This window comes from Schistocerca nitens, chromosome 9 (genome assembly GCF_023898315.1).
Source record: "Schistocerca nitens isolate TAMUIC-IGC-003100 chromosome 9, iqSchNite1.1, whole genome shotgun sequence".
NCBI classification, from domain to species: domain Eukaryota; kingdom Metazoa; phylum Arthropoda; class Insecta; order Orthoptera; family Acrididae; genus Schistocerca; species Schistocerca nitens.
In genome coordinates, this window is record NC_064622.1 from 514,277,589 (window position 1) to 515,216,543 (window position 938,955).

The window sequence follows — 938,955 nt, forward strand, 5'->3', positions numbered from 1 at the left end:
ACACACACACACACACACACTCTGTTCTTTTCCCCCTGCTCTTTAAATGTGTCCTTGATAAGGTGAAGGGGAAATTGTGATGGTAAATGAAAGGTGTGGGTGGAATACAACTGAGGTGTAAAGAAAAAAGAGTACAGGTAGACTGTCTGCCACTGACATACCCGCGTGCGTGTGGGTAGTTCTGACGATGGCCCTGTTGGCCAAAAGCTCACTTTCTGACAGTCTTTTTGTTGTGCTTATCTGCGACTCAGAATCTCCACTATATGGTGAGTAGCAACTATCCTTTTCACAATGCTCTTACAGTCCATTCTGCATTTTCCATTGTTGAACAAGATGAATGTAGTATACAGATCTACTATGATTATTGATAATGAAAAGACACTTTCAACTGATACAAAAGTGAGACATTTTTCAGATAGTGATCTGTCTTGAAGCCTTATACAGAGCAGAAAGCCTGATATTTGTAAGGACAAGATTACTTAGGAGACTAGAACTCGCAAAATGGGTTCTCGGGTGGATATTGAGATTTGAAGATGGTCAATATAGAAGCAGACTAAAAGTTTTATACTGAGGTAGAGGGGATCCAGGACATCTGCTATGTATATGATTCCAAATGAAGTGCCAACATGGCCTTTTGTGATAAATGAGGATATACATATGTGCTGCAGAATTCCACTAGAGGCATTCATTTAAATTATTCTTCCAACACCAAAGCATATGTCAGTTCAAATTCTTCTGCTGAGATGGTTGAAGGTCGTGCATTGCCAATAAGTAATTTTTAATTCACAATTCATTTTCATATTTAAATTAGGACTATGGTCTGTCCACATTCTTAGAATGGATAAGGGGATGTTGACACATTAGATAATGCAGTTTCTTGTGAGCATCAGAAACAAAGTACACTGTTCAAGAGGTACAAAGGAATATCGAAGAAATGGAAAAGACAGGTAAACAGACAACTAGAACAGAGTAATGTTCAAATTAAAAAGATGAGGCTGCCATAGGTTTTTGAGACACAGACCCAACAAGATAGTCAGAAGAGTGAAGAAGGTTGCAAAGTAGGAGAATCAAAGAGTGCTGAATGAGGATGAAGATCAGACCAAAAGAAAAAGAAATGAAAATTGTATTAGTTGTTTGAATTTGCTTTAGTTTCTGTATAAAAATTGAAAACCACTATTTATGTGGTTACATGTTTTCTTCCCTATGCATCTGTTATCAAGACATTTTAAAGAAATGATAGTGCTACAAGAATGATTCTTCTACACCTTAAACTCTCACTTTACATCTTCAAACCACTCACAGAGTTGAAGTTTACAAGTTTTTTCATTTTGTTTACATGCTAATTAACGATGGACTATTGGGTATCGAGAGATGTATCTATCTGTAATGTGAATCACCTGATTCACAAGATACAAAGCATTTCTTAATCAGACTGATATAATAAATGAGTTTTTGTGAAGTAACAGTATGTAAACGTTTTTCTATCTGCGTGGATGGAGCAACTTATCCATGATGAATTACTGGGATTTGAGAGTTCATAAACAGAGCATTACAATGATACATCAGCTGTCATCATTAACTGTATAACTTTCCACTTTTTTACTGGCACCAAGCCACTGATTCTTGTCCCTGTATCTACACTGCAGAAGTTATGAAAAATATTATGTAGTTCAAACAGACAAATCTTGTCACCTCTCAAGAAGAAATGAGTGGAAAGTTGTGGTTTCGATAGTGGCAGCACATAAATGCCATTTTAGTTGTAAAGTCTCAGACTAAGATATGAGGAAAAGAAAAATAGAAAATGTAGGCTTGCATAAACAGAAGAATTGAAAAGGAATATTGCAAACCAAACTTCGTTATTAGAATGGCATAATGCTGTGAAACAGACAAGAAATAGTAATGAAAGTGTGGGAGAATGAATGTGTTTGTGGAAAAATTCTGACAGCCATTTTAGTGAACACACAACTGAATGTGAAAGTGATTCATTCACAAGTGAAGTGCATCTATTGATGGTATAGCACTATCTACCAGTAACTGGTTTTGATGTACAATTTTTTCTACTGTGTTACGGTAGTTGTTAGTTCGTGATGAATGCTGTCTAAGGATGAACACTCATCTTATGAGAGTTATCTACCTTTAAATATGTAACTACAATACCAGTATGAACCGTTCATTGTCTATGTGGTTTCCTCAATGGTTAGACTGAACTACAGCTTTGATGTGAAAATGGTCAGTAACAGCCAAAACCAGCAACTTCACACTGAAATTGTTGTAAATGTGCCAGAAAATAAATTGTATTCCAAGGAAGCTGTTGTAATGGCGACCGGAACAGTCATGGGGACAGAAAACGCAGTGGGACCTGTGGAGCAGCCCATGAACAACAACACAACGCGAGAGGACGGACACGACCAACAAAGGACCTTACGACGACAACAAGAAGAACAAAACAACAGAGTCAAGAAAATCTTAACTAGACAACCACGTCCACTCGTAAACAAAACACAAAAGTAAACACGCTGTCTAAGGCGAAGTGATATGTCCAGAGACGTACGCAAGGGTAGACTGGCTGGCTGAGCAAGAGGCAGGCGCTTAAATACTCTATCGGGAATGCCACTATTGGCCGCTGCAACCACGTGTTCCACTGTGGCGCCCTCTCACTGAATGCAGGCCAGGAGGCGCGCGTCGCCACAGCTTACAGCGCGATGGTGCGGAGACCTCTAGTGGTCTTCGACATCCATGATGTCTGGTGGGGATTCAAATTCCGCGGCGCGCGGTACCAGATCCCTCCCCCCTTAAACTTGCACGTAGGGGCGGAAACACCCCAGACGGCAGTGGGAAGAGGAACCGGGCTCGGAAAAAGTGAGGCTGTGCATCTGGCCGAAGGGTGATGTGCACCTGAAAGTTGGAAGCACATCCGAGATCCAGTGCAAACAATGACGCAAAAGCGGAGGACAGATTGTCCAAGTGCTGAAAGGGAACAGTCATGGAAACGACCTTAACTGCGTCGGAAATTGAAAAGCCAAACAGTTGAAACGCATCCAGGCCAAAAATATTCGAAGCTGACGGTCGGTCGACGACAAAGAGGGTAAGGAGCCAGGGAACACACTTGTACATCGCCTGGACAGTGAACTGCCCACAAAGGGGAATGGAACCGTCTCCGTAGACGACCAAATGGTGAGAGGGAGGCTACAATGCACGAGAACCCAACCGGGTATATGTCGCCTTATTAATCAGGGAGACGGTGGCCCCATTGTCGACCTGAAAACTGACATCCTAAGTGAAAATGCAGAGCATGAGGAAAAGCTTCCGCACTGACGGGTCATCCTGTGGGACGACTGACTGCAGAGCATGGACTGTATCTTGAGGCCCAGGAGGGGGCAGGACTGGAGCGAGTCGAGTGACTACGACATACCGATTGGATGTGGCCCTCCTTGTCACACAGCGTGCACATTTTCCAGCGGTGGGGACATTCAGCCCGTGAATGTGCAGGAAAGCCCTGTGAGCCAGATGGAAGTGGACCGCGTGACCGGTGACGAGAGCGACCAAAGGCGCCGATGCCACAGAGACTTCGGACAACGAGGAGTCCTGATGCGCTTGCCTCTGTCGGCAGGGCCACATTGATGTTGCGAGGGCGGAACCCGCTGTGACGCTGTGATCGCCGCCACCTGCGGTCGCGCCATAAGACGCTCGTTAGCTGCTTGAGCAATTTCAAAGGAGTGGGCAATGCGAAGACTCTCTTCCGAGGAGGGGTTGACGAGTTTCAACAACACAGTACGGACCTCAGGATCGGGAGCCAGCTGAACCACCACATCCCAGATCAGGAAGTCCGCATACGAAGCCTTACACTGCTGATTGGTGCATATAAAATCGCATCGACGGCTGAGGCCCTGCAAGTCTGTGACCCAGGAATGATACGATTGACCAGGCTGTTTATGGTACTGATGGAACTCCAGCCGAGAGGCGACCACATGGTAGCATTGGGAATAACAGTTTGTCAGCAAAAGGCAGATCTTCTGGAAAGAGAGAGCCACAGGATCGGACAACAGTGCCAACTTGCGGAGAAAGAACGTGTCCAGGGAGGCCCAAGACAAGAACAGCAACAGCTGCAAGGCGATGTCCGCGACTTGAAAAGCTGTGAAATGTTGTTTCAGCTGATGTAAGTAGGTTTCCCAGTCCTCCTTAACATCATTAAAGGGTGGAAACGACGACGGACGTGGGAAAGCATCAGACTCCTGCGGACTCTGAAGCTGTTGTGGTAAAGCGCCCTGGGCATCAACTTTGTCCGTTAGTAACTGCAGCGACTTTTGTAAGATGTCTGTTGCTGCTGCATTAGCTGCTGCTGTTGCTCCAGCAGACAGACCAACTTCGCCTCCGTACCAACAATGATCACCGTTTACCTCGTCGCCAAAATGTTGCAATGGCGACCGGAACAGTTGCAGGGTTGATGTGACGGAAAATGCGGCGGGACCCGCGGAGTGGCCCACGAACAACAACATAGCAGGAGAGGACAGACACGACCAATGAAGGACCTTACGACGACAACAAGAAGAACGAAACAACAGAGTCAAGAAAACCTAACTAGACAACCATGTCCACTTGTAAACAAAACATGAAAGTAAACATGCTGTCTAAGGCAGGGCGATATGTCCAGAGATGTACGCAAGTTTAGACTGGCTGGCTGAGCGAGAGGCAGGCGCTTAAGCACTCTATTCGGGACGCCGCTATTGGCCGCTACAACCATGTGTTCCACTGTGGCGCCCTCTCACCAAATGCGGGCCAGGAGGCGTGCACCACCACAGTCAGATGGTGCAGAGACCTCTAGGGGTCTTCGACGTCCATGACTTCTGGCGGGGATTCAAATTCCGCAGCACGCAGTACCAGAGAAGCGATAACTGGTGTCTTCACTACAACTGTTATGGAACGTTATTGTGAATTAAAATCTATTTTACAATTTTGCTCTCCATAATTGATATGCTCAACTAAGAGAGACATAAACTGAAAGTAGTCAGATGATTGAATACATAGGTACTTTCCTCTGTTTGTACAAATGTGTACCTTGCAATAAAGAGCTGTTATAAAGAGTACAGTCTGGTTTCTTTCTTACTAGTCTGTTTGGATGACAATCGGTGTTGAAGTGACTGTCCAGTCAACAGAGTTCTTGCTGCTGCCTGCGTTCACTGTAATATGCACAGCCGATGTGAGGAAATGTGGCTATGCTTCACAAAGGCAACTGCTCCATCAGTATCCCATGCTGTAAAGCTTCCAACAATCCACTCTGGAAACATGCCCTTGTTTCCTGAGTACCTTGCACTCAGTAATGTTTATAAATAAAAGTGCAATCACATGGGGTTTTGAATAAATTGTACAGGAGCAGTTCAAGAACATTTTACCCCATAAATGACACAGTATTCACGTCCGACACCCCCCCCCCTCCCCCCGCCTCCCTCAGACACATGTTGCCTTTCCTTGGCCTTTTGATACCTTTAAAAGTAAATGTAAATCTAGGAGAAGAAACTATTTGTTTCCATGTAAAGTAATTCCTGAGAATCTTTCAAAAACTGTTAAGTGAAAAAAATTGTTAACCTATATAGGTTGGATTATAATGGCAGAAACTGACTCTATGAAAGTATACAGTAACAAGCAAAACCATTCAAATTAATTTGGGTTTACAGGTGAGCCATTTGTGAGATAAATGCAGATGTGTGGTTACAAGTGGCCACCGACTTCTGTAGAAAATATAGGAAATTTCTGGTAAGGTCTTATGGGACCAAACTGCTGAGGTCATCGGTCCCTAAGCCTACACACACCTCCGATGGGGAGAGCAACATGGACCTTGACAAGGCGCCTCAGACAGCATGGCTACTATGAAATGTTGTTGTAGTTTGTGCAAAAGCATTTGAAGTGTAAACTTTTCCTTTAAATCCCCTTGTAATTGCGTTGGAATTTCACCCATAGCCCCACATTGCATGATGTTGGAGAATCTAGTACATGCATGATAAGGCAGAGACATTTTGCTGCAGATATATCTATCATGCCTATATGGTCCTAGTTAAATAGGTCAAGAACATCTGTACCTTGGCCTCTAAAGCCACATGACCTCAATCCCCTGGAGTTTCCTGCTTGAGGACATCTGAGAATTGAACTGTACAGCAGTCCGATTAATATTACAGAGAAGTCATCATAATGGAAAAATGATGCATTCAGAGCTTGCACAGAAAGATTTAAGTGCTTATTTTCCCCATGTGCCGTATGAGAATGGAAAGGCAGAGAAATGGCTTGATGGTCATTCGATGAACTCTTTACTAGGCTCTTAATTATGAATTGCAGAGTAATCATATAGATACAGAATGTCGCTGAAGAACTGGAGCAGCAAATTGTTTGATCTTGTCAAGATTTACGAGATGATAAGAGGGTACCAGACATAATATCTGGATATAAAACTTTTATTCACATGACAAAATTCAATGCTTACATCTCGTAACACGTTCTAGAATGAAACGCCAGTCACAGTTACAGATATTCTGCTCCTCCATGTGAGAACACAGGACAGCTATACTATACAACCCCCTCTGCACGGAGTGTGGAGTACCGAAGAGTGTACTGTAAGGTCAATATCGTCAAGTGACAAGCCCTGCTTGTACTTGTTGATGGCTGTCGCCTGAATATCGAATACAGATGGTAAGACACAAGCCACGGCAGGAGTTGATGAGGCAGGCTGTAGCACAAGGTACTGGGCTCAAGGCAATTATGCACCTGCAATTGATGATAGTGGACCACATGTGGGCATGTCAATAGAGGTGCCTTAGCCACGGGTGGCACAAGGAGTGGGGAGTCAACTGGAAGACTGACAGTAAGGTCGTCTGCTGAAGAAAACATGGAGGGCGCAACAGCAAAATCCCCAGTTGGCAGCAGTCACAAATACGGCTGATATGGGTAGTGATTGGTGTGGGCAGGGAGTCCAGTGGCAGCAGCACCTGACACCTGGCCAACCTAAGCATGCGGTGGCAAGCCACAGCATTAGTCAAACTCCTGGATGAGTGAGATTGTAGATAATCGGCCTTTGCGTCGATGTGGTGAGGAGTGGTCAAATTGGGAATTAACAGGCAGTATGTATTGAGATTTGAAGAATTGTCATTGAGTGAGGCATTCTGTATTGGGGTTTGAGGAATTGTCATTGAGTGGGGCAGAAATTGACGAGTCCAGTCTGCTGTAATCGAGTGAAAGGGAGATCATGTCTACAAGTGAGATGTAATCGGCAACGGTGTTGTCCGCTCTGTGCGTATGATGGATGCTGATGAAGCAATGGGCAATGAGACTGAGATGGGAAAACTGTTGTGGGTTGACGGTTGTTGATGGGTGATATATGGCATCTGCCAGTTGTTCAAAGTCAGTGTAGATTATGACATGGCAACCTTAGAATGTCTTCCCAAAAGTAGCATACAACCTCGTACATATCAAACAACTTAACTTGAAAGCAGACCATTTTGTTTGAGTGGCTGAGAGATTTCTGAGAAGAAACATGGGCTGTGTGTCATCTGCCACCTCTTGAGAGGTTGCATGTCACCTGCCAACCCTTGTCGGAGGATTCTCCGACGATCGAATCACTCACATCCGTGGTTATGGTAAGCTGGGCGTCTGGTATGGGGAGTGCCAGGGAAATAGCCATCACGAGACACTTCTTGGAGTGGTCTAACGTCATTTTCATCTCCTTAGACCAGACAAATTTTCATATCCCCTGTGTGTATGGGCTCGCAAGGATGCAGTCGGCAGTGCTAGAATATCTGTGGTGTGTGGTAAGCGTTGGCAGTAGAAACTGAGGATGCCCAGTAACCAATAAAGTTCATGATAGTTTCAAGGTGGTGGCAGCTGACGAACGAGTTCAGCATGTTCTGGTGTTGGTTTGATCTCATTAGCATTGATGGTGTGTGCAGGAAATGTTTCCTTCGGCTTTCACAATTGTTTTTTCTCATTGGTGGTCACCCTTGCATCACAGAGGGCAGCAAGAACGAGTCTGAGATGCCATTCTTGGCTTTGAGAGTTGATGGAGGAGATTAAGAATTCATCCAGATGCATGTAACAGCACTCTGTCAATAAATTGTGGCCACCTTTGAGCTGCATTCTTCAGTCCATAGGGCATGACAAGGAACTCGAACAGGCCAAAAGGCATCTCAGCAACATTGAATGGTTGCATGGGGATTTGATAATAGACCTTCTGGCAATTGATCACACGTTAAACAGTAGCACCTGTGGGTAAGGGCATGGCGTTTTGTATGTCCGGCATGGGATAGCTGTCATGAACAGTGTGGGAGAAATGTTGCTGGCAGCAGGCGTGGACAACAAGTCAGGAGGGCTGTGCCCAAGTCCATTGAAGGACTTAGTGTTGGTATCAAGTGCAGCCTAGTCTTGAACCCAGGGCTGTTGCTGGCAATGCCCAGCCGTCTTGCTCTCCAGCATAGCTTTGACGTCATAGAGGTGATACTGGTCTCTGGCAACGAGAAGTGCCTCTGCCTTTAAATTCAGACTTCTTTATATGCCCCTGACACATATTTATTTTACTAACACCCAGCACCTAGTCAAGTTGCCTATAATGAGAGAGGCCTCCTGGTGTGGTGACATCAACCCACTTGTGACACTGTTACTGCTGTATATTGTGCTCGGCTGTACTCATCTCACAAATCCCTCGTGTGTCTGTTATTGGGACCCACATGTTGGGACACTGGTGCCTACTGGCCCACACTTGCTAAAGCAACACTCTGTCGCAGCTGTATCTCTGCTTCTGATTACTTTTGCTAAAGACCTATTACTTTGGCTCAAAGACTGCCCCGCTCTATGCAGAAGACCTGGTCCTTCAACTGTTACTTCAACCTAAACCTTTATTGCAGTTACCAGACTTTTAGCCTTAATCTGTGAAAAAAATACATACTATTTGACATGTTACTGTTAGACGCTACATTAATCCTGAACTCCATAAACGTCTTTCTTGTTTCTTGCTCACACTGCTGAATCTCACATCATTTGTCAAGGGTCCCTCACTCTGCTCATTTACTCATACCATGAAACATTTTCTCTGATAGGTCTTGTGCAGGATTCTCAAAATAGTGAATATGGAGGACGTGGACAGGGACTGCAGATAGATGGTGCTGGAGCGGCCGGGAGATGGGCAAAGATAGTCCACGCAATTGCGATAAAGGCTGTGTCCAAATGGCATTGTGGCTAATGCAACTACCTACTAGCAGGAGATCCTGGGTTCAAATCACTAGCCTGGCACCCATTGTCGCTCATTGCCACTGATTCCGCATAAAGTTCCAATGCAGCTGACATCAATAGTGCCTTCCCTTTCTTTTCTTATCTCCCCCTCCACCTTCAGTTTACATATATTTACTTCTCCTCCCATTACTGTCTGCATTCACTTACTGTCCACTGAACTTACAAACACAACTCAATTCTGGCAAAACCTAGTGTCTTGCCCTGCTCTCGCTGTCCACAAAAATAAAACAAAACAACTTCATTCACTCCACAATGAAGAGATTATAGGTGTTGTTGCACCTTGTGTTGTCACCAAACAATGTGATGACCAGCTTGAAGATCCCCTTCTGACACCACTGAAGAGTCAGAGGGCTCAAGGGCCCAGTAGAAACACTGCTAATATTAAAGAATGACTTTACTTACATCCAAGACATGAGATGTCATGGCATAGCAACGCAAATATACCTCCCTCTGTTGACCCTGGCCAGCGCTGACCTGTGGGTGAGAGCTTCCACCCTGGATAATGAGCTGGCACCTTGCAATGCTCTCGGTAGGCCTGTGGTAGGCTGGTGGCCTTTGGAAACTGTGGCCATTGACATCAGCACGTCCCTTCCCTTAGCATTGTGGACAACCAGAGACCCCTCACTGTAGGTTATGACTTGTTGCCTTCTGGCAGGAGTTGGATGGTGCTTGGTGCTGATGCACTAAGGTCCACTAGGGTTGGTGGTAGCAGGCGTGGACTGCAGGTTAGTGGAGCTGTAGCACCAAGTCCTGTCAAGAACTTAGTGCTGGTGGCACATGCAGTGTGGTCTTAACTACGTCTGCTGCTGGTGATGCCCAGTCATCTGGCTGTCCAGCATAGCTCTGACGTCAAGGTGGTCCTGGTTTCTGGCATCAAGAAGTCCCACTGCCTTCGAATTCAGAATTATACGCCTCTGGGGCGCATTTGTTTCATTACAACTTGACATCTAATCGTGCTACCCATAACAAGAGACTTGCTGAGGTATGGTGACGCTGACCTGCTTTCAGTGCAGTTACCACTGTTCAGTGCAGTTTACTGCTGTGCTGGGCTATCCTCAGTGCCTACTAGCCCACGGCTGCTGATGCGAGGCTCCACGCTGGATTTCTCACGGTTGGCGACACTACATACTGTCCCTGATATCTCACCAATAGATCTTAATGCGCATATGTAATGTGAGAGATTAGAATGTATTTGCCGAAATGGGAGGACAATGCGGAAAGTGCTCTGACCTGTTGCGGGTGTCGCTGTGGTGGGTCCTGTGGGATAACTTCAACAGGTCACGGTAAGGGGGCATGCCCAGACATTAAGGCTGTGATCTTGTTGTCTGAGGTAACCACAGGATATGATAGGCATCTGAGCTGCTTGTATGCACGTATGAGTCTGAGAGACTTTTCATGTATCTATCAGTGTAGGTCGTTTTGGCAGAGCATAGGAGCCACGAGTCATTGTAGGTTGCAAGGAGACATTCCTGGACTGTGGTGATAGCTTCAAACATCACATTGCTCTCTTGAACAATTGAAGAATGGTCAGTGTAGCAACAATATAAGTCTTGGGTGGGTGTGGGCACTGACTTATAATCTGTGGTGGAGTCAGGGCAAAAAATACTGGAACGGACTGATGCATTGTCAGATGGAATAAGCTACCGTAGTCGAGATTGGGAGAGTGACAAAATCTGTGGAGGAAGTCGATTTCCAGCACAGTTCAGCAACATCAGTGATTTAGAAAGTCCTGGGGCATACCTCATCCTATTGTGGGGCACTCTTTACGTATGGGAAATAGTAGGCCTGCCGGCAGTTGTGGTTGGTGGCATCAAACTGCAGGTGGTACCAATATCAGTGTGACTGTGAAGCGATGCAATCAGCTGACACAGAGTTTCCTGCTAGCGGTGTGGTGCCATGTGCATCTGCAGTCTGGCACTCGGGAGAGGATCTATGATAGAAGATCTTTGCAGGACTGAGTTTGTTCGAGGTGTGTGCTGGCTAAGAGAGCAGCGGGCGTGGGGGAAGGGCACTCACATTAATGTGTTGCCTGTGCTGCAGAATTGTAAATAATCTTTCAACTAAGGCGAGTGTGTTGTTCAGTATTTGCATTTCATGTGTGATCATGGCTAGCTGTTGCTGAGATAGAGCTTTAATGATCTACGGCATCCATAGTGACGCGTCCAGCATCAAAGCAGGATACACCAATGAACATAATCAGCACCACAGTCGAGGAGAGTATTGGAGCAAGAGTGGCTTGGGTGCATATTGTTTGTGCACGTTGCCTACATTGGAATCAAGTATACATTAAGGGGCAAACATGACTGATTTATGACCCCTCCCCCTCCTCTTAACCTATTTTTATGCCAGTTGATTTATGACCCCCTGGGGATAATCTGTCCTTATGAGAAACCTCCCAAGCCCTTCCCATCTGGGAAATCCCCGACCTCTCGCCCCTCCCCCCTTGCCAAAACATGCACACTTTTGATATCAAATTAGTTGACTAATTAATCAAATTGGTCAATTAATTATCCCTCTCCCCTGGGGAATCCCCCAGCCATCTCCTCCCCTCCTCCCACTTTGCCCCTCCCTACTCAGAAAAAACTGACAGGAAAATCACTCAGTACGTGCAGAGTTGTTGGTGTGGAAGGTGCAAGTATTACCATGTCCGGTAACTACATACCTGAATCATGCAATTATACGGCTGTAGATTGGAGGTGTCATCTTGTTGGAAAATTTTTGTGTGTGCACTCACTTTGACGTGCAGGGCTCAATTGAACTAGAGCACAATGCCACCACCAGAGGACATCCCATCATTGCCTCCTCCCTCCATACACATCCCAGAAAAAATTGCCTGGAAAAATCAGAGCTGATGGACTGGAAGGATCCCACATCAGGAAATTCTACTACACTATGAAGGATATAATAATATATTGTTAATTTACAAAATTCAGTTTCCAGGGGTTGCATTCCTCTTGGCGGGGAAAGATCATGATTCTCTGCTGTTTTGGAAGATGCAGGTCTTGTAGAATACATTGAAAAGAAGTAATTAAATCAGGAAATGCTCAGTCTGTGCTGGAAGGTGCAAATACTATCTTGTTCAGCAACTACATGTCCCAGTTATGTAATTACACCGCTGCAGATTGGAGATATCTTGTTGGAAGATTTTCATGTGTGTGCTCACCTTGATGTGCAGGGATTGAGTGAGCTACTGTACACTGCCACCACAAGAGGACATCCCACACCCTCCTCCCCAATTCTTACCCCCTCACTTCCCAGCTCCTAAAAAAATTCGCGGGAAAAAGACTCAGTCTGTGCTGGAGATCTCACGACACATAATTCAAAGCAATGTCAATAATATATTGATGCATATTCTTAATTTAATCAGTTTGTGGGAGACAAGGCTGCCCCACTTGGGTGGAGCTCATGTCTGTACCCTCCATCCCCACTTCCGGTGAAATAATAACTGTAAGCACCGAGGAATGGAATTGAAGTGCGGTAAAGTAGCTGTGGTTTGAGGTCTCCAACGTGAGTGTCTGACGTCCAGGCTCCGCCAATGTCCAAATTACAGATCACGATAGTAAATACCATAGACCGGATATCAGCAGCCTTTCATCTCGTCCTCCAAACAGAGCACCAAGTGGTGGCATTCTGTTTATCGGGAAATTCCAGGCTCACTTCCTGTCCTCTCTCAAGAGGCTGCTTCCTGTTTGTGAGTGAATAATCGTCTCCAAACATGCAGACAGAGGTTTTCATCTTTCCTCAGAATAACGTGTTCCCATTGGATAATTCTAGGGACAAAGGGAGAGCTGATGCAATTTTGATATCAAAACTAGAGGGAAAAAGGCGATTTGCACTATCCCATCAAATTAATTGTTTAAAATTTACGGGAGTCAAATAGGTCACTTAAAACACTCACCCTCGACCTTATGGCGATACTTCTTCGTAATAAAAACATAGTTTTAACGTTTGAGAATCACACGCAAACATTCTGCAAATCAAGTAATTAAATTTCCGCCACAAATACAGTAGAGTCTCGATAGTTCGAGGTGAACGGGACCGGAACCACCAAGACCTATCGAAAACTCGGACTATCGAAATTTAAATGGGAAAAACAAATATTGTGATATTGTAAGTAATACAAGTCAAAATATGAACTTTATTAAAATAAAAGTATTTACACATTCATTTGCATTGGCAGAATAACAATAATTATTTATTTAGACAAGTAATAGTGAAGTGTCTTTTGTTTGGCGAGGCTGCAACGTTTCCTCGCGGCAATGTCACGCCACCGTCTCATGAGCAGCAGGTCAGTTGGTGTCGCCTCAGGCTGTTGGTGGCCTCGAGAGCAGCGTAGCCATCGGTGTGACTCATCATCGGTGCAGCCTCTGCCTCGTCACTCTCGCACTGCGATAGAATGTTAACCGTGTCAATTATAGAAGAGTCTGTCACTTCCAACTGTTCGCCCGAATTTAACCACTCGCCTACTTCCACCTCTTCTGCCTCTTCACACACTGGCAATCTTCTGATTAAATTACACAATGGTTGATCGTCTTCATCTGCTAAATCTTCAGTTTCTGTGTCTGGCATACTTTCCTGTAGAATTTCCCTCCATGACTTTATTTCGCCCCAAGATTCGCTAATCCAGTAGACGACGTCCTTCAAAGTAACTTTCTTCAAAGCTCCTACAATGCTTTCGTTGTTTCGGAATGCAGGATTGACTGTAGCAGTCGTCGATACTTTTTTTTTTAGACATTCCAGAACGCCCTGATCCATGGGCTGAATGAGACAGGTAACGTTTGGTGGGAAAAACAAGGCGCGTATACCGTCGCACTGCAGTTCTCCTGCACTTGGATGTGAGGACGCATTATCCAAGGCAGTCCCCTTTCTTTTAAAAAATTCTTGCAGTCAGGTACAAATGAGTTAAAAAACCAGTTCTTGAAGATTTCCTGATTCATCCAGGCGTTATTCTGATGTGTAGAGACAACCGGAAGAGCTGAGGTGGATAAATTCTTGAATGCTCTTGGCTTGGCCGACTTCCCAATAACAACTAGTTTTAGTTTTTGGTTTTCAGTTGCATTTGAAGCTGCCATAACTATGACCCGCTGTTTGCTATTTTTATGCTCAGGAGCACTTTTTTCTTCACAAGAAGCAAGTGTTCTTGCTGGTAACATTTTAAAATTTAGCCCAGTTTCGTCACAATTATATATTTGTACATTAGACAAAATTTCGTCAGTTATTATTTTTTTAAATTCGACGATAAATTTTGAAACAGCCTGAGCGTCACCACATAGTTTTTCTCCACATACGTCTAGTTGACGCACTCCATACCTCTTCTTCCACTTGTCGAGCCAGCCCACACTAGCAGCGAAATTGTCATCTCCTTCCTGCAGCTGGTTTCTGAAAAACAAAGCTTTTTCTTGCAAGATTGGGCCAGAAATCGGAGCACCCTTCTGTCTCTGTTGGGTAAACCACATTAACAATGCCTCACTTGTTTTTTCGAAGTCTGACTTCTTTATACTTCTTCGATTGAGCATTTCTGTGACGAAAACTGTCCCAATTTACGTCGATATCTTCATTAGTCACCAACAGTAACTTCACCGACACCGTATTCGAGAGCAAGTTTTTTTATTGTTTCTTCTTTGTCAAGTCGTCTTAGTGCTTCTAATTTTAGATGCAAAGGCACAAATTTCCTCTTTTTTGGTACAGCACTCATCTTTGTCAGGTGTACAACGGAACACACACTCAACAAACAAAACGACACACAACACTGTACAGTACAGGTATTGGGAACTACAGCAGCGTATGAACTCCCCAGTTGTGATTGGTGGCAGCCGGTAGCAGTCGGGGTATTTCGTGCCGTACTGACAAAAATGTTCGTGCAACAGGGCAGCGAGCTAATCGTCGGTGTTCATTGCATTGTTGTCTTCTTTGTCACTGAGCTGTACTCTCCCTATCTATCTTTTGCAATGATGTTTTCATTATTTATCATGTCAGTAAAAGTTTTTTTCATTAAGAGGCTCGGATTATTGGAAACTGGAACTATCGAGACTCTACTGTAGGTAGATCGTAGTGCTAAATACACTCCTGGAAATTGAAATAAGAACACCGTGAATTCATTGTCCCAGGAAGGGGAAACTTTATTGACACATTCCTGGGGTCAGATACATCACATGATCACACTGACAGAACCACAGGCACATAGACACAGGCAACAGAGCATGCACAATGTCAGCACTAGTACAGTGTATATACACCTTTCGCAGCAATGCAGGCTGCTATTCTCCCATGGAGACGATCGTAGAGATACTGGATGTAGTCCTGTGGAACGGCTTGCCATGCCATTTCCACCTGGCGCCTCAGTTGGACCAGCGTTCGTGCTGGACGTGCAGACCGCGTGAGACGACGCTTCATCCAGTCCCAAACATGCTCAATGGGGGACAGATCCGGAGATCTTGCTGGCCAGGGTAGTTGACTTACACCTTCTAGAGCACGTTGGGTGGCACGGGACACATGCGGACGTGCATTGTCCTGTTGGAACAGCAAGTTCCCTTGCCGGTCTAGGAATGGTAGAACGATGGGTTCGATGACGGTTTGGATGTACCGTGCACTATTCAGTGTCCCCTCGACGATCACCAGTGGTGTACGGCCAGTGTAGGAGATCGCTCCCCACACCATGATGCCGGGTGTTGGCCCTGTGTGCCTCGGTCGTATGCAGTCCTGATTGTGGCGCTCACCTGCACGGCGCCAAACACGCATACGACCATCATTGGCACCAAGGCAGAAGCGACTCTCATCGCTGAAGACGACACGTCTCCATTCGTCCCTCCATTCACGCCTGTCGCGACACCACTGGAGGCGGGCTGCACGATGTTGGGGCGTGAGCGGAAGACGGCCTAACGGTGTGCGGGACCGTAGCCCAGCTTCATGGAGACGGTTGCGAATGGTCCTCGCCGATACCCCAGGAGCAACAGTGTCCCTAATTTGCTGGGAAGTGGCGGTGCGGTCCCCTACGGCACTGCGTAGGATCCTACGGTCTTGGCGTGCATCCGTGCGTCGCTGCGGTCCGGTCCCAGGTCGACGGGCACGTGCACCTTCCGCCGACCACTGGCGACAACATCGATGTACTGTGGAGACCTCACGCCCCACGTGTTGAGCAATTCGGCGGTACGTCCACCCGGCCTCCCGCATGCCCACTATACGCCCTCGCTCAAAGTCCGTCAACTGCACATACGGTTCACGTCCACGCTGTCGCGGCATGCTACCAGTGTTAAAGACTGCGATGGAGCTCCGTATGCCACGGCAAACTGGCTGACACTGACGGCGGCGGTGCACAAATGCTGCGCAGCTAGCGCCATTCGACGGCCAACACCGCGGTTCCTGGTGTGTCCGCTGTGCCGTGCGTGTGATCATTGCTTGTACAGCCCTCTCGCAGTGTCCGGAGCAAGTATGGTGGGTCTGACACACCGGTGTCAATGTGTTCTTTTTTCCATTTCCAGGAGTGTATATCCAAGGTCTTGTGTGCACCGATCTTTGACAACACAAGCACCCTGCTCCACAACATCGTTTCCACTAAACATATCTGGTGAAAAAATCCTACTAAACACTCAGACTCGCGATTGCGAGGAGTGCACTGTCCACCGACTGCTGAGAGCGGCAGCTGCATTCCCACATCACTGAAATATTGTTACTTGTTGCGAAATTGCTGTAGCAGTATGGCATGGGCTATATTTCTTCTAAGTTTACTTCCAGCATCACAAGACTGGAATATTGAGCTCATTATTGGCCCATGACAGTGTGCTAAGATCTACAACTGTCACAGGATGCTTGTTCACTTTCGAACTGTCTTAAAGAAGCAAATGCTCTGTCACAAGGAATGTCTCTTGAGGTAACAGCATAGAGAAGTTGTCAATACGACGGTTGGAACTTAAACAGTGGCAACTATTTATTCATAACCGATACGAAAGAGTTAAATGTTTGCGCTTGTTATTGTCCTTCAAAGTTGTCACCAGCGTTGTGTAGAACCCGTTGCCAGCCATGTGGAAGGCGTAGTTTACCGTTAGCAGAGCCTGTTCTGTTGATGGTGCGAATGGAGCGGTATACTGCCTGTCGAATCTCTGGAACAGTTCTGAAGCGAATGCCACGAAGTGGTTCCTTCATCTTCGGAATCAAATCGAAGTTTCAAGGACTTTAAGTCCGGGGAGTACGGTGGATGGTACAGTACTTCTCAGTCCCATCGACCGAACAGAGCAGCCACAGCTTGCGCTGTAGGCGCCCGCGCATTGTCGTGCGAAATGACGGCTGGGTTGCGCAGAAAGTGTCGCCACTTCTTTAGCAAAGCTGGTCCCAGGTGATGCTCCAAAAACGAACAGTAATACGAATTACTTTTATTTGATTCCGAAGATGAAGGAACCACTTCGTGGCATTCGCTTCAGAACTGTTCCAGAGATTCGAGAGGCAGTGGACCGCTCCATTCGCACCATCAACAGAACAGGCTCTTATAACGGTGTACTACGCTTTCCACATCGCTGGCAACGGATTATACACAACGCTGTGACTACTTTGAAGGACAGTAACAGGTGCAAACACGTAATTTTTTTTGTATCGGTTGTGAATAAATAGTTGCCACTATTTAAGTTCCAATCCTTGTATTAGATTTATACTATGTATTACTTTATAAATTCGGTAATATATCTGATTTTATTACAATATTCATCTCTCCCTCTGTAGGCGGGAGATTAAATTTCGTTAAAAGATATCGCCACAGCAGAAAAACGCCTGATTACAGCTCCAGCTCCCAAATCATATCTGTGGTCCCCTAACCCTCACTTCCACTCTCCCAGTGACACGTCGCTGATATCAACGCTAATTAATTAAATTGATCATGAGAGCCATTTTACATGGGGAGTATTCTTTTTTCCAGCATTCAGATTACACTCAGTAGGTAATTCAAAATGGAATCCCTGGAAGGAAGAGGATGTTCTTTACGAGGAATACTATTGAGAAATGACATTTGAAGCTGACCACAGAAGGATTCTACCACTGCCAATGTACATTCCGCATGAGGACCACCAAGATAAGATACAAGAAATTACTGCTGATAAGGAGGCATATGAGGCAATCTTTTTCCCTCGCTGTAATTGTGATGACTGCTCTGTGCCTATCATCAGTGAACCCTCCTTCAGACACTGCCCCAGACATACAGCGAGTGGACTGATATCCGAACCCTGTTCCGTCTGTAACGTGTGGTGGAACCACCTCCGAACCATATCCCAGCCATAACGCATATCCCAGCCTTGACCTATGGTGGAAAAGCCTCCGAACCCCATCCTCGACCGTAACATATGGTGGTTCGACCTTCGAGCTGTATCTCGACCACTATGCATATCCCAAACCACCCTGCTGTGTCATTGGGGGGGGGGGGGGGGGCGGCTCCACATGAAACCGAACCGATACAGTCGCATAAACACATAAAGATGAATAGCGCTGTTGTGCCAGGTGTTGATAACTGTACTACATTTACAAGCAATTCTAGAATACGTGGCGAGAGAAGTGATGTCATCATCACATGAGCAGAAGTGACATAAAAATGGCAAAATTACGAAAATTGATTGAAAAAACATATAAATTTATGGAAAATACGCCAAAATGCAGGGAAATTGAGAGAGAATGAGGGAGAACTTACATGTCTGCTTGGTGCAGGAAAATTCTTGAACTTGGGAATGAGCGTGTGATAGGAAGAGGAATATGAGAAAAAGTTGACATGAAAGCACCGGGAACCAGGGAAACAGTCATTTTTCGGAGACAGCTGTAAGACGACTAGAATAGACTGTGTAACTTGGACAACCACCAAACGTGGTTTACATATTCAGGATCACGAATCCACTTGTGATCCCAAAGTTATCGGCAACCACCTTATAGATTTTTATAAAGTGTCCTTAGCTTAAGAGCATCGTATTACCAGCTTGAGAGTTGCAATATAGAGCAGCAGAATGAATCACAATGTTTGACCTTGTGCAAGACTGTTTTCCTGTTTTAAACCCTAACAAACAATATTTGCAATGTGTTTCTCTATAGTCCCTTCCAACCACAACCGTTCTGTGTCAGCTAACAAATACTTTACAGAACAGTTGCTGCATGGTTTTGGACAATATTCTGCTGTTTGTCGATTGAGGTAATAGAGATAAAAACAAATTGTGTGCTGTCTTTGATGCTTTCCTGGGAAAGAGAACCATCTTTTCTAAATTGACATGGATTCGAGTTAAAGGATGATAGAAAGTAGATGGAGTAATCGGTTAAGAGGAGTTGTAATGAGGTATGATTTAATGATGCATTCTGGAGAGAGGGAGATGTTGCAGCAGGTCATTTATCACATATTTAATCATTTTTTTCCGTTGTTCTCTCAGGGTGTATGAATTGCGTGATATAACCTGTGTTCGACATATACAATTGTGTGTTCTGTGTGACAGAGTGCTATGTACCTGCGATCATTAACAGAAAACCACTGCATAGCGCAGACATCAGAGAACTTCCAGTGCATGTGTGATGAATCTTGTCCACAAAACCTATGGAAAACCTGTTTTGGCACCCTCCTCTAGATGAACAAAGTTGTATGCAACACTATGTGATCAAAAGTATCCGGACACCTGGCTGAAAATGACTTACAACTTCGTGGCGCCCTCCATCGGTAATGCTGATATTCAATATGGTGTTGGCTCACCCTTAGCCCTGATGACAGCTTCCACTCTCGCAGACATACGCTCAATCAGTTGCTGGATGGTTTCTTGGAGAACGGCAGCCCGTTCTTCACGGAGTGCTGCACTGAGGAGAGCTATCGATGTTGGTCGGCTACGCTTGGCACGAAGTCGACGTTCCAAAACATCGCAAAGATGTTCTATAGGATTCAGGTCAGCACTCTGTGCAGGCCAGTCCATTACGGGGATTTCATTGTCGTGTAACTACGCCGCCACAGGCCGTGCGTTATGAACAGGTGCTCGATCGTGTTGAAAGATGCAGTCTCCATCCCCGAATTGCTCTTCAACAGTGGGAAGCAAGAAGGTGCTTAGCACATCAATGTAGGTCTGTGCTGTGATAGTTCCACGCAAAACAACAAGGGGTGCAAACCCCCCTCCATGAAAAACACTACCACATCATATCACCACCGCCTCCGAATTTTACTGTTTGCACTAGACTCGCTGGCAGATGACGTTCACCGGGCATTCGCCATACCCACACCCTGCCATCGGATTGCTACATCGTATACCGTGTTTCAGCACTCCACACAACGTTTTTCCACTGTTCAATCGTCCAATGTTTACGCTCCTTACACCAAGCGAGGCGTCGTTTGGCATTTATCGGCCTGATGTGTGGCTTATGAGTAGCCGCTCGACCATGAAATCCAAGTTTTCTCACCTCTTGCCTAACTGTCATAGTACTTGCAGTGGATCCTGATGCAGTTTGGAATTCGTGTGTGATGGCCTGGATAGATGTCTGCCTTGTAGACATTACGACTCTCTTCAGCTGCCGGCGGTCTCTGTCAGTCAACAGATGAGATAGGCCTGTACACTTTTGTGCTCTCCGTGTCCCTTCACATTTCCACTTCACTATCACAATGAAACAGTGGACCCTGGGATGTTTAGGAGTGTGAAAGTCCCGCGTACAGACGTATGAAGCAAGTGACACCCAATCACCTGACTACGTTCGAAGTCCTTGAGTTCCATAGAGCGCCCCATTCTGTTCTTTCACGATCTTTAATCACTACTGAGGTCGCTGATATGGAGTAAATGTCAGTAGGTGGCAGCACAATTCACCTAATACGAAAAACATATGTTTTTGTGGGTGTCCGGACTCTTTTTATCACATATTGTAAGTACTCCGTTCCTCTACCACATCTTGGACATAAATCGAGTCTTCAGTTTCATAACTGCAGTAATTCTAAGTTAGTGATGGGTGTCTGTGACGTACTGCAATCGCTGTCTATACATTTTCTTGATAGATGATGTGTGTGGAAGAGACTGTTTTGTTCATGGAATTAGAGCAGCGTGTAATTTCACATGTCAGAGACTGCTGCTATGCATTTGTCTATTTCCTCTTAAGATGTCGTTGTTTCGTGTTTGCAGAACAGCAGTTACAGTAGTGGAAGGAGAATTGTGGTCTACATCATTAGTGTTGCTCGATACAAGTTTGATACACGTGTTATACTCTTTGCAAAATGTACACGATGAAACGTTTTGTTGACTTGACAACTCGTTGAGAGTGGTGCTTTGGACCTTGATTAATTGAGTAAAACGAGTTGAAATTACGGAAAACCTGGTAAAATTATGAAAATTGATGAAAAATACGTAAAACTAATGGAAACACAACAAAAAATGTGGAGAGATGAGGGTACTTACATGCTCGCGTGGTGTATGATAATGATTCCATCCCTCCAATGGTGGGATTGACAACTCATGGTGCACACTATCCATGTTCTATGGGTTTAAGTCCTGCACAATACCCCTTGTTTCACATGCGGTTATGCACTGTAAGTCATAAAGCTGCAAGACGCAGTGCTCAAAGATTTGAGGGTCGGGGTGGCTGCCACTTAGAACAACAAAACAGCCATCACACACCTGGGTACAATTTATACCATTAATATGAGGAATCAATGCTCTGGGTCTCTTGAAAAATGGAGCACCGAGACATGCACTACCCCATCATTGTAGAAGATGAGATTAAATGTAGAGGTCATCACCTTCGGACAGCTGTTTGGAAACGCACTACAATGCCGCAAACTCTTCCAGTTTTCATATGTTGCGATTTTTTCCATATTTTTGTAAATAAGAAACACCGCATCTGTCTTTTATTTCAACCATTCTGTGTGTTGTGGAAGCAGCTTAGTTTATCTAGTACCTTCCGCCGCGGAAGTCGAACACGCGGCAGAACAAAAGGACGTGGTCAGCCCATAGAGGGCTCCGCCTCCGGGGCGGCTATTCCGCGCAGCGAGGGCGCCACCGCTACGCCACGTGCAGACAGCGGCCAATAGCCGCTCCCTCCGGTTTCGTATATAGGGACCCGCTCTGCCCTAGTCCAATCCTCTCCCGCCCCCACGTGTCTCCTGCCTCTTCGTGAACCCACGGTTGCCCCTCCTCTCATCATCCCGCCGCTTCCTCAGCTGCCCCATGCTCTCCTCTCCTTTTCCATCCTGTCTGACCTTTCCCTCGGCAGGTCCCACCTGGTAGTTTTACTCTTCCTCGTGTGTGCTCCAAGTGGGTTTTAAGTGTGTTGTTTCGGAGTGTTTTTAATACTGTGGCCAACTTTTAACCTGTGCATTCACATTCAGTGTCTTCTCTGTGTTTCAAGAATCGCCAACTGTGTTTTTTAACTTTCTGGTGACTTTTTTTTAACTGTCCCCCGTGAACGTCTACATGTCCATGTCTTTTTACCTCCATTTTCTCCCCTTACTCTGTTTTATGTTCCCATTTTTTATCTCCTTATGTATGTATCATTTTATTCTTGTTTTAGTTGTCGTGTCTCTCGGCTGAAGAGCGGCGGATTGTGCCGCTGACAGCCCTCCCCTGCCCATATGGGGCAGGGGAATGAAATCACAATAAAGAAAAAAAAACCTAGTCCAGCCAGTCTGGTACTCGCTCTGGATTTCGTTTCTATCTGGGCGGTACTGCGTTCTGGTCGTTGCTCGTTGTTGACATTTGCCTGGCTCTGGTTCCGAGTGGATTTACGTTTGGTGTTTGGTGTCGTGGTTTCCACAAGCCTCCGTTGTTTATCGCTTCCTCGTTGTGTCGCTCATAGTCGGTCGTGGTCGGTTGTTGTCAGTTGTCGTTGGTCTGTCGTCCGACTCGTCCTGTGTTTACCCGGTGGTGCGTGCTCCGCCGCCGGCGGCTTCCCCGCCTGGCGGCTCCGATCCGCAGCCCAAGGCGTTCCCGCAGCTGGTTGTGGTTACTACAGTTTACACCATGCAATGTTCAGCTTTCTTTGAGAGTCAATTGATCGAAATGTGTTAATGTCGGTTTAGCATCTGAGACAGACCTCGATGTCATGTTAGAGAAAGAAAATGTATGACTGCGTACATAGCTGTAGTCATACACTGCTTCAACGCATTACACCCCCAAAAAATAGCAATGTATCAAATTGATTGTGAAACAACCACACAAGGGTCCTAGATTGTGACTGACAGTCTGTGGGGTATGGTCTTCCTACAATACATATATATTTAATCTGCTAGATATCACTGTGCAGACGGTACTTGTTTCTTAAATATCAGAACATAGAGATGTGGTAATATCTTATCGAGTTCTGTACCAGGGGATGTTAGCGAAGTTTTGGTTTGTAGTTTTCTGTCAGAAGTTATAAAAATGACGAGGGGTGAGTGAGACAGAGAGAGAGAGAGAGAGACTTGACTGTGCTGTCAGTGAAGCCTCTGACACGATTACACTGTTGTATTTCTAACGTAGTAATCATTGAAATACGATAAAGGACATTGGGACCTGTAGAGGGTGATGTTTATAGACTCTTATTCAATATCAATGAATTATATGTTATGCTTCTGAATTTCTTTGTGCAGTCCTCATATACTCTGCATGGTGTAGAATTTCCTCCTGTTGGCAGTGTGCTGTTTTTCTCATTGTGATAACCCTCTGACTAGTCTGTGATAGGTGGAGGACTAGAGAGTCTTCTAAGTATTGGAGCAATGCTGTCGGAACGTGATGGGATTTCGAGAGAATTAGCAGAGGTCTGTGACTTGTCAAGGGGACGTCTCTTACTCACGGATATCATGTGGCTTCAAATGCTATACAAGTATAACGAAGACTGAAAGCTTCATGAGAAAATGGCAGGTAAGTGATACTCTGACGAAAGAGGAGTTGAGAGGTAAACTCTATACTCCTGATTCTGTTGTGTACAGACATACACTATATGATCAAGTCTCCGTACACCCCCAAAAGCGTGCGTTTTCCGTATTAGTTGCATTGTACTGCCACCTACTGCCAGGTAGTCCATATCAGCGACCTCAGTGGTCATTAACGTCGTGAGAGATCAGATTGGGGTGTTCCGTAGAACTCATGGTCTTCGAACGTCGTCAGGTGACTGGATGTCACTTGCGTCATACGTCTGCACGCGAAATTTCTACACTCCTAAACACCCTGTTTCCGCTGTGATAGTGAAGTGGAAACGTGAAGGGACACGTACAGCATAAAAGCGTGCAGACCAACCTCGTCTGTTGACTGACAGAGAGTGCCAACAGTTGAAGAGGGTCGTAACTTCAAACTGTATCCGGATCCACTGCAAGTACTACGACAGATAGGCGGGTGGTGAGAAAACTTGGATTTCATGGTCGAGCGGCTGCTCATATGCCACGAATCACGCCGGTAAATACCAAACGACTCTTCGCTTGTTGTAAGGAGCGTAAACATCGAACGATTGAACAGTGGAAAAACGTTGTGTGGAATGACGAATCACGGTACACAGTGTAGTAATCCGATGGCAGGCTGTGGGTATGGCGAATGCCCGGTGAACGTCATCTGTCAGCGTGTGTAGTGCCAACCAGTAAAATTATGAGGCGGTGGTGTTATGGCGTGGTCGTGTTTTTCATGGAGGGGGCTTGCACCCCTTTTCGGTTCGCGTGCCACTATCACAGCACAGGCCGATATTGATGTTTTAAGCACTGTTGAAGAGGAATTCGGGGATGGCGACTGCATCTTTCAACATAATCGAGCACCTGTTCATAGTGCACGGCCAGTGGCGGAGTGGTTACACGACAACAACATCCGTGTAATGGACTGGCCTAGACAGAGTGCTGACCTGAATCCTATAAAACACCTCTGGGATGTTTTGGAACGGCGATTTGGTGCTAGGCCTCAGCGACTAACATCGATACCTCTCCTCAGTGCAGCACTCCGTAAAGAATGGGCTGCTGTTTGCCAAGAAACCTGCCAGCAACTTATTGAGCGTATGCCTGCGAGAGTGGAAGCTGTCGTCAAGGCTAAGGGTGGACTAACACCATACTGAATTCCAGCATTACCGATGGAGGGCGGCACGAAGTTGTAAGTCATTTTCAGCCAGGTGTTCAGACAGGTTTAATCACATAGTGTATTACATACTTTCACATTTGTCTTGTAAACTGACAGTAATGACAAGATTAGGAGCTAATATCAAGATTTTTTACCGAGAGACAATGAGCAGCAGTAGTTTCATCTTTCGTTTTCTTGATAAATAAGAGACAACATTCTTCCGTGAGTATTGCGTGCCTATAAATTGACGGAGTGACATTAATAGGTAGACTAAGTTTACATTTACATCTGTATGGTTATTTCACAAGCCATCGTATGATGTGGAGGATACCTTGTACCTCTTCTAGTCATACCCTCTCCATTCCACTCGCGTGTAGAGCATGGGAAAAAGGTGATCCATATGTCTCCTTATGAGCGCTAATTTTATTTGTGGACCCTATGTGGAATGTGTGTTGGCGGTGGTAGAATCTTTCTGCAGTCAGCTTCAAATGTCGGTTCTCAGTAGTGTTCCTTGAAAAGATCATCGTCTTCGCCCCAGGGATTCCTATAAGGGCTACCTGGAGAGTGTAATCCTACTGCTGGAAAAAAAAAATACTCGCTATGCAAAGTGAGTGTCATTTTAATTTAATCTCCCATCTACACATCGTAATAATATCAGCTATATTAACGAATTTATAAAGTGATACATGGTATGAACCTAATATTTACAACTTCTCTGTGCTGTTACGTGAAGAGACTTTGTATGTGACGAAGCATTCGGTTGCTTTAAGGGAGTTTGAAAGCGAGGAAGCATGCTGTGACAGAGGTAGACCTTAGCACCCCATCACAAACCAAAAATGAGTTTAATGTTCTAGTTCTGTGATGTAGGGTATAACAGATATTAATCTGATTAGAAGAGATTTTTTTTACTTCATGAGTTATTACTTAGAGGACATATAGCCTTTGCCAAACTGTTACAGGATTTTCACAATAAGTAACGATACTTTAATGATGTGAAAATGCGTGTACACCCTGATTTCTTCTGTCTTCGAAAATAACTCGTGTAAAATGGAGAAATCAACATTTTGCGTAAGAAATTCGAGGTGTGTGATCAACAACATCCCTGTCTCAGGTGGGGTAAAGCGAATTTTTTTAAATCAGGAAAACACTACGTCGGGGTGCGTTTAGAACTACAAGTCCAAGCTGTTCCTGCTTGTCTAGCAGTGCGTCGCAGTGGCACAAGTGGGCACGAGGCTTCGATCAACTGGAAATCGTGGATTAGCTCAGTCCGTGACGAGTGGTTATTTACAAAGAATGTTCAGAACAGTCGGCCCCTGTCCGCGGCCGCAGGGACAATTCCCGGCAGTGGCACTCTCTGGACGACTGACCAGCGAAGTGAGTGGCGATAGGGGTGGACGTGAGAAGATTCAATATGATGGCTGTTTGCACTGGACAATTATCCCCCCTTGTAAACTGATCGGTTGACGGCTGGGTGAGAGTCTCTGAGCGTGTGGATGCAGGGGGATGGGCGCGCAGTGAGGGTCTCTGCTGACGGTGTCCACGCGACGATGTGGTGTCATGGCCGGCAGCACAGTTGCAGTTTTCTGCAGCCTGCGGACAGAGCACTCTTTGTGATCGCGAGAGTGTGTGCTCGGTAGGATTTTTTCACGAGACATGTTTAGTGGAAACGATGTGGCACAGGAGGGTGTTTGTGTTGTCAAACGTTGGTGCATACGAGACCCTGGTTGTATTTAGCACTGTGATCTAATCTATTTGCGGTGACAATTTAATTGCTTGATTCGCAGGATGATTATGTATGATTCTCAAATGTTGAAAACTGTTTTCATTATGAAAATAGTAAGGTGGTCGTGAGTGTTCTAAGTGATCTCTTTTACTCCTGTAAATTGTTAAACAATTAATTTGATAGGATACTCCAAATGGACTGTTTCCCTCTTTGATATCTAAATTGCGTCAGCTTTCCAGTTGTCCCTGGTTTCTAGTATTGTGCTCTCTAATTAGGACACTGATAAGGTATTGACCTCTGTGGCGGCGCCTGGACGAAAACGCATGTGCAGGAGACCCTAAAGCACGGCTACTGTACTCTACTGCATTCCATTCCTCGGTGCTTACAGCTATTACATAATGGAAGCGGGGTTGGGGGTGCAGACACGGGCGTTACCAAACGGTGGACAGGGGGAGCTCTGTCTCCCGCTTACTAATCAAATAAAGAATATTCATCAGTATATTATCGACATTGATTTGAATTTCGTGTTGTGAAATCCTTCCGCTCCAGCACAGACTGAGTCTTTTCCGCCAATTTTTTCTGGGATGTCTGGGCAGTGAGAGAGCGAGGGGCAGCAGGGAGGGAGAGTGGGTGGGGTGGCAGTGTGCACTAGCTCAGTCGATCCCCGCACATCGAGGTGAGCACACACACGAAAATCTTCCAATAGGGCAACACCTCCAATCTGCAGCAGTGTAATTACATAATTAGGACATGTAGTTGTTGGACAAGATAAAGAGTAATCCAGTCCAACAGCTCAGTGCAGGCTGAGCGTTTCCCCATTTTATTACTTGTTTTCGATGTATTTCACAAGACAAAACAGCAGAGAATCTTGATGTTTTCCCACCGTAGAAAAGAGAGACCCAAGCCCTGTAAACTGAGTTATATAAATAAACAAAAAAAATGTATTACTGTTCCCTCTGCAATGGCCGGCCGGAGTGGCCGAGCGGTTCTAGGCGCTACAGTCCGGAACCGCGCGACTGCTACGGTCGCAGGTTCGAATCCTGCCTAGGGCACGGTTGTGTGATGTGCTTAGGTTAGTTAGGTTTAAGTAGTTCTAAGTTCTAGGGGACTGATGACCTCAGCAGTTAAGACTCATAGTTCTCAGAGCCATTTGAAGCATTCTAACCTCTGCAATGTAGTTGAATATCCTGTTGTGATCCCTGCAGTCGACCAGCTCGGCGACTTTTCCCGCCAATTTTTGTTATATAGTGGCCGAACTTCGTGTCTGTCCATGGGTGGCACACAAGAAAAGTCCTCCTGAAAATTGTTTAAATAAAGAATATTCCCATAAATTGTTTAAATAAACATTGTTATTAGGAGCATGCAAAGACTTTACAACAATACTTGGTGGTGAGTGTGAAATCCATCCCTCAAATTGTTTAAATGAATAAACAGCATAAAATAGTTCCTAATTGTTTAACTAAATAAGTAAATAGTGTGAAATTGTTTCAGTATACACTATATTGATCTACCCAGTCCGGCAGCTCAACACAGACTGAGCGAGTTTTCTAAGTATGGTGTGGGAGAGGGAAGGGGCAGGCTAGGAGTCAGGATTTCGCATAGAGATGGGTGAAGGGAGATACATACCAGGTGGGGAAAATCCACAATGATATTAGGGGATGGGGGGGATTAATTAATTTTATATCAAAAGTGCACTTGTAACGCCGTTTCCCCCACCCCCCCCCCCACCCCCCACCCCCCTCCCCTCCCGGCAAGTTGTTCTTCATAGATCACTTGTCACACACGTCGCTCCAGGGTTCGAGCGGCCTGTTGTAGTTCGGCTGCCTTCTCATTATCATACTTACATGTGTGAAGTCACTAATTAGTTCAGCATTTTTGGAAAGATGGCGGCTCAGCACAACATAGTTCGAAATGTCATCCACTAACGCCAGCAAAAAAGGAGACTCACTATGCTGCCGCAAACCGTAATATCGTTTGGTCAGGACAGAAAGCCAGGAGTTTAGGTTGAGGTGTAGATCAGCGCTGTGTTGTACAGTCCGATGTGCAGGGGGACTGAATAGTAAAGTGCGACAAGAGGCACCGACGGCATCAGCGTCGCGGTGTTAGCACTAAGCGTGGCGCCGGCTGTGCATGGGAAGTGGTTGTGTCGAATGCGCAAGATGCGGCTGCCGCCAAATCCCTCCGCACAAACACCGATCGCAGAGTATCACTGAAACTAGCCGGAGTAGCTTCAGACTGTGAGTTCATTAATAACGGCTCCGTTGTTGCGTGTCACTCACTGTGTCTTGCGAAGCAATATTTGCACTGGAATCCTGGTTAGTTTTCCACACTGTCTGCTGCTGAAGACAATGAAGAGACTGAGCGGCGGCAGACCAGTAGAGCCGCCTGGGATGGCTAACAAAACTGGCTTTTTGTACAATGGCTCATTGTTAATACGCAGTAAGGCGACTCGGGACGAAATTACGCTGTTATAGCGGCGTTCACAGTAGTAGGGGTCGCCAGTGTAGGTAGTTCCCTCGTATAGGATAGGTGAACATACCAGTAATATACTGGACGGGATACACTGACAAAAAGCTTGTGTTGGCACTCGACACAATACAGTGCCTGCACCTCATAACACAGTCTAGGGCGAACTGCCACTCGCAGTCACACACTCCTCTGTGTGAGAGTACTGGTCAGTGATCCTATTTGTGACGATCTCCCCACAAACACTGTCTTTAACAGGTACGAGTGTACAGTAATTTTTAACGTGTTGAAGTTGTATTATATTTCTTGTTAAAGTTGGCCTTAGGTTAAATTTGAGTCCCATTAGATGAGGACTCAATCAAAAAGTTTATACTTCAAATACATTTGTATTAATCGCGACACTATTTGACACTGAAGTCAGTGGTGGATCATAACCACACATTCCGAGTTACCTCACAAATGGCTCATTTGCCGACCCATGTTTGCTGGAATATTTTTGCCAGTGGGGGCGGGTGGTGATATGATAATGTGATACAGCACACTGTATATTTTGCACTAAAACTATGCCACTTCTCTTCGAATGCGAGTCAGAAAGCGCACTAAAATTATACTAACTCACTTTGAACGTGTGCTGGCAGGCAAATAAAACAGACGTAAATATGTTTGGTAGCGTTCTCTTCGTGATAACTAGAAACCAGTGTCGAGTGCTGAAAAGCACCAAGTAGGTATTTTTCTTTGACCAATGCTTGTAAAGTATTGTGCAAGCGTAGAGTATGAGGGATTTAGAGGACCAGCTGGCATATCGGTACCATAACTCAGAATGGAAGTGCTGTTACTTGTGCTCAAGTACACTAAGTGGCAGTTTCTCAACTCAGGTTCTATTCCCGTTGCTACTATCATTTTTTCATGTTATTTTATTTTATTTCTCACAGTGTTAAAGAATTCATTATAAAATTTAAATATACTTAAACAGTTCAGTTTATATAAGTAAAATGAATATATTGGCTACCTCATTTTAGCACGTAGGTAAAATTCTGGACGAGCCACCACTTGTTTTTATCTCCATTATCATATGCAGGGTGGTTCTGTGATAGTGTCACAAATTTCCAGGGATGATGGGGAAAGGTAAATGAATCAGTGTGGGGTATGGGACCCTGTATGGAACGACAAAGACGGAAGCTATAACAAAAATTATCCTGATACTCCTGACCGTGGAATACATGTACCAATGCTGCTGTTGCTAAGATGGTAGTGTAGACAACTTTTAGAGATGGTAGTATGGTCCAAAGCAAGAAGAAACGTCTAATAAACATCAGCTCTAAAATGTATAACTCAAGAGCTACGAGTGCTTATTCATCTTCGATAGTGTGATACACATCTCTTCTTCTGCAAGCTCTTTGGCATCCTTATTTTTGAAGGAGATAGTGTGGACCAAAACAAGAAAAAAAGTCCGGTAAATATGAGCTCTAAAATGCATACCTGAAGAGCTATGGGTACTTGGCAGTAGAAGACATGTGTCTCACCATAGCTCACGAGTATGCTCTGAGCATACTAGTGGGTTACGGTTTCACAGTAGTGAAGATGAATAAGTGCTCAGAGCTATTAAGGTATGCATTTTAATGCCCATGCTTACGAGACATTTTTTGCGTGTTGTGCCGGCCGGTATGGCCGTGTTTCTAGGCGCTTCAGTCTGGAACCGCGCGACCGCTGCGGTCGCAGGTTCGAATCCTGGCTCGGGCATGGATGTGTCTGATGTCCTTACGTTAGTTAGGTTTAAGTAGTTCTAAGTTCTAGGGGACTGATTACCTCAGATGTTAAGTCCCATAGTGCTCAGAGCCATTTGAACCATTTTGCGTGCTGTGGTCCATATAAGCACGTCTGAAAGTTGCCTACCCTACAGTCTTACCAACAACAATACCGGTACATGTATTCTACTGACAGAGTAATTAGAATGATTTTTGCAGATATTATTAATAGTAACCACATACTTTTTCAGGTGACGCAGCTATCTGTTATGAAGTACTCTCTGGAAAAAACTGCGAAAATGTTCAATAAAGTGGCAGCAGGAGAAAACACTTAAAAGTTCAGGAACTGGGTAAGCTTTCGGAGCGAGTGGCTCCTTCTTCTGGCAAAAGGCTTGAGGGGAAAGGGGAAAGGAAGAGGGATGAAGGAAAAGAAGTGGTGTGGTTTAGGAAGTGCGGGGAATTATGCAAAAGTCGCTCAGAACGTTGGGTCAGCGGAGACTTTCCGAATGGGGTGAGAAGGAATGACTGATTGTCTGTCTGTTAAGGACTCAACTGGTCGAGATTTGAAAACCTGAGAGCTCGGAGACAGAAGTTACAGTAATAAGCACTATATAGTACTGACAAAACGTCGGGCAAAAGTTAATAAGAACAAAAAGCTAAGTATGTTATACATAGTAGACAGGCGGAGATGGGGGATGAGGAAAAACAAACAGCTCAGAAAATAAAATACATGGAAGACTTTAGAGAGTGAAGAAAGGAATAGCTGAGAATGAGATTTTCACTCTGCAGCGGCGTGTGCGTTGACATGAATAGCTGCTGACAAGAAGTGCTGAGACCAGAGAAATTAACATAAATTAAGGCCAGGCGAGTGACGAGAACCGAGGACGTGTCGTAATGCCAGTTCTCACCTGCAGAGTTCTGAGAAACTGGTGTTGGGGGTAGAATTCAGATGGCATACGTGGTGAAACAGGCACCAAGTTGACGACTGTCATGTTCTAGGGCGTGCCCTGCTACAGAATACTTTGTATTGCCAGTGTACAGAGTCTACGTCAGCTTTCTGACACTTCTTTGTACTGCATCTGCCATCAGGATCTCATCCCTGTCATACGAAGTGATCTTCATTCCCTTCTTAAAACCACAGGCCACTCACAAAAACTAACACATCGACCTATAAAATTTCTTGCCTGACCCAATCCACGCACTTCCAACTATCACCTTCTTCCTGTGCACCACAAATAGAATCACCCTGACTGTTCCATAGCTGGTGGCTTCAAAGCACCCATTAAATGTATATCTGCCTTAGTTGATCAACACCTGCAATCTATAGTAAAGATTCCTCTTCCTTACCAAAGACGACAGCCACTTCATAGATCATCTGAATGCTGCGCTGGTCCCACTCTCACCATACCCTTTGCTTATCATCACTGATGCCACCTGTCTCTATATCAAAATTTCTCATGTACAGTCTTAGACAATAAAAACTGACGGTCGGCCGGCCGCCACATAGACTAAGTCCGAGTCGTTCACTTTTGGTGGCCAATAAAACTGAACGCCCCTGACAACTCTCTGGCAAACTGCACAATCTGGCAACACTGTTCGATGCGGAAGTGTCAGGAGGAAGTGTTGTCTACTTCCGAGACGTTCTTCGATTGTGTTAGCCCGTGGTCTAGTGCTGCCGGCACGGTAGCTCAGCGTGTTCGGCCAGAGAGCAGGGTGGCCTCTGTAATAAAAAACTGAGTGAAAGGATCAACGACGAACTTGAATGGATGTCATGTGACGTGCGCAACGACCAAACACACGATCAAAAACGAACAAAATACAAAAAAAGTGGTAATCGTCGTGCATTCTAAACTTAGAGGCGCCTGTTCGCGTCCAACGGTATTATTATTATTATTATTTTTTAACCACATTTCGGCCCTCGGCTAAAGTTATGAGTCTGATTGAACATCGAAGACAATTCGCTTCACATTCTACCCACCAGCAATAATAAGTACTTCCAGAAACAATTCTGCAGGACAGCTCGTGGCTGCGTCGCGATCAGAACAGCTTACGCTCGAGCGTTTCCTCGCGCTGCAGCGGCTACCGGCCACCGGCCAGACGCCACCCGCCGCCTGAAATTCGGCGCCGCCCAGGTGAACGCGGCTCGACGCTGACAGTGTATGTTATCAACTGTCATTTTCGAATTTGAAGTTCTAGTTATCATCTTACAGTTAAGCATTGGATTTTGCATACCCGAAAATCGTGAACTACGGTCGAGCATTGTAAAATTGAGTCGCAAGTGGAAAAAACGTGTAACATCTGCAATACAATATTTACTTTTGGTATACCAGAGGGGTGAATGCAGAGGAGGCAGCTAGAAAAATTTGAACTGTGTGTGGAGCGAGTGCTTTTGAGAAAAATACGCCAGAAAAAGATATTCTTGTTTCAACAAAGAACGGTCTGGCATGAATGATTTTCCACATTAAGGAACTCTCGACTGCTGATATATGTGATGGTTTACCATTTAACCATCATGCGACATTTGCATTCAACAGGCAAAGTTCAGAAGTCTGGTGTAGGAGTACTGCCACCAAAAGACGTAAACTCGAGCAAAGGGTAGTGTGAACATTATATTTTACATCTGATACCTCCAAAAATGTGTTTTGGGCTACGAATTCTACCCCAAGGGGTGTGTGCATCACAGCTGGAATTTGTTGCCAACTACTGAGACACCTTTCGGTCGCAGCGTAAGAAAATCGACCGACAAAACTACATCACCTGCGCTACTGCATGATAACGCACTCTGTTGATTTGAGAAACAAAACTATCCAGGAGATTAAGAGGAAAGTCGTCTCTCAGGCACTTGTATTGATAGGGAATTACTCTCTCAAGCACTTGTCCCTCTTGTCATATACTAGTAAAATTTTACCTTTCCCGCTCTTCATCAATCAACCGTCAAGGCAATTCATTTCTAGACGCAAATACTCTTCAAACTACACTGGTTTAATGACATCGTTAGAGCCAGTAGGTTTCTGCAGGCGTAGAATTTGTAAACTACTTTAGCACTGTCAGATTGTTTTAGATAGAAACACCACGGCGGCAATCTTAATAAAGCATTAAGTATCTGTAAGACGATTGAGCCTATTTTAACACGAATTAGTAGGATATTACCGGTTTTTGACTTCGGAAAGGTCTGTATTCACTTCATTTCCTGTACCATTCGCAAGTATTAAGAAAATGTGGCAGTTTGTAGATAAAATTATGTATTCGCAACAACAAAAACTATGTCGGCAGAAAACAAAAGTGGCATTATGAGTTTGGCAGTACCGTAAGGTTTTCGCTCTGACGCTGAGGGTTACTAAAAGTAGCGAGACGAATTTTGCTAGAGCGTTATCTTACGATTCCCTTATTGAGTTTGTATCTGCCTGCTTGTGCTCTGTTACAAAAGAATTAAAAATATGGAGTTCAGTGAGTCTCGAAAGGCGAACAAACGCAGCGTATACCAGGCAGGCAAGCACGTTACCTAGGAGCTAGCGAACAGATGCGGTGTCTTTGATTTGCTTATTGGCCCATTAGCCGCTATGGCAGATAAATCGCAACATAGGAGACGAGAGTAGTTGTATTTCCCGTGTGGAACGACTTTTGTTGACTCAAAAGCATTAACTGATATCCTTATGTCACATTTCAAGAGAAAATTACTCACATTATTCAATTGAAATGATATGATAATATCGAGTGAATTTAACAGGGATAGTTCTGTGCCATCAAGGAGGGAGTAACTCGTCGGTCACATAGTTGCCAAACATATTCTGCAGTTATACTGCCAGGAAGGTTACCAGCTGATGTGTTTCCGAGTGACCTCGGAAGCGACTATAACTTCGTCTCAAAGTTGCGGGTGGCAATGGCCGCAATATCATCATTATATGTCAATGAGTCTTATTCGCATTTCTGTAACGAGGTTTAGGGGCTAGAGTGTAATTACTTGTAATAAATCGATGCACTGAGTCAAACTAAATGTCATAAATTAATAACTGGGACAATTATTTGTGTTTTACTGTCTTAATCGGACCGGAACCTTGAAAGCGTATTCACCAGGCGCGATTTACAATTTTGGAGCTTCTCCAGTGGTTGAGTTGGCAACGTATCTTTGCTGTCAATATTGTTATTGAGATCACTGTCATTGGCACATCCGCCAGAAGACAGGCATGGACTGGCTTTTTGTTGTCCGCTTTTCTGACGGATATTCTGCCTTTGCTCGAAACGTGAAGACTTAAGATGAATTCGAATATTCCATGTGGCGAAAATGTGATTTTTCTACTCTTCCAGCTCTGGCATTCAAAAAACAGTTACAATAATCGGCAGAAAAGCGCCTGTGAACCAACATTTAATAATGCAGTCGTAATAAGTGGAACCTGACAAATTCCATCTGTCATCTGATAATCGTGAAAAACTACTTTTTTTTTCATCTGCACAGGACCGCAGTATGGACTTAAGGGTTTCATAGGATTCCTATACTTAATTTCATTGTGATCGTTTTCAGTGACGGAAGGGGAGGAGCAAAACCATCTGACTTGAAACGTACTTTTCCATTGGGTTTTTAATCTTTGGCTACAGTTGCAGTAGCACGTCTAGTGAGGTATCAAGAATGTGAGCATTCACTCATTGCTGTGGTATAGGCTAGGACAGAAAGAAGCAGGTTTCCGACAAAGTAAGCGATGAGAGACACTGTCGCTGTCACTTATTATAGAGGGATTGTTCAGAAAATTACAACTATATATAATGAAATGAGAAGTTGATGCAGTTCCAGTCCGGCACTATCACTGAGTTGCCAAACATTTTCCGAACAGCACTTAAGATAAAAATGTGTGTTTGTGTGTGTGTCTGTTCTTTCGGACATTTCCGAAAGAACAGACACTACGAATCAAAATAGACAGCCTCGTTAATCAATTAAATATCGAAGGACAGATGTAGAGGCTGTCATGGGCGTTAAAATAGAACAACGGCGTCAGATGAAAATTTGTGCTTGACCAGGTTCGAACCTGGATTCGTAGTGTCTTTTCTTTCGGACATATCCGAAAGAACAGACACCACACATATATCCACATTCAGGGTGTTTCAGGAGGAATAGTAGATATTTTAGCAGGTGGTAGTACAGACGAATTGCATAAAAAAATCCAAATAAATGCGGCCACTTTTTATTGAGTACAGAGATACAGCTCTCAGTACGTAAACCTAACAAACTCGAAGGAAAGGCAAATGAGAACGTTCAAAGTTGATTTTAAAAAATTCCCCCACCAACTTCAATGCACATTTGACTTCTCTTGATAACACCACGTGTAGCTCTTATGAGGTCGTCTTTGCATTCTTTCATGAGGGCTGCACTATTCATAATCCGAACTATCAAATCGGCTCTAGGGTTTACTTTTTCTTTGTAGACTTCACCTTTAACCATCCCTGCAGGCAAAAATCCAAAGAGATAAGGTCCGGGGACCTTGGTGGCCAAGAAAAGTGCCCATATCTACTGATCCATCCCATATCTACTGATCCATCTTATGGGAAATGTTAGGCTTGGATAATGTGTCACCTGACGACTAGAATGTGCAGGAGTCCTGTCATGCTGGAGGAACATACGCATTCTTGTAGCCAAAGGAACCTCTTCCAATAACGCTGGAAGCTCATTTTCAAGAAAGTATAGACAACTGGGTCCTGTAAGGACCAACATACGAAACGAAAATGCATTGAACCCAGCTATATGTACTCAATAAAAATTGGACACATGTTATATGGCAATTTGTCTATACTACCACCTCCTACAATATTTACTATTGCTCCTGAAACATCCTGTATAATTATTCAGGTCTCGACGGGTCATCGAAAGTTTTCAGTGTTAGACGCAAGTCATCGTCCGAACCCTCGCGGGAGTACAGTGTGGCCGCGAGTGAGTGGAATAATGTATGAGGGGGGTGGGGGCGGGGGGGGGGGGGGGAGGGCTGGAGGTATAGTGTGTCGGTAAACTGAAGAGCGAGCTAGCGAGTCCCCACTCTGCCAACCCAGCTACGTCACAAGGCGCTTCTACAGGCCGTTTCACAACGATGTACCGGCCCTGCCGCGGCGAGCGATTTAAATCTTTGGCGACGCCGTGCACAGACACGTCTCGGCTGCGTTCATTTTTAGACAAATTTATTAAGACCATAAGGAATACAAAAAACGATACCTTCTTCCGAAACACAATATTATAGAGTAAATAATATTAATATAAGATTGGAAGTCAGGATTATACTACAAACATAGAACCAAATGCCTGTTCATGTGAATGTATTGTATGTTCCTCTATTGCTATTCGTAAAACGAACCCCATATAATGCAATCAATCTGTAGAATTTGAGGCTTGTCCTTACTTTGTGTTTCTACTAATAGGTAGATATTTTCTTTGAAGGACTGCATTGAAACTTAACAATTTTTGTAACACGAAGAGTGTTTAAAAAGTAAGCACAAATTTATGATTTTGCGTGTTGTATTAGTCAGATTTGCACTACTTTTTGTCACTGTCTTTGTAAACATGTCTCAAAAGTATGTGTACAATGTTATGCATATTGGGTATTTACTCTGTTGTCAGCTGTCAAAAAGGTTCATGTGTTTTGGTAGCAACAACGATTATTTGTTTTGTATAAAAATAGATTAGAGATTCTGTATTAAATTTTGTTATAGTAATGGAATTAAGTGTATGAAATTTTTAGAAATGTTAAATATTGCTTTTGGTGAGCCTGTTATAAGTGAACCAAGGGCATACAAGTGATATAAACATTTCAAAGCAGGCCTTAAAGGACAGCTGTTTTACAAACATGGATGAGATTAAAAATGCACAGTTAAGAGACCTATAAACTACCCCGAAGAAACAGTTCCTAAAGAATTTCGGAAATTGGAAAAAGCACTGGCAAAAGTGTATAGCATGTAATGGGGAATATGTTGAAGAGGATAACATTGCTGTAGATTAACAAATAAAATTCTTACCAAAAAATAAAAATTAATACGTGAACGCACCTCGTATGTCAAGCTTTTTGAATTCCAGAATCCATGTACATGTTTCGAAGAAAATTTCAGCACTGTTTAGAATAGCTATTGCGCACAAATTTCAAGCAATATATCTCAGAATCAGGTGAAGAGTGACCGAGACAGAGATTTAGTGTTCCATAAGCATCAAAGGTTTTATGTGATTTAGAAACTGTGTATAAGGATCGGTTTCCTCCCAAGATTATTGGTATTCCTCCATGGCAATTCCACTAAACCATGCGGCTTATTTTCGTGTTTCTTTCTTATGCGTCCTATTGGATGCGGCTGACGTTTGCATAAATTGCAGCCCTTTGATTGGGACTGGTAATAGTAGCCAACTGTTCTTTTTGGGTCGCCTCTTTAACACACGCTGTAATAACATTAGAGACGATCGAACGCTCTTTACTCCGCAAGTACCTTCTCTTCCTCGTATTCTGCACATTTTCATGCAATGCTAGACGATTATCCATCACTTCCGGAAAGCGAAGTACATCAGTAAGTATACAAAGTTAACTGACTGACACTGGCAACTAAGATCCCACGACGTATATCACTGCACGCCGATCTACACCTCTAGACCGATAACGGGCAACAGATTTTGGGTACCCCTGTAGGCCGGTGGGAGCGTTCTTCCGGGAAAGGCCACTTCCCCCGCCAAAAGCCCTGCTCGCTCTTGAGTTTACAGACAGACTATACCGCGCATGTTGTTGTTGTTGTGGTCTTCAGTCCTGAGACTGGTTTGATGCAGCTCTCCATGCTACTCTATCCTGTGCAAGCTTCTTCATCTCCCAGTACCTACTGCAACCTACATCCTTCTGAATCTGCTTAGTGTATTCATCTCTTGGTCTCCCTCTACGATTTTTACCCTCCACCCTGCCCTCCAATGCTAAATTTGTGATCCCTTGATGCCTCAAAACATGTCCTACCAACCGATCCCTTCTAGTCAAGTTGTGCCACAAACATCTCTTATCCCAAATCCTATTCAATACCTCCTCATTAGTTACGTGATCTATCCACCTTATCTTCAGCATTCTTCTGTAGCACCACATTTCGAAAGCTTCTATTCTCTTCTTGTCCATACTAGTTATCGTCCATGTTTCACTTCCATACATGGCTACACTCCATACAAATACTTTCAGAAACGACTTCCTGACACATAAATCTATACAAGATGTTAACAAATTTCTCTTCTTCAGAAACGCTTTCCTTGCCATTGCCAGTCTACATTTTATATCCTCTCTACTTCGACCATCATCAGTTATTTTACTCCATAAATAGCAAAACTCCTTTACTACTTTAAGGGTCTAATTTTCTAATCTAATTCCCTCAGCATCACCCGATTTAATTTGACTACATTCCATTATCCTCGTTTTGCTTTTGTTGATGTTCATCTTATATCCCCCTTTCAAGACACTGTCCATTCCGTTCAACTGCTCTTCCAAGTCCTTTGCTGTCTCTGACAGAACTACAATGTCATCGGCGAACCTCAAAGTTTTTACTTCTTCTCCATGAATTTTAATACCTACTCCGAATTTTTCTTTTGTTTCCTTTACTCCTTGCTCAATATACAGATTGAATGTCATCGGGGAGAGGCTACAACCCTGTCTCACTCCTTTCCCAACCACTGCTTCCCTTTCATGCCCCTCGACTCTTATAACTGCCATCTGGTTTCTGTACAAATTGTAAATAGCCTTTCGCTACCTGTATTTTACCACAGCCACCTTTAGAATCTGAAAGAGAGTATTCCAGTCAACGTTGTTAAAAGCTTTCTATAAGTCTACAAATGCTAGAAACGTAGGTTTTCCTTTTCTTAATCTTTCTTCTAAGATAAGTCGTAAGGTTAGTATTGCCTCACGTGTTCCCATATTTCTACGGAATCCAAACTGATCTTCCCCGAGGTCGGCTTCTACCAGTTTTTCCATTCGTCTGTAAAGAATTCGTGTTAGTATTTTGCAGCTGTGACTTATTAAACTGATAGTTCGGTAATTTTCACATCTGTCAACACCTGCTTTTTTGGGATCGGAATTATTATATTCTTCTTGAAGTCTGAGGGTATTTCACCTGTCTCATACATCTTGCTCACCAGATAGTAGAGTTTTGTAGTGACTGGCTCTCCCAAGGCCATCATTAGTTCTAATGGAATGTTGTCTACTCCTGGGGCTTTGTTTCGACTCAGGTCTTTCAGTGCTCTGTCAAACTCTTCACGCAGTATCTTATCTCCCATTTCATCTTCATCTACATCCTCTTCCATTTCCATAATATTGTCCTCAAGTACATCGCCCTTGTATAAACTCTCTATATACTCCTCCCACCTTTCTGCCTTCCCTTCTTTGCTTAGAACTGGGTTTCCATCTGAGCTCTTGATATTCATACAAGTGGTTCTCTTCTCTCCCAAGGTCTCATTAATTTTCCTGTAGGCAGTATCTATCTCAGACAAGCCTCTACATCCTTACATTTGTCCTCTAGCCATCCCTGCTTAGCCATTTTGCACTTCCTGTTGATCTCATTTTTGAGACGTTTGTATTCCTTTTTGCCTGCTTCATTTACTGCATTTTTATATTTTCTCCTTTCATCAATTAAATTCAGTATTTCATCTGTCACCCAAGGATTTCTACTAGCCCTCGTCTTTTTACCTACTTGATCGTCTGCTGCCTTCACTACTTCATCCCTCAGAGCTACCCATTCTTCTTCTACTGTATTTCTTTCCCCCATTCCTGTCAATTGTTCCCTTATGCTCCCCCTGAAACTCTCTACAACTTCTCGTTCTTTCAGTTTATCCAGGTCCCATCTCCTTAAATTCCCACCTTTTTGCAGTTTCTTCAGTTTCAATCTGCAGTTCATAACCAAGAGATTGTGGTCAGAATCCATATCTGCCCCTGGAAATGTCTTACAATTTAAAACCTGGTTCCTAAATCTCTGTCTTACCATTATATAATCTATCTGATACCTTTTAGTATCTCCAGGATTCTTCCTGGTATACAACCTTCTTTTATGATTCTTGAACCAAGTGTTAGCTATGATTAAGTTATGCTCTGTTCAAAATTCTACAAGGCGGCTTCCTCTTTCATTTCTTCCCCCCAATCCATATTCACCTACTATGTTTCCTTCTCTCCCTTTTCCTACTGACGAATTCCAGTCACCCATGACTATTAAATTTTTGTCTCCCTTCACTACCTGAATAATTTCTTTTATCTCGTCATACATTTCATCAATTTCTTCATCATCTGCAGAGCTAGTTGGCAGATAAACTTGTACTACTGTAGTAGGCATGGGATTTGTGTCTATCTTGGCCACTATAATGCGTTCACTATGCTGTTTGTAGTAGCTAACCGGCACTCCTATTTTTTTAATCATTATTAAACCTACTCCTGCATTACCCCTATTTGATTTTGAATTTATAACCCTGTAATCACCTGACCAAAAGTCTTGTTCCTCCTGCCACCGAACGTCACTAATTCCCACTATATCTGACTTTAACCTATCCATTTCCCTTTTTAAATTTTCTAACCTACCTGCCCGATTAAGGGATCTGACATTCCACGCTCCGATCCGTAGAACGCCAGTTTTCTTTCTCCTGATAACGACGTCCTCTTGAGTAGTCCCCTTCCGGAGATCCGAATGGGGGACTATTTTACCTCCGGAATATTTTACCCAAGAGGACGCCATCATTATTTAATCATACAGTAAAGCTGCATGTCCTCGGGAAAAATTACGGCTGTAGTTTCCCCTTGCTTTCGGCCGTTCGCAGTACCAGCACAGCAAGGCCGTTTTGGTTAATGTTACAAGGCCAGATCAGTCAATCATCCAGACTGTTGCTCCTGCAACTACTGAAAAGGCTGCTGCCCCTCTTCAGGAACCACATGTTTGTCTGGCCTCTCAACAGATACCCCTCCGTTGTGGTTGCACCTACGGTACGGCCATCTGTATCGCTGAGGCACGCAAGCCTCCCCACCAATGGCAAGGTCCATGGTTCATGGTATGCGGCAAAGATGGGAATTCGCGTCTGACGAGGAGCGTGTGTAGATAGGTGCTGCAGAGAGGTTGGCTGCTGTGTCCCGATAGTGCCCACCGTCGGAGGTTCGAGTCCTACCTCCAGCATGGGTATGTGTGTTATCCATAGCGTAAGTTAGTCTAAGTAGTGAGTAAGCTTAGGGACCGTTGACCTAAGCAGCTTGGTCCCATAAGAGCTTACCACAAATTTACAAAATTTTTAATCCGAAATACTGAATCTCGGTTCTTACAATAGTGCAATAGGTGCACACTGGTTAGATGTAATTGAAGAGAGACTGCAACTCGGATTGTGGTTAATGGCGAATCCCAAGCGCATGGCTGCGAACAGTTGAGAGCGGAAACTTAATGTCATCGGAGCCTTGTTGAAGAACCATGATATGCGAGCGTTAGACCGACTGCAGAAAGTTCAGTTTATAAATACATACATACTTAGCGAAATATATCGTGTCACAGCAGTCTTACCGATACCGCAGGTCACCGCACATAAAATACTATCCGCAGCGTGTTGGTATGTGTGGAAACAAAATATCTTCAAAGTACTCTTCCACACTGCTACTTTGCACAGGCAAAACGGAGGACTTGGAATTAAAGACGTTAAATCTAGATGTGACGCGCTGTTTCTAACTCGTGCTTTTATGGTAATACATGCCACTAAGACAGGCAACACGAAACTTCTGTTCCTCTCATTAGATCCTGGGGATAGGAACGCTCCTGTTAATGTAGCACATGTAGATGTCAGCCTAGATTACGTCCGAAAGTACTATGTCGATTGCGGTTGTATAAGACTTCCACCAGCACAAACTAACACTAGAACCGTCTATGATTATATTACCAGACATCGTCTTCACAACCCAATTCAGGAAAATTAACCTACTAAAAACTGGATGAACGTCTGCAAAAATATCAACTTAAAATTCTACCAACTAGAGTAAGTGCCGTATGGTACGACGTTATAAACGAAACCATACCCACAGCGGATCGATGATGGAAAATCAAATTGAGACCATCTCCATACTGCGACAAATGTCGGTTTGTAGAAACTGTAGCGCACATGTTCTTATGTGAAAATAGAATCAGAATTTGGAACTGGAATAGGAAGAAATTAGCACTATCAACAGAACCGCAGAAAGTGATATACCGATAACTGAAGCTTTACAACCCAACTGGAAATGTTACCAGTCCGCAAAGAATAACTGTTTTCGTGGCTTCTGGGACAGTTTGTGTTTTACGTGTTAACAAACAAAACTTCTAACTTAGAAAAGTGCATGTTTTGTATTGCAGAAGAACGTTTTAAGCTGAAGAAGAATAACAAATATAAGGAATGGTTTCAATTTTTTTTGTTTATTGCTTTATGTGGGCCACAGAGAGGTTTTATTGATTAGAAGCAGAATACTATTCTTTCACTTTTTTTTATTCCTGGAATTTTCTTTTACGCTGGTTCTAAAGTTAGAACTGTTCTAATTTGGCAAAACTGCCGGCCGCGGTGACCAAGCGGTTCTAGGCGCTTCAGTCCGGAACCGCGCGACTGCTACGATCGCAGGTTCGAATCCTGCCTCGGGCATGGATGTGTGTGATTTCCTTAGGTTAGTTAGGTTTAAGTAGTTCTAAGTTCTAGGCGACTGATGACCTCAGATGTTAAGTCCCATAGTTCTCAGAGCCATTTGAACCATTTTTTTTTTTGGCAAAACTCCTCCGGCTCCGAAATTTGTTTCGTTTGTTGAAAAATATATGGCTTCCTTACAGACCTCATATGCATCCAGTGCATAATAACTTAAATTGTGAATATGTTTCTGAATGAATGTTTGTTATGTATTTTTCCGTCATCCTTTTGACTGTTATAAGTTATGTTCTACAAGGAACGCACGCCATTGGAGGCGAAAACCTGTAATTTATTTTACCTTAATTACTACTTCAATTGTGCTCTGCAATTTAAGGCATATATGGGAACAAACATGGAATACATGTGAATAATGCAGCTACTCAGTGACAGGTATGGGGGAGGCATTGTGGCCAGGCCTCTTTGCCTCCGCCTACCTGGTGCTGAGAGTCTTCTCAAACTTAAAAAATAAAAAAATAGTGCAGTGGTCAGCACGTCTGCCTAGTAAGCAGGAGGTCCAGGTTCGAAGCCCAGTTGGTCACAAATTTTCATCTGCCGTATTTCAACGCGTTGTGACAGTGTGGACGTTAGTCCTTCGATATTTAAGATGAAATTGATTTTTGAGGCTATAGAGGTGATTTCTGAACATTTATCTTGCCATCAATAACGGGACTTCAACGGCATCCAACCCTTAGTGATTGCTTTGTGACGGCGCTAACCCATGTCATATACATGCGAATCAGATTGTAGCGTATATTTAATCAAATAACGAATGGTCAGTATACAAGTATTTACGAACAGTAGAAGCAAGATTGCAGCGAACTGATCACTTAACCAAGTGCAACGTAGAGTACCTGTGTAATGAATCATTCCAGCTGAATAACTGAGGGTAATATTTGTTAAGCAGAATTAATGTAATACCGGCACGATGATCTTTGTAGTCATACTGTATTATTAGCAGCTCGCGAATGGAGTACTATGTTCGTTGAATCGGATTACTTAAGCTGATGCCAAATAAAGAGAAGCGACGTCGCCACCACACTATCTTTACTTAAGTAGGTAGTCAGCGCTAAATTATGTGCGCCACCATTAAAATTACTGTAAGCAGTTTGACAGCATAACACCACCACAACTACTGACAACCTGAACCATTATCATCACGCAGTTGTGACTCGCTGTGATTGCAAGTTGCTGATGTTTGTCAAGAATAGTAGAACGCGCCTCTGAAGTTCCATTTGCATTACGCCCAGGACGGAGAGAATCCTAAATAACAGTAATAGGTCACCCAGCGAAGAGAAGAGTCCGCGTATTGTCTCAAGTTCTTGCAGTTTGATATTAATGCAGTTCCCGATGGTTTCACACTAACGGGTTCTTTTCGCTGTCGGAATACTCATATGGGAATTATCAAAGTGTAATTGCTAGAACGCTCAACTACCTTAATAACACCTAATTCTGTATTGAATATGACTCGGAAAGTGACGTTATTTTAACGTTTCCGTCCATCTCCTGACGTCTTACTGAATGAAGTCTGAAGTGCACGCATAATTATGTTGCCTCCCGCATGGATTCTGTGAAGTGTTGTGGCAGCTGGCAGTCATTGCTGAATACAGAAATGCGCAAATATCCTCACTGCTCTAAGGGAACTCGTCTTTGTTGCATTTTTCCCATATCCTAATTAGGCTTATTACGCTGAAGAACTTGATGCCCGTAAGTCCTTAAATAAGAATCTCCGAGCGGTAGTAATGCACGAAAGGAAACAGACTGTTGGACGAAAGAATGGACAGCTCCCTGGTTTTTGCTTTTCCTATAGCGCCTACGATAAGAATCTGGTGTCACATTATGCTTCAGAACCCTAAACTGTTCATTTTTTTGCTTCATACTAAAACAAAAGCTATGATATGAGAAGAGGAAATGACTGATATGCTTATCAGGAACTTAAGTTTTTTGTGTTTATTTTCTCACTTCATACTAAAACAAGGGCGTTGATATGAGAAGAGGAAATGAAATATACGCTTCCAAGACATAATATTTCCTTGTGTGCTACTACTGCATGCATGAAAGGTCTGCAGTTAATTTTTGCGTCTTAGATAAATTTTGGTATCATCTCACATTACTTTGTGAGAAAGCTCCCTTTTCTTGGGGGGGGGGGGGGGCGGATTCAAACAGAGTGGACTTTTCATCACTGGTAAATATTCTGATGACTAATGACATGATGTTGTTGTTGTTGTTGTGGTCCTCAGTCCTGAGACTGGTTTGATGCAGCTCTCCATGCTACTCTATCCTGTGCAAGCTTCTTCATCTCCCAGTACCTACTGCAGCCTACATCCTTCTGAATCTGCTTAGTGTATTCATCTCTAGGTCTCCCTCTATGATTTTTACCCTCCACGCTGCCCTCCAATAGTAAATTGGTGATCCCTTGATGCCTCAGAACATGTCCTACCAACCGATCCCTTCTTCTGGTCAAGTTGTGCCACAAACTTCTCTTCTCCCCAATCCTATTCAGTACTTCCTCATTAGTTATTTGATCTATCCGTCTAATCTTCAGCATTCTTCTGTAGCACCACATTTCGAAAGCTTCTATTCTCTTCTTGTCCAAACTATTTATCGTCCATGTCTCACTTCCATACATGGCTACACTCCATACAAATACTTTCAGAAATGACATCCTGACACTTAAATCTATACTCGATGTTAACAAATTTCTCTTCTTCAGAAACGCTTTCCTTGCCATTGCCAGTCTACATTTTATATCCTCTCTACTTCGACCATCATCAGTTATTTTACTCCCTAAATAGCAAAACTCCTTTACTACTTTAAGGGTCTAATTTCCTAATCTAATTCCCTCAGCATCACCCGATTTAATTTGACTACATTCCATTATCCTCGTTTTGCTTTTGTTGATGTTCATCTTATATCCTCCTTTGAAGACGCTATCCATTCCATTCAACTGCTCTTCCAAGTCCTTTGCTGTCTCTGACAGAATTACAATGTCATCGGCGAACCTCAAAGTTTTTATTTCTTCTCCATGAATTTTAATACCTACTCCGAATTTTTCTTTTGTTTCCTTTACTGCTTGCTCAATATACAGATTGAATAACATCGGGGAGAGGCTACAACCCTGTCTTACTCCCTTCCCAACAACTGCTTCCCTTTCATGTCCCTCGACTCTTATAACTGCCATCTGGTTTCTGTAAAAATTGTAAATAGCCTTTCGCTCCCTGTATTTTACCCCTGCCACCTGCAGAATCTGAAAGAGAGTATTCCAGTCAACATTGTCAAAAGCTTTCTCTAAGTCTACAAATGCTAGAAACGTAGGTTTGCCTTTCCTTAATCTTTCTTCTAAGATAAGTCGTAAGGTTAGTATTGCCTCACGTGTTCCAGTATTTCTACGGAATCCAAACTGATCTTCCCCGAGATCAGCTTCTACCAGTTTTTCCATTCGTCTGTAAAGAATTCGCGTTAGTATTTTGCAGCTGTGACTTATTAAACTGATAGTTCGGTAATTTTCACATCTGTCAACACCTGCTTTCTTTGGGATTGGAATTATTATATTCTTCTTGAAGTCTGTGGGTATTTCGCCTGTCTCATACATCTTGCTCACCAGATGGTAGAGTTTTGTCATGACTGGCTCTCCCAAGGCCATCAGTAGTTCTAATGGAATGTTGTCTACTCCCGGGGCTTTGTTTCGACTCAGGTCTTTCAGTGCTCTGTCAAACTCTTCACGCAGTATCTTATCTCCCATTTCATCTTCATCTACATCCTCTTCCATTTCCATAATATTGTCCTCAAGTACATCGCCCTTGTATAAACTCTCTATATACTCCTTCCACCTTTCTGCCTTCCCTTCTTTGCTTAGAACTGGGTTGCCATCTGAGCTCTTGATATTCATACAAGTGGTTCTCTTCTCTCCAAAGGTCTCTTTAATTTTCCTGTAGGCAGTATCTATCTTACCCCTAGTGAGACAAGCCTCTACATCCTTACATTTGTCCTCTAGCCATCCCTGCTTAGCCATTTTGCACTTCCTGTTGATCTCATTTTTGAGACGTTTGTATTCCTTTTTGCCTGCTTCATTTACTGCATTTTTATATTTTCTCCTTTCATCAATTAAATTCAATATTTCTTCTGTTACCCAAGGATTTCTATTAGCCCTCGTCTTTTTACCTACTTGATCGTCTGCTGCCTTCACTACTTCATCCCTCAGAGCTACCCATTCTTCTTCTACTGTATTTCTTTCCCCCATTCCTGTCAATTGTTCCCTTATGCTCTCCCAGAAACTCTCTACAACCTCTGGTTCTTTCAGTTTATCCAGGTCCCATCTCCTTAAATTCCCACCTTTTCGCAGTTTCTTCAGTTTCAATCTGCAGTTCCTAAATCTCTGTCTTGCCATTATATAATCTATCTGATACCTTTTAGTATCTCCAGGATTCTTCCAGGTATACAACCTTCTTTTATGATTCTTGAACCAAGTGTTAGCTATGATTAAGTTGTGCTCTGTGCAAAATTCTACCAGGCGGTTTCCTCTTTCATTTCTTCCCCCCAATCCATATTCACCTCCTACGTTTCCTTCTCTTCCTTTTCCTACTATCGAATTCCAGTCACCCATAACTATTAAATTTTCGTCTCCTTTCACCATCTGAATAATTTCTTTTATCTCATCATACATTTCTTCAATTTCTTCGTCATCTGCAGAGCTAGTTGGGATATAGAATTGTACTACTGTCGTAGACGTGGGCTTTGTGTCTATCTTGGCCACAATAATGCGTTCACTATGTTGATTGTAGTAGCTTACCCGAACTCCTGTTTTTTTATTCATTATTAAACCTACTCATGTATTACCCCTATTTGATTTTGAATTTATAACCCTGTATTCACCTGACCAAAATTCTTGTTCCTCCTGCCACCGAACTTCGCTAAGTAAATTAAGTAAGTAAGATATATTAACTGCATAACATTGTTAGGAGAGACAGTGAGCTCTTGTTGTCGCGGCTCGCAATAAGTGCAGCGATTAGCAGTGCCCAATGCCGCCGTGATTTGTGACAAACGTCTCAAAAATGAGATCGACAAGAAGTGCAAAATGGCTAAGCAGGGATGGCTAAATGTAAGGATGTAGAGGCTTGTCTCACTAGGGGTAAGATAGATACTGCCTACAGGAAAATAAAAGAGACCTTTGGAGAAAAGAGAACCACTTGTATGAATATCCTCAGATGGAAACCCAGTTCTAAGCAAAGAAGGGAAAGCAGAAAGGAGGAAGGAGTATATAGACGGACTATACAATGGCGATGTACTTGAGGGCAATGTTATAGAAAGGGAAGAGGATGAAGATGAAATGGGAGATATGATACTGCGTGAAGAATTTGATAGAGCACTGAAAGACCTAAGTCGAAACAAGGCCCCAGGAGTAGACAACATTCCATTAGAACTACTGACAGCCTTGGGAGAGTCAGTCCTGACAAAACTCTACTATCTGGTGAGCAAAATGTATGAGACAGGCGAAATAACCTCAGACTTCAAGAAGAATATAATAATTCCAATACCGAAGAAAGCAGGCGTTGACAGATGTGAAAATTACCGAACTATCAGGTTAATAAGTCACGGCTGCAAAATACTAACGCGAATTCTTTGCAGACGAATGGAAAAACTGGTAGAAGCCGACCTCGGGGAAGATCAGTTTAGATTCCGTAGAAACATGGGAACACGTGAGGCAATACTGACCCTACGACTTATCTTAGAAGCTAGATTAAGAAAAGGCAAACCTACGCTTCTAGCATTTGTAGACTTAGAGAAAGCTTTTGACAATGTTGACTGGAATACTCTCTTTCAAATTCTACAGGTGGCAGGGGTAAAGTACAGGGAGCGAAAGGCTATTTACAATTTGTACAGAAACCAGACGGCAGTTATAAGAGTCGAAGGGCATGAAAGGGAAGCAGCGGTTGGTAAGGGAGTGAGACAAGTTTGTAGCCTCTCCCCGATGTTATTCAATCTGTATATTGAGCAAGGAGTAAAGGACACAAAAGAAAAATTCGGAGGAGGTATTAAAATCCATGGAGAAAAATAAAAACTTTGAGGTTCGCCGATGACATTGTAATTCTGTCAGAGACAGCAAAGGACTTGGAAGAGCAGTTGAACGGAATGGACAGTGTCTTGAAAGGAAGATATAAGACGAACATCAACAAAAGCAAAACGAGGATAATGGAATGTAGTCGAATTAAGTCGGTTGATGCTGAGGGAATTAGATTAGGAAATGAGACACTTAAAGTAGTAAAGGAGTTTTGCTATTTGGGGAGCAAAATAACTGATGATGGTCGAATTAGAGAGGATGTAAAATGTAAACTGGCAATGGCAAGGAAAGCGTTTCTAAAGAAGAGAAATTTGTTAACATCGAATATAGGTTTAAGTGTCAGGAAGTCGTTTCTGAAAGTATTTGTATGGAGTGTAGCCATGTATGGAAGTGAGACGTGGACGATAAATAGTTTGGACAAGAAGAGAATAGAAGCTTTCGAAATGTGGTGCTACAGAAGAATGCTGAAGATTAAATGGGTAGATCGCATAACTAATGAGGAGGTATTGAATAGGATTGGGGAGAGGAGAAGTGTTGGCACAACATGACTAGAAGGAGGGATCGGTTGGTAGGACATGTTCTGAGGCATCAAGGGATCACCAATTTAGTATTGGAGGGCAGCGTGGAGGGTAAATATCATAGAGGGAGACCAAGAGATGAATACACTAAACAGATTCAGAAGGATGTAGGCTGCAGTACGTATTGGGAGATGAAGAAGCTTGCACAGGATAGAGTAGCATGGAGAGCTGCATCAAACCAGTCTCAGGACTGAAGACCACAACAACAACAATAACTTACTTAACGTAATACGCAGGACGTTGGTTGGGTAAAAATTCAGTTTGTAACTTCCCATCGCATTAAAATACTTTACAGTCATATTTGATGCAATATTTATTGTGGTTGTCTCTCTGATGTTAATAGTATTGATTCAGATTGTGCGTGAATACGTCAAACACACAAACGCGCGCGCACACACACACGCACACACACTCACACACACACACACACACACACACACACACACTAACAAACAGTCATTGATTCCAGTGAAGATGACGACTACTATGTGTTGAACAACACATGCAGCAATCAATTCCTCAGTTGGCGTCGAGTGGACGGAATTTTTCAATTACCTTCCATTGCAAGAATTGTAAGGAGGAGACTGAAAGTAAATGGACTTGTATGCTAAAGAGCTGCGACAAAGGAAAGCATAATCGATTATCAGATAATTGTCCACATGGGTTTTTTCTTACGCTGCGACCGAAAGGTGTCTCAGTAGTTGGCAACAAATTCCAGCTGTGATGCACACACCCTTTGGGGTAGAATTCGTAGCCCAAAACACATTTTTGGAGGTATCAGATGTAAAATATTATGTTCACACTACCCTTTGCTCGAGTTTACGTCTTTTGGTGGCAGTACTCCTACACCAGACTTCTGAACTTTGCCTGTTGAATGCAAATGTCGCATGATGGTTACATGGTAATCCATCACATATATCAGCAGTCGAGAGTTCCTTAACGTGGAAAATCATTCATGCCAGAACGTTCTTTGTTGAAACAAGAATATCTTTTTCTGGCGTATTTTTCTCAAAAGCACTCGCTCCACACACAGTTCAAATTTTTTTAGCTGCCTCCTCTGCATTCACCCCTCTGGTATACCAAAAGTAAATATTGTATTGCAGATGTTACACGTTTTTTCCACTTGCGACTCAATTTTACAATGCTCGACCGTAGTTCACGATTTTCGGGTATGCAAAATCCAATGCTTAACTGTAAGATGATAACTAGAACTTCAAATTCGAAAATGACAGTTGATAACATACACTGTCAGCGTCGAGCCGCGTTCACCTGGGCGGCGCCGAATTTCAGGCGGCGGGTGGCGTCTGGCCGGTGGCCGGTAGCCGCTGCAGCGCGAGGAAACGCTCGAGCGTAAGCTGTTCTGATCGCGACGCAGCCACGAGCTGTCCTGCAGAATTGTTTCTGGAAGTACTTATTATTGCTGGTGGGTAGAATGTGAAGCGAATTGTCTTCGATGTTCAATCAGACTCATAACTTTAGACGAGGGCCAAAATGTGGTTAAAAAATAATAATAATAATACCGTTGGACGCGAACAGGTGCCTCTAAGTTTAGAATGCACGACGATTACCACTTTTCTGTTTGTTATTTTATTATTATTATTTTTTCTTTTACCAGGAACAGGGTAAATGAACAAATGATCTTTATTGGTACAAACTTAAATACAACAGAAATGCCCACCTTCTGGCGAAAATAACACAAGACAGTATACTCGTACAAGGCGAGCAATTTTTTTTATGAACAAGGTGTAGGAAAAAATAGAATAATAATACTGATGTAAGCTAAGAGGTGTGAAGCGATGTACAGTGGAGTGAGGGAAAAACCAGTGTGTTCTGGTATAGTGCATAAAAGAAAGGAGGCGCGTGTCCAAGCGCCAACTCCACTGTGGGATACAATATAGAAAGTAGCTCGGGGAGTCTCAGATGTCAGCAGGGGGGGGGGGGGAGTGCTGTCGGCGTTTGGCACCATCCAACTGAGCGGGGGTGACGTAAAGATCGCATGTAGGTAATTGGCGAAGAAGGCGCGGTAGCGCGGTCGGAGTTCGATTTCACTGTGGGCGGTTTGTAAGAACTGCCAAAAGTCAAGGCGTGATTTGTCGCCATCATTGTACATGTAGGTGATCGTCCATCCCGTGACCCATACAATCACATGATTTTTGGTGGCGGGGAAATAAGTATTCTCAGGATGGATAAAAGTCCATGGGTCAATCGAGCCCGGCGGAAAGCGGAGGTAACAGGCAACGAACTGTCGGGCAAGTTTCCAGACGTCACTGGTGGCAGCACAAGTCAGTTGATGGACATAGTCATCCACGGGTGGCAAATGGAACAAAGTGGAGAGTCCTTTAGTCCGATGGCGTGAAGACGATGATTTGTGGCGAATTTTTCATTTGCGACTTGGTACCATGTTGCCCGGACGCTGGAGGGAAGAAAAGGCTGGTGGATATGACGCCAAACCGTGGGCCACCGCTTGGACGGGTGTCTCAGTTCGATATTGTTGCTGGATATTGAACGAGGCAGTGGGGTGTAAAAGTCTTTAGGTCGAGGAGAACGCGTGGTCGGTAAGTGTGTGTGAGCATAACTGAAGTTAACGATGAAATGTGCGTCTGTTGGTGCTTGATGTGTCCGACTGGTACTGGTGGTGTAATGGTCGCGGGCACAAGAATTTCCAGCAAGCTGCACGTAAGGGAGGTGCCCCCGTGCCACTGCTTGTGCATGGTGGACATGAACAAGGACGCCGCTCGGAGTCGCACATTGACGAGGCCGAGGCCTCCCGCTCGCGGGGGAAGGGTGAGCGTGTCGTAGAGGACCTTAAAGAGCGTACCGGCCTGGAGGCTGCGTCCAATAGTTGATGGCAGCTGGAGGACCTGTGCGATGTGGACCATTCTGGATGCCACATGTTGATTGAGGTATTGGACACGTTGGAAAGAATCGAGTCGTCGGAGAAGATTATGTCGCACCGTCGTGCGAATAGTTTGGAGTGCACGCCGAAAATTGATGGCAGCGGAGCGGTGCACGGTGGAGGTGAAAAGGACACCAAGGTATCGTAGTTTTTGTACACACGGGAGAGGTGCTAAGTCGTCGTGTGAGAGGCCGCGTCCAATGGGCATCGCCGCGGATTTAGCCACATTCATGTTACTGCCCGCTGAAGTGCCGTACGTTGATATCAAATCAAGTACCGTGTGTGTTTCACTCCGTGAGCGGATCAAGAGGATTTAATATTTTTTTTGTGTGGGGTCTAAAATTTAAAAACCTCTCTCACACTGGCCTGATTTAGCTTCACTGATCAGGATAGTAAAAACATGCGTATGTTAAGGGAATTTTCATTCACAAAGCAGGCTTATCACATTCACACAGTTCAATACTGTTCTATCCTGATTAAATTGAGCTTAACTTAAATTCCATAAGGCAGTGAAGCAATTTCGAAGTCTCGGTGCGACGAAAATTGTCAGTCGATCCCCTGGAAACATTTGTAATAATTATTAACTTTCGGTGATCACATGGGGAAGACCGGAGATCTGCTGGTAAGACCGTGTTAGCCTATTTATTTGAAGTAACTGGATATCTTGAGCATACAAAACGGCAGGTTCGTCCAGTGTAAATCAGACGTTCCCCACTGATCCCGTGCAACACAGCGTAGTAAGCAGACACTGTCAATAATAATCAGTTAAATAATACGCGAACACACTTACTTTAGTTTAGTTCATGTATTAAATTCCTTCTCATACAGAATCTCATCAAGATGGCGACTAGCTCAACAATACATACATATACCTCCTCCTTCTTTCACGACTAATCGGCAAGCATTCCTTCATTCCTTTCATAAGAGAAAACATAGATAGCAGAGAAGCTATCCCATGGAGTAAATGGACGCTCCAAGGAGTAATTGGGCTTGAAACTACTTTGAATTGATAATCGGTAAGATAAGAAGAGATATTTCGAGATATGTACTGAGTTATATAATTTATAAAATTTCTGAAAATATCGCGGAGAGACCGCTGCAAGAGACATTACATCGCCCCTCGCAGCGAGCAAGGTTGATATGTATCCTCTTTGCGAGCTAACTATTGGCTTAGCTAACTCGTTAGAATTTGTGGAACATACGTTCCTATAAATTTTAAGAAGTTAGTAAGATTTTTTTGATTACAAGAATTGAAAGAGATTTGGTATCTTCGTTACCTAGATCCCTAGTTGTTGCTTTCACGTGTACTGGGGCATACCCGCATCCCACGTACACAACCAGGGAAGATGGACTTATATAGTTGTTAATCAGGTCTACCTATTCAGGAACTGGCCTTCACAGGAAAACCCCGGAAAACCTGGAGGCTTAGACCCCAACTAGGTATCACAGATGATAGGAAAGACAGAATAATTTAGAAATTTGAGAGATATTCTAGGATTCATAGGAAAGATAAAATCTGCCTCATAGCCAAAAAAAAGTCTTTACACGTGCAAACTTTTTACAATCTTCTGAAAAATTTTCTTCATCGATGTCTTGCTGAACTGCGGTGAAACTGATCGAACAGGAACATGGGACACGGCACGGAGGACAGGCGTCGCATTGGCGTACCGGACAGGAGACGTAACGGATTTGAGAGACCAGAAGGAAACTCAGGAACAGGTACTCAGGATTGTGGCATGAAACAATCGAAATTCGTCTAAGGAATAGTCAACTATTAAAGATTCCTGGAAGAGAAGGGTTAGTCGAATTTCTCCAGATTCATTTTGAACTCAAATATGGACCTGATCCATCCAATCTTCCATCTGAGGAATGGGAAAATCCATTCGTCTTATACTTTCCACACCTAGGTGTCTTAACCGATACTGTAGTTGCACAATATCACAACTCCAGATCGGAAAACAATTTTGAAAATATGGATAATTTCATCCATCTTCTTGAGTAAGCCGAAAGGTTCTAATCCTGGTTTTAATTAATTATTTATTTATATATATATATATATATATTTTTCGTTGGCTTTTCCAGGTGGAAGTAGATCTGAATCTTTCCTAATTTGGTTTCAAGTACGAATGTGGATAGCATGTCAGAATGTTAAAAACTTTATTATTTGAGAGAATTTGCAAAAAAAAAAAAAAATACATCTTACTCATACATGATTTAAAATGAAATTTTACTGAAAGAGAACGTTTAATTAAGTCTTGCTGCATGACCTCTCCACCTGCAATTAATCTTTTTAGTATTGATTTACGATCAAAATGTTCTCATTTATACTCCGATTGCCGCATTTTCTTATGAACATATATGAATGCAATATAACAATAAACAAATCCAACTGGAAAATGACACATTATTGAAAATTAAATGAAGAACTTTCTTATTAACTCTAATTTTATAAACACACACTAAGATAGTTAATTAAATTCTCTTGAATAGAATTTAGCTCGCGCCAAAAAAAAAAAAAAAAAAAAAAAAAACAACCAGCGAGTCTTTATATCTGTGGATAGTAGCAATCGATTCTAATTTCCTAACGCGGTTCATTTGTTCTGCTGTGAACTGTCAGTTTACAAACACTAACTTCACACGCAAGCGCCGTATTCGATCATATAGTTTCAGTAAACTTATTCTCACTGGAGATTAACACTTCCTGAATGTATATTATTTCACACGCACAAGCTTCTTTGGTGATCATCGTGTAGACAGATAATCCGTAAGTCTTCACAGCAGCAATAGCTACAGTTCCACTTACTTTTCTAAATATTCCTGTACTATCACAGAAGCAATCGCTTACTGTGCATTAAACTATCACAGATGCTTGGCATGCTGTCATTTAACCTATCACAGTAGCTGAGGCATACTGTCCTTCGCACTTCAATTTTTTTTTAACACCCAAATACTTCGTACAGACTTTTCATTTAATTTGAAACACTTTCCTTAAAAGTACCTCTTTAGGTCTACATGGGGAAATAATCCTTTTATTCTTCCAGAATCCGGATATGCTAATAAATACGCACCAGGATTCGGTATATCAACTATTATATATCGACCTGTATAAATTAGATTCCATTTTCTGATGGTCTTCTTCAATCTTGATGACTTGATGTGTCTTCTTAAAAGAATTTTCTGTCCGATATTGCAAGTCTGAATCCGTTTGATGTTTCTATCATGAATTTCCTTTCGCTGTCTTGCTTTCTCCGTAATATTAATGAGAGCATTGCGAATTTTTTCTTCCCATGACATTTTGGTGTCCTCGAGTTTAGGCAAGTTATCTACCCAAAAGTTTCTTTCGTTATCTCTGAACATCAGTTCATTCGGGGTAAAGTTTGTAGAACTATGAGGTAAATTATTATAAATCTGCTCAAACTCGGTCAAATAGTTTATCCAGGTAGTTTGTTTATCATGACAGTACGTTCTCATGAATCTGTTTAGTTCTCGAAAAACCCGTTCAATTAAATTCCCTTGTGGATGATAGCAAGATGTAAATATCTGTTTTATTCCCAGTTGTGATACTAATTTTCTCCATAAATATCCAGTAAATATCTTCGCATTGTCAGAGATTATAGATTTTGGAATCCCTGCATGAGAAATGTAGTCATTTACAAACTTTACTGCGGCAGCTCTTGCAGTTACTGATTTTATAGAATATAGTTTAACATATTTTGTAAACACATCACAGAATCCAATAATATACTTAACACCACCTCTGGCTCTAGGAAGTGGTCCACAAATATCACATAATATAAGTGATCTTGGTGCTTCAGGTATTATTGAGTGAAGCGCAATTTTATTTCCCTTGTTGTCCGGCTTAGCCTTTTGACAGAGAACACATTTCTGTATGAATTTGTGCACTTTTCGCCTTATATTTGGGAAGTAACAATAATATCTAATCTTATTAGCACACTTTACAACACCAACATGACCCCAGGTCAAATGTGTAAACCAAATTAATCGTTCTTCATATTCTTCGGGTATGCAGACACACCACTTTGGATTCTCAGCCTTCCCAGATTTAAAAAATAAAATATTATTCACAAGCCGGTAGTATTCCAAATTGACCATAGGATTTTGTTGATTGAATTGTCGTATTATAGCATTCCATCGTCGATCCTTCTTCTGAAGCTGAGCCATTGTCTTACATAAATGAGTATAATATAACTTGTAATTATTTTCTTGAAGAAGCACTGGAAATTCTGCCTTATTATTTACATCCAGTTCAGGTGTTATTCCTTCTGGAGATCTTGACAACGCGTCAGCTATAATATTTTCTTTTCCGGCTACATGAATAATTTGAAACTGATATTCTTGCAGCGCCAGCGTCCACCTTGACAAGCGAGGATGCAGCAACTTACAAGTTTGTAAAAAGGCTAGTGATTGGTGGTCACAATAAACAGCTATCCTTGAGCCATATATATAATAATTAAACCTTTTCAAAGACCAAATAACTGCTAAAGCTTCCAATTCCGTAGTGGTATATGCTCTTTCACAGGTGGATAAAACTCTGCTAGCAAATGCAATTGGTCAAAAGGTTTTTACACCATCGATGTACTTCATTTGAAATAAACAAGATCCTAATCCGACATCTGATGAATCAGTGGCTAAACAGAATCCGACATTCATATCAGGGTGGTATAATAACGGAGGATTTATCAGTTGATCCTTAATTTCACGAAAAGTCTTTTCACAATCATTAGACCATTACCATGGTACATCTTTCCTCAGGAACCGGTTTAGGGCTTCAGAGTTCATTGCTTGAGTTTTAATAAATCGACGAAAAAATGAAGCCAAGCCTATAAAGCCTTTCAGTTGTCTTCTGTTTCTTGGAGTTGGAAAATTTTTTATCGCACTAATCTTCGCTTCTGTTGGAAGAATGCCTTTTGCATTAATCATATGTACTAAGAATTTAATTCTCTGTAGAGAAAATTGGGATTTTTTTAGATTTGCAGTTATACCAGTTTGTTTGAACACAGCAAAAATCCTCCTAATAAGTTGTACATGTTCCTCCCAAGTTTTAGAGGCAATTAATAGATCGTCCACAAAAATTGTTATTCGACTACGTAGTTCTGGTCCTAGGGCATAGTCCAACGCAGAAATAAAAACTCCAGAGCTGATATTGAGACCAAACGGAACGACCTTGAACTGATAGCTTCTCCCTCCATATATATAAGCAGTATATTTTCTTGGGTCCTTGTCTAACTGGACTTGCCAGAACGAACTTCTCAAATCAATACTGGTTAAATAGGATACATCTTGAAATTTCTGTATTAATTCATCGATGTTCTCCGGATGTGTGCGCACAGGTACTATAATTTTGTTAATTTCTCTTGCATCTAATACCAATCGAACTTTTCCTCCTGGTTTTGGTACAACAAGCAACGGAGAACAATATGGGCTGTTCGACGGTTCAATAAGATTCCAGTTTAACATTTTGTCTATTTCTTCTTGAACTGGTTGTTTTAATCGCCAGGGAATGGGATAGTGTGTGCGGCAAAATGTGTTATGGGGCTTAATCTGTAATGTACAAACATATCCTCTAATAATTCCGCGCTTTTCATCGAAAACTGACTCATATTCTGTTAACATATTGAATAATTGTTCCCTCTGACTATCCGTTAGGCAATCTGACTCAGCAATCTTCTGTTCGACTGTTTGTCTGAAATCCTCTACTTGAATTGACTTGATCGGTAGTCGGTACATATTATTATTTTCAGCACAAATCAACTGCACAGCAGCACCACAGAAATATCGCTCATCCACTGCCTCCTTTCTCAGTAAGATCAGTGTAACAAATTGATCTTCGATTTTAAAATGCACCTTTCCTTCTACCAAGTACAACTTACAATTGCAGGCTTGCAAAGTTCCAATGCCAAGAATACAATCTACTAACAACTTTTCCACTACAAGAAATGGGCATTGTTTAGCTACATTTCCCAATTTTGTCTCTATAAGCGTTTGTATCTTGACGTTCCGGGATTTTGCTCCCACTGCACCTATAACTCGGCAATTTTGTACTGGTAGGACAGGGATTTTCTTAATTTTACTAATTCTGCGGAACAAAGTTCCGGATACTACGTCTGTAGATGAAGCTGTGTCCAATACAACATTGGTTATAATTCCTCCCACTTCTGTGATGATCTCAGACACAGGAACCCTTCGACTACACAGGCCTCTAAGTCTCTCGTCAATTCATCTGTCATTAATTCGCCTTCCTTATATCTCAACATTGCCACGGAATTAATTTCGTTTAAAACAGGTTTGCCCCTTTTGTATTCCCCGGCTGACTTTACGGAGCATAAAGCGGCCCTCTTCAGCTTAAATGTCGATTATTATTTCCTCTTGAATCATCTACAACTTATGTTATGACTGGTTGTTGTTGATGACTGGAGACCGCTGCAAGAGACATTACAAGGAGGACGTCGTCCGCATACGCACGACGTCGAAAACTGTGCTGTCGCAGAGTGAGACCAGAAAGGTGGCTCGTCAGACTCCCGATGAGTGGCTCCAAGCTTAAGGCATAGAGTAGGGTCGAAAGTGGGCAGCCTTGCCGTACGGAACGCCGGATCGCCACTGGTCCCGCCACACGGCCGTTAACCTGAATCAGCAATTCGGCGGTGCCGTACAGGCTGGTGGAAAAGGCTGGTGGAAAACTCATGCGGTTCATCACTGAGAACAGAAAAAGATGCCGCACTTTGTCGAATGCACTGTCAAAATCAATGGCAAACACTGCGGCGCGAAGTCTGCACGCCGCTGCCAGTGCAATTAAATCGCGACATTCTCCTGTGGCCGTTTGTATATTAACTGAGCCTCCCAGAGCTGTCTATTCCGGGAATAGAATGCTAGGCAGGACCTTGCGGCATCGCGGCACCAGTAAGCGTGTAAAAATTTTATAGTCTGCGTTAAATAGAGTCAGGGGACGGTAATGTGCTGTCGTCACACCCGGTGTCCGTTTGTGGATGGGAATCATAATTCCCGTGACAAAGGACGGCGGTACGGCGTTCCCCATCGTCATCAGGTCATGAAACATCGTCGTCCACCGTGACGCCATTAGTGTGAGAAGAGCGCGATAAAAGTCTATCGGCAATCCGTCGACACCAGGTGACTTATTCAGAGCACCTTTTTTGATTGCATCGTGGACTTCGTCACGCGTAATGGGCTCCATCAGCTCGTCCGCTTCGTCACTGGTGATGGTGCGAGTTACGTGTGGTAACACAGACTCCTCAGCGTGGTTGTCGGTAGTCTCCTCCTGGTACATTGTGCGGTAGTGGTTGACAAAGGCACTGACGATTTCGGCCTGGCAAGTGACGTGCTGGCCGCGACAGGTGTTGATCTCGGTGATGAGTTGTTGTCGTCGATGTTTCCTATCGGAGGCGATATGATGCCTGGTGGGATGTTCTTGTTCCGCCGAATCTTGACATCGGGTTCGCACTATAGCCCCTGCAGTCTATGGAGTGTCAACGTTACAATTTGCGCCTTAATCCTGCTGCGTTCCCTCTGGGTGTCTGGGGTGGGCGGCTGGGCGTCCAGGCCGCAGAGAACGGTTTAGAAACAGTCGGTAGTGTGCCGGCGCCACGTAGCAACTTCCTTTCCATACTGAATCAAAGTACGTCGAATGGCAGGTTTGGCACATTCCAGCCACCAGGTCAAGGTCGTGCAGTATTTAGGTAAGCGACGTTCACAGGTGGCCCATGTCTCGGTAAGACGTTGAAGACATTCGGGATCATGAAGATGGGAGGTGTTTAGCTAGCACGGTGCACGACTACGCCAGACCACTTGCTTGGGGAAGAGAATGTTGCAGATGTAGGCACAGTGGTCCGAAAAGGCCAGGGGCCAAAGTTCTGCACCTTGGACTGCAGGTGTGAGTTCCCGAGAGACGTAAATTCTATCAAGGCGGCTCGCGGAGTGACTCGTCTGGTAAGTATGTCCAGGCGCGTCGCCGTGCTGAACTTCCCAAGTGTCGCGGAGCAACAGATCTCGGACGGCAAGACGCAGTTCTTGACAGGTGTTGTAGTGGGGCACTTGATCTTTAGGGTGCAAGACACAATTAAAATCACCCCCAAGCAACTAATGGTCGCAGCGTCCAACAAACAAAGGAGTGATTTCTTCGGAATAGAAGAGTGCCCTGTCGCGTCTGCGGGTGGACCCTGACGGAGCGTAAATGTTGACGATACGCGTCCCCATGACGGTGACGGCGATGCCTCTGGTAGATGGAAGGTATGTGATATCGGCCACTGGAATGCCTTTTCTGGTGTAGATGGTAGCCGCGTCCCAGGTGGTCACCAGGAGAAGGATAAGTGTTATATCCCGCGACGTCTGGAAGAGTGGCCAAGTATACTTCCTGTAGTAGTGCGATATCGACGTCCGACGCCCATATCAACTCTCGCAGCAGTTGAAGTTTCACGGGCGAGCTAATGGTGTTAGTGTCGATCGTCGCTATTCGGTAGGTTTGGAGCCGTGCCCCGCCGTGGAGGGGAACTCCACCGGCGGAGGACGGAGAGGGGCGAGGCAACGGCGAGTCGTGCCGTACGCCACCTGACGGCGTTATCAGCGGCGTAACGATGCTCCCGTCTGGGGTAACCATGTCCCCAGCGTGTGGTCCGGGTCCTCATCGACGTCCTCACTCCACACCATTGAAGGCGCTGTCGTTGTGATGGTCGTACGTTGCACTTCGGTCGTAGGGGCGGAGGACGTCTCGGCGGCAGTCCATTGGTTCAATGCACCTGGGCGAGCCAGCAGAGTAGGCATCGACACAGCCACAGTTGGCGTCATGTTGTCGTCATTCGTATCGTCGTGCAGGTTCTCCGAGGCCTCGTCGAGTCGGACGGCCTCTGGAACATCAGGGGAGGTGATCCGTCTCGTTCCGAGATTGTACGGCGCCTCCTCTTGCGCCACTTAGGTGAACGTTGTTAGCGGGTTCGTCTCTCCGTGTCGGAAGACGGAAGGGAGTCGCGGCGCTCTGAGAGGAAAGCCGTCGCGGGAACGTCAAATGAAGGGGCGTCCATATGGTCGGGCGGGTGGGGTCGGAAGTCGTCGCTGTTGGTAGTGGCGCCGGAGTGGCGCCAGGCTTTGAGCGCGACGTGTCGGCCCCGGCGGTATCCGTAGCAGCTGGAAGAGTCACCGGTACGTGGTCCGACAGGCGGCGGCCGGTGGGAGGAGAAGAGAGCGCCGATGCGTAGGTGATCGGTAAAACCGTCGTCGGAGCCTGAGGTGCCACGGTAGCGGCTGGCAATTCGGTGATTTGTCGCTGAAGACACTCCCACCTGAGGCGGCCTTCTTTGTCGCACCCGGAACAGGTCTTGGGTTGGCCGTCGTATATGACAACCGCGCGGCACCCGCTAATTTGCAGGTAAGATGGCACGTGGCGATGGAGATCGATGGTGATCTGCAGTACACCGTTAATAACGGGGTACGTTTGGAATTGCGCCCAGTGTTCGGCAGTGTGGCCATGTACAGTGCCATAGGGGCGGAAAGCCGCGATAACGTCTTCCGCCGGGAGCTCGAAAGGGAGTTCGAAAACTCGTATGGTGCGCGTTCCTAAGCCGGCATGGTCGACAGTGACCGCTCCGACATTGCCGTCGGCGTGGCAAAAGCGTAAACCATGGTCGGTGTCACGAAGTATTCTTTCACATACCGCGTCATTGACAACTTTGACGTACACCGTACTACTTAATATGGACAAATGGATGCCCAAGATGTCGGAAGCTGGGATCTTAGCAACGTCGCGTAGGGAGCGTTCCAGTTCCAAGGCCTTTGGTCGTGCGTAGTCGTTGCAGAAGTTGAATCGTAATGTTGATTTTCTAAAACGGTTGGCCATGGTTCTAGTGCACGTAAGTGACGGCCGCTGAAATGTAAACAACAGCGAGCGCGCGCGCTCCGCAGGCGGAAACAACAACGCGTCCGCACTGCACGGCGGCGAAAGCCGGACTGTATGACGCCTCTAGTTTTACCACTAGACCACAGGCTCACACAATCGGACAACATCTAGGAAGTAGACAGAACTTCCTTCTGACACTTCCGCATCGTACAGTGTTGCCAGAATGTGCAGATTGCCGGAGAGTTGTCAGGGGCGTTCAGTTTTATTGGCCACCAAAAGTGAACGACTCGGACTTAGTCTCTGTGGCGGCCGGCCGGCGGTCAGTTTTTATGTCTAAGACTGTACGTGACTGGCTACATGTGGAAATCGCATTTAATTAATCAGACTTTAATGACATTATTTTCCTTATATGTAGTTTAATAAAATCCTTAAAATCCACACAGACTACGTCACTGAAGACATCCGCCACTATGAAGCGAGGGCATGCGATGCTGTTGATGGCGACCCATCCATCGGATGAGGACTTAAAGCTCGGCGGCCACCTTGGTGCTCTTTGAGAGGAGTAGGGTGTGTGCTGGCACCCTCTGCCTTCTCTCAACATCATCACACAACGCAAATATTACACTACACTACGCACACACACACACACACACACACACACACGCACACACACACACACACACACACACACACACACACACACACACACAAATATTGTAATGGAGCATGCTTTAAAAAAATAAATAAATAAATCAGACACTGTGCAGTATGTAGCAGCTATTGAAATCCGAAAAAAATCACTAACATCAGTGACTCCAATTGCTAATAATCAGACTGTGATGGTCGTCAGTAATTAGTGTTCAGCTCTTAAATTTCCTCCTCAGTTATACTGAGAGGACAGAGAAGAGTGTCAGCCGACATACGTGCGCAGTTTTAGACTAATGCTGAGGAACTAGAGCTGGTGTTAAGTGAACTACTGTACCTGCACACATTTCATGTTTGCGTACGAGGAGACTTCACAATGTGAGATGTACACGTCCTCCCACGCTACGACTATTATGCAGCGAGGGTAGCGAGTCGTCAGAAGAGAGAGCACATGTTCTGGGTTTGCTGCTGCAGTGCGGATAACAGGTGTGTCACTCATAGAACCTAGCTGTCTATGAAGTGAGCATTCGGATGCCTAGAGCAACATCTCTTGCACTAAAGTCACGCGATTTTGGGGCGACGCATGTTAGGCCGTATAGCGCTTAGCGTACTTTTTAATGTTATTGCTTCGCTGCTGCAGACCGATCGCAAGTACCGTGAAACTTTGTATTCGCAGTTTACATGGTATCTTAACAAATTGATACCAACACCTGAAACTGGCTTAAAGCTGTAAAGGGGAATGGTACTGTGCATTTTCGCCACAGATTCACAGCTTAGATTCCTCTTTATTTACGTTTTTTCGATAACAGGATAAGAAGCGACAGCCAACAATACTTTTTTGTTTTCTGTTGCACTTATTCATATTGTGGAATCTCTGTTCAAATTAATTATGTTGCAATGACACTGTAGCCGTTGCCGAACTGTTACGCAGAAACAACACACCTGAAAGTATGAAATTGTTACAGTAAATACGGTAAACTATTTATACCAACTGCTTATCCTTTATTATTTTAAGTTTTTCGTTATTTAGCCTTCTGATTTTTGTAGACAAGTAAAATATCTATAACAGTTTTTCGCTATAAAAAAAAATAAATGGTTCAAATGGCTCTGAGCACTATGCGACTCAACTTCTGAGGTCATTAGTCGCCTAGAGCTTAGAACTAATTAAACCTAACTAACCTAAGGACATCACACACACCCATGCCCGAGGCAGGATTCGAACCTGCGACCGTAGCGGTCGCTCGGTTCCAGACTGTAGCGCCCAGAACCGCACGGCCACTCCGGCCGGCTTTTCGCTATCCCACCATAAAAGTAAAACCATACCCTACACACAAAAAAAAGTAGAAGGTCAATGTTCGAATTTTGGAGCAATAAATGAAGTGACAGCCAACAAATTTTTTTTTACGTTTTACGTTGCACTGATTCACATCGTCGAATCCCTTCTAATTAATTACGTTACAATGACACTATATAGGAAACTACACTCCTGGAAATTGAAATAAGAACACCGTGAATTCATTGTCCCAGGAAGGGGAAACTTTATTGACACATTCCTGGGGTCAGATACATCACATGATCACACTGACACAACCACAGGCACATAGACACAGGCAACAGAGCATGCACAATGTCGGCACTAGTACAGTGTATATCCACCTTTCGCAGCAATGCAGGCTGCTATTCTCCCATGGAGACGATCGTAGAGATGCTGGATGTAGTCCTGTGGAACGGCTTGCCATGCCATTTCCACCTGGCGCCTCAGCTGGACCAGCGTTCGTGCTGGACGTGCAGACCGCGTGAGACGACGCTTCATCCAGTCCCAAACATGCTCAATGGGGGACAGATCCGGAGATCTTGCTGGCCAGGGTAGTTGACTTACACCTTCTAGAGCACGTTGGGTGGCACGGGATACATGCGGACGTGCATTGTCCTGTTGGAACAGCAAGTTCCCTTGCCGGTCTTGGAATGGTAGAACGATTGGTTTGATGACGGTTTGGATGTACCGTGCACTATTCAGTGTCCCCTCGACGATCACCAGTGGTGTACGGCCAGTGTAGGAGATCGCTCCCCACACCATGATGCCGGGTGTTGGCCCTGTGTGCCTCGGTCGTATGCAGTCCTGATTGTGGCGCTCACCTGCACGGCGCCAAACACGCATACGACCATCATTGGCACCAAGGCAGAAGCGACTCTCATCGCTGAAGACGACACGTCTCCATTCGTCCCTCCATTCACGCCTGTCGCGACACCACTGGAGGCGGGCTGCACGATGTTGGGGCGTGAGCGGAAGACGGCCTAACGGTGTGCGGGACCGTAGCCCAGCTTCATGGAGACGGTTGCGAATGGTCCTCGCCGATACACCAGGAGCAACAGTGTCCCTAATTTGCTGGGAAGTGGCGGTGCGGTCCCCTACGGCACTGCGTAGGATCCTACGGTCTTGGCGTGCATCCGTGCGTCGCTGCGGTCCGGTCCCAGGTCGACGGGCACGTGCACCTTCCGCCGACCACTGGCGACAACATCGATGTACTGTGGAGACCTCACGCCCCACGTGTTGAGCAATTCGGCGGTACGTCCACCCGGCCTCCCGCATGCCCACTATACGCCCTCGCTCAAAGTCCGTCAACTGCACATACGGTTCACGTCCACGCTGTCGCGGCATGCTACCAGTGTTAAAGACTGCGATGGAGCTCCGTATGCCACGGCAAACTGGCTGACACTGACGGCGGCGGTGCACAAATGCTGCGCAGCTAGCGCCATTCGACGGCCAACACCGCGGTTCCTGGTGTGTCCGCTGTGCCGTGCGTGTGATCATTGCTTGTACAGCCCTCTCGCAGTGTCCGGAGCAAGTATGGTGGGTCTGACACACCGGTGTCAATGTGTTCTTTTTTCCATTTCCAGGAGTGTATTTTATGCAGAAATACTTACACACAAGGATTTTGAGGTCCTCCATAAAATAGTTTATCTGCATATTGACGTGCTGCTGGCAGTTTACTCAAAAACAAGTGCAGATTTATATAGTACTTGTCTCGTAAACACAGGGCCATAAAACTGGAGACATTGTCTGTACAATACAAGACTTTATAATATCGTTTCTCGACATTTTTCAACATATAAAGTTCCTCATATCGGTTTGACGAGTACAATTATACAGTTGCTGTACACACCTACGAAAAGTAACTGGTCTCAATTCACATACTTCTCGTTACAACCAAAGAAATGATAATACTTGTCACGGTGTGAGGTTGAAATGACGTGGTAAGTCCAAACGTACTCCATAGATGCAGTACGCAGGACAACACGACTGTTATGGGTAAACTGTCTAACTGCACACAGGATCCAGTGACATTTGGGCCTTCGAACTCTGTGGACTAAACGTAGTGTCGCTTCCAGCCCTAGTGAAGCAGTGCCAACAGTTCAACTGAGGACGCACAGACGTGGGTGTGATCTTAAGCGGGAAGGAAGGCCCCCGACATCCGCCACTAACGACAGTGTCCGGGAAGTCGACGAACCGATTTGCAGCAGTTACAGGTTGTCCGACGATTAGAACATTCACACAGCGGTTCTCGAATGGCTCCGCGATCGAGGAGCTGATTTCTGTCGCCGAGGAACTGAAGTGTTGCTAGGACGTTGCGACCGTCATTTGCAGAGACCTGGTGTCTTAAGTCTCCTGTATCTGTATCACTCTGAAAACAGTGCAGCATTCACTAAAATGTGCCAGGCCTGCCATAATAATATGTAGCTTACTCCTTAAAGCCCCTTGTAGGGAAGCAGCATACTCACGCCTTATAAAATTCACATCAGTCTTTCCATTGTGTGCCAGCCTAGTCCGCTGTAACTAGCTCTGACGTCATAAATATTGCGCAATACTTTAAAATGAAGTAAATAACCTGAAACGTTTCTAGCATGTCAGGAGTAATACAAAATCAATATGTGTTGGATATCAGTCCAATAACTTTAACCATTTTCGAACTTTGGATGTTTTTCTGTAAAAATCATTGGCGCAAAAGAAAAGAGCTAGAAACTTAAAAATTTATATTTAGATTCCTTTTGCACAATGATTTAGTAGAAACAGTATTCTGGATCTCACAAATTAAAATTTTAGTTGAAATTCATGATTTTCTGGTTTTTGTCTTAGAAATTAAGGAAGCAAGATAGATTAAGTAGGCGAATAAATAAAGCTAGGATGTTTAAATTTAAGTAGAAGGGAGATCCGCTATAATCATAAAAATGTGAGAAGTTTCAACAGGATAACTATAAAACTAAAGCTATAGCGTATCTCCAAAGAACAAGTTCAGAGCTCGTCTACTGCGTGTAATGTAATTAAATTAATTCTCTCGCCCAAAATATTTGACTTAGCCACGTCAGACTTTTATTATCATTACTTACTTGTGTGCTGATTGCACAATTAAATTGAAAGCTTCATCGGCCATCAGCAAAGGAAGCAATGATTTATTCGATAACTTAAAGTGGTGCATTACTAGCCCAGCGGCTAGTCGGGAGAGCAGATTTGATCAGGTGATCCCTTAGCCGTCGGCACCGCGTCTATATGTGTAAGAACGCTGCTCGAGAAAAGGAAAGCCCCAGTTCTCTCCAGACGCTGATTAGCGTACCACCTGTGCCGAGAGTTGCGTCGCGTCGGTATTTTGGGATGATGTTAATGATCTATCTTTAGTTTGTGTATGTCGTATTTTCACATGCCGCCACAGGACAGACATTATATTAGCGTCGCGTTTGATGCACATTATAATCAAATTATGGCGAGCATTCACTTAAACATTTAATTTGAACAGTTATAGTGGCATCAGCGCATTAGACTCTGAACTGCTCTGGTAGTTGGATTGTGTGGTTTCTTTTTGGTCTGTGACTTTCAGAATATAGTGAACATTTTAGAGAGAATGGTTTTTGATTATGAATCCCAGACAATCTCCTAATTCCTCAGAGCTATAAGCTGTAGCTATAAATGTATTTCTCAGATGAAGTGGGCACTAGGAATTCTAATTACAGGCTTCACGTTTTGCTAATCACTTTCTGGTTGCCAATATTGTAGTTAGAGAGGCAGTGTTGACAACGGCAAACAGCATAAATACAAAACATTTATTCTATTATTCCACCCACCGCCCCACATATGTTGCTAATCGGTGATAGACAGTGTTACGTGTGCATGTGGACGACGCAATTGGATTAAAAACGCATCTGGTTTGGCGGAGCTGGCACTGAGTCTAGCTGCACTGCTGGCATCACGAGAAGTCAGTCTCGCTGCACCGCAGTCATCTGTCTGAGCGACCGGAGCCGCGTATGCTATTGCGGGCTATGCCCACAACACAGCAGTTGTCGAGGTGCCGTCTGCATTTCAACCCGCCGCGTCACATCAGTAATCCTGGTACTGGTACACCGTGCCGGCAACGCCATACGTCGTGCAGAAGGAAGTAAGTAAAAGTGAAAGTGATTCTTAAATATTCGGATTCGGGAGTGAAATGAGACACACAACTGAGTAATAGAACAGTGACAGTGTTACGTGTGCATGTGGACGACGCAATTGGATTAACAACGCATCAGGATTGACGGAGCTGGCACTGAGTCTAGCGGCTCTGCCGGCATCGCGAGAAGCCAGGTTTGCCTCACCGCAGTCGTCCGCCGGAGCAACTGGAGCCGCGCCTGCAGTTGCGGGCCACGCAAACACACAGCAGCTGTCGAAGTGCCGTCTGCAGTTCAATGCGCCTTGTCGCATCAGTAATCCTGGAACGCCGCACCGGCAACGCCATACGTCGTGCAGAAGGAACTAAGTTAAGTGAAAAGCTGTTAAAATTTTTACTAACCTGCACTAAAAGACTATCAGCGATGGAACCGCCAGAAGAAACTGAGGTTAAACTTAAATCAGAACCTATGTCTGTTAAGAGAACTGTAAATCCAAACAACGGTTCAAGTGTAAATATGCATGAAAATAGTAATGTTAAAGTGAAATCCGAACTAGTGTCTGCTGACAGTAGTGTGAAAAAGGGCAACGATTCAATAGTAGAGACCCCTGTAGTAAAGCAGAAATCAGAAAGTGTTAAGTTATTGGATGATAGTTTCTGTGATGAATTAAAAATGAAACAGTCATCAGAGATGGTAGAGTTTTAAAAAGGAGAAGTTAGATATGACTGATCAATCAAAAGTTTCATTTAGTTTTGATGATTCTGGTGTTGGAGCTAGTTTTTCGTCACCTGAGTGTGATAAAAAGCCAGCTAGTGAGCAACCCAAAGATACTGGGGCTATTGATTTAAATGTATTATTACAAGCAATAGCTGCCAGTGATGCAAAAATGTCAGACAGTAATGCTAGAATGACAGCTGAGTTAAAATCTGATATAATTGAGGTAAATAACAGGATTGTGGCCAGCCAAACCAATTTTAATAAATGGTTTGAGGCAATGGACAATAAATTAGAAACCAATAAAGCTGAATTATAAACTTCCTTCAAGACTGGCTGCAATAAGTTGAAAGTATAAAACAGTAAAATCCAAAGTTGCTGATGTTCGCAAAGTCTTCCAAATGGAAGATGCGAAGCTGGAGCACAAGTTAACAGAAAAGATCGAGGCGGAATCTGAACTGTGCTCAGATAGGTTTAAAGATGTTAATATAAAAGTAAACATATGTCAAGCAGAAGTAGACGCAAACAAAACTGATACTACTCATATTTTGCAAAGAGTAGATAATGTTGAAATGAGAGTAGAAAATATTAGTACTAACATTGCTAACATTGAGAGTAAAGTAGCTTCAGTAACTTCTGGTAATGGTAGTATGCAACAAGTTGTAGCTGCAAACGCCGCTTTTATCGGGTGTCGGCAGTTCGTGCGGTTCGATCCAGATAAAAATATCCACCCACTAGATTTCTGGAACGATTTTGAAGATGTGATTCCACCAACTTGGTCTGAGCGAGATAAAATCTCATTTATTAGAAGCCATTTAGCGGGTGACGCCATGCGTTGGTCAGCTGATGTTATGTTGAAGTGTAAACTTTAGCGGAATTTAAAACAGCTTTCATTAATGAGTATTGGTCTAGCAATAAGCAAAATGAAGTGTTGAGAGAATTTTGGAGTGGAAAACGCTTCAATGCAGGCAAGGAATCTATTAAAGAGTTTGCCAGGCCATGGATCTCACGTTTGTCACATTTGGCCGAAAAGCTAAAACCTGAAATGATAATACTAGGTGTTGAAGCCAAACTGCCATGGTATTGGCAAACTAGAATTATATCTGCCCCTAGAGACAATCTGGATCATTTCAATGAATATTTGGAACGTGTAGAGCGTGTGGCTGCCAATGAGGAGCAAGCACTTAATAACAGAAATGCCAATAACACTAGTAGTAATTTTAAGAATGGCAATGTAAACATCAGAACAGTAGGTGTTCGCCATCCTAAGAAAGGTAGGAATTGGAGAAATAATTACCAGAACCAACAATGGCATCCAAATGATAGTAATTTTGTTCCTAACAAAAATGTGCAAGTAAACAACAGTGTTGAAAGCAATGCTTTGCCAGTTAACTATAACGCAAATAAAGGTAACAGTAGTAGGCAGAGGCCGGAAAACTAGTTCCCGTTGAGAGGCAACCACATGCCTTACTCATACTGTGGCATCAAGCAGTCAGGCCTGCAAGATGAGTGGTCTGCCAAGCAAGTGGATTCATTTTTTATTTATCAAGTAACATGAACTCTAGTACTCACAATTAAGTTACAAATTATTCTCCTGTTTGAATATTAACCAATGGCTCTCCCATGGTTACCTGGACAAAAGTCTTTAAGTCACTCAAATCGGCATTTTGAACACATTAAACACAAATGTCATAGTCACTCTCAGAGTACTATCCACACGAATCTGGTCGTCCAGAAATGGCCCTACAACTACTATTACCCACGGTTCTGTCCTTTCAGTTCATGGTGTAATTAAAAGTCGTAAGTTCCAACAAACAGCACTTATTCCCGCACCTATTAAAGAAATGTCTCCTACTACAAATGCAAATGTCAATGTCCCACTTTAGTTTCTTGCGTTCAGACAATAATTAGTCACCAAACGACAACTGTCCTCTTTAAGTATAACAAGCATCCCGCATGCAATTTACAAAGCACACTCAAAAAGTCACTGCCAAAAGTTTATGGATCCCACCGTTAGTGGTCAAGACAAAACAAAACAATCGTCCTGTCTGCTAAAGACAAAATCTTTCCCACCACTCACAATGTGGAAACACCAGTCCTTCACTTTCCACCTTATGGAGACATAACGAGCAGTCATCTTGTTTCACGGCTCCACAGTCCAATACTAGTTAATAGTTGCTGTTAAAAAATGCCCCCGGACTCTGCCGCGCGTCGTTCATTCTGCCGTCGCTCCGCCGCCGCGCGAGCCGTTGAGCAGAAAAAAACCACCCGCTGTTGCCTCCGCAGGATAGTGTCTCCAGTCGTAAGGGTGGTGCAACTTATGAATGGCAGCCAGTGGTAGGTGCGTGTCGCCCCAGGCCGTTGACCTGTTGTAGCGGGCGCATGGAGTGTACCCCGACCGACAGTGGAGTGGGGAGCACAGCGGCTTTGTCACCTCTCCCATGGCGACGTCAGCTTGGCCTCCCGCTAATGGTATGGACGCGTTCTGCGTAGCACCTCAGACCCTTCCGTGCATCTCGCAACATTACAAACAAAAGGATATTCTTACAGTATTTAAATACTCATTGATTACATGTATGATCTATTAGATACATTGGTAATAAAAGAATCTTTGTTCTAAAAAACATAAAATCATACACCCTAGTTTTCTACACATACAACATTAACATTTATCCCTTTTCTATATACAGCCCACACTTGTGCTATTGATTGTACCTGTCGTCCCTCATACAAAACATGAAAGTGTAAAAAAAAAAAAATGGAATAAGAAGCAATCTATAAAGCTCATAATTACAATATCAAATAGTAGACTACTCTAACATCCTATCACAGTGAAAATATTAGAAACTGTTGATTCTAAAACTATAATATACAATGAACCTTTGTGCTTGTGACAGACTGAAATTAATACCCCTTGAAAGTGTCCTAACAAAAAAATAAGAAATAATCTACACAGCTCACAATTACCTACCACATGATGTTAAATAGTAAACTACTTTAACATCCTAACACAATAAACATTTTAGAAACTGATGACTCTAAATCTACAACATACAATGCACCTTTGTGCTTGTGACAGACTGACATTAGTATCTCTTTATATATTTTACCTTTTATTTTATATAACAACATTTCTAGGACATGTATGTACCATCGACAAGATGTCAGATCCTGACCTGCCATCGAGGTTCATCCAAATCAAACTATAAAGCACAATAATGTTTTAGTTATGGATCGGTAGCATCCCCTTTACAGGAGTGTGCGCATTGATTTCACTACTCTATGACTCTCACTCAACTGATACGACATTTTCCTTCTCATTCAGTCCATTAATACACCAACAGAATCGGTCTAGATGTCAGCTAACCTTAACACCACCACACTCACGTCAACATACCATACCTTTGCTCCCTTATACTCAACCACATAACACATGGAGTTGTTTTGGAGATAGCATTCCAGTCTCTGATTACGTCCTTTCACTCTGGTACCTCTCTCCATTGGCTTACCTCTGCATTCACTTTACCGATTATTGATCCTGTTAAATATCACTTTAGAATTGCGACATTTCATCTAAGAACAAAAAATACACAAATTATTCATCCTGCAAAATAACTGTACACATTCTTGGTACCGTTTTGGTTAGTTATACTGGTACCAGGCTTCAACAACAACAAAAATAATTTTTTTTTCATATTGCAAATGTTATGGTAAGAATTAGATTTACACTTATATTGCATCTTACGTCAGTATTCCACAACGTTCACCATCTGGATCTCATACTCCCTTTATGTCCTTTCACGTTGTGCAGTTGTCCTCATCTCTTCATTCGTATTTCGGCTCTCCGTCCGTCCATTACTCCATCATTTCCTGGTCTTCCTTCGCCATTCGTATCAATCTCGATTGCAGCATACACAGGCCTCTCTGTAACATACATCTAAGACACCTCCACATTATTAATTCTACTCACCTTCATTTACCACTGTTTCATCACGTCGAATCTCTCTTTATTAATCACACTGCTTCACGTCGCTTCTCTCCTTAAATATCACCTTTATCCACTACTATTTATCACGTCGCTTCTCTCTCTATATACCATCTTTATCCACTCATTAATCATCACGTCGTTTCTGCTTCATCCTTATTCATATGACAAAAAATAGGTACATACACCACTCTGTCGACTCGTGTTCATGACTCATTCGACCAGTCTATTCCGTCATACTTCCTGACATCCCGCCTGAAAATTCTTATGTTCGATTTGACCCTGCACAACGTTACACACCACAAATAAATACACTGACTATCTACCATAACTTGCCTACTTTCGATCTATCCTTAACTTTTCCATAATTTGATGTTAGAAGCGTGATGAAGCCCACATGATTGTTTTCCCTTGATTGTCTCAATCAGTACGCCATTTTCATGGACAATCCGCCTCACTCTGAATGGTCCACTATACCCAGCAAAGAATTTGCTAGTTAGGCACCTGTGCTTACATGAAAATTAAATGTGTGCAGAGAATATACAAGCTGGGAGAAAGATACAGCACAAGTGTTAGAAACTTTGGTGCTAGTGGCCTCTTTCCCTAACACCAGATTCCGAACAACCATACACAGTACTTCATTATAACTGTCACCACGACAATGACATACTATAGATCAGATGGCATCTAATCTAAAACGTTCGATCACATTGCTGATGTTACGTGTAACAGCAGTGTAAACGTACCCTATGCCATACAGATCACAATGTTGACTTTTTACATTACGTGTTAATTACCTGCAATAGTCAAACCGCACTAATTAAACTGGACCCATTGGCGTTATTACATAACAGTTTTGGCAACTGGTTTTTGAGGAAACAGTCCTTTTATTATAGTGTTCCAAATCAAAATTTGCAAAATTTTGTTAGCCTTAATGTCTTTTTTCTCCGAGAGACCAGCCTAACAGATGCCATTACTGGTGTTTTATTCTCTGATCAGAAGTATGGTATTTGCATTCCTACATATCAGTAGAGTTTGTCTGCTACATAGACAATTTTCAGTGCCAGCGGTATGTGTTTTAAGGCAAGATGCCAAGGGCTGATATGTTGGATTAGTTTCTCCTATCCTTCAATCCATTATGACAAGAATGAAATGCCAGGATTCCATGCTCTCCTGTCATTCTGATAGTTTCTGCCGTTCCTATCCTCGACCCTGTCTGACCTATGAGTCGTATCTCTGTTTACGACGTTGCTCCCATTACCAAGTTCCTGTAACAAATGCTGAAATGACGAAGAATCGTCTAAGCCTCTGCCTGCTATCACTATATCTCTGCGCAATTTCACTGGCAACTTCGTTATACAGATCCTAATGAGCTCCCCAGGTTCGTATGTCACATCCAAATACCTATTTTGATTCAGCATTTCCTGATAGCACGCAACTGGATCTCTTATACCACCTTCGTTACAATTTGGCATCATCAATATGCTTTGCTTAACCTGGCCTTGCTTACTTTTCGACCAGAATTCATTTAAAAACTTGTCACAAAATATCTTGTAGCTACTACAGTCTTTAATTACTTCCTGTATTTTCGCTCTAGCCTCGTCCCTCAAATGGTTACACACAAACTTCATTTTGAGGAGCGGTCCCCACGATGAAGGTAATGAATCTTGAAATTGAGACAGCATGGATGTTGGTAGTTATCAGGATCCGGAAAACAAGTGTACGTTTGTACCGACACGAAGTGCCTCCTACATTCTTCTTCTGCATTTATGTTTTCCGACTTTGGACTACACCCAGTTGGGTTTGCCACCTGTTTTATCCGACACAACCGTTCTTCTAACTCTCTGAGTTCGTCTTCCTCTTTCTGCCTATTTTCGTTTTTTGAATTTATCTCACTCTCCCTCTGCAATCTACCTGGTGGTGTGTCACCTTCACTACTGCACGCTAATTGCAAATGTGCTAGTTCTTCCCTATGTTTCCTATTTATTTCTAATTGTGCCTCTTTAAACTGTAATAATGATTGTATCTCCTCCTGGTCAGCATAAACCTCTCACTGCGTACTGTCAGAGCCTGTTTCGCCTCTTATACTGATCTTTTCTACATCTGCGCTAATCGTATTCATTCTGACCACTACCTCTGCAACCTCGTCCCTGTGTTTATTTAGCGCCACTTCCTGCCGGGTGACTTGAGCTTCCACGCTGTCTAATGCCCCTTGTTTATCTGTAAGTAAATCCTCCACTATCTCTTTGATTTGCTCATCCGGCAACACGTCCCTACATTCTGTAATATCACTCTCTATTGCAATTATTCGTACCTACAAATTATTGGCTTTTTCTTTCACGGCGTCACATACTTGCTTCAACGCACCCAGATTCTTCTCCCCCTCATCTAACCGATTATTAACTGCGGACAGACGCTCATCGATAACTGTGTGTAGCTTCCTCATTGCCTCTTTATTTCCCTTATCCATTGCTTCCAATCTTTCCTTATTATTTTTATCCATCGCTTCCAATCTTTCCTTATTATCTTTATCCATCGCTTCCAATCTTTCCTTATTATCTCTATCCATCCTCTGTAAAAACTGCAGTAGCACATTGTCATTTGCTACTTTTGATGCGCTCACCTCGCTCGCCTAAGAAACCGTAGCTTCGCTAAGGGTAGCTGCACTTTCACTGCATACCGGACCTAGTCCCGGCTCGCCCGCGTCGCCCGGAAAAGCCCCTGTTGTGGACAAAGCCCGCCGCCTATAGGATCACCTAGCCGCGGTCCGCTGACCAATTCAGCCCCTTCCGAGTGTTTGCCGTTCTCGCTCATTAACCCAATGTCGACATCTACTTCCTGTTCCACTGCTATGTTCACCCCAGAATCACTCTCCTCCATGGTGACTACACTTTTCGACTGCGACCTAGTTACTACGGACATTACGCAAGAAAAAAATTATACAACGATCTTCCAGCCTTAGACGATATAGCAATTAATTACATACAAAAATAAAAGAATCTCACCAATCCAGAAATAAATTGCAAACAAAAAATTTTTCTTCTTAGCGCTATCACAATATATCCCATCAAAAAAAATCTTAACAGCAAACCCAAACAGCAAAATCCTGGCAGGATCGCATTATGAGAGGCACCCACATGCCTTGCTCATACTGTGGCATCAAGCAGTCAGGCCTGCAAGATGAGTGGTCTGCCAAGCGAGTGGATTCATTTTTTATTTATCAAGTAACATGAGCTCTAGTACTCACAATTAAGTTACAAATTATTCTCCCGTTTGACTATTAACCAACGGAAACGGATAACGCACATCTGACTATTAAAAATTTATACAACTCCGATTGTTCTCTACGCACTGGCAATACCACATTTTCTTTCTTATTCAACGGCTTTGATCAACACGTGGCCATCGCACTGAATATGAATGGCGCACACATTATAAATTCTGGGTATCATGACAACATACTATTCGAAGGAAAAGGCCACCAATCTTTTTCTTTTCACTATCTTATTTATTCCGATAAATTCTATAACCTAAACACACAAATTCTATAACCTAAAACAATAACACATGAGAAATTCCGCCCAGTGGGCATGGCTTTACATTGGTGATTCTCTATCTTATGGTCTCGTAATTATTTAACGCTGCAGTGAACTTTCTGGATAGGATGGTGGGTCTTTTGCTATATCTCACACTTCGACTCTCACACCCATCATCACGAAACTTTCCTCCAGACCGAGTGGTACAAAAAGGAACATGAATAACCCACTGCTTCTGAAACTACCTTGCCATGCCAACCACACATACTTAAATTTCATGAAATACATCACACTGGCAACCTACAATACAAAACAAGGAATAGTCACCGCGTTATAATCACATCACTTTCAGCTTTCCTACTTCAATTAGTATGTAACCCAGTTTCACACGACACTGCCCCACTTCGTAATTTTTCTTACCTACTATGAACTCTGGAGGATATATGCATGTCTTCCTGTGCAATGCAAGCCAAGTGGCGTTGCTGGATAGACGGCTGACTCACCTTGCTTCTCTCTCAGAGTATTATAGTTTGAATCAAGCGTCACACGGAAACATAACACGCAAAGTAATATTAAGAACATATTCATCACACACGCGAGTCCTCAATTGATACCATCCTTTGTCTCATACACAGATTGAGACTCGCACAGTACTCACCACGTGGAAGTACTCGTCTCTAATTTCAAGTCCTGCACACACCATTTCTTAAATATTTCCAACTTATAGTACACACGCTAGTAATTCAGCTTAACTTAAGCACGCAGAAGTATTTCAACTTATTGCTACACGTGGTTTCATTGTGACCGTTGGTCACTTCCAAAGATTACTACAACCTCCTTAATATTACCTGCCTGACATTTAATTCTCGCCACAAAAGTTCCTGAAATAGAGAAATTATTAATCCAAACTACACTTAAGTATTTCACATGCATACCATGTCTCCACTCTTTTTCCTTTACGGAGCACACATAAGACAGGTCTTACCAACACAAGATCCAGCGGCAGAGTGCTGAAACATGGCCGTTCTTCAGGTCCTCTCGCACCTCTGCCGAAGTGGAGAAGCACCTTGCTACCGTATTGGTCAACCACATTTCAGGTGCTCAAAGCTCCGGTAAATTTCATCTCTTTGGTTCCACCAAAGGTGGCCAAAGGATCGTTTCAAAGATGATCATGTATTCACATTCACTATCTGCGGTTAGCAGACGACCATACATTCATTCATTTCACAGATCTCACCAAACTGGATGTAGGGATTTATTTTGTGGGAGTCTACATGTGATCAATTAAATAAATAAATTGTCATTCTTTCCCACACTGGTATCCGGCTTCGCTGTATTAATTGAAATTGAGTTATTTTTACAAAAAATATGTTGTTCTGACAAGAATAATGAAGTATGTTGTACCTATTTTCAATGTCGGGCCGTACTGTACCCTTTCACCGTCTATGAGGATACTGGCGCTCACCAGGTGGTTGCTTTTCCTAAGCCAGTAATTACTGTAATTAGTATGACAGATCAGAATACTCAAACTGAGGATTCGGATGATGGGTCGGTAGCATCCAATGATACTGCAGAGATATTAAACCACTCACGGTATTTGATAGATACCATGTTAGCGACGCTTTCTAAGTGGGAAGAGAAAGAGAAGGCGCAGCAGTGTAACGGTAGGGAAGAGCTACAAAATACTTAATTGTCACGTGAAGAAGCAGAAGAAATTCATGCTTATATTTACGATGAGAATGATGTGCTCTTATCTAAAGTGCCTGTGCAGGATGTTGATACTGTACTAATAGATTTAGGACACGAGGTGAGTGAGAATGTAGAGGATAGCCTGATGGGGGTCGATGGACCCAGTAGCTGTGACCAGTTGTCACTGGAGAAAGAACCCGACGATAATAGTGAAAGTGGTTTAGCTGTAACTAGTGTTATGCCCGGTCTGGAGGCGAAGAATCGCTCAGACTACAGTAATTTGGGTCATGTTCAGCAAACTAAATGTAATGAAGTCGTGCGGTGTTTCGATTTGAAATTAATAGACCGACTGGAAAAGGCAGCTGAAAATGTAGTTCAGGAAACCCCTACACACTTTGACCTAAATGTAATGAAGACAGATGTCGATCACTTTAGTTGGAGACAAATCCAAAAGGAACTATTGGATGAGTTTGAGGAACCACCTGTACAACCTAGAATAAGCCACCCTATAATAATAGTGAATATGTTGGGTATCGATGTACGTTGTCTCTTAGACAGTGGAAGTGAGGTGAGTGCGATATCTCAGTCCTTCTTTGATGCATTACCTGGTAAAGACAAGCTTACCGTAATGAGGGTATCAGGACTAAGAATAATTGGTGCTACTGGCAAGGTGTCAAAACCGGCCCTTTGATATTAATGGTAATTTAATTGATCATCCATGCTTAATTGTAAACAATCTCAGTGCTGAGGTTTTAATTGGCATAGATTTCTTGTCGAAATATCAGTGTTGTTGACTTTGAAAGAAGCCAGTTACAATTGGTCTTGCCGATAACAGGAGTAATTACGGTACCTTTTATTGATAAACATGTAGTAACTAATGATGAAACTTGGGAGCTGCCTATACGAGTTCTGAAAAATAGGAGATATTATTGGGACGAAGGTGTTAATCTTAGTAAAAGTAAGCTAAACACAGAAGAAGAAGAAGCAATTATTTTGGACAAAATAGAAGCTAAATTTCAGGAAATCGATAAAATTTCAGCTAATCAGAAGGAAGAACTGAGACAGGTTTTAAAAAGGCATCATAAGGTATTTTCAAATCGACCTGGCGTGGTCAAAGGTTATGAATGTCAATTAAAGGTGAAACCTGGCCAAGTGTTTTTCAGGAAGCTATACCAAATACATGTAGCTAGGAAGGAGGCGGTTCGAAAGGAGATACAGAGAATGCTAGAGTGGGGTGTGATTGAAAAAGCGGTCAGTGAGTACAATAATCCTCTTGTTGTTGTACCAAAAAGAGACGGGAGTGTCAGATTGGTCTTGGACGCTCGTTGGTTGAATGAAATAGTGGTTAGGGAAAGTGATAGACCGCAGAACATGGACGAGTTATTGAAAAAATTCCGGGGAGTAAAATTCTTAACCTCTATGGACATCACGTGTGGATATCGGAATTTGCCACTGGCGGAAAGTTCAAGGGAGTACACAGCTTTCTTGTACGAAGGAGTTTGTTACCAATACCGTGTGGTACCTTTCGGACTTAATATCTCTGTTTGTGCCTTCGTACGTGTGATGTGCCATGTTTTAGGACCAGCCTTAATTAATAAAATCACAGTCTACGTAGATGATCTGTTAATAGCAACTCCTATCTGGGAAGAACACACAGTTTTATTAGAGGAAGTGTTAGAGGCTATTGAGAGAGGTGGCATCAAACTAAAGATTGAAAAGACAGAGTGCGTTAAAGAGGAAATAGGTTTCTTGGGATATATGATAAGTGGAAAAGGTATTCTGCCTGACCCAGGCAAGCTAGCCGTCATTGAAAAATTTGAGGCTTCCAGAAACAAGAAGCAGTTGAGATCGATGTTCGGTCTTTTCGGCTTCTATAGGCGTTTTGTTAGTGATCAGGCTTTTAATGCGCCCTGTCTTCACCTCCTGCTGAAAAAGAATACCCCTTGGGTTTGGACAGCAGAATGCCAACAGGCGTTCGAGGTGCTTAAACAATCTTTAATTAATAGTCCTATTTTACATCATCCCTATTTTGAAAAACCGTTCTGTATGTCTATTGATGCTAGTGGCTATGGTATAGCTGTGGAGATATTCCAAGTAGAAATAGAGAGCGAACAAGAAGTGCACGAGACTATAGCTTTCGCAAGTCGATCTTTACAGGCAGCAGGGAGAAATTATGGCATCTCAGAACTGGAAGCATTGGCAATTGTATTTGGGGTACATAAATTTGAGCAGTATCTATTAGGTCACAAGATAATTGTTTACAATGACCACAAGGCGTTGACCTTTTTAAAGACCTGTAATTTGAGGAATGCTCGTTTGGTAAGATGGTCATTGTATCTCCAGCAGTTTGACCTTGAGGTTAGATATATTCAAGGGAAAGATAATTTGGTAGCTGATGGGTTATCTAGAAGTGCGGAGCTCTGTGATGACGTGGGAATTACAGCAACAGACCTAAGTACGAATGTTTGCGTTGCACGAAGTAAAGGAAGAAAGTGCATTAAAGAGGGTGATTAAGAACTTGAGACGTGAGCAGAATGCATATGACCAGCTGAAATTAGTAAAAAGCTATTTGGGAGATGCGAACTATCATAAGGTTTCGCAATACTACTGTCTGCATAAAGGTATTCTGTTTAGAAGGAAAAATGTAGGAGCTTCAGAGTGGAAGCTGTGCTTTCCATCACAACATGTAGACTTACTAATCGACTATGTACACCTGAGGTGTGGGCACTATAGTGCAAAGAAGTGCATTGCAAAATTAAAAGAAAAAGTTGTGTTTGACAACATGTACTGCCGTGTTGCCGAGCGTCTAGCATCTTGTGCAGTGTGCCAGAAAGTCCGTGCTGCTAACACCAGAATACAAGGGGACATGCATTCAGTAGAGCCAACTGAAACCCTAGAATTACTGGCTTGTGATTTGTTTGGCCCTCTTTCTGCTTCGAGAGGTAGGTGCACCCATGTTTTTGTTGTTGTGGATGGATTTAGTAAATATGTTAAGCTATACCCAATTAAAAGAGCAAATGCAAAAACGTTGGTAGAAAAGTTGGAAAAAGATTTCTTCGTGAACGATGGCGTTCCGAAGAATTTGCTGTCAGACAATGGGCCTCAATTTACTTCTGATAGATTGTCTGGATAAGGCCGGAGTGAAACATCTGAAAATATCTGCGTATTTCTCCCAAGGAAATATGAGTGAACGTATTACGAGCGAATTGAATAGGCTTTGCAGGACTTATTGTGCTCGGAAACACTCAAGTTGGGCAGAGCACATGAAGTGTTTTGAGAATGTAATTAACAACTTAAGGCATGATGCAACTGTTTTTGCGCCTTGCGAATTGATGTTTGGCCAAGAACCACACAATGTGATTGCAGATATGGTAGAATTCCCTATTCTAACGCAGGTATCCACAGACGAAAAGAAGTTAAGGGCTAGGACAAATAAGAGGAAAAGAATATTAGAAAGAAAGAAGCGTCATGATGCAAAAGCTGTACCCACCAGTTTAGAAATAGGTCAGTTAGTCCTTATCAAAACCGAGGATAAATCAAAGAAAATAAATGCAGAAACAAAGAAATTCATGAAACTTCCTGGCAGATTAAAACTGAGTGCCCGACCGAGACTCGAACTCGAGACCTTTCCTTTCGCGGGCAAGTGCTCTACCAACTGAGCTACCGAAGCACGACTCAGGTCCTGTCCTCACAGCTTTACTTCTGCCAGTATCTCGTCTCCTACCTTCCAAACTTCGAGTCTCGGTCGGGCACACAGTTTTAATCTGCCATGAAGTTTCATATCAGCGCACACTCCGCTGCAGAGTGAAAATCTCATTCTGGAAAGAAATTCATGTTCGTGTACCAAGGACCTTTCAGGATCATAGGAAAACCACATGCCAATGCATACAGGCTAGAGTACCCTAAGAGTAAAAAGCTATTAGGTCTCAGGAACGTGATCGACCTAAAGAAGTTCATAGGTAGTAAATGCTTTCTGTAGGGAGTAGGTTGTTCTGTAACCTCTACACAGTGTGGCAGCTGTGCAGTCCCAGCTGTGTGAGATCTTCTTTCCCATTTCAGGTCTCACTCTATCTTCATCTTTCCTATCCACCAAAGTTTGACTCCTTCTTTGCAATACAAAAATTTTCCGTCATGGCTATCAAGCAATGAGTTCTGTAACCATTCTATCCACCGATTAGTGAAGAAAATACCTAATGTGACAAACCTAACAGTGACATAAACAACAGAGAAGTATGATGTAATTAAGATAGAAAGGTATTTGAGTAACAAGTATGTATAGAACCCTGGTAATATTATAAGTACAAAGTTGTTGTTTTATTGGAAATGGTCCACCAACAATAATTTTTAAAAAAGATATACAAGTTCGTTTATAAGCTGGATCTGAAGTGGCAATGTGACCTAGTGTATGCATTAGAGCTAACTAATAAATAGTAAGAGAGAGTGCTTAGTGTTATGCAAAATAGACAGATAAGTTGTAAAAATGAACTCACTTTGTGTAGCAAGGAATGGCAGTGTAATGGAATTGAGTAGTGTTTGTGGTTGAGACGTGAAGGACACATCCTTGAAATACACTCCTGGAAATTGAAATAAGAACACCGTGAATTCATTGTCCCAGGAAGGGGAAACTTTATTGACACATTCCTGGGGTCAGATACATCACATGATCACACTGACACAACCACAGGCACATAGACACAGGCAACAGAGCATGCACAATGTCGGCACTAGTACAGTGTATATCCACCTTTCGCAGCAATGCAGGCTGCTATTCTCCCATGGAGACGATCGTAGAGATGCTGGATGTAGTCCTGTGGAACGGCTTGCCATGCCATTTCCACCTGGCGCCTCAGCTGGACCAGCGTTCGTGCTGGACGTGCAGACCGCGTGAGACGACGCTTCATCCAGTCCCAAACATGCTCAATGGGGGACAGATCCGGAGATCTTGCTGGCCAGGGTAGTTGACTTACACCTTCTAGAGCACGTTGGGTAGCACGGGATACATGCGGACGTGCATTGTCCTGTTGGAACAGCAAGTTCCCTTGCCGGTCTAGGAATGGTAGAACGATGGGTTCGATGACGGTTTGGATGTACCGTGCACTATTCAGTGTGCCCTCGACGATCACCAGTGGTGTACGGCCAGTGTAGGAGATCGCTCCCCACACCATGATGCCGGGTGTTGGCCCTGTGTGCCTCGGTCGTATGCAGTCCTGATTGTGGCGCTCACCTGCACGGCGCCAAACACGCATACGACCATCATTGGCACCAAGGCAGAAGCGACTCTCATCGCTGAAGACGACACGTCTCCATTCGTCCCTCCATTCACGCCTGTCGCGACACCACTGGAGGCGGGCTGCACGATGTTGGGGCGTGAGCGGAAGACGGCCTAACGGTGTGCGGGACCGTAGCCCAGCTTCATGGAGACGGTTGCGAATGGTCCTCGCCGATACCCCAGGAGCAACAGTGTCCCTAATTTGCTGGGAAGTGGCGGTGCGGTCCCCTACGGCACTGCGTAGGATCCTACGATCTTGGCGTGCATCCGTGCGTCGCTGCGGTCCGGTCCCAGGTCGACGGGCACGTGCACCTTCCGCCGACCACTGGCGACAACATCGATGTACTGTGGAGACCTCACGCCCCACGTGTTGAGCAATTCGGCGGTACGTCCACCCGGCCTCCCGCATGCCCACTATACGCCCTCGCTCAAAGTCCGTCAACTGCACATACGGTTCACGTCCACGCTGTCGCGGCATGCTACCAGTGTTAAAGACTGCGATGGAGCTCCGTATGCCACGGCAAACTGGCTGACACTGACGGCGGCGGTGCACAAATGCTGCGCAGCTAGCGCCATTCGACGGCCAACACCGCGGTTCCTGGTGTGTCCGCTGTGCCGTGCGTGTGATCATTGCTTGTACAGCCCTCTCGCAGTGTCCGGAGCAAGTATGGTGGGTCTGACACACCGGTGTCAATGTGTTCTTTTTTCCATTTGCAGGAGTGTATTGATAAGGTTGGAGCTGGTCGTTATTTGGTGTAGTGTGTGACAGGACACACCTACACGTATTGAGTTGGAGGCGTGAATGCGACCATAGGTACCCTTATGTTAGATGAGACAGAGCAGCTCATGGTGTCCTATATGTTTAAGGAATTTAGCATTACGCTCGGCCATAATTAATTAATGCACTTTAGTGGTAGGTCGAGAGAGACTACCTGTGGTTTCAGCATCCAATCAAGTGGAAATGGATTGCAACGTGAGCAAACTGATCAGCTGCAATACACTATAGATATGAAATAAATGTGCTATCCTATGTGTTAAATGTTAATAGAGTGAGTGTTAAATAAGTACGTACACTGGCAACATAATTGAGTAACATAATGGCAGACGTGAAACATTATTTATAGCTCAGCATAAATACACTTCGATGAAGTAAGTACATAATTGCAGATGTGGAACTGACACAGCAGCAGAGGACCAATAAGTGAATTTAGTAGTCAACTAAACGTAGTGTGTTTTGAACACTCAGAACTGTACTATTACCACAAGTTACTCACATGTACAAAGAGGCTGAGAAGACAACTGCTAATCAAATATACTCATACTATCTCTAAGAATAAGGTAATCGAAGATGAGTCAGTTAAGTAAATAAAATACAGATTTGTCAGGAATGTACCGAGCAAGGGTTCAGTGTTCCGGCCCAGAAATAATAAATTGAGATTAAATAGGATTTATGATTGTATACCTTGAGCATAAATTTTCTCTAGTACGTGACTAACGGCGTTTTGAGCCATTTGTTTACTGATTTTATGACAGTTAAGTAACTGCGAGAGTTAAATTGAAAAAGTTCTGTTAACTTTGTTCCAGTAACATATTGAAGGATAAAATGTATATATCCCCATTTCATTGTGACCCACCCTTAGATATTAAGTGAACAGAGTCTGAGGCACTCTTTTTGTTTGTTCTACAGGACAAACCAGATAATGGCAGCCTGGTAGCTGCGTGAAAGCGTGGAGTGACTTGGACACAACTCACAGTGACCCCTCCCCTTTCCCCATGTAATTTAGCGTGAACGTGAAGGACGCACACCATAGCAACTTCCCCTCCTCTAACCTTGTGAATGGAAGTGTAGAACGCCAGCCAAAGCGGCTACAACCACGTGTGTAAAAATGAAATTTTCATGATTTGTAAAATTTTCTTTCAGGTTTAGAAAAGACTGCTAAGATATAATTATCTGTTTATGTATGCCCAAAATATTTGACTTAGCCACGTCAGACTTTTATTATGATTACATACTTGTGTGCTGATTGCACAATTAAATTGAAAGCTCCATCAGCCATCAGCAAAGGAAGCAATGATTTATTCGATAACTTAAAGTGGTGCATTACTAGCCTAGCGGCTAGTCGGGAGAGCAGATTTGATCAGGCGTTCCCTTAGCCGTCGGCACCGCGTCTATATGTGTAAGAACGCTGCTCGAGAAAAGGAAGGCCCCAGTTCTCTCCAGACGCTGATTAGCGCACCACCTGTGCCGGGAGTCGCGTCGCGTCGGTATCGTTGATACAAACAGCCTCGGATGCCGTAATAAGTTACTCGGGATACGCGTAACCATGAAATCGTTTTCGAGTGAAGTGTTAATTTTGGGATGACGTTAATGATCTATCTTCAGTTTGCGTATGTCGTATTTACACGTGCCGCCGCAGGACAGACATTCTACCGTTATTAGCGTGGCGTTTGATGAACATTATCATCAAATTATGGCGAGCATTCACTTAAACATTTAATTTGAACAGTTATAGTGGCATCAGCGCATTAGACTCTGAACTGCTCTGGTAGTTGGATTGTGTGGTTTCTTTTTGGTCTGTGACTTCCAGAATATAGTGAACATTTTAGAGAGAATCGTTTTTGATTATGAATCCCAGACAATCTCCTAATTCCTCAGAGCTATAAGCTGTAGCTATAAATGTATTTCTCAGATGAAGTGGGCACTAGGAATTCTAATTACAGGCTTCACGTTTTGCTAATCACTTTCTGGTTGCCAATATTGTAGTTAGAGAGCCAGTGTTGACAACGGCAAACAGCATAAATACAAAACATTTATTCTATTATTCCACCCGCCGCCCCACACCCTCTGTACAAATTCAGACACCTAAATTCTTCTCCTTCTCTGTTCTGCTTACTTCATCAAAAGCAGTGCTCCCTCCATGCAAAATAATCCGAAGCTTTGCATCATGGCTGCAACTATGTAGTGTTGTATCCTGCGTGCCAAACGCAGCGATCGTAGCCTGTGTTCGTTATGTCGTGTTCGTTTCCGTTCCCTCGGGCACTCCTCTAAGCCTCCTGCAGTCAGAAAAATGGCACACATGCCTCCCAGACCCTCAAAGGTCCGCCTGGGTCACGGAACCAAGCATCCCGCTGTCAGAGATGGGACCCAATCCGCCAGTTGAACGTAGGAGGTAAGTAACGTACATACTTTTAGTCGAAGCAATGAAATATTTTTCTGTCATAAGTAGCAAGGGAATACGACTCTGATTATCTTCCTGTTGCTCAAACACGAATCAGTGGTTTTTGTGCCAGTTCGTTAAGTGTAGCCGAGGGTGCGTCACGAGGAGACGAACGATCTCAGGTTTCGCATTGTAACAAACTAATTTCACGTATTGCATTCTCCTACTTTGTTGACGGCAATGGCATTTGGTGAAGATGAATGTGCTTCATGAAATAACGAATATGCAGCAGGATTGAGCTAAGTTACATTTCACAACTCATGCTGATAAATGCGTGTGCTGTAACTGTATTTCATTCGATAAAAGTCAGTGAATTTTCTGAAGTGCAAGAGGCAAGACGTTCACCCCAGAGTCTCCACAGCCCACTGGAAGAGAGGCAATGCACCGGGCCCCCTCCCCAAGAGTCTTCGCGTCAGCTCATGGCGCGGCCATGGGTTGGATGCAGGGCCGCGTGCTTAGCGCTTCCCGTCATGTTAGAAATACCCACAGCCCTCATTCCCATCCCCTGCGCTCAGATACCCTTTGTTGTTGAACAAGAACTGCTTCAGGAGTTATTACATGTAGTGTTGCGAAATACTGTCACATGCGTAACTTGAGGATGTCACAGGGACTAAATCTACCACTGCACAAAGAGAGAGAGAGAGAGAGAGACGTTTTCAGATGATGCAAGAATATTTAAATAATTACACATTTTATTCTGAGGAATACCACCACTGCCACACTTGTACACTGCCACACACTTGTGAAACCATCCATGAGATACTCCGTGCGCTTTTGTGGGAAATACTCTTGTCTTTGAGCACAAGCTGCATCAGGAGTTATTAAATCCCAATGAATGTCTCTAAATGCTCTTCCAAAAAGGTCGATACACAGTAGTTTGCTTCAGTTTTGCGATGTATACGTCCAGAGTTAGACACAGACTCTAAATAAAAGATCGCTGCACACTTGTGAAATCTCCATGAGGCACTTCACACACTTTTGTGAGAAACAGATACCAAAACCGATATTGGCTGTAATATCTGATTTTACACACTAAAACGACGATATTCGGAAGTCGAAATAAATATCTCTGTAACTCTACCCAGGACGCTCATCGCTTCTGAAGTTTTAGATGCTTGTTTGAAGGCACTGCCAGAGAGAGAGAAAAATTTAGGATCCTTCCTTCTGCTGTAGTGTTCATCAATTTCCTGAAATGGTGAGTCGGCTTCGCTTTATATATTTGCTGCTGCTGGAGCTAGGGACATTATTTTCCTCACTTAAAAAATGGCTCTGAGCACTATGGGACTCAACTGCTGTGGTCATAGGTCCCCTAGAACTTAGAACTACTTAAACCTAACTAACCTAAGGACATCACACACATCCACGCCCGAGGTAGGATTCGAACCTGCGACCGTAGCAGTCGCACGGTTCCGGACTGCGCGCCTAGAACCGCAAGACCACCGCGGCCGGCTTTCCTCACTTCCCGAAGCACACACCAGTGTTCAAGCACACATGTGAAACATATAAAAACATCACTAACGTCATCTGCTACAGAACTCAATAAGATTTTACTGCAGCCCCCTCTTCCAATATATATATATATATATATATATATATATATATATATATATATATATATATATATATATAAAACCAACACCGTCTGCTGGCATCGAGCATATGCGCTGATCCCTAATAAATGCACAGATATTGATCCTCTCAATCACCAAAGTCGCCTACACAGACCAGTGTGAAGAATCATCGCCTGCACTGTAGGGGGGTCATATCCCACGGACTATCAGTCGCCGGCCGACCGGTTCTAGGCGCTTCAGTCTGGAACCGCGCGACCGCTACGATCGCAGGTTCGAATCCTGTCTCGGGCATCGATGTGTGCGATGTCCTTAGGTTAGTTAGGTTTAAGTAGTCCTAAGTTCTAGGGGACTGATGGCCTGTGATGTTAAGTCCCATAGTGCTCAGAGCCATTTGAACCATCATCCTGCACCAGGCAGAAGACATGCACGTGTTCCTCCTACACTACAGGCGGTGACACTTCACGCTGGTCTCCGTAGCTGATTTCTATCATTGAGAGGATCAATACCTGTATGTGGCTGGCTCTGAGCACTATGGGACTCAACTGCTGAGGTCATTAGTCCCCTAGAACTTCGAACTAGTTAAACCTAACTAACCTAAGGACATCACACACATCCATGCCCGAAGCAGGATTCGAACCTGCGACCGTAGCGGTCTCGCGGTTCCAGACTGCAGCGCCAGAACCGCGCGGCCACTTCGGCCGGCACCTGTATGTGTAATGGAGGTCAGCGCACATGCTCGATGCAAGCAAGCAGACGGTAGTTGTTTTTTATATATGTATTGTAAGCGGTGAAATGTTATCGAGCTCTCTAACGGACGACGTTAGCAAAGTTTTTATAGTTCGTAGTTTTTTATTCTCTGTAGATTGTACAAAATAACGACGATAGAGAGGATGTTTGGGTGACAGATGTGAATGCCCCCAGAGGGACGCAGATCTCCTTCGGACTGCAGTACCTGCATGTGGTTTTGTGATGCACCGCAATGCTGTAATAAAATCCTCGTCCTTCTTTCAGTTTCTGCACTGTCTTTTTCTATTACTGCGTCGTGTTGTAGGAGAAAGCTTTGTTTGGCATTGGCCTTATATGTCGGAGCTACGACAGCATGTTCCCATTTCCACCGAGTGGCAAAACATGGTCCTGTCACACTGACTCAACTCACTCTGTTTCTACACAAAGCTGCAGGCAGGGCGGCGCAGAGACCGAGGAACAGTTACAACATGTATAGGGATTGCCTAAAATACAACGTTCGAGTTTTACTGTAGCAGATAGGTTCGAAGAAAGTGACTCGTTTCGAGATATGAGAGTGCCACGAAGATGATTTACTAGTGGCTGTAATCATTATAAGACATCTCCATAGGATCCGTTACATGTATGTGGTTGAATGGTAAGACTTGATTCCAAATTTCAGATATCATTTCTAACAGAAAGCGAGACACTATAGATCTGAAACGCTAGTGTATGGGCCGTAGGATTTTGTACATTTCTTTCTACCACAATCTAGCGTTGCATTTTTTAAAGTGATTCGTCGCATAGCACACCAGCTACCGTATGTGATCATTCTCAGTCAACCACCATCGCCTATAACCCAGTGGATATATCGCAGAACCTGTGACATGGCACTGAGACAGAATGCATTACAAATGCTGGAGAAATATCTAGCAGCATCATGAGAGATTTGGAAATACCGGCTTTACTCTACATTCCTTAACTGAATCACTTTCTAGATTCGGTAATTTTAATATGAGTTTACTTCACTGGCGACGTGCAGCCCGCACTTTTGGTCTGTTAATACACACCCCGGGGATCACTGTCTATATTAAAAGTTGCAGTATTTGTGTGGATGGCCACTTCATTTGGAAGCAATACCATACATCGATTTATAAAGCCTGTATAGTTTTTAATGTGGATATCGTTAACGATACTTGTCTGCGCCGGTAGAATCAAGACCGCTCTTGACAGTAACATAGCCAGTGCAATGAGAAGCATGATTTTGTTTCGTGTATCTTAGTTCGTTTCGAAGATATGAACAGCAGTACATATTTTTTAAATAGAACCTACATTTTTTATTGGATAATCAACTTCGTCCCCTCAAGACCTGTTCAAAAAAGCATCACCACTCACATACCCATGCAATTGTAACTCGTCCACTTGCTGGATTTGACAGTGCACAAATGGAAACAAAAGGAAACTGCGCGTCGACCATTCAGTCAATCGCCTTCAGTTGAATGTTTGTGTGAGTACAATGTATACAAACAAAGAGGAGGCAGGAGTCTGTGGAGAATGTAGCGTAGCGGAACAATAGCTGCAGTAACGTGTTCTTGTTTACAATCAGGTCACATGTGGTAAAGCACTATAGTACTTTTAAACGTAATGTTTTAACTTATACAGCAAAGGCAGTGCTTGAATAAAAAGTGTGTCAATATCATTTTTCTTTCATTGTGGTTGAAGATGAGCGTAATGCTACTTACAAGGAGGGCCGCGAAGTTGGTATCACGCATTTACTTCAAACTTTGTACACCCTTAGTGAGCCATAAAACAATATAATGTGCAAATAGTACGGTGTACTACTCTGACAATTCCGACAAAATCACAAGAGAAGCTTTACGAGTTTATTGTGTAACTGATGTATCTGTTTGAAGGTGCGAGTTGTAAATTGTCATCGCGCTCAATCGGTTAGCGTTGGCCAGTTGCAAGCGACCCCTGGACGAGGCGAATCTCCGAACCACTCAATTTTATAATCTATATTTCTTCATTACTGCTGAGATTGTTTAATTTGTGTGACGTTTGAGAGGTAACATAATGAAAAACAACCCACGTACATTGTCATAAAGTAGTGAATTTCATATGTTCTTTGACTATTTACTACTTGTAATTAAATTTTCAAGGAAGAGGGACAGGCTTGGAAAGCCCAAGTCAAACTTCGATAAATAATGATGCGAATGACGTTATTCACAATCAGTAATATAGTAAGTAACGGTGTGCCAGACCACAGGAGTAATGGAGAATTACTTGTCGGAAGTCCTCCCGACATCACACGCTGTAGGATATTTGTCTTGCTAACACGGAAAACGCACATTCTTTTTCCCATTATATTACCTCTCAAATGTCATAAATTAAATAATGAGACCAGTGATGAAAGAAGGTCGACGGCCTTGCTGCAGTGGTAACACCGGTTCCCGCCAGATTACCGAAGTTAAGCGCTGTCTGGCTGGACTAGCACTTGGATGGGTGACCATCAGGTCTGCCGAGCGCTGTTGGTAAGAGGGGTGCACGCCACCCTTGTGCGGCAAACTGAGGAGCTACTTGGTTGGGAAGTAGAGGCTCCGGTCTCGTAAAGCGACATACAGCCGGGAGAGCGGTGTGCTGACAACATGCCCCTCCGAATCCGCATCCAGTGACGCCTGTGGGCTGAGGATGACACGGCAGCTGGTCGGTACTGTTGGGCCCCCAAAGGAGTTTAGTTTACTGATAAAAAAAATATAGATTAAAAAGTAAGTGTTAGCCGGATTCCAAACGTCGACTCATCCCTGACACTCTTGCCATGCGCGAACGCTAACCGTACGACCGCAACGAACTGTTACGGCCGGCCTCTGCGCAGATACACGAGTTACATAACAGACGCGTAAAACTTCCCTTGCGATCTTCTCGGAATTGCCAGAGTAGCGCACCTTACTGCTTGCACGTTATGTTGTTTTAATCACTTAGTAAATGTGTACACAATCTGAAGCAAATCCGTGATCCCGGCGTCGTGGCCTTACCTAGCCAGTCAGAGGAGCTCTAGAGACAGCACTACTCTGACAATTAGTGTTTTGCTGAAGTATCACAAGGAGACGAGGAAAACATCCATTGGGAAGATGGGTTTTCTTCAAGGGATACGGCAGTAAGTTGCTACATGCATATTATTACAAAATACGGCTGAGAATCACAGGCCGTACGAATACCCGATTCCGGCCGCATGCGGCCTCCGGGCCCCAGTTTCTCGATCACTGACGTAAAGTGAAATGGATACCTCTCTCTACACTGAGATGAAAAAAGTCATGGGTTTCCTCCCAGTATCGTGTTGGACCCACTTTTGACCCGCGTAGTGCAGCAACTCAACGTGCCATGGACTCAGTGGTTCTAGGCGATACAGTCTAGAACCGCGCGACCGCTACAGTCGCAGGTTCGAATCCTGCCTCGGGCATGGATGTGTGTGATGTCCTTAGGTTAGTTAGGTTTAAGTAGTTCTAAGTTCTAGGGGACTGATGACCTGAGAAGTTGAGTCCCATAGTGCTCAGAGCCATTTGAACCATTTTTTTTTTTTTTTTCCTCCATGGACTCGTTGAAAGTCGTTTGGAGAAGTACTGAGCCATGTTGCCTGTACGACTGCCCATAAATGCAAAACTGGTTCCGGCGCAAGATTTTGTGCACGAACTGACCTCTCGGATGCGTCCGGTAAATGTTTTTTGTCGGGCGATGTGGGTGGCCTAATCATCCCCTCGAACCGTCCAGCATGTTTTTCAAACCAGTCGCAAACAATGTGCCTCGGTGACACAACGCATTATCATTCATAAAAATTCCATCGTTGTTTGGGAACATGAAGTTCATGGATGGCTGCAAATGGTCTCTAAGTAGCCAAAAATGATCATTCACAGCCATTGACCAGTTCAGTTGGACCACGCGCTCCAGTCCACTGGAGATAAACACAGCTTACACCATTAGGAGCCACCTACAGCTTGCACAGTGTCTTGTTGACGGATCCATGGCTTCGTGGTGCCTACGCCACACTCGAACCCTACATCAGCTCTTACCAACTGAAATCGGGATCCATCTGACCAGACCGCGGTTTTCCTTTCGTCTAATGTCCAACCGATATGGTCACCAGTGCAAGAGAGGCGCTGCAGACGATGTGGTGCTGTTAGCAAACGCAGAGAGTTAGGTCATAGAAAGGGGAGATCAGGTAGGCGGTTGCCCTAGTGTGGTGGCGGGGGGCGCCATACTCCCCCACCTTCCCATCCAGCCCTTCAGTTCAAACCTTTTCGCCGCAGTGAATGGATACCAATGTGTTGTGAGCCAGTTGTTGTGTTTTTGTTTCAGCATGAGTGGAAACGTTGTTTCATCTGTCAAGCTGGTGTTGATGGAGGTGGATCGACAGTTGTGAAAGGGAGAGGAGAGCGATAGAAAAAGGAAGAATGCTGACCACACTCGTTTGCTGGTGAGAGTTCGAGAGCTAACTGTTCACATCACATGTCAAAAACATTACAGTAACGCTAAATAGATTGACGCTTACGTTCGCTGTGACTATAAGGAGGCTGCGCAATCAAATGGCTCTGAGCACTATGAGACTTAACATCTGACGTCATCAGTCCCCTAGAACTTAGAACTACATAAACCTAACTAACCTAAGGACATCACACACATCCATGCCCCAGGTAGGATTCGAACCTGTGGCCGTAGCAGTCGCGCGGTTCCGGACTGAAGCGCCTAGAACCGCTCGGCCACAGCGGCCTGTAAGCTGCGCAATCAACTGTAGCAGGACGAGTTCGTGGTGAAAGTCCTTCGTTCAGTTTTCGAGAACACTGTCTTTTGTGACTCATAGAAGAATTCAAAGATTGCCAGAAACGGAGACCAAATGACAAGAAATACTAAACTCACAACGTCATGAAACCTGAAGTCAGACCATGCTTGATGAACAGAGCTACTGCTCGTGGGGATCAAGACATAGCACACAGTCTGAATTACGAGCAGTTAGACTTCGTTGCAATTGTAGAAATAAACTTTACTGGAAGCCTTCATCAGAGGCTCAGCAGCGAGCAGGCCGTAAACCTTCGGCCAATGGCAATGGACAAAATAATCTCGTTCCTTGAAGAACACTCGGATGAGTGCTCTTGACGAGTTAATGAACCACGTGGAGGAATAAAATCGCCCATATACAGGGTGTTACAGAAAGGTACGGCCAAACTTTCAGGAAACATTCCTCACACACAAAGAAAGAAAATATGTTATGTGGACATGTGTCCGGAAACGCTTACTTTCCCTGTTAGAGCTCATTTTATTACTTCTCTTCAAATCACATTAATCATGGAATGGAAACACACAGCAACAGAACGTACCAGTGTGACTTCAAACACTTTGTTACAGGAAATGTTCAAAATGTCCTCCGTTAGCGGGGATACATGCATCCACCCTCCGTCGCATGGAATCCATGATGCGCTGATGCAGCGCTGGAGAATGGCGTATTGTATCACAGCCGTCCACAATACGAGCACATTTGGTACCGGGGTTGCGTAGACAAGAGGTCTCAAATGCCCCCATAAATGAAAGTCCAGAGGGTTGAGGTCAGGAGAGCGTGGAGGCCATGGAATTGGTGCGCCTCTAACAATCCTTCGGTTACCGAATCTGTTGTTGAGAAGCGTACGAACACTTCGACTGCAATGTGCAGGAGCTCCATTGTGCATGAACCACATGTTGTGTCGTACTTGTAAAGGCACATGTTCTAGCAGCACAGGTAGAGTATCCCGTGTGAAAGCATGATAACGTGCTCCATTGAGCGTAGGTGGAAGAACATGGGGCCCAATCAAGACATCACCAACAATGCCTGCCCAAACGTTCACAGAAAATCTGTGTTGATGACATGATTGCACAATTGCGTGCGGATTCCCGTCAGCCCACACATGTTGATTGTGAAAATTTACAATTTGATCACGTTGGAATGAAGCCTCATCCGTAAAGAGAACATTTGCACTGAAATGAGGATTGACACATTGCCGGATGAACCATTCGCAGAAGTGTAACCGTGGAGGCCAATCAGCTGCTGATAGTGCCTGCACACGCTGTACATGGTACGGAAACAACTGGTTCTCCCGTAGCACTCTCCATACAGTGACGTGGTCAATGTTACCTTGTACAGCAGCAGCTTCTCTGACGCTGACATTAGGGTTATCGTCAACTGCACGAAGAATTGCCTCGTCAATTGCAGGTGTCCTCATCGTTGTAGGTCTTCCTCAGTCGCGAGTCATAGGCTGGAATGTTCCGTGCTCCATAAGACGCCGATCAATTGCTTCGAACGTCTTCCTGTCGGGACACCTTCGTTCCGGAAATCTGTCTCGATACAAACGTACCACGCCACGGCTATTGCCCGTGCTAATCCATACATCAAATGGGCATCTGCCAACTCCCCATTTGTAAACATAGCACTGACTGCAAAACCACGTTAGTGATGAACACTAACCTGTTGATGCTACGTACAGATGTGCTTGATGCTAGTACTGTAGAGCAATGAGCCGCATGTCAACACAAGCACCGAAGTCAACATTACCTTCCTTCAATTGGGCCAACTGGCGGTGAATCGAGGAAGTACAGTACATACTGACGAAACTAAAATGAGCTCTAACATGGAAATTAAGCGTTTCCGGACACATGTCCATATAACATATTTTCTTTATTTGTGTGTGAGGAATGTTTCCTGAAAGTTTGGCCATACCTTTTTGTAACACCCTGTATAAGGACAGTGAAAGCTCGTCTGTTCAAACGGTTTGGTGACAATTTGCTGTATGTTGAACGAGCACAAAAGTCACCAGTCACTTGTTTCCGAAATGTTGGACACAACATCCTTTCTGACGTCTTTTACGGAAACAAAAACAAAAACGTTGAAGAAGAACGAAGCAGAATTGTGAAAGAAGCATCAGAAGTAGTTCTGGAAGACATCCACATTCTTCCGTATGACTGAGAGCAATATCCAGCTTCTGGCAACAATTTACTGTCGAAGGCTGTGTCTGCAATACGGGGAACTTTGAAACTGTTCCTTGAAACAGTGGTCGTAAAACACAAAAAAGGCGAGAAAATGGAGAAAGAAAGTTATTATTCTGTCGCAAACAATTATTGCAACAGCCAGACCCAGTTCGTTTTTATCTCCAGTCTTGATCGGAATAAGTCCTTATCTGTACAAAAGATTTGGCTCCAGGCTACTCAATGATTTGTTGTCATCCCTGGGACTTTCTGGGAAGCAATTCGTTATGGGACACTTTCCATGCTCAGTTCTCAGTCGAATTCAGTGCTGCAGCCCTCTTAATCTCAATTCGTCTTTGACAACGCTGACTGTAACGTTAGCACTCATGATGGATCGATTACGCTCCATTCAGTGGGAGGCATGGTGTGTATCACTCCTTATTCTACAATGACTCCTGTTGGAACAATGAAGAGACTACCCATTCGCTCCTCTGCAGAGATTGTTAAAGGTTCAAGTACCTTTCAACTCTTGTCATGTAGAATGAAGTATGGCTTCAAAAATATCATTACTTGCGACATAAATATTGCTGACGACATCCTACCGTTATTTACTGACATTATATGGCTGCATGGAAAGTGGGAGAACTTCCCAGAACACCCAGGATGGAATGGATTCGTGGACGAACCAACAACATTGTCATCAATGCACCACCTTCTGACTTCCACACTGTCTACACTTCGCTTCGGGAAGCGACAAAAAAGTTAGGAATTTCGGCAAAAGAGTTGTGCGGTGTCCTTCGTCCAACCATTGTACACGAAGGCAATGGATATAGTTCATAGTGGGGATACTGATTTTAAAAAAATGTGAAGGTGAGGCTCGGAGGCTTTCATCTTATTATGTCTTTTATGGGATGTATTGGACGATTATGGCAGAGAGTGGCTTGAAGGAGTTGATGTCAAATGGTTCAAATGGCTCTGAGCACTGTGGGACTTCTGAGGTCATCAGTCCCCTAGAACTACGTAAACCTGACTAACCTAAGGACATCACACACATGCATGACCGAGGCAGGATTCGAACCTGCGACCGTAGCGGTCGCGCGGTTCCAGACTGTAGCGCCTAGAACCGCTCGGCCAATCCGGCCGGCCGAGTTGGTGTCAGTCACCTATGCTACAAACAGTGTTGACAAAATGCTATCTAGCCATGCCTATGGGCGAGCAGTCGGAGCACATCCTCGTCCACAATACACTGGCATCACTAACGTGGGATATGGTTATGCTGAGTAAGGAGGAGAGAGCTGAAATGGAAAGGCTGTTGAGAGGAGATCAATCGTGGATCCTTGATGAGAAAGATGTAGTGCTGTCAGTCAGTGACAAATTTGGAAGCAACTAGGAATCTCTTCAGCAAAGAGGGCCTACTTCAACATTTTGTGTTTCACCCTGGAAAAACAGTTCATAGAGGCAGAACGAAAGGGTAAATGGAATTACACCTTCTTTCATGCAACATTTGCCATATGCCAAAAGTGCTCATCATGATGACCTTGGAAGAAAGGATGGACACAACTGAGTTCTACTATTTCATCTAAGGAGGATATTTCACCATAAGGCGAAGTGAAAAATTTTGGTGCAGTATTTGGTTGACGATAGAGCATTGTCCAGCAAAGTTAAGAGGGGCCTCACTGGTGGTATAAGCTTCATTGAAAGTGGTCTTGCCAAGTGGACGCAACGGAATATCAACCTACAACGTGTGTCGTCAAGGAAAGCTACTGCCAAGTGGCTGCTGTTTCGTCTGAGCAGCACACCAATGCAAGTCCCACCAGAGTGGGTCAGACGACATTGAATTTCGCAAACTGAAGGCATGGTTTCTACAGCATTTCCAGAGACTGACGTGATCATGTCAGTATGCAGTGGAATAGTTGATGCAGAGCAGGTGAATTGTCATTCAGGCCAAGAAATAGGCAAGGAACGTATGATAAAGATGATTGGTCAAAACTTCCACAGCCTTAAGCTGAAACACACGAATAAAGTTGTTAAACTCGGCCAGATCACACATGCCTTGAAAGCTGGCCCCAAAATGCTGACTGCTGTTGATCCTACGACGTTGTTTCAACGAATCTTGCAAAGCGGAACAATCTGACGAAGACGTGAAGCAGTTTTTCACCGTACTGGCACCATATCCATTATCATTGTTCAACGGAGATGGATCACGAAATGGAACCAAATCTCTGTTGTACAAGTCCCCACAAAATGAAATGTTTTTTGTGGATGGAGGATTCCGTCTTCACAAAGTTATGTGGGACAAGGATGAAGCTTTTTCTGTCATCTGCAAATACTGCATCAGTTTTGTTAACTGGCACTACGGATCTACAGTGATTGTTGTGTTCAAAGAGTACCCTAGTTAGGGAAATCAGTGAGGCACTAAAATCTCAGAAGGAGTTCGGCGTTCGCAAGTGAAGACTTCAACTGATATAATGTTTGCTGAGAGTATACCATCGGCTGTTCCCCAGGAGAAGTTTTTGGGAAATGAAACGAGTAAGAGCTGCTTCATGCAAATGTTGAGAAAACATCTGGAAGAATGTTCCATTCGAGTACTGGATGCAGCAGAGGGCGTCGATTTACCGATTATGACAACAGCTGGTTCTCAGTCACCCAGATTCGACACTGTGCTTGTGGTCAGTGCGGATACTGACGTCCTAGTCATCCTATGTGGGGCTCCCAACAATGCCACCTACAACAACATGTACCTCTCGAAGCCAGGAAAAAAGGGGCAAGCTGGCATGTAGTACGCCACCTCATCGTGCCATTTCGAGAAGAAACACCTCCTGCTCTCGCATGCCTTTTCTGGGTGACAACCTCCACGCTGTGTAGTCTCATCGACATAGGGAGAAGCTGCTACAGTGTTCTATAAGGCATCTGCAACTCCAGCAGACAGCAGCAGAGGTGGGGAGAAGATCCTGAGGGCAATGTATGGCACAGGAAGGACGACCACCTGCAGCATTAGTCAACTGAGCCCTCACTTCCACCAAGACTCGACACTGCGGACTTGCACAGTTACAGAGCATTCCTCCAGGTTCAGTTGGTGCATGGAAACACGCCAGACCCACTTGAATGGGGTTGGAGAGGGGACAGCCTCCAACTCACTCTCATTCCTATAATGAAAGAACCTGCTTCCCAAGAGCTTCTGAGACTGGCGTTCTACAGCTGCAAAGAGGGATGTACCTGTGCAGCACTATGTGCAAGGACTGTATGGCGAGCTTTTGCACAAACACTAGACTGTACACACCTCGCATTAAGATAAAACATTGCTCCACGAATTTCTTACATCCACATGACTGTTATCCACATGGTTAGCAGGAACTGTGTGGCGAGCTTCTGCACAAAAACTAGATACATTGAACTCGATTTTACACACCTCACATTAAGATAAAACATAACTCCACAAATTTCTTACAACCATATGGTTTATCATGTAGTTGTAAGAAATTTGTTGAGTAATGTTTTATCTTAATGTGCGGTGTGTAAAGTGTTATTTATACATGGCGAGCTATGTTGACAATGTAGTGCTTTTCCATGTTGGTTTTACAGGTGCTTGACCATGATACATAGTCGAAATTAGCTAATCGCACGATTAAATAAAAAAATCGCATTACAGCCTACTACGGTCCGTGTTTACGCTTATGAAATGAAATTTATTCGGCCAATTTGGATCTCATAAAACTCATTTGATAAAATTAATGAAATAATTGAACTTCAGTATGATACACAGCTTATAGCTAAAATTATGGAATACGGTGAAAAGCAGGAGTACGTCGAATTTTGGAGATGTATGCCTAGGAGTCAAAACATTTATGATACTGCACATAGTTTATTTTATTTCTATTCACTGACCTTTCTGAAGCTTCGTTTTTAGAAATGAAGTACTTGAAAAATAAATTTCTTAATCGGTTTTCTGAGAAGCAGCAAACCTTTTCGCATGCCCCATTTCGTCTAATATGAGAATAACGCTTAGAAGGTAGTGACAGAGCAGAATATGACGATAAGGTTTTGTTAAAGTGAACTGGGTTACAGTGGCTGCACATACTGACTTCTGAATAACTTCGCGTCAAATACATTTAACATGGCACGCGTCTCCCTTGTTTTTCTCTACGCTTTCTGCGAGTGCGTGGGAATGCGGAAGCAGAAAAGATGTGGGACAAGCAAGCCAGTGAGCGACGTACCGAAGAAAGCGGCGCTCCGGCATCGCCACAGGTGGTCAGCCTCTGTTGGCGACGTCGTGGAAGTCGCCACGGCGCCGAACCCTGCCCTGTGCTCGAGATGAGGCCAGGGAACGTGAAGCGTTACTATTAGTTCCGTTCCATTTACCATGTTCACACGATTCTAATTTGGTATCTTTGGATGGTATGTGAATGACTATCTTCTCTTTAAATTGCATACAATGCCTCTTCAACAGAAAAATGGACCCATTTGTGTTTATTTTATAGGGCAAACTCATTTTCCCTCCCTCCACTTCCGTTCCCGTGTATTTGAATGACATGAAAATAGGTAAGTTTAGGTCTGCCAATAGATGTGGCCATAGAATTAGGTTGCACCATCTTAACCTGTTGTTCATCTTGTCGTCTTCAGTCTAGAGACTGGTTTGGCTGGTTCAAATGGCTCTGAGCACTATGGCAATCAACTTCTGAGGTCATTAGTCCCCTAGAACTTAGAACTAGTTAAACCTAACTAACCTAAGGACATCACACACATCCATGCAAGAGGCAGGATTCGAACCTGCGACCGTAGCGGTCTCGCGGTTCCAGACTGCAGCGCCTAGAACCACACGGCCACTTCGGCCAGCAGACTGGTTTGATGCAGCTCTCCATGCTACTCTATCCTGTGCAAGATTCTTCATCTCCCAGTACCTACTGCAACCTACATCCTTCTGTATCTGCTTAGTGTATTCATCTCTTGGTCTCCCTCTACGATTTTTATCCTCCACGCTGCCCTGCAATACTAAATTGGTGATCCCCTGATGCCTCATAACTTGCCCTACCAAATGGTCTCTTCTTCTTTTCAAGTTGTGCCATAAACTCCTCTACTCCCAAATTCTATTCAATACCTCCTCATTAGTTATGCGATATACCCATCTAATCTTCAGAATTCTTCTGTAGCACCACATTTCGAAAGCTTCTATTCTCTTCTTGTCTAAACTATTTATCGTCCACGTTTCACTTCCATACATGGCTACACTCCACACAAATACTTTCAGAAACGACTTCCTGACACTTAAATCTATACTCGATGTTAACAAATTTCTCTTCTTCAGAAACGATTTCCTTGCCATTGCCAGTCTACATTTTATATCATCTCTACTTCGACCATCATCAGTTATTTTGCTCCCCAAACAGCAGAACTCAGCTACTACTTTAAGTGTCTCATTTCCTAATCTAATTCCCACAACATCACCCGATTTAATTCGACTACATTCCATTATCCGCGTTTTGCTTTTGTTGATGTTCATCTTATATCCTCCTTTCAAGACACTGTCTATTCCGTTCAACTGCTGTTCCAGGTCCTTTGCTGTCTCTGACAGAATTACAATGTCATCGGCAAACCTTAAAGTTTTTATTTCTTCACCATGGATTTTAATCCCTGCTCCGAATTTTTCTTTTGTTTCCTTTACTGCTTGCTCAATATACAGATTGAATAATAACGGGGAGAGGCTACAAACCTGTCTCACTCCCTTCCCAACCACTGCTTCCTTTTCATGCCCCTCGACTCTTATAACTGCCATCTTGTTTCTGTACAAATTGTAAATAGCCTTTCGCTCCCTGTAGTTTCCCCCTGCCACCTTCAGAATTTGAAAGAGAGTATTCCAGTCAATATTGTCAAAAGCTTTCTCTAAGTCCACGAATGCTAGAAATGTAGGTTTGCCTTTCCTTGATCTATTCTTTAAGATAAGTCGTAGGGTCAGTATTGCCTCACGTGTTCCATTTCTACGGAATCCAAACTGATCTTCCCCGAGGTCGGCTTCTACCGGTTTTTCCATTCGTCTGTAAAGAATTCGCGTTAGTATTTTGCAGCCGTGGCTTTTTAAACTTATAGTTCGGTAATTTTCACATCTGTCAACGCCTGCTTTCTTCGGGATTGGAATTATTATATTCTTCTTGAAGTCTGAGGGTATTTCGCCTGTCTCATACATTTTGCTCACCAGATAGTAGAGTTTTGTCAGGACTGGCTCTCCCAAGGCTGTCAGTAGTTCTAATGGAATGTTGTCTACTCCGGGGGCCTTGTTTCGACTTACGTCTTTCAGTGCTCTGTCAAACTCTTCACGCAGTATCATATCTCCCATCTCATCTTCATCTACATTCTCTTCCATTTCTATAATATTGCCCTTAAGAACATCGCCCTTGTATAGACCCTCTGTATACTCCTTCCACCTTTCTGCCTTCTCTTCTTTGCTTAGGACTGAGTTTCCATCTGAGCTCTTGATATTCATGCAGGTGGTTCCTTTTTCTCCAAAGGTCTCTTAATTTTCTTGTAGTGATACATGCTTCTACATCCTTACATTTGTCCTCTAGCCAACCTTGCTTAGCCATTTTGCGCTTACTGTCGATCTCATTCTTGAGACGTTTGTATTCCTTTTTGCCTGCTTCATTTACTGCATTTTTGTATTTTCTCCTTTCATCAATTAAATTCAATATTTCTTCTGTTACCCAAAGATTTCTATTAGCCCTCGTCTTTTTACCTACTTGATCCTCTGCTGCTCTCACTATTCCATCTCTTAAAGCTACCCATTCTTCTTCTACCGTATTTCTTTCCTCCATTCTGGTCAATCGTTCCCTAATGCTCTCCCTGAAACTCTGTACAACCTCTGGTTTAGTCATTTTATCCAGGTCCCATCTACTTAATTTCACATCTTTGTGCAGTTTCTTCAGTTTTAATCTACAGTTCATAACCAATAGATTGTGGTCAGAGTCCACATCTGCCCCTGGAAATGTCTTACAATTTAAAACCTGGTTCCTAAGTCTCTGTCTTACCATTATATAATCTATCAGACACCTTCTAGTATCTCCAGGATTCTTCCAGGTATACAACCTTCTTTCATGATTCTTGAACCAAGTGTCAGCTGTGATTAAGTTATGCTCTGTGCAAAACTCTACCAGTCGACTTCCTCTTTCATTCCTTAACCCCATTCCATATTCACCTACTACATTTCCTTCTCTTCCTTTTCCTACTATCGAATTACAGTCACCAATGACTATTAAATTTTCGTCTCCCTTCACTATCTAAATAATTTCTTTTATCTCATCATACATTTCATCAATCTCTTCGTCATCTGCGTAGCTAGTTGGCATATAAACTTGTACTACTGTGGTAAGCATGGGCTTCGTATCTATCTTGTCCATAATAATGCGTTCACAATGCTGTTTGTAGTAGCTTACCCGCATTCCTACTTCTTTATTCATTATTAAACCTACTCCTGCATTACCCCTATTGATTTTGTATTTATAACCCTGTATTCACCAGACCATAAGTCTTGTTCATCCTGCCACCGAACTTCAACATATCCACTTCCCTTTTTAAATTTTCTAACCTACCTGCCCGATTAAGGTATCTGACATTCCACGCTCCGACACGTAGAACGCCAGTTTTCTTTCTCCTGATTACAACGTCCTCCTGAGTAGTCCCCGCCCGGAGATCCGAATGGGGGACTATTTTACCTCCGGAATATTTTACCCAAGAGGACGCCATCGTCATTTAACCATACAGTAAAGCTGCATGCCTTCGGGAAAAATTACGGCTGTAGTTTCCCCTTGCTTTCAGCCGTTCACTGTACCAGCACAGCAAGGCCGTTTTGGTTAGTGTTACAAGGCCAGATCAGTCAATCATCCAGACTGTTGCCCCTGCAACTACTGAAAAGGCTACTGCCCCTCTTCAGGAACCACACGTTTGTCTGGCCTCTCAACAGATAGGTATCCCTCCGTTGTGGTTGCACCTTCGGTACGGCTATCTGTATCGCTGAGGCACGCAAGCCTCCCCACCAACTTCAAGGTCCATGGTTCATGGGGGGGATATATTCAGTACCTCCTCATTAGTTACGTGGCCTATCCATCTAATCTTCTGCATTCTTCTGTAGCACCGCATATCGAAAGCTTCTATTCTCTTTTTGTCTAAACTATTTATCGTCCATGTTTCAATTCCATACGCTCCATACAAATACTTTCAAAAAAGACTTCCTTACTCTCAATTCTATACTCGATGTTACCAAATTTATCTTCCTTCAGAAACGATTTTCTTGTCATTTCCAGTCTACATTTTATATCCTCTCTACTTTTACCATCATCAGTTATTTTGCTCCGCAGACAGCAAAACTCATCTACTATTTTAAGCGTCTCATTTCCTAATCTACTCGTAATTCCCTGAGCATCACGTGATTTATTTGGACTACATTCAAGCATTCTCGTTTTGCTTTTGCTTATGTAGGTACCAAAGATAAATGGAGTTACCAGATTAAGAGATGTCAGGTTGGTTACAGCCAATGAGAAATCTACCACCTCCATTGAGCTCGAATGAGGAACCGTTTGTCCCTCCGGTTCCACCATACTGCAGTTGTTTGGCTGGTTGTAGAGGCGTGCGGGTTCCTCAGCTAAAAGTAAAAAGGAAGGTGTTGGAATGTGCGGGGTCTTCAGCATCACCGTAGAGAAACACCAAGCAATGTATTAATTATTATTACCTCGGTGTAAAAAGCGGACTCAGTTGTGGCCAGCTAGGTCGAGTGTGAACCATTAGTTTACGCTCTAATTTCATTTTCAGCGTGGTGGTGAAGTGTTGGAACATCTATAAAAATCTCGTGATGTTGTTCAGGTAGTCTCATTTTCTTTGATCTATGTTAAAATTTAGGTATTTGTTTGTCAGTGTGACTTGTCCTCCTGTTCCCACCTTTAATCGAGTTTTAGCTTAACTATATCCAAATTGCATTTTTGGGTTGTTTTTCTTACATTGTAAGTTTGTGGGGGAATTTTGCTGATTTTATAGTGGTTTCTTTATAAATAGTGTTCAACTTTATGTTCCCACCATTTTTAATATACTGTCTTAACTGAGTCTAAATTGCATTTTCGCGTGATTTTCTTATAGTTAACGTTCGTTCAATTGAATATCAATGGCGGCGTATCAATGTTTTGTAACAGATTTATTGAATTGTGTTAGTTTCTTGGTGACTAATGTTCAACCACATGTGCCCAACAATAATGATGTGTTAGGTTGACTGTGTCCAAATTACGATGTTGTGTGAGCTTTCTCACATGGTTAGGTTGATTAAGTGAATATTTGAGAGGCTATAATAGTTTTGTGGGGGAATTTCACCGATTTCACGATGATTTCTTTATAAGTACTGTCCACCCACATGTGCCTGCTGTTTGGTGTGTGATGGGCTTGCTCATTACCATGTCGCCCCTGTGTGTGTGGGTTATCAGAGGCTGTGATCAGTGAAACAGTTAGTCCGTGTTTGTTTTATCAGTTTCTTACAGTTGCCTAAAGGTCATAACTGTTTAATTTGCAAATGATATTACGTAGCTCTGGGGTGCATGCTCGGTGTTGCAGTAATTGCATGAGAGTATTTGTGAGGTGGCATGCTTGTGGTATTGATGAATGTGATAACTGATAAACCGCATGTGACAGTATCCTTTATTCGGTAAGGGACCAAAATTTAACTTCGTAGAATTCTTTCGTGCTAATGTTCGATTCTGTGAACTTGAACATTCATCCCATTTGTCGGTTACATGTAAATCTGTTCTAGCTGCTAATATCAAAATAAACGTGAATTTTATAAAGAAAGTCCTCTTTCATTGCCCCTCTTCCAATAAGTATTAATCCTGCGAGGATAATGGAAATGAAATGGAAATGAAGTCCCATGCTTCTTGACAGAGCGTAGGGGAGACTCCCACCGCCGTACTAGGCAAGGTCCTAATGTGTATTAGCCGGCCGAAGTGGCCGAGCAGTTCTAGGCGCTTCAGTCCGGAATCGTGCTGCTGCTACGGTCGCAGTTTCGAATCCTGCCTCGGGCATGGATGTGTGTCATGTCCTTAGGTTAGTTAGGTTTAAGTAGTTCTAAGTTCTAGGGGACTGATGACCTCAGATGTTAGGTACAATAGTGCTCAGAGCCATTTGAACCATTCTTGTAGGTGGATTTCCATTGCCTTCCTCCGACCGTAATGGGGATGAATGATGACGATGAAGACGACACAACTACACCCAGTCATCTCGGGGTAGGTGAAAATCCCTGACCCCGCCGGGAATCAAAACCGGGACCCCGTGATCGGTAAGCGAGAACGCTACCGCGAGACCACGAGCGGTGGAGTGCGAGAATAGAGCCCCATAATGGTTACTGTTTTAACAAGGAAGTCAAAGAGTGTAGGAAGCTAAAAGAATTAATTGATGATTATAAAAGAAAGAGGTTGTTGTTGTTGTTGTGGTCTTCAGTCCTGAGACTGGTTTGATGCAGCTCTCCATGCTACCCTATCCTGTGCAAGCTTCTTCATCTCCCAGTACCTACTGCAGCCTACATCCATCTGAATCCGCTTAGTGTATTCATCTCTTGGTGTCCCTCTACGATTTTTACCCCCCACGCTGCCCTCCAGTACTAAATTGGTGATCCCTCGATGTCTCAGAACATGTCCTACCAACCGATCCCTTCTTCTAGTCAAGTTGTGCCACCTCTTCTCCCCAATTCTATTTAATACCTCCTCATTACTTATGTGATCTACCCATCTAATCTTCAGCATTCTTCTGTAGCACCACATTTCAAAAGCTTCTATTCTCTTCTTGTCTAAACTATTTGTCGTCCATGTTTTACTTCCATACATGGCTACACTCCACACAAATACTTTCAGAAACGACTTCCTGACATTTAAATCTATACTCGATGTTAACAAATTTTTCTTCTCCAGAAACGCTTTCCTCGCCATTGCCAGTATACATTTTATATCCTCTCTACTTCGACCATCATCAGTTATTTTGCTCCCCAAATAGCAAAACTCCTTTACTACTTTAAGTGTCTCATTTCCTAATCTAATTCCCTCAGCATCACCCGACTTAATTCGACTACATTCCATTATCCTCGTTTTGCTTTTGTTGATGTTCATCTTATGTCCTCCTTTCAAGACACTGTCCATTCCATTCAGCTGCTCTTACAAGTCCTTTGCTGTCTCTGACAGATTTACAATCTCATCGGTAAACCTCAAAGTTTTTATTTCTTCTCCACGGATTTTAATATCTACTCCGAACTTTTCTTTTGTTTCCTTTATTGCTTGCTCAATATACAGATTGAATAACATCGGGGAGAGGTTACAAACCTGTCTCACTCCTTTCCCAACCACTGCTTCCCTTTCATGCCCCTCGACTCTTATAACTGCCATATGATTTCTGTACAAATTGTAAATAGCCTTTCGCTCCCTGTATTTTACCCCAGCCACCTTCAGAAAGAGGTACATGCTCCATTTACTGGACGTGGTATTTCTTGGCGGTTGTCATTCTTGCGCTATCCATTGCGTTCTTAATTAATTTCAATATCAGTTGGCAAGCGTTATATTGTGAGATAACTTAATGGGACTTTTCATAAGATGAAGTTCAGTCAGGCTCAATCATGGTACATAATGAGGAGTGTGACATGGAGCACGTCTGCCATTAAATAAAAGTCGAGCGTAAGATTATAAGAAGCAGACGACACACTTTCAAAGCGAGTCTGTCACCAGGAGGTTGGCGTTTCCTCGTGTTCTGAAGAGAGCATTCAGGAGATAACAGTCTTACGCATTCCTAAAGAAATACGGCTTGCAGAAAAATAAGAGCCTATCCTCGGGCACAGATTTTACTTTTGGATGACCTTCGATGCTCGGCTAGCTACTGGGTGCGAAAATACACCAGTGGTAGAAATGTTTGTGACGCCACGGAGGCAGAACAGAAGCAGCAACTTTCTAGAAGAAGAAGGTGGAACTGAAAAGCCATTGGCGTTTTATCATAGCGTTTTTCTTGGCGGAATATCTCTGCCTAAAGGAACGTCGTCATTGGACAACTGAGTGTTCCTATTCTGTGAATGGTGGGCACATTCTGCTTAGCGGAAAGCAATATCAGGCTGTACGGTTCAGCTAAAATTCTAAGAGCAGACTGAGAAATAGGAAGATGTGCTAATTTTGTGCTCATCAGTAGTTTTCATTTGGACAGGGAGAGCGCATTTGGGGCACATCTTAGCGAATGAGTGGGACTGAGAACCCATGCTCATGGAATTTCAATCCAGTTGTGTACCGCAGAGGCACTCCCACGACGGTGGCATTCTGCTTGTCTCATGCTGATTAATTGTGGTGAACATAATTAGCAGCACTGGCAGAACAGCCCTTGGTCTGCATTTGCTCAAATCATTACGATCACTTGTCTCAAGTCCAGCATTGCTTTAGTAGATGCATAAGTTTGCCAATATAACTACCTGGCCAACAGTCACTATATTCGTTCATATCAGTTCACGACCAACTCTGAGAACGTCTGCTGCGTGCAAGGGACAAGTAATGCTAAAACCCAGTAGGTAATTGGTATAATTCACATAGCGGACATTTATAAAGTCAACTATTATTCTTTCTCAGTCAGATCAGTTTAATGCGTGTTTTAACCGAATAAAGTAAGGTGTTAATCGAAAGCTTGTTTCTATTAACACCTTCCATTCATATAAAATGTATTACTTTGTAATTCTCCACTCTCCATAACTAGAGCCATGAATTAATTCTTCATGTTATCTATTTCATTGTGCACAATAACCGTATCTTGGATGTTAAAGTTACGTCCAGCTCTTAATTAATTTTCTGGGTCAGAGGAAACATTGTTACACACTGAGAGTTTTGCATGTCAAATTATGTAGAAGATGCATTGAGGATTACACGAAGTCCAAACGATGCAAACATAGATGACATAGTCAAAATAGGACACCACAAGACACACCACAAGACGTATTATTTAGCATTATTATTTTTGTTCTTAATTTTGCAATTTTTGTACTTAAATTTGATTTTCCATTAGAATCAATAAAAATTCCATACGCAAAAACAAACCAGTAGCTTATCTTACATAGCGTTTAGCATCTGAAGGCTGTGAGCGTGAGGTTGATCTGCTATTCTGTTATTCTGCGCAACGGATTAATCTGAGATGTACCCTTTACCCTGTGGCTCCTGCAAGATGCAATTTCCACCCCCACACTACTACAGAAGTCAGACAGACGCTCCTAACGTTCTAAAGAGAAATGCCTGAAAAACTTTCAGCAATAAATATCTTCTGGAGTCGTCCGCTGTAGGGAAATGACACAAAAATTCACAAAATTTCTTATGTAACTAGTGGGATACTAGGGTACTGGAGCAGTGCTAGTTAGTGTAAGAAAAACATGAAACTAACGAAAATTATTATTTATTTTGCAAAAATTCTGAGAAATCACAGTGGCACTTTTAGTTATGAATTGAACAAGTTATAACCTGGTTCAATTCGGAATGTGAAGTTACCTCTCAAGGATAGGATTCGCTAATGAAATTTCTATACAAAGTTTAAGATTGTTATTGACTTGGCAGAATGGCTGAGAGGCGCGCCCACTCAACTTGAATAATTATCCTTTAGAATGTTGCTAGGTACGGTCGAGGCTGTTGCATGTGAAATGCAGTGAAGTGTACTGTTGGGGAGGAAATATGGGGCTCACAATAGCTGTAGCACGCAATACCGTAAGCTGCGATGACTGCTGTGTGCGCCGCTCGCTGCTGACAAATAAGATAACTCTCGTTCTATCTGGAATGACCTTCGCCAATCAAACTCTTCCTAGGCCTTGATGAAGTCAAGGATTCCTATTCGCCCCTAGTCTAACTATTGGTGTGGTCCACCGGTCAGATAGCCAGTCCACCACGATGCCACTCAAAACTTCGCTCACAGGCGTTTAACTATAACTCTGTCCGTTCACACCGCACAATAAGTGTGTCGGCCAACACAGTGAACAATGCTTAATCGCAAGGACTCAATATAGAGTCGCACTTCGATTCGCTCTCGACAGAGGTGCTCTCCCAGTGAAGTACTGAGGAGAGACTTGTTCCACGCTCCAAGAGCGACAACGGAACGGTGCCTCTCCATGCCAGACATGAAGGGGTATATCTTTCGGTCTCTTGCATTATTCCTTCAGGTCAAGGCGTCAGAAATACCGCCTGCCAATCAGCATTGCTCTTCTAAAACGGGAGAATGACGTTTCGTTTAAGGCGGCCAATCTGGAAAACTGTAGTATCAGCGTTTGGTGTTTGCTGTCTCCCTGTAAAAATCTCTGAAACTGCGTGCTATGTGTAAAGAATGTGTAGGCTGGACGCTCCCACACAATGTGTCCTAGCCGCCGTCTGCTTCACGTCTGCTGTGCAGCGAGCTACCTTAATTTAAGTATTAACTGTATTTTTCTTACTTGTCACTTCTTCTTCCGTGTGTTTTTGCTTTTAGGAAGCTTTATTTGTCGAGTGCTATTAATAGTGTTCCACAGATTTCGTGTTTGTTTTGAATATAGTCAGAGAGAGACCCTTTACTCAATCATAGTGCCAGTAGTGCTAGTGTTTGTTTCCAATACAGTCCAGAGACAGGTAGTGCTATTTTCTTTGTTTTCTACAACAAGTGACTAGCAATCACAGTTTAGTCAATAGTCAGCCGCCTTTAGTGAATAAGCAGTCTAGTTAAAAGTTGATTAACTCTCTTCAGTAAATTGATTCCTTAGGATGGATAGGATGTGTGACTGCTGTGTACGGACGCAGGAGGAGCTGGCCACTGTTCGTGAACAGCTGAACGTGTTGATGGCCGCGGTCAGCCGTCTTCAGGCTGCTGCCTCGGAGTGTAGCGGCAGTGGGGAGTCTGGTGCGTCGCAAGGTACACCCCAGGTGTTACATGCTTCACCCACTGTCCCTGCTGTCGAGACATCTTCGCGGGTACCAGGCGCGGTTGGGCCACCCTCTCCCCAAGGGGAGTGGCCGGTTCAGCGGCGTTCGCGGCGCACGAGGTGGAGGGTAAATGTGGAGGCTGGCCGTGTGGCATCGCCCGCTCTGCCTGTGAGTGGACATGTGGCTGCTCCTTCAGCAAGGTCCGAGCAGGCACACGGGGGGAGGGGTTTATTAGTTATTGGGAGCTCCAACGTTAGGCGGGTGATGGAGCCCCTTAGGGAAATAGCGAAAAGGTCGGGTAAGAAGGCCAGTGTTCACTCTATCTGCTTGCCTGGGGGTCTCATCCGAGATGTGGAGGAGGCCCTGCCGGCGGCGATAGAGAGAACTGGGTGCACCCGACTGCAAATTGTTGCTCATGTCGGCACCAATGGCTCCTGCCGTCTGGGTTCAGAGGTCATCCTCAGTTCGTACAGGCGGTTGGCGGAATTGGTGAAGGCGGAAAGCCTCGCTCGCGGGGTGGAATCAGAGCTAACTATTTGTAGTATCGTTCCCAGAACCGATCACGGTCCTCTGGTTTAAACCAGAGGCTCAGAAGATTCTGCGGAGATCTGGGGTGCAAATTTCTCGACCTCCGCCCGAGAAGACGCCTCCTGAGACGCGGCAAGTTAGGAGTAGGCAAAATGCAACAGGGATTAACAATATTAATGTGCTAATAGTAAACTGCAGGAGCGTCTATAGAAAGGTCCCAGAACTGCTCTCATTAATAAACGGTCACAACGCCCATATAGTACTAGGGACAAAAAGTTGGCTGAAACCAGACGTAAACAGTAATGAAATCCTAAACTCAGATTGGAATGTATACCGCAGAGACAGGCTGGACAGTGAAGGGGGAGGCGTGTTTATAGCGATAAGAAGTGCAATAGTATCGAAGGAAATTGACGGAGATCCGAAATGTGAAATGATTTGGGTGAAGGTCACGGTTAAAGCAGGCTCAGACATGGTAATTGGATGTCTTTATAGGCCCCCTGGCTCAGCAGCTGTTGTGGCTGAGCACCTGAAGGATAATTTGGAAAATATTTCGAGTAGATTTCCCCACCATGTTATAGTTCTGGGTGGAGATTTTAATTTGCCGGATATAGAATGGGAGACCCAAACGTTCATAACGGGTGGCAGGGACAAAGAATCCAGTGAAATTTTTTTAAGTGCTTTATCTCAAAACTACCTTGAGCAGTTAAACAGAGAACCGACTCGTGGCGATATTAGACCTTCTGGTGACAAACAGAACAGGACTATTTGAAACAGTTAACGCAGAACAGGGAATCAGCAATCATAAAGCGGTTACGGCATCGATGATTTCAGCCGTAAATAGAAATATTAAAAAAGGTAGGAAGATTTTTCTGTTTAGCAAAAGTGACAAAAAGCAGATTACAGAGTACCTGACGGCTCAACTCAAAAGTTTTGTCTCGAGTACAGATAGTGTTGAGGATCAGTGGACAAAGTTCAAAACCATCGTACAATATGCGTTAGATGAGTATGTGTCAAGCAAGATCGTAAGAGATGGAAAAGAGCCACCGTGGTACAACAACCGAGTTAGAAAACTGCTGCGGAAGCAAAGGGAACTTCACAGCGAACATAAACATAGCCAAAGCCTTGCAGACAAACAAAAATTACGCGAAGCGAAATGTAGTGTGAAGAGGGCTATGCGAGAGGCGTTCAATGAATTCGAAAGTAAAGTTCTATGTACTGACTTGGCAGAAAATCCTAAGAAATTCTGGTCTTATGTCAAAGCGGTAGGTGGATCAAAACAAAATGTCCAGACACTCTGTGACCAAAATGGTACTGAAACAGAGGATGACAGACTAAAGGCCGAAATACTAAATGTCTTTTTCCAAAGCTGTTTCACAGAGAAAGACTGCACTGTAGTTCCTTCTCTAGATTGTCGCACAGATGACAAAATGGTAGATATCGAAATAGACGACAGAGGGATAGAGAAACAATTACAATCGATCAAAAGAGGAAAGGCCGCTGGACCTGATGGGATACCAGTTCTATTTTACACAGAGTACGCGAAGGAATTTGCCCCCCTTCTTCCAGCGGTGTACCGTAGGTCTCTAGAAGAGCGTAGAGTTACAAAGGATTGGAAAAGGGCACAGGTCATCCCCGTTTTCAAGAAGTGACGTCGAACAGATGTGCAGAACTATAGACCTATATCTCTAACGTCGATCAGTTGTAGAATTTTGATAGACCTCTATCTCTAACGTCGATCAGTTGTAGAATTTTGGAACACGTATTATGTTCGAGTATAATGACTTTCCTGGAGACTAGAAATCTACTCTGTAGGAATCAGCATGGGTTTCGAAAAAGACGGTCGTGTGAAACCCAGCTCGCGCTATTCGTCCACGAGACTCAGAGGGCCATAGACACGGGTTCACAGGCAGATGCCGTGTTTCTTGACTTCCGCAAGGCGTTCGATACAGTTCCCCACAGTCGTTTAATGAACAAAGTAAGAGCATATGGACTATCAGACCAATTGTGTGATTGGATTGAGGAGTTCCTAGATAACAGAACGCAGCATGTTATTCTCAATGGAGAGAAGTCTTCCGAAGTAAAAGTGATTTCAGGTGTGGCACAGGGGAGTGTCGTAGGACCGTTGCTGTTCACAATAAACGTAAATGACCTGGTGGATGACATCGGAAGTTCACTGAGGCTTTTTGCAGATGATGTTGTGGTGTATCGAGAGGTTGTAACAATGGAAAATTGTACTGAAATGCAGGAGAATCTGCAGCGAATTGACGCATGGTGCAGGGAATGGCAATTGAATCTCAATGTAGACAAGTGTAATGTGCTGCGAATACATAGAAAGATAGATCCCTTATCATTTAGCTACAAAATAGTAGGTCAGAAACTGGAAGCAGTTAATTCCATAAATTATCTGGGAGTACGCATTAGGATTGATTTAAAATGGAATGATCACATAAAGTTGATCGTCGGTAAAGCAGATGCCAGACTGAGATTCATTGGAAGAATCCTAAGGAAATGCAATCCGAAAACAAAGGAAGTAGGTTACAGTACGCTTGTTCGCCCACTGCTTGAATACTGCTCAGCGGTGTGGGATCAGTACCAGATAGGATTGATAGAAGAGATAGAGAAGATCCAACGGAGAGCAGCGCGCTTCGTTACAGGATCATTTAGTAATCACGAAAGCGTTACAGAGATGATAGATAAACTCCAGTGGAAGACTCTGCAGGAGAGACGCTCAGTAGCTCGGTACGGGCTTTTGTTAAAGTTTCGAGAACATACCTTCACCGAAGAGTCCAGCAGTATATTGCTCCCTCCTACGTATATCTCGCGAAGAGATCATGAGGATAAAATCAGAGAGATTAGAGCCCACACAGAAGCATACAGACAATGCTTCTTTCCACGAACTATACGAGACTGGAATGGAAGGGAGAACCGATAGAGGTACTTAGGGTACACTCCGCCACTCACCGTCAGGTGGCTTGCGGAGTATGGATGTAGATGTAGATGTAGAAATGTAGCGGAATTTGCTTTTAAGCCAAGCATGGGGTCGTTCCCCCTATCACTCGGGCACACACTGTCTGCTCCACGGGTGGCCGAGGTTGACTCGTCCTCTGAAGGGACCGGCCTCCCAGTCTGTGTTCTGCCTCTCTCGAACTGAAAGCTCCTGTGACCGTCGTGTCTGGAATGTATATGTGTGTACGCCAGCCTTGAGTATTTCAAGCCCGGTGTGCACTTGTTATTTGCATATCGTTTAGATGAATTCATACAACATTGACTGTATCTTATCAAGGTCGGGTTCGAATGAAGCGTCTTGATGTGCGGAATATGATTGTGAGGACGGAATATGTAAGCAATGAAGGTCAGGAGACCACGACGTCTTACGTACCTCCCTCCTTCTGACAAAATTTTTGTCTGGGGTTTGTCAATGCCGAGGAAAACATTGACAATGCCAGGCAAAAATTGTTCTTATAGATATTCCAATAAACTTTTCTCAGCCATTCTTAACAATTTTTTCTAATGATTTCTTTATAGCTATTGTTTCAATTTTTTGAATTCTACAATTTATGTTTTGTTGTTAGGCAAATATAGACTTGACAAAGGTTGTTATTCTTTGTCGTTGCCAGTACGTGTCTCTGTTTTTCTTTTTCATTTCCAAAAATTGTTTTTACAATATTAATTTTTCTAAACTCGTTAGTGTACTGTGTATCATGTTTTAGTGTGGTTATATCTTTTCTTTAGTTAAGCTTGCGTAATTGTTCACAAAAGCTCTGTTGTGTTACTTTGTTTTATTTATTTTGGCATTATCTTTTTCTTTATGTGTCACGGTTCTTTTTTTTTTTTTTTTTTTTTTTGAATGAAGGGGTATTTCCTCTTAATTCTATCTTCAGTATTAATATTATTACCCCTAAAAGGTGTTTTTGAATGTTACTTAAAGAAGAAAATTCCTGCATAAATGCTTTTCTAATTTTACATATAAAAGAAATGAATACGCTTTCCATGATAACTATACTAATTAAGTTTCTTTACAAAAGGTTTAAGGTATCTATAAATTGTGGACTTTACATATATAATAAGAAAGGAAAAAGTTACTTTTACAAATATATCATTTTTTAAACTCAATATTTGTGTTTTATGAGTGTTTTCCTTTTTTGCTGCGTCAGTTTCTGTGCTCGATAATCATTTGTATGGGTGTCACAAATCATGAGAGAAGCACTCTAGCATGCGATGCTGGGTCTTACTTGTTGACATTGTCGTCATGGAGTGGTACTTTTAACCGATGATGATGACTGTGGTTTACTGCATAAACAGTGATGTCTTGGTACTCCTTTACTGTCCACCTGGGACGGTATGGCAGTTCGATGATTGTAGTTGACTACCGACGATCGTCACCCATTATTGTGCTGTGACGTCTTGGTACTTCACACGTGGTTCGGTATGGCAATTTAATGATGTGGTAGGGAGAATACTGTTCATTTTGCTGAATCTATTTCTAGATAATGTTGGTTGGCACTAATTATATTCCGTTTGCCGTTCGCTTGTATTTGTTTGACGATTCAAGGTTTATTTTTGGAGAGGTGGTTGTAGGAGTTGCTATGCCTCAAAAGTTCATGGAAAGATGTTTGTAGTAATTTGCTTTGTAGGATAGGAAAGAAAGGTATCTTGCTGTCTTCTGCCCTTCTTCATCTTGCATCTTCTGTTCTTCTCTTCTTTCTTGCGTTCTTCTTCTTGGGCTAGGAATATGTGAATTTTAGTGTAGGAGTGATATAGGATTTGTAGGATCTGACTGCCTTTCCAACTGTTACTTGATGAGTTTGTAGATCTTAGTAATTTTTTGTACTTTCATTGTCGTCTCGTCATATTATGATTCTCCCCACGCTCTTCTGTTGTGTAGCAGTGTCGTGACATACGAAATGTCCGTGCTGCACGTTGTCCTCCTGAAGTCCAACCTGGTTGCAACCTGCATTTCCAGTGTGGCGTTGGTCTTCATGTTGTTGTTATTGCCCTAAGTGCTTTCTCAACATGTCTGTACCCTCCCCGTCGCTATCTCGAAGCATCTGGTGTTAAGGGAGCTGGTGATTGGTGTTGGTGGCGATGTCGCTGTGACGCGTAGAAATATTTACAATTTTTGTTTTACATATATTTGTTATTTACAAAAAAACTCTGATTTTATGTAATGCAAATATATATGATTTCTTTTCTTTATTCTAATTATGTCCTACCACTTCTGCATTCTTTTAATTGTTGTGAACCATTTATTGTTTGTGTGCATGTTGTAGTGTACTTGATACTACAAGAGATTGTTAGTGTGTATTGTGTCTCTTTTTCTTTTAATTAATGTGTTATTTTGTTGATTCTTGATTTATTTTTTGATTTAGTGGTTACTATAAGATAGGGTGGACGTTAGTTTGCCTAACCTCTTCCGCATTTTTCAATTCAATCTTTACGTTTTGCAGTATTTGGTGCCCTAATTTCTACATCAGGTTTCCCTTTGTTGTGTTTTCTCGTCTCTGTGGACCATAATTCCCCTGTAATTATTCGCGCCCTGGTTCGCCACTTGCTGTTTCTAACATCGTGACCTCTTTCAAAGTACCTTTGACCGTTGGCATTTTGATTCCTAAATCCATATTCGCCACTGTATGAGTGTCCATTACCGTTCCTACTTCGGTACCAATTATTCTGGTTATCGTTTCTATGCCAATTGTCTCCATTGTGCCTCTGTCTTTGTCTGTTAAATTGCCTGAAATTATTGGTGTTAGGATTACGATTATTATTATTATTATTATTGGAATATTCGTTCCTAGTCTTCTCCTTTTCCTGTTCCCTTTCCTTTCTTTTTTCTTTCACCTCGTCTTCTTTAAACATAAATTCAAGTTCCCTTAAAACCTCTTTGAATTCTTCGGTATTTTCATTTTTTCCTACTGTCGCCTGTTGATACTTTACCGGTAATTTCATTCTACACGGACGTATCAGCTCTCCGTTACTGTATGGTCTGTCTAGGCATTGATTCTTTTTGTCCATTGTATCAAAGAATTTTACCACGCTTTTCTCTCCTGAGTTTTCGTATGGTGTCATCTGAAGTAACTCGTACTTAATTTTGTTTTGCGCCTCCTTGGACCAATATCTTTCGAGAAATGCTGTTCTGAACTGTAGGTAAGATGTACAGGTAGCTGCGATCTTTTGCATCACCTCTGCTACTAACCCTGACATGTGTGCACAAATGAAGTCAAGTTTGTGAGCTACGCTCCAGTGGTTTGGTAAGCCTACTTGCAACTGACAGATGAATGTGCGTGGATGCAAGCTACCGCCTTCTTCCTTGAAATGTTGAAATTTTTTACCTGTAAGGAAGTGGTCTGTATCATATCTACTCATAAATCCGGTTTGTGGCTGATTCATGGACTCAAATAATCTGCCACTGCTTGTGTCGTCGTGTTTATTCTCTGGTAATCTACTGCCTATCTACCTATTCTCAATTTCCTGACTCATATCAGCGTCATATCGTATCATTGGTGAACAAAATTGTTGTTCGTGTGTTTCTACTCTCGTCGTTCGTGGTATAGTACCTGTGCTGCTATTATGTTGTGTCGTTGGATTTACTGGTTCAGTTGCCTGTCTTTCGATTGGTATCGGCTGAATGTATGTGTTCCGGTTTTCTAGGTACTGTGCCTGGTCCTGTGGCATGTCATGCGTTACTTTAATCGGGGTTTTCTGTTTCGATTTCTGCGCGAGTGTTACGTCTGGCCTTGGTTCTACTTGAACTTTCTTAGACGGCGCGTGTTCGCGTGTTGACGTATCAGTTGTTTCGCTAGAGGTGTAATCGGTCTCGATTTTTTCTTCGATAGTTTGTATCAACTCTGTTCGAAGCTTTTCAAACTGATCTTTGTTTTTAAGTTCTATTTTATTGATCCGCTGATCATAGTTTTTCAGTGCAACCTTTGCGACCTTGCTTTGAATTGCTTGTCCTTCCGAAATTTGTATTGCTGTTCGAGTGGCTTTTTTCGTAAAACATTCCACCTTTTTGTCAACATTTACAATGTCCAATTGGACCTTGTCCACGTCAGTGCGTAATTGCTGCTGACCTTGTATTAGTACCTGAATTCTTTCTCTAGATTCTTTCGCGTCTTTGTTTATCTAAGTGATCTGACTATCAATTCTAGCGATCCCGTCTTCCATCTGGATTTTAACCTGTTGGATCTGTGTCTTAATTGCCTGATTATCCTGTTTCAATTCCTGATACTGTTTTGTTATCTGTGTATTCTGTTTCGTCATACTAGCGTTCATTTTTTGTAACGTCTCCATGATCGTGTCCTGTCCTGCAACACTACCTTCTGCTGAACTATGTATTCTCGATCTATTATTTTCCACTCGGTCAGTTACGTCGTTTCCTGGGTTATGCTGTGGCGTTTCTAAGTTTGATAACTGCAATTACCCTTGCTGTCTGTGTTGAGGACTAGTTGCGTTTGTCATTGAATCATTACGGGGCGCAAACAACTCCGCATTCTGCCCTCTCTGTTGTGTATGTCTTGTGTTTGCAGGTACAGTTGCGTCTGTTACGGAATCTTTTCGTGGCGCTCGCAACTCCGCAAAATTCCGTGTCTGCTGTTGAGGCATATTTAGAATGTGTACGATAGGTTCGACGTATTCTAAATGTTCCCCCTATTCCTCACTGTCTACTTCTCTTTGAACGTTAGCTAACTGCCGGTCCATTGACTGTATTGACGCGTATTCTGTCCCTGAATATGCGGCAAACAAACGCGTTTCCTGTGCTCGTTTCGCTTCTAATCTTTGCCATTTCCTACGTGGGCTGTCTATTTCTGGCTCAGTATGTGCCCTACCTGGAATTTCATATTCTGGAAATTCGATGTTCTCATCCCTACGATTCCCATCTGTCTGATCTGTCTCAATTTTATCCCAGTCTAACTGAGCCTGCTGATTCTGCAGCTCCCCGACTGTCCTGTTCTCTGATTCACCGTCTGTCCTATTCTCAGGTTCACCTTCTGTCCTATTCTCAATAAGCTCGTTTACTTGCTGTCTATCTGGGTGATTCTCCCCCATCTTGTCTACTTGCTTTCTCTCACGTAACCTTTTGGCTTGTGCACTCGTTAACATGGAAATTCTTTCAACACACCACAACCCTATCTACAAAACTGAACGACCACTTACCAGTTGGTTAAATCAACAACAACAACAACGTCGTGACTTCTCGGCTAATGTTCTGTCTGCTCTGCTACAGTCTCCAATCTCCACCTGTGCGCTCGCAAAGGCAGAAAAATGTTATTTCTTAATTCTAACTTATATGATACTGCGTCACACTGCGTCTCTGCGTCTGTGCCTATCACCTGAAAATTCTATGCCCTAACAGCTACACAAAAATAGTTAAAAAGTACAAAATTTTCCAACACAATAACACTCGCCCTTATCCCTACAATTCTGCTTTCTTCACTACCTGTATCTATTCTGATCCCAATCTTTACAAATAGCTATTTAATACCTGAAAGAAAGTTCTTCAAAGTGCTACTACTGTGACCTGCCGACCTAACTATCCTGACACTTTCCTATCCTGGTAGCTTACCTATTTGACCTATCCTGGCAGGTTCGCCATTTTCTGTGAGTGGCGGAGTTGATTTGCTATTCTGTTATTCTGCGCAATGGATTAATCTGAGATGTACCCTTTACCCTGTGGCTCCTGCAAGATGCAATTTCCACCCCCACACTACTACAGAAGTCAGACAGACGCTCCTAACGTTCTAAAGAGAAATGCCTGAAAAACTTTCAGCAATAAATATCTTCTGGAGCCGTCCGCTGTAAGGAAATGACACAAAATTTCACAAAATTTCTTATGTAACTAGTGGGATACTTGGGTACTGGAGTAGTGCTAGTTAGTGTAAGAAAAACATGAAACTAACGAAAATTATTATTTATTTTGCAAAAATTCTGAGAAATCACAGTGGCACTTTTAGTTATGAATTGAACAAGTTATAACCTGGTTCAATTCGGAATGTGAAGTTACCTCTCAAGGATAGGATTCGCTAATGAAATTTCTATACAAAGTTTAAGATTGTTATTGACTTGGCAGAATGGCTGAGAGGCGCGCCCACTCAACTTGAATAATTATCCTTTAGAATGTTGCTAGGTACGGTCGAGGCTGTTGCATGTGAAATGCAGTGAAGTGTACTGTTGTGGAGGAAATATGGGGCTCACAATAGCTGTAGCGCACAATACCGTAAGTTGTGATGACTGCTGTGTGCGTCGCTCGCTGCTGACAAATAAGATAACTCTCGTCTATCTGGATTGACCGTTGCCAATCAAACTCTCCCTATGCCTTGATGAAGTCAAGGATTCCTATTCGCCCCTAGTCTAACTATTGGTGTGGTCCACCGGTCAGATAACCAGTCCACCACGATGCCACTCAAAACTTCGCTCGCAGGTGTTTAACTTTAAATCTGTTCGTTCACACCACACAATAAGTGTGTAGGCCAACACAGTGAACAACGCTTAATCGCAAGGACTCAATATAGAGTCGCACTTCGATTCGCTCTCAAGAGAGGTGCTCTCCCAGTGAAGTACTGAGGAGAGACTTGTTCCTCGCTCCAAGAGCGACAACGGAACGGCGCCTCTCCACACCAGACATGAAGGGGTATAGCTTTCGGTCTCTTATATTACTCCTTCAGCTCAAGGCGTCAGAAATATCGTCTGCTAATCAGCATTGCTCTTCTAAAACGGGAGAATGACGTTTCGTTTAAGGCGACCAATCCAGAAATCTGTAGTATAAGCGTTTGGTGTTTGCTGTTTCCCTGTGAAAATCTCTGAAACTGTGTGCTATGTGTAAAGAATGTGTAGGCTGGACGCTCCCACACAATGCAGCGGAATTTGCTTTTAAGCCAAACACGGGGTCGTTCCCCCTTTCACTCGGGCACACACTGTCTGCTCCACGGGTGGCCGAGGTTGACTCGTCCTCTGAAGGGACCGGCCTCCCAGTCTGTGTTCTGCCTCTCTCGAACTAAAAGCTCCTGTGACCGTCGTGTCTGGAATGTATGTGTGTACGCCAGCCTCGAGTATTTTAAGCCCGGTGTGCACTTGTTATTTGCATATCATTTAGATGAATTCATACAACACTGACTTTATCTTATCGAGTTCGGGTTCGAATGAAGCGTCTTGATGTGCAGAATATGATTGTGAGGGCGGAATATGTAAGCAATGAAGGTCAGCTGACCACGGCGTCTTACAAGGGTATCTGAAATGAATGAGCTAATTGCCTTTATGTCATTTTGGATGTCTGGGATACATGGACTAGATTAAAGTTTATGTAGCTAATTGAATAATGGAACATAACTTTTTAATGATACAAGCGTCTGATCTTGCATAAGGGTACATTGACATCAATTTAAAAATGAATATCTCGGTTTTAAGGCTTTGTAGACTTTAATTAGAATTATAGATAATACAGCAACTGAAAGAGCAACTCGAACAGTGTTTCTTACAAGTGTCCGAAGTGAGTACAGTTCGTCACACGGTACACGTCCACTCGAGAGGCGAGTTCTTCCCAAACCTTGATCAGTGTGTATGGAGTAATTGTTGCAGCAACTGCTTTGGTCCTAAGTGGGATAGGTCAGCTGGTAGCAGAGGCACGTACACGTCGTCCTTGGTGAACCTCCATGGGTGAAACACACGTGGCGTCAGATCGAGTGAACGTGGGGGCCGTATGAAGCAACCTCTGTTTCTGCGGCCTCTTGTCGACTATCCAGCAGTCGGATACAGCGCCATTTAACCAGAGTTATGCCAGTGAGACGGCGCACCGTCTTGCTGCAGCATAAAATTTTGTGGTTCAGCTTGTTCCAGGTGAAGAAAGTGCCACATCTCTAGAGCATCAAAACAAGAAATATCAGTTACAGTTGCTTTAGAGAGTCATAAACTGTCCTACAAGAGATGGCACAAAAAAAATTCGATTTAGGAGAATCTTCTTGCAACTGTACCATCTCGTGGGGATTCGCTGATCCCCAGATGCTTGCATTATGTGTCTTCACATTTCACTTAGGTCCAATGTAGATTCATCACTGAATATGAAACAATCCAGAAAATCTTCATCGTCATGTAGCAACACTTCGTTTGCAAAGTTGACACATAACTGTAGTCTGTAGGCTTTAGTGCTTGTAAAGGCTGCAAACGATAAGGATGTAGTTGAAGGCACCTCCACAGAGACGTCACTGGAACTGATAATTCACGCCTAACCTTCCGAACTGGTTTCTTGGGTTTACGCGTGAAGAATGTGACTCGTTCAACACATTCTTCAGTCATTCTTCGTCGCCCGTACTATCGCCTTTGCAAAGACGTTGGTGTCTTCAAGCTGATGAGACCACCTATGGATTTTATTATTACTTGAAGGCTTTCAGTGGAACTTAATTTGAACGTATATTGCACTGTAACAACAGAATCAGGTCTTGCAAACAGTATAACACAAAAAGCTTTCTGTTCACTGGCCGCCATCTTTGCTAGTAGCGCTTTCTGACGGAAGACACAGGAAAGAGTGCGTGTGCACAGCTATCAAACAAAGCAGTTTGAGTAGCTCTTTTATTTGATATATCGTTCACAATGGTAAGTTCCTTAAAACCACAATATTCATTCTGAAACATCCAGACTCGTGCTTGTGAGTGACACTACACGACATTACTGAAGAGTCCCTCCCTTTCCTGCACTCTTCACATGCAGCTGTTAAGGAACACGAAAATTAAAAGACTCCGACTGCTGTTATGTATAGGTCTCTTCATTTGAAGCACCACAGGGCTTTGCTTGTCCGACATATGTCATGGCTAAATGAGTGCGTGAAAATAGCTTTTATTTATTCGTCGAAATGATTGTTTGCATGCATGACTGTATGTCTGTATCTGTTATTCCATAAATTGTCTGGTTATTGTGGCTATTGGTGTATTATTTGAAGCGCTGGTGTATTGCGTACCTTTAAAAGACTGTTATTGACAGGTGACCTGAATTTAAGGTGGACTGGACTCAATCAGACAGGCGCACTCTATTCTTTCAAATGGTTCAAATGGCTCTGAGCACTATGGGACTTAACATCTATGGTCATCAGTCCCCTAGAACTTAGAACTACTTAAATCTAACTAACCTAAGGACATCACACAACACCCAGCCATCACAAGGCAGAGAAAATCCCTGACCCCGCCGGGAATCGAACCCGGGAACCCGGGCGTGGGAAGCGAGAACGCTACCGCGCGACCACGAAATGCGGGCCTCTATTCTTTCTTTTAGTTTATTAAAAAGTGATCAGCAACATTTCATATTCCCGAATGAGATTTTCACTCTGCAGCGGAGTGTGCGCTGATATGAAACTTCCTGGCAGATTAAAACTGTGTGCCCGACCGAGACTCGAACTCGGGACCTTTGCCTTTCGCGGGCAAGTGCTCTACCAACTGAGCTACCGAGGCACGACTCACGCCCGGCACTCACAGCTTTACTTCTGCCAGTACCTCGTCTCCTACCTTCCAAACTTTACAGAAGCTCTCCTGCGAACCTTGCAGAACTAGCACTCCTGAAAGAAAGGATATTGCGGAGACATGGCTTAGCCACAGCCTGGGGGATGTTTCCAGAATGAGATTTTCACTCTGCAGCGGAGTGTGCGCTGATATGAAACTTCCTGGCAGATTAAAACTGTGTGCCCGACCGAGACTCGAACTCGGGACGAGGTACTGGCAGAAGTAAAGCTGTGAGTGCCGGTCGTGAGTCGTGCCTCGGTAGCTCAGTTGGTAGAGCACTTGCCCGCGAAAGGCAAAGGTCCCGAGTTCGAGTCTCGGTCGGGCACACAGTTTTAATCTGCCAGGAAGTTTCATATCAACATTTCATATTATTTTATTCACTCGCAAACACGGTGGCAGTGTGGTGTGAAATTATGCTAGTGGCGAATCCCATCGTTGGCCCTTGCTACCACAACGATTATTCCAGTAAGCGCTTACACTCGGCTCCCGTGAATACATCCCTCGAAATCTAAGTGGTCTCAAACCGGCGCGCAGCAATTTAAAATTCTTCTTCCCTCTATCGGAGAATTTTAGTATCTTAAACATGGCTCATCGTTGTCAGTATCTGCATAGCAATTTTATTCGATTAAAAAGTCAGATACAGCCAACAGTGGCGAATAGTAAATGTTTATTCATCACCGGTTTCATGCAGTTCCATTTGTGACAGGTGTTAACAATTCATATAGTTTCTGAAGAAGAGTAACTTACGTACATCACAAACCGGCAAAGAATAAATACTTACCATTTGCAATTACAGGCTGTACCTGACTCCTTCGTGAAACCAAAAATATACTAGAGGAATTACAGTATGCACACGAAAAAATGGCCAGTCACCTAGGGTGAAACTGGGTGTAAACTCAAGTGTAGAGGGGACTTGATAAGGGGGAATATTCTCTGCTTTGTCTTCGAGTGCTGACAACGCACGGGCGGGTGTGCCTCGCCCCGATCACCTGCTGCGGTATAAATTTCAAACGAAAGTAACACGTAGTGGTGAATCGCATTATGGAGAAAGTCATCTTCAAATTGGGTACACAACTGTAGCAAGGAATATGACAGTAAATAAGACTGTCATAATACGTTCAATGAGTAGAACAAAAGTGACATTCAAAACATCTGCCGGCCGGTGTGGCCGTGCGGTTAAAGGCGCTTCAGTCTGGAACCGCGTGACCGCTACGGTCGCAGGTTCGAATCCTGCCTCGGGCATGGATGTGTGTGATGTTCTTAGGTTAGTTAGGTTTAATTAGTTCTAAGTTCTAGGCGACTGATGACCTCAGAAGTTAAGTCGCATAGTGCTCAGAGCCATTTTTTTCAAAACATCTAGTCAATATTTTCACCCCCTACAGCTCCCTAAAGTACCATGGGAGCTATTTCTTCGTGTCTTAATGCATACAGTGAGTAACATCTTTGACAGTGTGGTGGTAATGCAATGAAAAAGCAAAAAATTGAACAGGAAATAAAAAACTCTCTACTCAATTTTTATTTATTTACTGTGCACGTTTTTATTTTTTCGTTACATTAGCACCACACTGTCAAAGATGGTACTTACTGTATGTTTCTGCTTCAGTCTAGACGTGTTACTTCTCTTCCAAATTCGTTTGCAAACATTGTAACTTCTTTGGTGATAAGACTCAGTAAATGTCTGAAGATGGCCTTGTAAGCCGATAATCGGTTAACACAATTAAAGTACATCTACATCTACATCTACATTCATACTCCGCAAGCCACCCAACGGTGTGTGGCGGAGGGCACTTTACGTGCCACTGTCATTACCTCCCTTTCCTGTTCCAGTCGCTTATGGTTCGCGGGAAGAACGACTGTCTGAAAGCCTCCGTGCGCGCTCTAATCTCTCTAATTTTACATTCGTGATCTCCTCGGGAGGTATAAGTAGGGGGAAGCAATATACTCGATACCTCATCCAGAAACGCACCCTCTCGAAACCTGGCGAGCAAGCTACACCGCGATGCAGAGCGCCTCTCTCGCAGAGTCTGCCACTTGAGTTTATTAAACATCTCCGTAACGCTATCACGGTTACCAAATAACCCTGTGACGAAACGCGCCGCTCTTCTTTGGATCTTCTCTATCTCCTCCGTCAACCCGATCTGGTACGGATCCCACACTGATGAGCAATACTCAAGTATAGGTCGAACGAGTGTTTTGTAAGCCACCTCCTTTGTTGCTGGACTACATTTTCTAAGCACTCTCCTAATGAATCTCAACCTGGTACCCGCCTTACCAACAATTAATTTTATATGATCATTCCACTTCAAATCGTTCCGCACGCATACTCCCAGATATTTTACAGAAGTAACTGCTACCAGTGTTTGTTCCGCTATCATATAATCATACAATAAAGGATCCTTCTTTCTATGTATTCGCAATACATTACATTTGTCTATGTTAAGGGACAGTTGCCACTCCCTGCACCAAGTGCCTATCCGCTGCAGATCTTCCTGCATTTCGCTACAATTTTCTAATGCTGCAACTTCTCTGTATACTACAGCATCATCCGCGAAAAGCCGCATGGAACTTCCGACACTATCTACTAGGTCATTTATATATATTGTGAAAAGCAATGGTCCCATAACACTCCCCTGTGGCACGCCAGAGGTTACCTTAACGTCTGTAGACGTCTCTCCATTGATAACAACATGCTGTGTTCTGTTTGCTAAAAAATCTTCAATCCAGCCACACAGCTGGTCTGATATTCCGTAGGCTCTTACTTTGTTTATCAGGCGACAGTGCGGAACTGTATCGAACGCCTTCCGGAAGTCAAGAAAAATAGCATCTACCTGGGAGCCTGTATCTAATATTTTCTGGGTCTCATGAACAAATAACGCGAGTTGGGTCTCACACGATCGCTGTTTCCGGAATCCATGTTGATTCCTACATAGTAGATTCTGGGTTTCCAAAAACGACATGATACTCGAGCAAAAAACATGTTCTAAAATTCTACAACAGATCGACGTCAGAGATATAGGTCTATAGTTTTGCGCATCTGCTCGACGACCCTTCTTGAAGACTGGGACTACCTGTGCTCTTTTCCAATCATTTTGAACCCTCCGTTCCTCTAGAGACTTGCGGTACACGGCTGTTAGAAGGGGGGCAAGTTCTTTCGCGTACTCTGTGTAGAATCGAATTGCTATCCCGTCAGGTCCAGTGGACTTTCCTTTGTTGAGTGATTCCAGTTGCTTTTCTATTCCTTGGACACTTATTTCGATGTCAGCCATTTTTTCGTTTGTGCGAGGATTTAGAGAAGGAACTGCAGTGCGGTCTTCCTCTGTGAAACAGCTTTGGAAAAAGGTGTTTAGTATTTCAGCTTTACGCGTGTCATCCTCTGTTTCAATGCCATCATCATCCCGAAGTGTCTGGATATGCTGTTTCGAGCCACTTACTGATTTAACGTAAGACCAGAACTTCCTAGGATTTTCTGTCAAGTCTGTACATAGAATTTGACTTTCGAATTCACTGAACGCTTCTCGCATAGCCCTCCTTACGCTAACTTTGACATCGCTTAGCTTCTGTTTGTCTGAGAGGTTTTGGCTGCGTTTAAACTTGGAGTGAAGCTCTCTTTGCTTTCGCAGTAGTTTCCTAACTTTGTTGTTGTACCACGGTGGGTTTTTCCCGTCCCTCACAGTTTTACTCGGCACGTACCTGTCTAAAACGCATTTTACGATTGCCTTGAACTTTTTCCATAAACACTCAACATTGTCAGTGTCGGAACAGAAATTTTCGTTTTGATCTGTTAGGTGGTCTGAAATCTGCCTTCTATTACTCTTGCTAAACAGATAAACCTTCCTCCCTTTTTTTATATTCCTATTAACTTCCATATTCAGGGATGCTACAACGGCCTTATGATCACTGATTCCCTGTTCTGCACTTACAGAGTCGAAAAGTTCGGGTCTGTTTGTTATCAGTAGGTCCAAGATGTTATCTCCACGAGTCGGTTCTCTGTTTAATTTCTCGAGGTAATTTTCGGATAGTGCACTCAGTATAATGTCACTCGATGCTCTGTGGAACAGAATGGTGCTTTTCATTTATTATGATATCCTTTTATCCGCAATTGTAGTCCAGTTTCTGAAACTTACTTTTATTTCTCTCATCACTTGTTAAACACATGGATTGAACAGTAGGGGCAAAAGACTATATCCCAATCTTGCATAATTTTTAATACGAGCTTTGCGTTTTTGATCTTCAAATTTTATTATTCCTTCTTGGTTCTTTTATGTCTTGTATATCATCTGCCATTCCTTACGGCTTATGCCTATTTTTGTGAGAACTTCTAATGCTTTTTTTAGATTAACAGACCATTTGAACATGTCTCGATTTTTCGTAAGTTTTGCTTCGATTGTGAATGTCAGAATTGCCTCTCCGATGCCTTTACCCTTCTTAAAGCCAAACCGATCATCATGTAACTATCATCAATTTCTTTCACATTCTTCTGTATATTATTGTTATCAGCAACTTGGATGCACGAGTTGTTAAGCTTATTGTGTGATATTTCTCGCGTTTACCTGACTTTGCAATTTCTGGATCGTATTTTTCCAAAAGTCTTGTGGTACATCTCCAGTCTCATAGATTCTACATATAAACACAAAAAGTCGTCTGTTTGCCACTTCTGCCAATGATTTCAGAAATTCCAAAGGGATGTTATTTATGCCTTCATCTTATTTGACCTCAACTTTTCAAAAGTTCTTGTTGCCTGATAACCTACTCTGGTGTAATGAACTGTTCATAATCAGTTCAGCAGAATGACGTAGATGGAGAAGTAACCGTCAGCCTGAAGGTCAGTCACTATGGAGCAAGAAAACTTATTAGAGTGCAAGGGCATTCATTCACTACACTGATACTGTGGAGAAGGCCCATTCCACCTCTCAAAGCCAGATGCCTCACGGTGGTGGCAGCACATACTGAAAAGATGAGCAGATGAGAAAACCACGACAAATGAAATCACCATTCTCTAATGGTTATGAGGGGGCACCCAGCCTGTTCTGGTTTCTGGGTTGAGGTGCTGCCATGGAGGAAACACTAGCCAACCTGGCTCACGTATATATCACCTAATTTAGACCCTCACTCACACATATCCCTTGTACTCAGCAGTATCCAAGTGTGTACGGTATGCTGAGCGACGTACTGTATGGCAGCTGGCAATGGAGACCTCTTGCAATGCAAGATGGAGCAGTCAGCTACCATCCACAGACTCTGCCACCAGCAGCTGCAGGCTGCTGTGTGCCGCCAGCTTGGTGCCTTCCCACCACTGTCTCCTGCTGAAGGCAGCCTCCCTAGCGGGCCACGTGTTTCAGCATGGCCAGGTACATTTTTACTGTTCTTCGGCTTACAGGGGCCTTCTTTTTTGCTAACGATTGCCCAGGCGTGGCTCACATCATCTTTAGTCGTATTGAGCAGCAAATTTTAATCACCGTCTATCCCAAGAAGTCGTACGACGCAGTTAAGAAGCAGCTAAGCAGCGAGTGATTGCCTCTGTCATCCGACGGTGCACCGTCTCTCGTCGATACTCCGTAGCCAGTGTGCTGCCTGCTCGGTGGACGAACTGCTGACGCTGCGACCTTCCCTTCGTCTGTGATTCCGCCCTGTTACGGCGTCAATGAACGACTTCATTAACGAGGTCTGCCATACGATTGTATTCACCACCGTCTCGAGAGCGAATGTCTTGATGGGAAGATGGCAGCCCATCCTGACTTGCTGGCAACTGACACACACGTCTCCCTAGAGATGACGTCACACCCTCTACACTCCGTCGAACTCCGACTCTGTTACTGAATCCTCAGTGTTTCCCACATCGACTTCAATTTCTTTTTGCATTATTTCATCAGAGAGTTTCTCTCCCTCGTAACAGCCTTCAGTTTACTCATTCTACCTATCCGCTCTCCTCTCTCTAACAGTCGTATGTATTATTCCACTTGCACTACTGATGTTGACGGTTTGCATTCAGTTTCACGGAATGTTGTTTTGACTTTTCTATATGCTGAATTAGTCTTTCTGACGACCATTTCCTTTACGATTTCTTTGCATTTTTCCTGCAGCCATTTCGCCCTAACTTCACTGCATTTCCGAATATGTCATTCGTAATTGACTTATGTTCCTGTATTTATTTCTATTTTTTACTTCCTTCTTTCGCTGATCATCTACAGTATTTCTCGAGTTATTCAAGGTTTCCTCGTAGTTACCTTCCTTCTACCTATATTTGTCAGTCCGTCTTCTGTGATTACCCCGTTCAAGGATGACCATCTTCTTTCAACTCAATTGCTTATTATAGTATTCACTATCGCATCACCTACAGCCGTATTATATTTAGAAAGCAATGACTAATTCTCATGTCAATGTGAATACTGTGTATTCATGTAGCTTAGTGAGTTCTTAACAGTGACATAGGAAGCATGCGTCATGGCCCGAAGATAATAAACTCAATGTCAATTAGAAACTGTTTAATTCAAAGAGTTTTATCAATGATAGTGTGTTCTGTGAAACAGGCACACTGAAAAGTGGAAGTTTAAGCTGGAGTTTGAAAGAATACAGGAACATCAGAAAACCCATTATAGTGATATGTGTTGTATATCTCGAGAGTAAGTTTGTTCGGTAACGCTGTCCATATTTAGCATGAAGGCAATGCAGAATGACAGCAAACAATAGATCAAGCAAATCGACGAAACGACTGGGCAATTTACAGTCTCTTCATCTGCTGCTTGTGATGTCCGCACTCTCTCCTGAGTCGTTGTTGTTGGCATTGGTTTGGTATTGATTCTTATGAGAATAATTCTATCACTGAGCTCATCATAGCAAGATCGCCATACCCGGAGACAAGGGGGGGGGGGGGGGGGTCACAACACATTCCCGCTCCCCCTTCCCCCGCCCTAGCTCTCAGGTAAAGGGGTTAATATAGTGCAGTTAGGCGTTTTTATTTTAAGAAAATGACTGAAAAGTCAGTATTACGCAGGTTTTTAATAGCGTCTGAACTCGAACCTTTTTGAAGCAATTCGCAAGTCACCATTCGTCTTACAAAACATTAAAAATACTTCATCCCCCCCGGTCCAGACCAACCCCTTTCCTATAGCCTATCGTATGGGCGCCCTTAATTCACTGTAGCTAATTCACTGTAGCTAACTCACTGCCCTGTCTTCCTATTCATGGCAAGCCTACCCCACTGCACCATTTTCTAAAGATGTTATTTCCCAATATTCATCTGACCAGATATTCCTATCTTCTTTCCATTTCGGTTCAGTGACCACCGCAGAATCTAGACAGTCTTTGCATTCCCATTTTCGGATTTTCTAACTTCCCTGTCACTCTGTCTTCCGATATTCCATTCTCTGGCTTGCAAAATGTTATCCTTCCGTTGTTTATTCAGTCTTTTTTCCATAGTCACCCCTTCCGATGAGGGACTAATCCAGAAAATTTGTTAATAGATAGATCGCCATGATATTTTTCCAATCAAATCCTGCGGACACACATTGTCATCAGGGCAGTGGTTTCCACTGCCTTCTGCATTCTCGTGCCGTTGTTCACTGCCGACACTCCTACTTCCGCCTGTTGTAGAATGTTTCTCATCCCACGAGCTATATTGTGCCCCAAACCTCTGTCTGCTCCTCTGCCCTCATTGATAAGACCGTTGACAGGAAGAGGGTGACACATTATACCGGATGACTTCAGCTGCCACTGCTGACTTTTTATTCAAAATTTAAGCCGTGGCTGAGTTACGAGTAGAACCTGCTACCCAGGACGTTTTCATTACTAGTCAAAGACGATATCCCTGGTCACTAGAAAACAATATGCTGTCCACCAAGATGCAGATATAAAACTTGCTTTTTGAAATGAAATGTGCAGTTTTTTGGCTCGAGAATCGTGCGTGTATCACTATATAAACAATGCCTGACAATTTTGTTCTGAGAACATATTTATCCTTAGGAGTTACTATTTGACAATGTCAGTGATCGTTTCTTCTAAATGTACCGATCTTATTTTCTACATAGTCTCCATTATGCTCAATGGTCTCACACCAATATTTATGTAACAGCATCTGCTGATACCTGCGTTTAAAGTTCATGAAATATCCTCGAGACATCTTCAAACTGCGTCTGTTCCAAACAGATGGAAATCAAAGGGCACCGGCCCTGAGCCTTAGGACGGATCAGGTAGTGATGTCCAATTCAGTTTTTAGATGTATTCCAGGGCTCTGGGACGTGTGTGTGCACCGAATTGTCCTGTTGGAACAAGATTTCTTTTGGATTCTTGGGAGACCGAACAAGCCGGGAACGGTTTTTCAGTTAGTCCAGTCTTCATGTATACCATTGAGTTAATGGTTGACACTTCTGGTAACACACGACGAGAATGACGCCACTGCTGTCCAATAAGACTGTCATTACGATGGCATTGCTAGCAGAGGTTTTACTCCCATTACTTTTTTTGTGATTACAGGTGGTGCCCATACAATGACTACCTTTTTATTTCTGGCTCAAATTGTTGCACCCAAGTTTCATAAACTGTGAGGATCTATAACAGAAACGCCTCTCCATTGGCTTCAAACTGCTCCAACAGTTCAGATGAAATAGCTTTCTTTTGAATACTGTGATTTTTTTGTGAACATTCGTGGAACACATTTTGAGCACAGCTCTTATTAGCCGATAGTTTCATTCACTGCACACGCATTTCCAATACTCACAGATTCTACCAATACTAAGAATTGCTTCGCAACATCGGAGTGAAATGGCCCGGCAAGTGGAAGCATGCACCTACTCGAAAGATGAAGTACGCGAGGTGTTACGAATCTTGTGGCAAAAGGTCTGAATTGCGCACAGATTCAGCGTGAAATTCCGGCGGTATGCGGAGCGAACGCGATGTCTGGCCCAGCTACAGCGAAATGGCGCCGACCAAAGCCGCACAGACGTGGGTCGTGCCGATCGGGAACATCTTTCTCCACGCAACGTCCACCTTTCAGGCGATCTGAAAGAACTTCTGCAAGGACAGAGATTTTCCAGTGATGAGGACGTTCACAAAGCCGTTCGCGAATGACTCCGTGACGAAAGAGCAGATTTCTAACGTCGAGGGACCAAGCGACTGGTGGAACATTCCAACTGTTGTTTAGAGAGACTCGGTTGAAAAATAGTGTGGTGTACCTGTCTCACTCGAGAGTGTCGTGGAGCACTCACTAATGGTTATTTGGCCGGCCATAATAATGTGCAACTTACTTTTTGGAGACCCTTCGTATTTCCTATAGGAGACTACAACTATGTAGAATATTTTTGCCTTTTCATTTTTAACTTCTTATGTATGTACATAAAGATCATGTTGTGGCTAATGTAATAATGTAGTCTATTGACTGCTTACTAAGATTTGTACAGATGTCACTATGACCGCGAGACACGTGTTCTGTTGTGTATTTCCAGAGACAATATCGCGTAAAAGAATGTTACTTTGAGAACGACTTTTCAAATATCTATCTCTTCTGTGTTACCACAGTTTACGTGTCACTGTTTCCATTTATACTGAGAATGCAGTACACGCATGGTGCTTAGTCGTTTTTACTACTCTGAGTGAAATGCTTGGGCTTTCTGATAAAGTTCAGCAACCTGCAGTTCCCCGTTCAGAAAACGGCACGTAGGTCGTACATCCATTGTCTTGAAGCTGCAATGAGCTGTTAGCGAACAAGTGATACTACTTAAACGACGCAGCAGAACTGAAACGCCACACAATGCGTCTGTGCCTCGGGTCTATTCGTTGCCAAGTGATGAGGCAGCAGCGCAAGCCACTTCGCTTGGGCGCGCAGTCAAGGTTGTGGCCGAATACACTCGAAGTGTTTCGTGTGCTTTTTGCTTTTTTTGTTTAGTTTTACTTGTTGTGACTTTCGAAGTAACTGGACGATAGCCTGCTACTTATAGATCCTATATTTGAATATCAAAGAAATTAAAAAGCATAGTTTTCATAATATTAATGACAGAAAACTAGTGTTTTGGCGCACTGCCTCCATAAACAAGTCAGTCACAGTGACGGATACAATTCGGGCGGTTTTTTTTTCAAGAAAGTGGTGCTGGTCAGCATCTGTTACTGGTACCTCACACCACCAATTAAGTCATCCGCTTACTGCTGCAATCCCACCTGCCGTCAGGAACAAATCTTGGAGCCTACATAAGAAGGCTGCTGAAGCCAGAAACGTTACGCAGTACTTTCCTTCTCAGATTTCCTAAAATCTAGGTGTTTTCGAAGACAACATTCAATTTGGAAGTAAGTGAACTTAATCAGTCTTGGATAAAGTTGAAAGCAAGCATTTCTAAACAGCTGTGCCATCCCACTAATCAGATATTTTCATACTAATTTTTTAAAGATAAATTTATTTTACAGATTTCATTTTAATATTACGAAACTCTCAATAGCCCTTTGTTTACCATGAGTGGATAGTTACTATATTAATTATCTTCCAGTAAGAGAAACTATTTGTTACTTTCAGTCTATACCTGTAATGTTATACACTCCTGGAAATTGAAATAAGAACACCGTGAATTCATTGTCCCAGGAAGGGGAAACTTTATTGACACATTCCTGGGGTCAGATACATCACATGATCACACTGACAGAACCACAGGCACATAGACACAGGCAACAGAGCATGCACAATGTCGGCACTAGTACAGTGTATATCCACCTTTCGCAGCAATGCAGGCTGCTATTCTCCCATGGAGACGATCGTAGAGATGCTGGATGTAGTCCTGTGGAACGGCTTGCCATGCCATTTCCACCTGGCGCCTTAGTTGGACCAGCGTTCGTGCTGGACGTGCAGACCGCGTGAGACGACGCTTCATCCAGTCCCAAACATGCTCAATGGGGGACAGATCCGGAGATCTTGCTGGCCAGGGTAGTTGACTTACACCTTCTAGAGCACGTTGGGTGGCACGGGATACATGCGGACGTGCATTGTCCTGTTGGAACAGCAAGTTCCCTTGCCGGTCTAGGAATGGTAGAACGATGGGTTCGATGACGGTTTGGATGTACCGTGCACTATTCAGTGTCCCCTCGACGATCACCAGTGGTGTACGGCCAGTGTAGGAGATCGCTCCCCACACCATGATGCCGGGTGTTGGCCATGTGTGCCTCGGTCGTATGCAGTCCTGATTGTGGCGCTCACCTGCACGGCGCCAAACACGCATACGACCATCATTGGCACCAAGGCAGAAGCGACTCTCATCACTGAAGACGACACGTCTCCATTCGTCCCTCCATTCACGCCTGTCGCGACACCACTGGAGGCGGGCTGCACGATGTTGGGGCGTGAGCGGAAGACGGCCTAACGGTGTGCGGGACCGTAGCCCAGCTTCATGGAGACGGTTGCGAATGGTCCTCGCCGATACCCCAGGAGCAACAGTGTCCCTAATTTGCTGGGAAGTGGCGGTGCGGTCCCCTACGGCACTGCGTAGGATCCTACGGTCTTGGCGTGCATCCGTGCGTCGCTGCGGTCCGGTCCCAGGTCGACGAGCACGTGCACCTTCCGCCGACCACTGGCGAGAACATCGATGTACTGTGGAGACCTCACGCCCCACGTGTTGAGAAATTCGGCGGTACGTCCACCCGGCCTCCCGCATGCCCACTATACGCCCTCGCTCAAAGTCCGTCAACTGCACATACGGTTCACGTCCACGCTGTCGCGGCATGCTACCAGTGTTAAAGACTGCGATGGAGCTCCGTATGCCACGGCAAACTGGCTGACACTGACGGCGGCGGTGCACAAATGCTGCGCAGCTAGCGCCATTCGACGGCCAACACCGCGGTTCCTGGTGTGTCCGCTGTGCCGTGCGTGTGATCATTGCTTGTACAGCCCTCTCACAGTGTCCGGAGCAAGTATGGTGGGTCTGACACACCGGTGTCAATGTGTTCTTTTTTCCATTTCCAGGAGTGTATATCTGAATAATTAAAACTTAGTCCCATCTCCTAATACTAATAACGCCACATTATTTGACTCTTCACAAACCAATTAATAAAAGTTGTACAATTAGAATTATTCTGCTCTTACAAATTTCTAGCAATCTCTTGTTAACCTACCATTTTATTTAATTATTTATAGCTCCTCCCATAAATGTATTACCAGTTCATTCTATATCTCAAAAAAATTACAAAAGAACTTTTATAAATACACGTCTCCTATCCATACATTGCCATCCCCTGAGATTTTTTAAAAAGGCACAATGCATTTCTTTACACTTCTTAACCCTTTTCTGCTCCGCACAGACAGCCACTTAATCAAGTAAAAAGAAAGCTTCTATTCACCACTTCCCACGGACGTGGAGACGTTGAATCATTTTGTTCTCACACAGCTACAGGAAACAGGAGCAGGGAAATCACGACAGCAACACAGAGCATGATTCAGTAGTCTGAGCTGCGATCTTGCATTGCGTGACTTCAGATCTTGCCGACTGCTGCTTGGTTCTATAAAGGAGTCCATCCTCCCGTCTCCAACGTCGGCTCACAGGACGCCCCCTCCCCTTTCCCCATTTTAATGTAACAATAGAAAATAAATCTGAACAAACACCTGAAATACGCATATGATCATATTAGATAGTAATCTAAACACTTGGCTTTGGCTAAGCGGGGCTGTTTTAAATCCACACGCTACCACTGTTTTCTTTGTTTTTTTTTTAATTTTTTTTATTACGAGCACATTGCTCGTAACATTCTCAGAGCGTCGCCGCCAGCCGGCAACCGCCTGTTGCTAATGACCCGCTACGGTGATGACTCACGCCCTTGCCAGGAGTATCCTTTTTTGTGTCTGCGAGTCGCCATAGAACCTATTTTGTCATGCAGCATTACTTGCCCGCTTTGCCAACCATTTATAAAGTGTCTCTTAGCCCGTTTTAAAGTCACGTTTCGGAATATTCCGTCACATCTATTATCTCAAGTACTATTAACTTGTCTACAGTTTTGACCATAGTATGATACTTTACTTTTCTGAGACTTACTATGGCTATTCAAAGATACGTTGCTTTTCCGTTAGATATAATTCATACTCTGGCATGAAAACATTGCTTCACTCGAGTGTAATTGAAATTAAAAACATTGATAATGGAACTATATTCACGTGTATGTTGTGTACGTCTCTACCACCCTTTTTAGAACTTCGTAATGTCAGTTGCCATGTATTACTGTCAAATAAACCTTGTAATATTCTGGGAATGATTATATTTCTCGTAGTTAGACCTTTATTTTGCATTCCTATTATTTCAGCCAAGTGCATAACGATACCTTCTATACTTCACTTAACGTGGCCTCAGACTTAAATCTTATATTTACTGTGTTTATATCCCTTGTGAGATTTTCATGTTGTAGTGTTGTTAGCGTCTGTAATATGTCTACTTCATCATGCTTCATCAACAATTGGCGGAAACTACGTCACCTATAAATACAATTTCTCATAAATAATTAGCCTTATACTTCTCCTTCATCCCCCTTCATATTAGTCAACTTACCTGCTGCCTAATAACTTACCCCATATTCACTATAAACCTCGCTGGCAAGAACATCCCTTACCTAGCAAAGTAAAATAATTTATTTTGACACAAACCACATCGCCTTATCGATTCATTTGATAAAAACATAAAATATGTTATATCAAGTCTGACACAATCTCCACTTGTTACTTTGTTTCGCCACCTAATCTTTCACCCTATTGTAATTTATCATTTTCACTTACCTCGTTTTACCCAGTCCTCTTCTTCGGCTGCTGCTCGTTTATATTATACAACTAATTTTATTCTTATATTTCATTGTAATAATCATCTTATTTTCTGTATTAGCTGTGCTGCTTAAGATGTGCTCGAAAATGACTAATAGACCACACTAGTTTTAAAATTAGAAAAATTTTCCACTGTGCAATTTGAAGTAAATGCTTAGTATTTCACTTAAATGGAATATGGTTGTTTTTTATACAACGTTAAATTGTGTTTTCTTCCCTTTCTATCTATAATTCCATGTTTTCCTTGTATTATGGCCTCATTGTTATGTCCTAGCTATGATAGCGTAGAATATTAAATATGACAGATTTAATCCAGACTGATAGAAGGGGAAGAACTAACACCATGAAAGGAAACTGGGGTAATGCCATCACTTAACTTGGGCTCTTGGTAGTCGACAGTTACCTGCCAATGCATAGGACGCTATTGCTCTATACGGTTGTAACTAAATTGTAGTATTTTTTGATGTCACCTGTACTGCATAATCCATCGTTTGCTCCTGTTATTTCCATTGTATTCTAATTATTTTGTATCAGCCATCGTATGTTTAATAAAAATGGTTGACATCCGAGTCTTTCTAGTAAGACCTATGCCTTAACCTTACTATTACAATTTGATATGTGTTTTTCTTATTCTGCTCATTGTTTTTATCCGTTATCTTACCTGATTTTTCTTTGATTCTGCTTGATGCTAAATCCCTATTTTCATTGACTGACATCTCGTCTCTCATTGGGAAACTTCCCAGGTGTTCAATAACACTAGGTACACTTTCTGCTGTTAATAAATCTTGCGGCGTTATTGCCATTGTAGATTTAGGTAATTCACTCACGACTCTCTCAAATTCTTCCTGGCAATCTGCTTCTTACAATTTTAAACACTCTATTTAACTGCCTCACAATCCGCTCATACATATTTGATTGCGAAGGTATTTTCGTTTGTAAATAGGTTTTATATCTAGATTACACAACATACTTTTCCAGTACTATGAAGTAAATCGTGATCCATTTTCACTAATGATTCTATATGGTTTCTCTCTCTTTATTACATAATAGTTTTTGATTTTGTCTGAGAATGACTTTGTTGTAGCCTTTTTTAGTGCATACAGTTTTACATGCTTAGAACGTGTCCAGAACAACAAACAAATATTCATACCTTCTTTTTGATGTCAGATAGAGCTACAGAGGTCAACCCATATGCTTCAACTACTTTTGTTGGGATTATGCTATGCATTTTCATTTTATTGCTAGAATTCGCTGTTTTGGTTTCCTGACACACACCACAGGATTTTAGAATTCTCTGCACTCCCCTCTTTAAGTTATTAAATTAGCAACTTTCCTTAATTTTGTCTGCACATTTCTCAACGCCAAAATGAGCGTCTGTAAAATGTATAAACCATTTCAATGTTATGTCCAATAGGCCTTCCACTATTGCTTTTCAAGATTTGCCCTACGATATAATACGTCTTCCTGTATGACATAACATAGCATTTCCTTACTTTATCGTTCGTTTTCCTACTCCATTAAACTGTAAACATTTTTGTGGTGCCATCTCTGTTTTGTTCTCTTCTCACATTTTTTATTCTTGATCTTGCCTTGATATTTTATCTTTGTTAAGCATGTATGGAAAGTCCTTTCTGCATTGTCATTAAAATCTACCTCATCCACACCAAATGGCCATGTGGATAATGCATCTGCTACAGTGTTGCTTTACTTGGTAAATACTCTCGAAGAGATAAAGCCACTGTGAGTAGTAGGGCAACCTATGTATGACGACACGCTCCATTGTTGCCAAATTTATTCAAGATGGCGGCGATAACGTCATCCAAGATGGCGGCATGTAGACTTGGCAACAGTGCACGACGTCATCCAAGATGGCGGCTTTTGGCGGGAAAATAGGCCAATTCAGAAAAATGGCAGGAATTTTGAATTTTGGCGGGATAATAGACCAATTGGGCTACATCCACTAACCTAAGCCTCCAGAGGAAATTGGCGCCAAATTCAAAATCCAACAAGATAATGCATGCAACACCGTACTTGTCTTTATTATTATTCATTATTATTGATTATCATTTATTAACATTGATGATCACTTATAATCATTCATTATCATTTATTATCACTTATTATTGGCCTACCTCCACAAGAAAATTCACCCCAAATTCATGTTCCAAAATATAATGGCTGCAAAACTGTACTTGTCTTTATTATTATTGATTATCATTCATCATTTATTATCATTTATTTTTGTTATTATTTATTATCATTTATTATTATTTATTATTATTGGCCTACCTCCACTAACACAGAAAAATCGCGTCATGTTCAAATTCACACTCCATAATCTCTGGAACACCGTACTTCTATTTATTATTATTATCATTTACTATTATTTATTATCGTTTATTGTGATTTATTATTATTTAATCAAGATGGTCGATTTTTGCAGCAAGAGAGCAAATTCCCTTACTTCCATAACAAAAAATCTCTCAGAAATTGAAATTCAAACACGATAATCTGTCACCCCTACGAAAAAAAGAGACCAATTGGGTCATGTGCACTAACCTAAGTCCACCTTATCCTACGGAGTTAGAATTTTTCCCCCTCACTTATTGTTTCAATCCTAAGATATGAAAATCGCGTCAAATAGATGCAAAGTGCACTTTTGGTAACGTAAATCTCCTCCTGTGAATTCGTGGGACAAGGACTCAAGTCTTTATTTCAAACAGTGCCGTCATCACTTGTTCTCCAACAGAGTTAGTACACATCTTAGAGATCGCAGACCAGTCGCCTCGATGCCTCCAGTCCAACTGAATTAGTTCATAGGGTCGCCACCGACCCGCGCCGGACCGCGCGCCACCAGCAAGCGAGCGGTCGCCTCACGGGACGGCCGTCGGACTCGTCCAGCCCGCTGCCGGTCCAGGGGCCGCTCACGTCACACAGCCTACTGGCGCCGACTGGCGCCGCAGGCCCGCGCTGGTCCAGCGATGTAAACATGTTTTCGTGGACAGTGGAGTCCGCCCCCACCGACCAGTTGGCGCCAAAGTTGTTCGCTGGACAGGTCGGAACCTGCCGACTTCATAACGGTCGGTCGGTTGATCCAGCACCTGGTTGACGAAGAACGCCCTGCCGCACGTTTGACGCCGAAGTTTGCTCGAGAGTGAAATCCGCCATGACGTCACAACAGGTTGTCCAGCACACGTGCTCACCACGACGTCCCTCGCTAAGTTAATTGATCACCCGACTCTCATTATTCAGTCCGCATTCCGCGCTTACCTAATTGAAGATCGTCGCGAAAACACACGTTCATACACATAAGCCATCGTGCGCACCTAGCTTAGTACCTCCGCAAGTGAATGTAACAAAGTTCACATGACCACTTAATTAATTTGATCAATTAATTAACCTCTATGATGCAGAAAACTGCCACGTCCACCTAGACTTGCAATCAATTTTCGCCAATACCTCGCCCACCTGGACTTGAAATGAAATAGTTAAAGTCCCTACCGACCACCACGTCCCTTTACCGACCCATGTTCGTTGGCTAACATGTACTAATGTATATTTCCGTTTACTAACGTGTACTAACCTACATTAACTGATATCACATTTTGTCTATACGAATAAGCCAAGCTTGAATTCTGATGGTCAGTTCGTGTTTCGCTACCAACACAAAAAATTGTGGCAAACGAAGCCACTAACATCAGTCACCAGTGATTACTCAAAATCGTCAGCTTTGCCTCTCTCAAACACCACGAGCGCGAGACCGCTCACGTCACAGCCTGGACCTTTATACTCGCGTTGGACGTACTTCTCTGTAAAAATTCTAGCTAAACTATGACCCGAATACTGTTGTTCAATCCACATGGTCTAGCACATGGCCAGAGCACGCCCCCAGTACCTAAACTGAGTACGTCGCTCGCTCCACCTGTAGTTATCCGCTGAGAGACGGAGATATGCTGCAATCACATCCCTCGCGCTCTTGTAGATTAGATTAGATTAATACTTGTTCCACAGATCATGAATATGACACTTTGTAATGATGTGGAACGTGTCACGTTAATAAAAGATGTCTGTAAAAGATATTACATTACACAAAATATAGCATAACACTGTTTTTGTTGTTGTTGTTGTTGTTGTTTTTCCCTTAATTTATATCTATAAATTCAGCCAATGAGTAGAAGAAGTTGTCATCTAGAAATTCTTTTTATTTATTTTTAAATGTTAGTTGGCTATCTGTCAGGCTTTTGATGCTGTTTGGTAGGTGACCAAAGACTTTTGTGGCAGCATAATTTACCCCTTTCTGTGCCAAAGTCAGATTTAACCCTGCATAGTGAAGATCATCGTTTCTCCTGGTGTTATAGCTATGCACACTGCTATTACTTTTGAACTGGGTTGGATTATTAACAACAAATTTCATAAGTGAATATATATACTGTGAGGTTACTGTGAGGATCCCTAGATCCTTAAATAGATGTCTGCAGGATGACCGTGGGTGGGCTCCAGCAATTATTCTGATTACACGTTTTTGAGCAATGAATACTTTTCTACTCAACAATGAATTACCCCAGAATATGATGCCATACGAAAGAAGTGAATGAATGTAGGCATAGTAAGCTAATTTACTGAGATTCTTATCACCAAAATTTGCAATAATCCCAATAGCATACGTAGCTGAAATCAGACATTTCAGCAGACCATCAATATGTTGCTTCCAGTTTAACCTCTCATCAATGGACACACCTAAAAATTTTGAAAATTCTGCCTTAGCTATAGACTTCTGTTCAAAGTCTATATTTATTACTGGAGTTATGCCATTTGCTGTACGGAAACGTATATACTGTGTTTTATCAAAATTGAAAGGGAGTCCGTTTGCTGAGAACCACTTAATAATTTTGTGAAAAACATCATTTACAATTACAGCACTTAGTTTTTGGTTTTTGGATGTTATTACTATACTTGTATCATCAGCAGAAAAAACTAACTTTGCATCTTCATCAATGTGGAATGGTAAGTCATTAATGTATATCAAGAACAGTGAAGGACCTAAGACCGAATCCTGTGGGACCCCGTACTTGATAGCCCCCAGTTTAAGGAATCAGCTGTTGTTTTAACATTACATGAACCACTTATTTCAACTTTCTGCGTTCTTCCAGTTAAGTATGGATTAAACCATTTGTGCATTGCCCCCCTCAAACCATAATGATTTAGCTTATCTAAAAGAATTCCATGATTTACGCAATCAAAGGCTTTTGAGAAATCAGAAAAAATACCAATGGGTGATGTCCAGTTATTCAGAGCATTTAATATTTGATCAGTGAAAGCGTATATAGCATTTTCTGTTGAAGAGCCTTTCTGAAAACCAAACTGACATTTTGTTAGTACTTTATTTTTACAAATACGGGAGGCTACTCTTGAATACATTACTTTATCAAAAATGTTTGATAGAGCTGTCAGAAGAGAGGTTGGGCGGTAGTTGTTGACATCCGATGTATCCCCCTTTTTATGCAATGGTTTTGCAATGGCATATTTCAGTCTATCGGGGAAAACACCCTGCTCCAAAGAGCTATTATATACATGGCTGAGAATCCTACTTATCTGTGGGGAACAAGCTTTAAGTACCTTGCTGGAAATGCCATCAATTCCATAAGAGCTTTTACTTTTCAGTGAGTTTATTATTTCACTGATTTCAGAGGGAGAGGTTGGTGGAGTTACAGTTGTTTCAAACTGCACAGGTATGGCCTCTTCTATTAGTAGCCTTGCCTCTTCCAGTGAAGGTCTAGGTCCTATTTTCTCCACAACATTTAAAAAATGATTATTGAAAATATTTTCAATTTCTGATTGTTTGTTAGTACACATATGGAATGACGAATACCTTCACTTGTTAACGTATTTTCAGCCTCGACAACAGCCATTATTGCTCGGAAAATAACTCACATGTTACACTTGAATGTCGCTTTCATGCACGCTTTGGCATAAACCTGTGGGCTGGAATCGTGGAAGGATTGCTTTTTGGGCCTTTATCTCTTGCCGGACTAGTTGAATGCGTCCCTGTATCGTACGTTCTTTTGCAAATCTATGCCTGATGCATTAAAAAACGTTCCACTTAGTGTTCGGCGACAGCTATGGTTTTGGCATGATAGTGCACCGCCACACTTTGGAATGAACGTGCGTTTCCATAGAAATGGATTAGTTGCGGAGATCCAATGTTCTGCCCTTAATCCACTAGGTTCCTATTTGTGGGGACACTTACAGGAACAAGGTTATAGTACTTCACCCACAACTCGCGTGAATGTCAATTCGGCAATGTCCTATCCTGCGTTAGACACTGGACTCCCATTCGGGAGGACGACGGTTCAACCCCGCGTCCGGCCATCCTGATTTAGGTTTTCCGTGATTTCCCTAAATCGTTCCAGGCAAATGCCGGGATGGTTCCTTTGAAAGGGCACGGCCGATTTCCTTCCCCGTCCTTCCCTAATCCAATGAGACCGATGACCTCTCTCCTTCCCCAAAACAACCCAACGCATCCTATCCTGCGTAGGATCCAAGGAGCTGCGAAGTGTTTACAACTGCAAGGTGGTCGATTTGAACATAGTCTGTAAAGTTTACGTTGCCCGTACGTGTACTTATCACTCTGTGAAGATGAGCTTGGATGAAATTATTGTGCACAATGTGCAGTCTAGTATAGCCTACCTATTGTGTTGTTTGCACCTCATTGGATACAGACGATGTATCCACTAATGTTTTCTATTGGAATTATTAGTGTGATGGAAAAACAAAGTGTCAGAAGTTCATGTTATCTCATGGTCTTTAATCACATATAACAGTGATAGAATGAAGTACACGAGATACCGCATTGTGGAGAGACACGGTCAGTGAGAGCGCGATACGAATATCGGCGAACCTGCATGTCCGTTGCCTACGGCATTACCTCGTCTCACTTCAGCTATTAGGCCAGCTGCGGCCGAGCGCGGAGTTCGTGCTACCTTTTCTTGGCCACGCTGCACGCAGTCACAGCCTCCTTTTTTAAATCGGGTTGCTATCAAACCTATTGGTGGGACTAGGTTTCGCTAGATAGTCTTTTGTCGTGAACTGGGATGCGGAAACACATGCCGACCGCGAAGTGCGGCGTTTTCCCTTCACCCTATGTATACACACTGACATGACGAAGTCACGGATACCTCTCATTATCGTGTCGGACCTTTTCCCCACTGTAGTGCAGCAACTCGATGTGGCGCGGTCTCAACAAGTGTAAAGTCCGCTGCCGAAATACTGAGCCGTGCTACATCTACGGCCATCCGTAACTGCGAAAGTTTTGCTGGTGCGAAATCGTGATGACAACCTGAATGCATAACATCGTCGGATCTTCACCACAGTGGAACCCTACATTAAGCCCCTCCCACCTGAAATCGGCGTTGATCTGATCAGGCCAGGGTTTGCCAGCAGTCAACCACGATATTTCTGTTCCCGAGGCCAGGAGAGGCGCTGCAAGTCATGTCGTGCTGTTAGCGCAGGCACCCGCGTCGGTCGTCTGCTGCCGTGCCCCAGTAGCGCCAAAGTCCGCCGTGCTGATCTAATGGCTACGTTCGTCGCACGTCCGACATTGATTTCAGCTGTTACCTGACGCAGTGTTGCTCGTCTATTAGAGCTGACACCTCATCGCCAACGCTGCTGCTCTCGGCGTCGCTGAGTGAAGGCCGTCTGTTGTTCTCGGCACACTCTCTGTGGTGTCACCGCCAGACACCACACTTGCTAGGTGGTAGTTTAAATCGGCCGCGGTCCATTAGTACATGTCGGGCCCGCGTGTCGCCACTGTCAGTGATCGCAGACCGAGCGCCACCACACGGCAGGTCTCGAGAGACGTACTAGCACTCGCTCCAGTTGTACGGACGACGTAGCTAGCGATGCACACTGACGAAGCCTCGCTCATTTGCAGAGCAGATAGTTAGAATAGCCTTCATCTAAGTCAATGGCTACGACCTAGCAAGGCGCCATTAGCATTACATAGCTTGTATCTAAAGAGTCTCACTTGTATTGTCAAGAGCGATGTACCACAAGGATGGATTAAAGTTAAGTATTCCAGGAGCTACGTGCTTTTCTTTATAGCATTCATTACGTATCCTGTTTCAGACCTATCTGCTAGCCTGCGTGAGTTAACGCGTGCCTTTCGGCTACTTTCGAGTGGCGTGGCTGTCTTGTTACGCCACAACACTTTAATTTTATTATCAGAGTTACTGATCTCAGACATGATACACATGCTTTTGGACTTTTTAATAACTTTTCTTAGTACCGCACAATAGTTTTTATAATATTGAACAATTTTTGGGTCAGTACTCCATCTAGCTGTTAGATACAATCCTCTTTTACGGTTTCAAGATATTCTTATTCCTTTAGTTAGCCAAGGTTTTTATGTTTTCTTGGAATTATGTTTAACTATTTTCTTGGGAAAACAATTTTCAAATTCCCTTAAAAATGTATCGTGAAATAAGTTATATTTAAAGTTTGCATCGGGTTCCTTATACACTTCATCCCAGTCTAGCTGCTGAAGGCTTTCCCTAAATTTTGCAGTATTTATATTGTTAATTGAACGCACTGCTTCGAAAGACTGATTTGATATACTGCATGGAGCTATGTCATGTACTATCACTAGCTGTGTACCATGATCTGAAAGACCATTCTCAACAGGATAAGCATTTATGTCCTTAAACTTATCTTGGTCTATAAAAAGTTATCTATCAATGTATTGCTGTTCTTTGTTATCCGAGTAGGAAAATCAATGATGGAGCTCAAATTGAAAGAACTGAGTAATACTACAAGGTCATTCTTCCTATTACCCTCTTTCAGGGAATCAACATTGAAATCCCAACAAATGATAATTTGCTTCCCCCTGTCTGACAGATAGCACAACAAAGCATCCAAGTTTTCTAGAAATAACTGGAAATTCCCTGAGGGGGACCTATACACTGTTACAATTATGAAAGTGCCATCATTTAGTTTAAATTCAGTGGCACATGCTTCCATATGTTGCTCTACAAAAAATTTTTTAGTTTCTAAATTTTTTACACTGTGGAAGCTTTTGACATATATGGCAACCCCTCCTCTCATCATATTATCTCTACTTACATGTGCAGCTAATTTGTACCCATTGATGCTAGCCTTTTGCATATCAGTGACAATGTGATGCTCGGACAGGCATAGTACATCTATTAAATTCTCAGTTTCTATATCTTCTAAACAAAACAGAAGTTCATCAATTTTATTCTTCAATCCCGCAATATTTTGATGAAATATACTAACATTATTTTTCACTTTACTTTTGTGAGCAACTTTTTTAACATCTTTAGTACTTGCCTGGCTGAGTTTCCCACTGGAAACTGATCTTACACTAAAGAGTTTCCACCATGAGATGTAGTTCCTCCCCCCTTTAAATTTCTTCTATCAGCCCTGCCAGTTTACCCTTCCCTTTCTTGTTGAGGTGTTGGCCATGTCTAGTATAGTCCCACCTACAGAGTGAATCAACAGGAACCACACCAATGTGTGACCCTGCACCAGATCCAAGTAGCCGTTCCAACTCCAAATTAACTCTCCTGACAGAAGAGCTCAAATGAGGTCGGTCATGGCGCTCCAGAACACACACAAACCCAACACCGGTATGACTCGATGTTGATGCAATGTTTGCCAGGTCACACTCTATGCTGTACCCCGGATCTCTGTCAATACTGTTGCCCGGCCCACCCACAATAACCACGGTATCTTCCTTAGTAAAGCCTCTACATAGTGAACCTAAATCCTCTGTAACCTGCCCCAGTCCAGCACGTGGTTTGAAAAAACTTGTGACCTGGTATTCTGACCCTAATTCATCCTGCAGAAGTTGGCCCACACCCCTAGCATGCGAACTACCTAGCAACAAGACTTTCTTTCTCTTTGCAGACTTCCCTACATTCTTATTCAATTTGCTGCTGAAAGCTTGTTGAGCACTGTCTACATCTACTTCTGTGAGGGCTCATCAGTTTCTGACTGAGGCAACAGGTCAAACCTATTTTGTACATTAATAACAAAGCTGTCAGAAGAATTTCTTGGCCTGTTCCTTATGCCTGTGGCCACTTCCCACCCCTGTTTACCCTTCTCCCCCCTTAACCTGCCCAGTTCTCGCCTAGCCTCATCTAACTCAGCCTGAAGGGCAGCAATTTTCCCCTCCTGTTCCACAATCTTTCTATCTCTACTGCATAGCCTACAGAACCGCTGACGGGTCTCGCTCATTTTCCCAATTCCCACGCCACTACAATCGCCCCAATGAAAAAAGTTACATCCATCACACCAGACCCCGGAGCTAACGATTATACTGCACGTCAGGCAGTTAACACTCATGGTAAAAATCGATTTTAGTGACAGAAAGACAATTAAGTTACCAAAAAACAAATGAAAATACGTGTACGAAAAATTAGGCCTACTCGCGACAATGTAAACAGTGGTTCAGAAGTTTATTACTGGAAATTACTTAAGAGATGACGATACTCTACAGATATAAAGGGGTAGCAAACATGTTTAGCACACTAACCTATCAGTAAATGCACTTAAAATTGCGGTAAAAAGTTTAACCTGAAAGCTCAAAAGTTCGGCCTGGCCGCGATATGTAAACAAAACGAACTTTACGTGATTACTGTGAAAATACGCGAGTAAGACAAAAACCTTTAATGGTACGCTTGAAGAGCACTATAATTAACGTAATAAATTAGTTTAAAGTGTTAAAAACAGTTTATTACACTTAAATTACTTATCTTGTACGAGAGCTGTGACTCAGACGTCCGTATAGCAGGCGCAGGGCTACCAACCTCAGCAATTTGATCTAACAAAACCTCCAAGTAGAAAAAATAAGAACCAACTCGAACTCTCTCATATTCTATATCGTCCCACAAATACTTAACGCACATTTTATTTAGGCATCGAGTATATCTATCACTCTCATACAAAAAACACTCGCCCTGATTTACCTGGTGTCATGTTGCATGAATGAGAGTCGGGTGATCAATTAACTTAGCGAGGGACGTCGTGGTGAGCACGTGTGCTGGACAACCTGTTGTGACATCATGGCGGATTTCACTCTCGAGCAAACTTTGGCGCCAAACGTGCGGCAGGGCGTTCTTCGTCAACCAGGTGTTGGATCAACCGACCGACCGTTAAGAAGTCGGCAGGTTCCGACCTGTCCAGCGAACAGCTTTGGCGCCAACTGGTCGGTGGGGGCGGACTCCACTGTCCACGAAAACATGTTTACATTGCTGGTGGCGCGCGGGTCGGTGGCGACCCTATGAACTAATTCAGTTGGACTGGGGACCTCGTGGTGGCTGGTCTGCGATCTCTAAGATGTGTACTAACTCTGCTGGAGAACAAGTGATGATGGCACTGTTTGAAATAAAGACTTGAGTCCTTATCCCATGAATTCACAGGAGGTCACTTACGTTACTAAAAGTGCACTTTACTACTACAATCAGTGTTAATAAATGGTAATCAATAATAGTGAATAATAATAAAGACAAGTATGGTTTTGCATCCATTATCCTGTTGGACTTTGAATTTGGCGCCAATTTCCTCTGGAGACTTAGGTTAGTGGACGTAGCGCAATTGGTCTATTTTCCAGCCAAAATTCATAATTCCCATCATTTTTTATGAAGGTCAGGTTAGTGGCCTATTTTCCCACCAAAAGCCGCCATCTTGGATGATGTCATGTGCTGTTGCCAAGTCCACATACTGCCATTTTGGATGACGTCATCACCGCCATCTTGAATACATTTGGCAACAATGGAGTGTGTCGTCGTACATTGGTTGCCCTACTACTACTGTGTTATTCTGTTATGATTTAGCTACAGTCCATTAGAAATAACAGTGTCTTAAGGTCTGAAAACATCTTTAGTTCCCATGACACAGCATCTAAATTTCTTAAACGCCCATGCCACTGCCAGCGCTTCTTTTCCCATTAGAGAAGCTCAAACTTTTGGTCAAATCCGTGTGGCATTCTTCTTTGTCAGTTCCAGTAAAGCCTTCACATTAGCTGCTTGGCTATTCATGAATTTGTTATAGAATCCGGCAAGACGAAAGAAGCTTTGCTTTTTATTCTCTTATGTCTTGGAAAATTTCTAATTGCGCCTAACTTGTCTGGGACTTGTTTCATGCTCTTAGTTGATATGATTTATCCTAGAAATTCAATCTCTCCTTTCCCAAATTCAGATTTGTTTAGGTTTGCACTAATGTTATTTTTCTCAAATACAGTTAGAACTTGTTTCAGTGTGTCACTAGGGGTCTTTCAGTTACCAGCAGCAATCAAAATGTCATCAATGTACACCATAATTTTGTTTAATAGCCACTCTCCCAGAATATTGTCTAGAGTAGATACAAAATCAGATGTAGATATCTTTAAGCTAAATGGCAATACTTTCAACTGATAACTTCGTCCCCTATAAATGAATTCAGTGCACGTTTGACAACTTTCTCTTAGTGGAATCTGCCAGAAGTTGTCTGTCACGTATATGCTTGTTAATATTTTGACGCCATTGAACTTCTGTACAAGTTTCTCTAGTGTCGGAGGCCTATCCATTTGTCGTATAATGGCTGCTATATCTTTTGGGACAATGACAACAGTACTGCAATAATTACATTGAGAGCGCTCAGTGGTTCGCAACTCTATTTTTATCTCTCTGTCCACTGCTTCTTCTTTTGCTAGCGGAATAGAAAATGGTTTAAATCTAAATAGCTCATGTGGCTTAATCTGGAAACAATACTCATAATCTGTCATGTGCCTTGTTTCTTCATAAACGCTATATGTTGTTAAAGGAGTACTTCTTCTAGTTCACGTAACTTGTCCTCATATAACACTTCAATACATGCGATCTTTTCTCTTTCAGAAAATTACTAAGTGGTTCCTTGTAAATGAATTTTGATAAGACACAGTACATACAGTTCCGTACAGTAAATGGTATGACGCCATTAATAAATATAGACTTTAATCAGAAGCATATAGCTAAGGTAGAATATTCCAAATTTTTAGGTGTGTCCATTGATGAGAGATTCAATTGGAAGAAACACATTGATGATCTGCTGAAACGTTTGAGTTCCTCTACTTATGCAATAAGGGTCATTGCAAATTTTGGTGATAAACATCTTAGTAAATTAGCTTACTACGCCTATTTTCACTCATTGCTTTCATATGGCATCATATTTTGGGGTAATTCATCACTGAGGAATAAAGTATTTATTGCACAAAAGCGTGTAATCAGAATAATAGCTGGAGTCCACCCAAAATCATCCTGCAGACATTTAAGGATCTAGGGATATTCACAGTAGCTTCTCAGTATATATACTTTCTTATGAAATTTGTTATTAACAACCAAAACCAATTCAAAAGTAATAGCAGTGTGCATAACTACAATACTAGGAGAAAGGATGATCATCACTATTCAAGATTAAATCTACCTTTAGCACGGAAAGGGGTGAATTATACTGCCACTAAAGTCTTTGATCACTTTAAGAAGAAATTAAAAGAATTTCTGCATGACAACTCCTTCTACTCCATAGAGGAATTTTTAGATATAAATTAAGAAAAAAAATTTTAAAAAATGTTGTTATATTGACTTAATTATGTTGTTAAATTAACTTAATTATGTCATGTACTGGAAAATTTGACTCGTTCCACATCATTACGAAATATCGTATTCATGATCCATGGAACTAGTATTAATCTAGTCTAATCTAATCTCTGTTACCGACTTCTGTGTCGACCCCTTCAGATGATGTCGCCCTTACAAACACGTTTTCTTTTGGTCCAAGGTTCCTGTACACCCGTTCCCTCACAATATGTATCCTAGAGTCATCAAGTCACTTTGTGTGGCCTCATTTTCCTCAAACATAAATATTTTTTCTTCCTTGTCATCTTGAATAGCCTCATCAAAATCCATCATTGCCCTAATCATAATTAGCAATTATGTTCCCAAAACTAAATTGATACGTAATCCAGGGATTACTATGTCACTACTGAAAACTTTTTCTCTTGCATTTTAAACTCCAATGAAATCTGTTTCTTTATTAGCTTGCTTCTAGACCCATATCCTGTAACTACTTGAACACCTTCAACTGATAATTCTGAGAACATCTGCACCCGTCTGTATCAAATTATTCGAGGCAGCACTGATTTTGCTACCAGAATCTAGAACCACTGTTGTTTTCATGTTTTGTGCTTCATTTTCTTTTACTTCCTGCCTTTTCTTCTATGAGTGTAGCTTTTATCCCATTTCATTTATCATATCCGAAGAATCTAATGAACGGTCCATAATACTTGGCCAATTGCGACTGCATGAAATCCGAACTGTTCTCTAATATTCCAGCTCTGTATGATACCTGTATCTCTCAGGAGTATGTTTGCGATTCTGATTATTATATTTTCTGTTTGCTCCATAATACCCACCGCTGCTCTTGCCCTTCTGCAATGCGCCTCTCCTTCCATGGAACGTGCTGCAGCTGGGTGCTGGTGGTGGTGATCTGTTTTTCTCCCTGGTTCGATTCCCGGCGGGGTCAGGTGTTTTCTCTGCCTCGTGATGACTGGGTGTTGTGTGATGTCCTTCGGTTAGTTAGGTTTAAGTAGTTCTAAGTTCTATAGACCCGTGGTCTAGGGAAGCGTGTTCAGTCAGAGGGTTATCAGCCCTCTGTAATAAAAAAACTGAGTTAATCGATCAACAACGAACCTAAACGGCTGTCTTACGACGTCCGCCCCGAGCAGATGCAACGAACAAAATTATATTTAAAAAAAAAAGGGGGTAGCGTCTTTGATTCATAATCAAAACGTCTTCGGTCCCGGGTTCGATCCCCGCCACTGCCTAAATTTTGATAAATAATCAGCATTGGCGGCCGAAGACTTCCGGCATAAGAAGTCAGCCTCATTCTGCCAACGGCCTTTCCAAAGAGGGCGGAGGAGCGGATAGAGGTTCAGGGCACTCTCTTGTCCTAGGGGTGGGAAATTGCCCCTAAAGGCGGAAGAATCAGAAATGATCAACGACATGAGGATGCAGAAGGCAATGGAAACCACTGCATTAAAGACACGTAACGTGTATCCACAGGACATGTGGCCTGTAATTGAAGTGTCATGATGATCTCTCCATTGGCAAAAGATTGCGGAATAGTCCCCCATTCGGATCTCCGGGAGGGGACTGCCAAGGGGGAGGTTACCATGAGAAAAAGATTGAATAATCAAAGAAAGGATAACGTTCTAAGAGTCGGGGCGTGGAATGTCAGAAGCTTCAACGTGGTAGAGAAACTAGAAAATCTGAAAAGGGAAATGCAAAGGCTCAATCTAGATATAGTAGGGGTCAGTGAAGTGAAGTGAAGTGGAAGGAAGACAAGGATTTCTGGTCAGATGAGTATCGGGTAATATCAATAGCAACAGAAAATGGTATAACAGGTGTAGGATGCGTTATGAATAGGAAGGTAGGGCAGAGGGTGTGTTACTGTGAACAGTTCAATGACCGGGTTGTTCTAATCAGAATCGACAGCAGACCAACACCGACAACGATAGTTCAGGTATACATGCCGACGTCGCAAGCTGAAGATGAACAGATAGAGAAAGTGTATGAGGATATTGAAAGGGTAATGCAGTATGTAAAGGGGGACGAAAATCTAATAATCATGGGCGACTGGAATGCAGTTATAGGGGAAGGAGTAGAAGAAAAGGTTACAGGAGAATATGGGCTTGGGACAAGGAATGAAAGAGGAGAAAGACTAATTGAGTTCTGTAACGAGTTTCAGCTAGTAATAGCGAATACCCTGTTCAAGAATTACAAGAGGAGGAGGTATACTTGGAAAAGGCCCGGAGATACGGGAAGATTTCGATTAGATTACATCATGGTCAGACAGATTCCGAAATCAGATATGGATTGTAAGGCGTACCCAGGAGCAGATATAGACTCAGATCACAATATAGTAATGATGAAGAGTAGGCTGAAGACATTAGTCAGGAAGAATTAATACGCAAAGAAGTGGGATACGGAAGTACTAAGGAATGACGAGGTACGTTTGAAGTTCTCTAACGCTATAGATACAGCAATAAGGAATAGCGCAGTAGGCAGTACAGTTGAAGAGGAATGGACATCTCTAAAAAGGGCCATCACAGAAGTTGGGAAGGAAAACATAGGTACAAAGAAGGTAGCTGCGAAGAAACCATGGGTAACAGAAGAAATACTTCAGTTGATTGATGAAAGGAGGAAGTACAAACATGTTCCGGGAAAATCAGGAATACAGAAATAAAAGTCGCTGAGGAATGAAATAAATAGGAAGTGCAGGGAAGCTAAGACGAAATGGCTGCAGAAAAAATGTGAAGACATCGAAAAAGATATGATTGTCGGAAGAACAGACTCAGCATACAGGAAAGTCAAAACAACCTTTGGTGATATTAAAAGCAACGGTGGTAACATTAAGAGTGCAACGGGAATTCCACTGTTAAATGCAGAGGAGAGAGCAGATAGGTGGAAAGAATACATTGAAAGCCTCTATGAGGGTGAAGATTTGTCTGATGTGATAGAAGAAGAAACAGGAGTCGATTTAGAAGAGATAGGGGATCCAGTATTAGAATCGGGATTTAAAAGAGCTTTGGAGGACTTACGGTCAAATAAGACAGAAGGGATAGATAACATTCCATCAGAATTTCTAAAATCATTGGGAGAAGTGGCAACAAAACGACTATTCACGTTGGTGTGTAGAATATGAGTCTGGCGACATACCATCTGACTTTCGGAAAAGCATCATCCACACAATTCCGAAGACGGCAAGAGCTGACAAGTGCGAGAATTATCGCACAATCAGCTTAACAGCTCATGCATCGAAGCTGCTTACAAGAATAATATACAGAAGAATGGAAAAGAAAATTGAGAATGCGCTAGGTGACGATTAGTTTGGCTTTAGGAAAAGTAAAGGCACGAGAGAGGCAATTCTGACGTTACGGCTAATAAAGGAAGCAAGGCTAAAGAAAAATCAAGACACTTTCATAGGATTTGTCGACCTTGAAAAAGCGTTCGACAATATAAAATGGTGCAAGCTGTTCGAGATTCTGAAAAAAGTAGGGGTAAGCTATAGGGAGAGACGGGTCATATACTACATGTACAACAACCAAGAGGGAATAATAAGAGTGGGCGATCAAGAACGATGTGCTCGTATTAAGAAGGGTGTAAGACAAGGCTGTAGCCTTTCGCCCCTACTCTTCAATCTGTACATCGAGGAAGCAATAATGGAAATAAAAGAAAGGTTCAGGAGTGGAATTAAAATACAAGGTGAAAGGATATCAATGATACGATTCGCTGATGACATTGCTATCCTGAGTGAAAGTGAAGAAGAATTAAATGATCTGCTGAACGGAATGAACAGTCTAATGAGTACACAGTATGGTTTGAGAGTAAATCGGAGAAAGACGAAGGTAATGAGAAGTAGTAGAAATGAGAACAGCGAGAAACTTAACATCAGGATTGATGGTCACGAAGTCAATGAAGTTAAGGAATTCGGCTACCTAGTCAGTAAAATAACCAATGACGGACGGAGCAAGGAGGACATCAAAAGCAGACTCGCTATGGCAAAAAAGGCATTTCTGGCCAAGAGAAGTCTACTAATATCAAATACCGGCCTTAATTTGAGGAAGAAATTTCTGAGGATGTACGTCTGGAGTACAGCATTGTATGGTAGTGAAACATGGACTGTGGGAAAACCGGAACAGAAGAGAATCGAAGCATTTGAGATGTGGTGCTACAGACGAATGTTTGAAAATTAGGTGGACTGATAAGGTAAGGAATGAGGAGGTTCTATGCAGAATCGGAGAGGAAGGGAATATGTGGAAAACACTGATAAGGAGAAGGGACAGGATGATAGGACATCTGCTAATGCATGGGGGAATGACTTCCATGGTACTAGAGGGAGCTGTAGAGGGCAAAAACTGTAGAGGAAGACAGAGATTGGAATACGTCAAGCAAATAATTGAGGACGTAGGTTGCAGGTGCTACTCTGAGATGAAGAGGTTAGCACAGGAAAGGAATTCGTGGCGGGCCGCATGAAACCAGTCAGTAGACCGATGACAAAAAAAAAAAAGGTTCTAGGGACTGATGACCACAGATGTTAAGTCCCATAGTGCTCAGAGCCATTCGAACCAATTTTGTTTTTCTCCCAACCACAACGTGCATTGGTCTTGTCCCATACAACTACTCCTGGCTTGTCTCGCTGTCATTATGGCAGTCTATCTGCCACATGCTATATGCCCACCTACCCTGCCCTTGACTGTTGCCAGACAGTCAATCTAATTGCTCAGTTACGTGCATTAGGTTAGTAATGTCATTTTTCTTCACACTGCCGGCCGCTGGTGGCCGAGCGGTTCTGGCGCTACAGTTTGGAACCGCGCGACCGCTGCGGTCGCAGGTTCGAATCCTGCCTCGGGCATGGATGTGTGTGTTGTCCTTAGGTTAGTTAGGTTTAAGTAGTTCTAAGTTCTAGGGGACTGATGACCACAGTAGTTGAGTCCCATAGTGCTCAGAGCCATTTGAACCTTTTTTTTCTTCACACTGATAAGCTTGTGCTGCACTGACTCTGAAATTTAAGTAAAATTATCGATATAGGGTCTGACTCTTTTAATGGGTCCGTGAAGAATGTTCTTTTCCTTGTAGTGTTGGAAAAATTCTTTATAGCTACCATAGCTACTATTAGCAAAGTTTGTGCCCTCAAATATTTCACTTGTTATCCTGTTTTGTGTACTATAGTATTGATTCAACAGCGTTCATATGAACTCATTGCATGTTTTACATGCGTTAATGACTCCTGTTCCCAATGATGTTATCAGCAGTTGAGTCCCATAGTGCTCCGAGCCATTTGAACCATTTGAACCCAATGATGTTACGTCTTCTTCAAATCTACTAGCCACCCACTTTTTCTGTTGCTCTGGCCAGTATTCAGGGATGATGCTCTCAAACTATGAAATGAAAGCAATGGGAGGTAGGTTACCTTAAATAGAGAAATGCTGGAATTTACATATGTTAAGATAATTCAGTGAATCTTAACATGAAGACGACGTTTCATTCTTTATTGTTCATACCATATTTCTAATAGTCTTTTATTTTCACCTTGGAAAACAAGCAGTTTGTCTGTCTCCCACATACCTTCTATAAAAACCTTCTGAGACTCGTGAATATAAAATGCCCATGAACATTATTATTATTATCTTTTACCTTTGGTTTCTGCTTATAATGTTGAAGGACTGAACTGTAGACAAGAGTCAACAGAATGTTGAAGCATGTCTAATACAGAAAGAATGGATGGTCACGCCTACAGTGATATAAATAAAATTTTAAATAATGGCTGGATTGAAAATATTTTTAGTGCAGCTAACACAAAATAATTTGGCACTTCTGCAGAAATTCTTTGCCATAGTCAATGCCGTCGCCTGTACTCTGTTCATTAGAAGTTGCTGTCTCAGTTGTTTATGTGCCGACTTATTCAGCACTCTAGTCAGCGACTAGTGACTTTTATAATTATTGCCCATACTGGTCTCACCTGTTAATAAGATAGTTTAACTGTAGCTTACGAGTTCTGCTTCTGACCAGGCTTCTGATGTTCAACTGCACATCCTCTTCCGTGCCACATGTGCAAGTGTGTGCCAAGTAATTTTGTGTGCAGTCTACTCTCTGTGTTTAAATGTGACAGGTTATGAGATGTATAAGCAGACATGTGACACAAAACGAATTATTTTATCATCTTGATGTTGAAGCTGCTCTGTCTGTGCTTGCTTTATAAATAAATTTGTTTTTGGAAGCGGCCCACCTTGAGCAAAACACAACGTTATGTTTTCTTTTATTTCCCAGACATGTTTTGATGAAGTTTCAGCATCATCAGTGGCTTGTATTTTCTTTAAATTGAACAGAAAAAATGATTTTACTATTTGTTCACTTATAAATTTGAGTTTTTAAGACGTTATTTACAAATTTCTGTTTTTCCTGTTTTTTTTTTTTTGTATTTCACAGTGTCATTTGCAGCCATACAGAAATAAATGTAGAAAAATTATTTACTTAGAGGTTTTATGATTATGAATGCTGTGGTTAGGTCTGGCTTTACTAATTCTATGTGGAATACCGTGTGTGTAAGTGTGTATGTATGTTTTTGCAATATTTTTCAGTTAGTTTTTCAGGTTTCCCCATTTTCTTCACTGTGAAGACGTGCGCTACATATCTTTCTCTCTCACTGTTTACAGATTATGAAAACAAGAACAGGCAATACACTAAAAAAACAATGACTAGAAATAGGCCACGAACAGGCAACTAAACCACTAAAAGCACAGACAAACGCAGCACATTTGGTATTTACCAACTGATATGCCAGGACTGAAAATCAATGTATATAGAACAGACAAATAGGTACGCATATACAGGACCAGACAGGCCTAAACAGAATACAGAAGAGCATTAAAAAGTAACATCTGTTATTCTACCTCTGTTGAACACCTTATGGTCATGAAACACAGCCCAACGAACATTACCACTAACTTGAAAATCCTCAAATCCAGCAGCTACCCCCTAGAAAAACCTAAAAATTGGAGAAAAATATCAAATACAACAGCCGTAGTTAAGGAAAACATATAATAAATATTAATCTTCCGTCGGTTCTTGGTAGAGCAACATTATAATAAATGAAAAGCACCAGTTTGCTTTTGTTCTACAATATTACTTTTATTGTTAATCGGTTTTCGGCTTACTAAATGTCTGAAGATGACCTAGTAAGCCGAAAACCGGTTAACAATAAAAGTAATATTGTAGAACAAAAGCAAACTGGTGCTTTTCATTTATTATATAATAAATGAATACACAATTATCGGCAACGAAGAACTATCGGACAGTACCAACCCATAAACATCAACCAACCCCCCCCCCCCTCTCTCTCTCCACACACACACACACACACACACACACACACACACACACACACACACACACACACACCTGCACAATCTTCCACATAGAATTAGTTAATGTCAGACCTAACCATAACATTCTCAGCTCTAATATTTCGAGGTAAATAATTTTGCTATACGTTCTATATGATTGCAGATGACAAACTGTGAGATAAAACAAACAATAAAATACACAAAAACCCAGGAAAACCGCAGTGTGCGGTAACAAGGTAGGTGTATATATAGAAAACTTTGCTTTCCAAATTTGTAAATACTGTCTTAAAAATTCAAATTTGTATGTATACAAAAAGTAAACATCATTTTTTCTGTTTAACAGAAAGAAAATAAAAGCCCACTGATGTTGAAACTTCAGCAAAACGTGTCTGGGAAACAAAAGAAAAGGTGAAATTGTGTTTTGGTCAAGGTGGGTCTCCTGCAAAAACAAATCTACGAATTACTTTGCTTTTTCCGTGTCCTACTACAAAACCATAAGAATTTCAGTTTAAAGATGTTGTGGATTTCCTTTGGGTGTCGTGTGTGAGGCTGCGGAGCTGCGAACTATGGGTGATCATTTCAGTCAAGAAACTCTGTCTTGTCGACGAATTATTAGCCTATGCCGTTCAGTTGTTATACAGTTTTATACTGCTCTAAACATGCTGCCAGGGCATAGCATCTCAGGCATTGAAATTGTGCTCATGATTGAATTAGCAGGAAATGAATGAATTTGGAACTACAGAATCAGATTTCGTAATTTCTTTTAACATGTTGTAAAAAAATAATACAGGAAATTAACACACTGTTTACAGATTTTCTCTGAGTTGACATTACATGTAGAATTGAGCATTTTGCACTATAGTAGTACACTACTTGCAAAAATAGCGTAAGTCTTTCCGGTCACCCGATTCACACTTGTTTAGGACGATGGAGCATCTGGTCCAGGCGCTGAATCACCGGGTACAAGGAGATACATCACTGCATGTCGGAATCTTCGATACTCTGCTGTGTACATTGGATCACTTTCACTCCATGATTCCTGTTTCTGTTGAGCCCTTGTTCTCGCGTTTAATGATATCAAAATATTTCATCGTGTTCTTTCGTGTATGCTGCCACACATGAAGATAATAAACTCACATTATCTCTTCTTGAATATGGCCGCCTCTTCTCATCCCTTCCCCATAATATTGATGGATATTGATGACGAACTCAGGATCAAATGAGTTTGTGTAAAGCTACCACTGCAAACATGTGTTGATTAAAATCGAAGCAGCAGCCACCCAAACTTCCACACTTTTACTATACCATTATTGATACATATTTAGGTAAGATAGTAAAGCAGCAAAACGACTCCGTAACTAGTCACTGAAATTTCTATTTACTTGTCACTAGAACTCATTTCGGAGAACCTTCTGCATCTTGAGGTGACTATCGTGGATCCTATTTCATCAGCATAGTTCCCATGAACACAGTGCCTTTAAATCATCTGATTTCCCACTGGAAAAGATAGAATTTATGTCAATTTATAATGCGTATATGGTGGTTTGGAAAAATGCTGTACCAAGTCTGCAGTTCAGTTCCACTTGCGCTGTATGGTACCTCGGTCAACTCTGTATCTCAACTTTAGACAGAGCGACCGAAAATCAGTGTGATCAGTGGTTAAGATGACGGAATGTTCTCGTGTATCTTTCCTTACAGAAAAGGTGCGTAGGCAGATGGTCTGCGGGGTCGGCCCATGGAGCGAAGAAGTACGAGCAGGGTGTCGAAAACTTGGTGCCGAGTGTTTGTTCTGTTATTAATGTTGTGCAGTATATATTTCTCTAGGGCGGCCGAAAGGAATAAAAAAGAAACCGCAATGGATAACTCACTTGAAAACGTAAATAGTCTGCGTGTTTATGTACTGAGTGGACTCTCTAAGAACCTCTTCAGGAAATCAAGACGTAATAAATCCACTGTTAACCACAAACTTTATAATTTCGAGATCCCTTTTCATCAAAGTATTTTCATTGTGTCAATGAAGGGGGCAGTAACAGATTGAGAGGACATAAGCACATGGTTTGGGAAGCTGTTACAGTGATATGTGTTCCTAGTAGGGAATAACTTGTCAAGGAATGTTGTCTATAAATAGTCGAATGTCGAATAAATACTACAGGAAACAATAGGTCAGAAGTCTTAATGAGCCAATAAAACCGGACAAGCTACACACTTAGGCTGAATTTATAGTGCAACTTTTCATTGATAGTTCTGTGAAAAATCGAATTGAAACCATTACATAGCACAGACCTGTTATAGCATCTAGAAGAGCGGTTCCCAACGTTTCTGAACCATTACCCCTTAGTGCGTCTCGCTTCCCTCACCATCGTCAAAATTAGCGCCTAACTGAACTTCAGAATGAAAACAAATTTTATTCGAGTACTTTCATTTTTAAAATAACAAAGAAATAAATGAGAGTTCTTCTAAATCAGTGAGACAACCGGCACTGCTTATTTACAAGTCTTATTTTATAGAAAGATGAAGCGATTCTCAGTGCATTGCGGAGTGATACCTGCAGCTTGTGCTCAGAAAAGTAAGGCCAACTGTCCACGCTGCTGGGGGAGGCCACCCGTTACTAAACATACTTCGTGTGCACCACTCTTCTCCCTACCGACGCTTCCTTCAGACAAACGCTACATCCCTAGTTAAAATCAACCAAATGACAACGTGTGAAGTCTACATTTGTTTATTGTTTGCCGCGCGGTTTGAAGCGCCATGTCACGGATTGCGCGGCCCCTCCCGCCGGAGGTTCGAGTCCTCTCTCGGGCATGGGTGTGTGTGTGTTGTTCTTAGCGTAAGTTAGTTTAGTTAGTTTAAGTAGTTTGTAAGCCTAGTGATCGATGACCTCAGCAGTTTGGTCCCTTAGGAATTCACACACATTTGGACATTTTTTTCTATTGTTTATAAATCACTTAATAGCTGAACTCCTTATTTCTAAATTGGCAGAAATTTAAAGACCTCAGACTGTCAGCGCTTTCTGCCTCACAACTGCCACTAATACCAATAACACTGCGTAGGCCATACAAAAGTATGGTACATGGTTACTGCTGTGTGAGCTCTCAATTACTTCTTTGATTGTTGCGAAATGAATAATGAGGCATTTTCTGAACTGTTTCAGGAACTATTTACAATGCAGACAGGCATTTTCATGAGATATTTAAGTATATGCCAGTTTTTCTATCATATACGGATGTCACATAGTGTGTGTGTGTGTACTGGGTGGACCATATTAGGACGACGTTGTTCATACATTCGTAGCTTCCACCATGCTGTGTCACGAACTGAGGCTAGTACTTGAAAGAAAAGGTAGTTATTGATAACATATGTAATTACTATTGCAGTCTTATGAAATAATGGCAATAGTAATAACCTTTTAAAAATATTTTAATCTCGTGACTGAGACACAACGGAACGCTTTGGTTTTACTCCTTAGAAAATTAAATTTCACCCCTCAGGTATTTAGACCCGGGTTGCGAACCACTGATCTAGCTACTGAGAGCTGGACGAAAACGTATTACCGCCTTTGGTCGTGGTCACTGGAAAGCGTCAGGTCGAGATACCTAGCCCACCTGGATGACACGCACAACGGATGGAGCAGAACTACAGGCATCTACACAGCAGTTCTTTAAAATCACTCTGTGTTAGCCACCGTTGGCTACCACAGCTGTTATCCTCTCCAGGAGAACGGTTCTGGGTATGTGGAAACGTCATCATGTTGTCACACCAACCAATGGTCCAACCACTTTTGCCTTCCTGAAGCCCTGCTGCTTTTCTTCCACGCGGAAATGTCCTGAAAACCTGGAGGCCCTCTCACCACAGAGTGCAGGGGAAACTCCCCGCCTCCGATACATACCCCGCCCTCTCTCACGATTGTCGTTAGTAAAAGAATTCGGCCTCTCATCCTTAATCGGGAGGGCGCACTGGATCAGTGAAACAGAACGCTCGAAGACTGAACTGTAGATACTGCTATCTACTTTCAGCAGTGGCCTTGATGCACAACATTGGGACAGTACAATATGAAACCAAAAGTGAGGAGCAGAATGTGTAACAGGTCACCTCGCTCTTATTGTACGTACAGGATGTCGGAGAATATGTGGAAAAAGTTTCTTGTCGAGTGCGTATGAAGCTGTCCTACTGAAGCACAATCAAAATCAGTGATGCTCCGGCCTCCACGAAGGGTGCTATCGACAAGTTGCACACGTCTCAGATCTATGAAGTCAGTTGCGAGTGCGGAACTGTGTACCTCTGTGAGATGGGGTGACCTGTTAAGAGTGGGGCTGCACATAGCGAGGCGATGTACAGCAAGTAGCAAGGGGCGATCCAGCCAGGAGCGCTTCAGAGTGCGCATCGATATTCGTGGTGGTTTAGGCATGGTCAACATTTTGGTGCTCATTGTAGGTGATGTAAAGGAAACACAAGTGTTCCATAAACAAGCCACAGCCACAGCGCTTTATTATTAAGAGGTAGTTTCTGAGGCAAGACTCGTGACACAGGGTGCGCACCCCGGCGTTGTCAGTTACAGGACTGGCGATGCCTGTAGCGTGTGGCGTGGGAAAGGGACAGAGAGAACACGGGCGGCAACGCAAAGTATTCTCTCTCCCTCCGTCTGTGTGCACAGGACACATCACACACTCACCTTCCTATTTGCACATCATTTAAGCACGGGTCTGACGGGACATGAGATGCTCATACGGTTTGAACAACACAGCAACCGAGTGATGTAAGAACAGTGCAGTGAGTGCGGCAAAAACGTGCAGCTTAGAGCACATCGTGTGCCTGTTCGGAAACTTACTACCTTTAACAGTAAAACATAAGAGGCATTCTAAATTGTGAACCTGTCTGCCAGCACGAATCAGATGTGGTGCCCTATCGATTAGGTTGCTATCGATATGCAGGCTATGGCCCAACAGTAGTCGCGAGTCTGCCCCGTTGCACTCAGCAGTAACATGGCGCCTCACTTGGCACCACGCGCAGGGAAAACAGTACTACTTCCACATCAGCCAAAAGAAATTCAAATAAAACTTATTGCCGATAGAACGCCTGCCATTCAGTCAATATTCGAGTCGTGTCAAGTTCTTGAGGTGTATGAAACATCAGTACATAAGATCAGAATCTATCACTAAGCCAGTAGTAAATACACCACCCACTTGCCACAGTGACCGGAAAGCTGGTCTATAAAACATCACGATGTCGTCATATGTCTGGAAAGAGTTTATTACAGCTTGTGTCTGTAAAGTCACTTATTTTATGTTTTCCAACGGGAAATTCGATTATGGTTGAACATGCGACTGCGTTGCGTCATACCAGCCATGCGCTGAAATCTACGGTAATTACCTTAAGATAAAGTAATATTTCTGAAATACGTTGTAGTTACTGATTACGGAGTGTAGTTATTCTTTGAACTGTCTTACATACAGACACAAAAATGTGTAATTTATGTAACAATCTGCCAGGTTTTCCTTATCTGAACATATGCAGTTTTCTATGTTTTCTAGGCATCTCATTTCGCTTTTACATTGAGTGTATTTCCACTGACTGTCCCTCCTGTAAGAGAACTAGATCGCAGTGAGATGAGCACCAATAAACCACATGTCAGCGACATTGGCCTCAGCTCTAGTATTTTTCCAAGAGGGCATTCGTCGAACAAAAAAAGTTGGAACGCGTGGAACAGACATATTCTCGATTTCCAGTCATACAAATAGGACTAGCGTCTTGCAATGATCTACATACTCTACCGCTTTTGAAATAAACACCTCGATGCTATAGGTGGCAAATTCTTTGGGCTACAGCCTGGACTGCTGTCGAGTGATGCTCTAAACTTTGAGGTTGAAGCTGCTGGTGCTGGAGTTCGATCATCTTTGAGTAACCAGCCAGACTGCTCCGAAATGATGCTCTGCACTGTGTCGCTGAGGTGGTCCAGACGGAAGGTGGCTGCGTCTTTGGGGTATCGCCTGGAGAGTACTGGTGTCATGCTCTTCTAAGAATTTGAGGTAGTCGAAGTTCATCTTTGAACTGTTATGGAGTTGAGCTCTGCACTAGGAAGCTGAAATGAACCAGACAGAACGTGACTGCGTCTTTGTGCTATGTCCTGAACCATTCTGGACTGATGCTTTGCACTACGAAGTAGAGGTGGTCCAGATGGTAGGGGGCTATGCCTTTGGGCTATGGCCTGGACTGCCCTGGAGTTATTATGCTCTGCGTTATGAGGCTGAGATGGTCCAGACAGGAGATGATTGCATCTTTGACCTATGGCCTGGGCTGCTCTGGAGTGATGTTCTACATTATCAGGTTGATGTTCTCCAGGCTGGAGGTGGCCACGTCTTTGGGCTATGGCCTGGACTGCTCTGGAGTGATGCTCTGCACTATGAGACTGAGGCGATCCAGACTCGAGGCGGCTGCATCCTCCACACCTGCAACACAACCACATTTCATTCACACACTCATTGATTTTTCGTGCTCTGTACATCACAACGTGTAGAAGGACTCCCAGGGACAAGAGGACCCCAAGGTAAACATTAACAAAGAAAAGCACCCCTTACATACGACATAATTATGACATTGCATTAACAATAACTGTCACGGCAAAGCTCACACTAAAATCAAAAGAAAAAAAAAAAAAAAGAAACTGACAAGTTGCTGCTTTGAATAAATCTTCTTGTACGTGAGCTAGAGACTTCGCCAAATTAGAGGTAGGCCTACAAAGTAATCACCAATACGATCTTTACACTGAATTAGAAATGTGCCTGCACACTTCAGAGTCCCAGTATGCTGAAATGACGACCAGTCAGCTGTATGGAAGCAACCAGACAGAGCCTAGAAAAATACGTCTCATGCAATTTGCTTGCTGGAGGACCATGAATCACCACCTACACCCCACCTGCGTTGCATGAGTCACACATGTGATCATTGTACAGACAAGAAGAGCAATTTATCTATCATTATTCTAGGAAGCCTGGTACATTCTTCACCGCATGTCGGAGGGCAGGTCTGTAGGATTGCAAAACTGTATACGTGGCTAGGCAGTATCCTGCTGAAATGTGATCGGTGGTGGAGCTAGCTGGAGGGGGTCCCTCGAGTCATAAAGCTTTCTGTAGATCACACTCACCACATGGGCCATACAAGTCGAGGTCGAATGTCGTATCCACTGGGTCCAGTTGGTGTATGTATCAACAACGCAGGCTGCTATGAGCACAGTGACGTTTAACATGTATGCTGTTCAACCCGTGGAAACGCTACGTTTGGCTCCTCGCATTGACGCCTGAAGGATCTACATCTACACGTCTACTCTGCAAACCACGCGTTAGTGCCTGGCAAAGGGTTCATCGAACTACGTTCACACTAATTCTCTATTATTTCACTCTCGAACAGCGCCCGGACAAACGAACAACTATATTTTTCCGTGCGACGTCTATAAATGGTTCTGAGCACTATGGGACTTAACTTCTGAGGTCATCAGTCCCCTAGAACTTAGAACTACTTAAACCTAACTAAGGACATCACACACATCCATGCCCGAGGCAGGAGTCGAACTTCAAAAGATATCTGGAAGATCAAGAGAAGCTTTGAGAAAATGTCAGCTTTCAGAAATATACGAGAAATTCATTAAAAATAATATTAGAAATTTTTACCACTTGGAAATGATGAAGACTGAGTTCCAGCACACTTAGTGAAACGGGTACTGCTGCAGATTATAAGAGAAAAAGGAAAAGAGTGAAAACTAGCAGTAGTCTAGCCATTATTTAAAGAGGAGATAAAGAAAATATCATGTTCTATAGAGGACTAACAATTGTACCAGTGGTGTGATGTATAAAATATTACCAAAAATTCACCTCAGAGGAGCTGAAGAAAGTTGACGTAAACTACTGGGAAAATATCAGGGTAGATTTCTAAAGAAAAGATACTGCACAGAACATTTTTTAGCTTAAAATGTTAGCCAGTAATTCTATAATAGTATCATTTATTGATTTAAAGAAAGCATTTGATCTTCTAGTCAAAGTGATAATAGGCAAAATAATTAGAGAAATTAGTGTTAAGGCAAAATCAGAGAACATAATTTGTGGAAATGTAACATATATGTCACGTAAAATGAAATTTATGTGGGAAGTATCTAAGTCAATTGAATGAAAACACTTATGACTGTGGAATGGTTTAAGATCTTCAACTACGTTTTAGACAAAAATTGTAAGGATTTCGAATTTGGAGCTCCAAATCTGAAAATTAAACCAATAAATCTAATAGAGAAACTACAAGCAGTTAAACTACGTAGCTTTTGCAGACGGCTTGGCAATACTTTAATAAAATCACACAGGAGCAGTTACTCAAACAATTCTTCTGGGGGGGGAACTGCCTACAGAACTGATCTCAGAATTTCAGATGAAAAAACAGACCTCTTGGCAAACAGCAAAATCACTGCGAAGGAACACAAATATATGTGAAACAGAAATATCGTGGTTGACTTAAATATTTTGGGGAAACCATACATCTGTATGGACTAGGAAAATATGCAGTACATGTGAGAGCTAAAAAACACACACACACAAGGTGAAGAAAAAATGCCGCACTTGGAGGTCGGCATGCGATTCCTCATTTATCTGGAAATCTCAGATAGGGTGCAGTTTGAAGACACGTTTATACGTAAACCAAGAGCTGGCAACGCTGTCGCACGGTGCAGCCGGCACGGTAGCTCAGAGCTGGCTGGTCTCTGTAATCAAAGAACATCAACATCGACTTCAACGGATGTCACGTTTATAAGTGGGACATATTTTATCACCTGCCAATAGCCTATCACATAACATTGGCATCCATTAAACTTCATGCATGTATCTACTAAACGCCCAATGCAGAACGGTAACAGGTCATGTTGATGTAGGGTGGTTTCCCGATAGAGTACACAAACGATGAATACATGGAAATGGTTTTGGTGCTGGGTGCGTCAGATCAGAGAGCTGCCACTGCTGCTGCCCGTGCGCATGCTGCACGGTACTCTCAAAGGCGCCATCCCGATAAGAACGTTTCTGGTCGCCTGGATCAACACCTTCGGAAAACCGGTAATCTTCGTCCACACATAACGGCATGCGTTCTAGAAACCGTTCACCAATCACCTCGGCCAAGTACCCGTGATATTCCAAGGCAGTTCCACATATCTCAAAGACTGGTTGTTGAAGTGTTGCAGGACGAAGAACTGCGTCCGTATCATTCCACGTTAATACCAGCGGCGAGAAGATTGCATTCGACGAGTACAGTTTTGTGAACGGCTTTTGCACCAAGTGGAGGATAACGAACATTTTGTAAATAATGCAATATGGAATGACGAATACCTTCACTTGTTAACGTATTTTCAGCCTCGACAACAGCGATTATTGCTCGGAAAACAACTCACATGTCACACTTGAATGTCGCTTTCATGCACGCTTTGGCATAAACCTGTGGGCTGGAATCGTGGAAGGATTGCTTTTTGGGCCCTTATCTCTTGCCGGACTAGTTGAATACGCCCCTGTATCGTACGTTCTTTTGCAAATCTATGCATGATGCATTAAAAAACGTTCCACTCAGTGTTCGGCGACAGCTATGGTTTTGGCATGATAGTGCACCGCCACACTTTGGAATGAACGTGCGTTTCCATAGAAATGGATTAGTTGCGGAGATCCAGTGTTCTGCCCTTAATCCACTAGGTTCCTATTTGTGGGGACACTTACAGGAACAAGGTTATAGTACTTCACCCACAACTCGCGTGAATGTCAATTCGGCAATGTCCTATCCTGCGTTAGACACTGGACTCCCATTCGGGAGGACGACGGTTCAACCCCGCGTCCGGCCATCCTGATTTAGGTTTTCCGTGATTTCCCTAAATCGTTCCAGGCAAATGCCGGGATGGTTCCTTTGAAAGGGCACGGCCGATTTCCTTCCCAGTCCTTCCCTAATCCAATGAGACCGATGACCTCTCTCCTTCCCCAAAACAACCCAACGCATCCTATCCTGCGTAGGATCCAAGGAGCTGCGAAGTGTTTACAACTGCAAGGTGGACGATTTGAACATAGTCTGTAAAGTTTACGTTGCCCGTACGTGTACTTATCACTCTGTGAAGATGAGCTTGGATGAAATTATTGTGCATAATGTGCAGTCTAGTATAGCCTACCTATTGTGTTGTTTGCACCTCATTGGATACAGACGATGTATCCACTAATGTTTTCTATTGGAATTATTAGTGTGATGGAAAAACAAAGTGTCAGAAGTTCATGTTATCTCATGGTCTTTAATCACATATAACAGTGATAGAATGAAGTACACGAGATACCGCATTGTGGAGAGACACGGTCAGTGAGAGCGCGATACGAATATCGGCGAACCTGCATGTCCGTTGCCTACGGCATTACCTCGTCTCACTTCAGCTATTAGGCCAGCTGCGGCCGAGCGCGGAGTTCGTGCTACCTTTTCTTGGCCACGCTGCACGCAGTCACAGCCTCCTTTTTTAAATCGGGTTGCTATCAAACCTATTGGTGGGACTAGGTTTCGCTAGATACTCTTTAGTCGTGAACTGGGATGCGGAAACACATGCCGACGGCGAAGTGCGGCGTTTTCCCTTCACTCTGTGTGTACACACTGCCATGACGAAGTCACGGATACCTGCTATTATCGTGTCGGACCTCCTTTTCCCCACTGCAGTGCAGCAACTCGATGTGGCGCCGTCTCAACAAGTGTAAAGTCCGCTGCCGAAATACTGAGCCGTGCTACGTCTACGGCCATCCGTAACTGCGAAAGTTTTGCTGGTGCGAAATCGTGATGACAACCTGAATGCATAACATCGTCGGATATTCACCACAGTGGAACCCTACGTTAAGCCCCTCCCACCTGAAATCGGCGTTGATCTGATCAGGCCAGGGTTTGCCAGCAGCCGGCACGGTCCCGAGGCCAGGAGAGGCGCTGCAAGTCATGTCGTGCTGTTAGCGCAGGCACCCGCGTCGGTCGTCTGCTGCCGTGCCCCAGTAGCGCCAAAGTCCGCCGTGCTGATCTAATGGCTACGTTCGTCGCACGTCCGACATTGATTTCTGCTGTTACCTGACGCAGTGTTGGTTGTCTGTTAGAGCTGACACCTCATCGCCAACGCTGCTGCTCTCGGCGTCGCTGAGTGAAGGCCGTCCGGTGTTCTCGGCACACTCTTCACACTACGGACCTCGAAATATTGAATTCCCTAACGATTTCCGAAATGGAATGTGCCATGCGTCTAGCTGCAACTACCATTCCGCGTTCAGAGTCTGTTAATTCCCGTCGTGCGGCCATATGACTTCGGAAACCTTCTCACAGCTACGCCAGCACATTGCCTTTTCACATCCTGTGTGCGAGATACCACCGCCGTCTGTGTATATGCATATCGATATCCACCTCAGTGTATGTATAAAACAGGATGTAAAAGGCTATAATAGAGTTGGCAAAAGAAACTCCCTGGCCCTTGGCAAAAGTGCTTTGCACGTAACGTGTCTCTATGGCAACGCTCGAGCTCCGTAACGACGACTGATTTCTCCTGCGCCGCCGAAAGCTGACAACAGTATCGCCACTCCTCAAGCAGTGACGTGATGCGGACTACAGTGAGGAGTGCTGCGTTATCCTGCTGGAGTAGGCTATGTGGTACTCTGCCCATAAACAGTTTGGCAAGATGCATAATGCTGAGCATTCAGCCTCCCTTCAACCAATGGCAAGTATGTCCTGTTGTCACCTCCAGCAGTTTCCGACACCACGGAGGGGTATCGAGAGTCGTAGCTCTCTGTGACCTTCCACCACATGTCTACGGACACGTTGACTTCGATCTGACAGCAACGAATCGAAGCAAAGCTGATCACTGAATACTACAGGACGCTATTCAATGCCCCAGTCCACTCTACCCCTTTTGTATGGAGTAAGCGGTAAATGATGCAACCAAATCCGGGATTTCGGCATAACGTCCAGAAATCTGTTTCCGACCATTGGAGATGACACTCTGCCAGAATTTCTGCTGTTTTCAACGACCTGTTAGTCAGTGACAGTGGAACAGTCCTGTAATCTGCTCGTGGTGTGGTCATTCTGGGAGGACTCCTGCCTTTGTCAGGTTGTTGTCCGGAGTCCGCCTCGTCACCACAGAGTTTCTGCAGTCATCGTGCAACAGCCAAACGTATCACGCTCTCACGTCCCTCACGCCAATGATTCGACATAAGAATGGCGACAGGCAGCACACGCGCGTCCACGCGCGCCCACTCAGGCTGTGTTGCGGCGCCCACCTGAAAAGTTCCAGTGGCGTTCCACACACCCAGCATATTGATGAAACTGATCAACTTATGCTATGGTCATACTAATATTGGACGAGCACTTTACATCTACATCTACATCTACATAACTACATATATACTCCGCTAGCCACCAAGCGGTGTGTGGCGGAGGGCACAATTCGCGCCAAAGTCATATTTCCCCCCCTCTGTTCCACTCGCGGATCGCGCGAGGGAAAAACGACTGTCTAAACGCCTTAGTACGAGCTCTTATGTTCATTATCTTTGAATGGTGATCACTGCGCGATTTGAAAGTTGGTGGTAATAATATATGCTTTACATCTTCGGTGAAGATCGGATTAACAGCGTTCCGTGAAGGTGTATATCAACCCTGTGCACCAAAGCCTTCACATTCTGATGACGAGGCAGGAGGCGCCTATATAGAGTTACGGAAGTTCAAAGTTGAAGCAAATTCCACTAGAAGACGAGAACGGGAGATTTTAATGCGCCAGTATGACAAAAATTTAAGAACTACTCCTGTGCTCCACATTCTTCCAGAAGAAAACAGACGGAAAATGGAGTTGGAAATGATCAAATGTATATGGAAATTAAATTGACTTCGTTTTAACAAACTGTATAGAGCGTGACAGCGCTAAATTACTTTCGATTTTCAAGCGGCGTAAAATAAACATAGCTGAGCCGAGAAACAGCCTTGTTAGACAGGAGATAAGAAACGTCGCGTGCCGTAATTTAGCCAACATTTATCTAACACATGCAAAGTATGTTACCTTAAATTAACCGGCTTGAATCTAACTGAATACTTAAACCATCACAATCGATCAGCGTTAAATTCTCCACGAATTCATAGGTGGAGCTATGCTGTTCAGCATGCGCTGAAAGGTACTCACTCAGTTTATTGCATACCCCTTAACATAAGGAAACAAACAATGACAGTAAAATAAGTTACACAATACTCACTATGGCTTGACTAAAATATACGAATTATTGACACAATATTAGATGCAGAATCGCATCTAAAAGGAAAAGAAATGGGAATTAAATCATTAACAATAACATTAAACAACATAGTGAGCTACTTTATTTCGATCCCATTCTACAAATTTAATTTCGAGCTGTATTCATGTCTTGCATAATAGCGTAATATAATATCCATCATATTGAAATTGGCCGTTCGCCACCGTTGTTGTCGAGTGTGAAATGCAATCGTAGATTTTTTTGTGGAGCGTCACTCTACAACAGTGAAGCATTTTATACTCTCTAAAGCGAGGAGTGGCAGCAGGCGCGTTGTTCACAGGGCGAGAGGGCGTAGCTCCGACACAGCAGTCGCTGCCGGCTGCCGGAGAGCTCTGGCGCGTGTGCCATTCAGATGCAGACGGTCTGGCCACAAGCCTGTCGTAAGAAGGTCGCTGAACGGAACTGTTACTACCGATGTCTCACAAAGTGAAATACCTTGTAGCTGCGCTACCAGTTTACTCACAACTTCGTTCAGACGAAAGGCGCTATGAAAATTTTGGCGACGAATGGTCTCGACCGCCCAGTGTTGCATTAAGATGACGCGTGGTTTCCTGCTAGACGAGGGGTGTAGACGTTGTAGAACAGCTCACACAAAGACAAGACTGCCTCCAGCATCTACTGCAGCCTACAGTGTTGCCAGACTTAGAGCATTATCAAGGTGGTCATGTTATCAGTACCATGTCGCGACTGCCGCCGGCCAGGTTTTGTGTCAAAGAGTGTTCCTCGTGCCTGGGTTCACTGAATGCAATGAGAGAACTGCACGACGACGCTATGCTAATCTGTTTCTGGTGGCAACCATGTCACACTGCTTTTACATCTGAGGATGTTCCACTAATCTGTGCTTTGTGTTATACGTTTTGTGATTGCATATTAGAGGCTTTACCATTGTTATGGAAGTATTTTCACAGAAACAAACATAACTGTGATAACAAATTGAATAAATCGTAATTGTATTATTACTGTGCAATGAGCCACTCAAGACCACGAATCTTTTATTTCAAAATACTCAGAAAATATCTCTGAAGAGCTTAAATTTTGTTGGAAGGGGGCACGTTCACGATCCAAAACATTACGACCAGATATAACACTGCAACAGCGTATTTACGTAGCTTATTCAATCAAATACCAAGTCTGGCTTAGTACATAGTATGCCCCAACAGAACAAATAGTCCTGTCACGGAAAAGCCACGTATAACACTCCTGTCTGCTACTATTGTACCATAATCTTAAAGCTGGAAACAGGCTTTGAAATAAAACTATTTTGTTATAGCAATTATGGTATAAAACAACAGAGCAGTGTTACCCTCTGGGAGGAATTTTGTTAAGTTGACCGTGTTGTACCTAACGGAAATGGCTTACCGGAAATGAAAGTCAGAATTACGTAAATATTTGAACAGTACCAAACAAAATTTTGCCTATCTGCACTGTTCAACGGATAAAGAAAACGGCCGCCAGCCTAACTAGGCAAGAGAATGATTAACATTCTCGTTTAAGAAAGTAGGTATAAGTAACTATAACGGACAAACACAACCTAGACTTGGCCACACGCGAGTGCAATGAACTCTGACACACATATGTTTTAAGATTGAAGCTAACAACTGGAGCAGCACAAACTATTTGCTAAATTATAAGAGATACCGAAACACCCTATTACTTTCAGGCTTATATAAAGTGAATGGTCTTTATAATATTACTATTAACATGCACTTCTAATACACAAGATACACAAACACTTAGCAAACATGAATATATAAAGTTTCACAACTGCAGCTTTCTCACTTTTACTACAGCGAAACACAATACTGACCAAATTGCAAGAAACTGACTCATCTTTTATGATTTATTACAGACAATAATGTGATCATTTGCCTTATAAGTCTCAGTCTTAAGAACTTTTAATATTGAAGTTAGCAACAGCACTTTAAATAGCAGTTTTAATAGGAAAGTTATTTTGAGCAAATAATATTTACTTTAACTCACTCTATTGCCACATTAACTTTAACTTTCTTTTAACTAAGTTCAAGAGACATTAATTAGCAAAACTCTAGGCTTTAACTTCTTTTAGTAAGGACACTCGGATATCACTTCAGATCAAACGGAAAGGAACCTGAGAGGTGTTATGATGAGGAGAAAATCAAAGTTGTTACATAAATTCAGATATAAATTACCTTATATTTCAGCACAATAACACATCCATTAAGCTGATCCTTCACTGTACATCATTACCGTGTTACGTTGCGATGATTGCGCAATGTGGTGGCAACTGCATGTTGGTAGGTGGAATTGCAGGCAGAATTGCTGGAATCTGTCATTTCTTGGTGGCGATGATAGATACAAACTCCAGAATAGCCCAGCTATTTATCCATCCATCCGAGGCATTGGAAAATAACAGAAAAGCCTCTCTCGAAACCAGCACTATGCAACTTTTATACGGCAGTGCACGGACTCGTAGCTCATCTCTGACTGCTGGCTCGTCCTCGACTGACTCTTATTCCACCTAGGCCAACCACATTTTGCGCGCGCTACACAGTTCCGTTCCCGAGGGGAACCACTACACCTCTTATACACAGAATACTAAGAGCCCTAAGTGAGGATCAGCAGTTTACATAACAGCAATCAAATACATTAAATAAGACAGAACATTTTCACATATTGACACCTCTACAAAAAATTATTCATACAAAATTACAATTATATACAGTAAGTTTTGTTTCCTCCAAATGGGACAAAGAATTTTAAATTACAGATACACTACTTTGCATAGAATCAAATCACGACATCAAAGGCTTGACAAAGAAAAGAGTACACAATTTTATGTTATCGATTCAAACACATTTACAGATGATCAACAATGTAACATTAAATAAAGCAAAAAAAAAATAAATAAAATAAATAAATCCATACAGCATAAGAGCTGTGGTGTTACACAGACCACTTGGTTAACAGCATGTTGCCTCTTCTTTGAAACGCAACAAAGCAGCCATTTTGTGTGGCATGGATTCAGAAAGTCTTTGGTAACTTTCCGGTGGTATATGGCACTACATATCTAAAAAAAGGTCGCGTCGATGCTTCGTGTCAATGAATTAGGAACCCGAGAATGTTACATTGCGATCTTTTTTTGAGCCATCAGTCTTCTGACTGGTCTGATGCAGTTCGTCACGAATTCCTCTCCTGTGCCAACCTGTTCACCTCAAAGTAGCAAGTGCAACCTACATCCTCAGTTGTTTGCTGGATGTGTTCCACTGTCTGTCTTCCTCTACAGTTTCTACCCTTTACAGTTCCCTCTGATGTCATGTAACTGTTCTTCAATTTTCTTTTCTATTCTTCTGTACATTATTCTTGTCAGGAACTTGTGTGCATGAGCTGTTTACCTGATTTTGCGATAATTCTTGCGCTTGTCGGCTCTTACTGTGTTCGGAATTGTATGGATAATGTTTTTTCGAAAGTCTGATAGTATATCGCCAGTATCACACGTTCTGCACACCAACGTGAACAGTGTCTTGTTGTCACTTCCACAAATGATTTTAAAAATTCCGATGGAATGTGTTTCTCTTGATAAGGAGAGAAGATGGTACGTTTGAGAAAGTGGCGCCCTTTTATTGTCAAAAATCCATGATGGTTTGGCTGGAACCCTTAAATCTGGTAAACGGTTGCGCACAGGCATACAGCGACATTACAGCAAGTTAACAATCTTTTGAAGTTCAAAAATAGATTTTAAGTCTGAAATTCGGACCATACTTCGCCAACCATATGAGATGTTTCAAGTTCCAGAAGTTCGGGTGCATCACGCTTGGGTATAATGGACACGCTAAGCGTGCTAAGTGTGGCATAGCCACCCATTCTGACGGAGCTACGTGTCGCTCCCCTACTCTCTGTGTCAATTGTTCAGATCCACGTCCAGCTCGGAGCAGAAAGTGTATGACGTTCAACGAAGAAAAGAAAATTCAAGGACACCTGTGGCAGCGACAGATCAGATGGAACTATCGCTATCTCCGCACAAACTCCAAAGGTGACCACTGCTTCCACTCCTGTTGTTGATGCTACTTTGTTAGGGCAAGTGTTGCGTTTTGGGTTGCCGCAGCCTACCTCGGTGTCGTCGAAACTGAAGGAGAAGCCTGATATTACGCATACTGTCAAGAAGGCAGAATCAAAGCAGGTGGATCGTCAGGTCCAGAAACACTCAGAGGATGACGAATCGTCCGTGGACTTAGAACCTTGCTTAGATAAAGCCTAGAGTCCACTCAGTTCTCCTCCTTCTCTCTTACACGCAGAGGGGGCAGGAGAATACATAAACCTGCCAGACAAATGGCGTCTGTGCTTCAATAGAACAGAACACAAGTGGAGGAGCTGAAACTGTTCCCACAAGAGAGACACCTCTGTCTGTGTCTACAGGAATGCATTTTAAACGTAGTGATACCCCTGATATCAGGGGATACAGCTCCCTTTTGAAGTGTGACAGTGGAGAGGAGACAGAGCTAAAGAGCTGTCTTTATGGGTAACTCTTACCACTCCACGTCTGTCCCCAGCAGAACAGCTATTTCAGGCAGTTGCTATCGAGGTGCATATTCCATTCGCTGTTACCATCTGCAAAGTATATCTGCAGGCCAACGGAAATTTGGATACCTCAGGTTCTCGTGATCTGGTTTCACAACTCCCTCCACCCTTCCTATTTGCAGGAGATTTTAATTTACAGAGTGTGCCATGCGGATCTTCATGAATGTGCCCCAGCGGTTCGGTTTTCGAAAGCCTTATTGTGTCAGAGGAGTTATGCGTTCTTAATGCTGGTGGTAGCACACATTTGAACACTGCCATGGGGCCATTCTCGGCTATAGACCTCGTCGACGATGCTCACTGGGAAGTGGTCGATGACTTACATTCCTGTGACTACTTGGTGTCGGGAGCTGTCCCTGAAAGCGAAACTGTCACGGTCCATGCTTAGCAGAGCTAACTGGACACTGTACAGTCAATCAGCTTCCTCAACTTTTGTAGTTCTGTCTTCCTCAGTTGCGTGTAATATTACAGTATGCTGATAATTTTTACTTTGTGGACCGTCTGACTACAACCGAATGAAACACACTTTTTGTGCCATACATGTAACATTTTAAAACACATTTAACACGTAAAACACCAACCACCATCCTACAAACATGGAACAAGAAATGAAAATAATGAGAATAAGCAACCATGACAAACATCTTATACAAATGCAAGAAAACTTCCACATTCAGAAAGCCATCGCTGAAAACAAACGTGTGATAAATGAACAATCACACATCAGCACAGGCTACCTACTACACTTAATAAAAGAAATGATAAGATAAAAATCGTCCGTTACACAACCAGGAAAAAATATCTCCCCCCCCCCCCCCCTTCGCCTTCTGTACATACACACACACACACACACACACACACACACACACACAAGCGCGCGCGCGCGCGCGCACACACACACACACATAGCCACACATAGCCAATAAAAAAATATTAAAAATTTTATATCTCACCAGCACAAACACAGAACACACACATACACACACACACACAAAATGCATACACAAACAGATTACAGATAACTCAATAATTGCACTCGAAAGTTGGCAATAAGATTCGATCTTTGGCAATAACATCCGACAGTCGACGTTGCATCAAAGCAATACATGCATCAAAACAAGTGTTCAGTTCTTAGTGCTGTGAAATTTGGAAAAAAAACCGCATACTGGATTTATAAGAAGAGAAACAACACAAAAAATGCAACAGGGGCGTAATATGTAGAAAATCGTCCACGCATCCTCTAAGTACAGTTCAAAATCTTACTACATAATAGCAAAAACCAGCCACCAGAACTGTTTATAACCTAGAGGTACACTGACCAAAATGCAAAACCACATAGCAAAAATATGTACACATTCAAAGTCACTGAAGATACCTTGCGGAAAATAAAAGCGAAACGCGTATGGCACGAAAATTGTGTTACATTCAGTTGTGGTCAGACGGTCCATAAAGTAAAAGTTACCAGTATATCGTAATAGTCAATTAGCTGTTTTTGAACTTCGAGATAGTGTCCAGGTGTGGGTGGATCACAATACTAATATGATCCCCCAGGCCAATGATTTGTCTGTTCCCAAGCCTTCAGAGCGGCTTCGAAGGTGACATGTCCCATCGTGGAGTGACAAGTGTCGCTCCGCCATCAGAGACAGATGTATGGCCGTGCCATGAATGAAATATCTCCTGCTACGAACCTCGCAGCCTTTCGAATCGCGAGGACAAAACTAGATTAATCGTTACAACAGCTCTTCAGAGGTATGGGAAGCCGTAAGGGAGATATCTGACAAATATGCCAGACGACCTGTACTGCGGCAGGGGTGTCTACAATCAACACCTACGGACAAAGCGAATGCCACGGAAGATTACGTCAGTTCTATCGCTGCCACTGCAACTCAGATTCAGCTTTCTGTCGCCACAGGTCGTTGGTAGAGTGGGGTGGTTGAAACTTTGCTTCTAAAACACAACGAGGACTACAATTGCTCCTTTCCCATGTGAGACCTTGAGTGTGTCCTGCCTCGAGTCAATCAGACTGCCCCAGGTAAGGACCGAATGTCGTACAGTATGTTACAGTACCATAGACTGTCATAAGTAAACGTCGATTACGGTAATTTCCCTAATAGCCGCGGTCAGTTGAGATAGTAACCGAGTTACATGTGCGTTAGGTGTATTGCATGCCGATTGTGTATGATCTCATTCGATGGCCGTGTTTGCGTATGAAATCAGTGTCTTACAAGATACCCCTAGTAGCCGCAAATGGTGAAGCGTCTATAAACTGAATGAAAATATATGAAGGGCCGCGTAACCTACGGAAAACTTTTGTTCTGCATAACTATCCTCCTGCCTGTTGCTTAAAAATAAAATGTATGTATATTAAAATTGAAACGGTCAATGTTTAATTCAGGTTTTATACGAAAATTATTGATTTGTAACAGAAATAATAAAAAATTCAGATTTATCTTTTAGTGGTTGTTGTTGTTGTGGTCTTCAGTCCTGAGACTGGTTTGATCCAGCTCTCCATGCTACTCTATCCTGTGCAAGCTTCTTCATCTCCCAGTACCTACTGCAACCTACATCCTTCTGAATCTGCTTGGTATATTCATCTCTTGGTCTCCCTCTACGATTTTTGCCCTCCACGCTGCCCTCCAATGCTAAATTTGTGATCTCTTGATGCCTCAGAACATGTCCTACCAATCGGTCCCTTCTTCTCGTCAAGTTGTGCCACATACGTCTCTTCTCCCCAATCCTATTCAATACCTCCTCATTAGTTACGTGATCTACCCACCTTATCTTCACCATTCTTCTGTAGCACCACATTTCAAAAGCTTCTATTCTCTTCTTGTCCATACTAGTTATCGTCCATGTTTCACTTCCATATATGGCTACACTCCATATAAATACTTTCAGAAACGACTTCCTAACTCTTAAATGAATACTCGATGTTAACAAATTTCTCTTCTTCAGAAACGCTTTCCTTGCCATTGTCAGTCTACATTATATATCCTCTCTACTTCGACCATCATCAGTTATTTTGCTCCCCAAATAGCAAAACTCCTTTACTACTTTGTCTCATTTCCTAATCTAATTCCTTCAGCATCACCCGACTTAATTCGACTACATTCCATTATCCTCGTTTTGCTTTTGTTGATGTTCATCTTATATCCTCCTTTCAAGACACTGTCCATTCCATTCAACTGCTCTTCCAAGTCCTTTGCTGTTTCTGACAGAATTACAATGTCATCGGCGAACCTCAAAGTTTTTATTTTTTCTCCATGGAATTTAATACCTACTCCGAATTTTTCTTTTGTTTCCTTTACTGCTTGCTCAATATACAGATTGAATAACATCGGGGAGAGGCTACAACCCTGTCTCACTCCTTTCCCAACCAATGCTTCCCTTTCATGCCCCTCGACTCTTATAACTGCCATCTGGTTTCTGTACAAATTGTAAATAGCCTTTCGCTCCCTGTATTTTGCCCCTGCCGCCTTCAGAATTTGAAAGAGAGTATTCCAGTTAACATTGTCAAAAGCTTTCTCTAAGTCTACAAATGCTAGAAACGTAGGTTTGCCTTTTCTTAATCTTTCTTCTAAGATAAGTCGTAAGGTCAGTATTGCCTCACGTGTTCCAACATTTCTACGGAATCCAAACTGATCTTCCCCGAGGTCGGCTTCTACCAGTTTTTCCATTCGTCTGTAAAGAATTCGCGTTAGTATTTTGCAGCTGTGACTTATTAAACTGACAGTTCGGTAATTTTCACATCTGTCAACACCTGCTTTCTTTGGGATTGGAATTATTATATTCTTCTTGAAGTCTGAGGGTATTTCGCCTGTCTCATACATCGTGCTCACCAGATGGTAGAGTTTTGTCAGGACTGGCTCTTCCAAGGCCGTCAGTAGTTCTAATGGAATGTTGTCTACTCCAGGGGCCTTGTTTCGACTTAGGTCTTTCAGTGCTCTGTCAAACTCTTCACGCAGTATCTTATCTCCCATTTCGTCTTCATCTACATACTCTTCCATTTCCATAATATTGTCAAGTACATCGCCCTTGTATAAACCATCTATATACTCCTTCCACCTTTCTGCCTTCCCTTCTTTGCTTAGAACTGGGTTGCCATCTGAGCTCTTGATATTCATACAAGTGGTTCTTCTTTCTCCAAAGGTCTCTTTAATTTTGCTGTAGGCAGTATCTATCGTACCCCTCGGCAGATAAGCCTCTACATCCTTACTTTTGTCCTCTAGCCATTCCTACTTAGCCATTTTGCACTTCCTGTCGATCTCATTTTTGAGACGTTTGTATTCCTTTTTGCCTGCTTCATTTACTGCATTTTTATATTTTCTCCTTTCATCAACTAAATTCAATATTTCTTCTGTTACCCAAGGATTTCTATTAGCCCTCGTCTTTTTACCTACTTTATCGTCTGCTGCCTTCACTACTTCATCCCTCAGAGCTACTCATTCTTCTTCTACTGTATTTCTTTCCCCCATTCCTGTCAATTTTTCCCTTATGCTCTCTCTGAAACTCTGTACAACCTCTGGTTCTTTCAGGTTATCCAGGTCCCATCTCCTTAAATTCCCACTTTTTTGCAGTTTCTTCAGTTTCAATCTGCAGTTCATAACCAATAGATTGTGGTCAGAATCCACATCTGCCCCAGGAAATGTCTTACAATTTAAAACCTGGTTCCTAAATCTCTGTCTTACCATTATATAATCTATCTGATACCTTTTAGTATCTCCAGGATTCTTCCAGGTATACAACCTTCTTTTAAGGCGGCTTCCTCTCTCATTCCTTCCCCCCAATGAATATTCACCTACTAAATTTTCGTCTCCCTTCACTACCTGAATAATTTCTTTTATCTCGTCATACATTTCATCAATTTCATCATCATCTGCAGAGCTAGTTGGCATATAAACTTGTACTACTGTAGTGGGCGTGGGTTTCGTGTCTATCTTGGCCACAATAATGCGTTCACTATGCTGTTTGTAGTAGCTAACCCGCACTCCTATTTTGTTATTCATTATTAAACCTACTCCTGCATTACCCCTATTTGATTTTGTATTTATAACCCTGTAATCACCTGACCAAAAGTCTTGTTCCTCCTGCCACCGAACTTCACTAATTCCCACTATATCTAACTTTAACCTATACATTTTCCTTTTTAAATTTTCTAACCTACCTACCCGATTAAGGTATCTGACATTCCACGCTCCGATCCGTAGAACGCCAGTTTTCTTTCTCCTGATAACGACGTCCTCCTGAGTAGTCCCCGCCCGGAGATCCGAATGGGAGACTATTTTACCTCCTTAATATTTTACCCAAGAGAACGCCATCATCATTTAATCATACAGTGAAGCTGCATGTCCTCGGGAAAAATTACGGCTGTAGTTTCCCCTTGCTTTCAGCCGTTCGCAGTACCAACACAGCAAGGCAGTTTTGCTTAATGTTACAAGGCCAGATCAGTCAATCATCCAGACTGTTGCCCCTGCAACTACTGAAAAGGCTGCTGCCCCTCTTCAGGAACCACATGTTTGTCTGGCCTCTCAAAAGATACCCCTCCGTTGTGGTTGCACCTACGGTACGGCCATCTGTATCGCTGAGCCACGCAAGCCTCCCCACCAACGGCAAGGTCCATGGTTCATGGGGGGGCTTTTAGTGGTAGAAAACGCAAAACTATAAACAAAAACGCAAAACAAAAACATTAAATATCGTTGAGTTTACGTAAAACGTATTGATGTTATTCATGAACAACTTTCTCACTTACCAATAATAACAGGAAACTCTTGCCTTTTACCATGATGAATAACGTCATACAGAGTACAAAATTACAACAATACTTATACAGGTTTTTGTTATGTTTGTGGATAAAATTATACATGCATCAAAAGTAACTGCTCTGGTTACATAAAAGCGCAGAAGTTACGCAATCAATTAATTTCTATTACTTATAATTTTTAGGGATATAAAATATGCAGTGGACGAACGCTGGACGACACGTGGTTCTAATTATGTGCAAAAGAAACAAAAGAAAAAGATAAGCTGTCGGCTTCCAGTTTCACTTCCACACATTCATTTATGTTTCTTTCCCTGTCAATGCTACCAATACTACCGATAATCCTACTATTTACTAGGTCATTTATGTACTGTACCAAATCTATCGGACCATAGTTTTGGCGAGCACAACCCGTTCGTGCGTCTCCTTTACAAAATCCACTCACTCGCCACTCGTAGTCAGGTCGATGTATCGCTGACTAGACTTGGTCAGCTTGGATAACAAGTGTTGACCATAAAGTTTCGGTGGGCTTTAGGTACGCATTCACAGTACTATCGTGGAGAGTGCAACGCCCAATATCGATGGGTCTATAGTGCGGACAGGGGAGCAGCGTAGACCCTCATTAACGCCGGGCTTTATATTCACCCATGCCTCAACTAGGGCTGTACTGGGAAGGATGCGAGATACACCCTCCATCAGAGCAGCAGCCACAGAGGGGGCACAAAAACTGAGCAGGTAAAAGAAAAACGAGGAAGGTAGGACGTTTATTAGTTAACAGCGAGAGGTGTGTGAATTCTACTCTCGTCTTGTTGGCCAGTTGGGTCCATGGCCACACTCGAATCCTACCATCAGCTCGTGTGCCTACGTTCTGCTATGAGAGGAAGCCTTTCCCTCGCTCACGACAGTAAAACCACACTGTTGTAACAGCATGATTTCGCGAAGCAGCTTAACAAAGAAGTGGCAACTACTGGATGAATGTCTACCGCTAACATACTCGTAGTTTCAGTGAGTTACCAGCAACACCTTTACACCAATACTCTATAACCTAAACAATTAAGTTTGAATTAAAAGGAAGGTCAGCGTTGGCCGTAATACTGATGTTTTATTGATAGCAAAGTCGATTTTCAATCACACTTCTCCCTATCCAACATATGATATATTTTTTGCAATTTATAACAGTAGTTTTCACTCACGAATGCGCTAAACGATCTCTGCATCCACAATGTGCTTTTAAAACATTCTGCTTTCATAATTACGATGATTTTTTAATTTATATAGAGTATTCACATGTCTCAACGGGATGAATGAGATGTGTGTTTCATCACGTCGTTGAATACGATAAAATATTGTTAGTCTGCACCCTTCAAAAACTTTTTTATAGCACGTAATGAGTTTCATGGCATTTTGACCTGCCGTATTGTGACACACATTGTATAGTTACCACTATTTATGTTTTGACTTCTTGGTTTCAATGTAATTGTTGTAACTGCGACCGGGACGGTCGCGAGGTTGAATAGACGGAAAGCGCGGTGAGACCCGCGGAGAGGGCCGCGAACAACAACACAATAGGAGAGGACGGAAGGACAGAACGAACAACAACAAGATCGAACAACTAGTTCACAAGGAAACCTAACAAACATGTCCACTCGTACACAGAACAAGTAAGTAAGCGGTCTAACGAGAGGTGATGAGTCAACAACAACAGACGTACGCGAGATTAGACTGGCTGGCTGAGCTTTTTTTTTTTTTTTTTTTTTTTTTCCTTTATTGGATTTCGATTCCCCCCGAAGGGGGCGGGCTGGCAGCAGCTTATTACGCTGCTCTGCAGCCTACAGACTTTTTAAAACGTAAGAAGAAGTCAAGAAACAATAAAAGCAGGCGATAAAATGGGGACTTAAATTGTAAAACGGCGGAAAATTGGAGAAAGTTAAAACATAAAACAAAGGGTTGGCAAAGCGAATAAAAATACACAGGATGCAGACAGGTAACATAGTAGACAGACAATTTAAAAAAAAACATGGCGACAGTCTGGTTTCTGTTCGCAAGAGACATAAAATCACACCCAGCGACAGTATGATGGCCGTTCGCAACACTTCGGAAAAGACACAGAACACTGAACACTCACTGTAAACACTGCACTAAAATGTTGGAACAAAGAGGACACACCATAGCCTAGGGCAGATGTGGTGTGGCCCTGGACAGATGAGGGGAAAAACAAGGAGGGAGGAGAGGAAAAAAGAAAGGGGGGGGGAACCAAGGGGGCAGTGATAAGGGGGGGGGCAGCGCAGATGTGAGATGGAATGGGAAAAGGCAGAGGAGGGAAATGCAAAGGGACACGGGGGAGAGAAGGGGGGGGGCAGAGAGAGGGTAGGTGGGGAAAAAAGAGGATGGAAGGAGAGTGGAGAGGGAGCCCGGGAAAAGGACAGAGGAAATGAGGGGGAGTGAGGATCAGAGTTGATAGGAGGGATAAATGGAGGGAGAGAGGGCATCATCCGGGAGGGGGAGTTGATAGCAGCCACCTTGGGAAAGGAGATGAAGGGTGTAGAGATGGAGGGTAGGGGGGACACAACAGTGAAGATGTGGCAGGGGGCGGGGATGGGAGAGGAGAGGAGCAACCAGGGGGTGAGGGGCTTCAAGGCGGCGGGAGGTGTAGAGGATGTGGATATGATCGAGGAATAGGAGCAGATGGGGGAAAGGAAGGAGGTCATAGAGGATCCGCGTGGGGGAGCTGGCTGAGCGAGAGGCAGGGGCTTAAGTACTCTATCGGGGGCGCCGCTACTGGCCGCTGGAACTACGTGTTCCACTGTGGCGCTCTCAAGGGGTCTTAGACGTCCATGACGTCTGGCGCGGATTCAAATTCCGCGGCGCGCGGTACCAGAGTAATATTTTACGTAAATTAAGAGCTTTATATCTCTGACTCCCTGCGCCAGATGGCGGTTACTGTGTTATAACAAATTCTGTCCTGTAATCTGACACCATATAACTTCACCTATTGATTTTTATTAGGTTTTTATTAGGTTATGTTTTTTAAGTTGTTTGAAAATAACACGCCAGATGTGCATTCCCCCCCTCCCCCCCTGTCTTTTTTGCTATGCGTTTTTTAATGTACAATTTTAAAATTGAAATATTCAATTAATGATTTGCAAGTGCACTTTGGTATTTTTGTGGTAATCTCTTGGCACATAAAGAATTGTTAAGTGTTCACGTGACACACGCCACGTAGAGGGCGTTCCAAGACCTTGTCACACCGAGGTCTGCTGTATAGGTGAATGTAAACAGCGGATTGAGGTATTATGATCGCTTCTCAGCTTTGGTTACTGATAACTGGATACCAGTGTCTATGAGTTTAATTTGTACACCACAGGTATGTTCTTTCCAATTGTTGGTTTATACTCAGGTGTACTTGTGGTTTTTTGTTTTTATTCACTGATCCCTATGTGAAATTTTTAACTTCCAGCACTGAAGATGATCACTATGTGATTGAAAATCGATTTCGCTATCAATAAAACATCAACGCTGACCTTCCTTTTAATTTAACATATATGGTCGTTGTGCACACAGCACTCCATGGAGTCACCAATCAATTAAGTTTGAACACTCATCTAAACAAATGTATGCTCTGGTATTGGTGGGTGTTGGCTGCGTTACTCAACCATCTGCAGTCCCAAGACCAATGGAAGTAGTCCATACATAGACTGGATAATTTTTCTAAATGGCGCAAATTACGGGAAATCATCCCTGAGAGCAGAAAATTTTATATAGATATTTGGCTGGACGAACATCATGAGAGAGGTATACTCACTGGAATGTGGAGAAATAGTTCAAATTTGTGTGAAATCTTATGGGACTTATCTGCAAAGGTCATCAGTGCCTAAGTTTACACACTGTTGTTGTGGTCTTCAGTCCTGAGACTGGTTTGATGCAGCTCTCCATGCTACTCTATCCTGTGCAAGCTTCATCTCCCAGTACCTACTGCAGCCTACATCCTTCTGAATCTGCTTAGTGTACTCATCTCTTGGTCTCCCTCTACGATTTTTACCCTCCATGCTGCCCTCCAGTACTAAATTGGTGACCCCTTGATGCCTCAGAACATGTCCTATCAACCGATCCCTTCTTCTAGTCAAGTCGTGCCACAGACTCTTCTTCTCCCTAATTCTATTCAATACCTCCTCATTAGTTATGTGATCTACCCATCTAATCTTCAGCATTCTTCTGTAGCACCACATTTCGAAAGCTTCTATTCTCTTCTTGTCTCAACTATTTATCGTCCACGTTTCACTTCCATATATGGCTACACTCCATATAAATACTTTCAGAAACGACTTCCTAACTCTTAAATGAATACTCGATGTTAACAAATTTCTCTTCTTCAGAAACGCTTTCCTTGCCATTGTCAGTCTACATTATATATCCTCTCTACTTCGACCATCATCAGTTATTTTGCTCCCCAAATAGCAAAACTCCTTTACTACTTTGTCTCATTTCCTAATCTAATTCCTTCAGCATCACCCGACTTAATTCGACTACATTCCATTATCCTCGTTTTGCTTTTGTTGATGTTCATCTTATATCCTCCTTTCAAGACACTGTCCATTCCATTCAACTGCTCTTCCAAGTCCTTTGCTGTTTCTGACAGAATTACAATGTCATCGGCGAACCTCAAAGTTTTTATTTTTTCTCCATGGAATTTAATACCTACTCCGAATTTTTCTTTTGTTTCCTTTACTGCTTGCTCAATATACACATTGAATAACATCGGGGAGAGGCTACAACCCTGTCTCACTCCCTTCCCAACCACTGCTTCCCTTTCATGTCCCTCGACTCGTATAACCGCCATCTGGTTTCTGTACAAATTGTAAATAGCCTTTCGCTCCCTGTATTTTACCCCTGCCACCTTTAGAATTTGAAAGAGAGTATTCCAGTCAACATTGTCAAAAGTTTCTCTAAGTCTACAAATTCTAGAAACGTAGGTTTGCCTTTTCGTAATCTTTCTTCTAGGATAAGTCGTAAGGTCAGTATTGCCTCACGTGTTCCAACATTTCTACGGAATCCAAACTGATCTTCCCCGAGGTCCACTTCTACCAGTTTTTCCATTCGTCTGTAAAGAATTCGCGTTAGTATTTTGCAGCTGTGACTTATTAAACTGGTACTTCAGTAATTTTCACATCTGTCAACACCTGCTTTCTTTGGGATTGGAATTATTATATTCTTCTTGAAGTCTGAGGGAATTTCGCCTGTCTCATATATCTTGCTCACCAGATGGTAGAGTTTTGTCAGGACTGGCTCTCCCAAGGCCGTCAGTAGTTCTAATGGAATGTTGTCTATGCCTGGGGCCTTGTTTCGACTTAGGTCATTCAGTGCCCTGTCAAACTCTTCGCGCAGTATCGTATCTCCCATTTCATCTTCATCTATATCCTCTTCCATTTCCATGATATTGTCCTCAAGAACACCGCCCCTGTATAGACTATATACTCCTTCCACCTTTCTGCTTTCCCTTCTTTGCTTAGAACTGGGTTGCCATCTGAGCTCTTGATATTCATACAAGTGGTTCTTCTTTCTCCAAAGGTCTCTTTAATTTTGCTGTAGGCAGTATCTATCGTACCCCTCGGCAGATAAGCCTCTACATCCTTACTTTTGTCCTCTAGCCATTCCTACTTAGCCATTTTGCACTTCTGGTCGATCTCATTTTTGAGACGTTTGTATTCCTTTTTGCCTGCTTCATTTACTGCATTTTTGTATTTTCTCCTTTCAATTAAATTCAGTATCTCTTCTGTTACCCAAGGATTTCTACTAGCCCTCGTCTTTTTACCTATTTGATCTTCTGCTGCCTTCACTATTTCACTCCTCAAAGCTACCCATTCTTCTTCTACTGTATTTCTTTCCCCCATTCCTGTCAATTGTTCCCTTATGCTCTCCCTGAAACTCTGTACAACCTCTGGTTCTTTCAGTTTATCCAGGTCCCATCTTTTTAAATTCCCACCTTTTTGCAGTTTCTTCAGTTTCAATCTATAGTTTATAGCCAATAGATTGTGGTCAGAACACACATCTGCCCCTGGAAATGTCTTTCAATTTAAAACCTGGTTCCTAAATCTCTGTCTTACCATTATGTAACCTATCTGATTCCTTTCAGTATCTCCAGGCTTCTTCCATGTATACAACCTTCTTTCATGATTCTTGAACCAAGTGTTAGAATTTTGCACTGAGCATAACTTAATCATAGCTACCAGGCGCCTTCCTCTTCCATTTCTTAGCCCCAATCCATATTCACTTACTACGTTTCCTTCTCTTCCTTTTCCTACTGTGAATTCCTGTCACCCATTACTATTAAATTTTCGTCTCCCTTCACTACCTGAATAATGTCTTTTATCTCATCATACATTTACACACTACTTAACCTAAATTATCCTAAGGACAAACACACACACCCATGCCCGAGGGAGGACTCGAACCTCCGGCGGGACCAGCCGCACAGTCCATGATTGCAGCGCCCTAGACCGCTCGGGAATGTGGAGACAAAAAGTTTGACACTCGAGGTTCCAATGATCGAAAGCAGACACGAGAACCCTCCAGCCAAGTGGGAATGTTCTGTCTGTACAAAGGGTTTTGTACCTCAGTCAAAAGGGCAATGGGCAAGTGCACCATCAAATGGTAGCCATATTATTCTTCGTACACCAAAGGCACGTCTTCCAGCATGGGGGAGGGGCCACTTACAGGAAGTGAAGATATGCGTCGCTGTGAGGCGCTGTGGAAGGATGACAGATCCAATCAAGCAGTCGCCAATACCACCCGCCCACACACTGAGGCCGAAGCGATGTTGATAGTTCACTGCTGCCATACCCCAATTCACTTGTTTAATTTGTAATTAGTTGTTGCTGCTGTTTAAAAATCTACACTCATGTCCAGAAAAAACAGAGCTCCTTGAATAACTAGAGATAAGACGTTCATATTTACAGGAGTCGTACATTAATATGTTCTGCAGAAATGATTAGCACTTCAACCATCTCGGTTCAACCTGTGTCTTGTTGCCTACTATGCACAGGGGCCGACAAGGTCTCTGATAACTTGTTGCGTGTGTGACGGCATCAATGTGTATTAGGCGCGAATGGCGTCCTGTGGTGTAGCCATCAACGCTGCATTCACCTATTTCTAGAGTTCATCTGTGGTGTTTGCCGTTGGGTCACAGAGCTGCACCCATCATTTCACCATATCTCGAACATTTTCGATCGGCGACAAATCTGGTGGTATGTCTGGTCAGGGCAACGCTGACATATTTCGACGCCAAGAAGGCACGCGTTTATGCATCAAAGTGAGGTTGTGTACTCTCTTCTGGAAAACGGCAGCCCGGGGTGTTGTGCGGAGAGTGTACGGCTACCAGTGGCAGGACGTCATTCACGCAGGTCACACTGGCCACAATGACCTGGACACGCACCAGCTGTGATTTGTGGTTGGACCTAATAACACGCCACACCATAAGGCCTCGAATTGGTGCTGTATGTCTTGTGCGAATGCCACTCCCCCTGCCTGCGGCGAACCAAAACGCGGCTATCATTTTCAGACAAACATAACCCGGATTCGCCCAAAAACACTATCTGATGCCATTCCTGTCCTGAGCGATGTTCCTTACATCACTGCCGTCTAGCGTATTTCTGCATATTCGTTAAAGATGGGCAGAGAAGTGGACAAACGCCCACATAACCTACGCCGTAATAAACGGCGATGGACTGCCATCCCCGATAGTGTACGATGTGTTATACTGTTCCATTGCTGGGCTAGAGGGGGGGTGGGGGTGGGGGGAGGATCCATATCCGTCCTGCAATGCCATTCGGATGAGGTGTCGATCATCTTGGGGGGGGGGGGGGGTGGTTTGGGTAGTGCGACCTGATCCATCTTGTCGTGTTCTACGGCCTTCTGCGAACCATTCTACACACACCCGTTGCACTGCCGAAACACTTCCTCCCACACGAGCAGCAATTTTCCTGATGGATGCATCACATTCTCTCATGCCAATAACGTGCTCTCTTTAAACCACTATCTGACCGTACGGTTCGCATATACCTCTCCAAGGCATCCTGCACGTCTGCTCAAGTCACTCTGATCCATTATCTTTGGTTTACATCGATAACGATAGCTGCAGCCACATTTTACCGGTGGGCGGTGCTGCGCCGCGATATCGATGTTGACCTTGAACCAGCAGGCCAACATGGTTCAAGTGATAATCATTTCTTCAGAACATACTAATGTACATGTCCTGTGAATACGAACGTCGTCTCTCTAGTCACTGAAGGTGGACTGTTTTTTCTGGGTGTGAATGTATGTTCCGGTGAACGAGCTTCTGGTCCATTTAAATGTTTCTGGAAGCTTCCCTAACTTTTGTCCTTTCTGCATAATTTCTGCCTGTGTTCTGCAAGGCAAACAATCGCAATACGTACGAGTCGAACCCCTGTATATTCGCTATGAAGGCAGATTTCTAAATGACGCATCCTGGGCGTACATATTGTGCAATAATTTTGTGCCGTTCTTGGCCTCGCAGTCCTGTGCAATACACTGAGGTGACAAGTTACGGGACACCTCCTAATATCGTGTCGGATCTCCATTTTTCCGGCGTAGTGCACCAACTGGACGTGGCACGGAAAGTCGTTTGAAGTCCGCAGGAGAAGCATTGACCCGTGCTGCCTCTGTAGCTGTCCATAATTGTGAAAGAGTTGCCGGTGTAGGATGTTGAGCACGAACCGACCTCTCGATTACGTCCCTTAATTCTTTCCAATTGTGCACAATGTTCTTCAAACCAGTCACGAACGATTGTGGCCCAGTGGCAAGGCGAAATGCCATCCATAAAAATTCCATCATTGTTTGATAACATGAAGTCGGTGACTGGCTGCACATGGTCTCAAAGTACAGTCAATGATTAGTTCAGATGGACGAGACGACCCAGTCCATTCCATGTAAACACAGTTGTAAGAGGTCCGAGCAGATGTAATTCGATGTATTGCTCATGCGCCGCCTGCGATATGCAAGGTATAGGAGAATCTCTGACCAGAGAGCAGTGTTGACTGCAGTAGGAACTGTGTAGCTGTAGCAGTTGTTGCATTTCGTTTTGACAGTATGTCTTATGTCGCATGGTATACTGACTGAATGTTTTGGAAAGGACAGCTAGAGTACATACAAATTGAGTACACGTTTCATTACCTGTTAATTCGAAGTTCACTACTTTTCAGCATAATATGCGTTTCTTCTTTCAGCTCAATAATCCATTTTGTATTTTTTCCAGGAGAAGCTATTCATGAAATTAATGTGCTATAAGCAGTTAGTCATTAAACCTGTTCAAGTACTTGCATTTTTTTTTTACCCATTTGTGTGTGTCATTCATGAATGTGATCACATATACTGTACTTGTTGATAACCTTGCTACAGCTGACTCATGACAAATGACGTTATTAATCCTTATTTCCAGCAATAAGTCAAAAGCAAATATTTTCATGCCCCAACAATTAATTATCGATCCCAACGCAATGCATTGCTAGCACAAAAAATGTATTACCAGTCCCAAATAATGCTACCAGTTTAAAAGATATTTCTAGTTCTAAATATAATGCAAATTTCTCAGATGTATTGGATCCATTATATCTATGTATTATTGGACCACAGACCTTGAGTAATAGTTACAGTGTGTTACATTTTAAATATGTCCTATGTCACTTGAATGATGAGTTCTGAGTAATACAATGATGTTTTGTAATAATGCATAAATGCTATGCCAATAATTTCTGTAAATAATATTTTTGTTATACTCTATAAATGCTATGCCAATAATTAACTCTCATTTTGAATGATGACTTCTGAATAATACTGAATAATGTTTTATAAAACTATATGAATACTTTGTAACTGGCCAATGAGTGCCAATAATTACCGCAATCAGATGAGTTATGAAAAGTGTTTTGTAATATTCAATACTTGCTATATGTTTAGTTACTGGCCAATGAATGCCACTGTTTCTTATATTTTAAATTAGTCTTATGTCACTTACATGATATCATATATGAATACCAGTAGCTTGATGTTACACTCATTAACTCTTGTTTTGAATGATGACTTCTGAATAATGCATAAAAATGGTTTGTAACTGGCCAATGAGTGCCAATAATTACCGCAATCAGATGAGTTATGAATAGTGTTTTGTAATATTCAATACTTGCTACATGTTTAGTAACTGGCCAATGAATGCCAATGATTACTATAATTAGATGAATTATGTAAATGCTATGCCATTAATTAACTCTTGCTTTGAATGATCACTTCTGAATAATCCATAAAAATGGTTTGTAACTGGCCAATGAGTGCCAATATTTACTGTAATCAGATGACTTATGAATAATGTTCTGTAATACTCCATACATAGTACAGAAATGTTTAGTAACCAGGCAATGAGTGCCAACAATTACAAAATCGGTTGATAGACAAGTGTAATTCTCAATGATGACTAGCATAAGACTTAATGTCCTTCAGATTCCGACCTAATTACCAGCAATTACTGCAATATCCGTTTGTCCTGTCCATCCTCATGATCATGGAGCACTATATTTGGATTTTGCACTAATTCTAAGTTGGTGAAAGAGTATGGATTCTACAAGAATGTGGTGTTGACACATCATGCTGTCCACCACCTTGAACGATGGAGATGTTATTATGGTCCCACTGTTTGGTGTACCTAATGTACTACCAAAATGATAACATTGAATATTAATACAACATTTCAGTGTCTTGGCTACACTGATTAATACTTCAGGGAAGAGAACTTCAGATTGTCTCACTTGGTGTTGTGCTTCTGTAGAAAGATATGGACTTTCAGTCCAGCTACGTGCAACCTACTGTGCTACAACCATGATGCAATCCTTCCCATTCCTTTCCTAGTTCTTGTAAAATGGTAAAAATATATACAGTGCGTGTGCACTTTGTCATTTGTTAATATGTTTTGTACTCATTGCGTATACATTTTGTCATTTCTTGATATGTTCTGTACTCAGTGCATGTGCACTCTTTCATTTCATGTTCTGCACATATATATATATGTATATACTCTGTGACTGTAGACTTAGTTAATTAAGTAGATTATAGAAAAATTTGTTGCTTATGGCAAGTCCAATTGATTCATCATCGCTGCCAAATTTTTGCCCCCCCAGTGGAGGGTTATGTAAGAGGTCCGAGTAGATGTAATTTCGATGTATTGCTCATGCGCTGCCTGCGATATGCAAGGTATAAGAGAATCTCTGACCAGAGAGCAGTGTTGACTGCAGTAGGAACTGTGTAGCTGTAGCAGTAATTTGTTGCTTGTGAGCAGTCTGCTCTGGTCTGGTCTGGTGTATCGTGTTGGCTGGGCCGGTCGTGGTGCAGCCATGCCGGAGCCTGAGCATTATTGTATAAGGTAAAAAGCAGCCTCGCGCATATGTAGTAATGTTATCTCAAGTCCCATGTAAATGTTTTAGAAATGTCCTAATAATAATCTTTCTCATATAAAGTAACTTTTAACAACCATTCATTTCAATTTAAAGAATTTACTAATTTCTCCAATCCATGATCATCCCGATTATTGCAAAAGAAAAATCAGTTGTTTGCTTTCATAAATGACAAATCTATCGGCCAGCATTGCACAGGGCTGTGCCAAAAAAAATTTATTGTAAGAGCAGATATATATGCGTTATCCGGCGACTTCATTCAGGTAAGAATTTTTCTCTTTTTTATTCAGAATGATTTTTCAGGGCCATGACGCAGCACTGCTGACGTCCAAAATTTACCAGGTTAAATTCACAGTCAGTTATTGAGAAGTCATAAGTGAGCGACAATTTGAGAGGTTAGTTACATTGTATTATTACGAGGTTACTGAATTTATCTTTTGTTGGGACGTTACACTGAATGTGAACGACGTAAGTATAATTTTTTACTGTTGAGAAGTTAAGGAATTTTTCTGTTTTGAGGTTACACTAAATGTGAATGAATTTTGTGGGGAGATTACACAGTCCACACCATTATGGAGCCACCGCCAGCTTGCACAGCTTGTCTTGTTGACAAGTTGGGTCCATTGCCTCTGTGCTACACTCGAATTCTACCATCAGCTCTTGCCAACTGATTTATGAACACGGTTTTCAGTCGTCTAGGGTCCGACCGATGTGGTCACGAGCCGAGGAGAGGCGCTGCAGGCGATGTCGTGCTGTCAGCAAAGGCAGTCGCGTCGGTCGTCTGCTGCCGTAACGCCAAATTTCGCCGCACTGTCCTTAAGAATACGTTCGTCGTGCTTGCCACGTCGATTGCTGCGGTTATTTCACGCGGTGTTGTTTGTCTGTTAGCACCGACAGTTCTATGCAAACGCCACTTCTCCCGGACGTCAGGAGGAGGTCGTCTGCCACTGCGTTGTCCATCGTGCGAGGTAATGCCCGAAATTTGCTATTCTCGGCTCACTCTTCACACTGTGGATCTCAGGTTATTGAATTTCCTGACGATTTCCGCGATGGAATGACCATCCGTCTAGCTCCAACCACCGTTCGGCATACAAAGCCTGTCAATTCCCGTCTTGCGGCCATAATCACACCGGAAACCTTTTCACACGAATCACCTGAGTAGGAGCGACAGCACCGCCACTGCAGCGCGCTTTTAGACCTTGCATGCGCGATACTACCGCCATCAGTATATGTGCGTATTGTGTCCCATGCCTTTTGTCGCCTCAGTGTATGCTGACACGATATTATTGCGCAATAAATATTGGACGTGATAGTGGTCGTTTATCATCTAGTGAACAGTTTCCTCCTGTTTTTCCCCTAGTAGGAAAATCAACTTGGTTATTAGCCGTTTTGTGGTTACTGTGTCGCGAACGAAACTGTGGCACACGTTAAAACATCGAAAGGCCGATGATTTTTTGCTAACCATTGCGCTAAGAAATGTGTAATTTATTTAGAACAATGACACACTTAATTTATTGTTTTTTGGACAACATGGTTGTGGAGAGAAGCAGCGATTAGTATGATTAATCAATAATTCAAGAACAATCGCATTTATTATTGTAATAATACCCTCAACCGGTTTCAACCCGACATAGGCGTCATCTTCTGGGCGTTTACACTGTGAAATTATAGATATCCGTCAGAAAGGCTCTATTATACAACAGCTAAAATTACGTAAATTTAAAATATGTTACCCATTGGTCGACTGCTGGTGGTGTCACTCCTGTCTACATACCGGCAGGAAACTATGTGAGACTAACCCTTCGTATGGGCTTAAATAGCGTACTGAGATCATGTGAATAGACGTCAACACCCCCAGCGGCGATCAACGGCATTTAATGGTTCAAATGGCTCTGAGCACTATGGGACTCAACTTCTGAGGTCATCAGTCCCCTAGAACTTAGAATTACTTAAACCTAACTAACCTAAGGACATCACACACATCCATGCCCGAGGCAGGATTCGAACCTGCGACCGTAGCGATCTCGCGGTTCCAGACTGTAGCACCTAGAACCGCACGGCCACTCCGGCCGGCGACGGCATTTAATACAGTTTATTATATGTAATTACCAGTCACCTTGCTTTAACACAAATTTAAGTGACAGTAAATAACAGAAAACGGAACCATTCCATTTAAAAGGAGTTACAATTATAGTGTTAATTATAAAATAATAACAGATGTTCCATAATCAACTCGTAAAATTCGTAACAGTATATTACATTATGTGTCATAATATAAAGTAAAACAATCTGTGACACACAAAAAGTGGTGTCGTATTACAATGTACATTTATGTAGAAAACATTTGATTCACTTTACTAAAATGGTTAATAGGGAAGGACTACAGAGCCCTCTACTCCTTCTGGTGGGGACGCCGTTGCGATCGATTACAAAGCGTATATCAGGCGCCCTCTAGTCTGTGTAGCGAGGACGCCGTCGTCATGGTAGGAGCTGGTGTGTTCATATGGTGTTATCTTTGCCCTGGCCACGGCGTCCGTTGCCGTGGTAGCGGTATGTCATGGCTCTTCATCTACAGAAAAGTTGTCATCTATTTGAGGTTGCGGAAATATCGACAATCAAGAATAACCTAACCGGTTGCCGGTATTATGACAATAATAAATGCGATTAAGACTGTTCTTGAATTATTGATTAATTTACTGTGTTCGGTATTTTGTATTATTAGTGATCAATTAAGTAATATTTATCAGTAACGCTTCATTCTGGTTAAACCCACACAGAAAGATACAAAATCTGCATAAATCGGCGTAGAAATAATTTCAAAAACGGAGATTTACTGAAGTGTTTGGCGGAGAGGACGCAGTTGTCAGTTCTGCCAGCAGAGTGCGGCGCTGTCGCCAGCCAGCTGCAGACTGACCACCGGTGCTGCTCAGGCGTCACAACAATCCACGTGGTGCTTGCGCCACTATAAGTCGTCCGCCATCGAGTAATGGTTTTATACCCAGTCCCGGTATGTCGTCTGCGGAGGCGTCTGTCTTGCCTGACTAGAAATAGAGCAGAGATACGGCGTCATTTTCCGAGACGGACGGCGGCCGTTTCCGAAATTACAGGCGTGTGCTCGCGAGTATCGGTTGTTTACGACGGCCGCGCCGCCGCCTTCGCTGCGACACGTGTTGCGTCGCTGCTAACCGCCGCGCCGACAGACACGGGGCCGTAAGTCGCGCCAGCCGCGGACACGGCGGGAGATTCCCCTTCTCCTCCATCTCTGTGCTGCAGTCACAACTTTATCTTTTCGAGTCAACAGTTTTCTGGCTGGTTTGATGCGGCCCGTCTCGAATTCCCCTCTCATATCAGTGTCCTCATCTTACAAGGGAACCTCCCCATCGCACCCCCCTCAGATTTAGTTATAAGTTGGCACAGTGGATAGGTCTTGAAAAACTGAATGCAGATCAATCGAGAAAACAGGAAGAAGTTGTGTGGAACTATGAAAAAAATAAGCAAAATATACAAACTGAGTAGTCCATGAGCAAGATAGGCAGCATCAAGGAGTTCAGGAGCGCCGTGGTCCTGTGGTTAGCGTGAGCAGCTGCGGAATGAGAGGTCCTTGGCTCTAATCTTCCCTCGACTGAAAAGTTTAATTTTTTATTTTCAGACAATTATCAAAGTTCAGGCACTCACACATTATCAACTTCGCTCTCCAAAATTCTAGGACATGTTCAGATTTGCTTGGATACATGCAGGATATGACGGTCTACACACGGAAAAAACATATGTTTTGACAGAGCACAGGGAAAACTGTGCGACTGCGAAACTGTTGCATTCATTTTTTGAAGTTTATGTGTCAAACTCTTATGTTTTCAGCACTTTTTTGGGAGTGATTATCACATCCACAAGAAAACCTAAATCGGGCAAGGTAGAAGAATCTTTTTACCCATTCGCCAAGTGTACAAGTTAGGTGGGTCGACAACATATTCCTGTCATGTGATGCACATGCCGTCACCAGTGTCATATAGAATATATCAGACGTGTTTTCTTGTGGAGGAATCGGTTGACCTATCACCTTGCGATCAAATGTTTTCGGTTTCCATTGGAGAGGCACGTCCTTTCGGCTACTAATCGCACGGTTTTGCGGTGATGTCGCAAAACACACACACTAGATTTATTACAGTGAACAGAGACGTCAATGAACGAACGGACAGATCATAACTTTGCGAAAATAAAGAAAGTAAACTTTTCACTCGAGGGAAAACTTGAACCAATGACCTCTCGTTCCGCAGCTGCTCACGCTAACCACTGGACCACGGCGCTCCTGAGCTCATACTATCCTTGACGTTGCCCATCTTGCGCATGGACTACTCAGTTTGTATATTTTGCTTATTTTTTTCATAGTTCCACACAACTTCTTCCTATTTTCTCGATTGATATGTGTTCAGTTTTTCAAGGCCTATCCACTGTGCCAACTTATAACTAAATCTGAGGGGGATGCGATGGGGAGGTTCCCTTGTCAGAGTAACACTTGCACCATACGTTCTCTATTATGTAATGGATATACAGAGTTCGCCAGAAAAATATATACACACTTTAAGGAACGAGAAGTATTAGTTATTTATTTGACATTTAATAGTATTTGTATTATAATATATAATAGTAATATTGACATATTATTTGACATTTAATAATTGATCACACATGTCGTACAACCTTCAGTTTAGCACATGGTTACTTCAAATGTTCAAAATGGTCACCGTTGGCAGCTATACACATAACAGAACGACGAGCGGTCGCCGCAACTACTTCAGTGTTACAGTGCAGATCGTTGTAATCTCCTAGCGAAGTTCCTCCAGAGTGCGTCGCTTACGCCGATAGACGTTACCTTCCACAACTCCCTTCCACAGGTGCTAGATCTGGCGACCGTGGAGGGAATTAAGTGGGCCCTTTTCGTCCAATCCAGTGCCCTGGAAAAGTGACATCCAGGAAAGCTCGTACAGCTAGGTGGTAGTGTGGTGACGCCCCGTCCTGTTGGAAGAAGACCTCTTCATCAGTTCCATAAAGCGCACGTATACCTGGCAAAACTGATGTGCGTAACATTTTCAGCCACACTCCTCAGCATCAAAGAAAAAGGGTCCTATTAAGCCTCTAGATGATGGTCCACTCTGTGGTGTCACCGCCAGACACCACACTTGCTAGGTGGTAGCTTAAATCGGCCGCGGTCCATTAGTACATGTCGGACCCGCGTGTCGCCACTGTCAGGATTGCAGACCGAGCGCCACCACAAGGCAGGTCTCGAGAGACGTACTAGCACTCGCTCCAGTTGTACGACGACGTTGCTAGCGACTACACTGACGAAGCCTTTCTCTCATTTGCCGAGAGACAGTTAGAATAGCCTTCAGCTAAGTTAATGGCTACGACCTAGCAAGGCGCCATTAACCATTTGTAGCGTTGCATGTACCTCAAGATAGAGTCTCGTATCATCCAGAATGCTGTATACCAAAGGACAATATAAAAGTTAAGTGTTCTAGTAGCTACGTTCTTTTCTTTATCACATTCATTACGAATCCTGTTCCAGACTTAACGCCAGACGGCGTGAGTTGACGCGTGCCCTTTCGGCTACGTCACTGTGGACTGGCTGCCTTAACAGTCCACTACACACACCACACATGAACCCCTGGTAGATTGACCGCTTTATCCACATAAACATGTGGATTTTCCGGCGCCCAGAACACGCTGTTATGCCGATTCACGGTTCCATTAAGTTTAAATTGTGCCCCCTCACTCCACACTACTTTCGAAACAAATTGTTCGTCATCAGTTAGCATTTACTGATACCATTCGCAAAATTGCATTCGGCGATCAGCATCGTCATCATTAATCGCGTGCAGTAATTGTGGAATGTAAATTTTCCACTTTGCAGCTTTCAGAATTCTTCGCACACTTGTGCTGCTAGCCTCCACTTCACGTTCACATTGCGTAGTAGACTTCTGTGGAGAATTAACAAACGTTTCCAACGCGAGAGCCGACGAAGCAGGACTTGTAGCTGTACGCTGCCTTCCTGATCTTCCTTTGCGAATATCGCAAATCGTTCCATGCAATTCAAACTTGTCAATGATGCGTTTAATTGCTAGACGGGCTGGCGGTTCTGTTTCAAACTCCCGCCTGCAGTGACGTTGCACTTCAAAGGCAGTATCAAACTTCAAAGACCACTTCACAATACATTTTCTTTGCTCGAATGTCAAACGTGTTCCAGCCATCTTGTTTTCTCAATACCGAGATGAAAGTACTAACATCTGTTGAGCCAAAGACCATACTACAACACAGTCGTAATTCAGATAGAACTACAATATCGTTATCTCGATAGAAACTAACAAAGAGCGGATACATTTCTCTGGTGGACCTTATATTCCAGTCTCTGTCTTCCCCTACAATTTTTCCCTGTAGTACACTGACAGTTATTATCCCCAAATGTCATAACACATGTCAAATCATCATATCCCTTCTTTTTGCCAGTTTTTCATATGTTCTATTCTGTGGAGACCAAGATCATTCCTTCTCTTATTAGGCGACCTAATTTTCAGCATCCTTTTGTACCACCTCATCTCGCACCCTTCGATTCTCTCCTTTTCCGGCTTCCATGATTCGCTACCATGCAATTCTGTGCTCCAAATGTACATTCTCAGCAGTCTCTCGGCTTCTTTTTTTCAGGAATGTCCTTTTTGCCTGTGCTCATTTGCGTTTTACCTCCTCGTTGCTTCGTCCATAAATCTTTCCGCGCGAGCTCTGATTTCTCTTATTTTACTATGATGATATTTTTCCCTATGTGAGTGGGTGACGATAAAATATTTTCGCATTCAGGAGAAAAAGTTAGTGATTGAAATTCGGTGAAGAGAACTCTCCGCAACGAAAAATGCCTTTGTGTTAATGACTGCCACCTCAATCGTGTATCATATCCGTAACAGTCTGTCCCCTATTTCGCTATAATACAAAAGAACTTACCTTCTTTGAGTTTTCTCAACGACCTTCGTCAGTCCTATCCTGTAATGATCCCATACCGCAAGGCAGTACTCTAGGAAAGGACGTATAGTCTTTTTAGCAGACCTGTTGCATTTTATCAGGGTTCTGTTGCTTTCCCCACAACATTATCTATACGATCGTTCCAATTTAATTTTTTCGTAACTGTAATCGCTAAGTATTTGGTTGAATTAACAGCGTTTAGTTTTGTGTGATTTATTGTGTAACCGAAATTTAAGGGACTCTTTTTAGTACTATTGTGGATGACCTGACACTTAACATTATTTAGGGTCAGTTGCCACTTTTCGTAACAGCCAGCAGAAGCTTTTTATGTAACGTTGAGAATGTCAAGACGCAGTTCTGGAATAATCGATCTTCAGTTCGCGTAGTACAGTTGTATCTCGATCATTACTAAGTTTGTGTCTTTAGAGATGCAGTTGTCTTATGCAAATTAACATTTCCTTTAATTATCAAACATCTTGAGTCGTATTTTTACGTCTACACTAGAGTCAGGTGGACGTACTGATTCCGTAAAACCGACTGTCGCTGAGAACATCGGCGGGCTAATGCTTACATATTCGTAACTCGAATGATTTTTTCACTAAGTTGGGGGCTGTCGATCTAAGGGTTTCACCCCATTCAGTTAGCTTTGACGTACTACTTGTGTTTCGAAAGCATCCTGACAGCAAAACACTGGGCCGTTTGCTATCCAAGACTCTGTTCTTGTTGTAACTTGGCCTGCGCCTGATGTGAGAAGGGGGAAGGTATTGGCGTGTATGTGCCTAACACAGGGTATAAGTGATACCATTTGACTACGCTGCGTTGCGTCTTTAGTGCAGTTTGGCCTCTGTTAAAGTCACAGCCCTCTTACGTATAGCGACCAGCGACCACTAGACGGCAGAACGGGGGCAGCCGATGTGGCCACCGGTTTGTTTTATCGTCTATTTTTTTGTGGGCCGAGGCATATTGCCAGATGCGTTGGCTAATACTGCTAGGTGAAATCCGTCTCCACGTAGCTGAGATGTATGGATCTAGCGCCGAGTTGTGAAATTGTTTTTCCAGTGCCTGGACAAGGGCAGAGAGGCGCGCACTATTTTATCTGGCCGTCTGGAGTCTACTGCAGTCCTGGGGCACTGTGCGACGACGACGACGATGAGGAGGGAATGACGTTACGGTCTGGATGGCCGACGCAGCTGTACTTGAAGGATATGGAACACGTTGCTAAAACGTTAGAAATTGAATTCTCAGTCGGTTTATCCCAATTCAATAGCATTCACACACAACAGACAGACTCAAAACCGTTCGTGTAGTCTTTTTAACACAGTCATCCTTCGGCAAGCCGTCTAAGGCTGACGAAGACGTTTTCTTTCGTTATTGTTACCTCATCCCCCTCACGCCACTGTGCGGAAGGGGCGGGGCGGGGGAGGGGCTTCCAGCGGTACAATGCCCCTAGAGCATTTACAGAAACGAATGATGACAAAACATATTTATGGATGCAAAAATTTCAAAAGATCTTAAAATCCAATGTAGATATGATTACACATACAGAGAGTTGTTTTCTTTGTTGAAAGTTTAAATAGGCACTAAAGAGTTTTACAAGTCAATACAAAAAGACAAAAGAAGCACTGCACTTTCGCTAAATAGCTGAAGGATATGCGCTGAGTGAAGAACATGTGAGATGAGTAAACGTTTCTTTGATGGTGGTTTTAGATTTATAAGTCACTTGCCAGTGTGTGTAGAAAGAGCGTAGGCAGTAAGGTAGACACTGGAACAGGCAGAAAGAAAGGATGAGTCCATGAGTCCGGTGGGTGGGCAGGAGACGAAGGGAGGGTGTGGATTGGAGAGGCAGGGGGGGGGGGGGGAGGAAGCACTGCCAAGCAGTGGGAAAAGCCATAGCTGGTAGGATAGATAAACACCGGAGCTGATTTCATTGTGTGGGAGCCGGAATTGGTCGAAGTTGCGTTGGGTTAGGATATGGAGTGTGTGTAACTGTAGGGAAGGTGGGACATGTTGGTCAAGGCGCACCAGCATACCAGTGCTGGTGATCAGAGGGGAAACAGTGGGTGGCGTTATTGGAATTGGTGTGGAGAGGATGGGTGGGAGGCGCTGGGGATGCATGTGAAGGAACGTAAACGAATGCAGAAAGCGAATCAGATTGCATGCCTTTCGAGGATTTGGGGGGACTTACAAAATTTTGGTGGGGTAGAGACCTATGCAACATGTGCGTAGCAGACGACGCGTCGGTTCAGTGTTTTGGAGGTGTGGAGAGTGGAGGAGGGGTGTAATCCCAAAGTTCGGCCTATCAGTGCTTTAAGTAGCTTTATTGTGGCCTTTCTGTCGGATGATTAGTAGGCGAAGTTTACATGTCAGTTGCAGGTCGAGTTAGACCGGGATTTTTAGTCTATTAGTTAATAGGATAGGGCGGTCGTAAATGGTTAGGTAGAAGTTGTGGAGATGGAAGGTGTGGGTGGTTCGCCCTATAACTGTTGCTTGGGTTTTCGAGAGGTTGATCTTGTGGAGCCATTGGGTACACCAGGAAGTAAAAACATTGCGGTGGATTTGGAAGGATTGTTGGGATTTCTGGAGTTCGAGGTAGAGACTGAGGAAACTGGTGTCTTCAGCACACTGAAGGAGGTGGACTGGTGGTGCTAGTTTGGCATATCAACATTGTAGAAGAGATAAAGGAGAGGAGAGGGGACGGAGTCTTGGAGCACTGCTGCAATGGGATGGAAGGAACGCGAATTGGTATTGTTTATAGGAACAAGGGACGGGAGATTAAATAGGGAGGATGCAATAAGGCGGACCTAGTTAATTGGAAGTGCGAATGTCTGGAGTTTGAAAAGGAGACCGGAATGCCATACATGGTCGTGGGGTTTCTCTAGTCGAGGGAGACAAAAATACTGGATTCGACGAAGGCGATTCCTGTCCTGCAGTTTGTTAGCAAGCAGCCAACCAGCGGCGTCGCTGGAGGAGCTGCAGAACTCAGCTGCCCTCAAAGCCGCCGCTGCCAACGGCCATCCGCGTATTCCGTCGTTTTCTTTTAGAGCAAACGCTGGGAACTATAGGGTCCACGCATTATCCAACTGCTAGCCGCCGACAAGATTCATCACATTCTCCGCCGTGGCATTTCTACAGATTCCTTAATAATGGATTCCCAAAATGACGTTGCTGTCACCAAATTCGTTATTTTATGATACTCCGTTGCGTGTCCGACGAGCAAACAATGTCAGGAAATAGCGGACTTGTTTGGTCGCAGAAAGCATTGATTTTCGGTGCAGCATTCTTCTACGGTGCAAGTGGTTTGTTGTCATACTGGTAACGTATTTGGTAAATTTCCGGCTTCCCCAGTAGCAAAATGTCATTCACTGACCCCAGAAGATCTGCAATATAGATGGTGGGCAGAAAACCATTTTCACCCGAAATTCAATGAAGATTCTTGCCGTATTAAACGTGATATTGCAAATAAAGGCAAGAAAAGCTAGAGATTTTTCTGCCATGCTCTCCTCTTCATCCACTTCCTGATTCTCAGTTTGAACTGCTAGTGACGTGTTAATATGCTGGATAGAATATCTGAAGAATGTGAAGAAGTACTATTACATATTAATCGATATTTTTCATACTCAGTATACCAAACTCTATGGTTAACGCAACATACTGCTAAAATTTCAAATCAACAACTTCATTACTTTCGGAGATATAAATTTTTACGTGAAACAAATAATTGCCGTGCTGATATTGTGAAAGCGAGTTGGGTACTGTAATGTATTCATCTATAGTAGAACTGACGGCAGGTTCACATAAAGTAATTTTCTGGAATTTTACTTACAAGGGAACCTCCCCATCGCACCCCCCTCAGAATTAGTTATATGTTCGTACAGTGGATAGGCTTTGAAAAACTGAACACAGATCAATCGAGAAAGCAGGAAGAAGTTGTGTGGAACTATGAAAAAATAAGCAAAATATACAAACTGAGTAGTCCATGTGTAAGATAAGCAACATCCAGGTAGGTGTAAACCCATGAGCGCCGTGGTCCCGTGGTTAGCGTGTGCAGCTGCGGAACGATAGGTCATTGAGTCAAGTCTTCCCTCGGAAGAAAATTTTAATTTTTTATTTTCAGACAATTATCAAAGTTCAGGCACTCACATATACTCAACTTCGCTCTCCAAAATTCCAGGACATGTTCAGATTTGCTTGGACATACGCAGGATCTGACGGTCTACACACGGAAAAAACATATGTTTTGACAGAGCACAGACAAAACTGTGTGACTGTGAAACTGTTGCATTCATTTGTTGCAGATTATGTGACAAACTCTTATGTTTTCAGCACTTTTTTGGGAGTGATTATCACATCCACAAGAAAACCTAAATTGGGCAAGGTACAAGAATCTTTTTACCCATTCACCAAGTGTACAAGTTAGGTGGGTCGACAACATATTCCTGTCATGTGACGCACATGCCGTCACCAGTGTCGTATAGAATATATCAGACGTGTTTTCCTGTGGAGGGATCGGTTGACCTATGACCTTGCAATCAAATGTTTTCTGTTTCCATTGGACAGGCACGTCCTTTCAGCTACTAATCGCACGGTTTTGCGGTGCGGTCGCAAAACACAGACACTAAACTTATTATACTGAACAGAGACGTCAATGAATGAACGGACAGAACATAACTTTGCAAAAATAAAGAAAGCAAACTTTTCACTCTAGGGAAGATTTGAACCAAGAACCTCTCGTTCCGCAGTTGCTCACGCGAACCACGGGACCACGGCGCTCCGGAATTCGGACTCTCCTAGATGTTGCCTATCTTGCACATGGACTACTCAGTTTGTATATTTTGCTTATTTTTTCATAGTTCCACACAACTTCTTCCTGTTTTCTCGATTGATCTGTGTTCAGTTTTTCAAGGCCTATCCACTGTGCCAACTTATAACTAAATCTGAGGGGGGTGCGATGGGGAGGTTCCCTTGTTAGTTTCATTACCACAAATTTCTGACGTAATTAAAAATACTTTGGAAAAGTATTATTTCATCGTATTTTGGTTGTGTGAGTGTTTTGGAGAAACTGAGAGAATGAACGGAGAACACACGTAAATGAGCATGTGATATTTTATTGAAGCTATATAAATGTATGTGTGAGAAAGTTGTGCAATAGAGGAATCTATGACGTATGTCCGAGTGAGCTTCATTTTGTAAAAGGCAACCAGAAAGGTTGTGGAGAATTACATTTATTAGTGATTTGGTGGAAATGAATCGTATTTGGTCTCCATTAAATTTTATTTAGTTTTGGAGTTACGAAATCTTTAGTCTAAGTTACTAGTGGTAATCTGATTGTCTGACATTAGAAATACCGCGAATCTGAAAAGATACGATTGGCTGCTTAACACACTAGTCGTCAGGAATTCAACATTTTCCGCGCGTTTCAGTAGGGCTTTGAGTCTCAGCTCTATAGGCCGAGATAGTGGCGCGGGAGCCGTCTTCTGGTAAACACCTATGTTAAATTGCGCTGCTCAGATTTGTACCAAAATGAGGAAATTCGCGACTCAGATCAGTTCTCGTATCGCTCACGAAAAGCGACTGAAGTATTGAGTATTTTATAGAAGTTCGAACTTCGTTAGTAGTTTATTTTCAAGAGACATTTCAAGTCGTTCGTAAACTGTGCGTGGCATATTTCGACCAGATTACGAGACATTACGGCGAGCAGCTCTTTACAAGAAGTCCACTGAACGTCTGAATGCGTTAACTCGGAAGTGGTCGTGGGTCAGTGACAGTTTAGGCGTTTAAAGTATCGGGCCGGACTAAAAATATTCTAGATGCTTTTGGGTGTACACCTTTCACGGAGAAAGTCAGTAACATTGCATATTTGATGTTGGAACATTAAATACGGACTTGATAGCAATTTCCTTGTTTTAAAGACAATAAAACAATTTAAAGGAAATTTTAGACATTTTTTTCAAACGACTCACGCAAGAATCCCGAACGCTCGATTGTTTAACTAACTTTCCAATGCTACCCATGGACTGGAGTTATGTTGCCTTTGCGTGGTAAGTATTTAGCCAAATTTTGGTCAACGCTGCTTTTGTCGGCTAAAGCAGTACTACCATCGCAGAGTGAAGGGGCAGAGCCTATCGAACTAGGTGGACAGATTGTTTAATGGATAGTGAGACAGCAACCCGCCCCGTCGCAATATTACATAGAATTAACAAACGAGAATAAAAAAAGTTAATGAAGAGACCCGACTCCACATTGATGCTACAATATAAATGTAAGACGGTCGCGCTGCACTATGCGCCCCCTTCAAGTTCGCAAAGTGCCGATCAGTAGATGTATGTACACCGGCAGTACGGGGACAGCTGATATACGCACCGTCACTGAACGTCAGCGGTAGTGAAGAAAGCTGCCGAGAGTTGCGCATTTCATTAGTTTGTAGCGTGAAAGCCCAGCGTTATGGAATGTGTAGTTACTGTTACAGGAACTTAGGTAAGAACTAGTTTGTCGGCTGAAATGGCTACAGTTTTCAACATCTGCACAGAGGAAATTTACCAGCAATGCCATAGCTAAAACAATCAGACAATGTAGTTTGATGACACAGATCAATTGACATAGAAAAACAAGTGAAGTTATGTTTCAAAGTAAACGTTTTGGAACTCGGAAAATTGCCATTTAATTTCAAGTAATACAGTTGCATCTACACCTCTATATGACGTAGTACTTATTGATCATATTATTACACTGGGTGTTGAAGAACAGACCTTCATAAATTTACGAGTGGTTCCTTAATACAAAGAAAAACGTTCAAATGTGTATGCCCGAAATGCTTTATTCATTAGATACCCGCCCTGTTTGGATTTTGAATGTCCATGGGTATCGAGATGAAATTGGTGTAATGTTTTTCGATCGTAAATATTAAAGAGAGTAAACGCTGCTGCTGCCAGAAATATTAGCGTCACAAGCAGTCTTTAATGCTAATGCTATTATCTAGACTAGCAAAATGGTTCAAATGGCTATGAGCACTATGCGACTTAACTTCTGAGGTCATCAGTCGCCTAGATCTTGGAACTAATTAAACATAACTAGCCTAAGGACATCACACACATCCATGCCTGAGGCAGGATTCGAACCTGCGACCGTAGCGGTGGCTCGGCTCCAGACTGTAGCGCCTAGAACCGCACGGCCACTCCGGCCGACTCTAGACTAGCAACTTTGGGCCCAATAATAAAGTGCATTTGTTCCATTTCCACCGCTATCATTCTCGTACAATTTCCATATTGTTGCGTATTTTCCATCACAAGCTCTACACTGAGATTCTTGCATGCTCCAAAAGCATCCCGCCACCCAATCTGCTCTCTTATCCAACACGAACACGACCGTTTACGTTTTTTCCTTGTCACTAAAAGTATTGTAAGTGCAGCCGCAGCCCGATGCTCTTACGTCGCAACCTCTCCCTTTACGCACAGAACTGCGTCAGAAAAACCTCGCAGACAGTGATCTCTGATCTCTCACGGATTTTGTCACCCTGCTGTGTGTTAGTACTTTCCACATCTGTTCTCGCAAGACTCGCAGAGACTTACAGAAAGTACTCGCAGACAATAAGAATTAGCGAAAATTCGCTGAGTGTACTATCTCAGATTTCCAAACTGCCCTGATTTCAGATAGTACTCGCCGAATAGTTTACCGCGTTACTGCACAGCGATCGACGCCAAACGATTCGTAAGCTGGCCAGAGAGACAGGATTAGCGCATACGACCGTACTTTACATTCTGAAACAACATCTGGCCGTGAGAGAAATTAGATCACCGTGTGTTCCGCACGACTTGACGGAAATGCACAGATGGCAACGATACGACGCTGCTCGTACCCACTTAGCAGAGGCTTCGTTTTGTCGTATCAGCGTACTAGATAAGGCATGAGACAAATAGTAAGAGTCACATACTGTGTCCACAGAAGACACAGGACAAAGCTTACATAGAAGTGCGCCGGGCTGCCTAGTTATCAGGTGCGGGCGGGCAGTACCTTGCTGAAATGAAAGCCCAGCATAGCTTATCACGAAGGGCAAAAATCGGAGCGTAGAACATCATCGACGTAGCGCTGTGCTGTAAGGGCGCCGCGGATGACAATCGAAGGGGCCTTGCACACCGGACCGTCACTCCTGTTCAGACAACCGAAGGGGTCCTGTTATGAAATCAAATGGCACCCCACCCCACCGCATCAGCCCTGGTTGTCGGGCCGCATGGCGGACGACATCCAGGCTGGTATCCCATCGGTCTGGGGCGTCACCGGACACGTCTTCAGCCTGGAATCTCATTGGGGGGGGGGGGGGGGGGGGCGGTGCTATTGTCTCCAGTGATGAGTCCTGCTGACCAGCGAGGTCGCGTCCGGAGGCGGCCCAGACAGCGGCGGCAAGGTAATCTGACTGTCGCCTGCCGCACAACCCTATAGCCATGAGTGATGGGGTATGGTGCCATTTCATCTACATCTACATACATACTCCGCAATCCACCATACGGTGCGTGGCGGAGGGTACCTCGTACCACAACTAGCATCTTCTCTCCCTGTTCCACTCCCAAACAGAACGGGGAAAAAATGACTGCCTATATGCCTCTGCACGAGCCCTAATCTCTCTTATCTTATATTTGTGGTCTTTCCGCGAAATGTAAGTTGGCGGCAGTGAAATTGTACTGCAGTCAGCCTCAAATGCTGGTTCTCTAAATTTCCTCAGTAGCGATTCATTTCATAGCAGGAGCCCTACAGTTGTCCTCGTGGCACCCTTAGAGCACGGCCGTACGTGGACGAAATTCTACACCCCGTTTTGTTGCCCTTCATGGCAAGCCATCCTGGGCTTACATTTCAGCAAAATAATCTCCGCCTGCACACGACGAGATATTCTACTGCTTGTCTTCTTACTTGCCAAACCCTATCTTGGCCAATAAGATCACGGGGTCTCTTCTCAATTGCGATGGTCTGGAGCATTAAAGCCAAAGCCCTTGAACCACCTCGGGACTCTGACGATCTAACGTCACAGTTGGACAGAATTTGGCACGATATCGCTCATGAAAACATCAGACAAATCTGTCAATCAGTGCTAGTCCGAATAACTTCTCGCATAAGAGCCAGAGGTGTACCAACGCCTTATTGCCTTGCTCGATTTGTCAAGCTCTCTCTCATGAACAAATCATCCTGTTTTTCTGGAACTATAATTATTTGTTTGTCTGTACATGTACATCACATCTACCAATTGCCGAGTCATTCGGATAATTCTTTCGCGGTGCGTCCTATTTTTTTTCTTTATTTTCTTTTTTTTTTTCACTTAGAGTATATTATGAAGTTTCTTTTAATGAACTGTCGTCTAGCACTATTTGGTCCTGTGACGAAGTTGCGTAATTGCTGCTTGCAAGACAGCCACCTCATAACAGTGGTAGAGGCTTCTGTTCCTGATACATTTACATGTTTCATGCCTAGTGCATTTGGTGAGTACACCATTACACCTGAGACACCAGTTGAACATATGTCTTCTTGAGGCATCATGATGATCGAAAGAAATGTGAAACTTATGGTGGTTCTCATGTAGAGACAGAATTCGCAAGATCCCTCGCCTTATCATTATACTGATCTGCACAGCTTTACCGTCCCTGATACAGCATAACGTGCAAGGAGATGACGTGCTGCTAACATACTGTCTAAAAATGTGAAGTAGAAAAACTATCCTAGCATTCTCAGACTGTTTTATATAATGCAGATTAATGTAGCTTTATGTTTACCTGTTGTGTTCATAAATTAACGAAATTATATAGTATACACAGTACCAATACAAATGAATTACAGCATATCATAATAATAGTACAGAAAGAATCTTTATTAATAAAACACGGTATCCCGAATTGTCATGAATTAGTGGAATACTACGCACTTTCACCTTCGAAATAGTCTCTGCCTAGGTTCTATCTACAGACATACTGAAGTAACTTTACAGAAAAGCGGTTCATACCTAATGAAATCAAGTTAACAAATCATTCAATGCCACAATTAAGTCAACACAACTCCACAACTCAGAAGCAGAAAGAAACAGAGAACTCCAGGTACAAACTAGTAAAGCAGCAGTGAAAAAAATAAGACACGGTGGAACGAAGAGTGTGAGAAGCACTATAATAAAAAGCTCAAAAATTGAGAAAATGGAGATGTTCAAAAAAGAACAACATTTAGAAGAATTCAGACAAAACACAAAAGAAACATCAAAAATAATCTGAAAAATCAAAAGAACTTTCGAAAAATCTCAGCTTATCGATTACAAGATAATTTTACCAAAAATATTACTAGATATTTTTACCAAACTTTCAAACATGTCATTAAAGGCTGTCAAGCACCAGATATTTGTTTCAAAGATGAAACTCGCAAAATAGAAAATTGTGAAATGCTAGGAAATTTTTTCACACACTCATAAACAGTCAGGTTCCAACAGACAAACTGGAATTTGGAGCAATACCACAAAATCTGGAAGTAGATTTCCCACCAACAGAACAAGAAATTCATGAAGCCATCAAATCATTCAAAAACAACCAACCAAGCGGTGAAGACTCCATTACAGCAGAATCATTGAAACGATCAGAACAAAGATTTTAAATGATCTGCGATTGCTTCTTGACAACATCTGAAAAAGCTGAGAAGATTCCAGAAGAGTAGAAAATAGCGTTAATCCACCCGCTACGTAAAAAGGGAGGCAAATAAAATGTCAACAATTACAGCGGAATGTCACTTCTGCCAGTGGCATACAAAATATTATCACAACTTCTCGTGAACAGACTTTTAAAAACTTTAGACAAACAAGTAGCAGAATATCAGGGCGGTTATCGAAATGGAAGCTCCTGCACAGAACAGATTTTTAACTTAAACTCAATAACTCATCCAGAACGTTAACCAGCAAAGGAAAACAAACGGAATTAAGGTAAACTGCTTGGCTTTTGTAGACGATTTTTCAATACTTTCAAAAAATCTGACACAAGCAGTTATTCAAATAAATATCCTGGAAGAAATAGCAAATAGAAATCGTATTAAATTTTGAGCTGTAGAAACAAAATTCATGAATAAAAAATGCACCAAAATTCATAGAAACACAAATAGATAAAATAGAGAGAGTAAGTAAATTTTAATATCTTGGGGCCTGCCGGAGTGGCCGAGCGGTTCTAGGCGCTTCAGTCTGGAACCGCGCGACCGCTACGGTCGCAGGTTCGAATTCTGCCTCGGGCATGGATGTGTGTGATGTGCTTAGGTTAGTTAGGTTTAAGTAGTTCTAAGTTCTAGGGGACTGATGACCTCAGATGTCAAGTACCATAGTGCTCGGATCCATTTGAACCATTTTTTAATATCTTGGGGAAACTGTGCAACAGAATGCACTAGAAATATTTGCAGCAGATGTAAGAGTTAATAAAATGGAGAGAGGATTTGGACTGACAAAGAATATTTACAACAGGAAACGCATATCTAAAAAAGAAAAATTGGAAAGATGTGGAACTGAAGTTGTTAACGTGATACAAGTTGGTCGATGTGAAAATAAATTAATAACAGTAATAGTAATAATAATGAATTACATATTGTATAACGATAAACAAGAACGAGTGGAAAGACACGGAACATAAACTATGATACTGGGTAAAAAGATATACCTATGTCACTTAACCCCCATTCGTGGTGCGTTATTTTACCTGCAGCTAATAGCATTCCGTAAACATGGACAATTCTCACAAACATGTGGACGTACATACACAGAAATACGCTCAAAATGTTTGCAATGGAAGTGTTTATAAAGCTTCTGTATAAAAATATTATAAATCAAATGATCCAAATGCAGTATGCGACAGAAGAGCAATTGTCACGACTGCTATGACACGATGTGAACGGATTCTTCACATAACAAGTAAGTGCCTAAGCAAATGCCTCTTCATTTGTGGTGTAACAGTGTCGCCAGCACGATAACATACCCTTGTGCCATGAAGTGAGGTCTTCTGGCAGTAACAAGAAACACGAGGTATGCCATTTTAGTAGAATATACTCGTATCATTTTAGAACGTTTTCCCCTGCACTTGATGGTTCAAAGCAAGGGGACTCCCTTGGCCGTTCATAATTTCCTTGCTTATCTGTTCAGAATTCGCTTTCGCAATGAATACACTGTATATACTACACAGCTGCATACAGTGGAGCAGATGAGGCGTCTTCAAAACAAAAAGTTTCGCATCTCTTATGGTTTCATTACTGCGTTGCAGCAGATGTATCCAGTGGAGAAAATGATACACACTCCTCTTCCTGTAACACGAAGGGCAACATGTTTACACTGCACGTGGAAATCTGAGCCTTATTTCTTGAAGTGAGGTGTCACTCCTGAAATTCATGCTAGCTGTGGAGCACCACGATTCCAAAATAGTTCCCAGTTTACCTAGCTGAACGAAGTGGGTAGGGAACGAGAGCTGGTGCTCGGCTCGGCTGCTCATAATGTTTGCGAGCGTCACGCGGTCCACATACGTTTAGTGTTGCTACCACGGCGGCCTAAGACGTGACTCCTACCGTTCTGTAAATAGAGGCACCGCCGTCAAAACACGAGACTCAAAGAGAAGAATGCTGATGGTGCTTCTAGGCGGTCTGTCACTAAACAACGAAAGCCTCTGTTTGTGCTCTGACCCGGTTTCGTTGTCTTTTTGTGTTTATGTTTTTGTCGAAGATTTGGATTCGATAAACAGTGATATCTTAGATGGAATCCAAAACAAGAGGTTCTAAAATAATACGACCAGTGTAACAAACAACCACTTTAAATTTTCAAATAACTTCCGGGAATTCATCCAGGTAACACTTTCAGCGACCGCCGATATTTCGGCGGGAGAACACCCCTCCATTTTCAAGGCAAACTGCAACGGACAGGCGGCGTACATGCAAATTTAAAACCTCGGTTCTCGGACTGAAGCAGAAAAGATAACACACACACTGAACACTAGTGCCACCAAAGATGACCAAAGTCAGTGCTATCGATAGTGAGACTATGAATTCGCAGGTGAGGTAGCATTGATTCTGTCCCTCTGTTTTTTGACAAGGGAGAGAGCCGGATTCCAAACAGAGTTTAAACAGAAACTTACATCCCTGTTAACGAGGTTGCTCGCTAATTTAATCTCAACTGCCTCCCTAATAGCACTGTCCCAAAAGCTGGACGTGCATGCCAATATCTCGGTGTTACTATAAAACATGGGGTGACCAGTATCCAAGCAATGTTCGGCAATAGCAGACCTATTTGGCTGCTGTAATCGTGTGTGCCGTTTATGCTCAGTACATCGGTCCTACACGGTCCTGATAGTTTGACCAATATATGCCATGCCGCAGCTACAAGGAATACGATATACGCCCGCCTTACGCAGTCCAAGATCATCCTTAACGGAACTCAAAAGTGCTCTAATTTTAGATAGAGGTCGGAAAACACATGTCACATCGTATTTCCGTAAAATACGACTGATCTTGTTGGACGTGTTTCCTACGTAACGCAAAAAGGCTTTAGACTTAGGTGTTGACTCAGAATTATCATCAATCACCCGATGTACAGTTAGTCGATAGCGCAACGCACGTTCAATCTATCACTATAACCATTTTGACGAAATGTACAAGATGGGACAGCTCAGCTGGCAAAGTCTCAGCGTCAGAAACGACATGTGCCCTGTGTACCAAGTGCGAAGAACCCCTTCACGCTGAGCCTGATGGTGACAACTATTAGCTTGTAAGTACAAGTCTGTGAGAGTACGTTTACCTGTAGACTGCATGTCCCAATGATCCATCATCCTTCCTCCTAACCAACACGTCGAGAAAGGGAAGGCAACCATCCTCTTCCACCTCCATCGTAAAACGAATGTTCGGGTGGATCGAGTTCAGATGTTCTAGAAAGACATTCAAATTCTCCCTACCATGAGGCCAAACAACGAAGGTATCGTCAACGTATCTAAAGAAACAGGCGGGTTTCAAAGGCGCCGACTCCAATTTCCTCGAACTCTTCCATAAACAAATTTGCGATCACATGAGACAACGATTTACCCATCGCAACTCTATCTGTCTGCTCGTAATACTGGTCATTAAATAAAAAGTAAGTGGATGTCAACACATGCCGAAAGAGATTAGTAGCTGCGGCATGGCATATATTTCTCAAACTATCAGGACCGTGTAGGACCGACGTACTGAGCATAAACGGCACACACGATTACAGTAGCGAAATAGATCTGCTGTTGCCGAACATTGCTTGGATACTGGTCACCCCATGTTATATAATAACACCGAGATATTGGCATTTACGCCCAGCTATTGGGACAGTGTTATTAGGGAGGCAGTTGAGATTAAATTGGCGAGCAACCTGGTTAACACGGATGGAGGTTTCTGTTTAAACTCTGTTTGGAATCCGGCTCTCTCCCTTGTCAAAAAACAGAGGGACAGAATCAATGCTACCTCACCTGCGAATTCATAGTCTCACTATCGATAGCTCTGACTTTGGTCATCTTTGGCGGCACTAGTGTTCAGTGTGTGTGTTATCTTTCCTGTTTCAGTCCGAGAACCGAGGTTTTAAATTTGCATGTACGCCGCCTATCCGTTGCATTTTGCCTTGAAGATGGCGGGGTGTTCTCCTGCCGAAATATCGGCGGTCGCTGAAAGTGTTACCTGGCTGAATTCCCGAAAGTTATTTGAAAGTTGTATACGCCAGGAGAAACTCAGGTTTCACAAACCACTTTACATCTTGGACGCGTCAGAAAGAAGAATAAAGAGCTGAGGCTCGCCCTTTAAATAGGATGTTTTTACCAGGAAGGACGTACCACGTCAGGTGCTGCATCGTTCACTCCGTAATGCAACATGTCCTACCCGCGCAGATGTGCTATTCTGTCCGCGGAGTTGGTTTCCGGTGTCTGGAGATAATGGCCGGTCTCCCCTTTTAAGTAAGCTGTGGTCCATACCGGCTGCCGATTTGAACGGCGAGTGATATCCCCAGGGCTGGGTGTACAGTCAATTTGTGACGCTAGAAACTTACATCGAAATGCAGGAAGGCCTCTAGAGGACGGACGCTTAGAACAGGGATTGGTAGTTCACCGTTAACGTCGAGAAATGTAAAATATTGCGCATAAATAAGGGTATAAGGGTCAAAACTCGTTACTGTATAATTACACGATTACCGAACAATCACTACAAGAAGGCACATCGACTAAATACACTGATCAGCCACGACATTACGACAGCCGATCTACTATCGATATGAAGCCGTCCAGACGATAGTAGCGTCACCTGGCGAGGAATGACTCTAGTCAGACACACGCACGGTGCATGTAGTCTGTTCAAATGTTCAAATGTGTGTGAATTCCTGAGGGACTAAACTGCTCAGGTCATCGGTCCCTAGACTTACTCGCTACTTAAACTAACTTATGCTAAGAGCAACACACACACACCCATGCCTGAGGGAGGACTCGAACCTCCGGGGGGAGGGACCGCGCAGTCCGTGACATGCCTCAAACTGCGCGGCCACTCGGCGCGGCATGTAGTCTCAGTGAGCGTGCTGTCCGTTTGTGGAAATGAGAAAGACGCCAACTGTTTGAGTTTGGCCGAAGGCATATTGTGTTGGGCCGGTGAAACCAAGTCCAGACGTCAAGGGGTTAGGTGGCCACCCTCATTACAGATGTCAGACGTCGTAGGCTAGGCAGACTGGTAAAACAGGACAGGCGGCGAACTGTGTCGGAACTAACATCAGACGTTAATGCTGGGCAGACTACAAGTGTGTTTGAAAACATAGAGTACCGAACTCTCCCAGCGATGGGCCTCCGCAGCCGACGACCCTTGAATGTGCCAATGTTAACACCACGACGTGAGCGACTACGACTGAAATGGGCACGTGACCATCGGCAATGGACGTTGACAGAGTGACAGAGTCTTGCATCGTCTGATGAATCCTGATACCTTCTGCATCACGAAGCTGGGGGCGGACGTGAATCGATCGTCTTTCCGGGGAGCGGGACGGAGACAAGCTGACGGTAGCTCCGTTATGCCTCTGAGCATCCATGTGTACAGTGGATCCCGTGCAAGGCGTCTTGACGGTCAAGGAGTATCGTACACTGGTTGCAGACCACGTACACCCCTTCATGACGATCATGTTTTCCGACGCCAGTGGCATTCTTCAGCAAGATAATGCACCGTTCACAATGCCAGGAAAGTGATCCATTGGTCAGGAGAACACAGTGACGAGTTCCGGTTGATGTGCTCGCCGGCCAACTCGTCAGATCTGAACCCGATCGGACACATCTGGGATGTGATTGAACGTGGCGTCAGAGCTCATCATCTCTGTCTCCGGAATTTACAGGAATTATGTGGGTCGTGTGTGCAGATGTGGTGCGGACACCCTCCAGCGATCTACAGAGGTCCCATTGCTTGCATGCCACGACGCGTCGCTGCTGTTATCCGAGATAAAGGTAGAGTAACCGGTGATTAAGTAGCTGGTCATAATGTTCTGGCTGATCAATGGATATGGCGATATGCGTAAGGAGAGATTTAAGGTGAAGCGGCCACAGGAAACTATTGGGGGCTAAGGAAGACGCCTGACTGAGATTCATTGCAAGTATCGTCAGGAAGTGTAGCCCACCCGTGAGGAGCGAGCTCACAAAACTCTCATCCGACCAATACTCGAATATTATTCGACAGTCTGGGATCTGTAAATATATGATTGATAGAGAAGATCCAAGGAAGGGCAGCGCTTTTCATCACAGGTTTGTTTGGTAAGCAAGAAGGTGTCACGGATATGCTCAGCCAACTCTAGGGGCGGACGCTACAACAGAGGAGATGCCAGGAAGACTCGCAGAACCTATTGAATGAAATGAGCGGCCTGATGAACGTACAGCACGAATCGAGAATAAACCGAACAAAGACGAAAGTAATGAGGAACAGTAGAAATGAGAGCAGCGATAAACGTAGTACCAAAATTGGGGATTCTGAAGTAGACGTAGCGCATTTACTCTCCTACCTTGGAAGCAAAATAACTCTTGGCGGACGAAACAAGAAGGACCTCAATGGCAGACGTGAACGGGATAAAAAAATGGCTACTAGTATCAGTCATAGTCATTCATTTTGGGAAGAAATTTCAGAGAATGTACATTTAGAGTACATCTGTGTATAGAAGTCAATCGTGGACTTTTTCAAAACCAGAGAACAACAGAATCGAGATGTTCTCATGTGCTGCAACAGGAGAATATTGAAAATTAGGTGCACTGAGAAGCTAAGGAGTAAGGAGGTTTCCTATAGAATCGGCGAAGAAAGGAACATGCGGAAAACACTGACAGGAAAAATTCCTGTAGTAGTTGGTGTTAGAGCTGCTCCTTTTATAGACTGAAGTCAGGTGATAGGATCGCTGCTGAAAGGAAGTCCCTCTAACTTAGGAATCACTTTCATAGGAGGTCAGATATCCAAGTAGAGAAGGAATTAGCATATTTCATCAAAATATAAGAGGTATTACAGATATAGTTAGTGAAATGCTTACAGATGTTGACTCTGAAATTGTTGGTATGTCGGAACACCATTTAAATAATTTGACAATTCATAAGCTTCCTTTACCAGGATACAGATTAGGTGGCTGTTTTTCAAGGAGTTATTTGCGAAGTGGGGGAGTGCCCATGTACGTAAAAAAACAGTATTCCACTTGAGTCCGTAGACGTATCACGACACTGCACTGAACAGGTATTTGAATGTTGGGCAGCAGCAGTTCAATTTAGTGACGCTAAACTTCTAATTGCTGTTATTTATAGGTCCCCTAAGTCTGAGTTCAGAGCATTTCTGCTCAAGCTAGAGAGGGTTCTTGGCTCACTTAACAGGAAGTACCAAAATTAGTTATATGTGGTGAATTCAGTATTAACTTTGCATATGATTGTGCAGGAAAAAGGATGTTGGTAGATCTCCTAACCGCATATGATCTGATGCAGACTGTGTTTTTTCTAACCACGGTGCAGGGGAACAGTAGCACAGCCATAGACAATATTTTCATTCATTCTTCATTATTAGATGGGCATTCGGTTAGTAAAAGGGTGATTGGCCTTTCATACAATGATGAACAAATTTCAACGAAAAAGGGCTTTTGTATTCAAATAAATGTTACATATATTTACAAGCTATATAGGGAAGCTAATCCAACGACAATATAGGGTTAGTAAACCTCGTTAAAGAGCAAGAATGGTAGGATGTTTATAGTGCTGATAACACAGACGACAGGTACCATGCTTTCCTTAACATATTTTTCATGCTCTTTGCTTTCCATCAGAACGTTCTTAGCAGGGTACTAGCAGTAAAAGGCAGCCTGGGTGGCTAACTAGTAGGATAAGGATATCATGTAGAACAAAGCAGGAATTACATCAAAATGTTAGAAGTAGTCACAATCAAGCTGAAGTAGCCCATTACAAGCAGTATTGTAAGGCACTTAAAAATGTTACTAGGAAGGCAAAGAGTATGTGGTGCGCAAATAGAATAGCTAATTCACAGGATAAAATTAAAACCATATGGTCAGTTGTGAAGGAAGTGTCTGGTCAGCAGCACAAGGTCGACGATATAAAGTCAGTTCGTAGTAAAAATATTACTCTTACTGATAAGTCAGATATGTGTACAGAGTTTAACACTTATTTTCTGAGCATTTCTCGTAAATTAAATGAAATCTTATTTCTACAGGGAATCATATAACTCTCTTGGAAAATTCCTTTCCAACATCGATGTCTCAAATACTCCTTTGTGATACTGACAAGAGTGAGATTGAGTCAACAATTACATCACTGAAGACTGAGGTCACTCATGGATATGATGGAGTGCCTAGCAGAATATTAAAGTACTGTGTGCTGCACATGTTAGCCCTGTATTTAAACATATTTGTAATCTTTCCTTTAAGAATGGCCATTTTGCTGAATGATTAAAGCTCTCAGTAGTTGGTTGGTTGGTTTGGGGGATTAAAGGGACCAGACTGCTACGGTCATCGGTCCCTTTGTCCAAGTACTAAAAACACCCACAGAGAATAAAAAAACGAGTAACAGAATAGAGCACAGACGACACAGAACAAGAGAAACTGAGACAAAGACCAGACAAAACGAAGCACACAGAGTGTGACGGTGGTTGGCCGACCAGAGAAATAAAAACAGGAAAAGCCAACCACTTGAAACACATTAAAAAATCAGTTTAAAACCGGAGGCCAAAGGCCAGAATCAACACAAAACAATAAGATAAAACAGAAACACTCAGATTAAAGAATAAAAACCCCCTGCCCGAATAAAACGTAAAACTAAGTCAGCCACAGCCGAGTCATCTGTTAAAAGGGCAGGGAGCGAGTCAGGCAGTGCGAACGACTGCCTGAGCGCAGCTAAAAACGGACACTCCAATAAAATAACCACTGATAAAACGGAGCCGCAGCGACATAGAGGCGCGTCCTCACGGCGCAATAAGTGGCCGTGCGTAAGCCGAGTGTGCCCAATGCGCAGCCGGCAGAGGACAACAGACTCCTTGCGGGAGACCCGCATGGACGACCGCCACACAGTCGTCGTCGCCTTGATTGGACGGAGTTTGTTGGGCGTGGTCAGATTGCGCCATTCAGCGTCCCAAACCGAAAGAACTTCACGGCGTAAGGCTGCCCGCAAATCAGTCTCTGGGAGGCCTATCCCCAGAGACAATTTACTAGTGGCCTCTTTCGCCAGGCGGTCAACAGTCTCATTGCCAGGTATCCCAACATGGCCTGGGGTCCACACGAAGACCACAGAGCGGCCGCAACGCGCAAGAGCATGCAGGGACTCATGGATAGCCATCACCAGACGAGAACGAGGAAAACACTGGTCGAGAGCTCGTAAACCGCTCAGGGAATCGCTACAGATAACGAAGGACTCACCTGAGCAGGAGCGGATATACTCTAGGGCACGAAAGATGGCGACCAGCTCAGCAGTGTAAACGCTGCAGCCATCCGGCAAGGAACGTTGTTCGGAATGGTCCCCTAGAGTTAGCGCATACCCGACACGACCAGCAACCATCGAACCGTCGGTGTAAACAATGCCAGAGCCCTGATACGTGGCCAGGATGGAATAAAAGCGGCGGCGGAAGGCCTCAGGAGGGACTGAGTCCTTCGAGCCCTGTGCCAAGTCGAACCGAAGGCGAGGGCGAGGAACACACCATGGGGGTGTACGCAGAGGTGCCCGGAAAGGAGGTGGAACAGGGAAATACCCAAGCCCAGAGAGAAGCTCCTTGACACGTACGGCGATCGGACAACCCGATCGGGGCCGACGGTCCGGCAGATGGACGACTGACTGCGGGAACAGGACACGGTAATTTGGATTCCCGGGCAAGCTAAAAACATGGGCCGCATAAGCAGCCAGTAATTGTTGGCGTCTTATCCACAGTGGAGGGACACCTGCCTCCACTAGTATGCTGTTCACAGGGCTGGTGCGGAAAGCACCAGTGGCAAGGCGAATCCCGCTATGGAGGATTGGGTCCAGCACCCGCAATGCAGATGGGGAAGCTGAGCCATAAGCCAGGCTCCCATAATCGAGACGAGACTGGATTAACGCCTGGTAGAGCCGGAACAGGGTAGATCGGTCGGCGCCCCAGCGGGTGTGGCTCAAACATCGCAGAGCATTGAGATGCCGCCAACACGCCTGTTTGAGCTGCCGGATATGAGGCAGCCAAGTCAACCGGGCATCAAAAACCACCCCCAAAAACCTGTGTGATTCCACCACTGAAAGACGGTCGCCGTTAAGAGAAAGCTGCGGCTCCGGGTGGACAGTACGTCGCCGGCAGAAATGCATAACGCATGTCTTGGCTGCCGAAAACTGGAACCCATGAGCGACAGCCCAAGACTGCGCCTTGCGGATAGCGCCCTGTAGCTGACGTTCAACAGCTGCAATGCCAGGAGAGCTGTAGTAAAGGCAAAAGTCGTCAGCATACAGGGAAGCGGAGACAGAATTTCCCACGGCCGCAGCGACCCCGTTAATGGCTATTAAAAACAGGCAGACGCTTAAAACAGAACCCTGTGGCACACCGTTCTCCTGGACGTGGGAGGAACTAGACGAGGCCGCGACCTGCACGCGGAAGGTACGACACGACAGAAAGTTGCGGATAAAAATCGGCAGAGGACCCCGAAGACCCCATCCATGAAGCGTAGAAAGGATGTGATGACGCCATGTCGTATCGTACGCCTTCCGCATGTCGAAAAAGACAGCGACCAGGTGCTGACGGCGGGCAAAGGCAGTACGGATGGCCGACTCCAGGCTCACCAGATTGTCGGTGGCGGAGCGGCCTTTACGGAACCCACCCTGAGACGGAGCCAGAAGGCCCCGAGACTCCAGTACCCAATTCAAGCGCCGGCTCACCATCCGTTCAAGCAACTTGCAAAGAACGTTGGTGAGGCTAATGGGACGGTAGCTGTCCACCTCCAGAGGGGTCTTTCCAGGTTTCAAAACGGGGATGACAATGCCTTCCCTCCATTGCGACGGAAACTCCCCCTCGACCCAAAGACGGTTGTAAAGATCGAGAAGGCGCCGCTGGCAGTCCACTGAAAGGTGTTTCAGCATCTGACAGTGGATGCCATCTGGCCCAGGAGCGGTATCAGGGCAAGCAGTTAGGACACTGCGAAATTCCCACTCACTGAATGGAGCATTGTAAGATTCTGGGTGGTTGGTGCGAAACGAAAGGCTCCGACGTTCCATCCGCTCTTTAATGGAGCGGAAGGCCTGGGGGTAATTCGCAGAAGCGGAACTCGTAGCAAAATGCTCTGCTAAGCGATTTGCAATGACGTCGGAGTCAGTACAAACTGCTCCATTCAGTGAGAGCGCAGGGACGCTGGCAGGGGTCCGATAGCCGTAGGCGCGTCGGATCTTGGCCCAGACCTGCGATGGAGTGACATGGAGGCCAATGGTGGACACATACCGCTCCAAGCACTCCTACTTGCCTTGGCGGATAAGGAGGCGGGCTCGTGCACGCAGCCATTTGAAGGCGAGCAGGCGGTCTATGGATGGATGTCGCTTGTGACGCTGCAGCACCCGCCGACGATCTTTAATCGCTGCAGAGATCTCAGGCGACCACCAAGGCACAGTCCGCCGCCGAGGGGACCCAGAAGAATGGGGAATGGCATATTCGACAGCAGTAACGATGCCGGTAGTGACCGATTGAACCACCGCATCAATGTCATCATTAGATTGAGGCTCAATAGCGGCAGTGGAGGAAAACAAGTCCCAGTCAGCCTTATTCATAGCCCACCTGCAAGGGCGCAGAGAAGACTGACGCTGTGGCAGTGACAGATAGATCGGAAAGTGGTCACTACCACACAGGTCGTCATGCACACTCCATTGGCCAGACGGTAAGAGGCTAGGGCTACAGATTGAAAGGTCAATGGCGGAGTATGTGCCATGCGCTACACTGAAGTGTGTGAAGGCACCATCATTTAACAGCGAAAGATCGAGCTGTGCTAATAAATGCTCAATGGTGGCACCTCGACCTGTTGCCACTGAACCACCCCACAGAGGGTTATGGGCGTTGAAGTCGCCCAATAGCAAGAAAGGAGGCGGCAATTGGGCTACCAGTGCAGCCAGGACATGCTGCGAGACATCACCATCCGGTGGAAGGTAAAGACTGCAGACGGTAACAGCCTGTGGCGTCCACACCCGTACAGCGACAGCCTCTAAAGGTGTCTGGAGAGGGACAGACTCGCTGTGAAGAGAGTTAAGGACATAGATGCAGACGCCACCAGACACCCTTTCATAAGCTGCTCGGTTCTTATAATAACCCCGATAGCCACGGAGGGCGGGGGTTCGCATTGCTGGAAACCAAGTTTCCTGGAGAGCAATGCAGAAGAAAGGGTGAAGGCTGATAAGTTGGCGGAGCTCAGCTAGATGGTGGAAGAAACCGCTGCAGTTCCACTGGAGGATGGTATTGTCCATGGCTGAGAAAGGCGTGACGGGACTGGGAAGGCAGATTACGCCACTGGGTCACCTGCTGCCTCCGATTGGGCACCTGTGCTAGTGCTATCCATGGCGTCCGAGGGACTGGCGAGATCCAGGTCCTCAGCGGACGCCAGAATCTCCACCTCATCTTCAGACGCAGAGGGAGAAGGTTGCGGTGGAACAGGTGCCACCGCAATTTCTGGATGCTTGGGAGCCTTTTTCTTCGACTGCTTTGCGCGCTGCGCCTTAGGTGGTTCTGGCTGGGAGGGCCTCACTGGGTCAGTCTCAGGGACTGAAGACCGTGACGCCCTACGACCAGCGACCGGTGGGTGTTTGACAAACTTGCGGGTGTCCGCTTTGGCACTGGGCAAAGCCTGGGATGGGAGGACCCCAAGGGACCCCTTCTGGGCGAGAGGAGCCGAAGAAGGCCCACGCTTCTCCGGCTGTGAAGGGGGAACAGATGTCCCCGTTGGGTGGGGTGGTGTTGCTCCTGAAGCAGATGGAGCAGGAGCAACAGGGAGTGAAGTGCCCCCCACAACCAAGGGGGCCAGTGAATTCTGACAGAGCTGAGTCCGAACTGTTGGGGACGACACTGAAGAGGTTCGAACAGGTGTGGCAGCAGCAGCATAGGTGGACGGCATGGGCACAGGATGTAGCCGCTCAAACTTCCGCCTTGCCTCGGTGTAGGTCAGGCGGTCCAGGGTCTTATATTCCATTATCTTCCTTTCCTTCTGGAAGATCCGACAGTCCGGCGAGCAGGGAGAATGGTGTTCTCCGCAGTTAACACAGATAGGAGGCGGGGCACATGGAGTATCAGGATGCGTAGGACGTCCACAATCCCGACACGTGATGCTGGAAGTACAGCGAGATGACATGTGCCCGAACTTCCAGCATTTAAAAGACCGCATCGGAGGAGGGATATATGGCTTCACATCACAACGGTAAACCATCACCTTAACCTTTTCGGGTAAGACATCACCCTCAAAGGCCAAGATGAAGGCACCGGTGGCTACCTGATTATCCCTCGGACCCCGATGGACGCGCCGGACGAAGTGAACACCTCGTCGTTCGAAGTTGGCGCGTAATTCATCGTCGGACTGCAGAAGAAGATCCCTGTGGATACCCTGGACCATGTTGAGACTCTTATGCGGCGTGATGCTAACTGAAACATCCTCCAACTTGTCACAATTGAGCAACCTCCGTGACTGGGCAGAGGATGCCGTTTTGATGAGCACAGAACCAGAGCGCATCTTGGACAAGCCCTCCACCTCCCCGAACTTGTCCTCTAAATGCTCCACAAAAAACTGGGGCTTGGCCGACATAAACGATTCTCCATCAACCCGCGTACACACGAGGTACCGGGGTGAATATTCTCCACTGCCTGTTGTAGCAAGACGTTCCTCCCATGGAGTAGCTAGGGAGGGAAACGATCTCTGATCAAATTTCTTCCCGTTGAGGTTAGACCTCGATCGCTTAGAGACTGCTGGTGGAGGCCCACCAGCGAGAGACGATGTACCACGCTTCATTGCGGGTCATCCGCCCTGATGCCACCTACTCCGACCAAGGGCCCTCCCCACGGGCGCCACCCAGCCGCAGCAATAGCAACCTGGCAGGACGGCCATTGCCGGGAGTCCTGATGCCCCAAGGAGATGGGCATCTACTCCTTGGCATACGTGGGTAGTTAACGGCGCAGGCATCAGTAGAGCGATCCCTGTGTTGTCAGGGGGCTACAACCAAGAGGGTACATGGCGGCCCCACCACAACGGACTGGCTACCGTGCTGGATCTTAGGTGCAAAACTGTCCAAGGTCGTCGTCGCAGTTAAAAGGAACACTGCAGAGTGCAGCGTGGTAATCGCTCAAGAGATCGAAAACGAGCGGGACACCATGGCAACGACGAGAAAGCCGGCTAAAGGTCTAATTGCACGACGGATACAGTGCACCATGTAAGGCGCCCTTCCCCAATTGGCTCGCTCTTCGGAATAATTTAGAAAGATGGAGGTCAAACCCGAGAGGGGACCATCACATATGGCCGAAACATTTGAGACTCCTTTTAGTCGCCTCTCACGACAGGCAGGAATACCGCGGGCCTATTCTTATCCCCGAACCCGCAGGGGGACTCTCAGTAGTAAAGCCTCTTTATAAAAAGAGAGAAAGGAATAATGTAGACAATTTTAAACCTATTTCTATGCAGTCAATGTTTGCTAAAGTTACTGAAAAGACTGACCTCTAGTATTATAGGTAGTTCCAGAATATTTCTGTTTGCTGATGACACTAGCTTGGTATTAAAGGTTGTTGTGTGCAACATTGGCTCTGTTTCAAATGGTGTATGATACAAGTTTATGGTTTGTAGAAAATAAAACTAACACTAAATCACAGTAAGACTCGGTTTTTACAGTTTCTAACACAGAATTCGACGAAATCCGACGTTTTAATTTCACAGAATGGGCATATGTTTAGCGAAACTCGACAGTTCAAATTTCTAGGTGTTCAGATAGATAGTAAACTGTCGTGGAAAGCCCACATTCAAGGTCTTGTTCAAAGACTTAATACCGCCATTTTTAATATTCGAACGGTATCTAGAGAAAGTGAGCATTAGACATGAAAAATAGTCTACTTTGCTTACTTTCATTCGCTTTTGCCATATGGTCATTTTTCTGAACGATTGAAGTACTCAGTAGTAAAGCCGCTTTATAAAAAGAGAGAAAGGAATAGATCTCGTAACCAATGAGGAAGTACTGAATAGAATTGTGGATAAGAGGAATTTGTGGCACAGCTTGACTAGAAGAAGGGACCGGTTGGTAGGACATGTTCTGGGACATCGAGGGATCACCAATTTAGTATTGGAGGGCAGCGTGAAGGGTAAAAACCATAGAGGGAGACCAAGAGACGAATACACTAAGATTCAGAAGGATGTAGGTTGCACCAGATACTAGGAGATGAAGAAGCTTGCACAGGACAGAGTGGCATGGAGGGTTGCATCAAGCCAGTCCCTAGACTGAAGACCACACCAACAACTTGTCATATAGTATTATATTTTGGGGTAACTGTTCCCATTGTCAAACGATATTTTTGGCTGAGAAACGAGCAGTTCGGTCAATAAGTGGTGTAATTTCGCGATCCTCTTTTCGACCCCTTTTCACTAGTCTCGCTATTCTGACATTGGTCTCTATATGTATATATTCCTTACTGTCGTTTCTCGTTAACAATATCAGCTTATTCCCAAGAATTAGCAGCTTTCACTCAGTTAATAATATGCAGAAATTCAATCTGTATTTGGATCGCTCTTCCTTAACTCTTGTGCAGTATACTACTGCATCCATTTTCAATAAGCTACCACCAGAATTCAAATATATTAGCAGTAATACACGCACTTTCAAATCGAAATTGAAGAGCTTCCTCATAGACCACTCCTTCTATTCTGTCGAGGAGTTCCTTGAAAAATTAAGCTTATTCCTGTGTTATATTGTTGATTGCGTTTACTTAAACTTATGGTGTGACTTTTTGGGTTCATAAGAATTTTATTTTACCAGTTATTACTTTTATGCTGTAATTTCATGTACTGACAAGTTCCATGACCTTGGAGTTTTGCTCCTCAATTTGGTCCTACGGAGCTAGACGTGTAAATAAAAAAATAAAATAAAAAGAAGGGATATGTTTTATGACATCAGAGAATGTCTTCCATAGTACTAGAGGGAAGTGTAGAGGGTCAAACCTGTACAGGAAAACAGTCATGACTAATTCAGAAGTAGATATCTTCCGTGTAGTGAATCAGTTTAAATCACTTGATAAATGCAAAGCCTCACGTTCCTTTCAGAGTACGCTGACACAATAGCTCCGTACTTAGAAGTCTTATAAACCGCTCACTCGTCGAAAGATCCATATCTAAAGACTGGAAACTAGAACAAGCCACACCTGTACCCAAGAAAGAAACAGCACTGGTGCACTGAATTAGAGACCCACATCACTATCGGCGATTTGGATTTTGTAACACATACTTTGTTTGAACGTTATGAATTACCTCGGAGAGCGCGATTTATTGACAAATAGCCAACACTGATTCAGGAAAAGTAATGAGTGCTATCGATAGAGGAGGTCAAGTTGATACCATATTTATATGTTTACAGAAGGTTTCTGACACCATTCTTCATAATGACCTCTAATCAAATTACGTGCCTATGGACTATCGTCTCGGTTGAGCGAGTGGATTCGTGATTTCCTGTCTCTAGGGTCGCACAGTTCGAAGTAACTGACAGAAGGTCATTGAGTAAAACAGAAGTAACACGTGGCGTTCCGCACGGGTCGACAGATATTACTGACGCTCCTGATTTACACAAACTACATAGGAGAAAATCTGAGGAGCTATTTTAGATCGTTTGCAGATGATGCTATCGTTTACCGTCTTGTAAAGTCATCAGATGATCAAAACCAATTGCCAATTGCAAAACAGTTTAGACAAGATATCTGTATGGTGCTAAAAGTGGCAACTGGCTATAAAAAATGAAAAGTATGAGACCATCCACATGAGAATTTAAAGAAATCTATTAATTTTCGGCTACAAGATAAATCACGTAAAGTTAGAGGCTGTATGTTCAACTGAACACTTAGGGAAAAAGAAATTGAAATTTGTGGGAAGGTTCTATGGGACCAAACTGCTGAGGTGATCGGTCCTTAGTCTTACACACGAATTAATGTAATTTAAACTAACTTACACTAAGGGCAACACATACACCCATGCCCGAGGGAGGACTCGAACCTCCGACGGGGGGAGCCGCGCGAATCGTGACAAGGCGCCCAAGACCGCACGGCTACCCCGCGCGGCACTTGAGGATTACGAATAGCTTACAGTGGAACAATCACGTGGATAATGTTTTGAGGAAAACAGTCCAAAGACTGTGAGTTATTCACAGAACACATTGAAAATGTAACAGGTCTGCTAAGGAAACTGCTCTCACGACGCTTGTCCGCCCTCTTCTGGTGTGGGATCCGCATCACATAGGATTGACGTAGGACATCGGAAAGTTCAGTGTAGTGCAGCTCGCTTTGCATTATTGCAATCACGTACTTTCTCCTTAGCACCCAACTGCATAGGAAGAAATGCTCATCATAATAAAATAAGGGAAATCAGAGCTCCCACGGAAAGATTTAATTGTTCGTTTTTCTCGCGCTGTTAGAGAGTGAAACTGTAAACAGCTTTGTTTCGATGAACCCTCTGCTAGGCACTTAAGTGTGAATTACAGAGTGATTAGGTAGATGCAGATAGGAATAAATCCTACAAATATCTGAGGACGCTGGGTGGAACTGCTGCACTGAAGTGGAGAGGTTGGCGCACGACAGGATTCCATGCCGGGCCTCATCGGACTGGCCAGAAGACTGATAACGCAAAAAAGGAAGTCCTAACACAATACTAAACATCAAATCGCTCCGTTTAACGTTTGGCACTCAATCACATGCGATAAAGACTCTTTAAAATCAGATTGCAGAATTCTGTAGTGGTCCTCTCTCCGTCAGTACGAAATTCGTAGCAGTTGATCAAAGTTGGATGATGTCCAGAAAAACTTGGAAGCTGTCGGCCACTTTTCGAAGGGTGCTGACGTGCAACTACTGTGAGAAAGAGACATCGTCAAGAATGTCGAAAATTGCGATTCATTCGATTTTGCATCAACGTATAGGCTGTGATGCAGATTTGCTACCGACGTATTCCATCCAATTTGACGAAAGTGCAACAACAGGTTGGGCCAGTCGGTCTAAGGAGAAGTCAGACTGCGCCCCTCTGCCCATCCATCCTTCAATGCCATACAGTTTGTGCGCGATGGATAATTTGGCGGAGACCGTGGCCGTACACGTGGGCATTCCGGCTGTTCAGAAAATGTTACAACTCGAAACGCATCTCGACGTCGCTACTCAAACGCCTACCATGGAGTGGTGTCTTCATCCGAGGAACGAGAAATAAGTGGCTGTACATCCCAAAGAAACGGCCTTTGAGACTGTGCAGGATAAGCTGGGGCGTTGTCGTGGTAAAAAAAAGAAATGCCCCCTTGAACGGCTTCTGGCGATGGTACCTCTTGACAGGCTCCCCCAACTTCGTCAGAAATTTTTGTAGTATGCTCCTGTGGTGGTGTGCCCCTTTCGAGCGTAATCTGTTAGCACCACAAATTCGATGGTTGGATCCATCTTTTTCGGCGGTGGTGACTCCGCTTGTTCCCACTGCTGGTTTGGCCACTTTCTTTCGGGATGACGGCGATACAGCCAGTGGTATCGTACAGAGATCGCACTGCCACAGCAAAGTTGGCGAATCGATACCACAGGCGTTAGCGAGGGCTCGCTGCAACCCTCACCGACGCGTGGGAGGCGCGCCTGAAGATTGTCAGCACGGCAGCGCCCTCACGCTGAGGTCACCATAGTCTTGAACAAGTAAGTGCTCTGCACCAGTTCGAGATCTCAGCTATACCAGTAAACATCATCGTCTAGTACCAACTACCAGTTAAAATTTTCTGATGAAATTTGATTGAGCCGTGCTGCGGCTTGCGTTGGTGCTGTTTGCAGGTTTCCGCCCTCTCTTGGAGGCCAGACGGTATCGTTTAGTTGGCACGGTTGCGGTTGTTTGTCTTCTTCTCGAGTTGACAGGCACCACTCGGTTTCGCAAGCGTGTCCTGTCCGCTAGTGGCAGCAGCGGTGGTTATCGGTATGTAGTAACTGTTCACCTATCTTTGGGGCGACGTCGTCGTTTTTCCGGGTCGTGTGAGTGGGCCAGTTCGGTTGGGGACTCAGGTGGAGCCAGGTCCGCGCAGTGCCAGAACACGCCGGGACGCTGGCGGCACGCACGGACAGCCGGATGGAAGGGCTGTGGTCACCCAGCAAGCTTTAAGATGTGTACATTTCAGTCCAAGTAGAGAAACCTCCACCATTGTGATATCTCGCGATTCTCCAGTGACTTGGGTTTGTGTTGCTGCTTGTACTGTCTCCGAGGCGAAGAGCAGCGAGTGGAGTGCTTGGGGAAGGCGGATATGATTAGCTTTCCTCGACTTCTCATTACTATTTAGTGCGTTCAACTTGTTACAATTTGTTAAGTTCAACCAGCGGTAATTTTTCTTGTCCGGTGGCCGCTGACGCCCCAGTTACTTGCCCTGGGTGCCAGTTGGTGATTCTTCTACTCTGGTGGTAGTGATGCCTTTCTCGTTCCAGGCACTCTAAGCACAGTATTCTGGGGATGTAGTGCAGACCGCCGGTTCCGGCTTTGGCGTATTATTCCATCGTTGCATTTGGTTTATCGGATGTCAGGTAGCTTCAGCAAGATTATCATTACTCATTTGTTATACTGCCACTAGTCTGAGTCACCATCTTGTGAAGTGAATGCAACTCTTGGCTGCCTATCTCATCGCTCGCGAAAGTGTTTGTTGCCGGACCTTCTCAGAGGTCGATTCCTGGAGCACCGTATGTGGCCCCTTGGTTCTTGTAAGACATGTGTGTTCTAAAAGGAGGTCTGATGGCCAGTAGTTCAGTGTAACGCTCCTTCAGTCCACGCCTTCTGCGGGTATAATCTGCCTCACTACCGTTTAAGGAACTTATGTACTGGTCCTTGTGTTTTATTGTTGTATTATTTATTACAATCCCTTGTAATGTCTACATCAAACATTATATACGTCTAGTTAACAGTTCTGGTCGCCTTCTGGAATAAATCTAGCAGTGTAGTGTTCAGTGGATGTTAAGGGTTGTCTTACAAAGTTTACCATCATCTTATTTCACCCGTTTGGTGATCAGTTGCTTGTTTTTTAATTAAGCTTTGCTATTGTATTTGCTGTTTTACAGCATGTTTCTAAATTTTTATATTATTGCCATTCCTGGCGTCTGGTGCCTTCTGCTGTGTCTGTGGCGACTCACCTTTAATACGTCAATACCTGTAAGTTGTAAACTGCAGCGAGTTCTTAATTTACTGCCATTCTTGGCATGTAAGGCCTTCAGCAGTGATTGTGGTCACTTGACTTAAAATTCTTATTTGGTATTTGTATTTACGCAGTAAGGCTTTAAAACCTTATTTACTGCCATTCCTGGCGTCTGATGCCTTCTGCTGTGTTTGTGGCGACTTGCCTTTAATATTTCAATACTTAATTTGTAAGTTGCAGGGAGTTTTAAACAATGCTTAATTCATCGCCGTTCCTGGCGTGTAAGGCCTTCTGCCCAGATCACAGTGGCTTGCTTTTAAAACATTATCTGCTGTATCTGTATTTAATGGTGATTTGCTAAATTGTAACTCACTGAAAACACTATTATTTACACAGTTGTTTATTCCTTCTTTAATAACGTGTGGTATTTTTATTTATTGTTGAGTGTGGAATGACTGGTTTAAAATAATCTGTGTGTAACTGAAAAAGGCAACCAATAGTAACTGATGACGGCCCAGTCTACAATCGTAGCTGAATCCTGCCTTCTCTTGACTACGAGGTCTCAGTCATTCCCGACACTGAACTTGTACCTAAAGAGAACAGTTTGAAAATTTTGTACACTCATCCTTCTGACTGACGGTCTGCGTGACTTCGGCCGTTCGCTTATGTAATAAAATGAAACACTTGCATCAGTCGTTATGATGTTATTTTATTATATTGTAAGCAATCTGGGTGACTCAGAACACCATCTTCAAGCCCTGTCTGGCGCTGAGGGGGTGAACTCCAACCATATACACGATTCCATCAGTCGCCAACGTGTATGAACCGGCTTCAGCATTTTGCGGAAGCCAGTTCATAGGTGTTGGCCACTGATGTGATCGCGTATTCGGGGGTGAAATCCAATCGCATACACGATTCCATGAGCGGACAACGTCTACGTAAGTCAGTTTAAAGACGTTGGCAACTGATTGGATTGTCTATACAATTGTTCACCAGCGTCAGGTAAGGCCTGAAGGTTGTGTACCGAGTCAGCGAACCTGGTTGCAATATAATAAAATAACATCAAAACGAACGCTACAGGAGTTTCACATAAGTTCGTGAATTAGTGCATCAAGTGATGCTTTGCTAGTCCACGGTAGTTGTAAATTACCCACCACACCTGTGGCAAAGAAGTGTGTCAAACTTAAGTAAATCTTTTATTCATTTATGCAATATAGTGAACTAACCTTTCATGTGTTCTGGTATGATGAGCCTTCTCGCAGAGCAGTCAAAGAAACAACAGTTGTGGTTTGACGAAAATAGTTTCGCCTGGTAACAACACATCCAGTACGCTTCTGTGGTGATTATACGGCTAAAAATGTCGCCTGTACTGGCCTGACAGAACTGAGGCATTTGTGTTGTTCAAAATGTCGGGCAAAATGTAAACTGATGCGTGAGAGGTTTTAGCTTTTCCATTGACGTCCCTATGGCGACTCTCCGCTCTCAAACCGCCAGGGCCTCCATGATCTTGGAACTCCCGGTCCATCACGGAGAGATGGTCTGCCGCATCGTTCTTCGGTATTCGCCCTCAAAAGTCTGCGCCACCTAACCTCTGTTTCACGTGATTCCGCTTTGTTGTCGTACCCTTCCCTTCGACTCGGCGTGGAGTTTCGCAGCGTTGTCCCTTTAAAGTTCGCGAAAGAAATTCCCGCACGATGCTGCACTTCAGCTATGGGCAGCGTTGTTTCGTTTTGGTCCCTCTAGCGGCGTACAGCGGTACTGCGGCGCGGGATCTTCAGTGTGTACTGCGACTGAGAAACATTTATCTGCAAATTAACCAAAATTAATTATGTAACTTCATTTTTTCGAACTGTTAATTGAAACTTTAGTAGTAGCGCTTGGACCATAGTGAAGTGTTGATTAAGATCTACGGTACCCCCCTCCTCCCTTCCTACCTATTACCAAAGTGAGAAATTCTTGACGCCTGATGTTGTGCACTATTAACCGATCCTTTGTTTTAGTCATGTTGTGCAATTAATTTCTTTCCACCCCAGATAGAGTCAGTACCTCTTCATTATTTGCCCGATCTACACGTCCATTCTTCAGTACCCTACTGTAGCCATCCTCGTAAAGCTTCACTAACTGTTAATGAATTTTCTCTGGCGACAAATTGTCCTATCCAAAAATTTTACGTCTGAACGACGTCCCAGTCTGTCCACACAATTGATGCTTAAGCAATAGGACTCTTGAATAAACCACAGGCAAAGTTGATTCGCGTGTCACGTTATATTTAACATAACATTTATATATATTTCAACTTTTTTTGACTTCTCGCAGTAACTTCGTATAGAGTGTCATATAAACTTAACTGCAGTATATTATTGAGCCACTGCCACTTAAAATACAAGAGATTCGATAAAACGAGAATATACGTCTGCAGTTATAAGAGTCGAGGGGCATGAAAGGGAAGCAGTGGTTGGGAAGGAGTGAGACAGGGATGTAGCCTCTCCCCGATGTTATTCAATCTGTATATTGAGCAAGCAGTAAAGAAAACAAAAGAAAAATTTGGAGTAGGTATTAAAATCCATGGAGAAGAAATAAAAACTTTGAGGCTCGCCGATGACATTGTAATTCTGTCAGAGACAGCAAAGGACTTGGAAGAGCAGTTGAACGGAATGGACAGTGTCTTGAAAGGAGGGTATAAGATAAACATCAACAAAAGCGAAACAAGGATAATGGAAGTCGGGTGATGCTGAGGGAATTATATTAGGAAATGAGACACTTAAAGTAGTAAAGGAGTTTTGCTATTTGGGGAGCAAAATAACTGATGATGGTCGAAGTAGAGAGGATATAAAATGTATACTGGCAATGGCAAGGAAAGAGTTTCTGAAGAAGATAAATTTGTTAACATAGAGTATAGATTTAAATGTCAGGAAGTCGTTTCTGAAAGTATTTGTATGGAGTGTAGCCATGTATGGAAGTGAAACATGGACAATAAATAGTTTGGACAAGAAGAGAATAGAAGCTTTCGAAATGTGGTGCTAGAGAAGAATGTTGAAGATTAGGTGGGTAGATCACGTAATTAATGAGGAGGTATTGAATAGGATTGGGGAGAAGAGTTGTTTGTGGCACAACTTGACTAGAAGAAGGGATCGGTTGGTAGGACATGTCCTGAGGCATCAAGGGATCACAAATTTAGCATTGGAGGGCAGCGTGGAAGGTAAAAATCGTAGAGGGAGACCAAGAGATGAATACACTAAGCAGATTCAGAAGAATGTAGGTTGCAGTAGGTACTGGGAGATGGAGCTTGCACAGGATAGATTAGCATGGAGAGCTGCGTCAAACCAGTCTCAGGACTGAAGACCACAACAACAACAACCTAAGTGTCCGTCCATAGGTATATGGTTGAGATGGACTAGTGTACTGGAAGAGATGGACCTTATAAAACTGCTATACATGAAGAAAATGCTAAATTAAAGTTTCATATTTTTATTGGTAATATGTTGTAATGATTACAGAATTATACTGCTAAATATTTTAGTGGAAAACAATTTCATCAGTTTACTATAAATATTGACTGTCTCTCACCACAGCAGTCACACTTATTACCAAATACCGAATAACATCCTCGTGACCATCCTGAACACGAAACAAACTGAAAGTAATTTTTATTAGTTTCGTCACAGGTTTCACGACACTCAACATATTCGTCTTCATCGCATTGAACAAAGCTATTTTCGTAATCTTTTAGAATGTCTGCCTCTTATGATGACGGTGAGCTGTTTACAGTATTTTTCTTTATTAGTTTTTCTCTTTACGAGTATTTCCCCGTGGTGATTTTTGTGCCTTTTTTCTGTTTCCTTTGTTTCCTTATCCAACTTTTTCTTCACAGTTTCAATATTTTCAGCAGTCTTTAGCCCTTTGGATACAGCTGCTGACTTCCTCCTAAAACCTATGGTTTTATTAGATGGAACGGGTGATATTTCTTTCAAAATTTTTTTGTCTGTGTTGGCTTAGGAGTAGACAGTTTTGGGATGGTAACCTTGGAAATTTTAGGTTTAGTAGGAGTGGAGCCCGAAGTTGTTTAAGTGAAGGAATTTGCCTTGTGCAGATAACTGTGCTCTTTTGATGTGCTTGGGATCAGTAGGTCTTTTGACGAGTTTTGAAGCCATTGGTTGCCTTGTGTGTGGGATTCCGCTGTTCCATTTTTTGGTACAGACACATCTTTCGACAAATAAACATAGCTCGAGACAGCGATCCTCTTCAGTGGTGTTATTGCACATTCCAGGCAGAAAAATTTCATTATGCTCCATCTCCTTCACATTAAAATACGTGGTCCATCTCTCCCAAACAACACTGGTCCACATCTCCATATTGTCTCAGGAAGACGGACCACTCAACATCTATCTGCAGGTAGTGAAGTCGGTGGCCATTTTAGGTTCGTTTCGTGCCTACACATTTGTCAAGCTCGCATCAATTTTGTGTAAAGTAAGCCTGAATACTAAAATTGTGTAACTACACGGTAAAACTTTTCTTACCAGAACACAGAATTTGATTTTCCTCCAGAACTAACACGAAAATTGACAATTCTTCCGCGAGCAGCGGGAGCTGTTCTGCAGCGACTCATTTGTGAAATACGGGAGTGGTCCACCTCGCCCAGAGGTGCACCTGTCCCGGATTTAGCCTACGTACCGACACGAGCAGGGAATGTCCTGGCGCGGGCCTCAGCGGAGTGCCGGGCAGAGAGATGCGTGGGACGGCGGCTGGCGCGGCCACACCGCGGCCCTTGTTCCTCCCTCAGAAATAACGGCGGCAGCTGCCGCGGCTGCTCACCCCCTGCCACTGCCTCTGGCCGCACCGCCACCGTCGCCGTCTCACGCTCAAACAGGTCCCGTCACAGTTTGCGATCGACAGCAGTTCAGAGTAAACAGTCGTCGATGCAAATCGGCCGGATGAAAGCGTGACAACGTGCCGGCTATAGTAGTCGAGATTAACTTTTCGATAAGCAACAGGTTAGTTAATGTCGACTCAGTTGCAGCCATATTGTTTTTAAATACTTGGAATAACTGATTTCAAAGAAAATTCCTTGTTAGAAAGGTAACGAGGAAAAAAGAAAATTGTATAGCCCCACAAAGGATCACACTGGTGGCTTTGAACAGCTGCAGGTGGCGCATAACTGGAATCGTGCGGTCACATGAGACTCCACCGTTGACGTACTCGGGACACCGAAATGCTGTGTGTCTGCTAGTCGCTTGTACAGTATCAGCGCTGTTAGAAGAGTCGGCGTGCAAACGCGGCAGAATGGCAGAAAGCAGCTGTCGTGTTTGTGTGTGCCCACGAGCACAGCACTGAGAAAGACAGTCAGTATCTCACTCGACAGAAAGTGCTTCGATCAGTGTGGGCGGCACCATGCAAACCAAGTTCCGAGCGAACACTACGAGGTGAGCTACATGCAGTGCACATTTCGTGTCGGGTACCTCGCAAAAGGGGAACTTAAAATGAGGCGACAAAACTCATGGGATAACGATATGCCATTACAGAAATGTGAAAACGTGTCCGAAGTGCCGCAAAACGGGAATTAACAAACTTTGAACACGGAATGGTAATTGGAGTTAGACTCATGGGCCGTTCTGTTTCGGAAAACGGTAGAGAATTCAATATTCCGGGATGCACAGCGTCAGGAGTGTACCGAGGATACTATACTTCGGGCATTACCTCTCATCGTGGACAACGCCGTGGCCGACGCCCTTCAGTTAATGATGGGTGCAGCGGCGTCTGCATAGAGTTGTAGGTGCTAACAGGCAAGCAGCGCTGCGTGAAACAACCACAGAAATCAATGCGAGGCGTACTACGAACGTATCCGCCAAAATGTAGCGTTAATGGGCTGTGGCAATACGCGACAGACGCTAGCAGCAAACACCTGCAGCGCCTCTCCTGTTCTCGTGGCCACTTCGGTCGGACTCTAGACGAGTGGGAAACCGTGGCCTGATCACACGAGTCCCCATTTCAGTTGGGAAGAGCGTTTCGGACCCCACGAAGCAATAGACCCAAGATGTCAACAAGCGCTGTAAAAGCCGCTGGTGTCTCCACAATGGTGTGCGCTGTGTTTACATGGGATGGACTGGGGCCTCTGGTGCAACTGAACTGACAGTTTACTGTTCGGCTACTTGGAGACCATTCACAGTCATTCGTGGACTTGATGTTTCCAAACAGCGATGTCGTGTCACTGGGCCACAGTTGTCTGCGTTTGGTTTGAAGAACATTCTGGAACATTCGTGAGAATGATTAGGCCATCCAGATGGCCCGACGTGAATCTCGCCGAACATTTATGGAACATAATCGAGACGTCAGTTCGTGCTCAAAATCCTGCACCGACAGCACTTTCGAACTTACGACCATCTACAGATGATGATGATGATGCTGATTATTATGTTTGGTTTGTGGGGCGCTCAAGTGTACGGTCAACAGCGCCCGTACAAAGTTCCAGTTTTTACACAGTCCAATGGAGCCACAGTCACGAATGATGATGAAATGATGAGGACAACACGAACACCCAGTCCCCGGGTAGAGAAAATCCCCAACCCGGCCGGGAATCGTACCCGAGACCCCGTGATCCAGAGGCAGCAACGCTAGCTAGTAGACTACCGGCTGTAGAGGCAGCATTGTTCAATATTTGTGCAGGGGACCTGCAACGATTTGTTGCGTCCGTGCCACGTCGAGTTGCAGCACTACGCCGGGCACATGCAGGTCCGACACGATGTCAGGAGGCAGCCCGCGACTTTTGTCACCTCAGCGTAAAGCTGCACGTCTGCCTCCATCAGACAAGCGATACAGCTGACTGGAAGCGTAGTGTGCGAGGAGGAGCCGCGACTTTGCCTCTTCTCAGACGGTGCAAGGCGTTTGACCCGCAGTCTGTGGAAGGCGTAGTTCGTGCCGGAGGTGTTCCGCGGTGTTTTGGGTATAGTTTTAGTACCGTGATTGAAGCCCACTCATTCTCATTACTGCGGGCTCTTAGCACTATGGGACTTAACTTCTAAGGTCATCAGTCCCCTAGAACTTACAACTACTTAAACCTAACTAACTTAAGGACATCACACACATCCATGCCCGAGACAGGATTCGAACCTGCGACCGTAGCGGTCACGCGGTTCCACACTGTAGCGCCTAGAACCGCTCGGCCACTCCGGCCGGCTCATTACTGCGGACGTGAAGCAGTAAAATGCGTTACAGATTCTCGGTGACTAAAGGTGTACCAGTTTTTCTTCATCTGAATGATGAGTACGCCGCGGGTTCATCCGTCTTTCGTCCTGACAGCAGCAGTGTTCTCAGACTGTAGGGTGCCTGTCCATTACTGCGCGTTCATTGTCTTTTCCTCAGACTGGACATTAGTCATAATTTTAAACTGAGTTGAATCTAAGGCCTTATCCATGTATGAAAATATGAAGCTTTGACCGTACGAGCTTCCTCTCACCGATTTGATTCATATTGACGGGGTATGTTGAGCACGACAAGGACTTCAATATACTTATACAGAGAAACGCCATTCTCGACCGTTTTCGAGGAAATCGAGTTTAAAAATTTTAGGCATGCTTGTAACCTTTGTATGTTCGCTCGAAATCACCGAGTCCGCAGCGGAGGGAGTAACGGCTTAGTCTCGTATGAGCGAGGTATGGGGACAGAATATCGCTGGCGGTAATTGTGTTTTGTTTTTCCTTTATGCACACGTAGTTGTGACGATAGATTTATTACGACTGTGTCGCACTGTATGAACACTTTTTCCAGGTATTCTTACGTGTGGTTTTGGGCCGCTTCAAACAGCTGTATATACACAAACGACTTGCGGATGGTGGAAGGAGGAAGACAATAGCATTCAAAAATACAGATAACACTTCATTCCTATGTTAGCTCACGAGATACCTCTTTACAAACGCTCCAAGGTGTCTCATTTTACGAGTACATGGAGTGATGTGACTGGTATTTCTTCAATACGAGAAGGTGACCCTGACTGTGAAGCCGAATCGCTTTAGAGCGAAGTCTCAGATGTACCATCGTGTATAGTTTTGTTCAACACAATCTCATTACTTCCTTCTGCAGTAATAACAGAAGAACACACTGATGTTGAAGAAGAAATACTTTGCAACGCCTTTCAAGTGCTAAGGGAGAAATTGCTCGTTGTACAAGACAAACTAACTGCCCAGCAACAAACCGACGAAGGATATGTATCTGAAGAAGACGAGGAAGTCGCTTCACCTTCATGAGACCGTTACGAGCCAGAAGAGAAACAGACGAAAGTGGACGATGGCGTTTCGCACGATTACAGGATTAAAGTCGTCAGTCTAGCGAGAGAGCATCCACAATGGCGCAGTCATAATAAATCTACTGTTAGTATTACGTGGGACTGAAAAAAAAATACTACGAGAGAGAATCGATCCAGCGACCTCACGCTGATGAAACCAAGCGCTTACTCGCTGTGCTGTAGGCTCCTTGTATACTAACGACTATATATTTTCAAAGTGGGTTTCTGGAAAACGGTTGAGAGTTACGTGTTCCTATTTACGTACACTATGTCATCAAAAGTATCCGGGCACCCGCAAAAACATGTATTTTTCTTATTAGGTGCATTGTGCTGCCACCTACTGCCAGGTACTCCATATTAGAGACCTCAGTAGTCATTAGACATTGTGAGAGAGCAGAATGGGGCGCTCCGCAGAACTCACGAACTTCGAACGTGGTCCGGTGATTTGGGCGTCACTTACGTCATACGTCTGTAAGCGAATTTCCACACTCCTGAACATCCCTACGTCCACTGTTTCCGATGTGATAATGAAGTGGAAACGAGAAGGGACACGTACAGCACAAAAGCGTACAGGCCGACCTCGTCTGTTGGCTGACAGAGACCGCCGACAGTGCAAGAGGGCCGTAATGTGTAATAGGCAGTCATATATCCAGACCATTTCACAGGAATTCCAAACTGCACCAGGATCCACTACAAGTACTATGACAGTTAGGCAGGAGATGAGAAAACTTGGATTTCATGGTCGAGCGGCCGCTCATAAGCCACACATCACTCCGGTAAATGCCAAACGGCGCCTCGCTTGGTGTAAGGAGCGTAAGCATTGGATAATTGAACGGTGGAAAAACGTTGTGTGGAGTGACGACTCATGGTGCACAATGTGGCGATCCAGTGGCAAGGTTGGGTATGGCAAATGGCCAGTGAACGTCATCTGCCAGTGTGTCTAGTGCCAACAGTAAAATTTGGAGGCGGTCGTGTTATGTAGTGTTTATCAGGAAAGGGGCTTGTGCCCCTTGTTGTTTTGCGTGGCCCTATCACAGCACAAGCCTACACTGATGTTTTGGGAATTGGAAATTTGTGTTAAGGTGTTATGAGACCAAACTGCTGAGGTCATCGGTCCCTAAGCGTACGCACTAACTTACCCTTAGGGCAACACACACACACACACACACCCATCCCTGAGGGAGGACTCGAACCTCCGACGGGGGAGAGCCACGCGGACCGTGACAAGGCGCCCTAGACCAAGCGGCTACCTCGCGCGGCATTCATGTTTTAAGCACCTTCTTGCTTCCCACTGTTCAAGAGCAATTCGGGGATTGCATCTTTCAACACGATGGAGCACCTGCTCATAATGCACGGCCAGTGGCGGAGTGGTTGCACGACAATAACATCGCTGTAATGGACTGGCCTGCACAGAGTCCTGAACTGAACCCTATAGAATACCTTTGGGATGTTTTGGAATGCCGACTTCGTGCCAGACCTCAGCGACTGACATCAGCACTCCGCACTCCGCGAAGAATGGACTGCCATTCCCTAAGAAGTCTTCCAGCACCTGATTGAACGTATGCCTGCGAGAGTGGAAGCTGTCATCAAGGCTACGGGTGGGCCACCGTATTGAATTCTAGCATTACCGATGAAGGGCGCCACGAAATTGTAAGTCATTTTCAGCCAGGCGTCCGGATACTTTTGATCATATAGTGTATGCCGGAATCCTCAAACTGCCCTACATACCCTGTCAATATGAATCAAGTCGGTGAGGAGAAGTTCGTACAGTCCCTCTGTTAGCTGATTACCTCCATGTTGTCTCCTCTTGATATATGACAGGGCCTCGAACTACTAAATGGTCTGAACTTTTAAACATTTGCATTCCGTAACGTTTCACGTATTTCACGACACTGTTTGAACGAACTTGTACAGTGCCACAAAACGACTCAATTTCATTTACACGCACTTCCTGCTTAGTCACTACACAATAAAGAAGAACTGAGATACTAGATAAAATAAAGAGTTCGCATCTTTGTCAGAGACAATGTCCAATACGTTTTCTGCAGAATTAATACAACTGAATTTAATAAAATTTTATGTTAAAACTTCCACATTACTTTAAATAGTTTTAATGTAAGTATTGAAGCGTGCAATAGTTAATTTTTATGGTCACAGTTTTTATACGAATTTTTCTTTATGTAAATGAAGATATCGATACCCTCTGGTATCACAAGATTCCTAATGTATCATAGATTTTGTTTACGGCACAGTACCTTCATAGTCGAACGAACAGTTAGGGGTGATATCGCACCTCCGTTGGGACCGTCTGGAACAGCGGACAGAATAGGACAGATAAATTCCTCTGATTATAGTAGGTCTATGGGAGCTATCCATTAGCCGGGTATGGCTAATTGAGACCATTATCAGGTCTAGAGGCTGTGGCTAAGCCATGTCTCTGCGGTATCCTTTCTCCCAGGAGTGCTAGCATCCAGAAGAACTTCTGACATCTTTCCTAAGCAGGAGATGAAGTTCAGACGGAAGTAATAGGTTATGGCAGTTGTCGGCTGCAGAGAGGTGGCACGGACGGCTAGGTCTCCTACATAATAGGCTGAACCGTCCGCCATGTTTCCCCCAACTCTGAGGACTCGGCCATGTTTAGCTTCTGAGTGCTTAACTTACTCACGCAACTCTTTACAATATTTTTTATCAAATATGTGACATTGCACGTATGAAGTGTACCTAACAGTAATTAATGTGTAGAATGATATCAAGAATGCCCCATTCAAATAACAGAAAAATTAAAATGTAATGTTACACGGCTATAAAATTTAGGCTCGGAAATTGCGTAGTAGTTTCAAAATAGTAAAAAGCTGGCGTTTTTTAGGTCGTATTCATCATTTTGTCAACGAAAATGTTAACATTGTTCATAGTATAACGTGAATGAAAGCATACATTAGGAATATTATTTACCACTCTTTCATATTTGTATTCCAAAGATTTCACGGATTGTTGTTGTTGTGGTCTTCAGTCCTGAGACTGGTTTGATGCAGCTCTCCATGCTACTCTATCCTGTGCAAGCTTCTTCATCTCCCAGTACCTACTGCAACCTACATCCTCCTGAATCTGCTTAGTGTATTCATCTCTTGGTGTCCCTCTACGATTTTTACCCTCCACGCTGCCCTCCAATGCTAAATTTGTGATCCCTTGATGCCTCAAAACATGTCCTACCAACCGATCCCTTCTTCTAGTCAAGTTGTGCCACAAACTTCTCTTCTCCCCAATCCTATTCAATACCTCCTCATTAGTTACGTGATCTACCCACCTTATCTTCAGCATTCTTCTGTAGCACCACATTTCGAAAGCTTCTATTCTCTTCTTGTCCAAGCTGGTTATCGTCCATGTTTCACTTCCATACATGGCTACACTCCATACAAATACTTTCAGAAACGACTTCCTGACACTTAAATCTATACTCGATGTTAACAAATTTCTCTTCTTCAGAAACGATTTCCTTGCCATTGCTAGTCTACATTTTATATCTTCTCTACTTCGACCATCATCAGTTATTTTACTCCCTAAATAGCAAAACTCCTTTACTACTTTAAATGTCTCATTTCCTAATCTAATCCCCTCAGCATCACCCGATTTAATTTGACTACATTCCATTATCCTCGTTTTGGTTTTGTTGATGTTCATCTTATATCCTCCTTTCAAGATACTGTCCATTCCGTTCAACTGCTCTTCCAAGTCCTTTGCTGTCTCTGACAGAATTACAATGTCATCGGCGAACCTCAACGTTTTTACTTCTTCTCCATGAATTTTAATACCTACTCCGAATTTTTCTTTTGTTTCCTTTACTGCTTGCTCAATATACAGATTGAATAACATCGGGGAGAGGCTACAACCCTGTCTCACTCCTTTCCCAACCACTGCTTCCCTTTCATGCCCCTCGACTCTTATAACTGCCATCTGGTTTCTGTACAAATTGCAAATAGCCTTTCGCTCCCTGTATTTTACCCCTGCCACCTTCAGAATTTGGAAGAGAGTATTCCAGTTAACGTTGTCAAAAGCTTTCTCCAAGTCTACAAACGCTAGAAACGTAGGTTTGCCTTTTCTTAATCTTTCTTCTAAGATAAGTCGTAAGGTTAGTATTGCCTCACGTGTTCCGACATTTCTACGGAATCCAAACTGATCTTCCCCGAGGTCGGCTTCTACCAGTTTTTCCATTCGCCTGTAAAGAATTCGTGTTAGTATTTTGCAGCTGTGACTTATTAAACAGTTCGGTAATTTTCACATCTGTCAACACCTGCTTTCTTTGGTATTGGAATTATTATATTCTTCTTGAAGTCTGTGGGTATTTCGCCTGTCTCATACATCTTGCTCACCAGATGGTAGAGTTTTGTCATGACTGGCTCTATTTCATTATTTACTGTGCTATAGTGTATGTTTCTAACCAGAAAATGCCACAGTGCATGCAGATGCGTAACATTAAAATAAGCAGGTTAATTAGTGGTGTTATTGCTACGCTGTGGCAAGCTGATGCAGAATGCCAGTTTTCAGGAGAAATGAAGAGGGCTGCTCTGAACGACGACTTTTGTAGCTACATTCTGTTAGCAGTTCTCCGTATATCCTTACATTCAGCGTCACAGCTTGCAACTGCGCGCACGTCCCGTGACCGCTACCGTGAATTCTGGTAACTGTGTGTTGTGTACATAGTTCCGCGTAGTCAGCGCGTACACAACTTTCCCACTAGAGCGCGACCCGCTAAGCAGAACAGCGCAGGCGCAGCGCTCGTCCGTCTCCGCACTACGAGATGGCGCTGTCTTAGAGACGGACCAATTTCTGCTTCTGCCGATACACGTATTAATATGTAACGCAGCCAATGAGATTGCTGCTAACATAGAACCCTTTCTCCTCGCTGATCACACTCGGGCAGTGATACCTGAACGCGCGAGGTATTGTAACGAGTGTAGAGACCTCCGACTAGTCAGTCTGCCTTAGTCTGCATTAGTCTGCATTTGCCTATAGTCATATTCCTGTACATAGCCATGAAGAGAAATGTATAGACACTTTGTCAAGTTTCAGAGATGTGTGAAAATAAGATTAACGTACCAAGACCAAAGGAACTTCAGATTGTCATTTGTAAACAGCATCCAGAAACAAGTTAAGTAATTTCTATGATTTTTATTCTTTTAATAAATGTGTGTGAAAATTAATAAAGTTCTGTTTAAAGTTGGTCACCGTCAATCTGCTACTCTAAGCGTGCAAGTGGCATTTCTATCGTCTGGCGTAACGGCAGAAGATAAACACGCCACGATAAGACCACGAGACATATTGCTGAGACTCGCCGGCTGCGTTAGAGCGACAAGTCAAATAATCTGATGGTGTGTGTACCGAAGGTCTTACAGTACGCACACCACACCGTGGCTAGGGCAGTTCCTGCCGCCTGTGCAGACGCACGCTCTCTGTGCGGACGGCGTCGCACAGTGGCGCGAAGCGACGTGTTCCCAGCTGCGGGCACAGCGTCCTGGCAACGCCGACCGTCGCCAGAACGACAGCCGCGCGCTGGCCGCCACCTGGCAGCCCCAAGAGGCAACACCAGCTCACAGAGAGAGACAGCATTAGTGTCCGTTAAGACAAGTGACTGCGGCAAATCAATACGCTGCACAGGTGGACTCCAAGCTGGGTGGTTGTGGAGATCACCAGCGGCCCCCTACTTCCGAATCATTAAACAATCAAACTCCAACGTATAATCAGCTCTGTTTTCAGGTGAGATAATTTCTTACACAGTTCAGTGTTTCTGATGTCATACCTCCTCAACTATGTGTCATACAATGATATAATTTTGCAGACTTTTTTTTCCTTTGTTGTCATTTCATTTCCCTCGCCCCATATGTCAGCGGATACATATCGCCGCTCTTCAGCAATACGGGAGGAAAATTAACAAAAACGTACAATAGAAGGGGACACTACGATTGACAAAATGAATGTTTTACATAACAAAAAGACATAGATTCAGTTCCGTATGAAAGGTCTCTGTTGGATTCCTTTCATGTTAATTTCTTAAATCTGTTGTCATTTACGGCATAAATTCCTCTTCTAAATTTACTGTGGTGTTTCTGACTATCTGGGAGGAGACTGAGCAGTGAAACGTGTTACTTTTACACATAAAAAAGAACGAGCTGTCACACTACTACACTATGAACACAGTTTATATGTAATTCATGTTACACAGTCTCATACGGAACCTACATCCGCTTTCTTTTATATACTGTATATGATAAGATACTGTCATCCCCCTTCCCTTCTGTGCGAGAGGATGAATGAGCAAATGTATTTGTAGTTGCATGCTGGATGGTAGCAGACAAGCCTGTCTGCTAGAGAACAGTACGACCAACGTCGGAACAGGTAGCTACGCTTTCTAAAAGCAGAAAGGTTTCCATTCTTAGTATGTTCCTGTCCGTCCGTTGTCATGTTGGCATAGGAAGCTGCCTCTCTGGTCACTTCCGTTTGTATCTGTTAACCACGCTCGGTAGGAGACCAGGTCAGTCTGTCCGCGGCGAGCGTCTGAAGTGGTAAGATCTCCGGCTAAACCCGTGTCTGCTAAGTCCGTAGGACAATGGATTTCTTAAGATCAGCCTAGCTGAAAATTTAATCACCTTTATTTCAAGTTTAGCTCTAAGATATCTAATGTTATCTTAAATTTCAACGCAGTGTAATTCGAGTGTGAAGTTCAGAATATATTCCGGTAGTTGCTTTGTCACTACTTTGTGATTAAAGTGGAACCACGTGTTGATCAGTAACTCTAACTAAGATCATCAATCTTAAATGTGAATGTGCGTGAGATTATAACGTCTCGTCTTGACAATATTTTTCAATTAGCAACTTCTCTTTATGTTCAACCCACGTGGGGTGTACTTTGTGAGGCCAGTACCACTGAAAACGTACAGTACCGCACGACATTGAAAATAGGTACAACATACTTCATTATTCTTGTCTGAACAACATATTTTTTCTAATAATAACTCAATTTCAATTAATACAGCGAAGCCGGATACCAGTGTGGGAAAGAATGACAATTTATTTATTTAATTGAGCACATGTGCACTCCCTCAAAATAAATCCCTACATCCAGTTTGGTGAGATCTGTGAAATGAATGAATGTATGGTCGTCTGCTAACCGCAGATAGTGAATGTGAATATATGATCATCTTTGAGACGATCCTTTGGCCACCTTTGGTGGGACCAAAGAGATGAAATTTACCTGAGCTTTGAGCGCCTGAAATGTGGCTGACCAATACGGTAGCAAGGTGCTCCCCTACTTCGACAGAGGTGCGAGAGGACCTTAAGAACGGCCATTTTTCAGCACTCTGCCGCTGGATCTTGTGTTGTTAAGAGCTGTTTTAGTTGTGCTCCGTAAAGACAAAAGTGTGGAGACATGGTATGCATGTGGAATATTTAAGAGTAGTTTGAAATAATAATTTCTCTATTTCAGGAACTTTTGTGGGGAGAATTAAATGTCAGGCAGGTAATATTAATGGGATTGTAGTAATCTCTGGAAGTGACCAACGGTCACAATGAAACCACGTGTACCAATAAGTTGAAATACTTCCGTGTGCTTAAGTTAAGCTGAATTACTAGCGTGTGCTATAAGTTGAAATATTTAAGAAATAGCGTGTGCAGTATTTGAAATTAGAGGCGAGTACTTCCACGTGGTGAGTACTGTGTGAGTCTCAATCTGTGTATGAGACAAAGGATAAAGAGAAGTACTCGTCCATGGTATCAGTTGAGGACTTGCGTGTGTGATGAATATGTTCTTAATATTACTTTGCGTGATATGATTCCGTGTGACGCTAGATTCAAACTCAGAGAAGCAAGGTGAGTCGGCCACTTGGCTTGCATTGCACAGGAAGACGTGCATATATCTCCAGAGTTCATAGTAGGAAAGTAGAATTACAAAGTGGGGCAGTGTCGTGTGAAACTGGGATAAATACTAATTGAAGTGGGAAAGCTGAAAGTGATAGTGTTGTGACTATTTATTGTATTGTATTCCATGTTGTAGTGTGGTGTATGTCATGTAATTTGGGTATGTGTGGTTTGCATGGGAGAGTAGCAAGGTAGTTTCAAAAGATTAGTGGGTTATGCTTGTTCCTTCTGTACCGCTCGATCTGGAGGAAAGTTTCGTGATGATGATTGTGAGAGTCGAAGTGTGAGATATAATAAAAGATCCACCATCCTATCCAGAAAGTGCACTGTAGAGTTAAATAATTACGAGACCATAAGGTAGAGAATCACCAATGTAAAGCCATGCCCACTGGGCGGAATTTCTCATGTGTTATTGTTGTAGGTTACAGAATTTGTGTGTTTAGGTTATAGAATTTATCGGAATAAATAAGATAGTGAAAAGAAAAAGATTGGTGGACTTTTCCTTCGAATTGTATGTTGTCACGATGTCCCGAATTTATAATGTGCGCGCCATTCATATTCAGTGCGTTGGCCACGTGTTGATAAAAGCCGTTAAATAAAAGACAAAAAGAAAATGTGGTATTGCCAGTGCGTAGTGAACAGTCAGAGTTCTGTAAATCACTGATAGTCAGATGTGCGTTTCCGTTGCGTATTATTCATACAGGAGGATAAATTGTAACTTAATTGTGAGTACGAGAGTTCATGTTACTCGATAAATAAGAATGAATCCACTCGCTTGGCAGACCACTCATGTTGCAGGCCTGACTGCTTGATGCCACAGTATGAGCAAGGCATGTGGGTGCCTCTCATAATTTCGATCCTGCCAGGATTTTTTGCCAGGATTCTGCTGTTAGGGTTTGCTGTTAAGATTTTTTTTTATGGAATGTATTGTGATAGCGCTAAAAAGTAAAAATTTTTTTTGTTTGCAATTTCTTTCTGGATTGGTGAGGATCTTTTATTTTTTTTTATGTAATCGCTTGCTACGTCATCTAAGGTTGGAAGATCGTTGTATAATTTTTTTTTTGCGTAATGTCCGTAGTAACTACGTCGCAGTGCGGCAGGAAGTAGCTGTCGACCATGGGTTAATGAGCGAGAACGGCAAACACTCTGAAGGGGCCGAATTGTTCAGCGGACCGTGGCTAGGTGATCCTTTATGCGGCGGGACTTGTCTACAAACGGGGGCTTTTCCCGACGATGCTGGCGAGCTGGGACTAGGTCAGGTATGCAGTGAAAGTTAAGCTACCCTTGGCGAAGCTTCGGTTTCTCAGGCGAACGAGGTGAGCGCACCGAAAGAAGCAAATGACAATGTGCTACTGCAGTTTTTACAGAAGATGGATAAAGATAATAAGGAAAGATTAGAAGCGATGAATAGAGATAATAAGGAGAGAGATGGGGAAAATAAGGAAAGATTGGAAGCGATGGATAGGGAGACTAAGGAAAGATTGGAAGCAAATAAGGAAAGATTGGAGGCAATGGATAAGGGAAATAAAGAGGCAATGAGGAAGCTACACACAGTTATCGATGAGCGTCTGTCCGCAGTTAATAATCGGTTACATGAGGGGGAACAGAATCTGGGTGCGTTGAAGCAAGTATGTGATGCCGTGAAAGAAAATGCCAATAATTTGGAGGTACGAATAAGTGCAATAGAGAGCGATATTACAGAACATAGGAGCGTGTTGCCAGATGAGAGAATCAAAGAGATAGTGGAGGACTTACTTGCAGATAAACAAGGGGCATTAGCGTGGAAGCTCAAGTCACACGGCAGGAAGTGGCGCTAAATAACCACAGGGATGAAGTTGCGGAGGTAGTGGTCAGAATGAATACGATTAGTGCAGATGTAGAAAAGATCAGTATAAGAGGCGAAACAGGCTCTGACAGTACGCAGCGAGAGGTTTATGCCGACCAGGAGGAGATACAATCACTATTACAGTTTCAAGAGGCACAATTAGAAACAAATAGGAAACATAGGGAAGAACTAGCACAGTTGCAATTAGCGTGCAGAAGCGAAGGTCAAACACCACCAGGTAGACTGCAGAGGGAGAGTGAGATAAATTCAAAAAACGAAAATAGGCAGGAAGAGGAAGACGAACTCAGAGAGTTAGAAGAACGGTTGTGTCGGATAAAACAGGTGGCAAACCCAACTGGGTATAGTCCAAGATCAGAAAACATAAATGCGGAAGAAGAATGTAGGAGGCACTTTGTGTCGGTACAAACGTACACTTGTTTTCCGGATCCTGATAATTACCAACATCCATGCCTGTGGCTGTCTCAATTTCAAGATTCATTACCTTCATTGTGGGGACCGCTCCTCAAAATGAAGTTTGTGTGTAACCATTTGAGGGACGAGGCTAGAGCGAAAATGCAGGAAGTTATTAAAGACTGTAGCAGCTATTTAAATGAATTCTGGTCGAAAAGTAAGCAGGACCAGGTTACGCAAAGCATATTGATGATGCCAAATTGTAACGAAGGTGGTATAAGAGATCCAGTGGCGTGCTATCAGAAAATGCTGAGACGAAATAGGTATTTGGATGTGCCATACGAATCTGGGGAGCTCTTTAGGATCTGTATAACGAAGTTGCCAGTGAGATTGCGCAGAGACATAGTGATAGCAGGCAGAGGCTTAGACGATTCTTCGTCATTTGAGCACTTGTTACAGGAACTTGGTAATGTGAGCAACATCGTAAACGGAGACACGACTCATAGCTCAGACATAGTCGAGGATAGGAACGGCAGAAACTATCAGAATGACAGGAGAGCATGGAATCCTGGCATTTCATTCTTGTCATAATGGATTGAAGAATAGGAGAAAGTAATCCAACATATCAGCCCTTAGCATCTTGCCTTAAAACACATGCCGCTGGCACTGAAAATTGTCTATGTAACAGACATACTCTTCTGATAAGTAGGAATGCAAATAGCATACTTCTGATCAGAGAATAAAACACCAGTAATGGCATCTGTTAGGCTGGTCTCTCAGAGCAAAATTTGCAAATTTTTATTTCGAACACTAAAGTAAAAGGACTGTTTCCTCAAAACAAACCAGTTGCTAAAAAAAATGTTATGTAATAATGCCAATGAGTCCAGTTTAATTAGTGTGATTTGACTATTGCAGGTACTTAACACGTAATGTAAAAAGTAAACATTGTGATCTGTATGGAATAGGGTACGTTTATACTGCTGTTACAGGTAACATCAGTAATGTGATCGAAGTTTTTAAATTAGATGCCATCTGATCTATAGTATGTCATAGTCGTGGTGACAGTTATAATGAGGTGCTGTGTATGGTTGTTCGGAATCTGGTGTTAGTGAAAGAGGCCACTAGCACCAAAGTTTCTAACACTTGGGCTGTCCCATCTCTCCCAGCTTGTATATTCTCTGCACACATTTAATTTTCATGTAAGCTCAGATTCCTAACTAGCAAATTCTTTACTGTGTATAGTGGACCATTCAGAGTGAGGCAGATTGTCCATGAGAATGCTGTACTGATTGAGACGATGAAGGGAAAACAATCACGTGGGCTTCATCACATTTCTAATACCAAATTATGGAAAAGTGATGGATAGATCGAAAGTAGGCAAGTTATGGTAGATAGTGTATTTATTTGTGGTGTGTAACGTTGTGCAGGGTCAAATCGAACATAACAATTTTCAGGCGGGATGTCAGGAAGTAAGACGGAATAGACTGGTAGAATGAGTCATGAACAGGAGTCGACAGAGTGGTGTATGTACGTATTTTTTGTCGTATGAATAAGGATCAAGCAGAAACGACGTGATGATTAATGAGTGGATAAAGATGGTAGATAGAGAAGCGACGTGATAAATAGTAGTGGATAAAGGTGATATTTAAGGAGAGAAGCGACGTGAAGCAGTGTGATTAGTAAAGAGAGAAGCGACGTGAAGCAGTGTGATTAATAAAGAGAGATTCGACGTGATGAAACAGTGGTAAATAAAGGTGAGTAGAATTAATAATGTGGAGATGTCTTAGATGTATGTTACAGAGAGGCCTGTGTATGCTGCAATCGAGATTGATGGGAATGGCGAAGGAAGACCAGGAAATGATGGAGTAATGGACCGACGGAGAGCCGAAATACGAATGAAGAGATGAGGACAACTGCACGACGTGAAGGGACATGAAGGGAGTATGAGATCCAGATGGTGGAATACTGACTTAAGATGTAGTATAAGTGTAAATCTAATTCTTACCATAACATTTGCAATATGGGAAAAATAATATTTTGTTGTTGTTGTTGAAGCCTGGTACCAGTATAACTAATAAAAACGGTACCAAGATGGTGTACAGTTATTTTTCAGGATGAATAATTCGTGTATTTTTTGTTCTTAGATGAAATGTCGCAATTCTAAGTTGATATTTAGCAGGATGAATAATCGGTAAAGTGAATGCAGAGGTAAGCCGATGGAGAGAGGTGCCAGAGTGAAAGGACGAATTCAGAGACTGGAATGCTATCTCCGAAACAGCTTCATGTGTTATGTGGTTGAGTATAAGGGAGCAAAGGTATGGTATGTTGTCGTGACTTCTAGACCTATTCTGTTAGTGTATTAATGGATTGAATGAGAAGGAAAATGTGATGTCTGGTGAGTGAGACTCGTAGAGTAGTGTGATCAACGCGCACACTCCTGTAAAGGGGATGCTACCGACCCATAACTAAAACATTATTGTGCTTTATTGTTTGATTTGGATGAACCTCGATGGCAGGTCAGGATCTGACATCTTGTCGATGGTACATACAAGTCCTAGAAATGTTGTTATATATAATAAAAGGTAAAATATATAAAGAGATACTAATGTCAGTCTGTCACAAGCACAAAGGTGCATTGTATGTTGTAGATTTAGAGTCATCAGTTTCTAAAATGTTTATTGTGTTAGGATGTTAAAGTAGTTTACTAGTTAATAACATGTGGTAGGTAGTTGTGAGCAGTGTAGATTATTTCTTACTTTTTTGTTAGAACATTTTCAAGGGGTATTAATTTCAGTCTGTCACAAGCACAAAGGTTCACTGGATATTGTAGTTTTAGAATAAACAGTTTCTAACATTTTCACTGTGATAGGATGTTAGAGTAGTCTACTATTTGATGTAATTATGAGCTGTACAGATTGTTTCTTATTCTTTTTTTTTTTTTTTTGACACGTTCATGTTTTGTATGAGGGACGACAGGTACAATCAATAGCACAAGTGTAGGCTGTATATAGAAAAGGGATAAATGTTGATGATGTATGTGTAGAAAACTAGGGTGTATGATTGTATGTTTTTTAGAACAAAGATTCTTTTATTACAAATGTATCTAATAGATCATACATGTAATCAATGAGTATTTAAATACTGTAAGAATATCCTTTTGTCTGTAATGTTGCGTGATGTACGGAAGGGTCTGACTGATTGGGTGTCGTAGCGCTGAGGGGCTACATCGAACGCACCCGTACCACATAAGCCAAGCAGACGTCGGCAACAGAGCCGGTGTGCTCCCCACTCCACTGCTGGTCGGGGTACACTCCACGCGCCCGCTACAGCAGGTCAACGGCTTGGGGCGACACGCACGTACCACTGGCCATTCATAAGTTCCGCCACCCTTACGATTGGGGAAAGTATCCCGCGGAAGCAACAGCGGGTGGTTTCTTCTGCTCAACGGCTCACGCGGCGGCGAAGCGACAGCAGAATGAACGATGCGCGCCAGATCCCGGCGGGCATTTTTTACCAGCAGCTATTAACTAGTACTGGACTGTGGAGCCGTGAAACAAGATGACTGCTCGTATGTCTCCATAAGGTGGAAAGTAAAGGACTGGTGTTCCCACGTTGTGAGTGGTGGAAAAGATTTTGTCTTTAGCAGACAGGACGATCGTTTTGTTTTGTCTTGACCACTGAACGGTGCGATCCATAAACTTTTGGCAGTGACTTGTTAAGTGTGCTTTGTGAATTGCATGTGGGACGTTTGGTATACTTAAAGAGGACAGTTGTCGTTTGGTGACTAATTATTGTACGAATGCAAGAAACTCAAGTGGGACATTGACATTTGCATTTGTAGTAGGAGACATTTCTTTAATTGGTGTGGGAATAAGTGCTGTTTGTTGGAACTTACGACTTTTAATTACACCACGAACTGAAAGGACAGAACCCTGGGTAATAGTAGTTGTAGGGCCATTTTTGGATGACCAGATTCGTGGGGATGGTACTCTGAGAGTGACTATGACATTTGTGTTTAATGTGAGATACAGTTTACTGTTCAGTGCGTGTTCAAAATGCCGATTTGAGTGACTTAAAGACTTTCGTCTGGGTAACCATGGGAGAGCTTTGACACCGAGACAGTGTTTCTGGGGAACCTTTCAGCAACTTTTTTGACCCCAAGAAAATCACAGAATGAAATGATTCTGTGTGACTCGCAAGATAGGGAATAATGTATTTGTACTTGTAATTGTGTAATTTTTTTTCTATATGTTACATTCCTGAAGGGACAGCAAGTGTAATTGTATTTAATTAACATTTGTGTTTAGAATAGTTAGTGTTTTTTTGTTGTTTGTTCTGGGTTACCAAGTTCACGTAGCATGTTTATTAGAATATTTGGTACAATGATGCTTTAATTATTAGCCAGTGGCGTAATACCAACGTAACAGCTCTTGTTGCATTGGCCAGTAAGGTTGTCACAGGGGACAAAAGTTTGCATTGCACAACAAATATCGAAATTAACTGATGCATTTTGATGTCGTGGACAGTAATGATCTTGTTGGTGTGTTGACTGAAGCCACTTATTTGCATTATCACAGTGGTGGTATTTCACATTAAAGTGTAACGAAGGCTAGTCGAAATGCAAGTTCTTGTCGTCTAAATGTGTAACAACAGAGAAATGAGCAGTAGAGTAAGATACGAGAGCTACTGGTGGACTCAAGCACTTATTTCTAAACTATTTACTGTGTGCATTGATCAAAGTTGATGGACTGAGTAGCTCAGCAGCAGGTATTTGTACTGGTCGACAAGGATAAGGTTAAACTCACAGTCGAGTAGTTGTGGCAATTGCTTAAGTGATGATAGTTAATTAGGTATGACATGATGTCTTAGATGAACTATATTACGTAACCAGTATGTAACTTGTGGTATATTTCATTGTTTTTCTTCTCAGTTTTATTTCTCTGTAGGTTTGATGTATATTTTACAGTACTGATATGGAGCCTGACTTCTACGTGTAACTAGTGTACGCAATTTTTTTCTTTTGTTGATTTTGTTTTGTATTTAGACATTGCTGTGTAAAGATTTTTACAACGCAATTTATGAATGTCAGATTACTTGATCTGTGTTTGGACGGTGAGCTATTTAAAATTTCGTGAGTAAAATTAGTATTTTTCTTATTTGTCATAGAATTAGTGAAGTTTGGGTTACTCATAAAAATAACGAAGATCCCAGTAACTAAGCAAATTTTTATCTCAACATTATTTTTTATTTGTATGATGTAATGTTTTATTTGTCATGTGGATTGTTGTAAATTTGTATGTGTACGTTACTCCGGATTGTGGAGAGTACAATAATGGAACAACTGTGTCAATAATTTGGTAAAGTAACAGCATTTCGTCGTTTATTTGAGGTCACCAGGGGCTAAGGTCTCCTCCTGGTTATTTTGATGACTTTCTACGTTTGCTCTAATACAGTTTTCTTCAAAAATGTTCGGAACTACCCTCGCATTGCAAGGATAGTACCGTGCCATTTTTTTCTGCATGGGTAGCCGGTGGCGAAAGGGTACAGTACCGCACGACATTGAAAATAGGTACAACATACTTCATTATTCTTGTCTGAACAACATATTTTTTCTAATAATAACTCAATTTCAATTAATACAGCGAAGCCGATAACCAGTGTGGGAAAGAATGACAATTTATTTATTTAATTGATCACATGTGCACTCCCTCAAAATAAATCCCTACATCCAGTTTGGTGAGATCTGTGAAATGAATGAATGTATGGTCGTCTGCTATCCGCAGATAGTGAATGTGAATATATGATCATCTTTGAGACGATCCTTTGGCCACCTTTGGTGGGACCAAAGAAATGAAATTTACCTGAGCTTTGAGCACCTGAAATGTGGCTGACCAATACGGTAGCAAGGGTGCTCCCCCACTTCAGCAGAGATGCGAAAGGACCTTAAGAACGGCCATGTTTCAGCACTCTGCCCCTGGATCTTGTGCTGTTAAGAGCTGTTTTAGTTGTGCTCCGTAATGACAAAAGACTGGAGACATGGTATGCATGTGGAATATTTAAGAGTAGTTTGAAATAATAATTTCTCTATTTCAGGAACTTTTGTGGGGAGAATTAAATGTCAGGCAGGTAATATTAATGGGATTGTAGTAATCTTCGGAAGTCACCAACGGTCACAATGAAACCACGTGTAGCAATAAGTTGAAATACTTCTGTGTGCTTAAGTTAAGCTGAATTACTAGCGTGTGTACTATAAGTTGAAATATTTAAGAAATAGCGTGCGCAGAATTTGAAATTAGAGGCGAGTACTTCCACATGGTGAGTACTGTGCGAGTCTCAATCTGTGTATGAGACAAAGGATAAAGAGAAGTACTCGTCCATGATATCAGTTGAGGACTCGCGTGTGTGATGAATATGTTCTTAATATTACATTGCCTGATATGATTCCGTGTGACGCTAGATTCAAACTCTGAGAGAGAAGCAAGGTGAGTCGGCCACTTGGCTTGCATTGCACAGGAAGACGTGCATATATCTCCAGAGTTCATAGTAGGAAAGTAGAATTACAAAGTGGGGCAGTGTCGTGTGAAACTGGGATAAATACTAATTGAAGTGGGAAAGCTGAAAGTGATAGTGTTGTGACTATTTATTGTATTGTATTCCATGTTGTAGTGTGGTGTATGTCATGTAATTTGGGTATGTGTGGTTTGCATGGGAGAGTAGCAAGGTAGTTTCAAAAGATTAGTGGGTTATGCTTGTTCCTTCTGTACCGCTCGATCTGGAGGAAAGTTTCGTGATGATGATTGTGAGAGTCGAAGTGTGAGATATAATAAAAGATCCACCATCCTATCCAGAAAGTGCACTGTAGAGTTAAATAATTACGAGACCATAAGGTAGAGAATCACCAATGTAAAGCCATGCCCACTGGGCGGAATTTCTCATGTGTTATTGTTGTAGGTTATAGAATTTGTGTGTTCAGGTTATAGAATTTATCGGAATAAATAAGATAGTGAAAAGAAAAAGATTGGTGGACTTTTCCTTCGAATTGTATGTTGTCATGATGTCCCGAATTTATAATGTGTGCGCCATTCATATTCAGTGCGTTGGCCACGTGTTGATAAAAGCCGTTAAATAAAAGACAAAAAGAAAAAGTGCGTAGTGAACAGTCAGAGTTCTGTAAATCACTGATAGTCAGATGTGCGTTTCCGTTGCGTATTATTCGTACAGGAGGATAAATTGTAACTTAATTGTGAGTACGAGGGTTCGTGTTACTCGATAAATAAGAATGAATCCTCTCGCTTGGCAGACCACTCATCTTGCAGGCCTGACTGCTTGATGCCACAGTATGAGCAAGGCATGTGGGTGCCTCTCACCACGTGCTTATACAATTGTTTGACACATCACGTTAATAGTAAGACGATAGTAACCAGTTCGAGGTCTTTCTTTTGTAAATTGCTTTTCGATCTAATTTATTTTAATTATCAAAATTATTGTGGAGTTACACTCTTTGTGTAAACCAAGTTGACCACGTGAAGCATGTGGTGTAATCATCAAAGTAGCCCTCAGCTATTCTTTTCGGGAAGATTTCACAGAGAGCTAGTGTGAATTTAGTATACCAGTGTGTGGTAATTACATGACGGACAGAATTGCGCTACGAACGTAACTTCTTTGGTTGAAAATTGAATCGGTTGGTTGTGGTTAATTTCCTCTTGCATATGTTTCAACGTTCTTCGTGTGTTATTTTATGAATGCAGTGTTGTATGCAGTCTCCCAATCTTGGCTCCATATTTGATGTGTTCCGTAAGATTACAATCTCACATTTTCACAATCCTAAATAAGGCACCAGTTTAGTTATGAATCAAGTTTAATATGCTGAAATTTCAATGATCAATTTTAAAATAAATTTCCAAATATAAACTGATTTATTTCTTTTTATTTAAATTCTCTTTATATAATCACCGGTTGTCGTATGACAATAAAGATTATAATTAATGTTAGTCTGGTTGGGAATTTGGTAAGCTAGACTGGATACCTGGTGAAACAGTTGCGCAGTAATGCAAGGTTAACTTCCTCACATAGCTCACAGCTTTTAACCCGCTTTTATTGTCCATCAGCACCGCCTTCATAACAAATTAAAGCAACAACATTACACGTATTTCAAAACATAAAATTGGCATTCGTTGATTAAGTAAAAAATTGATACAGATAAAATGACAGATGAATGTTTCACAAAAGATAAAAGACAGAGGGGCAGTTACATAAGTTAAAAAGGTAAAAACCCGGTGCGTTGACTAATTAAGGTAGAGGCATACACGAGTTGAGTGATCAGTGGGCATCGACTACTAGGAGGAGGGATATCATGGGGACGTAGCAGCTAGGGTAGTGTCTGAGAAGGTGCCTGTGTGGGCGGATGTTCGGAGGAGAAATTCCGGAAGGTGAAGAGGTGTGCCGTTCCGGACGTGGCTTAAGGTGTGGGTGGAGAGGAGGGGAAGGGGCTTGGGGTGGGTTCTGCTCAGACCTGGTAGGACGGGTCAGGTAAGGGAAGGCGATTGAAGTTTCGACGGGAGAGGATGTGGAGAGAGTGGAGGTGTAGTGTTGAGAGAATGTGGTCGTAGATGCGTGACACAGTTCCAGGAGCCATGAGCAGGGGGGAAACTAGGGAGTGATAGTGTCGCGTTTACAGGTAAAGTATTCGAAGAGTGGGCAGGAGAATTTTATAAGTTGCTGCAGGATGCTGGGGCAGCGGGGGGAAGGGGGGACATAAGGGGATTCGATAGGCTAGGTGCAGTGTACGGTGTTCGAGGTTCCGTAGCGTGTGATAAAAGCGTAGCAGAGCATCTATCGGATCAGGGAGGATTGTGCGAGCGTGCAATCCCCAGTGAGGCCAGTTAGCAGTTTTAGTCTATTACGGGCTTTCGGTTGAGTGGTTAGTACGTGGGGCTTAAATGTTAGTCGGAAATCAAGTCTTAGAGATATTTGTGTGTTAGTTAACTGGATACGCCCATCACACATGGTAAGGTGAAAGTCGTGGCCAGGGACGCTGCACGTACTTCGACCTGTAATTATTTCCTGGGTTTTGGTAGGGCTGATCTTAAGGAGCCACTGCTTGCACCGCGCCGCGAGGGATTAGCCGAGCGGTCTCAGGCGCTGCAGTCTTGGGCTGTGCGGCTGGTCCCGGCGGAGGTTCGAGTCCTCACTCGGGCATGGGTGTGTGTGTTTGTCCTTAGGATAATTTAGGTTAGGTAGTGTGTAAGCTTAGGGACTGATGACCTTAGCAGTTAAGTCCCGCAAGATTTCACACACATTTGAACACTGCTTGCGTGAAGAGATGAACTGACAGATGGAGCTGGAAGGATCATTAGGATATCTGGAGGGTAGGGTAGAGGGCGAGGCGTACTGGAGGAAATGAACAGCGGGAGGTGTCCTTCGTATATCGGCGGTATGTAGGATATACAGCAGAGGAGAGATGACGGAACCTTGGGGCACACCTACGGTGGGACGGAGAATATGGGAGTCGGTCTTGTTGTCACATTTTGGCAGATACATTCGGTGATATATGTGGATACTGTATCTGCAAAATGTGTTGCGTGTAGAATTAGCAACAAAGAAGTAGTAAATTAAAACTGTTTGCCTGATGCTCAAGTTTCACTGATCAACGGTCAAAATGTACGATGTGCAGTCAAAAAGTAATGCAACACTTTTTTTCTCGGTCAATTTCTCTTGAAAAAATGCAGAATTTGTTGCGGGACATGGTGGAATATTTGCGGTTCATCCCACGGATCTTTCATGGAGTTCCGATAGGTGATGGCGCTACGCGCACCCATCGTCTGTAACGGATGTGGTTTCGAAGCAGAGAGCTGGAGAGCTGTCATTGAGTTTCTTTTGGCGGAAAACCAGAACATCGCACATGTCCGTAGGCGGCTGCAAATATCTACGGAGACCTGACAGTGAACAGAAGCACGACGAGTCGTTGGGGGAGCTGTCCGTCATCAGCGCAAAAACGTAGCGCCAACCTGTCTGCTCTCCGCGTCACGGCCGCCGACTCACAGCTGCGACTCCTGCAGTGTACAAGGTGGTGGAACGCGTGAGCGAGGTGCTCAAGTAGGGTTCATCGGTGGTATCCAATTTACAGCAGGAGGGAATGATTCTGAGTGGAATGGGATGAAAATACTAGAGGGAAACGATACGAAATAAATATCTCATTGACTGTAAGCATAAATGTGTTACTAGGCACCAATTGTTATGATGTTATTAACAGTACAATGAGATACCAATCAAACGAAAATGTCACAGCTTTTATTGTGTAACACCCCACCGGTCACTTATCTGGTTTTGGCGTGTGTTCACCCCAGGTAATTGACTAACAGATCAACAGAGAGTGCAAAAGTGCCGCAATATCGGATAACGCAAAGAAAGTAATAAGGCCCTGTGACTCCCGATTGCACTGCGGTGGCAGTGTTGACATTAATTGATTCAGAATTGATTCCTTTTAATTAAAAAGGGGTGCACATTGATATTATATTCAGCTATTGAACACCAGATGCAAATGTTGAACATAAAATGAATTAATAAAGTGACTTGGGATTTCAACTACTTGATCGAAAACAGATGCAGTCGATTACCACAAGTTTATTTTAACTCACGACCTTCAGTCATCACATTACATGACTCTCCTAACAGGCGGTGGTAATAAATTGCGTTTGCATGGAGTAAAGCGCGATAAACCAAAAGTAATTCCTATCGACTGACCCAGGCGTAATACAAAGTGCGAGAAGAATTCTACAATACACGACCCATGAAACCCTCGTGGAAACTTTGCCGATGTGATCCAACAAATTAATCAGTGGCCTAACTCAAGCCAGAGCAGGCGTAATATCACCGAATTCAGTGTGGCTGGGCGTCGTCGTTGTGCGGACGTCTGCCGACCTCGTGGTGCTGCAAGGCTGTGTTCATCTATTCACTCCTAGCTGTCTTGCTCAGTACATAGCTGAACGAAAACTTCCTATCTCCAAGCTCAATCGTTCCGTTTGCTAAGTCCTAAACTGCAGAGATGCTCACTCTCTCTCAGGCAAGCTGAGTAAAGAACGCCACGTTCGCACTCTCTAGGCAAGCTGGGAATGGAAGACCTCTATGGAGACTTCTGCCAATCTGCTCTTCGCCTCGGTTTCCCCTCCAGCAAAATCACTTACGCCAATTGCAGCGCAAGTCGCGTTAATTATGTGTCGGTTCCCAGCGCTGACCATTGCCTGCTCAGAGGAGTGAACAAATTCCCACAAAATTTCCCTTCCTCTCAACTTCTGCTATTTAGCTCCTCCCAGGCCACCCATCAGGGTTAGCGTCTGCACAAAACACCATTTTTTCCGGGATTCTGACTCCCAGGAGAGTACTTCAAATTCCTTGGTCCTATGTTCCCATCGGAGACCGGCGTATTTCGTTCTTCACCTGATTTACTTCACACTCTGTGGACCGTGAATTCAGCGTGAAGTTGCTACGGTCGCTAACACGCATATTTTGGCCTCTGTTGACCGCTCCACCATAGCTTTGTGCGGCTTTCTCGCATGTTTCACTGAAAACGGGACGACAGACATTTATCAACAGGCGTATAAGTTCTCTGTCTGCTTCCCGGTACACCAGTATAGGGTCAACCACCCACTCACTGTCACTCATCTTAAGGCAGCTGGAGGCCACTCCCCGTTACCGCTTTCTCAGAGTTTGAGCTGTCCTAAGCTGCCTATTGTCGTTTCCCTTCGCCACTCCCCAGCCTGGCCACGGTCAACTCTGAATACTTCCTTGGGCTAAACTAGCCTCTAGTAAATCGATGCGTTTCCGCAAAGTTTTCATGTCGCGTCAATTACTTTAAAACCATTACCCAACATTAATTATTCCAATACGTAAGTACTATACCCTCTACAAGATGCATTGTGCCTTGTCACTCATCTTTGTTCAGCCCTACTGTTCACTCAACGTGATTTCGGTGATCTTTAATGACTTCATATAAGGGGTATAGTTCTTACCATCTTACAATTGCACATAATTAGATTTCAGGGCTAGCTAGCAAGGTAAATACAGAAAAGATCAACTTTCTGTGGAACATAGTCTGAGTAAAGAAATGAGATGACATGGTTTGAAAATTAGGCATTCGATACATTTTTTTTTATGTTATCATGAAGTGTCAGTATTAAAGCGGGCAGAGATTTATTTTGACGAAATGTGGGATCATGCCAGCCGCTGTGGCCGAGCTGTTCTAGGCGTTTCAGTGCGGAACCGCACGCCTGCTGCGGTCGCAGGTTCGAATCCTGCCTCGGGTATGGATGTGTGTGATATCCTTAAGTTAGTTAGGTTTAAGTAGTTCTAAGTCTAGGGGACTGATGACCTCAAATGTTACGTTCAAAATGGTTCCAATGGCTCTAGGCACTATGGGGCTTAACATCTGAGGTCATGAGTCCACTACACTTAGACCTACTAAACCTAACTAACCTAAGGACATCACACACATCCATGCCTGAGGCAGGATTCGAACCTGCGACCGTAGCAGCCACGTGGTTCCGGACTGAAGCGCCTAGAACCACTCGACCACAGCGGCCAGCCAGCTGTTAAGTCCCATAGTGCCTAGAGCCATTTGAACCATTTTGTGAGATCATTCGCATTACATTGTGAATAAATGTTTCCCAAGTGTACATGCAGTATTTTCAAATTATCGGTCAGTGTTAAACTGTATTATGCACGTCACTGGCGTAGCCTCTTACAGCGGTGCGTTGGTAAGAATACAACAGAGTACGCTATTACTGCCCCATCTCCGTGTTTCTCGGGTGTAAACACAGCGGTGCTATCATCGTGGTCGGGCCTTCAGTTTCCTTTTCCGGGTAGTATAGAAACACGTTGTACTTATTGTAATTTCCCCTAGTAATACCAACGCATTTTGAATAACGCGTACTACGAAGGGGAAGCGGGAGGCAGGGAACATTTCTTTATGCCCACCACAAAAAAATAAAATAAAATAAAAAGAAACAAATTTGGTTAGTTGCTGTTAACTTTTATGAACAACAAGCTTTGACGACACTGATGTATAAGCAGTACCCACAACCTGAAAATATGCTTTAGCACAATCTTAGCTGTACCAACACATTTTCCATAACGCGTACACTGTGGGGAGGGGTACTTTATGACCACCACAAAAAATAAAAAACATTTTTTTCGTTAACAGTTATTGACTTTTATTCACAACATAATTTTTAAGATTATATAGATGTGTACGATGGGTCTTGATTCTGAAAATATGAATATGACATTTGTTGCGAAAAGGCACATTCGGTACTGAGACTTAATTGCGTTAAGTTTTACTACGAACAAGAAACCAGAAAATATAAAGCACCTGGTAGTTTACAATATTTTCATAAGGTGGGCATCAAGTACACTCCTGGAAATTGAAATAAGAACACCGTGAATGCATTGTCCCAGGAAGGGGAAACTTTATTGACACATTCCTGGGGTCAGATACATCACATGATCACACTGACAGAACCACAGGCACATAGACACAGGCAACAGAGCATGCACAATGTCGGCACTAGTACAGTGTATATCCATCTTTCGCAGCAATGCAGGCTGCTATTCTCCCATGGAGACGATCGTAGAGATGCTGGATGTAGTCCTGTGGAACGGCTTGCCATGCCATTTCCACCTGGCGCCTCAGTTGGACCAGCGTTCGTGCTGGACGTGCAGACCGCGTGAGACGACGCTTCATCCAGTCCCAAACATGCTCAATGGGGGACAGATCCGGAGATCTTGCTGGCCAGGGTAGTTGACTTACACCTTCTAGAGCACGTTGGGTGGCACGGGATACATGCGGACGTGCATTGTCCTGTTGGAACAGCAAGTTCCCTTGCCGGGCTAGGAATGGTAGAACGATGGGTTCGATGACGGTTTGGATGTACCGTGCACTATTCAGTGTCCCCTCGACGATCACCAGTGGTGTACGGCCAGTGTAGGAGATCGCTCCTCACACCATGATGCCGGGTGTTGGCCCTGTGTGCCTCGGTCGTATGCAGTCCTGATTGTGGCGCTCACCTGCACGGCGCCAAACACGCATACGACCATCATTGGCACCAAGGCAGAAGCGACTCTCATCGCTGAAGACGACACGTCTCCATTCGTCCCTCCATTCACGCCTGTCGCGACACCACTGGAGGCGGGCTGCACGATGTTGGGGCGTGAGCGGAAGACGGCCTAACGGTGTGCGGGACCGTAGCCCAGCTTCATGGAGACGGTTGCGAATGGTCCTCGCCGATACCCCAGGAGCAACAGTGTCCCTAATTTGCTGGGAAGTGGCGGTGCGGTCCCCTACGGCACTGCGTAGGATCCTACGGTCTTGGCGTGCATCCGTGCGTCGCTGCGGTCCGGTCCCAGGTCGACGGGCACGTGCACCTTCCGCCGACCACTGGCGACAACATCGATGTACTGTGGAGACCTCACGCCCCACGTGTTGAGCAATTCGGCGGTACGTCCACCCGGCCTCCCGCATGCCCACTATATGCCCTCGCTCAAAGTCCGTCAACTGCACATACGGTTCACGTCCACGCTGTCGCGGCATGCTACCAGTGTTAAAGACTGCGATGGAGCTCCGTATGCCACGGCAAACTGGCTGACACTGACGGCGGCGGTGCACAAATGCTGCGCAGCTAGCGCCATTCGACGGCCAACACCGCGGTTCCTGGTGTGTCCGCTGTGCCGTGCGTGTGATCATTGCTTGTACAGCCCTCTCGCAGTGTCCGGAGCAAGTATGGTGGGTCTGACACACCGGTGTCAATGTGTTCTTTTTTCCATTTCCAGGAGTGTATTTGCGAGGGTTAAACCGTCTACCATAATTATGGATTTTCCTGTCACTTCTTGGTATACAAAATTAAAATGTGAGACTGAAAACAAACGGTTTTTGTGCAACTTCTTTATTCTGAACTAGTTTTCGGCTTATTAGGACAATGTTGAGAATCAAATGACTAGTGTACAAAGACTCAGTAGTGTGTAGGAAACTAACCATTAGAAACACAGATACTGCCAACACACACACACACACACACACACACACACACACACACACACACACACGCATAATCCTTGGTCATGACATTAGCTGAGAGATGAAATGTCAAATTGATCACTTAACACTTATCATCCGTTATGTACTGTGTTTGACACAGTTACTTTTTTATAAGCTATTGATCTGCTTAGCCTCATTGTGTCGCAACTAAAACTGTATTAATGTTTTCGTTAGGTGATACTGTGTAATCTTCGTCTTGTTTCACCAGAAGGCGCAAATTTTTACATGGCAACAATAGAAATGTAGAAGTAACTCAAAATTCGCCACTAATGGCGCTTCTATGAAATTAGAAAAAAATGGTTAACAAGTTAGACGAAATAAATTTCTCCATGTGTTGCAGTTTCAGCGGAGTTCTCTAACCCAGTGTGTGTTTAGTAAATATTCCCTTTTTACATCTCAATGATCTGAGATACCGGAAAGGATTCACACCAAACAGCACACTATCTTTTTCATCCTACGAGTGAAGGACTAAACTTATTCGCCTCAGATACATTCCAGTTCGTCAAATATGTTGACTATCTAGTTTCCATTTGACGAGCTGTCGATAGGATTTTCCAGGTCGTCAAAGTGATCACAGTTTCAGATCTAAGAAATATACTGTCGCATCAAAAACTACTATCCGGAGCCAGAAAGGAGCGTAGCTCTGTTAGTTACTACACAATTCATTGTTATAAATGTAACATAAATTCATGCAGGAGGCAGGCGAACACTATTGTAATCAGCAGTTCTACATTCAGGCCGTCTGGATCGCAATGGCAAACGTCAAACTACAGGCAAGGAAAGACTTTATTGCTCGTATGACTCGTTTCGGGATTTATCCATCATCAGATAACCAGGAGTGATTCCTGCACGTTGATATGGTGTTTCAAGTTGCGTGTGAAACAAACATTTGCATACTATCAGATAGGTAGACAGAGAGTCTCCGAATGCTTGTTTCACATATGACTCGAAACGCCATATCTACGTGCAGAAATCACTGCTGGATATCTGATGATGGATAAATTCTATAACACGTTACATGAGCAGTAAAATCATTCCTTGCCTGATGATTGACTATTACCGTTGCCAACCAGTCAGCCTGAATGTAGAACAGCTGATTATAGTTATTTCTTTTTATTAGCCACTTGAAACTGCTCTTCAAGACGAAAATATATCGTATCTTTAATACATCAAAAGATATTTGAGGTGGAAGTTCAGGAATACACTTTGAATGGTTACGGCAACAAAATGACACTGTGAATTATTTTTGTATTCCCTGATCATTGAGGTGTAGAAATAAAATCCTTTGGAAAGTAGAACAAAAACCAGTCCAAGGTGCAAAGTGTGCAATAAACATTTACAGTGCATAAAGTGAGCCGGCCTGTGTGGCCGAGCGGTTCTAGGCGCTTCAGTCTGGAACCGCGCGACCGCCACGGTTGCAGGTTCGAATCCTGCCTCGGGCATGGATGTGTGTGATGTCCTTAGGTTAGTTAGGTTTAAGTAGTTCTAAGTTCTAGGGGACTGATGACCTCATATGTTAAGTCCCATAGTGCTCAGAGCCATTTTGCATAAAGTGAAACTGTTGTCGCATGTTGTTGACATCTTCCGACTTTGTTATGATGATTTGAAAATGAGTGTCGGCCCGAAATTAGTCATCGAATAAATAAAAACTAAAAATTTGCGTCTTGGATCGTATTTTGCGTTCTACCGATTAACAGATGTTGCTGACCCAACTACACCGACATGCTGGAAGTCCGTAAATTCTTTGGAATTTTCAGTTCATTATTAAAAGTACAGTGTGTTGCAGCATTTTGCCGAAATTACTGCAGAAGGAGTGATTTCTTTGACCCAGACTTGTTATTCTTTGCTCTCTTTAGAGGAACGTCATTAGTGGCGATTTTTGTGTAGCCTAATATCGACATTTCTCCTGTTGCCATGTTAAAATTTGCTTATTTTGCCAAAACATAGCGGAGTTTACGCACTGTCATCTCACTAACTTGCTAATGTACTTGCTAGTGCGATTGAATAATGGAACAGTGTTTTATTAAACATGTAACTGAAGCGAAGTAAAGTCAACAACTTATAAAAAAGCACATGCACTGTATGAAAAGCAAACTGTAATTTCTTCATTTCCGTTGTTGCGCAGTCACATTGTCATTTATGAACTATCGATAGCCCTTAAAAATTGCATTATTCTAGGGAAAAAGTTTGTAGTTACCTGTATATCGCGGTAGATAAGAAAGTTATGCCTGTTAATAATATGGGAAAATACTGTCCTCTTTGAGTCCTATCATTTGCAAATATCTCGTTTCGACCCCTGGAACCGTTTATGAGATATTAAGTATAGACGGATAGTTAGCCCATACAAGCAGAACTGAACGCGCCATATAGAATTCATTTTCGCCAGATTGAAGGCAGATATACAGGGTGCCAATAATTAAGGTTCCATTTGCAAAACGCTGAAGGAAACCTCTCGTCTTCAAATAATGTCATCGTCCCAGCACAGAGGTGGCACGTAGATTATATGTGCGTGGAGTTTGCTATGAGGAGTTACTGGAGTTACTAAGAAACCGGGCGAGGCTTTCTCTTACTTAATAATGATGTCCGTAGTTTAAAGGGATGCCAGCAATCTTTAGGATAAAGTTGCTAACTTTACAAAGATGCGTTGTGTTAATGGGTACCCCTTCAAGAATCACGAGCGAAGTTACCAATCATTCTTATCGGGCAACATAGAATTTGCTCATTTTCAGACAGAGTAGCAAATATTATTATTATATCACGAAGCAAATTAAACTACCCTGAATTCAGTTACAGTCTGCATTGCTCGCAGGGTCGAAATCTTCGACGAGCATTGCAATCCGTGGCACAAATATCGGTGGATTCCGACGACGACCGATATCAGCCAAACAAGGCCGATATTTTCAGATCAGTACGCCACTACGTAGACTTCGGACGACACATGATGAATTTGAAATTAGTTTGTTTCCTTCTGTCAAATCGACCGGCGTTCTTATATTAAGTATGGACTGTGAGAAGCTGGTAAGTTTAGTCTAAGAAAGAGTGAGTTTGTGGCATCCTGGCGATGAAAAATATCGTATTCCAGATATAGTTCGGAATCTATGGATTGAAATCGCAGGGTTGTTGGAAACCACACGTAGGCAAAATCTTTATCGGATGCTTTAGGCATAAATTACAACGTCAAAAAATAATTTATTCGACTGAGAAGGTTTGCGTATCCTATAGTAACTGCAGCGTATGTTTTTCGGTTTGTGGTAAGGGGTACAAATTATTACTACTGCTTCCTGACGTTCTTATGCCAGTAGGGTGGTGTTATACGATGTGGTTTGCAAATGTGGTTGCTGACAGGCACTCATTGAAGTCTGCACGACTTGAAAAAAATACAGCAAAACAGAGTTTGTAATTCTACTTTTCAAGGTCATCATGAATCATTCCGAGTATATAACCGAACGTTTCTCCCTTGATCTCATATACTCCAAAAGTTTGTCTGACTATCCTGATAACTGAGAAGATAGTATACATACACATTATTTCCGAGACAGACATAACTCACCAATATGCGCCACACGTCTTCAAGGACAGAGAGGTCATGGTATCCATCCACCGTAAGTTGAAGTAGCCTGATACGTACATAGATCAGAGTGTAACGTAGCCTAATCTCCTCACAAACTGACGCAGCGAATCGGACGTACTGCGACCAAGGTGTCAAAAAAATGGTTCAAATGGCTCTGAGCACTATGGGACTCAACTGCTGTGGTCATTAGTCCCCTAGAACTAAGAACTACTTAAACCTAACTAACCTAAGGACATCACACACAGCCATACCCGAGGCACGATTCGAACCTGCGACCGTAGCAGCAGCGCGGCTCCGGACTGGAGCGCCTAGAACCGCACGGCCACCGAGGCCGGCACCAAGCTGTCGGCCGATGTTGTCGCAGGACCTCTGGGGGCGGCATCTGGTGATTGTAGTCGGTGCCAGTGTCGAGGCAGCCTAAGCCCTCCATTGCCGACCCTGCTGTTTGGGGCGAACCGCCACGCTAGGCGGTCATTCGGAGCGAAACTGGTGACACACGAAGTGACTGTATTTTTTGAAGGTACTCAAATGTTTTCTAAAACTCGATAAGAAGTTGGTGATTGGAATATGTAGTGATAGTGCACTATTAAGCAATGTTAAACTAAAGCTCTGTCCGAACAGGCCTCGGAAGGCCCACCGTTATCATCCGGCCGCCGTATCATCCTCGGCCGGCAGGCGTCACTGGACGCAGACGTGGAGGGGCGTGTGGTCAGCTCACCAGTGTCGCGGCCGCTGTCAGTTTTCACAACCGGAGCCGCTACTTCTCAGTCAGGTAGCTCCTCAAATGGACACCCAAGGGCTGAGTGCACCGCAACTGCCAACAGCGCTCGGAAGACCCAGATGGTCGCCCACCGATTTGTTAGCCAAGCCCAATGGCGATTAATTTCGGTGGTCTGACGGAAAACAGTGTTACCACTGTGCCAAGGCCGTCCGTCGCAGTATTAAGAGCCTCCCCCATTACAATAAACAAAATTTGACTTTCTGTTAGTGTTAATTAATAAACGAAATTTTGCGTTTTGATGTGAAGGTCAGAGGCTGGTCGATTAGGTGGTTGTCGTACAAGTTTGAGTATTTCACACACAACTAATATCATTAAATAAATCATCCACTGCACAGGCAGTGTGGAACTGAAATCCTACTGGCAGCAGAGATTTGTCTCCTGTACTATGTTACTGACAGTGACCGTTCTTGCAACGATTTGGTAGCTCCTCGCTACTGCCGTTACTCAAAAGACTAACAATACCATAAACTGTCATTGACAAAACGTATCATAATATTATTGTGAAGTTTAACAAAAGAGTACATCGTTTGAATACCGGAACCATGTTCGATATTTTAAGTTAGCACATTGCTGTGGGTGAAGGATACCCTGAAAGTTACGAGGGGCGTTCAATAAGTAACGTAACACATTCTATTTATCGGCTATCTTCTGTTGAAAAATCTGGAACTTGTTGTGGAACATCGTGGAATATTCCCGCCTCATCCCCTATACTTTCATGAAATTTCAGCAGGTCGCGGCGCTGTATGTAGCCTTCAAAATGGCATCTGTAACGGAGGTGCGTTCCAAGAAGATATTCATAGGCGCTTGCAGAATATCTACGGAGACCTGGTAGTGAGCAAAAGCACGGTGAGTCGTTGGGCGAGGCGTCTATAGTCGTCGCAACAAGGTCGCGCAAACCTGTCCGATGTCCCGCGTGAGGGCAGGTCGCTCAAACCCGTGCCACCCTCAGGAAATTGAAGAAACGACTTTAACGTGCACATCGCCACGAAAATGCAATTGAACTTCCTTTTCTTTATGACAACGCACTCGAAAGCATCTCACAAAACTTCATGGGACTGCTCTTCCTCGTCCACCCCTCCATCCGGGATCTCGCCACCTGTTTGATGCAATGAAGGATTCACCCGTGGGAAGCAGTATGTAGATGTTGGGGAGGTTATTGATGCAGTGAGATGTGGGCTCCGACGTCGACTGGTAGTACGGTACCGTGCAAACATATATGCCCTGCCAGTAAGATGGCGTTAGGCCGTGGCATTGAACTGAGATCATGTTGAAAAGTAGAGTTTTGCAGCTGAAGAGTGCGGAGTGGTGTTATGGTGTATTGGAATCCTGAATGAAACAGCCTGTTTTCAGTATTAAAAAAAAAAGTTGCATCACTTACTCAACGCCCCTCACAAATGGTAAGTGAAATGAAACGAAGGAGAGCTCCCCATGCCCCCTCCAACCACCATCAGTGGGGTGGCGCAGTGGTTAGCACACAGGACTTGAAATCGGGAGGACGACAGTTCAAAGACGCGTCTGGCCATCCTGATGTAGGTTTTCCATGATTTCCCTATCGCTTTGGGGAAATACCGGGATGGTTCCTTTGAAAGGCAATAGCCGATTTTCTTCCCCATCCTTCCCTCATCCAACGGGTCTGATGACCTCGCACTTTGGTTCCCTCCTCCAAGTCAACCAACCAACCAATACATCGTAAAGGAAACACTTTATGCAGCACATTGCCCAGCTACAGCTAGGAATTAATTTAAGGAAGATCTAAACCGAGGAGAAGTGCTGCGGTGTGCCGCAAGGGAAAGTAATGATGGGGCGGGCAGTTCTTAGAAGCTGTTCACATATAGACGCACGGGAGGCGAGGACGAACTCAACAAAGGACCGAAAAGCTGAGGAAGAACTGTAGTATCGTAGCTTATCGACACTGCCGGATCTGGTGCCTCGAAGATTGGCGCTTCGAACATCGCCACCAATGAAGATCCTCCAGGCCACCGACCGATGAAGACGGTCGTTACAAGCGGCGGTCACCTGGGCACCAGTCTTGTAGGACCGTATTGCTGCCAGTTTAAGAGTGCTTCTAGTTCCAGATTACTTCTAGTTGCTAGTTAGTGCCGAAAGTTACACCGAGCTGTTGATAGCCCTAGCGACACACATTCGATGTACAAAGGCGCAAGCCGACGCCGAACCTCTGCACATACGGATGCCACAAAATGTCAACAGTGTAGCATTTCTTCACCCAGAAATTCAGAACAATATATTTAACGTGCACTTGTGCCAATCTTTTGCTTGCCTGTCCAGATTGCTTCGGCGACAGATCCCTTTGGCCACTTTCCACCCATTTATCATTAGCAGCGAGGTCCTAACATTTCGCTCCTCGGAACACGAAGGTTACTGACTCGCATCAGAACAATAACAATGAGTTGTTGAGGCTTTGAATTTTTCCACTGACCAAGGCTGTCACCATCTGGCTCCAGATATCAACCCACGTGGGGAAGGCCATCGCCGATATTTCCCTGTCCAAGCCAATGTGCAGCGTCCCGTAGAGGAAAAACATATATAGAGTGTTTCGGTAACAGTGTGGAAAAATTTAACAGGACATAGAGGATGGTCCGCTGAACAATTTGAGGCAGGGAACCTGGTGTCGGAGAAGCCAACTTAAGAAGATAACAGGAATAAAATGACAGTACTGTGTACTTTTCATTTATATTAGTTAAAGTTAACTGTAAGTACGGGCACTAACACAATGAACGTACCGTTTGCACTGTATCTTACAAAAATGTGCTGAAATTGACGGCCATCAGCCGCAATACAAGCACGACATCGGCGAACAAGATTCTAACGCACACTGACAAACATCCCTGGTGTGTTTCGAGTCACATCACAGGCAGCTACGATTCTGGCAACTAATTCCATCTCCGTATCCATTGGGGTGGACACAGCTCGCTTCCCGCGCACGGGGTCCCGGATTAGATTCCTGGCGGGATCAGGGATTTTCCCTGCCTCGAGATGACGATGTGTTGTGTCGTCTTCATCATTTATCCCCATTACGGTCGGAGGGAGGCAATGGCAAACCACCTCCGCTAGGACCTTAAAGTACGGCGGTGCGGCTCTCCTGCATCGTCCCCTACGTGCCTCGGAGTATGGGACCTCATCACCATCATTCATTGGGGTCTCATACGTAAGTGACTTTAGATATCACCATAGGAAATAACCAAGGGGATTCATTTCAGGTGACCTCGCAGGCCATGGAATAAGACCTGCCCTTCCATTACAGCAACCAGGAAATACTTCCTAGTAATCAGGCTTGACATGGCAGGAAATAAGGAATGTACATGTAAATAAACAGCAAAGTACGCGTAAACTTGTACTCATGTTAGTTATAAATAAGTCGGAAAATAGTAATGCTAGACAAAGTGGCAGACAAGTTTATTTCCACATCTCCTTGAACTGACTTCTCCTATCCCAGCTTCCCTAACTCAAATTATCCAGTGGAACATTCTCCATTTCCTTTTACACTTTTGTACGCTCTTACGGATGCACCATATATCCTTTCTGCAGGCCTAAGGCTTTCGAGACAGCTGTGCCGCCCTCATTTGTAACATCTCGCTTTACTCAATAAGCCGCTGTCGCATTTCAAACGACTATAATAGCCGCGGGTGACAATTCAGTAAGATGAGTATCTGCTCAGGTAATTTAAAATTAGCATACTGGGCGACATTTGAAAATGAACTAATTCGCAGAATAATGGTAGGGAGATAAAACTCCCCACATATGCCTGAAATGACAGGAGGTTTTACTGAAACCGAAAGCCAGACTGCAGCTATCGCGTAATGTTAACTCACCAGATGCGTGACTTACCACTGTTAGTGGAGTTTAACTATCAGAAGGGGGAATCCGCAACTGCAGCCTTATGACCCTGTCCCCATGAGAAGGGTATTAGAACGGATAAAGATCGTATGACACGTGGCGCTGTGAAGAAATGACCCGAACTTCGAGGGTAGGATCCACAGCGGGCGACCGGATACAAGTGCTACTGCTGCCCGAACCGTTCAGGAGGAAGTGGCAGACTAGCGGGTTCGCCTCCGAGCGATGGTCAAGCTCTCGTGAGGTCGCACGCCGTACATTCCACACGCTGTTGCCTGGAGAACATTAAGGCGTAGATTCCAATGCTATCCACACAAAAATCTAGCATCATCGTGAACTGTTAGCCACCGATTTTCTGACAAAAAAAAAAAAAAAATGGCTCTGAGCACTATGGGACTCAACTGCTGTGGTCATAAGTCCCCTAGAACTTAGAACTACTTAAACCTAACTAACCTAAGGACAGCACACAACACCCAGCCATCACGAGGCAGAGAAAATCCCTGACCCCGCCGGGAATCGAACCCGGGAACCCGGGCGTGGGAAGCGAGAACGCTACCGCACGACCACGAGATGCGGGCGATTTTCTGACACGGAGAGCATTTGCGGTGTAGGCACTTCAAGAAATGCCGTGGAAAGACGAAGTCTATTTCACACACCGAGGGTCCGTGAACACACGAAACTCCTGAATTTTGGCTACTGAAGATTCTAAAACTGTCGTGGGAGCCCCACTGCACGACGAGAAAATCACGCTGTGTTGTGGGTTCATCACATCAGACGTGACGGGATCCTCTTTCTTCGAATAAATGCGCGGTGCTGCTCTTAAAACTGTCAGCGTGTCCGTTCGAGGTTCGCCGACATGTTACAGCATTGCATCATCCCTAGCCTGGCTGGTAAACAGCTGCTGTAAGGTACGACTTTTATGCAAGACTGCGTTCCACGTGTGAAATGTCTCTTCCGTACATTGCTTGGTGAGGACCGCGTGCTGAGCGGCCACTTCCGTCACGCTTGGCCTCCCAGCTCCCCAGACCTCAGTCCGTGTGAGTACTGGTTGTGTGCTTACCTGAAGTTGCAAGGCTACCGCGATCGTCCGACCTCATTAGTAATGATAAAAGGCAACGTCCGGAGGCAGTTTTTCACCATACCTACTGATATGCTGTACAGTGCTGTTCACAACATCGTCTCTCGACGACAAGTGTTGTTCACGAACCTACATGTTGAGCATTTATTATACAGAGCATCATCTTTGCTAAAAAGTATTGTTATTCTAATTATTGCTTTTGTACCCGTTGATCATTTTCTGCACTTTTTTTTGGTTTGAATAAAACCCCATCTCATTTAAAGTATGTATGTCAATTTTTACCTGTCTACCTATATTATTCCCTGAAGTATTGGATTTTCAGATATTAACAGACTTGCGTCACACTGTATTTAATTGGCCGATTAATTTTGATACTTAAGCTGTAATTTCTCAAAGAGAGGAGGGATGTTCGTGTTTGTACCTGTTTTAGAGATAAAGTGCCGCAAGCGTCCAGCCACTACACAAGTCGATTCAGCTGCCGCCATTTCCCACGACTGCTAACACTGGTAGTAGCATTTGCCGTTCGTACCTCACTCCAATCTATGAGGTCATGCATAACCTACAGTGTCTTCGCTCAGCTGAGGTGTAATGTCCATACAAATTATAAAAAATGAGTGTACATAATTGGGTGTAAGCATATTCCAAATCTCCTCCTGAACTACTGGACCAATTTCAACCAAACTTGGTAGACATATCATTTACTGCCTGGAAACAATCAGTGTGGGGGTGAGAACCACCCACCTGTCGTAGGGGTGGTTGTGGGAGCGAAAGAGCAGTCCACGAAACTTTTCCTCGTTGTTGGCTCCCACAAAATGAAAGGAAAAAAGTTGATCGTTTACTACACTTTCGATGTTCATGGAATCAAGCATCACGCTTTCATTTTTACTTCTTTACTACCAACTGTATTCGTGACATTTTTCAGACAGTAGTCGCATATACCGTTGAATGTACTAGAGAAATTACATCATTGTACGATACTTAGTTTAGGGGATATGACGTCATAGACACTGAGCTGCGTGGAAACTACCGCATCATGAAAGACGTTTAAATGTATTACTTCGTTGTTACTAACTCTAGTTACAACACTTTTCGCAGGCAATATTCAGATCTGCCGCTGCATATAAATCATCGAGATGCGAGAAAAAATTGCCGCACCACGCATGACGTTTTATTACTTCTTTGGTACTAACTTCATTCGCAGCACATTTCGCATATAATATCCACCTGTGCTGCTGAATGTACCTACGAAAGTATATCATTGTACGACACAGAGTTCAAGATACATGACGTCATAAAGACTGAAAGAAACTGCCGTATCATTCATGACATTTTAATTTATTACTTCTTGACTACTAATTCTTTTCGCAACATTTTTTGCAGACGGTAAGCACATATAGGCACATGTGTGAAATATATCTGACATGTGCATATGCGTATAAAACCACGGGTAAAAAGCTGATACTAAACCGCTGGAACGATTTCTGTCTAATTTGGTACACATATTAGTTACAATCTCGAAAGAAATAGTGTGGGCGTAAGAAGCACTGGCCTCCTATTGTGGTGAGTGTGATAACATGGAGACAGAAGGAAAGATGAAGAGGTAGACAGTAAGAGGAAGAAAGACGAGATAGGCACAGATAGGAGGAGGAGGAGAATGGAGATAGGAGAGGGGGAAATGGACAGAGAGAGGGGAGAGGAGGAGGTGGACAGAGAAAGGGAGGAGAGAGAGGCAGGGTGAGGAAGAGACAGAGACATAAGCAGAAGGAGATGAACAAAGCAGAGGAAGAAACAGAGAAAGAGGAGGAGATGAACTGACAGTGGGAGGGGAGGAAATAGGCAGAGAAAGAGGAGGAGATGGGAGAGAGGGGGAGCAGGAAATGGATTAATAGGAGACTGAAATACATACATACCCAGGGGACGCCGCGCACCAAGCTATTGTGAGAATAAAGCTGCGGCTCCGAGGTCCAGAAATGTTGCACGGTGGCGGTAAGTTACACTTGGGGTGGGGAGCGGGGGAAGGGGAGACGGTAATAAACGGTAACCTTCTAACCCTGGATACGCCGCTATCACAGCGTACGTGGAGGTGCAGAACGAAAATAGGCGCCAGGAAAGAGAAGAGGGTCGTTGTGCTGTGCGTAGGCCGCGGATGGGCGTCGGCGAGGCGTCGCGACGCCGGAATGCGCCGCGGGTATAAATAAATAGTGGCCGGTGCGCCGTGCGCCGCTGCTTGATCAAAGTCGCGGGCATTAAAATACCCGCAGGTCGGTCGGCGGACAGGGAGCGCCGGTTATGAGCAGCGGGGGCGAGGGGTGGCAAAGGGGTGTGTGTGTGTGGGAGCTGCGGGTGCAAGGGGGGGGGGGCGAGAAGACGCCCTGGGGAAGCGCTGGCTGCGGGCTCCAGTAGCTCACCTCCACCTGCGCTGTTTACTGCACTCCTACTCTACGTAGCGTAAATGATTACAGGGGTAAATATCAAAATATCATCCCACAGAAAGCAAAAGTAAATAAGAATGACTTACAGCAGGTCCATTAAATAGCAGAGCTGCGACAGATTAATATCAAAGTAGAAGGTAAAGTCTGTGGCGCTCATCCGAGGTTGCTGGGAAAGAAGCCTGCGACAGCCGCTACGACGTCACAGCAGGCGCCAGCGGTTCACGGTGTGTTTTCCAGTATTACAATTTGGCGAAAATGTACCGCGCTTCTCACGTAGATTACATTTCCCTGTAGACGAACTGTGAAGCGGAAATAATTTATAGTACTATATAAAGACTAGACTTGTTTAATATCGTTACCCAAAAGTTCTTGACCGATTTACTTCAAATTTTACACGACACTCTAATAAACATTCAGACGGACATACGCTATGTTACAATTCCGTACCTCAATCGGTAAAAATGGAACTCTTATAAGATCACTATATTCTCTGTCTGACTGTTAAAAACCCTTCTTCTCAGGAACGGCTACACGGATGTCACGTATTAAGGTCTGTGGTGCCTTGGCGATGTAGAACTCTAAAGCTCCTAACACAATGCAGTCATATGGATCTTTATTTCACATATTTTGATGCAAAATTCCTCACCAAAACCTATAGGGTACTTCCCCTTGATCTTGAATCATGAATTCTGGCCCAGCTCATGTAAAAGAGAAATGCGAAAACTGTAAACTTTTAATTATAATATACGAAATATATTTTCTCCTGTCATTTGGTATCCGACCATCTGTCTGTCTTTCCTTCTATTACGGCCCTTTTCTTGAGGAACTGGTACACGTATCAAGTGTACTAGGCGTTGTAATAAGCTCCTAGGTCAACTTAATCTAAAGATATGGTCATCGTAATAATAGAGAACAACCCCCTTCAGCCACAAGTAGTGATTTTCGGGTCCTGTTGGCCCATCCTCAGGTACTTTGACTTATAGCAACTTTATATTTAGTTTAATTCTAGCCCTGGCAAGATCACATTGTTATACTACAAAACGCCATACCATGAAACATAAGTTTATAAAACTGTGATAAATCGAAAGGTAACGTACTGTTTCTAGTAGTATGTGTATGGTTCTCGAGAATGTTTACGTACAAATACACACTTTCCATTAAACAACACATTTGCAGAAGCATTTTGAAGTGCATTTTCGAATACAATACATAACAAGACAAAGAATTTCGATCGTGAAGATGTTGCATTTATACATATGCACAGATATTATTTACAAAGTATTACGTTATTATTTAAACAGATGTCATTAACAATACAAATATTTGTGAATGTGGTAATTGTGCCTATATTTTATAAACTGGATACATGGTGTTTTTTCTTTGGAAAAAAAAATTTAAAATTACTGAAAAAGTTGTGACTGCTAGAGGTTGTTTGTTCATTTTACTTAGCAATCACAATTCTTGTTGAATGAACGACGGTTCTGCTGTCACAATTTTTTAAGTAATTTTAAAAGTTTAGTCTTTCCTACAGAAAAAAATATTTAATAATGTAATCGCATTAACAAGTATTTGTATTATTAAGCACAGCTAGGTAAACAATAATCTAGCGCCTTGTAAATAATATTTGTGCATTGTCAAAATGCGCCATCTTCACGGTCGAAATTCTTTGATTTCTGCTGAACTGTGTTCGAAAATGCGCTGTGTCAAAAGTTTTCTACAGATGTGCTGTTTAATACAAAGTGTGTATTTGAACCTAAACATTCTCCACAACAATACACCTACTATTAGAAAGAGTCAGTTACTTTTCTATTTATGACAGTTTTACAAAGTTATATTTCATAACGTGGCATTGTTGCCATTCTCTGTGCCGTCCACGGGTACTTCCCCATGGTTTGCGTCATTATCTGTTACTCTGTATTGTTATTTCTGATATCGAAACTAGTTTTGCGCGCCTGAGTGTGCGTAGTCATCGTCACTGTAGCATCACCATATCACCATTACCGTTGACACGTCACCTGTCCATCAGCCGCTGTCTCGCCACCGCAGCAGGTCTCCTCGCCGCCTTCATCTGTCAGCGCCATCCCATCAGCCCTCACGAAGCAGCTCTCTCTCCCGCCACATCAGAGATATTTCACCGCCGACCGCTGTCTCGTCGTCCACGACTCCGCGACAACCCGTCGCCATCGTCTTCAGCGCCGCTTCGGGTGTCACTCAAATCAATCAATGTCACGATTTACCTACCTCTATTATGGATCATCCCACCACATTCACCATTTACGCCTGCCCATCTCCGTGACTACACGGAGCACTTCATCCATCCCCTGTACCTACCATACCCTCTCACATCACAATAGCAACAGATGAATCTATCTCCCTTCCCACATCCCCATACCTGTTTTCTTGCAGCTAAGACTCACGTGCCGCTTACCCCTGTTGCACCCGTTGCGCCAAGCAATAGTAGCAACGGTTGACTTCTCCAGCAATCCTTTCAGAAGCAAAACCACACCAGCCGAGCTCAGGCGCGCTGAAGGACCTGTGAAACTTCTAGGTAACCTATAACGACACCACATCGTTCCCAGGATAGCCGTTAAGAGACCGACAAAACACCAAAACACCAAAACACCGACATCTCACACACCAAAAAAACTGCAAACTGAACATGACGACGCTCAGCAAATGGAAACAACTCCTCCCCCTCCGACATCTTCCCCTGCCACTAACACGGTTATCCTCTCCAACTCAGACGGAAATTCCTAAACCAAAATCTCTCACCCCCGCAATCAAAAAAATCTTACCATACCTCCACAGCCAACAAATCATCCCCCAAAAGACTCCATCTTATTAAAGCTCCTGAACATCAGTTTTCCTGCTTACCTCCTCGCCAAAATTCCTTGCATAACCTTTGGTCCCAAAGCCTCCTAAACACATCTCATCACCACATCTGGGGCTCTGTCCTCCCACTTCACTGCAGAGAGCATCAAGGTCGTCCTTGAGATCACAGATGAGGAAGTGGCATCTGAACTGAAAAACCACCCGGTTGCAGAAGTCAAAATTTTCAGTTTGAGATCAATAATAACTGTGGTCACGCTGGCCTCATCTGTGTTTTCTCTGAAGGTGCCGCCGTTATAGACCACCTCCTTAAAGAGGGAGCCGAGCTATACCACCACTGCCACAAGGTCAGACCTTACAAATCCCATCCTCAGTCCTGCCGGTGCTAAAAATGTCTCTGTTACAGTGAGCACGTTACATCAGATCGTAGAAACCCATCTACCTGCCCACACTACAAAGCCATTTTCTTGAACTGTGCCCTAACGTAACCTCCACTGATGCCTGTAACACCTGCAACGACTCCCAACTCACCTGTTCTGTGAAATGAAAAGCTAAGCCACAACCTACCAAACCTAAACCTAAGTGAAGTGATTTCTCTATAAGCAAAGTGACGATTCTTTGCTTCTCTGTGGAGTCTGAGGCATACTTTAGCGATTTTGTATGAAAAAATACTTGAGTGGAGATTCTGTACCTGGCTTATGAGCAAACAGAAATCTTGACTCGTGTTTTGTGTATTACTGTCGTAGTTTCAGCTGTGGAAGTTTTCAGACAGTATAATACGTCCCCTGTGTAGATAGAATATACAGGTAGGTACGCAACATACATCCTCTGCACGGCGAACAACGGCACCGAGCAGATCGACGCTGCGGTACAGCTCCTCCCAGCACTATAATCGCTGATATACACACCACGGCTCAGCAGATAGGGGAAAAATCGCAGTAAAGTGTTGAGTTGCATTTGCTTGTTCTCTGAGTCCTTATTGTCAGTCAGTCTTCTGTTACATGGGGCTGTTTAGTATCAGCCAAGCGTCTAATTAACGGGAGTGCGATTTCGAGGAAAGTCACAGATGTTCTTCAAAAGCTAGAGTAAGAAAAAAATGGTTCAAATGGCTCTGAGCACTATGGGACTTAACATCTGAGGTCATCAGTCCCCTAGAACTTAGAACTACTTAAACCTAGCTAACCTAAGGACTTCATACACACCCATGCCCGAGGCAGGATTCGAACCTGCGACCGTAGCGGTCGCGCGGTTCCAGACTGTAGCGCCTAGAACCACTCGGCCACTCCATCCGGCCTAGAGTAAAAGTAAGATTTAATTTTATGTGCTGATGTTATACATTTGCGTTTTCCTTTTGTTCTAAAATATAGTATCTAGTTGAATTCATTCTGGTAGAATATCTGTTTAGTATTATAGACCTATTTAAGCAAGAGTGGAATATCATCACGGCTAGATACCTCACCTAATGGCAGGGCTGTTTTGAATTCATTTGTAGGCGTGATATTTCCGATGCGTACGCAACATTAGGCAATCGCATATGCACACGTCGTGTATAAACTACTACACCAGGAGGTATATGTAGGAAGAGGGCAAGCAGGAGATGAACAGAGAGATGTTCCCCCAGACCATGGAGACAGACGGAGAGAAGGCAGGAGAAGATGAACAGAAAAAGAGGGGAGAAGGAGATCGGGACGTGTGCCAGATTCCCGCGCATATTTAGTAATAGCGAGGCACTGCTGGGTGCGAGCCATACCGTTGAGCTGGGTTTCTCAGCTGAGGATCCATGGGGTAACAGCCTGATCGAGATGTTCGCATAGAGCCTGGGAGGCTGGTTACCACGGGAGTACAATTAACTCATTCGAAACACGCACGTACACAGTGAGCCGCGTGACACGTTGTATTGTCGTGCTGGTAGATGTCATCGTGACGAGAAAAAACCAACTACGTGTGGGGGTGGACTTGGTCCTCGGGGATGGAGGCATACTTGTCTTGACCCACTGTGCCTTCCTTCCAGAATGACGAGAGCGCCCTGTGAATGCTGCGGATCACAACGCTCCCTCTTGGTAGCAGAGTGTTTGCTTTCAGACGTTTCCCGCCGTACGCGCCAATTGCCGTCTCTCTGGTGGAATACAAAACGTGATTCAGCTGTCGCCACTCAGTGGAAATTTCAGTCTTCGTCACCGATGAACACCAATCACAATGGAGCTACTCTTCAAAAAGAGCTGAGAAATCGAACTGTTGAAGCTGTCGATTCGGTAAATTAGCGTGTGGAATGAACTTTACTACTGTTTCGATGTTTCTCGAGCAACGCATGGTGCCCATGTTGAGTGTATGATGTATTGTCTGTGCGGCCATAAAAGTCTGAACTGTCCTCCATCCAGTGAAAAGCTCAATGTGTTTGTATCTTTCGCAGTTTGTCCCTAATAGACAATTAAAATCTGTTCTTTCTTTTTGAATCATCCCGTATGACCCGGCCTTATAACTGCATCCCCTGTGGATTTCTTCTGCTACTTAGTTACATGATGGATGTACTGTATTAAGAGGTGTGAAAATTGCTACGGGTGCCATGACAGTGATGTTGGGAAGTTGATTGTAGAGCAGCACGTGGAAGCCATCTCGACGTAAAGCTAAACATATTTCAGGTGTTACTAAGTCAGTACTAAAATTATTAAAGCGTAAACGGCTGTGGCAATTCAGAGCTATTAATGTTTTGGTCACCATATGATCACTGTAGTTAAAAGTTTAATCTGTTGTTAAGTAAACTCTTACTGAAGGCATCAGTAGTGCTTTGTGGTTTACCTTTTTTCAGGTATCTGTCCTATTTAAAGTGTCAATATAGCCGAAATTTATTTTCAAATTGTAGAACGGTGCTACTAATGTGTTATATCTACTGCTGTTTTAGAGAGTGAAAATACGTTGGCTTATTAGGGATGGCACAGTATGAGCTTCTTGTTTCAAAACTGCATTCTGTGAACGTGAAAAGGCGTCAAAGTGATGTGAATGTACACCAGGGAACGAAAGCAGCAGTACTGTTTTTTTCGCTGATATTAAAAATTCTGATACATTTAGTTTCTGGGCTCTAATAGGAGTGAGGAAGTTCGCAAATTTGATAGCCAATTGACCACGAAGATGGTTCAAGGTGTCAATGCTTGATTTAATGGCTCTTTGAAGGATGGTAAGTGCTTGAAGTCTTTGAGAAAAAAACAATAAGGATCTTAGTTTTTGTTGCTTTGATTTCAAAGCGTGCATATTCTACGTGAGGAGGAGGCGGTTCAGTAGTAGCAATAGAATGAAGTGACACAGCAGGAAAAAGAGTGCCAAGCGAAATGTAATTATAGACGAAGTACATGCAAAACAAAGCCAGAACTGTAGTGTAAGTGGTCCTCGAAAGTTTTGGAAGGTTTAAAATACAAAAACGTAACGAATTGGCTTTTAAGTGTGTGGTGGTTCTGCTTTTCTTTTAGAATTTATTTCTGACGGGCGTGATCTTTACGGTGTCTTACAGAGCCTAGTAACTGCCGTCATATTTTACTGGATTATGTATACAATTTGGAACAGCGAGCCACGACAAAACTATTCCACCTGGTTTGCAAGAAATATGAGACAGGTGAATTACTCCCAGACTTCAAGAAGAATGTAATAATTCCAATTCTAAAAAAGACAGAGGCTGAATCCTCTGAATATTGTCGACCTATCTGTTTAATATGTGATGTTTGCAAAAACTGACACGAATTATTTACAGACAAATGGTATGTCCAACTCAACCAGAGATCAGTTTGCGTTCGTAAGAAATTCTGGAACATGCGAATCTCGATTCAGCTATCAGCGCAACTGTCTTCAGTGCTATAAACACGAAACAACACAGGCTTAAGATACTGAGGAAGCACACTAACCAGCAACTATGCCAAAGTTCTACAAAATTTACACTACACGATTACATACCGTTATAGGTACAATTCGAAAGAGTTATAACGACACACCTAACAATGTAACGTTGGCATGTACAACCATTACTAGATTGAGACTGCTGTTTATAGACCCATACAGCTAACCTCGGTTTACCCCATGATGGACGGCCAACGCCCTCAATTTCCAATACCCATAGATGAAAGTGGGCAATGAAGAAATTTATGCATACCAATAAAGTGAATTCACACAATAATTAGATAAAGGTACAATTTTGTCAGGAGGCATATAAATCAATTACTGCAATACATTGAGTCCATTATCGTGAGCAAGCCCGGATCTACGGGCGGAGGTTGGGGGGGGGGGGGGGGGGCAAACCGTTGGCAACTACAGGTGGCGCCGTATCCTTGAAGAAAAAAACATTGTTTTTCAAAGGGCCTAGCATCCAGCGCACGTTGGTCTATTGATTGTTCATATGATTTTGAAACGCGTCCTTGTTGGGTTTTGAACATGTTTGATCACATTCTATTTCTGAACGAATCGTAAGCTAATTTTTGAATGTGTGCGTAGTGTACATGATGTCTCTGCCTGGGGAATCCGCGTCGCATCTGGAATAAACCTTTCCCGAAGGCCAAAGGGGACGGGACCATACGAGTTGAGCCGAGTAAACCTGAACGATTCAATGAATGCCAATCGCTGTGTATGTGCCTGGGTGTGAGAATGATAAGCGTTGTTATAACTGTTAGCGAAATCCGTAATTTCAGACTAACACAGTGGAAATAAATGGCTAACAGGAATAACAGGTGAGGTAGATTACATAGTACCTTCTCAGTATATCCAAGAAGATGAAATGTTGGCAGAAAATGTTTGCCAGGTCGCTATACTGATGAAAGACCAGTTGTAGAGTTCCCGGTTAGCAACAGCTTAGTTTTATTCTAAGAATAGCGCGTAAGACGCGTTGAACCAACATGATTCAAATGGATCTGAGCACTATGGGACTTAACATCTGTGGTCATCAGTCCCCTAGAACTTGGAACTACTTAAACCTAACTAACCTAAGGACATCAAACACATCCATGCCCGAGGCAGGATTCGAACCTGCGACCGTAGCGGTCACGCGGTTCCAAACCGAAGCGCTTAGAACCGCACGGCCACAGCGGCCGGCTGAACCAACATGTAACAACGCCTAATCGGAAAATAAACACGGGATAACTGAACTGGTGATTCTGGCAGGGTAAGTGAAGGTAAACGGAGAATAAGTTTTGACAATGGCAGGAATAGTTACAGAATTTCTGATGACAAGATAGTTTGTTAGAACTGGAACAAATTTCTTTGCCTCTGTGATATGACTTGTTGGAAATATTTGCTTCTATAACTGTGATAGTTAAACGGAAAGGTCATTTGTTGTCTTTGAACATTGATAGTTTCATAACCATATACAACATTTATTTGGGGTTTCCTATGTTTTCTACAATACAATGTGGGCCAGTTCTCCCTCTCCTAGACAGCCATACACAGTACCTGTGTACCAGTGTTTGTCAGCAGATTTTTAAAAAAAAAAAGTAACATTGACTGATGTTGAAAGCTTCCTTACAGAGCGTAAAATCTGAAAATACTGGAAACACAACGTAGATATTTAGTTATACAGGCAGTACTCATATGGTATACTCTCATAACGTTACTACAAAGGGATGGACCAGCTAGATGATTGCAACATCGTTCCAGCACCAACCGACGAGGTCGGCTAGGCATCGTAAGTAGCATTAGTTCGCTTGTTGCCATTCTCCGTGCCGCACAGAGTGATATGCGTGCGCCCCTACGGGTTAGTTTGTATAGTTATTTTTTGCTTGTGTACGTGTATTCAGCGTCGCTGTCGCAGCCCCCATCTCGCCATTACCGTTGACGACGTCAGCTGTCCCTCAACCTCTGTCTCGCCAATGCTGTCTCGCCAATGCTGTCTCGCCAATGCTGTCTCGCCAATGCTGTCTCGCCACCGCAGCCTGTTTTCTGGCTGCCACCGTCTGTCGTCGCCGCCGCCTTCATCTGTTAGTCAGTCCTCACACAACAGCTGTCTTTTCCATCACATCAGAGACATTTCATCGCCGACGTCCGTCTCGTCGTCCACGACTCCACCACTCCGACTTCAGCGCCGCTTCGGCAGCCACTCAAATCAATCAACGCCACGATTTACCTAACCCATCATGGATCATCCCACAACGTCCCTCTACACCTGCCCATATACAGCTACCGCTGTGACCACATGGAGCATCTCATCTCATCCACTCCCCCCCCCCCCCCCACCATACCTACCACACACTCTGTGGTGTCACCGCCAGACACCACACTTGCTAGGTGGTAGCCTTTAAATCGGTCGCGGTCCGTTAGTAGACGTCTGACCCGCGTGTCGCACTATCAGTGATTGCAGACCGAGCGCCGCCACACCGCAGGTCTAGAGAGACTCCCTAGCACTCGGCCCAGTGGTACAGCCGACTTTGCTAGCGATGGTTCACTGTCTACATACGCTCTCATTTGCCGAGACGACAGTTTAGCATAGCCTTCAGCTACGTCATTTGCTACGACCTAGCAAGGCGCCATATTCGGTTACTTCAGGAATGTATTCTGAACAGATAATATTGTGAATCATGTACCGTCAAGAGCGACGTTCATCATTAATGGATTAAAGTTAAGTATCAAACTAATTACGTACGCTTTCTGAATTCTAATATCTTGTCATGTTCCAGACCTCACGTCAGTATTGTTCTTCCCTCCTCACGCCAGCCTGCGTGAGCTAAAACGCGTGCATTTCGGCCTCCTCTCGTAACACGGTGTTGGCTCTTCTGCCAACACAACAGCAACAGATGAATCTCTCTCCCTTCCCACATCCCCATACCTTTTCTCTTCCAGCTGTGACTCACATGTCGCCACATCTACCACTGCTGCACACGTCACAGTCCGCAGAGCATCAGTAGTAACAGATGACTTCACCATCAACCCTTTCGGGATCCACCCCACACTAACCGAGGTCAGCTCTGCTGAAGGGCCTGCGCAACTTCCAAATAATTTGCAACAATACTGTATCCCGTCACCCCCGTCCCCACCCAACAACCATCATTCCATCCAACAGTCATTAGAAAACGAGCAAAAGTCCAAAATACCGACGCCTTTCCCTCTCCAAAAAACACCGCAAGTCGGAAATGACGTCGTTCTCTTGCCATTCACATATTTATCCTCTCCAACCTGGATCCGAAGCTTCTCACACCCAAATCTCTCACCATCGAAATTCAAAAGTTCCTACCAAACATCCACATCCAACAAATCATCCCACAAAAAGACTCCATCTTACTGAGGCTACTGAACACCAAGTTTCACACTGATCTCTTCTCCAAAATTACTTGCATTACCTTGGGTCCCAAAGCCTCTTTAACACCTCTCACTATCACATCTATTGCCAAACAACCCGCACCTCACTAGCATCCTCCTACACTCACTGTACTGATCATCAAAGTTGCCCTTGAGATCACAGAGGTGCCATCTGAATAGAACAAGCAGCTGGATTTAGAACTCCAAAAAGCCCTACAGACCAGTAATGACTTTGGTCCCACTCGTCTCATCTGTTTTCCCTGATACTGCTCCCACCATAGACCTTCTCATTAAAGAGAGAGCCTTGATATATCACCATTGGCACAAGGTCAAACCTTCAAAATCCCATCCTCAGTCCTACTGCTGCTAAAAATGCGTCTGTTACAATGATCTCGTTACTGCAGGTCTTAAAAAACAATCTCTGTGAAATCGCCCAATCCATCGCATTTATACCCACTTTCATGCCAACGATTCCCTCTGCCAAACTCCCACTGCTGAAGATATTACAAAATTCATGACAATCAGCATCCAAAACATCCATCCATTATGTCCAAACACTGCCCAACAAGTCTCTCTTGCAGCTCCCACAATCAAGTCCATTGCGTCTTGATCCATCTTCATTTCTAGTTACACTTGCAACCCCTTATACCACTGTTCCCTGCCGGCCGCGGTGGTCTAGCGGTTCTGGCGCTGCAGTCCGGAACTGCGGGACTGCTACGGTCGCAAGTTCGAATCCTGCCTCGGGCATGGATGTGTGTGATGTCCTTAGGTTAGTTAGGTTTAAGTAGTTCTAAGTTCTAGGGGACTTATGACCTAAGATGTTGAGTCCCATAGTGCTCAGAGCCATTTGAACCACTGTTCCCTCCTCAAGTTACTATCCTGAGCTGTGGAAAACCTCCAGAGCACTACATTTCCTCAAACTGCACAAACTCCTTCCTCATACTTTCTCTTATTGCTCCATCTGTCTCTCATCATTGTTCAGCAAGAACTTTGAATCTATCCTCTCCCAACGCACTCATCAACACCTGTAGCAACACTATCTCCTTCCCATTCCCAGTGTGGCTTCTGTACTATTTTTCCTTCGATGATCAGCTACTGCACCTCACCCATCTCCTATCTCGCCAAATTAACTCCCACAAATCCGTTATTTTGGTCTCCCTCGTTTTAGAGAAAGCCTACGACCAAGTATGGCATTTCAGTCTCGTTTTCAAACTCCAGACATATGCACTTTTAATTAACTATGTCCACCTTATTGTATCCTTCCCATTTAATCGCCCACCCCTTGCCTCTATTAACAGTACCAATTCCAGTACCTTCCATCCCACTGCAGGAGTGCCCAAAGACAGTACGCTGATCTCACCGCTTTCCTCTCCCTCTGCCTTACACTCTAGAAATCCCAACGATCCCTCCAAATCCACCTGTCAGTTTATCTCCTAGTGTAAACATCCTAGTGTAACCAAAAGATCAATCCCTCTAAAAAACAGGCAATAATTATATGAGGAAAGACCCCCCACCTTCTGCTTCCATGACTTATATCTTATCTTTTACGACCTTCCTTCCCAGTTAGCTAACATTTAAGATATCAAACTTCCTGGAAGCTTAAAACTGTGTGCCGGACCGAGATTTGAACTGGAGACCTTGCCATTCACGGGCAAGTGCTCTACCATCTGAGCTACCCAAGCATGATTCACAATCCGTCCTCACAGCTTCAATTCGGCCAGTACCTCGCCTCCTACTTTCCAGACTTCACAGAAGCTCTCCTGCAGACCAGGAGACACTAAAATATCTTGGACTAAGCCTCAGCCAACAACTAAGGTGGATACCTCACCTACTAACCAACCAACGGGAAGTGCACAACAAAATTACTAAAATTACTAACAGGCGGAATTTGAGGATTACACCCCTTCACTATTCTCCACACCTACCCATCTTCTGCTATGCAAATGTTGGACGGATCTCTGCAGCACTGAAGTTCTATATGTCCTTTTGAAACCTCCACTTAGAAAAATTAATGAATTACTGTGCTGATAAACCCCTTACGTTATTTGATTTTCAGACAGTTGAGCAAACCTGAACGTGCACAGACATTCCTCTCTTTACTTATTCAGATCATCAATAAGCTGACACACAATATTTTTAGCACAACGCAATTTGACTTTCAATAATCCCTACAAAAGAATGCCCCTGACTAACAATAACCTATACCTTTCATGAATCACTTACCTCACAAAAATCTTCGTTACTCAAACTACTGCAATACAGCGAGCGCCACTACTGCCAGCTAAATAAAAGACTCAAACTACTGAAGCCACTAACTACTGATAGGCATAGTTAGGAAATGAAAGATTTTGATAGAGAACAAACAATGTATTTACCTTAATAGTGTTCCAAAGTCATAATATATATATATATATATATATATATATATATATATATATATATATATATATATATATATTAGTTCATGACATCCAGTCTTACAAATTTACTGCCTCTGATGGACACACGTCCAGATCATCCGCTCTCAAAACTCCGCGCCATCTCTCTCCCCACATCCACCACTGCTGGCGGCTCACCTCCAACTGCGCAACGCTACGTGCTGTTCACACCCAACTGCCCAACACTACAATAGCGAACATTCCAACAATGCCAACCAGCCACAGACTGCACACAGCAGAGGTAGTGATTTTCATACAGGGCGCTACGTGGGGGGTTTTCTTTTTTGGTCATCAGTCTACTGACTGGTTTGATGCGGCCCGCCACGAATTCCTTTCCTGTGCTAACCTCTTCATCTCAGAGTAGCACTTGCAACCTACGTCCTCAATTATTTGCTTGACGTATTCCAATCTCTGTCTTCCTCTACAGTTCTTGCCCTCTACAGCTCCCTCTAGTACCATGGAAGTCATTCCCTCCTGTCTTAGCAGGTGTCCTATCATCCTGTCCCTTCTCCTTATCAGTGTTTTCCACATATTCCTTTCCTCTCCGATTCTGCGTAGAACCTCCTCATTCCTTACCTTGTCAGTCCACCTAATTTTCAACATTCGTCTATAGCACCACATCTCAAATGCTTCGATTCTCTTCTGTTCCGGTTTTCCCAAAGTCCATGTTTCACTACCATACAATGCTGTACTCAAGACGTACATCCTCAGAAATTTCTTCCTCAAATTAAGGCCGGTATTTGATATTAGTGGACTTCTCTTGGCCAGAAATGCCTTTTTTGCCATAGCGAGTCTGCTTTTGATGTCCTCCTTGCTCCGTCCGTCATTGGTTATTTTACTGCTTAGGTAGCAGAATTCCTTAACTTCCTTGACTTCGTGACCATCAATCCTGATGTTAAGTTTCTCGCTGTTCTCATTTCTACTACTTCTCATTACCTTCGTCTTTCTCCGATTTACTCTCAAACCATACTGTGTACTCATTGGACTGTTCATTCCGTTCAGCAGATCATTTAATTCTTCTTCACTTTCACTCAGGATAGCAATGTCATCAGCGAATCGTATCATTGATATCCTTTCATCTTGTATTTTAATTCCACTCCTGAACCTTTCTTTTATTTCCATCATTGCTTCCTCGATGTACAGATTGAAGAGTAGGGGCGAAAGGCTACAGCCTTGTCTTACAGCCTTCTTAATACGAGCACTTCGTTCTTGATCGTCCACTCTTATTATTTCCTCTTGGTTGTTGTACCTATTGTATATGACCCGTCTCTCCCTATAGATTACCCCTACTTTTTTCAGAATCTCTAACAGCTTGCACCATTTTATATCGTCGAACGCTTTTTCCAGGTCGACAAATCCTATGAAAGTGTCCTGATTTTTCTTTAGCCTTGCTTCCATTACTAGCCGTAACATCAGAATTGTCTCTCTCGTCCCTTTACTTTTCCTAAAGCGAAACTGATCGTCACCTAGCGCATTCTCAATTTTCTTTTCCATTCTTCTGTATATTATTCTTGTAAGCAGCTTCGATGCATGAGCTGTTAAGCTGATTGTGCGATAATTCTTGCACTTGTCAGCTCTTGCCGTCTTCGGAATTGTGTGGATGATGCTTTCCCGAAAGTCAGATGGTATGTCGCCAGACTCATATTCTACACACCAACGTGAATAGTCGTTTTGTTGCCACTTCCCCCAACGATTTTAGAAATTCTGATGGAATGTTATCTATCCCTTCTGCCTTATTTGACCGTAAGTCCTCCAAACCTCTTTTAAATTCCGATTCTAATACTGGATCCCCTATCTCTTCTAAATCGACTCTTGTTTCTTCTTCTATCACATCAGACAAATCTTCACCCTCATAGAGGCTTTCAATGTATTCTTTCCACCTATCTGCTCTCTCCTCTGCATTTAACAGTGGAATTCCCGTTGCACTCATAATGTTACCACCGTTGCTTTTAATATCACCAAAGGTTGTTTTGACTTTCCTGTATGCTGAGTCTGTTCTTCCGACAATCTTATCTTTTTCGATGTCTTCACATTTTTTCTGCAGCCATTTCGTCTTAGCTTCCCTGCACTTCCTATTTATTTCATTCCTCAGCGACTTTTATTTCTGTATTCCTGATTTTCCCGGAACATGTTTGTACCTCCTCCTATCATCAATCAACTGAAGTATTTCTTCTGTTACCCATGGTTTCTTCACAGCTACCTTCTTTGTACTTATGTTTTCCTTACCAACTTCTGTGATGGCCCATTTTAGAGATGTCCATTCCTCTTCAACTGTACTGCCTACTGTACTATTCCTTATTGCTGTATCTATAGCGTTGGAGAACTTCAAACGTATCTCGACATTCCTTAGTACTTCCGTATCCCACTTCTTTGCGTATTGATTCTTCCTGACTAATGTCTTGAACTTCAGCCTACTCTTCATCACTACTATATTGTGATCTGAGACTATATCTGCTCCTGGGTACGCCTTACAATCCAGTATCTGATTTCGGAATCTCTGTCTGACCATGATGTAATCTAATTGAAATCTTCCCGTATCTCCGGGCCTTTTCCAAGTATACCTCCTCCTCTTGTGATTCTTGAACAGGGTATTCGCTATTACTAGCTGAAACTTGTTGCAGAACTCAATTAGTCTTTCTCCTCTTTCATTCCTTGTCCCAAGCCCATTTTCTCCTGTTACCATTTCTTCTACTCCTTCCCCTACAACTGCATTCCAGTCGCCCATGACTATTAGATTTTCGTCCCCCTTTACATACTGCATTACCCTATCAATATCCTCATACACTTTATCTGTTCATCTTCAGCTTGCGACGTCTGCATGTATACCTGAACTATCGTTGTCGGTGTTGGTCTGCTGTCGATTCTGATTAGAACAACCCGGTCACTGACTGTTCACAGTAACACACCCTCTGCCCTACCTTCCTATTCATAACGAATCCTACACCTGTTATACCATTTTCTGCTGCTGTTGATATTACCCGACACTCATCTGACCAGAAATCCTTGTCTTCCTTCCACTTCACTTCACTGACCCCTAGTATATCTAGGTTGAGCCGTTGCATTTCCCTTTTCAGATTTTCTAGTTTCCCTACCACGTTCAAGCTTCTGACATTCCACGCCCCGACTCGTAGAACGTTATCCTTTCGATGATTATTCAATCTTTTTCTCATGGTTACCTCCCGGAGATCCGAATGGGGGACTATTCCGGAATCTTTTGCCAATGGAGAGATCATCATGACACTTCTTCAAATACAAGGCACATGTCCTGTGGATTCACGTTACGTGTCTTTAATGCAGTGGTTTCCATTGCCTTCTGCATCCTCATGTCGTTGACCATTGCTGATTCTTCCGCCTTTAGGGGCAATTTCCCACCCCTAGGACAAGAGAGTGCCCTGAACCTCTATCCGCTCCTCCACCCTCTTTGACAAGGCTGTTGGCAGAATGAGGCTGACTTCTTATGCCGGAAGTCTTCGGCCGCCAATGCTAATCATCAAAATTTAGGCGGTGGCGGGGACAGAACCCGGGACCGAAGACGTTTTGATTATGAATCAAAGACGTTACCCCTACACCACGGGTAAAACCAACATAAAAACCTAAACAGCCTACTACTATACTATCTGCAAACCAGATTCCAATAACCTCATTGCGTCACCTCTGATCGCCAACCCTGGTACGCTGTCACACGGTTACAAACACGTCGCACTATCGCTACACCTACATACACTCCATATCGTATCACAATGCAACTTCAACTAACTTTCTCTCCCAGACAATGAAAAGTTGTTCTTATATTTATCCATCCTACCAGCTATAGCTCTTTATGCCTATTTGTACTCCACATCAGCACTCACCCTCGCTGCTCCCTCTTCATTTCACTCCCTTCCTTTCTCTCCTGATATCACTGCACTTTCCACCCACCACACACGTCCTTCCTTTCAATATTTCCCAGTACCCACCTTGTCACCGACCCTCTTTCTACTGATACCACCCAATGGCATATAAATTTATATCCCCATAGAAATGTTTAACCTCCACAGCTTCTTCATCCAGCGCATTTCCTTCAGCTCTTTAGTGGAAGTGCAATACTTTATTTCAATGAACTTTGCTGTTCCCTTTCCACTCTGAAGTTTTAAAAGACTTTTTATTTCCCCTTTTAAACTTTAAATGTTGAAAACCACTCTATATAACTGTAATAACATCTATGTTGTATTTTAAAATCTTTACATCCACATTCATATGTAGTCATCTCTTTAGTAAACGCTCTTGGCTGAAGAGCGGGATATTGTACCGCTAGCAGCTCACCGTCTCTCCATGCGGGGCGAGGAGGATGAAATAGCAATAAATGAAAAAAAAGCATGACTGCGCCCCTCCTCGGTCGCCACAAATGCCTACTTTCAAGAAGGCGGCTTTCAAAAAGCTCCCAAAAAGGCGTGCGCTCATGGCCACTTGCTCATTGAGCAAGATTGCAGGAAGCTCTCTGAAGGCGAAAAATCCCCATCTCCTCAATCAAATCTAAAAATCTGCCCTCCTCGTCTCTATGAAGCGATTTAAATTGCCAAGTCAGATCTGGAACACTGAATTCACTGTCAACCAAGGTGGAGGCGAAGGGGGAGGGGGCAAGGGGGCAAGGGGGACAAAATGAGATTTCTCAGCCACGTCCCATGTTTCCAGCGCCACGTGATCGTGCAGTCGGGACTCGAGCCGTCGTCCCGTTTGGCCCACATAACAACTGTTACAATCTGGACACCCCAGAATGTATACACCTGATTTTTGTATTGTAAGATAACAAGATCATCCACGGTCGAAAGGCCAACTGTAACTATGTATTTCTTAAAAACTGATGCCACTCTTGAACTAACAGTACTGTAGTAACTTATCTAACAAACTTACTATCCTTGTCTTTTTCTGTGTTTTTCGCATTAGATGTATTTTTCTCCACGTTAATCGCAGTTCTATAGTTAATATTAGTTACGTAATTCTGTGTACAATTATTAGTTTTTCGGTGTAATTGATAACATCTAACTCCTTTTTGCGTTCAGAGTGTGATAGTGGAAGTTTTAAAAAAATTACATAATAACGCTATTAAAGTATATTTCAGTTTTATATTATAAAATAAAGAATAGATAGTTACAGTTTTATGCCAATTTATTGCTCCAGTTTTAATAATTTGTAGAATAAGGTTTTTTGATACATTTTAATGTACCTCACGATAACGGACGCAATGTATTGGAATATTTGACGCAATGCTTATTTTAATTTATATGCTTCCTGCCAAAGTTTATTTTTCTAAAATTATTACACGAGTTAATTTTATTCGTATGTATGAATTTCATTATCTTGGATAACGGAAATAGAGTGCGTTTGGCTATCCAGCTTGGCGTAAAACGAGGTTAGTTGTATGGGTCTAAAAGCAGCGACTTCTGTTTTTACTTACGCGTGTACATGCCACAGTAATACTGTAATTTGTCTCGTTATAGTTATACTGGCTCTACATGACTACCTATAAAGGTACGTAACTGTTCAATTAGGGCTACGATTCTTGGTGGGTACGCTTTTACAGTGTCTGATTAGTGTGGTATATTGCCTTCATCGTACTGCTGATTGCTGTGCTGCTAGCTGAAATCTAGATCTGCAACAAAATAAAGATGATATTACGACCGTTGCTGACCTTTCTATCTTGGATACCATCACAGTCGTGGGATGCAATTATTCCCATGGAATCAAACATGGTGAGCTTTTTAAACTCTTCTAAGATAAAAGTCATTAAACGGGCGTTTTCCTTTAATTGTGATCGGCGTGCAATGTATCGGGAAAACGTGTAAAGGGGAAAAATGCTCCTGACAGAGCACGAAAAGGGCGGCTATGTTCCTCTTCAAAATACTTCGACAGAAAAGTGGGGAACCAGCTGCTCAATCCTCTTTCAGACTTCCTCACCAAAAATGTGGACTTGCGAAAGTATTCGCACTTCTTTGTGGTGTGGTGGAGAGACGGTGACGGTGGAGTAGAGAGGAGACAGTGGTGGTGTAACGTAGCAAATTATTACTAGCTGCAATCTTGCACTGAAAGCGTAGCTTGCCGTGGAGCCGTTCTCACGCCTGCACAGCTGGCGCTGGCTGTTGTCCCGAGCAGTCGTTACACGCACTCTCTGTCAATCTGAAGAAGTACTATAAAATATTAATCGCTTTTTTTCCTACTTAGTATACCAAATTGTATGGCTAAAATTTCAAATCAACAACTTCAATACTTTCATAGATATAAATTTTTACGTAAAATACATAATAACCGTGTTTGAAACTGCATTGTAAAACTGAATTAGGGACTGTAATGTATTGATCTATAGCATCAATTGAAACTATAGCAAGAGGATAGGTTCATATAATCTAATTTTCTGGAATTTTCTTTAGTTTCATTACCACATATTTCTGACCGAATTAAAAGTACTTTAGAAAATTATTTTTTTTATCGTGTTTTGGTTGTGTGTGTGTTTTGGAGAGACTGAAAGAGTGAACGGAGGACATACGTAAAATGAGAATGTGATATTTAATTAAAACTCTGTAAATGTCTGGTGTCACCGCCAGACACCACACTTGCTAGGTGGTAGCCTTTAAATCTGCCGCGGTCCGTCAGTATACGTCGGACCCGCGTGTCGCCACTATCAGTGATTGCAGACCGAGCGCCGTCACACGGCAGATCTAGTCTAGAGAGACTCCCTAGCACTCGCCCCAGTTGTACAGCCGATTTTGCTAGCGATGGTTAACTGTCTACATACGCTCTCATTTGCAGAGACGACGGTTTAGCGTAGCCTTCAGCTACGTCATTTATTACGACCTAGCAAGGCGCCATATTCAGTTACTATTACTATCTTCAAGAATGTATTCTGAACAGATAATGTTGTGAATCATGTATCGTCAAGAGGGACGTTCATCACTAATGGATTAAAGTTAAATATCAAATTAATTACGTCCGCTTTCTGAATTCTAATTCCTTGTCATGTTCCAGACCTCACGTCAGTATAGTCCTTCCCTCCTCACGCCAGCCTGCGTGAGCTAAGACGCGTGCATTTCGGCCTCCACTCGTAACACGGTGTTGGCTCTTCTGCTAACACAAAAAAATGTATGCTTGAGAATGTTGTTATGCAACAGCGGAATGTGTGACGTGTGTCCGAATGAGCTTGATTTTGTAAAAGGCAGCCAGAAGGAGCGTTGAGTATTAAATTTATTAGTAATTTATTTTGTGGAAAGGAATCTTATTCTGTTTTCATTAAATTTTATTTAGTTTTGCAATTACGAGATTTCTAATCAAAATTACTTGGGGTAATCTGACTGGCTGACACAAGTACAGCGAGTATAGAAGTGATGATCTGATTGGCTGCAATAGCAGTTCGGTATTTCCCGTGCGTTTGAGCAGGGCTTGGTGCCTCCGGTCAGTCGACATAGTCGCTCGGGAGCCGTCTTCTGGTAAAAACCAACGTTAAATCGCGCTGATCAAACTTGTACCAAATTCGCACTTGTGTTTGGTCTTCGTGTCGCGGACGAAAAACGACTACGGTATTGAGTATTTTGTGAAAGTTTGAGCCTTGTTGGTGATTTACTTTAGGAGAGGTATGCTCGCGAACATTTCATGTCGTCCATAAACTCCGCGTGGCGTGTTTCGTCCAGAAAACGAGACATTATGTCGAGCAGTTCTTTACGGGGGGCCTACTGAACGACTGAACGTGTCAACTAGCAAGTAGTTGTGGATCAGTGGCTGTTCACGACGCTCACATTATCGGATCACACTAAATAACTCCTGGCTGTTTTCGGATGTAATCTTGTAACAGAGATAGTCAGTACCAATGCACAGCTGATGTCGAAGTATTAAGTAAGAACAATCCGCCACGGGTAGTAGTGGGACACAGAGAAAGCGGCAACGAAAGAGAAAGAAAGATGAATGAAGGCAATAGCCGTGACAACTTAAAAGACAGAAAATATTGATGGTCGGTAAGAATAGCGGCAGTAAAAGAGAAAGACAGATGGAGATAGAAGCAGTGTGAGCAAAACAGAGAGCAGACACTGGAAATGAAAAATACAGATGAGTAGAGACCATACATAAGCATGGGGGCTCCGGTCGCCACAGACCGGCGAACGTTAACAAGTACGTATAAGGGAGGGAGCATTTTGGATCGAAAATTTAAGGACTTGGATATAGGGGAAGTAATAAGTACACCCTCCCCCAGAATTTCTCAACAGTTGACAAATAGTTGACACAGTGGGAAACAAAGGCAAAAGCAGACAGTGTAAGTGAGAGAGGACACCAGAGGAGTGCGATATACTGGAAATCTGTAAGAGGAACAGGAGACAGTGGAAAGAGACACATATAAACAAGTTAGAGGGAGACGCTGAGTATGAAGGCTTCACTACAAAGAGAGATTGGGTAAGAGGCTTTACACTTTAGACTGTTCTGAGTTAAAACAGCGGGAATACGTTCACATGCCGAAATTCCTGGTGAGGGAGGGGGAATGAGGTTGAGGTAGCTGGTTCCCCACCTTTCCGTCAGAGCCTTTTAAATGGTTCAAATGGCTCTGAGCACTATGGGACTTAACTGCTGTGGTCATCAGTCCCCTAGAACTTAGAACTACTTAAACCTAACTAACCTAAGGACATCACACACATCCATGCCCGAGGCAGGATTCGAACCTGCGACCGTAGCGGTCACGCGGTTCCAGACTGAAGCGCCTTTAACCGCACGGCCACACCGGCCGGCAGAGCCTTTTAAAGAGGAACGTTTTCGCCTTTTTTACGCTCCGACAGGGGCATTTTTCCGCTGCTAATTATTGACGGAATTCAAATATTTAAAATACTACCATAATCTACTCATTAATAGGTATAAGCTATTGTTAAAAGTTAAACGCAAGTAAGTCAAGTGGTGAATCGTACACGTTGTGTGCTCGTGGGGAATGAAACTTACTCGTTCAGAGCTGCTCTTGGTTCTGCTGAGCCTCGCTGACTGGCTGGTTGGGCGTCAGAGCGTGACGTAAATGCTGCCGAAAAGGAGCATGAGCAAGTTTACACGTGATCGCCAGAGATAATCGTTGTTTGAGATAAAATTTAGTTATGAAATGTTGTCTGTCAAAGATAAAACTTATCTATCGGTTATTAGAGCTACTGTCAAAGTATCACTAAGTTTGATGGTTTGATCTTTTCTGTTATAATTATCCCCATTTCGACGTCTTCTTTACACAGCCGAGGATAATAGTTCGTCATTGTAGTTCAAATTTTGTTTCGGGAACCTTCAAAAAATGGTTCAAATGGCTCTGAGCACTGTTTGAGTTAACTTCTAAGGTCATCAGCCCCTAAAACTTAGAACTACTTAAACCTAACTAACGTAAGGACATCACACATCCATGCCCGAGGCAGGATTCGAACCTGCGACCGTAGCGGTCGCGCGGTTCCATAGTGTAGCACCTAGAACCGCTCGGCCACCCCGACCGGCGGGGAAACTTCACTTCATGACTTCGTGACTAGAGGAAATGCTCTGCCACAGTTTATTTTTCTGATTTCCCTAGTCGGCAAAAACTCTTGTTGCCTTAGTCATGTGTTGACACCTCTCCTAGTAGCTCTAATGTACACCTTACCGTGGGTACACTCAGTTTTATATACCCCGCATGCTCAGACGAGGGTGTTCATCCTGTACAGATCTTGTTGGTCTAAAAACCGGTCTGATATTACGTGTCTGCAATATCTTCCAAGATTAAGTGGAGCCAGGAGCATGTCTGAAGATAATCATCGCAGCTCTGAACGAAACGTCAGCCGGCACGGTAGCTCAGCGTGTTCGGTCAGAGGGTTAGCTGCTCTCTGTAATAAAGTTTCATAATTTCATTAACCACAATCATACAAAGTGGAAGATTCACCAGCAGCAGAGACAATTAGTCACGACAGTTTTCACTGTACGATTCTCTCTTCTGTTCTAGTGATACCTGATTTTTGTTCTAATACAGCATGGCGGCCTCCTAAGGCTCGCACGCTCAGACAGCTGCAGTCGAAGTATGGGTCACTGTGCCGCGATCAAGAGCCGAACCACGAATCCCAGAACAGCTGCAGCCAAGCGCCGGGAAATGGAGTTATTGACGCGGGGCCCACGAGAATTGCGGGACACGAAAAGAACCTGTGACGTCACACTAGTTGCCTTTCCACCACATATCGCAAACGCTCGGCTCCGTACTGGGCCCACTGGAAATCAATATGTAACTGAGAACGTAGCCACTAAATGTGTTAACTGTGTCGTGTGGTGACTAGAGCTTGAATGCACTTAAATTATTAAACTCGTCTGAAATAGTTGCACCTCGCAGAGAGGTACAGACTGCGGTGCCACGTGCTGTGACGCACCCGCCACGATCTGCCTTTGTCGTGGGCTTCCGAGGCCTGGCGCCTACGTCACAGCACATGACTCTGCAGTCTGCCGCCTCTGTTTCAGACGAGTTTAATAATTTAAGCGCACGCAAGTTTTCGGTGGCACACTACATAATTAATAGGTATAGTGGGGCACGTTTTCAGTTAAATATTGGTTTCTCGTGGGCCCTGCACGGAGCCGAGCGTTCGCGAAGTACGGCGAACAAGCTGGCTAGTGTGACGTCACAAGTTCGCTGCGGGTCCCGCATACCTCGTTGGCCTCTGAGTGCCTCGTAATGCGCGTGACGTGGCAGTGATGTGTGAGGTGACGTGGGCGCCGCGCCCTGCCGCGCTGTCCGGACAAGCTGCACCAGCCTCGCCCGGCACGCGCCGGGAATGCCGGCTATTTCGCGCGGCCGCACTAAACGTCACGCGCAGCTGGCCGCGCTTGCAACTGCACCGCACGCTGACGTCATCAAGACAGGAGGTGGCGCCGCGTGACGGAAGCGTTGGGGGTGGGGGAGGGGGTCGCTGCTCAGCCGCCTGCTGGCTCACGGCTGCGCCGCCTTACAGCAGCTCCCGCTTCACGTGCCACTTCCTAGTTACAGTCAGCTGCTCGTGGCAGGTGACTAGGGCAACGTCCAGAGCGTTTCGTTCCTGAACTGCGTGTCTCCTGCCACGAGTATGGCAGTCGTTTTCGTTAAGCGTCGGCGCCATAATTACTTGTGTTTGTGAGAGCCGTCTGCCGTACAGTTTGCTATCTGAACGGTGAAAGTGAGGTTATGAGGGACCGTTCTTTACACGAAAAAATCGGAAAGTAGTAACAGAACGTATGAACAAGCAATGATAATAGGTTATTAACGACCAAATCAAAATTCGTGGCGGTTTTTCTTGGCAAACGTCATGTCGTCAACTCTCCGCTTTCCTAAGAACTAAAGAAGCAGGAAAAAATGTCATTTATTTCAAATCATCTAAATGTTTTACTAGAGAAAATATATTCTTACATCAAACAATATTTAAAAGGAACTAAATAGCGCTTTCGTCAATTTATTTCTCGTATCTCGGCTTAATGGCAGATAACACAGAACATTATTTTTCTTGTTCAACAGCTCTGACTTTTTGCAATGTTGAGACGACTGTCATTAAGAAGCGTTTATCTGTTTGTCCTTATTTCTGCATAGTTTAAGTTTTCTGCTTTCGCAGCTGTCGAAAACGAAAAAGCTTATTTTGCTTTCATATATTTCGTTTCTGTTGTAGAAGAACGCAAGCAGGAAAAATACTAGGTCCTCGTCCAACCTTTGCACTGTGTCACAGAACCAAAGCAAGCAACGCAACAAAGATTGAAGAAAATACAAAAACCATTACTAAAATAGGATTAAGATCAGCGAGACTGGTTAACTCCCGCGCCAGTGCCTGTTCTGCGCATGCCCTGTCTGCAGCATACGCAGCATTTTAGAACTCCTCACTCAGCACAGTCAACTGGTCATTGACGTCCTGGCCCACTTGTGACGTGGCTGCGGATACTTAAACGTAAGCAGTTGACGTGCACCCGGCACGAATAGACGTTTTTGAGCAGAAAGTCACTCGTGTAAAACAGGTTTTATTGTTCAAACACAAACGCGCATAGAAAAATTATTTGCCTAAGTTCATCTCTCATTTATACTACGGTATCGGTCATCGTCTGGCATGCCGTCGTCAAGCTCCCTCGCCTGTGTACGTGTGACATATGCCGTTCTCCACGTAAATGCGAAGAATGTTCAAGCAGTTTTCAAATATTTCAGATTTGTACCCGTGAGTCTAACCAAGAGAAACACCTAACATTTATAGACTTTCAGAAGCCTTCGGTATTTTTAAAAAATATTATTGAATATAATAAAGTATTCCTGGTAAAGAAATCAACAATAGTGTGGACTATGGCGAACGTATTAAACCTAACCTAAGGACATCACACACATCCATGCCCGAGGCAGGACTCGAACCTGCGACCGTAGCGGTCGCTCTGTTTCAGACTATAGCGCCTAGAACCGCACGGCCACTACGGCCGGCTGGAAATAACAGAGATAAACTATTTTAAGCATAAAATTCTAAATATAGAAGGCCTTCAGAGCAGAAAGAGAAGAAATTAGGAACATGGATTGGAGCAACGAAAGGACAACATGTGGAGACGATGAAGCAATAATAGAAGAATCGGAAACAACACAGAGAGAATAACAGTTGCAGTTGTTACCTGCTGTCAGTCGCCCAATGCAAAGATAGAAAGAAGTTAAGTAGGCCTATAGAGGTTACCCCTCATGTCCGATACCTCCAATTCTGAGCTTGTACGAAACTGGAGCGAGACGTCTCTAATATGTATATCAGCAAGAGTATTCAGATACGGAGTTTTAAAATAATCACTATGGTTCAGCTGAACGACATTTTAATATTAAATAGAATTTTTGTATCTATTGTGTTTGGTGCGACATGGTAAGTGTGGACGCTGCTTTTTTTTTTTTTTAATTTCAAATTATAGAGAAGACTTGTAAACGACTCCCCATAGGCGAGAAAAGGTTATAGACTTCTTACGCCCGTAAAAAAATATATTTCGATATGTTAGCTACATTTCATGGGTATCAGCGTATAACCGAAAGTGAACAAATTGAAAAGGAGCAGCACTGGTCACAAACGTTCGTGGATTTGTAAGCTTCAAGAGGCGGAAACAGTCACAGGAATGATCTTGACACCTTAAAAATAGACAATGGAATGGGATTCAGAAATTCCTTGCGGGTGACTTACAGAAGATATCGAAACACTTCTACAGATGGTTGGGGAACTCATTTAGGAAAAAGATGGCAATTTCAGACTGTCAGTTTATGTTCTCTCAGATTAATAGTTGTAATTCGTAGCCATAATTCAATGCACAGTCTTTGAACCATGGATAATGAGTTTATTGACTAGAAAGTACTGTGAGCAATCGTCCCAGAGGAATTGCATAGCAAAAAAGCGTGTGATTCCAAAACACGTAGCTTTTATTTTTCTGAAAAACTGTTTCAACAATGCTTTATATACAATAAAGTTTTTTCAGCAGTGCAGCAGGTGACAAAACTTTTTGCTTTCCTTCAATGAAACCTAAATTTAGATAGGATTCTGTGTGTTTAGTGGGAAACCTCTCTCTCTCTCTCTCTCTCTCTCTCTCACTCTCTCTCTCTCTCTCTCTCACACACACACACACACACACACACACGCCAATTTAAGTACGGAACAGAGAAAATTCATGCTGCTCAAAAACTTTGAACGAAGATTATTGTTAATGACGTAAAAGATCCACGCAGTGGACACCAAATGAAAAAGCTACTCCTTATGTATCTGATCTAGGCTGCCATAAAAATGCGAAGAAACTGTTAAACAGAACTCAGGGGGAAGTTGTAGTCTAATTCATAATTGATTTATTGATCTTAAACATGACAAGACAACAAAATTATTAAGGGAAGATCATACAAAAATTTATTTAACAAAAGCCTTACTAAAATGGGATCTATGGTGGACAAAGTGATCTGCTGGGGATCGACACACAACACTAACCAGAACACTACTCGCTCTATCTCACTTCATAGACGTGAATCCAGGTTATGACATCAAATTACGCCACAACCAAGCAACTATATTCTACCATACAAAAAAAAAAAAAAGGAAAAATATGGTTCGAAAGAACAGGGTGCTGAGAAATAGATATTATAGCCCCACATCACAGCAGTGAATACTTTACCATCCTACTGGTCAAGGCGGCACACCACGATGCATTCGGCGACTGAAGTCATGGACGGCGGCAATCTGTTGTTAAATGCGTGTTCCCGAAAAATGCAAGTACGCGGTCTCGTGTTCAGTTGATTCAGAATGTAGGTACTTCCCTAAGAGTCTCTGGAATCCCGATGGATTCCAGTGTGCAGGTGGACCCGTTTGCTGGTCTGCCAAACCAATTTGACTCCTTGCCACGACTGTGCGTGTCGGAATATGTCAAATGTTTAGACGACTGACTAAAGACAAATAAGTACACGCACGCGTCACTCGTTGTGACCGCGATGACATAAGCAGTACCTCTGACGGTTCAGAAGGTGACTGGCACAGGCTCTAAGTCGCAACCTAGCAAAGGACACAAGTCTCACCGTTTAGGTAGAGACCTGCAGTTCTTTACCGGCGAAGCGCCAGTACAAGAGACTTGTAGAAGAGTGCTAATCTCCCTTTCTCTGTGTTGCTTCCTCAGGTCAGTTCCAAAAGCTCATCTCTCTTTTTTGACTTCCCCCAATTTCGCACAAGCCAATCACGAGCTGGAGCCCGGCATTCTAAGCTCGGAGAATGGTCTTTGCACTGCAAACCGATTTGACCAATAAGAGACTTTAAAGTTAATTGGCAGAAAATGGAAAAAAATTCAGCTTCATGGCCTCTTTCTCACATGTTTGCCGTGTCTTTAAGCTAACACAATACAGGGTGGAAGCACAGCCCTCCATAAACAGCTTGTTGTCTCCCCTGTTGCGTCGATTTCAAAGTTTGCAAAGAACGGCCATAGGCTTGCATTGACAAAACATGTTTTGAAACAGAGTCTGCACGTCTGGGCGCCAGTTTCCCTGTCCCACGGACATTTGCAGAACGTTTACATTTCTTTTGGCGTCTTGCTCGCTAACAAGGCCTACAATGAGCTGTTGGCGACTGTTCGGCGCTAGGCCGCATACCTGGACGTCTGCCCTTGTCTGGCGCCAAGCTTAATGGGTTTCTGCAAAATGCGTCAGTGGCATGGGCTGCCTGGAAATGTCTCCTCACCGTTCTCCAGAAAAAAAAAACGCGGTTTGTTGGCCCACCAATGACGTGCTTTTACTGCAGTCGTTTAAGTTGGCACCCTGTTCCTTTGAACGAGGGTTAAAGCTTATCGTATTTCTTTCCCTAGAGCACGCAAACAAGACCATAAACTGCTGCCCACCATTCCATCACAATGTATGAAGTCAAATCACCGTAGTTCGTATTCCCTACACTGAATCAGAAGTGAGAGTGCCCTGCAGTCTCTCAACTTTCCTGGTGTGCGCTGCTCAAATCATTTAAATTACGTGAAAATGATAATATTCTGTTACGTGATGTTGTTCTTTGAATTTTAATCATAACCCTATGCATTGTCCCACTATGCCAAACAAGTAGTCCGGCTGTAGATATTTGGTGCTACCTGTGCAAAGCTGGGTCAGATAATTAGTATAGTATTTAGTAATATTTGTGTAGCAATCAGCAGTTACCTGAAAAAATTAATTTGTAAAATATATGAGATTAAAGTTTTATAAGACTGTTGCTGTATCAACGGTTTTAAATGGCAGCGAATTATTTTGGTAAACAATTTTCCAGAACAAATGTCCAGAGCAGACAGATGAGGTTTCTAAGGAGCGTCAAGAGATGTAATAGATTAGCAATGCTAATACGAAGTAAACGGCCGTGCAACATAGACGTATGGTGCGACATCATACGACAGTGCATTCTGGGACCTTACTTCATCTCAGGCGTTCAAAATCGACATTCGTACACACACTTTCTGACGAACATCTGTCAGTTCTTCTAGAAAAGGTACCACTGGGTATTCGTCAGTGTATGTGGCTGCAACACGACGGTTGTCCAGCTCATTCGTTCCGTACTGCAACGCAGATAATGAGAAATTTCCAGGACGTTGGATGCAACGAAAGTTTGTCGTCAAATGGCCGATTTGACTCTTCTTGATTTCGTTCTTACAAGAGAATCTCCCCATCGCAACCCCCTCAGATTTAGTTATAAGTTGGCACAGTGGATAGGCCTTGAAAAACTGAACACAGATCAATCGAGAAAACAGGAAGAAGTTGTGTGGAACTATGAAAAAATAAGCAAAATATACAAACTGAGTAGTCCATACGCAGCGTAGGCAACATCAAGGATAGTATGAGCTCAAGAGCGCCGTGGTCCCGTAGTTACCGCGAGCACCTGCGGAACGAGAGGTCCTTGGTTCAAGTCTACCCTCAAGTGAAAAGTTTAATTTTTTGTTTTCAGACAATTATCAAAGTTCAGGCACTCACACATAATCGCTCTCCAAAATTCCAGGACATGTTCAGATTTGCTTGGACATATACAGGATTTGACGGTCTACACACGGAAAAGTTTGAAAACGTTAAAAACAAATGTTTTGACAGAGCACAGGGAAGACTGTGCGACTGTGAAACTGTTGCATTCATTTGTTGCAGTTTGTGACAAACTCTTATGTTTTCATCACCTTTTTGGGAGTGATTATCACATCCACAAGAAAATCTAAATCGGGCAAGGTAGAAGAATCTTTTTACCCATTCGCCAAGTGTACAAGTTCGGTGGGTCGACAACATATTCCTGTCATGTGAAGCACATGCCGTCACCAGTGTCGTATAGAATATATCAGACGTTTTCCTGTGGAGGAATCGGTTGACCTATGACCTTGCGATTAAATGTTTTCTGTTCCCATTGGAGAGTCACGTCCTTTCGTCTACTAATCGCACGGTTTTGCGGTGCGGTCGCAAAACACAGACACTAAACGTATTACAGAGAACAGATACGTCAATGAAAGAAACGGACATATCATAACTTTGCGAAAATAAAGAAATTAAAATTTTCGCTCAAGGGAAGAATTGAACCAATGACCTCTCGTTCCGCAGGTGCTCGCGGTAACTACGGGACCACGGCGCTCTTGAGCTCATACTATCCTTGATGTTGCCTACGCTGCGCATGGACTACTCAGTTTGTATATTTTGCTTATTTTTTCATAGTTCCACACAACTTCTTCCTGTTTTCTCGATTGATCTGTGTTCAGTCTTTCGAGGCCTATCCACTGTGCCAACTTATAACTAAATCTGAGGGGGGGGGGGTGCGATGGGAAGGTTCCCTTGTTAGGGGAGCTCTCAAAGAAAGCAGTGTATGTCGAAGGCGCAGCTACGCCAGACGGCATGCCTCATCGAATCGTGAGTCCATGCTCTACCATATAATTATATCTGTTTATTGTTCTTTCGAACGACGACTGCAAATGTGCCTTTCAGTCCGTGGTCAACAGTTTGAAGACGAGCTTAAGTAAAGGATAAAGTTATTGTTTTCGAAGACGTTATTTATGATATCAGTTGTGTGGTTACCAAATCACTGTCGCTTATTTCATTTACGTGGGTACGAAATTGCATTACAATGTGAAGTAAGTGGACAGCATGTATTGCATGTGGCTGGTAACACTGTTTTAGCGCTTACGTTCGGCATAAAAGGATGTTTCATTAAGTGGAATATTTATTTTGCAGTGTACAAGTGGTCACATAAATATTTTTAGTAAAATGTTTAGTTCAACGAATATAATTTAGAGCATGTTGGTAGGAGACAGTTGTCCGACAGCATGCATTTTACCTCTAAGAAGCAGACAACCACGTACAGGAAAAGAGAGATTAAATCTTCGTTATAATATTTAGGTGTTTAACACAATTGTTGCTTTTTGTAGCGTATAAGACCACTTTATTTTTGGAGAATGAACAGTTAACTTGAAAGGGTACAGTACCGCCCGACATTGAATATAGGTACAACATACTTCATTATTTTTGTCAGAAAACATTTTTTTTTGTAAAATAACTCAATTTCAATTAATACAGCGAAGCCGGATACCAGTGTGGGAAAGAATGACAATTTATTTAATTGATCACATGTGCACTCCCACAAAGTAAATCCCTACATCCAGTTTGGTGAGATCTGTGAAATGAATGAATGTATGGTCGCCTGCTAACCGCAGATAGTGAATGTGAATATATGATCATCTTTGAGTCGATCCTTTGGCCACCTTTGGTGGGACCAAAGACATGAAATTTACCAGAGCTTTGAGCGCCTGAAATGTGGCTGACCAATACGATAGCAAGGTGCTTCCCCCACCTCGATAGAGATGGGAGATGACCTGGAGAACGGCCATATTTCAGCACTCTGCCGCTGGATCTTGTGCCGTTAAGACCTGTTTTAGTTGTGCTCCGTAATGACGAAAGAGTGGAGACATGGTATGCATGTGGAATATTTAAGAGTAGTTTGAAATAATAATTTCTCTATCTCAGGAACTTTTGTGGGGAGAATTAAATGTCAGGCAGCTAATATTAATGGGATTGTAGTAATCTTCGGAAGTGACCAACGGTCACATTGAAACCACGTGTAGCAATAAGTTGAAATACTTCCGTGTGCTTAAGTTAAGCTGAATTACTAGCGTGTGTACAATAAGTTGAAATATTTAAGAAATGGCGTGTGCAGGACTTGAAATTAGAGACGAGTACTTCCACGTGGTGAGTACTGTGTGAGTCTCGATCTGTGTATGAGACAAAGGATAAAGAGAAGTACTCGTCCATGGTATCAGTTGAGGACTCGCGTGTGTGATGAATATGTTCTTAATGTTATTCCGTGTGACGCTAGATTTAAACTCTGAGAAAGAATCAAGGTGAGTCGGCCGTCTATCCAGCAACGCCACTTGGCTTGCATTGCACAGGAAGACGTGCATATATCTCCAGAGTTCATAGTAGTTCATAGTATGAGCAAGGCATGTGGGTGCCTCTCATAATTTCGACCCTGCCAGGATATTCTGCCAGAATATTTTGCCAGGATATTTTTTTGCCAGGATATTTTGCTGTTAAGATTTTTTTTATTTTGATGGAATATATTGTGATAGCGCTAAGAAGTAAAATTTTTTCTGTTTGCAATTTCTTTCTGAATTGGTGAGAATCTTTTTTTTATGTAATTAATTGCTATATCGTCCAAGGCTGGAAGATCGTTGTATAATTTTTTTTGCGTAATGTCCGTAGTAACTAGGTCGCAGTCGAAAAGTATAGTCACCATGGAGAATAGCGATTCTGGGGTGAACGTAGCAGTGCAGCAGGAAGTATGTGTCGACCATGGGCTAATGAGTGGGAACGGCAAACACTCGGAAGGGGCTGAATTGTTCAGTGGACCGCTGCTAGGTGATCCTTTGAGCGGCGGGCTTTGTTCACAATCGGGGGCTTTTCCCGACGACGCGGGCGAGCCGGGACTAGGTCAGGTATGCAGTGAAAGTGCAGCTACCCTTAGCGAAGCTACGGTTTCTCAGGCGAACGAGGTGAGCGCACCGAAAGTAGCAAATGACAATATGCTACTGCAGTTTTTACAGAGGATGGACAGAGATAATAAGGAAAGATTGGAAGCGATGAATGGAGATAATAAGGAAAGAGATAGGGAGACTAAGGAGAGAGATAGGGAGACTAAGGAAAGATTGGAAGCAAATAAGGAAAGATTGGAAGCAAATAAGGAAAGATTGGAAGCAAATAAGGAAAGATTGGAGGCAATGGATAAGGGAAATGAAGAGGCAATGAGGAAGCTACACACAGTTATCGATGAGCGTCTGTCCGCAGTTAATAATCGGTTAGATGAGGGGGAGAAGAATCTGGGTGTGTTGAAGCAAGTATGTGATGCCATGAAAGAAAAAGCCAATAATTTGGAGATACCAATAAGTGCAATAGAGAGCGATATTACAGAACATAGGGGCGTGTGGCCGGATGAGCGAATCAAAGAGATAGTGGAGGACTTACTTGCAGATAAACAAAGGGCATTAGACAGCGTGGAAGCTCAAGTCACACGACAGGAAATGGCGCTAAATAAACAAATAAACACAGGGATGAAGTTGCGGAGGTAGTGGTCAGAATGAATACGATTAGTGCAGATGTAGAAAAGATCAGTATAAGAGGCGAAACAGGCTCTGACAGTACGCAGCGAGAGGTTTATGCCGACCAGGAGGAGATACAATCACTATTACAGTTTAAAGAGGCACAATTAGAAACAAATAGGAAACATAGGGAAGCACTAGCACAGTTGCAATTAGCGTGCAGAAGCGAAGGTGAAACACCACCAGGTAGACTGCAGAGGGAGAGTGAGAAATTCAAAAAACGAAAATAGGCAGAAAGAGGAAGACGAACTCAGAGAGTTAGAAGAACGGTTGTGTCGGATAAAACAGGTGGCAAACCCAACTGGGTATAGTCCAAGGTCGGAAAACATAAATGCGGAAGAAGAATGTAGGAGGCACTTCGTGTCGGTACAAACGTACACTTGTTTTCCGGATCCTGATAATTACCAACATCCATGCCTGTGGCTGTCTCAATTTCAAGATTCATTACCTTCATCGTGGGGACCGCTCCTCAAAATGAAGTTTGTTTGTAACCATTTGAGGGACGAGGCTAGAGCGAAAATGCAGGAAGTTATTAAAGACTGTAGCAGCTATTTAAATGAATTCTGGTCGAAAAGTAAGCAGGACCAGGTTAAGCAAAGTATATTGATGATGCCAAATTGTAACGAAGGTGGTATAAGAGATCCAGTGTCGTGCTATCAGGAAATGCTGAGCCGAAACAGGTATTTGGATGTGCCATACGAAACTGGGGAGCTCATTAGGATCTGTATAACGAAGTTGCCAGTGAGATTGCGCAGAGATATAGTGATAGCAGGCAGAGGCTTAGACGATTCTGCGTCATTTCAGCACTTGTTACAGGAACTGGGTAATGAGAGCAACATTGTGAACGGCGACATGACTCATAGTTGAGGATGGGAACGGTAGAAACTATCAGAATGACAGGAGAGCATGGAATCAGAGGAATGACGGAAATGGAAGATGGCGAGGAAATAGGGGGCAGAATTCATGGGGATATCGACCAACAAACCGGGAAAATAGAAGGTGGGACAGAGATGGAAGAAGAAGGGAAAATGAAAATGATGGGCGAAGAGAGGATATGCAGTCATTGGGTTCACGACAGGACAATCACTGTCACAATGACGGAGGGACAAGAAGGTGACTACATGATAGACGGGTACAAGCCAGGACTATTAATGACGTAAATATTAGGTATATCGATTACGGAAAACTAAGGGAGAATCTGTTAGAGGAGGTAGGAGATGTGGGGAGTGAAGTCCACCCAATAATTAGCGTAGAAATAAATAATATAATCGTACCTTGTGTCATCGACACAGGCAGTGTAATGAGTGTTTTGAGGGAAGATGTGTTTAAGTGTTGTAGTCTTACAAAACCATGGCCAACGTTGCCATTGCAAAGGACAACAGTGAGAGGGGCAGTTACAGGAAAGGAAATTGAGGTGAAGTTACAAGTGCAGGTAGACTTTGTGTGCCAGGCGAAGAGGTTTAGTATAGTGTTCATGATTGTGTCTAACTGTTGAAGGGATATTAGGCGTTAATTATTTGAACCAATATAAAGCAGTCGTTAACATGAGAAATGGTTCAATGGAGTTGAAACGAGATTCGGAGGAAATTACATTAAGATGCGACGATTGCTTATATGGTAAAGATAACGCACACTTAGCATTATGTCTGGCGGTAAAGTCCGGTAGACAGGCACAGAATACGGGGTTCGAACAAGAGAAATGTTTGGAGGAGGAGATCAGGGAGAAAATCTGGCATTTACGAGGGACCACGGTCTACGGGGAATTGCAGAAAATTTTATACGAGAATAGAAAGGTATTTAAACATGCTGCGGGTACAATAAGAAATTTTGTGTATAGATTCAAGGTCAAGCCACATAAACAGTTTAGGGCCCAAGTGTACCCGATACCTGTTGTGTACAAACAAAGAGTGGAAGCTGAGATCGAAAGCATGCTACAACAAGGGATTATCGAACCAGCATCCAGTCCGTACAACAGCCCTTTAGTTTGTGTTGAAAAAAAAGGATGGGTCAATTAGATTAGTTTTGGACGCAAGAAGGATTAATAAGATAATAGAGCCAGAGACAGATCGGCCGCTGACACTTGACGAATTGCTACAAAAGTTCCACGGGATCAGAGTTCTCAGCTCAGTCGATTTGAGAATGAGTTTCTGGCAGGTGTAGAAAATACACTGCTTTCTTGTGCTACGGGAAATCGTATCAATTCCGGAAACTACCATTTGGGTTAAATGTATCATCCGCGGCATTTATCAGAGCGCTAAATACTGTCATTCCTAATGAAATAAAAGATAAGGTAACACAGTACGTGGATGATGTCCTGATAGCCGAAAGAAACTGGGAAGACCACAATAGAACGTTAAGCATATTGCTCGGTGCATTGGAGAGACATGGGGTAACCGTGAATTTGGGAAAGTCAGAATTTGGACGAAAAGAAATCGAGTTTCTAGGTCACATTGTGACACCAGAGGGAATAAGACCAAATCCAGACAAACTCGAAGCAATCAGAGACTTTCCGGTGCCAAGAACAAAACGTCAGCTACGGGGTTATTTAGGATTAATCAATTTTTACAGGAGGTTCATTAAGATTGGAGGTGCAGCGACACCCAGACTATGTCAGCTGACTGGAAAGAAAACGGTATGGAATTGGGACCCTGTCGCACAGGAAGAATATGAGGCGTTAAAGAAGACACTGCTATCGGCACCTCTTCTCGGGCATCCAGACCTAGGGAAAGAGTTTTGTATGGCCACGGACAGTTCCCGTAGTGGACTTGGGGTAACATTGTTCAAAGAGCAAGAGCAAGGAGGAGAAGTAATACAACAACCTATTGCATTTGCGAGCCGAGTGCTTAGCAAAGCTGAGAGAAATTACACGGTAACTGAGCTTGAAGCTTTGACAATAGTATGGGGTTTTAGTAAGTTTAGATACTATTTGTATGGGAGGTATACTAAAATCCATACTGACCACAAGTCACTACAGTTTATGATGTCGGCCAAACTTAACCATAGACGACTCGCTAGGTGGGCACTCTATTTACAGGAGTTTCAGTTTTCGGTCATGTATATTCCTGGGCCACAGAATATAGTGGCAGATGCGTTGTCAGGGAACCCAATAGGTCATGGTCAATGCTTTGATGAGGAGGTAAACGAGAACAGATATGATATATTGTATATGCAGGGCGTGCCGTTCGAGTAATACATAGGGGCGGTACTCACAAATATCGCGAATGAGCAGGGTAAAGACGCGTCATGGAGAATGGTGAAGGACAGAGTTAGAGCGAACTTAGATGCCAATATAGCGCGCTATTATACAATTCAGAACGGGGTCCTTTTCTACCGTAAAAATCCGAACACACAGGACTGGGTGTTGTGTATACCAAATGAAATAGTCAACAAGTTGATCTGGTACACGCACCTAAGTTACGGGCATTACGGGGCAAGGAAATGCTGTAAGAAGTTAAGGGAATCAGTTTATTTCATTAGTATGGAGAGGAGGATCAAGAACGTGCTTGGTAGTTGCAAATTGTGCCAGAAGGCAATATCGTTAACTATCTCATGCAAAGCACCGCTTTTTCCGATAGTGCCAGGTAGTGGACGGACGGTGAGCCGAAATACGAATGACGAGATGGGGACAACTGCACAACGTGAAAGGACATAAAGGGAGTATGAGATCCAGATGGTGAACGTTGTGGAATACTGACGTAAGATGTAATATAAGTGTAAATCTAATTCTTACCATAACATTTGCAACATAAAAAAAAAGTAATTTTTGTTGTTGTTGAAGCCTGGTGCCAGTATAACTATTCAAAACGGTACCAAGAATGTGTACAGTTACTTTGCAGGATGAATAATTTGTGTATTTTTTGTTCTTAGATGAAATGTCGCAATTCTAAGTTGATATTTAGCAGGATGAATAATCGGTAAATTGAATGCAGAGGTAAGCCGATGGAGAGAGGTGCCAGAGTGAAAGGACGAATTCGGAGACTGGAATGCTATCTCCGAAACAGCTTCATGTGTTATGTGGTAGAGTATAAGGGAGCAAAGGTATGGTATGTTGTCGTGAGTGTGGTGGTGTTAAGGTTAGCTGACTTCTAGGCCTATTCTGTTAGTGTATTAATGGATTGAATGAGAAGGAAAATGTGATGTCTGGTGAGTGAGAGTCGTAGAGTAGTGTGATCAATGCGCACACTACTGTAAAGGGGATGCTACCGATCCATAACCAAAACATTATTGTGCTTTATTGTTTGATTTGGATGAACCTCGATGGCAGGTCAGGATCTGACATGTGGATGGTCCTAGAAATGTTATATATAATAAAAAAGGTAAAATATATAAAGAGATATTAATTTCAGTCTGCCACAAGCACAGAAGTGCATTGTATGTTGTAGATTTAGAGTCATCAGTTTCTAAAATGTTTATTGTGTTAGGATGTTAAAGTAGTTTACTAGTTAATAACATGTGGTAGGTAGTTGTGAGCTGTGTAGATTATTTCTTATTTTTTTATTAGAACACTTTCAAGGGGTATTCAGTCTGTCACAAGCACAAAGGTTCACTGTATATTGTAGTTTTAGAATAAACAGTTTCTAATATTTTCACTGTGATAGGATGTTAGAGTAGCCTACTATTTGATATTGTAATTATGAGCTGTATAGATTGCTTATTATTCCTTTTGTTTTTTTTTTACACTTTCATGTTTTGTATGAGAGACGACAGGTACAATCAATAGCACACGTGTGGGCTGTATATAGAAAAGGGATAAATGTTGATGTTGTATGTGTAGAAAACTAGGGTGTATGATTTTTTTTTTAGAACAAAGATTCTTTTATTACCAATGTATCTAATAGATCATACATGTAATCAATGAGTATTTAAATACTGTAAGAATATCCTTTTGTCTGTAATGTTGCGAGATGCACGGAAGGGGATAATGTATTTGTAATTGCGTAAATGTTTTTTTTATATGTTTCATTCCTGAAAGGACAGCAAGTGTAATTGTATTTCATCAACATTAGTGTTTAGAATAGTTAGTGTTTGTTTTTTGTTTGTTCTGGGTTATCAAGTTCACGTAGCATATTTATTAGAATATTTGGTACAATGATGCTTTAATTAATAGCCGGTGACGTAATACTAATGTAGCGGCTCTTGTTGCATTGGTCAGTAAGGTTGTCACAGGGGACAAGAGTTTGCATTGCACAACAAATATCGGAATTAATTGATGCATTTTGATGTCGTGGACAGTAATGATCTTGTTGGTGTGTTGACTGAAGCCACTTATTTTTCATTATCAAAGTGGTGATATTTCACATTAAAGTGTAACGAAGGCTAGTCAAAAAATGGCTCTGAGTACTATGGGACTTAACATCTGTGGTCATCAGTCCCCTAGAACTTAGAACTACTTAAACCTAACTAACCTAAGGACATCACACACATCCATGCCCGAGGCAGGATTCGAACCTGCGACCGGAGCGGTCACGCGGTTCCAGACTGAAGCGCCTTTAACCGGAAGGCTAGTCGAAATGCAAGTTCTTGTCGTCTAAATGTGTAACAATAGAGAAATGAGCAGTAGAGTAAGATACGAGAGCTACTGGTGGATTCAAGTACTTATTGCTAACTATTTACTGTGTGTATTGATCAAAGTTGATGGACTGACTAGCTCAGCAGCAGGTATTTGTACTGGTCGACAAGGATAAGGTTAAACTCACAGTCGAGTAGTTGTGGCAATTGCTTAAGTGACGATAGTTAATTAGGTATGACATGATGTCTTAGACGAACTATATTACGTAACCAGTATGTAACTTGTGGTATATTTCATTGTTTTTCTTCTCAGTTTTATTTCTCTGTAGGTTTGATGTATATTTTAGAGTAATGGTATGGAGCCTGACATTCTACATGTAACTAGTGTACGCAATGTTTTTCTTTTGTTGATTTTGTTTTGTATTGTATTTAGACTTTGCTGTGTAAAGGTTTTTACCCCGCAATTTATGAATGTCAGATTACTTGATCTGTGTTTGGACGGTGAGCTATTTAAAATTTCATGAGTACAATTAGTATTTTTTTTTATTTGTCATAGAATTAGTGAAGTTTGGATTACTCATAAAAATAACGAAGATCCCAGTAACTAAGCAAATTTTTATTTCAACATTATTTTTTTATTTGTATGATGTAATGTTTTATTTGTCATTTGGATTGATGTAAACTTGTATGTGTACGTTACTCCGGATTGTGGAGAGTACAATAATGGAACAACTGTGTCAATAATTTGGTAAAGTAACAGCATTTGGTCGTCTATTTGAGGTCACCAGGGGCTAAGGTCTCCTCCTGGTTATTTTGGTGACTTGCTACGTTTGTTCTAATACAGTTTTCTTAAAAAAATGTTCGGAACTACCCTCGCATTGCAAGGATAGTACCATGCCATTTTTTTCTGCACGGGTAGCCGGTGGTGAAAGGGTACAGTACCACCCGACATTGAAAATAGGTACAACATACTTCATTATTTTTGTCAGAACAACACATTTTTTTTTGTAAAATAACTCAATTTCAATTAATACAGCGAAGCCGGATACCAGTGTGGGAAAGAATGACAATTTATTTATTTAATTGATCACATGTGCACTCCCACAAAGTAAATCCCTACATCCAGTTTGGTGAGATCTGTGAAATGAATGAATGTATGGTCGTCTGCTAACCGCAGATAGAGAATGTGAATATATGATCATCTTTGAGACGATCCTTTGGCCACCTTTGGTGGGACCAAAGAAATGAAATTTACCTGAGCTCTGAGCGCCTGAAATGTGGCTGACCAATACGGTAGCATGGTCTTCCCCCACCTCGACAGAGGTGCGAGGTGACCTGGAGAACGGCCATATTTCAGCACTCTGCCGCTGGATCTTGTGCTGTTAAGACCTGTTTTAGTTGTGCTCCGTAATGACGAAAGAGTGGAGACATGGTATGCATGTGGAATATTTAAGAATAGTTTGAAATAATAATTTCTCTATTTCAGGAACTTTTGTGGGGAGAATTAAATGTCAGGCAGGTAATATTAATGGGATTGTAGTAATCTTCGGAAGTGACTAACGGTCACAATGAAACCACGTGTAGCAGTAAGTTGAATTACTTCCGTGTGCTTAAGTTAAGCTGAATTACTAGCGTGTGTACAATAAGTTGAAATATTTAAGAAATAGCGTGTGTACCGTAAGTTGAAATATTTAAGAAATGGCGTGTGCAGGACTTGAAATTAGAGACGAGTACTTCCACGTGGTGAGTACTGTGTGAGTCTCAAACTGTGTATGAGACGAAAGATAAAGAGAAGTACTCGTCCATGGTATCAGTTGAGGACTCGCGTGTGTGATGAATACGTTCTTAATATTACTTTGCGTGATATGATTCTGTGTGACGCTAGATTCGAACTCTGAGAGAGAAGCAAGGTGAGTCGGCCGTCTATCCAGCAACGCCACTTGGCTTGCATTGCACAGGAAGACGTGCATATATCTCCAGAGTTCATAGTAGGAAAGTAGGATTACGAAGTGGGGCAGTGTCGTGTGAAACTGGGAGAAATATTAATTGAAGTGGGAAAGCTGAAAGTGATAGTGTTGTGACTATTTAGTGTTCTATATTATTGCAGTGTGATGTATGTCATGTAATTTGGGTATGTGTGGTTTGCATGGGAGAGTAGCAAGGTAGTTTCAAAAGATTAGTGGGTTATGCTTGTTCCTTCTGTATCGCTCGATCTGGAGGAAAGTTTCGTGATGATGATTGTGAGAGTCGAAGTGTGAGATATAATAAAAGATCCACCATCCTATCCAGAAAGTGCACCGTAGCGTTAAATAATTACGAGACCATAATATAGAGATTCAGCAATGTAAGGCCATGCCCACTCGGCGGAATTTCTCATGTGTTATTGTTGTAGGTTATAGAATTTGTGTGTTTAGGTTAGAGAATTTATCGGAATAGATAATATAGTGAAAAGAAAAAGATTGGTGGACTTTTCCTTCGAATTGTATGTTGTCATAATGTCCCGAATTATAATGTGTGCGCCATTCATATTCAGTGCGGTGGCCACGTGTTGACAAAAGCCGTTAAATAAAAGACAAAAAGAAAATGTGGTATTGCCAGTGCGTAGTGTACAGTCAGAGATCTGTAAATTACTGATAGTCAGATGCGTGTTTCCGTTGCGAATTATTCATACAGGAAGATAATTTGTAACTAAATTGTGAGTACGAGAGTTCATGTTACTCGATAAATAAGAATGAATCCACTCGCTTGGCAGACCACTCATCTTGCAGGCCTGACTGCTTGATGCCACAGTATGAGCAAGGCATGTGGGTGAATCTCAAACTTACGTGTTGAAGCTCACGTGAATCTGGAAGGATACACAGATGTGAAATAGCTTTCCTAAGCCTCTGAGGTATTTTCATATACAACATTCGTAGGTGAACTTGCATGTAAATCGTTGGTTGGTTCAAGGGAAAATAAAGATTCATTTTCGTAGCCCAGTCCTACTTTACTGCCTGCTTGGCAGTGTTGGCACCGCAAGTGCCGTTTCGGCAACCGTGCTCTCATGTTCTACAATGTTTCTCAAACTTTTTAACGACCCGTTTCTACGTCAACATTTACAAACGGCTTGTCACTGTAATTGTCTTATCAAAAGGTATCGAATGCAGCTATGAAAAGTATACGGTTCCATTTCAAAAAAAGTACTTACTTCAATATCTCAGTTCTAGTAGCAAAAATATTACTAAATATTAACAATTGACGGAAACAGCGTTTCGATATGTATAACGGTTCGCGAAATGAAAGGTATGCTACGTCTTATGTGATTCACCCAATATAGCTATTGTCACAGTAAAATAAAAAAGGAATGGGTAAGGGAGCCATGAAATGCAATCGAATGGTGGAACCCATTCCAGCGGTAACCGGTACTGCATTGTGCGCCGGACTGGAAACAAAAACAACCAAGCATCTTTCTGAGTTAAGACGAAAACTAAAAAAGGGGGCATAGTAGTTGCAGGGGGCAACAGTCTCGATGATTGACTGATCTGGCCTTGTAACACTAACCAAAACGGCCTTTCTGTGCTGGTACTGCGAACGGCTGAAAGCAAGGGGGAAACTGCAGCCGTAATTATTCCCGAGGGTATGCAGCTTTACTGTATGGTTGCATGGAGAGCTGCATCAAACCAGTCTCAGGACTGAAGACCACAACAACAACAAACATACGAAAGCAGAGTGCAAAGGGTCGTAACAAAGCTTTCCCATAGCTGAATCATCCAGGTATGACTTGTCGTACTGACTAAGGTATATTCCACGGTGAATTCCACTGAGCCACCGAAGGAGTATCGTACAATAATTCACTTCCTGCGTTTAATGGGGAAAGGCGCTGTGCATTCCATGCTGAGTAGAAAGTGTGTGCCAGCAATGCTCGCTAATACGACACAGTAGCTGTGTGGCACAGACTGTCCCACTGTCGTCAAGCTAGTTTGAATTAGGGCAGTTGATAAAATATCGATGTAGTGAAATTTGCCCATAAGTATCGATATATCAGCCACATTACCTCACCGATATATCAGTATCGAAAGGGCAATATCGAAAGCGTTTATTTTTGTTATACATTATATTTTTTTTCACAATTACCGATAAATATTTAAAGTATTTATTTTGAAATCATAATAGAACATAATTTCACATTCGGTGTGTGAGGGATTCTTCCTACTTTGTGAGCTTTCATGGCATCCAATTTTCTTCCTCTTTGACTGTGTGAAGCAAGTATATGTGGCACAAATAAGAAGTCTGATTGCACTGGGCGTGGCGAGGGGGGGGGGGTGGGAGTGGTTGGCGCTGTAAATGGAATAACAAGATATCCGATGTGAAGAAACAGCACACCAATTGCGTTAAAAAACAATTTTTAACGCAACTGATGAAAAAAAATCTAAATGACAAGACTGGTCTTTGCGGTGGGCAGAGACGTGTGAGGGGAAATGGTGACGTAACTGGCGCTCGGTGCTACCAACAGAACCTACAACGCTCAAATTCATCATACAATTTTGACACGACAACTGCTAGATCGCTGACGTTTGCAGAATTGAAAATAAATAAACAGTGAAGTCGACATGAAGTGTTCCGGACAAATCCGATATGTGACGATACTAAACGACGGACCCATCGGACACCTTTTATTGTGCCACTTACTTGCAGTTACCATCGTTAGCAAAGTGGTTATCGTCAGGTGTGAACGTGCATCGTTTTCCTTCCAATTCTTGCTCCAAGGGGGGTAAGCAGGCAGCTAGCTTGTTGATGTACAGAATATCTAATAATAAATCAATACTTAAGTATACATCTCTAAAATTGACAGCCGGCCGGTGTGGCCGAGCGGTTCTAGGCGCTACAGTCTGGAACCGCGCGACTGCTACGGTCGCAGGTTCGAATCCTGCCTCGGGCATGGATGTGTGTGATGTCCTTAGGTTAGTTAGGTTTAAGTAGTTCTAAGTTCTAGGGGACTGATGACCTCAGATGTTAAGTCCCATAGTGCTCAGAGCCATTTGAACCATTTTCTTCTAAAATTGACAATATATTTGCAATGTGCAGCCGATATCTTTTTGGCCAGTACGACATATTTTCCGTAGGTGTATCGTTATTACGATAATTTCTGTCGATGTACCGCGTGCGGTCATTGATAGTTTGTTAAATATCGATGTAGCGAATTCCCGATATTTTTAAAAATATCAACATCCCTAGTCCGAATAGTGGAGAAGGAGGTTCCAGACCATGCCTTTGTGAAGGACTGAGAATAGCAAGAGGAGTGGACGCGCTGGGGCTCGAGGAATGCCCTGTAACAATCGAGGCGACAGTGGGAAAAACGAAAACAACCAGTCAGGAATGAGTTTTCAAAATTGGACATGAAAAGGGTCACCACTTGCTAGGTTACACGATTGTTCGCACCAATTCAAAAATAAATAAATAAAATAAAATAAAAAAATAAAATGAAGGAGCGGGGCGAACCGAGGCAGCAGCCGAAATGTTACATATATGCCAGGAAAATCCAGAAGGCTTGTTTAATCTGCGTGTCAAATGGATTAGTGTCTCACTATGACCCCACAACAAAGGGGAAAACCAAACAGCAGAAACGTGTCGGTTCCCCACTGCTGAAGTTGTCGAACGCCCAACAATCATCTGGTAAGATGATGGTAAATGCCACGGTGTGGTGCTACCACACTGTGCTAATATGGGGCAGACCATCACAGCAGCGTACTACCGAAATCTCGTGACGAACTTAGCTGGAGGTGTCGCGCCGAAGCACTGCGGGGAGCGGCCCGGCGTGTGTTAACGCCGCACCGCATTTTGCACAGGGCACAGTCTCACTAGGAGCTTCTTTCGGCTATCAGTTTCTGTTCCTCGCTTCGTGTTCTTCACGTATGACACCCAATGACTTCGTCCTCTTTTCTCGGATGAAGTAACTGTTGTGTGGAAGGCATTTCCAGAATGACGAATCGGTTATTCAAGGTGGGACGTTTCTTCAACAAAGGTCTGCGGCAAGTCTAGCGTTTAGAAATGTTTGTGGCGTTGAAAGGTTAATATGTAGAAAAGGACGGACGCCAGAACCAAATTTCGTGGTCTGAACTTGATGTTTTCGTGGTGATAAATCTAGGCGAGTTGGGGGTGGCTTTCGATGTTTGAGAACTCGTCGCGGCTTGGGCTGGTGTCCCAGTTAGCAGGTGCTCTCGAAGCGGGGCACAAACTGACACTGAAAGCTTACAAAGTAACAACAGGGCAGCAAGTGACCAATTTACATACCGTTGCTCGCCATCACTACCGCCGATGGCTACTGGAGTCCGTGCACAATCGTCAAGATGATTCCGAAGAAGCGTAGCTACAGTTATTGCGGTATGTAAATTCTGCTTCTCCTTCCAGTCACAGAGATAGATCGAAGTGTCTCCGTACAGGTCAGCGGTTTTCAAACGTTTTGCGCGCACTGCTTCCTTGACCTGAACACAAGCACGCGCGGCTCGTTTTGCACATAACATGTGACTCTAAGCGTGGGGTTAATAAATTTTAAAAGAAGGTAAGAGTAGTTATTTCTTTATTAACGGTTGATGTAATACATTTTAATCAACTTGTAAAAAGATTTTCCCGCAACGAAATCAATGGGAAGCATGAGCTTTCTCCATCATCAGTTCTTCAAATATTTACACAATATTGGGAACGCCGACTTGCATATCTTTCCCCAGATTCATTCGCCATCTATATTTCGTGTTGATGACTGACTGTTCTTGAAAACGTACTTCAGATAAGTAGAATGTAATAAGACGTAGCGAAACTCGTAGGGCCTTGTTACCTACTTGCGGATACACTTGCTTCACCAAGTTCCCAAATTCGAGGACTAATGAGGAAACTATCTTTGAATTTTATGTGAAATCTGAAGAAATGTCGATAACTTGCTCATGTTTTTCAGTGGGAAGTGTTGATGGAATTTCTGTACTGAAAGCAATTTTGATCCGGTTGTGTTGAGAACTTTGGAAGGTACTTCAGAAAGTAATCACTGAGTTGAACTCCAGATGTAAGTCCTAACAAATTTCGTCGTCAGATGAAACTGCTGTTTTCTACTAGCAGACGTCTTTTTGCCAGAAATGTCCCCCCCCCCTCCCCCCTCGCTTTTTTATGTCCTACTTATGCCTCACTTGTTGTTCTTTCACTTTGTGGTCACCAGTTTTCATACCCGTAACGCCTCATTACAATCGTCTTTCCTCGGATGACTTCACGCTGTATTCAATTACATCGCACTGGACACGTCCTGTAACTCTTCTTCACGCTCATTGCGGATAGCAATGTTATTAGCGAATATTTCGTCTTTAACTGTAGTCCACTTTGTGGACGTGTTTTTATTTCAGTCATTGCTTCTTCGATGTGTAGACTGAGCACTCCTGTTCATGGATTTTCAACGAATGGTTCAAATGCCGCTGAGCGCTGTGGGACTTAATTTCTGAGGTCATCAGTCCCCTAGAACACAGTACTACTTAAACCTGACTAACTTAAGGACATCACACACATCCATGCCCGAGGCAGGATTCCAACCTGCGACCATAGCTGTCGCACGATTCCGGACTGTAGTTCCTAGAACCGCTCGACCACTCCGGCCGGCCATGGATTCTCAACGAGTCATTTGGCTGCGCTGGAGCAAATGCAATGCAAAAGCTTTTCGGGTTTCGTTTCTCACAGAAACGTCACATACTATCAGATAAGGAAAAGGACGATGAGAGAGAAAGAGAAAGAGAGAGAGAGAGAGAGAGAGAGAGCGAGAGAGCGCTCAGGCGGCCCATCGCAGACGACGGACCGGCGCCGGAGTCGGCACAGGGAGATCTGGCAGCCGTCCACGGCGGCCGAACAGCTGTTCCGCGCGCGGCGAACGCATTTGTCTGTCTGTGGCCGGCTTTTTGTGTCTGGCGGCGCGGAAGAGTCGCAGCTCACCAATAAGCTGTGTTCCCGGTCCAGCACCGGCAAATGTTTCCCCCGAGAGCGCGCTGAGAGGGGCTCGCCGACTGGCGCTTTGCCGGTCTTGCAACTCACACACACTCAGCTGTCAAGTCTTACTGAAGGACATCACATGCGTATTTTGGAAAAGCCATTGTGTAGTTTTGTTCACTCACGTAATTTGGCAGGATGTGTAAGCATTCTTTCCCGTATTCACCTCTGAAGGTGAACATGACCGAAATTGATTTGACTGCCAAAATTTTGTGATGAGTAACTGTAAATTAAAAGATAATTATGTTTTATTGTGTTGGAAGACTGCAGAATACATGATTCGTCGTAAGATGTGGGTTCAAAAATGGTTCAAATGGCTCTGAGCACTATGGGACTTAACATCTGTGGTCATCAGTCCCCTAGAACTTAGAACTACTTAAACCTAACTAACCTAAGGACATCACACACATCCATGCCCGTAAGATGTGGGTCTACACGATAAACAAACACCAGAGAACCTAACATTCGCTACATTTAACAAAACAGTCTAATGTGAAAAACCTGAAACAAGAATGACATAAGATCATGAACACTATGCCTTGAAGAAAAAAAGGAATTATAATTATAAAACCGTAGTTAGAATACAAAATGAATCTGGGAGAATCAAATCAGTGATTTGATAAAACATAAAGTAAATAAAAATGTTTCTTGTACAGTCAGAAAGTCACAAATCCAACCAAGGAGATATTTTTTGTATTGCACTGCTGTGCCTTGACTTATTGAACCCTAGGAGTGAAAGTACTAAAAACAGAATAAAAAATTCTGGCTTTCTGACTGACCAGGAAGCGTATTAATTTATCTTTTTTCATGTTCTAGATTGGACTTCGGATGTACATTCATAAGTTTTACTTATGACAAAAACCACAGGAAAAAAACTGTACACCACCGAAAGAACGTTCCTTAGAAGTTTGACGAAGCGACGAAGCACTCAGTACCTAGTCACGGCACACGTCACCAGTAAACCGTAACAGATATACATCTGTCCTAACCGAACACTTCATTAAGATACTCGTCCCACCAAAACATACCGAGACCTCAACCCAAGAATGAAACTCTCAGCCAGAACATGGACACGCCTCAGCACTTGAGAGAAAGACAGCAAAAAACAAAAATTTAAATGTACACACGTCATACAGTAAAGAATGCTAGGAAGTGTAGATGAAGGTAAAACATAGGCACACAAATGTAGTAACTAGCCACTGCACACAGTAGGAGAAAATGTACAGATGTAGAACTTAAGATTCAAAAAATACAATAAATAAAACAAACGGTAATAACAAGACTCTGCACACAGCAGTCGGAAATATAATTACGCAGAACATAAGATGCAATACCAACAACAGGTAAAATAATCAATCACAGCAGATACATAAATAGATTAGGCAAAATAATTGCAGTAAACAGCGCCTGCACCCAGCGGAAGAAAATGTACACACATGGAAAATAGTAAATACTCTAGACATACATCAAGGAAAACTACAAAGAGCAGTTACCACCTACTTATTACAGACTGTAAGTAAACAAAAAGTAGAAAAGTATAAGAATACATATTAAATTGTAAAATTATGTAAAATAAAGAACAGTATGTCCAACCATAATGGCTGAATAGTCATAAGATGCTCTCCAGAAGCCCACTCTAACGCCATCAGGAAATAGAAATGAAGACTCTCTTCTGAACATAAGGAGTCGACTTCCCTTAATACCACTCCTTAGGGCGATGTCACCCGGCTGAAAACTCGAGAAATTTTCAAAGCATTGTCAAAAGTTCTCTCAGAATCTACAAATGAACTAGAAGATGCACAAAGGACGTACCTAACAATTTTTTCTGCGTCAACTGATAGCTCTCCATGTAACGTGCACAAGTGTCAGACATATTCCCACTGGAACATGGTTTTATCTTGAAAGATACATAATAGATATATCTAGCATAGTTGTTACATTTCTGCAAAGTATGGAACATCGGCCTTGTAACACTGTACGTTTATGATGAAGAAATTGCCAAGGATGCTCCTGTTGAAGTTTGTTGACCTCAATTCAAAAAAATATTTAACAGTAAAAGTACAACGTCTAGTACTGTTTAGTGACACACGTCATAGACGAAACAGAAATCATGCACAAGTTCTTTTTCTATTTAACGAGGCTGATAACGATATGCTGAAGACTGTAAGCCACTATTTCCCCGTACGAGGACATTCGTTTCTGCTCTGTGACAGGGAATTCGGGGCTATTAAAATATTAAAATAATACTGAGAGCCTATGAAAATGAGCAGTGTATCTGGACCTTACTCCTCAGAAGCGGTGAATTCAGATGATATTCTAGCTTTCAAGAGATGTCTCAAGAGGTGTCTCTATCACTCAGAGAGCAAGAAATGGTATACCTAAGGAACATAAAATTACGTTTCAGTTGTCCAAGTTGAAACACACCGAATACAAATCAGATACGGACTGGAAGATTGTTACTTATGAGTATATTGATGGACTAAACAAGCACACATATTCTTTTAAATGCTGTGATATCGAGTCTGGCTCACGAGAAAGCATACATCACTGGTAGTGTTTCAGTAGTGATAAAAAGGCGAAGGATCGACAAAACTTGCACATGTTCCTCGGCCAGACTTTTGCGACACACTTTTCGAACGGCCCGTAACATATACAGAAGAAGAGGACAATGAATGAGAAGAAAAACTGTGTATAATTACTCGGTACACCTTTTTTTCTGAAGTTTCTTATCAGGTTTGTCCGATTCCTAATAAAAAAACGTTAGTTCTGCTAGTATGTTGCTTATTTAATTTGTTTGTAAAATTCATTGGATTGTAAGAGTGATATTTCACAAAAGGACATAATATATGTAATTCATAGAAATTGCCTGATATGTCACATGTCATTTCATTTCAGTATTGTGACGAAACATGATTGCATAGTGGGAGAAAAATTTCATGCACAAATTTTGTGTTTCAAGCTACACACGAACTTTTTGTATCTACTGTATATCCTTTTTCCTTCTTGAAGTTCAAACGCCATAAACGTAGGTTTGCCTTTCTTTAAGCTGCGTTCTGAGAGAAGCCTTAGTGTCAGTATTGCCTAGTAATTCCCGATATTTCTGCGGAACCCAAACTCATGATCACCAGGAATGTCCTCTACCAGTTTTTCTACTGTTCTGCAAATAATTCGTGCCACTATTTTGCAGCTATGACTTCTTAAATTGATTGATTGGCGTCATTCACACGTGTCAGCTCGTGCCTTGTTTGGGTACTACTTATGCGATTTCGAGAAAGTGGCAAGAGAAGTTTCACGCGTCAACGGTATACCGGTGTGTTGCGACTCTGAGCACGAGCTGGCTACGGTTAAGCGTAACAGTATTTGGTTGTTTGGTAATTTTTATCACAACAAATATATTTATAACTATCGACAAGTAAACGACCAAATGCATCCAAGTTTTCCTGAAAACATTTGTCTGTCATGATTTCTGAAATGCCTTATACCTGCAATCGTGTAAGGTACAGCACTTGAATGCTTCGATCTGCAGACACACGTTTCAAAGACGAGAGACAGACTTGAAAAACCAAAGTGAAATATCGATAAATAAACGTGTGAATAAGTTTATTCAATAATATAAGGAGTTAGACTATGTCAGAATATGAGGGTAATGTACGAATCGTCGGATGTGCTTTGGACCTTACAATTTGCAGGATGATATTTTTCATAATACACGGAAAATATGAATTAAAACGGAATGCAGTGTATCAGATGAAAGTAGTTTTCCGCATGCACTACGAATTTTCAGAGTTCCTAAGCCGAAGTACAGCTCGTTGACTCTTTGAAACTGCAAAATAACATTGGAAAATCGATAAAAGTTCCATCAATCGACCCTTCAAATGTAATATTTATGGAACAATGTGACTAGCGTCGAGACAAAGTGTAAATAAAAGGAAGATGAGTGGGACTCGATCCAGCGATCCACCACGTACGGAGCTTGAACTCTGACCTCGTGACCATCACGCGCCACAAGGCTGTGTTCAATCAGGGTCGCAACGCACGGGCAGGTCACTGACGCGTAAAACCTGTCACGCGATTCTCACGAAGCCGACTAAGTAATACGCCTTACAACTTGCACATTACGTTGTTCTAATGGACTACTAAAAGTGGGCGGAGTAACATGAAGAGTCTGGCACTGGGGAACAAATCTAGCGGATTCCATCGGATCAGTCAGAAGTCTGTGACTAATTCGGCCACAGTAATACCGCACGCCGGACATTTGCCAAGTTTTTACCTGCTCCGAAGGCTTGGTCGCCCCCCCCCCCTCCTCCTCCTCCTCCACCGCCTCCGCCTCACCTGCTGCCCGACCCGAAGTAAAGGTACTTACTGAGCCTTTCCGCTGGTTTTCTTAACATAGGACCAGAATCTCTATGGATTTTCCGCCACATGTCTAGAGAAAGTTTCGTTGTGGAAACTATTAAATGCATCTCGCATTGAAATCCGCACCAAATTTCGAGCCTCAGTAAAACTTCGCCAATCTTGCGTTCTTCTAAATTATACTTGCCCTTTTCGATGCTCCTGCAGCAGCTTTCTGTCGTGTTTTGTGTGCTATGGGGGATCATTCCCGTCTCTTATTAATTTATTTGGTATGAATCTCTCGAGTGCGGCTGATACTATTTCTTTGAACTTAAGCCACATATGGTCTTCACTTACATAGTGAGGAGACTGTCTCCTAGAAAGACGTCAACCGAATTTTTAGTTGCTTTTATAAATAGATATATTTCGCCTTTAGTTTTGGTGAATTTCTTTGTTACGGAATTGAGCCTCGCTACGACTGTGTGTTCACTAATCCCTGTATCCGTCGTGATGCTCAGGATTATTTGTGACTAAGAGATCAAGTGTGTTTTCATAACCATTTACAATTTGGATGGCCTCGTAAAGTAATTCTTTAAAATAATTTTAAAGAAGCATTTAGAACAATTATGGTACTTCGACTTTAGGTGACATGTCAATCATAGATGTTCATATCTCTATTTAGTGAACGTATTTTCAGTCATGTTTTGAACATTGTCCCGCTACACTTTATTAACTAATGTTTCGCCGCAAGAGATATCGCACTTTAGAGAGTAAATTAACATGGAGTATGTCGTTCCTCTTTTCAAACATTCACATATCCATTTCTTCTTTCCTTGTTGTCTTTTGGGCATGCAGTTGTAGTAATTAAAGTAGGCACAAATGCAGTGATCAAAAAGAAATGATTAGCGTACATTCGCATTCTCTTTACATCGTTCCTTTCTTGTTGCTCCCATGGCGATGGACTGTTTCTATCGCAATCAGTTTCCCAAAAGTTATAAATATTTCGATTTCGGAAAAGAAGCTCTGTATTTCGCCAAGATGTCGAAGAAAAAGGTCCCTTACGTACTGGTTGTATCGAGTAACATGTGGAGACGGCGGTTTGAAAGCGGACAGAAGAAGTACGAGGAAGGGCGTCCCTTACCTGAGGGATCGCTACCTGGCGAAGGGGCAAGTGTGGCAAATGTCCGGCGCGACAAATGACCGGCGTGGCAAACGTTCAGCATTCATACCGCACGAGGCTCTATCTGCAAGGCGCAGCCCCACCACCGCCTGCCGCGCCGTGGCTGCCAGGCGGGCTGCATCCTGGAGCCCCCCTCCCCCCCCCCTCCCTCAAAGTGCCTCCTGTGGGTACGAATGCAGTAGTACTTGGGACACAGGTGCAGGAGACGCGCTTTCCCAAGTATGCACTGAGCAAGGAAGAGTCTTAAGACAAAAGAAAGGAGTAACCACTCACCAGGAAAGAATTATCCGAATGGTACGGAAATCGGTAGGTGTGATGTACATGCATAGACAAACAAATCATTACAATCTCAGAAAAAATGGATGATTTACTATAGAGAAAGGGCTTCACAAACTGAGCAAATCAATAATGCGTTGGTCCACCTCTGGCCTTCGTGCAAACAGTTATTGACGTGGCACTGATTGACAGAGTTGATGGATGTCCTCCTGAGGAACATAATGTCAAATTGTGTCCAATTGACGCGTCAGCCCGTCAAAATCCCGAGCTGGTTGCGGAGCCGTGCCCGTAATTTTGACGATATAAAGGGCCAATCGCAGAGAATTTGGCACGATATTCCTCAGGGGAACATCCAACAACTCTGTCCATCAACGCGAAGCCGAAAAACTGCTTGAGTATTGGCCAGAGGTGCAGCGATGTCTTATTGACGTGTTGAATTTGTGAAGGTTTTCCTCTTGAATAAATCACCCAATTTTTCTGAAATTGTAATCTGTCCCTTGTACATAGCATCTACCGACTTACGTCCCATTCGGACAATTCCTTCGTCGTGCGTGTTCTTTTTTCTTTTGTTTTTTGTTTCCTTAGAGTTGGTATGGGGTATGTATAAGGGAGACAAACTTGAACTCAATAGTATAGGAAGAGAATAGGAAGTAAATGACAGAGAGATGGCAGACGCTATTCTGCGAGAAGAATTTGACACAGCGCTGAAGGACGTTAAGTCGAAAGAAGATCCCCGTAGTAGACGCCATTTCCCCACAATCACTGACATTCTTGGCAACCACAGCCGTGACAAAACTATTTGTGGTGTCAGCGCCAGACACCACACTTGCTAGGTGGTAGCCTTTAAATCGGCCGCGGTCCGTTAGTATACGTCGGACCCGCGTGTCGCCACTATCAGTGATTGCAGACCGAGCGCCGCCACACGGCAGGTCTAGAGAGACTTCCTAGCACTCGCCCCAGTTGTACAACCGACTTTGCTAGCGATGGTTCACTGACAAAATACGCTCTCATTTGCCGAGACGATAGTTAGCATAGCCTTTAGCTACGTCAATTGCTACGACCTAGCAAGGCGCCCTTACCAGTTACTATTGATACTGTGAATAATGTAAAGTCAAGAGCGACGTTCACCATTTATGGATTAAAGTTAAGTATTCCACCAGCTACGTCCGTTTTTTTCTAAATTCTAATTTCCTTGTCCTGTTCCAGACCTCACGCCAGCCTGCGTGAGCTAAAACGCGTGTCTTTCGGTTTCCTCTTGTAACCCGGTGTTGGCTCTCCTGCCAACCCGCAACACTATTCCACCTGATGTGCAAGACATACGAGCCAGGCGAAATGTCCTCAGACTTCCTTGAAGAATGTAATACTTCCAATACCAAAGAAAACAAATGCCGTCAGGTACGAAAATTAACGAACTACCAGTTTAATAAACCATAGTTGCAAAATATGGACATGAATTATTTATATCTGAACGGAAAAAAACTGGTAGAAGTTGCGCACGGGGAAGTTCAGTTTGGGCAACAATCGTCGCTAGTTTTCTTTCGATCTTCAATGTGTCTTCTATCAACCCTATCTGATACAGATCCCAGACTGACGAGGCACATTCAAGCATTGGTCGAACAAAGGTACCCTTGGGAACTATCTACAGCGAACCTGAGTCTAATTCCTGCCTTACTAGCCATTAATGGTATGTACCCGTTTCATTTTAAATCGCTCCCCGATATTTAATCGACATGACTGCTTCTACTGTTTGTTTTAACATAATGTGTTTATTTACGCGCAGTTTCTTACGTTTATGTTGAGAGTGAACTGCCAATATCTCCTCCTTTCCTGCAATTCATTATAATTTTCTAGCGTATATAAGAGCACCATCCACGAAAAGCCTTACGGAAGTTCTGTCATTATCCACTAGGTCACTTATACACAGTTTGTAGATATTTTTTACTGCTCACCGAGAACAGTGTAGTGGACAACATTACATCAGTATTTACTTCGTTTACAGACTAATAGTTATAGCTATTAGAAGCAGCACGTCTGTAGTTTGGTTAGTGCTTCCAAGTACATGTGACACAGCAAGCCATTAATATTTATTTTCGCTTGGACAGCAGGTCGTGCGTTGAGATGCGGACATGTGGACGCAAAACGGTTAGCCTATACTGATAGGGGTACTCCACTTCCAAGGGAAACTCCCCGTCGCACTCCCTCAGGAGTTAGTGGTGAGAGGGCGCAATCGACAGCCCTTCAAAAACTGAACACATATCAAGCACGAAAAGCGGAAGAAACCTTACTGAACTGTGAAAAAAGCTAAATAGAATCAGTGAGCGGTACAAGCACAATAAGTGCAACGTAGAGCTGGCTCCAATAGCCGTGGCGTCGTGGTTAAGTGGTCGAGCCGTGTTAAAAGCTCCGTCGTCCAAATGTTTGATTTTTATTTTCCTTTTTCCGCTGCTCGCTGTATTCAGATTTGTGTCTGTGTCGTGGTGTAACGTTCGTTTGCAACAGCAAGGTGCAAGGAAAAAAGAAGTGGCTTTCGAATGGGAACCGCAAAAATTTGATGACAATTCAACCGAATTCTCCAGCGCAAAACACCTCTGGTGTGTCATACATGGCACTAGTGACAGCGCGTGTGTCATACTGCAGGAATCTCTTAAAGACGCCTGGAGGGTGAGATATGCCTCCTTGCCCAGTTTAGGTGTTCCTATGAATGTGAAAGTGGTCACTCCCAAGCAAATGATGAAAATATAATACTTTGTCAGGTAAGGTACAACAAATGAACGCGACACTTTCACAATCACACAGTTTTCCCTGTGCTCTGTCAAAACTTTTTTTTTTTTTTTGAAATCTTAGGTGATTTAACCGCTAAGGTCATCAGTCCCTTAACTTACACACTACTTAACCTAAATTATCCTAAGGACAAACACACACACCCGTTCCCGAGGAAGGACTCTAACCTCTGCCGGGACCAGCCGCACAGTCGTCAAAACATATGTTTTTAACGTTTTTGAAGTTGCGTTTCGGTTTGAACATTTTGACTCTTGAATTCCTCTGTTGTAACATAGTTCACACCCATTTATTTGTTGTTTCTGTGAGACGTCTATGTGGATTCTCGCCTACTTTGCCTATTCGTCACATTTACGTTCGACGACAATGTATTCTTACTACATGACTCATACTCTATAATCAATGCATAGTATAACTGCCAGAACTACATAAAGAGTACAAACAACATTTCAATGACCGGACGGACAGTTGATAATTTTGTGAAAAAATTAAATAAATGGTACAAAAGAGTTTTGAACCAGGGTCGTCCGCGTAGCAATCCCACGCCGTGACAATTTTTTTCTTTTGAAAAAACAAGGAGCGTTCCCGGCTCCGAAAGGGACGGTGGGGGCAGAGTGGGCAGGGGTCGCAACCCGAGGCCTGGCCACCACGTCCGGTTCACACCCTCCAGGAACCAAGGAAAGCGTACGGAACGTGGAGTAGAAGTACAGTGAACATAGTTTATTTATTTATTTTTGTTTTCGTTCTTTTTTATTTTTGTTTATTTATTTTTGTCATTAATGCCAACGAGAATATCAGGAAACCGGCGTCACGTGAGGAGGAGGGCTCAGTAAGACGTCAGACTACTTGAGACTATCAACGTATATTTTTTCCCAGAAGAACATTCCCAGGACTAGTGAATATATCGGTTCTAAGTGTGGAACAGGCGAGGATCAACTCCTTATGACAGGAACACCCCAGCTTTGCGGAGTGTTAAGGAAGACACTGTACAGGAAATTGGAGAAAAATTCTGTGTAATTTGGACTGCAGACAACTGCACAAAGGCGTTCATTAAGCAACTGCCAAAAGTCAAGGATACTTTTCTCGTCATCAGCAACAAGTAGTGTGCTGCGTGTCCACAAGTCGTCCACACAGGGTTCCTCTTTGCTTGCAGGATCTTACTCACGGGACATATTACGTATTAAGGTAGGCCAACTACATATAAAGATATCTGCACTTATATCTGTTACGCTGTGTATATTGTGAAAAGTAGAGATCCTCAGCACTGCCGGCCGTTGTGGCCGAGCGGTTCTAGGCGCTTCAGTCTGGAACCGCTCGACCGCTACGGTCGCAGGTTCGAATCCCGCCTCGGTCATGGATGTGTGTGATGTTCTTAGATTAGTTAGGTTCAAGTAGTTCTAAGTTTAGGGGACTGATGACCTCAGATGTTAAGTCCCATAGTGCTTAGAGCCGCATCCTCAGCACTCCCTTGGGGTGCACATGACCGTACTTTTACATCTGAGAAGTATTCAAGATATGGCATAACGCGTGAGTCTATTGTTTTTGAATTTTAACGTGACAGCAACTTGTGCCTCAGAACAGGCGTTGCAGCTCACTCGCTGCAGCGCCTCCTCTTCACACAGAATCGCCCACACAGTCATTCCGATGCTTTCATGTTAGACACGAACAGGTAAATAATTTTACTTAAAAAGTAAATACGCTGCGGTTAATAAACGAGCTCAGGTAGCTGACGCGGTGCATTTGCTTTCGGCCGCCTCACGTTCAGCAGATTCTACTGAACCACCTCTATCGCGGACAGAAGGTTTTAACTATCAGACACAGAGTCACAGAGCCTTCAGTACGACACTACAGAAGGACACGCTCTTTCTCGCCGCCTATTAACGGCACTCCAGTAGCCAGTTAACGCTAGAAAGGAATGTTGTGCACAGACTCTTCCCTGAGAGACGACCGAAATACTAAATTACTTTCTCACAATAGTTTCATTGAGTAAGACCGTACTGCAGCTACTCCTGTAAATCGACGCAAGAGCATCAAAACGGCACACATCCAGATAAGCGACTATGGGGTAGAAAAGCAGTTTAAATCTCTCAACACAGGAAAGGACACTGGATACCCACGCGATTCTACACAGAGTACGCAAAGAACTTGCTTCCAGCAGCAGAGCACCGTAGGTCGCTGGAGGAGCGAAGCGTTCCTGGTAAATGGAAGAATGTGCAGATCATTCCAGTTTTCAAGAAGGGTCGTCGAACAGCCGCCGCTATCGTAGACGTCGATCTGTTGTAGAATTTGAGCACACATTTTGGGGACAGAAAGTCTCCTCTATAAACGTCAACATGAGTTCCGAAACAATGACCACGTGGAACCGTTCTACCTTCTTCTTCTTCTTCTTCTTCTTCTGTTTTTCATTACATTTTTTTAAATTTATATATTGGCTTTGGGTTTTCGGTACGCTCCCATACAGCCATTTCGACACTGACCCTCCAGTTTGTTTTGACAGTGCAGAGTGTACATAAGTTTAAGTCGAACCGTGGTACGAAGTTACATGAGTTTAACAAAGGACAGATTCCGACATAAAAAAAATTACATCCATAGTATATTGACACTAGTACAGACGAAAATGTAACACAGCATAGATGCTGTGAAAATCCTACTGGGAAAACAGCAAAGAATGATAAAAGGCGATTGATACACATTTGCGATATTCCCAATTAAATCTATATTAATAACAATGTATCTACATTAACAATAAAAACTTCTTTTACACGTCCTGTAAGAACTATTTCAAAAGCTGTCGACAGATAATTACTTGAATATATGTGCAGGAGTACAAGTACCATCGAGATAGAACATGAGAACAGTGTACAAGAGTCAAATTTGGGTACTACAGCCATATGTGCAGATACAATAGTATTCAGACACATAGTGACATACATTTATAGACTAAGCGTTACACATCCTGCTGAGTAGAAAATGGGAAGAAGGTCAGTTAATTATGCTTTCGTCTTCTCCTGGCTTTCCAATTACCAATACCATTAGATTAGCAGAGAAGGGATGTTGGCACTACTAACGAACTGGTACTGTATTTTATACGTTGCTATATCGTTCGATCTAACAAGGTTCTGAGACTGCTTGGGAATTGTCTAAGTTCCTGAAGACTCCTTCCAAGGACGGTGGTATGATAAATGTTCCGAGGACACTGTAGAAACATACTGTTTGGTTCTTTTTCCTCTCTGCAAACACAGAGAGACAGAGCTTAACTTGAGCCGATAGAGGTGTTTTTTGAACATCCAGTGATTAAATTTCAATTAACTGTAGTGAAGCTCCTCTATGTTTGTGTCTTATTATACCACCGTACTCTTACAATCGTGGTATGAAATAGTGCTTAATGGCTGCCCTGATTTAAGATGTCCATTCCTCTTGTCACTCCTATGACAACCGCTTTCTGAGCATGGATATCTTATCTGTGAGAATTTATCATATTTAATAGGTCTATATAGAGATGGTTCAAATGGCTCTGAGCACTATGCGACTTCACTTCCGAGGTCATCAGTCGCCTAGAACTTAGAACTAATTAAACCTAACTAACCTAAGGACATCACACACATCCATGCCCGAGGCAGGATTCGAACCTGCGACAGTAGCGGTCGCTCGGCTCCAGACTGTAACGCCCAGAACCGCACGGCCGCTTCGGCCGGCCCATAGAGAGATGTTTGCTTTGCTACGAGATCTACTTGTTCATTTCCAGGTATCCCAGAGTGACCTTCAGCCAGAACATCACGATTTTGTGATAATTTCTTTGCATCCGAAACTCAGCGTCGGTAATTGCTGCAACTATAGGGTTGGTGCAACTACACTACTGGCCATTAAAATTGCTACACCAAGAAGAAATGCAGATGATAAACGGGTATTCATTGGACAAATATATTATACCAGAACTGGCATGTGATTACATTTTCACGCAATTTGGGTGCATAGATCATGAGAAATCAGTACCCAGAACAACCACCTCTGTACGTAATAACGGCCGTGATACGCCTGGGCATTGAGTCAAACAGAGCTTGGATGGCGTGTACAGCTGCCAATGCAGCTTCAACACGATACCACAGTTCATCAAGCGTGGTAACTGGCTTATTGTGACGAGCCAGTTGCTCGGCCACCATTGACCAGACGTTTTCAATTGATGAGAGATCTGGAGAATGTGCTGGCCAGGGCAGCAATCTAACATTTTCTGTATCCAGAAAGGCCCGTACAGGACCTGCAACATGCGGTCGTGCATTATCCTGCTGAAATGTAGGGTTTCGCAGGGATCGAATGAAGGGTAGAACCACGGATCGTAACACATCCGAAATGTAACGTCCACTCTTCAAAGTGCCGTCAATGCGAACAAGAGGTGACCGAGACGTGTAACCAATGGCACCCCATACCATCACGCCGGTTGATACGCCAGTATGGCGATGACGAATACACGCTTCCAATGTGCGTTCACCGCGATGTCACCAAACACGGATGTGACCATCGTGATGCTGTAAACAGATCCTGGATTCATCCGAAAAAATGACGTTTTGCCATTCGTGCACCCAGGTTCGTTGTTGAGTACACCATCGCAGGCGCTCCTGTCTGTGATGCAGCGTCAAGGGTAACCGCAGCTGTGGTCTCCGAGCTGATCGTCCATGCTGCGGCAAACGTCGCCGAACTGTTCGTGCAGATGGTTGTTGTCTTGCAAACGTCCCCATCTGTTGACTCAGGGATCGAGACGTGGCTGCACGATCCGTTACAGCCTTGAGGATAAGATGCCTGTCATCTCGACTGCTAGTGATACGAGGCCGTTGGGATCCAGCACGGCGTTCCGAATTACCCTGCTGAACCCACCGATTCCAAACTCTGCTGACAGTCGTTGGATCTCGACCAACGCGAGCAGCAGTGTCGCGATACGACAAACCGCAATCGCGATAGGCTGCAATCCGACCTTTATCAAAGTAAGAAACGTGATGGTACGCATTTCTCCTCCTTACACGAGGCATCACATCAACGTTTCACCAGGCAACGCCGGTCAACTGCTGTTTGTGTATGAGAAATCGCTTGGAATCTTTCCTCATGTCAGCACGTTGTAGGTGTCGCCACCGGAGCCAACCTTGTGTGAATGCTCTGAAAAGGTAATCATTTGCATATCACAGCATCTTCTTCCTGTCGGTTAAATTTCGCGTCTGTAGCACGTCATCTTCGTGGTGTAGCAATTTTAATGGCCAGTAGTGTATTATGATGGTTTCTGATCAGCTGGTTGGTTGGTTGGTTTGGGGAAGGAGACCAGACAGCGAGGTCATCGGTCTCATCGGATTAGGGAAGGATGGGGAAGGAAGTCGGCCGTGCCCTTTGAGAGGAACCATCCCGGCATTTGCCTGGAGCGATTTAGGGAAATCACGGAAAACCTAAATCAGGATGGCCGGACGCGGGATTGAACCGTCGTCCTCCCGAATGCGAGTCCAGTGTCTAACCACTGCGCCACCTCGCTCGGTCTGATCAGCTGTATGGCAGAAAAACTACAGGGCAAATAGAAGTAGCCCGGAGGATAAAGTACCAGGGTACAAAGAAACACAGCACAGGACAGGACAGGAAAGACAGTAGGCTACTAACCTGATCGTAGCAATTGTTGAAAGTGTCGACCATTCATGTCTTGGCACTTTGGGTCTTGGTCAGTAAGCTTATGAAGGCGGACGAAAGCTGGACTGGTGGAATTCCTGCAGTCCCACCCATTCTCTTCTCCTTCTAATATGTATTAGGTCTGTAACTTTGCTTCTGCCGTTTCGCAATAGACGGCAGTAGCGGCAAGTGGGGTTGAGGTGGCTGGTCATAAGTGTAATACAATATGCGTAGGCGTCTGTAAACATAATGCATTAAAAATATTAGTTGATCTGTGGTTGCATCATAAGGTTATTCTTGGTTAAGTACGTTAACTAACGTACCCATTTACGGGAAGTTTTAATTTTCTGCTTTAACATGAAGAAATCTGCGGTTGTGTCTCCTAAAATGCTGGGTAAGAATTATGGTGAGAGAACTATTAGTGCAAGAACGTGCAGAGAACGTTTTCAACGCCTTAAGAACAGTGATTTTGATGTCGAAGACTGGCATGGCGGTGGAAGACAGAACGTTTTCGTAGCTACTGAAACAGACGAAAACAGTCACTATCGAAAGAAATTGATGCGTTCGAGCGCAGCACTGAAACACAAACGGCCACAATACAGCGATAGACACGTAAAGGTAATTTTGCAGCAGGTCAGTGCTCCACCCCATGTCGCAAAATCCGTCAAAATATACATATAAACGTTTAAATCAGAAGTCCTATCCCTCCCGCCGTATTCTCCATACGTTGCTCTCGCTGAGTACCACCTTTTTCGATCAGTGGCATACAGTCTGGGTGACCAGCACTTCCGATCATATGAAGTGCAAAATTGAATCGATGCATGAATCCCCCCCCCCCCCAAAAAAAAAAAAAGCCCAGTTCTTCCACCATGGAATTCGTATACTATCCGAAAGATGGGAGAATGTAGTGGCCAGCGATGGGCAATACTATGAATCATAATTTTTTTTGTAAGTTTTTCACAATAAAACCCTGAACTTCGAGAAACAACGGCGGAAGCAAAGTTGTAGACTTAGTACATTTTATTCATCCTTGCTGTGTTTTACAGTCTTTTCTCACCTAACAGATACAATCACAATTCCACATAAATCTAGCAAACACGTCCATTACCTACCACGCTTCAACTAACAACGTATCAGACTGCGCAGAGGCAAAGATTGTGCTACGACAAGACCAAAAATTGTTTAACACATGTGCACATCGATGATACAATAAACCAAAATGACTTGACCACCTTAGAACTGGAGGTGACAGAGCATCTCCATGACGCTTTCGCCCTTATTAAATGAACGTGTGACGAAATGGATCTTCTCTACTTCCTCTATCAATTCTGTCTGCTCCGGATCGCAAACTGACGACAAATATTCAAGTACGTACCTGCTTTACAGATGGACTACAGTTCTTGAGGATTCTTCCAATGAATTTCATTCTGGTGTCTGCTTTACTTGTGGCTAGTTTTACGTTGTCGTTACGCTTTAAATCTCTCTGTATGCATACTCCTCGATATTTTATGGATGTGACTGCTTCCAGTAATTGTTCTGCGATCATAAAGTAATGGATCTCTACACCTATTTGTGCACAATATGTGTCATTTTTGTTGTGCTGAGGGTGAACTGGCACTCCTGCACCAAGCCGTTGGTTGCATTTTGGATTTACGACTTCCTGAATTTTGCTAAAATTTTCTAGCGTTGCGATTTCTTGGGGTACGCCCGAAATCACTTTTACGTCTGAAGATTTCTCTGTCTTAAAAATGACGTGATGTGCCCTGTTTGTTAGCAATTCTTGAATGCTGTCACAAAGCTGATCTGATATTCCGTACGTCGCTCGCTGGGCGACAATGCGGTAGAGTATCGAACGCTTTCAGGAAGACAAGAAATACAGCATTTAATGAACAAAGTAAGAGCATGTGGACTATCAGACCAATTGTGTGATTGGATTGAAGAGTTCCTAGATAACAGAACGCAGCATGTCATTCTCAATGGAGAGAACTTCCGAAGTAAGCTTGATTTCAGGTGTGCCGCAGGGGAGTGTCGTAGGACCGTTGCTATTCACAATATGCATAAATGACCTTGTGGATGACATCGGAAGTTCACCGAGGCTTTTTGCGGATGATGCTGTGGTATATCGAGAGGTTGTAACAATGGCAAATTGTACTGAAATGCAGGAGGATCTGCAGCGAATTGACGCATGGTGCAGAGAATGGCAATTGAATCTCAATGTAGACAAGTGTAATGTGCTGCGAATACATAGAAAGATAGATCCCTTATCGTTTAGCTACAATATAGCAGGTCAGCAACTGGAAGCAGTTAATTCCATAAATTATCTGGGAGTACACATTAGGAGTGATTTAAAATGGAATGATCATATAAAGTTGATCGTCGGTAAAGCAGATGCCAGACAGATTCATTGGAAGAATCCTAAGGAAATGCAATCCGAAAACAAAGGAGGTAGGTTACAGCACGCTTGTTCACCCACTGCTTGAATACTGCTCAGCAGTGTGGGATCCGTACCAAATAGGGTTGATAGAGAAGACCAACGGAGAGCAGCGCGCTTCGTTACAGGATCATTTAGTAATCGCGAAAGCGTTACGGAGATGATAGATAAACTCCAGTGGAAGACTCTGCAGGAGAGACACTCAGTAGCTCGGTACGGGCTTTTGTTGAAGTTTCGAGAACATACCTTCACCGAGAGTCAAGCAGTATATTGCTCCCTCCCACGTATATCTCGCGAAGAGACCATGAGGATAAAATCAGAGAGATCAGAGCCCACACAGAGGCATACCGACAATCCTTCCTTCCACGAACAATACGAGACTGGAATAGAAGGGAGAACTGATTCAGGTACTCAAGGTACCCTCCGCCACACACCGTCAGGTGGCTTGCGTAGTATGGATGTAGATGTAGATTCACCTCGGCGCCAGTATCTACTAATTTCTGGGTCTCGGAGACAAAGACATAGAACAATCCAGGAATTAGCATTCTCCTGTGTGAGAACGATACTGGATAAATCAGCAGCTTCCACCCTATGCGGTTGAGTATATGGAGATGCAGGCATTAACGTACGGCGTATGGAAAAGTCCTACAACAGTTCGTACGAAGCGCTGGCTCTGCAGGCTGATACCGAGACCAGTTTAACGTTTCAAAACCAGGGCCAGACTAACGCAACGGCAATGGATTTCCTGTCTCTCTATCACGATGTGTTCGTGGTGTAAACAGATGGGTACAAGTCTAGTCACGGAGCTGGTAGTGCCTGCTGGGTATCCAGAGACAAACAAGGCCTGTTCGAGCTGGATCCGCACTCCACTATTACGACAGCCGAGCGGATTGCCATTTTGAAAGCTCCGATATTCACACAGACGACCATAACAGACACATTAGTCATGATCTCTGATAGAGCGTGGGGCAAGTAAAAGTGGCCCGGACGAGTGGGTACTCTTCGACGTGAATGAAAGCGTATAAGCACAGTCCGTGACGCGCACACCACGTGTACCCTAGCCACGTGGTCCACAACTGGCTCAGAGTGTAGTGCGGGCTGTCAGTACGAGTGGAGCAGCGGAAAGGGGACGATGGTAGTCAGAATGGAGCAGCAGGTGTTCGTTGTTGGAAGTTGCGTGACAAGAAAGTCACGGACACGGTGTGGTCAGTTGTTTTCCGAGAAGTTTAATGGGTCAAAGTGCCAGCAAAGAGTACCATGCGGAAATGGCGAGTGACAGAATATGTTTTGAGCAAGTAAAAAAGACATTCCGACACGTGCTCGCATATCAGAAAATGCGGCTGCAGTTCACCAGAAAATGGTTCACAATCCTACCAAATAACACGATGCCTGTCGCAAGAGACGGCGCAACACGTCTATGATGCGGACGAATACTCCGCCTTACCTGCAGTCTGGTAGCGGCCCTATGTGGCCAGCCAGGTCACCTGATCTGTCAGTGTGCGATTGCTTTGTGTGTGGAGCCCTCACGTCTAAGGTGTGTCGCAACGACCCACATAGTCCTCAAGAACTGCAGCAGGACATTTTGAACAATGTTATTGTTTTTGAAGAGAAGACGTTTGAGGTAAGACTGCAACACTGTACACCTAATTTGTAAATGATTATTGAGATCTAGTTATCTTTGCTCACTTACTCAGAGCCGAGAGAAAGACCACCCCACTTCCCCGACTCATCCATTAACATATCAATTGATTAAGCTGTCTGACTTTTACAGAAATTCTCTGTTAACATTGTACTCTCTTGAAATCATTGTTCATTTTGTTGAGCGTAGTATTGTTCAGACCAAAGTTACGTGTGAAACTCACGGGAAGTCTTACTCCGTCTTTCTGAATACATACTTCATTCTAAAATCGTTGTCTTCGAATATCATTTCAGGGAAATAGTTACTCTGTGCTCCCCACTGTTTATAATAACGCATTATTACATGTGGAAATTTTATATAGAAATAGAAATGTACCTTAGCCGGTGCCTGCTTCCTCTGTACTGTTGCTCGTTGAAGAAACCTTCAATGGTGTCGTCAAAACGCGAGGTGAGTTGAAATTTTGATTAGGGACAGATAATTACTTTACTTCTGTTGCGCATTTAATATAAAGACAGGGTGCATTGAGATCAGTTACAGTTCAGTTCAAACTGCTTTTGTTTTTTCGAAGGTTAGCATACGAGCTTAAGTTGGATAACAGTCTGTGGGTACATAGTTTTGGTAATGCGCAGGTTTTATAGAGTGGGAGGTGAAGTTGGGCTAAATTTCAGACAGAGACTGATATGGTGGGCAGAAGCTACAACAAAGACGGAAGGCATCATGGTGTGCCATACTGTTAAATTCCGAGAGTGTACAGCCCTAGAAGCGCCTACTTCCTCTTACATACAGCTCGCGTAAAGACCATCAAAGGTAGAGTTAGAGGGATTAGAACTCTCGCAGAAGGTTACCAACAATCTACAACAATCTATTCTGTCTTTTCGCGGACTATTCGGTAGTCGAACAGGAGAGAGGGAAGTGTAATGTGTTTGCCACATACTGTAAGATGGCTTGCGAAGTGTAGATGTAGCCTGCGTTTCTACTGACAGCCTTGGGAGAGCCAGTCCTGACAAAACTCTACCATCTGGTGAGCAAGATGTATGAGACAGGCTAAATTCCCTCAGACTTCAAGAAGAATATAATAATTCCAATCCCAAAGAAAGCAGATGTTGACAGATGTGAAAATTGCCGAACTATCAGGTTAATAAGTCACAGCTGCAAAATACTAACGCGAATTCTTTACAGACGAATGGAAAAACTGGTAGAAACCGACCTCGGGGAAGATCAGTTTGGATTCCGTAGAAATGATGGAACACGTGAGGCAATACTGACCCTACGACTTATCTTAGAAGAAAGATTAAGGAAAGGCAAACCTACGTTTCTAGCATTTATAGACTTAGAGAAAGCTTTTGACAATGTTGACTGGAATACTCTCTTTCAAATTCTGAAGGTGGCAGGGGTAAAATACAGGGAGCGAAAGGCTGTTTACAATTTGTACAAAAAGCAGATGGCAGTTATAAGAGTCGAGGGACATGAAAGGGAAGCAGTGGTTGGGAAGGGAGTGAGACAGGGTTGTAGCCTCTCCCCGATGTTATTCAATGTGTATATTGAGCAAGCAGTAAAGGAAACAAAAGAAAAGTTCGGAGTAGGTATTAAAATCCACGGAGAAAAAATAAAAACTTTGAGGTTCGCCGATGACATTTTAATTCTGTCAGAGACAGCAAAGGACTTGGAAGAGCAGTTGAACGGAATGGACAGTGTCTTGAAAGGAGGATATAAGATGAACATCAACAAAAGCAAAACAAGGACAATGGAACGTAGTCGAATTAAGTCGGGTGATGCTGAAGGATTTAGATTAGGAAATGAGACACTTAAAGTAGTAAAGGAGTTTTGCTGTTTGGGGAGCAAAATAAATGATGGTCGAAGTAGAGAGGATATAAAATGTAGACTGGCAATGGCAAGGAAAGCGTTTCTGAAGAAGAGAAATTTGTTAACATCGAGTATAGGTTTAAGTGTCCGGAAGTCGTTTCTGAAAGTATTTGTATGGAGCGTAGCCATGTATGGAAGTGAAAAATGGATGATAAATAGTTTAGACAAGAAGAGAACAGAAGCTTTCGAAATGTGGTGCTACAGAAGAATGCTGAAGATTAGATGGGTAGATCACATAACTAATGAGGAGGTGTTGAATAGAATTGGGGAGAAGAGGAGTTTGTGGCACAAGTTGACTAGAAGAAGGGATCGGTTGGTAGGATATGTTCTGAGGCATCAAGGGATCACGAATTTAGTACTGGAGGGCAGCGTGGAGGGTAAAAATCGTAGAGGGAGACCAAGAGATGAATACACTAAGCAGATCCAGAAGGATGTAGGCTGCAGTAGGTACTGGGAGATGAAGGTTGCACAGGACAGAGTAGCATGGAGAGCTGCATCAAACCAGTGTCAGGACTGAAGACCAAAACAACAACAACAACAACAACAACACCCTCATTGCGAAACATATGCACGTGGCTAGTAAATAAATGAACAAGAGTCATTGGTAACATCAGGACATAAGATTCGTCAACTTCTGGCGGAAGGAAGACGACCTTTTGGAAACGAGTGCCAGCGAGCGTAGGTAAAACGTGCTGGCGGCGCTGTCTGGTGCACTGGACCACTGGAATCTACGAATGAAAACAGTTTGTTCTTGGGGCGTTCAGTAAGCAATGCAACACATTTTTTTCTCTGCCAGTTTCCGTCGAGAAAAGGCAGAATGTGTTGTGGGACATTGTGGGGCATTGCCGCTTCAGCCGCTGCAGCTTCATGAAGTTTCGATAGGCGCCAGCGCTACATGTAGCCTTCAAAACGGCGTCACTGAGTTTCTTCTGGCGGAAAACCACTGCATCGCAGATACTTGTAGGCGCTCGCAGAAAGTCTACGGAGCAAAAGCACGGTGAGTGGTTGGGCGAGGCCCTGTTGTCGTGCAACGTGCCAGCAGCACACAGCCGTGACTCGTGCAGACACTAACTGGAGGTGACCGACGGATCGCAATCAAACGCCTCGCTGCTGAAATAGACGTCCTTGTTAGTAGAGCTGACATACTCGTCCACCAGTTAGGTTCTCCAAAGGTGTGTGCGGGCTGGGTATTGCGTTGCCCTCAGGAAACTGAAGAAGCACACGAATTTCTATTTCTCCGTGACAACGCAAGGCCTCACACAAGTCTATGCACGAACTGTTCTTCCTCATCCACCCTACAGCCCGGATGTCGCACCTTCCGACTTCCATTTGTTTGGCTCGAAGGAGGACGCGCTCCGCGGGAAGCGGTACGTGCACTATGGGGAGGTTACCGATGCACCAAGATGTTGGCTCCGACGTCAAGCGGCAGAGTGCCACCGTGCTGAGGTACTGGCTCTGCTAGTAAGGTGACGGAAGGCCGTCGCACTGAACGGAGATTATATTGAGAAATAAGGCTTTGTAGCCAAAAGAGTGGGGAACAATGTGGTGTAGTAGAATCCTGAATGAAATCAACCTGCTCTCAGAAAAGAAATGTAGCATTACTTACTGAACGTCTCTCGTAAGCAAAGGCTGTGACGCTGTGCCAGCGGTGTCGCTCTGGAGAAGAAGAACGCTGCCACCAGACGAAATATTGTCCGATGTCTAAACTATCTGAAAACGGACTAGAAACAGAGGAAGTTTACGAAGATTCACAGATATCTGTACTCATAGCGACAGACGACGTGTGACATTAAAGAAGACGCGATATAAGCCGTATTCTCAAGAATAGAAACTGGTGTTTAGAGCGTTTCAGGTCGCGATTGATTGCTTCCTCTTTGAAACGATGTTTTCTCACGTCTCCTGCCCGCATTAAGAATCCGGTCGGTCTGTGGTGTAAAATAGTACTACACCATGTACACAGCCAGAAAAAAGAAATGCGGCAGCCTCAAGGACTGCGTTCAGGCCTGTCTACGCGCTTTCTGTTTTAAATCTGTACGTAGTAATTGTGCTGAGTTTAGAGCTGAACAGTGTTCGCAACATTCATTCTAGCGTACAATCATTTCCCGCTAATGAGTACTTATTTCTATCGTACAGCTTCATAAATCACTTACGAAGCGACTACGCATTATTAACAATTTAACTTCTGAAGAGAATGATGTACCATAGTATTAGGTGGATATTTAAATCATAATATTGAGCCAAATTGTGCAGCTACATTAACGTCCCTTTTCGCATGTAATCTCCCCGCATACAATTTATAACAAGTTACCGTAATTGAATACTGCTACTGAAATTTCTGTAGGCAGGTTGCAAAAAGAAATTGTGTAAATACATGAAGTATTAATAACTATTGTAAAACAAATTACAAAGTTGGAATCAAAAACGAGTTATAAGCACACTAAAAAGGCGTACAAAACTCACATGGTATATGCGTAAAATGCAATACATTCCGTAATGTAACAGTCAATTTCTAAGAAAAGCGTTTCGAAACAAGGTCAGAAATTAAAATCACTGTGTTTTAATTATGGTTGAAGTTGTTCGGCACATCGCTCATGTGTGTGTGAGTGGGTTAGGGTTGCCAGTTGCAAAGCAGGAAAGCCGGACTCGGCGCTGTATTAAGGCGGAGATTGTGCCCTAAAATACGGACTAACTATCTTAAATAGAAAGTCAGTTAGGTAATCTCAGTCTGCATTGTTTGACGCCAGATCAGCACCAAACATGCTTAATCCTGCACACGCTATTTAGACTGACTTCAGTAAAAAAAAAACCTCTGTTCCACTAATCTGTCGTTCGTGAATCACTAGAAAAAGGCCTCTGTTCGAGAAAACATTGTCTTAGCAACAGCTAATGCTCTCACATTAACAAAGGCATCTGAGTTTGTGCGTCGCACAGGCACATAATTTTTAGACCGTATTTTCCACGTTTTGATTCCAAATATACTCAATAGAAAAAACAGCTTCTGAAAGCTATAAACATTTCATCTATACTCGCATATTCAGAGTAAACGTACTTGGCTCTGCAGATTTGCTCAGTATTAGCAAACACGCAAGAAATGGGAGCTAGACCATGTTTCCCTTCGTGCTTCACATTACTCTATAAATCTCAAAGCGGAAAAAATAGTCAAAAATCTGTAACTCCTTACAGCTGTGAACACACAGCGTCCGGTTCCGTCAATAGACCATAAGGTTCGCATATCTTGAATATTGGGATTGAATACGCCAATAACAGATAACATCTCTACAAAAAGCCTTCATTTCAACTTGAGCAGGAAATAAAGAGCTCGTACTTTTCTAAAAGTGAGGTCGCACTCTTTTGTAAAAAAATTCCGTTGTTTCTTCGTTATGCGCTCATCTATATAGTCTATTATATCGTCGATAAAGAGCAGAGACCATGACTCAATAGGTAGAAACTCAGATTTTTTCGAGCAGGGCCTTTAATAACTGATATTGTTCTAGGCAAATACGTGAGAAACAGGTTAGAGAATTATCGGGCCCTTAACAAACATTTTATTAAGTTACTGGTAAGAGTGGTCTGGATACGTACTTGGCAAATCAGCGTTTGTGATTCGCCGTTCATCCGAAAATATCACCCCCCGAATTTCATTGTGCATAATCAGCGTTTGTGATTCGCCGTTCAACCGAAAATATCACCCCCTGAATTTCATTGTGCATCAACGGAAGTAAACGTGCGCCTTTGAGAATTTTAGGTCTCTACCACTGTCCTTTCCATAATCTAGGTGCAGTCTGTATCAAATCGGCGTTTGTGATTTAGATACCGTAGCAAATTTTCTAACATATTATTAGATCTACTCACTTAAAGAGGAGTAGCCCTACACAATACCCAGCCCCCACTATGAATGCTGTTATCAAACACGGTATGAGTTGGTTGAAGTTCTGAAGCAGCTGGAAATCGCCTTAACTAGCGTCAAACGATTGGCAGCTGCTGCGAATCGGTCTGCTGGAAGAGCTCCCGAGAGTCGTATCTCTGTGATACTTGTACCAGAGCCACCTCAACTACCATCCTCTGCAGAAAGAACTGGACCCATCATCTCCCTTCCACTTGACTGCGAGTGGTGTATAAGGGTGGACGGGGACCAGTGGGACATAGTTGTATCGATTCCACTAACCAGTAGTGTGAAGTGCATTCACTGAAACTGAGCCAGAGGTACTAACTTAACCCGTTTGAGAAACCTGTTTCGTCCGGTATTTGGAGGACGCAAATACAAAAGGGCTTCGTCGGCAGTTCAAACGTACGGTGAATGATGGCACCCATTAGGGAAATGTCAGCAAGGGACAGGAGAGGACACCAGGTGCACTCTTTGCCTGGGGGCCTCGTTCAACATGCTGAAGAGGCTATTCCAGCAGCCATTGAGGGAACGGGGGGCAGCCAACTGCAGATGGAGGCCCGTTGGAACAAATGATGCCTGCCGTCTGGACCCAGAGGTCATTCTTGAGTCAGTCCAGCGACTGTCAGAGGAGGTAGAGACGACCAGCCTTGTTTGTGGCGTTTCAACGAAGCTCACAATAATATGCAGCATTGTTCCTAAAACTGATTGTGATTCTCTGGTGCCGAGTCAAGTGGAAGGACTGAACCAGACACTCCGAACGTTCTGCGAAAAGCTGGGCTACGACTTCTTGGATTTGCGCCATCGTTGGGAACCGTTGGCTGGAAGAGCGCCTGTTCCGGATGGCGTCTGCCCTCAGGTCGCTGGTAGCTCCAGCTCCAGCGATAGAGCATTACTAAACGAGGCCCTCCGAATAGCTAGGATCCCGGTGATATGCAAAACGGCTAGAGCAGTAGTTATCAAAAAGGGAAGTGATAAAGACCCGGCATCACCGAAAGCTGTAAACGTCTTAGCGAAAGTTCAGCACGTCTGCTCTGTGATTGGTTGAAGGCGCACAGCGAGCTCTGGGATCTAAACCGAAGTCAATATTGCCACAGGAAAGAGAAATACATAGATGATGCGGTTAGTAGAACCCTTCAAATCGTAGAAAATTCGTCAATGAAGTATACAGTTGCGCTCATAATTGACATCGTAGATATCATTCGATGATCTTTGGTGACCTGCTGTGTTCGCACAGCTTCGAGATCTCAGGGTCCCTAAATGCGTATATCAGAGCTCTGTAGGTTACTGTAGTGGGCGTAGCGTCCAGTGGCATTCGGGGAAGAAAAGGTAAACAAAACGGTACCAAGGCTTCACAAGTGGTCCATTATTCTTAGAACTGAACCCGTATTACATCTGTTAGACGGGGCAGATGATATGGAAGGTGTTGTCGCATACGTCCTAGGACCTGCGGAAAAGGCGACCGATGTGCTTGTTCAGATGCAGCACTAGTGCAAGAGCAACAAAGTGACTGCAGCTGGGCCGTGCGGTTCTAAGCGCTTCAGTTTGGAACCGCGTGACCGCTACGGTCGCAGGTTCGAATCCTGCCTCGGGCGTGGATGTGTGTGATGTCCTTAGGTTAGTTAGGTTTAAGTAGTTCTAAGTTCTAGGGGACTGATGACCTCAGAAGTTAAGTCCCATAGTGCTCAGAGCCATTTGAACCATTTTTGACTACAACTGTTCTTAAAACCACATACATACTTCTCAAGGGAAGACTTTCTCTTGCCAGAAATCGTTCCCTGAGGCTTGACGGAATATCTGTAAAACGCAGCACTGTTTGTAGAGATTTAGACGTTCTTCTAGACGAGAAAAGGAACTTTCTAGAATATGTAAACTCTGTTACTCAGTAACCGGCTAAGTTTATCCATACGACTGCTCACTATAAATTATCATTGCATGCGATGTGGTCGTACGACGAAGCCATTGTGGGCTTCGCTGCCACCATCTGGGCGCATCGCCTTGGATTAGGCAGCTACAGAACAGCACTGCGACGAATTCAGTGGAGCGTGCTTCTGAGGCCCAGCGGTACCTTTTGCACTACACCTGTGGAGAGGGTTTACTGGTAACCCTCGCCATATGACCGAAGGATATCGTGGTACGTTACAGGACGGCGCTCTACTAGTTGGGGCGTGAGCAATGTGATCGTGTGTACGAGGTCACGGGAAAGTATATTACTGAAAAAAGACATTTGTGAGCCTGGAAGTCAGACGAATGACAGTGACTGGGACACTAGCAGCACTACAAGGTGGGTATACAGCGTATTCAAAAGCTTTAGGAACAGGCCCAAACTGCTCGATGCTGCCCCTACTTGAGGTATGGTGCACCTATTAACAGGTCACGACCCATATAGCAAACATCTGCATCGAGTGGGATGTAGTAGCACACCAATCTGTGGATGTGGAGAGGAAGGTTCCACTGATTTTCTCGTCGTCAGATGCATTGTTTTTCATATACAGAGTGACTACAGATCTGCGAACAATTGTAAGAGACCAAAACTTGTGGACTGTAGTCAATATGATAGCACGACGAATATCTAAATGGCAACTGCTTAACTTTGAGTGTATAAGATCAAGTGGACACTCACTATAAAGATAATGTCAACATAGCACAGGAAGTGTTGCCCTAGTTATACATTATGATAGATACTTACAAATTAAATTAAGAGAAACTTAAAATTCATGTAAGAGAAAAAGAAAATACAAAGAAAAGAAAGAATGCTGTGGCCACCTACACGGGTATGTGCAGACCCGATGACTTCCGAGGGACTCACATAACAGTGTGTGTGATGTAGGATAGTATACGGACAACACGTTTGGAAGGAGGTGTAGTTGTGGTTAGTCGGCAAACCTCGAATTACTCCAAGGCTGAGAGTAACATATCGAGTAATGTAAGGTAGAAGTTATTTACTTTGAACTTTAGTTAATTCCTTTTATTTTATATCTTCTTTAATAATTCTTACCCTTCAAACTTTGTTTTATTCTTGCGTTAATATTTCTATTTGTTGCTGTTAACATGATTTATTACTACACACATAATATAAAACATTGTATGTCAGCCTGATTGTGAATATGTCCGACCTGTTTTAGAGTTACAGATAACAGGTCTAAAATTCGTGGCAATAAATTGAACTGAACTGAATTTAAAGCACCCACGTTAACAGAAAGGCAAGATGGTGTGAGTTGGTTTCTACATGTTACTCTGTGTTAACGATCGTCCAGTTCTACCAACAGAAATTTCTAAATTTTCCGTTTCTCTGAATTACATTATAGCAGTTGTTCTTCGCTTTACTGGTAACACTTTGGACATGCTGGCCTCAGCCTCTTGAGTTTCTCCAGCATTTTTGCCTTTCAAGATGTTTTTAAGTAGCTGCCACGTCAAATTAGGTATACAGCTGATCTAGTTTTTCTAATATAAATGCGTATGTTTCCGCGGCCTTTTCTAGTCTGTACCATGTTGATCAACGCCTTTCTCTCTTTAATTTATTATATCCCCATCTCTATTGGTTCTTTTTCTTTTCTTTTCTTGTTTCTCTTCAACCTACATGATCATAGCTTAAAATTCTACAACTAAAAATCTTTATGAATCTCGCAGTTTGTTAAAAAATTACTCTTATTTTTTAATACTTGTTTAGTCATTGCAATTCTTCCTTCATTATCCACTATAGTTGTGTTGCGATCTGTTACTGTACTTCCCAAGTCGCAAAGTTCGTTTACTTGCAACAGTATTTTATTTCCTGTTTTAATGTTTGCCCTTACTTTTCTGTTCGATTTGTATGTCATCACTATATTAGTCTTGTTTGTGTTTACTTTGTGTTTCTATTTGTCCAAGGCATGAGACCAAATTTTTAACACATAGTTGATGTCCTTTGCAGAATCTGCTAAGACTTCCATATCACCAACAACAGAATACAATGTGTTTGTTTACCACCGATTTTAATTCCTTTCGTGGCGCTCTTAATTCTTTGTATTTCACTTTGTACAAATGTATTAAATGAATGCGGAGAGAGGTGGCAGTCTTGTCGGTTACCTCTTCTTATCCTAGCGTAGATCTTAGTGCCCCTGATACTTAGGGACTTCACAAAGTTAGTTACACTCATCGTGCCATGGTAAGACAATGTGCCGCATTGTCAGAAGAGAGTACAGGTTCTGGGTTTTCCTGAAGACACAGTTCTGCTACGGCTCGGATAACAGCTACAACAGTGTCCGAGTCAAATGAAAACGTATTCCAAAGCTGAATTATGGGGGACAGTACGATTCGTGTGAGCAATGCGCATAAATGTCACACAGAATCACCGCGAATTCAGGCGGTATATGGACCAAGTGCCATGTCGCCTCCAGCTGCAGTTAAGTGATGTGGTCACACCGTTAACCGAGGCCGCGCAGAGGTGGTCGATGCTGACTGAAAAAGCCACGTTTTGCATCGTGCGATTTCCATTGTTTCGGCAAGATGAAAGAACAGCTGGCGGAATAAGGTTCTCGAATGGCACCGTGACCAAGGAGCGGATTTCTGTCGTCGAATAATTGAACGTTTGGCAGAAAATTTCGACCATTGTTTAAAGAGACTCTATAACTGTTGAACAATAATTTCACCTATCTGTCATTCTGAAGTTTAGTGCTGCATTTTATAAAAGTTACTTGGTCTGCCGTAATAACGTATGACTATTTCCGTACTATGCTTTTTATTTGGATTAAAAAGAGTCTTATTTCTCTAGCGCATTCCAATTTATTCAATTTTTAAACAGTATCTTCCAACCGAGTTTATCGAAAAACTTCTCTAGGTCAAGGAGCGTGGCGTACGTTGCCCTGTTCATCTCACTTCATTCTGTTGTCTGTCGCAGCGCGAGTATAGTTCCCTCAGTTCCTTTCCCTGTTGCTTAACGGTTGCTTGACCTTAGCTTTCAGTCCTTCCTTTATAATACTGAGTAGAATTTTTGAAGCACGGATTAGATGCTTGATTGGTACAATCATTGCTACCAGCCGTTGTTTTAAAAAAATGTTAGACCGTCAGGTGGCACATAGCTGTAACATGGAACTAACACCATTTACGTAAGTGATGTTGCCGTTTACAGCCTCTCTCGGTGTCCTGAGAGATATCTCTATCGTTTACACTATATCGCTGACAGTAGTGCGGTTGTCGTGTACATTGACGATGCATTGTTCCACTGTTGTGTCAATATTTCTCTTCAGATTTACGAACGTGATTGTAACGAGACGCCTACTCGAAATTATAACACAGAACTGTCCTTTGCATTTGAACCGCACGATCCAACGTGAATGTAGCATTTTTCTGTTTGTAAATACTGTCTCACTGTAGACGAAATTAGGTTGTGTTTGAGTGAGGTTTATACACATTGATTCAAAATCCCTTTTACAAGCTTCTAGGGATTGTAGAAGTTACGTAGTAGATGAAGTTCTGATTAGGAACACACGTCTGGAAATGTTCCGTCTGGACGTAAAATCACTGAGGGTCGGATCACTTCCAAACCTCCAGCTTCACGGTACGGACATAGCGGAGACGAAAAGCCTGACTTGCGTGCTGTAGGAGAACATGGCGTGGGCGACACTGCGAGTACTCTAGTCCTCGGGTAGTGTTCCACGTGACGGAGGGCGGCGCGGCGCGGCGCACCATAGACTTACCTCTCAGTGGCGAACGTATCGATGTCTCGCAGCCGTTGTTGTGGTCGCACGAAGGTGATATGTGACGTCATAATTACAAGAGGGATTCTTCTCATCTTGTGTGCGTTCCATGAAGTGGGAGTTTTGAGAGTGATCCGATCTTCAAACTTACTCTATATCAAAACGGTATATTTCAGGACACGAGTTTCTCATCAAAACATCACCTGCTAAGACCCGTCTACAAAACTCTACAAACCTGTAATAGCTATTTTGAATCAGCCTCTATAAGTACTCATGCATTGCGAGGAGAGCATCGTTTCTACTTGTTTCGAATCTCTCGTTCTTTCTTTTAGTAATACAGTTCCTCTTTTTATATATAGCTTCATGGAGCGACATACGCTTTCATGAAAGCCACGTAATTATTTCTTCATTCGGAAACGAAAAAGGCTCGTGACGGACTAACTTTAACATAATTATAATGGTAATCAGAATAATGCGTCCTATTCACACCACCTCCATATGCTGTAGTAGCTCGCTTTCCTCTTAGAAATCATGCAACAAGCATGTATTCTTATCATCACTCCAAAAGTGAGGAGCAGTGCACATAAATCTCGTTAACATGTATAACAGACCTACAGATATTACCGAACTTACAGTAGTTCGCAAATAATGCTGCCAATATTTATGAATTTTTTTCGTTTCTCTTTCATACTTTCCGCTCTGTGCCGTTCCTCTCCGTCAATAACTGAAGTCATTGCTGACCTTCCGTGGAACACACTTACCTACTTAAAGGGGTCTTTCTTTTTTCAGGATAAGAATGAATGATCTCAACGTAGGTTGTTCACCATTCATATTGGGAATACGGTGGAGCAGCTCCTCGTAAGCGGAACATCTGTGTGGTGAGTGGTGAGCGACACGTGAGGCGGTGCAAAGAGAGACGCCACTGCACTGCGGATGACTGGAAACGAGTGATCTGGAGTCACGAACCACGCTGTATCCTGTTAGATTAGGTTAGATTCAGTTTTCGTTCCGTAGACTCAAAAACAGCAGCAGAAAATAGTATAACGGGAGTAGGACTCGTTACGCATAGGAAGGTAGGGCAGAGAGTGTGTTGCTGTGAGCAGTTCAGTGATAGGGTTGTTCTTATCAGAATCGACAGCAAACCGACACCGACGATAGTTCAGGTGTACATACCGACGTCGCAAGCTGAAGATGAAGAGAGAGAGAAAGTGTATGAGGATATTGAAAGGGTAATGAAGTATGTAAAGAGAGATGAAAATCTAATTGTCATGGAGGACTGGAATGCAGTTGTAGGGGATGGAGTAGAAGAAAAGATTACAAGAGAATATGGACATGGAACAACGACTGAGACAAATAAGACTAATTGAGGACTGTAATACATTTCAGGCAGTAACAGCGAAAACTCTGTTCAACAATCACAAGAGGAGGGGGTGTACTTTGAAAAGGCCGGGTGATACTGGAAGATTTCTATCAGATTGCATTATGGTTAGAGATTATGAAATCAGGTATTGGGTTTCAAGGCGCACCCCGGAGCAGATATCGACTCAGATGACAATGCAGTAGTGATGAAGAGTTTAAGAGATAAGTCAGAAAGAATCAGTACTCAAGAAAGTGAGACACAGAAGTATTGAGGAACGACGAGATACGTTTGAAATTTTCTAAAGCTAGAGACACAGCAATAATCAATAGCTCAGTAAGCAGTATAGTTGAAGAGGAATGGACATCTCTAAAAAGGGTCATCACAGAAGCTGGAAAGAAAAACGTAGGCACAAAGAAGGTAACCGCAAAGCAACCATGGGTAACAGAAGAAATACTTCAGTTGATCGACGACAGATGGAACTACAAAAATGTTCAGGGGAATTCAGGAATACAGTCGCTGAGGAATGAAATAATTAAGAGGTGCAGCGAAGCTACGATGAAATAGCTGCATAAAAAATGTGAAAAAATCGAAAAAGAAATGATTGCCGGAAGGACAGACTCAGCCTACAGGAAAGTCAAAACAACCTTTGGTGACAAAGCAAGGACGGTAACATGAAAAGTGCAACGAGAATTCCACTGTTAAATGAAGAGCAGAGAGCGACCAACTGTAAACAGTACATTGAAAGTCTCTACGAGGGGGAGGATCTGTGATGTGATAAAAGAAGAAATACGAGTCGATTCAGAATAGTTAGGGGATCAAATATTAGAATCAGCTTCGGAGGACTTACGTTCAAATAAGGCAGAAGGGATAGATAATATTCCGTCAGAGTTTCTAAAAGTGGCAAGATGTACGAGACAGGCGAAATAGCCTCAGACTTCAAGAAGAATATAATAATTCCAATCCTAAAGAAAGCAGGTGTCGACAGATGTGAAAATTACCGAAGTATCAGTTTAATAAGTCACGGCTGCAAAACACTAACACGGATTCTTTATAGACGAATGGAAAAACTGGTAGAAACCGACCTCGGGGAAGATCAGTCTGGATTCCGTAGAAAATTTGGAACACCTGAGGCAATACTGACCCTACGAATTGTCTTAGAAGATAGATTAAGGAAAGGTAAACCTACATTTCTAGCATTTGTAGAGAAAGCTTTTGACAATGTTGACTAGAATACTCTCTTTCAAATTCTGAAGGGGTAAATACAGGGAGTGAAAGGCTGTTTACAATTTGTACAGAAACCAGACGGCAATTATAAGAGTCAAGGGGCATGAAGGAAAAGCAGTGGTTGAGAAGGGAGTGAGACAGGGCTGTAGCCTATCCCCGATGTTATTCAGTCTGTATAATGAGCAAGCAGGCAAGGAAACAGAAGAAAAATTAGGAGTTGGAATTAAAATCCATGGAAAAGAAATTATAAGTTTGAGATTTGCCGATGACATAGTAATTCTGTGAAAGCAAAGAACCTGGAAGAGCAATTGAACGGATTAGACAGTGCCTTGAAAGGAGGCTAGGAGGATATAAGATGAACATCAACAAAAGCAAAACGAGGATAATGGAATGTAGTCAGATTAAGTCAGGTGATGCTGAGGGAATTAGATTAGTAAATGAGACCCTTAAAATTGTAAACGAGTTCTGCTATTTGGAAAACAAAATAACTGATGATGGTTGAAGTAGGGAGGATATAAAATGAAGACTGGCAATGGCAAGGAGTATAGATTTAAGTGTCAGTAAGACTTTTCTGAAAGTATATGTATGGATCGTAGCCGTGTACGGAAGTGAAACATGTACAATAAATAGTTTAGACAAGAAGAGAATAGAAGCTTTCGGAATGTGGTGCTACAGACGAATGCTGAATATTAGATTGGTAGATCACATGACCAATGAAGAGGTACTGAACAGAATTGGGGAGAAGAGGGATTTGTGGTACAATTTGCCTAGAAGAAGGGATCGGTTGGTAGGATATGTTCTGAGGCATCATGGGATCACCAATTCAGTATTGGAGGGTAGCGTGGAGGGTAAAAATCGTAGAGGGAGACCAAGAGATGAATACACTGAGCAGATTCAGAAGTAAGTAGGTTGCAGTAGGTACTTAGAGATGTAGAAGCTTGTACAGGATAGAGTAGCATGGAGAGATGCATCAAACAAGTCTCTGGACTATTGACCGCAACAACATGAAACCCGATCATTTGTCAGGCGATTGTCAAAATAGGTAAACTGGAACTGCTAATATTTACAGAATTAGTACAGTGTCAGAATGAAACATAGTTATGCACTTTTAATAAATTTATCATACACTCCTGGAAATGGAAAAAAGAACACATTGACACCGGTGTGTCAGACCCCACCATACTTGCTCCGGACACTGCGAGAGGGCTGTACAAGCAATGATCACACGCACGGCACAGCGGACACACCAGGAACCGCGGTGTTGGCCGTCGAATGGCGCTAGCTGCGCAGCATTTGTGCACCGCCGCCGTCAGTGTCAGCCAGTTTGCCGTGGCATACGGAGCTCCATCGCAGTCTTTAACACTGGTAGCATGCCGAGACAGCGTGGACGTGAACCGTATGTGCAGTTGACGGACTTTGAGCGAGGGCGTATAGTGGGCATGCGGGAGGCCGGGTGGACGTACCGCCGAATTGCTCAACACGTGGGGCGTGAGGTCTCCACAGTACATCGATGTTGTCGCCAGTGGTCGGCGAAAGGTGCACGTGCCCGTCGACCTGGGACCGGACCGCAGCGACGCACGGATGCACGCCAAGACCGTAGGATCCTACGCAGTGCCGTAGGGGACCGCACCGCCACTTCCCAGCAAATTAGGGACACTGTTGCTCCTGGGGTATCGGCGAGGACCATTCGCAACCGTCTCCATGAAGCTGGGCTACGGTCCCGCACACCGTTAGGCCGTCTTCCGCTCACGCCCCAACATCGTGCAGCCCGCCTCCAGTGGTGTCGCGACAGGCGTGAATGGAAGGACGAATGGAGACGTGTCGTCTTCAGCGATGAGAGTCGCTTCTGCCTTGGTGCCAATGATGTTCGTATGCGTGTTTGGCGCCGTGCAGGTGAGCGCCACAATCAAGACTGCATACGACCGAGGCACACAGGGCCAACACCCGGCATCATGGTGTGGGGAGCGATCTCCTACACTGGCCGTACACCACTGGTGATAGTCGAGGGGACACTGAATAGTGCACGGTACATCCAAACCGTCATCGAACCCATCGTTCTACCATTCCCAGACCGGCAAGGGAACTTGCTGTTCCAACAGGACAATGCACGTCCGCATGTATCCCGTGCCACCCAACGTGCTCTAGAAGGTGTAAGTCAACTACCCTGGCCAGCAAGATCTCTGGATCTGTCCCCCATTGAGCATGTTTGGGACTGGATGAAGCGTCGTCTCACGCGGTCTGCACGTCCAGCACGAACGCTGGTCCAACTGAGGCGCCAGGTGGAAATGGCATGGCAAGCCGTTCCACAGGACTACATCCAGCATCTCTACGATCGTCTCCATGGGAGAATAGCAGCCTGCATTGCTGCGAAAGGTGGATATACACTGTACTAGTGCCGACATTGTGCATGCTCTGTTGCCTGTGTCTATGTGCCTGTGGTTCTGTCAGTGTGATCATGTGATGTATCTGACCCCAGGAATGTGTCAAAGTTTCCCCTTCCTGGGACAATGAATTCACGGTGTTCTTATTTCAATTTCCAGGAGTGTAGAAAAGATACCTAATCTTCACTGTTGTGAGCAAGTGCTGTCAGAACTGAAATCTAACAGATGTTTACTTAAGCTGATGTAGCATTCCCTGTTAAGGTATAGAAGGAATAGCTTACCAAAAAGCCTTTCGAACACTGTTTAAACTATACTTTATCTAAAACCAAGTTTTTGATGGTTGCTGGCAATTTATTGAAACTGTGTTTTCCTTAATATTGGACACCTTTTTGGACCAAGGAAAGTGATTTTAGGTCTTCATATAAACAGTTCTTGTTGCTAGACTCGATACTACGTATTGAGCTATTGGTTGAAAAATAGAGATACATTATTAGCAACGAATTTCATTGAGGAATAAATATACTGAGAAGCAGTTGTTAGAATACAAGGTTCTTTGAACAAGTTTCTACGTGGTGGTCTTGAATTTACAACACTGTGAGTCTTATTACACGCTTTTAGACGCTAAAAAGTTTCGCTTGGTTTGACGAGTTCCCCGGGATTGATCCCGTATGTCATAATAGAATGAAAGTAAGCGAAGTATGCAAGTTTTTTTTATATTTGTATCTCCTACATCTGACTTCATTCTCACTGGAAACACAGACTTGTTTAGGCGCTTCAGAAATTGGGACTTGGCAATTCCATGGAAGGGTTTGGATTTGAAGAATGCCTGGAGAACGTAACCTGCTAACAATGAAGTAGTCCTACGGAGGAGGTTGTGTTACGGTATGGGGGTGTTTCTCGTCGTTAGCGTCTGGTCTCCTTATTGCACCGAAGGAAACGCTAAATGCCGAAGGATATGAATACGTTTTACAGTTCAGAGACGATGAGTGTTGGCGTCAGTACGACAACGCACCCTGCCATAGTCCAGCGTCTGTGAGGCAATGGACCCTGGACAACAGCATTCCTGAAACGGGCAGTCCCGACATGAACCCTGTGCAACACCTTTGGGATGATTTAAAACGCGGCTTCGCTCCAGATCCAACTTCTACCACGACTGCCCTCTGTGGTTTCGCCTCTTGAGGATCCCCAGAAGAGTAAAGACCGTCTTACAGGTGAACGGTGGATACGCACCATATTAATTTACAGTAGCAGTTGTCCGGATACTTCTCAGCAAATAGCATACATACTCACGGCACCAGCAACATTTAATTCAGCGAATGTAGAACGAATAGAATGGGTTACACCAGCCCCGTAGTTGATGAAGTTGTGCACACATTGCACTCAGTGTGGACGTAAGGGCAGTCACAACGGGTCTGTGCCACCTCCTTTCCCCTCCACACAAAATCTGCCAACACCCGCTGCACATGTTGACGTCATGGCGGATGTTACATCTCGCTCACTGTACCACAAAGAGCTGTACAGCTCACTGCGAGCAGACGCGAATTACTCCACAACTCGGCAAAGGTTGAGGAAGGGTCCACCAATCTATTAGGATTCCACGTCGTGCTTTTTAGCTAGTAGCCTAAGAACTGAGCTTCAAAGCGACGAAACTAAATGTCACGTAGCGTGTGTGTTATCCCCACATCCCTGTGAGGGTGTCCTTTTTTAATTCTAAAATGCACTGTGCTGACAGGAAGTCATGGGATGGCAATACGCACACACAAAGATGGCGTTAGTATAGCGTACACAAGGTATAAAAGTGCAGTGCACTGGTGGGGCTGTCATTTGTAGTCAGGTGATTCATGTGAAAAGGTTTCCGACATCATTATGGCGGCACGATGTTAGTTAGCAGAGTGTGAATGCGGAATGGTAGTTGGAGTTTGACGCAATCAACTCCACAGTGCCAACAGTGTGCCTTTTACCACTGACAACGCATCGGCCGACGGCCTTCACCTTACGACAGAGAACAGCGGCGTTTGCGTAGAGTAGTCAGTGCTGATAAAGCAAGATTGCGTGAAGTAATCGCAGAAATCAATGTGCGTCGTACTACGAATGTCTCCGTTAGGACAGTGCGGCGAAAATTGGCGTTAATGGGGTACGGCAGTAGACGATCGACGCGAATGCTTTTGCTGAAAGCACGACATCACCTGCCCCCCCCCCCCCCCCCCTGTCCTGGGCTCCTAACTGTATAGGTTGGGCCCTAGACGGCAGAAAGCCGTGACTTTGTGAGATGAGTCCCGATTCAGCTGATGATATGGTTCGAGCGTGGTGCAGACCCCACAAACCCGTGGACCCAAATCGTCATGAAGGCACTTTGCGATCTGGTGGTAAGTCCATAACAGGAAGGGCTGCATTTATATGGAATGGGTCCTCTGGTCCAACTGAACCGATCATTGATAGGAAATGGCTATGTTCAGCCATTTGGAGACCATCTGTAGGCGTCTATGGACTTCATGCTTCCATGACAATGCTCTACGTTATCTGGCTACGGTTGTCCACCATTGGTTTGAAGAACCTTCTGGAACATTCGAGTGAATGATTTGGGCACGAAGATCGCCCGACATGAATCCCATCGAAAATTTTTGGAGCATAATTCAGTGGTCAGTTCGTGCACAGAATCATGCACCGGCAACACTTTCACAATTATGGGAACTTTCAGCGATTTGTTGAGTCAGTGCGACGTAGAGCCGCTGCACTACGTCGGTCCCATGACGTTTGTCACGTCAACGTAAGCACGAACTACTAAAAATTAATATGCACTCTTCCGTCATGAGACTGTATGCTTCAAAACCAGCTATTAAAATGATGATTTTAATCAGGTAACTAATCTCGCAGAATACCTTACAGTGAATTACACTGAAGCGCCAAAGAAACTGTTACAGGCATGCGCATTCAGAGATATGTAAACAGAATACTGCGCTGCGGTCGGCAACGCCTACGTAAGACCACAAGTGTCTGGTGCAGTTGTTAGATCTCGCTTCCTGCTGCTATAATGTGTAAGTAGGCTGTTTAGGTTTTTATATTGGTAACGCCGCGTAGCGCTCTTTATGAAAATCACTGGCTGTGCTGTGTGCAGTCTGTGGCTGGTTGGCATTGTTGGAATAGTCGCTATTGTAGTGTTGGGCAGTTGGCTGTTAACAGCGCGTAGCGTTGCGCAGTGGGAGGTGAGCTGCCAGTAGTGGTGGATGTGGATGTGGGGAGAGAGATGGCGGAGTTTTGAGAGCGGATGATCTGGACGTGTGTCCATCAGAGACTGGATGTCATGAGCATATATATATATATATATATATATATATATATATATATATATATATATAGAGAGAGAGAGAGAGAGAGAGAGAGAGAGAGAGAGAGAGAGAGAAAATACTAAAAGAAGAACGCAAAATTATGAGAAAGATTTTAGGTCCAAAATTAACAGAAGAAGGATACCGGATACAATCAAGAAGAACCACAGAAACTATATCAAACCTGGCAGCAGACATAAGAAGGCGAAGATTAAAATTTTATGGACATGTCACTAGACTTCCCCCCATAAGACTCACCAACAGAATTCTCACTTACATAGAAAAAGTCAAATCAACAACACCATGGATTAGCCAAGTAAAATTAGAATTACAAAAAGCAAATATTGAACTTAAAGATGTCAAAGATAGAAAAACTTTTAGAAATAAGGTGGAAAAGTGGATTGTATTGTCGGAGAAGGAAACACTAAAGAGACCAGGAACAAAATGGACAGAAGAAAGAAAAAGAAAACATGGAGAACGAATGAAAGAAGTATGGAAGAAACGACGTCAGAAAGCTTTGCGTGATCCTTCTGGGTCCATTCGCTTTAAGTAAGTAAGTAAGTACATATATAACTTTTGAACACTATTAAGGTAAATACATTGTTTTTTATCAAAATATTTCATTTACTAACTATGCCTATCAGTAGTTAGTGCCTTCAGTTGTTTGAATCTTTTATTTAGCTGGCAGTATTGGCGCTCGCTGTATTGCAGTAGTTAGAGTAACGAAGATTTTTGTGAGGCACGTGATTCATGAAAGGTATAGGTTACTGTTAGTCGGGGCCATTCTTTTGTAGGTATTATTGAAAGTCAGATTGCGTTGCGCTAAAAATATTGTGTGTCAGTTTAGTGATGATCAGAATAAGTAAAGAGAGAAATGTCCGAGTACGTTCAGTTTTGCTCAGCTGTTTGAAAATAAAATAACGTAAGGGGTTTATCAGCACAATAATTCATTAATTTTTCTAAATGGCAGGTTATCAAGATTTAAGTGAGTTCGAACGTGGTGTTATAACCTGGGCACGAGCAATGGGACACACCATCTCCGACGTTGCGATGAAGTGACGATTTTCCCGTGCGAACATTTCACGAGTGTACCGTGAATATCAGGAACCCGGTAAAACATCGAATCTCCGACCTCGCTGCGGCCGGAAAGAGATCCTCCAAGAACGGGACCAACGACGTCTGAAGAGAATCGTACAGCGTGACAGAAGTGCAACTCTTCCGCAAATTACTGCAGATTTCAATGCTGGGCCATCAAAAAGAGTCAGCGTGCGAACCATTCAACGCATCATAATCGATATGGGCTTTCGGAGCCGAAGGTCGACTCGTGTACTTTTGATGACAGCATGGCACAAAGCTCTACGCCTCGCCTGAGCCCGTCAACATCGACATCGGACTTTTGATGACTGGAAACATGTTGCCTGGTCGGACGAGTCTCGTTTCAAATTGCATCGAGCGGATGGACGTGTTGAGGTATGCAGAATCCATGGCTCGTGCATGTCGGCTGGGGCTGTTGAAGGTGTTGGAGACTCTTTAATGGTGTGGGCGTGTGCAGTTGAAGTGATATGGGACCCCTGATACGTCTAGCTACGCCTCTGACAAAGTGACACGTATGTAAGTATCCTGTCTGATCACGTGCATCCATTCATATCCATTGTGCAATCCGACGGACTTCGTCATTTGCAGCAGGACATTGCGACACCTGGCCCATCCAGAATAGCTGCAGAGTGGCTACAGGAACACTCTTCTGAGCTTAAACACTTCCGCTGGCCACAAAACTCCCAAGATATGAATATTATTGAATATATCCGGGATGCCTTGCAACGTGCTGTTCAGAAGAATGTCCACCCCGCCATACCTTTAACGGAAATATGGACAACCCTGCAGGAGTCATGGTGTCCATTTTCTCCAACACTACTTCAGATAGTCGAGTCCACACCACGTCGTGTTGTAGTACTTCTGCATGCTTGCTTTGTCCCTACGCGATATTAGGCAGGTGTACCAGTTTCTTTGGCTATTCAGTGTGTTGTAGATGTGTTTTTAAATCCCCACAGGAATGTGGGAATATCACACTCATCGTGTGAAATCTGATTTCGCAATGATGTAAAGCAGTGGTTCTCAAACTGTGGGGCGCGACCCCGAGGGGGGGGGGGGGGGGGGGGGGGACGAGTGGCGTGCAAAGAGGGCGCGTTATGTTAGGAAAAAAATATATATTCTTAGTAACTAACAGTTAGGCTTATCTTTTGTCGAACAGGCGACATGCCGCTCATCTGGTTTGAATTTCGCCCGGCGTCGTCGTTAACGCCAGACGTGGTCGAGGACAGTGAAATCGCTTTCTCGTTTTCAGCATTGTTTGAAATGACCGGTCGTGCTGCATGACGTCCTCAAACGCCACCATGGAACAAAGGCTGCACAAGAAAGCTGAGTAGGCTTTGCTCCTAGGTGGCGTTTCTTTCTTCGATAGTCGGTGGAATACCCTTGCTTCCAGCACAGTTAGTGTTTCCTAACCGTCCCGCGCAGTGCATGGCTCGGCTCGTGTACCTCAACGCATCCATATAGTGACGACTATAGTTAAAATTATAGACTTTGCAAGGGTCGCTTGAATGCAGTATGAAGCGGTTCCTGACTAGCGACAAACATCAAGACGGCGGTGATCCGTCAACTGGCGGAGGGGAGGGAGATACTCCGAAGGCGGAGGTATGATGAGAACTGTTTATTGCCATGCTTCACAAATACTACAGTCAGTGGTGAAGAATGTCCGCAGTGTGTACTTTGTTTAATAATTTTAGCTGCTGATAGCATGAAACCTAACAAGTTAAAGAGACATCTTGAAACCAAACATCCTGAATTAACGGGAAAACTAAAAGAATTTTTTGTCAGGAAACTAAATGTTTTATCATCTACCCAGAAGAACGTTACTAGAACGACGAATGTGACGTCTAAAACCCTTTTCGTCCTTACCAGATTTCTCATAGAATTGCTAAATGCAAGAAACCATACACGGTTGCAGAAACTATGGTCTTTCCAGCAGCGATTGATATAGTATCAACAATGTTTGACGACTCATTTGCTCAACAGTTGAAAAGTATTCCTGTCTTTAATGACAGAGTGAGGAGAAGAATTTTTACAAATTTCTGACTATTTACTCGAGCAGTTAATAGATAAATTGTGCAACAACTATTTTGGACTTCAAGTGGACGAAGTAACTGACATTCGTAAAGACGTTCAGTTGATTGCTTATGTTCGTAGAATGAAATTTTCACTCTACAGCGGAGTGTGCGCTGATATGAAACTTCCTGGCAGATTAAAACTGTGTGCCAGACCGAGACTCGAACTCGGGACCTATGCCTTTCGCGGGCAAGTGCTCTAACGACTGAGCTACCCAAGCACGACTCACGCCCTGTCCTCACAGCTTTAATTCCGCCAGTACCTCGTCTCCTACCTTCCAAACTTCACAGAAGCTCTCCTGCGAACCTTGCAGAACTAGCACCCCTGGAAGAAAGGATATTGCGGAGACATGGCTTAGCCACAGCCTGGGGGATGTGGAGACGAGGTACTGGCGGAATTAAAGCTGTGAGGACGGGGCGTGAGTCGTGCTTGGGTAGCTCAGTCGGTAGAGCACTTGCCCGCGAAAGGCAAAGGTCCCGAGTTCGAGTCTCGGTCTGGCACACAGTTTTAATCTGCCAGGAAGTTTCAAGTTGCTTATGTTCGTTTCATTGCTGAATTTAACATTCAAGAGGAATTTATTTTCTGTGAGCCGATACTGAAAACAGATACTGCTGAAAGCCTTTTTGATATGCTCAATATTTTTTGAAATCAAAACGGCATATCATGGAATAGGTGCATTGGAGTATGCACAGACGGAGCTCGCTCAATGTCTGGAACTCATGGTGCATTGCAAGCGAAAGTGAAACCTATAGATCCTGATGCTGTATGGACTCGCTGCATGATGCATCGGGAGGCTCTGGCCGCTAAAGAACTTAGTTCACCTCTTCATGAAGTTCTGCAAACTGTTATAAAAATAGTTAATATTCTTAAGGGAAAATATATAAATTCGAGGCTTTTTAAAGTGCTATGTGATGAGATTGGTTGCTGTTTTTAGTAATCCTCCATGGCTTTCAAAGGGTAAAGAAATAAAGAATATTTTAACTGAGGAATGAGGTATTCTGTTTTTTAAAGGAGACAAGTCACTCTTTGGCAGACTGTTTCAACAACAGAGATTTTTTATTTAAAATGGTTTACCTCACTGATATTTTTGAGAAACTAAATGTTCTTAACACTTCACTTCAAGGTAATCAGGCCTTTGTACTACCTTGGAATTAAAAGGTGAAGGCGTTGATAAAGAAATCAGAGCTGTGGCAAAGCCGCATGGAGGGTGGCATATTAGATATGTCCCCTACTGTAGTGTCAGTATTAGAGGATCCGGTACTTCCAATGGCGATAAAAGCTTGCTTTCTTCATCATGTTGCAACTTTAAAAGTTAACTTGGAGAAATATTTCAGCAATGATTTTGATAAATTTAACTGAATTAAAAATCCATTCATAAATGCTCCTAGACCATCATTTCTAAATATAAAAAAAAAGAACAACTGACTAAACTCACTTGTGAATCTTCACTGAAGAGTAAATTTAACGTAGTGTCTTTGTTGGAGTTTCGGATACATATTAGCAAGGACTTCCCAACGCTAAGCCAAAATACAATCAAGATCTTGATTTCTTTGGAACAACATACATGTGCGAGACTGGATTTTCAGCTTTGTCAGCTATAAAGTCCAACTACCGTACAAAGCCAAATGTAAACAAAAAACTTCGAGTAGCTCTTTCTGCTATTCCTCCACGTCTTGAGAAACTTTGTTCTCAAAAGCAAGCTCATCCATCATACGGAACTTTTTAATTTACATTTGTACTGCTCTTTTAATTCTTGATGCTAAATTGTAAATAATGTTCATTTTATAGTTTTTGAATAAATGAAAACGTGATAAAGATAAAAAAATTGTTCCGTATTATCGTTATGTCATGTTATTTTTGGTTTCTGCTGCGTAAAATTCTTTTTAATTGACGATAGTAACTTTCCTCGAAAGAATAGATACCATTGATGACCGTGCAGCTCCTCTACATACATTTTCAGCTTTCCCCATCGAGGTATATCAACAACACCTGTCAGCAGCTGAGGGTTTTCAATTAATTATCTTTTAAATTGATGTTGGTAAACATATGAGGAAAAAGTATAAAATATGACTATTTTTATTAATAACAAGAGGCCTGGGGGGGGGGGGGCTGATACTATTTTTCCTGGTGAAGGGGGGGGGGGACGAATAAAAAGTTTGAGAACCACTGTTGTAGAATGCTGTGATATTTCCGGTTATTTCCATATATTTTATGGCTGACGTGAAACAAAGCAATTACTTTGTACCATTCTCCGCTATCCTAAAGCAGTGATGGTGACGTGCTATTCACACAAACTTTGCAACTTTTACATGCTGGATACGTCAATTATGTATACGGGATGTCCGTAAAGTTCCGTTACAATCTTCTAGGACATATAGAGGGCAGTGAGTACATAATATTTTCAATCTGAACCCATGACCGGAAACGTAGCTTTCCCGTTCTATGACGGTTTCTTTCCACATGTGTAACGCGTTCACGTCTGCTGAAGGAAAGAGAAAAGTGTCAGCAATGATCATGCTATCGGGTAGACGGGATTACGTTCACTACGTCATACGGTCAGCTGAAGTCATTAACGTCTGCCACTGCGTCTCCAGTAGAGTAAACGTGGTTCGGTACATGTTTTCGAAACGCGTCGACATGCTCCTTTTGAACGGCGTAGCTCGAGGTAACGGAAGAGCTGCTAGTCGGCAATGTTTTCCGTAACGCAGCACGCCACTGCACAAACTTTTTGCCTAAGTTACGCAGCGCCTCCTAGAAACAGGTGTGGCGCTCCGCGGCAACACGGCACGCCGTGTTTTGAAGAAGATATAATTGCATTGCGTTGAATAGAACACGTCAACGGGCACACGAACAATTACACGTGCAACGGGTGTCAGTCACAATATCGTCTTTGACTCTCGGTCTGAGCAACAGTTACGACTTCAAAGGGTGCGCGATATGCGTTCAGACGATATGTAACACGCTGCCTACTGCACATTGTTCCTGCACTCCTGCATCGAGACGCCGCTGATTCCATGTCGAGTTCTGTTCACAGATGACTGTAGGTTCAGACCAGATAAAAACCCTCCTGCGACACATGTCCAGTGATTTCATCACCGGTTTGGTATTAACGCGTGGGCAGGTATTCTGGACGGTCATGTGATTGCGCCATATACCTTCTGTCACTCGGGATAACTGGTCCTGTATACTTGATATTCCTGGAAAACGTGTTGGACCCGTTCTTCGAAGCTGCGCCACTGAATGTCAGTCAAGAAATTTGGTTTCAGCACGATGATGCACCACCTCACCTCTCACGTGCGGTTCGGATACATCCCAACTGACGATGTGCTAAAAGTGGTCCAACTGCGTGGTCGCCGCCAGCACCTATGGACTATTTCTTGTGGGGACTTTAATTTGCGAGACTCCTTTTGACACTAAGGAAGATCTGCTGGTAAGAGTTCTGACCGCTGTACTAGAAACTGAAGAGGTATCAGGTGGAATGGAGAATGTTTACCAGAATATGCTTCCAAGGTGCAGTGTCTGTAACAACGTAGGTGGTCGCCACATCGAGCCGCTGTTGTAATGCATGAGTTCTGCTCTGTACGTACAGTATGATGTCTTTTTTTGGTTTGGGTATGATGTAGACATGTAATGTTAATGCAAAAAATGCCCTAAAGTGATAAATGGATGTTTCGTTGTGTCTATTTCCGGATTGACACCTAATAACTGTACTGCGTCACGCCTAATTCAGTTCTTCAAGCAAAATCAGATGAGTTAAACATCTGAATTCAAACCGCAGTAGAACGGAAACGGTATATTTCCGAACATGGGTTCCTTCTCAAAATATTAGGTACTCACTCCCCTCTACGAGTCCTAGTTGTAACGCGGATTTCCGTACACCCTGTGTTTGGTGAATATCGAGATAACGTTATTGTTCAATTCCGCATCGTAAATTAACTTTTTGTTTATTGAAATGTATCTTTAAAAACCCGAAGCAATGAGCATTTGTGACTTTAAAACGTGCGTAATTGTAGAGAAGTGTTATCTTCTCCTTAAAAAAGACAGCGCAAGTACAAGTATATGGAGAACGTGTCAAGAATTATACTGGCTCTATTCAGATGATATATGTACGAATTTATTCCCGTTTTAACGCATTCTTTGTGTTCTCTTATATCACGAGATGTGCGTGACCCGCCATTTCTGTCACCTGAAGAAGTTGCGAATCCATCCTAAGCCATCTTTTCAGGCACCACCATGTTGTTGTTGTTGTTGTTGTTGTTGTAAGAGCGCAATAATATCTGTCTAGAATTGGTTTAAATGCTGTCAAAAGTGTACATATTTTAGGGGATAATATTTGAAGAGCACAAGGCAAAAATGATGATAGTCAATTTTTTCCCATTTTCAGGTTAGGACAGGGATTTGTAGCTCAAATACGGTCGAATTTGTAGGGAGGTGTGCACGGCAAGAATACTGGCAGTTACTAAGTTATTTGCCATTTTATTTTTGTTGTGCACGGTAAAACTGATTAATGTCATCTGTTTCACGGCACATATGATGAGAGTCACTTCATAAGGTTGGCAAAACCTGCTTGATCAGGAGTTCAACGTGCTGTCTTCATTCTTTTGCTTACTTTGTGTTTGTGGTTAGAAAGTTGCTAAAGTTTATAGCTTGTGTTCTTGGTAGTAGTTTCTATGAAAATGAGTGAATAAAGTTAGTCAAGTGTGGATGAAGACCGTGAAAACGTCAGTAAACCTAGCACAAAGAAGAGAAAATCCCATGGAAGGGTAAGAGATGTGATGAAAAAACTTAAAGTGTGTACTCACAAAACAGGGCCCGAGTGCAGATGTAAAAGACTACAGTCTTTTGACAGAGTTTGTGAAGGTGCGAGAAAAAGATTAATGTCTCATTTTAATAGTTTAGAATCTAATGATGCTCGGTCCACATATTTGGCTAGGCGTATCAATGTTTATGACGTAAAAAATTGCAGAGCAAGAAAGCCTGAAAATGAATCACGTTTTAATGATAAGAGCTACACCTACAAAGTAAGGATAAAGGATGGTGATAATTTTATTGACACCCCTGTGTGTTATAAAGCGTTTTTGTCTACTTTTGGCGTAACTGGGAGAAGGGCTCAAACTATTCAAACGAGTCTGAAAGAGACAAGAGAGGAAAGTATGACCACAAACGTTGTAGGACATCAGAAGAAGTTAAGCAAAGTGTCTTTGACCACATTGCATCGTTTAAGGGCCGTACAAGCCATTATAGTTTTGATAAAACTAAAAAAAATACTTACCAGGCACTTTAAATTTGAAAAAAAATGTACACATTGTACAAGACAGGTAGGCCTAGTGGTAAGATTGTGTCCTATGAATATTATAGACAGGTATTCATAATTAAGTTTAACATAGCTTTCGGATATCCCAGAAACGACACCTGCAGTGAATGTGACAGGTACCAAGCAGAAATGAAAGCTCTAAACCTCCAGCTGGAACAGACTAATGATGACAAGGAAAAAGCAAATATTTTAAGCAGCATTAAGACAAAACAATGTGAGAGTGAACTACACTTGAGGAAAGCTAACGTGTTTTATGACACAAAGAGAAAATGTAGGAAAATTTCAAGGAAAAGGGAGGATACTCAGGCACTTACCATCGATTTTCAAAAAAATTTAAGCATACCTAATTTGACCACAAATGATGTTTACTACCGGCGTCAATTTTCATTGTGTTTGTTCAATGTCCGCAGCCTGTCTACCGGAAATGCAACTTTTTTTGCTTACCCAGAAACAGGAGGTGGTAAAGGTGCAGATGAAGTAGTATCGATGTTGCACTATTATATCTTCACCATGTAACGGTCCAATGTCAAAAATTTGTACATACTTTGCGATTCTTGTAGCTGACAGAACAAGAACTACACCATGTTTCGCATCTGTCATTATGTGGTACAAATCCTAAAAAAAGCTAGACTGCATAGCAATCATATTCCCTATTTGCGGCCACTCTTACCTAGGATGCGATAGAGATATGGCCTTGATAAAGGCAAATTTCCCACAGAGATACCAGAACATTGGATAAATGAGTAAAGCCTTCGCCTTTCACTGTGACTGAAGCTGACCAAAACCTATTTAGAAAATGTACTGCTTTTTTGGAAAATCACTATTACAAGAAATGCCCATTTGCTACACAACCAATTCGTGAAATAAAATTTTCAAAAGTACATTGTAGGTTAGTTGAACACAGATCATCTTACACTGGGTACTTTCTGATGTCACCGATCCTAACACCAACTTACCAAGCTTTCAAGAGAGACAGAAGACCCTGGTGACAATACGTCCTTCTCTTTACCACCAATTCTGCGTGAAGGTAAGAGAGAATGACTCAACACTTCAACATTGCTTTCACATATCAATAATCTATAGACCTATAATGAGTTATAGAATAATACCTCACATCAATGGTGTAACCTTGAAAGCAATGAAAACTTATCACTACAGGAAATATTTTTGGCGTTATTTTCAACAGATATTTAGTTAGGTTATTAGTTAAATTCATAATACGCTATGTAAGTAGGTAGGTTACTATTTTATGACAAAAACTACCAGCAGGTTCCCTTGTTTTAGCCCAAAAGTTTGCTTATCTCGAGATCTGATTAAACTAAAACTTGGAAAGTACCAAGACCTGCAGCACTTGAAGCAGTTTTGCAGTCCATCTGCTCAAAAGTACTATGAAGAGCTTCCTCATTGACAAAACATAAGTTGTAAGTAACAGTATTAAAATAAAATCTATATGGGCCTAATGTGTTAAAATCTAGAATATTATAAATTTTATAAAATAAACAGTAAACAGAATCTGTTTACAGGTTACAAGATCCACTGAAGAAGCACAGAAAGATAGTGGACTTTCATCGTTTTTGCCAAGTTTCTTATGACTACCATCACTTTTACTATATTTTTTGTGTACCTGTTTAAGTTTTTAATTAATAAAGTACCCTAAAATTGAAAATGTGTTTATTGTATTACATTTATTACCTAAACAAATAGATATAGAACAATAAAAATGTTGTTGTGATAATTATACGGTGAACGTTTATGATATACGAGAGACTAGAGCAGAAAATTCGTCGTCCTGAAAAGTTACAAAAAAGTGACTATCATCATTTTTGCCTTGTGCTCTTCATTTGGAAAAAATATAAAACAATTCCTATCACAACGCCCAGAAGGGAAGGAGGAAACGAATGAAATTTACGTGTTCAGAGCACATGTGACGTTATCTCATCGCTTACAAAATCGAGTAAAATTTACAAATGTCTTGGCTGTATGAGACCACTTAGCAGTCCGGCGTTGCACCCCCTGTAGTCTGGATGCAAACACTGATTCGGTTGCAAAGAGTGTAACAGATCTGTCGTATCCTTTCCAAATAGAAGCGGGCCTACAACTGTTGTAGCTCTTCCTGATATACCTGCTGCTAGCACGTGAGTAAGTCCAACACGTGTCCTATCTGGACAGATGTGCGGATCTAGCTGGTCACAGGACTACCTCAAAATCAAGCAGACAGTTCATAGAGGCACGTGCCATGCTTGGAAGAGCATTTTCCTGTTGAAAAATTGCAGAATTAACAATGTCATACAATTCAAAATTTTTATTTCACCTCCTTGAAGTTCAATTTCTTTTTCAAATTTATGGTGTTGAATTACATCGGAGATAAGTCACAACGCTGTATCAAACCGTTCTCTTTTCCTTTCTTTTGACACTTGCAGCTGCAATTCGGTTTCTGTACGAGTTGTGAATCACCTTTCATTTGCTGTATTTTATCCCCGCTAAAGAATGTATTACAGTAATTAGTGTCAAAAGCTTTCTCTAAATTTAGAAATACCACAAACGTAAATATGCCTTTCTTCACTCTGTCTTGTACAGATTAAGTCGTACAGTCAGTATTGCCGCGCGTGTTACTACATGTATCCGGAACCGAAAGCGATGTTCCCAGAGGTTAGCTTTTGTCAGTTTTTCCATTCCTCTGAAAATAATTCGTGTCAGTACTTTGCAACCACAACATATTATAGTGATAATTCAGTAATATTCAGATCTCTCAGCATCTGATCTTTGTTTATTTGAACTTGGAACTTTTACATTCCAGATATCCGCTGATATCCACAACAACGTAGAGTTGAATCCGCAAAGTAATTATCGCTTCGGTTGGTTAGTTAGTTACATGTTCCTTAATCATTTGAACTAATCTTTAATCAAAATGATGTGGAACGAGTCAATTTACGGAATATTTGTACGTAATCAGCGTTGACATTAATGGACACGTTATATTATTACTCCTATTCATTCAACTACACTATTTTTTAATTTTTTTATTCGCTAACAGGTTTAACGAAGAAATTCGTCAATGGGGTAGAAGGAGTTGTCCAAGAGAAATGATTTTAAATAGATTTAAAACTTGCTCCAGTACCAGTCAGAGATTTTATGTTGCTGGACAAACGATAAAATATTTTTGCTGTTGCATGTTGAACGTCTTTCTGAGCTACTGATAGCTTTCACAATGGGTAATAAAGATAATTTTTCCCTCTACTGTTGTAGGTAAGGACATCACTGTTCTCACATTGTGGGATTGCTTATGCCGAATTTCATTAGAGAATATATACATTGTCACAGAGCAGTTAAAATGCCTAGCTCCTTGAAGACGTACCTGCATGATGGGTGAACACGTCATATTTTCATTGCTCGCTTTTGTGGAATCAATACTTTTTTCTAAGTTGTAAGTAGGCTGTTTAAGTTTTTATATTGGTAACGCCACGTAGCGCTCTGTATGAAAATCACTGGCTGTGCTGTGTGCAGTCTGTTGCTGGTTTGCATTGTTGTTGGCCATTTTAGTGCTGGGCAGTTGGATGTTAACAGCGCGTAGCGTTGCGCAGTTGGAGGTGAGCCGCCACCAGTGGTGGATCTGGGGAAGTGAGACGGCGGATTTTTGAGAGCGGATGATCTGGACGTGTGTCCATTAGAAACAGTACATTTGTAAGAATGGATATCATGAACTGCTATATATATATTATGACTTTTGAACACTGTTAAGGTAAATACATTGTTTGTTCTCTATCAAAATCTTTCATTTGCTAACTATGCCTATCAGTTGTTAGTGCCTTCAGTAGTTTGAATCTTTTATTTAGCTGGCAGTAGTGGCGCTCGCTGTATTGCAGTAGTTCGAGTAACGAAGATATTTATGAGGTAAGTGATTTGTGAAAGGTATAGGTTAATGTTAGTCAGGGCCATTCTTTTGTAGGGATTATTGAAAGTCAGATTGCGTTGCGCCTAAAATATTGTGTGTCAGTTTAAGCACAGTCTTGTATAATTGTTCTAAGGGGACGTTTCATATGTCGACCCTTAGCCGAGGATACCTCACTGGAATCTTCTGATTTTTTCTTGTAGTTTGTGTAATTAGTGTAGCTTTTGTTTATTGCTAGCGCGTAATTATAGAGAGAATTTTCTTTGTAGTTGTTTTTCATTGTTGTAAAGTAAAACAGTTGTGGCATGCATGTAGATTTGCAGCAAGTTCTTCGCAGCTGCTCTTGCAATTAACGAGATATTTTCAGTGCTACGTTAATGTGTTCTCTTATTTTTGCTCTTCAAATTGTGCTTTTCTGTGTTATCGTGTGAAATATTGTGACAATAATGGCGTGTGAAAAACTTAATAATAGGCTCCAAAGTAAACTGAGAAATGACAGTGAAGACGAAAGCAGTGTGTTAGCACCACCGAGTAATGAATTAACTAATGTTGAAAGTAGTAATTTGGTAATTGAGCATAGGGAAATGGAGCGGGCTGCAAACAATGGTGTAGACAGTGCAACAATTAGTGAACAGGGAAGCATTATCGATCGATCGGTCGGCAACAGCTTGCCTCAGGAATCCGAAATGACAGGACACAATCTTGCAAATACTGTAGATTCAGGTTTTGAGTCCTCACCGTTTTCTCAAATAAGTCAAGACACATTTTCTGCTTTTCGAACTGCGAATACTGCCGGTTCAAATGCATTGCCGAATAGCACTGAGGAACATGTTTCAGACACCAGTGCATTGTTATTACAATTAATGCAACAGATGGGACAAAAGCTACAAAAGTTAGACACAATGGAACAAAATCAGAGACAAACACAGCAAAAGCTTCAAAAGTTAGACACCACACTTGAACAAACACGTGAAGATTTAACTACTGAGTTACGTAACATTGAATCGAAATGTCAAAAAGTCTGTAATGACGTAAAAACACAGATTTGTGAGCATTTTTAACCTATTTTTTCGCGGCATGAAAATGCACTTCAGAATCACGAAGCAGCCATAAAAGAACTGCAAACTATTGTTCATGAAAGTCATAAGACCTTGCAAGCTAAAATTGACTGTTGCATCTATTGATTCGGTTACGCAACTTGCAAAAACTCAAGAAAACTTAAAGGACACAGTAGATACTCTGAAAATTGGTTCAGAAAGACACAAGGAGGAAATTAGTTCATTATCAGAGAAAGTAGTTGAACTTTCGGATCAGCTAAATAATTTATCTACGAAGGTAGATGATAATCTGAATGACACAAAACCGGTAGTCTTTAATGACACAGAAGAGTGCGAACAAATTAGGAAATTCAAACAAAAACAGAATCAAATTAATACGCAACACCAAAGAGAAATCCGGGAAGTACAAGATCAGCTGACACAGGTAATACAAGAATTACGTATTTCAGAGGACACTCACGCTCCAATACGGGAAGAGGGACATAGAAATACGGAACAGCCACAAAATAATAACACAGGGCACTTTGGAAATTATGAAATAAATTGGCAAAGTGCACCGAATTTTGAGATGGAAGCGCCGAAACGATGTAACAATGACCGACATGCGACTCGCCGACATGATCATTTTGACTATAAGCTGTTCATTACTACACGTAAATTCAAAACATTTCAGAATCCTGGCAGGGTCGCCATATGAAACGTCCCCTTAGAACAATTATACAAGACTGGGCTTAAACTGACACACAATATTTTAGGCGCAACGCAATCTGACTTTCAATAATCCCTACAAAAGAATGGCGCTGACTAACATTAACCTATACCTTTCACAAATCACTTACCTCACAAAAATCTTCGTTACTCGAACTACTGCAATACAGCGAGCGCCACTACTACCAGCTAAATAAAAGATTCAAACTACTGAAGGCACTAACAACTGATAGGCATAGTTAGCAAATGAAACACTTAACAATGTTCAAAAGTCATAATATATATAGCAGTTCATGACATCCATTCTTACAAATGTACTGTTTCTAATGGACACACGTCCAGATCACCCGCTCTCAAAAATCCGCCGTCTCACTTCCCCACATCCACCACTGCTGGCGGCACACCAACTGTGCAACGCTACGGGCTGTTAACATCCAGCTGCCTAACACTACAATGGCCAACAACAATGCAAACCAGCCGCAGACTGCACACAGCACAGCCAGTGATTTTCAAACAGTGCGCTACGTGGCGTTACCAATATAAAAACTTAAACAGCCTACTTACATAACTGCTTGCTTTGCCAATTTCCATTTTTTTTTCATTGCTGTTTGTATTAATTGTTATGTGCTGCTGCATTGCCTCATCCCTTAGTTTAGCATCTCAGCTCGGTAGATTTAAGTTAGCTTAAGTTGGGGTAGGCTATATAAGAGAATGAGTAGTGATGAATTGGAAGAAATGCATTGAGAAGCTATAAGAAAATGGTTTGGCCAAAAAAGTATTTTGAAAGAGGGTATGAACAAAAAAGTAGGGTTTAGGGACAACAGGTTTAGGTAGAATTTTCTTGGAAATAAATGATGAGGTAAGATAATGGAAAATAATGAGGTAAGAAATATGTGAACATATAAATACAAAAAGCATGCTTGGATAGGATTTTTTTGGTGGAAACAAATGTTGAAATAAGACGAAAGATCTATGGAATGAAGTTTTGGGTTGGACTGCAGTACCAAATGTTACACTGAAAACAAACCCTGTCCTTTCCTCCTGTGTTGTTCTGGTATGTGTTTGTGTACTCTTGTATATTTGTGTTTTTCCTGTCTTTATGTGTTTTTCCTGTCTTTATGTGTTTATCTGATAAGAGATATGTTGTAGAATTTTTCTGATACTATGTTATTTATTTGTAAAGATGTTTAGACATTATTTATTCTGTTTTGTTGCTCATGTGTGAAGTTGATGTTTCAAAAGTTATTCTGATCTTTTATGTATGTACTTATGTCATAATTCTTGTAACACTGATGTACATGTTTGTTTCTATTCATTTGTAAAGCCTGTTTTACTAAAAATGTTATCTGTATTGTTATGTTCTTTAATGATGTATTTTGTACCTTTGTAATTGTATTCCTATGTTGTAAATTTATAATTGTAATTGACACCAGTTCATCAAATTAAGTAACTTGTAAGTTACATATCACTGTACACGTTTCTGTTGGTTATAGTATATGGACAATATGTGAAAAAAAAGGAGGACTGTTAGTGTTTGCACGTGTGTTAATAATTCAGCAAGGGACTGGTTAACAGCATTGCTGGTTCTAAGGACAATTCCAAAAACTTTGTGAGTGCACAAGTGGTGGTTTATGGACTTGCTATATTCTCCGCAAGACTCTTCGATGTAGATTGTGCACCCGCACAGTCGCAACAGATGGCTGCTGGCCGCCTCTACATGGACTACAGTGAGTCTGCATCTTTGATAGCCCAACAATACCATTATTTCTACAAGGACTGCAGTGGGTCTGCACCTCTGGTGGCCCACCAATACCATAATCTCTACCAGGACTACAGTGGGTCTGCTCTGTGATGACCTACTTACCAGTATTCTTCAAAACTTCGAATGACTCTACTGTGGGTTTGCTCTGTTGTGGCCCATTACCTCTCTGCATGTCAAGAGTCAGCACTGTCTTTCCGTTGGAAGGACAATACTACTTCAAGACTGCATGGAAATCAGCTACTTCTGTGTGCATTTTCTTTTACGGCTCAGACATTGAGAAAAACACTGCTATTTTACTGTGGTGAATGATGAGGACTGTCTTTATGGACTGTGAGAAAATTTTAGCTTTTGACCAACACTGTATCAATAAGTGTGTGCATTTGATTTCTTTGTTAGTGTAATTATGAAAATTTTTTTTCAAATCTGTATTGGCCAGTGCCCAAAACAATTTGTAAAAATTTTTGTGGGGAGCATGGGGGCTATGCAAGTAGGCTGTTTACGTTTTTATATTTGTAACGCCACGTAGCGCTCTGTATGAAAATCACTGGCTGTGCTGTGTGCAGTCTGTGGCTGGTTTGCATTGTTGTTGGCCATTGTAGTGTTGGGCAGCTGGATGTTAACTGCGCGTAGCGTTGCGCAGTTGGAGGTGAGCCACCAGCAGTGGTGGATGTGGGGAAGTGAGACGGCGGATTTTTGAGAGCGGGTGATCTGGACGTGTGTCCATTAGAAACAGTACATTTGTAAGAATGGATGTCATGAACTGCTATATAAATTATGACTTTTGAACACTGTTAAGGTAAATACATTGTTTGTTCTCTATCAAAATCTTTCATTTGCTAACTATGCCTATCAGTTGTTAGTGCCTTCAGTAGTTTGAATCTTTTATTTAGCTGGCAGTAGTGGCGCTCGCTGTATTGCAGTAGTTCGAGTAACGAAGATTTTTGTGAGGTAAGTGATTTGTGAAAGGTATAGGTTAATGTTATCCAGGTCCATTCTTTTGTAGGGATTATTGAAAGTCAGATTGCGTTGCGCCCAAAATATTGTGTGTCAGTTTAAGCACAGTCTTGTATAATTGTTCTAAGGGAACGTTTCAAAGTGATGAGATGCCGCAGAAATTTTTTCAGTAAGACATTAGTGAATGCAAGCATGCAGAATATGTCAGAAGATTGATACGTTTTCAAGATTAGCAATTACGCGTAGAGCAAATTAAGCTCTACTTAATTGCTTGAGAAGCTCAGTAATATGCTGCTTCCACTTCAAATTTTCAGCAATATCTGCACCTCAGTTTGTGGCAAGGTCTTATGGGACCAAACTCCTGAGGTCATCGGTCGGTAAGCTTTCACACTATTTAATCTAACTTAAACTAACTTACGGTAAGAACGACACACACACACACACACACACCCATCCCCGAGGGAGGACTCGAACATCCGATGGGGAGAGCCGCTCGGACCGTGACAAGACGTCCCTGACCGTGCGGCTAACCCGCACGGCTGTACACCCAAAAATTTGGAGAATGCTATCCTATTTACTAACTCATGCTCATGTGCTAGATCAGTTGCTGGTGTGAGATATGAATGTAGGGTGTCTTTTTCAAAATTTACAGTGGGTCCATTTTCACAGAACCGTAAATAATACTTTGCAAAATACCATTCACCAACTCTTTTGTTGGTTTCTCTCTAATGGGACCTATTATAACATTAGGATGGTCTGCAGAAAGTACCAGTTGTGCTTGTTGCATGTTATGTGGAAGTATAGGGGAAGACCTAAAATTGAACCCTGTGGGACTCCTTAGAGACTTTTTGCCCCCAAGTGACTAAAATTTCCTGTCTTTCCTACATTATCAGAATTACTCAGCATAACTCTTTGCATTCTGTTTGTTAAGTATGATTCAAACCAGCACTGTGTAAAGCCATCAGTTCCATCAGAAAACGACTTGGAAAGCTCACAGAAAATATATCTAAAGCTTCTTGGTTTTGATGTTTGAATATATGAGAAGCATTCTCAGTTGCGCAACCCTTCTGGAATCCAATCTGGTTTTCTAAGCAAAATAAATTATTGACGTGTAATCGTTTCTGCGCAGACGTCTAGCAGTGGGGTAAAGATGTAGAGCGTAGACACGACAGAATGTCGAATGACCGAGGGGACCCCAAAGTGGAGGCAGTTAATGGGCGGCACGACATCACGCCAGCCACGGCTAAGCGCGTCTTTAGTAGCTCCGGAAATAATCACGTCGTAAGTCAGGCGGCGAGCTGTGGGCACAGCTGCGAAGGGAGGCGTGGGTGTCAGGGGCAGGGCGGCTGTGGTTGGTGGTGGAGGGGGACAGAGGGGGCAGAGGGGGGGGGGGTCGCTGCGTGTGCTGGGAGCAAGCCTACACGAGCCCCTCCCCAAAACACCAAATCAACAGTTCGTCAATGCCTCCGAAAGATGGAAGTCAAGACGACTAGCAGAAATCAGATTAACGATAAATGTAGCACCAGAACTGGGAACCATGAACTGCTAACTCAGAATGAAAATAACACATCATAGAAAGGGGAAGGAGGACATAAAAACGAGACTTGTACAGGCAGAGACTGCTTTCCTGGCCAAAAAAGTCTACTAGTATGAAGCAAAACGATAAATTTCTAAGACTGTACGTTTGCGATCACAGCATTATGTTGTAGGGAATTATGGACTGTGGAGTAAACAAGAAGGAGAGAAATGAAGCACGATAACTAGTTTCGGTTGGTTTCTACAAACATCTACAGATCTGTAGAAAAATAGAGGAAAATTAGCCTAAGAAAGTTTTGTACAATATACAGTAGGATATAAAACAATGAATAACTTGCTGAACAAAATATGTAAGGAACCATCTCCAATAGTAAAAGTGAACATGTAACAAACCCACTTAACAGTGTTGTATAAGTAATATATTACTGCTTTTAAGATGACATACTGTCCAAACCGTAACAAAAATCATCCAGTCATGTAATTACACGCATTCATATTGTGGGCCAACAACACATTGTTATTTTTATAATTTAAAATGTACTTGAATTTAGGTATACACCTTTTAAAAATTTTTTGTTTTAAATTAGTTTGGCAGTCTTACAACCTGTCTATCAGACTGGAGTTTGTCTTGTTCGGGCACAACAACAAATTCGATTGCACTGGGGCGAGAGGGGGTGGCAGTGTGAACGGAATAATAAGATATCCGATGTTTTAACGGAACTAGTATGCTGTTTCTTCACATGGCCGTGTGGTTTGCCAGCGACCCTTCGTTTCGCACGTTAGGTCTTGACGGCAGCGACGCCTACTGGCCGTTTTCGCGCAGCTGGGAGTCGATATACTGAGGCATACGTCGATAACTGAGTCATATGCCTTTTCTATGTTAAAAAAACCATTATCACCCTTTAGTTATACTCCTAACTTTTTCCATCAGTTGACGGATAGTATCAAGTCGATCGACTGAGGGAAAAAAGTTGTGAGTATAAGAAAAGGGTGATGATAATGGTTTTTGTAGACGTAGAGAAGGCATGTGACTCAGTTAACAGGGAAAGACTCTGGGAAGAAATGAAGAAGATAGGTATAGAAGATGGATACATTAACGTAATAAAGAAAGTATGCAGATGACAATTGTAGAATTAGAACACCACTGGGGAACTCTAAATACTTCGAAATAAGACAAGGAATTAAACAAGTAAGTATTCTATCTCCTGCACTTTTTAATGTTGTGATGGAGGGAATGGATAGGACATTTAAAGATATAGTAAAAGAAAAAGACAACAATCTGATTTTTGCAGATGATATGGTAATATGGGTCGATTAAGAGGTAGATATACAGTTACAACTTGATACTTGGAAGGAAATAACGAAAAGGTATGGATTAAAAATAAATAAAGATAAGAGTGAAGTAATGGTATTTGGAAGAGACAAAGGGATCAATGGGAATATTACATTGAATGGAGAACCCCTCAAAGTGGTTGACAGTTTCATTTATTTAGGGAGTGAAATATCTGTTGATGGAAGAATAACCAACGAAATTAATAGGTTACAGAAGGGAGGCAATTTCTACCAAAAATTAAAAATCTGATATGGAATAAGAAAGTTTCAGAAAAAGCCGAACTCCTTATGCATAAGAGCTATTACTTCCCTATTGTCACCAACGGAGGAGAAGCTTGGACAAAGAAAGGGACTGGAGCAAACTGCAAGCAGGGGAAATGAAATTTCTCAGAGCAGTTAAGGGAAAAACAAGAATGGACAGAGTAAGGAATGTAGACATTAGTAAGAACCTTAAACATGAAAGTATGAAGGAATAAATCAAAGAAAAAGAGATAAAGGTTAAGAGAACAACTAAAGATGGATGGATAAAGAGCTAGAGGGCGCCCAAGAACACGGTGGAAAACGGGAGAATATCTGTGGAAAGGAGAGGTGTGACCTGGCAGCAAGTGGAGGAGAATATCGATATACGTCGGTTATATACCTTAATATCCTATCTAAATTGGTTAGACACTGGACTCGCATTCGGGAGGACGACGGTTCAATCCCGCGTCCGGCCATCCTGATTTAGGTTTTCCGTGATTTCCCTAAATCGCTCCAGGCAAATGCCGGGGTGGTTCCTTTGAAAGGGCACGGCCGACTTCCTTCCCCATCCTTCCCTAATCCGATGAGACCGATGACCTCGCTGTCTGGTCTCCTTCCCCAAACAACCCAACCCGCAACCCTATCTAAATGGCAATATCGAGTGTCGATATTTTCATTTTTTATTTTTTCGCAATTTTCAATAAATATTTGAAGTTGTTCTTTTGAAATTGTAGTAGAACATATTCTTTCACTGTGTGAAGAAGTCTTAATTTTTGAGCTTTCATTATGTCCAGTCTTTCTCTTTGATTGTGTGAAACAAGTACAGATGGCACAAAGAAGTTCGATTGCAGTGAGGGTTGGGGGGGGGGGGGGGGGGAGGGTGGCGGTGTGAACGGAATAACAAGATATTCTATGTTTTAACGCAACTAGTATGCTATGGGCATTCCTCAACGACCGGAGCTGAAACTGACGAACGAAAATCTAAATGGGATGCGTGGTCTTTTCAGTGGGCGGAGACGTGTGAAGCAAAATTCCGACATAATCCGCGCTCGACGCTACGCTGCCAACAGAAACTGCAACGTTTAACTTCATCACGCAATTTTGAGAATGCAACTGCTGAGTCGCTGGAGTTCGCAGAAGTGAAAAAAACAGGAAAGTCGACGTGAAGTTCCCGGACAAAACCGATATGTGACGCAACCGAACGACGGAGCCATCGGACACCTTTTATCCTGCCGCTTACATGCAGTTACCATTGTTGGAAAAGTGATTATCGCCAAATGTGAACGTCCATCGTTTTCCTTTCAGTTCTTGCTCTTAGGGGTATAAGTAGGCTGCTATCTTGTTGATGTACAGAATATCTAATAATAAATCAATACTTAAACATACAGCTCGAAAAGCTGTAAGTATATTCACTATGTACAGCCGACTTTTCCTTTTTTTTTGGTTGGTATCTCGATATTTTTTCCGTCCATACATTGATGAATGTATAATTGTTTCTATATATCGACGGCGCAAGATGACATATCGATATATCGGATTCTCGATATTTTTAGAAATATCAACAGTGCTATCTGCGAGTCGTGTCAGCCGGCGAACAGCGGGCGTCTGTCTCCTGAATGCTGCTACGCCTGGGCTGGCCTGAGCACAAGTCTGAATCGAGGGCCGGAGCGGTTCTCTTGCGAGGCCGTATCGCCGCGGCTAAACTACAGGGGGGGCCTGCTCGCGTCTTTCCCGGGAAGCGGCTAGTGCGTTCCGCCTGACGGTATTTTCTTACCGCTAAGGTTGCAAATGGCTGGTCTGTTTCTCAAGTGACCGTGGTGAGGGCGAGGTATTGCAACGTACATCTGATACGTTGTCTCACCCCGTAAGGCCTTGCTGTTGGGAATCTCTAATGTGACCAGGTGTTTCTTTTTTAAACAGAATCAGATGCGCTGTACTACGGTGGTGAGCCGCCTGTCAACACTACGTTAATTTCTTGACTTATTGGCAGCCGCTGTTTGGCTTCGTTATTGCGCGTCTATCCAAAGATATTAACTAACGTTTCTGGCAGTTATAACAGGGGCTGTGGTAGGCAACATGGGGGAGAATATGTTTTGCTGTTAAAGACTGTTTGATAAAATAAACACTCGTTACTGTTCGTGCAGATTTGAATCTGGGTCATGCAATATGAATAAGCTCTGGCTGTTTTATCTTAGAGTGTTGTTTTTTAAATGGAAAAAGTGAATTTGAGTATTTCAGTCCAAGATTTGCCATACATTTTCGAATTCGGACGTTCGGTTGGATGCATGCGTTGACTTGCAGGTGGCTCCGCGTTCTTTCCCGTGTCTGCTGTACCGGCGCTGTTAGGCCACTGCGCTGCGTTCGTGTACCCGTGTCGTCAGCCGGCCGCTGTGGCCGTATGGTTCTAGGCGTTTCAGTCTGGAACCGCGTGACCGCTACGGTCGCAGGTTCGAATCCTGCCTCGGGCATGGATGTGTGCGATGTCCTTAGGTTTAAGTAGTTCTACGTTCTAGGGGACTGATGACCTCAGATGTTAAGTCCCATAGTGCTCACAGCCATTTGAACCATTTTGGAACCCGTGTCGTCACTGGCTGCTGGTTGTCTGCGTGGCTGGCTGCTGCGTGGCTACGCTCGCTGTCGCGTGTGTCCGCTCCAGCCATGGTTCTTCTTAGGTACCCAGGAAAGCCTGATAAATCTGCTGTCTGGCTGTGTATGTCTGTTACTGAATTTGGTCCCTTCTGGTGCGGCCTACTTGTGGCCAATCTCTGTTTGTTACAGGTGTGACTTGTTGGACTTCCGCTGCCAGTAGTAGTCTTATGTGTGGCGACGTCACGGTGTCTCGCCTGGAGACGAGAGCCATTGGTCTATCCGACTGGTGGCACCGAGGCCTAGGTCTATGTCTTGCTGTACTTTTTGCTGTAAACTTTACAGTAGTAACTGAAGCCCGAAAGGGCAAATTAATACGTCTTAATCCCATTATTCGTGGTTAATTCACCCTTACACTGAATGTTTGACTAATATGGTTATTAATTGCCCTGGCCTCGAAAATGGTAACAATGGAAATGTTTTAGGTAAGCTAGTGTTTACATCCATTTAGTCAAAAATGGCTCTGAGCACTATGGGACTTAACATCTTAGGTCATCAGTCCCCTAGAACTTAGAACTACTTAAACCTAACTAACCTAAGGACATCACACAACACCCAGCCATCACGAGGCAGAGAAAATCCCTGACCCCGCCGGGAATCGAACCCGGGCGTGGGAAGCGAGAGCGCTACCGCACGACCTACATCCATTTACGCACGATTGTAGTTTGCCTTTGGCTGCTTCCAGTGTTAACGTTTTAGTACAATCTCAGCATGACTGAGGGTTCGCCTGTAATTTTTTTTCGCAATTTGAATTTAATATTGTCTATGATATGCAGTACTCAATCACTTTCTGAATATAGCAGGCGAACTAAATAGAAACCTAGTCCCTTCAGGGAATCATATAGCGCTCTTAGAAAAAAGTGTTCCGAGACTGTTACCTGAAATGCTCCTCCATGATACTGACAAGAGGGAGATTGAGTTAATAATTAAATCACTAAAGACCAAGAACTCTCATGGATATGACGGGGTATCTAGCAGAATACTGAAGTATTGTTCCATGTATGTTAGCTCAGTACTTAGCCATATCTGTAACTTTTCCTTTAGGAGTGGTCGGTTTCCGGACCGATTAAAGTACTCAGTAGTGAAGCCACTTTATAAAAAGGGAGACACGGATTATGTTGACAATTATAGACCTATTTCTATGCCATCGGTGTTTGCTAAAGTTATCGAGAGGGTTGTATATACAAGGTTACTGCAGCATTTAAATTCACATAATTTGCTGTCAAATGTACAGTTTGGTTTTAGAAATGGCTTAACAACTGAAAATGCTATAGTCTCTTTTCTCTGTGAGGTTTTGGACGGATTAAATAAAAGGTTGCGAACGTTAGGTATTTTCTTTGATTTAACGAAGGCTTTTGACTGTGTTGACCACAAAATATTACTGCAGAAGTTGGAACATTATGGAGTAAGGGGAGTAGCTTACAATTGGTTCGCCTCCTACTTTAAGAACAGAAAGCAGAAGATAATCCTCCGCAATATTGAGAGTGGTAATGATGTTCAGTCCCAATGGGGTACTGTTAAATGGGGCGTTCCCCAAGGGTCGGTGCTGGGGCCACTGCTGTTTCTTGTTTATATAAATGATATGCCTTCTAGTATTACAGGAGATTCAAAAATATTTCTGTTTGCTGATGACACCACCTTGGTAGTGAAGGATCTTGTGTGTAATATTGAAACAGTAACAAATAATGTAGTTCATGAAATAAGTTCGTGGCTTGTGGAAAATAATTTGATGCTAAATCACAGTAAGACTCGGTTTTTACAGTTTCTAACTCACAATTCAACAAGAACTGACATTTTAATCAGACAGAATGGGCATGTTATAAGCGAGACGGAACAGTTCAAGTTCCTAGGCGTATGGATAGATAGTAAGCTGTTGTGGAAAGCCCATGTTCAGGATCTTGTTCAGAAACTAAATGCCGCTTTATTTACCATTAGAACAGTATCTGAAATAAGTGACATTTCAACACGAAAAGTAGTATACTTCGCATATTTTCATACGCTTATGTCATATGGTATTTTTTGGGGTAATTCTTCTCATTCAAAAAGGGTATTTTTGGCTCAAAAACGGGCTGTTCGAGCTATGTATGGTGTAAGTTCGAAAACCTCTTGTCGACCCCTATTCAATAGTCTGGGAATTTTGACATTGCCCCCACAGTATGTATTTTCTTTAATGTCGTTTGTTGTTAGCAATATTAACTTATTCCCAAGAGTTAGCAGCTTTCACTCAGTTAATACTAGGCAGAAATCAAATCTGCATGTGGAATGCACTTCCTTGACTCTTGTGCAGAAAGGAGTGCAGTATTCTGCTGCATCCATTTTCAATAAGCTACCACAAGAACTCAAAAACCTTAGCAGTAGCCCAAACACTTTTAAGTCTAAACTGAAGAGTTTCCTCATGGCTCACTCCTCCTATTCTGTCGAGGAGCTCCTGGAAGAGCTAAAAAATTAAGTAAATTCCGGTGTTACATTCTTGATTTTCTTTATTTAAACTAACGACTTGTCGCCTGAATATGTTTCTTATATTTCATTTCATCTGTTTCTACAATCGTGTTATAATTTCATGTATTGACTCGTTCCATGACCATGGAGACTTCTAAATGTGGTCCCACGGAACAATAAATAAATAAATAAATAAATATGCAATGCTACCCGTGTTTTCATTCCCTGAGGGGTGATATCAGTTGTTGTGGTCAAAAGTAGTTAGAAGTATTTGAAATACATTCAGTGAAGTGTTTAAGTGCAGAACAAACGTCAACATTCAAATGCGTGAGCAAAATCGTTAGCTTTTTTTTTTTTTTTTTTTTTTTTTTTTTGCCAGCGGTGCGCAGGCGAGCCACAGACGGTTGAGCGGCTGATTTGTATATCACAGACACCAGTGGTTTGTGTTTTCCAAACGTTAACACTGATTCTGTATAGCATTTAAACACTCCTACAGCCGGCCAGAGTCGCCGTGCGGGTCTGGGCGCTACAGTCTGGAGCCGAGCGACCGCTACGGTCGCAGGTTCGTATCCTGCCTCGGGCATGGATGTCTGTGATGTCCTTAAATCAGGCGACGGATGACCTCAGAAGTTATGTCACATAGTGCTCAGAGCCATTTTTGAACACTGCTGCAAGTAAAACTAGTCAGTACAATTCAACTCACACTTGTTACTTCCGTAATTAAAAATATAGTCGCAATTACGAAAAATTTATAAGGTCAATTCCTCTGTTCATAACAATTTGCGGGTTTGCCTATGAACTGTTTGAGCATGCCCAGATAAACATTACGGTTTTCTCTGCGACGAAAAATGGGCTTGCCACCCTATCGTGCATAGGGCCACACCAAACATTCAGCATCAAGCTATCACAGATGTGTTTACATGTACTGTATTATAGCGCATGTCGGGTTGTTGTTGTTGTGGTCTTCAGTCCCGAGACTGGTTTGATGCAGCTCTCAATGTTACTCTATCCTGTGCAAGCTTCTTCATCTCCCAGTACCTACTGCAACCTACATCCTTCTGAATCTGCTTAGTGTATTCATCTCTGTCTCCCTCTACGATTTTTACCCTCCACGCTGCCCTCCAATGCTAAATTTGTGATCCCTTGATGCCTCAAAACATGTCCTACCAACCGATCCCTTCTTCTAGTCAAGTTGTGCCACAAACTTCTCTTCTCCCCAATCATATTCAATACCTCCTCATTAGTTACGTGATCTACCCACCTTATCTTCAGCATTCTTCTGTAGCACCACATTTCGAAAGCTTCTATTCTCTTCTTGTCCAAACTGGTTATCGTCCATGTTTCACTTCCTTACATGGCTACACTCCATACAAATACTTTCAGAAACGACTTCCTGACACTTAAATCTATACTCGATGTTAACAAATTTCTCTTCTTCAGAAACGATTTCCTTGCCATTGCCAGTCTACATTTTATATCCTCTCTACTTCGACCATCATTTTACTCCCTAAATAGCAAAACTCTTTTACTACTTTAAGTGTCTCATTTCCTAATCTAATCCCCTCAGCATCACCCGATTTAATTTGACTACATTCCATTATCCTCGTTTTGCTTTTGTTGATGTTCATCTTATATACTCCCTTCAAGACACTGTCCATTCCGTTCAACTGCTCTTCCAAGTCCTTTGCTGTCTGACAGAATTACAATGTCATCGGCGAACCTCAAAGTTTTTACTTCTTCTCCATGAATTTTAATACCTACTCCGAATTTTTCCTTTTGTTTCCTTTACTGCTTGCTCAATATACAGATTGAATAACATTGGGGAGAGGCTACAACCCTGTCTCACTCCTTTCCCAACCACTGCTTCCCTTTCATGCCCCTCGACTCATAACTGCCATCTGGTTTCCGTACAAATTGTAAATAGCCTTTCGCTCCCTGTATTCTACCCCTGCCACCTTCATAATTTGAAAGAGAGTATTCCAGTTAACATTGTCAAAAGCTTTCTCTAAGTCTACAATTGCTAGAAACGTAGGTTTGCCTTTTCTTAATCTTTCTTCTAAGATAAGTCGTAAGGTTAGTATTGCCTCACGTGTTCCAACATTTCTACGGAATCCAAACATCTTCCCCCAGGTCCGCTTCTACCAGTTTTTCCAATCGTCTGTAAAGAATTCGCGTTAGTATTTTGCAGCTGTGACTTATTAAACTGATAGTTCGGTAATTTTCACATCTGTCAACACCTGCTTTCTTTGGGATTGGAATTATTATATTCTTCTTGAAGTCTGTGGGTATTTCGCCTGTCTCATACATCTTGCTCACCAGATGGTAGAGTTTTGTCATGACTAGCTCTCCCTAGGCCATCAGTAGTTCTAATGGAATGTTGTCTACTCCCGGGGCCTTGTTTCGACTCAGGTCTTTCAGTGCTCTGTCAAACTCTTCACGCAGTATCTTATCTCCCATTTCATCTTCATCTACATCCTCTTCCATTTCCATAATATTGTCCTCAAGTACATCGCCCTTGTATAAACCCTCTATATACTCCTTCCACCTTCCTGCCTTCCCTTCTTTGCTTAGAACTGGGTTGCCATCTGAGCTCTTGATATTCATAGAAGTGGTTCTCTTCTCTCCAAAGGTCTCTTTAATTTTCCTGTAGGCAGTATCTATCTTACCCTAGTGACGCAAGCCTCTACATCCTTACATTTTTCCTCTAGTCATCCCTGCTTAACCATTTTGCACCTCCTGTCGATCTCATTTTTGAGACGTTTGTATTCCTTTTTGCCTGCTTCATTTACTGCATTTTTATATTTTCTCCTTTCATCAATTAAATTCAATATTTCTTCTGTTACCCAAGGATTTCTATTAGCCCTCGTCTTTTTACCTACTTGATCCTCTGCTGCCTTCACTACTTCATCCCTCAGAGCTACCCATTCTTCTTCTACTGTATTTCTTTCCCCCATTCCTGTCAATTGTTCCCTTATGCTCTCCCTGAAACTCTCTACAACCTCTGGTTCTTTCAGTTTATCCAGGTCCCATCTCCTTAAATTCCCACCTTTTTGCAGTTTCTTCAGTTTCAATCTGCAGTTCATAACCAATAGATTGTGGTCAGAATCCACATCTGCCCCTGGAAATGTCTTACAATTTAAAACCTGGTTCCTAAATCTCTGTCTTACCATTATATAATCTATCTGATACCTTTTGGTATCTCCAGGATTCTTCCAGGTATACAACCTTCTTTTATGATTCTTGAACCAAGTGTTAGCTATGATTAAGTTATGCTCTGTGCAAAATTCTACAAGGCGGCTTCCTCTTTCATTTCTTCCCCCCAATCCATATTCACCTACTATGTTTCCTTCTCTCCCTTTTCCTACTGACGATTTCCAGTCACCCATGACTATTAAATTTTCGTCTCCCTTCACTACCTGAATAATTTCTTTTATCTCGTCATACATTTCTTCAATTTGTTCGTCATCTACAGAGCTAGTTGGCATATAAATTTGTACTACTGTAGTAGGTATGGGCTTCATGTCTATCTTGGCCACTATAATACTTTCACTATGCTGTTTGTAGTAGCTTACCCGCACTCCTATTTTTTTATTCATTATTAAACCTACTCCTGCATTACCCCTATTTGATTTTGTATTTATAACCCTGTAATCACCTGACCAAAAGTCTTGTTCCTCCTGCCACCGAACTTCACTAATTCCCACTATATCTAACTTTAACCTATCCATTTCCCTTTTTAAATTTTCTAACCTACCTGCCCGATTAAGGGATCTGACATTCCACGCTCCGATCCGTAGAATGCCAGTTTTCTTTCTCCTGATGACGCTCTCTTTAGTAGTCCCCGCCCGGAGATCCGAATGGGTGACTATTTTACCTCCGGAATATTTTACCCAAGAGGACACAATCATCATTTAATCATACAGTAAAGCTGCGTGTCCTCGGGAAAAATTACGGCTGTAGTTTCCCCTTGCTTTCAGCCGTTCGCAGTACCAGCACAGCAAGGCCGTTTTGCTTAATGTTACAAGGCCAGATCAGTCAATCATCCAGACTGTTGCCCCTGCAACTACTGAAAAGGCTGCTGCCCCTCTTCAGGAACCACATGTTTGTCTGGCCTCTCAACAGATACCCCTCCGTTGTGGTTGCACCTACGGTATGGCCATCTGTATCGCTGAGGCACGCAAGCCTCCCCACCAACGGCAAGGTCCATGGTTCATGGGGGGGCATTTCGGGTTAGATGTGGGGAAAATTGATGTCTGGGCATCAATTTTCCCCACATTTCGGGTTAGATGTGGGGAAAATTGATGCACAGACTGTGACTATCAAGTTTATTGCTGTAAAGATGGAGCTTAATTATAGAAATACAGGAAACAGTTCTCAGTCAAGTCTCTTGAAGTGTGTGAGAACTGTTATGTCTGGTGTAGTGCCAGCCACAGCAGCTTGACTCACAGTTACTAAAGTGACACAAGGTGCACTAATCGCCTCTGACTGCAAGGGCGCTGTTATGCACTATAATACCACAGTCACGGAGGCGCCCTGTGGTAGGGACTGTGTCGCTTTGCCACGATGACGACACCTGGCGGCTTCAAGTGAGATGTGGAGGTGAAACAGTGCCCACGGTAGCAGCACCACAGTCATGGGTGTGCGTACTGCTGTTGGCAAGACTGGCGCTTCTTGTGGCAACTGGCGACGAGTCTGAATAACCAACCAGCTGTTTGGTTGATGTTGTAAGAGGTACATGAATGAGGAATTTATTGCTGGCGCACTCGAGCAGGTGTAATTTCGATGGATTGCTCACGCGCTGCCTGCGATATGTAAGCTATAAGAGAATCTCAGAGCAGAGAGCAGTGTTGTATGCAGTAATAGCAGTGTCTGTAGCAGTAGGAGTAAGTAGTAGCGAGCAGTCTGGTGTGTGGAGTTGGCGGGACCGGTCGTGGGGGAGGGATGGTGGTTCAAAAATGGTTCAAATGGCTCTGAGCACTATGCGACTTAACTTTTGAGGTCATCAGTCGCCTAGAACTTAGAACTGATTAAACCTAACTAACCTAAGGATATCACACACATCCATGCCCGAGGCAGGATTCGAACCTGCGACCGGCAGCGATGGTGGTGCCTGAGCAATGTAATACAAGGTAAAAGCAGCATATGTTACAACAAAATTTGTACTATTGTTATATCAAGTCCCACGCAAATGTTTCAAAAAAATCTTTCAATAATCTTTTTTTATAAAATTAACTATTTGATAATCATTTATCTGAATTTAAAGAATTTACTAATTTCTGCAATTCATGGTCATTCCGATTATCGTAAAGAAAAATCAGTTGTTTCTTTTATACATGACAAATCTAGCGGCCAGCATTGCACTGGACTGTGCCAGAAAAATCTCTTATAGGAGCAGATATATACGCGTTATCCGGCGACTTCACTGAGGTAAAATTTTTCAATTTATTCAGAATGAATTTTCAAGGCCACGACGCAGCACTGCTGACGTCCAAAATTTACCAATTTAAATTCACAGTCAATTATTGAAAGATTATAAGTGAGCCACAATTTTATTGGGAGGTTAGTCACGTTATTATTGCTAGATTACAGAATGTTATACGTATTTTTTACTGTTGGTACGTTACACGTGTCGGCAACCAGCCAGGATCGTATTTTTTGTGAATTTTTGAGAAGTAGCCCGTTATATATCTGCTCTTATTTATCATATGTTAAATGTAGTTTGCGTCTGGCACAACGCATTTACTAATTTGTCACTACTCCTTTCACAGATCATCGGCAATTTATAGCTCTTTGTTGTTATTGTATTTATTCCGTTTTGCTTTGTCTTTGATTTTGGGCCTACCTATGAGTTGTGAAAATGCCGCAAAAAACTACCAACAGTACATCGCGATGCGCAATGAGAGGAAAAGCCGACTTGAATAGTTTGACTGATAATACTAACGACACTCGCTATCACAGTGGTAATCCTCCAGTTACAGATAATCAGTGCGTGCGGACCACCAGTAATGATTCTACTCTAAATGATAAGCAATCAAATTTAGTCATGTCCACAGTAAATTTAGAGACGATTGATGACGTGGCACGTTCCGTCAGTGAGCGCTGCCCAGTTTGACACACCTGATTTTCAAAATTCACACAGTGAACAGATAAAAGTTTCCAACGAAGATGAACAATGTAGTCAAAATAAGTCAGATTTATTTGATTCCGATGTAGGGACCAACAGTACACATCCAATTAGCAAACCTTTTCGTGAATCAGACAATGACCAAATGGTTACACAAAACGTGACACATGCCGATACACGATCACACAGCACAGAAAATAGTGTCGCTAATTTTGGCATGGATCAAGTTGTGACATTATTGCTACAACTCAATGAATCGAACAAAAAACTTAATGAAAATTTCAAACAGTCGAATGAAAAACACCACAGGTCGATCAAACAAATTAATGAGAACTTTAAACAGATTAACGAACAGATTGCAGCCGTTTCCGTGCAATGTCATGATACTAAAGAACAATTACGTGAGGCAATTAAGGCTTTTGCTAGGAATAGTAGTGAAGAAATTAGACCCGTTGCGCAAGAATTACGTAATACACATGCAGACACAACAAAATTAATTAGAGATGAAGTCAGTGCAGTTGCTAAGCAATGTTCAGAAAACGCAACACAGTTACGCGACGAGTTTAAATTAATGTCAGCAGAACTTTCACGCACACTGGATACGAAAGTCGACAAGAAATTTGAACAACAAAACAGCCAAATTGACGAACGTTTTAATCACCACCTACAAAACAGTGAAACGCGTTACCGTAAATTCATACAGGAACAGAGCAAAGTAAAGGAACAAGTCATGGAAACAATTACTGCACAGAGACAGGAAGATAAGCGTAAGTGCAAAGCAAAAACATACGTAGACAACAACATTGCTACATTATCAGATGAAATCAAACAGTTTAACACCGAATTGCATGATGAAATCTCCGATCTTAAAACAAAATCAGACGCACACACAGTAGACTTTCAGACAATGACCAGCAGACTTGAACAATTGGAATTAATACAGGATCCCGATGCCATTAAAGCAGACGTTAAGAAATTGAACAAAACCACACGAAAAATGCAAAAACAAATTAATGCTTGCGACACTAAAAATGACGATCAGGTAAAAGCACTAACTGAAAAATTTGATGAATTAGCCAGTCGTATTGACGTTATAGAAAATAACAATCACACTAATTCAGACGATATGTCGCCAGTTTCGTTCAATGAAACACCCGATTTCCAAAACTTACAGCAGACAATCAGTGAGATAGGTTCGTCCAATAATACATTGCGTAGAAAAGTGTAATCTTTACAGCAAGAAGTGACAAATGAAAAATGTTTCAGCCCCTAACACGTCACAGCATAAGCCACATTCTGAACATTTGTCACACACAGTCAGTATAGCTTAGGTAATTTATAGAGAGTGCGTGATTTAGATTCCGAACAGACAGAGACAAACAGACTATCATACAATCCTGAACCTGCTCACACATTCAGAGATGATAATTTTGATTACAAGAACTTTCTATCCGTTAGGAAATTTAAGGTATTTAAAAATGACAGAACTCAAGTACACCCTTTGGACTGCATACAAGAATTTGCTTTTGCATTTCCACCGGCTTGCCCTGTAATGCAGAAACTAAAATTTATTTGCAGTTTTTGACCTCATGGGGATTCATTACACTTCAATGAATATGTGCCACAGCGTGCACAGGGCCCCGAACCGTAGTAGTGATATTTCTTCTTTAGTTTTCTGCACTGCTGCCTACTCTTACTATCCTTTATATCTATCAAAACAACTCTTCAACTATCGATCTATCTAGGATTAAGAATGAGTAAAGAAAACCTGATACGACAAGTTTTACATGAAAGCGACAGTTATCATTATACGCTCCAGAAATGACAATCACCAGAACTTTAATAACAGAGAAAATTTTAATTATCAATATCGTTAAAATTATCAGCAACAGCAAACATTTTGACAATAGAGGCTTTTCCCCACAACAACAAAACCAGCCGGTTAGCATACCTAACCAACAATATAATGTGCAGGGTCAACCAAGCTTTAACGTTTCGCCGCCTACACGTATAGCGTCGACTACGCCAAATAGTAACGCACAGCAACAAGGAAATCGCTAGCACAGAAAACACATGTTTTCAACTCCTATCGCAACGCGCCGTATAGTAATGATTATCACGACAGACGTAAAACTAATGAGCACAGTTTTCAGCGTACATTTAATAACAGTAGGTCTTATCAGCAGCAGAATCATCCACAACAGATTATTATGAATGAACCAGACAGTCGGTATCATCCTCAGCCAAATACCTCAGGACAAAATAACAGAACAGTACAAATAGTCTAAATGCCGCAGCATCCTCCTGTAAATAACAGCACGTCATAAAGAATTTGACTGGACACAGTACTTTTGATACAGAGAATCTTGTTCATGAAAATGTTACTTTAGACGACATCCGAGACACTTTTACATGAAAAACCAGTTATTCAAAAAACCATTTCCCACACGTTATTGAAGTAAAGATTGGATTATCCACACTTTCAGCAGTAATCGATTCTGGATCACCTATGCCAGTTATAAATGAAGAAACATTCAACGAGTGTAACAAAGAGAATACTTATTCTACGTTACCATTAGGCAAAACTAAAGTAAAAGAGGCAGTATCTGGTAAAGGAGTAGATGTAAAATTACAGACACACTTATCATTTCGTACTGCAGGTCATACGTTCCACTCAAATTTTTGGACTGTTCCCTTATTGACAACAGACATTTTAGGTACGAATTTTTTGGTACAACACGACGCAATTATTGACTTTCAAAATTCCTGTTTAATGTTAAAGGATGAAAAACTACAACTGGCATTAGAATTTCAGCACGCTTTATCTGCAGAAGAACAAGCAATTAATCGAACAGAGGTCATTTCTACATCGCGTAACACACACTGTCATTCCACATTGTTCACAGATACGTACGTACACAACTACAATGCACTAGACGAAGCCGACTATGACGTTACGCAAATGATTTCTGAGAGAGTAAAACAGCTGTGCAAATACAGATTAATGTACAGAGCTACGCAAAATTCTTTTACAGCAAGCTCCAATTTTTGACAACATCCCTGGTACTATGTCCGGTTTCATGTATGAATTTCAAGTTAAACAGCACGACACATTTAAAGCCAAACATTATCCCATTCCGTATATTCACAGAGAACAAGTTAAGAAAGAATTGCAAGCTATGCTTGACCAAGGAATTATTGAACCGGCAGTTAGTCCGTACATAAACCCCTCCATATTGTTAAGAAAAAGGATGGATGACTTCGCCTCGTACTTGATTCGCGTCATGTCAACGAAATTATCAATGAAACAGATTGCCCACAGACATTAGAAGAACTTCTACAGGAATTTCATGGTACTGCTATTTATTCCACATCAGATTTGAAATCGGGATTTTGGTAAATTCAGCTCCACCCGAACTGCAGAAAGTACACAGCATTTCTCTGTTTTGGTGACTTACCAGTTTTGCAAATTACCGTTCTGTCTAACAATTTCTTCAGCAGCATTTATTCGCGGTTTGAATACTATACTTCCGACAGAACTTAAAGACAGAATCACAACATATGTAGACGACATCCTTATCGCAGAAGCTAACTGGTCTGAACACAATCTGATTCTTGAACAACTGTTGCAAACTTTTCGTGCACAAGGACTCACAGTTAATCTTAGCAAATCAAGCAAAACTTCTAAAAAATTTCTTGGACATGTAATTTCAGTAGAAGGTATTGAACCTGACCCGGAAAAACTTCAAGCTTTACGTGACATTACTGTTCCAACGACGAAGAAACAACTACGCAGCTTTCTGCTATTAATTAACTTTTTCCGTAAATTTATTCATTATTCTGCTTTAGTCACCCCTAGATTATGCCAATTGACGGGTAAAAACGCTGTTTGGTCCTTGGATAGCCCAGCACAGTCTGAATTTGTTAATTTGAAACATGCCTTGTTGAACGCACCACTTTTATGACTCCCAGATCCTACCAGAAATTTTTCCATTGCCGCCGACAGTTCTAACACAGCTCTAAGCGCACACGTTTGTCAGGAAACTGAAGAAGACGGTACTACAGTAATTAAAAACATCGCTTTTGCAAATCGAATTCTGCCACTAGCTGAACGCAATTATTCTGTTACAGAACTTGAAACATTATGCGTTGTATGGGCATTTACCAGATTTAGGCATTTTATTTATGGAAGACTTACTACCGTTTATACAGATCATAGAGCTATACAGTTTCTACTTTCCGCTAAATTTTCACATGACAGGTTAAGCAGATGGAAACTTTATTTACAGGAATTTAATTTTACAGTTGTTCACATTCCCGGTACAAAAAATATTGTAGCAGACGCACTATCCCGTTCTCTCAGCAACAATCAGAAAGAGATCGCAACCAGCTTCTGCCAAGCAAATTTTAGTGTCATGTATATTCAACAAGTTGCATTTGAAAATTTCATTTCGTCGTCATTACGAGACATAGCACAAGAGCAGAGCAAGGACAACGTATGGAAAGAAATTAGACACCTTCGGTAAGATAGGAATAACGTTACCATTAGAAACCTTTATACTGAATACAAGAACATTCTGTTTCGCCGCTCTCACCCTGACAACAACTGGTTATTATGTATTCCTGACGAGCTTGTTAAATTAATGTGGTATACTCATTTAAGTTACTCACCTTATGGAGCCAGAAAATGTTTTCCTATACTGAGACAGAACTGTTATTTTGCCAACATGGAGAAACTTATTCGACGAGTTTTTGCGTCATGTAAAATCTGCCAGAAAGCTAAATCAGACACGACTTCACATATCCTTCCGTTACATCCCACTGTAGCGATAAAATTGAGACATATGGCCGCTGTAGACATTTTTGGTCCGATTCCCAGATCTAATAGAGGTTTCGTTACTCTACTTCGAAATTTGTTACCTTCACTCCGTTACGCAAAGCTACTGCTAAATCTATTTCGAGTGCATTTGTAAAACATTTTTTATTCCGTGTAGGACACATATTGAAAGTAATTTCCGACAATGCACCACAGTTTCGATCTGCGATATGGACACGTATGTTACGAACTAGAAACATTTCTCCGATCTATATATTCAGGTATCACGCTTCTTCGAACCCTTCTGAACGACTGATGAAAGAAATTGGTAAACTATGTAGAATATACTGCCATAAAAGACATATTGATTGGGATACACACATACTCTCATTCCAGGATGTAATTAACTCCATACCAAATGAATCTACTATGCTATCTCGGACTGTTATATTGAAAAATGTTGAACTACCCAACAAAATTAGAGTTAGTATCCTTTCCTACATCTCGTCGACTACGCCACCATGAAATAACTGACATTGCGCTCAACAACATCAAACGTGCCGCAGAGCGCCGGAGAAGACAGCAAAAACAGGTTTCTACGCGCCGTGACTTTCACATAGAACAGAAGATATTAGTACGCACACATTTATCCAACACCAGTTGACTAACATTTTGCCTTATGATATCTCAATATCTTGACTATTTTACAATTTTTTGCTACTACATTATGATATTGTGTGTACATTTTTGCACTTGAAAATCGTCTATGGTTTTGACTTAATACGTTTTCTGTCATGCTATGCTGTATACTTAGTCATATCACTAGAAACAAGTTTCCATTTAATGGGTATATGAATTAAATGCAAGATATTAATCCATATCCATCATTTTCAGAAAGCAATACCGTGTAAAAGAAATAAATTAAACAACCACAGTGGTTTACCATGAAATGGAAATTTTACCATCAGAATGAACGAAAGAAAATGTAATAACCTGTCATGAAGAGTAAATGGATCAGAATTAACAAGCATTAACAAGAATATACTATACACATCGTATGATAGCAGTCTTGACTAATTATTTTTCTTTCAGAATACGAGGTGATTATTGCAGGCTCAGACAGAACTACACATGTTACTTTTAGTGATGAAATATGCTACAAGTAAGAAACTGTATAATATATGAAATAATGAATGATAATGAATAGTTGTATGAGAAAATGGTAATATGAATAATGAATAATGAAGTGTATGTTTTGCAGATGATAATACATGATAAATAGTTATATGAAGAATATGGTAATATGAATAATGAAGTTTTTCTTTGCAGATGATAATGATGAATTTTATATATTTTCTATTAGTTAAGAAATGCTATGTAGTTGTTTAAGTATTTGTTGAAGTTCTTTTAGACAGTTTGTCATGTCGCATAGTATAAAGACTGAATTATTTGAGAAAGATAGCTAGAATACATACATATTAAGTACACGTTTCATTATCTGTTAATTCGAAGTTTACTACTTTTCAGCATAATATACATTTGTTCTTTCAGCTCAATAATCCACTTTGTATTTTTTTCAGGAGAAGCTTTTCATGATAATATGCTACAAGCACTTAGTTATTAAACCTGTTCTAGTACTTGCATTTTTCTTACCCAGTTGTGTATCATTCATGAATGTGATCACATATACTCTACTTGTTTCATAACCTTGCTACAGCTGAGTCATGACGAATGACGTTATTAATCCTTATTTCCAGCAATAAGTCAAAAGTAAATATTTTCATGCCCCAGCAATTGACTATCGATCCCAACGCAATACATTGCTAGCACAAAAAAATATTATTAGTCCCAAGTACTACCAGTATACAACTAAATCATGCTACCAGTTTAAGATATTTAAAGTCCTAAATATAATGCAAATTTTTTTGATGTATTAATTCCATTATGTCTATGTATTATTGGCCTAAACACCTTGAGTACTAGTTCCAGTGTCTTACATTTTAAATATGTCTTATGTCACTTGCGTGATATATATATAAACACTAGCAGCTTGATGCTACATGCAATAACTCCTGTCTTGAATGATGACTTCTGAATAATGCATAATAAATGCTTTGTAACTGGCCAATGATGCCAATAATTACTGTAATGAGATGACTTATGATGCCAATGTTATGTAATACTCCACAAATACTACATAAATGTTTTGTAACTGGCCAATGAATGCCAATGATTACTGCAATGAGACGACTTATGAATGTTATGTAATACACCATACGTACTACATAAATGCTGTGTAACTAGCCAATGCGTGGCAATAATTATTCAAATCGGTTGATACACTAGTGTAATTCTGAATGATGACTAGCATTAGACTTAATGTCATTCACCCTCTGACCTAATTACCACCAATTACTGCTATATCCGTATGTCCTGTCCATGATCATGGAACACTATATTTGGTTTTTGCACTAATTCTACGTTCATGTAAGAGTATGGATTCTATCAGAATGTGGTGTTGACAAGCTGTCCACCACTCTGACCGACGGAGGTGTCATTATGGTCCTACTGTTTGGTGTACCTAATGTACTACCAAAATGATAACATACGATATTAATATAACGTTTCAGTGTCTTGGCTACACTGATAAATGCTTCAGTGAAGGGAACTTCAGATTGTCTCACTTGGTGTTGTGCTTATGTGGAAAGATATGAACTTTTAATGCAGCTATGTGCAACCCACTCTGCTACAACAATGATGCTATCCTTCCCATTCCTTTCCTAGTTCTTGTAAAAATGTTAAAGACTAATACAGTGCGTATGCGCTTTATTTCATTTCTCAATGGTTTCATTCTTGTAAAATGCTGAAGACTTATACAGTGTGTGAACTTCATTTCACCTGTTAATATCATCAGTTCTCCTAAACATGCTAAAGACTTACAGTGCGTGTGCACTTTATTTCATTGTTTAATATGTTCTGTACTTATATTTTTATCAATAGTGTTATATATAGATATATATACTCTGTGACTGTAGACTAAATTAAATAGATTATAGAAAAATTTGTTGCTTATAGCAAGTCCAATTAACACACCATCGCTGTCAAATTTTTACCCCCCCCCCCTCTCCCCAGTGGAGGGAAGAGGTCCATGAAAGAGGAATTTATTGCTATTGCACTCGAGCGGGTGTAATTTCGATGGATTGCTCACGCGCTGCCTGCGATATGTAAGCTATAAGAGAATCTCAGAGCAGAGAGCAGTGTTGGCTGCAGTAAGAGTAGAGGTGTAGTAGTAGCGAGCCAGCTGGTATGAGGAGTTGGCGGGAGCGATGGCGGTGCCTGAGCAATGTAGTATAAGGTAAAAGAAGCCGCACGCAGAGCATATGTAGTTTGTTACAGTAAAATTTGTACTATTGTTATATCAAGTCTCATGTAAATATTTCAAAAATCTTTTAATAATAATCTTTTTTATAAAATTAACTCTTTGTCAATCATTCATCTGAATTTAAAGATTTTACTAATTTCTGCAATCCATGGTCATCCCGATTATCGTAAAGAAAAATCAGTTGTTTCTTTTTATACATGACAAATCTAGCGGCCAGCATTGCACTGGGCTGTGCCAGGAAAATTTCTTATAGGAGCAGATATATACACGTTATCCGGCGACTTCACTGAGGTAAGATTTTTCAATTTATTCAGAATGAATTTTCAGGGCCATGACGCAGCACTGCTGACGTCCAAAATTTACCAATTTAAATTCACAGACAATTATTGAAAGATTATAAGTGAGCCAGAATTTTATTGAGAGGCTAGACACGTTATTATTCCGAGGTTACGGCATGTTATACATATTTTTGCCGGCCGGAGTGGCCGAGCGGTTCTAGGCACCTCAGTCTGGAACCGCGCGACCCCTACGGTCGCAGGTTTGAATCCTGCCTCGGGCATGGATATGTGTGATGTCCTTAGGTTAGTTAGTTTTAAGTAGTTCTTAGTTCTAGGAGACTGATAACCTGAGAAGTTAAGTCCCATATTGCTCAGAGCCATTGGAACCATTTGAACATATTTTTTTACTGTTGGGAGGTTACAGTGTCTCTGATACTTGCTAACACGAGAGGCAAGCACTCGAGTAAATGACGCCCGGTGCTGCGCCACCTGTGGGACATAGGTGTGTGACAAGTTGCTGTCTGGTAGGTGCGTGACTGCAGATACAGCATGTTGGGTGTGTTTTCGTACGCAAATCTTGATGTTCCGGCGATTCATATGTCCAAAATGTGGAAAATTACTGCATCTGAAAACACACTTTTGCAGGTAATCATTGTCAGCATCTATGGAGGCCAACACGGAACACAGGCACGCATAGCACAGAGGATGCAATGCTTTGCACCCTGCACACAGAAAGTTTTGATCTCTTATGTGACATTATGGACAGTAATCGTTCTTGCTTCCTGCTATTCGAGTGATCCGTGCCAAATTGACTTACAGAAGTTTCATGGAAATGTAGCGTACACTGAATCAACGTGTGCTCAAGATACAGAGGGATGCCCACTTCCAGGAAGGTCTTTTGACACTTTGATCCACCTCAGTATGACATTTTGTGAGTGGTGTCCATACTGGCGGCGTTGCCACACGTTTGAGTTCTGAACACACTCGCGGTGTGTCGTCATTTTGATGTATACCATATGAAATTTACAACGAAGGACCAAGGAAAACCGAAAACTGCGAATCCTGATACAACATCTCCATCTCTAACAATTTTCATGTTCGACTCTGTAGACGGGTGATGCTGGCAAGGTAGCTGAACGCCTTCTGTCATAATTAAAAAAAAAAAAAAAAAACAAGTATTCAACGAAGAATTTGAAGAGGAATCATGTGATGTGCACCCAGACCAAATGCCGAGAACATTGATGAACAAAATGGCCGACTGCCATGTGGAGGGAGTGGGATCGATTTCTGGTTGGGTCGGAGATTTTATGTACTGGGAGACTGGATATGGTGTTCTCCTCATAATTTCATCATCATTGGCGCGCAAGTCGTCGAAGTGGCGTCTAATAAGACTTGCAATAGGCAGCCAAAAAGCCCAGACTGGATCCCAAGTGGGATGCTATACAATCATTTCACTTCATACTTTTCAACTTACGATTTTTTGAAATGGGAGCCGGATTTTGCTGACACTTTATAGCGCGGGACATCTGCCACAGGACGACTAACCCTAAGTCACGCCGCTCATTCGCCTGTGTCATTAGGCGAGCTCGTACCGGCCGCCTTCCCGCGCGGCTGCAGGGTTTGACGCCGCGCGCCACACGCGGGCCGCCGCCGTTAACCCCCATTTAACGCGGCTGAAAGCAAGAGCGAGTGCGGTGGCGCGCCGCCAGCCCGCCGGCGCATCCGTCTGCCGCCGCATTCCGACTCGGCCGCGCCACAGCCACACCAGAGGCAGGTGCGGCGACAAGCGGGGCACACGATTTATCGCCAAAACCGAACGCGCGCTATTTATACCGGCGCGGCGCTGTGTCCACCAGCAGGGCCAGGTAGACACCGTATTTCGCGGCTTCTGGAAAGTATTTGACTCATCCGTAAAGTGGATTTTTGTAATTTTTTTATATTTGTTGTACGTGAAGTTCAAAACTCAGATGTTAATCTGACAAAGATTCAATGCGATTCTCAAAAACTCTTGCGAAAATTGACTGAATGTTCCCTGCGCACTTCAATTCTCTAAAATAAGGCAATTTCTACAACAGATCATGTGGTTCGCTCAGTAGCAGTCTGCCCTTGGCAGCAGAGAGGCGAGGACGTCTTTCTCACAATCGGCCTGTCGTGCAGCACGTCCGTGAGTGTTTATCTTCTTGCTGCACGAAATGTATCGCGTCCGTCCTTCGAGGGTGCTGTGGCACACTCTTACTGCCAGGCCACAACTGAGACCTCTTTTCGGGTGGACTGTGCAATGCTCTGACCACATGGAATTGACCGTTTTATCCGGGACAATCTTCATACTGCATCTCAACACAACAGCGGAATTCAAATATCAATTACTGGCTATATGACACTGTAAATAGGGAGATATGCACAGCACAGGTGTTGTTCAGACATGCTCACGATTTCTAGTTTACGCACTGGGTAACGGTCATACAGGGGCTTTCACGATGGACCACGCTGGATTTGTCCCCCACACTCCCCACCCTTTCAAAGTCCCACCAGATGTGACAAAAGACTTCAAACTGTACAGCTATGTGAAAGGCCACCTAGCTGCAAAGTGCTGATCATTTTAGACATATCACGTCTTAAATGTTGTGCAGAAAATCGAGACTGCACGAAGAACATGCTGTCCAACGTAGTTATCAGAGCCTGCAAGACCATCGTCACATATGATGAACAATCGCTCCCTTGCTCCCAGTAAGGCTACGTCCAGTCAGCATGTACCCGAGGCAGACTGTTTCAGGCACAGATCGGCGAAGTCGCACCTCCTGCGACGCCCACTACACTTCCCCTCAACTAAAGTGTGGTTACAAAAGTGACAGATCTTCACAGGTCTGAGACACCGTACTGCCATTGATAATCGACGACCGTACGGCAGTTCACTCACCTCCTTTCACATTGTCGCTAGCTGAACTACTAATGAAAACAACCACTCGCACCTAAAGTCTGACCATCAGAATACAGTTGTCGAATCAGGAGCTGCTCTGACTTCCGGATTCCTCCTAATGGGGGCAACACTGGATGACTGCAGCCTACACTCTCACACGGAGCAAATGTCTGCAAACAACAGTCCCTGCGAAAACACAAAAAGAGGCATTGTACATCATCTGACAATTGCCTTCTTCAGATGCATCGATAGGATGAGGACCTGTTATATGACACAGAGGACTTCAACACCCAGGCATTCGATACAATTACCCCCCCCCCCCCTCGCTACCAACGCTGCCCTTCTGTCCCATCATGAAGTTGCAGCGACGACAGTATCTATGCCTGCCACTGACAGTCCACCTTGTTGTACTTAGCATGCATGCAAACACTGTGTTGACAATACTCTTCAATGGCTACCGAGTGTCACATCTGACTTGAGCAGATGACATTGAAGATGAGTCAGAGTGCATGAGCTCTGAAGACAGGGTGCTCCCTTGGCTGTGTCCAGCACCATCCAATCACAGACTGGCTGCATTGGCAGCTTTGATGGTGCCCTTGTGGCAGCCACAAACACTGTGCCAGACAACTTACTGCAGGCAGCAGCAGGTTGCACCTACTGCCTGGCAACACTTAATCTCAGTAACATACATCCATGTTATAATCTGTCCATGCTCCAGGGCAAGCTCAGCACGGTGGACATTGACATTGCGTTCCTTCGGGAAGTTCATATCAAAGATTTCACAGGACCAATTGGCAACATGATTTGTGTCTCACATGCATCTGCAACTGGTAGCAGAGTGGTGGTGTTCCTCGTATCTCCCTGAGTCAGACTTAACAGCTACATGCCGTTTGGATTGAGTCAGCATCATGAATGATCTATCTCTTTCATTGATGTGACCATGCCTCTCTTTATGGGACAGCAAGATGCCTTCGTTCTGGATGGATGATTGATTCTCCACCGAAGCCCCAAAGGACAAGTTACTGCATCCTCTGTACACAGAACTTCTACATCTACATGATTACTCTGCAATTCACATTTAAGTGCTTGGCAGAGGGTTCATCGAACCACAGTCATACTATCTCTCTACCATTTCACTCCCGAACAGCGCGCGGGAAAACCTAACACCTAAACCGTTCTGTTCGAGCTCCGATTTCTCTTTATTTTGATGATCATTCCTACGTATGTAGGTTGGGCTCAACAAAATATTTTCACATTCGGAAGAGAAAGTTGGTAACAAATTGCGTAAATAGATCTCGTCGCGACGAAAAATGTCTTTGTTTAATGACTTTCATCCCAACTTGCGTATCATATCTGTCACACTCTCTCCCCTATTACGTGATAATACAAAACGAACTGCCCTTTTTTGCACCCTTTCGATGTCCTCCGTCAATCCCACCTGGTAAGTATCCCACACCGCGCAGCAATATTCTAACAGAGGACGAACGAGTGTAGTGTAAGCTGTCTCTTTAGTGGACTTGTTGCATCTTCTAAGTGTCCTGCCAATGAAACGCAACCTTTGGCTCGCCTTCCCCACAATATTATCTATGTGCTTTCCAACTGAAGTTTTTGTAATTTTAACACCCAGGCACTTAGCTGAATTGATAGCCTTGAGAATTGTACTATTTATCGAGTAATCGAATTCCAACGGATTTCTTTTGGAACTCATGTGGATCACCTCACACTTTTCGTTATTTAGCGTCAACTGCCACCTGCCACACCATACAGCAATCTTTTCTAAATCGCTTTGCAACTGATACTGGTCTTCAAATGACCTTACTAGACGGTAAACTACAGCAACATCTGCGAACAACCTAAGAGAACTGCTCAGATTGTCACCCAGGTCATTTATATAGATCATGAACAGCAGAGGTCCCAGGACGCTTCCATGGGGAACACCTGATATCACTTAGTTTTACTCGATTTGCCGTCTATTACTACGAACTGCGACCTTCCTGACAGGAAATCACGAATCCAGTCGCACACCTGAGACAATACCCCATAGGCCCGCAGCTTGATTAGAAGTCGCTTGTGAGGAATGGTGTCAAAAGCTTTCCGGAAATCTAGAAATTACGGAATCAACTTGAGATCCCCTGTCGATAGCGGCCATTACTTCGTGCGAATAAAGAGCTAGCAGCGTTGCACAAGAACGATGTTTTCTGAAACCATGCTGATTACGTATCAATAGATCGTTCCCTTCGAGGTGATTCATAATGTTTGAATATAGTATATGTTCCAAAACCCTACTGCAAACCGACGTCAATTATACAGGTCTGTAGTTCGATTGATTACTCCTACTACCCTTCTTAAACACTGGTGCGACCTGCGCAATTTTCCAATTGTAGGTACAGATCTATCGGTGAGCGAGCGGTTGTATATGATTGCTAAGTAGGGAGCTATTGTATCAGCGTAATCTGAAAGGTACCTAATCGGTATACAATCTGGACCTGAAGACTTGCCCGTATCAAGCGATTTGAGTTGCTTCGCAACCCCTAAGGTAGCTACTTCTAAGAAACTCATGCTAGCAGCTAGCAACTGTTCGTGTTTCAAATTCTGGAATATTCCATTCGTCTTCCCCGGTGAAGGAATTTAGGAAAACTGCGTTCAATAACTCCGCTTTAGCGGCACAGTCGTCGGTAACAGTGCCATCGGCACTGCGCAGCGAAGGTATTGACTGCGTCTTGCCGCTTGTGTACTTTACATACGACCAGAATTTCTTCGGATTTTCTACCAAATTTCGAGACTGTTTCGTTGTGGAACCTATTAAACGCATTTCGCATTGAAGTCCGTGCCAAATTTCGCGCGGCTGTAAATTTTAGTCAATCTTCGGGATTTCGCGTCCTTCTGAACGCATGCTTTTCCCGTTGCTTCTGCAACAGCGTTCGGACCTGTTTTGTGTACCATGGGGGATCAGTTCAATCTCTTACCAATTTATGAGGTTTGAATCTCTCAATTGCTGTTGCTACTATATCTTTGAATATGAGCCACATCTCGTCTACATTTGCATAGTTAGTTCAGAAGGAATGGAGATTGTCTCTTAGAAAGGCTTCTAGTGATACTTTATCCGCTTTTTTAAATAAAATTATTTTGCGTTTGTTTCTGCTGGATTTGGAAGAAACGGTATTGAGCCTAGCTACAACGAGGATCACTAATCCCTGTATCAGTCATGATGCTCTCTATTAGCTCTGGATTGTTTGTGGCTAAGAGGTCAAGTGTGTTTTCGCAACCATTTACAATTCGCGTGGGTTCGTGGACTAACTGCTCGAAATAATTTTCGGAGAAAGCATTTAGGACGATCTCGGAAGATGTTTTCTGCCTGCCACCGGTTTGAACAAGTATTTTTGCCAACATTTCGAGAGAAGGTTGAAGTCCCCACCAACTATAACCGTATGAGTGGGGTATTTATTTGTTACAATACTCAAATTTTCTCTGAACTTTTCAGCAACTATATCATCGAAATCTGGGGGTCGGTAGAAGGAGCCAATTAATAACTTAATGGGCTGTTAAGTATAACCTCCACCCATACCAATTCGCACGGAGTATCTACTTCGACTTCACTACAAGATAAACCACTACTGACAGACACAAACACTCCACCACCAATTCTGCCTAATCTATCTTTCCTGAACACCGTCTGAGACCTCGTAAAAATTTCTGCAGAACTTATTTCAGGCTTTAGCCACCTTTCTGTACCTATAACGATTTCAGCTTCTGTGCTTTCTATTAGCGCTTGAAGCTCAGGGACTTTCCCAGCACAACTACAACAATTTACAACTACAATTCCAACTGTTCCTTGATCCAAGCACGTCCTGTATTTGCCATGCACACTTTGAGATTGCAGCCCACCCCGTACTTTCCCAAGGCCTTATAACCTAAAAAAACCGCCCAGTCCACGCCACACAGCCTCCGCTACCCGTGTAGCCGCCAGCTGAGTGTAGTGAACTCCTGACCTATTCAGTGGAACCCGAAACCCACCACCCTATGGCGCAAGTCAAGGAATCTACAGCCAACACGGTCGCAAAACCCTCTGATTCAGACCCTCCAACCGGCTCTGCACCGAAGGTCCTCAGTCGGTTCTGTCAACGATGCTGGAGATGGTGAGCTCTGCCTTCATCTCGTAAGCAAGACCGGCAGCCTTCACCAAATCAGATAGCCGCTGGAATCCAGAGAGAATTTCCTCAGATCCAAAGCGACACACGTCATTAGTGCCGACATGTGCCACCACCTGCAGCTGGCTGCACCCTGTGCTCTTCGTGGCATCCGGAAGGGCCCTTTCCACATCTGGAATGACTCCACCCGGAATGCACACTGGATTTCTTCCCCCCCTTAGCCGCCATATCCCTAAGGGGCCCTATTACTCGCCTAACATTGGAGCTCCCAACTACCAATATGCCCACTCTCTGTGATTGCCCGGACCCTGAAGGCTGAGAAACATCCTCTGGAACAGGGCAGGCAGCCGCATCTGGCTCAGCCAGAGACAATACCTGAAACCTGTTTGTCAGACGCACCCAGGAGGCTTTCTGATCAGCCTCCGGGGATGTCTTTCGCTGCCTGCCACGCCTTGGAATGACCTCCCAATCAACCACAGGCGACGGCTCAGCCCCACTGCGGGCAGCAACCGGGGCAACCACAGCGGCAGACCGATCTGGCGACAGACGGGACGAGGTTGACATTCCCGTGATACCCAAGTCCGGCTCCCCACAGTAGTGCCCATTGGCAACAGTCTCAAGCTGCGCGACCGAAGTCAGCGCCGCCTGCAGCTGTGAGCGAAGGGATGCCAACTCAGCCCTCATCCGAACACAGCAATCACAATCCCTATCCATTCTAATCTATGTTGAACACCAGTTACTGAACACGAGTCCGTGCCTAGATAACCCAAGGGAAACACGCAAAGAATGTATGAACTAACCTGTACAAATGCCTAACGACTGCGCCACAACCTGCCTGAATTTACGATTACAGTAAGTAAAACTCGAAATTACACCTCCTATACGAAACTCACACGCAATGGAAGTAAGAATATACGAAGTAAACACAGAAAAGAAGTTATATACGTATCTTTCTCCGCTGTCGATGTGCACCAACTGGGAGCTCAGGCCACACTGGTCTCTGAGAGCCTACTAGACAGACAAGTGCCACTGACGTACCAAAACAAAACAAATGCCTAACGACTGCGCTACAACCTGCCTGAATTTACGATTACATTAAGTAAAACTCGAAATTACAACTCCTATACGAAACTCACACGCAATGGAAGTAAGAATATACGAAGTAAACACAGAAAAGAAGTTATATACGTATCTTTCTGCGCTGTCGATGCGAACGAAATGGGAGCTCAGGCCACATATAATAATCTCCAGCTCGTGGACTTATGTGAACACATTCACATTGACTGGTCTAGCTTTATGCACTGTACTAGCATTCATCTGGCCTAACATCATGCTTTCCACTATCAAGGGAACGAGAGTAACCGAAGTGTGACCTGTAGCAGTTTCTGACCACACAGCCCGAATCTGTGCAGTGAGCCTTGGCTGCTAGAGGGTATGGCAAAGCCTTCTTCCATGGAAATTGAATGTGGGCCATCTTGCTTTTGCAGAATGTCAGCTCTAGAGGACATGCACTGGCACAGTACCTACCATCCACCCTTTTGAAGTTGTACTCTGCACCAAGTCTTCCCTCTGGAAGAACTTCATTTTCTACACTTGAGACGTAGTGGCATGGAGACAATATTCCATGGGCTTCTATTATAGCATTCTATGGGAATGTTCCACAGTATCCCACTCATCCAGACAATGGCTCATATCAGCACCGCCACATGCATGCACTCAAGATAAAATGGATCAGGAGGGACGTCCACATGTCATACCCTTACCAAAAGTTGACACTGGCATAGGACTTTGATCCACTCTATCACTATGGATGACGCCTCGATACTTCGTGTGTTACGGAAAATACTCTTCATGCCCAGCACACTGGGCTGTACTTGAAACATCACCATCAGCTGGAGATGATCTTGAAGGTCCCTCAGCCAATTTTTTGCACAATCCCCCTGGCTATGGAAATGGATTCGACAGGATCTGTAATGGGAGAGGAGAACCTTGCAGCGAAGCAGATGTGAGCTGCTCATCAGTCGCTGAGACCTGATGGCCTCCTTTTGGATTTCTACCAGGCTTTCCCAGCATTTCCTGGGGCCAGACTGGGTGGACATCTGCTGCGGTCTACATCTCCCATCGTGCATATCCTTGCGTCCTTCCTTGAAGTATTGATTGTACCTATACATAAACAGGGGCATTTTTTTTGTCATCAGTCTACATCTACATCTACATCTACATTCATACTCCGCAAGCCACCCAACGGTGTGTGGCGGAGGGCACCTTACGTGCCACTGTCATTACCTCCCTTTCCTGTTCCAGTCGCGTATGGTTCGCGGGAAGAACGACTGTCTGAAAGCCTCCGTGCGCGCTCTAATCTCTCTAATTTTACATTCGTGATCTCCTCGGGAGGTATAAGTAGGGGGAAGCAATATACTCGATACCTCATCCAGAAACGCACCCTCTCGAAACCTGGCGAGCAAGCTACACCGCGATGCAGAGCGCCTCTCTTGCAGAGTCTGCCACTTGAGTTTATTAAACATCTCCGTAACGCTATCACGGTTACCAAATAACCCTGTGACGAAACGCGCCGCTCTTCTTTGGATCTTCTCTATCTCCTCCGTCAACCCGATCTGGTACGGATCCCACACTGATCAGCAATACTCAAGTATAGGTCGAACGAGTGTTTTGTAAGCCACCTCCTTTGTTGATGGACTACATTTTCTAAGCACTCTCCCAATGAATCTCAACCTGGTACCCGCCTTACCAACAATTAATTTTATATGATCATTCCACTTCAAATCGTTCCGCACGCATACTCCCAGATATTTTACAGAAGTAACTGCTACCAGTGTTTGTTCCGCTATCATATAATCATACAATAAAGGATCCTTCTTTCTATGTATTCGCAATACATTACATTTGTCTATGTTAAGGGACAGTCCCTGCACCAAGTGCCTATCCGCTGCAGATCTTCCTGCATTTCTCTACAATTTTCTAATGCTGCAACTTCTCTGTATACTACAGCATCATCCGCGAAAAGCCGCATGGAACTTCCGACACTATCTACTAGGTCATTTATATATATTGTGAAAAGCAATGGTCCCATAACACTCCCCTGTGGCACGCCAGAGGTTACCTTAACGTCTGTAGACGTCTCTCCATTGATAACAACATGCTGTGTTCTGTTTGCTAAAAACTCTTCAATCCAGCCACACAGCTGGTCTGATATTCCGTAGGCTCTTACTTTGTTTATCAGGCGACAGTGCGGAACTGTATCGAACGCCTTCCGGAAGTCAAGAAAAATAGCATCTACCTGGGAGCCTTTATCTAATATTTTCTGGGTCTCATGAACAAATAACGCGAGTTGGGTCTCACACGATCGCTGTTTCCGGAATCCATGTTGATTCCTACATAGTAGATTCTGGGTTTCCAAAAACGACATGATACTCGAGCAAAAAACATGTTCTAAAATTCTACAACAGATCGACGTCAGAGATATAGGACTATAGTTTTGCGCATCTGCTTGACGACCCTTCTTGAAGACTGGGACTACCTGTGCTCTTTTCCAATCATTTGGAACCCTCCGTTCCTCTAGAGACTTGCGGTACACGGCTGTTAGAAGGGGGCAAGTTCTTTCGCGTACTCTGTGTAGAATCGAATTGGTATCCCGTCAGGTCCAGTGGACTTTCCTCTGTTGAGTGATTCCAGTTGCTTTTCTATTCCTTGGACACTTATTTCGATGTCAGCCAGAAGGATTTAGAGAAGGAACTGCAGTGCGGTCTTCCTCTGTGAAACAGCTTTGGAAAAAGGTGTTTAGTATTTCAGCTTTACGCGTGTCATCCTCTGTTTCAATGCCATCATCATCCCGGAGTGTCTGGATATGCTGTTTCGAGCCACTTACTGATTTAACGTAAGACCAGAACTTCCTAGGATTTTCTGTCAAGTCTGTACATAGAATTTTACTTTCGAATTCACTGAACGCTTCTCGCATAGCCCTCCTTACGCTAACTTTGACATCGCTTAGCTTCTGTTTGTCTGAGAGGTTTTGGCTGCGTTTAAACTTGGAGTGAAGCTCTCTTTGCTTTCGCAGTAGTTTCCTAACTTTGTTGTTGTACCACGGTGGGTTTTTCCCGTCCCTCACAGTTTTACTCGGCACGTACCTGTCTAAAACGCATTTTACGATTGCCTTGAAATTTTTCCATAAACACTCAACATTGTCAGTGTCGGAACAGAAATTTTCGTTTTGATCTGTTAGGTAGTCTGAAATCTGCCTTCTATTACTCTTGCTAAACAGATAAACCTTCATCCCTTTTTTATATTCCTATTAACTTCCATATTCAGGGATGCTACAACGGCCTTATGATCACTTATTCCCTGTTCTGCACTTACAGAATCGAAAAGTTCGGGTCTGTTTGTTATCAGTAGGTCCAAGATGTTATCTCCACGAGTCGGTTCTCTGTTTAATTGCTCGAGGTAATTTTCGGATAGTGCACTCAGTATAATGTCACTCGATGCTCTGTCCCTACCACCCGTCCTAAACATCTGAGTGTCCCAGTCTATATCTGGTAAATTGAAATCTCCACCTAAGACTATAACATGCTGAGGAAATTTATGTGAAATGTATTCCAAATTTTCTCTCAGTTGTTCTGCTACTAACGCTGCTGAGTCGGGAGGTCGGTAAAAGGAGCCAATTATTAACCCAGCTCGGTTGTTGAGTGTAACCTCCACCCATAATAATTCACAGGAACTATCCACTTCTACTTCACTACAGGATAAACTACTACTAACAGCGACGAACACTCCACCACCGGTTGCATGCAATCTATCCTTCCTAAACACCGTCTGTACCTTTGTAAAAATTTCGGCAGAATTTATCTCTGGCTTAAGCCAGCTCTCTGTACCTATAACGATTTCAGCTTCGGTGCTTTCTATCAGCGCTTGAAGTTCCGGTACTTTACCAACGCAGCTTCGACAGTTTACAATTACAATACCGATTGCTGCTTGGTCCCCGCATGTCCTGACTTTGATCCGCACCCTTTGACGCTGTTGCCCTTTCTGTACTTGCCCGAGGCCATCTAACCTAAAAAACCGCCCAGTCCACGCCACACAACCCCTGCTACCCGTGTAGCCGCTTGCTGCGTGTAGTGGACTCCTGACCTATCCAGCGGAACCCGAAACCCCACCACCCTATGGCGCAAGTCGAGGAATCTCTGACTGGTTTGATGCGGCCCGCCACAAATTCCTTTCCTGTGCTAACCTCTTCATCTCAGAGTAGCGCTTGCAACCTACGTCCTCAATTATTTGCTTGACGTATTCCAATCTCTGTCTTCCTCTACAGTTTTTGCCCTCTACAGCTCCCTCTAGTACCATGGAAGTCATTCCCCCATGTCTTACCAGATGTCCTATCATCCTGTCCCTTCTCCTTATCAGTGTTTTCCACATATTCCTTTCCTCTCCGATTCTGCGTAGAACCTCCTCATTCCTTACCTTATCAGTCCACCTAATTTTCAACATTCGTCTATAGCACCACATCTCAAATGCTTCGATTCTCCTCTGTTCCGGTTTTCCCACAGTCCATGTTTCACTACCATACAATGCTGTACTCCAGACGTACATCCTCAGAAATTTCTTCCTCAAATTAAGGCCGGTATTTGATATTAGTAGACTTCTCTTGGCCAGAAATGCCTTTTTTGCCATAGCGAGTCTGCTTTTGATGTCCTCCTTGCTCCGTCCGTCATTGGTTATTTTACTGCCTAGGTAGCAGAATTCCTTAACTTCCTTGACTTCGTGACCATCAATCCTGATGTTAAGTTTCTCGCTGTTCTCATTTCTACTACTTCTCATTACCTTCGTCTTTCTCCGATTTACTCTCAAACCATACTGTGTACTCATTAGACCATTCCGTTCAGCAGATCATTTAATTCTTCTTCACTTTCACTCAGGATAGCAATGTCATCAGCGAATCGTATCATTGATATCCTTTCACCTTGTATTTTCATTCCACTCCTGAACCTTTCTTTTATTTCCATCATTGCTTCCTCGATCTACAGATTGAAGAGTAGGGGCGAAAGGCTACAGCCTTATCTTACACCCTTCTTAATACGAGCACTTCGTTCTTGATCGTCCACTCTTATTATTCCCTCTTGGTTGTTGTACCTATTGTATATGACCCGTCTCTCCCTATAGATTACCCCTACTTTTTTCAGAATCTCGAACAGCTTGCACCATTTTATTTTGTCGAACGCTTTTTACAGGTCGACCAATCCTATGAAAGTATTTTTCTTTAGCCTTGCTTCCATTATTAGCCGTAACATCAGAACTGCCTCTCTCGACCCTTTACTATTCCTAAAGCCAAACTGATCGTCACCTAGCGCATTCTCAATTTTCTTTTCCATTCTTCATGCTTCGATGCATGAGCTGTTAAGCTAATTGTGCGATAATTCTCGCACCTGTCAGCTCTTGCCGTCTTCGGAATTGTGTGGATGAAGCTTTTCCGAAAGTCAGATGGTATATCGCCAGACTCATATATTCTACACACCAACGTGAATAGTCGTTTTGTTGCCACTTCCCCCAATGATTTTAGAAATTCTGATGGAATGTTATCTATCCCTTCTGCCTTATTTGACCGTAAGTCCTCCAAAGCTCTTTTAAATTCCGATTCTAATACTGGATCCCCTATCTCTTCTAAATCGACTCCTGTTTCTTCTTCTATCACATCAGACAAATCTTCACCCTCATAGAGGCTTTCAATGTATTCTTTCCACCTATCTGCTCTCTCCTCTGCATTTAACAGTGGAACTCCCATTGCACTCTTAATGTTACCACCGTTGCTTTTAATGTCACCAAAGGTTGTTTTGACTTTCCTGTATGCTGAGTCTGTCCTTCCGACAATCATATCTTTTTCATTGTCTTCACATTTTTCCTGCAGCCATTTCGTCTTAGCTTCCCTGCACTTCCTATTTATTTCATTCCTCAGCGACTTGTATTTCTGTATTCCTGATTTTCCCGGAACATGTTTGTACTTCCTCCTTTCATCAATCAACTGAAGTATTTCTTCTGTTACCCATGGTTTCTTCGCAGCTACCTTCTTTGTACCTATGTTTTCCTTACCAACTTCTGTGATGGCCCTTTTTAGAGATGCCCATTCCTCTTCAACTGTACTGCCTACTGCGCTATTCCTTATTGCTGTATCTATAGCGTTAGAGAACTTCAAACGTATCTCGTCATTCCTTAGTACTTCCGTATCCCACTTCTTTGCGTATTGATTCTTCCTGACTAATGTCTTGAACTTCAGCCTACTCTTCATCACTACTGTATTGTGATCTGAGTCTATATCTGCTCCTGGGTACGCCTTACAATCCAGTATCTGATTTCGGAATCTCTGACCATGATGTAATCTAATTGAAATCTTCCCGTATCTCCCGGCCTTTTCCAAGTATACCTCCTCCTCTTGTGATTCTTGAACAGGGTATTCGCTATTACCAGCTGAAACTTGTTACAGAACTCAATTAGTCTTTCTCGTCTTTCGTTCCTTGTCCCAAGCCCATATTCTCCTGTAACCTTTTCTTCTACTCCTTCCCCTACAACTGCATTCCAGTCGCCCATGACTATTAGATTTTCGTCCCCCTTTACATACTGCATTACCCTTTCAATATCCTCATACACTTTCTCTATCTGTTCATCTTCAGCTTGCGACGTCGGCATGTATACCTGAACTATCGTTGTCGGTGTTGGTCTGCTATCGATTCTGATTAGAACAACCCGGTCACTGAACTGTTCACAGTAACACACCCTCTGCCCTACCTTCCTATTCACAACGAATCCTACACCTGTTATACCATTTTCTGCTGCTGTTGATATTACCCGATACTCATCTGACCAGAAATCCTTGTCTTCCTTCCACTTCACTTCACTGACCCCTACTATATCTAGATTGAGCCTTTGCATTTCCCTTTTCAGATTTTCTAGTTTCCCTACCACAGGGGCATATATGCAGGATATGCGATTCTCAGCCTTGATCTTTTCATTTGAATGCTGGCAGCACATCTCAAGTAGACAGTCCGTTATATCGTTTCACAGGACCATGAATAGTTAAGATGTGATCATGACATCTGCATTGCACTCTGTCAGTATTGCGACTCGATTGTGCTTGCACAGGCTTGCCAAATTCTAAGGTTCTTGGCCTCCCTCGATTTTAGGCAGGCCTTTGATAATGTTGACAACGCGCTTTCGACGGTGATACTATGACATATGTGGTAGTCGGAGACCATTGTAGATGTAGTGATGCATCTTCTTCATGCTGCGACATCCAGGGTGTTGTCCAATGGCCGTCTCACGCCGCCAATCATGATCCTACGTTCGTTGAGACAGAGCTGTCCTCTCTCAGCGATGTTGTACACCTTCACCTTGGAACCGCTGCTCTGTGGCCTCCAACAGCGCTCAGCATGCATGACACTCAGTGGACATACTTTTTGCTGTGCTGACTATGCTGACGATCTGATACTCCTCCTCTCTGGCAGAGATAATGCACGTGCAGCTTTGGCATGCGTGACCACCTACAACGCACATCAGACAGTAGTCTCAAAGTCCAAAAATCGCATGTTCTATCTGTAGATAATGGGCTGCCCATTGGGTACGTTAACCCCTACAAGAAAGTGACATACGTTGCTTGGGAATTGACTTCAAAACTGACCTGCAGTACTCCATAGCTGCTGATGAGCAGCTGTTGGCACCTATTAGACGAGATCAAGGTAGAGCTAACTGATTACCATCTTAGGACTCTAGACGTCCTGCAATGGAAGTGATATGCCAATGTCTGTTTGGCGTTGCGTATTCCCCATGTGACTCAGATGCTTCCAATTCCACCATATCTAATCCACCGCATGCTGGTGGCTCTGGGAGTTCTTTTTGGTATGGACATACTGTTTAAGATCAGCTATTATTCCCTCACCCTGCCGAGGGACAGAGGGGGCTTGTGCCTTTCAGGACAGAGTGAAGGAGCTATTTATAAGCTCTCACATGAAGATGTGGCGACGATTTCAGACGTATCTTACAAGCCTGCTGCTCGAGGCCTCTCCCCCCAGTTCTGTCACTGGACATATCAAAGCCTTTTCTCCAAACTGGTCAATTCTTATTTGAATTGAGCTACACCCACATCGCGCTATTGCCCATACGCTAGGCATCGCGAGGGCGATATACATCAACATGCAACTAAGTAGAGCTCGAACATGATTGAAAGAAGATACCCCATATAGAGGGACATGTTTTGTGGCAGGTGGTGAGCGCCACTACTCTTGTTACAGACATTGTTTGATGCATAATGGTTAACGGGAAGCAGGTGTGCCAGTCTCGCCTACATTAAACTCACATTACAGACTTTCCATTGTGTGTCATCTGTGAAGTGATGGATATCGACGCTAGCTTTCCCCATACGCGTCACTCACAGCTGAATAACAGTACAGTCGCTCCCCTACCCAGATGAGGTGTATTTTCATCGAAACGAATTCTGTGACATGAATATGTCTCCACGCCATCCACTATTTGTTCAGTGACAGTGAGAAGACAGTCCTTGTTTTCGGTACTTCTTAAACGAACGACCGTTTTAATCATATGGAACCCCAAGTATGAGCAATATTTCTCAAATTTTCTCTGGAGCGCGCTCGATATCCCACCTTGCAGCTGGTTATTCATGACAGGAGAAGTTGAACCATGAACCCTTTTTGTTAGGATTGAGCTGCCAATCACGACCACATTTCTATGAGCAGGCATGCATTGTTAATCCGACAATTAGTAGCACCATAGAGCGCCCTCACGTCGTAACGAGATGACCTCTTTCGGTTTCCTTCCTGTCCAGTAGCCGACAAGGACTGGCGTACATTTTCCTCAGTATAATGGGGCATGCCACAGCATGCATTTCTCTAAGACATTGATGACGGTACAAAAAAATTCTTTTCTCCTTTCCCCCACCCTTCTTAGTTCTGAGGGGGAGAATGGGAGATTGTGGCCAAGCGTCGAGTTGCGACCTCTGCCCGCTTTGCCCCCGACCATCCTCTTTTTCCGACTAATATATATATATATATATATATATATATATATATATATATATATATATATATATATATATCGTTCGAGAATGGTATTTGGGTAATCAATGGGTCACTGGTCCGAATGTTGCTCCAGTCTGTTTTTTTCATTTTTTGAAATTTTTCAATCAGTTCGAATACCTACGTCTCCTAATATAATGTTCATCAGATATATGGTAATTAACATATATCTAATCATCATTTTTTATGAAAAATATCTTCTTGTTTACAATTAAATATTGCATAACAAATTCTAATTTTCATTGCAAATATACCTTCTTTATTTTATAAAAGATTGTTAACAGATTTGTAATTTTTTATTATTCAAATAATAATCTACAGTTAAGAATTAATTTTTGAAATTTGTACAGTGCGTAGTTAGGAACAACAAAGTGAACACTTTTCATGAAAAAAGATCATTAGATATGTCTTAATTAGCATATGTTTGATGGACTTTATATTTTAATGTTGTAGGTATTCCAACTGAACGAACAATAAGACGAAAAATAAAAGATCATATCGAGATTCGAAACAGCGATCGACTAATTATCCGATTACCATTCTTCGACGCTACAGAGCGAACTGAAGCCCTCGGGAATCTTCAAACTCGATTTTATTGAAAATTTTTGAGAGTTGCTTAGAACTGCTTTGGCCCATTGGTGATAAGTTCTGAATTTCACGTACCATAAACATAAAAACTTACAAAAATCTGATTGATGGATGGTCTCCTTGGTAGTGCTTGCTTCGAACTGCTTTGGCCCATTGGTAATAAGTTCTGAATTTCACGTACCATAAACATAAAAACTTACAAAAATCTGATTGATGGATGGTCTCCTTGGTAGTGGCACACCAGTGCTTATTAACAAATGTACGATGATAGGGAGTATCAAACGAACTTTGTGGATGCATTGACGATTTCTTGGTAGGGAGAACATAGCAAATCACTTCGAATGGAGAGTCATCAGGATGTGGAGAAGTAACTTGAGGGACACGTCACAGAATTGTGTCGTCATGTGACCTGCCACACACTGCTAACTGTAACTCAGACTTTATGCAGATGGTGGAGTTTCTTGTAATGAAGGAAGTTCCAGATAAACATATTCTCCGATGCAGAATAAAAATTTCTTCTTGAGGTAAAAAAATGGATGAAGTACCACCTGAAAAAACTGCACATATTGTCAGTTAGATATTCATAAGATTTTGAAGTGTCATAAAATTGGCAACTTGCTACAAATTTATGAAAAACCTAAAACCATCCACTGCATTATACTAAAAAAGCGTACTCTACTTCTCTAAAATAACAATGACTCACAACTGAAAATAGTCAGCGCATATAAATACCTGCTTCTAAGAACTTGAGGCAGTATGAAAACAGAATGATGAAACAGCGCCTCATAACAGCAAAGTGGGGGATAGCCTACAGTTCTTTGGTAGGATATTGGGGAAATGCAATCGGTCTACAAAAAAGATTGCTTAAACCATACATAAGCAACTCATAAGCATGTTACCTAAGTGTGTGAGGTCCGTACTGAATGGGACCAACAGGGGATATTGAACATATATGAAGAATGGCAGCATGATTAATCACAGGTTTGTTCCACCAGTCTGATATTGTAGTGGACACAAAACCTGATGAGAAAGTCACTCGACATCGCTGGAAGCCAGAAGTACCACCAGGGTGCCACTGGGCAGTGGGAATACTGGGCTCTGTCAACAGGAGCCAGGGGTCCGAAACTGGGATGGGCCTGCTCTTGGTCCTTCACGGGCCCTATGTCTCAGCCCTGCTGATCTGCCAACCACAACTGCCAACTCTGACGCTGACTTCCTGCTGGGACTGGGAGCCACAGTGCTAGCTGCCGGTAGACTTGTGTCTGAGGCCGGCAGGTTGAATTTCGCTCACAGCAGCCTCCCCATACCAGCGCCGTGGCTACATGAGGAGCCAAGAGGCCGTGTCGCGAGTGGGACGCCATCGCACCACAACACAATATGCCGCGGACGTCAATGCCTGAGTCTAAGAGGCTGCCGACCTCGGCAGTGCGAGGTGCTGGCTCAGCATCAGCGTCAAGGGGAGCCACAGCCTGTCCAACAACCCCGGCCAGGGTCAGCGATTGTAATTGGAACTATGTTTGCCCAATAGCCTGTCACCACCACTCACGCAGCAATGCAGTGTGCACAGATTTCCGAATCAGTCTTCGTGTTCTTCATACACGAATTGAACGTGAAGCTGCTCTAACAGGTGGTACAATGGGAAGTAGCCTCTGCAACGCACGTCACACTTTTGCGAAGTGTATATGTGGCCATGGATGTTCACATGATGAATTTGCACAGTGGAGACAAATTACGAGAGACAATCTACGGATCGATAAAGTCCCAGGAACTAATAGATGGAAATGCACTCCTACATCTACATACATACTGCGCAGGCCATTGTATGGTGCTTGGTGGAAGGAATCTTGTACCAATGCTAGACAACTTCCTTCCTGTTCCACATGCAAATAGAGCAAAAGAAAAGCGACTGTCTACATGCCTCCATACGAACCCTAACTTCTCTTGTGTTCATGGACCTTATGTGACCGTACATTCGTAACAGTAGCCTTGTTCAAATGCCGGTTCCCTAAATTTTCTCAATAGTGTTCCTCATAAACAGTGTCCCTTCTCTCCAGGGTTCCCATTTCAGTTCCTGAAGCATCTCTCTAATAATTTGCAATGTTGGTAACAAATCTAGCAGCCTGACACTGAATAGTTTCTATGTCTTCCTCTAATCCGACCTGGTAGGGATGCCAAACACTCGAGCAGTACTCAAGAATATATCACACTAGTGTTCTATACGTTGTCTCCTTTACAAATGAACCATGTTTTCATAAAATTCTCCCAATAAATCGACCATTCGCCTTGTCAATTACAATCCATACAAGCTCGTTAAATTTCATATAGTTTTGGAACGTTACGCCTAGATATTTAATTGACCTGACTGTGTCAAGTAGCAAACTACTAATGCTGTATCCAAAGATTCCCTACTCATCGGTATTAACTTACATTTTTCTACATTTACAGTTAGCTCCCGTTCATCACACCAAGTTGAAATTTGTCTGTCATTTCGTCACTCGACGACGAAGCCTTCCCGTACACCGCAGCACCATCGGCAAACAGCTGCACAGTCCTGCTCACCCTGTCTGTAAGATCACAGGGAGTAATAGCGGCTCTATCACACTGCTGACAGTATCCTTCTCCCTGACGAATACCCACCGACGAGAACAACGTACTGGACCCTATTACTTAGAAAGTCTTCGAGCCGCTCACATATTTGGGAAACTAATCTGTATGCTCGGATCTTCATCAACGATCTGCAGTGGGGCGACTTGTCAATCTGGGAATATGGAATCCACTTGTTGTCCTTTATCCATTGTTCACTGGCCATGGTGTGAGAAAATGAAAGACTCAGTTTCGCACAAGCAACGCTTTCCAAAACCACGCTGACAGGTGGACAGAAGCTTTTCATCTCAAGGAACTTTATCGTATTCGAACTGAGAATATGTTCAAGAAATCTGCCCTAAACGGATGTTAAAGACATTTATTTGTCATTTTTCTGGGCAGCTCTTTTACCCTTCTTAGACACAGGAATCATCTTCACTTTTTTTGCAGACACTAGGGACTCTGTGCTAGTCGAGGGGCAAATGTCGTACAGTACTCTTCGTAAAACTGAATTGGGATTTCATGCGTACCTGCCGTCTTATTTGTTTTCAACCGTTTCAGTTGTTATGCTAAGCGAGGGAAACCTGCCGCTATCCATAGCGGAGTCTGTCCGATGTTCAAAGGATGGCACATTTGTACAATCCTCCTGCTTTAACGATTCCTGAAACGCAAAATTTACAACTTCAGCTTTCCTTTTGCTATTTTCTATTGACAGGTTAGTTCAGGTGTGACTAGAGAGAAGCCTTTGACCAGCTCAGCGATTTTAGTTTCTCTGGTTATCGGCTAGATCCTTTGCTAACGAATGGTGGTGATAGAACGGGCGGTCAAAAGTTACCGTTCGAAAGCCATACAGCCCAGAATCGGTATGCCAATCGGGCAAAATCACCGTGAGCATTGAGGTAATCATTCCACCGACGCCCAGGTTCGAGATACCCATTTGGTAAAACTCTGTCTTCCGCTGTGTGAAAAAGTCTGTGCACATCCTCGTCCGACAGGAACCTTCGACCCTTCAAGGTCATTTATAAGGGAACGAAGGCATGATAATCCCGCGGGAAGAGATGAGGACTATAGGGCAAGCGCTTGAGTGTTTCCGAGTTGGCGAAACTTACCCATTATGACATTTGTGACAGGGAAACGTGCGTTATCGTGAGGCAGCAGCAGCCCTTTTCACCGTTTTCTCGGAAGTTTCGCCTTAATTGCACACCATAATTTCTCCGGCGTTGCGTAGTACAGTTCACCGGAGATGGCGACACCAGGTTCTTTGAAACAATAAGCAATGGTCCCCGGTAATCAAAGCACAGGGAGAGCATAACGTTTCCAGCAGCTGGCTGGCTCTTGAACTTCTTGGGATGAGGGGGTGATGGATGACACTATTATGTCATCAATGCTTTCCCTAGTTCCCGGTGGTGGCACCAGATTTCGTCCCCGGCAGCAATGCGCTCAAGTAATGTGTTGCCTTCAACACTGAACGCATCAGGGGTTTCAAACAGCCATCTGGTTTGCTTTTTGTTCAGCCTTCAATGCCTGGGGCACCCACTGGGTGCAGACCTTAGGGTATCCTAACTCCCTCCAGGTCAAAGCTGATTTCGAGATCCTTTGTTAGCGCACGTGTGGTTATGCGCCGGTTTGCCGTAATCGCACCATCTACTGCCCACTTCTTCTGGTCCGTAATGGATGACGCTGGCCTCCCAGAGCGATTGCTGTCTCGTGTCAAATGACGGCGAGCATGGAACTTGGCGCACCATTCCACAACAGTGCTTTCCGACAGACATGCTGCCCCACATACATTCTTCATTCACCGATTGATGTGTCTTGCTTTTGGCGACCAAAAAAAAAGAATAATAGCATGTTGGTCCTCTTTCGACGCATTTGCTAATGACATCATCTTAGTTACGTTTGCGAATTTATCGCATACACGTTAGTAAGGCAGGAATGCCATACTAATCCCCTGCCTACACGTCAGTGCTTATACACTCGTATCAGAATCATGCATATACGCTGCAGCTATGCCCAAAACCTGAAACTTCCTGATCCCCTATTATAGTTATTATATACTTCACGCATCGATCTTCTTGCAGACTCACAAATATATACTACATTTTGCCTGTCGTCATTTGCGCTTTCTCTTGTGAACTTGGAAATTTTCCTCCTTCAGGATTTTCAGAATTTTGTTATTAAACCACGGTGGGTCTTTTCCGCCATTAATCCATTTACTTGGCTTCTCCAGAGCATGATTTACAGTATGTTTGAAGTTTGAATCCATCACACTGGAACTAAATGATGTTCATTCATTGTCTACATAGGAGTACTGGGGCAAAGAGAGCACAACCCCACTCTGCATGGTTGCCAGATGTATCCAAGATGGCGGCGATGACATAATCCAAGATGGCGTGTAGATTTGGCAGCAGTGCATGATGTCATCAAATGTGGCGGCCATGACGTCATTCAAGATGACGACTTTTGGCAGGAAGTTTGAATTTTGGCGTGCAGAAGGTCAATTGGGCTACCTCCACTAACCTAACCCCCTCCCCCAGAAAACAATGGGAAATTCAAATTCCAACATGATAATGCATCACACCACTGTTATCTCCACTAACCTAAGAAAATCGAGGGAAAATATGTAACTTGAGATACTCCCACTAACTTAAGTCACCTGAGTGCCGACTCTTCCTAGGGATTTGCGGGAAAATGACCCAGACTGCACTGGGCTGCTGGAGAGAGGAAGGAGTGTGCTTTATTTATTTTGGAACAATTTATTTTAGGATGGAGTATATTTATCACACTGACATAAAAAACTCACCCCGATGTACTTTGGGTCACAATACACAGTCTGCAGCCATGCAAATTTCTCGTAAATAACGCAACAGACATGCTTGATAATTGTAGACTGTCAAAGTAATGCATTCCACAGCCTACACACATGCAAACTACTACACCGAAATAATTTCAGGAAATACCTTGAAACTCCTCCTAAATAATGCAACACAGTGATGTGCAGACACGAAATCGTAAACTGTCCAAATAACGCACAGCACAGCCTACAGATCTCCTCGCAAAATAATACAACAGACACGCAATCAACGTGCACAAGCACCCTCAGCCACCACCTGCCCACTAGACCGCACAGGAGGTTAACAGCAGGTCCCATGAACTGAGTGGCCGTCAGCTGTCAAACCACACACAAACGCCCGTTAAGGTCCTGCACACATGAGGTGGTGGCGCCCTTTTTATACTTGACACCTGAGAAATTCCTCGCGAAATACGTGATCACCCAGGCGCCGTTGATGACGCGACCAGACGCGCGAGCAGTCACAGCAGCAAGCCGCCACCGCACGCAGGTGAAAGTTGCCTCTGTTTTCGAGTATACAGTCACTTTTATACTGATGTCACAGAACTCCAAGGTGCACTCACGCAGCCCCCATATGCGAGACACCTCCGGGCAGCAAGTGTCTTTACTGTTGATGACGGAGTAGCTACAAAACTTTGCAAAGGCATCTAAAAACATTCTCAATCTTATACTCATGTCACTTGACTATGTAAAAAATAAGAACCGGATCGACATCACGGAAATTGTATAGCGTCCCAGAAATAGTTAACGCTCGCTTTCTTGATGTCTCAGCTTGTATGCACAAAATTTCTTGCCATAACAGAAGCTGTTTACGGAAGTAACACAGAATAACGTAGAATGCAGTCTTCCTCACGGACCTAACATGGTACCCACTCCATCATGTGTTATCAAAAAATGTGTGTGAAATCTTATGGGACTTGACTGCTAAGCTCATCAGTCCCTAAGGTTACATACTACTTAACCTAAATTATCCTAAGGACAAACGCACACATCCATGCCCGATGGAGGACTCGAACCTCCACCGGGACGAGCCACACAGTCCATGACTGCAAGGCCTAAGACCGCTCAGCTAATCCTATGTGGCCATGTGTTATCCTTCCTGCCTTCAATACACAAACGTTCCCTCCACTATGTAGCGGCTCCTATATCCCAGCACAAAGGATCAAAGGATGTATATAAATCTTTCATTATGATTAGCTCTTATCGAATGTACCCGCCGTGTTACTGATGCCACCAGTATCAAAGCACCATCCACCTTTTCTATCTTTCTGCAGACGAGACTTTCACTGGTAAAATTATTTTGTACAGATCGCTAAATTGCACCCACAAAGTTGTCTACAAATCATCAATTTCATTCGAGTCTGACAAGAATATTGGAAGCCAGGAACATATTTACCACTCTAACTGCAATTAAATATTATTACGATTGCTGCAACAGTCTTACACTTATCGATCTACACGTAATTTCTGCTCTTGATGGTTGTGCTTCTGGAACGAATCTCAGTATCTATAGCGCACATAATTTTCCACGTAAAAAATCTCTCTCATACCCTCACGGTTATCGAAGTGCTGAATCTATACAACTCTCATGATAGGACACACTGTGGCCCTCTCTAGTCATACCACAACATGAAGCATAGTAACTTTACGCAGCCATTGATATACATTTTACACAATGTAAGCCACAGTAACATTGCAATACAATATATACACATTTTATACGATGTAAGCCACAGTAACTTTACAATACGATATATACACATTTCACACAAACAGTGCAGTTATCTTTTATATATGTACAGCATCCGAAAAAATTATGGTATTCCTATACTCACACTGGCTATATGTCACGATACTCCTCAGTCCTAGGGAAGCACCATCAGCCTATTCTTTCTACAGATGTGACATTCAGCGGCAGTAAACTATTTTACACTGATCACGAAAATTGCACTGACAACTATACTTTCGAAAGTGCTATACATATCGCCAAATACAGAAAGACTGTTACTCAATTACACTGCTCTCCCACTGAGGACAGGAGCTTGAATATTAGAGTGTGAAACTGATATCCAACCCAACAATATATAACCGTATACCATGTCGATGCAGTAAACATACAATTCATAACCTCCACCATACAAAATCATCCCTTTTACATCAGAGAACCCTCAGCGGACCGAAGTCGCTCTCAGAACTTTTCTACGAATTCAGGATCATTTCCCCTCGGCACAAATACGTTACTGTTTCTGCTCTGAACCTGCTTCCTTGCTTGCTCGCTTTTCTACACACATCTCCAGACTCGGGGATCACAAGAACACACTAGGCTTGCATATACACAGACATACAGAACACAGAGCAAACACTCTCTGAATGTGGGGGTGACTGGATACAGTCGAGTACAGTGCTATATTATGCCTCCCGATCAGTGCATTTGGGCTAGGTGTTGGTAGCTGTGCTACATTGACAGGCAAATGTAGAACACAGAACGAGCAGCTGTGTAATGATCGCTTGGATAGGTCTGACATAAAATCGATAGAATTGCGAAAAATGACGAGTTAATAGGTATAAATTGACCAAATATACACCAGAACACGGGGATATGAGGAAGTACTTGCGTATATTCTGGTTTGCGCCGATCAATTTGTACATGTGAACAAATATGTGGCAACAAGTGGAATCTGAGAACACGTCGACGTCGAAACGAAGGGAATCAGGGAGGTAGTCAATTTTTTTCCGTTGAGGCAGCATTATACTGTACGACTATTGAGGTACCAGTGATACACGTGAGTTCAACACTATATTTCCTGCTTTTCAGGAGAACAGAGAACCATTCATCTCTAAACTTACTTGTATCTGTGTTAAAGGATGACAGAGTGGATGGGGTGATCGATTGAAATGGAGCTGTAATGAGCTACGATTTAATGGTTGACTGATGCATTCTAGAGAAAGAAAAGTTTCTGCAGGTCAATTTTTTCAGTGTTCTGCCCGGATGCATCAGTTGCGTGACATAGCCTGTGTTCTACTTGTATACAGCCAAATGTTCTGTATGTGGTTTAAAGCACTGTCTACTTACAATCATTAATGGTAAACCTGTCAGTCATCAGAGAACTTCCATCTCATGTGTGATGAAATTTGACACATTCCTCTAAACGAACTTTGATTTATGTGATGTACTCCATCCACCCTGTCGCATCTCGGGTGTAAAATCGAGACTTCAGCTTCAGAACTAAGTTAGCGATAGGTGTTTGTGAGGTTCTGTAATTCCTGTGTACACATTTGCGTGACAGATGTGCTGTTTACAGAGTTAGTGACGGAATGACTTGTAATTTTCACATGTCGGACGGTGCTCCTATGCGTTTATCTGTTTCCTTGCAGGAGGTATCCTCCACTACTAACGATCATTTTATATAGGCCTGATGCAAGCATTGTATAATTTCTGAATCATGATCAGATGTGAACATTGGACACTATCGTCTCCGGAAAGCTATGTTGTGCTCGTCTCATGAAGAGCAAGTGTTTTACGGAAGTAGTTTTTTTTTCATTTTACGGTTCGATAACAGTTTATCGTAGAGAAAGCGAAAAGAAGGATGTGTGTCATGCGGTTGAAATATATTTCTCACAGTGAAATATTAACAACGCTACGTTCCATACGATTGATAATAGGTCGGAAATGTAGGTGACCTAACATTACAGCCCGTTTTAAGTGCAGAACTCCTAAAGGAGTACATGTGTTTATGTTCTCTCTAGCCAATACCTCCCCGGTACCTATCCTAGACTCTAGAACAATAGAGTTGATAGCTTGGTTGATTTACGTAAAAGTGCATCGAACTCCATCCATCAAGAGCTCCATCGCGCATAAAAATCATTTGTTTATTGTTCTTCTTAACTGTCTGCTATTACATCATGGCACCTTGAAATCTGTTACTGTACATCGATAAGGAGAGCTAAGCTCCTCGACATGGGCGCATCTCGAGATTGGTGAGGACTCGGAATGGACGTACTGCACATGATCGCAATGATACTCGCAGAGTGGAGAAGGGGTGGTTTAGCTACGATACTGAAATTGAGGAATCATGCTGTCACATCATTGACCTGTGCTGAAGTTACTGTAAAATTGCTAAAATTGTTCGCGCTATCAACTGTGATGCTTATTATTGGAGTACATCGATGGTGTCTCTCCCATCCCATCCGTACACTGGCACGCTGTTGGTTTCCACATAATGATTGACTGAAATCACTTGTTTGAATTGAGGAAAGAGTTTTGCTGGATGGATAGGACCTTCCGGGGTGGATATCACCGAAACACTGATCGCGCAAATGAGTGCAATATGAGGAATCAGTCGAAAGGGAATGCAGAGCAATCAGCTATTGTGTCAGTGTGAGAGACAAGTCTAAATGTAGAGCTCGTCAATCGCCTTGGGACTGTAGTTTGGAAACCTACGCTTACGCCGCAGAACTCTTCCGGTTCCCTTATGTCGTAACTATCTTTTATTTAATATCAGCCGATGTGTGGCGTGTTATGCTATCTACTGTAAGAAGATGATTTACGCCGTGCAACGTCTAGTTTCCTGCGAAATTCCGTGGATCAGAACTTCTTAATGTCAGTTTAGAACCAGGCGCAGGCCTCAAAGTTGTGGCAGAAAAACTAAATGTTTGGCATTGTACAAAAGCATGTTAGAAAACAGAGTTTCAAACTACTAAACAGGGCCAGAGGGAGCGTCTCATGCCATATAGTATAGTCTGTGGGATTCGATCATTCACCTAGAGTATAGATGATCAAACTTTAAAGTGGCCTCTGTAGTGCCTGTATGTTTAATAGGATTGTGCCACACAGGCAGCAGTAGCAGCAGAAGTTTGAGGTGTAAATTCGGTGAGGGACTGGGTATATCATTAGGAATGCTTGGAGGGCAGCGCGCTGCGCTATCCTGGGGAGGCACTGCGGAATCTCCCTTTCTGCACTGGAGCCGCACCCCAGCTATGCGTCATCGCGCTAGCAATGGCGCCTAGGTGAGTTCTATATCGGATGAAGTTAGTGGAACTTCTACAGTTCTTAATTTTTCCTTGTTTGTGGGTAGAGATTCGAATGGACGCGGATCTGTAGTACTTGTATGTAGTTTGGGGATGCACCACAATCCGCGCACTTCCATCGAATGGTCGAAACATGCTCCTGTCACACTAACTCAGGTCGCTCTGTTTCTACATGGGTTGCAGAAGGTGGTGGGTATGGTATTCTCCGACTTCTGCTCGGTTCTGACTTAAAATGAAACGATCAGATGCGCGAAGGTGTAGAAATAGCCACAGCTGCAAGATGCTTTGGGACTGGCTAAAACCAGGTTGTAATTTTACTGTAGCAGACAGGTTCGAAGAAGGTGACTCGTTGCGAGATATGAGAGTGCCAGAAAATTGATTCAGTTGTGGGTGTGATCCGATGCAGGTATGTGCTTGAATGGAAAGACCTGATTCCAAATCATGGACATCATTTCTAGTGGATAGCATGGAACTAGAGATCTGAGAAGCTAGTGTACATTTTCTTAACCTCAATCCTTCTCAATCAGTCGTCGCCTATAACTCAGTCGATATATAGCGGAACCTCTGATATGGTATCGAGACAGAATGCGCTACAAATACTATAGAACTATCTAGTTGGGGCGGTGTGAGGGAGTCGCAAATACCGCTTACATATCACGTTCATTAGCCGAATCACTTTAAAAATGCGTTAATATTATCATGAAGTTGCATCGTGGGTTACATGTTGATCTGATAATACACATTCCTACGATCACCGCCATGGCATTTGTTTGGAAAAAACCACCTCATTCAGAGGTAATGTGGTACCTCAATTTGTAAAGTGGGTATGGCTTTTAACATGGATACTTGCGTGCAGCTGTAGAACCAAGACCGCTTGAGACGATAACATACAATAGTTGTTGCGATCAGGTTTTTTTTTTAAACATCTGACTGATTACGTCTCTCTTTCTAAGACACAGTGGTAGCACTCGCAAGAAAATCCTAAAAGACATCCCCACCCATCGTTGATTTTCGGTCAGTATTGTATTTTGAATTGTGTGTAATCATTTCTTGGTCAAGTATTAATATACTTAGTAGTAGTGGGGTGGGCGGGGGAGGGGATGCGTGATATGTTCGCATTTGAGCATCAGGCTTATAATGTATGTGTTTGGGTTCCGATATGTGTAAAGGAGATGACTATGCCCAGTCGTAAGGAAGGTACAGATATTTCCATAACCAAAGCCACAGCCTTCAGCAGGGTGTATTTCCAATACTTCGCTCATTGTCGAAAGCCGTTCAATTGAGACCCGCGATCTTAACGTATAATTGTAAATATAATGATAAAAAATATATGTGACCAGTTTTCTAGAATTATTCCGTGTATGCAAGGCCTGTGGTAGGAATAATTCACGTTCCCCATTAACGGCAGCAGCCATCCGAATGCAGAGACCTGTTGACCTGTTGGAGTGTAGGAATGTATCTGAGTTAACTTTGCCATCACCTAGACGACCGAATAGCGAACTAATACTTAATATGTGCTGGGCGGCATTCGTGATCGTGTGGAAATTTGAGAAGATTGTGTATGGAGGTGCATTTCCACTGGACCGTTATTCCCTCCCACGCAGATTATTCGGTTGACTGATTCTGCACATTTCACGCCTTTGTTTAGTTGAGAGAAGATCGATTGTGATGTGTGCATCTAGCATGTGGAAGACACGTTTGCTGTTCTCTAGACGTGGGAAAGACCTTAGTCGGCTTGTAAATTATAGGGATGATTTGGAATCTGCTACATCACCAACATCGGTATTGGAGAGTGGAAATATTAGTTTCCTCCATTTGTTTCTAGTTGCTCAATGGTTTGCAGCATGCTGCACCTCGCTTAAGTTTGAGGTTTGTAGAGAAATAATTTCCAGTCTATATCTTCGGAATTATGTTGTGCTAGCGATTGGTAGGATACTGTCTACTGCTTGGTATCGAGAAGTACCGCGAAAATGGTCTAGTATTATGGTGGACCATGTGAAAATACGTGTGTTCTTGTAATCCCCAAGTCTGGAGACGTGCGTAGAAAAGCGAGCAAGCAAGGAAGCAGATTCGGAGCAGAAACAGCAACGCGTTTGTGCCGAGGGGAAACGATCCTGAATTTGTAGAAACAGTTCTGAGAGCGACTTCAGTCCGCTGAGGGTGCTCTGATGTAAAAGGGATAATATTGTATGGTGGATATAAGAATTGTATGTTTACTACATTGACAAAGTATAATGATGTATTGCTAGATTGTATATCGATTTCACGCTCTAATATCCAGGCTCCTGTCCTCAGTGGGAGAGCAGTGTAATTGAGTCTTTCCGTATTTGATGATATGTATGGTACTTTGCGAGGTTTAGTTGTCAGTGCAGTATGGTGATCAGTGTAAAATAGTTACTACCGCTGATTGTCACTTCAGTAGAAAGAAAGAAAAAGCTGACGGGGATTCCCTAGGGCTGAGGAGCATCGTGACATATAGCCAGTGTGAGTGTAGGCACACCACAATTTTTTCGGATGCTGTACAGATATAAAAGATAACTGCACTGTTTGTGTGAAATATGTATATATTGTATTTTAAAGTTACTGTGGCTTACATCGTGCAAAATGTGTACACATTGTGGTGTCACTGCCAGACACCACACTTGCTAGGTGGTAGCTTAAATCGGCCGCGGTCCATTAGTACATGTCAGACCCGCGTGTCGCCACTGTGTGATCGCAGACCGAGCGCCACCACATGGCAGGTCTCGAGAGACGTACGAGAACTCGCCCCAGTTGTACGACGACGTTGCTAGCGACTATACGGACGAAGCCATTTCTCTCATTTGCCGAGAGACAGTTAGAATAGCCTTCAGCTAAGTTAATGGCTACGACTTAGCAAGGCGCCATTAGCCTCAAATAGCTTGTATATAAAGAGTCACTTGTATCGCCACAATCTCCAGATGTCTCATCAAGAACGATGTATACAAGGATGTATTAAAAGTTAAGTATATTCCAAAGATACGTATTTTCTTTATCACATTCATTAAGTCTCCTGTTTCAGACCTCACTCCATCCTTCGTGAGTTAGCGCGTGCATCTTGGCCGCCTCTTTCAATTAGTGTGCGTAGTGTTGGCAAGTCTGCCGACACTACACACATTGCATTGTAAAGTTACTATGCTTTATGTTGTGATATAACTATAGAGGATGACTGTGTGTCTTATCGTGAGGGATGTATAGATTCATCACTTTGATAACTGTGAGGGTATGAGAGAGATTTTTTACATGGAAAATTATGTGCGCTATAGATACTGAGATTCATTCCAAAAGCACAACTATCAAGAGCAGAAATTGTGTGTACATTGATCGGTGTCAGACTGCTGTGGCAATCATAATAATATTTAACTGTAGTTAGACTGGTAAATATGTTCCTGGCTTCCAATATTTTTCTGAATCTCTTAGGTATTTGATGATCTGTAGACAACTTTGCGTGTTTAACTGTGAGTGCAATTTAGCAATCTGGGCAAAATAATTCTATCACTGTGGCTGTTGCATTATCCCATCTGCAGAAAGAAAGAAAAGGTGGATGGTACTTCGATACTGGTGGCATCAGTAATACGGCGGGTAAATTCGATAAGAGCTAATCATAATGCATGATTCGTTCACATCCTTTGTGCTGGGATATAGGAGCCTCTACATAGTAGAGGGAACGTTTGAGTGTTGAAAGCAGGAAGGGTAACACGTAATGGAGTGGATACCATGTTAGGTCCATGAGGAAGACTGCATTCTACGTTATTCTGAGTTATTTTCGTAAACAGATTCTGTTAGGGCAAGAATTTCCGTGCATACAAGTTGAGACATCAAGAAAGCGAGCGTTAACTATTTCTGTGAGGACGGTGCGGTTCTTATTTTTTACCTAGTCAAGTGACATGAGTATGAGATTGAGAATGTTGTTAGATGCATTTTAGGTTTGTAACTACTCCGTCATCAACAGTAAAGACACTTGCTGCCCGGAGGTGTTTTGCGTATGGGGGCTGCGTGAGTGCACCTTGTAGTTCTGTGATGTCAGTATAACAGTGACTGTACACTCGACAATAGAGGCCACTTTCACCTGCGTCCGGTGGCGGCTTGCAGCTGCGACTGCTCGCGCGTCCGGTCGCGTCATCAACGGCGCCTGGGTGATCACGTATTTCGCGAGGAATTTCTCAGGTGTCAAGTTTGAAAGGGGCGCCACCTCAACGGGCGTTTGTGTGTAGTTTGACAGCTGACGGCCACGTCAGTTCATGGGACCTGCCGTTAACCTCCTGTGCGGTCTAGTGGGCAGGGGGTGGCTGAGGGTGCTTTTGCGCATTGATCGCGTGGCTGTTGCATTATTTTGCGAGGAGATCTGTAGGCTGTGCTGTGCGTTATTTGGACAGTTCATGATTTCGTGTCGTCAAATCAATGTGATGCATTATTTAGGAGGAGTTACCACATCTGTACTGAAATTATTTCGGTGTAGTAGTTTGCATGTGCGTAGCTGTGGAATGCATTACTTTAACAGTCTACAATTAGCAAGTGTGTCTTTTGCGTTATTTATGAGTAGTTTGTATGTCTGCAGACTGTGTATTGTGACCCCAAGCAGGCTGACCATAGTGGCCAAGCGGTTATAGGCACTTCAGTCCAGAACCATGTGGCTGCTACAGTTGCAGATTCGAATCCTGCCTCGGGCATGGATATGAGTGATGTCCTTAGGTTAGGTTTCAGTAGTTCTGAGTCTAGGGGACTGATGACCCCTGATGTTAAGGCCCATAGTGCTTAGAGCCATTTGAACCATATTTGACCCCAAGCACATCAGGGCTAGTGTTTTGTGTTAGTGTGACAAATATACTCCATCCATAAATAAATTGTTCCAAAATAAATAAAACACACTCCTTCCTCTCTCCAGCAGCCCAGCACAGGCTGAGTCATTTTCCTACCATTTCCTAGGAATAGGTGGTGGTCGGGTGACTTAAGTTAGTGGAAGTGAGCTTTGTTTCCTGCAATTTTTTTAGGTTGGTAGAGAAACCGCAAGTGACCTTTCATTACGGCCAAAATTCAAATTCTGCACGAGTTCCTAGGATGAGGTGTGAGTTAGGTTAGTAGGCGTATTCCAAGTGACATATTTCCCCGCGATTTCTTTAGGTTAGTAGAGATAACTGTGGTGTGATTCATTATCGTGTTGGAATTTGAAAATCCCACCACTTTTCTGCGGGAGGGGGATTAGGTTAGTGGATGTAGCCAAATTGACCTATCTTCCACCAAAATTCAGTCTTCCAGCCAGAGGGGTGTGCCACTTGCATCATCAACAGACGTCACAGCCGGCATCTTGGATGGCGCCATGTGCTGTGCACGTTAGTAAACGTTAGTGCACATTAGTACTCGTCACTACACGTTAGTGCATGTTAGTACACCTTAGTACACGTTAGTGCATTTTAGTACACGTTATCCTGACAAAATGGATTGGTAAGAGGATGTGGCGGTTTGTTGAGGATCGTGGTGGAGACTAACGATTTCCTTCTAAGTCCAGGTGGGTGTGGCATTCGCGAAAATTCATTGCAAGTCCACGGTTGCACTCTCTGGTGTCAAAATGTGCTAGGCCTTGTGGTGAACTCACTGTTTGTCACCATCTTGGATAATGGTACACGCATCATCCCCTTACGTCGTGGCCGCCTTCTTGGATGACAGCACCCTCTGGTGGTGGTGCTGTTTACTAAGTCAGTTGGAGTCTGGACCTTGTGGTGAACACATTGGATGGGTGTGCTACATGAAATTGTTCAAATAAAGACTGGTGCGTGCAAAATAAAGACTTATGTCCAGCACTGGTCGAGTCCTTTTCCCACAAATCAGTTGGGTGACTGAGGTTAGTCCAAATGCCCTTTGTTTCACTCCATTTCCTTTGATTAGTAGAGATACCCCAGTTGACCTTTCTTTACAGCCAAAATTCAAACTTGGCAGCAGTTCATAGGAAGATGTGGAGGTCGGGTGACTTAGGTTAGTGTGGGTAGCCCAAGTGACGTATCTTCCCACAATTTTTCTTAGGTTAATAGAGGTGACCACTGTGTGATGCATTATACTGTTGGAATTTGAACTTCCCGCCATTTTTCTGGGGGAGGGGAGGGGGGTGAGGTTAGTAGAGGTAGCCCAATTGACCTCCTTCTTGCCAAATTTCAAACTTCCCACCAAAAGCCGCCATCTTGAATAATGTCTTGGATGATGTCATGCGCTGTTTCCAATTCTATGCGCCGCCATTTTGAATACATCTGGCAATAATGCAGAGTGGGGTGGTGCCGTCTTTGCCCGAATACTCATAGGATCCTAGCAATTAGTTATCTGCTCTTTCTAGCAAAAATATTTTCCCAGCATTCTTGGTTGATTTGTTCAATTTGATAATCATCGTCGGTATGACAACATCATGATAACTAGTCCCTGAAGCCTTTAATTGCCGATATGTTTGAAAGGGTACAGTACCGCCCAACATTGAAAATAGGTACGAAATTCTTGTCAGAACAACACATTTTTTGTGTAAAAGTAACTCAATTTCAATTAATACAGCGAAGCCGGATACCAGTGTGGGAAAGAATGACAATTTATTTATTTAATTGATCACATGTGCACTCCCTCAAAATAAATCCCTACATCCAGTTTGGTGAGATCTGTGAAATGAATGAATGTATGGTCGTCTGCTAACCACAGATAGTGAATCGGAATATATGATCATCTTTGAGTCGATCCTTTGGCTACCTTTGGTGGGACCAAAGAGATGGAAGTTACCAGAGCTTTGAGCGTCTGAAAGGTGGCTGACCAATAAGGTAGCAAGGTGCTTCTCCCACTTCGACAGAGGTGCGAGAGAACCGGAATACGGCCATGTTTCGGCACTCTGGCGCTGAACCTTCTGCTGTAAAGACCTGTTTTTTTGTTGTGCTCCGTAATGAAAGTGTGGAGGCATGGTATGGATGTGGAATATTTAAGAGTAGTTAGAACTAATCATTTCTCTTTCCCAGGAACTTTTGTGGGGAAAATTACAAAGTGAGGCAGGTAATTTTAAGGGGATTGTAGTAAACCAACGGTCACAATGAGCCCACGTGTAGTTATAAGTTGAGATACTAGCGTGTGTACAATAAGCTGAAATATTTAAGAATTAATAGAGTGTGTATCATAAGTTGAAGTATTTAAGAAATATCATTCCGTGTGACGCTAAATTTAAACTCTGAGAGAGAATCAAGGTGAGTCGGCCGTTTTTCCAGCAACGCCACTTGGCTTGCATCGCACAGGAAGAAGTGCGTTTATCTCCAGAGTTCACAGTAGGAAAGTAGAATTACAAAGTGGGGCAGTGTCGTGTGAAACTGGGATAGATATTGATTGAAGTGGGAAAGCGGAAAGTGATGATGTTGTAACAGTTCTTTGTGTTGTATTTCATATTGTTGTGTTGTATATGTCATGTAATTTGGGTATGTGTGTTTTGCATGGGGGTAGCAAGGTAGTTTCGAAAGATTTGTGGGTATGCCTGTTCCTTCTGTATCGCTCGATCTGGAGGAAAGTTTCGTGAGGATGATTGTGAGAGGCGAAGTGTGAGGTATAATAAAAGATCCACCATCCGATCCAGGGAGTGCACTGTTGCGGTAAATAGATTACGAGACCATAGTATAGAGATTCACTAACGTAAAGCCATGCCCACTGGGCGGAATTTCTCATGTGATTTTGTTGTAGGTTGTAGAATTTGTGTGTTTAGGAATAAATCAGATAGTGAATAGAAAGAGATTGGTGGCCTTTTTCATTAAATTGTATGTTGTCATAATGTCCCGAATTTATATAAAAGCCGTTAAATCAAAGGCAAAAAGTAAATGTGGTATTGCCAGTGCGTAGTGTGCAGTCAGAGTTCTATAAATCACTGATAGTCAGATGCGTGTTTCCGTTGCGTATTATTCATGCAGGAGGATAATTTGTAACTAAATAGTAAGATACGAGAATTCATGTTGCTCGATAAATTAAGGAAGAATCCACTCGCTTGGCAAACCACTCATCTTGCAGGCCTGACTGCTTGATGCCACAGTATGAGAAAGGCAAGTGGGTGCCTCTCATGTTGTTAAATGACATTTAATTATAATATGTCCTACCAAGAACAACACGTTTTTGGTGAATCTCCAATGTGCTGTTGCCAACTTTGAAAACATGCAAGTTATAACAGGAAAAAAAGTAAATATGAGAATCCTTTAACCATCAATATTACGTCTCCCATCAGCTTGTTACAACAAATCGTTCAGACAACGTTGTATTCTCGAGAGATCCTCGGTGTGCCAGTGTTTTCAAAAGGCAGAAATTCACTCAAAACACACTAAATATGGCTTCAAATGAGCACGACGAATAGAGTATGAAGTGTAGCAAGTTCTGTTTGTGACGTATAGAAAGTTCTTGTTTCGTATTGGTTCTACTGTACACGGCACGTTGCTGAAATATTTTAGACTTATTTTGTTTTTCACGTGTGAAATCAGTGTTCAGCTCGAAACAGCAACAAATGACATCATTGAACTCGTAGAGCGCTACGTCAACATTAGCTGACTGCTCCAGTGTGAAAAAAGGGCGTGTTCTAAACATGGTTAGGAATTTCGACGAATAAAATGTTTAGCGCAATCCGAGAAATTGCCGGAGCCAGGTGTTGTGCGTACGTTCAGCTCCCCGCACAAAGACAGGAAGTGGGAAACGAGCAGGGACAGCGGTGGAGCGTCGCAGCCGGCATGAAAATAGGAGGAGGTGGGCAGGCAGGTATCCGAGGAGTAGAAAAGGAAAGACAGAAAGCGTGGCAGTGGCCGGCGTTCCGCGTAATTTGGCCGATAAATAAAGCGGGCGGCGAGAGCAGTGCCAGCCACGCCGCTGGCTGCCTATACGGCCCACGCGCTTTAATTGAGAACACGGCGCTGGCGTCGCCGTAAAATAAGCTGCGCCGCCCAGTTCACGGCAGCCATTGAGGCCTGCCGCCGGTGAGGGATGGGCGGCGCACCTGTCGCAGGGGCAGCGGAGCCGGCACCACGGAGGGGGGCCGCCACGTCTATGGGCTCATTCGGCAGTTGTCCTCAAGTTTGATGAGTTTCTTTCCGTAATTGTGTCCGCTATATGCTCAGGGTACGAATTCGGACACCTATCAGGAAAAAAATTGTAGACTGGTGTTCATAGATTATATGTTCTGTTACAGTGCTGCGTTTTGTATACATTGATTTATTTGCTCAAGATTGTTTCATACAAGTTCTCCTTCCATATACCTTGATCCACATAATATTCAGATAATTTTGTTCTGCTACAGATGCAAAATTTTCTTGAAGTTCCTCCAGAAAGCACTAAGTCCAGTCAAGCAAGGGAACTGTGTTGTGTAGCAATCAGAATTAAAATGAGGCAAAGAGATGATACTGCAAATAATATGGCACGCACCGGAAGCTCGAGCGAGAAATCTCAGTCGTTAACTGGGAAATCAATGAAGCATCGCAGTGTCATTCTGCCACCACGGCACGATGCCAGAACAACAAGTAGGTGCTCTTGTGCAACACCCACCAGCCCACTGACGCAGTATAAAATACCGGTATAGGGTGCCACCGAAGTCGGATGACTGCCAGAGGAGACGGACCTACATAGCCATTAGAGGACAGTGTGGCAGTGCTGCACTTCGGACGTGGAGAGTCGGGACCTTCCTATTGTGACGACTGATTCTTCTGTTTTGGCTCAACGTCCAGTATGCGAGTGTAGTAAGTGCAACAGTCCGTTTCAGAAACTGTTATCCTTCTGTTCGACGACGTTGAAGCAACTCTTCTGCGATTCTTTTGCGACCTTCTTTCTGCTCTTCACTCAGATCACCTGGAACCCATCCTGTACAATTCTCGTCTTTAACTTTTCAGTAATGATTCTGTAAACTCGGGTGACAGACGTTCTGGCCTCGTATACAATTTCCTCACATGTTTTTCGTCGAACCTCTATCAAGATGTCATTAACAATAACTTGAGAAGAGTAGTCTGTTGCCGTCAATTGCTTTCCACTTCTTGGGTTGACCTCAGCGCTTACGCAACTTTCAAGGACACGAGCAGACCACCGATCCACTACAGTGTTCCCACACACCTCCCTTAGAGCGCTGTAAATTTCGGTTGGATGCTTTCCACGTAGGAAATCGATTTTGGCGTAGGAACGGTGGTGACTACGTGTAATCCTACCTGACTCGGTTTCAGCTTACATTTCAGACACAGCCGCGCCAACAACCAAACGCGTGTACTACTGTGACGCCTGAGGTCTCGCTCACAGCTGACACGAATTTCAAACTGATCACGACAGCGCAGCGGTCGCGCGTGCGCAGCGTGCAGGACTTTTGAAATGACCCTCGTACTCTTACCGTGACTAGTTGTGAACATTAATTTCCACGTCAACCAGCTTCTTTCACTTTCAAAACTTCTAATTGGTTTTTAAATTTTTAATTTCGGCGCGACTGCCTACGCCGGTGAGTCGAGCGTCCGTGGGACGTTTGTGAGCAGGCGACGGCGTCTCATCCGCAGGTGCGGCCGTATTTCGTTCGGGCGAGGCGCCGTGTTTTGTCTTGCGTGGGGGCGGAGGACACGTGAACAGGCGCGGAACAACGCCCGACAACAATGGCGAATTTCCCTCGCCGAGAGCGCCTTCGCTACCTTTTCTGAGCATCATTTTTCCTTGCTTAATACGCTTAACAATCATGTAGTAGGTGTGCTCGAATAGGAAAGGTTATTTTGTAACTTTGCCTGGTGCAATACCCCGATTCGCGTGGTGTCTTTTCGCTGCGTCGCAAACATGTATTATAGTAGTACTGGCTGTATATCAACTAACTAACACGAAAGAAACAAACTGAAAAAAAGACGCATCATAAAGGAGTGATACGAATGGGACGTAAATCGATAGGTGTGCTGTACGTGTGTAGACAAACAAATGATTACAGTTTCTGAAAAATTTGATGATTTATTCGAAAGTACTTCACGAATTGAGCGAGTCAATAACGCACTGCTCCGCCCACGACTCTAACTCGGCTTGGCGTTGCTGCAAGTTCTCCTGAGAGGTGTAGTGCCAAATACTGTCCACTTGGCGAGTTGGATCGTCAAAATCCCAAGATGGTTAGAGGCCCGTGCGTATAATGTTCCAAACGTTCGGAGATGGGGAGACTTCCGGCGACTTTGCTGACGAGGACAGGGTTTGGCAAGAAGTAGAAACTATCGCCGTGAGCGGGAACACATTATTTTAGTGAAATGTAGGCTGAGGACGGCTTGCCATGAAGGGCAACAAAACGGGGCGTACAGCACCGTCGGCGTACTCTGTCCTGTAAGGCTGCCGCGGATGACAACCAAAGGGGTCCTGATATGAAAAGAAGTGACACCCCAGGTCATCACTCACGGTTTTAGAGCCATATGGTGCGTGGCAGAAGGGTTGGTATGTTACTGCTCTCCGGAACGTCTCTAGACATCTATTTGCAGGTCATCGCAGCCTAGTTAGAAGCGAAACTCATCACTGAAGATAATTCTACCCGAGTCAGTGTGATTCCAGGTCGGAGACCTAGAGACGCCCTGGACACTGGTGCGATACCAACCAGACTGTCGCCCGCCATACTGCCCGACAACCAGCAGTGATGGTCTGGGGTGCCTTTTCTTTTCCCAGCGGGGCCCATTTGGTTGTCATCCACGGCACCATTACGGCACAACTGTAGTCGACGATATTGTACGCTCCGTTTTGTTGCCCTTTATGATGAGCCATCCTGGGCTTACATTTCATCAAGACAATGCCCGCCCTTACACGGTACGCGTTTCTGCTGCTTGTCTTCGTGCTCGCCAAATCCTGTGTTGACCAGCCGTCAGATCTTTCCCCATCTGAGATCATTTGGAGCACTATGGGCGGGGTCCTCTAACCAGCTCGTGATTTGGACAATCCAAAGCACCAACTGGACACACAATTTGGCAGGATACCACTCACGAGGGCATCCGACAACTCTGTGAATCAACGCCAAGCCGAATGTGCATATGGGCCATACGTCGACCAACGCATTACTTACGTGCTCAATTTGTGAAGCTCTTTGTTTCGAATAAATCATCCAAATTTTCTGAAATTATAATAATTTGTTTATTTTTAATGTACTTGACATGTACGAATTTCCGTCTCATTCGGGTAATTCTTTGTATATAAATAGCCCAAATACTTTGTTTTACATTATGGTATAACAAAGGAGCTAACTTCAGGTAAGGTTCATAAATGTTAAATATCGTTTTTGGTGAATGCTGCATCAGTAAAACAAATGTAAAACATCTTCTGCTACCGTTGAATTTGGAGGAAAAAAAATTAAAAAAGATGGCGATTCAAGTCGCTAAGGAGTCACTAGATATCATTAACAAATAACTAGGACTACAACAACGCGCCAAAACAGGTGAAGAAACGTGGGTTTACGGATATGACGTCGGAACTAATGCTCAACTGCCCCACTGTGGATAGCCATGACCGAACGGACCTGCACATAACAGCATAGAGCACCATGCGCTTTTGTCACTAGATCGAAAGCTGAATAAACAGTAATACTTACAAGTTGAATCAATACGAAAGAAAGTACAACGCCCGCATTTGTCGCGAAAATATGGTTTCTGCATCGAGACTATTCACCTGCCTACATTTTGTTATTTGTTGGTGAATTTTTGTCCAAAAGCGATACGTAATGATGCATCAGGCTCTATATTGGCGAGATGAGGCCAAATGTGACTTTTCCTGTTTCCAAGAATAAAGAAAACCGTAAAGGACTGTCATTTTAAGAGCATCGCATCGCTGAGAGAGCTAAAAGCTGTGACAAAGATCGTGTCTAGAAGTGTTTCGGTGATCGGTAAAAGTGCTAGCACAAGTGGTCTACAGACGACAGTGTTGACATAGACGAATCAACAAAATATTTTCCAAAAGAAAAAAAAAAAAATACTCCTTACACTCCTCGTACAGTCAAAAATGCAAAGACACTGTCCAACCACATTAATGTGACCACCTGTCAGTAAGCTTTAATAACCACCTTATCCCGCTCAGAACTCTGTGAGACGTGTATGAAGAGAATCACTGGGGTTCTGCAAGGTGCGAAACCATGCCGACTCCAGCGCCGTGGCCAGCTGTGCTACATTTCTCGGTTGAGGATCCGTGGCAACCAACAACCTGACCGAGTTGGTCCCACGGATTCTCGATTGGGTGTAGATCCGGAACGTCTGGTGGCCAGGGGAGTACGATAAACTCATCCTGACGCTCTTCGAACCACGCACGTACACTGTGAGATGTTGCATTGTCCTGCTGGTAGGTGTCATCGTGTCGACGAAAGACAGCTGTTTGTAGGGGGTAGACACGGTCCCCAAGAATAGCTGTATACTTGTGTTGATCCAGTGTGCCTCCAGAATGACGGGATCACCCAAAGCATCCCACGGAAATATCCCCCAGACCATAACGCTCCGACAATTGACGCAGGGTGCTTGCTTTCAGACGTTTCACGCCGTACACGCCAACGGTCACGCATCCTACGGAGCATAAAACGTCTTTCATCTGAAAACGTCACCTGCCGCCGCACAGTGGACGTCCAATTGCGATGCTGGCGTCCGTATTGTAGCCTTCGTCAGCGATGAATAGCAGTGCGCAGGGGTGCATGACCCAGGCACCTGCCGCGGAGTCCTACACGCAGCAACGTTCGCTGAACGGTCGTAACCCCTCGGTTCAACTATGTAGTCAGCTGTTCGACAACTGCGCATTATTCTTCGGTACACATCTCCGCAGCCAGCGCCCACCCCCTGTCCTCTATGGCCCACGGTGCAACACGGTTGTCCCAGCGGTCTTGGTTACTGCCATTTTGCCATCGGAGTATTCTTTAACCACGGCAGCACGGGAACAGGCTACAACCTTAGTCGTTAGCTTCCACCCTTGGCCCAGAACCCAATGCTTATGCCCTTTTGGACGTCAGATAAATCAATCCGCTTCCGTGTAGCTACGGTGACTGCAGTGTCTGCCGCGTCCCCCTGACACGCCTTGTACGCTGTCCACTGCTAGTGCCGGATCCTCCCGTCTGTGAGCGGCTGCTGCGAACTGGCGGTGGTCACGTTAATGTGGCTGGCCCGTGTGTCGTTAATTATAATTTATGATGTCGCACTGCAAATCTTAATGTGATCGATTTAGGTGTATCCATTCGACTGCTGCTGCGTAAACTTCAGAGTGGATTCCATTCCGAAGTCTGTCCACCAGGACAACACAACAATAATTGCAAACAAGTGAAACTACAGCATTGGTCGTATAAATTGATACGACCAAAGCTGGAGGTTCCCTTGTTTGTAAACCTTGAAAGTTTGTGCATCAGTTTGAATCATGAATTTGAGAGAATTCTTGCAGATTACAACAATTATGACTTTAATTATTCGTCGTCTAAATGCACTACGCTTGTATGTTGCTACACTCTAGTTTCAATACGAATTTACGGACTGAGTACAATGCCCGGAAACAGACCTTTTAAATCTGGCCTGTGATTTTGCCCAACGAATATTCTGTGCTCTACCTGTCACGCATCTCAGCTGTGAGCTCCCCTTATGTGCTAAAAGAGAATTCATTTACATCGAGATGACAAAGTCATGGGATGCATCCAAATGACGTGTCGCACCTCCTTGTATCCGCCGTAGTACGGCAACTAGACGTGGCAGGGACTCAACAAATCGTTGCAAGTCTCCTACAGAAATACTGAGCCATGCTGCCTCTATAGCCGTCCATAATTGCGGAAATGTGGCCGGTGCAGAATGTTAGGCATAAAGCGACCACTCGATTATGTCCCAAAAATGTTCGATGGGATTCACGTCAAGCGATTTGGGTCGCGAAATCGCTCGCTCGAACTGTCCAGAATTTTCTTCAGAACAATCGCGAACCATTGTGGCACGGTGATATGACGTTGTTTGCGAACATGCAATTCATGAATGGTTGCAAACGGTCTCCAAGTAGCCGAACATATCTTTTTTCAGTCAATGATCGGTTCAGTTGGCACAGATGAGTCAGCCCATTCCACGTGAACACAGCCCACTCCATTACGGTGCTACCACCAGCTTGCAAAGTGCCTTGTTGACAACCTGGGTCCACGGCTCGGTGGGGTCTGCGCCACATTTCCCCTGTCATCAACTCTTGTTGAAATCGGGACTCAACTGAGCATACCACGATTTTCCAGTTGTCTAGCGTCCAACTGACGTGGTCACGAGCCTAGGAGAGGTGCTGGAGGCGATGTCGTGCTGTGACCAAAAGCACTCGCATCGGTCGTCTCCTGCAAGAGCTCATTAACGCCATATCTCACCGGACTGTCGTAACGGACACGTTCACGGAATGTCCCACATTGATTTCACGCAGTTTTCTTGTCTGTTATCACTGACAACTGTACGCAAGCGCCGCTGCTCTGGGTCGTTAAGTGAAGGTCGTCGGCCACTGCGTCGTCCCTGGTGAGAGGTTAATGCCCCAAGTTCGATACTCTCGGCACACTGCAACCACATCACCTGTACGTTAGGTGTGTTACATACCTATCAGGCGTTACCTCACCTCGATCGCTTTGTTTGTGTATGCGGTCGGCGTCTTAATAGATTCCCCCAAAATCTGGAAGCTGTCAACTGCCTAGAAACTGAAGGAGAATCGGCTGCGTAACCTCCAGAACATTTTTGTTCTACTTAGTTAACCGGTTGTCTGTTACTTAAAAATAAACAATATTTAAAGCGAAATTGAAATCGTCAGTGTTTAATTTAAGTTTTATTCGAATATTGTTGATTTGTAAAGTGAAACAGAGGCATGTTGCGTGAAAATGAAATGAAAAAAAAAGGGGGAATACAGCTTTATCATGTAGCGCAAGGAAAACGCAATTTCCTCATAAAAAGGAAATTAAAAAACCTCAGAACGAAAGCATATCAAACATCGCTTCAATACCTTGTCGAGTTCACATAAAACATGTATCTGTTACTGCTAAGTGCGCAGCTCGTGGTCGTGCGGTAGCGTTCTCGCTTCCCACGCCCGGGTTCCCGGGTTCGATTCCCGGCGGGGTCAGGGATTTTCTCTGCCTCGTGATGACTGGGTGTTGTGTGACGTCATTAGGTTAGTTAGGTTTAAGTAGTTCTAAGTTCTAGGGGACTGATGACCATAGATGTTAAGTCCCATAGTGCTCAGAGCCATTTGAACCATTTTGTTACTGCTAAACAACTTTTGTACATATTAATAACAATAGGAAACTTTCGTCTTCGATGGGGATGAATAACGTTCTATTCAGTACAAAATAACAATAATTATAGAGTTCTTTATGTTTGTCCACATAAACTGTACCTGCATGAAAAGTAATTGCTTTAGTTACACAAGAGCGCAGAAGTGACACGATGAGATAAATTTTAACACTTACGAAATGCACTTTAAATTTTATAGGGATATAAAGTACGAAATGGATTAACACTGAACGACGTTCGATTGTTATTATGCGCCAAACAAGCAAACAAAAAACAAAGACAAGTCATCTGGTTTCTCTCTCGCACATTCATTTATGTTTCTTTTCTACCAATGCTACCGGTAATCCTACCATTTACTGCGTCATTTATGAGCTGTACCAAACTACAGAACCGTGGTAATTATCAGCAAAGTTATTATCTGCAGGAAAGATGAAACCCAGAAATCAGTTACCTGGACAAGAGATGATACACGAGCTAACGTCGAAAATGCAAGAGTGCATCAAAAACATATGTAGACTAAAATATCTGTCTAAATTTCAAATAAATATTTTCTTGCCCCAGGAAGTCTTAATTACATTTTTACTAAAGATTTTCCGCTGTCTGAGATAATTGGTAGACTGTGGAAGTTCGTTTGAAACAGTCCGAATATCGTTTGTTAGAGGGGAGGCTTTGAAGTGGACTAAACCCTGCCGCATAATCTAAATATAGAGTGATTGTAATGAGAGCCCCAGTTTCAAAATATTTTGAAAAAAAAGAACCACAGCTCAGGATAACATCAAATTTGAACGGAATATTATCGAAGAAAGGGGAAACGTTATGAAAACAAAAAAAGGGAAAATTTTACTATTCGATGGAGCTGTTAACGACAAAATACGAAAAGTAATTTGCCTCAGGAAAATTAAAAACCGAAGACAATGTTGCTTTTTATGCGGTTTTTCGCCTCAGCACAATTAAAAACGAATCTTTCCGCGGTGGTTGGGCTTACCGAACTACCAGTGCCACAACTGCTGGATGCCGAACTTGTCTGGTCACGCGCATTGCGCTCTACGGCTGGTTTAACGTGAAACTCGCACCCCAGCCGCTGCATTGCGGTTCGCCTTTCTTTTGTGGCCGAGTCCACTTACATTATGACGCTTACAGCGCTATCTAGTCGGAAAATTTTTGTTAAATTTGTTTTTGTTTCCATAACGCTTTCTCCCTGGTTGATAATGTGCCGTTCAAAAATTACGTTATTTCGGGCAGCGATTCTCTTTTAACGCCGTTTTGAAACGTAGATAGGATCCTACAAGTAACGCACGAGGTCCAGCCGCCTACCAGTAGGCATGTGACAGATGCACCATCTAATATATTCCAAAACGTCTCACATAAAAACGGAATTCTTCCGGGGCTCATACGCCTTTTAGTGATAGGTAAAGGCAAGTGTTTTTGACAGCCCTTAGGTTAGGGACGTTTTGTATACCCAACAGAAGGGCCTTCTTAGTCTCACTATCCTACAGTACACCGTCAAAATATGAATGTTGCACTCTTTTGTCTTATCTCTATCGAACACAAATACAATGTTTAAACTGCGTATGAAGATGAAATCGAACACTGTGTGACAAAACCTCGATACTGAAAAGTTGGATTATGGTGATAACATTAAATCCTTTCTCTTGTAAGCGCTCTTTGCTTGTTTATTTTTATGTATAGTCACTAATTCTTCTTCTGTGCTCTCTCTGGTGTCTAGTACTCCACTGTTCAAAGTATGTAGCATTATCTGTATAACAATTAGCATTTTTGTTAAATAGTGTTTCAAGAAACTTATATATAACTCTCGCCTTTGTCCCTGCAAAGATATTAATTCAATATATTTGTCATTAACAGCCATACAAAAGGTTGGGACTGGATTGGTTAGTGGTTGAAACAATAGTGCACCATTCATGCACTATGGTTAAACATTTTCTGTTATTTCACAAAGAACAAGCCTTCATTCAAAACGAAGCCTGATTATACATTCATGTTCAGGAGAAAAAAAAACAGAGCACCTTGAGCGACTAGAGACAGAAGGTTCATATTCACAGGACATATACGAGGGCAGTTCAATAAGTAATGCAACACATTTTTTTTCTCGGCCAATTTTGGTTGAAAAATCCGGAAATTTCTTGTGGAATATTTTCAAACATTCCCACTTCGTCTCGTATAGTTTCATTGACTTCCGACAGGTGGCAGCGCTGTACGGAGCTGTTAAAATGGCGTCTGTAACGGATGTGCGTTGCAAACAACGGGCAGTGATCGAGTTTCTTTTGGCGGAAAACCAGGGCATCTCAGATATTCATAGGCGCTTGCAGAATCTCTACGGTGATCTGGCAGTGGACAAAAGCACGGTGAGTCGTTGGGCAAAGCGTGTGTCATCATCGCCGCAAGGTCAAGCAAGACTGTCTGATCTCCCGCGTGCAGGCCGGCCGTGCACAGCTGTGACTGCTGCAATGGCGGAGCGTGCGAACACACCCGTTCGAGATGATCGACGGATCACCATCAAACAACTCAGTGCTCAACTTGACATCTCTGTTGGTAGTGCTGTCACAATTGTTCACCAGTTGGGATATTCAAAGGTTTGTTCCCGCTGGGTCCCTCTTTGTCTAACCCAACACCATAAAGAGCAAAGGAGAACCATCTGTGCGGAATTGCTTGCTCGTCATGTGGCTGAGGGTGACAATTTCTTGTCAAAGATTGTTACAGGCGATGAAACATGGGTTCATCACTTCGAACCTGGAACAAAACGGCAATCAATGGAGTGGCGCCACACCCACTCCCCTACCAAGAAAAAGTTTAAAGCCATACCCTCAGCCAGTAAAGTCATGGTTACAGTCTTCTGGGACGCTGAAGGGGTTATTCGATGTCCTTCCCCATGGTCAAACGATCAACTCTGAAGTGTATTGTGCTACTCTTCAGAAATTGAAGAAACGACTTCAGCGTGTTCGTAGGCACAAAAATCTGAACGAACTTCTCCTTCTTCATGACAACGCAAGACCTCACACAAGTCTTCGCACCCGAGAGGAGCTCACAAAACTTCAGTGGACTGTTCTTCCTCATGCACCCTACAGCCCCGATCTCGCACCGTCGGATTTCCATATGTTTGGCCCAATGAAGGACGCAATCCGTGGGAGGCACTACGCGGATGATGAAGAAGTTATTGATGCAGTACGACGTTGGCTCCGACATCGACCAGTGGAATGGTACCGTGCAGGCATACAGGCCCTCATTTCAAGGTGGCGTGAGGCCGTAGCATTGAATGGAGATTACGTTGAAAAATAGCGTTGTGTAGCTAAAAGATTGGGGAATAACCTGGTGTATTTCAATGCTGAATAAAACAACCCCTGTTTCAGAAAAAAATGTGTTGCATTACTTATTGAACTGCCCTCGTACTTTAGTATGTGTTGCAGAAACGATCAGCATTTGAACCATGTCGGTCCACGGTTTCAACATCAATATCGATATCGCGGCGCAACACCATCTATCGCTAAAATGTGCCTGCGGCACTCGTTTTCGCTATAAGCCGAAAGGTAATGGAGGGGTATGACTTGAGCAGACGTGCAGGATGCCTCGCAGACCTACACACGAACCGTACCGTCAAAATCAGTGAGTTTCATAGAGGGCACATTATTGGCATGAGAGAATGTGATGCCCCCATGCTGCAAACTGCTGCTCGTGTAGGACCAAATGTTTTGCTAGTGCAATGAGTGTGCCTCACCCAGCCAAACGTGCTACGAAACAAATGAACACCACACAGCCAAAACAACACGTAATGGCGGTGAAAACTCTGCCTATGTTTTGAAAAAACGGTGAAAGTGCAGTGTCAAGCGACCATACGCCACGAAATCTGCCTATTCACATCGCCAGAAACATATGAGAAAGTACGACAATATCAAAACTGTAAGTTACACGCGAGAAACGTCATATATATTCATTTTCAATTGAAAATGCATAATAAACAGAAAGATAAAAATTACGTTTTGCTGTTTTGCAGATGAGAAGTTGTAGTTTGTATAGCAGAATAGCCACCAAAATAAATGTCCAATAGTATCAAGTAAAGTATGTAAACTAATGCATACATCTACTCTTTTTGCCAATTAGTTATAAACATAACTTTGACATAATGTTATAAATAACACGTAGTGCATCAGGTCGTTAATAAATATCTCAACTGTGAACTATGAACAAATTATGTATAACATTTTACAACAATTATTCATTCACAATTGTAAACATTATGTACCAAAAGTTTCGCTAAATGTTAATTTATGACAGCAATTTTACAGTTAAAAAATAAGAAAACGCCTCGCGGAATAGCCGTGCGGTCTGGGGCGCCTTGCCCCGGTTCGCGCGGCTCTCCCCGTCGGAGGTTCGAGTCCTCCCTCGGGCATCGGTGGGTATGTTGTCCTAACTTAAGTTAGATTAAGTAGTGTGTCAGCCTAGGGATCGATGACCTCAGCAGTTTGGTCCCTTAGAACTTACCACAAATTTAAATTTTTTTTATGAAATGAACCCACTGAAGATAGCACAAAATGTGCTGAAACATGTCTGGGTGAAAAAAAAGGTGTCTTGCATAAGGCGGAATTCCTCTTCCCATCTCGTAGCAAAAACGGATGTAACAAGAACTGCAACACCACAAGATGATTAGTTTGTATGCAGGTGAACTGTCCTTACGAGAGTGTGATGAATGGTGTGCTTTGGGTTGTAGCTACGTCCTAACGCAGATGTGCTTTAAGGCATATTTTACGTTGTACTTCACTTATCTGGACATAGTGTTTGGCAGTGGCGACTGGTGGTATTTGAATCTAGGTGTTGCGCCGAAGTTTTCAGTGTCGCACTTTTATATGAAGAACTTATAAAGCAATGAAAGGGGATGATTTTTGAACTCGGCACCTTGCTCCCGACGTGCCATCCCAATAAATTATATTTCAAAACACACCTTTTCAAGAACATGTGCAGATTATCACACATACTAACTCTTAAAATGCGAAACCAAAACACAATAATGTAATATAAATGAAATACGATTTCTTCAATCACATCCAATATGTCGGATGTGCCAGCTTCTGTCGCCATCAGCGAATAGAAATACAGGCAGATTACGTGACGTGTGCATAGTCTCCCTTGTGCAAAAAATACGAAGATGTTATCTGAAGCAAATAAAGCAAATATTGTGAATCTTCAGGTTTTCGCGGCGCAAAGACTGCTCCATTAAGTTTCGGGAATGCAACCGCATGAATTCTGCTTCTTCTTCTAATATTTCGGCTGTATACCTTTCAGCCATCTTCAGAGAGAGCCGTACGACTGACGCTCCAGCGCTCGCTCCATCCTTTTAAACTCGCGGACCGCGCCAATGCGCATGCGGCCACAGATAAACAAGGCGCCAGTGATGTTGATCGGCGGCAAAGACGTAACATAAGCATGAGTTACGTCTGTGGCTCACCCCCCAGTACCCTCTCCTCCTTAATGACCGTCCCTTTCCTGACAACCTCAGTAAGGCCAACCACTTTGCCTCCCACCTCTCTGATGTTTTTTCCATCCCAGATGATCCCCACTTTGATTATTCCCTCTTCCCTGATGTCATGGACCGTGCGAATACCTCTGTTCCTCCCCTTGCTCCTAGCTTCCAGTACTTGGGCCACACCCCTCCTTCTGCACTTAACACTCCCATCACTACACAGGACATCGGCCTCACACTCCGCACTAAACGCAACACTGCTCCCGGCCACGACTGTGTTACCTACCGCCACCTCAAACACTGCCCTCCCTCCTTCCTTTCCCTCCTTGCCACCCTCTACAATGTCATCCTTGCCACTGGCTTCTATCCCGCCCTGTGGAAAACCTCCCGTATCCTGATGTTCTCCAAACCCAATAAGCCTCCATCTGATGCCTCTTCCTATCGTCCTATCTGTCTCACATCGGTGTTCAGCAAGCTCTTGGAATCCATCCTTTCCCGGCGCATCCATCTCCACCTCCACCAAAACCACCTCCTCCCAAACACCCAATGTGGCTTTCGACCTTCCTTCTCTGCTGATGACCAACTCCTCCGCCTCACTCATCTCCTCTCCCTCCAGCTTAACTCCCGTCGCTCCGCCATTTTTGTCTCACTTGACCTCGAAAAGGCCTACGACCGTGTCTGGCATCCCGGTCTCCTGTTTAAACTCCAAACCTACGCCCTTCCTATCAACTATATCCGTCTGGTGGCCTCCTTCCTCTCCCACCGCCCCTCCTATGTTACCATCCATAATGCCAATTCCCACACCTTCTACCCCTCTGCCGGTGTGCCCCAGGGCTCTGTCCTCTCCCCTCTCCTCTACCTCCTGTACACGGCAGATATGCCCCAACCCCCCCCCTCCAGTACACCTCTTGCAATATGCTGATGACACCGCATTCCTTGCCCTCGCTCCTACCCTCCAACGGTCCCAACGCCTTCTCCAGAATCACCTTGACCTTTTTGCTGCATGGTGTAACCAATGGCTCCTGAAACTCAATCCTTCCAAGACCCAGGCAATCATCGTAGGTCGTACCACTCGCTCCTTCCGGCTCCTGGATTTCTCCCTTACTGTCTGCGCACGTCCTGTCCGCCTCACCCCCACCCTCACCTACCTTGGCCTCACCATTGACCGTCACCTCACCTGGCTACCTCATCTCCGCTCCATCCAATCCAAAGCCCGCAACCGCCTCCGACTCCTCAAACTCCTCTCTGGCCGGACATGGGGGTTGCACCCCTCTACTATCCTCCACACCTACAAATCCTTAATCCGTCCCATCCTCTGTTACGCCAGTCCTGCCTGGATATCTGCCCCCCCCCCCCCAAATTCTATCAGTCCCTCCAGATCCTTGAGCGTCATGCACTCCGCCTTGCCTTCCGTATCCGCCTCCCGTCCCCCACGCGGATCCTCTATGATCTCATTCCTTTCCCCCATCTCCTCCTATTCCTCGAACATATCCGCATCCTCTACACCTCCCGCCGTCTTGAACCCCCTCACCCCCTGGTTGCTCCTCTCCTCTCCCATCCCCGCCCCCTGCCACGTCTTCACCGTTGTGTCCCCCCCTACCCTCCATCTCTACACCCTCCATCTCCTTTCCCAAGGTGGCTTCCGTCAACTCCCCCTCCCGGATGATGCCCTCTCTCCCTCCATTTATCCTTCCTATCAACTCTGATCCTCACTCCCCCTCCTTTCCTCCGTCCTTTCCCTGGGCTCCCTCTTCCTCCCCCCCTTCCCTCCTGTGTTTTCTCCCTGCCCCTCCTCCCCCTAGGTCCCTTCTCCCCCTCCCACCCCGAGTCCTTTTGCATTCCCCTCCTCTGCCTTCCCCACTCCCTGGCCCGTCTGCTCAGCGCCCCCCACCCCTCTTATGGGTCCTCATTCTCCACTGGCTTCTTTCCCCCCTCCCACCCTTCCCCTTTTCCTCTCCTTCCCCCCCCCCCCTTTTTTTTTATTTCTCCGTCATCTGTCCTGTTTCCCCCCCACCTGCTCTCGGCTGTGGTATGTCATGTTTGTGCCCACTTTTTAGTGCTGTGTTTAAGTGAGTGTTCAGTGTTGTGCGTACTTCCACAGTGATGCGAACAGAAATCATGCTGTCGCTGGGTGTGCATTTTATATTTTGCGAACAGAAACCAGACTGTCGCCGTGTTTTTTAACTGTCTGTTATTTTTCTGCTTCTTGTGTATTTTCTTAGTATCATCAACCCTGTGTTTTATGTTTTAAGTTCTAGAATTTTCTGCCATTTTACCTTTAAATCACCGATTTTGTCGCCAACTGTTATTTTTTTCTTATCTTCATCTTTTTAACACAACTTCTGTAGGCTGAAGAGCGGCGTAGTAAGCTGCTGCCAGCCCGCCCCCTTCGGGGGGAATTGAAATTCAATAAAGAAAAAAAAAAATGTCTGTGGCTGCGCATTCGATCCATGCTGGGAGGTCGATGTATTACTGGGAGCTGAACTGTAGCGACGTCTTTGTAAGTTCAATATTGAAAGTGCCGGATTCCATGATTTATCTAATGTGAAACCGCTGTCTCTATTAATTAAATTCTTCGTCAAGCGGATTTCAATGGCCTCTTTTACTACGGAGTCCCAGAAAGATGAAACAGAAGTCAGAATTTCGACATTTTCATATACCATAGAGTGACCAGAGTCAATACAATGCTCTGCCACAGCCGATTTACTGGGTTGTAAGAGCCGAGTGTACCTGCGATGTTCCGTACACCTCTCTTGGACTGTACGATTCGTTTGTCCGATATATGAAAGGCCACATTCACATGGTATCTTGTAAACTCCAGGCTTGCGGAGTAAAAAGTCATCTTTAACGGAACCCAGGAGTGCAGCCGTCTTCGCCGGTGGACGAAAAATCACTTTTACTTTATGTTTAGTGAGGATCCGTCCTATTTTGGATGAAAGGCTTCCCACATACGGCAGGACAGCCATGGATTTAAATGTTTCCTCGTCATCTTCTGCATTCCTTTACGGACACCTTAGGTTTTATTTGTAGTGCGTTACGTATCTGTTGTGGAGACAAAACTGCAGGACTTCTTAAACCATCTGAATTCCATCCATGGACAAATTCAGTTTACAATGGAAGTGGAAAAGGAGGGATGTCTTCCATTTTTGGATGTCTTGGTTCGGCGCAAAGAAGATGGCACTCTGGGTCATGCAGTATATCGGAAACCGACCCATACGGACTTATATTTACATGCAAATAGCTGTCACCATCCTTCGCAGACGAGTAGTGTTCTAAGAACTTTGGTACACCGAGCACACGTCATATCTGATGAAAGTAGTTTAAAAGACGAACTTTTACATCTGAAGAGAGTTTTTGAGGACAACGGGTATTCTCCACAACAGATACGTAAGGCACTACAAATAAAACCTAAGGTGTCCGTAAGGAATGCAGAAGATGACGAGGAAACATTTAAATCCATGGCTGTCCTGCCGTATGTGGGAAGCCTTTCATCCAAAATAGGACGGATCCTCACTAAACATAAAGTAAAAGTGATTTTTCGTCCACCGGCGAAGGCGGCTGCACTCCTGGGTTCCGTTAAAGATGACTTATTACTCCGCAAGTCTGGAGTTTACAAGATACCATGTGAATGTGGCCTTTCATATATCGGACAAACGAATCGTACAGTCCAAGAGAGGTGTACGGAACATCGCAGGTACACTCGGCTCTTACAACCCAGTAAATCGGCTGTGGCAGAGCATTGTATTGACTCTGGTCACTCTATGGTATATGAAAATGTCGAAATTCTGACTTCTGTTTCATCTTTCTGGGACTCCGTAGTAAAAGAGGCCATTGAAATCCGCTTGACGAAGAATTTAATTAATAGAGACAGCGGTTTCACATTAGATAAATCATGGAATCCGGCACTTTCAATATTGAACTTACAAAGACGTCGCTACAGTTCAGCTCCCAGTAATACATCGACCTCCCAGCATGGATCGAATGCGCAGCCACAGACGTAACTCATGCTTATGTTACGTCTTTGCCGCCGATCACCATCACTGGCGCCTTGTTTATCTGTGGCCGCATGCGCATTGGCGCGGTCCGCGAGTTTAAAAGGATGGAGCGAGCGCTGGAGCGTCAGTCGTACGGCTCTCTCTGAAGATGGCTGAGAGGTATACAGCCGAATTATTAGAAGAAGAAGCAGAATTCATGCGGCTGCATTCCCGAAACTTAATGGAGCAAAGCAAATATTATGCATTATCTGGGAAGTATGCAGAAAAAACAATAAACTCTACTATATTCAAGTAATGAATTACATATCTTTTAAAATTGCAGGTAACAAAAACACCAGAAAAAGAGGCAACTTATAAAACATGGCTACACTTTTTCTGCCTTGGTTGGCATTGAAATTTGGCTTTCCCGATTTTTCTGTAACGCAGTCTTGTGAGTCACACGCCGATTCAGGTCTGCGACATCTAACGCGAGATGATTTCAATAGAAAATATCGCCAAGACCGACAATCTTTCCTGGCTCAGAGAGGTCCTTAAGAAAGCTTTTATTTTTTTAAGTAGGGAAATACCTTTAAGCTACGACTTGAACAGTTTTTAACACTAAGTGAACATCTTATCTAGGTAGTTGCTTATTACAAACCCCACCAGATAATAACCTGAATTCTCACGCTTAATAGATTCAAGATAGTTCATGGCGCATTTTCAGCTTTTCCAAATATGTGTACGTTCAACAGTGTGTCATTACGGTACCTTCAGGGAACTTAGAACAATACAGAGCAATGCTCTGTTGTAGAAACCATGATGCACCTAGAAGACGACGAGAGAAAGTAAAACGACCTCTGGCCTAGGAAAGTACGTCATCGACCATATCCCTTGCTTCTCCATTTTCGTTCACTCTTGTCCAGTTTTCTTTCGTTCAGTGCGCAATCAGCAAATTTATTACGATAGTGGAAGGGTGATTCCTTCTCTGACCTCAATCAGGAGAGGAGGGTTCAGTAAGTACTGCAACACATTCTTTTCTTCTCGGCCAGTTTCAGTTGAGCACATGCGGAATGTGTTGTGCGACATCGTGGAATATTCTCGCTTCAGACCCTATAGTTTCACGAAGTTCCGATACGTGCACGCGTTATACGCAGCCTTCCAAATGGCGTCAGTAACGGAGGTGCGATCCAAGCAATGAGGTGTCATTGAGTTGTTTTTGGCGGAAAACCAGAACATCGTAGATTTTCATAGGCGCTTTCGGAACTCCACGGAGACATGGCAGTGAACAACAGCACGGTGAGTCGTTGGGCGAGGCGTCTGTCATCGTCGCAACGAGGTCCCACAGTCCTGTCCCATCTCTCGCGTGCCGGCCGGTCACTCACAGCTGTGACTCCTGCAATAAAAAAACTGAAGAAACGACTCCACTGTATTCGTTGCCACAGAAATGCAAAAGACCTTTTCCATGCCAACGTAAGGTCGCTCACAAGTCTGCGCTCCCGAGAGGAGCGCACAAAACTTCATGGGACTGTTCTTCCTCACTCACTCCGTAGATGGTTGATTCTAACACGTTACGTTTGTTAAACTGAAAGCACTGAGCGGTACTCACCGTGCGCGTGCACAGAGTCCGCTGCGCAGTTGTCCGGGCTGAACCGGTGCAGGGCCTGGCTGAAGCGTGCCGCCAGCTGCGCGTGCGCAGAAGACGATGGGGAGGGAGGCCTCGTGCGCTGCGACTGCAACACAGAAGCGACGCGCCCCCTCTGTACTGCAGCCAGCTGCTTCCCGGCACGCTAGTAGGAAGCGAACAGGGAAGTCGAAGTGATGTGGATGGGGCTGAGACTACACTCCTCCACTTACAGTCCACCCCTCCAAAACCTTGATATGACCTGTCCGCTCCTACGCCAGTGTTGCATGGGTAGGTCTATCAGCCCCGCTAAAGTTCTGTCAGTCCCTCCAAATCCTTAAATGTCAACCACCATCTCTCTTTCGACTTGCATTTCTCTTCCTCCATGTGGATCCTCTACCGTCTCATCAAACTTTCACTTCTCCTCACGCACACCGAACACATCTGTACATCCTACACTATCACAAACTTTACTTCAACAATACTGTGGTTTCCCTCCATATTTTCAGTCCTGCTATTGCCACACCTACTCCAACACATCTTCCAAGCCCTACATCTACATGCACCCTACATCCGCTAAACACCAACCGATTCTCTCTTTCAGACAAAGAAATCTGCCCACATGTTATCCATTCTAGAAACTCTTATCACCTCTCTCACTGTATCAGGGCTAGCTCTTTCCTATCCATCTTCCCCACTCATTTTCCTCTTTCCTTGCCCCACCCCAATCTACTACTCCGTCTCTGTTTTCCATCTATCAACCTCAACACTCAACCTCATCTCCATAGCTACAACCAAACAAGTGCCTACATTTATACTCACAAACAGCTAACGTTTCGCTCCTCCAAATACTAGGGTTGAAACTTTAATAGTGGCAACTATTTACCTTTACATCTTGTACAAAATAGATACGCGTTTCAAAGTTTTACTGACCTTCAAAGTAGTCACCAGCATTGTGTATAACCCATTCCCATCGATGTGGAAGTCATAGGATACTCTTAGCAGTGCCAGTTGTGTTGAGAGTTCGAGCGGCGCAGTCTATAGCCCGACGAATTTGTAGAAGTTCTGAAGCGAATGCCGTGAAATGTTTCCTTCAGTTTAGAAAACGAGTTGAACTTACGAGGCTTAAGTCAGGGGAGTGCAGAAGATGGTATAGCACTTAGCAGCCCCATCAGCCTGTTCTACCGGGCCGTCGTGTCCAAGCGCTGCACTACACGACACACGTTCGCACCAGGGGGAGCCGGCACAGCAGTGAAGCGGGTGCCTCCTAGCACCGATGCGTCACTGCGCCTCGCTCGTGGACGACATTACTGCCCTCGTCAGTGTGGACATGAAACTCTACTACAGACGCAACAATTTCACTTCACGGTATGCTTCCAATCACTGAACTGTAAACTGTCAAAAATCTCTTATCTCCACATTAAAATAGGCGTACCTCCTTGAAACGCATTTCCGGCTATATAAGTATTTTTCTGCTCCTTATCCTCTCAGGAATATTCCTTTACTTAGTCCCCAATTAAAAACATCACGCTGTATAATATAAAGCGTGTACATGCTAAAATTACGAAACTGCAATATAACCAACATGTAATAAAATCGAATCAGGTACATGCGATTGGTAGCAGGAATACGGCCATAGCTTTTAACCTCCCCTTATTTACCTGTAAATGAGATTTTCACCCCCAACTAAATGCAAGCCAATTGCCTTTTGTTAAAATTGGAATCGATGATAAGCACAGAAATACAGAGAGGGGCTCTCGGATTTTACAGCAGACAAACGAAGTACTGCACTCAGCAGATTGGACAGAAGGCCAGAAGAGGACCTTCAGAGATAAGATGAAGAATTTTTCAGAGAGAAAAAAAAAGCAAACTAGTCACCTAAGTAAGGTCACCGGATAAAAAATTAGTCACCTCTAGAGAAATCATTACAAACATCAATTAATATCACATATTTCCGCCCTCGGACTTGACAACTGCCAAAGTGAGTACACAAGGCTGTGCAGGTACTTCGCATCCAGAATGAGTCGTTCGCCTTGGATTTGATCAATCAGTGCCACCAAATTGCGGAGGTGTTAATGTCTGCGTTATTGTTATTTAAACATAAATAAACTGTCGATTAATCGATAGTATCTGCACTATCGTCACTATCAGTAGACTGTTTTAACTATCGATAGTCCTATGTTTATAATGTAATTCTTTTTTAATTGGTGCCTGAAAAATCGTCGGTTCCTATTACCTCCATGGCGTTTGGAGTGCAGAGGGAAAGTAGATTGTATGTAGGTATTTAATCAACATCAACTATGGTGACGCGTTAGCCAGTCTATGTTGTTTATAAACTATGTAGTTAATAGGTTTGTCGCTATAGGGGAGGGGTCGTGGAAGAGCGAATTATCTTGTTCGTGTTGCAGTACCGTTCAGATGCTTATGGTAAAAACCACACACGTAAATAACATGGATTCGAGAATGCGCATTATACAGATTTTCATCTTCAAATTTAAAAATAAGGCTGTTGTAATACAGCGCAGTTGATAGAGGAAAAAATGACAGTTTAAGATTTGTTAAGTGTTTGTAATTGTACTGTACAATCCATTTAAAATAAATACAATTATTATCGTTATTAATTAAACACACCTGCTTCTGTCCTCTGCTGTTCCTGAGTGCTCATTGCACTTAAAGTGTTTTTAGTAGTACATGTTAATGTGCAAGGTGATTCGAAAACACAAAACACTGACTCAATCCTAATGCCGATGCGTCGCGTCTACTTTTGTAGAAGCACAAATCATCTATTGGTTGCCCGTGTTGTGTTCGATTTGCGGAGCGTGTTCCTTCAAGGACCCACCAGCTCCTGCAAAACTGAACGCAGTAAAAGCACAACCCGTCGAATGTCAAGTTTTTATTTATTTCTATGGTGGCTGGATATAATCCTTTCACATCACTGCAATACATATTCATAAGTAATTCGGGTGAAAGGTGAATGTTTCAGTGGATGTGAACAAAACTTATCTCTTCTTGCCAAGAGTTGACGGTGAATGACCAGAAACCCCGTGTTTGAAACTTGTGCAGCGGGTGAATTAGCTCACCATTTTTTTTTTTATTTTACATCATTCTGCAACCTGATTAATACTTTTTTGAGCGCCGCGAGGAAGAATTCTGCCTCTAAAGCTTCTATCTCTTCTGGGTATCCTAGGAGGTGACCTCAATGTGGCAACAGTGGCTTCCCCGTCGCTCATTTCGTTATTTAAACCACACACAGCAACTGGATTATTCTTCATCACGCTACTATAGTGCCATAACTGTTGAATCTATGTCTTTGGCAGCAGTGAGACAAAGAGCTCAGTAGCCAAGAAGCGTTTCGAATGGTACGGACATGAAGCGATCAGTACTTTCCGCACGGTACTAAAAGTCTCTGTTGGCCGAGGAAATTCCGCGCTTCCAAGATTAGTTTGTGTATGTAAGACGTCCGCCAATAGATTTTTTTAAATGAACCGTAAAAATCAATGAACAGTGTTTGTACAGTGTACCACCTACATTAAAGATTGTAAATACAATCAGGTAATAGGACTAATTTGAGAGACCACTAAAAAGAAAGCATGGTGAAAAACTAGAGAACTGCGGATTAGTAATAGAATTGAAAGGTGAGGGATCAACTTGTGAGCTAGATCAAGCGCAAGAGGGGCAACCAAAGGAATCGAGAAGCTCTTTAAGAATTATTCTAACAGGAGTCAGTTGTACAATGCCAGTTGAAAAGTAAAAAAAGAACATGATTCTCTTTATGCACGAATGGTTGCTGTCGATATGCTGCCGCCCAGAACTTCTGACCATCAAGGTTTGAAAAAATTTGTTTATGGCTTAGATAGCACATATGAGCTGCCAGATAAAACCACAATTAAATGTTTACCGATCTCAAAACTATAGGAAGAGACAGAAAATAAATTAGAGAAAGCCCTCACAAAATGTAATGTTTTTAGTGTGGAAAGGTAACGCAAATGAAGGCATGCTGCCATTGACTTGCCACTCTATAATGGATGAAAAATTACTTTCACTCCTATTAAAAGTGACAAAAACTGCAGGTCATCACTACGCAGAATCTATGCACATGTAACTAACATTTTTCAAAATGTCTCCTTCTTCGACTTGTCAGTGCCATGCTGAGTGATTCTTGTGCGATACACGTCGGTGTAAGTCAAGTCGGCGTAGCGTGCAAGGCTTTTCTTGGCAGTTTCACCCCTCCCCCTCTCCCCGCCCCCACTCATCCTCTCCCACCTTGCCGATATAAATCTGAAGCCGTCGTGTCACTTGTGTTCCATTTACTGACAGTGCCAACAGTAACAAATTATTGGAGATTGACAACAGATTTGTTTTCTTATTCATTACTGCAAATAAGCAACACATTTGAACATGGATGTCAGAGTCGTATCTAGACGTATCAGGGGTCCCATATTACTCTAACTGCACACGCCCCACACCATTACAGAGCCTCCACAAGCTTCAGCAGTCCACTGCTGACATACAGGGTCCATGGATTCATGAGATTGTCTCCATACCTCTACACGTCCATCCGCTCGATATAATTTGAGACAAGATTTGTCAAACCAGGTAACATTTTTTCAGTCATCAACAGTCCAATGTCGTTGTTGACGGGCCCAGACGAGGCGTAAAGCTTTGTGTCGTGCAGTCATCAAGGGTGCACGAGTTTGCCTTCGGGTCAGAAAGCTGTTGTCGATTATGTTTCGTTGAATGGCTCACTCGCTGACACTTCTTGATAGCCCAGCATTGCAATATGCAGCAATTTGTGGAAGGGTTGTACTTTCTTCACGTTGAACGAATATCTTCAGTCACTGTTGGTCCCGTTCTTCCAGGATATTTTTCGGGCCTCAGCGATGTCGGAGATTTGATGTTTTATCGGATTCCTGATGTTCGCGGTTCACTCGGGAAACGGTCGTACAGGAAAGTCCCCACTTCATCGTTATGTCTGAGATGCTGTGTCCCATCACTCGTGCGCCGACTATACCACCACGTTCAAACTCTCTTAAGTCTTGATAGCCTGCCATTGTAGCAACTGTAACCGATCTAACAACTGCGCCAGGAACTTGTTGCCTTATATAGGCGTTGCCAACCGCGGTGCCGTATTCTGCCTGTTTACATATCTCTTTATATGCATCCGCATGCCCATACCAGTTTCTTTGGCGCTTAAATGTTTAAGGGGCAGTCAGATCGGTGCCAGCATTGCTGTCTCTTGCCGCACCTTTCTTTACTCTCCATTAATACCATATTGTGCTCTTTATACCGCTCCGTTCGCTTCCTCCGACGAAAGACGAAACACACAGCAGAACTTCTACAAGCTACAGGCTTTCTGTCGGCTGCACTGTCACATGTGCTGCCGATCTCAGTGATAAGCAGTTGTAGCGCTGCAGTAGATTGATGGACCTTTTGTTTTGGACTGTCAAATCAACTGGGAAAAACATAATGACTGAAGAAGCCACCCCTGGTCTCTTCAACGCAGTTTCAATCTTGTTATTCCGGTGTGTAGTTTATGCTACACCTGCTGTAGTTAATCAGCCAGCGTGTAGACTTAACGTAGCAGCATTGCATGGCACACCAGTAAACATTTCCCCTGTCGCATCCCTATTCCATATGTTCACCTTCCTCTTATTCTTCTTCTTTCTTTTCCTGCTTTCACCGTGTTCTAAGATACTGAAGCTCAACGTAACATCGACAAGTAATATATTGGCGCAATTTGCATGAGGAGTATTGTTTTCATATATGAAAGTAATTTTTCAGGCAACGAAACGTCGAAAAAAAGAATTTTTTTGACAATATTATGCGAAATTTCGCACATACTGGCAGGTTCCTTTAACATTAATTTTTTTTTCGGGTCATCAATCAAACCTTACTAGAATACAATATTCGTGACTAGACAGTAGTAATGGTTACACACAACGCTTCAGTTATGAAAAAGCGCCGGCCGCTGTGGCCGAGTGGTTCTAGGCGCTACAGTCCGGAACCGCGCGACCGCTACGGTCGCAGGTTCGAATCCTGCCTCGGGCATGGATGTGTGTGATGTCCTTAGGTTAGTTAGGTTAAAGTAGTTCTGAGTTCTAGGGGACTCTAGTGACCTCAGATGTTAAGTCCCATAGTGCTCAGAGCCATTTTTTAATGAAAAAGCTGCCTAAGAATTCGACATTCACCCTGTTTTGTCCACTGCATCAACTTAACACTACAAGATTGTTTCAAAGCACAGAAATTTTCCAAAATTTTATTGAAAACAAAGGTTATTGTGACTTTTTCATAACTGTACACTAGCCAGTGACGAACTGCGCCATGTTCTAAAAAGAGCACACACAAAAAAAAAAAAAAACTGAGACCGATACAAGAGGCGCCGACTCGATGGGACAGCTCGTGCCACACGCTCAAAAGAATTTTGGAAGTACGAAGTGAGCTTGAGATTGCGACAAATGAAAGGATAAAAGCAGAAAATTGATTAGCTTTAGAAGAGATAATAGATCTTTTTGAACCTTCTGAAGCAGCAACAACAACAATCTCTGGGGAGTCATGCATCACTGCTTCCTCAAGTATACCTCTTATACGACGTATTGCTGCAAATTTTCAGACTTTGAAAGCACCTTAACAACTAATGAAGGACGAAGCGTTCTGGATTCGTTGATTAAATCAGTCAATGAAAGAGTAAAAACATTTAACTCATTGACTGATAATATGCTTGTGACATTATTTAGATCCTAGGTTTAGAAAACTTATTTCAGGACATTCAAGAGGCAGACGACGCTGCACAAGTACTACAGAAAGAGTACCCTGCTATCGTCGCATCAACTACAAGAATAACACCTGAATAGAAGCATTCAAGAGCAGCGCTAACAGCTCTACTGATACATCTAACAGTTTGAAATCGGATGGTCTACTTTTTTTTTTTTTTTTGCCAAATTAGCAACAGCGTAACGTCAGTGTCGTTACACCAGTCAGTGATTCCATAATTGACCTACATCAGCATTCTGAAAAACCTGTAATAGACGAGTATCCTTGTGTATTAGAATATCGTGCAAAATCTAATAGTACATTGCGTGTAATGGCCACTACGTTTTTGTGGTGCCCAGCGAGTTCAATTCCTGCAGGGAGGGATTTGTCCAGGGCAGGACAAATAATTACTGACAAAAGCAACAAACTAAAGAAGAAGACTTTAAAAACCTTATTTATATATTTTATTGATGTATTTCAAACAATAGACTAAAGGAAAATAATTTAAATTCCTTGCTTTTTATAAAACAAAATTTGCATGTCTTGTATGGTTGCATTTTAAATAATAAAAATTCTGAGAAAGCTATTTTTAATTTGAAATACCTGCTCAAACGATCGGTTGTTAATCAATACATCGATCGTTCTTAAAATGATTATCGATAATATCGAACTCGTCAACTGTCGATGTTATAGTAACACTAGTCTGCATTTTGGACACTGTTCCAGCTTGTCTCACAGATTTTCTATGTGGTTCAAGTCAAGTGAGTTTGCAGGCCACTTAGTGGGTCTTATTCAGGACAACGAAAACGCCCCCAAATCATCACAGACCAAGCTTGAACCTGAGCTTGAACACGTTCAGAGGATGAATATTGCTTTATTTGGCCTTCGCACTCAGCGACGTGTTTCGCTTGAATGCAGCAAAAATGTGATTCATCAGACGGCATTACGCTCCATCAGTCAGCTACTGTCCACGTCCCCCGGGTTCCCGTGTTCGATTCCCGACGGGGTCAGGGATTTTCTCTGCCTCGTGATGACTGGGTGTTGTGTGATGTCCTTAGGTTAGTTAGGTTTAAGAAGTTCTAAGTTCTAGGGCACTGGTGACCATAGATGTTAAGTCCCATAGTGCTCAGAGCCATTTTTGTCCACGTCCGATGATTTGCAGCCCACTGAAGAGACGCAGTTTTATGTGCCCGCGTGAGCGATGCCAGATCTTTATTGCGCGCAGTTTCCGTCGCAGCGTCCTCTCGCTAACAAGTGGGGATGGACTTTCATTCACTGCCTGCAGCAATTCCTGTCACATTTGGAAGGAATTTTAATGACAAGCCGTCCCTCTCAGTCAGGTTTTTTTCCGACCACGGTCCTGACGCCGTGTTTGGTGGCCGCGCGTGTCACTCCACTGCTAGCAGACGCGCTGAGCAGTCCGCCGTGGAAGTTCAGCAGATGCAGCAGCTAGCAGCTCCACACACCGCACGGTCAACGACGACTGCCCCTTTTCGACACTCTGTCACGTCCTTGCCTTTACCCATGTTTACGTTCAATGTTCGCTTGAACCATGTCTTATTCCCAACTACTGCCTTAAGCTCACGTAGAGGCAGTGCACTCGCAAAGTTGAGCACGTGGCTCGATCTTTGCGCCATCTGTAGCGGTTTAACGATCCATTGGTGCGTGCGGCGGCACTGGCGCCACTAATTTCTCGTCTGCTGAACTTAAATTCAATCCTGCTCCTCATTTGGATGCCAGGACGTAATATAAAAAATGGAAAAGTTGCAGCGAACGATTAGTGAGTCCATCTTCATAATTAACAGGCACACAAGCTACACTTGCTATTTTATGGGGCCGATGTTTCGGATAACTACCTCGCTAAAGATGTAGGCGTCACTCTCGATGGGCCGCCGCCGTTTAAGCAGCACTGCATGGAACTGTCAAAGAAGCCTGATTCGAGAGGAACTCTAGTTCACAAAAGAGAGCTAAACAAGCTGCGAGTAAACGAAAATACGCAGTGCAATGTTGCAGTTCCTCTTGTATAGTCAGCTGCTGAATGTTGCGGCCCCGCACGGAAAAGCAGCTGTCGTATAACTATCACATACACTGACGGAAAAAATCCCAACACAAAAAAAAAAAATTGGTGTAAAATAATGAAATTTCTGGAATTCATTTGTCTGCCTAACAGATTTAACACATTAACATTGCAAGATCATAGGTTAATGTAGGTGCGAGATAAGCCATTGCAAATGTGAAACGCTGCTACATTAATTGCTAGTGTAACAGCCAGAATACGGAATGCAAGTGTGCAGGCATCCGTGCATTCCGTGGTACAGACGCCGGACGTCGGTTTGTAGGATGGAGTTCCACGCCTGTCGCACTTGGTCGGCCAATGCAGGGACGGTTAATGCCGGTTGTGGATGCTAGACGTGGCAGACGATGTCGCACGTGTGTTCTATTGGAAGCAGATCTGGCGATCGAGGGGGCCGAGGCGGCTCTGTAGAGCACGTTGGGTTACAACATTGGTATGCAGGCGAGCGTTACACTGTTAGAGAACTTCGTCTGGAATGCTGTCCACGAATGGCAACACCACATGTCGCATCACGAGAATGACGTGCGAAATGGCAGTCAAGGTGCGTGGGATAGACGCGAGAGTGCTGCTGCTGTGTTACTAAGTCTCACCCCACACCGTAGCTCCAGCGTGTTTCTCACGCAGACTGGTTGGTTGTACACTCTCAGCTGACCTCCTTCTAACACACGGACACAGAAGAACCAGCTTTCATCAGAAAACACAACAGATCTCAATCCTGCCTCCAATGAGCTCTCGGCTGACACCATTGTAATTGCAAATGGCGATGGTTTGGGGTCACTGAAATGCACGCTACAGGTTGGCTCGGAGCTGTACTTGAAGTAACAGATTTGTAAGAGTTCATTGTGTCACTGTGGTGCCAAATACTGCTCAGATTGCGTCTGCAGATGGAGTACGATGCACCAGAGCCATGCACCGTACACGATGCTCTTCCCCAGGGCCACGTGGCGGTCCGGAGCCCGGCCTTCTTCCGATGGCACGTGCTCGCGACCACCGCCGCTAGCAGTCATGTACAGTGGCTACGTTCCTGACAAGTCTTCCTGCAGTGTCGCAGAAGGAACATCCAGCTTCTCGTAGCCCTATTCCAGCACCTCCCTCAAGCTCAGTGAGGTGTTAGTAATGGTGTCATTGCAGCCTTAAAGGCATTCTCGATTAACATCAACTCAAACGTAACTATCAAGACTGTTACAGCGTGTATTTAAAGCAGACCAGATTTGCATCCTCATAGTATCGCCACAAGCACCACTCTTATATGACGGGCACGAAATTTCAATATGCATCATCTTTCAGTTGTAGAAACACGCCTACCAACTTTAGTTTATGTCGCACGATTCCTTTTTGGTATTCCATTTTTCCCCCGTCAGTGTATATGCGTCTAAATGACATCAAGAGGATCATTAGAGGCACCAACAGATCTACTCCCCTTTAGTAGTGAACTGTGTAAGGAGGCTATAATTTCGCACCTTACAACCACTCGTCTACCTACTATGCCGTGATTTACAACCGGAATTAGGTATCGTTTGATAGGTTATGCATCGTATATATGAAGAAGACTGACATTGTCTGCCAGCCGGTGTGGCCGAACAGTTCTAGGCGCTTCAGTCTGGAACCGCGCTACCGCTACGGTCGCAGGTTCGAATCCTGCCTCGGGCATGAATGTGTGTGATGTCCTAAGGTTAGTTAGGTTTAACTAGTTCTAAGTTATATGGGACTGATGACCTCAGATGTTAAGACCCATAGTGCTCAGAGCCATTTTTTTTTTTTTTTGACATTGTCACGTACACCTTCTAAATAGCTGTTAACGTTTATTGCATGAAAGGTGATGGATTATCTTTATTATCACAATGGCGTAAGAAATGATTGCCTATACTAACAGGGGTTGCAATGCCAGTGGAAATGAAACAGAGGGCGTAATTCAGGTCTTGGGTGGTAAAACCCGCAAAGGTGGGTTGGTCCTGTTTAACACAGGAAGTGGCCCAAGACGGACTGTCGGGGCATTTGAGCGCTGAAGCACAATACTGCGGCGGTCGGCCGGCGTTGTAGCGAGGCCGAAAGAATAACCGGATAACAGTTCGTGAACTCTGAAAGGAGAAGGAGGAGAGAGGAACAAGGAGGACTTACCTCGGAAATCACGCAGGCTGGGTTATTTCTGAGGATTTCTACTCCGAGAAGCGTACCATTGTATGAATTCCTAATTAACGGGGATAGGTGTTTCCTCGCAAACTTTCCGCGCTGGATGACAAAAGACTAAAATATGGTTGGTCGGCGTTCGGAAGAATCTGTAGAGAGGGAGAATTCCATGGTTTGGAGAATATGATTCGCCTTCTGCAGTTACGAGGGAGGGGAGCCGAGCTTTGCTGGGAACCCAGCGGTGGAGACAAAGACGACTTCCCTTTCGGGCGCCCGTGTTTGACGGTCACTCAGTATCGGCTCTTGTTGATACAGACGGACTTGCTGTCTTTGCTCTCAGGAGATTTTATAGTTAGTGAACGGTTAGGCACTGTACTGTTGCCAACTTACAAGATTCTGGACTTCGATTCCGGGTAGAGAGTCGTTAAGCACGCAGCGTTCAGTGATTGAGAGCGCTTCTCCTGCCTGTACTCACGTTGAGACGTTATCCGGACTCCACCTGTGTGGCTGGGAGTTCGCGTCCTAGTGTTGGAATGCGCTTTTTTATATTTTGTGGCTGGAGTTCTTCCATCATCGCAGACGTGTACGAGACGCATCGCTCCGACATACCGGACGCAGTACATACGCTGATATTGCTAACTGCTTCGGCTTATTAGGACTATAAAGCTAAGCAGCTGTGATCACGTAACTTCTATTTCCACTGAGGATGGACACCACTGTAAATCATTTTTTAAAGTAGTGTCTTCTAGTGTTTGGTACGTTGATGATGTGAGTCATCTCGCGTTATTTATATTAGATCGCACAGCTATAAAAAGGGGCATAAGTGGGCAGTTGATCAGTAATATTAGTTATGAGTTCATTTGTATCTCTTTATGTCCATTGGACAATGATATATAAACATTTTTAATATATAAAGGGATTTCAATCTACAATAAATGTATAAACAGAAACAGCATTTATCATGTTGTAGTTACTAGTTCCCTAAATCATTCATCTAAGTTTATGTTGTAATTTATATGCTAAAAAGCAAGAAAGAGGAAATAATATGACACTAAGCGACCCTAGTTCGCCGATGACATTGTAATTCTGTCAGAGACAGCAAAGGACTTGGAAGAGCAGTTGAACGGAATGGACAGTATCTTGAAAGGAGGATATAAGATGAACATCAACAAAAGCAAAACGAGGATAATGGAATGTAGTCGAATTAAGTCGGGTGATGCTGAGGTAATTAGATTAGGAAATGAGACACTTAAAGTAATAAAGGAGTTTTGCTATTTGGGGAGCAAAATAACTGGTGATGGTCGAAGTACAGAGGATATAAAATGTAGACTGGCAATGGCAAGGAAACCGTTTCTGAAGAAGAAAAACTTGTTAACATCGAATATAGATTTAAATGTCAGGAAGTCGTTTCTGAAAGTATTTGTATGGAGTGTAGCCATGTATGGAAGTGAAACGTGGACGATAAATAGTTTAGACAAGAAGAGAGTATAAGCTTTCGAAATGTGATGCTACAGAAAAATGCTCAAGATTAGATGGGTTGAGAGGTGGCATGAGCCCCCTCTCATATTTCTATCTTACGATTCTCCTCTCTAGTTGCATGCGGTGGAGGGTTGCTTTTCCTTAACACGCGTACTTCCCACGCAGCGTCTCTCGTCACCCGGGTGGGCCGGTGACAGGCGGGCTCTGTGGAACTGGAGAGAGTTAAGCCGACGTGTGTGAGGCAGTCGAGTGAATGCTTTTCAGACGCCGACATTGTCAAGAGACACGCCCGCTGGGTTGTGAAGTAGCGGCTGGGCTAGAGGTTCCGTTACTTCAGAGAAACTTTGCGAAAACACTTTCTGGCGGGCTACCAGCGAGGCGTGGGAATGACTTGTGTACCCACGCAGTTGTGGCGGGAAAATTCCCGCACTTTCTGCAAAATCAGCACAGAAATTGGCGCCAAGAATCTCCATTGGTGGAATGGTAGTGCTCCGGCAATGGAGTGGAATTTCCGCCGGTTTTCGTGTTGCTGATTGGAACGTAACCACGACCACTGTCGTGGGGGCGGGAAGGTTGTGTGTTCGGCCTGTACGGGTGCTCTGGGTAGTCGGCAGTCGCCTTTCGGTCGAGGACGTCGAAGCAGCCAGCCCTCGCCTGCGGTACGCCAGATCGTGTTCTGGGAGATAAGAAGACTGTTGGTAATGTACGTCCGCAGCACCGGCAGATAGGGATTTTTCCTAGGTGATAATCAGAGCTCAGCAGAGCGCGCCTGTTCATCCTTTTCCAACTGTGTTCAGTTTCGAGTAACAGCAATTACTATTGGGTTAGCTGTGTGTCTCTCTTGAGATTTGAGTGGAAAGGAATTGGCTCCACATACCACTTCGTCTTAAACCTCAGGATCTAAGTTAGGGACAACTTCACCTTTATAGTGTTTGTATGAATCTCCAATTTTAGCCAATTTGATGATTTATAAATTTCCTGTGTTTCTTTTACTATTCTGGGTTTAAGCTTAATAAATCATATTGTTATTTTGAACAGAACTTTCATTCTGTTAATCGATAGAGCAACCCTATCATTCCTCACTATGCTAATGAAACCTTGGTTTATTTAACTTATGTATCAAATTAAATTATTGCAGGTGCCAAACTCTCTTCTACTCCACTAGCAGGGTTGATTAGAGTCAGTTCGCGTATTTTTTTTATCCTTGTGCAACAGCAAAAGTCGGAGTTAGAATAGGGGGGGCTTAGAGCATGATTTACACATGTGGATTCTAGTAGAATTTAGTGATAAATACACTACTAGCCCCGGCACCTCGCATAATATGGCGACCCTTGGCCTCGGATCTTTCCTGTGAATCTCTGATAAACAAACAGGATTCTTAGTAGGAACATTCAATTTTTTTTCTCTCTATTTTTTTTAATGATTAATACCCAAGTTTTTTTTTGTTTTGGTAGTTCCGCGTTTAGTTTTAAGTAGCGGCGCATGACTACAGTTTTTGTTTTCAGTATATATTTTTTTTGTTCATTGTTTTTTTTGTGTTTCGCTGATGTGGTGTCTGTACCGCATCGCACTTTGTCGGATTTGTGTGTGGTTTCTGTACCACATCATATTGTGTTTGTGATTACAGCGTTGGAACAGCGTTGTTGAAATTTTATGTTTATGTGTAAAAAATATATGGAGTAGATTAATTTTATTGTGCATTTTAGATGAATTTGTTTTTATGAATGATAACGAGAAGTAAGGCACGACTATTATCGGGCGAAGCTAAAACAAAAGAGGATAGCATAATGGATAAGGGGCAGTTTACTGACGGGAATAGGTTCGGAGATGAGATGGGCACATTTTTAGCAGGACAGGACGCCAGGGGCATTGATGAGGAAGGTGATTTGGACGCGATCTCAGAGCAGCGTTGCGGCCGTGATTATGATAGTGAAGTAGAGGATGAAACAGAGACAGGCACACAGGTCGAGACGGTAGCAGAAGTTTATAGTCAAACGAACGAGTGCAGACAGAGGCCAGCTCGGTCACGTCAGAGCTCTAGCGCCCAGGTGTCCAGAGTTACATCGCCCATGTTTGAAGAGGATCAAGAAGATGACGTAAACCCAATACTGAGCTTCCTACGATCAATGAAAGAAGAAGCTGACGAACAGCGTAAGAGGGAGAAGGAAGAAGAGGAGAAACAGCGTAAGAGGGAGAAGGAAGAAGAGGAGAAACAACGTAAGAAGGAGAAGGAAGAAGCTGACGAACAGCGTAAGAAGGAGAAGGAAGAAGAGGAGAAACAGCGTAAGAGGGAGAAGGAAGAAGAGGAGAAACAACGTAAGAAGGAGAAGGAAGAAGCTGACGAACAGCGTAAGAGGGACACTGAGGCAATAATCTCGCATATAGGGGCAATTCGTGGGGAATTATTAACAATAAAGAAAGAATGTGGAGAAGCAAAACAAATGTCAATGGTAGCACAAAAAGTAGCAGGCCTAGCCAAAACTGCAGCAACAGGGGCAATGAAAATCGCAAGAGTAACTCTTAAACTCGCAGGGCGCTTGCGACGTGCGACACAAGTCCACTCGAAATCCCTAGCGGCCTTAAAGACTCAAGGTAATATTGCGGTTACGAACATCACGAAACGAATGAAAGAAGTAGAGAGTCGGATAGCAAAACTAGAGCGAAATGGGCACACGAGCACTGCGCGTTCGGATACCAATGATGGAGCACACAGGATTGTGTCTCCGAGGAAAAGCCCGCCGTGCTCTAGCCCAGTGACAGAGTGCGGAACAAACAATGCACACGCAGAAACAGCGAGTAATAGCCCCAATAATTGCAGCCCACTTAGAAGAGTGAATGCTGAATGCCACTTCCACTGTGATACAGACGTAGCACATCACAGTTATCAGCAAGATAGATCAGGACACTCCGCAGACGTGCAAGTATCGGAAACGTCTGACAACACCAGTGCGAGGATCGGACAGAATTTTGATCACAATCACTTCCTGTCGATACTCAAATTCCAGAAGTTCAAAGATAATGGAGGGTCGATGCATCCGAAGAGCTGGGTGATGCAATTTACTAATTCACTACCGTCGTCATGGCCAACCCAGGCCAAATTAGAATTCATGTGTGGACACATCGAAGGCCAAGCCGCGGAAAAGATGCGGGGCGTGGCAGCGACGTGTCGGACTTATCAGGAATTTGTTGGTGCATTCCTGCGGACCTACTGGTCAAAGGAAACGCAAGAAAGGATTAAAGAGGAAATAATATTTTGTCCTGAACTGGAAGTGTCCGGGCATAAGAGCGCAACCAAATTTTTTGATGACTTACTCAAGAAGAATCAGTTTTTAGATAGTCCATACAGCAACGGAGAAATTATTAAATTTTGCTTTTCGAAATTGCCAGTTAGGTATCAACAGACACTTGTCGGGAAGTGTGGATCTGACATAGATGCATTCAAGAGTCTACTGCGTGAACTCGAAGTAGTCTTCGATAAACAAGACGCAAAGGACAGGAAGAAGGCGCAAAATAACAAATACCACGGGCCAGCAAGGGAAGACGACAACAGATCGCATAATCGCACTGGTCAGTTAGGAAACCAGGGTTACCGAGATCAAGGTTACGCTATTCAAGGTTATGGAAACCAGAGACACGGAAACCAGAACGTCAGGGAACAGGGTCAATCCAGACAAGCAATCTGGGACAGGAGGAATGACGAACGGCAAAGCGACCGTAATTGGAGGGAGCGAAATCAAGGACAACAGGAGAGCCAGGAGATTGAAATTAGACCTCCAAATCCTAATGCACGTCAGAGGAGGGGGAGTCTAAGAAGGGATTGACGCTAGTCCATAGGACTCCACCACTTCTCTCACATAAAGGAGTTCGTAGAATAGTAGTAGTGTAAGAAATGTACATAGTAGAATAGGCAAAGATATGAACCTTTGTTCGGGGAACAATAATCGTTACATTAATAGATTAAGATTGCTAAAGTATTAACACGCTGCGTTGTCTTGCATAAGAATTTACTGCTGCTATCCTCTTTTTGTTTATGTTTGCGATCTCCAATGTCGATGGAGTAGGAGACACTACCTTTTCATGAGCAATGTTTTTGTCCTTTCCTATCTGGTGTCCATGTTAAGGGATAAGGATGAGTGACGAGACGTCGCACAAACGGGCGCATACAAGAACGTGCTCTTAGAAGCGTTCTGAGAGGTCGTGATACGCTCCATAGCGGCCACAACCAGTTCGTGAGACGTTCATACCAATGCTTGCAGGCACGCGTCAGTGCACTGCACGATTGTGGTATATTGCGCGATTTCGAGGGTGAATATGGGCAGTATAGTTTTTGCAGAGCTGCGCCGGTATCGTTGTCTTGCAAGTCGGGGTGAACCTGTGAGCATTTGACTCTAATGGTGCCCTAGACGAGAGAAATGAGGGCATAAAAGCCTACCATGCTAATGTGCTGGTTGGGGATTTAGCGTGCTGCTCGTTTTTGTCACAGATGAATCACCAAGGAATTGTACTTGGATATTCGTGACATACTGTGTAGCTGGCGTGTGTTGGGTGTCTGAATCCTCAACAGGAACCAGTCCTGGCTTGGTCATATTACATTGCTTCTGGAAAGGTGTACTTCGATCGCGAAAACCGCTTCACATAGAGAAGGAAGTTGCAACTATAAATTTATTGTCGTGTATAGCCATGGCTAACCCAGTCTCTGGAGTTTCAGTGAGGCGTAATGAAAACTCGGAGGTCATGTCGTACGGCGCGCACATCACTGTCGTCAATAGCGGCGCGCAGCAAGACATCTCAGCGTAACAGGAACTATGTAAGGGTATTGTATAAGGTAAATAAAAAAAATAAATAAATAAATAAATAAATAAATAAATAAATAAAATAAATAAATAAATAAGTAAAAGGGAAAGTACGATACTAGGATAAGTTAAACTGTAGGATTTAACAATAACTAGATTAATATTGTGGGGGTTTTCTACCACAAGTGTGGCGCGCGCCTGTTGAGTTGCTATTTTTCAGGTCACCAAACCACAGACCCGAGATGGAGGGACGACGGGCGAGCGAAAGTAGCGTAGTTGCATGTTCTTTATAGCACAGTAAAACTTAGACCTGCATAACAACATAATTTAATTAAAAGACGTAGAATGTAGATCGTTGGGATATGGTAGTTAATTCTTGAAGCATGTCTACTGTCGATCTATATAATTAATAGTAATATTAGTGCGGGCCCGCACATTTAGTTGTTCACCCACTACAAAGCATCAGTTATCACACACCATGTACTTACTGAGATCGGTCTCTACACGTATATCAAAATAAATTATTTCCATGTCTAGATTAGATGTTATAATGATTGCCATAGATTAATAACTATAAAAGTAAAATAAGAGTGTCTGAAATGACAGACCATCAATGTTTCATTAGGTAAATTTATTATAACATAGAAGGTCATGGGAAAAAGTTAGGCATAAGACTTTTGTAAGAATTGTACAGATGACGAGGAACGTGGCAATGCAGAGGCCAGCCAGCGCAAAAACAAGAGGTCTTCGGCTACCTGCTAGAGGGCGAGCGTCCCGTCCTACACGCTGACAGTCACCCGGCTGCCTACCTGAGGGATTACACGGGACCCTTGCCCCGCCACAAGCGAAAGTGGGGCTGGCCGTTGACCCTGACACGCGACAGCCTGCTAGCTCTCCGGACGCGGCAGCCGCTTGGAGGGATTCCCTGCGGCAGACCACGTTGTCGTGAGTACACGAAGAAGATCACATATCGTGTCAGAACCTGCGCCTCATGTGCCTCAGGACAGAAAGGGACGCTCTATACTCACCTGTTTGGGTTTTTACAACTCACTAGCATTGGCCGATCTGCATACACAAAGCAGTATCGTGCCACACTAACAAATGTATGGTCTCATGTCTTACTTCTCCTCTCTATTAGAGAGCAGTTTTTAACAATAGTCGCTCCTAGTTCGATCCTGTATGGATGACCTCACACACTTGTGGAGTCACTCCACGTGCCATCATCCCTCGTCGAACTGCAATATTGGGAAACATAAAGTTCTGTCCAGCGAGAGAAGAGACCTAGACTAGTGATGTATCCCAACGAGTAGACCTCAGAGACAATTAATCGACGTGAGGAGAGCCTATCACTGTGTCTTCCTACCATACGGCCGTGATCATATGCGTGGGTCTGACTACAATCTCAACAGCGTACTGCAGACACTCCAGAACTCCCGATTGCTGTTGCCACAACGTAGCAACTACAACCGACGTTTAGCCTTATGTGATGTCAGTACAGTGGAATCAGTGAAGTGCCACGGATATTTCTAACAATGTGATTTAGTGCCTCATTCTCAGCACAGTCGTGAACTTTGTGCAATGTGCACGCACAATTTGATGCCCCATGAACCTTGTTTTTTTTTTGTTTTTCTTAAATTTCTTTCTCTTATGTTGTTTCTGTAATGTATGTTATACCTTGTATGCGTTTGTGTTTTACACTGTAGTTCTTATTACAGATTACTGTATTGTTCTCCACATCATGTTTTTTTTTGTATTTTGCGTTTATTGTGGTGTGTATGCTAACAGTGTGCCTGAAGTCCCCATAAACTGAAGCAGATACCACCACTGTCATTGTGAATGGACCATCAGTTCAGGGAACATTTTGTAAAGGTTATTCTTGCTGCAGGGAGACAGAATGAATCGGAGGTTGTAACTAGATTCTGAAAACTCACAAAGAGATTGTTAACTTAAATATTATCATGTGTGAGTGAGGTCAGGTTAGTTTAATGATTAAAATTGTTGTAACATCTTGGGCATTTAATTGCGGAGCACTCCAACTCTGATTGTAAAGAATAAACTGCTCCATATTTGGCTCAGATGCCCGGGCCATGTTTAGAGCGTGAATGTCTGCGTGAATCGGTGTTTGGAAGGGGCTCCCTGGGTATGGATGTGTGATGTGAGTGTTAGTGTTCCATATTAAGAAGGTGAAGTTGGCTACATCATAAATAATCCTCCCTCTATGAGTTGCATTTTTCAGTTGCAATGATCTTTTTTATAGAGTGCGGTATGTGGAGTCACTTTGTAAGATTGTTCTTGGGCGATTGACTCACTACCTTGCTCCTAAGTGAGCCAACCGCTCACCAATTACAATCTAAAATGGCGTAGGGGCAATGAGAGGTGGCATGAGCCCCCTCTCATATTTCTATCTTACGATTCTCCTCTCTAGTTGCATGCGGTGGAGGGTTGCTTTTCCTTAACACGCGTACTTCCCACGCAGCGTCTCTCGTCACCCGGGTGGGCCGGTGACAGGCGGGCTCTGTGGAACTGGAGAGAGTTAAGCCGACGTGTGCGAGGCAGTCGAGTGAATGCTTTTCAGACGCCGACATTGTCAAGAGACACGCCCGCTGGGGTGTGAAGTAGCGGCTGGGCTAGAGGTTCCGTTACTTCAGAGAAACTTTGCGAAAACACTTTCTGGCGGGCTACCAGCGAGGCGTGGGAATGACTTGTGTACCCACGCAGTTGTGGCGGGAAAATTCCCGCACTTTCTGCAAAATCAGCACAGAAATTGGCGCCAAGAATCTCCATTGGTGGAATGGTAGTGCTCCGGCAATGGAGTGGAATTTCCGCCGGTTTTCGTGTTGCTGATTGGAACGTAACCACGACCACTGTCGTGGGGGCGGGAAGGTTGTGTGTTCGGCCTGTACGGGTGCTCTGGGTAGTCGGCAGTCGCCTTTCGGTCGAGGACGTCGAAGCAGCCAGCCCTCGCCTGCGGTACGCCAGATCGTGTTCTGGGAGATAAGAAGACTGTTGGTAATGTACGTCCGCAGCACCGGCAGATAGGGATTTTTCCTAGGTGATAATCAGAGCTCAGCAGAGCGCGCCTGTTCATCCTTTTCCAACTGTGTTCAGTTTCGAGTAACAGCAATTACTATTGGGTTAGCTGTGTGTCTCTCTTGAGATTTGAGTGGAAAGGAATTGGCTCCACATACCACTTCGTCTTAAACCTCAGGATCTAAGTTAGGGACAACTTCACCTTTATAGTGTTTGTATGAATCTCCAATTTTAGCCAATTTGATGATTTATAAATTTCCTGTGTTTCTTTTACTATTCTGGGTTTAAGCTTAATAAATCATATTGTTATTTTGAACAGAACTTTCATTCTGTTAATCGATAGAGCAACCCTATCATTCCTCACTATGCTAATGAAACCTTGGTTTATTTAACTTATGTATCAAATTAAATTATTGCAGGTGCCAAACTCTCTTCTACTCCACTAGCAGGGTTGATTAGAGTCAGTTCGCGTATTTTTTTTATCCTTGTGCAACAGCAAAAGTCGGAGTTAGAATAGGGGGGGCTTAGAGCATGATTTACACATGTGGATTCTAGTAGAATTTAGTGATAAATACACTACTAGCCCCGGCACCTCGCAGGGTACATCACATAACTAATGAGGAGGTATTGAATAGAATTGGGGAGAAGAGGAGCTTGTGGCACAACTTGACTAGAAGAAGGGATCGGTTGGTAGGACATCGAGGGGATCACCAATTTAGTATTGGAGGGCAGCGTGGAGGGTAAAAATCGTAGAGGGAGACCAAGAGATGAATACACTAAGCAGATTCAGAAGGATGTAGGCTGCAGTAGGTACTGGGAGATGAAGAAGCTTTCACAGGATAGAGTAGCATGGAGAGCTGCATCAAACCACTCTCTGTACTGAAGACCACAACAACAACAACAAGCGATCCTAAGATGTGCTCCAGGGGGCAGGTGGACCGGGCCAAATCTTCATTTGCGCTATCAGTATTTTCCGTTGCGCACATTCGTTTTACACCCGCCTGGAGTAGCATCTTGGAACTGTTACATCCAATAATGACCCTTCAGATCTCAGAAGAAAAACTGCGAAGATGTAAATTCTTCAGTAATAAATCGTTACAAAGTGGCACTTCCAAAATACACCAGCTATAAGCCTGAAGTGACGCACGCCACCTTGGGTCGTTCTTATGGTGACAGACGTATTCGATGTCACAGAGAGGTGGAAAGAACGTTGAAATGAACATCCATCCCAGGACGCCCAACTGATTCAAATGCCGACGACGAGGGTTGCAGGGTTTCATCTTCCCCGTCGCGAACGGTTGGCACTCTACTGCATCCACATCCAAATGGGACAAGGGAGAGGTGGTCTCATTTTCAAGAAGTGGCGTTATTCCGAAAGGGCTGCGTGTGACTATGGTGGCAAGAAGCAGACGATAGAACTTCCTGCTGGAAAACTTAAAATGACATTAGGTTTTGCGATTTGGTTGTTAAATTTAAACGTTTAGCTACAAATTCGTTATGAATGTACACTTATGAGGCACAATATTATCTACACTATCTGCTACGTGACGGTGTAAATAGAGTCTGAAATGGAGAAGAGACGAATCGGGAATCATTTCAGCGAAAATGAGGAAATTCTACCGACATAAGCGACTTTGACAAAAGGGAAATGGTTGTGACCCGGCGCTTCGGAACTACGAGGGGCGTTGAATAAATAATGTAACCCTTTTCTTCCTCGACCATTTTCAGTTGAAGACATGTGAAATTTGTTGTGGGACATCGCGAAATATTTCCAGTTCAGCTCCTGTAGTTTCATATAGCTCCGACAGGTGGGGGCGCTATACGTAGTCTAGAGGAGCGTTCCAAGCAGACAGCTGCCACTGAGTTTCTCTTGGCAGAAAACTAGAGCATCGTAGATATTCATAGGCGCTTGCAAAATGTCTACGGAGACCTAACAGTGAACAAAATCACGGTAAGACGTTGGTCGAAGCGTCTGTCTTCATCCCAACAAGGTCGTGCGAACCTGTCCGGCCTCCTGCGCGACGGCCAGCCGCACGCAGCTGTGACTCCTGCAGTGTTGGAACGTGCGGACACTCTCATTAGAGGTGATCGACGGATCACCAGTGAATACATCTACGTCTACATCTACATCCATACTCCGCATGCCACCTGACGGTGTGTGGTGGGGGGTACTTTGAGGACCTCTATCGGTTCTCCCGTCTATTCCAGTCTCGTATTGTTCGTGGAAAGAAAGATTGTCGGTACGCCTCTGTGTGGGCTCTAATCTCTCTGATCTTATCCTCGTGGTCTCTTCGCGAGATATACGTAGGAGGGAGCAATATACTGTTTGACTCCTCGGTGAAGGTGTGTTCTCGAAACTTCAACAAAAGCCCGTACCGAGCTAGTAGAGCGTCTCTCTTGCAGAGTCTTCCACTGGAGTTTATCTATCATCTCCGTAACGCTTTCGCAATTACTAAATGATCCTGTAACGAAGCGCGCTGCTCTCCGTAGGATCTTCTCTATCTCTTCTATCAACCCTATCTGGTTGATTTATCTTTATTTTACAATTTCCATTACCAACTTTAGCCCATATAAACAAGTATTCATCTGCATTCAATTTCTTCTTCCTTCTAGTACTCAACACAAATGGCATACTGGGAACAAGTGTACCATATGGCTGCTTAGCTAAAAGTCCTGTTGTCTCTGCTATACTCCATGTCTTCCATGTAAGAATATTTGCATCTGGAAATGCTTCAAGGCCACCATAATCACAATGATTGCCCCACACTACAGCAAGTGTGAGCCATGTACTACCTCCAAACACGGCTTGTACATCACATGTAAAGTTCAGACGGAGTCCACGAAACACGTTTGGACCTTCAATTAGTTGTTGTTTATTGAACTGTCCAGCAAGATCAATGTCTATCGCCTTCAAAGAACGATAAACAGGAACGCTGCGCCGCCAGCGACGACGGTAACCACGTCGCGCAGGCATTGCTGTGGCACGTTAATACACGCTGCATTCAAGCAGTGGGCGAACAAGTGTACTGTAATCTACTTCCTTTGTTTTCGGATTGCATTTCTTTAGGATTCTTCCAATGAATCTCAGTCTGGCATCTGCTTTACCGACGATTAATTTTATATGGTCATTCCATTTTAAATCACTCCTAATGCCTACTCCCAGATAATTTATGGAATTAACTGCTTCCAGTTGCTGACCTGCTATATTGCAGCTAAATGATAAGAGATCTTGCTTTCTATGTATTCGCAGCACATTACACTTGTCTACATTGAGATTCAGTTGCCATTCCCTGCACCATGCGTCAATTCGTTGCAGATCCTCCTGCATTTCAATACAATTTTCCATTGTTACAACCTCTCGATATACCACAGCATCATCGGCAAAAAGCCTCAGTGAACTTCCGATGTCATCCACAAGGTCATGTATGTATATTGTGAATAGCAACGGTCCTACGACACTCCCCTGCGGCACACCTGAAATAACTCTTACTTCGGAAGACTTCTCTCCATTGAGAATGACATGCTGCGTTCTGTTATCTAGACAATTGGTCTGATAGTCCATATGCTCTTACTTTGGTCATTAAACGACTGTGGGGAACTGTATCAAACGCCTTGCGGAAGTCAAGAAACACTGCATCTACCTGGGAACCCATGTCTATGGCCCTCTGGGACCAAAATGGTACTGAAACAGAGGATGACAGACAAAAGACCGAAATACTAAATGTCTCTTTCCAAAGCTGTTGCACAGAGGAAGACTGAACTGTAGTTCCTTCTTTAGTTTGTCGCACAGATGACATAATGGTTTATATCGAAATACATCACAGAGGGATAGAAAAACAATTAAAATCGCTCAAAAGAGGAAAGTCCGCTGTACCTGATGGGATACCAGTTCGATTTTACACAGAGTATGCGAAGGAACTTGCCCTCCTTCTTGCAGCGGTGTACCGTAGGTCTCTAGAAGAGCGTAGCGTTCCAAAAGATTGGAAAAGGGCACAGGTTATCCCCGTTCTCAAGAAGGGACGTCGAACAGATGTGCAGAACTGTAGACCTATATCTCTAACGTCGATCAGTTGTAGAATTTTGGAACACGTACTATGTTCGAGTATAATGAGTTTTCTGGAGACTAGAAATTTACTCTGTAGGAATTAGCATGGGTTTCGAAAAGGACGATCGTGGGAAACCCAGCTCGCGCTATTCGTCCACTTCCCATCGCTGCTGAACTGGGCGTCTCTGTTGGTAGTGCTGACATAGTCGTCCACCAGCTGGGATACTCAGAGGTGTGTGTCTGCTGAGGTCCGCGGCGCCTAGCAGAGGGCCTTAAAGAGCACGAAGTACGATCTGTGCGGAATAGGCTGAACGCTACGAGGATGATCGTGACAATTTTTTCGATCATCATCATAGGCGATGAAACATGGGTTCATCACTTATAATTAGAAACAAAACGGCAATTTGTGGAGTGGCACCACACAAGTGAAGTGGCGCCACACAACCTCTCCGAAGAAAAGTTCGAAGCCGCAGCCTCAGCCGGTAAAGCCATGGCGGCGGCCTTCTGGGACTCTGAAGCGGTTGCTCTGTTTGATGTGCTCAGTTACGGTGAAACGATCAACTCTGAATGTATTGTGATGCCCTCGGGAAACTGAAGATGAGAGGTGGCATGAGCCCCCTCTCATATTTCTATCTTACGATTCTCCTCTCTAGTTGCATGCGGTGGAGGGTTGCTTTTCCTTAACACGCGTACTTCCCACGCAGCGTCTCTCGTCACCCGGGTGGTCCGGTGACAGACGGGCTCTGTGGAACTGGAGAGAGTTAAGCCGACGTGTGTGAGGCAGTCGAGTGAATGCTTTGCAGACGCCGACATTGTCAAGAGACACGCCCGCTGGGGTGTGAAGTAGCGGCTGGGCTAGAGGTTCCGTTACTTCGGAGAAACTTTGCGAAAACACTTTCTGGCGGGCTACCAGCGAGGCGTGGGAATGACTTGTGTACCCACGCAGTTGTGGCGGGAAAATTCCCGCACTTTCTGCAAAATCAGCACAGAAATTGGCGCCAAGAATCTCCATTGGTGGAATGGTAGTGCTCCGGCAATGGAGTGGAATTTCCGCCGGTTTTCGAGTTGCTGATTGGAACGTAACCACGGCCACTGTCGTGGGGGCGGGAATGTTCGGTGTTCGGCCTGTACGGGTGCTCTGGGTAGTCGGCAGTCGCCTTTCGGTCGAGGACGTCGAAGCAACCAGCCCTCGCCTGCGGTACGCCAGATCGTGTTCTAGCAGTTAATAAGGCAGTTTTGGTAATGTATGTCCGCAGCACCGGCAGATAGGGATTTTCCTAGGTGATAATCAGAAGTCAGCAGAGCGCGCCTGTTCGTCTATTTCTAACTTTGTTCTGTCTTGAGTAGCAGCAATTGCTGTTGGGTTAGCTGTGTGTCTCTCTTGAGATTTGAGTGGCAAGGAATTGGCTCCACATACCACTTCGTCTTAAACCTCACGATCTAGTTTAGGGACAACTTCACCTTTACAGTGTTTGTATGAGTCTCCAATTTGAGCCAATTTGATTTATTGTAAATGTTTATGTGTTTTTGTTTATTATTTTGTGTTAGTCTTAATAAATCCTATTGTTATTTTGGACAGAACTTTCATTCTGTTAATCGATAGAGCAACCCTATCATTCCTCCCTATGTTAATGAAACCTTTGTTTATTTAACTTATTTATCAAATTAAATTATTGCAGGTGCCAAACTCTCTTCTACTCCACTGGCAGGGTTGATTAGAGTCAGTTCGCGTATTTTTTTTATCCTTGTGCAACAGCAAAAGTCGGAGTTAGAATAGGGGGGGCTTAGAGCATGATTTACATATGTGGATTCTAGTAGAATTTAGTGATCAATACACTGCTAGCCCCGGCACCTCGCATAATATGGCGACCCTTAGCCTCGGATCTTTCCTGAGAATCACTGATTAACAAACAGTATTCTTAGTACGAACATTCAAATTTTTTTTCTCCAATTTTTTTTATTGATTAATACCCAAGTTTTTTCTGGTAGTTCCGCGTTTAGTTTTAAGTAGCGGCGCATGATTACAGTTTTTGTTTTCAGTGTATATTTTTTTTGTTCATTGTTTTTTGTGTTTCGTTGATGTGGTGTCCGTACCACATTGCACTTTGTCGGATTTGTGTGCGGTTTCTGTACCACATCAAATTGTGTTTGTGATTACAGTGTTGGAACAGCGTTGTTGAAATTTTATGTCTATGTGTAAAAATATATGGAGTAGATTAATTTAATTGTGCATTCTAGATAAATTTGTTTTTCATGAATGATAACGAGAAGTAAGGCACGACTATTATCGATCGAAGCTAAAACAAAAGAGGATAGAATAATGGATAAGGGGCAGTTTACTGACGGGAATAGGTTCGGAGATGAGATGGGCACATTTTTAGCAGGACAGGACGCCAGGGTCATTGATCAGGAAGGTGATTTGGACGCGATCTTAGAGCAGCGTTGGGGCCGTGATTATGATAGTGAGGTAGAGGATGAAACAGAGACAGTCACACAGGTCGAGACGGTAGCAGGAGTTTACAATCAAACGAACGAGAGCAGACAGGGGCCAGCTCGGCCACGTCAGAGCTCTAGCGCCCAGGTGTCCAGAGTTACATCACCCATGTGTGACGAGGATCAAATTGATGACATTAACCCAATACTGAGCTTCCTACGATCAATGAAAGAAGAAGCTGACGAACAGCGTAAGAGGGAGAAGAAAGAAGAGGAGAAACAACGTAAGAAGGAGAAGGAAGAAGCTGACGAACAGCGTAAGAGGGAGAAGGAAGAAGAGGAGAAACAACGTAAGAAGGAGAAGGAAGAAGCTGAAGAACAGCGTAAGAGGGAGAAGGAAGAAGAGGAGAAACAACGTAAGCAGGAGAAGGAAGAAGCTAATGAACAGCGTAAGAAGGACACTGAGGCAATAATTTCGCATATAGGGGAAATTCGTGGGGAATTACTAACAATAAAGAAAGAATGTGGAGAAGCCAAACAAATGTCATTGGTAGCACAAAAAGTAGCAGGCCTAGCCAAAACGGCAGCAACAGGGGCAATGAAAATCGCAAAAGTAACTTCTCAACTCGCAGGTCGCTTGCGACGTACAACACAATCCCACTCAAAATCCCTAGCATTCTTAAAGACTCAAGGTAATATTGTGGTTACGAACATCACGAAACGAGTGAAAGAAGTAGAGAGTCGGATAGCAACACTAGAGCGAAACGGGCACACGAGCACTGCGCGTTCGGATACCAATGATGGAGTACACAGAATTGTATCTCCGAGGAAAAGCCCGCCGTGCTCTAGCCCAGTGACAGAGTGCGGAACAAACAATGCACACGCAGAAACAGCGAGTAATAGCCCCAATAATTGCAGCCCACTTAGAAGAGCGAATGCTGAATGCCACTTCCACTGTGATACAGACGTAGCACATCACAGTTATCAGCAAGATAGATCAGGACACTCAGCAGACGTGCAAGTATCGGAAACGAGTGACAACACCAGTGCGAGGATCGGACAGAATTTTGATCACAATCACTTCCTGTCGATACTAAAATTCCAGAAATTCAAAGATAATGGAGGGTCGATGCATCCGAAGAGCTGGGTGATGCAATTTACAAATTCATTACCGTCGTCATGGCCAACCCAGGCCAAATTAGAATTCATGTGTGGACACATCGAAGGCCAAGCTGCGGAAAAGATGCGGGGCGTGGCAGCGACGTGTCGGACTTATCAGGAATTTGTTGGTGCATTCCTGCGGACCTACTGGTCAAAGGAAACGCAAGACAGGATTAAAGAGGAAATAATATTTTGTCCTGAACTGGAAGTGTCCGGGCATAGAAGCGCAACCAAATTTTTTGATGATTTACTCAAGAAGAATCAGTTTTTAGATAGTCCATATAGCAACGGAGAAATCATTAAATTTTGCTTTTCCAAATTGCCAGTTAGGTATCAACAGACACTTGTCGGGAAGTGTGGATCTGACATAGATGCATTCAAGAGTCTACTGCGCGAACTCGAAGTAGTCTTCGATAAACAAGACGCAAAGGACAGGAAGAAGGCGCAAAATAACAAATACCACGGGCCAGCAAGGGAAGACGACAACAGATCGCATAATCGCACTGGTCAGTTAGGAAACCAGGGTTACGGAAATCAAGGTTACGCTATTCAAGGTTATGGAAACCAGAGACACGGAAACCAAAACGTCAGGGAACAGGGTCAATCTAGACAAGCAATCTGGGACAGGAGGAATGACGAACGGCAAAGCGACCGTAATTGGAGAGAGCGAAATCAAGGACAACAGGAGAACCGGGAGATAGAAATTAGACCTCCAAATCCTAATGCACGTCAGAGGAGGGGGAGTCTAAGAAGGGATTGACGCTAGTCCATAGGACTCCACCACTTCTCTCACACAAAGAAGTTCGTGGAATAATAGTAGTTTAAGTGGTGTACATATTAGAATAGGCAAAGATATGAAGCTTTCTTCGGGGAACAATAATCGTTGCATTAATAGATTAAGATTGTTAAAGTATTAACACGCTGCGTTTTCTCGCTTAAGAATTTACTGCTGTTAACTTTTTGTCTATGTTCGGGATCTCCTCTGTCGTTGCGATAAGAGGGACTACCTTTCCATGAGCAATGTTCTTGTCCTTTCCTATCTGGTGTCCATGTTAAGGGATAAAGATGAGTGACGAGACGTCGCACAAACCGGCGCATACAAGAACGTGCTCTTAGAAGCGTTCTGAGAAGTCGTGATACGCTCAATAGCGGCCACAACCAGTTCGTGAAACGTTCATACCAATGCTTGCAGGGACGCGTCAGTGCACGGCAAGATTGTGGTATATTGCGTGATTTCGAGGATGAATATGGGCAGTATAGTTTTTTTTGCAGAGCTGCGCCAGCATCGTTGTCTTGCAAGTCGGGGTGATCCTGTGAGCGTTTGACTCCAATGGTGCCCTAGACGAGAGAAATGCGAGCATAAAGCCTACCATGCCAATGTGCTGGTTGGGGATTTAGCGTGCTGCTCGTGACTGTCACAGATGAATAACCAGGGACTTACACTTGGATATTCGTGACATACTGTGTAGCTGGCGTGTGTTGGGCGACTGAATGCTCAACAGGAACCACCCCTGGCTTGGTCATATTACATTTCTTCTGGAAAGGTGTGCTTTGATCCCGAAAACCGCATCAGATAGAGAAGGAAGTTGCAACTATAAATTTATTGTCGTGTATAGCCATGGCTAACCCAGTCTCTGGAGTTTCAGTGAGGCGTAATGAAAACTCGGAGGTCATGTCGTACGGCGCGCACATCACTGTCGGCAATAGCGGCGAGCAGCGAGTCATCTCAACGTAACAGGAATTATGTAAGAGTATTGTATAAGGTAAAAAAAATAAAAATAAAAATAAAATAAAATAAATAAATAAATAAATAAATAAATAAATAAAAAGGGTACGATATACTAGGATAAGTTAAACTGTAGGATTTAACAATAACTAGATTAATATTGTGGGGGTTTTCTACCACAAGTGTTGTGTTTGGGCGCGCCTGTTGGGATGTTATTTTTCAGGTCATGAAACCACAGACCCGAGGTGGAGGGACGACCGGCGAGCGAACGTACAATAGTTGCATGTTCGAACGTACGATAGTTGCATGTTCTTTATAGCTCAGTAAAACTTCAGCCTGCATAATAATATAATGTATTTAGAAGACATAGAATGTAGATCGTTGGCATATGGTAGATAATTCTTGAGCATGTCTACTGTCGATCTATATAATTAATAGTAATATTAGTGCGGGCCCGCACATTTAGTTGTTCATCCATTACATAGCATCAGTTATCACCAACCATGTACAATACTGAGATCGGTCTCTACACGTATATCAAAATAAATTATTTCCATGTCTAGATTAGATGTTATAATGATTGCCATAGATTAATAACTATAAAAGTAAAATAAGAGTGTCTGAAATGACAGACCATCAATGTGTCATTATGTAAATTTATTATAACATAGAAGGTCATGGGAAAAAGTTAGGCATAAGATTTTTGTAAGAATTGTGCAGATGACGGGGATCGTGGCAATGCGGAGGCCGGCCGGAGCGGGACCAAGAGGTCTGCGGCTACCTGCAAGAAAAGAGCGTCAGCGCGCTACCTGACGTGAAGGGTGCGAGAGCATCCGGTCCTACAGGCTGTCAGTCACGGGGCCGTGTACCTGAGGGATTACGCGGGACCCTCGCCGGGCCACAAGCGAAAGTGAGGCTGGCCGTTGACACTGACACGCGACCCACACGCGACAGCCTGCTAGCTCTCCAGACGCGGCAGCCGTTTGGAGGGATTCCCTGCGGCAGACCACGTTGTCGTGAGTACACGAAGAAGATCACATATCGTGTCAGAACCTGCGCCTCATGTGCCTCAGGACAGAAAGGGACGCTATATACTCACCTGTTTGGGTTTTTACAACTCACTAGCATTGGCCGATCTGCATACACAAAGCAGTATCGTGCCACACTAACAAATGTATGGTCTCATTACTTACTTCTCCTCTCTATTAGAGAGCAGTTTTAACAATAGTCGCTCCTAGTTCGATCCTGTATGGATGACCTCACACACTTGTGGAGTCACTCCACGTGCCATCATCCCTCATCGAACTGCAATATTGGGAAACGTAAAGTTCTGTCCAGCGAGAGAAGAGACCTAGACAAGTGATGTATCCCAACAAGTAGATCTCAGAGACAATTAATCGACGTGAGGAGAGCCTATCACTGTGTCTTCCTACCGTACTACCGTGATCATATGCGTGGGTCTTGGTGCAATCTCAACAGAGTACTGCAGAAGCTCCAGCACACCCTATTGCCGTTGCAACAACGTAGCAACAACACCCGACGTTTAGCCTTATGTGATGTCAGTACTGTAGAATTTGTGAAGTGCTACGGATATTTCAAACAATGTGATTTAGTGCCTCATTCTCAGCACAGTCGTGAACTTTGTGCAATGTGCACGCACAATTTGATGCCCCATGAACCTTGTTTTTTTTTCTTAAATTTCTTTTTCTTATGTTGTTTTTGTAATGTATGTTATACCTTGTATGCGTTTGTGTTTTACACTGTAATTCTTATTACAGATTACTGTATTGTTCTCCACACCATGTTTTTTTTGTATTTTGTGTTTATTGTTGTGTGTATGCAAACAGTGTGCCTGAAGTCCCCATAAACTGAAGCAGATACCACCACTGTCATTGTGAATGGACCATCAGTTCAGGGACTATTTTGTAAAGGTTATTCTTGCTGCAGGGAGACAGAATGAATCGGAGGTTGTAATTAGATTCTGAAAGCTCACAAAGAGATTGTTAACTTATATAGTATCATGTGTGAGTGAGTTCAGGTTAGTTTAATGATTAAAATTGTTGTAACATCTTGGGCATTTAATTGCGGAGCACTCCAACTCTGATTGTAAAGAATAAACTGCTCCATATTTGGCTCAGATGCCCGGGCCATATTTAGATAGTGAATGTCTGCGTGAATCGGTGTTTGGGAAGGGGCTCCCTGGGTATGGATGTGTGATGTGAGTGTTAGTGTTCCATATTAAGAAGGTGAAGTTGGCTACATCATAAATAATCCTCCCTCTATGAGTTGCATTTTTCAGTTGCAATGATCTTTTTTATAGAGTGCGGTATGTGGAGTCACTTTGTAAGATTGTTCTTGTGCGATTGACTCACTACCTTGCTCCTAAGTGAGCCAACCGCTCACCAATTACAATCTAAAATGGCGTAGGGGCAATGAGAGGTGGCATGAGCCCCCTCTCATATTTCTATCTTACGATTCTCCTCTCTAGTTGCATGCGGTGGAGGGTTGCTTTTCCTTAACACGCGTACTTCCCACGCAGCGTCTCTCGTCACCCGGGTGGTCCGGTGACAGGCGGGCTCTGTGGAACTGGAGAGAGTTAAGCCGACGTGTGTGAGGCAGTCGAGTGAATGCTTTGCAGACGCCGACATTGTCAAGAGACACGCCCGCTGGGGTGTGAAGTAGCGGCTGGGCTAGAGGTTCCGTTACTTCGGAGAAACTTTGCGAAAACACTTTCTGGCGGGCTACCAGCGAGGCGTGGGAATGACTTGTGTACCCACGCAGTTGTGGCGGGAAAATTCCCGCACTTTCTGCAAAATCAGCACAGAAATTGGCGCCAAGAATCTCCATTGGTGGAATGGTAGTGCTCCGGCAATGGAGTGGAATTTCCGCCGGTTTTCGAGTTGCTGATTGGAACGTAACCACGGCCACTGTCGTGGGGGCGGGAATGTTCGGTGTTCGGCCTGTACGGGTGCTCTGGGTAGTCGGCAGTCGCCTTTCGGTCGAGGACGTCGAAGCAACCAGCCCTCGCCTGCGGTACGCCAGATCGTGTTCTAGCAGTTAATAAGGCAGTTTTGGTAATGTATGTCCGCAGCACCGGCAGATAGGGATTTTCCTAGGTGATAATCAGAAGTCAGCAGAGCGCGCCTGTTCGTCTATTTCTAACTTTGTTCTGTCTTGAGTAGCAGCAATTGCTGTTGGGTTAGCTGTGTGTCTCTCTTGAGATTTGAGTGGCAAGGAATTGGCTCCACATACCACTTCGTCTTAAACCTCACGATCTAGTTTAGGGACAACTTCACCTTTACAGTGTTTGTATGAGTCTCCAATTTGAGCCAATTTGATTTATTGTAAATGTTTATGTGTTTTTGTTTATTATTTTGTGTTAGTCTTAATAAATCCTATTGTTATTTTGGACAGAACTTTCATTCTGTTAATCGATAGAGCAACCCTATCATTCCTCCCTATGTTAATGAAACCTTTGTTTATTTAACTTATTTATCAAATTAAATTATTGCAGGTGCCAAACTCTCTTCTACTCCACTGGCAGGGTTGATTAGAGTCAGTTCGCGTATTTTTTTTATCCTTGTGCAACAGCAAAAGTCGGAGTTAGAATAGGGGGGGCTTAGAGCATGATTTACATATGTGGATTCTAGTAGAATTTAGTGATCAATACACTGCTAGCCTCGGCACCTCGCAAAGAAACAACTTCAGCGTGTTCATCGAACACAAAGATGCCTACGAACTTTTCCTTCTCCGTGGCAACGCTAGATCTCACACGAGTCTGCGCACTCGAGAGGAGCTCTCAAAACGTCACTGGACTGTTCTTCGTCGTCCACCCTACAGCCCGGATCTCGCACCTGACTTCCATCTGTTTGGCCCAGTGAAGGACGCACTCCACGGGAAGTAGTACGTGTATGATGGGGAAGTTATTGATGGACGTTGGCCCCCATGTCGGACAGTAGAATGGTGCCACGTGCCTCGACAGTAAGGTGGCGTAAGGCCGTCCGTTGAACGGAGGTTATATTAAAAAAATGGGGGGGGGGGGTTTCTAGCTAAATGGATGGGGAATAAAATATTATATTGGGATCCTGAATAAAACCAAGCTGCTTTCAGAAAAAAAGTGTTACATTACTCATTGAACACCCCTGGTAGCATCACACAAAAAGCGAAGCTGCCGAGCTATTCGTGTGGTGCTGTATCTGTGGAAAGTGAGTGAGACCACGTGTAGGCGGCCAGGTATGGGGCGTCCGCTTCTCCTCACAGAACGTGGAGGTCCAAGTCTTCCCCACCCTCTCAATCACGGTGAGCGGCGATCCGCGGCAGACCTGACGACAGCGTGCAATGCAGAAGTGTGTCGGAGCACACTGTTGAACATGGGGCCCCGCGGCGGTCGATACCTACGGGTTTCCGTGGTGACTTAACCACATCGACAGTTGCGATTGGAGTGGCGTGGTTTAATTGAGATTGGGCCCTGGGTCAGTGCAAACGTGTCGCTTGTCTTTTGACCCACGTTTCTCGTTTCACCACGCCCATCGCCGTTTCCGGGTACGCCGTCCGCCAGGCGAATTGCTGCTAGAAACAAATCTCGCACCATGGACGCAGCCTGCTGGAGGCACTATCGGTACGCATGCGAACTACGTTCGAAAACGCAGCGCATAAAAACGGGATTTTTCTGCACTCGTCATAAGGATTCTGTTGAGAAAAAGCCCTTGGGCTAGGTACTATTTGTATACCCAACACCCAACACAAGGATCGTCTTAGTGCCACTGTCCTACGGTACAGGGTGATGCCTCCTCCGGCTTAGACAATGGAGCAAATCGGTTGGTTCTTTTTGCCTTTGATGTGGTCTACGATCGCCCTGCATTACCTCATAGGGGTTTTCCACTGTATTTTCGCCGTCACCAGATGACGAAAAGCCAGCTGAGGACTCTAAGACGGCTATCTACAACAAATGACTGAAATGTTTACTAATATTTCTAAGATCCTGATGTCGAAGAATCCCCGAAATTTTCTTCACATCTTTATCAAAGATACAGAGATTAAAACTTACCCTACTTCTACACATAAAATTCGGTATGAGGCCAAACATAAATAATAGCGAACTGCAGACAATTGCTCAAATTTCGACAGTATATTCTGTAGGAATTTATCTAGCAGAACTATCTCCTCGTTTTCAAAAATCTTTATCCGTTGTCGAGAAACACCCCAATAACTTTTTTTTGTGCCAGAACCCAGCCACAGATTCTGAAACGGCTATGCATGTTTTGCTAAGGTCCAGATCTCGTACAACCTTGAAAATTTTCTTCATACCATCATCCGTTCGGCAGATACAGAAGTTCAAAATTACTCAATTTGTACCCCTAAAATGCGCACATAAAATCCAGTGTTTATAAAGTTCATAAAGTGACGTAGCACAGAGAAATATTATGCAAAGTGTCTCCGTTATCATCTGGTAACCCCATGTTGTAGTACTGAAGTACGCAAAATTTCTTTGTACATAATATCCGTTCTGAGGTGTAAAATTATTTTGCGTTATTTCAATTTCACGAAAGTATACTATCTAAATTTTACCGACTAGTACATCATATGAGTTACATGCCCTGCTGCTGCAAGGAGAAAAGGGAACTGACGGATAAATGGTCCTATCACAACACAAAAATGCGAATATGTTCTTGTTCATTTAAAACTGACTGAAAACTGAGGTGCCAGCTTTCGCAAAAATATTGGCTTGCTAACATACTTACGCTATTTTATGCTGAGAGACAAGAAGATAGTGAGAATGGAAAAGACACCGAAAAGTAATAAATACTGGAAGATAGCAGACAGTGGTTCTGTTATCGAAAGAGAGAAGGACTAAATGGCAGTGTGAGAGAAAGAGAGGCAACAGTTGACAGTGACAGAACAGTGCTAAGAGAAGAGTGAAGGAGACAGCGCCAGAGGGGGGGGGGGGGGGGGGAGGAGGGGAAAGAATGAATTAAATAAAGAGGAAGAGAAATTAGAAATAGGTTGAGAGGAAGTGTGAATGAGAGAGTGTACGGCAATCACACCGAGGAAGAAAGGAATGGGAGATTAGCACTAAGAGAGAGCAAGAGCGAGACAGTGGCAGTGAGAGTGCTAGAGAACGATGGGGACTGTGGCTGCGACGCGTCAGACAATTACAGAGAGACACAGAGAGATAAGTACAGTGAGTTGGGCTGAATGAGTGACTGAGAAAGGGCATCTGTGTGTGGGTGGTTATGAGTTACTTACAGCGACGGACGGGGTGGGTATGAGTAAGTTATGGCTTGGGGAGATCGTGGTATTTAGAAACGAAATGCTAGTTGAAAAAGCGAGAATATGGTCGCATCCTGTAATTTTTGGGAAAAGTCTTAAAGGTGCTGAGGAAGGTAGAATGAGGCGGCTGGTACCCCACATTTCTGTCAGAGTCTTTTAAATAAACAGGGGCATTTTCGAAATTTTTGTTCTTCAATAGGAGCACTTTTCCGCTGATTATATTTTGGGGGACTTTCACTTGGGCTTCTGTTGGTCCTCTGATAATAATTGAAGGCACTATGGAAGTGTGGACTACGTAAATATTAGTGCGGATCTTCTGCACCCTTTCATAATGTCTTCCCGATTCTGATGGCATCTTCCATCAGAATAACAGTCCGTGTCACGAGGCCAGAATAGTGACACAGTCGTTCGAACTCACACTGATGTCTTGGCTAGAAAATTCGCTTCATTTCAACGAGATGTAACACTTCTGGAACACTACCGCGAGCCATCTCAGTGCCCAAAAGGCTAGGGAGCGTAATTTACAGGGATTGCGTGACATGTTGCTAGATACTTGTTGGCGTAAACATTGACTTACCAAGCGCTTATCGCATTCGTGCCAGGAGAGTCGCTGATGTATTGCGTTTCAAAGGTGAACAAACACGGTATTAACCAAGTGGTCACAATGTTTTTTCTCGAAGGTGTACATGTGTTGTGTATTGCCAGTCGATAATACGCACTAAGACAATGAAAAAGAAGACGCTGAACGAAGAAATTATCCGAATGGGACGGAAATCGATATATATGGTGCACATGTACAGAAAAATTGGATGATTTATTCCAGTGAAAGAGCTCCAGAAAACTGATCAAGTGTATAATGCGTCAGTCCACCTCTGGCCCTTATGCAAGGAATTGTTCGGCTTGGTATTGATTGATAGAGTTGTTGGACGTCGTCCTGTGAGATATCGCGGCAAATTCTGTGCAACTGGCGTGTTAGATTGCCAAATCTCGAGGTTTTTGCAGGACTCTGCCCATAACGCTTCAAACATTATCATTTGGGAAGAGATCCGGTGATTTTGCTGGCCAAGGTAAGGTTTGGGAAGCACGAAGACAAACAGCAGAAACTATCGCCGTGTACAGCGGGCATTTTCTTGGTGAAATGTAAGTCCAGCATGGGTCGCCATGAAGGGCAACAACGCGGGGCATAGGACATCGTCGACGTGCTGCTGTTCTGTAAGGGAGTCCATTGATGAACCACTGAACTGAGCCCCGATCACGGATCATCAGCGAAGACGTTTCTGGAGGCGCCCCAGGCAGCAGTGGGATACCAACCTGGCTGTCGCCCGCCGTATGCACCGACAAGCGGGAGTGATGGTCAGTTTCAGAGGAAAAGCCCTCTGGTCCTCATACATGACTTCCTTACATGACAATTCTACTCCAGTCAATGAGATTCCAGGCGGAAGACGTGTCTGGAGAAGCACCAGACCGGTTCTAGGCGCTTCAGTCTGGAACCGCGATCGCTACGGTCGCAGGTTCGAATCCTGACTCGGGCATGGACGTGTGTGATGTCCTTAGGTTGGTTAGGTTTAAGTAGTTCTAAGTTCTAGGGGACTGATGACCACAGATGTTAAGTCCCATAGTACTCAGAGCCATTTGAAACAAGCACCAGACAACACTGGTATACAATCCTGAGTGTCGTCCACGATACAGCGGGATAATAAGGAGGACAGATTGTTTGGGCTGCCACTTCATTTCATAGCAGGACCCCTTTGGTTGTCATCGGAGGCACCCTTGTAACACAGCGATACGTCGAACATATTCTACGTCCCGTTTTGGCGCCCCTCATGACTAGCCATCCTATGGTTAATTTCGCCAGTATTATGTCCGCCCGGACAGGAAGAGAGTTTCTACCGCTTGTTTTAGTGCTTGCCAAAACCTACCTTGGCCAACGAGGTCACCAGATGACTCCCTAACTGGGAATGTTTGGTGAATTATGAGCAGGGTCCTTCAACCATCTCGGGATTTTGACGATATAACGAGAAAACTGGACAGAGTTTGGGACGATATCCCTCACGAGGACATCCAACAACTCTGTCAGTCATTGCCAAGACGAATAACTCCTTGCGTAAGGACGAGAGGTGGCCATTTACTGACTTGCTCATTTGTTGTTTCCTTTGAGTAAATTATCCAATTTTTCTGAAACTGATATCATTTATTTGTACGTGTGCACAGCATCTACCGTTTTCTATCGCACTCGTATAATCCCTTCGCGGTGTGTCCTTAAATTGCATGTGAGTATGCAGTGTGCGGACTGCTAGGTAATGCGTGTGCTGTAGAAGAGGAGCAGACTGTGCGAGGGAGGGGGGGGGGGAGGGGGAAGGGGGATGGGCAGAGGGAGCGCACGGCTGCAGTGTTGGGCTTAGTGGGGAGTCGGCGGCGAGGGCCCGGCTACAAGAGCGCGGCGCGACTGATCCGGGCAGCGGACTGCGGCAGATTAATGGCGGCGGCGTCGCAGACCGCAGGAAGCGGCCCTGCCCAGGGGGTTTGCCGGCCTCTAAGTGTGTTGTGACAGCGGGCGGGACTCCGGAAGCGGCACGTGTTGCGCGAAATCCCGCAGCGGCCTCCCGCCGCCCGCACAGTACTCTGACAGCCTGTCACAGTAGCAGGCGCGGCTGCGAAACAACTGCGAGAATGCGTGTTAGCAAACTGCTACGAAAGCAAACAGAGATTCGGCACACGTTTAAGCGAAGGCAAAGCCTATTTGACAAACTGTGCTTAGCGAAGCCACAACGTGTGTGAGGAGATCTGTGTAAGAAGCTTTCGCTGAATATAAATGCAAACAAATTGACTCCAAACCGCAAGAATTTTAGATCTTAATAACATCATTAAGCGGGTTGATATGATATATTCATACTGGCATCCAAATGATAAACAGTAGACCGACACACTGAATTCAGTCTTCCGACACTGAGTCACTACGGACGGTCGCCCCTCCTTTCAGTTCAAAATCGTTCAAATGGCTCTGAGTACTATGGGACTTAACATGTGACGTCATCAGTCTCCTAGAACTTAGAACTACTTAAACCTAACTAGCCTAAGGACATCACACACATCCATGCCCGAGGCAGGACTCGAACCTGCGACCGTAGCGGTTGCGCGGTTCCAGACTGAAGCGCCTACAACCGCTCGGCCACTCCGGCCGGCGCTCCATCCAGTCACCGCACGAAAACTGAAACGGCAGACAGCGAGATAACATCGCGGAATAGATAGACTAAAACCATTCAGAAGTGGAAAGCCATCTGAATCGGATGAGACATCTATCTGAAAAAAGAACTTGTACCCTTTCTAGCAGTAGCTTGTTGTAGGTCAGTGGAACATCGAACGGTGATTTTTGTACCTTGAAACTGAGTCATGATGTTTCAGTCTTTGGTCAATTTCTACGTTTATTACAGGGACCAAACGAAATAAAAAACCTGAAATTGGTTATTTCAGAACAGTTTCAAGAGTCATGTTAAATTGGCGTGGAGAGGAAACCATATAACCGAAAACCGGCTGTGTCAGCGACCACCACCACCACCCCTTGTACTTAACGTTGACCTAAAATCACGAAATTTGCCAGGAAGCAAGGTCTCACAGTACATAAAACTTTTTGCCGTCACAAACTTACATTACAGTCCTAAGCTGTCAAAATGTCAGTAACTACTGTAGGGACTTTTATCTAGGTTTCAGTAATAGGTAGAGTGGTTCTTGAGGAAGGTTTGTGTACATCATTTGCCAGTATTTCTTGATACTTGGTTAAGCTGCAATGAAGCGAAGTTCTCTTCCATTCTCACAACGATGGCTTTGCCACCTAGCGGTCATAGACCTTACGATCTCTCGACTACCGCGCTGACAGCCTATGCCCGCGACACGTACAGCATCTGGCATGTTTCGAAAGCAAAATAGTACCGATGCAGGCTTGCGGTTGTATTGTTTGGGATGCATTTGCGTGACAGCAGTAGCCCTGTGGCAGGCTGTACCGTCTTGTTCTCCGGAGACTTCGTCAGGTCTTACCAGTAATCACAACAGGGGCGACAGCAGACCGAGTCAACGCGCCTTCAGTTTGTACGTAGCATAGCGTGTTACTGTAACTCCAGAGTTAATTAAGTAAATGAAAAATTACTATATCGAACGCGAAATAACACAAGAAATTTAAAGTGAAAACTTAAAACGTTCTGGGAATTCCTGCGACTGATATCGAGCCTGTGTCGATATCGATGTCAGGCCAAATTCGTCGAAATCCTCGATTCCTCGGATGCGCGACCCACTTATCGTTGTGGCCAGGCGAAACTACTTTCGTTTCTGTAACTGGGGTTCTGTGATTGCACGTTGAGCGGCACAGAGGAACTGTTACTCACGAGATATTAGTTCTATTAGTACTGTTTATTACATTAACGACTAGAAGATTTACTTAAATGGATACAGTTCCTTGCCACGGAATTGCTTCATAATTTATAACTGTCAGCGACTGTTAAAGCGCCACTTGATGTGCTAATTAACAAACTGTTCTCTTGGAGTTCTACGTTCTCCATTTATGAAAGTACAAGAGCATCTGATACTCTGAACCACTCATCGGTCCTACTCGACGACGCTGTCTCCTTCATCTGAGGCCACACACTGAAGGAGAGCACTTCCGTGGTTGGCTCTGTACTGACCTCCTGTGTGAGGGCGCTGCTGAGCCGAGACGGAATGCGCAGTCTTCAGGTGCGCCTCCCACATATCACCGCGGGTTGCCGCAGGACCTCGCTAACACCTGTGGTACTGACATGCGACTCCAACTGTGGTGTGACACCGGGATTTCTGGACGATAGCATACTGCCCGAAGTCTAGGGAATGCATGGTTCTCGTGCTACAGACCACTTACTCAAGCATACATGGACTGCGGTCTAATACGCGCTGTAGCATGCAGCCACGGTTATAGTGTTGGTGGTTTCCTTCTAAAGGGTGGTACGGTTCCCTAGCGCCCTCTCTCGCCATAGTAATTGGTAATGTTGTGTCCAGTTCACTTCTCTTGCTGACTCACCTCGTAGTGGATGTGATACAGCGTTGTGCACAATGTTTCCGTATTCGAATCGACATCTTGCCGACAAGGCAAAGGCAAAGCAATTGGCAAAGGGCGGCGGTCAGCAAGGTTGTATTAGGAGACCTATGCAAGACGAGAACAAGCGCAGCATCCAGTGTTCTGCTGTTTGTCTGAGCAAGCAAGAAATTATAAATGACGTAACCGAAATGTTAGGACACCAGACTTGGAGGAAAATGTGACACCGCCGTGTCAGTACCATGCAGTTGGCTCTCCAGTACAGGGTAAGCCAGACGACCGTGTGGAACATTCTCAATGACTATTGTTACTACACTTATCACTTACAGCGTCTGCAGGGCTTACTGGCGACAGATTTTTCACATCTGGAGCAGTTTTGTCAGTGATTTCTTCACCAGACAACCACAATTCCGGGATTTGTGTCATCCATCCTATTCACAGATAAGGCCAACTTTAAGCGGAGTCTTACTTTGATAAGACACGTATGACGTAATACGCAGAACGCTCATGGTATGGTGACAGCAAACCATCAGCATCGGTGCAGCTGGAATGTGTGGGCCGGGATAATGGACTACCGTATTTTGGGACCAGTCTTCCTGCCGGCCGCGGTGGCCGTGCGGTTAGGGCGCTTCAGTCCGGAACCGCGTGACTGCTACGGTCGCAGGTTCGAATCCTGCCTCGGGCATGGATGTGTGTGATGTCCTTAGGTTAGTTAGGTTTAAGTAGTTCTAAGTTCTAGGGGACTGATGACCTCAGATGTTAAGTCCCATAGTGCTCAGAGCCATTTGAACCATTTGAACCAGTCTTCCTTCCACGGCGCCAAACAGGCCTGAACTATCGGCATTTCTTGCGGGTGACTCTGCCAACCTGCTGAAAGAAGTGCCTTTGATGATTCGAGTGGTTATTTGGCTGCTACATGACGGTGCTTCAGCCCACTTCGCCGTTAACGTCAGGACGCATCTCAATCGTATCTTTCCTGGTCGACGGAAGGGGCGAAAGGGTCCAGTTGCATGGCCTGCTCGATCACCAAATCTCAACCCGTATGATTTCTGGTTATGGGGCCATCGTGTATGCAGAGCCCATTTCAGATGTGCAGACACTGGGGCAGCGTATTCACGCTGCCTTTCAAACTGTTCGGATACAGCCTGCCGAAGCGAACGTGTGAGACAGAACATGCTACGGCGCGTACACGCGTTCGTTGAGGTACATCGCAACCATTTCCAACACATATTGTAAATGTGGCTGTATAGTACAGCGCGTATTAGACCGCAGTCTCTGTAACATATATAATTCAGTAAATGGTCTCTAGTACGGAAACTATGCAATTCCTTTTTTGTTCCGTATCCTCTCATCGATCAATGCCTAGAGTTTGAGTCGGTGGAAAAAGATCACCTTGTATGCACAGTTAAGTTTGTAAAGAACCCTACGTGTGCCAGACCTACTCGCACTATTCGGTACTTTTTTTATAATCTCGTTATTTTCGTAAATCACTCGTCATATAAAATTTATACGCTACTGGCCATTAAAATTGCTACACCACGAAGATGACGTGCTACAGACGCGAAATTTAACCGACAGGAAGAAGATGCTGTGATATGGAAATGATAGCTTTTCAGAGCATTCACACAAGGTTGCCACCGGTGGCGAGACCTACAACGTGCTGACATCAGGAAAGTTTCCAACCAATTTCTCATACACAAACAGCAGTTGACCGGCGTTGCCTGTGAAACGTTGTTGTGATGCGTCGTGTAAGGACGAGAAACGCGTACCATCACGTTTCCGACTTTGATAATGGTCGGGTTGTAACCTATCGCGATTGCGGTTTATCGAATCGCGACATTGTTGCTCGCGTTGGTCGAGATCCAATGACTGTTAGCAAAATATGGAATCGGTGGGTTCAGGAGGGTAATACAGAACGCCGTGCTGGATCCCAATGGCCTCTTATGACTGGCAGTCGAGATGACAGGCATCTAATCCGCATGGCTGTAACGGATCGTGCAGCCACGTCTCGACCCCTTAGTCAACAGATCTGGACGTTTGCAAGACAACAACCATGTGCACGAACAGTTCGACGACGTTTGCAGCAGCTCGGAGACCGTGGCTGCAGTTACCCTTGACGCTGCATCACAGACAGGAGCGCCTGCGATGCTGTACTCAACGACGAACCTGGTTGCACGAACGGCATAACGCCATTTTTTCGGATGAAACTAGGTTCCGTTTACAGCATCACGATGGTCGCGTCCGTGTTTGGCGACATCGCGGTGAACGCACATTGGAAGCGTCTATTCGTCATCGCCATGCTGGCGTATCACCCGGCGTGATGGTATGGGGAGTCATTGGTTACACGTCTCGGTCACCTCTTGTTCGCATTGACGGCACTTTGAACAGTGGACGTTCCATTTCAGAAGTGTTACGACCCGTGGCTCTACCCTTCATTCGATCCCTGCGAAACTCTACATTTCAGCAGGATAATGCACGACTGGATGTTGCAGGTCCTGTATGGGCCTTTCTGGATACGGAAAATGTTCGACTCATGCGCTGGCCAGCACATTCTCCAGATCTCTGGTCAATGGTGGCAGAGCAACTGACTCGTGACAATACGCCAGTCACTACTCTTGATGAACTGTAGTGTCGTGTTGAAGCTGCATGGGCAGCTGTACCTGTACAGGCCATCCAATCTCTGTTAGACTCAATGCCCAGACGTATCAAGGCCGTTTTGGGTATTGATTTCTCAGGATCTATACACCCTAATTGCGTGGAAATGTAATCACACGTCACTTGCAGTATAATATATTTGTCCAATCAATACCCGTTTATCATCTGCATTTCTTCTTGGTGTAGCAATTTTAATGGCCAGTAGTGTACAATAAAAACAATAGATATTAAGTTCCGCATTATACGCTTTTAATACGAAAAATTAGTCTAAAAGCGTATTTTTGCCGGAATTAGTGATCGAAAAACATTGCGAGGCCCGCAGCGAGGAGGCGGGAGTCTGCAGCCGGAGGCGGGGCGGCGGCGGCGGCGGCGGCGGCGACTGATGGCGAGCAGGTGCGTCCGCCGCCCACCGCTGCCCAGCCACCGAAATAAGGCGCGGCCGGCGCCGGTGCGGCCCGCTCTGGCCTCCCGGGGGCCGCCGCGCTACCTCTCCTCCCAGCTATTTTTTCAATCGTTTATTAATTTGTTACGCATTTAGCGTGTGGCTAGCAGCACATCACACGAGGTAACGTTGCTGTTTTTACAATATATACACTACTGGTCATTAAAATTGCTACACCAAGAAGAAATGCAGATGATACGCGGGTATTCACTGGACAAATGTATTATACTAGAACTGACATGTGATTACATTTTCACGCAATTTGTGTGCGTAGATCTTGAGAAAACAGTACCCAGAACAACCACCTCTGGCCGTAATAACGGCCTTGATACGCCTGAGCATTGAGTTAAACAGAGCTTGGATGGCGTGTACAGGTACAGCTGCCCTTGCAGCTTCAACACGATACCACAGTTCATCAAGAGTAGTGACTGGTGTATTGTGACGAGCCAGATGCTCGGCCACCATTGACAAGACGTTTTCAACTGGTGAGAGATCTGGAGAATGTGCTGGCCAGGGCAGCAGTCGAACATTTTCTGTATCCAGAAAGGCCCGTACAGGACCTGCAACATGCGGTCGTGCATTATCCTGCTGAAATGTAGGGTCTCGCAGGGATCGAATGAAGGGTAGAGCCACGGGTCGTAACAAATCTGAAATGTAACGTCCACTGTTCAAAGTGCCGTCAATGTGGACAAGAGGTGACCGAGACGTGTAACCAGTGGCACCCCATACGATCACGCCGGGTGATACGCCAGAATGACGATGACGAATACACGCTTCCAATGTGCGTTCACCGCGATTTCGCCAATCACGGATGCGATCGTCATGATGCTGTAAACAGAACCTGGATTCATCCGAAAAAATGACGCTTTGCCATTCGTGCACCCAGGTTCGTCGTTGAGTGCACCATCTCAGGCGCTGCTGTCTGTGATGCAGCGTCAAGGGTAACGGCAGCCATGGTCTCCGAGCTGATAGTCCATGCTGCTGCAAACGTCGTGAACTGTTCGTGCAGATGGTTATTGTCTTGCAAACGCCCCCATCTGTTGACTCAGGGATCGAGACGTGGTTGCACGATCCGTTACAGCCGTGCGGATAAGATGCCTGTCATGTCGACTGCTAGTGATACGACGCCGTTGGGATCCAGCACGGCGTTCCGTATTACCCTCCTGAACCCACCTATTCCATATTCTGCTAAAAGTCATTGGATCTCGACCAACGCGAGCAGCAGTGTCGCGTTACGATAAACCGCAATCGCGATAGGCTACAACCCGACCTTTATCAAAGTTGGAAACGTGATGGTAGGCATTTCTCCTCCTTACACGAGGCATCACAACAATGTTTCACAGGCAACGCCGGTCAACTGCTGCTTGTGCATGAGAAATCGTTTGGAAACTTTCTTCACGTCAGCACGTTGTAGGTGTCGCCACCGACGCCAACCTTGTGTGAATGCTCTGAAAAGCTAATCATTTGCATATCACAGCATCTTCTTCCTGTCGGTTAAATTTCGCGTCTGTAGCACGTCATGTTCGATGTGTAGCAATTTTAATGGCCAGTAGTGTATATAGGATGTCTCTCCTAAGACTCGTAAGGCGCAGTTTCTCTCTCGTTTCAGCACAGAGATGCCATTTCGTTTTTGGATTGTATAGCTGGTATCGACGCAAAGAAACACAAATCGTCGCGTCTTTCGGGCGATGCACAGTGTCGACGGAACGCGTCGGTTTGCTTCCCGTTACAAATAAATTGATTTTTTAAAGTGTAATTTTACGTGTCCATTCGCCAGAGTGGTCCCACATTCGTGTGCTAACAGGGGCAGCAAAACGCGAAGAAGAGCCAGTGCGGCCGGGCCGAGCGCTGCCGCCACTGTCAGGGGAAGCTGCCCGCAGCAGCAGCACGGCGCGTCAAAAACTGAACGCAGGCCGAGCACGGGAACAGCAAGAAGCTGGGAGAAAAGCAGAACAGAAACAGGGAACCGTCCGAGGACAAGAACTGCATTCTGGAGCAGTATGAGGCAGCCACGGCGTCCCGGTCGAGGGGTCACGGCACCGGACCGGGGAGGCCGGCCGAGCCGGCTTCTCATCTCCCTCGTGCTGCATTCTTTTTCTCCGCTGTATTCCAATTTGTGTCTGTGTCTCGGTCTAACGTCCGTTTGCAACAGCGAGGTGTAAGGAACAGACCTAAGGTTCAAGTGGTTCAAATGGCTCTGAGCACTATGGGACTTAACATCTGAGGCCATCAGTCCCCTAGAACTTATAAAACGCCCCCTTAGAAAAATTTATGAATTACTGTGCTGGTAAACCTCTTACATTATTTGATTTTCAAACAGCTGAGCAAAACTGAACGTACTCAGACATTTCGGTCTTTACCTGATCTGATCAGCACTAAACTGACACACAATATTTTTAGCGCAACGCAATCTGACTTTTAATAATCCCTACAAAAGAATGGCCCTGACTAACAATAACCTATACCTTTCATGAATCACTTATCTCACAAAAATCTTCGTTACTCAAACTACTGCAATACAGCGAGCGCCAATATTGCCAGCTAAATAAAAGATTGTAACTACTGAAGGGACTAACTACTGATAGGCACAGTTAGCAAATGAACGATTTTGATAAAGAACAAACAATGTATTTACCTTAATGGTGTTCAAAAGTCATTATATATATATATATATATATATATATATATATATATATATATATATCAGCTCATGACATCCAGTCTTCCAAATTTACTGTCTCTGATGGACACACGTCCAGATCGTCCGCTCTCAAAACTCAGTCATCTCTCTTCCCACATCCACCACTGCTGGCGGCTCACCTCCAACTGCGCAACGCTACGCGCTGTTAACAGCCAACTGCCCAACACTACAAGAGCATATACAACAATGCAAACCAACTACAGCCTTCACACAGCACAGTCAGTGATTTTCATATAGAGCGCTACGTGGCGTTACCGACATAAAAACCTAAACATCCTACTTACACTTAGAACTACTTAAATCTAACTAACCTAAGGACATCACACACATCCATGCCCGAGGCAGGGTTCGAACCTGCGACCGTAGTGGCAGCACGGTTCCGGACTGAAGCGTGTAGAACCGCTAGGCCACACCTGTCTGCAGGCCTATAAGTAAAGTTGATTTTGCACAGCTACTCTATTAGCAGCCGAAAGGAAGTGGCCTTCGAATGGGAACCGCAAATGTTTCGTGGCAATGCGACATGTGAGCCCGATCACGTCTGGTCTACGATACGCGCCATTACTCACAATACCTGTGTCATATCGACGTACCTAATTTGTATGCCTTGTGAGTGACTGAGATATGCCTCCTTGCTCGATTTAGGTGTTCGTATGAATATGAATGTGATCACTGCCCACTAAATGATGAAAAGATAGTAGTTTGTCAAATAAGCTGTAACACATGAAAGCAACAGTTTCAAAATCTCAGTTTCTCTGTGCTCTGTGAAAACATGGTTTTAAAGTTTTTGAAGTTGCGTTCCGTTTTGAAAGTTCTGACTCTTGAATTCGTTTGTGGTAGTATAATTCATGCCCGTTTATTTGTTGTTTTCATTTCTGTGAGACGTCTGTGTTGTATCTTGTCTGTTCTCACAATTCGTCACATTTACTTGCAACGGTAACGTATTCTTACCACACGACTCATATGCTATTATCAATGTATACTATGACAACTCCCAAGAATACAGAAAGAGAATAACATTTCAGTAACCAAACGGGCAGTTCGTAATGTTAAAAAAAAAAGATCTTTGAACGCAGCTCTTCCACATGATAGTCCAACAGTGTGACCATCCACTTACCCAGTTTATTATTACAGAGAGCAACTAGCCCTGTGATTGAATTCGCTCAGCTACCGTGCAGGCACCACGACTGCTTGATGTTGCACTTGTTATGCTTGGACCGTTCACTGTTTCTATTTTGCTTTTTTTCGCAGTCCTGTACGCCTTCTTCCTGTTTTCATGCTCAATCTGTGTTCAGTTTCTGGGCCATCTTACCAGTGAGGGGGTGCGATGGAGAGTTTCCCTCGCGAAGTAGCTGCTGAACTGCTACTTATTCTTCGTGTTTTATTGTCCCTGTAAATACATACCGATAAAACGAAAATCGCACTAGACTACTTTGAGAGCGCTCTGTCGAATGGACACACAAAATTCCGATTTAAAATTAATTTTATTTGTAACGAGAAACAAACCGACGCTTTCTATTGACTCCGGGCGTTGCTAGACAGACGTGCCGAGTAGTAACTTTTTGGTCAGGGTCTACCTAAACATCGCGAAAACGGAATTACAAATATCTGCCGAAACACCAGAGAAAATACGCCTGGCGACTCTTACGAGAGAGAGTTTACATGCACAGTACGTAACAAAAATGTACGCTACAGTTTGCAGCACACGTTCCTCACACGTAGACGAAGATTTTATGTTACATGAATATGGGTTTGGAAAATCTTCCTTTCCAAGTTCCAACTCAACTTCTCTAACTCATTAATCATAGCAAACATACAAGAACAGAACATTAGAATCATAGGGGACATGCACTCTAGATGGCGCCAGTTACGTTGTGCACCGACAGTGTTTTGTTTTACATGTCCCTGGTGCCAAGCGACGTATCTCATTGCTTGTTTAAAGGTAGCATCAACCGTTCCAATGATCAGTACGACCGTTGCAAGCACACGGGTTACTATGTAGAGTCAATCACAGACGTGTCTCGTGCAATGGCGGTGCCCACAAATCCAGAGATAGCGGATGCCCATGTGTTGTATCGATTAGCTGACGGCGATGGCGCTCGCCTTCAACTTTTGTACCGCGAGAGATTTCCAGGACGAAGGTGCCCCGACAGGAAAACGTTAGAAGCCATCGATCATCATCTTAGGCAACGTGGGGCACTTACGCCTGAGACTCGCAGTCGGGGGAGGCCCAGAAGGACGAGGGCACCGCAACGGGAGGCGGCAGTTCTTCATGCAGTTGACGACGACCGCAGCGTCAGTGCAACACGCGTAGCAGGAACGCCGAACGTTGACCACGCGACTGTCTGGCGAGTGTTTCACGAGGACCAGCTGTATGCATACCATTTACAGTGCGTGCAGGCACTAGCAGCAGCTGATTTTTCTGCACGGATGCTCTTCTGCGAATGATTTATTCAACAAAGTGCCAATCCTAGTTTTAGTACCACGGTGCCTCGCCTCCACGATATAAGACTGTAAATTTTCACAGTCGGCATGTGCGGGAAGACGTCAGTCCTCACACAAGTGTTGAAGCAAGTCATCGACAAAGATTTTCTGTTAATTTTTGTGTCGGCATTGTTGGTGACAGTTTGGTAGGGCCTCACTTTCTTCCACTTAGGCTCAACGGAAAAAGTTATCATAATGTCGTAGAGAATGATCTGTTAGCAGATGTGCCTTTAGCTGTGCGCCAAAGCATGTACTTCATGCACGATGGAGCACCTGCTCGTTTTGGTGTTAACGTCGGTCGGCTTCTGGGTAACAGAACCGGTGACAAGCGAGTAGGCAGAATGGGCCAATTGCCTAGCCTGCACGCACTCCGGACCGAAAACCACTGGACATATATTTGTGGGGCCATTTGAAAGCTCTTGTGTACGGAATCCCGGTACAAGATGTTCAGTCTTCGTGCCTGTGTTAAGGAAGGCTGCGAAACTATACGCAGTACTCCAGATGTACGTCAGCGCGTCCTAGATTCACTACGTCGGCGAGTTGGTCCACGGAAGGCGTGTTGAACATCTCCTGTGAGAAAGAGTTGCATGCCGTGTGCTCGTGCGTTATGTTCGTGTGTGTTTACCATGATTAATGAGTTGGACAAAATGAGTTCTCTAACATGGAAACAAAGCATTTCCAGACCCATGTTCATTTAACATAATTTCTTCGTCAACGTGTGGGGAACGTGTGCTGCGATTTGTGCCGCATACTTTTGTTACACCCTGGATTTAATGCATAGAAAAATTAATTAAATTTACAGTACTAACAAAGCACTGACTTTCACAGACATATTTACAGCTGATGAACAGACACAACTGACGTCTTTATTGTCAAGAGGAACTCCTCCGGATCCCCAGGAAAGGATCATTTAGGGTCCGTATGTATAATACGCTGAACAGTTCGATGTTCTGCACTACAATCACATCTGGGTGACGTTGTTGATGTCCATTTGTACACTAAGGCAGCAAGTCTTCCACTGTTTGTCCTTATTTTGTTAAGTGCAGACCAGATATTGAGGTGTTCAACTTGGTCCCCTGGTCTCGATGGAGGGCACCTTCAGCTGTCTTCTATAGCGTTGATCAGCGAGATAAACCATGTGTTGTTTTAGTGGTCTTCAGTCCAGAGGCTGGTTTGATGCGGCTCCCATGCTACTGTATCCTGTGCAAGCTGCTTCATCTCCTAGTACCTACTGCAGGCTACATCCTTCTGAATCTGCTTAGTGTATTCATCTCTTGATCTCCCTCTACAATTTTTACGCTCCACGCTTCCCTCCAATACTGAATTGGTGATCCTTTGATGCCTCAGAACGTGTCCCACCAATTGATCCCTTTTTTTAGTCAGGTTGTGCCACAAATTCCTTTTCTACCCAATTATATTCAGTACTTCCTCATTAGTTACGTGATCTACCCATCTAACTTCAGCATTATTCTGTAGCGCTACATTTCGAAAGCTTCTATTCTCCTCTTGTCTAAACAATTTATTATCCATGTTTCACCTCCATACGTGGCTACACTCCATTTAAATACTTTCAGAAAAGACTTCCTGATAAATCTATACTCGATGTTAAAAAATTTCTCTTCGTCAGAAACGTCTTCCTTGCCACAGCCAATATACATTTTATATCCTCTCTACTTCGACCATCATCAGTTATTTTCCTCCCTAAATAGCAAAATTCATCTACTACCTTAAGTATCTCATTTCCTAATCTAACTCCCTCAGCATTCATGATAATTCCATTATCCTCGTTTTGCTTTTGCTGATGCTCATCTTATACCTTCCTTTTAAGACACTGTCCATTCCATTCAACTGCTGTTCCAGGTCCTTTGCTATCTCTGACAGAATTACAATGTCATCAGCAAATTTCAAGGTTTTTATTTCTTCTTCATGGATTTTAATTCCTATTCCAAATTTTCCTTTTCTTTCCTTTACTGCTTGCTCAGTATACAGATTGAACATCATTGGGTAGAGGCTAGAACCCCGTCGTACTCTCTTCTCAGTCACTGCTTCCCTTTCATGCCCTTCGACTCTTATAACTATCATCTGGTTTCTATACAAAGTGTAAATAGCTTTTCGCTTCCTGTATTTGATCCCTGGCACCTCCAGAATTTGAAAGACAGTATTCCAGTCAACATTGTCGAAAGCTTTCTCTAAGTCTAGAAATTTAGGTTTTCCTTTACTTAATCTAAGATAAGTTGTAGGATCAGTATTGCCTCGCGCGTTCCAACATTTCTACGGCATCGAAACTGATCTTCCCCGAGGTCGGCTTCTACCAGTTTTTCCATTCGTTGGAAGAGAATTTGTGTTAGTATTTTGTAGCCGTGACTTATTAAACTGATAGTTCATTAATTTTCACACCTGTCAACACCTGCTTTCTTTGGGATTGGAAGTATTATATTCATCTTGAAGTCTGAGGGTATTTCGCCTGTCTCATACATCTTGCTCACCAGACGGAAGAGCTCTGCCATGGCTGGCTCTCCCAGGAATATCAGTAGTTCTAATGGAATGCTGTCTACTCCCGGGGCCTTTCTTTGACTTAGGTCTTTCAGTCCTCTGTCAAATTCTTCACGCAATATAATGTCTCCCATTTCATCTTCATCTACGTCCAGACGTGCTTAGACTGAAAAACGTCGGTAACCAGTTTTATAACTTGGCAGTTATGATAGTAGCTTGGTGCTCAGTCTTCTTCATAGTTGAGTGTTCTCCCTAAGACGACCACATGTCGCCGAGCGAGGGAGGAGGGGCGGGGCGGGTTGATATCGGCTGGAAGACACATTAAATTCTACTTTACCTCGCTCGCTCTGCGCTTAGCGTGACTAGGACCATGCGTGTTAGGCTCGTTCAGTCTACAAAGAGAAACATAGGAGACAGGCATAAAAGCAGTATTAGTTGCGGCCAAAGCCGTAGAAAATCGTTAGTTGATGATACATGATCCTGAACCCTGTTAATAACTGTCGACAACATCACAGCTAAAAAAAAAAAAAAATAGAGAGAGAGAGAGAGAGAGGCAGACGTATTATCACAATACATCTGACTGAACACAGTTTGTGTAATTTTATTACGAAAATGTTTATGTTGAGACGTTTTCAATTTTTGATGTCACCTATACATCCAAAAACGAAAAGAACCCTCCTGGGAGTGTTACTCTCCTATGTTGAGAACTGCTATTTTGTTGTTACGTTCTTGTCTTTCGATTCACATCTCACCAATACAACAAGTTAGACTTTAAGATTTCCCAAAGCAGTTGAAAAACATGAAATTTAAAGAAGCTCTGGTTGAATTTTTAATTAATAATTGGTCACACTAGGACATGGCGAATATTACAGCGAACAAAACCATCCATATTACTCACACCATATGCCAAGTATATTGGGTCGAATACGGCACTGTTAATCAAAAAATTAGTGAAGATCTAATCTGTCAAAAACACAAGGAGCCAGATACTATATTTACCATGTCTGTCTAGTTAGTTAGTAGGGTGGTCGAGTATATACTCAGCATTCAATATTGTCATTTTAATTATACGGAATTTGTAATATGTTTTTAAAAGGTGGATGTAGACGTTGCTGATTCCCGGCGTTACATTGATGTTTATATGTGGAGAAGAAATTGGTAGTCACCTGGAGAGTGATTTTGAAGATAGGGACAATGTTGATAAGTCTGACAGTGGTTAAAAACATTCAAATTTCCTTTTCTTTAAATAAACTGTATTATTACACTTTCTTTTCCACAATTTGTTAAGGCAATCTTTCAGTACGACGGTTTCGAGTAAGTTCTTCATTAACCATATCAGAATTGGGAGTTGTATCTCATTCACTGGCTTCCGACTTACATTTTATACTCATCAGCATCGGAAAGAACTCTGAACATAGTTTGTGTCATTTTATTACGACAATGTTTATGTTCAGACGTTTGTTTCATGCTAGCGCCAGACTCAATAAGGACTGTATCTGCTAGACCTTGTTGGTGACGCAAAGCTTCAGCAGATTCTTCGCCATGGTTGTCCCAATACATGATGTCAGTCTCAGTTCTGCTACGACAAACAACAGCAAGGTTCGTTTCGGTTCCTGCATTACCGCTGATTATTGATACGAACAAATTATTATTACATTTTTTTCACTGTTGTAGTTGGATGCCGTTGCACTGCTCTCTTTAAATAAGCGTCCAATTGATTAGTAGGATGCTGCTCTAAGTTTGTCTAAAATCAATTTTCTCTGCATCGGGGGAACTTATTTTATAACATCCAACAGTTTTCTGACGTAGTGTTTAGCTTCCGATCGCCGAAATTTTTCAACATTTTTCTTACCGGAATCAAAGTGAAAGGTGCTCATATGTTTTTCTGAAAAATTATTTTTGCGCATTAATTGACTCAAATTTATTACGAAAATAGGTTTTCCGATTAATTTCTATGATTTTGTTTCTGGTTTCCATTATTTTTTATCCTTTTTTCAAATTGTTGCCCAGACCTGCGTTACTCTACAGGGGTCTGAAAACGTGTTTTTGACATTGCTACACCAAGAACAAATACAGATGATAAACGGGTATTCATTGGACAAATATATTATACTAGAACTGACATGTGATTACATTTTCACGCAGTTTGGGTGCATAGAGCCTGAGAAATCAGTACCCAGAACAACCAGCTCTGGCCGTTATTACGGCCTTGATACGACTGGGTATTGAGTCAGAGCTTGGATGGCGTGTACAGGTACAGCTGCCCATGCACGTTACCACAGTTCATCAAGAGTAGTGACTGGCCACCATTGACCAGAGATTTGGAGAATGTGCTGGCCAGGGCAGCAATCGAATAATTTTTGTATCCAGAAAGGCCCGTACAGAACATGCAACATGCCGTCGTGCATTATCCTGCTGAAATTTAGTGTTTCACAGGGATCGAATGGAGGGTAGAGCCACGGGTCGTAACACATCTGAAATGTAACGTCCACTGTTCAAAGTGCCGTCAATGCGAACCAGAGGTGACCGAGACATGTAACCAATGGCACCCCATACTATCACGCCGGGTGATACGCCAGTATGGCGATGACGAATACACGCTTCCAATGTGCGTTCACCGCGATGTCGCGAAACACGGATGCGACCATCATGGTGCTGTAACCAGAACCTGGATTCATCCGAAAAAATGACGTTTTGCCATTCGTGCACCCAGGTTCGTCGTTGAGAACACCATCGCAGGCGCACCTGTCTGTGATTCACCGTCAAGGGTAACCGCAGCCATGGTCTCCGAGCTGATAGTCCATGCTGCTGCAAACTTCGTCGAACTGTTCTTGCAGATGGTTGTTGTCTTACAAACGTCCCCATCTGTTGACTCAGGGATCGAGACGTCGCTGCACGATCCGTTACAGCCATGCGGATAAGATGCCTGTCATCTCGACTGCAAGTGATACGAGGCCGTTGGGATCCAGCACGGCGTTCCGTATTACCCTCCTGAACCCACCGATTCCATGTTCTGCTAACAGTCATTGGATCTCGACCAACGGAGCAGCAATGTCGTGATACGATAAACCGCAATCGCGACAGGCTACAATCCGACCTTTATCAAAGTCGGAAACGTGATGGTATCCATTTCTCCTCCTTACACGAGGCATCACAACAACGTTTCACCAGACAACGCTGGTCAACTGCTGTTTGTGTATGAAAAATCAGTTGGAAACTTTCCTCATGTCAGCACGTTTTAGGTGTCGCCACCGGCGCCAGCCTTGTGTGAATGCTCTGAAAAGCTAATCATTTTCATATCTGTGGTGTCACTGCCAGACACCACACTTGCCAGGTGGTAGCCTTTAAATCGGCCGCGGTCCGTTAGTATACGTCGGACCCGCGTGTCGCCACTGTCAGTGATTGCAGACCGAGCGCCACCACACGGCAGGTCTAGGGAGACTTCCTAGCACTCGCCCCAGTTGTACAGCCGACTTTGCTAGCGGTGCTACACTGACAAATACGCTCTCATTTGCCGAGACGATTGTTAGCATAGCCTTCAGCTACGTCATTTGCTACGACCTAGCAAGGCGCTATTACCAGGTTATGTTGAAATGGAAATTATGTACAGTCAAGAGCGATGTACAATTATGGATTAAAGTTAAGTATTCCAGCAACTGCGTCCGTTTTTCTAAGTTCTCATTTCTCTGACCTGTTCCAGACCTCACGCCAGTCTGCGTGTAATTAAACGCGTGCATTTCGGCCTCCTCTAGCAATACGGTGTTGGCAATTCTGCCAACACAGCAATATCACAGCATGTTCTTCCCGTCGGTTAAATTCCGCATCTGTAGCACGTCATCTTCGTGGTGTAGCAATTTTAATGGTCAGCAGTGTACATCTCTCATACAACTGCATTCCAAAAGTTAAACGTATTGCTATGATACAGTTCTCTGAGATTTTTGACTTTTTGAAAATGTCGTCAAATCAGAAAACAAGAAAAAATTCTGAAATTATTATTTTTTCGTTTAGGGTAACCGAATCTATCAATTTTGTATCGTTTCGCCTGTAGAGTTGTAAGTCAAAAGTTTTCTTCACGGGCTTGTGCGTTCTATAATTCATCGCTAAAATAATAATAATAATAATAATAATAATAATAAAAAGAAAAGCGGCTGACAAAAACCGAACAAGCCGGAGTTATACGTACTTGTATATAGTCGGACACGATCATAAAAAGCCGGAAGACTGCACACTTGGTGACTCCATGTTCCGTCTACGGGTCTCTTTCGATTCGTATGTTGACAGTACTTCCTGGTGTTAGAACATTGTTTCCAAGTTCCGCGAAAACGATTGCAATGTATTTGAGTTATTTGTTCTTTGCAAGCGTTTGCACTCCGTCCAGACAGCAGGTTATGCGGATTTTCCGCTTGGAATCGTAAATAAGGGCTTTTATCTGACAACGAGAACTATCTCTTTTAACTTTAGGTAAATAAGTTTTCTTCGTGAAACCAATACTGTCTGTCATTCATTCTGCAGATAGAAACAGTACCAAGCTGTACTGCAGTTGGGCCTGCAGACACAAGAGACGATGAATTTCATATCCTCGTATTTCCACGGAATGAGGAAAGAAGAATTCGGTGAGCATTTGCAGTAAAGAGAGGAGATAAAAAGAGGCTGAAAGAATGCATCAGCAGTTAAGTAGTAGACCTTTCTTGTAGGCGTTGATGTGTTTTTGGAAACAGTTTTGCACAAGAAGAGTCTATTAGATCACTCTTTGTAACAGTTATTTGCTTCTTTATGTTACTCACAGAGACTGAAAGAGTTTCAGGTGATTATTTTAGTTCCTGTAAACTTTATTCGCACCACTAATTATTGAAATTTACTGAATTTTAGACGCTCTGCATTTGCTGCATGCGAGCGCCAGGCTTTATAAGGACTGTATCTGCTAGCCCTTGTTGGTGACTCAGAGCTTCAGCAGGTTCTTCGTCGTGTTTGTCCCAATACATGATGGCAGTCTCAGTTCTGCTACGACACACGACAGAGAGGTTCGTTTCGGTTTCCGCATTACCGCTGATTACTGATACGATCAAATTATTATTACATTTTATTCACTGTTGTAGTTGGTTGCCGTTGCACTGTTCACTTTAAATAAGCGTCAAATTGAATATTTTTGTTGAAAAAATCGCTTTGGCCATCTTTTATAGCCCCATGCCTTGCCCTATGTGCAGATTTACTGTCTAAATCAAGACACCGATATTTATTTATGGATAGAAAGAGTTATATTGTTATATTTGATATTTTATTTCCTTATTTAAGTATATTTTAACGTTATGAGTGCTCAGAAATGCTTGTTACTAGTAAAGTTAGCAATGGATGTTATTCCGCCTGACTGATTCTGTGAAAACGTCTTATGATTGCTTCGTTATCTTAAGATTTCATATAATTGTTGGCCTTTAGAAATGAACGATTCCTTACGACTTTCTCTTATCTAGCGTAATTTATTTGTCATTCTTAACTTTTGGCGTTTGATATAAAAAAAGCCTGATAACACCTAAAGTTGTAGTATATGTTGTAGGTAGTGGAATGATATGTCTCCAGAACAAGCTCCAAAGAGGAAGTATGTAAATGCCTAAATAGTTTTTCTCATACTCACTGTATGAATTCCATGAACTGTGTGGGTACAGAGTACTACAGAGATCTGTTATTAGTCTAGCAAAGATACAGAATTTAAAAAAAATGTTTTACTAATGTGTTTTTCGCAATTTCGTCTTGGTTCGTATCTTAGTGAAGACGTATTTCTGCGGCCTTTGCACTTTGCTGTTGCACTTTCGGACGCCGCGGCTCTGTTTGTACGAAACAAGGCAGCTGTAGCGGCGTCCGCCGCTCTCCGTGTTATAATCTACATCTAAATCTACATTTATACTCCGCAAGCCACCCAACGGTGTATGGCGGAGGGCACTTTACGTGCCACTGTGATTACCTCCTTTTCCTGTTCCAGTCGCGTATGGTTCGCGGGAAGAACGACTGCCGGAAAGCCTCCGTGCGCGCTCGAATCTCTCTAATTTTACATTCGTGATCTCCTCGGGAGGTATAAGTAAGGGGAAGCAATATATTCGATACCTCATCCAGAAACGCACCCTCTCGAAACCTGGACAGCGAGCTACACCGCGATGCAAAGCGTCTCTCTTGCAGAGTCTGCCACTTGAGTTTGCTAAACATCTCCGTAATGCTGTCACGCTTACCAAATAACCCTGTGACGATTCGCGCCGTCCTTCTTTGGATCTTGTCTATCTCCTCTGTCAACCCGACCTGGTACGGATCCCACACTGATGAGCAATACTCAAGTATAGGTCGAACGAGTGTTTTGTAAGCCACCTCCTTTGTTGATGGACTACATTTTCTAAGGACTCTCCCAATGAATCTCAACCTGGCACCCACCTTACCAACAATTAATTTTATATGATCATTCCACTTCAGATGTGGGCCAACAGCTCTTTCCTCACTTTCATATTCGTCTCAGCCTATTCCTGTACACGCTCATCAGTGTTTTTAAGAAAACGGTGAATTAATTTGTACTCTGTGAATATTTTGGCGTATTAGATGATGGAAAAATAGTGGAAAAGCTGTTTCACTAAAACTTTAATGGGAAAAGCAGTAGCACTTTCGTGTGGTCAGGTTTTACTTCAGTTTAATTTTCCCCCCACTTAGTTCAACACATCTGATACTATGAAAAATAGTAATAAACAGAAGCTTGCTGACATTTCACTTTTATCTGATAGAAATGCTAGAAAAACGTTGCACAGTATACAGTTCATATATTATGGCATAAAAATGTAATAATTACATTAAATGTTAACTTCTCTAATACAAAGACATGGAGCAGACTGCTTCGTGAAAGAGTTTGACACAGCCCTGTCCCTTTGCGGGACAGAGCTGATCGTTGCATTTTACGCCCTGTATATTGGTTCTGTTATTGTGGTGTTCATATTTACTTGTATGTGGCGACATAATGTAAGCTGCAGGTGGCAAGTGATCAAACACACCGTGTCGCCTGTCCGCGCGTGCTTTGGATCAGGTTTGTACATTTTTACCTTTTCGAAGCGCCTAACTCATCTTTTTAACAGTGGTCCACATCTTATGCCCTCTCTTTCTTTCTGGACATTCTAAAAGATCCTGTACCAGAGGCATCCTAAATTTAAGTTGATCCATAATGCACTACTTCATAGTCTTGGCTGCTGACATATGAATGACGTACAAAGTGTAGTGAACACTGACGAGACACCACAGAAATTGTTAAAATGGCTCTGAGCACTATGGGACTTAACTTCTGAGGTCATCAGTCTCCTAGAACTTAAAACTACTTAAACCTAACTAACCTAAGGGTATCATCCATACCCGAGGCAGGATTCGAACCTGCGACCGTAGCGGTTGCGCGGTTCCAGACTGAAGCGACTAGAACCGCTCGGCCACACTGGCCGGCGATCCTCTAACAGAGGACGAACGTGATCTTCTGTTAGACCTGAATACCACAAAGCTAATGTGCATCAAAGCTGTCCCGTAAACATGTAGGAAAAGCAGTGATAGATCGTGCGCACAAAACAGTATACGTCGAAAGGTAAAGCTACGTTGTAAACATCCAACTCGCACACTCACTCACTCCGTGGGCCTGATCGCGACGTGGCGGCCCCGTGTCGCTGCCACTGCCTGCCGCCAGTTCTTCCTGCCTTCCTCCCATTCACCATTAAGAAAAAAATAATGGATTGGTTATTTTCTACACACACAAAAATTAAATATGCACTGCAGTGGTTGGAAAATGCGTCCGCTAAAAAGTAAACTTGAAACGAAGATAAACTGATTAACGGTAAATTTCTCTTATTGGAGTAGAGACAAAACCCTAAAGTTGGGGATAAATTAATTACACTCAAATGAAGATTAATTAATTAAATTCTGATCAAAGACAAAATTAACAAATATTTTTCTGTTGAACGATGATCGATTAAATTAGAATCGACAGTAAAACATTCACCCAAACGTTAAACGAGTGTTAGACATTAAAATGTATCTTAATTATATTTATGCTAATGTTTATGTTTAGTTAAACAGTTTTTTCCTACAGAAATATTATTGTTAATTATTACATTGCATTCTTCCTTATGCTCACCTTGCATTCTTCTTCTTCAAGATCTTCTAGTCATTCGCAGATTTCAATTTTTACTTTTCTCAGTATTTGACCTATTTTTGTATTTTCTATCGTTTCTTTACCTTCTTCTTTATGCAATAAACTATATTTGATTTCGAAAATTGGATGCATATTTAAGTAAGCTATTCTGGGAAAATAATTTCCATTATAAGGAGTAAAACCATCAGTTTTTATTTTCAAATATGGTTTCATTTGGGATAATAAAAAATTTCTAATTCTTGCCAGAGACTACTATATGGAATACAAATAAATCTCTCCTTTTAGTACTATTTTTATTTTCTTAAACTTCTATAAATTTGTTTTTATTGCAACCTTTAATAATATAAACAGATGTTTGTTCGCCCAATACACCAACATATGTAAACTCGTTTTTATGATTTACCACAAACGAATAAATTTTATAAACTCCACATGTAGGAAAATCTATCCATTGTCATTAAATATAATTTTTTGTTCTCCTGTTTCTCTTATTTTTTGTTCCTTCTCTAAACTATTTTTGTAATTTGTCTTTTGAAAGATGTAATACTATACAGATATACTAGTTGTCTTTCTCCTATACTTAAATTTTCTTGTTCTTGCTCTCTCTTTTTAGCACATTGCAGATATATCTTAATAATTGGTTCAATTTCTTTAATTGTAGATTGTTGGTAATATTTATTCTCTTTCTGGATCCAAATGGGATATTACTAATTGCTTTTGTTAGTCCTAATTCTTTGATATTTACTTCTTTCGGTACTGTAGAAAATAAGCTATTGGATTTAGAGAAATATGTAGTTCCAGATTTTATAAAGCATGTTTTTTTTTTACAGATATTACCTTCTCTGTCTCTTCAAAAATTTCTATGCCATTAAAAGGTAAAATCTAGATTTTATAAAGCCTGCTTGTTTTTCAGAAATTATATTCTCTGTCTCTTCAAAACTGCCTATTCAAATTAAGGGGTAAGCAATTAAAACTAAACATAGATAACATATACAGGGTGTACATAAAGTCCAGGAACACACTCAATTGTTTATTGCTCAAGATCTAAACATTGTACAGATGTCATATTATTGCATTTTAAAGAGAAACTCTGTAAGTTTTTTTTCTACAAACATTAGATGTGCGAACCATGAATGACCCAACAGATGTCAATACGGTAATCAAATCCTTTCCATACCTGTCCCAGCAGGGCATCACCGACTGTGGCAGTCGCTTCCCTTATTCTCTTCTGGAGCTCTTCTACATCATGTGGTAGGGGTGGTAGATACACAAGATCTTTAATGTGTCCCCACACAAAAAAGTCACACAGAGTGATCTCTGTTGATTGGGGAAACCATTTCATGAAACAGCTCGCTCCGCACCTGAACTCTCCATGTTTGCAACTAGCGCTGATTATCAGCAAATTACCAAACTGCATTGTGGTGGTATACATTAAAAAAAGCTTTATGGGTTTCTCTTCAAAATAACATATGTATGATATATGTACACTGTTTGATTCTTGTGCAACAAATAATTGAAAGTGTACCTGGACTTTATGTACACCCTGTATTAACTAATTTTTCTCTTTCTTCTATATTGTCTGTTTTAATTTTTATTTGTGCTCCAGTTAATTTTTGTGTGTTTCTGTTACCCCAAAAGACATATTGTGAACAAGGCAACAACTTTTTGTAAAGTATCTGTTAATTTTTGCCACATTTTAGATAGTGGAACAGAATAAAAAGGAGCTTTATAGAAATATTTGCTGTTACTTCCTATTAACTGTAAACAATCTGTTAATGGCTCAAATTCTTGTTCTTTTTGGAAATATGGACTAATAAATTATAAATTGTCGCCTCCAGTCTTGTAATACCATTTTCTTTAGCTAATGTAGAGGTAAATGTTTCTTTTAATCTTATGTCTGGACAATTTTTAAAAATCTATAATATGGTTTCCAAGCTGCTTGTTAACTCCAGAACTCGATAATTGGAAAATTTATTGTATATTTTTTCTCTAGAATTAATTATTACATTTCATTCTTCCTTATATTTGCCTTGCATTCGAAAATGTTATTATTTATTAAGTACATGATCATTTCTTCCTTTCTAAAAATTCTGGCAAAATCATGTGTTATGTCTAAATGTAATAAATAATAACGTTCTTTACAAAGTTTTTGCGTATTTGTGATAGTTCTTTTAATAATGTATCAATCTTGTCATCTGCTAATTCTATTTTGTAAGGGATTATGACGGTATTTCTATATGTACTTGTTATTACATCCATATCTACATTAATAGCTTGTTTAGCTCCTTTACATATTGTTGCATTCCAATTAGAAAGAAGAGGTAACTTAGATTTAACAGCATGGTTTGTAGAACAACATTTAGAAAATAATCATCGCAAGAAAGTATAAATGATTCATACATTTCTTTTTTAATTAAAAATTGCTTTTTGCTCATAATTTGTACAGTGCATTAAATCTGAATTTCTAACTACCATAATACTATCGCAGAATGTTTCTGTAATTGGTATAAATTCTTCTAATTTTTTCTCCATTTGTGTAAATAACGTCTCCAATATTTGTAGCAAGATTGTTGTTATTTAAATGTTTTGTAAGTAGCCATAATCTAAATCTTTCATTGGTTAGTTTTACTTGATTTCCAATGAGTTCTGTTATATAATATTTCTTTTCATTTGTAGCATATATTTTATTTTCAGCTCCATTTATAGAGACAAAAAAACATTAGATTAGTGAGAAAGTGGCTAGAATTTAAAAAAGGTTAACAAATAGAAGAATGAAAAGTAGCTGATACTGAGGTAGCTGAAGCTAAAGTGAAGTGATTTTCTTACCTAAATGAAGATATCAAATCGATGATTGATAAATTTGGTACTAGTAATTATCCAGATATTAATATTTATGGTATTTCACAAATTAACAACAAAGTTGTAGGAAAAATGCAAGATGAATGCAATGGAACAATAATAGACTAATTTTATGGTCTGAGAGCAAAAAGTACATATATAAAGTTGGTGATAAAATAGAGAAAAAATCTAAAGGAGTTAAGAAATGTACTGCCAAAAATAGAATAAACTTAGAAGATTATAAAGTTTGTATGTTTAACAATAGTGAACAGTACAGAAAAATTAATGTGATTCGAAGTGAAAAATATGAAATATACACAGTTGAAATAAACAAGAAAGCATTGAGTCTTCATTATACCAAAATATATGTTTTGGAAAATAAAATAGATACATTATCATATGGACATTACAAATTGTAAAAAATCTAGTAAATTTTTTTCTATATAAATGGAGACATTAATCAAGAACCTCAACAGAAGTGTCTCAAAAGAGATTAAAAAATTAAGTGAGTTAGAGAGAAACATTTTATATAATGTTAAGGTATGTGAATATTTATATACTAGATATGGGGAAAATATTATTATACAGCTTAATAATGAGATTAAGTTATATTCTAAATTAATTACTGATTAGCAGTTTCAATTAATTGAAAACAAAGAGATGAAAATGAAATATATTGAATAAAAAAACTTAGAAATAATGAATTTCATGATATTGGACTCACAATGTGAAAATTTTGGATTGTTTGGTAATGAATTTATTATTCCATGGTTCTCAAAGCAGAACCCTGGAAAAATAAAAAATACATTTTACATTCACTTTAATGTTTTTTAATTATTTTTGTATATTCACCTTTTATAAAAAAAATATTAAATTTTATTTTCTTACATTCACCTTTTATAAAAAATATTAAGTTTCATTTTCTTATGTTCACCTTTTGTTTAAAAAAATTATTATTTTTGTAAATCGGTGAATTTGATATGAAAAATATTTATTTTTATTAGTATTTCTAAGTTAATTAAATGAAATGAAGTGAGCTAGACCTGAAGAGTGGATTATAGTAGATGAAAAGTATAGGGGCTGGGTAAGTTTTCATTTTCTAGCGAACAAATGAGTGAAACGAGCGAGTGAGCTTGAAAATGGAAACAGAGCCAAAACCTACACTTTTCATCTACTTGAAGTTGCAAACTCTGGCGTTAGGAACTTTCTTACTAATAATAGTGATGCTGTAACTGTTGGTTGGTAATATTTACTGACAAAATGCAACCTAGCACTACATTTCGTACTTACGGCTATCCTGTCTGGCCGTTTTTTAGTACGACTATGAAAGAGAGAGAGAGATTATTAATTGATCACCGATGCGTCGGTTCTCGATTGTGTTTAGGAGAGGTACGGATTGACTAAGCGAATAATTGACCTTTTGACCCCGATTGCCTTCACACGATCAGAATCTTCGATGAAAATACCTAAGGGACCTACTTGCATATAAAAATGGAAAGCCGGCCGCGGTGGCCGTGCGGTTCTGGCGCTGCAGTCCGGAACCGCGGGACTGCTACGGTCGCAGGTTCGAATCCTGCCTCGGGCATGGGTGTGTGTGATGTCCTTAGGTTAGTTAGGTTTAAGTAGTTCTAAGTTCTAGGGGACTTATGACCTAAGATGTTGAGTCCCATAGTGCTCAGAGCCATTTTAAAAATGGAAATGAAAGCAAATTAGTGGAATTTCGTAAGAGAAAGATTAACAGATCGGAAGTTGAACACATTAGTGGTCTCCAAAATACAATCGAAACTCCGCGATAAAGAGCGAACCTTTAACAAAGCTCGTATGCAATTTGAACATCAGTTTTGGTTAGTAAAAGAAAAGAATAAGAAGAAAATTACTGCATCGTACACTATTAATATATTTTGAACAAATTGGCTTTAAACTTTTACACATTGACAAATACACAATAAATGCATGACTTGCATCAGATATTTCTTTTGTAAATGGCGCAGTCCAATAATCGCTGCTCTGTCAGAGCGTTCCTTCTTAAAATTAAATGTCCTTGCGTATCTACTCCCGAGTTACCGAAATGTTTGTTCGTTCGTCGTTTCACATAGTTTTTACACAAAATAAAAATACAGCTTGTAGCAATGCTATGTAGTACGTCTTAACAAATCGGCGACCAAAAGTACGAGGGATAATGAAGTCTCTCGACTATTTCTTAACAAAAGATAGATTGTTCTTTCTTCTGTTTCGCAGCTTCTTGCTATCAAACGCTGCGGCAATGATTTTAAATATTTGCGCCCAGTGGGTCAAAGTGTTTATTTAGAGTATTTAAACGCTGGACTCGCGTTTTGGTATAGGCGCACATTAAAAAAAATAGATTTCGTCTCTTTACTCTCGCGCTGTGATGCTTAGCATTTTTACGAACTACAGCTCGCTGGCTATCCTTTTCTTTAATGACAAATATCTCACATGCAAAGTAGCTGAAATCCAATAACATTACAAAATGTTCTTGAAAATGTAGTTCTCGGAGTGGAGGTTATCATGTTGTGCTGCAGTCATATTTTCCCCTCAAATGATCGTGTATTCTATTCTTTTTCTGCTTTAGTTATGAAACCTGCTTTCACGGTGGTTTCATTTAGCTACTTGAATAGCGTTTCAATTTCACCATTGTTATTTACTGTTGCAACTATGTCAGCTACTTAGGCCAGTACATTTTGTTGTTTATCTGCGATGTTTCAATTTATTGCTCGTTATTTTCTCTTACCGTGTTTTCCGTGACACGGTTGAAGATAAGTGGGAATAATGCATTGCCTTGCTTCATTCCAGTTTTGTTCTCAAACCAGGCCGATACGGAGACATGGTACGTCAGCCTGCTTAACGCTTTCTCCATCAGCCAGAACATTTTCACCGCCTACCTAATAGCTGGTACATCCTCTGGATAATAGTGGTGACGCGTCGAGGGGTGTAAGCAGTAAGGCCTCGGTAGGTTGCTGGAGGCAGTTAGTATCACGTCACCTGATTCCCATGAATACTGGCGAGGGGCGACGAGCTCTGACACCACACTCAATTACGCCCAGATGTGTTCGATGAGGTCAGAGCTAGAGAATTGGAGGGGCCTGTGCTTCAATTGCAGTGTACGGTACTCCTCGTCTGTCACGGTGCCTTGCACGAGCGCCACTGAACCCGTGGACACCCACGTGAATCTTCCACAGAGGGCAATGCAGCCACCACCAGCTTGTCTCCGTCCCGCAGTACAGGTGCCAAGGAGATGTTCTCCTGGAAGACTACGGACTTGTGCCATCCTATCGGCAAGGCCACATGCACCTTGCATGTGTCTGACTAGCAGTCATTCCTCTCCAGCACATGCTGCTGTCACCTGAACGGGTTTGTATCGACGATAAGTCCGGGGTCATAATAATCTGTGTTATCGGTGTATTTTGATCAAGCTCATTAGTTCCTTGCAGATTTCGTATTCTGCTATAATTTCCGATACCATTTCTCTATGATCAAATCATATGTCTCCTGGAAGTCTATGAACAGGTAATCGACACTCTTGTTGTATTCTCTTATTTTTCATTCATGGTCTTGATGCAGAACATGCTGTCTACTGCTCATCTATGTTTCCAAAAACCATTCTGGTAGGCTCCTACTACGTCCTCAGTATAGGCAATATTGTATGCGAGAGTACTATGCATGCTGTGACTAGCAGGGATAGTCCTCTGTAGTTCCTGCAGTTTCTTTTACACCCTTCTTCTGCATAGTGACCATCATTCCCTCCATCCATCCGGTATTTTTTCATCTTGGCAAACTTTAGGATTCTTGTGACGTTTGTTACCACCATATTTCAGAAATTCACCTGGTATTCCATCGTTTCCTGCAGCTTTGTGGTTGTTCACTTTTTTAACGCTGTTGATTACCTTTTACAAGAGATTCAGCTGTTGTAGGACATGATTTCTCCAGCTTGTTTTCTGCTTTTGGGATGCTCAATAAGTCATAAAACTCCACAATCATGCTAAAGCCCGCTTCATGTTAGAAGGCGACCCAATTTTTAGCCATTCTGCGCCTCCCCCTCCACTAGCGACTGGCAGCCAATAATATTCATACTCTTTCCGAGCGGCTAGCAGCGAGTTACAGTTAGACAGCGAGAACCTCACTGCTACATACTGCACTGTTGCCGTACTTTTCGGCAGCCGAATTATTCATTTAACTGTCAGGGTGCTTTTTATTCTTTTTTTTTCTTGTAGGTGTGAATGTGCATCTGTAAATGTTTAAGTGCGACGGCAATAAATGTGAAGTGCTTCACATTCAGACGAGGGGCATTATTCACAGCATTTATAGCTTTTTCAAACGTGAATTTGAAAGCTGGTCTCCTATTGTTGACGTTTCAAGACACAAGAACGGACTTCAGAACCATGTGGCGTCGGCAAGAGGACTGTAAAGAGAATTGTAAATGACAATGTCAGAGGTGCAGGTATCGTAGAAACAGTTGGTTTCGTGTCGCCTGGAAAGCATAGAAATCGCAAGGAACCTGTAACGCAAATGGATGTTTTAAAGTGCTCCATGTGAATGATAAATGCCCGACGCGACAAACACGTGTTACAGTTATGCAGGAGAAAATTAGCTTCAGTGTAAAGAATTTTACATTGACGATATGTTAAGAAGAGTTTTTAGTTCAAAGAAGTGACATAGGTGCAGCACGTGCTACATCCCAAATAAAGATTCACGAAACAAGAGAAGAAGGCAGTTCAACAGTCTATTACCTTGATGAAACTTGGGTCAACTAAAATCATTCCCGGAAGATCTGCTGGAAAATGAGTGATGGTACTGGCGGTTTGAAAGTTATCATAGGAATAGGTTCTCAGAAAATTATTCTGCATGCTGACTCTTCGTCTGGTTTTGTTTCTAAGAGTAAACTTGTATTTACGTGTAAGAAAACCACCAGTGACTATCATTCGTAAATGAACGCTGTCAGTTTCGTGGCGTGGTTCACAATTCTCGTCATACCTTGCTTTGAATTCGGTCATTGCCAGATATAATTCAACTGTTATAGAGAAAACACCAAGTATAAACACCAGAAAAGCGGATACTTTTCGCTGGCTTAAAAATAAAAATATTAAACATGGTATAAACCAGACTTGCTCCGATCTCTGCAGATCGTTAATTCATACAAGTCACGTGACAGAACGTACAAACTTGACTTCTTTGCACGTGAATGGGATCATATAATTTTGCGTTTACTCATGTGTCACTGTCAATGTAGCCCTATGGAATTAATTTGGGCAAAGGATAAGGCTTTGTGGGAGAGAAAAAAAATTCAAGAAAACATTCACTGAATCGCTTGTGCATGAGGCAATAGACAACATCCCACCTGTAGAGTAGGCATAGTCTGTGCGGCCTGCTGAAAAGCTTCAGAACGAGGAATTTCACAGGGAAGTGATGATGGATATAAGCCTTGAACATATCATCGTAACTTTACAACCAGGTTGCTCGGAAACAGATTCAAATAGAAGTGACGGTAATATTACAATGTAGACTTTGGAACAAAGTAATAATATTTCTTAGTTTTAAAGACTCGTGGCTTAAAAAATGTGGGCCGGCCGGAGTGGTCGTGCGGTTCTAGGCGCTACAGTCTGGAACCGAGTGACCACTACGGTCGCAGGTTCGAATCCTGCCTCGGGCATGGATGTGTGTGATGTCCTTAGGTTAGTTAGATTTAATTAGTTCTAAGTTCTAGGCGACTGATGACCTCAGAAGTTAAGTCGCATAGTGCTCAGAGCCATTTGAACCATTTTTTTTATGTGTTTATCAACAGATCAGTTGCGTGCATAATAATGAGAACTTCCTATCCTTTTTGATTAGGACTTCGTATCCTTTGAATTATGCAGACTGTAATGTTCAACGTAGTGCCTAAGGAGAAGTTAAGCTTCTCCCACCATGTTGTATGCTCTAATAACACGCAGCTGGCTAAATTCCTCAAAAGTCCGATATTTCCACATGTAACCCCGTGTTATTTTCAAGGCACGAACTGGATAAGGCGCAAAAAAGACAGTATCAGTTACCTGTCGAGATATCGGCGGTTTTCGATGTTATCGGTCGTCATTCCCTGGAGTTATTCGCAGATGACGGTTAATTGTTTGTTTGTTCGATGGATCATAAATGCGGTCTCTCACTATAATGTCGAAAGAGTTAGTTTATATTGATAATGCCTGTTAACTTCGAAAAATATGACAACTTAGTGACCATTTTTACGATAGCCTTTCATTAGCCGTTTTTACCACTAATTATTTTTTAAGAGCAGTGATAACACTTAACTACAGTGGAACACATCAACACACACACCTTATACACATTTTAAAAAATTCTATTGAGTAGAAGCATTATACTGTAATTCTTTCAGTTCGCTGGCTACTTTGTCTCTTAAAGCAATTAGAACAGGGCGGGCCTTGAAAAACTTAGGTTGTGCGCATTGTCTTTCAATGTAACATGCGACACAAAAGTTATTAACTTTTGCCATTCGTTCTGAAAATAGTTCAGGAAATACTTGAAGCAAGCTAGCGACACTGTCTTTTGATGCACAGGCCGATATGAAAAGTACGTTGTCGTGGATGCTAAGGCCAAACAAGTTAAAGGCATCTAAACCGAATATGTTCTCACAGTCTCTGGATTTCAATACAGTAAAATTGAGTGTGCTAGTGTGAGATTTGTAAGTGGCATGCAAACTACACTGTCCAAGGACTGGAATTTCCTATCCATTGTACGCACGCAGTAAGATGCTTCGCAGCATCGTTTCGAATCCCATCCTCGTAGCCAGTCTTATGCCACCTCGTTGTCACTGTAGGCTTGTACCGTGTGTGACTGCAGGTGATGAGGCTGCGGCTGATGACTCACTGCGCCCTCCGGTCAGCGCGGGCGGTCTGAATACCGGCGGTCGAGAGGGCGCTGGTGGCGTCGCAGCCCCTTTGCGCCAGCACAGTTTAAACTCAGAAGAGAGTCCTGGAGCCACTCCGTAGCAATTCTCGACGTGCGCGGTGTCACAGTGTCCTGCTCGAATTTCGCAAGTCCGTCGGAATGCAAAATGGACACGAATGGCTGCAGGTGATCAGACAGGATGCTTACGTACGAGTCACCTGTCAGAGTCGTATCTAGACGTATTAGGGGCCCCGTATCACTCCAACTGCACACGCCCCACATCATTACAGAGCCGCTACCAGCTTGAACAGTCCCCTGCTGACATGTAGGTCCCATGGAATCGTGAAGTTGTCTCCATATTCATGCACATCCATTCGCCCGATACAGTTTGAACCGAGACTCGTCCGACCAGGCTACATGTTTCCAGTTATGAACAGTCCGTGTCCTAGTGTTGACGGACCTAGGTGAGGCGTAAAGCATTGTGTCACACCGTCATCGAGGGCACACGGGCGGGCCTTCGGCTCCGAAAGCTCATATCGATGATGTTTCGTTGAAAGGTTTGCAAGCTGACAATTGCTGATGGCCCGGCACTGAAATCTGCAGCAATTTGAGGAAGGGTTGCACTTCTGTTACGTCGAACGATTCTCTTCAGTCGTCATTGGTCCTCTTGTTGCAGGATCTTTTTCTGGCCTCAGTGATGTCGGAGATTAGATGTTTTATCGGAGTCCTGATTTTCACGGTACACTGGAGAAATCGTCGCACGGGAGAATCCCCACTTGATCGCTACCTCGGAGGTGCTGTGCCCCATCGCACGTGCGCCGACTACAGCACCACGTTCAAGCTCACTTAGATCTTGATAATCTGCGATTGTAGCTGCAGTAAGTGACAACTGCGGCAGACACTTGCTGCCTTATATAGCCGTAGCCGACCGCAGCTCCGTATTCTGCCGGTTTACCTATCTCTGTATTTCAATATTCGTGGCTATAGGAGTTTCTTTGGAGGTTCCGTGTAATTGTTTATCGTTGGCATTGCTCTAATTTGCAACAACACCACTAGGACTGTTGCAGTGTTGTGAGCTGCTCGTCGACTAAGGAGTTCAACTACGCTCTTCTGTGCTCACCGTTGGATACCTCGAGTCCCATCTCCTGTTTCCACCAGTAGGCAATATTACGGTTGTGTGGTGGACAACACGTGGCGCGTCGGACGGCGTAAGCATCGTCGGCCTTTCGCGACCTCGCACTGTGGGGTCGGTCGTCCGCCGCCGCCGGCAGTGTGCGCCAGAGCAGACAGACGCGGCCGCGTTTTACGGCGCCCACGTGGCCCGGTCACACACTGAGGCGCTCTCGGCGGATGCGAGGCGAGCGCCTCGCGGATTAATCGCCGCGCCGCGCCGCGCAGCCCGCAGCCCGCAGGCTGTCCGGGCGCCGGCGCTCCTATTTCCGTCTGATTTATCCGCCGCAGAGCGCGTAAAGCGGCCCCTGCGCTCGGCCCTCGTTGCCGCTGCAGCTGGCGCGCCGTCGCCACTACATATCCGCCTTAATGGCCCACCAGAAACAGCCTCGCGCCTCTCCCTCTGGCCGCTGCTGGCTGGCTGCAGTCGCTTCGGTGCAACTGCATCTAGGTCCACAGCAGATACACACGTTACGTACGGAGCGCCGTTCACACTATCTGATCAAAAGCATACGGACACCCTTGCGTAATGAGGAACTAATCACTACATCTACATCCATACTCCGCAATCCAACTGACAGTGTGTGGCGGAGGGTACCTTGAGCATCTCTGTCGGTTCTCCCTTCTATTCCAGTCTCGTATTGTTCGTGGAAAGAAGGATTGTCGGTATGTCTCTGTGTGGGCTCTAATCTCTCTGATTTTATCCTCATGGTCTCTTCGCGAGATATACGTAGGAGGGAGCAATATACTGCTTGAATTCTCGGTGAAGGTATGTTCTCGAAACTTTGACAAAAGCCCGTACTGAACTACTGAGCGTCTCTCCTGCAGAGTCTTCCACTGCACTGGAGTTTATCAATCATCTCCGGAACGCTTTCGCGATTACTAAATGATCTTGTAACGAAGCGCGCTGCTCTCCGTTGGATTTTCTCTCTCTCTTCTATCAGTGGGCGAACAAGCGTACTGTAACCTACTTCCTTTGTTTTCGGATTGCATTGCCTTAGGACTCTTCCAATGAATCTCAGCCTGGCATCTGCTTTACCGACGATCAACTTCATATGATCATTCCATTTTAAATCACTCCTAATGCCTACTCCCAGATAATTTATGGAATTAACTGCTTCCAGTTGCTGACCTGCTATATTGCAGCTAAATGATAAGACATCTTGCTTTCTATGTATTCGCAGCACATTACACTTGTCTACATTGAGATTCAGTTGCCATTCCCTGAACCATGCGTCAATTCGTTGCAGATCCTCCTGCAATTCAATACAATTTTCCATTGTTACAATCTCTCGATATACCACAGCATCATCGGCAAAAAGCCTCAGTGAACTTCCGATGTCATCCACAAGGTCATTTATGTATATTGTCAATAGCAACGGTCCTACGACACTACCCTGCGGCACACCTGAAATCACTCTTACTTCGGAAGACTTCTCTCCATTGAGAATGACATGCTGCGTTTTGTTATCTAGGAACTCTTCAATCCAATCACACAACTGGTCTCATAGTCCATATGCTCTTACATTGTTCATTAAACGACTGTGGGGAACTGTATCGAACGCCTTGCGGAAGTCAAGAAACACGGCATTTACCTGGGAACCCGTGTCTATGGCTCTCTGAGTCTCGTGAACGAATAGCGCGAGCTGGGTTTCACACGATCGTCTTTTTCGAAACCCATGCTGATTTCTACAGAGTAGATACCTAGTCTCCAGAAAAGTCATTATACTCGAACATAATACGTGTTCCAAAATTCTACAACTGATCGATGTTAGAGATATAGGTCTATAGTTCTGCACATCTGTTCGACGTCCCTTCTTGTAAACTGGGATGACCTGTGCCCTTTTCCAATCCTTTGGAACGCTACGCTCTTCTAGAGACCTACGGCACACCGCTGCAAGAAGGGGGGCAAGTTCCTTCGCGTACTCTGTATAAAATTGAACTGGTACCCCATCAGGTCCAGCGGCCTTTCCTCTTTTGAGCGATTTTAATTGTTTCTCTATTCCTCTGTCGTCTATTTCGATATCTACCATTTTGTCATCTGTGCGACAATCTAGAGAAGGAACTACAGTGCAGTCTTCCTCTGTGAAACAGCTTTGGAAAAAGACATTTAGTATTTCGGCCTTTAGTCTGTCATCCTCTGTTTCAGTACCATTTTGGTCACAGAGTGTCTGGACATTTTGTTTTGATCCACATACCGCTTTGACATAATACCAAAATTTCTCAGGGTTTTCTGCCAAGTCAGTACATAGAGCTTTTCTTTCGAATTCATTGAACGCCTATGGCATAGCCCTCCTCACACTTCATTTCGCTTCGCGTAATTTTTGTGTGTCTACAAGGCTTTGGCCATATTTATGTTTGCTGTGAAGTTCCCCTTGCTTCCGCAGAACAGAAGTTTTCTAACTCGGTTGCTGTGCCACGGTGACTCTTTTCCATCTCTTACGATCTTGCTTGGCACATACTCATCTAACACATATTGTAATGTACTAGATGTCACGAGTAGCCCTCTTGGTAAAAGCTCGATGTTTCAATATCGATATTTTTTTTAACATGTATCTCTACATACCGGCAATATTTATCCATCGATATATCGTTATGAGAATGGTAATATCGAGCCTCGACATAATTATTTTATATTACATTTTTTCACAATTTTCGGTAAATGTTTGAAGTTGTTCTTTTTAAATTGTAGTAGAACATAATTTTAGTGCACTGTCTGAAGGAGTGGACTACTTTTTGAGCTTCATCACGTCTAGTCCCTGTCTCTCACTATGTGAAACAACTATACTGGGTGGAAAAGAATAAGTCCGACTTCAGTGCTGGAGGTGTGAATGGAATAACAAGATATCCGATGTGAAGGAATAGCACACCAGTTGCTGCCTCTGGATCACGAGGCCCCGGTTTCGATTCCAGGCTGGGTTGTGGATTTTCTCTGCCCAGGGACTGGGTGTTTGTGTTGTCCTCATCATATATCATCATCATCATTCGTGACAGTGGCTAGTTTGCGTTGCGAAAAAATTGGAATGTGAAAAAATTGGGACTTTGTACGGGTGCTGATGACCGCGTAGTTGAGCGCTCCACAAACCAAACATCATCATCATCATCATCATCATCCGTTGCGTTAAAAAGAATCTGTAGCGCAAGTAATGTGCTACTCCTTCGCATCAGCATTCTTCAAAAAGAGTTGCTGGAAATGATGAACAAAAATCTAAATGGCTATTTGTGGTGGATGGAGACGTGTGGGGAAAACGCTGATGTAATTGGCGATCGCCGCTACCAGCAGAAACTCCAACATTTAGCTTCAGAACTCAGTTTTGACAGTATAACTGCTAGATCGCTAATGTTGTCAGAAATGAAAAAAAACAGGAAAGCCGACTTCATGTGTTCCGACAAATGCGATATGTGACGAACGGCGGACCCGTCGGACACCTATCATTGTGCCGCGTAACTGCGGTTACCATTGCTGGAAAAGTGGTTGTCGCCGAGCGTGAACGTACATCGTTTTTCTCTCAATCCTTGCTCTAAAGGGGATAGACAGGACGCTAGCTTGTTGATGTGCAGAGTATCCAATAATAAACCAAACCGGCAGTATATTTGCCATCTGCAGCCGATATTTTTATAGGCAGGAATGTCAATATTTTTTTCGTCGATATAAGGATATAAGGATACTTTCTCTACATATATAGAGAGCCGATAATGATATTCTTTTAAATATCGATATATCGGATTCCCAATATTTTTTCAAAATATCAGCAGTTCCAGTCACAAGAGGCATAGAAGGAGGCGAGCAATGTCGTGTTGTCAGCAGAAGCTGTCGATCAGCGAAGCGCAGTGGAGATTCGTCGGATCCCAGATGACTAACGAATTCTGTAGCTGCCAAAGTCCACTGTTGGTGGTGCAAACGCTAATAACCGTGAAGCGTGTTGGACAACAACATGGAAACACCGAGAGAAATTCTTGATCGAACATCAATGCAGACGCTGCCCGAGCCTGCAAGTTGCGCTGTTCCATCTGACCACCCACGCCACATTTTCAGTGTCCTCAATACGTTGCAAGTTCCGCTGGTGCTCACAACAGTGTTCGGTATAGATGAGAGTGCATTGCATTCGAAACCGGGCCAGTTGTTGGTGCTCGTATACTGGATGATTTCATGGCTGCAGGACAAGACGAATCACTCTTATAATGGATGACATCGAGCTTGCGCAAAATTGATTGCACTGCAGTGCCGTACAAAACGCTACCACAATCTACGACAGAATGGATCAAAGCCTTACACAGAAGATTTATACCTCACGCAGGGAAAGCGGAGGAACATCATCCGCTCAAGTCACAACGAGGACGCAAGTGTGCGTTGAGCGAGCTGGACGGACGGTCGTTGAAGAGGGTTGTAACGGGGAATAAGAGGACGACAGTCGCAGAAGTCACTGCAGCCCTGAATTCCGCATTCGCGAAACCTGTCAATACCAAAACAACACGAAGGGAGCTCCGTAACCGGGGAATCACAGGGCGCCCTTGAATTTCAAAACCACGCATCAATGATACAAGAGCCCGTAGCGGGGAAAACGTGATGCCGAGGCCGTGGAACTTGGACTGTGGAGCAATGGAACAAAGTCATTTGCGGGATGTCTTTTGTTTCACACTGTTTCTAAATTCTGGCCGAGTATGCCCCCCAAGAGTGAAACGTGGTGGGGGTGTGGTAATGGTGTGGGCAGCCATATCGTGGTATTCCATGAGTCCCAAGTTACCGTACAATGTCACATTACTGCCACGGATTATGTAACTATTTCGGCTGACGAGGTCGATCCTAAGGTACAATTTTTGTTCCCCAAAGGTGATGCTGACCAACAGCATTGCCGCAGTGGTAACACCGGTTCCCGTCAGATCTCCCAAGTTAAGGGATGTCGCACTTGGTTAGCACTTTGATAGGTAACCGTCCGGTGTGCCGAGCGCTGTTGGCAAGCCTGCTGTTGGCAAGCCTGCTGTTGGCAAGCCTGCTGCACTCAGCGCTGGCGCATCTAATCGGGGAGCTACTTGACGAAGTAGCGGCTCCGTTCACGAAAACTGACAACGGCCGGGAGAGCGGTGTGCTGACCACGTGCCCTTCCATATCCGCATCCAGTGACGCCTGTCTGCTGAAAATGACACGGCGGTCGGTCAGTACCCTTGGCCTCCCGAGGCCTGTTGGTACGGAGTCTAGTTTTTAGCTTTAAAGGTGATGTTGTGTTCCAAGACGACAGCAATTTTGTTCACCTACCTCGCATCGTCCAAGACTGAACACGAGCATCCCTGGTCACCACAATCGTGAGATCTTAATATTGTAAGCGTGTGTGATCTACTTTGGAAAGAAGGGTGCGTGATCGCTATCACCTTCGTCATCGTTCTCTGACCTTGCACTATTTTTCAGGAAGAATGGAATAAGATATCCTTAAAACCGTATGGGACCTCTGTTTACCCATTCCGAGATAACTGTAAGCTGTTTTGAATGCCTACAGTTTACCTACACCGCATTAGGTATTGTAATGTCTTGTGCTTTTGGTCTGGCCATCTACACTGAAGAGCCAAAGAAACTGGTACACCTGCATAATATCGGAGAGGGCCCCGCGAGCACGCACAAGTGCCGCAACACGCTGTGGCATGGACTCGACTAATGTCTGGAGGGAAGTGAGACCATGAATCCAGAAGGGCTGTCCATTAAACCGTAAGAGTACGGCAGGGTTGGAGATCTCTTCCATGGCATTCCAGATATGCTCAATAACGTTTATGTCTGGGGAGTTTGGTGGCCAGGGGCAGTATTTAAACTCAGGAGTGTTCCTGGAGCCGCTCATGGACGTGTCCGGTGTCGCATTGTCCTGTTGGGATTGCCCAAGTCAGGATGCTTAAGTACGTGTCACCTGTCAGAGTCGTACCTAGACGTATCAGGGGTCCCATATCACTCCAACTGTACACGCCCACACCGTTACAGAGCCTCCACCAACTTGAACAGCCCCCTGCTGACATGTAAAACCTACGGATTAATGAAGTTGTCTCGATACTCATATACGTCCATCCGCTCGATATAATCTGAAACGAGACTCGTCCGATCAGGCAACATGTTTCCACCCATCAACAGTCCAATGTCGCTGTTGACGGACCCAGGCGAGGCGTAAGGGTTTGTGTTGTGGAGTCATCAAGGGTACACGAGTGGGCCTTCGGCTCCGAAAGCCCGTATAGATGATGTTTCGTTGAATGGTTCGCACCCTGACAGTTGATGATGGCCCAGCATTGATATCTGCAGCATTTTGAGGAAGGGTCGCACTTCTTTGACGTTGAGCGATTCTCTTCAGCCGTCCTGGTCCCGTTCTTGCAGGATCTTTTATCGGCATCAGGGATGTCGGAGATTAGATGTTTTACCGGATTCCCGATATTCAATATTCGCGGTACAATCGTGAAATGGTCGTTCGGGAAAATCCTCACTTCATCGCTACCTCGGAGATGCTGTGTCCGACTGTAACACCACGTTCCGACTCACTCAAAACTTGACAACGTGCCATTCTAGCAGTGTAACCGATCTAACAACTGCGCCAGACACTAGTAGTTTTATACAGGCGCTGCTGACCGCAGCGCCGTACTGTGCCTGTTTAATCCCTGTATTTGAATACGCATGCCTATACCAGTTTCTTTGGTGCTTCAGTGTATTTGTCCACCTCCTGTACCTATCAATAAGAGTCCTTGTCGAGGAAAAGTCGAGCTACACATGAAATTAGCTGTAGAAATGACAGGCTGAGATTTATTTGAAGATTCTTGATGAAATGTAATTCATCCACTAAAGAAATAGCTTACAAAACACTTTAAGACCGGGTCCTTACTACTGCACATCACTGTGGCACACTTAGCAGGCTGGATTAATAGAAGAGGTGCAGAATAGCCAAGGAAGAGCGGCGCATTTCGTCAGGCGCTCGCCTGAGAGACGGCACGTAGACGCTCAGAAGGCTGGCTGCAGCCGCAGGCGCTACAAGAGAGGCGTCGTGGACCGCGGAGGCTCTCACCGCTGATAACCCGAGGGCGAGCGTTCCGAGCAGAGTCAGACAACGTATTGCTTCCTCTACACACGACTGGAGGCATGACGACGACGGCATAAGCGGAGAAACCAGTCCGTACGAAGACTTAAGGATACTCGTTGTTCCTACGTCCTTTCACAAGCACAACAGGGCAGGGGAGAAGCGAGTGTTGCGAAACACATCATCCACAGCACACCATAAGGCGGTTTGCGGAATATATTTGCGAATATAATGTAAATCTGTAACAAAATGACAAAATGTTGGAAGACCTGCGATTTACGCTTTTATGTTCTTGCTAGTTGACGAACCTGGCATTGTCTTCTTATTCATTTCGCCAATTTTCTGTTAGAAAAGAAAAATATTCAATTGCGTGTATTTGTGGAAACACCTTTTAAATTACGGAACAGTCGTACAAACAAAGATGCGTTATGTACAATTGTGTAAGTATAGCGGCGCTGACAGTTTGCGCAGGCTGGACGCGGCTCCTTCGCGTGTCTACAAGGCGATTCTGTGAACGTCTCCGTGCCAACGTCTGCTCATTCCTCTGCGGACGGCTGCAGTTTTTGCCTGCAGCCGTTTGCACTACCAGGTGTCAGGGATTTCTCCAAGTTGACTCGACTGTATGAGTATCTTAGTACTAAAGGAAATGCATTTAAAACTTCAAGCACGATGCGCATCTTTCACGCAACTGAATGTTTACAATGTCCTATCTCCAGAACTGTATGTCATACCATCATATACACACATCAAAAAAAGTTTTGCATAACCTCAGTTCCCAGAACAGTAGAAGCAGGACTGTTCAGTTATTTGCGTTTGGCCTCCGACAGTTCTTCCGCACCCGCCATTTTTCAACGTTACTTGTTACAGGTGACTGCAAAAGTGCCATTTTGTTCAAACTACCCTGACGATACTGTCGTCTCAGTTCGTACACCAGAAGGACACTTCGCCAATTTGTGTACTGTTTTTCGAGTGTAGTCAGAAGCAGGACTCAGGTGTCGCCTCGAGAAGTGTGACTTTTCTCAGTTTGCAGTACTTAGGTCCTGCGATAGACAGGCACGGCGTGCACCCTCTCCAGTCTCATTTCTTGCAATCCGTGACCTGTCTGTGTCTCCAATGTGTCTGAACTGCAGTCAGTACTGGGCAAGATGAATTACTACATTCGGTTCATACAGAATGCCGCTCAGATCGCGCCTCCATTGCATCTTTTGCGTCGCAAAAATGTGCCTTTTGTGTGGACTAAAGACCATCAAGACGCGTTTCAGAAACTCAAAAATGCTTTGCTCAGTGACAGATATTTAGTGCACTTTGACCCTGCCAAGCCAGTAGTTTTGCACGTCGACTCTTCTTCCTATGGGATCGGCGCTGTCCTTTCCCTCAAGACAGACCCATTCCTTTTGCTTCAGAGTTGTTAAACTCAGAGCAGTTATTCTCAAATTGAAAAAGAAGCTCTCGCTATTGTGTACGGTGTGACCATATTCCATCACTATTTTTATGGTCGTAAATTCTATTTACTGACAGATCACAAGCGTTTTCAGTGCTTGTTTCATCCGTCAAAACCGATTCCTACACGCACTGCTAAAAAATTCCGACGGCGGGCTTTGTTGCTTTCGCAGTATCAGTATGAAAGTGTGTACAGACCTATGGCCAAGCATGGCAATCTCCCCTTCTGATTGGCCCTGATTCTGATTGTGATGCAGCTGCAGAGTCTTTTTGCCAAATCGATGGGCAGGACTCTGACTTGCTGGAATCTTTTCTTTGCACTACAGAAAAATTGCCAGGCCATGGAAGCAGACCCAGCCCTCAAGATTTTGTTGCATTACATTCGCACGTCTTGGCCTCGTTCATTGAACAGTATTCAGAAATCAGTTGTGCGACGATATTTTACACGTCGGCATAACCTTTCAGTTTAACAGGGTGTAATTCTAGTTCAAAATGACAGTGGACAATCGCGTGTGCCTGTTCCAAAAGTACTGCAAAAGGATGTGTTGCGATTGCTCCACCAAGGATATTGGGAAACTGGTTGTACTAAACAGTTAGCGAGACGACACTGTACCTGGCAGTGCATGGACGTCCACACTGAAAAGATGACGTCACAGTGTCACGCATGTGTGGAGAAACAATCCGCTCCGCCACAGACACTCTCAGCTTGGCCCTAGACTCAAGCGCCACTGCAACGAGTGCACACTGGCTTTGCAGGACCATTTTGGAACACTCGTCGGTTCATAGTCGCAGACTCTTTTAGCAAGTTCCCATTTGCGGTGAATACGGCTTCTACCACAACACGTAGCACCTTTCAAGCATTGTTCTCCTTATTTTGCATAGAAGATTTGCTAGAAGTACTTGTGTCGGATAACGGACCGCAGTTCACTTCACGTTATTTTGAACAGGTTTGTGAACGAACTGGCATTTGTCATCTAACAAGTGCTCTGCTTCACTCGCAATCTAACAGAGAAGCAGAACGCTCTGTATGCACTTTTAAGCAACAGAGGACCAAGTTTCGCATCACTTCTGCATGGCCGCCGCCATCGGACGCTGCTACACTTGCTAGACCCACCGCAGCATCCGGTACTGCCTGTGGTCCGCAAGTATCGCTTTGCTCCACGCGATCTCTCTCTTTTTTTTTTTTTTTTTTCAGTGTTTGTGGCAACTGTGGCCGCTGGTAAAGAGGCATGATCAAGGAACGCATTTGCTCCTATATGTACTTCATTGCAGCGCCGCCACCAGAACCAAATTCATGCGTCATTTGCTGTTGCCTTTTTCCCTCCAGATTCACGAGACCGCGCAGCCTTCACTGCCGCCCGCTTGTGCCGCCAGGGCACCCCATAAAGAGCGGATGGACGACGCGCTCTCGCCCCCGCCATCTCCGCTCGTTTGTACCAAGGACCTGGATCCGCCATTGCCGTTGCCGTCGCCGTCATCGCCTGAACGTGTGCCTGGCAGCAGTTTTCCGGAGGATGTTGCTGCTGCCTCGCAAGCCAGATGGCGTGGTACGGTCGGGAGTTCGCCGTCCTCCACAGCTACGGCTGCCGGCTCATCTCTACGTGCAGCGCCCAGCCTCCTTCTCCGTTGTCGTTCGCAGCCCCACTACTGTGCTGACGTAAGCTGCCACCAGCACAGCCATCAGCAAAGTAGGCGCCGGAGCAAGCGAGCCTATGACAGAGGCCAAAAGCAAAGTCGCAAGCAATGTGCCGCCAACGCCTCTCGACCGCCACTATTTAGATCTCCGCAGCGGACCGGAGGGCTCAATTGTAGACAGAGTCGAGTCATCAGTCGCCGACAGATGCAGTCGCATTCAGACTCTCAGTGTCAGGCAGCACATAGCGGGACTTGTACTTCACCAACAGTGAGGTTTACGTGGACTATGACGGAAGAGCTTGTACCACAACAACTTGCTCACTCTCTCTATTTATGTTAACAAAGAACCCCGTGCAGTTGTGTTATAGAAAGAGAATACTAGCCACGAAACAACATTCTCTTCTTGCTTCCCATGGTACAAGCGTACAGTGACAACGAGACGACACCAAATAAACACTTCCGCCGGCCACCAAACTCTCCAGACATGAACGTTAATGAGCATATCTGGGATGCATTGCAACGTGCTGTTGAGATCTCCAGTTCCCTCCAGCAGTACCGGTACTTTAGATATTAGTCGAATCCATGCCACGTCGTGTTGCGGCAGTTCTCCGTGCTCGCGGGGCACCTACACGATATTAGACGGGTGTTCCAGTTCCTTTGGCTCTTCAGTGTATGTCTACGTTATATCTGTAGCAACTTTGCTTATATTCATTCGCTTCTGTCGTTTGGTATTGTATTTTGGGGTAACTCTTCCTGAGCCGAGCTGTGGCTCACGTCGGTGCTGCTTCTAGGTTTACCCCTCTGTTGGAGGCCAGACGGTATTGTTTAGTTGGCACGGTTGCAGTTGTCTTCTTCTCATGTTGACTGGCGCCACTCGGTTTCGCAAGCGTGTCCTGTCCGCTAGTGGCAGCAGCAGCCGTTATGGGTATGTAGTAACTGTTTCGCTATCTTTGGGACGACGCCGTTGTTCTGGATCGTGTGAGTGTGCGAGTTCGGTTGGGGACTCAGGTGGAGCCAGGTCCGCGCAGTGGCAGAACACGCCGGGACCGCTGGCGGCACGCACGGACAGCCGGATGGAAGGGCTGTGGTCACGAGGGTGCACCACCTCGTCGTAAACCGGACCCAACAAGCTTTAGGATGAGTGCATTTCCAATCCAAGTATTGAAACCTCCACCATAGTGATATCTGGCGATTCTCCAGTGGCTTGGGTTCGTGTTGCTGCTCGTAGTGTCGCCGAGGCGAAGAGCAGCCAGTCGAGTGCTTGGGGAAGGTGGATCTGATTAGCTTTCCTCACTTGTTATTACTAAGTACTGCGTTCAACTTGTTACAATTTGTTAAGTTCAACCAGCGGTAATTTTTCTCGTCTGCTGGGCGCTAACGCCCCAGTTACCTGCCCTGGGGTAAGTGTATGTAACAGCAGTGTAAGTTTCCTCGCCTTGCCGCTGCTGTCCTGTAAGGCATGTAGTTTTGACAGATTTCTTGATTGTAGGCTGGTTGGTGATTCTTCTACTCTGCTGGTAGTGATTTCTTTCTAGTTCCGGGTGCTCTAAACACAGTATTCTGGGGACGTAGGCAGACCGCCGCCGGCCGGAGTGGCCGAGCGGTTCTAGGTGCTACAGTCTGGAACCGCGCGACCGCTACAGTCGGAGGTTCGAATCCTGCCTCGGGCATGGATGTGTGTGATGTCCTTAGGTTAGTTAGGTTTAAGTAGTTCTAAGTTCTAGGGGACTGATGACCTCAGACGTTAAGTGCCATAGTGCTCAGAGCCATTTGAACCATTTTGCAGACCGCCGGTTCTGGCTTTGGAGTATTTTTCCATCGTTTGCATTTGGTTTATCGGACGTCAGGTAGCTTCAGCAAGATTATCATCAGTCATTCGTTAGAATGCCACTAGTCTGAGGTACCATCTTGTGAAGTGAATGCAAATTTTGGCTGCCTATCTCATCGCTCTCGAAAGTGTTTGTTGCCGGACCTTCCGAGAGGTCGATTCCTGCAGCACCGTCTGTGGCCCCTTGCTTCTTGTAAGACATGTGTGTTCTAAAAGGAGCTCTGATGGCCAGTAGTTCAGTGGTACGCTCCTACAGTCCACGCCTTCTGCGGGTATAATCTGCCTCAGTACCCTTTAAGGAACATGTAGTGGTCCTTGCGTTTTACTATTGTATTATTTATTACAATACCCTGTAATGCCTACATTAAAGGTTATATATGTCTAGTTAATAGTTCTGGTCGCCTTCTGGAATAAATCTAGCGGTGTAGTGTTCAGTGGATTGGCCTCGACCGCATAGATTTTACGGAACTAACTGTTTGCGTGCCGCCAGTAATGTTGACAAAACCGAGTGGCAAGTGATGAGATTTTTTTCCACTTTTAAGGTAAGCAGTTAAGTTTTGGTGATTAGAAGTCACGCTGATAGACCATTTTTACTTGGAACTTCCTGCAGAGGTCGCCTCTGAACTGTCAATAGTACTGTTTCCTATAGGGACATTAGTTACAATACTAAGAGTTGTATTTTATCAGTGCCAACTTTTACTAAATATATTAATCAGTTAAAACTCAAAGCTTTTATTTATAGTCATAGCTCCTGATTGCACTGAGTAAATGTGGAGTAGGGACATTTTCTTTGAGTGAGCACACGGAGTGATGTGGACTTGCGGACTGGAAATTATCATCGGTGTGTTCTCCATCGCATGCTAGCTGATTGCAAAAGTAGTTTTTAGGCTCCAGTAGACGGCGCATATAGGGGGAAAGCACGCACAGACAAAAGTCTTTCTGTAACGACGTAACTAAAAACAGGGACCATTTGATTATTATCCACTGGCCCACGAGGATTCCCTTTAGTTCATCAGCTGATTGTGACCGTGTGGCACGTCGTATTCTAACTTTCTTGGCTACTGCCATATATGGGTTTAAAAACTCATTTAGGCACTTTTATGTACTCGGTCATTTTCGAAGACGAAAACAAATTACAACTTCAAGAAGGAGATGTACGACGTAAACAAAAGTAAGTAGGGTTCCTTCTACACCTGGAAGACGACGTCTAATCACATTTCGCGGCACTATGAGGGCGCAAAGCAGGTTTGCTTTAAATGAACGCTATAACGGTCGTGAGCGTAGTTACCTTCAAGATTGGACGTGGTGGACTCATATTAGTCAAGAATGCCTTTAAGGCGACAAAGACGCCGTAATCTACAACTCAGTGAGTGTGAACCATATCGCGTAACAGGGCTACGAGAAGCTGGATGTTCCGTCTGCGACACTGCAGAAAGCTTTGCTAGGAGTGTAACCACTGTAAACGACTGCTGGCAGCGTTAGTCACGGGAGTGTACTGTCGCAAGGAGACCGGGCTCCGGATGGCGGCGTGGCACTACGGAGAGGGAAGGCCATCGTGCTCGGCGTATGGCTCTGGCGCAGCGTAGTCTATCCTAAACAGCAATTTCAGCAGCAGTTGGCACCGCAGTGAAACAGCAGTCTGCTGCAAATCTGTTACTTCAAGGACAGCTCCGAGGTAGACGCCCTCTAGGGTGCGTTGCGACTTCAGTGCCGCCAAGCGAGAGTTCATTGGAGGCGGGGTATAGATATATCGTTTTTCTCTAGGGTGCGACTTCTTATGACTGCAGGAGCACTTCTTAGTTTTCCTACGCAACCTGACGGAAAATTTGTTCGTCAATCTGGTGATTCGAGCTGTTGTACACTCATTCGTGAACATCATTCCACGGGGTGTTTCAAACGGGATAACTCTCGTTCGTGTAATTCTATTGCAACACACCATGCTGTGCAGCGTGTCGACATATTGCATCACCAGATCAGTCCAGCACATATAGGGCATCATTGGACGACAACTGAGTGACCATACACAAACAGCATCAGCTGCCTCTGTACTGGCCACACAAGTGCAACAGGCGCGGAACTCCTTCCCACAAACTGACGTCCGACACCTGTACAACACAATGCATACACGTTTGCACGCTTGCCTTTAACATTCTGGCGGTTACACCGCTTATTAATGTACCACTTATTAATGAACCACCACTTCACATTTTCAATGGCTTATCTGGCCCTCATTTGTAATCTTGCAATGTTAACCACATAAATATGTTACCTAGACAAATGAATTTCTGAACCATTTTTGGGTGCTGCAACTTTTTTTCCTCATTGTACTTGGAAAATGTTATCAGAGTGCAGAAGTCGGGACATTTGGCGTCCCGCGTAAAGATAGTGCTGAACGGGTCAAGCCATTCCCAAAATTCGAGAAATACTGCGAAAATCTGGACATACGGCAGCATAAAATGGAAAGTCCATTTTATGCTGAGGTAAGATAGGTGTAAGCCGTTCGTGGCTCGTGTTCCCGCCATCGTGTATTTTACACCCTGTTTTTAACGTACTTCCACCCCACTACGTAAATTTAAAATACTACTCTCACTGAGTTGCTGCATTGCCTGGTCGTGAGCGGCACTAGCAGCGCGTATCGATATATCCCCTCTCGTAGTGTCTTTGCTCGATTGCTTTTACTTCCCGGTCGTTATCTGTCGTAAGCCAGTTCGGGTCGCAAGATCGAGCAGCCAGTCAGTTGGAACGCGTCTGGAGCGCAGTCCGGACCTGCCAGTCGGGGAGTTGCAATGCGGCACTAGTGAAGTCGGGTTGGAGCAGCAGTGAGGTCTGCGTCGACATGGCTCACCCGACCATTGCCGCCACGCATCGCTTGAGCCGGGCCTCGGTCTCGGTGGATCGTCGGTCGGTCGTCCTACCGGACGACGCGTTTTGGTTCGCCGACCGTTCATGAGTCGGCTGTGTGTGTGTGCGCATCGACTCCCGCTTTGTCTTGGTACGTGTTTAGTTATTGTTGTGTATCGCTCAGGTCATCGTGCAAGTATCTGTCAGGTTGTGTGTGTAGTTGGCCTTATCTCGACTCACGACTATTTTAGATGTTGTCGGCATTCTGAGGGCAGTCGGTCGGTTGGTGCGGACCAGTGAGGGTATCTCCGTGCGGCGCAGTCGGCTGGCTCCGCTGGCGGTCCCTGCGCAGTGTCGGAGCGTGTGTGGAGCTGTCCGGTCGCTACGACCTTCGTGGTTCACCGACCCAGGACGTCTAAGTTGAGTGGTGTGTTAAGTACCCAAGCCACGTCCGTCCATGTTGTGTGGTTCGTTTCGATGGTGCGCTGTTAGGGAGGTTTTCCTGTGAGCAACACCGGGTGTTTGTATTGCTGAAATTTAACCGCCATGCGGTGGAATTAACTATATTGGTTCACTACAATTCAAGTGCACCAGCGGAATTTTCTTCCTTGTGGGCGTTAGTGTTCCGGTTACGTGCCCTGGCCACTAACGTAATTTCAGGTAGTGTCCTTTCCTCATCTGTTGTCGCTGTCCAACACGGTGTGTAGTTTTGACAGCTTAATTCGTATACATATTTGATTGTGGATAATTACGTCCGTAACATTTTGTGTTTGAGTTCTCGTGTACCGATTGGTGGCAAGCAAGTCGTTTTGGCGGTCGGTCCGTGGCTGTCCCTTGGTTGGGTTCCGACGGATCAAGTATAGTTGGGCTCACCACCTGTCTCACCTAGGTGAACGAGGGCAGACCGACCTCCCTGGAACCTTCTCAGTGCCGTTGTTTTCACTGCCTTTCTCACCGGTGTTTAATTGTCTGTTTATAATCATAGCCAATGATTTAAAAAATCCTTTGTTTTGCTATGTTTTATGTAAATTAAAGGTCTTCACCCGTGTATAAGTAAGTTTGAATTCCGGCAAGTGGATATTTTCAGAAAGATTATTGTTGTTGTGTTGTCTTTTCTTTTAGTGCGGTTTTAGCTACTTATGGTTATATTTTTTAAAAATTTTGGAAAATTAATTGTGGACCTTCAGCCGCTTGCGACCTTATTCTTAAAATTACCTTTCAAGCTTAAACATTGTGGCCTCCTGCCCTTAAAGGTTTATGGTATTTTTGAATTTTGGAAAAGCAATTGTGGGCCTTCACCCGCTTAAAACCTTATTCTTAAAATTACACTTCAAGCAGAAACATTGCGGCCTTCTGCCTTTGAAAGGTTATGGTAATTTATTTTAAAATATTGAAAATTTTACTGTGGGCCTTCAGCCGTTTGTATTGCATGTTGTTTATGTTTATCCACTTTCGCCTTGAGGCTTTCAGCCTAGCTGTGATATATGTACACTGCTGGCCACCGTAAATGCAACACCAAGAAAGACAAGAGGTAGCACAACAAAATTTATTTTGTAGATAACATGTTGACCAAGTATCAAATGATTACGTTTACAGACGTCTGTGACATGTGGTTCCTGCCAGAATCAGTAGCCAGAGTAGCCGCCATTGTTGGAGATCACCGCTGCCACACGTCTCGGCATTGAGTCAAAGAGACGTTGGATGTGTTCCTGGGGTACAGCAGCCCAAGCAGCTTCCACACGTTGCCAAAGATCATCTGGTGTGGCAGCTGGGGATGTAATCTGGGTCACTCGTTGAGCAACCATGGACCACATGTTTTCTATCGGCGAAAGATCCGGAGAGCGAGCCGGCCAGGGAAGCAATTCAATCTGGTTATTGACGAAGAACCTTTGGACAACGTGTGGTCGCGCATTATCCTGTTGAAATATGGCTGTGGCCGAGCCCTGAAGGTAAGGAAGGACAACTGGCTCCAGCACCTCGGATATGTAGCGCCGGCTATTTAAAGTACCGGTAATGCGTACTAGAGGCGTGCGAGAGTAATATCCAATACCGCCCCATACCATAATACCCGGTGCAAGACCAGTGTGGCGGTGCATAATGCAGCTGTCGAGCATCCTCTCTCCACGGTGTCTCCACACTCGAATCCGACCATCGTGGTGCTGCAGACAGAAGCGTGCCTCGTCAGTAAAGACAACGTCATTCCATTCTGCCGGCCACATCCGTCTGTCATCACACCATTGGCGACGGAGACGTCTGTGGTTCTGCGTCAATGGTAGACGAAGCAATGGACGACTTGCGAACAGACCACTCTGCTGTAAACGGCGTCGAATGGTACGCGCAGACACTGGATGATGCGTTACAGACGCAATGTGCTGTGCTATGGTTCGGGATGTCACTGAGCGATCCGTCACTGCCATGCGCACAATTTGCCTATCAGCACGTGCAGTGGTGCACCGAGGTGAATGCGATCGACCACGTCGGTCCGTCGTACCCTCCTGCATCCAACGGTCACATATCCACATTACAGTTGTTTGGTTTCGTCCAACACGACTAGCGATTTCTCTGTATGATAATCCACAATCTCGGTAATCCACTATCCTTCCTCTGTCGAACTCGGATACTTGATCAAACGATGTTCGCTGTTGTCTACGAGGCATAACTGATCGTCTTGTGAAACAACCACAAGGTAAACACACGTGCCGAACGTACACTCGTCGAAATCGCCAAGCCTTAAATGGCGTTATGAGGTGGCGCAACAGGCGGGCGTGATGTGCGTCTGCGCTGAAATTCTAATCAGTTGCATATCTCATCGCTGCAAACCCATGGTGTGAATTTCACTTGATTCGGATGCTTCCTTCAGGGTATTGCATTTACGGTGGCCAGCAGTGTATATATATATACACTCCTGGAAATGGAAAAAAGAACACATTGACACCGGTGTGTCAGACCCACCATACTTGCTCCGGACACTGCGAGAGGGCTGTACAAGCAATGATCACACGCACGGCACAGCGGACACACCAGGAACCGCGGTGTTGGCCGTCGAATGGCGCTAACTGCGCAGCATTTGTGCACCGCCGCCGTCAGTGTCAGCCAGTTTGCCATGGCATACGGAGCTCCATCGCAGTCTTTAACACTGGTAGCATGCCGCGACAGCGTGGACGTGAACCGTATGTGCAGTTGACGGACTTTGAGCGAGGGCGTATAGTGGGCATGCGGGAGGCCGGGTGGACGTACCGCCGAATTGCTCAACACGTGGGGCGTGAGGTCTCCACAGTACATCGATGTTGTCGCCAGTGGTCGGCGGAAGGTGCACGTGCCCGTCGACCTGGGACCGGACCGCAGCGACGCACGGATGCACGCCAAGACCGTAGGATCCTACGCAGTGCCGTAGGGGACCGCACCGCCACTTCCCAGCAAATTAGGGACACTGTTGCTCCTGGGGTATCGGCGAGGACCATTCGCAACCGTCTCCATGAAGCTGGGCTACGGTCCCGCACACCGTTAGGCCGTCTTCCGCTCACGCCCCAACATCGTGCAGCCCGCTTCCAGTGGTGTCGCGACAGGCGTGAATGGAGGGACGAATGGAGACGTGTCGTCTTCAGCGATGAGAGTCGCTTCTGCCTTGGTGCCAATGATGGTCGTATGCGTGTTTGGCGCCGTGCAGGTGAGCGCCACAATCAGGACTGCATACGACCGAGGCACACAGGGCCAACACCCGGCATCATGGTGTGGGGAGCGATCTCCTACACTGGCCGTACACCACTGGTGATCGTCGAGGGGACACTGAATAGTGCACGGTACATCCAAACCGTCATCGAACCCATCGTTCTACCATTCCTAGACCGGCAAGGGAACTTGCTGTTCCAACAGGACAATGCACGTCCGCATGTATCCCGTGCCACCCAACGTGCTCTAGAAGGTGTAAGTCAACTACCCTGGCCAGCAAGATCTCCGGATCTGTCCCCCATTGAGCATGTTTGGGACTGGATGAAGCGTCGTCTCACGCGGTCTGCACGTCCAGCACGAACGCTGGTCCAACTGAGGCGCCAGGTGGAAATGGCATGGCAAGCCGTTCCACAGGACTACATCCAGCATCTCTACGATCGTCTCCATGGGAGAATAGCAGCCTGCATTGCTGCGAAAGGTGGATATACACTGTACTAGTGCCGACATTGTGCATGCTCTGTTGCCTGTGTCTATGTGCCTGTGGTTCTGTCAGTGTGATCATGTGATGTATCTGACCCCAGGAATGTGTCAATAAAGTTTCCCCTTCCTGGGACAATGAATTCACGGTGTTCTTATTTCAATTTCCAGGAGTGTATATATATATATATATATATATATATATATATATATATATATATATATTATTTGTAATTGTAACTACGGGTCTTCAGTCACTTGAACTTTACCTTGTTGATTTTTAAGATTTCTTGTTTGGAGCCCTTCAGCCGTGAAAGATTTGGAGTTTGAAACTCGTAGTTGTAAAAGTATGGCTATGTGCCGCTTTGGTTGTAAATGTCTTATTAAATTACAATAAATTACAATTTTGAGGTGAAACCGACCGACACGTTACTTGGCCCTTTCCACAATCCTAATCACCTGTTCTGCTCAGCGGGTTTAGCGGGCGTCTCAGTAAGTAATGCAAGGGAAAAAAAAAGAAAAGAAATCAGATGATCGTATTGCATTGATGACGGGGAGTCCCCACCTCGGGAAGTTCTTTTCAGTTGAGGCCTCATTGTGGGACTTGCCTGTTGACGATGATGGAATGAGCATGGCGGACAACACAACATTCAGTCGCTGAGCGGAAAGAAAATCCACGACCCAACCTGGGACCATTTCACGGCAGTCAGACACAGCTAAGGTTGTTGTTGTTGTTGTGGTCTTCAGTCCTGAGACTGGTTTGATGCAGCTCTCCATGCTACTCTATCCTGTGCAAGCTTCTTCATCTCCCAGTACCTACTGCAACCTACATCCTTCTGAATCTGCTTAGTGTATTGATCTCTTGGTCTCCCTCTACGATTTTTACCCTCCACGCTGCCCTCCAATGCTAAATTTGTGATCCCTTGATGCCTCAAAACATGTCCTACCAACCGATCCCTTCTTCTAGTCAAGTTGTGCCACAAACTTCTCTTCTCCCCAATCCTATTCAATACCTCCTCATTAGTTACGTGATCTACCCACCTTATCTTCAGCATTCTTCTGTAGCACCACATTTCGAAAGCTTCTATTCTCTTCTTGTCCAAACTGGTTATCGTCCATGTTTCACTTCCATACATGGCTACACTCCATACAAATACTTTCAGAAACGACTTCCTGACACTTAAATCTATACTCGATGTTAACAAATTTCTCTTCTTCAGAAACGATTTCCTTGCCATTGCCAGTCTACATTTTATATCCGCTCTACTTCGACCATCATCAGTTATTTTACTCCCTAAATAGCAAAACTCCTTTACTACTTTAAGTGTCTCATTTCCTAATCTAATCCCCTCAGCATCACCCGATTTAATCTGACTACATTCCATTATCCTCGTTTTGCTTTTGTTGATGTTCATCTTATATCCTCCTTTCAAGACACTGTCCATTCCGTTCAACTGCTCTTCCAAGTCCTTTGCTGTCTCTGACAGAATTACAATGTCATCGGCGAACCTCAAAGTTTTTACTTCTTTTCCATGAATTTTAATACCTACTCCGAATTTTTCTTTTGTTTCCTTTACTGCTTGCTCAATATACAGATTGAATAACATCGGGGAGAGGCTACAACCCTGTCTCACTCCTTTCCCAACCACTGCTTCCCTTTCATGCCCCTCGACTCTTATAACTGCCATCTGGTTTCGGTACAAATTGTAAATAGCCTTTCGCTCCCTGTATTTTACCCCTGCCACCTTCAGAATTTGAAAGAGAGTATTCCAGTTAACGTTGTCAAAAGCTTTCTCTAAGTCTACAAATGCTAGAAACGTAGGTTTGCCTTTTCTTAATCTTTCTTCTAAGATAAGTCGTAAGGTTAGTATTGCCTCACGTGTTCCAACATTTCTACGGAATCCAAACTGATCTTCCCCGAGGTACGCTTCTACCAGTTTTTCCATTCGTCTGTAACGAATTCGCGTTAGTATTTTGCAAGTGTGACTTATTAAAGTGATAGTTCGGTAATTTTCACATCTGTCAACACCTGCTTTCTTTGGTATTGGAATTATTATATTCTTCTTGAAGTCTGAGGGTATGTCGCCTGTCTCATACATCTTGCTCACCAGATGGTAGAGTTTTGTCATGACTGGCTCTCCCAAGGCCATCAGTAGTTCTAATGGAATGTTGTCTACTCCCGGGGCCTTGTTTCGACTCAGGTCTTTCAGTGCTCTGTCAAACTCTTCACGCAGTATCTTATCTCCCATTTCATCTTCATCTACAACCTCTTCCATTTCCATAATACTGTCCTCAAGTACATCGCCCTTGTATAAACCCTCTATATACTCCTTCCACCTTTCTGCCTTCCCTTCTTTGCTTAGAACTGGGTTGCCATCTGAGCTCTTGATATTCATACAAATGGTTCTCTTCTCTCCAAAGGTCTCTTTAATTTTCCTGTAGGCAGTATCTATCTTACCCCTAGTGAGACAAGCCTCTACATCCTTACATTTGTCCTCTAGCCATCCCTGCTTAGCCATTTTGCACTTCCTGTCGATCTCATTTTTGAGACGTTTGTATTCCCTTTTGCCTGCTTCATTTACTGCATTTTTATATTTTCTCCTTTCATCAATTAAATTCAATATTTCTTCTGTTACCCAAGGATTTCTATTAGCCCTCGTCTTTTTACCTACTTGATCCTCTGCTGCATTCACTACTTCATCCCTCAGAGCTACCCATTCTTCTTCCACTGTATTTCTTTCCCCCATTCCTGTCAATTGTTCGCTTATGCTCTCCCTGAAACTCTCTACAACCTCTGGTTCTTTCAGTTTATCCAGGTCCCATCTCCTTAAATTCCCACCTTTTTGCAGTTTCTTCAGTTTCAATCTGCAGTTCATAACCAATAGATTGTGGTCAGAATCCACATCTGCCCCAGGAAATGTCTTACAATTTAAAACCTGGTTCCTAAATCTCTGTCTTACCATTATATAATCTATCTGATACCTATTAGTATCTCCAGGATTCTTCCAGGTATACAACCTTCTTTTATGATTCTTGAACCAAGTGTTAGCTATGATTAAGTTATGCTCTGTGCAAAATTCTACAAGGCGGCTTCCTCTTTCATTTCTTCCCCCCACTCCTTATTCACCTACTATGTTTCCTTCTCTCCCTTTTCCTACTGACGAATTCCAGTCACCCATGACTATTAAATTTTCGTCTCCCTTCACTACCTGAATAATTTCTTTTATCTCGTCATACATTTCATCAATTTCTTCATCATCTGCAGAGCTAGTTGGCATATAAACTTGTACTACTGTAGTAGGCATGGGCTTTGTGTCTATCTTGGCCACAATAATGCGTTCACTATGCTGTTTGTAGTAGCTAACCCGCACTCCTATTATTTTATTCATTATTAAACCTACTCCTGCATTACCCCTATTTGATTTTGTATTTATAACCCTGTAATCACCTGACCAAAAGTCTTGTTCCTCCTGCCACCGAACTTCACTAATTCCCACTATATCTAACTTTAACCTATCCATTTCCCTTTTTAAATTTTCTAACCTACCTGCCCGATTAAGGGATCTGACATTCCACGCTCCGATCCGTAGAATGCCAGTTTTCTTTCTCCTGATAACGACGTCCTCTTGAGTAGTCCCCGCCCGGAGATCCGAATGGGGGACTATTTTACCTCCGGAATATTTTACCCAAGAGGACGCCATCATCATTTAATCATACAGTACAGCTGCATGTCCTCGGGAAAAATTACGGCTGTAGTTTCCCCTTGCTTTCAGCCGTTCGCAGTACCAGCACAGCAAGGCCGTTTTGGTTAATGTTACAAGGCCAGATCAGTCAATCATCCAGACTGTTGCCCCTGCAACTACTGAAAAGGCTGCTGCCCCTCTTCAGGAACCACATGTTTGTCTGGCCTCTCAACAGATACCCCTCCGTTGTGGTTGCACCTACGGTACGGCCATCTGTATCGCTGAGGCACGCTAGCCTCCCCACCAACGGCAAGGTCCATGGTTCCTTATATTTTCTTAACACATGTACAACATCAAATGACAGTACAATGTACTCTCAGTTATTCGTAACATAGGAAAAGTACTGCTCAACATTTTAGTGCAAAATCAATCACTTGTGATATTACTATCACACACTGGAATCGGTGAAGATTTCTTGTCAATGAAAGGAGCACTGAGTCAATATGAATGTAATCTGCCTTACTATTCAGTAACTTTATAGTAATAATGACTAACTACATTCCAGGATCCAATGGTTCTATAAATAAAATGTTAAGCTACTTGAACGTGCTGTTGGACAGTTTTGAGAACAGTTGTCCAAACTATCAAACCACATGTTTTCAGTATAATTAAGCAGAGTTCATGACTGCCCACATTTACTGAATTAACAAAATAATATTCAAAACAAGTTACAAACATTATTTCCACTATGTAGAAGAAAGTTAATGTCCATGCTGCTTATTTTGCCAAGGCAGTGATTTGGGCAATGCAGTAATTTTCTAATCAATGAATTGTGGATGTTAAAAGTTGCAGTAAGAATTTTGGGACTGTAATCACATGTATTTTTTTACAGCAATCTCCAACTGTTGACCAAAGGAAAGGCCCTTCTTTCATCATGTACCAACAGGATTTGATGTGGAATCTGACGGTGTTTCTGAGGTAAAGATAGTAAATACTGTACGAAATAGCACTTACAAGGGGAGGACGCCAACCGTGAAACTCAGATTCGATTCATACTGCGCACAACAAACAGCTAAGGTGCTTGGCAGTAATGTGCAGTACAAGCGATATTGGAGGCGTATTCTCAAGTACCTCTGTAGTTTCAAAAGACAATTGCACAGAGACTAGAGGACATTTAGAAAATAAACACGTTTAGTGGATAGAACATCTCTGCAGCGTGGTGCAGGTAGAAACTGCCCTACTTGCGCCAGACATGTAAGAAAATGTGGACAAATCATTCACTCCGACCGAGCAGTGGTTAGCGCACTGGATTTGCATTCGGGAGGACGGCGGTTGAAAGCCGTGTGCGCCCATCGTGATATAGATTTTCCACGGTTTCCCTAAATCGTTTCAGGCAAATGTCGGGATGGTTCCTTTGAAAGGTCACGGCCGACTTCCTTTCCCGTCCTTCTCTAATCCGATGGGACCGATGACCTCAGTGTTTGGTCCCCTCCCCCGAACCAACTAACCATCCAGTCATTCTCTCCGTATTTTTGCACTGAAGCAGTTCGCACAGGTAGATAGAGAAACCAATGAACTGAATTAGAAAATGTGCTGCTGTTATTGTGGGTACCCTGGCAGTCGAAACAGCGAACTGAGTTGCGCACACGTATGGGCATCTGTCGCATCACAAACAGTCGACACACTGGGCATCTTGAATGTCGGTTAAAAAGTTGGAGATGTGTTGTGTCCACTGATATGTGTCGTTTTCCTGTATGGGTATCGCACGGTCGTCTTCTGAATCCCTCGAGGTACTTGGTGAGTAACCCTGTGTTGCCTCCCTGCAGAAGTGCAGCAGTTCCAAACCCGCCCTCGCCACTGGGCGGCGTGCCCGCCGCCAGCCCGGCTGCCGTGCCGTGCTGGGTGCGCACCACGCGGCTGCTGGCTGGCAAATTACAAGGCGGACGCCGGCCGGCGCAGATGGCGGGAACACGGCAATGAAAATGTTTCCCGGTCCGGCCCGCGCTTTGAGCGGCGAGTGGCAAAGTTCCACGGGGCGGCGGGGGGCGTTATTTATAACGTACCGGCCGCGCATCGCGACAAGTAGGAGCGCCGGCGGAATAAAATATGCCCGGCGGAAGCCTGCTGGCGCCTCTCCACGCGTGTAAGACGCGTCGATGCTATTAGCGGCGGCGACCGACTTCGTAAAACTCGCGCATTGGCCTTTTTGAAGTGCCTGTCCCGGCAGACACTAAGTGGGGCGTCTCGTCGGAGGCGTAATTCTGAACGACCCGGCGTGACCGGCGACTCGCCTGCGAACACAGCGCAAAGCAGGAGTATCTGGAGTGAGCGAAGAGTACCTTACATTTCGCCCATACCACGCGGCAAATGTCACGTGTGTTTCGGTAATATGCTGTGTACATTGTGAGCAAAAGAAGGAATTACAGGTACTTGTACTGATGTTGCACGTCTGTTTTTTAGTAACAGCAACGACGATGGATTGGCGTTGCTACACATCCAAAAATAAATGCGTACAAATACTTTGGAGCAATGTATGTTGGCCAGAAAAGTTCTATTCTGCGTATTTGGTTTTTCACCCTATATCCATTTCTTCTTCTTCCTGAAACGTTTCTGCTGATGCAGGTCGTTCACAGCGGCTCTCCGAAGCTTCTCTTTTTTCTTACAGTCTGTCATTTGGCTTCTCGCCCCATCGCAGTCCTGTCCGGTTCACATCATCTTTCACCTGAACTCTCCATACTGTTCGTGCTCTTCCAATTGATCTTCGTCCAGGTTCCGTTCATTCTAGGGATCTCCTAGGAAGTCTTTCCGGTCCCATTCTTTTAATATGCACTGACGAGCCGAAACATTGTGGCCACTGCCCAGCGCGATACTGGATACCGCCCGGTAGTATTGCAGGCGCCTGACGCAGAAAGGAGAATATGTCGCGTCCACAGAGAAGAAAAGGCCGAGTCTTGTAAAGAGACAAAAGTAGGTCAGATTCAGTGCAGTAGCGAGAATGGGCAGGGTGCCAGGCGAGTACACAGCCGGCGCCAGGGTACCAGGGGACCGCTGCGTGGAATGTGGCCACAGCAGCATTACGCTGTATCCTTGCCAAATATACTCAGTACACATCTAGATCAAAGTAAGGGAACAAGAAGTTTTACGAAGCAACAGCGAGCACAGGCCTAGGAAAGAGAGAGAGAGAGAGAGAGAAGAGGTGTCCTGGAAAGGGAACCCATACGTCATGCGCCGCCAGTGACAGACTAGAAATGCAGTATATGGACAGGCTCCTCTCCCCATACGCCCAGCCACTGGAAGGGTACTAAGGCCGAGTGTAAGAGTCAACGAGAAGCGAACACGTGTCAGAGACAGGCAGGGATGAAGGGGAAAGGCTGAACAAAACTAGGGACCACGGTGTTCATCGAAAGAGTAGGACGGTCCGGAAAGTAGAGAAATACTCGGCGAGTCTGAGAGTTAGGAACCCTTTTTGTCGGAGAGTGGGTACAGTACCAGCTTACAGTGGTATTCACTGTAGACGAAACGGAGCCGTCAGATCACCGTCACTGTGTGAAGCCTTGGACTGTTTGTGGGTACGAAGCACAACCACTAAAAGTATCGGAAGAGACGGCATTTCCGGAAATAAACTAGAAAGTCTTGTGAAGGAGGAACAGCTGGGTAAAAACTCGGCACCCGACGACATTCACGTTTGAGTCGCGGCAAGTATACAAGCGGGGCAGAGACCAATGGTAAACCATTCCAACGACTATATGGGTGCAAAAGGGGAAATCCACTGACACGACAGGCGTTGGCAAATGGCAGATCGTTATCGCCCGGCGCCTGCGAGGGAGAACTTCGGAAAGAGCGAAGCTGTTCCGATGTTCACGAGATACTGTCATGACCATCTGCGGCAAGTAGTTCAGCGAGTAGGCGCCAAAGTTTTGCACGTCTACGCCGCATCACAGGTTCTGGAATTCGGAGGCTTTCCCGCCGTGTGAAGCAGCGCAGGCGGCGATCTGTGGCAGGTCTGACGACAGAGTACAGTGCTCGCGCAGGCACAGGCGTTTCGGAGCTCACAGTGCAGCGCACAGCGCTCAACATGAGAATCCACAACGGACGTTACTTACGTGTTCCCTCGTCGATCTATAGACATCAGTATTCTCTCGTGCATTCCCACGTTTTCCGGCACTCAATGTGATCTCCCCAAAGGTCTGCATCTATCAGTTTTCGTACTCTTACGGCAATCATACGAAAAATCCCCGCGTTCTGCTGGGCAACCTGATAAGTAACATAACGGTGACCCACCTGGTGGTGGTGGCACCTTCAATTTTACATTGGAGGAGCACACTTCATTCCCACTAGTTTTCATTTATATCTCTTCACGTGTCGATGGCCAAATGCACAGTCGTCCATATTACACTGCCGGAAAAACTTTAGCACACACTTGTAGGGGTTTTCAGTTCACTCAAGATTTATTGTTGCAACGGCGCATATGAAATACATTAAATGATTACATTGTAAGATGGCAAGGACTATGCCGCTTACATGAAGTCATTAAGATCACCTAACTCACGTTGAGCGAACAGTAGGCTAAACAAAAAATGACTGATAAGGCACAATGCATCTTGTAGAGGGTATAGTATGGAAGTATTGGAATAATTAATGTCAGGTGATGGTTTTAAAGTAATTCACACGACATGAAAACTTTGTGGAAATGAGTCGATTTCAAATGGCTCTGAGCACTATGGGACTTAACATCTATGCTCATCAGTCCCCTAGAACTTAGAACTACTTAAACCTAACTAACCTAAGGACATCACACAACACCCAGCCATCACGAGGCAGAGAAAATCCCCGACCCCGCCGGGAATCGAACCCGGGAACCCGGGCGTGGGAAACGAGAACGCTACCGCACGACCACGAGATGCGGGCTGAGTCGATTTACTGGACGCTAGTCTACCCCAGGGAAACATTTAGAGTTGACCGTGACCGGCTGGGGAACGGCGAAGGGAAGCGACAATAGGCAGCTTAGGGCGGCTCAAGCTCTGAGAAAGCAGTAACGCGGCGCGGCCTCCAGCCGCCTTAAGATGAGTGACAGTGAGTGGGTGGTTGACCCCGACTCCATGCTGGTGTACCAGGAAGCAGACGGAGAACTTGTACGCCTGTTGATAAATGTCTGTCGCCCCATTTTCTGTGAAACATGCGACAAAGCCGCGCAAAGCTACGGTGGAGTGTTCAACAGAGGTCAAAACATGCGTGTTTGTGACTATAGCAACTTCACGCTGAATTCACGGTCCACAGAGCATGAAGTAAATCAGGTGAAGAGCGACAGCATGAAATACGCCGGCCTCCGATGGGAATGTAGGACCGAGGAATTTGAAGTACTCTCCTGGGTGTCAGAATGCCGGAAAACTTGGTGTTTGTGCAGAAGCTAACCTTGATGGGTGGCCTGGGAGGGGAGCTAAATAGAAGAAGTTGAGAGGAAGGGAAATTTTGTGGTAATTTGTTCACTTCCCAGAGCAGGCATTGGTCAGCGCTGGGAAGTGACGTACAATTAACGCGACTTGCGCTGCAATTGGCGTAAGTGATTTTGCTGGAGGGGAAACCGAGGCGAAGAGCGGACTGGCAGAAGTCTCAGTAGAGGTCTTCCGTTCCCAGCTTGCCTAGAGTGCGGATGTGGCGTTCTTTACTCAGCTTGCCTGAGAAAGAGTGACCATCTCTGCAGTTTAGGACTTAGCAAATGGAACGATTGAGCTTGGAGATAGAAAGTTTTGGTTCAGCTATGTACTGAGCAAGATAGCTAGGAGTGAATAGACGAGCGCAGCCTTGCAGCACCACGAGGTCGGCCGACGTCTGCACAACGACATCGCTCCGCCACGCTGTATTCGATGATATTACGCCCGCTCTGGCCACTGATTAATTTGTTGGATCACGTCGGCAAAGTTTCCACAAGGGTTTCATGGGCCATGTATCGTAGAATTCTTCTCGTACTTCGCATTACGCCAGGATCAGTGGATAGGAATTACTTTTGATTTATCGCGCTTTACTCCACACAAACGCAATTTATTACCACTGCATGTTAGGAGAGTCATGTAATGTGATGACTGAAAGTCGTGAGTTAAAATAAATCTGTGCTAATCGACTGCATCTGTTTTCAATCAAGTAGTTGAAATCCCAAGTCATTTTCTTAATTAATCTTATGTTCAACATCTGCATCTGGTGTTCAATAGCTGAATATAACATCAATGTGCATCCCTTCTTAATTAAAAAGGACCAATTCTGAATCAATTAATGTCAACACTGCCACCGCAGTTCAATCAGGAGTCACACGGCCTTATTACTTTCTTTGCGTTATCCGACATTGCGGCAGTTTTGCACTCTCTGTTGATCTGTTAGTCAATTACCTGGGGTGAACAGACACCAAAACCAGAGAAGTGACGGGTGGGGCGTTACAACATTTACAGATCAATAAAACAAGCGACAAGCGGTTCTGAGGTTCCAGGAATCGACCCATGCTCAAAACCCGTGTTAGTTCTTCATGCGGGAGTGCAGACACTGACTGTGGCATCCAATCGACCCCACAAAACGTGGTCGATCGGAGACGGGTCCGGAGATCGTGTTGGCCAGGGATGTTGTTGCAGATGTTGTTGAACGTGTTTCGCGGCACGATAAGTTTCACGGATAGTGTGTGAACGAGCGTTATCCTGTTGGAACAAATCATCACTTTTCTGTTGCAAGAACGCAAAAAGAACGGGTCTAACAACATTCGGCATGTACCGAGCGCTGTTTAGCGTCCCCTCCAGAAACACCAAAGGTCAACAAGAGTTGCAGCCTATTGCACGCCAGACCATATGGCCTGGTTTGAGGCCAGTGTGTGTCGGGCAACTTTCAGCTGGTCTACATCGTACGCACAAACGACCTTCAGTTGCGTGCAGGCAGAATCTGCTTTCATCGATGGAGGCCACACCGCGCCATTCCACCTTCCAAGTGACTGACTCTGTGACGGCACCTGGACAGCCGTGCCCGCCCGTGCTGTAGCGTGAGTAGAAGACGGGCTAGAGGTGTGCGAGACTCTAGTCGCACTACTACCAACCGGTTCGCAGCATTTCGTGTTGACACGTTGGGGTCACAAGGTGTCTTACCTGTGCTGCTACGGATGTACGCTGGCGTGCAATAAGCCACTGCTGCCCTTACAATACGACGACGCAGGCGGGCGTATGTTCTACGTGGACGTCCAGAGCCTCCTTTACGGCTGTGTTTGTGGTAACGTCCCAGCGCGCTTCCACGACAGGCCATGTGTAATAATATCCTGGTCGGGTAGTACTTCTTCTTCGCTGTTAGCTGTTGAAAGTTTCTCTGTTATGTTTAGGGAGTAGTCGTTAAGGAAACTTCATTGTGCGTGCTGTCGGCAAAGACATGTCAATTTTATTTTAATTACTAATAATTACTAAATCCTCACGTTTCTTTTAAGACTTCTCAGATTACTTCTGACAACTACACATCGTTTTTTTTTTTTTGATGAATTGACCTATTGTCAAATGGGAGCATGCGACCTTTTAATTTCCAAGGAAATTTTCGACCTGAATTTCAACGGAGCCAGGAGGCGTTGAGGTCAGGCTTGGTATGACAAGTTCCCAGCCACTCGGAGGGTAACAGAGAGATTCTGTCAGAAAAAAACACATCTGATTAAATGGTAGCGGAGATCGGAGGCCATCCAAAGCTGCGCATCAAACGCAGCTCACCGAGAATTACGAAAGCTAAGCATCCCCCGTTCAGTAGTTCACAAGGTGCTGCAAGCATACGAAGTTCAAATTGTGCAACTATTTAAGGGAAACGACTTGTAGCTTCAGAACATGTTTGGTATTGAGATGTTTAACTAGATAGGGCAAAACATCAGCTATCTAGGAAATTTCGTTTTCTCTGACGAATCAACATTCCACACATGTGGGAAGGTTAATCGACATGACATTCACTTCTGGGAATCAGAAAACCACTACAGTTTTTGGTAACAAGTGAGAGGCAGCAGAAACGTGAATGTGTGGTGTGCGCTGACGAAGGACAGCGTAGTTGAACCATTCTTCTCCACGGACGAAACAGTAACAGGAAACGTTTACCTGGACATTCTTGAGCAGTTTGCTCTCCGTCAACTCCTTTCCCTTCTGCCAGACGTGATCTTCCAGAAGGATGGTGCACCGCCACAATGGACCGAGAAATCCCACAGCGACGAATAGGACGTAATGGGCCAACCATGTGGCCACTATCATCTCTGGACATAAACCCTCTGAATTTCTACTTGTGGCGTTATGTCAAAGACGTTATTCGTGCCTCGCCTGTACGTGCCCTTCGCGATCTCCGCAGAAGAACGATGATGCAATGACACCCTTCACGCTGGACGTGCCGGTACGCACATGTGTTGGGATATTGTGTCGTCCATATAGTTTAAGGGTTACGAAAGGAGCACACGAAGACGAACATTAACTTTTTGTTCAAAACTATTTCAGTTACTTTATATCCTGCTCCATTACAGCAGGTATCTACGTGTCATAATTGTTTTTATTCCAATCGGAAATCAGCCAAGTTTCATGCGCACATCCTGTATTATGTCAACATCTCTACAAATTACTCTACACATTCAGATTAACTGGTTTCGGCACATTAACTATCATCTTAAGATGTAACAAAAATGCACAAATAGTTTCGTCATAATCTATATACACTGGTTATATGCGCCCTGAATATCACAAAAAACGTTACAAAACGTGTCACTAATACGCATATACGAGAACATCTCGCCATCACATGATAAAAGCGACTGAACTTAAAATGTTGTCGTGTTCCTTTTATGGATGAGAGTGGCAGGAAGGGGCGGGGGAGAAGGAAGATGGGGCATGGGAAATCCGGGGGAGTTAAAAATATAAGCGCCGGGGGAGCGACGACAGGCATCTTTTAAAGTCAGTTCATTATAAAACAAAAGCAAGCGTAAAAAATAATATTTTATTGTTTTAGACTTTTATGAAAGCTATGATGCACAATTTTAACGTCTTCTTCGAATGAGGCACCATATTAACTGTAACCAGTCACAATTTATTCATTTCGACGACTCGTTTAGGGATTTAAACCGACATCATCAGCTAGATTTATGTGAATTAATATGGAATGTATACCGTCCGTCCAAAAAGCTCAGAGACTGATTTTATTCCTGGCACGTAAGCGACGTCAGCGTAATAACTACGGTGCCGGCCTGAACTAACAAGTGTAAACAACAGATGTGCGTTCGACCAATCAGCTGTGAGCAGGCAGTGGTAAGAATTAGACGTGCGGCCGAAAGTGTTCAAGACGTTCTCCAGAACGTTTTGAAGAAGAAAAAAGTGTGTGCAAAGCTATTCCCTCACACACAGACACGCAAAAAAAAAAGAAAGGAACGAGGCATGGACGCCTGCCGTGACTTGATGACTGGACTCAAATGCAAAACGTGGACAATTCTTTTCCAGAAGAAACCGTCACAAATGACGAGACTTGGTGTTAGCAGTACGAATCTGCCACAAAACGACAAAGTGCACACATTGGCCTGGAGGGTTTTGGGGCAGCGGAGAGGGGTGGAGGACGAGCGTGGGGGAGGGGGGAACGGTGGGTGGGGAGGGCGCGGTGGTTCAAATCTACGTCTGGCCACGCAGATTTAGGCTCCTTGCGATGTTCCTGAATACTTTACGGTCAATGCTGGCATGTTTCTTTTATAAGCGCGCGGCCGATTATCTTTCCATTCAAGACGGATGTTAAATACAATCTTCCTTCCTCTCCACTTCACTCTAAGAGCCTGTCGTACTGGAGAGTCTCCCTGTAGACTCCCACGAAGATGCGCCGCGTGCGGCAATCTCTTTGCCGACAGGAAGGAGTTTGTCTCGGGGTGGCTCTAGCCGCGCCTGATGCCACTTCCGCGCGCGCCGCAATCTCTTAATCGCCGCCAGGGACCGTGAGAATCGTCCGGCTTACGGGGGCCCTCTCCTCGCGCGGCAGCACAGCGCGAGGCTTTTATATTTTATTTGATTGGGGCGCGCGTGTCTGCCAACGCCACGTGTGTGCCACGTGTGGCGGTGTCCCACAAAAAGCCGCAGGTAGCAGACAGCGCACAGCAGACACAGCTAGCTGGATCCGGCCCGGGTCGCAGCCGCGCGGACCGTTCACACTTGCTTACGGTGTGTGACGGAGGCTATAAACTATGTCGGATGCGGGAGGAGGGAGAAAACGACGATTGAATGTACCACTATGTGTCGCTATCGTTGTAGTGAGTTACAAACCCGAAACTGGTTTTCTGCATCGACGAAATCTTCTCCGGTTATCGGCGTCGTCTCGTGTCGACGTTTCGACGAGTTCCCTACTGGTCATCTTCAGTAGAAATCTTTACGCCTACATTGCTGTAAAAAAGCCATTTATGCTGAGCACACACACCTTCTCGATTCGCAGCGTTTGCAGCATCTTGAAACTGCTTTGTATGTTCTCCCAGTAGAGGTGTGCTGTGTGGGAATGCAGACTTTCTCGGCGAAATTCATTGATGAAATCTCCGATTGTCAGCCGAGTCATTACGTCGTGTTGCTGCGAAGTTGCGACGAGTTTTCATTTCCTCCTGATGATGACGAGTAGGAAGATCGTCGAAACATTACATGATACCGCGACTTGACTGATAAACGTAGAAGATTTCGTCAAAGAATTTCGCCGAGAAAGTCGGAATTCCCAAGTGCTTTGAAGCAGCTCTTCACTCTAGTCCAGGGCTTCCCAACCTGTAGTCCGCGGACCCCTTAGGGGTCCGCCGGCTCTTTCTAGGGGGTCCGCGGCCACCTTTCACCAAATCGTGTAAAATAATGAGTAAAGTTATTGAATAAAAATGTGACAATCAAAGTCATCACTTTTTTTTTCGTGTGAAAAACGTGTACTTTTACTTCAGGTCGTATCCCCAAGCAGCCTTTGTGGTTCCTAAGTGAGAACGTATACACAGTTTAGTGCAGGAGAAAGCGCCTTCTCTGATCGACTGTTTCGCAACAATACTGGGGTCGTTTGTGCGCCGGCTCACGGGGCTAGATGCGCTGAAACGTTTTACGCATGTATGGAGCTAGCTTTGTCAACCAATCACAGCTCTCGCTGGCACGTATGCTGCCCCAGGCATTATTAAATGTTAAACTTGCTTTGTCAGTGCACTACCTACTTCATAAGTCGATTTTTGACCAGTTTATTACTTCTAACATGGATCGGTGGCTGAAGTCAGGATCATCGAAGAGGGGTGCAGTTTCTCCATCGCCTTCACAACTAGGGAAGCTTGTAGTTGAAATGAATGAAGAGGGAGGACGCTGAAAGGAAGACTTTAGATACATTTGAACATTTTTCTTCGGATTTCACGTAAAACCACACACACACACAACTGTTACGAAATATGCATGCTGCTTACACAACAGTAGCCAAACAGTGGAAGACCATAAGCGGCAGCTTGTCAACAGCGAACAGTTTGGACGTGACGTTGATTGCTCTTGGAGGAAGACAGCTCCATCGTGTGAAATTTCAATTACCAAGTAATTTTAATCAGGCTATAGTGTGTTGAACCAAGGGAGTAAATCCACTAGCAAGTGTCTGGATACAGTGGGAATTCAAATTAGATCGTTAATTTCAAGTTGTTTTCATTCATCTCTAAACCAAAGACTATTGATACTTCGTGGGGGGGGGGGGTGAGAGGGGGGTCATTGGGTACATGGCACTTGCATTAAGAAGCTATCAGTTCCCATGGGTTTCGCTCTGAAATTTAAAGTTACTGTGCTCTTGACTGACTAGGGGTCCGCCATGGATTTTCTACAGAAGAAGGGGTCCGCCAGCTGAAAAGGTTGGGAAGCCCTGCTCTAGTCCATCGTGTCCCTCCTCCCCTCACCCCCTCTCACACACTTCCTCCGATTACCAAACTGACTATGTCCTCTTTCTTGACGATGTATCCTGTCAACTTCTAGTCAAGTTTTGCGTACATTTATTATTTCCTCAGTTCGATTGAGTACCTCTTCATTCGTTTTTCCACCTACCTGTCTTATTTCCAACATTCTCCTGGAGCACCACATTTTACAAACTTGTATTCTCTACTTGTCTGTATTGCTTATCGTCCTCATTCCACTTGCATACAGTACTGCGCTCAAAACAAATACTTTCAAAGAAAGAGTACGTAACACTTAAGTCTATTACAAATAGTTTTCTGTCGAGGGCAACAGCAACTGAAGTAACCTATATTTCAGAATAAACCGCTTTCTGTTGTATATGAAATTTTACAGGAACACTATCCATTTCGTGATTTCAAAAGAAATCTTCAGGTCTACACCTACAAGATAGGAAATGTAATCAGTACTGTATGACAACCAATATGAAATACTCACAGGTCTGTAAAACATATATACAACTGAAAGCGGTTTTTCTCTGAAACATAACTTAAGTCTATATTTGTTGTTAACAATTTTTTTGTTTTTCTTACTATTGCCAGATTTACAGGATTCGAACCTGCGACCGCAGCGGTCGCGCGGTTCCAGACTGTAGCGCCTAGAACCGCTCGGCCACTCCGGCCGGTTTTCAGTGTCATTTCGTAATCCAATTCCCTCAGCATCGCCTGACATTTTTTTACTGCATTGCATCACACTTGTTTTAATTTTGTTGATATCGATCTCATAACCTCTTTTCACGACACTATTCCGCTCAACTGCTACTACAACCCTGTCAAAATCCAAAGTAATCAGCATACCTCAAACCCTTATTTCCTCTCTCAGAGCTTTAATTCCCTTTCCAAATTTCTCCTTGCTTTGCCTCATTGGTTGCTCGGTATATGCTGTATTAGGCGAATCAGTTTAATCTTATCCTCGCCATTATCCCGCAGAGGGTTTATGTTGGAGGAGACATTGTGGTCCTCGACTCATGCTGAGTGGCCGCTTCACTTTGTGGCATTAGGCATGAGATCCGGACTTGCTCTAATCATACACAATCGTAGATATTATGAAATGACGGCATGATTCGCAACGGAAAAGTTAAAGATCTGTTTGCATCTCGCCTAGCACCTAACTCAGCACGAGCTAATGGTCTCTCTAGGCCAGGGAGTGGCGGGAACCGCAGAGTAGCCGGGTAGCAGCGGCAGAATCTCTGAGCTGCGTTAACGTGTAGGAAGGAGTTCTTGTGCAAAGCACTAGGTATGAAAAGATACGACCTGGAAGAAGTCTACATATAAGGACCAACAAAGGAAAACGAGATGGATGGAAAAAAAGTAAGCAAAGGTTTATCATTTAAAAAGTAATCGCCATAACTGTAAATACATTTACGCGACTGTAAGAGGAGACGGTCAGTGACTTGGTGAAAAAATGTTTGTGCTTGCCTACGGGACCATCTACGTCTACATCAAACTCCGCAAGCCACCTAATGGTGTGTGGTGGAGTGTACTTTCGGTACCCCTATCTGATCCCTCCAACCCTATTCCACTCGCGAATAATGGGTGGGAAGAGTGATTGTCGATAAGCCTCTACATTGACACTAATTTCTGGAATTTTCTCGTCGTGGTTAATACGCGAGATGTATGTGGCTGGTCCCGGTGGAGGTTCGAGTCCTCCCTCGGGCATGGGTGTGTGTGTGTGTTTGTCCTAAGGATAATTTAGGTTAAGTAGTGTGTAAGCTTAGGGACTGATGTTCTTAGCAGTTAAGTCCCATATTGTTTCACACACATTTGAACATTTGATTTTAGATGTATGTGGGGGAAAGTAATATGTTGTCTGACTCCTCCTCAAAAGTGCTGTTCCGAAATTTCAATAGTATATCTCTCCGTGATGCACAACACCTCTTTTGTAACGTCTGCCAGTGGAGTTTGTTTAGCATCTCCGTAACGCTCTCTAGTCAGCCAAACGATCCTGTGACGAAACGCGCTCCTCTTCGTTGGATCTTCTCTATCTCCTCTATCAGTCCTACCTCATAGGGATCCCAGATAGATGAACAGTACTCAAGAATCGGGCGAACAAGTGCCTTATAAGCCACTTCTTTCGTGGATGAGCTACATTTCCTTAAGATTCTTCCGATGAATCTTAGTCTGGCGTCTGCTTTTCTATCTGTTTTATGTGGTCATTCCACTTAGGGTCGCTCTGGATAGTTACGCCTAGATCTTTTACGGCAGACGCTGTCTCCAGCTGTTTGTCATCAATAGTGTATCTCTATAGCAGTGGATTTCTTTTCCTATGTATGCGCAACTGTTACATTTATTTACGTTCAGGGTCAACTGCCAGAGCCTGCACCAATCATCAATTCTCTGCAGGTCATTCTGCAAATTCTTACTATCTTCTGGCGTTGCTACTTTGTTGTAGACAACTGCATCATTTGCCAATAGCCTTAAAGAGCATCTGATGCTTTCTACTACATCATTTATATAAGTTGTTAAGAGTAACAGTCCTATCACACTTCCCTGTCGCACTCCGGATATTACCTTTACATCTGTAGATTTTGTTCTGTTAAGAGCGACGTGTTGACTTGTATCTGCAAGAAGTCTTGAATCCAAAAGCAAGTCTGCTCCGATGCTCCGTAAGCTCGTATTTTCTTCACTAAACGGCAACTCGGGCCGGTGTCAAATGCCTTACTCAAATCAAGCAATACGGCATCAACCTGAGCGCCATTGTTCACTGCGCTGTTGATCTCATGGAGGAACAGAGCGAGCTGAGTTTCGTAGGATCTCTGTTTGCGGAATCCGTGTTGATTTTTATAGAGGAAACGTTCGTTTCCCAAAACCGTCATAACTCTTGAGCATAAAACATGTTCCATAGTTCAACAACATTGTTGTACGCAGGCGCGCACCTCTTTGTCCAATGCATATCGATGATCACGAATGTCTTTTCTTCAGGGCTCTAAAATAATGGAAATCCCATGGGGGGAGATCGGGAATCTATGGTGGATGTGTAAGGGCTTCCCAGCGAAACTTCAGCAGTCTAGTCGAAACAGCCTTGGCAGCCATCAGTCCCGATCTCTTCCTATGCGATTTCCACATCTTTGGAACCCTGAAGAAAGACTTTCGTGACTATCGATATGCTTCGGACGAAGAGGTGCGCACGCCTGTGTACAATCATGGTTCCGTGGGTAACCGCAAACATTTTTCCATGAAGTCACTGACGGTCTTGTCTCACAAGGGACTAAAAGTATTAACAGTTATGGTGACTGCTTTTGAAATCATAAACGAGCTTGCTTACCTTTTCTCCATCTCCCACGTTTTCATTTGATTGCCCCTCATAGATACATCGTAACAAAAGAGGGACGCGATATAATATCGCACCAAGTCAAGGACAGATTTTCATTTGTAAAATCCGCGTCGGCAGTACCGCTTTTTATCCGAGAGAGCTTTGTGGCTGATCGTACGAACAGCAGCAGCATATACATTTTTAGAGATGGGATTTCTAAAAATTGAACTAACAGTTGTCTAGGGACGGCAGGACTTCCGAATCATGAGTGGCAGTTCCAGCCTTCTTCAACTCTTAATTTAAAGCGAAGTGAAAACAACGCTTTCGAAAAACTGCATACTTTTGGCAACTGCTCGCACGGTAGATATGACTGTCATTGATATTATTACGCTTATTCTGTTTTCGTTCACTTTTCCTTTGCCATCAGGACATCGTGCCTTTGCAGCAACTTTCTGAAACGGCAATTGAACCGTGGTAGTCTCCCGGTGATTTCTTCAATGTCCAGTTCTCTTTGAACAGTTTAGAAGACTAGCCGGTTTAATGTCAGAATTAATTCAGAAAATAGTTACATTTCCGTCCTTCAACTTTACCAACAACGATCTAGTACAACGCCCCATCAGCATGCCATTCACTATTCGTGTTTGCATACTGGTTTAGACAAACGCGGCTCTAATATCTCATTTTGCCCTAGGTAAAAAAATGCTATTGTCACGCAACAAGGAAACACTCCACAAATAGTTTTCAACTTCGTACATGAGACGCATAGTGAGATACACGATAGAGAACGTGAACGTAACAACGTTATCCGTTGGAACGATTGCACAAATCATTTTCTAGAAACTGTGAAAGCTTTACAATTAGTTTTACAAGAAAATTCGGCGGTATTTAAGAGAAGAACGTTAGCTACTACTCTGAAGTAGCACCGTTGACTGAACTACGAGTAGTACTCACAGGTTATGTCGGCAGGCCAGCCGAGCGCAGTCTGGTCTCCTGAGTTCGGTTCTGGAGCGGTGAATCCCAATTTGTCACGGCCTCGCCCCTACGCCGCCCCCTTTCTCCCAGGAAATATAATTTGCGATCAGCCGCAGTAATTCCGTGTTGCTTTTGTATCAAATAGCATACACTGCAAAACATTTTATCTGCACGATGCGTCTCGGCAGCATGCCGCCATCATCAGGTGCTTTTACACTTACCTTTACATTGTAATTAATATGGAGACTAGTTTCTATGCTGTGTGTGCCAGTGATGCTATGTGTCGAAAAGACGCCAGTTCAGGAAATATATACGCTATACTATGTACATTATGTGATAAGCATCAGTAATTACACTCCTGGAAATTGAAATAAGAACACCGTGAATTCATTGTCCCAGGAAGGGGAAACTTTATTGACACATTCCTGGGGTCAGATACATCACATGATCACACTGACAGAACCACAGGCACATAGACACAGGCAACAGAGCATGCACAATGTCGGCACTAGTACAGTGTATATCCACCTTTCGCAGCAATGCAGGCTGCTATTCTCCCATGGAGACGATCGTAGAGATGCTGGATGTAGTCCTGTGGAACGGCTTGCCATGCCATTTCCACCTGGCGCCTCAGTTGGACCAGCGTTCGTGCTGGACGTGCAGACCGCGTGAGACGACGCTTCATCCAGTCCCAAACATGCTCAATGGGGGACAGATCCGGAGATCTTGCTGGCCAGGGTAGTTGACTTACACCTTCTAGAGCACGTTGGGTGGCACGGGATACATGCGGACGTGCATTGTCCTGTTGGAACAGCAAGTTCCCTTGCCGGTCTAGGAATGGTAGAACGATGGGTTCGATGACGGTTTGGATGTACCGTGCACTATTCAGTGTCCCCCCGACGATCACCAGTGGTGTACGGCCAGTGTAGGAGATCGCTCCCCACACCATGATGCCGGGTGTTGGCCCTGTGTGCCTCGGTCGTATGCAGTCCTGATTGTGGCGCTCACCTGCACGGCGCCAAACACGCATACGACCATCATTGGCACCAAGGCAGAAGCGACTCTCATCGCTGAAGACGACACGTCTCCATTCGTCCCTCCATTCACGCCTGTCGCGACACCACTGGAGGCGGGCTGCACGATGTTGGGGCGTGAGCGGAAGACGGCCTAACGGTGTGCGGGACCGTAGCCCAGCTTCATGGAGACGGTTGCGAATGGTTCTCGCCGATACCCCAGGAGCAACAGTGTCCCTAATTTGCTGGGAAGTGGCGGTGCGGTCCCCTACGGCACTGCGTAGGATCCTACGGTCTTGGCGTGCATCCGTGCGTCGCTGCGGTCCGGTCCCAGGTCGACGGGCACGTGCACCTTCCGCCGACCACTGGCGACAACATCGATGTACTGTGGAGACCTCACGCCCCACGTGTTGAGCAATTCGGCGGTACGTCCACCCGGCCTCCCGCATGCCCACTATACGCCCTCGCTCAAAGTCCGTCAACTGCACATACGGTTCACGTCCACGCTGTCGCGGCATGCTACCAGTGTTAAAGACTGCGATGGAGCTCCGTATGCCACGGCAAACTGGCTGACACTGACGGCGGCGGTGCACAAATGCTGCGCAGCTAGCGCCATTCGACGGCCAACACCGCGGTTCCTGGTGTGTCCGCTGTGCCGTGCGTGTGATCATTGCTTGTACAGCCCTCTCGCAGTGTCCGGAGCAAGTATGGTGGGTCTGACACACCGGTGCCAATGTGTTCTTTTTTCCATTTCCAGGAGTGTATTTTGTTAGTGCATTTACTTACATTTTTGTCAGTAATTTCGTTGTCTGGCACACACACGGACAGAAAGACAACAGCAACAGGTACCACCATACTCAGCTCATTTTCCCCAAGATTGGCAAAGTTTTACAGTAGTTCGAAATATAGCGCGTACTTCAATGCGAGATGCTTTTAATAATTTCTACAACGAAAATCTCTCTCCTAATCAGGCAGAAAACCCAAGGAGATTCTGGTCATACATAAAGCACACCAGTGGCAAGTCGCAATCAATACCTTCACTGCGCGATAACAACGGTGAAGTCACAGATGACAGTGAAACTAAAGCAGAGTTATTAAACACGGTTTTCCGAAACTCCTTCACCACAGACGACGAGGTAAATATTCTTGAATTCCAATCAAGAACAACTGTCAAGATGAGTAACATAGAAGTAGACATGCTTGGTGTAGCAAGGAAGCTTAAATCAATAAAGGCAACGCCTCCGGTCCATATTGTATACCAGTCAGGTTCGTTTCAGAGTATGCTGACACAATAGCTCGATATTTAGCAATTATATACAACCACTCGCTCACAGGAAGATCCGTAAATAAAGACCGGAAAATTGTTAATGTCACACCAATATCCAAAAAGGGAAGTAGGAGTAATCGGCTGAATTACAGGCCAACACCACTAACGTCGATTTAAAGTCGGGTTTATGAAGTACCTCGAAGAAAAGGATTTATTGACACACAGTCAGCACGGATTCAGAAAATATCGTTCTTGTGAAACACAACTAGCTCTTTAAACTCATGAATTAGTGCTATCGACAGGGAATGTCAAATTGATTCCATATTTTTAGATGTCCAGAAGGCTTTCGACACCGTTCCTCACAAGCGTCTTCTAACCAAACTGCGTGAATATGGAATATCGCCTCAGTTGTGCGACTGGATTCGTGATCCCCTGCCAGAAAGGTCACAGTTCGTAAAACAGAAATAATATCCGGCGTTCCCCAAGGAAGTGCTATAGGCCCTCAATTGCTCCTGATCTATGTTAACAACATAGGAGACAATCTCAGTAGCCGTCTTAGATTGTTTGCAGATGATTTACTGTCTTGTTAAGTCACCAGATGACCAAACCAAAACGCAAAATGATGTAGATAAGATTTCTGTATACTGCGAAAAGTGGCAATTGACCCTCAATAAGGGAAAGTATGAAGTTATTCACGTGAGTACTAAAATAAATCCGCTAAATTTAGATTACGTGATAAGTCACACAAATCTGAAGGCTGTAAATTCAACTAAATACTTAGGGATTACAATTACAAATACCCTAAATTGGAACGATCACATAGATAATGTTGTGGGAAGAGCTAACCAAAGACTGCGATTCATTGGCAGAACACTTAGAAGGTGCAACACGTCTACTAATAATACTGCTTACACAACGTTTGTCCGCCCTATTCTGAGTATTGCTGTGCGGTGTGGGATCCGCATCAGATGGGACTGACGGATGACATCAAAAAAGTAGAAAGAAGGACAGCTCGTTTTGTATTATCGCGAAGTAGGGGAGATAGTGCCACAGACATGATACGTGAATTGGAGTGGCTATCATTAAAACAAAGGAGTTTTTTCGTTCCGACGGGATCTTCTCATGAAATTTCAATCACCAGTTTTCTCCTCCGATTGCAAAAATATTCTGTTAGCACCCACCTACATATGGAGAAATGATCATCACGATAAAATAAGAGAAATCAGCGCTCGCACAAAAAAATTTAAGTGTTTGTTTTTATCGCACGCCGTTCGAGAGTAGAACGGTAGAGAGATAGCTTGAAGGTGGTTCATTGAACCCTCTGCCAGGCACTTTCTTGTGAATAGCAGAGTAATCACGTAGATTTTGATGTAGAGACAGAGCATTAGTTAACAGAGCCAGCAAGCAGTACGCCAATGAATCAACACGCAAGACTTTACGAGCTCAGAGCAATCAAACAAATAGCTTGCAAATGGCTACGATGACCCACTGATCGACAGCTTCACACAAAAAAGAAAAGAAAAACTGCATTTAACCAATTTCCACACAGAAACAGAAACTGACTGCTTGCATCCCTTTCACAAACAAACCGCCCTACAAAATAGCGAATATTTTCAGACCGCACAATACTGATATTGCCTTCACAACACATAAACTGCAGCACACACTGACACACAATATTCAGATACAGATAAACAATCACAATCAGGCCCATTAAATGAAACAACAAGTTTACTGTTACGAGTCACTATTTATTTATCTCGACGACGCGTTTCAAATGTTTAACCCTCCATCATCAGGTGGATTTACGTTTGTTAGTATGACATTTGTATGTGTGTTGTGTTACGACTTTTTGGAGGAACTTGTGGCACTGTCTAGGGGAGAAACGAAACACTATTTCAGAACATGGTTTCGGGTTTCTTTTGACGGAAAAAAAATGGTTCAAATGGCCCTGAGCACTATGGGACTTAACATCTGAGGTCATCAGTCCCCTAGAACTTAGAACTACTTAAACCTAACTAACCTAAGGACATCACACAACACCCAGCCATCACGAGGCAGAGAAAATCCCTGTCCCCGCCGGGAATCGAACCCGGGAACCAGGGCGTGGGAAGCGAGAACGCTACCGCACGACCACGAGATGCGGGCTTTTGACGGAAAAACTAAACTTATATCTAACGGTAAAAATAAAATAAGTAAAATAGGAACCTGCGACCACTGTAGACACTTTACTGGTAACAGTAAACTTGTTTCATTTAATGTCAATAACAGTCACGGTAAAGCCTAACCAAAAATGTTTGCATTTAAAAAATAATATTAACGTCTTTAAAAATTTCTCCAATGTTGAAGCCTGTTTCATTGAAAAAATCGTCTTTACCAACTATTCACGTAACATTTGCCATGACAGAAATAGATCTAGATACAAAAAAATTCCTCTTCATGTATACCACTGTTATAGCAATAAAAACTAGTTTATCGTAGCTTTGATGTAAACAAATGATTCTTGTAGTGTTGAGCTATCACGTAATTTACACGCCATAACATATTAATGTTACTGAAGAGTCGAATTTTTCGACACTTAACATCAGAAGTACATACAGCAAAGGAAATTAAGCTCACTCCATATCAATTAAATCTAAAACTGATGATAGGCAGCATGCTGCCGGAACTTGTCGATCTGATAAAAATTAATAACAAATGACTGATGCAGTATACAGAGTGGAGAAAAATTATGCCACGAAATTTTAACCCTGGATAGCTGATGCCATTTGGAACCAAAACCACTAATGTTGTGTCGGTCGACAACGCACCATTTTTAGACAACGGAAACTTGGCACCACGCGCTCAGATTGGCCGTGGGATTGCCCTGTTGCCGTTTGTCGGTTGACGGGCAGCGCTATGGTTGTTGGTTCGTTCACACATACAAACGTCCCTCGCACCGTGACTACCCCAACGTATCGAATAGGCCTTGCTGTTTGTCTCCACCTCACGTCAGAGGCATTCACAAGTAAGCTTCGCTTCGGAGCACACACACGTCATCTGCAATTTAGTCATACAGTAAGCATGGCGGCACAATATTCGTCTGAAGAACAACGACATACGGTTTATGGACTAGCCGACGGTAATGCGCATGAAGCTCGGCGGTTGTATGTGGGACGGTACCCAGCAAGACGCCACCCACACCCGCAAACGTTTGCAGCAATTCACCGGCGACTTGGTGATACAGGCTCGTTAGCGGTACCTCATGGTGATGCTACAAGATCCCGAACACGACGGGATGCTGTATTTGAAGAGGCTGTTCTCGAGCACTTCAAGAAAGCACCTGCAAGTACTCGAGCGGTTGGACACGACATGGGGTCACTCATCGGCTAGTCTGGGAGGTTTTGAGGGGTGACGGCCAGCTTCCATTTAGTTTTCCGTCCTAACCGAGACCTAAATCCCGTGGAGGACAATGAACACAGGCTAGGGTTTTGCCGGTGATTTCTGCGACGTGTTGTGCGGGATCCCGACTTCCCCGCCATCGTGTTTTTTTTACCGACGAGTGCACGTTCCACTGGGATGGCCTTTACAACACTCGAAAAGTTTATCAGTGGGCAATGGAAATCGGCAAGTCACGTACGTCCACGGACATCAGGAACGATTTTCGCTCAATATTTGGGCAGGCATTGTGAGTGACCATCTGATTGGGCCGGTCCCTCTACCTCCGCGACTAACAGGGGCAAAATACGTTCGCTTTTTGTTAGAAACTCTATCCGGCCTGCTGGAAGATGTTCCCTGGACGTACGGCTGCACGTGTGATTGCAGCATGGTGGGGCACCCGCGGTTATTTAAATGAACTCTTCGACGGCCAGGTAATTGGCAGAGGTGCTCGTAGGAGATGCCCCCGCGACCACCAGACCTCACGCCACCGGACTTTTTCCTGTGGGGATTCTTCAAGGTTCTGGTTCACCCAGCCGGACGCGAACCACGTAGAAACGAATAGGAATTAATGGATTGCATTCAACATCGCGCCAGTCACACCAGAGAAAAGCCAGGAATCTTTGAAAGAGTACGGCGAAACACCGTTCGATGTCACCAAGCTTCTGTCGCGTCAGAGGGTCGCCAGTTCGAGCACCTGCTTTAAGTAAACAATGTCCTAACTAAAAGGCCCTTTTCAGGGCCGACACAATTTGTAAAAGACTTTCTGTACGCGAACTAACAGCTATTGACGTGTTTGTTCCCGGTACGTCTTATCATGAAACTACAATGGATGTGTCGGGAACCCGGCGGATTTGGCCCTAGGGCCCCAGAGTGGAAGGATGGCGCGCCACCACCGAGCGTGCGGGACGCCTTGGACGCATCGTGATCTCTGGCAGGCAAAGTGTTCGAGGTCGAGCTTTGTTCATAGCATCCGGCAACAGGGGAATCCTGTGTCCAATCGGAGAGCGTGGCGCCAAGTTTTCGTAGTTTAAAAATTGTGCGTTGTCGACTTACGCAACGTTAGTAATTTTGGTTCCTACCGGCATCAGCTATCCAGGGTTACGATTTCGTGACACAGTTTTTCTCCACCATATTATTTCATAAAAATTCTACAAAACAATTGCAGCCCTCAAATGACATCGATATAACATGGATAAATTTAAGTTAAATTCTGTGCGGCTCAACGGCCGGGTGTAAGCCCTCCAGATGGACTTCACTTTCGCGACTGGCGTCTCCTTGACCAACCCCAGATGTCCTACCGAGGAAGGCGGACCTATAGTTCAACGTGAAAGTAGAACCATGGGCCGTTCCTGAAGATTCTTCGCATAACTAAGTGGTTAAAGCCCGAATGAAACATTCAGCAATAAGGGGATCAGAAAATGGTATAACGGGAGTAGGAAGGCAAAGCAGAGAATGAGTTACTGTGAAAAGTTCAGTGATATGACTGTTGTCATCAGAATCGACAGCAAACCAACACCGACAACAATAGTTCAGGTATACATCCCGACGTCACAAGCCAAGATGTAGACATAGAGAAAGAATAAGAGGTTACTGAAAGGCTAATTCATTACTTAAAGTGAGATGAAAATTTCTCCTGGTGCGTTGAAACGCGTTTGTGGGGCAAGGAAAAGAAGAAAGAGTTACAGAAGAACGTGGACTTAGTCCTTCTCCTCTCCCATTCCTAGTACAAACTGAGTTCTGCAAAAAATTTCAGCTTTTAGTAATGAATACTCTGTTCGAGAATCACGGGAAAGACAGGTGATATACAATATGCACAAAGAGCCAAGAGTGAAATATAGGGAACGAAGTTATTTGATTAAAAAGAATGTCAGATAAGGATGTAGTCTTCCGTCCCTACTGTTCGGACTACGCATCGCAAAAGAAATGACATAAATAAAAGAAAGGTTGAAGAGTGAAGTAAAAATGCAGGCTTAAAGGATATCAATGATAAGATTCGCTGATTACATTGCTGTACCCAGTGAAAGTGCAAAAGAATTACAGGATTAGTTTAATGGAATGATGAGTCTAATAATTACAGAAAGTGCACGGTGAGTAAATCGAAGAAAGACGAAAGTAATGAGAAGTAGCTGCAATATGAACAGCGAGAAACTTAACATGAGGACTGGTCATCACGAAGTAGATGAAGGCAGCTAGCTAGGCAGCAAAATAATCCACGCTGGACTAATCTGAGGAATAAATTTCTGAGAATGTACTTTTGGAGCAGGGAACTGTATGATAATGAAGGATGGACTGTGGGAAAACCGTAAAAGATGAGAGTCGAAGTATCTGATTGTGAGATGTGGTGCTACAGAAGAATATTGAAAATTAGGTGGACCGATGAGGTAAGGGATGAGGAGATTCTCTGGAGAATTGGGGTTGGAACAAATAATGGAAAACTCAGACAAGAAGAAGGAATAGGATGGTTCGTTATGTCTTAGAACATCAGCGAATAACTTCCGTGGTACTAGAGGGAGCTGTAGAGGGTAAAAGCTGCATACGAAAACAGAGATTGGAATACATCCAGCAAATAATTGACGATGTAGGTTGCAAGTGCTACCCCGAGATGAAGAGGTTGACGCCGGAGAAGAATTGGTAGTGGGCCGCATCAAACCAGCCAGAAGACTGATGTCTCGCACCACCAGCCTGTGGAGGATTAGCAGAGACTCTCCAGAAAACAGCTGGTTGGTCGGCAAGGAAGGGCAGTGTGGAGGCGGTATGTTCGCCTGAAGGTCTCGTCCTAGCTGAGGAGGACGCTCTGACTCGGCCACTGACACACAGCGGGCGTAGCTGGCTGCAAACCGCGCCTCCTGTCCCCACCAATAACGGCTCACCTGGACGTTTCGCTGAATTGGTGAAGACAGGCTCGCTATTCGTAGCATCGTATCCAGAAACGCGGACGCCGACCTCTGGTCTGGAGCCAAGCTAAAAAGTATATGTATATAGTTCCGGGATGAGGTCCAGCGGTCTATGCGAGATGACCGACCGCCGTGTCCTCCTCTGCCACGTATAGTCAACTGGGAGCAGTACGGAAAGACTCGAGGCCAGCATATCGTCCTGCCGGCCGTTGTCACATTTCCAGACGTTGGAGTCGCTACTTCTCACTGCCAGTCAGGCAGTTGGCATCATGAGATACAGTGCATCCTGTTTCATTCCTCCCGAGAAGGAAAAATTCACGGCAGTACCGGGAATTAAAGCTGGGTCCTGTGCATTGCTTGCATCCATGCAACGCCTCAGCTACGGACACGTGACAAACTTCCTAATATTTGAACATTTCTAGATGTTCATAATTAGAGACTTAATTCTGTATCATGACGCGCCACTGGAACTTATTATAGGGCATGTCGTAATTTGACACCGATCTGCTTATTTCAGAAAAAATTTAAATTTGCTGTCCTGATTCTTATGTTGCTGCTCGCACGTACTGATACGACAATTCAAAATCAAATGACTCTGAGCACTATGGGACTTAACATCTGAGGTCAACAGTCCCCTAGACTTAGAACGACTTAAAGCTAACTAACGTAAGGACAGCACACACATCGATTCCAGAGGTAGGATTCGAACCTGCGACCGGACTGAAGCGCCTAGAACCGCTCGGCCACAACGGCCGGCGACAATTTAGTACTAACGTTTGCAAACGACGAATGGTACGGACCGGCACTCCCATGACGGAGCTTGTTCGACGCGTGTGCTGTCGCAGGCGTCATCTCGTACACAGAGGCGAACAGCAGTTTATGCGTCATCTTAAACACATGCAGAGAAAGGTACAACAAGGTAGGAACGTTTCTTCTAGTTTTGACCGATAGTGGCTCTTGTAGGAATATGCGACACTTTTTTTAAACATCGTGCATACAGATTTTTAGAAAATACTAGCTGGGCATCCGCTGCTTCGCCCGCGTAGGCTGTATGGTGCGCACATATTTTGTTCGTTTACCTTTAATGGAGCTTTTATGTTGATCACAAACTGCAACACTTTCTAAGCTATTCAAACTATTCCCGAATGTACAGGGTGTCCATGCGCTGTAGAAAGAGCATCAGAGCTTAGAATGACGTCAAATTTAAACAGCATGGAGGCAAACTTCAATGAACAAAAAAAAAAAAAAAAATTATTTTAGCAATAGATGGCGCTGTATGCATCCTAACGTAAAGGGGATCGATTACAAATCACAGATGAATCGCAACACGATGTCTATGGTTTCAGTTGCACATTGCACCACCCACACTGTTCAGTGTGCATGACTGCACAAGTTCGGTAGTGATTAATTGTGTCACAGTTACATAAGCACATCCAACACGGCAATGTCGTACCACAAAACTCGTCTTGTAATTGTCAGGGGGCCAAAAACCGCACAAAATGCAAAAGGACATGAGTTTTTAATTGTCTTTGGATCAAAAAACACATAAGAAGCAAAATGACATCGGTGTCTAATTGTCGTGAGAATGACGCAAGACATTTTGAGTTCGCTGCCCACCGTTTCCTGCCACAGGTTGAAATCGAGAAACAGCGTGTTCCACAACACTTGGAAGTGACTGGCGGTCACGTGCACAGCGCGCAATGCGTGCTTTCAGTCCAGCTACGTTCGTAAATGGAGCACTGAACACAGACTCTTTCAGATGACCCACAGGCAGAAGTCAACACGGATTAAGATCAGATAACCCGGACAGCTAGGCTGTTGGGCAATGGCGACTGATAATTCTAGCATTTCCAAAATGCCTCTGCAGCAGCCACTTCACTGGCTGTGCAGTCTGCGGAGGAGCGCCATCTTGCATAAAAATGATCCTACCCACACATCCAAGCTGTTCACGGTTTAGAACAACGTTGGTGCGGAGAAGACTCTCATAGCGTTTACCAGTAACGGTAAAGGTAACAGGACCCGCAAGGACTCAGCTGCTACAAAAAAATACGGCCCTACGAGAAAGAATGACGTCAACCCGCAGCACACAGTCAGCGTTTCACTATGAGGTGGTACAGAGGTTGATGTGCGAGCGAATTTTCTCATGGTCATAGTCTGAAATTCCGAGTATTGACGTGTCCTCGGTTATGAAAATGAGCTTCGTCTGTTCACAGAATGTTTCACGGCCATTGACTGTCCACTTCCGTGAGAGCAAGAAATTTGGAGCTAACGTTTGTCTTGCTGGCAGGTCAGCCGGAAGAAACGCCTGAACATTGGAGATTTTGCATGCATAGCAATGCAGGATGTTGAGTAGGATTTTCTACATCTGCATTTCCTGCAGTGCTGTGAACCCATCTTCGACAGATGTTGGATCAACTGCTTTCCTCCATCCGTCACAGTGCACTTCAAGAAGGGACGTCAACAGATGTGCACAACTATAGACCTACATCCCTAACGTCGATCAGTTGTAGAATTTTGGAACACGCATTATGTTCCAGTATAATGACTTTTCTGGAGACTAGAAATCTACTCTATAGGAATCAGCATGGGTTTCGAAAAAGACGATCGTGTGAAACCCAGCTAGCGCTATTCGTCCACGAGCACTCAGAGAGCCGTAGACACGGGTTCCCAGGTAGATGCCGTGTTTCTTGACTTCCGCAAGGGGTTCGATACAGTCCCCCACAGTCGTTTAATGAACAAAGTAAGAGCATATGGACTATCAGACAAATTGTGTGATTGGATTGAAGAGTTCCTAGATAACAGAACGCAGCATGTCATTCTCAATGGAGAGAAGTCTTCCGAAGTAATAGTGATTTCAGGTGTGCCGCAGGGGAGTGTCGTAGGACCGTTGCTATTCACAATATACATAAATGACCTTGTGGATGACATCGGAAGTTCACTGAGGCTTTTTGCGGATGATGCTGTGGTATATAGAGAGGTTGTAACAATGGAAAATTGTACTGAAATGCAGGAGTATCTGCAGCGAATTGACGCATGGTGCAGGGAATGGCAATTGAATCTCAATGTAGAGAAGTGTAATGTGCTGCGAATACATAGAAAGAAAGATCCCTTATCATTTAGCTACAATATAGCAGGTCAGCAACTGGAAGCAGTTAATTCCATAAATTATCTGGGAGTAGGCATTAGGAGTGATTTAAAATGGAATGGTCATATAAAGTTGATCGTCGGTAAAGCAGATGCCAGACTGAGATTCATTGGAAGAATGCTAAGGAAATGCAATCCAAAAACAAAGGAAGTAGATTACAGTACACTTGTTCGCCCACTGCTTGAATAGATCTCACCGGTGTGGGATCCGTACCAGATAGGGTTGATAGAAGAGATAGAGAAGATCCAACGGAGAGCAGAGAACTTCGTTACAAGATCATTTAGTAATCGCGAAAGCGTTACGGAGATGATAAACTGCAGTGGAAGACTCTGCAAGAGAGACGCTCGGTAGCTCGGTACGAGGAGTCAAGCTCCTACGTATATCTCGCGAAGGGACCATGAGGATAAAATTAGAGATTAGAGCCCACACAGTGGCATACCGACAATCCTTCTTTCCACGAACAATACAAGACTGGAATAGAAGGTAGAACCGATAGAGTTACTCAAGGTACCCTCCGTCGGAGTATGGATGTAGATGTAGATGTAGAACCTTATTTTCGATTTTTGTAATGATTTTCTGTAGATCTTTTGCATCCATCGGACCAATGCCGTTTTCCATATCACTGAGTGTCTGGAACTTCTGCAGGGTTAGTGGCTCACAGTCACCGTTCTCGTAAAAGAACTTTACCAGCAACGCACGTTCCTTCGTGGAGAAAGTCACGTCGGGTGTCTAGGGCGCCAAATGGGAAACAGCCGTGTGCCGCGCTTCAGCCTGTCAAATTTTCGATACGTTTTTTCCATGCTGTTTCTCCTGCGTCTATAACGCCCTCTTCAAATTTGACATTTTTGAAACTGGAACTTTAATTACGGGCACCCTCTATAGGGAGACTGGTGCTGTCGGTGCAAACTGTGCGCTCTGGCGCAGCGACAGCGGAGGTTTCTCGTTCGAGTCCCTCGCACGTGCAGCGCACATGTGTGGCGCCGCTGCGCACAAAAACAAAAGCCAGCCTCCGCGGCCCGGCCTCCGCCTCTGCCTCTGCCTCTGCCTCCGCGCCGGCGTCCCACCGTCACACGGCGCCCGCCCCACAACACGACAGGTGCCGGCCACCGCCACTGCGCGCAGCAGCACAAGGTGGACCCGGGGCCGGTGATTGGCTGGGGGGCACCGTGTTGTTTCTCTTCGATTGGACTTGCGAGCTGTGCACACGTAATGCCATTTCTTTCTTCTCAGCCTCCGAAGTTTACGGTCTTCCCCTCTTGGAGATTCGTCGGAACTGGTGCAAACACTTTACTTTTGAGTTCACCTTATAGAAATAAAAGTCTAGCCGCGTCAGATTAAGGGAATGTGTGGGCCATCTGATAACGCCCTCACGTCCTACCCAGTGACAGGAAAGAGCTGGTCAGCGCTTTCCTAGCCACGAGCGACAAATCAGCCGCGTAACCTTCATCCTGGTACCACATACCGGAGCTGTTCTGTAACTAATCCAAAACACATTTTTGTCTGAAAGCAGATTGGTTTAATTCACGAGTCCGATACGCCGTATTATTCCTCACTCTTTTGCTACAAAACCATATTTTTCAATACTATCTCGCTTCAATTTGACAGCCTTACGTCACCTTACTGGGAGGGCCTGCATGCCAGCATGGTACCGTTACACTGATCGATGTTGGAGCCAGCGTCTTGCTGCGTCAATCACCTCTCCATTTCCACGTATTCCCTACCGTGGAGTGCATCCTTCATTGGGCCAAACACGTGGAAGTCGGAAGGTGCGAGATCGTGACTGCAGGATGGGTGAGGAAGAACAGTCGAATGAAATTTTGTGAACTTTTTTCAAGTATTCAGACTTGTGTCGAGCCTTACGTTGTCATTCAGAAGAAGTAGTTCGTTTCCATTTTTGTGAGGACGAGCACGTTCCTGAAGGTACCACAATAAGCTTCAGAGTTGAACGTTGCACCGTGAGGTAGGACGTGAAACAGAATCACCCCTTCAGGACCTCTGAAGACCGTCGCCACGATTTCGTCACCTGAGGGTGCGGCTCTGAACTTTTTCTTCGGAGGAGAGGTGATGTGCCACCGCACCGTGGCTTACCAGTTGTAGGTGACGAACGCTTGTTTCATTACCTGTGACGACGTTCGACAGAAAATTGTCACCATCACCCTCGTAACGGTCACGCAGTTCCACGCAGACGGTTCTTCACTGCTCTTTACGGTTTTCCGTTAGGCGGCGAGGAAGCCAGTAGCCACACACCTGTGAGCACCCCAACTGGCGGACGCTTGTGCCAGCACTACCAACATAGACGTCCAGTTGAGCGACAAGGTATTTGATTGGTCGATCACATCAAATGAGAGTGTCCGCACGTTCCAGCTATCGACCGGCACAAGGATGATCGTACAGATTTGCGTGACCTTGCTGCGATGATTACAGACGCCTCACCCAACCATTCACTCTGCATTTGTTGACTGCCTGGGCCCCGTAGACATTCTGCAAGTAGCTATCAATCTCTGCTTCGCTCTGTTTTTTCGCCATATGAAAATAATGACCACTGTTTGGAACCCACCTCCGTTACAGACTCAAATTTGAAGGGCACGTATAGCGGCGACAGCTGTCGAAAGTTCATAAAAATATAGGGGCTTTATTTATTTAATCGTATGGCCAGTGGCCAGGGCCCCCCTTCAATTTGACGCCACTTCGGCGTCCTGCAGTCGATGAGGATGATAGGATGGTGATGAGGACAGCACAACACCCAGTCCCTCGGCGGAGAAAATTCTCCAACCGGGAATCGAACCCGGGCATATAGGGGCTGAAGCGGTGTTGTTCCACTATATTTGTTTCAACCGAAATTGCCAGAGAAAAGAAATGTGTTGCACTGCTTATTGAACACTCCTCCCACTTTTGCGTGCTTCAAGTGGTACATTATCTAGGAGGGCCGATAAATATTGTGCGTACCTCTTACCAGTTAAGGTTTCTTCAAAAATCCTGCACCAAATGTTCACACTAGCTCCACTGCCTCTGATGCTCAACCCGCCTCAGCTAGTGTGGATTCTCAGCAACCCAGACTTCTATTCCTTACATATTGCTTACTACGATTTGTCAAGGTAACATCAGTGGTAAAGGGAACTCTTTGGAAAAAAGGGCCTCTTGTTCCGACATCGCATCAAACCGAGCGAGAGAATTCCACGGGCCTTCAGCAATCTTAGTGGTTAGGCTGCTGGTGAAGCGGCGTGCAACACGGATGGAGGCTGATCTCCCGTAAAATGTGAACGTCGCTGTGCTCATTCCAGACGTACTCCAAATTAGTCTGAAGCTAACATGAGGATTTGAAACAATGGCTACCAGGAAGTCTATTTCGTTCGCTGCGCGCATTGCAGGCTTGATGATTTAGCCTCTGCTTAGTATTTCACGCTACCGACAACAATCTTTCATACATTCGCTGAATTCTGTCGACATATTTTCTTCGTGTTCCTCCTACAGTCTTCGTAAGGAAATGGCGTAGTTAGTTTCTCCTGGTTTGTGAAAGACATTTGCTTTTTCATGCTAACCAACATTCGACACACGCGAAAGACGTAGACACAGTGAATTCTGTATTTCCTCTGTACACATTTTACGAGTATACCGAAATCACAGACGTGTAATGATCTATTACCTCCTTAACCGACTTGATGTATTTCCTTGCTTGGGTACGAAGTCACGTAATTCCGCAGAAGACAGCAATCGGATTCATGTTGAAAGCAGTAAATCCCAAGTACTAAATACTGTAATTACTCTGAAGTTATTAAACAGATTTTGAAGACCTAAACGCCATTTTATCGTCTCTTTTCTATCATGCCAGCAGCAGAAATTACTGCAGTATATCTCAAAAAGCCAAGTTGATGCTTATGTCTCAGTAATTTTATCGCTATGAAGAGAGTTTTTCTTGCAATACGTCTGCGCCAAAACAGAACTAGGGTATCTTAAGAGGTTCCGGACGTATTTTATGGGAAGAGCTCAGCTAAATCGCGCTGTATATTTTCGAGTTGTTTGCAACGAACGCGGTTTCTCGGTTCTCGGCGACCACAGTTTACGGCTTCCCGGCTGCTCTACTTGCAGACTCCTAGATAGCACGCTTCCTTGGCATCTGTTATCCATGTTTTAGGCGGTCGACCTCATCTCCATTTTCTCTGTGGGATTCATCTCCATGCTGTTCTTGGCAATTTGTTACCTTCCTTTCAATAGCTTCCATTATATCGATTTTCGGATTTCTTCATTTCGGATGCGGTCTAATCTTGAGCCTCCAGCACTTCGTCCCCTGTAATCCAATTCCTTGGCTACGACTTAATTTCCCTTATTTCCCAGACTTCTGATTTGTTTGTACATCTGCTGCTTGCTTTTGTTTTCTTTATAATCTCTTCAGTTTTGTTTTTGATATTATTACATATGTAGAGGCTCGAGCTTACCAAGCTGTGAACACAGCATTGCCTTAGTGTTTAATATTCCCATCTTTTATCAGTCCGTCTCCTCCTCTCTCATCCTTCTGTCCATCTCCTCTTGCCCCCTCTCTCTGTCCATCTCCTCTTGCCCCCTCCCCCTGTCCATCTCCTCTTGCCCCCTCTCTCTGTCCATCTCCTCTTGCCCCCTCTCTCTGTCATCTCCTCTTGCCCCCTCTCTCTGTCCATCTCCTCTTGTTCCCTCTCTCTGTCCATCTCCTCATCTTTTCTTTCCGTGTCCATCTCCTCCTGCCTCTCTGTTCATCTCCTCAACCCCAACTCTCTACCTTTCTCTTCCTATTCCTGTCCTATCTGTCTCCTCCTCTTTCCTTTCTCTGTACATCGTCCCCTCTCTCATTTCCTTCTCCCTTGCTCCCTGTTTATCTCCTCCCCTTTCCTTTTTCTGTCCCTCTCTACCTGCTTGTCTTCGCCTTCCTGTCTTCCTCCCCTTCAGCCTCCCCATTTCCTCCTCTCACACATCTGTCTCTTCCTCCTGCTGGCTCTTTCCATCTCGTACTCTTTCTCTGTCCCTCCTCCATTCCCCTCTCTCTATCCACTTCCCTCTCCCCCTTCTCTTCCCATCTCCTCACCCTCCTATTTGTGCCTATCTCCTACTTCCTCCTCGCTGTCTGTCCATCTCCTCGTCCTCCCTTCTCTCTCTCTCCACGTTTTTACACTCATCACAAAAGAAGGCTGGTGGTTCTTACCCCTACAGTATTTCCTTCCAGATTGTAACTAAGATGTGTACCAACTTTGTTTGAAAGTGTTCCAGAGGTTTAAGATGACATTTCTACTCGTCACTTTGCTTGCATACGTATATGACAAATGTATTTCACAGATATTTAACATATTTCACATGTTTTTGAACACATGATTCACCTGCAACTCTATCGAATTTCACCCCACACTTCCATTTTTACGCAGCTTAATTTATCTCCTGGTCTATGAGCTGTACATTGATATAATTTTGCAGGTACATTCAGTGATGTGTGTGAATACTGCGTGCAAAATGTGTCGCGAATACTGTTAGTAGTAAAGAAGTGATACATTAAAACGTCATGTTTCATCAAGTAGTTTTACTGGATAAACAGCGGCAATGTAATATGCGACAAACATTTTTCAGTCATCGTTCTTTGGAGTCGTCAGCAAGAATAAGTTTTGTAAATGTTTGAAATTATGTATAAAGTTTGTTGCAAGTCTCTAAGTGCTCTCATTCTACAAATACTGGATAACTAAAGCGTGGATATTCTCGCGTTGTGGGCTGCGATGCTTTTTCGCTTACTCTCCCTCCCCTTTGATAGGTGGTAGGACCTTACCCTCACAGTGATTCTATTAAGACAGTAAATGATATGTGTACCAAGTTTGGTTGAAATCGGTCCAGTTGTTTAAAAAGATATGTGGGGCATCCATTTTCATAACTTCTATAGATATATTCTATTATCTTTCCATTCGTGGTTATAGTCAAACGTAGATTTTTTTAAGTCGTCAGACTTTGGCTGGTGGTACATCTAAATATTTTTTTTAGTCTCCAGTCTTGTGACTCGTAGGAAAAGGACACCAACAGCCGTAATTCTTCGTCTTCAAGCTGCTGTGCGAAAAACGAATGGAGACATCCAATCATTGGCACATATAGAATATTGAATTGCATACCGAGGGTTTCTATTTATTAGACGTGTACACTCCAAACGCATGACAAGAACTGCTATTTTCGTGAGTCTGGAGTGTTCAAGTCGAATAAATAAAAGTCCATGGCACCCAGTTCAATGTATGAGGGTTGGAACTTTAAAAGTGGCAACCATTTATTTACACCTCGTACAAAATAGACACGTGTTTCAAAGTTTTACTGACCTTTAAAGCAGTCACCAGCATTGTGTATAACCCGTTGCCGTAGGATACTCTTAGCAATGCCAGTTGGTGCCAGTTGTTTTGACAGTTCGAGTGGCGCGGTCTATTGCCCGAAGAATTTGTAGCAGTTCTGAAGCGAATGCCGTGAAGTGTTTCCTTCTGTTTAGAAATCGAGCTGAACCCACGAGGGCTTAAGTCAGGGAAGTGCAGTAGGTGGTATAGCACTTAGCAGCCCCATCAGTCAAACAAATCAGTAACAGCTTGCACTGTACGTGCTTGAGCATTGTCCTGAAAAATGATGGTCAGGTCTTGCAGAAAGTGTCATCACTTCAGTCTCTATGCTGTTCATTTTTGGAACACAACCTACGACCACTTCTATAGGAAGTTCTGCTCCAGACATACATTTTTCAAACTTTCTTCAACTAATTAAGGCCAATTTTTCAAACTTTCTTCAACTAATTAAGGCCAATTTTTTGTTAGTAGCAGACTTTTATAGGGGAGAACTTTACTCTTTGCCTCTGCTAATCCGCTGTTTATGTCCGCCCCTCCTTCGTCGGTCGTGTTACTTTCATTCCAATGTAGCAAAATTCTTTTACCTTACCTACGTCATGGTTCCTAATTTTGTTGTTAAATTTATCGTTAACTTTACTTCTGCTACTCCTCATTACTTTCGCCTTTCTCAGTTTAGTCTCAACCCATAATTTAGATTGTTCACTTTATTCCACAGGCTCTGTAATTCTCCTTCAGTTTCAGTGAGGATGTCAATGTCATCAGCGACTGTTATCATTTATATCTTAATATCCTGAATTTTGCGTCCACTGTTGAATCATTCTTTTGTTTCAGGTATTGCTTCTTCGATGAGTAGATTTAACATAAGGCCGAAAGACGTCATCCGTGACTTGCACTTCATTTTACTTAAATTTTCAGCGTATACATGCTCTTCGTCCCCACCCACTATAATTTACATAGTTTTTCGTGTGTTTCTTTTTTTAAACTCCATTTCATATATTCCTCGAACAACTTCCTCAGTGCGTAACTAGAGTCGACACTATCTTCGGCGATGATCACTGGTAGATATACAGGCTAAATAAGCAATACGTAAAGAGATAAATATGGCTTATCATCTCTGGGCTGCATTTATGTCTGTATCTCGTCCAGATCTTCCAGACAAATTCAAAATGAAACAAACAGTCGCACGGCAATTTTTGGTTGTAAACACAGTGGTGAAGGTTCACTTGCTTATTGAGAATAGATTCTTTTTCCACGCGTGCAATGGGCACTTCCCTCGTCATATGTGATATTTCTGTCTTAAGTGAATCTATAGTGTGTCTGTAATGTATGTGTACATGTTTTGTATGACGATGGTGACTTACATTACGATAAGAAACGTAGTGCTGTACAACCCATGTGTTTATGAATTCTGAAAGAGGCCAATTTATGAATCAAACTGCTCACTGCAGAAAACGTCCCTGTACTGCATCTAAAAGTGTAGCAACGGCGAAAGAAAACTTGAGACTCACAAATGTTATTTTAACAAGCAAAAGCTGTAATCTAGAAATATGCAAACAATTTATTGAGACAGTTATTTGGAATGTTTTATCTTATGGCCAAAGGATGTCCTTGGTGCAAGATTTTGTAAAATTTGGGCACAGCATTGTATGGAAGAGAATTATGATCTGTGGGGATATTGGAAAAGAGGATAACCAAAGATGTGATAATATAAGGAGATGTTTAAAATAGGTAGACAGGTGTAGACAAGAAATCAGGAGGTTCTCCGCAGAATTGTCGAAGAGAGAAACATTTTGAAAACATTAGTAACAAAAAGGAACAGGATGATAGGACAAGTTTAAAACATGAAAGAATAACTCCCGTGGTACTCGAGAGAGTTGTAGGGCGTGAAAACTATAGGGGAACACAGAGACTGGAATATATCCAACAAATAACTGATGACATTGGGTGCGCTCCTATGAGATGAAGCGGTTGCCACCGCAGGAGAGGAATTCGTGGTGGGCCGCATCTTACCAGTCAGAAGACTGCCGAGAAGCGCATCCCAGGGAAACGAGAGAAAAAATGGTGTGGTAGAAATACAAAAAAGTGACATAGTAACATCCAATACTGAAGGTAAAACCAGAGTACGAAAAGCAGTAGAGAGAAAATAGCGCTGATTAACGTCACACAGAAAAGAAAAACAAAAAGTTATGGAACAACTTATAAGCATAGCGGCTTCATAAGGGAGATCCTCGAACGACTGCTTAGGCTTTTCATTTAACACTGGTTCTTAGAAATTCTTAAGTAGGTTTTCGGGGGATAGTTGGCATCTATCTTGAAGAGTGTGACGTATCAGATTTTGCAGCTATTCCATGACGATCACCTATGTGTCAAATAAACCTAGCAGCGTTCATTATAGCCTTCGTCGAATGCGTTAAGTGTCCTCTGTTAGACCTGTTTGGTACAGTTTCCACACACACACACACACAAAAAAATGGTTCAAATGGTTCTGAGCACTATGGGACTTAACATCTGTGGTCATCAGTCCCCTAGAACTTAGAACTACTTAAACCTAACTAACCTAAGGACATCACACACATCCATGCCTGATGCAGGATTCGAACCTGCGACCGTAGCGGTCACGCGGTTCCAGACTGAAGCGCCTAGAACCGCACGGCCACACTGGCAGGCAGTTTCCATACAACTGAGCATGAGTCGCATGAGAATTCTGAAAGCAATTTCCTTCACATTTTACCCGTATCCTGCCGATGAATCCAAATTCAGCCATCAGCTTTAATTACTTACGAGCGTATTTGAGCATTCACTTTCATATACCTACGAACTCTCACACCCAGGTATTTGTATGAGTTGACTGATTCCAACAGCAACTCACTGATCTTGTAAGCATAGGATACTATGTTTCTATTCTGTCAAATGCTAAATTTAACATTTCTGAACATGTGCAGCATGTTGGCACTCTTTACGTATCTTTGAAATGTTATCAAGCTCAGATTGAATATTTATGCAGTGAAGACTCCATTGTAGGTACCTACATCGTCTGCAATAAGTCTCAGGTTATAATTAATATTATGCGCCTGGTCATTGAGCGATGTAAACAGGAAAAGATCCAAATCACTTCCCTGTGAAACGCATGTAGGTACTTCTACTTCCGTCGAAAAAAACGTGATGTGTGATACCTACCAACAATTCTTCAATCCTACTACAAGTGTCTGATACCCCGTTCGTTAAGTAATTAACGTTAATTTGGTACTGACTTAAATTCTTTTTGGAAACCAAGAAAAACTGCATCCACCTGCGTACTTGATCCATGGTTTTCAGAAGGGCGTGTAAGGACAGCTCAAGTTAGGTTTCACATTACCGACGTTTGGGGAGTCCACATCAGCTGGCACGGAGCAATTCATTCTATTCGAGGTACCTCATTATGTTTGTGATCAGAATATGATCTAAGATTGACCGGTCGCAGTGGCCGAGAGGTTGTAGGCGCTTCAGTCTGGAATCGCGCGACCGCTATGGTCGCAGATTCGAATCCTACCTCGGACATGGATGTATGTGTTGTTCCTATGTTAGTTAGGTTTAAGTAGTTTTAAATTCTAGGGGACTGATGACCTCAGATGTTAAGTCCCATAGTGCTGAGAGCCATTTGAACCATTTCTTTTATCTAAGATTCTACAACAGATGGATGTGAATGATACTGGACGGTTGTTTCGTAGATCACTTCTTCTACCCTTTTTGTAGACCTATGGTTTCTTCCAGGAATAGGGTACAGGTTTTTATATGAGGGCTTTACCATATTTTATGAGTAAAAGAGAGGCTAACTCAATAGGTAACTTAGAAGTGGTTCCGTGGTTCGGTCGTAGATGTGGTGGGTGGAGAGCCAATACCGCCAGGTCCCTCATTCATGCGGTAACGTTTCTGTGCCCTTATGGTTTAAGAGATTAGTTTATTTATGGAAAACACTTCAGATTGATTAGTATTCTTATCCTCTACAGAAAATGGCTTCCGTTCCCAAATACCATCCACTATATTTAGAAACACATGGTTTGCAGCTTTTTATTTATGGTTTTCCTCTGGTAGTAGACCCTTTCAAGAAACAATCGTTCTTTTCACATGTCAGCTACAGTGGCCAATTTCACTGTTGTCAAATTTTTTACTACTAGTGAGCGTGATGATTTGGCGAGCACTTTTCTTACATTCTGCAACATCAAAATGACGATTACGTGACTGGTATGGGAAGCGACTGTACAGAAACTGAAAGGTAGCTTCCCTTTCTTACAGCCTCCATTTGACTTCTTAGACCATTTGCGCTATTTTATGGAGTAATTAATCGATCAATATGTCCTCCCGGAAGGATAATAACAATGGATTTTAGAAAGAGGTTGACTGTGGCTTGTGTACATTAAGCAGCATATCTGGAAGAGTTAATTTTCTGGCCAAAAGTAATTTCAGTCTCTAAGTCGTGGCTGACTGTAAGTTCGCTAACAGGCAGAGGCCCATCACAAAGGTGAGAGAGACAGGCGGCTTTTCAGAGAACTAGCTATTGCGGGGGGCTACCTCTCAGAAATGTTGGATGGGATTCATGTCGCACGATCTGTATCGTCAAATCATTCGCTCGACTTGTCCAAATCGTTCTTCAAACCAATGGCAAACAATTTATGGGTCATCCATAAAAATTCCATCGTTGTTTGGGAACATGAAGTCCATGAACGGGTGAAAATGGCCTCCAATAGCTGAACATAACCATTTTCAGTCAACGATCGGTTCATTCTACGTAAACACAGCCAACAGGGTTAACGACTCGCCACCAGCTTGCACAGTTCCGTGTCGACAACTTGGGTCCAAAGATTTGTGGTGTCCGAGCCACGCTCTAACCCTACAATCAGCTCTTACCAGCTGAAATAGCGACACGTTTGACCAGGCGGCGGTTTTCCAGTCGTCTAGGGTCCAACCGATACGTTCACGAGCCGAGGAGATGCGATGCAGGCGATATCAGCTGTTAACAACCGTCTGCTGCTATAGCCCATTAACGGCCAATTCCGCCGCACTATCCTGACGGAAATGTCGTCGTACGGCCACATTTAATTCTGTGGTTATTTCACGCAGTGTTGCTTGTCTACTAACACTGACAACTCTACGCAAGCGCCGCTGCTCTCAGCCATTAAGTGAAGACTGTCGGTCACTGCACTGTACGTGGTGAGAGGTGATGGCTGAAATTTAATATTTTCCAATTTTGCCGCTCAGCCGGACCGTCCTGGTCATTACCACGCGTTACGGTTGAAGACAGGTGAATCTCACTTAGTACACAGTTTAGCCACTCCGAGAACAATGAATAGCAGCCCAAACTAAATATTGACAAATACCACAAAAACAGATCAAGATATTAGTCAAATTATAATTCCATCCCAGCTTACATGAACCTCATATTCTGTCACAAATTCGTTGCACAGTAATGTCTGATTAGACTTTTCAGTCTATATATTGATACACTTCCTTGATATATCGAGAGCCGATAACGATATTTATTTAAATATCGATGTACCGGATTGCCGTTATTTTTAAAAATATGAACAGTCCTGGTAAGAGGTACCGGCCATACATAGTCTTCTCACTGAAGAAAAACTGCCCTTAGAGCTTCGCCTCTGACACTACACAGAATACATTAACCTCCAGATAATCTCATTGATGCATCACATTTTCAGTGTACACTCTCGCATTGTGGCGATTAATCTCTCCAGACAAATGGAAGACTACTTTGTCACGGAATATCATCGCGGAGGCGAAATGGTCGACCCCCAAGTACGCGCTTTCCGTCACCCTCTCCAAGGTTGCACCTGGGTGCACTTTATCGGCCGCTGACTGCTGTTCATCTCCGAGAAAGGCTATAATCAGAACGCCAATATCGCGAGTGGACATGCCTCACACTTTATCCTGCATCAGACAGGTGGCCGTCGGCGTGTACAGTGTGAAACTTATGAGAGTAAAGGGGTCCAGCCTGGAGGGGGGACCGTTACGGTCTGCGGATTGTTTCCGAGGCATTCGCGGGTGATATCATCATTCTGGAGGGCACAGTGGATCAACACAAGTACTGTTCTATCCTCGGCGCAGACACTCAACCTTGCATGCAATTGATTCTTCTCAGCACAATGGCAGCTTGCAAAGGATAATGCAACATGTCACACAACTCAGAGTGTATGTTCGCGGTTTAGAGAGTACTAGAATGAGTTTACCGTATTCCCCTCGCCACCAAACTCTCTTCCTGGACGCAGCAGTACGTGCTGCAAAAGGTGTTTTCAGGCTTTTGATACACGGTCACCTTCATGTGACCGGACAGTGTATTTTTACGTGTAGTCCTTTGAAAACGAGCCAATCACTTTCAGTAGCTCTGTTGTGTTGGTTTCGTCACTGCGGGGAGTATTCCGTATGTAGATCCAGAGCAACTGATCAGTCGGGTAATTCTTTCCGTCGAGAACCTCTATTGCACCTTTGAATGACTCTAAAAATTTCAGGAGCTCTTGTGCACTGTTCTTGTCATACTGGCAAAGTTTTACAGAGATGGCCTTCTCTGCAAGAGCTTCCGTGTCTCGATTTACAGCGCCTAACTACAGACTGCGAAACTTTAAAAATGGTGTTCCAGCTGGCACCCGCCTCTCGTCCTCTGGGGAAGCCCCGGAGTCGCCACCGGTGCGGACAGGTGGTGGTGAGCTACCTGCTGCTGCTGCTGCTGCTGCTGCTGCTGGCCTGGCTGCCGCAGCGACGACTGCCTGTCGTCGTCGGCAGACAGGCTGAGCCCTGGCCGGCAGCCAAGGGCGCGCCCGGAGCCGACCAGCCGTCTCTCGCGCCGACAAGTCTCCGCCGCCCTCAGGCCAAACCTGTCGCCGGCTATTAGTCGTCCGACCGTCCAGAGGATGGCTCGAGGCTGCGGTTACAGTGGCGCCGGCACGCGTCTATTCCGCCGACGACCGACGTCGGCCAGAGACGGCCGATCTTTTCCAAACAGTACTCCAATAAGCGCTCAGTCCCAATGCCCACCAGTGTCGTAGTCCGACAATCGGAGAAATGAAAGTTAATCGGCAGCGTCACAGACTGAATAATGGACCGCGAGAAACTGGCCAGTTTAGTCTGTGGCAGAAGGAGTTTGTGCCATCCTGAGGATGAAAAATATCGCAATAGGGAAACAGCTCGTAAGCTATGAAGTCAAATTGTCGGTTTATTGCAAACCAAAAACAGCCACTTTTAATCTAAAAAAATTGATATAGTGAGAAAGGTGCCGTATCTTTTGCTTAAAGACACATCTACATCCATACTCCACAAGCAATCGTATGGCCATGGCGGAGTGTACCCCGTACCACTATCTCTCGTTTCCTTCCCTGTTCCACTCGCAGATCCAGCGAGGGAAGATGATTGTCTGTACGCTTCTGTACGAGCCATAATTACTCTTGCCTTGTCTTCATGTTCCTCACGCGAAATGTATGTAGCCGGCAGTAGAATTGCTCTGCAGTCTGGTCCAAATGCCGGTTTTCTACATTTTCTGAGTCTCGAAAAGAACGTCGCCGTCCCTACAAGGCTTTTCATTTGAGTTCCAGAAGTATCCCGTAACTATTGTGCGTTTTTTGAACCTACCGGTAACAAATACAGCAGCCCACCTCTGAACTGCTTCGATGTCTTCCTTTACTACGATGTGACACAGATCCCAAACACTCAAACAGTACTCGAGAATAGATCGTACTATCGTCCTCCAAACGCACGCCTTTGCAGATGAACTACACTTTCTTAAAATTCTCCCATTAACCCGATGTCGACCATTCACCCTCCCTACCACAATCCTTAGATGCTCGGTCCATTTCATATTGCTTTGCAACATTACGCCTACATATTTCGTCGACGCGACTCCGAGAATCAGCACGCTACTGGCGCTGAACTCGAACATTATAATGTTTGTTTTTCCTATTCACCTGCATTCACTTATAATTTTGTACATTTAGAGCTACCTGCCAGTCATCACATCAACTAGAAATTTTGTGTGGTATCCCTCTACAGTGATTCAACAATGACTCCTAGCCGTACATTGCAGCATCATCAGCAAACAGCCGAAGACTGCTGCTCGCTCTGTCCCCCACATAATTCGTGTGTGTAGAAAATAACAGCTGTCCTACCAAGCTTCCCTCGGGCGTTCCTGATGATACCCTTGTCCCTGATGAACTCTCTCCGTCCATAACATATGCTGGGTTCTATTGCTGAACCACTCGCATATCTGGCAACCTATTCAATACGCTCGTACCTTCGTTAACAGTCTGTAGTGGGGTATCATGTGAAACACTTTTCGGAAATCTCTAGGAATACGGAATCTGCCTGTTTCCCTCCGTCCATAGTTTGCAGTACAGCATGTGAGAAAAGGGCAAGCTGAGTTTCACACGAGCGGTGCTTTCTAAAATCGTGCTGACTCGTGCACGTAAGTTTTTCGTTCTATAGGAAATTCGTCATGTCCAAACTCAGAACATGAGCCAGATTTCAGCAGCGAAACATGTTACGGATATTGGTCTGTAATTTTGCGAGTCTGTTCTTTTACCCTTATTATATACAAGAGTCACCTGCTTTTTTTTCTTCATTTGCTTGGGAATTTGCGCTGAGCGAGAGGTTCGTGATAAATGCAACCTGGGCCAATGCTGTAGAGTACTGTTTCGAAAATCGAGTTGGGATTCTATCCGGACCTGGCGACTTATTTGTTTCAACTCTTTCACTTGTTTCTCTACGCCAGGGATGATTATCACTACATCGTCCATACGGGACTCTGTGCGATGGTCAAACGACGATACGTTTCTACGATTCTCCTGCGTGAACGATTTCTTAAACGCGAAATTTAAAATTTTCGGCTTTCGTTTTGCTATCTTGAACTGCCACACCAGACTGGTCAATGAGTGAGTGGATGGAAACCTTAGACACACTTAGCGATTTTGCGTAGCAGAAGAATTTTTTCGGGTTTTCGACCAGAAGTTCTGCTTAGGTACGGCGGTGGTAGATGTATGCTTCGAGCATAGATCTTTTCACAGACGCACTGCACTACTGTAGTTTATTTGAAATTTTGTAGACGGTTTGTAATCTTACTTTTCAATGTCACCACCAGTTATCTCGGGTGTGTACTATAACGTTTCTCTCTTCGCCTCATATATCCCTATAACTGAGGAAACAGATCTCAGTGTTAGCCTCGTTCTTTTAGAGACTCACATGCAATCGCCATCTTTTTAATACGAAAACCGCAATGCAGAACTCGTTTCTAAGCACAGACGTTTTGTGGCATTCGTCCGACCCAAGGAGGTTAAAATCTAACACCCCTGACAGAGCAGATTCTATCTTAACTTGTAACCTAACCTCACTGATCCCGCCGAAAACGGGGGAGGGGGGGGGGGAGACCTAAGACACTGTGACCAAGCTGTTGGCCGACGTCATAGTGCCACCTCTGCAGACAGCGTCTGCCAACTGACAGTGACCGCTGCCTGCTGTAACCTGAAATACGCTGCAGAAAGCCTTAGCGAAGTGCTGCAGTCGAGACAAAGATAAGCTTACCAGACGTCGCCTAAACATGGGTGACGCCCGCAGTCAGCTGATCGACATTCTGAGGTTTCAAACGTGGGCAAAGAAAAATACGTGCCTCGTCGCACATCTGCGACGTCAGCAATGAAGTGTTGCTGCCGGCAGACACAAAGGCACGAAGGGTGATCCGCGTATTACATTGTAAAAGATCTCTGCCAAAGATTTCGTCAAGCTCCTTTGACCAAACTACTTCACTGGAGCTATTACACCATCGCGAAATTTTTCATCATAGCTTTTCTGGAACGGAAGGCGAACAGTTAATCGCCTATACAACAGCATATGTTGCCGGCGAGGGCATTGCTTGAAAAAGAGAGAGCAATGGAAACGATTGTCGGTGAAAACATGAACAGCGAGAACAGAAGCTCGAAATCATCACCAGAATTTGTTTGCTGACGTAAAGTACGAGGATATAATTAACAACTAAAATGATTTTAGAATTGTCGAGGAAACATTTCAAATGGCCATCTTGAAAGTGGCCCTCATACTTGCATGCACGATACTCATTTAAGAAATGCCATTTCTTAATTTCACTCATCATACTCAAAGTTTCTGGAAAGCCTGCATCTGCGTCATTCAAGATTTAAATAATGTAGCACTGCACTAGTTACGTATTTTAATACTTAATATGACGCTTTTCGAGAATTTTTTATCATTATCAAGACGAAATATTTGCATAGATATTTTATGTGCTGTCTGTAGGTGTGTTGTTCCGCCCTTTCATGCACGGAAGTTGTGTTTTTATGATTTAGTGCAGTCGGACAGATTTCTTTTATCCGATTTCCCGAAACATCGAATGAAATACCTTTGTAAATATTTTTACTGGCTGAAGAGAGTAAATTCTTGCAAACTACCATGCAAAGCGTGAAAAAATATGTAACTGGTGCAGTGTTTCATTGTTTAATGATGAATACTATTTTTGCTAAAGATCGTCCCTCATGGATAAGGTTTTTAGCAACAGGTGGACGTTATTCCACCTCGAATCCTGCAGGGGACCATTTTAAGTATTGTTCGAGAAACATTTGAACCAGTATACGATGGCTGTTCGGAAAGTAAGGTCCGATCTGTCGTGAAATACAAACCACTGAGAAAATCACAAATGTTTTATTTGCAATATTAAGCTACATCTTACAACTACTTCTCTACATAGTCGCCGCTCCGACTTAAGACCTCTCTCCTAGAGTTGTACCAACTTTCCAATGCCGCCTGTGCTTTCTGCCAGTTCTCTACGCTGAAACCTCGTTCTCTGTGCCAAATTGTTCTCTACGTAGCCAGCGATACATGTGAGCAGAGATAAAGCTCAGGGGGACCTGGTTACGGGCTGTATTCTGGGTGATCAAACACGTCCCATCGAAAACGGTGCAAGAGCATCTTCATTGCGGATCTTATTTTTCGAATAGACCTCGCATAAATCAGCTAACGAGTAATTTATAGCTGTTAAGTTCGGTTATTCAGAGGACAAATAAATCCATTTATCTATCTTATGTACACTTCTAACACACTTGCCTTTTCACATCTCCTGCCACATGCTTCCTTTTTTATTCGTAAGCTTACAATCATCCACAATGCAGCCACTTCGAATGCTGCTGATTGCTGCCGCTATTTCTTTGTAAGATTCAACCGCTTATGACGGTTTTTGCACTTATCGTGCTTTGCTAAGATCACTTTGGTGGTAACACGTATCGAATACACTCTGTAATTTTATAGCTTAAATGCACTAAAGCAAGCGAAGCGACACGTAGACGGTGGCCAACTTTGATCAAAGTTAGGTCCTCGCTCTAACTTTTATCAAAGATCTTTGCTGAAAGCTTCCCTACTATGCTGTTAACGATTGAACGGAAGGGCTTTGGTAAGTATTTATGGTTGGCCACGAACACTACATTGCTGACGTCACACATATGTGCGCTCAGGCCTGTATTAATTGTTGGCCACGGTTTCAACCGTGGGCTACGGTAAATACAGCCCTAAGTGCACATATGTGTGACGCCAGTAACGTAGCGTTCGTGACCAACGATAAATACCTACCAAAGCCAACAGATATATGTGTGCCTTTGTCTCTTTGATAATGTAGTAGGAAAGCTTTTAGTAAAGATCTTAAATAAAATTTAGAGTGATGCTTAGATCCTTTAGTGCATTTTATAAAATGACGAAGTACATTTGGAGCGTGGCTAGCACCGCTGTGATCGGTGCAAAGTACGAAAGATACGAAATTCTCCATACCACAAAGCACGCTGACTACAGAAACCATAACAATCTTACAAAGAAAGAGGTGCAGCAACCGACTGCGCTCGAATATGTTGCACTGTGGCTGATGTTAAGCTTACATACAAAAAGAAAGGATGTGGAAGGAGCTGGTAGTGTGAAAAGTCTCTTGTGTTCAAAGTATGCATAAGCGAAATAAAATCGTTTATTTGTACTCCAAATAACGTAACATAACCTTCATGAATTCAGAATTGGGTGATTTATATATTGGTTCACGTGTTTCTGGAATAAAACGTAAAATGATACATTGTGCGATCAGAGCATTATGTTGAAAACTGGAACAGATTTCGCCTGTTGCTAAAAATCTTAAATTATCCGTGAGACCATCTTTAGCAGAAATAGCATTCATGATTTAAAGAATGAAGCACTGAACCAGTTACGTATTTCTTTTACGATTTCCACAAGGCTTTGCGAGAATTTATTCTCATCATCAAGTACAAATATTTACACAGGTATTTTATGTGATGTTTCGGAAAATCGCCCTAAATAAATCTGTCCGATTGCAGTTGACCGTAATAACAACTGCTGGGCAAGAGAGGAAGAACAACACACATAAAATACTTACGTGAATATTTCCTATTGATAATGATAATAAATTCTCTAAAAGCCTCACCTCACATTAAGCGTGAAAAAATACGTAACTAGTCCAGTGTTTCATTATTTAAATCACGAATAACACAGCTGAACGTTTTCCAAAAACATCTATTACAATGAATGAAATTAAGAAATGGCATTTCTTAAGTGAGTCGCGTATGCAAATGTGAGGGACCACTTCCACGAGGCCAAACTGAAATGCTTGTTCGCTCATTCTGAAATAATTTTCGTTGTTCTCGCACTGTTGCTCACGAATCAAATTATGGCAAACACTTCGCGCTTCTCCACTCGCTATCTACGGTTTCACCCACAGTCGTTTCCATTTCTGTCTTTTCCAGCAATGCATTCACAACCAATATATGCTGTTTTTTACTGTTGCCGAAAATTACGACGAAAACGTTTACGATCGTGTAATAGCTGCAGTGAAGCAGATTGGTCTTTGACGATGCAAGCGGCTCCTGACACTAGAGACGCGCGCTAGGCCTGTGTTCGTGTGCGTGGCCGGCACTGCACTCACCGGCGGCAGCGGGCAGCCGCCCAGGCTGAGCAGCTGCTCCAGGGACTCGATGTACTCGATGGCGTTGCGCAGGATCTCCACCTTGGGCAGGCGCTGCCCCGCGTTGCCGCACGTCCGCCTCTTCAGCAGCTCGAACGCCTCGTTCACCTGCGGCAGCACACGGGGGGCCAGCTGTAGCGACACCACTCGTGAACACAAAGATAGACGCGACGGAGGCGTCACGTTGGAAAAAGTGTTGGGTATTTATAGACCTTGTAGTGGTTCTTTATTTACGTGACCATTACGGCACCAACCTCAGTTCTCGATACCAGTAATATCGTACTACTTTTCTGCAAAGTAACAGACACATTTTTGTGACAATATTCACATTTGGTTTTATTAATGTATAGATACTCTGATGTATCGATTTATTACAGTGATATGGTTCTTGTGTGTATTTATTTCTTTGAGACTGTCATAATCTTTGACTTACTTGTAACCGTTTTGGCGCGAATGCGCACAGAGCAGTATTTGTTTCACTTTGCAGAAGTTAAGTTGTTATTTCGCTTTGTAAAAGAACAGTCAAGTCTTGTGTTTGGTTAAAGTGAAAATTAAATATATGAAGATTGATGCAAAACTGTTTTCTTGACGATGTGACAATTGAGAGGAAGTATATGTGAATTTACAAGACGTTTAATAAAAATGTGGATCGTGAACACCAAGTCAAAAATTATTTCTACCATACCATTGTTCTGATCTGGGATTGTTTAATCATTAAGAATTTCCTGAAAAACGCATTTGTTAGGTCTTCAAATATTGCTGAAATACAGATCTGGACATTCTAGCAGTCAAAGTGCAATCACCCTAGAATCAACAAGATGAGCCATAGCAACTTCGACGAAATCTACGTGGGAATCCATTCAAGATAAGTGCCAAAATTAATGACTTTTTTACAGTGACTTCATTATTTCCATTCTGACGATACCATCCACACTCAATAACTTTTTTGTTGCCCGATAAAGCGAACATATGCTGCGTGAGCAACATTATTAATCTGATTTCTGACCTACTCTGCAAGTGGTGGTATTCTTAGAACCTAGAACAGTGGATCCCAAGCTAAGGGTTGTTACGTTTGTATATGGTCTCAATTACACTGTCATACACTGGTGTCGAAAATTAAAGCAACAAACGGAAATTTTGCAAGGTAGCATTTATTTTGCCACAAAACAGTACAAACAGGTGAAGTGGTAACAATGTGAAGACAACGTAATCAACTGCAAAATGCATAATGTATATATTCTTGGTTTTTTCCAGCTAAACGTATTTCAGCACACATTCCGACAACTGATTAATGTGCTCAGTATGGGGTGTAGCCACCTCTGGCAGCAATATAGGCCTGACAACGACGGACATGCTGTGAGCGATGTCATAAATCTCGTGTTGAACAAATAACGGACATTCTCCGTGCAGAGCTACTCGTAGATCTTGGGGAATGGTTGGTGGGTGCTGACTCGATGCAACCCGTCTCCCTAGTGCATCCCAGATATGCTCCATGGGATTCAAATAGGAAGAGCGAGCTGGACGCGCCATGCGTGCAATATCCTCCCAAGAAAAGCTCATCCATTCGTGCTCTACGAGGCCGAGCATTATCGTTCTTCAATACGAAATCTGGGACCACAGCGCCTCGCAACAACCGCACGTAAAGTCCGAAGATACCTGACAGCAGGCAAGCCTTGCCATTTCACCCGTACAATTTCGTCAACAGATGTTCCAGTGGTCAACAAAATCCCTGCCCACACCATTAGGAATCCTCCTCGATACTGGTCTCTTTCCACAATGTTTGGGTCCTGAAATCGTGTTCCGCTTTCCCTCCAGATGCGAATCTGCTGAGGGCCGCTTTCCAGACCGAATCGGGACTCATCTGTGAAAAGAACGTTGGCCCGCTGTTCGATCTTCCAGGTGGCATGTTGACCACTCCACTCTAGACATTCCTTTCTGTTAAGACGTGTTGTAGGCACTCATAGCAGATTTCCGGCAATAAAGCCTTCAGTACACCGTTTGCCTCGCTACAACACGTCCAGTGGTTGCTGCGAGGTCAGATGCCAGTTGCAGTGCAGTACTGAGGCGGTACCGTCGTGCCCTTACAGCCAAATAACGGTCCTCTCTTTCTGGTCTTCGGGATATCTGTCGCCACATCCGCAACACAACACAACGATTCCCATTAAGCCATCAGGGCCACACCAGTTTGCAACTGTCTTCTTTCCACTCTTCTTATTGTCCTCCACTGCAGAGAGTACGGTAGGTGTCTTGTCTGTGCCATACTGCACCGTCTGTGAGTGTGTACACAGCGGTTGAGCATATCGAACTGTACGGCAAACACTACCTCGTTTGACAGCCGCCCTGACGTCATAGTTGGCGTGGTTGACCTTACACCAGAATGCCATCCGCCGTACAGAACACGATCGTACGGACATCTCTTGACAGTTAGTATGATTATATCGTGAACTAGACACAGGACGGGGAAATGGCGGTTTGTTGCTCTAATTTTGGACGCAAGTGTAGGTGCTTGGTACGAAATATGTGAGTAGTGCGTGGACTGTGTGAGGAAGTTGTTCATAGATTCTTTCCACAAGCTGTAACCCCCACCACAGTGTCACGCGTTAAGGTTAATGTTGTGATCTGACGAAACTACTTTCGTCCGGCCATAGCTGTCGGTTGTTTGACTGCTGTGGGAGAAGCCCCATCAGACTAGGGCACAGTATTAGTTCGGTTTATTACTTTATTACATACATGAATAAAAGATTTGCTTTGACACACTTTCATGCCACATGATCGATTGATAATTTGCAACTGTCATTATGAAAGCATCGCTTAATGCAGTATGTAACACAGAGTTCTCTTGAGGTACAATGTTCGACATTTACAACAGTCCAAGTTCATCTGAAACTTTCACTGTCGCCGTCCTACACGATGATGTAGACTGTTGTACCTGAGGTCTAGAACATGTGTGCATAAAAATCGTACTTCAAGATCGCAAATTTTCCTTGCAGATTACCGGTTTCGACTCATTACCGAGCCATCTTCATATCTGGAAATACAGAAAATCGCGTATAAAAAAGAGAAAAATAAAAATTAAATTCACTACTTGAATTTTCATTATGCAATCCATACCAGTCTAATATGTTGTTCAGTTTGTGACACTCATTACATATCATTGTATTTTTCAGAGCTAAGCCGCCCTAGAAAGCAAAATCCTACAGTCATGACTGAAAAGTATTAAAATGTGACATAATAAAGGATGCAAGAATATATGACGAGTAACATGAAGTACCTTACCCAAAGGGAAAAATCTGACTTCGTTATATAAATTGACAACGTTATAATCACTGATCAAATGTTGTTTCGGCACCCATTCTGCCACGCATATGTACAAACGATCAACAGCAATAGTAGTTGCATCGCCCATGAGAGGATGTAAACAAGATATCATTTCTACATCTCTGATGTTCGTGTCAGGAACACGGAAGTGCCTGTGTGACAGCTGTCAGCCAGCTGGCTGAAGTGTAGCGTCACGGTTACTACAAGAAAACTGCCTGCCAGATAGCGCTGCCATCCAAGTAATTTAATACAGACGTTGGCTCTGATAGGATAAACGACATAAATATAACAATTTTTTTTATAAATTGTATCGTGTCAGTACATTTGTTGAAAATAACGACCGTATTATAAAATAAAGAGGTATATTTCTCATTAGGCATTGATTTATTGTATTTTGACATATGTTGTACATATCTGAAATTCATGATATGTTCTAGAAGAGATACCTAAGTTCGGTCACTCTGATTAAATCCTTGTCTTTCGACATTATGTTCTATCTTCTAAAACACTTACTCAATGGCTGCCGGCCGGTGTGGCCGAGTGGTTCTATGCACTTCAGTCTGGAGCCGCGCTACCGCTAAGGTCGCAGGTTTGAATCCTACCTCGGTCATGGATGTGTGTGATGTCCTTACGTTAGTTAAAGTAGTTCTAAGTTCCAGGGGACTGATGACCTCAGATGTCAAGTCCCATAGTGCTCAGAGCCATTTCAACCATTTTGAACTTACTGGCTCAGCTGTATTACTCGTGGTTGGTTGTGATAAATATTGATCGAGCTGATTGCATCTGGCATGTAGATCTCGGGTTGCGATATTATTTCGTCCTAATATTCAATTTTCGCTAGTAATATTGTTATATCTTCGTATTTAAAATAATGATCTGTGTCGAGTCGTAACTCTCCGACATTCAGCTCTTCCTGTATTTTTATTATTTTTATTATTTAACGAACAGGTGATACCCAGTATTTATTTTCTTCAATTGTACTGGTGAGATACAATCTCTCACATTCATTTAATGTAAATTTACAAAAATTTCATTACATTGACGTCTTTTTTCTTATTAGAGTCCTTTCGATATGAGAATGAACCATCTGTGTTTTATTTTAGAGTATCACACTTCTCAATTCCTGTTTATACTCTTCCACGGTGTGTGGTTGCATTAAGTTTGAATGTGATGGGGTGTAGAAAGACGACTAGCTAAAGATAGTTAAATTGCGGCGTTCTTTGTCAGAGCACTGAATGTTCGAAACCTAAGAAAAGAGATGGCCTGTAGTCTCAGGAAAAGATCGACAGAGTGGAGAGTGGGGAATGGCGGGCCGCCGCAGCCAGCAGGAGAGGCTGCGCTGCCCTGCGGTGCACTTTCAACAAGCAGGCGATGCGTCTGCAAGTCCGCCACGCTGGGGCGCTGTTACATGGTCTGGTCAGAGGCGCGGACGCTGCTTTGGAGCTCTTGCTGATAAGTGGGTAAAAGGTATAACACCGAGTTACATCGTCGTGGATAACGGTCTTAACGCGTTTTTTAGAATCAGCCTAGTCACGGAAGAGTTAGAAAACGGTTTTAAAAAATGGTTCAAACGGCACTGAGCACTATGGGACTTAATATCTGAGGTCATCAGTCCCCTAAAATTTAGAACTACTTAAACCTAACTAACCTAAGGACATCACGCACATACATGCGCGTGGCAGGATTCGAATCTGCGACCGTAGCAGTCGCGCGGTTCCGGACTGAAGCGTCTAGAACCGCTCGGCCACCGCTGCCGGCAGAAAACGGTTTATTTGTCACAACTTTGGTGGTTTAAGGCAACTGGTAAACTGTTCTGTAAGCGCAGATTAACAACAAGAAATTCGAAGTTTTTCGGGTCCTTAATAATCTTAAATGCTTGTTAAGGAGACTAGAGAGCAGGCCTTACTATTTTTATTCAGTTATTTTGTAAATTTTGGGCAGTTTCTTCGTTTTTTGTACTGAAACTACAGCACTGGCCACGTGCATGCTTGTAATTTGTTCTGAGCCCACTTGAGTTTTCAGAGTGCGCTAAGCCGTATTAATGTTTCCCACGAGTGATTCCATGAAATTTGGTACCCCTTTTTGCGAGAATTGTCGTTCGATTTTAACTTGTTCCTTTGTAATTGAGGTTTGACTATCTGCTTAGGAATAGTTCACGTAGTACATAAATCGAGAGTGATACAGGTGTTGTTCAATTTCCTGCAGTATGATATAATGATTTTGATGGCCATCATCCCTATCGTACGTAATAATTGGGTAATTTTCGGTGAGCTACTTTTGTGAAATCTAACGGACTCCATGCGTTCGCACCGTTGTGTGTTCGTTACCCTTGTCCCCCCAATCCGATTTTTTCAATCCCTTGGTGTGGCTCGTAAAAGCTAAATTGATTAAATTCGCACATTTTTTAAACTTCGTGGTAGACTTTATTTATTGAGTCGCTCCACATCATCTTGCTTTGCTAAGTGATATCAGAGACGGTGACTATTCTGATAGTGTATAACAAAATTTGTGCAGTTATACGAAGCCCCTCAGGAATCCCCGGTTTGCTTCACTTTCCGACAGTGAAATTAGTCGGAATACTTACCACGAGCAGGACCCCTCCTCCCTCCTATTTGCTGTAGCGGATGTTGTACGCTGCTGCGTTGAACGACACTGAACGTAACCCAAGTCCCTACTTCACACTGTAACTGAAGTTCCTTTTGTCCTAAGTAAGGTACAATTCGGTAAAATTGGTAACTGTTGTCATTAACCGAAACGGGATCTCCAGACCTAGAATCAGTGTTGAAGGCAGTGTTCTAGGTCAATCAACGTAGATAATTATACAGAACAACTTTTTGACATTGATATAAGCGGACCACCACTCCCTTTCCAGGCTAAATTCAGTTTGTGTCTAACCCTATTGCAAAGAATAACTTGAAATATGAAAAAAAGGTTTGCAGGAAGAATAAGCTTTAATAATGGGACATCAAACAACAGCGGGGCTGTGGTCAAGATAAAATAAAGGGTTACCGCTCTCTGTGCTGAATGTATTGGTTCGAGGAATAAGTAGCGTTATCAGTTGCACTGTTAAATTGGTTAGATTTCAGAAATCGGTCTGTTATTTCTAATTAAAACTGCTGTACCACGAACCCCGGCATGCAGTAAGAGGTTAAGCTGTACATATGAATCATCAGAGAGCAGATACAATTATACGCCCAGTTACATATTTTTGAATACAGAGAAAAATAGCACAGAATACGAGAGTATTTGCGATTCATGTACCGTAGTTTCATCATGCCCCATGCAAATTCAGAAGTTCGGAGCCCAGCAGTCAAGTGATTTACAAACAGTACGCCTAAGTATAGAGCACACATTTTAAATCCGTTGATTTTAAGTAGGGGAGCAGGCTTTGGTTGAAGCAAGCGCCGCTGGGGATGCGAGTGGTGCAGAGCGAGCACGTTCTGTGACAAGCGCCTGCCCTCAGTGTGAACAGTAAGTTTCTCTTCCTGAGGAGGACGCTCTGACATTTGTTTACTTCATAATTCTATCAAAAAAGGATGTCAAAAATGTGCTGCACCAATACAGATATTCTCGCATTAGTTCGTAATTTAATGAAGCACCTATAAAAACTAAATACGTCGTTTTAGGTACAAAAGAATTCAAGGAAAATTATTTGCCATTCCGAACTTCGGTTAGCCGCTAATGTTGATAGACGTCTGGGGAGGAGGTGGGGATGGAGGGGGAAGGATTGCTAATTTTTGTTGGACTTAGTGGTCTCAGAAAAGTTGGGAAGCAGTGACCTACATGGTAGGGCACGTAGGGACAATGACGTTTCTTGGTCGGCACTAGTCTAGTGGATCACTTCAGAATCACGTGAAGGAACGCGCACCAGAGTCAGCTGTAAGCAGTTTCCACGTTTTTCTACAATTTTTGTTGTGTTCTGTGCGGCATTTATAAATATTTCGTGTCCTACGCATTCAATTGCTATTATATTAAAGTTATTGATGGTGATTCATCCGTAACCATTTTTGATTGTCCACCTTCCAGATAGCATACGAAAATACCACTTTCACTGAATTTGACGAGAAATTTCACCAACGTACTGTGTATCACGCTGCGCGGGATTAGCCGAGCGGTCTCAGGCGCTGGTCCCGGCGGAGGTTCGAGTCCTCCCTCGGGCACAGGTGTGTGTGTTTGTCCTTAGGATAATTTAGGCTACGTAGTGTGTAAGCTTAGGGACTGATGACCTTAGCAGTTAAGTCCCATAGGATTTCACACACATCTTTTTTTTTTTTTTTTTTTTTTTTTTTTGTATCACAGGTGGTCTCTCTGGGTTGGCACTGGGTGAAATCCTCTGAGACAGCGCAGGTGTTCCTTTGCCTTCACATCAGGAGGATACCAATGCGTTCGGCTTGAGTTAACGCCATCAACTATCACGTCATCTCTGAGAAAGAAACATGAGCCACAACTCGAGAACAAATAAAGCTGTGGTCAAATGAAAGGCACCGTTGTTGTTCCCACGTAATTATCTATCTGTTTGATATGTGACATGGCCCTCCAATATTTCAAAATTATGTGTTGGATCCATCAAGTCCGGCTCCGGAATGGCCGCCATGATCACAACACAGCTTTCCGGAAATCTAGGAATATTGAATATGCATTTTGCCCTTCATTTATTGTCCGCAGGATGTCATGTGAGAAACAGGCAAGCTGAGTTTCCCACTGGTGTTGGGAGAACCAGTACGAAACTGAGCTTGCCTTTTGCTCATAGGATGTCCTTTGGACATTGGATGAAGGGTAACAGGTAGATTTCATATTCCCAGAGTTCTGAAAAGCGTTTGACAGGGTTCTCCAATGCAGACTGTTAAGAAAGGTACGGGCATATATAATAGGTTCCCAGATATCGAATAGCTGGAATACTACTTGAGTAATAAGACCCAGTCGTCCTCGACGAAGAGTGTTCACGAGAGACAAGGATATCATCAGGAGAGCCCCAGTGAAGTGTAATAGGACCGCTGTCGTTAAAACACCTCAGGCAAATGACGGAATGTTTCCTACGAGAGGGCACGGCAACCCTCCTTCCCTAATCCGAAGCACCTATGACCTCGCTGTTTGGTCCCTCCCCCAAATCAACCAACCAATCAACCAACTACTCTTATTTTCTACATACATAAACGACTTGACAACAGGGTGAGCGGCAATTTGCAGCTGTTTGCTAGTGACGCTGTAGTGTCCGGAAGGTGTCGTCGTTGAGTGACTATAGGAAGATACGAGATGACTTCGAAAAAATTTTTAGTTGCTGTGATGAATGTCAGCTTTTTGGTAAATGTACAAAAATGCAAGTTAGTACAGATGAATAGGAAAAACTTTCCAGTAATGTTTTAATACAGCATTAGTAGCGTGCTGCTTGATACAGTTACATAGATTAAATGTAGAGGCATAACTTTCCAAAGCGATATCAGGTTCATACTAGGGCTCCATTTTATGGGGAGGATTCTGGAAAAGTGTAGTTCGTCTCCAACTACTGCGACACAGTCTTCAGTATTGATCAGCTGTTTGGGAGCTCCGCCAGGTTGGGTTGAAGGCAGACATCGAAGCAATTCAGAGCCGAGGTGCTTGGTTTGTTAGTGGAAGCTTCGATCAACACACGAGTACTACAGGGAGCTTTCATGAGCTCAAACGGGAATCCCTGGAGGGAAAATTACTTCCTTTTAGAGGAACACTGGTGACCAAATTTAGGGAACCGGTATTTGAAGCTGACTGCAGAACATTTCCCGCTAACACACGTTTCGAGTAAAAACTGTGACGATTAGCTGAGGAAATTAGGGCTAGTAAGGAGGCATATAACAGTCGTTTTTCTATCGCTCTGTGTGCGAGTGGAACGGAAAGGATGTAACTAGTGGCGCTACAAGATACCCTCCACCATGCGCCATACGGCAGTTTGCAGTCTATGCATGTAGACGTAGATAGCCTCACATGTTTTCGCCTCTCTCTCCTATCTCATGCTACGTCATATAAAAATTCCCGTTTATCCACCTTTCTTTGTTCTAGAATGGTTCGGTACTTGGTGGACCACCTCATAGTCTTGATGAATCTAAGGTACGATGCGCTTGTGCCAGGTAACACGAAATCAAATAGTCGGTCCTAAGAGTCCAATTATTTTATAAAAGTTCGTTCAGTTGTCCTTAAAGACACAATCGTGGTTGTGGATGAAGCCCATGAAATATATCTACCTGATTGCTTCAAACACCACAATGTTTCACAGCAGTATACACTGCAGTTCAGCTTTACAAAGACAGCCTTTCCATACAGAAAGTTCCTTAGATGCTTCCATGGTGAAATACGCATACAAAGAAATTCATGCCTACACTATCAAAACAAAAAACTTACGATGGAATTAGAGAAGTTTTGATGTGCAGACTGGCAATGGCAAGAGAAGAATTTCTGAAAAAAGACACGTTTGTTGAAGTCGAATATAAGTTTAAGTCACAGAGGGGCCTACCCTGCCAGTAATCACGACCACCGCGGCAGATCAGGTAGGTCGACGCCCACCAGATGCTTCCAATATCGTGTCGCCATAATGAATCTTGCCACCATCCGAGCCCCTCACAAATTGGCCATGTTCCAAGACACCATCTACACTGCAGATGTTGATATTGCACCGCCCATATTTCCCAAGCCTCCGAAACTAGCGGTGGCATCGTCACCCACCTACGTGACGAGCTCCCTGCAGAGGATGTCGTATACCTCCCCCTCACCCTATTTGACATGTGTATCATTAATATCTACGCACCGCCTGCCTCTTGCCGTCTTCATACATCCTTCACCAGGGAGGTCAAACCGCTCTTACAGTCCCACAGGACGATTTGGTCCTTAGGGAGGAGGGGGTCGACTTGAAATCGACACAAGGCCCACCGAGCAACTGCCACGGTATTCACCTTGTGTGTCTCTCTTGATGGTCATCGTCTGTCTGCAGCTCGTTGACTCTTGGACAAAGCTCTAAGGAACCCAATTGAGTTACGCATTTTCATTGCTCACTCGTCAAATCGCACAGCCAGCATCACCCTCACTCACCCCCCTGCTTATGGTATTCGCCATGTACAAGTCCGGCTTATGTTCTTATCAGACCATTAAGCGTACATGTACGATATCACTCTCTCCGGACAACTTGTGTGGCATAATTGCGGTGTATGGAAATTCAGTGTCGCCCACCTGACTTCCCAAGACTGTCGCCACATGGCGTGACGCCTATGCCTGCACCTTATCTTTGTGGCACTCTCCTGTACAAAGCCAGCCCTCCATAAAACATTGATAAGTTATGGTACGAAAGTCAAGACTTGGCGAAATAATACCTTACACTTTTATTACTCCATTCTTCGTAACTGTGTGACGATGCCTTTCTCGCCAGCCCACCAGACGGCAGTGCACCCGACAAAGGCGCAGATCTCGTTGATCATGCGCCATCACCTGGAACGGACTGATTTTGGGCCTCTACTCGCCTACCTCAAGAACATCTGTTCATCTACCACCTCTTCAGGAAAGACAACGACACAGGAGTCTGATCTGTGTCCTCACTGAAGCGGTAGACCACCAGCATGGGACCCAACAAACCATCAGTCATGCATCCACTCAACAATCATTTCGTCGGATTGCATGCCACTGAACGGCATTCAACTGATCACAGACTTCGGATGATTTAGTATGAGTGCTCTCCCGGTGGAGACTCCAAGAAAATGCGACCACAGATAAAGTACAGGTGGGATCCGATAACAGATCCCCTGGACCTGATGGTGTTCCCACTGGCTTTTACAAAAGTTTTAGCTCTTTTTTGGCTTCCACATGGACGAGCTGATGTCTCTGCTGACAGTGGTTCTTAACACCTTACTCCGTGGCATCATTATCCCCATTCACAAACCGCACGGGCGATCAACGATCCATGATTATCGACAAATCACGTTGCTCAACGGCGATACGTGTCTGCTGGCATCGCCACTCAATAAGGTTGCACTTTACGTCACATCCTGCAACCAGACTTCCCTAGCAGGCGACAACAATATAAGTATGACCCTTTGCTGTTACAGAAACATGATAGCCTTTGCTTGTCACCAACGTCTTCCGGTGCCTCGGCAATACTAAACTTCTGCCCGGTCTTCAGCAATGTTGACCACTCCTATTTGTTTACAGTTCTTCAGCATATGGGTTTCTCCGGCGATATTGTCAAGGTAGTTTTGCGCCTTTTGGGCGGCGCGACCTCCAAAATCATGTAAAATGGTCACTTCACGCCGCCACTGGTGATTAAATAATCTGTCCGGCAAGGCTGCAAACCTTTCCACTTTTTTGAATGCTTCCGCTTTGGAACCCCTGCTACAGGGAGTGTGCCACCATTTGAAAGTATGATACTGGGCGGACACCATTTCTATTGCATGGCCTATGCAGACGACCTCGTTCTTTATCTGTGCAGTGAGGATGAAGTTCGAGCAGCCCTGGCGTTGGTGGCGACTAACGGAGAAGCATCGGGCAGCTCCCTCAACACGTCCAAATCCGAGGTCTCGGTCGTTGCCGAGGGCCTACTGGAGAGGAGCGTCGCACCCCATAGCGTCGCCACCGTCGTACGATACCTCGTCACTGATTTCACGGCGGCTGTTAACGGTAGGCGTCTGCCACAGACGATCAGAGCAAGCCTTACAGATCACCAGCTACGAGGCCTCGACATTATCCAATGTGCGCTATATGTGAACACTGATCAGGCCTCCTGTAAACCACAGGTGGCTCAGGTACCACCAATCACAACTCTCCTGGTCCGACGTATGACGATGGCACTGGGTGTTTTCGTCAGCTCAAGGATGTTATTCAAAGTGTAATGTGACTCCCTTGCACTACCACGGGACCGTGCTGGAGCGGGACTGATACACGTGCTAACCAGAGTCACGGCATTGTTCGTCAGCTGTTCTGGCATCGTTGCCCGTAGAGCCCCAGTGGTCTCCAATTCCAGGACTTTGCGCCGCTCTCTTTGTCCGCTCCAGTTTTGGCATCGACCATTCCATCCATCTTTTATCGTATCCGGTAATTTTTCCTGGACTTCTATTATGTCCATCGGTCTTTATCACCTTACCGAAAACAGTTTACAAAATGTTACAACAGTGCCGCCCGCACAACCCCAACGAACTTATCCCCACTATGAGGAAAGCGGGCCATTCCCGCTTTCTATAATCCGACATCCAATCACCGTGGTATATCAGAATGAATGGCAAACAAGTTAACAGGTATCGACTGCATCGCATCCATCTTGCCGAGTCACCCCTTCTGCACCCACTCTGGAGTTGAAGATACAGACGACTACCGGTTCCATTGCGGTCCAGCGTCCAATATATAGCGTTTCTTATTCGCCAAACACTCGCTCAGGTCGACATCCACACACTTTTATTCCCGGAGGGGACTTTTAAACCCACCAATAAAACTCACTCTGTGAACTGGATGAGTGATCACACGATCCGTCAACTTTTTAATTCTGGCAATAACTCAGCACTGGTAAGTTGAAATTATCTCAACGATCGATACTGCGTCCTGAAACGCAACCCACGCTATCAGCAATACTTCTCCAATTTGTTAGGGAGCACCTATAATGATCCGCCTCGCAGCTGGAATGTCCAAGTCATGAGAAGCCGAAAACTCATCCGAACCTACCCGAACCGAACAAAACTGATGATAGAAACTACGCCGACACGCATTTCGATGTGCTGGCCGACGCAGGACCCACTACTTAAGGTGCTCACAAAATAAATAAATAAATAACCAAATTAAAAAGACTCATTATGTTCTTTCCTCTCATTACGCTTCCTTCCCTTTATCCTTTTTTGCCCCCTCATAGCTCTAGGTTAGTCGTACTGGGTGTAGGATTAGACAGGGGCCAAACGGCTGAAGTAATGTATTTTTTTCTTTTTTTTTTAATTAGTGCAAACGTAGTGGTTACACTTTTCCTTTCCTTTTTTCTGAATTCCTTTTCTACTACCCAGGGGAAAATAAAAGAAAGTGATTAGCGTTCTCTCGTTTCAAGACAGCCTAGACGTGGCTACGTGTCGAGCCCGTTAACACTTTTGTAAGAAAAGAAGAAAAAGAAGGAAAACTCTTACACCTGCCCCATATATATCTTTTTCACAAAATTATGAACTTCCGTCTGGTCATTGATGTATCTGTTTTCCTTATGTAGTCTTGGCAACTGACATACTACACATTAGTTATAGACTATGAATCATGTCGTAACAATATATTACCGTCGCAGGTAAATGTGATAAATAATGAGAGCAAGCGATATACCACATAGACCTCTCACAGAAATGAAAACAACAAATAAACGGGTGTGGAATGTATTACAAGTCAAAACGTCTACAACAGAACAGAAAAATCATAACATGTAATACTTGTGTAGAATAAATAGGAGGTACGTACGTCTGGAGTTCCCTATGTTACACCTCGCTGTTGCAAACGGACGTTACACAGACACGATTTTCAGTATAGCGTACAGCACGTCAATGGCAGGACGAAATGTTCGTAATTTTTCGGAAAAAATGTATGGCACGAGGGAGATTTCAACACGGACTTCCAACAGCATGACGACATAACCGTGACGTCATAAATGTTCAGATTTTTTCGACGTCGCACATACTGAGCTTGCACCGTTCACTGTTTTTATTTTGCTCTTCTGTACACCTCCCTCCTGTTTTCATGCTTGATCTGTGTTCAGTTTTTTACGGGCTACCCACTGGACCATCTTACCACTGAATCTGAGGAGGGTGCGTCGGCGAGTTTCCCTTGTAAGTTCTCAATATGAGGAAATTCACTCCAAATTTGTATTTGGAGTGAATATCTAGGGTTTTGGTAAATCTTTTTGTTATACTAGTCTCTGTCTTACACAGACACGATTTTCAGTATAGCGTACAGCACGTCAATGGCAGGACGAAATGTTCGTAATTTTTCGGAAAAAATGTATGGCACGAGGGAGATTTCAACACGGACTAATTGTTTGGCACTCAGTTTGGATAATAAATAGGTAGGCGCAGTTAATATTTCTACTATTGTAATTGTTCTTAAATAAATATTTTCTGTTAAGCAAATTATGTCTTATTATCGTGTAACCTTCATTAAATGACTGCTGATCAAAATTTGCGTGACACTGTCACGGACTTTGAAAATGAGAGCAGAAATTATTGATCACACACAGAAATTAAACATTCTGATTTACAACAATTATTTAAAACTCACAGAAATTACTTTTTCATAATGACTGAATATTAATAAGGATTTTTAAAGTGAAGATTTAGTTGAGTAGTCAAGTCCATTACACTTAACTATCAGTTTCAATTATTTTTTAGGTTTTCATAACTTTCACTTTTCTAAACAAATTACGAAAACTGAATTAGCTTAACAATTTTAGTTTTTTTATGAACAACAGTGTTAACTGTTCACAACAGCAAATAGCTGTGACTAGATCACCGCGCTTACTATATGTTAGTACATAATTCTTTTTTAGACACTGTATTTAAATTACACAACAGTATTCGTTCAAAATAAATTACTGTATTTACAAAATAATGAATTACTTCATTCCTGGCCGGCCGGAGTGGCCGTGCGATTCTAGGCGCTACAGTCTTGAGCCGAGCGACCGCTACGGTCGCAGGTTCGAATCCTGCCTCGGGCATGGATGTGTGTGATGTCCTTAGGTTAGTTAGGTTTAATTAGTTCTAAGTTCTAGGCCACTGATGACCTCAGAAGTTAAGTCGCATAGTGCTCAGAGCCATTTGAACCATTTGAACATTGCTCAAAATAACACGACACTCCATCGCTGTGTTCCAACAGTATCACTCTAGACTGCAGCCCCGCACGCCGAGGGCTATAGCTCTCACTGGGCAGTTACTGTTCTCGAAATCTTGCGCACTAGACGGCCGCAGCCAGGTACTGTCCAGCTCCTGTGTAGCCTGGCCCACTGAAGACGCGCAGCCATATGTGACGCCTCACACAAATGGTCTTTCGCGAGGTACGTAATGTGATGTGACGTGACGTAACGCACAATGCGTCCAGGACCGTCGCTACGGGTGGAGGCGGTATGGAGGGACGTGGGGTCGGCACGCCGATCTCCCAGCCAGCGTCACGTTTCCTGACCAGGAGTCGCTACTATTCGGTCAAGAAACTCCTCAGTTTGCGAAAGTCCCCTCTGTTGTTTTTCCTCCCCAACCCAGAAAACTAATTGTGGGCAGGCCACTTGTCTAAGATCAACTCTATAAATTTACATTTGTACAATATTAGACACACAACGCGATGTTACGCCCTAGATCCCAAAGTGGGAGATTTGCATAATATTTAATGTGGTAGGAGGGTATCTGGCGAAAAGAATTGAGACGCCCTGCTAACCCGCAGGGCAAGACAGATAGTATAAATTGTGGAAAGGGGCCAAAAGAAGGGGCTGTCAGTTACACTCGAACATACAACCTTATCATTTGATGAAACATTACAAGATTCCAAAGAAAATTTTAAAAAAGACACACACACACAGCTTTAGTCTTTGGGACTTAATTACCGGCTGAAATCATAATCAGAAATTTAAAAGGCAAGCCTTACTTAAAACAGTTATTTAGTTAGGCTGAAGTAACAAGTTTAACTCAAATCGGCTGAAGGCCTAGCACTTAAAACTCCATAACATTAATTGTTTTTAAACACCAAAGGCCTTACGTGAAACAGTTCTTTAATTTAGGCTGAAGGCCTTAAGAGCACAATAACTCAAACTCATAATCGGCTGAAGGCCAACACTTAAAATTCAACAACACTAAAAACCTTTAAAAAGCCAAAGTCTTACATGAAACAGTTCTTCAAACTATGCTGAAGGCCTTAACAGCAAAACAACCCCCTATTTAAAAAAAATCGGCTAGAAGTCAACCAAGTACAAACAATTAAAAAAAAAGGGCGCTACACCCAAGGGCGCTCAGATGTTCCAGGGTCGGCCTAACGCTTGCTTAGGTGAGACAGGCAGTCGGGCCAACCATTGACGATCCGACGACAACCCAACCGACAGACAGTCAACGGACCAAGCGATAGGATAACTTATATTTCGTGTCCGGGATCGGAGAGCCACGGACCTCGTAGCAATGGGAACAGCCCCTCACACTCCGACCGCGCGTGGACGCCGCCAGACTTGTCCGCTGCTCCACGCCAACCGACAGACTCCCCAGACCCGGAAACGATGAGACGACCAACCGAACGACCAACCAACGGTCGTCCCGCTCCAATCTCCCTCCGTCGGACAGATCGTGTGTGTCGCCAGCGGTCGGCGAGCACTGGCTGTCGGCGCCTCACCGGCGCTCCGTCCCCGACTTCACTGCTGCTGCGTCCCGACTGCACTGCTGGTCCGTCTCCAACTGACTGCCAGACACACGACGACCCGGAAATACTATCGGTCGCTCCAGAGATGGTACGACAGTGCACTTATCGATACGCGCTGCTGCTGCCGCTCACGGGGAAACAAGGCAGGAAGTTAGTGACTCCAGTAAATGGAATAAGGAAACGAAGCAGCAGTACCTCAATAGAAGATGAAGAAAATAAATGACATAAACGCGAGGCGTGCGCGGCTCAGCAATCAGGCAATCATTCGTTTAAACACTAATTTATTTAATATAACACTGATTGTCATAAACACGAGAAACGGACAGTGAAACGGGTAATATCTGTAAGATCTTTGTGAAAGTTTAGCAGTGCTACTCTACTATCTGACAAACTGCACCTAATTCACTCAACTTCCGAACTGAGACTCAGTTTTAAGCTTACAAAAATAAATAAATAAATAAATTAGTCACAGAGATTGAAACGAAGATTCTTGACTGATTACACTGAAGGCATGTTCGACACATGAACGTTGAATCTGAGACAGGCAATCTATGAAATTCTACAAGCGCAGAACAGAACGATCTAGTTCGCTGGTGCTGCCTTTGAAGTTCACAGTGACTATCGAGCGAACCGACATGAACGCCGCTGGCGGTGAGGCAGCTCTCCAGAGGAGACGAGGGCGCATCACAGTGTCTGCAACGCAATCCCCTGGTGTCTGCTGCGACGCGGTGCTCTCCACTTCGTCCGAAGTCCGCCAACGAACCGCGGCAACGAACTGCTACCTACCGGAGCCGGCAAGCTAATCTCGACAGCCAGCAAATCCATCCGCGAACTCTAAAATGTGGCTTTCCTTTACGCTCAACTCATTTATTTACCTCACTCTCCCATGCTAAAAAATGTCCAATCCACGATGTTACAGTGTAACAAACCAATCCCGCGTCTTAGCACCACACCAGAGGGTCTCAGCAATTAGGAAGTACTGAGACAGAGGCTATTATTTTGTGCACCTCGTGTTTTCCAAAGTGGCCGATGGCAGTCCTCGAAGCTGGTCTGCAAAACGTGAGCTAACAGCTCTTGGCCGCAGTTCGTGGCGCCTCTCAACCACCTGGCGTCCCACACGGCTACTCGGGATTGTAAACTGGACAATGGTTAGCGACATCCTTGGACGCCGTGACAGTCGCAGTTCCAGTTCCATGAATTCAATACCTGTCCCTCCAGTAAGTCTGTTCATAAAATGTCGATACATCGATACCTTTTCCAAAAAAAGAACAATGTTTATAGCCGATAATTCCCCCACTCCGATATATCGGTATTAAAATGACAATATCGAGTGCCGATATATTTATTTTATATCATATTCTCTCAGAATTATTGGTAAACATTTGAAGCTGTTCTTTTTAAATTGTAGTAGAACATACTTTTACGTTCAATGTGTGAAGCAGTCTTACTACTGTTTGCGCTTTCGTCTTGTCCAGTCTTTCTCTTCGACTGCGTGAATCAAGTACATGTTACACAAAAATAGAAGTCAGATTGCACTGGGTAGGGGGAGGGAGGGGGGGGGAGGTGAATAGAATAGCAAGATTTCCAGTGTCAAGAAATAGCACTCCAGTTGTGTTAAGAAAACAATTTCTAAAGCAACTAGTGTGCTTTTCCTTCACATCGCCATTTTCAAAAACAAACGCGTCAAAAAACGTTTTGCATCACCTCAGTTTTGAGAGTTACGAAACCTGCACAGAAAATTGAAATAGAGATCGACATAAACGTCATTTCCGCCCTTCTTATTGCTCATGAAAACCACACATAGAGCGAGACTTTCAGAGCTGGTGGTCCAGATTGCTGCACACACCGGCACCTCCAATACCCAGTAGCACGTCCTCTTGCATTGATGCGTGCCTCTGTTCGTGGTGGCATACTATCCACAAGTTCATCAATGTACTGTTGGTCCAGATTGTCCCACTCCTCAACGGCGATTCGGCGTAGATCCCTCAAAGTGGTTGGTGGATCATGTCGTCCATAAAGAGCCCTTTCCAATCTATCTAGTCGATCGGGTTCATGTCTGGAGGACATTCTGGCCACATTAATCGAGCGATGTCTTTATCCTGAAGGCAGTCATTCACAAGATGTAGACGATTGTGGCGCGAATTGTCGTCCATGAAGACGAATGCCTCGCAAATATGCTGCCAATATTGTTGCATTACCGGTCGGAGGAAGGAATTCACGTACCGTACAGCCGTTACGGCGCCTTCCATGACCACCAGCGGCGTACGTCGGCCCCACATAATGCCACCCAAAAATAGCAGGGAACCTCCACCTTGCTGCACGCACTGGAAGCGGGTTGCTTCCAAACACGTCTCCGACGATTGTCTGGTTGAAGGCATATGCGACACTCATCGGTGAAGAGAACGTGATGCCAATCCTGAGCGGTCCATTCAGCATGTTGTTGGGCCCTTCTGTACCGCGCTGCATAGTGTCGTGGTTGCAAAGATGGACATCACCACGGACGTCGGGGGTCAATTTGCGCAACACGCAGCCTATTGCGCACAATTTGAGTCGTAACACGACGTCCTGTGGCTGCACGAAAAGCATTATTCAACATGGCGGCGTTGCTCTCAGTGCTCCTCTGAGCCATAATCCGTAGGTAGCGGTTATCCACCGCAGTAGTAGCCCTTGGGCGCCCTGAGCCAGGTATCTCATCGACAGTTCCTATCTCTCTGTATTTCCTGCAAGTCCGAACAACATCGCTTTGGTTCACTCCGAGACAACTGGTCACTTCCCTTGTTGAGAGCCCTTTCTGCCACAGAGTAACAATCCGGACGCGATCGAACCGCAACATTGACCGTTTAGGCACGATTGAACTAGCAGACAACACGAGCCGTATACCTGCTTCCTGGCGGAATGACTGGTGCTGATCGGCTGTCGGACCCCCTCCGTCTAATAGGCGCTGCTCGTGCGTGGTTGTTTACGTGTTTGGGCAGGTTTAGTGACATTTCTGAACAGTCAAAGGGACTGTGTCTGTGATACAATATCCACAGTCAACGTCTATCTTCAGGAGTTCTGGAAAACGGGGTGACGCAAAATTTGTTTATGTTTGTAGTTTGCTGAAAATTATGAACAAAAATCTAAACAAGACTGGTCTTTGCGCTGGGCGGTAATCGGTGCTGACGGTAATCGGCGCTACCAACACAAAAATTGCAACGTTTAGCTTCACCACGTAATTTCAACACTGATACTGCTAGGTCGCTGGCGTTGGCAGAAATGAAGAAACGGGGAAGTTGATATGAAGTGTTCCGGACAAATCCCATATAGACGAAACTGAACGACGGAGCCATCGGAAACCTTTTATTCTGCCACTTACATGCAGTTACCATTGTTAGCAAAGTGGTTATCGCCAAGCGTGAACGTGAATCGTTTTCCTTTCAATTGTTCCTATCAGGGGGATAGGCAGGCTGCTACCTTGTTGATGTACCTGAATACCTAATAATAAATCAATACTTAAAGACACAGCTCTAAGCCGGCAGTATATTTATCATGTGCAGCCGATATCTGTATAGGCAGTTGCGTCGATGTCTTTTCCGTCGCTTTTTCGATAGTTTTTTTCAATATATCGAGAACCAATAACGATATTTTTTTAAATATCGTTATATAGGATTCCCGATATTTTTAAAAGTATTGACAGTCCTGCTCTCCAATCGCAGCGCGAAGTGCTGTTCTTCATAACATTTTCTGTTCGCCCGTCTCAACTCCAACACGTTGTGTCTTCCTACGTACGAAAAAGTATTCAGAAGTCAGTGAGTCATTTACCACGTTAAAGACAGGAAATTGCAGGGGGCACAGTACTACCAGTCGCTGCGGTCCACGATCTTTAGTAAATATTCCTCACTGTTCTCATTCTGTAAATTACTGATTTAAAGAGAAAAGGTATGCTGATTTGTCCGCCAAGTTTCAAACTTGCCTCACCCACTTGCGTCCTTCCACCCAGGGAAAATCCGTGGCAGTACGGGGACTCGAGCCTGGGCTGCAGTGATGGAAGTGTCACATTCCATGAATCCCACTAACAAAACTCCTTTTCGGTCCCAGAACACAGTAAGCGAACACTTTCTGATAAGGACGGCTTGCTTACATTTCTTTGGTTTATTTAGGGAATAAGAATGCACCCACTGTTTGGACTGCTCTTTCGTTTCTTCATTTTCCAAATCGTTCAATGCCTCGTACCCTGTGACAAATTTGTTCGAGGAATTTTCCCCTTCATCACGGTAGTTCTGGAGAAAAGTTAAGGTGGTGTCCATTGCCTGTGTTTTGTGATGGTCTCTCAGCAACTTGGGAACCCCAGCATGAAATTTTCACTCTGCAACCGAGAGTGCGCTGATATGAAACTTCCTGGCAGATTAAAACTGTTTGCCGGATCGAGACTCCAACTCGGGATGTTTGCCTTCCGGAGCCCACTTTTTTTTTTTTTTTTGTCGTAGCGGACGTCACTCGACATCCGTTGAAGTTCCTTGTTGTTCACTCAGTTTTTTTTTTATTACAGAGACCAGTCAGCTCTCTGACCGAACACAGTCAGCTACCGTGCCGGCTTCCAACTGAGCTACCCAGAGACGACTCACGACCCGTCCTCACAGCCTTACTTCCGCGAGTACCTCGTCTCCCACCTTCCAACCCTCACAGAAGCTCTCCTGCGAAACTTGCAAATCTAGCACTCCTGGAAGAAAGGACAAAGCGGAGACATGGCTTAGCTTTCGTCAGTTAAGGCTGTACCAGCATACATATCGGGCGTAACCTTATGACGCTCTCATTCTTAATGTGTGCAATCAGTGTCTTACCAGATTCACCTAAAAACCAGGAGCACTGAACTGGCTAGAAACTGAGTGGGGACATATAAAGGGGCGGTAACCTACCAAACATTTTTGTACTCCATAATTGTCCTTGTGTCCGTTATCTAAAACTAAAGAGTATGCGTAGCAAACTTGAAACTGGAAATCGTTAATTCACGTTTTATTTGAAAATTGTTAATTTTTAACGTGAAATGGGGGAATGTAGTAGTGAAAATAAAGGAAACAATACAGGTTTATCGGTGCTAGATAACGCAATTTGCTCAACATACAGGCAAAATAAAGAACCGCAAAACAACACTATCTCAAACATCGCTTCAAAACTTCGTTCAACTTACCTACATAAAACGTGTTTCGGTTACTTAAATTAGATTTCGCATTTATCAGTAATAACAGGAAACCGTTGCCTTTGATCACGATGAAGAACGTTCCAACGAGTATAAAATAACAACAATACACATATTAATTTTTTATGTTTGTGCACGTAAACTTTGATTGCATGAAAATAACTTGCTTTGGTTATGTAAAAGCGCAGAAGTTATGCGATCAACTAGTTCTCATTGCGTATATGTTTATTCTGCGAGGATGTAAAATACACAATGGACTAACACTGAACGATGGGCGCTTCTAACAGAAACCTAAGAGAAGTAGTCGGCTAGCAATTTCTCTCTTAGGCATTCATTTACGTTTCTTTCCTTACCAACGCCACCAATGCGACAGGTAACTATACCATTTACTACGTCATTTATGTGAGGTATCAGAACTACCAAACCAAAGAGTGGTCACATAGCGTACGTGATCGCGCACGAGACTGCTCAGCCTTTGGCTCGGTTACGATCCTCACTACGGGCCGACGTGCAATTTTTGTATCGTTCTCTTGTTCGGTGTAAGGAAACCGAACGAAAAACACGTTTGGCGACACCGTCTCTGGCGTGCAGCTTGAATTTGCGAGCGAAGCGACTCGACTGGCTAACTTCAATGCTAGTCAAGTCAGAAACGGAGCAACGTATCGAATTTTTTTTCTTAACAATTAATTCTCAGCTCAACCTAACCTGCAATCTCACAAGTTTTTCAGACTACGCTGTATAACTCCTTAGCGGTATGCCAGTAAGTCGAACCGGCATACACTGAGACCACAAAAGTCACGGGATGCCTCCTAATATCGTGTCCTGCCGGTGCAGGATTTTGTGCACGAACTGACCTCTCCATTGAGTCCGATAACTGTTCTATGGGATTCATGTTGGGCGACCTGGAAGGATAAATCACTCGCCAGACTTCTCGGGAGCGTTCTGACATGGCGCATTGCCATCCACAAAAATTTCATCGTTGTCTGGGAACATGAAGTCCACGAATGGCTGCAAATGGTCTCCAAGTAGCCGAGCATAACCGTTTCCAGTCAATGTTCGGTTAACTTGGGCCCAACGAGCCAATCCATTCCATGTCAACACAGCCCACACCATTATGGAGGCACCACCAGCATGCTGAGTGACTCGACAACTCGGTTCCACGGCTTCATGATGATTGCGCCACACTCGAACCATACCATCACCTACTACCGACTCAAATTGGACCTCATCTGACCGGACTACGGTTCTCCAGTCGCCAAGAGGTGGTGCAGGCGATGTTCTGCTACTAACCAATTCTCTCACCTCGGTCGTCTGTTGCCATAGCCCATTAACGGCAAATTTCGCCGCACTATCCTTGCAGATACGTTCGTCGTACATCCCGCATTGATTTTTGTAGTTATTTCACGGAATGTTGCTTGTCTGTTAGCACTGACAACTATACGCAAACGCCTCTGCTGTCGGTCGTTCGTTAATGCTGTAGCTAGACGTAATGCTTGAAATTTGGTATTCTCAGCACACTCTTGACACTGTGGATCTCGGAATATTGAATTCTCTGACGATTTCCAAAATACGATGTCCCTTACGTTTAGCTGCAGCTACAATTCCGCGTTAAAAGTCGGCTAATTTCCGCCGAGCGGATAGGAATAATCTGAGTACAAATGACACCTCCGCCAACGCACTGCGTTTTATTCCTTGTGTACGCCATACTGCCGCGTATCGCTGTCCCACGAGTTTGCCACCACAGTGAAGGTGCTTACAAGGGAACCTCCCCATCGCACCCCCCTCAGATTTAGTTATAAGTTGGTACAGTGGATAGGCCTTGAAAAACTGAACACAGATTAATCGAGAAAACAGGAAGAAGTTGTGTGGAACTATGAAAAAACTAAGCAAAATATACAAACTGAGTAGTCCATGTGCAAGATAGGCAGCATCTAGGACAGTGCGAGCTCAGGAGCGCCGTGGTCCCGTGGTTAGCGTAACCAACTGCGGAACGAGAGGCAGTCCGCTGTTAGCAGCGGTGGGGCGAGGCCGTCGTGCCTGTGTCCCCCTGTTGGCGCACCGCGCGCGCGAGTGTTTACTGTTCACCTTCCGCTGCGGCGAGTGTGACGCGTCCGTGTCTCGGTAGCGCCATGGCGCACTCGTATCGCAAGTCCACCATTAAGATCACATTTCAAGCGGACTATGCAAGACCTCGAGCACTTGACATTGAACGTTTCATCCGGGAAGAACTTCATATTGCACCTCAAGACATCATTGGGATCCACTTTTCTATAACACAAACTGTCGTCTACATAAAAATGATCAATGAAAAGGCGTGCACTGATGTTGTGTGTCGACACGCTCGTGGACTTAAATTCGAGCATTCTGATGGTCACATAGGAACTGTCACGATCGACCACGCTGGATTAGGCCTTCGCACTCTGATGGTCTTCGAGCTGCCATTCGAAGTCCCGCCAGATGTTGTGATGACAGCTTTCAAACCGTGCGGCAACGTGCTAAGCCACTTGGCTGAAAAATGGCAAACGTTTGAAACGTACCCCGTCTTAAATGGAGTGCGACAAATTAAGATTGCACTGACGAAGCATGTGCCATCCTATTTAGTAATTGGCGGCTGCAGCGCCATTGTCATCTACGACGGACAACCGCGTACTTGCGCCGGCTGTGGCCAGGAAGGACATGTCCGATCGGCCTGCATTCAACGCCGACTGACTCAGACACCGGTTGGTGAAGTTCCATCACCGGCGATGCCTACTTCACTCCCATCACGTATGCAGCGGCTGCAACCGCAACAGCTGTTCCTGCCCAGGATCGTTAACACCGTATTGCAGTCAGTGGTCGATGAGAGTGTGGCGGACAGCATATCCCCCTCTACGACGTCATCGGCAGACTTGCCTCAAGACGGTGATCAATTGTGCCACCGAGACGAGCCTAAAGAGAAGATGGAAGTAGAAACTGAAATTGTCCCGACCTCTGCCTTCCTACCAATGGAGACCGCATCAGATGATTGTCGCCCGCACTCTGACACAGAACAACATGTCCGGAAACAACGGTCCCCTCGAAAACGCAAGAAACGGCGCCATACGCCATCCGATGATTGCCTGCTTCGGATGTGTGACCCGGACGAACATCCGGCGTCGGACGACAATCAGGACTCTACCACCACAACTCACCCTTCCCGTCACGATGCTACGGCGGATACAATTTCTGAGCCTCAGTCTGACAACATCACTTCTGCTACTGAACATGCGCGCGAGTGCTCTACTGACAGCACTCATCAACATTTACCAATTGCTGCATCTGATTCTTGGGCGGATGATGTCGAGGATGAGCCACAGCACCAGGAGGATGCCGAAGGCAGAGATGCTCCCGCGGCTGTACCCAGCACCGACCAACAACAGTGACTACGGCTGTATCGTCAGCCTCTGTGGGGCCGTCCCTGCCGCCCACACCTGGCCTCCTACACAACCCAGTTGCCGACCTGGCTGACCAACCGTACCGTCTAGCGACGATTAACATCAACAACATACGTGCCCGACATAAACTAGCGACGCTACAGGACCTGCTCAACGCAGCAGACATCGACATTGCGCTCCTTCAAGCGGTGCATGTCACAGACTTCAAGGGACCCTATGGCTACAAGACTTGGGTTTCACATGCGTCTGCCAATGGCAGTGGTGTGGCGATCCTCCTCCGCGAAGGTATATCCGCAGAAGACGTCGAGTATCTCCCTGACGCCAGAGGCATGGCTCTTACTATCCAAGGAGTCAAACTTATTAACATCTATGCACCGTCATGATCTGGTCGGCGTCGCGAACGATCCACCTTTTTCACTCATACAATCACGCCCCTCTTTATGGGCCGTCAGGACGCCTTGATAATGGGAGGGGACTTCAACTGTAGCCAAGCACCTAAGGATCAGTTACCACATCATTCTCGCTGCGCAGAACTTACGAGAATTATAAATAATCTTCAATTGGTGGACTCGTGGGAACATGTTTGTGGCGATCGGCCAGGATTTACTCACTACACCAGCCATTCCTCCAGCCGCATCGACCGGATTTACATCTCGCGCTCCATAGCTGTGGGGACAAGAGCTGCCGAAGTTTGGCCCACAACTTTTTCTGACCACGAGGCCTACATCTGCGCTATTACCATCGGCCGCCAGAAGGTATGGCACAGCCGTGGTCCTTGGAAGTTGAACGTCGCCCACCTCGATTCTCAGGAATGCCGCCGCCTTATAGAGAACACGTGGGACTCTTGTAGCCGCCGGCGTGGTACCTACCGGTCTACACTGTCGTGGTGGTTACTCTGCGCCAAACCAGCCCTCCGGAAGACCTTGATAGGCTACGGCCGAGATGTTGCAGCATGGAAGAGACATACCATGGACTTTTACTACAGCATCTTAAGGGAATGTACAACACTGCCGTACTCACCTGCACGGCAGGTGACGGTGAACCGTGCCAAGGCACAGATCATCAGATTAACACGTTGCCACCTTGAGGGTGCGATCGTCAGAGCGCGCACTCAAGACAGAGTGGCCCAGGAGGAACCGTCTATGTACCACGTCATTGCAGAACGACGGCGCCGACGCAGGACACTGATCCACGCTATCACGACGGAAGACGGACGACGACTTGATACCCAGCGCGACATAGGAAACGCCCTACATGCTCACTACACTAGGCTGTACTCGGAACATCGACATCCCCCAGAGGTGATCGCCGAAGTCTCTCAACTCACTTATGGCTCGATCTCTCCGACAGCGGCGGCGGATTTGACTGCAGATGTAACGGAAGAGGAAATCATTGAAGCAATACAGGCTGGGGCTGCTCATAAGTCCCCGGGACCTGATGGCCTTCCTCTGGAATTTTACCGGACGTATCAACAATTGCTGGCACCAGCATGGACTGACATTTGCCGCGATCTTATGTCTCCCACGACGCAGAAACCTGGGGCCTTCCTAGAAGAACTGATTGTGCCTATACACAAACCACGAGGCGGATCCAGGATCAGTGACTATCGGCCCCTGACCTTACTCAACAGTGACTTGAAGATTTTCACCCGGCTTCTGGCGGCACGCCTAAAGCGATCAGTACGATGTGTTGTGTCGCAGGACCAGGCATCGTTAGGTGGTGACCGTAATATTCGCACTGCATTGTGCCGATATAGAGATATGATCGCGCTAGCCAAAGCTCGCCAACTGCCAGGAGTTTTGGCCTCACTCGATTTTAGCCAGGCCTTTGACAGAGTCGACCACACATTTTTGATGGAGGTACTGCGACATATGGGGTATCCGGACGTCATAGTTAATGTACTCATGCGTCTCCTACGCGGCGCGACGTCCAAGGTGTTATATAATGGCCGTCTTACGCCGCCGATACAGATCCAGCGATCGGTGCGACAAGGCTGCCCTCTTTCGGTGATATTGTACGCCCTCGTCTTGGAACCACTCCTCTGCGGCCTCCGACAACGCCTGACTGGAATGTCCCTTGGTGGACACACTTTTTGCTGCGCTGCCTATGCGGATGATCTGGTACTCCATCTTCGCAATAATGACGATGTTCGTGCAGCACTGGCGTGGGTGGCGACCTACGGCGCGGCGTCGGGGAGCCATCTCAATCTCCACAAATCACACGCCCTGTCTATAGGCAGAGGCCTACCCGACGAGAGCGTCGCACCGCTAAGAATCAGTGACACAATCCGCTGTCTTGGCATTGATTTCACATCTGACATGAAGCGTTCAACAGCCCTTAACTACAGGCGTTTATTGAATCAGATGAGAGCAGGAATAAGTAACCACCGTCTGCGACATCTAGACCTCCTGCAACGGACACGAAATGCTAACGTCTATTGGGCGTCACGTATCCCCCATTTTGCACAGATACTCCCCATACCACCTACCCTGGCTTACCGCATGTTGGCGGTTTTGGGATCCTTTGTTAATACGGGCATGTTATTTAAGATTCGTTACGAGCCCCTAACCCTCCCGAGGAGCAGAGGGGGTTAGGCCTTTGTCATGTTCAGAACACAGCGAAGGCCCTGTTCGTCAGCTGTCACCTGCAACTGTGGCGACTAAGTCCGACGTGCCTCACAAGTCCCTTACTGGATGCCTTACGACCAATCTCACTCGCACCCCCTGTGATAATATCGGACATCCCAGCACCTTTCTTCTACATTAGCCAATTCTTCCTTGAATTAAGCTACATCCGCACCGCACTACTACCCATACGCTTGATGATGACGAGGGCGATATATGCTGCCATGCAAATGAACAGGACGCCGAATGTGATTGAAAGCAAACACCCCAATACAAAGTGGCGTGCTGTGTGGCAGGCAGTGAATGCCACCACCCTTGATACTGACGTGCACTCTGCATGGTACGTAACTGTTAATGGGAAACAGTTGTGCCAGTCCCGCCTCCATCACATCCACCTCGCCGATTCACCCTTGTGTGCCACATGCCAAGTGACTGACACGGATGAACATCGTTTCGAATGCGGATCGACAAAGGACGTTTGGTATTTGGTGCGTCAGATATTGGCTTTTCTCACACGCACGACTCCCGACAGGATAACTACCCGATCACTTCTTTTCCCCGATCAGATTTATTTCCCAAGAGCAAAAACGAACTCTGTGACGTGGATCAGCGGCCACGCTGTTCACTACCTCTTCGGTAATGGCGAAAAGACGGTAGCCGATTTTTGGTGTTACCTCAACGAACGACATTGTGCGATCGTCAAGAACCCTAAATATAGGCAATATTTTTCTAATTTTCTTTGGAGCGCATTCCATAATCCGCCTCGCAGCTGGATTATCGATGACATGAGAAGATAACCATAGCACCTCTTCCCAGTTCCTTTTTTATGAGATTGAACAAACAACGGAAACAACACAGCAACGAGAAGACAGTCATCGAAAAATTCGCAGCGGGTTATAGTATGGAGCATCCTTTGTCGTAACGGGACGACTTCCTATTATTCTGTTTATGTAGCCGAAGAGGAACGGCCTTCCTTTTATCCATTTGTATAAAAAAAAAAAAAAGAGGTTGTTGGTTCAAGACTTCCCTCGAGTGAAAAGTTTACTTTCTTTATTTTTGCAAAGTTATGATCTGTCCGTTCGTTCATTGACGTCTCTGTTCACTGTAATAAGTTTAGTGTCTGTGTTTTGCGACCGCACCGCAAAACCGTGCGATTAGTAGCCGAAAGTACGTGCCTCTCCAATGGAAACCGAAAACATTTGATTGCAAGGTCATAGGTCAACCGATTCCTCCACAGGTAAACACGTCTGATATATTCTATACGACACTGGTGACGGCATATGCGTCACATGACAGGAATATGTTGTCGACCCACCTAACTTGTACACTTGGTGAATGGGTAAAAATATTCTCCTACCTTGCCCAATTTAGGTTTCTTTGTGAATGTGATAATCACTCCCAAAAAAGTGTGAAAACATAAGAGTCTGTCACATAAACTGTAACAAATGAATGCAACAGTTTCACAGTCGCACAGTTTTGTCTGTGCTCTGTCAAAACATATGTTTTTAACTTTTGAAATTTTTCCGTGTGTAGACCGTCAAATCCTGCATATGTCCAAGCAAATCTGAACATGTCCTGGAATTTTGGAGAGCGAAGTTGATTATGTGTGAGTGCCTGAAAATAAAAAATTAAATTTTTCACCTACGGGAAGACTTGAACCCAGGACCTCTCGTTCCGCAGCTACACACGCTAACCACGGGACCACGGCGCTCATGACTTTAGACTTACCTTGATGTTGCCTATATTGCACATGAACTACTCAGTTTGTATATTTTGCTTATTTTTTCATAGTTACACACAACTTCTTCCTGTTTTTTCGATTGACTGTGTTCAGTTTTTCAAGGCCTATCCACTGTACCAACTTATAACTAATTCTGAGGGGGGTGCGATGGGGAGGTTCCCTTGTTAGTGGTAGCCGTGCGAAGCCGATTCGGGTCACTAATTTTTATGCAATCTGAAAGCGGCGCGGCGCGGCGCGAGCGTGGTCGGGTGGTGGGCCGCCCGCAGCCAGTGCGGGCCGGCCACCCGCGCTCGCAGCCCGGCTTTCGTCGGCCCGCCGGCCGCCGTCCCGGTGGGAGGCGACTTACGGCCACCTAAATCGTCGCCGCTTTTCGCTTCACAGAGCCAGAGCCGGGGCGCAGAAATAGCAGCGGGCGACGCAAAGTGCCGTCTAATTGGCCGCCGGCTGTCGTCGCGGCGCTGAGTGCTGGCTGCAAGCCTGGGCCGCAGGTCGCGGCTGCACAGTAGGCGGGCCGTGACGTCAGCTGACGCGGCGTGACGTGTGCGAGCGCTCCGCAGACACACGAGGGTCAGACCGCCGGCACAGCGGACAAGGCATCTGTAAGCACGCATTACACGACGCGCCTAAACCGTAGACCTATGCACCAGCGCCCTGTAACTACAGGCTGGTTCACGTAGACCTATTACACCATCCATGCGAGATATATCTGGAACACATGCGCAGTAGACAGTGATAACGGGCGATCTCTTGTAAAGTCATTCGTTCTAGCTCACGAAACAAAATTAAATTACAATAAATTACAATTTTAAGGTGAAACTGACCCCAAACTTATTTGGCCCTTTCCACAATCCTAATCACCTTTTCGGCCGAGCGGGTTTAGCGGGCGTTTCATAGGTTATCGGAGATTTGTATGAAATAACAGAATCATATAATTTCTGTAATATTTGATGTCATGTAAATGTAAGTGCGCTCTCTCAGAACTGAGTTTGATGTGTCTTTCATGTGTCTTTCATTGACGTCTTATTAGACGTTCACGGATATTAAAGTTTTTATTTATGTATACCTCAGACAGAACATGACTAGCATGTGCTCAGGAAAGGTCAATGTTCGTTTTAATAGAGCTAACGTAGGAATTCTATGCACGTCCATTTTTTGAACGAGGAACATAAATGCGACAACCGTCGCTGTAGAGCGCAAAGTCACGTCACCCAGCCCGTGCCGTCTTGCGTGACGTGGGGTGTCCCGTCTACGTGCGCGTCAACGGCAGCTGCCTCGTGCCGTGTGACGGCGCCACTGTCCGTGTAAACGATTTAGGAGACAGTCTGAGCAGCCGTCTTAGGTTGTTTTTTGATGGTGCTGCCATTTATCGTCTAGTAAAGTCATCAGAAGGTCAAAACAAATTGCAAAACGAATGAGATAAGATATCTGTATGCTGCCAAATTTGGCAGTTGATCCTAAATAATAAAGAGTGTGAGGTTATCCACACGAGTGCTAAAAGGAATCCCGTCAACTTCGGTTACACGACAAGTCAATCAGATCTAAAGGCTGCAAATGCAACTACATACCTAGGTATTACAATTACGAACAGCTTAAATGAAAGAACACACAGAAAATATTGTGGGGAAGGCGAACCAAGGACTGTGTTTTATTGGCAGAAAGAAGATGCAACGGATCTGCTAAAGAGACTGCCTACACTCCGCCTTGTCCGTCCTCTTTTGGAGTGCTGAGACACAGTCTGGGATCCTTACCAGATAGGATTAACGGAGTACATTCACAAAATTGAAAGAAGGGGAGCAGAGGAGAGAGAGTCACCGACGTGATGCAGGATTATCAAATTCACGAAGCAGCAGGTAGAGTAACTTGTTTCGCGTGCCCTACTACTATGTTGATTTAATTCGAAACGTTTACAGGTGGACATGCATTAATCCTCTGCGCTGCTACGTTTTACGCAAGTCCTTCGCTTTTATCCATCACCATCCGTAGTCAGTCAGTGTCTCCAGGCCTCTGTTGAGAGAATTGGTCGCCGATCACTGACTCAAAAAATGGTTCAAATGGCTCTGAGCACTATGGGACTCAACTGCTGTGGTCATTAGTCCCCTAGAACTTAGAACTAGTTAAACCTAACTAACCTAAGGACATCACAAACATCCATGCCCGAGGCAGGATTCGAACCTGCGACCGTAGCGGTCTTGCGGTTCCAGACTGCAGCGCCTTTAACCGCACGGCCACTTCGGCCGGCTCACTGACTCACAACACTCGCCGAGGTAATCACGGAAATGATAGATCAGAAACCGACGCCCGAATGCGAGACGGTACTTGAAATTGCGTAAGTAGGCTTTGGTGGCATGGTTGGCGTCTATCTTCGGGGGTCTGCCAGTTAACGTTCTCCAGCACTCATTTCGTGCCCACCATTCAGACACACACACTCGTGTTGCCCTTCTGTGTGGACGTTCAGTATTCGCAGTTTCTACCTTCTACACGTTCCGTTCTTTTGTCGCACAACAAGAGTTCGCTGCGCTGTGCAGACTCCCAAACTCGCTACCCCTCTCCCCGCTGCTGCCCGCTCCACCGAGCCGAAGACATGTTCATAATGCGTGCACGAATGTGAGTACCATGTTGCATGAATGTTACCAACAGAATGCGAAGCGTTCAGTCACTTGCGTGCTTTCGTGCGGGTAAGGCGACTTCACAGCTATCGCAGTGAGCTCACAAAGCCAATTCGTGAAGAAATAAATTGGTGCAGTATCGTAACTTATTGGTACTGCCGGAGCTGCCGCCTCGATGGGGATTTTTGCGATGTGTGTTGCTAGTTGGTGCGGAACTTTACACCGAGCTGTTGACAGCTAGCTCTACCGGCAAACATTCAGTGTACGTCAACGCACGCCCTGCGGCCCTCTGCTTATACGACTGCCACAAGTTGTCAAGAGTGTAGCAGTTTTTTAGAAATAATCTGAGTAAAATACGAGGGTTGGACTTTAATAGTGGAAACTATTTATTTACAGCTCGTACAAAATAGATACGTGTTTCAAAGTTTTACTGGCCCCCAAAGTAGTCACCAGCATTATGTGTAGCCCGTGGCCAGCGATGTGGAAGTCGTAGGATACTCTTAGCAGTGCCAGTTGTGTTGACACTTAGAGCGGCGCGGTCTATTGTCTGCCGCCAGCCGCCCTGTATTATGGCAGCAGAGGCCGCTCGTGGTGCAGAGCCGCGGCTGCGCACCATCGGCTGCACCACGTCCCGCACCACCGCTGTAAGCGTCTGACGGAAACTTGAAACTCCTTTGCCAATTTTGATCACCTTAGGATGGTATAGATATGTGGTACCACAACTTTTTCACCCCCAATGACCGTCTCCTTCTTTGCGTGTTATTCATTTTTAGCCACGTAGGAAGCAGGAAATCGAAATCAGTTTCAGGAGTTTGTTAGAGAACTGAACCTTGGGGACAACACGATTAATGATGTGGTGAACTTTTATATACACACTAGTGGATGTACAAGATAAGTGTGAACTTCTTGGTGTTACTGACCGAGATATACTAACCTTCATTGCAATTAAGGTTGAAAGACGATTGTTACAATTTTTGAAGTGCGCTATAGCTCAACGTGAGGTATTATGTGAGGCGGGTGAAAACAAGTGTTAGGGCTATTGGGTCAAATTATGTGGAACAATAGGTGCTTAGCCACGTTGTAAAAGGTATGAGACCAGAGGATGGACACAGAACTTGCTTGTGTCGGACGCCCGAAAACTACCGACAGTTAGATCAGTTAATCCGCTATATTCAAGGCTCGATGTAGACAGAGCAAAGATGAGACGTTAATTGGCAACCGCCGGCCGAAGTGGCCGTGCGGTTAAAGGCGCTGCAGTCTGGAACCGCAAGACCGTTACGGTCGCAGGTTCGAATCCTGCCTCGGGCATGGATGTTTGTGATGTCCTTAGGTTAGTTAGGTTTACCTAGTTCTAAGTTCTAGGGGACTAATGACCTCAGCAGTTGAGTCCCATAGTGCTCAGAGCCATTTGAATTGGCAACCTACAAGCTGGGTACAGACTGAGAGGTGACAAGGCACTGAACGTTATGAGTGCGGTGAAACGGAACTCATCCGCTGACTCTCTAATCAACCTGAAGTCAACAATAGGCGTGGAAAATTACGAAAACGCTAGAGGCCGAATATAATTCGTGGGAAACACATAACGGGAATAGGCCACCCCATAGCCGCTTCCCTGCCTTTCATTTGTTGTCAAGTTAATGATGAACTTGTCTGTGCGGTCCTGAATTCAGGAAGTGCAATTTCGGCCGTTGGTGCCCGCTGGCTGGAAGTGCGTCAGCAGCATTGAAAGTTTTCCCCCAACTCAGTCTGATGTAGGCCAGTATCTGACAGCCAACAATCCCTGTGTCAGCTTCACTGGATCCGTGAATTCCATGTTGCGCATTTATAATTGTACTTGATAGGCTCGGCTTAGGGCGGTGAATAATCTTACTGTCAAGGTAATGCCTGACTCTGGAACTGTAGTTAAAATAGGTCTCTTGCCGAATTGTTCGAGCGGCTTTTTGAATTCAGTTTTTGTGAAGGTATACAGCTGTTCTAATTGAAAACATCAAGGTGCGGAATGACCAATTTCAGTGGGTAATGCGACCATCGTGATCTCCTTACTCGTTGTCTACTTTTACGGAGAGTAAGCCACAGGGAGGAGCTAGGCTGGTATTTGATTATGGAGTGCTGAACAAGAAGATTATTCTAAGTTCCGTTCCTATCCCTCCATTTATGTTCTACCTGGTTCAGTCGTGCTTTAATTTTTACCACTCTAGTTTTGAACAAGGCAGATTACCAGATACCACTGTCCGTCCCGATAGCTGAGTGGTCAGCGTGACGGATTGCCGTCCTACGGGCCTAGGTTCTATTCCCGGCTGGATCGGAGATTTTCTTCGCTCAGGGACTGGCTGTTGTGTTGTCTTCATCATCATTTCATCCACATTCGGCGCGCAGGTCGCCCAATGTGGCGTCGAATGTAATGAGACCTGCACCAAGGCGGCAGGACCTGCCCCGCAAGGGGCCTCCCGGCCAATGGCGCCAAACGCTCAGTTTTACCAGTTACCAATCGAGGAGACATGCAAGCCGTTATCTGTTTTTAGCATAGACTAGAGCCTTTGGCTGACCATAGGGCTGACTGTTTTGTATTAGCTACTAGATACCTTGTTAGAAGACATTAAGTTCGAGTTTGTCTGCCATTTCCTCGATGATGTAGTGGTTTACCGTGGCTCAATGGAGCGGCATTTGAAACACCTCGAGCGTATGTTTGAGAGACATGCAGATAATCCAGATAAGGTTAAATTTGCTTTTTAGGGCATTTTGTCTCTGCCGATGGGATAAGCTGCTGACATTAAGAGGGTAAAATCTATTAACTCAATGCAGGTGGCGTGATTCGTCGCAGTGTCGAATTCTTTCCGTGAATTTATACCGAGATTTGTACAAAAGGTGGCTCTCTTGAGTATGCTAAGAAAGAAAGTTTATAGATTCACTGGACTGAGTTATAAATGGCCTTAAATTTTAGGACCAGGAGGCACTTACGGCAGCACCAGTTGTGGCTTTTTCTGGATTCGATAACAGCCTCATTGTCCAAACTGGTGCTTTGCAGTCGGGCATTGGAGACGTTTTTTGTAACAATATAAGAAGGGCCGTAGGCTTCTTGTTCCTTCAAGAAAGTGGACTAAAGATATTCAGTATATGAACTGTTTGCTTTAGAGGAGCTCGAAGTCATATCTTGAACACACCCCTTTTGAACTGGAAACTGATAATAAGGACCTTTGCTGGATTGTGGGTGTTCCCAGGTGAACTGGTAGGATAGCGAGATGCGCCACCCATATTTGGCCGTTTAAGTTCTACGTTTGGCAAGGGAACGGATAACCCTGTGGCAGAGGCTCTTAGTCGCGTGTTTTGGGTTCAGACGCAACACGGGCGAGATGCTCAGTAGCTAGCAGAAGCGTCCAGGGGGATAAACGCTGTACAATCGGAGTTCCCTGTTCTGTTTCAGGGCGTAGAGAGTTCTCAGATTCAAGACCGGGATGTTAACAATATCGTCGAGTAAATAGTCAGGGTGAGGATTGTTCTCCTTATTTATTTAGGGAAGGTATTTTTTGTTATCAAAAAATTGGTGACCATGCACTAAGAGTCTCGGTCCCCTCTTATTCTGACGCTTATCTTTTGCAGTCCTTCCAACAATCCCCTATGGTTGGGCATCTTGGGTTTTATATTAACCAGGGAAAAGGCGAGAGAGTTTCTTTTGGACAAGAATGGACACTGATATAAAGACGCTTCTTCAGAGTGTCAAAACTGTGCATTAAGTGAACCTGCTGAGAACACCTTGACCGTATACCCGGCATCCTAACCGATAAAGGAACCCGTGGAGAAGGTGTTTGTGGATTCCGTCGGACCATTACATGTTTCAAAACTGTTGCAGTTGATGCTTTCTCAAGATTCACCTGGTTAGTTCCTACCAGAGCAGCGACGCCGGAAACAGCAGTAAACGTGTTAAAGGGCGTATTTTGGGTGTTGGGCGCTGGTAGCACCCTGCTTTCCGATAATGGAGCCTCATTTATGTCGAACGCATTTAAAAACTTCTGATTTGGCATGGAGGTTAAACGTCGCCACATCACCCTGTATTACCCTAACCGCTCTTTTGGGGAGAGTGTCAACCGCAATCAATAGATGGTTCTCGTTCTGTACCATCATATGAACGAGATGGGGCGGGATGAGACATTAAAACTGCCTCGCATATGCATTTAACACAGCTCAGCACGAGTACTCACGCAAGCCTGATGTTTCCTTATGCGCCCAGTTCCGCTTTAAGTAATCTGTGGGGAACCGATGATTTAGTGCCGGACAATCTTTTCTGCTACTATCAGGTAGCAATGAAGGAAAGCACGGAACAGCATGAGAACTGCTGTAATGAGAAGAGGCAGCCTTGAAGTTATAAAGCTGGGGATAAAGTGTTCATTACGAATTTTGCAGCCGTGAGTAAGGATAGTGAAAACATGTTGAAAAAACTGCTGGCCTGCATCAGAGGACACTTAGTCACTCACGGTTTCTTCACACCAGTTACAGTACAACTGCAGGGTACCCAGAGTGCAAAGAGTCTGGAACTGCAGATCTCCCAGATTTAGTTCTTTGGCGGGTAATCTGCCGTAGTAAAACTTCACTCCCGTCCCTTCCGGGATGGTCTGAAGTTGTGTGCTGGTATATCATGCCAAATTTTCATCTTTCCAACTATTTAAATTCACGCGTCTGCTTTCTGGTGCCGGACTTGGGGGAGGGGGGGGGGGCTGTAATTTGAGTGCCCGCACTGTTGGACGTGCAATGGATGCTGGAGGCATGGAGCAGTCAGCCGGCTCTGTCACTTAGACCCTCTGGTCTGATCACATAAATAGCGTTTTGTGGCTCGGACACAACAGGGCAAAAACTTAATGTTTGATGTCTGTGGCTACACCATTGATCTCCAGCTTTTGCAACTGTGATTTCCGCGTGTGTTGTAGGGGTCATCAGTTTGAAAGGATTGCATAATAGTGTGTGGTTTCATTGATCCACAAGGCAGACACCCGACTGTTCCTTTATGTTCAGTTTGACTGGTTTGTGTTTTACTTTAGGTCTGCTGTTAATTGTTTCACTTAAAATCGTTGCCGCAGTTTGTGGTGCTTTGGTGGAGGAACGCTCTTGTGGGCGAAATTGTGTCATGCAGTTCGATTTTGTTCCGTATTTACTGTTTCCGCAAGCTCTTCGTTTCGCAATTTTGTCGAGTGTTACCTGTTGCCTCAGAGAAAGGAACCTGTAGTGAACAGAGGTTCTATGGCGTGTGCAGCGGCCATAACCAGAATTTTGTACAAACATTCGGATATTATATGCCACAAACTTATTACAGACCTTTTTTGTGGTGGGTCATGTGTACGATCTACTGCTGCATAAGTTGACGCAAAGCGTTTGCGCTGAGTGTGAGCCACGTCAGATTTCCGAGCACTGTAATATGGTGTTGCTGTTGTTCTCTTTGTCAAGCTCGAGGCATTAGCAATTTGTAGGGTGTTGATTATCCCTCTCTGTGCTGATTGCTGGAAGGGTGTTTTATAGTGAAGTTTTACATCCTTGGGTCGGAACGTGATTGAAGAATTTACGCATGTGTGCTGACCAAGCAAGATTTTATTGTATTAAGAATTCTTGTTGAGACTTATTTCCTGGGGCCACACATGCGATAGAGGCGTTTGTCCATTACCACACCTTATGCATTCTCGTAAAAATGCCTGGAAATGTATTTATGGTTTTATTACATTAAGCGTAAGCAGAAAACTAATGATTTTGTAAGTTGTGATAAAGTGCAGTCTTTGCGGCATTTTTTTTACTGTTGGTCAGTGTTGCATGTAATCTCATTACAAGCACTAGCACAAAAATTCTCCTTGCGCTACAATTCGACTGCTTCCTAATCGTACACGTTAATACTGTACTTTACGGCGGTTTTTTTCGGTACGCCACATCTCCCATATCACTTAATCAAAATTAATGATTGTGACATCATCCACCATTAATAAGGAAAAAGCACAAATAATTTAAAGTTACTATTTTCGTAAATAACTTTATTTTGAACACTTTTTATAAAAACAATGTAGAAGTTGCCATCTATTGACAGCTGTTGCAGTTGTTTAGATTCTTTACTCAAACGTAGTCCATCATGCGATTTCGGTCATATACATCGATGGAAAGAATTTAGAAGGTGTTTTCTGTTGACAACCTAATTTTACTATTAAGTATAACAGCGATTGGAGTCGTTTACTTTCCTGAAGCAAGCGTTGTGTACTGTGCTATTAAACGGAATTACGTCAGTGTTCATCACGACCATGCAATCCGGCACAACAACCAGACAGCAGTGGAACGCGTCACAGACCGCAGAAGAAGAAATGCCAGACAGAGTGACGAAACAAGACAAGTTAGAGTCTAGCAAGGTACACAAGCTCAGCAGAGTCGCTGACAACAGTGATTCAGTGCTTTTATAGAAATATGTTATTATCACATTAATCAGAAATCTTACAGTTAACCAGGAATTAATTAATTGTGTGAGATTAGTCCTAACTCACTTAGGCGAGTACATCATCACTGCTAAAATAATTGATTCTGATGAAACTGTGCTCATACTTGCATTAACCTGACATCTTCTGATCTAACCATGCCTTTCCAAAAGATAAGAAAATAATTTCCAATAAAGTGGCCTTTGCTATGACCATTAATAAAGCACAAGATAAGACGCTTAACGGGGCAGGATTGTATTTACCAGAACATGTTTCTTGCATGGACATTCATATGTGGCTTTCTCAAAGTTTCGCAAATTCGCTAAAAACACACACAGGCAAAAAGTAAATGATGATCATGTTACATCTGCTACCATTGTTTTCAAATAAATTTTGTAAAATAAAGAAGTCTTGAACAATAAAATTAATCTGACGAAGGCAATTTCCGCTTTTTTATCTTTCTGCAATTACTCGTATTGTATATAATGATATAGATCTTTTACAGTGAGATTAATACATATTAGTACTGTTCACAATATAATACCTTTTATTAATAAATACTTGCACTTACTTATTTCTCCTGATCAATGACTGATCAGGATTGTATACGTACTAGTTATCTAGCATAAGGATACCTATGAAAACCTAAGGGTTGTTAAGCTGGCCTGCTTTGGAATAAACCTGTCTTAAAGTGCGCTAAGCTTTTTGAGTTGTGCTGCACGGGAAAAAAATTGCTTGAGTGGCTGTTCATTTGCCATTAGGAAGAGTAGCGCATAAACCCGAACAACCAAGGTGGTGAATCGGGCATTAGTAGTAGTATTTTGCGGTGACTGGGGAAGAGGGTTTATTGAACTATGTGTTGTGGGGGAGTGATTGCTGTCGAGAAGGATAAACTAAATAAACTATAGATTTACTTCCCTTGATTAGTGTATGGCGGAAGCCGAAAAAATGGAAAGTTGAACAGTGACATTAATGATCAAAAGTTGGATGTGTACTATCACACCATTGAAGTTTAATCTTTTGAGTAAAGGTAACGTTTAGAGTCAGTTTTGAGATTCATTTTTTTTAATATTAATCTGTCAGCTTTGGGCAATCATTTAAATTGTTTTATTTATTCATGGCTATACAATTTTATTAATACTGGGTGATTAGAGTTTAATCTTTCGAATATCGTAGCATTTGGAGTCAGTTTCGAAAATTGTTATTTAAATGAGAATCTGTGCATTTTAAAAAGTTTTTAAGGCCGTACAGATTTATTAATGTTGCATTTGTGAAACTTAAAACTTTCCGAATATTCTTGATAAAAAAAACTATCATTCCGTATTTACCTCACATAGTGTGTTGCCTGCTAATAGGTAAGAGGTCGGTGATACCGATCTCAGTTATAGGTCTGTGGCCATTACTGAGCTATCGGCTGTACCTGACATCACCTTCTAAGTTAGTGATCCTGCAGGTGCAACAGAATCTTCACTGTAACCAGCAAAATCATTGAAGCTATCGCAAATAGATATTTCAATAATTGATATTCAGGTGAACCTCGTCAGTTAATAAAATCACAGCTCTCCACTCTCGACCACTAAAATCCTTTACTTTTCTGCTTGGGTTCTATAAATTGAGGATAAAATTACAGCTGTTTTGTTCTGTGATTAAGGCAGATTTTCGCATAAATACGAGAAAAGCAGCGATGGTTGGACGGATTTAGTTTTATTTTATTTGCCTACTTAATTTAATATTTTCTTTCTAAGTGTCTTGAAACTGAATGAGTCCAAATTTTTCAGTCTGTTCGATTTCTAGATTTATTACAGGAAATAATAAGAACAAAATCCGAAAATCGTTTACTTCAGGAACAGGTTATTCAGCAGTTTTAACAGTCAGATTAAGCTGGCGTAGAAGCAATGCGATATAAACGAAAACCTTTTGTTTCAGCGATAACCACCATCCCTACTACCTAACCATATATAGACATTCCAAGGCCGGAAAGGGCGTGTCCTTTATTGAAAACATGTTTGGTGAGGTAAGATGGCGACGTCAGAAAGTTTGTATACGACATTACTACGATTTTCTTTACGAGGTGGTCTAAGCATGCTCTGCAGTCGAGCAAATATTTGCGTACTATTTAAGTTTAAAAAAACATACATGGTAGAATCGTCTTATGAGAAGAAGATCAACTTACATGTACACACATTTAAAGCAGACTCTAGTTTTCGCAAGAACACACTCAAATGATTAAAGATGGTTCTTACCAACAACGAATAGCACTTTCGACTTACAGGCGCACTTTCATAACTAGCATACTATTGGAAGAAAAGCCGAAGCTGATCAAAACTGGTAAAAACACATAGTTAAGCAATGTCTCTTAACACTAGATTTATTCAACTCCTTAAAATATACGTAAACTATTTAAGCACCGCCAGTATTTCAGATAAGACAAAAGCAAAAATATCTAAGATGTAATGCTTGCATTGAGACATGTTCCTTTTCTTGTATGTTCTATCTCATGTACGAAAAACTACAGCCAACGACGACGCATGTATTGACCATTATCTCAAAACTCTAAAGGTAACGTAGTTACGTCAGTTTGTCAGTAAATAAACCGCTGTTGACACGTCCTTTGCACTCGCCGCCATATTGCTATTCTAAAGTGTTGGTTTCAGTGACATTATTGATACTGTATACGGTACTGTTAGTATGTGTACCTCAGGCCAATAGGCCACTTTGCTCTATTCGACGCCCCTTACTCGGTCCAATGTCGACATAACGACTTTTTTGTGAAGGTTTCCCGCTCTGGCGAAAGCGACATCAGCGTCCGAGGTGGAACAGCGCGCCCTGCTCTTCAGCTTCAGAAATCATAATTTCGACGGTCACTTAACCAAGCCATTCCGGAAACTTGTAGACCGAACATCGCAGGCCATCTGGCTGTACCTCATATTTCGAATGTGGTCCGTGAAGTACTCGGCTTCACATGACATCCTTCGCCTTCACGCCATTTTGTAGAGCCGTGAGTCTCCTGACCCGTTTGATCCGACCCCTGCACGACTTCCTTCCCTGTACCAACCTCTGTATTTGGGAACAGCACTTGCAACAAACGCCCCCGTTTATTTATAGGATACATGTTGCAGTCTCAGTCTTCCCGTACGATTTTCTATGTCTGTTCGTCCCTCTAATACGAGGGGCTTTCAATAAGTAATGCAATATATTTTTTCTCAGAAAGCAGATTGGCTTTATTCAGGATTCAATACACCATATTATTCCCCAATCTTTCAGCTCAAGACCTATCTTTCAACATGATCTCCGTTGAATGCGACTACAGCCACCACGCTGAGTGGGCCTGTATACCCGCATGGTACCACTGTTCCGATCGACCTCTGGGTCAGCGTCTTGCTGCATCAATAACCTCCCTGTCATCTAAGTTCTGCTTCCCACTGAGTGCGTCCTTCATTGAGCCAAACAGATGGAAGTCGGAAGGTGCGAGATTCCGACTGTAGGGTGGAATCCTGCTGCTGCACACCTCTGGCTTACCCCACCTGGCAGATGAGTGTGTCAGCACTACCAGCAGAGACGTCCAGTTGAGCAGCGAGGCATTTGGTTGTGATCCGTAGGTAACCTCAAATGAGTGTGTCCACACATTCCAACATTGCAGGAGTCACAGATGTGTGTGGTTGGCCAGCAAGGAGGAGATCAGTCAGGGTTGCGATGATTCATCATGCTTTTGTTCACAGCCAGGTCTCCAAAGGCATCCTGCAAGCGCCTCTGAACATCAGTGATTGGTTTCCCGCAAAAAAAAAAAAAAAAAAAAAAAAAAAAAAAAAAAAAAAAAAAAACTCAGTGACAGCTGTTTCTTGGGACGGACTTCTTTACAGAACCAATTTTGAAGGCTACATATAGTGCCACCACCTACTGGAGCACAGGTGGATTATGGTATCAGCGTGAGTGGAGTGTTGTGTCAGTACAGATGAAATGTGGTATCAGTGCTAGTGGGGTGTGGTGTCAACACAGGTGGAGAGTTCTGTCACAATGGATAGACTGTGGCTTCCGATAGGTGGAGTGTGGTGTCAGCATAGGTAGAGTGTGGTGTTGGTGTTGCCATGTGTCAAGTGTAGTATCAGTATGGGGAGTGTGATATCAGCACAGGTGGAGTGAAATTTCAGTACAGCGAAATATGTGTCAGCACACATTCACTGTAGCGTCAGCAGATATGGAGGGTGGTTTTACCATAGATGGAGCATGGTGTCAGCACAATGTAGAATCAGCATTAGGGAGTGTGGTATCACCATAAATAAAGTGTTGTTTGAGAATGGGTGGACTGCGATGTCAGAGCAAGTGGACAATGACGTCAACACATTTGCAGTGTGGTGTCAGCATGGACGGAGTGTACTATCAGCATATGGGAGCTTGTATCAGCACAGGTATTTTGTGGTTCAAGTGGCTCTGAGCACTATTGGACTTAACATCTGAGGTCATCAGTCCCCTAGAACTTAGAACCACTTAAACCCAACTAACCTAAGGACATCACACACATCCATGCCCCAGGCAGGATTCGAACCTGCGACTGTAGCAGCAGCGCGGTTCCGGACTGCAGTGCCCAGAACCGCGTGGCCACCGCGGTCGGCTGTTTTGTGGCAGCAGCACAGGTGTAGTTTGGTGTCAGAATGGGTAGAGTATGGTGTTAGTATGGGTCAAGTATGGTATCAGCACAGGTAGAGCATGATGAGAGCATGGATGGACTGTGATGTTAGCACAGCGGAATTGTAGTGTCAGCACAGGTGGGGTGTGTTGTCAGTGTGAGTGGAGTGTAATATCAGCATGGGGAGGTAAGTATCAGTGCAAGAGAAGTGTAGAATCAGCTTGGCTGAATTATGGTATCAGCACATATGATGACAGCATGGTTGCAGTGTATTATCAGCATGGGGAGTGTGGCATCAACACAGATGAGGTGTAGTATTGGCTCAAGTGCAGTCTGTCTTCAGCATGAGAGGAGTGTAGTGTCAACATGGATCAAATATGGTGCCAGTATGAGTGGAGTTGGGTGTCAGCATAGGTGTAGTGTCAGCATGAGTTGAGTGTGGCGTCAGTTTCGGTCGAATATAGTATCAGCATGGGGGAATATGGTATGATCACTAGTGGTCTGCAGTGTAAGCACAGGCGGAGTGTACTGTCAGTACAGACAGAGTACAATTCATCGCAGCAGCAACAGCAGCGGCCATACAACTGTTCTAACTTTGTCGAGAATTATTCAAAGTAGTTGCAAACCAGATATAGACATTCCATGTGATCTCTTTGCATCTGCTGGTGTCGGTTTGAGAAATAATTTAAAACTCTGGCAGCGTCAGAGCATGACCAATCACCGCGAAATGTCAGTTTGGCTTCATGCAGGGAATGAATATGGATCTGTGTTAGCAGTTATGGAGCATTCTGGAATCTATACTGTCTGTTCTACACTGGTTTTCCAGTGCCCATTGCATTGTATCCAAGGGGTTGCCACGGTTGCGTTGTGGTTTTTAAATGTGCCTCTGCTGTACCTCCCCTACTGCCACGGACCGCCTGTCACGTCGTTTAATTCATATTAATTATAGTGTGAAGGGTGCTAGGATGAGTCCCAAATGCGGCAGTTGTCTACTAGAGGGAAGAGGATTATGTGCGTCCAAGTCATTCATTAATTGCACTGCAGGTGCACAATTTGCACCGCTTTATTAATAGGTCGAATGTTTACGAACACCACCTGCAGAAACAGCCATGCCAGGTTTTACAATGAAAGTAACCCTTCCTGTGCATCATCCATGCATGAAAAGTCGATGTGAATCATCACACACTATTATCGGAGTTTGAATCGACACCACATTGTTACGTTTGGCATTGGCCAGAACAATTTTATGTTGTTCTGGAGTAAGAGAACATTCGTATCGTCACACACTCACTCACTTCAAGAAGGATTAGTCTGGGAAGCAGATGTTCACAGGTAGTCATCCGCATTATGTTATGTAGTCGATGAAATTTAAGGCAGGATAGCTGCATGGTATAATTATGTGTCAGTCTATTCGCCAAAATAGGCTCATTCTGTTGGTTTGTGTAGTATTCTTGGAGCGACGCAAGTCGAACCACGATTTAGAGTTCCAAGGTGGTTGGCATTTACACTGGGACAGTTGAATTGAGGCCATAGGCTGAAGTGGGGATGTTGACTGAGATAGGTGCAAGAAAATAGCGTCAGCATTATACATTTTAGTAGCAAATAAGCCGTAGCTGTTATGCCCTCTTGACTGTGCACCGACGGCAGTAAGTGGCTACATAACCTCAGACACGAATCGCTGCCCTCCAAGGCAGAAGTCCAGCCGTGGGTGAAGCGAGCACAAGGTGATTTACGTTCTGGGAAGTGCCACGTTCACAGGTGTGCACTTAGTATCAAAAGATAACTCGTCGGTGGTGGAGCCCAAGTCTTGTGGCGGCAGCCAGCGGAACCATGTCAGCCTGTCACCTCCCTAGTGGGATTTGGCGCCACAGTGCCAGCCGCCATCTGACTCCTACCAGCGAGTCATTCCCCACGCACAGCCACCTCCTCAGTGACGTGTGCAGGTTGAGGGACCGTCAGGACTTCAGAGTGGTGTCGGGTTGGTCGTTACCCCCGGAGTGGTTTCAGGAACGCGTGTGTCACTCCCTCAGCGTGACGTCCAAGCCTCCACATCCTACGGTATCGTCGATTGGGGTGGGCTAGGTTATTTTGTTCTTTTGTGGTGACAATTATGGGGTCGAGGATTAAGGTGCGTGATAATAGTAGAGTCATTTTTGTAAAACCGAAAGAATCGGCTGACTTGTCCCAGTTTAAGGTGACTTCTAGAGATGACTAGTTAATACCTGTGTGTTGTACACAATCCAGTTCGCTTGGGCATTCTGTCCCCCGTCTCTTCTGAACTCTGGATGTGAGGAAATTAAAGCATAGTTCGTGGAATACATTGAATTCAAACCTCACATTTTGAGATGATGCCTCAAAGTCAGATAAAAAAGATGAAACGCAAATCCCTTTCTGGTTTTTTTTGTTTGTTTGTTTTGTTTTTAAATGGCTCTGAGCTCTATGGGACTTAACTTCTGTGGTCATCAGTCCCCTAGAACTTAGAACTGCTTAAACCTAACTAACCTAAGGACATCACACACATCCATGCCCGAAGCAGGATTCGAACCTGCGACCGTAGCGGTCACGCGGTTCCAGACTGAAGCGCCTGTAACCGCACGGCCACACCGGCCGGCCCTTTCTGTTATGAGTTACATTTCTGCCCTTCACGAAACTGACATCATGTCCTAACACTGAGCTCACAACACCACATGACACCCCAGTTTCTCAAATTGTGAGCAGATATGGGGTTATGTTAGAGATATGTGAAGTGGCTCTCTAGATATGATATAATTAAATTCTTGGCCTACAGGATAATGAACAAGGAATTCTTTAACTATCAAATTCAACAAGAAACCCAATTAACTCGCTTTATTACATTAATCTACATTACACATGTTTTGACAAACGTGCTAAACGAATACTTTGTCAAGCCTGTTCAAGGGATGTGGGGCCTGATTATAAGAAACACGTATCAGGGTAAGACAATGAAATTTGCGAAGTCATACCGTAATTGCGTACAGTTTAGTATTAGTTCAAATGGCTCTAAGCACTATGGGACTTAACATCTGAGGTCATCAGTCCCGTAGACTTAGAACAACTTAAACTTAACTAACCTAAGGACATCACACACATCCATGCCCGAGGCAGGATTCGAACCTGCGACCGTAGCGGTCGCGCGGTTCCGGACTGTAGCGCCTAGAACCGCTCGGCCACTCCGGCCGGCCAGCTAAGTTCAAATCAGCTGGAAAAATGTTTGAATCCCCAGTTCACCTGCCCAAAGAGGCGCCTGGCTGCAGATGTGCTTGGCTGAATAGACGTGGCAGAGAAGTTGTCTGGTGGAGTAGAAGTAAGTTGCGGAAGTGATTTTACACTGTCTGCTTCCTAAAAAGAAGACTTCTATTGCTGCGTCTTTCGGTCGTCACATAATTTTGAGTGGCTGAACTATGGATATTCCCAGTGCCTACCGATGAAAAGATGTCTTCAAAAAAGCCAGTTCCCTTCTCTGACTATCGTTTCAGGCAGTTGACCAGTAACAAGCTGCTTTCACACTTGGTGCTGAATAACTATGTCCTCCTCTCCTTCTGTCTCTATGGCCAATGAGAATGGATCTCTGTAGCACAGCCATGTTTCTCTTTCTCACTTCTAAATTATTTATGTTATCCAATCTCAGCGATTTTTGCATTGTGTTAAAAGTTTGGTAGTCCTGTTCACGAGGTGTCATGTGGTATCCCACGATTTTAAGGGCCTCCTAAGTTACCCAGTCCTCACTCCTTTTTCAGTTGTTATATGTATCGGTCTGTGTATTTCGAAAAAGCCCTGCGTTCCACGGTTCTGTTCACATAAGCGTTCTTCCACGATTTTACCAATAATGGCACATCCCACCGTCCACAGATGCCACATTAACACAGAGTGTGGGTCACAGTGCCATGGGAGATGCTGTCTGTATTGTAACGCTTAGCGTCTGGCACCCAGGATCCAGGGGCGGCTTCCTCCAAAGCACGACCCAGTCTGATTGCATCGTTGACCTCCGAATCCTTCGGCAAACTCTCCTGGGCAGGCCTTTGCCTGCTAGTGTGACCTGCGGCACATCTGCTCCCTCACAGCGCAGTAATAGTGGCCTCTTATTTAGGTGAACCTTGTGATTCAGTATGTAGAAGTTGTTAAGCGCTGGCAATCACTGGTACCGATACACACATCATTTATCGGCAGGGATTAGTTGTTCCTATTTGACTGGTTGTTTTAATTCTAGTTTTGTATCAGCTATAGAACAGATTTGGAAAAAGGCGGACACGTAACACTAGCTATGTTAGATTTACGTGAACCCAATATATTGTAATATGCAGCACGTGATTCTCTCAGAAGGATTTGAATGGTGTCCTCTTTCGATAGGTGGGAATCTTTTGTGATTCAGAGTCCACTTCACATTCGCGATTGTTTCAGTGCTTATAAATAATCTCAGCGAGAAATATCACACCACACAGGATACCAGTTTCCTCTCGAACAGTTCCAGACAGAAAGGGGGGACACGATACTAGAAGATGCTCTAGATATGTGTGATTAGACTGTGGATTGTCACGGTCAGCCACTTCACAATCCCACAACAGCCACAGTACAGCATTAGCGTATTGTGACGCATCTTACTCTGTGAACATGTACTGTGGCGTACTTGGTACACCAGTACTGCAACCTTCTGCACCAGTAGTGTACCTTGTACGACATTAGCGTACTGTGGCCTACCTCGTACAGCATTTGTGTGTGTGATCTACCTCGTACAGCAACTGTGTAACCCTGTACAACAGTGGCGTACCGTTCTGTGGCAGTAGTGTACTGTAGTTAATGTTGTACAGCAACAGTCTGCACAATCTAGCATGTACAGCAATTTTGTAACCTTGCACAGTGGTTGCAGAACCTATGGTACATAGCAGTTATGTGAATTCCTACAGGAGAATTGTGGCCCACTTTAAACAGAAGTATGGGGTTGTACCGCACCTTGCAAGCTTGTAGGGCACAGTAGCCTACATTATACACAGAGGGGACCAAAGTCACGAGATACCTCCCAATATTGTGTCGCAACTCCTTCCCCACGCCATAGTGGAGCAACTCGACGTGGCACGGACTCAACAAGACGTTCGGAGTCCCTTGCACAAATACTGAGCCACGGTGCCTCACACCCGTCCGTAACTGTGAAAGCGTTATTGGTGCAGGGTTTCGTGCTGGACATGACCTCTCGATTATCATCCGTAAGTGTTCGATCGGATTCATGTCGGGCGATTTTGATGGCCAAATAGTTCTCTCTAATTGTTCAGAATGTTCTTCAAAGGAGTCATGAAGAATTGTGAGACGGTGCCATCGCGCACTGTCACCGATTAAAATTCCATCGTTATTTGGGAACATCAAGTCCACGAATGGCTGCAAATGGTGTCCAAGTAACCAAACATAACAATTTTCAGTCAACTATCGCTTCAGTTAGACCAGAGGACACAGTGCATTCCATGAACACAGTCCACTCCATAAAGAAGCCACCACCAGCTTGCATAGTGCCTTCTTCACAATTTGGGTCTATGAGTTTCTGCGCCACACCTGAAAGCTACCAGCAGCTCCTACCAACTGAAATCGGGGCTATTTGATCAGGCCACGGTTTTCCAGTCGTGTAGGGTCCATCCGAAAAGGCCACGAGCCCAGGAGAGGGGCTGCAGGCGATGTCGTGCTGCTAGCAAATTGACTCACATCAGTCGTCTGCCCTCACAGCCCATTAATGCCAATTTCGCTGCTCTCCCTAACGGATACGTTCGTCGTACGTCCCACATTGATTTCTGTGGTTATTTCATGCAGTGATTCTTGTCTGTTAGCTTTTACAACGCTACACAAACGCCGCTGCTCTCGGTCGTTAAGTGAAGGCCAACGGCCACAGTGGTTGTCCTTGGTGGCAGATAATGCCTGAAATTTAGTATTCTCGACACACTCTTGACGGTGTCGATCTCGAAATATTGAATTTCCTAACGATTTCCGAAAGAGAACGTCCCATGAGTGTAACTGCAACTACGATTCCGCGTTGAGAGGTTGTTAATTCCTGTCGCGCAACCATAACCACATCGGAAACCTTTTGACACAAAACACCTGAGTGTGTGCATATCACTACCCCATGACTCAGTGTATAGCAGTGGTACATCCTTGTGCAACAGTAATGTGCCGGGTGATCAAAAAGTCAGCATAAATTTGAAAACTGAATAAATCACGGAATAATGTAGATAGAGAGGTACAAATTGACACACATGCTTGGAATGACATGGGGTTTTATTAGAACAAAACAAAATACAAAAGTTCAAAAAATGTCCGACACATGGGGCTTCATCTGATCAGAATAGCAATAATTAGCATAACAAAGTAAGACAAAGCAAAGATGATGTTCTTTACAGGAAATGCTCAATATGTCCACCATTATTCCTAAACAATATCTGTAGTCGAGGAATAATGTTGTGAACAGCACTGCAAAGCACGTCCGGAGTTATGGTGACGCACTGGCGTCGGATGTTGTCTTTCAGCATCCCTAGTGATGTCGGTCGATCACGATACATTTGCGACTTCAGGTAACCCCAAAGCCAATAATCGCACGGACTGAGGTCTGGGGACCTGGGAGACCAAAAATGACGAAAGTGGCGGCTGAGCACACGATCATCACTAAACGACGCTCGCAAGAGATCTTTCACTCGTTTAGCAATATACGGTCGAGCGCCATCCTGCATAAACATCGTACATTCCAGCAGGTGTTTATCAGCCTGGCTGGGGATGATGCGATTCTGTAACATATCGGCGTACCTCTCACCCGTCACGGTAGCAGTTACAAAACCAGAATCATGCATTTCCTCGAAGAAAAAAGGCCCGATAACGGTAGATGTGATAAATCCAACCCATACCGTGACTTTCTCGTCGTGCAATGGAGTTTCCACGACAGTTGTAGGATTTTCGGTAGCTCGAATACTGCAGTTGTGGGGGTTGACAGACCCTCGGAGCATGAAATGAGCTTCGTCGGTCCACAACACGTTACTCAACCAATCGTCATCTTCTGCCATCTTTTGAAACGCCCACACCGCAAATGCCCTCCGCTTCACTAAATCGCCAGGTAACCACGATGCCGATGGATTTTGTACGGATAGCATCGGAGGGTACGCCTCAGTGCCAACCAAACAGTAGTGTATGGAATGCCGGTGCAACGTGCGACTGCACGAGCACTGACTTCCCCGTGAATAGACGAACCCGCTACAGTCTCCATTTCCTCCTGAACTGTCTCAGCAGCATTACGCCTTGTGCTCTGTCGGCCACTACGGGGTCTATCGTCTAAACAACCCGTGGCTTCGAACTTCGAAATCATTCTCGCCACAGCTGCATTTGTTAACGGACCTTTACCCGTTGGAATCCCCTTCCTATGGCGATAGGATCGTAACGCTGAACTAGCACATTCCCCATTCTGATAATACAGCTTCACTAAAAGCGCCTTTTCAGTTAACGTCAACATGCTGCGACTGCTGGCGCATCTGATTCTCTCTCTCATTACAGTTCCTTTTATACCCGATTGTCATGTGCAGTTACTGACGTTTTGCTGTGTAGCGCCATCTGTCGGACATTTTGTGAACTTTGTTTGTTTTTTGTTGTTGCAATAAAACCCCATGTCATTCCAAGCATGTGTGTCAATTTTTACCTCTCTATCTACATTATTCCGTGGTTTATTAAGTTCTCAAATCTATACTGGCTTTTTGATCACCCGGTACATGTGCAAATCTTATACAGCAGCAGCGTAATATCGCCTGCTTTGTACAATGTGTAGGAGTGGTTTAGTGTGGCTTTACCTTGTATATTCTACAGCAGTAGTATAGTATGACCTGCCTCGCACAAAACGGAGCAGTAGGATAGTGTGACCTACGTTGTCGAGTGTACAGCAGCAGTATAGTGTGGCCTACCTTCTACAATGTACACCATTAGTGTAGTGTGGTGTGCCTTGTACAGTGTCCAGCTGTAGTACAGTGCGGCCTGCCTTGCGCAGTGTGTAGCTGTTGTGTAGTGTGGTCTACCTTGTACAATATACACCAGTAGTGTAATGTGGTGTGCCTCGTACAGTGTCCAGCTGAAGTACAGTGCGGCCTGTCTTGTGCAATGTACAGTTGTAGTGTAGTGTGGCCTACCTTGTACAGTGTACAGCAGTAGTATATTGTAGCGTACCTCGTACAACGTACAGCAGCAGTGTGGTGTGGTGTGGTGCGGCTCGCACAGTGGCCAGCCGTATCGCGGTGCTGCCTACCTTGCGCAGGCGCCGGCGCTCCCGCAGCGTGGCGGCCTTGCGGCGGTCGACCGAGGCGGCGCGCCGCTTGCAAGCCTTGCAGGCCCACAGCAGGCAGCGGCGGGGGTGGGCCGCCGCGGGGGCGGACGCGGAGGCTGCGGGGGCGGCGGCGGCAGGCGCCAGCACGTGTCCCGCGGCGGCCTCCTCCTCCTCGTCGTCCTCTGCCGCGGCGCTGGCCAGCTCCTCCGACCTGCGAACCAACCGTGGCACCCGTCACACCTCACCTCATACGTGCCGTGTAAAGATTGTAAAGATATGCTCTGTAATCTCGCTTTCATATACTTAAAAATTAGGTTTTATATGTATGATGTACGTGGGGCGTCCAATAAGTAATGCAACACTTCTTTTTTTTCTCGGCAAATGTCGGTAGAAAAAATGCGAAATTTTTCTAGGACATCGTGTAATATTTCCTCTTCAGTCTCTATAATTTCATGAAGTTCCGAAAGGCTGTGGTGCTGTACGTAGCCTTCCAAATGGCGTCTGTGACTGAGGTGCTTTCCAAGCAGAAACCCGTCATTAGGTTTCTTTTGACGGAAAACCAGAACAGCTCAGATATTTATAGGTGCTTGGAGAATGTATATAGGGACCTGGCAGTGAACAAAAGCACGGTGAGTCGTTGGGCGAGGCATCTGACGTCACTGCGACAAGGTCGTGCAGACCTGTCCGACATGTCGCGTGCCCGTCTGTGACACGCGCAGTGTTGGAACGTGCGACAGTCTCATTCGAGATGATCGAGCGAACTTCTCCTTCCTCATGGCAAGGCAAGGTTTCACGAAAATCTATGCATCCGAGAGGACCTGACAAAACTTCATTGGGTTGTTCTTCCTGATCCATCCTACAGCCAGGGTCTCCCACATTCCGAATTCATCTGTTTAGCCCAATGAATGATCCACTCGGCAGGAAGCAGTACGTGTATGATGGGGAGGTTACTGATGCAGCGAGACGTTGGCTGCGACATCGACCAGTGGAGTGGTACCATTCGGTTCTACAGGCCCTCCCAGTAAGGTGGCGTAAGGCCGTCGCATTGAACGGAATATGTTGGGAAATAGGTTGTTGTAGTCAAAAAGTGTGGGGGATAATACGGAGCACTGGTATCCTGAAAAAAAAAAAAGAGTTGCATTGCTTACTGAACGCCCCTCGCAAAAGCGATCATGTCAGCTATTGTCAACATTCAAGCGAACCTACTACAAGTAATAGAAAGTGCCTTCAAAAAGTAATTTACACTTTTTGTCCCATACTGTTGGGCGACAACAGAGGCTCCTTGTCAGAAGAGAGCACATGTTACGGGTTTTCTACAGAGGCAGTCTGCTGCAGTACAAGTAACAGCTGTATGACAGTGAGCGAGTGAAGTGACGCAGCAGCTGGAAATGTATTCGAAAGTTAAAGCGCCTAATTTCCACACAGATTCACCATGAAGTTCTGGCAGTATATGGAGCAAACAAAATGTCGCGTATAGCCGCAGTGAAATGCAGCCAACAATTTGGCCCCAAGCAGCACGGACGTAAATGATGCTGATTTGGAAGAATGGCCAGCGGCAACGATCACAGAAGATAGTGCCTAAGCAATCGAGGAAGCGATTCGCAGCAGTCACAGATTTTATATCAATGACGAGGTTCACACAGCGGTTCCGTGACTAAGGAGCGGGTTTCTGTCGTCGAGGGGACGAACGATTGGTAGAAAGTTGCGACTGTTGCCTGCAGTGACTTGCTGTCTACGTCTATAATTACTGTCACGTATCTCTGTCGCTCTGAGTTGTATTGCGTCATTCAATAAAAGTCAGTTAGCGCGCAGTAATAATGTCTATCTCACTTTTCGAAGTCCTCTCGTAAGTCTGTCGAGTCAGTACCCAACCAGCATTTACTAACAGACGTACGATCATATGAGGTGTCAAAGAAATTTTTCTGACTTTATGGTGAACAAGAGAATCTGATCCCCTACTACGTCTAGAGGGCAGGCCTTGGCCACTTCTCCTCTCCTGAACCAAGAGCACAAACTACCTTACCCTACGTGCACATTCAAAAATGGTTCAAACGACTCTGAGCACTATGGGAATTAACATCTGAGGTCATCAGTCCCCTAGAACTTAGAAATACTTAAACCTAACTAACCTAAGGACATCACACACATCCATGCCCTAGGCAGGATTCGAACCTGCGACCGTAGCAGTCGTGCGGTACCGGACTGAAGCGCCTAGAACCGCATGGCCACCGCGGCCGGCACATTCAAAAAACCATAATAATTGATATAATGCAAATTCCAACTGTTGAAGTCAATTTAAAAATTGTACATCATGAGTTTAGCAATGATTAATGTAATAGTTTCCATGACAAGAGTTATTTTTCGTAATTTTTAGAGGAGGCGCGAGATACGAAATAACAAAATTGAGATTTTGATAGTAGATATATTTTGTCATACCCTGAAGTCTACTACTTTTCTAGTTTTTCACGATCACTTGGTGGTGCGCAACTGTGCTTTTTGAGCAGGCAGTACGAGGCAGTAGCTGAGAGGAGCCCAGTTTTGCCAGCGACATAAGTAGCACTGTTATAGGCAGAGGGGTCATCAGCCTGAAGGAAGCTGGGACTGCGTAACAGTTGTTTGCGATATAGCAGGAAAGCGCATTTTTCGGATGGCACTAACCAGAAAAACTTACGCATCACGAAAGGGACTTGCTAGCATTCTGTTTCCATTTTATGGATTTGAAGCTGCGTGCTGAATTTATGAAAATATAAAAAGGCTAAATAGCATTACTATATTTTGTGTGTTACTTGTATCTAAAATCAGTGTGCCAGCTGGAATATTTTCACTTTATGAGCAAGCGATAGTATCAGTAATATTTAGTGAAAACAGGAATCAATCGAATTTTAGTGAAATTTTCGATTCTGAACAGTGCCAGATACTGAGGAAACATTAATAAGTCGTCGAGGGTTTGATTTTGTGTGTTTGATCGAAAGCACAAGAGAGGCGGCATGCCATTCTCTCACCTTAACAACATTGTCAATCAGATTTTATGGGATGATCTCAGTGTTCCCCAGTGCTACATTTTCTGTGTGTGGGTTTCTACATGCGAGACTGTGGGCAGACTTGTCTTGTAACTGTACGTGTAAGCTGTAGAGAGCTTACCCAGGGTGCCATAATGGATGCAGTCGAGAACAGGGAGTAAGCTGAATTAGGGGCCACAAATGTTGAGCTCAGTGGCCTGGCCGTGCAAGTGATTCTGGGAATCAGTGTTCGGTGGTTCTTACCCGCAGAGGGACTTCTGGCCAAAGCTCTCTCCTCCTCCTGCTTAGGACTGGACAGAAGGGCGCCGGTTCTCAAAATATTTTACCTGGGCCAGGCACCAATCTGTTGTGGAAAACGGCTCGATGGCTGAAAGTGGGAGGAGGAAGGCATTTAACAGAGACTGACGTAAACTGAGCTTTTGTGTAAATGGTGGGAAGGTCATAAAACTCTGTGAATTCTCATGTTAGACGCTGGCACGATAGGGCCACAGTGGCTGGTGTACGTGTGTAGTGGAGGTAGGACTGTAATCCTTCCCTCACACCAGGACGCCCCCAGGTTCTGTCAGTGAGTGGCAGAAACATATATGTGACGGTCACAACAGTCTGGGAAGCTTAACTGCCTTCTTTCAGAAACTGGAAATGGTTGGCCTGTAAAGATTAGACTGCTCCATAAATGCGGGGCTGGGGTCCTGACGTTTTTTGCCAATACATGGCCGTGCTTACTGTGAGAACGTCGCCTCCTTAGTCTAAAATCTTCTTTTCTTTGACGAGAGAAATTTGGAGCGCTGACTGGCTCCTCTCGTGATATGCAAAGTACAGGCTTGCTCCCCCAGTGTGGGAACGCTGGTGCTGTGTCTGGATTGGCTACTAGCCCAACAGGACAGTCAACAGGGGAGGTTCAGTGTGTAGAGGATAGTTCGATTGGTTTGTGCAATGTGCGGGGCGGTTTAGTTTTGCTGATTCGGCTTCTGTACCGAGGCTTGGTGGGAAAGTGGTTGTAATTCTTCTTGGGATTTCGTCTTCTGATGCTCCTCTGTGGAGAACTTCAGGTGTTTCCCTAATAGGTGAGACTTATCGTCTGTATCTGGTGGTGGACCAAGAGCCTATGGCAGTTTCCAACTGTACCGATTGTGGAACTGCATATCGTCTCGTACATATCGTGTGACACGAGGGTGAACTTATTCGTCCTAAGTTGGCCGTCTGACGTTTGACAATTCTAGCACGCACCGTCGTACCTGTGAGAGAAGCTGGTTTAGCCAGACTAGCGAACAGGCGCACCTTCACACAGAAATCTGCAGGTTTTCAGGGCTCTGATAGGGAAGTTTCCCGCGTTCTGATGATGAGAACGCCTGGTCTCGTAGTTCGCGTATATTTGTGGACGCGTGAGAACGTTACAGCTGTCGCAGTGACTGCTCCTCGCCCACAGCGCCATGTTTTCCGCTGTCGGCTGAATCAACGCGAAAGGGTAGTGAACTCCTTCACCGGCGTTAAATGGTATTCGCACCTCGGTGTTCTCAAGTGAACCGTAGTTTGTGGTATAGTTCATCGTAGTTGATTCCATTTTAACAGAGTTGGGCCTCACAGTGAATTGTACTGTAAAACGGTTTAATCAGGGGAGAATTTGTACAGCCTACACCCAAATGTATGCTTTGTTTGTCATTTTTGTGTAAGATTTGTCAGCTACTTGTAGTTACTAATGGCTTAATAAAACTTGTCATTTTTTGTAAACTTAAATACGCCACTGTTCTCATTCCCACTCCCTCTACTACTCATTGTTTTATTTTATTGTGGTGGTCCATGAGTAGTTCCGCTCAGACATATATTTATGATTAAAGAGAGCGACGGCTTGCGAATTTATATGGACTTTCATCAGAATTGCGTATACTTTATTTCAATGAAAATTTCCTCTTTTCCTCATTACCTCACGCTATCAGGTAATAATTTTTCAGCGGGTGAAAGATGAGATGACGGCAACTGGAATGAACGCTACTATTATCTTCGAATAACCTTTCTCAGCCGTTTACAGACCCTTGATGTGTGTGTCGATTAAAGACTGACGTTAGCTGTTGAGACGGATTTTCATCCACTGAAACGAAACCTCTACAGCTGATGCACAGTGATCTGCACCGGACAGTGCTACCGGCAGTCCAGCTACTGGAGTTAAAAAAGAATCGGGTACTATGATCAACCAGCAACACATGTGCCACACATTACTGTAGCCCGTGCTAATCGACGCTTGAGGTGGTGTAAAGAGCAAAGCCACAGCGGATGACTAGAAAGGCGTGATTTGGAGTGATGGATGACGCTGCACCCTGTGACAACGCGGTGGAAGGGCTTGGCTTTGGAGAATGCCTCGAGATCATTAACTACCGTCTCGAGTAAAGTGCAGAGGGGGCGGTGTTGCGGTGTGGCGGTGTTCCCCGTGCTGAAAGTGGTGTCCCCTCACCGCGCTTCAGAAAACGCTATTTGCGGAAGGATACGAACCCAGTTTACATCATTGGGCACTGCGCATAGCAGAGGAACAGTTAGGACATCACGATTCTATTAGCATGTAAATGCAACGTATGATAAAGCAGCAACCGTGAGTCAACGGTTTGTGGACGATAACATTCATGAAATTCTGCCCGCAGTGCCCACCTGATCTCAGTGTAACACCTTTTGGATGAGTTAGAACGTCGAATGTGCTCCAGACACCAGCGTCCAACATCACTATCCTCTCTGCTTTCAGTTGAGCAGAATGGGCCGCAATTCCTGCGCAGGTATTGAACGACCTCATTGAAAGTGTCCCCACCAGAGTTCAAGCTGTCATAAGGGCCAAGGGTCAAACCACCTCAAATTTAGGTCCACTAACAGTTATCTGGATAGTTTTGATCTTATAGGGTATGCGAAAAGAAATAAAATTAATAGTATTTCAGCAGTTATACGATCAGAGAGATTTAATCGTTGGTAAAGCAGGCGATAGGCATCTGTTTACTTGTAGGATAATGCGAAAATGAAGACTAAGAAGGAGATTGCTTGCGGAACAGTTGCACGACACAGCCTAGAGCATAACTGAAGTGTGTGAGACCTGTAGCAAAGAGGACCAACGGGGGGCGTTGAACGTGTACAAAGAAGGGTGGCACGGATCGTCACAGGTTCTTTTTAGGCGTGGGAGAGTGTCACAGAGATGTTGAAAAATCTGGACATAGGCGCCAGTAATACCACAAAAGCGTACTTACAGAATTTCAAGAAGCAGAAGAATTTAGGTACATACTACAGCTGCCTATGGTTTGGCCGTAGGGGCCGTAAGGCCATATTAGTCTGATTACAGAGTCCACAGAGGTGCCATTATTCGCAGCTCTACACGCGACTAGAGCGGCAAGTTACACTAACATGACTGCACTGTGCCTCCTGCACGGTCTACCGTAGGAGCCAGTCTTACCAGTCACGTCCCGAGTTCTATCAAATCTAACTCTAGCCACGATTTTCCTTAGAACGTAGCATAAAACATTTTCAAACTTCTTTTCTTCCTCACTCAAACAGGCAATAGTTTCCTGCCTAAGTAATTCTACATCTACAGTGTAGCGGCCAGGAAACTGGTATAGGCATGCGTATTCAAATACAGAGATACGTAAACAAGCAGAATACGGCACTGAGGACGGCAACGCCTACAGGGTGGTCCACTGATAGTGACCGGGCCAAATATCTCTCGAAATAAGCATCAAACGAAAAAAACTACAAAGAACGAAAAAGCTTGAAGGGGGAAACCAGATGGAGCTATGGTTGGCCCGCTAGATAGCGCTGCCATAGGTCAAACGGATATCAACTGCGTTTTTTAAGTAGGAATCCCCATTTTTATTACATATTCGTGTAGTACGTAAAGAAATATGAATGTTTTACTTGGACCACTTTTTTTGCTTTGTGATAGATGACGCTGTAATAGTCACAAACGTATAAGTACGTGGTATCACATAACATTCCGCCAGTGCAGACGGTATTTGCTTCGTGATACATTATCTGTGTTAAAATGGACTGTTTACCAATTTCGGAAAAGGTCGATATCGTGTTGATGCATGGCTATTGTGATCAAAATGCCCAACGGGCGTGTGCTATGCATGCTGCTCGGTATCCTGGACGACATCATCCAAGTGTCCGGACCGTTCGCCGGATAGTTACGTTATGTTCAGCCACATGTGAAACGTCAACCACGACCTGCAACAAATGATGATGCCGAAGTAGGTGTTTTTGCTGCTGTCGCGGCTAATCAGTAGCAGACAAACTGCGCGAGAATCGGGTATCTCAAAAACGTCGGCGTTGAGAATGCTACATCAACATCGATTGCACCCGTACCATATTTCTATGCACCAGGAATTGAATGGCGACTACTTTGAACGTCGTGTACAGTTCTACCACTGGGCACAAGAGAAATTACCGGACGATGACACATTTTTTGCACGCGTTCTATTTAGCGACGAAGCGTCATTCACCAACAGCGGTAATGTAAACCGGCATAATATGCACTATTGGGCAACGGAAAATCCACGATGGCTGCGTCAAGTGGAACATCAGCGACCTTGGCGGGTTAATGTATGGTGCGGCATTATGGGAGGAAGGATAATTGTCACCCATTTTATCGATGGCAGTCTAAATGGTGCAATGTATGCTGATTTCCTACGTAATGTTCTGCCGATGTTACTACAAGATGTTTCACTGCGTGACAGAATGGCGATGTACTTCCAACATGATGGATGTCCGGCACATAGCTCGCGTGCGATTGAAGCGGTATTGAATAGCATATTTCATGACAGGTGGATTGGTCGTCGAAGCACCATACCATGGCCCGCACGTTCACCGGATCTGACGTCCCCGGATTTCTTTCTGTAGGGAAAGTTGAAGGATATTTGCTATCGTGATCCACCGACAACGCCTGACAACATGCGTCAGCGCATTGTCAATGCATGCGCGAACATGCATGTGCGAACATGCAGGCGAACTACTCACTGTTGAGAGGAATGTCGTTACACGTACTGCCAAATGCATTTAGGTGACGGACATCATTTTGAGCATTTATTGCATTAATGTGGTATTTACGGGTAATCACGCTGTAACAGCATGCGTTCTCAGAAATGATAAATTCACAAAGGTACATGTATCACATTGGAACAACCGAAATAAACGTACCTACGTTCTGTATTTTAGTTTAAAAAACCTACCTGTTACAACTGTTCGTCTAAAACTGTGAGCCCTATGTTTGTGACTATTACAGCGCCATCTATCTCAAAACGAAAAAAAGTGGTCCAACTAAAATATTCATATTTTTTTACGTACTACACAAATATGTAATAAAAATGGGGGTTCCTATTTTAAAAAACGCAGTTTATATCCGTTTGACCTATGGCAGCACCATCTATCGGGCCAACCATAGTTCCATCTGGTTTCCCCCTTCAAGCTAGACAAGTTTCGTTCTTTGTAGTTTTTTCGTTTGACGTTTATTTCGTGAGATATTTGGCCCGGTCACGATCAGTGGACCATCCTGTATATAAAAAACAAGTGTCTGGCACAGTTGTTAGAGCGGTTAGTCCTGCTACAATGGCAGGTTATCAGGAATTAAGTGAGTTTAAAAGTGATGTAATAGTCGACGCACGAGTGACGGGGGAACAGCGTCTCCGAGGTAGCGGTAAAGTGGGGATTTTCCTGTACGACCATTTCACGGATGTACCGTGAATGTCAGCAGTCCGGTAAAACATCAGATCTCCGACATCGCTGAGGCCATAAAAAGATCCTGCAAGAACGGAACGAATGAGGACTGAAGAGAATTGTTCAACGTGACAGAAGTGCAACCCTTCTTCAAATTGCTGCAGATTTCAGGGCTGGGCCATCAACAAGTGTCAGCGTGCGAACCATTCAACGAAACATCATAGATATGGGCTTTCGGAGGCGAAGGCCCATTCGCATATCCTTGATGACCGCGCGACACAAAGCTTTAAGCCTCGCCTGGGCATGTGAACAGCGATAATGGACTTTTGATGACTGGAAACATGTTCCCTGGTCGGACGAGTCTCGCTTCAAATTGTATCGAGCGGATGGACGTGTACGGGTACGGAGACAACCTCATGAATCCACGGACTCTGCTTGTCAGCAGAGGACTGTTCAAGGTGGTGGAGGTCCTGTAATGGTGAGAGCGTGTGTAGTTGGAGTGATATGGGACTCCTGATACGTCTAGATACGACTCAGACAGGTGACACGAACGTAAGCATCCTGTCTAATCACCTACATCCACTCATGTCCATTGCGCATTCCGACGGACTCGGGCAATTCCAGCAGGGCAATGCGACACACCACACGTCCAGAGTTGCTACAGAGTGGCTGCAGGAACACTCTTCTGAGTTTTAACACTTCCGCTGGCCACCAAACTCCCCAGACATGAGCATTATTGAGCATATCTTCTTTTCAGAAGAGATCACCAGTCCCTCGTACCCTCGGATTTATTGACAGCCGTGCAGGATTCACGGTCTCAGCTCCCTCCAGCACTACTTCAGACATTAGTGGAGTCCATGTTACGTCGTGTTGCGGTACTTCTGCGTGCTGGCAGGGGCCCTACACGACATCAGGCAGGTATACCTGTTTCTCTGGCTCTTCAGTGTATAGCCATACTCTACCAAGTACAGTAAACATCACTTGTTACAAGGGGTACTCACAATTCAAGAAACAAATTGATGTAGAAAAAAATATACGTTTTTAGAAAATGAGACTTTCACTCTTTCTCAACATAACCCTCACCATTATTAATACGCTTGTGCTAAAGATGGAATAGTCCTTTTTTATACCTGACGCAAAGGTGCTCTTGTAGTTTCAGTCAGTTTCGCACATATTTTCTAACCTCTTCGTTGTTGCTGAACTACTTCCCACGTAATGCCCCCTTGAGCGGACCAAAATAATGAAAGTCCGAAGGAGCTATATGTGGACAGTAGGAAGGATGAGGTAGTATCTCCCACCCACATTTTCAATGTTTACTTGGGTCAGCTGGGCAGGGTGAGGTCGAGCATTGTCGTGTAGCAGTGTCACGCCTTTCCCTTGAGATTCGCGATGTTTTTCCTTCGTACATCCCTTTACTTCGTCATCAGTATTTCTGAGTAGCAGCACTGGTTATCGAATGCTGGTTTCCCAAATAATTACAAAAGACTACCCCTTGGGCATCCCAAAAGACTGTGAACATGACTTTTGCCGCTGACGATTGTTTGAATTTCTTTCGTGCAGGTGAGCCGATGTGCTTTGTTATTTGGTTTCTGGTTCAAAATGGTGAATCCAGGTTTCATCACACGTTAAAATCTTGTTTAGAAAAGTATTACGTCCCCTTTCTTAGTACTCTTTCAAGTCCGTAACTACTCTGAGTCTTGTTTCCATGTATTGTTGCGATAACCTCTTTTGGGACCCATCTTGCACTTGTTTTCCGTACTTGCTGATAACGGAACGACCTGTACCAACACTTATTGCAACTGTTTTTACTATATGTTCAACTAAAATAGTCGGTCTTCACAGGTAATGTCTTCAGTGCGGGTTTCAAATGAAGGAACTGACACTTCAGATGGCAGGCCGGGACGCCACTCGTCAGTCGGTACGTGTCCAGCGTTTCTGAACTGCTCTGTCCATTTATAAAAATTCCCATGATTCACACGAATTTTACCACACGGTGTGAGAAAAGGTTTTAGCCGTTTTTCATCTTCAGAAAGCAAAAAAATGGGTAAACGTTGTTTAACGCATATGGAAACTTCAAACGGACACGCCGTCGTTAAATGCGATATTGCCGTTGTAAACAAGTCAGTTTTTATCCGTCAGCTATTCTCAGCTAACCATAGTGGTGCCAGGATAAAGTCATGAAAGTAAAAATCTCCTCCTACAAGCTATTTCATTTCTAAACCAGTTTGTGTCTTTAATTATTACGTGTCCTTCGCAAAACGTACTGCGGTTACTTCCTGTTCGATTTAGGTACGGAGAGCGGGAACAATGACTGCGCAAATGGCTCTGTGCTTGTTGCTGTATTTGTGTAACCTTGTCCTTGCCGTCCCTGAAGGAAGAATTCAGAGGGGTTGTAGTATATATGTCTAGATTCGCTACTTAACAGTGGTGTTTGAAACTCTGTGATGTCTAAACATCTGCTTGGGACAAACTTTGCTGCTGCCCTTCTCTTTATACGTTCAAAATCCCCTGTTAGATCCACACAGTTGAGCCGTATTCTAGGATGGGTCACACAAGTGCTTTGTAAGCAATCTCCTCTGTAGTGTGAGTGCATTTCCTAGTATGCTAGCAATGAACCGAAGTCGGCTACCTGTGTTGCGGACTCCGTACATTAGCAAACAGGCCCTTTTCTAGGCTCGGATTTCTCGAACAAGCCCGTACACGTGCAAAAAAAATTGTCTGTTTAACCCCGCTTTGAAGCAGACGCTGTTCGTGTTAGTGATTACTTTGAATAGTGAGAACGGCCACAAATGCATACTTAGCAGTTCTGGCATTGACCTGAAGGAACCAAGACGATCGTCCAGACAAAGACAAAAACTCACAGAGAGGTTTACCCATAAAAACCTTCTAAAGGACATATCACTCTCACAACCTAATGCTTACATCAAATGAAATACGGTTTCGCAGGACAGAGCACATGAGGTTATGGTTGTGGATGGGGCCGTAATCAGTTACTGTTAGTTGCACAAAACACACAAACCTTTATATTCCTAAGAACCACTTAATTACACATTGCTTTAAAAGGATCAAAATAAAACAACACAGCTGAAGGTCTAGTTAAGAAAACTTGCGACACCTCCTGGGCTGAAGGCCCAAAACCACATCAAAAATCAGAACAGCTGAAGGCCTGAACACAAGTTATAAACAAACTGCTTTAAAGAATACACGCGGCTGAAGGCCTTATTTTAAAAAAAAATATTTCACGTAAATACTCGGCCGAAGGCCACACACAAGACATTGAACAACTCAGGGCTTAGGGCCTGGGTAACAAGAATTTCAGATAGAGCAATTTTTATAAAAAGTTTTGAACAGATGAATTTTCAAAATTTTAATTTAAGACGGCTGAAGGCCTTATCTTAAAAAACATTTCATGTAAAAGCTCGGCTGAAGGCCACACACTGGACATTGAACAACTCGGGACTTAGGGCCTCGATCACAAGAATTTCAGATAGAACGAACTTTCAAAATTTTAGTTGTTAAACAAATCAATCCTCAAATTTTTAATTTAAGTCAGCTGAAGGCCTTATTTAAAATTAAAACAAACTAAATTAATAGACAGCTGAAGGCCTACATCAGACTAAAATGCAAATCACAATCTAAAATCAACAGAACAGTGGAGCTCAGAAGTGTTCCGAGGGTAGGTCTGACTGGGTAGCTCTAAAGTATGGTGGGGTGAGACAGGCAGCCAAGAGTAGAGTTAAATAATTGGATGGCAACTGGACCCAGGGATGGCTGAAGGACCGACCAATAACCTAATCATTTCCCTCTTGCCCGACCAACAGTACGACAATGGAAAATATGAGCCGAGGACGAAGATACCAACAGCACTACGTCTTCCAGATTGGCGTCTAAGAAACAGCTAAGGCCAAAAACCACTCTTAAGAAAAAGATATGGACAACTAAAAGGCTGCCGAACTACATGCCTTGCCAGACAGCATCAACACGGCAATGAAAAACACACTTCCTCGCTGCTCTGTCCCAACCGACCGACTGCCACACACACCACACACGGAAGTATAGCTTTCACGCCAAAGATGGTACAGCAGTCCTAGTATCGATAAGCGCTGCTGCTGCCACTGGTGGAGGCGAGTCAGCAACTCGTTATGGCAGTAACTCAGGGAGAAATAAGACGCCACTCGATTGCGACAAAATACCAAAGAACAAATGGCATCAATGTGAGCCGAGCGTGGCTCATCAACTTTCTTCGAATGTGGAATGAAACCTTTCATAACTTTTTATGGCCCTCGTAAAAGAGCAAACATATTTGTCAAATTCACTCCTATCTATCCCTCATGAAAGAGCAAATGTGTTTGCCAAATTCGCTTCTATCTAGTGACGGATGTGTCAAACAACCCCACACGTGTATCTCTAAAGTTTGTCAGCTTAATCTTACTTTTGAAGCAGACACTTTTTGTGTATGCTGTATTTTGACACTGGTGCGAATGCCTGCAAATGTAAATAAAGTGTTCCTAAGAGTTTGTTTGAAGAAGAAGAAGAAAAATTAGACACTGGTCCAGAGATCGGTTTAAAATCAGAGGGAAATATACACATGAAAACCTGTTAAAGAAATGTTACACTCACGATCTGATGATTACATCAGCTTTCTGCTGATATACGGTAAAACTTTCAATAATTTGTCTAGAGTTACTTTGCTCTCACTCTGAAAAAGAAGACACAAGCATGCGAAAATTTATTTTCATCTAGTTGGTCCTCTAATGAGAACTCATTAAAATACCACAACATGGAAACATATAGCTCATATCATCTGTGGAAGAATCAGATATCTTAGGTTATTTTTGTTTGATTGCACTTCCGCTTCTGTGTTGTGCCTAGAACATTGATTTTCTTCATAACCTCTTCCTGTGCAATATATGGAGGGAAAACTTCAACACCGCTATGGTCTTGATAACTGCCAGTGCTATTTTCTTTTTATTCTTGATCATACTTTCCATAGTTATGATAACTCACGATACAGTGAGATAAATTGCAATAAAATTATGTTTCACTAAACATATGCGACTAAACATCGACAGAAACAACATCCGCCATCTCGTGAAACTTTTCGTCAGTTAAAATGTACCACAAGCACAAGCACGTCAAACACGCTGTATGCGTAACAAGCACGTTAAACAGCACCGTACACTGTCAAATGTTTGGCAAATGTAGTACAGTTTGACAAATTATTTGGTCGTCTTTGAGGCGATTATCTACTACTAGCCATAAATGATCTTTCCATCTCATACTCTGAGAAACTGATACATTCAGGTGTTTGTATGAGTTGTCTGATTTCAACTGGTATTATACTTAAGCTGCAGTTTTCATTTGTGTGCATTAAAAGCAAACTTCGAAATCTTACCAAGGTCTGACTGAATATTTGTGGAGCTTTTTTTCGGTTTGTGCATCATTATAGATACTTCTACTTCTGTATAAGACTCCCCATAAAAGACAACATGCTGCATCCTGCCTAGCAACAAATCCTCAATTCATTCGTAAATTTCGCTTGTTACCGCCGATGATCATACTTTAGTTAATAAGTTCTGAAGTCAAATGCTTTCCGAAAGTCAAGGTACTTTAACTACCTAATTTCTTCGACCTGTCCTACATATTGATCTATGATCAGGCTGTACAAACGACTTTCAAGTACATATAAAGAGTATTTATTATGATGCCACATGTTAGTTTCTTCCGGTTCTAGTCTTGTACAGAGCACGGGACGAATGGGTTTTAAGTGTCTCTGAGCGTCCTCTCATTAGTCTGACTTTTTCTTTACGGTCCCTACGGAAATCATATGTAAGAGGACGTTTTGTAACAAAAGCGTGAGTCGGGAATCGCGTGACTACTCGTATATTTTGGAATTCGTGCAACTTAGCATGAGAATTTCTGCTTTGTGTCTAACGAAGTCGTCGTGGATGTGAAGTTAACCTTAATGTAATCCAAACAACACAGCGAAGTAATTTCCGTGCAAAAGATTTTGTTTTTCACAGCTCCATAGTGAAAGATACAATACTGGCAAAATAAAATAGGAGTGAAACATTTACAAAACTGACGCGGAACGGACATTAGAAAATAAACGGGAGAACTGGCCATCTCACAAAATTCTCGAAACACTGATTTCGGTGCACCAATCAGTTGCTGTTACTCGTCTGCGGACGCGCATATGGCACATGCTCTGTCCGGAGTTCTTCGCTGTGTCATCGCGTCTGGGTGAGTGAGAGGAGTACACGTGTTTGGTGTCGAGTCGAAAGCAACGCAAAAAGGTGCCAACGATAAAACAGCGCGTATTCATTGTAGACTGTTTTGAGAGGAACAATCCGTGGAACACGTTTGCGTAACTGTTTGTGCAAGAGTTTAAGATTGGAAGCGTTGTGCCAAAAAAACCACAGCAAAGTATGCAATGCAAGACGTAGTTGCAAAATGATGCGAAATGGGGTCTAGAGAAAACAAAACCGTAACTATCCGAAAAGAGTTCCAAACCCAGAAAACATTGCTGTAGTTTATCAAAGCCTGCAACAAAGTCCTACGATATCTCAGCGCCGCTTATCTGAAAGTGGGAGAGGCAGTGCTGTCGAAACATTATGAAAAGACATCATCAAAAATTGCCTTATAAAGCTACTGTTGCGCACGTCTTAAAGAGTCGAGGCGGAGTTACGCGTGCCGAGTCTGCCTGTGCCCTCTGAGCAAAGTGGTTTTCGGACTTTTGGATCCCTAGTTATTCATTTTTTCACATGAGGTTTGGTTCAGCCTGACAGAGTAAGTGAACTGACAGAGCATGAGCCATTATGCATAAGAAAATCCGATGACTCTTTGCCAAGCTGTTAACACTACCCGGTATATCCAGAAACTGTTTAATCCATATGTAAATCAACTCACAGAAAATGAACGGCTGCGTGGATATTTTCATTGTGGCGGAACAACAGTACACAGCGTCTCGACCGCTTTGTCGCGGGTGCATGAGATGTTCGGTGAGGAGGCAATGCAGTCTTCTGGGCATCTCGATTGCCTGTCTCTCCCTCAGACATTCCTCAGGCACTGAGAGAGCCACAGCAGACCACTGGAAACGTTACTGCTACTATCCCTCAGACTCAGCTGCTGTGTGTGTCTCACAGATTGATAAACAGAGCACAGCATGCATTTGCAGCATCTTCTGTGATGTTCATTAACAACGGTATGTGCCGCATCAGTTTTGTTCTGATAAGGGAATCTCCCCATCGCACTCCCCTCAGATCCATGGCCCAATTGATAGCCCGTAAAAAGATGAACACAGATCAAGCATGAAAAGACGAAGAAGATTTACCCAACTGCGAAAAACGAATCAAAATAGAAATAGTGAACGGTCCGAGCTCATGATGTGCAACATCGAATCAGTGTGGTCACGGTGTTCGAGTGTAAAGCGCGAGATCTGTGTTCAAATCTTCCACGTGCCCCTTTGTTTTTTTTTAATTATGAACCTTCCGTCCGATTATTGACATGTCTGTTCTCCTTCTGTAGTTTTGGCAATTGCCATAATATACGTTGGCTGAAGAGTGTGAGCCATGTGGTAAGAAGATCCGAGCGTCGCAAGTAAACGTGATGAACAGTGAGAGCAGGCGAGATGCCGCATAGGTCTCTCACAGAAACGAAAACAACAAACAAACTGGTGTGAACTATGTTACAGCAGAGACATTCAAGACTCAAAAGTTACAAAACGAAATGCAAGAACATGTGGTACTTGTGTAGAATAGATAGGAAGTACGTAAGTCTGGAGGTTCCTTCCCTACACTTCGCTGCAAACGGACGTTGCTCCACGACACAGACACAAATTTGAATATGGCAGATAGACACGTTTCATAATTTTGCCAAAAACGAAGGAGATCTGAACACGAATCCCTTCGTAGTTCAACACCGTGACCACGCAACCACGACGCCCTGGCTATCCAAACTCGCGCGATGTTGCACATCTTGATCTTGGACCTGTTCACTATTTTGCTATTTTTTCAAAGTTCAGTACTCTTTCTTCCTGTTTTCGTGCTTGATCTTTGCTCAGTTTATGATGGGTTATCTACTGGGCCATCTAACCACTAAATCCGAGGGGGGTGCGAGGGGAAATTTCCCTTGTAAGTAACTTTAGTTTTCCCACGCTGTACTTGTGCTTGCACGACGTTTCTACTAGAAATTTGAAAGATTAACCATTCCATTCGGCCTCAATGATTTACCTTGTAACACTTTTTTAATGGTATCGATCCTCTAACTTTATAATCAGATCGGCAGCAGAGTACCAAAATGTGCCAAACTTGGAATTAGTAAGTTCACTTGATATACGAGGTGCGGCAATAAAATAACGGAATTGACGCAGTCACTGAGTAAGTAAGCATGCGCTGAGGAGGAGGGGATCAGTGTTTAACGTGCCGCTGACAACGACGTCATTAGAGACCGAGCACGAGCTCGGATTAGGGAAACACGGAGCAGGAGAGCGGCCCTGCCCTTTCAAAGGGACCATCCCGGCATTTGCCTGAAGTGATTTAGGGAAATCACGGAGAACCTAAATCGGGATGGCCGGACGCGCGTTTGAACCGTCGTCCTCCCGAATGCGAGTGCATTGGGTTAGCCACTGCGCCACCTCGCTCGGTCACTTCTGCTCAAAATGAACGACCAACAGCGGTGAAGCCTTCTCACAGTCGAATGCGTTTGTAGACCAATCAATGTGGTCGTGGCCTTCGTTTGAGTAAGAGCTGTTATTTTGTTTTGTCGGAAAAATGAAAAGTGTAATAATAGGGCAACCGTAAAGATTCACATGAGACTTGGGGAAAACTGCTGCTGAAAACCGTCTTCTACTAAAAGAAGTGTACGGCGAAGACAGTTTATAGCGTAAGCGAGTTTTTGAATGGTTCAAGCGCTTGCAACATTGTCGTGAAGGTGCTGAAGATTATTCACGCCCGGGACGCCCTTCCGCATCAAAAACGGATGAAAATATCGAAAAGGTAAGTAATCTGATTCGATTTTACCGTTGATTGAGTATTCGATCAATTACTGAAACTTCTCCTGATGGAACTGAAAGAATCTCGTGAAAATGTTTGTACTGACACTTTCAATACTACTGAAAATGATCCTAATTTCTTCGAAAGAGTGATAACGGCGAGTCTTGGGTTTCCCTTATGATCCAGAAAATAAGCGCCAGTCAATGCACTGGAAGGGCCCACCAACATCGAGAGCGAAAAAAACTCGAATGAGAAAATTAAGACTCAAAGCGATGAAACTATTGTTTTCGATAGTGATGGAACTGCGTATCTTTTCTGGATTTCACACATCACTATCTGTTGCGAAGTTCCTAGACAAGTGCGAGCGTCCCAGTGTTCGAACACTCACCTTATTAGCCTGATCTAGCACGATGGAACTTTTATCTACTCCCCAAGGTCAAATCTGCATTAAAAGGGTCACGATTTCTCTCCGTTGAAGCAACGAAAGGAAAAGCGGCACGCCTCAGGAAGAAGCTCACAGAAAAAGACTTTTAGCATTGTTTCCGTCTAGGGACTGAGGAGAGGTGTATATTAATGGTTACAATAGCTAAATATCCATGTTTATTAAATAAAATGTTTTACAGTGATAGTCCCGTTATTTTATAGATACACCTCGTATTGTTGCTGTTAGTTGAAGACTAGCGCTCGTAACTGAAATTATAACTTCCTCTATGCTGTCCGGGTACTGACGTCTACTTACTGACGTGGGGGTAGTAGACGAATTAATCTCTTTCAGTTTGATGATAAGCAAAAATTCCTACTGCGCAATAAAACAATGTTAATTAACAGCGAAACAACTTAATGCGCTATAATTCTCGCTGTAGTATGATACAGACCACAACGCGAAAACAACTCTGTAAGTTACGAAAACAGGGAAGCAACATTCCATCCCGCTATTACATCTCAATACTTGCTCTAACTTTAATGCCAGTATTTGTTTTCGCTAAACATTCATGTGTGGAAATAATATTTATGTATAAATAATGTAAATTGTTTGATAGCGGAAATCTTCCGAATACTTCAAACTTTTTTGAGACAAAACGCACTTGACATGTGTACCTTACAGTTGGCAGCAGTGTGTGAACGTTACTCTGTAAATTCAACTATTGCGCAACCCTGGTGGAAGCAATGCAACGCACACGCTGAGTAGCTACCAACCTACCAGTGAACAAAACCGGACGTGCACCAGCATAAAAGCATTTTTACTTAAGAGATAACAGAGGCCATTAATACACAAAAGCTGCGTGGGAATCAGAACGTGGGAAGCACAACGCGACTTGAAGGAAGCGACGCAACGCAAAATACCTAAACTACCCAGCCACCCTGCAGCAACGGAATTCCTTATGCGCAACCCATAAGCCATGAGAGCACGTGATAATTCCAGACAAAAAAGCTGTGTGCAGCCAGCTTATAACCGATAACACTAAGGCCCATGCGCAGCGCTTCCGAGTCAGACACGAAGGTGTTGATGTGCTGTCCTGTCTTCCACTCCCCCTTCTCCCCCCCCCCTTCACTCTGGACTTGCCTCCTCTCCTGCCTCGTCCCCTCCTGGCTGCTCTAGGGTACAGCGCAGCTACCTTTACGACCAAAATAAACGGCAGACAGAAGCTCTGCTCCTTCGTCTGAAGAGGCGCCCAACGTCTGCACAACACGGCACACGGCCCTCCCCCCTGTCCTCTCGCATCAGAGACGAAAAAACGAAAGAGGCGCTATGAGGCCGCAGCCAGAAGAAACGGGAGACCCGCTGGCTGGCTGGCGGGATAAAAAAGAGACGTGGCGGCGACGTTCTCAGGCGGCGCACGGGTGGAACAGCGCCGAGGCGATTACGAGGTCGGAACTGGGCGACGCGGCGGCCTGTGGCCGGTGCACGCGTCTGTTTCGCCGTAACGCGCCACGTTAGAGTCTAGTGCCTAACTGATCACTACAGAGATACCCGGCAATTACAATAGACAACACAAACATAAAACGCGAGGTAGTAACTAGATATCTTGGGGTACACACTGACGAGCGACAGAGCTTCAACGAACACGTACGACTAATCACAAACAAAGTCGAAAGCATACTTCACAAACTACCGACCACTCACAAACATAAGACTGTACCATTGTGCACTTTTCGAGTCGGTACTGAGCTTTGCAGCTAGCACATGGGCAGACACTCTCGTCGTGAACAGCGTCGCTGTTTGGCGGGGGCGGAGGCGTGTTGCACTTAAGACTATCTGGGGCGTTCGTCACCACATCAGTCGATTCGCTGTATGTGGTGCTTGGAATATGCCCGACCGATATTCGTCAGATATCGGACTGCAGCATACTGCCTTAATACGGGTAGAGCTCAGAGTGCTGCAGATCACTGGACAGCACACACTAGATTGGCGCCAATTAAAAAATTGGCGTGTAGACACTTGGCAGAAAGAGTTGGGCGAGAGTGATAAGGGCCGTCGAGCGTCTTCGTCTTCCTCAATGTCAGGGAGCGGCTACAGTTGCGCCTTGTCAGCCCCAGCCGAGGCACGGTTCATTTTGTGACTGGGCAGGGCCCTTATCCCACTGCATGTCGCTTTCAGAAAGCAGTCGTTACACATGCGGGGAAACGGGTTCCCCAGAACACTCCCTTTTGGAATGCATTACATATAGGCACTTAGGTAATAACACAGAGCACGTAACGGAAAGCCGGCCGCAGTGGCCGAGCGATTGTAGGTGCTTCAGTCTGGAACCGCGCGACCGCTCCGGTCGCAGGTTCGAATCCTGCCTCGGGCATCGATGTGTATGATGTCCTCAGGTTAGTTAGGTTTAAGTAGTTCTAAGTTCTAGGGGACTGATGACCTCAGATGTTAAGTGTCACAGTGCCATTTGAACCAGTTTTGAGCCACGTAACGGAAATAACACTAGACGATGCACTGAAGAACAGAGATACGTGGACACAGTTGAACGCAATCGCCAACAACATCTAGAAATTACTTCTGAATACATTACGGGAGTGAACAGTGATTAAAGTCTTACAGATATTTACTATCAAAAACAGTCTTGATCACAATTTACTTATTACGTTTTTTGACCGGTTTCGACCACTACTATGATCATCTTCAGACCTACAACTCCTATAAAAAGCTTTAATTAGAGGGCTACATACATTTAAGAAAATACATAAAGTTATAAAGATATAAAACGATGAACTACCAATGAATAACAACCTCCTTCTGCTGGAGAATCTCTACTGGAGAAACCAGTGCACGTCTTAATATATATAATGGAGGCTCCGCCCACTTCTGACGGAATGATGTCATTACTAACCAATGGGTTATAGGTCGAATAACAATGTAAAATTTCTTAGTTAAATGAACATTGTCAAGAAAGAAAATAAACACAAACTAAACTTAGCTTATTTAACAGCTATTGTCAATTAAGAAGCGTTAAAAATATTTAAACATATAGGATAAATGAACTTCGTTTTGACAGAACATGGGTTGCCCTCTCAAGGCCTGTTAGTGAACCATTTGGAACCACTGGTTGCCATGGTGAAGTGGGAAGTCATTACAAAGATGTGGCAGCGGCTTCTTTCCACTGAAGCTGTAAAGTCGACAGGCAAAGTAGTGGTTGACATTGTGAGGATAAACGCCAGTGCAAAGACGTGGCAACAGGTTCTTTCTAACGAAGTTGTTCCGAAAGTGGAATGGCAAAGACTGTGACGTCAGACGATGTAGTATTCAGTAGCAACATGTCGCTGCAATAATCTTTAACTGACATGTATGGTACATGCTGCACAGATACGATTTACTGGTGTAATAAGAGACTTTCATTTACATGGATTACTTAATAATTCATACAGATCAATAAAAAAAAAATCGAGAGGGCACAGTAGTTGTGCATATTTCTGAAACATTGTCTATGAAGTTCATATGTAGATACCATTTTGCATGCCAGTCTTGTAAACAAATAAAAGTAATGAAAATGGAAGGACTTTAAAATTATAATACTATGAGCCGTAGTGTCAAAAATAAAAGGATGTGAATTAGCAAATGCAGTCTAAAAGCATATAAGCAAACATTCTAAAAACAAATAGTCACGGCCATCCTGATTTAGGTTTTCCGTAATTTCCCTAAATCGCTCCAGGCAAATGCCGGGATGGTTCCTTTCAAAGGGTACGGCCGACTTCCTTCCCCGTCCTTCCCTCATCCGATGAAACCGATGACCTCGCTGTCTGGTCTCCTTCCCCAAAGCAACCCAACCCAACAAATAGTCAGTCATAAAATAATGTTTCGTGAAATAAAATTAGAAACTAAAGATAAAATATTTCCTAAAGGTCTTAATAATTTTAAAAACGAAGGACAGAAGAGTGAACATTCTAAGGCAGATCATCGAAAAGCTCGAAGAAATGTTTGTCTTTGAATTGAAGTTGTTCGTTTAAAACAGATAAAGGATTACTTCTGTGAAGTGAATAGATTTCAATTTCTTCTAAAGCATTTAGCAGTGGTCCTTTTGGCACAGTATGTAATATTTTCAAATTGTTAGAAATGCAACCCTCGGAATGATTGTATCCATCAAGGTGTTGACCAAGTATTGATTTGGTACGTGCAGTACCAGTAGCATGTTCCTTAAAACGCGTTGGTCGGTTTGGCCAATATTCTGTTTCTCACAGTTGTTACACAGTATTTTGTAAACGCCTGACTTTTGGTTTATATTTGATTCTCCAATTGTGTGTTTCAGTTATCTGTAGTGGGTTATTGGCTTTAAATGCTATTGCCACGCTTGTATTCTTAAAAATTTATTTATTTTATCTGAAATAGGTCCCACATATGTCATTTTTGTAAATCTCTTCTTGGAATTTATAACAGCATGATTTGTTTCTTGTAATTTTTGATATAACAGGTCAACCTGATGGGAATTATAGTTGTGATGAAGACTGTTTTTGATAGTAAACATCTAGAAATCAGAACATGTATAAACACACTCATCAATACAGAAGGCGCGGAAGACGAAGACAGGCCGACCTAAAGAGTGCGTGTAGTTCAATACTGACGATGAAGCGAGTGACAGCGGCAAAAGTGACGTAACATGGACACGAAAAACATAACGTGAAACACGTGAACGTTAATCAAAGACTGCAACTTATGTCTTATTAGGAATTAATCCATTTTAAAGTAAAAGTAACTAGAATAGTTCGTGGGTAGATATTAGTATAGAATCAACGTTAAACGTGTACCCAACATTGTTAAGTAGTTACATAAATGATCGCATAATTGTAAATACAATAATATGGATGTAATATAAATTTAGCAGAAAGTAAGCAAGCACAATCAAAAAAAAAAAAAAAAAATACGCAACAAAAACAGATCATGCATATTACGCAATTATACAAAATTAATGGATCCACTACTCAAACAAGTCTAGTTTTATTGTGTGTGTGCGGATTGCTAAGGGACCAAACTGCTGAGGTCATCGGTCCCTAGACTTACACTCTAGTTAAAGTAACTTACGCTGAGGACAACACACACAGACCCATGCCCGAGGGAGGGCACGAACCTCCGACGGGAGGGCTAGTTTTATTCTACAAAAATGTTTTTACTATATTAATGATAGCTCAGTGATGGCTTCTTATTTCTCCTACAGCTATGTAGGAACAGTATAGCAGTATATAGCCTAGTCAGATTACACTGAGGCAGGATATTGTTGCAAAGCCATGCAGAATTTGTTTACTAAATAACCTAATAGTATAGTTGTTATGTAATCTAGCAAACATCAACTCACTCAGCACTCTAACAAACAACACCGACATAGATTAGATCCGGATGGACTGAACAAATAGAGTTTTCCAGAAGGGGGATGTTGATGTGGATAATACTGAAATGGGAAGCACCACACGCGGACGCTGGACTTGAAGTTCAGTACCAAGTCGCCCTCTACAGGCGTGTTGGTGAACGGATATCTATATCCACTACTTCCTGTCTTCTTTATTCTCTTCTTAAATTTATAATTCCCTACGTACAAATTATTGAATTTACTTTAAAAAATAAGATTAACTGCTGTAAATTAATTAGTGCAGCTACAAGAACTTCACGTGATGCTGTACGGGCAACAGTGCCCTTGGCCTCAGCTGCGTAGCACAGTTTTGCTGCGCGGTGGTGGCCATGGTTACTGGCTAAGAGGGCTGCGTGGAGCACTACGGCCTGCGTAAAGTAAGAAGATGGCAGAGCCTGGTAGTCACACTGCAGGTTGGCAAAAAGACGAAGTTTGCCTAAAGAACAGGCGGCTGATACCAGCGCCGATGCGAGAACATTTTCCGCACAAGCGGCATTGTCATTACAGCCACAGGCCTCTCCGCCCCTCTTTCCCTCCGTACACTCTGCCTCTCAAACATCGATCCCTTTCACTGGGCTTTCTGCTCGTGTCATAAATATATCTCGGCTGCGTAGCTGAAACGCAGCGTTCACGTGTTTCGGATTGTGGAACTAGGTTCGGTTACTGGTGACCCGGTGTTCAAATGGTTCAAATGGCTCTGAGCACTACGGGACTTAACTTCTGAGGTCATCAGTCCCCTAGAACTTAGAACTACGTAAACCTAAGGACACCACGCACATACATGCCCGAGGCAGGATTCGAACCTGCGACCGTAGCGGTCGCGCGGTTCCAGACTGTAGCGCCTAGAACCTCTCGGCCACCCCGGTCGACGACGTGGTGTAAGAAAACCCGGAACGTCAATGGAATCGCCTCACATTAAAATATTTACACCATGTTTTGATTCACACAAGATTTATTATTTATTTGTCTGTACCATTATAACAAAAATGCTGTTACACAGAATATGATCAACTGTATTCGGACACCTCTATGTCCGTGTACGAGGTAATTGAGAATAACGAGCCTACAATTCAGTCTGAAATATTGCTCTAGTTAGTGTAAATGTATTTGAAATGTAAACTTTCCGAATAACTCCCACTGTAATTGGGTTCAGATTTCAGCTTCCTTTGCGCAACGTCGGGCAATGTGGTCCTCCCACGGAGGGGGGGGGGGGGGGGGGGGGGGCACGGGACGGGCTCGTTAACGGCTCAGCTGGTAGAAGCGTACGTGACGCAACTGTGCGGTCCGTGGTGGACCTCGGCCGACTTCAGTCTTGTGGTCTTCTCTACTTGGGTCCGCCTCAGAACCGAAGTGTACAGCGCTCCTGCTGGTACTGCTGCGGGACTGTACTCTCCCGTCCGCATTTACGAAATCATCCGGACTTATCTGAGATACTTCGTAACTTACTGTACAGACGAGTGCAGTGTTGGAGGATGATACGCAAAATACCTCCTTTACCAGTTATGACTGTGCAGTAATCTGTAAACGTGTAACGTGCTGAAGCTGTACAGTATGTAGTCTTAAGACAGGTCTCGGGTGAAATGTGAGCACAGTTAGGTGGGGACTTTTTGTACTGTCCATCTGGCTGCAGTCGTTTTCGTAAGACGATATTTCGACAGCGTACTCTTCCGCGTCGTGTTTAGGTGATTCCTGCGGAGTAAGCGAGTTCGCCACATGCCGTCTCCTTTATACTGCGATCTTTCCTCACCCTTCCCTTACTACCCGCTGCACTACACGTCGAGTGGAATGGCGGGGGGGAGGGGGAGGGGGGGGGACGATACCGCCGAAGGCTGGTTGCAAGATGTAGATAGTGACTCCGTTGATCAGCCCGTTGGCCGCTCGAATTCCGTTGGCTCCTTCAGAACACAGCCCCAAAACGACGAGGGCTGTCTTAACACTTCCGTTTCTAGATACTTCATTGAATCCCCAGTAGTCATGCAATGTCTTACAACCGCATTTGTGGTCGAGTGTGTCTTCTGTGTTACTTGCATCTTTGTTCGATTGTCTGCGCGGTGTGCCCGACGTCTGCCTTATCGGATTTAGATGGAATACTGTAAATATCCGGTTTACCGAGGCCCAAGTTGTATTTCACCTTACCTAACAGTGCACGCGGGAACTTCTTTACGGCCACGGCAAGTACACGGCGCTCTTTCTCGATTGTCAAATAGTGCATCTTTGCCTTACAGAGTACTATCGAAACATAAGCTCTCACCTTTTCAGCACGTTCCTGAATTTAAATCAGAATACACCTGTCTCGTAATCGTTAGTGTCAGTCTGAAGTTCATTCTCGAAACTCTCGTCATACAGTGCTAGGATTGGAGAAGACGTTAGCACCTCTTTAAGGAAAAGGTAAGATGTTTTTTGCACCTCGTTCCATAAAAAATTGATGCCTCTCTATAGTAGTCCTTACAAAGGACGTTCCTTGGTACAGAAGTCCTTTACCAATTGCCTGTACTACGAGCACATTCCGAGAAATCATCTGACTCTAGGAATGGACCGAGGAGTCGGAAAACCTTTCCCTGCGTTTGGATGGACTCCATCGCCACTCACTAGATACCCCAAGATTTTTATTTATTGAGTGGCGACAGGCACTTTTTGTGATACAGGTGGAGGCCTGCAGTCTAAATACACATTATCACGGTTGACAGGCGGCTTAAATGTTCTGAAAATGTCTTGGAAAAAACGACAGTGCATCTAGATAGCTCATACACGTTGTTCATTTAAGAAGTCAAAGCAAGTTATCTATCACACTGTTGGAAGTGGCTAAAGAGTAACATAGTCCAAATGGCGTAACTTTCAACTCACAGAGGTCGTCACGTGTTGCGATCGCAGTCTTTCTCTGGTGAGTCTCGTCACCCTCGATTTGCCAGTAGCCTGTTTCCACGCCCACAATTGAACGGTTTTCTCCTTCCAAGCAGTGTGGGATGTCATCGGTGCGTGGCAATGGAAGACCTCTTCCCGAACTGTGTCTTTCAGCGAGCGCTGGCCACTTGGTGCATGATCCCCCACTGTTACCATGTGCAACTTGGTATCTCTTTTCGCCCACCAACGTTGTTCCTTTGCCAGCCCAGATACTACAGGTAAATCAGTTGTAGCTTCCTCCACTGCGTAGAGTCAGGGGAGCGCGATTCTTCGTCGTTGGTACCGAGCTCCCCATCCCAGATCGATTCGGCAGTTCCTGCATACGTACAAAGGCTGGAGGTAACACCTCGAGAAAAGCATGTTTGAACATAAATGCAGATGCTAGTCAAGCCTGCAGCTTGCGCTGACGCATTTGACCACAAACGTCCCCGATGCATTGCAATTGTCAGTCGTGGTCATGACAGTATTCTGCATAGCAGTGAGTGCAAAGCAAAAATGTTTGGTGTTTCAAGAGATACCGTATGGAAGATTTATACCGCGTACGGAAAAGTCATAACGTGGACGAAAGTGTGTGTTGAGTCATCGTGACACACGGCCATTGAAGAAGATTGTGACGAAAAGTAAGAAGACGATAACTACAAAATTGACTGCAGAACTGAATGTCGCACTCGCGAATCCTATCAGCACCATAAAAACCAGTATCGAAGCACTATAATCAGGGAACTGCAGGGCGAGCAGGGATTCCAAAACCACTCATCAGCAGTGCAAATACCCGTAACAGGGAAACATTGTTCCAGAGCCATAAAACCTGGATTATGTGGCACTGGAAGAAAGTCACTACGTCGGATGAGTCTTGTTCCACACTTTGGCCGAGTTTATGTCCCAGTAGCTCTGATTTGGGCAGTCCACCATGGTATTCCATGGGCCACAAGTGTACTCTATAAGGTCGCTCTACTGCCAAGCCGTGTGTGACTATTTTGCCTTATCAGGTCCATCCCACCGTAGAACGTTTACTCTCCAATGGTGACGCTGTGTTCCAATATGGTAGGGCTCCTGCCCACACGGCTCACATCGTCCAGGACCGGCTTTGGTAATACGAGGACGGACTGCAGCATCTCCGCTAGCTGCCACAGTGACCAGATCTCAATATTATTGAGCCTTTGTGACCTACATTGGAGATGCGTGCATTGCTATACACCTTTATCACCGTTACCTGAACTTTCCAATATCTTGCAGGAAGAATCAGGTAAGATTCCCTTGAAAACCACGTAGGACCTGTATCTAACTAGTCTGAGATGATTGTAATCCGTTTTGAATAACAACGAGCTTCCTAAAATGTATCAGGCATGGTAATGTGTTTCAGGTGTTTCTGCATCTTCGTCCACCACTTTACCTTCAGGGATGAACAGTGGCTGCTTGTGTCAGTTAATAAAACAAAGTTCTCCTTCACTACTTACAACGACCATGATCATCGCTGGATTGTAGATTTCTTTTGCGAGCCTGTGTACCTTTTTGAATCGCAAAAACCTTCCCATTTTGCTTAAACATCTAGATCGTCGAATTCAACTCATCTCGTCATCTCATTAATAACTGGCTCAGCTCTATGACGTCAGAATTCAAGATGAGGGTTCAGGATGGTGCAGTTTGAAATATGGTAACAACCTACTTGCATGCCAGGCCACTTAAGTCTAAGACGATGGACCCTGGGATACTGGTGAAGGCTGTACGGTTGTCAGATCATTTTCGTAGGTTTAAATTGGTCAGAAACTCAAAAACAATTGCTTTTTCTATGATGTTACAATTCTCTTGATCTAATCCCTCCTGTGTTATGGTAAACAATTTCCCGCCATCCTTCCAATGTCGCAGTTTAAACAATTGTCCCTCCAAATTTGAAACCCAGGAGTCGACCTCCCCAAACTTTGAAACTATGCAAGACGTATAGTTGTCAAATACATGTCACTATCGTGTGTAGTACGACTTGGAAAGGAGAGGTATGCACCTGTGTCTTTATTAAATGAACAAAAAGCACACCCCATTCTGTGGTCGCAAAGTTCTCCACCTGGTGCAGTATGCACTGTGTGGCATGCGTGTGCACTGCTCCCCACTGTGACGAGGGGACTGCTTGCTGTGGCTGTGGCGGTACTTCTAGGGGTGGCATCACAGGGGTGACGCTGGCGCAAAGTGACTGGGCTCACAGTAGCATTCTGGACCGCAGGCGGCGTCGTGGCACTCAATCCAGCACCATGCACGGTCTTATGTGGCTGATGGCACCTGTTAGAGAACTTTTTGACGGTTATAGGGGACTATCCACTGTATCGTATTTGCTTAAATAATAAAGATGCTAGTGCACAACAGCAACATGCATTCAACAACCAAAAGTGTCACACAGTTTTGAAACTGGGACATTGAGTTCTTGGGTTTCAAACTTACAGGGTCAACTGTGTGAAGTGAAACGCTAGAGAAGTGGGAGAAAATTGTTTAAACATGGCCCAAGTGACGTAGGACAAGGGAAGCCATTGATTTTTGAGTTTCCCACCGTTTTAAACTTATGATAAGTGATCTGACAATGTGCAGATTGCACCAGTATCCCAGGGTCGATCATCTTGGAATTAAGTGAACTGGCAACCACGCAGTCTGGGCCAGTGTCCTAAGGACCGCCATCTTGTATCAACGTCTTCACTTCTGTCGTAGTATTGCTGGGTCAGTGTCTGGAGGTCAGCCATCTTAAATTTAAGGGACCTAGCAACAATACAAGCTGCACCAGTATACCGAGGTCTCCATCTTGAACCGCCATCCGGGAATGTGCCATCATGCAGACTGGGGCAAACTTGACAAGGTCAGTCACATTTCATTCACAACATGATAGGGCTACCATCTTGCATTTTAAACGAACAGGACATTGACCCATCGTAAATTTTGAATTTCCTACTGTTTTTATGAATTTCCCACCATTTTATACATAGAACAAAATTGCCTATGTCAGAGGGATTTGGGGGAGGGGGGGGGAGGTGCTAGGGGGAGGCTGGCAACAGCATATATCACGGGGAGTGGAGGGTGGGGAAGGAAGGAAGTTTGTCAACAACGCAAGATGGGCCAGAACTGTCCTAACTATATTGCTGACAATGAGATAACAACGTGTTCAACAGCAAACAGCCGCCCAGAGTAATCTTTGTTATGTATACTGGTTCAAATAGCTTCGTCAGTCTCGAGCTCTGATCTTACACAGTCTATGACTGATCGTCCTATCCGAGAATAAAGTTATGACTACATTCTGCTAGAAGGATAAAATCGAGGGGTTTTATTCTGTTACTGACAGTTATTTTTGCAATAGCTGTTCTTGTCAGCGGGGTGTATTTCCCGTTTCACACCTTCAGCACATTCACTTGTGTATCGTCGAACATAGTATTCAGCAGCTGGTTGTGCTAAGCATCCGACATTACAGGAGGAGACTAGTGTTCAGAGAGGATCGCCATCAGTCATAACGTCCATGAGATTTCTTGACATCTTAATAACTGTTGGCCACGGAGAATTTTCCCCTGTGGCGGCCTGACCTTCATATATGGTCGTCTCGGTTAATATTTCTGAGTTCGGCAGCAAGACAAGTTTTCGGTACTCCTGTACGGCAATGTGTAATGGCTGTGACTTGTTGGGGAGCGAACAGTGACAGGCTTCCGCCCAAAGGTCGACTGTCTGCAGTTGACTGCCGCGAATAGAACTGTTGTGATGACTGACGTCTCACCGAACACTTCTTTTCTCTGCAGTGAGGCACAACGCATCCAGAGCGTCCACAGTGGAAACATACTGGCGTGTTGTGATATTTCTGTTCTTTTATGAGGCGTTATACTCGGCAAAGGAGTTGATTTTACCCGTGTTGGTCGGACACTGGGCTGTCATTTGATGGCTGCACTATATGTCCAACTTGGTCTAGTCCATTCTTCATGGCGTACTCGGCTGTTCACGAAGATTGGTGCTAAAGATCGACAGATCTCTTCTTCAACATTGCGCACTGCCTTCAGAAACACAGGACCGACATTTTGGCTGCCGTCTCTTGTGTCCTCGATCCGACATTTCTCGCTGTATCTCTTCTCTTACTGCCTGGCACATGAGAAAAGCGAGGTTGTGGTGGTCCTTCACACCTGCAGTAGGGACCACGTCCTTAAGTCAGTCATTCCTCTTTCGCCGACTCTTCCTTTTTTTTTCATTTTCTCAATGTGCTTGCACCACTTGAATTTCTCTGTTGTTGTGGTATCCATTACCAGAAAAGATTCATACATCTTTCGTGCAACTCCGTCATCACGACATGGTGCAGGGCCAAAACATTTGGTATGTGGGAAAGTAATTTTCCACATAACGCTGGGCGTTGGCTATAAAGTGTTCTTCCGCTAGTCGTCACCAAATGTTTTCTTCAGTCTGGCCTGAAATTCGTGCCAGCTGAAGTGTTTCGCTACGTTGTTCTTGAACTAATGTTGAGCTACGCCATCAAAGTAAATATACACATTTCCCTAATATTTGGCGACTCCAACGAGTCTTTTCAGCTACTTTGTCAGGTAATGACTAGCGTCTCTGTTAAGACACTGACGGACTCACGAAGCTCAGCTGTCTTACTGTCGGTTTAGAATCCATTAATTTCCCAAATATACGGGGCTTTGGAAGAATGTACTGACCGTATTTCGATGACCGTCGATGTAGGCGACGGTTCATACGTTGTCTAATTGGAGCTGCGGTGATCTAGACGTTTGGAAGGTTCAGAGACTCCAACAAACAGTGTGACATCTTACTCTACAAACAAGTGATAACTTTCAAAGTTTTCGCGAAGGCATGCCCGAAACGCACTAACAGCGAAAGGCAAGACAGCCGGAGCTTACTGTTGCAGTGTGAACACCGAAAAGTGGTGGTTTAATAGCAGGCTCCGTCGTTATGTGCAGAAAGATGACAGCCCCCCTCCCCACCATTAATATTAGACGTAACTACACTTGACTCTATTTTTTTGTACTAAAAAGGGAAAAACTGAGGCACGATTGTTGTAACTTCTAGCATATCAGCAGAGACTTACGAAAAACCATTTCAAATGTGTGTATATAGTCATGTTTAAGGCAAGAGCCTTTGTGGAAACAAGTAGACGGTCGGTAGGCTCGATATAACGTAGGAACTCGGTGTGAGATCTCTACTTGGTGGTGTCTGCGCCGCAATATCCGATTGCGGCTGCCTTGTCATTCAACTTTAGCTCATTTCTCGCACATTTTTGCGATAGAGTTTCAACGCCGACATCACCAGCCGTTCCACCACTACAATCGTCTTTTCAAGAACTTACGAATACCGGTAAGAAAAATATTTCGATCCAAAATCTTAAACATTGCTGCGATTTGACGAGTTTGAAAAAATGAACCAACCAGCTGCAGACCAAAGGTTTCTTTAGCCATTGACTTAGATTTCGATATTTATCAAAATATCTTCCTCAGAATGAGTGGGCCTAAAATGTATATGAACGGTTACATACTATTTTTACATAAATAACAAAATATTCATAATAGAAAAATATTTGTAAGATGAGCGTACTCACATGTTACCTCACATCGCGGTAAATTACGCGTCAGAATATGTGCACAAATGTATTCGCCCACTGGTAAAGGCTCTTACCTACATAAAGTTATAACAGGAGCCCAAAGGATAAGTATTCACTATGCCAGAGACAAAGGCCAACTGTCCAGAGGTACGGGCTAAAACGATGACGAAAAACTGGGATGCAGAAGGCGCTAAATACATGCGCGTAAGAACCACGCCGAGCCTGTGTTAAGTAACAGTATTATACATTAAAGTAGGAATGAAATTTTCTTCCACAAGGCTATTACAGGTATACATGACGTACAAAATCTCTAATACATTTGGTGACAGGATAATTCTGTACGTAAATTCGCCTCTGTTTACAAAGGACCAAATGCGTGTTGAAAGAAGAGCAACTATGAGCTAAAACAACTTCACTAAAATGATAACACTACGGAAGTTTAAGCTATAAGGAAAAATTGGAATGCTGTGGACGGTATGGAGGGTGAAGAGAAATTCGCGCACTCGGGCTTCGCAGCGCGACTCCTCACATGCCAGCGATAAAAAAAAAGTCTCTCCCAAAATTTCGTCTGGCGAGTACATCCGACAGAAAAAGGACGTTAAAGGGTGGCAAGCTGGCAACATTGCATCCACATGTATGGTAACTACCTCTGTGCAGTTAGCAGGCAGGAGGTCGAGGGTTCGATCCGGGGTCGGGCGCATTTTTTTATTTCATTCTGACATTTTATTCTGTAATATAAACCATTTCTTAAGTCAAGCGTATCCTAAATTTACAACATTTTGTAACGCTGCACATAACAAATACGTGGTTAGACAAATAAGAAATAGACAGTTGAAAAAAATGACCTGTCATAGGACAGAATAACTACAAAAACAATATCAATTTCGAAATGCTACAAATGACAGCACAGTACAGTATCACAACATCTACTTGTCATTTATACTACATGTAATATGAGCGTTCAGACGTCGCACATTAGCAACCAGTGGCAACAATAATGTTCATATTAATGACCGCATGACCTTCACAACAGAATACGTTGCCCTCAGAACAAGAGATGCTCAAAGCGACCTCCTTCCAAGTCCAAACCATGCGCAACTCGCCAGATCATACAACTCTGGTCCCTTCCCACCAAAGGTGCATTCACAGTAATACGGGCTACCAATTCTTCCACATTCGTCGGCGGAGTAGAGTACATGTGCTCATTCAGGTGTTCACACAGAAAGAAATCCAGGGGATTTAGGTCAGGTGGAAGTGGTGGCCATACAACTGGACCTCCACGTCCGAGACATTTCCTTGGAAATGTTCTGTCTAAATACTGTCCCACATTAATTCCAGAGTGTCGAGGTGTACCATCACGTTGGAACCATATCCCCAGCCGAACATGTAGTGGAAAATCTTGATGCGCCTCAGGCAGATAGTTGGAGAGGAATGCATGATCCCTTCGTGCAGTCAACTGGTCAGGCAACATGTAGAGCCCAACCACCTGACGGCCGACATTCCGGCCCAGACATTGATACCAAAGCGAACTCGGTATCCACGGTAGTGGGTGATGTGTGGGTTAACCTCACACCAATGGTGAGCATTGTGCATATTGAAGACACCCTCACGAGTGAATGCTGGTTCATCTGACCAAATTACGGTGTTCCCAAAGTCATCGTTGGCTTCCTGTTGTTGTTGGAACCATTCACGGAATTGCATTCTCTGACGGCGATGTACAGGATGCAGGTGTTGCGTGAAAGCATAATAGTAGGGGTGCAGCCCATGTTCATGCAGCATGTTAACGACTTGCTAAGCTGCGTGTACTTCGCTAAGGTTCTCGGTGTATGCGAGCCTGGCAAAACATTAAAATGAAATGAAATGATGTTGGTGTGGCCCCTAACTACGTACCCTCGGACTCAGAGTTGAAACATTAAAATCTTTGGCTGGTTTCGTTGTTTTGGCGCTGGGATACGTAGTTGCCACATTACAGGCCAAATACTGCTGAGTCTGCAGTGTACGATAAGGATACTCACACGAATCGAATGGTCGAAGGTTTCTATCACTCGACAATTGTAAATTATGAAAGTAACATATAAATTTATAAATGAAAGATTGCAGTTAAATAAAATCTGCAGGTACTATCTTAACGACTTTCTATGATGAGTACGATAGTAGAAGTACTTTACAGAATGCGGTATATTTCTGCAAAACACTTATTGGCGTCGATGGTCCAGCAATTAAATAATATATAAGTTGAATAACAGATTCCTACTGCAGGTAATTAGTTACGAACAACAACATAGCTCGCGAGATATTCACTTCTAAACGTACACTACGTGTTCACTGTAGAAACCTCGGAAGTCTCACAACTCCTCACTCCGAAGTATTTCTGTCTCTCGCGACCACGCACAAACCGCTCCACACTCCAAGTGTCTCTCGCGACCGTGCGGCCGCCGCGCCGTCGCGTCCAGCCCTTCCCGTGTCCTGCGCGACTGTCCAGAGCTGCCCCACTGCCAGAACTACCTCGTGTCCTCCCCGGAGACGATCGCTGTGATTGGCTAGAGCGCTCCCGACCCGTCTTCAAACCAACGCCCACTCAAACATAATGAAGCACATTCGAAATACTGGATTTACATTTAAATAACTTGAAATTAAATAAATATTCCTATGGCTGGACCATAAACACGCTCTAACACACATTATTAAATATATAAACAAATTAAATAAACATTTATCAACGGAATAGCAACAAAAGGTAGGCCAGTAACCTCATGTCTATGTGCTTTCAAAAACACAGTAAATATTTAACCAATTTCTTCATGAATAGTATGTATCGGATATAAACAAAAACAAGAATGAATAAATAAATTTATAAGCATGCTGCTACCGTTTTTTCGTGTAACTGTGGAGTACTTGTGGCCTGACGCGATCGATAGTAATCAGCCACTTTGACCTCCAATAACTCATGTACTATTCAAATTACATGCCTATAATTCATACCAATTTATGTTTACACTAATAGCTTTCTAAAGACAAGTAGATCGACGAAATCGGATGAACCGTTTGGATTTTGGAAATTCATTGCTGGGTGTTACTTCTATAATATATCGTCAGATACTAAACTTCAAACTAATCAATATATTGAAAATCTGATTACACCATCAGAGTCGTCATGCAAATAATAGTAAGGAACATGTTTCTTTTTGAGGTATCATGATTCATCTGGCTACTATTAATTTCTATACGAACAGCGAATGTCTGCCACGATGGCTTCACAAAGTCCGCCATCTTTCACTGACACAGCGTCACCATGGGATTGCCAGCCGCGCCACGCCTGGACCCCGGCTAACGTTCGGCACCACGTGGTCCAGCTACTGTGCGGCTTCACGCGGTTGCTAACGAGCCGCGGCTTTGACGAGCGTCCTGTGCGGACGCCTCAACTCCGAACATACACTCCTGGAAATGGAAAAAAGAACACATTGACACCGGTGTGTCAGACCCACCATACTTGCTCCGGACACTGCGAGAGGGCTGTACAAGCAATGATCACACGCACGGCACAGCGGACACACCAGGAACCGCGGTGTTGGCCGTCGAATGGCGCTAGCTGCGCAGCATTTGTGCACCGCCGCCGTCAGTGTCAGCCAGTTTGCCGTGGCATACGGAGCTCCATCGCAGTCTTTAACACTGGTAGCATGCCGCGACAGCGTGGACGTGAACCGTATGTGCGGTTGACGGACTTTGAGCGAGGGCGTATAGTGGGCATGCGGGAGGCCGGGTGGACGTACCGCCGAATTGCTCAACACGTGGGGCGTGAGGTCTCCACAGTACATCGATGTTGTCGCCAGTGGTCGGCGGAAGGTGCACGTGCCCGTCGACCGGGGACCGGACCGCAGCGACGCACGGATGCACGCCAAGACCGTAGGATCCTACGCAGTGCCGTAGGGGACCGCACCGCCACTTCCCAGCAAATTAGGGACACTGTTGCTTCTGGGGTATCGGCGAGGACCATTCGCAACCGTCTCCATGAAGCTGGGCTACGGTCCCGCACACCATTAGGCCGTCTTCCATTCACGCCCCAACATCGTGCAGCCCGCCTCCAGTGGTGTCGCGACAGGCGTGAATGGAGGGACGAATGGAGACGTGTCGTCTTCAGCGATGAGAGTCGCTTCTGCCTTGGTGCCAATGATGGTCGTATGCGTGTTTGGCGCCGTGCAGGTGAGCGCCACAATCAGGACTGCATACGACCGAGGCACACAGGGCCAACACCCGGCATCATGGTGTGGGGAGCGATCTCCTACACTGGCCGTACACCACTGGTGATCGTCGAGGGGACACTGAATAGTGCACGGTACATCCAAACCGTCATCGAACCCATCGTTCTACCATTCCTAGACCGGCAAGGGAACTTGCTGTTCCAACAGGACAATGCACGTCCGCATGTATCCCGTGCCACCCAACGTGCTCTAGAAGGTGTAAGTCAACTACCCTGGCCAGCAAGATCTCCGGATCTGTCCCCCATTGAGCATGTTTGGGACTGGATGAAGCGTCGTCTCACGCGGTCTGCACGTCCAGCACGAACGCTGGTCCAACTGAGGCGCCAGGTGGAAATGGCATGGCAAGCCGTTCCACAGGACTACATCCAGCATCTCTACGATCGTCTCCATGGGAGAATAGCAGCCTGCATTGCTGCGAAAGGTGGATATACACTGTACTAGTGCCGACATTGTGCATGCTCTGTTGCCTGTGTCTATGTGCCTGTGGTTCTGTCAGTGTGATCATGTGATGTATCTGACCCCAGGAATGTGTCAATAAAGTTACCCCTTCCTGGGACAATGAATTCACGGTGTTCTTATTTCAATTTCCAGGAGTGTATAATAATGTTCCCAGGGCGCCACAACTCGCCCGTTACCTCACATGTACGACCTCAAGAATAGCTTCCTCAGTAGCTGGGGTACAGCGAGTCCGTGGACGACCTCTGTCACGCGATGGTGGAAGGAGACAACCTGACTCCCGAAGGCGCAGCTCCAGATGACAAAACACATTTTTTCTGGATGGCGTCGACGAGGATATCTAACAGCATATTCACGAGAGGCAACACCAGCCCGGTTATCAGATGCACTAAGGACCAGAAGCATATCCACATATACTTCGTTTGTCTATGCCATATGTCTGCCACACTGATTTAGAGATTTACAATGAGAAAATACAATACGTGTACGCATGTACATTCGAGTCTGTCACGGGCGCGTTACTCCTCCCGCAACTAGTCCCTATCTCGTGGACAGCGCGTACAGCATAAACATGTCGTCGGTCCTGTGCGCTGATCCACCTAATGCACATTACCCCCCTGACAGGTATTGTTCTGCGTGATTCACCCCGACACCGCTGATTGTGAAATGTTCAGTTTCGAATTACACTGTTTCCCTAACGGTAATAGACGTAATGTTTCCACAATCCTATCGATAGAATAATAATAAGAAGAAGAAGAAGAATGCATTGAGATACGTGCTAAACAGCATCCGGTTACCAGACTCAATGTCGAAAGGCGTAATTAGTGGGACCATGGTGATAACACAAATAGTGACCGAGTTTGGACATTATTCACAAAGCACGTTGCTAGTCCTACTGGTAACGTAAGGCCCTAACGAATTGTAATGGACCTGAACGAGGCAAGAGTAATAGTTGATACTAATCTATGGGGCCATTGGAGTAAGGTACAAAGAAAATAGGTTTCGCGTCTAGTAGATGATGTGGTACGAATAAATTCACGCCCACGATGTGGAAAGGGCTTCTTCCAAAGCTGACCAGTCTTCCATTTCTACGATTATAGAATGTAAGTGCAAATGTTTTCTAGAGGATCCGCTGCAATCGCTGTAGACGATTAAGATGCCAGATACCGTACCACCTGGATAACATTTACCAAATAAAAAACGAGTGCCTAAATCAAGGATCAAACCCTCGACCTCCTGCATGCTAACCCCCAAAACTTTATACATTGCACCAACTGCACAATACACCCAGTATGTGCTGACAGATGTAGTCACCATACATGTCGTTACAGTGTTGCCAGACTGTCTCTCTTTAACGTCCTTTTTCTGCCGTATGTACTCGCCAGACGAAATTTTGGGAGACACTTTTTTTTTTTTTTTTTTTTTTTAATCGCTTGCATGCGAGGTATCTCGCTGCGAATCCCGAGTGCACGACTTTCGCTTCACCCTGTATACATGTGCGTAAGCACCGCCTCTTGCTGGTGTTAAGTAACGTATTTTACATTAAAGCAGTATGACAATCTCTTATGGAAGGCCAGTAATAAACGCAATAATTTTAGAGGTACACATTAAATATAAAATTATCTCTAAAACGTTTAACTAGCAGAGTGATACAGCATGTAAATTTAGTGTGCAGAAGATAAAAAGTATATTACAAAAATTATTTTTGTTACAAAAAATGGAGGAAAGACTACAATGGATCACGTTTTACCGCAACATAAGAAATGAGAACCCTCAGTTGAAAAGAGCACGAAAAATGAAACCCAGTGATTTGAAATATAAGTAGTTCAACAGTAGAGGAGAAGTATTTAGCGGAAAACGGCACGATCGCCTGTGTTAGCGGAGATCGGTAAAGACATATTATTTGGCCGTGAGCAGCGGTTTAAGGCCATCAAGGAAGTGCTTGATCACGAGTTGCAACTGATCGTTCAACATGTTACCGTCTCTTTTAGCAAGGTGCACTTTTTGCCACTATGTGAGAACGCTTATCTCAAGTATTTTTCTGTTATTAATATTTCGTTATGTATGTAAAATAGTTTGTAGCCGCCCATAAACATTTTTAGGATCCACTTCTTCTCAAGAAGATATTTTTATAAATATCGCAACCTAGGCCACAGGCTAAATAAACCTGTGGTTTGCAACTGTTTGGCTCATTGTTTCCACCTCTTCATATTTCGATCCATTAAAAAAATGCAAAGGATACTAGTTCCATATTTCGATTCACTTAAAACCTAAGAGTATTACCCATGGAGCAAAAGTATGTGCCCCTATATTTACTCTCACTTGCTAAAAACCTCGTTTCAGTGTATCGAACGGTTCACGAAAATAAAACGAGTGGAAAAACTTTGAACATAGCTGCTAAGGTTCAGTGACCGTGTCAGAATTATATTAGAAACAAATAAGCCCTCGGTCACAAATTTTAAGTCAAAATGACCAGGTTTCGACGCTACTATGAGCGTCGTCTTCAGAATTAAGCTAACTGTTCTAAAACATATTAGGTATATAATACATTAATAAAATTAAACTCGTTTTAGAACAGTTAGCTTAATTCTGAAGACGACGCTCATAGTAGCGTCGAAACCTGGTCAATTTTGACTTAATATTTGTGACCGAGGGCTTATTTGTTTCTAATAAAACGAGTGGTATTTTTAGCCGATTCGGCGTATACAGTAGTATGACGCGTCAAATATGTAAACAAACAGCCGTCACGGCAGACGTTTGCGCGGTTTGCGTAGCCATCTGGTTTTGTGGTTAGCGTTGCTAAATTTCAGTCACAGGGCCTGGGTTCGACACTCGAACAGGTCAGTGATTTCCTCTGCTCGGGACTGCGTGTGTGACGGAATGCCCGCCCGTGGCAGAGTGTGTGTGTGTGTGTGTGTGTGTGTGTGTGTGTGTGTGTGTGTGTGTGTTGCGTCGTTATTATCGTTGCATCGTCATCGGCACGCAAGTTGTCGAAGTGGAGTGAAATAAAGGGGCCGCCGAACATACCGAATGAGGTCTCCTGGTCGTACACACATATAATTCTTTTTATTTTTATTTTCCAGTAGTAACTACACCGCCACCAGCGCTCTGCAAATACACTGCACTAGACTGGAAAGTTTCATACGTCAAACCATTACATAGGAGACTAACTAGAAATATCCCGGTGAATTATAGAACTGTACGATTCACACTAATTTGTAGTATAATCTTATACATTGTACCTCGAAGAGAATGGTCTGTTGACACATGACATGCGAGGATTAAAAAAATATCATTTTTGTGAAACAAACCGGCTCTTTATTCAAACGAAGTGATCAGCGTTCAGGGGATCTAAAACTGATTCCATATGTCGAGATTGCCAGACACCGTTCCTCACTATTTCTCACAACTGTCTTCTAATCCAATCGCGTGTCTATGGAGTATCGTCGCAGTCGTAAGACTGGAGTCGTGATTCCCAGTCAGAATGGTCACAATTCGTAGTAACCGAAAGAATTTTAGATAATCTAAGCAGCCGGCGTATATTGTTTGCATATTATGGCGTCGTTTAATATCTACTAAAGTCATCGGAAGATTAAAACAAATTACAAAATGATATAGAGAAGCTCTCTGCCTATCGCGAGAAGTCGACATTGACCCTGAACTATAACAAGTGTGATGTCCCCCACACGCTTACTAAAAAAAGTACACTTAAATTTGTGTGACACAATAAAGCACAGAAATTTCAGGGCTGTCTTTTCAACTAAATACACGTATATTACAATTACGAACAAGTTAAATTGCAACAATCACATGAAACATATTGTGGGGAAGGTGAACCAAGACTGCGCTTTACTGGCTAAACGCTTAGATGCAACAAATCCACTCAAGGGACTTCCTACACTACGCTTGTCCGCCCTCTACTAGAGTATTGTTGCGTGTTGTTATGTCATTATCAGTTGGAACAGACGGACGACATCAGAAAAGTACAAAGAAGCGCAGTTCATTCAGTACAATCACTATGGAGGGGATAAAGTGTCACGGATTTGACGCGCAATTTGCGGTAGCAACCATTAAAACAGAGGCGTGTTACGTTGCAGCGAAAGCTTTTCACGAAATTTAAATCAAGAACTTTATCCTCCAAAAGCGAAATTATTTTGTTGGGAGGAATGAGTATCGTCAAAAAATAAGAGGAATCAGACCCTCACACTGGAAGATTTAGGTGTTCGTTTTTCCCGTGTGCTGTTCTAGAGTGCAACAGTAGATAAACAGGCCGAACGTGGTTCGGTGAAGCATTTACGTGCGAATTTCAGAGTGGTCGTGCAGATGCAGACGTGGAGAGGCTGGCTTTGTTCGTGGCACGGCCACTACCGGCCGCCCCCTCCACGTCTAGTGTCAGCTGCAAAACGCGTCTCAACATCGCACACAGCGGTGTTTCATGCCAAAAGTTGTCCAAAATTGGTATTTGGCATTTTCCGTTCTGCGAGACCCTAGAGAACGTATTTCTAGGATGATAATGTGTTTAAATTCTTTTTAACATGAATTAAGCAAAATTATGGTGTTCTTATTAGAACCTTTATTTCTTATCAAAAATACTATGTATTATTCATATGATTCCCAGTCCGCAGTAGCGAGGAGATGGTGGTGTAGGATTTTTTCCAAACAATAAGGTTTTTATTCGTCCTACTAATAATTTGGAGAGGTACGAAAGATGACTGAAATCGCATCGCAATCATGGTTAGGTTCAAATTTTTCTTTGAACTGATTTTGTTGTGAACCATCACAACCCCATCTATAGATAATTTCCAATACGTTTATGTCATCATCTGGAAGATCATTTAAAACATCATTTAAAACATCTTAATCGCTTACATGATGATACGCAAGGCTGGCTTAAAAAGAGGCAACATTAAAGGATAGGAAATAACATAAAAGAAACCTTGTTAAGAATAAAATACTAAATTCAAAACGCTGTCAAGACCAAAGAAACAAGAAGTCGGAAACGACATCTAAAAAATAATTGAAAATACAGCACGGGCAGAAGATTGAGGAGACGTAGTGGAAAGATAGAAAACGGAAAAATAAGAGTATTTGAATGTTTTACTTGATCCTAGTCAGCCAGTAAGAAATTTTAAAAAAGTATGTATTTTACTGTAATTTTTGTTAAAATAATAGGCATCTGTGACATGTTAAAAGGAGAATGACCGTTAATAACATTACGGGTTCTAGGGGAGGGGAAGTATGGAGTTACAAACTGTGACACCCCCCCCCCTTCCGCCACCCCCACCAAACCCGTATTCTGGCTCGGCGCCTTGCCTGGTATCTTGTTCGCTTTGTCTTAACTGTCTTTAAATAAAAAGACGCGCTAATACCGAATCTCTCATTTGTGAGTCTGTGCGGCAGTCAAACATGTTTACGGCAGTATTCTTTCCGTGCTTCATTCGCGAATGAAAGCCTGACTTTTGGTGTATTGGCTAATACCGTCTGACACGAACGTCACACCGGTTTGCGTAGTATAGACGGAGATGTAGACAGAAATCCCCTCTGGTGTTGATGGTAGGCAAGCGCGAACCAGCAGTATTCGGTCGTGTTCGGCGCGCGTTCGCAGGTGGTCGCACATCGATCTGCCAATGGACCATCATGGGAAGTACACGCTCTCTCCGCTTAGCAGCACAAACAGCGTTCGTCTGCTGTTTTGCGTGCGAACTGTTTTTGCTGTTGACATTTCTCCGGGTGATAATAACCAGAGTGTAAACGTGAGGCTTTGGCGAAGTTACGTTGCTTGTCAGTAATTAGTGTCCTGCTTTTAAATTTTCGTGTCAGTTCTAACGAGAAACCAGCGAAAAGCGTCAACCGACATATGTGCAAAGTTGTGGGGTACAGTAGGTTATATCCATTTCATAATAGTTCACCATTCATTTTTAGCTGATTGCGTCGCATGACGAACATCCATGTTTAGTACCTTTCCGGAATCGTGGAATTATCTACTTGTATATGGTGTACGAATATTGCATTGTAGTTGTAAAGGGGGTCGACAAACGCGGTAATATTTAAGAGAAAGCATGCTTCTTCAATAATTTTCTTGCGAGTGTCAACTTTTAGGATCATAAAAGATAGACAGTAATACGCAGACAAATTTTTTTGCACAGTTTAAAGATGCAGTCATTCTCTACTTACAGACGCACTTTCATTGCTTTCCAATCAGTCGTTTTATTCTAATAATGGTGAATATAGATCGCCGTAGTTCGCCTAATGATGACAGTTATTAATGACGTGAAAAGTTCTGAATGCAAGTTATGTTGTTGTCTTGCACAGCTGTTATGTTTCTCCTTACATCAATCTGCAGAAAGCGCTGATATAGCATCCTTAATTTATTTGCTTATGTATCTTTATCTTAACGTGCTCTAGTGTGCCGACATTACTGATATGAGTGAAACAACTATTTGATGCGTTATTCTGAAACTGGACTTCAGGTACAACAAGTTCAGTACTTGTGCTGATGGAAAATGACCGGACAGCAGGAAAAAGGGACAAGTTTATGCGGGAAATAAGATACTTGTGAAACACTGGATGGACTATCCATTGCACTGATGAGAGTCGGTCCGCACAAATCGTTCGAGATAGTTCGGACGGCAGAAACAAAAAATGCTTTATGCGTCAAAAACTGTATATTATTGTTACAGAGGAAGTATTGAAAAGTGGAATCATTAGAAAGAAGAAATTCAAACACCTTCCGGTTCTGGAAAAAACATCATAATGTGCCACATTGGGAACGAAGATGTGTTCGTGCAAAATGCTGGATTATGTTTTGCTGGGCAAAAGAAGGTGCATTGTGAGACTCTTCGAGGAGTGATTTAGGAACGTTCTCGAAAAACTACCAAATAGATCAGCGATTGTTTTTGATCAAGCTTCATATTGCACAATGTTAAATGCAGTATCACGAAATCCATATATTGGAGAAACAATTCCATTATTGAATCTATGGAAAACAATAATGCAGAGCTTCCAACTAATACCATATTATATAAAGAATTTACTAAACCTGGACTACTGAAACACGTGTGACAGCAATTCATATCACAAGAATGCCTTTTGGAAAGTGTATCGCGCTCAGTGGACTAGGAAACTGAACTACTGTGGTTGCGTATGGCACGCTAAGAATTCAGCGCCATTGAATTTATTCGAGCTTTTGTCGAGTTCAGGCTAGCAAAGGGGAAGAAGTATTTTGAGACAAATGATACTTCACAGTTGTGACGCTCCGCTCTGGAACATGTTTCAGAAAGCGTTCGGAGGAATTCAGTGAGTCACGTACACAAACTTAAAAACAATTACGCCTATGCACAGTAGGCTCACTTTCTTCACATAGCAACAGAGCCGTCGTCCGTCCAAGTAGGCGACTGCAACAGCGACAGCCAGACCTCAGGCAGCGACGAAAGCGATTAAGGTAGGTTTTCTTTCATTAATCATTCGTTCCTACAAAACTTATTCGTGCTAATAGAATTTTCGTCTGCTGTTAGAACGTATAGGAGAGTTCACTGTTCATTTATTGAGTGCTGCTTGCACATCGAGTGTTCATTTGCAGTTTTACATATTATTGCCCTCCACTCGCAGCAACAACTGAACGCGGTAATGCTGTACTGGAATGCGGCTGCGAATTTGTCAGTTCTCGTTGGTGAATAGGCATTTATAGCGTACTGAGATAGCGGCAGCGCACCGGTGTGACAACCACGCTGCACCACAGTCTCGCATATACTGCAGCTACTAACGCAACTATTTTACAAAGTATTAACTGACAAACATGGTGAGTATTCGTTAGTAATGACATACAATGTAACCAACTGAAGTTCGAGCTTTACACCCATACTTTCTCCGCTGCAATTGCTGCAACGGTAAGCTCAATTGCAAAGTCTTACGTTTGACATTATAGAGATGAAATGACTAATCGGAAGATAATTGTAGTTTGCCTGCGAAAATAACAAGGTTATGTCTTTAAAATGTGTGAAGAAAACTTTTCTGCTAATTACGATCTGCGTCCCATAACTTCTCAAAGTAGGCACTCGCCAAAAATAAATAAATAAATAAAATAAATAAAAAATAATAATAATAAAAATAAAAAAAAACGCTCGACAAAGTATGCTTTCTCTAAAATATTACCACGTATGTCGTCTCCATTTCAACTAAAATGTTATGTTTGTACACTAAATAAATGTAGTCACTTACACGATTCCGGAAAGGTTACGTCGTGTAACTCAAATATGACCTCAAAGGAAGGGGTCAGTTACTAGGAAATGGATAATAGGCGAGACCGTGAGTCAATCGGATTATCGAAAATCCGAATAATCCGGAAATTTAGAAAAAGTAAGTTGACTTTGGTGAAATACCACTTATTTTTATTTTCAGGCATATATAGAAATTACACAAAACTTTCGCGTAAATTTTGAGCAAATATTGAAAAACAAATTACAGCGAGTTTTATCAGCTGAAATAATCTGTAAGTTTCTTTTGAATCAGATTCGCATGTCGTTTTAGTTCAGCACAGTCGCGCAGGCATTTCATCATCAGTAATTCAGCAGAAATTGTTTCCCCGTGGCGTCGAAAATAAATCATTACTAGTTTGTCAATCTTTGCTGCGATCTCTCCCTGTGTATCGAGATAGAATGAAAACTTCACCACCTAATGCATCACCAGTACCGTTATTTTCTGCAGACCAACGACTGGCGGTAATTTCTTAACCGAAAATTATACCTTGTCGATTTGAAGTCAGTCATTTGCGTCATCAACACCTATGTCTGAGAATCTTGGAATGTTCGTAACTGCTGTAATGAGATTATTTCCCAACAATTCTTCTGTATGCACCCTATGTAGTGCATCTTTTTCGTCCACGGGCTAGCACGACCTTCTTTCTCGTCGATGTCATTTTACACACGCAACAGACGGGACAATACTTCCAAACTGACAGCCCGCCAGGAACCGTGTGTGGAGGTTGGCTCAACCTAAAATTAATGATTGTCATCGTCGATTGTTGCAGCTAATACTTACGGAGTCTCAAAACCGGAAACCCACTGTACTGAACGAAGAGACTGGAATTAATGAGTGCCCGACACAGTGTTGTATCTAGACAAGACAGCCTAGACACAATGAGAGGAAGCCGAAAGGCACGCGCTTAAAATCACGCAGGCTGGCGTGAGGTCTGAAACAGGATACGTAATGAATGCTATAAAGAAAAGTACGTAGCTTCTGGAATACTTAACTTTAATCCACATTTGTAGAACATCGCTCTTGATGATACATTAATAGAATCTCAATTGAATACGGCGCCTTGCTAGGTCGTAGCAAATGTAGCTGAAGGCTATGCTAACTATCGTCTCGGCAAATGAGAGCGTAGTTGTCAGTGAACCATTGCTATGAACGTCGGCTTTTACAACTGGGGCGAGTGCCAGTACGTCTCTCTAGACCTGTCGTGTGGTGGCGCTCGGTCTGCTATCACTGACAGTGGCGACACGCGGGTCCGGCGTATACTAATGGACCGCGGCCGATTTAAAGGCTACCACCTAGCAAGTGTGGTGTCTGACGGTGACACCACACTTAGCGCTTACGTACAAATTCAGTCACCTACGTTCTTATTTCCGTACACCATTTTGCTTGCTTCCAATAAACAGCGCGCTCGTCACGCAAAATAATCCTGTATGGATATCACCGTTTTGCCCTATCACTGGTGTTGTATCGGGTAAACTTGCGTGACGATTATGAGCGCAAAGTAAATAAATAAATAAAAAATAGCAGTAACGCAGCGTTCGTAGAGTTGGCTCGTCATGCTCGTTAGTTGCCTTTGCTGTTCTCCCCCGTTCCCTGCAATGCAACCCCTTTGTTCACAAGTAAAAGCGAACCATGCCGAACACTAACGAATGTTCGTCCGCAAGTGTTCGCTTCCATTCGATCCTCTGTAAACGAAGATTCCTGGCCCGCGTTGCTTTGTCCCAGTGCCTGGTCAAGCGACACATTCAGTGCGGCTCACGCTAGGCTTTCTTCGGTGCTATCAGTAAAAAGGCCGCCTTTACGTTTTTACCAAAGCAATGAGCAAAATAAAACATTTTGGTATTCAAATTGTTTTAGTGCTACTCAAAATATTCGTCTGTAAAATTTATGCACATTTGCACCACACCTCGTTTTATCCGTCGACGACGCCTCGCGAAAAATACCGTAGGTCCACGTCAACCGACACATTCCGCCTTCCTAAACTTACGAGAACATACGGCACTGTTCTGCGTCGCCAGATACTCACCACATTAAGACCACGTGGAATATCTTTATAAATAGGTGTCTGGCTCGAGAAATATTTGAGTAATAAACACTGTGCACTACACTTGATGGCGAATGTTCCACATAAAAGGAACAAGCGCTGGCTGTGTGCCAAGGAAACGCAGTGAGACCTGAAATATTTCCCTTACATACGCAGCGTCACAGAAAAGCTGCGACAAACTCCGAGAGGCTTTAGGGGACGGCTCGAGCAACCACTGCAGGACAAGAAACCGGCATCCAGCGACGCTACAGAAGTCATAGGCGCCAGGACCTGCCACTAGGTCACCGCTTCGCCAGCAAACGTGACTTTGTACGCTGGCGGACCACAGGTGGGAGGTCTCGCAATGTTGGGTGTCGTTCAGTGAATTACGACTGATTGCCACGATCGGCAGTAGAGAAAATGGAGCTGGCTGCTCAATAAGAAAGGCTTGTCTCTTATGAATGCGATGCTCTGTTGCTTCGGTGGATGGCGATTTTGGCCGGCCGGAGTGGCCGAGCAGTTAAAGACGCTACAGTCTGGAACCGCACGACCGCTACGGTCGCAGGTTCGAATCCTGCCTCGGGCATGGATGTGTGTGATGTCCTTAGGTTAGTTAGGTTTAAGTAGTTCTAAGTTCTAGGGGACTTATGACCACAGCAGTTGAGTCCCATAGTGCTCAGAGCCATTTGAACCATTTTTTTGATGGCGATTTTGGACAGGGGTTTCCATCTGCAGTTTTTTTTCTGGAACCTCTAAAATCCGCCGTGTTTCCCTATATACAGGACAAAAACACAATGCAAATGGAAACCCGTGTCCAAAAACGTCATCCACCAAGGCAACACAGCATCGCATTCACAGGAGACGAGGCCTGACTACGGAGGTCACGTTTGTTGCTGGTTGCCTAGTGGCAGGCGCCTGTAACTTCAACACGCAGTAGTGGCTTTTGCGGACACACTGTGTAAACCATTTATCTACGGATCAACAGCACTGCAAGATTGTTCGATAACGATGCCACTGCGCACACGAAAGTATCGTCGTTGCACTATGGTAAGGAATGGCGGAAAGACCTGGACGACATTTCGAGTTGCCGTAATGAATGGCAGCTCTCCTTACATCTTGATAAATGTAATAATGCCTATTACAGAGAGAAAGAACGGTATAGTATCTAATTCCAAGGTTAACGGTGAGCATCGTGAGCACGTCACATAGAGTAAGTATTTATGGTTAACCAGTAACGCCCCTAAAAACTATTCTTTAAAGGTTGGGCTCCCATGTATAAAACAGCTTCAAATACCTCGTTGCCTTACATATTAATTATGTTTTAAATAACTGCAGCTTAGCATGTAACGTCTTTATGGATGGAGAAGCAAAGCGCTAATTACATTAATTTTATTATCTTCTGGATATTCGCCTACTGGCTAATAAAGAAAGCCGGCCGCGGTGGTCTAGCGGTTCTAGGCGCTCAGACCGGAACCGCGCGACTGCTACGGTCGCAGGTTCGAATCCTGCCTCGGGCATGGATGTGTGTGATGTCCTTAGGTTAGTTAGGTTTAAGTAGTTCTAAGTTCTAGGGGACTGATGACCACAGATGTTAAGTCCCATAGTGCTCAGAGCCATTTTTGACCGCACCACATGCGAGGTGTACATACTTGAAATCAAATTTTTCTAGCGCTTCGAAGCCCTAGATACGCAACCTGCTACTCCAGCTCAATGACTGGATAATATTTTTAGCCGTTTAGATACTAGGAAGGCTTCTGGAAAAAATGTAGTTCAGCTATAAAGGAGATCGCATAGAAGACACATGATCTCAGAGAGAACATGAGAATACGACAGCAGATATCAGGACGCATGTAGAGGCATTCAGCCATTTAGATAGTCACCAGAGTGCATTCGTCCAGGTCATCGTAGGTTGTGTACAAAAAATGAACAGCATAGAGCACCTTTCTGCAGCACCTGATCGTCATTTTGCGGGACAATGCTCAAGCACGTGCAGTGCAAGCTGTGACTGATGGGGCTGCTAAGTGCTATACCACCTACTGCACTCCCCTGACTTAAGCCCTCGTGAGTTCAACTCGATTTCTAAAGTGAAGGAAACACTTCACGGCATTCGCTTCAGAACTGCTACGAATTCGTCGGGCAATAGACCGCGCCGCTCGAACTGTCAACACAACTGGCACTGCTAAGAGTAACCTACGACTTCCACATCGCTGGCAACGGGTTATACACAACGATGGTGACTGCTCTGGAGGTCAGTACGAGCTGTAAATAAATAGTCGCCACTATTAAATTTGCAAACCTCGTATTTCAAGCTGTCTCATAAACACACGAAAACTTTTCCGCTGCTGGATTTGGGCTCTCTTTCCTGACCGGTATATATTCACATATTTCTAATTTCTCTTGAATCTCCTTTAGCGGGGCTGAGCAGGGTGACGCTCGATGTTGGAACCTATATTTATGATTTTTTTCAATAAAATAACAAATTACAAAATTGATTTTACACCTTTATTGTACACCCTGAACATGGGGATAGGTATTTCTTTTAAGTAAAAAATTTGCACCCAGAGGACACAACACAACATTCACGAAATGGCCTCGCGGAATGTGAGGACGGTTGGTGGGAGCACTGAACGTCGTAATTTTAAACCTAGATCAAAATTTAAAAAGCTGCTTTGAAGCTGATGATATTTTCTAACATAGTACGAAGGGATATTTAAAAAAATTATTCTTAAAAAAATTGTAGTACTCTGAAATACAAGTCAATGTTTTCGACAAAAAAGTCGTTATAGAAACGTGCATGAAACATAGTTATCGCTTAAATCCCACGTACTACAGTAGGAAAAACACCGACTCAGAAGAAACAAAGAGGTTTAATATAATTGAATGTATTTTTCGTGAGTTATAGTTCCAGTCAACTTGAAAAATGTTTTGAAAAAAAAAGCGTTTAAAGTTTCAACTTAAGTACTTTAATACTGAAACTGAACAAAGCTTTAATCGGCACCGTACCGTCGGCGCTTTTGCTGATGTCGGAACGCTCTCATTTTGATGAAATTACATAGACTAGCTGGGTTCCGCTTTTCAGTGGAAGCGCTTTTTGTGTTTTTTGTTTTTTCGCTACTGGGATTACTTTTAGAACTCTTTGTATACGTATAAATAGGTGTGTTTGCGATTTTTACTCACGTTTTACTTCGTATAAAAATCTAGCGAAATGAGAAGTTAAGTAGACGCGAGACAAGCACGTGCTTTCAGATGATGTTGCCAAGAGAAATCGTATTGAGAATGGTAGAAGCTTATACTAGTCCTCTCCGATACTATTCGAAACTAACAGGAGCCCTGTTCCATCGGGAACTATAATAGTACTGTTATACTACATCGGTTGCATTCGAGCTTCGATTGCGGTTTCAATATACAGGGTGAGCACAAAGTCTTGCCCTGATTATAAAAAATTATAACAGAATAACTGTTTGACATAACAATTTACATTTGATGCCGTTACATAAGTTAGTGTTACTTTTTTTTAAGACCACTTACGTTAGTAAACCTCAACGTGTGCTCCCTTGGTAGCTCGGAGAATGTCGAGGCGGTATTCCAGTTCCCACCAAGTGTTTGGTAACATGTGTTCTATTACAGTACCCACAGCAGCTTGTATCCTAGCCTTCACTTCGTCGACGTCAGCAACTAGTGTGACTCTATTCTTCATATAGCCCCAGAGAAAAGTCAAGGGGCTTAAAGTCTGGAGAGGGGAGTAATAACCGAATCGGTGGATTGGAAGGAACGGCTCAACACCATGGCCACCCAGTAATAAATTGTTATAATCAGGGCAAGACTTTGTGCTCACCCTGTATTTAATATTTATGGTAAACTTTATACAAACGAATTTTGAAAATAGACTGTGTAAGGAACATATTAAGCTAATAAAAATTAGGCTAAAAATATTTCTGCGCTGGTCCTACCCCTTTAAGTTTGGTTTGTTCGTCTTGCTGTTTCCACCGTGGTGATAAATGAGACGCAGTAGAAACTGCCTATTCAAACATAAACACTTGCAGCAAGCTGAACGGGTCCCGTGGAGCTTGCCATGCTCGTCGGAACCCTCGCTGGCCTGCGCTGACCAGCGTGCTTCAGCACACGTGTACTGTCCACGTACTCTCGGCTCACCGTCGCGGCAGCCTGAGTTCCTTTAGTGGTTGCGGTACCGATAGCGGGCAGGCAAAGGAGAACTTGTACACCTCTAGTAGCTAACACCCCATATTGCTATTTTTCAGCTTCAGCCTGACTGACCTATTTTTGTCAATTAATGGGCCACAGCCGCATTCCTATGTTTCCACTTCGAGTTTCCTGTTCGAGTTTCGTTAAGTGCTGCAGTATATTGTTCTTGTCATTTACATTTTATTGTTGTGATTGCAGTTGCACTGGCGACTCAGGCTCCCGTTGTGATGATACAGGCACCAGACGACGGTTTTAACTGAAACATGTAGTGCAATAAAAGAACATAAGACAGCTTCGTGATACGAATTTTGTGAAACATATTTGTGCTGCTAACAACTGCCTGAAGAAAATGTTCGAAACTCCTGCGTGCCATTCGACATTGACTGTTGTCTGGGACTCGTCTGTCTCCGTAGCTGACTGATCGGCGCGGCTGACGGCCATGCGGAGGGCGCGGGTTCGATTCCCGGTACTGCCAGAGATTTTTTCCTCGGTGGGAGAACAGGAACGGGTTGTACTCAGCCTCGCTACCTGACAGAGTAGTAGCGGCTCTAGGCCACATAAAGCTGACCTCCGACCGCACGACCCGCCGTACCGCGTCCAATGACACGGGGGGGGGGGGGGGGGTAGGGGGAGGGGGACGGGGGTGGTCCCGTGGACGTAGTCTGAAGAGTTAACCAGGGGCGCCGTCCCAGCTGCAGCGGCTTCCAGGACTAGACAAAAATTGATTTTTTTTCTATTTTATATAATTGCTGATAGAATTTAAAAACTCAAAATGCCGAGATCATGTAGTCGTTAAGAATTACTATATAATGCCGAACGTTTAACAAAGTAAGACAAGTATTGCAGTTCAGGTAGGCCTACCATATGTCCGAAGACAGTGCCACTCACGGTGCGCACGCTAGAGCTGTAAAAGTACAGCAGAGTACCGTAGACTTCAAGAAGTAGGCACACACTATTGTGGTTATCCCAGTAGGTTTGGTGAGTTCGGACTGTAACCGCGTTACCTGTAAGTTAGGTGTGTTGCATGGCTATCGGACTTTAACTCATTTCGATACCTTTCTTTGTGAAAGCGATCGGTGTCCTACTGGATTCCCCTAAAATCCCAAAGCCGTGAACTGTCCAGAAACTGAGTGAGGGTATATAAAGGGACGCGCAATCTAAGAAACGTTTTTGTTCTACGTTGTCATCCTCCTCTCTGTTCCTTAAAAACAAGTAATATTTGTAGTAAAATTAAAATTGTCAATGTTTAATTCAGGTTTTATTCGAAAATTGTTGATTTGTAACGTGAGACAGAGGCGCGTTATAGTAAATATAAAGGAAAAAATACACATCTATCACACAGAGCTAGAAAACGCAATTTCCTCAAAAAAAACTTTAAAAAACTTAAAACAAAAACATATCAAACGTCGCCCCATTACTCCGTTGAAATTACATAAAACGTGTTTGTGTTATTGATAAACAACTTTCGTCCTTATCAATAATAACAGGAAACTCTTGTCTTTGATCACGATGAAGTACATTGAATACAAAATAACAACAATAATTATACAGATTTTTATGTACCTGCATCACAAGTAATTGCTTCAGTTACGTAAGAGCGCGAAAGCGTGTTTAACTAAGTTTTAGTAAGTATAAACTTCAACTTACATTTTGTAAGGATATAAAATACACAACGCACTAACACTGAACGACGTGCGGTTCTGTGAAAAACAAACAGACAAAAAGTAAAGAGAAATTATCGGTTCCCACTTGCTGTCACACACATCCATTTAATATCTATTGGTCCATCATGGCCAGGGGACATCGGCTAGTTAATTAATTGTCAATGTCAATAAAATTAACCAACATTCGTGTACTTTCAGGAACTATTTTATTTTATTGTCAAGGCTACCGGTTTCGGCATTTCATTATGCCATCTTCAGGCCCGTTACGCAACTCACTCAGTAGTTATCACGTCTTCGAATGAAGCAATTGTGTAACGACTGAACTCACGATATGCAGTGATTTATGGCGCTATACGACAAGTTCGTTTATTTGGATACATGCATAAGGGGCCTGAATATGGCATAATGAAATGCCGAAATTGGTAGCCTTCACAATAAAATAAAATAATATCTCAAAGTATACGACTGTTGGTGAATTTTATTGACATTGACAATCACATTCATTTGTGTCTCCTTCCTATCTGTCCTACCCAAACTACGGATAATCCTACCATTCACTACGTCATTTACGTACTGTACGAAAACTACCGAACCGTAGTTTTGCTAGAGTGCAACTCTACCCAGAGTATACTCACTAGTGTCTGGGAATAGAGAACTTGACAACTTCCAACAAACTCTGCGCGTAACTGCAAACCTTTACGATACTTTTTCTCCCTGACACCTCCCACATATGTTGAAACGAAAAATGTTTCTCGCCTACGACATTTTCGCAATTCAGGTAGTAAAACTTCAGCACGAGACATTAATTTTTAATCTATCACATATTTACTACTAATTCTGTTAGAAAAACAGTTTTTCGCCTGTATGGATAGAGTGCCTACCAAACTTTGTTACTGTACGACCCTTAGTTCAGGAGATATGACGTTATAAACATCGAGGAGCGGCAAAAATTTGCTTATCTGTTTTATACGATGGAGTGTGTTCACTACTTTTCTTGGAAGCACTTCGTGGTGGAACCACTTTTGTTGGCTTTGGGTTCTCGTGCAACAGCCAGACCTTCGGTTGCTGCTCGGTTTCCGACGCGTACGGATGTATCCAAGTTGTACACGGGTTTTATGTTTCCTCGAACGAATTTTTTGGGCATTTCCTTACTCCTGTTGATAAGCGCTTGTTTTACAGCTTCGGTCAAAGCGCGCGGATTCCATCGAGAAGAGATCTTTCTACGAGGCAGAAGTTGATGGAAAATCGAATGCGTTGCAGTGTTCGGTACGTGCAGGCACACCTTCGTCTCACGGTACGTCCCATACTGATATTCTCCAATGCTGGCCCGGCGAGCACGACCACGAGGAAATTGTGAAAACTGATTCCACACAGTTCTCGGAAGGTGGCTGATAACGCCAAAATGGAAGGAAACTCTTCAAGTCAATGCAAAACCTTCACGCGAAATTTTTCTCACATATAACTTCCTTTACCTCTGGCAGTGTTTGTTGATGCGAAAAATTTCGAGTTGCACCGTGGTTCGGAGAGTTTGTTAAACTGTACGACCCCTTATAACAGGATGGTTAGGTAAGTTCAGAAGTCGGAAGATTTTTTTCTTCTTTCAGCAGCCTTCTTCTTTCGGATTAAAAAACCGAATGGAATTGGTCTGTAGGGGCACGTCAGCTATACGAATGTTTTTCACTCTCACTACGGGTTTCCTGTGATTTCGGTTAGTCGGAGACAATCCGTCTCCAGATTGGAGTATTCCCACTCACGTAGTTAGCAGAGACTGAAATAATCCGTCTCCAGATTGGAGTATTCCCACTCACGTAGTTAGCAGAGACTGAAATACCGCTTCAGTTGTTTTTTTTCTAGTTCTTAGATCACGATGGGTTTCGGGCTATTACATGCCCATCATCAGGTGTTCTCTGTGCTTCGACCTCGGTAAACCATCTCTATCCCGGGGTTCGAGGTCGAAGCATAAAATTACCACACCTGCTGATGGGCATGTAATAGCCGGAAAACAATCGTGCTCTAAGCATTGACAAATAATTTAAAAAATCTTGCAACTGAGCCTGTATTTTCAGTCTCTACTATAATGCTCAGTTGCGGATGTTTGTAGTAACAAACTAGTTCAGACTTCTCCGTTACACATGAACCATAACCAGGACTACTACTTTTTTATAGGTAAATAACGTGTCGTATTTCAAGGAGAGGCAAGAAAAGGTATATTTCTAGAAATGATGCAATTAGGAAATTTAGATATTTATTTTTATTCGTACTTCTGACACTAAATATGAATTTTTAGTTGGCATTAGAAGTTAAATAACTGGTTCTACATTGTAAATTTATGTATAAGCAAAGGAACACTTGCTTTTTTAATCTAAACGTATTGAAACTCTCTTTCTTACCGCCGGGGTTGCACTCATTACCGACAATTCTCTTTCGTTAAATACTGAGGTAACATCAATAGAAAACGTAGGATACAATATTTTAATTGTTTGCTGAATTTCTCACTTGCTTTTTGAATATATTTTCGTGAAAAATTTTAATCACGCCTTCATTTTCTTTTAATGGTTAACCAGTCCAGCATTCGTCTAGACGAGTTTAGAGAACTGCCTAAAAACCACGCTCAGACTTGACAACAGAACCGACGCAGCGGCCGTAGACTGCTTTCACGTGAAAGATGTGAATGAACTGTAATCCAGCCGATACGTAAAACTATAGCCGACGTAATCACTGTTTCATTCGGACTTAAGGAAAAGTAAAGGGACGAGAGAGGCAATTCTGACGTTACGGCTAATAATGGAAGCAAGGCTAAAGAAAAATCAAGACACTTTCATAGGATTTGTCGACCTGGAAAAAGCGTTCGACAATATAAAATGGTGCAAGCTGTTCGAGATTCTGAAAAAAGTAGGGGTAAGCTATAGGGAGAGACGGGTCATATACAATATGTACAACAACCAAGAGGGAATAATAAGAGTGGACGATCAAGAACGAAGTGCTCGTATTAAGAAGGGTGTAAGACAAGGCTGTAGCCTTTCGCCCCTACTCTTCAATCTGTACATCGAGGAAGCAATGATGGAAATAAAAGAAAGGTCCAGGAGTGGAATTAAAATACAAGGTGAAAGGATATCAGTGATACGATTCGCTGATGACATTGCTATCCTGAGTGAAAGTGAAGAAGAATTAAATGATCTGCTGAACGGAATGAACAGTCTAATGAGTACGCAGTATGGTTTGAGAGTAAATCGGAGAAAGACGAAGGTAATGAGAAGTAGTAAAAATGAGAATAGCGAGAAACTTAACATCAGGATTGATGGTCACGAAGTCAATGAAGTTAAGGAACTCTGCTACCTAGGCAGTAAAATAACCATTGACGGACGGAGCAAGGAGGACATCAAAGGCAGACTCGCTATGGCAAAAAAGGCGTTTCTGGCCAAGAGAAGTCTACTAAAATCAAAAACCGGCCTTAATTTGAGGAAGAAATTTCTGAGGATGTACGTCTGGAGTACACCATTGTATGGTAGTGAAACCGGAACAGAAGAGAATCGAAGCATTTGAGATGTGGTGCCATAGACGAATGTTGAAAATTAGGTGGACTGATAAGGTAAGGAATGAGGAGGTTCTACGCAGAATCGGAGAGGAAAGGAATATGTGGAAAACACTGATAAGGAGAAGGGACAGGATGATAGGACATCTGCTAAGACATGAGGGAATGACTTCCATGGTACTAGAGGGAGCTGTAGAGGGCAAAAACTGTAGAGGAAGACAGAGATTGGAATACGTCAAGCAAATAACTGAGGACATAGGTTGCAAGTGCTACTCTAAGCACAGGAAAGGAATTCGTGGCGGGCCGCATCAAACCAGTCAGTAGACTTATGACCAAAAAAAAAAAAACCGACAGGATCGCGGTAGTGTTGACACCAGTCGTCGGATTGATAGAATCTTTACGTTTACGTCAGCAGTGTACGAGGCATGTTCAGAAAGTAAGTGAATTTGACCATAACGGGATGTGTTTTATTTTCAGGGTTGGCAACACTGAATTGTAGAGAGGGATCCCCTGATCAGAGCGAGCATCGCAGGAACACGGCAGTACGTAAACTCATGCCGTCGTCGTGTCTAGTTGCATGAAAGACGTCGGTAGGAAATCCCGCCAGGTACGAGCCACGTGCTGTGGTTCGCTTCCTGCTGGCCCAAGAAATCCATCACATACTGAAATTTTTTTCGCGAATCGAAACTGTTTACGGGGAAGGTATTACGAACAGTGGTATAAGAAGTTTAGTGGAGGCAGAATAAATGCTCATGACGAACATAGGAGTGGAAGAACTGCGGCAAAAGATCGAGGTTGATATTGGATGAAATTTCTGCGATGTTTCCACAACTCTCCAGAAATATACGAGACGCTCACAGAAACGCTGTGATACTGTAAACTGTGCTCAAGATGGGTCCCAAAACAGCGGACAGGGAAACACAAGAAAAATCAGGTCAGTAGCGCCCTCTAGTTTCTTAATCGACTTGAATAGGGTGATGATTTTGTGAGCTCTTTTGTGGACGGAGATGAAACGTGGGTGGCTCGTTACACGCCTAAGACATGAAGATAGTCGTCACAGACGTGTCACACCAATTCCCCATTTGCCAGAAGTTTCAAAGTCACAATATCTTACAAAACGATCACGGCCTCAGTCTTCTGGGACCGGAAAGGTATTCAAAACAACAGTAGAGGAATGCTAAGGAGGGGAGTGTGCTTGTTGCACGACAATGCCCGTCGTCGTACAGCCTTAGCCACCAGTGCGCTGTTGGACTCGTTTGGTCGAGGTGTCTTGAACCATCGCCCTTATTCCCCCTCATCCGCCACCTTTAGATTATCATTTTTTTCACCTTCCTGTAGGCACGCGTGAGTGGAATTAAATTTTCAACCAACGAGCAGGAGCAGAAGGTGGTTCTGAAGTGGAGGAAGTAGCTGGCGGGAGAGTACTGCATAAAACGGTTTGTGCTACGACTCACCACAGCCACTGAACGGGATGGTGATTATTTTGAAAAATAGTAAGTGTATCAACAAATCTTGTTTTCTTTGTTCTCAAATACACTCTTTAAAAAAAATATAAAACTGTAGTGCTCTTACTTTCTGAACATCCTCTAAACATGTCAATAGCGCCATTCCTCCTACCAAACCGTACGCTTTGTCTGTCTCTGACGCCGCCTCTCGCAGTCTGCTTCGTCCGGCTACACTGGTCGTCAACGCCGACTGCGATCCTTCTACGTTTTCTCGTACATACGTATTCCGCACGACACCACACGGCGCATGCTGGACGCTGCCTCGCACCGCTTATAGTCACTGCCCTTCCTGTACCAACCGGAAATGAACGAAGGAAACACGGCTGTCTACACGCTTCTGGATGAGCCCCGATTTCTCTTATCTTACAATTTCGTCCCTTACGCGAGATTTACATTACTGACAATACACTCGATCTGCAGTTAGCTTCAAATACCGGTTCTGTAAATTTTCTCAGTAGTGTACGGCGAAAGGAAAATCGTCTTCCCTCCAGGGAATCCCATTGCAGTTCACGAACAGTTTCTGTAACACTCGTGTCATGATCGATTCTGCCGGTAACAAATGTAGCACGCAGCTGAATTGCTTCGCCGTCTTCCTTCAGTTCGACCTGGTGACGAGTCCCAGTTTCCCAGAATTCTGCCAATAAACTCAAGTCGACCATTCGCGTTCGCTACCAAGATCCTTACGTGCTCGTTCCATTTTATACCGGTCTGCAACGTTTTGCCTAGCTATTTAATCGACGGGACTGTGTCCACTCCAACATTACATTATATTAATACTTGTTTCGTAGATCATCATGAACACGGCATTTTGTAATGATATGGAACGCGTCAGTTTAACATAAGTTTTCATTACACCATATATTGCCCCTGCAGAGTGCGGCCGACAATTGTCATCGAGAAGGAAGTGCACGACAGTTATGTTACGTGAGCAGCATGACATCACGCGAAACCGCTCACCTGCTCTCGTACTTGGAGGGAGACACTATATCCCACGCATCTGCAGCCAAACTTGAAAAGAGCGACGTGACGTTTTCGACAAGCGCACTAAACACGCACCGCCGAACACATCGGTACAAAATTTCATCGGATTGTCACTGTCTTTTTCCATTTCGCGCCAGATCGGACATTACTTTCCATATAACCCTTCTATGCAGAACCCTTTCGGTGTGCTCGTATCTTCGACAACTGTCTGCAGTGGGACACCACGTCGAACGCTTTTCGGAAATCTACAAATATGAAATCAGCTCGTTGTCCTTCGTTCCATGATTCGCAGAACATCGTGAGAGATGAGGGGAATTTGTGTTTCGCAAGAACAGTGCTTTCTAAATCCAGTTTAATTTGTGGACAATGTTTTCTCTTTCAAGAAAGTCTATAACATTCGAACTTACAATGCGCTCAAGAATTGTGCAGCACATGCAGTCTCGGGCGCTCACCGACCTGGAGGACGTGTCCCCGCAGAATTCCAGCTCCAGCTGCTGCTGCCGAGGGTGGTGGTCGTGGCGTTGGTGGTGGTGGTGGTCGTGGTGGTGGTGGTGGTGTTGGAGGTCGCGGCTGTGTAGCGCCATGAGCCGGCCGGGCCGCTGCCGCTGCTCGCTGCGCCCACCACACGTGACACTCGCGACGCGGACGCGACTGCGGCCGCGCCACGTGGACCCCCCACCACGCGGGCCCAATAGGGGCGTGGCCGCGGCAGCACGCATGCGCCGGCACGCCCCCACGCACGGCCACTGCCCAACAGGCTCCCGGCTCCGCCCGACGAGTCCGGCGAAAAACTGCTGCAGCAGCCCAAGTTTCCCCGGGCACGCCTCGCGTTTCCCCCCAGTTACAGCTGCCCACTTGCTGTGACGTTGGCGGACGAGTCTGGTCGAGCTTATTCCGAGCCTGGCGGGAGCTTGGTGGCACCTGGTTGCAGCTCCTGTCTCCGAGGTGCAAGGGTGCCCGAGAGACAGACTCACAGACTTAACCTTTTCTACTCACATGTCTACGTTTACAGCAGGGCGGTCGTCTCAGCCTGCAGACTCGCGCCTACGCTCGTAGCTGCCGTCTCGCAAACTCGCAGCTACAAAGTAGTTGCACTGGAACAGACATTTGGTGCAACGAGCAGGCGAGTTCCCACTGTCTCGCACTGCTCGTGAGAAAGGCTAGTCTACGCGACATTACTTTGCGAAATCATCTCGTGAAGCTGATTCGATGAATTGTCAGCTACTTTACACTACGACATTAGGTTGCGTAACTCAACTCGTGAAACCAGTTCTACGAAATCCCTACGTGTCTGCATGAACTCAATACTCAAGCAAAGAAATAAAAGACTTTTCTGCAAGAAATTGATGTGGAAAACCCGAGAAGTTATTTCAACCATCTCAGAGTGCCACCAGAACAGTCCGCGTTTCTTCTTAATAGAGTTAATGATGCGACACGGAAGGAAGATTAATGCAAGACGCATTCTCGCCAGAAATGAAACTACAGATCACATTGCGTTTTGTTGACTTGTGGAGATTCATATTCGACTTAACCGCAGATGTTAACTGTTCCACAGTCAGATAGCTATATTAGTTGCTTGTACAGGGTGAAAATTATTGAACTGTGTAAAAAAAAATAATATAAAACGTAAATTACTTACAAACAAACTAGGGCGTGCACACACTTTATTCAACATGTAAACGCCACTACAGATTTAGGTAATGACATGACCGATATGCCTGCCATCATTGGCGATGATGTGGCTCAGACAAATAGCGAAATTCTGTATGGCCCCGCTGTAGTGTGATTAGATTAGATTTAGATTTGATTAGTACTAGTTACATGGATCATGAATAAGATATTTCGTAATGATGTGGAACGAGTCAAATTAATTAAGTTAATTTAACAACATAATTATGTTAATACAACAACTTTTTTTTTTCTTAATTTATATCTAAAAATTCCTCTATGGAGTAGAAGGAATTGTCATTCAGAAATTCTGTTAATTTCTTCTTAAATACTTATTGGTTATCTGTCAGACTTTTGATACTATTTGGTAAGTGACCAAAGACTTTAGTGGCAGTATAATTCACCCCTTTCTGTGCCAAAGTTAGATTTAATCTTGAATAGTGAAGATCACCCTTTCTCCTAGTATTGTAGTTATGCACACTGCTATTACTTTTGAATTGGGTTTGGTTGTTAATAACAAATTTCATAAGAGAGTATATATACTGAGAAGCTACTGTGAATATCCCTAGATCCTTAAATAAATGTCTGCAGGATGATATTGGGTGGACTCCAGCTATTATTCTGATTACACGCTTTTGTGCAATAAATACTTTATTCCTCAGTGATGAATTACCCCATAATATGATGCCATATGCAAGCAATGAGTGAAAATAGGCGTAGTAAGCTAATTTACTAAGATGTTTATCACCATAGAACATAGGTGCTGTCGATGACATCCTGAATGGCTGTTTCCAGATCAGTAATGGTTGTGGGGTTATTGCTGTACACCTTGTCTTACAGCCCCTCAGAAAGGAGGCGCATGTGTTCAGGTCCGGAGAATATGGCGGCCAATCGAGGCCCATGCCAGCGGCCTCTGGGTACCCAGAGCCAGAATGCGGTCCCCAAACTCTCCTGCTTCGATGGGGTCGACCTCCGTCTTGCATGAACCACATTTTGTCGACATAAGAAAGAAAGGTCACTTCGCATAGTAGGATGAAATCACCTTCCAAAATATTCACGTGCCGTTCGATCGTCATCGTGCCATCGAGGAATATCGCAACGATTATTCCGTGACTGGAAACTGCGCAGCACATAATCAACCGTTGAGGGTGAAGAGACTTCTCGATCGCGAAATGCGAATTGTCATTCCCCAGATGCGCCAATTCTGCTTATTGTCGATCCCATCCAAATGAAAGTGGGCTTCGTCGCTAACTAAACCGTGCGCATGCTAATTCCCATCATGCCCCGCGGCCAACCGCGTAGTTTGAACGGCCTAACCAAACCGTTCAGAACATATGGCGATTTCATTTCATATAGTTCAATAATTGTCATCCTGTATTTTTGTAATTCATCTGTGTACGTACTTCTAATGCAATGACTTTCGCTCTTCAGCCCACATATCGTCAGTTCATACAGGTTCAGGTCGCGTGGGACTATCTAAACTACAGCAACACGTCACTGCTTCGTTTTTTGTCGTCAGCATCATTGAAATCTCAATAAGACCTATGCCCAACATAGGTGTCCATGAAGCGAGAAATTTGCTCCTTATAATCAGGTATGTTGAAAAAAGAACTTAAAACGGAAGATGAAACGCAAATTAAATTTTGATAACGGGTTTAGCAAAAGCTTTGTTTCCGTTGAAAAAATTTAAATAATATTTCTAATTTACCGTAACAACTGTCCGCCATGTTTATGGAAAATAATCAACACAATATTGCTGTCTTCTTGCTATCTAGTTTCGAAAAATTTGCTTCATTATTTTGAAGTGGTAAGAGAAATAGCTGTATAGCTGTATCCGACAGAACACATGTTTATTATTACCACTTTTAGGTCAGATAGCGACTAAAAGGAGAACTTCTAGCGCTGTACGTTACGTTCAGCGCCAAAGAGAGGCCTGTCAGAGGATAAATGGTTCAAATGGCTCTGAGTACTATGGGACTTAACTTCTGAGGTCATCAGTCCCCTAGAACGTAGAAATACTTAAACCTAACTAACCTAAGGACGTCACACACATCCATGCCCGAGGCAGGATTCGAACCTGCGACCGTAGCGGTCTCGCGGTTCCAGACTGTAGCGCCTAGAACCGCTCGGCCACCCTGGCCGGCTGTCAGAGGATACTCGTATGCGACATCTCAAAGAATATTCATGGAACACTCAGGAAATGAACTTCATAAATTGATTTTCGTTAGAGCAGGCAAAACATTTTGCTTCTTAGCACACGCCAAGTGAAGGAAAAGTGTGGCTATGCTCTGGTCCTGCGATGCTCGTAAGCGAGAAAGGAAGAAAATGCAAAGGTGAAAATATTATGATGAAACAATCTGTGACAACGAATGATCTATGACGAAAGCATAGATCATTCGTTGTCACACTCGGCCCATTCCCGTTCCTCGCTGCCTCACTCCCTCGTAGCTGCCGTGGTCACGAGTAGCGGCCGAGCTTGACGCCAGTTCTGTCTCTAATCTACATTTCTACTCTGCAGGTGCGTGGCAAGACAAAGCTTGTCATTGTATCCCGTTCCATACTCTCGTTTTGCAGAAGAAGAACAACACTCTATTATAAGGGACTGCACCAGTTCCTGTAAAAGTGCCCTTATACGCCGAGTAAAATCACCATGTGACTGGTGTTTCAGCTGGTCGAGCTGTAGTGGCCAGCCGTCATAGTATCTAGAGCGTCACGTGCTCGCCGTGTTGTCCGTTTCGTACATCGCATACAGCGTGGCAACATTGCCCCCTGTCACTGGAATCTGTCAACCACAAAGTTATTTTAATCGGCGTATTGTATTGTCGTTCCACCTCCATAACTGAGTGCTCTGTGTAGAATACGACTGTCGATATTTTTAAAAATATGGGGAATCCACTATATCGATATTTAAATAAATACCATATCGGCCGTCGACTTATCGCTATATATTATTGTTTTACCGATACATCAATAGAAATAATATCGACGTATCGGTCAAAAAAATATCGGCTCCACGTAGTAAATATACTGCCAGTTTTAGAGCTGTGTATTTAAGTACTGATTTATTATTAGATATTCTGTAAATCAACAAGCTAGCAGCCTGCTTACTACCCTTACAGAAAAAATTCAAACGGAAACGATGCCCTTTCTCACTTGGAGATAATCATTTTGCTAACAGTGGTAATTGCATGTAAGTGGCAGAATGAAAGATGTCCGATGGGTCTGTCGTTCGGTTTCATTACATATCGGATTTGTCCACTTCATGTCGACTTCCCTGTTTTCTAGTTTCTGCAACCGCCAGCGATCTAGCAGCTGTAGTATCAAAATTGTGTGATGAAGTTTAACGTTGCACCTTCTGCTAGTAGCACCGAGTGCCGTTTATGTCACGTCTCCGCCCAATCGCAAAGACTAATCTTGTCATTTACATTTTTGTTGATCAGTTTCAGAAGCTGTTTTGGAAGATGTGAAGAAATTGCACACTAGTTGCGTTAAAATTTTTTTTAACACAACTGATAATCTAGTTCTTCAAGTCAGACATCTCGTTATTCCATTCACACTGCCACCCTCCCCTCGCCCCCCCCCCTTTCATCCACTGCAATCCATACTTGTTTCAAACAGTCAAAGAGAAACGTGATGAATGCTCAAAAAGTAGTAAGACTCCTTCATACAGTGAAAGTAAAATTATCTACTACAATTTCAAAAGAACAACATCAAATATTTTTCGAAAATTGAGAAAAAAATGTAATGTAAAATAAAAATATCGGCGGCGATTTTGCCGTTTCTGTACCGATATATTGATATCATGGGGAAAATATCGCCGACATATACCGATATATTTTGGATAACATATCGATATACCGTTATTTCACCAACAGCCCTAGTGTAGAGGCTGCCATACGGAGGACCGGGCTTCGATTCCCGGTACTCACAAGGATTTTTCCTTGGTGACCGGACTAGTTAAGGGTCCAATGAGCCTTTTGAGGCCAACTGAGAAGCTACTTGACCGATTAGTAGCGGCTCCACGGTCTGGAACGTCTGCAAAACGGCCGGGGGAGCTGTGTGCTGAGCACACGCCCCTCCATACCGTATCCGCATGACTCCGCGAGGCAGAGGATGGCACGCCGACCGGTAGACATCCCTCGGATCGTCACGTCCTGGACGAAGAGCTCGCTTTATAGTGTCGTAGGTGCGAGTCGCGCGCTCGCAAGTCTACTGCAAGCTAGCCTTCCCTCTAGCAGTGCAGGTTGCACGGGTCAGTCTAAGCGGCAGGCGGAGCGAGATGCAACCTTTAACAGTGGTCGTCGGCGTAACAGGAAATGTGTGTCACGGGAGCAGCCGCGTCGAACTGCCAGGCCACAGTTCAATATCACTGCGTGTACCAGGCTATAAACAGTATTTCGCAGCTTAACAACTGGTTAAAATTCCAGTTCCGTGGCGGCTTATAACGTCACAAACTTTTACACGAAATTTTCCCGAAGTAATGTAGGTGTCAGACACCTCTGGATAATGTATTGATAATGATACAAAGATCATTATGTGTTATTAGTATAAATAGCAGTGAAACAAGCGGACCTCTCTCTTTTGCTCTGCTCTTTTGCTCTTTTCGTCTTTGCTCTCTTACCATTGTCTTTGTCTCACGGTTAGCCTGATTCATGTTATGCAATTAATTATACGGATTTTATGGAGTTCTCATAGACTATCTTTCTTGGACTGTTACTTAATTATCTGCAACTGTAACTGTGTCAAGTGCGTGCATTTGAATACCGCGTGTTTCATGTAGAGCATGTTTTGTTTTAAATATCAGGCATAAAAAAAAAGTTTCTGTGTGGAATAGAGTAAGTTATCTTTTATTTCTTTAAAATATAGTGTTTAAGTTTAATCATATTTCTTTTACAGACGTGTGAGTCCTTTACAGACTCATGTGTGTTTTCTTAAATACGGAAGCATATCTTTTCGTTATTATGCTTTCCGTGTGCCATTTAATGCGCCTTAGTATTTTTGTTTGTGAAATACGATAGAACATGCAATCATTTTAATATTACGAAGTCAGATGATTAATTTAATACTAATTTCCACAGTTAAATTCACGGTCAGTAAGAAATTTTACCAAAAGTTTGCTCTCCAAGATAAAACTGTGGGCCGTTGCTACTTTCAGAAGAAATTGCATTAACTTGCCTCGTCAATCATTTAATGGAAGAAGCCCCACTTTCTTTTAACGTTGCCGCCATTCGTTTTCATTCCAATATAAAAATAGTTCACAACCCTAAATTGCATTCCATATTGATTTCAAGTAGAATAATTAAATCCCAACTAACGGACAGTGACGCTGAAAGCTCCCCTACCGAGGAGCGTCCAACTGTTCGCCCAGGAAACAGCCCAAGATGAGTCCGAGGTCAGACCGGAAGCCTACCTACAACGCAAGGCATCGCCACAGAGAAATGTCTACGCCGGTAACAAGACAGTCATATTCTCCGATTTGGACTTACAAAGAGGCCGCGACGTTCGGATCACGGATTTACTTCAATGTTTGTACGCTCTTGGCGTACTACTTTGACGATTTTGAGAAAATCGCAGGAGCCGTTTTAAGCGTCAGTGATGTACCGCTGCGTTGCGACCATGAGCACCAGATGGCGGAGGTCGTGTGGTCAGTGTTCAAGCTCCGTAATCGGTGGATTGCTGGATCGGGTCCCGTTCATCTTTCTTTTTTAATTTATATTTTTTTCAACACTAGTTATATTACATAGTAGATGGTTCAAATGGTTCTGAGCACTATGGGACTTAACATCTGTGGTCATCAGTCCCCTAGAACTTAGAACTACTTAAACCTAACTAACCTAAAGACATCACACACATCCATGCCCGAGGCAGGATTCGAACCTGCGACCGTAGCAGTCGCGCGGTTCCGGACTGCGCGCCTAAAACCGCTAGACCACCACGGCCGGCTTACATAATAGATATTACATTTGAAAGACACCTGTATTTGCATTAACATTCATTGAATTGCCAATGTTGTTTGGATGTACACTAATGTTTATTGTTATAAAAGGTATTATGCTACTTTCATTTCTATAGGAAAGCTAAAAACTTTATCAAGCGTCTACAAACTTCTCAGTATTTGATTGATAACGGACGAGAAATTGCTTCTCGTAAAGACAATATTAAAATACTTGGTTTCATATGAATGCGTGGTGTATGCTCTTTTGGACATTCGGTCGTACGTCGCCAATTTTCCGACAGTGTACCGTACGCGTGGTTTGCACCAGATGTTGGAAGAACCATAAATTTTCGAACATGTCAACTACCTTTATTTTTACTTAGAAACTCTGAAGATTCCTTGTGCGAGAGGGAAAATTACAGTCATTCAAAGTAGTAAATGCCGTTTTCACTTGTGTTTTCCGTGTCTGTATGAAAATACGAGGGGCGTTCAGAAAGTAAGCTCCGATCGGTCGCGAAATGGAAACGACTATGAAAATCCGATAAAGCTTTGCACAGATGTGTTGGGTAGTGTCTCTAGTATAACCCCAGTTAGCATCACGTCGCTCTTCTCATTTCTGAGCTCGCAGTGAGTGCGTAAAGATGTCTAGAAAATAGTGTCTGCCGCCAAGTACGAGGGCCTGGTGAGAAATTTCGCCTGAAGCTATGCAGCTAACATTACATAACTGTCGTGCTATTTCTTCTTCAAGACAATTCTCAGCCGCATTCTGCAGGGGCAATGAAGATGCTCCTGCATCGTTTTCAAATGGAAATGTGAGATTACCCACAATACAGTCCGCAATTGTCTCCCCCTGAGTTTCATCTCTGGTCACATGAACCGCTATCTTTGAAGACAATATTTTGACACAGACAACGAGGTGTAGGCCAGCGTGGAGAATTGGCGGAAAGCACTGGCGGCTGCCTTCTATGATGAGGCTATTGAAAAGTTGGTACAACGCTATGACAAAAGTCTAAGTCAGAACGGCGACTACGTAGAGAAGTAGCTGAAAGGTGTAGCTAATTGTTACAAGTAAAACATTTCTGATGTTCACTGTGGTTTCAATTTGGAAATCAATCGGAGCTTACTTTCTGAACAGGCCTCGTATCATCCTGCAGCTTGTAATGTCGGAAGCACATCCGACGAATAATCGTGCAGTACTCTCATATTCTGGCATATTGTAACTCATTATATTATTGAATAAAGTTATTTACACCTTTATTTATCGACATATGACTTGGGATTTCCAAACCTGTCCCTCGTCCTTAAAACATGTATCTGCAGATCGAAGCGTCCAAGTGCAAAGCAGTTCTCGGTAGCTTATCTGACTGCATATGTTAGGGGTTTCGGAAAGCACGACAGGCATACATCTTCAGCAAAACTTTATACGTTTCATCGTTTACTTGTCGATAGCTATGATATTTGTTGTGATAATAAAAATTAGCAAGTAGTCAAATTCAATGAAAGTTAATGCAAACATACGTGCCTTTCATCATATTACCTTTGAAATGCAATATGTGTGAAACAACGAATAATGTTGAAAACATATTGGAAAAAAACATGAACGGGACCAATTACGGAGTTTGAACACTAACCACATAACCGCTGCCATCTCGTGTTCAGGGTCACAACACTTGCAATTTTTTCAGTAGTTGTAACGTTTATGTGTATGCATGCATGATACTGCTTTTTTTTTTTTTTTTTTTTTTTTTTTTTTTTTTTTTTTTTTTTTAGAAGAGCACCTTTATGGTCAGCATACATATCAGCGACGCCTCATCGGCTGCCGTCCTTGTACGAAACTCAAAACAGCCACATTGACTGGCGACAATATCACGCTACAACAAGCCTGGTTTCGCTGGCTACGAGATTATACGAACATATACAGAGGACTTTATCCGATTAGAAAAGTTTGCTTCAAGGATTCCGTGGTTTAGAAGGACACAGTGTCGAGCAAATCTTCTAAAAGTTGTAAATAAGTTACAAAATTTAATGCCTTACCCCTGTCAAAAAAGTAATTATCTAACCTATCTTTTCCAGGATGAAAACGTAAAAGAAGAGTAATCTGTGTTGGGTAAATTTTCAGATGACGCAACAACTTGACATTACGGTGCAAGTGGAGCATCTTCTGCAGGCCTTAAGTCGCTCACAGGAGAGGCTGCTAAAAGAGCTGGGAGGAAAAGATCATGGCAAAAGAGAAGTAAGGTAAGCGCCGCCAGCATTCCATGCGTTTGAAAAATGGACAAATGACACCGCACGGATGGGACAGCTTTTTACGGCGCAGAGACGAACAGATGATATAATGCAAAGAGCAGTTTCGCTGTCGAGGCCTGGAGCATAAATTTTTGGTGTAGTACAACAGTTACTTCCGGACAAGGGTCCGAGCGCACTGTGCTACACAGAGAGCAAAGAAAAACTAACAAAATACTTCAGAAGTAAAGTCCTAGTAGTGGCAGCTCGCCATATATTTTACGGACCATACAAGAAACGATAACAAACTCTTAAGAAACCAGTCACTATGCTCAATGGTCTTACCAGAAATTGTAAATATAGATCTGAAAATCCTGAATGTAATCTGTCATATGTGGACATAGCAGTGACGAAAATAACACAAGTTCCTAACGTGTAGTTCGAGAAACAACCTAACTAGGTTACACGACGCAACACCAGAACAGTGCTGAGGCCCAGTTGGGTCACCTGAGCAGACAAAACAGACATTAAGGCCCCTAAACAATGGGACAAACGAAGTTTTTAAAAACAAAATTTCAATGCTCCATAAACATTAAACGGAAAAAAAGTAAGTAGGAGTACAAAAATCCCCTTAATAACGGTCGAAATGCGAGATCAGTTATAAATACAGCAAAGTAAATTAAAATCATGTGTCAAGAATTTCATTACACTTGCTTGGGAAGTATGCTATTACAAAGAATGAAATGTTTTAATCGCAGTAAAGAAAGGCATAAGGCAGAAGTATGTCCACAAAAAAGTACGCAAATTAAGTATAATAGTCTAACTAAGAAAATCGAAAGAAGGAATTCGAAAATAAGACATGTAAAATAGTATTCAGTGATGCTAAAGCAGTAACGCTAGACGTAGATGTAAAGGGAAATAGGATACAATTCTAACTAGGTACGGGTTTTTCCAAAACTGTAGTAAATAAGTCAACTCATTAATTTATATGTTCACCCCAGTTAAGCAAGTTTAAGGATGTGATGTCAAGCTGTAGTGATCAATCAATTAAAATAAAGGACAATCGGCTGGTAATGCTCATTACGAGAAAACAGTAGTCTAAGCAATACTTACAGTGATGCAATCCCAAACAGCTACAAACCTCATAGAATTCGACGTCTTTGTAAAGATTGTGCTTACAGTGCATCATTTAGCAAAATAGATAAAACTAACAGATGAGAACGAAGAATGTGCAAAGCTTTGTAGGAAGTGCAGAAGAATTTTTAATGAAACGCTAGGAACGGCTACAGGATGCAGATAACCTTGAAACCCAACGCAATGCCAAAGATTTGCAAGACTAGATCAATATCCTACACAATACATTAGAGGGTCAAGTAGGAATTAAGTACTTTAGAAAGGAATTACGTAATTGAAACCATTACTAACAGTCAAAGGGCTATGCCCTTAGTAATAGCAGAAAACCCAATTACGAAATGCACATTCCATAATTGCTAGCTACCCCATGCCGAGCGCAGAAGATATAATGTCAAAATTAGATACAGAAAGGTAGTATTCATGCAGTGATTCGACAGATATTTATCTTCAATTGCCACTCGACGAAGAAAGCCACAAAGTCATGCTCATTAACATATTATCTTGGCTCTATAAAGATAATAGATTACTTTTTGGAACAAATTCTGCTCAGGCGTTGTACCTAGAGGAATTAATCAGAAAGATTCCGGGGGCTGCAAATTACGTAGATGATGCAGTAGTATCAGGAACAGTTAGAAAAAACAGGACTGTGTGTTAATAAGGGAAAAATTCTCCTTGTTTCAAGAACAAATATAATATATAGATTAAGTACTATCAGGAGAAGCTCCAAATCCTACCACCAAACTTTTGCAAGCGATCGAAAGCCTTACAGACCGAAAAAAATGAAACATTTGCAATCGATCTTTGATCATATTGGATATTATAGAAAAGTCAACCCTTCAGCAGTCACAATAGCCTATCTGCTACATAACTTGCTAAAAAAAAGGAGAAACATGGTATTGGACGAAGTATTGTCAAATGGCTTTGCATAAAATGGAAGGTTCTCAGTTAGATTCTAAAGCCTTGGTAATGTAAGATCCTAAGAAGCAATTAATAATAGCAGCCAATGCTTCGAATATAGGAACTGAGGAAGTGTTATTACACAGAGAGGGAAACGCGGATAAGCCCATTGCTTTCATATCCAGGAGTTTGCATTGAATGCAACAGGGCAACCCCCATGAAAGAAAAGAAGAAATAGCCCACATATTTGCTGTAGAGTTATCATATTATTATTTGTAAGAGCACAAATTTTTGCTAGAAATCGACGACAGACATTTAGTAACGATATTCAGTTCTGCAGCGCAGATTCCGATGAAACGTTAACAAAGGTTGCAAAGATACACATTGTTATTATCGGCTCAGAGTTATGAAATAGAACGTCAGGCTTCCTCAAAACACACCAATAGAGACATCCCACACGTATACCAATTGACTGGGCTGGGAATTCTAACGTTTCGTCAGAAGTTTGTTCTCAGATCGATGTCCTGTCACACAAGATGCTAACATGGCTACCATAAGACGCGGAAGTAATGGCGGCAACAGCAGGAAAACATGAAATATGCCTAAAGCGAAATATTTATATGAAAAGGACATGGTCATTACCTACGAAACAATTAATGCAACCTGAATTGGTGCACTTTTGTAATCTACATCAAGCACTCAGTAGAAGGAAAGGCGCGTGTAGTCATTTCGGAAGCAGTAAAACAAGAAGTATTAAAACCCTTGCACAGCTGGCACTGGGGAATTTCCACTACCAAGAATAATTCTATTGCAAAAGTATAGAGAAAGCTACAGAAAAAATGTTGCCGGAAATTTCCCACTTCCATAACCAATTCATATTTTACATGGGTGAAGGAGCCGGAACCTTAGACTAGGACGGATCATTCCTAGGAGAACATTGGCTCATACTGCTAGACACCTGTACTAGTTTCCCGTACGTCGCAAGAATGAGAGGCACTGACGCGGCGAAAACTGCCGAAGTAATGGTTCAGATGGCTCTGAGCACCATGCGACTTAACTTCTGACCTACTTAAACCTGACTCACCTAAGGACATCACACACATCCGTCCCCGAGGCAGGATTCGAACCTGCGACCGTAGCGGTAGCTCGGTTCCAGACTGTAGCGCCTAGAACCGCGCGGCCAATCCCGCCGGCCCGAAGTAATGATGAAGGTATTTTCAGTAGAACGTTTACCCACGACCGTTGTAACTGACCGCGGTACACAGTTTTATGCAGGGGAATTTGAAGAATATTATGTGGAAAACAGAATCCAGCATCTTCGTAACCCACCATTCTGCCCTAAATCCAATCCTGAGCATTTTTGGTTACAAATGACGAAACTAAGGTACTAATACAAAAAGGAGGATGCGCTAACGATGTTTTTAACATTTAGGGCATGGATTTTGATGACAAGTCATTTAGGGTTTATTTTCCAACAACTTATGCAGGATGCAGGTATTGTAGTGCAGAAAAATGAACTTCTATAGTGCATATAAAGTCATATTTACAGCTTTAGCGTCATTTTTTGGCCAACTTTGCCAAAAAAACATATACTTGTCTTATCTTTAAGCACACAAGAATAAAAAAATGAAAATATTGCTCACATGTTAATGTGAGTGCCGACTGCGTCAAAAATAGACACAATTATTAGTACAAAACTTTACTCGTCAGGGCTATAATACATAAGCAGCCTGATAGACTAGTCATAAGATGTTGTTTTGCAGGATTGACGAATCGCTTTCGAAGCTGACGAAGGTGGCTTCCGACATAAAAAGCATCGCACACGTGGTCACACTACCCACTTTGAATACAAACTCAATCAGGTTCAAAATTGGGAAAGTAAAGAGCTCCTACAGCATGAACTTGCGAGGGTTCATGATTTTGGAGGTAAATTGACAGGTAAATAATATTTTGTAAACTATGTGAAGTAAAAAGTAGCGCAGGAAAGCACTTCATTGGGCAACAACGCTGCAGCATGGCCAAACACGGCAGCTCTGTGAAGAGAAGTGCAGAAAATGACAGCAGAAAAACGCTGTTTTTTGAACAGGTAGGTTCACCTTCAGCCGTGGAATCGTTCAAGGACTTGTGTGAGAGGATGGTGTCTTGAAACATCCCATTGCAGGAGCTGAAGTGTTGTGTCTAGACAAGACAGCCTAGACACAATGAGAGGAAGCCGAAAGGCACGCGCTTAAACTCACGCAGGCTGGGGTGAGGTCTGAAACAGGATACGTAATGAATGCTATAAAGAAAAGTACGTAGCTTCTGGAATACTTAACTTTAATCCACATTTGTAAAACATCGCTCTTGATGATACATTAATAGAATCTCAATTGAATACGGCGCCTTGCTAGGTCGTAGCATATGTAGCTGAAGGCTATGCTAACTATCGTCTCGGCAAATGAGAGCGTATTTGTCAGTGAACCGTTCCTTGCAAAGTCGGCTGTACAACTGGGGCGAGTGCCAGGACGTCTCTCTAGACCTGCCGTGTGGTGGCGCTCGGTCTGCAATTACTGACAGTGGCGACACGCGGGTCCGACGTATACTAATGGACCGCGGCCGATTTAAAGGCTACCACCTAGCAAGTGTGGTGTCTGGCGGTGACACCACATTCCTCCCCCGCAAATCGGCGAACGGTTGTGTTATAAGGCTTCCGTCCGCCGTGGGGAGAACCCCATGTTGACGTATGCGACGAGGTGGGGAGCCTAACAACAGGCGAGGCTGTGCCACCCGCACCCTGCCATTCGGTCCGTGGGGAGCTAGGAAACGCCTGAAAACCTAGTCCAGGGTGCACGTCAACATGCAGTGTATGCGCCCGTAGAGAGACAGGAGGGGCCGAAGGGTCGACCTCCATCGCGTCGGGGTACCCGACGGGCGAAGACGACATCTGGTCCGGAGCGGGCAAGAGTTCCATGTCGGAGGACAGCTGGTGACGGGAAGCGATCGGCGGCGCGTGACCCAGGGAGGCGCCCGGCGGCTGCAGCGACGCGTCCACTGCGGGCGGCGCCGGCGGGAGGACCGGCGGCGGCGGCGCGTCGCCATGGGGCAAAATGGAAGGCATCGTCGGTAACACCTGGGGATGAGGCGAGCCAGTAGATGGGTCCCCAGGGCGCTGACCGGACGGCACCGTCGCTGAAAGCAGACGGGGAGCGGCAGAACCCGGGCGACGACAAAGGCGCAGCTGATTCAGATGCCGACGCACCTCACCAGAGGCCCCCAAAACCAGATACATAGCGCGGCCGAGGCAGCGAAGAATGCGCCCTGCGAGCCAACGCCGTGAACCTCGATAGTTGCGATAGTATACAACGTCGCCTGGAGCAAAAGCAGGTGGCTGCCACTGCACAGGAACCTGATGCGGCGGATGCAGCAAAGACATCAAGGTTCGATGAGGACGACCGTGGAGCAACTCAGCCGGCGAGCGACCATCTCGGGGCTGAGAGCGATACGAAGACAAAAAGAGCAATAACGCATCCTCCCGAGAATGCGACGCTTTCAACTTCAACATCTGTGACTTGAAAGTCCGGACCAATCGTTCAGCGGCACCGTTTGACTGAGGCGAAAACGGCGCGGATGTCAGATGTTGAATACCATTGGCCGTGCAGAATGACTGAAATTCTGCGGACATGAATTGTGGGCCATTGTCGGAAACAATAGTCTGCGGAAGACCTTCAATGCAAAAGATAGCGGATAACGCTTGGATGGTGGCAGACGACGTCGTGGAAGACATCCGTACAACAAAAGGAAAATTACTGAAGGAATCGACCACAACCAACCATCGAGCATTCCAAAATGGACCAGCAAAATCTATGTGCAAGCGTTGGCAAGGGGAAGTGGCTGTCGGCCATGCAAAGAATTTCCGCGGTGGTGCGGATTGTTGTTCGGCACATGCCATGCGAGAAGAGCACATTTTCGTAATCGCAGCATCGATTCCGAACCAAGTACAGTGCTGACGAGCAAGTTGTTTCGTGCGCACTATACCCCAATGTCCTTGGTGGAGAAGCCGTAAGACAGAGGACTGTAACGAACGTGGGACCACGACCCGGGACTGATCATTATCAGAACGCAACAGCAAAACACCACGTCGAACAAAAAGTCTCTCCTTGTGAGCAAAAAATCGGCGAACCAACGGATCCTCGATCCGTGATTTCGACAAGGGCCATTGCGTGGCAACAAAATGCAAAACGGTAGCAAGGACAGGGTCAGCAGCTGTGGCTGTAGCTACACGACGAAAATCAATCGGAAACGATTCGACCATGTCATCGGTTTCCGCATCAATGAACATGCAAGCAAGTTCGGAAGAATCGAATGCTCTATCCTCAGCAACAGGCAAACGGGACAACGCATCGACGTTTCCGTGCTTAGCAGTGGACCGATACAAGATATCGTAGCGGTACTGCGAGAGGAAAATAGACCAGCGCATGAATTTCTGCGCTGTACGTGGAGGTACAGGCTTGTTTGGATGAAAAAGCGATGTCAAAGGTTTGTGGTCTGTGATGATGGTAAAGTGACGACCATACAAGAAATCATGAAACTTTGTAACACAAAAGACGAGAGCCAAAGCTTCTTTCTCTATCTGTGAATAATTTCTTTGCGCAGACGAGAGCAATTTGGACGCAAAGGCAATAGGGCGATCCTGCGAGCCATCTTTGTGCGCAAGCACAGCACCGATCCCGAAATCCGATGCATCTACCATCAACAAAAGGGGTTTCTGGGGATCGAATGGCGTAAAGCAAGTATTTGAAAGCAACGCCGATTTCAACTGGCGAAAGGCGCGGTCGCATTCCGTCGTCCAGACGAACGGAACACCTTTACGGCGTAAGCGATGAAGCGGAGCTGAAATGGAAGAGGCATGGGGAACATAGCGATGATAATAGTTAATTTTACCCAACACACTCTGCAGCTGCTTCAAATTCTGCGGCGAAGGCAAGTCTTGTATGGCACGGAGGTGCTCTGGACTAGGATGTATGCCTTGGGCATTGATTACATGTCCCAGATAGGGTAAGTCGCGAGCAAAAAACACACATTTGTCCTTCCACAAGCGAAGACCATTTTGTCGCAAGACCTGAAATAATGTTCGGAGGTTGGCTAAATGTTCTTCTTCCGTCTTTCCGGAGATCACAATATCGTCCAGATAGTTTGCTGCAGTAGGAACCGACGCACAAACAGTTTGCAGATAGTGCTGAAACAATGCAGGGGCAGATGCACACCCGAATGGCAGTCTTTTGAATCGATACAAACCAAGATGCGTGTTAACCACCAAGACGCGCTGGGATTCGTCGTCCACTGGTATTTGCAAGTAAGCATCTGCTAGGTCCACTTCGAAAAATATTTACCCGGGCACAGTTTGTCAAAAAGATCTTCCGGGCGGGGTAAAGGATAAGTTGCAATCACTAATTGTGGATTCACTGTAGCTTTGAAGTCCACACAAAGTCTCAGTTTTCCGGAAGGTTTCGGCAAAATTACTAAGGGTGATGCCCAGAGAGAAGCCTGCACACGTTCAATCACACCTTGTGATTCCAAATCATTTAATGTTCTTGCGACCTCATCACGCAATGCGTGAGGAACATAGCGCGCTCTGAAAAATTTCGGTTGCGCGTTTACTTTCAGTTCCAAATGTGCTTTATAGTTCGTAGCGTAACCGAGGCCCGGTGCAAAAATGTCTGCAAATTCGTCACATAGACGAGTCTGGTTCACTGATAGGACCTGATTTACTATAGACAAGTTAAACAACTGAAATAAATCTAAACCAAACACGTTCACTGCAGAAGAAGAACGAAGTACGTAAAATGACACAAGTTTTGTTTGTCCCTTGTATGTTGCAAGAAGGCTGCACTGTCCTAACACAGGGATATTCTGACCTGAATAACTATTTAACGTAACATTTGCAGCACGCGACGGAGGTGTGCCCAGTTGTTTGTACGTGTCTTTATTGATCAAGGAAACCACAGCTCCGGTATCGAGCTGGAATGGTATCATGTGGCCAAGAATGTCCAAGTCTACAAAAAGTTTATTGTCCTGCTGACGATAAGAGCGACTGTCTCGTGCAACATGAACAGACACTGGTACAGAATCACTTGCTAATTGACGTGATTTCCGGCGACGTCGACGAACACTTTTTGTGGGACGAACACAGTCACTGTTAGAGAGATTAGCACTGGGCGGAGTGGAATTAACTACATGAATGTCCATGGGCGAAGGTTCACGAGCCTGAGTATTCTTGGTTCGATTCTGATTCCGGCGTGAAGCAAAGGGCCTGGAATGGTTGTTAGTGTCTGATCTGAGCTTCTGCTGGCAAACACTCTGAACATGTCCTTTTTTATTACAGAAGAAGCAAATAGCTTTGCGTGACGGGCAATTCTCACGCGAATGTCTGGTTGCACACCGCGGGCATGATTTTAGCACTGCATTTGCTTGCTGCCGCGGGACACGTGGTTGAGAGCTTGGCGGCAGCTGCGCGGACGAGCGCGAGGGCTGTTTACTGTTCCGTGCAGCCTGCCCGGCGGGCCGGTTAACGTGACACACGGCTGGCGAAGTTTCAAAAGATGCCTGAGCAAAGTCAAGTGTGTCTTGCCTATCCAATATGGCTATCACTTGTTGAAGGGATGGATTGACTAGTTTCAAAATTTGCTTCCGTATACGAACATCAGAAACGTTCTGTGCAATTGCATCACGTACCATAGTATCTGAATAAGGGAGTCCACATTCACACTCAAAAGCACAATCCCTTGTAAGGCCTTGCAAAGTTGCAACCCACTCCCGATTAGTTTGACCGGCCGTACGTTTTGTACGAAAGAACGTATACCTTTTCGCAACTACATTGACTGATTCCTTGAAATATGCATCTAATGCAGACAAAATTTCTTCGTAGGACAGAGTTGCTACGTAGCGGCGGGGAAATAATTTCACTATCACACGGTACGTCTGCACCCCTACACACGCCAATAAGTGAGGCTGCCGCTCATTACGTTGAATTCTGTAGGCGGCGAGATGGAATCCAAATTGGCGTGACCACTCCGTCCAGCTTTCCATCGCCGCATCGAATGGTCGAAAAGGTGGTGCAACTGCGTGTTGTGGCTGCGGTAGCGGTGGAGCGGCGGCTGCCGCATCGTTTTGCATTTCACGTTGACCCTGGACGAGCTGTCCAAGGGCATCCAATAACACCTGCGTCTGCTGATTCTGCAAGCGATAAAATTCGGACAGTACATCTGGAGATTGTGGCGAAGCCATGACACAAGTAAATGAGGGCAATACGAACGCTAAATCCTCTTTTGAGACTCGTCGCCAAATATGTTGTGTCTAGACAAGACAGCCTAGACACAATGAGAGGAAGCCGAAAGGCACGCGTTTAAACTCACGCAGGCTGGCGTGAGGTCTGAAACAGGATACGTAATGAATGCTATAAAGAAAAGTACGTAGCTTCTGGAATACTTAACTTTAATCCACATTTGTAGAACATCGCTCTTGATGATACATTAATAGAATCTCAATTGAATACGGCGCCTTGCTAGGTCGTAGCAAATGTAGCTGAAGGCTATGCTAACTATCGTCTCGGCAAATGAGAGCGTATTTGTCAGTGAACCGTTCCTTGCAAAGTCGGCTGTACAACTGGGGCGAGTGCCAGGACGTCTCTCTAGACCTGCCGTGTGGTGGCGCTCGGTCTGCGATTACTGACAGTGGCGACACGCGGGTCCGACGTATACTAATGGACCGCGGCCGATTTAAAGGCTACCACCTAGCAAGTGTGGTGCCTGGCGGTGACACCACATGAAGAATCCACGCATAAGGCAGTTTTTGGAGAAGTACAAAACGCACCCAGTTTCAGATGAATCTACACTGAGAAAGAACTACTTATCCACCTGCTAGAGGAGGAGTTTAATAAAATACGAATTAGTGTTGTTGATGAAAATGTCTGGGTGTCCATAAATGAAGTCCCCGATGTGGGGGGCTGATAAGTTGCAAATGATGTTGTTGGTGTTCTAAACGTTACGAAGGTCTCGAAAAAATAAACAACTCGATATTTGACATTTTCTGTGACAACTCTCAGAAGCTACTATGACCGGATGGTGTGAACAGAGGTCACGTTTTGCTGTCAGTGACAGGGAGGGCTTCTTAAATGCCTAAAGCAGCCAAGGGGCTTCAGATTCTCTACTCCAGTATGATGTAAGTCCCTTGCCTTGCATACGCGCTGCACAGAGTTGCAGAAGAGGCGCGCTCAAATTACCGCGATGTGACCACATTGATATCCTGTGGCAAGAAAATCTGTGAAACCTTCGCTATGTATGCAGAAATTCAGGCAACAAACACCTCCACTGACTGTCTGCACTCAGCCTGTACTATGGGGTTCTTGGCTTAATGCTGCTGAGTATTACTGAACCAACTACACCTGAATAAAGATTAATGAGCTTAATAGAGATGGATCAAATGCTGTCAAATCTGTGTAAGAGGTTTTTACAGATACCTTGTCTGGAAACTTGGCTTACATGAACGCCAAGTTTCGAGTGATATCGCGAGCCATCGCACGACTAGAAGCTGCTGGTACTCAAGTGTGTGACGCCCAGGATATTGCTCGAGATGTGCAGATTTAGTTGGGTCGGGTTCGTGGTCGGGTGGCTGAAAACGTGAATAACAAACGACAAAGGGTTCCCTAACAGAATCCCGGATACTGTAAACTGTGTAAAATTAGTAGGAGTGTTTTTGGGTATGCTCCAACATTTGAAGACAGTGAACCAGCCTGGCTTGCAGTGACCTCGCCGCCTTTAAATGCTATTCTATAACGACCTGTGATGTGGAGACGAGCTTCGAATATAGGTGCTATTTAGTTTCAAACACTGCCAAAAGTAAGTATTACACACACAATTTAATCAGAATGAAATTTGTATCACGTGGTGTATAAAAGATCAACAAGAATGTTTTTACATAATTTTGTGTAATTCATATTTTTGAGGTCATATTTCTGTAAGTTTTAGGACATATATGATCTCATGTTTCGCTATTTTTAGGTCATTAAGATCCGGGCCCTCTTAATCTCCTACAGAAACCTTTCCCATGAAGGAAGAACCGAACGGAGATTTTCCATAGGAAGAAGATGAAAATTGTACTTCCCCTAACAGCACTTTGTAAGCATGAAGCAACCGGTGCAAGAGGGAATGAAATTAGAAATCGTTATTTCAGCATTAACGATAAAATAATATATTCAAAGGTGGATCGAGGGAAAAAAATACGGTATCTAGCGACAGTGATATGTAAATTGAGTAACGTGACGTATGTCGTAATGTCTGAAATTGTTGTTACCTGCCGTAAGCACGTGGACTCGTTGAAGCCGCCACGTGATAACGCTTTCCAATCCAGAGGCTACAAAACTTTTTGTGTTTTAGCTCTGCGACAGTGGGTCTACTCCAGAGGTGGTAGGAGGAGTCACGGGGTGACAGCTGTCCACCAGTGGTGAGCCCCACAGCAACCACAACACATGCAGGCTGAGCCGAGCACAGTCGTTGCAGTGCAGAAGTCAGCATCGAGGTGGATATGGTCCACCAATAGCACTAGCAATAGATGAAGATTTTAAAATGAGCATAGACAGTTTTGTGGTTAGAGGTATCGGTCTGTTACTGATCATCTTCAGACCTCATCCTCAAACCATATTGGTAGGCGATGCTGGCGTTAAGAACTCCACGAACGTGAACTGCTCAGAAGAAGAAGATGCTCCTCTGCTCTCCCTTGCGGGGATGTGAGGGGGGAGGGGAGGGAGGGAGAAGTAGGGATGTTGTCATCCCGAGTCACGTATTCGCAACTTCACTGCCGGACGCGGTTCTAGGCGCTTCAGTGTGGAACCGCGCGACTGCTACGGTCTCAGGGTCGAATCCTACCTCGGGAATGGATGTGTGTGATGTCCTTAGGTTAGTTAGGTTTAGTAGTTCTAAGTTCTAGGGGACTGATGACCTCAGATGTTAAGTCCCATAGTGCTCAGAGCCATTTGAACTGCTGGACGGTCTACCCTCCAGAAACACAGGTTACGCGGGTCAGCCTAGTCACCAGGCGGAGCAAGATCACTGCTAGTTAATCGAGCGACCGACAACAGAGGTCCGAGCATAAGAGGGCTATGTTGCACGTCGGTAGTCATGTGGAACAAGTAGGGCGCAGTTTCGTATCACCTCGCGAACCAGGATATAAGCCACGATCTGTGGCTTAACAGGAGGTTGCAGCTCCTCCTGGAGCTCACTGGCCGAGGAGCATCGACCTGCTCGCCGAAAGAATCGGAACGAACGCTGACGAGTTCGACGTGGAATCAGCAGCCCAGCGGCAATACAGGACATCGCTACGAGCAGTGTATGTTGGCGTGAACATAACCGTATTCACCGATTTGGACCTTTGTTTCAGAATGGTGCACTGGCACTAGTTAGTACTGTTTTTAGAACATTCACAGCCGGCCGCGGTGGCCGAGCGGTTCTAGGCGCTTCACTCCGGAACCGCGTGACTGCTACGGTCGCAGGTTCGAATCCTGCCTCGGGCATGGATATATGTGATGTCCTTAGGTTAGTTAGGTTTAAGTGTTTCTAAGTTCTAGGGGACTGATGACCTCAGATGTTAAGTCCCATAGTGCTCAGAGCCATTTGAACCATGTTAGAACATTCACATGAGAGTTGAGTATTCGTGCTATTGAATAAATCATTGTCTGGAGAGGGACATTTGTAGTTATATCAGCAGTTATTACATTTATATGTATGCGGACCTAATATTGTTTGTTTGGAGTAACGGACCTGTCTGCACATGCACATTGCCGCTACCTCGTAGGCTATTGTCGACCTTCAGCAGTCACTGTAACCACATTAATTGCCAGTGAAGCGAAGGTACGAGAATAAGGAACCATTGCCAGGAATGTAGCGCTTGGACATAAAATGAGTTGGAATATCGGATCACTTCCAAATCTCGCCCTTCACTGTACGCACACGACGGTCACAATGAGCTGCGTGTGTGTGTGTGTGTGGTTTGAGGTTTTCGGGCGCTAAACAGCGTGGTCATCAGCGCCCAAACGCATAGAAACAGGAACACATGCGGTGAAGGGACGAAGACGGACAGCGAACAAGGAGAACGGCTAAAAGACACAGACCTGACGTAGTTCCAAATCCTCACATACAGAGGCAAAACAAAAGGAGAAGAAACACACTAAAAAATGACAGGAAACACAAGGAAAAGGGAACAGAAATCGAAGTGAAACAAGTAGGTGATCGTGACTGGCGGACCTCTTACCTAAAACCTGGGTGAGCCAGTCACCCAGCAGCACATTAAAATCCTCTCCCTAAAATCCGAGGCAACAAATTGGACAGGACACAAAACCGTAAGACCCTAACCACAGTCGTTGCGTCGTCTTGCAAAATAGAGGGCAAATCCGGTGGCGAGGAAACCACCGCCCTCTGGTCAGAGAATGAAAGACAGTCGAGAAAAATATGGCGGACAGTAATGTGGACGCCAGAAGCACTGCAGATTGGGGGGTCCTCCCGCCGGAGTAAAAAACCATGCGTTGAGGGACTGTGCCCGATGCGGAGGCGAGTGAGGAGAACCTCATCCCGCCTGCGACCTGATTGCTCCGCAGGAGCCGCTCCACGTGACGGCTCTGGTGTTCGTTGCACGAGGCGTGACGGCGACGCGTGCTTCCAAATGCACGGTCCAGGGTGTGGGTCTATGTAGCACCAAAGTCGACTATCCCAATTGCGGACGGACCTTGTTTCTCGCAATTTTTGCTGCAGTCGGACGAAAACGGAATATGACAGACTCGGCGACCTAGAAAACAGTCACGATATACGCACTGTGCAGCTCTACCTTTACGCACAGTACCGTGAAACTGGAGCGTTGAAAGTGATTCTGTCTTCAAATTTACCTTATTTGCCAACGGTACATTTCCGGACATGGCTTCCTTATCAAAACTTTATCTTTAAATCTCATCTACAACTCCTAGAAGCCTGTAGTAAAAACTCTGGCTGTATTTCTATACAAAGACAGCAGTCTGAAAAAGTACAGCCTCGTTGTAGCTGTCACAGCAGAAGAAGATTCCCACCAGCGACTTACAAGAATTCTAAACTGCTAAGCTTCATCACATGTGTTTCCTTGCTCTTGATGTAGCTTGGTGTCCCTGTACGTCACTTTTCACGCTCCATAATTCTGGTCATAGATGTACCACATGTACTGTAAGTGAACGTAGAATAGTACTTGTACACGTAATCTGTCTTTAAGAATGCTCCTGACAATATTAACATTATTATTCTTGAAGAATCAAGTTTGCCAAGATCGCTAGCAATTATTTTTAATTCGATGAGCTCTTTCGGCAGATCTACGCTGTCATAATCGGATCTTGTAACGTTATCAGTTGTGCATCCTTTTTACAATAGTAAAAGTCACATAGTGATGTGGCAAATAAAACGTGACAGGGAACATCAGCACCTCCCAAGTAAATTAACACCCAATTAAAACATGTAACTTGTTGTGGTGATGTCCCAGCATAAACTAATCGCTTCCATTACTAATTACTGACTGGTGTATGCTGAGAAGTGAGTACAAGATGCGTGTTTTAATTGTGTGTTTCTTAATTGTGACATGCTGATGTTCCCTGCGACGTTTTGTTTGACGCAACGTCACTATATGACTTTTAGTATTGTAAAACGCATGCACATGTAATATTGTAACAAGATCCGATGATGACAGCGTAGATCTGTCGAAACCGCTGATCGTAATAAAAATAATTGCTAGTGGTCTTGCCAAACTTGATTCTTCACGAATAATATAACTTTTAGATCGTCCCCAGACTGACACAATGTAAAACATATATAATGTTAACAATATCGGCGCCGCTTATGTTGCGTGTGAACGTGGAGCGGTATCTCTGTATATTTTACGGCAATTCTGGCCAATGAAACACTGCAGCGTCATAGGCGTGCATAATCACTTACATCAAAAGCGGCAATTTTAAGAGTCTTGCCGCCCCACCCCGCTGCATAAATTTCTGTGGATGCCCATATCCCCATGATCAAAAAACAAAGTACCAGAATGGGAAACCTAATACTACCAAGTCGTCGTTTATCTGTTATACTATATCTTGGCACTGTAATTCTTTCGGAGACGAAATTTACAAGTATCTGAGATACAGTTAAGGAAACATACTATGCAGTAGTAGGTGCACTAAACTACAACATCGTAGTAAACACGTAAACATAAATATCTATATATTTTTTATTCATAATTTTTCATTAATTAATTTTTTAAACATCGTACTTCGTGGCATTTCCTCGCATTTTCTGAGCAACAAATCATACCATTCAGTCTTAATATCTTTGTTTTGCACTCATCCGCCCTAAGATCACTCAATGCCGACGATTTATGAATTTCGATGCACTCTGATCATAACGCTCTTTCGTCTTGTTTGCAGATCATTTTCCACGTCACAACGACGACGAACGACGAGCACAATGTTATCGACAAGCAGTAGCTAGCAAGAAACTGTCAAGGATATTGTCAATACTGCCCAGAAACGGCACAATATTTACGGGCAGCGCAATACATTTCAAAAGTTTTTTTTGTAGTCAATATTAATTCTCAAGCTCTCGGCTTCATACAAGACGTTCATTGTTGTAGCGCCTCAGGAAATATGCGCAATATTATTGACCGTCTAGCGGACGCTTGAAAAAATCATAATACCTTTGCTTTTTTCTTTCCTTTACGTGATTTTAAGATTCCTTTTATTTGTCTTTCCTTCTGGCTCGAGATTAATTAATGGTAAATACTATTAACAAAGTTTCACTTTGAAACTTCCCCTTCTAAAATTAAGAATGACTGTGCTGGTAAACTTCTACGTTATTTGATTTTCAAACAGCTGAACAAAACTGAACGTACTCAGATAGTTCTCTCTTTACTTATTCTGATCATCACTAAACTGGCACACAATATTTTTTGGCACAACGCAACCTGACTAACTTTAGGGCCTGAAGTTTAACAGTTCAAGTAAAATTCTACTTCTCAGGTGTTGACAAACGTATCTCACTGGCGTATCTTAAATGAATGGTCAGTCACCACAATAACTCTACAATTAATGATAATTCTGCACAAAACTGGCCTCAGTTGTTCCGATAGGCTGCAGCTGTTAAAAAACTCCGTCTTTAACCTAAGTTGCAATAGTTCGGATACGTGACGGTAAGCCGAAAAGTAATGCATACGTGCTTGTAAGACACGAACAAAAGCAATTAGAAAGGTTGAGCAAAAAGTTGCAGCATTCCAATTGACGCTGTTTGTTCTCGCCTAGCCATCGTACACAGATTTTACGGTGTCCTAATTGCACAATGATGAGACCGACACTTCCCTTGAATATTCCAATATGGTTTGTCATACGCATTTGAGTGATTCGCCAGACAATTTCAATCAAATTGTCAACGATTTTGAGATCTTTATCGTCTGCAGTTGCGATCTGACGTCCGCTGCGTGTTTAAACAGATATGTCTCTTCCAGGCTCGATACCACGAAATTTTGCTGTCCATCGATTTGCAGTAGACCTATCAACAGCAGCGTCATCATAAAAAGCATTTACACAAAGATGAATCTCATTAACAGTCACTTTTACAGCAATTAAGAATTCGATAACTGCAGGCGCTGTAACTCGCCGTGACATAGCACTTGAACATGTCTCCTTACTTCCGCTACTCGAGATACACTGGACTAACGCAACGCATTCAAACTGCGTATGCGTGTAGAGGTGGAAGTTGCCTTCCACATGCCACCTAGCGTGTTTGTGGAGGTCGTTTAGGTCGCGTCCTAGAATTATACATGTGCCTTACTTTTCAGTGTAGGCTCGTTGCTCACACGAAGTATTGAATGCTATCGACAAGGTATTCCGTATTTCTAAATTTTCAGAAGTTATTCGACACCTTACCTCACAAGTGGCTTGTAATAAAAATGCATGCCTAAGGAATATCGTCTCAGTTACGCGACTAGACTCCAGATTTCTTGTCAGAGAGGTTACAGTTCAAAGTAGCTGCTGACGTAAAGCCATCGAGTAAAACAGAAGTGATTTCTGGCATTCCCCGAGGGAGTGTTATAAGCCACCTGCTGTTCCTTATCTATATAAAATATTTAGGAGACAATCTGAGCTGCCGTCTTAGGTGCTTTGCAGGTCGTCTAACAAAGTCATCAGAAGATCAAAACAAATTGCTAAACGACTAAGGTAAGACATCTGTACGATGCGAAAATTGGCCATTGACCCTAAATAACGAAAAGTGTGAGGTCATCCACATGAGTGCTAAAAGGAGTCTGTTAAACTTCGGTTACACGATAAATCAGTCGAATCTAAAGGCCATATATTCAAATATGTAGGAATTACAATTATGAACAACTTAAATTAGGAGAAGCACATAGCGTTTTATTGGCAGACCACTTAGAAAATGCAACAGATCAGCTAAAGAGACTGCCTACATTATGCTTGTCCGTCGTCTTTAGGAGTACTGTTGCACAGTTTGGGAACTTTACCAGTTAGGGTAAACATAGTACATTTAGGAAGTTGAAAGAAGGGCAGCACGTTTCGTATTATAGAAAAGTAGGATGATTCAGTAGGTTGTGGCTCACTTCTCATTTTCTGCTGAATATCACACATTTCACTTGTTCTTTTCACTAGAAAATGAAAACTTACCCAGAACCTACTGAATCATCCTACTATAATCCACTATTCAGGTCTAATTCACTTAGAAAAATCAATAACAATGAATATTTTTTTGTATCACTTTCACAAATTTTCAAAACTAATTATTTTTCTCATACAAAAGATGAATGTAAGAAAATAAAATTTAATATTGTTCTAGAAAAGATGAATGTAAGAAAATAAATAAAATGAGTTATGGGAATGTAAGAAATTTTTATAATTTGTGATATCTGTATGGTAATGTATCTATTTTATTTTCCAAAACATATGTATGTCATCATGGGGGATCAACGCCCTCTCATATGTTTTGTGTTTTCTGTACTGTTCTCTGTTGTTAAACAGCCAATCTTTATAATCTTCTAATCTTATTCTGCTTTTGACAATACATTCCTTAACTCAGCAACTTTGTAAGTATACATATTTTTTCTCAGACCACAAAATTCTTTCATTATTTATCAATTGCATTCATATTCCATTTTTGCTAAAACTTTCTTGTTACCTTGTGAACTACCATAAATATCAGGATAATTGCTAGTATCAAACTTCTTAATCATCCACTTCATAACTTCATAAAAAAAAACTTCAGTTTGTATGTTATAGATATAACTGTCTGTATCTTGATAACACAATTCAATATTTTCTCCATTTTTTGGTTTCATTATTCTGTAGTGAAAATCGTACATCATTCTTTAGATAAATCAAGTTTTCTCATTGCAACACAGATTGGTTTATTAATTGTGATTTTAGTCTTATTCATAGGAATAGCAGCAAGATTTTCATTAAATATAGTTCTTGCTTTAAAGTTTTCATCACACATTGATTTTATATCCACTCTATTTCTTATAGTTTCCATTGTTTAAAATCTCAACATCAGACTGATTTGTAATTATTCATTAAATAATAACTCTTCTACACACTGTAAATCTAATTTGTCTTTTAACCATTGATCAGTACACTCTTTATCAAAAATATGGTTACAGCTTGTTTTTACAAACTGAAGATTTTCATTTCTTAACATATGCAGCATTCACAACCTTTAGACTGTTCCATTATTCCATATCGTTTGAATATTTTTTGTATGAAGATTCAGATAGTTCTGGCATTTTAAAATTATTCCCCAAAAAACTTTATCTCTAAATTCCATCATAAAATCTGCAGATAATTTTTGTTCACCTGATATTTCTCCCCAATTAATTTATCTTGAAATTCTCTCATAAAATCTTCAGACAATTCTTGTCTATATGATACAATATCCCAATATCTTTTCTTATTTTAGAATAACCTTTAAGTTCTAACTATTTTGCTCTTACTTCCAGTTCATTGATTTTCAGACTATTTAGGCTCGCAATTTATTAGAAAAAAAATTACTATATATGGGGTGCACTAGAAAGGGAGAGGTCAGAGGAGGGAGGAAAAAACAGCTCAGGGAAAAGGAAGAAGAAGGGAGATGGAGCCCTGAGGAGAGGGAAGGTGTGGTTAGAGTTGGTAGGAGGGGTAGATATCAGGACGAAGCTCATCATCCAGGAGGGGTAGGCGCTGGAAGTTGCCTTGGGAAAGGAGAAGGACTGTTGGAGATCTAGAGAGGGCAGGACACCATGGTATAGGCACAGATATGGGCTGGCTGTAGAGGGGATAGAAGACACCAGAGGGTGGGGGTGACCGAGTCTGTGGACAATGTAGGGTACGGATGTGTTCGAGGAAAGGAGATGTGGGAAGGGGATGAGATTGTAGAGGATTCGTGTGGGGAATGGGAGGTGGGTATGGAAGGCAATGTGGAGTTCATGGTGTACAAGGACCTAGAGGGCTTTATAGAATCTGGGCAGGGTGGAAATCCAGGCAATGCTGGAAAAACAAAGGATGGGATGTATCACAGATTTTTAGGTGTAAAGGATGGTGGGAAGATGCACTCTCCATGTCTGGCCAGACAGGAGTTCCTGGAGCCAGAGTCTATTGTGGGCTTTGTGTTGGATCAGAAGGAGAGGGGAGTCCAGTTGATGCCTGAGTGTGAGGCCAAGGTATTTCAGGGTAGGACTGAGGTGGATAGGGCAACCATAAATGGTGAGATAAAAATCGTGGAGTTGGAAGAAGCATGTGGTATGACCTATGGTGATTGCCTCGGTGTTGCAAGGGTTGATGCAAAGGAGCCACCGGTTGCACCAGACAGTGAACTGGTTGAGGTGGTTTTGAAGGGTATTTTGGGACCGTTGGATGGTAGGATAAAGGGCAGGACGATGGTGTCATCAGCAAAATGGAGGAGGCGAACAAGTGGGGGAGGTGTGGGCATGTCTGCACTATACAGGAGATAGAGGAGAGGGGAGAGGATGGAGCCTTGGGGCATGCTGGTGGTGGGCTAGAAAGTACAGGAGTCGGCATTGTGGATAGTGACACAGGAGGGATGATGGGAGAGGAAGGAAGCAATGAGACACACAAAATTTAAAATTGATGGAGTTTAAAGACGTGCCCAAATGCCAGACATGGTCATAGGCGTTCTGGAGGTCGAGGGACACAAAAGTAGCAGAACAATGGGAGTTAAGTTGGAAGGAAAGGAGATTGGTAAGGTTAAGGAGCTGGTCGTAGGCCGAGAAGGACGGCTGGAAGCCACACATGGTAAGGGGGAGGAAGTGGTGCTTGTGGTGATGAATACGGCAGGAGACGATAGACTCTAAGACCTTCCTGAACACGGAGGTGAGGCAGATGGGACGATAGCGGTTTGTTGTGTTTAGCGAACAGCAGGACACAGCAAGTCGTGGTAAAAAAGCCGGGTAGCAAGGACAGCCAGGAAGGACGGGGGGGGGGGGGGGAGTTTCCTTGAGGTGGCGGTAGGTGACACCATCATGACCAGGGGCAGTGTTGCGATTGGAGTGGACAATGAGTTTGATGTCATGTGCGGTATTAGGGTGTTTATGTCTGGAGGGTGGGGGGGGGGGGGTGTTTACCGGTCCAAACTGATCCAAGCACGGGAAACTGGGGCGAGTGACGGGATGGAGGTATCGGTGTGTTCAAGGAGTGTGGGGAAGAGGGAGTAATCACGCGGGGTGGCTACCAGTAGGGCGGTGGAGGCTAACCAGTACTTGGGAGGAGTTGACAGGGAGGGTGGAGTTGAGGCGTGTACACGTCTGGTGCCAGTGCCAGCGTTTCTCTGCTGTTAGGAGGCTTCGGATGTGTCGCTGTAATTTTTAGTGGCGGAGGAGTGTATCCCAGTCAGGGGTGCGTAGGAAGGAGCGGTAGAGCCTGTGGTATTCAGGGAGAAGAAGGACGGCCTGTGGAGGAAGAGTTGGCTGGTGAGTGCGGATAAGTTTGGTAGGAACGTGGTCCTCCTTTGACAGCAAACTCAAGGACATAGCATATATAGTACGAGCGGCAGAAATAACACCAAACATTACAGGAACTTAGAAAATAAACTGTAATTAATATACAGTTTTAAATGGATAGGAAAAACAATAGTAGAACAAATCGAACAGAATGAAGCAGTACAAAGCGTACCGAGAAACATCATGCAGCCCGATGGCAGTTACCGAAATGAATACACAGGTAGCGCCACAGAGCGACAAATGGCTTACATAGTATACTGATGATGATGATGATGATGATGATGATGATGATGTCCCGTACTCCTAGGAGCGTAGGGGGACGATGCGGGAGACCCGCACTGCCGGCTAGGCAAGGCCCTAGCGGAGGTGGTTTGCCATTGCCTTCCTCCGACCGTAATGGGGACGAATGATGATGATGAAGGCGACACAACAACACCCAGTCATCTCGAGGCAGGGAAAATCCCTGACCCCGCCGGGAATAGAACCCGGGACCCCGTGCGCGGAAGAGAGAAAGCTACCCCAAGGCCACGAGCAGCGGACACATAGTATACTCCGCGTACGTAAATGATCAGGTTCAGACAATGAGCCCGTCACAAAGAAAACAGCAGCTAAAGGGCGGAACGAATGAGAAAGATTAAGTGGAAGATACTGGTTATGCGAATGAGTCAGCTGACACGTTCAGTTCGCCACAAATAGAGAAAGAACCGATCGAGAAACATGAGGTACTAACATCCGGCAGAGCAAGACAGTTAAAAACCTTTGAGCAAGAACGGTCTATTAAAAATTTCATCTACTGAAATTAAAGCAAATTACTGGTCTTGGTAACTCTAAACACAAATTAGCAGCCTTAATAACCAGCTGAGAAAACGAAATGGTAGCCTTGAGAATCAAATGTAAACACAGGGTGTAACGATCGAAAAACAGACGAAGAGGTAGACATTTTAAGTACTGCAGTCAAATACATCAAACTTGAAATAAACACCAATGTGGCCACTGTGCAGGGGGAGATCAGAGATATCAACGAAAAGTTCGATTTAGAAATCGTAAAGATACCAGAAACGTTAGAACCTGTAGCAGTAACGCATGTGAACGGAAAGGTCTTCGCTTTAATTACTAAGATTGTTGGCGAATGTAGAAACGAAGTCACACATTTGAGAAGGATCTGAGAAAGAAATAAGCATACAGGTAAATATTTGCGAACAGAAGTGTGACCAAAACACTTCACAAATTCACAATTCATACCTCTTAACAAACTATTAGAGGGTGAGGGACGCTTTGATCCTGCCAAAAGGCATACTGGTTGGATTTTCTGAGAAATTGTGAAAGAATTTTTCCTGAATATTTGTCAGATCAAGTGCACTATCAGGTAATGCTAAACGATTGAACACAGGTCAAATGACATTTAGCGAATTAAAACAAAAATTTACTGAGGAATACCGATCAGAACAAAAACAAGATTGTTTATGGCGAGAATTCACAACGGCCAGATTGTATGACAATATTGGCAGAAGCTCCATGAAAGATTTCTATGTATCCTGGTAGTGAAAATTGGCACACTTAAAAATGAAAAGGTTCCGCATCAGAGATTATTTAGGAGCTATGAAAAAATCGGCCACAGGTTTCGAAGAGATTCGTAGGAAGCAATCATAAAAGCTTTCCTGCTTTTCCAGAAAGAGTAGAAGATGAAGATCATTGACGAAGTAATCGTGATCATGAAGCTTCCTGGCAGATTAAAACAGTGTGCCGGTTCAAATAGTTCTGAGCACTATGGGACTTAACTTCTGAGCTCATCAGTCCCATAGAGCTTAGAACTACTTACACCTAACTAACTTAAGGAAAGCACACACATCCATGCGCGAGGCAGGATTCGAACCTGCGACCGTAGCGGCCGTGCTGTTCCAGACTGTAGCGCCTAGAACCGCTCGGCCACTCCGGCCAACTGTGTGGCGGACCGAGACTCTAACTCGCGACGTTTGGAAGGTAGGAGACGAGGTACTGGCGGAATTAAAGCTGTGAGGACGGGGCGTGAGTCGTGCTTGGGTAGCTCAGTTGGTAGAACACTTGCCCGAGAAAGGCAAAGGTCCCGAGTTCGGGTCTCGGCCCGGCACACAGTTTTAATCTTCCAGGAAGTTTCATATCAGCGCACACTCCGCTGTAGAGTGAAAATTTCATTCTATAATCGTGATCATAGTTAGAATAATAACAATAGTGGTAATCGTAATGACAATGAACAAACTGACGGCGATAAGTGTTGTGTCCTCGCCAATGAACGCAACCACAGCTGGCGCGCTGAGACAGTTTCCGACTGGCGCCACTGGCGGCGCTTTGAAGTTCGCCGACAGTAACAAGCGCGGCCCAATCGACAACCTCGGCACCGCCGCCAGTGGGATGGACTTCCGCGTTGTGATGGGTGGCGGCCATGGGCAGCAAAGAGATTCACGTTCGGCGTTGGAGTACGACAGTTCTAGTAGAGAGTTCCAGGGTTGCACTTCGTAGCTACAGTTCGTAGTCAAGATCAGCCTGCGAAACTTAGTCTACAAGTGGAGTCGCCTATAGCCTTCGCATAGGAACAAGTGTTTGCTACAGTGAATGACAGTGTGGCGCCCTGGTCACTTACGCACGCCACGACAGGCCGCTGCTTGGTTGTATCTCTCCGAAAGATCCAGCGAGATGCTGTACAACTTAAACATCGCAGCGCAGTACATATTTGTGTGCCACTACTTTGTTTGCACAGTCACAGTTCCTCCGTCGACTTCGGTGCACCTACACCTAATACGACGGATTCAAGCCTTTCTACCCAGATGATCCGTACACATCAAAAGGTACCGCGTTGATCTGGTTGAACGAGGCAGGGGTGGGGGTGAAGCTACTTCAACTGCTCGCGGTAGAGGATTTGCACCGCGACGTTACTATGACAGCAACAACGCGGAAAACTGAGGGCCACATATGTTGTGAGCCAAACTAACGGGGACAGATTTTCACGGTCCAAACGTAAGAAAGAGTACCGGCGTACACCTAACCAATCCAACACACGAGAGGACCACTGCGAAGCACTGCAGATCGCTGCAAGCAAAGCGACAGATGTGCTCAGGAATGAGTCACAGCAGGCAGGCGATGAAAAGGATACTAGCGTGCGGACTGAAAGCCCTCCACCGAAGAATACAACAGACCGATCAGCTGTCCGTATCGAAGCTGTAGCTACGGCAGCAGCACAGAATTAGGACGTCATAGTAGAATGCAATGAACCTGCTTCGGCAGATAACGGCACCGGGGCAAGAGAAAACGTGAAAATGTTCGTATGCGAGGAAGAAAGCGCCGACGACAGTTTGAATAAGATAAAATTTGCGAAAATTAGTTGCCAGGACTTACAAGTTAGTGTGAATAGATGGATGACCAGTATCAAGGGCTGAAGCAGTGTGACTGGGAGGATTTCAAGAGGAATTATGCTACCAAAAGATTGGGTAGTAGTGAAAGGATAAAAAGGGACGTCAAGAATAGGCCGCGACCCGATAGCGAGGAGGGAATGGAAGTATATACCGCCGCGCGAAGCTCTCGAGCAGCAGTCAGTAAAGGGATGGTAGACAGAGGAAAGGGGCGCCGCGAAAAGTAGGCGAGCTGAGATTAACAGTCAGAAAATAAATACGGACGCAATCAGAAGACTGGACGAAGATGAAACCTTCAGCGTTGCCGACGAAACTAATCGCCGGCAAAACAAAATGTTGTCAGTAGACATAGGACGTAGTTTCGGACGATTGCTTACAAATTATTGAAGTTCACGATATCTACACAAAGTACGAAGTAAAGGTAGATATCATTAGAGCCGATGAAGATGATAGCGCACACGAAGACCCTGTTGTGGAATGAAAAAACAAAAAAAGAAAAAAAACCTAATAACATTAGAAGAAAACCGTGACCCTCAGTATTCAAGACGCGACAAAAAATCGGACGAGGAAATTAATATCTTTTCTATTACAACCGAAGAGTAACCCAGAATGGTCAATTAGATGGTTCGATTGAAGAATACGAGTATGTTGAAATTAGAGAAATGAAGGAAGGCGTGGAAAAAAAAATGTTGTGCACCACAAAATGAAATATTGTCAAAACATGACCCTGAAGTAAACACGAAACCAAGAAAGAAGGAATCATCGGATGATACTGTATACTGATAAGAAAGGGTTCATGTCGCGAAAGACTTCGATAGCCCAAAACCAAAGAAACACTCTGCTCATAAGAAGTACGAGTACATGCATAGAAAATCCATTGGGATGAAATTAAACCTCTTTAAGGTTTGTTGTGGTAAAATCAGGGAAATGAAATTATACTGTGTATAGTATCATATACTACTACCATAAATAGAGCACATGGGGCAGATTTATTTCAGAATAAAGCACGTTTATTTTCAAATTTACCGGGAGAGCAGTGTCCTGACCACACGCCCCTCCCATCTGCATCCTCAGCTGAGGGTGACACGGCGGTCAGATGGTCCCGATGGGCCGCTTGTGGCCTGAAGACGGAGTGCTTTTTATTTCCAAATTTAAATATATTTATAAAGCCCCATCTGAACTGCAAGGAACACCTGACATTAACGCATACTATCTGATGTACCCAAAATCAAAGAAAACCTTAGCCGTTCGTAATACAGTGAAATCGAAACCTTATGTCCACAGAACAGAATAAGTGATTTCCTGTCAGAGAGGTCACAGTTCGCAGTAATTGAAGGAATGTCATCGAGTAAAACAGAAGTGATTTTTGGCGTTCCTCAAGGTAGTGTTATGCGTCCTCTGCTGTTCCTTATCTATATTAACGATTTAAGAGAAAATCCGAACAGCCGTCTTGGTTTGTTTGCAAATGATGCTGTCGTTTATCGTCTAGTGCACTCATCAGAAAATCAAAACAAATGGCAAAACGATTTAAAAAAGATATTGAATGGTGCGAAAATTTGCAGTTGACCGTAAATAAGACTGCTAAGAGGAATATGTTAAACTTCGGTTACACGATAAATCAGTGTCATCTAAAGGCCGTATATTCAACTAAATATCCAGGGATCACAATTACGAACAATTTAAATTGGAAAGAACACATAGAAAATGTTGGGGGAAGGCAAATCAAAGACTGTGTTTTATTGGCAGAACACTTTGAAAATGTAACAGACACACTAAAGAGACTGACTACACTACACTTGTTCGTCCTCTTTGGGAGTACCATTTCCCCGGTCTGGGATCCTTCTCAGATAGGATTAACGGAGTGCATCGGGAAAGTTCAAAGAAGAGCAGCATGTTTTGCATTATCGCGGAATAGGGGAGAGAGTGCCACGGACATGATACAGAATTTGGGATGGACACCAATCAAACAAAAGCGTTTTTCGTTGCGGCGGAATCCTCTCACGAAATTTGAATCACTAACTTTCTCCTCCAAATGCAAAAATATTTTGTTGACGCCAACCTACATAGGGAGAAACGATCGTCGTAATTGTTACGTCTGCCACAGACGGCCCCTGCCACGCAGACCACACTCCTGACACCCATGTGTACCATATAACATACACAAGCACTTGCAGGCGCAGCCAAGAGGAAAACGATTCTTCGAAACAAACAGAACTTGCTAGAGACTAATGCGAACCTTTTTCTGTAGAAGTCGCCTCACAGATACAGGGAAAGTTGGAATACTCCGCCGGCCTCCGCCGGCTTCATAAGGCCAGTGCAGCAGCAGTACAGCCAGTTCCTCGCCGAGCTAGAACCAGCTCCGACGGACCTCACCGACGCTCTTGATGAATGGTCGTATACAAGTTATTTGTTTTTGCGTGTATATAGTGATTGTTCGAGAAGTGTAGTTCAGTTTCAATAAACGACCTTATACTGAGTGTTCTACAATACTGAGTATTTCCCAGTGGTGACGAGAATAGTGGAACGAACCGACGAACGTCATGGTTACGACAGCAGCACCTACGGAATGGCAACAATTCTATCAAGGACTTCTGCACCAGTTTTTGGAAACTCAGACACAACTGATCGCCGGAATCCGAAGCCTCCACCGCCCCGCGACGCCACCGCCGTTCCGAGCATTCAACGATGAGGTTTAAGAATGGGAAACATACGAACGACGTATCCGGCAACACTTCACGATTCATCAAGTCACCCAAGAAGACAGGCAGCGCGCTTTTTTCTTGTCACGGAACCAATCGAAGATGTACGTCCTGCTCAGGAAACTACAGCCGCTGGACCCCGACTCCCTCACCTTCACCGCCATCTGTGCGACGTTAAATGCCTGCTACAAACGCCGGTATCATGTACTCGCAGCCCGCGTCGAGTTCTACCAATGCCGGAAGAATCCCGAGCAGACCTATCGGCAGTGGGCCGCCGAGCTGCAAGGTCTCAGCAGGAAATGTAAGTTTCAAACACATCTTTCCAAGGAATCGTACGCTGATGACATGGTGCGTGACCACTTGATACAGGCAGCGCCAGACGCCGCTTTCCGCCACGACGCCCTCAAGTTAAAAGACCCGTCCCCAGAGCAGGTCACAGAACAAGCCTGTAAGTTCGAAATTTCTACAGCCGCCGATCGTCGACTGGAATCCTGGGCAGACGTAGCAGCAATCCGTGACGACGCCACGATGGACACCGAAGACGTCGCAGCAATCCAGGGCTCAACGCCGCGTTCCTACCGCCGCCGCGGTCGGAGACCGCCTGCACAACAAGACGCCGAGTCGCACCATCCCGGCCGGAGCCAGAAGCCACTGCAGCAGCGACACAACCGGCGACGCCGTCGTGGGGATCGTCTGCGCCTGCCCTGCTGCCCCTCCTGCTATTCCACACAGATAGAGAAGATTAGCCAGACCGCTGGGCGCAATGCACACACTGCGGCAGGGAAGGCCATTTAGCGTCCGTTTGTCGCGCAAAAACCACCACCTCCAGCAACCGCCAGCCCAGGCCATATCCAGACGGCTTGAAAACACCCCAATTGACGTCAACCAGGTAGACAACTCCCCGATAAAAAATTTTATAGACGTCACTATCAATGACAAGCCTCTGCGTCTGCAAGTGGGCACAGGCGCAGCAGTATCCTTGATTAATTACACTTCATATGCCAACATTGGTTCACCACCCCTCTCTCCAGCCCCTAAGCGCCTACTGGCGTACCAGTCACGTTTCTGGTTGCCAACAATTCCTCCACATCAGACTTATTCGGACTGGACGCCTTCCGCTTATTCGGATTTTCCATTGTGGACGATGTTCACCTAGTGTCTCAGCACGTTCCTTTTCCTGAAGTTGATGCACTCTGTAATGAATTCCAGGACCTGTTTTCACCGGGCATAAGCTGCGCCAAGAGCTTTGAGGCCTCGCTCCAACTCCGTCCCGCTGCCCGGCCCCGCTACTTCTGGGCACGCCAGGTACCAGTGGCACTACAACAGCCGCTCAAAGAAGAACTCCAACGTCTTCAAGATGAAGGGGTTCTCCAGCCCGTGCGGTTCAGCTTGTGGTCCACGCCTTTAGTCATCGTGCAGATGCCAGGCGCCACCTTCGCCTCTGCGGTGACTTTAAGTCTTCAGTCAACCCTCAGCTTCTCGTTGACGACTATCCCCTTCCACGACCGGAAGATCTTTCTCGCAAATTGGCAGGGGGCTCCTACTTTACCAAAATCGAGCTAGCAGAAGCATATCTCCAAATTCCTCTTGATCTTTCCTCCCGACAATACACTGTTATAAATATTCCTTTCGGCCTCTTCCAACTAAACCGACTCAGGTTCGGTTTAGCCAGTGCTCCTGCAATCTTTCAAAGATACCTTGAACAACTTCTCGCTGATATCCCGGGCTGTATAAATTACTTAGACGACATAGTCGTCACGGGGTCCTCCTCCAAAGAGCAAATATCCAATCTCCACCTCCTCTTCCTCCGACTTCGAACTGCAGGTCTGAAATGTCTCTAAATGTTCATTATTCCAACAATCTATTTTCTATCTGGGTCACATAATTTCCCAGAATGGCATTTCTCCATCTTTCTCTTATATCGACGCCATTAACAACCACACCCGTCCCTGGGACCTTCATCAGTTGAAATCCTTCTTGCGCAAAATTTCGTATTACAGGAAATTCGTTCCTTCTGCAGCTCAAGTGGCAGCACCCCTGTACCACCTCTGCCACAATAATGTCCCATTCTGTTGGACCCCAGTCTGCGAGACCGCCGTCCATACCCTCAAACAGCAGCTCCAATCTGCTGCATGTCTCATGCCTTATGATATAAATCTTCCTTTGATACTTGCTACAGACGCCTCTGCGTATGGTGTGGGAGCTGTCCTGTCTCACAAATTGCCGGATGGCACAGAGCGCCCCGTAGCATACATCTCAAAAGCTCTCTCCGCAGCACAGATCAAATATTCCCAAATCGATAAAGAAGCACTTGCCATGGTTTTTGCCTGTTCTAAGTTCTATCCCTTTCTCTATGGCAAGTCCTTTCACATTATTACTGACCATAAACCGCTCGTCTCTTTATTCGTGCCTTCCGCGGGATTACCAACCAAAACATCCCAACGTCTACAGCACTGGGCGTTGTTCCTATCCCAATTTTGCTACACCGTGCATTTCCGTACCACCTCCCAGCACGCCAACGTGGACGCCTTCTCACGTCTACCACAAGGTCTGGACCCTGCTTTTGACCAGTTGGACCTCCTCGTTTTTCAGATTGATGATGACGTCAGAGACGCCCTGAAGGCCTTTCTCGTTACAGCTGTCAAAGTAGCTGCAGCCACCGCAGAAGATTCCTTCCTCCAAGTCGTCTGACACCGCGTTCTCCATGGTTGGCCATCCTCGCCGCCTCCTCGGAATCAACGCCACCTCCGGTTGTATTACTCCATCCGACACCAGCTTTCGGTAGTGGATGAGTCCTCCTTCGCTTATATTCAGCAGAACCGAGGGTCATCGTTTCGAGATCCCTGCAGCTGACGATCCTCCACATTCTTCACCAGGGGCATTGGGGGATCGTTCGCACCAAATCCCTCGCAAGACGGCATGTTTTTTGGATCGACCTCACGTCTGACATCACGGAGGTGGTGCAGCGCTGTACCGTCTGTGCCCAACAATTGCCCCCCCCCCCCAAAAAAAAATCCAAATTCCTTCCCTGGCCTGTGCTGAACGGTCCCTGGGACCGCATCCACCTTGACTTCGCGGGCCCTTTTCTGGGCCACCAATGGCTCCGTCACGGATGCATTTTCCCATTTCCCATACAAAGTTCGGTTTTCAGCAATCTCCTCGGACGTTACCTCGCAAAAATATTTTGGTTGGAAGGATTACCGAAAGCCATAGTCACAGACAATGGACCACAATTTTGAAGTCAGGAATTCCGCTCCTTTTGCACTGACAACTGTTTCCAGCATCTTCTCACCCCGCCCTTCCGTCCCCAATCCAATGGGTAAGCAGAATGGCTGGTCAGAACTTTCAAGACACAAATGCTCAAATATACCATAGACCCTTCCCTTGAAGATGCTCTGACGCAATTCCTCAGTTCCTATCGAGCCACTCCGATAGGGGACAAAAGCCCAGCAGAAGCACTCCACGGACCATCCTACATCTTCTCTTGGCCTCTCCACGAATTCAGATTCCTCCTGGACAGTCCCAGTTCTTCCCTGATTCCTTAGCCTGGACCTGAGGTTTTGGCACTAAAGAGGGTTGGCTGCCCGCCGTCATCCAGCGTTCCCGGGGTCGCCAGCTTTTTGATGTCATCTTGGATGGCCACATAGTCCGTCGCCATCGAAGTCAATTGCGTCCTCGCTACCCTGAGACACCTGCACCGCACCCTACGACGCGGACCACTGCCACCTCTACAACACATTCTGGACCACCTACACAGACCCCTTCACTAATGACATCTACTCGTTGCATGGGTGACGTTTCAGGGTATCAGTCGCCGCCACCAGCACCACCAACACAGCAGCCGCAGCCGACGGACCAGCTGCCCGGCCCCTCTTCGGCGCCTCCCAAACAACCGATCGCCACCGATGCGGACGAACCGATGCCACTGGTCCCACCCGTGCCGCCATCACAACCGGTACGCAGGTCAGCCCGCATCGCAGGACGTTCAGCTCCATATTCTCCAAGAGGCAGCCTCCACAGCCTCCTCCAGCGAGCCGCAGCCACAGATCTCCACGACGTAGCAGCTATCGATCTTTCGCGCCGCTCCCACCCGGAAGGGAGGTATGTTACGTCTGCCACAGACGGCCCCTGCCAGACAGACTACACTCCAGACACCCATGTGTACCATATAACATGCACAAGCACTTGCAGGCCAGCCAAGAGGAAAAAAATTCTTCGAAACAAACTTGCTAGAGACTAATGCGAACCTTTTTCTGCAGAGGTCGCCTCACAGATACAGGGAAAGTTGGAGTACTCCGCCAGCTTTATAAGGCCAGTGCAGCAGCAGTACAGCCAGTTCCTCGCGGAGCTAGGACCAGCTCCGACGGACCTCACCGACGCTCTACAAGTTATTTGTTTTTGTGTGTATATAGTGATTGTTCGAGAAGTGTAGTACAGTTTCAATAAACGACATTGTACTGAGTGTTCTACAATACTTTCTTCAATAATAAAATAAGGGAAATGAGAGCTCGCACGGAAAGATAAAAATGTTCGTTTTTTCCGCGTGCTGTTCAAGAGTGAAATAAAAGAGAATTTTTGTGAAGGTCTTTCGATGAACCCTGTGCCAGGCACTTAAGTGTGATTTGCAGATTACCCATGTAGATGTAGAACCAGCACTGTTTGGAAACATGTCATGAACAACGTGTACTATGTTGTATCCGACTTCTTGAACACTGAGGTGGCTATAAATAACACAGTTAATTAGAACACTCCGGTTTAGTAATACTTTATTAAGTAAAAGAAAACTTATCTTTGTTCGGCAGGCTCGGCTGTCGCTATGAAATTGCACACGTGTACTTGCGTTTCAGAACACAGTAAATGAGCCGCGATTACTGCCTGGCGAACTGTTACAAGCTCAGAATAGCCATACTGTGGATTCACTGCAGTCATTAGAAAAAACTCATGTACGTACACACTTGTTGATACACTTCTGATAGCGTTGGCTCGTAGGCACAGTTCACAGCAGACGGAAGTCCCTCCTCTCACAGGCGGCTGTGCGGTCTGTGTCATGGCGAGTAGTCGGCATAACGACGTTACTCCGACAGGACCTTCCTGAAGTGGGCAGGATCCGCCCTCGAACGGAACTGTCCTCCTGGCCTCTGGCGACGTCATTTCAGGGCAGCGGCGCGGCGGTGGCGCCAAGAAACTAAGGGAGGCACGACTTCTTCCTGGCATCTCATTGGTACCTCGAGATACCGCTTTTCTGAACGTTATCTCTGCGGTGGTCGATACTTCTTGCGCCGCTCTCGGTACTACACGACACCGCATGTCTCTCCGCCAAACATTGGCCCCAGCGTCGGGTACGGAAATGAGACGCGACTGCGTGGGGGAGGACGAAGCGCCGACGCAACGGCACAGGTAGGTGCCGAAACTTCAGCAACGACTCGTACGCCGGTATCCACCCAGGAAACGCCGACCGGGAAAAGAACCACAGTGGTGCGTCGGCGAGCGTAGCCACACAGGCATACGATGCGACATGCGGGCCGCTGGAGACGACGCCTGGGCCCCTGGGGAGCCCGACTGGGCGACTGGGCGTGACCCTGCCGGTGGCTGCGTCACGGGCTACCGGCACGACTGCGACTCCGTGGCAGTCTCCCGCTGTGCTGTCGGAGGCGACGTCTGCAACTGTGACGGTGGCTGCTGCTGCGTGCTGCACCTCTGAACAAGCAGGGGGAGGCAGGAGCTCCCCAGTCGATTGGCTGAGGCCGGTTCCGAAGACACCTGTACAGCCCCGTCGGACCGTGGATGATGCAAGTGGAATGGGACAACTCAGACACCGCACCCCATTCCTGTCTGTGACCCATGCCAAAAACATGGATGGTTGCTCAAGCCGAAACTGTGACTCGGAAGAAGGGACATAAGGTCTCTGCGGCACACGTAGCAAGTAGTGCAGAGTCCCGAGACGTCGACCGTGCAGGAGCTCCGCTGGTGAGTTTCCATCTCTGAGCGGGGAGAAAACTTCAGAGGGTTGGTCGTGTGAGTGGTTGGCTCGGAAGAGCTGATATTGTGCTGACTTATGTGGTAGACTTCATTGGAACGACGAAGGGAACTTGCTGTACACATCGACAGTCGCTAGTCAGTGTATGGTCCAGTATGGCCCAGCGAAATCTATGTGCAGGCGTTGCCAAGGCTGTCAGGATGTGGCCACTAGAAGCACCATTGTGAGGGAGTATACTGATACTCTGCACACATTACAAAAGTTGAAGTCGTGGCCTCTGGTTTATTCCTGGCCATGTACAATGGCGCCTTGCCTTCTGCTTGAGTGGTGACCCCAGTATTCTTGGTGCAACAACTGAAGAACTTCCTGCTGGATGGACTAAGGGACCATGACCCTCGCATCACCGATTTCAGTGTGCTTCAGGAGGATGCCCATCTGTACAGAAGTGGCACGAGGATGAGCAACGTAGCAGCGATCCACTGGGTGGCAGATCTCCTTCAGACTCCGTAGCCACTCGAGGTGAAAAAACTCGGGCACCATCTGCAACACCGGATCCGATGCCATTTCCTGCGCCACATTGCGAAAAGTGACCGGGAAATGTTCCACAACCAGGATTTAGTCTCAATCAATATGATAGCAGGAGTCCTCGAAGGACTCAAACGCAGCATTGGGGCCAATAGGGAGCCTCGATAAGAGGTCGGCATTGGAGTGTTTGGTAGTGGGTCGATACGCCAACTCGTCGTACCGGTAATTGGTCAGCAGGAGGCCCCATCATTGTAACTTCTGTGCTTTGCTTGCTGGCACAGGTTGGGAGGACCAGAACAGGGCCGTCAGTGGCCTGTGGTCCATAACTAGAGAAAAGCGGCGACCATACAGGCACTGATGACAGCCAACGCCTCGTTTTCAAGTTGCGTTGGCCTTGCTCAATAAAACGAAGTTGGCCTGTCACTGGAGCCCACTTGGTGTGGCAACGTTGCACTAATGCCATAAGATGAGGCATCTACATGCTGGTGTTGAAGTGGAACGAACACCGGTCAATTACGAGTGCGCCTCTTAACTGGAAAGTGGTCTGACATTCGGCCAACCACACGAACAGAACGCCCTTACAGCGCAACCGAATTAGATAAAACGGATGTAACAGATTAGATTCCCCATTACGGCTGGTTGACGCAGACAAGTCGCGAATGGCCACTATGTGCGACTGTGACGGATGGATGCCGTGCGCAACAATCACGTGGCCAAGACATTCAGTTTCAGTAAGAAAAAAGGAACAGTTAGAACAGTTGCATATCAGTCCTGCTTTGGACAACGCTTGAAACAATGCCTCTAAATGTTGTAAGTGTTCTGCTGGTGTACGACCAGAGAGAACTATATCATCTTAATAGTTACAGCAAGAAGTTATTTGTAATGTCAGTTCCTCAAGGTAACCAATGAAACTGGAATAATCCCTTCTGTTGTTGATCACAAAAATCTTCTTTGCCTCGTCATCTAAAGACAGTTGCAGGTAGGTTGAAAATAAATGCCCCTGACCTTATTTGTCCATCAAATACTCAGGGCTGGGCAACGGAAAAAATCAATAACAGTTTGTGGGTTGATGTTTGATTTAAAGTTTGCACAGAGTCTCAATCCACCCGACGGTTTATAAAAACCATGAAGGGTGACGCCGATTGGCTGGACGACACTGGTTTCATGACGTCACTGCCTTGCAACTGCTGCAACTCTGCAACAACCTGGCCCCATAATGCATCAGGGACAGGACGAGCACGAAAGCAGTTGTGCTGCGCATTGTCTCTCAATGTCACATGGCCACGAACGCTTGGGCCTTGCCTAATCAAGGAACAGAGAACTGTACTTGCCACATGATGCATTAATCTTGGCCATAAACCCACACGAATTAATTTGTAACATGTTCTCATGTATTGTCAATCCAAAAAGGTCAAGACTATCTATGCCAAAAATTATAGTAGACGCTAGAGCACAGACATGAAATAACATTGTTTTACTAGTGCCACAGAACGTGGCTGTGAGCTGCCACTCCAAGAGCTGGAAAGTTTCTGATACTGTGGGTTCCTAACCATAGCATAGTTGAGCACTGTAACAGCAGCACCAGCATCTAACTGGAAATTAATACACTTGTTGAACACAAGCAACTGGACTTTCAATTTACTGGATTGCCGATTGATAAGTTCAGAATTTGCGTCTTGGCAATCTGACGAAACAAGAGGATCGGAGGACCGTTACGCAGCAGAAACAACGTTATTAGAATCACTGTCTGTTATGGAATGTGAAAGGTGCCTAAGACCATCGACACTTACAACATACCCACTTGTTTGCCACATGCGAAACACTTGGCTTTGCATCACGGCTATGTGCCCTATCGTGTGTTTGAAAGCAACATGGGCAGGACTTCTGCGATTGTATGGGCTGCGCCGCGGTGTGACGGCGCGACTGGTCCGCAAGTGGCCTAGACGTCGGGCGACGTCTGACTTGAGCGATGGAAGGTCGGTCCCTGAACACTATTACTGTTGACAACAGATATTGCAGATACTTGAAAATCATAGTTACATCGACAATATTCTGTAACTAAGCAATCGACAATACTGGTGAGGACTTGGATGCTTTAGTGTGACAGCACCTATAAGGGAATGAGACACGTTCTGAGTAATCGCATCTATCATCGTAATATCGCAGTAACTTGACCCACATGAACACTGAAAGTGACATTGCGTAGTAAGGTCAAGCATTTCTGTTACCCATCACTTGTAGAAGTGTCCTGGGTGCTGTTTTAATCTGAAAAACCCATAACGAGAAGGTGCTACACACACTTGTGATTTAAAATGATTTGATTGTTTGTCAGCTAGTCATAGGGCATCTATTGGGATTGGCGATCTGGAAACGGTTTTGCTACCTACCGGAACACACCTGTTCCTACGGCGGAGAGAAAATGTTAAATACGCTAGTTACCTGTTATGCTGTAGGTGTTGAAATGCGCCGTCAACTGCGCAGCATAATCAGCCCAGTCTTCGCTTTGCCCCAGAACCTCTCTGAAGTTAGGCTGTTGAACCATTTGTTGACTTGTTTCCAACTGAACAGGCTAGGGTGACGGTCGTGGTGCTGCCGACAATTCTCTGGGAGAGTTTATAATAATTGATCAGTCTACATCTACATCTACATCCATTCTCCGCAAGCCACCTGACGGTGTGTGGTGGAGGATATCTTGAGTACCTCTATCGGTTCTCCCTTCTATTCCAGTCTCGTATTGTTCGTGGAAAGAAAGATTGTCGGTATGCCTCTGTGTGGGCTCTAATCTCTCTGATTTTATCCTCCTGGTATCTTCGCGAGATATACTTAGGAGGGAGCAATATACTGCTTGACTACTCGGTGAAAATATGTTCTCGAAACTTCAACAAAAGCCCGTACCGAGCTACTGACCGTCTCTCGTGCAGAGTCTTCCATTGGAGTTTATGTATCACCTCCGTAACGCTTTCGCGATGACTAAATGACCCTGCTCTCCGTTGGATCTTCTCAAGCTCTTCTATCAACCCTATCTGGTACGGATCCCACACTGCTGAGCAGCATTCAAGCAGTGGGCGAACAAGCGTACTGTAACCTACTTCTTTTGTTTTCGGATTGCATGTCCTTAGGATTCTTCCAATGAATCTCAGTCTGGCATCTGCTTTACCGACGATCACCTTTATATGATCATTCCATTTTAAATCACTCCTAATGCCTACTCCCACATAATTTATGGAATTAACTGCTTCCAGTTGCTGACCTGCTATATTTAGCTAAATGACAAGGAATCTTTCTTTCTATGTATTCGCAGCACATTACACTTGTCTACGTTGAGATTCAATTGCCATTCCCTGCACCATGCGTCAATTCGCTGCAGATCCTCCTGCATATCAGTACAATTTTCCATTGTTACAACCTCTCGATACACCACAGCATCATCCGCAAAAAGTCTCAGTGAACTTCCGATGTCATCCACAAGGTCATTTATGTATATTGTGAATAGCAACGGTCCTACGACACTCCCCTGTGGCACACTTGAAATCACTCTTACTTCGGAAGACTTCTCTCCATTGAGAATGACATGCTGCGTTCTGTTATCTAGGACCTCTTCAATCCAGTCACACAATTGGTCTGATAGTCCATATGCTCTTACTTTGTTCATTAAACGACTGTGGGGAACTGTATCGAACGCCTTGTGGAAGTCAAGAAACACGGCATCTACCTGGGAACCCGTGTCTATGGCCCTATGAGTCTCGTGGACGAATAGCGCGAGCTGGGTTTCACACGATCGTCTTTTTCGAAACCCATGCTGATTCCTACAGAGTAGATTTCTAGTCTCCAGAAAAGTCATTATACTCGAACATAGTAGTTTTACAGCTTATATTAAAGACACATCTGGAAGAGACATCGTGAACACTCAGTATAACAACACACACAAACGTAAAAATAGCTCTGGCGCAGGGCAGGATTAGTTACACAACGTGCCGCAGTCAGCTAATCGCGAGCTGCATCCTCCGCGTCACTTGATTCGTTGTGTCCGACTTCTTGAACACTGAGGTGGTTAGTGATAATTAAGTACAATAAAACTTATCTTTCCTCGCCGGGCTCTGCTGTAACTATGGAACTACACACGTGGACTTAGTGTTCAGAACACACTAATGGAGCTACGATTACTGAGTGGCGAATTGATAACCAGTTCACAATGGCCGTACTGTGGCTTCATTACAGTCACCAGAAAACAAGTTCACAGATACCTCTTGAAACCGTTCTGACAGCATTGGCTGTTAGGCACAGTTCACAGCAGACGGAAGTGTCTTCACGCCCCGACGACAGACACGGCTGCGCCACGGCGAGTACGGCGCCGTTACTCCGACAGGAACTTCCTGCAAGTGGGCGGGATCCGACCTCGAGCAGGACTGCCCTCCTGGCCTCTGGTGACGCTGATGCAGGGCAGGGGCGCGGCGCAACTACAGGAGGCGCGGCTGGTTCTTACCATCTCAACGGCGGCTCCAGGTGCCTCTGTGCTGTGCAGCAGCTCTGCGGTGGTCGACACTTATTGCGCCGCTCTCGATACTCAGTGACACCGCATACTGTATTATAATACACTATGTGATCAAAAATATCCAGAGACCCCAAAAACATATGTTTTTCGTATTAAGTGCATTGCGCTGCCACTTATTGCCAGGTACTCCATATCAACGACCTCAGTAGTCATTGGACACCGTGAGAGAGCAGAATGGGGCGCTCCGAGGAATTCACGAATTTCGAACGCGGTCAGGTGATTGGGTGTCACTTGTGTACGCGAGATTTCCACGCTCCTAAACATCCCTAGGTCCACTGTTCCCGATGTGATACGTGGAAACGTGGAAACGTGAAGGGACACGTACAGCAAAAAAGCGTACAGGCCGACCTCGTCTGTTGACTGACAGAGACCGCCGACTGCTCAAGAGGGTCGTAGTGTGTAATAAGCAGACATCTAACCAGAACATAACCCAGGAATTCCAAACTGCATCAGGATCCACTGCAAGTACTTTGACAGTTAGGGGGGAGGTGAGAAAACTTGGATTTCATGGTCGAACGGACGCTCGTAAGCCATACATCACTCCAGTAAATGCCAAACGACACAGAGCGAGGTGGCGCAGTGGGTAGACACTGGACTCGCATTCGGGAGGACGACGTTTCAATCCCGCGTCCGGCCATCCTGATTTAGGTTTTCCGTGATTTCCCTAAAATCGCTCCAGGCAAATGCCGGGATGGTTCCTTTCAAAGGGCACGGCCGACTTCCTTCCCTGTCCTTCCCTAATTCGATGAGACCGATGACCTCGCTGTCTGGTCTCCTTCCCCAAAAACAACAACAACAACAACAATGCCAAATGACGCCTCGCTTGGTGTAAGGAGCGTAAACATTGGACGATTGAACAGTAGAAAAACATTGTGTGGACTGAAGAATCACGGCACACAATGTGGCGATCCGATGGTAGGGTATGGGTATGCCGAATGCCTGGTGAACTTCATCAGCCAGCGTGTGTAGTGCCCACAGTAAAATTCGGAGGCGGTGGTGTAATGACGTGGTCGTGTTTTTCATGGAGACGGCTTGCACCCCTTGTTCTTTTGCTTGGCACTATCACAGCACAGGCCTACATTGATGCTTTAAGCACCATCGTGCTTCCCACTGTTGAAGAGCAATTCGGGGATGGCGATTGCATCTTTGAACACGATCGAGTACCTGTTCATAATGCACGGCCTCTGGCTGAGTGGTTACTCGATAATAACATCGCTGTAATGGATTGGCCTGCACAGAGTCCTGACCTGAATCCTATAGAACACCGACTTCCTGCGAGGCCTCACCGACCGACATCGATACATACCTTTCCCTTGTGCAGCACTACGTGAAGAATGGGCTGCGATTCCCCAAGAAATCTTCCAGCACCTGATTGAACGTATACCTGCGAGAGGGGAAGCTGTCATCAAGGCTAAGGGTGGGCCAACACCATACTAAATTCCAGCATTACCGATGGAGCGCGCCACGAACTTGTAGGTCATTTTCAGCCAGGTCTCCGGATACTTTTGATCACATAGTCAGTGTATGTTCGTATTTTTACAAAATTTGTTTTGTAATAGATGTTACAATTTTTGAAGACTTACTGTTATAATTTTGCTAACATATGTCTGAGCTTCAGATCCTTAACGATGTAACTGTGCATAGGATAAAATGGACGTACCAAAAATGTGAAATGACATGCTGCAAGGAAGTACTGTATGATGAGCTGTAGCTTGATAAAATGGACTACCAATATGTGAAATGGGCAGCATAATTTCTTGCTAGGTGAGTAGAGCAAGAATGCGTGTTTCAAAGGGAATGCCAAAAATCTCAGTGGGGAACCAAGTGTTCCCGTGGTAAAACAAGGTTTATAAATAAATTTGTTGGTGTGGACTGTCTCAAGTAATGAAGGAATGGTGCTTATAGCAAATCGTGTTGCGTTACTTAGTTGAACCGCATGAAAATTAACGCAATAAGAAACATCTGTCTGATGAATGTAATAATTATTCATCATAATTTTTCATGTACGCGAACTAAAAGTAAAATATTCCGTGATATTTTGAAAATGATAAAAATTTAAATGTTAAAGTATATTTTAAGGCAAAATAAACGAACTGCATAAATTTCTAGCCAACAACGGTAAATACCGAACAAATTTTAATAATATATATGTAATAGCTTGTAGCATATTTTCTCTCTCGTTGTTATGTATTAGTGCTTGTAACCGATGCACCGGTGCCACTTCACTGTAGTCCCCGCACCCTCCCACTGACGATGCGACAAAGAAAGTCCTTCGCGTCTGCTTACCACAGGCTCCCTGCCGGCCTATCTCCAAAAGACTAATACAGCCCTCAGGTCTCTAGTAGCTTGTAACTGATGCACCGTTGTGTTATATGATGTCATACCCATTGTTACGCAATGCTCTATGTAAAATAGTTTGCTATGACGACATATGTTTTTGTAAAATGTAATGAATATTGTCTTTATTTAAATGAGGTGAAATTATATTCTTTCTCTTTGTATTGCTGCTTATGTGGAGTTAATGATGTAACGTGTTTGCAATTTTTTTCTCGTCCAACACTGTTTGAGGGGTTACGGAAGTTTCACTGATGTATCCCTAACACGAAACATCATTGAAAGATGGGCATGTGTATTATCGATATTACCTGTAATAATTATAGGTCGTACGCGCGTTAACTGTAGGTTAGTTTGTAAAATTATTATCGATTTACCTATGATTGTCTTATCTAACTTCTTTGTCTGTTTTTGCATACGTGAATTCCGCATTACCAAGCTCTTTGGCGTAACATCTGTGTAAATGTTTTATTCATTATTTATGACCATTTGTGTAATTGTGATTGATCTGTGGATGTAATTTCAAAAGTAATGTATTGTGAAAGAATGAAAATGTTAAGACTTCACTTGTAATACTGGTTCATACATAGGGAAAGTAAGTTTATAATCATGTAATAAGACATGAAGGTCACTCCCTCCCCAATGGAACTGGCTAGGCGGGAATAGAAAAGGTGGAGCTGGCGGTCGAACTGCAAGGCTCCTGTGTGGCATGGGTCAGTCGGTGGCTGGCAGGCAAAGTGTTCGCATCTTCTCAACTGAACGATTATATAATATAAGTACAGTTGTGGACATAAGTTGGCTTATTAATCATGACATTATTTGGCTCCCTCTGCACTGCGAAAATCCGACGCTAAGGAGAGAATTTTCAGAGCTAGATACACAGAGCCATGGATATGTTTGCCGCCTTTTTTGAATAGCGCAGGAGACGTGACATTTCCAGCATATTTATCTCAAATTACCAGGTGAGTACTGTGAAACTGCATGGACCGGTAATGCGATTTCTTTTTCAATAATAAATCTGTGTTCTGTAAACTTTGTGTTTATCCTTCGTTGTTTGCCCAGATAGGATCCCATCCAAGTGCTACGATAATTCCGAGTGTCCCGCTTTACTGAACTGAAAAGTAAGTACCTCCCTTAACATATTTTAATAAATTTGGTGGAGTTGTAACGCAATTTTCTCAAAAGGGTACTTAAAGTTTCGTCAAAGTATAACTACTAAGATACACATACATACAGAAAACAGACACTCTGCAAATGTGGAATATGCGGGGTGGAGGCGACTGGACACACTCGAGTACAGTGCTATAATATACCTCCCGATCTGTGAATTTGCGCTAGGTGTTGGCAGATGTACTACATTTACAAACAATTTTAGAACACGGGTAGAACTGACATAAAAAAATCGATAGAATTGCGGAAAATACTGTATGAGTATATTGATGGAATATACACCGAAATGCAGGGAAATTGAGGAATTACTTGCGAGTCATCTGCTTGGCGCAGAACAATTTGTACATGGGAACAAGCAGGCGACAGCAAGTGGTATCCGAGAAAACATCGACATGGAAGCGAAGGGAAACAGTCACTTTTTCCGTCGAGGCAGCAACATACTGTATGTCTATTGAGGTAACAGTGATATACGCGAGTTCACTACTGTATTTGACGCTTTTCAGGAACCATCTGCCTCTAAACTTACTTGTATCTGCGTTAAATGATGACATGGAGTGGATGGATTGGTCGGTCGAGATAGAGTGAAATGCATTCTAGAGAGAGAGAGAGGGGGGGGGGGGGGGGGAGAAGTTGCTGTAGGTCATTTGACCATTCTTTTCCTGTTGTTCCGTGAGAATGCATCAGTTGTGTGACATGGCCTGCGTTCGACTCGTATACAACTGCTTATTCTGTGTGGGTCTTAAGAGCAGTGTCTACTTGCGATCGTTAACAGTAAACCTCCCGGCCACGGTTATCAGAGGACTTCCATCTCACGTGTGATGAAACTTGACACATTCCTCCTCTAATCGAACGAAGATGGAAATGACAGTATGGCGTCAGTGGCCGGGAGTTCCCAGGCGGGAAGTTCGGCCGCCAAGTGAAAGTGTTAGTGAGTGCGGCGCCACACTGGGCGTCGACAGTGGGGATGAAATGACGATGAGGGCAGCACAACCCCCAGTCCCTGAGGGGAGAAAATCTCCCACCCCAGCCAGGAATCGAACCTGGGCCCCTGTGCGTGGCATTCCAACGTGCCGACCGTTCAGTTAATGGGGCGGACAACCAACGAAGATTTATGCGATGTACTTCATTCCCCTGTCGCATCTTAAGTGTAAAATCGATACTTTAGTTTCATAACTAAGTTAGCGACAGGTGTTTGTGAGACACTGCAATCCCCTGTGTATACATCTGCTTGACAGATGTGCTGTTTACAGAGTTAGTGGCGGTATAACTTGTAATTTCACATATCGGACGCCGCTGCTATGCATTTATCTGTTTTCTTGTAAGAGGTATTCTCCGTATTCTCCGTTACTATCATTTCATATAGAACTGATGTGAGCATAGTATAATTTCTGAAACGTGATCGGATGTGGACAGTGGGCGCCACACATCTCTGGAAAGCTGTATTGTGTATGTATCACACAGAGCCACTGTTTTAAGGAAGTAGTGTTCTTGTTTTACGGTTCGATAACATAATTTATCGTAGAGAAACCTGCAAGAAGGATGTATGTCATGCGCTGGAAATATATTTCTTACATTGGAATATTAACAGCGCTGCATTCCACATGACTGACAGGGCGGAAACTCAAGCGATCTAACATTATAGCCTGTTTTAAGTGCGGAACGTTGTAGCCTTAGGAGTGCGTGTGTTTATGTTCTCTCTTACCATTACCATCCAGCTACTGATCCTAGACTCTAGAACAATACTTTAGAGTTGATAGCGTAGTTGATTTACGTAAAATACTTCGAACTCCATCCGTCTGGAGCTCCATCGTGCATAAAAATCACCCGTTTCTTGCTCTTTTTAACCATCTGCTATTACGTCACGACACTTTCAAATCTGTTACTATACACCGTTTAGGGGTGCTAGCCTCCTCGACATGGGCCCATCAGGAGAAATCTTGTGTACTTGGATAGGCGAGGACTCGGCTAGCTCCATTCACTCATGAGACGCGGAATGTAGCGGTCTACTTCTAGTCAGTTGCAGATTAAATCAGTAACGGTGCTGCAGGCTGGGCTGGTCATAGACAGTGCGGGGGGGGGGGGGGATTTCAGTCTCTAATTTTATCCTAAGACTGCCAGAATACTCTGTGACTCCCATCCGCATAGAGATAGATCGTAAATTACGCGCTATGCTCGAGGTGCTGGAAATATTTAGAGTGCTGTCTGGTATACTCTGATGATGTATGTGTTGAACAATTAACAATGAATGGACGGTACTGCACAGTCATCTATGTACATTTGCAATGATACTCGCAAAGTAAAAAGGTGGCGGTTTAGCTATGATACTGAAATTGGGAAACACGCTGTCGCATCATTATTGGGTGTTGAAATTACTGTAAAATTGCTAAAATTGTTCACACTATTATTAGAGTCCATTGCTAGTGTGTTTTCCACCCCATCCAGCCGGCCGGAGTGGCCGTGCGGTTCTAGGCGCTACAGTCTGGAGCCGAGCGACCGCTACGGTCGCAGGTTCGAATCCTGCTTCGGGCATGGATGTGTGTGATGTCCTTAGGTTAGTTAGATTTAATTAGTTCTAAGTTCTAGGCGACTGATGACCTCAGAAGTTAAGTCGCATAGTGCTCAGAGCCATTTGAACCACCCCATCCATCCACTGGTACACTGTTGGTTACCACACAATGATTCACTGACATCGTTTGTTTGAGTTGGAGAAAGAGTTTTGGTGGAGGGACAATACCTTCTGGCGATGGATAGCACCGAAACAGTGATCGCGTACATGACTGCAATATGAGGAATCAGTCGAAATGGAACGCAGAGCAATCAGCAATTCCATCATTGTGACAGATGAGTTTAAATGTAGAGTTCGTCGGGCACTTTCGGACAGCATATTGGAAACTCTCCACAACGCCGCCAAACTCTTCCAGTTTCCTTATTTTGTAACTGTCTTTTATTTAAAATCATCCAATGTGTGTGGCATGTTATGGTAGCCACAGTAACACCATAATTTGCACCGTGCGACGTCTAGTTTTGTGCGAGAGGCAATGGATCAGAACGTATTAATGTCAGTTTGGAACCTGACACTGACCTCGTAGTCATGGTGGAAAAACAAAATGTGTGGCTGTGAACAAAGTATGTTACAGCAGATAAAAGACAATGTTTCAAAAAATGACACAGGGTCGCAGGAAGCGTCTCTTGCGGTTTACAGTACAGTATGTGGGATCGGTCATCCTCCTACAGTAGAGGTGATGAAACTTTAAACTGGTCTGTGCAGTGGATCGATATCTGTCTTGGTGTTGACTTAGTACTTATGTACCGCATTTTTAAAACGTGACTACACCTTTTCAGGCTGTTTTAGTTTTATTTCTAGACCATGCCCTCTTAGACGAATTATAGATTCAGGCATATCTTCTGAAGAAGGTTCATGTATTTGGGCTGAAACCTAGGTAAAGGTTGGTTTCATTACCCCAATCGAGGCTGATAGGTTCTTATATATTAAAATGAACTATTATTTTCGGTTCATACCGAATCCTGCACAAATCGCAGCTCCATTCCATCGCTTGCGCCTCAAGAATGTTCCCTTTGTTGGGAGGGATCAGTGCCAAGTAGCTTTCAGAAAAGTTAAAGATGCATTGCTCAGTGATCGATGCTTAATTCACTTTGATCGTGACAAACCAATTGCATTGCTCGTTGACGCTTCCACTTACGGAATCGGTGCAGTGCTTTCGCACAGGCCTATCGCTTTCGCATCAAAAGTGTTGTCCAAAACTCAGTACAACTATTCACAAATTGAGAAAGAAGCTTTGGCTATTGTGTATGGTGTCACCAAATTCCACCACTATTTGTATGGCAGAAAATTCTACTTAGTAACAGATCACAAGCCTTTGCAGTGCTTGTTTCATCCAACGAAAAAGGTTCCTGTACGAACTGCCCAAAAATTGCAAAGATGGGCCTCGTTGTCTCAATACCAGTACGAGATTGTGCATCGTCCGACAGCTCAACATGGTAATGCGGACGCACTTTCACGTTTTCCGATTGACCCTGTTGCAGACTTTGATGCTTCTGCTGCATCGTGTTGTCACGTCGATGCACAGGATTCTGCATTGCTTCAATCTTTTCCGCTGAACTACAGGAAAATTGCACAGGGCACGGAAGCTGGCCCAGATTTGAACAGCACAAAGAACTCTGCAGTGCGCCGATACTTTGCACGTCGGAGTAGCCGCGCTGTACAAGGTGTGATTCCTGTTCAAAATGGACAGTGGACAGCCACGTGTGTTGATCCCTAAAGCTTTTGCAAAAACAAATGTTGCAGTTATTTCACTAAGAACATTGGGTTATTGTTCGAACGAAACAGTTAGCGCGTCGACACTGTACTTTGCAGGGTATGGCCACCCAAGTAGAACAGATGACGTCACAGTGTCACGTATGTTCGGAAAATCAGACCGCTCCGACACAAAAATTCTCTACTTGGCCTAAGTCGCAATTGCTATGGCAACCTGTGCACATAGACTTTGCGGGACCTTTTTCGAACACTCGTCGGTTGATTGTTGCTGACTCGCATACCAAATTTCCTTTAGCTGTGCCAATGAACTCGACAATGTCACGTAGTACAATTCAGGGGTTGTCATCGATTTTTCGCCTAGAAGGTTTACCTGAAGTAATAGCGTCGGACAAAGGACCTCAGTTCACTTCAAATGAATTCGAAACATTCTGTGAACGCAATGGCATACAGCGTCTAATTAGTGCACCGTTCCATCCGCAGCCAATCGGCGAAGCGGAACGTTTTGTTAGAACTTTGAAGCAGTAGATGGCCAAACTTCTTTCCACACACTCCAGAGCTCAACTATTGCAACTGTTTCTCGCGTCATATCGTTCGCACCTACGAGATGGACCATCGCGGGTGGAACTGCTTCACGGCCGCCGCCCTCTTCAGCATTCGGCGCCGATGGAAGGTCGCAGGCATCGCCTCGCGTTTTACAGGGATTTTAGCGGCAGCAGACTGTGGGTGCGAGGCGAGGTCATCCGTTGACTTGGCGCTTGCGTGTACCTCATTTCTGGTCCAGAAGGACTGCAGCGCCGACACCACAATGTCATGTGCACGGTGGTCCTTCTGTGTCTCTTACTCAGATTCACGGACGCCGCGGCCGCAGCAGCCGCCAGAGGGTGTCGTCGCGACACCGCGGGACGACCCCGTGGAGACGGAGCCTTCACCTCCTCCGCCTCCTGTCGCCCTACCGATGGAGCTGGACCCGCCCACACCGCAGCAACCGACGCCTCCTACATCTGGTTATTGACCTCGGGAGGTGGACTCGTACCCTTCTGGTCGTTTTGCAGAGAACGTTTCCACAAGAGCGAAGGCCGGATGGCGGGGTATGACGTCCCCCACAGCCACAGCTTCAGGTCCAGCGAAGCGTCCACCCTCCTGCCTCCCCCGCCGTTGTCGGCGTCTCTACACGACGATGGTCCGACGCTTTAGGGGGGAGGAATGTTCCGGCGTGTCAGCAAGCGCCGGCACGACGATCCAGAATGGGACAGCACAGAGGGCTGCCGACAGTACGCTCACTAGGTCGCCACCGAGACAGGAGCGGCGTCTATACGAAGAGAAAATACGCGCCGCGCCGCCTAGCCCCTGCGCAGTAGAAGACAAACCGTCATACAAACGCAACCGCAGTGACTTATGAACTGTATCGTTTTGCTTGCATTGAAATTGCCTTTAACAAAGGACACTGACTACTTGCATGTCGTCATTTGCTTGAGACACACCTTTGAGAGTACGTAAAGTTAAATATTGTCAGTGTGACTTACTGTAATAAACTCCATTAATATTATTTGCTTGAATTGTTGTCCAGCGATCCGAGAAAACAGCTTCCGAGTCACTACTGTGTAAATCCTAGGCAGGATACTAAAGGAAGGCTCACAGGAACTAACCGACTGGAACTGCGTGGCAAAGGATTAATGATTAACGGAACACCGACACTTCACCTGTAAGCCGTTGTTATAGGAGAGACCAAGTTAAACAACATGCTGCCACAGTTGTACTGGCCAGATAAGCCGATAGAGGTGCTCTCAGTGCCGAATTCGAACTATTTGAATGAAACATTAGATCCTGACCTAATTCTTCTATTGAATCAGCTGATAAACATGCAAGAGCGACGAATTTTGTCAAAAGGGGTGTTTCAATATTTGCAGCAATACCAGGAGAAGAAGAATGAGCTTAACAATAACGGCCACAGCAGTCGCTTTGACGCTGTTTTACACACCCTTCATCTCCCTTAGGCAGACGACTGTTCGTCAGTATGGCCCTCCAGGGTAGCAGATACTACTAGACAGGTTGACTATTTTTAAATAAAATCAGGTAACTTCTGATAAGTGTAAATGTAGTCGTAGCAGGTGTGAATTCTCATATAAGGACTGTGTAAAAAACAAGGGGACCTGGGTAAGTTGGTGCTATGTGCACAGTTGGTTTCTCAAATGGAGAAGAACCGTGATGGCATGACGAGTGAGAAATGATGTTACAAGTTGTTATAAGGAGTAATGCATATTGGGAAGTTAAAAATAAGTGCGTAAGTTCGACGTAATGATGCTTTAAGGAATGAATGGGAAGGGATGAGCAACAGACAGTGGACTAGTACTGTAGAGAGAATGTGCAGCCTCTCAACCTTGTAGTCCAAGTAGAGTAATTGTAAGAAAGAAACTGTAAATGATGTATGTTGTGTTTAGGTACGTGAAGTATATTTTTACAAACCTTTCATGGATCCAGAGGTATTTTCAAAGGAGAAAAGTGCTAAATTTTGGGCACTAAATACCATCTCCATATGGTTACATTGAAACTTATGGGTAGCTGACAGGTACAAAGACAATGATATGCAGACTTCATCAACAGGCCTGTTAACCCACCATGAGGTGGGCCAAACTGTGCCTTGCAGTCCTGGTGACATACCAGATGCACACCAAGATGGCAGGACAGGCCAGGGGTTTTCTGTGAGGTTGAGGAACAAGAGTGCTGATTTGTATGTGGTTGGAAACTGTGCATCAGCATAACAAACATGTCATTAAGCAGTGTAAGTACTCTTTGATTTTAGGAAAGATATGGGCAGTCCAGTAGCACCCTCCATGAAACGAGGACTGTGCTAGTATTGGGGCATTGTTGCTAGATGTATCCAAGATGGCGGACATGATGTCATACAAGATGGCGGCATGTAGACTTGGCAACAGCACATGACATCATTCAAGATGGCGACTGTGACGTCATTCAAGATAGCTGACTTTGGCGGGAAAATAGGTCAATTGGGCTATCTCCACTAACCTAAGTCATCCGACCGCCACCTCTTCCTAAGGATTGGTGGGAAGTTCAAATTCCATCAGGATAGCGCAACACACCTCTACCAGCCTAAGAAAATGGCGGGAAAATAGGTCAATTGGGCTACTTCCACTAAATCACCTGACCGCTCCTCATCGTAGGAAATGGCGTGGGGGTGGGCTCGACCTGTGCTGGGGTGCTGGAGAGAGGAAGGATTGTACCTTATTTATTTCAGAAGAATTTATTTAGGGATGGAGTATATTTATCACAGTGATACAGAACACACGCTCTGAGATGCTTGGGGTCACCCCACACAACATACAGACCTTCAAACTGCTCCTAAATAACCCATGTATAATGCTGTGCACACGTACTTGTCACTTGTAAACACCCAAAATAATGCATTGCATAGCCTAAAGACCTGCAAACCACTCGTAAAATAATTAAATACATTTATGTCCAGGGACCCCAGCAACTCGCAAATCCTCGAAATAATAATCCATCTGAAAGACTATGCAAACACGCTTGCTAATCGTCAACTCTCGAAATCATGCACCAGTCTTTACTTAAACAATTTCATGCAGTACAGCCATCCAGTGTGTTCACCACGAGGTCCAGAGTCCAACTTACCTAGTAGAAATGGTTCAAATTGCTCCAAGCACTATGGGACTTAACATCTGAAGTCATCCATCCCCTAGATTTAGAACTACTTAAATCTAACTAACCTAAGGACATCACGACACATCCATGCCCGAGACAGGATTCGAACCTGTAATCGTAGCAGCAGTGTAGTTTCAGACCGAAGCGCCTAGATCCGCTCGGCCACAGCGGCCAGCCACCTAGTACACAGTACCACCACCAGAGAGCAGTGTCATCCCTCACATCTGTTTAACAGCTTTCTCCCTCACACGATTCCAATGGAACACGCCTGACGTGTATAGCCTAGGCGAAGGCGCATGCTGACATCACAGCGTCTAGCGCGCATGTGCATTCTGACATCACAGATCATGTTCTAGAAATAGGCTAGCAATTCTAACGGAACACATGTTATGTGTAGCTGACACATAGTACATCTGACAAGGTTCTCAAGTCACATCACTATGTAAAAATAAGAACCAACTCGAACGCTTGGAAATTCTATAGTGTCTCACAAATAGTTAACACTCGCTTTCTCGGCCATCACTCATTCATGACGTAGCATCACCCACCCCCATCCCTATAATGCAGAGACCCTATTGGCTACTGCATCAGTGACGTGATTCGACGTCATAGAAGGTGTATAAGTCAATCCACAACCGAACTCACCCTCATTCTGCTTCTGTGCTTCTCAGAATTCCATAGCTTGTTCCTTCGAGGTCTATCAGTTGTACTTCAATCAACATGAAGCGTACAAGCAGCAGCGACACCAGCAGCAGTGGAAAGTGATTCCGAGGATATGAGGATCAATTTCCTGGCAAGTACTTTTTCTGCATTGAAATATCCGTTTGGACCACAGTCCACAGACTGTTGTGTCCTTTAACGGATTGTGTCTCTGTTATGTGTTGTACCAAATGATTTCTGTGCTCAAATATCTGTTTCGGCCACAGTTCACAGACTGTTGTGTCCTTTAACGGATTGTGTCCATGTTATGTGTTGTGTGGAATGTTTTCTGTGTTCAGATATCTGTTTGGACCACAGTCCACAGACTAATGTGTCTTTTAACGGATTGTGTCTGTGTGTTCAATGTCTGTGTGCTACAGAAATTTTATTCCGTACTGGATGTTATAGTCAGCCTTTTCCGTCTTTGTAGAATTCATCCCTCGCATCCTGCTGGAGCTGGCCCATCGTGTAACATATAAGAGTGTTCCAAGTGCATATATTGAGTTGTGTGAGACATTTTCTTTTCGTTTCTTTGAAGATGATTCTGTGGATAGGGAGCGAGTCACCGTGGGTGCTATGCACTCAGACCAAGGCGCGGGTGAAATCCCTGATTGGGTTCATCAGATGGCGCCCGCTGCGGAGGAAGAATCCGAAAGGCGCGGCTATCTGACTCTTTTAGAGATACCAGAGTGGGTGGGAGACCTCAGTGAATGTGCTGCTGAGTTGCTCAAGCCATGGAGCTAGAGAAGGTGAATATTTTCGAACTCTATCATTACAACAAATAATTAAGATCGTTTATTCTTATTATTTATTTTTTTTAAATGAAGGTCGTAAATTTTTTTTGTATGTTACAGGGGTATCACACGAAGTACACCGAATATCTAGAGCGGTGGTTGCGGGGGCGGGAACTGGCCACACTCCCCAGAGACACTCAGCGCCTTGTACAGCTGCAACACCCACCAACGCATCGCCACAAGCCCTCCTGTGCCCATGGGCAACTCAGCCGGCAGAAGGAGGAGAAAAGAGCGGCATCTGTCTCCCACCTCCCAGGTCGGTAATGGGAACACCAGACCCTGAGAACCATCGCCACAGCACGGTTGTTTCCACCGACCATCACCGCCTCCCCCTCCTCAGAAGGGTATCTGTACCTTAGTGCATACCCCCTCCCTGCAGCAAACGCACCCCGTCATCGACAGGATGGACCCCTACTTGTAGCATTAGTAATAGTAATATTGTTTATTCTATGGCTAGCGGTAGTGCTCTCCCCTGTCCTATTGATAGTGAAGGACATCAGAAAGTATAATGAACCCTCTGAAATACTCAGCAGTTGCTAGGGCTTTTGAGAGGATTGGGAATCCGAGAGGGAGGTATCACGACCCTGTCGGATTTTAAGAAGTGTGCTTCACTCTCTTGGAGACCGAGCTCCTCAAAGTCCTAGACGATCCGAGATTTAATGCCATTAAATGCAGCGCAGTACTCTACTGCGAGCTGAATCATCCACCTTAACGTCCTGGTGATGCAGAGGCTACAACTCTGCACTATACATGGGGTGGTGATGGCATTATTTCTCGGAGCACATCCATTGCTGAGTGGTGTCATGAATCTACCTTGAGCGCTATTATGGGCCGGTTTTCCGAGATGGAAGTTAGAGGATCCGCTAAAGCGCTTAGCCATATACCACACCTCGACATCCATATACATGTCTATGATCCGGTAAATGATGGGTCTAGCTATATCAAGCTCCCTGTGGATATTAAGAAGAAGCAGGCATGCATTAATGTCGAAAATAGAAAGGATAAAGCTTGTTTTTCATGGTCAATTCTGGCTTGCGAATGAAAGTACAGTTACAGAGATCATCCAGAGTCTCCGAGTACATACCATACATACCATGCAGGAGATAATATTCATTGGTGTTATAACTTTGATGGTATAGAGTTTCCTGAAGATCCAGGACATACCTAAATTTGAAGCGCAGAATACCGGCATATCTGTTCACGTTTATGGCCTGGAGAAGAAAAGCAAATCAGATGAGGAAGACAAGCACACCACCGTCTGCCCCCTCCATTTCTCGAAATTTGCAGGTGAGCGAGAGCTGCAAGTAAACTTGCTGCTCTTCTCTGAAGGTGATAATTATCACTATGTGTGGATCAAACACATGTCGCGACTCCTTTTCAATTAATTGTCAAAAAATAGCAATAAAAAGCATATTTGTTTAAGGTGCATGAATTATTTTTCATCAGAAGAGTTAATAGCGATACATCTACTAGATTGTGCTTCCAACGACCCTGTACGTGTTATTCTGCCCACAGTGAAAAATAACTTCATTAAATTTCAAAATGCTTACCACCAGTAGCGATGTCCATTTGTTGTGTACGCTGACTTTGAATGTCTGCTGGCTCCTATTACTCGTTGTGAAGGGAACCCCTTAGCCTCACATACAACCTTCACACAAAAACAATTACCATATGTGGCAGCGTTCCAAGTTGTATGTGGATATGAGTCTAAACTTCACTGCTATGAGTCATATGCTGGGGACGATCTGGCAGTTTGGCTTCTCATTGAGCTTGAAAAACTTTCATGGGAAGTTGATAAGCTGTACAGCACCGACATTCCCATGACCAAATCAAAGGAAGATAATGAATTGTATTAAAAGGCGGTTAATTCTCATACTTCTGTCATTCAGTTTTCTTGTTTTATCAATAACGAGAAACCCATACTGCGAATGATTCCAGCAATGAGCACATATCTTTACAAAATCATTGAACGACTTGTCAATTCAGATATGTGCCTGGTAAACGTGTTTTAAATTCAGATTGTCTTGTTTGAAGGCTATAATGAGGTTTATATTATCCCTAACCAACTTTTTCGGCATTCTGGAAGATGTTTGGCTTAGATAAGATACATCAGCACCCATATGATGACCGAAACAGAAATATTTTCGAATTTGGTCTTGGTTTTCCACAACAACTTCGTCAAATAAGAAGACACTGTTTGGCATTCCTTTTTCAGGTGGGAGGATATCACCACTTTCACTGAATGTCGTGTATGTAAGTAACACCATCTACACCACGCAATGTCTCCTGCAATAGCTGATACTTGGGTTGAAACAGAGTTTTTGAGAATACACAAACATGCTCAAATCGGACTCCATCTACATGTGTTAACAGAATCATGAGGACATTAGTCTTCCCACAGCTGGATGGACCTACAATAATTGCTCGTATATTATCAGGAAGGAAAATTCCGTTCTTCTTGTCCTTCTTCTTTCGCATCTTCACAGGACCAGTCACTGACAACAAAGTCCTTATGATGATGTTTCACCCACCCTGCCTACACCAGGTGCCGACAAGTAGTTGACATATATAGAAAGATACATTGGAAAGGATAATAATAGTATGTGTAGCCACTATAGTTCCATCACTTAACCGACTGAGCTATATTGACTACACGGAAAAAACAGCTATATAATTTACCCATGAAGAGTAACTTGATCAATCATCATGTCAATAACTGATATAGCATTGAAAAAATTAATAATTGTAGTACTTTGACTATAATGAGAGAGGTATGAAATAAAACACAAACACAGTTTGAGATTATATAAACATAAATTATTTATTCATGGAAATATCATACACAGGAGGTAGTAGTTCAGGAATATGATTGCAATCTGTATTTATCTTCTTCTTCGCACCTGTACAGTATTTGCTAAATAAAGCTTTTTGACATATCAATATTCAAATATATCGTCTGCCAATCATCATCGCTCTTCTAAAACGGGAGAATGACGTTTCGTTTAAGGTGACCAATCCGGAAATCTGTAGTATCAGCGTTTGGCGTTTGCTGTCTCCCTGTGAAAATCTCTGAAACTGCGTGCTATATTCTAAAGAATGCGTAGGCTGGCCGCTCCCACACAATGTAGCAGAATTTGCTTTTAAGCTGAACACGGGGTCGTCCTTTCACTCGGGCAAACGCTGTCTGCTCTACGGGCGGTCACCGGCCGACATAGATGGGTTGGAACTGGCCTCCTGGCGTGCAGTGGCTCTCTCGAACTAAAAGCTCCTGTGACCATCGTGTCTGGTATATATGTGTGTACGGCAGCCTCGAGTATTTCAACCACGGTGCGTACTTGCGATTTATTAGTTATTTGCATATCGTTTACATGAATTCATACAACATTGACTTTATCTTATCGAGTTTGGGTTCGAATGAAGTGTCTTGATGTGCGGGATATGATTGTGAGGACGGAATATGTAAACAATGAAGGTCAGGAGACCATGACGTCTTACATACCTCCCTCCTTCAGACAAAAATTTTGTCTGGGGTTTGTCAATGCCAAGGAAAACTTTGACAAAGTCAGGCAAAAATTGTTCTTTTAGATTTTCCAATAAACTTTTATCAGCCATTCTTAACAATTTTTTCTAATGATTTCTTTATAGCTATTGTTTCAATTTTTTGAATTCTACAATTTATGTTTTGTTGTTAGGCAAATATAGACTTTACAAAGGTTATTATTCTTTGTCATTTGCCAGTGCGTGTCTCTGTTTTTCTTTTTCATTTCCAAAAATTGTTTTTACAATATTAATTTTTCTAAACTCGTAAGTGTACGGTGTATTATGTCTTGGTGTGTTTATCTCTTTTCTTCAGTTAGGCTTTGCGTAAATGTTCGCAAAAGCTCTGTTGCGTGACTTTGTTTTATTTATTTAGGCATTATTTGTATCACTGTTTTAAGAGTGAAGAAGTGTTTCTTCTTAATTCTATCCTTGGTATTAATATTATTACCCCAAAAAGGTGTTTTTGAATGTGACTTAAAGAAGAAAAATCCTGCATAAATCGTTTTCTAATTTTACATATAAAAGAAATAGACTTTCTTGAGTTTGTGAGATTATATAACTATACTAACTAAGTTTCTTTACAAAAGGTTTTAAGGTATCTATAAATTATGGACTTTACATACATAATAAAAATAATTACTTTTACAAAAAAGGAAAAAAATATTTTTACAAATATATCATTTTCTTAACGCTACATTTGTGTTTTTTCAGTCTTTTCCTTTTTTGCTGCGTCAGTTTCTGTGCTCAACAATCCCCACTGAAATACTGGAAGGCATCGACTCATTTGTATGGGTGTCACAAATCATGAGAGAAACACTCTAGCATGCGAAGCCGGGTCTTACTTGTTGACATTGTCACCACGGAGTGGTACTTTTAACTGATGATGATGACTGTGGTGTACTGCATAAACAGTGATGTCTTGTTACTCATTTGCTGTCACACCTGGGACGGTATGGCAGTTCGATGATTGTAGTTGACTAGCGACGATCGTCACCCAATGTTGTGCTGTGATGTCTCGGTACTTCACACCTGGTTCGGTATGGCAATTTAATGGTGTAGGGAGAATACTGTTCATTTTGCTGAATCTATTTCTAGATAATGTTGGTTGGTGCTACTTAATATTCCGTTTGCCGTTCGCTTGTATTTGTTTGACGATTCAAGGTTTATTTTTGGAGTGATGGTTGTAGTAGTTCCCATGCCTCAAAGTTCATGGAAAGACATTTGTAGCAATTTGCTTTGTAGGATAGGAGAGAAAGGTATCTTGCTGTCTTCTGCCCTTCTTCATCTTACATCTTCTGTTCTTCTCTTCTTTCTTGCATTCTTCTGTTCTTCTTGGGCTAGGAATATGTGAATTTTAGTGTAGGAGTAATATACGATTTGTAGGATTTGACAGCCTTTCCAAATGTTAGTTGATGAGTTTGTAGATCTTAGTAATTTTTTGTACCTTCATTGTCGTCTCGTCGTATTATGATTCTCCCCACACTCTTCCGTTGTGAAGCAGTGTCGTGACATATGAAATGTCCGTTCTGCGTGTTGTCCTCCTGAAGTCCAACCTGGTTGCAACCTGCATTTCCAGTGTGGCGTTGGTCTTCATGTTGTTGTTATTGCCCTAAGTGCTTTCTCAACATGTCTGTACCCTCTCCATCGCTATCTTGAAGCATCTGGTGTTAAGGGAGCTGGCGATTGGTGTTGGTGGTGATGTTCCTTTGAAGCGTAGAAATATTTACAATTTCTGTTTTACATATATTTGTTATTTACAAAAAACCCTGATTTTATCTAATGCAAAAATTTTCTGATAGTTGCAAGAATTATTGTATATATATGATTTCTTTTCTTTATTCTAATTATGTCCTACCACTTCTTCATTCTTTTAATTGTTGTGTACCATTTATTGTTTGTGTGCATGTTGTAGTGTACTTGATACTACAAGATATTGTTAGTGTGTATTGTGTCACTTTTTTTCTTTTGATTCATGTGTTATTTTGTTGCTCTATTAATTTAACTTTTATTTAGTGGTTAGTATAAGATAGGGTGGACGTTAGTTTGCCTAACCTCTTCCGCATTTTTCAATTCAGTCTTTACGTTTTGTAGTATTCGGTGGTCTAACTTCTACATCTGGTTTCTCTTTACTGTGTTGTTCTTGTCTCTGTGGACCATAATTTCCTCGGTAATTATTCGCGTCCTGGTCTCGCCAGTTGCTGTTTCTAACATCGTGACCTCTTTCAAAGTACCCTTGACCGTTGGCATTTTGATTCCTAAACCCATATCCGCTACTGTATGAGTGTCCATTACCGTTCCTATTTCGGTATCAATAATTCTGGTTATCGTTTCTATGCCAATTGTCTCCACTGTGCCTCTGTCCTTGTCTGTTAAATTGCCTGAAATTATTGGTGTTTGGATTACGATTATCATTATTGGAATATTCTTTCCTAGTCCTCTCCTTTTGATGTTCCCTTTCCTTTCTTTCTTCTTTCACCTCGTTTTCTTTAAACATAAATTCAAGTTACCTTAAAACCTCTTTGAATTCTTCGGTATTTTTATTTTTTCCTACTGTCGCCTGTTGATACTTTACCGGTAATTTCATTTTACATAGACGTATCAGCTCTCCGTTACTGCATGGTTTGTCTAGGCATTGATTCTTTTTGTCCATTGTATCAAAGAATTTTGCCACGCTTTTCTCTCCTGAGTTTTCATGTGGTGTCATCTGAAGTAACTAGTGTTTAATTTTGTTTTGCGCCTCCTTAGACCAATATCTTTCGAGAAATGCTGTTCTGAACTGTAGGAAATAAAGGTAGCCGCGATCTTTTGCATAACCTCTGCTACTGTCCCTGACATGTGTGCACAAATGAAGTCAAGTTTGTGAGCTACGCTCCAGTGGTTTGGTAAGCCTACTTGAAACTGATAGATGAATGTGCGTGGATGCAAGCTACCGCCTTCTTCCTTGAAATGTTGAAATTTTCTAACTGTAAGGAAGTGGTCTGTATCATATCTACTCATAAATCCGGTTTGTGGCTGATTCACGGACTCAAATAATCTGCCACTGCTTGTGTCGTCGTGTTTATTCTCTGGAAATCTACGGCCTGTTTGCCTATTCTCAATTTACTGACTCATATCAGCGTCATATCGTATCATTGGTGAACAAAAGTGTTGTTTGCGTGTTTCTACTCTCGTCGTTCGCGGTATAGTACCTGTGCTGCTATTATGTTGTGTCGTTGGATTTACTGGTTCAGTTGCCTGTCTTTCGATTGGTATCGGCTGAATGTATGTGTTCCGTTTTTCTAGGTACTGTGCCTGGTCCTGTGGCATGTCATGCATTACTTTAATCGGGGTTTTCTGTTTAGATTTCTGCGCGAGTGTTACGTGTGGCCTTGGTTCTACTTGAACTTTCTTAGACGGCGCGTGTTCGTGTACTGAATTAATGGTTGGCGTGTCAGTTGTTTCACTACAGGTGTAATCGGTCTCGATCTTTTGTTCGATAGTTTGTATCAACTCTGTTCGAAGCTTTTAGAGCTGATCTTTGTTTTTAAGTTCTATTTTATTGATCCGCTGATCATATTTTTTTAGTGCAACCTTTGCGACCTTGCTTTGAATTGCTTGTTGTTCCGAAATTCGTATTGCTGCTCGAGTGGCTTTTTTCGTAAAACCTTCCACCTTTTTGTCAATGTTTACGATGTCCAATTGGACCTTGTCCACGTCAGTGCGTAATTGCTACTGACCTTGTGTTAGTACCTGCATTCCTTCTCTAGATTCTTTAGCGTCTTTGTTTATCTGTGTGATCTGACATCAATTCTAGCGATCCCTTCTTCCATCTGGATTTTAACATGTTGGATCTGTGTCTTAATAGCCTGATTATCCTGTTTCAATTCCTGATTATCCTGTTTCAATTCCTGATACTGTTTTGTCATCTGTGTATTAATATTATTAATATCCTGATTCTGTTTCGTCATACTAGCGTTCAATTTTTGTAACATCTCCATGATCGCGCCCTGTCCTGTAACAGTACCTTCTGCTGAACTATGTATTCTCGATCTATTGTTTTCTACTTCGGTCAGTTACGTCGTTTACTGGGCAATGCTGTGGCTTTTCTAAGTTTGATAACTGCAATAACTGTTGAGGACTAGTTGAACCATTACGTGGCGCAAACAGCTCCGCATTCTGTCCTCTCTGTTGTGTATGTCTACTGTTTACAGGTACAGTTGCGTCTGTTACGGAACCTTTTTGTGGCGCTCCTAACTCCGCAAAATTTAGAATGTGTACGATAGGTTCGACGTATTCTAAATGTTCCCCCTCTTCCTCACTGTCTACTTCTCTTTGAACGTTAGCTAACTGCCGGTTCATGGACTGTATTGACGCGTATTGTCCCTGAATATGCGGCAAACAAACGCGTTTCCTGTGCTCGTTTCGCTTCTAATCTTTGCCATTTCCTACGTGGGCTGTCTATTTCTGGCTCATAATGTGCCCTACCTGGGATTTCATATTCTGGAAATTCGATGTTCTCGTACCTTCGATTCCCATCTGTCTGATCTGTCTCAATTTTATCCCAGTCTAACTGAGCCTGCTCATTCAGCAGCTCCTCGACTGTCCTATTCTCTGATTCACCGTCTGTCCTATTCTCAGGTTCACCTTCTGTCCTATTCTCAATAAGCTCGTTTACTTGCTGTCTATCTGGGTGATTCTCCCCCATCTTGTCTACTTGCTGTCTCTCACGTAACCTTTTGGCTGGTGCTCTCGTTAACATGGAAATTCTTTGAACACACCACAAGCCTATCTACAAAACTGTACGACCACTTACCAGTTGGTTGAACCAACAACAACAACAACAACGTCGTGACTTCTCGGCTGATGTTCTGATTGCTCTGCTACAGTCTCCAATCTCCACCTGTGCTCTTGCAAAGGGAGAAAAATGTTATTTCTTAATTCTAACTTATATGATGCTGCGTCACACTGCGTCTCTGCGTCACTCTCCGTCTATGCCTATCACCTGAAAATCCTATGCCCTAACAGCTACACAAAAGTCGTAAAAAAAATGCAAAATTTTCCAACACAATAACACACGCCCTTTTCCCTACAATTCTGCTTTCTTCACTACCTGTATCTATTCTGATCCCAATCTTTGCAAATAGCTATTTAATACATGAAAGAAAGATCTTCAAAGTGCTACTGCTGCGACCTGCCATACCTCACTATCCCGACACTTTCCTATCCTGGTAGCTTACCTATTTTACCTATCCTGGCAGGTTACCTATTTTACCCATCCTGACAGGTTACCTATTTTACCTATCCTGGAAAGTTACCTATTTTACCTATCCTGACAGGTTACCTATTTTACCTATCCTGGCAGGGTCGCCATTTTCTGTGAGTGTGTGGGTGCTATTCTGTAATCCTGCACAACGGATGTTTACCCTGTGGCTCCTGCAAGATGCAATTTCCACCCCCACTCTACTGCAGAAGTCAGACAGACCCTCCTAACATTCTAAACAGAAATGTCTGAAAAACTTTCAGCAGTAAATATCTTCTGGAGTCGTCCGCTGTAAGGAAATGACACAAAAATACACAAAATTTCTTACGTAACTAGTGGGATACTTGGGTACTGGAATAGTGCTAGTTAGTGTAAGAAAAACATGAAACTAACGAAAATTATTATTTATTTTGAAAAATTCTGAGAAATCACAATGACACTTTTAGTTATGAACTTAACACGTTATTTCCTGGTTCTTTTCGGAATGTGAATTTACCTCTCAAGGTTAGGATTCGCTAATGAAATTTCTGTACGAAGTTTAAGATTGTTATTGACTTGGCAGAATGGGTGAGAGCCGCACCTACTCAACTTGAATAATTATCCGTTAGAATGTTGCTAGGTACGGTTGAGACTGTCGTGTGTGAAATGCAGCGAAGGGTACTGTTATGGAGGAAATATGGGGCTCGCAATAGCTGTAGTGCACAATACTGTAAGCTGCCATGACTGCTTTCTGCGCCGCTCGTTGCTGAAAAATAAGATAACTCTCGTTCTATCTGGATTGACCTTCGCCAATCAAACTCTCCCTACGCCTTGATGAAGTCAAGGACTCCTATTCGCCCCTAGTCTAACTATTGGCGTGGTACATCGGTCAGATAACCAGTCCACCACGATGCCACTCAAAAATTCGCTTACAGGCGTTTAACTATTACTCTGTCTGTTTACATCGCACAATAAGTGTGGCGGCCAACGCAGTGAACAACGCTTAATCGCAAGGACTCAATATACAGTCGCACTTCGATTCGCTCTCGACAGAGGCGCTCTCCTAGTGAAGTACTGAGGAGAGACTTGTTCCTCACTGAGTACACGTACGAGCGCGCACGCTCTCAATATGTGTTCTTGCTCCAAGAGTGACAATGCAACAGCCCTTATCCATGCCAGACATGAAGGGGTATATCTTTTGGTCTCTTCCATTACTCCTTCAGCTAAAGGCGTCAGAAATATCGTCTGCCAATCAGCATCACTCTTCTAAAACGTTTCGTTTAAGGCTACCAATCCGGAAATCTGTAGTATCGGCGTTTGGCGTTTGCTGTCTCCCCGTGAAAATCTCTGAAACTGCTTGCTATATTGTAAAGAATGCGCAGGCTGGCCACTCCCAGACAATGTAGCAGAATTTGCTTTTAAGCCAAACACGGGGTCGTCCTTTCACTTGGGCAAATGCTGTCTACTCTATGGGCGGTCACCAGCCAACGTAGATGGGTTGGGACCGGCCTCCTGGCGTGCGGTTGTCTCTCTCAAACTAAAAGTTCCTGTGACCATCATGTCTGGTATGTATGTGTGTACGCCAGCCTCGAGTATTTCAACCACGTTGCGCACTTGTGATTTATTAGTTATTTGCATATCGTTTACATGAATTCAAACAACATTGACTTTATGTTATCGAGCTTGGGTTCGAATGAAGCATCTTGATGTGCGGAATATGATTGTGAGGGCGGAATATGTAAGCAATGAAGGTCAGGAGACCACGGTGTCTTACAGTGTCACACCAGTAAGGCAGATGTCTGGAGGAGAACGAGTAGGATAATACTCTGCAGTCATTTGCTGATTGATGTAGCGCTCTGCACGATATATTTCATTCCAGTCGAAGTTGGAATTGGCAGTTTAACACCCCTCGAAACATTTCAAATTTCATTCTCGCGTGCAAGCCTCAGACATGATGTGCTTCTATACCAATGTTTACACATTTCGTTCCACTGGGAGTTAAATTGTACTTAGAAGTGAAAAGGACAGGTGCACTCGACGCCTTCTTATCCACAGCATCTGCACTCTGTAGTTGCACTATCACAGAGATGTTCTGCTGGGATGGGTCATATGTCGGTGACCAGTACTGTCCTCCATCTTGATGTTGTTTAGGACCACCACCACCAGCATTTGATGTGTCGGGGGCAGATCACGTGTCCTCATCACACAAATCGATGGTTGGGATGGACAACAGCAGCTTCTTGTCCTGCTCCAGTAAGTGGGCAAGTGCACTACAGGATCCCACCTGGCCACTACAGGTTCAGACATGCTTGAGGTTGTCACCGTCTCAGGTCTAGAGGCAGCTGCAGGTCTCAAGAGGATGGCAGCTGAGGTTGCTACAGGTCCAGACATGGCAGAGGTTGGCTTGTTGGTGCTCGACCCTGCCGGTTTGGATGCATCGATGGTTACTGCTGAACAAAGACGAGGAAGCATTAGACATGGACAAATACGAGGAAACAATGAATAATAATAATAATAATGCTAACCACAGAGAAAGATGTGATGTGGGATACTTTACCATTTCCTCCTGTTCTGCAGCGCCATGTTGGATTGCGACTGCTGTTGACACTTCATAGTTCTTCTTCTTCTTCTTCCACTGACTGACCGAGCAAGCGTGAGGTCCCAGAGCTGCTGAGTCTCCCCTATACCCCGTCCAATGACGTCACCAGATACTGCCATACTATTGGCTAAAATCTAACACGTGACTGGGTTAAGGGATCGTATTGGTTCCCACCATTTTCTCCCACACCAGACCGACATCTTGGATTACATCATGGAATGGATGACAGTGCCCTCTGATGGTGTTACTGTGTACTAGGGCACTTGGACCTCGTGGTTCCGCCATCTTGCATAATGGTACTTGCATCATGACCGCCATCCTGGATTACATCATGGATGAGAGCGCCCTCTGGTGGTGGTACTGTGTACTAGGTCAATTTGAGTCCAGACATCAAGGTGAACACACTGGATGGCTGTACTGCATCAAATTGTTCAAATAAAGACTGGTGCATGCAAAATAATAAAGACTTACATCCAGCACAGGACGAGTCCTCCCCCGCACCATTTCCTAGGATGAGGTGGCAGTTGGGTGATTTAGGTTAGTGGAGGTAGTCCAAGTGCCCTTCCTTTTGCACCATTTTCTTAGGTTAGTAGAGATACCCGAATTCACGTATCTTTTGGCCAAAATTCAAACTTCCCACCAGTTCATAGGATGAGGTGGCGGTAGGATGACTTAGGTTAGTCGAGGTAGCTCAATTGACCTATTTTCTCGCCATCTTGAATGACGTCTGGCCACTGTATTGAATGATGTCATGCACTGTTGTCAAGTCTACACACCGCCATCTTGGATGACGTCATCGCCGCCATCTTGGATGCATCTGGCAACAATGCAGAGTGGGGTGGTGCCCTCTTTGCCCCAATACTCGTGCTAGATACCACCAGGTAATGGAATAACAAGCAGTCAACGTCACACCGTCCTGTCACCTCTGCTGTACCAACTCCGAGTGGTAAGTCTGCCACATGTGTACTTTTTGACATGTGGTGGATGGGTTGCTTCCTGGCTCTCAACAGCAGCGGCTGATCTTCTGTCCAGGCAGGTGCAGTCCTCCATGCTCAACCATTTGGGCGAACATTCCAGCACTCACCAATCGCACTCAGGGGCAAGCTCTTCTTCCGGGTCTTGGCATCTCCACATCTCTGACACCTGCCAGAAATCCTAAAGCTGCTTTTGTGGTTCCATCTGGACTGTGTGAATTCTTACGTATGCCTTTTGGTCTGAGAAATGCTCCTGCTGTTTTTCAGAGATATGCTGACTTGTTATTGAGAGGGTTAAAGCCTACTATGTGTCCCATGTATCTCAAAGACATCATAATTTTTGCAGAAACAATCGAAGAGCATTCTGAAAGATTAAGAATTGTCCAGATTTCAAAGTGCACACTTGAGTCTAAAACCAGAAAAATGTTCTTTTGCACAGTCACAGGTTCAGTACGTGGGGCACACCGTTAGTTCAGATGGAGTTAAGCCAGCTCCTAGGCTGACGAAAGCAGCGAATAAATTCTAGCCCCAAAAATTGTTAAAGGGTTACAATTTTTCCTAGATTTAGCCAACTAGTATAGGCGTTTTGTGCAGGATTATGATACAACAGCAAAGCCATTAACAAAATTACTAAAGAAAAATTCAATGAGTGCGAAATATTAATGGGTAAAATTAAATAAATTTTGACTAGTTCACCTTTATTAATATATCCATGTTCTGAAAAACCTTTTATTCTTTCGACGGACGCATCAGAGTAAGCTGTCACAGCTCCTTTAAGTCAGGAATATAATGGTAAGGAAAGACCAACTAGTTACGCCTCCAGACAAATGAACTCAGCAGAAATTAAGTACAGTACTACCGAAAGGTGCTGCTAGCTCTCATTTTGGAGTAAATTAATTTGTGTTACTTGAATAGACGTCAGTTCACTGTGGTCATAGACCACATTGCTTTAGTATGGATGTTAGGTTTAAAAGATACCAGCAGTCGCTTGACTAGATGGCCATTAAAATGATCAGAATTACACTGTTCGGCATTAGCCTTGCAGCCTGCGCAGCAATGCCGACGGCCAATGCAGAAAGGTTAGAGTTGCGCAGGCAGATGATGTTTCCATAGAAGAATTGAAAGAATCAGAGAGATATAGAATGCCACCAGTATGCATCACTCTCATTTTTTGATACAGAAGTCGGTATACTCTATCGCAAGAACCCATTGGGTAACAGAGTAGTAATACCTAAAGAATTGTAGCAACAAATAATAGCACAGTATTACGACAGTTTACAGGCCTGCCATAATGGGCGACGAGCCACGAATGCAAGAATAGCTTCAAGTTACTGGTGGAAAGGTCGAAAAACCGACGTTAGGAAGTATGTAAAAAATTGTCTGCCCAAAGAGCGCCTCCACCAAGGACTAAAGTTCCTTTGCAAACATTACCAGAAGCATCGAAACCACTTAAAATTGTGGTCTTGGATATCTGTGGCCTATTTCCACAAAGCATCAAGAATAATAAATATATATTGTCCAGTATTGATCAGTTTTCAAGGTACTTAATTTTGACACTATTTGCGGATGTGACCGCTGAAACTGTTGCTTGAACCTTTGTCAATCACTTGGTACTGCCTTTCGGAAGTCCCGACGCAATACTCATCGACCTAGACTCAAATTTTGCGTCGGCACTGTTTACACAAGCTTGCAAAACGTCACGAATCAAAAAACGGCGAACTACGACCTTTCAACCTAAAACCAACGAGCGCCTAGAGCGAGTGCATAAAATTATTGTACGAATGCTATTGTATTATGTAACGAAGACCCCGTTAGATTTGATACATACGTATGATTTGTCGCCTCAGCTTACAATACCCGTGTCCATGAGGGCATCGGAATACTTCCCATACGAAGCAGTCTATGGGAGACTCGTGAATTCATTCTTTGAGACTAACGAATTGCCAACTGACGTCAATATAGGCGAAGTGAAAAGACTAGCCCGCCGTCTCAAAGTCAAATGAAACCAATTTCCAAGCCACATAATAACAGCTAGAACACAGCAACAAAGGCACTACGCTTCCTCACTATAAGTCCGGTGATTTGGTATTGGTGCGAAATCCCGTTGTAAAAAAGGGACGAACTAAAAAGTTCACTCCTCTCTGTGGGGGGTCGCTTCCCTCTGTTGTGCATCTCCTCCCCGGTGAATGCTGAAATTCAGTTACCTGGTCGTACTACAATAGTACACTTTTGATCAGCGGAAGCCGTGTCGTAGCCCAGGTGTGCTGCGTCAAGCTGTACCGCCTGCTTCTGCCCCTAAAGTCGCACTGACAGGTAAAGGTGTACCCATAATAAAGCCGAAAAAGAAGAAAGGTAGGGTGTTACCAGCACGTGCTCACTGTGCTTTAAGAAACGAGCATCCCTGCGCCATGAGGTCCAGGGACTAAATGAGAAAGATGTAGTGATAAAAATGCCACAACAGGACATAAAATCCATTAACTGGGCAGAACTGAGTGCAACAGAGATGCATGGTGTTCCGTTGAAACAAAACAAAAAATTTGCAAAATCTGCTTGTGCTCTTTTATGCATGTCATGTTATAATATAAGTCGCAGTAGTGCAGAGGAAAATGATGAGATTCAAGCCATCAGAACTAATTGATAAGCGAGACAATTAGTAAACGCTCTTTCATTTGTGGCAAGTATCTGCCAGTTACAGGAAAACGTGAAAGTGTAAGTATGTTGGCTGGCTCTGAGCACTATGGGACTTAACATCTATGGTCATCAGTCCCCTAGAACTTAGAACTACTTAAACCTAACTAACCTAAGGACAGCACACAACACCCAGCCATCACGAGGCAGAGAAAATCCCTGACCCCGCTGGGAATCTAACCCGGGAACCCGGGCGTGGGAAGCGAGAACGCTATCGCACGACCACGAGATGCGAGCGTGTAAGTATGTGATACAGGAGGCACAAACTAGATAAGTTAGACGTTGCGTACCACTTACGCTTGGTCATGAACAGAAAAGCTAAAGAGAATAAGTTGCTTCGAATGCATAGTAATACGTTGCTTAACTTTAATTAATCCACGAGGCATATAAGAAACAGAATCAGTTTGCATATGTCACAATAAGTGAAACAGACGCTAAACGTAGCAAAAGGCCGCTCAATTGCTTAATAGTAATACGTTTCTGAGAAACACATGTGGTCACAAGTCAATGCAAGTGTTAGAAACATGTGAAGAACACAAGTCATGCTCCACTCGACAGTCAGTCAAGTGTTCTATTTCTTCCTACAGTGCTTCATGCAGAATGCAGTTCCATCTCTTAACAAGTATAACGAGATTTTTTATTGATATTGCTACGAGCAGATTTCTATGTATAATACAAATGTAACATGTTACCCATTGCCATTACTTCTGATGTCACCCAATGTTATTTACACGAAGATGAAATAGTTCATTAAAACAGTTGACTTGTATACAACTCTTAAAACTTACACGAGTTAGAACCATACTTTGAAACACATTGATGACTCTTATTTTACGCTCAGATTTCGCATGCTGTGGCAGCAATTCAATCTCATTTAGGTTTAAGATTGTCGATTACTATCTGACAGTAAGGAAAATTTATTATAAAACAGGAGACTAATAAAGATAAGCTTCCTTTCGTCAGCTTGGAGGCAACAGGGCCATAAGCATGTCATTAATGATTTCTACACCGTAGGATCATATACCGACTGCCTGGTAAATGTCTTTCCATTCTCCTGATAGCAGAGATTTCAAACTATGTATGACTTCATTCTAATTTAACATATAAATAAATTACACAAGTTGACCTGGTGTAATAAATGAGGAATTAATTTAAAAAAAAACAGCTGAACATATGACTCTCTTAGCGGGCAAACGGTGAATACTGTGCGTTGCGCCTTTATGAGCATCTAACATATTGCAAAGAAATTGAAGAAAGGGAAAGAAGAACGCGCAGCTAGGAAAGCGGGAGTTTTCTGTATTGCTATGCTCATAGCGTGGTCGGCGTGGCGGTGGAGTCGGCTGATTACGTGCGGCTGCATCAAGACTCTGCCGGCGACATATTGGATAGCCTCTAACATGCCCTACGCTAAAAATAGTGACCGATACCTGCTACTGGAAGTTATCATTACTGGACGACGGTATGCGTCCATCTGCAGGTGCAAACGTAAGTGGAACTGCATTAAACAAAGCTCAAAACTGTTCAAACAGTACTACCGTCATCGGACATGTAGTAAATCAAAATGTGATCCTGAGTTAAGCTCTTGATAACGCGCACAGTGAGTGAAGCTCGCCTACTTGGTTCTAACAAACTTTTCTCTCTGCGCTGTTTGCGACGAATGCAAAGTGCATTGTCTCATGACAAGCGATGGGAGAATCGTAGCGACTTATCGGAAGCAGTCAAGAGTGAACTCCCGCCTCCTCAGAAGCAATATTCGGAATGCCCAATACTAGTGCGCTCCTCGCACCTGGAGAGAGAGAGCCGCTCCCCTTCAGCGTCTTGTCTCCACCCTTCCGCAAATTACGTAGCTTGTACTATTTTTCAAAGTAAACATTAGATTCTTGCCAATGAAGAAGTCCCTTTCAAAATTTCCTCCCTCCTTGCCGTCGTATTCTGTGAGGAAAAGAGAGCGATACTCTGTGTGAGTATACAAATAAACCGAGACTTCTCTGTTTGAGTATTGCCGCTACATTACCAGGTGTTCTGCTCGCGGGAAACGGCCAAAATTCCCCGGGACACTTGAGATTCTTGTACACCCAAGTCGTGCTGTTGCTATTCAACTCGCCGCTCTGTCCACGTTACCTAGAATGGTGACAAAACTGTTTTTCGCTGCCTCGGGCATACGTGCGAATGTCCACGGCTTCCCTTGGCAGCGTGTTGACGTATGCAGCGTCTTCGCCTGTCGCTAATCCTCTGGGGACCTGCCCTCTGTGAAGCGTGCCGACATAGGTGCGCGACCGCCGCTCGCCCGTGGGCACTACCTGTGTCCACCTGGTCGCCGGGCTTACCAGCTAGGAACGCATCAGAAGAACACCTTTCATGCACAAAGTGTACCAAGTTTGCAAAGAGAATAATCATAGGCCTTTCCTGATGCTTAATGACACAATATTTCACCGCAAACACACTTCATATATTGCAATAAACTAATGACTCATTTTAAAAGCAATTATCTCCTTTAATTATAAACATGAAAAACTTTGATGCTTTTCATCAGACTCCCGTTGCAAAGAATTTTTATAGGGAGTATGGCTTATTTCATGCGTAGTAAGACATACATACAAATAAAAATTTTAAACCCTCTATCTCTGGGTGTGTAAGAAAAATTTCTATCATTGAACAGCTGTTTTTGCGGATTTGGCAAGCATTTACACCTGGCCAACACCAGCATAAATAAATACATTATTTGTTTCCCACTCACACACAGCATTCATACCTTTACACTGAAATCCTATCAAAATCTTATTACGTGGCTAAGTGCCACTATTGAATGTCTAACAGAAAAACATATGAAATTTCCCGAAAACTGGCAGAAATGCCTTCAAAAATGTGAGCATATAAAGGTTGCATCCTATCGTCACCATATTTACGTTAGTATTAAAAACTGAGTTTCTTAGCCAATGTGCCTTAAGGAAAAAATATGAAAAGCATGTCTATTATTGACTGACAAGAAAATTTTACCTTCTGGAAAAACATTAAAACATTAAAATTCAATTTGCGCTCTTCAGAGCTAATAAAAGAAAATTGAAACTGAGGCAAATATATTACAAATGTCCTACTTCTTTCGGCAGAGTGCCTAACAGTACATTTAACAGATTACGAGCATTCTTATTAGTATTTACATACATTCACATGAGCAGCACTTGTTTTATGTTGTACACCTACAGCATCCATACCAACTCTGCATTCTGTTTGCAGTCATTCATTCATTTTAAGTTTTTTTCAGTATATACAATTAATCACATATACTACACCAAAACAAGAAAACTCTGTACCTCACCTATACCTAACACTAGAACATATAAAAACATCATAGTTATGAAAGAAAACTCTTAACTAAACACATAAAACATATGAAAACATAGTAGGCATCAATTACATATAAACACATAATTGTCATAAAAGGAACATCTTAACTAACACATGAACACATAGAAAGAGAACACACAAACAAACTAATGCAAAACTTCATGCTGGCAGTCCTATTTGTTGTCTGAAATGTGGTTCTTTGGGATGTTTGATTTCTGTGTGTGTAACTTAATGCACATATGAAAAAAAAATGTGTTCTCATATTTGTTTCACTTTTAATGGTCACCTGGTGCTGCTGTTGCACTAATCAGAGATCACTGTTAAGAGGGAGAGGGCCATGAAGCAATTGCAGACTGCTAGGTAAGAGTGCAGTTCGTTTTCTGCATCGATGGTACACCACTCAACTCTCCTGTGGCTCGCTGAACATTGAAGCACTTTGCCTGGCCTCTTGATAGACAAGCCAAGTCATTGTGACGCGCCCAAGGTGGTAAGCGTACCAGCCCATGCTGTCCGCTGCTGTACGACATCTGTCACCATCATGTGTGTTTTCCATGCTCTTCTTTTCTTCTTGTTGACGCCCATAGTATGGCGTGAATTGCACGTTTTCTTGATGCGCGAGAGGACAATTTGGTAGGCGCCTTTTGTCCCCACTTGCGCGGTATGGCGCCGGGAAGGTATATGGGATTTACCAGATGGTTCAAGATTTCCGATGGCAGATAGGAATACAGATCGACAGACGGAATATTAGGTGAGGTTTCCGCCTTCCGGTTCTCCTGTGATGTTGTTCTGTGCCTTCGCCAAGGATTCCTTGGACAGTGACGTGCGTTGGCTGTGTTTATCTGTCTGTCTGTCTGTCTGCATGTGGCTCGGCATTGTCGCCTTCGGCGTCGCCCATTGTGCTACGCTGTCACTGCTCGGCGGTAACCAGATTACAGGGTGTTCCTTGCGGCCGCTCGACCCTTATGCCCAGGCGCTGCGAAGCCCTCCTCGTTTATCCGCCCGGTCCTTTGTGACCGGTTAGCTCCCCTTTCTCTCTCTATGTTGTGTTCAGCCTCCCAAAGCTCCTTTTCGTTTCTGCGTACATAACTTTAAAGTACATTTTAGAAACAAATACAAATCTCCCCTACTTTCAATCATTTAGATGTTATTACAGTTAAGACCTTGTTGCTGGTCACCTCCCGTAACCTTTCCATACATTACAATTTACTGCTGGACTTGTCAATCGTTCCATCATTATTCTCATTTAAAAGGACTGAGTTACTTTACTCAATTCAGTTATAAAAGCTACATCCTCTGAGGGCCTGCCCTCTGTGAAGCTTGCCGACATAGGCGCGCGCCCACCGCTCGCACGTGGGCACTACCTGTGTCCACCTGGTCGCCGGGCTTCGCAGCTAGGAAAGCATCAGAAGAATTCCTTTTGATGCACAAAGTGTACCAAGTTTGCAAAGAGAAGAATCATAGCCCTTTACCGGTGCTTAATGACACAATAATTCACCTCAATCACACTTCATATATTGCAATAAACTAATGACTCATTTTAAAAGCAATTATCTCCTTTAATTACAAACATGAAAAGCTTTGACACTTTTCAACACAGTGATGCAAGGTCATCAATTAATATGTCACCCCAGTATTAAAAGATTTGAGAGAGCCAGAAATTGTTGAATGTCGTGTTTTAGTAACAAGTAGAAGTAATACTGGACCTGATGACGCACTGCAAGGTATAGGGAGAACCGTTAGGTGCACATTGCTCAATACTTTCATGTGAAACATATCAACCTACAACCAGAAGTACATGACAACAGAGATAACGAGAGAAAAGTTACCGCAACACCCTCTACTCTAGCTACTAAAAAATATATGTAAAAAATGTTTATTGTGTTTAGCATAAAATTTTGGAGTTAGGCCTGCACGCCTTTGTATTTTATGACGTGTTTATGTATTTTTTATCTGACAGTCTACCCCCTCTCTCTGAACTTGCCTTCCCACTTTGAAATGTATCTTTAGTTTCATTTTATTGTGTTATGTATAAAAATGTTCAATACAGTTAAGAAGACGCTCAAACTGTACTATTGGGAAATAACAGATATAAATATGCCATATTACTACAACTTTGTTCATCTGAAACTAGCAGTTGAGGGAAACATTCCAAATAGGAGGATATACCTCATTATCTGAATATTGTAAATAATTATTTGCTCTCACTGAGAGACGCGCACGCGCTGCTCTTAAAGCAAAGAATGTTTTTCGTGCCGAATCCAAGCACAGTGTGCGGACCATGACGCATGTTACTTCAATCATCCAGGTACAGAAACAATCCCCAGTAGAAAGGGAGATAGGGAAAGATTAGCCCATGAGAACTGGTAGCAGTTACCTGCACTAATAAATATCCAGAATCATTGTCATTAACGGTGACTCCGCAAGCTCTATCGCGTGTTCCAAAGTAACGCATACCGACTTGCGAAGAACTCGCTTTGTGGCCGCGTCAGTACGCCTTCAGGCAAACGGAAAGGCCGAAATGCGTAATCTGTCGGTTGACGCGAGACTAGACACCTATTGATTTCTGCAGTAGACCGAGTAAGTTTGGATCGATTCAGAGGACGCGGTTATTTACGCTACCTACGGGGCACAGTGCGTGTGCGTCTGTTCTGCTGGAATTGGGCGTCCGTGACCCCATGCCCCTGCATTTAATTTTTTAACCCTCCCGTTTTGTCAGCTCTGTTCTGTATTTCTTTCTTCTGCCGATGAGGAGCTAGCCGTATTAATCGGGACTAAGCCCTCCGACAGTACTGTTGCAGTCACATACTTTTCCAGCCACGTTTTACTGAGGTATCGCTCCTCTCTCGTTGCATTGATCCGTCTTGCTTTTTAAGGTATAAGTAATTAACCAAGTATATCACTTACATGTCAGAAAGTAAAGCCTTACGAAGATGTTGAACGCTTTGTACTTCGGTAACCCACTGCATTCCTAACCTTAAGGGATAGAAATAGAACTTTGCTGCCTGTCACTTGTCGCAAACTGTGTCCTTTCGTCGTTCCGTTTGCTACCGCGCACATTGCTGAATGGCAATTGTTCCAATCGAGTGGTCATTTCAAGCGTTACGTCTATGTCTGTAGCTTCACTGGTTATTCGATTCTTTCAATGGATTTTGTATAAGTATGGCTACTGTAAATCCTACAAACCTCCACAACAGATTATATGAGATCTCCAGCTAGCTGGGGGGGGGGGGGGGAGGGGGGGGGGTAACGTATGATGGGTCACACTACCTCACAGGCATGGCCCTCCCTATATGTTAAATTATCAAGTTTTGTATAACTAACAATTCAAGTTTTATGCAAATTTGTTAAGAACGATTTTATGGCTATGCAATTTTCTGATGCCAGGAATAAAAACAAACTATTTGTAATGAAAACATTTGATATCTGATTTGTTCAGTTGCCAATTACGCCTCTTTCAGGCTTATTCTGTATTCGTAACTATCACTTACTGTTAGTTTACCTTCTGTTTACTGTGAGTCGCTTGAGCCTCCATTGACGCGATTCCCACCTATGAGTGTCGCAGTCGCTGGTACTTGACACGCTCTCATTCGGCCAGCCGGACCCCTAACCATCTCGACTCCATGTCCATATTACGGCGCCCAGTTGACCGTGCACTTTGGCTCACCTGCGGCCCAGCTGGTCGCCGCCACTGCGCCCACCACCACCTTGGCTCCATACATGTATCATACATCGATTACTGGCCAGCTTCACAATGTGTAAAAAAAAAAAAAGACCTTAACTATAGTAACAGGGACTTCCAGTTGTGAACGATTCAAGATAATAGATAATAATACCACGAAGTAAAAATTCAAACTTTGTAACCCCTGCCCAAATGGCATGTTTCATAATCAATGTTTTAAAATGAGAATTAAATCCTCCATTAGTTTTAAGACTCCTCTTTTGAATAAAAAATGTCAAATGTCGTTTGTCTTCCATGTAAGTCAAAAGAAAAACTTCTTGTGTTTTGAATTAGTCATTAACAGCGATTAGTTTCAGCCTCTGTAACAATCACAGACCTGTAACGGCTCTCATCGAAGGGGTAAGGAATTGCACATGATAACAGGCGGGTAACAATGGCAAAAATATTTTATTGTATTCTACTTCCATCATTTTGACTTAACCTCAGACAGTGACGTGAGCAGTTACATAAACTACTCTGCAGTACATGCGGCCAGCTCCCACGCTATTAGGCTGAACTAGGGTAATTTCTGAGTGAGAAACGCCAACTTTCTGCCACAAACCCGCCAATAGGAGGACTGGGTGCTATCAAGTGAGGAACACAAGAAGGTCTGCGAGGTAAAGGCCACAACAGCGGGTCACTCTTTTGCCTGCCAGCTTCCTTACCACCTGGATGTGTCTACCAGTCCTTCCTGTTGAGGGTGAAATGCTCTCTTTATACCACATGCAGTTCAGTCTGCGACCATACCCAGTTTTCGTGAATATTGTACACCTTAGTGGTAGTTCAGGAAATTAAACACATCTTTCCCTGAATCGTGGCATTTCGCATTTTACATATAGGAAAAACACCCTGGATGCCCACCTTAGCTCTTTATACCATCCTGGCATGTACAACTGATTGGAGCTAAAGTTTGCATATATGTTGAGTTACATGACGGTGTGTCTTTGGAAGCATAGTTTTAAATTATATGAATGAATTAACATATATGGTATCTAAGGTGCAAAAATTAATCAAATGATCCTCATGGGAAAATAATCAAAAGTTCTTGAAACATGACTGAGAATGCACATGCATTATGTAAGACCGAGAAAATAAAAAGACGTAAAAGAAATTATTTTAGATGGGGTTCATAGAGAAGATATCATAAATGAATTGCATAAGCCAATAATAACCAAAAGGGAATAACATGTGACATTAATGATTTATGGCTAATTTAGTTGAGATGGATTCAAATATTTTCAAAAGTTTGTAAAAATTAATAAAGTTTATAACTATATGCTAAATCAAACAATGAAAAATCCAGAATGGAATGTAACAGTTCTACGAAAAGCAAAGTTGCCACTCACGATATAGCACAGATGCTGAGTTGCAAATAGCTCAACAAGAAGACTGTCAGACTTTCTGTTGTGCCTATCTGTGACTTAGCATCTCTGCTATATGGCAACTTTCCTTTTCATAATATTGTAACTATATGCTAACATACTTGAACTGTACCTGGTAATGAGCAGAAATGTGATAATTTAGTAAATGCATCAAATGTGAATTACAGGAAAAACAACCAAATTATGTTGCACTGATAATATGAGAGAATGTAATAACAAAAATTTTGACAATATAAAGAAAATACATAGCATTAATCATTACTTCCTTTTTCCTGTGACCAAAGCAAATATTACAAAAAAAATGTAACAGGATGTTGAAACAGAGGATGTGGAAACAGTTTTGAGATTGACATATTGTTAAAATATTTAATGAGTACATCACAAAGTATAGAAAAATAAATCCAATACATGTTAGTCAGTATCAAACAAAAGAGACCTAACAAGTCTTGCACAAATGGTGTATGAGGTATGTTAACATATATGCAAGAGTTTTGAGGCAGTGGATCATGATGGACATTGGATTGGATCATTAGATTCCACTAAGGCATTAATGTAGCATACTCAAAACTTTGCAGTTCATCATATTTGCAATCAATAAAGTAAATACATAGCAATAAACTGTGCATAACTGGTCACAAATTTTTCAGTTGCTCAGTAGCGACAGAAATATAGCCAGTTGCTTGCAATCTTAACTCAACTAGCAATTATAAAAAACATGTGGAAGAATCAGAGAGAAAACCTTGTCCAACAGAATATCTATTTGCAGTTTATTATGTACCTAAAAATTAATTTAAAATTTGATACCTCAATTAATGTATATGCAAATGATGGGACGTGTCTCATACAATCAAACAAGCTTACAAAATATGAAAATATAATGCAAATAGATATACTCTTCATAAAAAATGGTACAAATACTCACAGTTGTTGGATTAAAAACTTTTCTGCCTTTGATCATTCTTAATATACAAATTTAGCTATGTAAAATGTGTAAATAACATTTTAATTCAGAAGATAATCCAAACACGCATAAGGATGAGTGCTTACAAAATGAACCAGTTAAAATTATACTACCTAATGAAAACATATAATTCATTTATTATAAACATGAAATACATGTTCAGTTTGTGATGTATGCTAGTTTTGAAACCTTGATTTTTAAGATCAATATATCTAAACCAAATCCGATTGGATCACATGCAGTGGAATATCAAAAACATGAACCATTATCCTTTAGCTACAGTGTGAAATATATTCATGACCATTACTATGCTGTAGCAGTCAACAGGTTCTTTGATGCATGTAAACTGCCTACTGCATTAATTTAAAAAGAGGTACAAACTATTGAACATATATGTTCAGAGATTTAATCAATGAATAAATTAACATCTGAACAAAAATTAATACATTCAAAATCTAAATAATGTACATTGTGTTAAAAATTGCACGTTCCAAACAATTATAAGATTCGTCATAATGATTGTTTCACTGGATATTAACAGCTCAGTTGTGCAGTTGTGTAGTTGTGAACTGAGTGTAATTTTAAACTTAAACAACTGACATTTGCTCATATATTTTTGTAACATTGCACAGGATGTGATTCATATTTGTTTGTCAGAGAGAAGATAAAGAAACTGATTTGATTCTAAATAATAAAAAAAAGTGTATAAGATTTTATAATGAAACAAGTAACTTAAAAAATGAGATTCATTGATACATTTTTATTTATAACATCATAATTGGACATTCTATCACTAAACTCATTGATAAGTAAAATAATAAATACTGAACAGTTTTGCTGATGACAAAGAGAACTTGGTTACTAAGAAATTAGCCATATGAGTACACAGAGGAATGGAATAGATTTTATTTTATTTCATGTACCTTCTGAGAAAGAATTCTGTGGCAATCAAATAAGTGTAGTATCAGTAATGATGACTATGATCATGTAAACATAGTTAGGAATACTTTTTATGTAACTGATAAGGGTGAATGTTATGATTTGTATCTCAAAACCAATCTATTAGCAGACGCATTTTAAAATTTTTGGGAAATGGGTATAAATGCATATTTATTAGAGCCCATATAGAATTACTCTGTACCAGCATATTACAGAATGGAATGTTGAAAATGACAATGTAATAACTTGAATTATTGCCTGATTATGACATAACTGCTACCGTTTACAAAGGAATACGAGATGAGAAATCACAAAGTTGTAAGAGATATGGTGACTCAAACACTAAATATTTGAATGATTATAATCACCAAAATGAATTACATTTGTTGATGCAAATAATTTGTATGACTGATTTCAAATGGGAGTGAAATGCAGATATTAATGAGAGTTGAAGTTTATTTTTTGTATCCAAAAGAACTTCATGATAAGTGTAATGATTTACCAGCAGCCTGAGAATTTGCATGAAGTTTTAGCTACCCTGTGTGATAAATTTAATTATGTTGTTTATTGTACTTTCAAAAAAGAACACAGTTTAAAAAAGTGCATTGATCTCAACAAATAAAGGTGAATCAATGCAATAAACTATTTTGAGACAGCTTTCATAAACTCATGAACGACAGTGTTTTTGGGAAGAAAATGGAAAACATTTGAAATTGAGTGAATATAAAATTAGTCTCCAACAGCAAAATGTGTGAGAAACTTAATAATAATATCACAGCAGTCGATATAAAAAAGGCAAAAGTTAAGTTCACTTAAAAGAATTGATGTATAACTTCCAAAATATTGTGCTCAATTATAAATATGACACAACAACTGAATTTTACTAAACAGATTCTGAGGACGGTTGGGACAGACATAACAAACCCAAGACATACTGAGAAGTAGTGGGACACACCAATCCCAAGATTGTGTGCATGCAAAATTGGTGTGCATGAAATTTTGCACTCCATGGCCAACCATGACTGGAATCAATTACTTTCCATAGATCAAACTTCCTTGTGGGTAAGTAGTTTAAAACAAATTTTCAGTGGTGATTATTTTGATATATTACACTCAATAAATTTGTAGACGATTAAGTTATAGCTCTTCCAATACTTTAAATCAAAAAGATGTGTTAGGTATAATGGTATTTTAGTTATATTACACTCAATAAATTTATTCTTCCATGGACAACAGTGCTATAAATATTTTACATGAAATAATTGATATGATTTGCTTTATGTAGTTAGTAATGTTAAGTATATTAAGTTAAATAAATTTATATTCTCATGAATTATAGGACTATAAATATTTTAAATCAGATCAATAATGTTATTAATGTTAGATGTGATAAATTCAATAAATTCATATTTCAATGAGGTATGGTTGTTTAATTATTTTAAACCTAAGTATTGATATTCATTATACAGTATTACTGTATTAGTACTCATATTATTTTATATGTATTGTATTAATAAAAATTGTGATGATCTGTATCAAACCAAAGTTTGGACTGAAGATAACAGCAACAACATTAATAAAATGTATAAGCTGTTATTAATAGGTAGTATTTTAAGTATGATAGGTTTGATAGGTACATTTATGTGCAATCAATATGTCGGAAGTACTAGATATGCTGAGGATATTAGGAATAATGAATATGGTAAATTTGATAGGTATATTCATTTACATTTCACAATATCAAAATTCAATTGATGTAGCACATCATAGTGGAGACTGACCAAAACTGTCCCTCTGTACAGGTCATTATTATTAAAACAACAGGCCTGATATAATTATTTTGATGATAATAACCTGGAAATAGGGCAAAAAGTATTGAAAAAGTGATGTTTTGAATATTGTGCTGGAATGTATATTACATATCTAGTTGCTATAATCCTGTTCTTTCTTCTGGTTAATGTGTTCTGCATATTCGAATCCGTCGATTCTCCAGATAGACACAAAGGCCACACCTAACACATTACTACAGGTTATATGCTAACTAGCTCCACAGATGATGAAGAGATTGAAGAAATGTATGATACAATAAAAGAAATTATTCAGGTAGTTAAGGGGGACGAAAATTAAATAGTCATGGAAGACTGGAATTCGATAGTAGGAAAAGGAAGAGAAGGAAAAGTAGTAGGTGAATATGGACTGGTGATAAGGACTGAAAGAGGAATCTGCCTGGTAGAATTTTGCACAGAGATTAAGCTAATCATAGCTTATCGGTGGCTCAGATGGATAGAGAGTCTGCCATGTAAGCAGGAGATCCCGGGTTCGAGTCCCGGTCAGGGCACACATTTTCAGCTGTCCACATCGAGGTATATCAACAACACCTGTCGGCAGCTGAGGGTTTCAGTTAGACATCATTTATTCCAGGGAAAAGCTGCACGGTCATCAACAGTATTCTGTTCTTTCGAGAAACAGTTACTGTCTTCATATATACAGTTAAAGGCCACCCAGCCATTGACCTTCGTCTGTGCGAACGCGCACAGGTTGCCCAAACTCTTACGGGAATCGCCAAAGCGTGCGCGAGTAATGAGTGAATGAGCAAACGTCTATAAGGTACATTACATATGTAGAATTGTGGATAGTTGGGAAAGTGAGTCTCACAGGGAAGCGTGCAAGGGATAAGTCCCTGCAGTCACGCTATTCATCTGTGTCCTCGGTGGCTCAGATGGATAGAGTGTCTGCCATGTAAGCAGGAGATCCCGGGTTCGAGTCCCGGTCAGGGCACACATTTTCAGCTGTCCACATCGAGGTATATCAACAACACCTGTCGGCAGATGAGGGTTTCATTTAGTCATCATTTATTCCAGGGAAAAGCTGCACGGTCATCAACAGTATTCTGTTCTTTCGAGAAACAGTTACTGTCTTCATATAAAAGAACCAAAGGTTGTAGAGAGTTTCAGAGAGAGCATTAGGTAACTACTGACAAGAACAGGGGAAAGAAATACAGTAGAAGAAGAACTGGTAGCTTTGAGAGATGAAATAGTGAAGGCAGCAGAGGATCTAGTAGGTAAAAAGGCGAGGGCTAGAAGAAATCCTTGGGTAACAGAAGAGACATTGAATTTAATTGATGAGAAGAGAAAATATAAAAATGTAGTAAATGAAGCAGGCGAAAACGAGTACAAACTTCTAAAAAATGAAATCGGCAGTAAATGTAAAGCTGCTAAGCAGGTACGGCTAGACGACAAATACAAGGATGTAGAGGTATATATCACTAGGGCTAAGACAGATATTGCCTCCAGGAAAATTAAAGAGACCTTTGGAGAAAAGAGAACCACCTGTATGAATATCAAGAGCTCTGATGGAAAACCAGTTCTAAGCAAAGAAGGATAAGCAGAAAGGTGGTAAGAGTGTACGAGGGTCGTATAGAGGGCTGTATAGAGGGTCGTATAAAGGGTCATATAGAGGGTCTGTACAAGGGCGATGTACTTGAGGACAATATTATGGAAATTGAAGGGGACGTAGATGAAGTTGAAATGGAAGATATAATACTGCATGAAGAATTTGACAGAGCACTGAAACACCTAAGTCGAAACAAGGGCCCAGGAGTAGACAACATTCTGTTAGAACTATTGATGCCTTGGGGCGAAATACCCTCAGACTTCAAGAAGAATGTAATAATTCCAATCTCAACGAAAGCAAGTGTTGACAGGTGTGAAAATTACCAAAATATCAGTTCAATCAGTCACGGGTGCAAAATACTAACATGAATTCTTTACAGACGAATGAAAAACTGCTGGAAGCCGATCTTGGGGATGATCAGTTTGGATTCCATAGAAATGTTATAACACGTGAGGCAATCTTAGAAGATAGATTAAGGAAAGACAAACCTACGTTTCTAGCATTTTTGGACTGAGAGAAAACTTTTGACAATGTTGACTGGAATACTCTCTTTCAAATTCTGAAGGTGGCAGGGGTCGCATACAGGAACCAAAAGATTATTTTAAATTTGTGCAGAAATGAGATGGCACTTAGAAGAGTCGAGGGGCGTGGAAGGGAAACAGTGGTTGAGAATGGAGTGAGACAGGGTCATAGCCTATCTCCAATGTTATTCAATCTGTATATTGAGCATGCAGTAAAGGAAGCAAATGAAAAATTCGGAGTAGGAATTAAAATCCATGGAGATGAAATAAAAACTTTAAGGTTTGTGGATGACACTGTAATTCTCTCAGAGACAACAAAGGACCTGGGAGAGTAACTGAACAGAATGGACAGTGTCTTGAAAGGAGGATATAAGATGAACATCAACAAAAGCAAAACAAGTATAATGGAATGTAGTCGAATTAAATCACGTGATGCTCAGGGAATTAGATTAGGAAATGAGACACTTAAAGAAGTAGATGAGTTTGGCTATTTGGTGAGCAAAATAACTGATGATGATTGAAGTATATAATATGTAGACTGGCTATGGAAAGGAAAGCGTTTCTGAAGAAGGGAAATTTGTTAACATCGAGCATAGATTTAAGTGCCAGGAAGTCCATCCTGAAAGTATTTGTATGGAGCGTAGCCATGTATGGAAGTGAAACGTGGACGATAAATAGTTTAGACAAGAAGAGAATAGAAGCTTTTGAAATGTGGTGCTACAGAAGTATGTTGAAGATTAGATGAGTAGATCACGTGACTATAGAGGAGGTACTCAATATAGTGGGAAGAAGAGGAATTTGTAACACAGCTTGAGTAGAAGAAGGGATAGGTTGGTAGGACACATTCTGAGGCATCACGGGATCACCAATTTAGTACTGGAGGGAAGCGTGAGGGTAAAAATTGTAGAGTGAGACCAAGAGATGAAGACACTAAGCAGATTCAGAAGGATGTAAGTTGCAGTAGTTATTCAGAGATGAAGAAGCTTGCGCTGGATAGAGTAACATGGAGAGCTGCATCCAACAAGTCGCTAGACTGAAGACCACAACAACAACAACAGGGAATAAAACAATACAACAGTGACACCTTACCTATGTTTATCCTTATTCGCTCTTAACAAAACGCAGCTCATGGTTACAACACAGGAATAATGTATAAAACGTCCTTACAGCAAACGTTTTGGGCTCCTAATACAGAGTAACCGGCGTATTAGTAAGTTGCTCCCTTAGACAGGAAAACAGAGAATGTGTTTACAGGGTAACGAAAAACTTGGATCCATTATATGCGATAAAAACAAGGAAGCGCAACTAAACTATATCTTCATAGCATCGAAGTAACCCTGGTTATGAATGGTCAGTTGTTTGCTAAGCAGGCCTGGTCTCTTAAAATAGCCTCTTTTCGGAATTTCAAATTCTTCATGGATGTTCATTTTCTTGACTTTTTGTACAACATGCAAACTATCGAGATCATTTATGGATGGTGGGAGATGGAGAGAAGTTTTCAAATGTTGTGCAAAGGGAGAATATTTTTGAAGTTGCCCTTTACTTGTTAAAACATGCTCATTGAAATGGCTTCTAAACGACCTCTGTATTTTCCCAATATAGTGTGTGTCACAATCAAGACAATTTTATATACTCTCGTTCTCAAGAAGGGGAAAGACATAGGTTTCTCACTGCGAGGAAGCAGAAACTGTGTTCCCACGTTTCCGGAGAACACAGTTTGTACTTCAGTGTTCCTGGACAATCTGGCTAAGTCATAACAAAAGGGGCCCAAAAAGGGGACAGCTAAACGCACATCAGCGCCAACAGTTTGTGGCTTTGAACTCATTGCCTTGACTTCCACTCATTGCCAGAACTTGTTGCATAAACGACGGACCAAAGATGCATCAAAAACATTTTCGTGTGTTATATATGAAAGGTTGCTAATTTCTTTTCCAATACATTCCAAGATGAGGGGAACTTCAAACATTCGAACAATGGACAACCTAAAAAAGTTTAACTTATGCTGCCTTGGTTGGGCTGATGTAGCGTGGATCACTGAAGAGCTAGTGGTAGGTTTCCTATAAATATCGAAACAAACCAATTGGAATTATAAATCTGATTTAGCACACCCTGCTGACCCATTGCTTGAATTTGTAAAAAGCAGTTTAGGGTGAACACTGTTAAAATCGAATAAAAAGATATCAATATCTACTTCTTGTCCTTTAAAAACAATCAATATATCTTCGTCATACCTCCTATAACACAGAAGCGGAGAGTGCGAAGCAGTTAATGGGAAAAATATCCATTTTAGTGATTGTTTATGAATACATTGGTGACAAAGTCTGAGAGACAATATTACTAGAAAATGAAAACCAGTTATGTGAAGCAAGTAACTCCATGAGGAAGATTGTCTTCTCCACTTCATCACTGATGACAGACGGACTCTATTGAAAAAGAAATCAGCAACCTTTCGTACATAGCACACTAAAATGTTTTTAGTACAACTTTGGTCTGTCGTCTACACAACGAGTACTGGAATCGAGTGGAGGTCAAGGCAATGAGTTCTTAATCACAAACGGTTATCGCTGATATGCTTTTACCTGTTCCCTTTTTGGGCCCCTTTTGTTATGACTTGGCCAAACTGTTTAGGAACACTGAGGTACAAACCGTGTTCTCCAGAAATGTGGGAACACAGTTACTGCTTCCTCACAATGAGAAACCTAAGTATTTCCCCTTCTCGAGATCGGGAGTGTATAAAATTAAGTGTCTTGATTGCGACACACACTATATCGGACAAATGGGGAGGTTCTTTATAACCCATTTCAATGAGAATGTTTTAACAAGCTAAGGGCAATGTAAAAAATATTCTAACTTTGAGCAACATTTGAAAACTTCTCTCCATCGCCCACTATCCATAAATGATCTCGAAAGTTTGCATGTTGTACAAAAACCCAAGAAAATGATATCCTTGAAGAATTGAAATTTCGAAAAGAGTCTGTTTTAAAAGCCCGGGCCTGCTTATCAAACAACTGACCATTCATAACCAGGGTTACTTCGATGCTATGATGTTACTTTTTAAATAAATGTGTATGCACAAGTGGTTTTAGTTTATACATCGATATGGTATAGTTATGCTTCCTTGTTTTTATCTTATATAATGGATCTAATTTATCATACTCTGTAAACACATTCTCTGTTTTCGCATCTGGCGGCGACATCTACTACTGTGTCAGTTATTTTGATTCATAGTTCTGAAGTAGGAACCCGAAAAGCTTGCCATAAGGACGCTTTATACACTTGGCCTATGTCGTAAACATGCCCTGTACTTTCTTAAGAGCGAATATGCATAAGCACAGGTAATGTGTGGCTGTTGTACGATTTTATTCCCTATATTCCACTTTGTGAGTCAAGGTCCCTAGCCCTTAATATTTGTTCCCTTATCTCCAGTCTTATTTACGTGGTTTCTCATGTTTGTTCCACTTGCTGTTCTTCACCTTGAAACATATTCTTATTTATTTCCATAGGTGAATGTGTCACATATATTTTAATGAATGATGTGACGTTTTTGGTGATTGTGGGACTTTCTGTACTCCTACCAGTGGTCCTTGAGCGTATTTACTTGGTGGATGTGTACTGTACATTTTTTGGATGACATGCCATTTTTGGTGATTGTCGAGCTTTCTGTAGATTTGCCAATCGTCCTCAAATGTTTGCACCCAGTGAGTTCGTCTTTCGTTACGCTCTTTTCACAACTCAGGTCGTAGTTCCCCAGTTGCTTTATTTAACTGGCAGTGTAGCTTTATAGTTGATTTCTGGCTCATAAATTTGTATTGAGGAAATTTGTTTTTCCGCCAATGGTTAATGATGCTCCTGTGAGGGCGAAACACATCACAAATTAAATAAATAAACATTTTGCAACCAAGAATGCCTATTCTTCATTAAAATTAATGTTGTTTTCCTGTGTGATTCACTTCACATCCATATTCACCAAAAAGCTCGGTTCTACTTGCTACAGTCTGCATAAAATCAGGCAGGCATTTCTCAGGTGTAACTATAATATGACATTTGTTACAATTCAGGACAAAGTAGGAAATGCATATTTTTTGTTTTGTGAAGAAAAATTGCTGGCCTGACACTCAGAATGCTAGAAAGTCAATCTTTACTTGTTGAATGTTAAATACTTAATCTCCTTTAATAAAGTTACTCAGCTGTCACAGCATATGACTCCAGAAAATATCCAAAAGATTAACACCAAAGATCATAAAGAATAGTACAGATACAACCAAAAACCAGGGTGGTTATAATTTAAGTGCAGCTTCTCACAGAGGTCTTATGTGGGCTGTAATTACCATATGGCACTATAACGTGTTAATGCGAAACAATTTACACTGGAAAACAATTAGTTTCAGTTTTGACCACCCAGTGCTAATCTGGCACTGTGGATGCAAGAAGGATGTATAGAAATATTTCCATATGTAGTGGATTAGGAACAGGAGATGGGCAGAAAAAAATCAACTAAGTGAGAAAGGTAAACACTGATTTTATTGCTAATTGCTGCCTACACAGTATGTTCAAAATGAGCACAGGAGACATCAATGAGATACTGTACAGCGCAAGATTTCCACCTGGTGGTCAATATTCGAACTAATGTTTTGCTCTATAAACTGGTTCCACATTAACACATTATACTGTCTACCAAATTTCATTGTCATACAATAACTACAGCCCACACTAGACCTCCATGAGCAGTTGACTGAAACCAGTCTTCAGTTTGAAAGACAGAAATCAAGCAACATAATTGTAGCATAGTGAATCAGTATATACAGCTATTGATAAAAAATTTTTACAATTAGCTAAAAATTTATGTTCCTCTAATTTTAAGTCAGTAAAGGTAAAATGCCAGCTACCTTAATTGCATTTAAAAATTCGATGATTAAGAAGTAAAATTAATACATTGCTGATCTACATTGATGAATTAGAGTCATCAGAGCTAGTTGCCACAGCCTGCTACTCTGAACATCATATGATCACTGCTCTATATGTCTTAAGTCTTGCACAATTTAGGTTCGTATTTCACTTTTGTACAGCAGAAATGCAGAAATAAGTTGCTGCCACATTCATCACGAATTGTCATAAACTCATGACCATAAACATTCATAAATTTTGCCCAAACTGTAAATCGAAGCAGGCAGTGCAGCAAAAGTAGAATTTCATAATAAATCTTTCATAACAATAAGTGTATACCAAGCACTACATAAATTTAATCTATTTATAAACCACCTTGAAGCTGTACTAATGCACTTAAGAACTAAAACAAAGAAGTAGTGCTTCTTGCTGATTTTAATGTAGGTTTCTTAAAACTCTTCCAGTGGGAGTTTGTTAGTGTCAATAATACTATCATTCAACTCAATTCCTACCATAACCTTTCCAGCTAGGATAGCTAACTGCTCACAGACAGCCATTGGTCAAATCTTTATAGAAAGGAATAATGAACAAAATTATGTTACAAAATCAATAGCCAGTGTCCTATCTGACCATGAAATTCAGTGACATTTTGTTAAATGTTAATACTGAACAGGATTAAGTTTTTTAACTTGGAATTCAAGAAGGTAGTCGGTAAACTAAAACTGGATTATCTTAGAACATTTCTCGTGACATGAATGAAAAATACAGCTCTTTTATTAATAAAGGACGTGACTTATTTGAATACTTTTTTCCCCCAAAACTAAACCAGATTAATGTACAACGAAGCCATGGATTACTCAAGGAATAACGATATCTTGTTAAACAAAAAGGAAACTGTATCTGTCAATCAGAAACAGCTCTGATGTTAATACTATAATACATTAGAAGATATATTGCAAAATAATAAATATAGTAATAGTGACATCAAATTAAATGAATTATAATAAAAAGATAATAAAATTTTCATCCACTTTCATTTTTGCCAGGAGGTAATATACAATCGGCTTCTTAACCAGTTGACAGCAAACAATATATTGTCAGAGCTATAGGTCATATTTGTAAAGGGTTCTGATACTGAGAAGGCTAACTATACATACAGTGACAGTATACTTAATTCATTAGAAAACCACTTACAAGCTACTGGTATATTTTGAGATCTGTCAAAGGCATTTTACTGTGTAGATCACACTATCTTTTTAATTAAATTACAATGTTTCAGTGTAACACGAAATACTGCAGAATGATTCATATTCTATATCTCTGACAGAAACAAAGGGCATCATTAGGAAAGAGATAAGCTGTGTGGTATCATCCAAATGGAAACTAATTACATGTTGTGTCCCTTAAGGTTCTATCTTACAGCCCCTACTTTTTCTTATGTATGTCAGTGATTTTTTATTGCAATAAATAGGAAATCAAGTATACTCTTAGAGAGATTGGTTAATGAAATTTTCAAAGATATTAATAAATAGTTCCTAGCCAATTCTTAGTCCATTAACACTTTCAGCACGGTGCCCGTACGCCATACGGGCGCGTCCGCCCTGAAGTTGGCGACGGCGCCCGTGTACCGTACGGGCGAGCCTTTATTTGGCTCCGTAAGCGCTTTTAGCGGGTCTCCGTCGCAGTTTCGTCAACTAATGTGGAGGTAGTTCATTCTTCTTCCGCAAGGGGCAAGTACTTATCGGCTATCTCATCCTGGGAGCGGCTGTGAACACTGCAAAGACGAAGTTACCTGCAGTTCATTCACAGGTGTTTACGACCGTGAAAATATCGTGCAGCGAGCTGACGGAGGCAGAGATCTTAGATATTCTTTATGGAGATGCGGGATTTGAAATTGACGATCCTCACAAAGAGGATTCGTACTCTCCAGACGAAAGTACAAGTGATGATTCAGGTATGTATATGTCTCAACTGTTCATAAAGTGAAGAGTTCATTACCGCATTTTGTATTGTGAGTAATGTTCATTACTTCACTTGCATTTAGTACCTTGTAGTACCAATCTTAGCATTATTTTTTTTCTATGCAGACAATGGTACAGACCATCAGTCACACCATCTGTGGTACCTGGTCGTGTGTGCCTCACTGAGCACAAAGAGCAAGATTGGTCGGAACTAGATGATCAGCCAGCACTGCTGGATTTCCAGGAAGTAGTCGGCGTAGCATCGCATTTTTCAGAGGCCACTGAGGAGCTTCGAAATTTTAGTTATTTCTTTGATGAGGACCTTATTCGACTCATCAAAAGTGAAACGAATCGGTACGCTGCTAACGTTATTGCGGCAATGAAATGCAAAGGTAGCCTGAAAATAAACTCTGTTTTGCATAAGTGGTCTGCAGTAAAATTGCAAGAGATTTACTGGTCTGTCAGTATTATTTTGAATATGTGCGTCGTCAAATTGCCGAAAATCAGTGATTATTGGCCAACAGACCCGTTTCTGCAGACAGGATTTGCGAGTAAATTGTTGAGTCACGATCGACTTTGCGCTACATTGTCGATGTTACACTTGAATGACAATACTACGTTCATTAGCAGAGGCGAAGAAAAGCACGACCCACTTCACAAAGTGAGGCCTTTCTTTGGTTTCTTTGTAAATAAAAGCAAAATTAGTTTTCGTCCAGACACGAATCTGATAATAGATGAGGCAATGTGTCACTTTCGTGGTAGAACAAGCTTCAGAGTATACATGAAAAACAAACCCAATAAATATGGAATAAAATTGCATGCTCTCTGCGATTCATCAACTGGTTATATGCTAAACTGTGATGTATATACAGGTTCTGCAGGCAGTATTGACAGTAGTATCCAGGGCCTTGTAAAAAGGTTGGGTTCAAGTACTTTGGCAAAGGACATTGCATTTATATGGATAGGTACTACACCAGTCCATCTCTTTTGGACATGTTGTGGGAAAATAAAGCTCTTGGAGTGGGAACTGTAATGAAAACCAGGACAGATTTGCGAAGAATATTCAGAACACTAAAACTAAAAAAAAAGATAGTTTTTCAAAGGAAACACCATCTCCTGGCAGTAAAGTGGAAGTCAAAACGAGATGTTTTTTGTCTTTCCACAAAGCATAAGTCCACCGGCACTAGTATTCAAGTGATGGCCAAAGGTGAAATAGCATAAATTGTAAAGCCAGACGTTATTATTGATTACAATAAGAATAAAGCTGAGGTTGACAGAGTAGATCAGTTCTCCAGCTTTGAAGTGATGGTAAAAGCTGTTTTTCCACTTGTTTATCGTGTCAACTGTCAACAGTTTCATTTTATATAAAGAGAAGTCTAGGAAGAATGTATCCCTAGTAGAATTTATTCACAGAGTGGGGAAGAAATTGGCTGAGAAGGGCGGAAATGTTTTTCAGCAACAAGCTGCTTCTCCTCACAAATTGAGAGGACATTTGCAAGGCACTTTCCAGAGAAGGTCCCAGCCACTGCAAACAAGGTGAATACTACTAGGTATTGCAAAGTATGTTCAAACAGGGGGAAGAAAGAGGCGGGTAAGCGCATCAGGAAGGAAAGTAGATGGTGATGCAAGGACTATGGCGTTGGCCTTTGCGTCCCACAGTGTTTCCAGGATTTTCACACAAAGGCTAACTATATCTGAACTAATAAAATACTCTAGTTTACAGGTACCTGCAGTGAGACAGTCCAGTGATATTTTGTTTTAAATTTAGATACAGTAATAATGGTATTACTCAAGAGAGAGATCATGTACAACATTTTTATCCACGACATTTTTGTGTTTTCTTTTTTTAATTATAACACCCATTTGTATTTTATACTGTAAAATAAACTCACATTCATGTAAAGCTCTTACTTTTCCCTTTTAAATTATGCAAGAACCATATTCCTATCATTTTTCTGTTCATTGCAATCTAATTTCAAACATCCATTAAATATGCCAGTTCACAGACAAGTGCCGGGTGTAAAGAGGGCAGTGTTGAAAGTGTTAACTTTGAAAAAAAAAACACATTACATGCAGGTTCCAAACTTGTCAAAGATCTCCCACCAGTATATGTTTAAAATGCAATGTGAATGTTGTCAGACATAGGGTTATAAAAATAAAAAAGGTGCATATTATGCTTTCTTTAGCTCCACAATTTCACATGGTAATATTTTTTAGGTCAGATCATCAAGCCAAATTAAAATTTTTTGGGTCCAAAAATGTATAATAAGAATTATTTGTTTTGTGGACTCAAGAACATCCTGCAGAGAATTGTTCAGGAAACAAGAGATATTAACTACTGCTTCTCAATATATTTATTCCTTACTGAAATTTGTCCTTGAAATATATCTCTTTTGGAAAGAGACAGCTCAGTTTGTAGAATCTGTACTAGAAATAAGAATAATCTTCACAAAGGTTTAAAGTCACTTACTTTTGTCCAAAAAGGTGTTCATGGCTCAGGAATACACTTGCCAGCAGCCATAAAAATTTAACTACTAATAAAGATCAGACTAAAAGGAGCCTAATGAATTTACTAGTGGCCAACTCCTTCTGCTTCAGAGATGAATTTCTTAATAGAACAAACTGGTCTTTATATGTTACTAATAATATTAGCTAATGTGACTATTAGTACAATTTGACTTCTGTACAAATTCAGTGCTGTAATGCAGCTATTCTAAATAAGTACTGTAAAACGATTTTTCTATTGGATGATACATGGCTACAATAGTCAAAGAATTATATGCATCTGAATATATCGAACATTTATATGTTTTGTGACAAATTACTTTTTATCTTTCAAATAAAAATGTGTTTAAGATTTTTTTGTAATTCTACATCCTTGACGACTGTTTCACTTCTGAACTGTGGAATGTACAGTAGTATATTTGTTTTTCGTAAATATTTATTGTGTATTCTTTCATTTCTGGTGTGTTCTAAATCGTACCTATTGGAATGAAAAGCACATCTAATCCCATCTAGAAAGGAAAAAACCACAGTGAATAAGTGAAAAACGCTCTATTTATGACTTCTAAATATTATGTAATGTATTTACAATCTAATGTATTTACAATTTATATACAAAGTTCTAGACCGATGGGGCAAGTATTTCAGTGAGCTACTGAATGTCACTACAGAAAAAGAAGTTCTGGAAGAAAATGAAACAGAGGGTGACCAACTGTGGAAGAAGTTAATCGGGTTGAAAGACCTGTACCTGTACCAACAATAGAGGAAGCTAGGAATGCAATTAAAAGCCTAAGGAAAAATAAGGCTCCAGGTAATGACAACATTTCAGCAGAGATGTTCAAGGTTGGAGGTAAACATCTAACCAGATTGGTACATCAGCTGATGGAAATATAGGAAAAGGAAGAGATGCCAGACCAGTGGAAGATGGCCATTATACGCCCAGATCATAAGGACAAAGGAAACTGTGAAAATTATCACGGTACTTCTTTAGTCAGTGTGATGTACAAAGTATTAACCAAAGTCATTGCTATGAGACTTGCAGCAATTAAAGAAGAAATACTCAGAGACTACCAGTGTAGTTTTAGATGGGGCAGACCAACAATTGACTAGATCTTCATTATAAGGCAAATAATGGAAAAGTGTTATGAATATAATGTGAATGTACACCATCTTTTTGTAGACTTTAAACAGGCCTATGATAGAGTTAAAAGGGAAAAGCTATATGACACGTCAATGGAGATGGAATTCCCAAGTACACTTATCAGACTGGTACAAATGACCCTCACTAGCGCAAAAAGCCAGGTAAAAGTAGAAGGAAAACTTTCTAAGGAATTTGAGGTCAACCAAGGGTTAAGACAGGGTGATGTATTATCCATGCTACTCGTCAACATAGTGGTGGAGAGAGTGATGTGAAGGGTGGAGATCGATAACTGAGGTGGCACTCTGTTTAACTGTATGCACCAAAATCTAGCTTATGCCGATGATGTGTGTATGCTGTCTAGAAGTTTGAAAGAAATGGAAGAAGGATTTGGTAGACTGGAAAAGGAGGCAGACTTGGAGTAAACAACACAAAAACACAGTTTCTCTTTGCTTCCAAGAAAAATGCTGTTGTTAAAGAGAAATATATTAAGTTGAACAGAAGCAATTATGAGAGATGTGAGAAGTTCCAATACCTGGGAGTGCTGGTTACAGAGGATAGCAGAATAAGAGAAGAAATAAAAGCTAGGAATGCTGCAGGAAATAGAGCTTACTGGGTCCTGATCAAGATCCTTCAGTCACATAGCCAGAGCCAAAAATCAATGGTGACTGTCTATCGAACAGTCATAAGACCAGTGGTAATGTAAGGCTCAGAAACATGGACAATGACTGTAGAAGAGGAAGAACTCTTGAGAAGATGAGAGAGGATAATACTAAGAAAGATTTTTGGAGCTGTGTATGAGGTGGGGCAATGGCAGATAAGGACAATCAAGGAACTGGAACAACTATAGAAATCCTGACTTGGTGACTAAAATTAAGAGTAACAGATGGCTGGGCAATCTAGAGCAAATGTCAGAGAATTGAGCTCAAAAAGGTTTACACAGGAAAAACAGGTGGCAAAAGGAGCAAAGGGAGACCCCAGAAACAATGGCTGGAGGATGTGGAAAATGATTTGAGAAAGGCTGGCCGGGGTGGCCAAGCGGTTCTAGGCGCTACAGTCTGGAACCGCGCGACCGCTAAGGTCGTGGGTTCGAATCCTGCCTCGGGCATGGATGTGTGTGATGTCCTTAGGTTAGTTAGGTTTAAGTAGTTCTAATTTCTAGGGGACTGATGACCACAGCAGTTAAGTCCCATAGTGCTCAGAGCCAGTTTTTGATTTGAGAAAGATTGGAGTCAGGAGATGGAGGAAACGAGCAAAAAATAGGATTTGGCTGTGATCATCAGAGAGACCAAGGCACTATATGGGCTCTAGCGCCAAGCAGTAAATGAGTAAGTAAGTATTTACAAGCACATATTTTCTGAAACAAATAAATGTGTTTGTCTTGAAATGTTTGGATGATATTGTTTCAGATCACAGAAGTTAGAAGGGCTTGGTTTAGAAGGGCTTGGTTTTAGGCAGTATGTTGTATATGACAATGATAGAAGTTGAGAACACCAAGAAGTGCTCGAAATTGTTTCAGTGTTTCTGGACAAGGTGTCTTTGTGATGGTTATTACTCTTTATCTACATCTACATCCATATTCCGCAAGCCACCTTACGGTGTGTGGCGGAGGGTACCTTGAGTACCTCTATCGGTTCTCCCTTCTATTCCAGTCTTGTATTGTTCGTGGAAAGAAGGATTGTTGGTATGCTTCTGTGTGGGCTCTAATCTCTCTGATTTTATCCTCATGGTCTCTTCGCGAGATATACGTAGGAGCGAGCAATATACTGCTTGACTCTTCGGTGAAGGTATGTTCTCGAAACTTCGACAAAAGCCCGTACCGAGCTACTGAGCGTCTCTCCTGTAGAGTCTTCCACTGGAGTTTATCTAGCATCTCCATAACGCTTTTGCGATTACTAAATGATCCTGTAACGGAACGTGCTGCTCTCTGTTGGATCTTCTCTATCTCTTCTATCAACCCTATCTGGTACGGATCACACACTGCTGAGCAGTATTCAAGCAGTACTTCCTTTGTTTTCGTATATCATTTCCTTAGGATTCTTCCAATGAATCTCAGTGTGGCATCTGCTTTGCCAACGATCAACTTTATATGATCATTCCATTTTAAATCACTCCTAACGTGTACTCCCAGATAATTTATGGAATTGACTGCTTCCAGTTGCTGTCTATAAGATCCCTTCTGACTTCATGATGTGCCCCAAAAGCTTATTTTCTGGGTGCCAAGCATAGACTTGCTCACATTAGTCATTAGACCATACTTATCAAGACTTCGAAAAGTGTAGTTAGATGTGCAACTGTTTTCCTTCTGAGGTAGCTGCACTCAGAATGTCATCTATGTAGGCAAAACAGAAATCTAATCTTTGCAGTACATTATTAATAACTCTTTGGAAAGTTACATCCCTTAATCCAAATGGTGTGAACTTAAATTCAGAAAGGCGAAATGGAGTGGCAATTTCCATCTGTTGTTTATCTTATTCTGCAAGTGTAATCTGATTATAAACTTTCAAGAAATTTATCTTTGAAAATATTTTCTTGCAGTGAAGGATTAAATTGACATCGTGTATTAGTGGAATGGGGTAGCAGTCCAGGAGGATGTGTAACTGAGCTGCCAATGTTCTGTGCAAACACACCATTGATCACCTGGTTTTGTAAGCACATGTAGTGAATTGCCCTACTGCGATTTAGGTGGTTAAATAATGTCGTTTTACAGATTGTGTGGGACAGCATTTGGAGAAAACTGGACGGTTACTAGACACTGAAATTTAATGGTTAACATCAAGTTTTACTTTTTTGGATATAACACAGGATTTTGTTATCTCTGAAACGTTTTTTTTTCAAATTTCAGAAAATTTTACAAAGGCATTAACTATATTTAAACTAAAACTAAACTCCGTCCAAACAGGCCATGGAAGGCCCAACGGTACTTACCAGCCGCCATGTCATCCTCAGCCCACAGGCGTTACTGGATGCGGATATGGAGGAGTATGTTGTCAGCACAACACTCTCCCGGCCATATGTCAGTTTACGAGACCGGAGCTGCTACTTATCAATCAAATAGGTCCTCAGTTTGCCTTACAAGGGCTGAATGCACCCGTCCTCAGTTTGCCTTACAAGGGCTGAATGGACCCTGATTGCCATCAGCGCTCACCAGACTGGACAGTCACCCATCCAAGTGCTAACCAGCCCGACAGCATTTCACTTCGGTGATCTGAGCACTGTGGCAAGGCTGTTATTAAATATATCAGTTGCTTCAATACATGTTACATTTCTTTTCAGTTTCAACTAACTATAGTTATTATAATGCAACTGTGACGAAAGCAGTAAGTGAAAAGGGAAAAGGATAGACACAAAACTAAAGTTCCAACAATGTATCTACAAAAAACAGTAAAATTTTCATTTATTCTTTTAAAACATAGTAACCATGCAGAATTTACTTTATCAACTTCAACACTTCAAGATATTTATTACTGTAACAAATACTGACATTATTACTACAAATTTACCAGAACTAATTTTAAAAAGACGAGGAACGATAGTGAAATTTACTATATTACATTAACAAATGAGATCTTTATAATCAGCAGTTTACCAGAAATTATAACTTTAAAAAAAGAAAAGAAAATAAGTCAGCCATATACAAAGAATTTAATCAAGATATTAATTATGCTAATAGATGGCCTTATATCAGCTTTTAATTAAAACTCAAACTTTCCATAAGGAATAACAAATCAGTCACTGGAGTACAATACATGAATTACAGCAGCAAATTAATAGTACTTCTTCCTAATGAAATTACTCCTAACTCACTTTGGTAGCTTTGCAGCTTGGGATCTATTACTTTTGGTTATCCAAACCAACAAGGAATCAAACTTCCTGGCAGATTAAAACTGTGTGCCCGACCGAGACTCGAACTCGGGACCTTTGCCTTTCGCAGGCAAGTGCTCTACCATCTGAGCTACCAAAGCACAACTCACGCCCGGTACTCACAGCTTTACTTCTGCCAGTATCTCGTCTCCTACCTTCCAAACTTTACAGAAGCTCTTCTGCGAACCTTGCAGAACTAGCACTCCTGAAAGAAAGGATATAGCGGAGACATGGCTTAGCCACAGCCTGGGGGATGTTTCCAGAATGAGATTTTCACTCTGCAGCGGAGACGAGATACTGGCAGAAGTAAAGCTGTGAGTACCAGGCGTGAGTCGTGCTTCGGTAGCTCAGATGGTAGAGCACTTGCCCGTGAAAGGCAAAGGTCCCGTGTTCGAGTCTCGGTCGGGCACACAGTTTTAATCTGCCAGGAAGTTTCATATCAGGGCACACTCCGCTGCAGAGTGAAAATCTCATTCTGGCAACAAGGAATCAGTCCATGGCCATATCTATTACTTTTGGTTATCCACACTAACAAGAAATCAGGTCCTTGGCCATGTCCATTGCACACATGAACAAGACCGTGTTCTTACTTAACTGCACAGCATTTCCTGAAACAAAAGCACTTTAGTAACAGTTCAAATGATTTGGTTTACACACATCAACCCCATTGTTTCATGAGTAGTTTTCTCAAACAAGATATCATACGCCACTAATTGCTCGCCATTGCGATAGCAAAGCCAGAAGGGTAGTCTTGAAACAATCACATATTACTGGTAATTATTCTAATCTAATCAGGCAGCATCTGTACAGGAACAATGGACAACTTGCATTGTAAGTAGGCTGTTTAGGTTTTTTTATTGATAACGCCACCTCAGTATGAAAATCACCGGCTGTGCCGTGTGCAGTCTGTGGCTGCTTTGCATTGTTGTAATACTCAACCATTGTAGTGTTAGGCAGCTGGCTGTGAACAGCGCGTAGCGCTGGGCAGTTGGAGGTGTGCCGCCAGCAGTGGTGGATGTGGGGAGAGAGATGGCGGAGTTTTGTAATTTGTCATGATATCAAGGTAAATACATTGTTGGTTCTCTATTAATATCTTTTATTTGCTAACTATCCCTATCAGTAGTTAGTGCCTTCCATAGTTTGAATCTTTTATTTAGCTGGCAGTAGTGGCGCTTGCTGTATTGCAGTAGTGGGAGTAACCAAGATTTTTGTGAGGTAAGTGATTTCTGAAAAGTACAGGTTAATGTTAGTCAGGGCCATTCTCTTGTAGAGAATTTTGAAAGTCAGATTGCGTTGCGCTAACAAAATATTGTGTGTTGAAAGTCAGATTGCGTTGCGCTAAAAAAATATTGTGTGTCAGTTTAAGCACAGTCGTGTATAAATTATTAAAAGGGGAAGTTTCATATGTCGACCCTTAGCCGAGGATACCTCACTGGAATCTTCTGATTTTTTTCTTGTAGTTTGTGTAATTAGTGTAGATTTTGTTTATTGCTAGCGCGTAATTATAGAGAGAATTTCCTTTGTAGTTGTAGTTTTTCATTGTTGTACAGTAAAACAGTTGTGGCATGCATGTAGATTTGCACCAAGTATTTCGCAGCTGCAATTAACTAGATATTATTTTCAGTGTTATGTTAATGTGTTCTCTTATTTTTGCTCTTTAAATTGTGTTTTTCTGTGTTGTCGTGTGAAATACTGTGACTATAATGGCGTGTGAAAAACGTAATACTAGGCTCCAAAGTAAACTGCGAAATGACAGTGAAAACGAAAGCAGTGTGTTAGCGCCACCGAGTAATGAATTAACTGATGTTCAAAGTAATAATTTGGTAATTGTGCATAGGGAAATGGAGCGGGCGGCAAACAATGGTGTAGACAGTGAAACAATTAGAGAACAGGGAAGCATTATTGATCGATCGGTCGGCAACAGCTCGCCTCAGGAATCCGAAATGACAGGAAACAATCTCGCAAATATTGTAGACTCAGGTTTTGGGTCCTCACGGTTTTCTCAAATGAGTCAAGACACATTTTCTGCTTGTCAAAATGTGAATGTTGCCGGTGCAACTTCACTGCCGAATAGCACTGAGGAACATGTTTCAGACACCAGTGCACTGTTATTACAATTAATGCAACAAATGGGACAAAAGCTTCAAAAGTTAGACATAATGGAACAAAATCTTCAAAAGTTAGACACAGTGGAACAAAATCTTAAAAAGTTAGACACAATGGAACAACACCAGAGACAAACACAGCAACAGTTAGACACAATGGAACAACATCAGAGACAAACACAGCAACAGTTAGACACAATGGAACAAAATCTTCAAAAGTTAGACACAGTGGAACAAAATCTTAAAAAGTTAGACTCATTGGAACAAACTCTTGAACAAACACATGAAGATTTAACTAATGAGTTACATCACATTGAATCGAAATGTCAAAAAGTCTGTAATGACGTAAAAACACAAATTTGTGAGCATTTTCAACCTATTTTTTCGTGGCATGAAAATGCATTACAGAATCACGAAGCAGCCATAAAAGAACTGCAAACCATTGTTCATGAAAATCATGAGACCTTGTCGGCTAAAATTGACTCAGTTGCATCTACCGATTCGGTTACGCAACTTGCAAACACTCAAGAAAACTTAAAGGACACAGTAGATTCGATTTCAACACAAATGGACACTCTAAAACTTGGTTCAGAAAAACACAATTTAAAGAGCAAAAATAAGAGAACACATTAACATAACACTGAAAATAATATCTAGTTAATTGCAGCTGCGAAATACTTGGTGCAAATCTACATGCATGCCACAACTGTTTTACTGTACAACAATGAAAAACTACAACTACAAAGGAAATTCTCTCTATAATTACGCGCTAGCAATAAACAAAATCTACACTAATTACACAAACTACAAGAAAAAAATCAGAAGATTCCAGTGAGGTATCCTGGCAGGGTCGCCATATGAAACTTCCCCTTTTAATAATTTATACACGACTGTGCTTAAACTGACACACAATATTTTTTTAGCGCAACGCAATCTGACTTTCAACACACAATATTTTGTTAGCGCAACGCAATCTGACTTTCAAAATTCTCTACAAGAGAATGGCCCTGACTAACATTAACCTGTACTTTTCAGAAATCACTTACCTCACAAAAATCTTGGTTACTCCCACTACTGCAATACAGCAAGCGCCACTACTGCCAGCTAAATAAAAGATTCAAACTATGGAAGGCACTAACTACTGATAGGGATAGTTAGCAAATAAAAGATATTAATAGAGAACCAACAATGTATTTACCTTGATATCATGACAAATTACAAAACTCCGCCATCTCTCTCCCCACATCCACCACTGCTGGCGGCACACCTCCAACTGCCCAGCGCTACGCGCTGTTCACAGCCAGCAATAGTCATGTGACATTTCATAAATTAGTGGAAATATCTCTCAACTAGAGAGACAGTAGTCATAATCAGGTGTATAGACATAAAAATATTTCTCGTCATTTCATTAGGCATCCAGTGTAATCATATGTTTTCAAGTTCGACGGTGTCGTTTTTGCGATGCTTTCTACAAAAGAATGTCAGAAGCGAGGTTAATGGCCTCCCTTTTTGTTTTTCTACCTGTGCCGCTGGAAGGCTAATGGCCTTTTTTTTTTTTTTTTTTTTTCGGGCGGCTGTCGCCCAGGTGGGTGCCCGCGACGCATTACGTGCAGGTGGTCACTTAACTTTCGTACGGAAATATTTACGACAGCAGTTTTCGCTACAATGGCAGTCTTATATAAAAATTTCATAGGTCAAGCATTTGTGTTACAAATCTGTAGAAACAAAATCCTATAAATATAAGTGTCCAAAAAAAAATATTCGTCAGCATTGTGATACATTCACGCATTTACACACATTTCATAATTCTAAAAGTACGATTCTCGGTTTCCAACATCCTTTTCCACAAAGCAGAGTTCCTATCCACTATTCATTTGGTAATTGTGCATAGGGAAATGGAGCGGGCGGCAAACAATGGTGTAGACAGTGAAACAATTAGAGAACAGGGAAGCATTATTGATCGATCGGTCGGCAACAGCTCGCCTCAGGAATCCGAAATGACAGGAAACAATCTCGCAAATATTGTAGACTCAGGTTTTGGGTCCTCACGGTTTTCTCAAATGAGTCAAGACACATTTTCTGCTTGTCAAAATGTGAATGTTGCCGGTGCAACTTCACTGCCGAATAGCACTGAGGAACATGTTTCAGACACCAGTGCACTGTTATTACAATTAATGCAACAAATGGGACAAAAGCTTCAAAAGTTAGACATAATGGAACAAAATCTTCAAAAGTTAGACACAGTGGAACAAAATCTTAAAAAGTTAGACACAATGGAACAACACCAGAGACAAACACAGCAACAGTTAGACACAATGGAACAACATCAGAGACAAACACAGCAACAGTTAGACACAATGGAACAAAATCTTCAAAAGTTAGACACAGTGGAACAAAATCTTAAAAAGTTAGACTCATTGGAACAAACTCTTGAACAAACACATGAAGATTTAACTAATGAGTTACATCACATTGAATCGAAATGTCAAAAAGTCTGTAATGACGTAAAAACACAAATTTGTGAGCATTTTCAACCTATTTTTTCGTGGCATGAAAATGCATTACAGAATCACGAAGCAGCCATAAAAGAACTGCAAACCATTGTTCATGAAAATCATGAGACCTTGTCGGCTAAAATTGACTCAGTTGCATCTACCGATTCGGTTACGCAACTTGCAAAAACTCAAGAAAACTTAAAGGACACAGTAGATTCGATTTCAACACAAATGGACACTCTAAAACTTGGTTCAGAAAAACACACTGAGGAAATTTGTTCACTATCGGAGAAAGTAGCCGAACTTTCGGATCAGTTCACTAACTTATCTACGAAGGTAGATGATAATCTGAACGACACAAAGCCGGTAGTCTTTAATGACACAGAAGAGAGCGAACAAATTAGGAAACTGAAACAAAATCTGAATCAAATTAATACGCAACACCAAAGAGAAATCCGCGAAGTACAAGATCAGCTGACACAGGTAATACAAGAATTACGTATTTCAGAGGACACTCGCGCCCCAATACGGGAAGAGGGACATAGAAATACGGATCAACCACAAAATAATAACACAGGACACTTCGGAAATTATGAAAGAAATTGGCAAGGCACACCGAATTTTGAGATGGAACCGCCGACACGACGTAACAATGACCGATATGCTACTCGGCGACACGATGATTTTGACTATAAGCAGTTCATTACTACACGTAAATTCAAAACGTTTAAGAATTCTGCCAACGACATTCATCCACAAGCGTGGCTCCATCAATTCTCTCATTGTTTTCCTCCCAACTGGTCATTAGAACACAGATTAGAATTTAGGTGTGGCTACTTAGAGAATGAACCAGCTGTAAGAATGCGATCGGTCATTCACGATTGCCACAGTGAAGGAGAATTTTACCATGCCTTCCTCTCAGCATATTGGTCTCAAGCTATACAAGACCAAGTAAAACATAGCATCATGATGATGAAACACTTTGAACAATCAGAATTTTCCAGTCTTGTCAAATATTTTGAAAACATGTTGCATAAGAATCAATATCTTTCAAACCCATACAGCCCTTCAGAACTCATCCGCATTTGCTTAATGAAATTGCCTGAACATTTAAGAAATATTATTTTGGCAGGACGTTGCAAAGACGACATTGAAGCTTTTCAGGGACTCCTACAAGAATTAGAAATTGACACAGACAGTCACCGGATGCGACAACAGGAAAACAATCACTACAGGTCACATACGTCACAGTTTCGCGACGACAGAAATAATAAATGGACACGACAAGGCTACTCTCACAACACAAATCGTGACCAAAACAGACACCACCCTTATGACAACCGTTGGCAGAATAATAGTTACAGAGAAAGATCGCATTTCCGTAGTAATGAATATGACAGAGATAACTATAGAAACAGACAATATGGTAACCAGAACTATTATTATCAAGGGAGACAGCATACTTTCAGACGCAACAGTTCAGCGCGCAGTTACGATTCAGGGAGAAATTCTCCACCACATGACCGACAAACAAGAAACTACGTAAACTACCGACATGACGACAGACGATATATTCGTAACGACAGACCTGAATTGCATCAGAACTGGCGGGATTATAACAGAGCTGGGCCCTCTCGGCAAGGCGAATTTGTAGAAGTTCGGTCTCCAAACCCCAATAACGACGCGCGCCAACAAAGAAACAGACAATGACCCGCACCGCAGGCAGACACCTGCGCCGGCTGGCTCCGAGAAAAATAACATAGACGCTAACCTTGAGAAAAATTCCAGTATTCTTTAACGACGTATACCGCATGATAATTGCATTGTTCAAACTCTGAGTACTATGAAGAGTAAAGGATTGCACCACCCTTCACATGTAAAACCGTTTATTGAAAAATAATCTGCTTTTTAACTTAGTCTTTGCCATAAAATTTTTCACTTCACATTTCTAGTATGCTTTGTCAGACTTAAGAAACTGTTAACATGCAACAATGTTTGAAGTTAAATATCCAGTCAAGAACCAAGAGAACTTATGTAAACAGAAATTACGAATGCATTGTTATAGTGAACAGACGACACAGTGTTATTGTGTGTGTACATTCTTGCTTGTTAGTTGCATGATTATGTAACGACTATAAGGCTTACATACTTAGGACACATACTGGTACTGCTAATGAGATTTTAATGCAACATTATGGTTTACTTGAAAATACATTCTGGATTTAAAGTACTTTCTGTGAGATACCAGAGGACACAGTGGTTAGTTTATGTGACAGCTACACGATTTTGTCACGACGCTACTAATGACACAATTCACCTTGTTGCTTTTGCGGTGTATCTGTTTTACATCTGCACAGTTTTTCTGTATTATTCTGAAAAGTAAAACATGTTTTAGTAGTAACTTTTGTGGTATAGCAACAATGAGACAGCCTTTTACGCGGCACAACAATACGTTACTGTACAGTAATTTCTTCATCACGCCAATAAGCATAATAACTACGATATCTATACGCAAAGCATTTCACTGTTGTTTATTACGAGGTAAGTACATTGACTTTTGTGGAACTTAGCTTTCGGAGGACGATAATTACGACACTTCCACAGAATTATCTTACAGCAAGACGCACATTTAGCGCTATAGGACACGTATTTGAGTGATTAATTTTATACTTAAAACATTTATTTTTAAAGATTTTTGAATTACAAAGAAAGTTTTCCGTGATACATTTCATTCCATTGCTGTAATTTGTAACACCTGAGGGTATAATTACATTTATCCTCAGGGGGGTACACGCTTACTTTGTGTACCATGTGTGTGGCAACCACAAGGAACCCTAGCTAATATGGTATTTGCTTATACAACTTTACACATCGGTACCATATTTCTCCAACGCAGAATTACACAGCTATCAGATCATTTAACTGAGAGACAAACATTTTTTCTTACTACGTCAGTGACAGATGTTAACGCAATTACACAGTTGGATACCTTCACACTTATGAAATTGTATTTTGTCTGTACTTTGTAAACTGTTCATATTTTTTCGGAACCATTGTGATACTATGAGAGCTTTGAATGATGTATTTGGTATGAGATCATGATTTTTAAAGTACGTTTGAGGTAGATGACACTATTGAAATGAGCAGAGAATTTTTTTAGGTTTTGAAATTATTGGAGGAAGCTACGACGATTTTGAGAATTGACTGAGATGTTATGAAATATTTACGACGACGATGTGTATTACGCTGTTGCGGTATGTTTATGATAAAGAAGCCGATGCTATATGAGGAATTTGATTATGCTATGTATCTTATGATGAAGTACTGAAGAAGCGTCGACGAATTTGTATATGTGTAATAAGGTAAGGAGTAATGAATAGTGATTTAGGGCCTCTGACTTGTGAAGAAGTATGTTGGAAACCAAGAATCGTACTTTAAGAGTTATGAAATTTGTGTAAATGCGTGACTGTATCACAATGCTGACGAATATTTTTTTTGGACACTTATATTTATAGGATTTTGTTTTTACAGGTTTGCAACGCTAATTCTTGACCTGTGAAATATTTTTATTTAAGACTGCCATTGTAGCGGAAACTGCTGTCGTAAATATTTCCGTACGAAAGTTAAGTGACCACCTGCACGTAATACGTCGTGGGCACACAGCTGTGTCAGACACCTGGGCGACAGCCCCCGAACAAAAAAAAAACCATTAGCCTTCCAGCGGCACAGGTAGAAGAAAAAAGAGGCCATTATAATCGCTATTGACGTTCCTTTGTAGAAAGCATCGCAACATTTCACGGCTATTGTCGTGCTAATTGAGAGAAATGCCATATGGCTAGTGAATGACGTTTCACGCCTTGCTTTGCCCATTTTGTTTAATATCTAGTTTCTAGCTGCACTGCAGCACTGGTTAAAATAAAATTTTATAGATGTACTAATATAAATATTTTCTGTCTGCAGATCTATTAAATAATAATTTTGTAATCCACATTCTTCGAAAAAGGAGCTCTTGGAATGGAAAGAACAATAAGAAGGGACTAATACCAGGAACTGCATACATAATTTTCTTTTCAACTACTGAGTAATTTTTTTGTAGAATTAGTTTTTGTGGTGCACCACTTTAATTACTTAGACATTAAGATGTGATTATACATTTCCCTTATCTGCATTGTTATCTTTAGTGTACTATTTTTTCTGCTTGAGCTATGTCATATTTAGGTACAAGTTGCTGCTGTTTGCCAGGCATAGTGTTATTGAATTTGATTTTGTATTATTCTGTTAAGCCAGTTTTACTAATGATTTATTTTTATATTTTTATTGTTTGCTGCACATTGCCTTAGATTACTTGTAATATTACAATTGCTTTGCTAATTTCTTAATACTGCTTGCTTCGCAAATCTGCGTTTTTTTTTTCATTGCTGTTTATATTAATTGTTTTATGTGATGCTGCATTGCCTCGTCCCTTGGTATATATATCTGAGCTCAGTAGATTTAAGTTAGCTTAAGAGGGGGTAGACTATATAAGAAACTAACTATGATGAATTGGAAGAAATACATTGAAAATCTATAAGAAAATGGTTTGGCCAAAACAGTATTTTGAAATAGGATATGAACCAAAAAAAGTAGGGTTTAGGGACAACAGGTTTAGGTAGGATTTTCTTGGAAATAAATGATGAAGTAAGATAATGGAAAATAAATAATGAGGTAAGAAATATGTGAACATATATATATATATACAGAAAGCATGCTTGAATAGGATTTTTTTGGTGGAAACAAATGTGGAAATAAGACGAAAGATCTATGGAATGAAGTTTTGGGTTGGACTGCAGTACCAAAAGTTACACTGAAAACGAACCCTGTCCTTTCCATTGTGTTATCCCACTATGTGTTTGTGTACCCTTGTGTATTTGTTTTCTTCCTGTCTTTGTGTAGTTTCATAGAATTTTTTCTTCTTCTAATACTAAGCTACATTCACTATGATGAGGAATACTGTGATCCTCAAATATAATTTGCATTGATAATATGTTATTTACTTTGTAAAGATGATTAGACATTTATCTGTTCTGTGTTAATGCTTAGGTGTGAAGTTGATGTTTCAAAAGTTATTCTGATCTTTTATGTATGAAATTATGTCATAATTCCTGTAACACTGATGTATATGTTTATTTCTATTCTTTTGTAAAGCCCCTATTACCGCAACTGTTATTTGTATTGTTATGTTCTTGAATGATGTGTTTTGTATCTTTGTTATTGTGTTCTTATGTTATAAAATTGTAATTGACACCAGGTCATCAAATTAAGCAACTTGTAAGTTACATTTCACTGCACACGTTTTTGTTGGTCATAGTATATGGACAATATGTGACAAGTAGGGACTGTTAGTGTTTGCACGTGTGTTAATAATTCAGCAAGGGACTGGATAACAGCATTGCTTGTTCTAAGGACAATTCCAACAACTTTGTGAGTGCACAAGTGATGGTTATGGACTTGTTATATTATCCGCAAGACTCTTCAATGGTGATTGTGTACCTGCACAGTCACAACAGATGGCTGCTGGCCATCTCTACAAGGACTACAGTGGGTCTGCGCCTCTGGTGGCCCACCAGTACCATTATATCTCTACAAGGACTGCAGTGGGTCTGCACCTTTGATGACTCACCAATACCATTATTTCTACAAGGACTGCAGTGGGTCTGCACCTCTGGTGGCCCACCAATACCATAATCTCTACCAGGACTACAGTGGGTCTGCTCTGTGATGACCTACCAAACGATACTCTTCAAAACTTCGACTGACTCTGTTGTGGGTTTGCTCTGTTGTGGCCCATTACCTGTCAGCATGTCAAGAGTCAGCACTGTCTTTCCGTTGGAAGGACAACACTACTTCTTCAAGACTGCATGGAAATCCACTACGTCTGTGTGCATTGTCTTTTACTGCTCAGACTTTGAGAAAAACACTGCAATGTGATGAATGATCAAGACTGTCTTTATGGACTGTGAGAAAATTTTAGCTTTTGACCAACATTGTATCAATAAGTGTGTGCATTTGATTTCTTAGTTATTGTAATTATGAAAAATTTTTTCAAATCTGTATTGGGCACTGCCCAACCCAATTTGTAAAATTTTTTGTGGGGAGCATGGGGGCTATGTAAGTAGGCTGTTTAGGTTTTTTTATTGATAACGCCACCTCAGTATGAAAATCACCGGCTGTGCCGTGTGCAGTCTGTGGCTGCTTTGCATTGTTGTAATACTCAACCATTGTAGTGTTAGGCAGCTGGCTGTGAACAGCGCGTAGCGCTGGGCAGTTGGAGGTGTGCCGCCAGCAGTGGTGGATGTGGGGAGAGAGATGGCGGAGTTTTGTAATTTGTCATGATATCAAGGTAAATACATTGTTGGTTCTCTATTAATATCTTTTATTTGCTAACTATCCCTATCAGTAGTTAGTGCCTTCCATAGTTTGAATCTTTTATTTAGCTGGCAGTAGTGGCGCTTGCTGTATTGCAGTAGTGGGAGTAACCAAGATTTTTGTGAGGTAAGTGATTTCTGAAAAGTACAGGTTAATGTTAGTCAGGGCCATTCTCTTGTAGAGAATTTTGAAAGTCAGATTGCGTTGCGCTAACAAAATATTGTGTGTTGAAAGTCAGATTGCGTTGCGCTAAAAAAATATTGTGTGTCAGTTTAAGCACAGTCGTGTATAAATTATTAAAAGGGGAAGTTTCAGCATTGCCCTACATACAACCATAAAACGCCAATATTGCTTAATATGTAGAAAATACCATGAAAATACGGAATCATGTTGAGTCCACTCCACTATAACATACATCGATTTTGATCAAACCTGTGACATTATATCCACATTCGTCACAATAAACTGGACGCACCAGTTATGTTCGACAGAGACTAAGTCTCTACTCATGGGCAACCACGCTTAGCACACAGTGCTTAGCACACATGTGCCCATCATACTGCTTCCACCCAGATGAACTTACACTCTGTGCCACCCAGACACTTCTGAAACTTGGGCAACTCATAAAAAGCTGCCCTGTCCAGAATTCACTCCTTTCCCATTACTTAACACATATTCCTGCTCCAGTCACATGATCCACTCCACATCTCTACTTCAACGATGGTGCTAACCTTTGTCACATTATCAATTAATCTTTCGTTTTCGACGTCAAACAATGCTAATAAATATGAAGAAATTCGGTACCCAAGGTTACATCTATATTCAGCCTCTTTTATTTGGTAATTTTCTTTGTTGCTGTTAGTACAGAGACATCTGCTCTGCTGTCTACCAAGAGCAATTGCTACGAATTGTAATATGCGACAAACAAGTAACGCTGGAGTGAGATGCAACAACATTTGTGGCAATACATCTGACTGCTGTTGTCTCCTTCTTCTCGTTTCCCTGATTTTGCCATTCACAAGACTCAGTACGATTTGCTGGCCTGCAGCCTGTTCCAAGACGAAAACAGTAGCAGTATTAGTAATAATACTTCTATTTGTTATTATATCTTGATAACCTTCTGCTTGTGTTATGAGAACATTTTCATCTTTCATTCCTGTCTTCTCTGAGCTGACTTTCCAGTCTAGTCATTTACACACACATTTTGTGTAGCTCCAAAGTCGAATCTGCAGCTGATAACTTCTGAAATGAAATTGGGACTTCATTAACTGATCGTATTTCCATTATTTGGTCTTCCATGAGAATTTATCTGTATCTTCTTCAAAAATAGCTAAAACTCTTTGAATATGGCTGGGAAATTTATCTAGCCATAAAGTGTTCAGAGCCTTGTCGCTCACCTGTTCCTGCATGACCTTGCATTTTTAGTAACAGTTGATTTGGTTTTAGATCGCCTAATGCTGTTCACTAAGTAATCTTTTTTATGTACTTTTTGCTCTTCTGAAACACTGTTAAGAGTCTCTCTGTAGCTAAAAAATATTTATTTGGCTCAGAACTGGCAACCAAATTACAGATTTCTCAACAAATCTTCTCAGCCCGGCACACAGTTTTGATCTGCCAGGAAGTTTTATATCAGCGCACAGTCCACTGCAGGGTGAAAATTTCATTCTGGAAACATCCCTAGGCTGTGGCTAAGCCATGTCTCCACCATATCCTTTCTTCCAGGAGTGCTAGTTCTGCAAGGTATGCAGAAGAGCTTCTGTGAAGTTGGGAAGATAGGAGACGAAGTACTGGAGGAATTAAGGCTGTGAGAACGGGTCGTGAGTCGTGCTTGGGTAGCTCAGTCGGTAGAGCACTTGCCCGTGAAAGGCAAAGGTCCCGAGTTCGAGTCTCGGCCCGACACACAGTTTTCATCTGCCAGGAAGTTTCATATCAGCGCACACTACGCTGCAGGGTGAAAATTTCATTCTGGAAATCTTCTCTCCATTTTCCCTATTAAATAGCTGAATTTCGTTGTTTCACTTGTTATGCCAGCGAAATGGGATTTTGCTTCAGCTTGGCAGAACTAAATGTGGGGTTTTCAACCCAGAATGGCGGTAATTTCATACTGACCATTTCAACTTTTCCTGGAGCTACAGCATTTTCGTTGATAGTCTTCATGGTCATCTGTTTTTGTCGTACCTTCTTGATCAAATCAGGATCAACACTTGTAGGTACTTATTCCATATTTTTAGTACAATAGCAAATAACGCCAAACACAGTTTCTTTCTTGTAACACTTTGTATTTCATTGATTTCATAACACAACTCACTTTTTATACAGTCTTTGCTCTTTTTTTATAAAAAAAAAGGACATAGATACAGTAACAGGCAGAGAGTGTAATAAACGTTTTAATGATATATTTTTAAAACAAGTTAACATATGAAATGGAACTGCTTGAAACAAATAATTTGCTTTTTAGTCACTGTTTATATATTTTTTACATGTTCCTGTACTGGTACTAAGTTCAACTTTTTATATCACAGAAAGTATCTCATAATCTCATTTTGCCACTCAGTAATGGGCTAAGTGAAGTGACATTGTGTTGAATTTTTCTTATGTGTACACATCTTTACTGTGCACATATATCTATGCCGTTCATTCTAACTGGATGTAGAACTGCAGCTGTCTAAGGGCCAGTTGACAGCTAACTGAGGTATAAGCTAACCACAGGTTAATTGGGAGTGTGTGTCGTATGACACCATTGTGCTCTCTGGTTACCTATTCCCAGAATAGTGTTCATGTCTAGATAAGCTGGCAGCAACTAAAGAGCACTCTGGGTATTTTCGTTGTCTGCAGAAAGAGCGTGTCAAACATGAGTGACATGCATTTCAGCTCTCAAAACTATTCCCTTGAGGATACTTTATGGATAGTAGATATTGTAAATGCGTTCATGAGTGTAGTAGAAAACATGTAAACTGCTGCAGTCTTCAATGAAAATATTATTGCTAAACATTTAACCGAATTGGTAGAATGCTTTTATGTATAACAATGTAATGATCTATCTTGAAATTAGTTAAAGGATGATGTATTTGTTGACTAATAAGAGATCTTTCATGATTTCCAAATAAAGTATGGGGAAAAATATGCAGCAGTTTCCATTCACAAACAACTTCACACGGACCGACAGAGCATACAACAGATGTATGATTTCTGTTAAAGAAAGAAAAACGTAAATATTATGCCCAGAAAAGTTAGCAGAGTCTACATATTGGTGGCATCCCACACATGGAATGTAAATTCCATACTGTGTACAAAGGAATAAATGATTTGATAAAGTTAACAACAGAAGGACGCCACAGTCAGTTCGATTCAGATGCAACATTTCTGCACACGATAGTATTCTGTCAAATGTAGCTGTATGGTAGATGGTGAATTGTAAAGAGGCATATAACATAGAATCAGCTGTGAAATGTGGTCTGTTTTGTGAAACAGTTGGTCTTTATAGTTTCTCCATCAATATTTGACAACACAGGTCGATTTGACTGAAAATTCTGAGAGGTGTTACTAGCTTGCTTGCTGTTTTATTTACATCTTCGAATGATTAATTGCCGGCCGAAGTGGCCGTGCGGTTAAAGGCAGGTTCGAATCCTGCCTCGGGCATGGATGTTTGTAATGTCCTTAGGTTCGTTAGGTTTAACTAGTTCTAAGTTCTAGGGGACTAATGGCCTCAGCAGTTGAGTCCCATAGTGCTCAGAGCCATTTGAACCATTTAGCCAATGATTAATTCATTGCAGCAGCAATTGGTGTTCTACAGAAAATACCCTTGAACACTATTTGTGCACCCACTTTTGTAGTTCTTGGGCGTATATCGATTTTATTTCTACAGTGTGGTGATTGTTAATTATATTGAGAGTGTGTATGAAAAATAAGATATGAACATTTGCAATAAACAACCATTATCTTTTTTATAGTCCTGTGGTAGATTTGTAACTGTGGCACACGTCAAACAGGAGGGTTGTTATTGTATCTCACTCTCAATGTTTGATGAATCTGGTTATAACTACTGAATCGCCGTCGTCTCACTTTTCTTCCTCATTCTCATGGACAGTTTAGCCAAAATCTCGTCATCACTGTCTGCATATGTCACTATTCATGACATCTTGAAAACTTATTCCCCAGTTACGCTCGATAACCAGCCAGAAGTCGCCATTTTAGTTCCCTTGAGTTTATTCTCCAATTAGGCGTTATTCTGGGTTTGTACAACGCGTTTTTCGAGCTATTCTGAGAACAGAGCTTAACCAGTTGCTAACCAGAGATTGCACAACCAGCCTCAAATAACAAATGATAAAAATCGACAGTGTGTTTGGCATTCGGCTGAATTCACAAAGCAGTCACACTAATGTCCCTCGCTTGTGTGATGCGGTCCTCTTCCCGACAAGCAAATTTGCGAACGTGTTGTTTAGGATTCGGTTGTAGCTAAATATTTGTAACAAGAAAACTGTAAATATGATTGTTTCTCGTTTCATTTTCAGCAATTTAAGGTGTGATTTTAGCTTCATACCCAACCACACCCTCAAAAATCGCGACATATTCAGAATAAACAGCAAAGTATTGGTGACAAGCAAGACTATAAACTTGACTAACCCTCGTCATACTCACAACAATTTAAGCTGTACTCTTAGTTTCCTGCCTAACCACACCATGAGATTGTGACATATTTGGAAGAAACGGTCAAATATTTGCGACAAGAATGAATGTAAACTTCATTGCTTTCGTTTCACTTGCGGGAGTTTCATTTTTTCGTTTTTTAATCGGAAAATTGCAACGTATACCGAACAAACAGCTAAGTCTTCCTGATAATCAAGACTATAAACATAAATGACCCACCTTTTACTCGCAGCCATTTGAGCTGCATACTGTGTGTGAAGTCAGAAAATAGAAGGAACTCGTTATTGAGAAAGTATGCTCTTATATATGAGTAACACCGAATGTTGCAGAACATTCTTTTTTTACATGAATAAGAAATTTCCTGAATGTGTTACAAATGTGAAGGTGAAAAAAAATATTAGGATATACTCAGAATGAAATTTACACTCTGCAGCAGAGTATACGCTGATATGAAACTTCTGATAGATTAAAACTGTGTGCAGGACTGGGCTCTAATTCTGGATCTTTGTCCTCCACAGGCAAGTGCTCTACTGACTGAGCTACCTGAGCATGACTCACAACCTCTCCTCACAGATTCACTTCTGCCAGTAAGCCCCCTCCTACCTTTCACTTGACCACAAAAGGTAAAGGCCCTGAGGTAAAGTCTTGATCAGACACACAGTTTTAATCTACCAGGAAGTTCCAGTACATACCTAGATTTGAACCTTCTTCCTTCGACACTACAACAATGCATCTTTGACTGCAGGACCACATTCAACACATGCATGAACTTACTTTAAAACTGTATCTAGTAAACTTTTTTAGGACTTTTACAGAAGATGTGTCGTCGTTTAACTATAGCAAATCGTACATAGAGTGATAAATATTCTTTGCACATATGCCTTACATCTACATCTACATGGATACTCTGCAAATCACATTTAAGTGCATGGTAGAGGGTTCATCGAACCACCCTCACAATTCTCTATTATTCCGATCTCGTATAACACACTGAAAGAATGAACAGCTATATCTTTCCGTACGAGCTCTGATATCCCTTATTTTATCTTGGTGATCGTTCCTCCTTACGTAAGTCGGTGTCAACAAAATATTTTCGCATTCAGAGGAGAAAGTTTGTGATTGGAATTTCGTGAGAAGATTCCGTCGCAACGACAAACGCCTTTCTTTTAATGATGTCCATCCCAAATCCTGGATCATTTCTGTGACACTCTCTCCCATATTTCGCGATAATACAAAACGTGCAGCCTTTCTTTGAAATTTTTTGATGTACTCCTATCTGGTTAGGATCTCACACAGTGCAACAGTATTCTAAAAGTGGACGGACAAGCGTAGTGTAGGCAATCTCCTTAGTAGGTCTGTTACATTTTCTAAGTGTCCTGCCAATAAAACGCAGTCTTTGGTTAGCCGTCCCCACAAGATTTTCTGTGTGTTCCTTCCAATTTAAATTGTTCATAATTGTAATACCTAGGCATTTAGCTGAATTTACGGCTTTTATATTAGACTGATTTATCGTGTAACCGAAGTTTAACGCGTTCCTTTTAGCACTCCTGTGGATGACCTCACAATTTTCGTTATTTAAGATCAACTGCCACTTTTCGCACCATTCCGATATTTCTTCTAAATCGTTTTGCAGTTTGTTTTGATCTTCTGATGACTTTATTAGTCGATAAACGACAGCGTCATCTGCAAACAACCGAAGACAGCTGCTCAGATCGTCTCCCAAATCGTTTATGTAGATAAGGAATGGAAAAGGGCCTATAGCACTACCTTGGGGAACGCCAGAAATCACTTCTGTTGTCTCGATGACTTTCCGTCAATTACAACGAACTGTGACCTCTCTGACAGGAAATCACAAATCCCGTCACATAAGTGAAACTATATTCTGTAAGCACGCAATTTCACTACAAGCCGCTTGTGTAGTATAGTGTCAAAAGCCTTCCGGAAATCCAGAAATACGTAATCAATTTGAAATCCCTTGTCAATAGCACTCAACACTTCATGTGAATAAAGAGCTAGCTGTGTTTCACAAGAATGATGTTTTCCAAACCCATGTTGACTGTGTGTCAATAGACCGTTTTATTCGAGGTAATTCATAATGTTCGAACACAGTATATGTTCCAGAATCCTGCTGCATATCGACGTTAATGATATAGGCCTGTAATTAAGTGGATTGCTCCTACTACGTTTCTTGAATATTGGTGTGACCTGTACAACTTTCCATTCTTTGGGTACGGATCTTTCGTCGAGTGAACGGTTGTATGTGATTGACAAGTATGGAGCTAATTCATCTACGTCTACATCTACATCTATACTCCGCGAGCCACCTTACGGTGTGTGGCGGAGGGTACTTATTGTACCACTATCTGATCCCCCCTTCCCTGTTCCATTCACGAATTGTGCGTGGGAAGAACGACTGCTTGTAAGTCTCCGTATTTGCTCTAATTTCTCGGATCTTTTCGTTGTGATCATTACGCGAGATATATGTGGGCGGTAGTAATATGTTGCCCATCTCTTCCCGGAATGTGCTCTCTCGTAATTTCGATAATAAACCTCTCCGTATTGCGTAACGCCTTTCTTGAAGTGTCCGCCACTGGAGCTTGTTCAGTATCTCCGTAACGCTCTCGCGCTGACTAAATGTCCCCATGACGAATCGCGCTGCTTTTCGCTGGATCATGTCTATCTCTTCTATTAATCCAACCTGGTAAGGGTCCCATACTGATGAGCAATACTCAAGAATCGGACGAACAAGCGTTTTGTAAGCTACTTCTTTCGTCGATGAGTCACATTTTCTTAGAATTCTTCCTATGAATCTCAACCTGGCGCCTGCTTTTCCCACTATTTGTTTTATGTGATCATTCCACTTCAGATCGCTCCGGATAGTAACTCCTAAGTATTTTACGGTCGTTACCGCTTCCAATGATTTACCACCTATGGCATAATCGTACTGGAATGGATTTCTGCCCCTATGTATGCGCATTATATTACATTTATCTACGTTTAGGGAAAGCTGCCAGCTGTCGCACCATTCATTAATCCTCTGCAAGTCTTCCTGGAGTACGTACGGGTCTTCTGATGTTGCTACTTTCTTGTAGACAACCGTGTCATCTGCAAATAGCCTCAAGGAGCTACCGATGTTGTCAACTAAGTCATTTTTGTATATTGTAAACAATAAAGGTCCTATCACGCTTCCTTGCGGTACTCCCGAAATTACCTCTACATCTGCAGATTTTGAACCGTTAAGAATGACATGTTGTGTTCTTTCTTCTAGGAAATCCTGAATCCAATCACAAACCTGGTCCGATATTCCGTAAGCTCGTATTTTTTTCACTAAACGTAAGTGCGGAACCGTATCAAATGCCTTCCTGAAGTCCAGGAATAGGCATCAATCTGCTCGCCAGTGTCTACGGCACTGTGAATTTCTTGGGCAAATAGGGCGAGCTGAGTTTCACATGATCTCTGTTTGCGGAATCCATGTTGGTTATGATGAAGGAGATTTGTATTATCTAAGAACGTCATAATACGAGAACACAAAACATGTTCCATTATTCTACAACAGATTGACGTAAGCGAAATAGGCCTATAATTATTCGCATCTGATTTATGACCCTTCTTGAAAATGGGAACGACCTGCGCTTTCTTCCAGTCGCTAGGTACTTTACGTTCTTCCAGAGATCTACGATAAATTGCTGATAGAAAGGGGGCAAGTTCTTTAGCATAATCACTGTAGAATCTTAAGGGTATCTCGTCTGGTCCGGATGCTTTTCCGCTACTAAGTGATAGCAGTTGTTTTTCAATTCCGATATCGTTTATTTCAATATTTTCCATTTTGGCGTCCGTGCGACGGCTGAAGTCAGGGACCGTGTTACGATTTTCCACAGTGAAACAGTTTCGGAACACTGAATTCAGTATTTCTGCCTTTCTTCGGTCGTCCTCTGTTTCGGTGCCATCGTGGTCAACGAGTGACTGAATAGGGGATTTAGATCCGCTTACCGATTTTACATATGACCAAAACTTTTTAGGGTTCTTGTTTAGATTGTTTGCCAATGTTTTATGTTCGAATTCGTTGAATGCTTCTCTCATTGCTCTCTTTACGCTCTTTTTCGCTTCGTTCAGCTTTTCCTTATCAGCTATGATTCGACTACTCTTAAACCTATGATGAAGCTTTCTTTGTTTCCGTAGTACCTTTCGTACATGATTGTTATACCACGGTGGATCTTTCCCCTCGCTTTGGACCTTAGTCGGTACGAACTTATCTAAGGCGTACTGGACGATGTTTCTGAATTTTTTCCATTTTTGTTCCACATCCTCTTCCTCAGAAATGAACGTTTGATGGTGGTCACTCAGATATTCTGCGATTTGTGCCCTATCACTCTTGTTAAGAAAATATATTTTCCTTCCTTTCTTGGCATTTCTTATTACACTTGTAGTCATTGATGCAACCACTGACTTATGATCACTGATACCCTCTTCTACATTCACGGAGTCGAAAAGTTCCGGTCTATTTGTTGCTATGAGGTCTAAAACGTTAGCTTCACGAGTTGGTTCTCTAACTATCTGCTCGAAGTAATTCTCGGACAAGGCAGTCAGGATAATGTCACAAGAGTCTCTGTCCCTGGCTCCAGTTCTGATTGTGTGACTATCCCATTCTATACCTGGTAGATTGAAGTCTCCCCCTATTACAATAGTATGATCACGAAACTTCTTCACGACGTTCAGCAGGTTCTCTCTGAGGCGCTCAACTACTACAGTTGCTGATGCAGGTGGTCTATAGAAGCATCCGACTATCATATCTGACCCACCTTTGATACTTAACTTAACCCAGATTATTTCACATTCGCATTCGCTAATAACTTCACTGGATATTATTGAATTCTTTACTGCTATAAATACTCCTCCACCATTGGCGTTTATCCTATGCTTGCGGTATATATTCCATTCTGTGTCTAGGATTTCGTTACTGTTCACTTCCGGTTTTAACCAACTTTCCGTTCCTAATACTATATGCGCACTATTTCCTTCAATAAGAGATACTAATTCAGGAACCTTGCCCTGGATACTCCTGCAGTTTACCAATATTACGTTAACTTTTCCTGTTTTTGGTCTCTGAGGACGGACGTTCTTTATCAACGATGATAATGTTCTCTCTGGTAAGCCGTCAGGTATTTTATCGTTTCGCCCAAGGGGGGGGGGGGGGGTCCCTCTAACCTAAAAAACCCCCGTGTGCACGCCACACGTACTCTGCTACCCTAGTAGCTGCTTCCGGTGTGTAGTGCACGCCTGACCTGTCTAGGGGGGCCCTACAGTTCTCCACCCAATAACAGAGGTCGATGAATTTGTAACCATTATAGTCGCAGAGTCGTCTGAGCCTCTGGTTTAGACCCTCCACACGGCTCCAAACCAGAGGACCGCGATCGACTCTGGGCACTTTGCTGCAGATATTAAGCTCAGCTTGCACTCCGCGTGTGATGCTGGTTGTCTTCACCAAATCAGCCAGCCGCCGGAAGGAACCAAGGATGGCCTCAGAACCCAAGCGGCAGGCGTCATTCGTTCCGACATGTGCTACTATCTGCAGCCGGTCACACCCAGTGCGTTCAATAGCTGCCGGAAGGGCCTCCTCCACATTACGGACGAGAACCCCCGGCAAGCACACCGAGTGCACACTGGCATTCTTCCCCGACCTACCCGCTATTTTCCTGAGGGGCTCCATAACCCGCCTAACGTTGGAGCTCCCTATAACTAGGAACCTAACTGATATACATTCTGGACCAGAAGAGTTGCTTTTATTAAGTGATGTAAGTTGCTTCACTACTCTGAGGATGTTTATTTATTCGTTACTCATGTTGGCAGCTGTTGTTGACTCGAATTCTGGAATATTTATTTCGTCTTCTTTTGTGAAGGCATTTCGGAAGGCTGTGTTTAGTAACTCTGCTTTGGCAGCACTGTCTTCGATGGTATCTCCATTTCTATCGTGCAGAGAAGGCACTGGTTGTTTCTTGCCGCTAACATACTTCACATACAACCAGCATTGCTTTGGATTTTATGCCAGGTTTCGAGACAAAGTTTCGTTGTGGAAACTGTTATGGGCGTCTTCCATTGAAGTCCGCGCTAAATTTCGAGCTTCAGTAAAAGATCGCCAATCATGGGAATTTTGCGTCTGTTTAAATTTGGCGTGTTTGTTTCGTTGTTTCTGCAACAGGTTCTAACTCGTTTTGTGTACCAGGGAGGATCAGCTCCGTCGTTCGTTAATTTATTTGGTATAAATCTCTCAATTGCGGCCGATACTATTTCTTTGAATTTAAGCCACATCTGGTCTGCACTTATATTATTAATTTGGAGTGAGTGGAGATTGTCACTTACGAAGGCGTCAAGTGAATTTTTATCTGCTTTTTTGAATAGGTATATATTTCGCTTATTTTTCGAGGATTTGGGATTACAATATTCAATCTTGCTACAACAGCCCTGTGTTCAGTAATCCCTGTATCGGTTTTGATGCTCGTTATTAGCTCAGGATTATTTGTTTCTAAGAGGTTAAGTGTGTTTTCACAACCGTTTACTATTTGCGTCGGCTCATGAACTAATTGCTCGAGATAATTTTCAGATAGTGCATTTAGCACAATTTCGGATGATATTTTATGCGTACCTCTGGAATTAAACATGTATTTTCTCCAACATATCAAGGGTAAATTGAAGTCACCACCAACTATTATCATATGATTCGGGTACATGTTTGAAATCAAACTCAAATTTTCTTGAACCTTTCAGCAACTGTATCATCTGAATTGGGAAGTCGGTAAAAGGATCTAATTATTATTTTATTCCGGTACCAACAATGACCTCTGCACATACTAACTCACAGGAAGTAACTACTTCAATTTCGTGAATAGTTAAACTACTTCTGACAGCAAACCGCAAACCGTGTTCAGCCTTGCAGAACCGTCTGAGCCTCTGATTCAGACTCTCCACTCGGCTCTGTACCAGAGGTCCGCAATCGGTCCTGTCGACTATGCTGCAAATGGTCAGCTCTCCTTTCATCTTGCAAGCAAGACTGACAGTCTTTACCACTTCTGTTAGCCGCTCGAAACAAGAGAGAATCTCTTCTGATCCAAAGTGACACACAACATTGGTACCGACGTGAGCCACCACCTGCAGTTGGCTGCACCCTGTGCTCTTCATGATATCCAGGAGGACCCTTTCCACATCTGGAATGACTCCACCCGGTATGCACACGGAGTGCACATTGGATTTCTTACCCTTCTTGTTAGCCAAGTCCCTAAGGGGCCTTAAAACTGTATACTGTGATAACACGCAAGTTATAATATGGAGACAAGCGAAATATGGTCAGCCCAATGTGGAGTCTCAAAGGTAGCAAGTGAGGGATGTCATATGACTGTTTTGAGACTTCAGCCGAATACCAGACACACTCCAATTTTTAGTTTAGATTAGATTAGATTAGATTTACTTTCATTCCAATTGATCCGTAGTGAGGAGGTCCTCCAGGATGTGGAACATGTCAGAAAAACAACAATGCATGACAAATATTTACAACTAAAACAAATAAGCTAATGTACCATTCCACAGGTCCCAAGTGGAATGATCGTCATTTTTTAATGAACACTAAGAGTCATTTTACAAATACTAATGAACACATTACTGCACTGAAATGGTGCAGAAGTTAGATTATACTAACACAAACACACACACACACACACACACACACACACACACACACACACACAAATTTTCAATGAACACTTTACTGCACTGAAATTGTGCAGAAGTTATGTTGTACTTATATACAAATCAGTTGGTTTTACTAAGAAATTCATCAATGGAGTAGAAGGAGTTGGCCACCAATAAATCCTTTAGGCTTCTCTTAAACTGAATTTCATTGGTTGTTAAGCTTTTTATGTCTGCTGGCAAGTTATTGACAATGTGTGTTCCTGAATAATGCACACCTTTTTGTACAAGACTAAGTGACTTTAAATCCTTGTGAAGATTATTCTTATTTCGAGTATTGATTCCATGAATTGAGCTGTTGGTTTGAAAAAGTGATATATTTTTAATGACAAATTTCATTAAGGAATAAATATATTGGGAAGCAGTAGTTAGTATCCCTAGTTCCCTAAACAGGCTTCTGCAGGATGTTCTTGAGTTCACACCACATATAACTCTCACTGCACGTTTTTGTGCCCGGAAAACTTTAGCTTGGCTTGATGAATTACCCCAAAAAATAATCCCATATGACATTATGAAATGAAAGTAAGCATAGTATGCCAGCTTTTTCATTTTTATATCCCCTATGTCTGACAAAATTCGCATTGCAAACAGAGATTTGTTAAGACGCTTCAGCAGTTCTGTGGTGTGCTCCCCCCAGTTGAATTTATTATCAAGCTGTAATCCCAAGAATTTAACACTGTCCACTTCTTCTATCTTCTTGTCATCGTATGTTAGACATATACTCTTGGGACACCCCTTACAAGTTCTGAACTGCATGTAGTGTGTTTTTTCAAAGTTTAGTGACAAAGAATTGGCTAGGAACCAGTGATTAATCTCCACAAATATTTTATTGGCTGATCTTTCTAAGACTACACTCACGTCTAAGTGTGTCAACCAAAGATCCTCCTGTTCCGTTTTTTACCTAAATACAGCAGACAGTCTGTTTCGAGAATAGTGTTACAAATGTTAACAGTTTTCCGTAGTACACACGTATTAAGGACAAGAAACCAAACAAATTCCGGGAGCACTAAACTTTCTGTTACAATTTGCAGGAACAAAACCGCAAGAGAGGTTGCAACATTCATAGCATGAGTGATGAAAGGCATTATTCTGTTTATGTCGGCGTCTTCTAATGAACCCATGCAGTATTATGCTGATCTGATAGTTCCCTAGGTCACACGCTGTACAGACATCATGCAGGCCTACAGGCCTAAAAGACACGATTTGCCCAACTTCAATATGGCGGCCAGTGTGGATGATTACCTGTATTTAACTACGACAATTATCTCCCCAGCGTTAGTCAAAACAACCTTTGTTAATACAATCGGTCATGGTTTATCCCAAACATATCTTTTGTTTCAGAGCCACAACGCATTTTATTTATACGCCCTGAATTTAGAATTTTGTTGGTAAATTTGAGTCTCTATCATTTTTTTGGGAATCCAGTTTCAGTATTGATGCTTCTGGAATTATAAATAGCGTTAAGAATTATCATTCGCTACCCCTGCACACATCAGCTCTTGCAACTTGAGCCACGGCCGCCTGTATTATGCGGACGTGCGCGAACGCATATCCAAAGATACAAAAATGTAGAATCTTTGGTTTGTTAGACCCGTACAGTGTAAAATGTCAAATGTCAGTGGTTAATAATTTTGTAATCATGGGGAATCATGTGTTCTTTTGGATTTGTTTATGTGGTGTTTTGTTATCTATTTCGGAAGGTAGAATCGTATTTCTAAATATTCTGGCTAAGAGCGTTACTTTAAAGTTTCTAGTTTTGTGTTGTATTTAGGAATCGATCTTCAATTTTGATTTGTTTTACCCAATCCAGACCTTCAGAAGCGCATTATAAGCTGTCATAGACTTATTTAACAACTGTTTCTCTCACAGTTTCTCCTGAAAGAACAAAAGATAAAATGTACGAATCTATTGATGGAGCGGCAGCTTGCTTCAGAAGACTGAATGGAACTCATCAGTTCGGCTGCTCATGTAAGTGTTTTTATTGCATAGATTGTGTAGATAATTAAATGTAGGTATATGCATTCACAGCTGCTATCATTCATGCTAATGATCCAAAACGTTCAGTAACCATTTCTGGGGTAGGGGAGTAGTAAGAAGATTACAGTGCTCTCCGAAAAATACCAAAGCAGAAAATAAGATGGTACTTAGTTTTTACACAGTTCTGTATTTGGGTGTTATTTGTACATTTCCACGCCACAAATTCTATATTAAAATCTCTAATCATTTTTTAATGCATTGATTAGAGATCTTCAGTTTTCTGTCACTATAAACCGGTTCACCTTCTTTTTATCATTGGATAGAAGCCATTAGTATTCTCTCATTGTAAATCATTGCACATCCATTGCTTCATAAACGCTAGCTTTAAACCTCACCATATGCTTTGTCAATGTGTGTATCTATGTATTTTATTCATTTTTTCCGAGGATCACCTTGCAATAATACAGTAGTTTTCATAATAATACAGTATAAATGACTAGCTCGAAATATAGATGTATGTGGAATATTTCACTATGCTCTATAATTTCTTATTTGTTTAATTATTTATTCATTAATTCTTTCCCCATAGACACTAACTGATAGTTTCCATCTGAAAGTATAGATTGTTTTGTACAGTTTTATGGGCAGACAAAAGCAGATAAGCATCTGTCTTCTAACTGCATTTACCATGTTATGTGACATCAAGACTTATATACAATGTATGTGCAATATATGTATGATAGAGAAAATAGAATTACACCTTACACACATGAAGTGGGTCGACAGAAGCGTCCGATCCCACGCGTCGGCTTTGACCCGTGACGTAAGGGTGTTGTCGTGTGTGACGTCATGACGTCGTGGAGTTCGGTTTGAGTGTGGCTGTCTCCAGTTCTGTTTTATCTTACTTTATTTACTTTTCTGATGTGTTCGTTCTATCTCGTGAGATTTTTTTTTAAATTTAAAAACGCTTATTACTTATTTTAATTATCTGTTTCCTCCAATTTCTGCTTTAGTTTATTATATTTATCTTTCTGATCAGTTCGTTCTATCCCGTGAGATTTTTTTTTTTTTTTTAAGACAAAAAACACTAATCAGCTACTGAAGCATCTTTATCTTCTATGGGTTGCAGGGGTTACGACCCCTGGGGAGGTGGGTGGGTATTCATGCATGGCTGTCTTCACTTACACGTTGTAGCTACGCAAGGTGTCTAAATTTGTTTATATTTAGTTTGCCCCCTACCCAAAACACCCCATTTCCCGCGCTTGTCCCGTTAGTGTCATTAGGCTTCTTGTGGAAAGTGTGTGTGTTTGTTTTTGTTTCCGCCATATTTGTGACGTCATGGGTCAAAGCAGACGGGCGGGATCGGACGCTTCCGTATTTCCCATGAAGTTATTACATATTTTCTCTTACAGTATAACATCCAATTTTTATTTTGATATTTAATAGTTACTCATAATGTATATTCATTTATCTGTGAGGTCACTTTTAAACGATTAAAAGAGATTCCTTTTACTTAGTTGATTTTGGTACTTGTTAAAAAGCCTTCTGCCTGCTTCTTGGAGAATTCACTTTGAATTTGAGATTTGGCTGTATTGTGTAGGCTAATAATTTGTGTTTCCTTTTGTTGCATGGTTGTGTATGTCTTTAGTTATGAGATATTTATCATTTACTCTGCCATAATATTTTGATACATATATAGGGAGTACACTGCCATAATAATGAGTATGGCATACAAAAGCTTGTAAACTAGTGTGTCTGGATGGTATTTTTGCTATACATCTCCCTGCTTTTTTCTGAATTTTAAATATTCTTTTTACATGTCAAGCTTGAACGCTTCACCATACATGAATTGTGCAGGACAGATGTGGAAACAAGTCGCTCCTGCATGTGGTCTAATGTCATCTACATACCTTACATTAAGTAGTCGCGTTGATAGAAGCGTCCGATCTCACGCGCCGGCTTTGACCCGTGACGTAAAGGTGTTGTGGTGTGTGACGTCATTACGGTGCGGAGTTTGGTTTGTGAGTGTGGTGTGTTTGTAGATGTCGTCGTGTTGTGGTTTGTTGTGCCCTCTGGTGGTATGTTCAGGGTTTTCCTTTGTTTGGTGTATTGGGCTCAGTTTGCTGTTGCTCAGTGCCGAGTGCTGCTTGTGTATTTTTGAAGCAGAATTTGTATCAGTGAGTTAACGGTTTTGTGGTTTTGTGTGAAGGTTAATGTAGTGATGATTGCTGTACATCGGGTGGTTTTGTTATGAAGTTTAATCGGTTGTGGTTTTTGTTCAGGAATGGATATGAAAGACAAGATCAATAGTCCTCAGTTGAGGGCTATGATGGGGGACACAACTTTAGGGCTGATTAAGTTCCTACAGCCTTTTGGCCTAATTGCCGAGGTGGTGAAGCGCGGTGTGTGCCGTGAACCAATGAAATTGGTTAAAGTTCCGGCCTCTCGGACCAGGGACGGTTATATGTGGCGCTGTCGCAAAGACGACATATGGCGTTCCATACGGCTTGGTACCTGGTTCGAGAAGTGTAGTTTGGGCATGCGCGAGGTTGTGCTTGTTACATATTATTTTTGTTATAGATCCCCACAGAGTTTTTGCACGCATGAGACTGGTGTGAGTGAGAGGAGCATTTTAGATTGGTATTCCTTTTGTCGTGAAGTGTGTTCGGAATTTATTAAGTACAGGGGTAAGTTGGGGGGGGGGGCATGGGGTTGTTGTGGAGGTGGACAAGTTACAGTTTGGGAAAAGCAAGTATGGGAGGGGGAAGTCTGTGGCTGGTCTTTGGGTGTGGGGGCCTGTTGTTCCGGGGGGTGGGGGTTCCGAATGTGTTTTTAGGGTTGTGGAAGGGAGGTCCAAGGCTGAATTAGTGGGGTTAATTGATGAATATATAGAGCTGGGGTCCACAATAGTTTCTGATGCCTTTTCAACTTATAGGGTGTTGGGTGAGAGGGGATTTAATCATTTAGTAGTGAACCATAGTTTAGAGTTTAAGAATTGGGAGACAGGGGCTTGTACTGATACAATAGAGGGGATGTGGGGGGGCAGTTAAGTCAGTTCTTGGGAGGAGGAAGAGGTGCTCTTCCAACCTTCAGTCTCATTTAGATGAGTACTGTTGGCGGAAGAGTGTCCCAGAGGGCTATTGTATTGGTCAGGTTTTCTTAAGGGCTGTGGGTAAAATGTATAGGCCGAAAGTGGTGGTCTGGGTAGGTGGGTGGGTGGTTGTGGCTCGGGGTTGGTGGTTTATTTTGTTGTATAGTATTTGGTAAGGTGGGGGGGGGGGTGAGAGGGGGAGTGTGTTTGTTTTTTGTTTTAGTTGTGGAGGATCTATTTTGTTGAAGTTTTTGTTGAGTTGTAGTGTGTGATTGAGATGTTTTTATGTTGCATTTGGTTTTTGTTTGTGGGTTTTTTATTTTGTGGTCAGGGGGTTTTTGGGGGGATTTTCTTTTGGTTTAGTATTTTTTCGTTGGTTTGTGTGTGTGTGTGTGTGTGTGATTGTGGTGGCCAATCTAGTTTGTGGGGCTGGAACTTTCTTGTGGTATGTTCTCATGTTTTTGTTTTTGGCGTATGTGTTGTGTATTGGGGTATAGGGAAGTGTTTCATTGAAATTTGTGGCTGTGAAGGTTGGTACTGGCATTGGGAAATGTTTTTTGAGTTACATAGGTCAAGGGTAGTGGTCGATCCTAATTTATGGGATTGGGAGCTGCTGTTGAGCTATAGAGTTGGAGGGAAGTGTTCAATCTCAATGTTTGGTGGAGTGTGATTGTTTTTGTAATGGGAGATGGGATCGGGAGCTGCTGTTGAGCTATATAAGTCAAGGGAAGTGTTTGATCCGGATTTATGGAATCGGGTGCTGCTGTAGATCTGTGTAGGTCAAGGGAAGTGTCCGTTCGTAATGTTTGGCGGTGCATTTTGGTTTTTCTATTGGGAGATGGGATCGGGAGCTGCTGTTGCGCTATATAGGTCAAGAGAAGTGTTTGATCCCAATTTACGGGATCGGGAGCTGCTGTAGATCTGTGTAGGTCAAGGGAAGTGTTTGTTCGTAATGTTTGGCAGTGCATTTTGGTTTTTTTATTGGGAGATGGGATCGGGAGCTGCTGTAGATCTATATAGGTCAAGGGAAGTGTCCGATTCCAGATAATATTGTGTTTTGTGGTATTTGGTGAGTTTTGTGATGTCGATTTTTTCGTCATATTGCGTGGTTTTGTTTGGGGGTGGGTGGCTAAGTTTGTTTATATTTAGTTTGTACCCACCCAAAAAAAAACCAATTTCCCACGCTTGTCCCGTTAGAGTCATTAGGCTTTTTGTGAAACGTGTGTGTGTTTGTTTTTCGATGTATTTTTGTCTTTATGATACGTATGCAACGATTTTATATCCGCCATATTGGAATTGTCGTTTATGGTCGTTTCCGCCATATTTGTGACGTCATGGGTCAAAGCGGACGGGTGGGATCGGACGCTTCCGTATTTCCAAGTAGTCATCTAGGTCTTTCTTACCTCTGGAAATCCAGAAGAGGATTGCGGTTCTCCATCAGCCATCCAATCACATGACTACATAGGCATATCCTGCCCACCTCAGCACATTTACCTTCCAGTTATTATTCCATCTTCCACTTCATTCAGTTCCGTGATCCACTTCTTCTTTTTCTTTCTTTCTTTCTTTCTTTCTTCCAAATAAATGCGAAACTGCATCTTTTCATTGCTCACTGAGAAACCTTCATTTTGTGAATAGATTTGATGTTAGAAGTTGTCTCTGCCACAATTTAGAACTTTTACTAGACATTATTTTGATTTATTATTTCAGACACATTGAAAAGTTAAAGACTGAAAGCCTTGTTCAGTTTAGGAAAAGAAATCCATACGATTTTTACTCATTAATTTAGTCTATTTCTTTGTCTGTCCATCCAAATGTTGTCTTCAAGCGGGTGTAGATTATTTTTATCATATTGTAATTGTTTTCTGGGTATACTTTCAGACTTTTTCTATTATTTCTTTTGTTACCTCTTGGATGGTACCTGCTATATCATCAGTAAAATGACAATAGTTGAGACGTATTTCATTGGTCCATATTCATTCTTGCTTTTTCCAGATTAATGGTTTGAATACTTATTCTAATAGAAGCTTTAGAATTGATGTAGCTTGTATATTCTTTGATACAATCCTCCTAATGTAGACTGAGTTAATGTCCTGTTTCTTCTGAGCCATTGAAACAGAATTAATAACTTTCTCAAAATATATTAATCCCAGACAATATGGTAATACTTACTCGTAGCCCCATTCTATAAGTTTTTCACAACTCAACTTTCAAATGATCCACTGTGCTATTTCCACTTCTAAAAGCCAAAGTATTGTTTTGATGGATGAAAACCCACTATAGTTGCCATGTTAATGATTTTAATATAAATTTTATACAAAAGAAGATAAGGCTGACAGGTCAATATTTTTTTGTCTTGTCTTACTCTTTCCTTCTGTAGTAGAACACGTGGTAGTGAAGCTTTGAGAACAGGTCGTGAGTCTTGCTTGGATAGCTCAGTCAGTTTAGTACTTACCCATGAAAGGCAAGAGCCCCAGGTCCGAGTCACAGTCTGGCACACAATTTTAATCTAATCTGGCAGATATGTTTCAGATCATCATGCACTCCATCGCAGAGAGAAATTCATTCTGTAAACGATACCCAAGGCTATGGCTAAGCCATGTCTCCACATTATCCATTCTTTCAGGTGTGTTAGTAACTTCTGCAATGGAGATGAGGTATTGGCAGAAATCAAGGTGTGAGGGTAGGTCACAGTTCAGTCAGTACAGAATTTGCCCGCAAAAGGCAAAAATTCCAGGTTTGAGTCTCACGCAGTTTCAATCTGCCAGCAGGGTGCAAATCACCACACACTTCACTACAGAATGAGAATTCATTCCAGAGTTACAACTTTGCCTCCATATTGCAGAACCGGATTATGTTACAAACTTTCTCTAAATAATTTTCAAAACTATATTGCTTTGTCTCCAGATTTAATAACCTATGTTGAAGCACCATATCATCAGATATATTTCCTAGATAATTATGCGAGCTTAGGAAGTGTTTATTACATGTTCGTATGTTGATGTGGTTAATTGTAAACATGGTTGATTGCTGTTACTAATCATCCGGGTGTCAGTGTACAGGTCAGTTTTCTTAATAGGCCCGTGTGTAGTCCATCACCTTTCATCTCTCAAAAATTCAGTTAAACTAATGTCAATTGTAAGTCCATTCATCATTATAAAATGCCAAATCATCTGCATGAGAAATGCTCGAGGGGCTGTGCTGCTGGGATTGCCTCTCAGGAGATTTATAACATTATTACGTACGACAGGCACAACAGTACTGCTCTTTTACGTGGCTGTATTTATGTCAAAGCTCTCCAGCTGCCTGTATGGACTCCTGACAGCCTAGGCATCATTATAGTTATATGCAACAACCTGTACATAAAAATCGAAAACATTGTGTGTTCTGAAAAGCTACCATAACAATAATCTTGGCGTACAATCTAAAGCTTCCTATGTAGATTCTGTTGGCTATAGTCTTTCCTGCAGCATGTGTAACATCTGTAGTATATATGTCTGGGACAGAGCCAAATTGGAATTCCCTTATTGCCGGTAATTTGTAAATGCTACTACTATCCATTGTCTTCTACAATGTTGAAAAAATTTTGATCAAAGAGTGATATTATACCCTCCCTCTCTTAAACCTTGATTATGGTGATGCTAGTCTGTAGTGTAGCCGGAGGTCTAGATTGGGTTGGAAGATGATAGTTTTGTTGTGAGTTGTGGAAGGCAGCCAGTGTGAATGCTGAATAAAGATTGTGGTAATATAAGCCTAATGTTAATGTCACCTCATATTTAAGTGCACCTTTCTTCATAAAAACTAAAACTACAAAGTAAATTTAGAAAATATGTATTAGGTAGTGAACAAGTCCCTGATGAGTATTACAAAGCATACTATGCACATACATCGTACATAAACTATGAAAAATGCAAGGGGAGTGTGCTTCACAACTTTTACCAAAATTTTGAAGTGTACCTCTGCAGCTACAATATAGACTGTCTTATTTATCTTGAGAATTTATCCAAAGAATGATTTGGCCAGAAACAAAATATTTAAAAAAAGTAACAAACAGATATTTCTTTGCTACCAAGAGGACTAATCCTTGTTATTGTTTTTTTATTTATGTTCCAAAAATAGTATATTTTATTGATAAAAAACATCCTGTGATGAATGGCATTACATGTAGACATATAAAGACAGCTTTTAAAGCTGAAAATAATGATTTACCAAATTTCAAGATCACCAATAATAAAATCCTGAGTAGGCTATATTGCTGCACTGGACTTCGGCTAAAATGTCCTGAAACTTAGTCATTTTTTAGTTTCTGTGTAGTTATGACATCTAAGCATGTATTGCACTACAGTTCCCATGATCATCTATGAGGAGCTGGCTGGAGCACGATGGATGTATTTATCTCTATTACCACTGGCGAACACTTGTCACTCAGCTGATGAACAGCCTCACTTTCAGTCTGTAATGAAGTAACATAATATTCTTCCTCACTTACTGAGCCACTAGATTCAATGTCAAAACTCAGGATCATATAGCCATCCTTCTTTTACCTAAACAATACAGGAGAGAGCCAAAAAGGGCACATTTCTGTTGTCGACTATCCGCAGCTGCACACAGTTAAGATGATATCCAGTGGCAACCATCTCAACCAAAACCTCTAGTGGCGAAACACATAATTATCTGTACTGAAATGGATCCAAGTGGGGTTTTATTGTTTCGAAGGTCTGTTCTTAAGTTGCCCGAGTATACTCAGAAATTTAAGTTTCTGTCGCATTAATAAAAATGAGATAATACAGGGTTTTATGTTAAGGGGTTAAAACACAACAAAAAATTGACTTGGACTCTTTTCTACCAGGGCATAGTGTAAGTATCTGATGTAATGTTAACCTGTCCACTTGATAGAATTGACAGTAAACAAACAGAAACTTAAGGAAAATGCGCACTGGTCCTTCAGACAAATGTCTTCATTTGAAGGTTTGTGCGAATACAGTGTACACCAAAGAATATAAGGGAGAAATGCTGTTCATCTATGGAGGCTGTAACACTGCACCATCTTCTCCTCCAACTAACACCCTGTGATGGTGTGCTCCTTGACCAGTAATAAGCTTATGGTGTGGCACCATGGATGAAATAGGTCCCCGTTTTTATTGCTGTGCATTTTATTCAGTCATCCAAGACTCCTTTGCATAGGTATTTCCAAAGACAATGAGGACATTGGCTATGCACATGTCCATGAGTTGAATCAAGAAGAATGTCCAGTAAAAAGAATCCAGTATTTACACTGCAGATTTAATGACAGTGTGTGGAGGCATAAAAGCATTATATATTTTTTATTATAGAATAGCATCACATGCAGAAAACTCATTGTATATATTGCAATCAATAGATAAGAGTTATGCAAAATATCTACTAGTCTCTGCCATACACGTCCAACTATATGCCTTTCACAGGATGAGGATGGCCACCATCTAGCTTTGGATATTGATTTGTGTAGGCATTCCAGGCAATGAGATGGCTGACAATCTAGCCAAAGAAGTAATGAGGATGCAAGCCCTACAACTAGTCACCCCAAATGCTGGCTTAAAAATACGCAAGATGTTGTATCCTGAAGAAATGGGAAGAAGGATGACAAAGTATCACATAAACCAATAACCTATGAACAGTGGTTGGTTGGTCGGTTGTTTTGGGGAAGGAGACCAGACAGCGTGGTCATCGGTCTCATCGGATTAGGGAAGGAAGTCGGCCATGCCCTTTCAGAGGAACCATCCCGGCATTTGCCTGGAATGATTTAGGGAAATCACGGAAAACCTAAACCGGGATGGCCGGACGCGGGATTGAACCGTCGTCCTCCCGAATGCGAGTCCAGTATCTAACCACTGCGCCACCTCGCTCGGTACGAACAGTGGTAAACACTACCGAGGTGTGGCAGATATTGGTATGAAGTTCAAGAAGAAAAGCTGTTGTGCCTTTTGTTGGCTCTGAATTGGACATTCAAAAATTCGCCATCACCAGTGCTCCGTCTTTCGTAGTTGAAAGTTGGTGACCCAGCACACAATCCTCTTAACAGTCTGTCTTTATTTTTCCCGGTCTTCTGCATCTTGGAATAACTGTCCCCACGTTTGGTGTGTCGTTTTCTTTATTTGGTACATCCATCGTCTCAGTGGCCTTCCCTGCAATCTTCTCCCTTCGACTTTGCCGTGGATGACATCTTTTCTAACTCATCCTTTTGTTGTCAAAGTTTGTAACCAAAGAATTGCAGGATTCAGTGGAAACAAATACTGGACAGCCCCTTCTCCACCACAAGTTTTAAAGATTGATTTGTTGGTCCATTTGCCCATTCATGATCCTCTCAGCAACTATAACCTATACAAAACCTGCTCACAAATGTAGTTTAGCCTATGCCAAGAAGAATCTACACAGTGTGTCTGTGGAGCAGCACTAATGATTTGCCACAACTTTGAAGACTGTACAGCTACGCAAGGCACATGTCTACACTCAGACCTAGAAACCATCTGCCACGGATTCTAATGGATGACATGACAGCTTTACTTCCTAAAAAGCTATGGATATTATGATAGATGTAACAATATCAGCACTGTTATATGTTGACTCAAGAAGGGACAGGAGTGGTTTAGTCATGAGCCCCCCCCCCCCCCCCCCTCCTCCCAGTCTGTTTATTCCTGATAGGGTATAGATCTCATGAATCAGAAGATTGCTTTGAACATTACAGTACTTTACTATGCACAGTCCTGTAATACATTGTATTCCTTTGCCTCACCCTGGTCTCTGGATTGACTTACCCAGCCAGTTACAGAGGGAGCTACAATGTAACATAAACTTTGAACTACGGTGTAGTTTCCAGTTTTCACACCAACAAACATTGCCAGAGGCGAAAGAACAGGTAAGTGACAGATAAAAATCCTGGGACTGAACAGGGATCGAACTAGAGACCTTTGGATCTGCAGTGTTGTGTGTTACCACTTCCTTCTTTTCTCCATTTGTTACTCAATATATACTGGCATAGCCAAATAAAATGCAAGATCGTACAATGGTATACTGGTAGTGAACGTTCATAATGAACTCTAACATTGAACTGAATCTTTCCACAATGTATGCAAATCCACTACAGACTTTTATATAGCAAAGGCACTGTCATATTCATTTCTTCTGTCATTCTAGAACCATCAGTTTCATTGGAAAAAATGGTGGCCGGCATTGTTCTCAGCCCCAGAAATATGTTTAGTACGTACCCCAAACTGTCTGCAGCCCCCCCCCCCCTCTCACCCTTGTTGTTAGAACCCTTTGTCCTTTACATTTGCCATTGTTTAATGAAGCAGTTCTTCAATGTTCTGTTTGAAAACTGTGTTTCCTTTCATTCCATATTTTTCATGATTATTTTATTTAAAACTTGGGAGTAGCTGCCCTTGTAAAATATTTTTTATGTCTTCACACATCATTAGAATATTGAGGATATAATAACAATGTAGTTCTCTTAAAACTGCAGCAGTCACCGTCATTTATGTTACTTTACACAAACTATCTGCTGTCTATATACTATTAAAGATTTCTTTAACACAAGTATTAGAGTTATGTGGAATTTACACCCCTGAGGCTGTTCTGATAAAATTTAGGACTGACTAATAAAGTATTCTTTCACTTTGTTTTTGAATGTATGGGAATTTCAGTTTCCTACCTGTCATCAACTAAAAACTTTTTAATAGATTTTTCCACCAGGGTATAAAACTCAGTTCTGAATCCTGAAGAGTTAGGCATAGTCCATATGACTTTTCTTTCCTTATGGTATTGTGGTTGTGGATTGCAAAGTAATTTGTAAATTGACTCTAGTTGCTAAACACAAAATGCTAAAGGAGTTAGATGCTTCTGAAAGATGTTCAGTTATCAACTTCTCACATTATTCTTTTTGCTTGCTTCTGTAGAATAAATACTTTTTGTCGCCTTGGCCATATTGATCCAGAATACTGTGCAGTTAGGGTAGCATGGAGTGTAAATATGCAACATGTGCTAGCAATTCTACTTGCAGGCCAGTGCATTGAGAGAAAAGCAGGCAGAACTGAGTCTTTGGTCAGTTACTCTGTGCTCGGGTGTCACCTCAGTTTATTCCATCTGGTAAATACCCAGGAACTTCACACATGGAGTTTGAGTCAGTTATAGGTTAAGCTGTTGGCTGTTCTATTACACTCTAGCTATATTGCTATGAATATGTGTGAGCCTCCATCAATATACTTTTCACCAGCATGCATTACAATTTTTTTTAAAGTGATCCAGTGTCCTGTGTAAACCATTTGTGTAAAGTAACAATGGGGCTCGGCTGAGCACTGAACTTTTTGGCACACCATATGTTTTTGCACTCTGAGTTTAGTTTTATTGCTATCATCTAATTTGTTAATGTGTCGGATCTGGTGGCCTCGAGATGAAGGTTGTGGGATTGAAGCCCTGTCAAATCACAAATTTTTCAGTCTGCCATTTGAATTAGGTAGAATTCTCTTCACTGTGATGTGAAGATTTGCCATAAATGACACGTGGTTCAGATTCCACTTTTAACTGTAGGGCCCTTACCCCAGTTGGGTAACTGAGGTGTGCTAGTAACACACACATCACCAGAATGGTATCTTGAGTCAAACACTTGCACCGGGCAGTTGAGCCATGTGAAAAAATTATTATTTATTAATGTGTCCTTCTGTTTTCTGTTGTTAACACTGCAGCCATGCAAGGGGAAGGCCTTCAAGGCCACACAATTGTAGTTTCCCTAGTGGAATTTACACTCTACATGACCAAAGGCCTTAGCATGATCACAGATAATGCCAAAAGGGTAACATGTTTTTGTTTATTTCTACTGGAATTCATTTTGTGAGTTTGTATATTACTTCCTCTGTAGAGAAGCCTTTATAGAAGCCAAAGTGAGTTATTGGTAAAAGATTCTTCTCAGAAAGATGGTTCAGTAGTAATCTATCACCTAAAAAGAATTTTAGAAGACAGGAAGGAGGGAGTCAGGTCTGTAGTTAGTGTCACTTGCTTATCTGAACTTTTATAAATGGGTTTTAATACCGTATACTTCGACCTTTCAGGAAATGCATGTTGACTCAGCAACAGGTTGCATAGTAACTGTAGGAAATACATGTTGATTTATCAACCGATTACAAAGATAACGCTATGGAGCGGCACTACATCTACGTACATATACATACTCAGAACCCACCGTACGGTGCGTGGCAGAGGGCACCCTGTACTACCACCAGTCATTTCCTTTCCTGTTCCACTCACAAATAGAGTGAGGGGAAAACAACTGTCTATATGCTTCTGTACGAGCCCTAATTTCTTGTATCTCCTCTTTGTAGTACTTATGCGCACTGTATGTTTGAGGCAGTAGAATCATTCTGCAGTCAGCTTCAAATGCCGGTTTTCGAAATTTCTTCAACAGCGTTCCTCGGAGAGAACATCACCTTCCCTACAGGGATTCTCATTTGAGTTCTTAAAGCATGTCCTTAACACTTGTATGTTGTTCAAATCTACCAGTAACAAATCCAGTAGCCCGCTACTGAATTGCTTGGATCTGTTCCTTTAATGTGACGTGGTGCGAATCGCACACACTCGAGTTGAACTCGAGAATAGGTCGCAGTAGCATCCTGTATGTGGTCTCCTTTACAGATGAACAACACTTCCCTATAATTCTCACAATAAACTGAAGTCGAATAATTGCCTTACCTACCACAATCTCCAGATGCTCGTCCAATTTCGTATCACTTTGCGACATTACGACCAGATATTTAAGTGATGTCGCTGTGTCAAGCAGGACATTACTAATGCTGTATCCGAACATTATGATTGTTTTTCCTACACATCTGCATTAACTTAAATTTTCATGTATTTAGAGCTAGCTGCCTTTCATTACACCAACTAAAAATTTTGTTGAAGTCATCTTCTATCCTCCTACAGTCATTCAGCTTGTGACACCTTACCATACACTCCAACGTCATCAGTGATAGTGCCCTGCAAAACAACAAGGGGTGCAACACGACCACACCACAACACCACCGCCACCAAATTTTACTGTTGACACTACACACGCTGGCAGATGACGTTGACCAGGCATTCACTATACCCACACCCTGTTATCGGATTGCCACATTGTGTACCGTGATTCGTCACTCCACACAATGTTTTTCCACTGTTCAGTTGTCCAATGTTTACGCTCCTTATACCGAGTGAGGCGTCGTTTGGCATCTATCGGCACGATGTGAGACTTATAAGCAGCTGCTCGACCGTGAAATCCGACTTTTCTCACCTCCCGCCTGACTGTCACAGTACTTGGAGTGGATCCTGATGCTGTCTGGAATTCCTGTGTAACGTTCTGGATAGAGTCTGCCTATTACACATTACGACCCTCTTCAACTGTTTCCCTTCATGTTTTCACTTCACCGTCACATCAGAAACAGTGGCCCTAGGGATGTTTAGGAGTGTGGATATCTCTTATACAGACGTATGACACAAGTGATGCCCAGTGACCTGACCACATTCGAAGTCCACGAGTTCCACGGAGTGCCCCGTTCTGCTATCTCACAATGTCTAATGTCTACTGAGGTTGCTGATATGGACTATTTGGCAGTAGGTGGCAGCACAAAGCACCTAATATGAAAAACGTATGTTTAGAGGGTGTCTGGATACTTTTGATCATATAGCGTATTTGTTTTAAAATCTTTCAGTTGTTTCTCTATACCAGGGCTGCTTATTAGTATGTCATCCATACGAGAGACTGTCTGATGGTCAAACAGTGATATGTTTGTACAATTTTTTTGCGTGAACAATTTCTTAAATGTGAAATTTAAAATTTCAGCTTTCATTTTGCTGTCAATAGCCACACCAGATTGGGCAACAAGTGATCGGATGGAAGCTTTAGACCCACTTTGCGATTTTATATAAGATCAAAATTTTTTCGGGTTCTCTGTCAGATCTTTTGCTAACGCATGACAGTGGTACTTGTCATATGAGGTCTGTTCGAAAAATTCCAGAACTTTTGTAATTTCACTCCCGTGGTGTGTTGGAGTGAAATGTGGTTGGCATCTCTGCACATACCTGTGTCTAATATGTAACTGCCAGAAGTTTCACTGTCGTATGTCATTTAGTTATTGTCCAGTGCCGTGTCGAGTAGAAGATTATATCGCACAGTTTACAAATATTGACACGGTGGAGTTAGAGGAGCAATGCGTCTGCATTAAATTTTGCTCGAAACTCGAGAAAACCTTTACAGACACACACCAAACGACGCAAGAAGCCTAAAGTGATGAGTGCTTAAGCTGTACTTGGTGTTGTGAATGATTCACACTGTTTAAAAATGGTCAGACAGAAGTTAAAGATGACTCTCATTCTGGACGCCCTTCAACATCTACCGATGATGCTATACAGAGGACAGCCACAGCTGTGCAAGGACTAGAGGAGCAGGAGATTAATACTGAGAAGGGAGGAAAGGAGCTGGCGAGGAAGAGAGAGAATGGAGGAGATGGACAGAGAGGAGAGGAGGATATGGAAAAGGACAGGGGGGATTGATAGAGAGGTGGCAGAGGAGGTGAATAGAGTGAGTCGGAGGCAGAGGTGGCTAACATAAGATTGGAAGAAATAAATACCTGGACAATGCTGGCTTTCTCAACCAATGTATAAATAATTTAGAGATACTTCTAGTCCTCTTGAAGTCACTAGTTGTCAAGTTGTTAAATAATAAAAGTTCATGTGAGGTTGACATTACAGAGACTGTTGTTCTGTGATATACGGAGGTGTCTTTGAAATACGTAGTGCATACAGAATTCAAGGTTGTCTCCTACAAAGATATATGACAGTACTGGCATCTGCCAGTTGCTATCATAGATAATGTCCTTAACATCAGTCAAATATGAACTTTTTATCATAGAATGTGGGGGTGTAAACTTCCTTCCCTGAACTAAGTTTCAGCGAACGTCTTCTGGGCATGTGACTACATTACAGTGTAATCTATTTTAATAATTCAACACTACTGCAAGTGGTCTTCATGAGTGCCATTACCATATCGACACCCCCCCCCCCTCCTCCTCCTCCTCCTCCTCCTCCTCCTCCATGTGTGCGCTCTCTCTCTCTCTCTCTCTCTCTCTCTCTCTCTCTCTCTCACACACACACACACACACACACACACACACACACACACACACACACACACACCACTTCTCTGGCTCTAAAAAATCATTAACTATAAGACAGTTTTCTGCTTTGCCAATGGTAAATGACTCAGAAAACTATGGATTCTGCTGCCACACATAAAGATGCTCTCACACTTCCAGATGTAGGGTGGGATATGTCAGTGCATCATCTATTTAAACACTCATTATCCATCTGCAATAAGAGCACTGTTGGCCACAGCTAGCTGTTGCTGGCAAACCGGAGGTTGTAACCATTATAATGGTTCATGTTTCTGAATTTTGTGACTATTTTCAGGTATTATCCTTGCTTTTTTCTTATCAGTAAGTGATTTCTTAGCAATTATAAGGACTTCCCCAAAATAAATAAGCCTTTCGATATCACACTGTTCTCCAACAGCAGCCTTATAGTTGTTCAAGCTATATGCATCATTTCTGCTGCATAATATGTGTGTTATAAGTCACACTACCTCACTGATATACACTAATTGACATTGTAAATCACTAGTATTTGGAAGTCATATAAATTGAATGGATGCACCTGGATGGATACAAACTGGTATCACATTCATGTAGGTATGGGGATGCTGAGTGGCTGTATACACAAAAAGAGGAATCAATGCCAGACCATAGACTTCAGTGAACAGCTCATTGATTGCTGTACTTAGGCTGGAAACATACAATATATCAATTCTCACAGTCTGTATAGGCACTAACAGGATATGCTTTAACCTCCATTAAGCGGTTAGAAAGGGGTATCAATAAGACTTAGTAGAAATAACTAGGAAGGATTTGTATGTGGAGATTTCCATATAAATTTTATTTTGGATAGTTCTGATAAAGGACACCTCGAGTTACTGATGTCCAACTTTAATGTGATCTCCACAGTGGTGTTCTCAGCAAGAATACGATGACACAGTACAACAGTGATTAACAGTATATTTCTAAACTAATCTTTTTTTATGAAACAGATGTGAGTCCCACAATGCTTCATCTGGTCATGATGGTCAAATGGCAACAACAAAGCATCTCCACAAATTGAGTTTAATTAAGAAAGGACACACAGTAGATGTGAAATTTCTTTCCCATAAATATTCTTACAACATTATGAATGTAGGTTTACTTTACAACACATTGGGGTAATTACAGTGAAAGCTTAGGAAAAGTTTGGCTAACATCTGGGATCAATTTTTGTCATGCTTGGAAGAGAGAGCTTTATTTAATGCAGAGGACCACCTCTTCAAGACTTAAATTCACTTCAGGTAGTACTGTGAAAGTTTTCAGTGTGTTATCAAAGATAGAAATTTCACAAAAATTCAAAAATTCTGTTAAACAAAGCAATGACAATTTGGAGCATTACCAAACAAGAAACAAATAAACTCAGTAACGCAAACAACATACAACTCTTATCATGATAGTGGCACAGAGAAGGATGACATTAATATCACATCAGTGGCCACTAAATTCAATGAATTCTTCAATACAGAAGCTGAAAACACAGGGGCCAAAAAATAATTGATCTAAAGTGGATCCATTAGATTTACACAGACAGGCATTTGCTTACAACAACACCAGACTACACTGCTGACTACTGTTAGAGGAGTCACGAAAAAGCAGTAACTCTCCTGGCTATGATGGCATCTTGACCAAGAGCTAAAACCTTATTCTGACTTGGTATTGTCCTGAAGTGGAAGCCTCTGAGATATTTAGCAACTGACGGAATGTTTATCAGAAAGACAGATTAGAGGCCATAGGAGCAAGTGTGTTCCTGGCAGCTGACAAAAACATTGTCTCTATTGAGGTCAAAGCTTAGTGTTACAGTGAAGTTATCTGGTTGCATATAACAGGTCTAGGCGAATCCAAATTAATTGTTGGATGTTTTTACTGGCCACCCTATTCTGTTGTAGCAGTTCTAAGAGTCATTCAAAGAAAGTCTATGTTTTGTAACACACAAATATCCAGGTCACGCAATACTAGTTGGAGGCAACTTTAACCTACTGAGCATAGAGTGGGACATTCATGGATACATTACAGGAAGTCCAGACAGATAATCATGTGAAGCACTTTTGAACACATTTTCTGAAAACTCTGGAGAAGGTAGTTCGGCAGCCCACAAGCAATGAAAATATCTTAGACCTTATAGCTACAAATAGCCTGGACCTTATCAACAACATCAGTATATAAACAGGGATTAGCAATCGTGATGTAATTATAGCAACTGTAGTTACGAAAGTTGATAAATCGGTTAAGGAGGCTAGGAAAGTGTTTTTGCTAGAAAGAGCAGATAAGCAGTTGTTGGTATCTCACTAAGAGAGTGAACTGACTTCACTTAGTTCCAGTAAGATGGACCTAAAGGGACCAAAGTTTAAGCAGATTGTGAATTGTGGTCTGGAGAATTATGTGCCTAGTAAGAGGATTAAGGACAGAGAAGGCCAACCATGGTTTAACAAGGACATCAGGAAAATTCTGAGAAAGCATAGACTGTAGTGCTCCAACTTCAAAAAAGAATGTGCAAATGACAACAAGCAAAGGTTAGTGTAGATTTGTGCATCTGTGAAAAGATCTATGTGCGAAGCATATGACGCCTGTTCAAAAAATTCTGAAACTTAGTTCAAAAAATTTTTCTTTGCTTACCTCCTACTTATTGTGCATGGTCTTCTTTGAGACACTCTCCTCCACAATTGGTATGCTGCTCCCAACATTGTTTCCAATATCGGAAGCAGTCCTGGTACGCCTCTTGCTGGATTGCGCAAACTGCCGTCTGCGAATTTTCTTTTATTTCGTCTATTGTTGCAAATCATCATCCTTTCAATGGGGCTTGCAACTTTGGAAATAAAATAAAGTTCACAGGTATCAGGTCTGGATAGTACGGAGGATGAGGCAGCACAGTGATTTCGTTTTTCGTGCAGTAGTCATAACCTTTGTGTCAACCATTGGCCCACATCTCATCACCAGTTATGATTATCTTACGGAACGTCTCATTTTCATTTGTGCGGAAAGCTCTTCATAGACTGTGAGGTGAATGTCTTTCTGGTCTTAACTCATGAGTCATGGGACAAACTTGGTGACAACACAATGCATTCCAAGATGCTATGGCAGGATTTCGTGACATGATCTAACTGAAATATTAATTCTTCTGAAATCTCTCAGACAATCAGTCTTTGATTTTGTTGACATTCCTGTGAGAGCACCTTTATGTCTGGCAGCAGACTCCATAGTTTTCTGAGTCATTTGCCATTGGCAAAGCAGAAAACTGTCTTATGGTTGATGATTTTTTAGAGCCAGAGAATTGGCGTGTGTGTATGTGTGTGTGTGTGTGTGTGTGTGTGTGTGTGTGTGTGTGAGAGAGAGAGAGAGAGAGAGAGAGAGAGAGAGAGAGAGTGTGCCAAGGAAGTTTACACTCCCATATTCTATGATAAAAAGTTCATATTTGACTGATGTTAAGGACATTATCTATGATAGCAACTGGCAGATGCCAGTACTGTCATATATCTTTGTAGGAGACACCCTTGAATTCTGTATGCACTACGTATTTCAAAGACACCACCATATATCACAGAACAATAGTCTCTGTAGTGTCAACCTCACATGAACTTTTATTATTTAACAACTTGTCAACTAGTGACTTCAAGAGGACTAGAAGTATCTCTAAATTATTTATACATTCTTCTAATAATTTTTGGGTATGCAGCCGGATCCCGTCGACATTCTGCCACATTTATACATTGGTTGAGAAAGCCAGCATTGTCCAGGTATTTATTTCTTCCAATCTTATATTAGCCATCTCTGCCTCCGACACTATTTACCTCCTCTACCACCTCTCTATCAATCCCCTCTGTCCTTTTCCATATCCTCCTCTCCTCTCTGTCCATCTCCTCCATTCTCTCTCTTTCTCTCCAACTCCTTTCCTCCCTTCACAGTATCAATCTCCTGCTCCCTCTAGTATCTGCACAGCTGTGGCTGTCCTCTGTATAGCAGATGCAGTGCATTCCATTATTACCTGCAAACATCCCGGTCCTGCGAGAAATCTAGTTTGACTGGTGTTTCTCTTCTTGCTCAGATTGGAAGCTCTCTTGAACTTTTTCTGGTGTCCCAATTTAATTTTTTTAACCACTCTTATGCAAAACATTATTTATTTTCAGTCCCCAGACATAGTTCGACACTTACTTGTATGTGTCATTTTCTGTGGGTGAAATTTATGTCTGTAAACGACACCTATGGGATGTAGGTGGTTATTAACCCCACGACACTTCTTTCCATACAGTAAATGATGTGTGTACCAAGTTCATTTGAAATTGACCCAGTGGTTTGGGAGCAGAGGTTGTACATACATACATACACATACATACATACATATACATACGTACACACATACACTTACATATTATATGATATTCTTGCCACTCATGATTTACTCCCAGGATACCTGAATCAATTCCCTTTCACAAATTAAAACAGCAATTGTGGAAATACTTGCTGTATATGTGCTGTCATTTATGTTGGGATGTCCATTCTCTATTAGCAATCCTGTCATGTTTTGCTGATTTTTTTTTTCTTTTTTTCTCCTTCATTAAAAAATTTTACATGCGGCCACTTTGATTTTATATCTGAGTTGCCAGTTTCAAATAGGCCTATGTTATGCTTTTATTTCCAGCTTCACTTATCGCAGGTACACCTTTTGTTTTACCAGGGCAATATATAGAGGGAAACATTCCACGTGGGGAAATATATATATATATAGAGGGAAACATTCCACATGGGAAAAATATATCTAAAAACAAAGATGATGTGACTTACCGAACGAAAGCGCTGGCAGGTCGATAGACACACAAACACACACACAAAATTCAAGCTTTCGCAACAAACTGTTGCCTCATCAGGAAAGAGGGAAGGAGAGGGAAAGACGAAAGGATGTGGGTTTTAAGGGAGAGGGTAAGGAGTCATTCCAATACCGGGAGCGGAAAGACTTACCTTAGGGGGAAAAAAGGACGGGTATACACTCGCACACACACACACACACACACACACACACACACACACACACACACACACACACATATCCATCCACACATATACAGACACAAGCAGACATATTTAAAGACAAAGAGTTTGGGCAGAGATGTCAGCCTTGCCTCTTAATCCTTCAAAAAACCCGTCCTATCCTTAATAAAAGTCCTCAATCTTTCCTCTCCCACATCCACACTGGCTGACCAGAGCATCCTCCTACAGGCCAATCGCAAATTAGAACAGCATGCCACCCTCCACCTCAAAAAACTATCCAATCTCCTGGTTTGCCACCTCCGGAAAGGCAACTCACTCACCCTTCACAACCTTTCCAGCAAACCTCAACCTCCTCTCATTGCACACAGACCCAGTCTCTCCAATCTACTCAATCTCCCACTTCCAGCTCCACTCCCCCCAAAACCTCAAAATTCCAATCAACACAATCTGGAACCACAACAACCTAATTCAGTAGTTAACCTTTCCTCCAAACCTCTCTCCCAATCCGAAACCTTTGTCCTATCCAAAGGCCTCACCTTCAGCCCCACTCCTGGTACTGCGAACGGCTGAAAGCAAGGGGAAACTATGGCTGTAATTTTTCCCGAGGGCATGCAGCTTTACTGTATGATTAAATGATGATGGAGTCCTCTTGGGTAAAATATTCCGGAGGTAAAATAGTCCCCCTTTCGGATCTCCGGGCGGGGACTACTCAAGAGGACGTCGTAATCAGGAGAAAGAAAACTGGCATTCTACGGATCGGAGCGTGGAATGTCAGATTCCTTAATCGGGCAGGTAGGTTAGAAAATTTAAAAAGGGAAATGGATAGGTTAAAGTTAGATATAGTGGGAATTAGTGAAGGTCAGTGGCAGGAGGAACAGGACTTTTGGTCAGGTGATTACAGGGTTATAAATACAAAATCAAATAGGGTTAATGCAGGAGTAGGTTTAATAATCAATAGGAAAATAGGAGTGCGGGTAAGCTACTACAAACAGCATAGTGAACGCATTATTGTGGCCAAGATAGACACGAAGCCCACGCCTACTACAGTAGTACAAGTTTATATGCCAACTAGCTCTGCAGATGACGAAGAAATTAAAGAAATGTGTGAGGAGATACAAGAAATTATTCAGATAGTGAAGGGAGACGTAAATGTAATAGTCATGGGTGACTGGAATTCGATAGTGGGAAAAGGGAGAGAAGGAAACATAGTGGTAGAATTTTGCACAGAGCATAACGTAATCATAGCTAACACTTGGTTCAAGAATCATAAAAGAAGATTGTATACATGGAAGAAGCCTAGAGTTACTGATAGGTTTCAGATAGATTATATAATGGTAAGACAGAGATTTAGGAACCAGGTTTTAAATTGTAAGACATTTCCGGGGGCAGATTTGGACTCTGACCACAATCTATTGGCTATGAACTGTAGATTAAAACTGAAGAAACTGCAAAAAGGCGGGAATTTAAGGAGATGGGACCTGGATAAACTGACTAAACCAGAGGTTGTACAGAGTTTCAGGGAGAGTATAAGGGAAAAATTGGCAGTAATGGGGGAAAGACATACAGTAGAAGAAGAATTGGTAGCTTTGAGAGATGAAGTAGTGAAGGCAGCAGAGGATCGAGTAGGTAAAAAGACGAGGGCTAGTAGAAATCCTTGGGTAACAGAGGAAATACTGAATTTAGTTGATGAAAGGAGAAAATATAAAAATGCAGTAAATGAAGCAGGCAAAAAGGAATACAAACTTCTCAAAAATGAGATCGACAGGAAGTGCAAAATGGCTAAGCAGGGATGGCTAGAGGACAAATGTAAGGATGTAGAGGCTTATCTCACTAGGGGTAAGATAGACACTGCCTAAGGAAAATTAAAGAGACCTTTGGAGAAAAGAGCACCACTTGTATGAATATAAAGAGCTCAGATGGAAACCCAGTTCTAAGCAAAGAAGGGAAAGCAGAAAGGTGGAAGGAGTATATAGAGGGTCTATACAAGGGCAATGTACTTGAGGACAGTATTATGGAAATGGAAGAGGATGTAGATGAAGATGAAATGGGAGATACGATACTGTGTGAACAGTTTGACAGAGCACTGAAAGACCTGAGTCGAAACAAGGCCCCCAGAGTAGACAACATTCCATTAGAACTACTGACAGCCTTGGGAGAGCCAGTCCTGACAAAATTCTACCATCTGGTCAGCAAATGTATTAAACCGGCAGTATACCGTCAGACTTCAAGAAGAATATAATAATTCCAATCCCAAAGAAATCAGGTGTTGACAAATGTGAAGATTACCGAACTATCAGTTTAATAAGTCACAGCTGCAAAATACTAACACGAATTCTTTACAGATGAATGGAAAAACTGGTAGAAATGTACCTCGGGGAAGATAAGTTTGGATTCTGCAGAAATATTGGAACACGTGAGTCAATACTGGCCTTATGATTCACCTTAGAAGAAAGATTAAGGAAAGGCAAACCTATGTTCCTAGCATTTGTAGACTTAGAGAAAGCCTTTTACAATTTGGACTGGAATACTCTCTTTCAAATTCTAAAGGTGGCAGGGGTAATATACAGGGAGGAAAGGCTATTTACAATTTATACAGAAACCAGATGGCAGTCATAAGAGTCGAGGGGCATGAAGGGGAAGCAGTGGTTGGGAAGGGGGTGAGACAGGGTTGTAGCCTCTCCCCGATGTTATTCAATCTGCATATTGAGCAAACAATAAAGGAAACAAAAGAAAAGTTCGGAGTAGGTATTAAAATCCATGGAAAAGAAATAAAAACTTTGAGGTTCGCCGATGACATTGTAATTCTGTCAGAAACAGCAAAGGACTTGGAAGAGCAGTTGAACGGAATGGACAGTGTCTTGAAAGGAGGGTATAAGATGAACATCAACAAAAGCAAAACGAGGATAATGGAATGTAGTCGAATTAAATTAGGTGATGCTGAGGGAATTAGATTAGGAAATGAGACACTTAAAGAAGTAAAGGAGTTTTGCTATTTGGATAGCAAAATAACTGATGATGGTCGAAGTAGAGAAGATATAAAATGTAGACTGGCAATGGCAAGGAAAGCGTTTCTGAAGAAGAAAAGTTTGTTAACATTGAGTATAGATTTAAATGTCAGGAAGTTGTTTCTGAAAGTATTTGTATGGAGTGTAGCCATGTATGGAAGTGAAACATGGATGATAAATAGTTTAGACAAGAAGAGAATAGAAGCTTTCGAAATGTGGTGCTACAGAAGAATGCTGAATATTAGATGGGTAGATCACATAACTAATGAGGAGGTATTGAATAGAATTTGGGAGAGGAGCAGCTTGTGGCACAACTTGACTAGAAGAAGGGATCAGTTTGTAGGATATGTTCTGAGACATCGAGGGATCACCAATTTAGTATTGGAGGGCAGCGTGGAGGGTAAAAATTGTAGAGGGAGACCAAGAGATGAATACACTAAGCAGATTCAGAAGGATGTTGGCTACAGTAGGTACTGGGAGATGAAGAAGCTTGCACGGGATAGAGTAGCATGGAGAGCTGCATCAAACCAGTCTCAGGACTGAAGACCACAACAACAACAACAACAACGAAAGTACTGATTATGGGCTCTTTGCTTTCGGTGAAATAGCCAACTACTTTGCTCAGTAACAGATCTGAATTTGTAAAAGTAATAATTTTGAAGTATAAATTGTGATGCCACCTCATATCCATTCTCATTACTGTGAGAATAATCTTTTGCTGTGTGTTCTTAAAGTATATGAGGAACCAGTTGTGGGTTTCTTTTATTCTGTAATGGTCTTATTTCTGCAGTAATATATAGTGTTCAACACAGTCAGATTGCATTAGTTAAATTAAAGACTACACCCTGTTATAGATGTTGTTGTGTGGAATCTACTAACTGATTTCATTTTAAGTTATGTTTGTTTTCCAGCTTCCCGCTCAGGCAGTGTTGGTGCTATACACTTAATTGATGATGATAATGACCTACTGTGGCTTTTGAATAAAGGGGATGCTCCACCTTATATGGCTGTTCTTGGTCCTGATATGTTCAAGAGGTAAGTGTGATGACCAAAGCAGTTCGTTTCTGATGGAAGGACTAAGATAGTTTTAATTTTCAACAATTTATGAAGTACAACAAACATTTCAGAATAAGGGCCAATTGTCTACAAAGACTTAAAATCCTACATACCGTGCACACCTGTGGCTTTGTTATATTGTTATATTTGTTTCATTCATTCATATTCCACGGATTCCAGTATGAAGCAGAGAATCTTCAAGGATGCCGAGGAGTCTCTTATTGACAATGTCATGGACTCTTTATCATCTTTCTCCTTTCAAACATCTGCACTTTAGACCTTTTTGATCAGCATGATTAGTGTGGAGAAAAACGATGTATATTTCCCTACTTATATTTTCTCAAAATTGAAGTCTGGTTCATTCTTTGCTGATTTGAATTTGAATTAATTAGCTGACAGTGTGGTCTTCTCATGTTTCTCTTGTTGTGAACTTTGTATCCACACACATTCTGTCTTACAAATTTGTAGACCTACTTTTCCACCTTAGGCATGACATTTTTTGATGTGCTTTTCTGCTCCCCTTCTTTGGCTAATCATCAGAATGCCATCTGTGAAAGCACACCATTTAGGAAGCTGCTGAATTCTGCATCATTCTACATGTCTAGTGACCCGTTTCACCACAGGGAATGTGTTAGAAAAAAATTTGAGGCCTAATGGAAGCGAAGTGTGCATAATTAAAGTGAGTACTCACAAGCAAGAGTCCATTGTAAAGCTGGTATTCAGTTGTGGATTATTGATATTCAGCTACAAGCTAATACCAGCCACTGAAGAAAGAAGATGGGAAATAAAGTGAAGATAAAATGTGTACATAATGAATGTTTAGAAAAGAAACAGGTAACACAAAAAAATGAATTAATGGTTAAGAGAGATTTAAAAATTCCTAACTAGAACAATAGCAGATTGAAAGGTGTATAGGAAAGTTAATTCATAGTGGAGAAAACAACTGCAAATGTGTTTTGCAAGTGGGACACACTATGGAATTGCTGAAATAATTTATGTACGTGAGGAATAATAATTGGTGGACCAACAGAATAATCAGAATGATGAAAAGCCAAATTTTTGCACATATTTCATGCAAGTTTGAGAAGTATATTTGTTTTTATTACGTGTCACAGTATTTATGCAGAAGTCTGTTGCTTAAGTGTCGCAGTATGCGGTTTCCAACTTTGTATTACAGTAATTTTGAAATATCATTGTTATGAACAAATATTTCTTTACAATTCATAGATTTTAGTAGTTACATTAGAAAAAATGTATTGTCTACAGAAGGAAGAGTTGACTGAAAGAAAACCACCTTGGGGCTGGGGGTAGATTGATTTAGTTCTGGAGAAGTGTGGAACCTGTGAGGAAGTTCTGCTCTTACGTTAAATCAGTAAGTGGCTCGAAACAGCATATCCAAACACTCTGGGATGATGATGGCATTGAAACAGAGGATGACACGCGTAAAGCTGAAATATTAAACACCTTTTTCCAAAGCTGTTTCACAGAGGAAGACCGCACTGCAGTTCCTTCTCTAAATTCTCGCACAAACGAAAAAATGGCTGACATCGAAATAAGTGTCCAAGGAGTAGAAAAGCAACAGAAATCACTCAACAGAGGAAAGTCCACTGAACCTGATGGGATACCAATTCGATTCTACACAGAGTACATGAAAGAACTTGCCCCCCCTTCTAACAGCTGTGTACCGCAAGTCTCTAGAGGAATTGAAGGGTCCAAATGATTGGAAAAGAGCACAGGTAGTCCCAGTCTTCAAGAAGGGTTGTTGAGCAGATGCGCAAAACTATAGACCTATATGAAACTTCCTTGCAGATTAAAACTGTGTGCCCGACCGAGACTCGAACTCGGGACCTTTGCCTTTCGCGGGCAAGTGCTCTACCATCTTAGCTACCGAGTTCTGCAAGGTTCGCAGAAGAGCTTCTGTAAAGTTTGGAAGGTAGGAGACGAGATACTGGCAGAAGTAAAGCTGTGAGTACCGGGCGTGAGTCGTGCTTTGGTAGCTCAGATGGTAGAGCACTTGCCCGCAAAAGGCAAAGTTCCCGAGTTCGAGTCTCGGTCGGGCACACAGTTTTAATCTGCCAGGAAATTTCCTGTCACTTATTCTTTGGTTATTACCTAAAAAGAATTCCACTGACAATGCAGCAATTTATTCTCGCCTGGTTTGCTAACCATTTGTAACGTTCAGAGAAGAGTCACAACTGGGGAATTTTGAGTAAAACCTACACATTTCTCTTGTTGCCATGTTAAAATTTGCTTCTTTTGACAAAGCTCAGCTTAGTTTACACAGTCTCACCTCACTAATATGTTGTGCAGATACAATTTCTAGAAAATTCTGAAACAGTGGTTTATTAAATTTATTAAGTGGGAAACTGAGGAAAAATAAGGTCAGCATCTTATGGAAGAGCACATTCTTGGTACAAAATAAGTATGTAATTACTTCACTTAAGTTGTTCCAAAATCTATAGCATTTCTCGTTTCACCAGCTATCGATAGCCCTTAAAAATTACATTCTTTCATCGGAAAGTTCTGTAGTTAACAAGATAGATAATGAAGTTCTGCATAATAACTATATGGCAAAATCCTCTACTCTTTGTGTGCTATCATTTGCCAAAATCTCATTCCAATATCTCAAACTGTTTATTAAATATGAGGAATGTTGTGGGTACCGTATTTACTCGAATCTAAGCCGCACCTGAATCCAAGCCGCACCTGAAAAATGAGACTCGAAATCGAGGAAAAAAATTTTTCCCGAATCTAAGCCGCACCTGAAATTTGAGACTCGAAATTCAAGGGGGGAGAAAAGTTTTAGGCCACACCTCCAAATCGAAACAAAGTTGGTCCATTGTAATGTGAGGCACAATTTAAGTCGAATGAATGACGACACAGCTACAGTAGTTTGGTTCGAGTTGTAAGTTTAGCAGTTAAGCTTTACCAGGTAGCCATTGCTATGCGTCAGGTGCTCCGTCCAAATTTATACGGGTACCCTTCCTTTTTCACGTGCTTCGTCTGGTTTGAATTGATTGCTTATTTTTCTTTGATCTGATAAGTGCCGTTCTCTTTATTATAGGTGTTAACGTCACTCTAAGCTGAAAATGCATTACAGTACTGTGTCCTGCACTGTTTGTCGCATTCTAATGATGAGTGTTTACGACCTGTCGCCGCTCGCGGCATGGCTTGCTTTTGTGAGTGCTACCGCTGTTTAAAAAAAAAAAAAACCACCAGAGAGAGAGAGAGAGAGAGAGAGAGAGAGAGAGAGAGAGAGAGAGAAGAAGAAGAAGAAGAGGAATCATCTCATTAGCGAAACAATGGCAAGAGACTGCTATTTGTTGTTACTTACACTGCTGCTTTCTTTGATAATGATCAACAAGAACCAAATAATAGACTGCGTATGATAGAAGGTGTTCTGAACGATAGTTTAACAAAAATTTTTCTCCGTTTGAAAATCTTTGCAGGCGCCTCTTTAGTACATTACATTCTGCACAGAAATTAGAGTCATCTTAGATTTAAAAATTTAGTCAATTGCCATGCTTCATTTCTGACTGTATCACTATTAGGCATAAGAATAATACAAATATAAACATTACATGATATGTATATTCTTCCACGTTTGCTGTTGTCTCCCTCTAGTTTCGTAGTTTATTAGGCAGACAGGATTTAAATGAGATAGCATCAAACATGAAACAATACATGGCAAAATGTTTATATTCGTATTATTCTTATGGTGAAGAGAATACTGCATGTGATTCACAATTCAGAAAAGTTCCTATTAACAACCATCTCTTCCCACAGGTAGGACAAAATTCAGAACATAGAGTTGGCTATATTGACAAACATCCCAAACAGTCTTGCCAGTCGGATCTTCGTAGTACATTGAAATGCTGCTACATTTGAAGACGAACAATACGGAATTTGTATTTACTTCATTGGATAATCTATGAAAATGCAGTGGTCAAAACTCGGGGCGGAGGAAAAAGTTCGTCTTCCACCTTTTTTTTTTTTTAAATTTATTTACTGACGCAGAGGTTTTGGCGCCAGTATTTATCTTTGTGCCTATAAATCATGCCTGTGTAGTGCTACATATATTCGACGGCAGAAGTTAGTTGTGGCGGTACCTACCAACATTTTCCAGAACTTCCGCTTGCTTTGCACTCGATTCTAAGCCACAGGCGGTTTTTTTGATTACAAAAACTGGAAAAAAAGTGCAGCTTAGGTTCGAATAAATACGGTATTTCACCCTGGCTTTATCGCTAGTGTGGTGCTATCACAAATGAGTGAACTACGTCAGATCAATTTTCTCAAGGTTGGTGACAAATAGAAACCTGCAACGAAGTCTAAAGAAAAATTCAACATGTTAGCTAAATTTCTTACACAGCAACATATTATGTAATATGCACCAGACGCAAAATCATAGTGGCCCCTTTTTTCATTTCAAACTTAGCACGGTGTCTTACTTCCTCGTAAATATCCCAATAACTATGACCATTAATAAAATGATGGGCAAATAATAATGCACCTGACATATAAAGCTACAAGTAAGCAAAAATGAAATTTTTTGCCGAATGGTTACTGCAAAATCGTTTGAGAAAGATTGCAGGCCACGCACATTGATTCTATCATTGCTGTCCCAAAGCACTTGTCGGCCTCCAATTCTGAACAAATGTATGAAGTCGCCCAGCCCTTTGGACAAAAACTGGTCACTGTACATCGCCCATCGTATCCTGTGTGATCCATAATTGCAATCTGGTATCTAAACAAGTTGTAGATAGTATTTTGCTTTCTATATTTCATCCATGATAACTTCATTATTTTAAAAGTGTGTATTCCCTGAAATAGTTTAAAAACCTTTTTTATAAATCTGCAAATGCAGCTAATGTTTGTCTTTCTTTGATCTGTCTTCTAATGTATGCTGTAGGTTCAGCATTGGTTCAGATTATCTTAGTTTTATACATAACCTAAACTGATTTTTTCCAGATCCACTTCTACTACTCGTTCCATCTTTCTGTATATAATTTGTGTTAGTATTTCGTAACTGTGACAAATATCGAGAGGATTAAACAAATGGTTCAATAATATCAACACCTGTCAGCACCTGCATTCTTTTGTATTCTTCCTGAAGTCTGAGGGTAATCCACTTTTCTAATGTATATTGCACATCATGCGGGATAGTTTGCCATGGTCGGTTCTCCCACCTACTGCAGGTGTCTTGTTTTGACTTATAATAACAGCCAACATGACCGTGCAGTGTTGACACTGTGAAATGGTTGAAAGCAACGAGATATTAAAACTATTAAGTTCCCTGAGGACGTACAGCTCAAATCTATGGCTCAATGACGATGGTACCCTCTTGGGAAAAATGGTGCCCCATTCAGACCTCCAGGGGAAGCTACTCAGGCAGATGCAATCATCAGAAAAATCAAATGTGGCATTTTACAGATTGCAATATGGAATTTTAAATCAAGTAAATAGGTCAGAGAACTTTACACAATGAATGGTTCATTGTAATAAAGATGGTCACAAACCCATGGCTGATAACAGTAACGAAAGTATATCTGCTTACTCACTCTGCAGATGAGGAAGCCATTGGACATGTATGAGTTAAAAGAAATTTTTCAGGATGTTAAGGAAGATTGAAAGTTGGTGATGGGAAACTCGAATTCAGTAGGACAACAAAATGAGAAGGAAAAAATAGTACTTAAGCTGGGGGTAAGAAATGAAAAGGGAAGCCACCAGGTAGAATGTTACAGAATTTTGCACCATGGAAATCATGAAAGAAGTGTGTATATGTGGAAGAGACCTGGAGACACCAGGTCTGTTGAAATTTTGCAGCAGTAAGATGAAATGTAAAAATCATATTTTACACTGTGAAACAATTCCAGTAGCAGCTGTGGACCTTATTGATCATCAAACGCAAATTAAAGCTGAAGGAATTTGAGAGATGTGAGATGTAAATGAGACGAGGCCTAAATAGTTGAAACAACCACATGTTGTAGAGAATTTCAAGGGGAGGATGTTGTAATGAATGACTGTAACAGATGAAAGAAATGCAATAGTACAAGATTGTAGATAAAATAGCGAGGACAGCAGAGGAACTGTTAAAAAAATACAAAAAATTGTAGAAATACAGGCTAATGCATGCAGCATTAAATTTGATTGATGGGAAGAATAAATACAAAAATGTAACAAGTGAAGTAGGCAGTTGGTAATATACAAACATCTAAAAAAAAATGAGACAGACAGACTGTACAAAATGGCAAAGTACAGTTATACATTATTAACAACAAACTATCAATATACACCTTAATACTATTTATTCTTACACCAGTTGCTTGTAACCTAGTAAAATAAATGCCTCTGCTGCCTCAGTTATACCTGATCTTTATCTTTATTTCAGTTCTTTGTGTGTTCTGTCAATTATGTTCATAACAACTTTTATTTTAAACCACTGGATGTGACTGGAAGCCCAAGAAAATTTTATCAGTATACATCGCCACGAAACTATGCATTCGAATAAATAAGATACATTTTCTCTATAAAAACAGTGCTACATGCTGGACATTTACATAGCTGGATTTTTTTGTTAAGATTAATCTACAATAAAATTTGATAAATGTAACCCAACCACATACATACTGCGAAGAATTCTTCTGGGTTGTATGGCCGTGGCCCATGGAACTCTTCTATCCCTGATGTTCCATTCAAAGCTACGTTGGACATCTTCAGAGGTGCTCCTGGTTGTGCTGAGTGTTGCCCTCAAGACTCAGCAGCATTCCACAAATGTGTGATTGGTGTACACTGCTTTCTGAGGGCTTGTACCCATTCCTTGTGCAGCCCATGAAACATCTGAACTGAGGTGATTAAGCAAGCAGACAAAAATTTTGTGAAAGGTTGGCTGCACACAGAGACATATTGCAGTAATTTTATTTATAGATGGGTGCAGATTGACACGTAGTGGTATCATGAACACCTGCAGTTCTCATACAATATGATGGAGATCCCACATGACACTTGGGAAACAAAATTCCAAATTAGGTTCTCAGTGAAGGTCTTGTGTGGTATGATTGAGGAGCTGTTGATAGGACATGTGTACCTGCCAAATTGCATGATGGCTACATCATATGCACATTTCCTGATAGAAGACTAGCTGCGCTTTCAGAAGGCTTGACATTAGAGCAACAACATGAAATGTACTTGCAACATGATGGAGCACTGATTCACTGTACCAAACAAGCATCTCAGTATCCGAATAACAAATTTCCTCAATTGTGGGTTGGCTGTGGCAGACCCATCAACTGCCCTGACAGATCACCCGACCTAACCCTGCTAGACTTCTGTTTATAGGGCTGTTTAGGGGGGGGGGTGTACACTCCGAAGGTGGACACAGGCGAAGAACTTGTCACTCACATCACCGACGCTGTTGCCCACATTAAGACCCAGCTATAAGATCTTCGATGTGCAACACAACACACACTCCAATGCACTGACAAGCGCATTGGGATGAGTGGGAGACTTTTTGAACACCTGTTGTAGGATGGACCAATCATCTGTCCCACCATTATTCTGTCTGCCACAGCACCTACAAAGCATTTCCATAAGTAATATTTACATTTGTCTTCATAACCATTCATGGATGTGAGTAGCCTTCAACATACTGCAGTTCTGTAACAATCAAAAACTGGACAGATATTTATAGGACTTTTTCAGTTTATTTTCATATGTAGAATTCACCTCACAAATTATGCGACATTACTCCTGAATCGCTCTGTATCATTCCTAATTCAAGTTCTGATCAGTATGCACACTCAGGTATTTTTGAACAGTAAGTTTTTACATACTTCCTTTGTTCCATGCTGTTTTGGAATTAATGCTGATATATCTTCCATTGTAGAGACTGAACAAAAGGCTTTTTTTTTACATCATAGAGCATTTACTGAGAACCAGTCAATAATGATTTCGAATGTTTCATTTACTGATAATTTTTTGTTGTTTATGGCAAGGATAGAAGTGGTACCAGAATTGAACCCCTTGGAATGACTAGTAATTTGTCCCAATAAGAATAAAATTTATCACGAGAGCCTGTTAATGTATTTCTTAGGTTACTATCAATTGAATAGTAAGTGAAGCACATACTTATTATATCTGTAAAGACATAAACTTTAAGCTTCATCAAAAGGATGTTGTGATTTGTACTGTAAAATGCATTAGATACATCACAAAAAATCCCAGTTTGTGAAATCTCATAATTCAAGTACTTTATAAGATAGTGCAGTGAAATGGTAGAGGCCACGTTCAGTGGAGAGGCTCTTCTGAAAACTGATTAATTCGGACTCCTATATTTTCAGGTACTTTCGGTCATTATTAAATAATAGTGGACCAGGTCAGTAGTTATTAATGTCTGTTGTGCCATTCTTAGATGGGGTCTGACAATGGTGTACTTTTGTCTGTCTAGAAAGATACCTTGTGCAAGTGAAGCATTAAATAACTATACCAGAACAACATGCCCTTAACATTTTACTTGGAGTGTTATCCACCCCATGAAATTTTTTTCTTTTAAGAGAGCTAATGATTATTTTCTTGATTTCATTGGAAGACGTTGGAGTGAGCTCAGATCGATTGAATGCTTATAGTGTAAAGTGTTGCGTATATTTCAATACTTTTTCTTTTTACTGACTGTACAAAGTTTCTAAGTTACATTTAGAAAGTGATTGTTAGAACAGCTTGTGGTAGGTTTAGTTTCATGGACTACTTGATTATTACTTTTATTTACTAGAAATAGTTCCTTAGTAAGCTTTCCAATTTCCTCTATAACTATGCTTCATATTGTTTTAATTTTATTTTCAGAATAGATACCTTGTATAAATTTAAATCAGTTGCACATCTGTGCTTCTCCTGACCATTAGGTATACATGAGACAGTGTTTTGATGCTGACTGCTTAATATTTACTTTACTATATTGCTATTTTTGGGAGAAAATAAGCTACTTATATCTCTAAGTGCAGAAAACTATTTTGCAGTACACTAGTACTTGTCATGCAGCATTTATAATGCACATCATCACTTGCAGTGCAGTAACAGGAATTTTCTATGCCTGGATCTGAATAATAAAGTAAGTCGTAGGAGTGGCCAATGTAATATGCTTTTAATTTTCTTTTGAATTGGTAGGGATTCCCAGTTTATTGGTTTGTTAGATGGGAGTTTGTTGGATATGTTTGTGCAAGAGCATGTAACTCCAGTCTGAGCCCTAAAATCTGTGTAAAAATTCTCGTAGGATAAAAGGGTACGCAAGTAATTAAAACAAATGATAGTACATATCTTTAAGTTGTGTTGTGTTCCGCTGACCTTAGTGTAAGACATTACCATATACTTTGATATCTTTTCATTTACAGAGTGGGCATGTATTATTCCCTCTTCTGCTGTTACTTCACATGTTTTATGTCTTTTGCTTCACTTGCAGTATCATCTGCATATGGATGTAACAGGATCTCACCATTTTGCATATGTCATCGTCTATTATCTGTAGGCTAACAAAATAGATTTTTGTCATATGGATAAGCTGTCCAAATTATTAAGTTTATTTTTTTAAAAAAATATATTGAAATTGAAATATTGCAGCTTTGTTACTAACATAGGTGACATAACATGAATGTAAATAATTTCTGCCTTAACATTTGGTAGCTTGAAAGCACAACTTACTTTCACATTTCTCTGCAGGGATGTGCTGTTGCCACTGCGTGATTCCGGAAAGGTCAGTGGTGTGTTGCTCGCATATGACACAGCTACTGATCTGCCACAACACTATTCACCTGACGATACCTGCCCCAATCGGTACTCAGGACAGAAGAAGTGTGACGACAATGCCCCGTGGAACCCTGAGGGAATGGGACTCCTGCAAATTGACTGGGGCTTTCCAATGTTCTACATCAAAAGCAATTCTAATGATAGTTCTGGGAACCTGCGGAAGATAAGAGAGTGTCACCAGCGCTATAACAGCGCTGACACTCAGGCTGGACGGACACTTTGTGCTATAGAGATGAATTCGTACATGTCTGCAGCTGTCAGTTCAGAAGTGTGTGTTAGGCGAAATGGAGTGAAAAATAATTTCCATCCAGGTGAGACACAGGGTATGTTTCCCATTCTACTTTTTCCTTTTAGAGTTCGCAAATGTTTTCAATATTTACTGCCTCGTATTTTCAGATTGATACTGATAAAATCTATAACTAATATCACCCATCATTTATACCTGTTTGTAATTTAAAATTATTTATAATGTAAATGTTGGAGTTATCTTCGTTGGGTTTTTGCTATTATCTGTGTGCACACATGCCAGGTGAGTTATCTTTTTTCTATCTTTTAAGAATGACAGACTCATTTAAAATCAAACAATGGGAACTCCAGGTAGGAATATTAACAATGTAGGAAAGGACACATATATAGCTTTTGTCCACTGCCTTCATTAGTAAAAGAGAGACATGCAACAATCACTCACACAAGCAAGCACCCCTCATACGGGCCAGAATGCTGGCCTGAGATGCTGGAGAATTAAACAGTGGAAAATCCAGGATGGAATGTAAAGATGTGTGCGCGTATGTGCATCTATTGTTGGCAAAGGCCATTTGCCGAAAGCTTTAAGTGTGAAAATATTTCTGTTGTGCCTATCAGCGACTCAGCATCTCCACTATTGATCACCGTGTAAAATGTTTGTGCTATAACCAGTTGTGTAATACGTTGCACGGCACCAGATCCTGAGTGCACTACGCTTAAAATATTTTGCCAATGGCATTTGTGCTGGCCTGTCACCAGAGGCTGCCTGTGGTGGGCCACCTGACTTATAGACACAACACAGCATCCATTGTGCTGTCTACTGGAGCCCTCCTCTTTATAGGTGTTGTGCAGCAGGCACTCACTCTCATACTGTGTTTATACTTTTTGTCAGCAGCTGCTTATATCAGTAATTAGGGTGTTTCGTTGTTTGTGTCTGTGTTCTCAACTGTTGTTTGCTTGTGTGTGGAAGAACAAAACATGTAAGGCTTTCTTCCTTTCTTGGATTTCTCCTCCAGAAATCTGTGTCTAAAGACATGCCTGTCATTGCATTGTGTGTGTGTGTGTGTGTGTGTGTGTGTGTGTGTGTGTGTGTGTGTAGGTAGAATTCTATTGTTGTCATCAACAGTGCTAAAAAACCTATGGGGCTTAGGTGGCTTGATTTCCATGGCTGCAATTGCAATTGCCAGTTTGTTATCAATCCTCATCATAATTCCTATACTGATTCTGTGGTTGTGATGCCACCATTTGATTAGTTCTTCCCAAAGGGGTGCATCAGAGTACACTACATTGCAAGAATCCCTCTTTGACTTAAGTGTTAAATATTGCTCTGTCTTTTGAAGTATCTTGTGCTGCTGGTGGTAAGATTGTGACTTAGTGTGACATTGCCGTGGTGACTGTTGTTCCTGGTTGTCAGGCGACAGTCTGTTCTTGTGGGAAGGACAACGTGGCGGCTGTACAAACATGGCTTCCATGCCACATTGGATGGGAACATGCTAAACAACAACAACTACGGTCGCACTCTGTGCTCCCATTTTGCCCATACAGTTCCAATCAACATGAGTGTCCTAAGTGCTGGGCAACTTGGATCAACTGTAGGAGAAAAGGACATGTAGCATCTGTGTGTCATTCCCCACCCCCTACATGTACATCTACATCTACATTTATACTCCGTAAGCCACCGAACGGTGTGTGGGGGAGGGCACTTTACGTGCCACTGTCATTACCTCCCTTTCCTGTTCCAGTTGCGTATGGTTCGCGGGACTGCCGGAAAGCCTCCGTGTGCGCTTGAATCTCTCTAATTTTACATTCGTGATCTCCTCGGGAGGCATAAGTAGGGGGAAGCAATATATTCGATATCTCAGAAACGTACCCTCTCGAAACCTGGACAGCAAGCTACACCACGGTGCAGAGCACCTCTCTTGCAGAGTTTGCCACTTGAGTTTGGTAAACATTTCCATAACGCTTACCAAATAACCCTGTGACGAAATGCGCTGCTCTTCTTTGGATCTTCTCTATCAACCTGACCTGGTACAGATCCCACACTGATGAGCATTACTTAAGTATAGATCGAACGAATGTTTTGTAAGCCACCTCCTTTGTTGATGGACTACATTTCCTAAGGACTCTCCCAATGAATCTCAACCTGGCACCCGCCTTACCAACAATTAATTTTATATGATCATTCCACTTCAGATTGTCCCGTATGCATACTCAGAGATATTTTACAGAAGTAACTGCTACCAGTGTTTGTTCTGCTATCATATAATCATACAATAAAGGATTCTTCTTTCTATGTATTCGCAATACATTACATTTGTCTATTATTCAGGGTCAGTTGCCACTCCCTGCACCAAGTGCCTATCCACTGCAGATCTTCCTACATTTTGCTGCAATTTTCTAATGCTAAACTTCTCTGTATACTACAGCATCATCCGGGAAAAGCCACATGGAACTTCCGACGCTATCTACTAGGTCATTTATATATATTGTGAAAAGCAATGGTCCCATAACACTCCCCTGTGGCACGCCAGATGTTACTTTAACGTCTGTAGACGTCTCTCCATTGAGAACAACATGCTGTGTTCTGTTTGCTAAAAACTCTTCAGTCCAGCCACACAGCTGGTCTGATATTCGGTAAGCTCTTACTTTGTTTATCAGGCGACAGTGCGGAACTGTATCGAATGCCTTCCGGAAGTCAAGGAAAATGGTATCTACCTGGACATGGATGGTAAATGTGTATCTTCGGTGCTTACGAATCGTAACAAACTATTTATCAAAGTACAAGTGATGGACAAAGTGCTCTGATCTCCGGCTTTGTCTGCGGTTACTCGATATTTGGTGGGTTACAACAAGCAGCATACTTTGATTTTGGGGCAATTTATGGCTCCCACTATGTGTAGATGTGTGGTTTATTCCTTGACTTTTTTGGTAGTCTGTGATGCTGTTACTGCAGATTTATTCAGTCTGGGTGCTTTTAGTGCTTTTCTATTTTGAATAAGGTGTCCTTCATATTCAATCAGATCCCTTACCGAAAGCCAGATTCTCTGTGTTCTGGGTTCCCATACGTCTTCTCGAGTGTGTTAAATTGTGCCACTAACTTCGTGGCCCATTTTTTCCCATGCATGCCGTATTCTAGGGCTGTGCGTGATCAAGTGAAATCAGAATTGGACTGGCTGATGTTGTTGGGATCATATAACCTATTACATTGAGTGAGTGGGCTACCCGCCTTGTGATTGTTTAAAAACTGACTGATGAGCTTTGCCCCTGTGGCAAGTTTAAAAGTTTCAATTAATGCTCACTCTATCATTGTCACTTACCCCTTGCCCCATCTGGACGAGTTATTGATTAAACTCACTAAGGGCCAGTTTTTCTCTGAAACTGACTATTTACAGGTTCCTTTGGATGAGGATCCGAAATGGCTTCTTGTAATTAACACTCCCTTTGGGTTGTACCAATATCAGTGCCTTCTGTTTGATTAGTGCACCAGTAATTTTTCAGCATTTTTTTGGAACAATTGACAATGTCAGTCTGGGATGCATCAACTATCTCAATCATATCATCATAACAGGTGCATCAATGGAAGAGTAGTTACATAACTTATGCATCTTGTTCATGATCTTACCTGCTGCAGGGTTGAAATGCAACTTGACCAAGTCATGCATTTTTCAGGAATATATTGTGTATTTGGGTATTAAGGTGTCTCGGAATGGTGCTTATTTTTAATGAAATCATGTCACAGCTCTGCCTCACCCTACAAATGTCAAAGAACTCCAAGCATTTTTCAGTACAATTGTTTACTGTCACAATCTTTTTCTGGGTGTGGCTGCATTTGATCTATCCCCTCCACGAGTTTTTCCACGAGAATGTTCCTTTTCAGTAGACACTGAGCTGCGAGCACGCCTTCATGCTTTTGAAATATAAACTACATTCTCCTCCATGTTTGGCTACTTTCCGTCTTGGCCGCGTTGGCTACAGATGCCTCTCAATATGGATTCGTGCACATTCTAGCACTTTGATATGAAGATTAATCTGAATGTCTGATAGCTTGTGTGTCAAAAAAACTCAATTCCGCCCAGCAGTGCTACTCCCAAGTTGAAAACGAAGTGTTTGCTATCATCTATGCCTTGAAAAAAGTTTTGATTGTTCTTGTGTGGGTCTAAGTTCCACTTCATTACTGGCTATGAGCCCTCAGTTTTGTTGTTCAGACCTTCTGCTTTGTTGCTCGACAAAACAGCACATTGCCTCCAGCACTGGGCTGTCTCACTACGACTGTGAAATACACTTTGGCCCACCGCACAGCATACCAGTGCCAAAGTGCTGTCCCGGCTTCCGATGGGACCAGATCCCACTTTTGATAGGGTTGAACGCCTTTGTTTTCACTTAGATATTAAGGTGCAACACACAGTGGAGTGGTTTCCTATTATAGGCTCCCGAATCACAGCAGCTGTCCGTCCCCATCTTATTTTGCGTTGAGTTGTTCACCTCATTCAGCACTGTCAGCTGGACAGTCCTTCGGGCAGGGCTTCTGATCCTTTGCGTAACTATTTTGCCCTATCACTGCCTTTTGCTATTTGATGTTCTCTTAACAACATTCGGACCGTCACCTAAAGTTGCGATCCCAGCCATCCTACAGTGGAATGTGCTCCTTCATCAAGGACATTGGAGGTTCTTGTAGATTATGTTATTGGCCTGTCAGAACTTGTTTTGGCCTGGTATTGATGGTGACATTGTACATCTTTATTTGACTTGGTGTCAGTGTACTACCCAACAGGCAGCAGCCCCCACAATGCTTTCTCTGTAGCCCACACTGCAGCATCCGTGGGAACACGTGCCTGTTGATTTTGTGGGACCCTTCCTTAACTATTACTGGTTGTTGATGCTTTCTCTAAGTTTCCATACATTATCTGCTGTCCTTTGATGTCAGCCGCAGCTGTGATTCAGGCCATCTCCAAAATTTCTACTATTTAAAGACTGCCTTATATAATTACGATAGGTAAAGGTCTACATTTCACGTCTCAGAACTTCCACGATTTCTACACCCATAGAGGCATTTGCCACGCGACTGCACCTCCTTCCCACCCCCCCTTCCCCCACCAAACTAGTGGTACGGTGGAGCGTCTCGTCCGCACATTCCAGGTTCGAGTGAAGAAGTATGTCACAGACTCCTCCACAGACAATGCCTCGACACGCTTCTCGAGTTGCTACAAGTTTACGCCGGTGGAGGATCGAAGTCCCCTGGAGATGCTCCACGGTCGCCAGTCACACACCCTCCTGCATCTGCTCGTGCCACCCCACTGCCACTTTTGGCACATCCCTCGTCGCAGTTCACTCTTGTCTCTGCGGTCTGGGCTTGGGGGTTTGGCCGCTGACTGAAATGGATTCAGGTGACAGTCCCAAGTTGCTGAGGCCAGTGATGGGCTGGTGGCACACCACCACAACTGACTGCATCCCTGCTTGCCCCCGTACTCACCAGTTCTGGCCCGGAGTCTCTCGCAGCAGCTGTCATCGGCTACAGCATCCTCTGCAGAGGCCGTGGATGTTTCAACATCTGCCCACCTTAACTACCAGAGCCCTCCTTTTCACAAGCAGATTGCAGCCAGCACTTGCTCTTGTACTTGTTTGTTCTTATTGTCAGCAATTATTTGTATCGTACCTGGACTGTTTCTAGGTCATTTGCTTGTATGTGGAAGAAGAATAAACTTTGGTTCATCGTGGCTTTGCCATTTGTGTCTTATTACAGTGTGATACAGTTTTCACAATGGAGTTGTCTTATTTTGATGTAATAGCATTCAGAATGCAGTAACTTTATTTTCGAGCAGCTTTTCGAATGTGTGCTAATCGTGTTATTGAAATAGTCTAAAAGAAGGTCATAGTGTGGAGAGTTATGAAATTTCTGGATACTCATCTTGTGAATGTTGCAGTTAGTCTTGTTTCCGTGATAGCTAAGAAAAATTGGAGAGGAGTTCCACATTATGCAAGTCGCCATTTTGTAGGTTTGTTTTCACTCAGACTTGTTTCAGTACCTTTTTAGCTACATTCAGTGGGTTTATTAGTTTACTGGCTGCTACCTGCTGCTTCGCTCACATATGAGTAGTTTTATTATGATGAGTGATGGTGAGTAAGCGAGCTAGTAATTTTACAAGATGTCTGTGTGTGTATATTGGTGTAGAGACGTATTTATAAAAAATATATGTAATGCTGGTATGTAGGTACATAATGAATGTGTTTATATTATTTTGCTGTATGTCGAATAAAAAAAAACTTGCTTTATAATTTCTAATTATATTTTTAAAAAATGCCTCAACTCATTACATCCACGCAGAAGTATAGTTTTTAGGGTTTTTCTGGCTCACCTAGTACTGGATACAAGATTTTGCCACCAGAACACATTCCAACCATTTCTCCCTTCCTTTTTAATGCATTATTGTGTCTAAATTTTTATGCTACTCTCTGTGATGACTAATTTATGATTAACATAGTTATTTAATAGATCATAATCAAATGCAGCCTCACCAGATTAAATTAGATTATATTAGATTCAGTTTTCATTCCATTGACCTGAAATTGAGATAAAGGTATGAATCTCAGTTTGCGGTACAGGCTTTAAAGGATGTCACCGTTGTGAGTCTTCAAAAGTCTTGGAAGCTATGATAGACGTGTGACGCTCAGTGACTAAAATGCAATTTGACTTGTGACTACTCTAATGTCTCTGTAGCTCGTAAGACGACCTGACATTATGTATCCAAGATCCAGCATCCAAGATCCAGCAGACATGAGATTGTTCTGAGGTTTGTTGGATTTGAGTAACTTTCACAGCTTGAGCTCTTTCAGAACTATGCGCAAAATCAGACTTACGTTTGCGAGGCTTATAGCGTAGTTTTAAATTCTCGGGCTTACCGTCTGATTTTATTGTTGTACTTTCACCAAAATGCTCACAGCAACGTTGGATTTGCAGTGTCATGGAATAATCTATAGACATTAAGAGTAGCCAACCATCGTGCCAGTGTCATTTGCATGCCACTCACAAATACCATATTAAAAGATGTTCACAATACTGAGAGAGAGAAAACTTTCTGCAGTACTCTATGGTCTACCTCAGTGGTCAAGCTATCTCCATACCAGAGAGATAAAACTAACTCTCTCTCTCTCTCTCTCTCTCTCTCTCTCTCTCTCTCTCTCTCTCTCTCTCTCTTTGCTCCATACCAGATACTATCAGAATAAATTCAGCAGTAGTGTCGTAAAAACATAACATAAAGAGTTACAGGTAGTATGTAAATATGGATCAAACACATAGAGGATTGTATAAAAATAGCATTCATTTTGTTGAATCATATTACAGTATGTAGAACATGTCAAAGAATAGAAGCATTTTACAAATATGTTAAAAGTTCAACAATCGGAGTGTAAAAGACTTTTTCAAAGAGTAATTATTGTTCCAAATTTCATGTTATAGTCTTCAAACCAATAAATATGTTGTACTACACTGGTGTTCAAGCTATCTCCATAACAAATTTCATCAAACTGGCTCAGTGGTTTAGTCGTGTAAGTGTAACAGACAGTTACTTTTGCATTTATAATATTAGTATGGATTTTCTTTCCGCAGAATTGTTGTAACATGTTAACATATGGGGGGAGGGGGGTGTTATACGAACTTTTGGCACAAAATATTTATGTTTGTAAAAGGAACAATTATTCTCAAATATTTTACACTAATTTGCATACAGTACAGAGTTGAGAAGTGTCACTGACTTGAGGCATTCTGTATTGTTCATTTACAGTGGGTCTAAACATTTTAAGTTTATAGCAAATTTTGGGAATAAATTTGATATATACAGTTGTTTGTTTATGTCACATGATGCTATTGGTTGTTTATGATGGTAGCTTTTAATCCACCTCAGAAGCCACAGCCTGTCACCTGTAAACAACAAAATACTTATTATTCTTCTGTTTATTGTTCATTTCCAGCAGAGAATCACTGTACACTGACTTATTTGGTGTGTTATTTGCAGTTTTTGGTATAGTGGTGTTTTCTGCCTTGTTTGTGTGTAGAGGTAATGTGCGTATTTCTTTCACTGTTGTCGTTACGCGTGCATTTTTTAAAATTTGTTTTTGCCAAGTAATAACATCACAGAATTAACAAGTGATCCAACAAACCGATACCAAAGAAACTTACAAAAAAAAAAAAAAACTCTGGAAACCATAGAAACAATTTGCACACACACACACACACACACACATATGAAAATAATGATGCAAGAAAAGTCCCCGGCCCCTCTCTAAAATTATTACCTAAAATTCACAAACCAAATATCCTAATATGACCACTGATAAACTTTAACGATGCACCAGCACAATATTAAACGACACACACACACACACACACACACACACACACACACACACGTGCGCGCGCGCACTGTGTTCTGCCTTACGGAAGGTCTTGTCATGGGGGAAGCCTCATCAGTGAGGTCCACCGCTTGAGCGTCTTGGGAAGTGATTCCAGTGGTGATTTCCTGTTGCCTTCCACTGATGATGATGAAATGATAATGAGGACAACACAACACCCAGTCCCTGAATGGAGAAAATCTCCAACCCAGCCGGGAATCAAACCCGGGCCCCAGTGTGACAATTCGCTGCGCTGACCACTCAGCTATCAAAACGGACACAGACAAATACAAGCACACTGAAAACAGAAGTGTAAAGGACTCGAGTGGCTTAATAGAAGTAATGAAAACATTGCAAACACAGTGACATTAATTTCATTTGTCACACTGCCCATGCACAGTCACATTTCAACAGAAGAAAGCACCAACATCATATAAAGAATCTTGCAGTTACCAGGAAACATATGTGCAAAAAAATAGAACAAATATCAACCATACTCATGCTCATTATAGAACAAAACTACTTCATATTCAGCAACAAGTTTTACCTGCAATAAGAACGACTATCTGTGGGATCTGCAATCTGTGGCCTCCCAGCTGAAATTTTCATCAGTCACACAGAAAATCCTTTGACAAAATAGTTAAACCAGTGCAGTACAAAACAAAATATTGCTGCAGATATATGGGAATTATAATGTGTAGATAGATGAATCACTGTCTCATATAAAAGAAGCCCACAAAGACATAAACACTATCTAATCACAAATATAGTTCACCATTGAACACAGAAAACTAAATTTCTTAGACCTCACCATTAACAAGAGAAACAACAAACATGAGTTCACAATTTATAGGAAATGTACAATCATCAGCACCAACATTCATAACCAGTCCAGTCACCACATAACCCATAAACAATCCAGTTTCGAGATATTTGCCACACACACTGAACAAAACATCTATGAACAAACATGGCCGCACTGAAGAACTGAATACAATATAACACACAGCTCAGGAAGATGGATATGACCCAAAGACAGTAGATGAAATAAACTAAAAATACAGAAACAGGCAACACATAATCAGGAAACATAACATACACAAATACGACACATCTCACAACAAATCAGTGGACAGAAAGCAACAAATGGCACGTAATCACCTATAACAAGAAAGTTACACACAGGGTAGGCAATACACTGAAGAGACAAGGACTCAACATAGCATACTGAATCCATAACACAACGCAGTACAGACTGGGAAAATGTACCACCAATACTGTCAAATACAGCCACTCAGTATGTTTTCCCAGTCTGTCATTTTGTGTATGTGGGTCAAAAATGCAGGAATATTAGAACCAGGTATACAGAACATCTCAGAGCATTGAAAAGTAATAGCTCTCACTCAGCATTTGCTGGTCACCTACTAGCACAGAATCTCCATCCAATGAACACAGAAAATTATTAAAGTTAGTAGTGACCTACACCAAAAACTAACAATAGAAGAAAATTATTACATCCAAAAATCAGTAGCCCAAGGAAGGAAATTAATAAACAAATACACATTACTATGCAATAAAACACTTTTTCCCACAATAGAGGAACTATACAAGTGACCCCACCCCAAAACTTCATATTGTCACCCTCAATAATTAAATTCTCCTCCTGTGCTCCACACCTCCACACCATTCCCTCTACTCCTCCGTCCCCCCCCCCCTCTCTCGCTCTCTCTCTCTCTCTCTCTCTCTCTCTCTCTCTCTCTCTCTCTCTCTATTTGACAATAACCGCGACAAGTGGTTAACATGTAACAACAATTTTGCACAAAAAAATAAACAAATAAACCTACTGAGGATTGACAAAAAGTGCCAAAACATGTCTGGATGGAAACAAAACTACAGAACTGTGTCTTGCCTAAGGCAGGAATCCTCTCCAGTTTTTGGACACTTGATACACACGTAACACAACAACAATAATAACAATAGTAATAATAATAATAATAATAATAATAATAAAGCACTCAATGCACTTACACGATCACAATGCCATAAATATAGAATACATCACATACATTCAGCAACAGAAAGATTCACATTAAGCAGAAAGGAAGGAGGAAGGGGATTTATCGATATAAAAAACCTACATTATGGACAGGTAGACAATTTAAGAAAATTCTTTATAGAACGAGCAGAAACTAGCAAAATACACAAAGCAATCACTCATATAAATACATCGGCTACACCGCTACAATTTCATAACCACCTCTACAACCCTTTAGACCACATAACATCAACAGATACGAAGAAAGTAAATTGGAAAAAGAAAACACTTCATGGCAAGCACCCGTATCATCTAACACAGCCACACATCGATCAAGACGCATCCAACACATGGCTAAGAAAAGGCAATATATACAGTGAGACAGAAGGATTCATGATTGCAATACAGGATCAAACAATAAACACCAGGTATTACAGCAAGCATATTATTAAAGATCCCAATACCACAACAGATAAATGCAGACTTTGTAAACAACAAATAGAAACAGTAGATCACATCACAAGCGGATGTACAATACTAGCAAATACAGAATACCCCAGAAGACATGACAATGTCGCAAAAATAATACATCAACAGCTTGCCTTACAACATAAACTTTTAAAACAAGTTCCTACATACAAGTATGCACCACAAAATGTACTGGAGAATGATGAATACAAATTATACTGGAACAGAACCATTATAACAGATAAAACAACGCCACATACCAAACCTGACATCATAATCACCAATAAAAAGAAGAAATTAACACAACTAATCGAAATATCCATACCCAATACAACAAATATACAAAAGAAAACAGGAGAAAAAATTGAAAAATACATCCAACTGGCTGAGGAAGTCAAAGACATGTGGCATCAGGATAAAGTTGACATCATACCAATTATACTATCAACTACAGGAGTCATACCACACAATATCCACCAGTACATCAATGCAATACAGCTACATCCAAACATATATATACAACTACAGAAATCCGTAATTATTGATACATGTTCAATTACCCGAAAGTTCCTAAATGCAATATAACACATACCGTACAGTTAATAGGAAGTGACGCTTGATCAAGGTCCGCGTCACTTTCCATTCTCAACCAGACTTAACGTCTGAGAAAGTAAAGAAATAATAATAATAACCCCGTGGAGGCCCGGGAAAAGAATAGGCCTCCGGTATGTTCTGCCAGTCATAAAAGGTGACGAAAAGAACAAACCACTACTAGGGCTAACCCCCCTTTTAGTGTGATTAGTTGGTTCAGGACAGAACTAATGAAGCCTCGGACAAGCGCTGTCATGGTCGGGGACGACGCTTGAACCCTATGCCCGTTCACAATGGTAACGACACTGCTAGCCACACGGGAAATGATTTAAATTCAAATAGAGGTGTTTTGCAGGATATGCTTCCTGCAACCACTCTAGAAGGAAAACAAAGACAGAGATGGTCAGATGAAGTTAACAGACACCTCATGATCTGTTATTACCAAGCAACAAACTTAGGAACCAACACAACTGGATACAGATCACAAGTATACATAACATTTAGTACCAGATACCCAGAATTAATATTTTTAGCAGAATAACGACTTGCTGATCAGATCCATGTAATAAAAAAAAAAAAAACAAACAGGATACCCCAGTCAGAATTAGAAAACATCAAACAACAAGTACAACAAATGCTGGAACAAAATAATGTGCAATCAGAAGAAGAAGAAAATACAGTAATGGACTCAAACATCCCAGAGCAAACAAACAAAGAACAACACGCATCAATTAAACAATCAGAGGAAAACGAAATCTTAAGACAGCCACCAAAACAAGCACAAATAGAACACGAAGTGACACACATGTTAGATATAGAAGAAAAATTTCAGCTGACATATATAGAATACAAAGACACAAATACAGACATTAGACCATTTTTGCATAGACCCCCAAATAACCCACAAGTCGAAACAACAACAACAACAAATATCAACACAGTCATACACAACAAAATAAATGGAAATACAACTATGGAAGAGTTACAACTACTGGTTTATATCGGAGCACTCACTACACTAAATATACACACTAGGCAGAGATCAGAACCAACCAATACACAGAAGAAACCCACAAAACCAGCCTGGCAACACAGGCTGCAGATCAGAATAGAAAAACTGAGAAAAGATATCGGACAGCTAACACAATTTATAAGAAATGAAATATCAGACAAAAAACGAAAAAGGTTAGGTAAAATCTCACAACAAGAAGCGATAGAGCAATTAGATGAAGAGAAGCAGAAATTACAAGCATTAGCCAAACGACTTACAAGATACAAAAAAAGTGAAAATAGAAGGAAACAAAACCAAACATTCAACACAAACTGAAAGAAATTTTACCAGACAATAGATAACACACACATTAAAATAGACAATCCACCAAACATAACAGACATGGAACACTTCTGGAGCAACATATGGTCAAACCCGGTACAACATAACACGGTGGATACAAGCAGAAACAGACACATACAAGATGATACCACAAATGCCTGAATTGATAATTTTGCAACATGAAGTCACCCAAGCAATTAATTCTACGCACAATTGGAAAGCCCTTGAAAAAGATAAAATAGCAAATTTCTGGCTAAAGTAGTTCACCTCAAGACATTAACATCTAACTAAATTATTTAACAGTTACATTGCAGACCCATACACAGTCCCTGATACACTTACACAAGGAATAACTTATCTGAAACCTAAAGATCAAGCAGACACAGCAAACCCAGCAAAATATCGCCCCATAACATGCCTACCAACAATATACAAAATATTAACTTCAGTCATTACACAGAAATTAATGACACATACAACACTGAACAAAATTATAAATGAAGAACAAAAAGGCTGCTGCCAAGGAGCACGAGGATGTAAAGAGCAACTGATAATAGATGCAGAGGTGACATATCAAGCTAAAACTAAACAAAGGTCGCTACACTACACATACATTGATTACCAAAAAGCTTTTGATAGTGTACCCCACTCATGGTTACTACAGATATTGGAAATATATAAAGTAGATCCTAAATTGATACAGTTGCTAAACATAGTAATGAAAAATTGGAAAACCACACCTGATATCCAAACAAATTCAAATAATATCACATCACAGCCAATACAGATTAAGTGTGGAATATACCAAGGAGACTCATTAAGTCCTTTCTGGTTCTGCCTTGCTCTGAACCCACTATCCAACATGCTAAATAATACAAATTATGGATATAATATTACTGGAACATACCAACACAAAATCACACATTTGCTATACATGGATGATCTAAAACTACTGGCAGCAACAAATCAACAACTCAACCAATTACTAAAGATAACAGAAGTATTCAGCAATGATATAAATATGGCTTTTGGAACAGACAAATGTAAGAAAAATAGCATAGTCAAGGGAAAACACACTAAACAAGAAGATTACTTACTGGATAACCAAAGCGACTGCATAGAAGCGATGGAAAAAACAGATGCCTATAAATATCTAGGATACAGGCAAAAATAGAATAGATAATACAAATATTAAAGAAGAACTAAAAGAAAAATATAGACAAAGACTAACAAAAATACTGAAAACAGAATTGACAGCAAGAAACAAGACAAAAGCTATAAATACTTACGCTATACCAATATTGACCTATTCATGTGGGGTTGTGAAATGGAGTAACACAGAACTAGAAGCACTCAATACACTTACACGATCACAATGCCACAAATATAGAATACATCACATATATTCAGCAACAGAAAGATTCACATTAAGCAGAAAGGAAGGAGGAAGGGGATTTATCGACATAAAAAACCTACATTATGGACTGGTAGACAATTTAAGAAAATTCTTTATAGAATGAGTAGAAACTAGCAAAATACACAAAGCAATCACTCATATAAATACATCGGCTACGCCATTGCAATTTCATAACCAATTCTACAACCCTTTAGATCACATAACATCAACAGATACGAAGAAAGTAAATTGGAAAAAGAAAACACTACATGCCAAGCACCCGTATCATCTAACACAGCCACACATCGATCAAGACGCATCCAACATATGGCTAAGAAAAGGCAATATATACAGGGAGACGGAAGGATTCATGATTGCAATACAGGATCAAACAATAAACACAAGATATTACAGCAAGCATATTATTAAAGATCCCAATACCACAACAGGTAAATGCAGACTTTGCAAACAACAAATAGAAACAGTAGATCACATCACAAGCGGATGTACAATACAAGCAAATACAGAATACACCAGAAGACATGACAATGTAGCAAAAATAATACATCAACAACTTGCCATACAACATAAACTAATAAAACAACACGTTCCCACATACAAGTATGCACCACAAAATGTACTGGAGAATGATGAATACAAATTATACTGGAACAGAACCATTATAACAGATAAAACAACACCACATAACAAACCTGACATCATACTCAGCAATAAAAAGAAGAAATTAACACAACTAATCGAAATATCCATACCCAATACAACAAATATACAGAAGAAAACAGGAGAAAAAATTGAAAAATACATCCAACTGGCTGAGGAAGTCAAGGATATGTGGCATCAGGATAAAGTTGACATTATACCGATTATACTATCAACTACAGGAGTCATACCGCACAATATCCACCAGTACATCAACGCAATACAGCTACATCCAAACGTATATATACAACTACAGAAATCCGTAATTATTGATACATGTTCAATAACCCGAAAGTTCCTAAATGCAATGTAACATATACCGTACAGTTAAAAGGAAGTCATGCTTGATCAAGGTCCGCGTCACTTTTATTTTTGACCAGGCATAACGTTTGAGAAAAGAAAGAATAATAATAATAAGAAGAAGAAGAAGATTGTTTGTTAGCTACCTTCATACAGTACACAATAGCTATCCTTCAGCATTAATCAGTGTACCTGTGAAATTGATAAGCACCATATGTTGTTGCTAATGAAAAGCAGTTGAATCTAACAAGAAAAGCAGTAGGATTCTTAAAGTATTGGTGTCTTTGCTAAATGTGTAAGGCACCGATTTGCAGCGTTCTTGGATGTTTTATTTATTTATTTATTTAGCATCCAATAGATGGCACATGTGATATAGGGTTTGTCATTTGATTACAAAAAAACACATAACACCACATACACATAATAAATGGACAAACATATACAAACAGCAAAACAAATTCCACAGACGTAGTACATAAGTAGTGTACAAGAACTTATTACACAAAAACAAAAGTACGTGCTCATGATAAACAATTATAGATCAGGAACTACGCCTTATACACAAAACGTATTACGGATATTTAACAGATTTTTCATAAGTACTATAATTACGAAGTTGAAAACGTAATTAAATTAGTGTGAATTTTTAAAAAATAAGTACAGGTTTCAATACACAGTCTGAGACAGGTATTCATTTATACCGTAGTTGCATTTTTCCATCAAGTATTTTTTTACCTCACACTTGAAATTATTTTTGCCTTTCAATTCTTTAATTTGAGATGGGAGTGCATTTAAAAGCTTTATTCCTAAGTGGCTAACATGTTTCTGACTTCTAGTTTTTGCTACATAGGAAATGTGGAAGTCTTTACAATGCCTTGTATTGTGATCATGGTAGCTTGAGGTGGTTTGGAGGTCGCAGTTATTTTTATTGATCATTTCCAGGCATTTAAAAATATATATCGATGGTATTGTCAGTATCTTTAGTTGTTTGAATAAGGGTCTACAGTGAGTTTGTGGTGGGCTGTGTGTCATGATATGAATAGCTCTTTTTTGCATAATAAAAATGTCATTTAGTCTTGACCTGGTTTTTCCCCAAAAACTTATGCCATAGCTTGCAACTGATTGGGAATAACTAAAGTACACCGCTCTAATACATTCTTTGCTACATACCTTGGATATTATTCTAAACGCAAAACATGCTGAGCTAAGTTTCTGAGTAAGATATACACTGTGTTCATTCCAGTTTAAATCGTGGTCAATTCGCATTCCCAGAAACTTTGTGGTGCACATTTTTTCTATTTGTTTGCTATCCAGCATAAGGCACATATTTTCCCCTTGACACTTGCTTCCATACTGTATAAAGTTTGTTTTCTTTGTATTTAATGTCAGCTTATTTGAATAAAACCATGACTGTATGTATGAGAGCATTTTTTCTGTTGTAGTACACACTGATTCTTTTATATCACTAATTATGATATTCGTGTCATCTGCAAATAGTAGAATTTTGGCTGAGCTGTCTGGAGCCTGTATATCATTGATATAAATTAGAAATAACAATGGGCCCAGAATGCTGCCCTGTGGAACACCTATTTCAATTTGTTTTGGTTCAGATATGAGTTTATAATTGTGAAGATTGTTGGATGATAAAGTAAGTGTGACAACAATGTTCTAGGAACATTGACAGTGGATGGTCTTAGTTTTTAATAATTTCATTTACAGAAGTTGCATCTCTATAATGGTGTATATTTTGACTTGGTACACTGTGTAGAGGCTCTTTCGTCATATAGGATATATGGAAGATGAATGAATGAAGTTGTGAGTTATAATTTATAGTTTCAATGAGTAATGTTAAAAGATGTGTGTGAGCTGATAGTTTCTTTTGTCAAGCTCACCTACTACTTTTTATGGTACAACCATTACACTCTGAAAATTATTTGTTGTGAAGTTAAGGACTTCTGTATTTTGCAAGCATCAATTGGCACTAGTTGTAGATGGAATGTGGCTGTACCAAGTATTAGACCACATTAGTTCGTGCTACAAAGGGGTTGAGTTCACCTTTTCAGTAGTACAGTTTTGGCAATGGTACCCACACAATCATTTAGATTTTTTATTGTCCGTTGTGATTGCATTGATTTTTTTTAATGCGTTATTTTGTTTCAACATGAATCATCCTCAGATCTGATGCTATAAGTTACAAAAATAACCCGTTCATATCAGTGAAATTTAAATGCTGCATCCTATATAACCAGTATAGTCAGATCTGTTGATGTTTCATTTTGAACTGAAAGAGTTCATTTTAAAAAATTAGTGCAATCATGACAGGCAATATAAATATGTTTCACAACTTGTGATTGCAGATTTTCTTCAAGACATTATGTCAAGTTTTGCAACAGCATATTTTTTCAAAAGTTCTCGTCTTAGCTGTCTCCCCTTATATTTTGTGTGTCGTAATTGAGCAAAGACACATAGAATTTCAATGTCGCAAATTAGTTCCTAATGATTGTGTTACAGCTTATTGTAAAATGATAGTGTGCTTTCATACTGTTATTTTAAACTCAGGTAAGGACTGTGCTCTAATCTCTCTAGTTGTACGATAACAAATACTTCTAATTGATTATTGTTTAAACAGTAGCTTCTCAATAGATTTACTCTGTTGTAAAATTTGATTTTAGCAACTGATCAGAACTGGAAAATGGTAAGTGTCTTCATAAATTTTATACAGAGAAATAAAATGGTATGCACTACTCAAGACTTGCACTGACACAAAAATGAGCAATTTCCTGATGTGTATAAGTAACTTAACCTGTATGTGTGTTTGCTTAAGTTATCACATGTAGTGCATATTCTGTTTTTATCTCATTATGCAAAATATTCACTAGAGATAAACTGTCTCCTTTTACAGTCCACGTGTGTGACGCTCTTATTGACCGTAACGTTTGGGTGAGCCTACCAGCTCTCTCACGAAATCGTCCAGATGCCGCTTATGAAAACAGAACAGTCATCATGGTTTCAGCCCGAATGGATTCCACGTCTATGTTTGACCAGGTGGTGCCAGGTGCAACAAGCCCAGTCACTGGTATAGTGGCACTGCTGGCCACGGCGCATGCCCTTTCCCAGGTCTTCCCCCAGGATGACACACAACAATGTGAGTGGAACTGTTTGTTACGCAGGCTTCAGTGTACCAGATTGCAGACATACTTTCATATTCTTTGATAAAATAAAAGCAAGCGTATGTGGGCAAGTGCTATGTTCAGCACATTGGTGTAAAAATTCCAGCATAGTACTGAATATGAATAAGGAAACATATTTTCTTGGTCATTCTTGAGTGGAATGCTTTTTCTGGTACAGGTGCTTCAAGATTAAGAAAATATTTTATTCTGGTTATTTAACTATATTACCAAACTTTCTGGCAGAGTAAAACTTTGTGTCACACTGGGACTCGAACCTGGAACCTTTCCATTTCGTGACCAAGTGCTTACCAATTGCACTGTCTGAGCACGACTTCTGACCCCCTCTCACAGCTTCCCTTCTCCCAAACATCACAGAAGCTCTTCTGCATATCTTCCATGACTGGAAGAAAGGATGTTGGGGAGAATTGGCTTAGCCACTGCCAGGGGAATGCTTCCAGAACAAATTTCCATTCTGTGGTGGACTGTGGTGTTTCTGAAACTTGAATGACCATTTAAAACTGTGTTTTGGACAGGGCCCCAAACCTGGGACCTTTTATTTTTCGTCGACAAGTGCTGTATCGGCTGAGTAGCTGTCTGTGAAAGGCAAAGTCCCAGGTTAGAGTTCCAGTGTGGCAAACAATTTTAATCTGCCAGGTAGTTTCAAACTGATGCATATGCCACTGCAGAGTGAAAATTCGGTCTAGATTCTTGTATTCTGTCTAAAGCATAATTTCTCAAGCCTTTCAGTGCCATGCTTTTTTTTTAAGGAGCCAATTGAGAACTGCCTTGCAACTTTACCAAAAATTGTAGCACTCTAACAATTAGGTTTAGTCATATCAAAAAGAAAATGTTCCTTAAAAAGCCATAAAATTGAGAGGCAGAATTGTTGGTGAGTTCTTACCATATGGAGAACTGTCAGTACTTTCTAATATACACTGTCTCCCCGATTTCCTCTTAGCATGTGGGTCTATTTAGTTACTGACAGCATTATGAATCTTAGCTCACATGGATGCTTTGTGATGACTGATGATGTTAGTACAAGAGCCCTTTAGAGCCACAGATGATGAACAGATCGGAAAAAAATATGAAGTGATAAAAGAAATTACGCAGTGCATCAAGGGGTAAGAATGTTTGTGATAGGTGATTGGAATTCAGTAGTAGGAAAACAAAGAGGAGGAAAAATATTAGGTGAACTTGAACTGCACATGAGAATGCTAAGGGCACAAAGCACAATTTAATCATTACCAACTCTAGGTTTGAGAACCGTGAAAGACAGTGTACGTAACAGCAGCACAGGTAAACCAGATGACAAAATGTAAATAATTTCCAGAAGCATATATGAACTTTAACCATAATTTTAGTTGTGAAATGCAGATTAAAGATGAATAAATTCCATGAAGGTAAGATCTTGAGGAGATGGGGAACTAAATAAATTGGACAATACCTGCATGTCTTTGGTAAATGCAAAGCCGTTGTTTCAAACGTGCCATAATATCAGCATTGTGATGTTGGCTACTGTTACAATGAATCTGGAGAAGATAAGATTTCCTCTGAATTATTATTATCATTGGGAGTATCAACAATGGCAATACTATTCCATATTGGTATGTGGAATAGCCCCCATGAACCATGGACCTTGCTGTTTTGGTGGGGAGGCTTGCATGCCTCAGTGATCCAGGTAGCTGTACAAAAGAGCAAACACAACAGAGAGGCCAGACAAACATGTGATTCCAGAAGAGGGGCAGCAACCTTTTCAGTACTTTAGGGCCAGCAGTCTGGATCTGATGTTGTAGCATCAACCAAATGGGCCTGTTGTGCTGGTACTGCAAACAGCTGAAAGCAACGGGAAACTACAGCCGTAATTTTTCCCAAGGGCATGCAGCCCCACTGTATGGTTAAATGATGATGGCATCCTCTTGGGTAAAATATTCCGGAGGTAAAATGTCCCCCATTCGGATCTCTGGCCAGGGACTATTCAGGAGGATGTTATCAGGAGAAACAAAACTGACAATCTACAAATTAGTGTGTGGAATGTCAGATCCTTTAATCAGGCAGGTAGTTTAGGAAAATTTAAAAACAGAAATGGATATGAGAAAGTTACATATAGTGGGAGTTAGTGAAGTTTGGTGGCAGGAGTAACAGGACTTCTGGTCAGGTCAGTACAGGGTTATAAATACAAAATCAAATAGGGGTAATTCAGGAGTAGGTTTAATAATGAATAAAAAATAGGAACACAGATATGCTAGTATTAACAGCATAGTGAATGCATTATTGTAACCAAAATAGTGTAGCGGCACTACTGTTTGGGATAGGAAAAGTCAGTTTTGTTGCAATATTTCTGTGCGTGCAAGTTACAGCCAGGCGCGTTCCTGTTTACAGTGAGGTATGCTCACAAGCAGTTGCGAAGTAAGATAGAGGCCACAGAGGTGTATAACTGCCAGAAAAAGTACACACAGCAGTTTGTACGGTGAAAGTCACAGGCAGAAGGGATGTAAGTTGCAGCAGTTACTCAGAGGTGAAGAGGCTTGCAGAGGATAGAGTAGCGTGGAGAGCTGTGTCAAACGAGTCTTCCGACTGAAGAGCACAACAGCAATGTGGAATACATGAGATAAGCAAAATATCATCAAACCTCAGAAGAGAATGTAATATTCCTGCACACATAAGGCAGGCACTGGCAAATCTGAATATTACTGAAACGTTACTTAACTAAGGCTTAGTTTCAAAACACTGACACAAAGTATATACTGAAAGATGGAATGACTAGTAGCAGCCAACCTTGTTGGGGATCATTAATTTTGGTTCCAGAGAAACATAGGAACAGCAACACCATCTCTTTTTAACAATGTTGACTGGAATACGCTATTTGAAATTCTGAAGTTACCAGGGATAAAATACAGAGTGTGAAAGATTGCCTACAACTTTTACTGGAGCCAGATTGCAGTTCTTCAAGTTGAAGGCCGTGAAATAAAAACAGTAGTTGAAATGGGTGGTGGTCTGTCTCAGATGATCAGCCAAACAGAATGGATTGTGCCTTTCAATGAGGCTATAAAGTGAATACCAGCAAAAATAAAACCGAGCAACGATATGTAATGGCTGTCCACCGACTTCAGGAGAATGCTGCTGCTGCTCCTCCTGCCACTGAGTCCCATTGAAAACCAATCCCATTGTTGTCCTGTTGGCTTCCATACCATACATGGTGCATGCACTGCCTGCCACAGTTGTTGCTCTTGATACTGGGCTTGTGGTCTCACCGCTAGTAGAACTCTGATACTGACAATATATTGCACTCGAAGACACTCTTCGAAAGAGTATTGTGTTTTGATATGAAGTAGTACAGGGTTCCACATCGTGGTAATAGTGAAACCTTTTCTTTATGAATCAAATTACCTGCCAATCTAATTTCAGTTGCCTCTTTATAAATGCTGGTCAAAAATCTAGAAGTACAAGCAACTATCAGAATCTTGTAAAATTTCATCACATGCTCCTTGATGAAACAGTCTTCTGTTATCTCCAATTTTTCACGCGCTCTGGTGGGGCCAGCCTGAGTATTCGAAGATAGTCTCCGAGTGTAATACATCACTGACTTCAGTGCCACTGGCCCAGTCTTGGGCACAGCAACTGTGGTGGGCAGTGCAAGCATTGTTTATTGTATGGAGGCCTATATAGGACAACTGTTTGCAGCCTTAGCATCAGTTTTCAGTGGAACTTGGCAGCAGCAACTGCTGTGTTCTCCCAAAGATCACAGAAATCGCTGAAATATCATGTTGTGTTGATTTTAGAATCCAGCAACAAACTCAAGAATTATTACACTGAGAAAGCCCATGAAGACACAAGAGACTATAAGGTTTTGAAATGTGGGGTTATAGAATTACATTGAAAGCTAGAGGGATAGAATAAGTACTTAATGAAGAAGCATTGCAACTGCTTGTGGATAAAAGAGCTTTGTGAAACAACTTTACTAAAAGGAGGAGCCCATTGACGTGATATACCACAAGGCATCGAGGAATCATCAGGTTTGTAATGTAAGTTTCTTTTGTGCAGTGTGGATGGGGGGAGGGGAAGGGGTAAAATGGTAGACAATATGAGGATGTGACTATAGTAAACACGTGCAGGTTGCAGTAGTTTCACAGAGATGAGGAGGCTTCCATAAGATAGTGTGGAGAGCTGCACCAAACTAGCCTTGAAATTGAAGACCACAAAACGAACTACAACAGTATGTACTATATAAGTACAAACAAATTTTTGAATGTAAAAGCATTAAATATGTCACAGTACTAAGTGAGGACAGAGTTTTAATGTTTCACCTTTATAAGTACTCACTTGAACATCTGTTGCTTAAATTGTGTATTTTAATAATAACCGCTTCATATATTGTAGAGGTTTAGCTTTCTAGTTTATAATGATGTCACAAATTGATAATTGTATGGAATAGAAAATCAAAACAAAGGTGAAATATGGACTCAGCGCCTCATCATCCCCAATCCCAAACAAGGAAAAATAAGAATTAAAGGAATATTAAGCTATTATCTTAAAACTGGTAATAAATTGCTGTTGATATAAACATGTTACCTACCATATACTTGAAACCTTAAATGTTTTCTTACCTTAACTTTTATATGTGTTTCCTTATGCTGCCACTTGGTGAGAAGATTTTTAAGCTATCCAGTTTCTCATCCCATCTAGTAAGTCTCCCATGATGTGGTGCACTGGGGGACTTTTCCATGTCTCTTCCCATTTCCTAAACCTCAGCAGTCCTTTTCCTTCATCGTCTTCCTTCCCCTTTTACCCCTGCAAGAAGAAGCAGCCACTTGTTCCAAAATCTTGCACATTTCCTTAACTCCTCTGTGCGTTTTCTCCAGCTGCCATTTGCTGAGCTAAATCTTTTATCTATACAATTATATTCTATATATAAAAAACAAAGATGCTTTAACTTACCAAACAAGAAAGATAGATGATAGAAATGTTGATAAAAATAAAAAACACACACAAATATTCAAGCTTTCGCAACCCATGGTCACTTCATCAGGAGAGAGGGAAGGAGAGGGAAAGACGAAAGGATGTGGGTTTTAAGGGAGAGGGTAAGGAGTCATTCCTATCCTGGGAGCGGAAAGACCTTAGAGGGAAAAAAGGACAGGCGCGCACCCCCCCCCCCCCCCATACACACACACACACACACACACACACACACACACACACACACACACCCGCATGTATACAGACACAGGCAGACATCTTTGTTTTTTATATATTTATTTTTCCCATGTGGAATGTTTCCCTCTATTATATTCATATCAATTATATTCTATTTTATATTCGGAAATACCCGCACGTGCTATGTGGATTTTGATGATCCTACTTAATAAATATGATCTAAATATACATTGAATTCCCATCATGTGAGTCACTATGTATCTATAGATTTACAAAAAATTTAAAAGCCTTGAGTTAGAAAAATGATAAGTACTTAGAACATCTAAGTACTAGAAATTAAGGTTCTGCTCTCCAGAAAATCACCCAAAGAGAATTAAAGTGAATGCTGGTTCTTACTGTAAAATTGTTACAAGGTTTCATACAACTTGTTAAATGATCCAACAAAACGTAAATTTCATTGTTTAGGTTGATGCTTCAACTAAATAAACTACTAAAAATGATCCATTTTTTCCATGAAGGAAAAAACCACATTCCTCAGTAAACTTTTTTCCCTTCAGAACAAAATTTATATAGGTGCTCAGGCAACCAATGTATACTTTGGCATTCACTGCAGTATATGTTTTGTTCAAAACAGTTGTAAAATGTATTCCAATTACCACATTGCTTTGCTTCTGTCTAGCGAGCACTGTTCTTTTCACACTGCTGCATGGTGAATCACACGACTACATCGGATCCCAGCGTCTCTTGTGGGATATGCTGCACGGACAGTTTCCACATCCTCCAAATGCTGGTATTGATGATCCTGTACACTTGCTGTACCCAAACCATCTAAAGCTCTTTGTTGAACTGAGCCAGCTTTCCAACAGGCAGCAACATCTCACTTTCCACCCAGCAAGCAGTGCAAATTACATCAGGGCTCATGCTCCAGTAAGTACATGTTCTTTTGTTATCTTGTTTAAAACTATGCAGTTTGTAATCACAGTTCGTATTGAAAATGCTCACTTTGAGAATAAAATAATTAAAAGCTGTCTGTGCACAGTATAACTATGGAATGTTACACAGGTAGGCCTTGAAAGAAAAAATAGGTAGGTACTAATTTGGAAGAGGATGGTCGTCAACAATCTGCCACCACCAGTGTGTTGTGCTACATGTCGGAGGAGTGGATGAGTGTTAAGATGAAATGTTTGATGTTGAACAACCTTTTAGTCACCTACAACATTAAAGCCATATTATCGTCGCTCAGTGATGGTGGGCTATTCCTGAGAGAACTTTTGATTCTTAGGGATCTCGTTGGACCAAAATAGAACTCAATAATTCCACTGAAAATGCTCCTGAAGAGGATCACTGACAAAAACGCTTGTGCATCTCTCTCTCTCTCTCTCTCTCTCTCTCTCACACACACACACACACACACACACAGAGAGAGAGAGAGAGAGAGAGAGAGAGAGAGAGAGAGAGAGAGAGAGAGACTTAGTAAGCTTGGGTAGGCAGTTCAACTGAGGAAACAATATATAAACAGTCAGTAAAATTAATAGAGCATACATCATATTCCAAACTGTGTTCATAGTAATGAGCAGGAGTGGACATTTGGGAAATATGAAATGTTTACCGCCACTTTCAAAATATTTCCTGTGACATCCAGTTTACATGCTGTTCTTTGTATTTCAGCTGTTAAATTTCTTCACACATGGCTACATCATTTTGATTAATCTAGTCTCAAAATTTTCGGTTTTCAAAGTAATCTTGGCATCAGAAAAAATGTTGTACAAACATCATAGTTCTCTTTCAAATTTAATTTCTTTTCCTTATCCTCTTGTTTGATTTGACACGGCCTACCATGAATTCCTCACCTGTGTCAACCTCTTCATCTCATAGTAGCACTTACAACCTACGTCCTCAATTATAAGTTGGATGTATTTCACACTCTGTCTTCCTGTACACTTTTTGCCCTCTATAGCTCCCTCTAGAACCATGGAAGTCATTCCCTAGTGTCTTAACAGGTGTCCTATAATCCTGTGCCTTCTCCTTGCCAGTGTTTTCCACATATTCCGTTCCTCTCCAATTCTGCGCCGAATCTCCTCATTCCTTACCTTATCAGGCCACCTAATTTTCAACATTTGTCTGTAGCACCACATCTCAAATGCTTCGGTTCTCTTCTGTTTCTGTTTTTCCCACAGTCCATGTTTCACTACCACACAACACTGTGCTCCAAACGTACATCCTCAGAAATTTCTTCCTCAAATTAAGGCCTTTGTTTCATACCAGGAGACCACTCTTAGCAGGAATGTCCTTTTTACCAGGGCTAGTCTGCTTTTAATGTCCTCCTTGCTCCATCCGTCATTGATTATTTTGTTGTCTAGGTAGCAGAATTCCTTAAATTCCTCTACATCGTGAACATCAATTCTGATGTGAAGTTTCTCACTGTTCTCATTTCTGCTACTTCTCATTATTTTCATCTTCCTTCGATTTACTGTCACTCTATATTCTGTACACATTAGACTGTTTATTTCATTCAGCAGATCACACAATTCCTGTTCACTTTCACACTGGATAGCAATGTCATCAGCAAATCATCTCACTGATATCCTTCCACATTGAATTTTGATCCCATTCCTGAACTTTTATTTTATTTCTATCATTGTTTTGTTGATGTACAGATTGAACAGTAAGAGTGAAAGACTGCAGCCCTTTCTTACACCCTTTTCAATCCAAGCACTTTGTTCTGGGTCATTCACTCTTATTGCTCGTTCTCGGCTCTTTCCCTATAGTTTATTCCTATTTTTCTCAGAATTTTGAACATCTTGCATCGTTTTACATTGTCGAACACTTTTTCCAGGTCGACTAATCCAATGAACGTGTCTTGATTTTTCTTTAGTCTTGCTTCCATTATCAACTGCAACATCAGAATTGGCTCCTTGTTGCTTATACCTTTTTTAAAGCCAAATTGATTGTCATTTAACACATTTGCAATTTTCTTTTCCATTCTTCTGTATATTATTCTTGTGAGTAACTTGGATGTATCAGTTGTGTGATAATTCTCGCATGTTTCAGCTCTTACAGTCTTCGGAATTGTGTGTATGATATTTTTCTGAAAGTCAGGTGGTATGTCCCCAGACTCATACAGTCTACACACCAATGTAAATAATCATTTTGTTACCACTTTCCTCAATGATTTTAGAAATTCTGAAGAAATGTTGTCTATTTCTTCTGCCTTATTTGATCTTCAGTCCTCCTCTCATAAATTCTGGTTCTAATGCTGGATCCCCTCTCTCTTCCAAATTGACTCCCGTTTCTTCGTCTATCAGATCGTACAAGTCTTCCCCCTCATAGAGGCCTCCAATGTACTCTATCCACCTATCCGCTCTCTCCTCTGCATTTAACAGGGAGTTCCTGTTGCACTCTTAATGTTACCAACCTTGCTTTTTGTGTTGCCGTAGGTTGTTTTAACTTTCCTGTATGATGTGTGTGTCCTTCTGACAATCATTTCTTTTTCGATTTCTCCACATTTTTCATGCAGCCATTTTACCTTAGCTTCCCTGCGCTTCCTGTTTATTTCGTTCCTGAGTGACTTGGATTTCTGTATTCCTGAATTTCCCTGAACATTTTTGTACTTCCTTCTTTCATCGACAAATGAAGTATTTTTCCTATTACCCGTGGTTTCTTCACAATTACCTCCTTTGTGTGTGTGTTTTTCTTTCCAACTTCTGAGATTGCCATTTTTAGAGATCTCCATTTCTCTTCAATTGTACTGTCTACTGACCTATCCCTCATTGCTGTATCTATAGCCTTAGCATAACTCATGATTCCTTAGTACTTCCATGCCCCATTTCTTTGCATATTGATTCTTCCTGACTAATCTCTTAAACTTCAGCCTACCTGTCGTCACTAGTAAATTGTGATCTGAGTCTATATCTGCTCCTGGGAATGCCTTACAATCTAGTATCTGACTTTGGAATCTCTGCCTTACCGTGATGTAATCTAACTGAAATCTTCCCATATCTCCCGTATATTGCCTCTTGTGATTCGTGGCCAGAGTATTCACTATTATTAGCTGAAATTTATTTCAGAACTCAGTTAGTCGTTCTCCTCTCTCATTCTGTGTTCGAGGCTCATATTCTCCTTCAACCTTTCCTTCTACTCTTTCCCCTAAAACTTCATTCCATTCCCCCATGACTATTGGTCTCTTCCACCAAATCAGTCAACCCCCATGACTATTAGATTTTCATCTCCCTTTACATATTTTATTACCCTTTCAACATCCTCATATACTTTCTCTGCCTCTTCATTTTCAGTTAGTGACATAGGCCTGTATACCTGAACTACCATTATTGGTGTTGGTTTGCTGTCAATTCTGATAAGAGCAACCCTATCACTGCACTGTTCACTGTAAGACACTCTCTGCCCTACCTTCGTATTAATAACTAATCCTACTTCCGTTATACCATTTTCTGCTGCTGTTGTTATTACCCTAACTCATATGACCATAAATCCGTGTCTTCTTTGCAGTTAACTTCACTGACCCCTACTATATTTAGATTTAGCCTTTGCATTTCCCTTTTCCAAATTTTCTAGTATCCTTACCACATTCAAACTTCTGACATTCCACACTCCAACTCGTAAAACATTATCCTTTTGTTGGTTATTCGTTCTTTCTCTCATGGTCACCTTTGCCTTGTTAGTCCCCTCCCGCAGATCTGAGTGGGGGACTATTCCGGAATCTTTTGCCAATGGAGAGATCATCATGACACTTTCCTCAGTTACAGATCACATGTTCTGTGGATACATATTATGTGTCTAATGCAGCAGTTTTCATTGTCTTCTGCATGCTCATGCCCTTGACCATTGCTGGTTGTTCTGCCCTTAGGGGCAGTTTCCCACCCCAAGGACAATAGAGTGCCCTGAATCCCCATCTGCTCCTCCGCCCTGTTTGACAAGGCCATTGGCTGACTGAGGGTGACTTCTTATGCCGAAAGTCTTTGATCACTAATGCTGATTATTAATCAAAATCTAAGCAGTGGCAGGTTTCAAACCTGATGATGTTTTGATTACTAATCAAAGATCCTACCCCTAGACCATGAGTGCATATACACATATATTATTTCAAGGTCAGTGTAGCCTATGAGACTTGGTGAAGTGAAAAAATTTTGTATCACCTCTTGCTCCCTGAGTGCATTAAAAACCACTCAACAGAGGGTCATATTCATAATAAAGCATCTGTTGCAATATGCAGACTAACAGCTATGCACAGTATGCCACGGACTCCTTGAACCTACCTGCAGTACATATATAAAAGCATAGTATACGTCACAGAAGGTAGTGAAGAGTGGATCACAAATGCTAGTGTACACAGCCGCAACACGCTGAGGAGGAACGAAATCTGAAGTGTGCCTCACCAACTGATAATCCTTAACAAAGGACCTCGGTACTCAGGTATTGAGTTACTTTGAAGTATGCATAAAAACCTGCATGATAGTATACATAACACTAACTTTTTAAAGAAACTCAAAGACTATCTGGTGGAAAAGGAATTTTAGTGTTAGAGAGTACCTATTAAATTCAGTTAGGATTTATTGTCATATATAATCAATTGTGATAGACTGTGTAATCAGAATGACTGCTCTTCACGAGGTAAGTGATAGTGTTCTCCATCTTTTACTTGTCCTGTGTTGCACACTCATCATTTACTGTGCATAATGTAATCCTGCTGGATCTAATAAAATTCACTTTGGTTCAGTTCAATCTCTCCAGTACTCCAAGGGGACCCTCTTTAACCTACAGCAAGTGTAGGAGGTGATACTCAGCAGGTTGCCAAAACATATGGGAATTTGGGGCAATGATTTGGCAGGCACAGCAAATGAGAGTGCCTGTTAGATACCAACAGTGGTAAAAGGTAATTTTCCCTTCATGCAGTGATCTCACTTTTGGGGAACAAAGCCATGCAGTGATGGAAGGAGGAGTGGTTGGGAGTGAAGGATAACAAACTGTAGTCGGTAAAGTCAACCACCTAACAGTGGGATACCTGCTTCCACTCATAAGTTTCTTTTCCTGTGATAGTACCCAGGAGGGTGCACTGTGCAGTGCTTATAATACACAGATCACTCTAAGCAGAATGTGCCTCCCCTCTTGACAAGATGACAGCAGCCAGTTGATTTGCTCTCTGTTAGCTGATGAAGTCATGAATGTGTTGCAAGTTTGAAGATTTTGAGGAATGTCTGACCTAGTTTTCAAATTATCCTACAAAAGATTTTAACTTGCTAACAAAGTGATTGGTCAGTCTTTCGAGGTTATAGGTTTAGTCTTAGCTTTGTCCTAGTCGTGAAATTACTAAGTGCAGATATATTACCTAACAGTGCCTCAAATGTTAAATTGTGACTGATTAAATGATTACAGCAAGTGGGATTTCAGGTAAACTGTGGGGAGGGGGGGGGGGGGGCAGGAGGAGGAGGTAAAGGGAGGTGCATCATGAGAGAAGTAGAGAAGGGGAAAACAGTAGTAGTGGTGTTGGCAGGCAGATAGAAGATGAGCATAGTGCTGGAGTGAGAGCACTTAAGGAGATAGGTAGGCGAAGGACAGGGACTAGCAGAGGTTGAAAACAAGCATGTTAGAGAAACAAAGGATATGTTGTTGGGGAGTTGCCACGTGTACACTTCAGAGAAGCTGATGTTGGTAGGAAGAATCCTGATAGTGCAGGCTGTGGAGCAGTTATCAAAGTGAAACATATCACGTTGGTTGGCATGTTGAGCAGCCGGGTGGTCCTGCTGTCTCTTGGTGACAGTTTGACAGTGGGGATTAATGGAAGAGATAGCTTGTTATACTGTGTTCATTGTAAGAATAAACCTGATGTAAATATTGTACTGTCTTCTTCCATGTGTGCTGGAATCTCATTGAATTTTGTTTCACATGGAGTGGAAGCCTTGCTGTCTCAGGTACAGTCGAATACGATAACAGGGATACCTTTTATGCTGTATGTTACGCACACATTGACTGAGCTTTACTGGTGTATTTAACCAGAACAGCAAGGCCAGCCAGGTTGTCCAGCTAACATGCAGTGATGTGAGCAGTCACAGTTAAGATATAAAAAGAGACATGCAGAGAAATAGTATAGCCTACCTTAAATTTCATTTAATTTGTAAAGAGACTGAAATAATATTCAGAAAATTTCCAGCAATACTGCACACTTCTTAGGGGGCCAGATGTAAAACGAAACACTCTCTCCTTGTTAGCTAACATTGTATTGTAATTGAAAACAAGAGTAATGAAAATTCCTGACTTAAACAAGCATAATTTTTCTGTGCAAGCATGTGTGACTCTCAAGTGTACTGCAGGATTACATCATATAGTTAAATATTGAGGATACTGAGTGTAGTAATTATAGTCTTGTCACCTGGTAATTCTGAATTACTTCCATATCAAAATCTGAGAAATATGTCTCCGTACTGGAACTGCCGCATGCCTTGTTGATAGTGAGTCAATCAACAGTGTACACTACATTTTATCCTCTTCTTTTATGATGTGCTGTTCTGTATCCTGTCAGCATTTGGCAGTCACATGTAACAAAGCTTCGTGCATTAGTTCCACTACGCTGGACAGCTTAACTTGGCTCCGAATCAGTTCTGTTGGTTTCATACAGCAGTGGTTCGGTGGCTATTGTAAAAATGCAGCTTTTGTACGGTGTGCTCAATGCCATGAAAATTATTGTTTCCTATGTTTCTGACTCTATGACACCATGTCTGTTACAAAACAGTGGATATAGTCCAAATAAAAAGTATCTGATTTTTCATTTTTGTTCTAAATATTTAATATGTCATGTGTTCTTAATTTAAACAATCTCAGATAATCAAGAATTTATATTTGCAATGGAAACTCTAATTTTGCATTCAGTATGTAATTAGAAACAAGAATAGAGTCGATTTTGGAAAAAAAGGAAGAAGATTAGGTACGTGTTAAGTAGCATATATTTGAAGAAGTTTATATTTAAAAGATGTGGGTATTCCAAATTGAATGAAAAAAGGAAAACCAAATTGAGATATGAACCAGTGACCCAGGGGCTATCCCAGATTATCATTGTGATCTTCTATAAGTTCAACTACACATAAAGTTTTCAAAAATGCCAAAAATTTTATAAATAACATACTCGAAAACTTCAAAACTGATTTTTATTTTTGTAAATTTGTTCAAAATGTTGAGAATAATCTGTTTCTCACCACTTTTTAATGATGATCCTGGTGTGTGTTTCATTACAGTGCAGCAAGCAGCATCAATTGTTTTCACCCTGCATATTAACAGCATGACAGCCACTGCACAAAAGTACAGATAAGGTGACTGTACACAATTTTAGAAGTATAATCTACATTGCTGCAGTATAATTAAGAAAAATGTTGCTGGCTGTTAACACATTAGAATATCTTAAAGTTTCATTTATTGTAGCATAGTAACAACACATCTGATGCATAAATAGGACCCACTTCCAAGTGTGTAACAGCACCAGTGTACATGTGCCATGGCTGCTGACCAATCATCACATTTGTGTTTGTTTACATCCGGTTTAGTCTTATAATGAATGAAGTGTATTTGTCATGCCCACATAGAAGGAGCCATGGTGATGGCAGCTTAGTTGGTAAATCACATGACGGCTTTCACAGGTGGTAAACTGACAACTAAGCTGCAACCACTGTGCCACTTTCTACATTGCCATGACAACTAACTAGCCTTTGATGGGGTAAGAGATGTCTGTGACTGGACTAGGGTAGGTGGTAGTGGGAGGATGTGTGTGACGGGTCTTGAATCTAGAAGTGTTGCAGGGAAATGAGTCACGAGGCAAGTGATTGGGAGTAAGGATGGAGTAGGGATGGGCTAGAATATTGTTTTAGTTCAGATAGTGATGGAACATGACTGTGAAACATGATGAGAGGTGATCAGAACCTTGGAAGAGAATGTGATTAAGTTGTTCCAGTCCTCATTGGTCATGAGTCATAGGAGGAGTGCTCCTTTATGGCTGGACATGGGGCTGTGGGAGATGGTAGGTGACTCAGGAGACAAAGCACGGGAGATCTATTTCTGGATGAGGTTGGGAGGGTAATTTTAGTCTGTGAAGACCTCGGTAATATCTTTGGCATATTTGGAGATGAACTGCTTGTCACTACAGATGAGATGACCGTGGGATTACGGAAGGGGAATGGGTGGCAGCTGTTGAAGTGGAGGTGTTGTTGGCAGTTGGTAGGTTTGATAATGCGGACAGAGAGAGTGCTGTAGCTATCCTGGTAGTTTGTTTGTTCGAAGAGGCCCAGGTGAAGCAAATCAGGGAGAAAGTGTTGAGATTATGGAGGAATGTGGGTGGGACATCCTCACCCTCGGCCCAGATCATGAAGATGTTATCAGCGAATCTGTACCAGGTGTTTCAGGGGATTCTGCTTAGTTAGGGAGGATTCTTCTAGATGGACCATGAATCAGTTGACATAGGATGGTGCCATATGTGTGCCAGTTGCTGTACACAGATTTGTTTATAGGTGATAAAAAGGAGAATGTAACAATTTTGTGAAAAGGAAAGTTGCTACTCACTGTATAGCAGAGATGCTGAGTTGCTGATAGGCACAACAGAAAGACTATCACAATATAAGCTTTTGGCCAGCAAGGCCTTTGTCGAAAATAGACGACAGACACACACCACACACAAGTCGTCTATTTTCGACAAAGGCCTTGTTGGCCAAAAGCTTATATTGTGAGTGTCTTTTTGTTGAGCCTGTCTGTGACTCAACATCTCCACTATATGGTGAGTAGCGACTTTCCTTTACATAATATTAATAAAAAGGAGAAGTAATTGTGGGTGAGGAAATAGTCGGTCATGGTGATCCAGGAGGAGGCTGTAGGTTTGGAGTCATTCGACATTGGGAAATGTAGTGTTCATTATTGACAAGGCCATGGGCATTGGGGTTGTTATGTGGAGGGAAATGCCATTAACAATGATGAGCTGGGTGATGGGTGGTAAAGGAGCAGTAATTGTGGAGAGTCGCTGGAAGAAAAAATATATCCTACACAATTTTCCTGAAAGCTTTTCCTGTGTGAATGTAAATTCTATCATAAGGTAAATTTTTCTTAAAACTTGATATTCACAATGTTGTTAGTGACCACACAGCTGAAATGTAAAAACGATAATAACCATCAAGTGAGCATTTTGGCTGAATAAGTGTGATGATGTTTCTTTTGCCAGCTTTCAATGTTCAATGTGTTAATTGCAGTTGTATACCCATGGATATTGAAAAGTAACAAAAATATTTAATCCAGGTGATGGACTTCATGGGCAACATGACGGAATTTGGACACAGCTATGGAATTACATTTACTAAGTCAACTACAGACACACTGCCACCTGCTTCTCTACAGACATTTCTTGTGCACGATAACAAACTACCTGGTGTGGTTATTGCTGATCACGAAGCTGGCTTTACGAATAGGTAAGTTATTGTGTAATTTTTTTTTCCCTCCAAAATTCCTCTTCTTGCGATTCAACTACTTATAAATATGGACCATACTCAATGGAAAGCACATTGGGGAAATACGTAAGTCCTGCCTCTAGTCAAGTTTGACGTGACGGTGAAACTTTCCGTGTCAAAGGAAATGGAGATCTCGGTTCAATACTCGACCTCTATAAAGTTTCCTCTGGACACCTCAACCTCAAGATGTGCTCTGTACTGACAGAGTGAACAGCTGTTGATATTGAACAGTAGTTAACGAGTGATATCTGGGCCACCTGCCATACTTGAGCTGTTTTTGGCTTACTCATGTCAGTCAACTTGTTTCCCTAGCTACTTATGGGAATAAAATACTTCTCTCTTCAGAAACTATTATAACTCCAAACAGTACGGACAGCCCACAGGAAGTTTCAATTCAAAAGAGACTTTCAAATAATAACAGTAATTTAGTCAGCCATAACTTAAAGATGCCTTCATACTTATCAAGATTAAAGAAATAATTTGAGATTGTATTACCATTTTACATGTATAAGGCCCTGCAGTGTATTGTTGGAAATCTAAAAACTTTGAAGTGGCTGAAGGATGGGACACTTTTGGTGCAAACAGTCACTTCTCATCAAGATGAATATTTTTTTTATTGCCAGATTGCATATTGAACTCTTAATAGTAATAGAACACCAAACTGTTCTTAGTTATACCCACTGGACTGTATCGTGATGGTTTGTTACTTAACAACATGGAGACCTAAAATAAAAATGGGCAACTGAACGAGTAACAAAGAGAGCATAGATGGGGAGACCAAGCAGGCAGCCATGTTCGTACTGACCATCAGTTCTCCGCCCTATGCCATTGTATAACATTCACATTTTGGGCAGAGCGGTTGGAGATATGTGTGTGAGGTGTGCTTGCTTGTGCGAATGAGTGTGCACTTTTGTTTTATCAAGACAGCTTTGGCCAAATCTTATTTGTAATGGTCTTTTCATTGTGCCTATCAGCAACTCAACATGACCTCTTATGATGAGTAGCAATCTGCCAACAGGCAGATGAGATGGAGAAGACAGATTGGCCCATATCTCAGCAGATACTGGTTTCCGGATGTATCATTATCGGAACTTGTCTTCTAGTTTTGACCAATATTACCTCCTGTAGGAAAATGTAACATTTTCTCGACATGCTGCGCTGCAGCCAACCAGTATGTGGAGACAGGACCACGTGCACAGCACCATCATTTTCAGGCAAACACAGAGTTTGGAGTCGAGGCTTTGCAACTTTTACTAGAGGGAAATAAAATCCAGGAGACCAAGGTTATGAGACAAGTGTTATATTCTCACACAAGCAGTCATATGTGCCTCAGAAACAGCGTACATTTGTCTCATCATTTGGGTCAGTGGCCAGTTCTGTGTTTCAGAAAATGAGTCCTGTGTGCAGACTTTGTGGCAACTGAATACGTGTACCTGAAAGAGCTCACATAATGGTGGATGCACTGTTAAATCAGTAATCCCTCAATACCAACAACAGATATTGCAGGTAAACATACACCACAGATCACAAGTTCATTACTTCAGACAGCCTGTGAACAAAAGAACACTGTGTCCCTAATAATGAAACCAGCACTATTACCATTGAAACTGAAACAGGTGCTAAAAAGTTTGATAAAAGAAAGAGTTTGAAGCCCTCAGATCTCACCACACTGATCCATTGTGACAAAGTGGTTAGTGATCTGTGGACAGATGACACCTATATCAAAGACTGTATGAGGAAACTAGTAAGGACCCCAAGCTGACCCTGGCCCTGGCCCTGGCCCTGGCCCTGTCTTTCCCCGAACCTCACCTTACTTGATATTATATAAGGGCAAACCTATACTAATCATAAGTCTACAAGTAAGTCTGTTGTGTCTGTCTGTCTGTCCGTCTGTTTGAAGGTGCTTCTCCAGAACTAATGAACAAATTTTCATAGGGTTTTCACAGGTAGCTTCAGCATAGCTTGGAGCACCATATAGGCTTTATTTCATCAAAAGCAGATCACAGAAAGAAAAAAAAATCGTAATTGAAAGTTTTATCCATACTGATGATTAAATGCAAAAGTAGTTCTGTCTGTCATGTTTCAGTGACTGACCTGCTGAACCTGTTTCAGTGAAGTTTGGTATAGAGATAGTTTGAATCCTGAGGAAAAACATAGGGTGCTTTAGAAAGTGTGTCGTACAAGATAATTATTGATTCAAAGAATATTACGTGAATTAGGGAAAATTATTTACTCTTTGGAAATGCTAATTACTCTTTGGAAATGCTAATTACTCTTTGGAAATGCTAATTACTCTTTGGAAATGCTAATTACTCTTTGGAAATGCTAATTACTCTTTGGAAAAGCTATTTACTCTTTGGAAAAGCTTCAGCTTAGGAGGGGTGGGGTGGGGATGGGGGTGAGGGGGGGTGAGGGAGGCACACATCACAAGCTGTGCTGACACGAACATGCAGACGTGTGGGGGCCACTGACGTTTCGGGTGCAACCACAATGAAGGGGTATCTGTTGAGAGACCAGGCAAATGTGTTGTTCTTGAAGAGGTGCCTTTTCGGTAGCTGCAGGGGCTACAGTCTGTATGATTGACTAATCTGGCCTTATAACATCAACCAAAACAACCTTGCTGTGCTGGTACTGTGAACGGCTGAAAGTGAGGGGAAACTACAGCCATAATTTTTCCCAAGGACATGCAGCTTTACTGTGTGGTTAAATGATGATGGTATCCTCTTGGGTAACGTATTCTGGAGGTGAAATAGTATCCCATTGGGATCTCTGGGTGGTGACTACTAAGGAGGATGTCATCAGGAGAAATAAAACTGGCATTTTACCAATCGGAGCATGGAATGTTGGATCCCTTAATCACATAGGTAAGTTGGAAAATTTAAAAAGGGAAATGGGTAGGTTGAAGTTGGGTTTGTTCGGATTTAGGGAAGTTCGGTGGCAGGAGGAACAGATCTTCTTCTCACGTGAATACGGGGTTATAAATACAAAATTGACTAGTTGTAATGCAGGAGTAGGTATAATAATGAATAAGAAAATAGGAATGTGGGTAAGCTACTATTAACAGCATAGCAAACACATTATTATAGCCTGAGAGAGACAAAGCCATCACCCATCACAGTAGTACAAGTTTATATGACAAATAGCTTGCAGATGATAAAGAGATTGAAGAAATCTGTGATGAGATAAAAGAAATTATTCAAATAGCTAAGGGAGGCAAAAATTTTTAGTCATCTGGGACTGAAAGTGAATAGTAGGAAGAAGAGGAAAAACTATAGCTGAATATGGACTAGGAGAAAGAAATGAAAGAGGAAACTGCCTGATAGAATTTTGCACAGAGCATAATTTAATCATAGCTCACATTTGGTTTAAGAATCATGAAACAAGGTTGTTTACATGGAAGGGACCTGCAGACTCCAGGAGATTTCAGATTGATTATGCAATGTAAGACAGAGATTTCAGAACCAGGTTTTAAATTGTAAGACATTTCCAGGGGCCAATGTGGACTCTGACCACAATTTATTGGATATGAACTGTAGATTAAAACTGCAGAAAGGTAGGAACTTAAGGGAATGGACCTGAAAAAAAAAAAAATAAAAAAATAAAAAAAAAAAAAAAAAAAAAAAACAGATAATCATCTTATGGTGTAGCAATTCTTATTATTTCCATGTATGCTAAGAAAATTGGATGAGGACTTCTGCCATATGCAAGACAACTTTGTAGTTTTGTTTTACCCAGACATGCTTCAGCACTTCATGTGCTGCCTTCAGTGGGTTAGTTTATTTACTTTCCATTACTGATGATTGCTAAAACACTGTGCAAGTTCAAAACTCACAGAGAATGCCTGCAAAATGACAAAAATGGTAGAAATCGGCATGTTGCCACACCAAAGGAGACAAACACAACAACATTAAAGCCATGACAAGTTGTAAATTGTGTTGCAGATTCACAGCTACCAACATAAACAATTAATAGCTTCATGTAAGAAAGAAAATAAAGTAACCCACTGAAAATGCACAAAAAGTGCTGAAACATGTCTAGATAAAAACAAAACTCCGAAGGTGTCTTGCATAAAGCAGAATTTCTCATCAAACTGAAAGAAACTGAGTTTTTTGAGAATTTCAGAGGGAGCATTAAGCAATAATTGACTAGAATATGGGAAAGAAATACAGTAGAAGATGGATGGGTAGCTTTGAGAGATGAAATAGTGGTGGCAGCAATCAAGCAGGTAAAACAGTAAGGGCTAGCAGAAATCCTTGGGTAACACATAAGATATTGAATTTAATTGATGAAATGAGGAAATACAAAAATGCAGTAAATGAAGCAGTGGAAGGGAATACAGATGTCCAAAAACTGAGATTGATAGGAAGTGCATATTGGTGAAGCAGGAATGGCTAGAGAACAAATTTAAGGATTTAGAAGCCTATATAACTAGGGGAAAAGTAGATGCCACCTACAGAAAAATTAGAGAGACCTTTGGAGAAAAGAGAACCACTTGTATGAATATCAAGAACTCAGATGGAAAACCAGCCCTAAGCAATAAGGGAAAGCAGAAAGGTGGAGTATATAGAGGTGTAGACAGGAGAGATGTACCTGAGGGCAATATTATAGCAATGGAAGAGGATGTAGGTGAAGATGAGTGAGATGGAAGGTATGATACTGTGAGAGGAATTTGACACAGCACTGAAAGACCTAAGTTGAAACAAGGCCCCCACGAGTAGATGACATTCTGTTAGAACTACTGATAGCCTTGTAAGAGCCAGCCATGATAAAACTCTTCCATCTAGTGGGCAAGATGTATGAGACAGGTGAAATACCCTCAGACCTGAAGAAGAATATAACAATTCCAATTCCAAAGAAAGGAGATGCTGACAGGTGTGAATATTACTGAACTATCAGTTTAATAAGTTTATGGTAGCAAAATACTAACACTGATACTTCACAGATAAATGGAGAAAACAGGTAGAAGCCAAACTCGGGGAAGATCAGTTTGGATTCCGAAGAAATGTAGGAATATGTGAGGCAGTACTAACCGTATGCCTTATCTTAGAAGGTAGATTAATTAGTAGCACACCTGTGTATGTAGCATTTGTCAACTTAAAGAAAGATTTTGACAGTGTTGATTGGGATACTCTCTTTGAAATTCTGAATGTAGCAGGGGTAAAATACATGGAGCAAAAGGCTATTTACCACTTGTACAGAAACCAGAGAGCAGTTAAGAGTTGGGGGGCGTGAACAGGGAACAGTGGTTGAGAAGGGAATGAACAAGCATGTAGCCTGTTTCAAACATTATTCACTCTATATATTGAGCAAGCAGTAAAGGAAACAAAAGAAAAATTTGGAGTAGAATGGAGAAGGAATAAAATCTTTGAGGTTTGCCGATGACATTGTAGTTCTGTCAGAGGCTGCAAAGGACTTGACAGAACAGTGGACTGGAGTGGACAGTGTCTTGAAAGGAGAATATCAGATGAACATCAACAAAAAGAAAACAAGCATAATGGAATGTAGTGGAATTAAATCAGGTGATGCCGAGGGAATTAAAATAAGGAATGAGACATTTAAAATAATAGATAAATTTTGTTATTTGGGCAGCAAAATAATTGATGATAGCTTAAGTAGAGAGGATATAAAATGTATACTGGCAATGGCAAGAAAAGCATTTCTGAAAAAAGAAAAGAAATCTGTGAACATGGAATATAGATTTGGTAAGAATTAAGAAGTCTTTTCTGAAAGTATTTAGATAGAATGTAGCCATATATAGAAGTGAAACGTGGACGATAAATGGTTTAGATGAGAAGAGAATAGAAGCTTCTGAAATGTGCTGCTACAGAAGAATGCTGAAGATTAGATGGCTAAATAGAATTGGAGAGAAAAAAAATTGTGGCACAACATGACTAGAAGAACAGACTGGTTGATACGACATGTTCTGAGACATCAAGGAATCACCAATTTTAGTGTTGGAGAGAAGTGTGGTAGGAAAAAATTGTAGAGGGGGACCAAGAGAAGAAATATGGTAAGCGCATTCAGAAGGATGAAGAGGCTTACATAGGATAGAATAGCATGGAGAGCTGCATCAAGCCAGTCTTGACAGAAGACCACAACAACAACAACTGTAGCTTACTTTCTCACCATCACTCATCATAACAAAACTACAGATATGCAAGTGCAACCACTGGTTACAGCTAGTGTTAAGTAAAACCTTAAGTTGGCTTCAATCCTATCATAAATATATGTAGGCTTCATGTTGCATAGCTAAAACGTCTTGCATAGTGGGCATCTTTGCACTTGTGTGTGCAAGAAACACTGCTTAAATTATGTAACTGTCTTTTGTTTATTGGGTATAATCTCCACTGGAGGAACAGCCTTAGTGAAGAGCCAGTTGAGTGAGGTATAAATGTATAAATGGTGAATATCATTTCTTTTGTCTTCCCCTTATCTGCAGCCTACAGGAGAGGACTATTATGGTGCGAGTGTACCAGGGGATAATGGGACATTCTTGCTATGTGCCACGGTGCACACTATTGAGAAAATTTAGTGACTAGGCATTTGCAGCTGACCGCAGACTTATTTATTGCCTCAACGTATGTTTCACGTAAGAACCACAAAACAAGATAAGAGAAATTTGGGCTTTTATGGAGGCATACTGACAACCATTTTTCCTTCACTCCATTTGCAAGTGAAGTAGGAAAGGAAATGATTAGTAGTGATACGTGATACACTCCACCATACACTGTACAGTGGCTTGTTGAGTATGTATGTAGATGTAGGTATGTATGTACTTTCTGACCTTGCCATACAGCTGTGCCTTCATGTGGACTTCAGTCTACAGTGTCTGCTATGGGGCTCCACCCTTGGTATTTTAATTCCTTCATTGCCTGTTCAGTATAGAAATGAAATTTCATTGGTAATAGTAACCAACTTGGCTTTAAGCCTTTTCCAATTTTAGTCTGTCATACCAGGCTGTCAGTGTTAATTAAGCCTGTCTGCTTCGTGTAACATTTTTATTACCTTTCACATTATAAAATGGCTTCTTTAAATATACCTGTGCAATGTGTGTGTCCTTTTTCATAAATTTGTCCTCTGGTTTTAGCTGCAGTACTGAAATTGTTTCTCTTTTCTCCCTTTCCTTTATCGATAATGTTCTGTTTTGAGCATTTTTTTATACGTGTGGTGCTAGACTGTCTGTGTGGCAGTTTCACATCTATCCTGCCCTTGCTTTCTTCATAAAGTCAATAATTATATTCTTTTCAAAATATTTGGAATTTCTGCCATTTTACAAATTCTATTCACAAGCTTGCATTTTTCCCACTCCAGTCATTTGTTTGAAGTCCGTAAATGTTATGCTGGCATTCCATTACTCTTGTTTTAATTTCATTGATGTTCACTTTATTATCTCTTTTGAAGACAGTATCCTTTCAGTGCAGCTGATCTTCCAAGTCATTTACTGTGTCTGATAGCATCACGAACCTTAAAGTTTCTATTATTTCTTTGAGCTTTAATTCCTTTTTCAAAACTTGTCCTCATTTCCTTCCTGTAAATAATTTGTGTTAGTATTTCACAACCATGACTTATTACACAAATGGCTTTAGACACTGTCAGCATCTGCGTTCTTTAATACCGTAATTAATATGTTCATGTTGAATTCTGATATTTCATTCATTTCTTACATCCTGTGTACTAGATGGAACACTTTGTCATCCTAAGACATCAGTAATTCTGAGGGAATGTCCTATACTCCATGTGTTGTTTGGAGATACGTCGTTCTGTAATCTTCACGCTGTATCATATTTCCCACTGCACCTCCTCCTTCTCTCTCTTCACTTTCTGAGTATTGTCTTTAGGTTTATTTCCTGTATGCAGTCTCCTACATGTTCCTTACAGTTTTCAGCATTTCTTTCTTTGTGTAGGCTATCTGAGGTCTTGATGTTCATACGGTTGTGCCTTTTTTCTCCAAAGATTTCGAGTTTTAGTATATGTGGCATCAATATTTACCATAGTTAGTCTGTAGCTTTACATTTCTCCTTTGCCATTTTCCTCTTTTTGTTACTCTCATTTATTAGACTTTTTAAGTGCTGTTTGCCTCTTTCATGTGTGGCATTTTATATGTTCTAGATTGACATCTACATCCATACTCTGTGAAGTGCATGCCAGATGGTACGTCCCATTGTACCTTATATTAGTGTTTCTTCCTGTTCATGAATTGCTGGATGAAAGGACTGCTCAAATGTCTTTGTGACATTTGTAATTAATCTAATCTTATCTTTGCTGTCCCATAGTGTGTGATGCACAAGAGTCTTAGTGTATTCTACCTGGTGTAGGTGATATTACTCAAGAATTATGAATGTCCTTGTGAGAGCCACCCGTGAAAAAATTGTTGCATCTTTTAAGCAAGATATATTGAACAGGTGAAATACCATTGGGCTTCAAGAAGAATGTAAAAATTGCAATATCAAAGATGTCATGTACTGGCATATGTGGGTATTACTGAACCTTAAGATAAGTAAGTCATGGTTGCAACAGATTAACGAAAATTAGCAGTAGGAAACCTAGGGAAGATAAGGTTTTGTTCTGGAGAAATGTAGTAACACATGCAGAAATATTGACTCCACAGATGATCTTAGAAGATAATTTTAAAAAGGCAAGCCTTCATTTATACAATTTGCAGATTTAGAAAATAATGTTTGACAACATTCACTGAAACTGTGAAGTAGTTAGGGGTAAAACACAGGGAGCAGTACCTTATCCACAACTTGCACAGAAGCTGTACTGAGAGCTGAAGGATGTGATTGGAAGGTAGTAATTGAAAAGGAATGTGAAAGGGTTGTAGCCTGTCAATCACGTTATTCAATCTACACATTGAGAAAGTATTTGACTATGTGAGACAGGAAAACAAAGATATCAGAGAAAAGATTTGGACTGAAATTCAGTGTCATTGACATTCCGATTTGGATAGAGATGGTAGAAAAATTAATAGATAGCAACTTGAAAGGAGGTCAGACACACACCAAAGTAAAACAATGATAATCAAATGTAGTCAGATTAAGATAGCTTATGCTGTGGGATTAGGAATAGTAAATTAGACAATTAAAGTGGTGGACAAGTTTTGCTATTTCTGCAACAAAATAACTGATAATGGCAGAAGCAAAGGGAACACACTTCCCTGATGTGTAGGTTTCATGCAAGCAGCTCAATGAAGCAGGCCAACAATACTCCAAGATGCCTGTTGTGCAAGGCAGCCAACATGGCAGTGGATTGCAAACTATTATGTGCCTCTGACACGCAAATTGCCCTGAAATGTAGGCCAATAAGGCCAGCCAATTCTATTTCCATACACTATATCTGTTCGGCAGGGCAGCCTTGTCAGACACTCAGATCATTGCCAAACGTTGTATGTAGATTATCAGCTAAAACACTGATTTAGTTTGTGCTGTGTGCCGGCATCCAGTAAAACATGCATAAATAGTAATTAAAAGTGACACCAGAACGACAGAACACAGAAAAGGTGTACCGTATTTACTCGAATCTAAGCCGCACTTTTTTTCCGGTTTTTGTAATCCAAAAACCCGCCTGCGGCTTAGAATCGAGTGCAAAGTAAGCGGAAGTTCTGAAAAATGTTGGTAGGTGCCGCCACAACTAACTTCTGCCGTCGAATTATGTAGCGTGGAAGACGAGCTTTTTTTCACCGCCCCGAGTTTTGACCGCTGCATTTTCATACATTATCCAACGAAGTAGATACAAATTCCGTATTGTTCATCTTCGAATGTAGCAGCATTTCAACGTACTACGAAAATCCGACTGGCAAGATTGTTTGGGATGTTTGTCAATATGGCCAACTCTACGTTCTGAATTTTGTCCTACCTCTGACAAGAGATCTTCGCTAATAAGAACTTTTATGAATTGCGAATCGCATGCAGTATTCTTTTCACCGTAAGAATAATACCGTACGAATATAAACATTTTGCCATGTACTCTTTCGTGTTTGCTGCTACCTCATTTAAATCCTGTCTGCCTAATAAACTACAAAACTAGAGTGTGAGAACAGCAAACGCGGAATAATATACACATGTCATGTTTATATTTGTATTGTTCTTATGCCTAATAGTGATACAGTCAGAAATGAAGCATGGCAATTGACAAGAATTTTAAATCTAAGATGACTAATTTCTGTGCAGAATGTAATGTATTACAGAGGCGTCTGCAAAGATTTTCAACCGGAGAAAAATTTACTCTGAACTCTGGTTCAGAACATCTTCTATCATGCGCAGTCTATTATTTGGTTCTTGTTGATCATTATCAAAGAAAGCAGCAGTGTAAGTAACAGCAAATGGCAAGCAGTCTCTTGCCATTGTTTCGCTAATGAGACGATTCCTCTTATATATATATATATAAGAGGAATCGTCTCATTAGCGATATATATATATATATATATATATATATATATATATATATATATAGACACACACACAAAGATGATGTGACTTACCGAACGAAAGCGCTGGCAGGTCGATAGACACACAAACAAACATAAACACACACACAAAATTCAAGCTTTCGCAACAAACTGTTGCCTCATCAGGAAAGAGGGAAGGAGAGGGAAAGACGAAAGGGTGTGGGTTTTAGGGGAGAGGGTAAGGAGTCATTCCAATCCCGGGAGCGGAAAGACTTACCCTAGGGGGAAAAAAGGACGGGTATACACGCGCGCGCGCGCACACACACACATATTCATCCACACATATACAGACACAAGCAGACATCTTTAAATATGTCTGCTTGTGAGATGTCTGCTTGTGTCTGTATATGTGTGGATGGATATGCGTGTGTGTGCGCGCGCGAGTGTATACCCGTCCTTTTTTCCCCCTAGGGTAAGTCTTTCCGCTCCCGGGATTGGAATGACTCCTTACCCTCTCCCCTAAAACCCACACCCTTTCGTCTTTCCCTCTCCTTCCCTCTTTCCTGATGAGGCAACAGTTTGTTGCGAAAGCTTGAATTTTGTGTGTGTGTGTGTGTGTTTGTTTGTGTGTCTATCGACCTGCCAGCGCTTTCGTTCGGTAAGTCACATCATCTTTGTTTTTAGATATATTTTTCCCTTGTGGAATGTTTCCCTATATATATATATATATATAAAAGCGGCAGTAGCGCGCACAAAAGCAAGCCATGCTGCGAACGGCGACAAGTCGTAAACACTCACTATCAGAATGCGACAAACAATGCATGACACAGTCCAGTAATGCATTTTCAGCTTAGAGTGACGTAAACATCTATAACAAAGAGAACGGCACTTACCAGATCAAAGAAAAATAAGCAATCAATTCAAACCAGACGAAGCACATGAAAAAGGAATGGTACCCTTATAAATACAGACGGAACACCTAACGCATAGCAATGGCTACATGGTAAAGCTTAACTGCTAAGCTTAAGACTTGAACCAAACTACTGTAGCTGTATAGTCATTCATTCGACCTAAATTGTGTCTCATATTAGAGTGGACAAACTTTGTTTCGATTTGGATCTGCGGCCTAAAACTCTTCTCTCCCTTGGACTTTCAAGTCTCAAATTTCAGGTGCGGCTTAGATTCGGGAAAATTTTTTTTCCTTGATTTCGAGTCTCATTTTTCAGGTGCGGCTTAGATTCGAGTAAATACGGTATCTGTGAGTGGCAGGTTTGCAAATCTCACGTGAATGAGTCGGTAGAGCATGACAGCGCCATGCTGAAGGTCCTGTGTTCAATCCCCACTACTGACAATTTATTTTAACTGTTTACGTGAAACTTTTATATGGGAGAACATTTTCCTAACATGTAAAAGGACTTTTCAGAGTTCATAGTAATGTTCTTTTGGCAGTATGAATTTGCTTCGTTAGTTGAAAGTAGAAAACCTATAGAGTACATTTCTATAGATAGGTGTGGTGTTCTGTTGGATATGTGCAACAGAACAGACACAACTCGTGATGAAGCAGCTAGTTCATTTGTAGTTTCCAGAATAAACATAAACAATCAGAACAGTGAAATAAAGAAACAATTGCATCATGCATGTGGAAGTATGATTAGTCCCATATAACACTTTCATGCATAATACAGTAAAAATAATGTCATCATTGGGATATGAACCCAGGACCATTGGTACGACAATCTAATGCTCTACCAACTTCCCCATGGAAGCTATACATATTAATCACAGTTATGCTCAGATGACAGCACATAGTACAAACTAAATTGGAGTTTGGTTGATACTGTTTCAACAATCAATGTTTGGTACAGATCTGAGTGTTGCACATCGGGAGGTTTGGTTGTCAGTGGAAAAATTTGAACATGAAGCTATAAAGCTGCCAGCCTCTTGTTGTTAAGGGGAGTTTGCAGGGCCTATATGGGCAATGTTAAATTAGTATACTTCATGTACCTTTATCTCTGGAACCAATGAAGATAAGACTGTAAATTTTTACAGCTGACTTATCCGTGTTATTTATGTCTACTAAACCAGAATTAAGAGATGAGGTACAAAAGAAGGAGAGATATATATGTATTTTCAATTATGCTATTTTTTATCAGAAATAATTGTACACATAATGCCCTAGATGGCCTTCTATTCAAGTTATTTCTATGGTCGTGCTTCAGTAGGTACAATATATTGTAATGAAATAGGTGCCAAAGTTTCATATAGCTATCACAAGTAGGTTTTGATATAAAGGAACATTAAGCATAAAAAATGTCATTTTGAGAAAATCTCATTTAAAGTATAAAATGATAAAAATTGACTTGTAATTATAAATTAAGTCTCAAAAACACCCACCAGCATAGTCAGCATCACCGTCTTTGCCAGTTTCCTTCTCCAAAAGCTTCTTTCTTCTGATTGATCTTGCTTCTTTGGTGGTGAACTGAGCTGCACACTATGCCTTGGTGAGTCTCATCTTCTCCAATAACTTCAAGCCCTTTACAGTATGGTAGCCTGGAATGATGTTACGATGTTGTAGAACTCTTATTCTTCCCATATTTCCATCATTAAATGTTAATACAGCATCACTAACTCTCCATTTTAGTGTATTGAGCCCTACAAAAACATTTTTAGGCACTCATGTCCAGCTAATGTTATTGAATGATTCATTAGGATTCTGTGTTCGCCCATGTAAACACTTTCGGAGGAGGTCTGGGTGAGCTAGGTCCCTATAAATTGGTTTTATTGCTTCCATGACAGCTTCAGGAATAGAGTTCATGTGTTCGAAAGACACTCTTGTACTTCAGCCTTCCAGAATTTACACCACGATTCAGGTCCAGGTGGTCAGAGTGCACATGTCGGTTTTCTGTCGGTTGAAAGTTTGTGGAAGTGTGTGGCCCAGATTGCTTTTCTCATACTTTCTAAATCATTTCCATTATTCCTGATGGCCATTCCATAATACTTCTGGAGCTGATTTATTGTTTTATTAGTCAGACAACCTCTAAGTGGCTTGCCATCAGACAGTGTGGTGGTGCGAAAAGATTGTTTTAATTTTCTGAGACGTGTGCTCATCCTCTTTTTGCACATGCACAGCACATTACAATTTCTTTATGACAATATTTTTATATGGATTTGCTTCAACAACACCCTTATTGCCTTAGAATCTCCATCCCCAAGGAACTGGGTGTATTGTACACCCCTTTCCTGCAGTGATCTCCTAAACATTTTCATTACGGCATCAGCTTCCGTTCCTCCACTAGTTCCTTCATAATTTTTCTGGCAGTTTTAATGTTCATTTTTTCCATTTTTGTCACAGGAGCTGTGGCAGTGTTTTTTAAGTGCCTCAAAATCAATTACTTTGCCTGTGTCTACATTTGTGATTGTGACAACTGAGTAGTTCAACATGTTACCCCACTTTTGCCATGTCCCATCAAATACAACTGGTACATCAATGTTGCCTTCATTCACTTCAACTGCTTCATTTGTTGCAGCCTTCATTGACAGGGAAGCAACAGAGTCAACAGCGTCTCCTATAACTTCAGTATACCTCTGAATTTTTGTAGGTGGTGATGGTAGATTCATAACCGAACAGAAACACTGAGCTGCACTAAGACCTTTTTTGATAGCTCTCATGGCATAGAAAAGTCTTAAATTTACCTCAAAAAGATTATTCTTGCATTCATTTGACGTTACAAATGACTTTTTGCTGTCACAGTCAGTGCAAATAATTACTATTTTCGTAGTGAGTCCTATTCTTGCAGAAAAATCTTCTTCAATGATTACTTTTCTGACACAAATATTACTGCAGAATGTATCACACAACACCTGAATTAAAATGTTCACATCACACAAAGCATATCCCAGACCAGAAGTACTATTTTCTAAATTATCCTGGAGTAATCCTAGTTCCTCAAATTGTTTATGTAATTTAGCTTTACTTGCATTGGGTGAGGTCACATCTCCCTTGTTCTCTGGTGGCACGTCAAGGTTATTTGATTTTACACTGCTTATGGGTTCCAACTCTTGAACAACACACAATTTTATACTTCCAGTGTATTGGTTTACACCAAACTTACGTTTCTTGAATAGGCTAGCACTTCTAGGCATGTTTTTATTACGTCAAACTGCACCAGATTACACCGAAAGTCACTGTTTCACTCAAAACAAACAAACAAATGCCAAGTAACTGCGAAATACAGTGTGACTAACGTTGAGTGCCATGTGTTTTCTGTCAGAGATTTAAATCACAGCCTACTATAAAATGTAGGTTCCGAAATATTCACATATAAACAGATGCACATCCGAAATCTGGTGATCTCGCAGATACACATGTAAGACTTCAAAATTAAAAATAAAATACTTCTAAACGTCACTCACAGATAATTTATGCACAATTTTCTGCAGGAAAGAGTACATAATATTCTAGGGCATGTTTTGTAAAATGTGAAAATTTTCAAATTTTTGCCTGAAGACTCCTCTTAAGATGTCAGTTGCACATTCACTGTCAACCATATTAATTGGTAACGTTTCTCTAAGTTTGTGAAGTTCCAACATGTAAGCAGCTTTCCCTAATGAGTTGAGTCCATCTCGTCATTGCTTCCCTTGCTACAAACTTGGGGGTGAGTAGCTGTAGAAGTGAAATGTGTTTTTTTTTTTGACATTATCTGGAAGACTAATTATGATTTCGTTCTCCATTGTATGCCTTTCAAACACTCAGTGGCTCAGTTGTATGGCGGGATTACTCTCACAGTGTCCACTGTTTGTTCCCCACCCAGTACTCTTCAGTAGCTTTTGACTGTTAGTGTTATTAAACTATATATTGTTTGGTGTATACTGAAAAAATTTAAATGCTGATTTCTGTGATCTGGAGATTAGGTTTTACAATTATCATTACATCTTCTGTTTCCAGGTACTATAACAGTATATTTGATGATGCATCGACACTCAACTACACATATTACAATGGCTCTGTTCCACCTGAGGATTCACTTGCATCATTTATAGCTAACTTCTCTACAGTTTTGGCACAGTCATTGTTCTACATGGCAACGAAAACAAAAAACACTAATGCATCTGTTGATGCAACTCTGGTGAGATTGGTTATTTTGCATTTTTGTAGTTGTATACAGGCACAATTTTTATATGAATAGCATTTACTACATAATGTTAAATGCATTATCATTGTTGACTGTCTGGATTTTTTTACACACACACACAAAGTTATGCAATGAAGCAGCAGTAATTCTAATTTGCTTATAAAAATGTCTCTGCTATCTAGTACACTATTTTGTAAAACTGTACAAGTAATCAATTTTTTTTTCTTCTGTAAGTCTAGTTCTCTACCTTTTGTGCACTGTTTCATCACACAAAATTGCTTATATTTTCATATCGTAAGTGGCTGTATCAGTGTTTTTTATTTCTAAGTGATATTTTTTAATTATCTAAAAGTAATTTTTAATTATCTGCATTTTTCTCTACATAATAGCAACCATAATGTGTGACTGTTCTAATTATGTTGTTGCTAATTATGATGATGATGATGATGATGACGATGATCATGGTCATCATCATGATGACGGCAATGATGAGTATGTTACCTAACAAGAGCAACTTAAATCTTATCAGTTGTGCCACCACAGTATTGTTCACACCACAGAAAGAGAGAGATAAAGAGCAACAGTGCACAATCTGTTGGTCTTACAGGTAGAGTGCTGTGGTGCTCTATATCTAACTACAGTTGTTGATTGGGACTCCTTGGATGCTGTCACTTTGCTAGCATTTGTTCACGTTTTGTTGTTGTTGTTGTTGTCCAGAGACTGGTTTGATCCAGCTCTCCGTGCTACTCTATCCTGTGCAAGCGTCTTCATCTCTGAGTACCTACGGCAACCTACATCCCTCTGAATCTGCTTAGTGTGTTCATCTCTTGGTGTCCCTCTATGATTTTTTCCCTCTGCACTTTCCTCCAGTACTAAATTGGTGATCCCTTGATGCCTCAGAATATGTCCAACCAAACGATCCCTTGTGCTAGTCAAGTTGTGCCACAAATTCCTCTTCTTCCCAATTCTATTCAGTACCACCTCATTAGTTATGTGATTACGCATCTAATCTTCAGCATTCTTCTGTAGCACCAAATTTCAAAAGCATCTATTCTCTTCTTGTGTAAACTATTATTGTCTATGTTTCACTTCCACACATGGCTACACGCCATGTAAGTACTTTCAGGATGGACTTCCTGACACTTCTATACTACTTCTACGTCTACTACTACTACTACTACTACTACTACTACGTGATCAGGTCCAGTGGACCGCTTGCATCTACGAGTTTCCTCCTCCACTGTATTCTGTCCATTGCTGCTATCCACCATCTGTTCACATCTATTGACACTTGGTTTAAATCTTCACGGAGTCCATCCCTCCAACACTTCTTGGGTCTCCCTGGCGGTCTCTTTCCTGTAGGTGTGAAATCCAGGAGCTTCCGAGGCGATCTGTGATCCTCTATCCGGGCCACATGGCTGGCCCACTGCATTCGTTTGACTTTGACGGTTCCTGCTATGTTGGGCTGCTGGTATAGTTCCTCAAGCTCTTTGTTGTATCTGATCCTCCATTCCCCTGTATCTGCATCCAGAACCTGACCGAAGATCTTCTGAAGCACTTTTTCTCTCAAAAACAAGGAGCTTATAGAAGTCCTGTTTCCAGATACTCCATGTCTCACAGCCATATAGAACAACAGGCTGGATCAGGGTTTTGTACAGTCGAATCGTTAACTATCTGGAGAGATATTTGGACCAAAGCAGTTGTGCTAGGCTGTGGTAAGATCGGTTTCCTGCTTGTATTCTGGCATTGATCTCTGCTTCACGTGATGAGTTCTCATTTAAAAGTGCCCCTAGGTATTTGAATTCTTGCACTCTCATGTAGGAATGGTCCCCAACCTGCAGTGATTGTAGATGATCGGCAGTCTGACAATGACCACGCGTCATAACGAGGTACTCTGTCTTGGCTTCGTTTATGTTTAGCCCAAATTTGCTGGCAGCCTCCTTTAGTGCTTTGGTCATTTGCTCCAACTCCTCTTCCGACCTAGAGAGTAAACAGATGTCGTCTGCATAGGCTAAGTATGCCAGTCTTTTTCCTTCAATGTCAATCCCTTCGTTCTCTTGGAAGGTCTCGCGTACGATCTTCTCGAGGGAAAAGTTGAACAGGGTAGGGGACAACCCATCTCCTTGCCTGAGTCCTGTCACAATTTCAAACTCCTCAGTTACGCGATTTCCCATCTTCACCTTTGCACGTGTTTTGTTCAGACAGATCTTTATCAGATTGATGAGTTTCTCTGCTATGCCAAACTCCCTTAAACAGTTGAGCAGGCTCTTGCGATGTATGCAATCATAGGCCTTCTTAAAATCAACGAATAAAATATGCAATTCTTTACTATATTCACCCAGTTTCTCAGTGAGCTGCCAGAGACTGAAGATGTGATCTACTGTTGACCGTCCTGGCTGGAAACCTCCCTGGTACTCCCCAATCTCCGATTCTGCCACTGGCTGAATTCTATGTATGAGGCAATTGGACAGGATCTTATAGCAGACATTAAGCAGGACGATTCCTCTATAGTTGTCACGTTTCAGTTTGTCGCCCTTCTTATGTATTGGAAAAATCAGAGCTGTTTTCCATTCTCCTGGTAGTTCTTCTTTGGTCCATATTGCCTGTATCAGTCGGTGTATTTTTTCTGCAAGTTTCTTTCCTCCTGCCAGGATCATTTCAGCCTGTATTCCATCCTCACCTGGACTCTTATTCTGTTTAAGGTGTCTCGTTTCTATCTCATCCAGGGTAGGTGGGGGGTAGTCTGCATCGGCTGTAATTGGGTACTGGAATCAAACTGCAGTTCAGGTTCATCACAATGTAGCAGCTGTCAAAAGTACTCTTTCCGTCTCTCAGCTATATCCCTATCGTTCATCAGGATCTTATCACGGGAATCTTTGACAAAATTCTGCTTGGCCTGGTGACCTTTGCAGAGGTACTTCACCTTCAGAAACATTTCCCTAGTCTTTTGTCCTCTGAAGTCTGTTTCTGCTTCTATACTCAATGTTAACAAATTTCTGTTCTTCAGAAATGCTTTCCTTGCCATAGTCGGTCTACATTTTATATCCTCTCTACTTCTCCTTTCCAGACACTGCCCATTGCATTCAAGTACTCTTCCATATCCTTTGCTGTCTCTGATAGAATTATAATGTTGTCAGCAAACTTCGAACTTTTTCTCTCTTCTCCATGGATTTTAATTACTACTCTAAATTTTTCTTCTGTTTCCTGTACTGCTTGCTCAATATACAGTTTGAATAATGTCAGGGATAGGCTGCAACTATGTCTCACTCCCGTCTCGACCACTGCTTTCCTTTTGTGCCCCTAGACTCTTAACTGCCATCTGGTTTCTGTACAAATTGTAAATAGCCTTTCAATCCCTGTATTTTACCCCTGCCCCCTTCAGAATATGAGAGAGAGTATTCCAGTCAACATTGTCAAAGGCTTTCTGTAAGTCTACAAATGCTAGAAACATAGGTTTGTCTTTCCTTAACCTATCTTCTAAGATAAGCCATAGGGTCAGTATTGCCTCGTGTTTTCCAACATTTCTACAGAATCCAAACTGATCTTCCCCAAAGTTGGCTTCTACTATTTTTCCATTCATCTGCAAAGAATTCATGTTAGTATTTTGCAAGTGTGACATATTAAACTGATATTTTGACAATTTTCACACCTGTCAAGATCTGCTTTCTTTGGAATTATTATATTCTTTTTGAAGTCTGAGGGTATTTAGCCTGTCTCATACGCCTTGCTTACCAGATGGAAGAGTTTTGTCATGCCTGGCTCTCCCAAGATTATAAGTAGTTCTAACAGAATGTTGTCTATCCCTGGGGCCTTGTTTCAACTTGGATGTTTCAGTGTTCTGTCAAATACTTCATGCAGTATCATATTTCCCATTTTATCTTCATCTATGTCCTTTTCCATTTCTATAATATTACCCTCAAGTACATCACATTTCTATAGACCCTCTATGTACTCCTTCCACCTTTCTGCTTTTTCTTCTTTGCTTAGGACTGATTTTCCATCAGAGCTCTTGACATTCATACAAGTAGTTCTCTTTTCACAAAACTTCTCTTAATTCTCCTGCAGGCAGTATCTGTCTTACCCTTAGTGATATACACTTCTACATCCTTCCATTTGTCCTCTAGCCATGCCTGCTTAGCTGTTTTGCATTTCCTGTTGATCTCATTTTTGAGATGTTTGTATTCCTTTCCACTGCTTCATTTACTGCATTTTTGTATTTTCTCTGTTCATCAATAAAATTCAGTATCTCTTCTGTAACCCAAGGATTTCCACTAGCCCTCGTTTTTACCTACTTGATCCTCTGCTGCCTTCACTGTTTCATTTACTATTCACATTGTAGGATGTATTAATATGCATTTTGTCTAAAAATTCTTCGTACTAATCTCAATGTATATTGAAATGATTAAGATACTTCAGTCGTCAGATTCTGGGGAACTGAGAGCATCATGTGGGAATGAATGTGTGTGTGTGCATCTCTTCAGTCAAAAGGCAAACATATCGTTGGAATTTTAAATGTCAGAACATTGCCAAAAGTTGGCAAATTAAAACAGCTAATGGATGTACCAGAAAAACTCAAATTCTAGCACTATAATCTGCAGTGTGGTACAGCATCTGTGACGTAGGCAAAGATTACCTATTGAGTGCTCAGTTTCACATTTTTTTTGTGAAATAATTTCAGTCCTTTCAATCATATCAGCAAATAAGGTATCTGCATTAATCAAATGTTTTGCATTCATGATGTCCTGCAGTCTGAACAAATTTGATGAATAGTGTGTGTGTGTGTGTGTGTGTGTGTGTGTGTGTGTGTGTGTGTGTGTGTGTGTGTGTGTGTACACACTAATCTACACATACATACGTACCCACAACACTCGCTGCAACAGTAACACAGTTTCCTGTCAAATCACTGAAGTTAAGTGCTGTCAGGCTTGGCTAGCTTGTGGATGGCTGCCTGTCCGGGTCTGTCGAGCGCTGTTGGTGAGTAGCCTGCACTCAGCCCTTGTGAGATGAGTTGAGGAGCTACTCAATGGAGAAATAGTGGCCCCAGTCGTGAAAGCTGAGAACATTTGGGAGAGCAGTATGCTGACCACACGCCTCTCCACATCCGCATCCAGCCTTGTGAAGCAAAGTTTCAGTCCAGCAAATCCAAACTGAAAACAGCTAGAACACCAAAGTCCGATCATGAAGTTCTAAAACCAAACTCTACATTTTCCATGAAAACACTTCATGTAAATGGAATCATTTCAAAAACTGAAAATGCTATGCAAATTGAAATACTTGCACACTGCCAAGAAAGGAAAAGATAGGTATTGGAATGACACCTGAGTTAAAGCAGTAGATTGTAGCCTCAAAATGTGGTGACTATGACATTCTTACAAATCAGAAAATGACAAGTTCCTCAAAATTAAAAAAAAAAAAACAAATGTCAAAAATCAATTATGTGGAAGAATGTAAATAGCAGCATACTAGAAACTACTACCAGAAATTTAAAAAACTTCACAGTTGTCAATTCTCAGTTTATGCCTCAGGCTTATATGCTTATTTTCAGAACACTGGAAACATACAACAAAGAAAACTAAGAGCCTTTTGCAGGCTATTTTCAAACTTACTAAATTGTAGAAGTCCCAGAAATCAATTCACATTGTTAACCCACTCAAATACAGACTCGGCAGTCCTGACACTGAAAGAAATCAAACAAATAATTTGCAATGTGGAAAATAATAATGCACAGGGAGAGACTAAATAATTGCTGAAAAGTTGAAAAAAGTGGCAGCAAACTTACTCAGATTCATCAAGAGATATTTCAGGACGTCTGTCTTAGTGAGAAAACCCCCAAAAGAATGTAAGCATGGATTAATCTAGCCACTTCATAAGAAAGGAGATCAAACTTGTATAAAAAAAAATTAGAGATGAATATCCTGATATAAGTCTGCTGTAAAATCTGCTCTAAAGCTGGGCTTAACAGGTAGAAAACAAGAGCATACTTAATTGGAGATTATTGGAAAAGGTTTAATAAAACCTTAAAACACCCTCCAAGTTTGCAAAACTAAATTTACATTTCACAAACTTCACAGTAAATCACTTAAAAGTTTTACTTTCTGGAGGTCATAGTGTACTGAGAACATTCTTTTCATGTCTGTGCTAGGCTGGGAACTCTTAGAACAACTCTCATACAATACATGTAAATAAATCTTCATTTTCCTCCACTAGCATATATTTGAGATGTTGCATCATGAACAGATGTGTGTGTAACTTTATGGAATTACATCCCCCGTATTGTTTGGTCATGTTTTATACATCGGTAGCAGGTGCTTCTTCTTGTGTAGCTGAGAATGAAATGTTGATAGTTACAGTTTTGTTATTGTGAGAAATAGTTCACTCCTTGCACCATTAAAGGCAAACAGGGCGATGCAGTTTTTAATAGATTGGGTCCAGATTTGGGAAAACTGATTCAAATACATGTCTGACTAGCCAGATTTTGGTTGTCTAGAGGTTTCCTAAATCACTTAATGGTTAATCTTCTAGAAGATAAATTCTAGTCTTCGTAGCTTAGTTTTTCCTTCTTTACTGCTTAGGTAAGCCACATTCAGACATTTAAGCATCATGCTCTTTGTGAAATGAGATCTCAGTATAATCAACATTGTGTAAATTATGTTTTTACTTGTTGATCTTTCCCACTTTTTGTTGCATTACAAAACTATTTTTCTAATTTTTTTAAGGTGGATGAGTTGCTCCATTGCTATCTAGAGAGTATGAACTGCTCAATCTTCAATGCTGCAACATTCCAGAGCAGATTTGAAGATAAGCCACCTACATTTTACATAGGTGTCAATGCTTATCCAAGTGTAATGGCACAGCTGACAGGGCAGACATTGGCATACCTGACGGGGCAGCTCACGAACAAAACCAAGGAGCAGTGTGTCGCTGATCCTCAGAGCCAGGTTTGTACTTAAACCTTTAGAGCGTATTCTCAATTTAAAGTCTATGTTGAACACGTGAAGAGCAAACTGTTATAGATGACACTCGTTAAGATATTAAAAATAATTGGGTTCCATTTTATCTCATTTGTTCCAAACTATAACTTTAAATTTCAAGCACATTAAGGTCTCATTATGGAGAATTGAATCTGTTTATTCCCCTGTTTATTATGTTTTATATCCAATCAGCAGCATTTATTGTTTTCCACTAATTGCGATAGATTTCAAAGCCATAAGACCTATTCTTCAGGCACATAATGTGTTGATGGAGTTGTTATGCGTCCATGAATAGAAGAGAGAAATGGGCAAATGGTGTACTGAAGTGACCAGTGTGAAGTCTAGTTTTGCAAGAAAATATTGTTTGCTTGAAAGTAATCAATGTAATTAAGGAAAAGTTAATTATTGATTTGAGGAAAAATTGAAATATTTCACTAACAGTTGCTGCTAGCTACACTGACAAGGCAAAATGTTATGACCACCTGTGTGTTGATTCACTTTTCAAACACAGTACAACAGTGATTATACTTGGAATGGATTCTGTAAGTCCTTGATAAGTTTCCACAAGTATGTGGCATCAGTTGTGTAGTCACAGGTCACTAAATTGCTTCAAATTACTGAACAGTGGTTTCTGTGCACGCAGTTGGGCCTAATGTAAGTTCCAATAGTCAAGGATCAGGGGCATTTGCTGGCTTAAGACATCATTGCGTATTCACTATCGTGCTCCTCAAACAACTGCAGCATGTTTCTGGCCTTGGGTCATGGAGAGTTATTCTGCCAGAAGATGTCATCACCTTCAAAGAAAACTTCAATCGTGAAGGGATACAGGTGGTCGGCAATAAATGTTCACGTAGTTTAATCCTAACTGACGCTGGTGTCGGGTCAACACAAGAACACGTAGGGGTCATGTGGTGTGGAGCTCCATATTCGACAGTGGCCTTTTAATGTGAACTCCGAAACAAAACACTTGTGCCTGCACCGGCATTGTACTCTGTCGGCAGAGCTACCGCAGATCGCTGCCTGTCCTGGATTACAAAGTGGGGGCTCCTCCGACCTCTACGTTTTGTGATGAGATGTGGATGCCAGTACCGTATGGCCTACGCATTATTCTGCTATCCTTCAGTGCTCACGACAGTAGTACACCAACAGCTGACCAGCTTGTCTGTTTCAGAAATATTTCCATCTGAAGTGCCACAGCAATGTGCCCTTTGTCAAAACCACTCATATCAGTGGATTTCTGCATTTGTGGTCCGTATCTTTGCTATAATGGCTGCCCATTCATATTTCTTCCACTTACATTCTTTCCTTACTGCATCACATGCCCACAACACCACCAGGAGACATTCAGCCTCATAGTTGGCAGTGGTCATAATGTTTTGGTTCATCAATATACGTAAAAAGTATCAGAAAGGTCATCTGTTCAAAGCCTAGCCGTCTAGGGAAACATTCCACACGGGAAAAATATATTTAAAAACAAAGATGATGTGACTTACCATACGAAAGCGCTGGTAGGTCGATAGAAACACAAACAAACACATAAATACACACAAAATTCTAGCTTTCGCAACCAATGGTTGCTTCGTCAGAAAAGAGGGAAGGAGAGGGAAAGACGAAAGGATGTGGGTCTTAAGGGAGAGGGTAAGGAGTCATTCCAATCCCGGGAGCAGAAAGACTTACCTTAGGGGGGAAAAAGGACAGGTACGTACACACACACACACACACACACACACACACACACACACACACACATCCGCACATATACAGACTCAAGCAGTCACATATGTGCAAGAAAGTTCTTGTTCCAGACATCATTAATTCCGTAATCTCATCACATGCCTGTACCATTTTAAATGTCTTTTCGCCACGTCTCTGGTAATGTATGTGGGATATTTCATTCACTTCCTAATTTCTTTATGTGGCTCTGTTCTTCATCTCAAAATTCTAAAACTTCTTGAAAAAGTCCATTTGTATGGCTTCAAATCTTTTTCTGTCTTGTTTATCATGTCCGAGGATTCCACTCCATACAAACAAATGCCTCTCTCTCTCTCTCTCTCTCTCTCTCTCTCTCTCTCTCTCTCTCTCTGTGTGTGTGTGTGTGTGTGTGTGTGTGTGTGTGTGTGTGTCAGATTCAGAAGACCATTTGGCTGAAAGCTTACTTTTTTGACAGTCTTTTTGTTGTGCCTATCTGTGACTTAGCATCTCATCTGTTTGGTGAGTGGCAATCTAATCTTTTCATTATATTGTAACAATATAGAAGAGCTGCTGAGTTGCAGAAAGACACAACAAAAAGACTGTCGGAAAGTTAGCTTTCAGCTAACAAGGCGTTTGTCAAAAGTAATCAGACACACACACACACACACACACACACACACACACACACACACGAGAGCGCCCGCACGCGCAAATGCAACTAACACACACATGAGCACAGTCTCTGGCAGCTAGGGCAAGACTTGTTTCATTTCATCCCAGATTTTGCATTGTTTGACTTTTCATTATGTTGTGATTATTCCACCCTGGATTTTCCATTGTTTGATTTCATCTATGATAATGATATATTGCTTAGTCCCTAAGAAGATATACTTTGTTTTAGAAAAATTTGTTGTTAGTCTGGCTTGCTGTGCATTTGTACGATTTTCTTCATCACATGCTCAGTATGAGACTCATCGCCAGCTAATATTATTTGACCATTGGCAAATGGTAAACTATAGATAATCCCCACAGAAATGCGAAAACTCACTTTAGTACAGCACTTGCATCCCAATCACTTGGGACCTGTATAAGATCAAAAGGCACATGGTGTCTAGTAGATATTAGTTGTATCTGCATCTGAAGATGATAACTACTGTGGATCAGAAAATTCACCTCCTGAAGATAAGAAATAGCCTGACATTCTGTCATAAAATTATATGGCTTTCCGAAGTGAATTTTCTTTCCATCATTGTACATCAATTTTCACTGATTGATCAAAGCCGTAGTCAAGATCCGCCAGGGTAGCCGAGACTGCTAACACGCTGCTTCCTGGATTCGGGTAGGTGCGGCGGCCCCGGATCGAATCCACCTGGCGAATTACCGACGAAACCCGGTCTGCCAACCAGCCTGGATGAGGTTTTTAGGCAGTTTTCCACATCCTGCTTGGTGAATACTGGGCTGGTCCCCGTGTGTGTGTGTGTGTGTGTGTGTGTGTGTGTGTGTGTGTGTGTGTGTGTGTGCCTGTCCTTTTTTCCCCCTAAGGTAAGTCTTTCTGCTCCCGGGATTGGAATGACTCCTTACCCTCTCCCTTGTTCTGTCTCAGTTAACACGGCTCACAGACATCTGAACACATTCGCACTATTCCGTGGATTACACTAGACACAGACAGGTGGGGTACACTAATTCCTTCCCGGGGGGTGCAGCGTGGCAACAGGAAGGGCATCCGGCCACCCCTTAACATTAACATAGCACATCCGACCCTTAGCCCCACTTTCAAGGCAGAGGGCTGTGTGCTTTAATGGATGGGTGACAGGGAGTGCAGCTAAGTGTTGACGACTCTACTCTCTCCTATACTGGGCACATGCCTTTGAGTCCTCTTTTGCGACAGAGTGAGGTGACGCAGTTATTAGCACACTGGAATTGCATTCAGGAGAATGATGGTTCAAACCCACATCCGGCCATCTTGATTTAAGTTTTCCGTCATTTCCCTAAATCGCTTCAGGCAAATGCTAGGATGGTATCTTTGAAAGGGTATGGGTGCAGCTAGGCACTCAATTCACCACCTTGTAGTCAGATTTAGGCCTTCTGTGATTTTCCAAAATCCATATATTCCAGGATGGTTTCTTGCAATGCATCTTTATCTACATACTCACATACATACATACCTACTTACATACTCCTCAAGCCACCTTACGGTGCACGGTAGAGGGTATCATGTACTGTTACTAGTCATTTCCTTTCCTGTTCCATTCTCAAATAGAGCGGGGGAAAAATGACTATCCAGTAGCCTCTATACCAGCCCTAATTTCTTGCATCTTATCTTTGAGTCCAGTTTCTTGCACAAAGAGCATTGTCTTCCCACGTGGATTCCCATTTGAGTTCATGGAGCCATCTCCGTAGTACTTGCATGCCAATTGAGCCTACCAGTAACAAACCTAGCAGCCTGCCTCTGAAATTTGTTTGATCTCTCCCTTCAATCTCACTCTTGTTGACAACTTAGATCCATGGCTCTATGGGGACAGCACCACAGTTGAGCCTTACCATCAGCTTTTACCAACTGAAATCAGGACACTCATCTGACCAGGCCATGGTTTTTAGTCATCTAACTTCAAACTGATATTGTCATGAGCCCAGGAGAGGCACTGCAACCAATGTCTTCGTGTTAGAAAAGGCAGCTGTGTTAGTTGTCTACTGCCATGGCCCACCAAATTTCACTACACTGTCATAATGGATATGTTTGTCATACATCCCACATTGATTTCTGCAGTTATTTAACATTAGTGTTACTTGTCTGTTAGTACTGACAACGCTAAGCAAATGCCGCTGCTGTCGGTCATTAAGTGAAAGCTGTTGGCCACTGTGTTGTCTGTGGTGAGAGGTAATGCCTGAGATGTGGTAATCTCAAGTTACTCTTGACGCTGTGGATCTCGTTGAATTCCGTAGCAATTTCCAAAATGGAATGTCCCATACACCTAGTTCCAACTACCATTCTATTGCTGTCCCGTGGCTTTTGTCACCTCAGTGTATTATTTTGAAACTTGGAGTGTGTTCAAGAATTCTGCAGTGAACTGATGTCAAGGATATTGATCTGCAATTATGTGGGTCTCTTCGTCCACCTTCGTTATTTACAGGAGTCACCTGCACTTTTTTCTAATCGCTTGGGACATTCCGCTGGGCGAGGGATTCGTGATAAATACAACCTAAATAAGGGGCTTATTGCTGCAGAGTACTCTCTGTAAAACCAAATTGGGATTCCTTCTGGACCTGGTGACTTATTTGTTTTCAACTCTTTCAGTTGCTTCTCTATGACACGGTTGCCTATTTCTATGTTCTCCACGAAGGAGTCTGCACAAACATTCAAACGATGGTATGTTTCTACACTCTTCCTGCATGAATGATTTTTTAAACATGAAATTTAAAACTTCAGCTATCCTTTTCTTGTCTTCTATTGCCACCTCAGACTAGTTGAGTGACTAGGAGAAACCTTTGACCCGCTTCGTAATTTTACAAGTGACCAGAATTTTCTTGGATTCTCAGCAAGAGCTTTCACCAAGGTATAACAGTGGAAGCTGTTGTTTGCTTCAGGTATTGATCTTCTTATGGACACACGAATGTCTACTAACTTTTGCCTGTCAACATTTCCGCATTCTTTTTTGAACCGAGAGTGTAACAGTTTGCTTTCTCAGCATTTTTTGAATTTGTTCTTTTATCCACCTACTAGGCACTTATATGTCCAGAACGCTATTTACATTCTGTTTAAACTTTGACCATAATTCCTCTCATCCTTCTATTGGAGCTAAATGATGTCCATTGAGTGGGATGCAAACAACTGCTTGTCTGCTTTTTCTAGCATAAATACTCTTCTAGCCTTCTTGACTGATTTATTAACTTTAGTAACGATTGTCATTATGATGGCATTACATCACTAATCCCTGTCTCTATACTGACACTGTCAATAAGGTCAGACCAGTTTGTAGCCACAGGGTCTTAAGTATTTCCATTGCATGTGGGTTGTCTAACTAGTTGTTCTCAGCAGTTTTTGTGGAACTGTGTGTTCAAAAGTACATAAAGACTGTCTGCCCAGGCTGCCTGTGGGGAATCCATAGACACCCCAGTCTGTACTTGGCAGATAAAAATTGCCCAGACCAATACTGTTTGCTCTGGGTATTTTCACACTACAGAGGGTAGACTTTCTCAAGATGATTCTACAATTGACACAGCAGAGTTGGGTGGCCGGTGAAAATGTCCCGTAATAAACTTGAGTTCACCTAGCCCTGCTACTCGTGTCCAGATTCAATTTTGACCCGCATAGTCACAACATTTTTACAACAGCAATGAGCACCCCCCCCCCCTCACACCCCCCCACCCTTCATATGGCAACTAATCTGTCTTTCCTATATACACTAAATATTTTGGAGTTTTCGACTTCAGGTTTCATCCCGCTCTCTGTCCCAAGAATAAGTTGAGTGTGACAACTTTGAGGCCAGTAAGTTCAGAAACTTTTTTATGAATACTTCAACAATTAATTGTTAAAATTTTGACAGTCAAAGTATATTTACTTTGTACATGATCTGATATTTGATTTTGATATTGCTCTTTGCTTATTGATTGGTGAGCATTCATTTGAGGACCTCAAACTACTGCCTGATCTAAAAAAAAAAAAAAAAAAAAAAAAAAAAAAAAAACAAACCAACTGTGTCCATTCCACAAATATTCTGGTAACTTAGTAACCACTTCCTTTGTGTAGTCTGTTCCTAACCTGTGAAAGAGTCCTACAACTCTCCAGTGCAAAACACAGATCCTGAAACCTGCAGCCATGACCATCACAGAATCAGTTGAGCCTCTGGTTGAGGCTCTCCACTTGGCTCGAAACCAACTGATTCAAACAACTCTGGGTACGATGCCGCAAATTGTGTGTTTTGCTTGCATCCCGTGAGTGAGACCAGCAGTCTTCACCGCTTCAGCCAGCCCCACCATAGGAACAGAGGATAGCCTTAGAACCCAAGTAACAGGCTTCGTTGGTGCTGGCGTGAGCAACAACTTGGAGGCTTTTGCACCCTGCACCCTCGATAGCCACAGGAAGGGGCCTCCTCCACATCTCAGGTGGGGCCACCCAGCAGACACATTGACTGCACACAGAATTCCTGCCAACCCTGGATGCTATTTCCCCAGGGGGCTCCATAACGCTCCTAACATTGGCGCTTCCGATAGTTAATATACCCCTCCCCCTTCGTGCCTGCTCCAACCTTGCCAGAGGAGCGGGCAGCTCTCACTTACAGAGAAAATGGGCACAGCCAGACAGTCAGCGTCCACATTGAGTAATCCAAAAGCGTAAAAAGTTGCCACTCGCCCTTCACTGAGCACGGATTCCAGCATCTGGTACACTGGAAGATGCTTTGATAGCAGAGCCTGTGTGCAAACCGAGCAATACCTGACATGTCCCGTGCTACATTCCAGCCACTCCAGCACTGTTAATCTACATCTATACTCTGCATGTTATGTCCTGCCTACTCATCAAATAGGGGGTGCCTAGAAAACCTGCTTTCTCAGATCACTAGACAACAATTCAAGCAAATCATATTAATGAATTTTATTGCAGAAAATAAATGACGGTACTCAGCTTTGAGAAATACAGATGTGTCACAAGCAAAGGGTGACAGGTGAATAAGAAATCTCTTCAGTATATACGATTCCAATACAAGTGAAGTACTACAGTAGATGCTTCTATCCAGGTCACTGGTCTTGACGCTTCTGTAGAACTCGTAGAAGTGGGTGCGGCCAGTCGGGTGCAGTGCTTATCTTCTCTTCGCGTAGAGGGTGCTGCTGTCGCTTTGTCGTCCTAGAGAGGTATCGGTCAGTGTGCTGTGACTGACGTCCTCTTCACAGCCCTGTCTGCTTTATCGTTCCCAACTGTCGTGCCAGCGCTTGACATTACAATGGGACACTGCGAGGCACTGTATGGTGTGTGGCAGAGGGTATCCTGTACGACTTCCGGTGGTTTCCTTTCTTGTTCCACTTGCAGACAGAGCAAGGAAAAGCTACTGTCTGTATGCCTCTGTATGAGCCCTAATTTGTTATATCTCTTCTTCGTGGTCTTTATTCAAAATTTATGTTGGCGGCAGTAGGAGCATTCTGCCGTCAGCTTCAAATGCCAGTTCTCTAAGTTTTCTCAGTAGTGTTCCTCAATGAGAACGTCAATTTCCCTCCAGGAACCTCGATTTGAGTTTCTGAAGCATCTGTATAATACTTGTGTGTCGTTTGAACCCACTGATAACAAATCTAGCAGCCCATGCAGAAGCTCTGCATGCTGAGATTTTAAATTTTCATGCACATCGTTCCCTTGTTGCATTTGTGCCTAAAAAATGAGATAAGATGGAACTTCTAAAATAACGATGGCAAGATGTCACCTGGCTGCATATCAGTACTCTCTAATGAACTACCTGCTACTGGCCACACGGCTTACGTGTTTCTTTCATCCAGTCATTATGTAGCTGTCATTTTGTGCTTTTATCCAACTGTTACTGAATGGAGCACATAGTTATTTCTTCACAGATCCTTCACAATTATTTGTAAAATAATTGAAATTCGTTATGCAAATGAAAGCTTCCAAATAATTCCCAGCTGTAGCATTTCATTTCAAGGTGCTGACAGTCAACAGTTGCAAAACAAATCTCCAGGAGTGACCACTAAGCAACTTCCTCATAAGAAAGACAGTTTGAACAGTAAATAGAAAAATAAATTTCCTTCTACCCGGCCGTGCTCATCATATCACACATTTTATCTGACAGAGTGCACACTTCCTCTGCCCCCCTCTCCCTCCCTCCTCTCTCTCCCTCACTCCACACTCTCTCTCCCTCACTCCACACCCTCTCTCCCTCACTCCACACCCTCTCTCCCTCCCTCCACCCCCTCTCTCCCTCTACCCAATATCTCCCCACCACCACCCCATATCTCTCTCCACCCTCCACCCATATCTCTCTCCACCCTCCACCCCATCTCTCTCTCCCCCCTCCATCCCATCTCTCTCTCTCCCCCCACCACCCCATATCTCTCTCCCCCCTCCACCCAATATCTCTCTTCCAACACCCATATCTCTCTTCCAACACCCTATAATCTCTCCCTCCCTCTACCCCATAATCTCTCCCTCCCTCTCTAGCCCATTCTCCCTCCCTCTCCCCCTCACACCATTCTCTCTCTCTCTCTCTCTCTCCCTCTCCCTCTCCCTCTCTCTCCCTCACACCATTCTCTCTCTCCCTCTCCCTCTCTCTCCCTCACACCATTCTCTCTCTCCCCCCCCCTCCACACCATTCTCTCTCTCTCTCTCTCTCTCTCTCTCTCTCTGTCCTTCTCTCTCTCTCTCTCTCTCTCTCTCTCTCTCTGTCTCACTCTCATTCCCCCTCCACACCACTCTCTCTCTCCCCCCCTCCACACCATTCTCTCTCTCTCTCTCTCTCTCTCTCTCTCTCTCTCCCCCCCCCCCTCCACACCATTCTCTCTCTCTCTCTCTCTCTCTCTCTCTCTCTCTCTCTCTCTCCCCCCCCCCTCCACACCATTCTCTCTCTCTCTCCCCCACACCATTCTCTCTCTCTCCCCCTCCACACCATTCTCTCTCTCTCCCCTCCACACCATTCTCTCTCTCTCCCCCCCACACCATTCTCTCTCTCTCCCCCCCTCTCTCTCTCTCTCTCTCCTCCACACACCTTTCTGTCTCTGCCCCCCTCCACACCATTCTGTCTCTCCCCCCCTCCACACCATTCTGTCTCTCCCCCCCTCCACACCATTCTGTCTCTCCCTCCCTCCACACCATTCTGTCTCTCCCTCCCTCCACACCATTCTGTCTCTCCCCTCTCCACACCCTTCTGTCCCTCCCTCCCTCCACACCATTCTGTCTCTCCCCCCCTCCACACCCTTCTGTCTCTCCCCCCTCCACACCCTTCTTTCTCTCCCCCCTCCACACCCTTCTGTCTCTCCCCCCTCCACACCCTTCTGTCTCTCCTCCCCTCCACACCCTTCTGTCTCTCCTCCCCTCCACACCCTTCTGTCTCTCCTCCCCTCCACACCATTCTGCCTCTCCCCCCTCCACACCATTCTCTCTCTCCCCCCCTCCACACCCTTATGTCTCTTGCCCCCCCTCCACATCATTCTCTCTTTCCCCCCTCCACACCATTCTCTCTCCCACCCCTTCCACACCATTCTCTCTCTCTCTCCCGTCCCACCCCACTCTCTCTCCCGTCCCACCCCACTCTCTCTCCCATCCCACCCCACTCTCTCTCCCATCCCACCCCACTCTCTCTCCCATCCCACCCCACTCTCTCTCTTACCCCACTCTCTCTTCCCTTTCCACCCCCTCCTCTCTCTCCCCTTTCCACCCCCTCCTCTCTCTCCCCTTTCCACCCCCTCCTCTCTCTCTCTCCCCTTTCCACCTCCTCCTCTCTCTCTCTCCCCTTTCCACCTCCTCCTCTCTCTCTCTCTCCCATTTTCACCCCTCTCTCTCTCTCTCTC

At 43.1% G+C, this 938,955-nt stretch overlaps 2 protein-coding genes and 3 non-coding genes across 5 annotated transcripts in view; 3 read left to right on the plus strand and 2 right to left on the minus strand.

Annotated features, from left to right (window-relative positions):
- Window positions 1–124,748: 124,748 nt before the first annotated feature.
- On the minus strand, window positions 124,749–124,823 carry Trnas-cga (transfer RNA serine (anticodon CGA)). Its single transcript has one exon. It is a non-coding gene; the product is annotated as a tRNA-Ser (tRNA).
- A 300-nt stretch (window positions 124,824–125,123) lies between these two features.
- Window positions 125,124–125,198, plus strand: Trnas-cga (transfer RNA serine (anticodon CGA)). The gene has a single exon. It is a non-coding gene; the product is annotated as a tRNA-Ser (tRNA).
- A 40,613-nt stretch (window positions 125,199–165,811) lies between these two features.
- Window positions 165,812–708,636, minus strand: LOC126204386 (transcription factor SUM-1). The gene is made up of 5 exons (XM_049938757.1): window positions 708,374–708,636; window positions 649,040–649,268; window positions 597,443–597,589; window positions 456,874–456,997; window positions 165,812–166,020 (listed from the first exon to the last, which is right to left on the minus strand). Exons 1-5 carry the CDS (start codon window positions 708,634–708,636, stop codon window positions 165,938–165,940), a joined length of 846 nt encoding a protein of 281 aa, XP_049794714.1. The 3' UTR covers window positions 165,812–165,937.
- Window positions 708,637–825,336: 116,700 nt separating this feature from the next.
- Trnas-uga (transfer RNA serine (anticodon UGA)) lies at window positions 825,337–825,411 on the plus strand. The gene has a single exon. It is a non-coding gene; the product is annotated as a tRNA-Ser (tRNA).
- Window positions 825,412–837,469: 12,058 nt separating this feature from the next.
- Window positions 837,470–938,955, plus strand: part of LOC126204387 (nicastrin) — a 102,407-nt gene continuing 921 nt past the window's right edge. The window contains exons 1-9 of the mRNA XM_049938758.1: window positions 837,470–837,594; window positions 837,764–837,862; window positions 862,053–862,176; window positions 871,903–872,312; window positions 890,363–890,605; window positions 896,461–896,708; window positions 906,063–906,232; window positions 921,604–921,784; window positions 928,507–928,728. Coding sequence (XP_049794715.1) covers window positions 837,507–837,594; window positions 837,764–837,862; window positions 862,053–862,176; window positions 871,903–872,312; window positions 890,363–890,605; window positions 896,461–896,708; window positions 906,063–906,232; window positions 921,604–921,784; window positions 928,507–928,728 — 1,785 coding nt within the window. The 5' untranslated portion in view covers window positions 837,470–837,506. The remainder of the gene's footprint in view (window positions 837,595–837,763; window positions 837,863–862,052; window positions 862,177–871,902; window positions 872,313–890,362; window positions 890,606–896,460; window positions 896,709–906,062; window positions 906,233–921,603; window positions 921,785–928,506; window positions 928,729–938,955) is intronic.

Coding starts and splice junctions, on each gene's coding strand:
- LOC126204386 (XM_049938757.1), bottom strand. CDS start 708,636: ATGCGTGCTGCCGCGGCCACGCCCCTATTGGGCCCGCGTGGTGGGGGG. Junction 649,269..708,373: donor TGCGGGGACACGTCCTCCAG/GTCGGTGAGCGC, acceptor GTTGGTTCGCAG/GTCGGAGGAGCTGGCCAGCG. Junction 456,998..597,442: donor GCGGCTGCCCGCTGCCGCCG/GTGAGTGCAGTG, acceptor TCTGTGTTGCAG/TCGCAGCGCACGAGGCCTCC.